This window comes from Scyliorhinus torazame, chromosome 8 (genome assembly GCF_047496885.1).
Source record: "Scyliorhinus torazame isolate Kashiwa2021f chromosome 8, sScyTor2.1, whole genome shotgun sequence".
In the NCBI taxonomy this organism is placed as follows: domain Eukaryota; kingdom Metazoa; phylum Chordata; class Chondrichthyes; order Carcharhiniformes; family Scyliorhinidae; genus Scyliorhinus; species Scyliorhinus torazame.
The window spans coordinates 7,410,277-8,529,018 of NC_092714.1; the positions used below are offsets into that span (position 1 = coordinate 7,410,277).

General features: G+C 48.9%; 1 protein-coding gene and 1 non-coding gene across 4 annotated transcripts; one reads left to right on the top strand and one right to left on the bottom strand.

Moving 5' to 3' along the window:
- The first annotated feature begins 88,821 nt into the window (after positions 1–88,821).
- On the top strand, positions 88,822–973,966 carry LOC140427636 (1,4-alpha-glucan-branching enzyme-like). Of its 3 annotated transcripts, XM_072513058.1 has the most exons (18): positions 88,822–88,940; positions 210,605–210,774; positions 314,745–314,860; positions 432,388–432,513; positions 490,300–490,435; positions 530,954–531,044; positions 543,932–544,141; positions 583,929–584,044; positions 598,278–598,405; positions 623,473–623,571; positions 677,602–677,712; positions 695,075–695,246; positions 774,546–774,730; positions 874,900–875,030; positions 930,823–930,940; positions 958,337–958,381; positions 968,098–968,142; positions 972,801–973,966. In XM_072513058.1, the coding sequence occupies exons 1-18, from the start codon at positions 88,843–88,845 to the stop codon at positions 972,855–972,857; spliced, it is 2,154 nt and encodes a 717-aa protein (XP_072369159.1). In that variant the 5' UTR covers positions 88,822–88,842; the 3' UTR covers positions 972,858–973,966. The 3 variants fall into 3 exon arrangements, with proteins under 3 accessions (XP_072369159.1, XP_072369160.1, XP_072369161.1); XM_072513059.1 differs by lacking the exon at positions 958,337–958,381; XM_072513060.1 differs by lacking the exons at positions 958,337–958,381; positions 968,098–968,142.
- Positions 973,967–1,001,248: 27,282 nt separating this feature from the next.
- trnat-ugu (transfer RNA threonine (anticodon UGU)) lies at positions 1,001,249–1,001,322 on the bottom strand. Its single transcript has one exon. It is a non-coding gene; the product is annotated as a tRNA-Thr (tRNA).
- Positions 1,001,323–1,118,742: the final 117,420 nt, after the last annotated feature.

Consider the following 1,118,742-nt stretch of genomic DNA (forward strand, 5'->3'; position numbering starts at 1 on the left):
ACAAGATTCCTTCCCAAAAGGGACATTGGTGAACCAGTTGGGTGTTCACAACAACCCCAGTCTCTTTACACATATCAGCCTTTCATTTCCAGCTTCAGATTCTCAAATTGCCCCAGTGGGATTTGAATTTGCGTCCTCTGGATTACCCAGCGAACCACAACCACCACTGTGCCGCCATATATCAATCCTCAGGTGTGACATTTTTCAGCTGGACGAATGGTTTGTTTACAAATCAAGTCGTCGTTCTGTCTCTGCATTGTCGGTGGTTTCTCTGGTCCCTGTGAAATCTATCAACAGGCCCGAAATCACCATTAACTGGGGGAAGAATGGGCTGGGAAAAGGACTGATTCAGTAGTTCCACCAGAGAGCTGGCACATACGTGATGGACCAAATGTTCTCCGTCCGTGCTGCATCTTTCTTTGACTGTGATTTCACCTCATTGTTCTCCCTTCCCAGCTCACTCTGTCTCAGCCATCGTTTTGGCAAGTTGAAGCTTGGTCGAGGAAGGGGAAAGTTCCCATCTCAAAGTCTGGGAGATAACACACCCAGAATGATTTTCCCACCCATGAATTTAAATGGATGGAGAACTTGAGTCTCGCCATTTCTGAAAGGCGATTTCTCCGCTCGGTTTTTCGTCAATATGCAGATTTCCTTTGCGCCAATCCTTATTCTCCCCAGTACAACAGCTGGATAATCCACCTTTAAGTGTCAGCAGGCTGAGATTCTTGTGGCGTGGGGTTTGAACCCACAATCTTCGGACACAAAGGCAAGACAATGCTCCCCACAGAGCAACAACTGCCACCGTTGTAATGGGACCCTCCTGGTAGCCCAGGTGTGCTGAGAGAGGCTCATTGTTACCTGCGCAACTGAGATCTGCTTCTAGTCAGGGAGGGAACCGGGGTTCTCTGGAGCTCTATGCTTTACTTTGAAGCTACACGAACCACATGGATTGGCAGCTAAGCCACAGAGTTAACCTAATGTCTCCAGGAACCTCTGTCAACTAAAATTGCCGCATCAAAGTGACTATGAATCAACTTAACTCTGCCCTTGTTGATTGAAACACTTTTCTTTATTTGTCTGATAAAACATTTAAATAATTAATTCCTTTCACCTATAAATTATTATTGAAGTGCCAAGTATATTAAATTGCTTAAATATTCAGCCAGTTGGTCTCCTCTGATGATCCAAGCACCCCCTGAACTCCAATATTCTTGGAATTGAAATTACACTGAAATTAACTTTGCGTTAACAGAGTGTAACCTCTCCCCCAGGGAGAATGATTCTTAACCTGAGAGTACCTAACAACTGAGGGATGAGAGAACAAGTCCTGGTTAGACTGTGATGTAGAATTGTGGTTGAGTTTAACATCAGGTTAACAGTGGATAAGAGAGGGATAACGGCCAGACTAAGGGAACCTAAGGCTGGTAAAATTAGAATTGTTGGTGGAAAGGAAGCAAGGGAAGGATAGAAAATCCATGCCAGGATCTTACCCTTAACGCCATGGGCTCTTAATTTATTTAACAGTCTCCTGCGCGGCACCTTGTCAAAGGCCTTCTGGAAATCTAAATACTCAAGTCCACTGGTTCTCCTTTGCCTAACTTCCTTGTTACTTCCTCAAAGAACTCTCACAGTTAATCTCGTCCACTCCTCCACCGTACCCAACACCTCTCCCATCACCCAGGGCACCTTCCCATGCAATTACAGAAGGTGTAACACCTCCTTTACCTCTTCCATGCTTAACATCCCAGGCCCAAAACATTCATTCCAGGGGCTGGTTTAGCTCACTGGGCTAAATTGCTGGCTTTTAAAGTAAACCAAGGCAGGCCAGCACACAGTTCAATTCCTGTACCAGCCTCCCCGAACAGGTGCTGGAATGTGGCGACTAGGGGCTTTTCACAATAACTTCATTGAAGCCTACTTGTGACATTTTTTTTTAAGCAGCGTTTCACTTGCACCTATTCCAATTTGTTCTATTGCATTTGCTGCTTCCAATGTGGTCTCCTCTATATCGGAGAGACCAAACGCAGACTGGGTGATTGCTTTGCTGAGCACCTTCGGTCTGTGCGCATTCAGGACCCTGACCTTCCCGTTGCTTGCCATTTTAACACAAGACCCTGCTCCCATGCCCACATGTCTGTCCTTGGCCTGCTGTAATGTTCCAGTGAAGCTCCACTCAAACTGGAGGAACAACATCTCCTCTTCCAGTTAGGCACACTACTGCCTTCCGGTCTCAACATCGAATTCAACAACTTCAGATGATTAGCTCTACCCCACCTCGACCCCTTTGTTTTCATCCCATTTCATTTTAACTGTTTTTTTCCATTTCTTTCTCTCTTGTCTTTCTTTAAATATATTCACACCCCCATCTTATCCACCTTTCGTTACCCTTTTTCCCCTTTGCTTCCCCCTTCCCTCTCCCCATATCTACATCTGCCACAGTTTACCCACTAATGTTAGTTTCCCTGCTGTTTGACCTTTCAGATCTTTTGTCCTCTCTGGGGACATCTGGAGTCCAAACGTTATCTCTTTTCTCTCCCTACAGATGCTGCCAGACCTGAGATTTCAACTTCCCCAATATTGACTGGGACTCACTTAGTGCGAGGGGTTTGGACGGAGAAGAGTTTGTAAGGAGCATCCAGGAGGGTTTCTTAAAACAATATGTAGATAGTCCAACTAGGGAAGGGGCTGTACTGGACCTGGTATTGGGGAATGAGCCCAGCTAGGTGGTAGAAGTTTCAGTAGGGGAGCATTTCTTAAACAGTGACCACAATTCAGTAAGTTTTAAAGTGCTGGTGGACAAGGATAAGATTGGTCCTGGGGTGAATGTGCTAAAGTGGGAGAAGGCTAATTATAACAATATTAGGGGGGAACAAGAGTTGGGACGTCTTGTTGAAGTTGTACAAGACATTGGTACGACCACACTTGGAATATTGTGTGCAGTTCTGGTCACCCTATTATAGAAAGGATATTATTAAACTGGAAAGAGTGCAGAAAAGATTTACTAGGATGTTGCCGGGACTTGATGGTTTGAGTTATAAGGAGAGGCTGGATAGACTGGGACTTTTTTCCCTGGAGCGTAGGAGGCTTAGGGGTGATCTTATAGAGGTCTATAAAATAATGAGGGGCGTAGATAAGGTAGATAGTCAACATCTTTTCCCAAAGGTAGGGGAGTCTAAAACTAGAGGGCATAGGTTTAAGGTGAGAGGGGAGAGATTCAGAAGGGCCCAGAGGGGCAATTTCTTCACTCAGAGGGTAGTGAGTGTCTGGAATGGGTTGCCAGAGGTAGTAGTAGAGGCGGGTACAATTGTGTCTTTTAAAAAACATTTAGATAGTTACATGGGTAAGATGGGTATAGAGGGTTATGGGCCAAGTGCGGGCAACTGGGACTAGCTTAATGGTAAAAACTGGGCGGCATGGACTGGTTGGGCCGAAGGGCCTGTTTCCATGCTGTAAACTTCTATGATTCTATGAACTGAAGAACATAGATTGGGGACGGATGTTTGAGGGTGAATCAACATCTGACATGTGGGAGGCTTTCAAATGTCAGTTGAAAGGAATTCAGGACCGGCATGTTCCTGTGAGGAAGAAGGATAAATATGGCAAATTTCGCGATCCTTGGATAACGAGAGATATTGTAGGCCTCGTCAAAGAGAAAAAGGAGGCATTTGTCAGGACTAGAAGGCTGGGAACAGATGGAGCCTGTGTGACATATAAGGAAAGTAGGAAGGAACTTAAGCAAGGAGTCAGGAGGGCTAAAAGGGGTCAGAAAAAGTCATTGGCAAATAGAGTTAAGGAAAATCCCAAGGCTTTTTACACGTACATAAAAAGCAAGAGGGTAGCCAGGGAAAGGGCTGGCCCACTGAAGGATAGGCAAGGGAATCTATGTGTGGAGCCAGAGGAAATGGGTGAGGTACTAAATGAATACTATGCATCAGTGTTCACCAAAGAGAAGGAATTGGTGGATGTTGGTGGATGAGATTGGTGGTGGTTGGTGAGTTGTTGTTGAAAACTCACCACTATCCTTAGAAGTCCCCCTATACCAAAAAGGGCCGACATTCTAAATGGTGAACAGGGATTCCCACTCCCCGACTCCGATGCAGGCTTCAGTGGGTGCTATTCAGGTCAAACTATGTTTTCAAGTTATCCCCCGGTATAATCCATACCTTCACCGAAGATTTCATCTACTTACCACTTAGTAGCATCGATCCTGGGTCCCACAATGCTAAGTAAGTAAAGTAAACTTTGGAATAACCACTGTTTCAGATTAAATTAAGTTATTTTATTATTATATTTTTTTCTTTTAAAAGCTGCAATTACTGTCTTTACAGAAAGGTACAAAGATCTTGCTTCTGGATCCTTCTGGTTGGTTGAAGGGACCTTCAGGCCCAACTTGACAATAAATCTTCTTTAAAGTCTGGTCTTCTTTAGATGTATTCGCTGGTTAGCTCGGTTGCTGTGTCCTTTCTTTCCCATGTACCGAGCTGTGAGAGCTGGCTCTGCTGGCTATCTCTGAGCTGACTATGAGCGGACCCTGCCTACTCTTTAAATTCTAGGCTTCCTTAGATGTATTAGCTATTTTAGCTCGGCTGCTTTGCCCTGTCCCTTACCCATGGCCGAGCTGACTGTAATCTGACTCTGAGCTGCTTGTTCCTTCTCTACTTCTCCCTGAGTTCTGGTTCTGCTGCTGTCCCCTTTCTTCGGGTTTATATATTTTTTGAACAGTTATCTAGTTTCTATGACTTTATTGTAAAATAACTCTTTTCACTTTGATTGTAAAAAGTATCTTCGATCTAAACATTCTAATCCAACGAAGTATTCATTTTGACATAACCTCATCTCATAGATCTGATTATATTGTGTCCTTTGTGATATTCAAAGTTCCTTTGTTATATTCAAAAATGCTTTGGTTTCAAGAGGTGTTACTTTTAATTCCTGTCATTTCTATAGTTTTATTTTCCAATTGTGTCCTCAGCTCATAATTTTGACTTTGATTTGGCTTTAAATTATGTTTCTCGTAGACTGATAGTCTCCAGTTTTCTTTAATTTACCTGGAATTAGCAAAATTCCACACCTAGAATGTCACCAAATTCAACTGAACCTCATCCTTTCCTTCACAGCTGCTTACTAAGATAGTTAATTTCAACAAAGGTGTGAACCATTGTTTTTACCTTCAAACAAAAATCCTGTTTGTCTTGTTTGCTAAGCCTGCTTGAGCAAGGCGATCTGCATTTTACAATCCTTCCCTGGCAGCTGCTGTTAACCCTTTGTGGGATCTTGCCCTGTATTCTCTCATGTTTCTCTCAGACCAGATATTGCTAGACTTCCATGTTTCAAATGACACATATTTCCATATTTTCAATAACACCCCGTCTTGACATTTGAAACATAACTATATAATTTGGTCAATTATCCCCCATCTAATTGTACTGACTAACATTTATCCCCAATCTTTCTGATTCGTATGTACATGTTTTGTGATTTTAAATTGTGCACCGAAATCGAAATCAATTTGTAAATGTATCCATATCATACACCAGTATCTTTTTTTGTTCTTTCCTCAAGTCCAATCACCGTGAACCATAGCCGCAGCCGCTCAGGAAGGTAACGCAATAGCTATATCCGTGTGTTCCACTACCTCCAAAGCATTTTACTACCTTGGGGTAGCAGCACCGTAGAAGCTTCCTCGTGTCCCTTAGAAACAGCACACAACTCAGTCCATCAGTAACCAAAAAGGTCTTTTGTCCATCACTGGCTGTTTTGTGTCCCATTTTTCCGTCATCCAAATTGCTTTCCGTTTCTCATTGGAAAGGTAAATTATGATATCATGCACCACCCACTGATTCCCTTACTTCATTAATTTAAATGGTTCAATTGATCCCGCTTCTATCCCTGACTTCTCCACATTAATGTCTAACATTGTCCTGAACCATGTATGTCTGCCAGCCCCAGGTGTACGAGAGAGAATATCTTTCTGACAAACTTCCTTCAAATCCCTTTTGCCTGTTATCATTTCCCTTACCACATTTGCAATACAATATGCCGACAGTATTCGCAAAACCACATCGAACTATCACTTTTTCCAAATAAATTCTCCCTATTGTTAAATACACAGTAAAATTTTATTAAGTCTTATCTTAACACATTACTCATCACCTAACGACACAAATAGACCGTGTGTTACAACTTTACATTTTTGCAACTATTATCACAATTCCAATACTACAAATAAAGTACAATATTGACACATCCCTTCGCGGCTTTGGGACCAATAGTCATTACATGCTAAATATGGCGTGTTAACAACATCAATATTATTTTTGATGTTCTATACAGTTAAATCAAGAAAACACACTAAACTACCACTATTCCCCCTCTATTAAAACATTCACACATCTTAGAAATGCTGATCAAGTTCTTGAATGGCACACATACCCCCATTATTATACATAATAGTCCCTACCAATTTACATGACATTCCTTAATAATGTTTACAGCTCGTCAATGCAATATTATTTGCTGCATTGGTAACAATTTTCCCACCATGGCATCAAGCTACAATAAATTCTTAAACTATTGTCATTTATCCTGTTGGGGTTCCTCGTCAGTCGCTGCTGTCTGCTGAGACCCTTAATAACTCCACCACTTAGTACATACCCCGTGGAGACCGCAGATCATCCATCAGCTGATGTCCAATTAGAGATGTCTGACCGGAGGTTTCATTGCTCAGTAATAAGTTGATATATTGATTTGTTTCTAACCCGTAAAGTTTTCCTTCTGTCATTTCATTCTCTCAAATATGTAGCCAATTGTATCATTAGCTTCCCCCCAATCCTGTCTAAAACATTCTTCTCTGGAGTGCAGTTCTCTTCCTTCTTGTGAACTGGCTTGTCTGTTATTTATTTTTTCCATCTGAAAAATCAAATGAGCAGGTCAAGGGTGGAGAGGGCCCTATTCTTCAATTTGTACTTTCTATCTTCGTTTGAACACTCCAGAAGTGCCCTCTCCAGGACTTCCGGATTTCTTTTGCTACCATTTCTTTCCCTTTTTTTTGAACTGGTTTATTCTCCTTATCATTGATGTACATCATACAATTAAAGCCTGTTAAGCCTCCTCCTTCTGTCATTGCACCCCTGAGTGAGATTCGAAGAATCTCAAACTCCTCCTCTTTTGCTCACTCAGTGATCCAATCTGGTCGAAACCTTACCCTGATACATTCCTGATATTGCTGCTGCATTTACTTTAATTACTTTATTTTGATTACGACTGGATTTTTATGAAGGTCAGTTCCAAACATGACATTTTAACTTCATCATCTGTCCAATCAATGCTGCTCACGGGTTTTAATTCACTGTCTTCCCACCAATCGGGCCATGTGTTTTAATTGTGATACAATTTAATTTGCTCCAGACACCATGCTTCTCTAATTCAACTGTATGTTTATCCAGATTCTGAACAACCTTGTCTTTACAATTTACAGCTTCACTGATTACTTTTCCTGCAGTCTTAGTTGGTAGCTTCTCCCAAACTTCCTCTGTGTTATCAATTGGTTTTAATATCTTAATTTTACTACCTGCATCTATTTTTATCAAATCTTTTCCTGCCATCAGATTCTCATTTCCTTATACTGCAAGTAATTCTCTTAATTTAACTGTTGGTACAATATCTTTATTCTCTAAAGCTCCATCTTCAATGTATTTAACATTCTAAACATCATTATTTTCTTTTTTGCGAGTGACATACTTGTGATTGTCGGGCACTAGGACCCTGCGGAGCTATGCATGTCAATCTCAACGCTCAGTTTCAAAGCCTGACTGCTGGCCAGTACAAACTCTTTATCTGTTTATTCTAAGACCAATTTAGTTCTGAACATACTGATTTACCACCTCATAATACTGATCACATTTCTGCTTGCCATTTATAACTTCTAATTAATGTGAAACTCGGTTTTGCAAAATACAACATTTTTAAAAATACACACACCAAAGGAAATTTACAACCCCTTATTAAATGGACACACACTTATTCATCCACTCAGATCTTGGATCTCTACTTTGTAGGGTTTCACAAACCCTTATTAAACACACACACATTTATCCACTGAGATCTTGGACCTCTATTCAGTAGAGTTCTAGTTAATCTTAACAAAAATCGAGACCCCTCCGTGCTGATAAGTCTCACTTATGCAGGAGTTTTTTGCCTCTGTTAATTTCTTCCTCTCTTGTTTCAATGCTTCAACTCTCCTGACCGTGTTTCAGAGCAAGAGGATTATTCTAATTGCCATTTTTCAGAATTCTAAGTTCTGTTCCTGGTTGTCCCTTTCAGTTGCACTCTGAAATTAAGGATAAGAACCCTTTCTGGGCCCTATCCAAGGCTAACTAAGGCACTACCTTCCTGTTTTAGTTAAGGGTCGATTGGTTAGTGGTCTCTAAAGGTTCTAGGTGTCCCTATTTCTCTAGGATAACCCTCAGAATCTGCCTTACTCTTAGAATGATTTATTTTTTGGCCTCCTTTTACCAGTAATAGATGCAAGATTTTTAGTGCTGTCACCAAGATGTCTTGCAGACTTTTTCTCAGGGTCAGCCTCTTCTAGTCTGCTGATTTTCCCAACCTGAGTTTTAGTCCCCTCGATCCACAGAATATCCTTCCAAAAGCCAATCACACATGACTTTCCAGACTAAATTCGGCAGGTAAAGTCTGACTCACACACAGACCAGAAACTTCTAATATTCGGCCTTTGTGCCGGTTAGAAACTTCTCATATTCCAACCGTTTCTTGGGAACTAGAAACTTCTAATATTCTAGCCCCCACTCTAGCCCCCATTCTGCTCACTAGAAACTTCTAATATTCTAGCCCCCACTCTAGCCCCCATTCTGCTCAGCTAGAAACTTCTAATATTCTAGCCTCGCTTTACCTAGAAACTTCTAATATTCTAGGTCTCCACGCTGGGTGCCATGGCGAAAGCAAAACAACCGGCTGGGCATAATTAACACAGTGTTAACACGTCGGGTGCCATGTAGAAAATAAAGCAACCCGCTAGGTGTAATTAACAGGGTTTTAATTTAAACGTTGGGCGCCATGTTTTTGAAAACTCACCACTATTCTTAGATGTCCCCCGATACCCAAAAGGGCCGACATTCTAAATGGTGAACAGGGATTCCCACTCCCCTACTCCGATGCAGGCTTCAGTGGGTGCTATTCAGGTCAAACTATGTTTTCAAGTTATCCCCCGGTATAATCCATACCTTCACCGAAGATTTTGTCTACTTACCACTTAGTAGCATCGATCCTGGGTCCCGCATTGCTAAATAAGTAAAGTAGACTTCGGAATCACCACTGTTTCAGATTAAATTAAGTTATTTTATTATTATATTTTTTTCTTTTAAAAGCTGCAATTCCTGTCTTTACAGAAAGGTACAAAGATCTTGCTTCTGGATCCTTCTGGTTGGTTGAAGGGACCTTCAGGCCCACCTTGACAATAAATCTTCTTTAAAGTCTGGTCTTGTTTAGATGTATTCACTGGTTAGCTCGGTTGCTGTGTCCTTTCTTTCCCATGTACCGAGCTGTGAGAGCTGGCTCTGCTGGCTATCTCTGAGCTGACTATGAGCGGACCCTGCCTACTCTTTAAATTCTAGTCTTCCTTAGATGTATTAGCTATTTTAGCTCGGCTGCTTTGCCCTGTCCCTTTCCCATGGCCGAGCTGACTGTAATCTTACTCTGAGCTGCTTGTTCCTTCTCTACTTCTCCCTGAGTTCTGGTTCTGCTGCTGTGCCCTTTCTTCGGGTTTATATATTTTTCTAACAGTTATCTAGTTTTTATGACTTTATTGTGAAGTAACTCTTTTCACTTTGATTGTAAAAAGTACCTTCGATCTAAACATTCTAATCCAACGAAGTATTCATTTTGACATAACCTCATCTCATAGATCTGATTATATTGTGTCCTTTGTGATATTCAAAGCTCCTTTGTGATATTCAAAAATGCTTTGGTTTCAAGAGGTGTTACTTTTAATTCCTGTCATTTCTATAGTTTTATTTTCCAATTGTGTCCTCAGCTCATAATTTTGACTTTGATTTTGGCTTTGAATTATGTTTCTTGTAGACTGATAGTCTCCAGTTTTCTTTAATTTACCTGGAATTAGCAAAATTTCACACCTAGAATGTCACCAAATTCAACTGAACCTCATCCTTTCCTTCCCAGCTGCTTACTAAGATAGTTAATTTCAACAAAGGTGTGAACCATTGTTTTTACCTTCAAACAAAAATCCTGTTTGTCTTGTTTGCTCAGCCTGCTTGACCAAGGCGATCTGCATTTTACAATCCTTCCCTGGCAGCTGCTGTTAACCCTTTGTGGGATCTTGCCCTGTATTCTCTCATGTTTCTCTCAGACCAGATATTGCCAGACTTCCATGTTTCAAATGACCCACCTTTCCATGTTTTCAATAGCAGTCTGGAGAAGGGTGTGTAGATAGCCTGCGTCACATTGAGATCCGGAAGACGAGGGCGGGATTCTCTGCAATCCGGCGGGGGGGGGGCCGTACCGGCACCGCGGAGCGGCATGAACCACTCTGGCGTCGGGCCGCCTGGAAGGTGCGGAATCCTCCGGACCTTCAGCGGCTAGCCCGGCGCCGGCGGGGTTGGCGCCATGCCAACTGCGTTGAAGGGCCTCCGCTGGCCGGCGCGAGTTGGCGCATGCGCGGGAGCGTCAGCGTGTTCTGCCGTGATCTCAGCGCATGCGCAGGGGGGTTCTTCTCCACGCCGGCCATGGCGGACCGTTATAGCAGCCAGCGCGGGGGGAAAGAGCGCCCCCATGGCACAGGCCCGCCCGCAGATGTGTGGGCCCCGATCGCGGGCCAGGCAACCGTGGGAGGCCCCGCGGGGCCAGATCCCCCCCGCGCACCCCATGGACTCCACAGGCGGGCCACAGAGCCAGGTCCCGCCGGTAAGGACCTTGTTTGACTTACGCCGGCGGGACTGGCCGAAAACGGGCGGCCACTCGGCCCATCGCGGAGCGAAGAATTGCCGGGAAGGTTTGATGGGAACTGTGGAGGGAGCTTTACTCTGTATCTAACCCCGTGCTGTATCTGTCCTGGGAGTGTTTGATGGGGACAGTGTAGAGGGAGCTTTACTCTGTATCTAACCCCGTGCTGTACCTGTCCTGGGAGTGTTTGATGGGGACAGTGTAGAGGGAGCTTTACTCTGTATCTAACCCCGTGCTGTACCTGTCCTGGGAGTGTTTGATGGGGACAGTGTAGAGGGAGCTTTACTCTGTATCTAACCCCGTGCTGTACCTGTCCTGGGAGTGTTTGATGGGGACAGTGTAGAGGGAGCTTTACTCTGTATCTAACCCCGTGCTGTACCTGTCCTGGGAGTGTTTGATGGGGAAAGTGTAGAAGGAGCTTTACTCTGTATCTAACCCCGTGCTGTACCTGTCCTGGGAGTGTTTGATGGGGACAGTGTAGAAGGAGCTTTACTCTGTATCTAACCCCGTGCTGTACCTGTCCTGGGAGTGTTTGATGGGGACAGTGTAGAGGGAGCTTTACTCTGTATCTAACCCCGTGCTGTACCTGTCCTGGGAGTGTTTGATGGGGACAGTGTAGAGGGAGCTTTACTCTGTTTCTAACCCCATGCTGTACCTGTCCTGGGAGTGTTTGATGGGGACAGTGTAGAGGGAGCTTTACTCTGTACCTAACCCCATGCTGTACCTGTGTGGGAGAGTTTGATGGGGACAGTGTAGAGGGAGCTTTACTCTGTATCTAACCCCGTGCTGTACCTGTCCTGGGAGTGTTTGATGGGGACAGTGTAGAGGGAGCTTTACTCTGTACCTAACCCCGTGCTGTACCTGTCCTGGGAGTGTTTGATGGGGACAGTGTAGAGGGAGCTTTACTCTGTATCTAACCCCGTGCTGTACCTGTCCTGGGAGTGTTTGATGGGGACAGTGTAGAGGGAGCTTTACTCTGTATCTAACCTCGTGCTGTACCTGTCCTGGGAGTGTTTGATGGGGACAGTGTCGAGGGAGCTTTACTCTGTATCTAACCCCGTGCTGTACCTGTCCTGGGAGTATTTGATGGGGACAGTGTACAGGGAGCTTTACTCTGTATCTAACCCCGTGCTGTACCTGTCCTGGGAGTGTTTGATGGGGACAGTGTAGAGGGGGCTTTACTCTGTATCTAACTCCTTGCTGTACCTGTCCTGGGAGTGTTTGATGGGGGCAGTGTAAAGGGAGCTTTACTCTGTATCTTACCCCATGCTGTACCTGCCCTGGGAGTGTTTGATGGGGACAGTGTAGAGGGAGCTTTACTCTGCATATAACCTTGTGCTTTACCTCTCCTGGGAGTGTTTGATGGGGACAGTATAGAGGGAGCTTTACTCTGTATCTAACCCCGTGCTGTACCTGTCCTGGGAGTGTTTGATGGGGACAGTATAGAGGGAGCTTTACTCTGTATCTAACCCCGTGCTGTACCTGTTGTCATGATATTCAGGTGAACATCACAGCACATACATACATAATGATTGACAGATCAACGGACCAATCAACACACAAAACACGGCAGCCAATCACGGACAAGAGCATACACAGTACAAAGCAGGGAACACAACACTTCCTGGGCACTCGAGCAGGAGAGGGCTCAGGGCACAGACCTCATTGCCAGCCACTGAGAGGTTCACCATGTGCTGAATACCAGAGTTTAATATGTTAATAGTTCATTGAAATAAAACTGCATTGTACCATTCGCAACCGTGTTGGTTCGTCTGTGTATCAGAGTACCCAACACCTCATCTGTCCTGGGGCTGTTTGATGGGGGCAGTGTAAATAGAGCTTTACTCTGTATCTAACCCCGTGCTGTACCTGTTCTGGGAGTGTTTGATGGGGACAGTGTCGAGGGAGCTTTACTCTGTATCTAACCCCGTGCTGTACCTGTCCTGGGAGTGTTTGATGGGAACTGTAGAGGGACCTTTATTCTGTATCTAACCCCGTGCTGTACCTGTCCTGGGAGTGTTTGATGGGAACTGTAGAGGGACCTTTATTCTGTATCTAACCCCGTGCTGTACCTGTCCTGGGGATGTTTGATGGGGGCAGTGTAAATAGAGCTTTACTCTGTATCTAACCCCGTGCTGTACCTGTCCTGGGAGTGTTTGATGGGAACTGTAGAGGGACCTTTATTCTGTATCTAACCCCGTGCTGTACCTGTCCTGGGGATGTTTGATGGGGGCAGTGTAAGGGGAGCTTTACTCTGTATTTAACCCCGTGCTGTACCTGTCCTGGGAGTGTTTGATGGGGACAGTGTAGAGGGAGCTTTACTCTGTATCTTACCCCGTGCTGTACCTGTCCTGGGAGTGTTTGACGGGGACAGTGTCGAGGGAGCTTTACTCTGTATCTAACCCCGTGCTGTACCTGTCCTGGGAGTGTTTGATGGGGACAGTGTAGAGGGAGCTTTACTCTGTATCTAACCCCGTGCTGTACCTGTCCTGGGAGTGTTTGATGGGGACAGTGTAGAGGGAGATTTACTCTGTATCTAACCCCGTGCTGTACCTGTCCTGGGAGTGTTTGATGGGGACAGTGTAGGGGGAGCTTTACTCTGTATCTAACCCCGTGCTCTACCTGTCCTGGGAGTGTTTGATGGGGACAGTGTGGAGGGGGCTTTACTCTGTACCTAACCCCGTGCCCTACCTGTCCTGGGAGTGTTTGATGGGATAATGGTATTAAGGGATGAATATTATACAGTTCACCTACGATCCTGTTGAAATGTAGAACAGGTTTTATGGGCTGTATGGATTGATCTACTCTTTTTCTTATGTTATTGACTAATCACCGGAATTAATCACCAACAACTTGTCGGTAAACCCTGATGGTCGAAAGCTTGGGAACGAAACGTCTCGCGCTACCTCATCCCAAGGGACACTGCACCCACAGGTATCACGGCTTGAAATTACTGATTTACTTTATCTTTATCTTTATCTCACACCTAAGGTACAGGTACAATGACAAGGTACACGAGTAGCTGGGTTACAGTCAGGGGGAAAAAAACAAACAGGCAGACCTTGCAGGGATCCCCCGTGACCATTCCCCTTCAAAACCAGTATACCGTTTTGGATGCTGTTGGGGGGGATGACCTACCGGGGGAAGGCCCTAGCGGCCAGGTCTCTGGCACTGAGTCTGGCTCTGGGGCTCAGAAGGGAAGGGGGGAGAATAGAAAAGCAATAATTGTAGGAGTTTCAATGGTTAGGGGAATAGATAGGAGATTCTGTGGTCGCGAGCGAGACTCCCGGAAGGTATGTTGCCTCCCGGGTGCCAGGGCCAGGGATGTCTCGGATCAAGGAACAACAGGAATGTGGAATATATGGCTAATGGAAAAGTTCTTGAAAGTGTGGATGAGCAGAGGGATCTAGGTGTCCATGTACATAGATCCCTGAAAGTTGCCACCCAGGTTGATAGGGTGGTGAAGAAGGCCTATGGAGTGTTGGCCTTTATTGGTAGAGGGATTGAGTTCCGGAGTCAGGAGGTCATGTTGCAGCTGTACAGAACTCTGGTACGGCCGCATTTGGAGTATTGCGTACAGTTCTGGTCACCGCATTATAGGAAGGACGTGGAGGCTTTGGAGCGGGTGCAGAGGAGATTTACCAGGATGTTGCCTGGTATGGAGGGAAAATCTTATGAGGAAAGGCTGATGGACTTGAGGTTGTTTTCGTTGGAGAGAAGAAGGTTAAGAGGAGACTTAATAGAGGCATACAAAATGATCAGGAGGTTGGATAGGGTGGACAGTGAGAGCCTTCTCCCGCGGATGGATATGGCTGGCACGAGGGGACATAACTTTAAACTGAGGGGTAATAGATATAGGACAGAGGTCAGAGGTAGGTTCTTTACGCAAAGAGTGGTGAGGCCGTGGGATGCCCTACCTGCTACAGTAGTGAACTCGCCAACATTGAGGGCATTTAAAAGTTTATTGGATAAACATATGGATGATAATGGTATAGTGTAGGTTAGATGGCTTTTGTTTCGGTGCAACATCGTGGGCCGAAGGGCCTGTACTGCGCTGTATTGTTCTATGTTCTATGTCTTCAGGATTCTTAAGGGGGAGGGGGAGCAGCCAGAAGTCGTGGTGCACATTGGTACCAACGACATAGGTAGGAAAAGGGGTGTGGAGGTAATAAACAAGTTTAGGGAGTTAGGCTGGAAGTTAAAAGCCAGGACAGACAGAGTTGTCATCTCTGGTTTGTTGACGGTGCCACGTGATAGCGAGGCTAGGAATAGGGAGAGAGTCCAGCTGAACACGTGGCTGCAGGAATGGTGTAGAAGGGAGGGCTTCAGGTATTTGGATAATTGGAGCGCATTCTGGGGAAGGTGGGACCTGTACAAGCAGGACGGGTTGCATCTGAACCAGAGGGGCACCAATATCCTGGGAGGGAGGTTTTCTAGTACTCTTCGGGAGGGTTTAAACTAATTTGGCAGGGGAATGGGAACCGGATTTGTAGTCCAGCAACTAAGGTAGCCGATATTCAGGACGCCAAAGTGTGTAATGAGGCAGTGGGGAAGGGAACACTGACAAAGGAGAGTACTTGCAGGCACGGAGATGGGTTGAAGTGTGTATACTTCAATGCAAGAAGCATCAGGAATAAGGTGGGTGAACTTAAGGCATGGATCGGTACTTGGGACTACGATGTGGTGGCCATCACGGAAACTTGGATAGAAGAGGGGCAGAAATGGTTGTTGGAGGTCCCTGGTTATAGATGTTTCAATAAGATTAGGGAGGGTGGTAAAAGAGGTGGGGGGGGGGGGGGGTGGCATTGTTAATTAGAGATAGTACAACAGCTGCAGAAAGGCAGATCGAGGAGTATCACCCTAATGAGGTAGTATGGGTTGAAGTCAGAAATAGGAAAGAAGCAGTCACCTTGTTAGGAGTTTTCTATAGGCCCCCCAATAGTAGCAGAGATGTGGAGGAACAGATTGGGAAACAGATTTTGGAAAGGTGCAGAAGTCACAGGGTAGTAGTCATGGGTGACTTTAACTTCCCAAATATTGAGTGGAAACTCTTTAGATCAAATAGTTTGGATGGGGTGGTGTTTGTTGAGTGTGTCCAGGAAGCTTTTCTAACACAGTATGTAGATTGTCCGACCAGATGAGGGGCAATATTGGATTTAGTACTTGGTAATGAACCAGGGCAAGTGATAGATTTGTTAGTGGGGGAGCATTTTGGAGATAGTGACCACAATTCTGTGACTTTCACTTTAGTAATGGAGAGGGATAGGTGCGTGCAACAGGGCAAGGTTTACAATTGGGGGAAGGGTAAATACGATGTTGTCAGACAAGAATTGAAGTGCATAAGTTGGGAACATAGGCTGTCAGGGAAGGACACAAGTGAAATGTGGAACTTGTTCAAGGAACAGGTACTACGTGTCCTTGATATGTATGTCCCTGTCAGGCAGGGAAGAGATGGTCGAGTGAGGGAACCATGGTTGACAAGAGAGGTTGAATGTCTTATTAAGAGGAAAAAGGAGACTTATGTAAGGCTGAGGAAGCAAGGTTCAGACAGGGCATTGGAGGGATACAAGATAGCCAGGAGGGAACTGAAGAAAGGGATTAGGAGAGCTAAGAGAGGGCATGAACAATCTTTGGCGGGTAGGATCAAGGAAAACCCCAAGGCCTTTTACACATATGTGAGAAATATGAGAATGACTAGAACGAGGGTAGCTCCGATCAAGGACTGTAGCGGGAGATTGTGTATTGAGTCTGAAGAAATAGGAGAGGTCTTGAACGAGTACTTTTCTTCTGTATTTACAAATGAGAGGGGCCATATTGTTGGAGAGGACAGTGTGAAACAGACTGGTAAGCTTGAGGAAATACTTGTTAGGAAGGAAGATGTGTTGGGCATTTTGAAAAACTTGAGGATAGACAAGTCCCCCGGGCCTGACGGGATATATCCAAGGATTCTATGTGAAGCAAGAGATGAAATTGCAGAGCCGTTGGCAATTATCTTTTCGCCCTCACTGTCAACAGGGGTGGTACCAGGGGATTGGAGAGTGGCGAATGTCGTGCCCCTGTTCAAAAAAGGGACTAGGGATAACCCTGGGAATTACAGGCCAGTTAGTCTTACTTCGGTGGTAGGCAAAGTAATGGAAAGGGTACTGAAGGATAGGATTTCTGAGCATCTGGAAAGACACTGCTTGATTAGGGATAGTCAGCACGGATTTGTGAGGGGTAGGTCTTGCCTTACAAATCTTATTGAATTCTTTGAGGAGGTGACCAAGCATGTGGATGAAGGTAAAGCAGTGGATGTAGTGTACATGGATTTTAGTAAGGCATTTGATAAAGTTCCCCATGGTAGGCTTATGCAGAAAGTAAGGAGGCATGGGATAGTGGGAAATTTGGCCAGTTGGATAACGAACTGGCTAACCGATAGAAGTCAGAGACTGGTGGTGGATGGCAAATATTCAGCCTGGATCCCAGTTACCAGTGGCGTACCGCAGGGATCAGTTCTGGGTCTTCTGCTGTTTGTGATTTTCATTAATGACGTGGATGAGGGAGTTGAAGGGTGGGTCAGTAAATCTGCCGACGATACGAAGATTGGTGGATAGTGAGGAGGGCTGTTGTTGGCTGCAAAGAGACATAGATAGGATGCAGAGCTGGGCTGAGAAGTGGCAGATGGAGTTTAACCCTGAAAAGTGTGAGGTTGTTCATTTTGGAAGGCCAAATATGAATGCGGAATACAGGGTTAACGGTAGAATTCTTGGCAATGTGGAGGAGCAGAGAGATCTTGGGGTCTATGTTCATACATCTTTGAAAGTTGCCACTCAAGTGGATAGAGCTGTGAAGAAGGCCTATGGTGTGCTAGTGTTCATTAACAGAGGGATTGAATTTAAGAGCCGTAAGGTGATGATGCAGCTGTACAAAACTTTGGTAAGGCCACATTTGGAGTACTGTGTACAGTTCTGGTCGCCTCATTTTAGGAAGGATGTGGAAGCTTTGGAAAAGGTGCAAAGAAGATTTACCAGGATGTTGCCTGGTATGGAGAGTAGGTCTTATGAGGAAAGGTTGAGGGTGCTAGGCCTTTTCTCATTAGAACGGAGAAGGATGAGGGGCGACTTGATAGAGGTTTATAAGATGATCAGGGGAATAGATAGAGTAGATAGTCAGAGACTTTTTCCCCGGGTGGAACAAACCATTACAAAGGGACATAAATTTAAGGTGAAAGGTGGAAGACGTAGGAGGGATATCAGAGGTAGGTTCTTTACCCAGAGAGTAGTGGGGGCATGGAATGCACTGCCTGTGGAAGTAGTTGAGTCAGAAACATTAGGGACCTTCAAGCAGCTATTGGATAGGTACATGGATTACGGTAAAATGATATTGTGTCGATTTTTTTGTTCTTAAGGGCAGCACGGTAGCATTGTGGATAGCACAATTGCTTCACAGCTCCAGGGTCCCAGGTTCGATTCCGGCTTTGGTCACTGTCTGTGCGGAGTCTGCACATCCTCCCCGTGTCTGCGTGGGTTTCCTCCTGGTGCTCCGGTTTCCTCCCACAGTCCAAAGATGTGCAGGTTTGGTGGATTGGCCATGATAAATTGCCCTTAGTGTCCAAAATTTCCCTTGGTGTTGGGTGGAGGTGTTGAGGTTGGGTAGGGTGCTCTTTCCAAGAGCTGGTGCAGACTCAAAGGGCCGAATGGCCTCCTTCTGCACTGTAAATTCAATGGTAATCTTTGATTAATCTAGGACAAAGGTTCGGCACAACATCGTGGGCCGAAGGGCCTGTTCTGTGCTGTATTTTCTATGTTCTATGTTCTATGTATTATTTGCTGAAGGAAGTATATCCAATTTGCATTTGAATGAATCCACGTGATCAGTTTCCATCATTTCCTGAGGGATCCTATTCTGTAGATGGCCCACTAGTTTTTTGAAATAATATCACCTTTCAGAGAAGCCCTTTAAGTAGCGCAAAGGCCTTTTCTCCCGACATTGATGTATTTAACTGGGCTTGGGAGCTGAGAGCCTGACAGTGTCCATTCAGACCGAGGTAGCTGCTGATATTGATACCATTGATCAACTTTATGGGCTCTCACTTTGGAGGTCACGGGAACAATTAGATTTTTCGGAGTCTCCAGTAAAAGAATAAAATGAGGAAAATGTCAGAGAGGATCTTGGCCCCAATCTGTCACTTACGTTGTCACCTTTACCTCAAGGTCTGTGAGTGAAGCTCGGTCAGTGGGTGGAGGGGGTGGGGGGGGAGGGGGGAATATCTTTGTAACTTTGAACTGTTGAAACTCACTGGGCTCGGAATTCCTTGGACCCCGCAACATCAGCCGGCCGGTGACCTTGACTGTTGACCCTGCCATAGGTCATGAGTGATTTGTTATGTTGTAGGTGTAATATAAGCGGCTTCCTTGTGGTGCACTTGACAAAGGAAGGTTCAGGCGTGGAGATAACTTCAACACGTTTATTAAACTATTTACACTTCTATTACTCGGGTTCGACACTACTGCTTATCCTACTATAGCTACCCAGACTGACTAACCAGTTGCTGCAATCCATGTGGTGGATGTAATATTGAATCAACCCTGTGTCTCTACTCACTGACTGTCTCCACTGGAAAGAGGCAGATCATGTGTGTGGTGTCCTTTATATATGAGTTGGTGTAATGCCCCCCTGTGGTGGTGTCACCTCCTTGTGTATACTGAATGTCTATTGGTCGTGTCCTATCTACTTGATCTATTGGTTGAGTGTGTGTGTGTGATGTCTCTTGTGCTCCCTCTAGTGTTTAGCTAGCCTACATATATTTACACTGATGCACATCACCACATCCCCCCTTTTTTATATGTTCATATTTTCTGTACACTTTAAGAAAATTGAACAAAGAACAGGTTGATAAGGTAAGGTATATACAAGTCATGGGAACAGTGATTAAACAATAAGTCCAAATCATTCGTGTGAGTCCAAAAACCATCAATCATTGTGGTCAAATGTCTCTCTTGGTTATGAACGGCATCAACGACCCTGTGCCACTGGAACCAAGAAGTGGTCAAATCACTTCGCTCTCTGATTTGGAGTCCCTTTCTTTTTTCGATGTTTGTGATCATGCTGTCGGATGGCATCTTGTAGCTGATAAGGTGTTGACGTTGAAGAGGTACCATCAGCAGTATCATTCGAGGTCATGGATGTGCCAGATGTTGAAGTCGGATGAGAGTGTGCACACTGCTTCTGGCCACGTGCTGTGCAGGAAGGGTGATCCCGCTGAGAACTGTTGAAGCTTGTCGAATTGGAAACAGAATTGCTGCTCGCATAAATACCTGGTGATGGTGTGAAACGAGAACCTTGCATCTGATAGGAATATGCCGTCTGGCCAGGCTGGGGTGCAGCAAATCCTGGGCTGTAACTAAGGCATCCAGTCTGTAATGCTGATTGCGCTGGCGGTAGTCCTCCTTCGGTCTTGATTCCATTAGTGGGCAATCCGTAGTGCTGGCCTGTTTGAGAATATGCTGCATAGACTGCTGGCTGCTGTATGCCTGAATACTGGGTTTGTCCAGCATGAGCTTTCATTGGCTGCACTGCTGGTGTGGAAATAATGTGTAGATATAGCTGTGGTGAATATTGGTGTATTCCTCTTGGACTGTAGCCGCTGCTTGTTATTACTGACCCAGTGTAATTGTTAAGTGATCCATCTCCTGTCATTGTGGCATCTGCTGTCACCCTGAGGGTGCCATCACTGAGGTTGCGGCACTCCCTGTCTGGAATAAAGTCCGGCTTACATGAATCAGAGTTGGCGTTTGGTTGCTCCCCATCTGGAGTCTGGTCTGTTTTAACTGAGTCAGTGTTGGTTTGTTGATGCTCCCCGTCCGGAGTCCTAGCAGGTTCACTGGAGTCAGCTGAGATTTCTTGAAGCTGCACGTCTGGAGTCGGAACATGCAATGCATTGACTTGTGGAGAGGTTCGAGCGAATGAGGGTGGAAGTATCATGGTGTCACCGGAGTCACCAGTGGTCTCACAGTGATCGTCAAGTGCCTCTGTACACACTAGCTGAGGTCTGTCACTTTGCACATCTTGCATGGGAAGTGGGATGCTGTCGTCACTCGTCTCACATACCGTGGGTAGAGCCTCAGTAGCTGCTTGTTGTTCACTTGGGTTGGGTAAATTGTCAGAGTCTTCATCTGGTGGCGCAAGCAATGTGGGTGGACTGTCATTGCCTTGCTGTTGTCCTTCATTTGGGCTTGGACTGTCATTGTCACTTTGTTCTTCACTGTAGCATGATAGACCGTCATGGTCGTCCTGCTGTGCACTGGAGCGTGGTAGACTGTCATAGTCTTCTTGCTGTTTACTTGAGCATGGCAGACTTGCATCATCTGCCGCTAGTTGGTCCGAGGAGGTTGCTAGACCCTCATGGTCTTGTTCCTGCAAGGATTGCGTGTCGGAGTCTTGTGTTGCTTCTATCGTGGAGGCTGTCCACTAGCTCGCTGCAGAGGGTTGTGACACTGAAGTCACGTCTTGTGTGTGCAACGACTGCACTCTGAAGTCTTGCGTTTCTTCTATCGTGGAGTTTGTCCATGAGCTCGCTGTGGAGGCTTGTGACACTGGAGTCACTTCTTGTTCGTGCAAGGACTGCGGCATGGAGTCTTGCATGTCTCCTTTCGTAGAGTCGGGAACCCTGAGCGGTGCGTGGACCACGCTCTGTGTGGCAGCAGGCCACTCTCTGTGGGCTTGTACCGCTCTCTGTCTCTTGGTGTCAGGCTGCAGCATCATCCTGCACTCACGAGTCGGGATGTCATATCTGCTGGGCTGAAGATCCTCAAATCCGAAGAACGAATCCGCGTCTGCGCCGGATTCAATCCGGGGGTCGTCAATGTGCACCACGTCTAGTTGCGGTTCGGATTTGGTACTGGGGTAGCCTCCCAAGGTGAAAGGTTCGTCCGAGTCGTAGTCTTCTAGGACCATCTCATCACTGTTTGCGCCGGAGCTGACATTGGGCTCGCGAGGTCCAGACAAAATGTAAAGGTCGGTATCGAAGTATTCAAGGTCCGAATCACCGGTTTAGGCCTAGGTAACTGCTTGTTGCAGGGTTCTTCTGAGGTTAATTTCATTTCCTGTTTCAATTTGAGGCATTGTGCTGTCATTCCAGGTGAAGGAAGGTTGTTTTACGGCTTTAAAAGATTTTTTCTTTGATTTGGGACGTTTCCCCTTTAAATGGGCGTGATCCGGGGCCTCTGACAGCATGACGCATTCGACATAGCATGGAGGAAGCGATTGTGCAGATCGCTGTTCCTTTACCGATGGCCATTTTTGTGATTGCGCATGCACGGCGTCTCGCGCATGTGCAAACGGACCTTCCCTTTCTGTGTGCTTCTCGCGCAACTGCGCAAGTGCAGTCCCTTTAGAAAGATGGCCGCCGATCAAAACTGTTCTCTGCTCCAGGATTTCGGCCTCGAGGTGAGTACTGGCGCTTCTCTTACCTTTCCTTGCTGGTTGGAGTGTGTTTTCCTCACCGTATTTGCCGAATTTGTCCAGAATTGCCTGGAAGTCGCTCCTGTTTTGCCCCTTGGAGAACTTGAATTTTTAAAAGATTTCTTCTGCTCTGGCACCGACGATGGTGAGGAGAAGCTCTGTTTTTTCAGGATCGGCCAGGTCTTCTAGTTCGGCTGCCAGCAGGAAGATTTCAAACTTTTGCCGGAATGCCCACCAGTTTTCGCGGAGATCGCCGTGGCACTGGAGCTGCTGCGGAACCCGGGTCTTGAACATCTTGCCTGGGTATCGTTGCTGGTTGTCACTGTACGCTGAGGTATGTCTATATGGATTGAAACAGTTCAGTCCTGGTACCATGATTTGTTATGTTGTAGGTGCTTCCTTGTGGTGCACTTGACAAAGGAAGGTTCAGATGTGGAGATAACTTCAACACGTTTATTAAACTATTTACACTTCTATTACTCGGGTTCAACACTACTGCTAATCCTACTATAGCTACCCAGACTGACTAACCAGTTGCTGCAATCCAGGTGGTGGGTGTAATATTGAATCAACCCTGTGTCTCTACTCACTGACTGTCTCCACTGGAAAGAAGCATATCATGTGTGTGGTGTCCTTTATATATGAGTTGGTGTAATGCCCCCTGTGGTGGTGTCACCTCCTTGTGTATCGTGAATGTCTATTGGCCGTGTCCGATCTACTTGATCTATTGGTTGAGTGTGTGTGTGTGATGTCTCTTGTGCTCCCTCTAGTGTCTAGCTAGCCTACATGTATTTGCATTGATGCACATCACCACAATGAGGTCAGTGGGAGGGGCTGCAGAGACCACTCTTTGCTGGGTCTGGAGGAGGATCTGCGGCACTCCGTAACCCAGTAAGGACCCTGCCAACTTGAGCTAGCTAGCTCTCGGGGGAGGGGAGGTCGGTGTGGGGGAGGGTAAGAGATTGCTTAGGTTGAGAAGGGGCAAAGTTAAACGGCGTGATTAGTTGACCCAGAAAGTGAAAGAGGCTGTTGTTTCTGTTCCTCGCAGGTTGAGGTTAAAGGTCTCACGTGCAGTGCTGTAGAATGTCTGGCCAATTGACCACCCCTCTCCCCACCCTGTAGGACTCTTGCCAGGAGGTCAGTGGAATATTTAACAATTTGATCCCAGAAAATTAGTCTGGGATTTGAGTCCAACAATGCAGAACAGGTCATTCCTGCTCCATCTCTCAGGTATAACATGGGCATTTGGGTAAGATGCAGGAATGTGGCCGCCATGGTGCAACTGAGAGTCCGCCTTCTTCAGCCCAGGACATAGAACAAACAAGCAATAACAAACCTTCCTTCCCTTTGGTATTTTGCCCTCCAGGCTCCAGCTCCCTCGTCACTTCCCCGTGCACATTACACCGTTCCATTCTGCTTCTCCTTCTTCGGCAGCCCCTCGGTATCCAGGATGATTTGCTTCCAGTCCAGTTTGCTGGGTTCTGAGCTGGCTGGTTTGACCGATGTCTGCGGACTCTGCCACGTGTGGGTCGGTGGTATTTGATACACTGGGTAGGTGGGTGCTTTGGAAGTTTGTGCATTACTGATGGAGTCTCTCAGTGTCTTCGATCCCTTCCCATGTTTCCTGGCACACAGACCAAGGACCTATTTGCAGATGCTTCCGATTGTTTTGTCATGTGGTAGGAATCTCGATGGGGATTTTGAGGATTGCCTATTCTTCCAAAATATGCGATGAGATTCAGTACTCTGTCAAACTTTACTCTTTATTTACAGCGAGCATTTATACACTTGGACCTCGACATGAGGTTGGAGTTTCCCCTCCATCCAGATTGTCCGTACTTCCCAGTCATGTGATCTGACATCAGAAGCATGTACCCTTCTGATGTTAACCCTATTTCACATTCCCCCATCTGTAGGTGTGAGTGATCTTCTCCTGGTTGGTTGTCAAGCTTGGAATCAGGCTTTTTCCCTTGTCACCAGAATCTGAGTTGTTTATCCAAGTGGCTTTCTGTCCCAGGATATTACGATGCTGTAGCTTCTCCTTATGATACCCCTGGTCTGTCCAACCCTGTATGATCTTGGTTGTGGCATCTTTCCAATGACGGCACCTTCTTTCTGTTGGTCTTGGATACACGCTCTCTCCCCGGGTTGCAGCCCTAGTAACTCATGGTCTCTCAACCTGTGGTTAGAAGTCTGAGCCTAGTTGTTTCTCTGTTCTTCCTCACTCTGTCTCACCTTCGTGTGATCGTTCTTGGTGATTTAGCATTCGAGATGGAAGCTGTGTTCTCAATATCCTACTCATTCGTAACTCTGATGGTGAGAACCATTTTGCCGTGGTGAACAAAGAACAAAGAACAAAGAAAAGTACAGCACAGGAACAGGCCTTTCGGCCCTCCAAGCCCGTGCCGACCATACTGCCCGACTAAACTACAATCTTCTACACTTCCTGGGTCCGTATCCCTCTATTCCCATCCTATTCATGTATTTGTCAAGATGACCCTTAAATGTCCCTATCGTCCCTGCTTCCACCACCTCCTCCGGTAGCGAGTTCCAGGCACCCACTACCCTCTGTGTAAAAAAACTTGCCTCGTACATCTACTCTAAACCTTGCCCCTCTCACCTTAAACCTATGCCCCCTAGTAATTGACCCCTCTACCCTGGGGAAAAGCCTCTGAGTATCCACTCTGTCTATGCCCCTCATAATTTTGTAGACCTCTATCAGGTCTCCCCTCAACCTCCTTCGTTCCAGTGAGAACAAACTGAGTTTATTCAACCGCTCCTCATAGCTAATGCCCTCCATACCAGGCAACATTCTGGTAAATCTCTTCTGCACCCTCTCTAAAGCCTCCACATCCTTCTGGTAGTGTGGCGACCAGAATTGGACACTATACTCCAAGTGTGGCCTAACTAAGGTTCTATACAGCTGTAACATGACTTGCCAATTCCTATACTCAATGCCCCGGCCAATGAAGGCAAGCATGCCGTATGCCTTCTTGACTACCTTCTCCACCTGTGTTGCCCCTTTCAATGACCTGTGGACCTGTACTCCTAGATCTCTTTGACTTTCAATACTCTTGAGGGTTCGACCATTCACTGTGTATTCCCTACCTGCATTAGACCTTCCACAATGCATTACCTCACATTTGTCCGGATTAAACTCCATCTGCCATCTCTCCGCCCAAGTCGCCAAACAATCTAAATCCTGCTGTATCCTCTGACAGTCCTCATCGCTATCCGCAATTCCACCAACCTTTGTGTCGTCTGCAAACTTACTAATCAGACCAGTTACATTTTCCTCCAAATCATTTATATATACTACAAACAGCAAAGGTCCCAGCACTGATCCCTGTGGAACACCACTGGTCACAGCCCTCCAATTAGAAAAGCATCCTTCCATTGCTACTCTCTGCCTTCTATGACCTAGCCAGTTCTGTATCCACCTTGCCAGCTCACCCCGATCCCGTGTGACTTCACCTTTTGTACTAGTCTACCATGAGGGACCTTGTCAAAGGCCTTACTGAAGTCCATATAGACAACATCCACTGCCCTACCTGCATCAATCATCTTAGTGACCTCCTCAAAAAACTCTATCAAGTTAGTGAGACACGATCTCCCCTTCACAAAACCATGCTGCCTCTCACTAATACGTCCATTTGCTTCCAAATGGGAGTAGATCCTGTCTCGAAGAATTCTCTCCAGTAATTTCCCTACCACTGAAGTAAGGCTCACCGGCCTGTAGTTTCCGGGATTATCCTTGCTACCCTTCTTAAACAGAGGAACAACATTGGCTCTTCTCCAGTCCTCCGGGACATCCCCTGAAGACAGTGAGGATCCAAAGATTTCTGTCAAGGCCTCAGCAATTTCCTCTCCAGCCTCCTTCAGTATTCTGGGGTAGATCCCATCAGGCCCTGGGGACTTATCTACCTTAATATTTTTTAAGACACCCAACACCTCGTCTTTTCGGATCTCAATGCGACCCAGGCTATCTACACACCCTTCTCCAGACTCAACATCTACCAATTTCTTCTCTCTGGTGAATACTGATGCAAAGTATTCATTTAGTACCTCGCCCAGTTCCTCTGGCTCCACACATAGATTCCCTTGCCTATCCTTCAGTGGGCCAACCCTTTCCCTGGCTACCCTCTTGCTTTTTATGTACGTGTAAAAAGCCTTGGGATTTTCCTTAACCCTATTTGCCAATGACTTTTCGTGACCCCTTCTAGCCCTCCTGACTCCTTGCTTAAGTTCCTTCCTACTTTCCTTATATTCCACGCAGGCTTCATCTGTTCCCAGCCTTTTAGCCCTGACAAATGCCTCCTTTTTCTTTTTGACGAGGCCTACAATATCACTCGTTATCCAAGGTTCCCGAAAATTGCCGTATTTATCTTTCTTCCTCACAGGAACATGCCGGTCCTGAATTCCTTTCAACTGACACTTGAAAGCCTCCCACATGTCAGATGTTGATTTGCCCTCAAACATCCGCCCCCAATCTATGTTCTTCAGTTCCTGCCTAATATTGTTATAATTAGCCTTCCCCCAATTTAGCACATTCATCCTAGGACCACTCTTACCCTTGTCCACCAGTACTTTAAAAGTTCGATAACTCAGGAGAGCGAGATTAAGATCTTCATTTTTCTTCAATAAATCTTTGACAGTTCATGCCCCTCTCTGAGCCTCTCCATTCAGTTGAGGATAGCGAGGTGAACTGGTTTCATGAGCAAAGCCATATTAATTTGCAAAATTATGGAAAAGCCCATTAGCAGATTGCAGCCCAGTGTCAGACACTGCGATGTCCTGAATATTTATGTTGTACAAATTTTCCTGAAGGATGGGATGACTGCTTCCTCTCTTGCTATACAATCTGTTCACTTCAAAGTAGTGAATAGTAATCAGTGACAATTAGGAAAATCTTCCCTTTAAATTAAAATAAATCCATTCCCAGGCATTCCCACGGCCTTGATGGGAAAAGTAAAATATATTAATGATTCTTTTTGGTCAGTTAGAAATCATTTCTTCTAATAATAATAATAACCTTTATTGTCACAAGTAGGCTTACATTAACACTGCAATGAAGGTACTGTGAAAATTTCTTAGTCGCCACACTCCGGCGCCTGTTCGGGTACATTCAGAATGTCCAAATTACCTAACAAGTCTTTTGGGACTTGTGGGAGGAAACCGGAGCACCCGGTGGAAACCCACGCAGACACGAGGAGAACATGCAGACTCCGCACAGACAGTGACCCAAGCCGGGAATCAAACCTGGGGCCCTAATACCTGGCCACTGTTAGATTTTAGGGTTTTGAGGTGTAAATGCTTCTAATTAAAATTTCTAAGTTTCAAATTCTACATTTCTAACACTCGGCTCCTCACATGTGCTTAACCGGACAAGGTATGAGTATGTGTGAATCAAGTAAAATTGTTTAAGAAATATCTTACATATACTTAACACAAAAGAGCGAAGACAACTTGGAGGTCCTTCACCCCTCAAGTTCTGCGGAGTCCTTGAGTGATGTCAGGTCACATGATGTCTTTCTCTTCTCTGTCTTAGAAGTGATGCTGAACTGCGCCCTGAAGAGTCATACCCCCGAAGTCATGGTAACACTGTGCTGTTACGGGCCAGGGTTTAGAGAACTCCAAAGTATACCATGGAGCGCACCTGACCCACGACTTTTAATAGATTGTGGTTATGGGGAGCACACGGCCTACTTTACAGGTGTGATGCAACAGAGAACTAAAGTACTTTTAAAGCAAAACTATGTTTATTTATGAGTCCAATTAACACTTTATAAACCCACAGTAAACATCTTAACAACTATCAACACCAATAATCCCCACAGATACAATATTCTATAAGTAACCCTTCATAGCTTTCCAACAACATCTGCACATCCTCCCCGTGTGTGCGTGGGTTTCCTCCGGGTGCTCCGGTTTCCTCCCACAGCCCAAAGATGTGCAGGTTAGGTGGATTGGCCATAATAAATTGCCCTTAGTGTCCAAAATTGCCCTTAGTGTTTGGTGGGGTTACTGGGTTACGGGGATAGGGTGGAGGTGTGGGCTTGGGTAGGGTGCTCTTTCCAAGAGCCGGTGCAGAGTCGATGGGCCGAATGGACATCTTTGGACTGTGGGAGGAAACCGGAGCACCCGGGGGAAACCCACGCACACACGGGGAGAACGTGCAGACTCCGCACAGACAGTGACCCAAGCCGGGAATCGAACCTGGGACCCTGGAGCTGTGAAGCAATTGTGCTAACCACTATGCTACCGTGCTGCCCTTCTGCTGGCTTTCACTGCAGCTCTCCACTCTTAAAATGAAACTAAAACACACAGACACACACCAGCCTTTTGCTCAAAGCGAAAGTAAAAGCAGAGTCACAGCCCAGCTCCACCCACACACTGACATCACTGCAGCTATTTGATAAACATCCATTTCTTAAAGGTACTCTCACATGACAGTGCCAACAAAGGTTACAATCTTGACAGGTCAGCAGAGCTCCCAACCGTGTTCGACCCTCTCCCACACCTCTGCCCTCACCCCCTCCCCTCCCTTCCAGAACCAGGATAGAGTCCCCTTCGTCCTCACTTTTCACCTCACCAGCCTCCGCATTTAAAGAATAATCCTCCGTCAGTTCCGCCAATTCCAGCATGATGACATCATCAAACACATCTTCTCCTCACTCCCCCTGTCAGCATTTCACAGTGACCATTCCCTCTGGGACACCCTGGTTCTCTCCTCCATCACCCCCAACACCTCACCCTCTTCCCACGGCACCTTCCCATGCAATTGCAGAAGGTGTACCACCTGCCCCGTTAGCTCCTCCTTACTCACCATCCCAGGCCCTAAACATTCTTCTCAAGTGAGGCAGCGCTTCACGTGCACCTCCTTCAAACTGGTCTATTGGATTTGCTTCTCCCAGTGCGGTCTACTCCACATTGGGGAGACTAAACGCAGACTGGGTGACCGCTTTGCAGAACACCTCCGGTCCGTCCGCGGGCAGGATCCAGACCTTCCTGTCGCTGCCATTTCAACTCCCCGTCTGGCTCTCACACCCACATGTCCGTCCTTGGCCTGCTGCAATGTTCCAGTGAAGCCCAGCGCAAACTGGAGGAACAACATCTCATCTTCCGATTGGGGGCGTGACAGCCTTCCGGTCTCAACATCGAATTCAACAACTTCAGACTGCGAGCTCTCTCCTCCACCTTCACCGCATTTTTATTTCTTTTTTAAAAATTCCAACTGAGGGGCAATTTAGCGTGATCAACCCACCTACCTACACATCTTCGGATTGTGGAGGTGAGACCCACACAGACATGGGGAAAGTATGCAAACTCCACCAGGTCAGAGACCCAGGACGGCACCGTACCCAGGTCCTCGGCGCAATGAGGCATTTTGTTTTTCATTTCTTCCATTGATCCGTTTTCCCCTCACCATCGCCCCCCCTCCCCCCCACCCCACTCCACTTGGGCCATCTGTTCCCTGTTTCTCGTTGCCCTTTGACACACTGGTCACCTTTGTTCTGCCATTAACACATTCTAATCTCTTTATGTGCCACTATCAGCTCCCTTCTTAGCCTTAATCACCACCATTTACATTCCCTTTGTCTTTCTGTCCACAACATCTTTGCCGATCTCTACCTATCCTGGCCCTCTATCCTGCCCCACCGCTCTACCCCCCCCCCCCCCCCCGCCCCCCCCCCCCCCCCCCACAACAGTATAAATCTGACCCTATTTCCAGTTCTCTCCAGCTTTGACAAAGAATCATCCAGACTCGAAACGTTAGCTCCCTCCTCTCTCGAAACGTTCGCTCCCTCCTCTCTCGAAACGTTCGCTCCCTCCTCTCTCCACAGACGCTGCCAGAGCTGCTGCGATTGTCCAGTGTTTCCTGTTTGTGTTACAATCTTCCAATATTCATCCCCACTTTTCATTGTTCCTCCTCTCTTATTTGGAAATAGTCTAAATTCACATCTTCCATTGAGTTGGGCTGCGAATCATCTTCTGTCACCCCATCTGTGCCCAGAGGAATCTGCCAAAATTTACTATTCACATTCAATTTGGTTGGTCCAGTTGTTGGCCTGTTGTCAGCATTTTGCACTCTGAAAACCTCTGGGTGGATTGTGTCGATTCCACGCTCCTTCTGAGCATCGGAACTGACCCTGCTTCTGTGCTGCTGTTTTCTGCTTTGGGCCTGTGGTCAGTGTATTCTTGTATCCAGGTCTGTTTCTCAGCTTGTATCTGCTACACCCACAACGTTCCAATGTCGAGGCGAGTTGTATTTTTTTTCTTCTATCTTTTCTTCAAGGGGCGGCACAGTGGCAGGGTGGTTAGCACTGCTGCCTCACAGCTTCAAGGACCCGGTTTCAATACCACCTTGGGTCACTGTCTGTGCGGAGTCTGCACGTTCTCCCCGTGTCTGCGTGGGTTTCCTCCGGGTGCCCCGGGTTCCTCCCACAGTCCAAAGATGTGCAGGTTAGGTGGGTTGGCCATGCTAAATTGCCCCTTGGTATCCAAAACAAAAGGTTAAGTGGTGTTTCGGGGTTAGGGTTGGCCTAGGTAGTGTGCTCTTTCCAAGGGCCGGTGCAGACTCGATGGGCCGAATGGCTTCCTTCTGCACTGTAAATTCTATGATTCTATGATCTCTGTTCTTGCCAGCCCTGCATCTTCTTTTTAAGGTTTGTTGGGCCTTTCACTCACGCCCACCATGTCTCATTGTGTGGTCGGGGTCTAGACGGGGGTTTTGGTGATTAGCTATTCTCCCAGAGTTTGCAGTTTCTCAAAACCATATCATTGTATTTACACATTTGAATCTCTACATAAGGGTGGAGATTCTCCTCATTCCTGATCTCTCTCACTTCTTAGTCTTGCGATCTGATATCATTATTACACCGGCATCGTGGTGTTAACCCTTTACACTTACAGTGGCTTTAAGGTTCGAGCGGTCCCGAGGGGCACGCTGTTAGTTCCTGGTGGCAGGCGGTTAAGAGGTTGGCAGTGAGGCAACTGGCTGAGAAAGGATTTCTTGACGGGATCTTTGAGGCCTTTGATGTTAATTTTCTTGGGCACTGCATCTGTTCCCTCCACTGTTTAGGAGCCAGGCTGAAGGAGATGGTAGATGGGATAAGGCAGTGATTGGTCCAGCAGCCGTCTGTACCTGTCACGATGCGGGTGATGTGCACATTTCGGCAATGTCTTGCTTGAATTATGCCAATGTTGTGCAAGTACCAGTGTTGGAGGGTAGGCATTGCCATGGGGTCTTGTACTTGTCTCATTGGCGAGCAGCACGTTGGTTACGACAAGGTCATGTTTTAGACATTTTGTCAGGAGGCTAACTCTGTTAGAAATTACTTTGCCAACACCTCCCTTGTCCCTCACACCCTGCATCCATCCCAATTCTGGAATTTAAACCAGGGAGAGGATCATTTTGTATCCTGTTGGAATGTTGGACAGAGCTTGCTCAAGGTTACTGTAGAATTCATGTTGGTCTCGCCTGTTGCCTCAGATGTAGACCATGTGAGCCAATGAGACTGGCATCCACTTGTCCTGCAACCTTCTGATTGGCCCCAGAGGCATCAGGAGCTCACCCACTATTCCTAACTGGACAGTGCAGCTTGCAAGCACCCAATTAGGAGGCTGGCTGTGGGGCAATCCCCTGGATGATCCTGAAATGTGACCTCAGGGTCAGCTTTTCACCCTTGACATCGGGGTCCTGAAGCCCTCAGCAAAATTCAGCCCGTAGTCCTACTGCAAATACCACAAATCTCCCAATGCATTCGCTGACAGAGTGGCGTCAGTACTAATCTGTTTACTATCACCATGGTAAATCCCGGTATTAATATGCATAATGGAACTGCCTGTGTAAACCTGTCACACTGTAATTGTGGCATTCAACCAGTGAGGGCACTATTGAACCTCCACTGTCTGGAGAGTGAGACAAGTTTGCATTTATAAGTGAGGGTAGAAGAATTTCTAAAAGAGAAAAGTGGCCAGGACTTGGATGTAGATTTCAATAAATTAACAGATATTCTCAGTAGAATGTAGAAAGGTATTTTGTTATTGAGGTGTAAATAGAAGCATTTCAATGTGAGGATTACTGATAACTCCATAAAATATTGCAGCAAAGGAAGTACTGACTGTTGAAGACAGTCCACTAAGATATTTAAAATAACAATGCTGCTATCACAGACTCACACATTGACTTTCTTCACTGTCGACACCTCGGGCTGTATTCTGTGATGCCCGGAGGAAGTATCCAGTTTTACGATGAAAAAGTCGGCGCTGTCCCCGCACCGATGTTCCACCCGGTGGGGGGGCTAGCAGCCGCGCCACATAAAACCCCCGGCGTTCCCGACATAAACGGCCGGAGAACTGCCAGGTCCGTGGCCGCACATGCTCACGGCGACGACCTGCAGCGGTTGTGCCGTACAACACGGCGCCGGCTGCGCGCGGACCCAATCTGCCAGATAGTGCCCCCCCCCCCCGGGCACGCCCTCGCCATCCCCGGACCACCCCCCACCAGTCCCACCAGCCCAAACCGAAGTCCCCCCGGCCAGCGGAGCGGCTCACCCACCCGACTGTGGTGGCGCTGGGCACGCGAGGTTGACAAAGACTCAGAGCACACACGCCCCACGCCGTCGGGAAGTCGGCCCAACAGGGGCGGAGCATCAGTGGAGGGCCTCAGCGATTACATCGTTTTGGAGGGGGTGCAGCATCCAAAGGGATGCTCCTCCCGATCGTCGATGCCGATTTCGGCGACGGGCAACGGAGAATCTCGCCCCTCAATTCTTGGGAAGTGTTGAAAGTACAAATCGAAAAGTGTGTTTCAAGGTGAGGGGCGGGAGGTTTAAGGGGGATTTCAGGAAAAGCGATACCCAGAGGGTGGTGAGGGTCTGGAACGCGCGGCCTGGGAGGGTGGGAGAGGCGGGCTGCCTCACATCCTTCAAAAAGTACCTGGATGAGTACTTGGCACGTCTTAACATTCACGGCTATAATCATCTCATCTTTATTATTGTCACAAGTAGGCTTACATTAACACGGCAATGAAGTTTCTGTGAAAAGCCCCCAGTCGCCACACTCTGGCGCCTGTTCGGGTACACTGAGGGCGAATTCACAATGTCCAATTCACCTAACAGCACGTCTTTCAGGACTTGTGGGAGGAAACCGGAGCACCCGGAGGAAACCCATGCACACACGGGGAGAACATGCAGACTCTGCACAGACAGTGACCCAAGCCGGGAATCGAACCTGGGACCCTGGCGCTGTGAAGCCACAGTGCTAACCGCTGTGCTACTCTGCTACAGGGCGAGTGGGGTTAGGTAGGCAGGTCAGGTGTTTATCATGCGTTGGTGCAGACTCGATGGGCCGAAGGATCTCTTCTGCACTGTATTATTCTGTGATTGTGTGAAGAAGAGAGGTTCTCAATCCTGTTGATAATGACAGACGGAAAGTATGAAAATCACAAATACAGGTCAGGGTCTGCAAGGGCAAATAACATTTCAGGCATAAGGTCCTCAATTTGAAACAGTGTTGTTGACTCTAAAAAGAGTGAGAACACACATGGAATGTGTGGCTGGAACATGGGGCGAGATTCTCCGACCCCCGCCGGGTCAGAGAATCGCCGGGGGCTGGCGTGAATCCCGCCCCCGCTGGTTGCCGAATTCTCCGGCACCAAATATTCGGCGGGGGCGGGAATCGTGCCACGCCGGTTGGCAGGCGCCCCCCCATGATTCTCCGGCCCAGATGGGCCGAAGTCCCGCAGCTAAAATGCCTGTCCCGCTGGCGTATATTAAACCACCTACCTTACCGGCGGGACAAGGCGGCGCGGGCGGGCTCCGGGGTCCTGGGGGGGGGGCGATCTGGCCCCGGGGGGTGCCCCCACGGTGGCCTGGCCCGCGATCGGGGCCCACCGATCCGCGGGCGGGCCTGTGCCGTGGGGGCACTCTTTTCCTTCCGCCTTCAGCACGGTCTCCACCATGGCGGAGGCAGAAGAGACCCCCTCCACTGCGCATGCGTGGGGATGCCGTGAGCGGCCGCTAACGCTCCCGCGCATGCGCCACCCGGAGATGTCATTTCCGCGCCAGCTGGCGGGGCACCAAATGCCTTTTCCGCCAGCTGGCGGGGCGGAAATTCGTCCGGCGCCGGCCTAGCCCCTCAATGTTGGGGCTCGGCCCCCAAAGATGCGGAGCATTCCGCACTTTTGGGGCGGCGCGATTCCCGACTGATTTGCGCCGTTTTGGGCGCCAGTCGGCGGACACCGCGCCGATACCGGAGAATTTCGCCCAAGGTCACCATAACTCTCCAGTGAATGAGGAAAATGAAGAGCTGTTGATGAGTATTGAGTGTGAGGGATGAGGGTTTAAATCCCACTCCAATGACCTGAGGACGAAATCCGGGACAACACTTCCATGGAAATGAGGCTTGGACGAGGCACGAAACTGAGAACATAACTGCCCTGTGAGGTGAAAGGTGGGTGCCGCTAGATTGAGGAGGAGCAGGGGAGCTCTTCCCGGTGTTTTGACCAAGATTTATTCCTTAATCAACACGATTAAAACAACTAGCTGGTGATGGTCAGGTTGGGTGTGTAAATTCTGCAGCACGGTAGCATAGGGGTTAGCACAGTTGCTTCACTGCTCCAGGGTCCTGTCATAATATCCACTCATGTATATAATGAGATGCAGACAGGCAGTGATTGACACACAGGATAACCAATGAACACACACGACACATAACAACCAATCACCAGACAGGACACCACCACTATAAAGCACACAGGGCATTAAGACTCTCTCTCTCTACAGGACACAGCTACTGAGATAGTGAGAGTGCACAAGCCAGTGAGCACTGTCACCATGAGGTAGAGAGTTAGTCTGGTCAAGCCAGTAGGAGGTTATCAGTTAGATAGAGTGTCAACTCACAGCAGACTATGTACAGCAATCAGGAAGTTCAATAAAACAGTGTTGGACCATCTCCTGTGTCAGAAGCCTGTTTCCAGTTTCACTGCATCCAGTTGCAGTAAACTATGAACCAACTTACTTAACACATCATGGTACCAGAGTGCTATTAGTCCTAATGAACCTACCTCGAGTGCATCTGCAACGCCCAGCAAGCAGCCATCCAGCGGCATGGATAGGATCCAGCCTCCTCCGCAACTCCGCATCTCCGGCAACCTCGGCGCCAACTGGAAAGTCTTCAAACAAAAGTTCCTCCTGTACATCGAGGCCTCCGACCTCGAGGCAGCATCGGATGCCAGAAAGATCGCGCTGTTCCTGTCGGCTGCGGGGGATCACGCCATCCACATCTATAACTCGCTCACGTTTGCCGATGGCGAAGACAAGACAAAGTTCAAGACAGTTCTGCTGAAATTCGACAGCCACTGCGATGTTGAGGTGAATGAGAGCTTTGAACTGTACATCTTCCAACAGAGGCTTCAGGGTAAGGATGAACCTTTTCAGTCCTTCTTGACCCATCTCCGCATCCTAGCGCAGTCATGTAATTATGACTTGATGACTGATTCCATGATCCGGGATTAGATTGTTTTCGGGGTCCACTCCGACTCCCTGCGGGAGCAGCTCCTCAAAATCAAACACTTGACCCTCTCCGTCGCCATCGAAACCTGCGTTGTCCATGAGCATGCCAGAAATCGCTACTCTCGCAGCAGGGCTTAAGTAGGTCGGTGTCAGTTTGGACACTTTGAACTGTGGGAGGAAACCGGAGCACCCGGAGGAAACCCACGCAGACACGGGGAGAACGTGCAGACTCCGCACAGACAGTGACCCAGCGGGGAATCAAACCTGGGACCCTGGCGCTGTGAAGCCACAGTGCTAACCACTTGTGCTACCATGCTGCCCGACATTTCCACAGTGAGTAAACTTCAAAAATGCTACATCATCTGTAAAGTATTTGACAATGTCTTGAGAATTATAGTCACCATAATCTCTGATGACCATGAGCTGCCCCTTTGAGAGAGAGCTTGTTGATGATTATTTAGCCTGACACTCACCACACATCAGGTGAGAAGCAAGGTTGAGAAGGCAGAGCCTCCATGGATCACCTCAGCTGGTCCAGGAATTGAATCTGCCCTGTGGGTGCTGCTCTACACCATGAACCAGCCGTCCAAGCTAACCAACCCCCCCCGGCCGTGGCCAGTCCACCTAACCTGCACATCTTTGGACTGTGGGAGGAAACCGGAGCACCCGGAGGAAACCCACGCACACAAGGGGAGAAAGTGCAGACTCCGCACAGTCACCCGAGGCCGAAATTGAACCGGGGACCCTGGAGCTGTGAAGCAGCAGTGGACACTGTGCTACCGTGCATGCTTGTTAGATGAGTTGGACATTCTGAATCCTCGCTCTGTGTACCCGAACAGGTGCCGGAATGTGGTGACTAAGGGATTTCCACAGTAACTTCATTGCAGTGTTAATGCAAGCCTACTTGTGACAATAATAAAGATTATTATTATTAACGACTGTGCTGCCGTGCCACCCTCTAACCACGGTACCTTCATGCCCCTCCTAATCACAGTGCCGCCGTGACATCTACACAGGCAACATGGAAGTACAAGATCACCTGAAAGAAAACTACTGAAGCTACTAAACTTTCACTTCTGGGATTTGGGCCGAGATTCAGGCCCATGTAAGGGTCCTTCCTGTTAGTCTCTTATTTCCCCTTTCTTTTATTTTGCTGTTATCATTTATCATCCATGGATGATTAATGGACATATGTCTTTAAGTCAAGCAGCTGAGAGATTGAGGAATTCAGAGGTTACAGGAGTGAACACTCTGCTGGACTCTGCTCGTTTGAACAGGAGCTTCAGGCTTTTTGGCAGCAGAGAGAGAGTTAACGGGATTGGGACTCGATTTGAGTGATTAGCTGGTGGCCAGCGAATTGGCCAAAAGGCTGTAATCTTCCTGGTAGTGAATAGATCCTATCCCAATGGAATGGTTCTCAGAGTTCCGAGGAGTTTCAGTTTGACCCCATGACACAGAAAGACAAGGACATGATTTTTTTCCCCCTATCCAGAAAGACTGTGAGTGTTGTATTCCTAAAGCTGCAGTGAACCTGGATGAATGATTCTCCAGGAAAACCATCACAGGGTGCTAGCAAAGACCAGGACTCTCTCTCCCTCTCCAGAAAGACTGGGGGTGTTGTATCCCTGAAACTACAGAGAGCTGAATGAATTTACAGCAAAACCTTGAACTGAAGGCAAAGTTTAACCAGGGGTAAGGTGCTGTAAATGCCTGTCAGAAACAAAGACTCTTTTTATCTTTATTTACATTTTTTCTTACCCCTTTTCTTCCCCTCTGTGTTTGTGTATCTTGTGGGCCTGTGTGAAGGGTGGGGGGTCAAGGTAAATAAGAGGGGATTATGAATCAGATAACAGTTAACGAGCTGTATTCGCTGCATATTTCATTCTAGTTCTTGTTATAAATAAATAGTAAGTGTGTTTAAACTTACAAACCTGGTGACTGTAATTATTGGGCAGCCAAGGGTCAAAAGTATTTTCATAAGAATTATTGATTAATTCCCGTATGTTGTGACTCCGGGGCACATGGGGCTGGAATTGACCGTGCATTAGCACAGAGTGGTGTAGCAGCAACCTGATGGAAGAAATGCCCCCCGGCTGTAGGATCCCTGCATGAAACTAGTTTAATTCAGGGAGATGGTGGTGTAGTGGCATTGTCACGGGACTAGTAACCCAGAGACTCAGAGTAATGTTCTGGGGACCCAGGTTCAAATCCCACCACTGCGGATGTGGAAATTTTAATTCAATAATAGTCTGGAATTAAAAGTTTAATGATAAGCATGAAACCATTGTCGATTGTCATAAACCATGTGGTTCACAAATGTCCTCTGGAAAGAAATCTGCCGGCCTTAACTGGTCTGGCCTCCATGTGACTCCAGACCCACAACAATGTGGTTGACTCTCTACTGCGCACTCAAGGACAATTAGGGACGGGTAATAAATGCTGGCCCCGCCTGCGACGTCCATGTCCCATGAGCAAAAAAATTAAATTCCTTTTAAGCATGGTCTCAATTCTAAATTTCCTCATTCAACTGTTCAATCCCTCCAGGTGGCCTCATCACTCCCTCAATAGGTTACCTCTTCCATCGGCTACAAATCTTCAAGAGTTCTGTACTTGTACAATTCTGGCCTGATCGAGAGGTCCCAGCTTCCTATCATTCCACCACTGCAGATGTATGTTCCGCTGCCTTGGAACAAAGCTAGAGAATTCCCTCCTTCATTCTCTTCGACTCGCTCTCTTCCTTTACAATTCTCCATGAAAACCAAATTTCACCAATCCTCTGGCCACTATTCCAGATATTTTTGTGGTGCCGTGGACCCTTTAAGGGGTGTGCGCTCACGGTGCGTGTGACTGGTTTGGAGATGATTGTGCGGGAGAGTGTGAACCCCCGCCAAGGCGGCCCCAGGGTGAGGCTCAGGTCAATTTGAACCCGGGAGCCAGAGCGTTAACACCTGGATAGAGGCTCTGTGCCTCAATAGATGTTATCCTCGCTGGTTGATAATAGAAACTTGGTCCTTTATTACTCCCTTCTACCTGGTGTTGCCCATAGCCACCACAATGTCATTATGTGTCTTGTTGTCGAGATTTGTTTGATGATGGATACCGGGCTCGAGCGGCTCTATGAAAATATAGGTGATGTCAGCAAAACCAGTCCATTAAGATGCTGATAACGATGGTAAGAATACCACTTTTGAACAGGAGGGGTATATATTCTGAGATGAAGGTTGAGAAGAGACAGCTTAACTATATCTAACCCCGTGCTGTACCTGTCCTGGGAGTGTTTGATGGGGACAGTGTAGAGGGAGCTTTACTCTGTATCTAACCCCGTGCTGTACCTGTCCTGGGAGAGTTTGATGGGGACAGTGTAGAGGGAGCTTTACTCTGTATCTAACCCCGTGCTGTACCTGTCCTGGGAGAGTTTGATGGGGACAGTGTAGAGGGAGCTTTACTCTGTATCTAACTCCGTGCAGTACCTGTCCTGGGAGTGTTTGATGGGGACAGTGTAGAGGGAGCTTTACTCTGTATCTAACCCCGTGCTGTACCTGTCCTGGGATTGTTTGATGGGGACAGTGTAGAGGGAGCTTTACTCTGTATCTAACCCCGTGCTGTACCTGTCCTGGGAGTGTTTGATGGGGACAGTGAAGAGGGAGCTTTACTCTGTATCTAACCCCATGCTGTACCTTTCCTGGGAGTGTTTGATGGGGACAGTGTAGAGGGAGCTTTACTCTGTATCTAACCCCGTGCTGTACCTGTCCTGGGAGTATTAGATGGGACAGTGTGGAGGGAGCTTTACTCTGTGACTAACCCGGTGCTGTACCTGTCCTGGGAATGTTTGATGGGGACAGTGTAGAGGGAGCTTTAATCTGTATCTAACTCCATGCTGTACCTGTCCTGGGAGTTTTGATGGAGACAGTGTAGAGAGAGCTTCACTCTGTATCTAACCCCGTGCTGTACCTGTCCTCGGAGTGTTTGATGGGGACAGTGTGGAGGGAGCTTTGCTCTGTATCTAACCCCGTGCTGTACCTGTCCTGGGAGTGTTTGATGGGGACAGTGTAGAGGGAGCTTTACTCTGTATCTAACCCCCTTGCTGTACCTGTCCTGGGAGTGTTTGATGGGGACAGTGTAGAGGGAACTTTGCTCTCTATCTAACCCCGTGCGGTACTTGTCCAGGGAGTGTTTTATGGGGACAGTGTAGAGAGAGCATTGCTCTGTATCTAACCCCGAGCTGTACCTGTCCTGGGAGTGTTTGATGGGGACAGTGTAGAGGGAGCTTTACTCTGTATCTAACCCCGTGCTGTACCTGTCCTGGGAGTGTTTGATGGGGACAGTGTCGAGGGAGCTTTACTCTGTATCTAACCCCGTGCTGTACATGTCCTGGGAGTGTTTGATGGGGACAGTGGAGAGGGAGCTTTACTCTGTGTCAAACCCCGTGCTGTACGTGTCCTGGGAGTGTTTGATGGGGACAGTGTAGAGGGAGCTTTACTCTGTATCTAACCCCGTGCTGTACCTGTCCTGGGAGTGTTTGATGGCGACAGTGTAGAGGGAGCTTTACTCTGTATCTAACCCCGTGCTGTACATGTCCTGGGAGTGTTTGATGGGGGCAGTGTAGAGGAAGCTTTACACTGTGTCAAACCCCGTGTTGTACCTGTCCTGGGAGTGTTTGATGGGGACAGTGTAGAGGGAGCTTTACTCTGTGTCAAACCCCGTGCTGTACCTGTCCTGGGAGTGTTTGATGGGGACAGTGTAGAGGGAGCTTTACTCTGTATCTAACCCCGTGCTGTACCTGTCCTGGGAGTGTTTGATGGGGACAGTGTCGAGGGAGCTTTACTCTGTATCTAACCCCGTGCTGTACCTGTCCTGGGAGTGTTTGATGGGGACAGTGTAGAGGGAGCTTTACTCTGTATCTAACCCCGTGCTGTACCTGTCCTGGGAGTGTTTGATGGGGACAGTGTCGAGGGAGCTTTACTCTGTATCTAACCCCGTGCTGTACATGTCCTGGGAGTGTTTGATGGGGACAGTGTAGAGGGAGCTTTACTCTGTGTCAAACCCCGTGCTGTACGTGTCCTGGGAGTGTTTGATGGGGACAGTGTAGAGGGAGCTTTACTCTGTATCTAACCCCGTGCTGTACCTGTCCTGGGAGTGTTTGATGGGGACAGTGTAGAGGGAGCTTTACTCTGTATCTAACCCCGTGCTGTACATGTCCTGGGAGTGTTTGATGGGGGCAGTGTAGAGGAAGCTTTACACTGTGTCAAACCCCGTGTTGTACCTGTCCTGGGAGTGTTTGATGGGGACAGTGTAGAGGGAGCTTTACTCTGTGTCAAACCCCGTGCTGTACCTGTCCTGGGAGTGTTTGATGGGGACAGTGTAGAGGGAGCTTTACTCTGTATCTAACCCCGTGCTGTACCTGTCCTGGGAGTGTTTGATGGGGACAGTGTAGAGGGAGCTTTACTCTGTATCTCACCCCGTGCTGTACCTGTCCTGGGAGTGTTTGATGGGGACAGTGTAGAGGGGGCTTTACTCTGTATCTAACCCCGTGCTGTACCTGTCCTGGGAGTGTTTGATGGGGACAGTGTAGAGGGAGCTGTACTCTGTGTCAAGCCCCGTGTTGTACCTGTTGTGAAAAAGTTTGGATCTTCAACAAATACAAATCTTTAGTTCAGGTGCAAAAATTCCTGTTATTGAGGTCACTTTCCCAATGTGAGAACGTCATTTATTTCAGAATGTCTGCAGTTTGATGATTTCTCTTCTTATCCGAAAGGCTCCGATCAACTTGGGTAATTTATTTCAACAAGAATTCTAATTCAAAATTTGAATAACACAAGATTTAATAAATACAAAAAGGATTTCAGCAAATCTGTAATGTGTTGGATTCTTTTGGGTACAGGATTGTAAAGGAGACATTTAATAAATAATTATCAAGATAGATTCAATCATAGGAACATTGACGCTGAAGGAAGCCATTAAAGCTCCTTGGGCAAGTTCCTCCTTTCAGTTAGAGCATGAAGTTCACTCCATCTGCCTCTGGCCAAAAATCTATCGATCTGAGTTTTGAAATTGTCAACTGACCGTCAGTCTCAACAGTCTTTCGAGAGTGAGATCCGGATTTCCACTCTCCTTTGTAACAGTGTGTTCCCAACGTCACCCGTGAATAACAGGTCACTTTAAGGTCGTAAGAAGTAGAAAATGCTGGAATTATTCAAAACATAAGAACTAGGAGCAGGAGTAGGCCATCTGACCCCTCGAGCCTGCTCCGCCATTCAATGAGACCATGGCTGATCTTTTGTGGACTCAGCTCCACTTTCCGGCCCGAACACCATAACCCTCAATCCCTTTATTCTTCAAAAAACTATCTATCTTTATCTTAAAAACATTTAATGAAGGAGCGTTTAACATTTAATTAAGATCGATAGCATCTGTGGCTCAAGTTGTCGTACAGAAGCACTAACTCTGTTAATTTCTCCATCAATTTTCAGCGTCTATTTTATATTGTATTGTTTTTAGTTTTAAAGTATTGCCCCCTTATTAACCTCTTTACAATAACGATTTGTGCGAATATAATTTCCTTTGTGATTGTCAAACCACGGTTGAGTGGGTAGAAGTCTTGTCTCTGAGTTGGGAGGTTATGGGTTCAAATATGTGGGAGGGGAAACCTCAGAGAAACTTAGAAAATTCTAACAGGGTTAGACAGGGTAAATCCAGAAAGAATGTTCCCGATGGTGGGGGAGTCCAGAATTACGGGTCATAGTTTGGGGATAAGGGGTTAACATTATCGGACTGAGGTGAGGAGAAATATTTTCACCCAGAGAGTGGTGAATCTGTGGAATTCACTACCACAGAAAGTAGTTGAGGCAAAAAAAGTTGTGTAATTTCAAGAAGGAATTAGATATCGCTCTTGGGGATAAAGTGATCAACGGTTGGGGGGGGGCCGGGGATGGCGGAATCAGGGTATTGAATTTGTTGCGCAGATGTGGCAGTCCCTTGTGACTGTACGGACCTCCTCTAAAGAGTATGGGAGATTGCGGGACTTGATGAAATGGAAAAACCGAGTGACCCCTGGGTGGCAGAGGTCCTCGTGGAGGGTTTGGAGGCGGTTAATTTGTGCGTTGGCACATGTGTCGCGGGATAGGGCATCGGACGGCTCGTTCAGCTTTCCGGGACGATACAAAATCTCATAGTTGAAGGTGGAGAGCTCGATCCTCCACCTTAAGATCTTGTCGTTTTTGATTTTGCTCCGCTGTGCATTATCGAACATGAAGGCTACCGACCGTTGGATGTTGAATGGTGGAGCAGGCTCGAAGGGCTGAATCGCCTCCTCCTGCTTCTATTTTCTCTGTATGTTTCTGTTTCCAATTAGGGATGAGAAATAAATGCTGGTCCAGTCAACAACACCCACACCCCTTGAATGAATCCAAAAAATTACAACTGAACTAAACTGACCGGAAAGTACGTTGTGAAGTCTTGAAGTTTTGAAAGGTGCTATACAAATGCAAGTCTTCCTTTCAGCCAGGTTGTCAGCCAGTCTTACGTTTCTCCACTGATTAAAATTCCACCCAAGCCGCACACCATCCTCAGTTGAAATATATCATCGTTCCTTCACTGTCACTGGATTAAAATCCTGGAACTCCCTTCCTAACAGCACTGTGGGTGTACCTTCACTTCATGGGCTGTAGTGGTTCAACAAGGCAGCTCACCACTATACTTTCAGTGCAATTAAGAACAGACAACAAATTCCGGCTTTGGCAATGACGCTCACGTTGCATGAAAGAACAAAAAATAATTTCCAAACTTTTGACCCAGCGACAGTGAAGGAACGGAGATATATTTCCAAGTCAGGGTGGTGTGTGGCTTGGAGGGGAACCTCCAGGTGGCGGGGTTCCCAGGTATCTGCTGCTCTTGTCCTTCTCGGTGGTAGGGGCTGTGGTTTTGGAAGGTGCTGCCTGAGGAGCTTTCATCAGTTCCTGCAGTGCATCTTGTAGATGGTGCACACGGCTGCCACTGTGTGTCGGTGGGGGAGGGAGTGGGTGTTGAAAGGGGTGGATGGGATGGCAAACAAACAGTCCTGCCCAAAGTGCAGTGCCCAGAATCGGCCACAATACTCCAACTGGAGTCGAACCAATGTTTTCTAAATATTTAGCATAACTTTGTTTAGATTATTAAGAGAGTTCCAAGGACTCACGACCCTCTGAGAAAAATAAATTCTCCTCATCTCTGCCTTAAATGAGTGGCCCAACATTTTTAAACAGGGACCCTTCCTTCTAGATTCTCGCACAAGAGAAAAATTCCTCTCCACACTCATGCTGTCAAGACACCTCAGTCTCTTATGTTTCAAAGTTCCACATCTTCATCTTCTAACCACATCTTTCCTTCACTCTCCAACTTGATCAATCTATCCCATCGAATATTTGATCAGTATTTGCCTTTTAGTAACCCAAGAACCAGCTCTATACTTCGCAGTATGCTTTAACCATGTCCAAATCCAACATTTTAGAACATCAACGACTTGTGTACACTGTCAGGGTCTTTATTGTTTATTCCTTTATCTTCCCCTTTCTTTTATTTTGCTATTCTTATTTTTGATCCACGGATGACTAATGGACCCGTGTCTTTAATTCAAGCAGCAGCATTCAGACGTTTCAGGAGAGAACATTCTGCTAATTTCAGCTGGTTTCAACAGGAGGCTGCAGACTTGTTGGCACCAGGGAGATGGGATGCGACTTGGTTTGATTGATTGGCTAGTGGCCAATGAATTGGGCCTAATTCATTGGCCACTAGCCAATAAATCAAACCATTGTATTTGCTGCATATTTTTTTGTAGTTCCAGTTATAAATAAACAGTAATTGTGTTTAAACTTACAAACCTGGTGACTGTAATTATTGGGCAGCCAAGGGCCAAAGACTTTGGTATTTTTCGAAGAATTATTTGTTAATTCACTTGTGTTGTGACCCCGGGATATGTGGGGCTGGAATTGACCGTGCTCTTGACCAGAGTACCACAACATTCATATAGATCCCTTAATGTGGTAAAATATCGCAAGTTGTTTCACAGGGAGATTGTCAAACAAAGTTTGACACTTAAGAAGATGTTAGGACCGCGAGGGTGTGGTAGTATGTATTGGGGGTCATGTGGGACTGGAATCCCTAATGTCATTGGCTGACAGATCCCGGGTCCTGGTTGGCCGTTGACCTCTAGCTCCGCCCTGAAGGCGGAGTATAAGAAGCCGGAGTCCTCCCCCGCAGGCCAGTCTACTATTGAGCTGTGGGGGAACAGACACGCTTAATAAAGCTTTCATCGACTTCACTCTATTCGTCTCACGGAGTCTTTGTGCGCTACAATTTATTAAGCGTGCCTAAAAAGGACTATGGAGCTCAGGATCATTCCGGAATGCCTGAGGATCAGCCCCCACGCAGTGAACGCGGCAGCAGCCTTCAATCACTGGCAGACTTGTTTCGAGGCCTACCTCAGAACGGCCACCGGCCGGGTCACAGAAGACCAAAAACTACAGGTCCTGCACTCGAGGGTGAGCACGGAGATCTTCTCCCTCATCGAAGACTCGGAGGATTTCCAGACGGCGTTCGCAGCACTGAAAAGTCTCTATGTCCGCCCAGTTAACCAAATCTACGCTCGCTACCAGCTCGCGACGAGACGGCAAGGTCCCGGAGAATCGATGGACGAATTCTACGCCGCGCTGCTGATTTTGGGACGAGCCTGCAGCTGCCCTTCAGTGAACGCAAATGAACACACGGACATGTTAATGCGCGATGCTTTGGTGGCAGGTATGAATTCCTCCCAAATCCGCCAAAGACTTCTAGAAAGAGAGTCGCTAGGACTCTCAGAGGCCCGGGCCCTAGCAGCCTCCCTAGACGTGGCCGCGCGTAATACCCGCGCCTACGGCCCCGACCGCGCGGCAGCTCATTGGGCTCCGTACGTGCCCGTCGCGACAAACCCCCCCCCCCCCCCGGACACCCCACAGGCTTGCGCGGTCCAAACGCTGAGTCGCACCGGGGGCGCCCGCTGTTATTTCTGCGGCCAGGTGAAACACCCCCGGCAGCGCTGCCCGGCCCGCGCAGCAATCTGCAAGAGCTGCGGGAAAAAGGGCCATTACGCGGTTGTGTGCCGGTCCCGCGAGGTCGCCGCCGTCCCGGGAGAACAGGGAGCCCTGCAAGCCGTTTACGCGCCCCAACCCCCCCAGCACGCCATGTACGACCCGCAGGCGCAGCCGCTCTGGGTCCCGACCACCGCGGTCCCGGGAGAACAGGGAGCCCTGCACGCCGCTTACGCTCCCCAACCCCCCTCCCCGTACCCCATGTATGACCCGCTGGCGCTACCGCTTTGGGTCCCGGCCACCACTCTCCACGGAGAAGCGGGAGTTCTGGGCGTCTCTAACGCCCCCCTAACCCCCACCCCACGCCCCACGTCTGACCCGCCGGCGCACCAACTTGGGTCCCGACCACCGCTGTCCCCGGTGAGGGAGCTCCGCGCGGTCCTAGCGCTCCCCAGCCCCCTCAGCGCCCCATGTGCGACCCGCAGACGCCGCCATTTTGGGTCCCGGCCACCACGAGGGGATGAAGGGCGCCACCATCTTGGACCGCCCCAGACCTGTACGACGCGTGGGGGCGGCCATTTTGTCCACCCCGTCGCCATCTTGGACGGCAACAACGGATCCTACTCCACTACTACAACCGCGTCTCGCTTAAATTACGCTCGATCAAGCTCGGCCCCGGACACTCCAGACGACGACGACAACGGTGCTAATAAACGGCCACGAGACGCCATGCCTAGTCGACTCCGGCAGCACGGAGAGCTTTATCCACCCCGACACGGTAAGACGCTGTTCCTTGACCACCTATCCCAGCGCACAAAAGATTTCCCTAGCTGCAGGATCCCACTCCGTACAGATCCAAGGATTCTGCATAGTTACCCTAACGGTGCAGGGGAGGGAGTTCAAAAACTACAAACTAAACGTCCTTCCCCAACTCTGTGCCCCCACCTTGCTGGGCTTAGATTTCCAATGTAACCTACAGAGCCTTACGTTCAAATTCGGCGGCCCAATACCCCCACTCACTATCTGCGGCCTCGCAACCCTCAAGGTGCAACCCCCGTCCTTGTTTGCGAACCTCACCCCGGATTGCAAACCCGTCGCCACTAGGAGCAGACGGTGCAGCGCCGGACCGGACCTTCATTCGGTCCGAAGTCCAGCGGCTACTAAAGGAGGGCATAATCCAGGCCAGCAATAGTCCCTGAAGAGCGCAGGTGGTAGTAGTGAAGACAGGGGAGAAACAAAGGATGGTCATAGACTATAGCCAGACCATCAACAGGTACACACAACTAGACGCGTACCCTCTCCCCCGCATATCCGACATGGTCAATCGGATTGCCCAATATAAAGTCTTCTCCACCGTGGACCTCAAGTCCGCCTACCATCAGCTCCCCATCCGCCCAAGTGACCGTAAGTACACAGCCTTCGAGGCAGACGGGCGATTATACCATTTCCTAAGGGTCCCTTTTGGCGTCACAAACGGGGTCTCGGTCTTCCAACGGGAGATGGACCGAATGGTTGATCAACATGGGTTGTGGGCCACGTTCCCGTATCTCGACAATGTAACCATCTGCGGCCACGACCAGCAGGACCACGACGCCAACCTCCAAAAATTCCTCCAGACCGCCAAAGCCTTGAACCTCACGTACAACGAGGACAAGTGCGTTTTTAGCACCAATCGGCTAGCCATTCTGGGCTACGTAGTGCGCAATGGGATAATAGGCCCCGACCCCGAACGTATGCGCGCCCTCATGGAATTTCCCCTCCCGCACTGCCCAAAAGCCCTGAAACGCTGCCTGGGGTTCTTTTCATACTACGCCCAGTGGGTCCCCCAGTACGCAGACAAGGCCCGCCCCCTAATACAGACCACGACCTTCCCTCTGTCGACAGAGGCTTGCCAGGCCTTCAGCCGTATCAAAGCGGATATCGCAAAGGCCACGATGCGCGCCATCGACGAGTCCCTCCCCTTCCAGGTCGAGAGCGACGCCTCCGACGTAGTTCTAGCGGCCACCCTTAACCAAGCGGGCAGACCCGTGGCCTTTTTCTCCCGGACCCTCCACGCCTCAGAAATCCGCCACTCCTCAGTGGAAAAGGAAGCCCAAGCCATAGTGGAAGCTGTGCGACATTGGAGGCATTACCTGGCCGGCAGGAGATTCACTCTCCTCACGGACCAACGGTCGGTAGCCTTCATGTTCGATAATGCACAGCGGAGCAAAATCAAAAACGACAAGATCTTAAGGTGGAGGATCGAGCTCTCCACCTTCAACTATGAGATCTTGTACCGGCCCGGAAAGCTGAACGAGCCGTCCGATGCCCTATCCCGCGACACATGTGCCAACGCACAAATTAACCGCCTCCAAACCCTCCACGAGGACCTCTGCCACCCGGGGGTCACTCGGTTTTTCCATTTCATCAAGTCCTGCAATCTCCCATACTCTTTAGAGGAGGTCCGTACAGTCACAAGGGACTGCCACATCTGCGCGGAATGCAAACCGCATTTTTTCAGGCCGGATGGAGCGCACCTGATTAAGGCTTCCCGCGCCTTTGAACGCCTCAGTCTCGATTTCAAAGGGCCCCTCCCCTCCACCGACCGCAACGCATATTTTCTTCATGTGGTGGACGAGTACTCCCGCTTCCCTTTTGCCATTCCCTGCCCTGACATGACCGCGGCCACAGTCATTAAAGCCCTGAACAGCATCTTCACACTGTTCGGTTACCCCGCATACGTCCACAGCGACAGGGGGTCCTCCTTCATGAGTGACGAGCTGCGCCAGTTCCTGCTCAGTAAGGGCATAGCCTCAAGCAGGACGACCAGCTACAACCCCCGGGGGAACGGGCAAGTAGAGAGGGAGAACGGCACGGTCTGGAAGGCCGTCCTACTGGCCCTACGGTCCAGGGATCTCCCAGTTTCACGGTGGCAGGAGGTCCTCCCGGACGCTCTCCACTCCATCCGGTCGTTATTATGTACGAGCACTAATCAAACGCCTCATGAGCGTCTCCTTGTCTTCCCTAGGAGGTCCTCCTCTGGAACGTCGCTGCCGACCTGGCTGGCGGCCCCAGGACCCATCTTGCTCCGAAAGCATGTGCGGGCACATAAGGCGGACCCGTTGGTCGAAAGGGTTCGCCTCCTCCACGCGAACCCGCAGTATGCTTACGTGGAGTACCCCGACGGCCGACAGGACACGGTCTCCCTGCGGGATCTGGCGCCCGCCGGCAACACACACACACCCCCGACACCATTCACCCCCTTCCTGCCACCGCCGCACCCCGCGACCACCCCCTTCCCAGGAGGATCGGTTCCCCTCCCCTCAGGCCCGACCAAGAATAAAGCCCAAGCTGAAACCGTAAGGCTCCCGGAGACGACAACACCGATACAAGCACCACCACCACCACCGGGACCGAGGCGATCGACACGGACGACCAGACCGCCCGACCGACTCGTGGCGTCGATCTAAATCAAAATATGGACTTTTCACAAGAACATTTTGCTTTTCTCTCTATACCCTCTGTAAATAGTTGAAACAGGACAAAATTGTACAATACTGTATTGCCATGTGAATGTTTTTTTTCCTCCCAGGACCAGCCCTGTAAACCTTTACCACCATACGAAGCATCACCCCGCCGGGTTCATTTTTGACAAGGGGTGAATGTGGTAGTATGTAGTGGGGGTCATGTGGGACTGGAAGCCCTAATGTCATTGGCTGACAGATCCCGGGTCCTGGTTGGCCGTTGACCTCTAGCTCCGCCCTGAAGGTGGAGTATAAGAAGCCGGAGTCCTCCCCCGCAGGCCAGTCTACTATTGAGCTGTGGGGGAACAGACACGCTTAATAAAGCCTCATCGACTTCACTCTATTCGTCTCACGGAGTCTTTGTGCACTACAGAGGGTAAGGTTAGGATCGTGAGGGTAAGGTTAGGACCGTGATGGTAAGGTTAGGACCGTGATGGTAAGGTTAGGACCGTGAGGGTAAGGTTAGGACCGCGAGGGTAAGGTTAGGACTGTGAGGGTAAGGTTAGGACCGTGAGGGTAAGGTTAGGACCGCGAGGGTAAGGTTAGGACCGCGAGGGTAAGGTTAGGACCGCGAGGGTAAGGTTAGGACAGTGAGGGTAAGGTTAGGACCGTGAGGGTAAGGTTAGGACAAGGAGGGTAAAGTTAGGACCGTGAGGGTAAGGTTAGGACCCGGAGGGTAAAGTTAGGAACCGGAGGGTAAGGTTAGGACCGTAAGGGTAAGCTGTGGGGGAACAGACACGCTTAATAAAGCCTCATCGACTTCACTCTATTCGTCTCACGGAGTCTTTGTGCGCTACAGAGGGTAAGGTTAGGATCGTGAGGGTAAGGTTAGGACCGTGATGGTAAGGTTAGGACCGTGATGGTAAGGTTAGGACCCGGAGGGTAAGGTTAGGACCGCGAGGGTAAGGTTAGGACCGCGAGGGTAAGGTTAGGACCGTGAGGGTAAGGTTAGGACCGCGAGGGTAAGGTTAGGACCGCGAGGGTAAGGTTAGGACCGCGAGGGTAAGGTTAGGACCGTGAGGGTAAGGTTAGGACCGCGAGGATAAGGTTAGGACCCGGAGGGTAAGGTTAGGACCGTGAGGGTAAGGTTAGGACCGCGAGGGTAAGGTTAGGACCGCGAGGGTAAGGTTAGGACCGTGAGGGTAAGGTTAGGACCGCGAGGGTAAGGTTAGGACCGCGAGGGTAAGGTTAGGACCGCGAGGATAAGGTTAGGACCCTGAGGGTAAGGTTAGGACCGCGAGGGTAAGGTTAGGACCGCGAGGGTAAGGTTAGGACCGCGAGGGTAAGGTTAGGACCCGGAGGGTAAGGTTAGGACCGCGAGGGTAAGGTTAGGACCGCGAGGGTAAGGTTAGGACCGTGAGGGTAAGGTTAGGACCGCGAGGGTAAGGTTAGGACCGCGAGGGTAAGGTTAGGACCGTGAGGGTAAGGTTAGGACCGCGAGGGTAAGGTTAGGACCGCGAGGGTAAGGTTAGGACAGTGAGGGTAAGGTTAGGACCGCGAGGGTAAGGTTAGGACCGTGAGGGTAAGGTTAGGACCGCGAGGGTAAGGTTAGGACCGCGAGGGTAAGGTTGTGACCGTGAGGGAAAGGTTAGGACCGCGAGGGTAAGGTTAGGACCGTGAGGGTAAGGTTAGGACCGCGAGGGGTTAGGACCGCGAGGGTAAGGTTAGGACCGCGAGGGTAAGGTTAGGACCGCGAGGGTAAGGTTAGGTCCGCGAGGGTAAGGTTAGGACCGCGAGGGTAAGGTTAGGACCGCGAGGGGTTAGGACCGTGAGGGTAAGGTTAGGACCGCGAGGGTAAGGTTAGGACCGCGAGGGTAAGGTTAGGACCGCGACGGTAAGGTTAGGACCGCGAGGGTAAGGTTAGGACCGTGAGGGTAAGGTTAGGACCGTGAGGGTAAGGTTAGGACCACGAGGGTAAGGTTAGGACCGCGAGGGGTTAGGACCGCGAGGGTAAGGTTAGGACCCGGAGGGTAAGGTTAGGACCGTGAGGGTAAGGTTAGGACCGTGAGGGTAAGGTTAGGACCGCGAGGGTAAGGTTAGGACCCGGAGGATAAGGTTAGGACTGTGAGGGTAAGGTTAGGACAGTGAGGGTAAGGTTAGGACCCGGAGGGTAAAGTTAGGACCCGGAGGGTAAGGTTAGGACTGTGAGGGTAAGGTTAGGACCGTGAGGGTAAGGTTCGGACCGCGAGGGTAAGGTTAGGACAGTGAGGGTAAGGTTAGGACAGTGAGGGTAAGGTTAGGACCCGGAGGGTAAGGTTAGGACAGTGAGGGTAAGGTTAGGACAGTGAGGGTAAGGTTAGGACCGCGAGGGTAAGGATAGGACCGCGAGGGTAAGGTTAGTACCGTGAGGATAAGGTTAGGACCGTGAGGGTAAGGTTAGGACCGCGAGGGTAAGGTTAGGACCGCGAGGGTAAGGTTAGGACCGCGAGGATAAGGTTAGGACCGTGAGGGTAAGGTTAGGACCGCGAGGGTAAGGTTAGGACCGTGAGGGTAAGGTTAGGACCGTAAGGGTAAGCTGTGGGGGAACAGACACGCTTAATAAAGCCTCATCGACTTCACTCTATTCGTCTCACGGAGTCTTTGTGCGCTACAGAGGGTAAGGTTAGGATCGTGAGGGTAAGGTTAGGATCGTGAGGGTAAGGTAAGGACCGCGAGGGTAAGGTTAGGACCGCGAGGGTAAGGTTAGGACCGCGAGGATAAGGTTAGGACTGTGAGGGTAAGGTTAGGACCGTGAGGGTAAGGTTAGGACCGCGAGGGTAAGGTTAGGACCCGGAGGGTAAGGTTAGGACCCGGAGGGTAAGGTTAGGACAGTGAGGGTAAGGTTAGGACCCGGAGGGTAAGGTTAGGACAGCGAGGGTAAGGTTAGGACCGCGAGGGTAAGGTTAGGACCGCGAGGGTAAGGTTAGGACCGTGAGGGTAAGGTTAGGACCGCGAGGATAAGGTTAGGACTGTGAGGATAAGGTTAGGACCGCGAGGGTAAGGTTAGGACCGCGAGGGGTTAGGACCGCGAGGGGTTAGGACCGCGAGGGTAAGGTTAGGACCGCGAGGGTAAGGTTAGGACCGTGAGGGTAAGGTTAGGACCGCGAGGGTAAGGTTAGGACCGCGAGGGTAAGGTTAGGACCGCGAGGGGTTAGGACCTCGAGGGTAAGGTTAGGACCGCGAGGGTAAGGTTAGGACCGTGATGGTAAGGTTAGGACCGCGAGGGTAAGGTTAGGACCGTGATGGTAAGGTTAGGACCATGAGGGTAAGGTTAGGACCGTGAGGGTAAGATTAGGACCGTGAGGGTAAGGTTAGGACCGTGAGGGTAAGGTTAGGACCGCAAGGGTAAGGTTAGGACCGCGAGGGGTTAGGTCCGCGAGGGTAAGGTTAGGACCGCGAGGGTAAGGTTGTGACCGTGAGGATAAGGTTAGGACCCGGAGGGCAAGGTTAGGACCGTGAGGATAAGGTTAGGACCGCGAGGGGTTAGGACCGCGAGGGTAAGGTTAGGACCGTGAGGGTAAGGTTAGGACCGTGAGGGTAAGGTTAGGACCGCGACGGTAAGGTTAGGACCCGGAGGGTAAAGTTAGGACCGCGAGGGTAAGGTTAGGACCGTGAGGGTAAGGTTAGGACCGCGAGGGGTTAGGACCGCGAGGGTAAGGTTAGGACCTTGAGGGTAAGGTTATAGAATCATAGAATTTACAGTGCAGAAGGAGGCTATTCGGCCCATCGAGTCTGCACCGGCTCTTGGAAAGAGCACCCTACCCAAGGCCAACACCGCCACCCTATCCCCATAACCCAGTAACCCCAACCAACACTAAGGGCAATTTTGGACACTAAGGGCAATTTAGCATGGCCAATCCACCTAACCTGCACATCTTTGGACTGTGGGAGGAAACCGGAGCACCCGGAGGAAACCCACGCAGACACGGGGAGGATGTGCAGACTCCGCACAGACAGTGACCCAAGCTGGAATCAAACCTGGGACCCTGGAGCTGTGAAGCAATTGTGCTATCCACAATGCTACCGTGCTGTCCCTTATGATCGTGAGGGTAAGGTTAGGACCATGAGGGTAAGGTTAGGACTGAGAGGGTAAGGTTAGGACCGCGAGGGTAAGGTTAGGACCGCGAGGGTAAGGTTAGGACCGTGAGGGTAAGGTTAGGACCATGAGGGTAAGGTTAGGACCGCGAGGGTAAGGTTAGGACCACGAGGGTAAGGTTTGGACCGTGAGGGTAAGGTTAGGACCATGAGGGTAAGGTTAGGACCCGGAGGGTATGGTTAGGACCCGGAGAGTAAGGTTAGGACCCGGAGGGTAAGGTTTTAAGGATTAGCTCAAGGGTGATAGAAAGTTGGAAATACAGATGGTTGGATTCTCCATTTCTGAAACTAAGTGCCAGCACGAACGGAGAATACGCCGGAGGTTCACCACAGGAAAGTTGGGTGAACCTCTCATCGATTCCAGTACATGTGAGGGGCTAGCACCGGCAGCGTGTGAAACTCCCGCAGGCCGCGCCAAAAACAGTCGGAGAATGGCTGGGTCCCGAGCTGCGCATGCGCAAGGCTGACCTGCAGTGGTCATCCCGTAAAATATGGCACCGGCCATGCTGGAGCCCTAACACGCCAACCGTGACCCCAACCCCCCCCACCAGTCCCCCCAGCAAGAACAGAACCCCCCCCCCCCCCAATCCCCCCCCCCACACCTCGGCCAGCGGCACTAATTCCGGCTGAGTGTGGCGGCGCTGGACACTGTCCACAGCCGTCTGTTTTTGAAAACTCACCACTATTCTTAGAAGTCCCCCTATACCAAAATGGGCCGACATTCTAAATGGTGATCAGGGATTCTCACTCCCTGACTCCGGTGCAGGCTTCAGTGGGTGCTATTCAGGTCAAACTATGTTTTCAAGTTATCCCCCGGTATAATCCATACCTTCACCGAAGATTTAATCTACTTACCACTTAGTAGCATCGATCCTGGGTCCCACATTGCTAAGTAAGTAAAGTAAACTTTGGAATAACCACTATTTCAGGTTAAATTAAGTTATTTTATGATTATATTTTTTCTTTTAAAAGCTGCAATTACTGTCTTTACAGAAAGGTACAAAGATCTTGCTTCTGAATCCTTCTGGTTGGTTGAAGGAACCTTCAGGCCCAACTTGACAATCAATCTTCTTTAAAGTCTGGTCTTCTTTAGATGTATTCGCTGGTTAGCTCGGTTGCTGTGTCCTATCTTTCCCATGGACCGAGCTGTGAGAGCTAGCTCTGCTGGCTGTCTCTGAGCTGACTCTGCCTACTCTTTAAATTCTAGTCTTCCTTTGATGTATTAGCTGTTTTGGCTCGGCTGCTTTGCCCTGTCCCTTTCCCATGGCCGAGCTGACTGTAATCTGACTCTGAGCTGCTTGTTCCTTCTCTGCTTCTCCCCTCCCTCTCCCTCTCTTTGAGTTCTGGTTCTGATTCTGTCTGCTGTTCTCTTTCTTCGGGTTTATATATGTTTCTAACAGTTATCTCGTTTTTATAACTTTATTGTAAAGTAACTCTTGATTTTCTTTGATTGTAAAAAGATCTGAACATTCTAATCCAACTAAGTAAGCATTTTGACATGACCTCAGCTCTCAGGTTTCTGATTACATTGTTTCCTTTGTGATGTTCAAAATGCTTTGACTTCAAGAGGTGTCCTGTCATTTCCATAGTTTTATTTTCCAATTGTGTCCTCAGCTCATAATTTTGACTTTGATTTTGGCTTTGAATTATGTTTCTTGTAGACTGATAGTCTCCAGTTTTCTTTAATTTACCTGGTATTAGCAAATTTTCACACCTAGAATTCTCACCAAATTCAACTGAACCTCATCCATTCTTTTCCAGATCCATACTAAGATAGTTACTTTCAATGAAGGTGTGAGCCATTGTTTTTGGCTTCATTCAAAATCCTGTTTGTCTTGTTTGCTAAGCCTGCTTGACCAAGGATATCTGCATTTCATAATCCTGCTCTTTGCAGCTGCTGTTAACCCTTTGTGGGATCTTTCCCTGTATCCTCTCATGTTTCTCTCTGACCAGATATTGCCAGACTTCCATATTTCAAATGACACATCTTTCCATATTTTCAATAACACGTCACGCTGAGCTCCCGACGACTGGGACCACACGTAGCCTGCGCCATCAGGAACTCGGCTCATTGGGGTTGGAGCAACAAACGGTGCATGGCATGTGCCATAATAATGCCAGTTTGGAGGGGGTGGAGCATGGCGGCCCCGATTCCGGAGTCGGAATCCGCTCTCCACCCGATCGCTGATCACGATTTCGGCGTCAGGCGATGAAGAATCTAGCCCGGATACTTTCATAGAAATTATCATAGAATTTACAGTGCAGAAGGAGGCCATTCGGCCCATCGAGTCTGCACCGGCTCTTGGAAAGAGCACCTGACCCAAGGTCAACACCTCCACCCTATCCCCATAACCCAGTAACCCCACCCAACACTAAGGGCAATTTTGGTCACTAAGGGCAATTTATCAAGGCCAATCCACCTAACCTGCACATCTTTGGGACTGTGGGAGGAATCCAGAGCACCCGGAGGAAACCCACGCACACACGGGGAGGATGTGGAGACTCCGCACCGACAGTGACCCAAGCCGGAATCAAACCTGGGACCCTGGAGCTGTGAAGCAATTGTGCTATCCACAATGCTACCGTGCTGCCCCTTTAGAGGGGGTATTCCAGATTATCAGCCCAGGCAGCTGACGGCACATCTACCAATAGTGGGCCAGTTAAAATCGAGGACGTTCAAATGGTCGCAGTTGAAGGAGAGCAGATAGTTTGGAGGATTGTAACTGGGGGAGGTTATACAGATGGGAGGAGGAGCACGAGGATTGTAAAATTTTGAACACGGGGATTGTAAAATTTTGAACACGGGGATTGTAAATTTTCCTGTGATGGAAGTGGGAGACAGAGTAAGTCAGTGATGACAGAACGGGGGGTGAACAGGACTTGGCGAGTTCGAATGCAGGCAGCTGAGTTGCGAATGATCTCAAATTTACAGAGGAATAAATGCCTTGGGGAGAGGTGAGTGACTGCTCCCTTGATATCTGTTTACATTTTAATAACTGGCTCTCCACGAGGTGCAGCACGGGCTCATGACAATAACTGGGCTGAACTCCAGAGCAATTTAAACAGGTCGTGCTGTGCAGGGGGCAGCATTTATTTTGCTCTTTCCAGATCAATATTTCCACTAAGAACAGCTTTGCCTCAGAGCTTCCCAGCAATTTAATGGAAACAGAACTTGCTTTTTCACGGTTAAGTTCCAGGTGAAATGTATTTTTACTTATTCAGTTAAAATGGTTGTCAAGGACCTGGATGACCTTTCACCTCTCAAATCAGTTTGATTGCAGGAGTGCTTATTGAGGACTCTTGCTGAGAGTGGACGCAGGTTTGGTACAACAGAATTCCAATGGGCCACCTCTGAATCTGATCAAGAGAGCACGTCAGAGGAATGCAGAGGGAGCTTTACTCGATTTAACCCCGTGCTGTTCCTTTTCCTGGGAGTGTTTGATGGGGGCAGTGTAGAGGGAGCTTTACTCTGTATCTAACCCCGTGCTGTACCTGTCCTGGGAGTGTTTGATGGGGACAGTGTAGAGGGAGCTTTACTCTGTATCTAACCCCGTGCTGTACCTGCCCTGGGAGTGTTTGATGGGGACAGTGCAGAGGGAGCTGTACTCTGTATCTAACCCCATGCTGTACCTGTCCTGGGAGTGTTTAATGGGGACAGTGTAGAGGGAGCTTTACTCTGTATCTAACCCCACGCTGCACCTGTCCTGGGAGTGTTTAATGGGGACAATGTAGAGGGAGCTTTACTCTGTATCTAACCCCGTGCTGTACCTGCCCTGGGAGTGTTTGATGGGGACAGTGTAGAGGGAGCTTTACTCTGTATCTAACCCCGTGCTGTACCTGTCCGGGGAGTGTTTAATGGGGACAGTGTAGAGGGAGCTTTACTCTGTATCTAACCCCGTGCTGTACCTGTCTTGGGAGTGTTTGATGGGGACAGTGTAGAGGGAGCTTTGCTCTGTATCTAACCCCGTGCTGTACCTGCCCTGGGAGTGTTTGATGCGGACAGTGCAGAGGGAGCTGTACTCTGTATCTAACCCCATGCTGTACCTGTCCTGGGAGTGTTTGATGGGGACAGTGTAGAGGGAGCTTTACTCTGTATCTAACCCCGTACTGTACCTGCCCTGGGAGTGTTTGATGGGGACAGTGTTGAGGCTTTACTCTAAATCTAACACTGTACTGATCCTGTCCTGAGACTGTGCTGCCTATGCTGGGTACCTGAATTGAGAGGGCATCCATTCTCCAGAACTACCATCCCTCACCTTGACAAGAACAACATTTACTGAAAAAGTAATTGAAGTTGATTTATGGGCCTGTCCTTTAGAATCGTAGTTGAGAATGTGGGTGAAATGTGTAGCTGAGCAGAGGGGCCTTGGTATCTCTACACACAAATCCTTAAAGTAGCAGGGCCAGTTGATGAAGTGGTTAAAAAGCATATGGGTTACTTGGGTTTATCCATAAAGGCACTATTGTAAAATTAAAGAGGTCATACTGGAATTTTATAACTGACAGGTCTGTTCTCAGATGGAATATTGTGGAGAATTCTGGATTCCACACTGTAGGAAAGATGTAAAGACCTTAGAGAACGGACAGAGGGAGGTTTACCAGGATGTGACCAGTGATGAGCGGCTTCAGGAAGGGACAGAGATTTTGGGATGTTCTCTGCACCAGAGAAGTTTTTAAGACAATGAATGGCTTTGATAGAACAGGCAGAGAAAATATATCAGGCAATTTAATGAAAAGGTTTCTCAGCGTGGTATCGATTGGGAACTGTCGGCAGCATCCCGACACTCAGCGTGGCCAGGCCCTCACCGTTGTAAAACATTAATTGTGCCACTTAACGAGACCCCACGGGCTTCATGCAGCAAATGATGGTCCCACCGACTGATTCGTTGGATCCGCGCCAGCCAGCCCCTTGCTAATATGGGGAACACGTGCACCACAGTGGTTAGCACTGATGCTTCACAGCGCCAGGGACACAGGTTCGATACCCGGCTTGGGTCACTGTCTGTGCGGAGTCAGCACGTTCATAGAATCATAGAATTTACAGTGCAGAAGGAGGCCATTCAGCCCATCAAGTCTGCACATTTCTGGACTGTGGGAGGAAACCGGTGCACCTGGAGGAAACCCACGAAAACACGGGGAGAACGCGCAGACTCCGCACAGACAGCGACCAGAGGCCAAAATTGAACCTGGGACCCTGGAACTGTGAGGCAGCAGTGTTAACCACTGTGCCACTCCATGTTCTCCCCGTGTCTGTGTGGGTTTCCTCCGGGCGCTCCGGTTTCCTCCCAGTAGTCCTGGAAAATGTGCTTTTTAGGTGAATTGGACATTCTGAATTCTCCCTCTGTGTACCCGAACAGGCGCCGGAGTGTGACGACTGGGGGATTTTCACAGTACCGTCATTGCAGTGTTAATGTAAGCGTACTCATGACACTAAAAAAGATATTATTAACAAGGGAGAGCAACACTCTAGCCGATCCTGCATTGCCAACCCCACACAGCTCACAGCCACGCCACCGAGGAGACCAGTCCCACGATTCGGAGTTGCCGACCTGGGCAGATTACTGGACGCGGTCGAGGCCAGGCAGGCTGCCTTGTTCACCCGACGGTTCGGAGGGTCAGCCATAGGGCAGCCAGTGCTACCTGGGAGGAAGTGGCAGCGGCCGTCAGCTTGGTGAGCGTGCCCAGGGGGAGCAGCACCATTGGGCCGCATGGGTGGGTTGGCATCACCCCTTGACCCCTTCCCATGCCCCGCCCCCCACGAGCATACGCCTGGCACTGCCCAGCATCATCTCCTGCCCAGCCGAACCATGCCCAGCAGTGCTGCCCATGCCATCCTCCCCATAACCCCCACTCCTACACCCATCTCCCTAAACTCCACAACCCCATCATACCCCCACGCCTACACCCATCCACCCATACTCCGCAACTCCATCATCCTCCCCATTCCCCCCCCCCCCCCCATACGGTCCATCCCCCTCACCAAGCCCTCATGCTGTGCTGAACCTCGAGTGCTGAGCTGTGAGGAGCAGTGAGGCGGATCAGAGTGATGCAGACTCCAGGCACTCACGAGCTGAGCTGTAAGAGAGCAACAAGGCGGAGCAGAGTGACCTAGACTCCAGACACTTGGACATGCAGTTGTGAGAGAGCAGCGAGGCGGAGCATGTGATGAGTGCAAGAATTTAAGACGTATTTCATTGTAGATATTTGGTGCAGTAAGAGTTAAAAGCCTGGGTTAGAGGGGTTTTGACTGCTATTGTCATGTTTTGAAAGAAATCCTAGTTTGAAAGGCAAGTCTACATTGGGAGGGGGAGTTCAATTAAAGTATCATAAAAGGTTTGGGCTAACGGAATTTTGTTTTGATTAAGGGGATTCCCTGTGGAGTTAATTAGATTTCAGCTTGGTAAAATGATGTCATTACTGGGTGGAGCTAAGGTGTTAGGCATTTTGTAGGAAATGCAGGTCAGTGTAGTTCTGGATGAAGCGGTGACCACAAGTCAGGTTTTGCTCTCTGCAATTGAGTTAAAAGAGATTGTCTGAGAACAATGAGGAGCTGGATCAAGCTGAGAAACAGCTTCTGAATTGATGCAGCCAGTGTTTCTGCATGGGTCTGACAGGGGTCACATCTTTTCTTTAACGCCGTGTCAAGAGATCTCTCTTTGTCAAAGAACATCTCCATAAAGCAAGTATTCCTCTGTGTCATTGATAGTTAACAGAGCTTAGGTGGGTTTTTCCTTGCTGTTTAAGCCAGAATGAAGATAGTAATAAGAGCATTAACTGTATTGCTAACCACTGCGCCACTGTGTCACCCGTGCATGATGTTAGATATAGGAAATACTATTCCATTAAACAGCATCAATACAGGCTCAATCCACTAAAGTTAGCACAGGCACAAAAGGATTGGCAGTACTCTTAAGAATAATATCATCAAAGTGAGTGGAGCGATTGGAGCTCATCTATTGTGATGGTTCCAAAAACCGGATGGAACACAATGTTGTGTGTGGATGACAGAAAAGTCAACGCAGTTACGAAGTCTGATTCGTATCCTTTTCCTCATTTGGAAAACTGTTGAAAAGGTCAGCCAAGCGAATTTTAATACCAAACTTAACTTTCCGAACGGATATTGGCAAGTACCTTTATCAGATGGGGCAAAGGATGTTTTGGCTTTTGTGACGCCAAATGGTCTGTATTAGTTTAAAGTCATGCCATTTGGAATGATGAATGTGCCAGAAACATTCCAAGCACTAACCAACAAGGTCATTTCTAGGCTAAAGAATTGTGCAGTGTACATTGACGATCTGGTGGTGGTAGGTCAAACGTGGAAGGAGTGTCTGGAACATTTAAAGGCATTGTTTGATCGACTACAGGAGGCCGGATTGATGGTAAACCTGGCTAAAAGTGAATTTGCGAAAGCACAAGTCACATTCTTAGGCCAATTAGGACATGGGCGGATGGCCCCACGGAATATGAAAACAAAAGCTATTCCGGAGTTTTCAATACCATCGATGAGGAGAGAATTTCTGACATCTCTGGCCATGAGTGGTTTTAACCAGAAACTCATGCCAAATTTCAGCAGTGTGGTTTCTCCATTGACTGAACTTCTGAAAAAGCACAGGAAATTTCAGTGGGTGTCGGAATGTCAGGGGGCATTCGATCATCTGAAAACTTTGTTAACCAACATACCAGTGTTGATGGCACCTAATGATGCCAAACAATTTAAGGTGTCAATTGATGCGAGTGATGTGGGTGTGGGTGCTGTACTGTTGCAGGAAGACAACGAAAGAGTCAAAAGGCCTGTTGGTTATCTTTCGGGAACTAAATATTCATCAAAAGAAATATTCAACCTTCGAGAAGGAGGCATTGAATTTGGTATTGGCGTTACAACATTTTGACATTTCTCAGAATCATAGAATCCCTACAGTGCACAAGGAGGCCATCTGGCCCATCGAGTCTGCACCAACCCTATGAAAGAGCACTCTACCCAGGCTCAATCCTCCTCAACCCGGTACCCCACCTAACCTTTACACACAAAGGGGCAATTTATCATGACCAATCGACCTAACCTGCACGTCTTTGAACTGTGGGAGAAAACCGGAGCACCCGGAGGAAACCCACGCAGACACGGGGAGAAGGTGCAAACTCCACACACACAGTCACCCAAGGCCGGAATTGAACCCAGGTCTATGGAGCTGTGAGGCAGCAGTGCTAGCCACTGTGCCACCGTGCCACCCCTAATTTATATTGCTAAAAATTCATTGGAAAGAATTGTATATACAGACAATAATCCATTAAAGTTTTTGTAAACGTTTAAGGATCAAAATGCAAGACTGTTCAAGATGGACTTTATTGTTACAGTCATTTAAATTAAACATTAGAGATGTAGCAGAAATAGAAGATGTGATTCCCGAAGCTTCATCCCGACTTTTAAGTGTGAGAAGACTGGAAGAGGAAGACTGAAATGAAATACTCATTGTTACGACAGTCTGCGCAGGTGGACGATCAATTCCAGCCCCACACTTCCCGGAGTCCCAACATCAGTGAATTAAACAATAGTTTCTGTATTTTCTTGAGATATTTATAACAAGAGTAAAAGATGAACACATTATGGAAATATTGGAATACTGGTCTACTAATGGTCTACTTTGGGCAGCACGGTAGCATTGTGGATAGCACAATTGCTTCACAGCTCCAGGGTCCCAGGTTCGATTCCGGCTTGGGTCACTGTCTGTGCGGAGTCTGCACATCCTCCCCGTGTGTGTGTGGGTTTCCTCCGGGTGCTCCGGTTTCCTCCCACAGTCCAAAGATGTGCAGGTTAGGTGGTTTGGCTATGATAAATTGCTCTTAGTGTTGGGTGGAGGCGTTGACCTTGGGTAGGGTGCTCGTTCCAAGAGCTGGTGCAGACTCGATGGGCTGAATGGCCTCCTTCTGCACCGTAAATTCTATGATAATCTATGATAATCTAACTATTCCCAAAACCCCGTCCCTCCCTCCACCCAGGACACATGACAGGCATACGGTGAAGGAGGTAGGAAAGGTTAAAAAATAACAGGGATTAAGAGGTTTGAGAGATTTGAGGATCCCCACTACTGAGGTTTTGTTTTTCCGAGCATGCCAAGGGTGGACCTCCTCGTTTGGTTTGCCTTTCCGAATGGTTGTCTTCGATTAGAACATGGAGGCGGTAGAATCCCCTTCAGAGAGTCACTTGGACCTTTACCAGTATAATCATCAGACCCACTGAGGTAATAGAATTCTTCAGCTGGAGATTTCACAAGATTTTTAAACACCCCCTTATTCCTGCAGGTGGCGCTGGACTATGTCCTTCCGCAGGTTGACCTGACTGCAGAGCAAAAGGTCTTTAACCAGAGGTCATCAGCTGAGAAAAGCCAGTTTCAGCTCCCCAGCCTTTTATTCAAAAGTGCAACATTACCCAGGTGGAGGGTACTTTAATTGCCAGCCTTAGCTGTTGAAAGATTATTTCACATCACCAGCCTCCCAAACAGAGATTTAGAATTCCACGGACCTGACAACTGCCTGCAGGCTTTTAAACACGAGGGACAGGGCAGCACGGTGGTGCAGTGGTCAGTACTGCCGTTTCATAGAATTTCATAGAATTCATACTGCAGAAGGAGGCCATTCGGCCCATCGAGCCTGCACCGGCCCTTGGAAAGAGCACCCTACCCAAGCCCACACCATCACTCTAACCCCGTAACCCAGTAACCCCACCCAACCTTTTTTGGACACTAAGGGCAAATCAGCACGGCCAATTCACCTAACCTGCACGTCTTTGGACTGTGGGAGGAAACCGGAGCACCCGGAGGAAACCCACACAGACACGGGAAGAACGTGCAGACTCCGCACAGACAGTGACCCAAGCCGGGAATCGAACCTGGGACTCTGGAGCTGTGAAGCAACTGTGCTAACCACTGTGCAACCGTGCTGCCCATCGGGTCGAGGACCCAGGTTCGATCCCAGACCTGGGTCACTGTCCGCGTCGAGTTGGCACATTCTCCCCGTGTCTGCGTGGGTCTCACCCCCACAACCCAAAGATGTGTAGGTTAGGTGGATTGGCCATGCTGAATTGCCCCTCAATTGGAAAAAATTATAATTAGGCACTCTAAATTCAAAAAGAACATTACTAATGCCGAAACCGAGCAGGGGATTGTACAGTGAGGCTAGTTTACACAGGTGTATGTGGGAGACACAGGGAGAATGTGCAAACTCCACACAGACAGTGACCCAGGGCTGGGATTCGAAACGGGTCCCCAGTGCCGTAGTCCCAGTGCTAACCACTGCGCCACGTGCTGCCCATTAGAAATGTTTTAACATTGAGCAAGTTAGCCTCTGTGTCATTGGTACTCAAAGTGGATTGAGAGCTGAGGTTATATTTTCTTGTTGTTGTAAGTTGGAAAAGCGATACTACCTAAGGATAATTTATTCACTGTATTGAGCAGCGGAGCAGAGCGAGCCAGACACCAGATTCTCATGGAGGGGTGTCTGGGATCTTATTCTGGTATTCCTGACCCCATTCCCGGGGTTTTTGATTGTCCGTAGAGCCTTTCAAGGATGCGGACTGGTTTGCACCTTGAACTCCTGATCTGGCCAGTGTCCTTGCAGGGAGAGGCATGTCTGAGTCCTCAGCAATTTGCATGGAGTCGGGCCAGCTTTTCAAAGAGCTGTGGTTCGCTGTCATGAACCGTAGTCTGCAAGGATGAGACTTGGCTGAGAGCAGAGAAATCCATTCGACTGTTGAAATAACTGAGCCGAAGGAAAACATTGCTTGATTAACAGCTCTGGTTCTCTGATCTCTTCTGTCAATTACACAATGCTTCCTAACATAACATAAAGAGGTTTCAGATGCTTGCAGTTTAAGCTACTGATACTTTAAAGGGTCTTGATTATGTAAAGGGCAGCACGGTAGCACAGTGGGCAGCACTGTTGTTTCACAGTTCCAGGGTGGGTGGTTGGAAATCAAGTGGCATGAATGGACATAGGAGGGATGTGGGGTTTTGAGGGGTGAGGGTTTGAGAGTCTATTCTTTCATTATAATTGAGACAAAGTCCAACAGCACTGAGACGAGACCACCCTCCACACCCAGCAGCCCCCGTGGCTGCCTCTGAACTCTTTCCCGGGTCCGTTGGCCCTACTCCAGCCCTGCAACGAAGATCCCATCTTTCCTGGCATTTTCTCCTGAGGTAGGCCGAGTCGGGAATTTTCTTGCTACCTGCCTTGAGGATGAAAACCCTCTTCTGTCTCTCTAAATCTTTCATAATTTAAAGACCGATAGCGTTCAGCCCTTGCTCTTTTCTCTCTTCAACTCTCAGCCTTTCCTTTAGCTGTGTGATTAGATCCTACAGGCAGCTTGAGATGGGAGACACACTGCTATCATGGAGTGACCAAGGCAAAGGTAATTTATTTTAGTCACAGGAGGGCTGAAGAGGTGATGGTCGACTTTCATTTGCCACAGAAGGACAAAAACATTTTTTCATCTGCTACAGATTTACAGGATTTTTGAAGGGAAAACTTAGCAATCCAATCAAGGTGAAGCAGGTGAGATGAATACAAGTCTCAGATGGGAAACGAGTAAGTTTAAGTGGTGCAAAGTCTGAAACATAGCAATAGAACCGGCACGGTAGCAGAGTGGTTAGCATTGTTGCTTCACAGCTCCAGGGTCCCGGGTTCGATTCCCGGCTTGGCTCATTGTCTGTGTGGAGTCTGCACGTTCTCCCCGTGTCTGCGTGGGTTTCCTCCGGGTGCTCCGGTTTCCTCCCACAAGTCCCGAAAGACGTGCTGTTAGGTAATTTGGACATTCTGAATTCTCCCTTTGTGTACCCGAACAGGCGCCGGAATGTGGCGACTAGGGGCTTTTCACAGTAACTTCATTGCAGTGTTAATGTAAGCCTACTTACAGGGTAGCACAAGTGGATAGCACTGTGGCTTCACAGCGCCAGGGTCCCAGGTTTGATTCCCCGCTGGGTCACTGTCTGTGCGGCGTCTGCACGTTCTCCCCGTGTCTGCGTGGGTTTCTTCCCACAGTCCAAACACGTGCAGGTTAGGTGGATTGGCCATGCTAATTGCCCTGAATGACAAAAAGGTTAGGAGGGGTTATTGGGTTACGAGGATGGGGTGGAAGTGAGAGCTTAAGTGGGTCGGTGCAGACTCGATGGGGTGAATGACCTCCTTCTGCACTGTATGTTCTATGTTTTATGTTCTACTTGTGACAACAAAGATTATTAAAAAAACACATAGATGTATACAGCAACAAAAGGTGGCATTCAGTCCATTCTGGCATTGGGCAAGGGCAATGTAAAATACCCCCATCGCTCTCATCCTATAGCCCTCTGTCTTCCTCTGCTTCACAAAACTCCCGGCCTTTGCCTTGTGGCCGGAATCCCGTGCATTTAACAATGCAATTTCTCCTCAGCTCTTTCTGTAAATTCTAAGTGACTGTTTTAACTTGTTGATTCTTCATCATTTCCTCCACAATTAAATTAAATTGCCTTTTCCTGTTCTCTGTGTGAAAACACTTCATAATTTTGTTGAACTCAATTAATTCTTCCAATCACCTTCTCCACTCCATTAGAAATGGTCCCTCTATTTGAAGTCAAGGCTCTTTGGGATTGTGTTCAGTGTGTCGCTATAATGTGGGTCAGCACCATGAGCGACAGAAATTCATGCTGTTTGAAATAGTAAAAGAGTGTAATACAGTCTATTGCAGATGAGAAGAATCCTATATGCATGTCCCAGATCACACACTCCCTTATCTTGTAAACTAAGATGGAATTGCAATTCCTTCACATCCTTCTCATCGTCTCCGACTCATCCAGATCAGGCAAGTGTGGAAGGAAAATTACATTTCTGGCCTGCCTTTTCAAGGCCTCAGCGTGTCTCATAGAATCATAGAATCATAGAAGTTTACAGCATGGAAACAGGCCCTTCGGCCCAACCAGTCCATGCTGCCCAGTTTTTACCATTAAGCTAGTCCCAGTTGCCCGCACTTGGCCCATAACCCTCTATACCCATCTTACCCATGTAACTATCTAAATGCTTTTTAAAAGACACAATTGTACCCGCCTCTACTACTACCTCTGGCAGCACATTCCAGACACTCACTACCCCCTGAGTGAAGAAATTGCCCCTCTGTGCCCTTCTGAATCTCTCCCCTCTCACCTTAAACCTATGCCCTCTAGTTTTAGACTCCCCTACCTTTGGGAAAAGATGTTGACTATCTACCTTATCTATGCCCCTCATTATTTTATAGACCTCTATAAGATCACCCCTAAGCCTCCTACGCTCCAGGGAAAAAAGTCCCAGTCTATCCAGCCTATCCTTATAACTCGAACCATCAAGTCCCGGTAACATCCTAGTAAATCTTTTCTGCACTCTTTCTAGTTTAATAATATCCTTCCTATAATAGGGTGACCAGAACTGCACACAGTATTCCAAGTGTGGCCGTACCAATGTCTTGTACAACTTCAACAAGACGTCCCAACTCCTGTATTCAGTGTTCTGACCAATGAAACCACGCATGCCGAATGCCTTCTTCACCACCCTGTCCACCTGCGACTCCACCTTCAAGGAGCTATGAACCTGTACTCCTAGATCTCTTTGTTCTATTCTCAGCCAATGAAGTTTGACATTTAGGCCCAGTTCCTCTGGTAGTGTAGTCTTCTCTCAGTACGGAATTACGAGTGTCATACTATTTAGGGGCACGGCGAGGACCCTCGGGCCCACGAGCCTGTTCCTCCATTCAACAAGGTCATTACTGACCTGTCTGTAACCTCAATTGCACATTCCATCCACCCCTGATAACCTTTCACCTCCTTGCTTCTCTCCCTTTGCCTTATAAATATTCGAAGACTGCGTCCAGCGCCTTTTGGGGAAGAAAGTTCCAAAGACTCACAACCCTTTGAGACAAAACAATTTCTCCACATTTTTGTCCGAAATTGGCAGGCCCTTATTTTTAAACAGTGGCCTCTATTCCTAGATACCCTCACAAGAGGAAACACCCTCTTCACATCCACTCTGTCGGAGCACCTCAGAATCATACATGTTTCAATCAAGTTACCTCTTATTCTTCTAAACTCCAGTCAATACGAGCCTACCCTGTCCAGCCTTCCCTCAGATAACAACCTGCCAATTGAGGGAATTAGTCCAGTAAACCTACTCTGAACTGCTTCCAATGAATTTACATCTTTCTTTCAATAAGGAGACCAATACTGTACATAGTATTCCATATGTGACCTCCGCAATGTCCTGTATATAACTGAACAACTGAGCGTAAAACACCTCCCAACTTTTGAATTCAACTCCCTTGCAATAAATAGCAACATTCTATCAGCTTTTCTAGTTTCCTGCTGTCCTGACGACTAACCTTTTGCGATTCATACACTAGGACGCCCAGGTTCCTCTGCCTCTCCGAGCACTGCAATCTTCTCTTTGTCCACAGCATTGTACTTCTTCAAAGAACTCCAATAAATTTGTTAATGTATAATAAATATAATTTTCCTTTCACAACCCCAGCTGACTCTGATTGCATTGAATTTTTATGAGTGCCCTGATCTTTAACAATTGCCGGAATTCTCTGTTCAGGAGACTAACTGCTTCTGCCAACAGGGAATGGGACTCGTCTCCGCTGGGGCTGGGAGTGGTGCCTAGGTCCACCACTGTCTCTTTAGCCAAGCAATAATATGCATGGCAGAGAACTCGCCGGATTCCGTTGGAATCCTGGTATTGGGCCACCAATTTAAGCAGGTGACCCGATTCCAAGCTCTGGCAGCGGCCACCCCACCCTTCGCTGACAAGGAGGGGCATCCTCCCCACCACCATGGGAATAACAGGTCCCCCCCCCCCCCCCACAGCACGCACAATGAGGATGATCTGACCCTTGCCACTGATCCCCCCACTGACCCCCCAGCCCCCCATCACACCCCCAAATCAGTCATCCCCATCATTTACCCCTAGCACAGACCTCTTCTCACTTCCTCTTTTTCATAGCAGAAAGTACTTAGCTGCTTTTGATGTGGTGAAGTGGTCAATCATAGCAAGAGTGTTTAGAAACATTTTGGTGGCATCACATCAGGGTAATGGAGATGCATTCAAAGACTGTCTGGGGATTTGAAGCCTTTCAAGTGTGCCTGTTTTTTGAGGAAGCACCTGATACTTGTAACAGCTGCTGATTTAAATACCTTTGTCTGAGGCAGCAGATGTTAGGAAAGGCCAAGTGTAAATGCAATGATTTTTCTGCCTGGACTGCCCCTCAGCTTTCACACAGGTGTGACTGATGGGGGTCTCTGTTGGGGGCCTCTAATGGGAGGGTCTGATGGGGGGTCTGATCACCGCATCTTGGGCAAGTTTGCACCAAAGCCCATCCAGTGGATTTCCCACTCTGGGGATCGAAGCATAACGGGAGGATGGAGACTTGGGCTTCCAGCCTGTTAATGACATTAAAATGTATTTAAGCGCTTGGTTTGCATCCTCCAGCCAATGCGGGATGGATGGTGCGCTGAGGCCAGCGGCGGGGATCGAAGCATCGCAACAGGTTTGGCGCCAAATCTGTTTTTCCCTCGGCGCCCCATTCTCCGCCCAATCGGAATTCCCGATCGGAGCAGCATTGAATGGAAAATCCATCCCATAGCTTCTAACATTTTCCCTTGACTGATGTCAAGCTAACTGCCGTGCTTTCTATCTCTCCCTAGTTGAATAAAGAACATAGAACATAGAACGATACAGCGCAGTACAGGCCCTTCGGCCCACGATGTTGCACCGAAACAAAAGCCATCTAACCTACACTATGCCATTATCATCCATATGCTTATCCAATAAACTTTTAAATGCCCTCAATGTTGGCGAGTTCACTACTGTTGCAGGTAGGGCATTCCACGGCCTCACCACTCTTTGCGTAAAGAACCTACCTCTGACCTCTGTCCTATATCTATTACCCCTCAGTTTAAGGCTATGTCCCCTCGTGCCAGCCATTTCCATCCGCGGGAGAAGGCTCTCACTGTCCACCCTATCTAACCCCCTGATCATTTTGTATGCCTCTATTAAGTCTCCTCTTAACCTTCTTCTCTCTAACGAAAACAACCTCAAGTCCATCAGCCTTTCCTCATAAGATTTTCCCTCCATACCAGGCAACATCCTAGTAAATCTTCTCAAGTTACATTTGCTATCTTCCAACCTAATGGGACCTTCCCTAAATCTAGGGAGTTTCACAAAACTATCCCACTAACCGCTTGTTTTAAGGCCCTAGGATGAAGCCCACCTGGTCCCAGGGATTTGTCAGCCCAGAGCTCCAACCATTTACTCAGTATCACTTACCTGGTGATTGTAATCTTGTGATCCATCTTTTCTTACATTTCCTGATTTATACGTATTTCTGTGATGTTATTTATGTCCTCTATAGTGAAGACCAATGCAAACTATCTGTTCAATTCATCTGCCATCTCCTTGTTTTCCATTATTAATTCCCCAGATCCACTTTCCATCGGCCCAACTCACTTTGTTAACTCTTTTCTTTCTGGAATAGCTGTAAAGACTCTTACTTTCTGTTTTTATATTTCTGGCTAGCTTTCTCTCATGCTCAAATTTTTCCTTTCTTAATAACTGATGCGACCATCAATTCACACGAGACGATTAGTAGAAGTGAACAGTGGTTTTAATCAGCTAGAACTGTGCCTGCCTGCGACTGCTCTGTACTGAGTGCCGACTACAGGCTGCAGGTTTATATACCACCCCCGAGGGGGCAGAGCCCACAGGGGCATCAACATAGTACAGTACAATACAGTGGTGAATTGCAGTAGCAATACGTTCACCACAATAATCTTTTTTTACATTTCGTCCGATCTTCAGCCTACATTTTTTCCTTAATTCCCTGGAGTGAGACTTTGATCCAAAAGTTCCCCACCAGGCCACTCATTACCCCGACTTGGAAATATATCACCGCTGCTTCACTGTCAAAATCCTGGATCACCCTCCCTAACAGCACTATGGGTGTACCTACACCCCATGGATTACTGTGGCTCAAAAAGGCAGCCCCATGCTGGGCGTAAGTGCAGCATTCGAGGCCTTTCAAAGGCCCTCTTTCTAAAGGTCCTGCACCATTCTCTTCAGACTACTGAACCCAGTACAGTATTGGGCGGCATGGTAGCACAGTGGTTAGCACGGTTGCTTCACGGCTCCAGGGTCCCAGGTTCGATACCCGGCTTGGGTCATTGCCTATGTGAAGTCTGCACGTTCTCCCCGTGTGTGCGTGGGTTTCCTCCGGGTGCTCCGGTTTCCTCCCGCAGTCCAAAGATGTGCAGGTTAGGTGGATTGGCCGTGCTAAATTGCCCTTAGTGTCCAAAAAAGGTTTGGTGGGGTTACTGGGATGGGACGGAGTGTGGGCTGAAGTAGGGAGTTCTTTCCAAGGGCCGAATGGCCTCCTTCTGCAGTGTAAATTCTATGATTCTATGACCCAAATGCTGCACCCAGTGGGATCTTATGAAGGTTTTGTAGGTCAGCACTATTTTTGAGAAATGAGAAGCTGAAGAGAATATGATTGAGAGAGGAGTTGCCAGCTGAATGAGTTGGCTGTGAAGTTGAAAATTGATCATCTGCAATTCTTGCTGTGTTCTAAGCCTCACCAATCTGCTCTGGGAAACCATCACCCGTTCACCTGTTCACTTTCGTTCCTTCTGCCTATTGCCCGCTCTCCATTTGTAGCTCTGTACAGTGCTCTGAGTCTCTTTATCAGTAATGAGTGCTCCAGAACTGGAAGCTGCTGCTGTCTGATGCACACACATTCCCATTCCAGTGAAGACACTGTGCGGAGTTCTCATTGTCCCGATATCTTATTGTGCTTCTGCTGCCTCGTGTGATTAACACAGCCTCCTCCATAAATAATCCAAAAGATCTCACCTTAAGATTCCGTGACATCTGTGGCCAGACTCAGCTCGAGCATTTCTCGAAATTCCAGTTCCATTCTGACCCTGCCTGCTACCTCTGGGGATTCACAGTAACCATGTGAAGGTCATGTTAGGCTAAACAATTCAATAAAACACGCAGCCTTCTGTCTCTTTGGAATTTCAACCAGTTCTTTTCATTTTACTCCCTTGCAGGGTTGGATCAACAGCATCAGAAATAAAATACTGGGGGAGCTGAAAATCTGAAAGTGCTGAAAAACACAACCACCTCTGTCGAGTGAAACAGTTGAATGGCCTTCCATCAGAACTGGGAACAGGTGGAAAACGTAACAGGTTTTAATCACGATATAAAGGCTGGGGGAGTGGGGGGGGGGGGGGGGGTGTTATGGGAAGAAGAGCAAAAGAGGTCTAAAGACAGCAGAGATTATCCAGGAAAGATTAAACTTTTACAGATGTGCGATAGAGAGCATCCTATCCAGCTGCATCACAGCCTGGTGTGGCAACTGCTCGGTCCAAGATCGCAAGAAACTGCAGAGTGTGGTGAACTCAGCCCAACGCATCACACAAGCTTGCCACCCCCACATTGATTCTGTATACACCTCCCGCTGCCTCAGGAAGGCAGACAGCATTATCAGAGACCCCTCCCACCCAGGCATTGCCTTCTTCCAGACCCTTCCATCAGGCAGAAGGTACAGAAGTCTGAAGACCCGCACATCCAGATGTAGGAACAGCTTCTTCCCCACAGCTACAAGACTCCTCAACGGCTCCCCCTCGGACTGATCTATTCCCTGTAAGAACACTATTCACAATACCCTATGCTGCTCATGTATTTGCTTTGTTCGGCTCCTTGTTCCGCACTGTAACCAATCACTGTTTGTTGATGTACCATTTCTAAAAAGTACTCTGTCGATTATTCTTTTGTCTACTATGTACGTACTGTGTACGTTCCCTCGGCTGCAGAAAAATACTTTTCACTGTACTTTGATACATGTGACACTAAATCAAATCAAATCAAATGTCAAAAGGATGGTAAAGAGACAAGAAAAGAGGTAGAGAATGTGACTAGAGGAGGTGCGAATCAATGACTTTTATTTCAAATTTGTGCCAAATTTCAGCAGGGCCGTACATCCACTCACCGAGCTGCTGAAGAACAAACTATTTAAATAGTTGCTGCTGTAAAGCAGCATTGAGACACTTAAAAGCTGTTTTAAGTTTTAACCGCTGCCACTCCAGTGTTAGCTATGCCAAACTATGAGAAACAATTCAAATTGGCTATTGATTATGGGGGCCGTATTGTTCCAGGAGGATTACCAGGGAATCGAAAACCAGTTGGTTATTTTTCCTGAAACCTAAACCGTCATCAGAAGAAATATTCCACCATTGGAAAAGGAACATTAGATTCAGGACTGGCTGCTGCAACACTTTGAAATTTGCATTACTAGCAATCTATGGGCGGCACGGTAGCACAGTGGTTAGCTCTGTTGCTTCACAGCGCCAGGGACCCGGGTTTGATTCCGACTTGGGTCACTGTCTGTGTGCAGTCTGCACATCTTCCCTGTGTCTGCGTGGTTTTCCTCCAGGTGCTCCGGTTTCCTCCCACAAGTCCTGAAAGACTTGCTGTTAGGTGAATTGGACATTCTGAATTTTCCCTCAGTGTACCCGAACAGGCGCCTGAGTGTGGCGGCTAGGGGATTTTCACAGTAACATCATTGCAGTGTTAATGTAAGCCTACTTGCGACACTAATAAAGATTATTTATCGAACAGAGACTGTCATGTATACAGGTCATAATCCATTAAGATCCTGGAGAAGCTCTGAGACTGCATTATTAGAATATTTCGTTGGAGTCTATTCGTGTAGCCATTTAATTCTTTTAAAGTTTCATGGTGCAGGATGAGATAACGCGACACAGATGGTCCAGCAATTGTTTCAAGGACTGTCGAGAATGTATTTAAGATTACTGGAGTTTATAGTTCTGTTAAAGCATGCTGAATCATTTTTGCAATAGTGGGAGGTTAAATAGATTCTTGTATAAAATGAAAACTCTTTTAAAATGTTGAAGTTTAATTTTTCTCTTAGAGGGGTGTGTCACGAAATGGTAGGATGGTATTAAAAGGAGTGGATTGTTTTTTTGCGCAAGTAAAGTCAAACTGCATGTATTTTGTAAACCATGTCTGGGTAGCAACTAAGAGAAAGGAAGGAACAGGAATGAATCGGGAACATGGTGTTCTCTGCACTTGATACATTTAAAAATATATATAGTTTATTAAATCTTTCAAACAAAATTTTTCCGTTTTTACAATCAACATAAAAATAATACAATAACTGGTAAATAACATTATTTAAAGAATATAGTGAACTAACAAAGTGACAAATAATAGTGCTCCCCCCCTTTCCCTCCACCCCCCCCCGCCCCCTGGACTGCTGCTGCTGACGATCTATTTTCCCTTAACGTTCCGCGAGATAGTCAAGGAACGGTTGCCACCGCCTGGAGAACCCCTGAGCCGATCCTCTCAGCGCAAATTTTATTCGTTCCAGCTTTATGAACCCTGCCATATCGTTTGTCCAGGCCTCCACGCCGGGGGGTTTCGCTTCCTTCCACATGAGTAAGATCCTTCACCGGGCTATCAGGGACGCAAAGGCCAGAATATCGGCCTCTTTCGCCTCCTGCACTCCCGGCTCTTCCGCTAACCCAAATATAGCTAACCCCCAGCCTGGCTTGACCCGGACCTTCACCACCTTTGAGATCACCTTTCCCACTCCCCTCCAGTACTCATCCAGTGCCGGACACGACCAGAACATGTGTGTGTGGTTCGCTGGGCTTCCCAAGCACCTCCCGCACCTGTCCTCCACTCCGAAGAACCTGCTCAGCCTCGCTCCCGTCATATGTGCTGTATGTAGAACCTTAAATTGAATCAGGCTAAGCCTGGCACACGAAGACGAAGAATTTACCCTACTGAGGGCATCAGCCCACAGACCCTCCTCAATCTCCCCCCCCAGCTCTTCTTCCCATTTTCCCTTCAGCTCCTCTACCAGCGCCACGCCCTCCTCTCTCATCTCCTGATATATTTCGGACACTTTGCCCTCCCCGACCCATACCCCCGAAATCACTCTATCCTGGATCCCCTGTGTCGGGAGCAGCGGAAATTCCCTCACCTGTTGCCTCGTAAACACCCTCACTTGCATATATCTGAAGATATTCCTCGGGGGCAACTCATACTTTTCCTCCAGCGCTCCCAGGCTCGCAAACGTCCCATCTATAAACAGGTCCCTCAGTTTCCTAATTCCTGCTCGTTGCCAACTCTGGAACCCTCCGTCCATCCTTCCTGGGACAAACCTATGGTTGTTCCTGATCGGGGACCACACCGAGGCACCCGTCACCCCCCTGTGTCACCTCCACTGCCCCCAGATCCTCAAGGTTGCCACCACCACTGGGTTTGTGGTATACCTTTTCGGGGAGAACGGCAGCGGCGCCGTCACCAGCGCCTTTAGGCTCGTTCCCTTACAGGATGCCATCTCCAGCCTCTTCCACGCCGCCCCCTCTCCCTCCCTCATCCACTTACAAACCATTGCCACATTGGTGGCCCAGTAGTAGTCGTTCAGGCTCAGCAGTGCCAGTCCCCCTCTATCCCTACTGCGCTGCAGGAACCCCCTCTTTACCCTCGGGGTCTTCCCTGCCCACACAAAATACATAATGCTCCTGTCTATTTTTTTGAAAAAGGGCTTTGTGATCAGAATGGGGAGACACTGAAACACGAAAAGAAACCTCGGGAGGACCATCATTTTTACCGCCTTCACTCTGCACGCCAGTGAGAGTGGCAACATATCCCACCTCTTGAAATCCTCCTCCATCTGCTCCACCAGCCGCGTCAGATTAAGTCTGTGTAGAGTTCCCCAGTTCCTGGCTACCTGGATCCCCAAATATCGGAAGCTCCTTTCCACTCTCCTTAACGGCAGGGCGTCTATCCCTCTTCCCTGGTCCCCGGGGTGTATTACAAAAAGCTCGCTCTTCCCCATATTTAGCCTGTATCCCGAGAAATCTCCAAACTCCCTCAGTATCTGCATAACCTCTGTCATCCCCTCTACAGGATCCGCCACATCTAGCAGTAGGTCATCTGCGTAGAGTGACACTCGATGCTCCTCTCCCCCTCTAACCACCCCCCTCCATTTCTTAGAGTCCCTAAACACTATGGCCAGTGGTTCAATTGCCAACGCGAACAGTCATGGGGACAGGGGACACCCCTGTCTTGTTCCCCTGTGTAGCCAAAAACACCCCGATCTTTGCCGGTTTGTGACTACACTTGCCACTGGGGCCCCATATAGGAGTCTCACCCAACTAACAAACCCCTCCCCGAACCCAATCCTCCTCAGCACCTCCCACAAATAGTCCCACTCCACCCTATCGAATTCCTTCTCCGCATCCATCGCCGCCAATATCTCTGCCTCCCCCTCCGCTGGGGGCGTCATCATCACCCCCAGCAGCCGTCGAATGTTGACATTCAGTTGTCTCCCCTTTACAAACCCTGTCTGGTCTTCACGCACCACCCCCGGGACGCAATCCTCTATCCTTGTCGCCAGCACTTTTCCCAGCAGTTTGGCGTCGACATTTAGGAGTGAGACAGGCCTGTATGACCCGCATTGCAGCGGATCTTTTCCCGCTTCAGAATTAATGATATCGTCACCTCCGACATTGTCGGGGGTAGTATCCCCCCTTCCCTGGCCTCATTAAAGGTTCTTGCCAGCAGCGGGGCCAACAGGTCTACATATTTCCTGTAGAATTCCACCGGAAACCGGTCTGGTCCCGGGGCCTTCCCTGCCTGCATGTTCCCCAGTCCATTAGTCACCTCGTCCACCTCGATTGGCGCCTCCAGACCTGCCACCTCCTGCTCCTCCACCCTCGTGAACCTTAGTTGGTCCAGAAAATGTAGCATTCCCTCTTTTCCCCCAGGGGGTTGGGACTTATATAGCCTCTCATAAAAGGTCTTAAACACCTCATTTACCTTCCCTGCTCTCTGCTCCATAGTTCCCGTTTCATCCCTAACTCCCCCAATCTCCCTCGCCGCTATCCTCTTACGAAGCTGGTGGGCCAGCAGCCGGCTCGCCTTTTCCCCATACTCGTATCTCATCCCCTGTGCCTTCCTCCACTGTGCCTCTGCCTTTCCTGTGGTCAGCAGGTCAAACTCCGTCTGAAGTCTTCGCCTCTCTCTATATAGTCCTTCGTCTGGGGCCTCCGCATATCTTTTATCCACCCTCAAAATCTCCCCCACTAATCTCTCCCTTTCTTTGCCCTCTTGTTTCTCCTTGTAAGCTCTAATGGAGATCAACTCTCCCCTAACCACCGCCTTCAGCGCTTCCCATACTACCCCCACCTGGACCTCACCATTGTCATTGACCTCCAGGTATCTCTCAATACATCCCCGCACCCTTCCACAGACCCCCTCATCCGCCAATAGTCCCACATCCAGTCGCCAGAGTGGGCGCTGCTCCCTCTCCTCTCCTAGTTCCAGATCCACCCAGTGCGGGGCATGGTCTGAAACGGCTATGGCCGAGTACTCCGTTCCTGCCACCTTCGAGATCAGTGCCCTACTCATAACAAAGAAATCTATTCGGGAGTATACCTTGTGGAGGTGGGAGAAAAAGGAGAACTCTTTGGCCAACGGCCTAGCAAATCTCCACGGATCCACTCCCCCCATTTGTTCCATAAATTCCCTAAGCACCTTGGCCGCTGCCGGCCTTCTTCCGGTCCTGGATCTAGACCGGTCTAGCCCTGGATCCAGCACAGTGTTGAAGTCCCCCCCCATTACCAAGCTTCCCACCTCCAGGTCCGGGATACGTCCCAGCATCTGCTTCATAAATCCCGCGTCATCCCAGTTCGGGGCATATACATTTACCAGCACGCCCGCCTCTCCCTGCAATCTACCACTCACCGTCACATATCTGCCCCCGTTATCCACCACTATATTCTTAGCCTCAAAAAACACCCGTTTCCCCACCAGTATCGCCACCCCACTGTTTTTTGCGTCCAACCCTGAGTGGAACACCTGTCCCACCCATCCTTTTGAAAATGAAAATGAAAATCGCTTATTGTCACAAGTAGGCTTCAAATGAAGTTACTGTGAAAAGCCCCTAGTCGCCACATTCCGGCGCCTGTTCGGGGAGGCTGTTACGGGTTACGGCTGTTTTCTTAACCTAACCTGATCCGCCACCTTCAGATGCGTCTCCTGGAGCATGACTACGTCCGCCTTCAGTCTTTTTAAGTGCGCGAGCACTCGGGCCCTCTTAATCGGCCCATTTAGGCCTCTCACATTCAGCCGGATTGGGGGGCCACTGCCCCCCCCCCCCCCCCCCTTCCCGCCGACTAGCCATCCCCTTTTCTGGGCCAGCCCCCCGTCCAGGTCCCACGCACCCACCTGTCCCCCAGGCGGCGCCTTCCCATCCCGACCACCTCTTCTCTTGCCAGCTCCCCCTTGCACTCAGCAGCCAGTTAGTCCCCCCTCCGCCCCTGCTAGATCCCCATCTAGCATGGTTACTCCCCCCATAATGCTTCCGAAAGTCAGCTAACTCTAGCTGACCCCGGCTTCCCCCGTTCTCTTTGACCTCCCTGCATGTGGGGCTCTCTTCCTTCCTGCGCCTATCTTCCCGACATCATCTCCATAGCGCAGGAAAACCCCGTGCTTTCCTATCGGCCCCGCCCCCTATGGCACAGCTCCCTCATTCCCCATCCCTCCTCTCTGTCCCTTTTTCCACCGGCGCCCACATTTCTTCGTGTCCCCCCATCTAGAGGAGAGAAATTCCCCTCCAACGTTACTGTATAATAAACCTCCCATTTCCCAATTTACACTTCTTTGCATCAACCTCACTTCTCCCCCCCAACATCAGTCCCTCAGTTTTAGTCCAGTTTGGCGCAACATCGAGGGCCGAAGGGCCTGTACTGCGCTGTCATGTTCTATGTTCTATGTTCTCTTCTTGAATGGAGGTCCATGCCTCATCTGCCGTTTCAAAGTAGTAGTGTTTGCCCTGATGCGTGACCCACAATCGCGCCGGCTGCAGCATCCCAAATTTTAATTTCTTCCTGTGAAGCACCGCCTTGGCCCGATTAAAGCTCGCCCTCCTTCTCGCCACCTCCGCACTCCAGTCCTGATACACTCGTATCACCGCATTCTCCCACCTGCTACCCCGTACCTTCTTGGCCCAGCTCAAGACAGCCTCTCTGTCCGTGAAGCGGTGAAATCTCACCACTATCGCCCTTGGTAGTTCTCCAGCCTTTGGTCTTCTCACAAGGACCCGGTGAGCCCCTTCCACCTCCAGGAGGCCCGTTGAGGCCTCAGCTCCCATTAGCGTATGGAGCATCGTGCTCACATAAGCCCCAACGTCAGCTCCCTCCATTCCTTCGGGGAGACAAAGAATCCGGAGGTTCTTCCTCCTCGAGCTGTTCTCCAGGACTTCGAGCCTTTCGATACACCTCTTATGTAGCACCTCATGCGTCTCCATTTTTACCACAGGGCCCTGTATCTCATCCTCGTTTTCGGCTGCCTTTGCCTTCACCCCACGGAGCTCTATCGCCTGGACCTTTTGTGTTTCCTTCAGTCCATCGATTGCCAATAACATCGGCGCCAGCACCTCCTTCTTTAGTTCCTCCACACATCGTCGGAGGAATTCCTGCTGGTCCGGGCCCCATGTCGTCTGGGCTCCATCCGCCGCCATCTTGCTTCTCCCTTCTCTTCTCTGCCGCTGCTCCAAAGGATCCTTCGCAATCTGGCCACTACCGCTAGTCCTTTCCATACACACCTGGGGGGACACCTTCCTTCGTCACCCCACACTGGGTTTGGTCTGAAAAAATTTCCGTTGGGGCTCCCGAAAAGAGCCCAAAAGTCCGTTAGAACGGGAGCTGCCGAAACGTGCGGCTTAGCAGTGCATCGCCACAACCGGAAGTCTGCACTTGATACATTTAGTAGTCAGAGTGATGTGAGCCAGGAAGCAGGTTAGTCACAGAAGAGGTGTTGAAGAATCAGCAGCAAGGGAGAGAGAGAAGGGCAGCCAACTTCGGGATACAGCTCAGCTGGAGATGAAGAGCTGAAGTCAACAACCAATTGGTGTAAAAAATTGTTTTCTTCGCTGAACTGATGACCGTTCCCAAGTCCTGGTCACTTGGGCCGTACGGTGTGGTAGTCACTGGCTGGTTTTGACCAATAGATTTATGGCTCTTGTTTGGGAAATGGAGGGGTCTCAGTAGAGTTTAGAATTACAGAGGAAATGGATGCTTCTGGGTTTTCAGTGTTTGACGGACTAAATGTTCACTGGCCCCACCTTCTCAACCTTGAACCTCGCCTGAGGTGTGGTGATCCTCGGGTTAAATCACCACCAGCCAGCTCTCCCCCTCAAAGGGGAATTGACAAGTCATGTTGCAGCTGTATCGAACCTTAGTTAGGCCACACTGGAACTCGCTGCCGGAGGAGGTGGTGGAAGCAGGGGCGATAGTGACATTTAAGGGGCATCTTGACAAATACACAAATAGGTTGCAAACAGAGGGATACGGACCCAGGAAGTGTAGAAGATTGTAGTTTAGTCGGGCAGCATGGTCGGCGCGGGCTTGGAGGGCCGAAGGGCCTGTTCCTGTGCTGTACTTTTCTTTGTTCTGTGTTGGGAAAGCAGCCTGTGGTCACCTGGGACTATGGTGACTTTATTTACTGCTCACGGTGAGTGTGCTGAAGTTTCAGATTGGTCTTCTGCTTCAGGAAATACTTTTATTGTTGTTTAATGAAAGACAAGTTTGAGTTCTCACTATTTACACAGACGTGTCTCTCTGAAATAAAAAACACATTTATTTTAATAGCATCTGACCGGTTCATGACACCTGCTCTTGTAGTGACTCTATGCAGGTTCACTGGGGTTCCTGGTTAATGGCATTCCCAGAATTTTGATGGCGGGCCTGTGATGATGGAAATGTCATTAAACAGCAAAGGAAGATGGTTAGATCCTGTCTTGTTAGAAAAACACAAAACCAGAAAAAATAAGAATAGTCCATTTGGCTGCTCAGGCATTCATAGAATTATAGAATTTACAGTGCAGAAGGAGGCCATTCGGCCCATCGAGTCTGCACCGGCCCTTGGAAAGAGCACCCCACTTAAGCCCACACCTCCACCCTATCCCCATAACCCAGTAACCCCACCTAACCTAAGGGCAGTTTAGCATGGCCAATCCACCTAACCTGCACATCTTTGGACTTGTGGGAGGAAACCGGAGCACCCGGAGGAAACCCACGCAGACACGGGGAGAACGTGCAGACTCCGCACAGACAGTGACGCAAGCCGGGGATCGAACCTGCGACTGTGGAGCTGTGAAACAACTGTGCTGACCACTGTGCTACCGTGCTGCCGATAAGACCGCGGCTGATTTGATTGCATACTAACCTTACTCTCCTGTCTGCCACCTCATATCCCTTGACTCACTTGTCAATCAAAAATCTGTCTAACCCAGCTTTGAATATTTTCAATGACCCATCCTTCACTGCTCGTTGAAGAAGAGAATACCACAGGCTAATGACCCTCATCTTTAAAACAGAGATGAGGAGGAATTTCTCCAGCCAGAGGGTGGTGAATCTGTGGAACTCTTTGCCTCAGAAGGCTGTGGAGGCCAAATCACTGAGTGTCTTTAAGACAGAGATAGATAGGTTTTTGATCAATAAGGGGATCAGGGTTTATGGGGAGAAGGCAGGAGAATGGGGATGAGAAAAATATCAGCCATGATTGAATGGCGGAGCAGACTCGATGGGCCGAGTGGCCTAATTCTGTCCCTATGTCTTATGGTCTTATGATGATCATCATTGCCTGGCATTGTGAACGTTGCTTGTGAACGTTGCTTGCCACTGATCACCTCAAGTTTGAATGTTGACCAGGTATTTCTGCATATGGGACTACAGCCATAATCTTGGCTGCCAGACATTGCTCTTCAGCTCGGACATTAGACAGCAAAAGAAAAAGTGGATCATGCATTTGTCTGGCGCCTTTCACAATCATAGGGTGTCTGAGAGCAATGTACAATTAATGAAGTACTCGGTGTCATCACTGTTATAATGTTATGATTGCAGAACTAATTTGCACAGAGCAAATATCACAAACACCAGTGTGCTAATGATCAGGTATCTGTTTCAGTGATGATAGTTCAGGAATAAATCTTGACCTGGAGACCGGGGAGAGGAATACAGGAGTAGGCCATTCAATTCCGTCAGTCTGTTCTACTATTCAGTGTAACCATGACTGCTGTGTATTCTAACTCCCGTCACCTGGCTCCATATCATCTTAACCCTTGGCTTGCTTCCTAATTTCTTTTCTGAATGTTCAGGCTCTGAGTTTAAAGCTGTTTTCTCTTGTCCGAGACTACCCCACCAGCAGAAATCATTCAGAACAAGCCTACTGACTCCTCAGCTACCTCGATACAGCTCGCACCCTGCTTCCTGTCAGGACTTCAGCCCACTCCCCCAGCTTCATTCCCTCCGTCGCATCTGTTCCAATGATGCCACCTTCCAAAGCCTCGCTTCAGACATGTCTTCCTTTTTCTTGAAGTTTTCCTCCTCACTGTGGCTGGCAGGGCCCTCAGTCATGCCCGATCCACCTCCCGCACTTCTGCCCTCACTCCTTCCTCTCCCTCCCAAATCCATGATAGGGTTCCTCCTGTCCCCACTTTTCACCTCACCAGTCTCCGCCTTCAAAGGATCATCCTCCACCATTTCCATCAAGTCCAGCACGACACACTCATCAAACACGTCATTCCCTCAATTCCCCTGTCAGCATTCCGCAGGGACCACTCCCTCCTTGACACCCTGGTCGACTCCTCCATCACCCCAACTCCTCATCACCTTCCCACTGCACCTTCCCATGCAAACACCGAAGGTGCCCCTTTACATCCTCCTCCTCACTGTCCAAGGTCCCAAACACAACTTTCAGGTTAAGCAGCATTTCACTTGCAATTTGGTTTATTGTATTCATAGAATTTACAGTGCAGAAGGAGGCCATTCGGCCCATTGAGTCTGCACCGGTCCTTACAAAGAACACCCTACTGAAACCCACATATCTACCCTATCCCTGTAACCCAGTAACCCTCAGTTAACATTTTTTTTTGGACACTAAGGGCAATTTAGCACGGCCAATCCACCTAACCCGCACATCTTTGGACTGTGGGAGGAAACCGGAGCGCCCGGAGGAAACCCACGCAGACACGGGAAGAATGTGCAGACTCCGCACAGACAGTGACCCAACCGGGAATCGAACCTGGGATCCTGGAGCTGTGAAGCAACTGTGCTAACCAGTATGCTACCGTGCTGCCCCACTATGTTATTCGCTGCTCCCAGTGTGGTATCCCCTACATTGGGGAGACAAAACGCAAACTGGATGACCACTTTGCCAAATACCTTTGCACAGTCTCAAATATGACCCCGATCTTCCTGTCACTTGTCTTTCCAACTCACCATATTTCTCTCCTGCCCACATGTCCGTCCTTGGCCTGCTGCAATGTTCCAGTGAAGCCCAGCGCAAATTGAAGAACGACACCACAGCTTCCACTTCGACACTGCACTTTGAGTTCAACAACTTCAAACCATGACTTCTCTCCTCCATGTTGACCCACTTTCCTAAATAAAATGTTTTTGCCCCAATGCCCTCCCCCCTTTCCCATAGGGCATCTGTCATTTATTCTTAAGTTTTGCTTTCAAGAATGCTGACCCTAGTTCTGGTATAATTGAGGCATACAAGATGATCAGAGGATTGGATAGGGTGGACAGTGGGAGCCTTTTTCCTCGGATGGTGATGTCTAGCACGAGGGGACATAGCTTTAAATTGAGGGGAGATATAGGGCAGATGTCAGAGGTAGGTTCTTTACTCAGAGAGTAGTAATGGCGTGGAATGCCCTGCCTGCAACAGTAGTGGACTCGCCAACACTAAGGGTATTCAAATGGTCATTGGATAGACATATGGACGATAAGGGAATAATGTAGATGGGCTTTAGAGTGGTTTCACAGGTCGGCGCAACGTCGAGGGCCGAAGGGCCTGTACTGCGCTGTTATGTTCTATGTTCTATTAACACATTCTGCTATATTGCCTTTATACTCCGTCATCACTGTGGTAGCATGGCCCCTTTAAGGGGGCAAGCTCCACAGACCATGTGACTGGCTCGGGGCCAATTGCTCGGGAGCACGTGCATCCAGCCAGTCGGGAGTTCGAGCTGGGCCATGGGAGCCTTACGTTGGCAATGGACTAAGGTCCATGTTGACTATGCTGGCCCCTTTATAGCTGAGCCCTTTTATGCTGAGCTGCTCATGGGCCGTCGTTTGAGAACCCGATTGCATCTTGTGTTTCCAGATTTGGTGGGGAGGGTGGAGGCACGTCAGGCCTCTCAGAAGAGTCAGGGTCAGGGTCAGGGCAGAGGGGCGGCAGGTTGTTCCGGGCTGGTGACCCGGTTTTGGCACGTAATTCCGCTTCAGGGAAACCCTTTTTGTGAGGGGGTGCTGGGAATCTGGAACTCACTGTCTGAAAGGGTGGTAGAGGCGGGAACCCTCACAATTTTTGAAAAGTATTGAGATGAGCACTTGAAATGCGAGAGCACACAAGGCTACAGCCCAAGTGCTGGACAATGGTATTAGAATGGATAGGTGGTTGATGGCCAGTGCAGACACGATGAGCAGACCTGCCTCTTGCTGTGCAGTAACAGTCTATGACTCGATGAACCTTCTCTATTCCAGGGAATATAAACCTAGTTTATTTAAACTCTGCTCAGCGTCTGATGAAAAGTAGGAGTGGCTGTTGATGCAAGGGCACTGCGCCTGTTTAAGAAGCAGTGAGGCTTTGCAGTGACAAAAATGCAGGGTTGCTATTCTGAACTTGTGGTGTGATCTAATGGAAACACATGTTAGCCGTGTGAATGTCTGAGTGGGAAGGTAATGCCCTTGATCTTTGATTCAAATTACAAATGAGTTACATAATTGTTTCCCCAGAGATTAAACCTTCTCTGATGGCACCTTCCCTCTCGATCCTTGCCGATACCCCTCTCTCAAGGTGTCATGAGTACAGCTTTCACTCAAACTGCCCCCTCAATAGGTTGACATAGGGTGGTGCCTCCTCAGAGTGCATGCTGTAATGTGAAAGCAGAGGTGTTAGGCATTTGCCCACATCCTCCCTCCTCTCCAGTCTGTGTCCCTCGCTCCTGTTTTACAATTCTTTCCATTCCAGCCCCACCCTCCCAAGTCCCTCTATACCTCCTCTCCTAGAAACCACTCCATTCCTGTTCCCCCCCTCCACTCCCTTTCTTTCCTTGCACCTCCCGCAAGTCTAGACCCTTATCTCCTCTACTGTTTCCCCTTTTAGCCCCTTCCCTTCCCACTGCCGCCTGACCCTCCCCACTTTGGTTGCTCCCCATCAACTTTAGCCCCTCCCCGTTTTGCTAACCCCTCTATGTCTCCCTCCAGCCCCTTCCATTCCACTCCCCTCCCCATCTCCTCTCCAAAATCCCCCCACCATCAGTCTCTCTCCTTGGCCCCACCCTTGTCACTCCAGATACTCTGTTTTTCCCTCCCCATCTACCTCTGGAGTTTGGCCATCTAGCCTCCCCTCGAGTCCCTCCTCCTCCTCCACACATCACGCCAGTCTAACCCCTCCCCTTTCAGCCATGCCCTCAGCCCCTCCCCATCCAACCGCTCAGGCCTCTCCCTCTCCAGCCCCCCTCCACCTCTAGCCTCCTCTCAGCCCCTCACCAACCCCTTAGCCCCTCCAACCCCAACACCTCAGTCCCTCCCCAAGCCCACCCTCCTCAGCTCCTCCCCCAGACCTGAAGCCCCTCCGCCAACAATTTAGCCTCTCCCTCCCCTTCGGCAGTCCCTGAGCCCCTCTCCCAGCCTTTTAGTGCCTCCCTGGCAGCCCCTCCCCAGCCACTTAGCCCCTTCCCAAGCCCACTTCATCAGACACTCCCCCGTCCCCTTTGCCCCTCCCCCAGCCCTTTAGCCCCTCCCACTCCCCTCCACCCTCTCCCCAGCACCTTAGCCACGCCCCGAAACTTTTAGCCCCTCCCACTCCAGCCCATTAGCTCTTCCCCCACACCCACCCCCTCCCCTGCCCTTCCCCCGCCCTAGCCCCCGCCCCCTTCCCCCAGCCCCTCCCCCTCACCCCTCCTCCTGTCCCCCCCTCGCACCTCCTCCTGCCCCTCCCCCTCACCCCTCCTCCTGCCCCTCCCCCTCGCCCCTCCTCCTGCCCCTCCCCCTCGCCCCTCCTCCTGTCCCTCCCCCTTGCCCCTCCTCCTGTCCCTCCCCCTTGCCCCTCCTCCTGTCCCTCCCCCTTGCCCCTCCTCCTGCCCCCCCTTGCCCCTCCTCCTGCCCCCCCGCCCTTTGGCCGCTCCCCCTTCCCCAGCCCCTCCCCCTCCCTCCCCAGCCCCTCCCCACTCTCCAGCCCCTCCCCTCCTCCCCAGCCCCTCCCCCTCCTCCCCAGCCCCTCCCCTGCCCCCTCCCCCCTCCCCCATCCACTCCCCTCACCCCTCCCCATCCACTCCCCCCGCCCCTCCCCATCCACTCCCCCCGCCCCTCCCCTCCCCCCGCCCCTCCCCCATCCACTCCCCCCTCCCCCGACCCATCCCCATCCACTCCCCCCGCCCCTCCCCTCCCCATCCACTCCCCCCCGCCCCATCCCCATCCACTCCCCCCCGCCCCATCCCCATCCACTCCCCCGCCCCTCCCCCATCCACTCCCCCCTCCCCATCCACTCCCCCCCACCCCATCCCCATCCACTTGCCCCGCCCCTCCCCCATCCACTCCCCCCTCCCCCCGCCCCTCCCCCATCCACTCCCCCCTCCCCCATCCACTCCCCCCTCCCCCATCCACTCCCCCCCACCCCCCCATCCTCTCCCCCCCGCCCCATCCCCATCCACTCCCCCCTCCCCCATCCACTCCCCCCTCCCCCATCCACTCCCCCCTCCCCCATCCACTCCCCCCTCCCCCATCCACTCCCCCCCGCCCCATCCCCATCCCCCTCCCCCTCCACTCCCCCCTCCCCATCCACTCCCCCCTCCCCCATCCACTCCCCCCCACCCCCCATCCACTCCCCCCCGCCCCATCCCCTCCCCCCCTCCCCCATCCACTCCCCCCCTCCCCCATCCACTCCCCCCCTCCCCATCCACTCCCCCCCTCCCCCATCCACTCCCCCCTCCCCCATCCACTCCCCCCCGCCCCATCCCCAACCACTCCCCCCGCCCCATCCACTCCCCCCGCCCCATCCCCAACCACTCCCCCCCGCCCCATCCCCATCCACTCCCCCCTCCCCCATCCACTCCCCCCGCCCCCTCCCCCATCCACTCCCCCCGCCCCCTCCCCCATCCACTCCCCCCGCCCCCTCCCCCATCCACTCCCCCCCGCCCCTCCCCCATCCACTCCCCCCCGCCCCTCCCCCATCCACTCCCCCCCTCCCCTCCCCCATCCACTCCCCCCCTCCCCTCCCCCATCCACTCCCCCCCTCCCCTCCCCCATCCACTCCCCCCCTCCCCTCCCCATCCACTCCCCCCCTCCCCTCCCCATCCACTCCCCCCTCCCCTCCCCCCCGCCCCATCCCCATCCACTCCCCCCTCCCCTCCCCCCGCCCCATCCCCATCCACTCCCCCCGCCCCTCCCCATCCACCATCCACTCCCCCCTCCCCTCCCCCATCCACCATCCACTCCCCCCTCCCCTCCCCCGCCCCTCCCCCATCCACTCCCCCCGCCCCTCCCCCACCCACTCCCCCCTCCCCCATCCACTCCCCCCTCCCCCATCCACTCCCCCCTCCCCTCCTCCGCCCCTCCCCATCCACTCCCCCCTCCCCCATCCACTCCCCCCGCCCCTCCCCCATCCACTCCCCCCGCCCCCTCCCCCATCCACTCCCCCCGCCCCCTCCCCCATCCACTCCCCCCCGCCCCTCCCCCATCCACTCCCCCCCGCCCCTCCCCTCCCCCATCCACTCCCCCCCTCCCCTCCCCCATCCACTCCCCCCCTCCCCTCCCCCATCCACTCCCCCCCTCCCCTCCCCCATCCACTCCCCCCCTCCCCTCCCCATCCACTCCCCCCCTCCCCTCCCCATCCACTCCCCCCTCCCCTCCCCCCGCCCCATCCCCATCCACTCCCCCCGCCCCTCCCCCATCCACCATCCACTCCCCCCTCCCCTCCCCCGCCCCTCCCCCATCCACCATCCACTCCCCCCTCCCCTCCCCCGCCCCTCCCCCATCCACTCCCCCCGCCCCTCCCCCACCCACTCCCCCCTCCCCCATCCACTCCCCCCTCCCCCATCCACTCCCCCCTCCCCCATCCACTCCCCCCTCCCCTCCCCCGCCCCTCCCCATCCACTCCCCCCGCCCCTCCCCCATCCACTCCCCCCTCCCCCATCCACTCCCCCCTCCCCCATCCACTCCCCCCTCCCCCATCCACTCCCCCCTCCCCCATCCACTCCCCCCTCCCCCATCCACTACCCCCGCCCCCCATCCACTCCCCCCCGCCCCATCCCCTCCCCCCTCCCCCATCCACTCCCCCCTCCCCCATCCACTCCCCCTCCCCCATCCACTCCCCACTCCCCCATCCACTCCCCCCCGCCCCCCATCCACTCCCCCCCTCCCCCATCCACTCCCCCCCTCCCCCATCCACTCCCCCCTCCCCCATCCACTACCCCCGCCCCCCATCCACTCCCCCCCGCCCCCCATCCACTCCCCCCCGCCCCATCCCCTCCCCCCTCCCCCATCCACTCCCCCCGCCCCCCATCCACTCCCCCCCTCCCCCATCCACTCCCCCCCTCCCCCATCCACTCCCCCCGCCCCTCCCCATCCACTCCCCCCCTCCCCCATCCACTCCCCCCCTCCCCCATCCACTCCCCCCGCCCCCCATCCACTCCCCCCCTCCCCCATCCACTCCCCCCGCCCCCCATCCACTCCCCCCCTCCCCCATCCACTCCCCCCGCCCCTCCCCATCCACTCCCCCCTCCCCCATCCACTCCCCCCGCCCCTCCCCCATCCACTCCCCCCTCCCCCATCCACTCCCCCCCTCCCCCATCCACTCCCCCCTCCCCCCATCCACTCCCCCCTCCCCCATCCACTCCCCCCGCCCCCTCCCCCCTCCCCCGCCCCCTCCCCTCCCCCCCGCCCCATCCCCATCCACTCCCCCCGCCCCCTCCCCTCCCCTCCCCCCGCCCCACCCCCATCCACTCCCCCCTCCCCTCCCCCATCCACTCCCCCCTCCCCTCCCCCATCCACTCCCCCCGCCCCTCCCCATCCACTCCCCCCTCCCCCATCCACTCCCCCCGCCCCTCCCCATCCACTCCCCCCTCCCCCATCCACTCCCCCCGCCCCTCCCCATCCACTCCCCCCTCCCCCTGCCCCTCCCCCACTCCCTGTGCCGGGTAAGATGGCGGCGGGCTGGATGTTGCCGGCGGAGGCCCAGCTGGAGCGGCTGCTGGAGCTGGACTCCTACCTGGAGCCTCACAGCGCGGACCTGCGGCGGAGGTAGGACCGGCTCCGGGCCCCGGGCGGCCGCAGCGCTTTCACCCGCTCGCTCCCGGCGGCGGGCAGTGAGCTCCTAACTCACCACACCAGCTCCTAACTCACCACACCAGCTCCTAACTCACCACACCAGCTCCTAACTCACCACACCAGCTCCTAACCAACTACACCAGCTCCTAACTCACCACACCAGCTCCTAACTCACCACACCAGCTCCTAACTCACCACACCAGCTCCTAACCAACTACACCAGCTCCTAACTCACCACACCAGCTCCTAACCAACTACACCAGCTCCTAACTCACCACACCAGCTCCTAACCAACTACACCAGCTCCTAACTCACCACACCAGCTCCTAACCAACTACACCAGCTCCTAACTCACCACACCAGCTCCTAACTCACCACACCAGCTCCTAACTCACCACACCAGCTCCTAACCAACTACACCAGCTCCTAACTCACCACACCAGCTCCTAACTCACCACACCAGCTCCTAACTCACCACACCAGCTCCTAACCAACTACACCAGCTCCTAACTCACCACACCAGCTCCTAACCAACTACACCAGCTCCTAACTCACCACACCAGCTCCTAACCAACTACACCAGCTCCTAACTCTCCTAACCAACTACACCAGCTCCTAACCAACTACACCAGCTCCTAACTCACCACACCAGCTCCTAACCAACTACACCAGCTCCTAACTCACCACACCAGCTCCTAACTAACTACACCAGTTCCTAACTCACCACACCAGCTCCTAACCAACTACACCAGCTCCTAACTCACCACACCAGCTCCTAACCAACTACACCAGCTCCTAACCAACTACACCAGCTCCTAACTCACCACACCAGCTCCTAACTCACCACACCAGCTCCTAACCAACTACACCAGCTCCTAACTCACCATACCAGCTCCTAACCAACTACACCAGCTCCTAACCAACTACACCAGCTCCTAACCAACTACACTAGCTCCTAACTCACCATACGAGCTCCTAACCAACTACACCAGCTCCTAACCAACTACACCAGCTCCTAACTCACCACACCAACTCCTAACTCACCACACCAGCTCCTAACCCACTACACCAGCTCCTAACCCACTACACCAGCTCCTAACTCACCACACCAGCTCCTAACCAACTACACCAGCTCCTAACCAACTACACCAGCTCCTAACTCACCACACCAGCTCCTAACCAACTACACCAGCTCCTAACTCACCACACCAGCTCCTAACCAACTACACCAACTCCTAACCAACTACACCAGCTCCTAACTCACCACACCAGCTCCTAACTCACCACACCAGCTCCTAACCAACTACACCAACTCCTAACCAACTACACCAGCTCCTAACTCACCACACCAGCTCCTAACCAACTACACCAGCTCCTACCTCACCACACCAGCTCCTACCTCACCACACCTCCTAACTCACCACACCAGCTCCTAACCAACTATACCAGCTCCTAACTAACCACACCAGCTCCTAACCAACTACACCAGCTCCTAACTCACCACACCAGCTCCTAACTCACCACACCAGCTCCTAACCAACTACACCAGCTCCTAACTAACTACACCGGCTCCTAACCAACTACACGAGCTCCTAACTCACCACACCTGCTCCTAACTCACCACACCAGCTCCTAACTCACCACACCGGCTCCTAACCAACTACACCGGCTCCTAACTCACCACACCAGCTCCTAACCAACTACACCAGCTCCTAACTCACCACACCAGCTCCTAACTCATCACACCAGACCCTACCTCACCACACCAGCGCCTACCTCACCACACCAGCGCCTAACCCACCACACCAGCTCCTAACTCACCACACCTGCTCCTAACTCACCACACCAGCTCCTAACCAACTACACCAGCTCCTAACTCACCACACCAGCTCCTAACTCACCACACCAGCTCCTAACCAACTACACCAGCTCCTAACCAACTACACCAGCTCCTAACTCACTATACCAGCTCCTAATCAACTACACCAGCTCCTAACTCACCACACCATCTCCTAACTCACCACACCAGCTCCTAACCAACTACACCAGCTCCTAACTCACCACACCAGCTCCTAACTCACCACACCAGCTCCTAACCAACTACACCAGCTGCACACTAACCAGGGATAATCCTAACTAACCACACTGATCTCTAACTAACCACACCGGCTCCTAACTAACTACGCCAGCAGTACACTAACCACGAACCAACCACACTAACTAGCTGCATCCCTAACCAGGAATGACCCCCAACAAAACAAACCATGCATCTGATTTAGTATACTAGTTGCACACTAACCAGGGACATCCCCTAACTCAATGCACTGCTAACTAAATAAACTAACTAGCTGTATCACTAACCAAACAAACCACTGACTAGCTGCACACTAACCACGGATAACCCTTAATTAAACAAACCATTAACTAGCTCCACCCTAACTAGGGTCAATCTTTAACTAAACAAACCATTAACTAGCTTCACCCTAACCAGGGGCGATCTCTAAACAAACCATTAAATAGCTGCACCATAACCAGGGGCAATCTAAATAAACTTAACTAAATAAGCTCTCTGCACCCTGACCAGGGATAACCCCAAACTAAATAAACTGCTAACTAGCTGTATCCCTAACCAGAAATATCCCCCAACTAAATAAACCATTAACTAGCTGCATTCCTAACCAGAAACAATCACAAACTCACTGACTAAACTCCGAAACAGTAAAAAGTCTTACAACACCAGGTTAAAGTCCAACAGGTTTGTTTCGATGTCACTAGCTTTCGGAGCGCTGCTACTTCCTCAGGTGAAGAAGGAGCAGCGCTCCGAAAGCTAGTGACATTGAAACAAGCCTGTTGGACTTTAACCTGGTGTTGTAAGACTTTTTACTGTGCTCACCCCAGTCCAACGCCGGCATCTCCACATCATAAACTCTGAAAGACATCCCCGACTAAATATTTAATTAGCTACATCCCTAACTAACCAAATTATATCTTTTGAAAGAGTTCTTTCCTCTCGATATAATTTCCATTTCCAGCACTTTAAGCTGTACACTTTATAAAGTGAAGCGAGCTTCAATTCTAGTTTAAACGTCTCCACACTCTGGGCTGAGACTTACACTTTGTGTACTATTGCCCCTGGGTGCTGCCTTTTCCCGTGTTGTCTTGACGGGCCAAGCTGCTCGTATTATGGGTTAAATTGCCAAATAAATGAGCAACTTTGTTCAGCTGCCGTTCTCTTTATGCCCACTCCTATTTCCTCGGAGAAACAGTTTTGGACTGCTTTGGACCGATGCTGCTTGGATGCAAGTCCACTGAAAATTCCTCCAAAGGGGAGCAGGACACCAAAAGTTTGATATAACATTTTCAGACAGAAGAAAATCATCTCCTGCTTCCATTGTAATCCCACCCAGCTCCTCCTGAAACACGTGCTACATCACATCTGAAACCGGTCAAGGGTGGGAATCTGATGTTAATTTTGCTTACAAAAGTTCTTTGAAAAACGGTAAATAATTCATTGATATCACAAGTCAGAGAAACAAACACGGAAAATAATGATTAATTGAAAAGAAAAACAGACATTTTGAGTTGGGTTTACCATTGTACACAGTCCGTGCAAATAATGGGCTGTTTGTTTCAACGTCAGCCCTTCTGCCAAGGTTGCTCTGAAACCTGTCGCTGCGATGAATGTGACAGGACGTGGAGCAGGGGAGCGTGTGATTGTTTGTTTCTACAATTTTCCCCCAGCTCTCCCCCTGCTGGGCAAGTCCTCCCCCTCTCGTTGTGTTCTCGTGTTTGATAGCCCCCCCCCCCCACTTCCACAAAAGAGACATTCAAATCTCTAAAGGTATAATAAATAATTGAGCTGCGACTCCGAGGGTAGCTCTGTAGCAATGTAGTGTCCTGGCCAATATTTACCCCTACCCTTCACCACTAAAACAGATGATTCCGGTAACTATCTCAGCATCACAATTGTGACCAACACAAAGGCGAATCGGCCAATTAGCTGCACTTGCACTGACTCTCTCTGGGAGCAATTTACCCAGTGTCGTCCCCTGCTTCCTACTCCTAGCCCTGCACTTCTTTTCCTTTCACCAAACCCAGTTTCCTCTTGAATACATTCTCAGACAGTACTAAAGTTTTTCCTCACTTTGGCGTTGCTTCTTTTGTTAATACCTTTGAAAATCAAATATTTTCATTCAACGCATTTTCATTTTATATACAAAGCACACAATGCCACCATCTTTACATAATTTTCCTAAAACAAGCCCCACCCCCATCAACCTTTAACCCCACTTGCTCCGTTTTGTAGCGAAAATACAATAACGCAAACAAAAGAAAAAGCTTGACCAACACAACATCACCCCCCACCCCCCTGTAACACCCCCCCCCCCACCCCCTCGTAACACACCCCACCCCCTCGTAACATCCCACCTCCCACCCGCTGGGGTTTAGCAGTCCTTAAAGATGGAGACAAACAGCTTCCACCTTGAGTGGGAACCCCCCCCCCCTCCAAAATAGGTAAACTTTATTTTCTCCAAATGTTGGAATTCTGCTAGGTCACTCCTGAGCTCACCACCCCTACCCAGATCCTCGCCACCCCTAACCAGATCCTCGCTACCCCTAACCAGATCCTCGCTACCCCTAACCAGAACCTCGCCACCCCTACCCAGATCCTCGCCACCCCTACCCAGATCCTCGCCACCCCTAACCAGCTCCTCGCCACCCCTAACCAGAACCTCGCCACCCCTAACCAGATCCTCGCTACCCCTAACCAGATCCTCGCTACCCCATACCAGATCCTTGCCACCCCTAACCAGGTCCTTGCCACCCCTAACCAGGTCCTCGCCACCCCTAACCAGGTCCTCGCCACCCCTAACCAGATCCTCGCCACCCCTACCCAGATCCTCGCTACCCCTAACCAGATCCTCGCTACCCCTAACCAGAACCTCACCACCCCTAACCAGATCCTCGCCACCCCTACCCAGATCCTCGCCATGCCTAACAAGATCCTCGCCACCCCTAATAAGACCCTCACCACCCCTAATAAGACCCTCGCCACCCCTAACCAGAACCTCGCCACCCCTAACCAGAACCTCGCCACCCCTAACCAGAACCTCGCCACCCCTAACCAGATCCTCGCCACCCCTAACCAGATCCTCGCCACCCATACCAGATCCTCGCCACCCCTAACCAGATCCTCGCCACCCCTAACCAGATCCTCGCCACCCCTAACCAGATCCTTGCCACCCTAACCAGGTTCTCACCACCCCTAACCAGGTTCTCACCACCCCTAACCCGATCCTCTCCACCCCTAACCAGATACTTCCGGGTTGTCAGTGAGACAAAGGCCAAGGCGTCAGCCTCTCTCCCCACCTGCACTCCCAGATCCTCCGAAACTCCAAATTGGATTGGATTGGATTGGATTTGTTTATTGTCACGTGTACCGAGGTACAATGAAAAGTATTTTTCTGCGAGCAGCTCAACAGATCATTAAGGACATGAGAAGACAAGGGAATAAAAGAAAATACATAATAGGGCAACACAACATATACAATGTAACTACATAAGCACTGGCATCGGATGAAGCATACAGGGTGTAGTGTTAATGAAATCAGTCCATAAGAGGGTCATTAAGGAGTCTGGTGACAGTGGGGAAGAAACTGTTTTTGAGTCTGTTCGTGCGTGTTTTCAGACTTCTGTATCTCCTGCCCGATGGAAGAAGTTGGAAGAGTGAGTAAGCCGGGTGGGAGGGATCTTTGATGATACTGCCCGCTTTCCCCAGGCAGCGGGAGGTGTAGATGGAGTCAATGGATGGGAGGCAGGTTCGTGTGATGGACTGGGCGGTGTTCACGACTCTCTGAAGTTTCTTGCGGTCCTGGGCCGAGCAGTTGCCATACCAGGCTGTGATGCAGCCTGATAGGATGCTTTCTATGGTGCATCTGTAAAAGTTGGTAAGAGTCAATGTGGACATGCCGAATTTCCTTAGTTTCCTGAGGAAGTATAGGCGCTGTTGTGCTTTCTTGGTGGTAGCGTCGACGTGGGTGGACCAGGACAGATTTTTGGAGATGTGCACCCCTAGGAATTTGAAACTGCTAACCATCTCCACCTCGGCCCCGTTGATGCTGACAGGGGTGTGTACAGTACTTTGCTTCCTGAAGTCAGTTACCAGCTCTTTAGTTTTGCTGGCATTGAGGGAGAGATTGTTGTCGCTACACCACTCCACTCGGTTCTCTATCTCCCTCCTGTATTCGGACTCGTCGTTATTCGAGATCCGGCCCACTATGGTCGTATCGTCAGCAAACTTGTAGATGGAGTTGGAATCAAGTTTTGCCACGCAGTCGTGTGTGTACAGGGAGTAGAGTAGGGGGCTAAGTATGCAGCCTTGCGGGGCGCCGGTGTTGAGGACTATTGTGGAGGAGGTGTTGTTGTTCATTCTTACTGATTGTGGTCTGTTGGTCAGAAAATCGAGGATCCAGTTGCAAAGTGGGGAGCCAAGTCCTAGGTTTTGGAGCTTTGATACGAGCTTGGCTGGGATTATGGTGTTGAAGGCGGAGCTGTAGTCAATGAATAGGGGTCTAATGTAGGAGTCCTTGTTTTCGAGATGCTCTAGGGATGAGTGTAGGGCCAGGAAAATGGTGTCTGATGTGGACCGGTTGCAGCGGTATGCGAATTGCAGTGGATCAAGGCGTTCTGGGAGTATGGAGGTGATGCGCTTCATGATCAACCTCTCGAAGCACTTCATTACGACTGACATCAGGGCCACTGGTCGGTAGTCATTGAGGCACGTTACCTGGTTCTTCTTTGGTACCGGTATGATGGTGGTCTTCTTGAAGCAGGTGGGGACCTCGGAGTGGAGTAGGGACAGGTTAAAGATGTCAGTGAATACCTCTGCCAGCTGGTCCGCGCAGGCTCTGAGTGCACGACCAGGGATCCCGTCAGGGCCCGTCGCCTTCCGAGGGTTCACTTTCAGGAAGACCAATCTGACTTCGGAAGCTGTGATGGTGGGTATGGGTGAATTATGGGCTGCTGGGGCACTTGCCAGCGGATTGTTGGTTACCTGCTCGAACCGAGCATAGAATGCATTGAGTTCATCGGGGAGGGGTGCGCTGCTGCCAGAGATACTGTTCGGCTTCGCTTTGTAGCCCGTTATGTTGTTTAGTCCTTGCCACAACCGCCGAGAGTCTGTCTGTGACTCTAGCTTGGTTTGATATTGTCACCCACGGTCTCGGAGCCACCTTTACCCCTAAAATCACTGACATAATTCCTGCAAAAGACTCTCAAAACTGCACCAATTTCGGGAAAGACCAAAACATGCGAGTGTGGTTTTCCGGCCCCTTGTACATCGCCCACATCTATCTAGGTTGGGTGCTCCGAGTTGGTGAAGATTCCTTCTACCCTGTAGGAATTCTATGATCCTCCACCTCTGGGGGAAAAAAAACAACTGAAACGCGACTGTGTCACGTGCACCCTATGTACCACCTTAAAGTGCATTACTTTCAATCTCTCTCACAAGGTCGAATCTATCCTCCACAGGGCCTCACTACAACCCCCTCCCTCTTTCAAATCCACCACCCAGCTCCCACTTCCTTGTTATCTCCTCCAATTAAGCCCTCTCCCTGTCCATTAACTGCCCATAAATATCGGAAACCTTGCCCTGCCCTATCTTGTCCTCTGACACAATCCTTTCGAGCAACGAAAGGGGCGGCAACCGTGGAAAAATAGCCAGCTCCTTCCTCTAAAAATCCCTGATCTGCAGGTACCAAAACCCATTCCGCTTTGGCAATTCAAACTTCTCTACCAGTTCCCCCAACTATGCAAATTTGCCGTCCATGAACAGATTCCTAAACTCCCCTTTCCCCTCCCGTTCCACACCCTCTCTGTTGAATCCAACCCTGCTGGGACAAATCTGTGATTACCACAGATTGATGTCTACAGTGACATTCCCTCGATCTTAAAATGTTGCCTGAACTGATTCCATACCCTTACTGAGGCAACCACCACCGGACCCATGGAGTATTTCGCCAGGGAGAACGGAAGAGGCACCACCACCAGCACCATCAAACTTATCCCCCAACATGAAACGTCCTCCATCCGCCCCCACACAGACCCTTCTTCCAGGACCCACTTTGAAACCTTCTTCACGTTCATCGCCCAGTAATAATTCAGCAAATCTGGCAATGCCAAACCCCCTGTCCGTCAGTCCCTTTCCAAGAATATCTTCCTAATCCGAGGTGCCTTACCTGCCCACATAAAGTCTGAAATCATCCTGTTTACCCTCCAGGAAAAAGATTTGGGCAGGAGGATCGAGAGATTCTGAAAGATAAACAAAATCTTGGGGAGAACCACTATCTTCACAGTCTGGACCCCCCCCCCCCCCAAGAGACAGCGGAAGAACGTTCCCCACCCTCCGTAAAATCCTCCTGCACTCCATCCACCGAATTAGCCAAATTCAATTTGTGCAAACGAGCCCAACTATGCGCCACCCGTATCCCCAGATACCAAAACTAACTGAAACGTTAACTTCTCCAATTCCCTCCTCTGTCTCTGGACGTTGACCAGGAACACCTCGCTCTTTCCCACATTGAGCATGTGCCCTGGAACCGAACCAAATTTCGTCAGGATCCCCATAACCCTATCTATACCAGAAACCAGGTCTGTACTACATGGCAGCAGATCAACTGCACACAGTGACACTCGATGCTCCACTCCCCCCCCCCCCTTTCTCTCCAGTCGCTGACGCCCTTAGCACCATTGCCAATGGCTCAATCGCCAATGCAAACCGCAACGGGGACAGTGGACATCCGTACCTCGTTCCCTGGTGCAAACAAAAATACGTTTGTCTGCGCACCAGCCGTGAGGCCCTGTACAACATCCTATTCCAGCCAACAAACTCTGGTCCAAAACCAAACTGCATCAGCACTTCAAAAAGATACTCCCACTCTACTGGTCAAACGCCTTCTCCCCGTCCATTGATATTATCACCTATTCCTGACCCATAGTGGGTGGCATCATTACATTCAACAACCTCCTAATGTTTGATGATAACTGTCGCACCTTCACTCACCCCCGGCACACAATCCTCCAGGCACTTTGCCAACACCTTGGCCTCTACGTTCAGAAGCGATATCAGTCGGTAAGGCGCATATTCCTCCGTATGCTTGTCTTTCGGATCCCTGTCTTTCTTCAAAATGATCGAAATCGAGGCTCGAGACTTGTGCCAGTGTGAGTGGGAGCTCCCCTTTATCCAATGCATCATTCAGCATTTCTACCAGCAAAGGTCCCAACTTTTTGAGGACATTACCAGTGCGGTAGATAAGGGGGAGCCAATGGATGTGGTATATCTGGATTTCCAGAAAGCCTTTGACAACGTGCCACACAAAAGGTTGTTGCATAAGATAAAGATGCATGGCATTAAGGGGAAAGTAGTAGCATGGATAGAGGATTGGTTAATTAATAGAAAGCAAAGAGTGGGGATTAATGGGTGTTTCTCTGATTGGCAATCTGTAGCTAGTGGTGTCTCTCAGGGATCAGTGTTGGGCCCACAATTGTTCACAATTTACATAGATGATTTGGAGTTGGGGACCAAGGGCAATGTGTCCAAATTTGCAGACGACACTAAGATGAGTGGTAAAGCAAAAAGTGAAAAAAAATGAAATGAAAATCGCTTATTGCCACAAGTACGCTTCAAATGAAGTTACTGTGAAAAGCCCCTAGTTGCCACATTCCGGCGCCTGTTCGGGGAGGATGTTACGGGAATCGAACCGTGCTGCTGGCCTGCCTTGGACTGCTTTCAAAGCCAGTGATTTAGCCCTGTGCTAAACAGCCCCTATAAGTGCAGAGGATACTGGAAGTCTGCAGAGGGATTTGGATAGGCTAAGTGAATGGGCTAGGGTCTGGCAGATGGAATACAATGTTGACAAATGTGAGGTTATCCATTTTGGTAGAACAGCAAAAGGGATTATTATTTAAATGATAAAATCTGAAAACATGCTGCTGCGCAGAGACACCTGGGTGTGTTAGTGCATGAGTCGCAAAATGTTGGTTAACAGGTGATTAAGAAGGCAAATGGAATTTTGTCCTTCATTGCTAGAGGGATGGACTAGGGAGGTTATGCTGCAATTGTATAAGGTGTTAGTGAGGCCACACCTGGAGTATTGTGTTCAGTTTTGGTCTCCTTAATTGAGAAAGGACGTACTGGCACTGGAGGGTGTGCAGAGGAGATTCACTAGGTTAATCCTGGAGCTGAAGGGGTTGGATTACGAGGAGAGGTTGAGTAGACTGGGACTGTACTCGTTGGAATTTAGAAGGATGAGGGGGGATCTTATAGAAACATATAGAATTATGAAGGGAATAGATAGGATAGATGCGCGCAGGTTGTTTCCACTGGTGGGTGAAAGCAGAACTAGGGGGCATAGTCTCAAAATAAGGGTGAGTAGATTTAAGACTGAGTTTTGGAGGAACTTCTTCACCCAAAGAGTTGTGAATCTATGGAATTCCTTGCCCAGTGAAGCAGTAGAGGCTCCTTCATTGTATGTTTTTAAGATAAAGATAGATAGTTTTTTTGAAGAATAAAGGGATTAAGGGTGATGGTGTTCGGGCCGGAAAGTGGAGCTGAGTCCACAAAAGATCAGCCATGATCTCATTAAATGGCGGAGCAGGCTCGAGGGGCCAGATGGCCTACTCCTGCTCCTAGTCCTTATGTTCTAGCAAACGTTTTGTAAAATTCCACTGGGAATCCGTCCGGGCCCGGGGCCTTTCCAGACTGCATCGACCTAATACACCTGATCTCCTCCAGCCCAAGTGGGGCCCCCAGCCCCCGCACTTTCCCCCTCCTCCACCACTGGGAAATCCAAGCCATCCAAAAGCTGCTCCATGCCCAAGCCCTCACTGTTTAGCCCCTGGTAAAAGGCCACAACGTCCCATTCACCTTCCTTTGCTCAGTGACCACCCTGCCCCTGGAGTCCTGTAACTGCCCGATCTCCCTCGCCGCTATCTGGCACCTCAATTGGTGTGCGAGCAACCTACTGGCCTTTTCCCCATGCTCAGAACACACCCTCTAATACGATGCAACTGCCCCACTGCCTTCCCCGTGACACAAGCTCAGACTCCACCTGGAGCTTCTTCCTCTCCTTCAACAATGCTTCTGAGTATGTTGCCGAGTGCTGCTTGCCCACTGCTAAACTGGCTTCAACCAGCCTCTGCTTTTCCATCCTTTCCACCTTATCCCTGTGCGCCTTAATCGATATTAGCTCCCCCCTAATTACCGCCTTCAACACTCCCCAAAACCCAGAGGGAGAGACTTCCCCATTTTCGTTTCCTACTTTGCAACAGTGATTTTACTTCAAAATATACTTTATTAGCTGCAGAGCATCATGCCAATGAAATTGCAGTTTCTTGAGTGTACATTATGTCAAGGGGACCTTGTCAAGATAGTCAAATGTGCAAAAAGAGTGGCATGTTGAATACCGTGTCAGTAAGTGTGAAGTGGCACATTTTTCTTTTACAAGTATAATCTGTAGGACTTCCAGTGGCGGCCATGGTGTGAGTGGTCGCACATTTAGTGGCTCCCGCTTCTGGTGGAATTTGTGGACCTTTTCCCCAGCTAACGGGTGATCTTCTGATTAAAAAGGGTGCAGGAGGGGTGGTAGGAGAGAGTGTCTCAATGGTGGATGGATTCATAGACCAGAAGTGGCAGAAAAAGAAAGGAACAGTTGGTGATAGTTGGAGTGGTGCCCGCGACACAGGAGAAGATGGCGGCGGGTCAGGGATCAGCCCTACCCTCTCAGAGGTCGACGGAGCAGCTGGTGGGCTTCCTGAACGAGACGTTCACCCAGCAGAGGAAGGAGATTTTGGAGGACCTGGCTAGGGTGGTGGACCCGATAAAGGCGATGAGGCTGGAGGCCCAGAGCCAGGCGATTCAGAAGGTGGAGGAGGCGGTGGGGGAGCACGAGGAGCAGCTCGCCTTGACGGCAGCGGAGGTGGGGCTGATGCGGGATCAACAGAGGCGGCTGTAGGTGAAAGTGGAAGACCTGGAGAATCGGTCTCGCAGGCAGAATATGAGGATCGCGGGACTGCCGGAGGCAGCGAGGGAGTGGAAGCCGGTGCGCATGTTGCTCGAATGCTCGAGAAGCTGCTGGGAGAGGGGGCATTTGCAAGGCGCCTGGAAGTGGACCGGGCGCACAGGGCGCTGATGAGGAAGCCGCAGGGGAACGAGCCGCTGAGGGCGATGGTGGTGCGCCTGCACCGACTCTTGGACAAGGAATGGATCCTGAGGTGGGCCAGGCAGACGAGGCGCTGTATCTGGGAGAGCAGCGAACTGTGTGTATACCAGGACCTGGGTACGGAATTGGCTTACAGAAGAGCGGGCTTCAATAAAGTGAAGGCGGCCCGCTTTAAGAAGGGGGTGAAGTTTGGCATGTTGTACCCGACACACCTGTGGGTGACCTATAATGGTCGGGAGCTGCATTTCGGGACGCCTGAGGAAGAGATGAATTATGTCAGGGATAATGAAGTGGCAGGAGAAGAAGGACGCTGAACTTTGGGGGAGATGTTCCCTTTCTGTTCCTTTGGGGTTTGTTTGGGTTATTATTGTATTGTGTTTGGGGCCATTGCTCTGGGTTTGTTCTTGGTGGGTTGCTCTTTTTTGTTTGTGATTGGTGGGTGTTAAGTTTGCACTGGGGGTATGTTTGAGTGGGGGGAGGGGTCAGTGGGGGGGTAGGATGCTAGGCACCATGGCGAGCTGGTCAGGCTAGTTCACGGAAGGGCAATGGGGGGTGAGTGGGAAGTTAGTGTGTTGATGGAGGTTGGGGTTGTTATTTTATGGAGGAGGGAGGGGGGACCTGCTGTCAGGGGAGGGGTTTCTAAAATGTGGTATGTGGAGGGTTGATGACAATGCACCGAGGGTGGGCCTGAGGCGCTGAGTGATATGGGCTGGAGCCTGGCCCAGGAGGGGTTATGGTTGATCAGCAAGGGGGGGTTGCTGATCACATGGAACGTGAGAGGGTTGAATGGGCCGGTCACGAGGGTCCGTGTATTGGCACATTTAAGAAGTCCAAAGGCGGATGTAGCTCTGTTACAGGAGACACATCTGAAGGTGGTGGATCAGCCAAGGTTTGGGGAAAGGGTGGGGTAGCGCAGGTATTCCATTCGGGATTGGATTCTAAAACGAGGGGGTTGGCAATTTTGATTAATAAACGGGTGGCGTTCGAAGTGGGGAGTATAGTGGCTGGCTCTGGGGGGTGTTGGGCGATGGTGAGTGGCAAATTGGAGAGGATAGGGCAGCATGGTAGCACAAGTGACTAGCACTGTGGCTTCACAGCGCCAGGGTCCCAGGTTCAATTCCCCGCTGGGTCACTGTCTGTGTGGAGTCTGCACATCCTCCCCGTGTGTGCGTGGGTTTCCTCCCGGTGCTCCGGTTTGCTCCCACAGTCCCAAGACGTGCAGGTTAGGTGGATTGGCCATGATAAATTGCCCTTAGTGTCCAAAAGGTTAGGAGGGGTTATTGGGTTGTGGGGATAGGGTGCAATTGAGAGCTTAAGTGGGTCGGGGCAGACTCGGTAGGCCGAATGGCCTCCTTTTGCACTGTATGTTCTATGTTCGATGATGCCGGTGGTGTTGGTGAATGTTTGTGCTCCGAACTGGGTTGACGTAGAGTTTATGAGGTGGGTGTTGGGGAAGATCCCCGATCTGGACTTGCATCGACTGAAATTGTGGGGGGGGGAAATTTTAATACGGCTTTAGACTCAAGGTTGGATGGGTCGATTTCGAGGTCTGGGCGGGTGTCGACGGTAGCGAAGGAGCTGAGGGGGTTTATGGAGCACATGGGGGGTTGCGGGGGTGGGGGGGGGGGGGGGATCCATGGAGGTTTGGGAGGCAGAGGGTGAAGGAATTTTTGTTTTTCTCGTGCTCAGGGTCTACTCCCGAATTGACTTATTCATCTTGGATAGGACGCTGTTGGCGGGGATGGTCGATGTGGAGTACTCGGCAATAGTGGTGTCAGATCATGCTCCGCATTGGGTGGCCTTGCGGGTGAATAAGAGGGAGGCCCAGCGCCTGCAATGGAGGCTAGATGTAGATTTTGTAGGAGGAGGAGGTGTGTGAGCGGGTGAGGGAGGCCATTCGGGGGTATGTGCGACACTGGCGGTTTCAGCGACCACGTTGTGGGAAGCATGGAAGGCAGTGGTGAGAGGGGAGTTTATCTCGATACGGGCACACAGGGAGAAGGCGGACCGGGCGGAGATGGAAAGACTAGTCGAGTAGATTCTGCAGATCATAGATTATCATAGAATTTACAGTGCAGAAGGAGGCCATTCGGCCCATCAAGTCTGCATCGGCTCTTGGAAAGAGCACCCTACTCAAGGTCAACACCACCACCCTATCCCCATAACCCAGTAACCCCACCCAACACTAAGGGCAATTTTGGACACAAAGGCAATTTAGCATGGCCAATCTACCTAACCTGCACATCTTTGGACTGTGGGAGGAAACTGGAGCACCCGGAGGAAACTCACGCAGACACGGGGAGAACGTGCAGACTCCGCACAGACAGTGACCCAAGCCGGAATCGAACCTGGGACCCTGGAGCTGTGAAGCAATTGTGCTATCCACAATGCCCCTGCATGGTAGAGAAGATACTCGGATGGAGAGAAGATACTCGGAAGCCCCGGAGGTGAGGCTGTTGAAGGAGCGGCAGAAGCTGCAGGTGGAGTTTGGGTTGTTATCCACCGGGAAATCTGAGGAGGGCGTATAGTTTATGAATATGGCGAGAAGGCGAGCAGGATGCTGGCACACCAGTTGAGGAACAGGAGCCAGCGAGGGATATCGGCAAGTGAAGGACGGGAGGACCGCGGCTTTGGACTCGGTGGAGGTGAATGGGGTGTTTAGGGATTTTTATAGGCTGTATGAGTCGCCACCCCCGGCCAAGGTGGACGTGATGAGGTGGTTTCTGGAGGGGTTGGAGTTCCCGAGGGTGGTAGAGGAACCGGTGGAGGTATTGGGTGCCCCCATGGGGCTGGTAGAAATGGTGAAGGGGCAGGAGGCGATGCAGTCGGGCAAAGCCCTGGGCCCGGACGGATACCCAGTGGAATTTTACAGAAAGTTCTTGCTGGTTCTGGGGCTGTTGTTGGTAAAGGCAGTTTAATGAGGCAAGGGAGCAGTGGGTGCTACCCCCCCCGAAGATTTCGCAGGCCTCAAAATGATTTTGAGCGGGATAAGCTTGTATAGGCCGATCTCACTGTTAAATGTGGATGCCAAGCTATTGCCCAAGATCTTAGCCTCGAGGATTGAGAACTGTGTGCCAGGGGTGATAGGGGAAGACCAGATGGGGTTCGTGAAGGGGAGGCATCTGGCGGCTAATATCAGGAGGCTACTAAATGTAACAATGATGCCCCCTGAGGAACGGGAGGTGGAGGTGATGGGTCGCTACGGACGTGGAGAAGGCCTTCCATCGGGTACAGTGGGACTATTTGTGGGAGGTCTTGGGGCGGTTTGGGTTTGGGCAGGGTTTTATAGATTGGGTCCAGCTGTTATACCAGGCACCAGTGGCGAGTGTACGAACAAACCAGGTGAGTTCGTATTTATTTGAAGCTGCACCGGGGGAAGAGGCAGGGATGTAAACTCCCCACTGCTTTTTGCCTTGGCTATAGAGCCATTGGCGATGGTGCTGAGAGCATCAAGGAACTGGCAGGGGACAGAATGGGGGTGAGGGGGTGGGGCACAGGGTCTCACTTTATGCGGATGATCTGTTACTGTCCATTTTGGACTTGTTGGGGGAGGATTAGAGAGATTATGGGATCCGAGAGGAATTCGACCGGTTCTCTGGGTACAAATTGAATTTGGGTAAAAGTGAGGTCTTTCCAATCCAGGCGAGAGGACAAGAGAGGAGATTGGGGGAGATGCTGTTCAAGGTGGTGGGGGCTGGAGAAGCTTTCGGTATTTGGGTATTCAGGTGGCGCGGGGGTGGGACCAGCTGCATAAGCTGAATCTGGCTCGGTTGGTGGAGCAGATGAGGGGGGACTTCAGGAGGTGGGATGAGCTCCCGTTGTCACTGGCGGGGATGGTTCAGACGGTGAAGATGACGGTCCTTCCGAGGTTCTTGTTTGTTTTTCAGAATCTCCCAATCTTCATTCCCAAGGCGTTTTTCAGGAAAGTGAATGCAGTGATTTCAGGGTTTGTGTGGGCGGGTAAAACCCCGCAGGTGAAGAAGGTGCTGCTGGGTGGGGCGAGGGAGGAGGGGAGATATAGTGATGGTCAGGAAATGGATAGAGTGGGGGGGCGGGGGGGGTTGGTGTGGGAGCGGATGGAGGCAGCCCTCTGTAAGGATACGGGTTTAGGGGCACTGCTAATGCCTCCACTGCCGTTCTCGTCGGCCAGGTACTCCACAAGCCCGGCAGTGGTGGTGGCTCTAAGGGTGTGGGGACAGTGGCAGCAGCACATGGGGCTGGAGGGGGCGTTGGTGTCGGCACCGATATGCGACAACCACAGGTTTGTTCCGGGGGGCCTGGTCGGGGGGTTTCAGGGGTGGCAGCTGGCGGGATTCGATGGTTTGGGCGTCTGCTCATAGGTGAGAGTTGGAAGAGTTTGGAAGAGTTGGAGGAAGCGTTTCTGCTGCCTGGTGGGAATGGGTTTCGCTACTTGCAGGTAAGGGACTTTGTACGAAGGCAGGTATCGACCTCCCCGCACCTGCCGCCCCAGGGGCTACAGGATAAGGTAGTGTTGAGAATGGGGGGCGGATGATATCGTAAAGAACTTAAAGATTGGGAGGGAGCCCATATAGGGGAGGTGAAGCGGAAGTGGGAGTAAGAGTTGGGTTTGGATTGGAGGCTGTGCTATGGAAGGATGCCCTGAGGCGAGTCAATGTGTCCTCGTCGTGTGCCAGGCTTAGCTTTATACAATTCAAGGTGGTCCACATGGCGCACATGACTGGTCCGGATGAGCAAGTTCTTTAAAGGGGTGGAGGACAGGTGTGCGGGAGGGCCTGTGAACCATGTCCACATGTTTTGGGTATGTCCGAAGCTTAGGGGATTTTGGCAGGGGTTGCTGTTGTCATGTTGGAGTTATTGACTGTAAGAATGGTTCCGAGCCCAGAGGTGGCGATTTTTGGTGTGTTGGTAGACCCGGGAGTCCAGGGGGCGAGATAGGCCGGTATCTTGGCCTTTGCCTCCCTGGTAGCCTGGAGACGGATTTTCTTGACATGGAGGAACTCGGAGCCCCCGAAGCCGGGGGGGGGGGTGGGGGGGGTGTAGTGACATGGCCGGGTTTCTCCGGCTCGAGAAGTTCGCCCTGGGGGGGATCAATGCGAGGGTTTGTCCGGAGGTTGCAGCCGTTTATCAACTTTTTTGGGGGAAAATGAAGCTGTCAGCAGTGCGGGGGGGTGGGGGGGGGGGGGCGGGCGGGATTAAAAGAGGAGCCCTGGGGAGTTGGGTAAGGTGGGGGAAGGTTGGTGGGGAATTGGGATTAAGAACGTGATTATATAAACCAAGTTGGCTGGGATTTGTTGTTGGCTTGGTGTTTGGTTGCTTATTTTGTTAAAATTTATAATACAAATGCCTTAATAAAATATTTTTCAAAAAATAAATATAATCTGGAAAAGCTGGGTGATGTGGAACAGCAGGAGGAGATTTGGATGTTTGTGATCACCAGACATTTAAAAGCAATGCCTCGGGTAGGAAAGGCCATTTAAACATGAAAGCCAGTAGAATACGTGGCAAGTGATCTGGATTACCAAGTTGAGAAAATGAAATTGATATACATGTGCTTGTCCAGGAGGTGGGTGAATGTCTCTGGGAGCAGCTCCAGTGGAACATGAAAGCCAGCAGAAAGTGGAAGATTACCGTTTTGCTTTACAGTGTCCTAACTCCTCGGTTGTGCCACAATAGGCTAATGTAATGTGTGAGAACCAGATTATACAGGGCCTCATCCCTGACACAACAAGCCTCTGCAATATACAGCACCCACCCTACACCTGCCGTAAAAGAAGCTGAACACGAATGAACACGCGCATATCTGCTGATGGAACATTTGATCTGAGCAGTGAGCTTGCTGGCTAGCGCACTTGAAAAGAATCTCACCGACAAGTTCTGGGACTGGTGGCTTAATACTCCAGTGCTGTGTGGGTGGGATTCTCTTTTTGCTTCACTAAAAGGGCAGTTTTTGGATCTCTAACCAGAGTTAATTTCGAATGGCAAAATGTTATATATGAATCCGTTGCTGTTTCCTCGAGATGGGAAGGTTGTAGGCTGACCTAGGATCTTTGTTTGGTTTGATGGGACAGACGCAAAGATGATGGGCAAAATTCTCTGGCTGTCGGGATTCTCTCCCATCGGCAGCGTACCCCAACCTGTGGGTTTCCCGGTGTCTTATGGTGGCTACGATGGGAAATTTATGGGGACAGCAAAACTAAAAATTGTAACATAAGATAGTTTGAGTCCAATCCAATGTGAGCAGCATGGTAGCAGAGTGGTTAGCACAATTGCTTCACAGCTCCAGGGTCCCAGGTTCGATTCCCCGCTGGGTCACTGTCTGTGCGGAATCTGCACGTTCTCCCCGTGTCTGACAAATACATGAATAGGATGGGAATAGAGGGATACGGACCCAGGAAGTGTAGAAGATTGTAGTTTAGTCGGGCAGCATGGTCGGCACGGGCTTGGACGGCCGAAGGGCCTGTGCCTGTGCTGTACATTTCTTTGTTCTTTGTTGTCTGCGTGGGTTTCCTCCGGGTGCTCCGGTTTCCTCCCACAGTCCAAAGATGTGCAGGTTAGGTGGATTGGCCATGATAAATTGCCCTTGGGTTAGGTGGGGCTACTGGTTTACGGGGATAGGCTGGAGGTGAGGGCTTAAATGGTGTGCTCTTTCCAAGAGCCGGTGCAGACCTGATGGGCCGAATGGCCTCCTTCTGCACTGTAAATTCTATGATCTATTCTATGAATTCAGAGTAACCTAGTTGTGTAGAGCATCGGTGGCATGTAAAATTCAGTACCACATGGAAAAGTTGAGGCAAATAACTGAGATACATTTGATGTGAAGCTGTAAACGGACAGGTTTAGCTCAGTCAGCAGACAGCTGGTTCGTGATGCAGAGCAAGGCCATCAGCACGGGTTCAATCCCCGTACTGGCTGAGGTTATTCATGAAGGACCCGCCTTCTCAACCGTGTTCTTCACTTAAGCTGTCCCCCTCAAAGGGGAAAGCAGACTATGGTCATCTGGGACTATGGTGAATTTACTTACTATTTATGTGTAAGGGAGAAAGGAGTAGAAAGATATGCTAATAGCGGCATGAGTTGGGCCGAATGGCCTGTCTGTGCTGTAAACTCTCTACAATTCTAAACACTGATAATGCTGTGGCAGTAGTTTGTTCCATACTGTAGGAGGGATGTTGAAGCAATGGAGAGGGTATTGCGTAGATTATGGCTAGTGCGAGGAAATAGAAATATGGGAAAATGTGAAAAATTGGAGTTGTTATATTAGGCCAGAGGCGATTGCAGAAGAATTTGGGACAGGTTTTTGATGCGATGACAGAGAGAGAATGCCGCTGATGTTCAGAAGGATTTTCATAAAAGGTTCAAGAAAGTGCAACATTTTTAGCAAATTAGAACTCATGGATCAAAGGGACCATATGAATATAAAAGTAACCAAGAAAGACAAAACAGAGTTGAGTTGACACTATGGAATTCAGTGCAGAGAAAAGTGTAGCGATAGATTGTTAGGAATAATGATGAGATATAATATATTCTGAATGATTTAATTTTAAAGGTGGTGCAGAAAGAGAGACACTTGGGGGTGTTTGTGTATAAATCTTCGAAGCTGGCAGGACAAGCAGTTGATGAACCATATGGGAGAGTGTGCTTTGTAAATAGAGTTGGAGACTACAAAAGCACAGAAGTTATGCTCAGCCCGTGTAAAACTAGTTCAGTCCCAGCTGGATTAAATCTTTTCAGTCATGGGCGCTACATTTTGGGAAGGAAGTGAAGGCTTTGGAGAGGTTATAAAAGAGGTTCACTAGATTGGTTACACGGGTAGACTCGAGAAGATGGGGTTCTCCGTCAAGCAGGTCAGGTTGAGAGAAGTTTTGAGAAAGTTGTCAGTCATTGCACAGTTAGTAGCGCACTCACCTCTGCATCGAAGGTTGTGGGCTGAATTTCCATCCCATGACTTGAGCACGAGAATCCAGGCTGACACTCCAGTACTGAGGGAATACTGCACAATCAGAGGTGCTGTGTTGGGTGAGTTATTACACTAGCGTCCTGTCAGCCTTCATAGGTGGACATCAAAGATTCTGTGGCACTATTTTGAAGACGAGCAGGGATAAATACCTGAAGGAGAAAAAATAACTGCGGGTTATAGGGTGGGATTAATCCACACAAAAGAGCCAGTGCAGGCTCAGTGAGCCAAATAACCCTCTGTGAGGTCCTGTCTGATCCTGGGACACGTTTAGCTCAGTTGGCTGGACAGCTGGTTCGTGATGCAGAGCGAGGTGAACAGCACGGGTTCAATCCCCGTACCGCCTGAGGTTATTCATGAAGGACCCACCTTCTCAACCTCGCCTCTCGCCTGAGGAGTGGTGATCCTCCGGTTAAATCACCACCAGTCAGCTCTCCCCCTCAAAGGGGAAAGCAGCCTATGGTCATCTGGGACTCTGGCGACTTTACTTTTTACTCTGATTCCAGACATGTAGAATTAAGACATTGGACAATGTAGATAAAAGCACTTTTGTTCCAGTGGTTGGGGGGTTTCAAAGGGGGGAATGTAAGAATAAAATTGTTCGAGACACAATTGAATCAGAGACGGTGTCAACATTTAAAAATATGTTGGATGGGTGATGGTAATAAATGGAAGTGTAGCAAATGGAAATTGATGGAACACCTGAGTTTAAAACAACCTCTCGGGTAGAGGCTAAACACGAGGGGCTTGTTTCTATGTTTTTAAAAAATCTTCTTGAATGGCTCGGGTTTCCTCCTAGTGCCAGGAGTAGGCAGGGGTTGGTGAATGAGTGTGTAGCAGAGCTGCTGGACATTTCTGTACTATACTGAAGCAAAGAGCTGCTGAATAGGAGCATATTTCTCCTGTTCACTGTTTCTAATTATAGACACTGATTCATCAGCACGATGAGATGCTGCTATCAGTAATTGCAACTTGTGGGCTGGAATTGTATTCCAAGTCTTTCACATAGTGACAGGTATTTGTTAGGTCTTTCCTGTGTTTACAGTCTTGTGAACCAGCTCTTCATCAGGAAACGTTGATGTTGCAATCCTGTTCTTGGTGTGAGAAAAGTTTCCTTTTTCAACACCATTTCCAAAATAGCGTTAAATAGTATAGTGCTTCCCATTTGCATGCAAAAAATGTTTGTGTTGAGATGAATATTTCAGAGCGCTCTAGACTCTTGAGCACTAAACTTTGGCAGGCACTTTGGTGCAGCAGTCAGAGTACAGTCTTTTGAAAGATGTTAAACCAAGGAGCGGGATAGAAAAGATCCCATGGCGCATTTCTAAGCAGAGCGGGGCGAGGGTCCCTCCGGAGTCCGGACTGATGTTCCCTTTAAAGTGCAGATGTGGGTGACTGAGCAACAATCTGGAATATGGTGCACATTGGAACAAACGACTCACACCAGCAAGCAAGGCTCAGGGCTGAGCATCGGATTGCAATAGCAAGAGGGAGAGTGCCTGGAGAGCGAACGGGGAAGCCCATTTGCAGCTTGAGGAGTAGCGAGTGTAGGAGAGAGGGAATCTGATTGGTAGATCAGGGATATTGAGAGAGAGGGAATTTGTGATTGGAGAATCAGTGAGTGTGAGAGAGGGAATCTGATTGGAGGATCAGTGAGTGTGAGAGCGGGAATCTGTGATTGGAGGATCAGTGAGAGAGAGAATCTGTGATTGGAGGATCAGTGAGTATGAGAGGGGGAATCTGTGATTGGAGGATCAGTGAGTGTGGGAGAGGGAATCTGTGATTGGAGGATCAGTGAGTGTGAGAGAGGGAATCTGTGATTGGGGGATCAGTGAGTGTGAGAGAGGGAATCTGTGATTGGAGGATCAGTGAGTGTGAGAGAGGGAATCTGTGATTGGAGGGTCAGTGAGTTTGAGATCACCTGATTGGGGGATCAGTGAGTGTGAGAGAATCTGATTGGGGGATCAGTGAGTGTGAGAGAGAGAGAATCTGATTGGGGGATCAGTGAGTGTGAGAGATTCTGTGATTGGAGGATCAGTGAGTGTGAGAGATTCTGTGATTGGAGGATCAGTGAGCGTGAGAGAGAACCTGTGATTGGAGGATCAGTGAGTGTGAGAGAATCTGTGATTGGAGGATCAGTGAGTATGAGAGAGGGAATCTGTGATTGGAGGATCAGTGAGTGTGGGAGAGGGAATCTGTGATTGGGGGATCAGTGAGTGTGAGAGAGGGAATCTGTGATTGGGGGATCAGTGAGTGTGAGAGAGGGAATCTGTGATTGGAGGGTCAGTGAGTGTGAGATCATCTGATTGGGGGATCAGTGAGTGTGAGAGAATCTGATTGGGGGATCAGTGAGTGTGAGAGAGAGAGAATCTGATTGGGGGATCAGTGAGTGTGAGAGATTCTGTGATTGGAGGATCAGTGAGTGAGAGATTCTGTGATTGGAGGATCAGTGAGTGTGAGAGATTCTGTGATTGGAGGATCAGTGAGTGTGAGAGAGAACCTGTGATTGGAGGATCAGTGAGTGTGAGAGAATCTGTGATTGGAGGATCAGTGAGTATGAGAGAGGGAATCTGTGATTGGAGGATCAGTGAGTGTGGGAGAGGGAATCTGTGATTGGGGGATCAGTGAGTGTGAGAGATTCTGTGATTGGAGGATCAGTGAGTGTGAGAGAGAGAGAACCTGTGATTGGAGGATCAGTGAGTGTTTGAGAGGGAATCTGATTGGAGGATCAGTGAGTGTGAGGGAATCTGTGATTGGAGGAATAGCAAGCCCGTGTACCAGGAGAGGAAGGTGTTTCTGGAAGTGAGCAGCGCACTGTCACTGTTAGAAGGACAGGAGGAAAGTTGTTGGAAAATGCATCAGAGCTTGAGAAGAGACTGAAATTCAGATGGTAAGCATGCTCCAGCTTCATCAGACACATATTTTGGGAAGGGGAAAGACTTGGAGAAAATTCCCTGGTAGCTGGTGGCCTGTGAGGTGAGGTTAGGGTCTACGTTGGATGAAAGTGCTGGGACCTACAAAGCATCAAGTCTCCAGTCCTGGATTCAAGCAAAATTCGAGAGTTTCTCTGGAGTGAAACTCTTTAGGGGAGGCAGAGGCGCTGTGATATTGTGACTGAACAAGTAATCCAGGAACCCATGGTAATGCTCTAGGGACCTGGGTTCAAATCCCGCGATGGCTGATGGTGAAATTTTATCAATAAAATCTGGAATTAAAACTTTGATGACCATGAAACCATTGCTGATTATTGTAAAGGCCCATCTGGTTCACTAATGTCCTTCAGCGAAGGAAATCTGCCATCCTTACCCGGTCTGGCCTACATGTGACTCCAGGCCCACAGCAATGTGGTTGACTGTTAAATGCCCTCTGAAATGGCCTAGCAAGCCACTCAATTCAAGGGCAGTTAGGGTGGGCAGTAAATGCTGGCCCAGCCAGCGATACCCACATTCCATGAGTGAATAAAAAAAGACATTCCCATTCCGCACTCAATATTCCAGGACTCAACCTGGAGCAGGAAGTTCATGGAAAATGAAGATTGTGGATCCATTGGGAATAGTCCATCATAACCAGCTAAGCACGTGTTAGATTAACAGTGAATTTGTGATGAAAATAACATAAATGCAAGTAACATGATCTGGCATCAAGGGGCCACATGGTAGCATAGTGGTTAGCACAGTTGCTTCACAGCTCCAAGGTCCCAGGTTTGATTCCCAGCTTGGGTCACTGTCTGTGCGGAGTCTGCATGTTCTCCCCGTGTCTGCGTGGGTTTCCTCCGGGTGTTCCGGTTTCCTCCCACAGTCCAAAGATGTGCGATTTATGTGGATTGGCTAGGGTAAATTATCCTTAGTGTCCAGGGGGGTTTGGGTGGGGGTTGCTGGGTTATGGGATAGGGTAGAGACGTGGGCTTGAGTGTAGGGTCGTCTTTGTAAGGGCCAGTGCAGACTCGATGGGCCAAATGGCCTCCTTCTGCACTGTGATTTCTATGAAGAACGGGATGCGAGTTGCCAAGTAACAAGATTAGAAGGTGTCCAGAGACATTGAGGGGCGAATGGCCATATCAGAAACATTGTTTACCAGAGCTTAGTGAGACTATACAAATCGTAACTTCTAAAGTCAAGGTATGTGAGCGAGGTAGACAGCAGAGGAGGGATATCAAAGAGATTGAACAGCATAACTGCTCGCACCCTCATTGGGGAAGCTGCCTCGATTTCCATTCAACAGTCAGCCAGGTCAGTTCCACCTGTGACGTGAGCCATGGAGGCCTGTTCCACCTAGTATTTAGAGCCACAGCAGATTGCAGATATTCTCCTCTAACAGACGCAGTTTCGTGCCTTCGCTGAACCGCGAAGAGATGTTTTCCCCGGCCTGGTCACCTAAGTGGGTATTGTGTGGGAGCGATTAACTCGACCTGACCTACAGAGTTCTGAAAGTGACTGTTGCGTGGGAAAAGGGGTGACTCAGTGAGTTCAGGGAATGTGGGTATATTTTGGGAAAAGAAGGTCACCAGATGAAACTGTGTTTAGTTATTCATATACTTATCATAGTATATTTTGTCATGTTTTTTATTTTACTTTGATAAATATTCTTGATTAATTGTTTACGCACTGGACTGGTTCCAGTTCAATAGTCTGATATCACCTCCCCACATATCCTTTGATCCCCTTTACCCCAAGTGATATGTCTAACTGCTTCTTCAAAATATACGGCGGGATTTTCCGCGCCAGAAGCTAAGCGCTGATGCCGGGACTGAATTTGTGGTGTTCCACGACAGCAAATTTGACGCCGTTCCTAGATCAGTCCACCGACCATTAAGGGGCTGCATCGGCGCCACGTGGAACGCGACCAATTGCCACCTGCCGCCGTGCACCCGGCCTGGGCGCAGGTGGGAGAGGTCGTGAGCGCCGTGGGCAGCACCGCTAGGACCAGCCAACAGGGTGGCCAAGGTGAGTAGGCAGCACTGTGCCCCTGGCACGAATCCTGACCCACAAACCCTTAACTACCCCCCCCCCCCCCTTTTCCGGGCAGCGACCGAACCCCCCACCTTGCGCCACCTCCTAGCACCCATACCCAGGTGCCCTGGCCACAAAGGCCACCAGCTACCGACCCCCTGCGCTGCATGCATCTGACTGTCTAACACTGTGCGTTTTCTGTTTCGCCACCTCCAGGAGAAGTCGGCACAACTTGCTGGGAGCGGGGGAAAACTGGAGAGGGACCGCTGGACCTGCGGCCCCTCACCCCAGCAGAGTAGTGGGCTCTGGACTTGATTGGTCGGCTCGGGGAGCGGGCAGTCGCAAGACTTGAGGTTGGCATCTGGCGACAGTACGAAGTCTTACAACACCAGGTTAAAGTCCAACAGGTTTGTTTCGATGTCACTAGCTTTCGGAGCGCTGCTAGAAAGGTGGTTGCCGGCACCCCCTCATGTTGTCCCTGGCTGTGTCTGCATCTCCATAATAGAGGAGGCCACCCTTTCCAGAAGCGCAAAACCCATCTGGACGGCATGTATGTGTTTCTGGAATATACCTCTTCATTCACCTGAGGAAGGAGCAGCGCTCCGAAAGCTAGTGACATCGAAACAAACCTGTTGGACTTTAACCTGGTGTTGTAAGACTTCTTACTGTGCTCACCCCAGTCCAACGCCGGCATCTCCACATCATGGCATCTGGCGAGGAAGTGTGTCGCCACCTCCACACCCCCACCCACTGCCCCTGCACCCCATCACCCCCACACACTGCCCACCCCCCACACACTGTCCTATCCAGTTTCCCACCACACAATCACATTGCCCCCCCCACATTGCCCCCTTCACCAGCTACCCCAACCCGTGGTCCAATCGTGTGTCATGTCTTGTGTGTTGCAGGATCACCAGCGTTTGAGGCGGGCCCCAATCACAATCCAAGGAGGACAGCAGCGAGGAGCCCTCGACTCTCAGCGAGGCACAGCCCGGAGCACCAGACCGGGGATGACACTAACTTCCCATCACAGCCGTCACCAACACCATCTGCATCCCAGAGACACTCACCTCAGTTGGGCAGTTTAGCGAAGAGGCTCCTGAGGCATATCTAGTGCGCACCATACACTTACTGCGGTACAGCAGGTAGAGGTAGGAACTCCCGAGAGGTCGGACCCTGGGGACTAGCTGCCGTCCAGATGGGTTTTGCGCTTCTGGAAAGGGTGGCCTCCTCTATTATGGAGATGCAGACACAGCCAGGGACAACATAAGGGGTTGCCGGCAACCACCCAGCAGCTGCAGGTGCAGTTTGAGGAGTAGAACCGCCTGCAGGAGCTGGCCATGCGTGCCACCCAGGCCAAAACTGCATGGGTGACATCCGCGGTGGAGGCCTTGGCATAGATCATAGAATTTACAGTGCAGAAGGAGGCCATTCGGCCCATCAAGTCTGCACTGGCTCTTGGAAAGAGCACCCTACCCAAGGTAAACACCTCCACCCTATCCCCATAACCCAGTAACCCCACCCAACACTAAGGGCAATTTTGGACGCTAAGGGCAATTTATCATGGCCAATCCACCTAACCTGCACATCTTTGGACTGTGGGAGGAAACTGGAGCACCCGGAGGAAACCCACGCACACATGGGGAGGATGTGCAGACTCCGCACAGACAGTGACCCAAGCCGGAATCGAACCTGGGACCCTGGAGCTGTGAAGCAATTGTGCTATCTACAATGCTACCGTGCTGCCGTGGCAGCGAAGGTTTCGTCCATGGGTCAAGATGTCCAAGGCCCTGTGGCACTCTATGCGGCCGGTGGCCAAGGCCCAGGACAGGGCTGCCCTCTCACAGGGAGCCATGTGCCAGAACCACCTGGACATTGCAGCGGCGCTCCTGAACGTGGCCCAGTCACAACGGGCGATGACTGAGGGTGTCGGTGGCATTGCTGAGGCGCTGGCACATACCAAGAATGAGGTGGCACATTCGCAGCGTGATGTGGCACGGTCCCAGAGGGAGGTGGTCCTCACTGTGGTCCATGGCTTCGAGCATCAAGCCCCTGGTAGGGGCGGGTGGGCCTCCAAGGCTGGCTGTGCCAGGTAGCGAGGGACCCTCGGGGGCTGGGGGTCCCAGACCATGTAGCCTGAGGACCAATGGACACCTCGAGGGAGGAGGAGGTGATGGGTTCTGTGCCGGTAACTCCCGCAGGGGAGTGCCAGAACAGCGCAGCTTCCCCCCCACCCCCTCCTGTCCTTGGTGCATATCGCGGGCAGAACAGGGCAGCACCATGCCACCGGGACCCCTAAACAGCAACCGAGCCCATACAGACCTGGTTGTCCCAGAAACCTGCTGCCAAAGGGGACCCAGGTCACGGCGGTAATCACAGCAGGCCACCCCCATTCCTGGGGATCCACCTAGGCGTAGCGTTGGGGCCCGTAAGTAGACACCAGTTAAGTTGACACGGGTGCAGGGCACAGCATAGTGATACGGGCCCGGGCACAAACCTGCATATAATTTTTCACATTAAACACCTGTGCACAATGCTACAACTTGCCTCGGTGCTCTGTCAGAAGGGTTTGAGGGATGGGCTGGCCGCAGGGGTGGGGGGGGCGGGCGGGGAGTAATAATAATCGCTTATTGTCACTCATCGCTCCGGTGTCTCACCCCCATCTCACTCTTCCCACCGTCCCCATCTCCGCCACCCCAGGGATTCAATGGGAGCCTGTGCTGGAATGGCCAGCTCGCATGCAGGGAAAGTGGACGGAGGAAAGTGCTACTGTGGGCAGGGGTCAGACGTTGTTGAACGATGCAGAGCACCAGAGCTCATCCCAGAGCGGGTCATCATCCTCCGTCCCATGGGCCAGACCCGCTGTTACTGCCGACTTTCACCCCCATCCATAGTGAGGCAGGTAGGATTCAGGGAGGTGGTTTCAAGGGGAGGGGGGGTGGTTGCAAGGGGAGGGGGGGTGGTTACGCAGGGAGGGTGTTCATGGGAGGGGTGAAGGACAGGTGGGGGTGGGATGCGATGTCCATACTGCTGGCCAGTCCCCCTAGTCGCTCTGCCCCACATCCTCCTCATCGGACGAGGACTGACATTCACCTCCCTCCTTCAGCACTTTATCCCTCCGCCACGTGATGTTGTGGAGATGACTTGGCAGGCCATCACGATGTGGGAGACTCTCTGAGCACTATACTAGAGGGCCCCTCCAGTGTGGTACTGGAACCTGTACTGCATCTTCAGGATGCCGAAGCACCGCTCGATCAAGCCCCTGGTCACTGCATGGGCATTGTTGTTGTAGTGGGTCTCTGTGTTGTAGTGGCCTCTGGATAGGTGTCTTCAGCCACGACCGCAGTGGTTAACCCCTGTCGGCAAGAAGCCAACCTCCCGGGGGGGGGGGGGGGGGGGGGGGAGAACGTGGGGGGCTCGTAGTTGTCAGGAACCGTTGATTGTGCCAGGCATATGTGCATGATGGATAGTTCATGGTCACACACCAGCTGCACATTCATCAAGTGGAACCCGTTTCAGTTTGTGAAGACTGGCCTGTCATGCGCCGGAGCTTGTAGGGCGACATGCATCTCGTCGAACACCCTCTGGCCCTGGGGCATCTTGGCGATAACGGTGAACCCCGCTGCCCGGGCATCCTGGTGGGCTCGGTTCGCAAATTTGATATATTGTGGCGACCGGGCATACAGAGCTCTGTGACGGCGCGGATGCACCTGTGCACCGGGACAGGTCCTCACTCGGCGCCTGGAAGGATCCCGTGGGGTAAAGGTTCAGGGTGACGTCATCTTAATGGCCACTGGGAGCGGGTGGGTCCACCCCCATTACCCCACTGTACTAGGGGCTCTGTGACTTGGTAGCTATATCGCACTGTCTCTCTGTTCAGTTGGAGTCTTCGTTGGCATGCCCGGTCAGGCATGCCCTCGAATGACAGGGGCTGCCGGTATAAATGAGGCCTCATGCAGCTCCCCTCATGCGGCGCCTCCTTTGCACCTCCTCCTCAGCACCTCCTCCTCCTCAGCCTGTTGTGCAGACGGCTTCCCATCCTCACCGGCTGCCTCTGGGACAGGCTCCGCTGCTGCAGCGCTCTCCTCAAGTAGCTCCAGCTCGTACATCCTCTGTATCCCCCAGGGCTGCGGCGATTAGGATAAAAGCCACCATTCCTGGTTGAAGTCCATCGTCTGCACGGGGTGAAACGTAGACATATTAGCATGGTGCATACCCCCGTGCCCAACCAGGACTATTGGGATAGACGGTGGCCACAGTCTGCACTGCAGCCCCTACCCCCGCATGTACCCCTCCCATCCCTACACCCACCGCCGGCTGTTCCCCCGACACTCTGCTCACCACACCTCTCGTCCTGTCGGTGCCCGACACCGCTGGGGTCTGTGGCCATGGCGCCTGTCCCTGCTGCCAGGGGTGCACTGCATGGCCCCGTCCAGCGCCCTCCTGCAGGGGCTACTGTGGGCGTTGCACTTGGGTGGACTGCGTGTTGTCCTGCCAGTGGGTGGCGGCTGGTTGGGGTGGGAGGGGGTTGGGCGCAGCCATATGGCCGGTGTAACTGCACAACCAGGGGAGTGCAGTCAGTGGGATGTGCAGTAAGATGGCTGCCGTGCAAGCCGTGGCAATGACGGGCCTTGACTTGACACCCCGGTCACGTGGGGTGTCACCCCGATGCCACGGCCCATCCCCTTCACCCCGGCAGCCCCTACATGACCTACGACCTTTCTCCCTGATCGATCACACTGCCTGTTTCCCGATTTTTACAAGCACAAGTGACACTGTCCGTCTGGAATTCCCTCCCGGCCATGGCGCAGCCTCGCGGAAGCCCCGGAGAATAGCGTGTCAGGGCCGCTACTGATATGCAAATGGCAAGTACTGTACGTGCGGAGTAGAAAGTATTGATGCCACTGTCGAGGTGCCGGAGCATTGAAAATTGGTGTGTGCCCGGCAGCCACCACGATTTTGGCTTCATGACCAATTCTCAGCCCAATCACCTTTCCCGATTTCGGCGTCAGCCCACTGAGAATCCCGCCCATAGTGTTTTGTCCTCCTTTACTTTGTGGTAGTGAATTCCACAAGCTTACCACTCTCTGCGTGAAGAAAGTTATCTTCATCTGCTACAATTCCAGGAAAAAAATAGGGATATAGTATATCGAAACAAACTTTATCACTAACACCATATTTAAATATCTTTAACATCACACCAGAAAATAACAATTACCCCAAAAACAATTCAACTCAGTATAGTGAATAACTGCTATCTTTATTCCCACTTAAACAACAAGAACAATCTCAGCTCTCAATCTGCTGTTAAACCGTTGGCACTCAGGAATACTTGCTTTACAGAGATGCTCTGGTGATCGAGAGATCTTTTGACACTGCTTTAAAGACAAGATCTGAGTCTTATCAGAACCATGCAGAAACTCTGGCTGTATTTCTTCAGAAGCTCTTTCTCCGTGTTTCAACTCCCCCTTGTTCTCAGACAAGTCTGCACTGCTTTAAAGACTGTTAATCCCTTTCAACTGAACTGCAGTGAGGACAAACAGCTTGGCTTCTGGTCACAGCTTCTTTCAGCTCACAACTGGACTGCTTTCTGCAAAATGCCTGATAGCCTTAGCTCCACCCAGCAACAACATCATCTTACCAAGCTGAAATCTAATTAACTCCACAGGGAATCCCCTTAATCAAAACAACATTCCATTTGCCGAAGCTTCTTACGATGTTTTAGTTGCACCCCTGGTACCCAAAAACATTGTTGTCTTTCAAACTAGGAATTCTTCAAAACATGACTGCGGAAGTCACACACACATTAACCCAGACTTTTGACCCTCACTGCACCAAATACCTATGATACACAACGTCTGAAATTCCTTCATTCGGATTCTTATTTTGTTTATTGTCACGTGTACCGAGGTACATTGAATAGTATTTTTCTGCGAACAGCTCAACAGATCATTAAGTACATGAAAAGAAAAGAAAAGAAAATACATAATAAGGCAACACAGGGTACACAATATAACTACATAAACACTGGCATCGGGTGAAACATACAGGGTGTCATGTTAATGAGGTCAGTCCATAAGAGGGTCATTTAGGAGTCTGGTAACAGCCTGACTCTGTTTGTGCGTGTTCTCAGATGTTTGTATCTCCTGCCCGATGGAAGCTGTTGGAAGAGTGAGTAAGCTGGGTGGGCGGGGTCTTTGATTATGCTATCCGTTTTCCCCAGGCAGCGGGAGGTGTATATTGAGTCAATGGATGGATTCATCATGGGCGGCTCGGTAGTATAACGGTTAGCACTGTGTCTTCATAATGCCAGGGAGCTGGGTTCGATTACCGGCTTGGGTCACTTCTGTGCGGAGTCTGCACGGTCTCCCCGTATCTACATGGGTTTCCTCTGGGTGCTCCTGTTTGCTTCCAAAGTCCAAAGATATGCAGGTTAGGTGGATTAGTCATGCTAAATTGTTCTGTAGTGTCCAAAACTGGTGTTGCTGGGTTACGGGGATAGACTCAATGGGCCGAATGGCCTCCGCCTGCACTGTAAATTCTATGATCACATCATCTCTGTCGTAAATGGTCTAACCAGTGGTATGTGACTGTGACCCCTGGTTCTTGACACCCCCCAGGATCAGGAACATGGTTATTACATCTATCCTGTCTAGTCCTGGTAGAATTTTATAGGTTTCTATGAGATCCCTCCTCATTCTTCAGAACTCCAGTGAATACAATCCTAACCGATTCAATCTCTCATCGGTACGTCAGGGGGGGGATGTAAACCTTCTCTGCACTCCCTCTATAGCATGAGCATCCTTCTTCAGATAAAGAGATCAAAACTGCACACAATATTCCAGGTGTAGGGGCATGGGAGGGGCGGGGGGCGAACGCGGTGTGCAACTGGGGGTGGAGTATGGGTTGTGCGGCTGGTGGAGGAATAGGGTGTGCGATTGGGGCTGGGTTGTTAGTTGTGCGGTTCGGGGTAGGTTATGAAGTGCGGCTGGGGGAGGAATGGGGCATGTGGTTGGGGGAGGAATGGGGCATGTGGTTGGGGGAGGAATGGGGCATGTGGTTGGGGCAACAGGGCATGCAGGGACGGGTGAAACGACATACGGGGGCAGATGGGGGGCAATGATGCGTGCGGCGGCAACGAGGGTGCGGGTGTTGAGGGGGACATAAGGGGGCAGCAGGGCAGGAACGGGCATGCGGGGGCAGAGGGGGAAATGGGGCATGTGGGCAGAGGGGGAAACGGGACATGCGAGGGCAGAGGGGTGTAACGGGGATGGATGCAAAGGGGGTGGAACGGAGCTGCGGGGGGGCTTCAGGGCATGCGGTGGCAGAGGGCATTGGGATTTGGTGGGGGGGGGCAATGGGGCTGCGGGGGCAGGGGGGGGGGGAGGGTTGTGGGATGTTATTTTCCGCAATGTTCTTTTGTTTGAAAAAGAGATCTCGCTAATCAGATTGTAACATTGCACAAACCGGTGCTAAGCGTCCTCATTAACAACACTAGCTATGGTTGGGAAAAGTGCGCTCTGAAGTACTTTGGGGCATCCGGAAGTTCTGAAAGGTACACTATATCCACATTGCAAGTTACTTTTTAAAATTCTGCACACAGTTGGAAAAGAGTTTTACTGAAGGGTAGAAAATGCACTTTAAACCTACGCCTCCACCCTGGCTAATGTAACTTAAACCCTGTTAGTACAGAATTCATGAGTTTAGAGTTCTGAAATCAATCCCAGTGCGCCTCCTGAAGAAGAATTTACATCTGTCAGAAATGTCACAAAACACTTAATCAAGAAATAATCATCTTGTGCACTTAAAATTATACAGATAAAAGCAACGGTTTTTCTTACACGAGTTCCCCAAATTGTAATCTTTGTCATTTCCCCAGTTTGATACTTTTCGTTTGATTTTTTTTTTGGTGCTCCTGGATGATAACTGTTGACCTACATAATGAGGGAAGTATCAGTGTTTGAATTGTATCACGAGATTGACCAGGCGCACTGGGACAGGTAGATAATTTCACAAGTTGAATTAAAATCAGATATTACAACCCCCGAGCCAGTGCGCGGTCAATTGCAGCACCACTTGACCCGGAGTCGCAACACAATTGACTTAACCAATAATGCTTATAAAAATACCCAAAGTCTTTGGCCCGCGGCTGCCCAGTAATTACAGTCACCAGGTTTGTAAATGTAAACACAATTACTTTTATTTATAACTGGAACTGTAACAAAATATGCAGCAAATACAACTGGTTAACTATTGTCTAATTCATAATCTCTTCCTCCACGCAAAATATATCTAAAACACATACAGGCACACACACGGGAGACGAACACAGAGGGAAGGAGAGGGGTGAAAATAATAAGGATGAAAGTCAAAAGATAAAAATCTTTGTTTCAGCTGATCGTTTCTAGCACCTTTCTGCTCTTCAAACTTTATCTTTGCTTTCAGTTCGAGGTTTTCACTATAGATTCAGTCAGGTCTCTAAGTTCAGAAATACATCAACTCACGGCTTTTCTGGAGAGAGAGAGAGCAGGTCCTTTACTCTGTGTCCAGGTCAGACTCTGCTTTCCTTAGCTCTCTGGATGTCATCACACTCAGGGATCCAATTGCTACCTGTTACCGGGCAGATTACGGCCTTTTGGCCAATTCATTGGCCATCAGCCAACCAATTGAACCGAGTCCCACCCCATCTCCTGGGTGCCGATAAGTTTGGTCTTTCTGTCCAAAGCTAGCAGCACCATATACTATGTTGCAACTTCTTGAATTCTTCCTTCACTCTGCTACTTGACTTAAAGCATCCATGGATCAAAAATGATGACAGCAAAAATGAAAAAGGGGAAATAAGGGATTCAACAGGAAAGACCCTGAGACAGAAAATTCTGCAACTATTTAGCTTATCTGGCAACGTGTGGAAAAAGAAACACAACCTTTCTATGAAGGTGACCAGAACTGAAAACATGATTGCTCTTTCCACAGGGGGCTTGAATTTAAGAGCCGCGGGGGTTATGCTGCAACTATACATGACCCTGGTGAGACCACATTTGGAGTATTGTGTGCAGTTCTGGTCACCTCATTATAGGAAGGATGTGGAAGCATTAGAAAGGGTGCAAAGGAGATTTACCAGGATGCTGCCTGGTTTGCAGGATAGCTCTTATGAGGAAAGGTTGAGGGAGCTAGGGCTTTTCTCTTTTCACCTGAGGAAGGAGCAGCGCTCCGAAAGCTAGTGACATCGAAACAAACCTGTTGGACTTTAACCTGGTGTTGTAAGACTTCGTACTTTTCTCTTCGGAGCGGAGGAGGATGAGAGGCGACTTAATAGAGGTTTATAAGATAATGAGGGGGATAGATAGAGTGGACGTTCAGAGACTATTTCCTCGGGTGGATGTAGCTGTTACAAGGGGGCATAACTATAAGATTCAGGGTGGGAGATATAGGAGGGATGTCTGAGGTAGGTTCTTTACTCAGAGTGGTTAGGGTGTGGAATGGACTGCTTGCTGTGATAGTGGAGTCGGACACTTTCGGAACTTTCAAGCGGTTATTGGATAGGCACATGGAGCACACCAGAATGACAGGGAGTGGGATAGCTTGATCTTGGTTTCGGACAATGCTCGGCACAACATCGAGGGCCGAAGGGCCTGTTCTGTGCTGTACTGTTCTATGTTCTAGATGCTGCCAGTCCTGCTGAGTATTTCCAGCAATTTCTGTTAGTTCAGATTCCAGCATCGTAGTATTTTTGTCTTATAAGTTAAATGCCTTAACCAAATTCTGGCACCTCCAACAATGCGCATTCTCTCTCTTGTGGTTCATTGATTGTGTAACTTATGGATTGGAGTTCAAACCCACAATCCATTTTTAAAAACAAAATTCCAATCAGGGGGCAATTGAGCGTGGCCAATCCACCTAGCCTGCACATCTTTAGGTTGGGTGGTAAACTCCACGCCGACACGGGGAGAATGCGGAAACTCCACACATACAGAGACCCGGGGCCGGGATCGAACCTGGATCCTCAACGCTCTATCCCACAATCCATGATCTCAGTAACACCTTCTTTGAGAAGGTGACTGAACAGGTAGACGAGGGTAGAGCAGTTGATGTGGTGTATATGGATTTCAGCAAAGCGTTTGATAAGGTTCCCCACGGTAGGCTATTGCAGAAAATACGGAGGCTGGGGATTGAGGGTGATTTAGAGATGTGGATCAGAAATTGGCTAGCTGAAAGAAGACAGAGGGTGGTGGTTGATGGGAAATGTTCAGAATGGAGTTCTGTCACAAGTGGAGTACCACAAGGATCTGTTCTGGGGCCGTTGCTGTTTGTCATTTTTATCAATGACCTAGAGGAAGGCGCAGAAGGGTGGGTGAGTAAATTTGCAGACGATACTAAAGTCGGTGGTGTTGTCGATAGTGTGGAAGGAAGTAGCAGGTTACAGAGGGATATAGATAAGCTGCAGTGCTGGGCTGAGAGGTGGCAAATGGAGTTTAATGTAGAGAAGTGTGAGGTGATTCACTTTGGAAGGAAAAACAGGAATGTGGAATATGTGGCTAATGGAAAAGTTCTTGAAAGTGTGGATGAGCAGAGGGATCTAGGTGTCCATGTACATAGATCCCTGAAAGTTGCCACCCAGGTTGATAGGGTGGTGAAGAAGGCCTATGGAGTGTTGGCCTTTATTGGTAGAGGGATTGAGTTCCGGAGTCAGGAGGTCATGTTGCAGCTGTACAGAACTCTGGTACGGCCGCATTTGGAGTATTGCGTACAGTTCTGGTCACCGCATTATAGGAAGGACGTGGAGGCTTTGGAGCGGGTGCAGAGGAGATTTACCAGGATGTTGCCTGGTATGGAGGGAAAATCTTATGAGGAAAGGCTGATGGACTTGAGGTTGTTTTCGTTAGAGAGAAGCAGGTTAAGAGGAGACTTAATAGAGGCATACAAAATGATCAGAGGGTTAGATAGGGTGGACAGTGAGAGCCTTCTCCCGCGGATGGAAATGGCTAGCACGAGGGGACATAGCCTTAAACTGAGGGGTAATAGATATAGGACAGAGGTCAGAGGTAGGTTCTTTACGCAAAGAGTAGTGAGGCCGTGGAATGCCCTACCTGCTACAGTAGTGAACTCGCCAACATTAAGGGCATTTAAAAGTTTATTGGATAAACATATGGATGATAATGGTATAGTGTAGGTTAGATGGCTTTTGTTTCGGTGCAACATCGTGGGCCGAAGGGCCTGTACTGCGCTGTATTGTTCTATGTTCTATGTTCTAAGTGCTTCCAAATGAGCCAAGATGATTTTAAGATGTGTTTAAGATGATTGTTCACATTATATATTAATGATTTGGACGCGGGAACTAAATGTAGTACCTCCAAATTTGCAAATAATACAAAGTTGGGTGGGAGGGTGAGCTGTGAGGAGGATGCAGAGATGCTTCAGCGGGATTTGGACAGGCTGAGTGAGTGGCCACATGCACGGCAGATGCAGTATAATGTGGATAAATGTGAGATTATGCACTTCAGCAGCAAAAATAGGAAGGCACATTATTATTTGAATGGGTGTAAATTGAGAGAAGTGGATACTCAGCGAGACCTTGGTGACCTTGTGCATCAGTCACTGAAAGTAAGCGTGCAGATACTGCAGGCAGTAAAGAAGGTAAATGGTATGTTGGCCTTCATAGCGAGAGGGTTTGAGTATTGGAATAGAGATGTTTTACTGCAATTGTAGAGGGCATTGGTGAAAAATGAAATGAAAATGAAAATCGCTTATTGTCACAAGTAGGCTTCAATGAAGTTACTGTGAAAAGCCCCTAGTCGCCACATTCTGGTGCCTGTTCGGGGAAGCTAGTACGGGAATTGAACTGTGCTGCTGACCTGCTGTAGTCTGCTTTCAAAGCCAGCGATTTAGCTGTGTGCCACACCTGGAGTACTCTGTGCAGTTTTGGTGTCCTTATCTGAGGAAGGATGTTCTTGCTCTGGAGGGAATTCAGCAAAGGTTTACCAGACTGATTCCTATTCCTGGGATGGAGGAACTGCCTTATGAGGAGAGATGTGAAGCTGTAGAATTCGCTACCACAAAAAGTATTGAGGCGAAAACGTGTGATTTCAAGATTTAGGATTGGATCAGAATGTTGTACTTATATTCCAGATAACTCCAAAGAGATTACTGATTATCGAAAACACATTCAGAAGGAGTTTGAAAAACTCAAGCAACCCAAGTCCAGCACCCTTTGGGTTTGGGCTACTGGGTGGCTAGGGTCCTTGGGAGCCTCTGTTGTGCAAGGTTTGGTCATGATTTTTGTAGTTATTTTTCTTATACATGTTGTTTCTGGCAACATCTGTAAGAGAATGTCAAGAAGCCCTGAAACAGTGCATATGCGTTCACCTGGACAAATACCTTTACAGGATATGAATGGTTTTTACTACTAGCTTAGAAATGCTTGTAACACTTTTAATAATTGTCCATTCCAATGTTGAAGGCTATTCCTAAACAAAGGGACTATCAAAGACAAGTGTGAATGTGTTTTGTTTAGCTTTTATTTCTTCATTGCCTTTTACTTTTCGCTTTACTCTTCGCTCTACTTTAATTAGTTCATTCTATTAGGTTTAGAATAATCAAAAGGGGTGAATGATAGACTGTTGATTCATTGATTTATTGGTCTCTTTAGGTAGTGATTGAGTGCATAGCTGGAGAAAGGAATTATTCAAAATGCCTTGACTGTGAAAAGATAGTCATTGTTTCAGATAATGAATCAACTATTGAACTTTATTTAGGGTCATGTCTGTGGAAATTCAGAAATTGTTTCAACAAATGTTTCATATAATGAATAGACCATTGTATTTCTGTGCATTTAGTAATGGGAAATGAAATGAAAATCGCTTATTGTCACAAGTACGCTTCAAATCAAGTTACTGTGAAAAGCCCCTAGTCGCCACATTCCGGCGCCTGTTCGGGGGGGCTGATACGGGAATCGAACCGTGCTGCTGGCCTGCCTTGATCTGCTTTCAAAGCCAGCGATTTAGCCCTGTGCTAAACAGCAAAAATGTATCAAATAATTAGTTACGGCAAGGTTGATGGCTAGCCGTGGCGTGAGAACCTCTTATTCTCGTCAGGCGGCGCTCGTAGACACTGAATTATTCCTGACTGGATACCAATCAATCTTACGTAATGGCCAATATTTAATTAATAAATTGTCCTCTAAGTAATAGACATCTATTTGAACAAACCAGGAGGTCTCAGCTGAGAATTAGTAACCAATGAGAGTAAACGAGGGACTAGACCATAGATTAGAATTTCCTTAAAAGTACGACCTTGTGGTCAAGGACTCGTTCCTGAGTTCCTGCCTTCTCGAATTCTTGAATTATTCCATTTGTTTATTAAAAGTGATTTCTTTATGCTTTTATGATTAATGATTTCCTTTGTCATGTATTTGACCAACTCCTGAATTGTTTAACATTTTGTTTCAAAGTTTTGATTTAGTTCATATGCAAGTGTATTAAAGTGAATAATTAGCAATAAAGGTGGATTTTGGACACCGCCAATCAACCGGACAATCGACTCTTATTAGAAGTCAGAATAAGTGATTCTACAGATAGATTCAGAAAAAATGTTCCGGATGTTGAGGGAATCGTTTGAGGATAAGTGGTAAACTTTTTAGGACTGAGGTGCGGAGAAATGTCTTCACCTGGAGAGTGTTGAATCTGTGGAATTCACTACCACAGAAAGTAATTGAGGTGAAAACGTGTGATTTCAAGAAGGAATTAGATATAGCTCTTGGGGCTAAAAGGATCAAGGGAAATGGGGGGTAAGGTGGGATCAGGGTCTTGAACTTGATGATCAGCCATGATAATGAATGGCGGAGCAGGCTTGAAGGGTTGAATGACCCCCTCCTACTTTCTGTTTATCAATGTATCTAAAGGTTTTGTAACGTTAGATGAAGAGAAACTATTTCCTCCTCCGGTCAAGGGGGTCTAACCTAAAAGTTAGAACCAGGCCCTTGAAGACTGACGCACTCCTTCACAAAAAGGGTATGAGAAATCTGGAACTTAAAGAGCTGTTGAGGCTGGGGTCAGTTGAAATTAAAAAATCTGAGCTTGATGGAGTTTTTGCTACGTCAGGTTATTAGCAGTTGTGGAGCCGAGGGTGGTAAGTGCAGTTAAGATACAGGCCAACCATGATCTAATTGAATGGCTGAACAAACCCATGGGGCTGAAATGTCGATTCTTACTTCTTTGTTCCTGACTCTCAAGATTGGAGTAAAATGTGCTGGTGACCTTGCCAAGTTTTTACATTGGGCGGTTGAATACCCAGCTGTACAGTTATAGACTTTGACCTGTCCGATATGAGTTTTGTGCAGTGACTGCCCTTTGAGTTGAGCAATGGATTGTTAAACTGCTTGTGCTTTTGGGCCTGTCACGGGCGATGGCAGTGATGGGCCCAATTCGAAGTGATTGATGAATTAAGAGCTTCCATAAATTGGAGCATCTCAGCCAAAAAAAAGGTTTCTCACAACATTGAATTGTCCTGGTTTAATTCCTGAAAGATGGCCTTAATGGTTTCTCGGCTTGAGTGACATTGAACAGGTTTTATATCGCCAATTACTGAATGATTAGAAAAAGGACAACTGGAATTTGATGTAGCTTAACAAATCCTTCCTGCCTGACTGGCGCAAAATGCCCACTTGGAGAGCCAGTGCAGACACAATGGGCCACATGATATTCTTCTGCGACGTAGTAAATCAACAATTTAAAAAATATAAACTTTTTTATTAAAGTTTTCATTTTATGCACAGGCTGGGGGCTGGCCCAAGAAGGAGGAGGGGGCCTCCCAACCAGACTGGTCACGTGGAATGTGCGAGGGTTGAATGAGCCAGTTAAACAGTCGCGGGTGTTCACGCACCTGAGGAGTCTGAAGGCGGACGTGGTGTTTCTGCAGGTGACGCACCTGAAGCTGGGGGATCAGACGAGGCTGAGGAAGGGATGGGTGGAGCAGGTGTTCCACTCGGGGCTGACTATGAAGATGAGGGGTGTGACGGTGTTGGTCAGGAAGAGGGTGGGGTTTGAGGTGGTGGCTAGGTATGAGGTGGTGGTCGAGCATAGGGTTTTGCGGTGTGCAGATGATCTGTTATATTATGGACCTGTTGGGCTGCATTGAGGGGATTGTGGGAGAATGTGGCCGGTTTTTGGGATATAAATTGAATATGGGAAAAAGTGAGGTATTCCCGGCCAATGCTAGGGGGCAAGAAAGGAGGTTGGGATAGAAGCAGGGAGGTTGTTTCCACTGGCGGATGAACTAGAACTAGGAGGCATAGGGGAGCAGATTTCAACTGAGTTGAGGAGGAACTTCTTCACCCAAAGGGTTGTGAATCGGTGGAATTCCTGCCCAGTGAAGCAGTTGGGGCGACCTCATTAAATGTTTTTAAGGCAAAGGAAGATAGATTTTTGAAATCTATGTAAAGGAATAAAAGATTACGGTGAGCGGGCGGGTAAGTGGAGCTGAGTCCACAAAAAGATCAGCTATGATCTGACTGAATGGCGGAGCAGGCTCGAGGGGCCAGATGCTGTTTAGGGTGCTGGTGACGAGCTTTAGACACTTCGGTACCCAGGTTGTACAGAGCTGGGCCTAGCCTCATAGATTGAACTTGGCCCGATTGATGGAGGGGATGGAGGCAGATTTTAGGATGTTTTGCCGTTGTTGCCGGCTGGGGCAGGTGCAAACAGTGAAAATGATGGTGCTGTCGAGGTTTCTGTTTGTGTTTCAGAACCTCCCTATCTTTGTCCCCAAGCCGTTTCTCAGGAAAGTTAATGGGTTGATCTTGGGCTTGTGTGGGCGTTGTTGAATTTGAGCAATTATTATTGGGCTACAGTCATTGCGATGGTGAGGAAATGGGCTGCGGAGGAGAGGTTGGTTTGGGGTTGGGTGGAGGTGACATCGTGTAGGGGGATGAGCTTTGAGGGCTTTCTTGTTGGCGGCTTTGCTGCTCTCATTGGCCAGGTATTCAGTTAGTCCAGTGGTGGTGTGGACTTTGAGGGTGTGGGGGCAGTGTAGGCAGCACTTGGGGTTCGAGGGCATGTCGTTATGGGTGCCGATTTGTGATAACCATAGGTTCGTGCCGGTGAGACTGGATGCGAGGCTCCGGGGGTGGTGGCAAGTGGGGATTGAGTACTTCAGGGATTTGTTTATAGAGGGCAAATTTGCGGGGCCGGAAGAGTTGGAGGATTGTTTGAGTTGCCCAAAGAGAAATGGTTTCGGTACCTGCAGGTTCGGGATTTTGTGAGGAAGGAGGTGCCACCTTTCCAGGGGTTGCAGCCTCCAGTGCTGCAAGATCAGCTTCTGTCGGACGGTGAAATAGGGGAAGGTGTCGGATGTTTACAAGGGACTGATGGAGTGGGAGGGCACCCTGATGGAGGTTGTTAAGTGGAAATGGGAGGAGGAGGTGGACAAGAGGTGGGGCCAGGACATGGGCTGAGGCTTTGCAGAGGGTGAATGCGTCCTTGTCATGTGTGAGGTTAAGCCTCATCCTGTTTAAAGTGGTGCATAGGGCCCACATGACGGTGGTGAGGATGAGCAGGTTTTTGGAGGGTGGAGGGTAGGTGCAGGCGGTGCACGGGGGGTCTCCGCGGATCACATCCACATGTTTTGGGCGTGTCCAAGATTGAGGCAGTTCTGGCAGGGGTTCTTGGATGTTATGTCTAATGTTCGGGTGAGGGAGTCCCCGAGGTGGCGATATTTGGTGTGTCGGAAGAACCGGGAGTGCAGGGAGGTGGGAGAGAGAGGCCCATTTATTGATCTTTGCCTCCCTGATAGCCCGGAGATGGATTTTGTTATGTCGGAGGGACGCCGAACCGCCAAAGGCAGAGCGGAGGGTAAGCGGCGCGGAGGAATTCCTGCGGTTAGAGAAGATCAATGTCCCTCTGCTGGGGTCGGTAGAAGAGTTCACTCGGAGGTGGAACCATTGATCGATTTCTTCAAGGAGGATCGAGGGGTCAGCGAGGGGTGGGCGGAGGGAGCTTCTGGAAGGGGGTTAAAAAGGGGCAGGTGGGTGGTGTTTGGTGTCACGGACTGCAGGGTTGGAGTGTTGGTTGGATTGATGCGATGGTCTTCTGATGTTCTTTGGTTGTTCTTTTGATATTTTGTATATTTAGATTTTGTTGAAAAGCCTTGAATAAATTTAAAAAAAAAACAGTTTTCATTTTATAAAACACAAAATAAACAAATCCGTACAGCCAAAATACCATTTACAAACTCTTACCCTTGAAACCAAACCAGACCCACTGACTGCAACCAATTGCTAAAGATAAAAGACAAAGTTAGTCATCTCTGATTGGCCCGAGCCCAGGACCCACCCAAGACAGCTACCAACCCCGCCCCAAAGACGAGACAAAAGAATAGCCCTTAGTCACAGGAAGATCCCTCCCCCTCTCCCCCCATACCCCTGAAAATAGCTTTCCAGAGAAACAACTCCCTCATCTCTCTTCCCCCACCCACCCCCCAACAATTAAGCGAGGCTCACTGAACCTTGTCCAAGCAGGTCCAACAATCCGCAGCCCCTCCCCAACCTCATTCCTGTTTACCCCACCCAGGGTGTATGCTCAAAGAACAAATGAAAAATGACTCTCCCTAGCTACAGAAGAGTAACCAAAGCACAATACTCTGGGGGCCATATATTCCCCATACCTGACCACTACCCCAGACAAGTGTAGCCCCCTCAATCACAAATGTGCAACATATACAATGTACAACAAATCTCAAACCAATCACTCCCAATCGACCCCATTAAAGTCCCAATCAAATCTATTCAATCAAGTCCCAAGCCCATGCTCCTTGACAAAAGCCTCCGTCGCCTCCGACGCATTCAAAAAATTAGCTTTCGAGCAAAAAGTCACTCTCAGTCTTGCTGAGTACACCAGTCAAAACCTGACTCCACTGCTGAATAGCGCTGACTTCGCCAACTCTGCTCCCACATCCTGGGAGATCCTGATGATGCCTCCTTCCCACCTCGAGTCCCGTTTCACTTTGACCCATTGCAGAACCCGCTCTTTCTCCTGGAAGCTGTGAAATCCAATAATCACTGGCCGAGGCTTCAGTCGGAATACTGGGTGGGCCCGATCCAACTCTGGAGGGGACAATCGATCCCGCTCCCCCTCCCACCCCTCGAAAAGCTTGGCCAACATCTCAGAAAACTACTCAGTCGGCTTTGGGCCCTCCACCCTCTCCGGCAATCCCATGATTCTGAGGTTCTGTCTCCTCGACCTGTTCTCCAAGTCATCCACCTTTGCCCTCAGAGTTTTGTTCCTCTCCGCCACCAGCAACATCTCAGCTTCCAATGAGGTGATTCGATCACTGTGCCGCGATAAGGCCACCTCCACACCCTCCGGCTCCTCTCCATGCTCCTTCGCCGCTGCCAGGGTTTTTCCCAGCTCCTCCCGAATTGGGCCAAGTGCCTCCCCAATTAACCGCTTGAGGGTTTCCATCATCACCCTGCCCTGCTCCTCAAAATGCTTCGCAGTATGTTTTTCACAGTCCTGCACCATCACCTCAGTCAGTGTTTCCACCGTGATATGATCAGCCACACCCCAGGCAGGTCCCCCGCCTTCCCTTCTGCTGAACTTCACAGGCTTTCTGGCTCCATTGAAGTATTGCCCTCCGGAATCATCTTGCCACCAAACCTCTTCATAGATTTTGACAAATTTTCACCGACAAATTCCTTATCCCATACGATGGGCCGGTTTTGATAACCAAAATCACTAGGAACTGGGTTAAAAAGTCCAAAAAACGAAGGCCATGGCAGGAGCTACCTTATGGGCGACCTCCTCCCCGTCGCCACCGGAAGACCCTGTAAATCAACAAGTTAACTCCGGTTTGGCAGTAGATTGACTCTTTTATTAAAGCACTGCTAGTAAGTCCAAACCTTGCTCTTCGGCATAGTCCAACTCTGATAGGTCAATGAATCTGATCTTGGGTGAAAAAGGTACGTGTTAGGAGATCTTTGTAAATCTGCAGTTTAAAGACTTTGATGGTCTGCGGTGCAGGCCAGTGAAGCTCACTTGAAAAATTGCAGGGTACTTTTAGGAGAGGGTTTAAGTTGCACAAGAAGGTTCTTACACATGAAAGACCACTTTTTCCTGGTGAGGGCCCACCTTTGTGTTGTCAAAATCCTGTTGCATGGCATGTCGTCCATCCTGTCTGGTTCGGGAGAGAGGGAGATGGGCGAGGTGTGTCCCTGAGCCCGGACCCTGACGAGAAGTGGGAGGCGGGTTTCCGATTTGAGTTTGAGAATTGGCTGCCATGCTTTGGTAATTTTGATCTGCAGGCTGGGTCCATCAGATTTGTATGGAGCATAACGGATGATGTCTTCCAAGGCTAGGGGTCGGTTTGGCCCACCGATCACTGGTCTTCATTGTCTTATTTTCGATGCTTGTAGTGAGGGGTTGGAGATGGCCGAGCCCATCGAGTCATTCCGCTGGCTGGGGCTAGGTTGTGGACCGCCTGGGTGTCAGGGAGACTGCATGGTGGGAATGATGGTGCCTCGTGCTTCGATCGTGGGAATCCTTGAGAGATCCTGAAGAGTGCTTGCTGATCCTGTCTAATCCTTCGCCTTCTCGTGTGACATGGAAGGTGTCTTTCTGCAAATTGCCCTGCGATTCTTCTGTAATCTTGGACGTTGCTCCCTGTTGATCATGTTGCTGATTATTTGTTGTTGTGTTTCCTTCTGCAGAGAGGTGTGGAGTGAGTGTGATGGGCTGTATCGCTGATTATCCTAATCTAGCAGACTCGTATTGAGTCAATTATGTGGAATGTGATTAGTGTACGGTTTTACTCATTTTGGTTATTGGGGGATGAGTGGGGCCGGGTGTGGTTGGATTGGGAGGGTTAGATCAGTCCTTTCTTAGATTGAAGTAGCCCCCCCAGTTCGAGCTAATCTGTTTCGGGTTTTTTTGGGGGGACATTAATTATTTATTTTGTTTCTTTCTAATTTATCAAATTTAAGAATCCATGTCTTTATCCTGTGACGGCCTGGGCAGATTTCTTTATCCTGGGTTTATTCTGACTCTCCCTTGAAGTTGAGTTTTTTTCCCTCTCTCCTTGGAGATCTCCCTCTCCATCACTGAGTTCAAAATGCAGGAGGGGCAATTGGCTCTATTCCCTTGTTGGCTTTTTTCTTCTCCTCCTCGTTGAGCAGGTTTTCTCTCTGGGAGACCCTGTTGGTTTGATCGTAATCTGAACGTGTCGGGGTTGGTCCTCTCTTTACATTTGTCAGGAATGATTTTGGTTCTGCCTAGGGCCTGGACTGGAGTTTTGTTGCATTGTGTGGCACGTATGTAACTCCCCCTAGGACTGGGGCTTTCGTGCATTTCTTTTGTTTTGTAAGGATGAATCCGCTCTTGGCTTCCACAAGGGTGAAAGGGGGTAAGGTATCCAAATAGAGGAGGCGGTGATGGGACGGTAGTGCCTTGGGCCTTTTCTGAAGTTGAGGGGGATGAAAGTTGGTGCGCACCCAACCATGGCGTGGGGGGGGGGGGGGGGGGGGTGCACCATTTTATCATGTTTTTATGACTTTATCCTGTCTATCCCTTGATCTCTGGTAGGGCGATATAAGTACCTATCAAGCTGTTTGTGATATCGTTCTCCTGTTATTACGATTCCAGACCAAATCCCAACAGTTGTTAGGATACTGGACATTAATCCCCATATTTTATTAAATTTGTAAGACTGTGAGGAAAGGATACTTCGCCCCAGGGGTGATTGCACAAGGAAATAGGGATATGGTATATTAAAACAAACTTTATCACTAACACAGTGCTAAAATCTTTAACGTCACATGAGAAAATAGCTTATAATTACCCCTTAAACGTTAATATTCAATACAGTTAATACAATATCCTTAATTGCTATCTTTATTCCCACTTTAACAATAAGAAAATGAACCATCTCAACTCTCAGTCCACCTTAAATACCAAAGGCAAGGAGGAATACTTGCTTGACAGATATTGAGAAAGAGATATTTTGACACTGCTTTACAGAAAAAATTCTGCCTGTATGTCTTCAAAAGCTGTTTCAACTGGCTTGTTTCAGCTCCCCCTTGTCCCAGCTCCCCCTTGTCCATAGACAAGTCTGCACTGCTTTAAATACTGTTAAATTCTTTTAACTAGCTTAACATGAGCAAAACCTGACTTGTGGTCCCAGCTTCATCCAGAGCAGAACTGAAAATGCTTTCTCGATAAGCCTGATGCCTCCGCTCCACCCAGCGATGACATCATCTCACCAAGCTGAAAACTAATTACCCCCCCTTCCCGGGAATCCCCTTTGTCAAAACCAAATTGCATTAGCCCAAACTTTTTTATGATGGTTAATTACACTTCTGGCTCTTAAAAGCTTTGTTATCTTTCAAACCAGGATTCTTTTAAAGCATTATTTCAGCAATCAGACACACTCTAACCCAGGGTTTTAACTCTTACTTCACCAAATACATAAAGTCCCACATTCATTCCACTGTTTCACACTGTAATGATGGATATTAAGCCATTTTTTTCCTTCTACTTATGGGGATATATTATTTTGTAACTTTGTTGCATAATTCTCCATAATGTAAAATCTCAATAAACATACTTTAAAAAAAAAGGTTTTTGTTACGTGGAATTTGCAGCAAGGAAACAACCCAGCTGGCCTAGTATGGGGTTGATACTCCACACAAAGGCCCTCCTACCGTACTTCACCTCACCCGATCAACATTTCCTTCTATTCCTGTCTCCATTATATGTTTATCTAGTTTTCCCTGGAATGCATCAATGTCAATTGCCTCAACACTCCATGTGGCAGTGATTTTCCCATTCGAACTGCTGTCTGGGTAGAGAGTTGTCTTCTGAATTTCCCTGTTGGATTTATTAGTGATTGCCGATATTTACGACCCTTAATTTTGCTCTCCTCAAGTGGGAAGCATCATCTACCTATTAAACCCTTTCATAATTTTGAAGACCTCTGTCAGGTCGCCCCCTCAGCCACCTCTTTTCTCTCAGTTCAGTCTTTCCTAACAGTTGAGAATGAATTATCACGTGTTAATGTGTATAATTATGAAAGTTTTAAACATTTGTGTTCCAAATTACATTTCCAGCCTTTCCAGCTATTAATGAATGACTTCTTCTTTAATTGTCTCTCAATTAAGGCTGTTCTGGTTGAATTGCAATTATACTGGTCTAGATTTATTAAAATGGCTTCCATCAATTTTAACAGCAAATGCTCAAGAACATAAAAAATGATGGTCGCGCTAAAGTTAGTTGTTTTTAATTATCAACACAGGAGAATAGAACTGTCTCCCTTGCCATTCAGTAGCATTACCATTGCTGAAACCGCCACTGTCAACATCGGCGGGGCTGGGGGAGGGGGGCATTGCCATTGACCAGTAAACAAACCGGAGCAACCTCATAACTACTGTGGCTTCAAGGGCAGATCAGGGATTGGAAATTCTGTGGCACGTATCCCCGCACCTGGCTCCCCAAAACTTGTTAACCATCCACAAAGGGCAAGTGGGGAGGGAGATGGAATACTCTCCACTTGCTGCGGTATCACTCTAACAACACTCCAGAACCTTGACACCATCTAGGACAAAGCAGCCCACATGATTCGCATCCCATCCACCGCCTTCAAAATCCACTTCCTCCACCCCTGACGCACAGTGACAGCAGTGTGTAACATCTACAAGATGCAATCCAGCATGAATAGCCAGGCAGTGGCAAGATCTGGGGACCTGGGTTCAAATCCCACCATGGCTGATGGTGAAATTTGAATTAATAACATAAAACCTGGAATTAAAAATCTAACGATGACCATTGTTGATTTCAAAAATCCCCATCTGGTTCACTGACTTTAGGGAAGGAAATCGGTCGTCCTTACCTGGTCTGGTTGACATGTGACGCCAGATTCACAGCAATGTGGTTCACTCTTTAAGAAATGTCCTTCGAAATGGAAGGGAGTTAGGGATGGCCAATAACCGCTAGCCCAGCCAGCAACACCCACAATCCATGAATGAACAAGAAAAGCTCATTAAGGCTCCCTTAATAGCACCTTCCAAATCTGCAACCTCTACCACCTAGAAGGACAAGAGCAGCAAATGTTATTCTGTGAAATGCATGGAAACATCACCGGGCAATTTTCCCTCCAAGACAACAACCTCCCTGACTGGGAGCAATATCAATGTTCCTTCACTGTCACTGGATCAAAATCCTGGAACTCCCTCTCCAACAATACTGTGGCCGCACCCACACAAGGTGAATTAACTGGTCCTGGTGTATGTTACTCTGACCCCTTGATTTTAAATCTAGACTCAAATGGTGAAAAGTTATTTTCCAGGACCTCTAAGCCTCTGATTTATTTTCCAATGTAAAAGTAGCTCTTGCCTGCTTCCTAATGGTAGCTTCCAGCAACAAGATTCGTTTGTTAGTAGCTACCTGATTTAAAGGATAACAAAGCAAATGATTAATCTGTTCCCCATATTGTAACTGTATTTCGCAGTCTTGTCAATACAAATTGTAAGATCGCAGTATCTGCAAAGATGGGAAAATTAAATGAGGATATGTTTTTTAATAAAAAGACAACTGCATCTAAACCCTTTTCTTTAATGCCTGTTCAGCTAAGCTTAAGGTGTATGATGGTATGTCTTTTATTTGTCTATATCAGCTTGAAGTATCAGTTGGGATCAGTGGAAGATTTTGCATTAGTATCTGTCATTTCACAGCTGTGGGCTTTGTCAGGAATGATTCCAATGTGTCTGGATATCAGACTCCTGGCCGGTTGCCAGCGGAATAATCCTTGGCCCTTGTGATGGAATTCAAATGCTCCGTCCTTTGGATAGTTAGTCAGAGAAATCACTTGGGCCAAAAGAACATGTTTGATTTCCCTCAAACTCTTTTTGATGATGATTTCCTCCACGTTTAGTGCAAATTTACAAAATCGTCTCCCAACTTAAAGGGACTGGATCCAAATGAGATGAATGATGAGAAAATCAGAAGGAATAGTACCAGGAGTGGGAGGTTTGGCCATTGCGTGATTACTCTGGTTGATATTCCAGTTTATACATAGAACATCCAAATTAGGAATAGGTCATTCAGGTGCTCGAGCCTGCCGCAACATTTTTTGAAACCTCTGCTCTGCGTTTCAAATTCCACATTCCTGTCTGCACCTGATAGGCAAAGGAATCAGTCAACCTGTGTCTTAAAAATCAGTCTCCTCCCTCTTCTGAGGCAGAGAGCTCCCCGCGTAACCCTTAAGAAAATGTGCTCCTCAGCTCTGTTCTAAAAGGGCGAGCCTTATATTTTTGAACCGTGCCCCCTAGATCTGGACTTGTCCACAAGAGGAACCACAATTTATATGTCCACCTTGTCAAAGCTGTTCACGTTCTTGCGTACTTCAATCAATTCGCCATTTGCACTTCTAACCTCCAATGGAATAATCCCAGTCTGTCCAACTTTTCCACGTAAGATCGGGGTCCACTGATCAGTGCCCCCCCCCCCCCCCCCCCGGGGCTGGCGCGAGGAAGAAGTCCCCCGCGCATGCACAGGTTGGCGCGGCACAACTGTGCATGCGCGGGTTATCGCGGCGCCCATTCGGCACTGCGTAAGGAGGCTGGAGCGGCGTGAACTGCTCCAGCGCTGTGCTAGCCCCCTGTGGGGACAGAATCGGTCGTACCCGGGCCCGGTTCGCGCCGTCGTGAAACGCGACGGTGTTCACGTCGACACGAACACTTGGCCTCCATATCGGAGAATTGCCCCCTATGACTCTTTACATTTCCCCATACTTGCCAGATCTTTGCCCACTCACAACCCATTTATATGTAAGTCATAGAACCCCTGCAGCGCAGAAGGAAGCCATTCGGCCCATCAAGTCTGCACCGACCCTCTGAAAGAGCGCCCCACCTAGGCCACTCCCCTGTCCCTGTAACCTCAGTTAACCTTCACATCCTAAGACACTAATTTATCATGGCCAATCCACCTAACCTGCACATCTTTGGACTGTGGGAGGAAACTGGAGCACCCGGAGGAAACTCTCACAGACATAGAGAAAAAGTGCAAACTCCACACTGTCATCCGAGGCTGGAATTGAACCCGGGTCCCTGGCTCTTGTGAGGCAGCTGGGCATCTTTCGACTGTGGGAGGAAGCTGGAGTACCCGGAGGAAACCCATGCAGACATGGGGAGGAGGTGCAAACTCCACACACACAGTCACCTGAGAGCAGAATTGAACCCGGACCCCTGCCGCTGCGAGGCAGCAGTGCTAACCACTGTGCCACCCCGTCTATGAGGATCTTGTATTTTTGAATAAGGTCACTCCTCAGTCTTCTAAACTCCAAGGTATACAGACCCAGATTATTTAGTCTCTCTTGATAGGACAACCCTTTCATCCCAGGAATTATCCTGGTGAATCTCCTTTGGACTGCCTTCAATGTTACTAAATCCTTTTTTAGGTAAGGGGACCAAAACTACACAGTGTTCCAGGTGAGGCCTCACCAACACCCTGTACAATTACAACTAACACTCTTTATTTTTAGACTCCAACCCCTTTGCAATAAAGGCCAAAATGCCGTTTACCTTCTGAACTACTTGTTGGATCTGCCTGTGATCTTTTTGTGATTCATGCATTGGAACACCTAGATCTCTCTGCACCTCACTCACCCGCAGTCTCTCTCCATTTAGCAGATCTGTCTTTTGATTCCTCCGACTGAAGTTCATGGCCTCACACTTCCTCACATTAAACTCCATTTTCCAGGTTTTCACCCAATCTATCTATATCCGCTGCAGAATCCCAATACTCTCATCACAACACGCCTTTCGACCTATTTTCTTATCTTCGGCAAATTTGGAAATCTTACATTCTGTTCCTCCATGTCATTAATGTAAATAGTGAACAATTGCCAGCCAAGAACTGATCCCTGTGGTACTCCACTCGTTACATCTTCTCACTCTGAAAAGGACCCATTTATTCTGACTCCGTATTCTATGTGACAGCTAGATTTGGATTTGTTTATTGTCACGTGTACTGAGGTAGAGTGAAAAGTATTGTTCTGCCTACAGTTCAGACAGATCGTTCCATACATGAAAAGAAAATACATAATAGGGCAAACATCAAATACACAATGTAAACACATAGACACAGGCATCAGGTGAAGCATACAGGAGTGCAGTATGAAAGGGAAAATGCTGGAAAGTCTCAGCAGGTCTGGCAGCATCTGTAGGGAGAGAAAAGAGCTAACCTTTCAAGTCCAGATGACCCTTTGTCAAAGGAGTGTAGTACTAAGTAGAGAAGATGTTTGAAGAGATCAGATCAGGCCATAAGAGGGTCATTTAGGAGTCTGGTAACAGCGGGGAAGAAGCTGTTTTTGAATCTGTTTGTGTGTGTTCTCAGACTTTTGTAGCTCCTGCCTAATGGAAGAAGTTCGAAGAGTGAATAAGCCGGGTGGGAGGGGTCTTTGATTATGCTGCCCGCTTTCCCAAGGCAGCAGGAGCTGTAGACAGAGTCATTGGATGGGAGGTGGGTTTGTGTGATGGACTAGGCTGTGTTCACTACTCTCTGTAGTTTCTTACGTCTTCGGCCAAGCAGTTGCTGAACCAGGCGGTGATGTAGGCAGATAGGATGCTTTCCTATCGGTAGGAGTCGATGAGGAAATGCTGAATTTCCTTAGTTTCCTGAGGAAGTATAGACTTTGTTGTGCTTTCTTGGTTGTATTGTTGACGTGGATGGACCAGGACAGACCTTTGGTGCAGTGCACCAATTTGAAGCTGTCAACCATCTCCACCTCGGCCCCGTTGATGCTGACAGGGGTGTGTACGATACTTTGCTTCCTGAAGTCAATGACCAGCTCTTTACTTTTGCTGACATTGAGGGACAGATTATTGTTATTACACCACTTCACTAGATTCTCTATCTCTTTCCTGTATTCTGACTCATTGTTGTTCAAGACCCGACCCACTACGGTCGTGTCGTCAGCAAACTTGTGGATAGAGTTGGAGCCAATTTTGCCACGCAGTCGTGTGCGTATAGGGACTATAGTTGGGGGCTACATACGCAGCCTTGCGAGGCCCCCGTATTGAGGACTATCGTGGAGGTGGTCTTGTTTATCCTGGTCAATGTGTCAGAAAGTTGAGGATACAGTTGCAGAGTGAGGAGACAAGTCCTAGGTTTTGGAGCTTTGATATGAGCTTGGCTGGGATTATGGTGTTGAAGGCGGAGCTGTAGTCAATAAATAGGAGTCTGATGTAGGAGTCCTTGTTGTCGAGATGCTCCAGTGATGAGTGTAGGGCCAGGGAGATGGTGTCTGCTGTGGACTGGTTGCGGCGGTATGCGACTTTCAGTGGATCAAGGCGTTCTGGGAGTATGGAGTGATGTGCCTCATGATCAACCTCGCGAAGCACTTCATTATGAACGATGTCAAGGCCACCAGATGGTAGTCATTGAGGCACGTTGCCTGGTTCTTCTTTGGCACCGATATGATGGTGGTCTTCTTGAAGCAGGTGGGGACCTCGGAACAGAGTCGGGAGAGGTTGAAAATGTCCGCAACACACCTGCCAGCTGGTCCAAGCAGGATTTGAGTGCATGACGATGGACCCTGTCAGGACCCTGTCGCCTTCCAAGGGTTCACTTTCAAGAAGGCCGGTCTGACTTCGGAAGCTGTGACAATAGGTTTGGGTGTGTTACGGGCTGCTGGGGCAGTTGACAGTGGTTTGTTGGTTTCCAGCTCAAACCGAGCATAGAATGCATTGAGTTCATCGGGGATGGGTGTGCTGCTGCCGAAGATTCTACTCCGCTTTGCTTTGTAGACCCTTATGTTTTATTAAGCCTTGCCACAACCGACGAGAGTCCATGACGTTAGTATGTGACTCTAGCTCAGTCTGATATTGTCTCTTGGCATCGCTGATGACTTTGCTGAGATCGTATCTGGATTTCTTGTATAGGTAAGGGTTGACGGACTTGAGCGCCTCATACCTGGCCTTCAGTAGGGAGTCAGTCACGCGATTAAGGGAATGTACGTTCTGCTTTCTTTGGCACGCAGTCTTCTACACATTTGCTGATAAACTCTGTGATGGTGGTGGCACACTCGTTTAGGTTGGTCGCTGAGTTCTTAAGAACAATCCATGCGAACACACTTCCTCTAATTCAATGGGCTTTTAATTTATGCACCAGCCTCTTACGTTGCACCTTGTCAAATGCCTTACGGAATCTAAATACACTACTTCTACAGGTTCCCCTCTCTCTACTCTCCCTGTTACATCCTCAAAGAATTCAAGCAAATTTGTAAAACATGATTTATCTTTCATAAAACCATGTTGACTAGGTTTGATTATATTCAGCTTTCCTAAATGATCAGCTATTTCTTTGATTATTGAGTCCAGCGCTTGTCAATAATAGGCTGTGTAGTGTTTTGGGATGTCCTGAGGTTGTGAAACTTGCTGTATAAATGCAAGTTGTTTTTTTCCCCAGATGAATGAAGGATGATGAATTGAATATCTTTCTCAGTGCTGGCAGGAAAGTCTGAATTTCCTTGTGCTGGTATCCCTTGTGCATTACCTTTTGATCTCTTAGATTGTGGCAAGTCCTGGGATTCTAAGGTACTGGGATCAGCATCAGCATCCTCTGTGAAGGATTCTGATCTCCGAATGCTCAGTGATCACGAGGCTCCATCCTGACTTGGGAATACAAAAAGATAAATTTAAGGAGGAAATGCCCAACTACCCAAGGGGGAAAAGACTAGAAGGATATGCTGTGAGTGTGTGACAAATTAGAATGGTAGTTGGTTCATCTGGAACAGAAACACTGGAAGAAACCAGTTGAGCTGTATGGCCTAGTTCTGTGCTGTATTGTTAGTACAAGAAAGCCTGACCTTGGGGGTTATTTTTTACATGTCTTTTCAATGCTGCCTCCTGCACCATTGGAGCATTTCCTCTCCAACCAACAGTTGTGAAAATCGGTAAGTTCTCATTCATCTTGAACTCTTCCAATTAGCTTGTCAGACTTGTTTATTAAATGAGGCCTGAGCTTTTTTTTTTGTTATCTCTGACTGGAACCATTCCAAGTCTTGACATGCTGAAGGACCAGACGCTGGCTTGTGCAGTTGTGGTTAAAAGCTTCAAATGGATTTTTTTTTTGAATTTGTGTCAGAAGCCTCAGGCAGAAACATAGTGACATCCCCAATAAGATGAGAGCGGGGACACCGACTGCCAAAGGTTAGGCTTCCTCAGTCACTTCTTCCTTACCAAATGCATCCATTGCTTCAAAAAAAATGAATGACGCATAATGATTTTTCCCCTCCTGTTTCATGCCAAACAGCTTTCTTTTTTGTCAAAACTCTTGTAGTCCAACTCTTGAATTCTACCCCAATATCTGAAGGGACTCTACTAAACACGTGATAGAAAACACTAACCATGGGGAAGGAACCTGATGGACCCGAGCCCCTCTCTCTCTCTCTCTCCCCTCCACCCCCGCCATTGAGAGTATACAGACATAAATCCCAAATTCACTTTTCATGAGCTTGAATCTGCATCACTCTGTCCAACTGTCTTGGTTTGATTCAAAGTCATGTTCTAGATGTTTGCTGTTATTTTACATGTATAAGGTTGCTTGTTTTGAATGCTGAAACAGGTTCTAGTCTTCATATTCAGCCACTGTTGTACTTCAAAAAAAAAAGGACCTAAATGTCTGCCTTATGTTTTGGTGTATCTTTTTAAAATTTATACATGGTGTGGTAGTCTGTGTAGAGGTATTACGGTACCTGGTAATGCTGGAACACCATTGGTAGATATTGTATGTTTCCTATTGGTCAAGCTGTATGGTAGCTCCGCCCTGCAAGGTGGAGTATAAGAGCCCGTGCCGCCCCAGCAGCCTTTATTCTGTACCTGAGCTGCTGGGGGAAACATCTAGCTTATTAAAGCCTTCAGTTGGACTCCAACCTCGCTTTAGTGGTCATTGATCGTGCATCACATGGGACGAGAGTATTGCTGCTGGCATTTATTGCTCATCCATAATTGAGAAGTTGGCAGTGTGCTGCTGCCTTGAGTGGCTTACTAGGCCACTTCAGAGGGCAATTAAGGGTCAACCACATTGCTGTGGGTCTGGAGTCACATATAGATGAGCCTGGATAAGCCAGGTCGATTTCCGTTCCCAAAGGGAGTTAGTGATGGTCTTTTTGTGCCAATCTGGTAGTTTCATGGTTACCATTACAGATATGAGCTTTTTATTCCATATTTATTTAATTAACTGAGTTTGTATTCCTCACCTGCTGGGATTTCTATGGATATCTAAGTTACTGGTCCAGTAATATAACCACTATGTTCCCATACCTTTGAGTACTACAGCATGTCCCCATACTCGTGGTCCTGCACAGTGTGTGTCTGGGAGCCAAACCTCCTCCAATTTCCTCTGAAGCTTTAATCGAGCCACAAGGGCCCCAGTTTCTGTGTGACACCAAGAGGAGGGAGGCATAGCTGAGGACTTGCTGGAGGAGAACAGCTCCAGTGTCTCGCATGTATCCTTGGCACCTATTAGCAGAATAGGATCGCCATCTCTGAGGTCCTGAATTTGTTTGCTAATTCCATCACCATACACTCATCGCAAAGCCAGCAACGTCTGCACTGGTTCGGACACGTTCAACAGATGGATGACCATTGGATTGCCAAAAATGTACGCACGGTAAACTGATCACTGGGTCACAACGTGCTGAGCACCCATATGTCTGCTGCAAGAGCTCCTGCAAATGAGATATGAAGATGGCAGATATTGACATTGCGAGATAGTCGCCGGTGACCCTTTTTCCTGCAGGTTGACTGTTTAGAAAGGCATTGGAAGAGGCGAGCCGAAACACAAAGCTCAGCTGGCTGAGAAGAAGCCCAGAGAAAACAGAGGGCAGCAAACACTGCACCTTCCCAGCCCACTGTCTACCGTTGCAACAAATGCAGCAGAAAATGCCATGCCAGAGTGGGGCTCCTGAGCCACACCAGATAATGTTTAACACACCGTTTGCCACCACGGAATGAAGCGGAAAGATGTCAAGAATTATCATGCCCAGTAAAGATGATGGAGGTCTTTAAAGTTATGAAAGTATTCAACAGGCTAGAAATAGAAAATATGTTTCTATTTATGGTGAGGGGGGGGGGGGGGTCAAAATTAGGAGGCCTAAATATCAGAAAGAGATCACTAAATCCAATAAATAATTTGGGAGCAATGTCCATATGCAGAAGTGGAAGTTCTGAAAAGGCGTGCCTTTTCATGGGCATTGTACCTGTATAACTTGGGGGTTGTAAAGCTGTTGTCAGATGAGACTAAGGGCCTAACTCTGTGTAAACAAATGAACTGAAAGTCTACCTGGGAAGGTTTGGGACTCTGTGACTAAGATTAATGACATATGTGCTGGAGGGACTACCTGTGCAATCGTGTGATTTATCTTTATTGCATCAGCTATTTAAAGTGTTGCTTAGGGTTTCTACTGAACACACTTGGCCTTTTAATTCATGTTTACTTTATGTTGATTTTAGTTTGCTTTTTGCAGTAACAGTTTTAACAAGTGGAATTTTGTGCATGGCGTTTTTCCTGCTGAAGCCGTTTGGGAAATTTGGTTCTTTCACTGGTCTCCACAGAGATCGTAACACTCTCTTATCTTTTTATTCATGGGCTAACACATCCTTGAGGATACAGCCATCTTCCATCCTGTGTGTCAGGACACTCTAGGCTAGTGCGTGGTTAATTCCAACCCCACTTGACCTAGAGTCGTAACACAAATTAAATTAGATGTTGTTTTAAAATATCTGAGGATCTTGGCTGAGTCCAATAAATTGGCATTGTCAGGTTTGTAACTGTAACCCGAGTAACTTTTTGTTATGTAAAGTATTATAATTAAATAAACAGAAAAACAACTGACTATATAATAATTATTCCTGAACCCTTTTGTGTTTGAACCACAGTGTAGCTTTAATCCGTATACGATGGACAAATGACCACATGTTGTTTTAGAACATAGAACATTACAGCGCAGTACAGGCCCTTCGGCCCTCGATGTTGCGTCGTCCTGTGAAACCACTCTAAAGCCCATCTACACTATTCCCTTATCGTCCATATGTCTATCCAATGACCATTTGAATGTCCTTAGTGTTGGCGAGTCCACTACTGTTGCAGGCAGGGCATTCCATGCCCTTACTACTCTCTGAGTAAAGAACCTACCTCTGACATCTGTCCTATATCTCCCCTCAATTTAAAGCTATGTCCCCTCGTGCTAGACATCACCATCCGAGGAAAAAGGCTCTCACTGTCCACCCTATCCAATCCTCTGATCATCTTGTATGCCTCAATTAAGTCACCTCTTAACCTTCTTCCCTCTAACGAAAACAGCCTCAAGTCCCTCAGCCTTTCCTCATAAGATCTTCCCTCCATACCAGGCCACATTCTGGTAAATCTCCTCTGCACCCTTTCCAATGCTTCCACATCCTTCCTATAATGCGGCGACCAGAATTGCACGCAATACTCCAAATGCGGCCGCACCAGAGTGTTGTATAGCTGCAACATGACCTCATGGCTCCGAAACTTAATCCCTCTACCAATAAAAGCTAACACACTGTATGCCTTCTTAACAACCCTCTCAACCTGGGTGGCAACTTTCAGGGATCTATGTACATGGACACCGAGATCTCTCTGCTCATCCACACTGCCAAGAATCTTACCATTAGCCCAGTACTCTGTCTTCCTGTTATTCCTTCCAAAATAAATCACCTCACACTTTTCTGCATTAAACTCCATTTGCCACCTCTCAGCCCAGCGCTGCAGCTTATCTTATGTCCCTCTGTAACTTGTAACATCCTTCCGCACTGTCCACAACTACACCGACTTTAGTGTCATCTGCAAATTTACTCACCCATCCTTCTACGCCCTCCTCCAGGTCATTTATAAAAATGACAAACAGCAGTGGCCCCAAAACAGATCCTTGTGGTACACCACTAGTAACTGGACTCCAGTCTGAACATTTCCCATTAACCACCACCCTTGGTCTTCTTCCAGCTTGCCAATTTCTGATCCAAACTGCTAAATCACCCTGAATTCCATGCCTCCGTATTTTCTGCAGTAGCCTACCTGGGGAACCTTATCAAATGCTTTACTGAAATCCATATACACCACATCAACTGCTTTACCCTCATCCACCTGTTTGGTCACCTTCTCAAAGAACTGTGTAAGGTTTGTGAGGCACGACCTACCCTTCACAAAACCGTGTTGACTATCTCTAATCAAATTATTCCTTTCCAGATGATTATACATCCTATCTTTTATAAACCGATCCAAGATTTTTCCCACAACAGAAGTAAGGCTCACGGGTCTATAGTTACCGGGGTTATCTCTACTCCCCTTCTTGAACAAGGGGACAACATTGGCTATCCTCCAGTCTTCTGGCACTATTCCTGTAGACAAAGATGACTTAAAGATCAAGGCCAAAGGCTCAGCAATCTCCTCCCTAGCTTCACAGAGAATCCTAGGATAAATCCCATCCGGCCCAGGTGACTTATCTATTTTCACACTTTCAGAATTGCTAACACCTCCTCCTTATGAACCTCAAGCCCTTCTAGTCCAGTAGCCTGAATCTCAGTATTCTCCTCGACAACATAGTCTTTTTCCTGTGTGAATACTGACGAAAAATATTCATTCAGCAGCTCTCCTATCTCCTCGGACTCCAAGCACAACTTCCCACTACTGTCCTTGACTGGCCCTAATCTTACCCTAGTCATTCTTTTATTCCTGACATATCTATAGAAAGCTTTAGGGTTATCCTTGGTCCTCCCTGCCAAAGACTTCTCATGTCCCCTCCTGACTCTTCTTAGCTCTCCCTTTAGGTCCTTCCTAGCTAACTTGTAACTCTCGAGCACCCTAACTGAACCTTCATGTCTCATCTTTACATACGTCTCCTTCCTCTTGACAAGTGTTTCGACTGCTTTAGTAAACCACGGTTCCCTCACTCGACCACTTCCTCCCTGCCTGACAGGTACATACTTATCAAGGGCACACAGTAGCTGTTCCTTGAACAAGCTCCACATTTCCATTGTGCCCATCCCCTGCAGTTTTCCTCTCCATCCGATGTATCCTAAGTCTTGCCTCATCGCATCATAATTGCCTTTCCCCCAGATATAACTCTTGCCCTGCGGTATATACCTATCCCTTTCCATCACTAAAGTAAACATAATCAAATTGTGGTCACTATCACCAAAGTGCTCACCTACCTCCAAATCTAACACCTGTCCTGGTTCATTACCCAGTACCAAACCCAATATGGCCTCGCCTCTCATTGGCCTATCTACATACTATGTCAGGAAACCCTCCTGCACACATTGGACAAAAACGGACCCATCTAATGTACTCGAACTATAGCGTTTCCAGTCAATATTTGGAAAGTTAAAGTCTCCCATAACAACTACCCTGTTGCTTTCGCTCCTCTACAGAATCATCTTTGCAATCCTCTCCTCTACACTCTTGAACTTTTCGGAGGCCTATAAAAAACCCCTAACATGGTGACCTCTCCTTTCCTGTTTCTAACCTCAGCCCATACTACCTCAGTAGACGAGTCCTCATCAAACGTCCTTCCTGCCACCGTAATACTGTCCTTGACTAACAATGCCACCCCTCCCCCTCTTTTACCACCTTCCCTGAGCTTACTGAAATCTCTAAATCCTGGCACCTGCAACAATCATTCCTGTCCCTGCTCTATCCATGTCTCTGAAATGGCCACAACATCGAAGTCCCAGGTACCAACCCATGCCGCAAGTTCACCAACCTTATTCCGGATGCTCCTGGCATTGAAGAAGACACACTTTAAACCACCTTCCTGCCTGCCGGTACACTCCTGCAACTTTGAAACCCTACTCATGACCTCACTACTCTCAATCTCCTGTTTTCTGGAGCTACAATTCAGGTTCCCAAGCCCCTGATGAAGTAGTTTAAACCCTCCCGAAGAGCATTAGCAAATTTCCCCCCCAGAATATTGGTACCCCTCTGGTCCAGGTGCAGACCATCCCGTTTGCAGAGGTCCCACCGACCCCAGAATGAGCCCCAATTATCCAGAAATCTGAAACCTTCCCTCCTGCACCATCCCTGTAGCCACGTGTTCAACTCCTCTCTCTCCCTATTCCTCGTCTCGCTATCACGTGGTACGGGTAACAACCCAGAGGTAATAACTCTTTGTCCTAGATCTAAGTTTCCACCCTAGCTCCCTGAATTCCTGCCTTACATCCCCATCCCTTTTCCTACCTATGTCGTTGGTACCTATGTGGACCACGACTTGGGGCTGCTCCCCCTCCCCCTTAAGGATCCCGAAAACACGATCCCGAGACATCACGCACCCTGTGTCACTTGACAAGAGCTCCTCCACAAACCACCTCCAAGTTAGGGTGAGCACACGGACGTATGCAGATTTCCCCTGCAACGGCCAATCAGCAGCTCCGCTCTACTGCCCTCTGCTGGATGCTTGTCTTCACTTGAACAGCTAGGGTCTCTTGTTCAGGTACGCCTCCAAGTTAGGGTGAGCACACGGACGTATGCAAATTGCCCCTGCAACGGCCAATCAGCAGCTCCGCTCTACTGCCCTCTGCTCTTTTGTATAATAATATAATTTATTTACTGTCACACAATTGTTACTGTTAATCAAACACGCACACATGCAGATTGAACTATAAGCTAATACACACGAGACCTTAACTTTGAAGTGACTGCCAAGTACCGGGCAGATGTGGCCTTTATCTGGAGTCCGCAGTCTGGCAGTGTTGAAAGTCTGTTGCTGGTCGTTTTTATCCTTGGCTCTGGTCCTTCCGTCGATGGCATGGATGGTCTTCCTCTTTGGCCGGCGAAGGGTCACGGTTATTGGTTGCTGTCGAGTGAGTGAGTGGTGGGTCGTGCCGCACCTTTTATCCCCAGAGGTTTTCGTGCCCTTTTAGGCGATTCCAGTTGAATGTCCAATCGATCGATCAGGGCTTCATCACCCTGATCGATTACGTCTTAATTAAGATCAGCCACCTGGATGGCGTGGCGTATCCCTACTGGCCATGTCCGTTGGCATCCGAGGCAAGTACCCCTTTCCAGATAAGGAAAACAGATGCCACCAAGTCTGCTACTCCATGTCAATTTACATTTAATCCCATTGTCCTGGGATGGCCTCTTGATGGCCTTTTTCCTGTGCAAATTGCAAAAGTCTGGGCTGCAGCTTTTGTTTATTTGCGAGCTGCAGCCTGTTTGTCCCTGAACTTGGCCACTATTCCCAGCATCCTTTGCCGGATGCCATTTCAGGTGGCCGCACCCCCACCCCGACTTTCTAACTACCTACATACACAGCCAAACAACAGAGGGGAAAGGGTAGTTGAGAGGTAAAGACATTATTAATAAAAATGAAAGGATAAAGGATCTTTGCACTGGCATGACTTCTAGTTAGTGTCTTTCTGCAGTACAGCTTTTGTTTTGGTGGTACATCCTTCTAGGCTTGAGATGGCATTCTCTGGCAAGGTTGTCTCCTTTCTCTATAGATTCAGGCTCATTTAGCAAAGATGTTTAAGGCACTCACTGTTTTTAAAGCAATAAAGCAGTTTGTTGCTTCAGCCGATAAGAGAGACAGACTGTACTTTTCACTTCCAAGGTCTAAAGACTTCTGCCAAGCCCTTGCTCAGAAAGCATCATGCAGGAACCAATCACTGACTGTTGTCAGGAAGAACACTGTCCTTGGCCAACCCATTGGTTGCCAGCCAACCAAACAGACCTCCTCCAAAGCTGGTTCCTAAGATTCACTTGGTGCCAACGAGTCTGTTTCTCCTCTCCAAAATACAGAACCTCGGAACAGAACATCCTGACAAGCATCCTTCTGCTTAAAGGCACATTCCGACTATGGGTCCATGGACCAAAAATAATAAAAGAAATGGGAACAAAGGAAATAAGGAAGGACTCTTGTGCACATACCCAAGTCAACGAAGGGGCCGGCTTTGCTTGATTAATGCTAGCATGCTTGGCATGTTTGCCCCAGAAAAGACTACTTCACTGGTGATTGTAACTTTCTATCTTGCTGCCAAGGGTGCTTTGTAGACCCCGGAGATGTAAGTTATTGAGCCTTTTTTCTTGGTCAGCTTAAGTTGTCCAGTCTTAGCTGCCAAATAGCAATGTGTTGAGGACACAGGCCTTGAAACCAAGAGAAAGGCAGAGTGCTCAAGGCTCCCATTCAAGGATAATGTCAAAAAGACATGAAAACCCCTCAACATCAATCACAACAATGAGAAAGTCTCCGAATGACTGATGTAAAATGATGGCATCAGCTGTAGGTTTTTACCACCACCAGGACATTTGGTTTCAAAAGTTCCAAAGCCCCACAAGGAAGCCACCTGCAGAAGTCGTCCCTCACCGCTGGCAATAGGTAACTGCCTCTAACGCTTGTAGAAGACCTTACCTTTCCAGAATTGGCTTGTTTAGCCATCAAAATAAGCAGTGATCTCATCTGACCTCAGCAGATCTCTGACACTGCATTCCCATCATCTTTTGCCAATAGCAGGATGCCATCCAAAGCTTTACTCTCTTCTAGCCTTGCAACCCTCCGAGAGGGAGAATGTGGGTACAGCGTTTCAATTTTGAAGGGAAAATTTACGTAGAGAAGCGATGTAGAAAAGCTTTGTTCTGAACTAGATATGAACTGGAATAGAGAATATTCCAAAAATACATTTGAACTAAGTTAAAACTCATCACTTCCAGAAAACAGGCTGTTAAGACATTGACTCTTGAATCTATTTTAAACAGTTAAGCTCCGTTTTTATGAGCTTTATGCTGTACCATTCATAAAATCATGGCTGATCTGTATTCTAACTCGATTGACCTGCCTTGGCTCCGTATCCTTTAATACCCTTGCTTACAAGAATCTAACATTTTCAGATTTAGCATTAATTGGTCTGGCATTTCTGTGGGAGAAATTTACACACCCATTATGTCAAGAAGTGTTTCAGAACCTCTTGTGAATTATAAGATAATGCCCCCTTATCCTGGGCTCTCCTACCAGCGAAAAACATTTTCTGTACCTATTCAAACAATCCCTTTAAAATCCTTAAAACGTCAATTAAATCTCCCCCCAATCTGTATTTGGGGGGGGGGGGGGGGGGATACAAGCCTACTTTATATATTTTCTCCGCATCATGTAACCCATAGAACCCTGGTAAATATTCGAATAAATCTGCCTAGTAATCTATCCAAAGTCAGCATACTCTAAACTTTGGCGTTCTAACACTGTACAGAGTGCTCCAAATCGGGTAAGCTTATCATTGTTTTTTATAGCTGTGTCAGAAATTGTCCCTTTACATTCTAGCCATAAGACCATAAGACATAGAAGCAGAATTAAGCCATTCGGCCCATCTAGTCTGCTCTGCCATTCAATTGTGGCTGATATTTTTCTCATCCCCATTCTCCTGCCTTCTCCCCATAGCCCCTGACCCCCTTATTGATCAGAAACCTATCTATCTCTGTTTTAAATAGAACATAGAACATAGAACAGCACAGAACAGGCCCTTCGGCCCTCGATGTTGTGCCGAGCATTGTCTGAAACCAAGATCAAGCTGTCCCACTCCCTGTCATTCTGGTGTGCTCCCATGTGCCTATCCAATCACTGCTTGAAAGTTCCTAAAGTGTCCGACTCCACTATCACAGCAAGCAGTCCATTCCACACCCTAACCACTCGCTGAGTGATTTGGCCACCACAGCCTTCTAATAATAATAATAATAATAATAATCGCTTATTGTCACAAGTAGGCTTCAATGAAGTTACTATGAAATGCCCCAAGTCGCCACATTCCAGCGCCTGTTCGGAGAGGCCGGTACGGGAATTGAACCCGTGCTGCTGGCCTTGTTATGCATTACAAGCCAGCTGTTTAGCCCACTGTGCTAAACCAGACCCCCATCTGCGGCAAAGAATTCCACAGATTCACCACCCTCTGGCTGAAGAAAGTCCTCCTCATCTCTCTTTAAAGGATTGTCCCTTCAGTCTGAGGCTGTGCCCTCGGGTTCTAGTTTTTCCTACAAGTGGAAACATCCTCTCCAAGTCCTCTCTGTCTATGACTCTCGGATCCTGTAAGTTTTAATAAGATCTCCCTATATCCTTCTAAACTCAAACGAGTACAGACCCAGAGTCCTCAACCGTTCCTCATACGACAAGCTCTTCATTCCAGGGATCATTCTTGTGAACCTCCTCTGGAACCTTTCCAAGGCCAGCACATCCTTCCTTAGATACAGGGCCCCAAATTGCTCACAATACTCCAAATGGGGTCTGACCAGAGCCTTATACAGCCTCAGAAGTACATCCCTGCTCTTGTATTCTATCCCTCTTGACATGAATGCTAAAATTGCGCTTGCCTTCCGAACTGCTGACTGAACCTGCACATTAACCTTAAGAGATTCCTGAACTAGGACCCTCAAGTCCCTTTGTGCTTCTGATTTCCACGAGTGATAAAAGATAACATTTCATTTTGATTGTTTTAGAGCCAACCATTACATTTTGGTGATCTGTGTACACCAACTCGTCAGTCTCTTCGGAATGTACCGTTCCCAGTTTTTCACCAATTCAAAAAAACACTCAAATCTTCCATTGAAAAGCAAATCACTGCAGATGTTAGAAATCTGGTCCAGAAACAGAAAATGCTGCAAATAATCACTTGACTGTTGACATTTGCAACATTCATTCTGAGATAGATGGATTTTTTTGTTTGGTCAGGATATTGAGGGATATGGATCAGAGACAAATAGGGTGATGAAAAATCCCAAGGCTTTTTACACGTACATAAAAAGCAAGAAGGTAGCAAGGGAAAGGGTTGGCCCACTGAAGGACAGGGGAGGGAATCTATGTGTGGAGCCAGAGGAAATGGGCAAGGTACTAAATTAATACTTTGCATCAGTATTCACCAAAGAGAAGGAATTGGTGGATGTCGAGCCTGGAGAAGGGTGTGTAGATAGCCTGGGTCACATTGAGATCCAAAATGATGAGATGTTTGGTATCTTGAAAAATATTAAGGTGGATAAGTCCCCAGGGCCCGATGGGATCTACCCCAGAATACTGAAGGAGGCAAGAGAGGAAATTGCTGAGGCCTTGACAGAAATCTTTGGATCCTCACTATCTTCAGGTGATGTCCCGGAGGACTGGAGAATAGCCAATGTTGTTCCTTTGTTTAAGAAGGGTAGCAGGGATAATCCAGGGAACTACAGGCCGGTGAGCCTTACGTCAGTGGTAGGGAAATTACTGCAGAGAATTCTTCGAGATAGGATCTACTCCCATTTGGAAGCAAGTGGATGTATTAGTGAGAGGCAGCACGGTTTTGTGAAGGGAAGGTTGTGTCTCACTAACTTGATAGAGTTTTTCGAGGAGGTCACAAATTTGATTGATGCAGGTATGGTAGTGGATGTTGTCTATATGCACTTCAGTAAAGCCTTTGACAAGGTCCCACATGGTAGACTAGTACAAAAGGTGAAGTCACACGGGATCAGAGGTGAGCTGGCAAGGTGGATACAGAACTGGCTAGGTCATAGAAGGCAGAAAGGAGCAATGGAAGGGTTCTCTTCTGATTGGAGGGCTGTGACTAGTGGTGTTCCGCAGGGCTCAGTGCTGGGACCTTTGCTGTTCGTAGTATATATAAATGATTTGGAAGAAAATGTAACTGGTCCGATTAGTATGTTTGCTTACGACTTAAAGGTTGGTGGAATTGCGGATAGCAATGAGGACTGTCAAAGGATACAGCAGGATTTAGATTGTTTGGAGACTTGTGCGGAGAGATGGCAGGTGGAGTTTAACCCGGACAAATGTGAGGTAATGCATTTTGGAAGGGAATATACAGTGACTGGTACAACCCTTAAGAGTATTGACAGTCAGAGAGATCGAGGTGTACAGGTTCACACTGAAAGGGGCAACACAGGTGAAGAAGGTAGTCAAGAAGGCATACGGCATGCTTGCTTTCATTGGCCGGGGCATTGAGTATAAAAATTGGCAAGTCATGTTGCAGCTGAGTAGAACCTTAGTTAGGCCACACTTGGAGTATAGTGTTCAATTCTGGTCGCCACACTACCAGAAGAATGTGGAGGCTTTAGAGAGAGTGCAGAAGAGATTTACCAGGATGTTGCCTGGCATGGAGGGCATTAGGTATGAGGAGAGGTTGAATAAACTTGGTTTGTTCTCACTGGAACGAAGGAGTTTGAGGGGCGACCTGATAGAGGTTTACAAAATTATGAGGGGCATAGACAGAATGGATAGTCAGAAAAATTTTCCCAGGGTAGAGAGGTCAATTACTCGGGGCATAGGTTTAAGGTGCGAGGGGCAAGGTTTAGAGGAGATGTACGAGGTAAGTTTTTTACACATAGGGTAGTGGGTGCCTGGAACTCGCTGCCGGAGGAGGTGGTGGAAGCAGGGACGATAGTGACATTTAAGGGGCATCTTGACAAATACATGAATAGGATGGGAATAGAGGGATACGGACCCCGGAGGTATAGACGATTTTAACTTAAACGGGCAGCGTGGTCCACACAGGCTCGGAGGGCCGAAGGACCCGTTATGTTGCTGTACTTTTCTTTGTTCTTTGAGACAGGCCAATTGTGTTGTGAGCAGATCAGCCATGATAGAAACATAAAAAGATTTACAGCACAGAAGGAGGGTATTCGGCCTTTTATGACTCTGTCGACCAAAGAGGAGTTATCCAGTCTGATTCCACCTTCACACGGGAGGGTTTAAACTAGTATGGCAGGGGGGTGGGCACGGGAGCAATAGGTCAGAAGGTGAGAGCATTGAGGGAGAACTAGGGAATAGGGACAGTGTGGCTCTGAGGCAGAGCAGACGGGGAGAAGTTGCTGAACACAGCGGGTCTGGTGGCCTGAAGTGCATATGTTTTAATGCAAGGAGCATTACGGGTAAGGCAGATGAACTTAGAGCTTGGATTACTACTTGGAACTATGATGTTGTTGCCATTACAGAGACCTGGTTGAGGGAAGGGCAGGATTGGCAGCTAAACGTTCCAGGATTTAGATGTTTCAGGCGGGATAGAGGGGGATGTAAAAGGGGAGGCGGAGTTGCGCTACTTGTTCGGGAGAATATCACAGCTATACTGCGAGAGGACACCTCAGAGGGCAGTGAGGCTATATGGGTAGAGATCAGGAATAAGAAGGGTGCAGTCACAATGTTGGGGGTATACTACAGGCCTCCCAACAGCCAGCGGGAGATAGAGGAGCAGATAGGTAGACAGATTTTGGAAAAGAGTAAAAACAACAGGGTTGTGGTGATGGGAGACTTCAACTTCCCCAATATTGACTGGGACTCACTTAGTGCCAGGGGCTTAGACGGGGCGGAGTTTGTAAGGAGCATCCAGGAGGGCTTCTTAAAACAATATGTAAACAGTCCAACTAGGGAAGGGGCGGTACTGGACCTGGTATTGGGGAATGAGCCCGGCCAGGTGGTAGATGTTTCAGGAGGGGAGCATTTCGGTAACAGTGACCAAAATTCAGTAAGTTTTAAAGTACTGGTGGACAAGGATAAGAGTGGTCCGAGGATGAATGTGCTAAATTGGGGGAAGGCTAATTATAACAATATTAGGCGGGAACTGAAGAACATAGATTGGGGGCGGATGTTTGAGGGCAAATCAACATCTGACATGTGGGAGGCTTTCAAGTGTCAGTTGAAAGGAATACAGGACCGGCATGTTCCTGTGAGGAAGAAAGATAAATACGGCAATTTTCGGGAACCTTGGATGACGAGTGATATTGTCGGCCTCGTCAAAAAGAAAAAGGAGGCATTTGTCAGGGCTAAAAGGCTGGGAACAGACGAAGCCTGTGTGGCATATAAGGAAAGTAGGAAGGAACTTAAGCAAGGAGTCAGGAGGGCTAGAAGGGGTCATGAAAAGTCATTGGCAAATAGGGTTAAGGAAAATCCCAAGGCTTTTTACACGTACATAAAAAGCAAGAGGGTAGCCAGGGAAAGGGTTGGCCCACTGAAGGATAGGCAAGGGAATCTATGTGTGGAGCCAGAGGAAATGGGCGAGGTACTAAATGAATACTTTGCATCAGTATTCACCAAAGAGAAGGAATTGGTAGATGTTGAGTCTGGAGAAGGGGGTGTAGATAGCCTGGGTCACATTGTGATCCAAAAAGACGAGGTGTTGGGTGTCTTAAAAAATATTAAGGTAGATAAGTCCCCAGGGCCTGATGGGATCTACCCCAGAATACTGAAGGAGGCTGGAGAGGAAATTGCTGAGGCCTTGACAGAAATCTTTGGATCCTCGCTGTCTTCAGGGGATGTCCCGGAGGACTGGAGAATAGCCAATGTTGTTCCTCTGTTTAAGAAGGGTAGCAAGGATAATCCCGGGAACTACAGGCCGGTGAGCCTTACTTCAGTGGTAGGGAAATTACTGGAGAGAATTCTTCGAGACAGGATCTACTCCCATTTGGAAGCAAATGGACGTATTAGTGAGAGGCAGCACGGTTTTGTGAAGGGCAGGTCGTGTCTCACTAACTTGATAGAGTTTTTCGAGGAGGTCACTAAGATGATTGATGCAGGTAGGGCAGTAGATGTTGTCTATATGGACTTCAGTAAGGCCTTTGACAAGGTCCCTCATGGTAGACTAGTACAAAAGGTGAAGTCACACGGGATCAGGGGTGAACTGGCAAGGTGGATACAGAACTGGCTAGGCCATAGAAGGCAGAGGGTAGCAATGGAGGGATGCTTTTCTAATTGGAGGGCTGTGACCAGTGGTGTTCCACAGGGATCAGTGTTGGGACCTTTGCTGTTTGTAGTATATATAAATGATTTGGAGGAAAATGTAACTGGTCTGATTAGTAAGTTTGCAGACGACACAAAGGTTGGTGGAATTGCGGATAGCGATGAGGACTGTCAGAGGAGACAGCAGGATTTAGATTGTCTGGAGACTTGGGCGGAGAGATGGCAGATGGAGTTTAATCCGGACAAATGTGAGGTAATGCATTTTGGAAGGGCTAATGCAGGTAGGGAATATACAGTGAATGGTAGAACCCTCAAGAGTATTGAAAGTCAAAGAGATCTAGGAGTACAGGTCCACAGGTCATTGAAAAGGGCAACACAGGTGGAGAAGGTAGTCAAGAAGGCATACGGCATGCTTGCCTTCATTGGCCGGGGCATTGAGTATAAGAATTGGCAAGTCATGTTGCAGCTGTATAGAACCTTAGTTAGGCCACACTTGGAGTATAGTGTTCAATTCTGGTCACTACCAGAAGGATGTGGAGGCTTTAGAGAGGGTGCAGAAGAGATTTACCAGAATGTTGCCTGGTATGGAGGGCATAAGCTATGAGGAGCGATTGAATAAACTCGGTTTGTTCTCACTGGAACGAAGGAGGTTGAGGGGCGACCTGATAGAGGTATACAAAATTATGAGGGGCATAGACAGAGTGGATAGTCAGAGGCTTTTCCCCAGGGTAGAGGGGTCAATTACTAGGGGGCATAGGTTTAAGGTGAGAGGGGCAAGGTTTAGAGTAGATGTACGAGGCAAGTTTTTTACGCAGAGGGTAGTGGGTGCCTGGAACTCACTACCGGAGGAGGTAGTGGAAGCAGGGACGATAGGGACGTTTAAGGGGCATCTTGACAAATATATGAATAGGATGGGAATAGAAGGATACGGACCCAGGAAGTGTAGAAGATTGTAGTTTAGTCGGGCAGTACGGTCGGCACGGGCTTGGAGGGCCGAAGGGCCTGTTCCTGTGCTGTACATTTCTTTGTTCTTTGTTCTTCAGCTCTTAGTCGGTAGTCCTGAAGATTACGGTCCCTCACTAACTGTATTTTAAACGTGATGAGGGATTCTGCCTCTACCACCAATTCAGGGAATGAATTCTACTCTCCTGGGTGAAAAGATTCTCAGTCAACTTCCTCTTCATCCTTCCACTTTAAACCTATTCCACTGGTTATTGACCTATTTCCCTCAGAGAGATCTCCCTTAACCACTCTCCTATCTACCTCCATTAAATCTACATTTAGCCCTCTCTGCCACAAGAAAAACAGCTTCAGCCTATCCAATCTTTCCTCAGAGCCAAAATTCCCCATTCCTGGCAGCATCTTTGTCAATCTCCCCTGGACCATGTCTACTGTGATCACATCCTTCCTGTAATGTCGGGGCCAGAGAAGTACGCCATATTCTAGCTGTCGTATGATCGTGTTTTATACAGCCCCAGCATAACTTCGCAGCTCTTATGCTCTAGACTTTTAATAAAGAAAGATATTCCGTATGCCTTCTTCATAACCTCATTTAGTTCCCCTCTCTTCGGGGATCCCTAGACGTGCACGTCAATGCCTCTCTGTTCCTCTACACTTTTCAGAATCTCACCATTTATTGTGTATTCCCTTGCCTCGTTTGTCTGCCCCAATGAAGTATTTCACCATTTTTCATTCCATTCCAAATTCCATTTGCCACCTTCCTGCCCACCTGACCAGTCTGTTGATATCTTCCTGCAATCTGCTGCTGCTTTTCCTCATTGTCAATCACACAGCCAATTTCTGTATCATCTACGAACTTCTTAATGAATGACCCCGCAATGATTTACATCTAAATCATTGCTATATGCCACGAACAGTAAAGGGCTCAGTATGGAGTCCCGGGGAACCCCACTGGAAACAGCCTTCAAGACACAAAAACACCCGTTGACTATAAGTCGCTGCTTCCTGCACTGAGACAATATTGGATCCGACATGACACTTGGATCTCATTAGCTTTTAACTTATTCACCCACCTCCCATGTGGGACTAGGTCAAAGGCTTGCTAAAATCCATATACGTCACATCAAACAAATCCTTTACCGCCCCTCCTCGTTAATTCCTGAAAATGAACCTCCCTTAATAAACCCATGCAAGCAGATCAACCCACCCCTCTCTAATTGATTGGTGGAACAGCTTTGAGGGGTTGAATCGTCGACAGCCATTCCTGTGTTACATTGGTTCTACCCTAAGTACTTTTACCTACCGTTTTAACGTTAAATATCTATTGTGGATACCTTAGATCTTGGATCCCTCGGCTGTCGCCTCAGTGACATGGATGACTCGGAGCGGCTGCAGTACATTCTAAAGGGGGAGGACTCTGGGTCTGTACCTCGTTTGTGAATGGAAGGATACGGACTCCGTAAGTGCAGGACGGTTTTAGTTTAGGCAGTTACCATGGTCGGCGCAGGCTTGGAGGGCCAAAGAACCTGTTCCTGTGCTGTATTCTTTTGTTCTTTGATCATGAACTTCAAGCTAATGCTTCAGAGCAAGTAACCGCGTTGGCAGCTGAGCAATGAGGAAATGAAAAACCAATTGAAAATGCTGGAAACACTCAGCAGGTCAGGTGGCCACTGTGGAAAGAGAGGCAGAAATAAAACTTGAAGTTGACCTTTCACCCAAACTATAAGAAGTTAGAAATAACAGTTCATAAACAAAGCCCGTGGCATGGAAAGAACAAAGGGAAAGTTGGGGTCATAATAATAATTGAATAATATTTATTATTGTCACAAGGAGGCTGACATTAACACTGCAATGAAGTTGCTGCGAAAACCCCCTAGTCGCCACATTCCGGCGCCTGTTCGGGTACACAGAGCGAGAATTCACCACGTCTTTCGGGACTTGTGGGAGGAAACAGGGGCACCCGGAGCAAACACACGCAGACTCAGGGAGATCGTGCTTGTTAGGTGAATTGGACACTCTGAATTCTCCCTCATTGCAGTGTTAATGTAAGCCTACTTGTGACACTAATAAAGATTATTATGAAGACGGAGCATGTGGACTCGACGTTCTCTACCTACAGATGCTGCCCGACCAACTGAGATTTTCCAGATTTCTCTGTAGTACGTTTTTTGACTCAATGTAAGGGACTGTGCGTTAATAACCAACTTAGGGAGTTCAGGTAGATCCATAAATAAAAAGAACTAATAGTTAAAATTAAAGTAAAACTTTAAAATTAAATAATAAAGCAATGAACATAAAATAATTAAAGTTAGTGCCTAAAAGACATACCTGTGTAGTTAAAAAGCATACTTTTAGTTATTAGTAGTAAAGTCATGACAGTCCCAGATGTCTACAGGCTGCTTTCCCTTTTGAGGGGGGGAGCTGCCTGGTGGTGATTTAACCTGAGCGTCACCACACCTCAGAAGAGGGACAAGGTTGAGAAGGCGGAGCCTTCATGAATAACCTCAGCCGGTACGGGGATTGAACCCACGCTGCTGGCCTCACTGCACCACAAACCAGCTGTCTAGTCAACTGAGTTAGACCGACCCCCAGTAGTACGAGCATTTAATAAGCACGGTAAACTGTAGCATATAGAATTATTCTAAGTTAATTTACTTACTTTCTTAATTAACTAAGTAACATAAGTTAGAAGGGCAGGACAGATGTTAGGTTGCAGATGTGGAACCTTGTGGATGCCAAGGCTATCCACGTACAAGAAGGGAGGAAGGCAGGAAACTGTGGAGAAGGTACTAGAATCGATCATTAAGTAATCGGGAAGAGTCAGCATGATTTTGTGAAAGTACATCATGTTTAACATAATGATTTATTAGAGTTCTTTGAAGGAGTAATGTGCTGCTGATAAAGGGGAGTCTGTAGATGAACTGTACTTGGATTTCCAAAAACATTTAATACAGTGCCGCTTCAAAGGTTACTGTGTAAACTAAAAGCTCATGGTGTAAGGGAAATCACATGGATGGAGGATTGGCTCGATGACAGAAAACCGAGTATGCATAAATCGGTCTTTTTCTGATTAGCAGGATATGACAAGTGGGGTTCACAGGGGTCTGTGTTGGGAGCTCAACTTTTTACAATTTATATCAATGCCTAAAAGCGAAGACGTGATAGCTGCATTTACAGGCGACACAAAGATAGGTTGTGTCGAGGGCATGAGGAATTTGCAGACGGATATAAATAGATTGATCGAGTGGGCAAATGTCTGGCAGATGAGGTGTAATGTGGAATTGTTCCACATTAGCGAAATGATAAAAATTGCTCGAATGGGGAGGGACGGCAGAATTCCGAGGTACAGAGGGGTTACGTGTTCTGCCGCATGCATCACAAAAGTTAGAATGCAGGATAGCATGCATTTCAGAAGGCCAAAGGAATGCTATCCTTTATTGTTAGAGGAATTGAACATATAACTAGGATGTAATGTGTCAGTTATACCGGGCATTGATGAAACTACATCTTGAATACTGGGTGCAGCTTTGGTCACCTTAATTTTAAATTTAAACAAAATTCATTTAAGTGATGTGGGCGTTGCTGGTTAGGCCAGCATTTATTGCCCGCTCCTAGTTGCCCTTCAGAAGGTTGTGGTGAGTTGCCTTCCTGAACCGTTGCAGTCCCTCCCTGAGGTGTAGGTACACCCACAGTGCTGATAGGAAGGGAGTTCTGGGATTTTGACCCAGCGACAATGAAGGAACGGTTATATATTTCCTAGTCAGGATGGTGAGTGACTTAGAGGGGAACCTTCAGGTGGTGGGATTCCCAGGTATCTGCTGCTTTTGTCCTACTAGATGATTGTGGTCATGGGCTTGGAAAGTGCTGCCTTCAAACATTGGCGAGTTACTGCTGTGCATCTTGTAGATGGTACACACGGCTGCCATTATTCGTGGTGGTGGGGGGTTGGAATGTTTGTGGAAGGGGGAGCAATGAAGCGGGTGCTTTATCGTGGATGGTGTCGAGCTTCTTGCATTGTTGGAGCTGCATTCATCCAGGCAAGTGGAGGGTATTCCATTATGCTCCTGACTTGTGCCTTGTAGATGATGGATTCCTAGCCTTTGACCTGCTCTGGTAGCCGCAGTATTAATGTGGCAAGCCCAGTTCAATTTCTGATCAATGGTAACGTCCAGGATGTTGATTATGGGGGATCAGCGATGGTAATGCCATTGAATGTCAAGGGGTGATGGTTAGATCCTCTCTTGCAGGAGATAGTCAGTGCCTGGCATGTGCTGGCACGAATGTTACTTGTCAGCCCAAACTTAGATATTGTCCAGGTCTTGCTGCATTTGGACACGGATGCTTCATTATCTGAGGAGTCACCAATGGTGCTGAACATTGTGTAGTCATCTGCAAACATCCCCACTTCTGACCTTATGATGGAAGGAAGGTCATTGATGAAGCAGCTGAAGATGGTTGGGCCTAGGACACTACCCTGAGGAACTCCTGCAGCGATGTCCTGGAGCTGAGATGATTGACCTCCAACTACTACAACCATCTTCCTTTGTGCCGGGTATGACTCCGACCAGCGGAGAGTTTTCCCCTGATTCCCATTGACTCCAGTTTAGCTCGGGCTCCTTGATGCCGCACTCGGTCAAATGCTGCCTTGATGTCAAGGGCTCTTATCTCACCTCTGGCATTCAGAAATTAAGAAAGTATGTAAATGTGCTGAAAGTAGTTCAGAGGTGGTTTACTAGGTTCAGAGGAGATTTACGAGGAAGTCCAGAGGAGGTTTAATCGATTGATACCGGGAATGAGCGGGTTGTGTTGTGAGGAAAGCTCAGACAGTCAGGGATGGCTTCCACTGGAGTTGAGAGTTAGGGGTGACTTGGTTGAAATATTGAAGATCCTGAAGGATGTTGCTCATGTAAGGGAGTCCAGAACAAAGCGGCACTGTTTTAAAATTAGTGCTCATCCTTTTAAGACAGGGTTGAGAAGACATTTCTTTCTGAGGTGTGTGCAACTTTGGTGTGGGTTTGAGGGGGGGGTGGGGGAGAGAGTGGTCATTAAATGTTTTTAAGGCAGAGGTAGACTCCTGTTAGGCAAAGGGATCAAAGGTTACCTCTGGGGAGATGGGAATGTGGAACTGAAACACAAGCAGTAGTAACTGGGGATAGATCAGAGCGGGGTGTAACAGAGTTGAGTTGACAAGTTTAAGCAGTGGAGCTGGCTTCATAAGAGTTTACTATTAATACAATTCAGTAAGTTCCAGTGTGAACATTGGTCACCTGTCTGTTGCTCAATTCTATCCTTGTGTCTTGACCTAGCAACATACAAAATATGTGAATGAGATCACCTCTTGTTCTTCTGCATGGTAGCACAGTGGGTAGCACTGTTGCTTCACAGCTCTAGGGTCCCGGGTTTGATTCCCGGCTTGGGTCACTCTCTGTGCGGACTCTGCACGTTCTCCCCGTGTCAGCGTGGGTTTCCTCCGGGTGCTCCGGTTTCCTCCCACAAGTCCCGAAAGACAGGGGGTGGGATTCTCCACCCCCACGCCGAAGTGCCCACGCCGTTGTGAACGCCGTCGAGGTTCACGGCGCGGAACGGCCCCGGTCCCGACTGATTCAGGCCCTGACAATGGGCCAGTATCGGGGTCCCGTCATCTACCCACGCCAAGCCTTGTCGCCCGCGTAAAAGTGGCGCCGCATAGATGACGCGGCCGGCGCCGCATAACGGACGTCATCCGCGCATGCGTGGTTGCCGTCCTCTCTAAGTCCCGCCCCGCAAGAAGATGGGGGACGGATCTTGCGGGGCCGCGGAAGGAAGGAGGTCCTCCTTCAGAGAGGACGGCCCGACGATCGGTGGGCACCGATCGCGGGCCACCCCACATCTGAGGTACGCCCCGGTGCAGGATCCCCCCTCGCCCCCCCCCCCGCAGGCCGCCCCCCCAGCGTTCACGCACCGCCCACGACTGCAGGGACCAGGTGTGGACGGCGCCGGGGGGATCCCGCCGTTTTGGCCTGGCCGCTCGGCCCATCCGGGCCTCAGAATAGCGGGGGTACCGGAGAATCGCCATTTTGGGTGTCTCTGGCGATTCTCCGGCCTGCGGCTCGCGAAACTCGACTGGGCCGTTCCCGCCTCTTGGGAGAATTGCGGGAGGGCGTCGGACCGGCGTCCCCGGAAATCTTGGCGGCCCAGGAGATTCTCCCAACCAGCGTGGGAGTGGAGAATCGCGCCCGTGGTGTCAGGTGAATTGGACATTCTGAATTCTCCCTCCGTGTACTCGAACAGGCGCCGGAATGAGGCGACTATGGGATTTTCACAGTAACTTCATTGCAGTGTTAATGTGAGCCTCCTGGTGACAATAATAAAGATTATTATAAACTCCAGAGAATAATAAGCTCAATTTACTTGGCGTCATCATAGGACAACCCCCTGTCTCAAACTAGTGAACCTTCGCTGTGCCGTCTCCAATGCCAGCACATCCTTTCTTAAATAACTACCCTCAGCATTCCAGATGTTGTCTCACCAAACCCCTGTAGAACTGCAGCATGGCTTTCTTATTCTTGGACTCCAATCTCCTCGCATTAAAGGCCACCACGTGGTTTGCCTTCTGTTACGACCATGGGAAGAATAGAAATGACCCCCCTATCCTACCACTCCAGGTCTCTCAGTAACCGGGTCTCTTTTCGTGAATTTGGAGAGAACTGAGGTAGATACTCCATGTCTGTGCTTAACCATTTATAATGAAACTGGTCTGGCAGGCTTTCCTAAGTTGGAAACAATAAAGGGATTGTTATTGGGGTGGACGGGAGGGTAGTGGGGGTGGGGGGTATAAACTACTCTTTCCACAGTATTCTTACTCTTGCTGTTCCTAATTTCCACCAAAACTAATTCTACTTCATGATTTTCAGAGGTAAGATCTTTTGTCACGAATGTCCTTCTGTCATCTTTTACTATCAGGGCTACCCCATTCTGTCTACCTTTCCAAAATATTGGGGGCGATTCTCCAAAATGGAGCCCAAGCGTTCGCGCCGTCGTGAAAGCCATCGCGTTTCACGACGGTGCGAAACGGGCACGGGGTCGACCGATTCTGTCCCCCACAGGAGGCCAGCACGGCGCTGGAGCGGTTCACGCCGCTCCAGCCTCCTTTCCCGGTGCCAAACGGGCGCCAACCCGCGCATGGGCGGGGTCTTCTTCAGCGTGCTGGCCCCGACTCAACATGGCGTCGGTGTTCCGGGGCCGGCCGCGCAGGAAAGTAGGCCCGGCGGGGGAGGGGGAGAGAGGCTGGCCCGCCGATCGGTGGGCCCCGAACGCGGGTCAGACCCCATCGGAGACCCCCCCCCCCCCCAAAGCAGGCCGCCCCCCCGACCCTTGGTGCAGAGTTCCCGCCGGCAGCGACCAGGGGTGAACACCGCCGGTGGGACTCTGTCGTATCCGGGCGGTCGCTCGGCCCATTCGGGCCGGAGAATCGGTGACCCCGCCGATTCCAGCGGCCCGCGGCTGCTGCTGCGTCAAACGTGCCGGCGCAAACGGCACCGATTCTCCGCACCGCGGAGAAGCGCACGCTGGCGTTGTGGCGCGGTTGCGGCGATTCTCCATCCCGGCATGGGACTCGGAGATTCGCCCCCATAATGTAGCCAACTTTGATAAAAATATAATGTCAAGGGAAGATTGTTCGATTCTCCCCTGTTGGAGATGGTCGTTGCCTGGCACTTCTGAGGCATGACTGTTACTTGCTACTTATCAGCCCAAGCCTGAATGTTGTCCAGGTCTTTCTGCATCTAGAGATGGACTGCTTCCGTATTTCAGCAGTTGTGAATGCTGCTGAACATTGTGCAATGGACAACAAACATTTCTACTTCTGAGGAAATTGAGGCAGGTCATGATGATTAGGCCCAGGACATTGCCCAGAAGAACTCCTGCTGGGACTGAGATAACTCATCTCCAAGATAGCCACAGCCATATTCCTATGTCTGACTCCACCCAGTGGAGAGTTTTCTCCTGATATATATTGCTCGGAGTCCTTGATACCACTCTTGGTGAAATACTGCCTTGGTGTCAAGGGTAGTCACTCTCAACTCTCCTCTTTTGTCCATGTTTAGGTAAAGGCTTTGGCGAGAGTACAGAAAAGGTTTACCAGGATGTTGCCTGGTATGGAGGGTATTAGCTATGAGGAGAGATTGAATAAACTGGGATTGTTCTCCCTCGAGAGACGGAGGCTGAGGGGCGACCTGATAGAAGTTTATAAAATTATTAGGGGTATAGATAGGGTGAACAGTTGGAGGCTTTTCCCCGGGACGGAAATGACAATTACAAGGGGGCACAAGTTCAAGGTGAGGTTTGGGGGGTGAAGTTCAGTGGAAATGTGCCGGGGAAGTTTTTTTACACAGAGGATTGTGGTGGCCTGGAATGTAGTGAAGTGATTGAAGCAGATACGTTCGCCACTTTTAAGACTTGTCTGGACAGGCACATGAATAGACGGGGTATAGAAGGATACAGGCAGTTGGTTTAGGTAGGACACGCGTTCGGCGCAGGCATGGAGGGCCGAAGGGCCTGTTCCTGTGCTGTATTGTCCTTTGTTCTTTAAGATCATGAGCTGAGTGACCTTTGCAGAACCCAAGCTGAGCATTAGTTATTGCTGTGTAAGCTCTGTCACCGACACCATCCATCACTTTGCTGATGATGGAGAGTAGACTGATGTGGCGGTAATTAGCCCTGTTAGATTTGCCTTGCTTTTTGTGCACAGGGCACACCTGGGCAATTTTCCACATTGCCGGGTAGATGCCAATGTTGTATCTGTACTGGAACAGCTTGCCTAGTGGTGTGGCAAGTCCTGGAGCACAAGCCTTCAGTACTATTACCTTCAGCCGTTTCTTGATATCACCTGGAGTAAATAAAAATAAGAATCGCTTATTGTCACAAGTAGGTTTCAAATGAAGTTACTGTGGAATACCCCTAGTCGCCACATTCCGGCACCTGTTCGGGGAGGCTGGTACGGGAATTGAACCCGCGCTACTACCTTGTTCTGCATTACAAGCCAGCTGTTTAGCCCACTGTGCTAAACCTACCCCGAATAGGCTGAAGACTGGCGTCTGAGGTACTGGGGACCTCCGAAAAAGGCTGAGATGAATCATCCACTCGGCACTTCTGGCTGAGGATGGTTGCAAATGCTTCAGCATTCTCTTTTGCACTGATGTGCTGGGCTCCTCCAGCGTTGGGGGGGGGCGGGGGGCTGTTTGCGGAGCCTCTTCCTAGTTAGTTGTTCAATTGTCCATCACCATTCTCAACTGGATGTGGTGGGACGACAGGTCTGAATTGTTAGCTGTGGGGTTGCATAACTCTATCACATGCAGGTAGTCCTGTGTCGTAGCTTCAGGTTGACACCTCATTTTTCGGTATGCCTGGTGCTGCTCCTGACATGCTCTCCTGCACTCTTCATTGATCAGTAATGCAGTTTGTGCTCTGTTTAGCCCGGTCACTGGATTGTCAGTCAAAGCCAATAACTGGTACTTCACAGCTGACCACTGTCACTGCTTTAACTGTATAATATGCCAATGTTCTTGGCTGTAATGCTCCTTTTCTTGCGATGCTCAGCACGCCCAGGTGCCCCGCAGCAATCCACGAGTGGAAGTGACCTGTTTTAGGTTATTGCAAATAAGCTAGGATCCACGAAATGGCTTACAACTGTGACTGTGGGTAGAAATGGAGGGTTTCCTCAATATTGACCTCGGGTGAATACATCTGGTGCGTGATACAAGTCCCGCTTGTACTGTTCATAGTTGCTTCAAATCTTCCTTATTATACACAGTGGGTGTTAACAGATACTGAACCTGACGCAACAGGCTTGCTGTAAATGCATTGTTATATAAAGCAACAGGTTATATTTTATTTCTCATTACTGGTTCCAGGGTTGCAGTAATGCACATTAATATATTGTGTTTACTTGAACCATGAAATGCATAGATATAAAGTTAATTTTTTTCAGATTTCGGTTGGAGAATTTATTGAGCTGTATGACATCAACAACCTTCATTGATATTTATTTTAAACATGGTCAAACATCCCAAGGTGCTTTGCAGTAGCATGATCAAACCGAGTTTGACAGTGTCTCTGACTGTCCCAGGAAGAGATACGTGGGCAGGAGGCCAAAAGCATGATCGGAGAGGCAGGTTTTAGGAGCATCATGGCAGCTGGTTTGTGATGCAGAACAAGGCCAGCAGCGAGGGTTCAATTCCCGTACCAGCTGAGAATTCTGAATTCTCCCTCTGTGTACTCGAACAGGCGCCAGAATGTGGCGACTGGGGGCTTTTCACAGTAACTTCATTGCAGCATTAATGTAAACCCACTTGTGACAATACAGATTATTTATTTATTTATTCATTTAACTGGAGAGGTTTAGGGAAGGAATTCCCGAGCTCCAGGCATAGGCAGCTGCAGTCGTGGATGGCAATGGTGGAGCATAGAAAATGGGAATGCTCAGAATTGGAGGGGCTCCGAGATCTCGGGGGCATTATAGGGCTGGAGAAGATAACTGCGTTGGGAAGGTACGAGGACACGGGGGTGCTTTGAAAATAAGAAAGAGAACTTAAAAATTGAAGCACTACTTAGCTAGGAGGCAGTGTACCACAAGGGGATACGGACCCCGGAAGTGGAGAAGATTTTAGTTTAGTCGGGCAGCATGGTTAGCGCAGGCTTGGAGGGCCGAAGGGCCTGTTCCTGTGCTGTACTTTTCTTTGTTCTTTGGGTGATTGGTGACTCAGACTTGATGTTGGAGCAATTTTGGATGAACTGATGATTGTGGACAGTAGCAGAGTGGTTTGGAATAGGTCAGAGGGTGGAGTTAATAGATGCATGCTTGAGGATATTGGAAGCACATGAGCTGAAGCAGAGGAGGAGTGTTTGGAGGTGGAAATAGGCAGTCTTGGTGATGCAGAGAATAAGTGGTCAGAAGCTTATCTCAATGAATTAGGATGCTGTAATTATAAATGGTCGTCAAAGAAATGAGAGGTTATTGGTCTGTTATTGGTGGCTGTGGTTTGATATGACGTATTGATAAGTGCAACAAACAAAGTTAAAACATTGGCACACATACAATAGATAGAGAAATTAAAATACTTGAGCTATGTCTGTTTCAGTCATGATGTAGATTTTACTTGTTTGAAAAGTGCAATCAATAGGTGCATTGCAAAAGAGAAGAACATCGGAGAGAGGCTGAGGGAATAAACTAGAAGATGACGCAGGAATACTTAGTTCTAGCTTTGGAATTGCATATTTTGTAGTGGTTGGCATTTTAATGATTTGAAATTACATCCCTGCAGAATGGTTTCTCAAGATAATGGTAATGGGTGAAGTGGCAATCTACATTACTTTTAAAGCAATAAATCCTGATGCTTGTATAATAACTGATCTAATATCCATCCAGTGCTTTTAGAAAAGCTGTCTTCAGTGAAATGCTGCATCATCTATTTCCATTTATGAAATGCTTGTGAAAAATGAGTCCATGGCACAGTTGTACCTGCAGCAAGATTCTGGACAACTAGCTGGAAAGAGCTGGTCATGTGTCGGGCACGGGCTGCAATTAACGTCTTCAAAAGGTCAGACAGGTTCCAGGCAGGTTAAAACCAGACCAGTTTATATCACTGCAGCAATTATAAAATCTGTTCATCTCAAAACCTGAGAGCTTGATATGTGTTTTTAAGGTTCGGAACTCTTATTCTTTCTGATCTGCTTTTCGCTGGAAGGCTCCTGGTCTTTTCCACTGCAGTAAGAGTCAGTTGTGGTTCAGTGGGTAACATTCTCCACTCCGAGTCTGAAGGTGGTAGGTTCAGGTCCCTGTTTTGAATGCACGAGCAATAATCTAGAATAACACTCCCTCCGTGTAACACTGGCGTGGGTGCTACACTGTTGGAGATATTGGCCAGGATTCTCCGACTCCCCGCCGGGTCAGAGAATCCTGGGGGGGGGGGGAAGGCGAATCCCGCCCCGATGCCGGCTGCCGTAATCTCCGGTGCCGTTTTTTGGGCAGCGGCGGGATTCCCGCCAGGCAGGTCGGGGGCCGTTGACGGCGCCCCCCTCCCCCGCCGATTCTCCGGGCCCCGATGGGCCGAGCGGCCGTCCATTTTTGCCCAGTCCCGCCGGCGTGAATTACTCACGTTGCGCACGGCAGGACCTGGCAGGTGAGTATGCGGGGGCGGTCCTTGGGGGGGGGGGGGGGGGGGCGCAGGGGATCCAACCCCGAGGGGGGCCCCCCACAGTGGCCTGGCCCGCGGTCGGGGCCCACCGATCTGCGGGCGGGCTTGTTCTGTGGCGGCACTTCTTCCTTCCGTGCCGGGCCCTTGTAGGGCTCCACCATATTGTCCGGGCATGCGCGGAAATACGCCGGCCGTTCCGCGCATGTGCGAACTCGCGCCGTCCCTTCAGTGCCGGCTGGAGCAGCAGGGACGACTCCGGCAGCAACTTAGCCCCCCTAGAAAGGTGCAAATTCCTCACATTGGGGGCCATTGTCGCCAGAGTCGTTGGCGCCGGTTTTCCTGCTGGCATGGGGACTTAGTCCCCAGAAGTGAGAATCCCAGCCATTGTCTTTCAGACAAAGTACTGTCAGCCCCTTGATGTGGGCCTAGGGTGACATGGTGGCACAGTGATTAGCACTGCTGCCTCAGTGCCAGAGACCCGATCCGGCCTTGGGTGACTGGAGTTTGCATGTTCTCCCCGAGTCTGCGTGGGTTTCCTCTGGGTGCTCCGGTCTCCTCCCACGGTCCAAAGATGTGCAGGTCTGGTGGATTGGCCATGATAAATTGCCCTCAAGTGTCCAGAGTGGTGCGGGTTAAGTGAGGTCACGGGGTTTCAAGGGTAAGGCAGGGTTAGGATGCTCTTTCAGAGGATCGGTGCAGACGCGATGGGCCAAAAGGTGGCATTGTAGAGATCCCATGATTCTATTCTGTGTGAAAGTAAGTGGCCAGGACGCAGAGGATAAGGCATCGGAAACTTAAGCTCAATGTCAAATAGGATTTAAGCTTGTGAAATTATGAACATGTTATATTTTGTGTCTATTTCTTTGAGCTAAGTGAAATGTTGCTTTGCCTTTGCCTGTGCAATGGTGAGAAAATGTCTTCAGTGGGGTCTGGAAATAATTTAATTACTTCAGAACATAAGACAGGAGCTGGCATAGGCCATTTGATCCATCGAGCCTGACCGTGGCTGATATATTACAACTCCACCCTTTTCACACTATCCACATATCTCTTAATTACCTTAGTGCAAAAATCTATCAACCTCTTTGCAATATACCAAACAACTGAGCATCCACAGCCCTTTGTGGTAGAGATTTCAAAGATTCACACAACCCTTTGAGTGAAGAAATTCCTTCTCATCTCAGTCCTAAATGTCAAGCCTCTTATTCTGAGACTGTGACTCTGTTCTGGGTTCACCAGATAGTAGAAACCTTTCCTCAGCACTATCCTGTTAAGGATATAAAGAATTTTATATGTTTTAATTAGGTGTCTTAATGCTATTAACATTTTTTAACTGGGCAAAAATCCACCCACCCCAGAAGAATACTTGACAATATAGACCTGGTGTTTGTAGGGCCTTATAAATGGACTATTTTTCCAAAGATTTTCGTAAATATTTTATTCTTGCATTGGCAAAATTGCCTATCGATTTCCTTAAAGCTCATCCTCTTCTCAATCATTTACACTTGGGGCCTATTGACTGTGCGGAATAAAGTCCTCTTGTCAATTAAGCCATGAAAATTAGTTGCAAATGGTTATTTTCCTTCTTCAATCATCTCTACCCCAAAAAGTTAATAAGTTGCTGTCTTATTGCATAAATAACGAAATGGATTATCAGGAGTAAATTTTCATATGGAATTTACAGCATGCAGGCCATTCAGCTCACTGGGTGACTGCTGGTTTTTCTGTTCAACAGGAGCCTCCTCTTGCCCAACTTCATATTTGGCCATATTGGATTTGGTGCTCGGCAATGAACCAGGCCAAATGTCAAATGTCTCGGTGGGAGAGCATTTGGGTGATGGTGACCACAACTCATGGGAGGGATAGGAACACACAGTATAGGAAGGTATTTAATTGGGGGAGGGGCAATTATACTGCTATTAGACAGGAGCTGAGGAGCATAAATTGGGAACAGATGTTCTCTGGGAAATGCACGAGAGTAATGTGGGGATTGTTTAAGGAGCACTTGCTGTGAGTGCTGGATAGTTTTGTCCCACTGAGGCGAGGCAGGAATGGTAAGGTGAAGGAACCTTGGATGACAAGAGAAGTGGAGCTGCTAGTCAAGAGGAAGAAGGAAGCTTACATAAGGATTAAGGAAAACCCCAAGGTGTTCTACACTTATGTGAGAAATAACAGAATGATCAGAGTGAGAGTAGGGTGATCAGGAATAGTGGAGGGAACTTGTGCCTAGAGTCTGAGGATGTAGTGGATGTATTGAAAGTCAAAGAGATCTAGGAGTACAGGTCCACAGGTCACTGAAAGGGGCAACACAGGTGGAGAAGGTAGTCAAGAAGGCATACGGCATGCTTGCCTTCATTGGCTGGGGCATTGAGTATAAGAATTGGCAAGTCATGTTGCAGCTGTATAGAACCTTAGTTAGGCCACACTTGGAGTATAGTGTTCAATTCTGGTCGCCACACTACCAGAAGGATGTGGAGGCTTTAGAGGGTGCAGAAGAGATTTACCAGAATGTTGCCTGGTATGGAGGGCATTAGCTATGAGGAGCGGTTGAATAAACTCGGTTTGTTCTCACTGGAACAAAGGAGGTTGAGGGGTGACCTGATAGAGGTCTACAAAATTATGAGGGGCATAGACAGAGTGGATAGTCAGAGGCTTTTCCCCGGGGTAGAGGGGTCAATTACTAGGGGGCATAGGTTTAAGGTGAGAGGGGCAAGGTTTAGAGTAGATGTACGAGGCAATTATTTTACGCAGAGGGTAGTGGGTGCCTGGAACTCGCTACCGGAGGAGGTGGTGGAAGCAGGGACGATAGTGACATTTAAGGGGCATCTTGACAAAAACATGAATAGGATGGGAATAGAGGGATACGGACCCAGGAAGTGTAGAAGATTGTAGTTTAGTTGGGCAGCATGGTCGGCACGGGCTTGGAGGGCCGAAGGGCCTGTTCCTGTGCTGTACATTTCTGTGTTCTTTGTAAATGAATATTTTGCTTCAGTATTCACGAGAGAGAGGGACCTTGTTGCTCATGAGAACAGCGTGAACCAGGTTAATAGGCTCAAACAGGTTGATATTAAGAAGGAGGATGTGCTAGAAATTTTGAAAAGCATCAGAATAGATAAGTCCCCTGGGCCAGACGGGATATACCCAAGGTTACTACGGGAAGCGAGGGAGGAGACTGCTGCGCCGTTGGCGATGATCTTTGTGTCCTCACTCTCCACTGGAGTAGTACCGGATGATTGGAGGGAGGTGAATGTTGTTCCCCTGTTCAAGAAAGGGAATAGGGAAATCCCTGGGAATTACAGACCAGTCAGTCTTACGTCTGTGGTGAGCAAAATACTGGAAAGGATTCGGAGAGACAGGATTTATGATTATTTAGAGAACCATAGTTTTATTAAAGATAGTCAGCATGGCTTTGTTAGGGGCAGGTCATGCCTCACAAGCCTCGTTGAATTCTTTGAGGATGTGATGAGACACATTGATGAAGGTCGGGCAGTGGATGTGATGTATATGGATTTCAGTAAGGCATTTGATAAGGTTCCCCATGGTAGGCTCATTCAGAAAGTTAGGGGGCATGGGATACAGGGAAATTTGGCTGTCTGGATACAGAATTGACTGGCCAAAAGAAGACAGCGAGTGGTAGTGGATGCAAAGTATTCCTCCTGGAGGTCGGTGATGGAATTTCTAGATGGGTTGGAGTACCTGAGGTTAGGGGAGGGGGACAGGGCTACATTATAAGGAGCGATAGTGGAGCAGGAGATAAAGGGTGCGATTGGGAGGATGCAGTTGGGGAAGGTGGCAGGGCCGGATGTGGAATATTATAAAAAATTCAAGGATAAGCTGGCACCCCTGATGGTGGTGATGTTTGAAGAGGCGATAGGGAAGGGGGTGTTGCCACAAACCTGGGGCAGGCATCGATCTCCCTGTTGCTAAAAAAAGATAAGGATCCGATGGAGTGTGGGTCGTAGAGGCTCATATCACTTCCGAATGTGGATGTAAAAGTGTTGGCGAAGGTACTGGCGGGTAGGCTGGAGGAGTGCCTCCCGAAGGTGATAGGTGAAGCTCAGACGGGGTTCGTGAGAGGGAGGCAGCTCTTTTCAAACATTAGAAGGGTATTGAACGTCGTTATGGCACCGGCAGAGGGGAAGGAAACAGAGGTGGTTGTGGCAATGGACGCTGAGAAACCGTTCGACTGGGTAGAATGGGGGTAGTTGATGGCAGTTCTGGAGTGGTTTGGAATTGGACCAAGATTTGTGAATTGGGTAAAGCTACTATATAAGGAGCCGAGGGCGAGTGTCCGCACAAACAACATCAGCTCAAGATACTTTTCTATCCACCGAGGGACGAGGCAGGGATGTCCTATGTCCCCCCTGCTGTTTGCACTCGCGATTGAGCCGTTGGCCATCGCATTGAGAGGTTCGGGGGTATGGAAAGGAATAGTGCGGGGGGGTGATAGAGCATAGGGTGTCCTTATATGCCGATGACTTGCTGTTATACGTGTTGGAACCGAGTGTGTCGATAGGGGGAATATTGGAGCTGCTTCGAGTGTTTGGGTCTTTCTCGGGTTATAAGCTGAATCTAGACACGAGTATTTTGTGGTATCTCAGCCATGTGTGGGGGCAGGGGTGGGGGGGGCTGCCATTCCGTAGGGCAGGGACTCACTTTAGGTACCTGGGGGTGCCGGTTGCCCGAGAGGGCGGGGGGCTCCGCAGGTACAACATTTCTAGTTTGGTGGGGAGAGTGAAAGCCGATCTGGCAAGGTGGGATGGTCTCCCTCTGTCACTGGCGGGTCGGGTACAGGCGGTTAAAATGAACGTGTTGCCACGATTTCTGTTTATTTTTCAATGCCTGCCGAATTTCCTGCCAAAGGCTTTTTTCAGAGAGATTGAGGGAAGGATTACATCGTTCATATGGGGAGGGAAGGTGGTCAGAGTTAGAAAGGTGCTACTACAGAGGGGAAGGCAGGCAGGGGTTTGCGTCTTCCGAACCTGATGTGTTACTACTGGGCGGCGAATGTGGAGAAGGTGCGGAGCTGGGTAAGAGGGGTTGATTCCCAGTGGGTCAGAATGGAGGAGAGTTTGTGCAGGGGGTCAGGATTGAAAGCACTGGCAACAGAGCCACTCCCGATAGCCCCGGGGAAGCACTCAGGGAGTCCGGTAATAATAGCTTCATTGAGAATTTGGAGGCAGTTTCGCCAACACTTCAGGTTGGGGGCAGGGTCAAGGGAAATGCCGATTCGGGGGAACCAGAGATTTGAGCCAGGGAGGTGGGATGGACATTTTTGGAAATGGGAGGAGAAGGGGATTAGGACACTAAAAGATTTGTTTCTTGGGGGTCGGTTTGCAGGATTGAAGGAGCTGTAAGCGAAGTATGGGTTGGAGCAGGGGGAAATATTTAGATACATGCAGGTTCGAGATTTTGCCAGAAATGAGATACAGAACTTCCCGGAGGTGCCGGCCTCCACATTGCTGGAGGAGGTTCTGACAACAGGGGGACTGGAGAAGGGGGTAGTGTCAGCGGTCTACGGAGTTATTTTGGAGGAGGAGAAGGCGCCGCTGGAAGGGATCAAAGCAAAGTGGGAGGAAGAGTTGGGAGAGGACATGGAGGAGGGGGTCTGGTGTGAGGTGCTCCGGAGAGTGAATGCCTCCATCCCGTATGCAAGGTTGGGGCTGATACAGCTGAAGGTGTCATACAGAGCACACCTCATGAGGGCGAGGGTGAGCCGATTCTTTGAAGGAGTAGAAGGTGTGTGTGAGCGTTCCGGGGGGGGGGGTGGGGCCTCCGCTAATCACGTTCATATGTTTTGGTCCTGTCCAAAGCTGGAGGATTACTGGAAGGAGGTTTTTAGGGTAATTTCTAAAGTGGTGCATGTGAAACTGGACCCGGGCCCCCGGGAGGCCATATTCGGGGTGTCGGACCAGCCAGGGTTGGAAACGGGTGCGGAGGCAGATGTCGTAGCCTTCGTCTCATTGATCGCCCGAAGGTGGATCCTGATGGGATGGAGATCAATCTCCCCACCCTGTGCCCTGGCGTGGCGGGGGGATCTGTTGGAATACTGGACTCTTGAGAAGGTTAAGTTTGAACTGAGGGGAAGGGTGGAAGGATTCTACAATTCATGGGCATTATTCATTATGCACTTTCAAGAACTGGATAACATCGAACATTAGTTTGGGGGGGGGGGGGGTGGTGGGTGTTAATGGCGACTATGGGTGATTCCTGATTCCTTTTTGTCAGTTGTTCATGTGAACATGCGGGCGAATGTTTTGGGTTTGGTGGGAGGATGGGATCGTTGTTATTGATATGGGGATTGACATATTTGTTACTCATTATTGTTTATTACTGATTATTTATTGTTGGTGGGTGTCAATTTGGGTGAAAATGCAAAAAAGGAGGAGAATAAAGAAATATTTTAAAGAAGGCGTAAGGTGTGTGGTCTTCCATTAACAGGGGGATTGAGTTTAAGAGCCGTGAGGTTTTGCTGCAGCTTTATAAAATCCTGGTTAGACCACACTTGGAATATTGTGTCCAGTTCTGGTCGCCTCATTATAGGAAGGATGTGGATGCTTTGGAGAGGGTGCAGAGGAGATTTACCAGGATGCTGCCTGGACTGGAGGGCATGTCTTATGAAGAGCGGTTGAGGGAGCTAGGGCTTTTCTCACTGGAGAGAAGAAGGAAGAAAGGTGACTTGATAGAGGTGTACAAGGTGATGAGAGACATGGATAGAGTGGATAGCCAGAGACTTTTCCCCAGGGCGGAAATGGCTGTCACGAGGGGACGTAATTTTAAGGTGACTGGAGGAAGGTATAGGGGAGATGTCAGAGGTCGGTTCTTTACACCGAGAGTGGTGGGAGCGTGGAATACACTGCCAGTGGAGGTGATGGAGTCAGTCATTCGGGACATTTAAGCGACTCTTGGACGGGCACATGGACAGCAGTAAATTGAAGGGGTGCAGGTTAGGTTGACCTTAGATGAGGCTAAGTGGTCGGCACAACATCGTGGGCTGAAGGGCCTGTACTGTGCTGTACTGTTCTATGTTCGTATTCTGTTAACAGATCCACGTGCAACAACGAAATGTAAATGGTACATTGTTTGTGACCTCTAATTCTGGTCTAGGAAACATTTTCTCCTCATCTACCCTGTTGAAACATCTTCATAATTTAATGGCCGCCATCACCCCTCCGCCTCTCCCAGAGGAAAAAGCACAGCTTCTGTTCAAACTTAAAAATGAAGAGAAATTGAGCGAATACAGAGGGGACTGAACTGGAGTGGAAACTTCTAATCTTCCACGTCAAATTCAACTTAAAGTAGTGGAATGTAAGGGAAGGTTATGGAAGGATGAGCAAATAGTTAAAAGGTAGATGGCAGCATGCTCTTGTTACCTTCTTTATTCCGTCTTCTCTTGCGCTTCCCCATCCCACCATCTTTAAATGTTCCCTGTCTTCAAGGCACCCGACCCCCTCCCGGTCCCCAAGCCCACCTCCTCGGGCTTCCCCCTCCCCTCATTTCCCCTGGTATGTATTCGCATTTGTAGCTGGCGGAGTCAGACACCTTATTTCCTGAACTGCTATTAAGCACTTATTGTTTGAAGAAGTAATCAGCTTTGATGTGTTCGAGGGGACAGTACAGCACCAACTGTAATTACTTGTGGCCAGCATGTAATTCTAACTTGTGCCTTGCAGAATTCCAGAGAGAGTTAATGCAATAATACCCAGTAAAATTGGCCCGATGTTTTCTTTTCTTCCCCACTGTTCCTTTCTGTTATACTCCCACTATGTGCATTTTACCATTGACATTTTATCAAATGCCAGTGAATGATTAATGGAACAACTCTGGCATCACTGGCTTTATGACATTGGCAAACTTGTTTGATTTAAATTGCCATCTTGTGATTCTCTGACCGGCAGTGGGTGTCTATCCTTACAGTTTTAGTATAAAAGTTCAGGACTGAGTTGTTGAACTTGTGTGCTGTTTTCCTTTTACTTCCGTTAGTCATGTCGAGAAGGGAAGGATCCTTCATCTGCGGGGCGATATTTTTTCTCGTGCACGTACACAATGTAATTTTAGTTTATATCTATCCCTGTAGTTGTACCTTTCAGCGAGGAGCTCTTGTGACATGTTATGCCTCAGCTGATACTGATATCTGCATCAAGCCTGTACGTCGGCTCCTGTTGCATGCGCTGCTCATTATTTGTAAGGTCACTTTTGTAACAGTGAAGTGACCTTTTGGAGTTTATTTTCTCTTGTGTAACTCTGCTGTGTGGACTGTAATGTCACAGGACACGTCTGTTGAATTTCGAATTGAGATTTTAAGTAGTGTTGCACGCTCTTATCAACTTATTTATTTTCTGGAAATCAAATCGGTAACCTGTCACCAAATATAGTTGAGGTAAACCTGGGGAAATGGCCCCTCAATATTCTCTCTCAACTCAAAACTTCACAGCATCGTAAGGTCTCCAAGTCACTGCTCAGGAGTGCTCTGTTAATCATTTCATTGGAGATTCTTTCGGATATACAAGAAAGGCAGTGCACATTTTGATTTGTGGTTTTTGGGGCGTGGGGAATGTATTGGTAAGGTTTTCAGGGCTGATTTGTGCCTGGGCCAAAATGGCTTCCAGGTCTTAAAGCAATTTGCTTTTTCATTGGTCCTTGGCTCATGAAATAAGGTGGTTGTTTTCAGGCATATGAATATATGGTTAAGAGTGAGGCGAGGAGAAATGTTTTTGCCCAGAGGATTGGCTGGAGTCTAGAACTAACTTCTGGAGGCAGGTCTCATTGAGGCAGTCAGTTGCTATCAGAAAAGAAAGAATGTGAAGGTTATGGGAATATGGCAGGGGACGCACACCAGGCAGAGTGCCCTTTCAGAGAGCCAGTACTCGCTGGGCTGAATGGCCTCCTGCGCTGTAAAGATTCTATGATATAAATGACCTGATTATTGGCTCAACACCACATTCCTGCCGACCCCCTATACCCTTTGACTCTTGAATTTATCTAACTCAGCCTTAAAAACACTCAGTGACCCAACCTCTACTGGGGAATAGAATTCCACAAATCCATGACCCACTGAGAGAAACAATCTCATCTAATTCCATCTTAAATCTTAAAAAACATTTGGAGTACCCAATTATATATTTTGTCCAATTAAGGGGCAATTTAGCGCGGCCAATCCACCTACCCTGCACATCTTTGGGTTGTGAGGGTGAAACCCACGCAGGCACAGGGAGAATGTGCAAACTCCACATGGACAGTGACCCAGAGCCGGGATCGAACCCAGGACCTCGGCGCCGTGAGGCAGCAGTGCTAACCATTGTGCCACGTGCCGCCCCTGGAAGAGTCCTTATTTTTAAACTGTGTTCCCTAGTTCTAGACTCCCCAATAGATGGAAACATTCTCTCAGCATCCATCCTGTGAGTCCCTCCAGGATCCTATATGTTTCAATGAGGTCTCCTCTCGTTCTCCTAAACCCCAGTGGATACAGGCCCAACCTTTCCATAGGGTAACTCCTTCATCCCAGGTGCCGGTTGAATGAATTGCTTCTAATGCAATTCCTCTTTTCAGAAATAAGGAGACCAAAACTGTACACAGCATTCTAGATCTGATCTCACCAATGCTCTATATCACTGTAGCAAAACATCCCTTTATATTCCATCCCCCTTGCAATAAACACCCAACATTCCAATACCCTTCTGCTGGCTTGCATAACTAACTAACTAACTTTGTTGTGATTCAAATAGCCACTTGGACTCTGGTAGAGATGTTGCCATGCAGAATGCAGCAAGGAACAGGGTTACAGTCTCTGGGAGCTCTCCGCACTGGTCTTGGCTTAATTTTTAAGGAAATTCCTCTAAGCTTCCACATTGTGTGCACTTTGGGCCTTCATAGCACCATCAGGACAGTTTTGTGATGATGCAGACTGTCTGTGGTTGACTGAGGTATCCAAATCCTGCTGAACCTACTTTATTGTACAGAAGGAAAAAATGCACTCATGTTTACACCACATCGTTCTCAGGACATCCCAATGTGCTTTACATAGAATTATATGGAGCTTATAGCACAGAACCAAAAATAACCATAGAATTAAAGAGTGGTTACAGAACAGAAGAAGGCCATTTGGCTTGTTGTGTTTCTGCTGGCCAGCCCTCTGCAGGGTAGTTGACCTAATGCCACACCCCTGCCTTTTCCCCACCGCCCTGTACACGATAGCACGTGGCAGCATAGAATCATAGAATTTGCAGTGCAGAAGGAGGCTATTCGGCTCATTGAGTCTACACCGGCCACTGAAAGATTGAGTCTGTTAGGATTCTATTCACTGGAGTTTAGAAGAATGAGGAGGGATTGCATAGGAACCTGTAAAATTCTACCAGGACTAGACAGAGTAGATGCAATAGCCATGTTCTTGATGTGGAGATGCCGGCGTTGGACTGGGGTGAGCACAGTAAGAAGTCTTACAGCTCCAGGTTAAAGTCCAACAGGTTTGTTTCAAATCACTAGCTTTCGGAGCACTACTCCTTCCTCGGGTGAATGAAGAGGTGTGTTCCAGAAACATATATATATAGACAGATTCAAAGATGCAAGACAATGCTTTGAATGCGAGCATTTGCAGGTAATTAAGTGTTTACAGATCCAGAGATAGGGGTAACCCCAGGTTAAAGAGGTGTGAATTGTCTCAAGCCAGGACAGTTGGTAGGATTTTGCAAGCCCAGGCCAGATGGTAGGGGATGAATGTAATGCGACATGAATCCCAGGTCCCGGTTGAGGCCGCACTCATATGTTATAGCCAAGTTCCGCACACATGAGTGCGGCCTCAACCGGGACCTGGGATTCATGTCGCATTACATTCATCCCCCACCATCTGGCCTGCGAAATCCTACCAACTGTCCTGGCTTGAGACAATTCACACCTCTTTAACCTGGGGTTACCCCTATCTCTGGATCTGTAAAGACTTAATTACCTGCAAATGCTCACATTCTAAACATTGTCTGGCATCTTTGACTTTGTCTATATGTATGTTTCTGGAACATAACTCTTCATTCACCTGAGGAAGGAGCAGGGCTCCGAAAGCTAGTGACATCGAAACAAACCTGTTGGACTTTAACCTGGTGTTGTGAGACTTCTTACCATGTTCTTGATATTGGGGGTGTCCAGAACTCTCAGTCTGAGGATACGGGTTAGACCATTTAGAACACATGATGTGAAGAATGTAGGAATTTCCGACATATTGTATTCTAGGTATTTGGTGCAGTAAGGATTAAAAGTCTGGGTTAATGTGTGTGTGACTTCCGCAGTCATGTTTTGAAGAATTCCTAGTTTGAAAGACAACAAAGTTTCTGGGTGCCAGGGGTGCAACTAAAACATCGTAAGAAGCTTCGGCGAATGGAATGTTGTTTTGATTAAGGGGATTCCCTGTGGAGTCAATTAGATTTCAGCTTGGTAAGATGATGTTGTTGCTGGGTGCAGCTCAGGCACCAGGCATTTTGCTGAAAGCAGTTCAGTTTTTTAAATTTAATAATCTTTATTGTCACAAATAGGCTTACATTTGCACTGTAGTGAAGTTACTGTGAAAAGCCCCTAGTCGCCACATTCCGGCACCTGTTCGGGTATACAGAGGGAGAATTCAGAATGTTCAATTCACCGAACAGCACGTCTTTTGGGACTTGTGGGGAGGAAACCGGAGCACCTGGAGGAAACCCACGCAGACCCGGGGAGAACGTGCAGACTCCGCACAGTGACCCAAGCCCGGAATCGAACTTGGGACCCTGGAGTTGTGAAGCAACAGTGCTAACCACTGTGCTACCGTGCTGGCCACCAGTCAGTTGTGAGCTGACTGAAGCTGTGACCAGAAGTCAAGCAATTTGTCCTCACTACAGTTCAGTTAAAAGGGATTAACAGTCTTTAAAGCAATGCAGACTTGTCTGAGAACAAGGTGGAGTTGAAACTAGCTGAGAAACAGCTTCTGAAAAAATACAGCCAGAGTTTCTGCATGGTTCTGACAGGACTCAGTTGTCTTTAAACCAGTGTTAGCACTATTGCTTCACACCGCCAGGGACCCGGGTTCGATTCCCGGCTTGTGTCACTGTCTGTGCGGAGTCTGCACGTTCTCCCCGAGATATTGCGAGCCTAGTCAAAAAGAAAAAGGAAGCGTTTGGCAAGGCTAGGAGACTGGAACACACAAAGCAAGTGTGGAATACAAGGAAAGTGGAAAGAAACTCAAGTAATGAGTCAGGAGGACTAAAAGGGGTTACGAAAAGTCACTGGCCAGCAGGATTAAGGAAAATCCCAAGTTTTTTTTCTTCATATATAAAGAACAAGAGGGTAGCCAGGGAGCGGGTTGGCCTACTCAAGGACGGGAGGGAATCTACGCTTGGAGCCCGAGGAAATGGGTGAGGTATTAAATGAGTACTTTGCGTCAGTATCCACCAAAGAGAAGGACTTGGTGGATGATGAGTCTGGGGAAGGGTGTGTAGATAGTTTGGGTCATGTTGAGATCAAAAAGGAAGAGGCCTTGGGGGTCTTGAAAAACATTAAGGTAGACAAGTCCCCAGGGCCTGATGGGATATACCCTAGAATACTGAGAGAGGCAAGAGAGGAAATTGCTGTGGCCTTGCGAGAAATCTTTGTATCCTCACTGGCTACAGGCGAGGTCCCAGAGGATTGGAGAATAGCCAATATTGTTCCTTTGCTTAAGAAGGGTAGCAAGGATAATCCAGGTAATTACAAACTTGTGAGCCTTACAATGGTAGGGAAGTTATTGCAGAGGATTCTTCAAGACAGGATTTACTCTCACTTGGAAATAAGTGGACATATTAGCACGAGGTAACATGGTTTTATGAAGGAGAGGTCGTGTCTCACTAACTTGATCGAATTTTTCGCGGAAGTGACGAAGATGATTGATGAGGGTAGGGCAGTGGATGTTGTCGACATGGACGTCAGTAAGGCCTTTGACAAGGTCCCTCATGGACCTGGTACAAAAGGTGAAGTGACCCCGGATCAGAGGTGAGCTGGCAGGATGGATACAGAACTGGCTAGGTCATAGAAGACAGAGGGTAGCGGTGGAAGGGTGCATTTCTGAATGGAGGGCTGTGACCAGTGGTGTTCCGCAGGGATCAGTGCTGGGACCTTTGCTGTTTACAATATATATGAATTATTTGGAGGAAAATGTAACTGGTTTGATTAGTAAGTTGCGGACGACACAAAGGTTGGTGGAATTGCGGATAGCGATGAGGACGTCAGAGGATACAGGAAGATATAGATTGATTGGAGACTTGGGCGGAGAGATGGCGGATGGAGTTTAATCTGGACAAATGTGAGGTAATGCATTTTGGAAGGTCCATTACAGGTGGGAAATATACAGTAAATGGCAGAACCCTTAAGAGTATTGATAGGCAGAGGGATCCTGGTGTACAGGTACACAGGTCACTGAAAGGGGCAACGTAGGTGGAGAAGGTAGTCAAGAAGGCATACGGCATGCTTGCCTTCATCGGCCGGGGTATTGAGTTTAAAAATTGGCAAGTCATATTGCAGCTTGTTCTCACTCTAATGACGGAGGTTGAGAAGCGACCTGTTTAGCACAGGGGTAAATCGCTGGCTTTGAAAACAGACCAAGGCAGGCCAGCAGTACGGTTCAATTCCTGTAACAGCCTCCCTGAACAGGCGCCGGAATGTGGCGACTAGGGGCTTTTCACAGTAACTTAATTTGAAGCCTACTTGTGACAATAAGCGATTTTCATTTCATTTCACCTGATAGAGGTTTACAAGATTATGAGGGGCATGGACAGAGTGGGTAGCCAGAAGCTTTTTCCCAGGGTAAAAGACTCAATTACTACGGGGCACAGGTTTAAGGTGCGAGGGGCAAGGTTTAAAGGAGATGTACGAGGCAAGGTTTTTCCACAGAGGGTGTCGTGAGCCTGGAACTCGCTGCTGGGGGAGGTTGTGGAAGCAGGGACGATAGTGACTTTTAAGGTGCGTCTTAACAAATACATGAATAGGATGGGAACAGAGGGATACAGTCCCTGGAAGGGTAGGGGGTTTTAGTTCAGACAGGCAGCATGGTCAGTGCAGGCTTGGAGGGCCGAAGGGCCTGTTCCTGTTTTGTAATTTTCTTTGTTCTTTGCCTGCCTGGGTTTCCTCCGGATGGTCCAGTTTCCTCCCACAAGTCCCGAAGGACGTGCTTGTTAGGTAATTTGGACATTCTGAATGTCCTTGTTAACCAAGAATTTGCCCAGCTTTGCCTCAAAAATGTTCAAAGACACTACTTCGACCACCTTTTGAGGAAGAGCGTTCCAAAGACCCAGAGAAATTTCTCTTCCTCTATGTCTTAAGGACCTCTTATTTCTCGACAGTGACCTCTAATTCTAGATTCTCTGACAAGAGGAAACATCATCTGCATACCTACCTTGTCAATACCCCTCAGGATCCTTAAGGTTTTGATCAAGTCGCCTTTTACTCTCCTAAACTGTAGTGAATGCAAACCTAACCTCCTCAACCTTTCACACAACCCATCCATGCCTGGTATTGGTCTAGTCGACCTTCTCTGAACTTCTTACAATGCATTTACATAATTCCTTAAATAAGGTGGGCAATACGGTACACCAGAGATTTTCAAAGTGCGGGTCGCGACCTGGCGGGTGAGTCGTGGGCAAATGTCGGGAAGGTCGTGGGGCGATAGGTTGCGGCATTCCTGTGGTGGTCCCGATCCCGGGAGAAGCACCCAATGGTTGCGACTGGCATTTAAATTGAGAATGGTGGCCGCTACCAGCTTTAACATGAGGACGAAATGAGGCTGTGCGCAGTCTTCTGGCCATAAGCAGCAACAGTGTGAAGGTCAGCACGCCTTGCACATACGCTTGATGTCAAGCACCCTATATGTCTGTGCATTTTGTGCGAAACCACGCAGGAGAGCTATTGGATTGGATTTGTTTATTGTCACGTGTACTGATGTACAGTGAAAAGTATTTTTCTGCGAGCAGCTCAAACAGATCATTAAGTACATGAAAATAAAATAAAATAAAAAGAAAATACATATTAGGGCAACACAAGGTACACAATGTAAATACATAGACACTGGCATCGGGTGAAGCATACAGTATTAGTATACAGTATTAATACAGTATTAATCAGGTCAGTCCATAAGAGGGTCGTTTAGGAGACTGGTAACAGCGGGGAAGAAGCTGTTTTTGAGTCTGTTTGTGCGTGTTCTCAGACTTTTGTATCCCCTGCCCGATGGAAGAAGTTGGAAGAGTGAGTAAGCCGGGTGGGAGGGGTCTTTGATTATGCTGCCCGCTTTCCCCAGGCAGCGGGAGGTGTATGGATGGGAGGCAGGTTCGTGTGATGAACTGGGCGGTGTTCACGACCCTCTGAAGTTTCTTGTGGTCCTGGGCCGAGCAGTTGCCATACCAGGCTGTGATGCAGCCCGATAGGATGCTTTCTATGGTGCATCTGTAAAAGTTGGTAAGAGTCAATCTGGACATGCCAAATTTCATGAGTTTCCTGAGGATGTATAGGTGCTGTTGTGCCTTCTCGGTGGTAGCATTGACGTAGGTGGACCAGGAAAGATTTTTGGTGATGTGCACCCCTAGAAATTTGAAGCTGTAGACCATCTTCACCTCGGCCCCATTGATGCAGACACGAGTGTGTACGATATTTTGTTTCCTTAAGTCAACGACCAGCTCTTTAGTTTTGCGGGCATTCAGGGATAGATTGTTGTCGTTGCACCAGTCCACCAAGCTCTCTGTTTCCCTTCTGTATTCTGACTCGTTGTTGTTCGAGATGTGACCCACTACGGTCGTGTTGTCAGCAAACTTGTAGATGGAGTTGGAACCACATTTTGCCACGCAGTCGTGTGTGTACAGGGAGTATAGTAGGTGGCTAAGTACCTTGCAGGGCCCCAGTATTGAGGACTACCGTGGAGGAGGTGTTGTTTGTCCATTTTCAATCTGCTAGCAAGCAAGGCAAGAGGGCTTTGAAGATGAATTGTTTTATTACGAGGAAGAGATGGCCAGAGACACAAATAGGCAATGTGCCTATTGGCCAGGATCTCTCATCTGAATCTGCTGGAGAGAGCTGCACAGGAGAGTCCCTGGCAGGACAGCAAAATGCGAGTGTTTGCTCTGTACAGAGCTTCAGGGCTTCTGGTGAACAGCCAGCAAAGAAGAAACTTAACTGGAGAACAAAGCAGGACAAAGATGATTTCTTGAAGTACGGTTTTGTTAATTGTGCCATTGTTAGTGAGGATGAACAGCCCATGTGTGTTACATGCAGGGAAATACTGGCAAATGAGAGCAGTTTCAGATTTTGAAAGAGAAGTGGTGGGTGAAATATTCCTTTCGAGGTTAAGACCCCTGAGTCAGTTATTAACTTATAGCTGAATCCAAATGAAAAGACTACGCTTCTGTGCCTCACCTGTGCCAAAACATTAAAATCACGCCAAAGGTCCATGAGGCTGTCTGCATTCTGGAGTAGCATCTCCCAGGAATGAAAATGAAATGAATGAAATGAAAAATTGCTTATTGTCACAAGTAGGCTTCAATGAAGTTACTGTGAAAAGCCCCTAGTCGCCACATTCAGTGCCTGTTCGGGGAGGCTGTTACGGGAATTGAACCGTGCTGCTGGCCTGCCTTGGTCTGCTTTCAAAGCCAGCGATTTAGCCCTGTGCTAAACAGCCACTGGAATATCCAGTGCTGAGTTAAACAAGCATTTTGTTGCTATTGTCCTTCACGATGACCTAGTGTGCAAGGTTGGATTTTCCGTGCTGACAAAGATGTTGACGGCACAAAGGAAATGGATGAACTCCAGACCTGATATGCGCATTACTCTCTCCTCGTGTGAACCTTTTTTTGAAATTAATTTGGAGTAGCCAATCCTTTTTTTCCAATTAAGGGCCAATGCACCTACCTTGCACATCTTTGGGTTGTGGGGGTGAAACCCACGCCGACACGGGGAGAATGTGCAAACTCCACACAGACGTGTCCCGGGGCCGGGATCAAACCCAGGTCCTCAGTGCCGTGAGGCAGCAGTGCTAACCACTGCGCCACCGTCCTGCCTCTCCTGTGAACCTGATTGGGAATGCGATTGAGAGAGCCAAGCAGGCTCGATGGTTTAGCTCATGGGGCTAGACAGCTGTTTGTGATGCAGAACAAGGCCAACAGCGAGGGTTCAATTCCCGTACCAGCTGAGAATTCTGAATTCTCCCTCTGTGTACCTGAACAGTCGCCGGAATGTGGCGACTAGGGGCTTTTCACAGTAAGTTCATTGCAGTGTTAATGTAAGCCTACTTGTGACAATAACGATTATTTACTTTACTTCCGCATTAAAGCTAAGTGAACGTGGCGTGGGTCGCGATGGTCAAAGTTGTCAAAACTGGGTCCTGGGAAAGGAATGTTTGAAAAACACACTGCTGTACACCGTGTTCCAGATGCGAGCTCACCAGTGCCCTGTACAACTGAAGCATAACCTTCCTACTTTTGTAATCAATTCCCCTCACAATAAACGGTAACATTTTATTAGCTTTCCTAATTACTTGCTGTACTTGCATACTAGCCTTTTGGACCTTCTTGCATTTATTCTCTTTATCTCTATTTATAAAGCTTAGGACATTGTACGTTTTATTAATGACTCTCTCAACCTGTCCTGCCGCCTTCAATGATTTGTGCATGTATAGAGTTGGATTATATCGGCACGTACGCTTCCTATGAGCCTGCTCACACCTCTCGCCATTTAACTCTCACCAGACACGCCTGCATTTATAGAGCATCATTCACAATGGCACGACTTCGCAAAGCTCTTTATTTTGATGTGTGCTCACTGTTGTAGTATTGGAAATATGGCAGCAAATCTGTAGACAACACCCTTCGACAAACCAAAATGTGGTAATGACTGGATAATCTGCTTTAGTGATGCTGGTTGAGGTATAGATGTTGGTTAGGACACTGGGGAAGAACGTTCCTGCTTTTTGAAATAGTGCTGTGGGACCTTTTACATCCACCTCAGAGCAGAGAGGACCTTGGCCTATTGCCTCATCCAAAAGACAGCATCATGGACAAGCCAGCGGCCTTGAGGACTGCATTGGAGGGTCAGTCTGGATTGTGGGCTCACGAGTGGCATTTGAACCCACAACCTCTGACTTGGTGAAGAGTATGCTGCACAGATTCATGGTTGACATACAATATGCTACCAGACCAGCAGTACTCCCTTGCCTGAAAGTGTAAGCTATAATTTTGTTTGGGATGCAAAATTCTCCTGGTGATGATGGGGGAGTGGTGTGATAGTGGGTCGGGGCTCCATCTGGGGTGGTAGTGGGTATACGGGTCTTTCTGGGGTGGTAGTGGGTAGGGGGGGTCTTTCTGGGACATTACCTGCTTTGTCCGACACCATCAGTGGCGCAATGAATTTGTCTTTTTTTCTTTGTCCCTCTGCCATGTCATCTGGCTGAGTTTGATGAATCATGGGAAAATCACAATGTGATCCAGGGCAGCGACACTACCAACAAAAAACAGCCTTCATTTATATAGCATTTTTAACACGGTAAAACAACCCAAGGTGCTTCACAAGATTGTGACCAAACAAAACACTCTGCGTTTCAATACCCCCCTGATACCGTGCATTGAATTTTCTGGCATTTCACTACTGGACAGTATGTAGTTATTTTGGTTTCCCAGTTTAATTAAAAAAAGTCATGCAGGTTTGTTTGATCCCTGATGTCTTACCTAAATTGCTAAGGGCCTCATTAATCTAAACAGCTGCAATTTCCTCAATTTCGGGAAGGAAATTCTGCAGTGTTCTGTTTGTAAATTCTGTTTGTCTGGTATCTTGTTAATTTAAGTGAATCTCTGTAGACATAAATGAAAGGATGTTTGCATCTGTCAGGCACATATTTGTTTTCCAGATCAGATGATGAAAAATCTGATAAACTGTTACAGTTTGTGTGACTATCCCTAATTGCATTTCCAGATGTGATCTGTTTTCAAAACCTCACTTCAAAAGAATTAAAAGGTTAAAAGCTATAATTTTAGCGTTGCGCTTCTGAATTCTGATAAATGGTGAAGCAAAGGACCCGGTTATCTGAGGCTAACCTTGTGTACCAACAAACTTCAAAGATGAGAACTTGCTACCTGAAAGTGGCATGGAAAAATTAAACATAAATTCATTTTTGGCAGGAAACGGTTTGGTTTTTCCAAGAGGAAAGGTTAGTATGTGATCATTCTTTTTCTGATGGCTGAGTTAGAATGTAGAACATACAGTGCAGAAGGAGGCCATTCGGCCCATCGAGTCTGCACCGACCCACATTAAGCCCTCACTTCCACCCTATCCCCGTAACCCAATAACCCCTCCTAACCTTTTAGGACACTCAGGGCAATTTATCATGGCCAATCCACCTAACCTGCACGTCTTTGGACTGTGGGAGGAAACCGGAGCACCCGGTGGAAACCCACGCACACACGGGGAGAACGTGCAGACTCCGCACAGACAGTGACCCAGCGGGGAATCGAACCTGGGACCCTGGCGCTGTGAACCCACAGTGCTATCCACTTGTGCTACCGTGCTGCTCAATTGACTTTGTTTTGTCTTTATTTTGTTTGGTATTAGCCAATCTTGTGTCAGCCATTGCTCAGCTGGTTCTACTCTCAGCTCTGAATTGGAAGGTGATGAGTACAAGCCCCAATCCAGAGGATTTGAGCACATAATTTAGGCTGACACTCCTACTCTCATTGAGGGAGTCCTGCACTGTTATGAGGCACCACCTTTCAAGACCTCTGAAGTGGATGTAAAAGACATTTCCCGTTCTCCTTGGTATCCTGGCCAATATTTATCTTCTCAACCAACATCACTCAGAACTTATTTCCTGGTCACGTGTCGGAGTTGCTTGGCGGCTGCCTGTGGAGAGGTCTTCGTATCTAGGATTCCATGGTTGCTATGATGACTTTGCCGTGGTATTAGTCGATACTGCCTCCGATGGGGTCTGGCCCGCGATCGGGGCCCACCGAACGGAGGGCCGGCCTCTTCTCTCTCTCTCCCCCCCCCCCCCACCCCCCCCCACCCCCCACCCCCCGGCCCCTGAACACCGATGCTATATTGAGTCGGGCCGGCGCGCTAAAGAAGTCCCCCGTGCATGCGCGGGTTGGCGCCGCGCCCATTTGGTGCCGCAAAAGGTGAACCGCTCCAGTGCCGTGCTGGGGGCCAGAATCGGTCGTACCCGGGCCTGGTTCGCGCCATCGTGAAACGTGACAGCGTTCACGACGGCGCAAACACTTGGGCCCCTTATTGGAGAATCGCCCCCAGGATGTTCCCTGTGTGCCTCATTGAATCCTGGAGGAGTCAACTTATTGATGAGTACTGGGAATCCTTCCATTTAACTTTCTAAATGAGTGTTCCAATGGGTGCTCACTCTTGGCTATATTCAACCAATTTGGACGGGCGATGGGATCCAAAGTAACCGTGCAGTGGGTGAGAAGATGGAGTCAAATGCAGAGGATAAACCAAGCAAGTCCAGTGGACAGAGCAGACAGGGGTATGATAAGGGGCAAGACTGATGAACTCAGTGTTGATCAGCACGTGGATTTATGACATTGCAATCACAGAAACTTGGTTGAAAGAAGGGTAGCAACTTAACGTCCCAGGGTATAGAGGTTTCAGGCGTGATAAGAGGGGCTGGAACAAGAGGAGGAGGGATTACAGTGTTGATTAGGGATAACATTGTGGCAGTGCTCAGGGATTATATTGCAGTCAGTTCCTCAAATGAAGCCAAATGGGTAGAACTTAGTAACAAAAAGGGGCGATCGCATTGCTGGGAGTGGACTATAGGCACCCAAACAGTCAGATAGAAGGGCAGATGTGTAGGCAAATAACTGAGAATTGTAATCAGGTAATAATAGGAGATTTCATCTCCCCAATAGTAACTGATTTGTCAAAGTGTGAAATGCTGAGAGGGGGTGGAATTCTTAAACTGCACCCAGGAGAGGTTTTTATGCCAATACATAGAAAGCCCTAACCTGGCCGGGGTTGAGGGGGGGGGGGGGGGGGGGGTGGTGTACAGTGCTGGGGAATGAAGCTGTGCAAGTAGATGAAGTTTTAGTGGGGGATCATTTTGGAAACTGTGACTATAACTCCATAGAATTTAAGGTAGTTCTGGAAAGGGACAAAAATAGACGAGAAATGGAGGTTCTTAATTGGGGCGGGCCAATTTTAATGAATAAGACCGCATCTGTCCAAAGTTATCTGGGAGCAGCTACTTGTAGGAAACTCGACATCAGAGCAATGGGATTCATTCAAAAAGGAAATAGGGAGAGTACAGGGCCAACATGTTCCCATGATGGTGAAGAGTGGGAAAAATAAGTCCAGGAGCCCTGGATGTCAAGGGATAATCCAGCATTGGATTAGAAAAAAAAAGGAAGGCTTATGGAAGATATCAAGGGTCCAAAACAATGGAAGCCCCAGAGGAAAATAGAAAATGCAGGGGGTTACTTCAGAAAGAAATTAGTGGAGTGAAGAGGGGTGCATGAAAAAGCACAGGTGGGTAAAAGAAAGGTAAATTTGAAATTTTATAAGTTATTAATCGTAGGAGGTTGATCAGGGACCTGTTAGGGACCAATGTGGCAATTTGTGTGTGGAACCTTAAGATATAGGTGAGGTTTTAAATTAGCACTTTGCATCTGTGTTCACTGTCGAGAAGGATGGAAGTAGATATAGAAATCACTTAACATTGAGAGGGAATTAACAGTTTTAAAAAATAAATTTAGAGCACCCAATTCATTTTTCCAATTAAGGGGCAATTTAGCGTGGCCAATCCACCTATCCTGCACATCTTTGGGTTGTGGGGGTGAAACCCACGCAGACATGGGGAGAATGTGCAAACTCCACACTGACAGTGACCCAGGGCCGGGATCGAACCTGGGACCTCAGCGCCGTGAGGCAACAATGCTAATCACTGCGCCACCGTGCTGCCCTTAATTAATGGTTTTAATGGACCTAAAAGAGGATAAATCCCCGGGGCCAGATGAAATGTATCCCAGGTTGCTGTGGGAGGAGATTGCAGCAACTCTGACAAAAATGTGAAATCTCCTCTGGCCACAGGAGAGGTGACAGAGGACTGGAAGACAGCTAATGTGCCATTATTCAAGAAGGGAGGGGGAATGAACCAGGAAATAAGTGACTCTTAACTTCAGTGGCAGGGAAACTACTGGAAAAAACTAAGGGATAAAATTAAGGCAGTGCAGGGCTGCCTTTTGGCACTGGAGCAGCACGCAGCTCTCCGACGCCGTGCTAGCCCCCTGAGCAGTGGTGAATTGCTGGGCCTGGAGGTACGTTGACGCCGGCATACACCACTCCGGTGTTTACACCGGTGTCAACACTTGGCCAGGCTTTCGGAGAATCACGGCCCATGTATTACAAATTTGATTGAATTTTTTGAGGAGGTGACTAGGTGTGTAGATGTGGGTAGTGCGGTTGATGTAGTCTGCATGGACTTTAGTAAGGCTGTGTCCAGTGGTGTTCTGCAGGGATCGGAATATCGGAATTATGAAGAGCAGGGAGGTTATGCTGGAGCTGTATAAAACACAGCTGGCCTCAGCTGGAGTACTGTGTGCAGTTCTGGTCACCACACTATAGAAAGGAAGTGATTGCCCTGGAGAGGGTGCAGAGGAGATTCACCAGGATGTTGCCTGGGCTGGTGCGTTTCAGCTATCAAGAGGGACTGGATAAGCTGGGGTTGTTTTCCCTGGCGCAAAGAAAGCTGAGGGTGAACCTGATTGATTTGTATAAAATTCTGAGGGACATAGACAGGGCGGATAGGAAAGAACCTTTCCCCTTGGTGGTCGGGGTCACTAACCAGGGGCCATAGATTTAAGGTAATGGTTTCGAGGAGATGTGAGGGAGGTTGGATCTGGTACTTACTTTCTGAAAGGGTGGTAGAGATGGGAACCCTCGCAACTTTTAAGAAATATTTAGATGAGCACTTGAAATGCCATTGCAGACAAGGCTACGGACCAAGTGTTGGAAAATGGGGTTAGATGTTTGATGGTCGGCGTGGATGCGATGGACCGAAAGGCAGTTTTCCTTGCTGTAAAACCTCTGATCCCACATAAGTACAGGAAAGTTCTCCCATGGTTGTGCACTGGTGAACTGTCTCTTTCTGATTAAACTGGGCATACCAACTCCGAATTTGGAGCAGCGGGGAGGCTGTTCAGCCCTTCGAGCCTGCTCTCCCATTCGATAAGATCATGGCTGATCTGATTGAGGCCTCAACTCGACTTTCATGTCTACCCCACCACCCTTTGACTCCCTCGTCAGTCAAGAATATATCCAATCAGCCTTAAAAGTATTTGATGATCCTGTCTCCACTGCTCGCTGAGGAAGAGACTTTCACAAAATTCTCATCTCTGTCCAAAATGGGAGACCCCTTGGGCGCAATTCTCCCATCGGGAGTCTAAGTGCCGACGCCGGAGTGAAAACCGGAGTGTTTCACTCCGGCATCGGAGCCCGCTCCCAGCCCCCTATTCTCCCGCCCCGGGGGGCTGGGAGCGGCGTCGCGTCATTTACGCACGCCGGGCCTTGGCGCCGCGTAAAAGCGGCGGTGCATAAATGACGCGGGGACGTCACCCGCGCATGCGCGGTTGCCGTCCTCCCCGAGGCCGCCCCGCAAGAAGATGAATGAAATGAAAATTGCTTATTGTCACAAGTAGGCTTCAAATGAAGTTACTGTGAAAAGCCCCTAGTCGCCACATTCCGGTGCCTATCCGGGGAGGCTGGTATGGGAATTGAACCGTGCTGCTGGCCTGCCTTGGTCTGCTTTCAAAGCCAGCGACTTAGCCCTGTGCTAAACAGACTGTCGGATGGATCTTGCGGGGCGGCGGAGGAAAGGAGGTCCTCCTTCAGAGAGGCCGGCCCGCTGATCGGTGGTCACCGATCGCAGGCCAGACCCCATTTGAGGCCCCCCCTGGTGCAGGAACCCCCCCCCCCCTCCACAGGCCGACCCCCCCCCAGCGTTCCCGCACAGTTCCCGCCGGCAGCGACCAGGTGTGGATGGCGCCGGCGGGAACCTGTTGTGTTGGGCAGGCCGCTCGGCCCATCCGGCGATTCTACGAGCGGCCAGCCGTGATTCTCGCCGCGCCGGTTTGGGGTGGCTGGGAGAATCGCGTGCGGGTGTCGGGGCGGCGTGGCGGGACATGCGCGGCTTCCCGCCGATTCTCCCACCGGCGTGGGGGGGGTGGGAATACCGCCACTTATTCTTACGGATGCAGCCCAAACTGCCCAACATTTCCTTGTAAGGCAACCCCTTCATCCCATCAGTCAGCTGAGTAAACCTTTCCTGCACCATTTCTAATGCTGTTATATCCTTTCTTAAATAAAAAGCCCCAAACTGTTTGCAGTACTCTAGATGTGGTCTGACACTCTGTATAACTGTGGCAAAGCTCCCCCTCCTATCCTCCACTCCTCTTGCAATAAACACTAACGTCCTATATGCCTTGCTAATCACTTGCTGTACCTGCAAACTAACTTCTTGTGATTCATGTATCAGACCACCCAGATCCCTCTGTACCACTTTGTTCTTCAATCTGTCTCATAGAACATAGAACAGTACAGCACAGTACAGGCCCTTCGGCCAACGATGTTGTGCCGAACATTTATCCAAATCTAAGATCAACCTAACCTACACCCCTTCAATTTACTGCTGTCCATGTGCCTGTCTAACAGTCGCTTAAATGTCCCGAATGACTCTGACTCCACCACCGCTGCTGGCAGTACATTCCACACACCCACCACTCTCTGTGTAAAGAACTTACCTCTGACATCTCCCCTATACCTTCCTCCAATCACCTGAAAACGTTGTCCCCTCGTGACAGCCATTTCCACCCTGGGGAAAAGTCTCTGGCTATCCACTCTATCAAGTCACCTCTCTGCCTTCTTCGCTCCAGTGAGAAAAGACCTAGCTCTCTCAACCTTTCTTCATAAGACATGCCCTCCAGTCCAGGCAGCACCCTGGTAAATCTTCTCTGCACCCTGTCCAAATCATCCACATCCTTCCTATAATGAGGGGACCAGAACTGGACACACTATTCGAGTGTGGTCTAACCAGGGTTTTATAAAGCTGCAGCAAAACCTCGCGGCTCTTAAACTCAATCCCCCTGTTAATGATAGCCCACACATCATACGCCTGCTTAACAACCCTCTCAACCTGGTCTCTTTGGGATTCCCAAGCCTCGTCTGCCATCCTGAGCACAACCTCTCCAGGTGTAATTAAATCAGGTGTATCTCGAGAATTCTTGTCTTTGTGGAATTCTCGTTCTGGAGACTCTTAAATCCACCCCACTTCCAGAAACCTTTTCTCTCACCCTGAAACCCCTCACTCCTTCTCCTCCTCCCTGATAAACACTTTCTCCCCCCCCCCCCCCCCCCCCCACCCCGCTCCTCCCAATCCCGATCATCATCTCTCCCCCTCCATTTTCAAGAAGCCTCTTTTGCTGCTTCCCTGACTTTTAAAGGCCTTTTTTCAAACAATGCTTTTGACAGATTCTTCGAGCTCTACAATTACTGGCTGCTATCTTCTTCTGTAAAGCCTTCATTCTCAGAAGAAAATGTTCACAATGCCGAGGAGTTGTATAAATCCAGTTGTTAAATGTGATTTCCATTTTCTGGCATAATGTATTGGTTCCAATTATTTAAATAGCACATTAACAGTACTGCTGTTTGTAAGTCTCCTCCATACATTATCACAACCCAATGCATTTATGTCACTCTTACAACCTTTTAAATTCCATGCCATCTTGCTCTAATGTGCTTTGTTCATGGGCTCCAAGGACAGTGTGCTACAGAGTCGACCTTAATTTGAATTTAAACAGCATTTAAAAAAAAAAAAAAAATCTGTCATTTAAGTAAGGACTCTTGATTGATCAGTAATGTACTCGTCCTTGAAACTGGTTCTTTTCAATCTGGTTGTACTCTAGCTTTTTCATTCATTCCTGAAGTACTGTAAAGGCTTTTTCCCAGTTACAAGCCACACCGCTGCCGCAATAATGTTGCTACAAAATATTTTAACTGTAATTGAGCTTAATGTGTCTTTCAAATTTGTACCTGTTAACATGTGAATTCGGAGCAGGAGGAGGCCCCACGGGCCCTCTTGCCTGTTCCACCATTCAATAAGATGCTGGCTGATCTCCTTGTAACTTCAACCCGCATTCCTACCGAGCCCCAATAATCTTCCACCCCACCCCCTTTGTTAGCCACTTCTGCCTTAAAAATATTCAGCCTCTTGTTATACGCCAGGGCTTAGAAACTCAAATGTATTATGAAGTTCACCTGGCTTATAACTTTTATGTTGAATTTGGCTAGAATGAGCAGACAAGCCTTCACTACAGGTGTGATTCATCAGACTTCTTAGGCGCTTTTATCAAAACAAAGTTTATTATAAGAATGTAGTTAACAATATATATGTTAACTACATTCTATATAAAACACTTAGCAAGAATTTATCAATTACAAACATAAAGAAAACATAACAGCTTCAGTAATCTATGTATATAACTCTGAATGAATCCCCTTAGTAGCTGTTCCAATTCAATAAGAAAATCCAATAAACCAAAACCCCTTTCACGGGCGTGGCCCAGCACACTGTAATCTCACTTGAATGGGACTGGCCCTTTCCCTGACATCCGTCCTCCCAACCAGCAGATTCAAAGCTCCTTCCGGAAAGCAACTCTATCTTTAAAGTTACCAAGGCAGCTTGCCACACCCCAGTGTGCCTTTGGTTCCCTGGAACAGCTTTTAAAATGAAAACAGGGAAACACTGCTTTTTCCTTCTGCAATCCAAAACAACAAACTGAAACTGAAACCCCAAATCCTGACAGCCACAGCCCAGCTCCACCCACACAAATGACATCACTGAAGCCGTGCTACGAGTCATGCGGTAAGACCAAACCTTTCTTAAAGGGAGACTCGCATGACACTCTGCTTCCACCGTCTTTTGAGGAAGAGCGTTCCAGAGTCTCACGACCGTCGTCAGGGAAAAACGTTCTCCTCATCTGTCTGAAGTGGGTGACCTGTTATTTTTAAACAGTTTTGATTTGATTTGATTTATTGCCACATGTACTGAAGTACAGCGAAAAGTATTTTTCTGCGGCCGAGGGAACGTACACAGTCCGTACATAGTAGACAAAAGAATAATCAACAGGGAACATTGACAAATGGTACATCGACAAACAGTGATTGGTTACAGTGCGGAACAAGGGCCCAAACAAAGCAAATACATGAGCAAGAGCAGCATAGGGCGTCGTGAATAGTGTCTTACAGGGAACAGATCAGTCCGAGGGGATGTCGTTGAGGAGTCTTGTAGCTGTGGGGAAGAAGCTGTTCCTACATCTGGATGTGCGGGTCTTCAGACTTCTGTACCTTCTGCCTGATGGAAGGGTCTGGAAGAAGGCAATGCCTGGGTGGGAGGGGTCTCTGATAATGCTGTCTGCCTTCCTGAGGCAGCGAGAGGTGTATACAGAATCAATGTGGGGGGGCAAGCTTGTGTGATGCGTTGGGCTGAGTTCACCACACTCTGCAGTTTCTTGCGATCTTGGACCGAGCAGTTGCCATACCAGGCTGTGATGCAGCCGATTAGGATGCTCTCTATGGCACATATGTAGACGTTTGTGAGAGTCGATGCCGAATTTCTTTAGCTTCCGGAGGAAGTAGAGACGTTGTTGGGCTTTCTTGTCTGTTGCATCAACGTGAGTGGACCAGGACAGACTGTTGGTGATGGTGACCCACAGGAATTTAAAGCTATCGACCATCTCCACTTCGGAGCCATTGATGCAGACGGGTGTATGTGTCGTGCTGCGCTTCCTCAAGTCGATGATCAGTTCCTTGATCTTTCCGACATTTAGAGAGAGGTTGTTTTTGGTACACCATGCAACCAAGTGATTTATCTTCCTCCTGTAGTCTGATTCGTTGTTGTTTGGGATACGGCCCACCACAGTCCTATCATCCGCAAACGTTTATATTAAGTTGGAGTTAATTGGCCTTTGATCATGTCCTCTACTTATCACTGATTGAAGAAAATTAACACCCTGCTTTTTCTGAGCCCATTAGAGGGCGCTTGTTTTCAAATGAGCCAACGATGGAGTTGATGCCTCTCTCTCTTAATATGCCTTCACATACCTTAGCTTCAATATTGGATTAGGCTGGAAACGTAAGCTCATCCAAAATTTTGCTTCATTTGTTGCAACTTGCACCATGTTCAGGCATCACCCCTGTGGTCGCTGACCTATACTGGTTCAGCAGTGTCTCGATGAAAACATTCTCATTATTGTTTTGAAATACCTCCCAGGCCCGACCCCTTCCTCTCTCTAACCTTCTCCGGCCGTACAACCTTCCAAGATCTCTTTGCACTTCAAATTGTGGCTTTGTGCCCCCCCCGGCCCCCCGTTTCCATCGCCCCACCAATGGTAGCCGTGCCTTCGACTGCCAAGGCCCTGAACTCTAGAATTCACTTCTGCTTTCTCTCCCTCTCTATAAAAACACCCATCTCTTCGACAACCTTTCGGTGACCATTCCGAACATCCCTCTTTTTTTGGCTCACTGCTAATTTCTGTTTTCAGTTTCCTCTCCTGTTAAGGCACCTTGGAAGATTTTACTAAGTTAAAGGCACCATATAAATGTGAGTTGTCAAAGCGGGTTTTCTGCTGGGAATCCGTGTAATTGTATTTCTGATTGACTCCTCATGTCTTTTTGCTTGTGGAGAGAATTGAATGAAAAATTTTGGTTTGTAGTATTTTGCTGTATTTCTTTACTTCAATGCTGTAGGGCATTGTGGATAGCACAATTGCTTCACAGCTCCAGGGTCCCAGGTTCGATTCCGGCTTGGGTCACTGTCTGTGCGGAGTCTGCACATCCTCCCCGTGTGTGCGTGGGTTTCCTCCGGGTGCTCCGGTTTCCTCCCACAGTCCAAAGATGTGCAGGTTAGGTGGATTGGCCATGATAAATTGCCCTTAGTGTCCAAAATTGCCCTTAGTGTTGGGTGGGGTTACTGGGTTATGGGGATAGGGTGTAGGTGTTGACCTTGGGTAGGGTGCTCTTTCCAAGAGCTGGTGCAGACTCGATGGGCCAAATGGCGGCCTCCTGCACTGTAAATTCTATGATAATATGGATTGGTACAGTCGACTTGTCATTCAAAGATGCTTAATTCCAAAGATTTTATTCCTTTTTGTGTACTAATCTTGTTATTTATGTTGTTTGATTCAAGTTACTGGACAATTTGGTAGCTTTCAAAGCGAAAGCACCGCTTTGAATTATCAGCAGTGAAACAGCAGCCAGGACTGGGTTTCCCCAGGTTAATTTCACAGATCAGAACAGAGCAGGGATATGGTTCAGCATTCTGTGTGCAGTGTTAGTCGATGCTCGTCATTGACTGGGTGTGGTTTGTGTTGAGGCTTTCAAGTGTCAGTTGATAGGAATACAGGACAGGCATGTTCCTGTGAGGAAGAAAGACAAATACGGCAATTTTCGGGAACCTTGGATGACGAATGATATTGTAGGCCTCGTCAAAAAGAAAAAGGAGGCATTTGTCAGGGCTAAAAGGCTGGGAACAGACGAAGCCTGTGTGGCATATAAGGAAAGTAGGAAGGAACTTAAGCAGGGAGTCAGGAGGGCTAGAAGGGGTCATGAAAAGTCATTGGCAAATAGGGTTAAGGAAAATCCCAAGGCTTTTTACACGTACATAAAAAGCAAGAGGGTAGCCAGGGAAAGGGTTGGCCCACTGAAGGATAGGCAAGGGAATCTATGTGTGGAGCCAGAGGAAATGGGCGAGGTACTAAATGAATACTTTGCATCAGTATTCACCAAAGAGAAGGAATTGGTAGATGTTGAGTCTGGAGAAGGGGGTGTAGATAGCCTGGGTCACATTGTGATCCAAAAAGACGAGGTGTTGGGTGTCTTAAAAAATATTAAGGTAGATAAGTCCCCAGGGCCGGATGGGATCTACCCCAGAATACTGAAGGAGGCTGGAGAGGAAATTGCTGAGGCCTTGACAGAAATCTTTGGATCCTCGCTGTCTTCAGGGGATGTCCCGGAGGACTGGAGAATAGCCAATGTTGTTCCTCTGTTTAAGAAGGGTGGCAGGGATAATCCCGGGAACTACAGGCCGGTGAGCCTTACTTCAGTGGTAGGGAAATTACTGGAGAGAATTCTTCGAGACAGGATCTACTCCCATTTGGAAGCAAATGGACGTATTAGTGAGAGGCAGCACGGTTTTGTGAAGGGGAGGTCGTGTCTCACTAATTTGATAGAGTTTTTCGAGGAGGTCACTAAGATGATTGATGCAGGTAGGGCAGTAGATGTTGTCTATATGGACTTCAGTAAGGCCTTTGACAAGGTCCCTCATGGTAGACTAGTACAAAAGGTGAAGTCACACGGGATCAGGGGTGAACTGGCAAGGTGGATACAGAACTGGCTAGGCCATAGAAGGCAGAGGGTAGCAATGGAGGGATGCTTTTCTAATTGGAGGGCTGTGACCAGTGGTGTTCCACAGGGATCAGTGCTGGGACCTTTGCTCTTTGTAGTATATATAAATGATTTGGAGGAAAATGTAACTGGTCTGATTAGTAAGTTTGCAGACGACACAAAGGTTGGTGGAATTGCGGATAGCAATGAGGACTGTCTGAGGATACAGCAGGATTTAGATTGTCTGGAGACTTGGGCGGAGAGATGGCAGATGGAGTTTAACCTGGACAAATGTGAGGTAATGCATTTTGGAAGGTCTAATGCAGGTAGGGAATATACAGTGAATGGTAGAACCCTCAAGAGTATTGAAAGTCAAAGAGATCTAGGAGTACAGGTCCACAGATCACTGAAAGGGGCTGCACAGGTGGAGAAGGTAGTCAAGAAGGCATACGGCATGCTTGCCTTCATTGGCCGGGGCATTGAGTATAAGAATTGGCAAGTCATGTTGCAGCTGTATAGAACCTTAGTTAGGCCACACTTGGAGTATAGTGTTCAATTCTGGTCGCCACACTACCAGAAGGATGTGGAGGCTTTAGAGAGGGTGCAGAAGAGATTTACCAGAATGTTGCCTGGTATGGAGGGCATAAGCTATGAGGAGCGATTGAATAAACTCGGTTTGTTCTCACTGGAACGAAGGAGGTTGAGGGGCGACCTGATAGAGGTATACAAAATTATGAGGGGCATAGACAGAGTGGATAGTCAGAGGCTTTTCCCCAGGGTAAAGGGGTCAATTACTAGGGGGCATAGGTTTAAGGTGAGAGGGGCAAAGTTTAGAGTAGATGTACGAGGCAAGTTTTTTACGCAGAGGGTAGTGGGTGCCTGGAACTCACTACCGGAGGAGGTAGTGGAGGCAGGGACGATAGGGACATTTAAGGGGCATCTTGACAAATATATGAATAGGATGGGAATAGAAGGATATGGACCCAGGAAGTGTAGAAGATTGTAGTTTAGTCGGGCAGTATGGTCGGCACGGGCTTGGAGGGCCGAAGGGCCTGTTCCTGTGCTGTACATTTCTTTGTTCTTTGTTGTTCTTTGTACTGTCGCTCTACCATGGAATTTTTGGATGTTGCTGCAAAGGACGGGGATATTTGGTCCATTGTGGCTGTGCTAGCTCCTTAAAAGAGCTTTTTTGTAAGGAATTTGTATTTATTTCGCACTTCTGTTTTTTAAAATTGAGAATACCCAATTATTTTATTTCCAATTAAGGGGCAATTTAACGTGGCCAATCCACCTACCCTGCACATTTTTGGGTTGTGGGGGTGAAACCCAAGCAGACACCGGGAAAAAGTGCAAACTCCACACAGACAGTGACCCGGAGCCGGGATCGAACCGGGGTCTTCAGTGCTGTAGGCAGCAGTGCTAACCACACGCTCTATTTAGTTCTTGTACCCCCGCTCTTTCCCCAAAGCCCTGAAACCTTTTCCCTTTCAAATGTAATTTGCTGACATACTTCAACATCTGTAATGTTAATCGTTTTAACTTGTCATGGTGTAGAATCGCAGAATGGCTCGTTGTGCCTGGATGACTTCCTATTATGTTGCTCACTCTGAGCCTGGGGTTTAACCACTGATTACTGTTACTGAACAAGACAAATTTAATTTGTATAAATCTGAAGAAAAAAATGAGTTATGAAATCGCAGCCAGACAGTTTGGGAGTGAAATGGTTAAGAATGTTTTTCACCCACAAAGGGCAATACCCACCAGCGACTGGGTCAAGCTCCGCAGTGCCTCTGCCATGCCCATCTGAGAGCAGGCCATGTCCCGCCGAACTTCATCAAGGTCGGCCAGGTATTGGTGACATCCCCCAGCGAGGCGGACATTCTGCTGACATCCTCAGCCATGGCCGTCACTGACTGCGTGGTGCCTTGGACACTTTCACTAATGGTGCCGAGGTCGTGCACCAAACGCTCCACTGCGGTTGCCATGCATTGCTGGTGCAACCGTCCTGCGACCGTAGCCTCCAGGACTCCTCCAAGCTGCTATGGGTCTGCTGGAGCGACGTTGACATCTTCCTCTGAATGCCCCAGCCGCTCCCTAATATCTCCAGCTCGGGGTAACCCTGCTCCTCAAGCTCAGCAAGAGGCTGGAACCCAGCTGGGTCCTGGGATCCAGCCGACCTCCGACTGCTGCCTCGCCTGGGGGTTCCTGCCTCCACCTGACGTACATCAGCAGCAGCGTGGCGCTCACCAGATTCTGCCCCCAAAGCCTGACCACCAACATTTCCCACCGAGGGGCGTGTATCTGCCCTGGTGGAGGGTGGGGATGACCGCTATTCCGGTGGCATCCTTGAAGCTCTCCTCTGAGGTAGTCTCCTGGGAGGCTGGAGAAGGGGCCGCCCAGGAAGGGACGGTGCCATTGGCTGGAGGACCTGTGGGAGAATAATAATAATCTGTATTGGTGTCACAAGTCAGCTTACATTAACACTGCAAGGACGTTACTGTAAAAAGCTCCTAGTCGCATGTTTGGGTACACTGAGGGAGAATTCAGAATGTCCAATTCACCTAACAAGCACATCTTTCAGGACCTGTGGGAGGAAACCGGAGCACCCGGAGAAAACCCACGCAGACATGGGGAGAACTTGCACTCGTGACCCAAGCTGGGAATCGAACCTGAGAAGCAACAGTTCTAACCACTGTGCTACCGTGGACATGTGGTCAGTGCGACGGATGGTGAGTCCGTAAGGCAGTCAGTATTCACGTTTAACAGGTCCTCCGGGTGGAGCCCGGTGGTTCCTCACCCCTGCGGTGGCTGCTAGCCTCCGCGTTGGTGACGGCTTGTCGTCGGCCACACCAGTCACCTCCAGGGCCCGCTCCTCGAAGATGGTGAGGATTCCTATGTCTGGCACACCACTGCCAGTCTGTTGTGGGAAAGCTTTTCCTGGGGAGACACAGAGAAGTCATCATTAGCCACATGCGTGTTTCACAGTGGTGGGAGGGGTGGGTAAGAAGCAGGGGTTGGGGGGGGGTTGAAAGTGGGGGGAATGGAGGAAGAGTTGTGGGGGTTGAAGTTGGAATGGGGTTAGATGTTCCCATGGGGGGTTGAGCGGGGGGGGGGGAGGGGGGGGTCGTTGGTGTCTACTCAATCGTGCCGCCTGGTTTAGGTCATTGACCTTCTTCCTGCACTGGAGGCCAGTCCTTCTGGTCACATTCCCGGCGCTCACAGCTGCCACCACCTCGTCCCAGGCAGCACTGGCTGCCTTTTGGCTAACCACCCGGGGGAACAGCCTCCCTAGGTCAGCGTCCCCGAATCTTGGGGCTGGTCTCCTCGGCGTCATTGTTGCGATGCGAGCTGACTGAGGTTGGCTGAGCAATGCTACTCAGGTGCTGCTCGACCTTGTTAGCGGGGAGCTGGCGAGCGCGGTCCCGGCGAATCAGCTGGCGAGCCTTCATTTGCGGCAAGAAGCCCATGAGGCCTCATTAACTGAACCAATTAACGTTGAATTGCGTTGACGGCCTTGTTGGACCGAGCGCTGGAAAGCTCGCGGCAATTCCCGCAAAATCTTTCCGGAGAATCGCGCCTTATATGTTTTCAAGGAGGAGTTATATATAGCTCTTGTAGAGAACGGGATCAAAAAATATGGGGGGAAAATGGGAACAGGTTCTTGAGTTAGATGATCACCATGATAATGAATGGCAGAGCAGGCTCGAAGGGCTGAATGGCCCTTTTTAAAAAATGTTTCTAAATGGTATTCTGGGTTTTAATTTTAGAACTCAAATAAATTATTCAGTGGATCCTGTGATTTTTGTTTCTCTGATATACTCTGAGACTGAACAATTTGTTCAGAACTTGTCATGTTTGACTCCGGTCTGAGCTTCTCACCATATATCCTCCCGTTTCACCCTCAATAACATTGCCCGACTGCACCCCTAGTTCAGCTCCTCTGCTGTTGAAACATTCCTTCATGTTTTAATTGTTGTCATGTGAGAGTACCTTTAAGAAATGGGTGTTTATCAAATAGCTGCAGTGATGTCAGAGTGTGGGTGGAGCTGGGCTGGCTTTCTTTCACTTTTGTTTTTGAGCAGGCAGCTACAGTGTGTTTTAGTTTCATTTTCAGAGCAGATTGCTGCAGGCAAAGCCAGCAGTTGTATAATGATCTCTCTCTACAAGCTACAGACTGTCTTCGGCTCATTTGAGGATTTCCAAGTAATACCTGTTTCTGTAGAGAATTTAAACCCGGGGCGGGATTCGCCCAGCCCTGGGCCGGGCTGGAGAATCCCTGCGACCGGGCCACGCTGCCCCGACGCCGGCACGCGATTCTCCGCAGAGCGAAGAATCAGCGCCATTGGCGCCGGCGTGGTTGGCGCGCCGCCGGTCACGGGCCGCTCTACGCGGCTGGCCGGCCGATTCTCCGGCCCGTATGGGCCGAGCAGCCGTGAAAAAAAAAAAAAAACGAGTCCCGCCGCGCTGTCCACACCTGCTCGCAGCCAGCGGGAACTCTGCGTGCAAGGGTCGGGTGGTGGCCTGTAGAGGGGGGGGAGGGGGCATCCGACCCCAAGGGGCCTCTGATGCGGCCTGGCCCGCGATCAGGGTCCACCGATCGGCGGGCCGGCCTCTCTGTTCCCCGGCCTCTTTTCCTACGCGCCGGCCCCTGTACTCCTGCGCCATGTTGCGTCGGGGCCGGCGCGTTGAAGGAGGCCACCGTGCATGCGCGGATCCCGCGGCGCACAGTTCGCGCCGGGATCGGCAGCTGGAGCGGCATGAACCGCTCCAGCGCCGTGCTGGCCCCCTGTAAACAGCGCTTACGATGGCGTGGACACTCTGCCGCGGGATGGGAGAATCCCGCCCCTGCTGTCTTTCTTTGAAAAAGGTTTAACATACGGATGTTGTTAGGAAAGTTATGAAGGGTTACTTATTGAATATTGTATCTGTGGGGATTATTGGTGTTGATAGTTGTTAAGATGTTTACTGTGGGTTTATAAAGTGTTAACTGGATTCATAAATAAACATGGTTTTGTTTTAAAAGTACCTCAGCTCTCTGTCGCACCACACCTGTAAAGTAGGCCCTTGTGCTCCCCATACCACAATCTATTCAAAGTTGTGGATCAGGTGAACTCCATGATACACTTTAGGGTTCTCTAAACCCTGGCCCATAACACTGTCACCTTATCTATTTCACCGTACCCATTTCTGGTCTCCAGAATCTACCCTCCCTAAACTTGAGGTCATCCGAACCTCTGCTGCCTGTGTCTTTACTGGTGCCAAGTCCTGTTCACCTCCTGCTCCATGTGCCCGCTGACACGCACTGACTCCTAGTCAAGCAACGCCTTGATTTTAAACAAAAGCAGAAAATACTTAACACTCGTCAGAATTTGTGGGAGAAACGCAGTATCTGAATCGGGTGTAGGTGCTGTTTTGGTTTTAGACTTTCTGATTTTACCTTGATTTTTAAATTCACCTCCCTGTCTTCAAATCAGTCCCGGCCTCTCCCCACTTTCCCTTTCATCTGTCTCAGTCTCACAACCCTCCAATGTGACAGTGCTCATCTGAATCTGGCCCCTGGAGCATCTCTAAATTGTATTGCTCTTCCATTGGTTGCCACAGCTTCAGCCTCCGAAGCCCGAAACTCTGGAATTCCCTCTTTCGATGTAAAGACATTACTGAAAGCCTCCTCTTTTGATTAAGCCGCTTGCTCAAACATTGCTGTGTGTGACTTGTATAACGCTGCTGCTTTGGCACGTTTTGCACATTAAAGCAGCGATATCTATTGTCTATGCTTATCTATTTTTATACCACATAATTCTTTAAAAATCTGGAATGTACAGTGAGGTGCTGAGAAAGGCTCCCAGGTTCTGTTAGATATCTGGGACTGGATTCTACGCTCCCCGACACCAAATTCGCGTTCGGCGGCGTGGCGAAGAATCCATTTTGACGGCAGAATCGGGAGCGGCGGCAGTTTTTGAATTCTCTGCCCCCTGAAAAGTGGCGTACTGTAGGAGTACGCCGCGCCGATTATCCGCCGCCCCAGGCCGTTACCTGAGGCCCGCCCCGCGATATTCCATCCCTGACTGGCCGAGTTCCCAATGCCGTGGGTTACGTGTGCTCACTCTGTCCGGAAAGCTTCCGTGGCGGCTGCAGACTCGGTCCTGGGCCACCACTGGCGGGGGGGGGGGCTTCAATCGGCGCTGGTGGCCCTGTTGGCAGGCTGTCTGGGGTGCGCGAACGGCCGAAGGGGGCACTATTTTAGCAGTCTGAGTCCGCCTTGGAGCACAACGCGGCCACTGCAGGCCGCCGCCGTGCGCATGCGCGGCCTCACAACCGGATGTGCTGAGGGCCGTTTCGGCAGCTGGAGCTGCGAGCTCTACGCTGCCTGCTTGCTATCCCCCAGCAAAATGGGGAAGACCACCGTTTTCGCCCCGGCGTGGGGACTTAGCCTCCAAAACGGAATCCAGTCCCTGGCATTTGCAATACTCAGCTGGAGATGACCCTGGGCTTTGACAACAAGGAGAATGGTCCACTGGTGTCTTCATTTATTTCCTCATTTTGTAGATAAGGGCCTCACTTGCAATGCTATTGCCCATCCCTAGTTGCCCTTGAAGGTGGTGGTGAGCCACTTTCTTCAACCAGTGACCAATTGGTGTAGGTGCACCCTCAGTGCTGTTGAATACGGGGTTTTCGGATTTTGACTGAGATGATGAAGCGTGGTGAGGCTTTTTAAAATCAGGAATACGTGACTCGGTGGGCGGGGGGGAACTTACAGGTGGTTGCGTCCCCAGCCATTCGCTGGCCTTGGTCTATTAAGTGGTCGGGTTGCAGGTTTGGCAGGCGCTGTCAAAGGTCTGGAATTGATTTGCTGCAGGGCATCCTCTAGATCAGTGATTGTCAAACTCAGGGGCGCGAACAGCGTGTGGGTCGCCGGCGGGTGCCGGGAGGGTCGCGGAGCCGTCCTTCGCGGCGCTCCCGATCGCACAAATCTGCGCACAGCAGCCGGCTTTTAATAATGCCAGCTGCAAGGGGCCTTCAAAATGGCCGCGAACATGTAAAAAAAAATGCGGCCACATTGCGCATGCACGCATGATCATCGGTGCTCATGCGCATAACCGGTGATCGGATACGCATGCGCAGTGCGGCCACTTTTCTTTTAATGGTCGCAGCTTTTTGTTTCACAAGTTCGGGGGGCGGTTTCTATTCGTTTTATTTATTGAATTTTTATTTTTTTCATTTATTTTATTTTTATTTTCTTTTACACTTTCGGGGGGGGGTTTATTTGATAAGATTTTACAGGAAAAAATGCACAACTTTAGACAGATGGAGACTCCATACTTTCCGACACCGAAAGGCTTCACCTTCATCCAGCAGGTTCCATTGGAGGAGCGTGTACGAGGGCCAAAGGGACCCAAAACCATTTCCTCCATTCTTGTCAGCAGCAAACAAGATCAGAGAAAATGGTGGGTCCCGACGTGGGTCGCGAAGATCGGCCGGCGTGGGTCGCGAAGGTCGGCCGGGTTGGGTACCGTAGGTTGGCCGGTTGGTAAAAATGGGTCCCCGGAAAAAAAGTTTGAAGAACACTGCTCTAGATGGTGCACACTGCTGCTGTGCTGCGCTGAAGGCGGAGGAAGTGAATGTTTAAGGCTGGAAGGTCGAGGCTTGGAGGTGATGGTGTTTCTGTGTACCTTGCCTGTTTAGGTTGTGAGCTCTGTGGTTCTGGGAGGTCGAGTTCACAGAATCACAGCATTGTTACTGCTCTGAAGGAGGCCATTTGGCGCATTATGCCTGCAATGGACAATTGTGTCATTGCTTGAGACATTTTGCTTGCTACAAAATGCTAGCTTTTCTACCTGCAATGTTGCACTTTTTGATACAACTATCTTAAAATAGATATCAGTGGCTATGCAGTTGCAAAGCCTGGATACCTTTTACACTTGTTTGCAATTGATATGGGAGCTAAAATGTTTCTACACCTTTTCAAAATGACCCACACTTTATATTGGCCAATTTGATCTTAAACTGAGAAAACGTTTACACAGTTTGATCGTATAAGAATAAAACTGCACTGGTAACACTAAATAGGTGAGAAATCCTTCACATTTTTAGTTTGAAAGGGCAATGTGGCATAAATAAAAACTTTCATTCCTTTGACGCCATTCGTGATCTGGGACAGATACCCCAAAGCACCACGTAGCAATGAAGTGCTGTTGAAGTGTAGTCAGTGTTATCATGAAATGAAACCAGTAGCTAATTTACATGCAGCAAGATCTCACAAAGACAGCACCTCGAAGACAACATTCCCTGAATGGTGCACTGGAGTGTCAGCTGAAATCTTGCGCTCAAACTCTCTGAACCCACGACCAAAGAGTTCCGAGTTCCACTCACTGAGCCACGTCTGACACTTGCAATTACAATTCCAAGAAAGGTTTAAGAAAATTGCTCTGACTTTGCGCAATAACCGGGCTTGGGACTTGACAATGGCAGCAGCTGACTATCGCAATGCAAGCAGGTTCATTTCATTTTCCCAAGTTAGCATTGCCATGAGCCACTATCCCACCGTTCAATCCTTATTTCTCCACCGCCACCATCAATCTTACTATGATTCTGAATAATGTTTTGCTAATGGAGAGCAAATTATGCCGGAGACTGGTTACAACCAATAGGACTCAATGTTCTCTGAGCCAAGGGTTGTTGTATGGAGTCCTGAGAGATGAGATTGAATCTGGAGCATTCCAAGCAATACTACCTGTCAAAAAATTACAGAAAGTGTATTGGAACGGAGGCTTTGCAGCGACATGGATCCTGAATTTAAGCATCATTGTCAGCTGTCACTTGAAGTTAATTGCCTCTTGGGCACTATGTTTTGTCAGTCAATCCTGTGTTGTACTCTCTCCACGAGGGACTAAATCGCTTTGCTGATCATGCTATTGGATACTTGGGAGGGGAGGGAATTCCCCGAGTCTGTGGAAAAACTGAAACTAAGATACTTTCCACCCATCATTTCTGACTGAGCTTCTTTCCTCTTCTTTCTCTTTGAGACACGTTCTTCTGGTGTTGCAGAATCCAGGCACCGATCGATTCCCCTTACTTCCCAACCCACTGCCCGCTATTGCTTTGCCATTCACCTTGTATGCATCTGCCGCTTGAATGCAGGTGATTTATTTAACCATAGAAATATCATCAACCCAAACCCGATATCATCAATTGTATACGTTTTAAAAAAAAAACTACACCTCCCGTTAATGATCTTTTGCAGTTTTACCTATTGCCATGGCCCGTGACTTTCTCCACAATCTTAATATGTTTATTTCTTTCGTCCCCAAAGGTATGATAAATTTGCAAGTTTGGCAAAAAGTATCGAAAAGAATGAAGGAGGTCTTGAGCAGTTTTCTCGTGGCTATGAGTCCTTTGGCATCAACCAACAGGATGATGGTGGAGTTTATTGCAAGGAGTGGGCTCCAGGAGCAAATTCTGTGTGTCTGGTTGGAGATTTCAGTAAGTATTCACTGTCCATGCAAACCTACTGTTACTTGATCACAACAGTATAACGTCTTACAAAAATAAAATACAGCAGATGCTAGAAGTCTGAGAAATAAGTAGAAAATACAAAGAACAAACAAAGAACAAAGAAATGTACAGCACAGGAACAGGCCCTTCGGCCCTTCAAGCCCGTGCCGACCATGCTGCCTGACTAAACTACAATCTTCTACACTTCCTGGGTCCGTATCCCTCTATTCCCATCCTATTCATGTAAATGCTGGAAATATTCTGTTGTCTTTCTTGTTTTGGAGATGCCGGTGTTGGACAGGGGTGAGCACAGTCAGAAGTCTTACAACACCAGGTTGAAGTCCAACAGGTTTGTTTCCAATCACTAGCTTTCAGAGCACAGCTCCTTCATCAGGTGAGTAAAGATGTGGGTTGTGTAGTGACCAGGGCTTTTCTCTTTGGAGCGGAGGAGGATGAGAGGCGACTTAATAGAGGTTTATAAGATAATGAGGGGGATAGATAGAGTGGATGTTCAGAGACAATTTCCTCGGGTGGATGTAGCTGTTACAAGGGGGCATAACTATAAGATTCAGGGTGGGAGATATAAGAGGGATGTCCAAGGTAGGTTCTTTACTCAGAGAGTGGTTAGGGTGTGGAATGGACTGCCTGCTGTGATAGTGGAGTCGGACACTTTAGGAACTTTCAAGCGGTTATTGGATAGGCACATGGAGCACACCAGAATGACAGGGAGTGGGATAGCTTGATCTTGGTTTCAGACAATGCTCGGCACAACATCGAGGGCCAAAGGGCCTGTTCTGTGCTGTAATGAAATGAAAAATGAAACGAAAATTGCTTATTGTCACGAGTAGGCTTCAATGAAGTTACTGTGAAAAGCCCCTAGTCGCCACATTCCGGCACCTGTTCGGGGAGGCTGGTACAGGAATTGAACCGTGCTGCTGGCCTGCCTTGGTCTGCTTTAAAAGCCAGCGATTTAGCCTAGTGTGCTAAACCCACCCCTGTTCCATGTATTTAATAATACACGATCAGACTATATTAAGCAAGTACAGGCAAATGAACACGAGATGGCCTCACCATCAGGACCTATATAAATGTTTTCCTGCTCTTTCTTAATGTGTCAGGATTGCAAAGAGAACAGAAGTGAGAAAGCTAGAGAGAAGTTATTAGTTAGCAGAGTTTCATATCAAGTTATTTAATAGTTAATATTCAACAGCTGTTTATTTGTTTTACTAGTTTAGTATTAAGTAAAAAGAACTCACAAGATTATTTTATATTACTCAATAAATTACTTAATCATTACTGGAAGATTACGGCTGTCATTTACCAATTCGGCTAGATTAAGAGAGTAATATTTATATTATCTATCGTAATATAGCAGGTTCCACAACCACATATGCCTACAATCACTCCCCCCACCATCTGGCCTGAGCTTCTGAAATCCTACCAACTGTCCTGGCTTGAGACAATTCACATCTCTTTAACCTGTGATTATCCCCCTCCCCAGTTGCTCCGTCTGGACCTGTAAAGACTTAATTACCTGCAAAGACTCGCATTCAAAGTATCGCCTTGCATCATTGTCTATATATGTGGTTGAGGAACCCATCTCTTTACTCACCTGATGAAGGAGCTACGTTCCGAATGCTCGTAATTCGAAACAAACCTGTTTGACTTTAACCTGGTCTTTCTTGTTGGTGGAATAACGTTTTTTTTTTTTAGATAAAGTGGTTTCTTAGAATCCATAGAATCCCGACAGTGCTGAAGGACGTTGAGTCTGCTCCGACTCTCTGAAAGAGCGCCCTACTTAGACCCACCGTCCCTCCCTATCCCCACCTAGCCGGCATATCTTTGGGCACTAAGGGGCAATTTATCATGGCCAATCCACCTAACCTGTTCATCTTTCGTCTGTGGGAGGAAACCCACACAGACACGGGGAGAATGTGCAGACTCCGCACAGTCACCCGAGGCCGGAATTGAACCCAGGTCCCTGGTGCTGTGAGGCAGCTGTGCTACCGTGCCACCCGTGAAGCTTTTATTCACAATAGTATATTTACCTTGTTGGTGGAAAATTACATTTGTTATCGTTGAATGATGTGATTGGACGTGGAGTAAAGGTGAGAAAAAGGAGTTGAAGTACGGTAAAGTCACCATAGTCCCAGATGACCAGAGGCCGCTGTCCCCTTTGAGTGAGAGAGCTGATTAGTGTTGATTTAACCTCAGGATCAGCACATGTCGGGCGCAGGGTAAGGTTGAGAAGGCGGAGTCTTCATGAATAACGTATCAGTCATGAGCTGATTGAATGTTGGAACTGGCTTGAGCGGTTATTTTTAAACTGTAATGACACATTGAATAGCAGCAGGCTATCAAAGATGGATTTGGGGTTAAAGGATGTTTAACGACAGCATCTCTGGTTGCAAAGGCTGTTCAAGGAAAAATGGCAAGCGTTTTGGGAATTTTAGCTTTTCTGACGAGATATCGAATGTCAAAGGCAAGGGATAATGATGAACCGATAGAAAAACGTGAAACCTCTGTTTGAATACTGTGTCGCAGTATTGGTCTATAAAAAGAATATTAATGCAAGACAGATTTGATAGGATGCTGCTTGGCATGCGGAGAGTCAAATATGAAGAAAGATGTGAAATTATTGACTCGTGACAACAGTGCAGTTAATGGGTCAATAGGATGATAAATCCTGAATGGGTGGGAAATGGTAGATAGAAGCCGACTGTTTTATGTTTTTGAGGAGTCTGGAAAGACTGGCCATAGGTAAAAGATCTATGTCTTTGTTAACTCTATACTTGACTGTTCCAATTAATTCCTGACTGACTTCCGAACCTCTGCTGCCTGCAGCATCCTCACTTGCACAAAGTCTCCTTCATCCATTGCCCCGTTGCTCGTTGACCTTCATTGGCTTCTGGTTAAGCACGTCTGATTTTAAAATGTTCATCCCCGCTCTCCAATACCTCCATAGTCTTTCCGCTCCTTACCTCTGTAATCTCCTGCAGCTGTCACACCCTGAGATACCTGCACTGCATCAATTCTTTTTGATTCAATTGAGGTATTCAGTAGGGCATTAGATAGTTACTTGAGTGGAATCGATGTGCAGGGGTACAGGGAAAACTCGTGGGAATGGCACGAGGCCATGATGCTTGTTTGGAGAGCAGGTCCGAGGGCAATGTGCCAAATATCCGCCTTCTGCACCGCAACATATCTGTGTTTCTCTGTTTCCTTCAATACTTTGCTGACGATTGAGCGATCTTGGTTTGAATCAGCCTTTTGCTGCCAAGTCCTAACCTCCAGAATTCCGTCCCTATGCTTCATGTCTCTGTCTATCCTTTAAGATGCTCGTTAAGCTTACCTCGAGCTTTTGGTCATCTGCCTTAATAATTCCTTGTGTGGCTTTGTGTATAGTTTTGCTTGATAATTGCTTCTGAAGGAAGTGTCTTTGGAATGTTAACTGCATTAAAGGCGCTCTGTATATGTGAGTTGTAAGAGATTTGGAAAAGAATGTGGGAGAAACCTCTTCACACACTGCCTTAAGGCTGTGGGCTAGCCGTTGAGGCAGAAACTATTGAACATTTAGATTAGATTGGATAGGTCGATGAAGGAAACGGATAAAGGGATTTGGGAACAGAGTGGGTGAACATGCTTTGGACTTTGCTAGCATGGAGGGTAAATGCTGATGGAGAACTGCTGGGATGAATGGCCTGAATCCTGGTAATTTCTATGTTGTTTGACTGATTTCTCTGAATGCAAACTGACAAACTTGATGGACAGGAAACGATCAGCTGGTCCACCTTGCCAGTGTCACACATTTGTGAACCTTCTGGATCAGTTCAAGAAATGTCTTCCCCAGTGTCCGGCCATTCTCTCTCTCTCACTCTCTCTCTCTCTCTCTCTCTCTCTGTCTGTCTATCATCATAGAATTTACAGTGCAGAAGGTGGCCATTCGACCCATCGAGTCTCCACCGGCTCTTGGAAAGAGCACCCTACCCAAGGTCAACACCTCCACCCTATCCCCATAATCCAGTAACCCCATCCAACACTAAGGGCAATTTTGGACACTATGGGCAATTTATCATGGCCAATCCACCTAACCTGCACGTCTTTGGACTGTGGGAGGAAACCGGAGCACCCGGAGGAAACCCACGCACACACGGGGAGGATGTGCAGACTCCGCACAGACAGTGACCCAAGCCGGAATCGAACCCGGGACCCTGGAGCTGTGAAGCAATTGTGCTAACCACTATGCTACCGTGCTGCCCCAATCCATCTCTCTCTCTCTCTCGATATACATATATATATATATATAGAGCGAGAGAGAGAGGCAAAAATAAACATTAAGCATCCAAGGCCAGTTATTCGGGAGAAATAGTTGAGAAATGTCTCTCTGATTTTGTGGGCAATCAGCATCCATCAACAGCAGACAAAAATGCATGACCTCTGTGAGATCCAGAAATTAAAAAAGATTATTTTGAATTTGTGGTTTGTTGGGGCAGAGATGATGGAACAGGATATGTATGGCAGAGTTTGGAGGGAAACCAAAGAGAAAATGCTGGAAAATCTCAGCAGGCCTGGCAGCATCTGTAGGGAGAGAAAAGAGCTAACATTTCGAGTCCAGACAACCCTTTGTCAAAGCTAAAAGACTTGGAAAGTGGGAAATATTTATACTGTGGCGTGAGAGAATGAAAGATGAGTCATAGCCACAGAAACCAAGGGAACAGAGTGCCAGTGTCAGTCCCCAGAGAGAACAAAAGGTGTGAATGGCCAAACAGCAGATAAACTAACATCAGAGGGTAAACTGTGACAGATGTAGATGGGGGAGGGGACGGGGGAGCAAAGGGGAGAAAAGGTAAAGAAAGGGGGGATAAGATAGGGGGGGAATATATACAAAGTAAGACGAGAAATAAATAAATGCTCTCCAGAGTTTCGAGGGAGTTGGATTTCATGTCAGTCAGAATTCAGGGTGCTGGTGAAGTGGGTATTGGGAGTGTTTGGGATAATGGAAGGGTAGATATGAGGCAGGTGAGTTCTGGACAGAGGGGTGATGTCCAGAGGAGGAAATAAGTGGGTTTGATACTTAATTGGGTATGAAGCTCCGCTCAAGTGAGGTTGCACACTGTCTGATTTAGCCTTACTAATTAACGTGTGGTGACTCGGGTGATGGTATGAAGTTTTGGTCAGAGCTTTCATTATTACTAAATTATTAATTCCATGTTTAACATGTGAAAGTGTTGTTGAGAATGCTGTGGTAACAAGTCATTTGGATTGTCTTTTGTCTCTCCATTCCATTTACTCATCAAAAATTAATTCTGGTAACGCCTTTGGAACAAAGTACAGGTTCCATAAATTTACGTTGAAGAAATATGTTGAGGAATAACAAGACCATCAAAGTTCAGAGTGTTATGATATGTAAAACTTTGTTTGTAATACTAGAATGGCTTGTGATAGGTTGGAGGTACTTTGTTTCTTGAGCTGATATCATTAATGTTGAGTGCGCAATTGGTTAACTGATACTCTCTTCCTATGAAATAATAAACATTCAGACTATTAAAGTGGTTACAGATTAATAAATAGCAGTAGGTGCATATGTGTGATCATTCCTCTGCACCCATAGTCCATAGACCTGAGCTGATGTGAAACGACTGCTGTACTATCTTGCACCAATTCCCATTTGCCCTTCACCCTGTACTCACTGACCTACATTAAAATTCCCATCCTCTGTTCACATACCTCCATGGCCTTGACCATTCCTATCTCTAACCTCCTCCAGCCCTAAACCGAGATCTCTTCTCACGTATCTCTTCTCTTGAGCATCCCGAATTTTAATTGCCGCGCCATTTGGCGGCTCTGCCATCAGCTACCATGGTCCTCGACTTTGTAACTCCCTCCGAAACCTTGTTACCTTTCTCCTTTAAGATGCAACTTAAAATCAGGTTGATTGATTAAGCTTTTGGCATCTTCCCTAACGCCACCTTCTTGGTGTCAATGTTCTGTGCCGTTAAGCTCCTGTGAAGTTCCTCTGGATGTTTACGCCATTAAAGGTGCTATAAACTGCAAGTTGTTGTTCAGGTAGGAATGTTGCATGTTCTGAGATGTAGCACCTGCTGCCTACAGGAAATTCAGACCCACTCTCATATGTTTGTTGAAATCATTCCAATTTACCAGAGCGAGCAGATTGGAGGTACCTGATCCACGCTGATGCCAGTGATGGTGTGGGCTGCTGATTCCCTGCTGCATGCATTTGTTTGATATTGCAAATCTGTGGGATTTTTAAAATTGTCTTGAATTATATTGACTTATATTAGTCGGTTGAAGAATTGGTTTATTAGATGTGGGGGAATATCCCATTCTAATGAGCACTTAATTACATTAGCCTGATCTCTTAACCCCCTACTGAAAAACACTTCCCACTATTAGTCCAATAAAATCAGTTGCAGTCAGATTTGTGCTCCCTCCTCCTCACCTCTCTTTCACACCCTAACCCTAGAGCAGTCTGTAACAGGGTTGCTGTTAGTCTCCTGATAGTCAGTGGATTTAAAGGTTATGGATAGTCTGATTTAATGGTTGCATTTCAGTATTCATACAAAGCCATAGGAGGCAGAAAGTCCTTGCTCACTCCATCAACATTTTTCGACCTATTGTTCAATTAGGGGTTTTCTTGTAAGACTTTCTTTTTCGACTTGTTTTCTGTTTACACTGGAGCAGTAATTTTTGCACTTACATCAACTTACATTTCCAAAGCTCCAGTAATGTTAAAAAAAATCCCATTTCAGCTGGTCTTAGATCTCCACAGGAAAGGAATTTAGGCTAAAAAGATGTAGGTGCAGAGATTGGTTTTCTGGATAGTTTTGTAGGTGAGTGACAAATAGCAGGGAGGTCAGGTTCCTGAAGTGAGGGTCGCGATTCTCCGCTCCCGCGCCGGTTGGGAGAACCGCCTGGGTCGCCAAATTTTCCCGCGACGCCGGTCCGACTCCCTCCCGCGATTCACGGAAGCGGCCAGATCGGCACAATCGCGTTTTGCACGGCGCGGTCCAGTGAATCGCCCGAGACAGCCAAAATGGCGATTCACCGGTACCCCCGCGATTCTCAGTGCCGGATGGGCCGAGCGGCCTGCCCAAAATGGCGGGTTCCCCCTGGCGCCGTCCACACCTGGTCGCTGCCGGCGGGAGCAGCGCGAGAACGCTGGGGGGGCGAGGGGGGATCCTGCACCGGGGCGGGGGGGGGGGCCTCAAATGGGGTCTGGCCCGCGATTGGTGCCCACCGATTGTCGGGCTGTCCTCCCTGAAGGAGGATCTCCTTTCTTCCGCAGCCTCGCAAGATCCGTCGGACATCTTCTTGCGGGGCGGACTCGGGGAGGATGACGCCAGTTATGCGGCGCCGGCTGCGTCATGTATGCAGCGCCGCCTTTACGCGGCGTCAAGTCCTGGCGCGCGTAAATGACCCGGCGCTGCTCCTACCCTATTTTCTGGCCCTGAATCGGTCGGGATAGGGGCCGTTTCGCACCGTCGTGAACCTCGACGGCGTTCACGACGGCGCGAACACTCTGTCTCCATTTCAGAGAATCGCGCCCCACGTTTCTAGATTGTGGAGCAGGGTAGCTGATGAATAAATGTTTGATGTGGTATAAAGCAGAATTGTAAGGGTGTATGCAAGGATATAGAACTGGAGAATGGTGCAGCGCTGTGCTGAAGTGGAGCTTGAAGATCAGGATTCTGAAATTGATGTGTTGAGTGACTAAGTGCCATTGAAGAGTGGGAGGAATATCCATATTGTCAAAAATGGAATACAAACCTTGCAGATACGCAAAAAATATTTGCAACGATTTCTAAATTTCAAGGCTATACTTAATTCAAAAAGTTGAACACCTGAGTGCAATTTTGCTCTTGAGTGCTGGAAGTTACCTAAGAGTGTTAGTTTCGGGAAGTAGGGGAACTAGAGATTTAAAAAAAGCAGGGGCTGCGAGTCAGAGCGGAGATTTAAAAAGAGTGGGAGCAGAATTTCAGAGCGGAGATTTATAAAGAGCGAGAGCTGAGAGTCAGAGCGGAGATTTATAAAGAGCGGGAGCTGAGAGTCAGCGGACATTTAAAAAGAGTGGGAGCAGAATTTCAGAGCGGAGATTGATAAAGAGTGGGAGCTGAGAGTCAGAGCGGAGAGTTATAAAGAGCGGGAGCTGAGAGTCAGAGCGGAGATTTATAAAGAGCGGGAGCTGAGAGTCAGAGCGGAGATTTATAAAGAGCGGGAGCTGAGAGTCAGCATGGGGATTTATAACGAGCGGGAGCTGAGAGTCTGAGCGGAGATTTATAAAGAGCGGGAGCTGAGAGTCAGAGCGGAGATTTATAAAGAGCGGGAGCTTAGAGTCAGAGCGGAGATTTATAAAGAGCGGGAGCTTAGAGTCAGAGCGGAGATTTATAAAGAGCGGGAGCTGAGAGTCAGAGCAGTGATTTATAAAGAGCGGGAGCTGAGAGTCAGAGTGGAGATTTATAAAGAGCGGGTGCTGAGAGTCAGAGCGGAGATTTATAAAGAGCGGGAGCTGAGAGTCAAAGCGGAGATTTATAGAGAGCGGGAGCTGAGAGTCAGAGCGGAGATTTATAAAGAGCGGGAACTGAGAGTCAGAGCGGAGATTTATAAAGAGCGGGAGCTGAGAGTCAGAGCGGAGATTTATAAAGAGCGGGAGCTGAGAGTCAGAGCGGGGATTTATAAAGAGCGAGAGCTGAGAGTCAGAGCGGAGATTTATAAAGAGTGGGAGCTGAGAGTCAGAGCGGAGATTTAAAAAGAGCGGGAGCTGAGAGTCAGCGGACATTTAAAAAGAGTGGGAGCAGAATTTCAGAGCGGAGATTGATAAAGAGTGGGAGCTGAGAGTCAGAGCGGAGAGTTATAAAGAGCGGGAGCTGAGAGTCAGAGCGGAGATTTATAAAGAGCGGGAGCTGAGAGTCAGAGCGGAGATTTATAAAGAGCGGGAGCTGAGAGTCAGCGTGGGGATTTATAACGAGCGGGAGCTGAGAGTCTGAGTGGAGATTTATAAAGAGTGGGAGCTGAGAGTCAGAGCGGAGATTTAAAAAGAGCGGGAGCTGAGAGTCAGAGCGGAGATTTATAAAGAGCGGGAGCTGAGAGTCAGAGCGTGGATTTATAAAGAGCGGGAGCTGAGAGTCAGAGCGGGGATTTATAAAGAGCGGGAGCCGAGAGTCAGAGCGGAGATTTATAAAGAGCAGGAGCTGAGAGTCAGAGCCGGGATTTATAAAGAGCGAGAGCTGAGAGTCAGAGCGGAGATTTATAAAGAGCGGGAGCTGAGAGTCAGAGCGGTGATTTAAAAAGAGCGGGAGCTGAGAGTCTGAGCGGGGATTTATAAAGAGCGGGAGCCGAGAGTCAGAGCGGAGATTTATAAAGAGCAGGAGCTGAGAGTCAGAGCCGGGATTTATAAAGAGCGAGAGCTGAGAGTCAGAGCGTAGATTTATAAAGAGCGGGAGCTGAGAGTCTGCGGGGATTTATAAAGAGCGGGAGCTGAGAGTCGGAGCGGGGAATTATAAAGAGCGGGAGCTGAGAGTCACAGCGGGGATTTATAAAGAGCGGGAGTTGAGTGTCGGTGCGGATTTATAAAGAGCGGGAGCTGAGATCGGAGCGGAGATTTATAAAGAGCGGGAGCTGAGAGTCAGAGCCGTGATTTATAAAGAGGGAGAGCTGAGAGTCAGAGCGGAGATTTATAAAGAGCGGGAGCTGAGAGTCAGAGCGGGGATTTATAAAGAGCGAGAGCTGAGAGTCAGAGCGGAGATTTATAAAGAGTGGGAGCTGAGAGTCAGAGCGGAGATTTAAAAAGAGCGGGAGCTGAGAGTCAGAGCGGAGATTTATAAAGAGCGGGAGCTGAGAGTCAGAGCGTGGATTTATAAAGAGCGGGAGCTGAGAGTCAGAGCGGGGATTTATAAAGAGCGGGAGCCGAGAGTCAGAGCGGAGATTTATAAAGAGCAGGAGCTGAGAGTCAGAGCCGGGATTTATAAAGAGCGGGAGCTGAGAGTCACAGCGGGGATTTATAAAGAGCGGGAGCTGAGTGTCGGTGCGGATTTATAAAGAGCGAGAGCTGAGAGTCAGAGCGGAGATTTATAAAGAGCGGGAGCTGAGAGTCAGCGGACATTTAAAAAGAGTGGGAGCAGAATTTCAGAGCGGAGATTGATAAAGAGTGGGAGCTGAGAGTCAGAGCGGAGAGTTATAAAGAGCGGGAGCTGAGAGTCAGAGCGGAGATTTATAAAGAGCGGGAGCTGAGAGTCAGAGCGGAGATTTATAAAGAGCGGGAGCTGAGAGTCAGCGTGGGGATTTATAACGAGCGGGAGCTGAGAGTCTGAGCGGAGATTTATGAAGAGCGGGAGCTGAGAGTCAGAGCGGAGATTTATAAAGAGCGGGAGCTTAGAGTCAGAGCGGAGATTTATAAAGAGCGGGAGCTGAGAGTCAGAGCAGTGATTTATAAAGAGCGGGAGCTGAGAGTCAGAGTGGAGATTTATAAAGAGCGGGTGCTGAGAGTCTGAGCGGAGATTTATAAAGAGCGGGAGCTGAGAGTCAAAGCGGAGATTTATAGAGAGCGGGAGCTGAGAGTCAGAGCGGAGATTTATAAAGAGCGGGAACTGAGAGTCAGAGCGGAGATTTATAAAGAGCGGGAGCTGAGAGTCAGAGCGGAGATTTATAAAGAGCGGGAGCTGAGAGTCAGAGCGGGGATTTATAAAGAGCGAGAGCTGAGAGTCAGAGCGGAGATTTATAAAGAGTGGGAGCTGAGAGTCAGAGCGGAGATTTAAAAAGAGCGGGAGCTGAGAGTCAGAGCGGAGATTTATAAAGAGCGGGAGCTGAGAGTCAGAGCGTGGATTTATAAAGAGCGGGAGCTGAGAGTCAGACCGGGGATTTATAAAGAGCGGGAGCCGAGAGTCAGAGCGGAGATTTATAAAGAGCAGGAGCTGAGAGTCAGAGCCGGGATTTATAAAGAGCGAGAGCTGAGAGTCAGAGCGGAGATTTATAAAGAGCGGGAGCTGAGAGTCAGAGCGGTGATTTAAAAAGAGCGGGAGCTGAGAGTCTGAGCGGGGATTTATAAAGAGCGGGAGCCGAGAGTCAGAGCGGAGATTTATAAAGAGCAGGAGCTGAGAGTCAGAGCCGGGATTTATAAAGAGCGAGAGCTGAGAGTCAGAGCGTAGATTTATAAAGAGCGGGAGCTGAGAGTCTGCGGGGATTTATAAAGAGCGGGAGCTGAGAGTCGGAGCGGGGAATTATAAAGAGCGGGAGCTGAGAGTCACAGCGGGGATTTATAAAGAGCGGGAGCTGAGTGTCGGTGCGGATTTATAAAGAGCGGGAGCTGAGATCGGAGCGGAGATTTATAAAGAGCGGGAGCTGAGAGTCAGAGCCGTGATTTATAAAGAGCGGGAGCTGAGAGTCAGAGCGGAGATTTATAAAGAGGGAGAGCTGAGAGTCAGAGCGGAGATGTAAAAAGAGCGGGAGCTGAGAGTCAGAGCGGAGATTTAAAAAGAGCGGGAGCTGAGAGTCAGAGCGGAGATTTATAAAGAGCGGGAGCTGAGAGTCAGAGCGGAGATTTATAAAGAGCGGGAGCTGAGAGTCAGAGAGGAGATTTAAAAAGAGCGGGAGCTGAGAGTCAGAGCGGAGATTTAAAAAGAGCGGGAGCTGAGAGTCAGAGGGGAGATTTATAAAGAGCGGGAGCTGAGAGTCAGAGCGGGGATTTATAAAGAGCGGGAGCTGAGAGTCAGAGCGGAGATTTATAAAGAGCGGGAGCTACGAGTCAGAGCGGAGATTTATAAAGAGCGGGAGCTGAGAGTCAGAGCGGAAATTTAAAAAGAACGGGAGCTGAGCGTCTGAGCGGAGATTTATAAAGAGCGGGAGCTGAGAGTCAGAGCGGGGATTTATAAAGAGCGGGAGCTGAGAGTCAGAGCGGAGATTTATAAAGAGCGGGAGCTGAGAGTCAGAGCGGAGATTTACAAAGACCGGGAGCTGGGAGTCAGAGCGGAGATTTATAAACAGCGGGAGCTGAGAGTCTGAGCGGAGATTTATAAAGAGCGGGAGCTGAGAGTCAGAGCGGAGATTTATAAAGAGCGGGAGCTGAGAGTCGGAGCGGAGATTTATAAAGAGCGGGAGCTGAGAGTCAGAGCAGTGATTTATAAAGAGCGGGAACTGAGAGTCAGAGCGGAGATTTATAAAGAGCGGGAGCTGAGAGTCAGAGCGGGGATTTATAAAGAGCGGGAACTGAGAGTCGGAGCGGAGATTTATAAAGAGCGGGAGCTGAGAGTCAGAGCGGAGATTTACAAAGACCGGGAGCTGGGAGTCAGAGCGGAGATTTATAAACAGCGGGAGCTGAGAGTCTGAGCGGAGATTTATAAAGAGCGGGAGCTGAGAGTCGGAGCGGAGATTTATAAAGAGCGGGAGCTGAGAGTTGGAGTGGTGATTTATAAAGAGCGGGAGCTGAGAGTCAGAGCGGGGATTTATAACAGCTGTGCATGTGCCACCAAGTGTGCCGGGCCCCTCTGGCCCTAGAGCCTCCAGAGAATGCCTGCTAGGGGCATCGACGGTCACGGGACGTGGTGAGCAGCTAGCTGCCTCCACCTCTGATGTGCATCCTGTGGATTTGCCAAGGCGAAGCGGTAGACAAGTAAGGCCAAACATGTCGAGGATCACTGAAGGTGGGGGGGGGGGGGGGTTCAGGAGTGGAGTGCGCGTTGGGGGGAGGTGAGGGTGGGGATGGTGCACTTCCAGTGTACACCACAACCACGACCTCCCCGCAACAGTGTGACGCCTCTGGCTCTTTGTTCCGCGATGCGGGCTGACCACCAAGCCCAAGCCCCATCACCCCAGACATGACCCCCTCCACCCGACATGCCCTGCCCATGCAAACCCGCCTGTGGACATGAGGCTGGGGCCCATCCCCTGGGTAATCAAAGGGTGGCCACTGTGCAGTGTTCAAGCACAGTGTCCGTGCGTTACGGTCTGATTGGGATGCTGGGAAATGAGCCCCACAATCCACTGGAGTTTAGAAGAGTCAGAGGTGACTTGATCAAAACCTCAAATTGACAGGGTGGATGTGAAGAGGATGTTTCCTCTTGTTGGAGATCCTCGAACTCGGGAACTAGAGAATCTAGAATTAAAAATAAGGGGTTGCTCATTTAATACGGTGAGGAAAAACGTTTTCTGAGGGTTGGTAGACTCTGAAACTTTCTTCCTCAAAAGGCAGTGGAAGCAGAGTGTTTGAATAGTTTTAAGGTAGAGCTAGATAGATTCTTGATCAACAAGGGAATGGATGGAAGGTTAGGAGCTGGGCAGGAATTGAGGTTGAGGTTACAATTTGATCATGATTGTATGAAATGGGCTCGAGGTGCCGAATGGCCTGCTCTTACTCCCAATTCGTATGTCCGTATGTATGTCTGTACTTATTATCTAGAGAGTGGTTAGATTACGGAACTAGCTACAATAAGCCATCGTTCATACGGACAGCGGAAGTGCATTCAAGAGGAAGCTGGGTAAACACATAGAAAAATACAGCACAGAACAGGCCCTTCGGCCCACGATGTTGTGCCGAACCTTTGTCCTAGATTAATCATAGATTATCATTGAATTTACAGTGCAGATGGAGGCCATTCGGCCCATTGGGTCTGCACCGGCTCTTGGAAAGAGCACCCTACCCAAAGTCAACACCTCCACCCAACACTAAGGGCAATTTATCCCGGCCAATCCACCTAACCTGCACATCCTTGGACTGTGGGAGGGAACCTGAGCACCCGGAGGAAACCCACGCAGACACGGGGAGGATGTGCAGACTCCGCACAGACAGTGACCCAAGCCGGAATCGAACCTGGGACCCTGGAGCTGTGAAGCAATTGTGCTATCTACAATGCTACCGTGCTGCCCTTAAGAACAAATTAATCTACACTATATCATTTTACCGTAATCCATGTACCTACCCAATAGCTGCTTGAAGGTCCCTAATGTTTCCGACTCAACTACTTCCACAGGCAGTGCATTCCATGCCCCCACTACTCTCTGGGTAAAGAACCTACCTCTGACATCCCTCCCTATATCTTCCTCCATTCACCTTAAATTTATGTCCCTTTGTAATGGTTTGTTCCACCCGGGGAAAAAGTCTCTGACTGTCTACTCTATCCATTCCCCTGATCATCTTATAAACCTCTATCAAGTCGCCCCCTCATCCTTCTCCGTTCTAATGAGAAAAGGCCTAGCACCCTCAACCTTTCCTCGTAAGACCTACTCTCCATTCCAGGCAACATCCTGGTAAATCTCCTTTGCACCTTTTCCAAAGCTTCCACATCCTTCCTAAAATGAGGCGACCAGAACTGTACACAGTACTCCAAATGTGGCCTTACCAAAGTTTTGTACAGCTGCATCATCACCTCACGGCTCTTAAATTCAATCCCTCTGTTAATGAACGCTAGCACACCATAGGCCTGCTTCACGGCTCTATCCACTTGAGTGGCAACTTTCAAAGATGTATGAACATAGACCCCAAGATCTCTCTGCTCCTCCACATTGCCAAGAACTCCACCGTTAACCCTGTATTCCACATTCATATTTGTCCTTCCAAAATGGACAACCTCACACTTCTCAGGGTTAAACTCCATCTGCCACTTCTCAGCCCAGCTCTGCATCCTATCTATGTCTCTTTGCAGCCGACAACAGCCCTCCTCACTATCCACAACTCCACCAATCTTCGTATCGTCTGCAAATTTACTGACCCACCCTTCAACTCCCTCATCCAAGTCATTAATGAAAATCACAAACAGCAGAGGACCCAGAACTGATCCCTGCGGTACGCCACTGGTAACTGGGATCCAGGCTGAATATTTGCCATCCACCACCACTCTCTGACTTCTATCGGTTAGTCAGTTTGTTATCCAACTGGCCAAATTTCCCACTATCCCATGCCTCCTTACTTTCTGCAGAAGCCTACCATGGGGAACCTTATCAAATGCCTTACTAAAATCCATGTACACTACATCCACTGCTTTACCTTAATCCACATGCTTGGTCACCTCCTCAAAAAATTCAATAAGACTTGTAAGACAAGACCTACCCCTCACAAATCCGTGCTGACTATCCCTAATCAAGCAGTATCTTTCCAGATGCTCAGAAATCCTATCCTTCAGTACCCTTTCCATGACTTTGCCTACCAGCGAAGTAAGACTAACTGACCTGTAATTCCCAGGGTTATCCCTAGTCCCTTTTTTGAACAGGGGCACGACATTCTCCACTCTCCAATCCCCTGGTACCACACCTGTTGACAGTGAGGACGAAAAGATCATTGCCAACGGCTCTGCAATTTCATCTCTTGCTTCCCATAGAATCCTTGGATATATCCCGTCAGGCCCGGGGGACTTGTCTATCCTCAAGTTTTTCAAAATGCCCAACACATCTTCCTAACAAGTATTTCCTCGAGCTTACCAGTCTGTTTCACACTATCCTCTCCAACAATATGGCCCCTCTCATTTGTAAATACAGAAGAAAAGCACTCGTTCAAGACCTCTCCTATCTCCTCAGACTCAACACACAATCTCCCGCTACTGTCCTTGTTCGGACCTACCCTCGCTCTCGTCATTCTCATATTTCTCACATATGTGTAAAAGGCCTTGGGGTTTTCCTTGATCCTACCCGCCAAAGATTGTTCATGCCCTCTCTTAGCTCTCCTAATCCCTTTCTTCAGTTCCCTCCTGGCTATCTTGTATCCCTCCAACGCCCTGTCTGAACCTTGTTTCCTCAGCCTTACATAGGTCTCCTTTTTACTCTTAACATGAGGGATAAAGAAATAGGAAGTTGAGCAGATAAGGCTAAGTTGAAGAGGGTGAAGATGCAGTGTGTAAATCTGGCATAGACTAGGTGGTCTTCTGCTGTAAATTCAATATAATTGAATGTAATGGGGAACAGCCAAGGATGCTTGATAATCTCTTGAAGGGGACAGAAACGGGGCATGTGAAGGCAACCATTGAGTGACGCCAAACATTGGAGGCAGGAAAAGTATGAGAAGGTTAGATTGAGGGAGCCAAGGTAGAATTAATGGAGGAATTAAGTTAAGAGATTTGGGGAAAGGAGATAGAGATGGTAGCGGATAACTATTGAAGCAGGGTTGAGCGCGGAGGAAGAATGGGAGGCTGTGTTAGCCACCAAGTAGTTTCAATCTCTGAACCAAAAAAGTTATAATTGGCAGTATCATCATGACACAGGACAAGTTGAGAAGGCTGTTTCAAAACTGAATCCCGGGCTTCGTAAGTATAGGCATAAACTAAAAATCTAGGAGGTTATGCTGAACCCCAGCTGCAGTATTGTGTCCAATTTTGGGCACCACACTTCAGGAAGAGTGTCCAAGTCTTGGAGAAGAAATTTCTTATAATCGTACTGGCATGAGGGACCTCAGTTAGCTGGCAAACCTGTGAAGAGCAGAGAGGGGTAGCGGAAGATTTGATAGAGGTGTTTAATATTATGAGTGGTTTTGATGCAGTAAAATCATGTTTCCAGTGTCAGGAGTCAGTAACCAGAGGATACAGATTTAAACTGATTAGCAAAACAGTGCCATGAATCCTGTTAATGCGGTGTTGCTGTGATGTGGAATGCTGAAAGTGCAGAGGAGGTAAATTCAGTTGTAACTTTCAAAAGGAGAATTCAACAAATACTTGAAGGAGAGGTTGTTCCCCTTGGTCTCTCCGTAACTGAAATCTTTCTCCCGGCATCATTCTGGTAAACTTCCTCTTTACCCTGCGCCACGGTAGCACAGTGGTTAGCACTATTGCTTCACAGCGCCAGGGACCCGGGTTCGATTCCCGGCTTGAGTCACTGTCTGTGCGGAGTCTGCACGTTCTCCCCGTGTCTGCGTGGGTTTCCTCCGGGTGCTCCGGTTTCCTCCCACACGTCCCGAAAGACGTGCTGTTAGGTGAATTGGACATTCTGAATTCTCCCTCTGTGTACCCGGACAGGAGCTTCAATATGCAGGTGGACTGGGTAAATAATGCTGCCAATGGACCCAAGGAAAGGGAATTTATTGAATGTTTACAGGAGGGCTTTTTGGAACAGCTTGTGATGGAGCCCACGAGGGAACAGGCCATTCTGGACTTAGTGTTATGTAATGAGCCAGACTTGATGAAAGATCTTAAAGTAAGGGAGCACTTAGGAGGCAGTGATCATAATATGGTCGAATTCAATCTCCAATTTGAAAGAAAGAAGGTAGAATCAGATGTAAAGGTGTTACAGTTAAATAAAGGTAACTACAGGGGCATGAGGGAGGGACTGACGAAAATCGACTGGGAGCAGAGCCTAGTGGGAAAGACAGTAGAACAGCAATGGCAGGAGTTTCTGGGAGTAATTGAGGACACAGTACAGAGGTTCATCCCAAAGAAAAGAAAGGTTATCAGAGGGGGGATTAGGCAGCCATGGCTGACAAAGGAAGTTAGGGAATGCATCAAAGCAAAAGAAAAAGCCTATAATGTGGCAAAGAGTAGTGGGAAATCAGAAGATTGGGAAGACTACAAAAACAAACAGAGGATAACAAAGAGAGAAATAAGGAAAGAGAGGATCAAATTTGAAGGTAGGCTAGCCAGTAACATTAGGAATGATAGCAAAAGTTTCTTTAAATACATTAAAAACAAACGGGAGGCAAAAGTAGACATTGGGCCGCTCCAAAATGACGCTGGTAATTTTGTGATGGGAGACAAGGAAATAGCTGAGGAACTGAATAAGTACTTTGCGTCAGTCTTCACAGTAGAAGACATGAGTAATATCCCAACAATTCCGGAAAGTCAGGGGGCAGAGTTGAATATGGTAGCCATCACAAAGGAGAAAGTGCTAGAAAAAGTAACAGGTCTAAAAATTGATAAATATCCGGGCCCAGATGAGCTACATCCTAGAGTTCTAAAGGAGATAGCTGAAGAAATAGTGGAGGCGTTAGTTATGATCTTTCAAAAGTCACTGGAGTCAGGGAAAGTCCCAGAGGATTGGAAAATCGCTGTTGTAACCCCCCTGTTCAAGAAGGGAACAAGGAAAAAGATGGAAAATTATAGGCCAATTAGCCTAACCTCGGTTGTTGGCAAGATTCTAGAATCCATTGTTCCGGATGAGATTTCTAAATTCTTGGAAGTGCAGGGTCGGATTAGGACAAGTCAGCATGGATTTAGTAAGGGGAGGTCGTGTCTGACAAACCTGTTAGAGTTCTTTGAAGAGACAACAAATAGGTTAGACCAAGGAGAGCCAATGGATGTTATCTATCTTGACTTCCAAAAGGTCTTTGATAAGGTGCCTCACGGGAGACTGCTGAGTAAAATAAGGGCCTTCGAGGCAAGGTACTAACATGGATTGACGATTGGCTGTCAGGCAGAAGGCAGAGAGTTGGGATAAAAGGTTCTTTTTCGGAATGGCAACCGGTGACGAGTGGTGTCCCGCAGGGTTCAGTGTTGGGGCCACAGCTGTTCTCTTTATATATTAACGATCTAGATGACGGGACTGGGGGCATTCTGGCTAAGTTTGCCGATGATACAAAGATAGGTGGAGGGGCAGGTAGTATGGAGGAGGTGGGGAGGCTGCAGAAAGATTTAGACAGTTTAGGAGAGTGGTCCAAGAAATGGCTGATGAAATTCAACGTGGGCAAGTGCGAGGTCTTGCACTTTGGAAAAAGAATAGAGGCATGGACTATTTTCTAAACGGTGACAAAATTCATAATGCTGAAGTGCAAGGGGACTTGGGAGTCCTAGTCCAGGATTCTCTAAAGGTAAACTTGCAGGTTGAGTCCGTAATTAAGAAAGCAAATGCAATGTTGTCATTCATCTCAAGAGGCTTGGAATATAAAAGCAGGGATGTACTTCTGAAGCTTTGTAAAGCATTAATTAGGCCCCATTTAGAATACTGTGAGCAATTCTGGGCCCCACACCTCAGGAAGGACATACTGGCACTGGAGCGGGTCTAGCGGAGATTCACACGGATGATCCCAGGAATGGTAGGCCTAACATACGATGAACGTCTGAGGATCCTGGGATTATATTCATTGGAGTTTAGGAGGTTGAAGGGAGATCTAATAGAAATTTACAAGATAATGAATGGCTTAGATAGGGTGGACGTAGGGAAGTTGTTTCCATTAGCAGGGGAGACTAGGACCCGGGGGCACAGCCTAAGAATAAAAGGGAGTCACTTTAGAACAGAGATGAGGAGAAATTTCTTCAGCCAGAGAGTGGTGGGTCTGTGGAATTCATTGCCACAGAGGGCGGTGGAGGCCGGGACGTTGAGTGTCTTTAAGACAGAAGTTGATAAATTCTTGATTTCTCGAGGAATTAAGGGCTATGGAGAGAGAGCGGGTAAATGGAGTTGAAATCAGCCATGATTGAATGGTGGAGTGGACTCGATGGGCTGAATGGCCTTACTTCGGCTCCTATGTCTTATGGTCTTATGGAAAAGATTTGGATTTGGATTTTTGTTTATTGTCACGTGTACCGAGGTACAGTGAAAAGTATTTTTCTGCGAGCAGCTCAACAGATCATTAAGTGCATGAGAAGAAAAGGAACGTGGTGACTAGATTTTCACAGTAACTTCATTGTAGCTTAATATGAGCTTACTTGTGACAATAATAAAGATTATTATCATTCTGGTAAACCTCCTCTTCACCCCAGTGCCGACCTTGTCAAGTTATCTTGCCACCTTCAAATGTTTCTGGATAGATGTAGATATGCACCTACTCTTCCTGTTCCTGCACTTGCTTTAAAATTTTACCATTTCGTTTATATTGCTTCTCATCACTCTTCCTGCCAAATTGAATCACTTTCCACTTCTATGTTGAATGTCATCTGCTACATATCTGCCATGCCACAAGTCTATTCCCTTGAAGTCTGTCACTATCCTCCTCACTGTTGATTACATTTCCAAAGTTTCTTGTCATTAAAAACTTTGGAATAATGTCCTCTGTCCAGGCCGCTAATATCTATCAAAAAGCACTGTGGTAGTCTCCAGAGACCCCACTGCTCAATTCCGTCCAGCCTGAAAAACAATTGCTTATCTCTACTCCCTGCTTTCTGTTCTTTAACCAATTTAGTGTCAATGCTGTCATTGCCCCTTTAATCCTCCAGGCTTCAACTTTGCTTGCATGCCTTGTGTAGGACAATGTCGACCGCATTTGTAAATCTGTACGCGTATAAACTGTACTACCCTCAGTCACCCTCTGTCATTTAACTGAAGAGCTTGATCAAATTAGTCAAACACAATTTTTCTTTAACAAAGAAACTTTAACATTTATGAATGCATGGCTTTGGGATGTCAATGAATAATGTCTCTAAGAGTTTCCCCGCCACTGATCTTAGGCTGATTGGCTTGTAGCTGGATTCAATCCCGTTTCCACGGCAGCAACAGTTGCAGTTCTCCAGTCCGCTGTCCCTGCTCTTGAATCTCAGGCTGATTTGGTAAATGGTGACCAGAGCTCTGCAATTTTTACCCTTACTTCCCTGACCAACCTCGAGTGCACCCCGTCTGCACAAGGTAGGATTCGGGAACGCTGGAACGTGAATACGCCCCTCTTTTTCCAGATCTTTGACATAACTGCACATCTTTGCCCAATACGCCTTAATTCTTTTGGTTCACAAAAAAAACCTATCAATCTGAGACTAGCAGAGACCAGCAAAACATCAGCAGTAAATTGGTATATTTGGCTAACTCCGTCATCTCATCAAACCCCATTCCCTTGGTCCCATGCCATTCCCTCCCACGTCATAACCATCTCCATGCCATGCCATCCTTCCCATGCCTCTATTTGGATGCTATCAGCTACATTTCCCATGGCCCCCTCCTTTCCGCACAGTCCCCATCCCGTACCGTTCTGTCGTTTTGGTGTCATTATTTTCCCACTACCCCAACCCCATCACATTTCTATGTTGACCCTGACCCACCTACCCCCAACGCCACCCAACCAGAAGCAGCAGTTCCTCAGTTTACTTTTCTGAAAACCATCTAATTAAAATTCACCAAGCTTGGTTGTGTCTGACTCGCAAGTGGAACACGATCTCCGCTTCACTCTTTAACGTGGGCTGTGGTGATGGTGTATCTCCCAGGTCAGACCCGCTTCAGTCCTGACTACTGACCACAGCTGATGCAGTCATTGAGGTGATTCGAGGTAAAATCTGGGCCGACTCCTCTCCCAGCCACCGTGTGTTTACATCACCCGAGGGAGGCAAGAGGAAGGGATGAATCCTGGTCTGCCTCAGTGATTTCTCCCTCAGCCTTTTAAAAAAAGAAAAACAACTGACCTGTCATCAGCAACCCTCCAAATGTCCCAAAGCACCTGGAATAAAGTTACACTTGGTACATTCAGTGCCTGAATGATACAGTCAAGTTGTAAAACGTCTAATTAATCAACCGTCATCCCACAGATGCAGGCAGGCACCACCTGCTAAATCAACCCACCAGCCAATCGGACAAGAATCGACAGACCAAAAGTGTATTATTATAGATTTAAAATTAACAATTGATCTAGCATCAGTTGGTGTTTGCAGAAGTGTTCCAAATGCCCTCTACCCTCTGTGTGTAGAGAAGTTGGGCCGGAGGGCCTGTTTTGATGCTGTAAACCTCTATGACTCTAAGTGTCTCCTACTTTCACTCCTGAATGGTCTGGCTCTAACTATTTAGACTGTGCCCTGAGTGTGAGTGTGGTAGACCGTATTATATGTATTACGGTACCTGTGTTGGAGGTACTACTGTATTAGAGATATGTGGGTAAATCCCTGTCTGCTGGCTCCGCCCAGTGGACGGTATAAAAAGGTGTTCATCCCCGGCTGCAGCGTTTTCTGTTACGAGCTGCTGGGGAACACATCTTGTCTAATAAAGCCTTTGATTATTCCCTAATCTCGTTTTCGCAATAATTGATCGTGCATCAATGAGATCCCCCAACTGGTGGAAAAAGCTTCCATCTGCTCCCCTAATATCTCAAACGTTGATCGAATCGCCCCTGAACCATCTAAATTCCGGGGAATATAATCCCAGTTTGTGCAGTCTCCTCTCACAATTTAACCCTGGGGTCCAGGTATCGTTTTGGTAAATCTACACTGCCCTCCTTTCAAGGCCGATATGTCCATCCAAAGGTATGAGAGCCAGAACTGCTCACAGTGCTCCAGGCATGTTTATGGCATGGTTTCTATCCCCTGTATCCTAGCCCTCTAGAAATAAAGCCAACATTTTATTTGATCTTCTACATTATTTTAGTGATTTTTATACCTGGGGCCCTGCCCCTCTCAAGTCTCTTGTGACCTTCACTGCGTCTGGCTTTTCACCGTTTATAAAATTTTCTGTTCTGTCCGTTTTAAATCCAAGACCTGTATTGAAATTCATTTGCCACAGCAGCCTCATTGAAATCCATTTGAAAAATTCAACTTTGAGAACTGCCAGCCTTTTAAATAAATCCGCTTTCTCTAATTAATTCCCACCCAATATCTCTCTCGCCTCCTTTTACTGCGATATCGGCCGTATACTCTTCAGTGTAATCAGATGAAAAGAACTTATCGAGCACCTGGACATGCTCTCTGCCTCCAAGAGACATTCATCTTGTGTGACACTGATTGGTCCTACCTTTAACTAACTTTCTTATTATTCACAGGTTTGTGAAAGACTTTTTGTTCAGATAAGTTACTCGCTATGTTGTTCTTAGTCTTTCTGTCTCTCCTATTATTTGCCTTTTTACTTTTCGGAGTGCTTTAACAGTATTTTTGAGCATGCTGCCAGCACTCTTTTGCTTCCCCCTCCCCTATCTTTCCTGCATATGTCCCTTCTTTCCTGAATTCCTCACAGCCAGGAATATTTAATGGCCATTCTTCCCTTGCTTCAGCAAGGTTTCTGTTCATGTCACTATATCATAATTCCAGCTGAAGACTTGACTCTGCTGCACTCAACAGCAGTTACCCTGAGCTCATGCACTCTAAACCCATTTTAGTTTGCCACATTCCCCCCCCCCCCCCCCACTTTCCATTTCAATCTTGTTTGTTTCTTCTAATCTCTGTGCAAATTGTATTTCCACACAATTGCTACATACGGATAGGTCCTTCCTCTGCCAAATTAATCTGCATTTAAAAAAAACTCTGATTCATTCCCTTCTGTTACCTCTATTTAGCAACCTTGGTAATTGGTGGGAAAAGATTTTTCCAATTTTACTTTATCAAAAACCTTTTGAACAATCTGCTCGGAACCACAGAGGAAACCAGCCCCAATGTCGCCTCCACTGCAGCCTGGCACCAACCGGGACAAGTCAGTTTTGTGACATCACCCTATGAACTGGGATCAGCATCTTACTGGATGGCCCCTCCTGGTATTTAGAACCTCAGCCTCTGCCTTTGTTGGTCCTATTGAAAGCAGCATCATCGTCAATAAAGTAGCTTTTCATTTGTACCAAATCCCTGACGCCTTGATTGAATCGTGCTGAATTTGCATGTTCAATCTGCTGATTCCTCTGATCTAAGCAGCAGTTGAAAACCCCCTTGTGATATTTTCTTTTAGCTAAGATTGCTGACCATGTCTAAAAAAAAAAACACCCAGGGAATTGGAGCACTTCATTAGTTGGTATTCATTATCTTTCACTTTGTTGCTTTTCATTCAATTTGGAAGTAAACCAGATACCTGAGGTATCTTTTTAATTTAATTTGTGCCTGTACAGTTGGGAGGACTGTTACTTTCTTGGATTGTATAAATTTAACACTTGACATGCTCCTTACTCTATCATTTTACCTGGTTCACAAATAGATTTTCTTCTTTAATGCCAGTTTCAAAAGGTGGTATGGAGTTGATACCCAGCTTGCTGTTTTTGATTGTCCTTGTAAATTATTGGTCAGGCCTCAGCGGGAGTAGAATTCCAGATTAAGCAAATGCTGCATAAAATTTTTCATCTTGTTTGGTAGTACAGAACTTGATTCTTTCTGACAAAAGACATCCTGTTGAAGCTTTTCGTATTGAACTCATCAGAACAGTCGCAAGGATACCAATGTCAGGGGAAACAGCAACTTTATACTTTATGAGAAGAGGGTGCTGATTGCTTCATAAACGTGCTGCCATGGAGAATGCACTGGTTTATGGCGACTGGCAGTTAACTGCCAGGCATTGTTTGAAATTTAAACCAGGCAATGGCTATCAGTTACTTTGCTGAAACAGTTGCAATGTGCGTACGTTGTGCGTACAATGTGTGCCTTCAAAGAACAGGACCCTGTGTATTAATACATGTTGCTTCCAGTACCGCAATGCACCACATGGGAGCCCGACTGACCATCTTAACATTTTTGCACACTGAGGATTATTTAGCAAATGTTGTCTAATCGTGGAATCGCATCTGATGTTGGATACTGTGTTTTGAAAGCATGCGCTGGTTGGTTACAGTCTGTACTTTGCCTTTTGCAAATAACAGAAGGGACGTGCCGGTTGATATGATCTGCCAGTCTTTTCGGCAGCCTGGCCTACATACCTAGCATCACGTTGGCAGTGAAATTCCTGTGCACGTTTCCCATTTATGTGATGGGCAGAATAGAATGTATTTTTGGCTTGATGGCAGCATTCTGTTGGTGGCAAATGTCACTTGTGTGTTGTTATTGCATAGTAGCAGCATGAAGAAGCTAACATCACCTGTTGCGAAATGTTTTGAGATATCTTGCGGGGTAAACGGAGCAGTTTTCAGGGCTGAAAGTGACAGCCTTAGGCCTGTTCATGGGTTTGGGTGACAGACAGTGCCAAAAGATCTGATCAGGGTAGCCAATATTCTGCAGGACCTCTTTGATGCCCCCGATTTCAGCATCAGATTTGCACGGCAGGAAATGGCATGGGCCCTATTCATGAGGATGCGGATAAGCATGTGGATCTGTAAGAATGCCAATGCGTGTCTTGACCAGCGAAGGTAGGCTTGCAGTAGACCGTGGTAGAGAACACCCTGACAGATTTCTGAACCAGCTCATCAAGGCATCTGACTGCTTCATTTCTGTCTTTTATTTCTATCTTTGTTTCCGTCTCTTGTGTCTCCCCACTCAGGTTCCTCCCCCCTGCCACTCTAGCTTGAATTCTCCCCAACAGCACCACAAAGTACCACTGCGAGGATATTGGTCCCGTTTCTGCTGGGGTGCAGCCCGTCCAGCTTGGAGAGGTCCCGCCTTCCTCAGAATCGGTCCCAGTGCCTCAGGAATCTACATCCCTCCCTCCTACACCATCTCCAGCGACGCACGTGGCACTGGCAGTACTCCTGAGATTCCTAGCCTTCAGATTCTGTTTTTTAATTTATTTCCCAGTTCACTATATTGGGCTCTCAGCCCCTTCTCCCTCTTCTTATCTCTGTCAGCGGTACCAATATGGACCACAACCTTTGGCTGTTTATCCCGTCCCTTCAGAATGCCCTGCAGCCGCTGTCTGATTGTCAGAATTGTCTGATTTCCACATGCAACGTGGAGCGTTGCAGAACCAGCAGACTAACCTGAACATACACACATCAGTAAATCTGACAAAGAGACGGGAATGGTTATCCTTAACAAGCATGATTATATTAACAAAATGCACACAATCCTTATGACGGGTCCAAATTCATATCCATTGGACTCAACATCACCAGCCAGCCTAGCTTGCAAGTAAACTAAAAATAAATGCTTGTGATGAGCTGCTGCATGATATATATGATAGATTTCGTCCTCATGGCTTGCTGCGTCCGCGTATGTATGGACTGCCCAAGATGCACAAAGATGATGTCCCCTTACGCCCATCTATGACTTGTTCTGCACAGCATAAATGCTGAAAACTTCTTTCACATTTGCTGAGGCCATACAAGACTTTCATATCGCTAGCAATGCTGTGTCAATCTGCTCATTTGACAATGCGAGCCTAGTCACTGGTGTTCCACTGAAGGAAACCGTATATATTTGAAGCATGATGATCTAAACTCTCCACCATTGTATGAATAAGTATTCATTAAGCTTACGAACTGGGCAGCTTGCACAGTTGAGTTTGGCTTTAATGAAAGAAACCATGGATGCCCAAAGAGATTGTGTTATGGGATCCGCTCTGGTCCCAGAGAGGTTGTGTTATGGGATCCGCTCTGGGCCCAGAGAGGTTGTGTTATGGGATCTGCTCTGGGCCCAGAGAGGTTGTGTTATGGGATCCGCTCTGGGCCCAGAGAGGTTGTGTTATGGTATCCGCTCTGGGCCCAGCTCTCTCAAACATCTTTGTTGGATTCCATGAGAAATGTGTCTTCAATGGAATGACATCTAATTTCCACCCCTTGCACATTTTTGATTAACTAGATTTAAATCTGCAGCAACATGTAATAATTTATTGTTTATAATAATTTCCTTGCATGTCTCAGTGGGCTCCATCCTGCACTCAAATTCACCTTTGAAATGGAGCGATCAAAATGAACTCCTTTTCCTTGATGTGCTAGTTGAGAAATCTGCCATGGGTGCTCTACCACGGTGCACTGCAAGCCTGGTCATGCATGCATTGGGATCCTTACATTTGCAGCCACTATGAGATTGACCTGTCAGCAAGCTTGTAAATAGGGCCCAAGCCATTTCCTGCCATGCAAGCTTGATTCTGAAATAGGTCAAGGCTTTCCCTGTGGAGTGAACCAATCAGAGTCAAGTTGCCTAGCTTAAATTTCAAGCAGTGATTGGCAGTTAACTGTCAGTCACCATCAACTGGTGCATTCTCCATGGCAATACTTCTATCAAAGACCACTTGTCAACCAATCATCACCCTCCTCTCATACATTATAAAGTTGTTGTTTCCACCGATATTGGCATCCCTGTGATTGTCCTGAATAGCGCAATACTAAAAACTTCAACAAAATGTATTTGTTTCACAACTTTTCACCTCTTTGGCTTTGGGTCTTCTTTGACTTGATTTTATAGCAGTGCTATCTGGTTCTCGCCCCTTCTGCCAAAGGTTACAGTTTCTCTCCATCTAGCTATCTCATGACATTGAGCCCATCTATCAGATCCCCCTCAACCTTCTCTCCAACCCCACCTCCTCTCATCTATCCACGCAACTGAAGCACCTCATCCGTGGAACCATTCTGATGTGTGGTGCCCAGAATTGAACACAATACTCCAGTTGAGATTGAATCAGCGTTTGATAAAAATTCATAAGAACTTCCTTTCTATTGTATGCTATGCCTCTATTTATAAAGCTCAGGATCCCAAATGCTTTTTAACTGGTTTCTCAGCCTGCCTTGCCTGTTTTAACGATTGGTGCATGAACACCGCTAGATCTGTCGGCTCCTGCGCGCCCTTTAGAATTGTATCCTTTAGTTTATTTGTCTTTGCTCTTCCTTCCTACGGCAATGTTTCACTTCACGTTCCTCTGTGGTAAATTTCATCTGCCACTTTTCCACCTATTCTAGTTGATATTCTCCTGACGTCAGTCACCAACCTCCGAATAATATGCACGTTTTGTGCCATTTGCAAATATATTGATGTTGTGCCCTCACACCCAAGTCCAAGTCATTAATGTACATCAAAACAGTGATCGTTGAATCAATCCCGGGAAAGACCACTCTGTAAGTGCCCAGCAAAGGTTTATACCAACAAAAAGGAAGGACGGTAAAAAGAGGGAAAATCGACCGTGGATATCTAAGGAAATAAGGGAGAGTATCAAATTGAAGGAAAAAACATACAAAGTAGCAAAGATCAGTGGGAGACTAGAGGACTGGGAAATCTTTAGGGGGCAACAGAAAGCTACTAAAAAAGCTATAAAGAAGAGTAAGATAGATTCTGAGAGTAAACTTGATCAGAATATAAAAACAGATAGTAAAAGTTTCTACAAATACATAAAACAAAAAAGAGTGACTAAGGTAAATATTGGTCCTTTAGAGGATGAGAAGGGAGATTTAATAATGGGAGATGAGGAAATGGCTGAGGAACTGAACAGGTTTTTTGGGTCGGTCTTCACAGTGGAAGACACAAATAACATGCCAGTGACTGATGGAAATGAGGCTATGACAGGTGAGGACCTTGAGAGGATTGATATCACCAAGGAGGTAGTGATGGGCAAGCTAATGGGGCTAAAGGTAGACAAGTCTCCTGGCCCTGATGGAATGCATCCCAGAGTGCTAAAAGAGATGGCTAGGGAAATTGCAAATGCACTAGTGATAATTTACCAAAATTCACTAGACTCTGGGGTGGTCCCGGCGGATTGGAAATTAGCAAACGTGACACCACTGTTTAAAAAAGGAGGTAGGCAGAAAGTGGGTAATTATAGGCCAGTGAGCTTAACTTCGGTAGTAGGGAAGATGCTGGAATCTATCATCAAGGAAGAAATAGCGAGGCATCTGGATGGAAATTGTCCCATTGGACAGACGCAGCATGGGTTCATAAAGGGCAGGTCGTGCCTAACTAATTTAGTAGAATTTTTTGAGGACATTAACAGTGCGGTAGATAACGGGGAGCCAATGGATGTGGTATATCTGGATTTCCAGAAAGCCTTTGACAAGGTGTCACACAAAAGGTTGTTGCATAAGATAAAGATGCATGGCATTAAGGGGAAAGTAGGAGCATGGATAGAGGATTGGTTAATTAATAGAAAGCAAAGAGTGGGGATTAATGGGTGTTTCTCTGGTTGGCAATCAGTAGCTAGTGGTGTCCCTCAGGGATCAGTGTTGGGCCCACAACTGTTCACAATTTACATAGATGATTTGGAGTTGGGGACCAAGGGCAATGTGTCCAAGTTTGCAGACGACATTAAGATAAGTGGTACAGCAAAACGTGCAGAGGATACTGGAAGTCTGCAGAGGGATTTGGACAGGCTAAGTGAATGGGCTAGGGTCTGGCAGATGGAATACAATGTTGACAAATGTGAGGTTATCCATTTTGGTAAGAATAACGGCAAAAGGGATTATTATTTAAATGATAAAAAAATTAAAACGTGCTGCTGTGCAGAGAGATCTGGGTGTGCTAGTGCATGAGTCGCAGAAAGTTGGTTTTTAGGTGCAGCAGGTGATTAAGAAGGCAAATGGAATTTTGTCCTTCATTGCTAGAGGGATGGAGTTTAAGACTAGGGAGGTTATGCTGCAATTATATAAGGTGTTAGTGAGGCCACACCTGGAGTATTGTGTTCAGTTTTGGTCTCCTTACTTGAGAAAGGACGTACAAAGAACAACAAAGAACAAAGAAATGTACAGCACAGGAACAGGCCCTTCGGCCCTCCAAGCCCGTGCCGACCATACTGCCCGACTAAACTACAATCTTCTACACTTCCTGGGTCCGTATCCTTCTATTCCCATCCTATTCATATATTTGTCAAGATGCCCCTTAAATGTCCCTATCGTCCCTGCTTCCACTACCTCCTCCGGTAGTGAGTTCCAGGCACCCACTACCCTCTGCGTAAAAAACTTGCCTCGTACATCTACTCTAAACCTTGCCCCTCTCACCTTAAACCTATGCCCCCTAGTAATTGACCCCTCTACCCTGGGGAAAAGCCTCTGACTATCCACTCTGTCTATGCCCCTCATAATTTTGTATACCTCTATCAGGCCGCCCCTCAACCTCCTTCGTTCCAGTGAGAACAAACCGAGTTTATTCAATCGCTCCTCATAGCTTATGCCCTCCATACCAGGCAACATTCTGGTAAATCTCTTCTGCACCCTCTCTAAAGCCTCCACATCCTTCTGGTAGTGTGGCGACCAGAATTGAACACTATACTCCAAGTGTGGCCTAACTAAGGTTCTATACAGCTGCAACATGACTTGCCAATTCTTATACTCAATGCCCCGGCCAATGAAGGCAAGCATGCCGTATGCCTTCTTGACTACCTTCTCCACCTGTGTTGCCCCTTTCAATGACTTGTGGACCTGTACTCCTAGATCTCTTTGACTTTCAATACTCTTGAGGGTTCTACCATTCACTGTATATTCCCTACCTGCATTAGACCTTCCAAAATGCATTACCTGACATTTGTCCGGATTAAACTCCATCTGCCATCTCTCTGCCCAAGTCTCCAGACAATCTAAATCCTGCTTTATCCACCGACAGTCCTCATTGCTATCCGCAATTCCACCAACCTTTGTGTCGTCTGCAAACTTACTAATCAGACCAGTTACATTTTCCTCCAAATCATTTATATATACTACAAAGAGCAAAGGTCCCAGCACTGATCCCTGTGGAACACCACTGGTCACAGCCCTCCAATTAGAAAAGCATCCCTCCATTGCTACTCTCTGCCTTCTATGGCCTAGCCAGTTCTGTATCCACCTTGCCAGCTCACCCCTGATCCCGTGTGACTTCACCTTTTGTACTAGTCTACCATGAGGGACCTTGTCAAAGGCCTTACTGAAGTCCATATAGACAACATCTACTGCCCTACCTGCATCAATCATCTTAGTGACCTCCTCAAAAAACTCTTATCAAGTTAGTGAGACACGACCTCCCCTTCACAAAACCGTGCTGCCTCTCACTAATACGTCCATTTGCTTCCAAATGGGAGTAGACCCTGTCTCGAAGAATTCTCTCCAGTAATTTCCCTACCACTGAAGTAAGGCTCACCGGCCTGTAGTTCCCGGAATTATCCTTGCTACCCTTCTTAAACAGAGGAACAACATTGGCTATTCTCCAGTCCTCTGGGACATCCCCTGAAGACAGTGAGGATCCAAAGATTTCTGTCAAGGCCTCAGCAATTTCCTCTCCAGCCTCCTTCAGTATTCTGGGGTAGATCCCATCAGGCCCTGGGGACTTACCTACCTTAATATTTTTTAAGACACCCAACACCTCGTCTTTTTGGATCACAATGTGACCCAGGCTATCTACACCCCCTTCTCCAGACTCAACATCTACCAATTCCTTCTCTTTGGTGAATACTGATGCAAAGTATTCATTTAGTACCTCGCCCATTTCCTCTGGCTCCACACATAGATTCCCTTGCCTATCCTTCAGTGGGCCAACCCTTTCCCTGGCTACCCTCTTGCTTTTTTTTTTAAATAAATATTTTATTGAAAATTTTTGGTCAACCAACACAGTACATTGTGCATCCTTTACACAACATTATAACAATACAGATAATAATGACCTTTTTTTTTTATATAAACAAAAAACAACAAATAAATAAATATTAAATAACAAAAATGAAAACTAGCCCTAATTGGCAACTGCCTTGTCACAGGCTATACCCCCCCCACCCACCCCCCCCCCCATCCCTTCCCCCCCCCCCCCCCAAAGTCCTGGGCTGCTGCTGCTGCCTTCTTTTTTCCCCCATCTATCTTTCCGCAAGATATTCGACGAACGGTTGCCACCGCCTGGTGAACCCTTGAGCCGACCCCCTTAGGACGAACTTAATCCGCTCTAGCTTTATGAACCCCGCCATATCATTTATCCAGGTCTCCACCCCCGGGGGCTTGGCTTCTTTCCACATTAGCAATATCCTGCGCTGGGCTACTAGGGACGCAAAGGCCAAAACATCGGCCTCTCTCGCCTCCTGCACTCCCGGCTCTTGTGCAACCCCAAATATAGCCAACCCCCAGCTTGGTTCGACCCGGACTCCTACTACTTTTGAAAGCGCCTTTGTCACCCCCACCCAAAACCCCTGTAGTGCCGGGCATGACCAAAACATATGGGTATGATTCGCTGGGCTTCTCGAGCACCTCGCACACCTATCCTCCACCCCAAAAAATTTACTGAGCCGTGTTCCAGTCATATGTGCCCTGTGTAATACCTTAAACTGAATCAGGCTTAGCCTGGCGCACGAGGACGACGAGTTTACCCTGTTTAGGGCATCTGCCCACAGCCCCTCCTCGATCTCCTCATCTAGCTCTTCTTCCCATTTCCCTTTTAGTTCGTCCACCATAGTCTCCCCTTCGTCCCTCATTTCCCTATATATATCCGACACCTTACCATCCCCCACCCATTTCTTTGAGATGACTCTGTCCTGCACCTCTTGTGTCGGGAGCTGCGGGAATTCCCTCACCTGTTGCCTCGCAAAAGCCCTCAATTGCATGTACCTGAATGCATTCCCTTGGGGCAACCCATATTTCTCGGTCAGCGCTCCCAGACTTGCGAACTTCCCGTCCACAAATAGATCTTTCAGTTGCGTTATTCCTGCTCTTTGCCACATTCCATATCCCCCATCCATTCCCCCCGGGGCAAACCTATGGTTGTTTCTTATCGGGGACCCCCCCAATGCTCCGGTCTTTCCCCTATGTCGTCTCCACTGTCCCCAAATCTTCAGTGTAGCTACCACCACCGGGCTCGTGGTGTAGTTCCTCGGTGAGAACGGCAATGGGGCTGTCACCATAGCCTGCAGGCTGGTCCCCCTACAGGACGCCCTCTCTAATCTCTTCCACGCCGCTCCCTCCTCCTCTCCCATCCACTTACTCACCATTGAAATATTAGCGGCCCAATAATACTCACTTAGGCTCGGTAATGCCAGCCCCCCCCTATCCCTACTACGCTGTAAGAATCCCTTCCTCACTCTCGGAGTCTTCCCGGCCCAAACAAAACCCATGATGCTCTTTTCTATCATTTTAAAAAAAGCCTTCGTGATCACCACCGGGAGGCACTGAAACACAAAGAGGAATCTCGGGAGGACCACCATCTTAACCGCCTGCACCCTCCCTGCCATTGACAGTGCTACCATATCCCATCTCTTGAAATCTTCCTCCATCTGTTCCACCAACCGCGTTAAATTTAGCCTGTGCAATGTGCCCCAATTCTTAGCTATCTGGATCCCCAGGTAACGAAAGTCTCTTGTTACCTTCCTCAACGGTAGGTCTTCTATTTCTCTACTCTGCTCCCCTGGATGCACCACAAACAGCTCACTCTTCCCCATGTTCAATTTATACCCTGAAAAATCCCCAAACTCCCCAAGTATCCGCATTATTTCTGGCATCCCCTCCGCCGGATCCGCCACATATAGTAGCAGATCATCCGCATATAAAGATACCCGGTGTTCTTCTCCTCCCCTAAGTATTCCCCTCCATCTCTTGGAACCTCTCAGCGCTATCGCCAGGGGCTCAATCGCCAGTGCAAACAGTAATGGGGACAGAGGACATCCCTGCCTTGTCCCTCTATGGAGCCGAAAATATGCCGATCCCCGTCCATTCGTGACCACACTCGCCACTGGGGCCCTATACAACAGCTGCACCCATCTAACATACCCCTCTCCAAAACCAAATCTCCTCAACACCTCCCACAGATAATCCCATTCCACTCTATCAAATGCTTTCTCGGCATCCATCGCCACTACTATCTCCGTTTCACCCTCTGGTGGGGCCATCATCATTACCCCTAACAGCCTCCGTATATTCGTGTTCAGCTGTCTCCCCTTCACAAACCCAGTTTGGTCCTCGTGAACCACCCCCGGGACACATTCCTCTATTCTCATTGCCATTACCTTGGCCAGGACCTTGGCATCCACATTTAGGAGGGAAATTGGTCTGTAGGACCCGCATTGTAGCGGATCCTTTTCCTTCTTTAAGAGAAGCGATATCGTTGCTTCAGACATAGTCGGGGGCAGTTGTCCCCTTTCCTTTGCCTCGTTAAAGGTCCTCGTCAGTACCGGGGCGAGCAAGTCCAAATACTTTCTGTAAAATTCAACTGGGAATCCGTCCGGTCCCGGGGCCTTTCCCGTCTGCATGTTCCTAATTCCTTTCACCACTTCTTCTACCGTGATCTGTGCTCCCAGTCCCACCCTTTCCTGCTCTTCCACCTTGGGAATTTCCAGCCGATCCAAAAAATCCATCATTCTCTCCCTCCCATCCGGGGGTTGAGCTTCATACAATTTTTTATAAAATGTCTTGAACACTTCATTCACTCTCTCTGCCCCCCGCTCCATCTCTCCTTCCTCATCCCTCACTCCCCCTATTTCCCTCGCTGCTCCCCTTTTCCTCAATTGGTGTGCCAGCAATCTGCTCGCCTTCTCCCCATATTCATACTGTACACCCTGCGCCTTCCTCCATTGTGCCTCTGCAGTGCCTGTAGTCAGCAAATCAAATTCCACATGCAGCCTTTGCCTTTCCCTGTACAGTCCCTCCTCCGGTGCTTCCGCATATTGTCTGTCCACCCTCAAAAGTTCTTGCAGCAACCGCTCCCGTTCCTTACTCTCCTGCTTCCCTTTATGTGCCCTTATTGATATCAGCTCCCCCCTAACCACCGCCTTCAACGCCTCCCAGACCACTCCCACCTGAACCTCCCCATTGTCATTGAGTTCCAAGTACTTTTCAATACATCCCCTCACCCTTAGGCACACCCCCTCATCCGCCATTAGTCCCATGTCCATTCTCCAGGGTGGGCGCCCTCCTGTTTCCTCCCCTATCTCCAAGTCTACCCAGTGTGGGGCATGATCCGAAATGGCTATAGCCGTATATTCCGTTCCCCTCACCTTCGGGATCAATGCCCTACCCAACACAAAAAAGTCTATGCGCGAATAGACTTTATGGACATAGGAGAAAAACGAGAACTCCTTACTCCTAGGTCTACTGAATCTCCACGGGTCCACACCTCCCATCTGCTCCATAAAATCCTTAAGCACCTTGGCTGCTGCCGGCCTCCTACCAGTCCTGGACTTCGACCTATCCAGCCTTGGTTCCAACACCGTGTTAAAGTCTCCCCCCATTATCAGCTTTCCCGTCTCTAGGTCCGGGATGCGTCCTAGCATTCGCCTCATAAAGTTGGCATCATCCCAGTTCGGGGCATACACGTTTACCAAAACCACCATCTCTCCCTGTAATTTGCCACTCACCATCACGTATCTGCCCCCGTTATCCACCACTATAGTCTTTGCCTCGAACATTACCCGCTTCCCCACTAATATAGCCACCCCCCTGTTTTTCGCATCCAGCCCCGAATGGAACACCTGCCCCACCCATCCTTTACGCAGCCTAACCTGGTCTATCAGTTTCAGGTGCGTTTCCTGTAACATAACCACATCTGCTTTAAGTTTCTTAAGGTGTGCGAGTACTCGTGCCCTCTTTATCGGCCCGTTGAGCCCTCTCACGTTCCACGTGATCAGCCGAGTTGGGGGGCTTCCCACCCCCCCCCCTTGCCGGTTAGCCATCATCTTTTTCCAGCTTCTCACCCAGTTCCCACGCAGCTGTATCTCCCCCAGGCGGTGCCCCCCCGCCCACATTCTCCCGTACCCACTCCCCCCTTTCCCCAGCAGCAGCAACCCAGTAATTCCCCCCTCCCACCCCCCCCGCTAGACCCCCCGCTAGCGTAATTACTCCCCCCATGTTGCTCCCAGAAGTCAGCAAACTCTGGCTGACCTCGGCTTCCCCCCGTGACCACGGCTCGCACCGTGCGACGCCCCCTCCTTCCTGCTTCTCTATTCCCGCCATAATTATCATAGCGCGGGAGCCAAGCCCGCGCCTCTCCCTCGGCCCCGCCTCCCATGGCCAACGCCCCATCTCCTCTCCCTCCCCACCTCCCCCCATCACCACCTGTGGGAGAAAGAAAAGTTACCATACCGCAGGATTAGAACATAAAACCCCTCCATTCGCCCCACCACTTTGTCCAAACGTTCTTTTTCATAATCCACTCATTCCAGTTTTTCTTCTACAATAAAAGTCCACGCTTCATCCGCCGTCTCAAAGTAGTGGTGCCTCCCTTGATATGTGACCCACAGTCTTGCCGGTTGCAGCATTCCAAATTTTATCTTCCTTTTGTGAAGTACCGCCTTGGCCCGATTAAAGCTCACCCTCCTTCTCGCCACCTCCGCACTCCAGTCTTGATAAACGCGGATCACCGCGTTCTCCCATTTACTGCACCGAGTTTTCTTCGCCCATCTAAGGACCATTTCTCTATCCTTAAAACGGAGGAATCTCACCACTATGGCTCTGGGAGTTTCTCCTGCTCTCGGTCCTCGCGCCATCACTCGGTATGCTCCCTCCACCTCCAACGGACCCGTCGGGGCCTCCGCTCCCATTAACGAATGCAGCATCGTGCTCACATATGCCCCGACGTCCGCCCCCTCCACACCTTCAGGAAGGCCAAGAATCCTCAGGTTGTTCCTCCTTGCGTTGTTTTCCAGTGCCTCCAACCTCTCCACACATCGTTTCTGGTGTGCCTCCTGTATCTCCGACTTCACCACCAGGCCCTGTATATCGTTCTCATTCTCAGCTGCTTTCGCCTTCACGACCCGAAGCTCCTGCTCCTGGGTCTTTTGTTCCTCCTTTAGCCCTTCGATCGCCTGGAGTATCGGGGCCAACAACTCTTTCTTCATTTCCTTTTTTATCTCCTCCACGCAGCATTTCAAGAACTCTTGTTGTTCAGGGCCCCATATGAAACTGCCACCTTCCGACGCCATCTTGGTTTTTGCTTGCCTTCCTTGCCGTTGTTCCAAAGGATCCGCTGCAATCCGGCCACTTTCCTCTCCTTTTTCCATCCGTGTCCAGGGGGAACACCCTCCTGGTTTACCGCACGGTGTTTTTAGCCGTTAAAATTGCCGTTGGGGCTCCTATCAAGAGCCCAAAAGTCCGTTTCACAGGGAGCTGCCGAAACGTGCGACTCAGCTGGTCATCGCCGCACCCGGAAGTCCCCCCCCCCCCCTCTCTTGCTTTTTATGTACGTGTAAAAAGCCTTGGGATTTTCCTTAACCCTATTTGCCAATGACTTTTCGTGACCCCTTCTAGCCCTCCTGACTCCTTGCTTAAGTTCCTTCCTACTTTCCTGATATGCCACGCAGGCGTCGTCTGTTCCCAGCCTTTTAGCCCTGACAAATGCCTCCTTTTTCTTTTTGACGAGGCCTACAATATCACTCGTCATCCAAGGTTCCCGAAAATTGCCGTATTTATCTTTCTTCCTCACAGGAACATGCCGGTCCTTTATTCCTTTCAACTGCCACTTGAAAGCCTCCCACCTGTCAGATGTTGATTTGCCCTCAAACATCTGCCCCCAATCTATGTTCTTCAGTTCCCGCCTAATATTGTTATAATTAGCCTTCCCCCAATTTAGCACATTCATCCTCGGACCACTCTTATCCTTGTCCACCAGTACTTTAAAACTTACTGAATTGTGGTCACTGTTACCGAAATGCTCCCCTACTGAAACATCTACCACCTGGCCGGGCTCATTCCCCAATACCAGGTCCAGTACCGCCCCTTCCCTAGTTGGACTGTCTACATATTGTTTCAAGAAGCCCTCCTGGATGCTCCTTACAAACTCCGCCCCATCTAAGCCCCTGGCACTAAGTGAGTCCCAGTTAATATTGGGGAAGTTGAAGTCTCCCATCACCACAACCCTGTTGTTTTTACTCTTTTCCAAAATCTGTCTACCTATCTGATCCTCTATCTCCCGCTGGCTGTTGGGAGGCCTGTAGTATACCCCCAACATTGTGACTGCACCCTTCTTATTCCTGATCTCTACCCATATAGCCTCACTGCCCTCTGAGGTGTCCTCTCGCAGTACAGCTGTGATATTCTCCCGAACAAGTAGCGCAACTCCGCCTCCCCTTTTACGTCCCCCTCTATCCCGCCTGAAACATCTAAATCCTGGAACGTTTAGCTGCCAATCCTGCCCTTCCCTCAACCAGGTCTCTGTAATGGCAACAACATCATAGTTCCAAGTACTAATCCAAGCTCTAAGTTCATCTGCCTTACCCGTAATGCTCCTTGCATTAAAACATATGCACTTCAGGCCACCAGACTCGCTGTGTTCAGCAACTTCTCCCTGCCTGCTCTGCCTCAGAGCCACACTGTCCCTATTCCCTAGTTCTCCCTCAATGCTCTCACCTTCTGACCTATTGCTCCCGTGCCCACCCCCCTGCCATACTAGTTTAAACACTCCCGTGTGACACTAGCAAACCTCGCGGCCAGGATATTTATGCCTCTCCGGTTTAGATGCAACCCGTCCTTCTTATACAGGTCACACCTGCCCCGGAAGAGCTCCCAGTGGTCCAGATAATGGAAACCCTCCCTCCTACACCAGCTGTTTAGCCACGTGTTTAGTTGCTCTATCTTCCTATTTCTAGCCTCACTGGCACGTGGCACAGGGAGTAATCCCGAGATTACAACCCTCGAGGTCCTGTCTTTTAACTTTCTGCCTAGCTCCCTGAACTCCTGCTGCAGGACCTCATGCCCCTTCCTGCCTATGTCGTTAGTACGAATATGTACAACGACCTCTGCCTGTTTGCCCTCCCCCTTCAGGATGCCCTCTACCCGTTCGGAGACATCCTGGACCCTGGCACCAGGGAGGCAACATACCATCCTGGAGTCTCTTTCACGTCCACAGAAGCGCCTATCTGTGCCCCTGACTATAGAGTCCCCTATTTCTATTACTCTTCTGCGCTTTGACCCTCCCTTCTGAACATCAGAGCCAGCCGTGGTGCCACTGCTCTGGCTGCTGCTGTTTTCCCCTGATAGGCTATCCCCCCCGACAGTATCCAAAGGGGTATATCTGTTCGAGAGGGGGACAACCACAGGGGATTCCTGCACTGACTGCCTGCCCTTTCTGGTGGTCACCCATTTCTCTGCCTGCACCTTGGGTGTGACCACATTTACATAACTGCGATCTATGACGCTTTCCGCCACCTGCATGCTCCTAAGTGCATCCAATTGCTGCTCCAACCGAACCATGCGGTCTGTGAGGAGCTCCAGTTGGGTGCACTTTCTGCAGATGAAGCCATCCGGGACGCTGGAAGCCTCCCGGACCTGCCACATCTCACAGTCAGAGCACAGCACCCCTCTAACTGACATTGCGTTAATTAATTAAAAATAAAATTTGTCTTTTTTAAAAAAATAATATTTTTTTAAAATTTCAAAGTTACTAGCACTAGATTTCTAATACAAATGCGATAGCTAACTATAGTACTCTCCGATCTCTGGCTTAGATATCCCTCTAAATTATAATTAAGTTATTATGTTTAATTAGTTACCAAATACTCAATTTTTTTTAAAATTTAGTGTAGAATCCCACCCAGCCACCCTGGCCACTGCTTTTCTGTGATGTCACGTCAGTTTCCCCCCGACACACACAATTTGAAAAAAGGTATAAAAGTAAAAATGAGTAAAAATGACTTACTTACCTTCTGAGTGGTAGTGTCTTAGATGTTCTCAGGTTCTCTCGCTGACAGAGACTGCTCCTCCACCTCCGAACCTTGACCTGCACAATGCTAATAATATAATATGGCACTTACCTCACACCAATGGGTCTTATTATTAGGTTAGAGGAGGAGGGCGGGTGGGAGACACTACACGTGTAGTGTCTCGGGTTTCCCCTCCACCAGAATGTATTGGTTGGGGGGGTGGGGGGGACTTCCCAGAGGTCCGCGGGTCGAACGTCCGGTTCCCGCCTTATATAAAAACAAATAAAACAGAAAAGAAGAACAGACACGGGACCAGGTAAGGGTTTTTAAATTCACTACTTACCTCCCAGAAGGCCCCTGCGCACCGCTGCCGCCGAAATCCGAAGGGCTGCTCCTGTAAAGGTAAGGCTTTTTAAAGTAAGTACTCACCTCCCAGAAGGCCCCTGCGCACCGCTGCCGCCGAAATCATGTCAGATGTTGATTTACCCTCAAACATCCGCCCCCAATCTAGGTTCTTCAGTTCCTGCTTAATATTGTTATAATTAGCCTTCCCCTAATTTAACACATTTACCCTAGGACCACTCTTATCCTTGTCCACCAGCACTTTAAAACTTAAAGAATTGTGGTCACTGTTCCCGAAATGCTCCCCTACTGAAACCTCTACCACCTGGCCGGGCTCATTCCCCAATACCAAGTCCAGTACAGCCCCTTCCCTAGTTGGACTGTCTACATATTGTTTTAAGAAGCCCTCCTGGATGCTCCTTACAAACTCTGCCCCGTCTAAGCCCCTGGCACTAAGTGAGTCCCAGTCAATATTGGGAAAGTTGAAGTCTCCAATCACAACAAGCCTGTTGTTTTTACTCTTTTCCAAAATCTGTCTACCTATCTGCTCCTCTATCTCCCGCTGGCTGTTGGGAGGCCTGTAGTAAACCCCCAACATTGTGACTGCACCCTTCTTATTCCTGATCTCTACCCATATAGCCTCACTGCCCTCTTAGGTGTCCTCCCGTAGTACAGCTGTGATATTCTCCCCAACCAGTAGCGCAATTCAGCCACCCCTTTTACATCCCCCTCTGTTCCACCTGAAACATCTAAATCCTGGAACGTTTTGCTGCCAATCCTGTCCTTCCCTCAACCAGGTCTCTGTAATGGCAACAACATCATAGTTCCAAGTACTAATCCAAGCTCTAAGTTCATCTGCCTTACCCGTAATACTTTTTGCATTAAAACATATGCACTGCAGGCCACCAGACCAGCTGTGTTCAGCAACTCCTCCCTGTCTGCTCTGCCTCAGTGCCTTACTGGCCCTATTCCCTAGTTCTCCCTCAATGCTTTCACCTTCTGACCTATTGCTCCGGTGCCCACCCCCCTGTCATAGTAGTTTAAACCCTCCCGTGTGATACTAGCAAACCTCGCGGCCAGGATATTTATGCCTCTCCATTTTAGATGCAACCCGTCCTTCTTATACAGGTCACACCTGCCCCAGAAGAGCTCCCAGTGCTCTAGATAACGGAAACCCATCTTCCTACACGTGTCTGAGAGTGTGGTGGAGGCAGAGTCACACAGTGAGTGGTTAGGATCTGGAATGTACTGTCTGTGAGTGTGGTGGAGGCAGATTCACACAGTGAGTGGTTAGGATCTGGAATGTACTGTCTGAGAGTGCGGTGGAGGCAGAGTCACACAGTGAGTGGTTAGGATCTGGAATGTACTGTCTGAGAGTGTGGTGGAGACAGATTCACACAGTGAGTGGTTAGGATCTGGAATGTACTGTCTGTGAGTGTGGTGGAGGCAGAGTCACACAGTGAGTGGTTAGGATCTGGAATGTACTGTCTGAGAGTGTGGTGGAGACAGATTCACACAGTGAGTGGTTAGGATCTGGAATATACTGTCTGTGAGTGTGGTGGAGGCAGATTCACACAGCGAGTGGTTAGGATGTAGACTGTACTGTCTGTGAGTGTGGTGGAGACAGATACATACAGTGAGTGGTTAGGATCTGGAATGTACTGTCTGTGAGTGTGGTGGAGACAGATTCACACAGTGAGTGGTTAGGATCTGAAATGTACTGTCTGTGAGTGTGGTGGAGGCAGATTCACTCAGCGTGTGGTTAGGATCTGGAATGTACTGTCTGAGAGTGTGGTGGAGACAGAGTCACACAGTGAGTGGTTAGGATCTGGAACGCACTGTCTGAGAGTGTGGTGGAGACAGAGTCACACAGCGAGTGGTTAGGATCTGGAATATACTGTCTGTGAGTGTGGTGGAGACAGATTCACACAGCGAGTCGTTAGGATCTGGAATGTACTGTCTGCGAGTGTGGTGGAGGCAGAGTCAATCGAGGCATTCAAGAGGGAATTGGATTATTATCTGAAGAGAAAGAATGTGCAGGGCGACAGGGAGATGGTGGGTGGTGCCCCTCAGCTGAATTAGTCATTCAGAGAGCCAGCACAGACATGATGTGCCAAAATTCCTCGTGTTGCAAATTCTATAGTTTCATGAAATAACACAAATCCAAACATTGCAGTGAATGAGCAATGTCAATTTTAATCTTCAGCGGGCAGCACGGTGCGGCAGTGGGTTTGCACTGCTGCCTCACGGCGCCGAGGTCCCAGGTTTGATCCCGGCTCTGGGTCACTGTCCGTGTGGAGTTTGCACATTCTCCCCGTGTTTGCGTGGGTTTCGCCCCCACAACCCAAAAAAATGTGCAGGATAGATGGATTGAACATGCTAAATTGCCCCTTAATTGGAAAAGCTTCAGCTAACAGTAAAGTTGTGCTTGCACTGAAACAGGAAATGCTGGAAATGTTCAACAGGTCTGGTAGCACCTGTGGAGCGAGAAACCGAGTTAACGGGTGGAATTCTCCCATCCGCTTGCTCCGTGTTCATGGTGGGCAGGAGCAGAGAATCTGGCGGTAAGGAAACAGTCAGAAACCCACTGGTGTAATAACAACTTCCATTTGAAAGTGTCAAAATAGATAAGTCCCCTGGGCCGGATGGGATTTATCCTAGGATTCTCTGGGAAGCTAGGGAGGAGATTGCTGAGCCTTTGGCTTTGATCTTTAAGTCATCTTTGTCTACAGGAATAGTGCCAGAAGACTGGAGGATAGCAAATGTTGTCCCCTTGTTCAAGAAGGGGAGTAGAGATAACCCCGGTAACTATAGACCAGTGAGCCTTACTTCTGTTGTGGGCAAAGTCTTGGAAAGGTTTAGAAGAGATAGGATGTATAATCATCTGGAAAGGAATAATTTGATTAGTGATAGTCAACACGGTTTTGTGAAGGGTAGGTCGTGCCTCACAAACCTTATTGAGTTCTTTGAGAAGGTGACCAAACAGGTTGATGAGGGTAAAACAGTTGATGTGGTGTATATGGATTTCAGTAAAGCGTTTGATAAGGTTCCGCATGGTAGGCTACTGCAGAAAATACGGAGGCATGGGATTCAGGGTGATTTAGCAGTTTGGATCAGAAATTGGCTAGCTGGAAGAAGACAAAGGGTGGTGGTTGATGGGAAATGGTCAGACTGGAGTCCAGTTACTAGTGGCGTACCACAAGGATCTGTTTTGGGGCCACTGCTGTTTGTCATTTTTATAAATGACCTGGAGGAGGGCGTAGAAAGTTGGGTGAGTAAATTTGCAGATGACACTAAAGTCGGTGGAGTTGTGGACAGTGCGGAAGGATGTTACAAGTTACAGAGAGAAATAGATAAGCTGCAGCGTTGGGCTGAGAGGTGGCAAATGGCAGAAAATGTGAGGTGATTCATTTTGGAAGGAATAACAGGAAGACAGAGTACTGGGCTAATGGTAAGATTCTTGGTAGTGTGGATGAGCAGAGAGATCTCGGTTTTCATGTACATAGATCCCTGAAAGTTGCCACCCAGGTTGAGAGGGTTGTTAAGAAGGCGTACGGTGTGTTAGCTTTTATTGATAGAGGGATTGAGTTTCAGAGCCATGAGGTCATTTTGCAGCTGTACAAAACTCTGGTGCGGTCGCATTTGGAGTATTGCGTGTAATTCTGGTCGTCGTATTGTAGGAAGGATGTGGAAGCATTGGAAAGGGTGCAGAGGAGATTTACCAGAATGTTGCCTGGTATGGAGGGAAGATCTTATGAGGAAAGGCTGAGGGACTTGAGGCTGTTTTCGTTAGAGAGAAGAAGGTTAAAAGGTAACTTAATTGAAGCATACAAGATGATCAGAGGATTAGAAAGGGTGGACAGTGAGAGCCTTTTTCCTCGGATGGTGATGTCTAGCACGAGGGGACATAGCTTTAAATTGAGGGGAGATCAATATAGGACAGATGTCAGAGGTAGTTTCTTTACTCAGAGAGTAGTAAGGGCGTGGAATGCCCTGCCTGCAACAGTAGTGGACTCGCCAACACTAAGGGCATTCAAATGGTCATTGGATAGGCATATGGACAATAAGAGGATAGTGTAGATGGACTTTAGAGTGGTTTCACAGGTCGGCGCAACATCGAGGGCTGAAGGGCCTGTACTGCGCTGTAATGTTCTATTTCTCCCGATGGTGGTTAATGGCGGGTTGGTTATCCCGCTGTCTGGTGGTGTGAACTGTTTGCATTGATCTAAATCTCATGGATACGCTGTGTCCAACTTCTTCTAGAAAACATGCAATGCTTTGTCCTCAACTACTTCCTGTGGTAACAAATGGCACAGGCCGACCACTCTCTGGGTGAAGAAATGTCTCCTCATCTCTGTCCTAAATGGTCTCACCCGTATCCTCAGACTGTGACCCCTGGTTCTGGACAAACCCACCATCGGGAACATCCTTCCTGCTCTGTCTAGTCCTTGTCAGAATTTTATAGGTTTCTATGACGTCCCCATTCATTCTTCTGAACTCCAGTCAATACAATCCTAACCGATCCAATCTCTCCTCACACATCAGGCCTGCCATCCCAGGAATCAGTCTGGTAAACCTTCACTGCACTCTCTCTAGAGCAACAATATCCTTCCTCAGATAAGGAGACCAAAACAGCTCACAATATTCCAGGTGTCGCCTGACCAAGGCCCTGTATAATTGCAGCAGGACGTCATGGATCCTGTACTTGAATCCTCGCACGAGAAAGGCCAAAGAACAGTGCAGCACAGGAACAGGCCCTTCGGCCCTCCAAGCCTGCGTTGATCATGATGCCCGTCTAAACTAAAAGCTTCTACACTTCCCGAGTCTGCATCCCTCTATTCCCATCCAATGTATTTGTCAAGATGTCTCTATCGTCCCTGCTTCCGCCATTTCCCCGGCAGCGAGTTCCAGGCACTCACCACCCCCTGTGTAAAAAAGACTTGCCTCGTACATCTCCTCTAAACTTTGCCCTTCGCACCTTAAACCTATGTCCCCTAGTAATTGACTTTTCCACCCTGGGGAAAAGCCTCTGACTAGCTGCTATGTCTTTGCCTCTCATAATTTTGTAAACGTCTATCAGGTCGCCCCTCAACCTCTGTCGTTCCGGTCGTTCCACTGAAAACAATCTGAGTTTATCCAACCTCTCCTCATAGCTAATGCCCTCCAGACCAGGCAACATTCTGGTAAATCTCTTCTGCACCCTCTCTAAAGCCTCCACATTCTTCTGGTAATGTGGCGACCAGAATTGTGCACAATATTCCAAGTGTGGCCTAACTAAGGTTCTGTACAGCTGCCAGCATGACTTGCCAATTTTAATACTCAGTGCCCCGACCGATGAAGGAAAGAATGTTGTATATCTTCCTGACTACCTTAACCACCTGCGTTGCTCCTTTCAGTGATCTGAGGACCTATATGCCCAGATCTCTCTGCCTGTCAATATTCCTAAGGGTTTTGCCATTTACTGTATACTTCCCACCTGTATTGCACCTTCCAAAATGCATTACCTCACATTTGTCCGGATTAAACTCCATCTGCCATTTCTTCGCCCAAGTCTGCAACCGATCTATATCCTGCTGTATCCTCTGACATTCCGAAACACTATCTGCCACTCCACCAACCTTTGTGTTGTCTGCAAACTTACTAATCAGACCAATTACATTTTTCCAAAATCATTTATATATACTACAAACAGCAAAGGTCCCAGCACTGATCCCCGAGGAAGGCCACTGGTCACAGCCCTCCATTCAGAAATGCACCCTTCCAGTGCTACCCTCTAAGACCTGTATCCATCTTGTCAGCTTTCCTCTGAACCCGTGTGATTTCATCTTTTGTACCAGTTTGCCATGAGGAACGTTGTCAAAGGCTTTGCTAAAGTCCATGTAAACAACATCCACCTCCCTTCCTTCATCAATTGTCTTTGTCATTTCCTCAAAAAACTCTATCAAGTTAATGAGACACGACCTCCCGTTCACAAAACCGTGCTGCCTCTTGCTAATAAGTCGATTTGTTCCCAAATGGGAGTAAATCCTGTCCCGAAGAACCTTCTCCAATAATTTCCATACTACTGATGTAAGGCTCACCAGCATGTATTTTCCTTTATTATCCTCGCCACCCTAATTAAACAAAGGAACAACATTGGCTATTCTCCAGTCCTCTCACCTGTAGCCAATTGCTGCAGTTCCCCCAGGCACCCCTGTAGATTGGAAAATGAGTGATTAAAGGGAAATGTTTGTGAAGCTGTCATGGTGGGAGGGGCTCACCTCGATAGATGACCGCACATACAGTCTCTTGATGGGTGGGTTGAGGTCCATATGGGACTCTGACACTTTACAGGCGATGGGGTGGGTAGAGGGAGGGTATGAACATCCACCACAAATACCATGGGTTCCCGTATTATCGGGAAGGCTGGAGAATAACAGGAGGAGGCTCTACCTTAGCATTGTGAAGCTCAAGGGACTTACCACCACTTTCTTGCAGGCATTTGGGGATAGGTAACACATACCGGCTCAGCCAAAGGGCGATGGGTCGATCCTCTCTTGTTGGAGATGGTCATGTGTGGCATTTGTGTGGTGTGTATGTTACTTGCCACTTGTCAGTCCAAGCTGGATGTTGTCCAGGTTTTGCTGCATTTGGACATGGACACTTTAGTATCTGAGGAGTCGCGAACATTGTGCAGTCATCTGCGAACATCCCCACTTCTGACCTTATGGTGGAAAGGTCATTGATGAAGCAGCTGAAGATGGTTGTGATGACGTAACTTAACCATAGAATGGTTACAGCACAACCTGTGCAAACGTGACCCTCAATACAAATTTACCTTCTTTCCAGTCAATCCACAGCCCTCTATCACTGCCCGCAAAACCTCTTATTACTTTGCCCTTTTTCCATAACCTCAGTTTACACCCTTTAAGTGCTTAGCAGCACATTCTAAGCTCTCTGCCTCAGTAGCCACTTGCAATAAAGCATTTCATATTTTAATAACCTTTTGTAAAACATTACTTCTGTTTTCCCCTTTCATTCTGCTGCTGATCATTCTGTCGTGCATTGAAAACCATCTTACTCCTCCTACCACCCTACACTGCAATCCGTCTCAAACCAGCTTTTGGGCACCTCTCTTGACCTTGTTTCAAAACTATGATTTTCTTTCAAAGATTGATTTCAATGAATTTCCACAGCACCCTTTACAGGGCGTTCGGCAAGGAAGGAAAGAAAGAATAATGTGACTTGCACCTTCCATGACAGGATCTCCTGAAGCACTTTCCACCAATTAAAGTGTAGTCACTGTTCTGAACTAGGAAACGCGACTTCCAATTTTTGTTTTAGTTGGTTGAGGGATAAATATTATCCAGGACACTGTGGGGATCTCTTCTGGGGAAGTGCCATCCTTTAATTAGATTTCCTTGCTCGACTGTCCAGATGCTGGAAACTGTGGTTGACCTATTAGATTCTTGGAAGCTTGCATCAAGTGGTTCCCTGCAGGATGATGCTTGCATGACAGTGCAATTGAATTCCTGCTGCTATTAGTCACTGAAAAGATTTGGGAAAGTTAAGGGGCAGCACGGTAGCACAGTGGTTAGCACAGTTGCTTCACAGCTCCAGGGTCCCAGGTTCGATTCCCGGCTTGGGTCACTGTCTGTGCAGAGTCTACACGTTCTCCCCGTGTCTGCGTGGGTTTCCTCCGCGTGCTCCGGTTTCCTCCCACAGTCCAAAGATGTGCAGGTTAGATGGATTGGCAATGCTAAATTGCCCTTAGTGTCCAAAAAAAGGTTAGGTGGGGTTACGGGGATAGGGTGGCGGTGTGGGGATAGGGTGGAGGTATGGGCTTAGGTAGGGTGTTCTTTCTAAGAGCTGGTGTACACTCGATGGGCCGAATGGCCTTCTTCTGCACTGTAAATTCTATGATTCTATGAAGTCCGTGTCCTGTCAGGAAGCAGCCTTGATGGTCAAGATAAGAGAGTCCGGATTGCAGGGTAAGAAGGCAGGGAGCAGGGAATGTGAAGATCCCATTGTTAAGCTGGGGTGAGATTGCGTTGATTTGTTCATGAACCACTCCTGGTGTTATTAAGATATGACACTCTGCATTGTGCCTCCCTTTCACAAAGAAGCAAAGTGTGCTGTGATGTAATTGTGTTATCCGGGTAAGCTGTGATTTACGCAGGATTTGAAGCAATTGCTTTATTTACTCAGCCAACAGTGCCTATTTCAACAGTCTCGACCAACGACAGCGGCCGAAACTACTGCACAGTCTGGCAATAAAAGCAGGATTATTTTACCAGCAAAATGTAGTGAATGGAAAATACTTTTGGAATACAAATTATGTATGTAAAATCAATCCCAGTTACTCACAGCAGTGCGATCTCCACACATGATTGGCCGAGCAATTGCCCAATCATCTCCATTCTGGGTAGGAATAGTGATGTCACTAAATGCAAGCCGTCAAAAATACCCAGTTGTGATGGCAAGATTGGAAGGATAATTTTAGGCTTGAATTGCCTCCAGTATGTCTGTGCATCTCGAAGTAGTCTGTCAGGTGTGGCAAAAGCGGACAACAGCCTGAATTTTAGGCCTGATACGCAATTGGGCACTTTAAATTAAGAATTGGACATTTTAAATCACAGCCGCAGTCATCCCTCAGGCATTTTCCGCCGTTAGCACATATGGAGTAAGGGTACGCGAGGACAGTACACCTGAAGGTGGACCCCTGGGGCTGGGTTCCTGGTGTCCTGCAAAGTTGTAATCGGCAGCTCCATTGAGCGTTACGACCCCCACCCCGAGACCTCGTTGGCTGAGGACCAGAGAAGCTTCTGGAAGGACACAAAGCAGGGTATAAGGAAGAGGAATCCAGAGACCTTCCACAGTGAAGACTCGGTGCAGAGTCAATAGAGAAGACTGCACAGCGGGCCAGAGGACAGAAGGAAATAGCGTGCGAGACCTACCTTTGGGGATGAGGGCCCTGAGACACCGAGACCCAGAGAATTGGACGCACAGCTCGAGTAGCGTTAAGAATCTTTTAAAATATATTTTATTCCAAACATCCTCAACAAAACATCACATAACACCATTAAAACGCAGCGCATGCAGTTTGTTCAATTTTCCCCCTTTTAATCTCCATCCCACACTAAACAAGTCCTCAAAACTGGACAGAAAACAGCCTCCACCTTACTATAAACCCATCTTCCGAACCCATGACGGCAAACCTAATTCTCTCCGATGTGAGGAACTCGTACAGCTCCCCCACCCATGCCGCAACCCCTGGTGGTGCTGCCGACCTCCAATTCAAAAGAATCCGTCACCGGGCAATCAGAGAGGCGAGGGCCATGACATTGGCCCTCTTCCCCTCCTGCACACCCGGCACCTCCGACACCCCAAGTAGCGCCACCATAGGGTCTGGCGCCAGCTTCACCCCCACAATCCCCGCCACACTCGAACACCGCCACCCAATTTTGTACACCCCATAATGTGGGAATGGTTCGCCGGCCCCCTCCAATACCTCTCGCTCACATCCGCCACTCCCGGGAAGAATCCACTCACTCGCCGTTGGCAACTCAAACCCCTCGCGCAACTCCTCCAAACCAGCAAGCATACCCTCCGCAAACAGGTCCCTAACCCGCACTATTCCGTCCTCCTGCCACTTTCTATGCTTCCCAACCATTCCCCTGGCATAAGTCTATGATTCCCACAGAGCAGGGCCAACACTGACGACATCTGCCCGTCGTTTAAAATGCCTCCTCAGCTGGTTCCAAATTCTAATTGATGACTCCACTGGGCTACTCGCATACTTCCCCGGGGGAAAAAGGCAATGGGGCCGCCATCAGGGCCCTCAGACCTGTCCCCTAGCACGGATTCCTTCACCGGCCGGACCCAATCTGACTCCCCCCAGCTTTGCATCTTTTCGGTATTTGCCGCCCAATAATAATGCAGCAAATTTGGAAACGCCAGCCCCCCTTCACGCCTCCGCCTTTGCAACATGGTCCTACTTACCCTCTGCATTCTGCCCGCCCAAACAAACTCCAATATCAACTTGTCTACACTCCGAAAAACGGTCTTTGGGAGAAACATTAGGAGGGACTGGAAGATAAACCAAAATCTTGGCAGCACATTCATTTTTACCACCTGTACCTTCCTGCCAGAGTCAGGTGCAGGGCATTCTACCTTTTAAAGTCCCTCCCAACCTCCGCTACCAAGCCAGTAATCTTCCACTTGTGCAGTGGAGGCAGGCAAAGCTATCGCCAGGGGCGAGAGTAGACACCCGTCTCGTCCCCCTGTGCAACCCAAAATATCCTGAATTCATCTCATTTGTGCCATGGGGGACATGTACAATTGCCGCACCCATGCTGTGAATACCCTCATTGAACATACTGAAAATGAAATGAAAATCAGCTGGTGGGGGGCCAATTCTGCTGCAAACTGCTTATAAAACTCCGCCGGGAAGCCGTCCATAAGAACATAAGAACTAGGAGCAGGAGTAGGCCATCTGGCCCCTCGAGCCTGCTCCGCCATTCAATGAGATCATGGCTGATCTTTTGTGGACTCAGCTCCACTTTCCAGCCCGAACACCATAACCCTTAATCCCTTTATTCTTCAAAAAACTATCTATCTTTACCTTAAAAACATTTAATGAAGGAGCCTCTACTGCTTCACTGGGCAAGGAATTCCATAGATTCACAACCCTTTGGGTGAAGAAGTTCCTCCTAAGCTCAGTCCTAAATCTACTTCCCCTTATTTTGAGGCTATGCCCCCTAGTTCTGCTTTCACCCTGGTGCCTTCCCTGACTGCATCATGCCAATGCATTCCATTACTTCCCGCAACCCTCGTGGCTCCTCCAGTCTGCCGCTACCCTTCACCAGCTTCGGGAACTCCAACCCGTTCAGGAACTGATGCATCCCTGCCTCCTCCCCACCAGGCTCGGTCCTGTACAGCCCTTGATGGAAGACCTCGAACACCTCATTAATTCTCTCCGGCTCCGGCACTACCCCTCTCCCTGCCGCCCTCACCTGCACGATTTTCCTCAACGCTGCCTGCCACCGCAACTGATGGGCCAACAGACAACCCGCCTTCTCCCCACACACGTGTTGCACCCGTCGAGCACGCCGTGGCTGCCCCACCGCCTTCCATGTCATCAACCGATCAAACTGCCCCTGCAAGCTTCTTTCTTTGAGCCAGTAACTCCCTAGTTGTGGCCTCAGACTACCTCTTGTCCACCTCCTCTATCTTTTCCAGCAGCCTTCGCCTCGCCTCCCTCTCCGGCCTATCTCTGTGGGCCATCAACAAAATGACTTCTCCCCAAACCACTGCCTTCAAAGCTTCCCAAAATATGGTCGCCAAAACCTCCCCGTTTTGATGAAGCTCCTTCTCATTCTTGATCGACCCTGTCACCTTACCGCAAAACTCTTGAACTGCCAACAGCACTGGATCCAACCTCCATCCCAGCCTCATCTCCCCTCCGACTTAAGCCTAACATCCAGGAAATGCAGCATTTGGTCTGAGATCATAATCCCCGCGTATTCCGCCTCCACCAGCCCCGACAAAACTGCCTTGCTCACCACAAAAACGTCAATTCAGGAACACGCCAGATGAACAAGCGAGAATAATAATATAATATTCACTTATTGTCACAGGTAGGCTTCATTGAAGTTTCTGTGAAAAGCCCCTAATCGCCACATTCCGGCGCCTGTTCGGGGAGGCCGGTACGGGAATTGAACCTGCGCTGCTGCCTTGTTCTGCGTTACAAGCCAGCTTGTTAGCCCACTTTGCTAAAGAAGGAGTCCTCCCTCTTTCCCCCCCCCCCCCCCCAGGGTGTCGAAACCTCCACGGATCCACGATCCCCATCTGCTCCATAAATCCCCTAACCCCTTCGCCATTCCCGACTTCCCCCATTGACTTAGAACTCGACCTGTCCACCCTCGGCTCCACTAAAATCCCAACCCATAATCAATTGGTGAGAGTCCAGCTGCGGAATCGCTCCTAACAGCTTCCTCACAAACTCAACATTGTCCCAACTGGGCACATTCACCAGCATGGCCGGTGCTTCTACTAATATCCAGCTAACTACCACAAACCTACCCCCTGCTTTCTGCACTTTTTCACCAACACAAACCCCGTTTCCTTACAAAACAAGATCGCGACCCTCCTCGACTTCGAGTCAAATCCCGAGTGGAACGTTTGCCCCACCCACCCCATCCTCACCCGGATCTGACCCGTCACCCACAAGTGTGTCTCCTGCAAGAAAATTACCTCTGCCTTCAAAACATTTAGGTGTACGCACACCCGTTACCGTTTGGCTGGCCCATTCAGCCTGCATCACAATTCTTACAGGAGGCTTCTGCCTCCCCGCTCCCCTAGGATCTGCCATCGTCACCCAACTTGGCCTCTACCCAGCCCCGCATCTCCACCCTAAACCGGGCCCTCCCAAGGTGGCTGCACCTCCGTCCATACCCAACTTTGTTCACCATTCCAACTATGTTGCACCCCTCCCTCCTCCCCCTATGCGGCTAACCACGGCAGCCCCCCCGTCCCCCTCACTCCTCTTCCGTTCACTAGCATTGCCTGGCAGCGTGGCGACTCCCACCTGGAGGCCCAAACAACGGGCTCTCCCTACTCACTGATAAATTTGGTTGAATTTTAATTTGTCCTTCGTTGTCCTGGGCAAAACGTTTAAATGAAGTGTCTGCAGTTTTACAGGCATCACAGGAAAGTGTCTGACACGAATAACTTGCTCAACCATATTCAACCCGTAGAAGCGGGAGATTTCATAGAATCATAGAATTTACAGTGCAGAAGGAGGCCATTCGGCCCATCGAGTCTGCACCGGCTCTTGGAAAGAGCACCCTACCCAAGCCCACACCTCCACCCTATCCCCATAACCTAGTAACCTCACCCAACACTAAGGGCAATTTTGGACTCTAAGGGCAATTTAGCATGGCCAATCCACCTAACCTGCACGTCTTTGGACTGTGGGAGGAAACCGGAGCACACGGAGGAAACCCACGCAGACACGGGGAGAACGTGCAGACTCCGCACAGACAGTGGCACAAGCTGGAATCAAACCTGGGACCCTGGAGCTGTGAAGCAATTGTGCTAACCACCGTGCTACCATGCTGCCCGGTAGCCCATTAAGTCCACATGCCCTTGGAAAGAACACCCTTCTTTAGCCCCACGCCTCCATCCTATCCCCCTTTATTCCTGGAACCCAGTAACCCCACCTAACCTTTTTTTGGACGCTGAGGGCAATTTGTCATGACCAATCCACCTAACCTGCACGTCTTTGGAATGTGGGAGGAAACCGGAGCACCCGGAGGAAACCCACGTAGACATTCAGGCCATCGGGTGGACCTCGTTCCATTAACTTGTTTAATTTAGTTAAATCCATGTAGGTTCTAATTCTGACTGTGATCATTCCTGCGATTGTGATCGTTCCTGAACATCATTTTGTTGGCGGGGTGTCTGGTGTTATAACTCCTTGGTTGTACCTTTGCAATTTGACCCTTGACTTTGTTAAAGAGTGGGTGAGGGAACTTCCCCGATGTAAAGAGGAAAACTGGCTTAGCATCTGCTCTGAGGATGCACTTCCCCTTCAGTCTTCTGAAGCCCGCAAATAATATTAGAACTTCATTCCTGAATGTCCTGCTGTAATGCTCATCAGCAACTTCAACTTTATAAATTAACTTCAATTTTATGTATGCCTTCCTGCTTGGTCAAGACGATTCTTGATTCCGGATAACAATCAGAGGTTCAATGATTTATTTATCTTTGTACTTCGAGTTTGCCATGTGTTTGCCTATGACTTTCAGTGTAGTCCCATCTAGATCCTGATGAAGACTGCAGTGTCTTGTGCTGACGCCATTATACTTGGTCGGTTAAGATAAATTCCTCCCATGCCTAATTTAAAATTTGTGAGGTGTCATCCACTGAAGTTAAATGCTGCTCTATTTACTTTCTATTTTACTTAATTCCCTTAGGAAAGTTATTTTCTTTGTGTGTAGTTCCTCAGCTTGTTGTTCTCAGCCACTAGTCGCCACATCCCGGTGCTTGTTCGGGTACGCTGAGGGAGAATTCAGAATGTCCAATTCACCTAACAAATAGTCTTTCGGGACTTGTGGGAGGAAACCCACGCAGACACGGGGAGAACGTGCAAACTCCGCACAGACAGTGACCCAAGCCGGGAATCGAACCTGGGACCCTGACGTTGTGAAGCATCGGTGCCAACCACTGTGCTACCATGCCGTCCATGTATTCTGTGCTGCCCACTCTGCTGTTTTCTGCTGTGTAGCTTTTTTCCTGCCGGTATAATTGAAGTGATTTGCGTGTAAAGCAAGGGCATATGAAGTGAGGTGCGTGCTGATTGTTCTCAACGTTGACTGTGAGATCCTGGCATCCCTCTGTGTCCAATCAAGCGCATCTATTCATTTCATTTTTACCACTGGAAGCTGATGACATTTCTATCAATATATGAATGATTAAACATTGTCCAGAACTTATGGAATGTTTGATCTGTATTGAATGTATTCAGTCTTACTCAAGGGTCATAGCATGTCCAATTTCAATCTTGCGGCCCACTGAGATGAAGGCGGGCTACTCACTATCCGAGGCTGTCCATCACTGCTGTATGCTCCAGTAACCACTTTATTAACCTACCACGATTTGTGCACATATGTCCTCGGGTCCTCCAGCCGCCTGCCCTCTAGAATTGTGCCCTGTATTTTATTTTGCCTCTCCTCAGTCTCCCTACCAGGAGGGATCAGTGAACACTTCTCTACCACAAATTTCATCCGTCATACGTCTGCCCATTTCACCAGCCCGTGAGCCCTCTTCAAGTCTATCGCTGTCCTCCTCATAGGAGGTCAACACTCTGGTGCAGACTAAGTGATCTTTTTTGAATTCCATTTTTGCACCGTGTGCTGAGATTAAGCACAGTAAATTCTACAACATTAATATTCCGGAATTGTTAATGTTCACACAGACCGTGTAAACAGTGAATATAAATTGTACAGTCAATCTCTTTTTAATATTTGTTTTACATGGAAGTAAACTTAATTTTATATTCCTGTTCCATTCCTATTCCTTGCCTGCTTGCTTCATTGCTTTTTTGAGTTGCTTGGATTGTGTGAGGTTTTGTCGCGATAGTTGTACTTTGCCACAATCTTGTGTGAAAAAGAAATTGGGTTAATTTAAAAAAAACTTTTAATACATAATATCCACTTTCCATTTCCTTCAGACAGTGCATGCATTAAAACTTGTACTGAGGGTATAATGTACAAAACCAACCGAACGTCAAGCATTACACATGTATTGTCACTACACAGTAGCACAGTGGTTAGCACTGTTGCTTCACAGCTTGTTGGAGGGAAGAAAAACCTCAAAGTCTGTTCTCGACCGCGTGGTTAAACTTTGTTTAATTCGAAAAAACTGCGCACACAGGAGAGGCAAATTCTGCTGCTAGCTTTAGCTCGCAAAAGTCAGCTGTGATCATAGTCAGAATTACACGCATACAAAGTTAAAGTTCCTTTAGATTTACAATTAGGCATTTGATGTCATCAATTCGGTCGGAAAAATACAAGGTGATCAGTGTGCATATTTTCGGGTCCCCGTAATGGGAAAACGATTAAAGAATACAATGTTTCCTTACAATCTCATGGGCTTGTGCTTAACATATTTAACTTCTAGAAGAGGTGCGAATGTGTTGGACAATGGATCCCTTAGACTTACTGGGGCCTCCTGTGTTTTCCTTTTCATATTCAAATGCTCTGTGAGATGATTAAATCATTTCCAATATGGGTGACTTTAACCCCTTGCTTGCTGGTTTTCCCTTGACCTGTGCTATTACAATACTTTGAGACATCTTTATTATAGCAATATATATATATATATAGCAATTTCTTCCGCTAACATAGCTCCAGGGATCCGGGTTCGATTTCCACTTGGGTCACAGTCTGTGCGAAGTCTGCACGTTCTCCCCGTGTCTGCTTGGGTTCCTCCAGGTACCCCGGTTTCCTCCCACAAGTCCCGAAAGATGTGCTTGTTAGGTGAATTGGACATTCTGAATTCTCCCTCTGTGAACCCGAACAGGCGCCAGAATGTGGCGACTAGGGGATTTTCACAGTAACTTAATTGCAGTGTTAATGTAAGCCTGCTTGTGACAATAAAGGTTATTATTATTATTACAGTGTAGGAGCTAGTTTATGATTGGTAGTTTGGCAGTTCTGTTGCTGGAAAGTAATCCAGAGGACCGAATGAGTAATCTCTTGAATTTGATTTCAAATCCCACCATAGACAGTTGTAACAATTTGATTTTAATTTCAGAGCTTCTGGAAATAATAAAAATCTGCTATCATTAAAAATGATCATCAAGCTGTTGAAATACTGTAAAAATCCAACTGGTTGACTGAAGCCATTAGCTACCCTGCTGTCCTTGTTTGATCTGACCAGTGTGTGACTCCAGTCCGCAAACTTTAGATCACTGTGTGTCAATAAGGGAAGCAGGGATTACAGGGAGAAGACAGGAAAATAGGGATGAGAAAAATATCACCTATAATAGAATGGCGGAGCAGACTCGATGTGCCGAGTGGCTCCATTCTGCTTCTATGTCTTATGGTCTAAAACGTGGTTGAATCTTTATTGCCTTATGAAGCCGCAAGCTATGGGGTGGGCAATGAATGCTGACCCGCCCACACCCTGAGAATGAATTACAAAAAATTAATCATGTGGAGGAATATTTAGGGCAGCACGGTGGCGGAGTGGTTAGCACTGCTGCCTCATGGCGCCGATGAGCCGGATTCGATCCCGGCCCCAGGTCACTGTCTGTGTGGAGTTTGCACGTTCTCCCCATGCCTGCGTGGGGACTCACCCCCACAAACCCAAAGGTTCAGAATAGCTAGATTGGCCAGGCTAAATTTTCCCTTAATTGGAAAAACAGAATGGGGTATTCTAAATTTATTTTTTGAAAATGTGGAGGAATATTTGAGAAAGAGCTGCCTGGAAGACTAGCAAAACCCATGTTCTTGCACTGATCGGTTTATTCGATGTTTTAGATGCCTACGTTTAACTAAGTCAGCCATGGCTTAGTGGGTAGCACTTGTAAAGTTAGAGAGTTCAAATCTCATTTCAGAAATTTGTGTGTGCAATCCAGAATAATACTCCCAGTGCAGTATTGAAGGAGTGCTGCACTATTGTCGTGGTCTACAATTCTGCTGGTGATGTCTGACGGCACCTCATGGATGTTCCGTTTTAAGCTGCTTTATCTTTGCTAATTCTATCCCAATTAGTATGGTGGTAGTGCTGCACAATACTGGACTTCACCTCCACAGGACCTGTGTGGTAGTCAATCCTGCCTATACTGTCATGGAGAAATGCATCTGAGACTGGTCGGTTGGTGAAGACAAAGTCAAGTAGGCTTTGCGCTTCTCTTGCCACATGTTGCCAGCCCAGCCTGGCAGATACGCCCGTCAGGACTCGACCAACTCGGTCAGTCGTTGTGCACCAGGCCCGTCTCGAAGTGTGTGGAAGTCTCCCACCCAGATTACATTCTACCCTTTGCCTCTTCTGAGTGGTGTTTGAAATGATATTGTACCGATTACCTGATGAGGTGGATGGTAATTAGGATATTTCCTTGCCCATGTTTGATCTGAGTCTTCAGGGGTCTGGTGCCATTTTCCGCACCTTTTAGCAGATCTGACCTGCTAGTGGGACAGGGAATACTCCAGGATTGTGATGGAAGAGTCTGGGACACTCAAAGCACATTACGATTTGGTGAGTATGACTATGTCAGGCTATTGCTTGACTTGTCTGTGGGACAGCTCTCCCAATATTGATAAAGTCCCCAGATGTTAGTTAAGAGGACGCTTCTGGAGGAAAATGCCGTCGACGTTTCTGATGTACTGCTCGATGCCAGCTGGTCGATCGATTTTTATTTATGGATCGCCTTGTAGCAGTTTGATGAAAATGAGTGGCCTGCTAGCCTATTTCAGAGCACAGTGGAGAGTTAACCACATGTCTGGGTCTGGAATCCCTTATAGGCCAGAATGGGTAAGAATGACCGATTTCCTTCCCGAAAGGACATTAGCGATGGCTTATTATGATAGTCCTGCTGGATAAACATGGTCACTATTATTGATACTGGCTTTTTATTCCTGATTTATTTATTTAACTTGATTTTCTGAGATGCTGTGGTGAGATATGAACTCCTTTCTCTGTATCTTTAGTTCAGGCCTCTGGATTATTAGTCCAGTAGCAAGATCTCTATACAGCCTTATTTATAAACAAATTCTTAACTAATGGTTAACTTTTATGGCTGCACCCGTTGCTCCCGGCACAAGAAGTTCAAGACAGGGTGATCTCGGGTGTATGGGTCGGGGAGGGCAAGGTGCCGGAAATACACCAGGAGTTGAAAGAAGAGGGGGAAGCGCTGGTAGAAGAGTTGAAGGGTAAATGGGAGGAGGAGCTGGGAGAGAAGATCGAGGAAGGTCTGTGGGCTGATGCCCTAGGTAGGGTTAATTCCTCCTCCTCGTGTGCCAGGCTCAGCCTGATACAATTTAAGGTGGTCCACAGAGCGCACTTGACGGGAGCGAGGTTGAGTAGGTTCTTTGGGGTAGAGGACAGATGTGGAAGGTGCTCAGGGAGCCCGGGGAACCATGTCCATATGTTTTGGTCATGCCCGGCACTGGAGGGGTTCTGGAGAGGAGTGGCGGGAGCAATATCTCAGGTAGTGAAAGTCCGGGTCAAGCCAAGCTGGGGGCTAGCAATATTTGGAGTAGTGGACGAACCGGGAGTGCAGGAGGCGAAAGAGGCCGGCATTCTGGCCTTTGTGTCCCTAGTAGCCCGGCGAAGGATCTTGCTAATGTGGAAGGAGGCGAAGCCCCCCAGCCTGGAGGCCTGGATAAATGATATGGCTGGGTTCATAAAGTTGGAGAGGATTAAGTTCGCCTTGAGAGGGTCTGCGCAGGAGTTCTACAGGCGGTGGCAACCGTTCCTAGACTATCTCGCTAGAGGAAGGTCGGTCAACAGCAGCAGCAACCTTGGTTGGGGGGGGGGGGGGGGGAGGGGATGTCCTGGAAGGGGGGAGAGGGGGGGGGGGGGACTGCCTGGGAGGGTGGATGAGCAAGAGATAACATGAAGGGTTGGGGAAACTGGCACGTACGGGTGAGGGCTGTCATGATATTCAAACACACACATCATGATAGACACACCAACAGACAAATCAGAACACACAACACCACAACCAATGACAGAAAGATATAAAAGCACAGACACTACCCCCGGTGGTCAGTATTAGCTGCAGAGGAGGACCAGGACAGATCTGTTACCAAACACACTCAGGGAGACAGCACGTGCAGAGTATCCAGAACGAACTGTATTATAAGAGTTAAAATAAAATAGAGTTGTACCACATACAACTGTGTTGGCTCATCTGTGCACCAGAGCACCCAACACCACATGGTACAGGAGTGGATCGATACCTGCCGGCATACCTTAGTGTACAGAGACAACCAGCAGTGCCCAGGCAAAATGATAGAGCTCCCGGTTCCGCAGCCGCTCCAGTGCTACGGCGATCTCCGCGAAAACTGGCGGCGATTCCGGCAATGGTTCGAATTGTTCCTGGTGGCAGCTGAACTCCAAGACCTGGATGATAGCGAAAAAATTGAATTTCTCCTCACCATCGCCGGTGCAAGGGCAAGAGAAATATTCACAAGGTTCAGGTTCTTCAGGAGGCAGCAAAGGTACGATTACCAGGCAGTCCTGGACAAATTCTCCAAGTACTGTGAAGAAAACGCAATCCAATCGGCAAGTAAAGGTAAGAAAAGCTGCAGTACTCACCTCGTGGCTGGGATCCCGGAGCCCGAATTCCCAGAGGCCGAAATCCCGGGCCTGAGAGAGGGCTGGGTCGAGGTTGGCGGCCATCTTGCTAAAGGTATCACGCTAGCACAGTTGCGCGAGCAGTGCGCAGAACCGGAAGTTTCGTTTGCGCATGCGCGAGATGCTGCGCATGCGCAGTCAAGAAAACGGCCATCGGTAAAGGAACAGCGATCTGAGCATGCGCAGTCGCTTCCTACGTGCTACATACCGAGCGTCAGGATGTCAGAGGCCCCAGACTGCACCAATTTAAAGGGGAAATGTCCCAAATCCAATTTAAAAGGGAAACGTCCCAAATCAAAAAAACAAAAATCTGTTAAAGCTGTAAAACAACCTTCCCTCACCTGGAATGACAGCACAGTGCCGCAAATTGACCCAGGAGATGAATTTGACCTCCGAAGAACCCTCCGACAAGCAGTTACCTACGCACAAGCCGATGATTCCGACCTCGAATACTTCGATGACGATCTTTACAGTGTTTCCGGACCTCGCGAGCCCAATGATAGCTCCGTGGTCCTATATGACTATGACTCGGACGAACCTTTCGTGTTGCACATTGGCGGCCCCCACATTGAATCCGACGCAGATGCGGATTCATTTTTTGGATTTGAGGATCTTCAATCCAGCAGATATGACGTTCCAACTTATCAGTACCGGATGATGCTGCAGCCTGACATTAACAGACAGGGAGCGGTGCAAGCACACGGAGGGCGCCCTGCTGCCACACAGAGCGTGGTCCACGTCCCGCTCAACGTTCCCGACTCTATGAAAGAAGACATGCAAGACTCCAGAGTGCAGTCCTCGCATGAACCAGAAGTGACTCCAGTGTCACAAGCTTCCACAGCAAGCTCGTGGACAGACTCCACAATTGCAGAAATGCAAGACTCCAGAGCGCAGTCCTTGCACGGACAAGAAGTGACTCCAGTGTCACAAGCCTCCACAGAGAGCTCGTGGACAGCCTCCACGATAGAAGCAACGCAAGACTCCAGAGCGCAGTCCTTGCACGAACAAGAAGTGACTCCAGTGTCACAAGCCTCCACAGAGAGCTCGTGGACAGCCTCCACGATAGAAGCAATGCAAGACTCCAATGTGCAGTCCTTGCAGGAACAAGACCATGAGGGTCTAGCAACCTCTCCTGACCAACCAGCGGCAGACGATGCAAGTCTGCCATGCTCACGTGAACAGCAAGAAGGCTATAACAGCCTACCATGCTCCACTACACAGCAGCATGACCATGACGGTCTCTCATGCTACAATGAAGGGCACAGCGCTGAAGACTGTTCAAGCCCAACTGAAGACAAGCCAAAGGAATCGCCTCGTCCAAGCCCGAAGAAAAAAGGTTTATGCGCTGACCTTCAGGATCATTATAGCCGAACAGAGATTAATAATGCTGCACGGCCACAGAAGGATGCTGAGGATTTGCTAATGAAATTAATTGAATGTTTAACTTGCAAGGAGCAGACTGAGAATTGCCAGTGTTTTAGTACGGATCGAAAAAATGGACAAGACATTGATCCTCAGGTAATGGAAATAACACAACCTGAATCATATCTACAGCAGGGACAAATGTCTCCCTTCAACACAACGCCGCAAATCCCAACTTCGGAGACCAGCAGTTAGTCAGTAATGACTCTTCAAACCTTGAGGGGAACATTAATTGCATTGAACCTATACACACTCCACTGATTATTGAGCAGAACATTGGAGCAAGAATCCTGAGGACACCGACATCGAGTAGCCAGATAACGAATTTAAAACCCACAGCAGTTTCAAGTGAACCAAGTGTGCTTTCCACTAATGGTGAAGATGCAGATAAGGTCGACCCGATTATCCATTGTACCACACTAACCCCAGTGATTAAGCAGTTATGTATGGGGAGTATAATGTGGGCAATTGAGAACAGTAAAAGAGAGACTGTGACCATGCCAGTCCCAGCAAAATCAGACCCAGAGACCATGAAGGCATGTACATTAGACAAAGATACATATGAGGTACCTGAGAAGAAAAGTGAAACGGAATGTTCTTTGGAAAATAGTACAATGTCGATAGAAACATTGGATCCTATATTCGAGACCATACATATGGGAGAATTTGGGGGTAATAAACAAGGTTCTGCAATGTCTGGGGGAAGATTTAAAATTCCAAAGAAGAAAAGCCCAAATGAAGGACAACGGCAAGACAATGACAGTCCACCGACATGGTGTGCACCACCAGATGAAAACTCTGACAATTTACCCAACCCTAGTGAACAGCAAGCTGCTAATGAGGATCTATCCACGGGATGTGAGACGAGTGATGACAGCATCCCACTTCCCATGCAAAAGGTGCAAGGTGACAGACCTCGCCTAGTGCGTACCGAGGCACTCGACGATCACGGTGGGACCACTGACGACTGCGGTGGCGGCGCACCGCTTCCACCCTCGATGGCTCGACCCTCTCCACTGGTTGGTGCATTCCTGCATGTTCCGACTCCAGAAGTGCAGCTTCAGGGAATCTCGGCTGCCTCCAGTGAACCTGTTGGGACTCCGGACGGGGGGCATCGACGGAAGGCAGACCGGACTCCAGATGGGGAGCAGCCAAGCGCCGACTCTGATTTGCGCACGCCAGACCTTGCTCCGGACGGGCGGTGTCGCGGCCTCGGTGATGGCACGCTCAGGGTGACGGCGGATGCCACGGCGACAGGGAATGGATCGCGTGGCAGTCCCACTGGGTCGGCAGTGGCAACCAGCACTGGCGGTCCAAGATGGACACACCAATTCGCGCCATCGCCAGACGTTGATGCGAGCAACAATTCTCTCTCCAAGGCGACATGCTTCGACGTTTCTCTGCGGAGTCGCCCTTCCGGCACAGCAGGTGGCCGGAACCAGCGTGCACAGTCTCGGCCAACTTCCACATCTGGCACAGTCATCGCCTTGCATGATATTAGTGATGGTGCTACTTCGATGGCAACGACCCATCGGCTACAAGATGCCGTCCACCACAAACATAAAAAGAAAAAGACTCCACCTTGTTCCTGGCATGCAGGGCGGATGGATTGGTGCGTAGGCGCAATCAGCGAGCTTTGCGCCGCCTTCCATGCTCGCAACTGAACCGTACGCACACGCCGGATCCTCCACTGGTTCCCAAGGATGACTTCGTGGAGATGCCACGGATCATGCCCCTTCCATCGCCACCAGAACCAAAGCACAGCCAAGGCACCACTAACAAAGATGTTGAATGTTATATTTGCACGAATGAAAAAACCAAGCACTGCACGAAGTGCAACAAATGGTAAAGTAGAGACTTCGGCAACAGCATCACCTCCAACAGTCCAAGGTGAACCAGTGTGACCCCAAATCTCCACAGCTGAACCGGCTTGAGGACCAGCCCATTCTTGAGGCGGTCACCCATTAGACTGGACTTATAACGCTATTCATACGTTCAAAAAAGTCAAACACTTCTGTATTATAACCTGTTGTTGTTTATTGTACCAGATATCGTCTGACCAGACCAATGTTCAAGTTTTTTTTTTCTCTCGCATCCAAGTTTTGTTATGGTACAACCTTGTTAGTGTGACGCACCCGACATCGCCCCATGTAAATAGTTACGTCATATACACACGCTGTACACAACACACACACACACTCTTAGGTGCACTCACGACACAATTATATTTATAACCACGTAGGCACATATCTTTGTAAAAAGGGGGGATGTCATGATATTCAAACACACACATCATGATAGACACACCAACAGACAAATCAGAACACACAACACCACAACCAATGACAGAAAGATATAAAAGCACAGACACGACCCCCGGTGGTCAGTGTTAGCTGCAGAGGAGGACCAGGACAGATCTGTTACCAAACACACTCAGGGAGACAGCACGTGCAGAGTATCCAGAACGAACTGTATTATAAGAGTTAAAATAAAATAGAGTTGTACCACATACAACTGTGTTGGCTCATCTGTGCACCAGAGCACCCAACACCACAAGGGCCAGTGTACAAGGCTGTGTAAATATATCATTTTGCCATGTATATATCTTGCTCTGCGCGATTTCTCGTTTTTTTTTTGTTACTAGGGGGGGGTTATTGTTTGTAAGGGAGAAAAATTGTGTTAAAAAACTTTAATAAATATATTTTAAAAAAAAATCTTTTATGGCTGCAACTTTAACTACAGTGTTGTGTTAAATATTTTGAACAGTATGTGTGAAGTGCAAAACCAAACGGGTACACTGCTAAACTTTCACAAGTTACTGATATAAGCTGTAGTTAGGATATTGTCTGGGTTTGCGGAAGGCTTTTTCATGAGGAGTGATGAGGGAAGCGGAGACATTCTTGATTTGCAGCGAGAGAATGTTGCAAACTGCTGGAGCTGTACAAAAATGTTGAGGTGATAAATCGGTTGAAACCTTTCCTCTTACTTGGTGAACGTTGACTGAGGGGAATGTATCTGAGATCAAACACATGGAGGGAGAGATTAGGGAACTTATTTTTATACAACATAGGCTTTAAGTCAGGCAGTTCCTGAGCAGAAACATTGGGGGTGGGTGGTAATACAAAAGTGTCTAAAAAGGCTTGCAGATAAATATTTTAATGGGAAAAGTTTAAAAGGACAGGGGAATAGGGCATAATAGTTAGCATCTTTGAACACCCAGTGCATGGGATAAAAGAAGAAAGAACAAAGAAAAGTACAGCACAGGAACAGGCCCTTCGGCCCTCCAAGCCCGTGCCGACCATGCTGCCCGTTCAAACTAAAATCTTCTACACTTCCGGGGTCCGTATCCCTCTATTCCCATCCTATTCATGTATTTGTCAATATGCCCCTTACAAATCACTATCGTCCTTGCTTCCATCACCTCCTCCGACAGCGAGTTCCAGGCATCCACTACGCTCTGTGCAAAAAAACTTGCCTCGTACATCTCCTCTAAACCTTGCCCCTTGCACCGTAAACATATGCCCCCTAGTAATTGACCCCTCTACCCTGGGAAAAGGTCTCGACTATCCACTCTGTCTATGCCCCTCATAATTTTGTAGACCTCTATCAGGTCATTCCTCAACCTCCCTCGTTCCAGTGAGAACAAACCGAGTTTATTCAACATCTCCTAGCTAATGCCCACCATACCAGGCAACATCCTGGTAAATCTGTTCTGCACCCTCTCTAAAGCCTCCACATCCTTCTGGTAGTGTGGCTCCTGAATTGAACACTATATTCCAAGTGTGACCTAACTAAGGTTCTCTCCAGCTGCAACATGACTGGCCAATTTTTATACTGAAGGCGGGTTTGCCTGCTAGAAATATCTATAGTGCTGCATTATTGGCCTGGTAGACTAATGAACAAAGACATTTGATCCAAATGTTCCCAAGTGCCAATACATTAATATTTAAAGTTTAGTTTCGGAGTACTATCTTCAACACTGGGGAATAAATTGAACGGGTTATTATTTTTCCCAGTCCAATACATGGAATTATTGCACCTTATGTTCTTTGGACATCCCTCAGAGTTGACTAAGCAAGGATTGCTTTTGAAATGCAATGTCACCCTAGACATGGAGGCCAGCATGGTAAATAAGGTGGTCTAGTTGATGTGTTCTCAGTCAGTTGCAAGGCTTTAAACCATAGACTTCTGACCCTAAAGTGAGAGTGTTACTAACTAAGCCAAACTGAAAAGGCTTTCAAACCTGTTTTCACCATTTTCTGAATTGTGCCTCTGTTCTGTGACATCAAATAAATACATTGATACTTGTGCTTCTTGTTTGATTTTCCTTTTGGAAATCACGAATGATTTGCAGATTTGTTCTTGAACTTTTGTGCTAATGTAATCTAACATTACAACAAATAAACTTCAAGGTGACTAATTAATTCAAGTCTTTTGTAATCCTCTCCAGTGGATGTGAATGCCTCAAGGATAATTCAAATTTGCGAGCAATTTATTCAATTATGTTGCAATTCTGTGGGACAGAACTTGTGATTCTTTTCAGTATGATCAGTATGTTTGTATGTAAAAAGGTGTGTGTTTTCCTCCTGCAGAGTGAATGTCCCAATTAAATCATTCCAGCAGCAAGCGTTTTGTGAGTTTAAAAATAAAGATCACACACCTAACTTGACTTTGAAACAGTGTTTCATTCACTTGTTTCTCTCTCAAACTCGTACAACGATTAGATACAGATGAAGATAATATACTGTCACACCTTATAATTAGCCCAGTCTCTTTCCCGGCAGGCCTGCATTTTCTTAGATGATGTTTAGGTTGAAGTGAAGGCTTGGTAAAGCAAAGGATTCTTTAAGCTGTGAGGTTTCTTGTAGTTGAATTTTCAGGAGGTTGGTTCTCAGGTGAACTTCAAATGGAAGAGCCTGGAAACTCTTCTTCCTTTGGGATCTTCCACTTTCAACACATTACTGATGATTGACTCGGCTGCATGGATGACTTTCAGCTAGTTTGATGGCTTTCAGTAGAATACTGTATCTACAAACAACTTCTTGATGGCTTTAAAACAGAGAACAAAATGATTCCCCTATCATGTGACTTCCACAAGTTCAAAGTCCAAGGGCGGTGTGCATGTTGATTCCAATCATCTGCTGTTATCATTTGACATCTTGCGATTCATTCATCATAATACGTAAACCAGCATAATACAATGCAATATGGGGCAGCACGGTGGCGCAGTGGTTAGCACTGCTGCCTCACGGCGCCGAGGTGCCAGGTTCAATCCCGGCTCTGCGTCATTGTCCGTGTGGAGTTTGCACCTTCTCCCCGTGTCTGCGTGGGTCTCACCCCACAACCCAAAGATGTGCAGGGTAGGTGGATTGGCCATGCTGAATTGCCCCTTAATTGGAAAAAATGAATTGGTTATCTCAATTTAAAAAAAATACAATGCAATATAATAAAACAAAAGCAAGATGCTGTGGATATCGGAATTTGATACAGAAACAGAAAATGTTGGAAAAACGCAGCAGGTCTGGTAGCATCAGTGGAGAGAGAAGTCCCCTCATCCCCGCCCCCTTCACTACAGTAAATTGGCCTTTAAAAGAAACAAGCAAACTTGCATTTCAATACTTCGGAAGTGTTACTGTTGAAGGAAATACAGCAACCAATTTGTACACCGGGATGTCTCACAAACAGTATTGTAACAATGAGCAGGCAATCTGTTTTAGTGCTGTTTAACGGACAAATATTGTCCTACACGCTCGTAAAATTCCACTACTTTCTTTTGAACAATGGCTGGGATATTTTATGTTCACTGAGAAGGGCAGATGAAGTCTCTTTAACGTCTCATTGTCAAGACAGTACCTCTGATAGTGCAGCACTCTTGCTGCTGTATTTGCCCTGACAACCTAAATGGGCACAAGTCTCTGGAGAGGAACCTGAACCCATGGCCTCCTGACTCAGAAGCAGGGGTGTTACTGATTGAACGAGAGCTGACACTGAGTGACAGGGCAGCATGTCTGAAGTTGCGATTGCGTTTGCTCCGCTTGTCGGAGCGTGCATTTGTGGTGCTCCACCAAATGGAGCCTGTTGCAGCATCTGCCCATCGCAGTGTGTTGTTGAGTGACCACTCCACAGCCCCTGTGCGGCTGAAGTCCTGTCTACACGTTGAGGGCACCTTTGATCATGTTGTATAGCACCACCACTGTGCTAGAATTTACAGTGCAGAAGGAGGCCATTCGGCCTATCGAGTCTGCCCCAGCCCTTGGAAAGAGCACCCCACTTAAGCCCACGCCTCCACCCTATCCCGGTAACCTTTTAGACACTAAGGGGCAATTTAGTCTGGTCAATCTACCTAACCTGCACATCTTTGGACTGTGGGAGGAAACCAGAGCACCCGGAGGAAACCCACGCAGACACGGGAGAAAGTGCAAACTCCACACAGATAGTCACCCGAGGCCTGAATTGGACCCGGGACCCTGGAGCTGTGAGGTAGCAGTGCCTCCGTGCTGGCCCACTAAATAGGAAAGATTCGGAAGAGATCTGGCAACTCAAAACTGGGCATCCATGAGGTACTGTGGACCATCAGCTGCAGCAATTGTGGTCGGCATGGTCAACACACTACCATTGCTGTCAGGCTAGGGTTTCAACGCTGGTTCAATGAGGAGTCTAGAAGAGCATGCTAGGAACAGAAGCAGCTGTAACTAAAAATGTGTTGCCAACTTGGTGGTACTAAATTTCAAGATTTAATTGGGCGCTCAACAGTGGAAGCATTCATACTCCACTCAACCCTGCTCCTGTCTTTTCTCATCAAAACCTATCAGCATAACCCTCTTTCCCATTCCCCCTCATTTGCTTGCCTAGCCATCCCTTAAATGCATCCAGCCTATTCACTGTACACACTCCCTATGGTGGTGAGTTCCACATTCTCACCACTCTTTGGGTGAACAAAATTCATCTGAACTGCCTATTGGATTTCTTGGTAATTATCTTATTTAGCTGGCCTTGAGTTATACTCATGCTCATCAGAGGAGACATTCCCTGAATTCACCCCATTAAACCCTTTCATAATTTGATTTGATTTGATTTGATTTATTGTCACCTGTATCGAAGTACAGTGAAAAGTGTTTTTCTGCGGCCGAGGGAACGGACACAGTACGTACATAGTAGACAAAAGAATAATCAACAGAGAACATTGACAAATGGTATATCGACAAACAGTGATTGGTTACAGTGCGGAACAAGGGGCCAAACAAAGCAAATACATGAGCAAGAGCAGCATAGGGCGTCGTGAATAGTGTTCTTACAGAGAAAAGATCAGTCCGAGGGGGAGTCATTGAGGAGTCTTGTAGCTGTGGGGAAGAAGCTGTTCCTATGTCTGGATGTGCGGGTCTCCAGACTTCTGTACCTTCTGCCTGATGGAATTTATTCCAAAGATCTCTATTAGATCACTCCTTAACCATTTATTTTCAAAAGAGAAGAGACGCAGACTGTTCATTTCTAAAGAGCATTTCAGAACATTGGCCATCACAGTGCAATGATGTTCAATTTTTCTACAAAAATCGTGTTGCACTTTGAGGTGCTTTTCTCTAATTGTGACACATGTAATCTTTATTGTCAGAGGGTTCTATTCAATTTCCAGCCCCTCTGTGTACCATGGCTGCAAAATCTTAGACAGCGACCCTTCCCCATTGTACCTCTGCAGTGGCTGCCCCAAGCTTTAGTGCATCTCTCAGCACGTAGTCCTGGACTTTGGATGTGCTAGTCTAAAACATTTGTTTTGAGGACGACACGTTTGCACTGGAGGACCAACAGGTTCCGGCAGACCAAAGAACGTCTTTCCCCAAGTTGAAGATCCAGCTGCTGCAGTTGGTGTTTGCCCCCGTGTGTTCCTGGGATCAGCCAGTAGAGCACAGAGACCTGTGTCATGGGGCTGCGCAGAGAGTCCTGTGTCATGGGGCTGCGCAGAATCCTGTGTCATGGGGCTGCGCAGAGAGTCCCGTGTCATGGAGCTGCGCAGAATCCTGTGTCATGGGGCTGCGCAGAGAGTCCTGCGTCATGGAGCTGCGCAGAGAGTCCTGCTTCATGGAGCTGCGCAGAGAGTCCTGCTGCATGGAGCTGCGCAGAGAGTCCTGCTTCATGGAGCTGCGCAGAGAGTCCTGCTTCATGGAGCTGCGCAGAGAGTCCTGCGTCATGGAGCTGCGCGCAGAGACCTGCGTCATGGAGCTGCGCAGACAGTCCTGCGTCATGGAGCTGCGCAGAGAGTCCTGCGTCATGGAGCTGCGCGCAGAGACCTGCGTCATGGAGCTGCACAGACAGTCCTGCGTCATGGAGCTGCGCAGACAGTCCTGCGTCATGGAGCTGCGCAGAGAGTCCTGTGTCATGGGGCTGCGCAGAGAGTCCTGTGTCATGGGGCTGCGCAGAGAGTCCTGCTTCATGGAGCTGCGCAGAGAGTCCTGCGTCATGGAACTGCGCGCAGTGACCTGCGTCATGGAGCTGCGCAGACAGTCCTGTGTCACGGAGCTGAGCAGAGAGTCCTGCTTCATGGAGCTGCGCAGAGAGTCCTGCGTCATGGGGCTGCGCAGAGAGTCCCGTGTCATGGAGCTGCGCAGAGAGTCCTGCGTCATGGAACTGCGCGCAGAGACCTGCATCATGGAGCTGCGCAGACAGTCCTGTGTCACGGAGCTGCGCAGAGAGTCCTGCTTCATGGAGCTGCGCGCAGAGACCTGCGTCATGGAGCTGCGCAGACAGTCCTGCGTCATGGAGCTGCGCAGAGAGTCCTGCGTCATAGAGCTGCGCAGAGAGTCCTGCATCACGGAGCTGCGCAGAGAGTCCTGCGTCATGGAGCTGCGCAGACAGTCCTGCATCATGGAGCTGCGCAGAGAGTCCTGCGTCATGGAGCTGCGCAGACAGTCCTGCGTCATGGAGCTGCGCAGAGAGTCCTGCGTCATGGAGCTGCGCGCAGAGACCTGCGTCATGGAGCTGCGCAGACAGTCCTGCGTCATGGAGCTGCGCAGACAGTCCTGCGTCATGGAGCTGCGCAGACAGTCCCGTGTCATGGAGCTGCGCAGACAGTCCTGCATCATGGAGCTGCGCAGAGAGTCCTGCGTCATGGAGCTGCGCAGACAGTCCTGCATCATGGAGCTGCGCAGAGAGTCCTGCGTCATGGAGCTGCGCGCAGAGACCTGCGTCATGGAGCTGCGCAGACAGTCCTGCGTCATGGAGCTGCGCAGAGAGTCCTGCATCACGGAGCTGCGCAGACAGTCCTACATCATGGAGCTGCGCAGAGAGTCCTGCGTCATGGAGCTGCGCAGAGAGTCCTGCATCATGGAGCTGCGCAGAGAGTCCTGCGTCATGGAGCTGCGCGCAGTGACCTGCGTCATGGAGCTGCGCAGACAGTCCTGCGTCATGGAGCTGCGCAGAGAGTCCTGTGTCATGGAGCTGCGCAGAGAGTCCTGCATCACGGAGCTGCGCAGACAGTCCTGCATCATGGAGCTGCGCAGAGAGTCCTGCGTCACGGAGCTGCGCAGAGAGTCCTGCGTCACGGAGCTGCGCAGAGAGTCCTGCGTCATGGAGCTGCGCAGAGAGTCCTGCATCATGGAGCTGCGCAGAGAGTCCTGCGTCATGGAGCTGCGCAGAGAGTCCTGCGTCATGAAGCTGCGCAGAGAGTCCTGCATCACGGAGCTGCGCAGTGAGTCCTGCATCACGGAGCTGCGCCGTGAGTCCTGCATCACGGAGCTGCGCAGTGAGTCCTGCGTCACGGAGCTGCGCAGTGAGTCCTGCATCACGGAGCTGCGCAGTGAGTCCTGCATCACGGAGCTGCGCTGTGAGTCCTGCATCACGGAGCTGCGCAGTGAGTCCTGCGTCGCGGAGCTGCGCAGTGAGTCCTGCATCACGGAGCTGCGCAGTGAGTCCTGCGTCACGGAGCTGCTCAGTGAGTCCTGCGTCACGGAGCTGCGCAGAGAGTCCTGCGTCACGGAGCTGCGTAGTGAGTCCTGCATCACGGAGCTGCGCAGTGAGTCCTGCGTCACGGAGCTGCGCAGAGAGTCCTGCGTCATGGAGCTGCGCAGAGTGTCCTGCATCACGGAGCTGTGCAGTGAGTCCTGCGTCACGGAGCTGCGCAGAGAGTCCTGCGTCACGGAGCTGCGCAGTGAGTCCTGTGTCAATGAGCTGCTCGGGATGAACCTCAACCGAAACCCTTGCATCTCTCTCCAGAACTTCTTCTGAATAGGAATATTCTAGAAGGAGGTGGACAATGGTCCCTTCTCTACCACAGCCACCTTGAGGGGGTAAGACCCCCGGCGTGTTGGGAGGGGCATTCTGATCACCAGCCAAGCTACGCCATTGTGCTTGTTTGAAAGCTCAGGTGAAGAGGCATTCTGCTAAATAATTTTCACAGTCTGCTCAGGGAGCATTTCGACAGGTACAACCGTTCCTTTTTCCATCAAGGCCTCAAGCACATTCCATGCATAACACTGCCTGATGGACTCACGGTCAAAGGTGTTTTCCTGCACAAATGTTTCCATGAGGGACAGGTGATACAGGACTGTCCAGTTACTTGGAGTGTACTGCAGCAACATGACCAGACTCATCCTTCGCAACACCAGGAGCGATAGAACTTTGGCATGTCGTTGTTTGCATACCCAGAGTCTACGCACAGCTTGACTTAGCCACATACAAATGTGGCCATCAGGATGAGGGTGATGTTGGGTATGTTTTTTTCGCCCCTTTTCATATAGAGGATTATACATCATGTTCATGCAGACATGGTCTGTTTTAGACCTGCCAGATTAAGCGGAAGATGGCTCTGTGTTTGCCACAATGCAGGAGTGACAAATGGGCCAGACCTGATCCACGTACAGCAACACAGTGTGCTTCACACCTGCTGACCAGGTTCTTAACGACAATGGTGAGGGAATGTCACTCCCATATGTCCAGTTGTTGATTCAGCATCGTTACTCACTCCTTTCAGTTTCTAACGCATGCCTGGGTCCCTCTGAACCATATCGCCAGCACTTTCTGTCATGAACAATAAACAAGGAAATAACGGATGCATGTAGAAATGGTACAGCAGTTATCATGGGGGATTTTAATCTACATGTCGATTGGTGTAACCAGGTCGGTCAAGGCAGCCTTGAGGAGGAGTTCATAGAATGTATCCGCGATAGTTTCCTGGAACAGTATGTAATGGAACCTACGAGGGAACAAGCGGTCCTAGATCTGGTCCTGTGTAATGAGACAGGATTGATTCATGATCTCATAGTTAGGGATCCTCTCGGAAGGAGCGATCACAATATGGTGGAATTTAAAATACAGATTAGGATGAGAAGGTGAAATCAAACACTAGTGTTTTGTGCTTAAACAAAGGAGATTACAATGGGATGAGAAAAGAACTAGCTAAGGTAGACTGGGAGCAAAGACTTTATGGTGAAACAGTTGAGGAACAGTGGAGAACCTTCCAAGCGATTTTTCACAGTACTCAGCAAAGGTTTACACCAACAAAAAGGAAGGACGGTAAAAAGAGGGAAAATCGACCGTGGATATCTAAAGAAATAAGGGAGAGTATCAAATTGAAGGAAAAAGCATACAAAGTGGCAAAGATTAGTGGGAGACTAGAGGACTGGGAAATCTTTAGGGGGCAACAGAAAGCTACTAAAAAAGCTATAAAGAAGAGTAAGATAGATTATGAGAGTAAACTTGATCAGAATATAAAAACAGATAGTAAAAGTTTCTACAAATATATAAAACAAAAAAGAGTGGCTAAGGTAAATATTGGTCCTTTAGAGGATGAGAAGGGAGATTTAATAATGGGAGATGAGGAAATGGCTGAAGATCTGAACAGGTTTTTTGGGTCGGTCTTCACAGTGGAAGACACAAATAACATGCCAGTGACTGATGGAAATGAGGCTATGACAGGTGAGGACCTTGAGAGGATTGTTATCACTAAGGCGGTAGTGATGGGCAAGCTAATGGGGCTAAAGGTAGACAAGTGTCCTGGCGCTGATGGAATGTATCCCAGAGTGCTAAAAGAGATGGCTAGGGAAATTGCAAATGCACTAGTGATAATTTACCAAAATTCACCAGACTCTGGGGTGGCCCCAGCGGATTGGGCAGCACGGTAGCATTGTGGATAGCACAATTGCTTCACAGCTCCAGGGTCCCAGGTTCGATTCCGGCTTGGGTCACTGTCTGTGCGGAGTCTGCACGTCCTCCCCGTGTGTGCGTGGGTTTCCCCGGGTGCTCCGGTTTCCTCCCACAGTCCAAAGATGTGCAGGTTAGGTGGATTGGCCGTGATAAATTGCCCTTAGTATCCAAAATTGCCCTTAGTGTTATGTGGGGTTGCTGGGTTGTGGGGATAGGGTGGAGGTGTTGACCTTGGGTAGGGTGCTCTTTCCAAGAGCCGGTGCAGACTCGATGGGCCGAATGGCCTTCTGCACTGTAAATTCTATGATTGGAAATTAGCAAACGTGACACCACTGTTTAAAAAAGGAGATAGGCAGAAAGCGGGTAATTATAGGCCAGTGAGCTTAACTTCGGCAGTAGGGAAGATGCTGGAATCTATCATCAAGGAAGAAATAGCGAGGCATCTGGATGGAAATTGTCCCATTGGACAGACGCAGCATGGGTTCATAAAGGGCAGGTCGTGCCTCACTAATTTAATAGAATTTTTTGAGGACATTACCAGTGCGGTAGATAACGGGGAGCCAATGGATGTATATCTGGATTTCCAGAAAGCCTTTGACAAGATGCCACACAAAAGGTTGCTGCATAAGATAAAGATGCATGGCATTAAGGGGAAAGTAGTAGCATGGATAGAGGTTTGGTTAATTAATAGAAAGCAAAGAGTGGGGATTAATGGGTGTTTCTCTGGTTGGCAATCAGTAGCTAGTGGTGTCCGTCAGGGATCAGTGTTGGGCCCACAATTGTTCACAATTTACATGGATGATTTGGAGTTGGGGACCAAGGGCAATGTGCCCAGGTTTGCAGATAACACTAAGATGAGTGGTAAAGCAAAAAATGCAGAGGATACTGGAAGTCTGCAGAGGGATTTGGATAGGCTAAGTGAATGGGCTAGGGTCTGGCAGATTGAATACAATGTTGACAAATGTGAGGTTATCCATTTTGGTAAGAATAACAGCAAAAGGGATTATTATTTAAATTATAAAATATTAAAACATGCTGCTGTGCAGAGAGACCTGGGTGTGCTAGTGCATGAGTCGCAAAAAGTTGGTTTACAGGTGCAACAGGTGATTAAGAAGGCAAATGGAATTTTGTCCTTCATTGCTAGAGGGATGGAGTTTAAGACTAGGGAGGTTATGCTGCAATTGTATAAGGTGTTAGTGAGGCCACACCTGGAGTATTGTGTTCAGTTTTGGTCTCCTTACTTGAGAAAGGACGTACTGGCACTGGAGGGTGTGCAGAGGAGATTCACTAGATTAATCCCAGAACTGAAGGGGTTGGATTACGAGGAGAGGTTGAGTAGACTGGGACTGTACTCGTTGGAATTTAGAAGGATGAGGGGGATCTTATAGAAACATATAAAATTATGAAGGGAATAGATAGGATAGATGCGGGCAGGTTGTTTCCACTGGCGGGTGAAAGCAGAACTCGGGGGCATAGCCTCAAAATAAGGGGAAGTAGATTTAGGACTGAGGTTAGGAGGATCTTCTTCACCCAAAGGGTTGTGAATCTATGGAATTTCTTGCCCAGTGAAGCAGTAGAGGCTCCTTCATTAAATGTTTTTAAGATAAAGATAGATGGTTTTTTGAAGAATAAAGGGATTAAGGGTTATGGTGTTCAGGCCGGAAAGTGGAGCTGAGTCCACAAAAGATCAGCCATGATCTCATTGAATGGTGGATCAGGCTCGAGGGGCCAGATGCTCCTAGTTCTTATGTTCTTATGATATGTATATTGACTGGGTTGTAAAGAGTTAACAAGTTAATGATAATGCTTCTGACCACTAGAGGGAACCACAGAACAGTCATATATATATCATACTTGGGGATTCTGGGATGGTGAGACATGATAGAGAGCAGTTGTGTACTTGAGAAAGTGTTCTAGTTAGAGACAGCATAGTTTAAGAGTGAAACCTTCTACTTTAGGAATGTGACCGAATCTTAGTAGTGTAATACATTTATAGTTTTGTTTGTTAACAACGCTTTGTGTTCTTTATTCAACACCACGCATCCGAGCCATCCAGTTAAAGCAGAATAGAGGACACAATACTTTCAAGTAGTCTGACCCGACAGTGAAGGGGCAAAGGTTTGGTCAGCCCAGTTCCCATAGAACGTGGCCTCGCTCTTGCCATTATTTACCATGACTCCCCTGGCCAATTCTTCTGGATCGCGTCGTTTTGCAAAGTGCGCATGCGTGGACTGGTCCCGCACATGCGCAGAATGTTTAACATACGAATCGCGTTTTAGATTGCGCATGCGCACTTGCAAAAAAATAAACTCACTCCAGGCGACGAGCGATTTGAGCATGTGCAATGGGAGTTTGCGCATGACGTCACGAACGTGATGACATCAGGATGCTGTGGCCACACCCACTTCTGAAAAAAATGTCTGCAATCGAAAAGAACCCTTTTAAAATCCACCAAACAACAGAATTTTACCTCCCAAGGCAGAAAATTGCCTGAATTCGAACAAATGGCTGAAGAGGACTTTTGCAGCCCCCACCATGGAACAAAATGTTTGCTGCAAACAAGAAGAAGAAAATGTTAACAAATCAGGCGGCACGGTGGCACAGTGGTTAGCACTGCTGCCTCACGGCGCCGAGGTCCCAGGTTCAATTCTCAGCTCTGGGTCACTGTCCGTGTGGAGTTTGCACATTCTCCCCATGTTTGGGTGGGTTTCGCCCCCACAACCCAAAGATGTGCAGGGAGGGTGGATTGGCCATGCTAAATTGCCCCTTAATTGGATAAAATGAATTGGGTACTCGAAATTTAAATTTAAAAAAGAAAATGTCAACAAATCTAAAAATAAAGAAGATAACTCCTACATTGAAGAGTGTTACGCAGATATGGCAGAAATATTTGGTTTAATTGATCATTCCGATATTAACGCGATTGAAAATCTAAATAGCGCACTCCTAAAGGAGACGAGTCCAATACATTGATGAAGTGGCAGATCATTGCGACATCGGATGACAGTAATCTGACAAATGAGCAACAAGAAGCAGACTATGAAAGTCTCTCTCATATATTTGCTGAGCCAGAAGAAGACTCTGAAAGTCTATCCTGTGTATTTGCCAGTAAGGACAACAGTGAAGAAACGGATAATGAGCAACAAAAAGGCTATGAAGGTCTACCCACTTTATTTGCGAAAAGTGACAAAGTGACCACCAGTAACATCCAAGCTGTGCAGGACAACGGCGAGACTGACAGATCTCAGCTGGACCATACAAAGGCTGACAATCGGAGTGCAATAATGAACAAATCAAGTGAGAGCACATCAACGGTGAACAGCCTACAAGAAGTTGACTCCAGAAGAGGAACACCAAGAGATCAAAGGTAAACCAGATCATTCAGATGTCACAAAGCTCAACGATACATCAGATCATCCACAGGAACCTGAGATTATAAAATGCAGCGAAATATCAGATAATACAAAGGACACTGATGGTATAATAGTTAAAAATGAATCAGACCAGCCAAAAGGAACGCATCTTGAGCATACAAAAAGTCGCTACAGAATAATAGGCTGTACACAACGGTTTGGCTGTGAAACCGAAGGATAACGGAACAGCACAGTCCAATGCAATGTCAAGAAAGTATTTGAACTCGCAGTCACATTTGACAGACCACACAGTATGGAAAGAAACCCAGATGGCAACTGAGGAAGGCACTGCAGGACAGGATGTGAAAAACAGCTGCAGGTCGAGGTAATATGGATAATACAAACTGGCAAACTGTGTAGACAATACAAAGTTCACGCATGATGGCACCAATGCCAGGAAGAACAGGACACTTTAGACAAAAAGGAAGTCATTCTAACAAATTTAACAAGTTGGTATTTGCTCAAAGACCAGAAACCAAACCGGGTTTTAAGGACAAGGACACACAAGGACACACAAAATCGACACCACAAGCACAGTAAAAAGACCAGGTCAGAGAACAAACGTGGTCCATGTGGTGCAGTGGATAGCACTGGGACTCCGGCGCTGAGGACCCGTGTTCGAATCCCGGCCCTGGGTCACTGTCTGTGTGGAGTTTGCACATTCTCCCCATGTCTGCGTGGGTTTCACCCCCACAACCCAAAGATGTGCAGGGTAGGTGGATTGGCCACGCTAAATTGCCCCTTAATTGGAAAAATAAATAAATAATTGGGTACTAGTTATGGGCCAAGGTTTAGAGAACCCCAAAGTGTATCATGGAGTTCACCAGACCCACAACTTTGAATAGATTGTGGTATGGGGAGCACACGGCCCACTCTACAGGTGTGGTACAGCAGAAATGGAAAGTATTTTTTAAAGCAAAACAATGTTTATTCTATGAATTCAAGTTCACCTTTTTAAAACATACAGTGAACATTTTAGCAACCATCAATTAAAATACAACCCCCAAAAACTACAACACTAAGTAATCCTTTAAGCTTTCCTTTTAACATCCATACGACTTAAAACACCTTTTACCAGAAGCACATCAGGTTAAAGTCATTACTGTTATTAGTTTTAAATCACCAGGATCGATTTACAGTCTTTAGATTACAGAGAGAGATTCATACACCTTCTGGCTGTGACTGCAGCTATCCAGCTCTGAAAATGAAACTAAAACACACCCTGCAGCAAACAGCCTAAAACGAAAGTAAAAAGCTGACAGCCCAGCTTCACCCACTCTGACATCACTGCAGTATTAAACACCCATTTCTTAAAGGTACTCTCACTACAGATACTTATATACACACCCATTTATAAACACCCATTTCTTAAAGGTACTCTCACTCTGAATTTCTGAAAGAAAAAGTGGTTCAACCAGTCGAACAACTGATCGATTTGAGCTGATGACTTGTTAGTTATGTACCACACCACCAGAGTGAAGACTGAGTATGGGCTCAATTTGTGGACTGTAAAAAGTTTTTTAAAAATTGTTAACTACTGTAGAATATCAGTACCCAATTACATGTAAAGAACATATAATGCTCTTACTATAGACATGTTTGTAGAAATCTCCAAACATCTTTGAAAAAACGGGGGATGTAATGATATGTATATTGACTGGGATGTACAGAGTTAACAAGTTAATGACAATGCTTCTTACCACTAGAGGGATCCAAGAGCGGTCATACATATATTATGTAACTTGGGAATTCTGGGAGAAGGTGGTGAGACATGATCGAGAGCAGTTGTGTACTTGAGAAAGTCTGCCAGTTAGAGACAGCATAGTTTAATAGAGAAACCTTCTACTTTAGGAATATGAACAAATAACCTCACGGCGCCGAGGTCCTAGGTTCAAATCCCGGTCCTGGATCACTGTCCATGTGGAGTTTGCACATTCTCCCTGTGTTTGGATTGGATTGGATTTGTTTATTGTCACGTGTACCGAGGTACAGTGAAAAGTATTTTTCTGCGAGCAGCTCAACAGATCATTAAGTACATGGGAAGAAAAGGGAATAAGAGAAAATACATAATAGGGCAACACAAGATATACAATGTAACTACATAAGCACTGGCATCGGATGAAGCATACAGGGTGTAGTGTTAACTTATAGTTTGCGTGGGTTTCGCCACCACAACCCAAAGATGTGCAGGGTAGGTGGATTGGCCACGCTAAATTGCCCCTTCATTGGAAAAATGAACTGGTACTCTAAATTTAAAAAAAAAAGGAATGTGAACAAATCTTAGTTAGTAGTGTAATAAATTTATAGTTTTGTTTGTTAACAACGCTTTGTGTTCTTTATTCAACACCACGCATCCGAGCCATCCAGGTAAAGCAGAATAGAGGACACAACACTTTCAGGTCGTCTGACCTGACAGTGAAGGGGCAAAGGTTTGGTCAGCCCAGTTCCTATAGAACGTGGCCTCGCTCTTGCCATGATTTACCTTCGCTCCCATGGCCAATTCGAACTGGTTGCAGGTGTTCATCAGCCTGCGCACTGACAGTGAATCCGAGCATCAGATGGCGACTCTGTCCATGTATCGGGTTGAGTGCCTCTACTGCCTGGGATCGTCATTCCTATGCCCGAATTGTTCCTTATGGACTCCATCCCTGATAGGTTAACCTCAAATTCACGGTGTCATCCTTGTATATCCTCTCCGCACCTGCTCCATTGACTATGTATATTTTCATAACTTGCCGATGAGAATTATTTGCCACAGTCCAAGTTCGATACAAGTTGAAAATAACAATTTTTCAATTCTATTTCCATAGAAACAAACCAAATTGCTTGGTTTGCTTTATTTTATGGCCTTGTTATCCTGTGCTGCTACTTTTAATGATTTGTGTGATTGTACATCCAGATCCCTTTGCTCCTCTGCCTCACTTAGATCCTTATTTTCTAAGTAATATCCAACTTCCTATTTTTCTTGCCAAAATAAAACACCTACAGATAATTACCCATTTATGTCAAAAGTCATTTGCTCATGAAATACTGCTTCTGCAAGTTTACTAAATTGTAATTTGAAGTCCTGCTCACTACATCCTATCGGGCTGCAACATGAGTGTTGTCTGCAAATTCAGAAATTGTCTCTTTAATTCTTAAGTTTAAATACGTTGCAACAGGGGCGGCACAGTAGCACAGTGGTTAGCACTGTTGCTTCACAGCGGCAGGGTCCCAGGTTCGATTCCCGGCTTGGGTCGCTGTCTGTCCGGAGGCTTCACATTCTCCTCGTGTCTGTGTGGCTTTCCTCCGGGTGCTCCGGTTTCCTCCCACAAGTTCTGAAAGACGTGCTGTTAGGTGATTTGGACATTCTGAATTTGATCTCTTGTGTACCCGAACAGGCGCCGGAATGTGGCGACTAGGGGCTTTTCACAGTAGCTTCATTGCAGTGTTAATGTGAGCCTACTTGTGACAATAAAGATTATTATTATAAGCTTTAAAAAACAGTGGTCCCGACAATGAGCCTTCTCCCTTTGATATTCACCAGCATTACCATCACACTTCTGAACCGATCTCAAATAGATCTAGCAACTGACCATACATGAGGTATTGTGACCCTTCAGTAGCAGCAGAATTGTATCCAACCACAATCTGTAACCTCATGTCAAGGGGAGATGGTTAGATTCCCTCCTGTCTGAGATGGTCATTGCCTGGCACTTGTGTTGCAAATGTTACTCACCACTTATCAGCCCAAGCTTGAAAATGGCCCAGTCTTGCTGTGAGGACTGCTTCAGTATTGGAGAAGTCATGAATGGTGCTGAACATTGATCCATAAACATGACCATTTCTCATCTTATGATCGAGGGAAGGCTATTGAACTGAAGATGCTGAGCCTCGGACATGACCCTGAGGTGCTCCTGCAGTGATGTTCCGGGACGAAGATGATTGCTGTCCCACAACCCCAACCATCTTCCTTGGTGCTGGGTATGATTCTAACCACTGGAGAGTTCCCACCAGAATTTTCAATGACTTTAGTTTTGCTAGGGCTCCTTGATGCCACACTCGACCAAGAGCAGTCACATTCGCCTCACTCCTCAAGTGAAGTATCATGCCCACTCTATTATTACCAACAAGCCAGGTATCAACATGCTGGAGGGTATACCTAGAAATGAGGTGTCAACCTGGTGAAGCTACAACACAGGACTACTTGCATATCAAGCAGCAGAAGCAGTATGTTATTGATAAAGCGAAGAGATCCCACAGACAACAGATCAGAACTAAGCTCTGCACTCTTGACACATTCATTGTGAATGGTGGTGGGCAATTAAACAACTCGTGGTTAGGAGAAGGCTCCACAAATATCGCCATCCTCAATGATGGGAGAGCAATGTGGTTGCCTCTTACATGCCCTCTGAAATGCCACTCAGTTGTATCAAACCAATAAAAGGGAACAAATATCGGGCCACCCGCATCGACCGCAGCAAAGCCAAGCAGCTCTGTCACCCTTGCAACGTCCTTACGAACACCTGGGGGTGTGTGCTAAAATTGGGAGAGCTGCACAGGGACAACTCCACCTCCTCCTGTGCCGGCCTAACCTGATGCAACTCAAGGTGGTGCATAGAATGCACCTTACTCAGACACGCATGAGTGGATTCTTCCCAGAGATGGAGAATAAGTGCGAGCGGTGTCAGGGGGCCCCGGCCAACTACACCCACATGTTCTGGTCCTGTCCCAGACTTGGAGTTCTGGACGGCCTTTGTTGAGGCCATGTCCAAGTTTGTGTGGGTCGAGATGGAGCCGTGCCCTCCTTTGACGGTCTTCGGGGTGTCAGAGTGTCCAGAGCTCTGGACAGGGATGGGAGTGATGCCCTGGCCCCACTGATCGCCAGGTGGAGACTTCTGCTAGGCTGGAAGTCGGCAGCGCCCCTTAGGGCCTCGGAGTGGCTCTCAGACCTGGCCGAGTTCCTGAAATTAGATAAGATAAATTTCTTGATCGGGTTATCCGAGGGGGAATTTCATGTCACTTAGAAGTTCACAAACCTATTTGAGGACCTGTTCACAACCAGCATCACCAGGACAGAAAGGAGCTCGTGGTCAGCAGAAGATTTGCAGAGAAGGAGGTAATTAGCCCCCCCCCCCCCACAAACACACACACACACACACACACACACACACATATGGAAAACCGGGAAAGCGGATTATCCTGACACAGTAGGGGAACAGGAGTCAACTACACTTTCCTGTATTATCCCCTAACCCCGATTCCCTCACTAAATACAAATGTCTATCTCAGCCTTGAACATACTTAACGACCCAGCCTCTATAGTTCTTTGCTGTGGGTGGTACATAGATACATAGACGTTAGGAGCAGGAGGAGGCCTTTTGGCCCTTCGAGCCTGCTCTGCCATTCATCACGATCATGGCTGATCATCCAACTCAATAGCCTAATCCTGCTTTCTCCCCATAGCCTTTGATCCCATTCTCCCCAAGTGCTATATCCAGCCGCCTCTTGAATATATTTAATGTTTCAGCATCAACTACTTCCTGTGGGAATGAATTCCACAGGCTCACCACTCTTTGGTGAAAATACATCTCCTCATCTCTGTCCGAGATGGTTTTCCCTGAATCCTCAGACTGTGACCCCTGGTTCTGGACACACCCATCATTGGGAACATCATTGGGAACAGCAGTGGGAAGCACGGTAGCATAGTGGCGCTCTGAGGCCGCAGTGCTAACCACTGTGCTACCATGCTGCCCTCTGAGAGAAGACATTCCTCCTCATCTCTGTCTTCAATGGGTGACGTCCTTACTCTGAGATTATGCCCTCTGGTCCTAGACTCTCCCACACGGGAAAACAACCTCTCAGAGACCACCCTGTCAAGCCCCCTGAGAACCCGATATGTCTCAATGAGGTCACTTCTCATTATTCTATATTCCAATGAGTACAAGCTCATCCTACTCAAATCGCTCCTCATAAGAAAATCCCTCCATACCCAGGATTTACCAAGTGAATTTTCTCAGGACTGCTTCCAATGTCAGTAACAATAATAATATTATATCTTCAGTATATCTTCCCTTCAGTAAGGGGACCAAAACTGTTCACCGTTTTCCAGGTGTGGTACAACTAGCTCTGACGAAGAGTCATCCAGACTGGAATAGTTAGCTCCATTCTTTGTCCACAGATACTGCCAGACAATTTTCCAGCGTTTTCAGTTTTGTTTTAGATTTCAGCATCTGTAGCATTTTGCCTTCATCTTAGTGTTTTAACGAGTACCTTGTACAGTATTAGCAAGACTTTCCTATTTTTGTAACCCCCATATCCCATCAATGAATAAAAAACAAGAGTGTTGGTTTTAAGTTCCTTGTTACTTTTCTCATTCACACCTTTCTCTTTCATTTAACACCCATCTCTTTCCTTAAACCCCAATGAGTCATCAAACAGACGTTCTTAGTGACCCTGAAGTTGCTTTGCCTGACTGCGTATTCAGTTCATCTTCCACACTAGTATATTTCCTATTGGACCAGGACCAGAAGGTGAAGATTCAGTCAGCAAACTTATCGCTCTTATTGTAGGTATTGGAAAGGTATTCTTGCATTTTCTAATATGTCGAGAGTGAGTGCTAACTCTGAATCTTCGCAAGCAATTTGAGTGGTGCAAATGTCATTTTAAATGCTGAATCTGAGAGTGTTGAATTTTGTGTATGATCTGATGCAGCAACACTCTGCAGAATTTGCCTCATCTGCAATTTGCACCTCTAGCAGAGAGATAAAGTTGAACATACTATCTTTAACTATTGCTATTCCCAGTTTTTTTCCCTCTCATTGCATTATTTTCGAGGTCCCACTACACTCCCCCTTCAAAAGAAAAACAACCTGACGTTTGTGGTGTTTGGGGAGAACCTTGTTGGATTTCTGAAGCAAACGTCCCGCTGTCAGCTTGAGAATGTGCCTGTGGCTGTCACATTTCCGTGTGTCAGTTTTTTCCCACAAAGTGTATTCAAAAGTGTGCAAGTCAGTATACACCTAATTTATGCAAATAAAACAGCCAATTGAGTAAAATGAAGGGCATTTGGGGATTACCATGGCTTGGACAGGCATTGCATCACATCCGTGAAATGGAGATGATCTTTTGTCATTGCACCTGTTTTTGGACCACAAACGGTAGATGCCACCCTTCCTCGTTTTCCCTATATTCCCTTAGGCCTGTCTAATGCAGCCCTAATCTTTCCTCGCCTATCCTGCTTCCCTGACTCAATAGACTAACTTTTATTTTTTGTTTCGAAAAACAGTGAACAGTCATCAGAGAGCCAATGAACTTTTAACAAAATCAGAAACAATTTATTAAATATGAAAAGATTGACCACAAACAATACTCCTTCACCCTACCTATATCTTCACAGATGCACACAGATTTTTAAGGAGAACACAAGTTACAGAATTGATCTTGTAATGTTCTTGGTAATTACACAGTCCATGTAAACTAACAGGTCAGCTGTGGCCAGACACACCACATTCTGAAACCAAGTGATTGATGTCACCCAATCCATCTTCTGTAGTTTGCTATCAAACCCCCCCCAGATGCTCGTCACGCTAATGGTCTCACTGGCTTCCACTCTCAGATATTACGATGCCTTCACCAAGGAGTTACTTCCAGGATTTCAGTCTCTCCTTTCAGTATTCCTCTATCTTGGATTGCCTCGTCCATTCAAGCTTCCACGCAATCTCTCAGGTACCCAGCCATGCCAACAGAACACTACTGCTTCACAGGATCTATTAACTTGCTACCACACTGTTGATTTACTTCGGATGCCTGGTTTCTCACTTTTAAATCTGATTCTTGATGCTGTCTCTTTAACTTGACCACTTTCTCTGCCTATAGCTTCACCCAATAGGATCATCTTCAACTTCTTGATCTTTGTTCCTGTAACTTCACTGTTTTCCTGAGACATACATACTTTTTTTGTTGCAACCTCCTGGTTTCTGGACCTCCTTCAGTTTTGGGAAATCTGCTCCCAACAGCTCCCTTGTCCTGTCCAACTTACCTGTCCAGCTTATTCTGGGTCAGGCTTAAAACTAAACTCCAAAGTTCTTTCGAACTTAGGGTGGCCCCTGGTTGCAAAGCAACAGCCTAATCGTTCTTTAAATCCTGTTTGGTCTCACATTGTAAACCTTTTAATTATAATGCAGGCATAGTTTTAAAGTGACCAAAACCCACAGACCTGCAGGCACCTTTGTCTAACATGAAGCTTACTAAAGTTTTAATCCTTAAAAAAAACACTTAATGCTATGCCTTATTTTAAATACTCACAATTATAGATTACCTAAAACTACTTTGTTTCCTAGCACTCACTGTTGTCCATTCTGTGCGACACTATAATTCCGACTCATTGATCCAGACATTCAGTAAATCATTGTAGAATGTTTCTGAATGCAGGTTTTGCTACAGCTAGACAAAGCTCTGGTTAGACCATGTCTGGAGCACTGTGTATAGTTCTGAATACTGCACCTTAGGATATGTTGGCCTTGGAAGACTTGCTGCACAGATTTAGAATGTAATCAGGGCTCCAGTGATGTAGCGTAGAAAAGTAAGGGATGATTTGATGGATATTTCTAGGATTTTGAAAGGAATTAGCCGGTTATATAGGATCTTTTATTTTGCTGTGGGAGAGTATAGGACAAAGGGGAATAACCTTGCAATCAGGAGAAAAGTTAGAAATCATTCTTCATACAAAGCGTGGTAGAATTGTTCTTGCATAAAAGGCAGTCGAAGCTCACTCAGTTAATAATTTTCAATCCATGATTGATAGATTTTTGTAAGGTGAGTGTATAATGGGATATGAAACCATGGCAGGTTGTTGGATTTCCAATGCAGATAAGCCACTTTCATGGTTTAATTTGAAGTACTATTCTTCCAAAATGCATTTGCAGAACAACAGCGGATTATGGCAGAGAAGGAGGCCATTCTGCCCCTTTAGTCTCCCCCAGCTCTTCTCAGTTCCACTTCCCTATATCTCTGCAGTTGAAGTGTGTATTCAGTTTCTGTTGAAAGCTCCAGTCGAAACGGGATAACAATGCACTTTCAGAGATTTCATTAGTGAACAACAAAGGATTTATTTGCAAGGATCTACAAGAGCAACAGCACATCTGCAGATAATTCTGGAATGCCTCTGCCGAAGGAAACTCCTCTCCCTGGGGCGATTCCCCACTCTGAGTCCCAGTTGGTCCCTCAGCCCAGGTGACCCTTACTCTGCTGACCCTTACTCTGCTGACCCTTACTCTGCTGACCCTTACTCTGCTGACCCTTACTCTGCTGACCCTTACTCTGCTGACCCTTACTCTGCTGACTTTCCATTGAAGGTAGTGTCACCACATCCCCCCCCCTTAATCTCCTTTATACAGTCTTCAGTAATTAATTTACTCGCTCCTAAATTCTAACCAAATATTATGTAGGGTAGTTGGACAATTATAAATGTAGGTAACCTCAAAAATGTCCATCCATTTCAAGTGTGCATCAATCACAACCAAAAAGATTGTGGCCAGGAATGGACTAAAATAATGGATATGGATTCGTACCCATGGCTGGCCAGGCAATTCTCGATGATGTGGAGATGCCGGCGTTGGACTGGGGTGAGAACAGTAAGAAGTCTTACAGCTCCAGGTTAAAGTCCAACAGGTTTGTTTCAAACACTAGCTTTCGGAGCGCTGCTCCTTCCTCAGGTGAATGAAGAGGTATGTTCCAGAAACATATATATAGACAAATTCAAAGATGCAAGACAATGCTTAGAATGCGAGCGTTTGCAGTTAATTAAGTGTTTACATATCCAGAGATAGGGGTAACCCCAGGTTAAAGAGGTGTGAATTGTCTCAAGCCAGGACAGTTGGTAGGATTTCGCAAGCCCAGGCCAGATGGTGGGGGATGAATGTAATGCGACATGAATCCCAGGTCCCGGTTGAGGCCGCAACTCATGTGTGCGGAACTTGGCTATAAGCTTCTGCTCGGCGATTCTGCGTTGTTGCGCGTCCTGAAGGCCGCCTTGGAGAACGCTTACCCGGAGATCAGAGGCTGAATGCCCTTGACTGCTGAAGTGTTCCCCGACTGGAAGGGAACATTCCTGCCTGGTGATTGTCGCGCGATGTCCGTTCATTCGTTGTCGCAGCGTCTGCATGGTCTCGCCAATGTACCACGCTTCGGGACATCCTTTCCTGCAGCGTATGAGGTAGACAACGTTGGCCGAGTCGCACGAGTATGTACCGCGTACCTGGTGGGTGGTGTTCTCTCTTGTAATGGTGGTATCCATGTCGATGATCTGGCACGTCTTGCAGAGATTGCCATGACAGGGTTGTGTGGTGTCGTGGTCACTGTTCTGAAGGCAGGGTAGTTTGCTGCAAACAATGGTTTGTTTGAGGTTGTGCGGTTGTTTGAAGGCAAGTAGTGGGGGTGTGGGGATGACCTTGGCAAGATGTTCATCTTCATCGATGACGTGTTGAAGGCTGTGAAGAAAATGTCGTAGTTTCTCCGCTCCGGGGAAGTACTGGACGACGAAGGGTACTCTGTCGGTTGTGTCCCATGTTTGCCTTCTGAGGAGGTGGGTGCGGTTTTTCGCTGTGGCGCGTTGGAACTGTCGATCGATTAGTCGAGCGCCATATCCCGTTCGTACGAGCATCTTTCAGTGTCAGACGCTCCTCCTCGTCTGAGTAGATCCTGTGTAGGGATTGTCCATAGGGGATGGCTTCTTTAATGTGTTTCGGGTGGAAGCTGGAGAAGTGGAGCATCGTGAGGTTATCCGTGGGCTTGCGGTAAAGCGAAGTGCTGAGGTGACCGTCCTTGATGGAGATGAGTGTGTCCAAGAATGCACCTGATTTTGGAGAGCAGATCCATGGTGAGTCTGATGGTGGGATGGAACTTATTGATGTCATCGTGTAGTCGTTTCAGTGATTCTTCGCCGTGGGTCCAAAGGAAAAAAATGTCATCGATGTATCAGGTGTATAACGCCGGTTGAAGGTCCTGTGCGGTGAGGAGGTCCTGTTCAAACTTGTGCATGACGATGTTGGCATATTGAGGTGCGAATTTGGTCCCCATGGCCGTGCGTCTGAATGAAGAACTTGTTGTCGAAGGTGAAGACGTTGTGATCCAGAATGAAGCGGATGAGTTGCAGAATTGCGTCTGGAGATTGGCAGTTGTCGGTGTTGAGTACTGAGGCTGTTGCAGCAATGCCGTCGTCATGGGGGATGCTGGTGTAGAGTGTTGAGACGTCCATTGTGACGAGGAATGTTCCTGGTTCAACTGGTCCATGGGTGCTGAGTTTCTGTAGGAAATCCGTCGTGTCGCAACAGAAGCTGGGTGTACCTTGTACGATGGGTTTCAAGATGCCCTCGATGTAGCCAGAGAGGCTCTCACACGGTCCCATTGCCTGAAACGATAGGACGGCCTGGTGTGTTGGCCTTGTGTATTTTCGGGAGGCAGTAGAGATCTCCAATGCGGGGAGTACGTGGGATGAGAGCACGTAGGGTGCTCTGAAGATCTGGATTCAAGGTCTTTATCAGTCTGTTGAGTTGGCGGATGTGTTGCTTGGTCTGATCTGCGGGTAACTGTCTGTAGTGTTCTTGGTTGTTGAGTTGTCGGTATACTTATTTGCAGTAGTCCGTTCTGTTCAGTATGACGGTGGCCCCTCCTTTGTCTGCTGGTTTGATGACGATGTTGCGGTTGGTCTTGAGAGCGCGGATGGCGTTGCGTTGTGCTTGGGTGACGTTCGGGGCTGTATTGTGAATGCGACTGATGAATCTGGCATTGACGCGACTCCTGACGGCCTGAGCATACATATTGAGTCTCGGGCAGCGGCCTTCCGGAGGGGTCCAATTCGACTCTTTCCTCTTCTGATGCCGCACCGCAGATCTCTCGGTCTGCTGTTCCGTTTCATTGGTAGTCTGCTTGGGTTCGCTGCCGGCCTCTTGGGGTCTGTGGAAGAATTCCCGGAGCCTCATTCGCCTGATGAATTCCTCCGTGTCTGCCGCAACACTGATGGGGTCCATTTTGGTGGTGGTGCAGAAATTGAGCCCTCTGCTGAGGACTTCGATTTCGTCTGGTTGGAGGGTGTAGTCTGACAAGTTGACAATAGATTTCCCTGTATTGTTTTCTACTGTGGTACCGGGGGTGGCTTGGTTGCTGCTGGTGGTGATGCCGAGTTTCTCAAGCTTCCTGTTCTTGGTGTGCATATAGGTGGCATAGTATCGTTGTCTCATCTGTTTGGCGGTGTTCCGCAGCTGGTCTGCTGCGTCCTGAGCGCAAGTTGAGAATATGGCCTCTATCTTGGTTTCCAGGTTGCGTCGTCTGCTGTAGAGCTGGCGGACGAGGTGGTTGAGGCAATTCTCAAGAGTGTAGTGGGGCTGTAGCAAGCAACTAATGTTATAGTGTTGACAGTGCTTGACTAGATTCTTTACCAGCATCAATGCCAGGCCCCCACACAACCCCTGACAAGCTTCTTCATCTTAGAGATGCCAGGACGATTTAGTTAGGAGCAGCTCTCTGCCTGGTGCAGGAATAGTTACTCTTGCTACCCAGTAGATGATGCCATCCTGGCAACCCAGTTCATCCTTGCTGATAAAGGATGGTTTAATTTTCTTGGAAATTGATTTTTTGTCCATCATATACGTTTTTTTGTGTCTCACTTTGGTCAGAAGTGAATCCGGATTGGCCAGTTCCTGATGTGACAATATGTCTAAAAACTGTAATGCCGTGATGATTTCTTGTGGTACTGGAGTGCATGTGTAAGGTCGGTGGCTGAGGGCCGAATGGCCTCCTCCTGCTTCTATTTTCTATCTTTCTGTATGGTATCGGTCTTACCCTGACCAATCTGGGAATTGCTTCTGAATCAACATAAATCTTAACTTGACTTTGCCTAATTCGCCATGAAAGACCTTTTCGTATTTTCTTATCAGTTGGACAGTCCCTCTTCCCGGACTAGATAAATCTCAGCCTAATTCAACTTGACGTCTTTAAGCCAATTATGGCCAAGAAGGCTTGGTCCTTCACACGCCACTATTTCACGGGTAGATTTCTGTCCATAGCTTACAGGTACCATATTGTGATGGCTGGTCAATGCTAATCCCCAGGATGTTGTTCGGGGATTCGGCAATGGTAATGCCAATGAATGTCCAGGTGAAATGGTTATATTCTGTTTTGTTGGAGGTGGTGATTATCTTGCACTTGTCTGGTACGAATGTTCCTTGCCTCTGGCAGCCTAAACCTGAATGTTGTCCAGGCTTTGCTGCATGTGGACACAGACTGCTTCAGTATTTGAGAAGTCATGAATGTTGCAGCAGCTTATAAGTATTTGTACTTGGTCTCTCTGGCTCATACTTTGCACAAGTCCTGATGAGTGCAAGCTGGGAAGCTTGGACAGCACATCTTTTTTGCAGCAATACTCATTTTGTAATTATTGAATCAGGCAGTCAGTAGTTTTGATTCATCTGAATTTGACCAGTTCACATTTCAGCTTATGAATCTGAGTTTCTGTGCATGCCAGGCTCCTAAAAATGTCTTTGGAACAGCTCTTGTAAGTGGGCCAGGGTTTAAAAACTCCAAAGTATATTATGGAGTTCACCTGACCCAAAACTTTTTGTTGAATTTGGCTAGGATGAGCACAAGAGCCCGCATTTCAGTTGATGTTCAACGGACTTCTTAGACGCTTTTAATCAAAAAAACAGGCTTCATTCAAAGAATTTAGTTAACATTTGTATAAACACACACAGCAAGAACTTTTATCAATTACAAATATAAAGACCCCACACAGCTACAGTAATCTATGTATAACCCTTCATGAATTCCCCTTTAACTGTTCCAATTCAATAACAAAATCCAAGTAAAACTAAAAATCCCTTTTCAAAGATGTGGCCCAACACACGACATTCTCACTGGTATAAGACTTGTTATTGATACTCTGTTCTCCTTTTCAAACAGCAGATTTGAATTCCTTCCCGAAAGCAATTATCTCTTTTAAGTTACCAAGCAGTCTGGAAACAGCTTTTAAAAGGTAGATGGAGAGACATTTCTTTCATCCTGTGCAGTTCAAACCAGTCCAAAAACTCGAAGCGAAAGTAAAACCCACACAATGACATCACTGAAGCCATGTGATAAGACAAAAATCTTTCTTGAAGGGATACTCACCTGACACTCCCAACACCTACTGCCGTTGTTAAATTTAGAGTATCCAATTTTTTTTTCCAATTAAGGGGCAGTTTAGCGTGGCCAATTCACCCTACCCTGCACATCTTTGGGTTGTGGGGGGTGAAACTAGCGCCAACACGGAGAGAATGTGCAAACTCCACATGGACAGTGACCCGGGGCCAGGATTGAACCCAGGTACTCGCTGCGTGAAACAGCAGTGCTAACTACTGCGCCGCCCTTCCCTATCTCCTATCAGACTGCACTCCTCCGACAAATGTTGGCTGCTTTCAATCTGATCGGCTGACAGTATCATGGGCACGAGCTGGTCTTGGCACTGCACCAAGTTGACCATCTTATGTGTGAGACCAGGCAAGCAGGCTATTTGATGTGGTGTACTGCTGTAAATTAGAGCTGGTGAGCTTCATTTCAAGGTGCTACCAGCGGCAGTGGCTACAAAAATAATTGAATACGTATTTAGTAAAGAATACAGAGAAAAGATGACCATAGGATTAGCCATCTCTGTTAAAGGCCCACTACAGGCCTGACAGGTGAATGGATGTCATTTCTCTCACACATCTCATCCAGCGCCACACTTTCACCAAAGATTCCTCGTGCTAAATTCAGCTTTTTTTGCCAATGTGTTGGCAGAGGGAGCTAGCTGACTTGGGAGAGATAGACGGAGTTTAACCAGCCTAGTTATATCCTCAATAGAGCCTTTCCCATTAGAGGAGGTTGTTCTGTCATTACCCAAACATGATGACTGCAAAGTTTGAAAATTAAAAATAACAAGCCTTGCTGTCGCAAGTACCTGAAAGATTATGTCGGACATGCCCTTGGAGGTACGGCTGCACTGTTTTCGACAAGACCAGTGCACTCGCTCAACACACGGCTTGTTTATATCGATTTTGATATAAGTGGCCTTTTTTTGTTCAATACTGATGAGTGTTTTATTTCCTTACAAATCCTTCTACAGTCTGGGAATATTTCCTGCCTACGCAATCACTTTTGGTACTGTAGCTACATAAATTACAGGACAGAACTGGTGGTGCTTTATTTGGGAGCCAGCTCAGTTTTAAACGCAGAGCACAGGCTGGGGTTGGCTGTGACGGTACACAGCATTGTTGTGTTGAGCTCTCCTTTCATAGATACTTTCTAAAGATGCCACACGGGTGCCATGCAGTGACCATCTCCAATAAGAGAGAATCTAACCATTTCCCATTGACTTCCAGCGGCATAGCCATCACTGAATCCCCCACTATCTGCCATCGAAATGAACCAGTAAATACTGGGCTACAGAAGCGGGTCAGAGGCTGGGAATTCTGCGGCGAGTAACCCAGCTCCTGACTCCTCGAAGCCTGTCCATCAACTGCAAGGCACAAGCCAGCTGCAGATGCCTTGGAACATCTCCACCTGCAAGCTCCCGTCCAAGCTATGCACCACCCTGATTTGGAACGATATTGCTGTTCCTTCACCGTCACTGGGTCAAACTTTCTCCAACTCCCTTCCGAACAGCACTGTGGGTGTACCGACATCACATGGACTGCGTAGTTCAAGAAGGGTGTCCTTCTTATGGGTAGTTAAGGATGGGCAATAGAAATGCTGGCCGAGCCAGCAATGCCCACATCCCATAAAAGAATAAAAGAAAAAGCTTGGTGTACCAAATATTGCAAAAATCTATCACATGCTATTAAAAATATGACAATGTACCTGGAATAATGTAGAATATATTGCACAAGCAGGCCATTCTGCCCACCCAGTCCACGGTGGCCTTTATAGAACATAGAACATACAGTGCAGAAGGAGGCCATTCGGCCCATCGAGTCTGCACCGACCCGCTTAAGCCCTCGCCTCCACCCTATCCCCATAACCCAATAACCCCTTCTAACCTTTTTGGTCACTAAGGGACAATTTATCATGGCCAATCCACCTAACCTGCACGTCTTTCGGGACTTGTGGGAGGAAACCGGAGCACCCGGAGGAAACCCACGCAGACACGGGGAGAACGTGCAGTCTCCGCACAGACAGTGACCCAGCGGGGAACCGAACCTGGGACCCTGGCGCTGTGACGCCACAGTGCTATCCACTTGTGCTACCATGCTGCCCTATGTGCTTGTCCCCCCATTTTCATCTAACCCAACAGCATAGCGTACGATATTTTGATTGTACAGGCAGACTAGGGTTGCACTGATGCTGAAATATGATTTATAAGAAAGAACAACATTGGAGGCTAATGATTAACTGACTTTGTTGTAATTCTGAACTGTGATGTAAGAGCTAGAACATAGAACATAGAACATTTCAGCGCAGTACAGGCCCTTCAGCCCTCGATGTTGCGCCGACCTGTGAAACCACTCTACGCTCTCTCTCGCTATCGCTCGATGAAATGATGAGGAGAATTTGAATTTTATTCCACTGTCAAGAACCATACATTACTCCTTTGATATTTTCACAGACCTGCCCCTCAGGCAGTTGTTTGGAAATCTATAACAAACTTGGATGTTGTTCTTTTTATCTTTCCTCCCACTCTGAGGAAGCGACTGACTTCAGACGCTTAATCCAGTTCTTGCTACCATCCACCCTCAAGTGTCCTAACCAATGTGATGAATCGTATTCTTTGTGACCATGTTGCATTTTCCTTTCTCATCTTCCTCGGCTCTCTGTCGCCTTTGACAGAATTGACCACACCATTCTCCTCCAACACGTGGAATTACAGAATGTTGCAACACAGGCTATCCAGACTGTCTTCTCTTTGTGGCTCTTTGAAAGAGCTACCTAATATGTTCCATTCCCCTGCTGTTTCCTTACAATCCTGTACATTTTTAACCCTTGTATTTATCCAGCCCTCTTCTGAATATTACGATTGAACCCGTTTCCACCACCCTTCAGGCGCTGCATTGCAGGTCAAAACAACTTGCTGCGTAAAGATCTATTTCCTTCTGTACCCTCTGGCTCTTTTACCTCACACCTCTGTGCCTTCTGGTTATCCAACCTTCTGCTGTTTGAAATTGATTCTCTTTATTGCCATTCTCAAAACCATTCAAGATTTTGAGCACCTCTATCAAATCATCCCTTGTCTTTTTGTGCTATAAGGGGAACAAGTCCAGCTCTCCACACAACTGAAGTCTCTTATCCCTGGTACCGTTCTATTAAATCTTCTCTCGGCCTTTTCCAAAGTTTAATTGTTTCAAAATGCAATGAATTTCACCCTCTGCTATCCAGTGACCTCATTTCTAACTGCTGGACCATCCTTAATAATAGTTTCTTGCTCACCAGAGCACCATCACCCTGGAGTTTCCCAAGGATCTAAACCCACCCTCGTTTTCTTCCTTGTCTCTGTGTTGTCTCTTGTTAACATCATCTGTAACCATCGTTAGCATGTATGGTGTTGTCTGTAAAATTCAGATACTTCGACCGGTGCATTATTCAAATGTTTTTCCCAGGTGCCCTCATTTGCGAGATGAACAAAGAACAAGTTTATAATTCATATCATATCATATAATTTACAGTGTAGAAGGAGGCCATTTGGCCCATCGAGTCTGCACCAGCCCTTGGAAAGAGCACCCCACCCAAGCCCACGCATCCCTATCCCCGTAACCCAGTAACCCCGCCAGACCTTTTTGGACACTAAGGGCAATTTATCGTGGCCAATCCACCTAACCTGCATATCTTTGGACTGTGGGAGGAAACCGGAGCGCCCAGAGGAAACCCACGCAGACACGGGGAGGACGTGCAGACTCCGCACTGACAGTGACCCAAGCCGGGAATCGAACCTGGGACCCTGGAGCTGTGAAGCAGCCGTGCTAACTACTATGCTACCGCACTGCCCAAGTTCAACCCAAGTTTACTTTCAAACACAATAAACAGTTATCCCTTAAATTATCCCAACTGTAGTTTCCCTTAACATTCTTCGTGCTACCCATGTTAAATAACGGTCGAGCTGCGGTTTCAATCCTCTGAGTTTCGCCCGACTCAGGGACTTCGGCTGCGAAGGTGGATCTCGTCCGCTGCTTCCTTCTGTCTTCTGTTCCGCTGTTGCGTCCTCTCTGCTAGCTTTCAGTTGAGTCTTCGCTGGGGCGAGCCTCTGGATACCTCTTTCTTATATCCCTCTTCTCGCCCTTCCAGAAGCTCCTCTGGCCCTCAACCAATGAGGCCTCGTGGGTGGGGGTCGCAACACCCATTGGAGTTGCCGATTGCAGCTCTGTGGGTCACCAGGAACCCAGTCCCAGGGGTCCATCTTCAAATGTGTTGTCTGCATGTAGCCGTATCCCGTATAGCACTGGCGGGAAATCTGGGTGCAGAAAATCTGGCTTCATCTGGGCAATCCACAACAATCGATCCATTTGAATGGGACTGATTACCTTCCGATGTCCTGTTTACAGGGCAGGCCCAGACTTGCCCCGGGTGTCTGTCCCTTCCCAGTGTATTCAAACCTGGCTGTTAGAAATCCCATCAGGCTTCTCTGTGGTTCTGACTGTGGTTTAATTTCAAATGTCCAATTCTGTATCGGGCCTAAAATTCAGGCTGTTGGCCATTTTACCGCAATGGTGATAACATGCAGCTATGTCTCCCTTACCTTCACATAAACCACTGGGGAGACCAAACCCATTGTGTACTGCACCCAGCACAACGTTCACTGGCCCCAGATTCCACCCACTTCTGTGCTAATGTTTCAGACTGTTTGTCAGGAAGGTGTTCAACCTGGAACTTTTGTCTCACGATTTGTTCGACCATAAAGAACCCCTATTTTCAAGTTAACAATAGTGCTCACTTCTGTCTGGCTTCATCTGGGCAATCCACAACAATCGATCCATTTGAATGGGACCGATTATCTGTCCCCAAAACTCTCCTCCACACTTTTTCTTCCTCCATTCTCAATTACCCAGTACTGCCCTGACTGGTGTCTCATCCTGTCCCCCTTTATTAAACTTCAATTCACTCAAAATGTTGCTGTTGGTACCTGACCCCACACTGGGGGCTGGATTTTCCATTTTGGAGACTAGGTCCCCGTGCCGGCGTGAAAACGGTAGTCTTTTACGCCAGGTACGCTGGCTCAAAACGGCCACCGATTCCCTGCTCTGGGCGGGGGGGGGGGGGGGCTAACAGCCAGACAGCGTAGAGCCGATACGGGCCAGAGCATTGCCGTGGCCACGCATGTGCACGGCGGCGGCCTGCAGCGGCTGCACCGTGCTTCATGGCGGACGCAGCCCGCAAACCTGGACCGCAAAAATAGTCGTCTCCCCCCCCCCCTCCTTTGGCCGTTCGCTCGCCCCGGACCGCCCACCCACAGTGCCCCTAGCCCCGACTGAAGCCCTCTCTGCCCGCGGATCGGAATTCTCCCGACTGTGGCGGCGCTGGACGAGTCCGTAGCCACCACGCTGAGTTCACGACGGCTGTGATCACACGTGTCCCACGCCGTTGGTGACGGAGCATCGCGGGGCGAGCCTCAGGCTGGATACGGCGTGCGGCGTACTAGCGAAAGCGGCACCGCCCCCGATTTTGGCGTCATCGAGGATTATCTGCCCCGTTGATGAATGCGATTTCGGTGTCGGGGATCGGAGAGTCCAGCCCCGTGTCTTTCTTGCTCATGTGCTTGCTGACCTACCTGGTTCTAGTCACACTGTGTCTTTCTCATTCTGTGTTTAAATCCTCCAGTGCTTTCCTGTCTCTAACCTCCTCCAGTCCTACAATTACTCTTCTGACCTCTTCTGTGTCCGTGTCCTTTTACTCCATCATTGGCTCCCTTATTCTGGGAATCAATGGGTCTCTTTCAAATTGGCAGGCAGTAACTAATGGGGTTCCACAGGGATCGGTGATAGAAATCCAGCTATTCACAATATATATTAATGATTTAGTAGCATAGTATCCTTACATTGCAGAAGAAGGACATTCGACCCATCGAGTCTGCACCGACCCTCTGAAAATGAAATGTAAATCGCTTATTGTCACATGTTGGCTTCAAATGAAGTTACTGTGAAAAGCCCCTAGTCGCCACATTCCGACACCTGTTCGGGGAGGCTGGTACAGGATGCCATGATTTTGTTTTGATTTGATTTATTATTGTCACATGTATTAGTATACAGTGAAAAGTGTTGTTTCTTGCATGCTGGACAAACAATGCACACCGTACACAGGGAAGGAAGGAGAGACTGCAGAATATAATGTTACAGTTATAGCAAGGTGTAGAGAAAAGATCAACTTCATACGAGGTAGGTCCATTCAAATGCTCTCTCTGCAACCTGATAACCACACTTAACCCACACATCCCTACACACTAAGGTGCAATTTAATATAGCCAATTCACCTAACCTGTAGATGAGGGAACAAAATGTAATGTCTCCAAATTTACAGATGGCACCAAGTTGGGTGGGCTGTGAGGAGGATGCGGAGATCCTTCAGTGTGAATTGGGCAAGTTGAGTGAGTGGGCGCATTAATGGCAGATGCAGTATAATTTGGATAAATGCGAGGTTATCCACTTCGGTAGCAAAAACGAGAAGGCAGATTATTATCTAAATGGCCATAGATTAGGAGGGGGGAATGTGCAACAAGACCTGGCTGTCCTCGTACACCAGTCACTGAAGGTAAGCATGCAGGTACAGCAGGTGGTAAAGAAGGCAAATGGTATGCTGGCCTTCTATGCGAGAGGATTTGAGTACAGGAGCAGGGATGTGTTGCTGCAATTATACAGGGCCTTGGTGAGGCCACACCTGGAGTATTGTGTGCAGTTTTGGTCTCATCTGAGGAAGAATATTCTTGCAGGAAGACTGAGTACTGGGCTAATGGTAAGATTCTTGGTAGTGTGGATGAGCAGAGAGATCTCGGTGTCCATGTACATAGATCCCTGAAAGTTGCCACCCAGGTTGAGAGGGTTGTTAAGAAGGCATACGGTGTGTTAGCTTTTATTGGTAGAGGGATTGAGTTTCGGAGCCATGAGGTCATGTTGCAGCTGTACAAAACTCTGGTGCGGCCGCATTTGGAGTATTGCGTGCAATTCTGGTCGCCGCATTATAGGAAGGATGTGGAAGCATTGGAAAGGGTGCAGAGGAGATTTACCAGAATGTTGCCTGGTATGGAGGGAAGATCTTGTGAGGAAAGGCTGAGGGACTTGAGGCTGTTTTCGTTAGAGAGAAGAAGGTTAAGAGGTGACTTAATTGAGGCATACAAGATGATCAGAGGATTAGATAGGGTGGACAGTGAGAGCCTTTTTCCTCGGATGGGGATGTCTAGCGCGAGGGGACATAGCTTTAAATTGAGGGGAGATAGATATAGGACCGATGTCAGAGGTAGGTTCTTTACTCAGAGTAGTAAGGGCGTGGAATGCCCTGTCTGCAACTGTAGTGGACTTGCCAACACTAAGGACATTCAAATGGTCATTGGATAGACATATGGAGGATAAAGGAATAGTGTAGATAGGCTTTAGAGTGGTTTCACAGGTCGGCACAGCATCGAGGGCCGAAGGGCCTGTACTGCGCTGTAATATTCTATGCTCGAGAGGAATCGCAGTGAGGATTTACCAGACTGATCCCTGGGATGACGGGTCTGATGTGTGAGGAGAGATTGAATTGGTGAGGTTGTATTCACTGGAGTTCAAATGAATGAGGGGGGATCTCATAGAAACCTATATATTTCTAACAGGACTGGACAGGGTAGATGCAGGAAGGATGTTCCCGATTGTGGGTGTGTCCAGAACCAGGGGTCACAGTCTGAGGATACGGGGTAGACCATTTAACAAGAGATGAGAAATTTCTTCACCCAGAAAGTTGTGATCCTGTGGAATTCCTTGCCACAGGAAGTAGTTGAGGCCAAATATTGTATGTTTTCAAGAAGCAGTTAGATATAGCACTTGGGGGGTGGGGGGGGGGGGGGGGGGGGGGGGTGCAGCACGGTGGCGCAGTGGTTAGCACTGCTGTATCACAGCGCCGAGGTCCCAGGTTCGATCCCGGCTCTGGGTACCTGTCCGTGTGGCGTTTGCACATTCTCCCTGTGTCTGCGTGGGTTTCGCATCCACAACCCAAATGATGTGCAGGGTAGGTGGATTGGCCACGCTAAATTGCCCCTTAATTGGAAAAAATGAATTGGGTACTCTAAATTGGGGTGAAGAGGATCAGAGGATCTGGGGGTAAAGAGGGATTGGGCTATTGAGTTGGATGATCAGCCATGATCATAATGAAATGAAATGAAAATGAAAATTGCTTATTGTCACAAATAGGCTTCAAATGAAGTTACTGTGAAAAGCCCCTAGTCGCCACATTCCAGCGCCTGTTCGGGGAGGCTGGTACGGGAATTGAACCGCGCTGCTGGCCTACCTTGGTCTGCTTTCAAAGCCAGCGATTTAGCCCTGTGCTAAACAGCCCCTCTGAATGTCCGAGCAGGCTCGAAGGGCCGAATGGTCTCCTGCTGCTCCTATTTTCTATGTTTCTCTTATTCTCTTCACAAACCCCTCTGATTGTTCAATTCCCTCTCCAAGATTCTTCCAAAAACTCACCACTTTGAATAAGCTTTAAGAGACTCATCTTGAGCTTGCTGTGCCATTTCTCTCTGAAGTAATGGAGAGGATTCTTCAAGATGGTGTGATTGATGTTGTGTCGATGGACTTTCAGAAATTGTTCGACAAAGTACCACATAATAAGCCTGTTGTTCAGAAAACCGAGGGGATTACAGAGACACTGGATATGTGGTTCTGAAATTGGCTGATGGACAAATGGCAGAAGGCAGTGGTGAATAGTTGTTTTTCAGTCTGGAGAGTGGTATTTCCCAGCGGTTGGTGTTACCGTCATTGCTCTTTTGGACATCCTAATGAGCAAGACTTGGGTCAAATTCTAAATTTGCAAAGTGGTGTAAAACTCAAAAATGAAGATGTGAGTACTGACTGCAGGATAATAATAATAATCGCTTATTGTCACGAGTAGGCTTCAATGAAGTTTCTGTGAAAAGCCCCTAGTCGCCACATTCCGGCACCTGTTCGGGGAGGCCGGTACGGGAATTGAACCCGCGCTGCTGGCCTTGTTCTGCATTAGACGCCAGCTGTTTAGCCCACTGTGCTAAACCAGTCCCTAGGGCACAGATCAGTGAAATTGACAGACATGTGAGGTTGTTCTGCTTAAAGCAGGGAGGTGAAGAGGGGTTTTGATTGAGGTGTCAAAAATTGGGAAGGGTCCTAATTGAGTAAATCGGGAGAAACGGTTTTAAGCAGCAGCAGGGTCAGTAAATACAGGATTCAGATTTCAGATGATAGGCAAACGAACCAGGGATGATGTAAGGAAAACATTTGTGCAGCAGGTTGTTGTGACCTGGAACACCGATCGAAAAAGATGTTGTTCAATCGTAACTTAATACTAAGATACTTTGAAGGAAAGCGATTTTATAGGCTTTGGAGAAAGAGCAGGAAAATGGGACTAGCTAGATAGCTCTTCCAAAGTTGCACAGGCATGGTAACGTCGCCATAATCCTGCTTTCCCTTTGAGTGGGGGGGAGCTGCCTGGTGGTGATTTAACCTGAGGGTCACTCACACCTCAGGCGAGGGGCAAGGTTGACAAGGCGGGGCCAAATGACTGATTCCCAAGCTCAGTGGTTTTAAGTACTTGGGACACGCGTGTGTTAAACGTGCTATAAAAATGCAACTATATTCGTTCCTTTGTTTCACTGCAACATTTCTGGATGGGTGAAAAGCCTAAGCTGCCTGGGTTCTCACATGTCCGAGTGATTGGCATCTGTAGAGCTAGCACCAGTAAGTCAGGAGCAAATAAGGGAGGTTATTAGAGTAAATCAGGAGCGGGTAAAAAATGTGCAGCAGAAAACAATCAAACAGAAGTGATAATCGTGCTGTAGAGCATGAACTCTCCTGCAGACAATCCTTTGGAAAACCTTATTATGTTCTCCAGTTTCCCATCAAACTGCCCACCATTTGTTCGACACCTTTAAGACATTTGAAAAAATACAGTTCCAGAGAATATAGGCTGCAGAGTGGTAAAGAACATTTAAAATCAGCTTTTTTTCCATGTCTGGCAATTATAATACTATATGTGGGAGTGCGCATAATATGGTGCTTCAGCTTTTAAGAAAGCCTCCAGAGGATTGGGAGGAGGAGGAACCTTAAGGACTTAAATCTTTCCTAGAAGATGGTGATGTGTTCGGCAGGTTGGTTCGATGTGGACTGCACTCGATGCAGGGAAGCTAGAAACAGACGTCTAACACTGGAGAAGATCCAACACTGTTTTATTCAACGATAGAACTGATAGACATATTCAGCTGTGGATCGACACTATACTAAACTGACTGGAGACCTTGTTGTAGCTTGACCAGACTTAGTAGCTACTGCATGGTGTTTGCACTTGCTAGCTCGTGGACTCTGACTACCTCAGTGGCTGTTTCCCGAGAGAGCGGGAAACCTAGTGCCCTCTGGCTTTATAGTGGTAGTGTCCTGTCTGGTGATTGGCTGTGCTGTGTTGTATGCTTACTGGTCATCCTATGTGTCAATCACTGCCTGTCTGCGTCTCATTATATACATGAGTGAATATTATGACAGATGGTTCTTTGGCCATTGTGTTTGTGTCGTCACTTTGTAAATACCCCATGGTCTTTCCTTACTCGAACCTCCTCCAGGCCTACAACTCTCCAAGATTTCGTTCTCCTCTGATTCAGCCTTTTTTCCTGCGCCCCATGTCCTTTGCTTCATTGGCAGTCGGGTCATCAAATGCATGGCTCTAAGTCCTGAAATACCCCTCTGCCCTGCTACCCCTCTCCCCTTTTAAGGTGCTCTTCACAACCTGTTTCCTTGATCAAACCTTTAGTAATTTGTCTAATATTGTCCATGTGGCTCAGATTTTGTTAACACTGTTTTACTGTGTTAAATATGCTAAATAAATACACATTGTTCTATAAATCTTGAATCTACATTTGAATCTGTAGATTTATAGGCTTAGATTAATTTCTACTGGGATATCAAGAGTCTTGTGTAAAGTAAGTTTGGGATTTAGTCTTTGGTGTCCGTAAGTTTAATTTAAAAAAAAAAATAATCTTTATTGTCGCAAGTATGCTTACAATAACACTGCAATGACGTTACTGTGAAAAGCCCCCAGCTGCCACATTCCGGCGCCTGTTCGGGTACACAGAGGGAGAATTCAGAATGTCCAATTCACTTAACAAGCACGTCTTTCGAGACTTGTGGGAGGAAACCAGAGCGCCCGGAGGAAACCCACGCAGACACGGGGAGAACATGCAGACTCCGCACACACTGTCCCAAGCCGGGAAACGAACCTGGAACCCTAGAGCTGTGAAGCAACAGTGCTACCCACTGTGCTGCTGTGGTGCCCATTACAGCATTGTTTGACCATGGGTGTGGGGAGATAGTTAGTGTAAGGGTCCTTCCTGTTTCCCTTATTTCCCCTTTTATTTTGTTGTTATCATTTTTGATCCATGGGTGATTAATGAACAAGGGCTTGTTTGTCATGTGTGTGTATGTGTGCAGAGGGTGGTGGGGAATTAGGGATTAGATAATACTTAACTAATTGTATTTGCTCCATTTTTCACTCCAGATCTCGTTATAAATGAAAGTAATTGTGTTTAAACTTACAAACCTGGTGACTGTAATTATTGGGCAGCCAAGGGACAAAGACTTTGTGTATTTTTCGAAGAATTATTGGTTAATTCAATTGTGTTGGGACTCCGGGTCAAGTTTGGCTGGAATTGACCGTGCACGAGCCCAGGGTGTTGTAACAGTTAGATTCTGACTTGTTGGAGATGATCATTGCCTGGCAATTTGTATGGCCCAAATGTAACCTGTCACCCATCAGGCCAAGCTCAAATGCTGCCTCCCTATTACTAGATCTGGGCATGAATTGTTTCAGTAACTGACGTGCCGAACATTGTGCAGTCATCAGTGAACATTCCCACTTCTGACCTTATGATAGAGTAAAGGTCATTGATGAAGCAGCTGAAGATGGTTGGGTCTGGAACACAACCCTGAGTAACTTCTGCAGGGATATCCTGGGATTGAAATGATTGATCTCTGACACCCACAACCATCCTTCTTTGTGTTAGGTATGACTTCAGCCAGCGGACAATTTTCTCTGTGATTTCCATGACTCTAGTTTTTCTCGGGCCACACCTGGTCAAATGCTGCCTCGACGCTGTCCTGGAACAGCTTGCTTCAGGGTACAGCCTGTTCTGGAGCACACATCTTCAGTACTATTGCCAGATTGTTGTCGGGGCCTTTTGAGAAGGGCATGTACCAACCTTACCTGGTCTAGCCTACGTGTGACTCCAGAGCACAGGGTGACATGGCCTTTGCAGTGTCCAGTGCCTTTAGCTGTTTCTTGATATTAAGTGAAGTGAAAGGCTTACATCTGTGATGTTGGGGGCCTTAGGAGGAGGCTGAGATAGATTTTGCATTCGGCACTAACTGGCTGAAGATTTTCACAAATGCTTCAGCCTTGTCTTTTGCACTAATGTGCAGGGCGCCCAGGTCATTGAGGATGGGGATATCTGTGGGGGCGAAGAGGTCGGCGGGGGGGGGGGGGGTGAAGAGGGTGGCAGCTAGCTGGAAATGAGCAGGAGGTTTGCTTGCCCATGTTTGACCTGAAGACCTGAGACTTCAAGGGGTCCAGAGTCGATATTGAGGATTCCCAGGGCAACTCCCTCCCGACTGTGTACCACTGTGCCGCCCGTCACCTCTGCTGGGTTACTCTTGCTGGTGGACAGGACGCGCCAGCGATGACGATGGAGGAGTCTGGGACTTTGTAAGGTATGAATCTGTGAGCATGACTATGTGAAGCTGTTACGTGACCAGTACGTGGGACAGCTCTCCCAAATTTGGCACAAGGTCCCAGATGTTAGTAAGAATGGCTTTGAGAAGCCTAACCCTGCTGACCCTGCAATGTTGTTTTGTTCCTTTCTGTCAACTTCTGTAGTGGTTTGAGATACAAGGGCAGCAGTGGTTAGCACTGTTACTTCACAGGGCCTGGGACCTGGGTTCGATTCTCGCTTCGGTAACCGTCTATGTGGAGTCTGCACGTTCTCCCCGTGTCTGTGTGGGTTTCCTCCCACAAGTCCCGAAAGACGTGCTGTTGGGTGGATTGGTCATTCTGAATTCTCCTTCTGTGTACCCGAACAGGTGCCGGAATGTGGCGACTAGGGGCTTTTCACAATAACTTAATTGCAGTGTTAATGTAAGCCTACTTGTGACAATAAAGATTATTATTATTATTATAAATAAGTTATTTGCTGGGCCATTTCACAGGGCATTTAAGAGCCAACCTGAGAGTCTGGAGTCATATGTGGGCCAGACCAGGTAAGGATGGCAGACTTCCTTCCCAAAGGACATTGGTGAACCGGATGCGTTTTTACAACACATTAGCTTTTTAAATCCAAGATTTTATTAATTTAGTTTAAATGCCACCAGCTGAATTTGAACCCCTGTCCCAGAGCATTAGCCTGTGTCTCTAGATTACTAATCTGGTGGCCTTGCCACTAAACCGCCGTCTTCCTCCTCACGAGGAGGATAAATATTTGACTTGGATGCAAGAGTGGGACCTACTGAACCACAGCTGGTGTCTAGAGTCTTCTAAAAGGACCCTGGCATTGCTGAATCTCTACTCTGTGACTAACCCCAGCCTTCTCTCCTGCACTTCCAGCTTGTTTGTATTTGCACTGTGGACTTTGGGCAATTCATTTTAGTCTTTTGATAACCATATCAAAATTTTGTACTTTTCCATTAGATGGCTGGGATACTTCTTCACATCATTACAAAAAGTTGCCGTTTGGCAAGTGGGAACTGCACATTCCGCCCAACGTGGATGGTTCTCCTCCAATCCCCCATGGATCCAAGCTTAAGGTGAGCATTTTACAATGAAGTTGTACTTGAAAAGAGCACACTGTTTGCAGCACCAATAAACAGCCTCGTTACTGTGGGTTTTGTCACACCGTTCATTTGCAAAACAGAATTGATTATTTTTCTGTGTAAAGCTAGTTTTTCCACCGATGTTTCCCTTGAAGGGTCGTGGGGGAGCGGGAGACACTGAGCTCAGTATTAAGACAGTTGTTCTCCAAGTCGCTGTTTTGAAGGGTCGTGGGGGAGCGGGAGACACTGAGCTCAGTATGAAGACAGTTGTTCTCCAAGTCGCTGTTTCATGCTTAGCTGTTTCTGCAAAATGATCAGCTGTTGGTCTATACCTGGTGATTCCACAGCCCAAAAGGTTTCTCATCTTGCACTTCCGGTTACTTTCAGGGAGTTGGGAATATTCCAGGTAAAGGACAGTTTGTGACATTGGCTAATTTTGGGGAAGGAAAGCATGTTGTAGCCCTCCAGAAAAAAATGAAACTGGGATCATTTGGAGCTTTCATTTCCGAGATGGATGGATTTTAGGCTTGCAAGAATAGGGTTATGGAAAACAGATAGGTAGATGGAGTTAAGGTAGATAAGGTACATTCATTGAATGGCAGAACAAGTGCGAAATGACCATCTGTTCCTACATTCCAATTCCCAACACTTCTGTTTCTCCCCATGCAGCATTAGCCAAATAAAATCCTGTTGCTGGCCTGGGGCCACCTTTAGCTGATAATGTGCTGGTTAACCTGTGTCTGAGCAAGTTACATAGAGCCATAAAGTTTTACAGCACATCATGCCTGCGCTGGCCATCACGCATCTATCAATTCTCATCCCATTTTTCAGTATGTGGTCCATAGCCTTTTATGCTCCGGCATTTCAAATGCTCATCTAGTATCTTCTCCTCAACTCTCAACAACCTCTCTCATCCAGGTCTTGTCTTGTCCATTCGTGCCGACAGGGATGGGCCAGCTGTCTCTCTGCCTCACTGCCAAGAAATGATGAGGGTTAGGAGTCAGGTGCAAGGGTCAATTATTATGCAGACATGTCATGCAATCTGGCAGCACGGTGGCGCAGTGGGTATCACTGCTGCCTCACGGCGCCGAGATCCCAGGTTTGATCCAGGCTCTGGGTCACTGTCCTTGTGGAGTTTGCACATTCTCCCGTGTTTGTGTGGGTTTTGCCCCCACAACCCAAAAAAATGTGCAGGGTAGGTGGATTGGCCACGCTAAATTGCCCCTTAATTGGAAAAAATTAATTGGGTACTCTAAATTAATTTTTTTAAAAAGAAATGTCATGCAATCAAGCCTCCAGACTTGACAAGCGCTGAAAAGGAGCTACTGTTGATTAAGTGGGCAGTACGGTGACACAGTGATTAGCACTGCTGCTTTACACCGCATCACTGCGCCAGAGACCCGGGTTTGAGCCTTGTGTGGGTGTTGGGACGGTCGCGGAGTGATCAGTCCCGATCGTGGGAGAAGCACTCGATGGTGGCTGCCGTCTTTTACATCGGGAATGCCGGTCGCTGCCACCTTTTAAATGAAAAGAAATGAGGTTGCCAAATTACAGAGTGGAGCTGTTTCCATTTTCCAACCGCTGGCAAGTGGACTGTAAAGATGGATCGTTTTCTTGCCAGTAAGTCAGGGCCAGAGACTCGGATACGCAGTGTACCAACTGGACAGTGTCTAACAGAAGAATCTGCTGGAGAGAACTGCTCAGGAGAGTCCAGGACAGGGCAGAGCAGTGCATGTGTTAGCTTTGTACAGAGCTTCTGGGCCTCTGGTTAACAGCCTACAAAGAAGAAACTTAGGAACATAGCAGTATAAAGATGCATAGTTCTTGATGCATAGTTTTGTCTATTGTGTCAGTATCAGTCAGGATGCAAAGTCCATGGGCTGGATTCTCCAAAAATGGGGCTATGTAAAAACGCAGGCGTTACACTCCAGAGTTTCCTGGAAAAAAACAGCCCGATTCACTTACCTTCAGGAGGCTAGCAGGGACCTGGAGTGCTTCACGCAACTTTGGTTGCAGATATGGCCCCCGCACTTCCGGTTCCGAGTCTGTGCATTCGCACGGCGGCGGCCGCGCCGAGCGCCATAGTGGACTCAGACCGTGGACCAACACAAACAAACTAGGCACCCCCGATCGGCCGCGCGCCCGAGGATCTGTCCGGCCCGGTCACTGCCCCGGCCGTCCATTAGTCCCCTCCAACGGTGCTCGTTCCCCTGCCCCCCCCACCAGGGCAGCCGTGGACTGAGTCCGCAGCCGCCACGCGAGACTCCTGACCGGCCACACCATATTAGTTCCACGTCATCGCGAACTCGGCCAGTCGGGAGCAGAGTATCGCTGGGCAGGCCTCTGGCAATGGCCCTCCAGCCACGCGATGTAATTCGTGGTACCGCGGTTATTCGGGGCCCGGAGAATTGCCGGAGCGGCGCCGGGCCCCGATTCCATCGGGAACTTCGATTCTCTGCCCCCGCGCCAAACGCGATTTCGGCGCAGGGCTGCGGAGAATTCAGCCCCATATGTGTTATATGCAGGGAAATACTGGCAAATGAGAGGGGAAGCGTCAGATTTTGAAACTGAAGTGGTGGCTGAAAAAATCCCTTTTTAGGTTGAGACCCCAGTCAGTTATTAACTTAGAGCTGACTCCAAATTAACAGTCAATGCTGCTGTAACTGACTTCATGGAATCATAGAATTGACAGTGCAGAAGGAGGCCATTCGGGCCATCGAGTCTGTACCGGCCCTTAGAAAGAGCACCCTGCTTAAGCTAACACCTCCACCCTATCCCTGTAACCCCACCCACCCTTTTGGACACTGAAGGGCAATTTAACGTCGCCAATCCACCTAACCTGCGCATCTTTGGACTGTGGGAGGAAACTAGGAAGTGAACGTGGCGTGGATCACGAAGGTCGGCCGGTTGGCAAAAATGGGTCCCGGGAGAAAAGGTTTGAAAAACACTGTCCTCATCAGACATCAGTACGGGGGTCTTGCCCAGGTGTAACCCGTCCAGATTGTAGTGAACAAAGAACAAAGAAAAGTACAGCAGAAAAACAGGCCCTTCGCCCCTCCAAGCCCGTGCCGACCATGCTGCCCGTCTAAACTAAAATCTTCTACACTTCTGGGGTCCGTATCCCTCTATACCCATCCTATTCATGTATTTGTCAAGATGCCCCTTATCGTCCCTGCTTCCACCACCTCCTCCGACAGCGAGTTCCAGGCACCCACTACCCTCTGTGTAAAAAAACGTGTCTCGTACATCTCCTCTAAACCTTGCCACTCGCATCTTAAACCTATGCCCCCTAGTAATTGACCCCTCTACCCTGGGGAAAAGTCTCTGACTATCCAAACTACTGGTCCCACCTCCCCCAATGGTTGCAATGTCTTAAAAGCCCAGAGAATATAAGGCCCAATTTGGCCCGTCACTTATCATAGGACAACTGTTTCATCTCAGGAACTAAACTGAAGAACTTTGATGAACCTACTCCAGTGCTAATATGTCCTTAAATATGGAGACCAAACTAGATGCAGTAATCCATCTGTGGCCTCAGCAAAGCCTTGTACAATTATAGAAAGACTTTATTGCTATTTTCTTTGTATTCTTTTTATGAGCTTGCCCAAGTCTCTGAACATCAATAGTCACATGTTTCATGTTGTAAAAAAAATATTCTGCTTTTCTATTTTTATTACCAGTGAATGACCAGGCTTCCCCACAACATACTCCATCTGAAATACTCCATCTGTTAGGTTGCCCAATCGCTTTGCAGCCTTTCTGTGCCGACCTCGTAGTTTCCATTTTGACCTGGATATGTATCGTCAGCAAACTAAGATACGTTACCCTCCGTCTCTTCGTCTAATTCATTAAATAGATTTACCGCCGATACTGAAATGAAAATGAAAATCGCTTATTGTCACAAGTAGGCTTCAAATGAAGTTACTGTGAAAAGCCCCTAGTCGCCACATTCCGGCGCCTGTTCGGGGAGGCTGGTACCGGAATTGAACCGTGCTGCTGGCCTGCCTTCAAAGCCAGCAATTTAGCCCTGTGCTAAACCAGCCCCTAAAGGTTTACTGGAGGCTGTGGCTTTCTTTAGTGCGGTGCCTTGTGGAAAGCTTTTGGGAATCTACATAGACAATCTACCGGGCTTCCCTCCTTCATCATTTCAGTGACACTTTTAAGAATTATCACTGAATTTGTCAGCCATCATCCTATTAGGGTCACCCAACACAGCTTCACAGTTTGTTTTAAAATGTAGCAAATACAATGTAGACAAAACCCGATGGTGACCTTGTCTGTTTAATTACTGTGCCATCACATTCAGCCCTGCGCTCTGACTCAGTGGTTTTGTCGCTCTGCCGATTTTGCCAGCTCACAGCTTTCCCCGCATTGAGCTTTTACATAGCAAAGCAAAGCAAACCAAATGGGAGAACATGTCTTTTTTGGCTTGTTTCGCAGAAATGAAATCATTCCCTGTGAACCACCGGCTTCAACTTTACCTCCCCCAGCTCCTCTTCCTTGGATTTACTGTTTTGAACATCAAATCAGGTGATTGTTATTAAATGCGATTAGGTAGAAACAGTTTGTAAAATAGTTGCTGGTAATGTTTTATATTTAAGAGTATTTTAAATTAAGAAGCAACTAAAATGCTAGTCATGTTTTGACATTCATATTCCTGCTCACTACTTCCCCCACATACCCAGGATCTCAATTTCTTATATGTGTGAATCTTAGTCGGCCACATTCTCAATACTGTGCATAGTGCTCCATATTATAGAAGATATAGACACTGGAGGAGGTGAAAGCAGAATTCACAGGACTGTTATCAGGATATACTGATTCAGCAAAGCTGAGATTATTTTCCTAGAGAAGAGAATGACATCAATAAGTTCCATCCCACCATCAGACTCACCGTGGACTACTCTCCAGAATCGGTTGCATTCTTGGACACACAGGGTAGTTGTTATGGGGGACTTTAACTTTCCAAATATTGACTGGAAATGCTATAGTTCGAGTACTTTAGATGGGTCTGTTTTTGTCCAATGTGTGCAGGAGGGTTTCCTGACACAGTATGTAGATAGGCCAATGAGAGGCGAGGCCATATTGGATTTGGTACTGGGTAATGAACCAGGACAGGTGTTAGATTTGGAGGTAGGTGAGCACTTTGGTGATAGTGACCACAATTCGATTACGTTTACTTTAGCGATGGAAAGGGATAGGTATATACCGCAGGGCAAGAATTATATCTGGGGAAAAGGCAATTATGATGCGATGAGGCAAGACTTAGGATGCATCGGATGGAGAGGAAAACTGCAGGGGATGGGCACAATGGAAATGTGGAGCTTGTTCAAGGAACAGCTACTGCGTGCCCTTGATAAGTATGTACCTGTCAGGCAGGGAGGAAGTGGTCGAGTGAGGGAACCGTGGTTTACTAAAGCAGTCGAAACACTTGTCAAGAGGAAGAAGGAGGCTTATGTAAAGATGAGACATGAAGGTTCAGTAAGGGTGCTCGAGAGTTACAAGTTAGCTAGGAAGGACCTAAAGAGAGAGCTAAGAAGAGCCAGGAGGGGACATGAGAAGTCTTTGGCAGGTAGGATCAAGGATAACCCTAAAGCTTTCTATAGATATGTCAGGAATAAACGAATGACTAGGATAAGAGTAGGGCCGGTCAAGGACAGTAGTGGGAAGTTGTGCGTGGAGTCCGAGGAGATAGGAGAGGTGCTAATATTTTTCGTCAGTATTCACACAGGAAAAAGACAATGTTGTCGAGGAGAATACGGAGATTCAGGCTACTAGACTAGAAGGGCTTGAGGTTCATAAGGAGGAGGTGTTAGCAATTCTGGAAAGTGTGAAAATAGATAAGTCCCCTGGGCCGGATGGGATTTATCCTAGGATTCTCTGGGAAGCTAGGGAGGAGATTGCTGAGCCTTTGGCTTTGATCTTTAAGTCATCTTTGTCTACAGGAATAGTGCCAGAAGACTGGAGGATAGCAAATGTTGTCCCCTTGTTCAAGAAGGGGAGTAGAGACAACCCCGGTAACTGTAGACCAGTGAGACTTACTTCTGTTGTGGGCAAAATCTTGGAAAGGTTTATAAGAGATAGGATGTATAATCATCTGGAAAGGAATAATTTGATTAGAGATAGTCAACACGGTTTTGTGAAGGGTAGGTCGTGCCTCACAAACCTTATTGAGTTCTTTGAGAAGGTGACCAAACAGGTGGATGAGGGTAAAGCAGTTGATGTGGTGTATATGGATTTCAGTAAAGTATTTGATAAGGTTCCCCACGGTAGGCTACTGCAGAAAATACAGAGGCATGGGATTCAGGGTGATTTAGCAGTTTGGATCAGAAATTGGCTAGCTGGAAGAAGACAAAGGGTGGTGGTTGATGGGAAATGTTCAGACTGGAGTCCAGTTACTAGTGGTGTACCACAAGGATCTGTTTTGGGGCCACTGCTGTTTGTCATTTTTATAAATGACCTGGAGGAGGGCTTAGCAGGATGGATGAGTAAATTTGCAGATGACACTAAAGTCGGTGGCGTTGTGGACAGTGCGGAAGGATGTTACAAGTTACAGAGGGACATAGATAAGCTGCAGCGCTGGGCTGAGAGGTGGCAAATGGAGTTTAATGCAGGAAAGTGTGAGGTGATTCATTTTGGAAGGAATAACAGGAAGACAGAGTACTGGGCTAATGGTAAGATTCTTGGCAGTGTGGATGAGCAGAGAGATCTCGGTGTCCATGTACATAGATCACTGAAAGTTGCCACCCAGGTTGATAGGGTTGTTAAGAAGGCGTACGGTGTGTTAGCTTTTATTGGCAGAGGGTTTGAGTTTCGGAGCCATGAGGTCTTGTTGCAGCTGTACAAAACTCTGGTGCGGCCGCATTTGGAGTATTGCGTGCAATTCTGGTCGCCACATTATAGAAAGGATGTGGAAGCATTGGAAAGGGTGCAGAGGAGATTTACCAGAATGTTGCCTGGTATGGAGGGACGATCTTATGAGGAAAGGCTGAGGGACTTGAGGCTGTTTTCGTTAGAGAGAAGAAGGTTAAGAGGTGACTTAATTGAGGCATACAAGATGATTAGAGGATTGGATAGGGTGGACAGTGGGAGCCTTTTTCCTCGGATGGTGATGTCTTGCACGAGGGGACATAGCTGTAAATTGAGGGGAGATAGATATAGGATAGATGCCAGAGGTAGGTTCTTTACTCAGAGAGTAGTAAGGGCGTGGAATGCCCTGCCTGCAACAGTAGTGGACTCGCCAACACTAAGGGTATTCAAATGGTCATTGGATAGCCATATGGACGATAAGGGAATAGTGTAGATGGGCTTTAGAGTGGTTTCACAGGTCGGGGCAACATCGAGGGCCAAAGGGCCTGTACTGCGCTGTAATGTTCTATGTTCTACACACACCTCCATCAAGAACGGTCACCTCAGCACTTCGCTTTCCGCAAACCCAGGGATAACCTCACGATGCTCCACTTCTGCAGCTTCCACCCTGAACACATTAAAGAAGCCATCCCCATGGACAAGCCCTCCGTATACACAGGATCTACTCAGACAAGGAGGAACGTAACAGACATCTACAGATGCTGAAAGACGCCCTCGTAAAAATGGGATATGGCGCTCGACTCATCGATCAACAGTTCCAATGCGCCACAGCAAAAAAACGCACCGACCTCCTCAGAAGACAAACACGGAACACAATCGACAGAGTACCCTTCGTCGTCCAGTACTTCCCCGGAGCGGAGAAACTACGACATCTTCTTGAGCCTTCAACACGTTATCGATGAAGACGAACATCTTGCCAAGGTCATCTTCTCCCCACTACTTGCCCTCAAACAACTGTGTAACCTCAAACAGATAATTGTCTACAACAAATCACCCAGCCTTCAGGAGAACAGCGACCACGACCCCACACAACTCTGCCACGGCAATCTCTGTAAGATGTGCCAGATCAACGACATGGGTACCACCATTACATGTGAGAACACCACCCACCAGGCACAGGTACACGGTACAGACTCATGCAACTTGGCCAACGTTGTCTACCTCATACCCTGCAGAAAAGGATGTACCAAAGCATGGTACATTGGCGAGACCATGCACACGCTGCGACAACAGATGAATGGGCATCGCGCGACAATCACCAGGCAGAAACGTTCCCTTCCAGTCGGGGAACACTTCAGCAGTCAAGGGCATTCAGCCTCCGGGTAAGCGTTCTCCAAGGCGGCCTTCGGGACCCACAGCAACGCAGAATCGCTGAGCAGAAACTGATAGCCATGTTCCGCACGCATGAGTACGGCCTCAACCGGGACCTTGGATTCATGTCTCACTACATTTAACCCCCCACCATCTGGCCTGGGCTTGCAAAATCCTACCAACTATCCTGGCTTGAGACAATTCACACCTCTTTAAGCTGTGATTATCCCTCTCTCCAGTTACTCCGTCTCGACCTGTAAAGACTTAATTACCTGCAAAGACTCGGATTCAAAGTATCATCTTGCATCATTAAATTTGCCTATATATGCTGTGTTTGTGTAACCTACCTCTTCACTCACCTGATGAAGGAGATGTGCTCCGAAAGCGAGTGATTCTAAATAAACCTGTTGGACTTTAACCCGGTGTTGTAAGACTTCTTACTGCAGAAAATAGAAGGCTGAGGGGAAACTAAAAGCATCGTAATTCAGAATACTTGACCTTTTAAAGAAATGAGCAAAATGTTAAAGGAGGAGGCCTGATTATAAAGGTTGGGGTAAAGACAGCAGAGAGAAAGGATCTTTGCTTGTAAAATCAAGATATGGAATCAAATTGGGAAGAGCTGAGAGGCAAGAAGGGGCAGAAAATAATTGTATGAGTCAGGTTGAGTATTAGTCAGGAAATTAGAGGCGTATATAGTGAACGAAATGCAGGAATGTTGGGGCCTTTATTATTCATACAGACTGGGCAAACAAAATTTAAGGAGTTCTCACCAAATTCTGGAGTCCATGGGATACATTTAAGGTAGCTTTTCTAGATCAATATTGTGAGGGATGTGGAAATTGCTGTATGCTATGTTTTGTTGTAGTAATGTTATTAAAAACCCTGGGTTCAAATACATATAGGCGGTATGTCTGCTAATGCTGTGATTAAGGGGTCTTAAAGGTGAGATAATCATTGATTTTAACCATTTACTTGTTTTTAGAAAGACAGTTCCCTGGAGTGTGGAGAATTAATGAGGGATGGTATTTAGTTCTAGCGAAGCAGGTCCTAGGACATCTTTGTGGGGTACAGATGATGTAATTAATGGGAGGAGCCAGGTCTGTCTGGTGTTTTTTAAGTTTTTCTAGAGGATTTGAGTCTGACAAGACAGAAGGATTTTCAGGTTATTCCTGAAAGGGTCTCTCTCCAAAGGTCTGTGCAGAGAACAGCAAGTATCCCTGAAAGCTAACTTTATTTATGAGTGGATTTTGAACTGTATTGGTTTGCTTGGTTGGTTGGAATATATTTGGTGGCAGGTGTAGATAGTGAGTTAAGGTTTTTCCTTTTATTCAAGTACTTTTAATAACTTTTAGTTGTGAAGCTAAAGTTTGATAATGTGGTTAATTCTGAGTTTAAATTAAAGTTGGTTTTAACATAAAAGATACCTATTGATCGTGTCATCACACTTGGGGCGAAGTATACTTTCCTCACAGTTTCACAAATTGCAAATTGTTTGGGGTTTCTTGTCCGGCATCCGAACAGTATGTCAAGGAATCAACTAATGAGCAGGTTATTTTCGATCTGCTTTTGTGAAATGAGGCGGAGCTAATAAATAACTTGTTGTAAAGGAGCCTCTGGGGAAGTGATAATGTGATAGAATTTTATAATGAGTTTGAGAGTGTTTTAGTTAAATGTCGCAACAGATCGTATACATAGCTCTGAGGGATGAGCTGGCTGAGATTAGTGAAAATAAATGTTGGATCCCCGAGAGCTGGAATTATTATAAAAGGGAATAAGGAAATGGAAAAGATATTAAATGAATAGTTTCTATCTACATTCATGGTAGAAGACACTCTGGAAGTAATGGAGGACTAGTGAAAGTGAAGGACTCAAGGACATTAGTAAAGAATTAGTACTGGAGAAATTAATAGGACTAAAAGTTGACAAAATCTTTGGATTTGATGCTGTACATCTGAGGTTTCAAGATAGCTGACTGCAGAGGTAATGGATGTGTTGGTCTTGATGTTCCAGAATTCTCTAGATTATGGAACACCCTGTGGATTGGAAAGTAGCAAATATGATCACACTATTCAAGAAGAAGGGAGAGAAACAGGAAAAATTAGCCTGATGTTGGTAGTTGTAAAAATGCTAAAATCTACTATGAAGGACATGATAGCAGGAAGCCTAGATGATCATATGATTGAAAAGAGTCTACAGGAATTTATGGAAGAGAAATTGTGTTTGGTAATCTTTGTTTTCTTGATGATATATCTAACAAAGTGGTGGGAGGCAGTGGATGTTGTGCATTTACTTTTTGAAAAACATTCGAGAAAGCAACACGAGAGGTTATTCTCTTAAAATTAGGACTCTTTGTATTGGGGGCAATATATTAACATGGTTTGAGGAAAGACTGAACAAAAATGGAGTGGGAATAAATGGGTCATTTTCAGGTCACCGGACTAATTTGTGGGCTATGACAAGAATTGGTCAATGATTTAGATGAGGGAATCTAGTGTAATGCCGCCTAGTTTGCTGGTAATGCAGATTTTGGAGGGAAAGTAAGGTTTGAGGAGGGAGCGAAGAGATTGAGCGTTGATTGTGACAGGTAAAGTGAGCCACTCTGAAAAGCGGAAATTGAGTATAATGTGGAGGAAAGTGAATTTGATTCGAAACATAGTGAAGCAGACTATTTTAAAAATGTTTAATTTATTATTTCATGGTATGGGGGCACCACTGGAAACGTCAGCATTTGTTGCTCATCCCTCAGTGCCCTTGAACTGAGTGACCTGCTGGGCCATTTCAGAGGGTAGTTAAGAGTCAGCACGTTGCTGTGGGCCTGGAGTCACATATCGGCCAGATCAGATAAGGATGGGAGATTTCCTTCCCTGAAGGACCCCAGTGAATCAGATGGGTTTTTACAGCAATTGATAGTTTCATGGTCACCATTACTGGGAGTAGCTCTCGATTCAAGATTTATTAATTGAATTTAATTTCCACCAGCTCTCATATTTGCATTTGAACCCATATTGCCAGCGCATTAGCTTGGGCCCCTAGCATCACCACTATGACACTGTCTTTTCTTTTAAAGATGTGGATGCCGGCATTGGACTGGGGTGAGCACAGCAAATGTTGTTACAACACCAGCTTACAGTCCAACAGGTTTGTTTCCGAAAGCTAGTGATTTGAAACAAACCTGTTGGACTTTAACCTGGTGTGGTAAGGCTTCTTACTGTTTTCTTTTCAAGGTTGAGCAATTGGAAGTGATGGTATTCGGAGGGATTTAAGTGTCCCATTACAAGTGTCCCAAAGGTAAAATGCAAATAATTAAGAAAGATAATCATGTCTTCGCTTTCACTAAAAAGGGATTAGAATATAAGAATGAAGAAACCTCGGTACAATTGGATTGGGCCTTGGTGACGCTACACCTGGAGTACCTGTGTCCAATTTTGATCACCTTACCCAAGAAAGGATATATGTGTCTCAGTGGGAGTGCAATAAAAGCTCAGTGAACAAAGTAGGATGAAGGAATTTTCCTGTGAGGACAGATTGTGCAGCCTTTTTAAGTTATTCTTTCACGCAGTGTGGGTGTTGCTGACTCAGCAGTTATTGTCCATCCCTGATTGAGAAGGTGGTAGTGAGCCCTCTCCTTCAGCTGCTACATCAATGACCATTGGCGTAAGTTTGTACGGTGTAGGTACATCCTCAGTGCTGTTAGGAAGTGAAGGAGCAGCAATATAGTTCCAAGTCTGGATGATACATGGCTTGGAGGGGAATTTGCAGGTGGTGATATTCCCATGCATCTGCTGCCCTTGTCCTTCTATGTGTAGATGCTAGTGGTTTGGAAGGAGTCTTTGGAAGGAGCAGTGCACCTTGTCGATGTGACACACTGCTGCATCAGTGGTTGAGGGAATGAATATTTGTCGATGCGGTATCAATTAAGTGGACTGCTTTCTCCTGGACTGAGTCGAGCTTCTTGAGTGTTGGTGGAACTGCACTCACTCAGGTAAGTGGAGAGTATACAAACACTCTCCTGACTTGTAGATTGTGGACAGGGTTTGGCGAATCAGGAGATTAGTTATTCCCTTAAGTATTCCCAGCCTCTAACTGCTCCTGTAGCTACAGTATTTATACGGCTGCTCCAGTTCAGTTTCTGGTCAATGGGAACTCTGCAAATGTTGATAATGGGGGGTTCAGCGATGATAATGCCATTGAACGACAAGCGGAGATGGTTTGATTTTGACTTGTTTGTGATCGTTGCCTGGAACTTGTGTCCATGACAGTTACTTGCCACTTGTCAGCCCAAGTCTGCATGTTGTTGAGCTCTTGTTGCATAGGGACACGGACTGCTTCAGCATCTGAGGTATTGTAATTAATGCTGAACATTGAGCCAATCATCAGTGAATATTTCCACTTCTGACCTTATGATGGAAGGAAGGTCATTGATGAAACTGCTGGAGATGGTTGGGCCTCAGACCCTACCCAGAGGAATTCCTGCAGTGATGTCCTGGAATTGAGATGATTGACCCCCAACAACCATCTTCCTTTGTGCCAGGTATCACTCCAACCAGCGGAGGGTTTGCCCCCGATTCCCATCGACTCCCGTTTCGCTAGGGCGCCTTGATATCAATCGGGATTAAATGCTGCCTTGATGTCAAGGTCAGTTGCTCTCACCTCACTTCTTGAGTTCAGCTCATTTGTCCATGTTTGGACCAAGGTTGTAATGAGGTTGGCAGCTGCCTGGCTCTGATGGAACCCAAACTGAGTGTCAAGTGTCAATGACTCCTTCCATCACTTTGCTGATGACCGAGAGCAGAAGATGGAGTGGTTACTGGCCGGGTTGGATTTGCTTCTTGTTTGTGTACAGGGCATACATACCTGGAAAACTTTCTATCTTGATGGGGAACAAAGAACGATACAGCACAGGAACAGGCCCTTCGGCCTTCCAAGCCTGCACCGATCATGTGTCCTATCTAAACCAACCGCCTGTATCCATCTATACGCTGTCTGTTCATCTGCCTATCCAGATAAGTCTTAAAGGTCGCTAATGTACCTGCCTCAACCACCTCACTTGGCAGTGCATTCCAGGCCACCACCACCCTCTCTGTAAAAAAAACTTGCCCCGCACATCTCCACTGAACGCAGAGAGATGTCTGTGTTGTAATTGTACTGGAACAGCTTGGCTAAAGGTTCGGCTGGTTCTGGAGCGCGAGACTCCAGTACTACTGCTGGAATGTTGTCAGGGTCTGCAGACTCTGCAGTATCCATTCTTCAGCCACTCCTTGATGTAATTTGAAGTGACTCCAATTGGCTGAAGACTGGCATCTGTGATGCTGGAGTCCTCAGGAGTAGGCCGACATGGTCATCCACTCGGCACTTCTGGCTGAAGATGGTTGCAAATGCTTGAGTCTTGTCTTTTGCAGTGATATGTTAATTAGGGATAAGAGGATAAAGAATATGGCCCATAAAAGACCAAATACGTAACCCATGTGTGGAGGAAGAGGAATATTTGCAAATACTTGTGTTCATAAAAGAGGGAACAATGCAGACATTGTAGTTGAGGAGGAGGGGTGTGAGATGCAATAAACACAATGAGAGAGGAATTATTAAGGAGATTGGCATTCTTGAAAATGAATAAATCACCAGGGCCAGATCAATGGACCCCAGGCTGTTCAAAGAAGTGAGGGAGGAAATTGTGGCGAACCTGACAATCATTTTCCAATCCTCTGGATACAGATGAGGTGCCATAAGAGTGCAGGTTGTCCAGTGTTGTATCTTTGTTTAACAAGGGAGTGAGGGATGGACCGAATAATTACAGGCCAGTAACCTTGGTAGTGGGTAAATTATTGGAATCAATTCTGAGGGGCAGGATAAACGTTCACTTAGAATGGCACGGATTAATCAAGGAGAGAAGTGTGGATTTGTTAAGGGAAGACTATGTCTGACTAATTTGATTGAATGTTTTGAGGCAGTAACAAGGAGAATTGATGAGGGGAGTGCAGTTGATGTGGTCTGTGTGGATTTTAGAAAGGCTTTTGACAAATGTTCCACATGACAGGCTGGCTTAATAAAAAAGCAATTTTCGGAGATGGGTCACCATTTTGGTTGCAATGGAGACAATATTGCAACCAAAATGGTGACCCATCTCCAAAAATGGTGTGACTATCTTTAGAATTGTGGAAAGTTTCAGTGATGTTGATGTTGAGAAGATGTTCCTGCTGGCAAGGGTATCCAAAACCAAGGCCATATATATAATATAGACACTGATAAATGCAATAGGGAATTCAGGAGAAATGATTTTACTTATCGTAGTTAGAATGTGAAACTTGCTGCTATAAGGACTAGGTGAGGTGAATAGCATTGATAGTTTTCAAGGAAATCTAGATACATACAGGCAGAGTGTCATGGGAATGTCACTTTAATAAATGTTTGTCTTCTCAAGTGGCTACAGTGATGTCATTGTGTGGGTGGAGTTGAGCTCTGTCTCTGCTTTTTACTTTCGTTTTGAGCTGGAAACTGTTTAGGCTCTGTGTTTTAGTTTTGTTTTCAGTTGGAGAGCCACATTCAGACAAAGCAGGTGTACATTGGTCTCTCTCTGTATGTTAAGCAAGGTGTTTAGATCACTTGATAATTTAAAAGTGATAACTGTTCTCTGTAGAGAATTCAAACCTACTGTCTTTGTTAAAAAGTGTTTTGGCTTATGGATGTTGTTAGGAAAGTTACTAAGGGTTACCTATAGAGTACTGTATCTTGGAGGATGGGGTTATTTGTGTTGGTAGTTGATAAGATGTTTACTGTGTGTTTATAAAATGTTAACTGGATTCATAGAATAAACATTGTTTTTGTTTTAAAATACTTTTAGATCTCTGTGGCATCACACCTGTAAAGTGGGCCTTTGTGATCCCCTTAACCAAAGTCTATTAAAAGTTGTGGGTCAGGTGAACTCCATGATACACTTTGGTGTTCTCTAAACCCTGGCCCATAATAAGAGTAAAAGGATCGATTAATGGGATTAGATGAAATAAGAAGGATGTAACTGGGACCATGTCAGTATTTGCAAACACAGTGAAAGCAGACCGTAGCACCTCAATCGAGGGCTTAACCACTGCTATGCATGTTGGGATGCTTCTGCTCCATCGCTCCCTCTTGTGGCTGCACCAGTGAACACACTGGCTAACAAGTGGACACTTGTCCTGTATCGTGGGTGTTGGCTGCTACTCTGAAATCCAGAGGGATGCTTCCCAGCTGCCTGTTGAAGAGAGCAAGAAGTCTTTTTTTATTGCTCGGAGTGACAGGCCTTGGTCTAACATGGGGGCAGGTCTTTTTGAAGCTCAGTTTGAGGGTTAGTTTCTCAATGGGTTGGATATTGCAAGAGCTGAACTAGATATATCAAAATTTGAGCATTCATAGGCAAAGGGTTGATTTTTAAATTGCTCATCATTATTTTCAGATCCTGTGGCCTCGCCCCTTACTATGTCTCTAAGCTCCATTTCACAGAGTCATGGAATTTACAGTGCAGAAGGAGGCCTTTGGGCCCATCGAGTCTGCACTGGCCCTTGGAAAGAGTACCCTACTTAAGCCCACCCCTCCACCCTATCCCCATAACTCAGTAACCCCACTTAACCTTTTTTGGGCACTAAGGGCAATTGATCATGGCCAATCCACCTAACACTCACATCTTTGGACTATGGGAGGAAACCGGAGCACCCGGCGGATACCCACGCAGACAGGAGGAGAACGTGCAGACTCCGCACAGACAGTGACCCAGCGGGGAATCAGACCTGGGACCATGGAGCTCTGAAGCAACTGTGCTGACCACTGTGTTACCATCCTTCCTCCTAAATTAGCAGGCATTCATCCTGAAAACTGGTGAGTGTTCAGTGTTAATTTGCATTTCAACTTGAGAGGCAGCTAGAAAGCAAGGTAACAGCTTTCGAGACGACGTAGAAGTCAAACTTTGTTATTATCAGCGTCTATGTGGAAACCATTCCATGTTCCAGATGACATTCCCGATAGGTCTTTGGAAACAGATCATGGAAGGTTCCCTGGGATTCCCATGGGCAGAGGAGAAGAAGCCATTGGACATGGGCAGCACGGTAGCACAGTGGTAGCACGATTGCTTCACACCTCCAGGGTCCCAGGTTCGATTCCCAGCTTGGGTCACTGTCTGTGCAGAGTCTGCACGTTCTCATCATGTGTGCGTGGGTTTCCTCCGGGTGCTCCGGTTTCCTCCCACAGTCCAAAGATGTGCAGGTTAGGTGGACTGGCCAAGCTAAAATTGCCCTTAGTGTCCAAAATTGCCCTTAGTGTTGGGTGGGGTTACTGGGTTATGGGGATAGGGTGGAGGTGTGGGCATGGGTAGGGTGCTCTTTCCAAGAGCCGGTGCAAACTTGATGGGCCGAATGGCCTCCTTCTGCACTGTAACTTCTATGAAATATCTATGGTCTGCTTTGTTTTGTGATGGGTCGGAATGTGATTGAAGGAGCGTGGCATTGTGGGGGAGGTTGGACTTCAGAGGGGAGACATAAGAGGAGGCGAGAATGGTCGATGGCTTCAAAGGTTGGGAAGGGACAGGTTGCATTGGATGTCGTTTGTGACTTTGTGCCTGAGCGGAGCAGAATCTAGAATTGGGAGAGGTGGGAACGGAAGCAGAAGGAGCTTATTCTAGAACTTCTGAAGAGGTAAGGAAAGTAGGGAATCTCCTGCTTGTTGGGTGAGAATGGCAGTCGTGAGAGTTGATAAGGATTTAAATTCACAGAGCAGCAGGTGGAGATTAGCTTTTAGATGAAACAGTCTCCCGGGGATGATTCAAGGAAATATTGCTGAATATGAACATTTTTTAATATGTATCACACCAAGATGCCGCCTTGGATGAATGGGCTGAAATCTTGAAACATTAATTTGTGAATATTTTTGTCAAAATATAGGTAGCATAACAACCAAATACTGCAAGGATTGTTTAATGTGTTGTGGTAGCATTTATACTTGGTACATTTTTCCTCCTGTCTCTCTCTCTCGATTGCTGATCTGTGCTCCAACATTGTTTCCTTAACAAGTGCTGCCTTGCAATACAATAAAAGAAAAATACTGTCGATGCTGGGAATCTGGAGGAAGAACAGAATGCTGGAAAATCTCCGGTCTGGCAACATTGGTGGAGAGGGAAACAGAATTAACGTGTTGGGTCAAATATTATTCTTCAGAACTGAAGAATAGACATAGTCGACTTGAAACATTAACACAGCATCTCTCTCCACATACTCCATCCTGCCAAACTTGCTGAGTACTTGCACCACTGTTTTTATTTTAGCCTCCATATACTATGCCCAGAAGCTATTCTCCTTGCAGTGGAACTGCCGGTTTGAAATGCTGTTGCAACCAAGCTCTGCCAGTGAATTGATAGCAGTTCCTGCGAGTGGACCAGGCCTTGTGTGATCCAAAATTGGTAATCTGCTGTTACAGCAGGAGCGAAAGGCAAACTGATCTTCTTTTCCGACACAACCTGTCTGTGAAGCAGAAGGCATTTAGAATTTTATTTTTTTTTAAAGTTTGTGAAGTGTTTTCTCAAACCCTCAGCTTGTGTGATCCAATTTACTGATAACTCGCAGCAAACCCGTGTGATGATTAACTCAGAAGGTTAGTTTATTTACATTCAAACTTGGGGAGGGGGACTGTTCCCAACATCTTACCCCACTACTGTACACACATAATAATGGGGAATAAATAGAAAATGGAAAGTTTTGCAACAATGTTAGTAACAGTGAAAGAACCACAGAAATGAACATTAGTTCACGTCATTTTTTCAGAATTCATTCATGGGACGTTGGCTTTGCTGGCTTCTCCAGCATTTATTGACCATCCCTAATTAAGAATTAAGAGTCAACCACATTGCTGTGGGTCTGGAGTCACATGTAGGCACACCAGGTAAGGACGGCAGATTTCCTTCCCTAAAGGATATGAGTGAACCAGATGGGTTTCTGCGACAATCGGCAATGGTTTCATCATTGCATTTCATTGCAGCACGCTATCACTGTGGATAGCACAATTGCTTCACAGCTCCAGGGTCCCAGGTTCGATTCCGGCTTGGGTCACTGTCTGTGCGGAGTCTGCACATCCTCCCCGTGTGTGCGTGGGTTTCCTCCGGGCGCTCCGGTTTCCTCCCACAGTCCAAAGATGCGCTGGTTAGGTGGATTGGCCATGATAAATTGCCCTTAGTGTCCAAAATTGCCCTTAGTGTCCAAAATTGCCCTTAGTGTTGGATGGGGTTACTGGGTTATGGGGATAGGGTGGAGGTGTTGACCTTGTGTAGGGTGCTCTTTCCAAGAGCCGGTGCAGACTCGATGGGCTGAATGGCCTCCTTCTGCACTGTAAATTCTATGATAACTCTATTTGAAAAAACAAGGCAAAGTATTTCTTAAATGGTGAAAGGTTGGGAAGTGCAGGCGTCCAAGGGGACCTGGGTGTCCTTGTTCGAGTCACCGAAAGCTAGCATGCAGGGGCAGCAAGCAATTTGGAAGGCAAATGGCATGTTGACCTTCATAGCAAGGGGATTTGAGTACAGGATTAAAGATGTCTTGCTGAAGTTATATAGGACCTTGGTGAGACCTCATCTGGGCCATTGTGTACCGTTTTGGTCCCGTTATCTAAGGAAAGATGTACTTGCCATAGAGGGAGTGTAATGGAGGTTCACTAGATTAATCCTTGGGATGGTAGGATTGTTTATGAGGAGAGATTGATGAGACTATGTCTGTATTCTTAAGAGTTTTGAATAATGCTCCTGTGAGGTGTTTTGAACAAGTTTCACTGTGAAATTCTCATAGAAATGCAATTTGTTGTTGTAATTGTTGTTTTCTAATGATTTACCATATATTAAGCCTTGCACTGTTTGACACCAGAACATTAAACAATTTGCAAGTGACCCTAACCAGTGTGCATTGGAAGGTTGAGTTCAAGGCATATCCCAGCTAAGACTGATACTTTTCTCACCAGACTTACACAGTAGAATTAATTCCGATGTCATGTGAAAGGACCTTTAAGAACTGGGTGTTAAAGAAATGCACCTTTAAGAAATGGAGCTGCTCATGTTACTGGAGTGATGTCAGATTGTGGGTGGAGCTGAGCTCTACTTCTGCTTTTTAGTTTCAGTTTGAGAAAGCTTGGATGTGTCTGTGAGCTGCTCTGCTGTTGATCTCTGCCATGAAGGACTATCTCTTAACCATTTGGTGAATTCAGAAGAATTGTAAATGTTTTCAGTCTTGACTGTAAACCCTAATTTGCTCCTGTTTGGAGGTTTGTTAAGTCTTTTGGATGGTAAAAAGGACAGCATGCAGGTTATTTAGTGTTGTATTCTTTGGGGGGGGGGTGTATTTGAATTATGGTTGCTAAGATATTCACTGTTTGTTTTAAAAAGGTTAACTTGAGTTCATAGAATAAACATTGTTTTGTTTTAAAAAACACTGGTCCATTTTCTGTTGTCCCACACCTGTAGAGTGGGCCTTGTGCTCCCCATCCACAATCTATGAAAAGTTGTGGGTCAGGTGAACTCCATGATACACTTTGGGATTCTCTAAACCCTGGCCCATAGCACCGAAGAAAGGTCATGTTGAACTTCAAACATGAATTCTGTTTCTCTCTCCCTCTCCGAGTTTCCCCAGCACTTTGTTTTTATGTCAGACCTCCAGCATCTGCGGTATTTTGCTTTTATGTTAATGCACAGTAGCATGCTTTCCAATCGGTTAGCACAGTCGGCTGGACGGCTGATTCGTGATGGGAAGAGACGCCAATAGTGCAGGTTCGATTCCCGTACCAGCTGAGGTTATTCATGAAGACGAATAACCTTCTCGACCTTAGGGGTAAGCCTTCTCAACCTTACCCCTTGCCCGCGCGGTCTGGTGACCCGCAGGTTAAATCACCACAAATCAGCTCTCCCCCTCAAAGGACAGAAAGCAGTCCTGTGGGACATTTTGTGGTGACATTTACGCTTTGCTTTCTGATGAGAGTTAGATCCACAATAATGTGGTTGACTCTTACGTGCTGAATTAAATAGTCCAGTAAACCACTCCGTTCAAGGGCAACCAAGCTGGTCTGACCAGTGACAGCCACACTCCATGAAAGAATTTAAAAAATCTGTGTAAAGTTGGCAATGTTCTGCAATCTCTTTGAATAAAGAATGGCCGCTGAAATGCGGTATCAGAAGGCAACAGAACCATAGCCCAGTTAGTGCCAGGGTGGGGGGGGGGGGGGGCGTCTTTTGGGTGGAAAGCCTGAGCTACTGTTTTGTGTATTGTCTCTCTACCCCTATTTTCCCATGAACATAATTGAGCTGCAAACAACAGTTGCATAAAATAATGCAACGCATCTGAACAACTAGGATCATAGAATCCCTAGAGTGCAGAAGGTGGTCATTCGGTCCATCGAGTCTGCACGGAATTGAACCCGGATTCCTCGCGCTGTGAGGGAAGATTTAGGGACTTGAGGCTGTTTTCGTTTGAGAGAAGAAGGTTGAGAGGTGACTTACTTGAGGCATACAAGATGATCAGAGGATTAATTAGGGTGGACAGTGAGAGTCTTTTTCCTCGGATGGTGATGTCCAGCACGAGGGGACATAGCTTTAAATTGAGGGGAGATAGATATAGGACAGATGTCAGAGGTAGGTTCTTTACTCAGAGAGTAGTAAGGGTGTGGAATGCCCTGCCTGCAACAGTAGTGGACTCGCCAACACTAAGGGCATTCAAATGGTCATTGGATAGACATATGGACAATAAGGGAATAGTGTAGATGGGCTTTAGAGTGGTTTCACAGGTCGGCGCAACATCGAGGGCCGAAGGGCCTGTACTGCGCTGTTCTATGTTCTATGACCACTGTACCACCATGCCGGCTTCACTGGCCTAGTCATCTACGCTTAATCTAATTGCACATGAGTATTGCTGACACAGGTACATTTGAATGTCGTGCATGTGGATGATGCATTTGGTCCATGATGTTATTCAACACGCTTGCGTTAAATGACTGAAAGCCCCAGCTCGCAGTTATTATCAACTCACCCACATCACTTCAGCAGCGTTGTGCCAATGACCCTGGTTTTGTGAACCTTCACCGAACCAATTAGCTTTACATTTTTAATCTACTAATTACTGTGCTATTCTGGAGAAATATGTGTTGGTATTGTTTTTTTTAATGTTTCAGATTTCACAAGCCGGCAACAGTTTGATGTTGTGAGTTCAATCCAATGGATGACGAACTGGCCCAACCATTCTGAACTGCTTCCAGTCTCATTAGATTCACACCCTGCTCATATTATCAATTTTGCTATTTGAACAAATGATTCTGTAGTTAAAATAAGGACTTCATTATCCCCAATCAAATGGTGTCTCAGAAATGTTTCAAATGGGCGGCACGGTGGCGCAGTGGTTAGCACTGCTGCCTCATGGCGCTGAGGGTCCGGGTTCGATCCCGGGTCACTGTCCGTGTGGAGTTTGCACGTTCTCCCCGTGACTACGTGGGTCTCACCCCCACATCTCAAATATGTGCAGGGTAGGTGGATTGGCCACGCTAAACTGCCCCTTAATTGGAAGAAAAAGAATTGGTCACTTTAAATTTTTTAAAAATTAAAAAATATAAATATTTAAAATGCAGTTAATGGTTCCCAGGCTAGAAGTTACGAGGATCGGTGCAGACTCGATGGGCCGAAGGGGCTCTTCTGTACTCTATGGCTCTGAGATTGGTTAAGCTGCGGCTGTTCTCTTGAGAGGAGAGAAGGGTGAGAGGAGATTTGATACACGTGTTCAAAATCATGAGGGGTCTGGTCAAAGAAGATGGGGAGAAATGTTCCCAAAGATGCAACAGCATCATGAGAAAGACTTTTATACGCAGCAGCAACAGGTTAGAATATGGAAGGTGCTGCCTGAGAGCATGGTGGAGGCAGATCCATTTGTAGCTTTCAAAAGGCAATTGGTTAATTATAAATTCAGGCTATGGGGGAAAAGGGGGGAGTTGGACTGGATGAGTTCTCGCAGAAAGCTGACTTATGTCGGCAGATCCCATGGCATTGAGATGAATAATTTGTTCATTAGGATACCATGTGAAATTGGCTAATGACTGATTTTATTTTATTTTTCATTTTCGTCCCTGGGATTTCAGTATATTAGAATGGTGAGGATGTGTGCAATTGTTTTTGTTTGGACTGGGATTAAAAATACCCAACAGTGTAATCCGAGATCTTTTGCATTGATACTTGAAGAGCAAGCATTTTAACTTTGTTGCATTGGAAGTGAAGGTAACCGGCAGTCACATGTCTGACCTTGATGGTAATTGCAGTAGAATACAGGAACATCAGGCATGAATGTACCAGCTTAGATTTTGGTTTGTTGGCGCTAATTTGCTAAATAAATCCAGTGATGGTGTCGAATTTGCTAAATTGAAAAGTTGTCCTGGAAAACCTTGAAAAGGAAGTGTCCAACTTCATTGAGCAGTTGGCAGATCCACAAGGTACAAGACGAGAACGAGAAGGGCTGATCGTGATTAAATTGCTTTTGGATTAGATAGAATCATGAGTGAGCACATAATAAGTTCACCATAAGCAGTTCCTTCAATAAAATTTCCATATTTATTAGAGCACCATTCTAAATCATTCCAACCATCCCAGGAATTCAGTGACTTGGCAAGCACTGCAGATGCTCCCAATATAGACATTTATGTGGGTAAGAGCAGAGTGCCAAATGTATGACCATAACCCCTCCCCACTCCCACGCTCACATCAAAACCCAGAATCTGTTTAAAATCAATGTGCTCCCAGACAATTAAAAAATAGCTCGTCACGCACTCTGTACACTTAAAACCAAACTGTAAAAAGCAGACCTCAGCTCTGCGTCACTGACACTTCAGACCACCGTGCACTTTAAAATTCAGGTGCTCAAATGTCAAATATTAAAATATTAAATATTCAGACCTTCCACGCATTTAGACCCCTAACACTAAAAATTCAGTGTGCTGCTCATTAAAATTCCAATTCCTGTACATGAAAAATCAGACTCCTGACGTGCTAAAAATACAGCTTCTGCTGCTGTAGAATTCATCCCCCCAACCCCTCCCCCCATAGTATTAAAATTGACAGTCTGGTGCTTTGTGTCTTCCCTCACAGCTCTCTGCTGCCACCATGGTTGTCTTGCTACTCTTGACTGCTACCTTTTGCAATTCATTCTGCCCTCTGCTCCCTCAATGGTAAAACAGTGGCGGTTCGAAGTTGGGCCCATTTATCATTTGCATTTGGAAGAATGAAACATATAAGATTCTGACTGGACTTGACAAGGTGGATGCAAAGAGGATGCTTCCTCTTGTGGGGGATATAAAACTAGGGGATATTAATAATAATATAATAATCGCTTATTGTTACAAGTCGGCTTCAGTGACGTTACTGTGAAAAGCCCCTATTGTTTCAAAATAAAAGACTGTTCATTTAAGATGCAAACGAGCAGGAATTTCTTCTGAGTGCTTTGGAGTTCTCTACTCCAGAGAATGTGGAGGCAGAGTTATTGGATAATATTTAAGGCTGAAATAGATTCTTGAACTTTCGGGAGCAGTCTGGGTTCTTAATGAATGGAGGAACAGGTTCAAGGTGTTGTATGGCCTACTCTTGTCCCCATTTCTTCTGCTTTTATTTAGGAGTCCATGTAGACAGGTCACTAACATTCCATTGAGAAGTGCAGAGAAATGACCAAAAGGCTAATGGACCAATATTATTTAAAAATTGAAAAATTGTTTTGAAAGCCTCGGAATGGAAGTTCACCAACCTTGCAGGCTAGTGGCCAGATCCACAGGCCAGAGGGCGAGAACATAAAGGGGAGAGATGCTTGTTGCAGGAGTATAAATGCTACTCCAGAATGCTGACAGCCTCGAGGGCTTTTGGTATGTTTTTAATGTGCTGTCACAGGAGGTGCAGAAGTTCGGTCTCAATGTTTGGAGTCAGCCGTAAATTAATAATTGACTCTGCGGTCGGTCTCAAACTCAAAATACTTTTTCATCCACTCCTTTTTCAAAATCTGAAACTTCTCTGGAAAGTAGAGACAAAAACAGTTGACTGATGCGACTGAATAAGGCCTGTCAGTCTATTGACAGTTCCCTGATGAACACACTTTTCTTCAATGTGCCGTATCAGTGTGGGAAACATGAAACTTGCCAAACGTTCAATGATTTTTTGCAAAGCATCTACTTCTTCACAGTGCCGAAAGCAATCATCATCCTTCCCTTGCAATTTGAAGCTCAGTTTGTTTAGAATTGAAAAGATGTCTGCAAGGTAAGACACAATTAGCATCCAGCTCTCATTTGCCACTACTTAGAACATAGAACATAACAGTGCAGTACAGACCCTTCGGCCCTCGATGTTGCGCCGACCTGTGAAACCACTCTAAATCCCATCTACACTATTCCCTTATCGTCCATATGTCTATCCAATGACCATTTGAATGCCCTTAGTGTTGGCGAGTCCACTACTGTTGCAGACAGGGCATTCCACGCCCTTACTACTCTCTGAGTAAAGAACCTACCTCTGGCATCTATCCTATATCTATCTCCCCTCAATTTAAAGCTATGCCCCCTCGTGCTAGACATCACCATCCGAGGAAAAAGGCCCTCACTGTCCACCCTATCCAATCCTCTGATCATCTTGTATGCCTCAATTAAGTCACCCCTTAACCTTCTTCTCTCTAACGAAAACAGCCTCAAGTCCCTCAGTCTTTCCTCATAAGATCTTCCCTCCATACCAGGCAACATTCTGATAAATCTCCTCTGCACCCTTTCCAATGCTTCCACATTCTTCCTATAATGCGGCGACCAGAATTGCATGCAATACTCCAAATGCGGCCGCACCAGAGTTTTGTACAGCTGCAACATGACCTCATGGCTCCGAAACTCAATCCCTCTACCAATAAAAGCTAGCCCACCGTACGCCTTCTTAACAACCCTCTCAATCTGGGTGGCAACTTTCAGGGATCTATGTACATGGACACTGAGATCTCTCTGCTCATCCACACTGCCAAGAATCTTACCATTAGCCCAGTACTCTGTCTTCCTGTTATTCCTTCCAAAATGAATCACCTCACACTTTTCTGCATTATACTCCATTTGCCACCTCTCAGCCCAGTGCTGCAGCTTATCTATGTCCCTCTGTAACTTGTAACATCCTTCCGCACTGTCCACAACTGCACCGACTTTAGTGTCATCTGCAAATTTACTCACCCATCCTTCTACGACCTCCTCCAGGTCATTTATAAAAATAACAAACAGCAGTGACCCCAAAACAGATCCTTGTGGTACACCACTAGTAACTGAACTCCAGGCTGAACATTTCCCATCAACCACCACCCTTTGTCTTCTTCCAGCTAGCCAATTTCTGATCCAAACTACTAAATCACCCTGAATCCCATGCCTCCGTATTTTCTGCAGTAGCCTACCGTGGGGAACCTTATCAAACGCTTTGCTGAAATCCATATACACCACATCAACTGCTTTACCATCATCCACCTGTTTGCATATAACACACATGGGCTTTGCATCCTGATTTAACAAAGCCATACCTCAAGAAATCATTTTTTTTAACCCATTGTTCCCGATTTCAGTTTCCTCTGAGGCTGTTCACCAGAGGCCCTGCAGCTCGGTATGGAGCTCACAGCCGCACAGCTTTGTCCTGCCGTGGACTCTCCTGAGCTGCTCTCTCCAGCAGATGTAGTTGTGAGATCCTAGCCTGATTGTGTCTCTGGCCGTCTCTTCCTTCCATCAAAATGATCTTCAGTTATTCACAGTAATGTTGCCTTGCTTGCTTGTAGCTGGAAAATGGAGGACTCCCTATGAGGGACTCTCTCAATGGAGGGCGATCGTGGCCGGCATTTTAAAAAGCTGACCGCGGTCATTGGGCGCTTCCTCCGCGATTGGGAATGATGCGATTGCTCCGCGACCCTCCTGACACCAACCTGCGACCTGCAGTTGGAAAAACCCTGCCTTAAGCTGTCTTTGGAAGGAGGGAAACACAGATTTATAAAGGTGCCATGGCTTCAGGGTTTAGCTAGTACTGTGAGAATGCATAAACCCGCGTCATGCCAAGAAAACATGAAAAACAAATGTCTGTATCGAATCATAAAAAATAGGAGCAGGTGGTCATTTGACCCCTCGAACTATGATCATGGCTGATCATCCAACTCTGACACATGTGTATTTCATCTCTTTGCACAGTGGTGTTTGGCTGGTCTGGAGGCTGCGTTGTGCAAGGGTTCATCCAGGGTAGGGGATTTGGGTGCAGTAATGTGATTGCTTCAGCGTGACACATGGAACTGACTCAATGATTTGTAATATAGAAAGAGAATAGACATATTATTACCGCACCTTTCACAATGAAGGACATTTTGAAGTGTTTTCACTGTTCTAATATAATCTATGAAATGCTCACAGCATGACCCCACTGACATCAATGCAATAAATTAACAGATAATATGTTTTAGTGATATAGATTGAAGGATAAGTAGCCAAGGAGCCAGTGTGGACCCCTCTGCTGTTACATCCACCCGAGAGGGCTGATGGGGCTGTTCAAAGTCCACCCCGATAGGTGGTATCTCTGCAAGTGCACCCCTCACTCAGCACTGCACTAAGTGCATGTTTATTTGAAAACACTATGGGTGATGTGCTGTGACATGTTTCGAAGTGCAGGATGTTTCTGTGACAATGTCAACAAAGATTTAGTGCTCCGGACTCTTGGACTTGAATCTGCGGCCTTCTGACTGAGGCGAGAGTACAACATCTGAGCCACGATATTATCGCTGTAAAGCGGTGATGAGCAACCTGTAGCTTGGGGGCCACGTGCGGCCCATCAGGATTCGGGGTGCGGCCCACGAGACTATTGCCCAGGCGCAAAGTTGCCGCATTCCGCTGGTTTCCATCAGTGCAGCTTTTTCTTGCCGGTATGACGGAAGTGATTCGCACGTAAAGCACGGGCAAGTGAAGTGAGGTGCGTGCCGATTGCTCACAACATTGACACTACAAAGAGCTGTGTGCTGCCTCTGCGTATTTATTTTGGTTTAGCCACGAGGTTGATGACAGTTCTATGAATATGTGAATGGATAAGCATTTTCTAAAACTTGTGTATTGAATGGATTCAATCTTATTCGATTGTCGTAGTGAACATGCCCAATTTCAATCTTGTGGCCCACTGAGATGAAGCGGAGACACTCACTTGCCCCGGTAGCCCATCTCTGACATAAAGAGTGTCAGGCAGCACTGATCAGCTATCATTTATTTCTATTTATCTGTGGTATGTGATTTCCTGGGTTATGAAACTATGGCCTAATAATTGCAGTTTGAATGACCCAATGCTGCATGTGCAGATTACAAATTCCTGTTTTCTTGAAACCTTGGAGCTCTACTGTGCACGTACAACAAACACAGCACAGTACTTGAGATCTATGTTTCTCCCACTTCAACATTTTAAAGGCCAAAGCCATTGTTTTTCACCTCATTGCAAAATCCATTCCCGTGGCACCAATTTCACTGTTCTCCCCTGACCACTGACTTAAATTGAACCAAACTGTTTGCAATCTTCATAGAATTTACAGTGCAGAAGGGGGCCATTCGGCCCATCGCGTCTGCACCGGCTCTTTGAAAGAGCACCCTACCCAAGCCCACACCTCCACCCTATCCCCATAGCCCAGTAACCCCACCCAACACTAAGGGCAATTTTGGACACTAAGGGCAATTTAGCATGGCCAATCCACCTAATCTTTGGACTGTGGGAGGAAACCCACGCACACACGGGAGGATGTGCAGACTCCGCACAGACAGTGATCCAAGCCGGAATCGAACCTGGGACCCTGGAGCTGTGAAGCAATTGTGCTAACCGCTATGCTTCCATGCTGCCCTGTTGGCGTCCTGTTGGAGTTAGAACTGAGCTTCCCACTCCATCTCTACACCTCCCTCAGCCACCTGTTTCTGAAACCCTCTTCCATGACTTTGTTACCTCCAGACACAACTATTTCAACGCTCTCTTGGCTGGCCTCCCATTTTTACCTCCATGAATTTAAACCTCTCTTAACTTGCAGCACCTACCGTCTTTCTGCTCTCTGACTTTCAGTGGTATCTGATTTTAAAATGATCATTCTTGTTTTCAATTCGTGGAGGGTGGCTCGCGGAGTGGCAAAGCACGAGTCCAAACTTGACCGTTGGCCAATCGATGCCCGGGGAGTCGAGGAGTAGGGTGGCATTCTTTGTCCTCCTTTTCTATATAGTTAAACTTCAATAAACAGATTTGTCAACTTTCACCTGCCTTGCAGTTATTGAACCCCGCAGCTGTTACATTTGGTGATGCGGTGAATCAGGGCTGCAGTTGCCAGCTCCTGGATTTGGGGATGGGAGTGGTGGGGAACGTCTGCTTTCGAAATATTCAAACAAAAAAGAATTTTGCTTCATAGAATTTCACAGAATTTCCAGTTCTGAAGGAGGCCATTCGGCCCATCGAGTCTGCACCGAATGGCCTCCTTCAGAGGAAACTGGAGCACCCGGAGGAAACCCACGCAGACACGGGGAGAACATGCAGACTCCGCACAGACAGTGACCCAAGCCGGGAATCGAACCTGGAGCTGTGAAGGAACTGTGCTATCCACAATGCTGCCGTGTTGCCTGTAGCTGATTCACTTGCCTGTCTGCTTGCCACTGCTTACAATGGACCTCAAACTTACAATCTCATTACAAATTTAACACCCCCAGAAACTCCAGATACCACCTTGTAACATCGGTAAAGGATAATTTTAACCCCAGACCGTTTATTATCATGCAACGTTTTAAGTTTAACACTGCTGGATGGGCAGCACGGTGGCGCAGTGGGTTAGCCCTGTTGCTTCACGGCGCAGAGGTCCCAGGTTCGATCCCGGCTCTGGGTCACTGTCCGTGTGGAGTTTGCACATCCTCCCTGTGTTTGCGTGGGTTTCGCCCCCACAACCCAAAAGATGTGCAGGGAAGGTGAATTGGCCACGCTAAATTGCCCCTTAATTGGAAAAAATGAATTGGGTACTCTAAATTTAAAAAAATGTTTAACACTGCTGTAAGGGACCCGGGGAGATGATTATGACGTACACAATAAGACTCAGAAAATTACGAATTTGGATCATCACTGAATGACATTCTGCGAGACAGATTATCGTGTGACATGAATAACATAAACATACAGAAAAAGCTGCTAGCAGTGAATAGAATTTCCTTAGAGAAAGCCATGAAATAGCTCAGGTGATAAGAGTGTGGAGAAGGGTGCTCTTGGGTTACAGTGCGTGCAGACAGGCAAGTGAATCAGCTACGGTGCCAAACTTCCAGAAGTCTAAAGGGCAGAGTTGAGTGCGCAGAAAGGATGGAGCAGAACCTCATTGAGCAAGGCAGTGGACAGAAGCAAAGAAAATTGGGTAAACAGCCCTAAAATTTTGATGAATGCTATAGTTGTGGGGAAGATCACTCCCAGGAAAGGTGCAAATTCCGGGATTCACCTGTTTTGGCTGCAATGGGGGAGGCCACATTGAATTAGGTGCCGAGCCAAGCAGATTGCCCTTGGCTTGAACAAAAACAAATTCTGAACTCCAGTGCTTAATCAAGAACATTATTCAGAAGAGGAATCTAAGATATATCAATTGAATAATGTCAAGATGAGTAAATCGGCTCCTATCATAATAGCATCCCTGGTAAACATTGGCTATTAAGCATGGAAATGGATACCAGTGCTTCTGCTACTATCGCAGGGGAGCAGGCATTTAAATATCTTCAAGGTGGAGTTCAACCCATAAAGTTAAGTAATATAACAGCTAAATTGGCTACATATATGGGGGAAACCCCAAAAGGTTTGGTAACTGCATCGTGCGAGTAACTTCTCAGCACCCATCTGCTCAACTACCGACCGTCGCGCAAAAGGCCAGGGGCCTAGTCTTATGGGACGAGCTTTGGTTGCGGCAAATAAAACTGAATTGGCTAGAGATCTTCAGTATAACTGATGGCAATTTGCAAGAAGTTTTTTTGAAAAATGCCCTCCGGTTTTTCAAAATGATTTGGACAGAATTCAGGACGTCAAGGTTAAAATGTACATAAATTTGGATGCTACCCCAAACTTTCATAGAGCCCATCCCGTGCCATACGCCTTACATCAAGAAGTCGAGGCGGAGCTTGGAAGAATTGGGAGTGGTGGAGGTAGTGCAGTTTTTTGAATGGGCTGCTCCTGTTGTACCTGTGCTAAAATCAGGCAGAACAGTCGTATTTGTGGGGACTACAAATTGATCATCAATCAAGCAGCCAAGTTGGGTGGGTTTCTGATTCCAAAGATTGAGGATATTTATGCGAAGCGAGTGGAGGGTCACATGTACACAAAGCTAGACGAGCCATCCATATCAACAATTGTAATTGGACAAAGTTTCAAGAAAATTTGTAACGATTAACACCCACAAGGGTTTGTTTCAATACACCCGGTTACCCTTCGGTGATCTTCATGCGCTATCTTTTAGTGCACAATGGAAAGTTAATTGCAAGATATTCGTAAAGTAGTGGTATACGTAGATGATGTTTTGGTCACCGGAGTTTCCCAATAACAGCATTTGATAAACTTTGAAGTGGTGCTCAAGAAATTCAAATAGGCAGGGGTGCGACTTAAAAGCTGAAGTGTACCTTTCAGGCCCATAAGATCACTTACCTTGGATTTAAACTCTGAAGAAAATGTAAAAGCTATCAAGTAAGAAATATCAATGTTGCTAATGGAGCAAGTCACAAAAAGAAGCCTTTGAGAAAGTCAGACTTGCTTTACAATCTTCAGACTTACCAGTCCATTCGACCCAGAGAGAGAGAGAATCCTAATGTTCAATGCCTCGCCCTTTGGCATCGGGATAGTGTTATCTCATAGAATGGAAGACAGCATAGAATGACCCACCACTTTTGCATCTTGAACTTTAACTGGTGCCGAGAGAAAATACTCCCAAATTGAGAAAGGGGGCCTCACCATCATTTAGGGGTTAAAAAATTCAACCAGTATCTGTACAGGAGTCAATTCGTGATCGTCACCGATCACAGGCCATCATTAGGGTTATTTCGCGAGGACAGGCCTCCTCTCCTATTGCATCAGCCAGAGTCCAGCAGTTGCTTTTACTTCTATCAGCTGAACAATTACGTGTTCCAACCCAGACCAGATGCACAAATCTCGAATGCAGATTCCCTGAATTGACTTCCACTGCCTCGATCCGTACCACCATCCACAAAACCACAAGAAATAATGTCAGCCCGGAATCGCTGCCGGTATCATTGAAGCAAATTCGGAGTTTGACTCAAAAGGCCTTGTGCTGGCCAAATTGAAGCAGACGGTCCTCCACAGCTGGCGCATTGACCGGTCGGACCAATTCAAGCCATTCCAGCTCTGCGAAGACAAACTGATCTATGAGGAAGGGGTGTTACTGCGGATTCTAGAGTAGTGGTTCCAGGCCCAACAAGAGGAAGGTTGCTCCAGGAGTTGCACAAAACTCACCCAAGTCAGACCAAAATGAAAATGCACGCAATAAGTTATATCTGGTGGCAGGATATCAAAAATCTAGTCAGGAGCTGTGATCGATGCCAATCGCAACAAACGCTGCCTCCTTTGACTCACTCACACCCATGGCCCGCCTTTGGCACGGTTACATGTGAATTCCACAGGCCGCTTTATGGACGCCATGTTCTTAATTATTGTGGATGCCCATTGCAAGTGGCCCGATATTCATGAAATGAGAACAACGTCCGCAACAATTGAAAATCTATAACAAATCTTCGCCAAGCGTGCCCTGAAGGAGTTTTGGTCCCCGATAACAGCACTGATTTTACAGGGTCAGAGTTTCAGCATTTTATGCAAAGTATTGAAATAAAATGTGTGCGCACGGCACCCTATCACCCAGCCTTGAATGGCTGAGCAGAAAGAGCTGTCCGGACATTCACATCAGCGATGAAAAAACAAGCCTCCAGACCAGACTTGACCTAGTCTTCCCTAATTTAGCGGGGAAGGTGGGTGCGAAACAAAGTACGTAAAAGAGATTTCACAATTCTGCTCAAGGTACTAGGTCCTTCGAGGTGAATGACTTGGTATTCATTGGGAACTTTAAGACTGGCCCAGCCTGGGGTCCCCTGGTGTCCTATCTGGTTGACCTCCCAAGAAAGAAAAATAAGGAAACATGTAGACCACATAAGGAAGAGAGGAACTAACACAATGCAAACAGAGTGACTGATCCAGCAGCATTCCTCCAATAGTGCCAAGTTCAGTGGGACCAGTTATTCCAGAGGAAAGGGCCCTGTGTTGTTCCGATGGGAACTGGAGCAGATGTCTGCACTCATACATCTCCTGAAACTACAAATCACCCGACTGCTGCTCAAGACATCACTACCTCACCTGAGGCAGAGCCTCACCAAGGGTTTGCTACCACCAAGAAAGCACAACAGCGCCTATACTTCCTCAGGAAACTAAGGAAATTCAGCATGTCCACATTAACCCTTACCAACTTTTACAGATGCACCATAGAAAACATCCTATCGGGCTGCATCACAGCCTGGTATGGCAACTGCTCGGCCCAGGACCGCAAGAAACTTCAGAGAGTCGTGAACACCGCCCAGTCCATCACACGAACCTGCCTCCCAGCCATTGACTCCATCTACACCTCCCGCTGCCTGGGGAAAGCGGGCAGCATAATCCAAGAACTCTCCCACCCGGCTTACTCACTCTTCCAACTTCTCCCATCGGGCAGGAGATACAAAAGTCTGAGAACACACACGAACAGACCCAAAATCAGCTTCTTCCCCACTGTTACCAGACTACCAAACGACCCTCCTATGGACTGACCTCATTAACACGACACCCCTGTATGCTTCACCTGATGCCGGTGTTTATGTAGTTACATTGTGTTTCTTCTGTTGCCCTATTATGTATTTTGTTTTATTTCCTTTTGTGTACATTGAGTACCTTGTGTTGCCCTATTATGTATTTTCTTTTCTTTTCTTTTCATGTACTTAATGATCTGTTGAGCTGCTCGCAGAAAAATACTTTTCACTGTACCTCGGTACACGTGACAATAAACAAAATCCAAATCCAGCCAGCTAAAGAGCTTAAGGTGTTCTCTGAGAATTTGGAATCTCCTGATAGACTGACATTTTGAGTGACTGTACTGTGTTAGCCCACCATTTTTTTAATGGACTGTTCTTGTAAATAGCTGTCGTTCATAAATAGGGTAGTCAAAGAATTGTAAGGGGGAGGGAGATGCGGCAGAAACCGTGGAGTGGTGGTCAAGTCGCAGAGCGACAGAGCGGGAGTTGGTGGTTGACTCTTGCAGCGGCAGAGCGAGAATCCAAACTCCAGAGCTGCGGTTGAGCGTTGGCCAGTTGACGCCCGGTGAGTCGAGGGGTAGGATGGCATCCTTTCTCTCCCTTGTTGTAGTTAAACTTCAATAAACAAGTTAGTTAACTTTCACCTGCCAAGTAGTGAGCCTCGCAGCTATTACAAAATGCCTTCATGGCCTCACCTTGCTCCTCCCCATCTCTCTAACTTTATTCAGCCGTACAACCTTCTGTGATATCTGCACTCGTGCAATTCTGGCATCTTCCTGTACCAGTCTCCCCGAACAGGCGCCGGAATGTGGCGACTAGGGGCTTTTCACAGTAACTTCATTGAAGCCTACTCGTGTCAATAAGCGATTTTCATTCATTTCTTGTAAATTTATGATGTTATTCACACGGTGAATGGTGGGCCCTGCCTTCAACTGCCTCTGCTTGACATTTTGGAACTTCCTCCCTAAACCTCCTTTGCTTACATGTTCTTTCATTCCTTCTTTTAGATATTCCTTTCAACCTGCCTCTTTGACCAAGTTGAAATACTTCCTGATTTGTCTTGGTGTCAACATTTCTTTGATAATCTGGTGCACTTGTAAAGCACGTTGGGATGTTTTACTACATTGAAGGGGCTATATGAATGCAGGTGTTTGAGACCTGTGCTCCTATGGCCTTGTGCATTGCCACATCCTCATCCACCATCACAGCAGCGTCTCCAGCTGCCCAGGACCTAAGTTCTCAAATTTCTCATTGAATCTGTCTACCTCTTTCCACTTTAGGACGATCCTCAAAACCAACTTAATTTACCTAATATCTGCTTGTGTGGTTTGGTGTGAAGGTTTTGATAATGCTCTTGTGAACTGCCTTAGAATGCTTTCCAATGTAAAGGCATTATGTAAATACAAGTTATTGTTGCTGTTGAGATAGCTGTGGTGCTTTAACTTGCACCTCTTGCATCCCTCCAAGACCGGCTGCCATGTCATAGCTATCTCGGCCCAACATTCTCTCCATCTCTCTCTTCTCATTTAAGACCCTGCCATGCTTTTTGTACGTGTCCTCAAGTCTCCTCCTTTGTCTCTGTGCCAATTGTTATCTGATTATATTCCTGTGCAAACTCTTGGGATGTTTTATAATGTTAAAGACTCTGTATAAAGAAAAGCCGTACAATTTCAGTAGTGGTCCTAAATCCGGTGAAACTTCGAGGTCTTACCGTACATCTGACTGGTGTAAGCAGAATATATATGGAACGTTCAGTAAGGATTGGATTGACACTACTCAAATTCATTCACTTGGTGAGAAGAGGAGGCGTCTATTCAGCCCCTTGAGCATGTCCTGCCATTCAGTTAGGTCATGGCTGATCTGACATGTGGAACCTACCGCTGACAACAGGGGAAGACCTCTACTCCCTCGTCCAGGACCTTGAACTAGATTGCAGAGACATTTGGGCCTCTTGTTTATTATATTTTATTCAGACCATGTCCCTCTCTCAATCTGTTTACATACAAGCAAGTTCGAGGTTAGAGCAGGTTAATATGGTAAAAGTCATTTTGGTAGTGCAATCTCTTATTACTTACCTGGAGTGTTCTCGTAGTTCCATCGTGATCTATGAAGCAATTGAAAGGTTCCTTGAAATTTACTGTTTGTCACTTGAATGATTTTATGACGGGAATTAGATTGAGAACAGTTTTTATTATTTCTCTAAATAGGAAGTGTATCTTTGAATAATTTAAATTTATTACTGGGTGACATTGCAAGTGTTTCATATCAATTCAGTCCATGAACTACAGCAAAGCTTTCCTGCCCTGCTCCCTCTGCCTCAGAAAGCCAGCATTGGAGCCTCACTCGATGGATGGATTCAATTCCGCTGAATCTGGCTCTGCCCTCTGTGCTGTTGATTAAAAATAAAAGCGAAAGTGCTGCCGATTGTTGAGTTGTGATGTTAAAAGTTATCAACTAAGGGAACAAATGCCTAACTTAAACTGCTTCTTTACTTCAGGAGTTCGAGGAAAACTAAATTTGTGTGCTGTGAATTACTTGATATCGGAGGGGTGCTGTGAGGGTACTGAAACGAGTGTGGCATCTAAAACCAGCTAGATGAGTTTGGCTTACCTTTCACAGATATAAGCCACTATTTTTACAATCTGCATCTATTTGACATCAGTAGTTGTCAGATTTCGATGGCATTCTATGCCATTTCAGAGAGCAGTTTGGAAGCAGCCGTGGTAAGTGTGTAGTCATGTGTAGTTTAAGGACAGCAGGGTTCCTTCTGATGATGCCAGGCCTGAAGCATTCAAATAATCAGGAAAGACTTGAGACTGAACAGGCTGGGTCTTTCAGGGGCCGGTGTAGGCCCGATGGGCCAAATGACCTCCTGCACTGTAAGGTCTATGAAAAGAGTCGTGGGAACAAGGTTGAAGGGGTCCAAAATTCTATGGAGATTGAAACCGAGTTAACGTTTGGAATCCAATATGATTTCCCTTCGGAACCCAGTCCATTGAATTTGATTTTGCAAGCGTTTTTCTGAACACTTGTCGCTTCACGAAGGTCATCCCTTTGAATGAAGACGATAAGGCAGAGGCATTTCTGATGTAATTTCTCCAGCACTCTTTTGTGTTGCTGAGACGCCGTCTCAGCAGTACAGGAGTGTGATGATGACAACCGCTCTGTACATTAGGTGTTTTGTGGAGGTCTTTGTTGCCTGCTTTGTCACTTGCTGCCATAGTTTGGAGAAAACTAAGCTGCATTGGGATAGTGCCTCCCCACACCTCCACTACTTGCCTTCAAACAACCGCCTAAACTCAGACCATTGTTCGCAGCAAACTATCCAGCCTTCAGGAGAACAGCAACTACGACACCACACAACCCTGCCACGGCAACCTCTGCAAGACATGATGGATCATCGAAATGGATGGTACCATCACATGTGAGAACATCACCCACCAGGTACATGGTACATACTCATGCGAGTTGGCCAACGTTGCCTTCTTCATACGCTGCAGGAAAGGATGTCCCGAGGCGTACGATGAATGGACATCACGCAACAATCGCCAGGCAGGAGTGTTCCCTTCCAGGGCGGGGGACACTTCAGCAGTCAAGGATATTCAGCCTCCGATCTTCGGGTAAACATTCTCCAAGGCGGTTTTCAAGATGCACGACAACGCAGAATCAGGTAGCCAGGTTCCGCACTCATGAGGACAGCCTGAACCAGGATCTGGGATTCATGTCGCATTACACGTAACTCCCACCATACTGCTCGGGTTTTCAGAATCTTGCTGACTGCCCTGGCTTGAGTAATTCATACCTCGATTGTCTGTGATTATCACTCACTCCACTCACACTCTCTGTTCCTGCAAAGACTCACAATCCAACTATTCTTCACATTCCAATCTGTAATTATCTTGCAATTGTGCCTCTATATGTAGACAGTGATTGTGAACCTGCCGCCACTTCACCTGATGAAGGAGCAGCGCTCCGAATGCTTGTGATTCAAATAAACCCGTTGGACTTTAACCTGGTGTTGTGAGCCTAATTTTTCCCTCAAGATGCAACGAGTATTTTGTGGTGTCTCGGCCGGGTGTGGGGGCAGGGGTGGGGGGGCTGCCATTCCGTAGGGCAGGGACTCACTTTAGGTACCTGGGGGTGCAGGTTGCCCAGGAGTGGGGGGCTCCGCAGGTACAACACCACTAGTTTGGTGGGGAGAGTGAAAGCTGATCTGGCAAGGTGGGATGGTCTCCCTCTGTCACTGGCGGGTCGGGTACAGGAAGTTAAAATAAACGTGTTGCCGCGATTTCTGTTTATTTTTCAATGCCTGCCGAATTTCCTGCCAAAGGCTTTTTTCAGAGAGATGGAGGGAAGGATTGCGTCGTTCATATGGAGCGGTTTGGGATTGGACCAAGATTTGTGAATTGGGTAAAGCTACTATATAAGGAAGGGAGGGAAGGTGGCCAGAGTTAGAAAGGTGCTACTACAGAGGGGAAGGCAGGCAAGGGGTTTGGGTCTTCCGAACCTGATGTATTACTACTGGGCGGCGAATGTGGAGAAGGTGCGGAGCTGGGTCAGAGGGGTTGATTCCCAGTGGGTCAGAATGGAGGAGAGTTTGTGCAGGGGGTTGGGATTGAAAGCACTAGCAACAGCGCCGCTCCCGATAGCCCCGGGGAAGCCCCGGGGAAGCACTCAGGGAGTCCGGTAATAATCGCTTCATTGAGAATTTGGAGGCAGTTTCGCCAACACTTCGGGTTGGGGGCAGGGTCAAGGGAAATGCCAATTCGGGGGAACCACAGATTTGAGCCACGGAGGTGGGATGGAAATGGGAGGAGAAGGGGGTGAAGACGCTAAAAGATTTGTTTCTTCGGGGTCGGTTTGCAGGATTGAAGGAGCTGTAAGCGAAGTATGGGCTGGAGCAGGGAGAAATGTTTCGACACATGCAGGTTCAAGATATTGCCAGAAAAGAGATACAGAGCTTCCCGGGGGAGCCGGCCTCCACATTGCTGGAGGAGGTGCTGACGACAGGGGGACTGGAGAAGGGGGTAGTGTCAGCGGGGCTATTTTGGAGGAGTAGAAGGCACCGCTGGAAGGGATCAAAGCAAAGTGGGAGGAAGAGCTGGGAGAGGTTATAGAGGTGGGGTTCTGGTGTGAGGTGCTCCGGAGAGTGAATGCCTCCACCTCGTGCGCGAGGTTGGGGCTGATACAGCTGAAGGTGGTTTACAGAGCACACCTCACGAGGGCGAGGATGAGCCGATACTTTGAAGGAGTAGAAGATATGTGTGAACGTTGCGGTGGGGCCCCCGCTAATCACATCTATATGTTTTGGTCCTTTCCAAAGCTGGAGGATTACTGGAAGGAGGTTTTTAGGGTAATTTCTAAAGTGGTGCGTGTGAAACTGGACCCGGGCCCCCGGGAGGCCATATTCGGGGTGTCGGACCAGCCAGGGTTGGAAACGGGTGCGAAGGCAGATGTTGTAGCCTTCGCCTCGTTGATCGCCCGAAGGCGGATCCTGATGGGTTGGAGAGCAGCCTCTCCACCCTGTGCCCTGGCGTGGCGGGGAGACCTGTTGGAATTCTTGACTCTTGAGAAGGTTAAGTTTGAACTGAGAGGAACGACGGAGGGGTTCTACAATTCATGGGCGCTATTCATTCTGCACTTTCAAGAACTGGATAACATCGAACATTAGTTGGGGGGTGGTGGAGGGAGGGTTGGGGGAGGGGGGCGGACGGTGTGTATTAATGGCGGCCATGGGTGATTCCTGATTCCTTTTTGTCAGTTGTTTGTGTGAACATGTGGGCGAATGTTTGGGGTTTGGTGGGAGGATGGGATCGTTGTTATCGATATGGGGATTGACATATTTGTTACTGATTATTGTTTATTACTGATTATTGTTTATAGTTGGTGGGTGTAAATTTGGGAGATAATGCGAAAAAGGAGAATAAAGAAATATTTTTAAAAAAAATGTATCGTTTTCCTCCCACAGTCCAAAGATGTGCAGGTTAGGTGGATTGGCCATGATAAATTGCCCTTCGTGTCCAAAATTGCCCTTGGTGTTGGGTGGAGGTGTTGAGTTTGGGTAGGGTGCTCTTTCCAAGAGCCGGTGCAGACTCAAAGGGCCGAATGGCCTCCTTCTGCACTGTAAATTCAATAATAATCTATGATTAATCTAGGACAAAGGTTCGGCCAACATCGTGGGCCGAAGGGCCTGTTCTGTGCTGTATTTTCTATGTTATAGGTACCAGATGGTGGCGATTGAGATACACCATGTGACTTGAGAGATTCGGCAGTTGGGAGTGAGTCGTACTAGATGACAGTCGCACTAGAAGTAGCTCCTGGAGAATTCACTGAGTTCAGTTATTAGTTACCATTTGTATTATACTTTGTTAGATATGTTTCCATGTGTTAATCTTGTTAATAAATTATCTTACTAGTCAATGAACTAGATTTTCTGTGTGCATCTGTACTACGGCCATTACACTCAGCTGCCGCTGTGAATTCACGGTTGAGGAAGTGTTGAAAATGTTCTTTCTGGATTGACAAATGACATTGTCATCCATACAAAGCAAGACATTGTACTGTGATTGAAGGGGATTTTGTCCTTTTGACCTTGATTTATATGTATGGTCTTGGTGCTTTCAAAAAAGCTTTGCATGTCTGGATGGTGAGCACATTGTTGGATTTCTTGAGCTTTCTGTTTCCAGCATGTATCCTTTATCTTCCGGATTTGTCTTTCGTATGTCGGCCTTGAGCTGTTGAAATGCTGTGACCCTCGGTTGTTCGGTCGGGGAATGAAGACCTTTAGTTTTTCGTTGTAGCAGGCCACATCTTGCAGCAATGTTTTCATCGATCCGGTCCTGGTGGTGATGATGCTCGAACACAGTGGGATGGTCACAAGGGTCTAGTGCAGCTGAAGCCACTTTATCCACTACTCTGGAGTTGTGTAAAGGTTTCCCAGATAAGTTATGAGATCATAAAACGTAGGAGCAGAAGGCGTAGGCCTTCAGCTGGGTACTTTCTTTTCCTTCAGTTTGTAATGATCTTCATGCAGACTCACAGAGACAGAAGATAACCGGCAGCAGAGAGAGGGAGAAAACAGCTCCTCTTCCTCAGGCTATGAGCCTATCGAGTCTGCTCCGCCATTCAATGAGACCATGACTGATCTGATTCAACCTCAATTTTACTTTCCTGCCTTATCCTATTACCCTTGATTTACTACTTACTGATTAAAAATCTATTTCAGCCTTGAACGTTCTTAACGACCCAGCCCCTACTGCTCCGTAAAATTCCCCGGCCAAGAATTCCACAGACTCACTCCGCTCTGAGAGAAGAAACTCCTCCTCATCTTTTTGTCGACCCCTTACTCTGAGATTCTGCCCTCTGGTCCTAGACTCTCCCACAAGAGGAAACATCCTCTCAGCACCTACCCTGTCAAGCCCGCTGAGAATCTTATAAGTCTCAATAAGGTTGCGCCTCATTCTTCTAAACACCAATGAGTACAGGCCCAGCCGACTCAAACACTCTTTGAATTGAGAGCTGTGTAACGACATCCTGAACTCGTGCGTGGCCAATTCCAGCCCCACTTGACCCAAAGTGGCAACATCGGGGAAATTAAATTTTATATTATTCCAGTGGCTTTGGTTGAGTTAAATTGATCAGTCACCAGGTTTCTAAAATTAAACACAAATAACCTTTTATTATTAACAGTAACTATAATTAAACTGATAGTAAAGTGTAACTGACTATCTCAAACCCCTTTCCCAATCCCCATCTTTCTAACTCCCCCCTTTACACACACACACCAACAAACAACACAGAAGGAAAAGGGTGGTTGAGAGTTAAAGAAAATATAATAAAGTAAAAGGAGAAGGATCTTTGATTCAGGTGGATGTTTTCCAGTTAGTTTCTTTCTCAAGGTTGGGCTTCAGCTGGGTACTTTCTTTGTAATGATCCTCACTGTAGACTCACAGAGACAGCAGGCAGCAGAGAGAGGGAGAAGTGTTTCAAGGTCTGAACACTTCTGCCAAACTCTCTCAGAACGCATCGCACAGCAATCAATCACTGACAGTTATCAGGTGGAACACTGTCCCTGGCCACCCCACAGGTTGCCAGTCAATCAATCAAACCCACTTCCCCAGAGCTGGTCTCAAATATTCACTTGGCACCGATGAGTTTGTTTCGCCTCTCCAAAATACAAAACCTAGGAACACACTGTCCTGGAAAGCACTCTTCTGCTGAAAGGCACATTTCAATTATGGGTCCATGGATCAAAACAACAAATGGGAACAAAGGAAAGAGACAGGAAGGACTCTTACAGCGGCACTTTTAATTCCTCTCTTTGCTCTAGGGCTAAGACATTGATAATAATAACAAACTTTTATTGTCACAAGTAGGCTTACATTAACACTGCAATGAAGTTACTGTGAAAAGCCCCCAGTCGCCACATTCCGCCGCCTATTCGGATACACGGAGGGAGAATTCAGAATGTTCAATTCATCTAACAAGCACTTTCGGGACTTCTGGGAGGAAACGGGAGCACCCGGAGGAAACCCACGCAGTCATGGGGAGAACGTGCAGACTCCGCACAGACAGTGACCCAAGCCGGGAATCGAACCTCGGGCTCTGGCGTTGTGAAGCAACAGTGCTACCCACTGTGTTACCGTGCTGCCCATGATCATCTTGCTCTTGGACGTTTGGGCCTTGTGATGTCTTGCTGTTAGGTGGACGTATATCACCTGTTGAATTAGTCAACGATCTCTCAAGCAGGCATCAGTCTCCTGCATGGATCGAGTGATACGACTTCACTTTGATCTTTGACCCAAGCAGAGGCATAATCTCAGAGGTGCCAATGCTTTGATCTCTGATGCCTCCTGTATGGTTTTGTTTTTGTCTTCTGGCAGAAGAGTGTGTTGGATATAATGAGACCGCGCTGAGCACACTTGTCAGCAGGAGGATGTCATTTACATTGGATTTTCCCACCCTGTTTTTCTCAATGCTTCCTCTCTGGACATCGGAGTCATGGCCAATCCTGGCAGTAAAGTCGCCAGAAGGATGATCTTTTAATGAAACGGCAGTTAGTTCTTCAAGGCCAGAATGGAGCTTTTGCTTAATATCTTCATCGGAGCTGGGAGTTGGGGCTCGAGCACTGATGATGGTGGTTTATTGGTTACAGCTCAGCTGTAGGTGAACTGCCTTTGAGTCTTCAAATTTTCCAACTGTGGAATTCTGGCATTTCATCCAAGATCCTATTCCGGATGGCAGAACCAACTCTGTGGATGCGAGGGTAGTTGTGAACCATTCCATTCCAGTACAAGGTGTATCCCTGGCTTATTCACTCAGCTGCCCTTCCTCAGGAAGGCGGGTCTCACTGAGGGCAGCCGTGTCTATTTGGAGTCTTGATAGCTCACGTGATATTATTGCAGCTCTTCTTTCTGCCACTTTTCACACTCGAGATTATCCGAGTGTAATCCAACATTCCAAGTTGCGAATATTAACGTTTTCTTTCTTTGACCACAAAGATGGCAATCCACGGAGTGTTGTTCCTCAGCCAGTAGAAAGTGGGACAACCTATTCTGGGGCTCCTTTTCCGGCCCCCTTCCCAGTTGGAGTGAACAGAGGATATCCTCAAGAGGACAGCTCGGTCTCCGATGCTGCTGCTGCCCAAAGACACTTCTGTCCCAACACAGAGTCCCACCATCTTCATGCGCCTGTTACCTTTGTGCAGAATCTTGACCAGGGAATCTCAATTCATCACCCTGTCCCCGTCACCCTGTCCCCGTCACCCTGTCCCCGTCACCCTGTCCCCGTCACCCTGTCCCCGTCACCCTGTCCCCGTCACCCTGTCCCCGTCACCCTGTCCCCTTCACCCTGTTCCCTTCACCCTGTCCCCGTCACCCTGTCCCCGTCACCCTGTCCCCGTGTCCCCGTCCCCGTCACCCCGTCCCCCTCACCATGTGCCTGTCACCCCCACCCCGTCACCCCGTCCCCGTCACCCCGTCCTCGTCACCCCGTCCTCGTCACCCCGTCCCTGTCCCCGTCCCCCCGTCCCCGTCACCCCGTCCCCGTCACCCTGTCCCCGTCACCCTGTCCCCGTCACCCTGTCCCCGTCACCCTGTCCCCGTCACCCTGTCCCCGTCACCCTGTCCCCTTCACCCTGTTCCCTTCACCCTGTCCCCGTCACCCTGTCCCCGTCACCCTGTCCCCGTGTCCCCGTCCCCGTCACCCCGTCCCCCTCACCATGTGCCTGTCACCCCCACCCCGTCACCCCGTCCTCGTCACCCCGTCCCCGTCACCCCGTCCTCGTCACCCCGTCCTCGTCACCCCGTCCCCGTCACCCCGTCCTCGTCACCCCGTCCCCGTCACCCCGTCCCCGTCACCCCGTCCTCGTCACCCCGTCCCCGTCACCCCGTCCCCGTCCCCCTCACCCCGTCCCCCTCACCCCGTCCCCCTCACCCCATCCCCCTCACCATGTGCCTGTCACCCCAACCCCGTCACCCCGTCCTCGTCACCCCGTCCTCGTCACCCTGTCCCCGTCACCCCGTCCTCGTCACCCCGTCCTCGTCACCCCGTCCTCGTCACCCCGTCCTCGTCACCCCGTCCCCGTCACCCCGTCCTCGTCACCCCGTCCCCGTCACCCCGTCCCCGTCACCCCGTTCCCGTCACCCCGTCCTCGTCACCCCGTCCTCGTCACCCCGTCCTCGTCACCCCGTCCCCGTCACCCCGTTCCCGTCACCCCGTCCTCGTCACCCTGTCCCCGTCACCCTGTCCCCGTCACCCTGTCCCCGTCACCCTGTCCCCGTCACCCCGTCCCCGTCACCCCGTCCCCGTGTCCCCGTCACCCCGTCCCCGTCACCCCGTCCCCGTCACCCCGTCCCCGTCACCCCGTCCCTGTCACCCCGTCCCTGTCACCCCGTCCCTGTCACCCCGTCACCCCGTCCCCGTCCCCGTCTCCCCGTCCCCCTCACCCCGTCCCCCTCACCATGTGCCTGTCACCCCCACCCCGTCACCCCGTCCCCGTCACCCCGTCCCTGTCACCCCGTCCCTGTCACCCCGTCCCTGTCACCCCGTCCCCGTCACCCCGTCCCCGTCACCCCGTCCCCGTCACCCTCACCCCGTCCCCCTCACCCCGTCCCCCTCACCCCGTCCCCCTCACCCCGTCCCCCTCACCATGTGCCTGTCACCCCCACCCCGTCACCCCGTCCCCGTCACCCCGTCCCTGTCACCCCGTCCCCGTCACCCCGTCCCTGTCCCCGTCCCCCCGTCACCCCGTCCCCGTCACCCCGTCCCCGTCACCCCGTCCCCGTCACCCCGTCCCCGTCACCCTGTCCCCGTCTCCCCGTCACCCTGTCCCCGTCAACAATTTTCTGTCACATTATTGTCCAGATGATCTTCCCGGTTTGGTAGTTGGATTTCTGTTATCGGTTGTGCCACAATGGCTGTGACCAACATGCGATTGCAGCCTTTCTCTGTCTTTGCAGCTCGGGAACCACTCAGCCTTCCTGCAGCGGTTTGCCATTGAGGACCTTTGGGTAGCACTTTGACCGGCACCTCCCCCTGACCTTGATCTTGCTGCTATGGTCATGTATAATTAACCGCGTACTTCCTCCATGTCTCAATCCATTGCTTCTGAAACCCTCATCTGTGCCCTTTGACATCTTTAGTCTGTTCATTTCACTGCTCTCCTGTTTGGATCCCCCCCCGCCCGCTGTTCGCTTCCTCCCACGGGCTGCCCACCACCTATCCTACGCCAAGTCTGACTCCCTCAGCACCCCTCCCTGTCTTACCTAAAAGCCATAACGTTTTGTTTTCATTACGTGTGATGGAGAACAAAACTTTCCTCTGCCGTTGCCAGAAATCTGCCCGGTTGTTGTCATTACTGTCAGTTCCGCTGGTGATTTATGGTGTATGATATTCTTTATGTTTGGCTCCTCGTGACATCTGAAATCTTACCGATGTATATTTTCTAACCTTTTATCTTGGCGTGCAGTCTGTTTCGGCTCCTTCAATTCATTTCGCATTTTTCACTCATGTGCCTCATGACACATGAAGCAAATGGACGTATTAGTGAGAGGCAGCACGGTTTTGTGAAGGGGAGGTCGTGTCTCACTAACTTGATCGAGTTTTTCGAGGAGGTCACTAAGATGATTGATGCAGGTAGGGCAGTAGATGTTGTCTATATGGACTTCAGTAAGGCCTTTGACAAGGTCCCTCATGGTAGACTAGTACAAAAGGTGAAGTCACACGGGATCAGGGGTGAACTGGCAAGGTGGATACAGAACTGGCTAGGCCATAGAAGGCAGAGGGTAGCAATGGAGGGATGCTTTTCTAATTGGAGGGCTGTGACCAGTGGTGTTCCACAGGGATCAGTGCTGGGACCTTTGCTCTTTGTAGTATATATAAATGATTTGGAGGAAAATGTAACTGGTCTGATTAGTAAGTTTGCAGACGACACAAAGGTTGGTGGAATTGCGGATAGCGATGAGGACTGTCTGAGGATACAGCAGGATTTAGATTGTCTGGAGACTTGGGCGGAGAGATGGCAGATGGAGTTTAACCTGGACAAATGTGAGGTAATGCATTTTGGAAGGGCTAATGCAGGTAGGGAATATACAGTGAATGGTAGAACCCTCAAGAGTATTGAAAGTCAAAGAGATCTAGGAGTACAGGTCCACAGATCACTGAAAGGGGCTACACAGGTGGAGAAGGTAGTCAAGAAGGCATACGGCATGCTTGCCTTCATTGGCCGGGGCATTGAGTATAAGAATTGGCAAGTCATGTTGCAGCTGTATAGAACCTTAGTTAGGCCACACTTGGAGTATAGTGTTCAATTCTGGTCGCCACACTACCAGAAGGATGTGGAGGCTTTAGAGAGGGTGCAGAAGAGATTTACCAGAATGTTGCCTGGTATGGAGGGCATAAGCTATGAGGAGCGATTGAATAAACTCGGTTTGTTCTCACTGGAACGAAGGAGGTTGAGGGGCGACCTGATAGAGGTATACAAAATTATGAGGGGCATAGACAGAGTGGATAGTCAGAGGCTTTTCCCCAGGGTAGAGGGGTCAATTACTAGGGGGCATAGGTTTAAGGTGAGAGGGGCAAAGTTTAGAGTAGATGTACGAGGCAAGTTTTTTACGCAGAGGGTAGTGGGTGCCTGGAACTCACTACCGGAGGAGGTAGTGGAGGCAGGGACGATAGGGACATTTAAGGGGCATCTTGACAAATATATGAATAGGATGGGAATAGAAGGATACGGACCCAGGAAGTGTAGAAGATTGTAGTTTAGTCGGGCAGTATGGTCGGCACGGGCTTGGAGGGCCGAAGGGCCTGTTCCTGTGCTGTACATTTCTTTGTTCTTTGTTCTTTTTGACAGAAGTGTGGCATGCAGGGGAGCCAGAGAGTGTTAATGACAGATTGGGCAGAGCAAAAGCCCAAGTTGTTTCTGGTGACAGAGCTTGTCAGTAATATTTTGTGACAGTTCATCTGCAGATTTTGATTTTGTGCCTTTTCCTATTCTTTTCAGCAGACTTCTGGTTTCCTAGCAAATAACGATTTGCGTTACAACATTTTTATGATTTGATGTATTCTCATTCTTTTTTTTTTTAAAGCAGTCGAACTGGCTCAGAAAAAAGATCAAAAGGTATGATGGCTTTGTGTGTGTTGTATTATTTACACTGACCTACATTCGTGTAATAGTTGTCAAGGCTGGGACTATATTCATGTTGGTGCTTTTAAATTTTCTTTCCTGTCAAATACTACTTTACTTCTCAACCTCTTAACTTTTCAACACCCAGGACTTGAATCCTGCTTGAATCTCTGCCACAGGTTGGCAGATCTTTTTGGACTCATTCCTGACCTTTTGAGTTACTGAGTTACCTCCCGCCTCCCATTGCCCCCGCGCCCGCACTTTGATTCTTGTTTGTTCAACATTTCAAATTTGTGTTCAATTCTGGTCGCCACACTACCAGAAGGATGTGGAGGCTTTAGAGAGGGTGCAGAAGAGATTTACCAGAATGTTGCCTGGTATGGAGGGCATTAGCGATGAGGAGCGGTTGAATAAACTCGGTTTGTTCTCACTGGAACGAAGGAGGATGAGGGGAGACCTGATAGAGGTGTACAAAATTATGAGGGGCATAGACAGAGTGGATAGTCAGAGGCTTTTCCCCAGGGTAGAGGGGTCAATTACTAGGGGGCATAGGTTTAAGGTGAGAGGGACAAGGTTTAGAGTAGATGTACGAGGCAAGTTTTTTACACAGAGGGCAGTGGGTGCCTGGAACTCGCTGCCGGAGGAGGTGGTGGAAGCAGGGACGATAGTGACATTTAAGGGGCATCTTGACAAATACATGACTAGGACCCAGGAAGTGTAGAGGATTGTAGTTTAGTCGGGCAGCATGGTCGGCACGGGCTTGGAGGGCCGAAGGGCCTGTTCCTGTGCTGTACATTTCTTTGTTCTTTGTTAATACGGTTTCCCATCTTCCCATTGGACGATTGGACATCAGACTGACCATTTCCCAACCCGATTCATTTTTGACTATTAGTCAACCAGCCTTATTTCCCATTTCCAGTAACTTCAGAATTCGAAGGAAATTGAAAAACAACACACATTTTGCTCATTGCCGTGTGATTTGTTTTCCAGGGTTGGTCACCAGTAGAGTCCTGAAGATGAAACTTCAATTTCTGACACCTCCACGATAATCTTGGGAGGGTCAGTTACCTACCCTAGCCGTGCATGCACCCCCCCACACCTCTCTCCCCCCATCCCCATCCCTCGCCCTCACCCGACCTGTTCATTATTTCTGGCAAAGTCACGATCCTTTAAAACCGCGATGAGGAGGAATTTCTTCAGCCAGAGGGTGGTGAATCTGTGGAACTCTTTGCCGCAGAAGGCTGTGGAGGCCAAATCACTGAGTGTCTTTAAGACAGAGATAGATGGTTTTTGATCGATAAGGGGATCAGGGGTTATGTGGAGAAGGCAGGAGAATGGAGATGAGGTAAATATCAGCCATGATTGAATGGCGGAGCAGACTCGATGGGCCGAGTGGCCTAATTCTGCTCCTATGTCTTATGGTCTTGTGTAAATCAAATTTCCAGGTATTAAGCTTGTACAGAGGATTGCTGAGACTACACTCGAGTTTGTTTTTTTATTCATTCCAGTGATGTGTGCTTCGCTAGCTCGGTCAACATTTATTGTCCATCACTTATTGCCCTTGAGATGGTTGTGGTGAGCTGCCTTCTTGAACTGTGCAGTCCATGTGGTGTAGGTATACCCACCGTGCTAATAGGGGGGGATGTTCCAAGACTTTAACCCTGCGACAGTGAAGGAATAGCGATATGTTTCAGGACGGTGAGTGACTTGGAGGGAAACCTCCAGGTGTGGTGTTCCAGGTATCTGCTGCCCTTGTCTTCCTAGATGGTAGTGGTCATGGGTTTTGAAGGTGCTGTCAAAGGAGCCTTGGTGAGTTGTTGAAGTGCACCGTATCGATGGTGTACACAGCTTTTACTGTGTGTCAGTGGTGAAGAGCGTGAATGTTTGTGGATGAATTGCCAATCACGCAGGCTGAGTTGTCCTGGGTGGTGTCAAGTTTCTGGAGTGTTATTGCAGCTGCACTCATACAGGAAAGAGGAGAGTATTCCGTCACACTCCTGACTTGTGACTTGTAGAATATGGACACTGTTTGCGGAGTTAGGAGTTGAGTTACTTGCTGCTAACTTCCTAGCCTTTGACCTGCCCCCATTATTTACATGGCTAGTTCAGTTTAGTTTCTAGTCAACGATGTTGATAGTAAGGGGGGTTACAGTGATAGTAATGCCATTGAATGTCAAGGGGCGATACTTAGTTTGTCTCTTTGTGGAGATGGTCATTGCCTGCCACTTATTTGGCCAGAATGTTACTTGTCACTTGTCAGCCCAAGCCTGGATGTTGTCCACATTTTGCTGCATTTGGACATGGACTGTTTCAGTATCTGAGGAGTCAGGAATAGTGTGCAGTCATCAGCAAACATCTCGACTTCTGACCTTATGATCCAAGGAAAGTTATTGGTGAAACGGCTGAAGATGATTGGGCCTAGGAAACTACTCTGAGGAACTCCTGCAGTGATGTCCCGGAACAGAGATGACTGAACTCCAACAGCCACAATCATCCTTTGTGTTAAGTATGTTTCCAACCAGCAGAGAGTTTCTCCACAATTCCCATTTACTCCCCTTTTGCTAGGGCTCTTTGATGCTGCACTTGGTCAAATGCTAGCTTGACGTCAAGGGCAGCCACTCTCAAGTTACCTCTGGAATTCAACTCTTTTGCCTATGTTTGAACCATGGCTGTAAGGAGGTCAGGTGCTGAGTGACCCTGCGGAACCCAAACATGAAATGAAAAATGAAAATGAAAAATGAAAATCGCTTATTATCACAAGTAGGCTTCAAATGAAGTTACTGTGAAAAGCCCCTAGTCGCCACATTCCGGCGCCTGTTCGGGGAGGCCGGTACGGGAATTGAACCGTGCTGCTGGCCTGCCATGGTCTGCTTTAAAAGCCAGCAATTTAGCCCTGTGCTAAACCAGGCCCAAGATCATAGAATCAGTTAGGTTGACTCTATTGAAAGCACCTTTGATGGCCCCTGCCATCACTTTGCTAATGACCAAGAATAGACTGATGGGGTTGTAATTAGTTGGATTGGATTTGTCCTGCTTTTTGTGCACAGGACATACCTGGGCAACTTATCACTTTGCTGGGTAGATGCAAGTTGTCTCGAGGCATGGCAAGTTCTGGAGCACAAGTCTTGAGTATTATTTCCTGAATATGAGGACCCATTGCCTTTTCAGTATCCAGTACCTTCATTCATTTCTTGATATCATGTGGAGTGAATCGAATTGACTGAAGACTGGCGTCTGTGATGCTGGGGACCTCCGGAGGAGACCGAGACGGATCATCCACTTAGCACTTCTGGCTGAAGATTATTGCGAATGCTTCAGCCTTGTCTTTTGCACAGATGTGCTGGGCTCCTCCATCATTGAAGATGGGGATATTTGTGCAACAACCTCCTCCAGTGAGTTGTTTAATCGTTCATTACCATTCATGGCTGCATGTGGCAGGACTACAGACCCTAGATCTGATCCATTGATTGGGAAATTGCTTAGCTCAGTCTATTACTCGCTGCTTATACTGTTTGGCATGCAAGTAGTCCTCTGTTGTAGCTTCACCAGGTTGAAACCTCATTTTTCGGAATGTCTGGTGTTGCTCCTGGCATGTTTTTCTGCACGCTTCGTTGAACCAGAATTGATCCCCTGACTTGTTGGAAATGGTAGAGTGGGGGATATGCCGGGCCCTGAGGTTACAGATTGTGGCTGAGTACAATTCTGCTGCTGCTGATGGTCCCCAGCGCCTGATGATTGCCCAGCCCCGAGTTGCTGGATCTGTTTGAAATCTATGTCTTGTGTATACGGAGGCTGTGTTTATATCGAGAGACAGGAGTAGATGAAATGGAAAAATTCAAGAGGTTTAATGGCTGTGTTGCAAATCATGAGGGATTTGGATAGCAAAATAAGGAGATTCTGCTTCCAGTGCAAGAGGCTCAGTAACCAGCGGATACAGATTTAAGGTAATTGGCAAGAGACTAGGAATGACATGAGGAAATGAAATTTTATGCAGCAAACTGTTATCACCTGGAATGCGATGCCTAATGGGGCAGTTGAAGCAGATTCAATAGGAACTTTCAAAAGCGAATTGGATAAATACTTCAAGGGGTAAATTTGCAGAGCTATGACAAAACGATAGGAGAGTGAGACTAATTGGGTCTCTCTTACAAAGAACCAGGACAGGCCCGATGGTCTCTGCTGTATCGATGTGCGATAATGCTGATAGCCATCAATAGGAAGCTGGTTGGCTGTAGAGGCTGCGAGTGCCTACTTTCTTACAGCTGTTTTATTTTCACACTGTTGGTGTTGTTGTCTGCGCGAGTGCACACACGCACACCCGCACATACAAACACCCGCACATACAAACACCCGCACATACAAACACACGCACATACAAACACACGCACATACAAACACACGCACATACAAACACACGCACATACAAACACACGCACATACAAATACACGCACATACAAACACACGCACATACAAACACACCTGCACATGCAAACACACGCGCACACACAAACACACACACAAACACGCACACACGCACACAAACACACGCACATACAAACACGCCTGCACATACAAACACACCCGCACATACAAACACACCCGCACATACAAACACACCCGCACATACAAACACACGCACATACAAACACACGCACATACAAATACACACACAAACACACACAAACACACAAACACACACGCACATACAAACACACACGCACATACAAACACACACGCACATACAAACACACACGCACATACAAACACACACGCACATACAAACACACACGCACATACAAACACACGCACATGCAAACACACACGCACATACAAACACACACGCACGCACAGTCACGCACATGCACAGTCATGCACATGCACACACCCCACCCTACCCCATCACCAAAATTTCAAATTTCATGAGAAGAGCAGGAAGCATGGGCAGGATTCTCCGATCGCCGACGCTCCGCCCCCGATGCGCCGACTTCCCGACAGCATCGATCGTGTGTCCTCTCACTTTTTGTAAACCCAGCATGGCGGCTGCGGACTGTGTTCAACGCTGCCACAGTCGGTGAGGAGAGGGGGGGGGAGCTGTTCTGCTGGCAGGGTGGGCTTTGGCGGGGTTAGTCCGGGGGTGACGAGGGGTTTTAAAGGGGGACAGTTTTTGGTAGGCCGGGTCGGCACCCGGCCACGCCTTGTTGTACGGCACGGTAGCTGCCATGCGCATGCGTAGCCACGGACCCTTGCCATTCTGCGTCCGTAGCGGCAGGTAAAGCCGGGTGCGCTATGTGGTGCGGCTGCTAGCCCCTCACCAGTCACAGAATCGGTGAGGGCTCGGTGCCGACTTTGGCATCATAAAACGCCCGCGAATTCTCCGTTTGAGCCGGCAATTAGTCGCTGAAACGGAGAACCCAGCCCCATGTCTTTTGACATAAAAATTGTGCCTTGCATGTTTTCCTGGTGTGTTGGCCTGTGCTGTGATTTCTTCACTCCTTACAGCTTCCCTGAATCACAATATTCACTGGGATTTGAGTAAAGGATAGTAGTGGGTAATTTGTGTGTTGTGTCCATTTAAACTATGAAAACAGAGCTGCACAATTATAGGTTGTGTCTTCAGGGAACGTTTTCAGCACCAGGGTAACGTGCAGCTACTTCCAGGCTCGTGACTGGCCATGAATCTACGTAATTACATGAAATTTGTTTCAAATCCACAAACTGCAGAACTTTGTTCAAAGGCTCCATGCAAAAATGCACCATGCGAGAAATGTGGAATTATCCACTTTGGTAGGAACAATAGAAAGCAGAATACTAAATGGTGAGCGACTGGGAAATGTTTGTGTTCGGGGGATCTCTGGAGGGTGTTGTACAAAAATCAGGAAGCTAACATGCATTTACAGCAATTAATTTGGAAAGAAAATGTTAGCCAGTGGTTAGCACTGTTGCTTCACAGCGCCAGGGCCCCAGGTTCGATTCCCGGCGTGGGCCACTATGTGCAGAAACTGCACGTTCTCCCTGTGTCTGCGTGGATTTTCTCCGGTTTTCCGAAAGAAGTGCTTGTTGGGTGAATTGGACATTCTGAATTCTCCCTCTGTGTACCCGAACAGGCGACGGAATGTGGCAACTAGGGGCTTTCCACAGTAACTTCATTACAGTGTTAATGTAAGCCTACTTGTGACACTGATAAAGATTATTATTATGTAAGCGCTATTGCTAAGGGATTAGAGAATAAGGGTGACTGTGGTTGTACTAGGCCTTGGTGAGACCCACAGTTGGAATGCCGTGCACAGTATACATAAGGAAGGATATACTTGCCTTAACAGGAATGAAACAGAGGTTCAATAAATGGATATAAAAACAGAAAATGCTGGATAACAGGTCAGGCAGCATCTGTGGAGAGAAACAGTTAACATTTTGGATCTAAAAGGAAAGGGTGGGACTCTCAAATCCAGACACCCTGGATGTCAGAGAGCACTGAGAGTAGGATAAGGCAAAATTGGAAAGCTTAGCTGATGCCTAGAGCTCAATAATGCAGAAAGGCCAGAGGAGTATTGAAAGCATGGATTAAATTTAAAAAGGCCATTAGAAATGTAAAGAGAGGGCATGAAAAAATATTGAAGTGTAAAATCAAGAAAAACCCAAATTTACTTTAAGAAGGTCTATAAGATTGCAACAGGATCTTGACCAATTGGGCAGTGGGCTGATGAATGGCAGATGGAGTTTAATTTGGATAAATGTAAGGTGATGCATTTTGGTAGATCAAATCAGGGCAGGACCTACTCAGTAAATGGTAGTGAGTTGGGGAGAGTTACAGAACAAAGAGATCTAGGAGTACAGGTTCATAGCTCCTTGAAGGTGGAGTTGCAGGTAGACAGGGCGGTGAAGAAGGCATTCAGCATGCTAGGTTTTATTGGTCAGAATATTGAATACAGGAGTTGGGACGTCTTGTTGAAGTTGTACAAGACATTGGTAAGGCCACACATGGAATACTGTGTTCAGTTCTGGTCACCCTATTATAGGAAGGATATTGTTAAACTAGAAAGAGTGCAGAAGAGATTTACGAAGACTACTGGAATTGATGGTCTGAGTTATAAGGAGAGGCTGGATAGGCTGGGACTTTTATCCCCGGAGCACAGGAGGCTTAGGGGTGATCTTATAGAGGTCTATAAAATAATGAGGAGCATCGATAAGGTAGATAGTCAACACCTTTTCCCAAAGGTAGAGGAGTCTAGAACTAGATAGAGGGCATAGGTTTAAGGTGAGAGGGGAGAGATACAAAGAGACCAGAGGGGAACTTTCTTCACACACAGGGTGGTCAACAACTGGAACGAGCTGCCAGAGGCGGTGGTAGTTGGCGGGTATGATTTTTTTCCTTTAAAAAGCAGTTAGACAGCTACATGGGCAGGGTGGGTATAGAGGGATATGGGCCAAATGCGGGCAAGTGGGACTAGCTGAGTGATAGAAACTGGGCGGCATGGCCAAGCTGGGCCGAAGGGCCTGTTTCCATGCTGTAAACATCTATGACTTTTCTAAATATATAAAGAGCAAGAGGAAAGGGCAGGGTCAATTAGAGACCACAAAGCATAATTTCTATGTGGAGGTGGGAGACATGGCTGTGGTTCTCTCTGAATACTTTACGTCTGTCTTCACGAAGGAGGGGGGACAATGCAGGCATTGTCGTTGGGGAGGAGAAATGTGAAATATTGCGAGGAAGAAAATATTGATAGATTTAACATCTTTGAAAGTGGATTAAATTGCCTGACCCAGACCTGCTCAGAGAAGCAGTGGAGGTAAAGTAGAGGTTCTTACCTTTATTTTCCAAGCTTGCCTGGCCACAGGCATGATACCGGAGCACTGGAGAATCGCTAACAGTTGTTTAAAAAAGGAGGAAGGGTCAATTACAGACTAGTCAACCCAACCTAGGGGATGGGCAAGTTAACGAGGTAAATTCTGAGAGTAAGTAATAATATTTCTTTTGAAAGGCATAGATCAATGAAGAGCAGTTAACGTTGATTTGTAAAGAGAAGATCGTGTCTAACTTATTTACTTTATTGAAGAAATAATAAGGAAGGCCGATATGGGTAGCACCCTTGATGTAATCTCCATGGATTTCGGCAAGGTGCTGACAAGGGCCGACACAGCACACTGAAGGTTAATTATTGTTGGGTATTTTTAATGATTGGGTTCGTATCCACTGGGGTATTGAAGGGCTCAGTGCCGAGTCCATTCCTTTTCATGGTATATATCAGTGATTTAGACTTGAAGATATATGCGGCACGCTAATTAAGCATAAAATGGGTTGATGGCTGTAGATTGCAATGGAATGGTCGGATTGAAGTATACTCAATGACTGATTTCCACCGCCCTCTGGGACAGAGGAATCCAAAGATTCACAGCTCTTTGAGTGAAGGAAACATTGTTCATATCTTTTCTAAATAACACCTTATTCTGAGACTTTGACACCGTGTTCTAGATTCCCAGCCTCGGGAAGTATTTTCACAGCATCTACACTTAGGAATTTTATATTTCGATGTTATGTCACCTCCCATCCTTCTAAACTCCAAGGAATATAAGCCAGTGAAATAGCCTTGTGAACTTCCATTTCATTTGCCTCTCGGGCAAGTGTGCCCTTCCTTTAAGTAAGGAGACCGTAATTGCATACAGTATTCAAAGTGTGGCCTCACCAAGATCATGTTTCATTGTAGTGAGACTAATTAGGGGGGCTGGTTTAGCACAGGGCTAAATAGCTGTCTTTTAAAGCAGGCCAGCAGCACGGTTCAATTCCCGTAACAGCCTCCCCGAACAGGCGCCGGAATGTGGCGACTAGGGGATTTTCACGGTAACTTCATTTGAAGCCTACTTGTGACAATAAGCGATTTTCATTTCATTCTTAACCCTTCCGGCTCTCTGTAACATAAGGTAACACATCATTTGTCTTCCTCATTAGTTGCTGTACTAACCAATTAACTTGTGATTTGAAAACATTACCTTTAAAAATTATTGCTGCAGGGCGACAGACCAAGGGTTAGGTTGTTCCTTGGTGATACGGACATAGTCAATTTCTGTCTCATAAATTTTGGCAGGTTCTATATTTCTTCACTCAATGTATTGCAAACATTTTGGATTCTCTATCATGTTCAGTTGCTGAGCATATTGAAATCAGAGATTGATTCTGGGGTACTTGGGTAATTGGGGACAGGGCGATAAGGTGTAACTGAGTTGAAGATCATCCACAATCTGATTGGATGGTGGAGTAGGTTCAATTGGCCCAGTGTCTCACTGCTATTTATTGTTTCTATGCTAAGTATTCTCAGTGAGAACACTTTCAATTTTATAATAGTATTGTGGATGTAGTAAATCTGAGACAAAATCAGCAAATGCTGGAAGGCACTTAGCAAGTCTGGCAGCATCAATGGAGTGATGGGTACTTGAGAAAGATCATGGATCTGAAGCGTTAACTACATCTCCATCTCTTCACAGATGCTGCCTAACAATTTCAGAAGCTGCAATCTATTTCCATGCCTCTATTGATGGTGCTGCAAATCAGATTCTGAGGACCTTGAAGTGTCTTTTGGCTCCCAGTCCAATTGAGACTAAGGCTGGTTTCTGAAGACTGGCATCTTCAATGCTATCACCTGTCCATGGGAATGTGTTCACGAGTGCACGGCCTGAAGGGTAGCGGAAGCAAAATCAACAGGAATTTCAAAAGGGAATTGGATAAATACTTAGGAAAACTCGGGGCCTTCATGAATAACCTCAGCTGGTACGGAAATTGAACCCACACTGCTGGCCTTGCGCTGCATCACAAACCAGCTGTCTAGCCCCATGAGCTAAACCAGTTATTCATGGAGGTTATTCATGACGGCCCCGCCTTCTCAACCTTGCCCCTCGCCTGAGGTGTGGTGGTCCTCGGGTTAAATCGCCACCACTCAACTCCCCCCCCCCCCCCCCCCTTCCCCCCTCTCAAAGGGGAAAGTGGCCTCAGGTCACTGGGACTAATCTGACTTTGCCTTTATTGTATGTGTCTAAGGATAGCAGAATTGTAACCTGTGTGTTGGTTCCTGGAATTTTAATCAAAAATGATCAGTATCTGGGCTCTGGGGGAAAGTATGACTGACCAAATAATCTCGTGACATGTGACTTTTTAAAAACCAATTTCTGGGATGTGGGCATCGCAGGAGAGGTCAGCATTTATTGCCCTTCAAAAGGTGGTGGTGAACTGCCGCCTTGAACCGCTGCAGTCCCCGAGGTGTAGGTACACCCACAGTGCTGTCAGGGAGGGAGTTCTACGATTTTGACCCAGCGACAGTGAAGGAACAGCAATGTTTTTGCAAGTCAGGATGGTGAATGACTTGGAGTGAACTTCCATGTGTCTGTTGCCTTTGTCCTTCCAGATGGTAGTAATTTCATTTTGGAAGCTGCTGCCGAAGGAGCTTTGGTGAGTTCCTGCAGCGGTGGAAGGAGTTAATATTTCTGCAAGTGTGCCAGTCTAGCGGGCTGCTTTGTCCTGGATGGTGTCGAGCTTCTTGAGTGTTGTTGGAGCTGCACATTCCATCATACTCCTGACTTGTGTCTTGTAGATGGAGGACAGATTTTGCGAGGTTAGGAGGTGAGTTGCTCGCTGCAGGGTTTCTACCTCTTGTAGTCACAGTATTTATATGGCGAGTCCAGTTCAATTTCTGGTCAATGGTAACCCCCTGGATGTTGATTGGATTGGATTGGATTTGTTTATTGTCACGTGTACCAATGTACAGTGAAAAGTATTTTTCTGCGAGCAGCTCAACAGATCATTAAGTACATGAAAATTAAATAAAAGAAAATACATAATAGGGCAACACAAGGTCCACAGTGTAAATACATAGACACCGGCATCGGGTGAAGCACACAGGGGTGTCGTGTTAATCAGGTCAGTCCATAAGAGGGTCATTTAAGAGTCTGGTAACAGCGGGGAAGAAGCTGTTTTTGAGTCTGTTCGTGCGTGTTCTCAGACTTCTGTATCTCCTGCCCGATGGAAGAAGTTGGAAGAGTGAGTAAGCCGGGTGGGAGAGGTCTTTGATTATGCTGCCCACTTTCCCCAGGCAGCGGGAGGTGTAGATGGAGTCAATGGATGGGAGGCAGGTTTGTGTGATGGACTGGGCGGTGTTCACGACTCTCTGTAGTTTCTTGCAGTCTTGGGCCGAGCAGTTGCTATACCAGGCTGTGATGCAGCCCGATAGGATGCTTTCTATGGTGCATCTGTAAAAGTTGGTAAGGGTTAATGTGGACATGCCGAATTTCCTTGGTTTCCTGAGGAAAAATAGGCGCTGTTGTACTTTCTTGGTGGTAGCGTCGACGTGGGTGGACCAGGACAGATTTTTGGAGATGTGTACTCCTAGGAATTTGAAACTGCTAACCATCTCCACCTCGGCCCCATTGATGCTGACAGGGGTGTGTACAGTATTTTGCTTCCTGAGGTCAATGACCAGCTCTTTAGTTTTGCTGGCATTGAAGGAAAGATTGTCGTCGCTGCACCACTCCACGAGGTTCTCTATCTCCCTCCTGTATTCTGACTCGTCGCTATTCGAGATCAGGGCCACTATGGTCGTATCGTCAGCAAACTTGCAGATGGAGTTGGAACCAGATTTTGCCACGCAGTCGTGTGTGTACAGGGAGTAGAGTAGGCGGCTAAGTACACAGCCTTACGGGGCCCCGGTATTGAGGACTATTGTGGAGGAGGTGTTGTTGTTTGTTCTTACTGATTATGGTCTGTGGGTTAGAAAGTCGAGGATCCAGTTGCAGAGTGAGGAGCCAAGTCCTGAGGTTTTGGAGCTTTGATATGAGCTTGGCTGGGTTTATGCTGTTGAAGGCGGAGCTGTAGTCAACAAATAGGAGTCTGATGTAGGAGTCCTTCTTGTCGAGATGCTCTAGGGATGAGTGTAGGGCCAGGGGGATGGCGTCTGCTGTGGACCGGTTGCGGCGGAATGTGAATTGCAGTGGACCAAGGCGTTCTGGGAGTATGGAGGAGATATGCTTCATGACCAACCTCTCGAAGCACTTCATTACGACTGAAGTCAGGGCCACTGGTCGGTAGTCATTGAGGCACGTTGCCTGGTTTTTCTTTGGCACTGGTATGATGGTGGTCTTCTTGAAGCAGGTGGGGACCTCGGAGTGGAGTAGGGACAGGTTAAAGATGTCCGCGAACACATCTGCCAGCTGGTCTTCGCAGGCTGTGAGTGCACGACCAGGGATCCCGTCCAGACCCGTCGCCTTCCGAGGGTTCACTTTCAGGAAGGCCAATCTGACTTCGGAAGCTGTGATGGTGGGTATGGGTGTGTTATGGGTTGCTGGGGCACTCGACAGTGGATCGTTGGTTTCCTGCTCGCACCGAGCATAGAATGCATTGAGTTCATCGGGGAGGGGTGCGCTGCTGCTGGAGATACTGTGTGGCTTCGCTTTGTAACCTGTCATTTTGTTTAGGCCTTGCCACAATCGCCGAGAGTCTGTAACGCTAATCTGTGACTCCAGCTTGGTTTGATATTCTCTCTTGGCATCTCGGTTGGCTTTGCGGAAGTCATACCTGGATTTCTTGTATAGGTCAGGGTTGCCTGACTTGAATGCCTCAGACCTGTCCTTCAGTAGGGAGTCAATCTCGCGATTGATCCATGGTTTCCGGTTGGGCAACGTATCTACTGTTTTCTTTGGCACGCAGTCGTCCACACATTTGCTGATGAAGTCTGACGGTGGTGGCATTCTCATTTAAGTTGGTCGCTGATAGTGGGGGCTTCAGCGAAGATAATGGCATTGAATATCAAGGGCCGATGGGTTAGATCTTGTCGGAGATGGTCATTGCCTGGCATTTGTGTCGTGCAAATCTCAATTACTACTTGTCAGCCCAAGCCTGGATATTGTCCAGGTCTTGCTGCATTTGGACAAGAACTGCTTCAGTATCTGAGGAATTGTAAATGGTGCTGAAGATTGTGCAGTCATCCGCAAACATCCCCACTTCTGACCTTACAATGCAAGTAAGGTGATTGATGAAGCAGCTGAAGGTGCTTGGGCCTCGGACACTTTGATGTGTTTTTTTATATCGTGTGTGGTGACTCCCTGATTATAATCCTTCATTTCCTGATGTGTTTTGCTTTACTTTCAAGAATAAATTAATTGTACTACCCATGGGTGAGCAAAGACCCACAAACTCCCCCCCCCCCCCCCCCCCCAACCCACCCCACCGTCACCCGAAATGCGGCAGCTCTTAGCTGGCACCTTGAAAATCATTGCATTATAGTTCAACCAGGTTGATCATGCCTGAACTAAACACACGGCTGGGTTGGAAGTGGAACACGATCTCAACTTCTGAATTGGTGGCAATAACAAAACCAGGCAATGCACCCAAATTCGGGGAGGTGGTGGCATAGTGGTCTTGTCACTGGATTAGTAAACCTGAGGCCCAGAGTAATGCTTTAAGGTTACTTGGTTCAAATCCCACCACTGCAGATGGTGAAATTTGAATTCCATAAAAATCTGGAATTGAAAATCTAATTTTTTAAATATTCATTCTTGGGGTGTGGGCGTCGTTGTTGCCCAACCCGAATTGCCCTTGAACTGAGTGGCTTTCTGGGCCATTTCAGAGGGGGGCACAGGTAAGAGTCAACTGCATCGCTGTGTGGGCCTGGAGTCACGTGTAGGTCAGACCGGGTAAGGTCGGCAGATTTCCTTCCCTGAAGGACATCAGTGAACCAGATGGGTTTTTACGACAATCGGCAATGGTTTCATGGCCAACATCAGACTTTTTTAATTGCAGATTTTTATTGAATTTATATTTCACCGTTTGCCGCGATGATGACCATGAAACCATTGTTGATTGTTTTAAAGACCCATCTGGTTCACTCATGTCCTTCAGGGAAGGAAATCTGCCATCCTTACCTGGTCTGGCCTACATGTGACTCCAGACTCACAGCAATGTGGTTGACCTTCAAGGGCAATTAGGGATGGGCAATAAATGCTGGCCCATCCTGCGCATCCACATTCTTTGAATTAATAAAAAATAAGTAAAACTCATCAATAAATGTAATTGTAACATTCAGTTATAACATGAAGGTACTCAGTGTCCTCAATTTTTGATATATGTGATGGAAGCCATCTGCAGTAAATAGGGGATGGTCCCAACTTAAAGATAGCCCTTAAACTGACTGATCTAAAATGTCAGAACAGACAAAAATTGCATTTTATAATAATAACAGTAATAACCTTTTATTGTCACAAGTATGAAGTTACTGTGAAATAATAATAATAACCCTCGTCGCCACATTCTGACGCCTGTTCACAGATTTTAATCCCAGTTATAATGTTGTAAGGTGCACCATTCCTGTGGTCAGCCTAGTCAGAGGTTTAACAGTCATTAGCTTGCATTCAGTTTATTGAGATCACATTATTGGAAATGGTGGAGAAAATAAAAGCTTTAAAAAAAAATTTAGAGTACCCAATTCATTTTTTTCCCCAATTATAGGGCAATGTAGCGTGGCCAATCCACCTACCCTGCACATCTTTGGGTTGTGGGGGGCGAAACCCGCACAAACACTGGGAGAATGTGCAAACTCCACACGGACAGTGGCCCAGAGCTGGGATCGAACCTGGGACCTTGGCGCCGTGGGGCAGCAGGGCTAACCCACTGTGCCACCGTGCTGCCCGAGAATACAAGCTTATAATTTTATCTCAGAATCCCAATGGCATTGACAACCCACTCCTGACAATTCTGTGATTTATGAAGTCACCTTGATTAAATTTCAGTCTTATCTATTACACTTTCAGATCTATCACTACCGTTTCCATGACTCCCAATCTGTAATCCACTGGGGTATGTTGCTAACTTTTGGTTGGCTCTTAAATCGTAATTTGCTCTGTTTGTTTAACCTTTGCTCTAGAGTCGCCAGGTATCTTTATGATACCGCCACGAGGTTCAAGTTCAAGTAATGATCAATAACTCAATACACCGATTAGTAAGATTCAAATCAAAACACATTTATTATACACAGTAAATCACTACTCATGCATAACTCTACTTTCTACTCTATTTCTACAACTAACAGGCCTATACTTAGCTTCGGACTAGCCCACCAGGTCAGGGGAACAAATGGCCTTTCGTTCAGGTCCTGAGTCTGCAGGATTCAAAAGCTGGTATGGACTGGTAGCTAGGAGCGCCTATCTCGTAGCGAGCGTTGACTTGAGACTTCCTTGCTTGATGAGGCAGCTTGGGCAGTTCACTCTCAAGGGTTGATTCGCTGCTGAGTGACCTTGCCAAGAAGGACGATTTGAACTTGGGGGCTTTACTTTATAGTCCCCAGGGGCTTCCCGCTCTTCGGGGCGGACCCCGTACCTGGTTCCAAGTGATTGGACTGCTTTCCGATCACTTGGATCGATTTCACCAATGCTGGAGCGGTTCCCTGATCGCTGGGCGGTCCCTAAGTGTCCGTTGGCCTTCCTTTGTCTTGGCTCCTGCTGGCGCCGAGGAGTCTGGCTTGGCTTTATTCACCTTAACTGTTGCCATTGTGCCTGGGAATCGCACATTACTATGCAGGTGGCTGCTGGTTTCGGTGCTGTCTGGTTGTTTTGCAGGTTCCAATATACATGATTTCTGTATTTGCTAGTCTTTGCCTGTGTTGGCTGAATTTCCCTTCAGCCTTTGCGGTTCTCCATTTTAAGTCAGGAAGTGGCCAACTCAGGTGGCTACAGGTAATGCTTTACTCCATGTCCAATTTGGAAAAATAGTGGAGGAGGGAGAAGGGTTTGATCGAGAAATAAGTTGCTCTTACTGTTTGGCCTGAGCTTCGCAAATGGCATCACTAGGCAGATTGAAAATCAACACCATTGTCTCCCTGATTTGAACACAGAACACACAGTGCAGAAGGAGGCCATTCGGCCCATCAAGTCTGCACCAACCCACTTAAGTCCTCACTTCCACCCTATCCCCGTAACCCAATAACCCCTCCTAACCTTTTTGGACACTCAGGGCAATTTAGCGTGGCCAATCCACCTAACCTGCACGTCTTTGGACTGTGGGAGGAAACCGGAGCACCCGGAGGAAACCCACGCACACACTGGGAGGATGTGCAGACTCCACACAGACAGTGACCCAAGCCGGGAATCGAACCTGGGACCCTGGCGCTGCGAAGCCACAGTGCTAACCACTTGTGCTACCGCGCTGCCCAATTTGCAGACCTTTTACTAATATCTTTCTCAGGAATGTCGTGGCTGAGAACTTTATTTTGGGTGAGAGGTTGTTTTGAGGCAGATGAGCAATACAGGAATAGGAGGCGGCTAATTCTCCCCTCCGACCTGTTTCCCCTATCCAATTAGACCATGGCTGGCCTGTGTCTTATCCCCATCTGTCTACCTTGGTTCCGTACTCCTGTATTACCTTTACTTAACAAAAATCTATCAATCTCGGTTTTTAAGACCTTGTCCCTCATCAACCCAACTCCCCCAGTTTTTTCTGGGAGTGGGTTCCAGATTTGTGACCATCTGTATTTTAGTGTAATGTGCGCCAACGCATTGTGTCTCAATTCCAGTTATATAAAGCTCTGGTCACAGAGCATCTGGAGTACGGCAGTCAGTACTGGGCACATCAATGACAAAGATAGAATAGCCTTTGAGTGAAGAGTTTTCTGACACCAGCCCAAACTTTATGCTCCCTTGTTTGGAGGAAATAATTCCTCTTTATCTAATGTATTGACTTATCTTAAACCCGTCAATGAGGTCACCCCTTATTCTGTTATACTGCAGGGAGTACATGCCTGATCAATGCAATCTGCGCTTTAACCCTGACAAGGCTTTCTTGAGGTGAAGTGCCCAGTACTGACTGCCGTACTCGACATGGGTTGTGACCAGAGCTTTATATAACTGCACGGTAGCACAGTGCTTAGCACTGTTGCTTCACAGTGCCAGCTTCCCAGGTTCGATTCCCGGCTTGGGTCACTGTCTGTGCGGAGTCTGCACGTTCTCCCCGTGTCTGCGTGGGTTTCCTCCGGGTGCTCCGGTTTCCTCCCACAAGTCCCGAAAGACGCGCTGTTCGGTGAATTGGACATTCTGAATTCGCCCTCTGTGTACCCGAACAGGCGCCGGAGTGTGGCGACTAGGGGATTTTCACAGTAACTTCATTGCAGAGTTAATGTAAGCCTACTTGTGACAATCAAGATTATTATTGTTATTATTATTAACTGGAGCTGAGACACAGTGCGTTGCCGCACATTACACTTAAAATACAGATGGACACCAATCACCAACTAGGTTTACACTTGTTCCATTTGTTTATTGTTCAGGAACCTGAATTTTTCTATCTATTCTGTTCCTTTATCCTTCCCGTAGAGGCTTACAACTTTTCATATTGTCCTTCAAATGACAACCGATCTTTTCGAAAAATGTGTTCCTTGCAAGGCTGGAGAACGTGTCAATATTTGAGAATTGCCCATTTCACAGTAAGCCTGTTTTGCAGAGTGAGTGTTTTATCACTGGATTCTGCTTTTCACTGTCAGATAACTGCTGACTACCAAAACAGGTGGGCTGTAATTGTGGATGGTGTTGTCACCGAGGTTTCAAGAGAGTGTTAGATGATGTCGCAGGAAGTGTGGAGGTGCCTTGAGATCATGTTTTAAGTGATTCAAACACCAAGGTTGAAGTGCTGGGCAGGGGAAACTTGAGGCATTGAATTTAGATGCGGCACAATATTTGTATTGCCGCTGTATGAATTGTATTGTCTGAATTTTATTTCCAACCTGCCTCATCGCCCACTCGACACTGCTAATAACGTGTGAAACAAGGATAAGGATGAGTAAAATGCCAAATAATGAAGGTGCTGGAAATAGGAGAATGTGCATGTTGAGGCCTGTCCTGACTTCACAGCAGACTTCCGAATTGAGGATGTGCTATCGTGTTCATGAATGAGCATCATTGTCTGCACTTGTTAAAAAGCAACCGCTATGAATTCTTAGCAATCATTTTTTTTTTGTTTGGAGTTGCTGAGCTCCATTAGGAAGGAGCTGGATTAGCATCAGGATGGTACAATTCAATACAGTTCAAGCAGGCTGGGAGACATTTTGGAGCTTTGCAGTGGGTGGAGTACAGACTCCGTAAACAACACGTTACTGCAGGGGAGTTCGATCAGCTTCCCTTTTTAAAAATATATTTCTTCATTCGCCTCCTTTTTCACAGTTTCTCCCAAATTTACACCCACCAACAATAAACAATAATCAGTAACAAATATGTCAATCCCCATATCAATAACAACGATCCCATCCTCCCACCAAACCCCAAATATTCGCCCACATGTTCACACGAACAACTGACAAAAAGGAATCAGGAATCACCCACAGTCGCCATTAACACCCACCGCCCCCCTCCCCCCAACCCTCCCACCTCCCCCCCAACTAATGTGCGATGTGATCCAGTTCTTGGAAGTGAATAATGAATAATGCCCATGAATTGTAGAACCCCTCCATCCTTCCCCTCAGTTCAAACTTAACCTTCTCAAGAGTCAAGAATTCCAACAGGTCCCCCCGCCACGCCAGGGCACAGGGTGGGGAGATTGATCTCCGCCCCAACAGGATCCGCCTTCGGGCGATCAACGAGACGAAGGCTACAACATCTGCCTCCGTACCCGTTTCCAACCCTGGCTGGTCCGACACCCCGAATATGGCCTCCCAGGGGCCCGGGTCCAGTTTCACATGCACCACTTTAGAGATTACCCTAAAAACCTCCTTCCAGTAATCCTCCAGCTTTGGACAGGACCAAAACATATGAACGTGATTAAGCCCCCCCCCCCCGGAACGTTTGCACACATCTTCTACTCCTTCAAAGAATCGGCTCATCCTCGCCCTCGTGAGGTGTGCTCTGTATATCACCTTCAGCTGTATCAGCCCCAACCTCGCGCACAAGGTGGAGGCATTCACTCTCCGGAGCACCTCACACCAGACCCCCTCCTCCATATCCTCTCCCAACTCTTCCTCCCACTTTGCCTTGATCCCTTCCAGCGGCGCCTTCTCCTCTTCCAAAATAGCTCCGTAGACCGCTGACACTGCCCCCTTCTCCAGTCCCCCTGTCGTCAGCACCTCCTCCAGCAATGTGGAGGCCGGCTCCCCCGGGAAGTTCTGTATCTCTTTTCTGGCAAAATCTCGAACCTTCATGTATCTAAACATTTCCCCCTGCTCCAGCCCATACTTCGCTTCCAGCTCCTTCAGTCCTGCAAACCGACCCCCAAGAAACAAATCTTTAAGTGCCCTTCTCCTCCCATTTCCGAAAATTTCCATCCCACCTCCCTGGCGGATCAGCTTCCCTTGACAGTCTTTCAGGGCTGGGCCCCTTCAGCTGTGCCTGGTTCTTTCAAATTCCTGAGATGTTCCTTACTGCTCACTCTTTTCAGAAAAAATGAAAGAATTTTTTTCACCTTCTTAGTCACTCGAATCTCAACTCTTGCTGAAAATGGGTGAGTGATGGGCGTTCTGCCTTCCTTTATAATATCTTCTGTTATTCCATAAATACAAATTTAATTCATAAATCTGGGATTAAAATCTCGTCTCATTAAACCGATCTGGTTCACTAATGTCCTTTTGGGAAAGATGGCCGCTGGCCTTATCTGGTCTGCCCCACATGCGCCTCCGGACCCACAGAGGTACAGATGACTCTTCATTGCTGGTGCATAACAAGTCTGTGATTCTGAGAATGTCCCAGGATACCTCTCAGTTATCATAAACCGCTGTTTCAAAAATACCGCACACCTCATTCCATTACAATGATCCTATACTCATTCAATATCGTACAACACCGCAGACCCTAGTTACATTCCCACAATACCACACTCCCTCATTACACTCCTGACATACACACTCCCACATTACCGCACTCCCTCGTTACACAGCAGCAATACTGCACACCTAGGTTAAACTCCCGCAATACAGCAGTCCCTTGTTACACTCCCGCAATACTGTACTCCTCGTTACACAGCAGCCGTACCCCACTCTCTTGCTACAGTTCAATACCTCCTCCCTCGTTGCATACCCGCAATACCGTATTTCTTCCTTTTGCTCCTGCAATATGTCACTTGCTCGTGACATTCCCGCAATACCGCATCCCTCATGACATTCCTGCAATACCGCGCTCCCTCATGACACTCCCGCAATACCGCGCTCCCTCGTGACATTCCCGCAATACCGCGCTCCCTCATGACATTCCCGCAATACCGCGCTCCCTCATGACATTCCTGCAATACCGCGCTCCCTCATGACATTCCTGCAATACCGCGCTCCCTCATGACATTCCTGCAATACCGCGCTCCCTCATGACATTCCTGCAATACCGCGCTCCCTCATGACATTCCTGCAATACCGCGCTCCCTCATGACATTCCTGCAATAACGCGCTCCCTCGTGACACTCCCGCAATGCCGCGCTCCCTTGTGACATTCCTGCAATAACGCGCTCCCTCGTGATACTCCCGCAATACCGCGCTCCCTCGTGACATTCCTGCAATAACACGCTCCCTCGTGACATTCCTGCAATACCACACTTGCTCGTGACACTCCCGCAATACCACGCTCCCTCGTGACACTCCCGCAATACCACGCTCCCTCGTGACACTCCCGCAATACCGCGCTCCCTCGTAACACTCCCGCGATACCGCGCTCCCTCGTGACACTCCCGCAATACCGTGCTCCCTCGTGACACTCCCGCAATACCGTGATCCCTCGTGTCACTCCCGCAATACTGCGATCCCTCGTGACACTCCCGCAATGCCGCGCTCCCTCGTGACACTCCCGCAATACCGCGCTCCCTCGTGACAGTCCCGCAGAACCGCACTCCCTCGTGACACTCCCGCAATACCGCACTCCCTCGTGACAGTCCCGCAATACCGCGCACCCTTGTGACACTCCTGCAATACCGCGATCCCTCGTGACACTCCCGCAATACCGCGCACCCTTGTGACACTCCTGCAATAACGCGCTCCCTCGTGACACTCCTGCAATACCGCGCTCCCTCGTGACACGCCCGCAGTACCGTGCTCCCTCGTGACATTCCCGCACTACCGCGCTCCCTCGTGACACTCCCGCAATACCGCGCTCTCTCGGGACAGTCCTGCAATACCGCGCTCCCTCGTGACACTCCTGCAATAACGCGCTCCCTTGTGACACTCCTGCAATACCGCGCTCCCTCGTGAAACTCCCACAATACCGCGCACGCTCCCTCGTGACACTCCCGCAATACTGCTCTCCTTTGTGACACTCCGTGACCAAACTCCCTCCTTCCAGTTTTACACTGCACTCTACTGTTATAGTCCGATACCGCACTGTAGCAATACCACACTCCCTCGTTACACTGCAGCAAAAGTGCTCTCCTTCATTACACTGCACACCCTTGTTTCATTCCTGCAAGACTGTAATCACTCATTGCACTTCTGCATTCCGTTGTTTTACTCTTGCAATACTTCACTCCCTTGTTACAGTCCTGCAATACCACATTCCTTCCTTGAACTGCAGTAATACCGCACAACGTAGCTGCACTCCCATAATGCCGCACGCTCGTTACACTCCCGCAATACTGCACTGTTGTTTCAGTCTCGCTATACTGTATTCCTTCGTGACACTCCTTTGTGACGCTCCCGCAATACCGCATCCCTTTGTGACGCTCCCGCAATACTGCATTCCTTTGTGACGCTCCCGCAATACCGCATCCCTTTGTGACGCTCCCGCAATACCGCATTCCTTTGTGACGCTCCCGCAATACCGCATCCCTTTGTGACGCTCCCGCAACACCGCATTCCGTTGTTAGACTCTTGCAATACTTCACTCCCTCATTGCACACAAGCAATGCCACACTCTCTTGTTACAGTCCTGCAATACCGCACTCTTTCCTTGCATTGCAGTAATACCGTACACCTTAGCTGCACTCCCATAATACTGTGCTCTCGTTACACTCCCGCAATACCGCATTCCTTTGTGACTCTCCCCAATACCGCATCCCCTCGTGACGTTCCAGCAATACCGCATTCATTCGTGACGCTCCCACAATACTGCATCCTTTTGTGACACTCTTGCAATACCGCATTCCTTTGTGACGCGCCCGCAACACCGCATCCCTTCGTGACACTCCCGCAATACCGCATTCCTTTGTGACATTGCCGCAGTACTGCATCCCTTCGTGACCCTCCTGCAATATCGCGTTCCTCGTGACACTCTCTCAGTAATGCAGCCCCTAGTGACAGTTCCGTAATACTGCACTTCCTCAATAAATGTGAGCATCAGCCTTAAATAATGTGATTCATGTGCAGCTTAACTGAACTAACATCATCCTGAATCTGGTGACGGCAGTGCCGACTAAGTTAAGCTGTTGGTACATTGTGTTCAGTACCAAACTTTGGGTGCAACCGTGCAAACTCCACTTGAACCAGGAAAATGTGTTTGCTTCCTATGCAGTTAATCGATGATTAATTGGTTTGTTTGGCAACAAATTTTCAATTGAACAGATTGCGAAGCAGTAAAAAGCTGTATGAGAATTGCGTGATGTATTTTTATTGTTCTTTCCCTTGTAAGGCTGTTCCACTCAGAGTGTGACGGTCAGCTAAGAAAGCACAGGAACCTATATTCTGTAACATCTTTGAGTCCCTCAGCACTTTGCAGCCAATGAAGTACTTTTTAAATGGTCTCCAGTGTTGAAATGCGGTAACTAATTTGCATTTAGCAAGCTTCCACAATGCGATGATGACGAGATCTTCTGTTTCAGTTATAGTGATTGAAACCGAATGGCCCCAGTCTTCAAGCAAAATAGTGCCATGGGAACGTTTGCATTCACTCGGCAGAGGGGGCTTTGGGTTAACCTCTCATCAGAAAGGCAACACATCCAACTTTGCAGCACTCTCTCACTGTAGGCTTCGGATTTTGTGGTCAACTCTCTGGACTGGGGCCTGAGTTCCTGACATTCTGACTGTCGAGTGTTACTCATCCAGCCCGGCTTGCACATGTAAAGCACTTTTCCTGTTTTAGTCTGATGATCATCTTTGCGTAATCAGTGCGCTTTAATTAGGTTTAATTGCCTTGAACTGTCTGCTCAAGATGAATAATGCTTTGACGTTCCAATTCCCTAGCTAACCTTAAAATTTAGTCATAAAATTAGCTTCTTCATTATTGCACTATTTTGGAATAATTGATTTCTATATCAAGGATCTTAGATAAATGATATTCGGTATGGCCTCACTTATTTTTGAATTTGATTCAACCTCTGCTTCTCAACTGAGACGTACATAGCGTAGAAACTCCACAGTTTTAATATATATGTATATATTTGCTTTGCTATGTCAGTTTGTTCTTTGTTGCTGCCTCTCAAAGTGTTGATGTTTAACCATGAGTGAGCAAAGAGAATATTGATGGTCTAGCAGTCTTTTCCTGCTTTCCTAACATTCTGCATCGTGACCACTAAGAAACAAATCGAGAAGATGCATTTTATTTTAGACCTGGCAATGTGTAAAGAGGCTGGGTTAATTCCTGACCTCGTAGTGAAGGAGATCATCGCATGATCAAATTTCCTACTCAGCTTCAGAGTGTGAAGCTTGAAGCTGAAACTAAACTAAAGTAAAGGCGCTTACAAGGGTATAAATACAGAGCTGACCAGATTGGGGAAAGAGGTTCAGCAAGTTCAAAGAGAGAGAAGCCGCGGGAGACGTTTGGAGAGTGTTTTCATGATTCTGAGCCGAGCTATATTTAACTCCGAAGGAGAAGGATGTATCATCTTGTGACTAACCAAGGAAGTCGAGGCTGCTATCAAATTGAAAGAAGAGTGTAAAATTCTGCAAAGGTTAGTGGTAGACTGTAAGATTGGGAATATTCTAGAAACCAGCAAAGGATGACAAAGGGTGACATATTGGAGCTGAGAGAAAACTAGCAAGAAATATACAAGTAGACAGTAAAAGGTATATAAAAAGAAGCAGAGTAGCTAAAGTGCGTGTTGGTCCTTTAGGGGGTGGGACTAGAGAATTAATTGTGCAAATTAAGGAAATGGCAGAGACTTTGAGTAACTTTTGGAAAGAGGGAGACGGTGGCATAATGACAATGGGCTAGTAATCCAGAGGTCCAGGTTAATGCTCTGAGGGCGTGTGTTCATGTTCCATCATGGCAGCGGGTGGAATTTAAGTTCAATTAATACATCTGGAATTAAATCTGTTGACCAAGAAACCATTGCTGATTGTTTTAACACCCATTTAGTTCACCAATGTCCTTTGGGGAAGAAAAACTGCCGTTCTTACTTGTCCCGGCCTACACGTGACTCCAGACCCACAGCAATGTGGTTGACTCTTAAAATGCCCTTTGAAATGGCCAAGAAAACGACTCAGTTGTATGGAACCACTTTCAAGTCTAAAAGGAATGGGACAGAACGGACCACCTGGCATCGTCCCAGTCCTGACAAACCTGCAAAGTCTCCCTTACGAACACCTGGGACCTTGTGCCAAAATTGGCGGAACTGTCTCAGAGTCAAGCAGCAGCCTGATGTAGTCATCCTCACCAAACCATACCTTACAGACAACGCCTCAAGCACCACCATTACCAGAGGCACAGTGGGTATACAGTTGGCAGGGAGTTCCCCTAGAAGTTTTCAACATTGACTCTGTCCCCCAAGGCATCATGTCAACATGGGCTAAAAACCACTTGCTTCCTAATAATAATAATAATCTTTATTAGTGTCACAAGTAGGGTTATATTAACACTGCAGTGAAGTTACTGTGAAAATCCCCTAGTCGCCACACTCCAGAGCCTGTTCGGGTACACTGAGGGAGAGTTCAGAATGTCCAATTCACCTAACAAGCACGTCTTTCGGGACTTGTGGGAGGAAACCGGAGTGCCTGGAGGAAACTCAGGCAGACACACGGACAACAGACCCAATCCCCATCTCAGTCGATGGATCAGTACTCCTTCACGTTGAACACTAGTTGGAAGCAGCAGGGTGGAAAGAGAACTAAATGTCCTCTCTTTGAGACTGAATTCAGCCCAGCACTACTGACTGAGCTGGGCTGAATTCTGAAGGACATAGCTGCTAGACTGGGTCTGCGGCAGGTGGTGAAAGAAAAACCTACTTGACCATTATGATCCCAGAGCAGAGCCCAACAGACATCATTTTACCAAGCCGAAACCTAATTAACTCCACAGGGAATCCCCTTAATCAAAACAAAATTGCATTAGCCCTAACTTTTACCATGGTTAATTGCACCTCAGGCTCTTAAAAGCTCTGTTGTCTTTCAAACTAGGATTCTTTTAAAAACATGACTGCAGCAGTCAAACACACTCTAACCCAGACTTTTAACCCTTACTTCACCAAATACTTATTACACAATATATCTAAATTCTTACATTTATCACCGACCTTGTCCTCTCCAATCAACCTGTCAGAGATGCAGCTATCCATTCAGGTATTGTTAAGAATGAACACTGCTCAGTCCTTGTGGAGACAAAGTCCCACCTTGCCATTGAGGATACCACCATGTTAAATGAGATAGACTTTGAACAGGTTTAGCAACTCAATAATTGGGTCTCCATGAGATGTTGTGGGCCATCGGCAGCAACAGTGTTGTACTCAACCACAATCCGTAACCTCGTGGTCCAGTGTATTCGGAGCTCTACCATTACCATCAAACTGGTGGGATCAGCCCTGGTTCAATGAAGATTGTACAAGAACATATCAGGAGCAGCACAAGTCATAACTAAAAATGAGGTCAACCCGGTGAAACTACATCACAGGAATACGTGTGTGCCAGGCATGGAAACAGCAAGCGATTGGCAGAGCTAAATGATCCCACAAACAACGGATTAATCTAATCAATCATGAATGGTGGAGGACAATTAATCAACCAACAAGAGGAGGCTGCACAAATTATCTCCACCCTCAACAATTGGAGAGCCCAGCACAACGGTGCAAAAGACGAGGCTGAATAAATTGCAACCAACTGTAGCCAGAAGTGCCAAGTGGATGATCCATTTTGGCTCCTCCCATCCCCAGCATCTCACATGCCAGTCTTCAGACAATTTTATTCTGTGATCTCAAGAAATGCTTGAAAGCACTGGATACTACAAAGGTTGTGGGTCTTGACAACATTCTAGCATGATTGAATTCCAGAACTAGCCGCATCCCTGTCCAAGATGTTACATTACACTCCAACACTGACATCAAACCGCCAATATGGAAAATTGCCCGGTCTATCCTTTCCACAAAAACAGGACAAATCTAACCTGGTCAATTACTGCCCCGCCGGCCTGCTCTTGATATCAATAAAGTGACGAACGGATCATCGACTGCGCTATCAAGCAGCAATGCTTAGCAATAGCCTGCTCATTGATGCTCAGTTTTCGTCCCGCCAAGGTCACTCAGCTCCTGACCTCATTACACGTGACAGAAGAGCTGAACTTCAGAGATGAGGTGGGAATACCTTCGCGACCCACGCCGGCCGACCTTCGCGACCCACGCCGGCCGACCTTCGCGACCCACGCCGGCCGACCTTCGCGACCCACGCCGGCCGACCTTCGCGACCCACGCCGGCCGACCTTCGCGACCGACCTTCGCGACCCACGCCGGCCGACCTTTGCGACACACGCCGGCCAACCTTCCCGACCCACCTTCGTGACCCGCGCCAGCTGACCTGTGCGATCCACCATTTTTTCTTACCTTGTTTGTTGCTGACAAAAATGGAGGAAATGGTTTGGCCTCAATGGTCCCTTTGTTCCTTCGGTCCCTTTGGCCCCCCGAACTTGGCGCAAACAAAAGGCTGCGACCATATTAAAAAAAAATGCAGCCCCACTGCGCAAGCATGCGCACCCATGATCCGGCACGCAGGCGGTGTGCGGCCAAATTTTTTTTTTCTGTTCCTGGCCATTTTGAAGGCCGCTCGCAGCCAGCATTTTTAACAGCCGGCTGCTGCGGCTGTTGCGCGCGGATTTGCGCGATCGGGAGCGCCGCGACGGACGGCTCCGTGACCCTCCCGACACCCGCCCTCGACCCACTTGCGGGTCGTGCCCCCGAGTTTGGCAATGCCTGTTCTAGGCCCAGCCATCTTCAGCTGCTTCATCAATAAGGTCAGAAGTGTGGATATTCGGCTGATCGTGCAATGTTCAGAACTGTTGCGACTTCTCAGAAAGAGCATTTTGGGTTCCTGTGCAGCAAGACCTAACCAATATTCAGGCTTGGGCAGTGAAGTGGCAGACAGACCACCCCTCCTTGACGATCAATGGCATTACCATCGCTGAATCCCCCACTGTCAACATCCTGGGATTCAGCAACAATGCTGACCCAATGATGCCCACATCCTGCAAATGGATAAATAAACAAATGTCTTTGCTAGCCTTCTTCACAGAATAAAACGTAGAAATATCGCCAGAATAGTAGAAAATCAGGGGACAAAAGGAAGGGAGTAACTTAAATCAAACATGATCACTAGAGAAAATGTATCTGAATAATAATAATCTTTATTATTGTCACAAGTCGGCTTACATTAACGCTGCAATTAAGTTATTGTGAAAATCCCCTAATTATTAGTCGCCACACTCTGGCGCCTGTTCGGGTACACGGAGGGAGAATTCAGAATGTCCATTTCACCGAACAGCAGGTCTTTCGGGACTTGTATTGGGGCTGAAGGATGACAAAGTCCACTGGGCCTTGCAGCCTGAATCCTCGGGACTGAACCATGTGGCTGCAGAGTGAATGCAATATTTCAAAATTTCCTGGATTCTGTAAAGGTCTCATCTGATTGAAAAGCTGCAAGTTTAACACCACTGGTCAAGAAAGTAAAGCGACAGAAAGCAGAAAACCCTTGGCCGGTTAGTGTAACATCTGTCGTTGAGACAATGCTGGAGTCCATTATTAAGGCAGCTGTGGTAGAACATTTGGAAAATCATATCACAACCAGGGCAGCGTCAATCTGGTTTTATGAAAGGAGAATCCTGTTTGACAAATTTATTAATGCTTTTGAGGGTAACAAGCCTTGTGGATAAATGGTTACCTGGCAGCTGGAGTATAATATGAGGTTGTCCACTTTGGCAAGAAGAGTAGAAAAGCAGATTATTATTTAAATAGAAAGAGATTGCGGAACTCTGAGGGACAGAGGATCTGGATGTCATTATCCATAAATCGCAGAAAGTCAGCATGCAGGTACAGCAAGTAGTGACAAACTCCAATGGGATTTTGATCTTTCTTGCAAGGGAGCTGGAGTATTAAAGTGGGGGAGTCCTGTGGCAACGGTGGTGTGACCACACCGGGAGTACTGTGTGCAGTTTTGGTTAATTAGAAGCAGTTCAGAGAAGGTTCATTCACTGATTCCTGGAATGAAGGGCTTTAAAGGTTGAACACATTGGGACTGTATATGCTGGAGTTCAGAAAGATTAGAGGTGATCTTATTGAAACATGTAAGATTCAGAGGGAACTTTACAGCGTGACTACTGAAAGGTACCTTCCCCTTGTGTGGAATCTAGACCTAGGAGGCGCAGTTTAACATTAAGGGGTCTCCCATTTAACTCTGAGATGAGGAGGAATTTCTTCTCTCAAATGATCTTTGGAATTCTCCTACCCAGAGTGACAGTGGAGGCTGGGTCACTTTTTAAGACTGAGTTAGCCAGATTTATGATCGACAGGGAGTCTAGGGTTATGGGGGGCAGGGAGGATAGTGGAATTCAGGCTACAATCAGAACAGCCATGATCTTATTGAATGGCGGAGCAGGCTCGATAGGCCAACTGTAATATGCATTTCGGGTCAAAGGACCAGTTTAAAATTGGAAGACCGTAAACTCCCACCATTTGTGGGGGGGGGTTCCGTTCTCACAAAGTCTCACGAATAGTGAAATAGCAGACAGTGAACTTGCGCGCGCACAGAGACTGGCCATGTGCAGTGCCTGCTTTCTACGTGGGAAGGACCTGGGAAAGGTGAGTTTAACATGCTAAATCATGGATGAACAAAGGTTTGGGAACCACGATTTGGTGTACATAAACATTCACAAGAGTAAATAGATTCATGCTACGGGGGGGGGTCACAAATGCTGAGGTTTGACTGGAATTAGTTTAAATCTCTATCTGGGACATCACATGGGTGCTACTTTGCCACAGGGATAGATTTCCAGGTTTTGGGATTATCTCTTTGGTTTCTCACAGAAAACGCCAGTTGGTGTTTGGAAGCCAGAGGGAAGACTGCCAGCAGTGGGTGGTTTTGAGCAGACCGATCCATGGCAGCGGGCTATCGGGAACCAAGGACGCTTTCTCATTTGGATTTGGGAAGCAAGAATGCAGTGAAACCCAAATCGTAGCTGGAGTGTCCGCAATCATCAAGTACTGAAGGCAAGTTGGAGCGTTTGGCTAACTGGATAATGGCGGAAGGTTCCCAAGAAATCTCATACCTTGGAGAATAGCAGGACACTGAGGAGAGTCAAAGTGAATCCCTGAGATCTGTGGCATACTTGGGTTTGGCCCCGGGGAAGTGAGGCGGCCTTCAAGTGTCGGGGAACTCGACACTTGTGATGATATTTTTGCGTTAAATAGGGGGTCGTGAATGACGGTAGTTGATTGTAATTAGTTTAAATCTTTGTGGGGACATCCCAGGTGTGCTACTTTGCCACAGGGATAGATTGCCTGGAGCTTACAAAGTAAGTGTTAACTCATAGAGTAAAATGTTTGATTGAAACATGAAATCTTGTGACATAATTCTTGTCAGGTAATAACTGGGAGTTCACACTTTTAAAAATGTTCCTGGTCTCCATAGAGATTCTAAACACTTATGATAACCAGTAACATGTTGGATGGCCAGTTACTGGGCCTCGCTCTTCGCTGACGCAGGTTTTTCTTTGTCCCTTTCTGTGGTTGCCTCTTAAATGCCTTCTGAAATGGCCCAGCAAGCCACTCTGTTCAAGGGCAACTAGGGATGGGCGATAAACGCTGGCCCAGACGGCGACGCCCACATTCCTTGGGCGAATAATTTAAAAAAATCTTGGTTGAGTGTGCACTGGAGTTATTTCATTCCACAATTTGGCACCTGCATGTGAAGACTTTCCTCAGATTAATGACTTTTGGCTTGGCACAGCATCCTCTCTCTGTCCATTTTATTGATCTGCTCATTATTACAAAAATAAATCTTTCAATCTATTCTTCCTCCTTAATATCTCTTCCCCTTTTGAATGAGAATAGATTGAGCTTCCTTAGCTTGTCTTCACAGCTCACTGATCTAAAACCTAGAACTGTCTCTGTTGTTAATCAAATTCTTCCCGCTGAATCTTTCTCTTTGGAAGGCTTCCTTTGGCTGATTTTGAAGACTGCCTGTGTTGAGAACTGCATAACATTGCACATTCATCTGGAAACTGAAGAATTGCTGTCTAGCGTTGCATTATTAGCATTCTTTTGTGAGCTGCCTCACTAAGTCGGGCGATCTGGAAACTTCTTTCAAGCACGGGATTCAAAGCTGGGTCAGCGTCAACAACTTGCATTTGTACAGCGCCTATAACATAGTAAAATGTCCCAAAACACTTCATAGCAGCGCTGTCAAAGTAAATGACACCAAACCTCATGAGAAGACACTGGGGCGCGTGGACACAAGCTTAGTCAAAGAGGTGGGCTTCAGAGGGCACCTGGAGAGTCCGAGCAGTTAAAGACATGACCGCCACTGGTGGAGTGACCAAAATCATGGTTGTGCAGGAGGCCAGAACCAGAGGAGTGCAGATATCTCTGGCTTGTAGAGCTGCTGGAGATTATAAAGGTGTGGAGGGATTTTAAAATGAGGATGAAAATCTTAAAGTCAAGGCTATGCCAGAACAGGAGCCATTGTCACTCAGCGATGCAGTGTCATTCACACTGTTCCGTCATCTTATTGGTTTTTCTTTTGCATCCTGCTGTGCCTAAAATGGCTGTGATATGTCAGTGAATTTTTAATTCTGACACGGAGTTCATGTCCATAGAGCTCTGAAAGTTGCCACCCAAGTGGATAGAGCCGTGAAGTATGCCTACAGTGTGTTAGCATTTATTAACAGGGGGATTGAGTTAAAGAGCCGTGAGGTTATGCTGCAACTGTACAAGACCTTAGTTAGACCACATTTGGAATATTGTGTGCAGTTCTGGTCACCTCATTATAGGAAGGATGTGGAAGCATTGGAAAGGGTGCAAAGTGGTGTGTTACGCAGGTTGGTTCGATGTGGACTGCACTCGATGCAGGGAAGTTAGAAACAGACGTCTAACCCAGGAGAAGATCCAACACTAGATGAATTGCTGTACATATTCAGCTGTGGGTCGACACTATACTGATCTGACTAGTGACCTTGTAGTAGCCTGACCAGACTTAGAAGCTACCACACGGTGTTTGTGCTTGCTAGCTCGTGGACTGTCTCAGTAGCTGGGTCCCGAGAGAGCGGGAAACCTAGTGCCCTCTGGCTTTATAGTGGTAGTGTCCTGCCTGGTGATTGGCTGTGCTGTGTTGTGTGCTTACTGGTCAACATGTGTGTCAGTCACTGCCTGTCTGCATCTCATTATATACATGAGTGGATATTATGACATCTCCCCCCTTTTTTTTTTGAGTTAAATAAATACTGAGGTGCGTGTGTGTGTATATATATATATATATATATATATTTCTGTAATATATATATATGCCTGACTATATACAAACGGTGATTGAACAAACATATATACATGGGAAGGTGTCGATAGTGCAGATACATGGCAAACTAAGCAATATTTACAAGAGTTAAGTCGATGGATTCAGTCACAAAAAGTTACAAAAGTGACGTCTACAGATTCAGTCTTCGTGGCGGGCGACAAATTCTTGTCGATCGCCGCAGAGGTGGATCAGAAGCCGCCTGCACGTGGAGAGGTGGGATCGCTGCCATTGCGGTGGTCGGGTGGGCCGGCAGGATCGCTGGCAGATCGGTGGCCTCGTGGCAGGGTATGTCCGGAGGAAGCATGATAACCGGCGGAGCACTGCGGTCAGGTGGTGGGTGTGGAACTCTTCGCAGTGCCCGTCTGTTGTGCCGTAGCAGGGAGCCATCAGCCATGCGAACAATGAAAGACCTCGGGACAACTTGTTTGACAACAACAGCTGGGGCTGACCAACCGGCCTCAGGCAACTGGACGCGAACATGATCGGCTGGAGCCAGCTCAGGTAAATCTTTGGCATGAGTATCATATGTGGCCTTCTGTTAGGCCTGGGACTGCTGCACTTTTTGTAATACCGTGAGGTGGTCAAGGTCTGGAACATGGATGGCTGGAACTGTGGGCCTCAAAGTGCGATTCATGAGCATCTGCGCTGGAGACAACCCAGTGGACAGTGGGGTTGCCCTGTATGCCAGCATCGCCAGGTTGAAGTCGGAGCCTGAGTCTGCAGCTGTGCACAGCAACCGCTTTACAATATGGACCCCTTTCTCGGCCTTCCCGTTTGACTGCGGATAGTGGGGACTGGAGGTAACATGACGGAAGTTGCAGGACTGTGCAAAATCAGACCATTCTTGGCTGTAAAAGCAAGGACCGTTGTTGCTCATTACCGTGAGCGGTATCCCGTGCCTGGCGAACGTTTCTTTGCAGGCTTTGATGACTGCCTTCGACGTGAGGTCGGACAGTTTCACCACTTCTGGGTAACTGGAGAAGTAGCCGACCAGGAGTGCGTAGTCATGCCCCTTGGCGTGAAAAAGGTCGACACCTACTTTGGACCACGGACAGGTCACGATCTCCTGCTGTTGCAGTGTTTCCTTGGGTTGAGCCGGTTGAAACTTCTGACAGGTGGGGCAGTTGAGGACCGTGTTGTCAATATCCTGGTTAATGCCCGGCCAGTAAACCACCTCCCGAGCTCTGCATCGTCATTTCTCGACTCCAAGGTGACCCTCATGGAGTTGACCCAGCACCATAGCCTGGATGCTTTGAGGAATAACGATCCTGTCGAGTTTCAGAAGGATTCGCTCCACAACCGTCAGCTCATCTTTAACATTAAAGAATTGGGGACATTGTCCCTTCTGCCAGCCATGGGTAAGGTGCTGCATCACACGCTGCAGTAAAGGATCCTTGGCCGTTTCCTCACAAATTTGGACCACCCGTTCGTCAGAGGCTGGGAGGTTGGTGGCACACAATTGCACTTACGCTTCTATGTGGCAGATGAAGTCACCTTATTCACACGGTGTGGTGATGGACCGGGATAGGGCATCTGCAATGATCAGCTCTTTGCCTGGCGTGTAGACAAGTTCGAATCATAGCGATGGAGTCGAAGAAGAATTCGCTGTAACCGAGGTGTCATGTAATTTAAATCCTTCTGGATTATGTGGACTAGACGCAATACCACAGTGTATTAGGGGGCTGTTTAGCACAGGGCTAAATCGCTGGCTTTGAAAGCAGACCAAGGCAGGCCAGCAGCATGGTTCAATTCCCGTAACAGCCTCCCCGATTAGGCGCCGGAATGTGGCGACTAGGGGCTTTTCACAGTAACTTCGTTTGAAGTCTACTTGTGACAATAAGCGATTTTCAGAGGCCTGTGGTCTGTTTCCACCGTGAATTTCGGCAGGCCGTAAACGTAGTCATGAAACTTGACAATTCCTGTCAGGAGGCCCAGACACTCCTTCTCAATCTGAGCGTACCGTTGCTCAGTGGGCGTCATGGCCCTGGAGGCATATGCCACTGCAGCACAGGACGAGGAGTCATCTCGCTGGAGGAGCACCGCCCCAATGCCGTCCTGGCTTGCATCAGTTGATATCTTGGTTTCCTTGGTTGGGTCGAAGAACGCTAGAACTGGGGCTGTGGTGAGCTTTGCCTTCAGCTCAGGCCATTCTGATTCATGTGTGGGCAGCCACTGGAATTCCGTTGATTTCTTGACGAGATGGCGGAGGGCCGTGGTCTGGGAATGAATATTGGGAATATCGTGCTATATTGGGAATGAATTTCCCGAGAAAGTTGACCATCCCGAGGAAGCGGAGGACCGCCTTCTTGTCCTCCAGGGTCTTCATGGCGTTGATCGCCAAGACCTTGTCGACGTCTGGCCGCACACCCTGTGTTGCCTAGAAACTTTATATCCGATTGACCAAATGAGCACTTGGCCCTGTTGAGCTGGAGACCATGTTCATGAATTCGCTGGAAGACCTGCTCGAGACGAGTGATGTGTTCCTGGGGCGTTGTGGACCAGATGAACACCTTGTCCATGTCTCCTCGTACCCCCTCGATGCCCTCCATCATCTACTCCATGATGCGATGAAACACTTCGGAGGCAGATATGATACCGAAAGGCATGCGGTTATAACAGTAGCGGCCGAACGGGGTGGTGAATGTGCACAGCTTGCGACTGGACGCGTCCAGCTGTATTTGCCAAAACCCCCGGGAGGCGTCCAGCTTAGTGAAGAATTTGGCATGAGCCATCTCACTGGTTAACCCTTCACGCTTCGGGATCGGGTAGTGCTCCCGCATGATGTTGCGGTTTAGATTGTTGGGATCAATGCAAATGGAACCCACTCGTCGTCGGGATCCACACTGAGGATCGAGAGGCGTTGTGCGGGTGTGGTGGAGGCCAGCTCATGTGCGGTTATGATGCCCACCCGATATGGAGACTTGAGGCAGTCAGCATCAGGGTCTGTTGGGCTGTCGGGATCAGAATCTGGCATGCCTTGTTGTATTGAGCGGATACTTCTGCACCGCAGCTGGGATCGCTGGCTGCTGAGCGGTGGAGCGGATCTGCAGAGGGCTGCGTACTGGCCAAGCTTGCCACACTGGAGACATCGGCGTCCTCTTGCTGGACATTGCCGCTTTAAGTGGGCGGAGCCACAATTCAGACACGTCATGATGCTGACGTCAGTGAGATCTGTGCGCCATCGCGCATGCGCAGTGCGGTCGGCCGACGTACGCCCCGCAGTCGGGTTTTCGGTCTCATCATCCACTCTGTCGTGGCGCGCATGCGCAGGGATCCGAGAAAAGCGCGCAAAATGGCCACTTCTCGATGCTCAGGCCCTGCATTTGCGCAATGGCCTGCACCCTTTCTACCTCGTGGGAGGCCAGCTTTGCAGTTTCTGTCACCCTGATGTGGGAGTAACGATTCTTGGCATGCTCATGGACAACACACGTCTCGATAGCGACAGGGAGGGTCAACTGTTTGACTTTCAGGAGCTGCTGCCGCAGGGAGTCGGAGTGGACCCCGAAAACGATCTGATTCCGGATCATGGAATCAGCCGTCGAGTCATAATTACATGACTGCGCTGGGATGCGGAGATGGGTCAAGAAGGACTGAAAAGGTTCATCCTTACCCTGAAGCCTCTGCTGGAAGATGTACAGTTCAAAGCTCTCATTCACCTCAATGTCGCTGTGGCTGTCGAACTTCAGCAGGACTGTTTTGAATTTAGTTTTGTCTTCGCCGTCGGCGAACGTAAGCGAATTGTAGATATGGATGGCGTGGTCCCCCGCAGTGGAGAGAAATAGCGCGATCTTCCTGGCGTCCGATGCTGCCTCGAGGTCGGAGGCCTCGATGTACAAGAGGAACCTTTTCTTGAAGATTTTCCAGTTGGCACCGAGGTTGCCGGAGATGCGGAGCTGCGGAGGAGGCTGGATGTTTTCCATTTCGCTGGATGGCTGCTTGCTGGTAGATGCTGATTCACGCGAGGTAGGTCCGTCAAGATCAATATCACTCTGGTACCATGATGTGTTAGACAGGTTGGTTCGATGTGGACTGCACTCGATGCAGGGAAGTTAGAAACAGACGTCTAACACAGGAGAAGATCCAACACTGTTTTATTCAACTAGATGAACTGCTGTACATATTCAGCTGTGGGTCGACACTACTGATCTGACTAGTGACCTTGTAGTAGCCTGACCAGACTTACTGGCTACCGCATGGTGTTTGTGCTTGCTAGCTCGTGGACTCTGACTGTCTCATTAGCTAGGTCCCGAGAGAGTGGGAAACCTAGTGCCCTCTGGCTTTATAGTGGTAGTGTCCTGCCTGGTGATTGGCTGTGCTGTGTTGTATGCTTACTGGTCATCCTATGTGTCAATCACTGCCTGTCTGCGTCTCATTATATACATGAGTGGATATTATGACACAGAGGAGATTTACCAGTATGCTGCCTGGATTGGAGGGTAGATCTTATGAGGAAAGGTTGAGGGAGCGAGGGCTTTTCTCATTGGAGCGAAGGAGGATGAGAGGTGACTTAATTGAGGTGTATAAGATGATGAGAGGGATAGATAGAGTGTACGTTCAGCGACTTTTTCATCGGGCGGATGTAGCTGTTACAAGGGAGCATAACTATAAGGTTCATGGTGGAAGATATAGGAGGGATGTCAGAGGTAGGTTCTTTACTCAGAGAGTGCTTGGGGCGTGGAACGCACTCCCAGCTATGGGAGTGGAGTCGGCCACTTTCGGAACTTTCAAGCGGTTATTGGATAGGCATCTGGAGTGCACTAGATTGGGAGTAGGTTGATTTGATCTTAGTTTAAGACTAGTTCGGCACAACATTGTGGGCCGAAGGGCCTGTATTGTGCTGTACAGTTCTATGTTCTATGATGAGGTGCCTTCGAAATACCTTCTCTCTCTCGTCGCCTCCTGCCCTCTTTCTCCCCCCCCCCCCCATTAAATGATGTTGTTTTGTGTGGTCATATCCCCCAGGCGATGTTTTTTCACTGGCCAAAACAGTGAGTCAGGATCCCAAATGTAAATGGTTGCTGCTCCATCCTTTGACAGAATATTAACTCACCCCCTGGATATAGACGCTTCTCACCTGCACCCCCTGGATAGAGATGCTTCTCACCTGCACCCCCTGGATATAGACGCTTCTCACCTGCACCCCCTGGATATAGACGCTTCTCACCTGCACCCCCTGGATATAGACGCTTCTCACCTGCACCCCCTGGATAGAGACGCTTCTCACCTGCACCCCCTGGATATAGATGCTTCTCACCTGCACCCCCTGGATATAGACGCTTCTCATCTGCACCCCCTGGATAGAGACGCTTCTCACCTGCACCCCCTGGATATAGACGCTTCTCACCTGCATCCCCTGGATATAGACGCTTCTCACCTGCACCCCCTGGATATAGACGCTTCTCACCTGCACCCCCTGGATATAGACGCTTCTCACCTGCACCCCCTGGATATAGACGCTTCTCACCTGCACCCCCTGGATATAGACGCTTCTCACCTGCACCCCCTGGATATAGACGCTTCTCACCTGCACCCCCTGGATATAGACGCTTCTCACCTGCACCCCCTGGATAGAGACGCTTCTCACCTGCACCCCCTGGATATAGACGCTTCTCACCTGCACCCCCTGGATATAGACGCTTCTCATCTGCACCCCCTGGATAGAGACGCTTCTCACCTGCACCCCCTGGATATAGACGCTTCTCACCTGCATCCCCTGGATATAGACGCTTCTCACCTGCACCCCTGGATATAGACGCTTCTCACCTGCACCCCCTGGATATAGACGCTTCTCACCTGCACCCCCTGGATATAGACGCTTCTCACCTGCACCCCCTGGATATAGACGCTTCTCACCTGCACCCCCTGGATATAGACGCTTCTCACCTGCACCCCCTGGATATAGACGCTTCTCACCTGCACCCCCTGGATATAGACGCTTCTCACCTGCACCCCCTGGATATAGACGCTTCTCACCTGCACCCCCTGGATAGAGACGCTTCTCACCTGCACCCCCTGGATAGAGACGCTTCTCACCTGCACCCCCTGGATAGAGACGCTTCTCACCTGCACCCCCTGGATATAGACGCTTCTCACCTGCACCCCCTGGATATAGACGCTTCTCACCTGCACCCCCTGGATATAGACGCTTCTCACCTGCACCCCCTGGATAGAGACGCTTCTCACCTGCACCCCCTGGATATAGACGCTTCTCACCTGCACCCCCTGGATAGAGACGCTTCTCACCTGCACCCCCTGGATAGAGACGCTTCTCACCTGCACCCCCTGGATATAGACGCTTCTCACCTGCACCCCCTGGATCGAGACGCTTCTCACCTGCACCCCCTGGATATAGACGCTTCTCACCTGCACCCCCTGGATAGAGACGCTTCTCACCTGCACCCCCTGGATATAGACGCTTCTCACCTGCACCCCCTGGATAGAGACGCTTCTCACCTGCACCCCCTGGATAGAGACGCTTCTCACCTGCACCCCCTGGATATAGACGCTTCTCACCTGCACCCCCTGGATCGAGACGCTTCTCACCTGCACCCCCTGGATAGAGACGCTTCAATTCAGAACGATTCCTGTGTGCCTGCTGGCTGGGTTCAACATTCTTTCCTTGCCATTCAGCTCTGTACTGAGTTTAAAATGACTGATTAGAATGGTAACCAGGGTTGAAAAATAAGCTCTAGTCAGTGAAAGCATGCAATGATTGAATCCATGCCTCACACCAGCTGAATGCTGCTGCACCTGTCATTTCCTCAATATGTCTGATTGGATGTGAAATGAGTTCATATATTTTTTTCTGAATTGCTCCATTGTCAAATCCCACCCCGCAAGCCGCCGAGAAATTATATTTTAATAACAATCTTTATTATTGTCACAAGTCGGTTTACATCAAAACTGCAATGAAGTTACTGTGAAAAGCCCCTAGTCGCCACACTACAGCGCCTGTTCGGGTACACAGAGGGAGAATTCAGAATGTCCAATTCACCTAACAAGCACGTCTTTCGGGACTGTGGGAGGAAACCGGAGCATCCGGAGTAAACCCACGCAGACCCGGGGAGAACGTGCAGACTCCGCACAGACAGTGAGTCAAGCCGGGAATCGAACCTGGGACCCTGGAACTGTGAAGCAACTGTGCTAACCACTGTGCCACCGTGCCACCATTCCTTTTGCACATCCAAAATTTTCATTGCGGAGCCGTTAGGAATTCCTTCCTAAACTTCTCGACTGCACTTTCCCCCTTTCCGATGCTGCAAAAAACCTGCCTCTATTTTTATCTCACCTTTTGGTCCCCCCAATTCTCTTTGTGGCTTGGTGTTACTTCTCGTTTGTAATTGTTCCTGTGAAGCTACTTTGGATATTTCACTGTGTTAAAGATAAATAGAAATGCAGGAATGTTTGTCCAGGTTGTTTGAGCACCCTCTCCCTGCGAGGTGTGGAAGTAGTTTGCAATAATCGTGATTCACTACCACGTGTCAAAGGTTTACACGTAGCACAGGTAGATTCTGAGTGTAACTGTGTAATAGCACCCTCATGTGGCCATTTTGTAAATGTATGTATACATTGTCAAAGCTGGATCAAATCAGTTTCAGTTGGTACAAACTTAAATGTGGTACAGCGTCTCTTTTCTGACATGTAAAGAGATCGCAGTCTGGTGACGGTAGGATTTTGGATTCTGTTGCCGGGCAAAGTGGGAGAAGGTTCCAGCAAGCTAGTTGAGGAATTGAGGGTTTTTTTTGCTGAGAAATAGGGCGACATCCAACAGCCACGCTGCGCCGGAAAAGCAGCTCACCGCAGCATGGCCATTAAAAGACGGGAGACCCCACTCCCGGGACCTACCCAGCTCGCAACACCTCGCGAGTGTTGTGTTATGTGATTTGGAATAACACAAGCTGCCACTTGATGCAGTTTTGAGTAAAAGATGCTCCAGACTTTGAAGTGAGTTCAATGTGTTTTATTGAACTATTAGCACAGTTCTCAATGAGTTTGACTCTCTGCTGATCTAAATGTCGTAACTCAGTCTAACTGAACCAGCCTTGCTCTAAGCCACGTGCTGGGGTGTGATGCTGAGGATACACCCTGTCTCACTCTGTAGATGTTGGTCTGTGGAAAGAGGCGGGGTGTGAGTGCCTCATCCCTTTTATAGTGAGATACCACCCCTGAGTGTCCTGACTGCTCATTGGTCGTGTCCCATTCTATGTGTTCGTTAGCTGCATGTTTACATATCATGACAGCGAGATACAACGCGATCTCGCGAGACGTTACGATGTGAATCCTACCCACAATGGGCGGAATCACTTTTTGGCAGATCTGCAGATTAGAGCGAGGCTTTGGGATTCAATCCCTTCGGCTTGGGCGAGCGCCGTTCAACACTGGCCCCCACAAACGGAGACCAGGCGGAACGACACACGTCTCCAAGTGGAGTGGCGGCCCCAGCTGCATGCCCTTTGGGCAGGGTTGTGCCCTTGCACTGCTGGCACCACCGGGCACCCTGGTAGTGCCAGCATGACACTATGGCAGTGCCACCTGGGTGCTAGCTTGGCACTGCCAAGGTGCCCAGGTGCGAAGCTGACATTTAGTTTTGCACGTGCGCGATCTGGCCAGGGGTGCCCGGCGTGGATGTTGGGCGTGGGGGCATTGGGGACCCTCCCATCGTGCATTCTGGCTTGGGGGTGGACGGGGATGCCGTCCAGATCTCCTGCTACAATGGGGAGCTCCGGCGAGAGGAGTTCCCCACTATTCAAAAATGGGGCAATGTGTAACCATTCCCCATTCAGGCCCCTTATTTAATGCGAGGCGCGTTAAATAGCCATGCGTTTCTCGCCACTGCGACCTCTGGGAAGCACGCGGCTAAACGGGCTCGCTCGGGGACTTTGTTCCATTTTGGCAGAATCGCGCCTATAGTTTTCTAAATCTAGTGTTGGTGAAAAGGCTGTGTGGTCACATGGGTAGACTGACCTTAGAAGATGGCTGCATCAACAGGCATTATTGGGCAACTGGGATATCTCTAAAGTAGAACAAGCTAATTGAGCGACTGTCATAGTGGGGGTTCCAATGTCAGGTGGTCGTGTAAGAGAATATGTTAATTATAAGGTACTGGAATGTAATCCACCCCAAACTTACCGAACATGGCAACAATCTTGTCAGGAGGCCAGATGCCTATCTGCAACTTGAATTAATTGTTGAGTCCAAGTCATATTTAACTATTAATGCACACATGGGTATATTTCAGTTTGATAAGCTGTCATTTGGTGTTTCTTCAGCCTCAGAACTTTTCAAGGAGTTACGAACTAAATTTTGCAAGAAATGCGGGGAGTTGCGCACTATTTGGGTGACTTATTTATTTCAGCTCCAGATTACAGACCCATGATAAGTTGAAAAAGGTACACTAGTGTTTGGAAAATCATGGAGTCTGGGCAAAGGCCGCTGAGTGTGAAATGTTGGCGAGACAAAGATGGGCTGCATCCTATCAAGAGTAATGTTCAAGCAATGTTCAAGGCTGAATGCAGAGATGGGCTTTGATTTGTCTGCTTATTAGTGCAACCTTATAGATGGTCGGGATGGCGTTGTAAAGCTGATTGGGGTGGATTGTAATCTAGACATCGCGAGGTAGAGCCCAACAGGGAAGATGTGTTTTTCTTTACCCATTTAGATGCCAGCCGTAGCAGGTGACGCTGGTAGAACAACTCGCAGGGACATTGTAGTGGCAAGGGTATGTGACCACATTGCAAACGGGTGGCCGACACAGATTTAGAATCAGGCTATCATTTTTGCATCAGAATGTGTTGTTCATTGATAAATGTTGCATTCCGTGGGGACCAGAGTTGCAATCCTTGAAAGCCACAGGTTGCATTTGCGATGTGTCTTCATAATCAATACATCAGGATGAGCTTGGCAAAGAGCCACAACCTATGAGCTCTAGGGCAATGTAACTTGGTGGAGAGGGGGGTGGGTACTGAGGTGTACCGGGGGAGCGGGGGGGGGGGGGGGGGGGGGGCTACAAGAGCTGGTCAGTGCTGTGGCTACAAGAGCTGGTCAGTGACTGGGAATTCAGACTCTTGAGTAACTCATCTCATGACTCCCCAAAGGCTGGTCATCACTTACCTGAATAGGTGCAGCTCCACCAACATTCAATAAACTTGTCACCATTCAAAGAACAAAGGACAATACAGCACAGGAACAGGCTCTTCGGCCCTCCAAGCCTGCGCCGATCACGTGTCCTATCTCGACCAACCGCCTGTATCCTTCTGTACATGTGCCTATCCAGATAAGTCTTAAAGGTCGCTAACGGTCTTAAAGGTCGCTATGGTAGTGGAGTCGGACACTTTAGAAACTTTCAAGCGGTTGTTGGATAGGCACATGGAGTGCACGAGAATGATTGGGAGTAGGTTGATTTGATCTTAGTTTCAGACTAGTTCGGCACAACATCCCGAGGGGCCTGTACTGTGCTGTACAGTTCTATGTTCTATGTTCAATGTTCTGTCTGCCTCAACCACCTCACTTGGCAGTGCATTCCAGGCCACCACCACCCTCTGTGTAAAAAACTTCCCCCGCACATCTCCACTGAACCTATCCCCCCTGACCCTGAATTTGTGCCCCTTGTAATTGTCATTTCTGCCCTGGGAAAAAACCTCCAACAGTTCACTATCCAACTATCTATACCACTAATAATTTTATAAACTTCTATCAGGTTGCCCTTCAGCCTCCGTCTCTCTGGGGAGAAAAATCCCAATTTATTCAATCTCTCCTCATAGCTAATACCCTCCATACCAGGCAACATCCTGTTAAACCTTTTCTGTACTCTCTCCTAAGCCTCCACGTCCTTCTGGTAACGCGGTGACCAGAATTGGACACAGTATTCCAAATGTGGCCGAACCAACGTTCTACATAACTGTAACATTTTTTGTAATAAAGCTGCCCACTTGATCAGCACCCCATCCATCCCCATCAGCATTCACTCCCTTCATCACCATAGGCATTCACTCCCTTCATCCCAGAGGCATTCACTCCCTTCATCACCATAGGCATTCACTCCCTTCATCACCATCAGCATTCACTCCCTTCATCACCATAGGCATTCACTCCCTTCATCACCATAGACATTCACTCCCTTCATCCCATAGGCATTCACTCCCTTCATCACCATAGGCATTCACTCCCTTCATCACCATAGGCATTCACTCCCTTCATCACCATAGGCATTCACTCCCTTCATCACCATAGGCATTCACTCCCTTCATCACCATAGGCATTCACTCCCTTCATCACCATAGGCATTCACTCCCTTCATCACCATAGGCATTCACTCCCTTCATCACCATAGGCATTCACTCCCTTCATCACCATAGGCATTCACTCCCTTCATCACCATAGGCATTCACTCCCTTCATCCCATAGGCATTCATTCCCTTCATCACCATAGGCATTCACTCCCTTCATCACCATAGGCATTCACTCCCTTCATCCCATAGGCATTCACTCCCTTCATCACCATAGGCATTCACTCCCTTCATCACCATAGGCATTCATTCCCTTCATCCCATAGGCATTCACTCCCTTCATCACCATAGGCATTCACTCCCTTCATCACCATAGGCATTCACTCCCTTCATCCCATAGGCATTCACTCCCTTCATCCCATAGGCATTCATTCCCTTCATCACCATAGGCATTCACTCCCTTCATCACCATAGGCATTCACTCCCTTCATCACCATAGGCATTCACTCCCTTCATCACCATAGGCATTCACTCCCTTCATCACCATAGGCATTCACTCCCTTCATCACCATAGGCATTCACTCCCTTCATCACCATAGGCATTCACTCCTTTCATCACCATAGGCATTCACTCCCTTCATCACCATAGGCATTCACTCCCTTCATCGCCATAGGCATTCACTCCCTTCATCACCATAGGCATTCACTCCCTTCATCCCATAGGCATTCACTCCCTTCATCCCAGAGGCATTCACTCCCTTCATCCCCATAGGCATTCGCTCCCTTCATCCCATAGGCATTCACTCCCTTCATCACCATAGGCATTCACTCCCTTCATCCCATAGGCATTCACTCCCTTCGTCACCATAGGCATTCACTCCCTTCATCACCATAGGCATTCACTCCCTTCATCACCAAAGGCATTCACTCCCTTCATCCCATAGGCATTCATTCCCTTCATCACCATAGGCATTCACTCCCTTCATCACCATAGGCATTCACTCCCTTCATCACCATAGGCATTCACTCCCTTCATCACCATAGGCATTCACTCCCTTCATCACCATAGGCATTCACTCCCTTCATCACCATAGGCATTCACTCCCTTCATCCCATAGGCATTCACTCCCTTCATCACCATAGGCATTCACTCCCTTCATCACCATAGGCATTCACTCCCTTCATCACCATGGGCATTCACTCCCTTCATCACCATAGGCATTCACTCCCTTCATCACCATGGGCATTCACTCCCTTCATCACCATAGGCATTCACTCCCTTCATCGCCATAGGCATTCACTCCCTTCATCACCGCACACATTAGGAGCAGTGAGCACCATCTACAAGATGCACTGCAGCAACTCACCCAAAGCTCCTTCAATAGTACATTCCATACCAATGATCTCTGCCACCATGAAGGACAAGGCTATGGGATGCATGGGAACACCCAACACCTGCGAGACCCCCTCCAAGCTCCACCCCATCTTGGCTCGGAACTACGTTGCTGGGTCAGGATGGGATTCCCCATCCAAATAGCACTGTGGGTGTACCTGCACCACATGACCTGCAGTGGTTTAAGAATGCGCTTACCACCACCTTCTCGAGGGCAATTGGGGATGGGCACTAAATGCTGGCCTAACCAGTGATAGAATTTTCAGTGCAGAAGGAGGCCACTCGGCCCATCGAGTCTGCACCAGCTCTTAGACAGAGCACCCTACCCAAGCTCATACCTCCACCCTATCCCCATAACCCAGTGATGCCCACAACCAGTGAAGGAAATAAATTTAAAATATGAAAATGACCAGCTAGACTGCAACAGAGGCTGCTGCTAGATTTTTCAGAATTTGTGTCAGTCATTCGAAGTGGGCTGAGGAGTTTCTGATGAACCAAACAACAACTCACAAAACTCTAGATATTTTGCGTAATTTATTTGCTGCTTATGGGTCCCCAGAGGAAATTGTGCCTGACAATGGACCTCCGTTTTGTTCATAAGTGTTTGTAAAATTCTGTTCCACCATATCATCCTGCTTCAAAAGCAGAACGCACAGTACAATTTGTTCAGCATGTCCTTGTTAAGAAAACACTCGGTAAAAATTGGAAGAAATATCAGATGGATTTGAATCACAAACGACTGAATTTGTTTGTTAGTTTACCGTAATTCAGCTCACACTACTGCGGGCAGATCATCAGCTGAGTTATTTCCTGGAGTACACACCTGAAAAGTGTTTTCATTGCTGAAGCCACATTTAGCACAGTCAGGAGAAGAGAAAGAATCCAGGAAGAAAAGGGCAGGGCGAGAGAAAGAAGTCTGAAATTGAACCAGTAAGTTACAGTGAAAGGACATTGAAGTGGTGACCATGCTGAATCTATATGGTCCTCACGTATATTTAGTCGAAATGTTTGGCAGTGGAAGGATTGGGTTTTGTATAAATCATGTTTCAGCTTCACAGAGATCCACAAAGAAGAAGGAAGTCTGGAAGAATCAAATGAGTCTGATTGATTGGATAGTTGGGATATGAGGAGAGTATCAATAATTACTGCAAAACAAGTTGTGCCTGAAACCAGCACAGATCTGAGTCAGAGTCATATGAGGTTGAAAATTCAATTGAAGATCAGGGTCAAAATGAGTCTTCGTTGGAGAGAACCTCTCCTCAGACTCTGGCCCAAATTGGTCCAGGTCCTTCCAGTTTTGGAAGTTTGGGCTAAGAAAGGAACTATCCTCTTAGGCAGTATGGGTCACGACCAACCTGACGGGTGTTGGGAGGGTCGCAGAGCGATCGATCGCGGTGTTCCCGCAGTGGTCACGATCGCGGAAGAAGCACCCAATGGCCACTACCAGCATATTTATTGTGAATGACAGCCCTGCCGCCTTTTAATTAAGAAGGAAATTAGGCTGTGTGCAATCATCCAGCCAGAAGGGGCAGCAATGAGCAGGTCACACGCCCTGCACGTGCACTTGACGTCAAGGAATCTGTATGTACGTGGTTTTGCTGCCAAATCACCGTGGAGAACTTCTTCCATTTTTTAGCTGCTGGCAAACAAGTCAAGTGAACAGTACAGATGAATCTATATCTTATAAGTCAAAGAAGGCCAGAGTCACAAATAGGCCGTGTATCTTCTAGCCAGGATTTCTCAACTGAATCTACTGGAGAGAGATGCTCAAGAGAGTCCAGGTAAGACAGAGCAGCGCTAGTATTACCTCAGTTCAGAGTTCCATGGCCTTTGGTTAACTGGATACAAAGAAGAAACTGATTAGTAAGTTTGCAGATGACACAAAGGTTGGTGGAATTGCAGATAGTGATGTGGACTGTCAGAGGATACGGCAGGATTTAGATCGTTTGGAGACTTGGGCGGAGAGATGGCAGATGGAGTTTAATCCGGACAAATGTGAGTTAATGCATTTTGGAAGGTCTGATGCAGGTAGGGAATATACAGTGAATGATAGAACTCTCAAGAGTGTTGACAGTCAGAGAGATCTAGGTGTACAGGGCCACAGGTCACTGAAAGGGGCAACACAGGCGGAGAAGGTAGTCAAGAAGGCATACGGCATGCTTGCCTTCATTGGTCGGGGCATTGAGTATGAAAATTGGCAAATCATGTTGCAGCTGTATAGAACCTTAGTTAGGCCACACTTGGAGTATCGTGTTCAATTCTGGTCGCCACACTACCAGAAGGATGTGGAGGCTTTAGAGAGGGTGCAGAAGAGATTTACCAGGATGCTGCCTGGTATGGAGGGCATTAGCTATGAGGAGAGGTTGAATAAACTCGGTTTGTTCTCACTGGAACGACGGAGGTTGAGGGGCTACCTGATAGAGGTCTACAAAATTATGAGGGGCATAGATAGGGTGGATAGTCAGAGACTTTTTCCCAGGTAGAGGGGTCAATTACTAGGGGGCAGAGGTTTAAGGTGCGAGGGGCAATGTTTAGAGTAGATGTGCGAGGCAAGTTTTTTTACACAGAGGGTAGTGGGTGCCTGGAACTCGCTGCCGGAGGAGGTGGTGGAAGCAGGGACGATAGTCACGTTTAAGGGGCATCTTGACAAATATATGAATAGGATGGGAATAGAGGGATACGGACCCCGGAAGTGTAGAAGATTTTAGTTTAAATGGGCAGCATGGTCGGCACGGGCTTGGTGGGTCGAAGGGCCTGTTCTGTTCCTGTGCTGTACTTTTCTTTGATCTTTGTTAACTCGGGAACAAAACAGTATGAAGAAGATTCCTTGAGGTTTGGTTTTGTCAGTTGTGCCAATGCAAATAAGGATGCAAACTCCATATGTGTTAAACGCAGGGAAATTATGGTGAATGAGAAGAGAAGTTTCAGATTTTGAAAGAGAAGTGGTGGGTGAAAATTTACTTTTGAGGTTGAGACCACAGACTCAGTTCTTAACTTATAGCTGACTCCAAATGAAAAGAGTACGCTGCTACACCTGACCTGTGATAGCGCATTAAAAGCACACCAAAAGTCCATGTGGTTGTCAGCATTCTTGAGTCGCATCTCCCAGGAGTATCCAGTGCTGAGTAAAATAAGCATTTTGTTGCTTTTGCCCTTCACAAGAACCTCCATGTGCAAGATTGGATTTTCCATTCTCACAAAGATGTTGACGGCACAAAGGAACTGGCTGAGGTCTGTGCCCAATGCAGAAACATGGAATTCCTTTAGTGCAGCACGAGGCCAATTGGCATATTGATTCTGCACTGACCCTCTGAAAGAGCACCTAACCTAGGCCCACTTAGAATCATAGAACCACTACAGTGCAGAAGGAGACTGTGGGGGAAACCGGAGCACCAGGAGAAACCCACACAGACACGGGGAGAAAGTGCAAACACAACACACAATAAGCCCAAGGCCGGAATAAAAGTTTAAAAAACACTGCTCTGAGGAATAAGAAACCAGTGATTTAATATTTAAATAAGTGAAAAACAAGAAATGTGTATAAGTTGTATAGAATTTGAACATCGTGCAATTTTTTGTTTGAGGGAGGAATGTATTAGCACCTTCTTGTCGCCATTTGTGTGTATGTATATCCAAACCAGATTAAACTAGTTTCATTTGGTACTTGACTTTACATGTGGCACATTGTCTCTTTTCTGTCCTGCAAAGATATCACACAGAAAGGACAATTTGTAGCATTGTTTGTTCTAGCTATTGCTCCTGAAGTGTCCATTGATACTATTATCAGCCAGGATTTGGCGGGGGGGGGGGGGGGGGGCAGGGTCAGGGGCAGGGGCAGCAAGTGCACTTTTGCAATAAATAGCAATGCAAAGAAAGTATTCTTGCAGAATTTATTTACAAATTACCGTGAGCTGCAATGAACAGAACTCATGATCTAACCGACAGAAAAACCTCCTAACAAAAGTGGCGATTTCAGCAGCGGAATGCAATGAATGAAGGAGAGTTACAGAGCACTAATTGTGTGTGTAAAATCAATCTCAGTCACTTACAGCAGTGAGGTCTGCAGGGGTAATTAATGTGGGAATTACCAATCATCACCATTGTAACCGGGGACCGTGGTGTCACCAAATCCAGCCAACTGTTCCTTCGCCCTTGTACAGGTGCTGTGGGCGAACTGTGCGTGCGGAGAATTACAGTGATTTGGCTCCCCCTCTTGGAAGCAGGCTATCTGCCACATTTGGAGCACTGCAGTTTTCTTCACACAGCACTGCTGTGGCGTAGAGCTTACTGTTCCTCATGTTTTTTTCTTCCTCCTCCTACGTTAATCTTCCATAATAAAAATAAATCAATACCAGTTTTCTGATCGTTGACTCTCTGTTTTCAGCAGGATGCCTTGAAATCGGAGCCCGGCTATGATTTGAGGCAGGAGCCCATTCAGCCCCTTGAGCCTATAATAATAATAATCTTTTATTATCACAAGTATGAAGTTACTGTGAAAAGCCCCTCGTCGCCACACTCGGGCGCCTGTTCGGGGAGGCTGGTACGGGAATTGAACCCGCGCTGCTGGCCTTGTTCTGCATCACAAACCAGCTGTCTAGCCCACTGAGCTAAACCAGCCCTTCCTGCCATTCATTTAGATTATGGCTGATCCGTATCTCAACTCCACCTAGCTGCCTTGGTTCCCTAATCATTAATATGCTGGCCTGTCACTGATTTAGTATAAGCAAATAACCTAAAGGTGTTGGAAATCAAAATGAAGCAAAAGAAAAGCCTGGAAATATTCAATCTGTTCTGGCAGCACCTGCCTGTCAGCTGCTAATCTCGGCCTCGAAATTTTAAATGGAATCACAGTTTCCGGGGGGGCGCAGGCAGAGAGATTTCCACTGCCCTTTGTGTGAAGAAGTGCATTTCCTGACATCACCCCTGGCTCTAATTTTAAGATTATTCTCCCGTTGCTCTGGACTCCCTCAGCATAGGAAATAGTTTATTCACTTGATCACATCCTTTAATCATCTTAAGCACCTTAATTAGATCACCTCTGTCATCTTCTGTACTTGAGGGAATACAGGCATTAGCTGTGTAACCTGTCAGCAAAATGTTATCCCCTGATATCGTTCTGGCAAATCTGCTCCCGTCTTCGAGGCCAGTGGATCCGCGCCGAAGTGCAGTGCCCAGGATTGAACTCTGTAATCCCGAAGGGAGTTTAGCCAGAGCCTTATACAACTGTAGCATAACTGCACCTCTTATGGATCCCAGCTCCCTGGAGATAAATATTTGAATGTCAAACACGTACACGTGAAAATCTCTCCTGGCCCAGTTTAACAGCCTTTCAGCAGTTATTTGAAGATGGCGGAAGAGGAATTTGACATGAACGGTGTTGGCGTTTAGACACTGACACTGCACAAGTGAACGATAGGCTCTGATAATGTCAATATTTGCATCTTTACTTGGTTAGTAACACCCATCACCCCTCAGGAAGGGGCAAATGGTAGGTGGTGTTCTGAACTGGCTTGCCCCTCATCAGCAAGCAACTCCAGTTTTCTATTTCCATCATCAGCTACTTCTTCCCATTTGCCTTCCCCACCCCCACACTCACCTTTAATATTTATGCTGCAATTGAGTGATATATTGAGTATATTGTGCTTCTCTATTTGCCAAAGTTAAGCACGTACTGTACTCCGGCAGGATTTTGTTCATGTTCAAACAAGAACTAGTGGCAATCTCATTCTGAGCTCCTGCCACATGTATTCCTGCTTTTGCTGTGAGTGTTAAATTTCTTCACTTAGCTTAGAGTTAAACAGCACAGAAAGAGGCCAGTCAACCCATTGTACCGACGTCAGCTCTTTGTAAGATCTGATTAGCCTCGCTCTCTTGTTCTTCTCCTCTCGTCCTGCAAATCTGTCCAATTCCCTTTTGAATGTCATTATTGAATCAGCTGGCAGTGTATTCCCAAGTAAGATAACTCGCTGTGTTTCGGGAATAAATTCTCAAATTCCCTCCCATTCCTTTTTCACTCACCTTAATCTTCCTCAACTGGTTACCAGTCCTTCTTTACTGGAAATAAGTTATTTTATTTACTCTTTTCATTGTTCTGTTCATGATTTCGAACACCTCTATCAGGTCGGTCTCCTCTTCGCATTCTCTTCTCTGAACAGAATAAACCTAGATTCTCCAGGCTATCCACACAATTGAAATCTTTCATCCCTGATACAAATCCAGTATCACCGTCGCTGCACCGTCTCCAAGGCCTTGACATCCATCCTGAATCATAGAAAAGTTACAGCACAGAAGGAGGCCATTCAGCCCATCTTGTCCATGCCAGCCCAAGACAGAGGGTGGTTGTAGAGGGTTGTTTTTCAAACTGGAGGCCTGTGACCAGTGGTGTTCCTCAGGGATCGGTGCTGGGTCCACTGTTATTTGTGATTTATATTAATGATTTGGATGAGAATTTAGGAGGCATGGTTAGTAAGTTTGCAGATGACACCAAGATTGGTGGCACAATGGATAGTGAAGAAGGATATCTAGGATTGCAACGGGATCTTGATCAATTAGGCCAGTGGGCCGACGAATGGCAGATGGAGTTTAATTTAGATAAATGCGAGGTGATGCATTTTGGCAGATCGAATCAGGCCAGGACCTACTCAGTTAATGGTATGGCGTTGCGGAGAGTTATCGAACAAAGAGATCTAGGAGTACAGGTTCATAGCTCCTTGAAGGTGGAGTCGCAGGTGGACAGGGTGGTGAAGAAGACATTCGGCATGCTTGGTTTCATTGGTCAGAACATTGAATACAGGAGTTGGGACGTCTTGTTGAAGTTGTACAAGACATTGGTACGGCCACACTTGGAATACTGTGTGCAGTTCTGGACACCCTATTATAGAAAGGATATTATTAAACTAGAAAGAGTGCAGAAAAGATTTACTAGGATGTTACCGGGACTTGATGGTTTGAGTTATAAGGAGAGGCTGGATAGACTGGGACTTTTTTCCCTGGAGCGTAGGAGGCTTAGGGGTGATCTTATAGAGGTCTATAAAATAATGAGGGGCATAGATAAGGTAGATAGTCAACATCTTTTCCCAAAGGTAGGGGAGTCTAAAACTAGAGGGCATAGGTTTAAGGTGAGAGGGGAGAGATTCAGAAGGGCCCAGAGGGGCAATTTCTTCACTCAGAGGGTAGTGAGTGTCTGGAATGTGCTGCCAGAGGTAGTAGTAGAGGCGGGTACAATTGTGTCTTTAAAAAGCATTTAGATAGTTACATGGGTAAGATGGGTATAGAGGGTTATGGGCCAAGTGCGGGCAACTGGGACTAGCTTAATGGTAAAAACTGGGCGGCATGGACTGGTTGGGCTGAAGGGCCTGTTTCCATGCTGTAAACTTCTGTGATTCTAAGTGTTAAGGAACGGGTTAAGAGACATTCCAATTAGATGTCTCAATTGACACTGATATGTGAAGAGGATGCAGGCAGCTCTTGTGGCACGTGATGTGGTGATAGAGCTTTGTACAGACTGTATTCAAGGAAAGTAAAGGTGTTTGTGAAAAGGAGCAGAACTCTTGACTCTTTACTCAACAGCAGCCAGAAGCTAACACAAGGACTCCCAGGTGCCCTGTCTAATCCCACCTTCCTGCACCCGGTCCTTGACCCTGTAGTTTAGAGCACTGAAGGGCAGATCCAGGTCCATTTTAAAAGAGTTTAGGGCCTCTGCCTCCACCACCAACTCAGGCAGCGAGTTCCAGGCTCCCACTACCCTCTGCGTAAAAAGTTCTTCCTCAACACCCCTCTACACCTTCTGCCACTTGAATCTGTGTCCCCTGGTTCTAGAATTCTCCATCTGGGGAAACAATTTGATCCTGTCCACCCAACTCTTCCCCTTGTAATTTTGTAGAACTCAATTCATTCACCCCTCAGCATTCTTTGTTCCAAGGAAAATAGCCCCAACCTATCCAATGTCTCCTCATAGCTGCACTTTTCTAGTCCTGGCAACATTCTTGTAAAGCTCCTCTGCACTCTCTCCAGAGCAATAACGTCCTTCCTGTAATGTGGTGACCAGAACTGCACACAATACTCCAGTTGTGGCCTCACCAGTATTTATACAATTCCAACATTATATCCTTACTTTTATATTCCAAACCTCTGCCAATGAAGGAGAGCATTCCATTTGCTTTCTTAACAACCTTGCCTACTTGAAGTGCTGCCTTTAGGGACCTGCGTACTTGTACCCGAAGATCTCTCACTTCATCTACTGTTTGACCTCCCTAAATGCATGACCTTGCTCTCTGTACTCAATTCCATCTGCCACTTTATCACCCACTCCATCAATCCATCTATATCATTTTGGAGATCATACCTACACTGTCCACCACTAGGCCAATCTTTGTGCCGTCTGAAAATTTCCCAATCGTGCTCCCCACGTTCATGTCCAAATCATTAAAATATAGCACAAACAGTAAGGGTCCCAACACAGAGCCATGTGGAACACCACTTGAAACAACTTTCCAATTACAAGGGCAGCCATCGACCCTTTGTTTCCTGTTACTAAGCCAACTTTGTATCCAATTTGCCACATTGCCCTGTATCCCATGAGCTTTCACTTCCTTGACCAATCTGCTATGCGGAACCTTGTCAAGAGCCTTGCTGAAATCCATGTACACCACATACACTGCGCTACGTTCATCAACGTTTCTGGTCGCTTCCTCAAAGAATTTAATCACATTTTTGAGGCAAGACCTTCCTTTAATATGTCCATGCTGACTCTCTCTGACTAGTCCATGCCTTTCTATGTGAGAGTTAATCCTATCTCTCAGAATTGATTCTATTCATTTGCCCACCACTGACGTAAGACTAACTGGCCTATAATTGTTTGGCATTTCGTTCAACCCCTTTTTTAAACAGTGGAACCACGTTTGCATTTCTCCAGTCCTCCGGTACTTCCCCTTTGTCTTGTGAGAATTGGAAAATCATCCTCAGAGCATCTGCTATCTCCTAACCACCTTCAGGAGCCTCAGAAACAATCCACCTGGCCCTGGCGACTTATCAACTTTCAAGGATTCCAATCCTTCGAGTACTTCCTCTCTCTTTATGATCATCCCATCCAATCTCTCAGTGTTCCTCCTGGACAATATCTGCATCATCCATTTCCTTTGTAAACACGGAGACAAAATATTCATTTAAAACCTTTCTCACAGCCTCTGCATCTACATACAAGTTCCCTTCTTCATCTCTGAATGGTCCCACTTTTTCCTTCACAAACCTTTTACCATTAATATATTGGTAACACATCTTTGGTTTTTCTTTAACTTTACTTGCTAATCTTTTTTCATGCCCGATCTTTGATTTCCTTATTTCCTTTTTGACTTTGTCCCTGCACTTCCTGTACTCGTCTAGGCTATCTGCAGTGCTTAGTACTTTATGTCTATCGTACGCTTACTTTTCTGTTTGATCTTCCCCTGTATTCTCCTAGACAACCGAGGGGGGGGGGGGTCTAGATTTGGCAGGATCACTCTCATTTTTGGAGGGGACATGTCTACTTTGTACATTTAAGATCTCTCCTTGTCGTGCTTCCCACTGGATTTCCACTGATTTATCCTCTAGCAATGTTGGCCAGTCCGCCCCGGCCAAGTCCCTTCTCATTTCTTCAAAATTTGCCTTCCTCCAGGTCAAAATCTTAACTCCTGCTTTATCTCTGTTCATTTCCATGGTAATACTGAATTTAACTGAATTCTGATCACGATTCCCAATATGGTTGCCAACTGTCGCTTCACCCACTCTCCTTTCTTCGTTCCCCAAGGCGGGGTCTACAATTGCATCTCCTCTCGTTGGGTTTGTCACTGATTGGTCGAAAGATTTTCCTGGACACACTGCACAAATTTTCTCCCTCAGTTCCCCCTATATTGTTTGAACCCATGTTGATATTGGGATAGTTAAAGTCTCCCAACTGCGATTGCCTTCGTGTTCTTACAGACAGATGTTTCATATATATTTACTCTTCTCTCTCCCTTTCACAATTTGGGGGTCTGGCGTATACATTTTACAAAATGTGAATGTTGCTGCCTAGGCCAGCATTTCTTGTGTGCTCCTAATTGTCTTCGAGAAGATGGTGTTCGGAATAGAGAGAGTTTTCTTTTTGAAAATATGTTTATTTGGGTTTTAACATTTGAACAGACCGAGGCACTGGGCGGAGAGGCTGACCTGCAGCCCAATAGGACCTGCCTGTGAGTAATCAGCAAGGCGAAGGCTAAAACGTCTACCCCCACTCCTGTCTGCAACACCAGCAAGTCCCACTCCCCAAATATGCCCCCCCAGGGGACTGGACTCCAAATCCAAGGGCAGGATCGGCGACATGGTGCTGAAAAATAACTCCAAAATGTCTCCAACGTCGGGCAGGACCAGAACATATGTACGTGGTTGGCCGGGCCCCTCCCATACCACTGGAAAGTGTCCTCTACCCCCTCAAACAACCAGCTCATCCTTGACCTCGTCAGGTGTGCCCTGTGCACCACCTTTAACTGTATTATCCCCAGCCTCGCACATGGCATTCACCCTCCGCAACACACAAGAACTCGGAGCAGGAGTAGGCCACCTGGCCCCTCGAGCCTGCTCCGTCATTCAATAAAATCATGGCTGATCTATTTGTGGACTCAGCTCCACTTACCCACCCGCTCACTGTAACCTTTTATTCCTTTACTGTTCAAAAATCTATCTACCTTTGCCTTAAAAATATTTAACAAGGTCGCCTCAACTGCGTCACTGGGCAGGGAATTCCACAGATTCACAACCCTTTGGGTGAAGAAGTTCCTCCTCAACTCAGTCTTAAATCCGTTCCCCCTTATTTTGAGGCTATGCCCCCGAGTTCCAGTTTCACCCGCCAGTGGAAACAGCCTCCCTGCTTCTATCCTATCTATTCCCTTCACAATTTAATACGTTTCTGTAAGATCCCCCCATATTCTTCCAAATTCCAATGAGTATAGTCCCAGTCTACTCAACCTCTCCTCATGAAATAATCCTCTCAACATCACCTCACACCATTACTCCTCCTCCTCCAATGCCACCCCCAAGCTCCTCCTCTCACTTGGCCTTAACCCCTCCAGTGATGTCATAACCTCCTCCAAAATCATCCCATAGATCACTGAGATGTGCCCCCCCCCTCCCCATCACCGAAAACACGCCCTCCAACAATGTGGAGGAAGGTGTCACCCCGGAAATGTCGAGACAATCCTTCTTGCAAAGTCCCCCCCCCCCCCGCCCCCTGGAATCCCAAACTTCTCTGTCGACTCCTCCAAATTCTTAAACCGCCCTTCCAAAACTAGCCCCTTCATGTCTATCACCCCAGCTCCTCCCATCCTCGAAACCTAGCAACCAGTCTTGCCGGCTGAAATACATGATTCTTTCAAACTGGAATCAGCTTTGACCCCTTCCCCTAACTTAAAATGCTGCCACAATTACCTCCATATCTTCAGCGTGGCTGCCACCACTGGACTACTCGATTATTTCCCTGGGGCAAATGCGAGCGGCGCCGTTGCCAGTGCTCCTGACAAGAGCCTACATCCATCCTCACCCACATCGCCTCCGGCCCCCTACCCCAGCTCGCACCTCCTCGCCGTTCGCTGCCCAGTCGTAATACATCAGCTTCGGAAGAGCCAAACCCCCGACTGTCACCCTCTCTGACGAAACGTCTTCCGAATCCTCGGCACCTTACCCGCTAACCACGGTACCACCGTGCCGCCCCTCAAGTCATATAAACTATTAAAAAAATAAAGCCCTATAAAACAGTGAATAGGACAGAAGAGAGTTCCAGGAAGTTAAAGGAACAGAGAACGGAAATCTAGAAAAATGTATCTGTTCAGTGACGTGACGAGCAGAGAGGTTCCCCGTGAATGAAGGGGTTGCAAGGGGCAGACTTTGAGAAGTCGGCTCGTAAGAAGGCATAGATAATAATCTTTATTGTCACAAGTAGGCTTACATTAACACTATAATGAAGTTACTGTGAAAATCCCCTAGTCGCCACATTCCGGCTGTTCGGGTACACGGAGGGAGAATTCAGAATGTCCAATTCACCTAACAGCACGTCTTTCGGGACTTGTGGGAGGAAACCGGAGCATCCGGAGGAAACCCACGCAGACACGGGGAGAACGTGCAGACTCCGCACAGACAGTGACCCAAGGCGGGAATCGAACCTGAGACCCTGGCACTGTGAAGCCAGAGTGCTAACCATTGTGCTACCGTGCTGCCCAATATATCCGGGATGATCAATAGGTCAGTGATATCCGAATACAGCCTGTGAAGCAGTGGGGTTCTGCAGGTGGGGCTGGGTACCTGAGAGATTGTGAGGACGCTTGACTTCATAAGAACATAAGAATGAGGAGCAGGAGTAGGCCACCTGGCCCTTCAAGCCTGCTCCGCTTTTCAATGAGATCATGGCTGACCTTTTAAGAATAATAACTGGATAAAAGCAAATTACTGCGGATGCTGGAATCTGAAATGAAAGAGAAAATGCTGGAAAATCGCAGCAGGTCTGGCAGCATCTGTAGGGAGAGAAAAGAGCTAACGTTTCGAGTCCGATGACTCACATTTGTCAAAGCTAACAGACAGAGAAAGTCTCTGTTAGTTCTCTGTCTGTAAAGTTATAGCTCGGGTGAAGCAGTAGTGTATTATAGTTAACCTTTTCTTAGTCAATCAGTGTTTCATTCTGTTGTTAATAGTTCATCAGCAACCCTGTGACTCTATTCATCCACTTTCTAAACAAGAAATAAAAGTTAGAGATCTATCAAGCCAGGCTCCATTCTGGGATCCGAATTGTGCAGTGGTAACAGAAGCACAATCGTAACATTGGTGAGATTGTTCTTGAACTGCTGCAGTCTGTGTGTTGGAGGAACACCCACAGTGCTGTTAGGGAGGGAGTTCCAGGATTTGACCCAGCAATATTGAAGCAATGACGGTCTAGTTCCAAGTCAGTACACTGTGTGACTTGGAGAGGAACTTGCAGGTGGTGATGTTCCCATGTGTCTGCTACCCTTGTGCTGCTAGGAGCTAGAGATTGTGGGTTTGCAAGGAGCAATCAAATGAACATTGTTGAGTTACTGCAGTGCACAGTGGTTAGTATTACTGCCTCTCAGTTACAGGGTCCCGGGTTCAATTCCGGCCTCTAGTGATTGACTGTGTGTGCAGTTTGCACTTTCTCCCTGTGTCTGCCTGAGTTTCCTCCGGGTGCTCGGGTTTCCTCCCAGACTCCAAAGAGGTGCAATTAGGTGGATTAGCTCAGCTAAATTGCCCCTTAGTATCCAAAAGGTTAGGTGGGATTACTGGAAGCGTGGGCTTAAGTAGGGTGCTCTTTCCAAGGCTGGTGCAGACTTGATGGGCTGAATGGCCTCCTTCTGCACTGTACATTCTGTGATTCTATTTTGGGCACACTGTTCCTACTGTGAGTCGGTGGTGGAGGGAGTGAATGTTGAAGGTGGTAAATGGGATCATAGAACTTAGTGGGATATAGATGATGTAATTAATGGGAGAAGCCAGGTCTGTCTGTGGTTTTGCAGTCTGTTACAGGATTTTAAGATGTGGAGATGCCGGCGTTGGACTGGAGTGAGCACAGTAAGAAGTCTTACAACACCAGGTTAAAGTCCAATAGGTCCATCGAAACAAACCTGTTGGACTTTAACCTGGTGTTGTAAGACTTCTTACAGGATTTTAAGTTTAACAGCAGTTTTGTCAAATGCTTTTAAGTTGAGCAGAAGTGTATTATATCTGCTCTTGAAAAGGATCTTTCTCCAAAGGTCTGCAGAGATGAGCAAATAACCTGTATTGTTAGCTTTATTTATAAGAGACATTGGAACTGTATTGGGTTGCTCAATTGGAATTAGTGGCAGGTGTAGATAATAAGTCAAAGATTTTCCGTTTATTTAAGAGCTGTTTAACTGTTGATTGTAAAGCTATTTCTTCGATAATGTGGCTAATTCTGTGTCCAAATTAAAGTTTAGTTTTAATGTAAAAGATACCTCTTTGTCAGAGTCATCACTCCTGGCATGAAGTATCCTTTCCTCACAGTTTTACAAATTAAAGAAATTTGCTTGGGGTTCTCATCCGGTATCCTCACAAAAACTGGGGCCTGGTCTGGTATCCTGTGGGGTCTGGTCCAGTATTCTATCAGTCAAATGCAATTCACAGTTGCAAACCTTGGGAAGAGAAGGTAATTCTAAAAGATACTTGTTTAAACAAGGAGAACAATGTTGGTGTGCAGCTAAACCACCAGCGAGAAGTGGGCTCCTGCAATTGTATTGGCTCAAACTGGCCCTGTCTCCGATACAGTGCAAACTGAAGACGAGGTAGTGTGGATCTCCATGGATGACTCTGCCATTCCTGTGTTCGCCAGAGCTACATCAGAATGAAACAGCATCCGTGTTACCAGATCGTGTTACTGTGACTTCTGGTCAATCCGCAGAAGCAGAAATTGCCAAAGAATTCCCGACTGCAAGAGAGACTGTCACACCTCCCAGGGTAGAGACATCCTCTGAAGACCCGGAAAGTACCTCTCAGGTCAGGAACAGCCAAATCCCTGAAGTGCGCAGGCAACCAGTGTGGAATAGACTCCCGCCAAATTGTCTTTCCTATTACTACCGTGTAATGATTTAATGCCTACCGCTTGTATATATGTTTTAATGATTATATTAAAATACTACAGTTGTTATGTTGGACCTTAGAAGTAAAGGGAGAGAGATGTTCTATATGTGGGTTGTTGTCGTGTTGCATTGTCACTTTAAGAGTTTATCACCTTTCCATCCGTGACGGCATCGGCTACTTCGAGGGCTCTACCTGTGTTTATACCAAGGCTTTGTACAGTTCGCAGCCTCTGTTGATTACTGCATTCCATCCCTCGTGCTTCATTCCTTTTGGTTCAATCCTGCGAGTAGAATGCACAACGTTCTGTCTTCATAATTTAAGCCTTGTAACCATTATATTCTCTATTCATTCTTCCGACCAAAATGTATCACTTCACATTATATCATTTCATTAGTCTGCTTATGCCCTCTTGAAGTCTACAACTCTGTCTCATTATTTGCTGCATTTCTAAGATTTGCCTCATCCGTATATTTTGAAGTTGATACCCTGTGTACCCATGCCCAGGTCATTAATATATACCAAAACGAGGAGTGGTACTGATATCACCCTGGTCACAGCACCCGATAGTTCACCTCAGAATGGAAAACGGCAGTGCGTCAATATTTTCTTCCCTCTGCCATGCTCCACTGTCCCATTAATCATGTGGACTTCAATTTTGCTAACAATTCTATTATGTGGTACTTTATCAAGTGCCTTTTGAAAGTCTGTGGGCAGAATGTCAACACAAATGGCAAAACAAAGCCTTCTATTCATTTCTTTCATGTAGAGCTTCATGTGATAAATTGAACAAAACGCCATACATATGCAGAATTAACAAAGGTAAATTTGCAGATAAGTTCTGTGTCTGTTAAATAAATGCATCAAAAAAAGAAGCAACCTGCTCTTCCTACTCCAAAAGGGCGGCACGATGGCACAGTGGTTAGCACTGTTGCTTCACAGCGCCAGGGACCCGGGTTCGATTCCCGGCTTGGGTCACTGTCTGTGCGCAGTCTGCATGTTCTCCCCGTGTCTGCGTGGGTTTCCTCCGGGTGCTCTGGTTTCCTCCCACAAGTCCCGAAAGACGTGCTTGTTAGGTGGATTTGACATTCTGAATTCTCCCTCTGTATACCCGAACAGGCGCCGGAATGTGGCGACTAGGGGATTTTCACAGAAATTTGATTTGATATGATTTATTGCCACATGTACCGAAGTACAGTGAAAAGTGTTTTTCTGCGGTCGAGGGAACGGACACAGTACGAACATCGTAGACAAAAGAATAATCAACGGAGAACATTGACAAATGGTACATCAACAAACAGTGATTGGTTACAGTGCGGAACAAGGGGTCAAACAAAGCAAATACATGAGCAAGAGCAGCATACGGCGTCGTGAATAGTGTTCTTACAGGGAACAGATCAGTCCGAGGGGGAGTTGGTGAGGAGTCTTGTAGCTGTGGGGAAGAAGCTGCTCCAATGCCTGGATGTGCGGGTCTTCAGACTTCTGTACCTTCTGCCTGATGGAAGGGTCTGGAAGAAGGCAATGCCTGGGTGGGAGGGGTCTCTGATAATGCTGTCTGCCTTCCTGAGGCAGCGGGAGGTGTATACAGAATCAATGTGGGGGTGGCAAGTTTGTGTGATACGTTGGGCTGAGTTCACCACACTCTGCAGCTTCTTGCGATCTTGGACGAGCAGTTGCCATACCAGGCTGTGATGCAGCTGGATAGGATTCTCTTTATGCTGCAACTGCAGAGGTTTGTGAGAGTCGATGCAGACATGCCAAATTTCTTTAGCTTCCGTGGAAGTAGAGACGTTGTTGGGCTTTCTTGACTATTGCATCAACATAAGTGGACCAGGACAGACTGTTGGTGATGGTGACCCCCAGGAACTTAAAGCTATCGACCATCTCCACTTCGGAGCCATTGATGCAGACGGGAGTGTGTGTCGTGCTGCGCTTCCTGACGTCAGTGACCAGTTCTTTGGTCTTTCCGACATTTAGAGAGAGGTTGTTTTCAGTACACCATGCAACCAAGTAATCTACCTCCCTTCTGTAGTCTGATTCGTTGTTGTTTGAGATACGACCCACCACAGTCGTATCATCCGCAAACGTATAGATTGAGTTGGGAGTTAAATCTTGTCACAAAGTCATGTATGTATAGGGAGTACAGTAGAGGACTGAGCACACATCCTTGCGGGGCCCCGGTGTTGAGGACTATTGTGGAGGAGATGCTGTTGCCTATCCTGACAGATTGTGGTCTGTTGGTGAGGAAGTCAAGGATCCAGCTTCACAGGGAGGGGTCAAGTCCAAGATTGCAGAGTTTGGTTATTAGTCTTGTTGGGATAATGGTGTTGAAGGCGGAGCTGTAGTCGATGAACAGCAGACTTACACAGGTGTCCTTGTTGTCGAGGTATTCGAGTGTTGATTGTAGAGCCAGGGAGATAGCATCTACTGTGGACTGGTTGCGTTGATAAGCAAACTGCAGTGGATCGAGACCGTCTGGGAGGCTGGCCGTGATCCATCTCATGACTAGCCGGTCGAAGCATTTAATGAAAACAGACGTTAGTGCCACCGGTCGGTAGTCGCTGAGGCAGGCTGCCTTGTTCTTCTTTGGTACTGGTATCATGGTGGTCTTCCTGAAGGAGGTGGGGACCTCAGAGCGGAGGAGTGAGGTGTTGAAGATATCTGCGAATACACTCGACAGCTGGTCTGCGCAGGCTCTGAGTGCTCGCCCACGGACTCTGTCGGGGCCCGTCGCTTTCTGCGGATTCACTTTCAAGAAGGCAGCTCTTACCTCTGAGGCTGTAATAGTGGGTATGGGTGTGTCCAGGGCTGTTGAGGTGGGTGGCACTGAAACATTGGCAACTGCTCAAAGCGGGCATAGAACTTGTTCAGATCATCGGGTAGGGATGCTCCAGCCCCAGATATTCCGCCTGGCCTTGCTTTATAGCCTGTGATCTTGTGTAGGCCCTGCCATAGTCAGCGTGGGTTAGTGCCGTTGGCCTGGGACTCCAGTTTGATGCGGTTTGCCCTTTTTGCATTGCTGATGGCTTTCTGTACATCGCACCTGGATTTCTTATATAGGTCAGGGACGTCAGACTAGACTTCATTGCAGTGATAATGTAAGCCTATTCGTGACACTGTCATTCACTCAATGAAGGAAACACATTTTTTGAACTTCTTAATAAATGAACAGGTATTTGAACTTTACCTGCATCGCAACAGAGCAAGGGTTGCTTTTAAAAATCCTGTTGGACTGTGAGAGTGAATTTGCATGCTCCTTAAATCAATATTTCAATTAACTTTGGATAATCATTAAAACCATTACCACATCAAATTAAATCTGTTCGGTAATTGTCATGGGAGTGTCCCTTTCAGAAAGGTTTTTTTCTTATAACATGGCTTCAGTGATGTCATTGTGTGGGTGGAGCTGGGCTGTGGCTCTGTGAGCTGTTTTTGGTTTTGCTTTCACATTTGACTGCTGTGGACTCAGGCAGAGAACAGAAGTGTTTTGGGCTGTCTCTTTCTAGTTTCATTTTAATGATCTGTTCCAGTAAAAATCACCTTGCTGGTGGCGTTTCAGGTATAGTTTGCTTTCCGGAAACCTGCTGGTGAGACGGGGTCAAAATCTCCGGGAAAGCCAGTCTTATTCAAGTGAGAATGCAGAGTGCTAGGCCACACCCTTGAAATGGTGCTTTTGGTTTATAGAATTTTGTTTTTGATTGGAACAGTTAAGGGGGAATTCATTAAGTGTTATACATAGATTACGATAGCTGTGGGGTGTCCTTATGTTTGTAATTGATAATTCTTGCTGTGTGTTTATATAAATATTAACTAAGCTCTTAGAATAAAGCTTGTATTGATTAAAGTGTCTGGGAAGGCTGTTGAATCACACCTGAAGGGAAGGCTCTTGTGGTCATTTTAGCCAAATTCAACAAAAAAGTTATAGGTCAGGTGAGCTCCAGAATATACTTTGGAGTTTCTAAACCCTGGCCCAGAACAGTAATAAAGAAATCAAATATTGCTGCAAAAAGTCATTTTGCCGAAGCTTTTCGTATTGCACTCATCAGGACAAACCAAAGTCACCTTTAGTCTATCTGAGATGAGGGTGCTAATTGGCTGCCAATTGAGCTCTGATTGGTGGAGGTTGCTTTTGTTTCCTCAACTCTGCAACTATAAAAGTTCACTGCTATCAGGAATTAAAATACAATTCTTTCAACACCAATGTACTGTTATCATATCTATCCACTTGTTAGGTGACAGGTATTAGAGACAGATTGTGCAGTTTTAGAGAGGCTCCCCTATTCACTGCCACTGAAATTTGATTCCTGCAGATTTCTTTGATTTGTTGCCTTAAACCTGTGCCATCAACATTCAAATAGCCGGGCTGGGGCGGAAAATCATTATTACTTCCCTCTTTATTTGGTGAATGTTATGTCTGTCGAGGCAAAGGAGGTCAGAGCTTGGGTGTGGAGCACTTTCCATCAGGAGCTGGGCTGGGACTGATCAAATGCATTTCACTTAGTTAGGTCGGATTATTATTCATTCTATTAGAGTCAAATTATTAGAGTCAGATAGTCATTCCCGGCTTGGAGAAGCAGCGGGTTGCGTGTTAACCATGCCAGCTACTGTAATGTAGAATTTACCATTGGGCCTTGTGCTCCAGTTCTATAATGTTTACACTCTACACGAACCCTCTTCCAACCACTTCATCGAATCCTATCAAAATATCATTCTGTTCTTTTCTCCCCCACCCCCCTGTTTAGCTCGTTCCTCCTGAAAGACATCCGGGTTACTCAATTCAATTCAACCTTTGTGTTGAATTCCACGTGCTAACTACTTTCTGGGTAGAAAGATTCCTTCTTGGATATTAGTGTCGATCTTATATTTATGACTCCCAGTTTTTGCACCCTTGTAACAAGCAGACCAGCAGGATTGGCATTGTACCAGGCCTGGCAGCATCTGTGGAGGGACACAGAGTTAACATTCGGAGTTCGTATGAATCTTCTCCAGAAATGTTAGATTTCTACCTTTCGGCAGTTCTGCAGATGGGTCACATGGACTTGAAACGTTAACTTTGTTCCTCCTCACAGATGCTGAGTTTATCCAGAATTTTCTGGTTTTATTTCAGATTTCCAGCATTCGTAGTATTTTGCTTTTATTGGCATTGTATCAGTCTGTCCAGATTTAAGTCCGAATTCCTGAAGTATTATCCATCCCTTGCCCTCCACTCTGTCTCCTGTTTCACCACAGTCCCCCCCCCCCCCCCCCCCACCCCCCACCTGCCCTTCCCTCTCTCTGGCTCCCGGGCAGGTGCATGCCTCCCTCTGGCTCCCGGGCAGGTGCATGCCTCCCTCTGGCTCCCGGGCAGGTGCATGCCTCCCTCTGGCTCCCGGGCAGGTGCATGCCTCTCTCTGGCTCCCGGGCAGGTGCATGCCTCTCTCTGGCTCCCGGGCAGGTGCATGCCTCCCTCTGGCTCCCAGGCAGGTGCATGCCTCCCTCTGGCTCCCGGGCAGGTGCATGCCTCTCTCTGGCTCCCGGGCAGGTGCATGCCTCTCTCTGGCTCCCGGGCAGGTGCATGCCTCTCTCTGGTTCAAAGCCCAGTGCTTGCCTCCCACTCTTTCTCTCTCTTGCTCTCTCTCTCTCTCTTGTCCTCTCTCTCATCCACTCTCTCTCTCGTCCTTTCTCTCTTTCTCGTCCTCCCTCTCTCTCTGTCGTCCTCTCTCTCTCTCGTCCTCTCTCTCTGTCATGCTCTCTCTCTGTCATGCTCTCTCTCGTGCTCGCTCTCTCTCTCGTGCACTCTCTCTCGTGCACTCTCTTGTTCGTCCATTTACAATTGGCATTTGAATCAGTCCAGGCGCGTGCTGTCCGGCCGCGTGCTGTCCGGGCGCGTGCTGTCCGGGCGCGTGCAGTCCGGGCGCGTGCTGTCCGGGCGCGTGCAGTCCGGGCGCGTGCAGTCCGGGCGCGTGCAGTCCGGGCGCGTGCAGTCCGGGCGCGTGCAGTCCGGGCGCGTGCAGTCCGGGCGCGTGCAGTCCGGGCGCGTGCAGTCCGGGCGCGTGCTGTCCGGGCGCGTGCAGTCCGGGCGCGTGCAGTCCGGGCGCGTGCAGTCCGGGCGCGTGCAGTCCGGGCGCGTGCAGTCCGGGCGCGTGCTGTCCGGGCGCGTGCTGTCCGGGCGCGTGCAGTCCGGGCGCGTGCAGTCCGGGCGCGTGCAGTCCGGGCGCGTGCAGTCCGGGCGCGTGCTGTCCGGGCGCGTGCAGTCCAGGCGCGTGCTGTCCGTGCGCGTGCAGTCCGTGCGCGTGCTGTCCGGGCGCGTGCAGTCCGGGCGCGTGCAGTCCGGGCGCGTGCAAGATTGAAAGCATTGAAAACTTGTGGGATTTTTTCAGCAATTAATTAAGATATTCAGCAGCTAATTTATGCAAGAAACCCCTGCAAACAACAAAGCGACAATTATCAGATACTCTGGGGTTTTTGATTGTCCGTTGAGGGATAATGGTTGTCCCAGAATATTGGGAGAATTCCTTGTGCCGGGAAGGGGATTGCACTGTGGTTTCAATGAGTCGCACACACCCAGCATTGTGACGGTGCAAGTTACTTAATTCGCAGTTGTAATAATTACAATCTTGATTTATAACTTCAATTCGGCATGTTAGCAGTTTACAGCTTACTCTGAAGTTTAATGACCTCTTGCTTAAGTTGAAATGCCCGTCACGGCAGCATTGCCCTCTGTTTTGTCTTTTACCTTGTGGCGGAGGGCAGGCATAGCCTCTGGCTTTCTCTTCAATAAAACCCTCCACTCCAGCATTACTTTTGTCTTTGTTTTTGGTCTGATTGATCTCTGTATTGTAACCGGTCTGTCTTCTCACATTCGGAACTACTTTTTTGCTTATGAACCCCGTACTACTTTTTTTTCCTGAGGGTATAGTGCACACTTGAAAATGAAAACCGCTTATTGTCACGAGTAGGCTTCAATGAAGTTACTGTGAAAAGCCCCTAGTCGCCACATTCCGGCGCCTGTTCAGGGAGGCTGGTACGGGAATTGAACCGTGCTGCTGGCCTGCCTCGGTCTGCTTTCAAAGCCAGCGATGTAGCCCTGTGTGCTAAACCTGTGACCTATGTCTCTTACTTTCCCCTGCTGGAATCTCTCATTTCTGTCAGTTGCAATCAAAGGCTGCAGTTCTTACTCTTCTTTTGGATCAGCTATGCTTCACATTAACCTTTGTCCTTGCCCCATCAAAGAGCTCCCTGAAGAAGCGCCCTTGATGTCTCATTTAATGAAGAACAATCACTAATTTGTAGATATTTTTTTTGCCAGTAATTGAGCTTAAGTGCAGTACTATTGATCTAAAATTTCTTCATTTTTTAAATTCATTCTTGAGATGTGGGTGTCACTGGAAAGGCCATTATTTATTGTGCAGTTAAATTGAGTGGCTTGCTGGGCCATTTCATAGCAGGGCAATTACGAGGCAACCACATGACTGTGCTTCTGGAATCCAAAAAGGCCAGACCAGGAAAGAAAGTAGATTTTCTTCCCTAAAGGTTCAGCAGTACTGACGTTGGCTTTTTAGTCCGGATTTCACGGAACCGCAGAATTGCTTTGCCCCATTGTGTCTGCACCGGCTTTCCAAATGAGCATTATGATTCGTGCCATCCCCTGCCTTCTCTCCCATAACCCTGTGCGTTGTTTCTATTGAAATAATCTAATGCCTCAATTGAACCTGCCTCCACCACACTTCCCAGCAGTACCGAACCACTTGCAGTGTGAAAAAGGTTTTCTTGTGTCGCATTTGCTTCTTTTGCAAATAATTTTAAATCTGTGTTGTTTTGTTCTGAATCTTTTTTTGCGTGCGGGAGTGATTTGTCCACTCTGATCAGCCTTCCCTTGATTTTGAACACCTCTATCAAATATCCTCTCAGCCTTCTCCTTTTCAAGGGGAACAGCTCCTACATCTCTAATCTGCCTAAATGGCTGACATTTCTCATTCCTGCAACCATTCTTGCAAACCTCTTTTGCGCCCTCTGCAATGCGTTCACATCCTTCCTATAGTGGGGTCCCCAGAACTGGACACAATATTCCTTGATTTCAATCAAGTTGCTTTTACTCTTCTAAACTCCACTGGATACAAGCTTAGCCTGCCCATCCTTTACTCTGAAGACAACCCTCCCATTTCAGGTATTCGTCTAATAAACCTTCTCTGAACTGCTTTCAATTAAATTCTTCCTTAAATAAGGAGACCAGTACTGTACAAAGTCCTACAGATGCGGTCTCATTAGTGTCCTGGACAACTGAAACATAATGGGCTGGATGCTCCGGTCTCCGACGCCAAAATCGCGTTCGGTGATCGGCCGGAGAATCCCCGTTGGTGCCGAAATTGGGGGCAGCGCCGCTTTTGCGATGCTCTCCCTCCAAAACAGCACGCCGTATGGACGGCCTCAGGACATCACCTGAAGCCCTCCCCCGATGCTCCGCCCCCAATGGGCCGAGTTCCCGACGGCGTGGGTCACTAATGCTATTTTTTGGGGGGAACTCGGACTAAGTCCAGCGCCGCCACAGTCGGGAAAGGGGAGGGGGGGGAGAGGGGGGCGATCTACGGGCAGGGGGGGATTTGGCGGGGGCTGTGACCACTGGTGGGGAGTGGTCTGGCAATTCTCCAGCCGTATCCGCAGCTAGAGCCAGGTATTCTACGCTGCGTGCCTGCTAGCCCCCCACCAGATGGGGAATCGGCGGCCGTTTTTTCGCTAATAAAACGCCACCATTCCCATGTTGGGGTCAACACTTAGTTTTGGAATCGGAGAATCCAGCCCAATGTCCCGACTTTAGGAATGAATTCCCCTCACAAATTACATCATTCTACCAGCTTTCCTATTTACTTCCTGTACCTTTGTGATTCCTGCACTAGGACACCCAGATTCCTCTGTATGGCAGACCTCTGTAACATCTCACCATTTAGATAATAACCTTTTTAATTTTTCCTGCCAAAACAGGCAATTTCACATTTGCCCAGATTATACTCCATTTGCCAAATGTCTTCCCACTGACTTAACCCTTTCGGACCTGTCCAGCTCAGTCTGTGGTACAGCGACCGAGCCACTGTTGGTGATGGGCATTGAATTCCCCCACCCAAAATACCCTTGCCACCTGCAGTGCTTCCGCCAGGTACTGTTCAACGTACTGACTCATCAGCTGACGGATGAGGGTTGGGAGGGTAATCAATTGGAGGTTTCTTTGCCCATGTTTGACCTGGTGCCATGAGACTTTCAGTTCCAGAGTCGATGTGGCGGACCCCCAGGGCAACTCCCCCCTGACTGTAGACAATGGGACAGGACATACCCAGGGATGGTGATAATGGTGTCTGGCATGATTCCGTGAGTATGGTCAGGCTGTCGCTTGACTTGTCTGTGAGGCAGCTCTCCCAGTTTTGACACAAGCCCCCCCCCCCCCCCCCCACCCCAAGAAGCTAGCGAGGAGGTCTTTGCAGGATCAACAGGGCTGGGTTTTGCTGTTGTCATTTCTGGTGCCTAGTTTGATGCTGGATGGTCTGTCCGGTTTCTTTCCCTTTTGTCACCTTGATGGCGTTTGGATACTTGCTAGGCCATTTTAGTGGGCTGCAAGACGAAACCACATTTCCGTGGATCTGGACTCACAGGTAGGTCAGACCTGGTGAGGACGGCAGATTCCCCTTCCCGAAATGACATCAGTGAACCAGATGAGTTTTTCCAACAATTGACAATGCTTTAATAATAGATTTTTGTTCCAGATTTTTATTGAATTTAAATTCCACCATCTGTAGTGATGGGATTCAAACCTGGCTTCCCAGAGGCTTACCCTGGGTGACTGGATTACTCGTCCAGTGGCAATACCACTGCCTACCCAGACAAATAAATCCCTTGTTTTAGTTCGAGCAGGAGTATTGTGGTGGAACTGTATTGTACGCTGCATTGTACGATTCCCATTTGATGTGGGTCTGAGTTTTACAGTCTGATTCCTTCAGGTCATTGGGAGATATTTGTGAAGCATTTTCGATATTAAAAAAACAATTGTCGAAGTGTGCAGGATTCTGGAGTTTCTTGGCATTCTCTGTTTCCAGACATTAGCAACTTTGCTGCAGTTCAGCGATGTCCAAATACAAATCCCTGATTCAGCGGCACTGCTTCATCCATCCATTCTGCTCTCCATCCAAACCTTCCCCTGCTTTCGTTCCGTAGTCTTCCCCTGTTTGTATCTGGACCCCCATCAGGATTCTTCACCATCCAGGCCTCCCCCTCTCAGCCACCGGCCAGCTCGGTCAGAATCAGAGACACGAAACGGCACAGAAAGAGGCCATTTAATAATAATAATCGCTTATTGTCACAAGTAGGCTTCAATGAAGTTACTGTGAAAAGCCCCTAGTCGCCACATTCCGGCGCCTGTTCGGGGAGGCCGGTAAGGGAATTGAACCCGCGCTGCAGGTCATGTTCTGCATTACAAGCCAGCTGTTTAGCCCACTGTGCTAAACCAGCCCCATTTATGCTACACCAGCCCCTAATTAATTAATTAATAATCGTTATTGTAACAAGTAGGCTTACATTAATATTGCAATCAAGTTCCTGTCAAAAACTCCTCGTCGCCACACTCCGGCGCCTGCTCGGGTACACTGAGGGAATATTCAATTCACCTAACAGCACGTCTTTCGGGACTTGTGGGAGGAAACCGGAGCGCCCGGATGAAACCCACGCACTGGGAGAACGTGCAGACTCTGCACAGACAGTTACCCTAGCCGGGAATCAAACCTAGGACCCTGGAGCTGTGAAGCAACAGTGCTAACCACTGTGCTAACATGCTGCCCCATTGTGTCTGTGTCTCAATCTGACCCCATACTGCTTTACTTTTTGAACATTAATAGTTGCTGTTTCTCCATTACTGTGCTGTGATTAGGTGTCTGATTGGTTGATCTGCCCAATGCAATGACAGCTGCTGCCTCGCTGTACCTTGTTGATGTTTCTCTGGTGCTCAGACCCATTCTTTTCACTTATGTTACGCAGTTATAGCAGATAACCAATAATCTGTAGCAAAGGGGATAAAACATTTAACAATCGGAAGACTCTCATCTTTCCACCTTACTATTTCACCAGCAAACACAAATGTTAAAGTTCACATGTTTACATTATACATTTTAATATCACATGACCAGTGGCCGAGCTTATTACTCAGTTTCATTCTACTGATCAAAAATGCATTGGGGGCAAAGGTATTGGATAAGTGTGTTGAATTTGGGCAGCATGGTAGCACACTGGTTAGACTGCTGACACACAGCGCCAGAGACCCGGATTCAATTCTAGACTCGAATGACTGTCTGTGTGGAGTTTGCATGTTCTCCCCGTGTCTGCGTGGGTTTCCTCCTTGTGCTCCGGTTTCCTCCCACAGTCCAACGATGTGCAGGTTAGGTGGATTGGCCGTGATAAATTTCCCATAGTGTCTAAACGTTAGCTGGGGTTACAGGGATAGGGTGGAGGAAGTGGGCCTAATTAGGGTGCTCTGACAAAGGTTCAGTGTAGAGGTTCAGATGGGCCAAATGGACTCCTCCTAATAATAATCACTTATTGTCACAAGTAGGCTTCAATGAAGTTATTGTGAAAAGCCCCTAGTCGCCACATTCCGGCGCCTGTTCGGGGAAGCCGATACGGGAATTGAACCCACGCTGCTGGTCTTGTGCATTACAAGCCAGCTGTTTAGCCCACTGTGCTAAACCAGCCCCATCTACACTGTAGGGATTCTATAATTCTATGAATCATGGTGCCATCAGGTTAGGATGTTGGCGCAATTAAAATCGGGGATGTTGATGGAGCAGAATTGGAGGTATGCGGAGGGTTTTGGGGCTGCAGTATGTTAGATCGATAGGGAGGACACAAGGTAATGGAGGGATTTGAAAATCAGGATGTGAATTTTAGAACCGAGATGTTTCTGGACATGGAGCCAATGTGGGTCAGTGAGCACAGGTAAGTGTTAAATTGAAAACCTACTTGAATAGATCTCACGGGAAGTATTGATTTATTCGGTCAAATAACTTGGGGCGCAAGCAAATAATAAATGTTTTATTTTATTCCGAAGGTGGTAATCGGCAGTAAAACTGGACAACAGCTATACCGTATTTCTCCCTGGGCACGATATGTGGTACGTGAACAGAATGCCTCTACTTACGTCTGGGTGCATTGGGACTCACCCCAACCATATATGGTGAGCAATTTATTTTTTCACAAACTTTATGCATATCTTCAGCTGAAAAATGTAACTTGCGAAGCAAACAAGCTAATTCCTCGTGGCTAGATATCACTGGCCAACTGAAAGGCCTTGAACTTGAATTTTGATTCTTGTTTTCCACCAAGGGAAAACTGTTGGATCTGACTTTGCAGTGTAAATAACAGGAAGGCTGTTATGTGCATTTAATTAGAACAGCAAACTTTGAGCGACTGCACATGGGCAGTTAAATACTGGCTGACGAGGCGGTACAGTGGTTAGCACTGCTGCCTCACAGCGCCAGGGACCCGGGTTCAATTCCGGCCTCGGGTCACTGTCTGTGCGGAGCCTGCACGTTCTCCCCGTGTCTGCGTGGGTTTCCTCCGGCTGCTCCGGTTTCCTCCCACAGCCCAAAGATGTGCAGGTTAGGTGGGGTTACTGGGATGGGGATGGGGAGTGGGCCTAGGTAGGATGCTTTCAGAGGTTTGGCGTAGACTCAATCGGCCGAATGGCTTCTTTTTGCATGAAAGGAATTCTACGATTCAATGAAATATGGAAATTCAGATGTTGCCGCGCTCCGACAGAAGCTGTGCTATCTCATTGAGAGGCTCACTATTCAAATACAGAGAATGGCAAGAAGTTGTTGCATTTGCTTCAAGGATGTGAATTAAATTTTTCACAAAGCCGAAGTACCTTTCAATGGCGTCACTGGTCTTAATTACTGCCAAACAACCCCTCTGGCATTGAAAATTAATTTCATTCAAAGTGTAAAATCTCATTCATAGAAACATAGAATATAGGAGCAGGAGCAGCCCATTCGGCCCATTGAACCTGCTCTGCCATTTATTATGGCAGTCAAGGGCATTCAGCCTCTGATCTCCGGGTAAGCGTTCTCCAAGGCGGCCTTCAGGACGCGCAACAACGCAGAATCGCCGAGCAGAAACTTATAGCCAGGTTCCGCACACATGAGTACGGCCTCAACCGGGACCTGGGATTCATGTCGCATTACATTCATCCCCCACCATCTGGCCTGGGCTTGCGAAATCCTACCAACTGTTCTGGCTTGAGACAATTCACACCTCTTTAACCTGGGGTTACCCCTACCCTGTAAACACTTAATTACCTGCAAATGCTCGCATTCTAAGCATTGTCTTGCATCTTTGACTTTGTCTATATATAGATGTTTCTGGAACATACCTCACCTGAGGAAGGAGCAGTGCTCCGAAAGTTAGTGTTTGAAGCAAACCTGTTGGACTTTAACCTGGTGTTGTCAGACTTCTAACTGTGCTCACCCCAGTCCAACACCGGCATCTCCACATCATTTATTATGATCATGGCTGATCATCCAACTCAATAGCCTGCTCCCCATATCCTCTGTTCCCCTCGCCCCCAGTGCTATATCAAGCTGCTTTTTGGATACTTAATTTTTAAAATTGATTTACAGGATGTGGGCGTCGCTGGCTCATTTATTGCTCATCCCTAGTTCCCCTTCAGAAGGTGGTGGTGAGCTGCATTCCTAAACTGCTGCGGTCCCTGAGGGACTCCCGCAGTGCTGTTAGTGAGGGAACGCCAGGAATGTGACCCAGTGACAGACCTTTGGGCTTCAGGAAGTGAGTTACTCGCCGCAGGATTCCTAGCCTTTGACCTCCTCTGTGTAGTTATAGGGGTAGTCCAGTTCAGTGTCTGGTCAATGCTAACCCCCAGAATGTTGATCGTGGGGGATTCAGCGATAGTAATCGTAATGCCATTGAATTTCATGGGGTGATGGTTAGATCCACTTTTGTTGGAGGTGGTCATATTGCCTGGCACTTGTGTAGGGCAAATGTTAGTTGCCACTTGCCCAGCCTGGATATTGTCCAATCCTGTTACATTTGAACATAAAGTGCTTCAGTATATCAGGCGTTGCGAATGGTGCATCATTAGAGCCATCTGCAAATATCCGCAGGTACGTCCCTGAGGACCCTGAGGAACTCCTACAGTGATGCCCTGGAGCTGAGATGATTGTCCTCCAACCACCACAACCAAGTTCCTTTGTGCCGGGTATGACTCCGACCAACAGAGAGTTTTCCCCCTGATTCCCATTGACTCCAGTTTAGCTCGGGCTCCTTGATGCCACACTCAGTCAAATCCTGCCTTGATGTCAAGGGCAGTCTCTCTCACCTCACCTCTGACATTTAGCTCTTTTGTCCAGGACTATTCCCAGAATATTCCCGTACCAGCCTCCCCGAACAGGCGCCGGAATGTGGCGACTAGGGGCTTTTCACAGTAACTTCATTTGAAGCTTACTTGTGACAATAAGCGATTTTCATTCATTTTCATTTCATTTTTCATATTGTCAAGGCCCACAGTCTTTGCAGTGTCCAGTGCCTTCAGCCGTTTCTTGTTACCACGTGGAGTGAATCATATTGGCTGAAGACTGACACCCGTGATGTTGGGGACCTCCGGAGGAGACCGAAATGGATCATCCACTTGGCACTTCTGGCTGAAGATTGTTGCAAATAACACAGCCTTGACCTTGCACAGATTTTCTCCACCATTTAGGATTTCGATTTCTGTGGCGCCTCCTCATCCAATGAGTTGTTTAATTTGAGTCTCTCGTTGCCAGTTGGCAGGTTTGACGAGGGTCTTGTTGTGACTTGTCTTTTCTCTGTCCTTTCTGTGGCTCTGTTCCAATTATGGCAATCAGTGAGTTTGCCCTTTTTTCTATGTTATCTATGTCCTCATGCTTAGAGTCGCCAGATATCAAATGATACCACCACAAGTTTCAACCGGCTATCGATCAAAGAGCCAAACACCAGTTAGTTAGTTCAAGGTCAAGGGTACTTTATTTACACACAATTAGTCATGCAACATAAACACTACTAGGTAACTACACCTATCGACTAAGACAACCTGTACTTAACTTCGGGCACCCGACTTAGGTCAGAGAAACAGTGGCCGCTGTTTGATTCTGGATCTATCGAGTCCGAAGGAGTAACTGCTGCTCAGCTGGGCTCATCCGTCTGGTAGCGAGCGTTGAACTTGGACTTGCTTCTGGTGTTGCTGCAATTGGCGATGGCCGTGACCGGGGTACCAGGTCCACGAGAGGACGAACATGTGGTGAACTCTTCTTCTTATACTTAGGGTTTTTCGCACTGTTTTCGGAGGTCCTTCAGTGTGGGCCCCACTAATTGGGTGATCCCTGATCACTCTGTTCGATTCCTTACCAATAAGTGGGTGGGGATCTGGATGGCTGGGCATGTCCCAAGCGGTCACTAACCCCGTTGTTTACCCGTCCCCTGAACAGGGAGTGGCGCCGAAATGTCTGGGACTGTACCGGTCGCTCGAGTACCAGTCCTTTGTTTTGGTGAAGGTGGACCATCAAATGCTAATCGGTCCCATTAAAATGCTAATTGGACGGAGTTTCGGTACCGTCTGGACTTCTTGCTGATAAATATGCATTTCAGGCTCTGAGCCTGCCTGAGTCTTGTCTTGTCCATTTTACCCGTTAGGCTTTGCGAGTTCCTCTGTACCTAGTTGGAAGTGGCCATCCCAGATGGCTACAGTCTGAGTTCTTTCTGCAGACACCGGCCTGTTGGGAGCTGACAGCACAGGCAGCTGCCTGGAATTCGCTTCACGTTCGACGTCAGACAGTAACTCCTGGAATTCAGTTTCAACAGATGTCATCACAATGCAGCTGGGGGAGGCCATTGGATGGGCTCCATATTGAGAGGTGGCTGTGTGCACTCCACCTCTGCTGCGGAGCCTTCAGCACTGGCCACCGACTATCGAGGGAGCAGCGGGCGACTCTTGACTTCCAGGCCAGGGCTGAGAAGGAGGGACAGGCAACCAACCAAAATGATCATAGGCCACCAGGCCAGATACCCAGCAGCCCGGCAGGAGCACACATGGTCGTCGAGGCTCGAGGCCAGCCACCCAAGCGAGAGCCGAGTGGTGCCGTGAGTAGCAGTCGGGAGGTGCGATGACAGCTAGGCAAGTGCTGACGGCGTGATTCTGAATCGGGGAGCAGCGGCCAGTGCAGAGGCCAGCCTGACAGCAGGTCTGAGAGTGAGCGGGCTGGGCTGGGTTCAACCGGACTGGGCAGCCAGATTCTGCGATTCTGTGCCTTGAATGTGGGAGCTGAGGGTCAGGAGGGCATTGATGTAATTGGGGGCGGGGCTTGACATAGCCATTGGCGTCAGGTGGCCATGTCATCAGGGGGCGGAGTGTATCAGCAAATGTGTAGAAGACTGTGGCAAAGAAAGTAGTACGAAGTTCCCCAACTGGAAACCATGGCTTAATCGGGAGATTGACTCCCTACTGAAGGACAGGTCTGAGGTGTTCAAGTCAGGCGATGCTGACCTATACAAGAAATCCAGGCACGACCTCCGCAAAGTCATCAGGGATGCTGAGAGACAATATCAGACCAAGTTGGAGTCACAGACTGGCGTTACAGACTCTCGTCGGTTGTGGCAAGGCTTAAACATAACGCGCTACAAAGCGAAGCCGAACAGAATCTCTGGCATCAACGCACCCCTCCCCGATGAACTCAATGCATTCCATGCTCGGGGTTCGAGCAGGAGACAATCAAACCGCTGTTGACTGCCCCAGTAGCCCCGGACACACCCATACCCACAGTCACAGTTTCCGAAGTCAGATTGGCCTTCTTGAAAGTGAACCCTCGGAAGGCAACGGGTCTGGTGGGGTCCCTGGCCATGCACTCAGAACCTGCACGGACCAGCTGGCAGATGTGTTCGCGGACATCCTCAACCTGTCACTACTCCACGCAGAGGTCCCCACCTGCTTCAAGAAGATCACCATCATACACCGGTGCCAAAGAAGAACAGGCAACGTGCCGAGTTGAACCCAAATCCCCAGAGCATTCGTCTGGGCCCCTGGATTACTAGTCCAGTGATATTACCACATAACCATTACACCTCTGCGTATCCAGAGTGTTTGGTGGTTTATCATACGTCAAACATGTGCATAGTGAGCATCACAATTCACTGAAATTCGAGCAACAACACTGCATAGCAGTTTCTACAATTCAGAATTGAAGGTACCCTTGACTGTCCTCTTTTTATTTATCCCGCGCTAATATATGTTCCGTTTGACTGCACCAAGAGGCATGGGAAGTTCGGAACAAAGGATTATTGACTTTTAAAATACCTGTCTTTGTAGACGTTGCTGGTACATTTTCCTTTTACATGTGGAATCTGACTGCTCTCATCTCTGGGGAGTACAAATCTACTCCTGTCAAGGTTAGCAAATGTTGGAATTCGGAAAATCTTTCAGTGTATACATTATTGGACTTCATGCAATCGACAATACGTCTTGGTTCAGCTTCACACAGCAGAGAAATGTTAAATAATTTAAGTAGATTCAGTTTCTTCCTTTTTAATACCGCAATGAAATTCTCATTATCAAAGTTCACTAGCTATCCTAGTCAATGGGTAACCATGACAATCAACTGTTCCTTCTTGATGCATCTAGATATTTAAACTACAAGCATTTAATTTGCTACTTTCAGCTGGCAATGAGCATTTTAAATTGGACCAATATAACTCATCGTTTAATGAGATTTGTCTGTCCCAGATAATCACAGATCAATATGTGTTCCTATTGACTAAAACCCTGAAGCTTGGACAATGGGACCGAAAGCAATATCGATTTCCCATACAGTGTAGGGATGACTGAGAGTACGGAGGTAGATTTAGGTGTGAAGCAATAAACCGTGTCTTAGTTTGTAGCTCATTCTCTTGGGTGTTTCGTTACAGGTGAGTGGCAGCTTTTTTTCTCTATCGTGCAGTTGACATTGCAGCAATAAACTGTCAGTTGTCTCTCCCTCTCCCCCTGGAGTGCCGGTGTGAATGCTGTCCTATCCTCGCAAGGTGCAGACTAGAACATCGACATGGCAGATGGCTGCTTTCAGCTCTGTTCTCTCGCTGCCAGTGTCAAATCCGTTTCTGTCAGCTCTGTTGCTTGAAAAAAAACTAAGATAATGCTGTCTTTTTCAGTCTGTTGAGTTTGAGACTTACTCAATGCCTCCAAATGCTTGCGTATTCCACTGGGATTTTGGCATATGGTCAGTCCAAATTTAAACCGCTCTGTACAAGTTACTCATCCTGTTGCCTCTTCACTGGAGAGTGGCGGGATGTGGGGTTGTACGGGAGAGGGGCAAGAAACAAATCAAAACTTTTTGCCGTTTTATTCGACAATCACTGAGGTGGGTGGGGCACAGCTGAAACTGCAGTGAGTTTATTAACGAACAGGAGTCAGTTTATAAATAGGATCAAGAGGCCAAATAATTGTCCATAAACCAACTCTCCAGTTTCCTCCTGCAGATGTTTGTCCTTGCTAAAGAGAGAACTAAATCTGGCCAACGTCAGCCATGAACCTCTGTTCCTTGAAGGACAACCTCCCTCATCACCAAAGCGAGTCCTTTAAAATATATATTCTCAATCATAATTCTAGACAGGGCCGATAGAGACAAACATTTGCATTGGTGGAAGGATGAAGATGAGCGGACAAGGGGACACACATGTTAATTAGGAGCGAGAACAGGCCATCCGGCTCCTCAAGCCTGCTCCGCCATTTCATGCTTGATCTGATGGTGGCCTCAAGTCTCCCCCAACACCATTTGACTCTCTTGTTAATCACGAACCTATCTACTCAGCCTTGAAAATATTCAATGACCTGCCTCCACTGCTCTCTGGGAAGAGAATGCCACAGTCCGATGACCCTCGGAGAAAAGGTTTCTCCTCCTTTCAGCCTTTACCAAAATCCCGTTATTTTTAAACTGTGTCTGCTAGTTTTGGTTTCGCCAATAAGTGAACACATTCTATCATCATCCACCCTGTGCAGTCCCCTTAGGTCTCATGTTTCAGTAAGATCACCTCTCCTTCCTCTAAACTCCAGTAGATACAGGCCCAGCCTGTCCAAACGTTCCATAGGATAATCCCCTCATTGCACATTAGGGGCTGGTTTAGCACAGTGGGCTAAACAGCTGGCTTGTAATGCAGAACAATGCCAGCAGCGCTGGTTCAATTCCTGTACCCGCCTCCCCGAACAGACACCGGAATGTGGTGACTAGGGGCTTTTCACAGTAACTTCATTGAAGCCTACTTGTGACAATAAGCGATTATTATTATTATGAATTAGTTGTGTGAACCTTCTCTGAAATGCTTCTGATTGAATTATGTCCTTTCTTAAGTAAGGAGACCATGACCGCACACATTCCTCCAGATGTGGTCCAACCAACACCCTGAACAACTGGAGTAAAACTTCCCTACTTTTATATTTTCCATTACCTTGCAATAAATTACAACATTCCATTTGTCTTAATCACAAGCTGTACCTGCCAACTAAAGTTTTGTGATTCATGTAGCCGGACACCCAAATCTCTCTGTACAGCAGAGTTCTGCAATTCTATTTTTTTTAATGAATTTACGGGGTGTTCGGTTAGGCCAGCATTTATTGCCCATCCCTAGTTGCCCATCAGAAGATGGTGATGAGCTGCCTTCTTGAACTGATAGTTTTAAAGTGATTGGTCGAAGGATGAGCGGGAAGATGAGGAAATTCTATTTCATCAGAGGGTTGTGGGCATCCGCAAACATCCACACTTATGAGCCTTATGATGGAAGGGAGGTCATTGATGGAGCAGCAGAAGATAGTTGGGGCCCAGGACACTACCCTGAGGAACTCCGGCAATGAAATGAAAATGAAATGAAAGAAATGAAAATCGCTTATTGTCACAAGTAGGCTTCAATGAAGTTACTGTGAAAAGCCCCTAGTCGCCACATTCCAGCCCCTGTTTGGGGAGGCTGGTATGGGAATTGAACCGTGCTGCTGGCTTGCCTTGGTCTGCTTTCAAAGCCAGCGATTTAGCCCTGTGCTAAACCAGCCCCAATGATTTCCTGGAGCTGAGATGACTGATCTCGAACCACCACAACCATCTTCCTTTGTGCCAGGTATGACTCCAACCAGCGGAGAGTTTTCCCCCCGATTCCCATTAACTCCAGCCTAGCTCGGGCTCCTTGATGCCATACTCGGTCAAATGCAACCTTGATGTCAAGGGCAATCACTCTCACTTCACCTCTGGCGGTCAGCTCTTTTGTCCATGTTTGAACCGAGGCTGTAATGAGGTCAGGAGCTGAGTGACCCTGGCGGAACCCAAACTGAGTGTCCGTGAGCAGGTTATTGCTGAGTAAGTGCCGCTTGATATCACTGTTGATGACTTCATACATCGCCTTGCTAATGATGGAGAGTAGACTGATAGGACGGTAATTGGCTGGGTTGGATTTGTCCTGTTTCTTGTGTACAGGACACACCAGGACAATTTTCCACTTATCCTTTCATAAGTAAGGAGACTATGACTGCACAAATTCCTCCAGATGTGGTCTAAACAACACCCGGAACAACACAGTGTTGGCGCTGCACTGGAACAGCTTGGCTCGGGGTGCGGCAAGTTCTGGAGCACAAGTCTTCAGTACTATTGCCAGGATATTGTCAGGGCCCATCGCCTTTGCAGTATCCAGTCCTTCAGCCGTTTCTTGATATCACCTGGAGTGAATCGTATTGGCTGAAGACTGACACCTGTGATGTTGGGGACCTCCGGAGGAGACCGAGATGGATCATCCACTCGGCACTTCTGGCTGAAGATTGTTGTGAATGCACAGATGTGCTGGGCTCCTCCATCATTGAGGATGGGGATATTTGTGGAGCCTCCTCCTCCAGTGAGTTGTTTAATTGTCCACCACCATTCACAGCTGGATGTGGCAGGACTGCAGAGTTTAGATCTGATGCATTGGTTGTGGACTTGCTTAGCTCTGCCTATTACTTGCTGCTTATGCTGTTTGGCACAAGTAGTCCTTTGTTGTAGCCTCACCAGGTTGACACCTCATTTTTCGGTCTGCCTGATGTTGCTCCTGGCACGCTCTCCTGCACTCTTCATTGAACCAGGGTTGATCCCCTGGCTGGGTGGTAATGGTCGAGTGGGGGGATATGCCGGGCCCTGAGGTTGCAGATTGTGGTTGAGTATAATTCTGCTGCTGCTGCTGGCCCACAGAGCCGCGTGGATGCCCAGCCTTGGGCTGCTCGGTCAAACACAACAGTAACTGCAAACTGATAAAAACATTGAGTATGAGACGCTCAGGCACCAATATACATTAAAGAACAAACATCAACATGTATTAAACAGAGTTCAAGTTAAGATTCTGAACAAAGGAGTTTGCTTCTTTCGGCGAATCAAAGTTGCAATTCTTCTCCCCAACAGTCACTCTGAGGTGAGCCGGGTAGATCATGCCAAGTCTTAATTCCTTTTTGGTATAGGATGGATTTCACCCGTTGGAAACAGCTGTTCTCTTTGCCAGGTTCGGCTCAAATCCTGGCCAAGTTGGATGGTGTGGCCCTCCCACCTTGCATCCCGATGCTCCCTCGCCCAGCGAAGGACCTCTCCTTTCTTTTTGAAGCTGTGAAACCAGATGATGTCCGCACGTTGTGGTTCTCCAGCCCGTGGCTCCGGCTGCAGGGAGTGATCAGCATGGTCTAACCCTTGCGACACACACGAACACACCCAACTTCCTTACCCACCATCTTGTGCAACATGTCTGCAAAGTAATCAGTCGGGTCGAGACCCTCTATCCCCTCCAGCAATCTCACTATGTGGAGGTTTTGTCGTCTTGCACGGTTTTCAAGATCACTTATCTTGGCCTTGAGAATTTTACTGCACTCCACCGCTGAGGTTAGGCCCGTTTCCAAAGGTGTGATCTGGTCGCTGTGACCAGTTTCAGTACCTTTCAGCGCGGCACCGCATGCCTCGATGGGTTTATTAATTTCTTCCAGCTTCGAATTGGTGTAGGCCAACGCCTCATCAACTGACCTTTGTAGATCTAATGCCAGACACTGGCGATGTTTTTCTAGCTCTCCCGCCATAATGCAGCCGAGATGGTCGGCCAACAGAGGTGTGGGTAGTATGGGAGAAGAAGAGCCTGCCCCCGCCCCAACTATCTTACCAATCATGGACTCCTGCGAAGTTTCAGAGCTTGAAGAGCATCCTGAATCCTTTTTTCCTTTCTGTATCCGGGGTATCTTTTGAGGTATGTACCCTCACATACAAAATAGTTTTTTCTTACCGCATTTAAACTGGCATTTGTGCTTAAAATAAGCGTTTTTCTTCTGGGGTGGGGGGAGCCTCCATGTGCGTGCCACCCCTCTACATGTGTCACCGGAGGTCCGGATAATTATCTTTAAAAATTGAGGGGACATAGGGGAAGGGGTTAGTGGGGTGGTGGTGACTGAGACTATCTAAACCACTCTTGTAGAAAGGCGTGTTGATTTAATGGGCAGACTGGCCTCATTCTGTGGTTCAAATCTATTAAGAATCTGGAGCCTCACTGTTTAGGCCTTAACCGGAGTATTGTTTCCATTTCTAAGTGCCACCTTCAGAGGTTGCCCATGAACTTGATCAGAATCACACCAGTTATGTGAAGAGAGTGGAGAAGCTATGGTTGTTCTTGGAGCAGGGAAGATTAAAAGAATAGATGATAGAGGTGCTCAAAATCATGGCCATTGTTGGTGGAAGAAATAAAGATAAATTGTTTGGAATGGTGGGAGAGTCTGTAAAACACATATTGCGGCACTTGGCAAAACTGCCAGACAATATAGTAAAATAATGTTTTGATGCTGCAAGTTGCATAAAATACATGTAGCATTGAAATAGAAAAAGTCTCTGCCAGCATTTATGCTTCACCCATCCTTCCTCATCTAAGACTAGTAGCATAATCCTCTTGTTCCTTTGTTAGTATCTGTTGCTCTGGCTTCCTTCGTAAATATATCTGTGCCTGCTACAGCCTGCCAGTTCCTCATTTTCACCATACTCTGGGTTCAGAATCCCCCCCCCCCCCCCCCCCCCCGAGCTTGCTCCGCCATTTGATGAAGTTGTGGCTGAACTGATGTGACCTCCACTTTCCTGTTTATCATCGAGTTTACAGTGCAGAAGGAGGCCATTCGGCCCATCGAGTCTGCACCAGCTCTTGGAAAGAGCACTCCACCTTAAGCCCACGCCTCCACCCTATCCCCGTACCCCGAAAACCCCACCTCCCCTTTTTGGACACTAAGGGCAATTTAGCGTGGCCAACCCACCTAACCCGCACATCTTTGGACCGTGGGAGGAAACCGGAGCACCCGGAGGAAACCCACGCAGACACGGGGAGAATGTGCAGACTCAGCACAGACAGTGACCCAAGCCGGGAATCGAACCCGGGATCCTGGAGCTGTGAAGCAACTGTGCTTATCCCCGATAACCTTTGACATCTTTGTCAGCCAAGAATCTATCCAACTCAGCCGAACAAATATTCGATGACCCAGTCGGCACTGCTCTTTGGGAGCTTCCCTCGTCATCTCTTTGTATCCGCTCCTCTGCTCTCCACGTACTGCCTCTTCCTTTATTCTCAATTGTTTCCTGTGCCTTTATTCATCGAATGGAGTCTCATTAATGTTTAATTGTGTCTGAATTTTAATGGGATGAATATTTCCTGGTCGCCGTGGATCGCTTTTAAATGCTTCCTATTGCAGTTCTACATCACTCTTTGCCAATTGTGCTGATAGTTTTATTTTCTATTCTCATCCCTCTAAACCAGCTTTCCTCCAGTCAATTACCCATGTCTTTGTCATGCTGATCTCTTCAATCATATCACTTTGTGTTTGGTATAATCTGGAATGCACTGTTTAAAAGGGCGGTCGAAACACACTCAGTAGTAACTTTCAAAAGGGGGTTGGATAAATACTTAAAGGCCGAAGGAATCTCCCAACTCTCTGGAAAGAATAGGGTAATAATTGGATAACCAAAGTGCCAACACAGGCATGAGGAGTCAGATGCATTTGTGAAAAAAGAGTTTGTGGCATGAATGTCTTGAGGGTGGAGGTTGGGGCTGAGGGAGGGGGAGAGTCTTTGCAGTGCACAAGTCATCAAGCACGTGGTTACTTGAGTGGAATTTTAATGAGACACAGCAAGCACCTTTTGTATGTGAATTACAAAAGAGACTTTCACTCGCACAGCTCCTCACACAACCTCAGGATGTCACAGAGTGCCTGGCAACTAATGAGTTGCTTTTTGAGATGTAGCACGGTAGCGCAGTGGTTGGCACTGTTGCTTCATAGCGCCAGGGTCCCAGGTTCGATTCCAGGCGTGGTTTTGTAGCCACCTAAAATGGCTGACTCCCGATTAATTTGGCCAAAACCCGATGTAAAATAGCTAACCGCAAAGGCTGATGGGAATAGCAGCCAATAGGGCACAAACGGACAGCTGCAGACAGAACAGCGTATTTGGCTCTGGGGAAGTCGGCCCAGATCGATACCTGCGACCATTAGCAGCACATCAACACAGACATCTGCAGTTTAATCGGCTATCCCCGGGAACAATTGCAACATATTAGCAATTGAATGCCGGGCCAGACCTCTCGGCGCCTGCAGTGGCCGAAACAAAGAAAGGTGAACGACCAGCCCCCGATCAAGGAATCGCCCCATTATTGGAGCATATCGAACCCAGTGATTGGAACAAGTCCAATCACTTGGGACCAGGGTCAAGGTCCGCCCCGAGAGGCGGGAAGCTCCTGGGACCTATGAAAGATAGGGGCAAAGTTCAGATCGACCCTTCTCTCCCTTCTTCTCCTGCTCGCAACCTTCGCAAGAACCATCGACCAGCAACCGTAAGTTTGACTCCAGCGATCGCTACCCGATAGAGACTCCTAGCCATCAACCTGTATCAGCCTTTGAATCCCGCAGGCCAGACCCAATTCGATAAGCCATTCGTTTCCCTGACCTGGTGGGCTATTCCCAAAAGTTAAGTATTGGCCAGTAGTGGTAGGTAGTGGTCTAGAAAGTAGGATTATTGTATAAGTATTTATTGCTGTACATAATAAATGACCGTTGATTTTAATCTTACTAAGCGGTGTGCTGTGTTATTAATCATAACTACAGCTTGAACCACGTGGCGGTATCAGAAAGATACCTGGCGACTCGTGAGCAAAGGTGACAGAAATTGAGCGAATAAAACTAAGGCTAATAAGAGCAAAAAATTGGCGACTCCACTGGGACCCGATATAGAAGAGGAAAACCACTCCGGGAGAACCCAAGAAATTTGAATTCGAATCCAATTGGAAACAAAAACCACAAGTGTTCAAGCGGTTCTGGTTAATAATTCACAATTCGGAAGTGTGTGTATGCATGCGTAACTAACAGGGCTATAAGGTAAAACTGATAAATTTAGTTGCGTCAAAACTGTCGGAAGTCGGTATTTTCGGAAATTAGCGCAAGCCGTACCCACATCTACGACACCACCTTAGCCCCCTGTTCCAAATTCGACCGAAGCAAGCAGATAAGAGATAAGAGAGATGGCCATGCAGGCAATGCAAAGCCTCATGAGTCCCGAAGAATTTGCGGTCGCAGCGATCAGCAGCATTAAAGTGGGACAGTGTCCCATTTGGGAGGTGGAAATTCGGAAATTTCTCCAGGGCAAAGGATGGCCCATGTGGAATGATTTCTGCAATAATGACGATTCAGGTCCCGGATGTAGAGGGCATACTTGGTGGGAGAACCTGAGTGAGATCCATAAAAAGAGCTTAGCAAAAGCGCGCAAGCCGATGGCAATTGTGTCCTGTCTGGCACAATTGCGAGGCACAGAGGAGGTCATCAGGACACGCCACAAAGAGGTAGAGGGCATACATCGGATGAGTAAAGTCGATGTATGCGAGGTGGAGAAAGAGAATCTGGAGTTAAGGCGGAAATTAGCGGCAAAGGACGAAGAGGTGGCTGACGCCAAACGGGGTCACCAGTCTTGTCTGGCGCATTTGAGTAGTTTCCAGTCGCAGTATGAGAAGGCTTATCAGGACACGCAGCGTGCAGTCCTGGTAAAGAAAGAGACAGAGAAGCAGGTGGAGACGCTACAGAAGCAATGTAGTGATCTCAAGGCAGCCTTGAGAGCGCTCCACGCTGCAACCATGGAACAAAGGCAGAGTACCATAGACCATGCAAAGTGCCGGAAGCAAATTGCAGACCTGCAATCACTGCTTTCTGTCCAAAAAGGATTCCAAGAAACCTTTGGGGAAAGTCTAGAACAGGAAGACAGCCCTGATTGGGAAGAATTGCAGGAGACAGCGCAGAGATATGTTCAGGGAACATGTGCGCAGGGAAAGCCCCAAAGGAGGAAAGCACCCCCACCCCCCACACAGCAGGTAGTTCAGGCTCCCATGAACCCTGTAACAACCCACCGCACCGCCACAGCAGACGAGGCGGAATTCCTATATTCCACCCCCCTCACAGTGACCCAAATATGGGACGCGTGTGCGAAAATCACACCGTTCCTCCCCGCTTCAGACCCACACCATTTCTTTGCCACCGTCAAACACCAGGCAACCTTGTACGGCCTGGGTGAGAAAGAACAGGTAAAGCTCACGGTCCTCAGCTTAGACCCATCGGTAGCAGCAGCCCTTCCCGACCCACAGAACGTAAGAGGAGGCACCCTTGCAGAAATGCATACCGCGATCCTGGATGCGATCGGGTACAACCGGGGTGACCCCGTGGATGGCCTAAATAAATGCAGACAGAAGAAGTCTGAACACCCCACAGCGTTCGCAGGACGCTTGTGGATTCACTTTGAAATCGTTTTCGGAAACGTAGACCGTGCCCATTTGTCCCCAGATAATATGGCCAAATGGACCCGCACCCTTATCTCCCATGCCACAGAAGCAGGACAAATTGCCTGTAGTAATTATGACCCCTCGGAGGAGGCTCATAATGAGAAGTAGGTGGTCAAAAGATTGTCCCGCGTTTGGGAACAGTCTGCTCACAGTAAACCTGCCGCTAAAACCTCCGAGGAAAAGCAAGCCGCCGCAGACGTGCAGGCAGTAAGAACCACTCTTCACAACCCCGCCTGGGTAAACGAGGGAAAGAGCAGCCCCCCAGCAAAACCGCAAGAATGTTACAACTGCGGACAGTTGGGACATTTTGCCAAAGAATGCAATGCCCCTAAAAAGCCACAGAGAGCCCAACAGACAGGCACTCTCAGTAAGAAAAAGGCAGAGCCCATACATAGCTTTAGCGCCCGGTCGGATCAGACAGACCTGACCGGAATGGACTGACGGTGTACAGGCTCCCCCAGTTGGGTCTGCGATACCCTTTGGGATAGGTCAGGACGACCCGTAGTCGCAGCGAAAATTCGGGGACAGCCGATCGAGCTTCTCTGGGACACAGGAGGGTCCCGCATCACCTTAAATTCCTCCACCCTTGGTCAGGACACGTGGCCCACTACAGCCACTATCACCCTCAGCGGCTTCACAGGCCACTCACAGCAGGGACACATCACAGCCCCTGTACCCATCCAAATCGGAACCATTAACACAAAACACGCCGTAGTCTTAGTCGACCTGCCCCAAACAGCAGAACACATTTTGGGAATCGACTTTATGAATTCCCACCACATATCTTTCGATCCAGTCAACCAGTGTGTCTGGAAGATGGCGAAATCCGCTAGATCTCCCGCAACGCTCAACATAGGGGACTATATGAAAATTAGCGCAGTCGGCGAGTTTTGGTTCAACCCCACCACACTCAGCACGGACCGACAGGTTAGGGCAGTCCTGCAAAAGAACAGGGCAGCATTCGCGACCCACAAGCACGACTGTGGACGGATGACTGGCTCCGTACAAGTAACAGGACCGGACCCTAGACCCCAAAAGCAGTACGGATTCCCCCTAGAAGCAGAGGGAGAAATCCTAAAGGTCATAGAAAGCTTATTAGAGCAGGGCGTCCTAAGATCGGTAGCCTCAACTAATAATGCCCCGATTTGGCCAGTAAGAAAGCCCGACGGATCATGGCGCTTGACCATTGATTATTGGGAACTCAATAAAGTCACCCCCGCAGCAGCCCCCACCGTAGCAACAAGTCCCGAGACCATGCTCAAACAGGGACTCCATGCCCGATATTTCACGGTTTTGGACGTCAGTAATGGATTCTGGTCCATTCCATTGGCAAAGGCGTGCCAGTATAAATTTGCCTTCACTTTCCGAGCTCAGCAGTACACGTGGACATGCCTGCCACAAGGCTTCCACAACTCCCCCTCCATTTTCCACCGACAGCTGGCAAATGGACTAGCGAAATGTTCTCGCCCCAAATGTCTGGTACAGTATGTAGATGATCATCTACTGCAGACAGACACAAAGGAAGAGCACATTGAGCTTCTGTCCGAACTCCTGGAATTACTACATTCCATTGGATGTCAAGTCAACCCCAAAAAGGCCCAGATATTGGAAGAAAAAGTGGTATATTTGGGTACAATTATCGCACACGGCAAACGCGAGATCGAGCACAAAAGAATTGACTCGATCACTAAATTGCCCCTCCCCCAAAACGTTTCAGCCCTCCGGTCGTTTTTAGGACTGGTTGGCTACTGCCGAAACCACATCGACGGTTTCGCCAGCAAGGCAGCACCCCTCTCAGACCTCCTAAAGAAAGGAAGCCCCTGGGAATGGCTTCCGTAGCATACGGATGCTGTGGAATCATTAAAACAGGCGCTCACAGCCGCCCCCGCACTACAAGTTCCAGACCCGCTTTCCCCTTACGCAATAGAGGTAGCGACCACAGACCGCACCCTTTCAGCCGTGCTCCTACAGGAATGGCACGACCAGCTAAGACCCGTGGCTTATGCCTCCCGAATTTTAGATGCTGTGGAGCAGGGATTCTCAGCCTGTGAGAGGCACCTGCTCGCAGTTTTCTGGGCAGTCCAGTACTTTTCCTACATTACCGGACTGAACCCCATCACCATTTTGACCGTGCACACCCCCACCCAACTTTTACTAGACGGACGACTTAAAGACGGTACCGTCAGCCAAATCCGCGCTGCTCGGTGGACCCTTCTCTTACAAGGACGGGACATCACAGTCAAACAGACCAAGATTCACACATACTTAGCGGACAATTTACAGTACCCCGGAACCCCCCATGAGTGTGAGATCATCTCGCCCCACCATAATACAGGCCCCTTTATAGCTAAAACACCCCCAAGAAAACTAGCCACTCCATCTCAGAGCCTCCCTCACCCGGACACGTGTGACCCCATTAGGATCCATGTGGATGGATCTTCCACAGTCCTGGATGGGCAACGCATAACAGGTTGTGGGATTTATGTGGAGGACGCGCAGGGACGCGCCCTCGAGGAAATCGCATTAAAATTACCCGGACACTTAGGCGCGCAGGCAACAGAGCTTGTGGCCATCGCCTACATTATAGAGCACCCAGATTCCTTCCCCAGCCCAGCAGACATATATTCAGACAGCCTATACGTCTGCAATAGCCTCACCGAATTTCTGCCCCTCTGGGAAACAAGAGGATTTGTTTCCGCGGATGGGAAACCCCTCCCCTCAGCCCCATTACTCCGCCATATTTTGCAAAAAGCCAAGGACAGGACTTTTGGCATTATAAAAGTCCGCAGCCACCATCGTTCCCCCCCCCCCCCATGAAATGTAAAAGCCAACGCACTGGCTAAGGCAGGATTCAGACATGGGTACTTTTGGAAACCCCCCGAAAGTGCGCCAGTGAGTACAGTTCAGGTCACGCAGACTAGGATCAAAGATCTAGTAGAGGCCCAGAAGCAGGATAGCGCTCTCACTGAAATCGTGAAAGGGAGGTTTCCAGCCTCATACGAGAGGTACAGAAATACGATAACCACACATGACGGTGTGGTGTTAAAGGACACCCTTTATGTAGTTCCTGAGCAGGATAGGAACCAATTAATCTATTTATTCCATGATGGTCATGGACACCAGGGAATTGATCCCACCACAACCCACCTCAAACAGCTTTGTTGGTGGCCAAGTCTCAAGGAAGATGTATCCCATTACATTGAGAATTGCCTCATCTGCGCTCAGAACAACCCAGATAGATATGCCAAAAAGGCACAACTCAGCCACACACCCGACCCGTTAACGCCCCCTTGTAGGAATGGCTATAAATATGTTCTGGTGGTCATAGACACTTTTACAAAGTGGGTGGAAGCATTTCCAGCCCACACCAACACCGCGAAAACCACCGCCAAAATCCTAACCCACCACATCTTTACAAGATGGGGACTCACCCGCAGTATTGAATCGGACCAAGGTTCTCACTTTACGGGACGGGTCATGCAGAACGTCCTCACGATATTTGGCATAACCCAAAAATTTCACATTGCGTACCACCCACAGTCGAGTGGTACAGTGGAGCGCATGAATCGGACCCTAAAAACTACCCTCAGAAAAATGGTCCAGCAGAACAACACCACTTGAGATTCTGTCCTCCCCTTTGCGCTGATGTTTTTGTGTAACACTGTTTCCACCTCCACAGGTTACACCCCACACACCCTTATGACCGGACGCCCCATGAAAGGGACAGAATACGTGTTAGGTCTAGACCTGACCAGCCCTGGAGTAACAGCACTCACCCACGAGAAAGCCGTGGAGCAATTAGTTGCTCATGTAAAAACGGCTCAGTTAGCAGCCGCTGTAAAACTGGGCACCAAAAAGAAACAGAGCAAGGCCTGTTTTGATAAGGCAGTGCATGCAACGGAGTATGATATAGGACAGCAAGTGATGTTGTCTGTATATAACCCCAGCACATTCCTGTCTCCAAAATACTCAGGTCCGTACTCCATTACGGATAAAGTAAGCCCATCAGTCTACAAAATGAAATACTCAAATGGTAAGACTGCCTGGTTTCATATTAACCAGTTAAAGGTTTATGGAGCACAGTCAAACCACGCCCACCACGTCATGCTTGACGCAGCAGACCACACCCCACCCACAGCCAACGTCACCAGACCAACCCCCATCATGTCCAGCCCAGACACGGACTCGCCCCCGACTCCACCCCCAAAATCAACACTCCGCCCCGGAACGCCCACAGACTGCAGCAGCAGAGACAGCGACTGTGACTCTGACGATAGCCACAGCACGCCTCCCTACTATCCCCATACAACCGGACCCACACCCAGCGACTCCGATTTCAACTCCAGTGATCCCTTCATTATCACTTTTCTAAACAAACCACACCACCGACCACCGAACCACACGGGCGACCCCGACTTTGTCCCCACACAACTCGACGAAACTCATTGGCACCGCGACAACTCCTGCAGACTCGTCCGAAACGACGAAAGCAACCCCAACTCACACCGTGCAGCCCTCTCAACATTAATTCACTCCAGAGTTTGACACCCGGGAGAAGGGGACGACCTCGAGTCGGACCCCCAATATGCCAACCCCTTTGCGACCCTGTTCGCAACAGAGAACTGAGGTGTCCACATGATGATTTAAAGGAGACACTTGGGAGAAGTGTTGTCCTTCCTGATGGAACCTGCGGGATGTTTTACGTTGTTCGTACGTTTGTTTTAGTGTTGTTCGTCCGACAGGAGAATTTTTTCCACCCGCTTGTTCAGCGGTACCAACTTGTCCACAGATACCTGGTCAACAGACCAGACGCTTGTTCAGCGGAACTAGCTTATCTGCAGATACCTGGTCAGCAGACCACACGCTCGTTCAGAGGAACTAGCTTTTCGTCAGACGCCCGTTCTGATTTGAGGGTAGAATCACAGCAGCAACCTCACCATGATGACTACATTTTTGCCCGTTCCTGTTGGTTGCTCAGGCAGTGGAGAAACGGCGTGAGACCCGCCCTGCCTGGGACCCCCCCCCCCCCCCCCCGTTGGAAAACACGCTCGGGTAGGGGGGATACGGCATTGGTAGCCGTCCTACCCGGGGACTCCATCCAAATCTTACCCGTCGCGGCCCATACGCACCTCATTTGACATTTTCACTTCAGAAGTTTAATTTTTTTTGGCGATCTTTAGGTTGCTGCCATATGCTATTTACATCCTAGAACATTGGGATGGTGAATCAGCACTGGTCCCTCACTGGGAAGTGTGCCGTGTCCGAAAATTTGTTTTGAAAAAAAAAAATGAGGGAGTCACACAGAGTGACCAATTATAAGGGTATAATTGGCCCCCAAAAACACACAGACAGACTAACATACCGGATATTATACGAAGGTAGTTACAGATACTATGCTTGTTTTACAGAACTCCAGAAGCTCCAGGACCGGAGAAAACAGAGAACACAAAGAAAGAAAAAGAAAGAGGACAGCCATGAGGACTTCTTTCATCGTGCTTAACATCTTTTTTACGAACATTTGGTTGCGCGGGAACGCGGACCCCATTACTCCAAACCTCCCTGCCGTTAATGTTTCACTGCCCCGCAGTACCGAGGGCCCAGTCACCAGCCACGCTGCATCTTCCTGGTGTGCCAGGTTCATAACCTGGTACTCCATGTCCTACGTAATTGAAGCACTGTTAGCATTGGCGATACTCTGCTGTGTAGTGCAGACTATGCGCCTCCGCAAATGGAGAAGGAGAGCGTACCGCGCTCGAACCCCGGTATATCGGATCCGATCCCCTATATTCGGGTATGACCAGACCCCCGACCCCCGCGACCTATAATACAATAATAAAGAACATGCACTTGCGTTTTTCTGTAAATAAAAAAATGTACAAAACCTCCATATACAAAAAAATGTATGATCCTGAGCTTGACTGCCAAGCCAGGAAAGAGTATATTGAATGTTATGATTGTTGTTGTATGTTTTAGGAAGATAGGATAATGCAATGTTTGATGAGTATAGTGTATTTAGGTAAAATTAGAGGTTCCAAGTTTTTATTTTGTAGATGCATGCCCCTGCCTGACATAGCGCCCTTAGAATTTTTTAGGTAAAAAATGTTTGTGCATAGCTAGGGTCAGAGTAGTGGCCATGTCCCACCTAAAATGGCTGATTCCCGATTAATATCGCCAAAACCCGATGTAAAATGGCTAACCTAAAAGGCTGATGGGAAAAGCAGCCAACAGGGCACAAACGGACAGCTGCAGACAGAATAGCGTATTCGGCTCTGGGGAAGTCGGCCCAGATCGATACCTGCGACCATTAGCAGCACATCAACCCAGACATCTGCAGTTTAATCGGCTATCCCCGGGAACAATTGCAACATAATAGCAATTGAATGCCGATCCAGATCTCTCGGCGCCAGCAGTGGCCGAGACAAAGAAAGGTGGACGACGGCTCCCCGATCAAGGAATCGCCCCATTATTGGAGCATATCGAACCCAGTGATTGGGAACAAGTCCAATCACTTGGGACCAGGGTCAAGGTCCGCCCCGAGAGGCGGGAAGCCCCTGGGACCTATAAAAGATAGGGGCCAAGTTCAGATCGACCCTTCTCTCCCTTCTTCTCCTGCTCGCAACCTTCGCAAGAACCATCGACCAGCAACTGTAAGTTTGACTCCAGCGATCGCTACCCGATAGAGACTCCTAGCCATCGACCTGTATCAGCCTTTGAATCCCGCAGGCCAGCCCCAATTCGATAAGCCATTCGTTTCCCTGACCTGGTGGGCCATTCCCAAAAGTTAAGTATTGGCCAGTAGTGGTAGGTAGTGATATAGAAAGTAGGATTATTGTATAAGTATTTATTGCTGTACATAATAAATGACCGTTGATTTTAATCTTACTAAGCGGTGTGCTATCTTATTAATCATAACTCGAGCTTGAACCACGTGGCGGTATCAGAAAGATACCTGGCGACTCGTGAGCAAAGGTGACAGAATTAGAGCTAATAAAACTAAGGCTAATAAGAGCAACAGTTTCACTGTCTGTGCGGAGTCTGCATGTTCTCCCCATGTCTGCGTGGTTTTCCTCCGGGTGCTCCGGTTTCCACCCACAAGTCCCGAATGACATGCTGTTAGGTGAATTGGACATTCTGAATTCTCCCTCAGTGTACCCGAACAGGCGGCGGAATGTGGCGACTAGGGGCTTTTCACAGTAATTTCATTGCAGTGTTAATGTAAGCCTACTTGTGACAATAAAGATTGTAATTATTATTATTAGTCACTGTTGTAAATGGGAAAACCAGCATCAAAAAACAGCAATGAAATAATGATCTCACCATCTACTTTAGGTGTTGGTTAAAGGATAGATGGGTTCGGCCACAGGAGAGAACTTCCTTGCTCTTTTTGAATAATGCAATGGATCCACCTGAGAAGGCAAATGGAGCCTCAGTTAAATGTTTTGTTTGAATGATGGCACAATGGGCAGTGAAGCAGTCTCTCGGCACGTCACTGCAGTATCAACCGGGCTATGCCCAAAGATGTGCAGGTTAGGTGGATTGGCGATGACAAATTTGCCCCTCAGAGTGGAGTTGCAGGAAGAGGGTGGTCTATCCAAGGATCGGTGCAGACTCAATGGGCCGAATGGCCTCCTGTACTGTAGGAATTCTATGAAGGAGATGTTAGGTGAGGTGTCTAACAACTTGGTCAAACGTCTAGATTTGAAGCAGCAACATTAGAAAGGGGATGGTGGTGGAAAGGTCTAGGACAGTGTCGTGTTGGGTGCTCTGCTACATAGACGAACCAACACGGTTGCGGATGGTACAACTCAGTTTTATTACTAACAATAATAACATCTGTAAACTGGTTACTGTGGTTCGTTCATTACCCTCTAACCTGTGGACCTAGCCCTAACTCTAGCTTGGAGAAGCACTTAGCGCATGTTGAATACCTTGAGTCGCTTGCTGTGAGCTCTGTGCCCTGAGCTGTCTCCTGCTGGAATGAGCGGGAAGTGTCGTGTTCCCCGTTTTATAGTACGTATGCCCTTGATTGTGATTGGCTGTGATGTTGCGTGTGTGTTGATTGGTCCGTTGATCTGTCCATCAGTGTGTATGTATGTTTGCACCATGATGTTTATCTGAATATCATGACATCCCCCCCTTTTTTTTTTACAATAATATGTGCCTATGTGGTAATAAATATTGGTGTGTACTGTGTGCAGCTGAATGTGTGTGTGCAATATCTACAACATGTACATGAGGCTAAACTATATACATAGGAAGGTGTCAGGTGCAACATAGCAATGAGGTTGTACCATAAACAAAACACGTGTAAACATTAAGCATCAAAACAAACTCCTGTAAAGACAAAAAGAGAAACATATTAACATTGTGGCATAATACGTCAGTGAGTTCAATGTCTAAACAGGCTCATAAGTCCAGCCTAGTAGGTGGGCGATGAATTCGGGTTGACCGCCTCAAGGGTGGGTCAGGATCCACCGGCTGAGGAATGGGCCTGGCCACAGGTGACAGAGGAATGGGCATGGTGGCAGGAAGCTCCACGAAGTCGACATCAGGAACAACAGGAAGGCGTGGCACCGATGTATGATCACGTAGCGAGCGCAGAAGCGATTGCGCCTGCGAATGGAGCCATCAGGCATGCGAACCAGAAACGAGCGGGGGAGCCACGCGTCGGAGAACTTCGGCAGTTGCCGACCAGCCACCCTCTGGTAGGTAGATGCGGACGTTGTTTCCAGGCGCCAGGGCAGGAAGATCAGTTGCCCGAGTGTCATGTGCCACCTTCTGATGAGCACGCTGCTGTCGCATCCTTTGCAGTACTGGAGCATAGTTGGGTGTAGGGGCCACAATGGATGGCACAGTGGTCCTGAGGGTGCAACCCATCACCAGCTGGGCTGGTGAGAGGCCAGTGGCTAGTGGGGCCGAGCGATAGGCCAGCAGGGCTGAACAGATATCGGATCCGGCACCAGGAGCCTTGCAGAGGAGCCGCTTGGCAATGTGAACGCCCTTTTCCGCCTTGCCATTGGACTGGGGATGCAGAGGGCTGGACGTCACGTGTGTGAAGCCATACGAAGCAGCAAAAGAAGACCATTCTTGGCTTGTAAAACAGGGCCCATTGTCCGACATGACGGTAATCGGAATGCCATGTCGAGCGAAGGTGTCTTTGCAGGCCCTTTTGACAGCAGACGATGTCAAATCGTGCAGGCGTATGACCTTTGGATAATTCGAAAAGTAATCTATGATGATGACATGGTCCCTGCCGAGCGCATGAAAAAGGTCCACACCTACCTTCGCCCAGGGGGACGTCACCAACTCACGGGGCTGAAGCGTCTCAGGGGGTTGCGTCGGCTGAAACCTTTGTCAGGCGGGGCAGTTGATCATAGATCATAGAATTTACAGTGCAGAAGGAGGCCATTCGGCCTATCGAGTCTGCACCAGCTCTTGGAAAGAGCACCCTACCCAAGGTTAACACCTCCACTCTATCCCCATCACCCAGTAACCCCACCCAACACTAAGGGCAATTTATCATGGCCAATCCACCTAACCTGCACATCTTTGGACTGTGGGAGGAAACCGGAGCACCCGGAGGAAACCCACGCTGACACGGGGAGGATGTGCAGACGCCGCACAGACAGTGACCCAAGTGGGAATCGAACCTGGGACCCTGGAGCTGTGAAGCAATTGTGCTATTCACAATGCTACCATGCTGCCCCTAGCATGTTGGCAATGTCATAGCTGATGCCCGGCCAGTATACAGTTTCTCGGGCCCTCCGTCTGCACTTCTCAACCCCCAGATGGCCTTCGTGTAGTTGGTCGAGGACCAGCTTGTGCATGCTGTGTGGAATCACAATCCGGTCCAGCTTTAGGAGGACACCATCAATGACGGCCAAGTCGTCACGGACATTGTAGAATTGTGGGCACTGTCCTTTGAGCCACCCTTCCGTCATGTGGCGCATCACACGTTGTAGAAGGGGGTCAGCCGCAGTCTCCCGGCGAATATGGGCCAGACTTGCATCATTAGCCGGCAGATTTGCTGATGTGAAGGCCACCTGCGCGTCGACCTGACAGACGAACCCCTCCGAGTCGGGCGGTGTGCTCACTGCTCTGGATAGGGCATCCGCAATGATGAGGTCCTTTCCTGGGGTGTAGACCAGTTGGAAGTTGTACCTCCGGAGCTTGAGTAGGATGCGCTGGAGTCATCTCGTTCAGGTCCTTATGTATGATGCTGACCAGGGGGCGATGGTCGCTTTCCACAGTGAACTGGGGGAGACCATACACGTAGTCATGGAACTTGTCTATGCCGGTAAACAAACCCAGGTACTGCTTCTCGATCTGTGCATAGCGCTGTTCTGTGGGGGTCATGGCCCGCGAGGCATAGGCGACCGGGGTCCATGATGCAGTGTCATCCTGTTGCAGGAGTACCGCCCCAATGCCGGACTGGCTGGCATCCGTCGAGATCTTCGTATCATGAGAGGTGTCGAAGAACGCCAATACCGGGGCTGTGGTGAGCTTAATTTTGAGCTCCTCCCATTCCTTCTGGTGTGCGGGCAGCCACTGGAACTCCGTGGTCTTCTTCACGAGGTGGCGAAGAGCCGTTGTGTGGGAGGCAAGGTTGGGAATGAACTTCCCCAGGAAGTTGACCATGCCTAGAAAGCCTGGCACTGCTTTCTTGTCTGCCGGCTGCGGCATGGCTGTAATAGTGCTCACCTTGTCTTCATCCTGACGCACTCCTGACCGGGATATGGGTCCCCCAGAAACTTTAGCTCAGTTTGGCCGAAAGAACACTTGGCTCGGTTGAGGCGCAGGCCGTGTTCTCGTATCCGAGCAACGACGCGCTGGAGATGACTGATTTGCTCCTGTGGTGTGGTGGACCAGATGATGACGTCATCAACATAGACGCGCACCCCTTCGATGCCCTCCATCTGTTCCATGATTCTGTGAAATACCTCGGATGCCGAGATGATGCCAAATGGTATTCTGTTATAGCAGAACCTGCCGAAAGGAGTGTTGAAGGTACACAGCTTCCTGCTGGACTGATCCAGTTGGATCTGCCAAAAACCCTTCGAGGCATCAAGCTTTGTGAAGATTTTAGCCCGGGCCATTTCGCTCGTGATCTCTTCCCGTTTGGGTATGGGGTAGTGTTCCCTCATGATGTTGTTGTTCAGGTCTTTCGGGTCGATGCAGATCCGGAGGTCACCAGAGGGCTTTTTTACGCACACCATGGAGCTGACCCATGGCGTGGGCTCCGTGACCCGGGATAGCACCCCTTGGTCCTGGAGATCCTGCAGCTGCTGCTTGAGGCGGTCTTTGAGTGGTGCTGGGACCCTGCGAGGTGCGTGAATGACCGGGGTGGCATCCGATTTGAGCTGTATTCTGTAGGTATAGGGCAGTGAGCCCATGCCCTTGAATGCCTCCTAGTTGTGGGCGAGGAGCGAGTGGAGCTGTGCCCTAAATTCCGCACCCGGGAAGTCTGATGTGCCTTCTGGAGACAGAGCGTATACCCGCTGAACGAGGTGGAGAACCTTGCATGCCTGTGTGCCTAGCAGGGAGTCCTTCGATGATCCAACAATCTCGAAGGACAGTGTGGCCGTGTATGTATTGTGTGTCACCTGGAGCTGGCAGGATCCCATGGCTGGGATAACGTTTCCGTTGTAGTCGACCATCTTACAACGGGATGGCCGAATTGGTGGTCTGACCGTCAAGGCGTAGAAGGCTGGCCATGCTATTAGGTTGGCGGAGGCACCAGTGTCCAAACAGAATGTTATTGGTGATCGGTTGACCGTTAGGGTGGCACACCATTCATCACCCGGATTGACACTGTTCACTGGCATCGGCTGGTGGGTCCTGCTTGGAGACATCCGGTTCCTGTCAATGACCGCAACACTGAAGGCTTCCCGGTCGTCTGTATCACCGGTTTGTACATCGTCCAGGTATGACTCAGACTACAGAGGCTGAATGATCCGCACGTCCCTGCGAGGCTGTCGGAATTGGGGAGCGTTGGCAGGTTGAGCTGCTCGACAGCAGGCCGCGTAGTGGCCCATCTTGAAACAGCGGAGGCATTGTCGGTTCTTTGCTAGACATTGCCGTTTTAAATGTGCGGATCCACAGTTGCCGCACGTCGTGACGTCATGGCGTTCGTGCCTGCGCATCACGTCCCTCTGCGTCGATGTCTCTTTTGGCACGTACAAGCGCGGGAGGCTGCGGAAAGCGCGTGGAATGGCCGCCCTTGTCCGGGCCGCGGGCCGGGAGGAACTCGATCGCCTGGACCCGCTCGGCCTCGTATGACCCCTGCCGTGCCGATTCGGCCGCCTGGAATTGGGAATAGCGGCTGGTCGCGTTTTCATGGAGGACGCAGGCTTCGATGGCGGTGGCTAGGGTGAGGCTTTTAATTTTGAGGAGCTGCTGGCGTAAGGTGCCCGAGGTAACCCCAAAAACAAGCTGGTCCCGAATCCTGGAATCGGAGGTGGCCTCGTAACCGCAGGACTGCGCGAGGATACGGAGGTGTGTCAGGAAAGATTGAAAAGGCTCATCCTTACCCTGCAGGCGCTGCTGGAAGATGTACCGCTCAAAACTCTCATTTACCTCAACGCTGAAGTGTTGCTCGAGTTTGAGAAGGACCGTCTTGTATTTCGTCTTGTCCTCACCTTCCGCGAACACCAGGGAGTTGTAGATGTGGATGGCGTGTTGCCCTGCCGTGGAGAGGAGGAGGGCGATTTTCCTGGTGTCCGAAGCATTCTCCCGTTCTGTGGCTTCGAGGAAGAACTGGAAGCGCTGTTTAAACAGCTTCCAGTTGACGCCGAGGTTTCCAGAAATTTGGAGCGGCTGCGGCGGGCTGATGGTGTCCATGGCGCAGGATGGCGGATTCCTTAAGGTGCGTAGGTAGATCTCACAGTTACTGGGTTCCAATCCTGGTACTATGTCGTGTTGGGTGCTCTGCTACATAGACGAACCAACACGATTGCGGATGGTACAACTCAGTTTTATTACTAACAATAATAACATCTGTAAACTGGTTACTGTGGTTCATTCATTACCCTCTAACCTGTGGACCTAGCCCTAACACTATCTTGGAGAAGCACTCAGCACATGTTGAATCTCTGAGTGGCTTGCTGTGAGCTCTGTGCCCTGAGCTGTCTCCTGCTGGAATGAGCGGGAAGTTCCCCATTTTATAGTGTGTATGCTCTTGCCTGTGATTGGCTGTGATGTTGCGTGTGTGTTGATTGGTCCGTTGATCTGTCCATCAGTGTGTAGGTATGTTTGCACCATGATGTTTATCTGAATATCGTGACAGGCGGCATCGCAAAGCCTGTCAGACTAGATTTAGTACTTAAAGCTCTGCAGTGGGACTTGAACAGAAAGAAACACCAGGCACCTGACTCTGAGGCGGAAACCCAAACTATGACTGCCATCTCCCAGTTTCCATTGTCCATGTCATCTCCAAAGAAATAGTATTCTTTTCTTTACCAAATCTAGAGTGCCCAATTCATTTTTTTCAATTAAGGGGCAATTTAGTGTGGCCAATCCACCTAACCTGCACATCTTTGGGTTGTGGGGGCGAAACCCACTCAAATACGGGGCGAATGTGAAAACTCCAGATAGAGAGTGACCCAGAGCCAGGATCGAACCTGGGACCTCGGTGCCTTGAGGCAGCAGTGCTAACCACTGCGCCCCCGTGCTGCCCTAAGAAATAGTATTCTGACGATGATGCTGCCGAGTTGGATAATGTCTGTGACTGATCCCCTCTCCGCACTGCTCATACTATATTACAAAGATACCTTTTTTGAGAACTTTAAAGGATAAAGACTCTGCCTTGACATCTCCCTTTGTCAGAGCAGACCAAACTTGGTGAATTACTGATCCACAGTAATATTTTGTCTTGCAATTTGCTTTATTGATTGCTCATTTGTGTTACGCTCCCAGTTGATAGAACAGGACGAGAAGACCCCAGGATGGAACCCTAACTTTTTTCCGTAAAATGTGAAGGGACAGCTAATTAGTTTTAGCAAACAGGAAAGAAACATTTATTAAACATGAAAATATTGGATTATGATACAATACTGTTTTTCTCCCCCCCCCCCCCGAACTTAAGAAATGCACAGGGATTTTAAGGTTATAATGGATTACAAAAGTATACCTTAAGCTACGAAGATCTTAGTAACACAATGTTCCTTTAAATACACAAAGTGGCTGTGGTCAGTACATTATTCACTCTGAACGTCAAGTTAATGCCTGTGGATTTCTCCTCCCAATCCCCCCAGTTGATTGTCAGATGAGAGTTTCCAAATTCCACTCCAAAAAACACACTTCAAAATCTTCCTTCATATCAGGCTTTCCATTAGCGGTTTGCATTCTGAAATCCAATCCAGGTTTTCCAAGTGACTCTTTTAACCAAAGCGTTCACTCAACTTTTAACAACAAACCTAGTATTCGGGTTTTCCACTTGCCCTTTAGGGGTTCTTTGTCTAGAATGTTGTACAAATTATTCACAATTACTTTAATTGTTGCTTCCCAGACTCTATTAAATTGGTGTGAAGATGCCGGCATTGGACTAGGGTGAGCACAGTAAGAAGTCTGACAACATCAGGTTAAAGTCTAAACAAACCTGTTGGACTTTAACCCGATGTTGTAAGACTTCTTACTATTAAATTGGCATCAAGCTTTTGATTCACCCCTGAAGTCCACTTTAAATCTTGTTATTACAACTGTCTCTTTCACTTACAACACTTCCCCCTTTGAATTCTCCTCTGAAGAATCTAATCTCTTAACTTTGTCTCTCATCTCTTAACTTCAGTCTTAAGACATTGGGCTAATTTTAATGGAAGAATTTCTACGTTCATTTGTCACGGGCTTTGCAGGGAGTTTTCTGCCGGCGGGTTCCCCACTGTTATCAAACGATACTTGTCCTGGCCACCCAGAGGCCTCCAATGCACAGGACACCCTTCCCCTCCCCGGGTGCCGTTCTGCCTGGTCCACGTTTGTGCGGCCTCGCTGGGGAGGCTGGTAGATCCCGGGAGGCCATTAGATCTGGGGCAAGCTTGTCTAGATAGGTTTAAAACCTACTTGGGCACATATCGTCTCATCGCGCCTTCTTTGGGTGGGATTCTGATTTGACACCTCGCAGGACCTGGGTCTATCCTGCAAGGCGTAAAGGTTTCCGAGAAGCCCGCAGGAGGCCTCGCCCGGGATCTACCGGCTGCATTGCGCTCTCGTTAAAGCACAACACGGACGTTATTTCTGACTTAATTCCATAGTTATCTGGACTCTATCTGGTTCTTTGGGAAGTCTGCCTCTTTGCAGCTCCCTTGTTCTGTCCAGTCTTTCTTCTGGAAGAGTTCAGAGATTTTCAGTCCTCAGTGTCATGTCTCCAACTGCAAACAAATTCAGCGAAAAACGAAAACTTTAAAAAACCTCAAAAGTTCCCAGTTGCTAAGCTACATCTGCAAGCATATTCACTCGTCAGGCCATAACCCTCTCTAAGCACAATAGAAACACAATTGGAATTGAAACCAATCCCCACATATACAATATCCTTTGTCCAGCATGAATCTAACTATAGGTTTTACACTTCCAGGCATAGAAACATTAAATTAAACCCACATAAAATTATATCTTATTTCTAACGTTTACCATACAAATATAAATCCCTTAAAACTACCTTTGTTACTGAGTCCTAGCCAGGAGAAGGAGATGCAGTGCTGAACCTGTTGCCTACTTTGCCCTGGACTTTCCAAGTATTCCTTTTATATTGCCTGTTTTGGGATTAAATCTCCTGGCCATCTGATTGCCAGGAGCAATGCTTTTGAGGATGAATTAACTCCACAAGACTCGGGAAAATTGCCACGCTTAAATTATCTTGCAAATCAGAATTTAAAATGTCTTGCCAGTTTTATTTGAACTTCCATTGTCTTTCAGACTTTCTCCCACTGTTACTTTGTGCCCATCCAAAATAATGTTTGAATAAACAGGCTCAGTTTCATCATGAGGGAAACTGGTTTAGCACAGGACAAAATAGCTGGCTTTTAAAGCAGGCCAGCAGCGCGGATTCAATTCCCGCACCAGCCTCCCCGAACAGGAGCCGGAATGTGGCAACTAGGAGCTTTTCACAGCAACTTCATTGAAGCCTACTCGTGACAATAAGCGATTTTCATTTTCATTTCATTTCACCTGCCCCTGTATATCTGCTGTGAGTGGAATATATCTAGCTTTGTTACAGAGGGTGCAAAAATTAAAAAATGAAGGACTAGCATGTATATGGTGCCTTTCACAACCACGGGACAACCCAAAGTACTTCACAACAAATAAAGTGGAGTCACTGAAATAATGTAGGCAACATGGCAGCCACCCTGCGTACAGCAAGCTCCCACACACAGAACATGTGTTCATGACCAGATGGCCTATTTTAGTATTGTTGATAAGAGTAGATATTGGCCATGGCACCAGGGAGCGTTCCTCTGCTCTCCATCTGGATGGCACGATAGCACAGTGGTTAGCACTGTTGCTTCACAGTGACAGGGTCCCAGGTTCTTATTCCTGGCTTGGGTCACTGTCTGTGCGGAGTCTGCACGTTCTCCCCGTGTCTGCGTGGGTTTCCTCCGGGTGCCCCGGTTTCCTCCCACGAGTCCCGAAAGACGTGCTGTTAGGTGAATTGGACATTCTGAATTCTCCCTCTGTGTACCCGAACTGGCGCCGGAATGTGGCGACTAGGGGCTTTTCACAGAAACTTAATTGCAGTGTTAATGTAAGCCTACTTGTGACAATAAAGATTATTATTATCTCAGAATGGTCCCATAGGTTGTTTTACATATATTCGAGGAGGTAGGTGGAGCCTTGGTCAACTGAAGGGCAGTGGATCCGACACGAGTACTGCACCAGGGTGTCACCACAGAAAAGGAATTAATACTGCTGGTGGCCAAAAGTTAGGACAGTTTCACAGAGCAGATTAAATGAGGTGAGATTAGGCATAAATGGATTATTTTCCGTTTGGCAAGTTGTTGTTACTTACAGCATTCGGCCCATCGTGTTCCCAAAAGGGCTACCCAGCTACTCCCATTCTCCAGCCCTATCCCCGTAGCCCTCTACATTAAGCCCTTTCAAACATGTATCCAGCTCTCTTTTGAAACCTCCTGTGAAATGAAATGAAATGAAATTGCTTATTGTCACGAGTAGGCTTCAATGAAGTTACTGTGAAAAGCCACTAGTCGCCACATTCCGGCGCCTGTTCGGGGAGGCTGGTACGGGAATCCGCCTCCACTACACTCCCAGGCTGTGCATTCCAAATCTCAACAACTCGGAGTAAAGACGTTTCCCCTCATCTCACTCCTAGTTCTCTTGCTGACCATCTTTAAATTGTGACCCCTAGTAACTGTCATACCAACTAGCGGAAACAGAATATCCTTCTTTACCCTGTCAAAATTGTTCAGAATTTTGAACACCTCAATAAGGTCACCTCTTAATTGTCTCTGCTCCAAGAAGAACAAACCCAATTTCTCCAATCTTTCCTTGTATTTAAAATTCCTCAATTCCTGCTATCATTAGGTAATTTGGACATTCTGAATTCTCCCTCCGTGCACCCGAACAGGCGCCGGAGTGTGGCGACTAGGGGATTTTCACAATAACTTCATTAATGTAAGCCTACTTGTGCCAGTAATAAAGATTATTATTACAGCAAATATTTATTTAAATTTAAATTGCCCAATTCTTTTTTTTCCCCCACCAATTAAGGGGCGATTTAGCGTGGCCAATCCAGCTACCCTGCACATCTTTGGGTTGTGGGGGTGAGACCCACGCAGACACAGGGAGAATGTGCAAACTCCACACGGACAGTGACCCGGGGTCACGATCGAAGCCTGGTCCTTGCTGACGTGAGGCAGCAGGGCTAACCAGGGTGTTCAGGCGGAGGGAGAGTCTTAAAACAGGGGCTGGTTTAGCACAGGGCTAAATCGCTGGCTTTGAAAGCAGACCAAGGCAGGCCAGCAGCACGGTTCAATTCCCGTAACAGCCTCCCCGAACAGGTGCCGGAATGTGGTGACTATGGGCTTTTCACAGTAACTTCACTTGAAGCCTACTTGTGACAATAAGCGATTTTCATTTCATTTTTTTTTTCAAAAAAGCTTTGGACGTGGACAGTTTGAAAGCATGGCCACCAGTGGTGAGTGGATAAAGTTACGAGGAGTTTAAAGATTTTTATTTGCTCCGTCGTGGAATGCTGGCTAGACCCGCATTTGTTGTCTCGTCCGTAATTGACCTCGAGAATGCGGCAGTGAGAGAGAGCCTAGACCCCGCTGCAATTCTTGTTGTGTAGGTAGACCCAACATGCTGATAGGGAAGGAGTTCCCGGATTTTGATCCAGTGATGATGAAGGATCGATGATAAAGTTCCAAGTCAGGGTTTGTGTGCAGGTGGTAGTGCTCCCGATGCCTGCTGTGCTTATTCCTCTGGGTGATAAAAGTTGGGTCTGAGAGATACTTCTGAAGGGGACAAGGCAGTTTTATTTTATTCATTTGCAGGATGTAGGCGAGGCCAGCATTTATTGCCCAGCTGTAGTGCCTTTAAAATGTATTCGAGCAGCTTGTGAGGTCATTTTCGAGGGCAGAGATCTCTGGGTCTTGAGTTACTTAGAGGCCAGACGGGCACATGTCCTTCCCTAAAGGACATCTGAAACAGATTTTTAGACAATCCAGTAGTTTTGTGGTCACCATTGCTGAGATTAGTTTTTATTCCAGATTTATTTAATTAACTGAATTTAAATTCCCCAGCTACCGCAGTATCTATGGGTCATTAAGTGGTCTACTAGTTCAATAACATAACTATTATTATCACTAGCTCAATGTTTTGTCCCCTGTGTGGTAGGTAACATGTGCTACTCAAACCTTGGTTCGTGATGAGGTCTTCTGAATCTCGATGAAGAAGACTCAAACTCGTCCAGTAGTAACAAAAGGTTTATTGAGTAACTATAACAACAGTTGCATGAGTTCTTTACTTTAACTTTGATACTAGTGATTCTAGCTTGGGTCACTGTCTGTGCGTAGTCTGCACATCCTCCCCGTGTCTGCGTGGGTTTCCTCCGGGTGCTCTGGTTTCCTCCTACAGTCCAAAGATGTGCAGGTTAGGTGGATTGGCCATGATAAATTGCCCTTAGTGTCCAAAATTGCCCTTAGTGTTGGGTGGGGTTACTGGGTTATGGGGATAGGGTGGAGGTGTTGACCTTGGGTGGGGTGCTCTTTCCAAGAGCTGGTGCAGACTCGATGGGCCGAATGGCCTCCTTCTGCCATGTAAATTCTATGATAATCTATGATAATCTAACTACCGTAACTATACGTATCTCCACTAGCCATCTGAACTAGTCTGCTATTGCCCTGGTCACAGTGCACCCAAGAGAGAGCGAGTGTCCCAATGTGGTTGCCTTTTATACCCCTGTTGGTCCGGCCCTCTAGTGATCATGTGGTGCTATTGATTACACAATAACCCCTTGTGTACATGCACATATAGCGATCACTAGTCACCACCACCTGCTTAAAAGCAGAGAGAGATGGACAACACATATGACTTTGTCAGTGATCCGCACATTTCATGAACAATTATAAAAGAAATAGGAAGGGGGGCAAGGCCACAGAAAGATTTGAAAAGGAGGAGGAGAATTTTAAAACTCAGGTCATGAAAGGTGTTCAAGAAATTCAGGTCTTCTTGAACAGCTTGGCTATCAATAGAACGTCTGGAAGCAACAGTCTTTCAATACATGATGTAGTGCTGTGTGGAAGGCATGAATTCATATGCCAACCCATGGAATTCAGATTTGTTAGAACTGAAGGTTACAGGAGAAACTTGATTCTTAGACTATTTTGAGTCTTCAGAGATAATTCTGTCAATCATCCAGGATCAAAGACTCTACAACACTGAGATCCTGTATGACATGCTGATGAGTCATTTATCACACAGCATCTGGGCCCCATTGCTGTGTTTTGACTTTCTATAGAATCAAGTCTCTTTATCTATCTCGTTTTCAAATCTGCAACCTGGCCCCTGTATCCATGGAGACCCTGACTTTGTTCTCCATTTTGGAAATTGGTTAGGAAGGGTGGCTATATTCGGAAAGCCTGATCAAATCAAGGCTGAAATATTCCCTATTAGATGCAGGATAAAACCTGTGCCTTTGTCACCCGTCCAGTGACAGCGTCTTAGATGTTTCTGGACAAGAAGCCATGGTGCAGGATTGATCTATCCTATTACATTTATTGAATGCATTATTTTGTTTACCATTATGTGGGGTTTGCCACACTGTAATAACCTGCCAGCAATTTTGCTCCCTTCCTATCAGAGAAAATCCTGCCTGTGTATTTGCCTCAAGCAGAGGTGCCTTTGAAGTCATTTCACATTTTATTTTAAATTCTATTTTCTTTGGCTGGACAAATCCAGAACAAGGAAGCATAACCCGATAAAACTAGCACAAGGCTGTTCAGAGGTGATGTCAGGAAGCACTTCACACAAGGGAGACTGAAAATCTGAAACTCTGGCCCCCCGCCCCCCTAGGTGCTACGGGCTTTGGGAGGTCAATTAAAAATGTCAAAGCTGAGATTTCTATGTTTATTTAACAGGCAATGGTATTAAAGGTTGGAGTACCAAGGGCTGTTTTCAGGGTCAGGAGCTGGTGAATTTGAATTACCTTGCAGTAATTGAACACACAATCCTCAAACGTTAAAGACCTGATGGCGCTATTTGCAATGAAATGAAATGAAAATCGCTTATTGTCACAAGTAGGCTTCAAATGAAGTTACTGTGAAAAGCCCCTAGTCGCCACATTCCGGCGCCTGTTCGGGGAGGCTGGTACGGGAATTGAACCGTGCTGCTGGCCGGCCTTGGTCTGCTTTAAAAGCCAGCGATTTAGCCAAGTGAGCTAAACCAACCCCAGAGAGGGAACGAGAAGTTCTGCTGGTGTCCTGACCAAAATACTTTCTTTGCTCAACGGAGTTGAGGACCCAAGGAAGGCAGACAAAACCAACATATAGATCAGCCAGAATCTAATCCCCAGCAATGGGAGGCGGGGGCTTAGCGGTAAACCAGAGACCCAGGGTAATGCTCTGGGGAGCCAGGTTCAAATCCTGCCACTGCAGATGGTGAAATTTGAATTCAATAAAAATCTGGAATTAAAAGTCTAATGATGACCAAGAAGCCATTGTCGATTGTCGTAAAAACCCATCTGGTTCACTAATGTCCTTTAGAGAAGAAAATCTGCCGACCTTACCCGGTCTGGCCTACATGTAACTCCAGATCCACAGCAATGTGGTTGACTCTTAACTTCCCCCACAAGGGCAATTAGGGATGGGCAGTAAATGCTGGCACAGCCTGCGACACCCAGGCCCCATGAATGAATGAAAAGGAATCTAAAGTTTCATTAAGCCTCTCTTTGTAAACAAATACATGGTTGGACTGAATGATTATCTCACTTTTACGACATCCTAATTGCACATTTTGCAGGCACACCACAGAATGTATTAAACAATCATATTAAACCAGGATTTAAAAAAAATACTGAAACAAATATATATTTATATTACTCACACCAAATTCTTATAGTCATCACATAAGTTGAAGCTCCTTTAACACGGCCCAAGAATGTATGTTAACTGAAATTCAGAAAAGCAAGCCCCATTGAATCATTGTGACATTTCTGTCATAACCTCTATCCTGGGCCGAAGGGCCTGTTCCTGTGCTGTACTTTTCTTTGTTCTTTGTTCTTACAAGGCTTACGGCGTTTGGAATCTCGTATTCCCAGAATCCTTGGGGGAATATGCGCGTCCCTGCTAAGGGGGCAGGGACGACTTGAACACTTTAGGGACTAGCCGGCACTCACTCGGTTGGGTATCGCAGAGTGCTATGCACCCAAAGCTCCTGAAATAAATCTGAATTATTTCACTCAACTCGGTGTGGAATCCCTTCTTGCAAGTACAAAAATTTCCATTTCCAACATCAATTGTTCTCGTGTCTTCTTTGAATAGGACTGCCAAATGATGCTGAATTCTAAGTGGCATTGTGGCGTTGATCAAGGTACAAACAAATCTGGGGTTTAGACTACTTCCCAACTGACTTCATTAAGGTTTATTGGGTAGATGATTGGCATCAATCTGTGCTCCAGACGTAGTGCCAGTGTGTCACTCAATCCCTCTTGAGTTAAACCTACTTGGTCCCCAAACTTCAGAGCAGGAAATATTTTAGGCCAAAATGGTTTCAAGGTTGTTATAATAGTACAACATCTAACAAAGCAACTTGCATTTAAATAGTGTCTTTCACATCTGAAGGACGTCCCAAGATAGTTTTGTCGAATCGTTGAATAGTATCATACAGGAGGCCATTTGGCCCACTGTACGGTGCCAGCTCTTTGACTGAGCCACCCAATTAGTCACACTCCACTGCTCTTCCCCATGGACCTACAGACCTTTCCATCATGTATTGATCCCTTTTAAAAGCTATTATTTAATCTCCTTCCATCACCCTTTCAGGCGGTGTATTTATAACAATTTGCTGCATTAAAACATTCTCTTTCGCAGCCAATGAATTATTTTTGGAAAGCAGTCACTGTTGTCTTACAGCCAATTTGCGCACAGCAAAGTCTCAAAATCAGCAATTAAATGAATGCAGCGGCTGAGAAATGAATGTTGGATGAATAACTTGTTTGAAGATTTGGCCTTTAGCAGAGAAAAGAGAGGTTAAGGATTTTATGGTGGCTTTTCTCGATTATAAAATCCTCTGCTGCCTTGCCAATGCGCTGCAGAGGAAAATTAAGGTGAATGCGTAGAAGGCTGAAATCAAAGAAATAAATGGTATGGGAGGTGATGCAAGGATGGGACAGGTTGCAGCAGTGTCAGGCAAGAAGGAACATAGTTTACAGTAAAGATGGAGGTGGGGAGTAAGCCTGGCAGTACAGATGGTGATGTTGTTCAGGTTAATGAAGGGCAGAGAATGAGAGGTCAGGAAGGAGAGCATTGTAGAATTGGCCCGAGAGATAACAAAAGCATAAATACCGTATTTTCTTCTGTATAGGTCAATGTGATGGATACGTTGAATTCTTTTTTGAATTTAGAGGACCCAATTCACTTTTTCCAATTAAGGGGCAATTTAGCGTGGCCAATCCACCTACTCTGCACATCATTTGGGTTGTGGGGGTGAAACCCATGCAAACACGGGGAGAATGTGCAAACTCCACATGGACAGTGACCCAGAGCCGGGATCGAACATGAGACCTCGGCGCCGTGAGATTTATATGTTGAATTGATTAGATTTCCAATTTTTATGAACTCCATTCATATATAAATTGAAGCAGATATAAATAAGACCAGACCATAAAAATGGGTTCAATTCAAATAAGACCATAAGACATAGGAGCAGAATTAGGCCACTCGGCCCATCGAGTCTGCTCCGCCATTCAATCATGGCTGATATTTTCTCATCCCCATTCTCCTGCCTTCTCCCCATAACCCCTGATCCCCTTATTAATCAAGAACCTATCTATCTCTGTCTTAAAGACACTCAGTGATTTGGCCTCCACAGCCTTCTGCGGTAAAGAGTTCGACAGATTCACCACCCTCTGGCTGAAGAAATTCCTCCTCATCTCTGTTTTAAAGGATCCACTCTAAGCTTCAATTTATCAATGAAAAAGAAAAAAACATTACATTTTTTAAAAGCAAATCCAAATCTGGTTAACTAACAATGAGAAACTTGTAAATTGTTCTGTAGCCGTCCAACTTTCCCAAATCTTCCAAACTTCAGCCTCAAAGCAGCGGTTGTCAGAAATGTCAAGTGTCTGTAGTAACTCTATCGTATAACCAGGAAGAATGCTTAACACAATGTTCTTGCTTGAATGTGCACTCCATTTCCTCACTTATTCAAGAAGGGAATGAGGGATACACTAGAAAAATACAGGCCAATGAGTCGAACCTCAATGGTAGGGAAACCACTGGAAAAAAACTCTGAGGGACAGAATTAATCTCCACTTGGAGAGACAAGGATTAATGAAGGACAATCAGCATGGTATTGTCATCGGGAGATCATGTCTTACAAATTTGATTGAATTTATTGAGGAGGTGATTTGGTGTGTAGATGAGGGGAGTGTGGTTGATGTGATGTACATGGACTTTCGTAAGGCTTTTGACAAGGTCCCACATGGGAGGCTGATGAAGAAGGTACGAGCCCATGGGATCCAGGGCAATTTGGCAAACTGTATCCAAAACTGGCTCAGTAGCAGGAGGCTGAGGGTGATGGGTGAAGGTTATTTTTGTGACTGGAAGCCTCTGTCCAGTGGTGTTCCGCAGGGATCAGCGCTGGGGCCTTGTTTGTAGAGTACATTAATGATCTGGATGAGAATAAAGGGGGCTGGATTCTCCAAAAATGGGGCGATGTCCCCACGCCAGCGTAAAACACTGGCGTTTCACTCTTGAATTTCCTTAAAAAGGTCAAGAGCGATTCTCTTACCTGCAGCCTGGAGTGCTTCTCGCAGCACTGGCTGCGGATACGGGTCCGCGCACTTCCGGTCGGGAGTCTGCGCACGCGTACGTTGGCGGCATGCAGCGGCCGTGTTGTGCATGATGACGGACCCGGACCGCGGACTGACATCGAGAATGTAGGTCCCTCCAAGATGGCCGCCCGTGGATCTGAGCTGCCAGATCGCTGTCCTGGCCGCCCATGAGGCCCCCTCCCCGGTGATCGATCCGCCCACCCCCCACCAGGGTGGCCGCGGACTGAGTCTGCAGCTGCCAACGGAAGTTCCCGATGGGCAATATGTGGTTAGAACCATGCTGTCGGGAACTCGGCCAATTTTGGCCGGAGAATCGCTGGGGAGGGCCTCTGTCAATGGCCCTCCAGCTGCGCCGCATAATCCACGTGCGAGCGATCCTCAGGTTGGCCATGCTAAAATTGCCCTTGGTGACCAACAAGGTTAGGTGGGGTTACTGGGTTACAGGGATAGGGTGGGTTTAATTGGGCTGCTCTTTCCAAGGGCCAGTGCAGACTCGATGGGGCGAATGGCCTCCTTCTGCACTTTAAATTCTATGATTCTATGATAATTCCAAAGTCAGTAACAATCTGTCTGGCCTTCAGATGGAGCTGAACTATATTTAACCCACGGCAAGCAGCTCGTTCTATCAACACACTCTTCCAAATTATGTTCGATGTTAGTCCACCTGCCTTTAGATCCATGGTTTGCTTTTATAGTTCATAGAATTTACAGAGCAGAACGAGACCATTCAGCCCATCGAGTGGTTTACGCTACGCAACATTCGCGTTGTGGTAGTTGCGAACATTTTTCTCACTGACGCCGTATTTACAGTGAATAGCCATGTTCCCACCATTTTCTTCAGCATATTTCACAATGTCCAACCTGTAGGATTGACGTGACATGACTGGAGACGTTTTGGCATGAGACATGGAGTTTGTTTGGAATTATTTAAAAGTGCTGGCATCTAAAATCCACTTCAATGGTAGATAAGTCGAAGCAGTGTAGAAGACGAGGCCTGGTCTTCTGGAGAAATAAGTGTCTTCTTATAAACCAAAGAATAGTGTGAGGATTTGAGTGTCGGTGTCACCTTCTCCTATTTTTCAAATTTATTTTGTGGATGTGGGGTGTGCTAGGTAGGCCGACATTTATTGCCCATCCCTAATTGCCCTTGAGAAGGTGGGGTCGGGCCACCATCTTGAATCGCTAGTCTGTTATTGCTGAAAAAAGCTGTCAAAACTTTTCTTCTTGCACTCATCAGAACGACTCACACGATAAACCAATAACAAAGGGAGCAAAAATTTATATGCATGAGAAGAAAGCGCTGAATGGTTGGCAAGTGGACTCTGGTTGAGGCATTGCCATGGAGACTGCACCAGGGAACAATTGACTGCCAAGCTTTTGTTCAAATTCAAATCGGTCAGATCGACTCTGATTGGGCAATGAACGAGTGAATGGCTGGCCCCCAAACATTTGTTTCGTTGGAAAAGATGCTATGTGTGGATTTGCTCCTTCGGTCTACAAAGGACAGGAACTGCATGTAAATATGTGGCTTCCAGCATTCTTAAGTGAACCACACTCCGAACCAGACTAATGATCTTAAATTGTTTTTTGGTATAATTCTTAGCACAATCACAATTGTATAGCAAGCGTTGTCCAATCGTGGAATCCGATCTAATGTTGGACATATAAGAAACCAACTTAAGATTTGCAATTGGGCTTCTGCATGTCAAAAGTCACATGTATTCACGCACAGGGCAGATATAGGAGATATATTCTGCCCTGTTCAGGCAGAAGGAGCATGTCCACGTATTGTACCTTTTCCAACCAAACGAAAGCTTGCGGGACAGCCGTTATTTGATTCATTCCCCATGGCAATACCTCGACCAATCGGAAACAACCTGTCTGGTTTGAATTTCAACAAAAGCTTTGCAGTTAACTTTAGTGCATTGTCCAGGGCAATCCCTCTACCAATCATCACTCCCCTCCCATGCAGTATAAATTGCTGTTCCCTTTACCATTGCTTTACCTTGCGAGCTGTCCCAATGAATGCAGGATGAGAAGCTTCAACAACATCTCTCTTGTTTTCAGAAATACTCAAGTCCTGAACTATCAAACAACTTACTGCCTGAGTTATGTAGGTGCCTGCACAGTGTTATTAGGAAGGGTTGAAATAAACACTTTGGTTGGGGTTAGGATTTTGATGGAGAAATGTATAGATTTTATGGAGGGAACCAAAACTATAGTTTCAGCCTTCCTGATATTGAGTTGGAGGAAATTGTGGCTCATTCATGACTTAATATCAGTCAGACAATCTAAAAACACTGAAGTGAGTTACTGAATCAAGGGGACAGGTGAAGATGTAAAGTTTAGTATTGTGAAAATGAATGAAATGAAAATCGCTTATTGTCACAAGTAGGCTTCAAATGAAGTTACTGTGAAAAGCCCCTAGTCGCCACATTCCAGCGCCTGTTCGGAGAGGCTGAATTGAACCGTGCTGCTGGCCTGCCTTGGTCTGCTTTCAAAGCCAGCGATTTAGCCCTGTGCTAAACAGCCCCTGTTGGCATATGTAGGGAGTTATCACCCATGACTGGCGATAATGCCAACAAAGAACGGTATGTGGATGCGGAGGGTGCACTTGGGTAAAAGATGAAGTACAGAGACGGTCGCCCCTGCGCCAAGGATTTATCCTTCTATCAACTCTGATTTTCACGTGAACATGAGTCAGTATAATTAGATCAGGAAGCACTGACTCATTTCAGTGCCAATATTGAAGTTCTACATTCAGTTTGTACTATTGTTACGAGACCCTGGGCTATTGCATTGTTAATTCCAGGCCCACTTGACAGGAGTTGCAACACAATAGAAATTAACGATTAATTCTTAGTAAACACGCAAAGCCTTTGGCTGCCCAATAATTACAGTCACCAGGTTTGTAAATTAAACCACAATGCATTTTTATTAATGCAGCAAATACAACTAGTTAACTATTATCTCATTCCTAATCCATCCATTCTTTAACATGCCCACACTCTACACACACGCAAGACAGACAAACACAGAGGGGAAAGTGCGGGTAAAGAAATTATCACTAAAAGTGAAAGGATATAAGCCCCTGTTTCAGATGGACATCTTCCAGTACATTTTTCTTTTTAGTCTATGCCTTTTTTTAAGATGAAGATAGATAGTTTTTTGAAGAATAAAGGGATTAAGGGTTATGGTGTTCGGGCCGAAAGTGGAGCTGAGTCCACAAAAGATCAGCCATGATCTCATTGAATGGTGGAGCAGGCTCGAGGGGCCAGAAGGCCTACTCCTGCTCCTAGTTCTTATGTTCTTCTCTGGATGTTCTTGCTTTCAGTCTAATGATTTTCACTGTAGATTCATCAGGTTAGAAAGATGTCTCTGCAGATTCAGAAAACAGCAGGCAGGAAGCATTTTTTGGGAAAAGTCAGAGCAAGAGAGCAACTCACAGCTTCTTCGCTCGGTGTCCAGGACCTTTTCCTGGGTCCTTTGAAAACCCCCACCTAGCTGAACTTGATCACTGCCTATCGCCGGGTAGAATACGGTCTTCAGTCAATCCATTGGCGACCAGCCAAACTATCAAACCAAATCCGTCTGGGCGCCAGAAAGTCTGAGTTCTTTTGTTCAAAATCTAAATCTCCAATAGTACAGTGTACTATTTTGCAGTGTTTGGTACCTGACTTCCTCTGCTTGACTTAAAGGTATATGTCCATCAAAATATCTATGGATCAAAATGATAATCTTTATTGTCACAAGTAGGCTTACATTAACACTGCAATCAAGTTACTGTGAAAAGCCCCGAGTCGCCACATTCCGGCACCTGTTCGGGTACACAGAGGGAGAATTCAGAATGTCCTATTCACCTAACAGCACGTCTTTTGGGAGTTGTGCGAGGAAACCGGAGCACCCGGAGGAAACCCACGCAGACACGGGGAGAACGTGCTGCCTCCGCATAGACCGTGACCCAAGCCAGGAATCGAACCTGGGACCCTGACGTAAAGCAACAGATAATGACAAAGTTAATGAAATGGGAAATAAAGGGATCGACAGGAAGGGCCCTTATAACTGTGTATGTTCTTATTGATTCCTGTGCTTGGATTTGTTATTACAAACTGTCTTTTGATGAATGCCTGCTCGGATGTGGGCATCACTGGCAATGCCAGCATTTATTGCCCATCCCTTGTTCTTTCTGAGAAGTTGTTTGTGAGCGACTTTCTTGAACCACCATAGTCAGTGTGATGTAGATACACCCACAGTGCTGTTGCGAAGGGTGTTGCCCGGTTTTGACCCAGCAACAGTGAAGGAACAATGATGTTGTTCTAAGTCAGGATGGCTTGGAGTGAAAGCTGGTAGTGATGGTCTTCCCTCCCACCTACTGCCCTTGACCCTCTTTGTAAACCTGTCATGGTATAATTACCCCATCCTGCGTTCGATGGCGGTGCGTCACTTACACTGGGAATTGCAGCTCAGTAAGTTTCCATTTGGTGTTTCTATGCATAATGATGGAAGAGGGTGCAACACTGGCACAATGGGGCCAAATGCCCACCTTCTGTACTGCAACAATTCTATCAAAGGAATACAGAAAACTTGACAGGGTTTACAAATGGAAAGGTTTTGACATATATGTTCTTGATATTCTGATATTGGGCACTTCTATGTCGATAGAACCCAACACAATTCAGATACAGACTCTGCACTTTTCTGCAAACAATAATAATTGCCAAGGCGGAGAAATAAATCTCTGAAGGAGAGTCACACGGACTCGAAATGTAAACTTTGTTTCTCTCTCCACAGATGCTGCCAGACCAGCTATGCTTTTCCAGCATTTCCTGTTCTTAATTCGGATGCCCAGCATCCACAAAAATTTCGGTTTCTATTTATTGAAATAAATAAGTTGCCGGCAGAATCCAGCTTGTGAAGAAGGCCTTTTGAAAATTGAAATGCTGCATTAAAAATTAAAGCTGAGGAATCTCTGTCCTTCCTTTGACAGAAACAAGTTGAACATTGCTTGTGTTGTACCCCCAGCTCTTTTTTTTGTTATATTAAAGATGGTCTCCTGAGGCCGCCAGCATAAACGGGACTTTCTTTGGAATGTATCCTGTGTGCCTGTACGCTTGTGCATAATGTGACTCCTATGGTTTAAGAGCACTGCAAAAATATTAATGGTTATTAAAAATCTAAAGTGTACTCAATTCTCTTTGAGCTACGATTGCAGATTCACTCGCTGGATTTAGTCACCGCCTCGATGACAATAGTCGTTCACTACCCACAGTTGTCTTCTGAAATTATGCTGCCTTTCTAAAGTAAGTCATGTTCACACTCTTACTTGGTGAGAGGGAAGACATGACTTACGTCTAAAAGGGAATTGAAACAACCACGTTGGTCTGTTTTATAACAGCGCCTTTTTTTGTCGTAAATGAATTAAATCTGCCAGGCTGCACTTAATATTTTTGGTATCACTGGCAGATGTACAGGGGAAAGAATAATAAAAGCAAAAGTAATGAGATTATTGGTAAAGTGGCAGATGATGTAAGGGTTGAACATAAATGGTGATGTTCGGCGTGCTGCCTGCTCACCGGCAATCCAGCCTTGATTTATTATTTGATGGGACGCGACGTGGGCATTACTGGCATTTGTTTTCTATCTCTGACTGTCCTTGGCTTTCTGAGCTATCATGGGGGGCAGTTCAGACTAAACCACGTTGCTGTGGGCCTGGAGTCACTTGTAGGCAAGGCCCGGTAAGGACGGCAGATTCCCTTCTCCAAAGAACATCAGTGAAGATGGTGGGTTTTTACAGCAATTGATCACTTTGTTGTCACCACCACCGAGACCAGCTCTTCAATTCCAGACTTCATAATTTAATTTAAATTCTATCTGTTGCAATGGTGGGATTTGAACCCCACAGCATTAGTCTGGCCTCCTGGATCACGAGACCAGTGACATTACCGCTGTGCTACCATCTCCCCATGAGAGAGTCAAAGTCGCCTGTGTTTGGCTCTGATGAGAAATAAGTTTGGCTTATCTCAACCCGAAACTGCTGTTAATTTGAAAGTAACAAAGCAAGACCGTGCATTTGTTAACCTCTAGGGGCTGGTTTAGCACACTGGGCTAAATCGCTGACTTTAAGGCAGGCCAGCAGCACGGTTCAATTCCTGCACCAGCCTCCCCGAACAGGCGCAGGAATGTGGCGACTAGGGGCTTTTCACAGTAACTTAATTTCAAGCCTACTTGTGACAATAAGAGATTTTCATTCATTCATTCATTCACGAGCTTTGGGTGCCTTTAGCTTAAAGCCAGTTTTTATTTGTAGTCACTGCAGTAATTTCGCAAACATGGAAACCGACTCGGACACAGCAAAATCCGATAAACAATGTGTCATGATCCCAGTTAATGTTAGAACTGGATGGGAAGATCCCAGTATTGAACCCTGGCTCAATAGTCTATAACTATTTTTTCATATAAAACTTGGAGGAACAGAGTTACAGGACCGCTAATTAGTTTTAACAACAAGAAAAAGAATGTATTGAAATGAAAAAATTAGATTCTAATACCCTCTTTACTACCCTCTTAGTTTAACAAATACATGCAAATTTAAAGATTAACACGGATTACAAAGTACATCTTAGGCTATAATCATCTCATAAACACAAGATGACGGTGGTCAAATATACATTATGCCTCTGTGACTTTCTGCTCTGAATTTCCCAGATGATTTTCACATGTCACATGAGAGTTTCTAGCTCCACCTCCAAAAACATGCTTCAAAATCTTCTCTCAAGCACTGCGGCCTCACAGAGCCAGGGACCCGGTTTCGATTCCAACCTTGGGTGATTGCCTGTGTGGAGTCTCAGGTTCTCCCCGTGTCTGCGTGGGTTTCCTCCGGGTGCTGTGGTTTCCTCCCACAGTCCAAACGTTCAGGTTTGGTGGATTGGCCGTGATAAATTGCCCCTTTGTGTCCAAAGGTTTGGGGGTGTTATGGGGATAGAGAGGGGGAGTGGGACTCGATAACGTACTCTTTAGTAAAATAAAAATAATGCTTTCCCTTGAACCCGCCAAATGCAACAAATAACCGAAGAATTGGTGCAAAACGAGTATAGACAGAACAACAGTTACTGCAAACATAAATACATGCAAAACATTACAGAATAGATTTGGAACAGTCAGTCGAGGAGCCAGAACCCATAGCTAAAATGCCGGATCAATTCAACAAAAGTACCACAGTGAGTGGGTAAAGAAGGATAACAATGCAGGTCACACACTCCAAAGAATTGAGATTCAGACTAACAGCTTGAAATGGATTAAATTGAGTTAAACGAGGGTAAACTCACTCGTGGAAAGCTTAGCAGAAGCAACTCAGCCAAGGTGGAGCCAATTAATTTAAGAGAGAGGTCCCATACTTTACAAAATGCATCGGATTTTAGATTGGGGAGCAGATGTCAAAAAATCCATGGGGATGCATTTCATAATCAGCCTGTGCCAGCTTTGGATGCAAGGATATTTGTCACTAATCCAGGAGCACAGGCTGTTTTTACGAACAGCAAAGGTCAGAATATTATATGTCCTTTTTTTATTAGAGCCTGTGATTCTCCCATCCGGAGACCCAGCATCAGAAATGCAGGACTGGACGCTAAAGCTCTGTCAATAATCCTCTCCAGCTCCCTAACCACAGCTGACCAGTAGGATTCCATCTTTTCACGGACCTACAGACATGGTATATAATCGCCTTTGACTTCCTGGCACTTTAGGTACATTGGGTATAAGGCAGGATCAAACCTAATATGAGTACGGTGTAGTATCGTGAACTGAGTCTCTTCATCCTTTTACAATCTGAAATTTTACCGGCATAAACCAATGTTACTCCATGATTTTCCGTCAATCTTGATAGCTAAGTGATTTCTCCACGCTTGCAGGGTACCCAACCTGGTGATGCAGGCCGCGGAGTTCAAAACATCAGAGAACTTGTGAATCAATTGTTTAGGCTCTACAGAAATCAGGATTCTTTCCACCGGGGAAATTGAGAAGTCAAGATGCGGGGAAATCTTATTAACGATAATGGGCGGGATCAACCCGAATGGGGACAAAGCCCCGCAGCGCGGGAGATTAGCCGGGTCTTTCTAACCCCGCTATCTAGTGCCCATCCGGGTAGATCAGGGGCCTCTGCGGAGAACTCCTTTTTCTGCATTGAGGAGCTCCGCTCGCCAGGAACGCCTCGGTGCAACGAAGGGTTGGGATGCTTTGTTTAAATGGGGTTCTTAGGATCCCCCATACCCGCACAAGGCACCCCCGGCCCGAACACTGCTGTGCAAAAAATGGCAGCTTGGCACCCTGGCAGTGCCCCTGCCAGATGGCAGTGCCAGGCTGGCACCCAGGTGGCACTGTAAGGGTACCAGGCTGACCGTGCAGGGTACCAGTCCCGTGGGAGACCCCCATGAGTGCCGCTCTGTCTGGTCTCCTTTTGTGGTGACCAGCACTGAACGGCGCTGGGCCAAGGTCTCCAAAGCGAGGGGGTTAGACCCCACGGCTCGGTTAGATCTCAGGAACGCATATTAGAGTGTGACTAGCTGTCTCACTCTAATATATAATTTGCCAGAAAGTGATCCCGCGAGGCATGGTGAATCGGGTGGATCCCAAGGGTGGAATGTCTCGGCATCCACCGGTCGCGTTGCGCCTTGCTTCTTTTCAGCGCAACACGACTGGTAAATCTCGCACCCAATATCTCGAAGCTGTAAATACTTAGATTGTCATGGGATGCCAAATTGCTAACATAGCTGCTGGAAGGATGACTAGAAGGTATTTCTGAACGTGTCCCAGCCGACAAATGCTTCGATCTCTCCAGGAATCAAATCCATGGTCGATAAGACCGGGTGGGAAGTCTGGACGGCCCGGGAGAGGAGAGAGAGCGGAGGTCATTCAGATCCGCCTTCTGGTTGGCGGACCAACGCTCTTAAGAGTATTAATAATAATAGGATTATCACATTTAGCAGAGCCCGCTTTAATGTCACCAGAGAACAACAAGACCTGTAGAGAGCAAATTAACTGCTTTGCCTCAATGCCAAGCCAGATGGAGGCTGGGTCCACCCTAACCCAGTCTCCAATGAATGTTAGGCAAGAAGCCAGCTGATGTAGCCTAATATTTGGGAGACCCAGTCCCTCCCCAGCTCCTGGTAACTGGAATTTAGCCAACTTCAGTCTAGGTTTACGTTTGTTCCAAATATATGTACTAATCATTCCATTAATTTCTTTAATGACTAGCCAACAACAGACTAGGCAGCATTTGTAAAAGATACAACAATCTGGCCAATATGTTCATTTTAATTAGGGTGATCCTGACCAGCCAAAGAATTGGGAGCGGTGACGACCAAATGAGATCCTATCTAATAGCTGCAATCAATTGGAGGAGGTTGGCCCCATATAACTGTCTAAAGTAAGGGGTAATGGAAACCCCAAGATATTGAAATCCCATGGGGGACCATCTAAAGGGGTCCCCCACTGGCATGGCCTCTGACTTAGTATTAATCTTGTAACCCAAAAATGCACTAAAACTGTCCACCACTCCCATAATAGGCGGGACTGAAACCACGGTTTGTCACGTACAGCAGTACGTCATCCACATAAAACGTAATCGTATGCTGCTTCGGCCGACATTCCAATATCGATATCACGGGATCTGACCAGATGGCCTTTGCCAGTGGCTCAATGGCCAACGTCAACAACAAGAGGGACAGAGGGCAACCTTGTCTAGTCCCTCTCTGAAGCCCAACGTTCGACCTTAACCTGCCACGGAACCTTGATATAGTAATTGAACCCACTTCATATAGTTCTCCGCGAGCCAATGCCTCTTGATGTATAAAGCAAAGAATTCCGCTCAACCCGTTCAAACGCTTTCTCTGCATCCAAGGAAATAACCATCTTGTCCAGTGTACGTTTTAAAAAAGCCTGCATCACATTAGAAGCTTTATAACATTATTACTCAAATTTTATCCCTCTAAACCCTGGCTGGTCCTCCCACACGATTGTGGGAGGATGTCTTCCAGCCTTTTTGCCAGAATCTTAGGTAACAGTTTGAAGTCGATATTCAGAATACATATTGGGATATAGTAGACACACTCCTCCACATCCTTGCCCGCCTTCAGAATCAAAGAATATTTGATTTGATTTGGTTTATTATTGTCACATGTATCAGTATACAGTGAAAAGTATTGTTTCTTGCATGCTGTACAAACAATGCACACCGTACATAGGGAAGGAAGGAGAGACTGCAGAATATAATGTTACAGTTATAGCAAGGTGTAGAGAAAAGATCAACATAATACGAGGTAGGTCCATTCAAAAGTCTGATGGCAGTCGGGAAGAAGCTGTTCTTGAGTCGGTTGGTACGTGACCTCAAACTTTGGTATCTTTTTCCTGACGGAAGAAGGTGGAAGAGAGTATGTCCGGGGTGTGTGGGGTCCTTAATTATGCTGGCTGCCTTTCTGAGGCAGCGGGAATTATAGATAGAGTCAGTGGATGGGAGGCTGGTTTGCGAGATGGACTGGGCTACATTCACAACCTTTTGTAGTTTCCTGTGGTTTTGGGCAGAGCAGGCTACATACCAAGCTGTGATACAACCAGAAAGAATGCTTTCTATGGTGCATCTGTAGAAGTTGGTGAGGGTCGTAGCTGACATGCCAAATTTCCTTAGTCTCCTGAGAAAGTAGAGTCGTTGGTGGGCTTTCTTAACTATAGTGTCGGCATGGGGGGCCCAGGACAGGTTGTTGGTGATCTGGACACCTAAAAACTTGAAGCTCTCGACCCTTTCTCCTTCGTTCCCATTGATGTAGACAGGGGCATGTTCTCCACTACGCTTCCTGAAGTCGATGACGATCTCCTTCGTTTTGTTGACATTGAGGGAGAGATTATTGTCGTTGCACCAGTTCACCAGATTCTCTATCTCATTCCTGTGCTCTGTCTCGTCATTGTTTGAAATCCGACCCACTACGGTGGTGTCATCAGCAAATTTGAAAATCGAGTTGGAGGGGAATTTGGCCACACAGTCAGAGGTGTACAAGGAGTATAGTAGGGGGCTGAGGATACAGCCTTGTGGGGCACAGGTGTTGAGGATGATCGTGGAGGAGGTGTTATTGCCTAAATATTAGCCTCACGTAAAGTCGGCGGTAACCTCCCCAACTCAAAGGAGTGACGAAACATGCCCAGCAGAGGGTCCAACAACAAATCCTTAAAATTCCTATAAATCTCACACCCAAAGCCACCTGTTCCTGGTGTCTTAGCTGGCTGAAGCTCTCTTTCAAAAAAAAAATGTATTTTATTATAAACATGTATCAAAACAGGTTACAGCGAATAAATACCCCTGGAAACATACTTCCCTACAATCAACTATACCGTCTGTACAGATTTTTTCCCTTTTTCACCCCCCCCTTCCCCGTGACGAACAGCCCCTCAAACAAGGTCATAAACATCCGTGGATGAAGCTCTCTAATGGCCTTTGCTACCTTTTCCACAGACAGAGGAGCACTAAGAGCCTTATGTTGGCTTTCCGAGGCTTCCGGGAGCTTCAAGGAAGAGCCAAAATGCTCCATACCCACCAGCTCGCCACCAGAAAGCCCAGACTTGTATAATCCCACATAGAATTCACTAAAGGCCCCATTTATCTCTCCTGTCCTCATTACTTTCTTCCCTCCCATAAGCCGTGCAGAGAGGATTAGAGGATTGCCCTTGAGTCAGTCTTTTCCTTTGTCATAGATTCAAACAGAATAGAAACGGCCCATTGCGCCTGCGCCAAAACAACCACATAACTATTCTAATCCCATTTCCCAGCACATGGCCCATTGTCTGCCTTGGCATCGTAAGTGCACATCTAAATACATCTTAAATGTTATGAGGGTCTCTGCCTTCACCACCCTTTCAGGCAGCGAGTTCCAGACTCCCACTGCCCATGGGTAAAAAAGTTTTTCCTCAAATCCCCTCTAAACCTCCTGCCCCTTACCTTAAATCTATGTCTCCTGGTCATTGATCCCTGGTCATTGATTAGGGGCTGGTTTAGTGCAGGGCTAAATCGCTGGCTTTTAAAGCAGACCAAGGCAGACCAGCAACGCGGGTTCAATTCCCGTACCAGCCTCCCCGAACAGGCGCCGGAATGTGGCGACTGGGGGCTTTTCACAGTACCTTCATTTGAAGCCTACTTGTGACAATAAGCGATTTTCATTTCATTTCATTTCCACCATGGGTTCTACCTGTTTACTCTATCTATATACCCCTCTTCATTTTCTACATCTCAATCATGTCCCCTCAGTGTCCTTTGCTCCAGAGGAAACAACCCCAGTCTATCCAATCTCTCTTCATAACAAACTCTCCAGCCCAGGCAACATGCTGGTAAATCTCCTCTGCACCCTGTCCAGTGCTATCACATCCCTCCTGTAATGTGGATTCCAAAACTGCACACATTACTCTAGCTGTGGCCTAACCAACGTTTTATGCAGTTCCGTAACCGCCCTGCTCTTGAACTCTATTCCTTGGCTAATAAAGGCAAATATACCATGTCATAATATACACCAGTATATCATGGTGCAGACACACACACATACACTGATGGACATGCAGTGGGACCAATCAGCATACACAACACCGCAGCCAATCACCAGTGAGAGCACTCGCACTATAAAGACGGGACAGGAGAGTTCCCGCTCATTCTAGCAGCAGCCAGCTCGGAGCACAGAGCTCACAGCCTGCAACACAGACATTCACCATGTGCCGAGTGCATCACCTGGTTAGGACTAGGCAAGGGTCAACAGTTAAAGCTGGTATTGCATTTACCCACAGTTCAAGTATGTTAATATAGTTAACCTTATAATAAAATAGAGTTGCACCACTTCCAGTGTTGGTGACCGGTTTGTGATCCAGAACACCCAACACATCATACCATATGCCTTTTATCCTCTGTATCCACCTGCTCTGCTACGTTAAGGGCCCGGTGTACATGCCTCCCCCCCCCCAGGGTCCTGTCGTTTATCATATATTCCCTTGTTTGTCCTGCCAAAGTGCATTACCTCACACTGATCCGGATTGAATTGCATTTTCCGCTGATCAGCCCTTTTGACCAAATTTCGGACAATTCCTGCCTCGCAAACCTGAAGCTTTACTCAGCCTGCGAGTTAATACGCGTCCAAAGCCACTCTTGCCGCACCTATTTCCTTCAACAGTTGCCCGTTGGGAGTCCTCTTATTATTCTCCTCTGCCATTATCCAGCAACCCTCAAGCTGCAGCTAACTCTCCAGCATTGTATGCCTTTTATTAGCAGCATACAAAATATTCAGCATAAGCCTTACACACCTCCCACAGAATGGAGGGGGGAGATATCTGCTGTTGAATTAACAAGAGAAAAAACTCAAACTCTTTTTAAAAATGTGGAGTAAATGCTGTATCTCCTCTCGGGAGGCAGCAAACCTCCACATTCCCGATCGGGGAGGAGGATTGGATTGGATTCTGTTTATTGTCTCGTGCACCAATGTACAGTGAAAAGCATTTTTCTGCGAGCAGCTCAACAGATCATTAAGTACATGGGAAAAAAAAGGAAATAAAAGAAAATACATAATAGGGCAACACAAGGTACACAATGTACACCGGCATCGGGTGAAGCATTCAGGGGTGTAGTGTTAATGAGGTCAGTCCATAAGAGGGCCGTTTAGGAGTCTGGTAACAGCGGGGAAGAAGCTGTTTTTGAGTCTGTTCGTGCGTGTTCTCAGACTTTTGTATCTCCTGCCCGAAGGAAGCCCTTGAGAAAACTTCCAAGAAAATAGGGGCATGGTCCGAGATCAGAATGCTACCTATGGAGCATGAGGACACCAGGTACAAGGTGGTCCCTCGCACGATATAATAATTAATGTAGTATGCCATTGATGCAGGGCTGAAAGAAAGTGAGGCTTCTAAACCTCTCGTTCCTTGAAGATGGAAACAAGGTGGTAAGGAAAGCTGATCAGATCCTTTCCTTTATTAGACAAAGTGTAGAACACAAGATTAGGGATGTAATACTGGAACTGTGTGGAACGCTGCTTCGGCCACAGCTGGAGTTCTGGTCATCCCTCACAGGAAGGATATAATTGCTGTGGAGAGAGTGCACATGAGATTACAAGAATGTTGCCAGGGCTTGGAAAATTGCAGCAAGGAGAAGAGATTTCGATCGGCTTGGGTTTTTCTCTAGCACAGAGGAGGATAAGCCGAGACCTAATTCTACTGCACATAATCATGAGGAGCTTAAATAAGGTAGACAGGAAAGACTTATTTTCGCTCGCTGAGGGGTCAGTTACCAGGGGCAATGGATTCAAGGTCATTGGACGAAGGATTAGAGGGGACTTGAGGAAAATCATTTTCACCCGGAGGATGGTGGGCGTCTGGATTTCACAGCCTGAGATGGTGGTTTAAACTCATTCAAAAGATACCTGGATCTGCATCTGAAACATAGAAAATAGGAGCAGGAGGAGGCCATTCGGCCCTTCGAGCCCGCTCCACCATTCATCATGATCATGGCTCATCATCTAACTCAATAGCCTAATCCCGCTTTCCCCCATATCCTTTGATCCGCTTCGCTCTAAGTACTGGACCTGCAAGGCCATGGACCAGGTGTTGGAAAATGCAAATAAAGGGAGCGTCTGGTTTATTTTTTGTCTCTTTTTGGCCAGTGCAGACACCGATCTGGATGGCCTCTTGCTGCATCGTAATGTTTCTCTGGTTTAATGCATCTGTTGTCATTGTGAGTTGGTCATTGAAGTTGCATTCCCAAATTGGAAGAATTCCATTTCACAGCATTAATTTCACCAAAATATTGAATTCTAAGTCTTCTGTATATGTGTAAGTGTTGAGATATTTTTCATATAAATATTTATTTTTTAATAAATTTAGAGTACCCAATTCATTTTTTCCAATTAAGGGGCAATTTAGCGTGGCCAATCCACCTACCCTGCACATCTTTGGGTTGTGGGGGCAAACACGGGGAGAATGTGCAAACTCCACACGGACAGTGACCCAGAGACGGGATTCGAACCCGGGACCTCGGCGCCGTGAGGCATCAGTGCTAACCACCATGCGGCCCTTTTTCATATAAATATAAATCTCATGTATTTGATGGTTCTACTTGAATGTTTTCTGCATTGCGGTTTTTGCTTCTTTTTTTTCTCCCTTGGATATGTTTGTTTCATTTCATTGCCGGGGCATGTGCTGATAACTTATTTCCAGGCCACTCCCAGTTCTGTAGTTTACCCAGTCAAGCTCCTGTTTTGTGACTTGATTCTTCTTTCCAGCCCATTCTTAGCTTTAATGTGACACTTCCACACACTGCAGCACTGAGCTGTGAGGGGAATCAGCAAACAGTACAGCACAGGTGGAGGCCATTCGACACACTGTTCCTGCACTTTGAAACAGCTACCCAATTAGTCCCACTTCTCCACTCATCCCCCCATAGCCCTGCAATTTTTTTTTCTTTTTAAGTATTTATGCAGTTTCCTGTTCAGTGTTGCTGTACCTACTTCCACCACGGTAGCACAATGGGCAGCACAGTGGTTAGCACTGTGGCTTCACAGCGCCAGGGTCCCAGGTTCGATTCCCCACTGGGTCACTGTCTGTGCGGAATTTGCACGTTCTCCCCGTGTCTGCGTGGGTTTCCTCCGGGTGCTCTGGTTTCCTCCCACAGTCCAAAGACATGCAGGTTAGGTGGATTGGCCATGATAAATTGCCCTTGGTGATCAAAAAGGTTAGGAGAGGTTATTGGGTTACAGGGATAGGGTGGAAGTGAGGGCTTAAGTGGGTCGGTGCAGACTAGATGGGCCGAATGGCCTCCTGCTCTGTATATATTCTATTCTATTCTATCCCTTCAGGCAGTGAGTGCATTCTAGATCACACCCTCTCGCTGCATAAGGAAAATTTTCCCTGTCGTTGAAGGTTCATTTTCCAATCACCTTAAATCCGTGCCCCCTGGTTTCTGACTGCTGTGCCACTGGAAACAATCATTTTTAATTCTGTTGAAATCATGATTTTGAACACGATCAAAGCTCCTCATAATTGCGCTGTTCTAAGGGGACCAATTGCAGATTCTCCACTCAATTCACGTTGCAGTTAAAGGGACGTGTGAAATATTGGATGCTATAAACAGGGTGAGGGAAGAAATATTAAGGCAGCGCTTCCCAGACGGATTTCTAATGTGACCCCATTTTATAATTAACATGACCCGAGACGCGAACAAAAACAAAACAGCAATAAAGCAGCATAGTAACATTAGGTGTGTAATTATTTCTGAAAAAAATACATGCTGTTGAAGCTTTTTGATTTGCACTCATCAAGGTAGATTTGCAAGAATACCAAATCTCAAAGGGAACAACAATTTAGGCTTTTTAGACTGCATGAGAAGTAGCTGCTGGTTAGTAAGTGGAATATGATTGGTAGAGGCATTGCCATGGAGAATGCACCAGGGAGCAGTTAACTGCCAAGCTTGTATTTTTCCTGAAGCTTTTGTTTAAATTCAAACCAGGAAGGTCAACTCTGATGAATAAAAGCATTGTCGTGGGAAATAATATAATTATTAAAGTTCCCGTATTTGCAGAAAGATTTGAGGGGAGTTGAAGAGAAAGTGCCTTCGCTGGTAGGTGATGGGGCCTGGGGCACACTACCTGAAAGGGTGGCAAAGGCAAAAAACCACATCCCAATTAAAAAATACATGCATATGCACTTGAATTGTCGTAACCTACTGGGCTAAAGACCAAGAACTAGAAGGTAGAATACGACTGCATAGGTAATTTTCAGCTGATAAAGACATGATGGTTTGAATGGTTTCCTTCTGTGTTGTAAATTTTCAAGTTTAAACTAAAGTCCCTTGTATCTGGTCTAATTCTAGTAAATCTCCTCTGCAAACTCTCATGGTCCTGAGATCCTTCCTAAAGTGTGGTGTCCAGAATTGAAATTAATACTTTGTTGATTCTTGCCTAGTGTCTTATGAAGATGTACTATAATATTTGTACCAAATTCCTCTTTAAATGAAGTCAAAGATCATGTATGATTTTTTTTAAAGCTGTTATCATCTCCATGGAGACGGATAACTTAAAAAAAATTAATTCTAACATCCTGTGAAAGGGTAGCATGACAAGATTTCATGTTTTAAGACTTTTACTGCAACAGACAAAAGGCACCCGTGGCAATTTATGCTTTAAATTGCAAAACAGAACTTTTACATTTGCTACAGTCAAAGAACCAACTTAAAAAACCTATTCCAGAGTGACCCAGTTCCCGTGGGTTTACTTTGTGCCTTTTCTTTCCCAGCCTTGTAGATTCTAACAGCAGAACCGTCTTTCACAGTGAGGGCTTTTTCTGGCAATTCGCTCTTTAGTGCAACCTAGGTGAATTGTCCATGTTCAGTTCAAATCACCACAAATTTGGCCTTTTCAATCTGAGCACAAGCCCTTACCTCTGTTCCTATGTGGTGAATCATCAATCTCCGATGGCTCCCTCTCTCCTGGATTCTTGCAGACTCACTGTTTTGGAGAATTTTCAGGGATATCTTACAAACCCTTTCCCTCTCAGAGCCCATCTCCATGGCAGTGTGAATCACATAGGTCTTGTATCCAGGTAGAAATGCTGATTAGCTATTATTGACCTCCACTCTTTCATCTTGGAAGTAAATAGACAGTTTAACTTATGACTGTTACATCCCAACATCCTCAATTCCTTCCTCAGACTTTGCAGAATAACAGTCCATCCATGTAATAAAAGGTGCTGCTAGCATACTCCTCTGCAACAAAAACCCTGGCCTCCCTTTAATCTTTAACAGTGTCGTCACCCAGGCCTGTTCTTCTGCAGACTTCAGAACAGGTCACGTGACCCCTTCATTTTTCTCCTGAATTTGAAACACAGTCTGAGAACATAATCTTATAAACCTCACAATTGGGGGAGATAGTGGCATAGCGATAATATCACTGGACTAATAATCCAGACACACAGACTAATGCTCTGTGGTCATGTGCTAACATCCCACCATGGCAGACTGGTGTATATAAATCCCCTCGGTGCCTCTGTTCCTGCACCTCCTTTAAAATTCTACCTCCTTTAAACTTGTATCATTTAATTTCTATACAATCGGAGAATTTACAATGCAGAAGGAGGTCATTCGGCCCATCGAGTCTGATCCGGCTCTTGGAAAGAGCAGCCCACCCAAGCCCACACCTCCACCCTATCCCCGTAACCCCGCCTAACCGTTTTTTTGAACACTAAGGGCAATTTAGCGTGGCCAATCCACCTAACTTGCACATCTTTGGACTGTGGGAGGAAACTGGAGCACCCGGAGGAAACCCACGCAGACATGGGGAGAACGTCCGCACAGACAGTGACCCAAGCCGGGAATCGAACTTGGGACCTTGGAGCTGTGAAGTAACTGTGCTAACCACTGTGCCGCCCCATCTCTTCCTCTCTTCATCCTTCCAAAATGTATCACTTCGGACTCCATGGCATGCAATGTTGTGTTTTCAGCATTGTGGACTGTGGAAGCAGGGCAGCTGGCTAAACTCCTCTCTGCTCAAATGATTAACAAGACTCGGCATCAGAGATGTAACTGAAAACTAAGCTGGTTTTGTTTGTTTGCAGCGCAAGCACCCCCGTCCTCGGAGACCGAACAGCATGAGAATCTACGAAGCACATGTCGGAATTGCATCACCCGAGGGAAAGGTTGCTTCTTACAAGAACTTCACACAAAATGTTCTGGTCAGAATTAAGAACCTTGGTGAGTTATTGCAGAGAAATGTCTGATTGTTGTGCCATAACCTTTTACTGGATTCGGATGTACAGATAATACTTAAAAGGGATGGAACCAAAGGGAAGCAAAGGAGGAGGTGGGCTACCCATGGGTGTTGAGCCCTGCAGATAATCTTAAGTCCTAGCAAGCTGTTTGTAGCGCACATGGTTAGAAGCACAGGCTTGAGTTTAACAAGTACAGAATTAAACATGTGTCCAGTGGGCAGCTGTCCTGCTGAGAAACGTCTGGTAAAGTCAGGTATCTTGACAAACTTTAGAAAGACATAGGTACGTAAAAATTGTGAAGAGCCATCCTGATGGTCACGCATATAACTATAATGAAACTTTTGACGAATCACAGCAAAGTTTCTTAGTTTATTTGCAATGGATCCAGAGAGGAAACCCCCTCGTACTGGAGAGCTCTTGGAACATATACATAGATACAGAGAAGATAGGAGCAGGAGGAGGCCTTTTGGCCCTTCGAGCCTGGTCCATCATTCATCACGATCATGGCTGACCATCCAACTCAATAGCCTAATCCTGCTTTCTCACCATAGTGTTTGATCCCATTCTCCCCAAGTGCTATATCCAGCTGCCTCTTGAATATATTCAATATTAAAAGGGCAGCACGGTAGCACAAGTGGATAACACTGTGGCTTCACAGCGCCAGGGTCCCAGGTTCGATTCCCCGCTGGGTCACTGTCTGTGCGGCGTCTGCACGTTCTCCCCGTGTCTACGTGGGTTTCCTCCGGGTGCTCCGGTTTCCTCCCACAGTCCAAAGACGTGCAGGTTAGGTGGATTGGCCATGATAAATTGCTTTTCGTAACCAAAAAGGTTAGGAGGGGCTATTGGGTTACAGGGATAGGGTGGAAGTGAGGGATTAAGTGGGTCGGTGCAGACTCGATGGGCCAAATGGCCTCCTTCTGCACTGTATGTTCTATGTACTATGTAATGTTTTAGCATCAACTAATGAATTCCACAGGCTCACCACTCTTTGGGTGAAGAAATGTCTCCTCATCTCTGTCTGAAATGGCTTATCCTGAATCCTCAGACTGTGACCCCTGGTTCTGGACACACCCATCATTGGTAACATCTTCCCTGCATCTACCCTGTCTAGCCCCGTTATAATTTTATAAGTCTCTATGAGATCCCCCCTCATTCTTCTGAACTCCAGCGAGAACAATCCCAACCTAGTCAATCTCTCCTCATATGGCAGTCCCGCCATCCCTGGAATCAATCTGGTAAACCTTCTCGAGAGCAAGAACATCCTGTGCGGAGTCTGCACGTTCTCCCCGTGTCTGCGTGGGTTTCCTCCGGGTGCTCCGGTTTCCTCCCACAGTCCAAAAATGTGCATGTTAGGTGGATTGGCCATGATAAATTGGCCTTAATGTCCAAAAAGGTTGGGTTGGGTTGGGTTGCTGGGTTACGGGTTGCAGGGATAGGGAGGGGGTGTGGACTTAAGTAGGGTGCTCTTTCCAAAGGCCGGTGCAGACTCGACGGGCCGAATACCCTCCTTCTGCACTATAAATTCTATGATCTATGATCCTTCCTCAGAGAAGGAGACCAAAACTGCACACAATACTCCAAGTGTGGCTTCACCAAGGCCCTGTATAATTGCAGCAACACATCCCTGCTTCTGTACTCGAAACCTCTCGCAATGAAGGCCAACATACCATTAGCCTTCTTTACCGCCTGCTGCACCTGTATGCTTACCTTCAGCGACTGGTGCACAAGGACACCCAGGTCCTGCTGCACACTCCCCTCTCCCAATTTACAACCATTCAGGTAGTAATCTGCCTTCCTGTTTTTGCTTCCAAAGTGAATAACCTCACACATCCAAATTATACTGCATCTGCCATTGATTTGCCCACTCGCCCAACCTGTTCAGATCACGCTGTAGAATCTCTGCATCCTCATCACAGTTCACCCTCCCACCCAACTTGGCGTTATCTGCAAACTTTCAGATGTTACATTTTGTTCCCTCATCCAAATCTTTCATATATATTGTGAATAGCTGGGGTCCCAGCACTGATCCCTATGGTACCCCACTCGTTCCTGCCTGACAATTTGAAAAGGGTCCAGTAATCCTTACTCTTTGTTTCCTCTCTGCCAACCAGTTTTCTATCCACCTCAATACATTTCCCCCAATCCTATGCACTTTAATTTTGCACAATAGTCTCTTACACGGGACTTTGTCAAACGCCTTCTGAAAGTCCAAATATACCACATCGACTGGTTCCCCCTTGTCAACTGTACTGGTTACATCTTCAAAAAATTCCAAGAGATTTGTCAAGCATGATTTTCCCTTCATAAATCCATGCTGACTCTGCCACTGCTTTCTGAATGTTCCGCTCTGAAGTCCTTGGCAATGGATTCAAGAATATTCCCCAGTAGTGATGTTAGGTTTTGACAAAGAGTCATCAGACTCGAAACGTTTGCTCTTTTCTCTCCCTACAGATGCTGCCAGACCTGCTGAGATTTTCCAGCATTTTCTCTTTTGTTTCAGATTCCAGCATCCGCAGTAATTTGCTTTTATCCTGTGATGTTCGGCTTACTGGACTAGAATTCCCTGCTTTCTCTCTACCTCCCTTCTTGAATATCGGAGTGACGTGAGCTACCCTCCAATCTGCAGGGACAGTTCCAGAGTCTATAGAATCCCGGAAGGTGACCACCAATGCATCCACTACTTCCAGAGCCACCTCCTTAAGCACTCTGGGATGCAGATTCTCAGGCCCTGGGGATTTATCCGCCTTCAATCCCATCAATTTTCCCTGCACCATTTCTCTACTAATGTTGATCTCCCTCAGTTCTTCCCTCTCAGTAAGCTATAAGTTCAAAATGACGTGTCCCAATGTATCTGCTTCACTAAAATTGTAGAGCTTTCCCTCAAAATTTTCAAGGATGGATATGCGATTGCAGAGGGACAATGAATGGGAAAGCAGCTGGAAATGTGAAGTGGTTAGGTTCGCACCTGCGGATAGAGCAGACGGGTTAATTCAGTTTTTGACCCTTCTACGGGTGTGGGGAAAATGCTCTTTATATTGTTCAGATCCGGTTTGGCATGAAGCTCCTTATATTCTGCTCCCGATGCTTCCTGAACCTTAAAAGGCACAGACCCCGATGGAACCAGTAGGATACATTAATTTCCCGCACAGTAATTCTATGCAACCTTTGAGCGAGGCCACCAAATTCTACAGTTCAAGTCGTGATCATGTTATCTTAAAATGCAAGTCAGTGCTTTACAAACGTGGAGCTTCGAACTCTTGGGTTAATTTGACAGTTTTAGTGCTCGCCCTGCCGCGCTTTTCACACTGGGAACATGTTGGGAATTTGAGTGCAGTGACCAGTGCTGTAATCAGTTCAAATCTCTCTCGATTGAGAGCAGGGACCATGAATTTCAGGAGAAGCTGGGATTGTTGTCTGAGCAGAGAAGGTTAAAGGCAGATTTAATAGAGGTGTTTGAAATTGTGAAAGAATTTTGGTGAAGCTGGGATGGAGAAACTTTTTCTACTGGATCGTAACCAGAGGACACAGATTTAAGGTAATAAGCAGGAACGCTTGGTTGGAAAAGGGGAGTTTTCATTCAATTAATTTCTACCATCTGGAATCAAATTCAACAGCTTTCAAAAAAGAATTGGATAAATACTTGAAGGGCATTGTTGGGAGTGGGACTAATTGGATATCACTTTCAGAGAACCAGACGTGGTATTCTGATGGCTTGTTTTTCTGGTGTGTGAATCACACATGTAGGCATCCACCACCACCTTAAATATTCACTCCCAACCCTCCCCTCCCGCTGCATCGTGACAGAGTGTGTCCCGTCTCGAAAAGTTACTGCAGAAACTTGCCAAGGCTCCTTCAGCATTTTTCGAATCCGCGACCTCCACCACCGAGAAGGACAAGGACAGCAAAGCCATGGGAACATCACTACCTGCAAGTTCCCCTCCAAGCCACACACCATTCAGATGTGGAACTATATTGCTGTTGTTTCATTGTCATTGGGTGAACCCTGGAAGTCCCACCCGAACCGCGTTGTGGGTGTACCTGCACCATCTGGACTGTAACAGTTTAAGAAGGTTTCTCACCATCACTTCAGGGCAATTAGGGATGAGCAATAAGTGCTGACCTTGGCAGTGACACTCGCGTCCGAAGATTACATTTTTAAAAAGCTTGATCCTATTGTAATAGTGAGAGAGGGTGCTGATGTATGTGCCGGAGGTTTGTGAGTGGTCTGTTTTTGCGGTAGAGGTGCAGCTTTGAAAACATATGGAATGGCAGAATGTCTAAGGTGGTATAAGGCACTCCGGAATGTCTCCCAGCCTGGAAAGGAAAGAAGTAGATAACTGGCTCAATTGGTGAAAAGGCTGAGGCTAGAAACTAATCTGTTACTGTTGTGTTCCTCTCTGCACTAAAACACTGCCATGGGGAAATTAACCTCAGTCGGTTTGAACATTCAGTTCTATTCTCCATGCTAGGCCACCTTCTGCTTGTTGTATTCTCCGGAACAATTGCCCAACTATGGTCAAAAAGCAGACTTAGTAGATGGTCAGTGGTGCCTGTCAGTTTAGTAAATGTCAGAGCTGGTGGAGTACAGGGTGCTCTTGTAGGTATGCAGTAACCTTGGCTGTATTGACCAGCTTCTAATTACCTATCTCCGAAACCTCATCAAGCCCCACAGCTCTCCGAGAGCCTGCCGGTCCTCAATCCTGGCCTGCTGTGCATCCCCGATGCTCATTCCTCCACTGTTGGCAGCTGTTAGGCCTTCCTGAACTTCTCCATCATTTTCTCTCCTTCTCCCTTTTAAGGTGCTCTTTAAAAACCGACCTCTTTAACCGGACTCTTGGTCATTGTTTCTTGAATGTTTATTTCTGGCTGAGTGTCAAAGTTTGTTTCTCAACACTTCTATGAAGTGCCGTTGGACATTTTAATATATTAAACGTTATAGATGAATTGTTGTTGTAGAGAGGCACCATGCTCCTATTTCCAAGATATGTCGTTGGACTTGAGGCCTTATTTTCAGTCATTCCAGCAGTAACTTGCCTTCTCCAGGTGGAAACATCTTTCTGAATTTTCATACGCAAAGAAATATTGAAGAGACGCCTTTGACGGGAACTAATTTCCTTTGGTATCAGCAGGATTTAGAGTTTTTCCTCTTTCTGGCAGCTTCACTTTTAGAGCATTTCCACTGGGAGTATAAACAACTCCATGAATTCCTGACTGCTGATTGTATGTGGTGCATTGAAAGGAATAAGTTAGATTGCTCATCTCATAACGCAGTGCATGTGTTTGAAAGCTCGGCAGAGCATAATCTGTGCCTCTGATATGATGTTCGGCTCGTGTTCACATTACCCTATCCTGAGATTGTATCAAGCCAGTGCAGAATTGTCCTCTGGGGAGAGGGAAGAAATTGCCTTCTCTGTAAAAAAAAAAAAAAAAAAAATTTTTGTCTGGTATGAAGTTAGTTATTCATTTTTATTTTTTGCAGAGTTTTCCCTCCTTCTCCCAATTAGTTGGGTGCCACTGTCTGACAGCGAGCTGTAGAGTCTTATTTTTATTGGTAAGGAGAATAGATGGTCAGGTTGGTTTTTTTGATCACAAAAAGAAAATACTGTGGATTCTGGAAATGTGAAGTAAAACCCGAATATGCTCGGGAGGTACAACTCATCAGGTAGCGTCTGTAGCGAGAGAAACCAGAGTTAATATTTGAGGTTGGTGACCTTTCATCTGACGAATGGTCACTAACTGGACATGTTAACCCTGTTCTTCTCTGCACACATGCTGCCTGACGTAGCTATTTTGTTAGCTGATTTAGCATTTTGTGTTTTCCAATCGGGAAGGCTGTCTCTCCCGGGAAATGGAATATGTTCCATTTTACAAGCCCGGGGCTGAATTTGTCATTTTCCCCCCAAGAGGTGGGGGGTGGGGGGGGGGGGGGGGGTGTCGTTATGCAAAATAGGGCGGGCATCCATCCCACCACTCCAGAGCTCACGCACATAGTACACGGTCACAATTGGCAGCATGCCAGCCATATTTATATCAACAATTCTGGATTTTTTAGGCTTGTTATCGAGCCGATTGACCCTGATAATATGCTGCCTGTTGCCATAATATGTTTGCATGACGGGAACGGGAATCCCACTTTTTGACTTGAATTGGTTAAAGGGTCGGGTAGGGGGAGGGGCTGTTCTTTGCCGATTACGGGGTGCCTCCCCTCCCCTCCCCCAGACTGAACACCTCCCTTCCTTGAACTCACTCCCTCTCTCCCACTGCCCCTCTCCCTAACTTCCCCGAACACTTCTGGCCCAAGACCCTGGTTTTACCTGATCCGGGGAGGGGACCCAGGGCCTTGGGCTCCACTCCTCATTTGTGGCCCTGGCACCTGCCGCTGATGCCTCCTTGGCACTGTTGGTACCGAGGGAACTGCCGGCCAAAAGGTTAGCCGGCAGCTTTATTGCTGTGGGGTGGGGTGCTCCTGGCTGACATGCTTTCTGGGAGGAAGGAGGGGCATGCCACCAACACCCCCCCCTCCCCCCCATACCTCTCCATTTATGCACCCTTAAGGTAGAGAATAAGTATTCATACATTGTCGCATCAAATGATCCCAGGCCCAGTACAGTATGGGTTCGATCCTGTCACAACTTATATTTAATGTCATAGAATAGAAGCCATTGAATCTCTACAGTGCAGAGTTCGGCCCATCGAGTTTTCACCGACCCTGCGAAATAGCACCACACCCAATCTTCCGTCCTATCACCGTAACACCACCAAACTACACTAAGGGGCACCCAGCTAGCCTGTACATCTTTGGACTGTGGGAGGGAACCGGAGCACCCAGAGGGATCCCCATACAGACACGGGGAGAAGGGGCAAACTCCATACAGACAGTCACCCAAGGCCGGGATTGAACCCGGGTCCCTGGAACTGTGAGGGAGGAGTGCTAACCACTGTGCCGCCCTTTAACATTCTCTACCTGTGGGAGGAAACTGGATCACCCGGAGGAAAACCACGCAGACGGGGTGCAAATAGGAATTCCCAAGGAGCTTCGCAGGAGCATTATTAAACCAAGTATGCCTCTGAACCACGTACGGTGAAATTAGGTCAGATTAAGCTTTGTCCAAGGGATATTTTTCAAGAAATTTCTCAAAAGAAGGAAAGCGAGGTGGTGAGGAAATTCCAGACTTCACTCCTGGGCAACTGAAGACCTGACTAGCAGTGGTCGAGCAATTATCATTGGGAATGCACAAGAGAGCAGAACTAGAGGAGCGCACCGAGGATTGTGGACGTGAAGGAGATCACAGACATGGGGAGGATCAAGGACAAGGAGCAACTTTGAAACCAGGATGAGAATTTTAAAATCAGGATGTTGCTTGACTGGGAGCTAACACAGGGCAGTGAGCACAGGAGGGATTGGGGAACAGGACTTGCTGCAAGTTAATGCAGAGGCAGCAGAGTTTTGGATGGCATCAGGTGTTCAGGGGGTTGAATGTGGGAGTCTAGAAGTATGGATGAGAGTTTCAGCCAGGATAAGGTGAGATGGGAAAAGTCGAGTGATGTTGTGTAGCGGAAATAGGCGATCTCCGTGATGGCAGGAGTGACAAACTGAAATAAAAACATGTACAGCACGGGATTAGATACAGAGTAAAGCTCTCTCTGCACTGCCCTATCAAACACTCCCAGGACAGGTACAGCACGGGGTTAGATACAGAGAAAAGCTCCCTCTACACTGTCCCCATCAAACATTCCCGGGACAGGTACAGCACGGGGTTAGATACAGAGTAAAGCTCCCTCTACACTGTCCCCATCAAACATTCCCAGGACAGGTACAGCACGGGGTTAGACACAGAGTAAAGCTCCCTCAACACTGTCCCCATCAAACACTCCCAGGACAGGTACAGCATGGGGTTAGATACAGAGTAAAGCTCCCTCTACACTGTCCCCATCAAACACTCCCAGGACAGGTACAGCACAGGGTTAGATACAGAGTAAAGCTCCCTCTACACTGTCCCCAGCCAACACTCCCAGGACAGGTACAGCACGGGGTTAGATACAGAGGAAAGCTCCCTCTACACTGTTCCCATCAAACACTCGCAGGTCAGGTACAGCACGGGGTTAGATACAGAGTAAAGCTCCCTCTACACTGTCCCCATGAAACACTCCCAGGACAGGTACAGCACGGGGTTAGATACAGAGTAAAGCTCACTCTACACTGTCCCCATCAAACACTCCCAGGACAGGTACAGCACGGGGTTAGATACAGAGTAAAGCTCACTCTACACTGTCCCCATCAAACACTCCCAGGACAGGTACAGCACGGGGTTAGATACAGAGTAAAGCTCCCTCTACACTGTCCCCATCAAACACTCCCAGGACAGGTACAGCACGGGGTTAGATACAGAGTAAAGCTCACTCTACACTGTCCCCATCAAACACTCCCAGGACAGGTACAGCACGGGCTCTGTATCCGCTCTGCGGAGAATCGCGTGCTGGAGTCGGGGCGGTGTGGCCCGTTCGCGGGGATTCTCCGGCCTGGCCCAGGGCTGGGAGAATCCCGCCCCTTTAATTTTCAGCTGATCAGAGAGAGGCAGCATGAATTTGTAGAGGATAGATTGTACCGACTGAATCTGATGGAATTTCTTTGAAGAAGTGACTAAAAGAGTGGAGAGGGGAATGTCTGTGGAAGTTATTTATATGGACTTCCATCAGGCATTTGATAAAGTTCCCTCCAAGATTCTGTTGGCTAAAATTTGAACCTCATGGAATTGAAGGGAAATAATGATCTTGGTTAGGTAATTGGCTGAGTGGCAAGAGACAGATTAGGGAAAATGGGCAGGTACTTGTGGAGGTATGGTACGTGATTAGTGATGGTCCATAAGCACCTGTATTGGAGCCTTAATTCGCTATATTTATTGCCGATTTAGATAATGATGTAAAAGGCAATATATCTGAACTCTCTACAATACCTAGATAGGCGGTATTTTAAGCAGTGTTGATGGAATTAAAAATAATATCTCTTAAGGAATTAAAAATAAGATCTCTTGATATATTCTTGCTGTGGAGAGAGTACAGTGAAGGTTTACCAGGCTGATTCCTGGGATGGTGTGACTGTCATATGAGGAGAGACTAAGTCTGTTAGGATTAATATTCATTTCAGTTCAGAAGAGTGAGAGGGGATCTCGTAAAAACTTCCAAAATTCTAACAGGATTAGACAGGGTAGATTCAGAAAGAATGTTCCTCATGGTGGGGGAAGTCCAGACCTGAGGATAAAGGGGTAAACCTTTTAGAACTGAGGTCAGGAGAGTTCCTCACCCAGAGAGTGGAGAATCTGTGCAATTCGCGACCACAGAAAGTAGTTGAGGCCGAGACATTGTGTACTTTCAAGAAGGAATTAGATATCGCTCTTGGGGCTTAAGGGATCAAGGGATTGGGGGGAAGGAGGTATCAGGGTATTGAACTGATGATCAGCCATGATCATAATTAAGGGTGGAGCAGGCTCGAAGGGCCGAATGGCCTCCTCCTGCTCCTATTTTCTGTGATAGGTTAGATAAATTGGTAAATCTGTGGCAGCTGGATTTCAGAGTACGAAAATATGATGTCATCAATGTTATCTGGAAGAGGTTCAGACAGTGATGAAAATGGCTACTGGAATTCTGGACTTTATATCTAGAGGGCAGGGATACAGGCTGGAGGGAAGGAAGGAGTGGGGCAGAAGTCAGGCTTGAGCTAACAAAAATAAGCAGCGGTTAGAGCATGCAGAGGGTACTGGGAGTGGTTCTGGACACCACTGGTTAGGAAGGATAACGGAATGCACCATAGATTTCCTGCAGCGAGAGCTGAACTCCCTTCCCAACAGCACAGAGAGTACCTAGATGGTCTGCGGTGGTTGAAGAAGATGTGTGACTCCCTGCCACGTTCTGAAAGTCAGTTGCAGATGGGAGATGAATGCTGACCTTGATGCTTCTGGCCCATGAACATTTTTTTTCAAACATTGACATCAGGAGCTTCCCTGCCCCTGACTCCATGACAGTCACTAATGTCATGTGAGAGTGCCTTTAAGAACTGGGTGTTTAAGAAATGAACCTTTAAGAAAACAGTGATGTCATAGGGTGGGTGGAGCTCAGCTCAGTTCAGCCATTTTGCAGTTTGATTTTGCAGTTTTAAAAAGTGCCTGGCTGTTTTGCTGTGAGCTGATTAAAAGGAGAAAGCCAGTTTGAGACAGCAGCTTGGGTGTGTCTGTGTGTTTCCAGAGAGTTTGCAGGAAGAAAGCAAGGTGCTGGAGCTGAAGTCACCCAAGCTAATATATCTCTGCCATTCTACAGAAAATATATATATCCTTTAACCTGATGTGATTCTGTTTAAAGGTGTTAAGTCTCTTGGAAGTTTGAAGGAACATTTTGAGGAATTATTTACTGTTGCAATATTTTCAGAGTTATCTTTGAAGTAAGGGGTGTTAAGAGATCCAATGTTTATTTACGATGTTAAGTTGAGTTCATGGAATAAACATTGTTTTGTGTTTAAAAACCCACGTGTCCATAATTGTAATCCCACACCTAGGGAAAAAGCCGCGTGCTCGGAAAAGCAACAAATACATTAAAGGGGAGGTTGGTTGAACTCCATGATACATTTTGGGGTTCTGAAAACACCTCGCCCATAACAATTGGGGGCATGAGGGGGATAAAAGTCTATCTATTGGATTAGCTTTTGTGAACTTAAAGACAGTGAAGGATTGTTGCTTTTCCGGTGTGGTATTTTAGTTTAAGTGGGGAGAGTGTTGTGAACAATGGCTCTTTCAGAGGCTCAGAAGTTTTTGGGGGTGGAGAATGTTACACGTAGTACTTTACGGACAGAAACGAAAAGCAGACTGTTAGATTTGGCAAGAATATTGCAGTTAACATTACCTGACAAAATGCAAAAAGGTGTGAGGTAATCATGGCGGTGGTTAAGCATTTAAAGTTGCCTGAGATAGAGTTTGACTCATTGGAAATGGCAAAAATTCAGTTGCAAATTAAACAAATGGAACATGAGAAAGAATTAAAGTGGCTGGAATACGAGAGTGAGAGAGGAAAAAGAGAGAGAGAAAAAAGAAAAGGAGAGAGAAGAAAGGAGAAAAGAAAGAATAGCCCTAGCAGAACAAAAAGAAAAAGAAAGGGAGATACAGATCAGGGAAAAAGAAAAAGAGAGGGAGTTTGAACTTCAGAAAATGGCCATGAAACATGACAATGAGTTAAAATTGGCAGACTTAAAGGGAAACGTACAGTTGGATGATAGTGATCAGGATAGTGCGAAAGAGCGTCATAGTCGAAGGCTTGGTGGGAATCTATTTAAATATGTCCAAGCATTGCCAAGGTTTGACAACAAGGAAGTGGAAGCCTTTTTCATTTCATTTGAGAAGGTAGCTAAACAAATGAAATGGCCCCAGGACATGTGGGTGTTACTGATTCAAACAAAACTGGTAGGTAGAGCTAGTGAAGTGTTTGCATCACTACCGGAGGAGGTATCTGAAACGTATGAGGAGGTGAAGAAATCCATCTTAAGTGCATCTGATCTAGTCCCTGGAGCTTACAGACAAAGGTTTAGAAATTTAAGGAAAGAATTTGGTCAAACATACATGGAGTTTGAAAGGCTCAAGTGGAGAGGGGCTTTGAAAATAGACCAAACTTATGAAGCTCTCAGAGAAATTATACTTTTGGAGGAGTTTAAAAATTCAATTCCTGATGTCGTGAGAACTCATGTGGAAGAACAGAGGGTTAAAACTGCGAGATTAGCAGCGGAAATGGCAGATGATTATGAATTAGTTCATAAATCAAACATTGGTTTCAGACATCAGTTTCAGCCGTGGAGGGATAGAAACTGGGGACATGAGAAATACCCAAGTGGTAAAGGTAAATGTGATCTGATGGGAGACAATAAAGAGAGTGTACCTCAGATTAAAAAAGAAATCCAGGAGGGTGGAAAAGAAATGAAAAGTTTCAAATGTTTTCACTGTAATCAAATAGGCCATGTAAAGTCACAGTGTTGGTGGTTGAAGAAAAGCACTGGGAAGGCTGATGTGGTAAAACAGGATAAGACAGTGGGGTTTGTTAGAGTGGTAAAGGAAAGCCCAAGGGAAGCGAAGGAGGTGCAAAGGATTGTACAGCCTGTTCAAGAAGTAATTGTTAAGAAGATGCCAGATGTCTTTAAAGAATTTACTTGTGTGGGTAAAGTTAACTCATGTGTATCAGGAGGAGCAGGTAAAGAAGTCACAATTTCAAGAGATACAGGGGCTAGTCAATCTTTAATGGTAAGAGATGAGGAGTTATGTAGTTTGGGAAGAATGTTGCCAGAAAAGGTGGTGATATGTGGAATTCAGGGTGAGAGGAGTAGCGTTCCATTATAAAAGGTAAGGTTGGAACGTCCAGTGAAGAGTGGTGAAGTGGTAGTAGGAGTAATAGATAAACTATCTTGTCCAGGAATACAGTTTATCATGGGTAATGATATAGCTGGATCGCAGGTGGGAGTGATGCCTACAGTCGCTGATAAGCCAGTGGAAAATCAGACAACTGAAGTGTTGAAGGATGAATATCTTGGGATTTTTCCGGATTGTATAGCAACAAGGTCGCAAAGTCACAGGTTAAGACAAGAGGAGAAATCAAAGAGTGAAGAGGAAGTGCAATTATCAGAAACGATTTTTGATCAGATGGTTGAAAAAGAACAAGGACAGGTGGAGGATGAGGCGGATATTTTTAGTTCAGGAAAATTGGCGGAGTTACAATCGAAAGATGTGGAAATAAAACGGATATATCAGAAAGCATACACAGGAGAGGAATCTGAGTGTATACCAGAGTGTTATTACCGTAAAAATGATGTCTTGATGAGAAAATGGAGACCTGTATATATGCAGGCAGATGAAAAGTGGGCAGACGTTCATCAAGTAGTATTGCCGGTAGGGTATAGAAAAGATGTGTTGCGAGTTGCACATGAGGTATCAGTGGGAGGTCATTTGGGAATAAGGAAAACTCAAGCTAAAATCCAGAAACATTTTTATTGGCCTGGACTATGTAAAGATGTAGTTAAATTTTGTCAATCATGTCACACATATGAAGTGATAGGGAAACCTCAAGCGGTGATAAAACCAGCGCCCTTAATACCCATTCCAGCATTTGAGGAACCTTTTACAAGGGTCCTAATCGATTGTGTAGCACCGCTTCCTAAAACAAAAAGTGGGAATCAATATCTTTTGACTGTAATGTGTCTACTAGGTTTCCAGAGGCCATTCCAGTACGTAATATTACAGCTAAAAGGATTGTGGAGGAGTTACTTCAATTCTTTACTAGATATGGACGACCCACAGAAATTCAATCGGATCAAGGAACGAATTTTACTTCAAAGTTATTCAAAGAAGTTATGGATAGCTTAGGAATAAAACAATTTAAATCAACTGTGTACCATCCAGAATCGCAGGGAGCGTTAGAAAGGTGGCATCAGACATTAAAGACAATGTTGAGAGCGTATTGTCAAGATTATCCAGAGGATTGGGAGAGAGGAATCCCATTCGTATTGTTTGCAATTAGGGATGCACCTAATGAGTCTACCAAATGTAGTCCTTTTGAACTAATTTTTGGTCATGAGGTCAGAGGACCACTTAAATTGATTAAGGAAAAATTGGTGTGTGAGAAATCGGAAATTACACTATTGGATTACGTGTCAAATTTTTGGGAACGATTAAATAGAGCAGGTGAATTGGCTAGACAACATTTGAAAGTTGCACAAAATGTGATGAAACGGGTAGCGGGACAAGAAATCCAAAGTTCGTAGTTTTGCCAGTGGGGATAAAGTTTTAGTGTTGTTACCAGTGGTAGGGGAGCCTTTAAAAAGCTAGATTTTGTGGACCGTATCAGATTGAAAGGAAATTAAGTGAGATGAATTATGTGGTAAAAACACCAAATAGAAGGAAGACTCACCGAGTGTGTCATGTGAATATGCTTCAAAGGTACTTTGAAAGGGAAGGAGAGAAAAAGGAGGTTTTAATGATTCTAACTCAAAATGACGAACCAAATCCAGATGACTGTGAATTTGACATACCTCAAATTAAATTGGAAAATGAGGATGTTCTCAAAAATTGGGATGAATTGTTAAGTTACCTTCTAGAGGAAAAACAAACTGACCTGAAAGAGTTATTGATATCACATGGGCAAGTTTGTAGAGATAAATTGGGAAGTACTAAAATGGCTATACATGATGTAGATATGGGAAATACTGTTCATATCAAACAACATCCATATAGACTTAATCCTTTAAAATTGGCACAGGTTAACAAAGAGATTGAGAGTATGCTTAAAAATGGCATAATTGAAGTGGGTTGCAGCCAATGGAGCTCACCCATAGTGATGGTACCTAAACCAGACGGTACCCAACGGTTGTGTGTGGACTATCGAAAGGTGAATGCAGTTACAAGAACGGACTCTTATCCTATCCCACGTTTGAAGGATTGCATTGAGAAAGTGGGACAATCTGCTTTTATTTTCAACTTCCAGACATGGAAAGAACATTTTAAACATCGTATGGAGTTCTTCGATCGACTTCAGGCGGCGGGTTTGGTGATGAACCGAGCCGAAAGTGAATTTGGAGAAGCCCGAATCACTTTCCTTGCGGAGTTTCCGATACCCTCAAGACGAAGGGAGGCAATGCGATCTCCTAGCCTGAATGAATTTGAGCGAACAGTTGTGCAAAGGCTTTGTGGCGTGATTACTCCACTGATGGACTTGCTAAAGAAACCTAAAAAAATTTCAACGGACAGCGGATTTTCAACGGCATTTGACTGCCTGAAAGCTGTGATCACCAATGCTCCTGTATTGGAGAATTGTAAGGGACTCTGTGGTCAGATTGAACTAAAGTATCTGATTCTAAAGAGAAATGCCGAGGAGTAGAGGAATGGATGGATCGTGCAGAGACTTTCTTGTTCAAAGAGACTGTCAATCGAGAAGGATTTTGGTTGGAGGAAGAAGAGCAAAGAAAAATGGACTATATTATTATGCCTGTTTGCACGTGTTTTTTTTTGTGAAACGTAAAAGTATTTTTACTGTGTGCATTTCTTAGTGGATGGTGCAAAAGTGAAAAATGAAACCATCTTGAAGTTGATGGTTTATTTTTTTTTCTTGGGGGGAGGTGTCATGCGAGAGTGCCTTTAAGAACTGGATGTTTAAGCAATGTACCTTTTAAAAAAAAAAACAGTGATGTCATAGAGTGGGTGGAGCTCAGCTTAGTTCAGCCATTTTGCAGTTTGATTTTGCAGTTTTGAAAAGTGCCTGGCTGGTTTTGCTGAGAGCAGTTTAAAAGTGTCTGGCTGTTTTGCTGTGATCTGATTAAAAGGAGAAAGCCAGTTTGAGACTGCAGCTTGGGTGTGTCTGTGTGTGTCCAGAGAGTTTGCAGGAAGAAAGCAAGGTGCTGGAGCTGAAGTCACCCAAGCTAATATATCTCTGCCATTCTACAGAAAATATATATATATCCTTTAACCTGATGTGATACTGTTTAAAGGTGTTAAGTCTCTTGGAAGTTTGAAGGAACATTTTAAGGAAGTATTTACTGTTGCAATATTTTCTGAGTTATCTTTAAAGTAAGGGGTGTTAAGAGATCCAATGTTTATTTATGATAAGTTGAGTTCATGGAATAAACATTGTTTTGTGTTTAAAAACCCACGTGTCCATAATTGTAATCCCACACCTAGGGAAAAAGCCGCGTATTCGGAAAAGCAACAAATACATTAAAGGGAGAGGTTGGTTGAACTCCATGATATATTTTGTGCAAACAATAGAACAACCCCCACTTCAGGCTTTTACAATGAGGTGGAATCTCTTTGGAAGGAGCTTTCGTCCAGCAGCTTGCACTGATGTTTTACATCCCATGTTTCTTTTTTTAAAATTTAGAGTAAGCGATTCTTTTGTTTTCCTAATTAAGGAGGCCAATCATCTCCCCTGCACATCTTTTTAGGTTGTGGGGGTGAGACCCACGCAGACACGGGGAGAATGTGCAATTTCCACACGGACAGTGATCTGCGGCCGGGATTGAACCTGGGTCTTCGGCGCCGTGAGGCAACAGTGCTAACCACTGTGCCGCCCTAACTTCCCATGTTTCTAACGCACCTTGTAAGGGTTGATTGAATAGTTTTAATGTGCTACAAATTAAAATTGTCATGTTTATCCTGGAAGTGAACACCTTCAAAACATGTTATTTGGCTTTTATTCGATTGGTTGATGGTCTACGTTTCATGTTGTACAAATCTTGTTATTTAATAGAGTGTTTCCAGCCCCTATACCCACAAACACCCACCTCCTCACCAGATTTCTCTATTTTCATATTCTGTGATTGTGTCTGTTGCGTGTTATAATTACACAAAACTATGCCAATTCATAGATAAACATGTCAAAAAGAAAAAGCTGGAATGGGTGTAATGATATAATCAAAAAGAAGCATAACTCATGCAAGTTTCATAAGTAAAATTCAAACTGGCTGAGTTTAGCGCTGTTTACATTCTTTAATTTCCGCTTGTTTGGAATTGTAGTGATATCCTTGCAGTTTAATTGTTGTGCATCTGGACAATTGCAGCTTTTTATTTGAAGTCAGCATATAAGCATATGGTTCAGCATAATGAAGATCCTCATTATTCAGAGAGATGCACTCCTCTTCATACCTTCCCAGAGATCATATCATGCTGATGGATTGCTTGGCAACTGCATAAAAGGTTTTTAAATGAATAGCTTTGTTGGCTTGAAATAAAAAATACAGTAGTTTGCAGAGCAATTACTGTGGTTCTAAAGTGGTAATAAAGTCTGTTTTGATAAAAACTAAATGAATTTTATTTATTTCAGATCCATAGAGCTGTTGGATCATGGAAAATTGTTGCTTTAATTGCGATTTGCGAACGTAGTTTTATGTTCTCTCATTATATAAATAGCGGATGCGCCCAGAATCTTCAAGGTGCCCTCTGATACTTCAACTATGCATTTATGTCTATCAATTCTGTTTGGGTCAACCTTGTGCTAGAATTGGTCCCAATGTTCCAAGAATCTGACTCATTCTCTAACACCATCTCTCCAGTCAAGCAATACCTCAATCTTGGCATTCCTGTGCTGAATTGTTTCTTCATGCTTTGATTTGTCTCTTGTCACCCCTCTTTTTGTCCCTCCCCCTCAGCTGATGTCTATCAACCCTAGTTCATTGAAGATTGCAGGACCAGGCGTACCTATAAATTCGCTGATAGCCTTGTGAATCTACGATGCAGGACTACTTGCATGTCATACAGTGGAAGTAGCACATGACAGACTGGGCTAAGCGATCCCACAACCAATGGATCAGACCTATGCCCTGCAGTTCTGCTGTATCCAGTCGTGAAAGGTGGTGGACAATTAAACCAACAGGGGGAGGAGGCTCCACAAATATTCGCATCCTCATTGATTGTGGGAGCTCGCTTTGATTGATTTGCTGGCGGTTAGTGGATTGGGCCAGAAGATTGTGCTCTGCCCGGTAGAAGGTGGTGGTTGGATCCTATTCCACTGCGATGTTTTTCAAAGTCCCAAGGTTTGAGTTTGGTTTCACTTTTGATTCTGGCAGAACGGTGAAAGCTGACTCTCTCTCCAGAAAGCCTTTGGATGCTGTATTCTTGAGTCTACGGAGGCGCGAAAACAATCCACAAACTGAAAGCAAAGTTTGATGTGAAGTATGGGCCTCTCCGGGAAAGTTCAGAGTACCGGATTTTTGAACTGCAGAGTACCTGACTGAATGAATCTACAAAGAAGATCATTACAGGCTGTAAACCAAGTACTCTATTCTGCAAGATTGCTGTGAAGCAAGTGTGCTAAAGACCATCATAGATTACATAGAACATACAGTGCAGAAGGAGGCCATTCGGCCCATCGAGTCTGCACCGACCCACATTAATCCCTCACTTCCACCCTATCCCCGCAACCCAATAACCCCTCCCAACCCTTATGGACACTACGGGCAATTTTTAGCATGGCCAATCCACCTAACCTGATCATCTGAAACAACAATTTTCTTCTTCCCTCCACTTATCTTTTTACCCCTTTCCAACCCTCTGTGTTTGTTTGTCGTGTATGTATGTGTACAGAGGGTGGGGGCAAGTTAAGTTAGGGATTAGGTATCAGCAAATAGTTAACCAGTTGTGTTTGAAATGAAAATGAAAATCGCTTATTGTCACAAGTAGGCTTCAAATGAAGTTACTGTGAAAAGCCCCTAGTCGCCACATTCCGGCGCCTGTTCGGGGAGGCTGGTATGGGAATTGAACCGTGCTGCTGGCCTGCCTCGGTCTGCTTTCAAAGCCAGCGATTTAGCCCTGTGCTAAACCAGCCCCAAGTTTGCTGCATCTACATTATAGTTCTTGTTATAAATAAACAGGAATTACGTTTTCATCTACAAACCTGGTTCACTCGATGCAAATGTTTCTTTGCACTGGGACAGTTGATGTGTTTGGCAGACACTACAATTTTGAACATGGCTGTCAATATTTTTATTGATGCCTGGCCAATATACTGATAGCCTTGCTCGTCTTTTGCAGTTCCCTATCTCTTGATGCCCTTCATGTTTCCTTGTTGGGATACGTGTTTGCAGGCAGGATGGTGTGACAATTCGGTCATCTTTCAGCAAAAAATCCATTGACAACGGTCAGGTCACCCTTGACACCTCTAAAACTGTTACAGCTGCCAGGTTGTGGTCCCAGCACCGACCCCTGAGGCACACCACTAGTCACCGGCTGCCATCCTGAAAAATACCCCTTTATCCCCACTCTCTGCCTTCTGCCAGTCAGCCAATCCTCTATCCATGCCAGGATCTTACCCTTAACACCATGGGCTCTTAACTTATTTAACAATCTCGTATGCGGCACCTTGTCAAAGGCCTTCTGGAAATCTAAATAAATCACATCCACTGATTCTCCTTTGTCTGACTTCCTTGTTACCTCCTCAAAGAACTCTTAACAGATTTGTCAAGACATGACCCCCCCCTTGACGAAGCTGTGCTTACTCAGTCCTACTTCATCATGCACTTCCAAGTACTCCGCAATCTCATCTTTAATAATGGACTCTAAAATATTGCCAATGACTGGAGCATGCCGGTGACTATCACATAACATAAAATATTGCCAATGACTGGAGTATGCCGGTGACTATCACATAACGACACCCCGGCTTAGACACCACCACACCCACCTGAAAACGAACACTTCTGCTGACCAGAATCGCCACTCACCAAGGCTTTCCTGAACCTGATCTGGTCCCTCACCCACAGGTGGGTCTCCCGTAGGAACACCACATTGGCCTCCAGCCCTTTGAAATGGGAAAACTCCCTTGCCCTCTTCACAGCCGCCACCCCAGCCCCACACGTTCCAGATGATCAACCTCCTTGGGGGTCTCTCTCTCCGCCCCCCTCCCCGGCCCATCTAAGATGGCTGCCAGGCCCACCCCCAGAGTGAGACAAAGGGCAGCGCGGTAGTACAGTGGTTAGCACTGTTGCTTCACAGCTCCAGGATTTCAGGTTCGATTCCCAGCTTGGGACACTGTCAGTGCGGAGTCCGCACGTTCTCCCTGTGTCTGCGTGGGTTTCCTCCGGGTGCTCCGGTTTCCTCTCACAAGTCCCGAAAGACGTGCTGTCATGTGAATTGAACATTCTGAATTCCCCCTCTGTGTCCACGAATTGGCGCAGAGTGTGGCGACTAGGGGCTTTTCACAGTAACTTAATTGCAGTGTTAATCTAAGCCTACTTGTGACAATAAAGATTATTATTATCGAAAAGCCCCTGGTCACTGTACTGTTAGTTCCCCCCAGGCCCCAGACTACGGAGACATGGCAGCAGGGTGAACAGGGATGGGAACTGAATGTACCAGGGTTTTCAGTATTTAGGAAGGACAGGCAGAAAAGAAAAGGTGGTGGCGTGGCACTGCTGGTTAAAGAGGAAATTAACACAGTCGTGAGAAAGGATATTAGTTCTGAAAATATGGAATGTTTGTGGATAGAGTTGAGAAATACCAAGGGACAAAAAACATTTGTGGGTGTCATATATAGACTCCCAAACTGCAGTGGTGAGGTTGGGAATGGCATTAAACAAGAAATTAGAGATGCATGTAACAAGGGAATATCGGTGATAATGGGTGATTTTAATCTTCACTTAGATTGGGCAAATCAAATTAGCCACAATACTGTAGAGGAGGAATTCCTGGAGTGTATACGGGATGGCTTTCTTGACCAATATGTGGAGGAACCAACTAGAGAGCAGGCCATCTTAGACTGTGTACTGTGTACTGAGAAAGGAATCATTGCCAATCTGGCTGTACGAGACCCCTTGCGGATGAGCAACCATAACATGATAGAATTTTTTATCAAGATGGAGAGTGAAGTAGTTGATTCGGAGACTAGGGGCTGAATCTTAATAAAGGGAACCATGAGGATCTGAGGTGTGAGTTGGCCTTGATAGATTGGGGAGAGTTACTTAAAGTGATGACAGTGGATAGACAATGGCAAACATTCAAGGAACGCAACCGTTCATTCCTGTTTGGCACAAAAGCAAAGTGGGTAAGAGGGCCAATCCATGGCTTACAAAGTAAATTAGAAATAGCATCCGATACAAGGAAGAAGCATACAGATTGCCCAAGAAAAATAATAGATCTGACAATTGGGAGCAGTTTAGAATTCAGCAAAGAAGGACAAAGGGATTGATTGAAGGACAAAGAGATTGGTAAAGAGAAATGTAGGCCCCCTACAGACAGAAACAGGGGAATGCATTATAAGGGACAAAGAAATGGCTGAGCAATTGAAGACATACTTTGGTTCTGTCTTCACAAATGAGGGCACAAATCAGATCCCAGAAATGTTGGAGAATGAAAGGTTAGTGAGAGGGAAGAACTGAGGGAGATCAACATTAGTAGAGAAATGGTGCTGGGAAAATTGATGAGTTTGAAGGCGGATAAATCCCCAGGGCCTCAGAATCTGAAGGAGGTGGCTCAGGAAATGGTGGATGCATTGGTAGTCATAGAACACAGAACATATAGTGCAGAAGGAGGTCATTCAGCCCATCGAGTCTGCACCGACCCGCTTTCGCCCTCACTTCCACCCTATCCCTGTAACCCAAGGGTGTGCAGCGAAGGATTACCAGGCCAATTCCAGGGATGGCGGGATTGTCATATGAGGAGAGATTGACTAGAACATAGAACATTACAGCGCAGTACAGGCCCTTCGGCCCTCGATGTTGCGCCAACCTATGAAACAACTCTAAAGCCCATCTACACTATTCCCTTATCCTCCATATGTCTATCCAATGACCATTTGAATGCCCTTAGTGTTGGCAAGTCCACTACTGTTGCAGGCAGGGCATTCCACGCCCTTACTACTCTCTGAGTAAAGAACCTACCTCTGACATCTGTCTTATATCTATCTCCCCTCAATTTAAAGCTATGTCCCCTCGTGCTAGACATCACCATCCGAGGAAAAAGGCTCTCACTGTCCACCCTATCCAATCCTCTGATCATCTTGTATGCCTCAATTAAGTCACCTCTTAACCTTCTTCTCTCTAACGAAAACAGCCTCAAGTCCCTCAGCCTTTCCTCATAAGATCTTCCCTCCATACCAGGCAACATTCTGGTAAATCTCCTCTGCACCCTTTCCAATGCTTCCACATCCTTCCTATAATGCGGCGACCAGAATTGCACGCAATATTCCAAATGTGGCCGCACCAGAGTGTTGTATAGCTGCAACATGACCTCATGGTTCCTAAACTCAATCCCTCTACCAATAAAAGCTAACCCACCGTACGCCTTCTTAACCCTCTCAACCTGGGTGGCAACTTTCAGGGATCTATGTACATGGACACCGAGATCTCTCTGCTCATCCACACTGCCAAGAATCTTGCCATTAGCCCAGTTCTCAGTCTTCCTGTTATTCCTTCCAAAATGAATCACCTCACACTTTTCTGCATTCAACTCCATTTGCCACCTCTCAGCCCAGCGCTGCAGCTTATCTATGTCCCTCTGTAACTTGTAACATCCTTCCACAACTGCACCGACTTTAGTGTCATCTGCAAATTTACTCACCCATCCTTCTACGCCTTCCTCCAGGTCATTTATAAAAATGACAAACAGCAGTGGCCCCAAAACAGATCCTCAAGCCCTTCTAGTCTAGTAGCCTGAATCTCCGTATTCTCGACAACATTGTCTTTTTCCTGTGTGAATACTGACGAAAAATATTCATTTAGCACCTCTCCTATCTCCTCGGACTCCAAGCACAACTTCCCACTACTGTCCTTGACTGGCCCTACTCTTACCCTAGTCACTCGTTTATTCCTGACATATCTATAGAAAGCTTTTGGGTTATCCTTGATCCTACCTGCCAAAGACTTCTCTTGTCCCCTCCTGGCTCTTCTTAGCTCTCTCTTTAGGTCCTTCCTAGCTAACGTGTAACTCTTGAGCGTCCTAACTGAACCTTCATGTCTCATCTTTACATAAGTCTCCTTCTTCCTCTTGACAAGTGTTTCGACTGCTTTAGTAAACCACGGTTCCCTCACTCGACCACTTCCTCCCAGCCTGACAGATACATACTTATCAAGGACATGCAGTAGCTGTTCCTTGAACAAGCTCCACATTTCCATTGTGCCCATCCCCTGCAGTTTTCCTCTCCATCCTAAGTCTTGCCTCATCGCATCATAATTGCCTTTTCCCCAGATATAACTCTTGTCCTGCGGTATATACCTATCCCTTTCCATCACTAAAGTAAACGTAATCGAATTGTGGTCACTATCACCAAAGTGCTCACCTACCTCCAAATCTAACACCTGTCCTGGTTCATTACCCAGTACCAAATCTAATATGACCTCGCCTCTCGTTGGCCTATCTACAAACTGTGTCAGGAAACCCTCCTGCACACATTGGACAAAAACGGACCCATCTAATTTACTCGAACTATAGCGTTTCCAGTCAATATTTCGAAAGTTAAAATCCCCCATTACAACTACCCTGTTGCTCTCGCTCCTATCCAGAATGATCTTTGCAATCCTCTCCTCTACATCTCTGGAACTTTTCGGAGGCCTATAGAAAACCCCGAACAGGGTGACCTCTCCTTTCCTGTTTCTAACCTCAGCCCATACTACCTCAGTAGACGAGTCCTCATCAAACGTCCTTTCTGCCACCGTAATACTGTCCTTGACGAACAATGCCACCCCTCCCCCTCTTTTACCACCTTCCCTGAGCTTACTGAAGTATCTAAATCCCGGCACCTGCAGCAACCATTCCTGTCCCTGCTCTATCCATGTCTCCGAAATGGCCACAACATCGAAGTCCCAGGTACCAACCCATGCCACAAGTTCACCCACCTTATTCCGGATGCTCCTGGCATTGAAGAAGACACACTTTAAACCACCTTCCTGCCTGCCGGTACACTCCTGCAACTTTGAAACCCTACTCATGACCTCACTACTCTCAACCTCCTGTATACTGGAGCTACAATTCAGGTTCCCAAGCCCCTGCTGAACTAGTTCAAACCCTCCCGAAGAGCATTAGCAAATTTCCCCCCCAGAATATTGGTACCCCTCTGGTCCAGGTGCAGACCATCCCGTTTGTAGAGGTCCCACCGACCCCAGAATGAGCCCCAACCTTAAGGGGCTAGGCCGGCGCTGGACGAATTTCCACCCCGCCAGCTGGCGGAAAAGGCCTTTGGTGCCCCGCCAGCTGGCGCGGAAATGACATCTCCGGGCGGCGCATGCGTGGGAGCGTCAGCGGCCCCTGACGACATTCCCGCGCATGCGCAGTGGAGGGAATCTCTTCTGCCTCCGCCATGGTGGAGACCGTGGCGGAGGCAGAAGGGAAAGTGTGCCCCCACGGCACAGGCCCACCCGCGGATCGGTGGGCCCCGATCGCAGGCCAAGCCACCGTGGGGGCACCCCCTGGGGCCAGATCGCCTCGCGCCCCCCTCCCGGACCCCGGAGCCCGCCCGCGCCGCCTTGTCCCGCCGGTAAGGTAGGTGGTTTAATCTACACCGGCGGGACAGGCATTTTAGCGGCGGGACTTCGGCCCATCCGGGTCGGAGAATCGCGCAGGGGGGCCCACCAACCGGCGCGGCGCGATTTCTGCCCCCACCGAATCTCCGGTGCCGGAGACTTCGGCAACCGGCGGGGGCGGGATTCACGCCAGCCCCCGGCGATTCTCCGACCCGGCGGGGGGCCGGAGAATCTCGCCCCAGATTTGTCAATAAAACACATTTATAACAAGTGCAGAGGTAAACATGTCAATATAGAACATTACAGCGCTGTACAGGCCCTTCGGCCCTCGATGTTATGTAATGGTGATAATACAATAATACAACAATGGTCTGCTAATCTAATTCCGTCCCTTCACCGTCCCTCTACCCACAGACGTACAGTAGGATGGATCAAAATAATGGGGATTAAAAGGGCGTGAGATGAATGTCCTTGTGCTGAGGTTGTAGTCTTTGTAATCGGCTATCTCCTTGGGACGCAGAGTGTCGAAACCACGAGTTGGTTTGTATCTTCTGGCTGTAACCTTCACACCAGATTCTCGGGCAGCGGGCTCCCCTCTATGGAGACACTTTAACTTGTGTTGACCTGAGTTTGCCATGGGAGATAGAGTGATCTAGTCACCTTAAAGAGAGAGGAAATGGAAAGTACCCCCCATCCCCCCACAAGCTTGTCTGCAAGCTTTAAATGCTCACCAGCTTCATAGAGAGTAAACACTGGCTGCTTGTTTACCTGGAGTGAACCCTCAGTGAGATATGCGAGAGAGAGTTCCACCCTTTCCGGGAAAGATATTTAACAGAGTTCTGCTCAGTTCCTGAGCTCAGATCAAACCAAAACCCACACAGACAGAGTCACACAAGAAGGAGCCTTCTGGACCAATCCGCACCAAGTATTTTCCAAGTCCTGGGATTTCAATGGAGTTGATTGGCTGCTAGCCAAGTCCATCAAAATGTGACATCACTAGACCATGCCAAAATGCACTGTACCGGGGGGGGGGGGGGGTTCTTGTTTTAAAAATAAAGTTTGGAATGCAGCAGAACAAGAAATAAAGGAATTGCACCTTAAAGCAAGGTTTAAACATGGGGACCCTTACATTGCGTCTTGTCTTCACTGGCACCACGGGAAGAGCTCAGGGGAGCCCGTTCTAAGAAGTAAAAAGAGCTGAAGTTTGCTCTGGGCCAAGTGTTTGTGACGTGCATTGTTCATTAATACTCTGAACAGGACGGAAGGGCACAAAGCCATAGAATGCTTGACTATTAGTTCCAAACAATGTAAATGGAAATCAACGTAATTTTGTAATTTAAAATGAAATCTAAATTACATTCAGACAGATTGTGTCAGTGTCAAACACAGATTATGTTTAAACACTACATGCGTGGATGTTACAACGGTCTGATGTTTAATGACATCAGACTACGAGGAAGTAAAGATGAGTCCGAGATTTGCATATTATAGCTCAACATGACTGGGAAAAGCATTGGATTTATAATAGGGATGAAGGGTACAGCTAGTCAGGACATTATTTGGCATCTTTGTTTTATTCACAGTGATGTGTTGGCAAGGAAAGGAATTCCATCCAATCTGAAGTGGCATTGAAAGAAATTGTGAAAGTCGTAAATTTCATTAAACACAGCGTACTCAATACCAGACTTTTCGAGGTTCTATATGGGGGCCCAGCACGCTCATTTATTGTTCCACACAGAGATACGTTGGCTGTCAAGGGATCGGGCGCTTGGCAGAGTTTACGAACTGAGGTATAAAATCCACACTTTCCTCTGAGAAATCAAGGAAACCTTCCTTGAGCTGGGCATAAAGGATTTGCTTTGGAAGTCAGGACTCAGTCCTGCGGAATTGTTTTTGGATGATCAAGGTGTTGCGGGAGTTTTACAACTATTCGACCCCAGTGTTCCTCACTCCCCATCCGACCAGGCGATACCTTAGATCCCCCCAGCATGACATAATTTACTCAAGCTGAAAACGAATGAACTCTCCTGGCTGCAAACACATTAACTCCACAGGGACTCCCCCAAGTCAAACGACCTGGCATTAGCCAAGGCAGCCTTTACTCAGTAATGTAGCTGTACTGCAACAGCTTGGCTAAGGGTGAGCGAGTGGTGGTGCACAGGGTGAGGTAAAAGTTGGTGCATGTGGCAAGAAGGAGCCTGAGCAAAATTGAAGTGGGTGGGATTTGTGGCTGTCAAGCTCTGCACTGGTTGGAGTCATACCTGGCGCAAAGGAAGATGGTTGTGATTTTTGGAGTCCAATCTTCTCAATCCCAGAACGTTGCTGTAAAAGTGCCTCAAAGGTAGTGTCCTAGGTATTTTCAGCAGCTTCTCTTCAACATAAGGCCATCAGCGGTGGTGACTATAGTGTTCAGTGCCATTCAGAGGCAGCGTCTGATATAGTGAAGCAGTTCGTGCGCCTGCATGGAGTAAATTGAAGTTTGGGCAAAGTGACCAGAACATTCCTGCCTGGCAAGCGCTGGGTCACAGCCATCTCCAAAAAGAGAAAATCTAATCACCTTCCCTTGACATTCAATGGCGTTATCATCACTGAATCCGAGACTGGGAATTCTGTGGTGATTTACTCCGGGGCACAAGTCAGACGTCTGATTCAATACTCTCCACTTGCGCGGACGTGACTGGATGAGTGCAGCTCCAGCAACACACAGGAAGCTCGACACAAAGCTGTCCACTTGATTCACACCCTATTCATCACCTTAAACACTCACTATCTTCACCACTGACGCACAGTAGTAGCCGTGTGCACCATCTACACGATACACTGCAGCAACTCTCCAAGGTTCCTACAGCAGCACCTTCGGAACCCACAACCTCTACCAGCTAGAAAGACAGGGGTAGCAGACACATGGGAACCCCATCACCTGCAAGTTCCCCTCCAAGCCCCACACTATAATGCCTTTCCTTCACTGTCGCCAGGTCAAAGTCGTGGAACTCTCTCCCTTAAAGCACTGTTGGACTGCAGTAGTTCAAGAAACAGCTAACCACCACCTCCCCAAGGGCAATTGGGGAAGGGCAATAAATGCTGGCCCGACCAGCGATTCCAAGAATGAATTTTTTAAAATGCGTTTTCTAATGATGAATGTTGAAAATGTGGATGTTAAATTGACCATCAAAGTAACTGCAGTGTTTCTGCGTGGGGATAACGCAAAGCCTTCATTATTATTAGGTCACTGTCAGTGTCCTTGGAGAAATCGTTCAATGTCGAAAGTGGCCGAGTTTAAAAGGAAGACAGTGCTTGAAAGCTCCAAGAGGCAGGAACTAAATTTGTAATCATTCAAAAGGTTGAAGATAAAGTAGACCATTAAACGTAAAATTAACTTTCTTCTATTGCTTTTTATTTAATCAATAAATCCACCCCCGGCAGCAGAATTACAGTTTTTGTGTGTTCTGCCCGTCAGCGTCATTCTTGTGGACTCAGGAGAATCGGAACGTGTCCCCCACAGGCCTGTTCAATTGGAAGGATTTGTTCAGCCCATGTGAATAGAGATTTGTCTTTTTGTAGTTCCTTCTGCTGGCAGCTCGTGCTGGCCGTGCAGGAGCTCCACGTGTTTGAAAAAGGAATGTAGAACAAGAAGGAATGCCGCACATTATCTCGTAATTCAGCCCAGCCGCCATGCTGGGGTTCAGTGGGTTTAAACCTCAGCTGTCGAGACTCGGACAGAAGAAATTCATTTCTTTTATGCTTGTTGAAATTAGCTCCCGTGCTTCTTGCTTATGTAACAGTAGCCGACTTCCACGGACTGGGAAGTGATTTTGAATGTGGCAAGTGCTACTTGAAAACAGAATGTTTTGTTGGCTGCCCTCTGTGGTTACTGTATTTTTTTTACAACGTGCTTAACTGTTATCAGACACCAAATCACCCAAGGAGATATTGGACAAGGTGATCATTAGCTAGATCCAGGAAATAGGTTTTAAGGAGAGACTTAAAGGAAAGGAGAGAAGTGGAGATGTTTGGGGAAAGGATGTTCGAAGCTTTGGGCCCAGGCGGCGAGAAGCACACAGCCAATGGCAGAGTGCTAAAAACCAGGGATGCTTCAAAAGGCCAGAATATTAAACAGCGCAAAGAAATTGGAATGGAATCCTTGTGGGCTGAGGGAATTTTCAGAGATATAATAATAATCTTTATTGTCACAAGCAGGCTTACATTAACACAGCAATGAAGTTACTGTGAAAAAGCCCCTAGTCGCCACATTCCGCCGCCTGTTCGGGTACACAGAAGGAGAATTCAGAATGTCCAATTCACTGAACAAGCTTTCGGGACCTGTGGGAGGAAACCGGAGCATCCGGAGGAAACCCACGGGGAGAACCTGCAGACTCCACACTGACAGTGATCCAAGCCGGGAATCGAACCCGGGACCCTGGCTCTGAAGAAATGGTGCTAACTACTGTGCTATCGTGCCATCCAGATGGAGAGCAGAGGGACACTCCCTGGTGCCATGGCCAATATCTACTCTTATCAACAATACTAAAATAGGCCATCTGGTCATGAACACATGTTCTGTGTGTGGGAGCTTGCTGTACACAGGGTGGCTGCCATGTTGCCTACATTATTTCAGTGACTCCACTTTACATGTCGAGGTGAGGCCATGGACAATTTGGAATAATGCCCCCGCCTTGCTGTGGGCAGATAGACATTGCAGATTCTGGTCTTGGAACCTGCGCATCTGGATTATACACTCACCTTTGAGTCAGAGGATTGTGGCTTCAAGCTCTGCTCCAGAGGGAGTGTCGTAGGGGGTGCTCTCTAGATGCCGGTCTGCCCCTACACGGACATTAGAAAAGATTCCGTGGCATGAGTTTGAAGAACAGTAGAGTTCTCCGTGGTGTCCTCACCAATATGTATCCTTCAACTAACGTTATCCAAAAGATTCCTACGACCGTTCTTACTTGTCTGTATAAATTGGCTGCTGCATTACCCGCATCGCGACAATGACCCACTTCGAAATGGACTGCATTTGGCTCGACAGCACTTTGTATGTCCTGAGGTCACAAAAGGCATACTGCATACGAATTTCTGTCTTGCACTTTGCCGACAGGTTAATATTTCAGGTATTGTCTCTTCAGAACTGCCAACCGAGGATTAAAAAGGATCCCTTTATAGAACTAAGCAGAAAGGTAAGGTTTTAGGGAGGGAAGAGATGAAAGTGAAGTCAGATAAAGCTGCCTCTTGTCATACAGAAGCAGTTAATGGGTTTAATAATGTGTAGATAGATTTTTTTTATTAAAAAGCTGTAAATTCCTGAAGCGCTGCAGGCTGATGTACAAAGCCTTGGAGACGGCAGGATTCACAGTAGGATGGACAACCGGAACATTGTTTCGATGGTACGGATTAAAGAAACGATCGTTGATTCAATATTTCCCCGAAACATGTCAAGTTGCTAAACGTTCATGCAGTCTCAGTGCGTTTCTTTTATACCTCACAGAAAGGTTGGACAGTCAAGAAAAGGTAATACGTCAACTCTGCCAACAACCTGGCAGTCAACTTGGAATACACACATTGTTTTCTAAAGCGTGTTAAATTGTTTGAATGAATGGGGCAAGAAAGATTCGGCAGTGTTCTCATGTGGTTGGTGAATCATAGGAACTAAAGCACAGCAGGGGCCACTTTGCTGTTTGCCTATCTAAGAATGAGCATTCCAACCAGAACGCTCCACGCTCTCTCAATTTCCTATCATTCCCTTGCATTCTTTTATCTTATTTTGCCTCAAACTCTTTATCAGTTTCATTTTTAGTTCTCTATTTTCTTAATTCTTTTATTGGACCCGACTGTTGTTAGCAAGGGCAGACTTTGATGCTCATCTGAAACTGGCCGTGAGAAGGTGATGGTGAGCTGCCTACGTGAGCTGCACACACATGTGCCCACAGTGCTGTTACAAAGGGAGTTTGATCCCGCAACAATGAAAGAACAGCAATGCAGTTCCGAATCTGAATGGTGTGTGGCTTGGAGGGGAACTTGCAGGTGATGATGTTCCCTTGCGTCTGCTGCCCTTGTCCTTCTCGGTGATAGAGGTCACAGGTTTGGAAAGAGCTGTTGATAAATTGCTGCAGTGCATCTTGTAAACGGTTTACACCGCTGCCACTTCCCGCTCGGTGCTGGCTGGAGCGGGTGTTGCTCAAGCAGATTGCCGTGTCTCGTATATTGTCGAGCGTCTTGAGTGTTGTCGGAGCCGCACTCCTCCAAGCAAGTGGAGAGTATTCCATTACACTCCTGATTTGTGCCCTGCAAGTGGTGGACAGGCTCCGGGGAGTCAGAAGGTGAGTTAATCCCAGCAGAATTGCCAATCCCTCCTCACTTCTTGTAGCCACAGTATTTATATGGCTATTCCAGTTCAGTTTCCCGTCACTGGTGACTCCCCCCAGGATGTGGACAGCGGGGGATTCAATGATAATGCCATTGAATGTCAAGGGGATATCGTCATGTTACCCTTTATTTGAGATGGTCATGACCTGGCACGAATGTTACTTGCCGCTTTTCAACCCAAGCCTGGATGTTACCCAGGTTTTGTTGCATATGGACACAGACTGCTTCAATATCTGATGAGTTGCGAATGGTATTGAACACTGCAGTCATCAGCAAACCTCCCCACTTCTGACCTTATGATGGAAGGGAGGTCATTGATGAAGGAGCTGAAGATGGTTGGGCCTAGGACACTACCCTGAGAAACTCCGACTGTGATGTCCTGGAGCTGAGATGATTGACCTCCAAAAATCAAAATTATCAACCTTGGTGCTAGGTATGACACGAACCATTGATTTCAGTTTTGCTGCGGCTCCTTGGTGACACACTCAGTCAAATGTTGCCTTGATGTCAAGGGCAGTCATTCACCACCTCTCAAGTTCAGCTCTTTAATCAATATTTGAATCAAGGTTGTAATAAGGTTCTATGTTCTATAGTAGTGAACTCGCCAACATTGAGGGCATTTAAAAGTTTATTGGATAAACATATGGATGATAATGGCATAGTGTAGGTTAGATGGCTTTTGTTTCGGTGCAACATCGTGGGCCGAAGGGCCTGTACTGCGCTGTATTGTTCTATGTTCTATGTAAGGTCAAGAGCCAAGTGGCCCTGGCTCAATCCAAACTCAGAGTCCGTGAGCAGGTTACTGCTGAGTAAGACTTGCTCGCACTGTTGATGACTCCTTCCGTCACTTTGTTGATGATGGAGAGTAGACTGATCGGGCGGTAAGTGGCTGGGTCGGATTTGTCCTGCTTTTTGTGGACAGAACACACCTGGGCAATTTCCACATTGCCGGATAGATGCCGGTGTTGTAGCTGTACTGGAACAGCTTGGCTAGGGGTGCGGAAAGTTCTGGGGTGCAAGTCTACAGTACTATTTCTGAGATGTTGTTAGTATCCATTGCCTTTCCAGAATCCAGAGCTTTCAGCTGTTTCCTGATACAACGTGGAGGCCGAGGGGGATCATGGAAACCAGAAACAGGAGTAGGCCATTCGGCCCTTCGAGACTGCTCCGCCATTCAATGTGATCATGGCTGGTCCTCGATCTCAATGTCATATTCCCGTTTTCTCCCCGTACCCCCAAGGCCATTAAAATCTAAAAATGATCTATCTTTCTTTAATACATTCAGCCATTTGGCCTTCACAGCCTTCTGTGGCAGTAAATTTCACAGGTTCACTACCTTTTTTGAGTGAATACATTTTGCCACATCTCCGTCCTAAAAGGTCTACCCCGTATTCTGAGACTGTCCCCTTTTTCTCGATTCCCCAACCAGGGAAATCATCCTCCCTGCATCTAGCCTGTCCCACCCTGTTAGAATTTGATACGTTTCAATCCAATCTCCTCTCCTAAACTCCAGTGAATACAGGCCCAGTCAAACCAATCTCTCCTCAAAGGACAGTCCCACCAACCCCGGTATCAGCATTGTGAACCTCCGCTGCTCTCCCTCAATGTTGATCGTATCCTTTCTTAGGTAGGGCGACCAAAACAGCTCACAATACCCCAGTTATGGTCTCACCAAGGACCCTGTATAACTGTAGTAAGACATCTCTACTTCTGAACTCAAGTCCTCTCACAATGAAAGCCAACATACCATTTGCCTTCCTAATTGCCTCTTCATGCAGTTCACACTGCTGGCTGAAGGTGGTTTTAGTCTCATGTGCTGTGTTTCCCCAATGATGAGGATGGGGATATTTCTGAAGTCGTTTCCCCCTGTTAGTTGTTTATTTGTCCACCATCATTCAGAATTGTGTGTGGCAGGGCTGCAGAGCTTGGTTTTGACCCGTTGATTGTGGTGTCACTTAGCTCTGTTTATCACACGCTGTTTCCACTGTTTGGCATGTTAATAGTCCAGTTTTGTAGCTTCACCGGTAGACACATCGGGTCGGACGCCAAAATTGTGTTCGGCAATCAGTTGGAGAATCCCCGTTTCCGACGAAATCGGGGGCGGCGCCGATTTTGCGATGCTGCGCCCCCTCCAAATCGACATACTCTAGGAGTACGCCGCACGCCATATCGACGGCCTCGGGGCGTTGCTTGAGGCCCCCCCCCCCCCCCCCCCGGTGATCCGCCCCCAACTGGCCGAGTTCCCGACGGCGTGGGTCTCTCATGGTCATACTCGTCGGGAACTCGGTGTGGCGGCTGCGGACTCAGTCCAGCGCCACCACAGTCGGGGGAGGGCCGATCCGCAGGCAGGGGTCTTTGTCAGGGGCTGGGGGCACTGTTGGGGGGTGTCCGGGGCTCGCGAGCCGGTCAAAGGGGGGGGCAATATTTTGCAGGCCACCGCCATGCGCATGTCCGCAGCCACAGACCCGGCAATTCTCCGGGCCTTATCGACAGCTAGAGCCGGTGCGCTACGCTGCTCAGCTGCTAGCCCCCAGCCAAACGGAGGATCGGTGGTCATTTTGCGCCGAATGTTGGGTCGTAAAATGCCACCATTCCCACACCGGTGTCTGGACATAGCCTCAAAATCGGAGAATCCAGCCCATCATTTTTAGGACATGTGGAGGGGTTAATTGAAACAGCCTGCATTTCTCCTCTCACTACCCGTCTGTAAGCAGAAAGGTGTTTTTGATTTTTTAATTTTCCCCTTTTTTACTGGGGATGGGCTTCCCCAAACCCTAAAATTTGGCGTGTCCCAATCTCCACGCAGCAAACTCAAGATAAAATAGAAGGGTTGGTTTATTTCACACAGATACCAAACCCCTTCTGCCCTCGTTCAATAAAAGAGGGATGAGGGAAAGAAAGGGGTGAAGCACAAGTCTAATGGAATGTCCCTTCAGAGGGAGGTTGACTGTTGCAGGATGATCTTCTTTCCAGAGGTGGGACTCCCACAATGGGGGCAGGCATGTCGGGTTGAAATAGGCTTGAAGGCACCAGTTCTAGCGTTCCAGTAATTCACAGTTCCGCTATTGTACCTCAACAGAGCTCCTTCTGCTGCTACCTGTTCAATGGGAAGAAGATGGACACTGCAGGCTGTTGTCTGGAGTTACCGTTTCCTTCAGAGTTCAAACACCGACTGGAGATCATTTCCAGCAGTGTATTAATTCAAATTCGGACATTTTAAGTCTCGGTCTTGTGATAGTATGGTTTCGGGTAACTAATGACGACTCCCAGTTGGAGCCCATTGTTTTTGGGAGCAGGTAATAGTTGGGCCATTACCACCACCTTGGGATATTGGAAGTCACAAATAGCTGGCTTTGTCCAAAGCGGGCTGAGACAGACACACTGGGTGGGGTTCTCTGCTGGCCGAGGCTGAAACCGGGGAACACAGTTGGGTGTAGAATTGGTTTTCACGCCAAAATCATGGTGGGCACTGGTTTCACACACTGGCGTCAATGCGTTCCACTCCGCACGTATAGTAAACACCCATGGCATTATCATTAGCGGGCCTGACCCGGTATTCTCTGGGGCCTCCATGATTTTCCGCTTCCACCGGGGCACATTCCCGAAGGCGAGGTTTACTTGTGCTTTTAAAAATTGTGCAACAGGCGCTGTGGCTGCTGACGGAGAGAGAGGGGGTACGGAAAGTACTGTGGTCGCTGGCCGGGGGGGGCTTCTGCCAGGGCCAGGGGGGAGTAGCGGGGGGTGGCCGGAAGGTGGGTTGTGGGATCGTGTTGAACGGACACAGAACACCATTGCCATGGCCTGCAATGCAGCCATGTAGCTGCGCATGCCACTGACTGCGAAGGTAGGGCCACAGGCCATATGGGTGTCTCCCGAGGCCAGCCCCCAAGGTGCCCTGTGGCCCCAGCCGACCCATTAGCGGGATGGGCTTGCTCCAGTGCCATCTTGTTTGCCGGGGTGGTTTGTGTGGGGAGTGAAGTGTGTATATGCGGCTGCAGCTTGTCAACCCCCTGAGTGCGAATTGCCGAATCCGGCACCGTTTCTCATTGGAATGGATTGCGTGCCACGTGCCGCCGGTGCCAGCCCCTCAACGGTCGCTGAATTGGTCCAGGTGCAGCGCCAATTTTGCTGTGGTGGAAATCCGTGAATCCTATCCCGGTATCAACATTTAGTCTCAGGAACGTAGAGTCCCACTGATTGTCTCCAGGGCTGGAATTCTGCCTTAGAAATGCAAAGGATTTGGCTGAAATGTGATTGTCTGCAATCACAGAGGGTGACTCCGTACTGATATTGAGGCTCTGCTGTGATTCACAGCTAGTCATTGAGCCTTGTCCATTTCAAATATTTTTACAGAATAGTTTGGTGACATAAATATGTATTTATTTTCTGTCCTGCGTCACCTGGGGTATAAGGTAGCCTGGTGCTGCTCTTCATTGAACCATATTGATGTCGCAGCTTGATGGTAATAGGGCCACACGGAAGTACAGTGGTTAGCACTGTTGCTTCACAGCGCCAGGGTCCCAGATTCGATTCCCGGCTTGAGTCACTGTCTGTGTGGAGTCTGCACGTTCTCCCCGTGTCTGCGTGGGTTTCCTCCGGGTGCTCCGGTTTCCTCCCACAAGTCTCGAAAGACGTGCTGTTAGGTGAATTGGACATTCTGAATTCTCCCTCTGTGTGCCCGAACAGGCGCCGGAGTGTGGCGACTGGGGGCTTTTCACAGTAATTTCATCGCGGTGTTAATGTCAGCCTACTTGTGACAATAAATGAAATGAAATGAAATGAAAATCGCTTATTGTCACGAGTAGGCTTCAATGAAGTTACTGTGAAACGCCCCTAGTCGCCACATTCCGGCGCCTGTTCGGGGAGGCTGGTACGGGAATTGAACTGTGCTACTGGCCTGCCTTGGTCTGCTTTAAAAGCCAGCGATTTAGCCCAGTGAGCTAAACAATAAAGATTAAGATTATTAGACTTTTAATTCCAGACTTTTTATCAAATTCAAATTTCACCATCTGCCCTGGTTGGATTCGAACCTGGTTCCCAGAGCATTATAATAATATAATAATCTTTATTGCACAGACAGTGAACCAAGCCAGGAATCAAACCTGGGACCCTGGCGCTGTGAAGCCATATCTGGAACTCTGGATTACTAGTCCAGTGACAATACCACTATGCCAATGCCTCCCCATTACCGCAAAGCTTTCAAAGTCCTAATTACCCAACTCAAGGGTAATTGAATTTAATTTAGCTGGGCGAAATCTCTGAATTGGTAGAACGGTACCAGAAATGAGAGAGGTATGTGGCACAGTGGGGTGTAGCACATGGTGGCACAGTGGTTAGCATTGCTGCTTCACAGCACCAGGGACTCGGGTTCGATTCCCGCTGACGGCCTGTGTGTAGTCTGCACGTTCTCCCCGTGTCTGCATGGGTTTCCTCCGGGTGCTCCGGTTCCCTCCCACAGTTCAAAGATGTGCAGGTTAGGGGGATTGGCCATCATCAATGCACAGGGATAGGTTGTGGGAGTGGACCTAGGTGGAGTGCTCTTTCTGGGGGGGTTGATGTAGACTCGATGGGTTGAATGGCCTCCTTCTGCACTGTACGGATTCTACTGATACGCTACGGATTCTAACTAGACTTTCTGGGACTGCTCTCCTTCCAACAGCGAAAGTTAAGAGGAATTTAATGGAGTTGTCCAAAATCATAAGACCATAAGACATAGGAGCAGAATTAGGCCACTCGGCCCATCGAGTCTGCTCCGCCATTCAATCATGGCTGATATGTTTCTCATCCCCATTCTCCTGCCTTCTCCCCATAACCCCTGATCCCCTTATTAATCAAGAACCTATTTATCTCTGTCTTAAAGACACTCAGTGGTTTGGCCTCCACAGCCTTCTGCGGTAAAGAATTCCACAGATTCACCACCCTCTGGCTGAAAAAATTTCTCCTCATCTCAGTTTTAAAGGATCGTCCCTTTAGTCTGAGATTCTGGTTCTAGTTTTTCCTACAAGTGGAAACGTCCTCTCCTCGTCCACTCTACCCAGGCCTCGCAGTATACTGTAAATTTCAATAAGATTCCCCCCCCTCATCCTTCTAAACAACAAGTACAGACCCAGAGTCCTCAACCGATCCTCATACGGCAAGTTCTTCATTCCAGGGATCATTCTTGTGAACCTCCTCTGGACCCTTTCCAAGGCCAGCACATCCTTCCTTCGATATGGGGCCCAAAACTGCTCACAATACTCCAAATGGGGTCTGACCAGAGCCTTATACAGCCTCAGAAGTACATCCCTGGTCTTGTATTCTAGCCCTCTTGACATGAATGCTAACATTGCATTTGCCTTCTAAAGTGCCGACTGAACCTGCACGTTAACCTTAAGAGAATCGTGAACAAGGACTCCCAAGTCCCTTTGTGCTTCTGATTTCCTAAGCATTTCCCCATTTAGAAAATAGTCTATACCTAAATTCCTCCTTCCAAAGTGCATAACCTCACACTTTTCCACATTGTATCCATTCTGCCACTTCATTGCCCACTCTCCGAGCCTGTCCAAGTCCTTCTGCAGCCCCCTTGCTTCCTCAATGCTACCTGTCCCTCTACAGATCTTTGTATCATGAGGGATATTGATGGAGTAGATGGGGAGAAACTGTTTTCTATGGCTGGAGAATTGGGAAACAGGTCACAGATTTTTTTTTTCAGATAACTGGCAAAAGAACCTAGGCTGAGATGAGATTTTTTTTTTTATTGCCGCAAGTTATAATGATCAGGAATGTGCTGCCTGAAGGCAAGTTAGATTCAGTGATAGCTTTGTATTGGATGAAGGGGATTTGTTTTCAGGACTTTGGACAGCGAACAGGGAGATTGAGAGTAATTAGATAAAATTTTCAAATGTCAGCAACGGCCCAGTGGGCTGAATGGCGACCTTCTGTGCTGTATAACTCTTTTATTTTACACCTTGTCTTCCCACTGATAATCCTCAGCCTTTCTTCCCTCATTGCTGTTTCAGCAATCAGTGGGAAAACGTCTCTTGCTGCTTATCCTTTTGAAACGTTTCATAATTTTGCAGATCACAATTCACTACCACATAACTGTCACTATTTCAGTGAGGAAAAACCTCCACAAAATGTTTTTGTATCTATAACCTGTCATTTCTGTTGTTATTCTTTGCTTGGCTGCAGTATAAAAACCTGCTCCGAACTGCCTGAAATGCTAATTTGCCGAAGCAAAGTCTTGTACAAATTCAACATCACATCCTTGCTTTTTAATGAGGTGGCATCATTTACAAAACCCAGGCTCCACTTTCCTGCCTTTATTGCTTTACTTTACATACAACCTAACTTTTTAAAATAGTTTATTTAAGATCTCTGTGCCTCCGCTGTTAACTTTTCCACGCATTGGGGGAAGAGGAGTGAGAGTGAAGATAGCCAAACTGGACGGCATTGGAAAACATTGATAAATTTCAAGTGACATTGATAGATTAGTGAAATGGGAAAGTTGTTGGTCAGGGAGTATTCAGTTCATTTTAGGATTGAAACCAATGATATCCGGAAAATTATAATGGAGCAATGTTTCATAGAATCCTATAGTGCAAAAGGAGACCATTCGGCCCATCAAGTCTGCACCAACCCTCGGAAGGAGCAGTCTACCTGGGCCCACTCCCCTGCCCTATTCCCGTAACCCCACGCATTGATCATGGTCAATCCACCTAATCTGCACATCTTTGGACTGACGGTTGACGGGCAGGTCGAACGCAGGATTTGGTCGGCTTGGCCAGAACTGGATCAACGAGGGGAATGCCTATCTACCTAGTCCAAAGACCACACAATCCCAACTAGATTCCTGGAACGAAGCAGTCATCTGTAGCTACCGTGGGTGATTGCAATTATTTGGTGAGATGAGGTTTGGCCATTCCACCCAATCCCCACATACATGCAGAACAAAAGATGACCCTGTACTCATCACTAGAACACACCCCCATTCTGCCAAATCAGAATTCCTCTGTTTTACTCAATTTAGTTGAATGAAGCTTATGGGGATTATTCCCTACTCTCTGTAACTTTTGTATTCCATTCTCTCTAAAGTGAAATGTTTGTTTAACTCACAGAGCTGAAATGAGATTAAAATGCAATTGCGGAATAATATTTGCATTGTTGCAAGGAGAATTACTGATCACAATGATTGCAGGAAATATCTTTTTGTAACACTTGGGGACCTATTAACCACAAGAACCAGGCTCGAGAGCTTTATGTTTTCTTTGAACCCCAGGAGGAAACTCTTTTCATTACAATAATTTGCATCCACCAAATATTGACATATTTCATGTTGCTTTGAATCGTAAAGTGAAATTGAATCTCTTGTTTCCGCATTTTCTCTCTGTTGAAAGGAGAGTAGGTTCTCCTTGCTAAAGGAATGCTTTCACCCTGCTCCAGTACTGAATGTTAAGTTTTAGTTTTACTTTTCTTCCCTTTCTGTGTCGTGTTGAAAAATCTCTGAGGAACTCTGGCAATCACTCAAAGGATAATTAAACATTTAATTAAGGCAACGCTGAAAGCTTTAACTGATTTATGGAAATGCCAATGGATGGAAATAGAAAATAATAATAATCTTTATTAGTGTCACAAGTAGGCTTACATTAACACTGCAATGAAGTTACTGTGAAAATCCCCTAGTCGCCACACTCCGGCGCCTGTTCAGGTACACGGAGGGAGAATTCAGAATGTCCAATCCACCTAACAGCACGTCTTTTTGGGGGGGACGTGTGGGAGGAAACCGGAGCACCCGTAGGAAACCGACGCAGACGCGGGGAGAACATGCAGACTCCGCACAGACAGTGACCCAAGCCGCGAATTGAACCAGGGACTGTGAAGCAACAGTGTTAACCACTGTGCTACCGTGCTGCCTTTTAGTGTGGGATTCTCCTCTTTTTGATGCAAGAATTTGGGGGTCAGGTTGTTTGAAATGTGATACAGCTCTTGGCTCTTTAATGTATCCATGAAGTGGGATTCTACAGGGGTCAATTGTGAAACTGGTGGTGTTGTGAAGATCAGCATCTCATGGCGAAACGAGGTTCTGGAGCATGTAATCCTATCAACATACACTCATTGTTAAGCTAATGATTTCTGCGTTCAATCAACCATGTTTGTCAGATGGAAGGCAGCTGTACACCCAAAGACTATCTGTATGGTGAACTGGACACTGGGACATGACATCCTGGGTGTCCATACCTCTCTTACAAGGACACCCACCTGTGAGATATGAAGATGCCGGACATTAGCTCTTGAGAACTGGGAGATGGTTGCTGAAGGCTGTGTCCTCTGGAGGTTGGCTGCTTAGAAAGACTTTGGGAGAGACGGGGCGAGATGAGGGAATAGAGAAACAGAGGCCAGCAGATAGTGCACCTTCTCAGCCGACTGTCTACCTTTGCAAGAAATGCGGCAGAGATTGCCATGCCAGAGTGGGGCTCCTGAGCCACATTAGGTGATTCCTTGTTGACCATCGTGGTGTAGACCATTGCCTTAGGAGGCGGATGGCTTCCATGACAGGTTGAGAAGATTCAGCTATTCAAAAAGTAAATTTTCAGGGCTATGGGGAAAGAGGAGAAGGAATGGGGATGAGTTAAATAGCTCTTTTAAGCAACCAGTGCATGCTGGATGGGCCCAAAAGCAGTCTCCTGTGCTATGTTCATAGAAACCTTAAAGTGCAGAAGGAGGCCATTCAGCCCATTGAGTTTGCACCGGCTCTTGCTCCGATAGTCCCAAACTGCCGCTCCTATCCCCGTAACCCCTCCTAACCGTTGGGCAATATTAGCATGGCCAATTCACTTAACCTGCACTTTTTGGGGCTGTGGGAGGAAACCGGAACATCCGGAGAAAACCCACGCAGACAAGGGGAGAAAGTGCAGACTCCACACAGACAGTGACCCGAGCCGGCATCAAACCTGGGATCCTGGCACTGTAAAGCAGCAGTGTTAACCACTGTGCCACCCATTATTATATGTTATATGATCGATCCTGTTAACTAAGGAGACGAGCAAAGTATTTGAATGGACAGCTCAGTAGGCTGAGAAGGGGTATCCAACAATAATTAATGATGTGTGGAAGAGTTTATCTTGGTGCTATATAAATGCAGGTTGTTGCAAAATAACCCCATCTTCACATACAGAGCATTGTATTGTTCTCCTTTTTCAGGTTATAACTGTATCCAGCTGATGGCTATAATGGAGCATGCTTACTACGCCAGCTTTGGTTATCAAGTTACCAGCTTCTTTGCTGCTTCAAGGTATGATCAGTCTGCCTCTCCTTTCTAAGAGCCTAATTCTTCCTGAAAGTTTGGGAAATTAGAAACAGCAAAAGTAGTGGATGAAGTTTCATGCTGAACAGACTTCCATCATAAAATCATGCAACACAGACTGAGGCTATTTTACCCACCAGCTCTTTGACGGAGCCAACCAATTAATCGTTCACTCCTGTTCTTTCCCTATAATTCTGCATTTTTTTCCACTTCAGACACTTATTAAATTCTGCGATGGAAGTCATGACCAGGTAAGACGGGTGAACTGGCTCCCCTCTATTCCCCTTCTTGTTTGGTCACAACAAAGGTTTAACTTACTTTTTCACGAGGACATACCTTTTCCAAACCCGAGTGCATTTGGCTATTTGAGTTGGGAGCAATGAGGAACCAATCAAACAAGGTTTTCCTGAGTCAAGGAAAGCAAATTTATTGACCACTAAATGCGAGGGGATAAAAAATAAAACTGCGACGTTGCATTCCCCTGAGGGTGGTTTGTTTGAAAGGTGACCTTGAAAGGTGACCTTACATTTTTTAAGTAGTTCGGCCTCATTTCAAATTGCAAAATTTCCAGTCAGTTGAAAGTTGAACAGTTGTTTCTTCAAACATTAAGGACCATAGCCTCGAGACATTGAATCTGTTTTCACCACCCTTCCTGGAAGTGAAATCCAGACCATAATCGCTGCATTAAAAAAAAATCCTGATGTCATCTGTTTCATTGGCTAATTGCCTCAATTTTGTGTCCTCTGATTCTTTATCCCATCACCACAACCCAAAACACTTTCACCCTATCGACTTTACCCTTCATGTTTTTTGACCACATCTTTCAAGTCTCCCCAAATCTTATCTGTGCCATCAAATCAACCGCCACTTCTCTGATGTCCCCACTTCACTGGAGTCTTTCATCCATGGTACCATTCTAGTAAATCTCCTCCGCGCGCTCTCCAAGGCTTCAACATCTTTCCTGAGGTGTGGCCCCCAGAATGGTCGCAGTGGTTCAGATAGGATCTAACCTGTATTTTGGGAACATTGAATAGAATTTCCTTATTTTTGGACTCTTTGCCTCGATTGATAAAACCAAGTATATCATGTATCCTTTTATCAGCTTTCTCAATTGGTCTTGCCATCTTCAAACATTTGGACTTATGCACCCTAATGTCCCCCTGAAGTCTGCCACCCTGCCGTTGCTGAGATTTGCATCCTCTGTAAAATTTGAAATTATACTTTGTGCTCGTATTGAAATACTTCCCCAACCCAAGTCTGTAAATTCATCACTACTCTCTACTTCTCTCCCTTCACCAATTTTGGATCCACAAAGCTGCTACCCCAATAAACCCCATAGTCTTCAGTTTTGTAAGGATGTCCATTATGTGGAACTTGATCAAATTCCTTCTGTATGTTCAAATACACAATGGCAATCACACTGCCTTCATTTACTCCCTACTCTGTTCTAATGGGCTTGAGACGCTAACCCAGGACCTGGGTGTGTGTGTGACCCTTTAAAACCTATAGCACTGTTTTCAAAAAGAGCTGGTAATTCCCTCACTATCCTGGGTAACATAATGGATTATCATTGAATTTACAGTGTAGAAAGAGGCCACTCGGCCCATCGGGTCTGCACCTGCCCATGGAAAGAGTACCCTGCGTAAGCCCACACCTCCACCCAATTCCTGCAACCCAGTCACCCCACCCAACCTTTTTGGACACTAAGGAGCAATTTATCATGGCCAATCCACCTAACCTGCACATCTTTGGACTGTGGGAGGAAACCGGAGCATCCGGAGGAAACCCACGCAGACACGGGGAGAACGTGCAGACTGCATGTGCAGACACCCGATTTGAACCCGGGTTCCTGGCGCTGCTGTGAGGCAGCAGTGCTAACCGCTGTGCCACCGTGCCGCACAGCCACTGCTTCAGATTATCACCATCAAAAGAAAAGTTTACGGGCAGCACGGTGGCGCAGTGGTTAGCATTACTGCCTCACGGCACCGAGGTCCCAGGTTCGATCCCAGCTCTGGGTCACTGTCCGTGTGGAGTTTGCACATTCTCCCCGTGTCTGCGTGGGTCTCACCCCCACAACCCAAAGATGTGCAGGGTAGGTGGATTGGCCACGCTAAATTGCCCCTTAATTGGAACAAAATGAATTTTGTTCTCTTAATTTATATTTTAAAAAGTAAAGTTTACAATTCTGGCATCTTGTTGCAGCTGGAGAGATCCCGCTGTGTTCCAAAAGGCAGAAAGAGCAGTAATTGCACTTCAAAGCAATTCATTGTCAGTGAAGGGTTTGAGGCAATTTTGAGAGGTGTGATAAGATGCTACATTCTTGCTGACACCCATAAGCATCCCCTGCCCCTCTGCAGGCTCGGATTACAGCAACGTGTAGTGATAGAGGTGTGAATTTTTCATTCTCTGTCCGCATGAACGGTGAGAAAAAGCCAATAGTCTATTTACATGTTTTCGTACTTCTCCAACTGGTTGCTGGAGAGAGCGTTTGAGTGGTTTGATACCAAGGTAAAGCTTTGCTCTGTGATGTTTCCCGGCCTGATACTTCTTGAAGAGGTTACATTCATTACAAGCATTGTTCACTTTTTCTCCAATAATCAGCTGGTACCTATACACTAAATATACTGAGGGCACAAGTGCTGGCACTCTTTAAATAGTTCAGGGCAAATAATAAAATATTTTCTTTATGTATAGACCCATGCTTGTCCAAGACATTGAAATACAGTGATTGCCAATATTCGGCAAATACAGCAGTCATCTTGTGCACAAGCAGCGATGAAATGTTTTTAATTTGTCCCTGGGGTGTAGGGGTTGCTGGCTGTGCCAGCATTTGTTGCCTATCCCTGGGGGCAGTTAAGAGTCGACCACACTGCTGTGGACCGGGAGTCACATGTAGGCCAGACCAGGTAAGGATGACAGATTTCCTTCCCTAAAGGACATTATTGAACCAGATGGATTTTTACAACAATCGGCAATGGTTTCATGGTCATCATTGGACTTTTAATTCCAGATTTTTATTGAGTTCAAATTCCACCATCTGCAGTGGCAGGATTTGAACCCAGGTCCCCAGAGCATTACCCTGGGCCTCTGGACTACTAGTGCAGTGACAATACCACTACGCCCTGCCTCCCCTATGCAAGACTTGTTCAACAGGAACATGGAAAAGCCATTCACTTTTCCTGTGCTGTATAGGAACATGATGTGGAGATGCCGGCACTGGGCTGGAATGAGCACAGTAAGAAGTCTTACAACACCAGGGTAAAGTCCAACAGCTTTATTTGGAATCACTAGCTTTTGGAGGGCAGCTCCTTCCTCAGGTGAGACTTCCCACTGAATAGGAACAGGAGGAAACCAGTCAGTTCCTCAAGCCTGGTCTGCCAGTAAGTTAGATAATTGTTGATCCACATCTTAATTACACCTAACTTGGCATGGTTCCACAATTCTGTTGATTGCAGTAAGTATTTTGATGAGTACACCTGAGGAACTCCGAGGATCAAAACATAAAATAGGAGCAGGAGGAGCCCAATCGGCCTTTCGAGCCTACTCCGCCATTTATTATGATCATGGCTGATCATCCAACTCAATAGCCGAATCCCGATTTCCCCCCATATCCTTTGGTCATCTTCGCCCTAAGTGCTGTTTCTTGAAACCATACAAAGCTTTGGTCTCAGCTACTTCCTGTGACAACCAATTCACAGGCTCACCACTCTCTAGGTGAATAAATTTCTCCTCATCTCTGTCCTAAAAGGACTGTGACCCCTGGTTCTGGACACACGCGCCCTCGGGAACATCCTTCCTGCATCGACCCTGTCTCGGCCTGTTAAGATTTTATAGGTTTCTGAGATCCCCCTTCATTCTTCTGAACTCCAGTGAATACAATCCTAACCGATTCAATCTCTCTCACACATCAGCCCAGCCATCAGTCTGGTAAACCTTCATTGAACTCCCTGTAGAGGAAGAACATCCTTCCTCAGATAAGGAGACCAAAACTTTGCACAATATTCCAGGTGTGGCCTCACCAAGGCCATATAAAATTACAGCAAGACATCCCTGTTCCTGTAGAACATAGAACAGAACAGAACAGGCCCTTCGGCCCTCGATGTTGTGCCGAGCTTTGTCCGAAACCAAGATCAAGCTATCCCACTCCCTGTCATTCTGGTGTGCTCCATGTGCCTATCCAATAACCGCTTGAAAGTTCCTAAAGTGTCCGACTCCACTATCACAGCAGGCAGTCCATTCCACACCCTAACCACGCTCTGAGTAAAGAACCTACCTCGGACATCCGAGGGCAGCACGGTAGCATTGTGGATAGCACAATTGCTTCACAGCTCCAGGGTCCCAGGTTCGATTCCCGGCTTGGGTCACTGTCTGTGCGGAGTCTGCACATCCTCCCCGTGTGTGCGTGGGTTTCCTCCAGGTGCTCCGGTTTCCTCCCACAGTCCAAAGATGTGCAGGTTAGGTGGATTGGCCATGCTAAATTGCCCGTAGTGTCCAAAATTGCCCTTGGTGTTGGGTGGGGTTACTGGGTTATGGGGATAGGGTGGAGGTGTTGACCTTGGGTAGGGTGCTCTTTCCAAGAGCCGGTGCAGACTCGATGGGCCGAATGGCCTCCTTCTGCACTGTAACTTCTATGATAATCTATGATAATCCCTCCTATATCTCCCACCCTGAATCTTAGTTATGCCCCCTTGTAACAGCTACATCCACCCGAGGAAATAGTCTCTGAACGTCCACTCTATCTATCCCCCTCATCATCTTATAAACTTCTATTAAGTCGCCTCTCATCCTCCTCCACTCCAAAGAAAAAAGCCCTAGCTCCCTCAACCTTTCCTCATAAGACCTACCCTCCAAACCAGGCAGCATCCTGGTAAATCTCCTTTGCACCCTTTCCAATGCTTCCACATCCCTCTGATAGTGCGGTGACCAGAACTGCACACACTATTCCAAGTGTGGTCTCACCATGGTCATGGACAGTTGCAGCACAACCCCACGGCTCTTAAACTCAAGCCCCCTGTTAATAAACGCTAACACACTATAGGCCTTCTTCACGGCTCCATCCATTTGAGTGGCAACCTTCAGAGACCTGTGGACATGAACTCCAAGATCTCTCTGTTCCTCCACATTCCTCAGAACCCTGCCGTTGACCCTGTAATCCGCATTCAATTTTTTTCTACCAAAATGAATCACCTCGCACTTATCGGGGTTAAACTCCACCTGCCATTTTTCAGCCCAGCTCTGCATCCTATCAATGTCTCTTTGCAGCCTACAACAGCCCTCCACCTCATCCACTACTCCACCAATCTTGGTGTCATCAGCAAATTTACTGACCCACCCTTCAGCCCCCTCCTCAAAGTCATTGATAAAAATCACAAATAGCAGAGGACCCAGCACTGATCCCTGTGGTACACCGCTGGTAACTGGTCTCCAGTCTGAAAATTTTCCATCCACCACCACCCTCTGTCTTCTATGTGATAGCCAGTTACATCCAATTGGCCAAATTTCCCTCTATCCCACACCTCCTTACTTTCTTCATGAGCCGACCATGGGGAACCTTTTCAAACGCCTTACTGAAATCCATGTATACGACATCAACTGCTCTACCTTCATCTACACACTTAGTTACCTCCTCAAAAATTCAATCAAATTTGTGAGGCAAGACTTACCCTTCACGAATCCGTGTTGACTATCCCGGATTAAGCTGCATCTTTCCAAATGTTCATAAATCCTATCCTTCAGGACCTTTTCCATTAACTTACCGACCACCGAAGTAAGACTAACTGGCCTATAATTACCAGGGTCATTCCTATTCCCTTTCTTGAATAGAGGAACAACATTCGCCACTCTCCAGTCCTCTGGCACTATCCCCGTGGACAGTGAGGACCCAAAGATCAAAGCCAAAGGCTCTGCAATCTCATCCCTTGCCTCCCAAAGAATCCTAGGATATATCCCATCCGGCCCAGGGGACTTGTCGACCCGAAGGTTTTTCAAAATTGCTAATACATCCTTCCTCAGAACATCTACCTCCTCCAGCCTACCTGCCTGTATCACATTCTCATCCTCAAAAACATGGCCTCGCTCCTTTGTGAACACTGAAGAAAAGTATTCATTCAATGCCTCTCCTATCTCTTCTGACTCCATGCACAAGTTCCTACTACTGTCCTTGACCGGACCTAACCCCACCCTGGTCATTCTTTTATTTCTCACATAAGAGTAAAACGCCTTGGGGTTTTCCTTGATCCGACCCGCCAAGGACTTCTCATGCCCCCTCCTAGCTCTCCTAAGCCCTATTTTCAGCTCATTCCTTGCTACCTTGTAACCCTCAAGCGACCCAACAGAACCTTGTTTTCTCATCCTTACATACGCTTCCTTTTTCCTCTTGACAAGACATTCAACCTCTTTTGTGAACCATGGTTCCCTCACACGGCCATTTCTTCCCTGCCTCACAGGGACATACTTGTCAAGGACACGCAGTATTTGTGCCTTGAACAAGCTCCACTTTTCATTTGTGCCTTTCCCTGACAGTTTCTGTTCCCATCTTATGCTCCCTAATTCTTGCCTAATCGCATCATAATTACCCCTCCCCCAATTATAAACCTTGCCCTGCCGTATGGCCCTATCCCTCTCCATTGCAATAGTGAAAGACACCGAATTGTGGTCACTATCTCCAAAGTGCTCTCCCACAAACAAATCTAACACTTGGCCCGGTTCATTATCCAGTACCAAATCCAATGTGGCCCCCCTCTTGTCGGCCTATCCACATATTGTGTTAGGAAACCCTCCTGCACACACTGTACAAAAACTGCCCCATCCGAACTGTTCGACCTATAGAGTTTCCAATCAATATTTGGAAAGTTAAAGTCACCCATGACAGCTACCCTGAGACCTCCTAACCTATCCATAATCTGGTTTGCAATTTCTTCCTCCACATCTCTCTTACTATTTGGGGGTCTATAGAAAACTCCTAACAACGTGACCGCTCCTTTCCTATTTCTAACTTCAGCCCATATTACCTCAGTAGGTAGATCCCCTTCGAGCTGCCTTTCTGCAGCTGTTAAACTATCCTTGATTAACAATGCTATTCCTCCACATCTTTTATCACCTTCCCTACTCTTACTGAAACATCTATACCCCGGAACTTCCAACAACCATTCCTGTCCCTGTTCTAACCATGTCTCCATAATGGCCACAACATCGTAGTCCCAAGGACCAATCCACGCTCCAAGTTCACCTACCTTATTCCGGATGCTCCTTGCATTGAAGTAGACACACTTCAACCCACCTTTCTGTCTGCCGGTACACTCCTGCGACCTTGATACCCTCCTCAGTACCTCACGATTCTCAACACTGGCTTCTGGACTACAGCTCGTTTTCCCATCCCCCTGACAAATTAGTTTAAATCCCCCCCGAAGAGCCGTAGCAAATTTCCCTCCCAGGATATTGGTGCCCCTCTGGTTCAGGTGCAAACCATCCAGTCTGTACAGGTCCCACCTTCCCCAGAATGTGCTCCAATTATCCACGTACCTGAAACCCTCCCTCCTACACCATCCCTGCAGCCATGTGTAACTGCACTCTCTCCCTGTTCCTCACCTCGCTAGCATGTGTCACCGGCAACAAACCAGAGATGACAACATGGTTTGTCCCGGCTCTCAGCTTCCACCCTAGCTCCCTAAATTCCTGTTTTAAATCCCCGTCCCATCTCTTGCCTATGTCGTTGGTACCGATGCGTACCACAACTTGTGACTGTTCCCCCTACCCCTTCAGGATTCTGAAAACACGGTCCGAGACGTCACGGACCCTGGCACCCAGGAGGCAACATACGATCCGTGAGTCTCTTTCGTTGCCACAGAACCGTCTATCTGTCCCTCTAACTATCGAGTCCCCAATAACTCTTGCTCTCCTGCTCTCCCTCCTTCCCTTCTGAGCCACAGGGATGGACTCAGTGCTGGAGATCCGTTCACCGTGGCTCACCCCTGGTAGGTCGTCCCCCTCAACAGTATCCAAAGCGGTATACTTGTTACTGAGGGGAACGACTACAGGGGATCCCTGTACTGACTGCTTCCTCCCAGCCCCTCTCACCGTCACCCATCTATCTACATTCTTCGGAGTAACTACATCCCTGAAGCTACTATCTATGACCACCTCTGCCTCCCGAATGATCCGAAGTTCATCCAGCTTCAGTTTCCTAACGCGGTTTCTGAGGAGCTGGAGATGGGTGCACTTCTCACAGGTGAAATCAGCAGGGACACTGACAGCGTCCCTCACCTCACACATTCTGCAGGAGGAACATTGCACTGCCTTCCCTGCCAACCCCCCTAGACAACTTGTGGATAAAAACAAGAAAAGAAAGAAAGAGCTTACCTGATATTCACTCACCCCCTTAGGTTAGAGGAGGTGGAAGGGTGGGGGACACTACAAGTGTAGTGTCTCGGGTTTAGCAACCGCCCAACTTAAATACAGGTAAAAATAAAACAGCTAAGCACCTACCTGATTCCCAAGCTGTACTCGGGCTCCCTCTCTCTCTCCCGCTCCCAGAAATGAAGGCCGCTGGAACCTGGGGTAAGTTTAAACAGCTACCTGATTCCCAAGCTGTACTCCGGCTCCCTCGCGCTCTCCCGCTCCCGAATCCTCTCGCAAGGAAGGCAAGAATACCATTTGCTTTCTTTCCCGCCTGCTGTACCTGCATGCTTACCTTCAGTGACTGGTGTACGAGGACACCCAGGTCTCGTTGCACATTCCCCTCTCCCAATTCGGGCCATTCAGATAATAGTCTGCTTTCTCATTTTTGCTACCAAAATGAATAACCTCGCATTTCTCCAAATTATACTGTATTTGCCATTCATTTGCCCACTCGCTCAACTTGGCCAAATCACATTGAAGGATCTCTGCATTCTCCTCACAGCTCACCCTCCCACACAACTTGATATCATTTGCAGATTTGGAGATGTTATATGTTGTTCCCTCATCTAAATCATGAATATATATTGTGAATAGCTGGGATCGTAGCACCGATCCCTGCGGTACCCCACTAGTCACTGCCTGCCAATTTGAAAAAAACCTGTTAATTCCTACTCTTTGTTTCCTGTCTGCCAACCAGTTTTCTATCCATCTCAATACACTTCCCCTAATCCCATGTGCTTTAATTTTACAACTAATCTCTTATGCGGGACTTTGTCAAAGATCTTCTGAAAGTCCAAATACACCACATCCACTGGCGCTCCTTCATCAACTCTACTAGTTACATCCTCAAAGAATTCCAGTAGATTTGTCAAGCATGATTTCCCCTTCATAAATCCATGCTGACTCTGTCCAATCCTGCCACTGTTTTCTAAGTGCTCTGCTATAAAATCTTTGATAACGGATTCTCGAATTTTCCCCACTACCAATGTCAGGCTGACTGGTCTATAATTCCCTGGTTTCCCTCTACTTCTTTTTTTAAGTAGTGAAGTTACAGTAGCTACCCTCCAATCTGCAGGGACTATTCCAGAGTCGATAGAATCCTGGAAGATCACCACCAATGCATCCACAATTTCTACGGCCACTTCCTTAAGTACTCTGGGATGGAGATTATCAGGCCCTGGGGATTTATCAGCCTTAATCCCATCGATGTCCCCAACACCATTTCTCTACGAATATTGATTTCCTTCAATTCCTCGCTCTTACTAAATCCTGCGTTCCCCAAAATTTATAGTATTTTATTTGTGACCTCCTTTGTGAAGACTGAACCAAATGATGTGTTTAGTTGCTCAGCTATTTCTTATAAATTCCTATTATAAATTCCCCTATTTCTGACTGTAAGGGACCTACATTTGTTTTCACCAATATTTTTCTCTTCACCCACCAATAGAAACCTTTACAGTCAGTTTCTATGTTCTCTGCAAGCTTACTCTCTATTTTTCCCTTCTTAATCAACTCCTTGGTCCTTTGCTAAATTCTAAACTGCTCCAAATCCTCTGACCTGCTGTTTTCCTTGGCCAATTTGAATGCTTCTTCATTGGATCTAATAATATCTCTAATTTCACTTGTAAGCCATGGATTGGCTATCTGTCCCATTTAACCCTTGTGCCAGACAGGAATAAACAATTGTTGCAGCACCCCATGCGCTTGTTGAATGTTTGCCATTGTCTTTCCACTTAAGTAGCATTCCCCAATCTATCATAGCCAACTTGCACCTCGTTTTATTGTAGTTTCCTTTGTTAAAATTCAGGACACTAGGCTCAGAATTAAGTACTTCGCACTCCACCTTGATGAAAAATTCTGTCATAGTATGGTCGCTCATCCCCAAGGGATCTCGCACAACTAGATTGTCAATGATTCCATTCCCATTACACAGTACCCAGTCCAGCATGGCCTGCTTTCTAGTTGGTTCCTCAACGTATTGGTCCAGAAAACTATTCTGTATACATCCAGGAATTCCTCCTCTATAGTATTGTGGCTAATTTGATTTGCTCAATCTGTCTGCAGATTAAAATCACCCATAATTGCAGCTGGTCCTTTATCACGTCTCTCTAATTTCCTTTTTAATGCCATTCCCAACAGCACCACTGCAGTTTGGGGGTCTATATTTGATGGGCACTACTATTTTCTGCCCATTGGTATTGCTCAGCCCTCCCATGCAGGTTCCACATTGTCGGAGCTTATATCCTTTCTCACTGCTGCGTTAATTCCCTCTTTACCCAGCAGCACAACCCACCGTCTTCTCCATTTTGTCTGTCCTTCCTAAATAAATCCTTAGAATAATCACTCGGATCCTTGAGAGGGGCTCGCATACACCGTCTTCTGACTCTTACATAAGTCCTGCCATCTGAAGCAAGGCTGAAGGAGAATCAACAGAAAGGAGATTATTGGGAGCTAAATTGGACAGGTGTTTAGGAGCTGGCACAGATATCACTGGCCGAATACCCACTGTTGTGGGCCAGGTTTAGAAACTCCAAAGTGTATTATGAAGTTCACCTGACCTTTCTGTTGAATTTGGCTGGGATGAGCACAAAAGACTTTGCTGCAGGTGTGATTCATCAGACTTCCCAGACACTTTAATCAGAACAAGGTTTAATCTAAGAATGTAGTTAATATATTTTATATGTAAACACAGCAAGAATTTTTATCAATTACAAACATAATGACACCACACAGCTACAGTAATCTATGTGTAACACTTAGCACGGTAGCACAGTGGTTAGCACTATTGTTTCACAGTTCCAGGGTCCCAGGTTTGATTCCCGGCATGGGTCTGTGTGGCGTCTGCACCTTCTCTCTGTGTCTGCGTGGGTTTCCTCCGGGTGCTCCGGTTTCCTCCCACAAGTCCCGAAAGACGTGCTGTTGGGTGAATTGGACATTCTGAATTCTCCCTACGTGTACCCGAACAGGTGCCGGAATGTGGTGACTAGGGGCTTTCCACAGTAACTTCATTGCAGTGTTAATGTAAGCCTACTTGTGACAATAAAGATTATTATTATTATTATTAATAATGAATCTCTCCTTAGCTGTTCCAATTCAATAACAAAATCCAATTAAATCAAAACCTTTTCAAGGGTGGGGCACAGCACACTGTATTCTCACTTGAATGGGACTGTTTTTTTTCCTGAAATTCTGATCAGGTTCCAAACAGCAGATTCACACTCCTTCTGGAAAACAACTATATCTTTAAAGTTAACAAGACAGTTAACCACACCAAATGTGCTTCTGACTGGAATAACAATGAAATCAGAGAGAAACAGGCAAAACACTTATTTTCTCTCTCTGTAGTCCACAGCAGTCAAACTGAAAATTAAACCCTCTCTCACCTCACAGCCACAGCCCAATGCACTACAAGTCACATGATAAGAGACTTAAAGGAACACTCACATGACACCGCCTTCATGCTGTAGGTGTTGTAGGATGTTGGTTATAGTTTGGTAGGTCTCATAGAATTTACAGTGCAGAGGAGACCATTCAGCCCATCGGGTCTGCACCACCGCTTAGAAAGAGCACCCTACCCAAGTCCACACCTCCATTCTATCCCCATAACCCCAGTAACCCCACCTACCTTTTTGGACACTAAGGGGCAATTTATCATGGCCAATCCACCTAACCTGCACATATTTGGACTGCCGGAGGAAACCGGAGTACCCGGAGGAAACCCACGCAGACACGGGGAGAAAGTGCAGACTCCGCACAGCCAGTGGCCCAAGCCGGGAATTGAACCTGGGACCCTGCAGCTGTGAAGCAACTGTTCTAACCATTGTACTACTGTGTTGGCCGAGGAAATCTCCGTCGTCATTGACTCTATATACGGTAAAGTGTACAAGCTTGGAGCTGTTTCTGGTACACACGGCTCGGTCCAACACTCGACTGACCCTGGGGCCGGCCATGTGCTCTCTTACATTACCTTGTGGGCTGTACAGTACTCAGTCCCACATTAACCCTGCATGCACCAGACCTTTACAGCACAGTGAGATTTCTTTGATTTAATGAGTTTTTTTGAGCTTGTAAGTCCAATGGAGATTGAATTATTTTTCTCTCTCTTTTGATGCCCGGCCAGTGATCACAGCGGTCCGGTTGGGATTTAGAAGCTCAACCTGTAGGCATTCAAAATGTTTTTATTCCGGAATATGGGATGCGTGTGGCAGGCGGTTTGTTTGTTGATGAGATAAGGTGGAAAATGTCACTGCTTCGCTGGCGAGGATAACGTGAGCACTTGTCTTTCTGTATGTTTCCAGTACCGCTGGTGTGTTTCTTTTTGAAAATACTGTATTGATTTGGGTCAACAAAAGAAAAGTGACAGGCTTGTTGTGAGCACATTTATGTAAAGATCCAGAGAGAGCAATAAAGATCACCCCTTTCAAAAGCAAATAGAAAGAAAATAAATAATGGTGCTCCTGTATGTGTTTTGTCTGCAGTCGCTTTGGGACTCCTGAGGAGCTGAAGGAGCTGGTTGACACGGCCCACTCGATGGGACTCTTTGTGCTCCTTGACGTTGTGCACAGCCACGCGTCGCAGAACACCGAGGATGGACTCAACGCGTTCGATGGGACTGATTCTTGCTTTTTCCACTCTGGAACCCGGGGCACACACCCGCAGTGGGACAGCCGACTTTTCAACTATTCAAAGTAAGTGATTTGAAAATGCCTTTTTAAGCCCATTAGTGTTTGCTTTTTTTTTTTGCTTTCTTCACTTTTCCCCCTCTTTGTACAATAAATATCCCAAGCTGACTGAGGTCTGTTAAGATTTTCTGGCAGACAGTATCCTGCTGTTGAAGCTGAACAAATTCTTTGTACGTCTCTCTAATTAATTCTCCAAGGGCTCTGAGAGATGGATGTTTTTGAAAGTTTTGCTGGAAGACAGTGAAATCAGAATCACTTTGTTTGAATTATAATTTTTCTGATTCCTTTTGTTCCCTCGACCTTGGTAATCCACAGATTTACATTGATCCTGAACAACTCTCGGCGAGGCTGGATTGCTGAGTTGGGTCACCGGGCTGAATCTGAGGGAGAGATTGACAGCACACGACTGCCTGCCCAGCACTCCAGCAGCTTTTGAAGGCTCGTGTCTCTCCTGTTATGTCGGATGCTATAGTGGGTTGTCTCTTGCTCCCTCTATCTGCTCCAGAGGCATCCTCTGCCCTCACGTCACCACTATCCGCCCCCCACCACTTCACAGAACCAGGGTCCCAGGTTTGATTCCCCGCTAGGCCACTGTCTGTGCGGAGTCTGCACATCCTCCCCGTGTATGCGTGGGTTTCCCCCGGGTGCTCCGGTTTCCTCCCACAGTCCAAAGACGTGCAGATTAGGTGGATTGGCCATGATAAATTGTCTTAGTGACCAAAAAGATTAGGAGAGGTTATTGGGCTACGGGGATAGGGTGGAAGTGAGGGCCTAAGTAGGTTGGTGCAGACTCGATGGGCCGAATGGCCTCCTTCTGCACTGTATGTTCTATGTTCACTCGCTCCCCCCTTTTCCCGCTGCCACCTGTCCTTGATAGATCAGTAGATTTTTGGACTCTAATGGGCGCGGGATGCGAAATGGCTGCGGGATTTGGCAGCAATATGGCATTCAAGGAGAAGATCAGCTGTCTTATTAAATGATGGAGCCATCCTGAGGAGGCCATAGGGGTCCAATCCTGCTCCAGTTTTTTATCAAGTGGGATCATTATTGATAAAAAGGTTTGCCTCATAGTTCCAAAATCCAGACTCAAATTCCACCCCTATAAACATAAATATTTGCACCAGAAAACAATTCAACTTCAAACTTTAATGATAATGTCATTGCGAATGACTAGTATCCCCCCTGCTAACCTGCTGATTGTGGACAACCTCAAGTGTGATGGTGGTCACCGCTACTGAGCGGGGTCAAGATTAGAAGGGAGCTGGCAGAGCCTTGTAGAGGCTGAGTGCCAACTCAGAAACCTCCCCTGGACTATGGCCCCACCACCAAACATCAAGCCATTATTTCCAGGACGGCCACTGACTTCATCTCGTATGGGGAAGGATCTTCCCTCCGTCACCTCTAACCTCTTGGTCCCCCAATTCCATACAGCCCACCTCTACCTCCTTCCCAAAAGGGTTGTCCTAGTCCACTCATCATTTCAGCCTGTTCCAGACACACTGAACATACTTCTTCCTGCCTTGACCGCATTTTCCCCCCCCTCGTCCAGTCTCTTCCCACCTAACTTGGTGATTCCTCTGCTGCCCTGCATCATTTTAACAATTTCCAGGTTCCTGGCCCTAAGCGTCTCCTCTTCACCATGAATCTCCCCTCACCTCCACCTCCCACCAGGATGGCTTGAGGCCTCTTCAATTCTTCCTTGAATGGAGGCCAGAAACATCGCCTGCTGCACCTGGCTGAACTTAGTCTCTCACTGAACCATTTCTCTTTTAACTTGTCTCACCTCCATCAAACAAAAATTGTGCCTGTCATTTTATTGGGCAATACAAAGCATTTATTGTTTCAGTTCTAATCAAACACCAGCCAGAACTCTCTTTCCAGTACATCGACGACTGAATCAGTGCTGCTTCCTGTTTTCATCCTGAAATGGAATCATTAATCAGTTTTGCTTTGAATTTCCACCCTTCTCTCACCTTCACATGGTCCACTCTCTGCACGTCCCTTCTCTTCCTTGACTTTTGTCTCCATTTCTGGGGGTAGACTGTCTACTAATATTCAGTACAAGCCCACAGACACCCACAGCTACCTCAACTGCACCTACAGCATTCTGAAGGGACCGTTTCCTCTGTGTCAGCCTGGTCCACTCCCTCAGCACCACAACATGTCATTCCCTTCCCATGGCACCTTCCAAGCAATCGGCCCATTACCGATGCACACTGGAGGGACAGCACCTCGTCTTCCGATTTGGCAGTTTATAACCTTCTGGATTCACCACTGAGTTCATGTCATTCATACCGACTCTGGGAAAATCTTTTATTGTATAGTGCTATCATTCCCTCTTCCTTTGTCTTTGGTTCTACAAAACGTTTGTCATTTCATCGTGCCCGTCTTCTAACCTATCCCTGACTTTCTCTTTTGTTCTAACTGTTCTCCCCCAGTTTTTCAAAAGCATATAAATAATAATCTTTATTAGTGTCACATTAACACTGCAATGAAGTTACTGTGAAAAGCTCCTAGTCGCCACACTCCGGCACCTGTTTGGGTGCACAGAGGGAGAATTCAGAATGTCCAATTCACCTAACAGCACGTCTTTCGAGAGAAAACTGGAGCACCCGGAGGAAACCCACGCAGACACGGGGAGAACGTGCAGACTCCGCACAGACAGTGACCCAAGCCGGAATCGAACCTGGGACCCTGGAGCTGTGAAGCCAGAGTGCCAACCACTGTGCTACCGTGCGGCCGCTTCATTCTTGTCACAATCCCAGTTGATATAACTGGAAGGGAAGATCCTAGAATGGAACCCTGGCTCAAAAATCTGTAACTTGTACTTTCCTTTATAAAACATGGAGGAACAGACTCACAGGACTGCCAATTAGTCTAAACAACAAGGGAAAAACATTTATTGATCAAAGTTAGATTATTGTGCAATACCTCTCTACACCCCCTGTGTTTAACAAATACACACTGATTTTAAGATTAACCTGCATTACAAAGTGCATCTTAAGCTAAAATGGTCTTGTTAACGCAAAGTTCTTTTAAGCACACAGGTTGACTGTGGGCAAATACACGCACCACTCTGAACCCAAGTTAGGGTCCATGGCTCTCTGCGCAGAACCCCTCCCCCAGATGATTCTCATGCTGTGAGCCACACTGTCTCACTGAACCCCGATTTCCACACGAGTGATTTTATTTTTTTTTAATAAATATTTTATTGAAAATTTTTGGTCAACCAACACAGTACATTGTGCATCCTTTACACAATATTATAACAGCACAAATAACGACCTATTTTATAAACAAAAAATGAATAAATAATAAATAACAAAAATGAAAACTAACCCTAATTGGCAACTGCCTTATCACAAGTAACACTCTCCAAAAATATAATTTAACAGTCCAATATATAATTATCTGTCGCAACGACCTATACATATTATACAGTATATATTAACAACCCTGAGAGTCCTTCTGGTTCCTCCTCCCCCCCCCTCTCCCCCCCCCCCCACCCCCTCTTTCCCCCCCCCCCCCCCCCCGATCCTGGGCTGCTGCTGCTGCCCTCTTTTTTCCATTCCATCTATCTTTCTGCGAGATATTCGACGAACGGTTGCCACCGCCTGGTGAACCCTTGAGCCGACCCCCTTAGAACGAACTTAATCCGCTCTAGCTTTATAAACCCTGCCATGTCATTTATCCAGGTCTCCACCCCCGGGGGCTTGGCTTCTTTCCACATTAACAATATCCTGCGCCGGGCTACTAGGGACGCAAAGGCCAAAACATCGGCCTCTCTCGCCTCCTGCACTCCCGGCTCTTGTGCAACCCCAAATATAGCCAACCCCCAGCTTGGTTCGACCCGGACCCCCACTACTTTTGAAAGCACCTTTGTCACCCCCATCCAAAACCCCTGTAGTGCCGGGCATGACCAAAACATATGGGTATGATTCGCTGGGCTTCTCGAGCACCTCGCACACCTATCCTCCACCCCAAAAAATTTACTGAGCCGTGCTCCAGTCATATGCGCCCTGTGTAATACCTTAAACTGAATCAGGCTTAGCCTGGCACACGAGGACGACGTGTTTACCCTACTTTGGGCATCTGCCCACACCCCTCCTCGATCTCCTCCCCCAGCTCTTCTTCCCATTTCCCTTTTAGTTCATCTACCATAGTCTCCCCCTCGTCTCTCATTTCCCTATATATATCTGACACCTTACCATCCCCCACCCATGTCTTTGAGATCACTCTGTCCTGCACCTCTTGTGTCGGGAGCTGCGGGAATTCCCTCACCTGTTGCCTCGCAAAAGCCCTCAGTTGCATATACCTGAATGCATTCCCTTGGGGCAACCCATATTTCTCGGTCAGCGCTCCCAGACTCGCGAACTTCCATCCACAAACAGATCTTTCAGTTGCGTTATTCCTGCTCTTTGCCACATTCCATATCCCCCATCCATTCCCCCCGGGGCAAACCTATGGTTGTTTCTTATCGGGGACCCCCCCAAGGCTCCAGTCTTTCCCCTATGCCGTCTCCACTGTCCCCAAATCTTCAGTGTAGCCACCACCACCGGGCTTGTGGTGTAGTTCCTCGGTGAGAACGGCAATGGGGCTGTCACCATAGCCTGTAGGCTAGTCCCCCTACAGGACGCCCTCTCTAATCTCTTCCACGCCGCTCCCTCCTCCTCTCCCATCCACTTACTGACCATTGAAATATTAGCCGCCCAATAATACTCACTTAGGCTGGGTAGTGCCAGCCCCCCCCTATCCCTGCTACGCTGTAAGAATCCCTTCCTCACTCTCGGGGTCTTCCCGGCCCACACAAAACCCATGATGCTCTTTTCAATCCTTTTAAAAAAAGCCTTCGTGATCACCACCGGGAGGCACTGAAACACAAAGAGGAATCTCGGGAGGACCACCATCTTAACCGCCTGCACCCTCCCTGCCAGTGACAGGGATACCATATCCCATCTCTTGAAATCCTCCTCCATTTGTTCCACCAACAGCGTTAAATTTAACCTATGCAATGTGCCCCAATTCTTGGCTATCTGGATCCCCAGGTAACGAAAGTCCCTTGTTACCTTTCTCAACGGTAGGTCCTCTATTTCTCTACTCTGCTCCCCTGGATGCACCACAAACAACTCACTTTTCCCCATGTTCAATTTATACCCTGAAAAATCCCCAAACTCCCCAAGTATCCGCATTATTTCTGGCATCCCCTCCGCCGGGTCTGCCACGTATAGTAGCAAATCGTCCGCATACAAAGATACCCGGTGTTCTTCTCCTCCTCTAAGTACTCCCCTCCACTTCTTGGAACCCCTCAACGCTATCGCCAGGGGCTCAATCGCCAGTGCAAACAATAATGGGGACAGAGGGCATCCCTGCCTTGTCCCTCTATGGAGCCGAAAATATGCAGATCCCCGTCCATTCGTGACCACGCTCGCCATCGGGGCCCTATACAACAACTGCACCCATCTAACATACCCATCTCCAAAACCAAATCTCCTCAACACCTCCCACAAATAATCCCACTCCACTCTATCAAATGCTTTCTCGGCATCCATCGCCACTACTATCTCCGTTCCCCCTCTGGTGGGGCCATCGATCTGTGCTCGCAGTCCCACCCTTTCCTGCTCTTCCACCTTGGGAAATTCCAGCCGATCCAAGAAGCCCATCATTCTCTCCCTCCCATCCGGGGGTTGAGCTTCATATAATTTTTTATAAAATGTCTGGAACACTCCATTCACTCTCTCCGCTCCCCGCTCCATCTCTCCTTCCTCATCCCTCACTCCCCCTATTTCCCTCTCTGCTCCCCTTTTCCTCAATTGGTGTGCCAGCAACCTGCTCGCCTTCTCCCCATATTCGTACTGTACACCCTGTGCCTTCCTCCATTGTGCCTCTGCAGTGCCCGTAGTCAGCAAGTCAAATTCTACATGTAGCCTTTGCCTTTCCCTGTACAGTCCCTCCTCCGGTGCTTCCGCATATTGTCTGTCCACCCTCAAAAGTTCTTGCAGCAACCGCTCCCGTTCCTTACTCTCCTGCTTCCCTTTATGTGCCCTTATTGATATCAGCTCCCCTCTAACCACCGCCTTCAGCGCCTCCCAGACCACTCCCACCTGGACCTCCCCATTATCATTGAGTTCCAAGTACTTTTCAATGCACCCCCTCACCCTTAGACACACCCCCTCATCTGCCATTAGTCCCATGTCCATTCTCCAGTGTGGGCGCCCTCCTGTTTCCTCCCCTATCTCCAAGTCCACCCAGTGTGGAGCGTGATCCGAAATGGCTATAGCCGTATACTCCGTTCCCCTCACCTTCGGGATCAACGCCCTTCCCAGCACAAAAAAGTCTATTCGCGGGTAGACTTTATGGACATAGGAGAAAAACGAGAACTCCTTACTCCTAGGTCTGCTAAATCTCCACGGGTCTACACCTCCCATCTGCTCCATAAAATCTTTAAGTACCTTGGCTGCTGCCGGCCTCCTTCCAGTCCTGGACTTCGACCTATCCAGCCCTGGTTCCAACACCGTATTAAAATCTCCCCCCATTATCAGCTTTCCCATCTCTAGGTCCGGAATGCGTCCTAGCATCCGCCTCATAAAATTGGCATCATCCCAGTTCGGGGCATATACGTTTACCAAAACCACCGTCTCCCCCTGTGGTTTGCCACTCACCATCACGTATCTGCCCCCGTTATCCGCCACTATAGTTTTTGCCTCGAACATTACCCGCTTCCCCACTAATATAGCCACCCCCCTGTTTTTTGCATCTAGCCCCGAATGGAACACCTGCCCCACCCATCCTTTGCGGAGCCTAACCTGGTCTATCAGTTTCAGGTGCGTTTCCTGTAACATAACCACACCTGCCTTAAGTTTCTTAAGGTGTGCGAGTACCCGTGCCCTCTTTATCGGCCCGTGCAGCCCTCTCACGTTCCACGTGATCAGCCGGGTTGGGGGGCTTCCTACCGCCCCCCCCCCCCCCCCCTTGTCGATTAGCCATCCCCTTTTTCCAGCTCCTCACCCGGTTCCCACGCAGCTGTATCTCCCCCAGGCGGTGCCCCCCCGCCCATCCCCTCCCCTACCAGCTCCCCCCTCTCCCCAGCAGCAGCAACCCAGTAATTCCCCCCTCCCACCCCCCCCCGCTAGATCCCCCGCTAGCGTAATTACTCCCCCCATGTTGCTCCCAGAAGTCCGCAAACTCTGGCCGACCTCGGCTTCCCCCCGTGACCTCGGCTTGCACCGTGCGACGCCCCCTCCTTCCTGCTTCTCTATTCCCGCCATGATTATCATAGCGCGGGAACCAAGCCCGCGCTTCTCCCTTGGCCCCGCCCCCAATGGCCAACGCCCCATCTCCTCCACCTCCCCTCCTCCCCCCATCACCACCCGTGGAAGAGAGAAAAGTTACCACATCGCAGGATTAGTACATAAAACTCCTCTTTCCCCCCTTTTTAACCCCCCTCTTCGCCCCCCACATTCGCCCCATCACTTTGTTCAAACGTTCTTTTTAATAACCCGCTCATTCCAGTTTTTCTTCCACAATAAAAGTCCACGCTTCATCCGCCGTCTCAAAGTAGTGGTGCCTCCCTCGATATGTGACCCACAGTCTTGCCGGTTGCAGCATTCCAAATTTTATCTTCTTTTTATGAAGCACCGCCTTGGCCCGATTAAAGCTCGCCCTCCTGCTCGCCACCTCCGCACTCCAGTCTTGATAAACGCGGATCACCACGTTCTCCCATTTACTGCTCCGAGTTTTCTTTGCCCGTCTAAGGACCATTTCTCTATCCTTAAAACGGAGGAATCTCACCACTATGGCTCTGGGAATTTCTCCTGCTCTCGGTCCTCGCGCCATCACTCGGTATGCTCCCTCCACCTCCAACGGACCCGCCGGGGCCTCCGCTCCCATTAACGAGTGCAGCATCGTGCTCACATATGCCCCAACGTCCGCTCCCTCCGCACCTTCAGGAAGACCAAGAATCCTCAGGTTGTTCCTCCTTGCGTTGTTCTCCAGTGCCTCCAACCTTTCCACACATCGTTTCTGATGTGCCTCATGCGTCTCCGTCTTCACCACCAGGCCCTGTATGTCGTCCTCATTCTCGGCTGCCTTTGCCTTCACGACCCGAAGCTCCCGCTCCTGGGTCTTTTGTTCCTCCTTTAGCCCTTTGATCGCCTGTAGTATCGGGGCCAACAGCTCTTTCTTCATTTCCTTTTTGAGCTCTTCCACACAGCATGTCAAGAACTCTTGTTGTTCAGGGCCCCATGTTAAACTGCCACCTTCCGACGCCATCTTGGTTTTTGCTTGCCTTCCTTGCCGCTGTTCTAAAGGATCCACTGCAATCCGGCCACTTTCTCCTCCTTTTTTCATCCGTATCCAGGGGGGATTCCCTTCTGGTTTACCGCACAGTGTTTTTAGCCGTCAAAATTGCCGTTGGGGCTCCTATCAAGAGCCCAAAAGTCCGTTTCACCGGGAGCTGCCGAAACGTGCGACTCAGCTGGTCATCGCCGCACCCGGAAGTGGCACGAGTGATTTTAAATTCCGATTTCAAAAGTTACACTTTCAAATCTTCTTCTAAATTATTCTTTCCCTTTATTGCTTCCATCAAGGTACACTTACAGGTTTTGTACCTCTCCCTTCAGGTTTCCTTTGCCTTAAAGGCTTTTACACACATTCTGAAGTCCGTCCACCGATTCCCACATTTATTTCAAATCATGTCTCCCAAACTGTAGAAATTTCTTGCAAACCCTACCACTACTGCAGAGCTCTTTCTGGCCACTCATGATCCAATGCCTTTCAAATCTCTATGACTTTATTAAACAGTAAGTAATCTGTTTACATCCGTTAGCTCCAGATGTCTTGGAAACTTATCTTCATTTTCTAGTTGCCTTAACTAACTGGTCTTTAGGTTTCTGGCATCTGTTTTCTTAACCATTACTCCATGGTATGGCTTTTCTTCTCACAAGGTTGAGAGCAATGTTCCCTCTTTAGCCTTCTAAAACCAACTACTTCCAGCAGAGCTGTGAAAGCTGCCTTCTCTCTGACTCCTGATCTCTAATTACAATAAAATTAGCCAAACTAAAACTTAAAAGCTTCTCTACCTTACAAGGCCCCAGTAGCTAAGCAGCCACTGCTGGCTTATTTATTATTTGTGGTGTTGCCGTCTCTAAACATAATAGAATCACAATTAGGATTGAAACCAACATACAAACACCTTTTGTCCAGGATGATTCTAACTATAGATTTTACCCTTCCAGGCACAGAAACATCAGCACTGCTGCTCACAGCTTCACCGACCCGGGTTCACTTCCAGCTTTGGGTGACTGTGTGGAGTTTGCACTTTCTCTCTCTGTCTGTGTGAGTTTCCTTCGGTTGCTCCGGTTTCCTCCCACAGTCCAAAGATGTGCAGGTTAGGTAGATTGGCCATGATAAATTGTCCCTTGGTGTCCAAAGGATTAAGTGGGGATACTGTGGGGGCAGGGGCTTAGGTGGGGTGCTCTTTCCAAGGGTTGGTACAGACTCACTAAGCTGAAACAAAAGAGAAAATGCTGGAAAATCTCAGCAGGTCTGGCAGCATCTGCAGGGAGAGAAAAGAGCTAACATTTCGAGTCCGATGACTCTTTGTCAAAGCTTAGTTGCTCACTAAGCCGAATTGCCTCTGCACTGTCGGGATTCTATGATTAGTAGAAGAGATGATGGGGTTGTAGGATGAAGGGTACAGAGTGGCAAGGTCAAGCACTGCAGGAACTCCTGAAATCATAGTTCAGAGCAATGAGCCTTTGCAATAAAATGGATGGTTGGAGAAATTTGAGAGTAAGTTCAAGAATGTTGATTGTTCATCATGTGGCAGTAACTTGTTTAGAAATTGAGAGGTGCTAAATTATGTTATAAGCTGCACGTAATGGTAAGTTATCTGTTGAACTTAGTGCCTGCTGAGTCAATCTTTGAATCGTCTGCTGGAGGATCTGCTCCTGATCACTCTTGAGAAGTATATGTGCGTATCTGAACTCGCACAAATTCCTGTTTAACCATCAACCTTATGTTCACAACCTACGTTGGCTACCAGTGCAGCAGCATCTCAGATTTAAAATGTTCAGCCTTGTGTTCACTCCCTCCATGATCTTGCTCCTGCCAACCTCTGAAATCTCCATCAGACGTACAAACCCTTTGTGATCTCTGCCTTCCTCCAATTCTCTCCTTTTGCCCATCCCCAAATTTCTTCATCCCTCCCATTGGTGACCATGTCTCCTGCTCCTGGTCCGTACGTTCTGGAATTCTCTACCTAAACCTCAACCTTTCCCCTAAGATGCTCCTAAAAGTAAGACCATAAGATATCGGAGCAGAATTAGGCCACTCGGCCCATCGATTCTGCTCTGCCATTCAATCATGGCTGATATTTTCTCATCCCCATTCTCCTGCCTTCTCCCCATAACCCCTGATCCCCTTGTTAATCAAGAACCTATCTATCTCTGTCTTAAAGACACTCAGTGATTTGGCCTCCACAGCCTTCTGCGGCAAACAGTTCCACAGATTCACAACCCTCTGGCTGAAGAAATTCCTCCTCATCTCTGTTTTAAAGGATCGTCCCTTTAGTCTGAGATTGTGTCCTCTGGTTCTAGTTTTTCCTGCGAGTGGAAACATTCTCTCCACGTCCATTCTATCCAGGCCTCGCAATATCCTGTAAGTTTCAATAAGATCCCCCCTCATCCTTCTAAACTCCAACGAGTACAGACCCAGAGTCCTCAACCGTTCCTCATTCGACAAGCTCTTCATTCCAGGAAGCGTACCTCTTTAACTGAGTTCTCGGTCAACTGGTCTTGTATTCCCTTATGTAGCTTGACATTGTTTTATTTGATGCTCCTGTGAAGCAATTTGGGACCTTTTCAATTACATTATATAAATGCGCGTTTGTATATTCTTCCCGTGTGTGCGTGGGTTTCCTCCGGGTGCACTGGTTTCCTCCCATATTCCAAAGATGTGCAGGTTAGGTGGTTTGGTCAAGCTAAATAATAATAATAATCTTCATTAGTATCACAAGTAGGCTTACATTAACACTGCAATGATGTTACTGTGAAAATCCCCGAATCACCACATTCCGGCGCCTGTTCGAGGACACTGAGGGAGAATTCAGAATGTCCAATTCACCGAACAAGCAAGTCTTCTGGGTCCTCCTTCGTGTCCAAAAGGTTAGGTGGCGTACTGGGGATAGGGTGGGGTCTTGGGCCAGGGTTAGGGTGCTCTCTCAGATGTTTGGTGCAAACCCGATGGGCCAAATGGCTTCCTTTTGCATTGTAGGGATTCTATGATAATTGGGGGAGAGCAGATTTGAGTGTGTGGGCTGGAGGAGGTTGCAGAGATAGAGAGGGCCGAGGCCTTGGAGGTACTTGAAAACGAGGATAAGAATCTTGAAGTTAAGTAGTTGCTTAACCAGTAGCCACTGTGGCTCAGTGAGCACTGGGTGATGGGTGAATGGGACATGGCCTGAGTTAGGACATGGCAGCAAAGTTTTGGATAACCTCCAAATTATGTGGGTAGCATGTGGAAAGCCGGACAGGAGTGTGCTGGAGTAAATAGATCTGGAGCAAATATGGATGTAGGTTTCAGCAGCTGATAAATTGAGGCAGAGACAAAGTGAGGTGATGTTAGGCAGAGGGAAATAACTGGCTGTGATGGCACAGATATGTGGTCAGAAGCTCACCTCGGAGTCAAATATGACACAAGATTGCACACAGGAGTGGTTGTGGAACCAAACCCTAATGTAAAGCATCATCTTCGGGAAATGGGGAGGGAATGGGAGTAATCTGAACAAAGAAACATTTGCTTATAATCGGTCGGTCAGATCAAGGTTGATGGTGTGAAGGTTATTGATTTTCCTGTTACTATTAATGAATCTGTTAATGTTTTGAGATTTCAAAATGTTTCTTCTGCTATGAAATCCTGCTTTTTTTTTTGCTTACTGGTGCCAAATGTTGTATAGGTATCGGAATTGGGAGCTAATTGGCCTCCTTCCTCCTCAAAAGTGACAGGTGCTGCTAAATTATGAAAAAGGAACCCTTTTAAAAGCCACCAGAGATTGGAAAAGTGCAGCCTTTGTGGCTACCTTCAGTTAATGAAACCCATATCTAGCTGAAAACACATGGCTACTGACTTTGTGAGCTGACACTACAGATTGATGTAGCTGCGGAGTGCCTCACCACACGCTGAGAGTGCAGAGTCCCTAGTCGGCCTCCAGCAAGAAGCAGCCTACACCATATCACACACACTCCCCCGATGGCCTCCTTCATGGAATGCTAATCCAGAGATCTGAGATTCAAATCTCCGGCCTCCCAGAGTGATCTGCTCACAGCTGAAAGGACAGCAGAAACGGGGCCAGCCTAACTGAGGACGCGGACGATTTACTAGAGTTGTCGGACCCAAATCACTGCCCACCCCTTGCTTCAAACCATCTGCCTTGATCACCCGGTTTGGGGCCTTTGAGTGGGGAGTTCAAACCCCACTCCAGAGATTTGAGCATCTAATCCAGGCTGCTGCCCCCGGTGCTGTGCCGATGGAGTGTTGCCCCATTGGAGGTGTTATTTTTCAGATGAGTTGTTAAGCCGAGACTCCTTCTCTCCCCACTGGGTGAATGTGAATGATCCCCATGATGTAAAGAAAAGTGAGTTCTTCCCCGTGTTCGGACCAGTATTTGATCTTTGAGCCAGCGTAACTGAAACGTATTTCTGGCTTTTGGATTGTTGTCCGTGTCAGCCCGCTGTGTTGCAAGCTGCTTTCAACTTTCCACCTTTCACACATTTCACCAGTCACCGAATTAAAAGAGACGTACTTCAGAAGCTGTGAAGCACGTTTGATGTTCTGAAGTTGTGCATGGCACCATTCAAACACAAGTTTGTTCTTTTGATTTTTGCCTTGCATTCTTTCATCTTTTGGCAGGGGGGTCAGAGAGCAGGAATAGCCCGTTTTTCAACTTCATATTGCGGGGATGTGGTTGGTGAAGTGAGCAGCCAGTGCAGCTTCTGCACACTGTGTGACTGAACTCGGCAGTGCCATCCAGTTGAGCTGCAAGGATCCAACAGCAAGAAGCAATTGCCCAGGAAATGCTTTATCTCTGCATTTTAACTCAAATGAATTGAAACAAATCAATATAACAAAGCGCATGTTTCCTAATTCTTTTCATTGCCACGACTACTTAGAAAATCTTATAAAAATTCAATGGGTTTTAAATGGAGTTACTGAAGATTACGCGATTGTTATTGATTAGAATTTTTCTTTAAACAGCAATCGACAACAATCCTGTGCTCTCTTTGTGGATTTGTCACAAACCCAATATATTCATGCAGATGTAAAAGCTGATTGAGAAAACTGGGCATTTGTTATTTCAAGGCTCCCTTTCCAACCTACAGCATGTGTGCATGTGCAGAGGATTACAGAACGAGGAGTACAAGATTATCCCTGACATTTTTACAATAGGCAGATAGCCTATTATGTTCAAGTCAAAAAAATAATTCTCCCCCATTATTCAGGCTCTTTAATTATATAAATTTACCAGAATGTGGAGGACAGAAGATGATTAAATGACAAGAAGTGACAATGCAACGAGACAAAAGGAGGCAATAATGAAAGAAATTAGAGAAATAAAAGATGTGCGAACCCAGGGGATATGTCAATAGTTAAAGTCGAGGAGGAGGGATGTGTGGGAAAATTGGAGAAGCAGAGAAGGCTGAGTGTGGTGAAAGAAACGTGGGAGGACCTTGAGGGCACATACCACCTAATGTTTGTACTGATAGGAGACCCCACCCCTCAATGTCAGACTTGCCTATTACACATTAAACATGTTTATCCAGCTGAAGACAGCTACATGTTTGACAATTTGTTTCAGTTAATATCACAGATACACATGCACCACACACACACACACACATGCACCGCACACACACATGCACCACACACACACATGCACCACACACACGCACCACGCACACGCACAGACACACATGCACCACACACACACACACATGCACCACACACACACCCCCACTAACAGACATAGACTCGCTTGTATCGTTCCTTGGGTAAGGAGACCAAACCTGTATTCAGTATTCTTGTTGCAGTTACACTATTGCCCCGTGTGGTTGTAGTAAAACTTCCCTGCATTTACACTCTATCGTGTTACGACACCCTGTGCTCCAGCATCTCTATGAAATTGAAATGCTTGGCAATTGCATCAATTAACTCCACCTTCCTAGCTTTGGGTGGTACATCTACTTTTAATTAACTTTCCAATGCGACTGGCAGGACTTTGTGAAATCACTTTAAGTAAACCGGAGTTAAGTCTTCTACCTGAAGTAAAGGCTGAGCAGCTGAGCAATCCTGTTATATTACCACAAACCTAGATTCGTCGTCTCATGTTCCAAATTCCTGGATGAGCCCCCAATTTATGTTACTAAGCCCTGGGTGAGTGTGCGGTCGAATACAGCCCCACACAACCCCGGATTCCCAACACAAGTCAGTTAACCAATAATTTGTCTAATATTTCTGAGACCTTTGGCCCTTGAGTGTTCCAATGACTTAGAGGCACCAGATTTGTAAGTGAAACACAACAACTGTTTATTCATGACAGAAATAAAGCTAAGACATGCAATAATTATAATAGAATAACGGCCAGATAATCTACTACTCCCCCCTTTTACCGTTCCACCCTCTACCCAAACATACACAAGACAGACACACAGAGGGGTAAAAATAATAAGAGGATTAAGATGAAATGGGAGATGAGTGACCTTGCTTCGGATATTGAAGTTGTTGCGGCAGCTGCCTGCCCTCCCAGGATGCAGAATGATTGTAACGACCGGTTGGATTGCTAACGAGGACCTTCTGGCAGGAGCATTCAGTCAGAACCCCCCAGGATGTTGGGTTTACTCTGGAGGAGTCACCTTCCTTTTATTACCCCAGATCTTCACTAAAAAGAACAGCCTCAGGCCTGTACCTGTTTCCTATTTGTTCCCAAATCCACCAGAATGACTGGCAGCCGTTACGAGATAAGAACGGAGTTTCTTCACACAGGAGTTTAAAAGGGTTTTTAAACAACTGACCCAGCCTTCAGCTGCTGGCTTCTCTGGATTTCCTTAAGATTTTCTTTGTCTCCCCTCAAACCCAGTTCTCAGCCTGGGTTTAACTCTTACTTGGTTTCCAGTCTCAGTAGAATGCCCTCCAGCTTTATTGAGGAGTAAACAAGAATCTGCATCCGGGTGTTTGCGAGAGATTCACCCTTTCCGGGAGAGAGGAACTCAAAGAGCCTCTTTCAGCTCTGAGTTCAAAACTAAACTAAACTGGGAACAGTCTCACAGAGGAAGGAACATTCCATAGAAAATCCTGACCAATCAGCACGATCTATTGATGAGGCCTGGCAATTCAAAATAGTCTTATTGGTCAACAGCCAAGTCTATCAAGATGGATCAGCAGTCATATCCCTTACATTTGCTGTTTTGTAAAACAACAGGGTTGTTGTGGGGGATTTTAACTTCCCCGATATTGACTGGGACTCACTTAGTGCGAGAGGCTTGGATGGGGCAGAATTTGTAAGAAGCATCCAGGAGGATTTCTTCAAATAATGTGTAAATAGTCCAACGAGGAAAGGGGCCTGGTATTGGGGAATAAGTCCGGACAGGTGATCAAAGTTTCAGTCGGGGATAAGTCCCCTGCTAAGTCGACGCTACCACCAAAAAGCACAACAGCGCCTATACCTCCTCAGTAAACTAAGGAAATTTGGCATGTCCACATTAACCCTTACCAACTTTTACAGATGCACCATAGAAAGCATCCTATCGGGCTGCATCACAGCCTGGTACGGCAACTGCTCGGCCCAAGACCGCAAGAAACTTCAGAGAGTCGTGAACACCGCCCAGTCCATCACACGAACCTGCCTCCCATCCATTGACTCCATCTACACCTCCCGCTGCCTGGGGAAAGCAGGCAGTATAATCAAAGATCCCTCCCACCCGGCTTACTCACTCTTCCAACTTCTTCCATCGGGCAAGAGATACAGAAGTCTGAGAACACGCACGAACAGACTCAAAAACAGCTTCTTCCCCGCTGTTACCAGACTCCTAAATGACCCTCTTATGGACTGACTTCATTAACACTACACCCTGTATGCTTCATCCGATGCCAGTGCTTATGTAGTTACATTGTATACCTTGTGTTGCCCTATTATATATTTTCTTTTCTTCTCTTTTCTTCCCATGTACTTAATGATCTGTTGAGCGGCTTGCAGAAAAATACTTTTCACTGTACCTCGGTACACGTGACAATAAACAAATCCAATCCAATCCAATCCAATCCCAGGGCCTGGTGGGATTGACCCCAGAATTCTGAGGGAGGCAAGGAAGGAAATTGCTGGGGCCCCTTGGCCTCCGCCTCTCTAGCGAGAACAATCCCAGTTTATTCAATCTCTCCTCATAGCTAATACCCTCCATACCAGGCAATATCCCGGGAAACCTTTTCTGTACTCTCTCCAAAGCCTCCATGTCCTGGCATAGTGTGGTGACCAGAATTGGACACAGTATGGGGCCTAACCAACGTTCTATATAACTGTAACATAATTTTAAAACTTTTATACTCGATACCCCATTCTGTGAAGGCAAGCATGCCATATGCTTTCTTTACCCCCATTTCCACCTGTGCTGCCACTTTTAAAGATCTGTGGGTGCACACCCAGATCTCTCTGTGTCTCTATGCTCCTGATGGCTCTGCCATTTATTTTATAGCCCCCACCTGAATTGGATGTACCAAAATGCATCGTAAAGTGGTAAGTACCAGGGCCTGATTGGATTTACCCCAGAATACTGAGGGAGGCAAGGGAGGAAATTGCTGGGACCTTGACAGAAATCTTTACATTCTCATTAGCTATGGGTGAGGTCCCAGAGGACTAGAGAATAGCCAATGTTGTTCCTTTGTTTAAGAAAGGAAGAAGGGATAGTCCATAGAACATACAGTGCAGAAGGAGGCCATTCGGCCCATCGAGTCTGCACGGACCCACTTAAGCCCTCACTTCCCCCCTATCCCCGTAACCCAATAACTCCTCCTAAACGTTTTGGTCACTAGGCAATTTATCATGGCCAATCCACCTAGCCTGCACGTCTTTGGACTGTGGGAGGAAACCGGAGCACCCGGAGGAAACCCACGCAGACATGGGGGGAACGTGCAGACTCCACACAGACAGTGACCCAGCGGGGAATCGAACCTGGGACCCTGGCGCTGTAAAGCCACAGTACTAGCCACTTGTGCTACCGTGCTGCCCAATCTGTTTATAATCCATAAAATTATAAACCGATGAGATTTACGCCAGAAGTTATTGGAGAAGATTCTAAGGCACAGGATTTACTCACATTTGGAAACAAATGGACTTATTTGTGATGGACAGCATGGCTTTGTGAAGGGGAGGTCGTGTCTACTAACTTGATGATGTTTTTTGAGGAAGTGACAAAGATGGTTGATGAAGGAAGGACAGTGACTGTTGTCAGTAAAGCCTTTGACAAGGTCCCTCATGGCAGACTGGTACAAAAGAGGAAGTCGAACAGGATCAGAGGTGAGCTGGCAAGATGGATACAGAACTGGCTAGGTCATAGAACGAAGTCTTACAACACCAGGTTAAAGTCCAACAGGTTTGTTTCGATGTCACTAGCTTTCGGAGCGCTGCTCCTTCCTCAGGTGAATGAAGAGGTCTGTTCCAGAAACACATATATAGACAAATTCAAAGATGCCAAACAATGCTTGGAATGCGAGCATTAGCAGGTGATTAAATCTTTACAGATCCAGAGATGGGGTAACCCCAGGTTAAAGAGGTGTGAATTGTACCAAGCCAGGACAGTTGGTAGGATTTCGCAGGCCAGATGGTGGGGGATGAATGTAATGCGACATGAATCCCAGGTCCCGGTTGAGGCCGCACTCATGTGTGCGGAACTTGGCTATCAGTTTCTGCTCGGCGATTCTGCGTTGTCGCGGGTCCTGAAGGCCGCTTTGGAGAACGCTTACCCGGAGATCAGAGGCTGAATGCCCTTGACTGCTGAAGTGTTCCCCGACTGGAAGGGAACATTCCTGCCTGGTGATTGTTGCGCGATGTCCGTTCATTCGTTGTCGCAGCGTCTGCATGGTCTCGCCAATGTACCACGCTTCGGGACATCCTTTCCTGCAGCGTATGAGGTAGACAACGTTGGCCGAGTCACACGAGTATGTACCGCGTACCTGGTGGGTGGTGTTCTCACGTGTAATAGTGGTATCCATGTCGATGATCTGGCACGTCTTGCAGAGATTACCATGACAGGGTTGTGTGGTGTCGTGGTCGCTGTTCTGAAGACTGGGTAGTTTGCTGCAAACAATGGTTCGTTTGAGGTTGCGCGGTTGTTTGAAGGCAAGTAGTGGGGGTGTGGGGATGACCTTGGCAAGATGTTCATCGTCATCAATGACGTGTTGAAGGCTGTGAAGAAGATGACGTAGTTTCTCCGCTCCGGGGAAGTACTGGACGACGAAGGGTATTCTGTCGGTTGTGTCCCATGTTTGTCTTCTGAGGAGGTCGGTCCGGTTTTTCGCTGTGGCACGTTGGAACTGTCGATCGATGAGTCGAGTGCCATATCCCGTTCGTACGAGGGCATCTTTCAACGTCTGTAGATGTCTGTTACGCTCCTCCTCGTCTGAGCAGATCCTGTGTATACGGAGCGCTTGTCCATAGGGGATGGCTTCTTTAATGTGTTTAGGGTGGAAGCTGGAGAAGTGGAGCATCATGAGGTTATCCGTGGGTTTGCGGTAAAGCGAAGTGCTGAGGTGACCATCCTTGATGGAGACGAGTGTGTCCAAGAATGCAACTGATTTTGGAGAGTAGTCCATGGTGAGTCTGATGGTAGGATGGAACTTATTAATGTCATCGTGTAGTCGTTTCAGTGATTCTTCGCCGTGGGTCCAAAGGAAAAAAATGTCATCGCTGTATCTGGTGTATTATGTCGGTTGAAGGTCCTGTGCGGTGAGTAGGTCCTGTTCAAACTTGTGCATGAAGATGTTGGCGTATTGGGGTGCGAATTTGGTCCCCATGGCTGTTCCGTGCGTCTGAATTAAGAACTTGTTGTCGAAGGTGAAGACGTTGTGATCCAGAATGAAGCGGATGAGTTGCAGAATTGCGTCTGGAGATTGGCAGTTGTCGGTGTTGAGTACTGAGGCTGTTGCAGCAATGCCGTCGTCATGGGGGATGCTGGTGTAGAGTGCCGAGACGTCCATTGTGACGAGGAATGTTCCTGGTTCAACTGGTCCATGGGTGCTGAGTTTCTGTAGGAAGTCCGTCGTGTTGCGACAGAAGCTGGGTGTACCTTGTACGATGGATTTCAAGATGCCCTCGATGTAGCCAGAGAGGTTCTCACACAGGGTCCCATTGCCTGAAACAATAGGGCGGCCTGGTGTGTTGGCCTTATGTATTTTCGGGAGGCAGTAGAGATCTCCAATGCGGGAAGTACGTGGGATGAGAGCACGTAGGGTGCTCTGAAGATCTGGATCCAAGGTCTCGGCCAACGTTGTCTACCTCATACGCTGCAGGAAAGGATGTCCCGAAGCGTGGTACATTGGCGAGACCATGCAGACGCTGCGACAACGAATGAACGGACATCGCGCAACAATCACCAGGCAGGAATGTTCCCTTCCAGTCGGGGAACACTTCAGCAGTCAAGGGCATTCAGCCTCTGATCTCCGGGTAAGCGTTCTCCAAGGCGGCCTTCAGGACCCGCGACAACGCAGAATCGCCGAGCAGAAACATATAGCCAAGTTCCGCACACATGAGTGCGGCCTCAACCGGGACCTGGGATTCATGTCGCATTACATTCATCCCCCACCATCTGGCCTGCGAAATCCTACCAACTGTCCTGGCTTGGTACAATTCACACCTCTTTAACCTGGGATTACCCCATCTCTGGATCTGTAAAGATTTAATCACCTGCTAATGCTCGCATTCCAAGCATTGTTTGGCATCTTTGAATTTGTCTATATATGTGTTTCTGGAACAGACCTCTTCATTCACCTGAGGAAGGAGCAGCGCTCCGAAAGCTAGTGACATCGAAACAAACCTGTTGGACTTTAACCTGGTGTTGTGAGACTTCGTACTGAACACAAAGATTGGTGGAGTTGCAGATAATGAAGAGGATGTTGCTTGGTCTGGAGGGTATTAGCTATGAGGAGAGGTTAGATAAACTCGGATTGTTTTCACTGGAACAACAGAGGTTGAGGGGCGACCTGATAGAAGTTTACAAAGTTATGAGTGGCATGGACAGAGTGGATAGACAGACGCTTTTTCCAGGATGGAAAAGTCAGTTACTAGGCGACATAGGTTTAAGGTGCGAGGGGAAAAGGTTTAGTGGAGATGTGCGATGCAACTGTTTTACACAGAGGGTGGTGAGTGCCTGGAACGTGGGCAACACCCTCAAATTAAAAGTGCAGTACATCTTAAAGGCATAGGCACATTAAATGATCCATGTACAAAAAGTATAAAAGCCAAAACAAAAGAAAATAAAGGGAATAAACAGGGATTCACAGGAGGGTCCTTACATATATCCCCCTTAGAACAAAGGACAACATTCCATTTGCCTTCCTAATTACGTGCTGTACCTGCATGCCATGTTTTGTGATTTATGTATAAGGACATCAAGATCCCGATGCAATTCATCATTCTGCAGTCTCTCTCCATTTAAATAATATTGCTGAAGAAAGACAAGCTGCCGAAGCTTTTTGTATTGCACTCATCAGGACAATCACAGGAATACCAATATCATGGGAAACAACAACTTCATCCTGTATGAGAAGAGGCTGTTGATTGGCTGACAAGTGGACCCTGATTGGGGGAGGCATTGCCATGGAGAATGCACCAGTTGATGGTGAATGACATTTAACTGCCTAGCATTGTTTGAAATTTAGCCCAAGGAGCTTTAATCTGAATGGTTAAGGCATTACCCAATGAAATGAACCAGCAAATGGCTCGATGACCACACAATACCCATTTGAAACACACCCACACCATAAACTCACATAAGTAGAAGCCTTTTGGCAATGTAAATAGTAATACCATTACATTTGTAATAAATCTCTCTGACGATATACTTTCAGCAAGCAAGGAGTTTGCTTTTGCACATGGTTTCAATTTTGATGCCAAATCAAACAGGAAGATGTATTTGCTAAGTTCCAACTCCTCCACTTCCACTCTCCAGCCACAAACCAGTGATTCCAACCTGAAAGTCACCCATTTAATAATAATAATCTTTATTGTCACAAGTAGGCTCACATTAACACTGCAATGAAGTTACTGTGAAAAGCCCCTAGTTGCCACATTCCGGTGCCTGTTCAGGTACACTGAGGGAGAATTCAGAATGTCCAAATTACCTAACAGCACGTCTTTCAGGACTTGTGGGAGGAAACCGGAGCGCCCGGATGAAACCCACACAGGCACTGGGAGAACGTGCAGACTCCGCACAGACAGTGACCCAAGCCGGGAATCAATCTGAGACCCTGGAGCTGTCAGGCAACAGTGCTACCCGCTGTGCTACCTGTTTCCTGGTAGTTAACCAATCCTCTATTCATGCTAATACATCAACACCATAAGCTCTTACTTTCTGTAGTAATCCTTTATGTGGCACCTTATCAAATGCCTGTTGGAAATCCAAACATACTGCATCTGCTGGTACCTCCTCCTCCATCCTCAAAAAAACAAATAGATATCTCAAATACGATTTCTCTCTCGCAAAACCATGTTGACTCTGCCTGGTTATATTCTAAGTCATTTTCAATGTCCTGCTACCACCTCCTTAGTAATGCATGCTGCCGTTTTCTCAATAGCAGATTCAGACAGGTGGAGGAAACATTACCAGCCATTACTGGAACGGCATTACGCAGGTTGTAGGCGTTAACTCATTGAACATGGTGATATCCTGAAACCTAATCCTCCTCCTCACACTCCACGTCTCCCTCATACCAAACACTCCTCTCATTCACAAGCTGCAGGTAGTGTAACCATGCTTACCCTCCCAACCTCCCTCACCTTCTCTGCAACCTTATCCTTGTGCCATTTCCCTTTGACACACCCAAAAGCTGAATCTTAACCCGGTGGTGAGGAACAGCAAAAAGTCGGTGATGATGAAGACACCGTGATGATTTCACATTCGCCACACCAGCACGGATACTGATGTATACTAATGCATAGATTAGAACCATGGTCTGATTGCGGTGAGATACTGAGCATAAAGTGAGCTCCAACAAGGACATGATACCTCCGGGAATTCTTCCACAGACCCCAAGAGGCCAACAGCGAACCCAAGCAGACTATCAATGAACCGGAACAGCAGACCGAGAGATCTGCGGTGCGGCAACCGAAGAGGAAAGAGTCGAATTGGACCCCTCCGGAAGGCCGCTGCCTTAGACTCGACATGTATGCTGAAGCCGTCAGGAGTCGCGTCAATGCCAGATTCATCAGTCGCATTCACAAGACAGCCCCGAACGTCACCCAAGCACAACGCAATGCCATCCACGCTCTCAAGACCAACCGCAGCATTGTCATCAAACCAGCAGACAAAGGAGGGGCCACTGTCGTACTGAACAGACCGGCTACTGCAAAGAAGTATACCGACAACTGAACAACCAAGAACACTACAGACAGTTACCCGCTGATCCGACCAAAGAACACATCCGGCAACTTAACAGACTGATCAAGACATTGGATCCAGATCTTCAGAGCACCCTACGTGCTCTCATCCCACGTACTCCCCGCATTGGAGATCTCGACTACCTCCCAAAAATACATAAGGCCAACACACCAGGCCGCCCCATCGTTTCAGGCAATGGGACCTTGTGTGAGAACCTCTCTGGCTACATCGAGGGCATCTTGAAACCCATCGTACAAGGTACGCCCAGCTTCTGTCGCGACAAGACGGACTTCCTACAGAAACTCAGCACCCATGGACCAGTTGAACCAGGAACATTCCTCGTCACAATGGACGTCTCGGCACTCTACACCAGCATCCCCCATGACGACGGCATTGCTGCAACAGCCTCAGTACTCAACACCGACAACTGCCAATCTCCAGACGCAATTCTGCAACTCATCCGCTTCATTCTGGATCACAACGTCTTCACCTTCGACAGCAAGTTCTTCATCCAGACGCACGGAACAGCCATGGGGACCAAATTCGCACCCCAATACGCCAACATCTTCATGCACAAGTTTGAACAGGACCTACTCACCGCACAGGACCTTCAACCGACGTTATACACCAGATACATCGATGACATTTTTTTCCTTTGAACCCACGGCGAAGAATCACTGAAGCGACTACACGATGACATTAATAAGTTCCATCCAACCATCAGACTCACCATGGACTACTCACCAAAATCAGTTGCATTCTTGGACACACTCGTCTCCATCAAGGATGGTCACCTCAGCACTTCGCTTTACCGCAAACCCACGGATAACCTCATGATGCTCCACTTCTCCAGCTTCCACCCTAAACACATTAAAGAAGCCATCCCCTATGGACAAGCGCTCCGTATACACAGGATCTGCTCAGACGAGGAGGAGCGTAACAGACATCTACAGACGTTGAAAGATGCCCTCGTACGAACGGGATATGGCACTCGACTCATCGATCGACAGTTCCAACGTGCCACAGCGAAAAACTGCACCGACCTCCTCAGAAGACAAACATGGGACACAACCGACAGAATACCCTTCGTCGTCCAGTACTTCCCCGGAGCGGAGAAACTACGTCATCTTCTTCACAGCCTTCAACACGTCATTGATGACGATGAACATCTTGCCAAGGTCATCCCCACACCCCCACTACTTGCCTTCAAACAACCGCGCAACCTCAAACGAACCATTGTTTGCAGCAAACTACCCAGTCTTCAGAACAGTGACCACGACACCACACAACCCTGCCATGGCAATCTCTGCAAGACGTGCCAGATCATTGACATGGATACCACTATTACACGTGAGAACACCACCCACCAGGTACGCGTACGTACTCGTGCGACTCGGCCAACGTTGTCTACCTCATACGCTGCAGGAAAGGATGTCCCGAAGCATGGTACATTGGCGAGACCATGCAGACGCTGCGACAACGAATGAACGGACATCGCGCAACAATCACCAGGCAGGAATGTTCCCTTCCAGTCGGAGAACACTTCAGCAGTCAAGGGCATTCAGCCTCTGATCTCCGGGTAAGCGTTCTCCAAGGCGGCCTTCAGGACGCGCAACAACGCAGAATCGCCGAGCAGAAACTTATAGCCAAGTTCCGCACACATGAGTGCGGCCTCAACCGGGACCTGGGATTCATGTCACATTACATTCATCCCCCACCATCTGGCCTGCGAAATCCTACCAACTGTCCTGGCTTGAGACAATTCACACCTCTTTAACCTGGGGTTACCCCATCTCTGGATCTGTAAAGATTTAATCACCTGCTAATGCTCGCATTCCTAGCATTGTTTGGCATCTTTGAATTTGTCTATATATATATTTCTGGAGCATACCTCTTCATTCACCTGAGGAAGGAGCAGCGCTCCGAAAGCTAGTGACATCGAAACAAACCTGTTGGACTTTAACCTGGTGTTGTAAGACTTCGTACTGTGCTCACCCCAGTCCAACGCCGGCATCTCCACATCAAGGACATGATAGTGCAGGTGCAAGCTCACCTGAGGGCGATGTTGTTCCCTGGTTCAGCTGCAAAGCTCTAACATGAGGATGGAGCAGCCTCCAGATGAATGTTGATGACTATGCAAACCAAAATGTTACGGGCATTGGAGAGCCTGCCAGAAACAATGCTGTTACTGTCGAGGACCATCGAAGAGACCGACACCAACTTGGCACAGAGCTTTGCTCAAAGCTGAGAGCCCAGCTTTTCCAGCATTGAAGTCATGGGCACCTTTGTTCACATACTTATGGATCCATCCAGGCTGCAGTGTTTGGTGGCCAATTTTGCAGCTTCTGTTGCAGCTCAAGTAGCAATCTTGAGTGCTGCTGTGTAAGTTCAGACAGCAGTAATGGAATGTCAGACTGCTGCCATCATGTCTGTGATTTATGGAGTCCCAAGGGGGTAGCAGAGAACAAATATCTGTGCTCCTACAGATTGCTGGGATTGCTGAGAAGGTGTGACAGCGGCTCCATTGAGCATGATCCTGCTGCCCAGTTTGAAGAAGATGGTATTTGTCCTCTCATCCTTGCCACTTTACCAGTATATTTGCTCTGAATGTCAGCCAGCCAGTCAACCAGACTGGTGCAGCTGAAGTCAGTAATTCTAAATGCAGAGCTGCTTGAGGTTAACCTCTAAAGCCATCTGTTGTGTCTTCTACTGAAGTTCACTGCTGAGGTTCAGGTAGGGGAATTGATTCCTGAATACCTTGGGTGGTTATGTCCTGCCGAGACATATTCTTCCCTCCTTTTCCTCACTCTTCTAGCAGCTTGTCCTGCTCAGGGTAGCCCCAGCTCATTCTTCACGTCACGCTGCATTGCATGTCTGAGTGCAACTTGTTTTTGCAGAAGCCTTGAAGTGAGCGGGAAATCATTCAGTATCTGGCCCTTCACCCCCTGCCAGCCTTTGCAAGTTGCAACACCTATAGAAAGCTCCAGCACTTGTAGAATAGTAGCAGCAGTCAGGATAAATCAGCCAGCAAGGTTAGGTGGATTGGCCATTATTAATTGCCATTAATGTCCAAAATTGCCCTTAGTGTTGGATTTGGCTATTGGGTTATGGGGATAGGGTGGAGGTGTTGACCTTGGGTAGGGTGCTCTTTCCAAGAGCCGGTGCAGACTCGATGGGCCAAATGGCCTCCTTCTGCACTGTAAATTCTATCTATCTATAACTAATCTGGAAATAGCTCATCCCTTTGAATAGTGTTAGTGAAGATAATAACCTATTGTCACAAGTATGAAGTTACTGTGAAACGCCCCGAGTCACCACATTCGGCGCCTGTTCGGGCAAGCTGGTACGGAAATTGAACCCGCGCTGCTGGCCTTGTTCTGCATCACAAACCAGCTATCTAGCCCACTGAGCTAGACCAGCCAGATCCTGCTTTCTGCTGAACCTGTGCTCAGCAGTGTCAAGTTAAGAGAGAACATTGGATGGAACGTAGATCTCCGGGATGGCACCACTGGCATCAAACAGCATTATGCAGTGAATCACGTCAGGGTCTGCCTGCTCAATACACCGGTGGGTGCACCCATGTGGCTTCACATGTGGGAACATATGAACAAACAAATTAGGAGCAGGAGTAGGCCACTCAGCCCCTCGAGCCTGATCTTCAATAAGATCACAGCTGATCTAATTTTAACCTTGGCTTCAAATTCCTGCCTCCCCCCGATGACCTTCCACCCCCTTGCTTATCGAGAATCAATCAACTTCAGCCTTAAAAATACTCAAAGACTGCCCCAACCGCGTTGAGGAAGAGAATTCCAAAGTCCCAGAACCCTCTGAGAGTAACAACAATTCTCATCTCTGTCTTCAATGGCCGGCCCCTTATTTTTATGCGGTGGCCCCAAGTCTAGATTCTCCCACAGGAAGAAGCATCTTTTCCACATCCACCCTGCCAAGTCCGTTCAGGAACTTATATTTCAGTCGAGTCATCTCTTGCCTTCCAAACTCAAGCAGATACAAGCTGAGCCTGTCCAACGTTTCCTCAAGAAATTCCAGGTATTAATCTAGTAAACCTTCTCTGAACTGCTTCCAATGTATTTACATCTTTCGTTAAATAAGGATTCCAACACTGTACAAAGATCTTCAGATGTGATCTCAGCATTGCCCTGTGTAACTGAAGCATAACTTCCCCACTCCCCTCACAAAAAACAGTAACATTTTATTAGATTTGCTAATTACTTGCTGAACGTGCGTATCAACCTTTTGTGATTCATGCATTGCGGCCCCCAGATCCCTCTGCATCTCAGAGCTCTGCAATCTCTCCTTATTTAGATATGTTTTTTAATTTGTCCTACCAAAATGGACAATGCACATTTTCCCACATTTTACTCCATTTGCCAGATCTTTATCCACTTATTTAACCTGTCAATGGTCTCTTTGTCGTCTCCTTATGTCCTCTTTGCAATTTTCTTTCCTATCTATTTTTGTGTCACTTTGAAGTTATGTAGCAAATGTAGCACCCTGGAAATATAGGTAGTAATGTGCCCAATTCACCTGGTATAGTTTCTTACATTTCTGTAATCATTTTCCTTTTAGATGCAACTCGCTAATATTTTAGGATGACCCAAATAGCCAGACAGAAAAGAGAGGGTCCATGCTTTTTCACACCAAACTGTTACTTTCAATCATTGCTTTTCCTTAGTCATAACTTGTTGACAACAACCTTTAATGCATTTTGTCATTGCTATATAGAATCATAGAATCCCTAGAGTTCAGAACGAGGCCATTCGGCCCATTATGTCTACACCGACCCTCCAAAAAAGCGGACCACTTCTCCCACCCTATCCCTGTAAGCCCATCTAACCTTTAGACACTGAGGCAAAATTTAGCATGGCCAATCCACCTAACATGCACATCTTTGGACTTTGGACTGTGGGAGGAAACCCACGCAGACACAGGGCAAACGTGCCACAGAGACAGTCACCCAAGGCCAGAATTGAACCCGGGTCCCTGGCGCTGTGAGGCAGCAGTGTAACCACTGCTACCCTAAGGTGATGGAGTGCTATGATCCTCTTCTTGCTTTGATTAATACTGGGAGGAAACCGCTGTGTTTCAAAAGCTGATGTGCATTATCAGCAGCATTGAGGCAAAAGAAATACTTCTTCAGAAGACAGTTTGAGTTGATATTATTGAACTAAACTAGAAAAAGTGCAGAAAAGATTTACTGGGATGCTTGATGGTTTGAGTTAGAAGGAGAGGCTGGATAGGTTGCAACTTTTTTCCCTGGAGCGTAGGAGGCTTAGGGGTGAACTTATAGAGGTCTATAAAATAATGAGGAGCATAGATAAGGTAGATAGTCAACATCTTTTCCCGAAGGTAGAGGAGTCTAGAACTAGAGGGCATAGGTTTAAGGTGAGAGGAGAGAAATACAAAAGGGTCCAGAGAGGCAATTCTTTCACACTGAGGGTGGTGAGTGTCTGGAACGAGCTGCCAGAGGCAGTAGTAGAGACGGGTACAATTTTGTCTTTTACAAAGCATTTAGACAGTTATATGGGAAAGCTGGGTATGGAGGGATATGGGACAAATGTGGGTAATTGAATCGAGCTTAGTGGTAAAAACTGGGCGGCATGGACAAGTTGGGCCGAAGGGCCTGATTTCATGCGGTAATCCTCTATGACTCTCAGTAAATAGAATGTTAAATAATTCTATATTTTCACACCAAGCGCCAACTGCTCACATCCACAAGCCCTTGAAATACTAGTGCTCCTGTCTGCTTGCTGGTTTTCCTGCAATCTGTGAGAGTAATGAAGCATTTGTTAAGGTCTGAAGATCCTGTACTCTGATGTTGAGTCTCAGAGCTGTAAAGTTCTGCTCGCTTCTGATTACTTGATTTTGACCCTCAACCCTCTGGCACCCCAGCAATATTTCATCACCCGAGTACACAAAATGGCAACCATGCTCACTTGGTTGCACGCTCACGTCCGGGCACGAGGGTTCGGCTTTCAAACCCCATTCCAAAGATTCTAAAACACAAACGTCAAGGCTGATGCTTCCGTTGCAGCGCTGAGGGAGGCAGTCTGTCAGGTGAGACTTTAAACTGAGCCCCCGATTTCTCCTGGTGTAGGACAGCAATTCCACTACACTGTTCAAAAAAGAGCAGGGACTTCCCCTCAGTGTTATGGCTACTATTTATCCTTGAAGCAGCATCACTATAAACATTTTTGTTTGTGGGGTTTGCTACGTGCAAATTGGCTGCAATATTTCCCACAGTACCACAGTGAATACACGTCAGAAAGTATTTCTTCGGCAGTGAAGTGCTTTGGGAGCATCCGAAAGATATGTTTGAAGTTGAAGTTCTTCTTTCATATGCATCTATATAAATCCACATCCCTTATCGGATAATTATTCAGTTCCTTTTTGTTTCAAGAATCAAATCAACACAGCGCAAATTGATTTTGGTGGCAATCACTTCCACCTAACGACTCCCTTGCCAGAAAATGTGTCTTCTGAGCATCAGTATAAACAATGAGAGCTTAACCAGTTTGGTGATATAATAACAAAGGTACAACATTGCTTGCATTTATATAGCAGTTTTACCACAGTCGCATGTCTCAAGGGACTTAATAGGAACTTTATCAAACAGAAGTTGACACCAAGTCACAATAAGCGATATTTGGGGAAGTGATGAATAGGTTGGGCAATGTGGCAGGTTTTAAGGAATGTCTGGCAGCAGGTGAGAGAGGCAGAGGTGATCAGGGAGGGAATCTGAGAACTCTGAGGGCGGCAACAACTGAAGGAATGAGCACCAATGGTGAAGTGATTAAAACCAAGGATGTGCAAGAAGCTTGCATTAATAAGAGTGCAGAGACCTTGAAGGACTTATCAGTCTGGAAAAGGTTACAGAGTTAGGGAGGGGCAACCTTATGGTGGGTTTTGAAAACAAGGATGAGACCTTCAAAACTGAGGTGTTACAATAACTTCATTCAGAGAATTCACAGTGCAGAAGGAGGCCATTTGGCCCATTGAGTCTGCACTGGCCCTTGTAAAGAGCACCCTACTTAAGCCCTCACCTCCACCCTATCTCCGTAACCCAGTAACCCCGCCTAACCTTTTTGGACACTAAGGGCAATTGAGCATGGCCAATCCACCCACCCTGCACATTTTTGGAAGGTGGGAGGAAACCGGAGCACCCGGAGGAAACCCGGTTTAGCACAGGGCTAAAGAGCTGGTTTTTAAAGCAGACCAAGGCAGGCCAGCAGCACGGTTCAATTCCCGTACCAGCCTCCCCGAACAGGTGCCGGAATGTGGTGACTAGGGGCTTTTAACAGTAACTTCATTTGAAGCCTACTTGTGACAATAAGCGATTTTCATTTTTCATTTCATTTCAGACACGGGGGGAACGTGCAGACTCCGCACAGACAGTGACCCAGGGAATCGAACCCCGGACCCTGGAGCTATAAGGCAACAGTGCTAACCACTGTGCTACCATGCCGCACTTGTTGAAGTCCTGACTCCTTAAGTCGGCACGGTAGCACAGTGGTTAGCACTGTGCTTCACAGCTCCAGGATCCCGGGTTCGATTCCCGGCTTGGGTCACTGTCTGTGTGGAGTCTGCACGTTCTCCCCGTGTCTGCGTGGGTTTCCTCCGGGTGCTCCGGTTTCCTCCCACAAGTCCCGAAAGACGTGCTGTTAGGTGTATTTGGACATTCTGAATTCTCCCTTTGTGTATCCGAACAGGCGCCGTAGTGTGGCGACGAGGGGACTTTCACAGTAACTTCATTGCAGTGTTAATGTAAGCCTACTTGTGACAATAAAGATTATTATTAGCATGATGCTGTGAATATTTCATTGCATTTTGCAGCCAACTGGAGATCATTATTGGCCTTCACTTGCTCTTCTCCAACTGAGTCCTGAAAATCCTTATTTGCTTTGTTGTTGAGATGTCTGTGCCCCTGGCAAAGTGACATTTATTATCCAGCTGAACGTGTCCTGGCGTTTTGAGTTAATCATGTTGATTGGGCAAGCATAGGTTCCCTTCGTCAGTAAAACAATTGGATTTTCTAACTGTTCAGCAGCTTTATTCGGCATTTTCCTATTGCTAGTCCACAGTTTACAAGATTTATTGAATTCAGTTTCACAACTTGTCGTGGTGAGATTTGAACTCTGACCTCTGGGTTACTAATCCAGTCCCATAGTCACTGGGCTGCAATAATCAAGGATATGGAATCCGATAGGATGGTGTAAATTGGAATGAATATACAATGAGACAGAGAAGAGCAGAGTATATTTGAACAGATTAACCTTGCCTTCTAGGGCCTTGCCTGCAGTATTTCTTCAACCTATTAACATTTAAAATATCAAGTATCAGTTTCTTAAGTTCAGAGCCAAGTATGGAACTGAGCCTTGTCGACCAGGAGAGTCTCAACTTTGAGGGGCTGGTTTAGCACAGGGCTAAATCGCTGGCTTTGAAAGCAGACCGAGGCAGGCCAGCAGCACGGTTCAATTCCCATACCAGCCTCCCCGAACAGGCGCCGGAATGTGGCGACTAGGGGCTTTTCACAGTAACTTCACTTGAAGCCTACTCGTGACAATAAGCCATTTTCAATTTGTTTCACTTCTAGCCTGTGCTGTTTGTTCATTACAGTTGAGGTGGCGACAAGAGGGCAATTGATCTCTGGGCTCCTGAGCGATAGAGGAGGTTTTATTAAAAATTCAGCCTCAGGACGTGTGCGTTGCTGAAATGACCGTACCTCACCAAGGCCCTTCGACAGCACCTTGCAAACATGTGACTTCCACCACCTAGACGGTCATGGGGAACAGATACATGGGAACACCGCGACTTGCAAGTTCCCTCTAAGCCACCCACTATCCTGACTTGTAACTACATCACCATTGCTTCATTGTCGCTGGGTTAAACTCCTGGAACTCCCTCCCCAACAGCACTGGGGGTGTACCGACACCACGTGGACGGCAGCGGTTCAAGGAGACGGCTCACTTCTCGAGGGCCGTTGAAGGTGGGCAATGAATACTGATATCCGCCAATATCCACATTCCGGGAATGAATGACACAAAAAGGATTTATTGCTTATCCCTACTTCCCCTTGAAAAAGTGGTGAGCCCTCTTGAACCACTGCAGTCTGTGTGATGAAGGTGCTCCACATTCCTGAATTGTGACCCAGTGATTAAAGGAGTGGCCAATATATGGACTAACTGGGGTGGTGTGTGCGTGTAGGCAAACTTCAAGGTGACTACTGTCCGCTCACTTGCTTCCCTTTCCCTTCAAGTTGATGGAGGGAGTGGTGGTGGAGGGAGTGGATGTTTAAGGTGGCGGATGGGATACTGTTCAAGCTGCGGTTTGGTGTTGAGCTTCTGCAGGGTTTTTGGAGCTGCCCTTTTCCAAGCATGGGGAGAGTGTTCCATTACATTCCTGACTTGTGGATAATGGAGAGTTTCTGGAACATCAGGAGGCGAGTCATTCACCACAGACTACTCAGCCTCTGACCTCTGAAGAGGGGTTTGCCTTTGCTGCTGTATTCTGCTGAGTTGGCAGGATGACGGTCTTGTTGACCTCATTGATCGCTGTCCAGTGGAAATTAGTCAGAGGCAACACTGAACCAGAGTTAACAATGGTTCCGGTCTTCGCTGTAACTTGTGAAGAGCATCTCTCCACTGCTCCATTTCAGATGGGCCCAGGTTTTGCTCGAGTCTTATGAACACTGACTGAGGTATTGAGCTTATGTTTCTCTTCACCGATCTGTCGTTCGGATGAGACGCTAATCTGTGGTCCTGTCTGCTTGCTCGGGTGGTTGTGGTTGGTCCCATGGACTATTACACTGCCCTCTTATCCTCCCACAATCTCTCCCACTGTAAACTCCCCAATGCCTATTCAAAGGCCATCCTCTTGACTTTGCCCTCTCACCTGGCCTTGCTGGCCCCATCATTTCAATTGTAGCTAAGGTCATCTCTATCGGTTCCTTTTACCACTCACCATCCACAGCCCCATTCCAGGTCCCAGCTGTAAACCTTTCTGTATCGACCCCCGGAAAAATATATTTCCCAATTCACTTGCAGTTGCACTTTCAAAATCCTAGCTCTCTAGCCTTTTGCCCCTCCATTCACCACGACTTATTCTGCAGCTACTAATTTACTTAACCGTGCCGTAACATCCACCCTGGATGTCCTCTGCCACACCCAGGCTATTCCCACTGGTACAATCTTCAACTCCGCTTCCTTATTTCCCAGGGACAGAGACATGAATGGATGTGGTAGACAACTAGTTTAGCATCCGCATTAGCCATCAACTGCCGGATCTGGCTCGATATTTGAGACACTCCTTAAAATGTACCTCTTTGTCCAGGCTTGTGGTCATCTCACTGAATCTCTCATTCTGTGGCTCCGTGTCATCCTTCCATCTTCTGAAGCATTACTTTAAATGTGCTGTATAAATATTTTTCAAGAACAGGGTCATTGTCCCCGGTGTCCTGACTAATATTTAGCTCTCAACTAACATCAGATTATCCAGTTGTTATCGTATTCCTGATGGTGGGACCTTAATATGAACAAAACTGCTTTGTGTTTCCCTACGCTACAACATTGATATCACTTCAAAAGTACTTATTTGGTTGTAAAGCTCTTTAGAACATCCTCTGAGGTTGTGACAGGTGCTATATAAATGCAAATTCTTTCCTTCAAGATGCCAGGGAAATGCAAGCTGGTCTTGAGTGGAACTGCTGACTTGTGCTTAATTGTATGCAGAGTTTTTTTTCAGTGAATCTATCGTACGTTAATTGGGTTGACATAATCGGAGCTCATTTGGTGTCTGAGGATTTCATCACCTAAAGGCTGGGACTAGCACAAAGTCAGATCTCATTCATGAATGGAAATACGGTGACTGACTCACCAGTCTATTTCGCAACAATTCAACTCGGAAACCTTTAATAATCCATCACAGAATAATTAGGTTCAAAGAGTGACAAAAATAAGAATAATTCAGATTGCATCAGATTGTTTTTGTTGGGAAATATTTAACTTTTAGACATTGAAGTGCAGTTTTGATTAATCAGCCTGACATAAAGGCTAGTAAATTAATGTTTTAACAGCAGGTGGTAAAAGCATGAGACATGCAATGTAGCGGGTTTAGGGGAGGCAGTGGCATAGTGATATTGTTATTGGACTAGTAATCCAGAGACCCAGAGTAATGCTCTGGGGGCCCAGTTGAAATCCTGCCACTGCAGATGGTGAAATTTGAATTCATTAAAAGTCTGTAATTAACAGTAGAATGATGATCGTCGTAAAAACCCTTCTGGGACACTAATGTCCTTCAGGGAAGGAAATCTGCCGACCTTACCCGGTCTGGCCTACATGTGACTCCAGACTCACAGCAATGTAATTGACTCTTAACTGCCCCCTCGAGGGGCGGCACGGTAGCACAGTGGTTAGCACTGTTGCTTCACAGTGCCAGGTCCCCGGTTCGATTCCCGGCGTGGGTCACTGTCTGTGTGGAGTCTGCATGTTTTCCCTGTGTCAGTGTGTGGGTTTCTTCCGGGTGCTCCAGTTTCCTCCCACAAGTCCCGAAAGATGTGCTGTTAGGTGAATTGGACATTATGAATTCTCCCTCTGTGTACCCGAACAGGCTCCGGAATGTGGCGTCTAGGGGATTTTCACAGTAACTTCATTGCAGTGTTAATGTAAGCCTACTTGTGACACTAAAGATTATTATTATAAACTACAGTCACCAAGTTTGTAATTTTAACACAAGTAACCTTTTATTACGTACAGTAGTAAAATTAAGCTGACAGAAAAATGTAGCTGACTATCGGATACTCCTTTCCCACCCCCCCCTTCCCTTTCGAACTGCACCCACTCTCTATATTTGAATATATATAATATATACACATTCACGCACACAACACAGGGAAAAGGGTGATTGGGAGGTGAAGAAAATATTAATAAAAATAAAACTATATTTGATGCAGTGGCATGGCTTCCAGTTAATGTTTTTCTGGAGTTCAAGCTTTTGTTTTGGTACCTCTTCCTTTGATGCATGCCATGAATTTCTCTGGCAAGGTTGTCTACTTTCTTTGTAGATTCAGGATTAGTTTAAGTTTACAACAAAGATGTGCCAGGCACTCGCTGATTTTAGAACAATACAGCAGTTCTTTACATCAGCAGAGAGAGAGAGTGTCTCTTTCACTTCCTAGGCCGAAACACTTCCGCCCAGTTGTCTCAAAAGGCACCACGCAGGAACCAAATACTGACTGTTGTCAGAAAGACCACTATCCCTGGCCAACCCACAGGCTGCCAGTTAGCCAGTTGAACCAAGTTCCTCCAAAGCTGGTTCCTAAGATTCACTCGGCGCCGACAAGTCTGTTTCTCCACTGCAAAATACAAAACCTAGAAACACGATGTCCTGCAAGCAGGCTGCTTCAGCTCGAGTCCTCTGCTTAAACGCACATTCCGAATATGTGTGCATCGACCAAAAATAGAAAAGAAAAGAAAATGGGAACAAAGGGAATAAACAGGAAGGACTCTTGCACTCACATTCCCCCTGCATCTCTTACGTCCTCCTATTCCTTGTATAACCAGCTAATGGGATTGGCTTTTCATTGTCTACTTCAGCCAAAGTGATCATAAACATGTTCACGTCAATCAAATCTCCCCTCAACTGCCTTTCTCCAAGGAGAATCTTCTCCAGCTTAACCTTGTATATAAATTCCCTTGGTCCAGGAGTCATTCTGGTAAATCCGCTCTGCACCTTCTCAAGGACCCTTGCATCCTTCCTGAAGTATGGTAGCCAGAACTGAATACGGTATTGTAGCAGTGGCCTATAAAACCAGAGTTTAATAAAAGTCCAGCATAACACCCTACTTTTGTGCTTCGGCTTCTATTTCTGAATGATTTGTTATATGATTTATTACCCACTCATTATGTCCGACCCCCTTCACAATCTATGCACATAACATCTCTCCCCCACCCCTTCCCCTCTCCCCCCAAAACTGGGTTCCTCCTGTGCCTGTATGCTCTTTAGAACTGTGCCATTAAGTCTATATTGTCTCTCCCTATCCTTTCTCCCAATATGCATCACCTCACACTTCTCTGTATTGAACTACACCTGCCTCTTGCCTGCCCATTCTGCGAGTCTATCTGTATCCAGTTGCAGTCGATTGGAATTGTCCTCACTATCCTAGGCCCGAGGTTTGGTTTTATCGACAAATTTTCCTCTGTATTCCAAAAAGCAATTCATTTACACCTATCAAAAAGCAACAGTGTTCCTAGCTCTGAACGATGGGGAACACCACTCCACCATCCCCATGTCTGCGTGGGTTTCCTCCGGGTGCTCTGGTTTCCTCCCACAGTCCAAAGACGTGCAGATTAGGTGGATGGGCCATGATAAATTGCCCTGTGTCCAAAAAGGTTAGGAAGGGTTATCGGGTTACAGGGATAGGGTGGAAGTGAGGGCTTAAGTGGGTAGGTGCAGACCCGATGGGCCGAATGGCCTCCTTCTGCACTGTTCTGTGTTCTATCCTCCAGTCTAAAAGACCACCAATATCCACAACTCGCTATTTCCCGTGCTTCAGCCAATGATTTGTTCAAGTTGACATTGACCTTCCTATTCCATGAATCTCAAATTTTGATAGCCAGCCTTTTATATCGTACTTTGTGAAATGCTTTCTCAAGGTTCATATAGATAACATCAACTGCGTTCATCAATGCTTTCTGTTGATTCATTAAAAAATTCAATTAAATCAGTCAAGTACAATCTGCCTTTTGCAAATCTCTGCTGGTTCGCCTTCATTAACTCAATGCTTCGTCAACTGCCTGTTCATTCTTTTCCCCCTGATTATTGTTTCCAACTCTTTACCCATCAATGATGTTAAGCTGATCTGCCACTTGTTACTAAGAAGGACCTTATGCCTTTTCTTGAATATGGCTGTCGCATTTGGCACCCTCCAATCCCCTGGCACATCCTCTGAGTGTGGCATCAAGGAGCTTTAGCAAAACTGGAGTCAATGGGAATCAGGGAAAACTCTCCGCTGGTTGGAGTCATACCTGGCACAAGGGAAGATGGTTGTGGTTGGAGGTCGACCATCTCAGCTCCAGGATATCACGGTGGAAGTTCCTCTGGGTAATGTCCTCTTCAGCTGCTTCATCAATGACCTCCCTTCCACCATGAGGTCAGAAGTGGGGATGTTTGCGGATGACTGCACAATGTTCAGCACCATTCGCGACTCCCCAGATAATGAAGCAGTCCATGTCCAAATGCAGCAAGACCTGGACAATATCCAGGCTCGGGGCTGACAAGTGGCAAGTTTCATTCACACCACACAAGTGCCAGGCAATGACCATCTCCTACAAGAGAGGATCTAACCACCGCCCCTTTGACATTCAATGACATTACCATCGCTGAATCCCCCACAATCAACATCCTGGGGGTTATCATTGACCAGAAACTGAATTGGACTAGCCACATTAATACTGTGGCTACCAGAGCAGGTTAAAGGCTAGGAATCCTGCGGCAAATAACCCACTTCCTGACTTACCAAAGCCTGTCCCCGATCCACAAGGAACAAGTCACAAGTGTAATGGAACTCTTGACTTGTCTGGATTAGTGCAACTCCAACAACATTCGAGATGCTCGACACAATCTAGGACAAAGCCCGCTTGATTGGCAACCCATTCACAAACATTCACTCCCTCCACCACCGAGGAACAGTGGCAGCCGTGTGTACCATCTACAAGATGCACTGCAGTAACTCACCAAGGCACCTTCCAAACCCAAGTCCACCAGCATCTGGAAGGACAAGAGCAGCAGATACCTGGGAACCCCACCACCTGGAGGTTCCCGTCCAAGTCACTCACGATCCTGACTATATGGAAATATATCGCCGTTCCTTCACTGTCGCTGGGGCAAAATCCTGGAACTCCCTCCCTAACAGCACTTCAAAGACTGCAGCTGTTCAAGAAGGCAGCTCACCACCATCTTCTGAAGGGCAACTAGGGATGGGCAACAAATGCTGGCCTAACCAGCGACGTCCACATCCCGTAATGTTCATGTGGGTGTCGCTGGCTGGGTCAGCATTTATTGCCCATCCCCAAGGTACTTAAGGGTCAACCACATTGCTGTGGGTCTGGAGTCACATGTAGGCCAGACCGGGTAAGGTCGGCAGATTTCCTTCCCTAAAGGGCATTAGTGAACCAGATGGGTTTTTACGACATTCGACAATGGCTTCTTGGTCATCATTGGACCAGAATTTTTATTGAGTTCAAGTTCCGCCATCTGTCCTGGTGGGATTCGAACCCAGGTCCCCAGAGCATTACCCTGGATTATTAGTCCAGTGTCAGTACCACTACGCTACTGCCTCCCCTGTTTTTTGTTCTGCTTTTTGTGGACAGGATACCTGGTCAATTTTCCACATTGTCACGTAGAATCTAGTGTTGCAGTTGTCCTTGAACAGTTTTGCTAAGTTCTGAAACATTAATCATCAGCACTGCTGCCATTGTCCGTGGCCCGCGGCCTTTGCTTTGTCCAGTGTCTTCATTGCCCGACTTTCCTTTTTACAAGCGAGTAGATATTCTCACAATCTGTTTTTATATTTCTTGCCAGTTTGCTCTAATTTCAGTTTTTTTTCTCCTTCTTTATGAATACTTGGTGATCCTTTGGAATCTAAAACTTTCCTATTCCCCTGGCTCACTACTCTTGGCAAATTATCAGCCTCTTCTAATTCAGTATAATCATTAACCTCAAGGATGGTTCATGTTTCCTCTGGAGCTTTTCTTTCACAGTGGAATATAAATTAGTTTGGGATGACGCAACATTTTTGCAAAAGTTTCCTAATGTTTATACTCCAATCCAATTATCTAGTCTCACTGTAATCACCTTGCCCCACATACCAGTGTTATTGGATTTGGTTCGGTCTAAGACCCTGGTTTATGAAATATTACGGAAGGGGTAGTTGTAGAGAAGATGTTGCCACTGGTGCCGAAACCAAAACTAGGGGTCAGAAATATAAGATTCCAAAGAGGAACGGGTGTTTTATCTCCCGTGTCCTGCCCAAGATCTATCGCTCAGTTGACCTGACAAAACAACAGATTATTTGATCATCATCATCCCATTTTATGGGAGCTGGCTGTTCACATATTGGCTGCCAGACTTCCTATTTTTTTATCAGGTCCCAGATCTGAGGCGTTCAAGAGGGCGACCCTGACCTGTACAAGAAATCCAGGTCCGACCTCCGCAAAACCATCATGGATGGCAAGAGACAATACTCGACTAAGCTAAAGTCTCAGACTAGCGTTACAGACTCTCGTCGGTTGTGGCGAGACTCAAACAACATAACGGGTGTCAGCTTGACCCTGTGTCTGTGTATTTACATTGTGTATTTATGGATGGCCAATGTTTTGTTTTCATGTTTGCGATGATCTGTCTGGACTGTACGCAGAACAATACTTTTCACTGTACCTCGGTACCCGTTGATGTGTTGGGTGCTCTGGATCCGTGGAACACATACAGGCCATCAACACTTAAAATAGTACAACAGTATTTTATTAAGTTAGAAACTGTTGAACATGCTTTCACTGTGGGTTAACACGATGTTAGATTAAACTAAAGACCTATGCCTGTCCTACCAGTCTATACACTCAGCACATGGTGAAGATCTGTGCTGTAAGCTGTAAGCTCTGTCCTTGTAGGAGGCTGCATCCCGAATGAGCGGGAACTCTGATGCCCCCTGTCTTTATAGTGAGTGTGCTCTAACGGGTGATTGGCTGCGGTGCTGTGTGTGTTGATTGGTCTTGCTGTGTGTCCATCAGTTTGTGTGTCTGCACCATGATATACTGGTGTATATTATGACACACGTGACAATAAATTCAATCAGTAACTACAGTTCAATGTACTTTATTGGCTATAAAGCACTTTGGAAGACCTGTGGTTCTGAAGGACGTTCTAGAAATGCAGCTCTGTCTTTCACTGTAGATCGGTGGTTGATGGATGTGAGTTTGGATATGGGCAGCTGGGTTTTGTATGAGCTCAGATTTACACAGGAAAGTGGCAGTCAGGCAGACGAACAGTAGTTGAGCCTTGAACCACATCACTGCTGGAATGCAACCCACTCTGTGAACAGAGCTCCGTTTCTATTGTGTTGTTTATGGACTGTGTTCTATTTTCAGCTGGGAAGTACTGAGATTCCTGCTGTCCAATCTCCGCTGGTGGGTGGAGGAGTATTATTTCGATGGCTTTCGATTTGATGGAGTGACATCCATGTTATATCACCACCACGGCATACGTAAGCTCAATCTATTTTCAAGTTTCAAATAATTTTTATCAAAACATGCTGCTCTTGTTAAATTTGATGACCTACTGTTCAATATTGTCAGGTTACAACGGCGGCTGTGAATCACTTGCCTCTACTGGACAACCTCCTTGCCGGGGGTGTAATCTTACTGATGTATTGTTAAACGGGAACCCTGCCTGCCCCTCAGTTGGTGATACAAGATCCCACAACTGTGAGTGGGACAGTTCCCCGCGGTGCCCTCGCCGGTGTTTACCCCTCAACCAACATCACAGAATCTTTATAGTGGACACGGAGGCCATTTGGCCCATTGAGTCTGCACCGGCTCTCAGAAAGAGCACCCGACCTAGTCCCACTCCCCTGCCCTATCCCCGTAACTTTGCACGCTCTTCATTTTCAGATAGCAATCCAATTCCTTTTTGAATGCCTCGATCGAACCTGCCTCCACCACCCTCTCGGGAATATCGTTCCACTCCAACCTCCCTCTGGGTGAAGAGGCTTTTCCTCACATCACTTTTACTCCTTTTGCCAACTATTCTGAATTAGTGTCATCACGAAGAGGGGTTTAATGTGTCTTTGAAGAATAGCCATATTCAACTTGACAGGTTAACTCCACAGATGCTACCTGACCTGCAGAGTATTTCCAATAGTTTCTGTTTTTATTTCCGATTTTCAGCTTCTGCAACATTTCACTTTGATATCACTAAAAATGGGTGATCTAATCATTATCGCCACACTGTTTGTGGGATATCGAGATGAGAAAATTGAACATAACATAAGATAAGGAGTTGGAATAGACCATTCGGCCCCTCCAATATGTTTCTCTATTCAATGCGATCATGGCTGATATTACAAAGAACAAAGAACAAAGAACAAAGAAAAGTACACAGGAACAGGCCCTTCGGCCTTCCAAGCCTGTGCCAACCATGCTGCCCGACTAAATTACAATCTACTACACTTCCTGGGTCTGTATCCCTCTATTCTCATCCTATTCATGTATTTGTCAAGATGCCCCTTAAATGTCACTATCGTCCCTGCTTCCACCACCTCCTCCGGCAGTGAGTTCCAGGCACCCACTACCCTCTGTGTAAAAAAACTTGCCTCGTACATCTCCTCTAAACCTTGCCCCTCGCACCTTAAACCTATGCCCCCTAGTAATTGACCCCTCTACCCTGGGGAAAAGCCTCTGACTATCCACTCTGTCTATGCCCCTCATAATTTTGTAGACCTCGATCAGGTCGCCTCTCAACCTCCGTCGTTCCAGTGAGAACAAACCGAGTTTATTCAACCGCTCCTCAGCTAATGCCCTCCATACCAGGCAACATCCTGGTAAATCTCTTCTGCACCCTCTCTAAAGCCTCCACATCCTTCTGGTGGTGTGGCGACCAGAATTGAACACTATACTCCAAGTGTGGCCTAACTAAGGTTCTATACAGCTGCAACATGACTTGCCAATTCTTATACTCAATGCCCTGGCCAATGAAGGCAAGCATGCCATATGCCTTTTTGACTACCTTCTCCACCTGTGTTGCCCCTTTCAGTGACCTGTGGACCTGTACACCTAGATCTCTCTGACTTTCATTACTCTTGAGGGTTCTACCATTCACTATATATTCCCTCCCTGCATTAGACCTTCCAAAATGCATTACCTCACATTTGTCTGGATTAAACTCCATCCGCCATCTCTCCGCCCAAATCTCCAAACAACCTAAATCCTGCTGTATCCCCTGACCGTCCTCATCGCTATCCGCAATTCCACCAACCTTTGTGTCGTCTGCAAACTTACTAATCAAACTTACTAATTTTGGCCTCAACTCCCAATTTTCCCATCCACTCTCCATATTCTTTAATTCCCAGAGACTGAGAAATCGTCTATCTCATCTCACCTTAAATTTATTCAATAGTGCAGCTTCCACAACCCTCTGTAGTCGAAATTCTGAAGTTTCAAACCTTCTGAGAAAATAAATTTCTCCTTATCGGAATTCTAATTGATCGACCCCTTAGCCTGAGATTGTGCCCCAGTTTTCTTGATTTACCACCCAATGGAAACAACCTCTGCTCCTAGCTTACCAAGATCATTCTTATTCTAAATTCCAGAGAATATGTGCCCCATTTACTTAGCCTCTGACAAACTCTACCATCCTAGGAAACAATCCAGTGAGCCTTTGCTGCATCACCTCCAATGCAATCGCCCCTCAAATACGGAGACCAAAACTGCGCACAGTATTTTAGGTGTGGCCTCGCTCAAACCCTAGAATTGTAGTAAGACTTCTTCATTCACGGACGCCAATTCAGTGGGGTCGTGGTATTGTCACTGGACTAGCAATCCAGAGACCCAGGGTAATGCTCTGGGAACCCTGGTTCGAATCCCACCATGGTTTGCACTGAGTGCAGAATTTGGTGCATTAGAGTGCGATAGTGAGAGTTTGGTGACCGAGGGAGTATAAGGCTTCATTTTTATCTAAAGTTTAGTCTTTCTTTTATTTAGTTAATTAACTTAAAAGTTGCTGTTTGGTTTAGAAGAAGGTAAATTTTCAATAAGCTTTAAACCGGCTTCTACTTGTAGGCACTTGCAGCTGGAGCTTGTTAATTAGTTAATTGGATTAGGCCAGGTTTTCAGAGGCTAGATTCACAGTATAAAAGTGACCCCCTACAGTGCAGACTTTGTTTGCACTGAGTGCTGAATTTGGTGCATCTGAGTGCGATAGTGAGAGTTTGGTGACCGAGGGAGTGCTGAATTTGGTGCATTTGAGTGCGATAGTGAGAGTTTGGTGACCGAGGGAGTTAGGTGAGGAGGGAGTAAGGCGCTCCTTTCATTTTGTTTCCAACATTTCCGCAAAGAGTGCGAAGAGAGCCAGGAGTTTACAGAAAGTGTAGCTGACTGGGAGCAGGGTCGGAGGGCGGAGATCTAGTTAGTCCACAGGGCAGCTATATTCTGTCAGGTAAGAGGGGATGGAGGCTAGGCCAGTTACATGCTCCTCCTGTAGGATGTGGGTGGTGAGGGATACCACCGGTGTCCCCACTGACTATACCTGCGGGAAGTGCACCCAACTTCAGCTCCTCAAAGACCGTGTTAGGGAACTGGAGCTGAAGCTGGATGAACTTCGGATCATCCGGGAGGAAGAGGGGGTGATTGAGAAGAGTTACAAGGAGGTAACCACACCCAAGGTACAGGACAAGAATAGCTGGGTTACAGTCAGGGGGAAAAAAACAAACAGGCAGAAAGTGCAGGGATCCCTCGTGGCCGTTCCCCTTCAAAACAAGTATACCGTTTTGGATGCTGTTGGGGGGGATGACCTACCGGGGGAAGGCCCTAGCGGCCAGGTCTCTGGCACTGAGTCTGGCTCTGGGGCTCAGAAGGGAAGGGGGGAGAATAGAAAAGGAATAGTTGTAGGAGATTCAATGGTTAGGGGAATAGATAGGAGATTCTGTGGTCGCGAGCGAGACTCCCGGAAGGTATGTTGCCTCCCGGGTGCCAGGGCCAGGGATGTCTCGGATCGTGTCTTCAGGATCCTTAAGGGGGAGGGGGAGCAGCCAGAAGTCGTGGTGCACATTGGTACCAACGACATAGGTAGGAAAAGGGGTGTGGAGGTAATAAACACGTTTAGGGAGTTAGGCTGGAAGTTAAAAGCCAGGACAGACAGAGTTGTGATCTCTGGTTTGTTGCTGGTGCCACATGATAGCGAGGCTAGGAATAGGGAGAGAGTGCAGTTGAACACGTGGCTGCAGGAATGGTGTAGGAGGGAGGGCTTCAGGTATTTGGATAATTGGAGCGCATTCTGGGGAAGGTGGGACCTGTACAAGCAGGACGGGTTGCATCTGAACCAGAGGGGCACCAATATCCTGGGAGGGAGGTTTTCTAGTACTCTTCGGGAGGGTTTAAACTAATTTGGCAGGGGAATGGGAACCGGATTTGTAGTCCAGCAACTAAGGTAGCCGATATTCAGGACGCCAAAGCGTGTAATGAGGCAGTGGGGAAGGGAACACTGACAAAAGAGAGTACTTGCAGGCACGGAGAGGGGTTGAAGTGTGTATACTTCAACGCAAGAAGCATCAGGAATAAGGTGGGTGAACTTAAGGCATGGATTGGTACTTGGGACTACGATGTGGTGGCCATCACGGAAACTTGGATAGAAGAGGGGCAGAAATGGTTGTTGGAGGTCCCTGGTTATAGATGTTTCAATAAGATTAGGGAGGGTGGTAAAAGAGGTGGGGGGGTGGCATTATTAATTAGAGATAGTATAACAGCTGCAGAAAGGCAGTTCGAGGAGTATCAGCCCACTGAGGTAGTATGGGTTGAAGTCAGAAATAGGAAAGGAGCAGTCACCTTGGTAGGAGTTTTCTATAGGCCCCCCAATAGTAGCAGAGATGTGGAGGAACAGATTGGGAAACAGATTTTGGAAAGGTGCAGAAGTCATAGGGTAGTAGTCATGGGCGACTTTAACTTCCCAAATATTGAGTGGAAACTCTTTAGATCAAATAGTTTGGATGGGGTGGTGTTTGTGCAGTGTGTCCAGGAAGCTTTTCTAATGCAGTATGTAGATTGTCCGACCAGAGGAGGGGCAATATTGGATTTAGTACTGGGTAACGAGCCAGGGCAAGTGATAGATTTGTTAGTGGGGAAGCATTTTGGAGATAGTGACCACAATTCTGTGACTTTCACTTTAGTAATGGAGAGGGATAGGTACGTGCAACAGGGCAAGGTTTACAATTGGGGGAAGGGTAAATACGATGTTGTCAGACAAGAATTGAAGTGCATAAGTTGGGAACGTAGGCTGGCAGGGAAGGACACAAGTGAAATGTGGAACTTGTTCAAGGAACAGGTGCTACGTGTCCTTGATATGTATGTCCCTGTCAGGCAGGTAAGAGATGGTCGAGTGAGGGAACCATGGTTGACAAGAGAGGTTGAATGTCTTGTTAAGAGGAAAAAGGTGACTTATGTAAGGCTGAGGAAACAAGGTTCAGACAGGGCATTGGAGGGATACAAGATAGCCAGGAGGGAACTGAAGAAAGGGATTAGGAGAGCTAAGAGAGGGCATGAACAATCTTTGGCGGGTAGGATCAAGGAAAACCCCAAGGCCTTTTACACATATGTGAGAAATATGAGAATGACTAGGAAGGAAGATGTGTTGGGCATTTTGAAAAACTTGAGGATAGACAAGTCCCCCGGGCCTGACGGGATATATCCAAGGATTCTATGGGAAGCAAGAGATGAAATTGCAGAGCCGTTGGCAATGATCTTTTCGTCCTCACTGTCAACAGGGGTGGTACCAGGGAATTGGAGAGTGGCGAATGTCGTGCCCCTGTTCAAAAAAGGGACTAGGGATAACCCTGGGAATTACAGGCCAGTTAGTCTTTCTTCGGTGGTAGGCAAAGTAATGGAAAGGGTACTGAAGGATAGGATTTCTGAGCATCTGGAAAGACACTGCTTGATTAGGGATAGTCAGCACGGATTTGTGAGGGGTAGGTCTTGCCTTACAAATCTTATTGAATTCTTTGAGGAGGTGACCAAGCATGTGGATGAAGGTAAAGCAGTGGATGTAGTGTACATGGATTTTAGTAAGGCATTTGATAAAGTTCCCCATGGTAGGCTTATGCAGAAAGTAATGAGGCATGGGATAGTGGGAAATTTGGCCAGTTGGATAACGAACTGGCTAACCGATAGAAGTCAGAGAGTGGTGGTGGATGGCAAATATTCAGCCTGGATCCCAGTTACCAGTGACGTACCGCAGGGATCAGTTCTGGGTCCTCTGCTGTTTGTGATTTTCATTAATGACTTGGATGAGGGAGTTGAAGGGTGGGTCAGTAAATTTGCAGACGATACGAAGATTGGTGGAGTTGTGGATAGTAAGGAGGGCTGTTGTCGGCTGCAAAGAGACATCGATAGGATGCAGAGCTGGGCTGAGAAGTGGCAGATGGAGTTTAACCCTGAAAAGTGTGAGGTTGTCCATTTTGGTCGGACAAATATGAATGCGGAATACAGGGTTAACGGTAGAGTTCTTGGCAATGTGGAGGAGCAGAGTGATCTTGGGGTCTATGTTCATACATCTTTGAAAGTTGCCACTCAAGTGGATAGAGCTGTGAAGAAGGCCTATGGTGTGCTCGCGTTCATTAACAGAGGGATTGAATTTAAGAGCCGTGAGGTGATGATGCAGCTGTACAAAACTTTGGTAAGGCCACATTTGGAGTACTGTGTACAGTTCTGGTCGCCTCATTTTAGGAAGGATGTGGAAGCTTTGGAAAAGGTGCAAAGAAGATTTACCAGGATGTTGCCTGGAATGGAGAGTAGGTCTTACGAGGAAAGGTTGAGGGTGCTAGGCCTTTTCTCATTAGAACGGAGAAGGATGAGGGGCGACTTGGTAGAGGTTTATAAGATGATCAGGGGAATAGATAGAGTAGACAGTCAGAGACTTTTTCCCCGGGTGGAACAAACCATTACAAGGGGACATGAATTTAAGGTGAAAGGTGGAAGATATAGGAGGGATATCAGAGGTAGGTTCTTTACCCAGAGAGTAGTGGGAGCATGGCATGCACTGCCTGTGGAAGTAGTTGAGTCGGAAACATTAGGGACCTTCAAGCAGCTATTGGATAGGTACATGGATTACGGTTAAATGATATAGTGTAGATTTATTTTTTCTCAAGGGCAGCACGGTAGCATTGTGGATAGCACAATTGCTTCACAGCTCCAGGGTCCCAGGTTCGATTCCGGCTTGGGCCACTGTCTGTGCGGAGTCTGCACGTCCTCCCCGTGTCTGCGTGGGTTTCCTCCGGGTGCTCCGGTTTCCTCCCACAATCCAAAGATGTGCGGGTTAGGTGAATTGGCCAATGATAAATTGCCCTTAATGTCCAAATTGCCCTTGGTGTTGGGTGAAGGTGTTGAGTTTGGGTAGGGTGCTCTTTCCAAGAGCCGGTGCAGACTCAAAGGGCCGAATGGCTTCCTTCTGCACTGTAAATTCAATGATAATCTATGATTAATCTAGGACAAAGGTTCGGTTAAAAGTCTCATGATGACCATGGAACCATTGCCAATTGTCGTGAAAACCCGTCTGGTTCACTAATATCTTTTCGGGAAGGAAATCTGCCATCCTTACCTGGTCTGGCCTACATGTGACTCCAAACCCACACAGAGATGCGGTTGTCTCTTAAAATGCCATTCAGTTCGAGGGCAACTGGGGACGGGCAACAAATGCCGGCTTTACCGCGACACGCACATCCCATGAAACAATAAAGAAAAAATAAACCCCCTGCAATAAAGGCCAATATGCCCTGTACCTTCTCAATTGCTTGCTGCATTGCATGTTAACTTTGTGTTGCTTGTATGTGGAGACCAAAGTCCCTCTGAATATCAACATTTAAAAGTTTCACACAATTTAAAAAATATTCTGCCTTTCTAATTTGTGTGTTCAGCTGTGAAGACAGACACAAACGGCTGGATTCTCTGTTTTTGGGACTATGTCGCCACGGCGTCATAAAAACTGTGGACTTTCACACCAGAAAAACTGGCAGGAAAGGGCCACATATTCCTAATCCTGCAGGGGTCTAGCAGGGACCCGACGTGAATCTAGCAGGTTTTGCTGCAGATACGGGCCCCCGCACTTCCATGTCAGAGGCCGCGGCGACCTCCTGCGGCTGCACCATGCTCCATGGTGGACTCAGACCGGAGAGCTGGACCTTAAACATAGTGCCCCTGAACGGCTGCGCGCCCGACCCGGGCCGCCCGGCCAAAATCTGCCCGGTCCTGTATAAGCCGCCACGCTAGTATCCTGACTGGCAGGACCATGTTCGATCCACACAGCTGGTCGGGGGCGGAGAATGGCAGTGCGGGCCTCCAGCAATGCCCGCATTCAGGGGATATGTGGCGAGAGCACGCTGCTTTTCGGGGCCTGGAGAAACGGGGAACCGGCTCCGGTTTTGCAAATCGGACTTTTGTACTGCAGGGTGTATTTCTTTGCACCTTCCCGGTATCTTGGTCAGAAAGTATTCACTGAAAAATCTCCAACTAGCGAGGGGATGCAGTCAGTCGAGATGTCTGCGCAAATTACTAGCTCCCCTCTCATATTAGGGAGTCAAATACCAACAGCCAAGTGCTGTGTTCACACCTGCACACAAAAGTTACAGAATGAAGTATCGATCAGGGAGTTCCTTTGACGCATTTGGCTCACCTTTCCATTGAAAACTATGAGTTTCACTCTCCCATCTTACTGCCATCATGGCGTTCCACTATCTCCTGAATGATGAGGCTCTTTTACCCTCAATCCGATATCTTTGTTCCCTTGTGTTAGTCTGTGTGAACAGATCTTTCTTGCCATAGTCCTGAATTTGCCTATTCCAAATCTGTAACTATTTTTTGCCTTGCCTTGCACTTGTGCTTTAACTTGAATCAGCACTTTGGAGTAAAACACCTAATCCATTCTGTTTCCCAAAGCAGCAACTATCTTTATAAATATTCCACTCGCTCTCATACTTTGGGGCTGAGGATGTGAAAGTTACTGTATAAATTCAAACTCTCTTTCCTTCACTTTTTGAGACCTGTTAGTATTTTGAATTTATCTATCCTATTCTCACTCATCAATCCTCTGACTCTGGGGATAAGCTGAGTGGCATGTTGAGGCTCTGAAGTGGTTAGTTAATGAACAGTTAACGCTAGTTAATGACCAGTTAATGATCTCCTCGCACTGTTACTGGGATTTTATTCAACCACATGAAACCTGGCAGACTTGTGGCTGGGAAAGCGGGTGTGCCAATCAAAGTCTCCAACCCCCGCGGGGTACTCTTTGATTACCGCCCCCCCCCCCCCCCCCCCCCCCCCCCCCCCCCCGAGTCTGGGCTCCATTGGAGCTTTAAAATCCATAGAATCATAGAATTCCGACAGTGCAGAGGGAGCCCATTTGGCCCATTGAATCTGCACCGACCCTCCAAAAGGTACCCTATCCTGCTTGGGCCCACACCCCTACACTATCCCCATTGCTCAACCCCGTTGAACCTCCCTTGGAAGCTAAGGAGCAATTTATCATGGCCAACCCACCTAACCTGCACATCTTTGGACTGTGGGAGGAAACCGGAGCACCCGGAGGAAACCCACGCAGACGCAGGGAGAACGTGCAAAGTCCACGGAACTGAACCCGGGTCCCTGGTGCTGTGAGGCAGCAGTGCCAATTGTGCCACCCCATGGTCATTGTTGCTGTCCCAGCAATGGCCACTGCTTACAACAGCACTATTGAGAGAAGGGAGTTGCCAGACTCACCTGGGAGCTCTTCGTGGTGAGACCTCCTCTCGAATGGGGTGGAAAGTCTGCCTCAGTCCAGCTGTTTAATGGCTCTGGGACAAGCCCCCACCATAAAGCTCAGCCTGATGCTGTCCGAATTCTAAATGTTCGAGCCAGGGGATACAACCTCTCACATATATTCTCGCATGTATAAAGGGCTGGTTTAGCCCAGTGGGCTAGACAGCTGGTTTGTGATGCAGAACAAGGCCAGCAACGCGGGTTCAATTAAAATGAAAATCGCTTATTGTCACAAGTAGGCTTAAAATGAAGTTACTGTGAAAAGCCCCTAGTCGCCACATTCAGGCGCCTGTTCGGGGAGGCTGTTACGGGAATTTGTTTTGTAATTCAGTTGTACCATGGCTGTTCTGTCTGGGGCTGTTTAGCACAGGGCTAAATCACTGGCTTTGAAAGCAGACCAAGGCAGGCCTCCTAATAGTTCTAGGGATGTAGAGGAAAGGATGGCGAAGATGATTCTGGATAAGAGCGAAAGTAACAGGGTAGTTATTATGGGAGACTTTAACTTTCCAAATATTGACTGGAAAAGATATAGTTCGAGTACAATAGATGGGTCGTTTTTTGTACAGTGTGTGCAGGAGGGTTTCCTGAAACAATATGTTGACAGGCCAACAAGAGGCGAGGCCACGTTGGATTTGGTTTTGGGTAATGAACCAGGCCAGGTGTTGGATTTGGAGGTAGGAGAGCACTTTGGGGACAGTGACCACAATTCGGTGACGTTTACGTTAATGATGGAAAGGGATAAGTATACACCGCAGGGCAAGAGTTATAGCTGGGGGTAGGGCAATTATGATGCCATTAGACGTGACTTGGGGGGGATAAGGTGGAGAAGTAGGCTGCAAGTGTTGGGCACACTGGAGAAGTGGGGCTTGTTCAAGGATCAGCTACTGCGTGTTCTTGATAAGTATGTACCGGTCAGACAGGGAGGAAGGCGTCGAGCGAGGGAACCGTGGTTTACCAAGGAAGTGGAATCTCTTGTTAAGAGGAAGAAGGAGGCCTATGTGAAGATGAGGTGTGAAGTTTCGGTTGGGGCGATGGATAGTTACAAGGTAGCGAGGAAGGATCTAAAGAGAGAGCTAAGACGAGCAAGGAGGGGACATAAGAAGTATTTGGCAGGAAGGATCAAGGAAAACCCAAAAGCTTTCTATAGGTATGTCAGGAATAAGCGAATGACGAGGGAAAGAGTAGGACCAGTCAAGGACAGGGATGGGAAATTGTGTGTGGAGTCTGAAGAGATAGGCGAGATACTAAATGAATATTTTTCGTCAGTATTCACTCAGGAAAAAGATAATGTTGTGGAGGAGAATGCTGAGCCCCAGGCTAATAGAATAGATGGCATTGAGGTACGTAGGGAAGAGGTGTTGGCAATTCTGGACAGGCTTAAAATAGATAAGTCCCCAGGACCTGATGGGATTTATCCTAGGATTCTCTGGGAGGCCAGGGAAGAGATTGCTGGACCTTTGGCTTTGATTTTTATGTCATCATTGGCTACAGGAATAGTGCCAGAGGACTGGAGGACAGCAAATGTGGTCCCTTTGTTCAAAAAGGGGAGCAGAGACAACCCCGGTAACTATAGACAGGTGAGCCTCACGTCTGTAGTGGGTAAAGTCTTGGAGGGGATTATAAGAGACAAGATTTATAATCATCTACATAGGAATAATATGATCAGGGATAGTCAGCATGGCTTTGTGAAGGGTAGGTCATGCCTCACAAACCTTATCGAGTTCTTTGAGAAGGTGACTGAACAGGTAGATGAGGGTAGAGCAGTTGATGTGGTGTATATGGATTTCAGCAAAGCGTTTGATAAGGTTCCCCACGGTAGGCTATTGCAGAAAATACGGAGGCTGGGGATTGAGGGTGATTTAGAGATGTGGATCAGAAATTGGCTAGCTGAAAGAAGACAGAGGGTGGTGGTTGATGGGAAATGTTCAGAATGGAGTACAGTCACAAGTGGAGTACCACAAGGATCTGTTCTGGGGTCGTTGCTGTTTGTCATTTTTATCAATGACCTAGAGGAAGGCGCAGAAGGGTGGGTGAGTAAATTTGCAGACGACACTAAAGTCGGTGGTGTTGTCGATAGTGTGGAAGGATGTAGCAGGTTACAGAGGTAAATAGATAAGCTGCAGAGCTGGGCTGAGAGGTGGCAAATGGAGTTTAATGTAGAGAAGTGTGAGGTGATGCACTTTGGAAGGAATAACAGGAATGCGGAATATTTGGCTAATGGTAAAGTTCTTGAAAGTGTGGATGAGCAGAGGGATCTAGGTGTCCATGTACATAGATCCCTGAAAGTTGCCACCCAGGTTGATAGGGTGGTGAAGAAGGCCTATGGAGTGTTGGCCTTTATTGGTAGAGGGATTGAGTTCCGGAGTCGGGAGGTCATGTTGCAGCTGTACAGAACTCTGGTACGGCCGCATTTGGAGTATTGCGTACAGTTCTGGTCACCGCATTATAGGAAGGACGTGGAGGCTTTGGAGCGGGTGCAGAGGAGATTTACCAGGATGTTGCCTGGTATGGAGGGAAAATCTTATGAGGAAAGGCTGATGGACTTGAGGTTGTTTTCGTTGGAGAGAAGAAGGTTAAGAGGAGACTTAATAGAGGCATACAAAATGATCAGGGGGTTGGATAGGGTGGACAGTGAGAGCCTTCTCCCGCGGATGGAAATGGCTGGCACGAGGGGACATAACTTTAAACTGAGGGGTAATAGATATAGGACAGAGGTCAGAGGTAGGTTCTTTACGCAAAGAGTAGTGAGGCCGTGGAATGCCCTACCTGCTACAGTAGTGAACTCGCCAACATTGAGGGCATTTAAAAGTTTATTGGATAAACATATGGATGATAATGGCATAGTGTAGGTTAGATGGCTTTTGTTTCGGTGCAACATCGTGGGCCGAAGGGCCTGTACTGCGCTGTATTGTTCTATGTTCTAGTGCAATTGACTCTGAGGGATGGGCAATAAATGCTGGCCCAGCTAGTTATGTCGACATCCAATGAACGAATAAAAAATCAGTGGTCTACTTTAACCTTTTGAAATCTATTATTTAATCTATTATTATTGAAACGCTTTTCCTGCATTATAGTTCAGAACTTGCTTTTGAAAACTATTCTCCATTTCCCACCATGGATTATTTTGCCAATTATCTTAGATCTGTGCCCCCTGATCATTGACCGTCCTGCCAGCAGAAGTAGGTTTTCCCAACCTACTGTATCAAATTGCCTCAGTATTGTCTTCTGTAACCTCTGGACGTAACTGAAGTATTTCATCCCTGGTATTAATCTGCTAAATCTCTGCTGTGTCCGTATCTATCTGATGCCGTGACATCTTTTTTGAAAGTATTGTGCCCAGATTTGGGTCACAGTGGTCTAACCAAAACCTTACCTCACAAAAACCATCTCAGTCGCACTCTTCAAAGCTCCAATTGCCCATCGTCCTGATCCTTTTGTGTGTGTGTGTGGCGGGGGGGGGGGGGGGGGGGGGACGCTCTTATTTCACTCCTGAACAGCCCAGTGTAGGAGCGTTTTCCAAGGTCTGAGTATTGAGCCAGCCTTAACGTGGGGTCCGTCCCTCATTGTTAGGCCGTAGCTTAATAAACAGAGCAGACACACAACCTGGTTAAGATGGCTTTATTAACCCAAGCATGGGCTCGTGTACATGAGAGATGGACCTGGATAATGCCAAAATCGATCTGCTGAAACTGATAAAAACACATCAATTATACAATTTCCAAAAATCAATAGCCCACCCCAGTTGGACTCCATCCAGTCCCTGACGTTGTCATGTTTAAACTATCCAAAAAAATTGCGATCAACCCATGATTGAGCCTCATCCTGTCACCTGTTGTTTACCAAATGCTTTATGTCAATTTTAAGTTGTTTTCCCCATCCTATCATCCTATTCACCCATTGTTCATTAGAGACAGGATATCAGAAGTGGGTTCCTCTTCACTTCATGGATCGTTCCAGAGGATATTGGGGGCCACGGATAAAACGTGTTTACCTCCACTATGTAATCTGCTCACCACACATCTCCTGTGTCTCAAAAACATGGGCAAGTTAGCTAGCCTAAATCCCATCATGCATTGTGGCCACTGGTTGTAGCCAGAGTTTACATGATTATCACTGCTATGCCCTAAAATACAGGTTTAATGGTTAATAATGCTTACTGAGGATACTTTCTGTGATTAATCTCAATCCTTAATAAACGAACTTATGTAAAACTACTCTAGTGGCATCCTAGCTATTCAGTTTTAAGAGGTCTGATCGCTGGACAGCCCTTTCACCCAGCTCTCATTTTCAGGTTACGCCTCTGTTCCGGTCTCGATGACCGAGGAAGTAACTCCTCTATCGACTCTGTCAAATGCTTTTATCGTTTTAAACCCTGACTCACCGCACTGAAAACAGCAGGCTCGAATATATACCGCGGTCCTGAGGGGGTGGGGGGGCTCAACTCCCCGACTCGCAGCAAGATGTTTGACAGCTGAACCCACTCGGCGGCTGGATTCCCAAATACAACGTGAGATTGTGCAGTACGCACATGAGAATGGAACCAGATTTTACTGAGCCCGATCATTTTGTACTCCTAAAACCCCACTTGGAACGATCTATTTTTGTTAGAATTTGCCTTTCGGACCCAGAGTATAAGCACTGATGTGGAAATGAAAACAGAACATGTTTGAAATGCTCGGCAAGGTCAGGCAGCACCTGTGGAGAGAGAAACATATCAACATTTCAGGTTGATGATCCTTCGTCAGATTTAGCCCGGCTTCTCTTCACAGATGCTGCCTGCCTTTGCAGTATTTTCTGTTTTTATTTCAGATTTGCAGCACCTGCGGATTTGGGTTTTGTGACGATGTGAGCCTGTTGCTGCCTGGCCTGTTTCTGTGCTTCAAGGCCGATATGGGACACTTCACCTTTTTTCTAAAATTACTGTTCCCCACCTTTTTTCTGTAGGTGCTGCATTTTCTGGAGATTACAGTGAATACTTTGGACTTCACGTTGACGAGGATTCCTTAGTCTATCTCATACTGTCAAACTATATGCTTCATACCTTCTACCCAGACTTCGTCACCATAGCAGAGGTAATTAATGAGTGATTACTGTTTTGGTATCTTTGTGATTTTGTTACTTGTTCGAGATTGAGGCATGTGGTGTTGATTTGAGACATTTCTTGTTTTAATGCCATGTTAGCTTTTTATTAGTAACTACTTCTGTGAACGTGCGATCTTCAAGAAGAAAAATGGGGAAGGAAACACATTTGTTTTTCCAGCAGCTACTCTTGGGTCAGACACAGAATCAGATAGATACAACTTAAAGCTCTCTCCGATGTTCCATCAAACACTCCCAGGACAGGTACAGCACGGGGTTAGATACAGAGTAAAGCTCCCTCTGCACTGTCCCCATCAAACACTCCCAGGACAGGTACAGCACGGGGTTAGATACAGAGTAAAGCTCCCTCTGCACTGTCCCCATCAAATACTCCCAGGACAAGTACAGCACGGGGTTAGATACAGAGTAAAGCTCCCTCTGCACTGTCCCCATCAAACACTCCCAGGACAGGTACAGCACGGGGTAAGATACAGAGTAAAGCTCCCTCTCCACTGTCCTCATCAAACACTCCCAGGACAGGTACAGCACGGGGTTAGATACAGAGTAAAGCTCCCTCTGCACTGTCCCCATCAAATACTCCCAGGACAGGTACAGCACGAGGTTAGATACAGAGTAAAGCTCCCTCTGCACTGTCCCCATCAAACACTCCCAGGACAGGTACAGCACGGGATAAGATACAGAGTAAAGCTCCCTCTCCACTGTCCTCATCAAACACTCCCAGGACAGGTACAGCACAAGGTTAGATACAGAGTAAAGCTCCCTCTACACTGTCCCCATCAAACATTCCCAGGACAGGTACAGCATGGGGTTAGATACAGAGTAAAGCTCCCTCTACACTGCCCCTATCAAACACTCCCAGGACAGGTACAGCACGGGGTTAGATACAGAGTAAAGCTCCCTCTACACTGTCCCCATCAAACACTCCCAGGACAGGAACAGCATGGGGTTAGATACAGGGTAAAGCTCCCTCCATACAGTCCCCATCAAACACTCCCAGGACAGGTACAGCACGGGATAAGATACAGAGTAAAGCTCCCTCTCCACTGTCCTCATCAAACACTCCCAGGACAGGTACAGCACAAGGTTAGATACAGAGTAAAGCTCCCTCTACACTGTCCCCATCAAACATTCCCAGGACAGGTACAGCATGGGGTTAGATACAGAGTAAAGCTGCCTCTACACTGCCCCTATCAAACACTCCCAGGACAGGAACAGCACGGGGTTAGATACAGGGTAAAGCTCCCTCCATACAGTCCCCATCAAACACTCCCAGGACATGTACAGCACGGGGCCAGATACAGAGTGAAGCTCCCTCTACACAGTCTCCATCAAACACTCCCAGGACAGGTACAGCATGGGGTGAGATACAGAGTAAAGCTCCCTCTACACTATCCCCATCAAACATTTCGAGGACAGTTACAGCACGGGGTTCGATACAGAGTAAAGCTCCTTCTACACTGTCCCCATCAAACACTCCCAGGACAGGTACAGCACAGGATTAGATACAGAGTAAAGCTCCTTCTACACTGTCCCCATCATACACTCCCAGGACAGGTACAGCACAGGGTTAGATACAGAGTAAAGCTCCCTCTACACTGTCCCCATCAAACACTCCCAGGACAGGTACAGCACGGGGTTAGATACAGAGTAAAGCTCCCTCTACACTGTCCCCATCAAACACTCCCAGGACAGGTACTGCACGGGGTTAGATACAGAGTAAAGCTCCCTCTACACTGTCCCCATCAAACACTCCCAGGACAGGTACAGCACGGTTAGATACAGAGTAAAGCTCCCTCTACACTGTCCCCATCAAACACTCCCAGGACAGGTACAGCACGGGGTTAGATACAGAGTAAAGCTCCCTCTACACTGTTCCCATCAAACACTCCCAGGACAGGTACAGCACGGGGTTAGATACAGAGTAAAGCTCCCTCTACACTGTTCCCATCAAACACTCCCAGGACAGGTACAGCACAGGTTGGGCACATGGTTAAATCGTCCTTTTCTGTACTCCATTCATGTATCTCAAAGTGCTCCCTGCTGCATCTGTTATTCATCTCCCACACCAGCGTCTCCGCGGTTTCTGAGAGCTTAATTGCCGCTTGAGTGGAAGACCTGAGTGAGGACGTGTCGACTTCCCTCACTCACGGGCAAGCGGCATACTACTTTCAGACTGGTCTGGATTTGAACCGATAACATTGAGGTGAAAGGCAATGCTGAGTCCAACCTGCCCTGTTGACCCTCATTTTTTAAATTCCAGACGTGGAAGCAAAATGTAGTTGTGATGTCCCTACTTTTATTGTATAGCTACTTCATTTCCATTTAGACACCCTACATGTTGTTCAGTGGTTTATTTATTCTCAGTGTGAATGAAGTACCTTTGCTTTCTCAGTGCATCTGGTAGCCGCGATATTTCTGTCTCCTGCTGCGAATCATGTGTGAATCTTGCCATGACAGCTCAGTTCTGTGCAAAGCTTCTCAACCCCCTCCTCCATTTCTCTGCCAATGAAGCAGTGAAACCGGCGTGGCGAAACTGGGGGAGCTGGAATTGTTCTCCTAGGAGCAGAAAGAATGGCAAAATTAGAAATTCTAAGTGAATCAGGAGAGACTGATCCATCCAGAGGACACCGATTTTAGAGAATTGGCCACTGAACTCGACGGAAGATGAGAATGTTTTTAATCCAGCGAGTGGTTGTGATTTGGAATGCCCGCTTGGAAGGGGTGGTGGAAGCCGATTTAATCGTCACTTTCAATGGGGACATTAGATAAATACCTGCAGGAGGAAATACTTTAGTTCTACGGGGGAAAGTGCAGAGGGACTTTGCCCAAGTACCAGCACAGGCATGGGGTGTCGAATGGCCTCCTTTAGTGTTCAGACATTCCGTGATGCTGTCCCCATTTCAAAGGTGGACGTTTTAAGTGCTGTAGACTCTGTCATGAAACTGCTGACTGCCAATCGGGTATCAGTGTCGACAAATGTACCAGTGCTCAGAATGAAGTCACGCCAACATTTTTATTTACCTAATTAATGCTTCAGTTTTGATTTTGAGTTGGATTCCACAGAGATAATGTTGTCTTGTCTGGTTATAAAATGCAATCGCTGTGGGACATTTGGGGAACCAAGTGTTCTGTGACAAAATTGAAAAGGTAATTAAGGAATATGTAGGTTCAACTGTACGGGTGAGGTGTCGAAGGCAGTTGTCTGGGAGGCTCTAAAGGCGGTGGTGAGGGGTGAGGTAATTTTGTTTAAGGCTAGGGTGGACAAAGAGGAGAGGTTGGAGCGTCAGAGGGTCAGAGATGAGATGTTGGAGTTAGAGAGGAGTTATGCAGAAGATGGGGACCCAGCGAAGCTGGAAAAGAGGAAGGAACTACAGGCGAGCTTCGACCGATTGTCTACCAGGAAGGCAGTGCGCCAATTGAGACGAGCAAGGGGTGCAGTTTATGAACATGGAGATAAGGCAGGTCAGCTCCGGAGGGAAGCAGCGGTGAGGGATAGGGCAGGGAAGTTGGTGGTGGCTCCGGATCTGTTTAACAAGGTTTTTGAGGAGTTTCATGAAAGGTTGTACAGGTCAGAGCCACCTGGGGGAGACCCTGCGATGCAGGAATTTCTGGATGGGTTGGAGTACCCGAGATTAGGGGAGGGGGACAGGGCTACATTAGAAAGAGCAATGGTTGAGCAGGAGATAAAGGATGCGATTGGGAGGATGCAGTCGGGGAAGGTGGCAGGGCCAGATGGGTTTCCGGTGGAATATTATAAAAAATTCAAGGATAAGCTGGCACCCCTGATGGTGGGGATGTTTGAGGAGGCGATAGGGAAGGGGGTGTTGCCACAAACCTTGGGGCAGGCATCGATCTCCCTGTTGCTAAAAAAGATAAGGTTCCGATGGAGTGTGGGTCGTATAGGCCCATATCACTTCTGAATGTGGACGCAAAAGTGTTGGCGAAGGTACTGGTGGGCAGGCTGGAGGAGTGCCTCCCGAAGGTGATAGGTGAGGATCAGACGGAGTTCGTGAGAGGGAGGCAGCTGTTTTCAAACATTAGAAGGGTATTGAACGTCGTTATGGCACCGGCAGAGGGGAAGGAAACAGAGGTGGTTGTGGCAATGGACGCTGAGAAACCGTTCGACTGGGTAGAATGGGGGTACTTGATGGCAGTTCTGGAGCGGTTTGGAATTGGACCAAGATTTGTGAATTGGGTAAAGCTACTATATAAGGAGCTGAGGGCGAGTGTCCGCACAAACATCAGCTCGAGATACTTTTCTCTCCACCGAGGGACGAGGCAGGGATGTCCTATGTCCCCCCTGCTGTTTGCACTCGCGATTGAGCCGTTGGCCATCGCAGTAAGAAGTTCGGGGGTATGGAAAGGAATAGTGCGGGGGGGGATAGAGCATAGGGTGTCCTTATATGCCGATGACTTGCTGTTGTACGTGTCGGATCCGAGTGTGTCGATAGGGGGAATATTGGAGCTGCTGCGAGTATTTGGGTCTTTCTCGGGGTACAAGCTGAATCTAGACATGAGTGAATATTTTGTGGTGTCTCGGCCGGAGGTGGGGGCAGGGGTGGGGGGGCTCCCATTCCGTAGGGCAGGGACTCACCTGGGGGTGCAGGTTGCCCAGGAGTGGGGGGCTCCGCAGGTACAACAATTCTAGTTTGGTGGGGAGAGTGAAAGCTGATCTGGCAAGGTGGGATGGTCTCCCTCTGTCACTGGCGTGTCGGGTACAGGCGGTTAAAATAAACGTGTTGCCGCGATTTCTGTTTATTTTTCAATGCCTGCCGATTTTCCTGCCAAAGGCTTTCTTCAGGGAGATTGAGGGAAGGATTACGTCGTTCATATGGGGAGGGAAGGTGGCCAGAGTGAGAAAGGTGCTACTACAGAGGGGAAGGCAGGCAGGGGGTTTGGGTCTTCCGAACCTGATGTATTACTACTAGGCGGTGAATGTGGAGAAGGTGTGGAGCTGGGTCAGAGGGGTTGATTCCCAGTGGGTCAGAATGGAGGAGAGTTTGTGCAGGGGGTCGGGATTGAAAGCACTAGCAACAGCGCCGCTCCCGATATCCCCGGGGAAGCACTCAGGGAGTCCGGTAATAATAGCTTCATTGAGAATTTGGAGTCGGTTTTGGCAACACTTCGGGTTGGGGGCAGGGTCAAGGGAAATGCCGATTCGGGGAAACCACAGATTTGAGTCAGGGAGGTAGGATGAAAATTTTCGGAAATGGGAGGAGAAGGGGATTAAGACGCAAAAACATTTGTTTCTATGGGGTCGGTTTGCAGGACTGAAGGAGCTGGAAGCGAAGTATGGGCTGGAGCGGAGGGAAGTGTTTAGGTACATGCAGGTTCGAGATTTTGCCAGGAAGGAGATACAGAGCTTCCCGGTGGAGCCGGCCTCCACATTGCTGGAGGAGGTGCTGACGACAGGGGGACTGGAGAAGGGGGTAGTGTCAGCGGTGTACGGAGCTATTTTGGAAGAGGACAAGGCGCCACTGGAAGGGATCAAAGCAAAGTGGGAGGAAGAGTTGGGAGAGGACATGGAGGAGGGGTTCTGATGTGAGGTGCTCTGGAGAGTGAATGCCTCCACCTTGTGCGCGAGGTTGGGGCTGATACAGCTGAAGGTGATATACAGAGCACACCTCACGAGGGCGAGGATGAGCCGATTCTTTGAAGGAGTGGAAGATGTGCGTGAGCTTTGCAGGGGGGCCCCGCGAATCACGTTCATATGTTTTGGTCCTGTCCAAAGCTAGAGGATGACTGGAAGGAGGTTTTTAGCGTAATTTCCAAGGTCGTGCACGTGAAACTGGACCCGGGCCCCCGGGAGGTCATATTCGGGGTGTCGGACCAGCCAGGGTTGGAAACGGGTGCGGAGGCAGATGTTGTAGCCTTCGCCTTGGTGATCGCCCGAAGGCGGATCCTGATGGGTTGGAGAGCAACCTCTCCACCCTGTGCCCTGGCCTGGCGGGGGGACCTGCTGGAATTCTTGACTCTTGAGAAGGTTAAGTTTGAACTGAGGGGAAGGATGGAGGGGTTCTACAATTCATGGGCGTTATTCATTATGCACGTTTGAGAACTGGATAACATCGTACATTAGTTGGGGGGGTGGGTGTGAGGGTTGGGGGGAGGGGGGCTGTGTGTATTGAGGGTGACTATGGGTGATTTCTGACACCTTTTTGTCATTTGTTTATGTAAACATGTGGCTAATGTTTGGGGTTTGGTGGGAGGATGGGATCGGTGTTATTGATATGGGGATTGGCATATTTGTTGCTGATTATTGTTGATTGGTGGGTGTAGATTTGGGAGAAAATGTGAAAAATGCAATCGCTTCTACATTTGGGTTGAATGATTTATCCAAATGTAATTTATCAATGCCCGCTCTCTGTGAACTCCTACATCCATCTTGTAATGCTGGAGGACACGTTCTGATTCTTTAGAGGCCGGCATTGCGTTCACCTACAATTCTCAGCAGATGGAAAAATTAAAACTTTGTGGATGCAGACAATCAGTTGCTGCACTCTATCTGATGTTGGACATGCATAAATCATAGATTAGCTCGATAGCTTCTCTGACATTGGGATGTCATTAAGTCTTGCTGTTTGACTGGCAAATTAAGGAAGTTGGAACTCATTTTTAGGCAGACAATGGCATTTAAGCTGTCCCGCTTCCTAAATGGATACCGAGAACAAATGTTTGAAGAGGAAATAAGATGAAAACACAGTAAAAAGGAGGGGATGTTAATTAAGAAAGTGTCAGAGAAATATTTAAAACTTTTCATTTGTGTAAAACTTCAGCCGATCCGTCAGCAATTCGGTTCTGAAGAGAAAACCGAATACGTGGAAGTTGTACTTCAGCGATACCCTCCTGCCGCAGTTATAGTCTCCTGCTGCGACAAAGCGTGATGGTCACGTCTTACCGCTGGTGAAACCCCTTCTCCTCCTCCCTCTTTTCCAGTGGTTGCTGGGCTGATTTGACAGAGGCCATTCAGCCCATCGCGCCACTGCCAGCTCTGTGAAAGAAAAATACAAATTGTCCCACTCCCCTGCTCTTTCCTATAGCCCTGAATATCTTTCCATTCCATGTCAATATCCAATTCCTTCTTGTAAGTCATGATTAATTCAGCTTCCTGGGCATTGTCTGGGAGTGCATTCCAGGTCCCAAGAATTGGTGTGTAAAACACACGATCCTCCTCATGTTGCCTCTTGCAACAAGCAATTTGGGCCCAGCAAAATCCCACGAATAACAGTGTAATAATGGCCAGACACGCTGTTTTTATGATATTGATTGAGGGTTAAATGTTATCCATGATAACAGTAATATTGGTATGAGATATTTGATGTTCTGAGCACATGTAAGGCCTTGGTTTAATGTCTCATTTGAAAGAACGCACTGCTAACAGTGTAGCACTCTCTCTCTGTGCTGCACTTGGCTTGTTGGCTGGTCCTGGTCATAATGCTTTGTTTCAGAGGCTTCACATCTCTTCCCTATCTTCCAAAAAATGTTGGTCAGGCATAATCAATAGTGAAATAAATGATGATAAAACTCATCCGTAGAGACAGAAACAGAGGGCGCGATTCTCCGGCCTCGTTGTGCTCTCGCTCAAGCGTAACGAGGCAGGTGAATAGCGGGAGAGGCCAAAACCTAAACCCCCTGCCCTGCGCCAAACAGTTCGCGATGCAACCGGCCCGTTCACGTAGGCAAAATCGGGATCTCATCCTAGTGTGGTGAGAAACCAATTATCACCACTCGAGCCCCATTTCCATAGAATCAGCGGGAGCCAACCGTCATCCAACGGCCTTCTGTCATTCAGTGGTCTCTCCAGCCAGCGCACACCCTGGCTCCGAATAGTACTCCTTTTGAAAAACGTGAACCTGGCGGAAGGGCTTCTGTGGGGAGCCGAGGAGGTGAGTAGCCATCTTTGCTCACAGTCAAAGAGACTGGGGGCTTGGGCTTGCGATGAGGGGGCGGGGCTGGGGGGGGGGGGAGAAGCTCGGCTGGGGTGGGGGACCTTCCGCAGGAGTGGGCCGCCTTGGCGGGCGGGGGGGGAGAGGGGGGTTGCAGGGGAGTTGCTGGGGCACCACCATGCAAACTCCTGGATCATGAGTAACTGTTCCGGGGGCAATCTGCCCGTCTGCCCACCGATCATGCATGTCCCCTACCGACTGCTGAGGACTCTGGCTGCACGGCTGAAGGCTATTGCTGGTAGGGAATTAGTAATCGTGGTGAAGTGAGCACTTCCCACATGCCAAGCGGAATCCGGTGGGTGGCGGGCCATGTAGCGTGTGAGAGTCCTCGCCTAGCATCCCAGTCACACTCTGATGCCTGGACGCTGTGCTTGAACTCTGCGGGAGGCAAAACTCCACATGCAACATCCAAACACGCAGGGGATAGGTCATAGCTCCGGGGACGTGTCCAGGGCCGCAGGGTTGGCGAGCATCAGGGGGCGGGGTGGTACCTGGAGAGATGGGCAAAGGGCCCGGGGGTCAGCCTGCACTGCGGAAGAATGTGACAGAGGCATCATAATGGGGCAAAAAGGAGTTTACTGTGCTGTACAATACCCCACTTCCGGTACCTCGGTGATCCTTCCTAGCTCGACCACTACGTCTAGGTGTTTCCTCAGGATGTATATCTGAGGTGGAGGCTGCAAGTTGTCTACCTCATCCCATGGCCTTCGATGCCCCTGGCGGGCGTCCACTGGGGGCTCTGGAGCCGGAGGGTCCCGGCTCACTTGCCGGTGGCGCGTGCACAGCCGTGCCGCTCTGCCCCGTGTGCTGGCTCCGAGACGCGGCCTCATCAGAAGGGTGGAACTCGAGGGAGCTGGTTACATTGTCGCCACTTCATGAGACGGGTCCGGGTTGGCATTCAATGCCGCCACCTCCCGATCGGGGCCCTGGGGTCCACCTTGGGACAGAGGGGCAGCTGGTTCAAGCCCCGGCTGCCCCTGCATCATGGCGGCTCCCCATAGTCCGCACCATGATGTCGACACCTTCAATGATGCTCCTCAATGACTGGGAGATGCTCTGCAGGACCTCGGCAATGCCCACCTGTGACTGGGACAACTCCCGCAGAACCCCATCAAGGTCAGCATGGTACTGGGTCACATCCCCCAGCAAGGCCGATATTCTGTCGAGACCCTCAGCCATGGCCGTCACCAACTGCGCAACACCTCGGACACCTTCACTAATTGTGCCGTGCACCAGGCTCTCCACTGCGGTCGTCACCCTTGCAGTGTTGGCCTCGGTGCCACTCTTTGCCGACACCATCTCCTGCGCCCATAGCCTCTGGGACTGCTCCAATTGGCCATGGACCTGCTGGAGTGTTGCTGACATCTCCCTCTGAACGTCCCGGCCACTCCCTAACATCTCCATCAACTCGGGATAACGCACTTCCACAGGTTCAACATCAGGCTGGGACCCAGGTAGGTCCCAGGATCCAGCAGACCTCCGACTGCTGCCTCGCCTGGGGGTTCCTGCCTCCACCTGATGTACATCAGCAGCAGCGTGGTGCTCACCATAATGTGCCCCAGAAGCCTGACCACTAACATTTCCCACCGAGGTGTGCGTATACGTGCTGGTGGATGGTGGTGATGACAGCAGTACCTCGACTACGGTGGCATCCTCGGAGCTATCCTCCGAAGTGTTTTCCTCGGAGTCAGGAGAGAGGGCCGCCCGGGGTGGGCAGGCTCCGTCGGCTGGAGGACCTGTGGGAGAATGGACATGTGGTCAGAGGGAGGGATGGGTCAGTCAGTAAGACAATCAATACTCGCGTTTGACAGGTCCCCCGAGTGGAGCCCGGTGGTTCCTCACCTCCGGCGTCCGTAAGGCTTCGCGTGGGTGACCAATCTAACCTCCCGTTCACCTCCAGGGTTTCACTCCTCGAAGAAGGTGAGGATTCTTATGTCGGGCATCCCACCGCCAGTCTGGACCCCCTCCCGACTGTTTTGGGAGAGGTTTTCCTGAGGAGACACAGAGAGGGCATCGTTAGCCACATGCGCGTGGTTCACAGTGGTGGGAGAGGGAGTATGAAGGCGGGGTTAGGGGAGGTTGCGGAATGAGGGAGAGAGATAGGGCTGGGTCGCATGGGGAGTTGAGCGTTGGGGGTGCGAGGGAGGGGTCTCACCCTCTGGCACCCTCGGGGGAACAGGACATCCCTCCTGGCCTCCACCGCGCCCAGCAGCCTCCCCAAATCTTGGGGCCTGTCTCCTGGGCGCCATGTTGCGAGCTGGCTGGGATTGGCTGAGCAAATGCAGTTTAAGTGCTGCTCGACCTTATTAGCGGGAGGCTGGTGAGCGCGGTCCCGGCGAATCAGCTGACGAGCCATTATTTGCGGAGGAAGCCCGTGAGGCTTCGCGAAGTGGACCAATTAACGTTGAAATGCGTTGCCGGTCTCGCTGCGCCGAGCGCCGGGAAGCTCGCGGTGATTACCGCTCGCTACCACACTTCGAAACCTTCCCGGAGATTTGCGCCCAGAGTTAACGTCTCTCTTGCTGAACTTTTATCAGACTTTTGTCAAAAGTTAGAGGTTGTCACGATCCCAGTTGATGTTATAACTGGATGGGAAGATCCCAGAATGAAAGCCTGGCTCAAAAGAGCATAACTTTTATTTTTTATAAAATATGGAGGAACAGAGTCACGGGATCGCAAATTACTTTCAACAACAAGACAAAATAACGTTTATTAAGCATGGAAAAATTGGATTATAATGCAATTCCCCTTTACTCCCCCCATATTTTAACAAATACACACAGATTTTAAGATTAACATGGATTACAAAATACATCTTCAGCTACAATGGTCTCATCAACACAAAAAGTCCCATTTAAGCAGACAAGATGACTCTGGTCAGACACACTCCTCTCTCAACCCAGGTGAATGTCTGTGGTTTTCTCCTTAGAATCCCCCCCCAATTGATTGTCACGGGACAGTTTTCAAACTGCACTGCCAAAACCACATTTAAAAAAATCTTCACTCACAATAATGTTTTCCCTTAGCGCTTTGCATTCTGAAATCCAGACCGGTTTAAACAAAAAATCCGCTCAACTTTCAACAGCTAATCCAGTCCAAGATTTTATACTCGCCCCTTTAGGATTTCTTTGTCTTGACTCCTGTGAAAACTGCTCACAATTGCTTTAACTTTCAATTTCCAGACTGTATTAAAATGACATCAAACATTTAATCTACCTCTGAAGTCTGCTGTCGAACTTTAAATCGAGTTACTGTGATTGTCTCTTTAACTCAGAACACTTTGTTTACTCTCCCTTGAATTTGTCTGAACAATACCTTGGTCTCTGTTCTCTTAACTTTAAACTTCTTGGGCACCTCTTAATTTCTCTAGTTTACCTTAACTAGCTGGACTTTAGATTTCTGGCATCTTTTTTCTTAAGCATTAATCCATAGGATGGCTTTTCTTCTCGCAAGCCTGAGAGAAATGTTCCCTCTTTAGCCTTCGAAAGCCAACTGCTTCGAGTGGAGCTGCGAGAGCTGACTTCTCCCTCACTACCTATCTTCATCTGCAATTAAATTAGCTGAACTAAAACTTAGAAGCTTCTCTTCCTCACAAGGCCCCTGGTTGCTGAGCAACGACTGCTTGCATATTTATTCTTCACGCCGTAGCACACTCTAAGCACAATTGAACTTAACCAACCCCCCAATTCACAAACATCTTTATCTAGCATTAATCAAACTATATGTTTTACCCTTCCAGGCACAGAAAAATTAAATTAAACCCACTTAAAATTATACCTAGTTTCTAATGTTTAATTAAAAATGTCCACTGTCTAACGTTTACCGATAAATCCCTTAAAACTTTTGTTTTCCTAACAAAATGTAGCAGGTTTTGAGCAAATAGCGGCAGAGCAAGAAGGGAATATAGAATAAAAAGAGGAGGTTGTAATAGAATGTAAGGTAGGAGTAATGAAGTGACAGGCGAGATGATGGTGAAAGAAAAAAGTGTTATAAAGGGACAAATAAATAAAGAGAAATTAGACCATGCGGTGTAGGTAGCAGCAGGCTACCATTGCTTTAATCTGCTGCCCAAAAGTTAAACGTGATAATAACGAGCCTGAGCTCATTTAATAAGATTTCTTTAGGGCATCAGTGTTCATTCTTTAAATGTAAATAATTACTTTTACCGACAAACTGAAAATAAAAATTAATATTTTGGAAGGAATACAGGAAACGCTGAAAATGAAAAGTCAAACCGGCTACAAACACAGCACCCAGCAGGGCGTTTCTGTACTTGGTTTGAAATAGGGAAAAGAGAATGAAGGACCACCCTGAAATGGGTGGAATGGGAGATTTCTATGTGGAGCTGCTTTGCACAAGAGCTTCCTGCTGATGCATCTAATATTCTAAATAGTCATTTGCTTGGAGTGAAAGGAGGGGAAATGAAAGCCAGTGCAAAGGCAGGAGAACGAATAAGAACAGAAAAGCAGTGGGGAGTTTTGATGTTGCTCATTTCCTTTGCCACTTTCCTGCAGCACACGTCTTGATCGTGTGCGGTGAAGATGAGACGAGCCCCAAGTCAGAGTGCAAGACTTTGAGAAAGTGTAAAATTGCAAGTTGAGTTTCTTGGGGGGGCGGGGGGGAGAAATTGTGATGATGCCTTTCATAGAACATAGAAAATACTGCACAGAACAGGCCCTTCGGCCCACGATGTTGTGCCGAACCTTTGTCCTAGATTAATCATAGATTACCATTGAATTTACAGTGCAGAAGGAGGCCATTCGGCCCTTTGAGTCTGCACCGGCTCTTGGAAAGAGCACCCTACCCAAACTCAACACCTCCACCCAACACCAAGGGCAATTTTGGACGCTAAGGGCAATTTATCACGCCCAATCCACCTAACCTGCACATCTTTGGACTGTGGGAGGAAACCGGAGCACCAGGAGGAAACCCACGCAGACACGGGGAGGATGTGCAGACTCTGCACAGACAGTGACCCAAGCTGGAATCGAACCTGGGACCCTGGAGCTGTGAAGCAATTGTGCTATCCACAATGCTACCGTGCTGCCCTTAAGAACAAATAAATCTACACTATATCATTTTACCGTAATCCATGTACCTAGCTGCTTGAAGGTCCCTAATGTTTCCGACTCAACTACTTTCACAGGCAGTGCATTCCATGCCCCCACTACTCTCTGGGTAAAGAACCTTTCCTCAGCTGCATGTTCTTCGAGAACTTAGTTTTGCTGCTGTGACTGACCATTTGGGCTACAGATCATATACAATTGAATGACTAGAATAGACTGCAGGCTGTGGATCTAATCCTTATCCTGTGTTTCTTTATGTAATGAAATCATTATGCTTTGTAAAGGTGCTTATGGTTCTTCCAGTTGGAATTAAGGAAACAGAAAGGACTTGCATATACGTTGCACCTTTAAAAGGCAAATATGGAAGGCAATAGTGTAATGTTCTTGTCGGATAGCCTGATTTATATTACAAGAACACTTGTAGCTAAAGCTATAAACGATTTATTAACATTAACTGTGGGTCAACTGTATACAAAACAACAGATGAATAACAGTATAAACATGCACAAGCAACCTCTCTCTTTCAGCTTCCTAGTCAGCCTGAGGTCACCTAACTCTAACATCCACATATATACTAATGAGACTCCTAGTGGTCAGTCGATGAATTACAACACAACCATGATATCACTACAAATAGGACACAGATGTGTCCCATAGACATGAAGAAGGTAAATGATCAAATTATCTGTTTTCTAAAAAGCAAACTACTGCAATACTGGAAACCTGAAATAAAAACAGGAAGTGCTGGAAAAAGCCGGCAGCGTCTGTGGAGAGAGAAACTCTTCTGACAAACCTGCCAAGTGTTTCCAACACTTTGTTTTCGTGTCAAGTAATCTGCTTTAATTGAATTACTTGTGGGGTGAATGTTCACCCACGGGACTCGAACTCCCGTACTGAGGTTCAAATAGTGTCTTGGGATTGTTTCGATCCACCTGAGGGTGACGATGGAATCTGGGTTTAACATCTCATCCAAGGAGCCTCATCCCTGCCATTGCGGCACTGCGTTAGTTCTAGCATTTGGATTGTCAGCTTGGAATATTTACTCAAGTCTCTGGAGTGGGACATGAACCCAGGACCTTGAGACCGAGAGGCAAGCGCATTACCCACTGAACCATAGCTAAAGGTATTATGGGCCAGGGTTTAGAGAACACTAAAGTGTATCATGGAGTTCACCTGACCCACAACTTTGAATAGACTTTGGTGATGGGCACAAGGGCCCACTTTACAGGTGTGATGCAACAGAGATCTAAAGTATTTTTAAACAAAAACAATGTTTATTCTATGAATCCAGTTAACATTTTATAAACACAGAGTAAACATCTTATCAACTATCAACACTGATACACCCCCCCCCCCCCCCAAGATACAGTACAGTAACTTTCCGAACAACATCCATAAGTCAAAGATGTTTTTTTACAGAAACAGGTATTACTTTGAAATCATCAAGTGATCTGGAGACATTATTTAGCATGCAGAGAGAGAGAGACCAAAATACACCTCCTTGGTTTGAATGCAGCTCCCCAACTGAAAACAAAATTAAAACTCAGAGCCAAAAACAGCTTCCGGCTCAAAACTAAAGTAAAAAGCAGAGCCAGAGCCCAGCTCCGCCCACACACACTGACATCACTGCAGCCACTTGAGAAGACAAACATTTCTTAAAGTGACATTCCCATGACAAAGGGAAGATGTCAGCTTTATCCATTTCAGATTCAATTTTAGTCACTGTCTTTGCATAATAAGATCATGCAAAATGTTTAAATTGTTGACTTGGCTTAATTGAGGCGCCCCCAGCTTAGTGTGATGGGTGAAGAGTGTCACAATCCCAGTTGATGTTATAACTGGACGGGAAGATGCTGGAATGGAACCCGGGCACAAAAGGCCATAACTCTTTCTTCTTTTAGAAAACGTGGAGGAACAGATCACAGAACTCCTAATTAACTTTTAACAGCAAGAAAAAACATTTATTATTCCACATGAGAAGTCTGAGAACAGTACAATGCTCCTTCACTCCCACTTACCTTCACAAATGTACCCAGATTTTAAGGATAACTCAGGTGCAAAATATATCTTGTGCTGTAATCATCGTAGAATCTCGACAGTGCAGAAGGAGGCCATGCTGCCCATCGAGTCACGGCACAGTAGCACAGTGGTTAGCACTGTTGCTTCACAGCGCCAGGGACCCGGCTTTGATTCCTGGCTTTGGTCACTGTCTGTGCGGAGTCTGCACGTTCTCCCTGTGTCTGCGTGGGTTTCCTCCGGGTGCTCCGGTTTCCTCCCACAAGTCCCGAAAGGCGTGCTTGTTAGGTAATTTAGATTTGGATTTGTTTATTGTCACGTGTACCGAGGTACAGTGAAAAGTATTTTCACTGTAGCAGCTCAACAGATCATTAAGTACATGGGAAGAAAAGAAAATATACAATGTAACACAATGTAACTACATAACACCGGCATCGGATGAAGCATACAGGGTGTAGTGTTAATGAGGTCAGTCCATAAGAGGGTCATTTAGGAGTCTGGTAACAGCGGAAAAGAAGCAGTTTTTGAGTCTGTTCGTGCGTGTTCTCAGACTTCTGTATCTCCTGCCCTGATGGAAGAAGCTGGAAGAGTGAGTCGGCCGGGTGGGAGGGGTCTTTGATTATACTGCCCGCTTTCCCCAGGCAGCGGGAGGTGTAGATGGAGTCAATGGATGGGAGGCAGGTTCGTGTGATGGACTGGGCTGTGTACACGATTCTCTGAAGTTTCTTGCGGTCCTGGGCCGAGCAGTTGCCATACCAGGCTGTGATGCAGCCCGATAGGATGCTTTCGATGGTGCATCTGTAAAAGTTGGTAAGGGTTAATGTGGACATGCCGAATATCCTCAGTTTCCTGAGGAAGTATAGGTGCTGTTGTGCTTTCTTGGTGGTAGCGTCGATGTGGGTGGACCAGGACAGATTTCTGGGGATGTTTACCTCTAGGAATTTGAGACATTCTGACAATAAAGATTATTATATAAGTCTGCATTGACCCTTTGAAAGAGCACTCTAGTCAGACCCACTTCTCCCCCCACCCCACCCTGCCCTATCCCTGGAACCTACTTACACACCCCTGGACACTATGCGGCAATTTTGTTTAATAATCTTTATTGTCACAGGTAGGCTTACATTAATACTGAAATGAAGCTACTGTGAAAAGCCCCTAGTCGCCATATTGCGGCGCCTGTTCGGGTACACAGAGGGAGAATTCAGAATGTCCAATTCACCAAACAGCACTTCTTTCGGGACTTGTGGGAGGAAACCGGAGCACCCGGAGGAAACCCACGCAGACACGGAGAGAACGTGCAGACTCCGCACAGACTGTGACCCAAGCCGGGAATTGAACCCGGGACCCTGGAGCTGTGAAGACCATAAGACATAGGAGCAGAATTAGGCCACTCGGCCCATCGAGTCTGCTCTGCCATGTAATCATGGCTGATATTTTCTCATCCCCTGATGAAGCCATAGTGCCAACCATTATGCTATCATGCTGCCCAATTTAGCACGGCCAATCACCTAACCAGCACACCTTGGACTGTGGGAGGAAACCGGAGCACCCGGAGGAAACCCACGCAGAAACGGGGAGAACGTGAGACTCCACACAGACAGTGACCCAAGGCTGGAATCGAATCCGCATCCCTGGCGCTGTGTCCACAGCAGCCTTTGGCGCTAATCGATGAGTAAGGGGTCGCCTATTTAAGACCGAGATGAGGGAAAATTTCCTCTTTGTTAATGTTCCCAATAAACACACAGCCCGGAGTGGGATTGGAGGCAGTCCAGCGAATATGCACTTGGCTGATCCTTGGTTTGGAGGGGTGTTATGAGGAGTGATTGATTAGGTTCGCACTGCTTCGATGAATGTGATGCGACCCGTAATGAGACATATCGGATTCTCTGGGGCTTTGACAGGGTAGATACTGAGACGTTATTTCCCCTTGTGGGAGAGTCCAGGACTAGAGGGCAGAATCTCAGAGTAAGGGGTCACCTATTTAAAACAGAAAGGGAGGGGGGGAAATTTCTTCTCTAAGCATAGTGAATCTGTGGAATTCATTACAGCTGCAGAGACTGGGTCGTTAGGTATGTTCAAAGCTGAGACAGACGCATTTTTACCTGTCCTATTGTAACTCTCTCTCAGCACCATAGAAACAGAGTTTGAACTGAAACCAAACACCCCCATACATGCAAACACCATTGTCTAACATGAATCTTAACTAGAGTTGTACTCTTTTCTACACAGAAACACCAAATTGAACCCATTTAAATCTATACCTTATTTCTAACATGCAGCAATACAAATAATAATAATCTTTATTGTCACAAGCAGGCTTACATTACTGAAACATGGTTAAAGGATGGTCACGACTGGGAGTTAAATATCCAAGGGTATCAAACTATTCGGAAGGACAGAGTAGATGGTAAGGGAGGTGGTGTAGCTCTGTTATTTAAGGATGATATCCGGGCAACAGTAAGGGATGACATCGGTGTTATGGAACATAAGGTTGAATCCATTTGGGTGGAAATCAGGAATACTAAGGCGTAAACGTCACTGATAGGAGTAGTCTATAGGCCACCAAATAGTAACATTATGGTGGGGCAGGCAAGAAACAAAGAAATAACTGATGCATGTAGAAATGGTACAGCAGCTATCATGGGGGATTTTAATCTACATGTCGATTGGTTTAACCAGGTCGGTCAAGACAGCCTTGAGGAGGAGTTTATAGAATGTATCCGCGATAGTTTCCTAGAACAGTATGTAATGGAACCTACGAGAGAACAAGCGGTACTAGATCTGGTCCTGTGTAATGAGACAGGATTGATCAATGATCTCATAGTTAGGGATCCTCCCGGAAGGAGCGATCACAATATGGTGGAATTTAAAATACAGATGGAGGGTGAGAAGGTAAAATCAAACACTAGTGTTTTGTGCTTAAACAAAGGAGATTACAATGGGATGAGAGAAGAACTAGCTAAGGTAGACTGGGAGCAAAGACTTTATGGTGAAACAGTTGAGGAACAGTGGAGAAATTTCCAAGCGATTTTTCACAGTGCTCAGCAAAGGTTTATACCAACAAAAAGGAAGGACGGTAGAAAGAGGGAAGATCGACCGTGGATATCGAAGGAAATAAGGGAGAGTATCAAATTGAAGGAAAAAGCATACAAGGTAGCAAAGATTAGTGGGAGACTAGAGGACTGGGAAATCTTTAGGGGGCAACAGAAAGCTACTAAAAAAGCTATAAAGAAGAGTAAGATAGATTATGAGAGTAAACTTGCTCAGAATATAAAAACAGATAGTAAAAGTTTCTACAAATATATAAAACAAAAAAGAGTGGCTAAGGTAAATATTGGTCCTTTAGAGGATGAGAAGGGAGATTTAATAATGGGAGATGAGGAAATGGCTGAGGAACTGAACAGGTTTTTTGGGTCGGTCTTCACAGTGGAAGACACAAATAACATGCCAGTGACTGATGGAAATGAGGCTATGACAGGTGAGGACCTTGAGAGGATTGTTATCACCAAGGAGATAATGATGGGCAAGCTAATGGGGCTAAAGGTAGATAAGTCTCCTGGCCCTGATGGAATGCGTCCTAGAATGCTAAAAGAGATGGCTAGGGAAATTGCAAATGCACTAGTGATAATTTACCAAACTTCACTGGTACTGGGGTGGTCCCGGCAGATTGGAAATTAGCAAACGTGACACCACTGTTTAAAAAAGGAGGTAGACAGAAAGCGGGTAATTATAGGCCAGTGAGCTTAACTTTGGTAGTAGGGAAGATGCTGGAATCTATCATCAAGGAAGAAATAGCGAGGCATCTGGATGGAAATTGTCCCATTGGGCAGACGCAGCATGGGTTCATAAAGGGCAGGTCGTGCCTAACTAATTTAGTGGAATTGTTTGAGGACATTACCAGTGCGGTAGATAACGGGGAGCCAATGGATGTGGTATATCTGAATTTCCAGAAAGCCTTTGACAAGGTGCCACACAAAAGGTTGCTGCATAAGATAAAGATGCATGGCATTAAGGGGAAAGTAGTAGCATGGATAGAGGATTGGTTAATTAATAGAAAGCAAAGAGTGGGGATTAATGGGTGTTTCTCTGGTTGGCAATCAGTAGCTAGTGGTGTCCCTCAGGGATCAGTGTTGGGCCCACAACTGTTCACAATTTACATAGATGCTTTGGATTTGGGGACCAAGGGCAATGTGTCCAAGTTTGCAGACGACACTAAGATAAGTGGTAAAGCAAAAAGTGCAGAGGATACTGGAAGTCTGCAGAGGGATTTGGATAGGCTAAGTGAATGGGCTAGGGTCTGGCAGATGGAATACAATGTTGACAAATGTGAGGTTATCCATTTTGGTAGGAATAACAGCAAAAGGGATTATTATTTAAATGATAAAATATGAAAACTGCTGCTGTGCAGAGAGACCTGGGTGTGCTAGTGCATGAGTCTCAAAAAGTTGTTTTACAGGTGCAACAGGTGATTAAGAAGGCAAATGGAATTTTGTCCTTCATTGCTAGAGGGATGGAGTTTAAGACTAGGGAGGTTCTGCTGCAATTGTATAAGGTGTTAGTGAGGCCACACCTGGAGTATTGTGTTCAGTTTTGATCTCCTTACTTGAGAAAGGACGAACTGGCACTGGAGGGTGTGCAGAGGAGATTCACTAGGTTAATCCCAGACCTGAAGGGGTTGGATTACGAGGAGAGGTTGAGTAGACTGGGACTGTACTCGTTGGAATTTAGAAGGATAATGGGGGATCTTATAGAAACATATAAGATTATGAAGGGAATAGATAGGATAGATGCAGGCAGGTTGTTTCCACTGGCGGGTGAAAGCAGAACTAGGGGGCATAGCCTCAAAATAAGGGGAAGTAGATTTAGGACTGAGTTTAGGAGGAACTTCTTCACCCAAAAGGTTGTGAATCTATGGAATTCCTTGCCCAGTGAAGCAGTAGAGGCTCCTTCATGAAATGTTTTTAAGATAAAGATAGATAATTTTTTGAAGAATAAAGAGATTAAGGGTTATGGTGTTCGGGCCGGAAAGTGGAGCTGAGTCCACAAAAGATCAGCCATGATCTCAATGAATGGCAGAGCAGGCTCGAGAGGCCAGATGGCCTACTCCTGCTCCTAGTTCTTATGTTCTTATTGACACTGCAATGAAGTTACTGTGAAAAGCCCCTAGTTGCCACATTCCGCCGCCTCTTCGATACACAGAGGGAGAATTCAGAATGTCCAAGTTACCTAACAGCACGTCTTTCGGGACTTGTGGGAGGAAACTGGAGCGCCCGGAGGAAACCCACGCAGACACGGGGAGAACGTGCAGACTCCGCACAGACAGTGACCCAAGCCGGGAATCGAAGCTGGGATCCTGGAGCTGTGAGGCAATAGTGCTACTCACTGTGCTACCATGCTGCCCTACTAAATGTAATGTGGAGATGCCGGCGTTGGACTGGGGTGGGCACAGTAAGAAGTCTTACAACACCAGGTTAAAGTCCGACAGGTTTGTTTCGAATCACTAGCTTTTGGAGCGCTGCTCCTTCCTCACCTGAGGAAGGAGCTGTGCTCCGAAAGTTAGTGATTCTAAACAAACCTGTTGGACTTTAACCTACTAAATATAGATCACGACAAGAGTAGGATTTTCTTACGGCCATTATACTTCAAATAACCAAGTACTTCATGGGTCGTGCACAATTTTTGGATATCCACAAAGTGCTGTGTACGTGTTATTTACCGTATTGTTTTATTTATTGTCTTGACAACATTTAGCCCTCCGTGAATACCTATTTCGTGCCATTATCACAGTACTGTTTGTTGGACCTTGCTGCGCATACGTTGGCATTTGATACATTATAATAGTGTCTTTAAGAAATACGTGTTTCTCTGCATTAGGGATGACCAATGCCTGCTGTCCTTGCCAGCGAAGCCGACACCCCTTGAATCAAGAGAGCAGTAAAACACTTTGGGATGTATTGGGGTCATGCAGGCTGTTGCATAAATGCAAATGCTTGCACTGTTTTAAACATAGTGATGCACATATATCAGGTTGCTGTGATTCAGAGCTGGAGAATCATAGAAGGTAGCACATAAAAGGAAGCCATTCAGCCCAAGCCTTGTGCTGGTCCTTGAAGAGCGCTGTGAACTAGTCCCACAATCAGCCCCTCTGCTCTTTCCTCATAGCCCTGAAAATGTATTTCTCTGCCACATGTCCATCAGTTGTGTACCTGGCAAAGTAAGCGTCCAGTACATCAGGGCATTCTACACACCAAATGGTGCAGGCTTGCTTCCTGATCCAGACTTGTGATTGAGGGCCTCTGAGCTCTTGGACTGGGCAGAGAACGATCCCACGGAATGTACCTGCTAAGAATTCAAGGAGAGGGTCGGATACCCGAGTGCGATTATTTTCATGGAGAGAATAGCGTCTGAAGCTGCCTAGGCTCACCTGTGATGATTTCCTAATTATCCAGGGAACTGGCCCAACAGCTCTGTCCAGCCTCTGCCCCACACCATGCTATTTGGAGCATTCTGACTAAAGGTATTGGGCGCAATTCTCCGGCCGCTTTGCGCTCGAGCGAGAGCACTGTGTGGACGGAGAATCTCAGGAGAGCCCTCTCCCAGCCTTCCCGGCAGCTTCCGCGCGCAGGATTCACCCATGCCCCGCGAGACATCGGATTCGGAACGCCGTCCAAAAGAGACGGGACCAAATGACGCCCGCGGAAGTCAGTCGTAAACCTACTTAAGACACCCCTACCCGTGATCTACTGGCCTCCCTCGATTGACCTGCCTCCCCAGGGAGGTTGCAGTCTGGCGTCGATCACGTGGAAGAACGTGGACCAGGTGGAACAGCCCCCGGGGGGAGGGGGGATCTCCCGGGCTGGTGGATGCCTCTAGGTGGTCAGGGTCAGTGCAGGGTGGCTCCCTGGCCCTCCCCCTGGAGAGTGGGTACCTTGGCACTGCCCAGCTTGCACTGGCAAGGTGCCCGGGTGGCACTGCCAAGCTGGCTGGAGCACTGTTTGGGTGCCATGGTGCCAATGCAAGGGTGCCCAGGTGCCAGGGTGGCACTGCCAAGGATCGGGGCCAAGGGGGGCCATACCTATGAAAGGAGGGTGGAGGGCGGTTGAAGGGCGGGGTGTGCAGCGCAGGTAATGGGGCCTCTGGAAGGTTGGGGAATTGATGGAGGTCCTGGAGGGAGGGGGTGCTGTAAGGAGTCCTGCAGAGGGGAAATACCCTGAAAAACCCGCCCATGATCCCTCTCCTCCTTTCACTGCAGGCGCTGTGTACTTGTGGGAGGGTTTCCTGGAATGTAAAAGGTCAGTGAGTGATCTTATTACGATTTTTAGAATTCTGAAAAGACATTAATGGGCTAAATAGAGAATTATTTTCTGTTGGGGAGTGTAGACCAAGGGGACATTGCCTTACAGTCAGAGCCAATACTTCACGCCAAGGGTGGTTGAATTATGTTACACTCTCCCAGAAGACGCTCGCTCAATTAATTTTAAATCCGAGATCAATCGATTTTTGTTTGCCAAGCATATAAAAGGGCAAGAAGCTAAAGCTATTGCATGTAGTTAAGATACAGATCAGCCAAGATCAGATCGGGTGGTGTCAAAACAGGTTGAAACTGCCTCCTCCTGCTCTTCTCTTTGTTTCTGGCTGTGGACCTGTGCTCCAGCAAGAAACCTATGCCTTGAGGAAGGAGGACACTGAGACACCTTCGTAAAAGCATACCATCCTTTTCAGACTGTCAGGCTATATTTACTCAATTATATCGAGAGCAGCATGAATATCCCTCCTAGCTCTGCTGCAATGTTAGGTTAGGTTTTGTTTAATGATCTGTAAACTGGCAATGCAAGCGGTTAATGTTCTGAATGAGCAAGGTTTTATTCCTCTGAAAGCCTCCGATTGTGAAATATGCAGCACTCTGCTCGATTATGTTGGTAATTTTGGCAATGCAGGTAAACCCCATTACCGTCAGCTGTACACCATCTCCTCCTAGACCCAATGAGAAGGTGTCCCGAAGGAGTGTAGTGCCCTTCTGTCGCCATCCCTCCATGTCACACTAGAATTCTTCTCTGACGCCGCACTTATTTAATTATGCTGTTCCGCAAGACGCAGCAGACTTGTCACGCTGAGAGTGAGAGTAGTTTTTCCTCTGATGCCAATTAAGTGGCATCAGCAGCCACTAATACTCAAGTGAATGATCTCAGTGGGTGATACTGCAAGAAAAATGAGGAAGTCTGAGGCTAGTGCAGGAGGAATAAGGGTCTAATTATCTGTGTTAAAACAAGAATTACTGTTAATCCAGTATTGTTGCTACAATGCAAAGCTTTGATCCCAGTTCTGAGACTGTGTAGACTGTGCAATACTGACCCCTGCTGCCTGCAGTCTCAAAACCTGAGAGCATGCTGATACACAGGAGAACCCCGAGGGTTCAGCGGATCTGTGCAGATACATGCCTTGTTACTCAACCCTACAAACCAGGAAAGCTCCAGTGTGGAGTGTGCCCTGTGCTGAACCCGTCAGTCACAGCCAGATCTTACAGCATATTCCAAAGAGGTTTACGAAAGGAAGTGACTTGCGTTTATGTGGCACTTTCACATCCTCAAGATATCTCAAAATGATTTACAGCAAATAAAGTACTTTTGAAGTTCGTCAGTATTGCAGATAAAGGTCTACAAACAGCAATATGATCATGAGCAGATAATTTGTTTTGTTATGGGGCGGGGGGGGGGTAAATATTCTCTGGGACACTAGGGAGAAGGACATGCCGAATTTCTTTAATTTCCTGAGGAAGTATAGGTGCTGTTGTGCTTTATTGGTCCATAGCATCGATGTGGGTGGACCAGGACAGATTGTTGGTGATGTGCACACCTAGAAATGCACCTGAGAGAATGATGCCAGGAATGAGGAATTTTAGATACAAGGAAAGATTGGAGAAATTGGGTTTGTTCTCCTTGGAGCAGAGAAGATTAAGAGGTGACCTTATTGAGGTGTCCAAAATTCTGAACACTTTTGACAGGGTAAAGAAGGATATTCTGTTTCCGCTAGTTGGTATGACAGTGACGAGGGGTCACAATTTAAAGAAGGTCAGCAAGAGAACGAGGAGTGAGGTGAGGGGAAACGTCTTTACTCAGAGAGTTGTTGGGATTTGGAATTCTCTGCCTGGGAGAGTGGTGGAGACGGATTCCATCGGAGGTTTCAAAAGAGAACTGGATACATATTTGAAAGTGATGAATTGAGAGGAGATAGGGCTGGGGAATGGGACTACCTGGGCAGCTCTTCCAAGAGTCGGAGCGGAAACGACGGGCTGAATGCTATTCCTGTGCTGTAACATTCTACCACTCTAACTGTACATAAGTCCCTCTATCTTCTTCAGAACAGTGTTGTGGGATTTTATCGTCCATCTGCAAGGGAGGATAGGGTCTCCCTCGGTTTATCATCGCATTGAAAAGATGACAATCCCTCAAAACTGGAGCATAGCCTTAATCATGTCCAGCTACAGTCTGGCAGATGTGTCCTTCAGGACCTGAAAAGACTTCCGAGCCACTCTTGGTGATGTCCATTGAAGTTCCCCACCCAGAGTATATTCTGCAACCTGACTACACTCAATGCCCTTCCAGATGGCACTCGATATCAAACACTGATCTATCAGCGGAAGGGTGCGAGATGACAGTTATCCGGTAGTTTCATGATCATCATTGCTGAGACGAGCTTTGTATTTCCAGATTTATTCATTGAATTTAAATTCCCCAGTTGCCATGGTGGGATTGAACTCGTGTCTCCAGGGCCACTGGAGTCGAATAGCATCACCACAATTTTATCATTGCCAATAGCTTGGCCAATATTCAACTCCCGACCACCAAAACAAATTAACTGTGATTTATTTACCTTACCAACGTGTTTGTGAGGTCCTGCTGTGCATAAATTGGCTGCTGCAATATGTTGTTTCTGTCAAAAAGTGGACTCTGGGGAAAGATATTAAATCACAATTGATAGCACCGTGTTAATTTGAAATGTGTTTTTCAGGATGTGTCGGGAATGCCTACGCTATGTCGTCCTGTGATTGAAGGAGGCGGAGGGTTTGATTACCGTTTGGCTATGGCTATTCCAGACAAATGGATTCAGGTGAGCTCCTAAATCATCCACAACTTAGTCTCCGGATTGAGGGATGAAAAGATCTATTGGGAGTTGCAAATGGTCAAAACTTGCTGCTCTCTCACTTGCTCGCTTTGCATTTAGCTTTCCCATTATTTTTAAGAGCTTATGGATTTTCATATTAATTAGCCATTAAACTCAGCATTGTAATTTCAATCTGTTAAATAAGAGTAACGTTTCTTTTGCACAGTGAATTGTAGCGATTTGGAATGTGATGCCTGAAAGGGTGATTCAGTAATAATAATAACTTTCAAAAGGGACGGACAATGAGACCAATCTCCTCTTCCTGAGAACGCTGTAACTGACTTAATGGGCACGATCCTCCGGCCTCGTTGCGCTCTCGCTCGAACGAATCGAGGCCGGTGAGTAGCGGGAGAGGCCGAAAATGAGAACCGCGCCAGGCACCAAACAGTTTGCGATGCAACCGGCCCAGTCTCGTAGGCGAAATCGGGACCTCGCCGTAGAGTGGCAAGAAACCAGTTATCACCATTTTTTTCATTAAGCCCAATTTCCATACAATTAACAAGAACGACCCCATATCCAATGGCCTCCTGTCATTCTGTGACCACCACAGCAAATGCTCACGCGAGCGCAGATTTGTATTCCTTAAACCTGAACCTGGCGGAATGGCTTCTGCGGGAAGCTGAGGAGGTGAGTAGCTATCTTTGCTCACACGCAAAGAGCCCAGGGGCGCTGGACTTGCCACTCCAACACTCGGCGTGGGGTGGGAGACCCTCGGCTGAGGGTGGGGTACCCTCCGCAGAGGTGGGCCACAATGGGAGGGTGGGGGAAGGCACCAGGGAGGCAGCTGCGCATGGCACCACCATGCCAATCCCTGAATTGTGTGTACCCGACCCGGGGGCAGCCCTCGCCCCTGACCGTCTGCCCCACCGACCACCCATAATCCCCATCGACTGCCAAGACCTCTGGTCGTGTGGCTGAAGGCTATTGCCGCTAGGAAATTGGCAATTGTGGTTAAGTGAGCACTTCACACAACCCAGGTGGATTCCCGTGGCTGGACGTTCCATGCAGCAAGTGGCAGTCGTTGCCTCGCAGCCCAATCAGACTGTGATGCCTGGACACTGTGCCTGACACTGCGGGAGGCAACACCACACACACACAGCAGCCAACATCGGATACCCAGGGGATGGGACACAGCTCCGGGGACATGTCCACGGGCGCAGAGTAGGTGAGTGCCATGGGGATGACGGGATGCCTGGAAAGGTGGGCCAAGGGTTCGGAGGTCGGCCTGCTTTGCAGAAGAAAGTGACAGAGGCATCATAATGTTTGTGCACAAGCAGCCCTGACTCCCCCTGCATCATCTGGCTCTGCCGGCTCCCCATGGTCTGCACCATCATGTCGACGTCATCAGGGTTGCTCGTCAGTGATTGGGCCATACTCTACTGCCACAGCTATTCCCATCTGAGAGTGGGACATGTCCCGCAGAACCTCACCAAGGTCAACCTGGTACTGGGTAACATCCCCCAGCGAGGCAAACATTCTCCGAGACTCTCAGCCATGGACGCCATCGACTGCGCGGTGCCTTGGACACCTTCACTCATGGTGCCGACGTCATGCACCAGGCTCTCCACTGCGGTCGCCACCCTAGCCGTGCTGGCTTCAGTGCCACGCATTGCCGGCGACATCTCCTGTGCCCGTAGCCTCTGGGACGCCTCCAATTGGCTATGGACCTGCTGACTGTTGCTGACATCTCCCTCTGAATGTGCAGGCCGCTCCCTATCGTCTCCATCAGCTCCGGGTAAGCCTGTACCAGAGGCTCAGCATCAGGCTGGGACCCAGGTGGTTCCTGGGATCCAGCAGACCTCCGACTGCTGTCTCGCCTAGGGGGGGTTCCTGCCGCCACCTGATTTACATCAGCAGCAGTGTGGTGCTCACCAGATTGTGCCCCAGAGGCCTGAGAAATATTTCCCACCGAGGTACCTGTATCTGTGCTGGTGGAGGGTTGGGATGACAGCTGTGACCCGTCGATTGTGTCCTCCTCGGAGCTCCCCTCCAAGGTGTTCTCCTGGGAGGCTGGAGAGGGGACCGCCCGGGCTGGGCCTACGCCGTCGGCTGGAGGACCTGCGGGAGAATGGACATGTGGTCAGTGGGAGGGATGAGTCAGTCAGTGAGGCAATAACAACTCATGTTTGACAGATCTTTTGGCTGGGGCTGGGTGGTTCCTCACCTCCACGGCATTCGCCAGCCTCCGCGTTGGTGACCGTTCTGTCCTCGGCCACACCTGTCACCTCCAGGGCCCGCTCCTCGGAGGAGGTGAAGGTTCTTATGTCCGACACCCCACCTCTAGTCTGGGCCCTCTGCTGGCGATTGTGGGAGTGCTTTTGTTGAGGAGAGACTGTGAGGGCTTGGTTAGCCCCAGGCGTGGTTCATAGTGGTGGGAGAGGGGATTGTGAAGGGAGGGTTGGGAGGTGGATGCTCACATGGTGGCGGGAAGGTCTTGGGGTGGGGCGAGGGGGGAGGGAGAGGGGAGGCGTTGGTGTCTACTCACTCGTGTGCTGCCCGGAGTAGGTCGTTGACCGTTTTCTTGCACTGGAGGCCAGTTCCCCTGGTCACACTCCCGGCGCTCATGGCCGCCACCACATCATTCCAGCCGGCATTGGCTGCCCGTGACTGACTTGATGAGTAACTCTGGTCGTCTGGAGAAAATGTTTTCATTTGCAGTGAGTTCAAAACTCGGAGCCGTTTAATGATAAATGTTCCTATTAAATCCACTGAAGAATTCAGGAGAAGCCTCTTTATCCAAAGAGTCTTTGCAATTTTGGTCGAGAATCGGCTTAGAAAGTGGAAATTACTACTATGTGCAGTTGTTATGATGAATAATATAGATAATCATGGCTAATCAGCTTCTGGAGAAAGGAATAAAAGGATATGTCTGTAAGATGAGATAAGAGGGTGTGGGAGTGGGGGAGGCTTGTGTAGAACATAACCCCAGCACAGTCTCGTTAGGCCGAGTGACCTGGTTTTGTGCTGTGTTTTTAAAAAATCTGCTTTGTACGTTTATAATGTCAACCTCCCGTGGCATTGCTCATTTGTAATAATTATCTTTATTGTCACAAGTAGGCTTACATTAACACTGCAATGAAGTTACTGTGAAAATCCCCTAGTCGCCACATTCCGGCGCCTGTTCGGGTACACAGAGGGAGAATTCAGAATGTCCAATTCACCTAACAAGCACGTCTTTCGGGACTTGTGAGAGGAAACCGGAGCACCCGGAGGAAACCCACACAGACATGGGGAGAACGTGCAGACTCCGCACAGACAGTGACCCAAGCCGGGAATCGAACCCTGGCGCAGTGAAGCTATAGTGCTAGCCACTGTGCTGCTGTAGGGGAGGGGTCAGGCTTTGGTTTTGTGTATAGCGCAAATAGAGGCATTCAGGATATTGTGGTGGGATGAGAAGGAGAGGAGGAAAATCGGGATCAGTAATGGGGATATAGAGTGACCGGATAAGTAATAACCAACATCTAAAAACATTATCTCCTCATTTATCTCATTGCTGCTTGAGGGATCTGGAGTGTCTATAAGTTTCTCTACATTCTGTTCCCAAACCCTCCCAAGAAGCAGTGTAAATAAAACAGTCACACACACTTCAGCAAAGTCATTTGCATGAGTAATGGACAAAAATCAACAACCATTAACAACTGGCCACAGTTCAAAACTGGAGCTATGCTGATCGTCTCAATATAATCCAGCTCTATAAGTTTCCAATCTATTATTTTTAGCTTTCTTTAGTCTCCTGACTAGACAAATTCCTCTGGAAATCTATTCTTGAGATGCATTTTTGTTCAGAGAAATCTTGTTTGCCAGGAAATAAATCCCCTGATGTGAAGAATTTAACAGGCTGGGCACTTTGATTGAAGGGAAAAGATTAAAAAACGACAGGGCAAAAGCTTATCTCATCTGAACAGTGACTCAGGGTGGCACAGTGGTTAGCACTGTTGCTTCACAGCGCCAGGGACCCAGCTTCAATTCTAGCCTTTGGTGACTGTCTTGGCGGAGTCTGCACATCCTCCCCGTGTGTGCGTGGGTTTCCTCCGGGTGCTCCGGTTTCCTCCCACAGTCCAAAGATGCGCAGGTTAGGTGGATTGGCCATGTTAAATTGCCCCCTCGTGTCCAAAAAGATTAGGTGGGGTAACTGGGTTATGGGGATGGGGTGAAGGTGTGGGCCTAGATGGAGTGCTCCTTCAGAGAGTCGGTGCCAACACGATGGGCTGAATGGCCTCCTCCTGCAATGGAAGGGATTCTATGATTCTACTCTCTTTGACTCCTCAAATTGGCCTGAAAGATGACCCAAACTTTTACAAAGAAATGTAGCTTTGAATTTTGAGCCTAAATCCTGTACTGATCTGAATGTACATTAAACACTGGCTTTTCGCATTTGAACTGTGCCCCCTCCCCCAGTTCACATTGATAAGGAAGCAGGAGTGTCACAATCCAGTGGGTTTGCAACACAATACTGATCCTAAACTTATTTGAGAAAAAGAATAATGTTGCACATCAGCTTACATTTAGTAGCGCCGGTAATGTGGTAAATTATCCCAAGGCACTTCACAGAATTAGTACCAAACAAAATTTGAAAGGTGACCAAAAGTTTTGTTGAAGAGGTAGGTTTCAAGGAGTGCATTAAAGGAGGAAAGATTCAGTGAAGGAATTTTGGAGTTTAGTGCTTGGGCAGCTGGAAGCACGGTTACCAATGGTAAAGTGATTAAAATCGGGGATGTGCGAGAGGCAGAATTGGAAGAATGCAGGTGCCTCAAAGGATTGTGGGACTGGGGAAGATTGCAGAGATAGGGTGGGCGAAAACAAGGGTGCAAATTTTTAAAATGAGGTTTTGAGCCGAAATGGGCCGCAGAGCAAAGGATGATGGACGGCACGGTAGCACAGTGGTTAGCACCGTTGCCTCACAGCGCCAGGGACCCAGGTTCGATTCCCGGCTTGGGTCACTGTCTGTGCGGAGTCTGCACATTCTCCCCGTGTGTGCGTGGGTTTCCTCCGGGGGCTCTGGTTTTCTCCCACAGACCAAAGATGTGCAGGTTAGGTGGATTGGCCATGATAAATTGCCCCATAGTGTCCAAAGGTTAGGTGGGGTTACTGGGTTACAGGGATAGGGTGGAGGTGGGTACTCTTTACAAGGGCCGGTGCAGACTCGTTGCACCGAATGGCCTCCTTCTGCACTGTATTGGTGCAAGTTGGGACACAGGCAGCAGTGTTTTGGATGACCTCCAATTTATAGAGACTGGAAGGTGGGAGGATGACCAAGAAAGCATTGAAGCAGTTAACTTTAGAGGTAATAAAGAAATGGGTGAGGATTTCAGCAACAGTTGAGCTGTGGCACAGACAGAATTTCCTCGCACCAAGGAGAGGTGAGTGCTACGACCATACACAAAGATCAGTTCAGATAAGAGTTGAGGTCAGTACACCAACATTAAACATCTGTTCTGTTACACCGTGATCTCTTCTTCACTAATGTCACACGGTCAGGAGGAAAAGCAAGGGCCCTCGCTGCTAATGTTGAAGTCAGCCTCGTTGTGAGATCTAATAATTTCCCCTCTATTGCTGTTGAGTGTACTTTATCGGGGATTCCGGCATGGGGCTGCTGTGATGTTATCAGGCTGTCCAGCAGCAAGGATTGTCAGAAATATACGATAAGCATTAAAACAAAATAATAATAATAACTGCTTATTGTCACAAGTAGGCTTCAATGAAGTTACTGTGAAAAGCCCCTAGTCGCCACATTCCGGCGCCTGTTCGGGGAGGCCGGTACGGGAATTGAACCCGCGCTGCTGGCCTTGTTCTGCATTACAAGCCAGCTGTTTAGCCCACTGGGCTAAACCAGCCCATAAAATCACTGTTAAAATTACTCTACGTACAGCAAATTAAAAATTGGGACTTACTCAGGGGGTGAATCTAGAAGCTGAAATATTCTGAAATGATTTTCCAAAGAAAATTATTTCACTGCATTAATGTAAAATTATTTTTCAGACCCGGTTCTAACTTTAGTGCTCGCATCAGTTTAAAACCCAGATACGCCTGGTCGAACGATCTGTAGCTTTTTCAGGTGGGAGGGGGGGGGATATTCTAACTAAACAATGATTTGATTCAGTTGTTAATCACCTTAAAACTGTCTGCCTTAGCTGCTGGCCCCTCTGTCACTGGAAGTGTTTCCCCTTGCCGGATTCATTCCGCATTGTTACCTCACTCACTCCCTCCCTCTCCACTCCTTTCTTCCTCTGCCACTCTTTCCCTCTTCCTTCTTTCACCCCCTCCCACCCTCTCCACTTTGCTCTACCTTCATCCCTCCATCTCACTCTCCCTGGCACCCTCTCCGTCCCTTGCTGCCCCCTTCCTCTGCACTCCTTAAGACCCACCTCTGACCAAACATTTGGTCACCCTATTATGTTCTCCTTTGCCTGATTATCCAGTGCTGTCTGATTATGTCTCTGTGAAGCCCCTGGGATATTCCGAGACATTTAAGGTGCTGCATAACTGCAATCTGTGCACACGTGCTGACAGATGAGTATTTCCGATCTGACTGTAAGTAGGTTGCTAGCTTCTTGTGCTGTTCTATTCAGCAATGTAGTAACTAAATAGGACGCTGTGTGTATCCACGGTAAGCAGTAGTTCGATTGTACTGAATTTCCCATCAATGTTTCCCCCTTTAAATTTCTTTTATATTAAACACAATTTCTTCCCTGGCTGGTTTACACAATTAGACGTTGTGGAAATGTTGGCAGAATGCATCGCACTTTAAGATTTTCCTGCTGTTTTCGGTCCTTGTCTTGTGATGCACGCTTGGCTGCGAGACACCGTTCCTGAGGTACACAGCTTGACAGTGAAAAGCAGTAGACTATTGAACTGTTGTAGGCATCATAGCAGCAGGCTTTAGCACAGCTGAAGGCCAGGGCAGCACGGTAGCATAGTGATTAGCACAGTTGCTTCACAGCTCCAGGGTCTCAGGTTCGATTCCCGGCTTGGGTCACTGTCTGTGTGGAGTCTGCACGTCCTCCCCGTGTGTGCGTGGGTTTCCTCCGGGTGCTCCAGTTTCCTCCCACAGTCCAAAGATATGCGGGTTAGGTGGATTGGCCATGCTAAATTGCCGTAAGTGTCCAAAAAGTGTAAGTGGGGGTTACTGGGTTACGGGGATAGAGTAGATATGTGGGCTTGAGTAGGGTGCTCTTTGTAAGGGCCGGTGCAGACTCGATGGGCCGAATGGCCTCCTTCTGCAGTGTAAATTCCATGATTTGGCTCATCGTGTCCAAGCTGGCGTTCCAAAGGAGCAATTCACCTTCCCCACATCCCTGCACATTCTGTAGAACCATAGCTTTGCTATGGTGCTGAAGGAGGCCATTCAGCCCATCAAGTCTGCACTGACCCTCTGCACCCTACCTCGACCCACTTCCCAGCCCCATCCCCTCAACTGAAACTGCATATCTTTGGACACTGAAGGACAATTTAGCATGACCGAATCCACCTAACCTGCACATCTTCGGACTGTGGGAGGAAACCGGAGCACCCGGAGGAAACCCACGCACACATGGGGAGAGCGTGCAGACTCCGCACAGACAGTGACCCAAGCCGGAATCGAACCTGGGACCCTGGTGCTGTGAGGCAGCAGTGCTAACCACTGTGTCACAGTGCCACGCCTCCTCTCCCTCCTTTTCAGTTATTTAGAAAATGTAGAAAGATTTACGGCACGGAAGGAGGCCAATCTGCCCATCATGTCTGTGCTGGCCGGAAAACCCAGCCAATCCCATTTTCCAGCACCCCGCAGATGGTGGTCTGTCCACTGTCTACAAGGCACAAGTCAGGAGTGTGATGGAATGCTCTCCACTTGCCTGGATGAGCGCAGCTCCAACAACACTCAAGAAGCTCAACACCATCCAGGACAAAGCAGCCCCGCTTGATTGCTCCTCCATCCACAAACATTCAAACCCTCCACCACCAACCACACAGTAGCGGCCGTGTGCACCATCTACAAGATGTACTGCAGTAACTCACCAAGGTTCCTTAGGCAGCACCTTCAAACCGGCAACCACTACCATCTAGTAGGACAAAAGCAGCAGATACCTGGGAACCCACCACCTGGAGGTTCCCCTCCCAGTTACTCATCACCGTGACTTGGAAATATATCGCTGTTCCTTCACTGTCGCTGGGGCAAAATCCTGGAACTCCCTCCCTAACAGCATAGTGGGTGGACCTACCCCAATGACTGCAGGGGTTCAGGAAGGCAGCTCACCACAGCCTTCCGAAGGACAACTAGGGATGGGCACTAAATGTTGACAGAGCCAACGACGGCCACATCCCATAAATTAATTTTTAAAGCTCTTAAATGAGTTGAGGGGTTTCTGCTTTTACCACCCTTTCAAGCAGTGAGTTCCAGACCCCGACCACCCCACCCTCAGGTGAAGAAATCTGCCTCAACTTCCCTCTAATGCTGGTACCAATCGCTATAAATCTCTGCCCCCGAGTCACTGACCTCACTGTTAAGGAAAATAGGTCCTTCCCATCCAATCTATTCAGACCATTTTCAATCTTGTACACCTCAATCAAACATTCCCTCGTCTCCCTCCGATCCAAGAAAAGCAGCCTCGGCCTATCTAACCTTTCCTCATTCAGTACCCATAGAGCAATAATTTTACAGGCGTATTTTACATTGTGAAGGGTTACGAAGAACTTCTGTTTCCCCTCACAGAAGGGTCAGTAACCGGAAAGGACAGCCGCCCTCCTGTTGTCTGCCTCTCCAATCTCCTTCCTTCTCTCCTCTCTCCTTCCTTCTCTCCGCTCTCCTTCCTTCCCTCCTCTCTCCTTCCTTCCCTCACCTCTGCTTCCTGCAGCAACTCAGCAGTGACCAAACCTGGAAACAGGCAGCAAACTGAGCAGTAGCAACAGGGAGAGAGAACAGCAGCAACAGAGATAGAGCAGCAACAGAGAGAGAGCAGCAACAACAGAGAGAGCAGCAGCAACAGAGAGACAGCAGCAGCAGAGAGAGAGGAGCAGCAGCAGAGAGAGCAGCAGCAACAGAGAGAGAGCAGCAACAGGGAGAGAGCAGCAACCCAACAGGGAGAGAGCAGCAACAGGGAGAGAGCAGCAACAGAGAGAGCAGCAACAGGGAGAGAGCAGCAGCAACAGAGAGAGAAAGAGGAGCAGCAACAGAGAGAGAGAGAGAACAGCAACACAGAGAGAGCAGCAACAGAGAGAACAGCAGCAACAGAGAGAGAGAGAGAACAGCAACACAGAGAGAGCAGCAACAGAGAGAGAGCAGCAGCAACAGAGAGAGAGAGAACAGCAACACAGAGAGAGCAGCAACAACAGAGAGAGAAAGAGCAGCAGTAACAGAGAGAGAGAGAGAGAACAGCAGCAACAGGGAGAGAGCAGCAACAACAGAGAGAGAGAGAGAACAGCAACACAGGGAGAGCAGCAACAGAGAGAACAGCAGCAACAGAGAGCAGCAACAGAGAGAGAGAGCAGCAGTAACAGAGAGAGAGAGGGAACAGCAACAGAGAGAGAGCAGCAACAGAGAGAGAGCAGCAACAACAGAGAGAGAAAGAGCAGCAGTAACAGAGAGAGAGAGAGAACAGCAACACAGAGAGAGCAGCAACAGAGAGAACAGCAGCAACAGAGAGAGCAGCAACAGAGAGAGAGAGCAGCAGTAACAGAGAGAGAGAGAGAGAACAGCAACAGAGAGAGAAAAACTATGACAGTTTTCAGGTATTTGGTAAAGAACTGGGGTTGGGTGGAGACAATTATTTACGCAGTGAGTTAAGATGATGTGGAATGTGCTGCCTGAAAGAAAGCAGATTCAACAGTGGGCGGAGGCAGGATGGGCCGAATAGCCTCATTTAGAACATAGAACGAAACAGCGCAGTACAGGCCCTTCGGCCCACGATGTTGCACCGAACCAAAAGCCATCTAACCTACACTATACCATTATCATCCATATGCTTATCCAATAAACTTTTAAATGCCCTCAATGTTGGCATAGAACATAAACTAATAGTGCACAAATTTTTCTATGATCAATGGTTAAGACCATGAGGTATGTTGATCGTGACCCAGTTGAAACTGTCTGTGCAGGATGGTTTCATTAGTTAGTCTAATAGGTTGTTAATTAAATTAAAAAAACTGCGCTCTGAATTCTAATGCATTAGACTAAGGTTAAATCTGATGGGTGAATTTAATCTTGAATCTTTAATTTTTGAAGAATGAAAGATGGGAAGCATGGACATTGGTGGATTCAATTTAGCTTTCAACAAAATTAGATAAGGTATTAAATGATCTATTTTTAGTTGCTGCATCTGGTATTAAAAGTGTCAGGCATACTTGAGAAGGTGGATGGGTAGATATTTGTGAATCACTCGTTTTATTTAACAGTAAGACTGAGCTTGAAAGCAAAAACCTTCAAGCACTTAACAGAACAAAGACATTGAATAAGCATCTTGAAGGGGAATGAAGGGGAAAGGCGCAACACAGAAGAAGGCAAGGCTTTTGATAACATGAAGGAAACTAATGAGTTGGTGTTGCTTTAGGCTAGGGACGGAAGGGAGAGGATATACCACTGAGCAAGAGGTGGGAAGGGGGTGTTGAGGGATCTAGTGGGTGGGGGAATTGAGGTTTATGGTGAGAAAGTTGGTTCCGAACATACAAAATAGGAGCAGGAGTTGACCCAGGGGCCTTTTGAGCCTGCTGTGCCTCTTAATAACAGGAAGAAGTCCTACAACACCAGGTTAAAGTCCAACAGGTATGTTTCAAATTGTTAGCTTTTGGAGCGCTGCTCTGGAAGGAGCAGCACTCCGAAAGCTAACGATTTGAAACAAACCTGTTGGGACTTTAACCTGATGTTGTAAGACTTCTTACTGTGCTCACCCCAGTCCAACGCCGGCATCTCCACATTATGCCTCTTAATAAGATCTTGACTAATCTTCTATCTTCCGATTACCTTCCTGCCCCACCACATATCCCCTGATTCCCTTAGAGTTCAGTAATCTCAGCCAGAATCATACAACTGTTAGGGCGCAAGAAGAGGCCATTGGTCCATCGTATCTGCACCGGCCTTCCAAATGAGCATCATGGCTTCGTACCAATCCCCTACATTTTCCCCGCACTCCTGCACATTGTTTCTGTTCAATGAATCATCTCATGCCCTCTTGAATGCCTCGATTGGACCAGCCGCCACCACACTCCCAGGCAGTGCAATCCAGATCCGAGACACTCGTGTGAGAATATTTTTTCTCACATCATATTTGCTCAACAGCTGAGTATCCACTGCTTACTAAGGTAAAGAATCCTAAAGATTTGCAACTCTGTGTGACGAAATTTCTCCTCATCTCAGTTCTAAATAACCAGCCCCTTATCCTGAGTCTATGTATCCTAGTTCCAGACTCTCCCGGGAGGGTGAATGGCCTCGACACCGTCAAACACTTTAAGAATATTGGGCGGGATTCTCCGCTCCCGCGCCAAAGTGCCCACGCCGTCGTGAACGCCGTCGAGATTCACAACGGCGCGAAACGGCCCCTATCCCGACCGATTCAGGGCCCGATAATGGGCTAGGAGCGGGGCCGCGTCATTTACACGCGCCAGGCCTTGTCGCCACGTAAAGGCGGCGTCGCATACATGACGTGGCCGGCGCCGCATAACTGGCATCACCCGCGCATGCGCGGGTTGCCGTCCTCTCCGAGTCCGCCCCGCAAGAAGATGTCAGACGGACTCTTGCGGGGCTGCGGAAGAAAGGAGGTCCTCCTTCAGAGAGGACGGTCCGACGATCAGTGGGCACCGATCGCGGGCCAGACCCCCCCCCCCCAGCGATCCCGCGCTGTTCCCACCGGCAGCGACCAGGTGTGGACAGCGCCGGGGGGAAGCCGCCGTTTAGGCCTGGCCGCTCGGCACATCCGGGCCTGAGCATAGCAGGGGTGTCGGAGAATCGCCATTTTTGGGTGTCTCGGGCGATTCTCCGGCCTGCGCAGCGGGGAACTCGACGGGGCTGTTCTCGCCGCTTGGGAGAATCGCGGGAGGGCGTCGGACCGGCGTCGCGGGAAAATTCGGCGACCCAGGCGATTCTCCCAACCGGCGCGGGAGCGGAGAATCCCGCCCCCTGTGTCTCAAAGGGATCGCGTCTCGTTTTTCTAAATGGCAGCGAGTATGGGCCCATTCTGCTCAATCTTTCCTCATTGGGATCAATCTGGCAAAACTTTTATTGCATTTCCTATAAGGCATGTGTATCCTTCCTTGGGTAAGGAACCAAATCTGTACACAGCTTCAGTTAGGGCGTCACTAAATCCTTGTTTGCAGCAAGACTTCCTTCCTCTTGTACCCTAACTCACTTTGCAATAAAGGCCAACGTACAATCTATTTTCCGAATTGCTTACTCTGGTCACATGGTAAATTTCCTGTATATCCAAATGCGTTTGAACACAAACCTTGAGTAATTTTTCACTGTTTAAAAAAAACAAAATCTGTACGGGGCTGGTTTAGCACAGGGCTAAATAGCTGGCTTCTAAAGCAGACCAAGGCAGGCCAGCAACGCGGGTTCAATTCCCGTTCAAGCCTCCCCGAACAGGCGCCGGAATGTGGCGACTAGGGGCTTTTGACAGTAACTTCATTTGAAGCCAACTTGTGACAATAAGCCATTTTCACTTTTTCACTTTGACTTTTATGTCCTTCCTACCAAAGTGACCTTACATTTCCTCACATTAAGGGGAGGTAGTGGTATTGTCACTGGACTAGTAACCCAGAGACCAGACGTAATGCTCTAGGGACCAGGTTCAAATCCCTCCTTGGAAGACGGTGAAATTTGAATCTAATAAAAACTGGAATTTAAAATGTCTAATGACCATTAAACCATTGTCAATTGTCTTAAAAACCCATCTGGTTCACTAGTGTCTTTTAGGGAAGGAAATCTGACTCCAGGTGTCCTCAAGGCCCAGCAAGCCACTCAGTTCAAGGGAATTAGGGATGGACAGGAAACGCTGTCCCAATGATGTCCGCAACCCATGAATGAATTAAAAGAAAACATTGGGCTGGATTCTCCGATTTCCAGTCCATGTCCTGAGGCTGGCGTGGGAACGGTGGTGTTTTACCACTGACAATTTAGCGCACAACCCCCACCGATCGTCTGTTTGGCTGGGGGCCAGCAGGAAGGCAGCGTAGAGCACCCGGCTCTGGCTGCCGACATGGCCCGGAGAATTTCCGAGTCCGTGGCCGCGCGTGCCCAAGGCGGCGGCCTGCAGCGGCCGCGCCGTGCAACATGGCGCCCGCCACCCGCGGACCCAGCCGGCCAAATAGTGCCCTCCCCCTTTGGCCGGCTCACGACCCCCGGACCACCCCCCAACAGTGTCCCCAGCCCCTGCCAAAGTGCCCCCCACCCGCGGATCAGCCGTCCCCGACTGTGACGGCGCTGGACTGAGTCCGCAGCCGCCACGCCGAGTTCCGGGCCGGTAATAGCATGAGAGACCCTCGCCATCGGGAACCCGGCCGCTCGGGGGCACAGCATATGGGAGGGCCTCAGGCAATGTCCTGAGGGTGTCGATAGGGCATGCGGCGCACTCCTGGAGCACTCCGTTTTGGAGGGGGCGGAGCATCGCGAAGGCGGCGCCGCCCCCATATCAGCACAAACTCTGTTTCTCCGGCCGACCGCTGAACTCGATTTCGCCGTTGGCAACCGGAGAATTCTGCCCATTATATTACATCTACCACTAGCCTGTCTATAATCCTTTTTCAGATGGTTTGTGCCCTTCTCACAGCTTCTTGCCCCACCCATCAGTAAATTTGGACACTTGGTCCCGTCACCTAAGTAATTGACAAAAGACATAGTTAGTCAAAGAATTGGTGCTTTTCAACCCCTCGATCCTGCTCTGCCATTCAATGCAATCATGATTGGTTAGCACTGTTGCTTCACAGCATCAGAGACCTGGGTTTCCGGCTTGGGTCACTGTCTGCACGTTCTCCCCGTGTGTGCGTGCGTTTCCTCCAGGTGCTCCGGTTTCCCCCCACAGTCCAAAGATGTGCAGGTTAGGTTAATTGGCCATGATAAATTGCTCCTTAGTGTCCAAAAGGGTTGGCTGTGGTTGCGAAAGACGTGCTTGTTAGGTGAATTGGACATTCTGAATTCCCCCTCTGTGTACCCGAACAGGCGCCAGGATGTGGCGACAAGGGGATTTTCACAGTAACTTCATTGCAGTGTTAATGTAAGCCTACTTGTGACACTAATAAAGATTATTATTATCTCACCTGCGTCATCTACACCTTCTTGCCTGCTCCCCGTAACCCTTCATCCCGCTACTAATTAAAAACCTTCCATCCTCCTCAATTTTATTCTGTGCTCCAGCACCCACTGCGCCCTGGGGTAGAGAATTCTACAAATTCACTGACCCTTTGAGTGAAGTAATTCCTCCTCATTTCTTCCACCCCTTAGCCTAAAACTGAGGCTTCTCATTCCAGAATGTCCAACAAGGAGAAACATCTGCTCTACATCTACTCTGTTAATCCCCTTTACCATCTTATATACCTCCAATCGATCTCCCCTCATTCTTCTAAACTCCAGCGAGTATAGGCCTGAACTGCCAAGTCTCTCTTCATAAGGCAAGTCTTTCATCCCTGGAATCTAATCGAGTGAACCTTCTCTGAACTTCTCTATTGCATTTATGCCCTTTCTCAAGTATGGGACATAAACTGCGCAGACTCCAGGTGTGATCTCATCAATGCCCTATACAGTTAATACAGCATTTCTCTACTTTTATTCTCTATTCCATTATCAGTAAATGAAACAATTCCGTTTGTCTTCCTTCTTACCTGCTGCACCTGCATGCTAACTTTCTGCGACTCATGGACGAGGACACCCAGGTCCCTCTGCACCAAAGCATTTTGAAGCTTCTCTTCATTTAGATTAGGTACCTTTTTATTCCCCCGACCAAAATGGATAACCTCACGCTTATCCAAGTTAATCCCAGACATTGTAAATGCCCGAGACCACGGCACTGATCCTATTAATACATTCCAGAGTTGAGGCAATTTTGGAAGCGCAGTACATCCACTATCTCTGCAGCTGCCCCTTTCACAATCCTCGAATGTAGACCATCAGGCTCAGGGGATTGGTTATTCTCTCCAGTATTTTCTTTGATAATAATTGCATTACTTTTATCATTTTGATCACACTCTTGCTCCCCGAATACTTCTCGTCTGATTTTTGTGTCTTCTACTGTGAAAATTACCCGTTTATTCTCACATAAGCCAAACTACCGTGGCTGCTGAAAATCTGCAATCAAATCAAAAAATTCTTGAAATCTGAAATTAAAACTTAAATGTTGGAAATGCTCAGCAAGTCAGACAACATCTGTGGAGAGAGAACCAGAGTTAACGTTTCAGGTTGGTAACATTTAATCAGGATTCAGTCCAGCTTAATCTTCTGATGAAAGTGCATCAGCCTGAAATGTTCAGTGTGTTTCTCTCCCCACAGATGCTGCCAGACCTGCTGTGTGATTTCAGCATTTCTCCATTTATTACTGCTGTTTTCTGTCCTTCAACTAATCCTCTGTCTACCCCAGTACATTACCCTCAACTCTAAGCATTTATCTTCTGTAACAAGTTTTTGTGTAGAATCATATTGAATACCTTTTGAAAAGTCAACTATGTTGAATCCACTGTCTATCCTGCTACTTACATCCTCAAATTAATTCCTAATAGATTTGCCAAACGTGATCTCCTTCCATAACAGCATGTTGATTCTGCCTCATTTTATTATGATTTTCTAAATGTCCTGTACTAATTCCTGAATGGTGGATTCCAACATTTGCCTGATGACTGATGTCGCTCCCAGTTTTCTGGCATCTAAAACTCTCCCAATTCTCAGGCTTATTACTCGTGGCAATGTTACAAGCCTCTTTTTTAAAAACATCTAATATTATCCTTGACATCTTTAGTTAGCCAAAGAATGATTAATTTTCCCGTGGAGTTTCTATTTCCCAATACAATGTATATTTGTTGAGAATTGTGAAAGGTTTATTTAAATGTTTTTCACTGTTTATTGACCATCGCACCTTTTAATCTAATTTTCCAATCCATCTTTGCCAACCCTCCACTCACTGGTTTTATTTAAGTTGAACACAATTTCTAAATTTGGGGTGGTTGGGATGGTTTCACTTCTGAGAAGGACTGTAATAAGGTCACAAACTTGTTTAAAATGTACAGCGGGATTCTCCGTCGGCGACAACGCACCGCGGTGCGCCCGCGGGTTTCCCGATGACGTGGGGTGGCCACAATGGAAAATCCCATTGGCCGGCTGCCGGAATGGAGGATCCCGCTGCTGGCGAGGGTGCGCCGTGCAGGAAAAGGGGGCTGGCGGACATGAGAATCCTGTCCATGGGCTTTCATCGGATGTCATAATCTCTTGCAAGGCCAGAATTGTCGGCCATCCCCAAATGTCCTTGGACTGAGTGGTTGGCTCGGCCACTTCAGGGGCAACTAGTCAACTACATTGCTGTGGGCCTGGAGTCACATGTAGGCCAGACCAGGTGAGGACTCCCCTAATGGACATTAATGAATCAGTTGGGTTTTTATAACAATCTTAGGGGCTGGTTTAGCACACTGGGCTAAATTGCTGGCTTTTAAAGCAGACCAAGGCAGGCCAGCAGCACGGTTCGATTCCCGTACCAGCCTCCCCGAACAGGCGCCGGAATGTGGCGACTAGGGGCTTTTCACAGTAACTTCATTTGAAGCCTACTCGTGACAATAAGTGATTTTCATTTTTTCATTTCGAGCATGGTTTCATGGTGACCATGACAGAGAGCAGTTTTTCGTTCCAGATTTTATTCATTGAATTCAATTCCAGCAGCTGACGTGGGATTTGAACTCACCTCCCCAGAACATTACCCCGGGCCTCTCGATTACGGCGACATTACCACTACCTCACCATCACTCCTCAAACTTGCAGAATGGAAAAAATAATTGGATAGATAAATGTGAGCAGGTACATTTTGGTCAGAAGATTAGGGAGGCCACTTATTGCTTGGAATGTGCGAGCCTCGGTGGGGTAGAGGTACAAAGGGATCTCAGACTGCAAATACACCAATCTCTAAACGTTATGCCACAGGTTACAAGGCCACAAAAAACAAACAAACACTAGGTTTTATTTTGAGAAGGTTTAAATTGAAAAGTAGGCATGTTTTGGCAGACGTGTACTGACCCTGAGTTAGACGACATTCGTGTACTGCGAGCTTGTCTCCTTATTGTAAAAAATGATATTGAGGCGCTGGAGAGGGTGCAGAAACGGTTTACAAGAATGATACCAGAAATGTGTGAGTATTCCGGTTAGGAAAGGATTGACAAGCTGAGACTCTTCTGTCTGAAAAAGAGAGTGACCTAAGAGAGATCTTTAAAATGGTTCAAGGTTTTGATGGAGTGGATACAGAGAGAATGTTTCCTATTGTTGGGAAGAGTGAAACTAGAGGCCGTCAATATAAGAGAGTCGCGAAGAAATCCAATCTGGAATTCCGATCGAACCTCTTCACCCAAAGAATGGTACGAATGCTTAACTCGGTGGGAGCAGTTGATGAAGCGAATTGGTTAGCGATCATCCCCAACCCGACTGACTCTGCTTCCTACTCTTTTGGGTCAAGGCCTTCCTGCAGCACCCGCCTGCGTCGCCCTTTATTACCCGGGCTATACCCCCCCTCCTTTTCTATTTCCTATTGAGTGATGTGGTGAGAAGGGTGTATGTTGGGAGAAAGTGAGTATGTTGTGCTCATCTATCAAAGACCATAATTGCCTTTTTGAGGTGAAGCCCACTTTCACCTTGGAGGGGGTAGAGGACAATACTCATGCGGGGACAGAATGTGAGGACTTGGAGCATTGCTGGATTAATTGTGGACTATTTAAATGCTCGTGGCATTGGCTGTTGTGCACCACAGTCATTTTCTCAGAATCTGGATTCTTTTAATATATCTCTTCATGAATATTAAAATCATGATCAACGTGGCATCCTATTCATTAGGGAAATATCACATTTTGTATGCACAGCACTATTCAGAGTTTAAAATAGGCAAGGAATTCACACAGTCGCAAGTTCAGAGCTATTATCACAGAGTCGTGAGCCTTGATGAAATTGTTCACTCTTTTTTTATAAACTAGGCAATGATCTATTTATATATAGCTCAAATTACTGGATTTCGGAAGCTTATGACAGAAGCCAGCTGCGGGAAAACATCGCCCGAGAAACTCCGTTGGATCCATCAAAGCCACTCGTTAGAGGGACCTGGCACAATCCAAACCATCCACAGATTCTACCTTGCCATGTAATCTCTCTCCATTGGCCATGCACGTTCTACCCAATTAGAGACAGTACCTCACCTATTTAACGCAAATGCTGTGTCATCTGTCCTATCAGGAAATCTATCCTAAAAGCAAAATGCTGCTGCATTATGCTGGGGACCTCTGAAACTGAAAATTCTGGAAACTCAGCAGATAAGGCAGCCAGAGTGCAGAGACAAACAGTATTTCAGGATGCTGACCCTCTGTCAGGACTCCTAACTACCCCTTAAATCTCATTTCACAGGCCCTGCAGGATCTGCAGTATCATTAACTCTACTCCACTCATTTAATGAGAGCAGATTCTGTGTGTTTATCAAGCAAAAGGTGGAATCTTCGTCTGTCCCAAGTGGGCGGCACGGAAGCACAGTGGTTAGCACTGTTGCTTCACAGCGCCAGGGTCGCAGGTTCGATTCCCAGCTTGGATCACCGTCTGTGCGGAGTCTGCATGTTCTCCCCTTGTTTGCGTGGTTTTTTTTTTCAATTGCGCTCTTGTATTTGAATTTCCTTCAGTGTGTTTCTCTTCTTGTGTTGAAACAAGATGTATTGTACTATCCCTTCATCTAACAGGGTCTTTCCTGTGATGTCCAAACTGCGGAACTCCTTGGCCGCGATTCTCTGGTCCGGCGCCGGGGCGCCGGCGCCAAAACGGTAATACTTTACTCCAGCGCCGGTTCCGAGACCCAATTCTCGGGTCCTGGGGGGACCAGCACTGGCTGGAGCGGCCCATGCCGCTCAAGCTGCCGGTCCCGGCGTCGACCCGACGCCGCGGGATCCGCGCATGCGCAGTTAGGCCAACGGCAACTGCCGCAAGCGCACGGGCCGTCATCCCCACGCCGGCCGTGACGCCAAATGGTGTGGGGATCTAGGAGCCGGCGCGGAAGAAAAGTGTTCCGCAGCCAGAGAGGCCGGCCTGCCGATCGGTGGGCCCCGATCGCGGGCCAGGCCACTACGGAGGCTCTTCCCGGGGTTGGACCCCCCCCCCCCCCATTACCCCCCGCAGGCCACCCCCAGACCCTTCAACCCCGAGGTCCTGCCGGCCCAGAGAATGTTAGAACGGCGCCAGCGGGACTCGGCACACCCGGGTCGGAGAATCACGGCACCGCCGGAGGATCGCCGCTACGGCCGTTTGCGGCGATTCTCCGTGCGGCCTGGTGCAATCCGCGCCCGCCAGTTTTTTCACGGGCGGGAGAATGGCGTCGGGGCGGCGTGGCGCGATTCGCGTGGCGTGTCTGAGAATCGCGCCCTTTATCTCATTAGCAAATGGCACACTTTTTACCTTGGCTCAAGTCTCCGAATAAGAGCAGCCTGATTCACCCCGTTTTCCCTGCTCAATGTGTCCGACTCTGCTGGCCATCGTCGTGTCCACTCTCCAGCTGTTTAGAGACTCTCCTCGGCCTGAGCGTGGCATTTTTCAGTGTGTATCCATTTCATGGATTTTTCAAATTCTTTCTCGGCATGTGGTGCTGCCGACGGGTTCAGCGTTTATTGCTAATTTCTCATTTCTCTTGGGTAGGTGGTGGGTAGGCTGCCTTTTTAAAAAAATAAATTTAGAGTACCCAATTTATTTGTTCCAATTAAGGGGCAATTTAGCGTGCCCAATGCACCTAACCTGCACACCTTTCGGTTGTGGGAGAAAACCGGAGCACCCGGAGGAAACCCACGCAGACACGGGGAGAAAGCGCAGACTCCGCACAGACAGTGAGCCACGCCGGGAATCGAACCTGGAGCTGTGAAGTGACAGTGCTAACCACTGCTACCTTGCCGCCCTTGTCCTTCTCAGTCGTAGAGGTCATTAGTTTGGACGGAGCTGTCCAAGGAGCCTTGGTGAGTTCCTGCAGTGTATCTTGCGGTCGGTACGCTGTGCGTCGGTGGTGGAGGGAGTGACTATTGAAGATGATGGATGGGCTGCTGATCAAGCAGACTGCTTGTCCTGGTTGGTGTTGGGCTTCTTGAATGTTGTTGGAGCTGCACTTTTCCAGGCAAGTGGATAATATTTTCTTGCACTCCTGGCTTGTGCCTTGTAGATAGTAGAGACTGGCTTTGGTTCATCAGGAGGTGAGTTATTCACTGCAGGATTCCCAGCCTCTAATCTGTTCTTGCAGCCACAGTATTTGTATGGCTGGTCCAGTTCAGTTCCTGGTCAATAGAAGCCCAAGAATTTTGATATTGGGGGATTTAGCGCTGGTCTTGCCGTTGACTGTCAAGGTGAGCTGGCACTCTTGTGGCACAAATGTTACTTGCCACTTATTAACCCAAGCCTGGATATTTTTGAGGTCCTGCTACATTTGGACATGGACTGCTTCAGTATCTGAGGAGACCGAATGGTGCTAAGCATTGTGTAGTCATCAGTGAACAACCCCATTTCTGACCTTATAATGGGGAAAATGTGATTCATGAAGCAACTGAAGATGGTTCATCCGAGGACACTACCCTGAGGAACTCCTGAGCATTGTCCTGGGACTGAGATAATTGAGCTCCAACAGCCCCAACCATCCTCATTTGTGCTAGGTGGAGAGTTTTCCCGCTAATTCCCATTGGCTCCAGTTTAGCTCGGGCCCCTTGATGCCACACTCCGTCAAATGCTGCCTTGAGGTCAAGGGCAATCACTCTCACATCACCTCTGACATTCAGCTCTTTTGTCCATGTTTGAACCAAGGCTGTAATGATGCCATGAGCTCAGTGACCCTGGCAGAATCCAAACTGAGCGTCCGTGAGCAGGTTTTTGCTGAGTAATTCCACTTGCCAGCACTGTCGATGCCAACTTCCATCACTTTACTGATGGGTGAGAGTAGACTGATGGGACGGTAATTGGCTGTTTTGGATTTGTTCTGCTTTTTGTCGACAGGACGTACCTGGGCAATTTTCCACATTGCTGGGTAGATGCCAGTGTTGTAGCTGTACTAGGGCTGGTTTAGCTCACTTGGCTAGACGGTGATTCATGATGCAGAGCGAGGCCAGCAGCGCGGGTTCAAGCCCCGTACTGGTGAGGTTATTCATGAAGGCCCCTCCTTCTCAATCTTACCCCTGGCCTGACATGTGGTGACCCTCAGGTTAAATCACCACCAGTCAGTTCTCGCACTCAAAGGGCAAAGCAGCCTATGGTCATCTGGTCACCTGAGGAAGGAGCAATGCTCCGAAAGCTAGTGATTTGAAAAAAACCTGTTGGACTTTAACCTGGTGTTGTAGGACTTCTTGCTGTACCTTTCAGTTGCACTGGAACAGCTTGGATAGGAATGCAGCTGGTTCTTGAACATGGGTCTGCAGTACTATTGCCGGAATATTGTCAGGGCCCATAGCCGTTGCAGTATCCAGTGCCTTCAGCCATTTCTTAATAAGGTAAATGAGTTGATGGCGCAAATCACCGTGAATGACTATGATTTAGTGGCCATTACTGAAACATGGTTAAAGGATGGGAGTTAAATATCCAAGGGTATCAAACTATACGAAAGGACAGAGTGGATGGTAAGGGAGGTGGTGTAGCTCTGTTATTTAAGGATGAAATCCGGGCAATAGTAAGGGATGACATTGGTGGATAAGGTTGAATCGATTTGGGTGGAAATCAGGAATAGTAAGGCAAAAAGGTCACTGATAGGAGTAGTCTATAGGCCACCAAATAGTAACATTATGGTGGGGCAGGCAATAAACAAAGAAATAACGGATGCATGTAGAAATGGTACAGCAGTTATCATGGGGGATTTTAATCTACATGTCGATTGGTTTAACCAGGTCGGTCAAGGCAGCCTTGAGGAGTAGTTCATAGAATGTATCCGCCATAGTTTCCTAGAACAGTATGTAATGGAACCTACGAGGGAACAAGCGGTCCTAGATCTGGTCCTGTGTAATGAGACAGGATTGATTAATGATCTCATAGTTTGGGATCCTCTCAGAAGGAGCGATCACAATATGGTGGAATTTAAAATACAGATGGACGGTGAGAAGGTAAAATCAACACCAGGGTTTTGTGCTGAAACAAAGGAGATTACAATGGGATGAGAGAAGAACTAGCTAAGGTAGACTGGGAGCAAAGACCTTATGGTGAAACAGTTGAGAAACTGCGGAGAACCATCCAAGCGATTTTTCACAGTGCTCAGCAAAGGTTTATACCAACAAAAAGGAAGGACGGTAGAAAGAGGGAAGATCGACCGTGGATATCTAAGGAAATAAGGGAGAGTATCAAATTGAAGGAAAAAGCATACAAAGTGGGAAAGATTAGTGGGAGACTAGAGGACTGGGAAATCTTTAGGGGGCAACAGAAAGCTACTAAGAAAGCTATAAGGAAGAGTAAGATAGATTATGAGAGTACACTTGCTCAGAATGTAAAAACAGATAGTAAAAGTTTCTACAAATACATAAAACAAAAAAAGAGTGGCTAAGGTAAATATTGGTTCTTTAGACGATGAGAAGGGAGATTTAATAATGGGAGATGAGGAAATGGCTGAGGAACTGAACAGGTTTTTTGGGTCGGTCTTCACAGTGGAAGACACAAATAACATGTCAGTGACTGATGGAAATGAGGCTATGACAGGTGAGGACCTTGAGAGGATTGTTATCACCAAGGAGGTAATGATGGGCAAGCTAATGGGGCCATAGAACATAGAAAATACAGCACAGAACAGGCCCTTCGGCCCACGATGTTGTGCCGAACCTTTGTCCTAGATTAATCATAGATTATCATTGAATTTACAGTGCAGAAGGAGGCCATTCGGCCCTTTGAGTCTGCACCGGCTCTTGGAAAGAGCACCCTACCCAAACTCAACACCTCCACCCAACACCAAGGGCAATTTGGACATTAAGGGCAATTTATCATTGGCCAATTCACCTAACCCACACATCTTTGGACTGTGGGAGGAAACCGGAGCACCCGGAGGAAACCCACGCAGACACGGGGAGGACAGGCAGACTCCGCACAGACAATGACCCAAGCCGGAATCGAACCTGGGACCATGGAGCTGTGAAGCAATTGTGCTATCCACAATGCTACCGTGCTGCACTTAAGAACAAATAAATCTACACTATATCATTTTCCCGTAATTCATGTACCTATCCAATAGCTGCTTGAAGGTCCCTAATGTTTCCGACTCAACTACTTCCACAGGCAGTGCATTCCATGCCCCCACTACTCTCTGGGTAAAGAACCTACCTCTGATATCCCTCCTATATCTTCCACCTTTCACCTTAAATTTATGTCCCCTTGTAATGGTGTGTTCCACCCGGGGAAAAAGTCTCTGACTGTCTACTCTATCTATTCCCCTGATCATCTTATAAACCTCTATCAAGTCGCCCCTCATCCTTCTCCGCTCTAATGAGAAAAGGCCTAGCACCCTCAACCTTTCCTCGTAAGACCTACTCTCCATTCCAGGCAACATCCTGGTAAATCTTCTTTGCACCTTTTCCAGAGCTTCCACATCCTTCCTAAAATGAGGCGACCAGAACTGTACACAGTACTCCAAATGTGGCCTTACCAAAGTTTTGTACAGCTGCATCATCACCTCACGGCTCTTAAATTCAATCCCTCTGTTAATGAACGCGAGCACACCATAGGCCTTCTTCACAGCTCTATCCACTTGAGTGGCAACTTTCAAAGATGTATGAACATAGACCCCAAGATCTCTCTGCTCCTCCACATTGCCAAGAACTCTACCGTTAACCCTATATTCCGCATTCATATTTGTCCTTCCAAAATGGACAACCTCACACTTTTCAGGGTTAAACTCCATCTGCCACTTCTCAGCCCAGCTCTGCATCCTATCTATGTCTCTTTGCAGCCGACAACAGCCCTCCTTACTATCCACAACTCCACCAATCTTCGTATCGCCTGCAAATTTACTGACCCACCCTTCAACTCCCTCATCCAAGTCATTAATGAAAATCACAAACAGCAGAGGACCCAGAACTGATCCCTGCGGTACGCCACTGGTAACTGGGATCCAGGCTGAATATTTGCCATCCACCACCACTCTCTGACTTCTATCGGTTAGCCAGTTCGTTATCCAACTGGCCAAATTTCCCACTATCCCATGCCTCCTTACTTTCTGCATAAGCCTACCTTGGGGAACTTTATCAAATGCCTTACTAAAATCCATGTACACTACATCCACTGCTTTACCTTCATCCACATGCTTGGTCACCTCCTCAAAGAATTCAATAAGATTTGTAAGGCAAGACCTACCCCTCACAAATCCGTGCTGACTATCCCTAATCAAGCAGTGTCTTTCCAGATGCTCAGAAATCCTATCCTTCAGTACCCTTTCCATTACTTTGCCTACCACCGAAGTAAGACTAACTGGCCTGTAATTCCCAGGGTTATCCCTAGTTCCTTTTTTGAACAGGGGCACGACATTCGCCACTCTCCAATCCCCTGGTACCACCCCTGTTGACAGTGAGGACGAAAAGATCATTGCCAACGGCTCTGCAATTTCATCTCTTGCTTCCCATAGAATCCTTGGATATATCCCGTCAGGCCCGGGGGACTTGTCTATCCTCAAGTTTTCAAAATGCCCAACACATCTTCCTTCCTGACAAGTATTTCCTCGAGCTTACCAATCTGTTTCACACTGTCCTCTCCAACAATATCGCCCCTCTCATTTGTAAATACAGAAGAAAAATACTCATTTAAGACCTCTCCTATCTCTTCAGACTCAATACACAATCTCCCGCTACTGTCCTTGATCGGACCTACCCTCGCTCTAGTCATTCTCATATTTCTCACATATGTGTAAAAGGCCTTGGGGTTTTCCTTGATCCTACCCGCCAAAGATTGTTCATGCCCTCTCTTAGCTCTCCTAATCCCTTTCTTCAGTTCCCTCCTGGCTATCTTGTATCCCTCCAATGCCCTGTCTGAACCTTGTTTCCTCAGCCTTACATAAGTCACCTTTTTCCTTTTAACAAGACATTCAACCTCTCTTGTCAACCATGGTTCCCTCACTCGACCATCTCTTCCCTGCCTGACAGGGACATACATATCAAGGACACGTAGCACCTGTTCCTTGAACAAGTTCCACATTTCACTTGTGTCCTTCCCTGCCAGCCTATGTTCCCAACTTATGCACTTCAATTCTTGTCTGACAACATCGTATTTACCCTTCCCCCAATTGTAAACCTTGCCCTGTTGCACGTACCTATCCCTCTCCATTACTAAAGTGAAAGTCACAGAATTGTGGTCACTATCTCCAAAATGCTCCCCCACTAACAAATCTATCACTTGCCCTGGTTCATTACCCAGTACTAAATCCAATATTGCCCCTCCTCTGGTCGGACAATCTACATACTGTTAGAAAAGCTTCCTGGACACACTGCACAAACACCACCCCATCCAAACTATTTGATCTAAAGAGTTTCCACTCAATATTTGGGAAGTTAAAGTCGCCCATGACTACTACCCTATGACTTCTGCACCTTTCCAAAATCTGTTTCCCAATCTGTTCCTCCACATCTCTGCTACTATTGGGGGGCCTATAGAAAACTCCTAACAAGGTGACTGCTCCTTTCCTATTTCTGACTTCAACCCATACTACCTCAATAGGGTGATACTCCTCGAACTGCCTTTCTGCAGCTGTTATACTATCTCTAATTAATAATGGCACCCCCCCACCTCTTTTACCACCCTCCCTAATCTTATTGAAACATCTATAACCAGGGACCTCCAACAACCATTTCTGCCCCTCTTCTATCCAAGTTTCCGTGATGGCCACCACATCGTAGTCCCAAGTACCGATCCATGCCTTAAGTTCACCCACCTTATTCCTGATGCTTCTTGCGTTGAAGTATACACACTTCAACCCATCTCCGTGCCTGCAAATACTCTCCTTTGTCAGTGTTCCCTTCCCCACTGCCTCATTACATGCTTTGGCGTCCTGAATATCGGCTACCTTAGTTGCTGGATTACAAATCCGGTTCCCATTCCCCTGCCAAATTAGTTTCAAACCTCCCTCCCAGGATATTGGTGCCCCTCTGGTTCAGATGCAACCCGTCCTGCTTGTACAGGTCCCACCTTCCCCAGAATGCGCTCCAATTATCCAAATACCTGAAGCCCTCCCTCCTACACCATTCCTGCAGCCACGTGTTCAACTGCACTCTCTCCCTATTCCTAGCCTCGCTATCACGTGGCACCGGCAACAAACCAGAGATGACAACTCTGTCTGTCCTGGCTTTCAACTTCCAGCCTAACTCCCTAAACTTGTTTATTACCTCCACACCCCTTTTCCTACCTATGTCGTTGGTACCAATGTGCACCACGACTTCTGGCTGCTCACCCTCCCCCTTAAGGATCCTGAAGACACGATCCGAGACATCCCTGGCCCTGGCACCCGGGAGGCAACATACCTTCCGGGAGTCTCGCTCGCGACCACAGAATCTCCTATCTATTCCCCTAACCATTGAATCTCCTACAACTATTGCTTTTCTATTCTCCCCCCTTCCCTTCTGAGCCCCAGAGCCAGACTCCGTGCCAGAGACCTGACCGCTAGGGCCTTCCCCCGGTAGGTCATCCCCCCCAACAGCATCCAAAACGGTATACTTGTTTTGAAGGGGAACGGCCACGAGGGATCCCTGCACTGTCTGCCTGTTTGTTTTTTTCCCCCTGACTGTAAACCAGCTATTCTTGTCCTGTACCTTGGGTGTGGTTACCTCCCTGTAACTCTTCTCAATCACCCCCTCTGCCTCCCGGATGATCCGAAGTTCATCCAGCTTCAGCTCCAGTTCCCTAACACGGTCTTTGAGGAGCTGAAGTTGGGTGCACTTCCCGCAGGAATAGTCAGTGGGGACACCGGTGGTATCCCTCACCACCCACATCCTACAGGAGGAGCATGTAACTGGCCTAGCCTCCATCCCCTCTTACCTTAAAGAATATAGCTGCTGTGTGGACTAACTAGATCTCCGCCCTTCGACTCTGCTCCCAGTCAGCTACACTTCCTGTAAACTCCTGGCTCTCTTCACACTCTTTGCGGAAATGTCGGAAAGAAATGAAAGGAGCACCTTACTCCCTCCTCACCTAACTCCCTCGGTCACCAAACTCTCACTATCGCACTCAAAAAGCACCAAATTCAGCACTCAGTGCAAAAAACTGACATTCGCCACTCTCCAATCCCCTGGTACCAGCCCTGTTGACAGTGAGGACGAAAAGATCATTGCCAACGGCTCTGCAATTTCATCTCTTGCTTCCCATAGAATCCTTGGATATATCGCGTCAGGCCCGGGGGACTTGTCTATCCTCAAGTTTTTCAAAATGCCCAACACATCTTCCTTCCTGACAAGTATTTCCTCGAGCTCACCAATCTGTTTCACACTGTCCTCTCCAACAATATCGCCCCTCTCATTTGTAAATACAGAAGAAAAGTACTCATTCAAGACCTCTCCTATCTCTTCAGACTCAATACACAATCTCCCGCTACTGTCCTTGATCGGACCTACCCTCGCTCTAGTCATTCTCATATTTCTCACATATGTGTAAACGTCCTTGGGGTTTTCCTTGATCCTACCCGCCAAAGATTGTTCATGCCCTCTCTTAGCTCTCCTAATCCCTTTCTTCAGTTCCCTCCTGGCTATCTTGTATCCCTCCAATGCCCTGTCTGAACCTTGTTTCCTCAGCCTTACATAAGTCACCTTTTTCCTCTTAACAAGACATTCAACCTCTCTTGTCAACCATGGTTCCCTCACTCGACCATCTCTTCCCTGCCTGACAGGGACATACATATCAAGGACACGTAGCACCTGTTCCTTGAACAAGTTCCACATTTCACTTGTGTCCTTCCCTGCCAGCCTATGTTCCCAACTTATGTACTTCAATTCTTGTTTGACAACATCGTATTTACCCTTCCCCCAATTGTAAACCTTGCCCTGTTGCACGTACCTATCCCTCTCCATTACTAAAGTGAAAGTCACAGAATTGTGGTCACTATCTCCAAAATGCTCCCCCACTAACAAATCTATCACTTGCCCTGGTTCATTACCCAGTACTAAATCCAATATTGCCCCTCCTCTGGTCGGACAATCTACATACTGTGTTAGAAAAGCTTCCTGGACACACTGCACAAACACCACCCCATCCAAACTATTTGATCTAAAGAGTTTCCACTCAATATTTGGGAAGTTAAAGTCGCCCATGACTACTACCCTATGACTTCTGCACCTTTCCAAAATCTGTTTCCCAATCTGTTCCTCCACATCTCTGTTACTATTGGGGGGCCTATAGAAAACTCCGAACAAGGTGATTGCTCCTTTCCTATTTCTGACTTCAACCCATACTACCTCAATAGGGTGATACTCCTCGAACTGCCTTTCTGCAGCTGTTATACTATCTCTAATTAATAATGCCACCCCCCCACCTCTTTTACCACCCTCCCTAATCTTATTGAAACATCTATAACCAGGGACCTCCAACAACCATGTCTGCCCCTCTTCTATCCAAGTTTCCGTGATGGCCACCACATCGTAGTCCCAAGTACCGATCCATGCCTTAAGTTCACCCACCTTATTCCTGATGCTTCTTGCGTTGAAGTATACACACTTCAACCCATCTCCGTGCCTGCAAATACTCTCCTTTGTCAGTGTTCCCTTCCCCACTGCCTCATTACATGCTTTGGCGTCCTGAATATCGGCTACCTTAGTTGCTGGACTACAAATCCGGTTCCCATTCCCCTGCCAAATTAGTTTAAACCCTCCCGAAGAGTACTAGAAAACCTCCCTCCCAGGATATTGGTGCCCCTCTGGTTCAGATGCAACCCGTCCTGCTTGTACAGGTCCCACCTTCCCCAGAATGCGCTCCAATTATCCAAATACCTGAAGCCCTCCCTCCTACACCATTCCTGCAGCCACGTGTTCAACTGCACTCTCTCCCTATTCCTAGCCTCGCTATCACGTGGCACCGGCAACAAACCAGAGATGACAACTCTGTCTTTCCTGGCTTTTAACTTCCAGCCTAACTCCCTAAACTTGTTTATTACCTCCACACCCCTTTTCCTACCTATGTCGTTGGTACCAATGTGCACCACGACTTCTGGCTGCTCACCTTCCCCCTTAAGGATCCTGAAGACACGATCCGAGACATCCCTGGCACCCGGGAGGCAACATACCTTCTGGGAGTCTCGCTCGCGACCACAGAATCTCCTATCTATTCCCCTAACCATTGAATCTCCTACAACTATTGCTTTTCTATTCTCCCCCCTTCCCTTCTGAGCCCCAGAGCCAGACTCCGTGCCAGAGACCTGACCGCTAGTGCCTTCCCCCGGTAGGTCATCCCCCCCAACAGCATCCAAAACGGTATACTTGTTTTGAAGGGGAACGGCCACGAGGGATCCCTGCACTTTCTGCCTGTTTGTTTTTTTCCCCCTGACTGTAACCCAGCTATTCTTGTCCTGTACCTTGGGTATGGTTACCTCCCTGTAACTCTTCTCAATCACCCCCTCTGCCTCCCGGATGATCCGAAGTTCATCCAGCTTCAGCTTCAGCTCCAGTTCCCTAACACGGTCTTTGAGGAGCTGAAGTTGGGTGCACTTCCCGCAGGTATAGTCAGTGGGGACACCGGTGGTATCCCTCACCACCCACATCCTACAGGAGGAGCATGTAACTGGCCTAGCCTCCATCCCCTCTTACCTTACAGAATATAGCTGGTGTGTGGACTAACTAGATCTCCGCCCTCCGACTCTGCTCCCAGTCAGCTACACTTCCAGTAAACTCCTGGCTCTCTTCTCACTCTTTGCGGAAATGTAGGAAACAAAATGAAAGGAGCACCTTACTCCCTCCTCACCTAATTCCCTCAGTCACCTAACTCTCAGTACAGCACTCAAATGCACCAAATTCAGTACTCAGTGCAAACAAAGTCTACACTGTAGGGGATCACTTTTATACTGTGAATCTAGCCTCTGAAAACTGGCCTAATCCAATTAACTAATTAACAAGCTCCAGCTGCAAGTACCTACAATAGAACCTTTGTTTAAAGCTGATTGAAAATTCACCTTATTCTAAACCAAACAGCAACTTTTAAGTTAATTAACTAAATAAAAGAAAGACTAAACTTTAGATAAAAATGAAGCCTTATGCTCCCTCGGTCACCAAACTCTCACTATCGCACTCAAAAAGCACCAAATTCAGCACTCAGTGCAAACAAAGGTAGACAAGTCTCCTGGCCCTGATGGAATGCATCCCAGAGTGCTAAAAGAGATGGCTAGGGAAATTGCAAATGCACTAGTGATAATTTACCAAAATTCACTCGACTCTGGGGTGGTTCCGGCGGATTGGAAATGAGCAAACGTGACACCACTGTTTAAAAAAGGAGGTAGGCAGAAAGCGGGTAATTATAGGCCAGTTATCTTAACTTCGGTTGTAGGGAAGATGCTGGAATCTATCATCAAGGAAGAAATAGCGAGGCATCTGGATGGCAATTGTCCCATTGGGCAGACGCAGCATGGGTTCATAAAGGGCAGGTCGTGCCTAACTAATTTATTGAGGACATTACCAGTGCGGTAGATAACGGGGAGCCAATGGATGTATATCTGGATTTCCAGAAAGCTTTTGACAGGGTGCCACACAAAAGGTTGCTGTATAAGATAAAAATGCATGGCATTTAGGGGAAAGTAGTAGCATGGATAGAGGATTGGTTAATTAATAGAAAGCAAGAGTGGGGATTAATGGGTGTTTCTCTGGTTGGCAATCAGTAGCTAGTGGTGTCCCTCAGGGATCAGTGTTGGGCCCACAACTGTTCACAATTTACATAGATGATTTGGAGTTGGGGACCAAGGGCAATGTGTCCAAGCTTGCAGACGACACTAAGATAAGTGGTAAAGCAAAAAGTGCAGAGGATACTGGAAGTCTGCAGAGGGAGTTGGATAGGCTAAGTGAATGGGCTAGGGTCTGGCAGATGGAATACAATGTTGACAAATGTGAGGTTATCCATTTTGGTAGGAATAACAGCAAAAGGGATTATTATTTAAATGATAAAATATTAAAACATGCTGCTGTGCAGAGAGACCTGGGTGTGCTAGTGCATGAGTCGCAAAACGTTGTTTTACAGGTGCAACAGGTGATTAAGAAGGCAAATGGAGTTTTGTCCTTCATTGCTAGAGGGATGGAGTTTAAGACTAGGGAGGTTATGCTGCAATTGTATAAGGTGTTAGTGAGGCCACACCTGGAGTATTGTGTTCAGTTTTGGTCTCCTTTACCTGAGAAAGGATGTACTGGTGCTGGAGGGTGTGCAGAGGAGATTCACTAGGTTAATCCCAGAGTTGAGGGGGTTGGATTACCAGGAGAGGTTCAGTACACTGGGACTGTATTCGTTGGAATTTAGAAGGATGCGGGGGGATCTTATAGAAACGTATAAAATTATGAAGGGAATAGATAGGATAGATGCGGGCAGGTTGTTTCCACTGGCGGGTGAAAGCAGAACTAAAGGGCATAGCCTCAAAATAAGGGGACGTAGATTTAGGACTGAGCTTAGGAGGAACCTATTCACCCAAAGGTTTGTGAATCTATGGAATTCCTTGCCCAGTGAAGCAGTAGAGGCTCCTTCATTAAATGTTTGTGAGATAAAGGTAGATAGTTTTTTTGAAGAATAAAGGGATTAAGGGTTATGGTGTTCAGGCCGGAAAGTGGAGCTGAGTCCACAAAAGATCAGCCTTGATCTCATTGAATGGCGGAGCAGGCTCGAGGGGCCAGATGGCCGACTCCTGCTCGTAGTTCTTATGTATCACGTGGAGTGACTCATTTTGGCTGAAGACTGACATCTGTGATGCTGGGGACCTCGGGAGGAGACCGAGATGGATCATCCACTCGGCACTTCTGGTTGAAGTTTGTAGCGAATGCTTCATCCTTGACTTTTGCACAGATGTGCTGGGCTCCTCCATCTTTGGGGATGGGGATATTTGTGGAGCCTCCTCCTCCAGTGAGTTGTTTAATTGTCCTCTACCACTATATGTGAGGGGCATCTGCACAAATATATGAATAGGGTGGGAATGAAAGGATACGGACTCCGTAAGTGCAGACAGTTTTAGTTTTGGCAGGTACCTTGGTCGGCGCAGGCTTGGAGGGCCGAAGGGCCTGTACCTGTGCTGTATTGTTCTTTGTATTCACGGCTGGATGTGTCAGGACTGCAGAGCTTAGATCTGATGCCTTTGTTGTAGAATTGCTAAGCTCTGTCTATTACTTGCTGCTTATGCTGTTTGGCACAAGTAGTCCTGTGTTGTAGCCTCATCAGGTTAACATCTCATTTTTCGGTATGCCTGGTGGTGTTCCTGGCAAGCTCTCCTGCGCTCTTCATTGAACCAGGGTTGATTCCTCTGGCTTGGTGGTAATGGTCGAGTGGACGATATGTTGGGCTCTGAGATTGTAGATTGTGGTTGAGTATAATTCTGTTGCTGCTGATGGGCCACAGCGCCGCATGTTTATTCAGTCTTGACTTCCCGGATTTAGCCCCAGTATCATGTTGGCAAATCTCCGCTGCAGCTGTGATAGCATCACGTCTTTGAAACTGTTGAGACAACATTGTGGCTGTGCTGCAAATGGGAATTGCAGTCTGCGTGTCCCAGGGCTGGCAAATGTATAAGTGGAAACCTGGTAATTACAGGCTAGTTATCCCAGCACGGGACTTCCGGTAGCGGCCATGACCTGCTAGGTCACGCGAATGGCAGCTCCCGCCGGGATCGGTGTTTCGGGCCGTTAAAAGGAGCGGCGGCGGCAGTTCACAGGAGGGAACGGCGTGGGTACAGCCGTGGAAGAGCCTCCCTCCCCGCTGGTGGATGGAGAGGATCAGGAGCGGAGCCGGCAGACGCGCGACCCCGGGGCAGAAGGTCGAGAAGGTCCGGGAGGACAAAATGGCGGCCGGAGAGGATCGGGAGGTTTGGGCCCAGTGGGCCAGAGAACAGCAGGAGCTCCTTAAAAACTGCTCCGTGGAGCTGAAAACGGAAATGCTGGCCTCCATGGAGAGAATTGTGGTGACCCAGAAGGTGCAGGAGACGGAGACCAAGGAGGTGAGGAGGAAGGTGGCGGAGAACGAGGACGAGATCCTGGGCCTGGCGGTGAAACTGGAGGCGCACGAGGCGCTCCATAAGAGATGGCAGGAGAGGCTGGGGGACCTCGAGTGCAGGTCTCGGAGCCACAATCTGCGGATTCTGGCCCTTCCTGAAGGAGCGGAGGGGGCGGACGCGAGCACGTACGTGGCCACAATGTTGGGGATGCTGATGGGCGCGGGGGCCTTCCCGTGGCCCTTGGAGCTGGATGGGGCGCACAGGGTTCTTGCCAGAAAGCCGAGGGTAAACGAGCCACCGAGGGTGATGGTGATACGGTTTCAGCGCTTGGCAGACCGGGAGCGAGTCCTGCGGTGGGCAAAGAAAGAGCGGAGCAGTAAGTGGGAGAATGACGAGATCCGAATTTCCCAGGACCTGGGAGCTGAGCTGGCGAGGAGGCGTGCAGGGTTTAACCGGGCGAAGGCGGCCCTCCACGGTAAAGGGATGAAGTTTGGGCTCCTGCACCCGGCGAGACTGTGGGTAACATACCAGGACAGGCACCACTATTTTGATACCCCAGACGAGGCGTGGTCGTTCATCAGGCAGGAGGAGCTGGACCTGAACTAAGGGACTGTTGTATGGGGGTGAAATGTGCGGGTGGGGAGGGATCGAGGGGAGGACGGTGGGTAAAGCACAAGTTTATGGGCATGTCTGCCCTAGCTTGGTTGGGGGTTTTGTTGTTTGTTTTGCTTGTTTTCCAGGTGTTTTGTTTTCCAGATGTTTGGTGCTGGGGGGTGGGAAACGCCCGGTCCCAGATGGCGCTTGCCCCTCTACCCTACGGGGGAGGGGGGGGGGGGGGGGAGGGGGGCCCGAAGGAGGCAACAATTTTTGGGTTGGTACATAGAGGCGGGAGTGGCCGGGGTCAGCATGGGTGAGCTGACTCACGGAAGCACAATGGGGGGGGGGGGGAAACCAGAGCTAAGCAGAAGCTTGGCAGGGGACGTGGGGGGAGGGGGGTTTGGGGAGGGGGGAAGGGGTGCTGCTTTGCTGACTGAAGGGGAGCCAGGTGAGGGGTATGGATGGAGAGTCGGGCGGGGGGGCCAACGGGAGGAGAGCTGGAGGAGGGAGGCGGGGGTACGCGGCTGGCCGAAAAAGGGAGATGGCTAGTCGGCGGGATGGGGGGGTGGTTACCCCCCCCCCCCCCCCCCCCCCCCCCCCGGACCAGGCTGATCACTTGGAACAGATGGGGCCTGAATGGGCCGGTCAAGCGGTCCTGCGTGTTCTCGCATTTAAAGGGGTTGAAGGCGGACGTGGCCATGTTGCAAGAGACGCACTTAAAGCTCGCGGACCAGGCGAGGCTGAGGAAAGGATGGGCGGGACAGGTGTTTCACTCAGAGTTGGACTCAAAGATCAGAGGAGTGGCTATTTTGGTCAGTAAACGAGTGGCATTTGAGGCGGGGAGCATCGTGGCGGATAAGGGGGGTACGTATATAATGGTGAGTGGCAAGCTGCAGGGGGCCCGGGTGGTGTTAGTGAATGTATATGCCCGAATGGGATGATGCAGACTTTATGAGGCGCGTGTTGGGTAGGATCCCGGACTTGGAGATAAGTCACCTGATAATGGGAGGGGACTTTAATACGGTCTTGGATCCGAGCTTGGATCGTTCCAAGTCCAGGTCGGGAAAGAGGCCGGCGGCAGCCAGGGCCTTGTGGGAGTTCATGGGCCAGATGGGTGGAGTGGACCCCTGGAGGTTAACGCGGCCAAGGTCGAAGGAGTTTTCCTTTTTCTCCCATGCCCATAGAGTCTATTCGCGAATAGACTTCTTTGTGTTAGGGTGGAGGGGGTAGAATACTTAGCCATTGCGGTCTCGGACCATGCCCCGCACTGGGTGGACCTGCGACTGGGGGCGGAACGGGGTCAGCGCCCTCTCTGGCGACTGGATGTGGGGCTGCTGGCGGACGAAGAGGTGTGCGGGCGGATAAGGAGGAGTATTGAGAATTATGTGGGATCGAATGACACAGGAGAGGTGACGGTGGCAGTGGTTTGGGGGGCTCTGAAGGCGGTCATTCGGGGAGAGGTAATCTCCATTAGGTCCCATAGAGAGAAGGAGAGGGAGAGACTGGTGGGAGAGATACTCAGGGTAGATAGGAGGTACGTTGAGGCCCCAGAGGGGGGGCTATTGAACGAGTGCCGGAAATTACAGGCGGAGTTTGACTTGCTGTCCACGGGGAAGGCGGGGGTGCAGCTGAGGAAAGCTAAGGGGGCAGTTTATGAGTATGGGGAGAAGGCGAGTAGGATGCTGGTGCACCAGCTGCGCAGGAAGGAGGCGGCCAGAGAGATTGGGGGAGTGCGGGATAGGGAAGGCAACATGGTGCTGAGCCCAGAGAGGGTCAATGAAGTCTTCAGGGAGTTCTACGTGAGGTTCTATGAGTCGGGGACCCCCCCTCCCCCCCCGGGAGGGGGATGGGATGAGGCGGTTCATGGACCGATTGAGGTTCCCAAGGGTGGAGGCAGAGCGGGTGGAGGGACTGGGGGCCCCGATTGAATTTGAGGAGGTAGTCAGGGGGCTGGCAGGCATGCAGACGGGCAAGGCCCCGGGCCTGGACGGCTTCCCCGTAGTATTTTATAAGAAGTTCTCGGAGCTGCTGAGCCCGCTCCTGATGAGAACCTTCAATGAGGCAAAGGAGAAAGGGACCCTCCCTCCGACAATGTCGCAGGCATTGATCTCGCTTATCCTGAAGAAGGAGAAGGATCTGCTTCAGTGTGGGTCCCACAGGCCGATATCGCTCCTGAACGTAGAGGCCAAGCTGTTGGCAAACATTCTGGCCACCAGAATAGAGGACTGTGTCCCGGGAGTGAGTGATTGGGGAGGACCAGACGGGGTTTGTTAAGGGCAGGCAGCTGAACGCGAATGTGAGGAGGCTCCTGAATATTATCATGATGCCCTCGGAGGTGGGAGGTGGTGGCTGCGATGGACGCAGAGAAGGCCTTTGACAGGGTGGAGTGGGAGTATCTGTGGGAGGCGCTAGGCAGGTTTGGATTTGGGGAGGGATTTATAGGGTGGGTCAAGCTGCTGTATAAGGCCCCTGTAGTGAGTGTGTCCACAAACCGGCTACTGTCGGAATATTTCAGGCTGCATCGGGGGATGAGACAGGGGGATGGGAGATGCCGTTGCTGTTTGCCCTGGTAATTGAGCTGTTGGCCATTGCGCTCAGGACTTCGGGGGATTGGAGGGGACTGGTGCGCGGAGGAGAGGAGCACCGGATCTCCCTCTACGCGGATGACCTGCTGTTGTATATTGTGGACCCATTAGAAGGGATGGGGGAGGTCATGCGGATCCTGTGGGACTTCGGAAAGTTCTCGGGGTATAAGTTGAATGTGGGGAAGAGTGAGCTGTTTGTGGTCCACGGGAGGGGCCAGGAGGAGAGACTGAGGGAGCTCCCACTCAGGATAGTAGAGAGGAGCTTTCGGTACTTGGGGATACAAGTGGCCAGGAACTGGGATGCCCTGCACAGTCTCAACTTAACCCGGCTAGTGGAGCAGATGGAGGGAGTTTAAAAGGTGGGATATGCTGCCACTTTCCTTGGCGGGACAGGTGCAGGCTGTGAAGATGACGGTTCTCCCCAGGTTCCTCTTCGTATTTCAGTGCCTCCCCATTTTCATCCCCAAGTCCTTCTTTAAGTGGGTGAATAGGATTGTGACGGGATTTGTGTGGGTGAATAAAACCCCACGAGTCAAAAGGGTATTCTTGGAGCGTAGCCGGGGGGGGTGAGGAGGGGGGAGGGGGGGGGGGGGAGAGGCGGACTGCCTCTGCTGAACTTCTGCGGTTATTACTGGGCGGCCAATGTGGCCATGATCAGGAAATGGATGATGTAGGAGGGGGCGGCGTGGGGGCGGTTGGAGGCGGCGTCATGCAGAGGCACCAGTCTAGGGGCACTTGTTACGGCTCCGCTGCCGTTCTCGCTGACGCGATACACCACTAGTCCGGTGGTGACGGCGGCACTGAGGATCTGGGGGCAGTGGAGGAGACACGGGATGAGGATATCTGGGTAGGGGAGGGGAAGGTGTCGGACATATATCAAGAGCAGCAGGAGGTGGCGGAAGCCTCAGCGGAGGAGTTGAAGGGCAAGTGGGAGGAGGAGCTGGATGAGGGCCTGTGGGACGATGCCCTGGGTAGGGTGAACTCCTCCTCATCATGTGCCAGGCTCAGTTTAATTCAGTTTAAGGTGGTGCATCGGGCGCATATAACGGCGGCAAGAATGAGTACGTTTTTTTGGGGTGGAGGACATGTGCCCGAGATGTGCAGGGAGTCCGGCGAACCATGCCCATATGTTTTGGGCATGCCCGGGGTTTAAAGAATTCTGGCAGGGGTTTGCGAGGGTGATGTCTAGGATTTCAGACACTCGGGTGAAGGCGAGTCCAACAGTAGCGATATTTGGGGTGTCGGAGGATCCGGGAGTGCAGGAAGCGAAAGAGGCCGAGGAAATGGCCTTTGCCTCCCTGGTAGCCCGGAGGCGGATCTTGCTAATGTGGAGGGACTCAAACCCCCCGGGTGTGGAGACCTGTGTTAGCGATATGGTGGGGTTCCTCAGCCTGGAGCGAATAAAGTTTGCCTTGAGAGGGTCCTTGATGGGGTTCTCCCGGCAGTGGCAACCTTTCCTTGACTTCCTAGGGGAGGAGTAAGTGTCAGCAACATCCTGGGGGGGGAGGGGCGCGGGGGGGGGGGGGCGGGTTCAGGTGGGGGTACTGTCGAAATAATGTGAGTCGGGCATGGAGACAAAACCCACCTTGTTCTGTTTAAAAAAAATAATAATTTCTGTTGTGTCAGTAGTTTCACTGTAAGCTTTGGGATATGTTGATTGTTATTTTTTATTACCTGTATTTCTATTTTTGTTATGTAAAAACGCTCATTGGAAAAACCTTTATAAAACATTTATTCAAAAAAAAGTTATCGCAGCACAGTGGGAGAAAAGTGTCTGAGCATTCCGGGGTGTTAATAATGAATGCTGAAAAGCACATACTCACAGGGAGCAATCAGCACATGTTTAGAAGTATTAGATCAATCCTTACAAAGTGACTGGGAGTCTTTGAAGTGTTAATGAAGCTGGTGTGCGAGGGTAAATGTGGTTTAGTTTGGTTTTTCAGAAGGTGTTGTCAAAGTTCCTCGTGTGAAACTATTAGGGATGGTTATGGATTGTGAAGAAGATGACAGATTCCCTCTGGACTACGATGAGAAATATAACATGCTCTACCTTGGAGACTGTAATTTGTGGGATCTATTGCAGGGTACCCTGCTATTTACAATATCAGTCAATGATCTGGAACAAGCTGTCCGCTGCACTGTATTCATAAATTAGTTGATCATAGGAAGATATGTAGGCCAGTAATAAACAGACAGGTGACCAGTTATCTTTGGTGAGATGTGGTCCAGTTAAGTGGATAATGTGTATTTATGTGTATTAATATCGGGCAATGGGAAAAGCTAGCACTCTTAAAGATCTCCATACCATAAAAAGGACATGAATTGGCAAAGGGGAAAAGAAGGTTTAATAAGAACATAAGAACTAGGAGCAGGAGTAGGCCATCTGTCCCCTCGAGCCTGCTCCACCATTCAATGAGATCATGGCTGATCTTTTGAGGACTCAGCTCCGCTTTCCGGCCCGAACACCATAACCCTTAATCACCTTTATTCTTCAAAAAACTATCTATCTTTATCTTAAAAACGCGCTCCGTATACACAGGATCTGCTCAGACGAGGAGGAGCGTAACAGACATCTACAGACGTTGAAAGATGCCCTCGTACGAATGGGATATGGCACTCGACTCATCGATCAACAGTTCCAACGCGCCACAGCGAAAAACCGGACCGACCTCCTCAGAAGACAAACATGGGACACAACCGACAGAATACCCTTCGTCGTCCAGTACTTCCCCGGAGCGGAGAAACTACGTCATCTTCTTCACAGCCTTCAACACGTCATTGATGACGATGAACATCTTGCCAAGGTCATCCCCACACCCCCACTACTTGCCTTCAAACAACCGCGCAACCTCAAACGAACCATTGTTTGCAGCAAAGTACCCAGTCTTCAGAACAGTGACCACGACACCACACAACCCTGTCATGGTAATCTCTGCAAGACGTGCCAGATCATCGACATGGATACCACTATTACACGTGAGAACACCACCCACCAGGTACGCGGTACATACTCGTGCGACTCGGCCAACGTTGTCTACCTCATACGCTGCAGGAAAGGATGTCCCGAAGCGTGGTACATTGGCGAGACCATGCAGACGCTGCGACAACGAATGAACGGACATCGCGCAACAATCACCAGGCAGGAATGTTCCCTTCCAGTCGGGGAACACTTCAGCAGTCAAGGGCATTCAGCCTCTGATCTCCGGGTAAGCGTTCTCCAAGGCGGCCTTCAGGACCCGCGACAACGCAGAATCGCCGAGCAGAAACTTATAGATAAGTTCCGCACACATGAGTGCGGCCTCAACCGGGACCTGGAATTCATGTCACATTACATTCATCCCCCACCATCTGGCTTGCGAAATCCTACCAACTGTCCTGGCTTGAGACAATTCACACCTCTTTAACATGGGGTTACCCCATCTCTGGATCTGTAAAGATTTAATCACCTGCTAATGCTCGCATTCCTAGCATTGTTTGGCATCTTTGAATTTGTCTATATATGTGTTTCTGGAACAGACCTCTTCATTCACCTGAGGAAGGAGCAGTGCTCCGAAAGCTAGTGACATCGAAACAAACCTGTTGGACTTTAACCTGGTGTTGTAAGACTTCGTACTATCTTAAAAACATTTAATGAAGGAGCCTCTGATGCTTCACTGGGCAAGGAATTCCATAGATTCACAACCCTTTGGGTGAAGAAGTTCCTCCTAAACTCAGCACACCAGAACGGTGTGCTTTTATAGCCTTTGGAAATTATTGAACAGGTTGGGGCTTTTTACTTCAGAACAATGAAGACTGAGAGGATACCGAAGAGAGATGTTTTAAGCCTTTGGGCAGAGTAGGTGTGGAGAGAATGTTTCCACTTGCAAGGAAATCCAGAGCTGGGATCAGTCACACAAGATAGTTGCAAATCAATTCAAGAGAGAAATGTGGAGAAATGTATTTGCTTGAGGGTGGTGAGAATGTGGAACTCACTCCCACAGCAAGTGGGTGAGGCAAAGAGCAATACAGCACAGGGACAGGCCCTTCGGCCCTCCAAGCCTGTACCGGTCATGATACTTTCCAACAAGGTGGGTCCATGGGAAAAACAGAAATGTGGAAAGGTTGAGGTGAACATAGAACATACAGTGCAGAAGGAGGCCATTCGGCCCATCGAGTCTGCACCGACTCACTTAAGCCCTCACTTCCACCCTAACCCAGTAACCCCACCTAACCTTTTTGGGCACTAAAGGCAATTTAGCATGGCCAATCCACCTAACCTGCACGTCTTTGGACTGTGGGAGGAAACCGGAGCACCCGGAGGAAACCCACGCTGACACGGGGAGAACCTGCAGACTCCGCACAGACAGTGACCCAGCGGGGAATAGAACCTGGGACCCTGGCGCAGTGAAGGCACAGTGCTATCCACTTGCTACCGTGCTGCCCAGGTAAATGGAATGTGACGCGAACCGTGGGGATTATAAACACCAGCTCAGATTGGTTGACCTGCTCTATTTATCTCATTTCTGTGCTCAATATCCCATTTACAGAAGCTCCATACCTCAAATTTGTCTGACCACTTTATTACTTTAAGAACCTGTACATCATCTGTCCCCTAAACCGTGTCATAAGAAAAACTAACTTCAGTTACTTGAGTCTTTCCCTGTTTCTTTGAATCCAACGCCTGGAATCAGCCTCATTGTTATCCTCTCAACTATTTGTCAAGTATCTGCATATCTAAAGGCCCTGTTTTGTCAACTCTCAAATGGCCAAGTTCCAGTGGAAGACAAAAAAACTCACTTCAAAGACACTCTAAAGCATTCCTTGAAGTGAAACAGCATTGATATTAATGACTTAATAATATTAGGGTGGCACAGTGGTTAGCACCGCTGCCTCACAGTGCCAGGGGCCAGAGTTCGATTCCGGCCTTGGGTGACTGTCTGTGTGGAGTTTGCACTTTCTCCCCGTGTCTGCATGGGTTTCCTCCGGGTGCTCCGGTTTCCTCCCACAGTCCAAAGATGTGCAGCTTAGGTGGATTGGCCACGCTAAATTTCCCTTAGTGTCCAGGGACGTGCAGGTTAGGTGGGGATCACAGGAAAGAGCAGGGCCTAGGTATTTTAAAGGGTCGGTATAGACTCGTTGGGCTGAATGGCCTCTTTCAGCATTGTAGGGATTCTACGATACAATGACTGGGAGGAGCTTCGAGTCATAGAGTTTTACATCGCAAAAGAGATCCTTTAGTCCATCAGGTCTCTGCCAGATATCAAACACCAATCTATTCTAATCCCATGTCTAGATGCCTCTTAAATGTTCTGAGGGTTCCACCTCTGCCACCCTTTCAGGCAGTGAGTTCTAGATTGCCACCACCCTCTGTGACAAGGACTTTCCTCAAATCCGCTCTAAATCTCCTGCTCCCTACATTAAATCTATATCACCTGGTTATTGACCCCACTACTGAGGGGAAAAGTACCTTCCTGTCCACTCTATCTACATCCCTCATAATTTTGTGAACCTTGATGACTTCCCCCCCCTCAACTTTCTCTGCTCTAATGAAAACAACCCCCCCCCCCCCCCCCCCCCCCCATGCAGCCTCTTTTGTAGCTGAAAACCTCCAGCCCAGGCAACATCCTGGTTAACCTCCTCTGCACCCTCTCCTGCCACAAAAACAACGTTCAACCATCACTTTCTTCCTCCAACCACAAAGCCAATTATGGATCCAATTTGCCAGATTGCCCTGCACCTCATGGGCCCTTAACTTCTTGATCAATCTCCCATGTGGGACCTTGTCAAAGACCTTACAGAAGTCCATGTAGACATCGATGGCACGGTGGCGCAGTGGTTAGCACTACTGTCTCACGGCGCCGAGGACCCAGGTTCGATCTCGGCTCTGGATCACTGTCCGTGTGGAGTTTGCACATTTTCCCCATGTCTGCGTGGGTCGCACCCGCACAACCCAAAGATGTGCAGGGTAGGTGGATTGGCCACGCTAAATTGCCCCTTCATTGGGTACTTTTAATTTAAAAAAAAAAGAAGTCCACGTGGACTACATCAACTGCACTGCCCTCATCTACACACTTTGTTACCTTCTCGAAAAATTCAATCAATGATCGCCACCTGACAACGCCATGCTGACTATCCTTGAGTAATCCTTGCCTCTCCCAGTGCAGATTTATTCTGTGCACAAGGTTTTTCCCCAATAATTTCTCCACCACCAATGTTAGGCTCAATGGTGTGTAATTAACTGATTTGTCCCTATTTCCTTTACTGATTAATTGTACCACATTAGCATTAGAGCCCCTGCAATCTACTCCCTTGCCTCACATAGCAGCCTGGGATATATCTCATCCGGGCCTGGGGGTTTATCCACTTTTAATCCCGCTAGAAAATACTTAACACTTCCTCTTTCTCTCTGCTAATCTGCTCAATTATACCACAGTCCCTCTCCCTGGTCTCTATACCTACATCGTCCATCTCCATGGTGAACACAAATGCAAAATACTCATTTAATACCTCACCTGAATCTTTCTGGTCCAAGCACAGGTTGTCACTCTGGTACTTAATGGGCCCTACACTTGCCCTGGTTACCCTCTTGCTCTTACTGTACTTGTAAAACACCTTTGGATTTTCCTTTATTTTCCGGTCAGCGGGCGGCATGGTGGCATCGTGGTTCGCACTGCTGCCTCACGGCGCCTAGGACCCGGGTTCGATCCCGGCCCCGGTCACTGATCGACTGGAGTTTGCACATTCTCCCCGTGTCTGCGTGGGTCTCACCCCCACAACCCAAAAATGTGTAGGGTAGGTGAATTGGCTACCTTAAATTGCCTGCATCCAAGTATCGTGGCAGCACTTTCTCAAGAGTTAGCCAGGTACTCATTATCGCTGGCCCCTGTGATTATGGGCGGCATGGTAACACAGTGGTTAGCACTGTTGTCTCACAGCGCCAGGGTCCCGGGTTCGATTCCCGGCTTGGGTCACTGTCTGTGTGGAGTCTGCACGTTCTCCCGGAGTCTCTGTGGATTTCCTCCGGGTGCTCCGGTTTCCTCCCACATGTCCTGAAAGACGTGCTGTTAGGTGAATTGGACATTCTGAATTCTCCCTCTGTGTACCCGAACAGGCGCCGGGAATGTGGCGACTAGGGGCTTTTCACAGTAACTTCATTGCAGTGTTAATGTAAGCCTACTTGTGACAATAAAGATTATTATTATTAACACATCATCGACGTACATGGCCATCCTAGGCAGCCCTTGAAGGATATTTTCCATTCTGTGCTGGAAAATGGCGTGCAGCGATGAGACTCTAGAAGGCCGGTGGGTGTATTCTGACAACCCCTTGTGGCTGTTGATGGTGATGAACTTCCTGGATGCAGCATCGAGCTTCAGCTGGAGGTACATGTGACTCATGTCCAGCGTGGTAAACATGTGGCCTCGAGATAGCTTTACATAGATCCTCGATAGGCAGCATGGGGTACAGCTCAAGGCTGGAGGCTCTGTTGACAGTCAATTTATCATCTCCGCAATGGAGATTGTCGGGTTTTAGTACTGGAACCACCCGTTCCGCAAACTGTGCCGGGTGTATGATACCGAGGTGCTCCAGATGCCCAAGTTCAGCCACTACTTTGGTGAGCAAGGCCTAGGGGACAAATTGTGCCCTGAAATATTTCGGCAGGGCCTCCAGGTCCACACAGATCTTTGCCCTTGCTCCTTTGATCTTGCCCAGGCCCTACTGAAACACCTCAGGATATTTCCCGATGGCTTCATATCGGCCCCCAATTGAAGATCTGCTGCCATCCAATTGGACTTTTTACAGCCAATCTCCGCCCAGAAGAGTGGGTCCTGGTCCTTGCACGGCTATTGGGGGACGCCGGACCATCTGTTGCCCATGGACGACTGGGGTCATAGTGGTTCCAACATAGAGGCTCCCCATGTACACGGCCAACCTGACCGTGGTGTCCCAGAGGCACAGGGACGTGATGCCGGCTCGGAGGCGCCTGAAGGTCTCTACCCCACAATGGGGACAGCGGCTGCCATGTCCACTTCCATTTCCAGGGGGTGACCATTGAACTGGGGTTTAATTTTGATAGGGGTGACTTTGGGGGTGGTGATGCAGTTTAGCTGCAGTAGTTTATCCTACTGCTGAATTTGCAGAGCCCGGGCCTGAGGTGGCTTTGGCTTCCAGCCTGGGCGATTTGTGTACTGGTAGCCTTGCCTTGGGCTTATTCTTCGGCCGCAGGAACAGCACTCTCGTGACTGCTCCCCAAAGCCCTCTGGGACGCTTCTCAAACGGTCCTGGCGTTTCACAGAGTCATCGGCCTTGTCCCTCTGAGCCATGGCTGAATAGTGACCAGGTGGTGGGCGGGGCTTGCACGTTCTGTCTACAGGGAGCGGTTTTCCGATAAGAGGGATGTCCGACACTGAACATGCTGCAGTCCATTGAACCTCGGAGTCCCTGGGACTCTTATTCGGCATTTCCCAGGGACAGCACCAGTTTGATAGCTCTTTTAAGATCCAGGGTGGGTTCTGCAAACAGTTTTCTCTGTGTCGTGACGTTGTTTATCCGACATAACAGCCGGTCCCGTAGTATATCCAGCAGGGCTGGTCTGTACTCACAGTGGCTCAGCCAGTTTCCTGAGCCTGGTCAGGAACTCCGTCACAGGCTCTCCGGGGAGTCTTCCAACTGGTGTTAAACCTGTAGAGCTGGAGAATAACTGATGGTCTTGGGTCGTAGTGGTCCCCCACAAAATCCACCAGCTCAGCAAAAACCTTTGAGTCCTGGACCGCTGGGGCAGTCAGACTCTGAATGATTCCAAATGCCTGGGCTCCAGAGGCATTCAAAGAATTACCTTCTGTTAGTCGTCACCTTCCATGGCATTCGCATGAAAGACACAGCACACTCGTTCAGCTCACTGGGGTCAATCCTCCACACCAACATCATACAGCTCGAGTTTCCCAGTAGCGTGTTCCCTTCGTACACTCCTTTCCGCAGGAATCATAGAATCCTTACAGAGCAGAAGGAGGCCATTTGGCCCATCGAGTCTGCACCAATCCTCCAAAAGAGCACCCTATCGAGGCCCATGCACCTACCCTATTCCCGAACCCCACATAACCTTTTGGACACAAAGCGGCAATTGATCATGGCCAATCCTCCTAACCTGCACATCTTTAGACTGTGGGAGGAAACCGGAGCACCCGGAGGAAACCCACGCACACACGGGGAGAACGTGCAAACTCATACACAGTCACTCGAGGCCGGAATTGAACCTGGGTCACTGGCGCAGGAGTTTTTCTTTAAGTAGGGCTGCTCAGAATCTTGTTCTTGCTCCTCATCGCCAGCGTGGTAATCCAGGAGACACGAAGATAAAGGTTAAACCAAATTCATTTTAACTCAGAAGTAAAGCCACACCTGCGCCGAACAACCCGAGTGTCCCAGCCTGGGGCTAACAGGCAGTCCCCGTCTGGGACAGTATTTAAAAGGCTCGATAATGGGTTCCAGCTGGATGGGCCTCGGCCTGTTACCATGGGAACTCATTCTCAACGAGCCCCACAGGGAGATTAATGAATGATTCTGCATGATCCTCCTGGGGGTTATCACAGGTGCTGAATCAGCAGTCTGTGGAGATTGTAACATTTAAAGTACTGACTCTTCCAATATTTATTACGTTGGTTCTTGACTAATAACAAGGGTGGGACCCTCTGGGAGTGTTTTGACAGTCACCAGAATTATTCCAAGGGTCAGAGAACAGCTCTCCTTGAGATAGTCAGTTTGAAGCAGTCTGCCAGCCATAAGTGTCACAGAGACAGGGGCGGGAAAAGATCCCATTCACTAAATTAAAAGAAGGAAGCCAAGAAATAGACTCCGAATTAAAGAAAAGGCTACAGTCAGCAGACTGACTCTGCAATGTGGGCCGCTGGGGCAAAGGTATCACTCTGGAACAGAGGTGTTTGGCTTGACATGGCCATAGATCTGAAAGTGTGCTTGTAAGCTGGTGTGTTCAGGGATCCAGGGCGATAAGCTCAGAAGGCAATACTGAAACCCTGTGAATTGGGGCATTATTAAACCTGTCCTAGTGGGAGTAACTTGTGAAGAGAATTCCAAGGTGGAGATTGGAAACCCTCGTGAGAGTGAGATTTGTTGACTTTCAGCGGGACGAACGTCGAGGTGATTTGTTGAGACGTCTGTGGGATCTGCTGTGGATGTTTCTGTCATTTAATCTTTTGTGTGGTGTGTCCAACTGCAGTCGGTCTCTGAAGCTTCTCTCCCTTCCCCCCCTCTGTTTTAACCATCCATGTCCGTCTCTCTCTGCGCTGTTTCTCACACTGAGGCTCCTCTCCTTTGCCCCCGCTGATTTAACCGTCCGTGTCCGTCTCTCTGCGCTGTTTCTCCAGGTGCTTGGGTTCCCAGGTATCTGTTGTCCTTCTCGATGATAGTGGTCGTGTGTTTGGAAGGTACTGCCTGAGGAACATTGGTAAGTTAGAAACATGGAGCTCTACAGTACAGAAAAGGCCCTTCAGCCAATTGAGTCTGCGCTGAACAATGACCTAACTATTCTAATCCCAATTTCCAGCACTTGGCCCATAGCCTTGTCTGCCCTGGCATTGCAAGTGTGCATCTAAATACTTCTTAAATGTTTTGAGGGTCTCTGCCTCCACCACCCTTTCAGGCAGCGAGCTCCAAACTCCCGCCACTCTCTGGGTAAAAAGGTTTTTCCAATAAACCTCCTGCCGCTTACCTTAAATCAGTACCCCCTGCTCATTGGTCAAAAGTTTCTTCCTGTCTACTCTATCAAGCCCCTCGTCAGTTTGTACATCTCAATCATGTCCTCCCTCAGTCTCCTCTGCTCCAAGGAAAACAATCAGTTATCCTTCATAACTAAAACTCTCCGGCCCAGGCAACATCCTGGTAAATCTCCTCTGCCCCCTTTCCAGTGCGATCACATCCCTCCTGTAATGTGGATTCCAAAACTGCGCAGTACTCCGTCCTGCAGGGCATCTTGTCAGATGGCACACATGGTTGTCACTGTGTGTCAGTGGTGAGTGAATGGTTTATCCTGAAGGGACATTAGTGAGCTAGTTGGGTCTTTTAGGACAGTTGACAATGGTCATCATTAGACTTTTAATTCCAGATTTTGTTTTGACATTGAGTTTAAATTCCACCATCTGCCCTGGTGGGATTCGAACCCCGTCTCCCAGAGCATTACCCTGGGCCTCTGGATTACTAGTCCAGTGACGATACCGCTTTGCCACCAACCTGCCTATAATTGTGAAACAAAAGTACAAGTGCTGAACATAGTGACAGCTCTGGCAGTGTTGATGGAAGAAGAAAGTAAGCTCATTTTTCAGGGCCGTGATAACTGCCTCTCTCAGATGCAAAGTAAGAAGTCTTACAACACCAGCTTTCGGAGCGCAGCTCCTCCCTCAGGTGAACCACCTGAAGGTGAAGGTGAAGGAGCAGTGCTCCGAAAGCTAGTGATTTGGAACAAAACTGTTGGACCTTAACCTGGTGTTGTAAGACTTCTTACTGGGCCCACCCCAGTCCAACGCCGGCATCTCCACATCATCTCTAAGATGCAGTCAGACCTATTCAGTGTTCCCAGTACTTCCCATTTTTATTTCGGATTTCCAGCGTCTGCAGTATTGTTCTTCAGTTCGGTTTTGAAAAGCAATATATATATATATATATTCAAATCCAAAGCATTCATAATCAGCTACCTGTAGTGTTCAACTAAGTGCTGGAAAGGAGCAGAAATAAGAGATAACCATGTATTTAAACACCTACACTCGTACTTTGGAACATTTCATTCTCGAGATGCGCACAAAGTGATGAGCAGCCTACTGAAGTTGATCTTACTCTAGCTGTGGCCCAGCGGGTGGCGTTGAGTCTAAGCAAAGTGGGTTCAACTCCCAACTCCATCACAAAATCCAGGCTGACACGTTAGTGCCAATGCTGAAGGAGCCTTTCAGACGCGATACCAAATCAAGTTGTCGGGGGGGGCCGAAAACAACCTTGGTTCTTATTTCAAAGCAGAGTCGGGGAGTTCTCCTGCCGGGCTAGTATTTATCCCTTGACCAGTGTCATCATAAAAGTACATTGCTATTCGCACATTGCTCTGCACAAATGGGCTGTAATCATAGAATCTACAGTGCAGGAGGCCATTTGGCCCATCAAGTCTGCACCAGCCCTTGTTTCCCTAATGTTTTCCCACATTAGAAAGTTAACAACACTTCAAAAAGTGCTCATTGGCTGCGAAGAACTTTGAAACATCCTGAGATCAATGCAGCAATGTTAAATTCTGTGTTTATTTTTCCTCTGACTCCACAGGTCCTGCCTCAGTTAATGTCGGGAGAGGATTAACCTCTCTTCTCTTTGTTTTTAAAGGATGTACAGATATTGACAGTGGGCGCAGTCAGTTTAAAAGTAAAATCGATGGATTTTGTATGGTGTGAAGTTGATGTGATGATCCTCAGGCTGGTCATCTGTACGCAGTGGAATAGCAGAGAAAACACATTTTCTGACTTGTATGTCGATTGTCAAATTGACAATGCAAGAATGGACAACTCTGGACAGAGTGGCACTTCAATTAGTATAGTGTCTGTTAAAGGAAATGTTATCTGCAAAGCACAATCGTATCGAGATACAACTTTGGTTCACAAGGATGCATGGCTTTTATGAACAGCACTTGCAAAGACACATTGATTGACCATCCCGAATAGCCCAGAGCGACTTTCTCTTTGCTATCAGAAGGATATCTTGGGACTGGATATCTTGGGAATGGTGATAGGCTCCTGCAGGACATGAATGGAAACCAACCTGAAATAGAAAGAGAATCATAGCAATTAGCAAAAGAACCAGAGGGTAGAGATAAGATTTCAGAGAACCAGAATCACAGAATTGTTGGAGCACCGAGGAGGCCATTCGGCCCATCACATCGGCACTGCCTTGCTGAATGAGGCAATTCACCTTGTATTCAGCTCATGCCATTCCTCGACCTTCTCCCCGTAAACCTGCACATTTTTGCTTTTCAGGTAACTGTCTAATTCTCCTTTGAATGCCTCGATTGAACCTGCCACCACGGCACTCTCAGGCAATGGCCGCGATTCACCGGAAAGATTTCTAAGTGTGGTAGCGAGCGGGAACAGCCGCGAGCTTCCCGGCGCTGGGCCCAGCGAGGCCGGCAGCGCAATTCAACGTTAACGAAACCCCATGGGGGTCTCGCTGCAAATGAAGGCTCGCCAGCCGATTGGCCAGGGCCGTGCTCGCCAGTCCCTCGCTAACAAGGTCGTACAGCGCTTAGACAACACTTGCACAGGCAACCCCACCCCACTCACAGCCACGGCGCCGAGAAGACCGGCCCCAGGATTCGGCGATGCGGACCTGGCGGGACTCCGAGATGCGGTGGAGGCCAGGAGGGATGTCCCGGAGAGTGAGCCACAGGGCAGCCAGTTCCGCCTGGCACAAGGTGTCGTGGCACCGAAGCCACCACTCCTCGGGTGGCGACCGACGACGTCGGCACCATGAGTGAAGGTGTCGCGCACTCGGTGACGGCCACGGCCGAGGATTTCGGCAGAATGTCCGCCTCGCTGGGGGATGTTACCCAGTACAAGGCTGACCTTAATGAGGTTCTGTGGGACATGTCCCGCTCTCAGATGGGCATGGCCGAGGCCAGAGCGGAGCTTGTCCCAGTCACAGTTGGGCATTGCCGAGGTGCTGCAGAGTGTGACCCAATCACTGAGGAGCATCGGCGAGTGTGTCAACACTTTGGTGCAGTCATCGGGGAGCCGCCAGGGCCGGCAGTGCCAGGTGATGCAAGGCCAGCGGGGCTCGAACGAGCTGCCCCTCCGTCCCGAGGTGTGCACCAAGCCGGAGGGAGGGGCACTGGGTGCCAACCCGGACCCGTCCCATGGAGTGGGGATGGTGGCCACCAGCACTCCAGAGTTCCTCCCCTCTGATGTTGCCGCGTCTCGAGGTCAGCATACGAGACAGGGCGGCACCGCTGTGCATGTGCTGTCGACACATGCACCAGGGCCCCCTGGCCCCAGAACCCCCAGAGGACGCCCGCCAGGGGCATAAAGGCCACGGAACGATGTGAGCAGCTGGCTGTCTCCATCTCAGATGGGCAGCACGGTGGCACAGAGGTTAGCACTGTTGCTTCGCAGCGCCAGGGACCCGGGTTCAATTCCTGGCTTCAGTCACTGTCCAAGTCCCCAAAGAAGTCCCCTGTTTGGTGAATTGGACATTCTGAATTCTCCCTCTGTGTACCCGAACAGGCGCCGGAATGTGGCGACTAGGGGCTTTTCACAGTAACTTCATTGCAGTGTTGATATAAGCCTACTTGTGACACTAATAAAGATTATTATTCTTAGATGTGCATTCTGGGGAGACACCTAGACATCGTGGTAGAGCTAGCAAGGTGTGAAGCATGTTGTAGATCACTGAGGTGCATTGGGGGAGGGTTGCAATGGGAGGAGGTTGGGGGCGAGAGTGGGGTGTCACCATTGGGAGTGGGGAACTGTATAACACCTGTGATACGTTAAAAACACTTGATGCCTCTGTCAGTTTCTTCCGCAAGGCAGGCCGACCTCCGAACCCTTGGCCCATCCCTCAAGGCATCTCCCCCTCCCCGTAGCACCCACTCACCCACCCTCCAGCTGTGGACATGTCCCCGGAGTTGTGTGCCCTGGGTGTTCGGATGTTGGCTGCTGCGTGTGTGGTGTTGCGTCCCGCAGTGTTCAAGCACAGTGTCCATACATCAAGGTGTGTTTGGGATCTAGGCAATGACTCCCACATTCTACGTGGCCTGCCCACCCACCAGAATCCACTTGCATTGTATGAAGTACTCACTTAACCATGATTGCCAAACCCCATTAGCAATAGCTTTGAGGCGCACGGCCAGAGGCCTCCGCAGTCACTGGGGTCTGCAGGTGGTCGGTGGGACAAACGGGCAGGAGCTACTGTTGCCCCCGGAATGGGTTAACACGATCCAGGGGTTGGCATGCTGGTACCGTGCACGGTTTCATCCAAGCAGTATTTTGAATATCTCTATAAAATCTCCTTTCCATTGCCACTTCTCCAAGGAAAACAGACCCAACTTCACGACTCCATTTCAGAACCCCATCCCCGGAACCTTTCTGCTGAATCTTTTCTGCACTCACTCCAATGTCTTCACATCCTCCCTAAAGTGCAGCACCTGGACCTGGACATAGTCCAGCTGAGGACGAACGATAGTGTCTTAAACAAGCTCTGCATAACCTCCATGCTCTTGTTTTCCATGATCCTATTAATAAAGCTGAGAATACTGTATGCTTTCTTAACATTTCTCTCAGCCCGCCCTGCTACCTTCAATAACACCCAGGGTCTTTGCACATTCTATGTGTCATTCTATGAGCGGGATAGCACCACTATTGACCGAGCTGTTGAGTTCCAAAGGTCATAGCTCTAGACTGGATCTGCGGCTGGTGATGAGGGAACCAATAAGAGAAGAAAACATACTTGACCTCATCCTCACCAACCTGCCTTCCGCAGATGCTTCTGTCCATGACAGTATCGGTAGGAGCGACCAAAGCACAGGATAAAAGCAAATTACTGCGGATGCTGGAATCTGGAACGAAAGAGAAAATGCTGGAAAATCTCAGCAGGTCTGGCAGCATCTGTTGGGAGAGAAAAGAGCTAACTTTTCGAGTCCGATGACTCTTTGTCAAAGCTGGGGAGACACCTAGACATCGCGGTAGTGATCTTCAACATGCTTTACCTTGCTAGCTCTACCATGATGTCTAGGTGTCTCCCCAGCTTTGACAAAGAGTCATCGGACTCGAAACGTCAGCTCTTTTCTCTCCCAACAGATGCTGCCAGACCTGCTGAGATTTTCCAGCATTTTCTCTTTCGCTACCAGAGCACAGTCCTTGTGGAGACAAAGTCCCGTCTTTACATTGAGGATACCGTCCATTGTGCTCGCACTACCACTGTGCTAAATGGGATAAACTTCGAACATCTCAAGACTGGGGCAACCATGAGGCGCTGGGGGCCATCAGCAGCAGCAGAAGTGTATTCACCCACAATCTGCAACCTCATGGCCTGGCATATCCCCCACTCTACCAATACCACCCAGCCAGGGGGTCAACCCTGGTTCAATGAAGGGTGCAGGAGAGCAAGCCAGGAGCAACACCAGGCAGACCGAAAAAAGGTGTCAACAACACAAGGATTACTTGCATGCCAAATAGCATAAACAACAAGTAACAGCCGGAGCTAAGCAATTCCATAATCAGTGGATCAGATCTAAGCTCTGCAGTCCTGCCGCTTCCAGCCGTGAACGATGGTGGACAATTAAACCAATCACTGGAGGAGGAGGCGCCACAAATATTCCCATCCTCAATGATGGAGCCCAGCACATTAATGCAAAAGACCAAGCTGAAGTATTCTCAATAGATCTGGAACCTTGAATTAAAAGTCTAATGATGACCATGAAACCATTGTTGGTTGTCGTAAAAACCCATCTGGTTCACTAATGCCCTTTAGCGAAGGAAATCTGTCATCCTCACCTGTTCTGTCCTACATGTGACTCCAGACCCACAGTAATGTGGTTGACTCTTAAATATCCTCAGGGATGGGCAACAAATGTTGGCCCAGCCCAGCGACACCCACATCCCATGAATGAATTTTAAAAACACTATCTTCAGCCAGAAGTGCCGAGTGGATGATCCACCTCTGCCTCCTCTGGCATCTCAGTCTTCAACCAGTTTGATTCATTCCATGCAATATCAAGAAATGGCTGAAGGCACTGGATACTGCAAAGGCTGTGGGCCCCAACAACAAGGGCATCACAGTAGCACAGTGGGTATCACTGTTGCTTCACAGCTCCAGGGTCCCAGGTTCTACCGTGCCACCCAACCTATGATTCTATAATTCAACCTTTGATTCGATAATGCTTGGAGAGACATAATGAATGGTTATCATTTGACATTCAGCATGGTAGCTTCAAATTGCTAGTGGAGTGTCTTTGTCAGAACTCTTCTGATAATTTCTCTTTTGAAATATTGATAGACCTGCTCTGTTTTTCTTTTGGCATGTTCACATTGAATGAGTGACTCCTTCCAGACAGCGCCTAGCAGCAGGCACAGGCTTGTCAGCACTGAGCCACAGCGCTTTCAGCTGTGAGCAAGACCTCCTAATTGTTGCTGTGACACCGGCCAGCTTCTCTCTTATGGAGCTGGAGACCTTTGTGTGCAGCTGGATTAAAAATCCCATGATTGGCTGAACCTAGATTCCATGTCTCTCAGAACAGAATTAGTGGTGCTATTATCTGATTTGTTAAACAAGTCAGCTATTGCCACAGGATTTTTATCTGTTACCTGTGACTTAATTGCTTTTCTATTGCATAATAACTGCAAAAGATTTGCGTATAAATTGAATCTGTTTTAATGTGAAAGGACTGGGGAGCCTGACTGCAGATAGATAATAAAATTTTTAACTAATTTTGATTGTCAGCTTCAGACTCTGATGCTCGAATGTGATTTATTTCTAACTAAGTGTTTGTGCCACGGGGACAATATGTAAACTGTAACTCCTCTTAATGGCTGCAGATATTGAAAGAGTTGAAGGATGAAGACTGGAACATGGGTAACATCGTCTTCACACTAACAAACCGGCGGTATGGGGAGAAGTGCATCGCCTATGCTGAGAGCCATGACCAGGTAACCCCTCGTCCAGACTTGTTGACCCCCAGGTTGGCTGCCACTGTGTGCTGTCACAACATAACCAGATGGCCTAGTTTCACTTGTGTCGTATCGCCTGACTTTTTAAAAGTTCATTCATGGGATGTGGGCATTGCAGGCTGTGCCAGCCTTTATTGCCCATCCCTAATTACCCTTGGGGCAGTTGAGAGTCAGCCACATTGCTGTGGGTCTGGAGTCACATGTAGGCCAGATCAGGTAAGGACAGATTTCCTTTCTTAAGTGACTTTGTGAACCAGATGGGTTTTTACGACAATCAATAATGGTTTCACGGTCATCATTAGACTTTAAATTCCAGATTTTTATTGAATTCAAATTCCACCATTTACAGTGGAGGGATTTGAACCTGGGTTTTGTTATGGGCCAGGGTTTAGAGAACACCAAAGTATATCATGGAGTTCACCTGACCCACAACTTTTAATAGATTTTGATTATGAGAAGCATAAGGGCCCACTTTCCAGGTGTGATGCAACAGAGATCTTAAATATTTTTAAACAAAAGAATATTCATTCTATGAATCCAGTTAACATTTTATAAACAGACAGTAAACATCTTATCAACTACCAACACAAATATCTCACCAAAGATACAGTACTCTATGGGTAACCCTTAATAACTTTCCGAACAACATCCATAAGCCAAACACCCTTTTTATACAAAACAGTACGTTTGAATTCCTTACAGAAAACAGGTATTACTTTTAAGTTATCAAGTGGTCTGGAGACATTCTTTAGCATGCAGAGAGACCAAAAATACACCTTCTTTGTTTGGATGCAGCTCCCAACTGAAAATGAAGCCAAAAAACTGAGCCACAAAGCAGCTTCCAGCTCAAAACGAAAGTAAAAGACAGAATCACAGCCCAGATCCACCCACACAATGACATCACTACAGCCATTTGATAAAACACGCTTTTCGTAAAGGGACCCTCACATGACATGTCCCAGAGCATTAATCTGGATCTCTGGTTAACTAGTCCAGTGACAATACCACTCCACCATTACCTCCCCCATCTCAGTTTCTCTGGTTCTGAAACCCTCATCCATGACTATTTCATTGCACTCCTGGCTTGTCTACCACATTGACAAACTTCAGGTCATCAAAAATTCAGTTTCCCTTGTCCTAATTCATACTGAGTCACATTCGCCCGTCGACTTATGTCCTTTCTCATCTACAGTGTCTCCCAATCTGGCAATAGCTTTGATTTTAAAATTCTGAAAAAACTGGGTGGGAGGGTGAGCTGTGAGGAGGATGCAGAGATCCTGCAGTGTGATTTGGACAAGTTGAGTGAGTGGGCAAATGAATGGCAGATGCAGTATAATTTAGATAAATGCGAGGTTATCCACTTTGATAGCAAAACCAGGAAGGCAGATTATTATCTGAATGGCCACAAATTAGGAGAAGGGAATGTGCAACGAGGCCTGGTTGTCCTTGTGCACCGGTTGCTGAAGGTAAGCATGCGGGTGCAGCAGGCGGTAAAGAAGGCAAATCGTGTGTTCACCTTCATAGCAAACAAAGAACAAAGAAATGTACAGCACAGGAACAGGCCCTTCGGCCCTCCAAGCCTGTGCCGACCATGCTACCCGACTAAACTACAATCTTCTACACTTCCTGGGTCTGTATCCCTCTATTCCCATCCTATTCATGTATTTGTCAAGATGCCCCTTAAATGTCACTATCGTCCCTGCTTCCACTACCTCCTCCGGTAGCGAGTTCCAGGCACCCACTACCCTCTGTGTAAAAATCTTGCATCGTACATCTACTCTAAACCTTGCCCCTCTCACCTTAAACCTATGCCCCCTAGTAATTGACCCCTCTACCCTGGGGAAAAGCCTCTGACTATCCACTGTCTATGCCCCTCATAATTTTGTAGACCTCTATCAGGTCGCCCCTCTACCTCCGTCGTTCCAGTGAGAACAAACCGAGTTTATTCAACCGCTCCTCATAGCTAATGCCCTCCATACCAGGCAACATTCTGGTAAATCTCTTCTGCACCGTCTCCAAAGCCTCCACATCCTTCTGGTAGTGTGGCGACCAGAATTGAACACTGTACTCCGAGTGTGGCCTAACTAAGGTTCTATACAGTTGCAACATGACTTGCCAATTCTTATACTCAATGCCCTGGCCAATGAAGGCAAGCAAGCCGTATGCCTTCTTGACTACCTTCTCCACCTGTGTTGCCCCTTTCAGTGACCTGTGGACCTGTACTCCTAGATCTCTCTGACTTTCAATACTCTTGAGGGTTCTACCATTCACTGTATATTCCCTACCTGCATTAGACCTTCCAAAATGCATTACCTCACATTTGTCCGGATTAAACTCCATCTGCCATCTCTCCGCCCAAGTCTCCAAACAATCTAAATCCTGCTGTATCGTCTGACGGTCCTCATCGCTATCCGCAATTCCACTAACCTTTGTGTTGTCTGCAAACATACTAATCATACCAGTTACATTTTCCTCCAAATCATTTATATATACTACAAACAGCAACGGTCCCAGCACTGATCCCTGCCGAACACCACTGGTCACAGCCCTCCAATTAGAAAAGCATCCTTCCATTGCTACTCTCTGCCTTCTATGACCTAGCCAGTTCTGTATCCACCTTGCCAGCTCACCCCTGATCCTGTGTGACTTCACCTTTTGTACTAGTCTACCATGAGGGATCTTGTCAAAGGCCTTACTGAAGTCCATATAGACAACATCCACTGCCCTACCTGCATCAATCATCTTTGTGACCTCCTCGAAAAACTCGATCAAGTTAGTGAGACACGACCTCCCCTTCACAAAACCATGCTGCCTCTCACTAATACGCCCATTTGCTTCCAATGAATTCCAGAATTCTCTCCAGTAATTTCCCTACCACTGAAGTAAGGCTCACCGGCCTGTAGTTCCCTGGATTATCCTTGCTACCCTTCTTGGGAACAACATTGGCTATTCTCCAGTCCTCCGGGACATCACCTGAAGACAGTGAGGATCCAAAGATTTCTGTCAAGGCCTCAGCAATTTCCTCTCCAGCCTCCTTCAGTATTCTGGGGTAGATCCCATCAGGCCCTGGGGACTTATCTACCTTAATATTTTTTAAGACGCCCAACACCTCGTCTTTTTGGATCTCAATGTGACCCAGGCTATCTACACACCCTTCTCCAGACTCAACATCTACCAATTCCTTCTCTTTGGTGAACACTGATGCAAAGTATTCATTTAGTACCTCGCCCATTTCCTCTGGCTCCACACATAGATTCCCTTGCCTATCCTTCAGTGGGCCAACCCTTTCCCTGGCTACCCTCTTGCTTTTTATGTACGTGTAAAAAGCCTTGGGATTTTCCTTAACCCTATTTGCCAATGACTTTTCGTGACCCCTTCTAGCCCTCCTGACTCCTTGCTTAAGTTCCTTCCTACTTTCCTTATATTCCACACAGGCTTCGTCTGTTCCCAGCCTTTTAGCCCTGACAAATGCCTCCTTTTTCTTTTTGACGAGGCCTACAATACCTCTCGTTATCCAAGGCTCCCGAAAATTGCCGTATTTATCCTTCTTCCTCACAGGAACATGCCGGTCCTGAATTCCTTTCAACTGACACTTGAAAGCCTCCCACATGTCAGATGTTGATTTGCCCTCAAACATCCGCCCCCAATCTAGGTTCTTCAGTTCCCGCCTAATATTGTTATAATTAGCCTTCCCCCAATTTAGCACATTCACCCTAGGACCACTCTTATCCTTGTCCACCAGCACTTTAAAACTTACTGAATTGTGGTCACTGTTCCCGAAATGCTCCCCTACTGAAACTTCTACCTCCTGGCCGGGCTCATTCCCCAATACCAGGTCCAGTACCGCCCCTTCCCGAGTTGGACTGCCTACATATTGTTTTAAGAAGCCCTTCCGGATGCTCCTTACAAACTCTGCCCCATCTAAGCCCCTGGCACTAAGTGAGTCCCAGTCAATATTGGGGAAGTTGAAGTCTCCCATCACCACAACCCTGTTGTTTTTACTCTTTTCCAAAATCTGTCGACCTATCTGCTCCTCTATCTCCCGCTGGCTGTTGGGAGGCCTGTAGTAAACACCCAACATTGTGACTGCACCCTTCTTATTCCTGATCTCTACCCATATAGCCTTACTGCCCTCTGAGGTGTCCTCCCGTAGTACAGCTGTGATATCCTCCCTAACCAGTAGCGCAACTCTGCCACCCCTTTTACATCCCTCTCTATCCCACCTGAAACATCTAAATCCTGGAACGTTTAGCTGCCAATCCTGCCCTTCCCTCAACCAGGTCTCTGTAATGGCAACAACATCATAGTTCCAAGTACTAATCCAAGCTCCAAGTTCATCTGCCTTACCCGTAATACTACTTGCATTAAAACATACGGACTTCAGGCCACCAGACCCGCTGTGTTCAGCAACTTCTCCCTGTCTGCTCTGCCTCAGAGCCACACTGTCCCTATTCCCTAGTTCTCCCTCAATGCTCTCACCTTCTGACCTATTGCTCCCGTGCCCACCCCCCTGCCATACTAGTTTAAACCCTCCCGTGTGACACTGGCAAACCTCGCGGCCAGGATATTTATACCTCTCCAGTTTAGATGCAACCTGTCCTTCTTATGCAGGTCACACCTGCCCCGGAAGAGCTCCCAATGGTCCAGATAACGGAAACCCTCCCTCCTACACCAGCTGTTTAGCCACGTGTTTAGCTGCTCTATCTTCCTATTTCTAGCATCACTGGCACGTGGCACAGGGAGCAATCCCGAGATTACAACCCTAGAGGTCCTGTCTTTTAACTTTCTGCCTAGCTCCCTGAACTCCTGCTGCAGGACCTCATGCCCCTTCCTGCCTATGTCGTTAGTACCAATATGTACAACGACCTCTGCCTGTTTGCCCTCCTAGCGATAGGGTAGCTGGCCAGTTTAGCTCAATTGGTTGGAAAGCTGGCTCATGATGCAGAGCGAGGGCAACAGCGTAGGTTCAATTCCCGTACCGCCTTCTCAACTTTGCTCCTTGCCTGAGGTGTGGTGACCCTCAGGTTAAACCACCACCAATCAGCTCTCCCCCTCAAAGGGAAAAGCAGCCTAAGGTCACCTGAGACTATGGTGTCTTTACTCTTTACTCGCTGACACAGTTTAGTTTCTGGTCGATGGTACAGCTGCAGATATTGATAAAGGATTTAACAATGGTAATGCCACTGAATGTCAAGGGGAGATGGTTGGATTCTGCCTTGTTGGTCATTGTCTGGTATTTGTATGGTGGTAATGTTACTTGCCACTTATCAGCCTAACTCTGAATATCTTCCAGTTCTTTCTCCATATGGACCCAAATGGCTTCCTTAAGGGTGACATGATGGCACAGTGGTTAGCACTGCTGCCCCGCAGCACCAGAGACCCTGGTTGGATTCCGACCTCGGTTGACTGTGTGGAGTCTGCACGTTCTCCCTGTGTCTGCGTAGGTTTCCACCGGGGGCTCTGGTTTCCTCCCACAGTCCAAAGATGTGCAGGTTAGGTGGATTGGCCATAATAAATTGCCCCTAGGTTGGATTGCGGGGATAGGGTGAGGATTAGACCCAGGTAGGATGCTCCTTCGGAGGGTCAGTGCAGACCCAAAGGGCCGAATAGCCTCCTTCTGCACTGATGAGGCCACACCTGGAATATTGTGTGCAGTTCTGGTCTCCTTATCTGACGACGGATGTTTTTGCTAAAGAGGGAGTGCAGCGAAGGTTCTCTGGAGTTCAGAAGAATGAGGGGGGGGGGGGATCTCATAACCTATAAAAATCTAACAGAACTAGACAGGGTAGATGCAAGAAGGATGTTCCTGATGGTGGGGGTGTCCAGACCAGGGGTCAGTCTGAGGATACGGGGTGGACCATTTAGGACAGAGATGAGAAATTTCTGCACCCAGAGAGTGGTGAATCTGTGGAATTCACTGCCACAGAAAGTAGTTGAGGCCAAAACGTTGTATGTTTTCATGAAGCAGTTAGATATAGCACTTGGGGTGAAGTGGATAAAAGGACATTGGGGTAAGGTGGGATTAGGCTATCGAGTGACACTGAATGGCAGAGCACGATCGAAGGGCCGAATGGCCTCCTCCTGCTCTTATTTTCTATGTTTCTATTTTCAAATCTTCCCCCCGACCTTACTCCCCCCTCTCTCTGTAAATCCCCCCCCCCCCCCCACACCCCCCCGTGCCACATCGCCCTATGCGGTTTCTGAGTTCTTCCCTTTCTGGCCTCCTGCGTGTCCCTGATTTTCATCGCTCCACCCTTCAGCTGCCTCGACCCGAAGCTCTGGAATCCCCTCCCAAAATCTCTCCCCTTCACCTCTCTCTCCTTCTTTAAGATGCTCCTTGCACCTTACCTCTTTGACTGCATGGCAACATATTCAACAGAGGAACAAATTAGATAACAACAGCCCTGCTTGTCCATGTCATGGAATTTGTGATTGCATTTGCACCGCTGTATGTTACTTCAATGTAGAAGTTAAATTATTTACTTGAACATCATGACTTGAGCAACCTTTCCACATTATATTTCCGTTACTGTCGGACAATTCACTGTAATGGCTGTGGCGTGTCTTGGAAGAACATAGCTGCCAAGCTTTATTTGAAGACTTGTCTAGACCTTCAATTTTCTTTTCCTTTTGTAAATTGGATTTCAGTATTCCAATTAATTCATTTACCCAGTAATGACTGCCTGAGAATGTCCTGACAACTGTACTTAAATTACAAGTCCTATCAGCTCCCTCAGTAGACAAACCTTATGAAAAGGACCGATAAAACCGCTGATTCACCAAGCTTATTAAAATTCTCGGCGCTGCTCTGAAGGAACATTTATAAAGCTTTAGTGTGCTGTTACTTTTGAAAGTATTATTTTGCTCATAAACAGTAGCAGTTCTGCAAAACCAAACATGATATTCTGAAACACTGCACAGACCACTTTCTGATATAAAAAAACAATAAGGTCGACAAACTCAGCAGGTCTGGCACCATTTGTTCACACGATCCTTCTACAGAACCAGCCTTAAGAACAAAGAATAAAGAAAAGTATAGCACAGGAACAGGCCCTTCGGCCCTCCAAGCCTGTGCCGATCATGATGCCGTAACTAAAAATGAAACCTTCTGCCCTGACTTGCACCGTATCCCTCTATTTCCCCCTATTCATGGACCCATCCAGATGCCTCTTAAATGTTACTAACGTGCCTGCTTCCACCACATCCTCTGGCAGCGCGTTCCAGGCACCTACTGCTGTCTGCGTGAAATACGTACCCCGCACATCTCCCTTAGACTTTCCCCCTCTCACCTTGTAATTGACACTTCCATCCTTGGAAAAAAACCTCTGACTATCCACCCTCTCTATGCCTCTCATAATTTTGTAGACCTCTATCAGGTCTCCCCTCAGCCTCCGTCTTTCCAGTGGAACAAATCTTAGCTTATTCAACCTCTCCTCATAGCAAACAGCCGAGAGACCAGGCAACATCCTGGTGAACATCCTTTGCACTCCCTTCACAACTTCCTCGTCCTTCTGATAATGTGGTGACCGTAACTACACGCAGTACTCCAAATGTGGCCTAACCAAGGTTTTATATAGCTGCAACATGATTTCCAAGTCCTGTACTCAATGTCCCAGCTGATGAAGGTAAGCATGTCATATGTCTTATAATTACCTTGGCCACCTGTGTTGCCACTTTTAGGGAATCTGTTGACCTGCACGCCCAGATCCCTCTGCATGTTAATGTTCCTAAGGAATCTGTCATTTACAATATAATTCATACCTAGATTTGATCCTCCAAAATTCATCACATCGCATTTGTCCCGATTAAACTCCATCTGCCATTTCTGTGTCCAAGTCTCCAATCTATCGAATAATAATAATAACCTTTTATTGTCACAAGTATGAAGTTACTGTGAAAAGCCCCTAATCGCCACATTCCGGCGCCTGTTCAGGTAAGCTGGTACGGGAATTGAACCCGCGCTGCTGGCCTTGTTCTGCATTACAAACCAGCTGTCTAGCCCACTGAGCTAAACCAGCTTTATCCTGGATATCTATATCCTGTTGTATCCTCGGCACCATTAGCAACTCTGCCAATCTTTGTTTCATCCGCAAACTTGGAGTTAATCGGACTCAGAACATTAATTCTGTTTTTCTCTTCAGCGTTGCTGCCAGACCTGCTGGGTTTGTCCGGCATGTTCGATTTTTATTTCAGATTTCCAGCATCTGCAGCACTTTGCTTTTCTTTCTGCTTTGTTTGGAGCACTTGGGCCACAGGGACTTAATGTTAGCTTTTGTTTGGTCATTGTTCCACTGGAGATGAGGAAGACTTGCTTTTATCCAGCACCTTTCTCAACCACAAGATGTCCAAAGCCCTTCACAGTCAAAGAAGTAGCAGAGTTTTCGGATGTTTTACTAAAGAACATAAGAACTAGGAGCAGGAGTAGGCCATCTGGCCCCTCGAGCCTGCTCCGCCATTCAATGAGATCATGGCTGATCTTTTGTGGACTCAGCTCCACTTTCCGGCCCGAACAGCATAACCCTTAATCCCTTTCTTCTTCAAAAAACTATCTATCTTTATCTTAAAAACATTTAATGAAGGAGCCTCAACTGCTTCACTGGGCAAGGAATTCCATAGATTCACAACCCTTTGGGTGAAGAAGTTCCTCCTAAACTCAGTCCTAAATCTACTTCCCCTTATTTTGAGGCTCTGCCCCCTAGTTCTGCTTTCACCCGCCAGTGGAAACAATCCTTCTAAATTCCAACGAGTACAGTCCCAGTCTACTCAACCTCTCCTCGTAATCCAACCCCTTCAGCTCTGGGATTAACCTAGTGAATCTCCTCTGCACACCCTCCAGTGCCAGTTCGTCCTTTCTCAAGTAAGGAGATCAAAACTGAACACAATACTCCAGGTGTGGCCTCACTAACACCTTATACAATTGCAGCAGAACCTCCCTAGTCTTAAACTCCATCCCTCTAGCAATGAAGGACAAAATTCCATTTGCCTTCTTAATCACCTGTTGCACCTGTAAAACAACTTTTTGAGACTCATGCACTAGCACACCCAGGTCTCTCTGCACAGCAGCAGTTTTCATATTTTATCATTTAAATAATAATCCCTTTTGCTGTTATTCCTACCAAAATGGATAACCTCACATTTGTCAACATTGTATTCCATCTGCCAGACCCTAGCCCATTCACTTAGCCTATCCAAATCCCTCTGCAGACTTCCAGTATCCTCTGCACTTTTTGCTTTACCACTTATCTTAGTGTCGTCTGCAAACTTGGACACATTGCCCTTGGTCCCCAAATCTAAAGCATCTATGTAAATTGTGAACAGTTGTGGGCCCAACACTGATCCCTGAGGGACACCACTAGCTACTGATTGCCAACCAGAGAAACACCCATTAATCCCCACTCTTTGCTTTCTATTAATTAACCAATCCTCTATCCATGCTACTACTTTCCCCTTAATGCCATGCATATTTATCTTATGCAGCAACCTTTTGTGTGGCACCTTGTCAAAGGCTTTCTGGAAATCCAGATATACATCCATTGGCTTCCCGTTATCTACTGCACTGGTAATGTCCTCAATAAATTAGTTAGGCACGACCTGCCCTTTATGAACCCATGCTGCGTCTGCCCAATGGGACAATTTCCATCTAGATGCCTCGCTATTTCTTCCTTGATGATGGATTCCAGCATCTTCCCTACTACCGAAGTTAAACTAACTGGCCTATAATTACCCGCTTTCTGCCTACCTCCTTTTTTAAACAGTGGTGTCACGTTTGCTAATTTCCAATCCGCCGGGACCACCCCAGAGGCGAGTGAATTTTGGTAAATTATCACTAGTGCATTTGCAATTTCCCTAGCCATCTCTTTTAGCACTCTGGAATGCATTCCATCAGGTCCAGGAGACTTGTCTACCTTTAGCCCCATTAGCTTGCCCATCACTACCTCCTTAGTGATAACAATCATCTCAAGGTCCTCACCTGTCATAGCCTCATTTCCATCAGTCACTGGCATGTTATTTGTGTCTTCCACTGTGAAGACCGACCCAAAAAACCTGTTCAGTTCCTCAGCCATTTCCTCATCTCCCATTATTAAATCTCCCTTCTCATCCTCTAAAGGACCAATATTTACCTTAGCCACTCTTTTGTTTTATATATTTGTAGAAACGTTTACTGTCTGTTTTTATATTCAGAGCAAGTTTACTCTCATAATCTATCTTACTCTTCTTTATAGCTTTTTTAGTAGCTTTCTGTTGCCCCTTAAAGATTTCCGAGTCCTCTAGTCTCCCACTAATCTTTGCTACTTTGTATGCTTTTTCCTTCAATTTGATACTCTCCCTTATTTCCTTAGAAATCCACGGTCGATTTTCCCTCTTTCTACCGTCCTTACTTTTTGTTGGTATAAACCTTTGCTGAGCACTGTGAAAAATTGCTTGGAAGGTTCTCCACTGTTCCTCAACTGTTTCACCATAAAGTCTTTGCTCCCAGTCTACCTTAGCTAGTTTGTCTCTCATCCCATTGTAATCTCCTTTGTTTAAGCACAAAACACGAGTGCTTGATTTTACCTTCTCACCCTCATCTGTATTTTAAATTCCACCATATTGTGATCACTCCTTCTGAGAGGATCCCTAACTATGAGATCCTGAATCAATCCTGTCTCATTACACAGGACCAGATCTAGGACCGCTTGTTCCCTCGTAGGTTCCATTACATTCTGTTCTAGGAAACTATCGCAGATACATTCTTTAAACTCCTGCTCAAGGCTGCCTTGACCGACCTGGTTAAACCAATCAACATGTAGATTAAAATCCCCCGTGATAACTGCTGTACCATTTCTACATGCATCAGTTATTTCTTTGTTTATTGCCTGCCCCACCATAATGTTACTATTTGGTGGCCTATAGACTACTCCTATCAGTGACTTTTTCGCCTTACTATTCCTGATTTCCACCCAAATGGATTCAACCTTATCCTCCATAGCACCGATGTCATCCCTTACTGTTGCCCGGATGTCATCCTTAAATAACAGAGCTACACCACCTCCCTTACCATCCACTCTGTCCTTCTGAATAGTTTGATACACTCGGATATTTAACTCCCAGTCGTGACCATCCTTTAACCATGTTTCAGTAATGGCCACTAAATCATAGTCATTCACGATGATTTGCGTCATCAACTCATTTACCTTATTCCGAATACTACGAGCATTCAAGTAAAGTATACTTATGTTGGCTTTTTTACCTCTGTTCTGAATCTTAACACCTCGATCAGTAACCTCTCCTAAGTTATATTTCCTCTTAACCTTTCTCCTAATTTTCCTTGTTGTTGAACCCATATCGTCATGTAACAACCTGCCGCGTCGCTTACCATTCATGTTTTCACTTCCAGTTTTATTCCTTTTAGTATTCCTGGTCCTATTCACTGAGCTCCCCTCAGTCACTGTACCTTGTATTGTCGCCCTTTTTGATTTTTGACTGTGGCTTCTCTGCCTTGCACTTTCCCCCTTACTGCCTTTTGTTTCTGTCCCTGTTTTACTACCTTCCAACTTCCTGCATCGGTTCCCATCCCCCTGCCATATTAGTTTAAACTCTCCCCAACAGCTCTAGCAAACACCCCCCCAGGACATTGGTTCCAGTCCTGCCCAGGTGCAGACCGTCCGGTTTGTACTGGTCCCACCTCCCCCAAAACCGGTTCCAATGCCCCAGGAATTTAAATCCCTCCCTCTTGCACCATCTCTCGAGCCACGCATTCATCCTATCTATCCTGGCATTCCTACTCTGACTAGCTCGTGGCACTGGTAGCAATCCTGAGATTACTACCTTTGAGGTCCTACCTTTTAGTTTAACTTCTAACTCCCTGAATTCAGCTTGTAGGACCTTGTCCCGTTTTTTACCTATATCGTTGGTGCCTATGTGCACCACGACAGCTGGCTGTTCACACCCCCCCACCCCGAATGCCCTGCAGCCGCTCCGAGACATCGTTTACCCTTGCACCAGGGAGGCAACATACCATCCTGGAGTCTCGATTGTGTCCGCAGAACCCCTGTCTATTAACCTTACAATTGAGTCCCCTATGACTACAGCCCTGCCATTCTTCTTCCTGCCCAGCTGCGCAGCAGAGTCAGCCATGGTGCCATGAACCTGGCTGCTGCTGCCTTCCCCTGGTGAGCCATCTCCCTCAACAGTATCCAAAGCGGTATATCTGTTTTGCAGGGAGATGACCGCAGAGGACACCTGCACTGCCTTCCTACTCTTGCTCTGTCTTTTGGTCACCCATTTTCTATCTTCCTCAGTACCTTTCACCTTGGTGTGACCAACTCGCTAAACGTGCTATCCACGGCGTCCTCAGCATTGCGGATGCTCCAAACCAAAGTGAGTCCATCCGCAGCTCCAGAGCCGTCAAGCAGTCTAACAGGAGCTGCAACTGGACACACCTCTTGCACGTGAAGGAGCCAGGGACAGTGGACGTGTCCCTGAGCTCCCACATCGCACACGAGGAGCATGACACGGGTCTGAGATCTCCTGCCATGTCTTAAACCTTCGGTTAACTTCAACAATTACAATTCCCCCCCCCAAAAAATAAATAAATAAATAAACAACAAAGAAAAAAAAATTACATATACCAATGAAAAGAAAACAGAAACACGACTTACCAGTCACTTACCAGGAATAAAAAGCATCACTTCCCCACCCAGCTTGGAATTCCCACCTAGATTCAAATTCCCAACCTCACTCTTGGTTCTGTCTCACTCTGGCTGTGTCTTTTCTGGCTCACTGGGAGAACTCAATGGGAGTGAGTTTACAAGTTGCTCTTTTTAAATTGTCCTGAATTGACTCCCCTCCCCCACCTGCTTTTAGATCAAGGTAGATTTAAGTGACTGACACTTAACTGCCAACCAATTATGTGAGTGGGTGGGGCAGCCCTTGTTAACCTACACTGCACAATTCTAGCTGAATTTAAATTAATTTAAACTCCTGAAATTCAAAAGGAGCTGCCTTACTGATTTGATTCAATTCCCACCTAGATTCAAATTCCCAAACTCACTCTTGGTTCTGTCTCACTCTGGCTGTGTCTTCTCTGGCTCACTGGGAGAACTCACTCGTATATAAATGCAGGTTGTTCTCCATCGTGTTAACTGACAACAGCTGAGGAGGTAATTCAAAAGCTACCATTGACGTTAGCACCCTGGGCTTTGCGCGGGGGGAAGAAAATAAGCTCAAGATTTTCACTACTGATCACGATCCATGATACTTGCTGGAAAGCATGGTGAGATCAGGATTTGGGTTACCTATGGTGAATCGCAGTCACATGAACAAGGTCATTAAGTGGTGTGTGCATTGTATTATGGGCCAGGTGTTTAGAGAACACCAAAGTATACAATGGAGTTCACCTGACCCACAACTTTTAATAGATTTTGGTTTTGATGGAACACAAGGGCCCATTTTGCAGGTGTGATGCAACAGTGATCTATCTAAAAAGGTATTTTTAAAACAAAACAATATTTATTCTACGAATCCAGTTAAGAGTTTATAAACACACAGTAAACATCTTATCAACTACCAACACACATAACCCCACAGATGCAATACTCTATAGGTAACCCTTAATACCTTTCCCAGCAACATCCAAAAGTTTTTTTTAAAATATTTTTATTGGGGTATTTGCAAGTTTTTATAATGATAACAATAGCAGCGATATAAACATGGTACAATAAACATTTCCACCCCCATCACAATCGTCACACACCCCAACCATAAAGCAACAGTCCGGCCCTCTCTCTCTCTCTCTCCCCCCCCCTTTGGAATTCTGCTTCTGCTGACATTTTAATTTTCCCCGAGAAAGTCGACGAACGGCCGCCACCTCCGGGGGAACCCAACCATTGACCCTCTTAAGGCAAACTTTATTTTCTCGAGACTGAGAAACCCAGCCATGTAACTAACCCAGGTCTCTGCACTCGGGGGCTTCCAGTCTCTCCACATTAACAAGATCCGTATCCGGGCTACCAGGGAGGAAAACGGCAAGACGTCGTCCTCTTTCGCCCCCTTAACTCCCGAATCTTCCGACACTCCAAAGATCGCCACCTCCGGACTTGGCACCACGCGTGTTTTGAGTACCGTGGACATTGCCTTTGCGAAACCCTGCCAAAAAACTTTAAGCTTTGGGCATGCCCAAAACATGTGGACATGATTTGCTGGGCTTCCTGCGCACCTCGCACACCTGACCTCTACCCCAAATAACTTGCTCATCCGGGCCACCGTCATGTGTGCCCGGTGGACTACCTTGAATTGTATCAGGCAAAGCCTGGCACATGATGAGGATGTATCAACCCTGCTTCGGGCATCTGCCCACAGACCCGCCTCTATCTCTCCCCCTAGCTTGTCTTTCCACTTGCCCTTAGGCTCCTCCACCAGAGTTTCCTCCGATTTCAAAAGTTCCTGGTAAATATCTGATACCTCCCTGAGTACTGTATTCCCTCTGGTGGCAGCAGCGGGCAGGCCGGAACCTGCCTTCTCAAGAAGTCTCGCACCTGCAAATACCTAAACCAATTCCCTGCTGGCAATTCAAATTTGTCCTCCAAGGCTTTCAAGCTGGGAAAGCTCCCATCTATAAATAGATCCCCCATCCTCCTAATTCCTGCCCTCTGCCATCTCCGGAACCCACCATCCAGCCTACCCGGTACCCGATGATTATTATAAATCGGGGCCCAAACCGATGCTCCCTCCACTCTCTTATATCTCCTCCACTGCCCCCAGATTCTCAGAGCCGCCACCACCACTGCACTTGTGGAGTTTCGGGCCGGCGAGAAAGGCAGAGGTGCCATTATCAGTGCTCCCAAACAGGTGTCTTTGCAAGACGCCGCCTCCATCCGCTCCCATGCCGACCCCTCCCCCACCACACACTTCCTAATCATGGCTATATTCGCCGCCCAATAGTAATTACAGAAGTTCGGCAGCGCCAACCCACCCTCCCCCCCCCCCCCCCCCCCCCCCCCCCCCGACTGCACTCCAGCAACACTTTCTTCACTCGCAGGGTTTTACTTGCCCACACAAAGCCCAAAATAACCTTATTCACCCACTTGAAAAAGGCTCTCGGGATGAAGATGGGGAGGCACTGAAAGACAAACGGGAATCTGGGGAGGATTGTCATTTTCACAGTCTGTACCCTCCCCGCCAGTGACAGTGGGAGGATATCCCATCTCTTAAAGTCCTCTTTCATTTGTTCTACGAGCCAGGATAGGTTTAACTTGTGCGGTGCCTCCCATTCCCGGGCCACCTGGATTCCCAGATATCGAAAGCTGTTCCCTACCATTCTAAACGCCAGCTCTCCCAGTCTCTCCTCCTGCCCTCTCGCCTGGATCGCGAACATCTCACTTTTCCCCATGTTCAATTTATACCCCGAAAAATTACCAAATTCCCCGAGGATCCACATAACTTGCCCCATCCCCTCCAGCGGGTCTGAAATTTAAAAGAGCAGGTCATCTTGTCCGCATTCATCGCTACTACCGCCTCCATCTCCCCTCCTTCTGAGGGCATCATAATAACATTTAAAAGCTTTCGAACATTGGCATTGAGTTGCCTGCCCTTTACAAATCCTGTCTGGTCTTCCCCTATCACCCCCGGGACACAATCCTCTATCCTTGTGGCCAGTATCTTAGCCAGCAGTTTGGCGTCCACATTCAGTCGAGAAATTAAGGGGAGATAGATATAGGACAGGTGTCAGAGGTAGGTTCTTTACTCAGAGAGTAGTAAGGGCGTGGAATGCCCTGCCTGCAACAGTAGTGGACTCGCCAACACTAAGGGCATTCAAATGGTCATTAGATAGACATATGGACGATAAGGGAATAGTGTAGATGGGCTTTAGAGTGGTTTCACAGGTCGGCGCAACATCGAGGGCCGAAGGGCCTGTACTGCGCTGTAATGTTCTATGTTCTAAATTGGCCTGTATGACCTGCATTGCTCCAGATCCTTCTCCCGTTTCAGGATCAATGAAATTAGGCCTGCGACATTGTTGGGGGGAGGACTCCCTTCTCTCTTGCTTCGTTAAATATCCTCACCAGCAGTGGGCTCAATATCTCTGAAAACTTCTTATAGAATTCCACCTGGTAGCCGTCCGGCCCGGGGCCTTGCCCGACTGCATGCCCTCCAGCCCCTCAATTATTTCCTCAATTTCAATTGGGGCTCCCAGCCCTTCCACCGGATCCTCATCCACCCTCGAGAACCTCAACTGACCCAAAAACTGACTCATTCTCTCCACCCCAGCCAGGGGTTCCGACTCATATAATTTGCTGTAAGCAACATCCATATGTGAAACCCTTTTTTTTGATAAAGACAGCAGGTTTAAATTCTCAACAGAAACAGGTATTACTTTGAAATCATCAACGAGCTGAAGACATTCTTTAGCTTGTAGAGAGAAAGAGCATTTTACATATCTGCTTGCTTTGAATACAGCTCTCCAACTCTGAAAATGAAACTAAACACACTGCAGATCCCAGCTTTAAACGAAAGTGGAAGACAGACAGCCCAGCTCCACCCACACACTGACATCACTGCAGCTGTTTGATAAACACCAATTTCATAAAGGTACATCCACCTGACAATTGTGCCTGCAGATCAGCAAGATCCACAAGCCTTTTGAAAGTAGGGCAAGAGAACCAAACTGCACATTTGACTTTGTACGACCTTGTGTGCCGGGCAAGGAAATGTTGCGGAAGCTGAATCCACAGTAGCTTTTCAAGAGGATTAATATTTCATCGGCTTAAGTGGGTCGGTGCAGACTCGATGGGCCAAATGGACTCCTTCTGCACTGTATGTTCTATGAATCACACGGCACAGGTGATTTGTCCCATCCTGCTGTAATGGCTCCTTGAAAAGATTTATCCAGTTAATCCCTTTCCCCTTCTCTTTTTCTATTGCTCTTCATGTGTGTTTCCTTCACACGTAATTATCCAATTCCATTTGGAAAGTTAGGAATAAATCTACTTCCATTGCTCTTAAAGGCAGCACATCCAAGATCGCACCTTTCTCTGTAAAAGGATTACGTCCCATCTTCCCACTGGTCCATTTGACAAGTGCCCTAAATCTGTAACCTCTAGTTACTGACCCCCCCCACCCTGACCCACCACTGGAAACCGTTTTTTATATTTACTATCAATAACTTTGAACACCTCTATTAAATTTACCCTCAGCCACCTCTGCTGTAAAGAGAACAGACCGAGCTTCGCTTTGATGCATTCAACATTGAAGTATAATCTTTATCATTTATTGAAGCGTATACAGCAACGTTTTCCATGTTACTTCTCTGCGAGCACATCAGGTACTTTGGCACTCGGTTCATTTAGATTTTGTTACACAGGCCCTTGTTGGGGACAAGACTTTAGCATTTTGGCTGATGGACGCGGAGATGTATACGAACATGAGCATTATGTCTCCCTTAACGGTGGTGGTGGACCGCGGCATACAGCTGCACAAAATGATCCGTCTCATCACGCATGCTCTGGGAGGAGAAGGATACCTGAATTTCATTGGTAAGTCCACAGACGATAAGATTGTAACATTGTGCCGTCTGCCTGAACCATCAAAAGTATAATATTCTTTGTTTTTGTTGCTCTGCTATCGGCTGGAGTTCAGAGGGAACTGCTTTCACCTCCGGGTCAAAACATTGTGGGTTCAAGTCCAACTCAAGGGTTTAAAAAACAAGACCGACAACCCCGGTATAGTACTGAGGGAATGCCGCACTGTCAGAGGGTCAGTACTGAGGGAGTGCTGCGCTGTTAGAGGGTCAGTACTGAGGGAGTGCCGCACTGTCACAGGGTCAGTACTGAGGGAGTGCCGCACTGTCACAGGGTCAGTACTGAGGGAGTGCTGCCCTGTCAGAGGGTCAGTACTGAGGAAGTGCTGCGCTGTTGGAGGGTCAGTACTGAGGGAGTGCTGCGCTGTCGGAGGGTCAGTACTGAGGAAGTGCTGCGCTGTTGGAGGGTCAGTACTGACGGAGTGCCGCACTGTCAGAGGGTCAGTACTGAGGGAGTGCCGCACTGTCAGAGGGTCAGTACTGAGGGAGTGCTGCGCTGTCAGAGGGTCAGTATTGAGGGAGCGCTGCACTGTCAGAGGGTCAGTACTGAGGGAGTGCTGCACAGTCAGAGGGCCAGTACCTAGGGAGTGCTACACTGTCAGAGGGTCAGTTCTAAAGGAGTCCTGCAATGTCAGAGTGTCAGTACTAAGGGGGTGCTGGACCTTCGGAGGGGCATTACTGAGGGGGTGCTGGACTTTGGAGTGGCAGTTCTGAGGGGGTGCTACACTGTTTAAGGGGCAGTACTGAGGCTCCGCTAATCTGTTGGAAGATCAGCAGTGATGGAAGTGCTATACTGTCAGATGGTCAGTACAGAGGGGGCCCTCCTTGTCGAGGCTCAAATTCTGTATGAGCGCTGCGCTTACCGAAGGACTGTACTGAGAGTTTCTCAAGGTTATTTTGACAATATATCAGTTACTCAAGGCTGTTAACTGCTGTGTTGGAACTGTCAGTTTATCAGAGTGGGATGTTGCGTGATGGGGTGACTTGCATTATTCAGACCTTGTGACTACATTAGCTGCAAATTGGGGTGGGACATTTTGTTGAGAAAGAGTTGCTGTGACTGAAAATTGTGAAAGAACAAATTAAACATGTTCCAGACTTCCTTTCTCCAATTGCTTAATTTAACGGTCAGATTCTGGTTGCTGTGAGACACACGCAAGTTCAAAGAAACGTGTTGGGCTTTGATTGAAGATCCTGAACTGATTAGCACATTAAGCAACAGCACAGTCTCGGGCTTGAAGTCATTTTGGAATTTTAATGGTAATCGCGGAGAAATGAATCAAGTATAATTAAACATATTGCAACAAATCACTGATGTGTACTTAAACCAGACAGTAAAGGAAGAAAGGGAGAGGTGGTATTTTAATCTGTTTTAAAGTGTTGATCGCAGCTCTCCAGTGTGTTTTGTACTTGAAGAAATTATGCTCGTGTCATTAAAAGATGCAGGAAGACAAATATTTCTCGATCGAATGCAGTTATAAGCCTTCCCAATCCCACCAGCCATCCACAAGGCACTTTACTGATGTTGGTTACTCTTGCCTTCTAAAACAAAGGAGAAGAGACTGTTTGAAAAGATAATAGACGACAGTAAAGCTTGGAGCCATGTTCAGAAGACAGTGTGCCAACAGATCTCCCGGGAGGAGGGAGGGTTAGAATTATGTTCAAGAACAATCTACAATGAAAGCTTTTGTTTATTTAGCACCATTAAATTTTGCCCTGGGCTTATTGTTTCTTCAAGTTTTCCCACTACCAATGTACTGACTGGCTTATAGTTGCAAGGTTCATCTCTTTGCCCCTATTCTTTCAATGGTGGTGTAACATTTTCTCTCCTCTGGCTTTCACCCGGAAATATGGTGAGGCATAGTGGTATTGTCACTAAACTAGTAATCCAGAGACCATGGGTAATGCTCTGAATGAAATGAAATGAAAATCGCTTATTGTCACAAATAGGCTTCAAAATGAAGTTACTGTGAAAAGCCCCGAGTCGCCACATTCCGGCGCCTGTTCGGGGAGGCTGTTACGGGAATCGAACCGTGCTGCTGGCCTGCCTTGGTCTGCTTTCAAAGCCAGCGATTTAGACCTGTGCTAAACAGCCCCTTGAGAAAGAGAAAAGCATTTCTCTTTCGTTTCAGATTCTGGGGCCCCAAGTACGAATCCCACCAAGGCAGATGGTGAAATTTGAATTCAATTTTTAAAAATCGGGAATTAGAAGTATCATGATGACCATGCAACCACTGCCAATTGTCGGAAAAAAACAATCTCGTTGATGGGGCGGCACGGTAACACAGTGCTTAGCACTGTTGCTTCATGGCACCAGGGACCCGGGTTCGATTCCAGACTTGTGCCACTGTCTGAGCGGAGTCTGCACGTTCTCCCCGTGTCTGCTTGGGTTCCTCCGGGAGCCCCGGTTTCCTCCCACAAGTCCCGAAAGACATGTTTGTTAGGTGAATTGGACATTCTGAATTCTCCCTCTGCACCCGAACAGGCGCCAGAATGTGGCGACTAGGGGATTTTCACAGTAACTTCATTGCAGTGTTAATGTAAGCCTACTTGTGACACTAATAAAGCGTATAGATTATTATCGAAAGAGAAAATGTTGGAAAATCTCAGCAAGTCTGGCAGCATCTGTAGGGAGAGAAAAGAGCGAACGTTTCGAGTCCGATGACTCTTTGTCAAAGCTTCGGACTCGGAACATTAGCTCTTTTCTCTCCCGACAGATGCTGCCAGACTTGCTGAGATTTTCCAGCATTTTCTCTTTCGTTTCAGATTCCGGCATCCGCAGTAATTTGCTTTTATCCAGTACAGATTATTATAATGTCCTTCAGGGAAGGAAATCTGCCGTCCTTACCCGGTCTGCCCTGCATGTGACTCCAGACCCAAGCAGCATTGCGGTTGATTCATAACCGCACCCCCTCTGAAATGGCCGAGCAAGCCACTCAGTTCAGGGGCAATTAGGGATGGGCAGCAGATGCTGGTCCAGCCCAGCGACGCCCACATCCCAAGAGCGAATAAAATAAAAAATCTGAGGAGGAGCTAAGAAATGGAGGCCTGAGGTTGTGGTTCTCTTCATTGACTTGAATGTGTTTCCTTTAACAGTGAAAGTTCGTTGGCAGAACTGTGCGGAATCAGAGATGTTTGTAGTAGATTTACACAAACCTGAATCATAAATGTGGGGAATATATTTCCTGCTGGGCCAGACCACAACACAGCCTGACTGTACACACGTTATTTACAGTTCACAGTGAGATTGAGAAACCGAAATTCATATTTCACGCAGTTCCTAGACAGTTTTGGGGAAAGGACTCTACTACATTGTTAATCTACTGTGATGGCAGTCTGTGTGAGGAAAGACTGGTGGAAATAGTTCAGCCGAAAGCATTTTCTTTGTCTTGAATTTTGCATGCAGCTGAAGTGTTGGGGAATGAAATATTTCAGTTGGCTGGCATCAGTGTCAAACACACGCAAGTCAGCCAAATTTCCTGTTCCTTGTCTGGAAAATGTGCCTTCAGTCCTGGGTTGGAACATCATTCAATCCGCATAATCGCTTGTCTAAATAGGATTCAAAAGACCAGTCTCGACTTGGCCATCTTTTCCAACCAGCATCCCTGGCTAATCTCCCTTTTCTCAAATATGTCACTGCTCCGTATGCTCTTCTCTGCAAACTCCGTTTGAATCCAGATTTCGCTGTGTATATGGATCCGAGACTGCCTTGGCCAGTGGCGACTGGTTACTGTTGAACAGGAGCGTTCCTGGATCACTCACATAATCACTGCGGCTTCAAGAGTAGGTCTGAGGTTATGTATTCCATGCATTGACTCACCCTCCTGACCAATGTTGCTGTGTGTGACTGGCTTATTGCACTATGTGGTTCTTTCAAGATTGCCACAGGTCATACATGTGTGCATCTTAAAGGTAGCATGGCTATGCATGGCCAGTTTTATCTCTGTGTGGCCATGCATCAGCGCAACTAAGAGGAAACATTGCTCCTGACTCCCCTCCGCCTTTTACCATGCAAGGCACAAGTCAGAAGTTGGATGGAAAATGCCTGGCTGAGTGTAGCTCCAACAACATTCAAGCTCAATACCAACCAAACTGCCTGCTTGATTGGCACCCCATCCCTTACGTTAAACATTCACCTCCTCTTACGCAGACTGGCAGCTACAAGATGCACTGCAACAACTCACCAAGGCCCCTTCAACAGCACCTTCCAAACCTGCGACCTCTACAATCTAGAAGAACAAGGCTATCAGGTACATGGGAACACCATCACCTGCAAGATCCCTCCCAGTCACCGTGTCCTGACTGGAAATATGCAGTATCACCAGTTTATTTTCTTATTAATTCATGGGATTCAGGGCAGCACGGTAGCACACGTGGTTATCACTGTGGCTTCACAGCGCCAGGGTCCCAGGTTCCAATTCCCCACTGGGTCACTGTCTGTGCGGAGTCTGCACGTTCCCCCCATGTCTGCGTGGGTTTCCTCCGGGTGCTCCGGTTTCCTCCCACAGTCCAAAGACATGCAGGTTAGGTGGAAAAAGTTAGGAGGGGTTATTGGGTTATGGGGATAGGGTGGAAGTGAGGGTTTAAGTGGGTCGGTGCAGACTCGATGGGCCGAATGGCCTCCTGCACTGTGTGTTCTATGTATCTATGATACGGGTGTCGATTACTGGGTCGGCATTTATTGCCCATCCCTAATTGCCCTTTAACTGAGAGGGCATTTAAGAATCAACCGCATTGCTATGGATCTGAAGCCCCATGTAAGCCAGATGGCAAGTTTCCTTCCCCTTAAGAACATTCGTCAACCAGATGGGTTTTTATAACAATCGACAATGGTTTCAAGGTCGCCATTAGACTCTTAATTGCCCAGATTTTTATTGAGTTCACATTTCAACATCGGCCATGGTGGGATTCGAACCCGTGTCCCCAGAGAAGCCCCTGGGCTTTCAGGGTTACTAGTCCAGTGACAATACAACCACACCACCACCTCCCCGTGTGGCTCGTCAGCACAATGACAATGATTTGTGGGAGCAAGTCTAAAGGAGGTTGAGAGAAAAAATGGTTCATAGAACATAGAACGATACAGCGCAGTACAGGCCCTTCGGCCCACGATGTTGCACCGAAACAAAAGCCATCTAACCTACACTATGCCATTATCATCCATATGCTTATCCAATAAACTTTTAAATGCCCTCAATGTTGGCGAGTTCACTACAGTTGCAGGTAGGGCATTCCACAGCCTTGTGTTATTGAGCACATCATGATCAATGTTGTAAAACTATAATGGGCACTCGATTCTATCAATACAACCGTTCATTATGAATCTATTGTGTTGGTCACTGGCTGGACAATAGTGTTCCCATGTTTGGTCTCCCCACATGGATGTTGTACTTGACGAGGTGGAAGTGTGGGACCTGAGTTGAGTCAGAATTTGACCGAGGAAAGAAGTGTTTAATCCTGATGCTGCGGCCATTATAATGTCGGCCAGGTTTCATGGAGCAACTCGTCTCTTCCTGCCTTGGGTCCATGGGTTTTGTGTTCCATAAGACCATAAGACTTAGGAGCAGAATTATGAATGAAATGAAAATCGCTTATTGTCACAAGTAGGCTTCAAATGAAGTTACTGTGAAAAGCCCCTAGTCGCCACATTTCCGGCGCCTGCTCGGAGAGGCTGTTACGGGAATTGAACCGTGCTGTCGGCCTGCCTTGGTCTGCTTTCAAAGCCAGTGATTTAGCCCTGTGCTAAACAGCCCCTTAGGCCACTTGGCCCATCAAGTCTGTTCTGCCATTCAATCATGGCTGATATTTTCTCATCCCCATTCTCCTGCCTTCTCCCCATAACCCCTGATCCCCTTATTAATCAAGAACCTATCTATCTCTGTCTTATAGGTACTCAGCCTCTACAGCCTTCTGCGGCAAAGAGTTCCACAGATTCGGGCAGCACGGTAGCACAAGTGGTTAGCACTTTGGCTTCACAGCACCAGGGTCCCAGGTTCAATTCCCCACAGGGTCACTGTCTGTGCGGAGTCTGCACGTTCTCCCCGTGTCTGGGTGGGTTTCCTCCGGGTGCTCCGGTTTCCTCCCACAGTCCAAAGACATGCAGGCTAGGTGGATTGGCCACGCTAAATTGACCTTAGTGTCCAAAGCGGTTGGGAGGGGTTATTGGGTTACGGGGATAGGGTGGAAGTGAGGGCTTAAGTGGGTCAGTGCAGACTCGATGGGCCAAATGGCCTCCTTCTGCACTGCATGTTCTATGTTTATTCACCATCCCCTGGCTGAAGAAATACCTCCTGTTTTAAAGGATCGTCCCTTTAGTCTGAGATGGTGTCCTCTGGTTCTAGTTTTTCCTGCATCGACTCTATCCAGGCCTCGCAGTATCTTGTAAGTTTCAATAAGATCCCCCCCCCCCCCCATCCTTCCAAACTCCAACGAGTACGGACCCAGAGTCCTAAACCGTTCCTCATATGCCAAGTTCTTCATTCTCGGGATCATTCTTATGAACCTCCTGAGGACCCTTTCCAAGGCCAGCACATTCGAGAGGGTCTCAGCTGTATGGGGGGGCAAGAGAAGCTGCAATTGTTCTTCTTCAAATGAAGCAGGTTAAGTGGAGATTTACTAGAGATTTGAAAGGGCAGCACGGTGGCGCAGTGGGTTAGCACTGCTGCCTCACAGCGCCTAGGACCCGGGTTCGATCCCGGCTCTGGGTCACTGTCCGTGTGGAGTTTGCACATTCTCCCCGTGTCTGCGCGGGTTTCACCCCCACAACCCAAAGATGTGCAGGGTAGGTGGATTGACCACGCTAAATTGCCCCTTAATTGGAAAATTAAAAAAAAAACATTAGAAATTTAAAATTGAGAGATTGCAATACAATTGATCGGGAGAAACTGTTTCCTCAAGTCAATAGATTTAAAATAATTGGCAAAATAGCTCGAGGATCAGAATCTCGAACGCACATACCATGTACACCAGGCGGCATGGTAGCACAGTGGTTAGCACTGTTTCTTCACAGCGCCAGGGTCCCAGGTTCGATTTCCGGCTTGGGTCATTGTCTGTGCGGAGTCTGCACGTTCTCCCCATGTCTGCGTGGGTTTCCTCCGGGCGCTCCGGTTTCCTCCCACAAGTCCCGAAAGACGTGCTGTTAGGTGAATTGGACATTCTGAATTCTCCCTCAGTGTACCCGAACAGGCGCCGGAATGTGGCGACCAGGGGCTTTTCACAGTACCTTCATTGCAGTTAATGTAAGCCTACTTGTGACAATAAAGATTATTATTATTATCTGGAAGGATGGTGGAAGCAAATTTCAGAGGAACTTTCAGGAAGCAACTTTACTTCAAGAGAACTAACTTGCAGAGTTCTGGGGTAAAAACGGGATGTGGATCTAAGTTGGACAACTCTTTCAAATAGCTACCAAAGTATGACAGGGCCTCCAGCTGTGCTATAAGATTCTGTGATTCTCTCTGTGCATTGGTATTTAATCATGCATATTATTATTATTATGTTAAATATCAGCAAAGTAAATGGTGTGTGGATTACATTATCGGGTGAGGCATGTCCATCGAGCCCTAAAACCACTACAAAGCATCAGGATGCCATTCAGCCCATCGAGTCTGCACCAACCATGAGAAACAGCACCTCACCCTGGCCCACTGCCCTGTCCTGCCCCCGTAATCTCAGTTAACCTGCACATCTTCAGACACCAAGGAAAAATTTAGCATGGCCCATCCACTTAACCTGCACACCTTTGAACTGTGGGAGGAGACTGGAGCACCAGGAGGGAACCCACGCAGGCGCGGGGTGAACGTGCAGACTCCACACAGTCACCTGAGGCCGGAATTGAATCTGGGTACCTGGAGCTGTGAGGCAACAGTGCTAACCACTGTGCCACCGTTCCACCCCTCCTTACCTTTGTCTCTTCCAGCTCCACAATCCTCCAAGATATCTGCTCTCCTCCAAATTTGACCTCTAGCCTATCTCTGATTTCCATCACCCCATCATTGGTAGCCATGCCCCAGGTTCCGAGATTCCCTCCCGAAAACTTTCACCTCCTTTAAGGTGTCCTTAAAATCTATCTTTTTCTCACCTGTCTTGTATTTCTTGATATGGCTTGTTGTCACATTTTATCTGGTTTCCAATCCTGTGAATCTTCCTGGGATATTTTAAGACATTAAAGATGCTATTTTAATGCAAGGTGTTATTTTTTTCCCAAATCCTATTCAGGAATTTTCTTGTCGGCCAGCTTCAAGTCCTGTTGAAGGGTCTGCACCTGGCTTGTTACCTCACTTCTCCTCTGAGATATTTCTACATGAGACAATCCTGTTTTTTTCTGGTTTTGTGTGGTCGTCCTATTCTCTTCTGATTCTGTTGGCAGGGAGAGCTTGCAACCTCAGTGAGTGGAAGTACCAGTATCTCCGTGTCAGCTAAGACAGTATCTCAAAACACTGTGGATGCCAATTTATAATCTCTTAATTCAGGAACCATTCTTTCCGAATGCTGTGCATGTCAGTCTCCTGTTTGAGAAAGATAAAAAGGAAACTCGGGGAGTCCAGACCAGTTGGACTAACACCTGTTACTAAAGTCTGGAATTCAGAATGAACATCTTGGAAAATGTCAACCTAACAGAGATCTAGCATGGATTTGCAAAGCGTGTGTCAGACTTGATGGATCTGGTGGAATATTGTGAAGCAGTGGAAAGTGATATGGCTGTGAAAATTATTTGTCTAGATTTCCAGAAGGAATTTGATAAATTTCCTCATAAGACCCTGTTAGCTCAGATAGAATTGAAGGCAAAATATTGACCTGGTTAGAAAATTGACTGAGTGGCAGGGGCAAAGAGTAGGGTTAATGGGCAAGTACTCGATCTCGCAGGATGTGACTAATGATATCCTACAGTGAGCGATGTTGGGACCTCAACTATTCATCGTATTTATTAAAGACTTGAGTGCTGGGGTACAAGGACACATCCAAATTTTCCAACGACACAAAATAGATGGCGCTATAAACAATGTGGATGGAAGCATAAAATTACACTGGAATATTAATGGGTTAAGTGGGAGAGGAGGTGACATAGTGTAAATGACACAGGACTAGTCATCCAGAGGCCTAGGTTAATTAATGAGGATACAAATCAGATACCAGAAATGTCAGAGAATGAAAGGTTTAGTGAGATGGAAGAACTGAGGGAGATCAATATTAGTAGAGAAATGGTGCTGGGAAAATTGACGGGATTGAAGGCGGATAAATCCCCAGGGCCTGAAATCGGATAATCTGCATCCCAGAGAGCTTAAGGAGGTGGCTCTGGAAATAGTGGATGCATTGGTGGTCACCTTCCTGGATTCTATAGACTCTGGAACTGTCCCTGCAGATTGGAGGGGAGTGCATGTCTCTGCGATATTCAAAAAGGGAGGTAGAGAGAAAGCAGGGAATTATAGACCAGTAAACATAACATCAGTAGTGGGGAAAATTCTTGAATCCATTATCAAGGACTTTATAGCGGAACATTTAGAAAGCAGTGGCAGGATCAGTCAGAGTCAGCAAGGATTTATGAAGTGAAAATCAAGCTTGACAAATCTGTTGGAATCCTTTGAAGACGTAACCAATACAGTTGGCAAGGGGGAGCCAGTCAATATGGTATATTTGGACTTTCAGAAGGCATTTGACAAAGTCCCGCAGAAGAGATTATTGTGCAAGATTAAAGCGCATGGGATTGGGGGAAGTGTATTGAGGTGGATAGAAAACTGGTTGGCAGAGAGGAAACAAAGAGTAGGGATTAATGGGTTCTTTTCAAATTGGCAGGCAGTAACTAGTGGGCTACCACAGGGATCGGAGCTGGGACCTCGGCTATTCACAATATATTTTAATGATTTGGATGAGGGAATAAAATGTAACATCTCAAAGTTTGCAGATGATACCAAGTTGGGTGGGAGGGTGAATTGTGACGAGGATGCACAAATCCTACAACATGACCTGGACAGGTTGGGCGAGTGGACAAACCAATGGCAGATGCAGTTTAATTTGGTTAAGTGTGAGATTATTCACTTTGGAAGCAAAAACAGGTAGGCAGATTACTACCAGAATGGTTGTAAATTGGGAGAGGGGAGTGTGCAGCGGGACCTGGGTGTCTTGTGCGCCAGTCGCTGAAGGTAGGCATGCAGGTGCAGCAGGCGGTAAAGAAGGCTAATGGTATGTTGGCCTTCATTGCGAGAGATTTCGAGTACAGGAGTAGGGATATGTTGCTGCAATGATACAGGGCCTTGGTGAGGCCACACCTGGAGTAGTGTGTGCAGTTTTGGTCTCCTTCTCTGAGGAAGGATGTTCTTGCTCTCGAGGGAGAGCAGCGAAGGTTTACCAGGCTGATCCCAGGGATGGCAGGACTGTCATATGAGGAGAGATTGACTCTTGGGATTGTTCTCGCTGGAGTTCAGAAGAATGAGGGGGGATCTCATAGAGACTTATAAAATTCTAACAGGACTAGACAGGGTAGATGCAGGGAAGATGTTACCAATGATGGGTGTGTCCAGAACCAGGGGTCACAGACTGAGGATTCAGGGTAAACCATTTCGGACAGAGATGAGGAGACATTTCTTCACCCAAAGATTGGTGAGCCTGTGGAATTCATTACCACAGAGGTAGTTAAGACTAAAACATTTAATATATTCAAGATGCAGCTAGATATAGCACTTGGGACAAATGGGATCAAAGGCAATGGGGAGAAAGCAGGATTAGGCTATTGAGTTGGATGATCAGCCATGACCGTGATAAATGGCGGAGCAGCTCGAAGGGCCAAAAGGCCTCCTCCTGCTCCAATCTTCTTTGTATCTATGAAACTATCAACGATTGTTGTAAAAACCCATCTGGTTCATTATTGTCCTTTAGGGAAGGCAATCTGCTGTTCAGAGCTGATCTGGCCTACATATGACTCGAGGACCTGCAGCAACGTGGGTGACTCTTAACTAAAATGGCCTAGCAAGTGTTACGATCCCAGTTGGTGTTACTACTGGATGGGAAGATTCCAGAATGGAACCCTGGCTCAAACGATCCTCACTTTTACTTTAAAAAACCCCACAAAAGAATAGACTCACAGGGCCGTTCATTTGTTTTTAACAAGAAAAAAACATTTATTGACATGAAACGTTTGACTATAACACAATACTCCTTCACTGCCAATTAATGTCTCACACATGCACAGATTTAAGGTTAACATGGATTACAAATAATGATGTCAGTAACACGGGCTGTTCAATCACACCGGCTGGCTGTGGCCTGACACACACCACTCTGACCAAATAGCTGATGGCACTCAATCAATTTTCCATGGATTTATCTCGCAATCTCCCAGATGATTGTCACATGAGTTTCCAAACACCACTCCTAAAATAGGAGTCCTTTAAAATTTTCTTTCAAATGATGCTATCCATATGCTGTTTGCATTAAGAAACCATTCCAGATTTTCCATCTCAACTGTCAAACAAGGTTTCTGCTCCACTTTTAACATGGAACGCAGCACCAGGTTTTACACCTCTCCCTTCAGGATTCTTTTGTCTCGACTGTTATGCAAACTCTTCTTAATTGCTTTAACAATTGATACCCAGACTGTATTAAGGCGGCACCAAACCTTTGATTTACCTCTGAAGTCTGCTTTCCCACTTTAAATCTGGTTACTGCAGCTGCCTGTTTAAACCAGAACACTTTATCTGCTTTTCCCTTGAATTCGCCTGAACAATACCTTTTTAAATTCCTTGGTCTCTGTTCCTTTAACTTCAGTCTTCTTAAAACATTCTATCTGTCTTTAGGGCTGGTTTAGCACAGGGCTAAATCGCTGGCTTTGAAAGCAGACCGAGGCAGGCCAGCAGCACAGTTCAATTCCCGTACCAGCCTCCCCGAACAGAGGCTGGAATGTGGTGACTAGGGGCTTTTCACAGTAACTTCATTTGAAGCCTACTTGTGATAATAAGCGACTTTCTTTCTTTCAATTCCCTGGTTCTCTGGACTTTATCTAGCTCTTGGGGAAGTCTGTCTTTTTGTAGTTCTCCTGTCCAACTTTTCATCTGGCAGGGCTGAGAGATGTTCACTCCGGCTTCCTATCTTCAACTGCTAATTAATTCAGCTAAAACTACACTCAAAAAACCTTCCTACCCTAACGGTTGCTAATGCAATGACTTTATGTCTTTGCAAGCTTGTTTACCTTTCACACTGTGACCCTCGCGAAGCACAATAGACGCACAGTTTGAACGGAACAAACTCCCAGATATAAAAACATCTTTGTCCAGCATGAGCCTAACTATCGGGGCTTCTCCCAAATGGGAGCGCGTTTAGTCACATGTTACCAATTAAACACTTGCCATTCAACGCGACTCGCGTTGTATAAGGTGCCTGAACGAGGAATGGGCGGCAGAGGCCTCGCATCGTCCTGTTTTTTTGTATAATGGGGAGCTCCCTTCGCCGGGATTCCCCAGTGCTGCAAGAGATCAGGACACCATTTGTAAATGGCGTCCCAATCTCCGAGGCCCCTGAATCGATCCCCGACTTCCCCCACCTCTCCCCGGCCCCCACCCGCATCCGCCCCCAACATCGGGCACCCCGGCCCGATTGCGCACACGCATAAAATTCCAGCTTGGCACCTTGGTGTCACCCTGGCAGTGCCCATGCCAGGGCATCACCCTGCCCACAGGACATGCAGCTCGGAGCCTCTGATCGCCTGAGAGACCGCATGAGCATCGTTCTGTATGGTCCCCCTTGTGGGGACCAGTGTTGAACAACGCTTGCCCGAGGTCTCTGAGGCGAAGGGGAATCTGCACATTAGAGTGAAACTAGCTGCATCGCTCTAATATGCAGATTTGCCAAAATGCAATCCTGCCCATCAGGTGGCATTTACATCGCAACATCTCGCGAGATCGTGTTGGATGTTGCAGGCATTGCGAGCCGGGAAGATCCCAGGAGCAGGTTATCCCAGCTTTCATCGGCCACGGGGAGCTGCTTTTCCGGCGCAGCGTGGCCATTGGATCGGTTAACTCTTCCTTCCACAGAAATGCTAAATAAAACTCACTAAAACTATACATTATTTCTGCTATTCAGCAATAAAAATATAATTCCCTTAAAACTACCTGTTTTCCTGACACAAGCCACTTAGTTCAAGGGAAATTCGGGATTTGCAACAAATGCTGGCCTTGCCGGTGACACTCCCATCCCATTAAAGACAAAACTGGCAAATGGATTTCAATGTTAATGTAAACCTACTTGTGACGATAATAAAGATTATTATAATTGTAAATGCAATCCATTTTGGACTTACAAAGGATTGAACAAGGAAAGCTAAAAACAGTTGAGGTCAGAGAGACTTGGAATTCTAGGTTGGATTTGTTTATTGTCACGTGTACCGCGGTACAGTGAAAAGCATTGTTCGGTGTACAGTCCAGACAGATCATTCCAATCATGAAAAAACATAGGACATACATAAATACACAACGTAAATCATAGACACAGGCATCGGGTGGTCTATTAAAATGTGATGAAAAGGTGCAGACATAATCAAAATCAGAAAATATACACAGCTGTTAATAGAGGTTTTCTATCTAGAGGGCTAGAATACAAGGGGGTAGAAGTCATGCTTCAGCTACACAAAGCCCAAGTTAGGCCACATCTTCAGAACTGGGAGCAGTTCTGCGCACTTCAGGGAGGATATTTGGCCTTGGGAGGGAATACAGTGTAAATTTACCAGAATTATACTGGTACTCCAAGAGTTGGAATGACACAAACTGGGTTGTAGTCCCTGGAATTTAGAAGGTTGAGCAGTGATTTCAAGGTTGCAAGATATTAAGGGGAATGAGTTGTGTAGACAGCGAGAGATTATTTCTTCTGATTATGGAGTCTAGCACTGGAGGTTTTTTTTATTTGTTCATGGGGCGTGGGTGTCGCAGGCTGGGCCAGCATTTATTGCCCATCCCTAATTGCCCTTGAGAAGGCAGTTAAGAGTCAACCACATTGCTGTGGGTCTGGAGTCACATGTAGGCCAGACCCGGTAAGAACAGCGGATTTCTTTCCTGAAAGGATATTAATGAACCAGATGGATTTTTAAGACAATCGACAATGGTTTCGCTGTTATCAAATTTCAGCACCTGCAGTGGCAGGATTTGAACTTGGTCCCCAGAGCTCTGGGTCTCTGATTAACTAGTCCAGTGGCAATACCACTAGCCCAGCGCCTCCCCTGTATTATTGAAACATTAGAGCCAGACCTTTCAGCAGTGAAATTAGGAGACACTTCTACGAAAAAAATGGTTGTAGATGTTTAAGACCCTCTTGTACAGGAGAACTTCGAATCCTAGAATCCCTACAGTGCAGAAGGAGGCTATTCGGCCCATCGAGTCTGCACCCACCCTTCGAAAAAGTACCCTACCTAGGCCCGAACCCCTGCCATATTCCTGCAACTCCAGGGGGAATTTAGCATGGCCAATGCACCTAATCTAACCCGCACATCTTTGGACTGTGGGAGGAAACCGGAGCACCCGGAGGAAACCCACGCAGACACGGGGAGAACGTGCAAATTCCAGACAGTCACCCAAGGGAGGAATTGAACCCTGGTCCCTGGCGCTGTGAGGCAGCAGTGCCAACCACTGTGCCACTGTGCTGCCCCATCCTTAATGCCAGCTCAGTTGCTGTATTTTTAAACATTGAGACATTTAGGTTACTGATGGTGCAAAGGTGGGTAGGTGGGTATCTGGAGGGAGATCACAGATCGGCCATGATCTCCTGAAATGGTGGAATAGGCTTGAGGGGCTAACTGGCATCCCGTTATTCCTATACTTCAATGAAAGGCCATTAATTATCCCCATTCACCTGAGGAAGGAGCAGCGCTCCGAAAGCTAGTGACATCGAAACAAACCTGTTGGACTTTAACCTGGTGTTATAAGACTTCTTACTGTGCTCACCCCAGTCCAACGCCGGCATCTCCACTTCAATGAAAGGCACAGTAGAAGGGAATACTTTCACTCCGACTAATGTGTTTTGATGAAATGTGCACAAGGCGTTCAGAATCTAAGTCCCCTTGAGGTCACATGTTTTTATGGATTTCCATCAGTTGCATGTTCAGCCGTGGTATGTACCTTTTAAATTACAACAATAAGTATGGTCCATTTGTTTAAAAGGGAACTAGAAGCAGCATTTCTACAGCGTGTTTATTGACCTTCGGTGTCCCAAAGTGCTTCACACAGCAGTGAAATAGTTTTTGAAGTGTTGTCACTGTTGCAATGTGGGAAATGCAGCAGCCATGTTGAGCAGAACAAGCTAGGGTCGGAATATGGACAGGAGTAGGCCAGCGAGGCCCATCTATCGGATCCCCATAACCGTTTACATTATTGTTAATCAGAAATCTATCACTTCTGCTTTAAACATGCACAATGACTGAGCTTCCACAGCCCTCTGGGGTAGAGAATTCCAAAGATTCACAACTTTGTGTAAAGACATTTTCCCTCATCTCAGTCCTAAGGGACATCCCGCTTATTTTGAAATTACGTGGTTCTAGACTCCCCAATGAAAGGAAACACCATAACTGCATCCTCCCTTCAAGTATATCGTAGGTTTCAATGAGATCACCTCTCATTCATCAAAACTCAAGAGAATGCAGACCCAGTTTGCCCCAATCTCTCTTCATAAGACAGTCCTTCCATCCCCAGAACAAGTCTGGTGAACCTGTGTTTCACTCCCTCTATGGCAATAATATCCTTTGATGTAAGGGGACCAAAACTGCACACAGTACACTTGGTGCGATCTAACCAAGCTCCTGCACAATTGAACTCCAGTACTCAAATCCTTTTGCAATAGAGGCTAACATTCCATCAGCATTCCTCGTCGCTTGCTGCACCTGCATTGCTACCTTACATAGCTCATACAGCATAGAAGGAGGCCATTCAGCCCATCGAGCCTGCACCGACCCATTTAAGCCCTCACTTCCACCCTATCCCCGTAACCCAATAACCCTTCCTAATCTTTTTGGACACTAAGTGCAATTTAGCATGGCCGATCCACCTAACCTGCACGTCTTTGGACTGTGGGAGGAAACCGGAGCACCCGGAGGAAACCCACGCAGACACGGGGAGAACGTGCAGACTCCGCACAGACAGTGACCCAGCGGGGAATCGAACCTGGGACCCTGGCGCTGTGAAGCCACAGTGGTAACCACTTGTGCTACCGTGCTGCCCAGTGCTACGTTCAATGACTTACGGAAAGAACAATTAGGTCCCTTTGTACATCTACACTTTCTAATTTCTTACCATTTAGGAAATACTCTACACATCTGTTCCTTTTATCAAAATGGATTACCTCACATTTTTCCATTTTATATTCTATCTGCCATGTTCATGCCCACTCACTAAGTCTGTCCAAATTCTCCTGTAGTCACTTTACATCTTCCTTCCAACACATTCCTATCAACCGCAAACTTGGAAATGTTACATTTGGCCCCCACATTAAAATAATTCATACATATTGTGAACAGCTGGGGCCAAGTACTGATCCTTGCAGTACCCCACAAGCCAGGGCCTGCCAACGCAAGAATGTCTTGTTCTTGTTTATTCCTACTCTCTGCTTTCTGCCTCTTGGCCAATCTTCAATCCATGACAGTGTGCTGCCTCTTCTCCCATGTACTTTTACTTTACTAAGTAATCTCCTCTGGGAGACTTTATCAAAAGCCTTCTGAAAGTCCAAATATACTATGTCCACCACTCCTTTATCAGCTTTGTTGGCAACATCCCCAGAATTCTCCAAGTTCGTCCAACATGCTTTACCATTCGTACGCATGCTGACTATGAGCAATCAGATCGTGATTGTTCAAGTGTTCATGTTGTGGGAGATGATTACTGTACAAGATAATCACAGGAGTTTGGATACAGAGCGTTGGGAGAGTTCTACCTTGGAGGGTGCTTCCGAAGTGAGACTCTGCCCAGTTAAGAAAAAATAGGTCATTTATACATTGAGAAGGGCGTAGACAGGAATTGTTTGAATTCCAACATAGTCTGTGTTTGATTTCAGAATTTCACGAGGCAGAGTGTCTACCATCCTCGACATGATCTATCCCCCCTATCTCCCTATCTTTTTCCTGGTATCTGTTGCTACCAGGCATGGCCTTTGGATTTTGTTCATCAAATCAGGTCTTTGAGGAGTACAAAGGTTACCAGATATTCAGGCTACTGTTATGGCCCTGAAGACATCCGAGCTTTACTGAGACTAGGCTTTGTAGCCACGTAAACATCCAACACCGAAGACATCCGATGGTGTATTTTACTCTATGAGTGTGGAATATTACTCAAAACCTTTCCTCATACAATCATATAGTCATCAAATCCCTCTTAAAAAAATCCCCCTTAAAAAATCCCCCTTTAGTAAATTACATAGATTCCCGTTTTGATGTAATCATTTAACCCCTTTAAAGATCCCTTAATAAGCCATACTCATTATTTCCCCAATAAATTGTTGCAATCATAGAATTTACAGTGCAGAAGGAGGCCATTCGGCCCATCGAGTCTGCACCGGCTCTTTGAAAGAGCACCCTACCCAAGCCCACACCTCCATCCTATCCCCATAACCCAGTAACCCCACCCAACACTAAGGGCAATTTTGGACACTAAGGGCAATTTATCATGGCCAATCCACCTAACCTGCGCATCTTTGGACTGTGGGAGGAAACCGGAGCACCCGGAGGAAACCCACGCACACACGGGGAGGATGTGCAGACTCCGCACAGACTGACCCAAACCGGGAATCGAACCTGGGACCCTGGAGCTGTGAAGCAATTGTGCTAACCACCATGCTACCCGTGCTACCCTACAATAAACCATATTCGTTATTTCTATCTTCGTTCATTTATCACATCCTTTGTAATATGGTCTAGCATTTTCCCTCGTACTGATTTAAAGCTAGGAAATCTGTTGTTACCTGTTTTCTCTCTCCTTTCCTTCTTAAATACAGTTTGCTACCGTCCAATCATCAGAAACCATTCCACAATCAATCGCTTTTTGCAAGATGATCACCAATGCATCCACTATCTCCGGGATGCATAATGTCAGGTCCCAGATACTTAGCAACTTTCAGTCCCATTCATTTCTCCAACACAACCTTCTTTCTTACACTCATTTCCTTCACCTCTGCACTCTCCCTAGTCCCTGGATCTCTACAGCTGGAGGATTCCCTGTATTCATAGAATTTACAGTGCAGAAGGAGGCCATTTGGCCCATCGAGTCTGCACCAGCTCTTGGAAAGAGCACCCCACCCAAGGTCAACACCTCCACCCCATCCCCACAACCCAGCAACCCCACCCAACACTAAGGGCAATTTATCATGGCCAATCCACCTAACCTGCACATCTTTGGACTGTGGGAGGAAACCGGAGCACCCGGAGGAAACCCACGCACACACGGGGAGGATGTGCAGACTCCGCACAGACAGTGACCCAAGCCGGAATCGAACCTGGGACCCTGGAGCTGTGAAGCAATTGTGCTATCCACAATGCTACCGTGCTGCCCTTTGTCCTCAGTGAAAACAGACACAAAGTCATCATTAAGCTTCTTTGCCATTTCTCTATTCCCCATTATAAGACCATAAGACAGAATTAGACCACTTGGCCCATCGAGTCTACTCTGCCATTCAATCATGGCTGATATTTTTCTCATTCCAATTCTCCTGCCTTCTCCCATTTTCCCGACTGTAATGGGCCCACATTTGTCTTCGCCAAACTTCCTTTCTACATACTTTTACAATCCATTTCATGTTTTTTTGCTAGATTGTATTAATATTCTTTTCTCCCTTTCTTTATCAGTTTCTTAGTCTTCCTTTGCTGTATTCTAAAATCTCTCCAACCTTTAGGTTTATGACTATTTCTGGCAATTTTAGAAACCTTTTTAACCTGATAAAATCCTTAACTTTCTTTATCAGCCACAATCAACTGGCCTTTTCTGGGTTTTGAAGTAATGTATAGATATTTATAATAGTTCTTTGTACCTTTTAATGTACTTTCCCAATGTACCTCAGCCAGTTTGTCCCTCACTCCGTCATTATTTTCTTTATTCAACTTTAATACCTTGGCTTCAGATTGAACTTCTTCACTTTCAAACATAATGTCAAATTCTATCATATTATGGTCACTCATTCCTAAAGATTTTTTTACGACTAGATTATTCATTAGCCCTTTGCTGTTACATAATACTAGATGTAGAATAGTCTGTCTTCTAGTTGACTCCTCAACAAACTGCTTGAGAAACCCATCCCTGACACACTCCAGAATCTCATCTTCCACGGTATTAGTGCTCATTTGGTTTAATCAGTCGAGATGCAGAATGAAGTCACCCATGATTACTGTATTGCCAGTGTTACATGATTCTCTCACTCTTGAATAAGACCATGCCCCACATTACCATTGCAATTAGGTGGCCTATAAATAACTCCCACCGGTATCTGCTGCCCTTTGCTGTTTCTTAGCCCCATCCAGATTCCACACATCGTTCTTCCAGTCTGAGGGCCTCCCTTACTGCCACACACATTCCATCCCTTATTATCAGCGCAACTCCAACTCCTTTCCTTTCCTGTCTGTCCTTCCTAAATGTCAAATATCCTTGAATATTCAGTTCCCAGCCTTGGTCAACAGGCAACCATGTTTCTGGTGTACCAGTTATGTCATACCCATTTACCTTTAGATCATGTACATTATGAATGCTGCACACATTGAGGTAGAGTGTCCTTAGCTTGGTCTTTTTGACATCATTGACATCGACCTCCCACAAATCAAATAATGACCAGATAATCTATTTGTAGTGATGTTGATTGAGGGATAAATATTAACTGGAAGACCAGGGGAAACTCCCTCTCTTCAGCAAACTAGTGCCATGCGAACGTATGTACCCACCTGAGAGTGCTTTATTTTAAGGTCTCCTATGAAAGACGAGGCAGTAATCCCTCAGTACTGCACAGAGTGTCAATCTGGACTCTGTGGTCCAAGCCTTGGAAGTTGAACTTGAACCAAATAAAGAAGAGATATCTTGGCCCTGGAAAATTGCAGTAGCGATCCAGCATAGACTCGATGGATTGAATGGCCTCCTCCTGTGCAGTAATTACTTTATTGCTATGTTCTTTCGCCCAGACTTCGTGACACACAATTGATTTCCCAAACTGGTTTCCTGTCAAATTGAGCCAAGTTCTGTCGATGAATCGCACCCGGTCATTTCATGACAGACATACATCTGCTTCACTGTGTTTATGAAATTATTGAATTCTACGTTGCCCCTGCGTCACTGGCCTCCTTTCAGCTCGTGCCGGTACAGGTTTGGAGGGCCGAAGGGCCTGTTCCTGTGCTTGTATTGTTCTTTGTTCTTTGTTCATTCAGATTCTTTCTCCAACAGTCACTTGCATTAATACAGCATCTTCAACGAGTGAAACACACCAAAGGTGTTTTCAAAGAGTATTTGACTTTGAGCCACGTAAGATGTTGTTGTATTAGTGGTTCATTTGGTATCACAGTGGTGAGATCTTGGTACTTGTATGTTTAAATGTGAACATTTATTGGTAACAGAAACAGAGAAAATAAAAGCAGGAGGAGGCCATTCGGCCCTTCGAGCCTGCTCCGCCGTTCATCATGGCAGATCATCCAACTCAATAGCCTAATCCTAACCCCCCCCACCCCATATTCTTTCATCCACTTCACCACAAGAGCTATATCTGATTCTTTCTGAAAACATACAGGGCGGGATTCTCCCTTCTGGGGACGAAGTCCCCACGCCCGCCGGAAAACGGGCGAGAATCACTCCCGACTGTTTCCTCGAAGGTCCGGGGTGATCCTCGAAGGTCCGGGGTGATTGTCCGTTTTGCAGGGGGCTAGCAGAGCCCCGGCGTGCGTCCGCAGCTCTGGCTGCCGGCGGGGCCCTGCTGTACAGACGGTGCTGGCGCGCGGTGACCCTCTTCGCGACATGGCGGAACCGCACAGCGGGCCCGCACGGAGGAAGATAGGTCCCTCCTAGATCGCCATGACCCGCCGATCGGTGGCCCTCGATCGCGGGCCTGGCCACCGCTGAGGGCCCCCACCAGGACCGCGGCCGCAGGTCCCAGCTCCCGCTCGGTCGTACCACATGTAAACCACGCCGACGGGAGTTCGGCCGGCCGACTGCGGAGAATCGCTGTGGTGGCCTGTTCCAACGGCCCATGACCGGCGCCGCGTCTCCTCATCTCTGTCCTAAATGGTCTACCCCCGTATCCTCAGTCTGTGACCCCTAGTTCTGGACACACCCACATCAGGAACATCCTACCTGCCTCTACCCTGTCCAGTCCTGTCAGAATTTTATAGGTTTCTATGAGATCCCCCCTCATTCTTCAGAACTCCAGCGAACACATTCCTAACCGATTCAATCTCTCCTCATACGTCAGTCCTGCCATCCCAGGAATCAGTCTGGTACGGGCGGCATGTGGCGCAGTGGTTAGCACTGGGACTGCGGCGCTGAGGACCCGGGTTTGAATCCCGACCCTGGGTCACTGTCCGTGTGGAGTTTGCACATTCTCCCCATGTCTGCGTGGGTTTCACCCCCACAACCCAAAGATGTGTAGATTAGGTGGATGGCCACGGTAAATTGCCCCTTAATTGAAAAAAATAATAATAATTGGGTACTCTAAATTTTTTTTTTGTTAAAAGGAATCAGCCTGGTAAACCTTCGCTGCTCTCCCTCGAGAGCAAGAACATCCTTCCTCAGAGAAGGAGACCAAAACTGCACACACTACTCCAGGTGTGGCCTCACCAAGGCCCAGTATCATTGCAACAAGGGAACCCTGGTGGAGGCCATGAGCTGAGTGGTTGCATGAAAGGTGGCTCTCATCTAACAACTTCGATTACAGGCTTTTAATCCCAACAAACGTGCACCAAAAGTACCAAAATCCCCCCCATTTTAAGCCCCGTTGACAGCACTGCCAAGCAGGATGGGAAAGAATCAACCGCCCAGCCTAAAAGCTAGTAGAGCGGAGGGAAGGGAAACCTCAGAGGAGGAAACCCCATGTGGAGACACAGAACCGGTGAGGGTCGACCCCACAGTGCTCCCAACACTGACCCAGGAGCTGATGGACAAACTGACGGGAATCATCACCTCCGAGTTCCAGAGACACGGGGAGGAGATGAGAAGAGACCTCCTGGCAGCTGCCCAGACAGCAGTGGAAGCAGCAACAGTCCCCATGAGGGAGGCAATGGACAATATGGAGCGGAGGCTGGAGGCCCAGGAGACGATGACAAGGGAAATTGAAAATGCTGGGGTCCGGATCGCAGCTCTCGAGGCCGGGGTAGTGAGCCTGGTCGGAACCCAGAACGGGCTGAAGGACAAAGTCGACAGCCAGGGGGACCGATCACAACGGCAAAATCTGAGAATCGTGGGGCTGCAGGAGGGACGGAGGGGAGAAACCCCACAGAATACGCAGCAGCGATGCTCGGGAAACTGGTCAGCAAGGAGGGCTTAGCCAAGCCTCTGGAGGTAGACCGCACCCACAGGTCGCTTCGGCAGTGGCTAAGTGCCGGGGAACCACAGCCGCAATAATCGTGAGAGGGACCGACTGCGGGTCAGGAAGGGCTGGGTGGGACAAGTGTTTCATTCATGTTTCTACACCAGGGCGAGGAAGTGTCCATACTAATGGCGGAATACTCCACGTTTACACCCGGGGGGGGGGGGGGGGGGGGGGGTGGGGGGGGGCGCGATACGTGAATGTCAGCGGGACCCTGGAAGGGGTCTGGTAGTCTTGGTAAATATATACACCTGAACTGGGACAATGCAGAATTCATCAAAAAAAACATGGCCAAAATTCCAGACCTAGACCCTAGACACTCACCAACCTAACATGGGGGCGGGGGGGGGGGGGACTTTCAACTGGGTACAGGACCCAACAATAGACAGATCCAACCCCAGGTCAGGGACCGTGTCAAGTATGGTACAAGAATTGAAGGCATTTATGGAGCAGATTGATGGAGACCCATAGAGGTTCAACCACCCGAGAGGGAAATAAATCTTCTTTTCCTCCCACGTGCTCAAGGCCTACTCACATAAAGACTTCTTTGTCGTAGGGAATAGGGTGCTTCCAGGGATAGCGATTGAGGAATGCTCCATGTTTGCAATCTCCAACCACGCGCCACACTACATGGACGTGAGGTTGGAGGCGGGACGGGCCTAACACCCCCAAGGAGGCTGGATGCAGCTCTCTCTCCTCCCTGAAACTGAATTCCGCACAAAGATATCCCAAGCCATCGACGGTTATGTAACCAGCAACCAGAGCGGGTGGGGTCTCACCCTCACTGAAGGCGGTGATCAGGGGCGCAATAAAAGCTAATAGGGCCCTTGGGGACAGGAAAGAGAGGGCAGCCAAGCAACAGCTGATCTACTCCATACCGGAGGTGGATCGGCGATACTGGCAGAGAGGAAAAAGCTGCAATGGAATTTCATCTGCTCTCCATGTTATGGGCCAGGGTTTAGAGAACCCCAAAGTGTATCATGGAGTTCGCCAGACCCACAACTTTTAATAGATTGTGCTATGAGCGCCCACACTCTACAGGTGTGGTACAGCAGAAATGGAAAAGTATTTTTTAAAGCAAAACAATGTTTATTCTATGAACTCAAGTTCACCTTTTAAAAACATACAGTGATCATCTTAGCAACCTTCAATTCAAATAGAACCCTCAAAGAATACAACACTAAGTAATCCTTAAACTGTCCTTTTAGCATCCATATGACTTAAAAAATAACTTTTAACAGAAACACATTAGGTTAAAGTCACTACTGAGAGCAGTTATTAGATTTAAATCACCAAAGGATCGATTTACATTCTTTAGATTACAGAGAGAGATTCATACACCTTCTGGCTGTGACTGCAGCTATCCAGCTCTGAAAACGAAACCAAAACAAACCCTGCAGCCTGCTCAAAAACAAAAGTAAAAAGCCGACAGACAGCCCAGCTCCACCTGCTCTATGACATCACTGCAGTAGTAAACACCCATTTCTTAAAGGTACTCTCACATGACACCAAAACGGGCAGCACGGTAGCATTGTGGTTAGCTCAATTGCTTCACAGCTCCAGGGTCCCAGGTTCGATTCCCGGCTTGGGTCACTGTCTGTGCGGAGTCTGCACGTTCTCCCCATGTCTGCGTGGGTTTCCTCCGGATGCTCCGGTTTCCTCCCACAGCCCAAAGAAGTGCAGGTTAGGTGGATTGGCCATGATAAATTATGCCCTTAGTGACATAAATTGCCCTTAGAGTTGGGTGGGGTTACTGAGTTATGGGGATAGGGTGGAGGTGTGGGCTTGGGAAGGGTGCTCTTTCCAAGAGCCGGTGCAGACTCGATGGGCCAAATGGCCTCCTTCTGCACTGTGAATTCTATGACTCTATGACAAAAGGAAGGCAATCCACCAGCTCTGTCAGCCACAGGGGAACACGGAGAGAAGGTCAGCCACATGCTGGCACACCAGCTGAGAAAACAGGCAGCCGCGCAGGTTAGGGACAGAAAGGGTAGGATGGTAGCAGACCCAAACAAGGTTAATGAGGCCTTTGCAAACTTCTACCGACGGCTACACACCGCCAAACCCCTGGAGGGGCACTCAGTGATGGAACAGTTCCGCGACAGATTGGAAATGCCGGTGGTGGGGGGAGGACAGGAAACAAGGGCTGGAAGCACCGTGAGAGCTGGGCGCAATCATGGCATTAATTCCATGCAATCAGGGAAAGCACCGGCACCAGATGGGTTCCCGGTTGACTTTTACTAAATGTCTGCAGCAGCGTTGGCCCCACGCGTGCGGGAGATGTTCGGCCCCTCGCTGTCAAAGGGGGCACGGCTGCCCAGCCTGGCCCCTCGCTGTCAAAGGGGGCACGGCCGCCCACCCTGGCCCCTCGCTGTCAAAGGGGGCACTGCCGCCCACCCTGGCGCCTCACCGTCAAAGGGGGCACGTCCGCCCACCCTGGCCCCTCACTGTCAAAGGGGGCACGGCCGCCCACCCTGGCCCCTCACTGTCAAAGGGGGCACGGCCGCCCACCCTGGCCCCTCACTGTGAAAGATGCACTGCCGCCCACCCTGGCCCCTCACCGTCAAAGGGAGAACTGCCGCCCACCCTGGCCCCTCACTGTCAAAGGGAGAACTGCCGCCCACCCTGGCCCCTCACTGTCAAAGGGGGCACGGCCGCCCCCCCTGGCCGTTAAAGGGGGCACTGCCGCCCACCCTGGCCCCTCACTGTCAAAGGGGGCACGGCCGCCCACCCTGGCCCCTCACTGTCAAAGGGGGCACGGCCGCCCACCCTGGCCCCTCGCCGTCAAAGGGGGCACTGCCGCCCACCCTGGCCCCTCACTGTCAAATGGGGCACGGCCGCCCCCCCTGGCCGTTAAAGGGGGCACTGCCGCCCACCCTGGCCCCTCACTGTCAAAGGGGGCACGGCCGCCCACCCTGGCCCCTCACTGTCAAAGGGGGCACGGCCGCCCACCCTGGCCCCTCGCCGTCAAAGGGGGCACTGCCGCCCACCCTGGCCCCTCGCCGTCAAAGGGGGCACTGCCGCCCACCCTGGCCCCTCACTGTCAAAGGGGGCACTGCCACCCACCCTGGCCCCTCGCCATCAAAGGGGGCACTGCCGCCCACCCTGGCCCCTCACTGTCAAAGGGGGCACTGCCACCCACCCTGGCCCCTCGCCATCAAAGGGGGCACTGCCGCCCACCCTGGCCCCTCGCCGTCAAACGTGCACTGGTGTCCACGCTGTCCCAGGCCTCCATCTCACTGATCCCCAAAAAGGACAAAGACCCGACAGAGTGTGGAGCATATAGAGTCAGAAATATATCCCACAAAGCTGAAATCCATCTGCCCACATCTTTTAGCCATGATGTGGAGATGCCGGCATTGGACTGGGGTGAGCACAGTAAGAAGTCTTACAACACCAGGTTAAAGTCCAACAGGTTTGTTTCAAACACTAGCTTTCGGAGCGCTGCTCCTTCCTCAGGTGAATGAAGAGGTAGGTTCCAGAAACATATATATAGACAGATTCAAAGATGCCAGACAATGCTTGGAATACGAGCATTAGCAGGTGATTAAATCTTTACAGATCCAGAGATGGGGTAACCCCAGGTTCAAGAGGTGTGAATTGTGTCAAGCCAGGACAGTTGGTAGGATTTCGCAGGACCTGGGATTCATGTCGCATTACATTCATCCCCCACCATCTGGCCTGCGAAATCCTACCAACTGTCCTGGCTTGGTACAATTCACACCTCTTTAACCTGGGGTTACCCCATCTCTGGATCTGTAAAGATTTAATCACCTGCTAATGGTCGCATTCCAAGCATTGTCTGGCATCTTTGAATTTGTCTATATATGTGTTTCTGGAACAGACCTCTTCATTCACCTGAGGAAGGAGCAGCGCTCCGAAAGCTAGTGACATCGAAACAAACCTGTTGGACTTTAACCTGGTGTTGTAAGACTTCTTACTGTTCCTTTTTAATGTAAGGGCTGTATTCAATTAGTGAAATCCAATGACATCAGGCTTACTGAGGATGGACAGAGCTGAATTAACATCATGTAAATAAAGCCAATCTCCCAGTGAGGCACTGCAGTTTGCTGTTTAGAAGAAAAATAACAGATGCTCAGATAGGCCGGACAGCAGAGCTCCGTCTACACTGCAGTTGAAAAGTCACAACCTGAAATATTAACCATGTTTGACTCCACAGATGCTGCCTTACATGCTGAGTGTTGCTACAGTTTTTATTTCAGCTTGCCAGCGCCCGCAGTCTTTTGCTTTCCTATTATTTTATCATTGGAGCTGTGTCTGATAATGAAACAGCGCTGTCAGGCAGCCAGTTTCCCCAGTGGGGCCATTGCAGCACACATTGTTTAGAAGATACAGCCTTGAATAAAACAAACGTCTATTTATTGATCTAATTTCCATGAAACTGTTTTTCTGAGGATTCTGTTGCATTCCATGATAAAATTCAAACTGTTTCCTTGAAATTCATTTCACAGTCTGAAATATATGGGGTCCTGGAGCATGACCAACCTTTTTGTATCCACTGACCCACAAGCCCATTGATTAGATAAGGGGTATACTGTCCCTATCCAGCACTTCCAGGATAGGTACTGCGTGGGGTTAGATATATAGTAAAGCTCCTTCTACACTGTCCCCATCAAACACTCCCAGGACAGGTGAAGCACGGGGTTAGATACAGAGTCAAGCTCCCTCTACACTGTCCCCATCAAACACTCCCAGGACAGGTACAGCACGGGGTTAGATACAGAGTAAAGCTTCCTCTACACTGTCCCCATCAAACACTCCCAGGACAGGTACAGCATGGGGTTAGATACAGAGGAAAGCTCCCTCTACACTGTCCCCATCAAACACTCCCAGGACAGACACAGCACAGGATTAGATACAGAGTAAAGCTCCCTCTACACTGTCCCCATCAAACACTCCCAGGACAGGTACAGCACGGGGTTAGATACAGAGTAAAGCTCCCTCTACACTGTCCCCATCAAACACTCCCAGGACAGGTGAAGCACGGGGTTAGATACAGAGTAAAGCTCCCTCTACACTGTCCCCATCAAACACTCCCAGGACAGGTACAGCACGGGGTTAGATACAGAGTAAAGCTTCCTCTACACTGTCCCCATCAAACACTCCCAGGACAGGTACAGCATGGGGTTAGATACAGAGTAAAGCTCCCTCTACGCTGTCCCCATCAAACACTCCCAGGACAGGTACAGCACGGGGTTAGATACAGAGGAAAGCTCCCTCTACACTCCCCATCAAACACTCCCAGGACAGACACAGCACAGGATTAGATACAGAGTAAAGCTCCCTCTACACTGTCCCCATCAAACACTCCCAGGACAGGTACAGCATGGGGTTAGATACAGAGTAAAGCTCCCTCTACACTGTCCCCATCAAACACTCCCAGGACAGATACAGCACAGGGTTAGATACAGAGTAAAGCTCCCTCTACACTGTCCCCATCAAACACTCCCAGGACAGGTACAGCATGGGTTAGATACAGAGTAAAGCTCCCTCTACACTGTCCCCATCAAACACTCCCAGGACAGATACAGCACAGGGTTAGATACAGAGTAAAGCTCCCTCTACACTGTCCCCATCAAACACTCCCAGGACAGGTACAGCACGGGGTTAGATACAGAGTAAAGCTCCCTCTACACTGTCCCCATCAAACACTCCCAGGACAGGTACAGCATGGGGTTAGATACATAGTAAAGCTCCCCCCACACTGTCCCCATCAAACACTCCCAGGACAGGTACAGCACGGGGTTAGATACAGAGTAAAGCTCCCTCTACACTGTCGCATCAAGCACCCGGTTTAAAGTTAAGGGGAGCAATTTTTTTATAGTGACAGCACAAAGGTCAGAGAAAAATCTGTGTCTGCGGATGTTAATTCAACCATTGAGCATACAGTGACAACAGTCCGCTACACCAGAGAGTAAATGTACTTAATGGAGCAATAATGAGTTTGTTTCCACTAAACTGTTGAGACCTGGATCCAGATAATCTCTCACTTAACGACATTTGGAATTGTCGCCAAGAGGTTTTGGCAGAACCTGAGCTTGAAGCAGCAAACGTTACCTGAATTGTATTTACGAGCATTTTGATTCATGTGCTGTGGTTTTGGGAAAAGGAAAAACTCGGGTCTCATAAAGCCTGTCGAGTCGAGTAAAATAGAGAAATATAGTGACATGTCTGAAACATTTACAGCAGTTAATTTAAGCTGTTCTGGGTGTACTGATGGAAAAATGACAACAAATTTAACAGGCTCAAAAAAAACCCACGTTATTTGTTCTCAGTATTAAACATGTAATGATCTTTAGAATATGGTTATTCAATACAATGCTACCTGTACAATTTTAGAACAGATTGTCTGGATTCTGACAGCAGTGGTGCAGAAGTGTTCTGCTAGATTGCCTCATAATTCAATTGCTGCAGAACAGCCTGAATATTAAGATACTGAGTGGGTGGAAAGGCTTATACAGAGCGGTTAAAATGCATTTGGGAAAAGACAGCAAAAAAGCCCCATGAAAATCTAGACCCTGCAGGGCTATTAATTTCTTGTGGAACCACACAGCTTTGAAGCAAGATTAAAAGCAGAAGGTAATGTTATTATCACTTTCCTTATTAACAGGTAATTGCAGCTCATACACATTTCGCGGTGAAGAAAACATTTCTGCTTTGCTGAGACTGAGTGGAGCTGGTTGAGATTTCAAACGTGCTCAGTGTCACGGTGTTTTAGACTTGGTCAACTAGCTACAGTTGAAGCCAATAGAAAGAAAAATCACACCTGTCTATAAGAGGCGCTCTTCGCTGACGTTTAGCTATATTGAAGCTTTACTCGCGAGATGAACAGAAAAATTCAGCCCGACCACTTGTTTGCTGAACTCATAAAGGTGCCATCTTTCAGACCTGACATTAAACAGAGGCCCTCTCTGCCCCCTCGGGTCCCATGCCACAAAGAGCAGGGGAGCTCTCCTGCTGTCCTGTCCCAACATATATCCCTCAGGCAACACAACTGAAAGAAATCACCTGGTCATCAATACATTGCTGCCTGTGGGATCTCACTGTGCTCAAAATCGGCAGCCGCATATCCGACATTGCAATATTGGCTACATTCAAAAGTAGCCAGGGGCTTTGGGATGTGCTGAGGTTCTGAAAGGTGGTATGTAGATACAGGTTGTTTTTAGTGTTAAGGACCTGTGTAGCTGAACTTGTTGCCGCTTTACACTTCTTCCCACCTCCACCCAATCAGGCTGTCCCTCACAACCCAATCAGGCTGTCCCTCACAACCCAATCAGGCTGTCCCTCACAACCCAATCAGGCTGTCCCTCACAACCCAATCAGGCTGTCCCTCACAACCCAATCAGGCTGTCCCTCACAACCCAATCAGACTGTCTCTCACAACCCAATCAGACTGTCCATCGCAACCCAATCAGACTGTCCATCACAACAGCCAGACTATTGCAGTTCATCTGTAACACGAGCATTGACTTTTTTTTCTTCATTTATGGTATGTGGGCGTCGCTGGTTAGGCAAGCATTTATTGCCCTCCCTGGTTGCCCCTCAGAAGGTGGTGGTAGATCTGCCTTCTTGAACCGCTGTCGATATAGGTACACCCACTGTGCTGTGAGAAAGGGAGTTCCAGGAATGTGCCCCAGCGACAGTGAAGGAACGGCCGATATATTTCCAAGTCAGGGCGGTGAGTGACTTGGAGGGGAACCTCCAGGTGGTGGGGTTCCCAGGTATCTGCTGCTCTTGTCCGTCTAGATGGTAGTGGTCATGGGTTTGGAAGGTGTTGTTTAAGGAAACTTGGTAAGTTCCTGCAGTGCATCTTGTCGATGGAGCACACGGCTACCACTGTTCGTCGGTGGTGGAGGGTTTGAATGTTTGTGGATGGAGGAGCAATCAAGCGGGGCTGCTTTGTCCTGGATGGTGTTGAGCTTCTTGAGTGTTGTTGGAGCTGCACTCGTCCAGGCAAGTGGAGAGTATTCCATCACACTCCTGACTTGTGATGGTGGACAGGCTTTGGGAGGTCAGGAGGTAAGTTACTTGCCGTAGGATTCCGAGCTTTTGACCTGCCCTGGTAGCCACAGTATTAATGTGGCTAGTCCAGTTCAGTTTCTGATCAATGATAACCCCCAGGGTGCTGATTGTGGGGGATTCAGCGATGGTAATGTCATTGAATGTCAAAGGGGCGGTGGTTAGATCCTCTCTTATAGGAGATGGTCATTGCCTGGCACTTGTGTGTCGCGAATGTAACTTGACACTTGTCAGCCCCGAGCCTGGATATTGTCCTGGTCTTGCTGCATTTAGACATGGACTGCTTTATTATCTGAGGAGTCACGAATGGTGCTGAACATTGTGCAGTCATCCACAAACATCCCCACTTCTGACCTCATGGTGGAAGGGAGGATATTGATGAAGTAGCTGAAGATGGGTGGGCCGAGGACACTACCCTGAGGAACTCCTGCAGCGATGTCCTGGAGATTGGTAGAATGAGGGGTATGCCAGGCCATGAGGTTACAGATTGTGGTTGCATACAATTCCGCTGCTGCTGATGGCCCCCAGCGCCTCATGAATGCCCAGTCTTGAGTTGCTAGATCTGTTCGATGTCTGTCCCATTTAGCACGGTGATAGTGCCACACAACATGATGAGGGTATCCTCAATGGGACTTTGTCTCCACAAGGACTGTGCGGCGGTCATTTCTACCGAAACTGTCATGGACAGATGCACCTGCAGCAGGCAGGTTGGTGAGGATGAGGTCAAGTATGTTTCCCCTCTTGTTGGTTCCCTCACCACCTGCTGCAGTCCCAGTCTAGCAGCTCTGTCCTTTAGGCCCCGGCCAGCTTGGTCTGTGGTGGTACTACCGAGCCACTTTTGGTAATGGACATTGAAATCCCCACCCAGAGTCTATTCTGTACCCTTGCCACCCTCAGTGCTTCCTCCAAGTGGTGTTCAACATGGAGGAGTACTGTTTCACAAGCTGATGGTGGCCAGTACGTGGTAATCAGCAGCAGGTTTCCTTGCCAATGTTCAACCTGAAGCCATGAGACTTCATGGGGCCCAGAGTCGATGTTCAGGACTCCCAGAGCAACTCCCTCCTGACTGTATGCCACTGTGCCGCTACCTCTGCTAGGTCTGCCTGCCGGTGAGATAGGACATACCCAGGAATGGTGGTAGTGGTGTCTGGGACATTGTCTTTAAGGTACGATTCTGTGAGTGTGACTATGTCAGGCTGTAGTTTGACGAGTCTGTGAGGCAGCTCTCCCAACTTTGGCACAACCCCCCAGATGTTAGTAAGGAGGACTTTGCAGAGCCGACAGGGCTGGGCTTGCCATTGTCGTTTCTGGTGCCAGGGTCGATGCCGGGTGGTCCATCCGGTTTCATTCCTTTCTTGTGCACAATTGTTCAGTTTCCTCATGTTATTAATGTAGAGCCCCTATATACCACCTTGTTATTTTTGGTTTTGCATTCACTCTTGTGCCACTTGTTATGAGCTAGGGTTTAGAAAACCCCAAACTGTATCATGGAGTTCACCTGACCCACAACTTTTAATAGATTGTGGTATGGGGAGCACACGGCCCACTCTGCAGGTGTGGTACAGCAGAAATGGAAAAGTATTTTTTGGAGCAAAACAATGTTTATTCTATGAACTCAAGTTAACCTTTTTAAAACATGCAGTGAACATCTTAGCAACCATCAATTCAAATACAACCCCCAAAGAATACAACACTAAGTAATCCTTAATAACTTCCCGAACAACATCCAGAAGACAAAAGAAACACCTCTTAACAGAAGCACATTAAGTTTACATTCACTACTGAGAACATTTATAATTCTGAATTCACCAAATGGTCAAGAGATAGTTTTTTCATGGCAGAGAGAACAGCAGTACACCTGCTTTGTTTGGCTTAAGCTCAAACACTGAAAACGAAACCAAAACACACCCTGCAGCAAACAGCCTAAAACGAAAGCAAAAAGCTGACAGACAGCCCAGCTCAGCCCACACTCTGACATCACTGATAAACCCCATTTCTTAAAGGTACATTTCTTAAACACCCATTTCTTAAAGGTACTCTCACATGACACCTCCCCCCAAGCAAAAAAAAAAAACCATCATCTTCAAGATGGTTTCATTTTTCACCTTTCACTGTCCTTTAAGAAATGCACAAAGTAAGTATACTTTTTTGTTTCAAAAAATTACACACGCAAACAGGTATAATAATATAGTCCATTTTTGTTTTGTTCGTCTTCCTCTAACTGGAATCCTTCTCGATTGACAGTCTCTTTGAACAAGAAGGTCCTTGCGCGATCCGTCCATTCCTCTACGCCTCAGATACTTTAGTTCAATCTGATAGCAGAGTCCCTTGCAATTCTCCAACACAGCTTTCAGGCAGTCAAATGCCTGTTGAAACTCCGCTGTCCATTGAAATTTTTGTCGTTTCTTCAGCAAGTCTATCAGTGGAGCAGCCACGCCCCAAAGATTTGTCACAAATGTTTGATCAAATCCACACATGCCAAGAAATCGCATTATTTCCCTTCGTCTTGAGGGTATCGGAAACTCCTCGATAACTGTTGGTTTCACATCCCGTGTGACCATTTGACCCTGTCCAATTGTATGGCCAAGGAAAGTGACTTGGGCTTTTCCAAATTCACCTTTGGCTAAGTTTATCACCAAACCCGCCTCCTGAAGTCGATCGAATAACTCCATCAGATGTTTTAAATGTTCTTTCCATGTCTGGCAGAAAATGACCAGATCGTCGATGTATACCGCACAATTGGGTAATCCTGAAATGACTATGTTAGTTAACCGTTGAAATGGTGCTGGGGTGTTTTCATGACAAATGGCATAACTTTGAATTGGTACATACCATGTGGAGTCACAAAAGCTGAAATCTCCTTCACCCTTTCGGATAAAGGTACTTGCCAGTAACCTTTAAGCAAATCCAATTTGGAAATAAAAGCTGATTGTCCCACTTTCTCAATGCAATCCTCCAAACGTGGGATAGGAGAAGAGTCCGTCATGTAACTGCATTAACCTTTCTATAGTCCACACACAACCGTTGGGTACCGTCCGGTTTAGGTACCATCACTATGGGTGAGCTCCATTGGCTGCAACCCACTTCAATTATGCCATTTTTAAGCATACTCTCAATCTCTTTGTTAACCTGTGCCAATCTGTATGGATTTTGTTTGATTGGAACAGCATTTCCCACATCTACATCATGTGTAGCCATTTTAGTATTTCTGTGGGTAGTCCATATCTAGTAAAGAATTTAAGTAATTCCTCCACAATCTTTTTAGCTGTAATATTATATACTGGAATGGCCTCTGGAAACCTAGTAGACACATCCATTATAGTCAAAAGATATTGATTCCCACTTTTTGTTTTAGGAAGTGGTCCTACGCAATCAATTAGGACCCTTGTAAAAGGTTCCTCAAATGCTGGTATTAAGGGCGCTGGTGTTATCACTGTTTGAGGTTTCCCTATCACATGACATGTGTGACATGATTGACAAACTTTAACTACATCTTTATGTAGTCCAGGCCAATAAAAATGTTTCTGGATTTTAGCTTGAGTTTTCCTTATTTCCAAATAACCTCCCACTGGTACCTCATGTGCAACTCGCAACACCTCCTTTCTATACCCTACCGGCAATACTACTTGATGAACATCTGTCCACTTTTCATCCGCCTGCATATGTAAAGGTCTCCATTTTCACATCAAGACATCACTTTTACAGTAATAACACTCTGGTATACACTCAGATTCCTCTTCCATGTATGCTTTCTGATACATCCGTTTTATTTCTACATCTTTTTGTTGTAACTCCACCAATTTTCCTGAACTACAAATATCCGCCTCATCCTCCACCTGTTTGTGTTCTTTTTCAACCATCTGATCAAAAATCGTTTCTGATAATTGCACTTCAACTTCATGTTCACTGTTTGATTTCTCCTCTAGCCTTAACCTGTGACTTTGCGACCTTGTTACTACACAATCCGGAAAAATCCCAGGATATTCATCCTTCAACACTTCAGTTGTCTGATTCTCCACTGGCTTATCAACCACAGAAGGCATCACTCCCACCTGCGATCTAGCTATATCATTACCCAAGATAAACTGTATTCCTGGACAAGATAGTTTCTCTATTACTCCTACTGCCACTTCACCACTCTTCACTGCACTTTCCAACCTTACCTTATATAATGGAACACTACTCCTTACTTCCGCTCCTATGTCTTATGGTCTTATCTTGATTTCTCGAGGAATTAAGGGCTATGGAGAGAGAGCGGGTAAATGGAGTTGAAATCAGCCATGATTGAATGGCGGAATGGACTCGATGGGCCGAATGGCCTTACTTCCCCTCCTATGTCTTATGGTCTTACTCCTCTCACCCTGAATTCCACATATTACCATCTTTTCTGGCAACATTCTTCCCAAGCCACGTAACTCCTCATCTCTTACCCTTAGAGATTGACGATCTCCCGTATCTCTTAAAATTGTGACTTCTTTACCTGCTCCTCCTGAGTAAACTTTACCCACACAAGTAAATTCCTTAAAGACATCTGGCAACTTCTTATCAATCACCTCCTGATCACAGATTATCATAGAATTTACAGTGCAGAAGGAGGCCATTTGGCCCATCGAGTCTGCACCGGCTCTTGGAAAGAGCACCCTACCCAAGGTCAACACCTCCACCCTATCCCCATAACCCAGTAACCCCACCCAACACTCAGGGCAATTTTGATCACTAAGGGCGATTTATCATGGCCAATCCACCTAACCTGCACATCTTTGGACTGTGGGAGGAAACCGGAGCACCCGGAGGAAACCCACGCACACACGGGGAGGATGTGCAGACTCCGCACAGACAGTGACCCAAGCCAGAATCGAACCTGGCACCCTGGAGCTGTGAAGCAATTGTGCTATCCACAAGGCTACCGTGCTGCCCTGATCAGGCTGTACAATCTTTTGCACCTCCTTCGCTTCACTTGGTCTTTCCTTTACCACTTCAACAAACTCCACTGTCTTATCCTGTTTTACCACATCAGCCTTCCCAGTGCTTTTCTTCAACCACCAACACTGTGACTTTACATGGCCTAGTTTATTACAGTGAAAACATTTGAAACTTTTCATGTCTCTTCCAGCCGCCTGGATTTCTTTTTTAATCTGAGGTACATTTTCCTTATTATCGCCCATAAGATCACCTTCACCTTTACCACTTGAGTATTTCTCATGTCCCCAGTTTCTATCCCTCAGAGGCTGAAACTGATGTCGGAAACCAAGATTTGATTTATCAACTAATTCATAATCATCCACCATTTCTGCTGCTAATCTCGCAGTTTTAACCCTCTGCTCTTCCACATGAGTTCTCACTACATCAGGAATTGTATTTTTAAACGCCTCCAAAAAGCATAATTTCTCTGAGAGCTTCATACATTAGGTCTATTTTCAAAGCCCTTATCCACCTATCAAAATTACTCTGTTTGAGCCTTTCAAACTCCATGTATGTTTGACCAAATTATTTCCTTAAATTTCTAAACCTTTGTCTGTAGGCTTCAGGCACCAGTTCATATGCACCTAAGATGGGTTTTTTCACCTCCTCATGCGTTCCAGATACCTCCTCCGGTAGTGATGCAAACACTTCACTAGCTCTACCTATCAGCTTTGTTTGAATCCGTAATACCCACATGTCCTGTGGCCATTTCATTTGTTTAGCTACCTTCTCAAATGAAATGAAAAAGGCTTCTACCTCCTTCTCATCAATCCTTGGCAATGCTTGGACATATTTAAATAGATTCCCACCAAGCCTTCGTCTTTGATGCGCTTTCTCACTATCCTCATTACTCTCATCCAACTGTACGTTTCCCTTTACGTCTGCCAATTTTAACTGACTGTCATGTTTCATGGCCATTTTCTGAAGTTCAAACTCTCACTCTATATCTTTTTTCCCTGATCTGTATCTCCCTCTCTCTTTCTTTTTGTTCTGCTAGGGCTATTCTTTCTTTTCCCCTTTCTTTGCTCTCCTTTTCTTTTTCCTATCTCTCTCTTTTTCCTCTCTATCTCTTTCTTTTTCTTTTGCCGTTCTCTCTCTTTCTTTTTCCTCTCTTTTGTATTCAAGCTGCTTTAATTCTTTCTCATGTTCCATTTGTTTAATGTGTAGCTGAACATTTGCCATTTCCAATGAGTTAAACTGTATCTCAGGCAACTTTAAATGCTTAGCCACCGCCATAATTACCTCATCTTTTCGCATTTTGTCAGGTAATGTCAACTGAAATGTTTTTGCCACATCTAACAATCTGCTTTTAGTCTCTGTCCGTAAGGTACTGCATGTGACCGTCTCCACCCCCAAAAACTTCAGATCCTCTGATAAAGCCATTGTCCGCAACACACGTCCCACTTAAACTAGAATACCACACCTGAGAAGCAACCTCAATATGCTCACCCCTCACTGTCTTTAAGTTCGTTAAGCCAATAGATAGACTTTTATCCCGGACGAGCCCCCAATTTGTTATGGGCCAAGCTTTAGAGAACCCCAAAGTGTATCATGGAGTTCACCTGACCCACAACTTTTAATAGATTGTGGTATGGGAGCACACAGCCCACTCGACGGGGCTGGTTTAGCTCACTGGGCTAAATCGCTGGCTTTTAAAGCAGACCAAGGCAGGCCAGCAGCACGGTTCAATTTCCGTACAAGCCTCCCCGAACAGGCACCGGAATGTGGCGACTAGGGCCTTTATACAGTAACTTAATTGAAGCCGACTCGTGACAATAAGCGATTTTCATTTCATTTCATTTTCACGGGTGTGATACAGCAGAAATCGAAAAGTATTTTTTAAAGCAAAGCAATGTTTATTCTATGACCTCAAGTTAACCTTTTTAAAACATACAGTGAACATCTTAGCAACCATCAATTCAAATACAACCCCCAAAGAATACAACATTAAGTAATCCTTAATAACTTCCCAAACAACATCCAGAAGACGAAACACCTTTTAACAGAAGCACATTAGGTTTACATTCACCAGTGAGAACATTTATAATTCTGAATTCACCAAATGATCAAGAGAATTTTTTTTTCATGGCAGAGAGAACAGCAGTACACCTGCTTGGTCTGGCTTCAGCTCCAACACTGAAAACAAAACTAAAACACCACCTTGCAGCAAACAGCCTAAAACAAAAGTAAAAAGCTGACAGACAGCCCAGCTCCGCCCACACTCTGACATCACTGATCAACACCCATTTCTTAAAGGCTCATTTCTTAAACACCCATTTCTTAAAGGTACTCTCACGTGACACACTGCAATTCAGCATTCCTGGTTGAGTTCACTATCTATGAAACTAGCTGCATTTGGCAAGCACATTTTAGAAGAGGATTGTGATTCAATTTTTTTGTTGATTGAACACGGGCCTAAAAACAAGTCACTAAGGAAACTTGCCTATTGAATAAAGCATTTTTAAAAAATAATGACGGGGAAGGTAATGAAACGTAAGATAAAGAAATCCTTGGGACGTGATGGTCCTCCGAGCATATTTAAAGGAATGGGTGCGGAAATTGCAAAAGTGAAGGTCGAAATTTTCCAAAGTTCTCTCGATTCATGAATTCCACCTGTGGATCAGAAATGTCACTCCATTATGTCAGCCGGGAGGGAGAGAAAAAGCAGCTAACTGCAGGCCTGTCAATTCATTGTCATTGTGAGGAAATAACTGGAATCCATCATTGGGGACAGTGCGACTGAGCGTTTGAGCACGTTTGAGCAGGTCAGTGAGAGTTATCATGGCTTTCTGTCTGCCGACTCTAGTTGAATCCCTTTGCAGAGGCCACTCGCAAAGGAAAGTGCATGTATGTTGTCTATATGGACCCATAGAAGTCAGTTAATGTGATTCTGCACAAGAGATGATTAGCAAAAATGAGAGTGCGTGGAATTGGAGCTCGCCTTGGACATGGGTCAGTGATGGTTTTGAGGGAGCAAACAGAATGTGTGACAGAGGGTTCCTTTCCTGATTGGTAGGCTGTGACCAGCGGACGCCCCTAGGGAATTGTACAGGTGCGTTCGCTCTTCATGTATATCAATGATTTCTGTGAAGGAAGAGAGAGTTGCTTATCCAAATGTGCAGACGCCGTGGATGGAAGCAGCACGTTAAGAGGAACATTGATGAGTGGCAGAAGCTGAACTCTAAATGTTTATGAAAACCTGATTCAGCTAGAATATTGTTTCACTTCCAGCTCTGCACACTGGGAAGGCAGTCGGGGCTTTGGAGAGGCTGCAGCAGAGATTTGCTGGAATGGTGCCATGGATGGGGGATTACAGTTACTGGGATGGGCTCGGGAATCTGGGATTGTTCACCCTTGAGCAGAGAAGGTTAAGTAGAGATTGGACAGAGATGTTCAAGATCATAATTACTTCTGATAAATGAAATAAGAAAAAGTATCCAGTGACAGGAGGATTAGTAACCGGGGCGAGATTCTCCGACCCCCCCCGCCGGGTCGGAGAATCGCCGGGGGCTGGCGAGAATCCCGCCCCCGCCGGTTGCCGAATTCTCCGGCACCGGAGATTCGGCGGGTGCGGGAATCGCGCCGTGCTGGTTGGCTGCCCCGCCCCCCTGCGATTCTCCGGCCCGGATGGGCCAAAGTCCTCCTGCTGGAATGCCTGTCCCGCCGACGCGGATTAAACCACCTCCCTTACCGGCGGGACAAGGCGGCGCGGGCGGGCTCCGGGGTCCTGGGGGGGCGCGGGGCAATCTGGCCCCGGGGGTGCCCCCACGGTGGCCTGGCCCGCGATCGGGGCCCACCGATCCGCGGGCGGGTCTGTGCCGTGGGGGCACTCTTTTCCTTCCGCCTTCGCCACGGTCTCCACCATGGCGGAGGCGGAAGAGACTCCCTCCACAGCGCATGCGCGGGGATGCCGTGAGCGGCTGCTAACGCTCCCGCGCATGCGCCGCCCGGCAATGTCATTTCCGCGCCAGCTGGCGGGGCACCAAAGGACTTTTCCGCCAGCTGGCGGGGTGGAAATTAATCCGGCGCGGGCCTAGTCCCTCAAGGTTGAGGAAGATTCCGCACCTTTGGGGCGGTGCGATGCCCGACTGATTTGCGCCGTTTTTGGTGCCGGTTGGCGGACACCGCGCGATACCGGAGAATTTCGCCCCAGAAGTTAAACATTTAAGATGATTGACAAAAGGACCAGGTGTGACGTGAAGAATTATTTTTGCGTAGCGAGCTGTGATCTGGAATGCACTGTCTGAATGGTCAGTGGAAGCAGATACAATAGTCGCTTTCAAAAGAGGACTGGAGAAATAGTTGAAGGGAAATTAAATACAGGGCTATGAGGCAAAGCTGACTTGGATGAAGCGGCACAGCAGCAATGCAGACCAATGCTCGGCCTGGAGTAAATGAAGCACACGGATTTTCTGAAGAAGCAAATTCCGGGCTGCGACAGTGCAAGAACTATCACATGAATTGTATCATCCTGAGCAGTCCATTCACGAGGGACCTGCAGAGGGATGAGCCTAAATGCCAATATTAGTTTCAACCCTAACCCTGCCACCCGAATTAACCTCCCCACCACGACCTCGGTTCAGGCCCTGTTGAGACCCTGTTCGTCCATTTTGTAAATGTTCTTGATGCCCCAAGAATCTGAAGACCACCATTCTGCTCCATTTCCCCGGTATTGCGTTTATCCTAGTATTCCTAAACTTAGTCGCTTGCGGCACGAGGAATACTCCCAAGATTGCTACCTTTAAGATCCTGCTCTTTAACATCCTCCCTAGGTCCTGAAACTCTGGCTGCACAACCTCCAGACTTTTCTTTCCTGTATCATTGGTCCTTCCATGTGTTTCTCCATCCCTGCTCTCCTTTCTTCCCAAATATCATAAGACATAGGAGCAGAATTAGGCCACTCGACCCATCGAGTCTGCTCCGCCATTCAATCATGGCTGATATTTTCTCATCCCCATTCTCCTGCCTTCTCCCCATAACCCCTGATCCCCTCCCTTATTAATCAAGAACCTATTTATCTCTGTCTTAAAGACACTCAGTGAATTGGCCTCCACAGCCTTCTGCGGCAAAGCGTTCCACAGATTCACCATCCTCTGGCTGAAGAAATTCCTCCTCATCTCTGTTTTAAAGAATCGTCCCTTCAGTCTGAGGCTGTGCCCTAGGGTTCTAGTCTCTCCTATTGGTGGAAACATCCTCTCCACGTCCACTCTATCTAGGTCTCGCAGTATTCTGCAAGTTTCATTAAGATCCCACCTTATCCTTCTAAACTCCATCAAGTACGGACCCAGAGTCCTCAACCGCTCCTCATATGAAAGCCCTTCATTCCCAGGATCATTCTTGTGAACCTTCACTGGATCCCCTCCAAACCAGCACCCCCTCCTCCCTTACTCACGGGGCCCAAAACCACTCACAGTACTCCAAATGGGGTCTGACCAGAGCCTTGTACAGCCTCAGAAGTACATTCTTGCTCTTATATTCTCGCCCTCTCAACATGAATGCTAACATTGTATTTGCCTTCCTAACTTTCAGCTGAACCTGCTTGTTAACCTTGAGAGAATGCTGAACTGGGACTCGCAAGTCCCTTTGTGCTTCAGATTTCCAAAGCCTTTTCTCATTTAGAAAATAGTCTATGTCTCTATTCGTCCTACCAAAGTGCATAACCTCACACTTTTCCACACTTTTCCCTTCTCCTCCTCGATTGCTGACACAGCACATAGCAGCAACAAGTCAACCGGATGTGACGGACTGCAGGAAGGGAAATTCAGGAAACATCCAGACCCAGCAAACCTGTCTGCTCGACACTTGTTTGTTCTGGAGAGTCGAGCCAAACACCTCCAGAGCCAGGCCCAAGGAGGCACCCAATGTGGGCATATGGCCAAGCCGGCAAGCTAGAACGCTCACCTCCATTGACTTGGACATTGGCCCTGTTTTAATGATGAATGCCAGACCCTGAAACCCACACCCGCAAGCCACCCACCCTCGCAACCCCCACGTGCCTCACAGCCCCCATACTTCCTCTATATCCTGGGGCTGGTTTCGCACAGTGGGTTAAACAGCTGGCTTGTAATGCAGAACAAGCCCAGCAGCGCGGGTTCAATTCCCATACTGGCCTCTCCAAACAGGCGCCAGAATGTGGCGACTAGGGGCTTTCCACAGTAATTTCATTGAAGCCGGCTTGTGACAATAAGCGGTTATTATTATTATTATTATTTCCTGACTCACCTAGTATCGACTGTGGGTTGACTTCAAAATATGTGTGGAATTCCCATTAGAAATAAATATATTTTGAACAACCTGATCTTATTAAACAGCAAAGAAACCCACCTCAACCCATTTGTTTTCATCCCATTTTATTTTAACTGTCTTTTATCATTTATTTCTCTCTTGTCTTTCTTTATATATATTTATTCCCCCTCCCTCCCTCTTATCCACCTTTCCTTACCCTTTCTCCTCTTTGCTTCCCCCTTCCCCTCCCCCCACATCGACATCTGTCACAGTTTACCCTCTGATAGTTTCTCTGCTGTTTGGCCTTTCACACCTTTTGTTCTCTCTGAGGACTGCCATTGGCACTCTTTCCCTTGGTTTCTATGGCTATTACCACCCCATATCCCTGGGTTTCTGTGGCTAGGACTCATCTTTCATTCTCACTCCACAGTATTAATGTTTCCCACTTTCTTTGTCTTTTAGCTTTGACAAAGGGTCACCTGGACTCGAAACGTCAGCTCTTTTCTCTCCCGACAGATGCTGTCAGACCTGCTGAGATTTTCCAACATTTTCTCTTTGGATTCCATATCCACTATTTTGCAAAAGAACAGGAAAGTTCTCCTTGGAATTCTCGGCCAATATTCCTACCGTGACCATCACTAAGAGCAGATACTGGGAAACTGAATCTGATTTATCTCAACTGATGGCCTGTGGTTAAAGACCTTTCTCTCTGCAGTCATTTCAACCTGAGGGAGGTTCCTGTCCAGCGCCACCTGCAGGATGACACGGTTGGTTAAAAACCGAGTGAAATCCTCAGGTGCAGAATTTTAATATTATGTGGGTCTGAGAGCCAGCCTGCCTTAGGTCATTCAAATGAAATTGACTCCCCAGAGGAATTCTACCGCCTGCATATTCTAATTGAAGGTAGCCATTAGAAGTTCTAAAACAACCGATGATTTCAACCCTTCCCGTCCTTGGAAGATCCCCAACTACAAAGACCAGAACCTCAGCATCAAGGATTAATCTCACGCCTTCTTTGATTTGATTTGATTTATTGTCACAAGTACCGAAGTACAGTGAAAAGTATTTTTCTGCGGCCGAGGGAACGTACACAGTACGTACATAGTAGACAAAAGAATAATCAACAGAGAACATTGACAAATGGTACACCGACAAACAGTGATTGGTTACAGTGCGGAACAAGGGCCCAAACAAAGCAAATACATGAGCAAGAGCAGCATAGGGCATCGTGAATAGTGTCCTTACAGGGAAGAGATCTGTCCGAGAGGGTGTCGTTGAGGAGTCTATAGCTGTGGGGAAGAAGCTGTTCCTGTGTCTGGATGTGCGGGTCTTCAGACTTCTGTACCTTCTGCCTGATGGAAGGGTCTGGAAGAAGGCAATGCCTGGGTGGGAGGGGTCTCTGATAATGCTGTCTGCCTTCCTGAGGCAGCGAGAGGTGTATACAGAATCAATGGGAGGATGGCAAGCTTGTGTGATGTGTTGGGCTGAGTTCACCACACTCTGCAGTTTCTTGCGATCTTTGACTGTCATGTGTGTATAGGGAGTACAGTAGAGGACTGAGCACACATCCTTGCGGGGCCCGGGTGTTGAGGACTATTGTGGAGGAGGTGCTGTTGCCTATCCTGACAGATAGCGGTCTGTTGGTGAGGAAGTCGAGGATCCAGCTGCACAGGGAGGGGTCAAGCCCAAGATTGCGGAGTTTGGTTATTAGTCTTGTCGGGATAATGGTGTTGATAATGGAGCTGTAGTCGATGAACAGCAGTCTTACATAGGTGTCCCAGTTGTCGAGGTGTTCGAGTCTTGATTGTAGAGCCAGGGAGATAGCATCTCCTGTGGACCGGTTGCGGTGATAGGCAAACTGTAGTGGATCGAGGCTGGCAGTGATCCGTCTCATGACTAGCTGCTGGAAGCATTTCATGATAACAGACGTCAGGGCCACCGGTTGGTGAGACAGGCTACCTTGTTCTTCTTTGGTACTGGTATTATGGTGGTCTTCTTGAAGGAGGTGGGAACCTCAGAGCGGATCCCAGTCATTTTGGACCTTTCCTACCCCCTCCATGTGTCTTCATTGCATGTGTCTGGGTGGAGGGTGGGACGGGATTTGGGGAATAATACGCCATTGTTCTATTATTTACATTTCGTGTTTATCACTTCTCTTATTACAGTGACGTTTTTTAATGTTTTACTTCCAAATTTGGAGCAGTAGCGAGTCAAAAATCTCAGGAAAACATACAAATTATTGACTAATTCACTTATGTTGGGACTCCGGGGCCTGTGGGACTGGAATTGACAGCACACTACCCCAGGGTGTCATAATATTTGAAGGCCAACTGTCAGCCAGGAAACTGCCTTTTACATCTTCTGACCATCAACTCTCATTTCCTGTCTTTCTTCATTCCCTTATGCTCTTCCTTATACTGTTCTTTCTGGGAAGCTGATTTAAGGGGAGATGGTGGCGTTGTGGTATTGTCGCTGGACTAGCAATCCAGAGGCCCAGGGCATTTCTCTGGGGACCCGGGTTCGAATCCCACCACAGCAGATGGTGAACTTTGAATTCATTAAAAATCTGGAATTAAAAGTCGAATGACCTTTGCAGGTCGTTGTAAAAACCCACCTGGTGCCCTTTAGGGAATGAAATCTGACGTCCCTACCTGGCCTGGCCTGGCCTACTTGTGGATCCAGATCCACAGCATTGTGCTTGACTCATAAATGCCCTCTGAAATAGCCCAACAATAGGCAGGACAATTAGGGATGGCCAGCGAAACCCACATCCCACAAATGGGGAAAAAAAGGTTCACCTTGTTTCAACAACCATGACATGAACTAAAGGTGTAGTGACAATCAGTAACCCAAATTCCTGACCTCCTTAATATTTGCCCCTTTTGGGTCTATAGACTTCCCCCGAAACTTGCCTGTGACTCCAGACCCACAGCAATGAACCTTGGTCCCCAGAGCATCACTCTGGGTCCCCAGAGCATCACTCTGGGTCTCTGGATTACTGGTCCTGTGACACCATTGCCTCCTTCACCATTTGTGTGAGGAAAAAACATTTCTAATGGCCTGCATCAAATAAGAAATGACTTGTATCTGTATCGTACCTCCGCCTGTCCTGAGGATGTTGAAAGCCAACTGACATTCAGGAGGGTTGTTTCACGGGTAATTCATGAACAGCAGGATTCCACAAATTGCAAAACTGCAAGTGAGATGTGTGGGTTGTGAGAGAAACGTTCCTTGGATGTTTCCCTAAGCAATAATACTGGGGCACCTTTATATCTAAATATTACAAATTGAAAGGAACAGAGAAGTTCATTCAATGGATATTATCTCTGATATCGCAGCATTGAATACAAATGAACAGGAAGGATCCGTTCAGCCCCTAGAGCCTGTCCTGCAATTCAGTGAGTTTTTGACCCTCCTTTCCTTCATCTTTGTGATACCCTGATCGAATATTAACCTCCGTCTTCAAAGCTCCATTTGATTGCTGGACCGATTGGACCCCAGAGTTTTAGATGTGTTTTTTTTTAAATTTGTTCATGGGTCATGAGTGTTGCAGGCTATGTAATGTCTGACGGTCTGGAGCCAGGTAAGGATGGCACATTTTCTGGCACATTTCCACGGAAGGACATTAGTGAACCAGTTGGGTTTGACAATGGTTTCATGGTCATCATTAGACTTTTAATTCCAGATTGTTATTGAATTCAAATTTCACCATCTGCAGCGACGGGATTCGTACCTGGGTCCCCAGCATTGCTATGGGTCTCTGGAGTACTAGTCCAGTGACAATACCAGTACTCAATTGCCTCCTCCACCATTTGTGTGAGGAAAAACTATTTCTAATTTCCCAATCCTGAATGGGAATGGGCTGGCTCTGATTTTAAGATTCCATATTGATTTTCCCATTAAATCTTTTGACCATTTTATCTCACTTGACCAGATCACTTGTCAGCACTGCCCTTGCGTATCCAGAGTAAGTGCAAGAAGGTTCTGGAACAGGTTTTGAATCCCCAACCTTCTGACTCATTGCAGGAGAGTGCTTCCTGAGTCCAGCTGTTCTCATTGTGTGACCAGTTGCACCCCTCTTTAGACACTATGCAAACCTCTAATTTTGGGTTAGTTTCTTAAAAAAGAAAGATGGAGCAAACAATGCAAAAAGATTAATTTTGATTTATTTCAAATAAATCAGCCGTGCGGGAGCCAATTAAGCCATCTGTTTCAATCTGGTGGTGACAAGTCTTCAGTGATTGCACATTAGCCATGGAACCATCCTATTTTTAGGTAATGTGTTACGTTTTATTGGGTCCAATAAGATAATGCGTTGAGTATGTATAATTGAATGCAATGTCCTACATATTCTGCAGTGTTTGGCTCGTTGCACTTTTACTGCTGCTGTGATATACAGTGGGATCTCTTTTAAATGTAGTTTCATTAACCTGCAGCTAATTCACTAGTGCATATTGAACATATTTCATTCTACTTTGTTGGTATGTGTTCAACAATTTTATATTTCTTGTACCTGTAATGATGCACACACTTGCTGGCTCTTAAATCACGAGCAATTAAATGTTGGCTCGATGAAAACCACAGTTCCGCAGAGCTCTGCTGCCCATATCCTAAATAATATCGAGCCGCATTCATCCATTATGTACACTGATGTACATTGGCTCCCAGTTTGGCAAAGCCCCAAATTCAAAATTCTCACCGTTGTTTTCAAATCCCTCTGTGACCTAATTCGGCAATTCCCTCCAGCCCTCTGAGATCTCTGTACTCCTCCAATTCTGGTGTCCTGCTGGTTCCTGATTTTCATTGCACCCTGATTGGTGGCTGTGCCTCCAGCTGCCACATCCTAACTTCTGGAATTCCTTCCCTTTAACCTCTCCACCTTTCCTCAGCAGCACTGTAGCACAGTGGGCAGCACAGTTGCTTCACAGCTCCAGGGTCCCAGGTTCGATTCCCGACTTGGGTCACTGTCTGTGCGGAGTCTGCACATCCTCCCCGTGTCTGCGTGGGTTTCCTCCGGGTGCTCCGGTTTCCTCCCACAGTCCAAAGATGTGCAGGTTAGGTGGATTGGCCATGCTAAAAGGTTAGGTGGGCTTACTGGGTAACGGGGATAGTTTGGAAGTGTGAGTTTAAATGGGGTGCTCTTTCCAAGGGCCAATGCAGACTCGATGGGCCGAATGGCCTCCTTCTGCACTGTAAATTCTATGATTCCTCCTCCTCTCTCTTGTCCTTTAAGACACTCCTGAAGAAAATCTACTTCTTTCACCAAACCTTTTGCCGCCTGCCCTCTCCTAATAAAGCTGCATGTTTCCCACGTTGCACAGAGATTACATTTCAGAAGCACTTCATCTGCTTTGGGAGGTGCTGCGGTAGTGAGCAGCACTAAAGAAACATAAGTCTTTGTGTCGTTTTCAGATTTTGTTTGATGATCACTCCTGTGGGGCGCCTTGCGAGGTTCTGGTCTGTTAAAAGTGCAATATAAATACAATTTGTGATGGATGCAGCTCCCTGGGTCTGTCTTCCCAAGGCCGTGGCAAGGTACCTTTAGAAGAACGTTTGAAACATGTTTTTATCTTGCTCTTGGCCTCCAAGAAACCCCCGATAGAACGCTCATGTACTGACATTGAAAGTAATTTCAACAAATAAATCCCTGATATTAAAACAAAATGTTTGAAATGCAAAATAGAGAATCGAAAATACTGCAAATGCTCCACAGGTCAGAGAGCATCTGTTGCAAGAAACAGAATTAATATTTTGGATCGATGAGCATCATGAAGGATCATTCTCGACCTGAAGCGTTAACCCTGTCTCTCTCCACATTGGCTGCCAACCTTGCTGAATATTTTCAGCCTTTTCTGTATTTTTTTAATTTCCGAAATCTGGCATCAGTCGTACATTGCTTTATGTTGTGCTGGAAGAGTGCACAGCACGTTGACAGCAGCTAAAAGTAAAGCTGCAGGTGCAGAATCCTTTAGCGCTGATGCAAGCTGTACACCCGGAACATTTAAGCCATCTTCACCTGTTGCCTGCATGATCAGTGTTCCTGCTTTGTGTCAGAATATTGGGATTCATTTTCCTGTCATTGTCTCCCTTCTCCCCATGCCTGCCTCCACCTTATTCTCACTCTCTTACTGTCTGTCTCATTGGGCTGGATTCTCTGCAGCCCGGCTCCAAAATCGTGTTGGGCGATCGGGCCGAGAATGGATTTCCATCATTTCCAAACAGGCGTCATCATGCCGCAAGCTGTTTCAACGCCATTGGCGGGTCATCGCCCCCCCCCCCCCCCCCCCCACGATGCTCCGCCCCCAATGGGCCGAGTTCCCGACGGCGCTGCCATGTGTGGTCCCAACCGTGCGGGAACCCAGCTTGCCGGTTGCGTGCTGCCGCTGGGATCCGTGCCGCTGGCGGGATGGGCGGCCTTCTGCAAGGGCTGGGGGGGACTGGTGAGGGGTGGCCATGGGGTGGGCTGTGGGGTCGCAGTTGGCGGGTTGGGATTGCATACAGCCGGCGCCATGTTGTTCGGCGCGACCGGTGCAGGTCGTCAGCCGAGCGCATGCGCGGCCCGGGACCCGCCGCAATCTGCGGGTGTTTCACGCGGCGCCGTTGCAAGCCTTACGCCGGCATCGGCACTTAGCCGCAGAAACGGAGAATTCCGCACATTGTCTCTTTCTCTCTCTCAATCTCTGTCTCATTGCGTCTCTGTCTTTTCCATTATTTGCACTGGCTGTGATGTTAGATATTTTAACATCACAATTCTGATGTGTTCGAATGCTGATGTGCCTTCAGTATAGATCTGGCACACTGCATTTGAAAAGAAAGACCTTCCATTTTACAATCAGGCCTTTCCCTAATTTGAGTGCTTTGACGTGTGAGCTACTTACACTTGCGGAGTTCTGGTTGGGATTCTGCAGGCAGGGATTTGGTCATTCCTGTTGTTCTAATTTTATATTTCAGATTGGATGTTTGTTGAAGCCTGACTGTACTTTGGCCATTTGGGACAGTCCGAACAGCAAAGAACCCTTTCCGGTTCACTCATTTCAAACACCTTTCAACAACCTCCATCCTGAAATACACACTGAGGTTACAATCAAACAAATTACTTCAATATCACAGATAGAAACAGCAGTGGTGACTGGTTATATCAGTGAGGCAGCATCTCCAGATGCTAATTCATTGAGTGAAAACCAGCCATGTTACCATGGTTTCTGTATTTCCATTAATCTGTACTGCACTTAATAGCTAGTTGGCACTCTACCTATTGCATATGCTGCCACCCCCGGTCCCCGGGGGGGAGGGGGGTGCAAGTCACCCCCTCACGCTGCCCAGGTGGTACGTGGCATCCCCCCTCCTGTTGCCCAGGGCGTACGTGCCCCCCTCCCGCTGCCCAGGAGGTACATGGCCTCCCCCCTTCCCGGTGCCCAGGGGGTAAGTGTCACCCCCTCCTGGTGCCCAGGGGGTGCCACCCCACTGCCCAGGGGGTACATGTTGCTCCCTCTCGGTGCCCATGGGTACTTGTCGCCCCCTCCCAGTGCCCCAGTACCCAGATTGTCTGCATTCTGCCTCTTCCTGTGGCAAGCGGTACGTGTTTCCCCTCCTGCTGCCCATGGGGCTGCACAGTGCCTGTCCCACTGATTTGATTTTCTATCCGTGCACTATTTCCCCATCACACTTATGCTCTGTCTTCTAATGCTCTTGATAATTCTTTTTGTAGATATTGTTTATACAGGATGAGGCATTTCTCTTTATTTTGGTGAATATTTGAGTGTTGGCACTGTTGAATGTGGGAGGTATTGAAGTGTGCATTGGTGTGTTATGCTGCTTCTGATAACACAGGCTGCTACTTGATGCAGTCTGAACTAAAGGATGCTCCAAACTCTGAAATGAGTTCAACGTGTTTATTGAACTATTAAAACAGTTCTCAAATGAGTTCGACTCTCTGCTAATCTAAGTGTAGTAACTCAGTCTAACTGTAGCAGCTTGCTCTAAGCCACGTGCTGGGGTGTGATGCTGCTGATCAACCCTGTCTAACTCTCTAGATGTCTGTCTGTGGAAAGAGGCAGGGTGTGAGTGCCTCATCCCTTTTATAGTGTTTATGTCATGCCCCCTTATGGTGATGCCACCTCTGAGTGTCCTGACATCCCATTGGTTGTGTCCTATTCTGAGTGTTCATTGGTTGCATGTTTGTATATCATGACATGCATGTTCAGATTCTGCATCAAGACACCCCCGCATTGCAGATTGGTTACAGAGCAAATCTCCCTCTGCTCTGGATGAACACTCAATCCCAGCCCAGACAAACAGATTTTGCAGTAACATGAATCCTTCAATTCTCCATGGGAATTGTCTTTCAGGCTATTTAATGTTACCAATGTAATGCTTAATTAATGCCAAATTCGAGGTACTACTTGTGCTGTGTACCTGTGGTTATTAGGGACTGGATAAGGAATTATGCACATTCATTACATGAAGAACACTGAGACGCAGCGGAGCTAGTCACCAGCATCAACTCCATTGATATGTGGCAACTAGAAGACATAATGTCACCTCCTGGGACCATGAAGTCCCCCTCAATAATGTCACAATTCGAAATGGAACTTTGACTATTGATTTTTAAAAAGGTGTTCCTCCCTTTGGGACCTCGTGCTTAAAAATTGAAGAAAATGTTGGTCTTGTATTGTGCTTCCTGCTATTTCAAGTTGGTATGTTGTGCGGAAAAGGGTGCTGGCACTGTGTCTGTAGATCTCACACAGCGTATAGCAGTGATCTTCAAAGTCGGGGGTGGGTTATGGGCATGTGTCGGGAGGGTCACGGAGCCATCCGTCGTGGCGCTCCCGATCGTGCAAATTCGCACGCAACAGCCACAGCAGCCGGTTTTTAACTATGCCGGCTGCGAGCGGCCTTTTTACCAGATTTTTTAAATGTTGCCGTTTTGCGCATGTCCACCGATGATCGGGCACGCACGCGCAGTGCTGCCGCATTATTTTTCTATGGTAAAAAGGCCGCTCGCAGCCGGCATAGTTAAAAGCCGGCTGCTGTTCGCTCTGCTCAGTTCGGAAGTGCTTGGTTCTTCTGAACGAAGCTAAGGCTGAATTTCCCACCAGCGACTAGCACCATCGGACTCACCTGCAGAGTCCAGTCCTCCACCACCTGGGCGTTCATCCTGCACGCAACAAAGTCACCGTCACCGAAGACAAACTCAATGCCCTGATTAAAACAGCTGGTGTGACCATTGAGCCTTTGTGGCCTAGTCTGTTTGCCAAGGCATTGGCTCATATTGACATCAATAGTCTGATTGGCACCGTTGGTGCTGGTCTTCGTGCCCCAGCTGCTGCAGCAGTTGTTTCCACCGCTGCCCCTGGTGCTGCTGAAGAGGAAAAGGAAGCGAAGAAACAGGAAGAATCTGAAGAGTCTGACGATGACATGGGCTTTGGTCTCTTTGATTGAACGTGCCGTGCAACAACATTGTTACAATTTACAATAAATAAATACAACTTGAATATAAAAGCCGGCTGCTGCAGCTGAAGACCACGAATTTGCGCAATCGGAAGATTTAAAACAAAATTCTATGTAATCTTCCTGCCTGAGGGAGGCAGAGAGCAGGTCACGGCCCCCGGACGTCACCATCACGTGCTTTGGGCGCGATTCGATTCCTCCATTTTGTCAGCAGCAAACAAGGTAAGGGGAAATGGTGGGTCGCGAAGGTCGGTCGGCGTGGGTCCCGAAGGTCGGCCGGCGTGGGCCCCGAAGGTCGGCCGGCGTGGGCCCCGAAGGTCGGCCGGCGTGGGCCCAAAAGGTCGGTCGGCGTGGGTTGCGAAGGTCGGCCGGCCTGGGTCCCGAAGGTCGGCCGGCGTGGGTCCAAAAGGTCGGTCAGCGTGGGTCGCGAAGGTCGGCCGGCGTGGGTCCCGAAGGTCGTCCGGTGTGGGTCCCGAAGGTCGGCCGGCGTGGGCCCCGAAGGTCGTCCGGCGTGGGTCCCGAAGGTCGGCCGGCCTGGGTCCCGAAGGTCGGCCGGCCTGGGTCCCGAAGGTCGGCCGGCGTGGGTCCAAAAGGTCGGTCGGCGAGGGCCCCGAAGGTCGGCCGGTGTGGGTCCCGAAGGTCGGCCGGCCTGGGTCCCGAAGGTCGGCCGGCGTGGGTCCAAAAGGTCGGTCGGCGTGGGCCCCGAAGGTCGGCCGGCGTGGGCCCCGAAGGTCGTCCGGCGTGGGTCCCGAAGGTCGGCCGGCGTGGGCCCCGAAGGTCGGCCGGCGTGGGTCCCGAAGGTCGGCCGGCGAGGGTCCCGAAGGTCGACCGGCGTGGGTCGCGAAGGTCGGCCGGCGAGGGTCCCGAAGGTCGGCCGGCGTGGGCCCCGAAGGTCGGCCGGCGTGGGTCCCGAAGGTCGGTCGGCGTGGGTCGTGAAGGTCGGCCAGCGAGGGTCCCGAAGGTCGGCCGGCGAGGGTCCCGAAGGTCGGCCGGCGTGGGTCCCGAAGGTCGGCCGGCGAGGGTCCCGAAGGTCGGCCAGCGAGGGTCCCGAAGGTCGGCCGGTGTGGGTCCCGAAGGTCGTCCGGCGTGTGCCCCGAAGGTCGGTCGACGTGGGTCGTGAAGGTCGGCCGGCGAGGGTCCCGAAGGTCGGCCGGCGAGGGTCCCACCTTACAACACCAGGTTAAAGTCCAACAGGTTTGTTTTGAATCACTAGCTTTTGGAGCGCTGCTCCTTCCTCAGCTGAGTCACACCTGAGGAAGGAGCAGCGCTCCGAAAGCTAGTGATTTGAAACAAACCTGTTGGACTTTAACCTGGTGTTGAACCTGGTTACAATGATACTTTGTGATTTTGAAAAACCTTTGGCTTAACCTTCTCTGCTCCCAAGTCTCCCCCTGTTGCTATTCTCGTCAGTCTTCTCTGTATCCACTTCATGGGTTTGATATCCTCCCTGATTCCCCAAATTGGACAAAATGCTCCAGATTTAGGTCTAATAATAATAATAACCTTTATTGTCACAAGTAGGATTATGTTAACACTGCAATGAAGTTACTGTGAAAATCCCCTAGTCGCCACATTCTGCCGCCTGTTCAGGTACATTGAGGGAGAATTCAGAATGTCCAATTCACCTAACAAGTACGTCTTTCGGGACTTGTGGGAGGAAACCGGAGCGCCCGGAGCGCCACGCAGACACGGGGAGAACGTGCAGACTCCGCAGTGACAGTGACCCAAGCCGGGAATCGAACCCGGGATCCTGGAGCTGTGAAGCAACTGTGCTAACCACTGTGCCACCGTGCCGCCTTTAGTGATTTATAGAAGTTTAGCTTCCTTCTGAAATCCAATATCATTCGATTTTTTTTTAAAAACGGTGCCAATCAATATTCCATCGCATGGCACATGGAGTCGAGACAAATTGGATGAAGGGACTAGCGGGCTTAGCAAAATTGGATGAAGGCGAATATCATGACCATTTTGAAGTCGCACATTTTGTCCTTGATTATAAATCCTTGTTGTAATTCTTATGTCCACTGGACATAAGAGAATTCCTCTGATCATGGGATCTTTTCCACCCACCTGTGATGGCAGAGCGGAAATGGATGCCACCACCAACCAGGCAGCACCCGCTTCGCGCCAGGAGTGTTGGCCTGAATTTTATGCTCGGGTCTCTCAAGTGGGGACTTTCAACTTAGCCTCTCACTTGTGTTTATGTTGCCCAGTAATTGCTTTTTTCCTTTTGCATTAAACTTGGAAACTTTAATCTTTTAATTTTCATCTTCACTGCCAACCTTCCCGGTGTAAAATCAACATTGAGCTGTAATGGCCAGTAATCAAAGTTGAATCAACAAACAGCGATTACTTGGTCTGATGGACTGTCCCTGATGAAGTGATAAGCTGCAGTGATTTAGAATTGTGATTGTAAACCCAGCGCTTAAGTGTTGCTTAAGTGTTGCAATGACAAGTTCATGTGTTGGGGAGGAGAGGGAAGCGGTGAAGGGGAGAACTTTAGTATTTATTTTGAGTGAGGCCAACTGGAAAATTTCTGATTGGACTAAAGCAGACATCAAATAATGGCTGGTCTGGGGCAGGAAAGTCATGCTTCTGCACATTCATAGAGTAATAGAATAGTACATTATAGAAAGAGGCCATTCTGCCCAGCGAGCCTGCACCAGCTCTTTCAAGAAACAATCCCGCTTCCCTGCTCTTTCACTGCCTCCTTTGAAATTATTTTCCCTTCAAACAATAATCAGCTGAGTGCTAAGGAGTGATTTTGTAAAAGTTTAGCATGACTTCCTTGTTTCGGCATTCATTCTTTGTCTATTTTTGTTATTTGTGTGGCTGGGGAAGCCAGTTCGATGTTCAAGTTCAGTAAGAGGCCTTACAACACCAGGTTAAAGTCCAACAGGTTTGTTTCGATGTCACTAGCTTTCGGAGCGCTGCTCCTTCCTCAGGTGAATGAAGAGGTGGGTTCCACAAACACATATATAGACAAAGTCAAAGATGCAAGACGATACTTTGAATGCAAGTCTTCGCAGGTAATTAAGTCTTTACAGGTTCAGACGGAACGACGGGAGAGAGGGATAATGACAGGTTAAAGAGGTGTGAATTGTCTCAAGCCAGTACAGTTGATAGGGCTTTGCAAGCCCAGGCCAGATGGTAGGGGGTGAATGTAACGTGACATGAATCCCAGGTCCCGGTTGAGACCGTATTTATGTGTGCGGAACTTGGCTATAAGTTTCTGCTCGGCGATTCTGCGTTGTCGCGCGTCCTGAAGGCTGCCTTGGAGAACGCTTACCCGGAGATCAGAGGCTGAATGCCCTTGACTGCTGAAGGGACAATCACCAGGCAGGAATGTTCCCTTCCAGTCGGGAACACTTCCCGTCCCCTCAGTGCCTTCAGTCAGCCCCACGATCCTCAACGTCTGCCTCCTTGAGCGGTTCTCCAATTCATCGATTTTCTCCTTCAACTTTTTCTGTCCCTCTAACATCACCAATATTTCTGTCTCCATTGAGGCAATCCGATCCTCATGGCCAGTTACCGTCTCCTCCACCTTCTGGATCACCACATCCTATGTCTCCAGCTGCTGTTTCACCCTCTCCAGGGCAGCTGGAATTGGCCCTGCCACTCTCAGTGACCGCCAGCCTTTGTTTCTTAAATTCAGCCGCAAGGAACCTGACCAACTGCTCCGTCACCACTTTGTGGTCAACTACACCACAGGTCCTTGTGCCATCTTTTCCCCTCCTACGCCACCCAGGTCCTCCAGCTCCAAAGAATGCCCCTTGCTCGACACACTCCTTGTCTGGTAACTTTTCGACATCACCCACTGGAGGAGAAAACCAAGTTCTTCAAAATTATCACTTTTCCATCTGCACCACCCCCGTAAAACGCACAGAGGACCAAAGGACCAGTCCTCAGACAGGAGCTCCCTCATGTGCAACCACTCACTCCATGGCCGCCACCAGAACTCCCTCCTCTCCTTTCCAGATGTGCAAACGTGGACTTAACACCAGCAATAAGCTGGTTTGCTAGAAGAGCAAGTACAAGGTGTCATGGCAACACCCACAGTCCAAGACTGGCATCTGATTAATTACGTCATTGTCCATGCCTACGATCGAAAGGATATCTGCACCACTGGAGCAGTGACAGAGGCTCCTTTAAGGAGTTACCCCCTTGGTCCCCCGTGAGGTCTACCACATTAGGTGATAAAACCCCACCCACGTGATCCCCAGCACAGAGGACAGGAGAATCACTTGAACCCAGAGATTCTGTTGCCCGGCCCGCTAAGTAGATGCAAATGGGTTAACCCTGCTGACGCACAGGTGCGGACCCTGATCCCGCCGCAGCGGGGGGGCTGGAGCATATTCCCGGACGCCCGCTCCTCTACCGCATCGGGGACCCCGCTACTGGTGGCGGAGAATCCAGGCAGCAGTGTTTTCTCTCCTTGCCCCAGGTGGCACTCACCAGTTTCTATCTGATTCACTCTTGCGTTGCCCTTGGCCTGGTGTTCTGGCCAACTGAAAGGCAATGTTTGATTCAAATCTCCATTTTTGAATCTGATTATTGAAGAGTTAGATAGCACAGTAGGACGCTTTAGATGACAGTGCATGGGGTAATATTCTTCTCCGCTCCAGGCAGATTTTATTTTTGGATAAAATTACAGAAGCTGTTCCCCTCTCACATTGTGGAAGATCAACTTCTCTTGAGCAAGAATTATAAAACCAACAGACAATACTGGTTGGGCACGCCCAGTGCATTGTTCTCCTCGGCATTAATTATATTCATAATGCTCTTTCTAACCCACTAAGTCCTGGAACTCCAAATATTTTTTGTGATGTTGACTGAGGGAATAAATATTGGCCCAGGATACTGCGATGGGCTCCTTAGATCTTCAAAACCATGCCATGGGGTCATTTACCATCCGCCTGAGGGTTCCTTCATCAGTCAAAGTGTTTGCATAATTTTAAAGGAATCCTTTTGATTCTTAATTGGCTTTACTAAGCTGCATTTCCCCTTTTAGCCTATCTGTCTGTCTTCCCACCACCTTCTCGCACTGATACGTATACACACACCCACACACACTTACATGTTGTTCTAAGTCGAGTACGATTTGTTAATTGTTCCAATGCACTGCCCTCACAAACCTCCCAGCCATATTTCATTATTGATCTGTTCACACTGCAATAAGGTCCGAAAATCAATAGCTTCATATATTCTGCAGAAGGATGCTGGGCTTTCTAAAGCTGCTGCTGATTTTTATCTTCCTCAGGTTGCTTGGCTGATATTTTTTAGTTGATATGAATTTCTTGCATCTACACTCGCCTTGGCTCCCATACTCTTTCCCCCTCTCTCTCTATCCTTTCCCTTGGCAAGTCAAGTTTTAAACCTTCCAAGCTTTCTGCTTAAGTCTGTTGTAGATTTAAACTATCTTTTTTTTAAAATCACTATTCACACATTAAAGCATTCTGAGAAGTATGATTTTATTGGTTCAATTATAAGAACATAATAAATAGGAACTGGAGTCAGCCATTCGTCCCCTCCCGTCCGAAAGGATTGGGGATGATCATCTACGTCAGTGTTCACTTTGATTCCCGAGGGTCCAAAAAATTATTGATTTCAATCTCAAATGTACTCTGGTAATGCGGCCCCTTTAAGGGGCAAACCTCTCGGTCCACATGACCGACTTGGGACCAACCACGCGGGGGCGTGCGAACCCCGACCAACAGAGTGAAAGCGCAGTGGCCTGGGGAGTGAGCCAGAGAGTCAAGACTTAACCATCATTGCTGTGTGCCCGTACATAGTTGCCTTTGCCGACCGTTAATAAACCCCATGTGTTGTCACTGGAAGTGTTCAGCGTATTGTCTCGGGTCAGCACGTACCCGACAGCTGCCCTCCACCAGCCTCTGGGTTTAGAACGCCAAAGAATCACAGTCCTGAGTGAAGCAATATCTCTTCAGTGCCAGGAAATGGAGCAGTCAATTCTTATTCTCATTCTATGACCCAGAGTTCTAGACTCTCCAGTCAGGTGAGACGCTGTTTTTTACCGAGCATTATAATAGCTGTTTTGACAGACAGCGGGGTTGGTAACTAGGAACAGAGCTTAAAGTAATTGGCAAAAGAACCAGGGGCGATGAGACACTTGATTATGTCCAGGTTGTGACCTGGGGGCACAGTCTGAAAGGATGGAAGAGGAAATTCAATAGTAACTTTCATCAAAGAATTGGATAAATACTTGAGGAAAAAGGAAAGAGCCAGGGAGTGGGTCCAATTGGAAAGCTCTTTCAAAGTGCAGGTAGAGACCCGGTTGCTCTGAATTATGACCATCTGTGATGTATCATTCTTAGATTTTGTTCTTCCGCCAGTCCCATGCAGGATAATGTCTCGGTTCATCTCCAGCTCTTCTCAAACTCTCCAGGTGGAGACTCACTCTTGCAGGTCCTCCTTAAATTGTTGAATCCCAAATTTCTTTATCCGTCAGTCTGGCCTCAATAAAAGTCGAGATGGATTTGCAAGTATAACAATAGTTATTTTATTCAGCTTGCAAGCTACCTAGTCCACAGTGATACAGATAACATGTTGCTCTCTGCAGCCCCGGGAACTAAGTGAATGTCCCAGACAAAGAGATCAGTACTGATACATTCAAATGGCATCAAGTTTCACATACTCGACACCCATAGGTCATCCTATATCCCTCCTGACTTGTTTGATCTATTCTGATTGGCTCACTTCCAATCCCTTTCTCCGGCCCCTATCAATTCAGCATCACTCTCATAGACACACCTCTTCCTGCTTTTTTCCATGCGGTCTAAAATCCTTTGTCTCTACTTGCCAGAATCAAAGTGGCTTATTTCTACATTACATTAACTAATATCTCTAAAGTAACTATTTTATATCACATTCGTCAAAATCACCATGTCTTCTTTGGCCCTTGTCTTCCTCCACCTGGTGATGTCCACTGTACTGCCACGCTGGGAGGCAAAATGCATGTCCTGCCAGTTTGAGTGCTTCTCCACAATGTCCTGTAGGTGCCTCTGACCTGTCTGTATCATTCCATAATCAATTCTCATTTTTGCAGATTATATTGATTGAGGGAATAGAGAAGCTGAATTTCTAAATGTCACAGTTTAGTAAAAGTAACTTTATTTTAGAGGCATTTAGCACTTCTTAATTACTTTCAAAGGGACTCAGAGGAAAATATGGCAGCCACTTTAAGACATGCCCGGGGAACAGGAATTTCACCCCTCTGCCTCTCCCCCTCACCTCCTGATTTATCTTTACTAGGTTCCCCACCCCAAAAAGGTGAGAGGTCTTTTTAACCAACTTGAAAAGACACTGGGGGGTAAGATCCAGTTATTAGTCCACATTAGGAGCAAGCGAGTGGGCAGCATGGTAGCACAGTGGTTAGCACAGTTGCTTCATACCTCCAGGGTCCCAGGTTCGATTTCCGGCTTGGATCACTGTCTGTGCGGAGTCTGCACATCCTCTCCGTGTGTGCGTGGGTTTCCTCCGGGTGCTCCGGTTTCCTCCTACAGTCCAAAGATGTACAGGGTAGGTGGATTGGCCATGATCAATTGGCCTTAGTGTCCAAAAAGGTTGGGCGGGGTTACGGGGATAGGGTGGAAGTGAGGGCTTAAATGGGTCGGTGCAGACTTAATGGGCCGAATGCCTCCTCCTGCACTGTAAATTCTATGATTCTATATCATGATCAGCAAATACCAGGATCTAGGAACAAAATTTAAACAAAATCTTAGTACTGGGAAAAACTAGCCCCCCCAGACCTCCTTCCACCTTTTCATAATCTTCATTTCCTAGCTTTTAAAACCCAAACGCGGTTGCTTTTTCTAGGTCCTAAAATAGCGATTCCTGTCTTTCCTAGCTCTGGTGGAAGTTAGGCCCTTGTGAATAGTATATAATTTATGCTGGGGTCCGGTTTAGCTCAGCTGGCTGGATAGCAGAGCGAGGCCAGCTGCGTGGGTCCAATTCCCGTACTGGCTGAGGTTCTTCATGAAGGCCCCTCCGTCTCAACCTTGCCGCTCGCCTGAGATGTGGCGTTCCTGAGGTTAATAGCAGCCTTTGGTCATCTGGGGCTATTTGACACGCTGTCAGATAGACAGATAGTTTTTTCCCCAGCTTGTTTCTGGGGCGTGGGCATTGTTGTCAAGGACACCATTTAATGCTCATCCCTGAAATTGGGGGAGTTAAGGGTCAATGATGTTGATATGTGACCTTGGAGTCTCGTACAGGCCAAGACTGGGCAATGATGACCGGTTTCCTGAAGGGAAATTTGTGAACTAGTTGGATTTTTACAACAAATCAAAAGCTTTCACTGATACTAACTCCTGAAAAGAAATTTGTTAAAATTTGTTCAACTGAATTCAATTTTTTAAATTTGTCCTTGGGGGATTTGGAGTCAGCTTCTGGGAATTACTAGTCCAGTCGCACAATGACAATATATCATTGTACCCTTGCTTGAGAACAATGTCGTGTGACAGATTGTGGATGCATTTTCTTCAGCCCAACATCTTGAATTCACTGTCTCAGGAGTGCAATTACTGAAGTGTGGAGTGCTTTCTTACATATGTCGCCTTCCCCGGGTTCCTCTTTTGCATGTGCTGCTAACTGGCTCAGCATTGCTAGAGTCAGTAGGATACTGCAGTCTCTCAACTGGCCAGTCGCAAGAATTAATCTCGCTTCCCCACCTAAGAAAAGTCAAAGTGCAGTCATTTAATTGTAATTTAGCTCTTTGAATAATAAGCATGTTTCTTGAAGTCCATCGTTTTCCCTCTTCTCTTTCATTCCCCGAAGGTAGTTTCAAACTTGATTCCTTCTGTTTGTGAATGCAATAGGAACAGTGCATGGAATGAAAAGGTTCCTCGTTATGTTACTGTCAGCAGAGTTCAGATGCTCAGATAGCCTAAAGTGTCCTCATCAGATGGTACCCAGGGCAGTGTGTGCACTCCTGATCTTTATGACAGAACATAAGATCAGAGGAAATAGCAGGAGGAGGCTATTAAACCCACCAAGCCAGTTCCGGCATACCTGGTCTAATTGTGGCCTTAGCTCCACTTAGCACCTCATAAACGTTAATAAGAATCATAGAATGCGTACAGTGCAGAAGGAAGTCATTCAGCCCACCGAGTCTGCACCGACCCTCTGAAAGAGAACCCTACCTAGGCCCACTCCCCCACCCTATCCCTGTAATCCCATCTAGGGACAATTTAGCACAGCCAATCCACCTAACGTGCACATCTTTGGACTGTGGGAGGAAACCAGTAAACACAGAGGAAACCCACGAAGGTACGGGGAGAACGTGCAGACTCCGCACGGACAGTCGCCCGAGGTTGGAATCGAACCCGAGTCCCTGGTGCTGTGAGACAGCAGTGCTAACCACTGTGCCACTGTGTCGCCTGAAATCAAAAGTTTAACTCAGCCTTGAAAGATTCGACAATCCAGTCTCCACAGCTCTTTCTGGAAGAGGATATCAAAGACTTACTGATCCTCCCCAACCTGTACTTAAATGGGAGATGCCTTATTTTTAAACTGTGAACTCTAGTTATAGATTTCTCACGATCGGAATCATTCTCCCAACATCTACCTGGTCAAGGTCTCCCCAGAATATTTTATGTTTCAAAAAGATCTCTCCTAAACTTCCAAGAGCAAAGGCTCAATCTGCACAACTGCAGAATTACATGGTCCAGAGGTCTAGATGTTCTCATACGAGTCACAATAAGTAAGTACGCAGGTACAGGGTCACTGTCTATGCTGTTATGGGTGAGGCGGTTTCAGAACCCCAAAATGTATCATGGAGTTCAACCAACCTCTCCCTTTAATGTATTTGTTGCTTTTCCGAGCACACGGCTTTTTCCCTAGGTGTGGGATTACAAATATGGACACGTGGGTTTTTAAACACAAAACAATGTTTATTCCATGAACTCAACTTAACATCTTAAATAAACATTGGATCTCTTAACACCCCTTACTTCAAAGATAACTCAGAAAATATTGCAACAGTAAATTATTCCTCAAAATGTTCCTTCAAGACTTCCGGGTGCGGCGATGACCAGCTGAGTCGCACGTTTCGGCAGCTCCCTGTGAAACGGACTTTTGGGCTCTTGATAGGAGCCCCAACGGCAATTTTAACGGCTGAAAACACCGTGCGGTAAACCAGAAGGGTGTTCCCCCTGGACACGGATGGAAAAAGGAGAGGAAAGTGGCCGGATTGCAGCGGATCCTTTGGAACAACGGCAAGGAAGGCAAGCAGAAACCAAGATGGCGTCGGAAAGTGGCAGTTTCATATGGGGCCCTGAACAACAAGAGTTTTTGAAACGCTGCGTGGAGGAGATAAAAAAGGAAATGAAGAAAGAGTTGTTGGCCCCGATATTACAGGCGATTGAAGGGCTGAAAGAGGAACAAAAGACCCAGGAGCAGGAGCTTCGGGTCGTGAAGGCGAAAGCAGCAGAGAATGAAAACGACATACAGGGCCTGGTGGTGAAGTCGGAGATACAGGAGGCACACCAGAAACGATCTGTGGAGAGGTTGGAGGCACTGGAAAATAACGCAAGGAGGAACAACTTGAGGATTCTTGGCCTTCCTGAAGGTGTGGAGGGGGCGGACGTCGGGGCATATGTGAGCACGATGCTGCACTCGTTAATGGGAGTGGAGGCCCCGACGGGTCCGTTGGAGGTGGAGGGAGCATACCGAGTTATGGTGCGAGGATCGAGAGCAGGAGAAGCTCCCAGAGCCATAGTGGTGAGATTTCTCCGTTTTAAGGATAGAGAAATGGTCCTTAGATGGGCGAAGAAAACTCGGTGTAGTAAATGGGAGAACGCGGTGATCCGCGTCTATCAAGATTGGAGTGCGGAGGTGGCGAGAAGGAGGGCGAGCTTTAATCGGGCCGAAGCGGTACTTCACAAAAAAAAGATAAAGTTTGGAATGCTGCAACCGGCAAGACTGTGGGTCACATATCAAGGGAGGCACCACTACTTTGAGACGGCGGATGAAGCGTGGACTTTTATTGTAGAAGAAAAATTGGAATGATTGGACTACGAAAATGAACGTTTGGACAAAGTGGTGGGACGAGTGGTGGGGGGGGGGGGGGGGGGGGGGGGAAGAGGGATTGTATGATTAATCCTGCGGTATGGTAACTTTTCTTTCTCCCACAGGTGGTGATGGGGGGATGGGGGGAGGTGGGGAGGGAGAGGAGATGGGGCGTTGGCCATGGGAGGCGGGACCGAGGGAGAGGCGCGGGCTTGGTTCCCGCGCTCTGATAATTATGGCGGGAATAGAGAAGCAGGAAGGAGGGGGCGCCGCACGGGGCGAGCCGTGATCACGGGGGGAAGCCGAGGTCAGCCAGAGTTTGCTGACTTCTGGGAGCAACATGGGGGGAGTAATTACGCTAGCGGGGGGTCTAGCGGGGGGGGGGGGGAGGGGGGAATTACTGGGTTGCTGGGGAAAGGGGGGAGTGGGTGCGGGAAAGGATGGGCGGGGGGGCACCGTCTGGGAGAAATACAGCCGCGTGGGAACTGGGCGAGAAGCTGGAAAAAGATGATGGCTAACCGGCAAGAGGGGGGGGTGGGAAGCCCCCCAACTCGGCTGATCACGTTGAACGTGAGGGGGCTTAACGGGCCGATAAAGAGGGCACGAGTACTCGCACACCTTAAGAAACTTAAAGCAGATGTGGTCATGTTACAGGAAACGCACCTGAAACTGATAGATCAGGTTAGGTTGCGCAAAGGATGGGTAGGGCAGGTGTTCCATTCGGGGCTGGATGCGAAAAACAGGGGGGTGGCTATATTAGTGGGGAAGCGGGTAATGTTCGAGGCAAAGACTATAGTGGCGGATAACGGGGGCAGATACGTGATGGTGAGTGGCAAATTACAGGGAGAGATGGTGGTGTTGGTAAACGTGTATGCCCCGAATTGGGACGATGCCAATTTTATGAGGCGAATGCTAGGACGCATCCCAGACCTAGAGACCGGAAAGCTGATAATGGGGGGAGACTTTAACACGGTGTTGGAACCAAGGCTGGATAGGTCGAAGTCCAGGACTGGTAGGAGGCCGGCAGCAGCCAAGGTGCTTAAGGATTTTATGGAGCAGATGGGAGGGGTGGACCCGTGGAGATTCAGTAGACCTAGGAGTAAGGAGTTCTCGTTTTTCTCCTATGTCCATAAAGTCTATTCACGCGTAGACTTTTTTGTGTTGGGTAGGGCATTGATCCCGAGGGTGAGGGGAACGGAATATACGGCTATAGCCATTTCGGATCATGCCCCACACTGGGTAGACTTGGAGATAGGGGAGGAAACAAGAGGGCGTCCACCCTGGAGAATGGATATGGGACTAATGGCGGATGAGGGGGTGTGCTTAAGGGTGAGGGGATGCATTGAAAAGTACTTGGAACTCAATGACAATGGGGAGGTTCAGGTGGGAGTGGTCTGGGAGGCGTTGAAGGCGGTGGTTAGGGGGGAGCTGATATCAATAAGGACACATAAAGGGAAGCAGGAGAGTAAGGAACGGGAGCGGTTGTTGCAAGAACTTTTGAGGGTGGACAGACAGTATGCGGAAGCACCGGAGGAGGGACTGTATAGGGAAAGGCAAAGGCTGCATGTGGAATTTGACTTGCTGACCACAGGCACTGCAGAGGCACAATGGAGGAAGGCGCAGGGTGTACAGTATGAATATGGAGAGAAGGCGAGCAGATTGCTGGCACACCAATTGAGGAAAAGGGGAGCAGCGAGGGAAATAGGGGGGGTGAGAGACGAAGATGGAGAGACGGAGCGGGGAGCGGAGAGAGTGAATGAAGTGTTTAAGACATTTTATAAAAAATTGTATGAAGCTCAACCCCCGGATGGGAGGGAGAGAATGATGGAGTTTTTGGATCGGCTGGAAATTCCCAAGGTGGAAGAGCAGGAAAGGATGGGATTGGGAGCACAGATCACGGTAGAAGAAGTGGTGAAAGGAATTAGGAACATGCAGACGGGAAAGGCCCCGGGACCGGACGGATTCCCAGTTGAATTTTACAGAAAATATTTGGACTTGCTCGCCCCGCTACTGACGAGGACCTTCAACGAGGCAAAGGAAAGGGGACAACTGCCCCCGACTATGTCAGAAGCAACGATATCGCTTATTTTAAAGAAGGAAAAGGATCCGCTACAATGCGGGTCCTACAGACCAATCTCCCTCCTCAATGTAGATGCCAAGGTCTTGGCCAAGGTAATGGCAATGAGAATAGAGGAATGTGTCCCGGGGGTGGTTCATGAGGACCAAACTGGGTTTGTGAAGGGGAGACAGCTGAACACGAACATACGGAGGTTGTTAGGGGTAATGATGATGGCCCCACCAGAGGGTGAAACGGAGATAGTAGTGGCGATGGATGCCGAGAAAGCATTTGATTGAGTGGAGTGGGATTATCTGTGGGAGGTGTTGAGGAGATTTGGGTTCGGAGAGGGGTATGTTAGGTGGGTGCAGCTGTTGTATAGGGCCCCAGTGGCGAGTGTGGTCACGAATGGACGGGGATCGGCATATTTTCGGCTCCATAGAGGGACAAGGCAGGGATGTCCTCTGTCCCCATTACTGTTTGCACTGGCGATTGAGCCCCTGGCGATAGCGCTGAGAGGTTCCAAGGGATGGAGGGGAATACTTAGGGGAGGAGAAGAACAGCGGGTATCTTTATATGCGGATGATCTGCTACTATATGTGGCGGATCCAGCGGAGGGGATGCCAGAAATAATGCGGATACTTGGGGAGTTTGGGGATTTTTCAGGGTATAAATTGAACATGGGAAAGAGTGAGCTGTTTGTGGTGCATCCAGGGGAGCAGAGTAGAGAAATAGAAGACCTACCGTTGAGGAAGGTAACAAGAGACTTTCGTTACCTGGGGATCCAGATAGCTAAGAATTGGGGCACATTGCACAGGCTAAATTTGACGCGGTTGGTGGAACAGATGGAGGAAGATTTCAAGAGATGGGATATGGTAGCATTGTCAATGGCAGGGAGGGTGCAGGCGGTTAAGATGGTGGTCCTCCCGAGATTCCTTTTTGTGTTTCAGTGTCTCCCGGTGGTGATCACGAAGGCTTTTTTCAAAAGGATAGAAAAGAGTATCATGGGTTTTGTTTGGGCCGGGAAGACTCCGAGAGTGAGGAAGGGATTCTTACAGCGTAGTAGGGATAGGGGGGGGCTGGCACTACCGAGCCTAAGTGAGTATTATTGGGCCGCTAATATTTCAATGGTGAGTAAGTGGATGGGAGAGGAGGAAGGAGCGGCGTGGAAGAGATTAGAGAGGGCGTCCTGTAGGGGGACCAGCCTGCAGGCTATGGTGACAGCCCCATTGCCGTTCTCACCAAGGAACTATACCACGAGTCCGGTGGTGGTAGCTACACTGAAGATTTGGGGACAGTGGAGACGACATAGGGGAAAGACCGGAGCACTGGGGGGGTCCCCGATAAGAAACAACCATAGGTTTGCCCCGGGGGGAATGGATGGGGGATATGGAATGTGGCAAAGAGCAGGTATAACGCAATTGAAAGATCTATTTGTGGATGGGAAGTTTGCGAGTCTGGGAGCGCTGACCGAGAAATATGGGTTGCCCCAAGGGAATGCATTCAGGTACATGCAATTGAGGGCTTTTGCGAGGCAGCAGGTGAGGGAATTCCCGCAGCTCCCGACACAAGAGGTGCAGGACAGAGTCATCTCAAAGAAATGGGTGGGGGACGGTAAGGTGTCGGATATATATAGGGAAATGAGAGACGAAGGGGAGACTATGATGGACGAACTAAAAGGGAAATGGGAAGAAGAGCTAGGGGAGGAGATTGAGGAGGGGATGTGGGCAGATGCCCTAAACAGGGTAAACTCGTCGTCCTCGTGCGCCAGGCTAAGCCTGATTCAGTTTAAGGTGTTACACAGGGCACATATGACTGGAACACGGCTCAGTAAATTTTTTGGGGTGGAGGATAGGTGTGCGAGGTGCTCGAGAAGCCCAGCGAATCATACCCATATGTTTTGGTCATGCCCGGCACTACAGGGGTTTTGGATGGGGGTGACAAAGGTGCTTTCGAAAGTAGTAGGAGTCCGGGTCGAACCAAGCTGGGGGTTGGCTATATTTGGGGTTGCACAAGAGCCGGGAGTGCAGGAGGCGAAAGAGGCCGATATTTTGGCCTTTGCGTCCCTAGTAGCCCGGCGCAGAATATTGCTAATGTGGAAAGAAGCCAAGCCCCCGGGGGTGGAGACCTGGATAAATGATATGGCGGGGTTCATAAAGTTAGAGCGGATTAAGTTCGTCCAAAGGGGGTCGGCTCAAGGGTTTACTAGGCGGTGGCAACCGTTCGTCGAATATCTTGCAGAAAGATAGATAGGGGAGAACAAAGAAGGCAGCAGCAGCGGCCCAGGACTTGGGGGGGGGGGGATGGGGGGGGGGGGGGGGGATGGGGGGGGGGGGGGGTGGGGTGTGTGGCCTGAGACAAGGCAGTTGCCAATTAGGGCTAGTTTTTATTTTTTGTTATTTAATATTTATTTATTTGTTGTTGTTTTTGTTTAAATTTAAAAAAGGTCATTATTATCTGCATTGTTACAATGTTGTGTAAAGGATGCACAATGTACTGTGTTGGTTGACCAAAAATTTTCAATAAAATATTATTTAAAAAAAAATGTTCCTTCAAACTTCCAAGAGACTTAACACCTTTAAACAGAATCACATCAGATTAAAGGCTTTACTATTATGAGTTTAAATCACACAAATGACCCAGAGATAGTCTTTCATGGCAGAGATCTAGCTCACTGCAAACACAGACACTCCCAAGCTCTTTTCAAACTGCAAAACTAAACTGCAAAATGGCTGACTTGACCTCAGCTCCACCCACTCTCTGACATCACTGTTTTCTTAAAGGTACATTGCTTAAACATCCATGTCTTAAAGGTACTCTCACATGACAATGTGGAGTCTGCACATTCTCCCCGTGTCTGCGTGAGTTTCCTCCGGGTGCTCTGGTTTCCTCCCACAAGTCCCGAAAGATGTGCTGTTAGGTGAATTGGACATTCTGAATTCTCCCTCTGTGTACCCGAACAGGCGCCGGATTGTGACGACTAGGGGATTTTCACAGTAACTTCATTGCAGTGTTAAAGTAAGCCTACTTGTGACACTAATAAAGATTATTTTATTATCAAGAAGGCTAATGAAATGCTATCCTTTATCACGAGTGGAATTTAACATGAAATTCAGGACAAAAGCAAAATACTGCGGATGCTGGGAATCTGAAATAAGAGCAGGGAGTGCTGGATAAACTTAGTAGATTTGGCAGCATCTGTGCAGAGAGAAACAAAGTGAGCTTTTCAAGCCCAATATGACCCTGAGGGTAGCATGGTGGTTAGCACAATTGCTTCACAGCTCCAGGGTCCCAGGTTCGATTCCCGGCTTGGGTCGCTGTCTGTGCGGAGTCTGCACGTTCTCCCCGTGTCTGCGTGGGTTTCCTCCGGGTGCTCCGGTTTCCTCCCACAGTCCAAAGATGTGCAGGTTAGGTGGATTGGCCTTGCTAAATTGCCCTTAGTGTCCAAAATTGCCCTTAGTGTTGGGTGGGGTTACTGGGCTATGGGGATAGGGTGGAGGTGTGGGCTTGGGTAGGGTGCTCTTTCAAAGGGCCGGTGCAGACTCGATGGGCCGAATGGCCTCCTTCTGCACTGTAAATTCTATGGATCTTTTACAGAACTGAGTCACGCGGACTGGAAACATCAGCTCTGTTGAAGTTTATAATATCCTGGATGGTCTTGACAAGGTGAACATGAAAAAGATGTTTCCTCATGTGAGGGAGGCCAGAACCCTCACTATTTAAAAATGAGAGATTGCCCATTTAAGACCGAGATGGGGAGAATCTTTTCTCTCTGGGTTGTGCTACTTTGGAATTCTGTGTCTCAGAAGGCGGTGGTGGGGGGGGGGGGGGACGGGGGGACGGGGGGGGGGGGGGGCGGGGGACATTGAATATTTTTAAGACAGAGGCAGATAGATTCTTGTCAGGCAAAGGGATAAAAGGTTATCGGGGGATGTGGAATTAGAAACACAAACAATGATCTTAGGTTTTATCTCTTACTTCAAGTTTTTCCTCTTTTTTTTGCAATCTTCTGGCCTATCACTAATCGTTGCAGCATTGCACATATTTTCTTTCCATTTGACACCATTTGACACACTTAATTAGCCACTGATGGTGCATCCTTCTCGCCGAGTCTTTCTTTTTCAATGGGATATATCTTTGTTGAGAGTTATGAAAATCAAGTATCTTCCACCGCTTCTGTACTGTCTTACCTATTTATCTACTTACCTGATCCACTTTAGCCATCTTTGTCTTCAGATCCTTGTAATTGCCTTTATTTAAGTTTAAGGTACTAGTTTGAGACCTCATTTTTTGACCCTTATACCGAACATGAAATTCTTACATGTTATAACCACTCTTACCTAGAGAATCCTTCACTCTGAGGTCATTAATTAGTCCTGTTTCATACCACATCTAAAATTGCCTGTTCCCATGTTGGTTCCAGAACATATTGTTCTAAGAAACTGTCCTAAATACATTCTCTATAAACTCATCTTCCAGGCTACTTTTGCCAATTTGATTTATTCGATCTTTGTGAAGGTTAAAATGTCCCATGATTATTGCAGTGCCTTTCTCTAAGCCTCCACTATTTATTATTTTATGCTCTGTACTACAGTGTAGCTGCTGTCTGAGGACCTATAAACCACTCCCACTAGTGACTTCTTTCCTTTGCTACTTCTTGTATCCACCCAATCTGACTCTACGCTTTGATCCTCCGAACCAAGATCATTTCTCACGACTGTGCATCCTTGGGAAGAGAGCTAAGCACCTCCTTTTCCTTTCTTTCTATCTTTGCGAAATGTCAAATATCCTTGAATATTCAGGTTCCAGCCATGGACACTTTGGAACCATGTCTCTGGAATCTCCCCCCGACCTGAATGGATCCCAGAACGATGGTGATGTGGCCAGCTTGCTCATGCTCCCTGGCGCCTCTGCTCTCGCCCATACAATATCGCACCTGTTGGACAATTGCAAGGGCTGATGCTCCTTCATTGCTACCTTCTGTTTTCCCCTTACCTGCCGCACTCATAGCCACACCTTCTTGTCCCTGACCACAGAGCAAATCTGAAGTACCGAACTTAAGAGATGGACTCCCCTCCTGAATGCATCACCATGTTCAAAGCTCAGGCTCCAGTTAACAACACAGAGCCAAAGTTCCTCAAGCTGCAGACAGTACAGATGTGGTTGCTGTGGATCACACTGGATGTCCGCCAACCCCTACATGCAATGGCTGCAACACATCGCTGCCCTGTCACCTTTATTGTGTTTAATTTAACTAAATAGGTTTCAAGTTTTGAAATATCAATCATCTGTTGTCTGTAGTTATACCAAGTAATGTAACTAGTTAAGTTACAAATTTAATGAAATAATTATCTCCCCAGTACTATCTGTATTTAGATGGATAGAATCTAAAAAACTCACCGGACAGTCACCAACTTGCTCAACTAATTAAAGCCTTGAACACACACCAGTTTCTGAAGACTTAAAAAAATGGGATAAAAAGCTGTGCCACTTTGCACTAAATTCCCAAATTAGCCCTTGTACCTCAGTGCACTCTGTGCAATAGCGAAATCTGCCCACCTTTTTTTTTTTAGAGAACTGAGGGCTTACACCCAAATTACAGCTGTTAAGTTAGCTTCCTGCTATCAAATTCATGAGTGTTAAGTTAGCACTCACACCTCAGTACACGTTGTGCCCCCATGCTCTCCCAAGATAAGCAAAGGAGAATATCTACCGCTGAAGAGTTGAGAGGAACAACTTAAGCTTGGCTTTAAAAAGACCCTTCAGAGATGTGTGAGGGATGGAAGAGAAAGACAGTCTTGCATTTCTGTAGTGTCTTTCCTGACCTCGGATGCACTTTACAGTCATTTACTTATGTTTTTCAGTGTGATCATTATTGTAATGTAGAAAAGGCCATAGCCAACTTGCACATGGCAAACTCACGCAAACAGCAATGCCGGCTTTAGGAGATGTACGAGGCAAGTTTTTTACACAAGAGGGTATTGGGTGCCTGAAACTCGCTGCCGGAGGAGGTGATGGAAGCAGGGACGATAGTGACGTTTAAGGGGCAGCTTGACAAATACATGAATAGGATGGGAATAGAGGGTTACAGGCCCCGGAAGTGTAGAAGATTTTAGTTTAGACGGGCAGCATGGTCGGCACAGGCTTGGAGGGCCGAAGGGCCTGTTCCTGTGCTGTACATTTCTTTAGTGAGGTTGCATTCAGGTATTAACCTTGGTAATCAAAAGCGTAACAGTGCCATGAAATTTATTACATCTAGCCGAGCGGGCAGGTTGTGTTTAATGTCACAGCCAAAGGATGGCATCTCCAACAGTGCAGTGCTCCCACAGCTCTGCACTGGAGCTCAGCCTGAACTTTGTGCTCACGACCTTCTGACTGAAGAGTGAGCATGTGCCCGACTGAGCCGGCAGCTGTCAAAGAGGAAATAAATCTGGTCATACTTTTCAGAAGTGCAGATGGAGAAAACGAGCTCCACCTCAGAATGTTAAGGACAGGTTTAGGGCCGATGGGAGGTATTTCTTTACACAGAGACTATTAATACCATGATCGAGGCAGAAAGTTGAGTCCATGACATGACTAGATGTTGCATTGGGAATTAGTGTTAAAGAAAAGGTATTAAGAAATATGGTGCCAAGGAAGACAAGTGAAATTAAGATGCAGATCAGGCATGATGTGATTGAATAGCAGAACAGGCTCGAGAGGAAAAATAACTTCCTTCCGTTTCTAAAGTCTTGTGGCTTCACAGACACTGACTTCAGTCAAACCTTGTTGTACTCTGAGGCCAATGTTAAACTGTATGTGGGGATTAGGAATCTCAATTCTCTGCCCGTGTTTTGGATATTGGAGGGGGAAGATGCAGTCCTTGTGGTCCATTTTGTGAACAAAATTGAAAAATATAAGCAAGCTGTTCTGTTCATAGAATCATAGGGCGGAATTTTCCCGCCTCACGCCGGGTGGGAGGATCGCCGGGACGCTGCGCGAGTCCCGCCACGCCACCCCGACACCCGCACGCGATTCTCTCCCCCCCCCCCCCCCCAAACCAGCGCTGCGAGAATCACGCCTGGCTGCTCGGAGAATTGCCGTTCGCAAAATACGCGACGCCGCTCCTAGCCCCCCGGGGGCGGGAGAATAGGGGGTTGGGAGCGGCCTCCGATGCCGGAACAGAACACTCTTGCTTTCACTCCGGCGACGGGACTTTGTCTCCATTTCGGAGAATCGCACCCATAGAATTTACAGTGCAGACGGAGGCCATTCGGTCCATCGAGTCTGCACCGGCCCTTGGAAAGAGCACCCTAGCCAAACCCACACCGCCACCCTATCCTCGTAACCCAGTAACCCCACCTCACCTTTTTGGACACTAAGGGCAATTTATCATTGGCCAATCCACCTAACCTGCACATCTTTGGACTGTGGGAGGAAACCGGAGCACCCGGAGGAAACCCACGCACACACGGGGAGGATGTGCAGACTCCGCACAGACAGTGACCCACGCCGGGAATCGAACCTGGGACCCTGGAGCTGTGAAGCAACTGTGCCAACCATTGTGCTCCTGTGCTGCTGTCAAATAAGTACTAGGAGCAGTGAACTAAATTTTTTAAAAATCTCTAGTGTTACATGAGGTTTGTGTAAATGGACAGATTTGGGAGATAAAGATGTGGCTGACGGAGTGGTGTGGGAAAGAAGTATGCAGAACATCGGCACCAATATTGGGCAGGAAGCAACGGCACCATTGGGACTGCTGGCTGCACCTGGGCTGGGACCAGGGTCTTGGCAGAAAGCGTAAATGTGATAATCGCAAGAACTTTAAACAAGTAAATAAAGTTGGGGAGGAGGGGAGGACTCTGGTGGGAAGGGTGGTGTAAATAATTCAAAAACAAATAAAAAGAAGGTGAATAGAGTAACAGTCATAAATTGTACAGAAGAGAGATTGGTTAATAAGGCATTCTGGTCTTTGTAACTTTATAAAGGGCACAAGTTTAAGGTAATTGGTAAAGGAATCAACATCAACATGATCAAAGCATAAGACATAGGAGCAGAATTAGGCCACTCGGCCCATCGAGTCTGCTCCGCCATTCAATCATGGCTGATATTTTTCTCATCCCCATTCTCCTGCCTTCTCCACATAACCCCAATCCCCTTATTAATCAAGAACCTATCTATCTCTGTCTTAAAGACACTCAGTGATTTGGCCTCCACAGCCTTCTGCGGCAAAGAGTTCCACAGATTCACCACCCTCTGGCTGAGGAAATTCCTCCTCATCTCTGTTTTAAAGTATCGTCCCTTTAGTCTGAGATGGTGTCCTCTGCTTCTAGTTTTTCCGACAAGTGGAAACATCCTCTCCATGTCCACTCTATTCAGGCCTCAAGAGCCTTAGAGCTCAGTGCTGATTTACCAGAATTATACCTCAACACCAAGGGTTGAATTACACGGAGAGATTGCATGGGGAGGCAGTAGCGTAGTGATATTGTCACTGGACTAGTGAACCAGAGACCCAGAGTAATGCTCTGGGGGCCCAGGATCAAATCCCGCCACTGCAGATCGTGAAATTTGAATTTAAAAAGAAGAATCTGGAATCAAAAGTCCATGACCATGAAACCAGTGTTGATTGTCGTGAAAACCCATCAGATGTCCTTTAGGGAAGGAAATCTGCCTTCCTTAACTGGCCTGGCCTACATGTGCCTCCAGACCCACAGCAGTGTGGTTGACTCTTAACTGCCCCCTCCAGGGCAATTAGGGATGGGCAATAAATGCTGGCACAGCCTGCAACACCCACACCCAATGAATTAAAAAAAAAACTCTGGTTGTTTCCCTGGAATTTAGAAGGTTAAGGAATGAGAAGGAGTGAGTTGATGCAAGATAACAGATAGACCTACTTTTGCTGGTTCGGATGCAGAATCTGGAAAATTAGAGCAGTGTGGTAGTACCAGGTATTGGGGTACCTAAGAGGCTGATGACCATTGGTTAGACTCAGGAGTCTGCCATTGGCTGTATTACGTAGCTCCGCCCTGAGAGGCGGAGTATAAGAGACGGTGCCGTCCCAGCAGCCTTCACTTTCTGTACCGAAGCTGCTGGGAAACAAGTTCTAGTAGATTAAAGCCTTCATAGAATCATAGAATTTACAGTGCAGAAGGAGACCATTCGGCCCATCGAGTCTGCACCGGCTCTTGGAAAGAGCACCCCACCCAAGGTCCACACTCCACCCTATCCCCGTAACCTAATAACCCCACCCAACACTAAGGGCAATTTTGGACACTAAGGGCAATTTATCATGGCCAATCCACCTAACCTGCACATCTTTGGACTGTGGGAGGAAACCGGAGCACCCAGAGGAGACCCACGCACACACAGGGAGAACGTGCAGACTCCGCACAGACAGTGACCCAGCGGGGAATCGAACCTGGGACCCTGGAGCTGTGAAGCAATTATGCTAACCACAATGCTACCGTGCTGCCCACTTCGTCTTGAGTGTAATTGATCGCGCATCAAGCAGTAAAGTTAGGAAATGCTTCTGCACACAAAGGGAGGTAGAAGTTTGTCACCCTTTTCTGCAAACACGACTCGAGCAATTATTAATTTTGAAGGAGCGGCATGTGGCGCAGTGGTTAGCACTGGGACTGCGGCGCCGAGGACCCGGGTTCGAATCCCGGCCCTGGGCCACTGTCCGTGTGGAGTTTGCACATTCTCCCCGTGTCTGCGTGGGTTTCACCCCCACAACCCAAAGATGTGCAGGTTAGGTGGATTGGCCACGCTAAATTGCCCCTTAATTGGAAAAGAAAAATACTTGGCTACTCTAAATTTAATTAAAAAAAGATTAATTTTGAAACTGAAGTTGATCGATTTTTAATGTGTTAAGGGACAGAGGTCAAGGCAGTTGGGTTAGCCACAGATCTGCCATTTTCTGATTGAAAGATCACAGTGGTTTCAGGGGTAGAATGAGCTCCTAAATTTTTCGATATTTTGTGTATCAGGTGAGATGCAAGGAATGAGTCTAGTAAATGCCAGGTACAGATGTTTTGCACCTATTAGTGAATAAGCAGGACCCGTGCAGAATACAAATCTCTGATACTGGAAATGGCATCACAGCAGAAACTGCTCCATGTACATCACAGCTCAGTGAGGGTTACAGGCTCCTTCTTCACTCTTCCATTAAACCTGCAGTCTCCTTCATTCCCCTCAGTCTCCTCGCTGCATTCCCGCATAAAGAAATAAAAAGCTTCAATTTCTGCAGGATTTTCAGACCTTCTGACTTTTCCAAGTGCCTTCACAAGAAATTAATCAATGACGTTAATTATAGATCAGTCGTGATCTCGTTGAATGGCGGAGCAAACTCGATGGGGCTAATGGCCTAATTCTCCTACGTCTTATTGTCTTATTTGAAGTGTGATCTCTGTTGTTACGTAGGCAATTGCAGCAGCCGATTTTACCCTCTGGGCCCGGCAAATAGAATGAGGAAAATTGTGCAGTTTGGTTTTTCATCCAATAAAAACAGAAAATGCTGAAAATATTCAGCAATTCTGGAAGTATCTGTGGCGCGAGAACAGCGTTCATGTTCCAGATCGATGACCTTTCATCAGAACTCGCCCCGTCGGAGAGAAGGGCAGAATTTCTCCAAGGTGGGCATTCCTGGAAGATGAGGTAAAACACAAGTAGTTTGCTGAAGAACTGAAATAAAGGAAATATAGTGATGTTGGCCGTGTGATTAAACAATGGGTAAGGAGCTCCCTGCTCCCCATTGGGTGGTGGTCATGAGATCTTTTACATTCAAAAAACTGATCTAAAAGATAGCACCTCTGACAGTGCAGCACTCCCTCAATACTGAGTTGGAAATGTCAGTGTGAATTTTCTGCTTCAGCTGCTGATGTTCAGCTTGCAATCTGTTTTATTCCACAGTAAGGTGAGTATTACATTTGATCAGAGTTACTGACTCAATATGGACAATGAATATTCAGATATATTTTTTATATTATTATATTATATAATTCTCGTCGCCGCATTATAGGAAGGATGTGAAAGCATTGGAAAGGGTGCAGAGGAGATTTACCAGAATGTTGCCTGGTATGGAGGGAAGATCTTATGAGGAAATGCTGAGGGACTTGAGGCTGTTTTCGTTAGAGAGAAGAGGGTTAAGAGGTGACTTAATTGAGGCATACAAGATGATCAGAGGATTGGATAGGGTGGACAGTGAGAGCCTTTTTCCTCGGACGGTGATGTCTAGCACGAGGGGACATAGCTTTAAATTGAGGGGAGATAGATATAAGACAGATGTCAGAGGTAGCTTCTTTACTCAGAGAGTAGTAAGGGCGTGGAATGCCCTGCCTGCAACAGTAGTGGACTCGCCAACACTAAGGGCATTCAAATGGTCATTAGATAGACATATGGACGATAAGGGAATAGTGTAGATGGGCTTTATAGTGGTTTCACAGGTCGGCGCAACATCGAGGGCGAAGGGCCTGTACTGCGCTGTAATGTTCTATGTTCATGGGATGTGAGCAATATTGGCAAGACCAGTATTTATTGACCATTTCTAATTGTCTTTGAGAAGGTGGTGGTGAGCTGCCTTCTTGAACCGCTGCAGTCCCTGTGTAGGTACACCCACTGTGCTGGTCGGGAGGGTGTTCCAGAATTTTTGCCCAGCGACAGTGAAGGAACGGCTGATATATTTCCAAGCCAGGATTGTAGTGTGAATTGGGGGAACTTATAAGTGGTGGTGTTCCCATGTGTCTGCTGCCCTCGTCCTTCTAGGAGGTCGAGGTCGTGGGTTTGCAATGTGCTGTTGTAGATGGCATGGTGAGTTCCTGCAGGGCATGTGGTAGATGGTACCCACTGCTACAACTGGACATCGATGGTGGAGGGAGTGAATGTTTAGGTGATGGGGTGCCGATAACAGGCTTCTCTGTCCTTAATGTGTTGAGCATCTTAAGTAGAATGAAACATAAAAATTGAGTATAATGAGGCAAAGTAAAAAGGAAGAATGATCCGCCTTATCTTATTGTGCTTTTCACAATCTCAAGACATCCCAAAGTGCTTTGAAACCAGCTGAATACTTCTGAAAAGTAATCACTGTTCTGGTGCAGGAAATGTGGACCTGTGCATACAGGCTCCTGTAAACAGCAATGAGATGATAGCCAGATTGTTTTTGTTTAACAGCAAGAGACACGATAAAGGAAATTGTTTCAATATAAACATTCATTTATTCGTTGTATCACACAGTTGGTGATGAGCTTGCAAAGCAAGAATTGTTCCATCTGAAACAAAGAAATGCAAGTCACTAATTTTCCATTCTCAGTCGTTGATGCTCCTGTTTGCAGCCACTTAGCTTTTGAGTTCAGCGTTCAGAAGGTAGCTTAAGAGCACTAGAATACAATATAAATAGCACACAATTACAAAACACTCTATCCTCTACCTTTGCTGTCAAGCTGCCTTTTAAAACCATGTTATTTGTTGAGTAAAGTGCTCCACCTGCCGGCGTAGGTATGGATGACACAGTATCACCCAGTCATTGGGCTGGGCTCGATTAGACAAACAAAATTCACCTCCGCTCCAGGTAATATCTCCTAAATTGTAACAGTGGATTCATGGATATCTCCTCTACTCCTCAGAACACCCTTTGTGTTCAGAACTTCACTCAGATTGGGACCAGATGTCCAGAACGCGTTGGTAAAACTGGCCAATACTGATTGATTGATTGATATTTATTGTCACATGTACCGAAGTTCAGTGAAAAGTATTTTTCTGCGGCCAAGGGATATACACAGTACGTACACAGTAGACAAAAGAATAATCAACAGAGAACATTGACAAATGGTACATCAACAAATAGTGATTGGTTACAGCGCGGAACAAGGCCAAACAAGAGCGGCAGAGGGCGACGTGAATAGTGTTCTTACAGGGAGCAGATCAGTCCGAGGGGGAGTCATTGAGGAGTTTAGTAGCTGTGGGGAAGAAGCTGTTCCTATGTCTGGATGTGCGGGTCTTCAGACTTCTGTATCTTCTGCCTGATGGAAGGGGCTGGAAGAGGGCAATGCCTGGGTGGGAGGGGTCTCTGACAATGCTGTCTGCCTTCCTGAGGCAGCGGGAGGTGTAGACAGAATCAATGGGAGGATGGCAAGCTTGTGTGATGTGTTGGGCTGAGTTCAGCACACTCTGCAGTTTCTGGGAGTCAAGTGTTCATTTACTAATTAACATCAACTGCTCACATTTGAGTATTAGTCCAGAATGACTTGTGGTGAAATGCATGATATAAATATAAATACGTTTCTCTTTTTTTCCCTCTCTTTGTATGGAATTCATTGAATTAAGGTGTTGCTCAAGGACCTTGAACACTGCACCCAAAATAATGCGAGAATGCTCATTTAAGTCTTCAACGTAGTGATTTTAGCAGGCAGTTCATTTTCAGGCTTATGTGACATTTCACTATGTGCTGTTTCAGTGCTAACATGAAGCCATTTAAAATACATGAGGTCACCTTGTCAATGAAATGAGTGGTGGAGGTTGATGTAGGAGCGGTTTCAAGACCTGTGTATTGAGTCAGCTTCCACGTGGGGTTATTCCCTGTGGCTCAGCTCAGTACAGAGAGAAACAAAAACACCACAACCTGGACAAGATGGCTATTTAATCAAGCTTGTTCCGTGTACACGGAGAACAGACTGGATATCGGCCAAGACCTGTTCTGCCGAACAAAGACCCGAACACAGTAATTGTACAACGTTCAAAAATTAATAGCCCACCCCAGTTGAAGTGATCCAATCCCTGAAGCTGCTACGTTTAAACTTATCCAATAGAATTGCAAGCAGTGTTTAAACTTCACCCAATAGAATCGCAAGCACCACATGATTGATCCTCATCCTGGCAGCTGCTTACAATCCCAGCAGCTTGCTGACTGTTTATGAGAAACAGAACAACAGAACCAGCACCCTGAATTGTTTCACAAAGACAAGATGTCAGAAGTAATGTCCTTTTGGTCAAGTTAACTTTCCTAAATCCCATTTGATTACTTATTACTGCTATGTCCTAAAAATACGTGTTTAATGGTTAATAATGATTACTCAGTCCTATAATTCATCTCAATCCTTAATAAAATAATTTGTGTAAAACTATTCTAGTGGCATGCTAACGATTCAGTTTTAAGAGCTATCATCGCTGAACCCCCCCCCCCCCCAGAAGGTTGGAGAATGTCATACAAACAAACTAAATGTTTGTCTATTAATATTCCCAACAAAATCTTTCTACCGGCTAATTGACATGTTAGGTTTCTTGCAGAACTAAAACACATTTTTGCAGTTCAGGTGTCAACACACTGCCTCACACGAGGGGTGTGACCCTGCCGCACACTGCAAGCTTGAACCATTCATAAATTCTCGCCTTTGCCTTGATTTCAATGAGACCTGTTTCAGTCTCAGCCCAGTAGCTGAAGGAAAGGACACCAGGAAATTGAGGGAAGCAATAATTGCATTCGTGTAGTTCCCTTCTCAATCTCAAGATACCTCAAAACACTTTACAGTCAGTGAAGTCCTTTTTGAAATATTGTCACGGTTGTAATGTGGGAAATGTGGCGATTCCTATGTCACAGCAAAATCTCACAATCAGCCGTGACATGTTTCAATTATGTGAATTGAGAGATAAGCATTCACCAAGGAGAACTCCCCTCCAATGGCTGTGGGATCTGAGAGCGAAGACCAGACCTTGGTTTGATATCCAATCCAAGAGGTGGTATCATTGACAGTGCAGAACTCCCTCAGTGCTGCACAGGAAATGTCCGTCTGGAGTTTATCCCGGAATCTCCAGACTCTGACTTGAACCCACAACCCTCAATCAGCCCGCGCGTGCCTTATTGGGCCTTGGGCACTGTGACATGAAGCAGAGAAGGATCCCCTGCCACAAGGTGTTGGCTGGGTGAGAGGACCGTTACCAGCTGCTTAGTAAGGACAGGATATTGTGTTCTTCTGCATCAGTTTCCGAAGCTTTCATCATTTACTTTCCTCGTTACAGGCAATGAATTTGGACACCCTGAGTGGCTGGACTTCCCCAGGATAGGTAACAATGAAAGTTACCATTACGCCAGACGGCAGTTTAATCTGCTGGATAATCATCTCCTCCGCTACTGTCAGCTGAACACTTTCGACACAGACATGAACAACGTGGAAGAGAAATACGGTTGGCTTGCGGCAGCTCCGGTAAGTGAACGCTCTCTCTTGACCTCCGGCACTCTGCCTCTGCCCCTCTTGTTCCCTCTCACTCATGCAGATGTTCGCTCTCGATCTTGCTTTCTCTTTCCCCCCACCCCAAAGAAGAGTTATCGAGACACGTTGCACATTAACTCTGTTTCACCCTTCACAGAAGCTGCCAGACCTGCCGAGTCCCTTTAGCATTTACTGTTTTTATTTCTCTTTCTTGCGCTCTTTATTTCCTCCCTCTCGCACACGCTCTCGTTTGTTCATGCTTGCTCTTGCTCCCCCACCCTCAATTTCACTTTTGTTCTCTTTTGCTCTATCTCACCCACCCCTTCACTCTCTCTCTTGCTGTCACTCACCTTCACTCTTCCTCTCGTTCTCTCCCTGAGGGAGGGAGATTTTCCTCCTTCATAAGGATGTCTGGGTGGTGAGGGAGACTGGGACAGGCACTGTTGAGGTGGAACAAGATAGTCCAGGATGCTGATTAATTAACAGCGTTTCAACGTTAGCTGAGGGTCAAACTGGATATACAGGGAATTTGGGCCAAGCAGGAGTGGGGTGGGAGTGAGGTGGAAGGTCGTTTTGGAGAGTGGAGATGGTAACTAGTTAGCCTGGCATTCAGTTGAAGGGAGTCGATGTCTTCCAGAGGAAGTTTAAGGAGTGGTTGTCAATCAAGACGTCAAAGATAATAATCTGCAGGTTGTGCGCTGCATAAAATAAAGAGAGAAAGATTAATAGCAATCAATCCCCTCCAAGGATTTTCCAAAAGATCCAGATGTGATGTGGGGGGAACCCCATTCTTCTTCCAGTAACAGAGCAGTGTGTGGAACAAGGGGAACTGCCTCAACGTTGCCAGTAGAAGTTTCTGGTTAATAATAATAAGAATCTTTATTATTGTCACAATTACATTAACACTGCAATGAAGTTACTGTGAAAAGCCCCTAGTCGCCACATTCCGGCGCCTGTTCGGGTACACAGAGGGAGAATTCAGAATGTCCAATTCACCTAACAAGCACGTCTTTCGGGACGTGTGGGAGGAAACCGGAGCGCCCGGAGGAAACCCACGCAGACATGGGGAGAACGTGCAGACTCCGCACAGACAGTGACCCAAGCTGGGAATCGAACCCGGGTCCCTGGCGCTGTGAAACAACTGTGTTAACCACTGTGCTACCGTGCTGCCCATGTGACTGTGGCGATGCCTTTTAATTACTTTAATTTTAAAGGGAGAAAACTTGGTCAAAATTCCCTTACATTCATTCATACAATACAAAAAAATGTACTTCACGTACATTTTAATCTGATATCTACCGCCATTCAGCCACCAAGGGCACAAAACACTCAATAATCAAGACCCATTCGCATGCCCTGATTTTCAAACCATTTTACCAACAAATGCACAAAAAGATTCAAACGTCCATGGATAAACATCCAGGTCACATCTAGATTCCCAATTAACTCCATCTGCTTAGGGACTGACATTTAGCACCACCCTTGGCGAGACTGATGGGTCATTCGTGTCCTGAAGCGAACCAGCGGCAGTATCCCTGTGGATCGGGTAAACCGAGCAATGGAGGAGGATTTAGACAAACGTGGCAGGGGATGGGGGAAAGTCTCGCTTTGAAAGTCTCGAGTGAGAGCAAGATTAATAAAGCTGCTGCAACAGAAGCAGAGGCTTAGCTGGAAGAAAGATTGAGAAAATGCTATTGGAGGAGAAATGGAATAGAGCACGCCGTGAGGTAGAGAGATAAAAGTTCTGCTGTGGACAGGGCCAAGGGTTGGAAGAAAATTAAATGCAAAAAGCAGAGAAAGGGGTCAGCATTCCAACTAGCTAGAGTTAATAATGTATGTGAGTACAGAAAGCATCAAATCAAAATAGAAGAATTAGAACCATTATTAAACATAGAATGAAATTGATATTGTATTTATGACGGAAATGTGGCTTAAGTTTGAGCAGCATTCAGGATTTAATACTCCTGTCTGTAAACCGTGCAAGTGAGAGAGGCAGAAAGAAATTGGGAGTGGGGCAGCATGGTGGCACAGTGGTTAGCATTGCTGCCTACGGCGCTGAGGACCCGGTTTCGAATCCCGGCCCTGGGTCTCTGTCCGTGTGGAGTTTGCACGTTCTCCCCGTGTCTGTGTGGGTTTCACCACTGTAGCGCACAAAGACTCCGAGAGACGAATAGAGTGAAGTCGATGAGGCTTTATTAAGCGTGTCTGTTCCCCCACAGCTCGGTAGTAGACTGGCCTGCGGGGGAGGACTCCGGCTTCTTATACTCCGCCTTCAGGGCGGAGCTAGAGGTCAACGGCCAACCAGGACCGGGATCTGTCAGCCAATGACATTAGAGCTTCCAGTCCCACATGACCCCTAATACATACTACCACATTCACCCCTTGTCAAAAATGAACCCGGCGGGGTGATGCTTCGCATGGTGGTAAGGGTTTACAGGGCTGGTCCTGGGAGGAAAACATTCATATGGCAATACAGTATGTACAATTTTGTCCTGTTTCAACTATTTACAGAAGGTATCGGGAGAAAAGCAAAATGTTCTTGTGAAAAGTCCATATATTGATTTAGATCGACGCCACGAGTCGGTCGGGCGGTCTGGTCGTCCGTGTCGATCGCCTCGGCCCCGGTGGTGGTGGTGGTGTTTGTTCCGGTGTTGTCGTCTCCGGGAGCCTTACGGTTTCAGCTTGGGCTTTATTCTTGGTTGGGCCTGGGGGGGGAGGGGGACCGATCCTCCTGGTAAGGGGGCGGTCGCAGGGTGCGGCGGTGGTCGGGACCCAAAGTGGTAGCGCCGGCGGGTCATACATGGGGCGCGGGGGGGGTGGGGGGTTGGGGAGCGTAAGCGGCGTGCAGGGCTCCCTGTTCTCCCGGGACCGCGGTGGTCGGGACCCAGAGTGGCTGCGCCTGCGGGTCGTACATGGGGCGCTGGGGGGGTTGGGGAGCGTAAGCGGCGTGCAGGGCTCCCTGTTCTCCCGGGACAGCGGCGACCTCGCGGGACCGGCACACAACCGCGAAATGGCCCTTTTTCCCGCAGCTCTTGCAGATTGCTGCGCGGGCCGGGCAGCGCTGCCGGGGATGTTTCGCCTGGCCGCAGAAATAGCAGCGGGCGCCCCCGGTGCGACTTGGCGTTTGGACCGCGCAAGCCTGTGGGGTGTCCGGGGGGGGGGGGGGGGGGGGGGGTTGTCGCGACGGGTACGTACGGAGCCCAATGGGCTGCCGCGCGGTCGGGGCCGTAGGCGCGGGTATTACGCGCGGCCACGTCTAGGGAGGCTGCTAGGGCCCGGGCCTCTGAGAGTCCTAGCGACTCTTTTTCTAGAAGTCTTTGGCGGATTTGGGAGGAGTTCATACCTGCCACAAAAGCATCGCGCATTAACATGTCCGTGTGTTCATTTGCGTTCACCGAAGGGCAGCTGCAGGCTCATCCCAAAATTAGTAGCGCGGCGTAGAATTCATCTATCGATTCTCCGGGACTTTGCCGTCTCGTTGCGAGTTGATAGCGAGCGTAGATCTGGTTTACTGGGCGGACATAGAGACTTTTCAGTGCTGCGAACGCCGTCTGGAAATCCTCTGCGTCTTCGATGAAAGAGAAAATCTCCGTGCTTAACCTCGAGTGCAGGACCTGTAGTTTTTGGTCTTCTGTGACCCGGCCGGTGGCCGTTCTGAGGTAGGCCTCGAAACAAGTCTGCCAATGCGTGAAAGCTGCTTCCGCGTTCACTACGTGGGGGCTGATCCTCAGGCATTCCGGGATGATCCTGAGCTCCATAGTCCTTTTTAGGCACGCTTAATAAATTGTCGCGCACAAAGACTCCGAGAGACGAATAGAGTGAAGTCGATGAGGCTTTATTAAGCGTGTCTGTTCCCCCGCAGCTCGGTAGTAGACTGGCCTGCGGGGGAGGACTCCGGCTTCTTATACTCCGCCTTCAGGGGGGAGCTAGAGGTCAACGGCCAACCAGGACCCGGGATCTGTCAGCCAATGACATTAGAGCTTCCAGTCCCACATGACCCCTAATACATACTACCACAACCCCCACAACCCAAAGATGTGCAGAGTAGGTGGATTGGCCACGCTAAATTGCCCCTTAATTGGAAAAAAATAATTGGGTACTCTAAATTTAAGGGGGAGAAAATAAATTGTGAGTGGCCTGCCAGTATAGTTGAAGGAATCTATCACAGCATTACAACATAAAAGTATGCTCATGAGTTGTATTTGTATAGATTCTATCAGGATGCAGGGCAAACATGAAGTACGATTCTCTGTGGGGATGGAGAAGACTGAGGAGGTTCAACTGCACACTGGCGTGCGTGACACGCACACCTTTTACAAGACAACCAAAGAGATCTAAGGATCCACAACACACGGACGAACACCAATAGGATCCAAATATGGCAAGACTCTCCGCAAAGACACGACTGTGTCAACACCCACTGGAAGGAAAACGTTGCAGAACTGCAGCTGTCCCTCGTCTAACATTCCTGACGTGTTCCAAGAAAATGGCATGCCCTTAAGAAACCATGTGATAAGGGTGAATTACGTTTCCTTTTTTAAAATAAATTTAGAGTACCCAATTCATTTTTTCCAATCAAGGGGCAATTTAGCGTGGCCAATCCACCTACTCTGCACATCTTTGGGTTGTGGGGGCGAAACCCACCCAAACAGGGGGAGAATGTGCAAACTCCACACGGACAGTGACCCTGAGCCGGGATCAAACCTGGGACCTCGGCGCTATGAGGCAGAAGTGCTAACCACTGCGCCACCATGCTGCCCCCGTGAATTACGTCCCTGACCTGTAATTTCTGCATTAAAAATCGATTGGCTGCCTTGAATCTAACTGGCCCAAAAATCCTGTTATGAAATCTTACAACTTATAACTCTTAAATTGCTAACTCTACTTGCCTTCCGCTCGCCGATGCTGCTGCTTAACGACCCCCTCTTCCACTTGTCACTTCCCTCTCCCAAACCCTCGCTGTGAGCAAGGAAGCGAGGGTGATGGAGAGAATTGGTGAGTACGATGGGCGGAGAGGGAAATGGCGGGTGGGGGGCTGGGCTGGGACACTGCAAAGCAGCAGTTTGTTTTAAAAAAGACTGAGCGTGTGCAGTAACCATGCTAGAATGAAAATGGAGGCGGCGATTTTTGAGGAACGCTCCTAATTTACAAACTCTGCTAAAACCGTGATCCCAGAATGCACTTTAAATGGCGAATACCTATACTTGGTCTGAACTCCACAGTGGAATTGCACCAGCTGGAGAACCTCCCACAACATACAATCAGGAGTGGGATGGACAATCATCCAGTGCTCGATGAAGTGATAACTGCTGTTCACCAGCTGAAAAGCAACAAAACGCCGGGTCCTGACGTTATCCCTTAATGCAAAGACACAGTGACTTGCTTGTGAAAATCTGGCAGAATGAAGACATTCCCGTGACCTTAGAGACACTATGATGATCACAATCTTCAAGGATAAAAGACATGTTGAGCTGTAAAGACTCTAGGAGCATTACATTGCTCTCAACTGTTGGTCAGAGCTAGGTTCCTTCTTAATTGCCTCTTGCCAACCGCCGAGGAGAGTTCCAGTGTGATTTCCAACCGGAACAACTGACATGATCTTCATGACACTCCAACTTTAAGAAAAGCTCAGCGCACATCCCGTTGTGTATGTTCATTTTTATCTAAAGTCTAGTCTTTATTTTATTCAGTTAATTAACTTAAAAGTTGCTGTTTGGGTTTAGAAGAGGGTGAGTTTTCAATCAGCTTTAAATACAGGTGCTACTTGCAGCTGGAGCTTGTTAATTACTTAATTGGATTAGGCCAGTTTTCAGAGGCAAAAGTCACAGTATAAAGGTGAGCCAGTTTACAGTGCAGACTTTGTTTGCACTGAGTGCTGAATTTGTGTGCATTTGAGTGCTATAGTGAGAGTTTGGTGACTGAGGGAGTGCTGAATTTGTGTACATTTGAGTGCTATAGTGAAAGTTTGGTGACTGAGGGAGTGCTGCATTTGGTTGCATTTGAGTGCTTTGGTGACTGAGGGAGTGCTGAATTTGTGTGCATTTGAGTGCTATAGTGAGAGTTTGATGACTGAGGGAGTGCTGAATTTGTGTGCATTTGAGTGCTATAGTGAGAGTTTGATGACTGAGGGAGTGCTGAATTTGGGTGCATTTGAGTGCTATAGTGAGAGTTTGGTGACTGGGGGAGTGCTGAATTTGGGTGCATTTGAGTGCTATAGTGAGAGTTTGGTGACTGGGGGAGTTAGGTGAGGAGGGAGCAATGAGCTCCTTTCATTTCATTTCCTCAAAGAGCGTGGAGGGAGCCGGGGGTTTACAGAGAGTGCAGCTGACTGGGAGCAGAGTCGGAGGGTGGAGTTCCAGTTGGTCCACAGGGCAGCTACATTCTGTAAAGTAAGAGTTTTTATTTTAGTTTTTTTTAATTTGGGTTTTTTATTTTCAATTTTTTTTATTTTTTATTTTTGTGTTTGTTTTTTTGGGGGCAGCAAGCTATCCTCCTTTCATTTCGCAGAAGCACCAATTTTCGAGGGTTCACTTGGGAGAGTAGCAACAGTATAAGGGCCTAACGGGTATTTAATCTTTCTTTGTTTTTCCCACTTTAAATCTCTTTATGAATTCAGATCAGAGGGGATGGAGGCTAGGGCAGTTGCATGCTCCTCCTGTAGGATGTGAGTGGTGAGAGATACCACCGGTGTCCCTGCTGACTATACCTGCGGGAAGTGCACCCAACTCCAGCTCCTCCGAGACCGAGTTAGGGAATGGGAGCTGGAGCTGGATGAACTTCGGATCATCCGGGAGGCAGAGGGGGTGATAGAGAAGAGTTACAGGGAGGTAACCACACCCAAGGTACAGGACAAGAGTAGCTGGGTTACAGTCAGGGGAAGGAAAACGAACGGGCTGACAGTGCAGGGTTCCCCCGTGGCCGTTCCCCTTCAAAACAAGTATACCATTTTGGATGCTGTTGGGGGGGATGACCTACCGGGGGGAAGGCCCTAGCGGCCAGGTCTCTGGCACTGAGCCTGGCTCTGTGGCTCAGAGGGAAGGAGGCAGAATAGAAAAACAGTAGTGATAGGAGACTCAATGGTTAGGGGAATGGATGTGGTCGCGAGCAAGACCTCCGGAAGATATGTTGCCTCCCGGGTGCCAGGGCCAGGGATGTCTCGGATCGAGTCTACAGGATTCTTAAGGGGGAGGGAGAGCAACCAGAAGTCGTGGTGCACATAGGCACCAACGACATAGCTAAGAAAAGGGATGAGGATCTAAAAAGTGATTTTAGGGAGATAGGTTGGAAGCTAAAGAGCAGGATAAGCAGAATAGTGATCTCAGGATTTCTACCGGTGCCACATGTAAGTGAGGCAAGGAACAGAGAGTGAGTGCAGCTGAACATGTGGCTACAGGGCTGGTGCAGGAGGGAAGGCTTCAGATATATGGATCATTGGGATATCTTCTGGGGAAGATGGGACCTGTACATGAAGGACGGATTGCATCGAAACTGGAGGGGCACCAATATCCTGAGTGGGAGGTTTGCTCGAGCTGTTCGGGAGGGTTTAAACTAGTTTGGCAGGGGGTTGGGAACCAGAGCTATGGATCAGAGGATAGTGTAGCTGTTGAAAAGGCAGAAATAGTATGCAGCAAGTCTGAGGAAGGATAGACAGTTGATAGGGCAAAGTTGCACTCAGTGGAATGCGTTAAAGTGTGTCTGTTTCAATGCAAGAAATGTCAGGAATAAGGGAGATGAACTTAGAGCATGGATCAGTACTTGGAACTACGATGTTGTGGCCATTACGGAAACATGGATTTCACAGGGGCAGGAATGGTTGTTAGATGTTCCGGGGTTAAGATGTTTTCAGAAGAATAGTGAGGGAGGCAAAAGAGGAGGGGGGGTGGCACTGTTAATAAGGGAGTGCACCACAGCTGCAGAAAAGGAGGTAGTTGAGGAGGGTTTGTCTACTGAGTCAGTATGGGTGGAAGTCAGAAACAAGAAAGGAGCAGTCACTTTATTGGGAGTTTTCTATAGACCTCCCAATAGCAACAGAGAGATAGAGGAACAGATTGGGCGGCAGATCTTGGAAAAGTGCAGAAGTAACAGAGTTGTTGTAATGGGTGACTTCAACTTCCCTGATATTGACTGGAACCTCCTTAGTGCAAATGGTTTGGATGGAGCAGATTTTGTCAGGTGTATACAGGAAGGATTCCTGACTCAATATGTAGATAGGCTGACTAGGGGAGAGGCCATATTGGACTTGGTGCTCGGCAACGAACCAGGTCAGGTGTCAGATGTCTCGGTGGGAGAGCATTTCGGTGACAGTGACCACAACTCCTTGACCTTTACCCTCGTCATGGAGAGGGATAGGAGCACACAGTATGGGAAGGTATTTAATTGGAGGAGGGGAAATTATACTGCTATTAGACAGGAGCTGAGGAGCATAAAGTGGGAACAATTGTTCTTGGGGAAATGCACAACAGTAATTTGGGGATTGTTTCAGGAGCACTTGCTGTGAGTGCTGAATAGCTTTGTCCCACTGAAACAAGGAAGGAATGGTAAGGTGAAGGAGCCTTGGATGACAAGAGAAGTGGAGCTTCTAGTCAAGAGGAAGAAGGAAGCTTACATAAGGTTGAGGAAGCAAGGATTTGACTCGGCTCTAGAGGGTTACAAGGTAGCCAGGAAGGAACTCAAAAATGAACTGAGGAGAACTAGAAGAGGGCATGAAAAAGCCCTGGCGAGAAGGATTAGGGAAAACCCCAAGGCGTTCTACACTTATGTGAGAAATAAGAGGATGATCAGAATGAGAGTAGGGCCGATCAAGGATAGTGGAGGGAACTTGTGCCTAGAGTCTGAAGAGATGGGGGAGGCCCTAAATGAATATTTTGCTTCAGTATTCACTAGAGAGAGGGACCTTGTTGCCCATGAGAACAGTGTGAGCCAGGTTCATAGACTCAAACAGGTTGATATTAAGAAGGAGGATGTGCTGGAAATTTTGAAAAGCATCAGGATTGATAAGTACCCCGGGCCTGACGGGATATACCCAAGATTACTACGGGAAGCGAGGGAGGAGATTGCTGCACCGTTGGCGATGATCTTTGCGTCCTCACTCTCCACTGGAGTAGTACCGGGTGATTGGAGGGAGGCGGATGTTGTCCCCCTGTTCAAGAAAGGGAATAAGGAAATCCCTGGGAATTACAGACCCATCAGTTTTACATCTGTGGTGAGCAAAATATTGGAAAGGATTCTGAGAGATAGGATTTATGATTATTTAGAAAAACATAGTTTGATTAAAGATAGTCAGCATGGCTTTGTGAGGGGCAGGTCTTGCCTCACAAGCCTCATTGAATTCTTTGAGGATGTGACGAGACACATTGATGAAGGTCAGGCAGTGGATGTAGTGTACATGGATTTCAGTAAGGCATTTGATAAGGTTCCCCATGGTAGGCTCATTCAGAAAGTTAGTGGGCATGGGATACAGGGACATTTGGCTGTCTGGATACAGAATTGGCTGGCCGAAAGAAGACAGCGAGTGGTAGTGGATGGAAAGTATTCCACCTGGAGGTCGGTGACCAGTGGTGTCCCGCAAGGATCTGGGGCGAAATTCTCCAGTATCTGCGCGATGTCCGCCGACCGGCGCCAAAAATGGCGTAAATCAGTCGGACATCGCGCCGCCCCAAAGGTGCGGAATCCTCCGCATCTTGGGGGGCCGAGCCCTAACCTTGAGGGGCTAGGCCCGCGCCGGACTGATTTCCGCCCCGCCAGCTGGCACGGAAATGACATCTCCGGGCGGCACATGCGCGGGAGCGTTAGCGGCCACTCACGGCAACCCCGCGCATGCGCAGTGGAGGGGGTCTCTTCCGCGTCGGCCATGGTGGAGACCATGGCGAAGGCGGAAGGAAAAGAGTGCCCCCACGGCACAGGCCCGCCCGCGGATCGGTGGGCCCCGATCGCGGGCCAGGCCACCGTGGGGGCACCCCCTGAGGCCATATCGCCCCGCGTCCCCCCCCCCCCGGAGCCCGCCCACGCTGCCTTGTCCCACCGGTAAGGTAGGTGGTTTAATTTACGCCGGCGGGACAGGCATTCTAGCAGCGGGACTTCGGCTCATCCGGGCCGGAGAATTGCGGGGGGGCCGGTCAACCGGCGCGGCGCGATTCCCGCCCCCGCCGAATCTCCGGTGCTGGAGAATTCGGCAACCGGCAGAGGCGGGATTCACGCCAGCCCCCGGCGATTCTCCGACCCGGCGGGGGGTCGGAGAATCTCGCCCCTGTTCTGGGACCTCTGCTCTTTGTGGTTTTTTTAAATGACTTGGACGAAGAAGTGGAAGGGTGGCTTAGTACGTTTGCCGATGCCACGAAGGTTGGTGGAGTTGTAGATGTCGAGTGCTGTTGCAGGTTACAACAGGACATTGACAGGATGCAGAGCTGGGCTGAGAAGTGGCAGATGGAGTTCAACCTTGATAAATTTGAAGTGATTCATTTTGGAAGGTCGAATTTGAATGCTGAATACAGGGTTAAAGGCAGGATTCTTGGAAGTGTGGAGGAACAGAGGGATCTTGGGGTCCACGTACATAGATCCCTCAAAGTTGCCACCTAGGTTGAGAGGGTTGTTAAGAAGGCGTATGGTGTGTTGGCTTTCATTACCGGGGGATTGAGTTTAAGAGCCGCGAGGTTTTGCTGCATCTTTATAAAATCCTGGTTAGACCATGCGGGACTTTGGTAAACACCTTCTGAAAATCCAAATATACCACATCGACCAGCACCCCCTTGTAAACTGTACTGGTTATATCTTCAAAGAATTCCAACAGGTTTGCCAAGCATGATTTTCCCTTCATAAATCTATGCTGACTCTGACTGATCCTGCCGCTGCTTTCTAAATGTTCCGCTATAAAGCCCTTGATAATGGATTCAAGAATTTTCCCCACTACCGATGTTAGGCTGACTGGTCTATAATTCCCTGCTTTCTCTCTACCTCCCTTTTTGAATATTGGAGTGACATGCACTCCCCTCCAATCTGCAGGGACAGTTCCAGAGTCTATAGAATCCCGGAAGATGACCACCAATGCATCCACTATTTCCAGAGCCACCTCCTTAAGCACTCTGGGATGCAGATTCTCAGGCCCTGGGGATTTATCCGCCTTCAAACTCATCAATTTTCCCAGTACTATTTCTCAACTAATGTTGATCTCCCTCAGTTCTTCCCTCTCACTAAACCTTTCATTCTCCAGCATTTCTGGGGTCTGATTTGTGTCCTCATTTGTGAAGACAGAACCAAAGTATGTATTCAATTGCTCAGCCATTTCTTTGTCCCTTATTATGCATTCCCCTGTTTCTGTCTGTAGGGGGCCTACATTTCTCTTTACCAATCTCTTTCTCTTCACATATCTATGGAAACTCTTAGTGTCAGTCTTTATGTTCCCTGCAAGCTTCCTTTTGTACTGTACTTTCCCCTTCTTAATCAATCCCTTTGTCTTCTTTGCTGAATTCTAAACTGCTCCCAATGCTCAGACCTATTATTTTTCTTGACCAATCTGTATGCGTCTTCCTTGTATCGGATACTATTTCTAATTTCCTTTGAAAGCCATGGATTGGCCCTATTGCCCATTTTGCTTTTGCTTCGTCAAATTTTGTTGACAAATATATGTTTGGATTTTTACAAGGTAAAAGTTGCTATATAAATGCAAGTTGTTATAAATTTTCGCAATTTTACTTGACTAAGAATCAGAATCCTGATCACTGACGCTCTAGTTGGTCACTGCAAGTTTAGCTCTTTGGCATTTATCTCAGAAAGCTATATTATTCCTTCCTTTCCTCATGGTTTCTGCTTGCTACCACGCAAACACTTCCTTGCTGTTAAAACTCTCTAAATGTAATGGGGAGGGAGGGGTGCAGATTTCAGCATGCTTCGAGTAAATCTGTATGAAGTAGCTCCAACGCTGACACACCTGTGTACGATGGAGAAACACTAAATTTCTGTAATCGATATTGATTTGGAAACTCCTCGACAAAGTGTAACCTGTAATAATTGTGATTAGAGGAAGCACAGGAGACATGCACACTTACAAGCATACACACACTCACATGTAGGTGCTATCAGGTACTTGCATTGGCACACAGTCCCGCACACATCCCTTGCACACATGCACTCACACACGCACTCTCTAACATATACTCTCTCTCTCGCCTGCACATTCTCTCACACATACCACACTGTCTTGCACATGCACACTGACAAACTCTATGCTAATATGCTCTCACCCTCTTAACACTCCCTTGCTCTCTCACACTCCCACACTGTCGCTGTCTCACACTCCCACACTGTCGCTCTCTCACACTCCCACACTGTCGCTCTCTCACACTCCCACACTGTCGCTGTCTCACACTCCCACACTGTCGCTCTCTCACACTCCCACACTGTCGCTCTCTCACACTCCCACACTGTCGCTCTCTCACACTCCCACACTGTCGCTCTCTCACACTCCCACACTGTCGCTCTCTCACACTCCCACACTGTCACTCTCTCACACTCCCACACTGTCGCTCTCTCACACTCCCACACTGTCGCTCTCTCACACTCCCACACTGTCGCTCTCTCACACTCCCACACTGTCGCTCCCTCACACTCCCACACTGTCGCTCTCTCACACTCCCACACTGTCGCTCTCTCACACTCCAACACTGTCGCTCTCTCACACTGTCACTCTCTCACACTCCCACACTGTCGCTCTCTCTCACTCCCACACTGTCGCTGTCTCACTCTCACACTCCCACACTGTCGCTCTCTCACACTCCCACACTGTCGCTCTCACACTCCCACACTGTCGCTGTCTCACACTCCCACACTGTCGCTGTCTCACACTCCCACACTGTCGCCGTCTCACATTCCCACACTGTCGCCGTCTCACACTCCCACACTGTCGCTCTCTCACACTCCCACACTGTGGCTCTCTCATACTCCCACACTGTCGCTGTCTCACACTCCCACACTGTCGCTCTCTCACACTCCCACACTGTCGGTCTCTCACACTACCACACTGTCGCTCTCTCACACTCCCAAACTGTCGCTCTATCACACTCTCACACAGTCGCTGTCTCACACTCCCACACTGTCGCTCTCTCACACTCCCACACTGTCGCTCTCTCACACTCCCACACTGTCGCTGTCTCACACTCCCACACTGTCGCTGTCTCACACTCCCACACTGTCGCCGTCCCACACTCCCACACTGTCGCCGTCCCACACTCCCACACTGTCGCCGTCTCACACTCCCACACTGTCGCTCTCTCACACTCCCACACTGTGGCTCTCTCACACTCCCACACTGTCGCTGTCTCACACTCCCACACTGTCGCTCTCTCACACTCCCACACTGTCGCTCTCTCACACTCCCACACTGTCGCTCTCTCACACTCCCACACTGTCGCTGTCTCACACTCCCACATTGTCGCAGTCTCACACTCCCACACTGTCGCTCTCTCACACTCCCACACTGTCGCTCCCTCACACTCCCACACTGTCGCTCTCTCACACTCCCACACTGTCGCTCTCTCACACTCCCACACTGTCGCTCTCTCACACTGCCACACTGTCGCTCTCTCACACTGCCACACTGTCGCTCTCTCACACTGCCACACTGTCGGTCTCTCACACTACCACACTGTCACTCTCTCACACTCCCAAACTGTCGCTCTCTCACACTCCCACACTGTCGCTCTCTCACACTCCCACACTGTCGCTCTCTCACACTCCCACACTGTCTCTCTCTCACACTCCCACACTGTCGCTCTCTCACACTCCCACACTGTCGCTCTCTCCCACTCCCACACTGTCGCTCTCTCACACTCCCACACTGTCGCTCTCTCCCACTCCCACACTGTCGCTCTCTCACACTCCCACACTGTCGCTCTCTCACACTCCCACACTGTCGCTCTCTCACACTCCCACACTGTCGCTCCCTCACACTCCCACACTGTCGCAGTCTCACACTCCCACACTGTCGCTCTCTCAAACTCCCACACGGTCGCTCTCTCACACTCCCACACTGTCGCTCCCTCACACTCCCACACTGTCGCTCTCTCACACTCCCACACTGTCGCTCTCTCACACTCCCACACTGTCGCTCTCTCACACTCCCACACTGTCGGTCTCTCACACTACCACACTGTCGCTCTCTCACACTCCCAAACTGTCGCTCTCTCACACTCCCACACTGTCGCTGTCTCACACTCCCACACTGTCGCTCTCTCACACTCCCACACTGTCGCTCTCTCACACTCCCACACTGTCTCTCTCTCACACTCCCACACTGTCGCTCTCTCACACTCCCACACTGTCGCTCTCTCACACTCCCACACTGTCGCTCTCTCCCACTCCCACACTGTCGCTCTCTCACACTCCCACACTGTCGCTCTCTCCCACTCCCACACTGTCGCTCTCTCACACTCCCACACTGTCGCTCTCTCACACTCCCACACTGTCGCAGTCTCAGATTCCCACACTGTCGCTCTCTCACACTCCCACACTGTCGCTGTCTCACACTCCCACACTGTCGCTGTCTCACACTCCCACACTGTCGCTCTCTCACACTCCGACACTGTCGGTCTCTCACACTACCACACTGTCGCTCTCTCACACTCCCAAACTGTCGCTCTATCACACTCCCACACTGTCGCTGTCTCACACTCCCACACTGTCGCTCCCTCACACTCCCACACTGTCGCTCTCTCACACTCCCACACTGTCACTCTCTCACACTCCCACACTGTCGCTCCCTCACATTCCCACACTGTCGCTCCCTCACATTCCCACACTGTCGCTCTCTCACACTCCCACACTGTCGCTGTCTCACAGTCCCACACTGTCGCTCTCTCACACTCCCACACTGTCGCTCTCTCACACTCCCACACTGTCGCTCCCTCACACTCCCACACTGTCGCTCTCTCCCACTCCCACACTGTCGCTGTCTCACACTCCCACACTGTCGCTCTCCCACACTGTCGCTCCCTCAGACTCCCACACTGTCGCTGTCTCACACTCCCACACTGTCGCTGTCTCACTCTCCCACACTGTCGCTCTCTCACACTCCCACACTGTCGCTGTCTCACACTCCCACACTGTCGCTCTCTCACACTCCCACACTGTCGCTCTCTCACACTCCCACACTGTCGCTCTCTCACACTCCCACACTGTCGCTGTCTCACACTCCCACACTGTCGCTCTCTCACACTCCCACACGGTCGCTGTCTCACACTCCCACACTGTCGCTGTCTCACACTCCCACACTGTCGCTCTCTCACAGTCCCACACTGTCGCTCTCTCACAATCCCACACTGTCGCTCTCTCACACTCCCACACTGTCGCTCCCTCAGACTCCCACACTTTCGCTCCCTCACACTCCCACACTGTCGCTGTCTCACTCTCCCACACTGTCGCTCTCTCACACTCCCACACTGTCGCTCTCTCACACTCCCCCACTGTCGCTGTCTCAGTCTCCCACACTGTCGCTCTCTCACAGTCCCACACTGTCGCTGTCTCACACTCCCACACTGTCGCTGACTCCCACTCCCACACTGTCGCTGACTCACAATCCCACACTGTCGCTCTCTCACACTCCCACAATGTCGCTCTCTCCCACTCCCACACTGTCGCTCTCTCCCACTCCCACACTGTCGCTCTCAGACTCCCACACTGTCGCTGTCTCACACTCCCACACTGTCGCTGTCTCACACTCCCACACTGTCGCTCACTCACACTCCCACACTGTCGCTCTCTCACACTCCCACACTGTCGCTGTCTCACACTCCCACACTGCCGCTCTCTCACACTCCCACACTGTCGCTCTCTCACACTCCCACACTGTCGCTCTCTCACACTCCCACAATGTCGCTCTCTCACACTCCCACACTGTCGCTCTCTCACACTCCCACACTGTCGCTCTCTCACACTCCCACACTGTCGCTCTCTCACACTCCCACACTGTCGCTCACTCACACTCCCACACTGTCGCTGTCTCACACTCCCACACTGCCGCTCTCTCACACTCCCACACTGTCGCTCTCTCACACTCCCACACTGTCGCTCTCTCACAATCCCACACTGTCGCTCTCTCACACTCCCACACTGTCGCTGTCTCACTCTCCCACACTGTCGCTCTCTCACACTCCCACACTGTCGCTCCCTCAGACTCCCACACTTTCGCTCCCTCACACTCCCACACTGTCGCTGTCTCACTCTCCCACACTGTCGCTCTCTCACACTCCCACACTGTCGCTCTCTCACACTCCCACACTGTCGCTGTCTCACTCTCCCACACTGTCGCTCTCTCACAGTCCCACACTGTCGCTCTCTCACACTCCCACACTGTCGCTGTCTCACACTCCCACACTGTCGCTCTCTCACACTCCCACACTGTCGCTCTCTCACACTCCCACACTGTCGCTCCCTCACACTCCCACACTGTCGCTCTCTCCCACTCCCACACTGTCGCTGTCTCACACTCCCACACGGTCGCTCTCTCGCACTCCCACACTGTCGCTCTCTCACACTCCCACACGGTCGCTGTCTCACACTCCCACACTGTCGCTGTCTCACACTCCCACACTGTCGCTCTCTCACAGTCCCACACTGTCGCTGTCTCACACTCCCACACTGTCGCTGACTCACACTCCCACACTGTCGCTCTCTCACAATCCCACACTGTCGCTCTCTCACACTCCCACACTGTCGCTCCCTCAGACTCCCACACTTTCGCTCCCTCACACTCCCACACTGTCGCTGTCTCACTCTCCCACACTGTCGCTCTCTCACACTCCCACACTGTCGCTCTCTCACACTCCCACACTGTCGCTGTCTCACTCTCCCACACTGTCGCTCTCTCACACTCCCACACTGTCGCTCCCTCAGACTCCCACACTTTCGCTCCCTCACACTCCCACACTGTCGCTGTCTCACTCTCCCACACTGTCGCTCTCTCACACTCCCACACTGTCGCTCTCTCACACTCCCACACTGTCGCTGTCTCACTCTCCCACACTGTCGCTCTCTCACAGTCCCACACTGTCGCTGTCTCACACTCCCACACTGTCGCTGACTCCCACTCCCACACTGTCGCTGACTCACAATCCCACACTGTCGCTCTCTCACACTCCCACAATGTCGCTCTCTCCCACTCCCACACTGTCGCTCTCTCCCACTCCCACACTGTCGCTCTCAGACTCCCACACTGTCGCTGTCTCACACTCCCACACTGTCGCTGTCTCACACTCCCACACTGTCGCTCACTCACACTCCCACACTGTCGCTCTCTCACACTCCCACACTGTCGCTGTCTCACACTCCCACACTGCCGCTCTCTCACACTCCCACACTGTCGCTCTCTCACACTCCCACACTGTCGCTCTCTCACACTCCCACAATGTCGCTCTCTCACACTCCCACACTGTCGCTCTCTCACACTCCCACACTGTCGCTCTCTCACACTCCCACACTGTCGCTCACTCACACTCCCACACTGTCGCTGTCTCACACTCCCACACTGCCGCTCTCTCACACTCCCACACTGTCGCTCCCTCAGAGTCCCACACTGTCGCTCTCTCACACTCCCACACTGTCGCTCTCTCACACTCCCACACTGTCGCTCCCTCAGACTCCCACACTGTCGCTCCCTCACACTCCCACACTGTCGCTGTCTCACTCTCCCACACTGTCGCTCTCTCACACTCCCACACTGTCGCTCTCTCACACACCCACACTGTCGCCCTCTCACACTCCCACACTGTCGCTGTCTCACACTCCCACACTGTCGCTCTCTCACAGTCCCACACTGTCGCTGTCTCACACTCCCACACTGTTGCTGACTCACACTCCCACACTGTCGCTGACTCACAATCCCACACTGTCGCTCTCTCACACTCCCACAATGTCGCTCTCTCACACTCCCACACTGTCGCTCTCTCCCACTCCCACACTGTCGCTCTCACACTCCCACACTGTCGCTGTCTCACACTCTCACACTGTCGCTGTCTCACACTCCCACACTGTCGCTCTCTCACACTCCCACACTGTCGCTCCCGCACACTCCCACACTGTCGCTGTCTCAAACTCCCACACTGCCGCTCTCTCACACTCCCACACTGTCGCTCTCTCACACTCCCACACTGTCGCTCTCTCACACTCCCACAATGTCGCTCTCTCACACTCCCACACTGTCGCTCTCTCACACTCCCACACTGTCGCTGTCTCACACTCCCACACTGTCGCTCTCTCACACTCCCACACTGTCGCTGTCTCACACTCCCACACTGCCGCTCTCTCACACTCCCACACTGTCGCTCTCTCACAGTCCCACACTGTCGACTCTCACACTCCCACAATGTCGCTCTCTCACACTCCCACACTGTCGCTCTCTCACACTCCCACACTGTCGCTCACTCACACTCCCACACTGTCGCTGTCTCTCACTCCCACACTGTCGCTCTCTCACACTCCCACACTGTCGCTCCCTCACACTCCCACACTTGCGCTCTCTCACACTCCCACACTGTCGCTCACTCACACACCCACACTGTCGCTCTCTCACACTCCCACACTGTCGCTCTCTCACACTCCCACACTGTCGCTATCTCACACTCCCACACTGTCGCTCTCTCACTCTCCCACACTGTCGCTCTCTCTCACTCCCACACTGTCGCTGTCTCACACTCCCACACTGCCGCTCTCTCACACTCGCACACTGTCGCTCTCTCACACTCCCACACTGTCGCTCTCTCACACTCCCACAATGTCGCTTTCTCACACTCCCACACTGTCGCTCACTCACACTCCCACACTGTCGCTCACTCACACTCCCACACTGTCGCTGTCTCACACTCCCACACTGCCGCTCTCTCACACTCCCACACTGTCGCTCTCTCACACTCCCACACTGCCGCTCTCTCACACTCCCACACTGTCGCTCTCTCACACTCCCACACTGTCGCTCTCTCACACTCCCACACTGTCGCTCTCTCACACTCCCACACTGTCGCTCCCTCAGACTCCCACAGTGTCGCTGTCTCACACTCCCACACTGTCGCTCTTTCACACTCCCACACTGTCGCAGTCACACTCCCACACTGTCGCTATCTCACACTCCCACACTGTCGCTCTCTCGTACTCCCACACTGTCGCTCTCTCACACTTTTAAACTGTCGCACTCTCACACTCCCACACTGTCGCTCTCTCACACTCCCACACTGTCGCTCTCTCACACTCCCACACTGTCGCTCTCTCACACTCCCACACAGTCGCTCTCTCACGCTCCCACACTGTCGCTGTCTCTCACTCGCACACTGTCGCTCTCTCACACTCGCACACTGTCGCTCTCTCACAGTCCCACACTGTCGCTGTCTCACACTCCCACACTGTCGCTGACTCCCACTCCCACACTGTCGCTGACTCACAATCCCACACTGTCGCTCTCTCACACTCCCACAATGTCGCTCTCTCCCACTCCCACACTGTCGCTCTCTCCCACTCCCACACTGTCGCTCTCAGACTCCCACACTGTCGCTGTCTCACACTCCCACACTGTCGCTGTCTCACACTCCCACACTGTCGCTCACTCACACTCCCACACTGTCGCTCTCTCACACTCCCACACTGTCGCTGTCTCACACTCCCACACTGCCGCTCTCTCACACTCCCACACTGTCGCTCTCTCACACTCCCACAATGTCGCTCTCTCACACTCCCACACTGTCGCTCTCTCACACTCCCACACTGTCGCTCTCTCACACTCCCACACTGTCGCTCTCTCACACTCCCACACTGTCGCTCACTCACACTCCCACACTGTCGCTGTCTCACACTCCCACACTGCCGCTCTCTCACACTCCCACACTGTCGCTCTCTCACAGTCCCACACTGTAGACTCTCACACTCCCACACTGTCGCTCTCTCACACTCCCACACTGTCGCTGTCTCACACTCCCACACTGTCGCTCTCTCACACTCCCACACTGTCGCTCTCTCACACTCCCACACGGTCGCTGTCTCACACTCCCACACTGTCGCTGTCTCACACTCCCACACTGTCGCTCTCTCACAGTCCCACACTGTCGCTGTCTCACACTCCCACACTGTCGCTGACTCACACTCCCACACTGTCGCTCTCTCACAATCCCACACTGTCGCTCTCTCACACTCCCACACTGTCGCTCCCTCAGACTCCCACACTTTCGCTCCCTCACACTCCCACACTGTCGCTGTCTCACTCTCCCACACTGTCGCTCTCTCACACTCCCACACTGTCGCTCTCTCACACTCCCACACTGTCGTTGTCTCACTCTCCCACACTGTCGCTCTCTCACAGTCCCACACTGTCGCTGTCTCACACTCCCACACTGTCGCTGACTCCCACTCCCACACTGTCGCTGACTCACAATCCCACACTGTCGCTCTCTCACACTCCCACAATGTCGCTCTCTCCCACTCCCACACTGTCGCTCTCTCCCACTCCCACACTGTCGCTCTCAGACTCCCACACTGTCGCTGTCTCACACTCCCACACTGTCGCTGTCTCACACTCCCACACTGTCGCTCACTCACACTCCCACACTGTCGCTCTCTCACACTCCCACACTGTCGCTGTCTCACACTCCCACACTGCCGCTCTATCACACTCCCACACTGTCGCTCTCTCACACTCCCACACTGTCGCTCTCTCACACTCCCACAATGTCGCTCTCTCACACTCCCACACTGTCGCTCTCTCACACTCCCACACTGTCGCTGTCTCACACTCCCACACTGTCGCTCACTCACACTCCCACACTGTCGCTGTCTCACACTCCCACACTGCCGCTCTCTCACACTCCCACACTGTCGCTCCCTCAGAGTCCCACACTGTCGCTCTCTCACACTCCCACACTGTCGCTCTCTCACACTCCCACACTGTCGCTCCCTCAGACTCCCACACTGTCGCTCCCTCACACTCCCACACTGTCGCTGTCTCACTCTCCCACACTGTCGCTCTCTCACACTCCCACACTGTCGCTCTCTCACACTCCCACATTGTCGCCCTCTCACACTCCCACACTGTCGCTGTCTCACACTCCCACACTGTCGCTCTCTCACAGTCCCACACTGTCGCTGTCTCACACTCCCACACTGTTGCTGACTCACACTCCCACACTGTCGCTGACTCACAATCCCACACTGTCGCTCTCTCACACTCCCACAATGTCGCTCTCTCACACTCCCACACTGTCGCTCTCTCCCACTCCCACACTGTCGCTCTCACACTCCCACACTGTCGCTGTCTCACACTCTCACACTGTCGCTGTCTCACACTCCCACACTGTCGCTCTCTCACACTCCCACACTGTCGCTCCCGCACACTCCCACACTGTCGCTGTCTCACACTCCCACACTGCCGCTCTCTCACACTCCCACACTGTCGCTCTCTCACTATCCCACACTGTCGCTCTCTCACACTCCCACAATGTCGCTCTCTCACACTCCCACACTGTCGCTCTCTCACACTCCCACACTGTCGCTGTCTCACACTCCCACACTGTCGCTCTCTCACACTCCCACACTGTCGCTGTCTCACACTCCCACAATGTCGCTCTCTCACACTCCCACACTGTCGCTCTCTCACACTCCCACACTGTCGCTCACTCACACTCCCACACTGTCGCTGTCTCTCACTCCCACACTGTCGCTCTCTCACACTCCCACACTGTCGCTCCCTCACAGTCCCACACTGGCGCTCTCTCACACTCCCACACTGTCGCTCACTCACACACCCACACTGTCGCTCTCTAACACTCCCACACTGTCGCTCTCTCACACTCCCACACTGTCGCTATCTCACACTCCCACACTGTCGCTCTCTCACTCTCCCACACTGTCGCTCTCTCTCACTCCCACACTGTCGCTGTCTCACACTCCCACACTGCCGCTCTCTCACACTCGCACACTGTCGCTCTCTCACACTCCCACACTGTCGCTCTCTCACACTCCCACAATGTCGCTCTCTCACACTCCCACACTGTCGCTCACTCACACTCCCACACTGTCGCTCACTCACACTCCCACACTGTCGCTGTCTCACACTCCCACACTGTCGCTGTCTCACACTCCCACACTGCCGCTCTCTCACACTCCCACACTGTCGCTCTCTCACACTCCCACACTGCCGCTCTCTCACACTCCCACACTGTCGCTCTCTCACACTCCCACACTGTCGCTCTCTCACACTCCCACACTGTCGCTCCCTCAGACTCCCACAGTGTCGCTGTCTCACACTCCCACACTGTCGCTCTTTCACACTCCCACACTGTCGCAGTCACACTCCCACACTGTCGCTATCTCACACTCCCACACTGTCGCTCTCTCGTACTCCCACACTGTCGCTCTCTCACACTTTTAAACTGTCGCACTCTCACACTCCCACACTGTCGCTCTCTCACACTCCCACACTGTCGCTCTCTCACACTCCCACACTGTCGCTCTCTCACACTCCCACACAGTCGCTCTCTCACGCTCCCACACTGTCGCTGTCTCTCACTCGCACACTGTCGCTCTCTCACACTCGCACACTGTCGCTCTCTCACAGTCCCACACTGTCGCTGTCTCACACTCCCACACTGTCGCTGACTCCCACTCCCACACTGTCGCTGACTCACAATCCCACACTGTCGCTCTCTCACACTCCCACAATGTCGCTCTCTCCCACTCCCACACTGTCGCTCTCTCCCACTCCCACACTGTCGCTCTCAGACTCCCACACTGTCGCTGTCTCACACTCCCACACTGTCGCTGTCTCACACTCCCACACTGTCGCTCACTCACACTCCCACACTGTCGCTCTCTCACACTCCCACACTGTCGCTGTCTCACACTCCCACACTGCCGCTCTCTCACACTCCCACACTGTCGCTCTCTCACACTCCCACAATGTCGCTCTCTCACACTCCCACACTGTCGCTCTCTCACACTCCCACACTGTCGCTCTCTCACACTCCCACACTGTCGCTCTCTCACACTCCCACACTGTCGCTCACTCACACTCCCACACTGTCGCTGTCTCACACTCCCACACTGCCGCTCTCTCACACTCCCACACTGTCGCTCTCTCACAGTCCCACACTGTCGACTCTCACACTCCCACACTGTCGCTCTCTCACACTCCCACACTGTCGCTCCCTCAGACTCCCACACTGTCGCTCCCTCACACTCCCACACTGTCGCTGTCTCACTCTCCCACACTGTCGCTCTCTCACACTCCCACACTGTCGCTCTCTCACACTCCCACACTGTCGCTCTCTCACACTCCCACACTGTCGCTGTCTCACACTCCCACACTGTCGCTCTCTCACAGTCCCACACTGTCGCTCTCTCACACTCCCACACTGTCGCTCTCTCACACTCCCACACTGTCGCTCTCTCACACTCCCACACTGTCGCTGTCTCACACTCCCACACTGTCGCTCTCTCACAGTCCCACACTGTCGCTGTCTCACACTCCCACACTGTCGCTGACTCACAATCCCACACTGTCGCTCTCTCACACTCCCACAATGTCGCTCTCTCACACTCCCACACTGTCGCTCTCTCCCACTCCCACACTGTCGCTCTCACACTCCCACACTGTCGCTGTCTCACACTCCCACACTGTCGCTGTCTCACACTCCCACACTGTCGCTCTCTCACACTCCCACACTGTCGCTCTCTCACACTCCCACACTGTCGCTGTCTCACACTCCCACACTGTCGCTCTCTCACAGTCCCACACTGTCGCTGTCTCACACTCCCACACTGTCGCTGACTCACACTCCCACACTGTCGCTCTCTCACAATCCCACACTGTCGCTCTCTCACACTCCCACACTGTCGCTCCCTCAGACTCCCTCACTGTCGCTCCCTCACACTCCCACACTGTCGCTGTCTCACTCTCCCACACTGTCGCTCTCTCACACTCCCACACTGTCGCTGTCTCACACTCCCACACTGTCGCTGTCTCACACTCCCACACTGTCGCTCTCTCACACTCCCACACTGTCGCTGTCTCACACTCCCACACTGTCGCTCTCTCACACTCCCACACTGTCGCTCTCTCACACTCCCACACTGTCGCTCTCTCACACTCCCACACTGTCGCTGTCTCACACTCCCACACTGTCGCTCTCTCACACTCCCACACTGTCGCTCTCTCACACTCCCACACTGTCGCTCCTTCACACTCCCACACTGTCGCTCTCTCCCACTCCCACACTGTCGCTGTCTCACACTCCCACACTGTCGCTCTCTCACACTCCCACACTGTCGCTCTCTCACACTCCCACACGGTCGCTGTCTCACACTCCCACACTGTCGCTGTCTCACACTCCCACACTGTCGCTCTCTCACAGTCCCACACTGTCGCTGTCTCACACTCCCACACTGTCGCTGACTCACACTCCCACACTGTCGCTCTCTCACAATCCCACACTGTCGCTCTCTCACACTCCCACACTGTCGCTCCCTCAGACTCCCACACTTTCGCTCCCTCACACTCCCACACTGTCGCTGTCTCACTCTCCCACACTGTCGCTCTCTCACTATCCCACACTGTCGCTCTCTCACACTCCCACAATGTCGCTCTCTCACACTCCCACACTGTCGCTGTCTCACACTCCCACACTGTCGCTGTCTCACACTCCCACACTGTCGCTCTCTCACACTCCCACACTGTCGCTGTCTCACACTCCCACACTGCCGCTCTCTCACACTCCCACACTGTCGCTCTCTCACAGTCCCACACTGTCGACTCTCACACTCCCACAATGTCGCTCTCTCACACTCCCACACTGTCGCTCTCTCACACTCCCACACTGTCGCTCACTCACACTCCCACACTGTCGCTGTCTCTCACTCCCACACTGTCGCTCTCTCACACTCCCACACTGTCGCTCCCTCACAGTCCCACACTGGCGCTCTCTCACACTCCCACACTGTCGCTCACTCACACACCCACACTGTCGCTCTCTAACACTCCCACACTGTCGCTCTCTCACACTCCCACACTGTCGCTATCTCACACTCCCACACTGTCGCTCTCTCACTCTCCCACACTGTCGCTCTCTCTCACTCCCACACTGTCGCTGTCTCACACTCCCACACTGCCGCTCTCTCACACTCGCACACTGTCGCTCTCTCACACTCCCACACTGTCGCTCTCTCACACTCCCACAATGTCGCTCTCTCACACTCCCACACTGTCGCTCACTCACACTCCCACACTGTCGCTCACTCACACTCCCACACTGTCGCTGTCTCACACTCCCACACTGCCGCTCTCTCACACTCCCACACTGTCGCTCTCTCACACTCCCACACTGCCGCTCTCTCACACTCCCACACTGTCGCTCTCTCACACTCCCACACTGTCGCTCTCTCACACTCCCACACTGTCGCTCCCTCAGACTCCCACAGTGTCGCTGTCTCACACTCCCACACTGTCGCTCTTTCACACTCCCACACTGTCGCAGTCACACTCCCACACTGTCGCTATCTCACACTCCCACACTGTCGCTCTCTCGTACTCCCACACTGTCGCTCTCTCACACTTTTAAACTGTCGCACTCTCACACTCCCACACTGTCGCTCTCTCACACTCCCACACTGTCGCTCTCTCACACTCCCACACTGTCGCTCTCTCACACTCCCACACAGTCGCTCTCTCACGCTCCCACACTGTCGCTGTCTCTCACTCGCACACTGTCGCTCTCTCACACTCGCACACTGTCGCTCTCTCACAGTCCCACACTGTCGCTGTCTCACACTCCCACACTGTCGCTGACTCCCACTCCCACACTGTCGCTGACTCACAATCCCACACTGTCGCTCTCTCACACTCCCACAATGTCGCTCTCTCCCACTCCCACACTGTCGCTCTCTCCCACTCCCACACTGTCGCTCTCAGACTCCCACACTGTCGCTGTCTCACACTCCCACACTGTCGCTGTCTCACACTCCCACACTGTCGCTCACTCACACTCCCACACTGTCGCTCTCTCACACTCCCACACTGTCGCTGTCTCACACTCCCACACTGCCGCTCTCTCACACTCCCACACTGTCGCTCTCTCACACTCCCACAATGTCGCTCTCTCACACTCCCACACTGTCGCTCTCTCACACTCCCACACTGTCGCTCTCTCACACTCCCACACTGTCGCTCTCTCACACTCCCACACTGTCGCTCACTCACACTCCCACACTGTCGCTGTCTCACACTCCCACACTGCCGCTCTCTCACACTCCCACACTGTCGCTCTCTCACAGTCCCACACTGTCGCCTCTCACACTCCCACACTGTCGCTCTCTCACACTCCCACACTGTCGCTCCCTCAGACTCCCACACTGTCGCTCCCTCACACTCCCACACTGTCGCTGTCTCACTCTCCCACACTGTCGCTCTCTCACACTCCCACACTGTCGCTCTCTCACACTCCCACACTGTCGCTCTCTCACACTCCCACACTGTCGCTGTCTCACACTCCCACACTGTCGCTCTCTCACAGTCCCACACTGTCGCTCTCTCACACTCCCACACTGTCGCTCTCTCACACTCCCACACTGTCGCTCTCTCCCACTCCCACACTGTCGCTCTCACACTCCCACACTGTCGCTGTCTCACACTCCCACACTGTCGCTGTCTCACACTCCCACACTGTCGCTCTCTCACACTCCCACACTGTCGCTCTCTCACACTCCCACACTGTCGCTGTCTCACACTCCCACACTGTCGCTCTCTCACAGTCCCACACTGTCGCTGTCTCACACTCCCACACTGTCGCTGACTCACACTCCCACACTGTCGCTCTCTCACAATCCCACACTGTCGCTCTCTCACACTCCCACACTGTCGCTCCCTCAGACTCCCTCACTGTCGCTCCCTCACACTCCCACACTGTCGCTGTCTCACTCTCCCACACTGTCGCTCTCTCACACTCCCACACTGTCGCTGTCTCACACTCCCACACTGTCGCTGTCTCACACTCCCACACTGTCGCTCTCTCACACTCCCACACTGTCGCTGTCTCACACTCCCTCACTGTCGCTCTCTCACACTCCCAAACTGTCGCTCTCTCACACTCCCACACTGTCGCTGTCTCACACTCCCACACTGTCGCTCTCTCACACTCCCACACTGTTGCTCTCTCACACTCCCACACTGTCGCTCCTTCACACTCCCACACTGTCGCTCTCTCCCACTCCCACACTGTCGCTGTCTCACACTCCCACACTGTCGCTCTCTCACACTCCCACACTGTCGCTCTCTCACACTCCCACACGGTCGCTGTCTCACACTCCCACACTGTCGCTGTCTCACACTCCCACACTGTCGCTCTCTCACAGTCCCACACTGTCGCTGTCTCACACTCCCACACTGTCGCTGACTCACACTCCCACACTGTCGCTCTCTCACAATCCCACACTGTCGCTCTCTCACACTCCCACACTGTCGCTCCCTCAGACTCCCACACTTTCGCTCCCTCACACTCCCACACTGTCGCTGTCTCACTCTCCCACACTGTCGCTCTCTCACACTCCCACACTGTCGCTCTCTCACACTCCCACACTGTCGCTGTCTCACTCTCCCACACTGTCGCTCTCTCACAGTCCCACACTGTCGCTCTCTCACACTCCCACACTGTCGCTGTCTCACACTCCCACACTGTCGCTCTCTCACACTCCCACACTGTCGCTCTCTCACACTCCCACACTGTCGCTCCCTCACACTCCCACACTGTCGCTCTCTCCCACTCCCACACTGTCGCTGTCTCACACTCCCACACTGTCGCTCTCTCACACTCCCACACTGTCGCTCTCTCACACTCCCACACGGTCGCTGTCTCACACTCCCACACTGTCGCTGTCTCACACTCCCACACTGTCGCTCTCTCACAGTCCCACACTGTCGCTGTCTCACACTCCCACACTGTCGCTGACTCACACTCCCACACTGTCGCTCTCTCACAATCCCACTCTGTCGCTCTCTCACACTCCCACACTGTCGCTCCCTCAGACTCCCACACTTTCGCTCCCTCACACTCCCACACTGTCGCTGTCTCACTCTCCCACACTGTCGCTCTCTCACACTCCCACACTGTCGCTCTCTCACACTCCCACACTGTCGCTGTCTCACTCTCCCACACTGTCGCTCTCTCACAGTCCCACACTGTCGCTCTCTCACACTCCCACACTGTCGCTGTCTCACACTCCCACACTGTCGCTCTCTCACACTCCCACACTGTCGCTCTCTCACACTCCCACACTGTCGCTCCCTCACACTCCCACACTGTCGCTCTCTCCCACTCCCACACTGTCGCTGTCTCACACTCCCACACTGTCGCTCTCTCACACTCCCACACTGTCGCTCCCTCAGACTCCCACACTTTCGCTCCCTCACACTCCCACACTGTCGCTGTCTCACTCTCCCACACTGTCGCTCTCTCACACTCCCACACTGTCGCTCTCTCACACTCCCACACTGTCGCTGTCTCAGTCTCCCACACTGTCGCTCTCTCACAGTCCCACACTGTCGCTGTCTCACACTCCCACACTGTCGCTGACTCCCACTCCCACACTGTCGCTGACTCACAATCCCACACTGTCGCTCTCTCACACTCCCACAATGTCGCTCTCTCCCACTCCCACACTGTCGCTCTCTCCCACTCCCACACTGTCGCTCTCAGACTCCCACACTGTCGCTGTCTCACACTCCCACACTGTCGCTGTCTCACACTCCCACACTGTCGCTCACTCACACTCCCACACTGTCGCTCTCTCACACTCCCACACTGTCGCTGTCTCACACTCCCACACTGCCGCTCTCTCACACTCCCACACTGTCGCTCTCTCACACTCCCACACTGTCGCTCTCTCACACTCCCACAATGTCGCTCTCTCACACTCCCACACTGTCGCTCTCTCACACTCCCACACTGTCGCTCTCTCACACTCCCACACTGTCGCTCACTCACACTCCCACACTGTCGCTGTCTCACACTCCCACACTGCCGCTCTCTCACACTCCCACACTGTCGCTCTCTCACACTCCCACACTGTCGCTCTCTCACACTCCCACACTGTCGCTCTCTCACAGTCCCACACTGTCGACTCTCACACTCCCACACTGTCGCTCTCTCACACTCCCACACTGTCGCTCCCTCAGACTCCCACACTGTCGCTCCCTCACACTCCCACACTGTCGCTGTCTCACTCTCCCACACTGTCGCTCTCTCACACTCCCACACTGTCGCTCCCTCAGACTCCCACACTTTCGCTCCCTCACACTCCCACACTGTCGCTGTCTCACTCTCCCACACTGTCGCTCTCTCACACTCCCACACTGTCGCTCTCTCACACTCCCACACTGTCGCTGTCTCACTCTCCCACACTGTCGCTCTCTTACAGTCCCACACTGTCGCTCTCTCACACTCCCACACTGTCGCTGTCTCACACTCCCACACTGTCGCTCTCTCACACTCCCACACTGTCGCTCTCTCACAGTCCCACACTGTCGACTCTCACACTCCCACAATGTCGCTCTCTCACACTCCCACACTGTCGCTCTCTCACACTCCCACACTGTCGCTCACTCACACTCCCACACTGTCGCTGTCTCTCACTCCCACACTGTCGCTCTCTCACACTCCCACACTGTCGCTCCCTCACAGTCCCACACTGGCGCTCTCTCACACTCCCACACTGTCGCTCACTCACACACCCACACTGTCGCTCTCTAACACTCCCACACTGTCGCTCTCTCACACTCCCACACTGTCGCTATCTCACACTCCCACACTGTCGCTCTCTCACTCTCCCACACTGTCGCTCTCTCTCACTCCCACACTGTCGCTGTCTCACACTCCCACACTGCCGCTCTCTCACACTCGCACACTGTCGCTCTCTCACACTCCCACACTGTCGCTCTCTCACACTCCCACAATGTCGCTCTCTCACACTCCCACACTGTCGCTCACTCACACTCCCACACTGTCGCTCACTCACACTCCCACACTGTCGCTGTCTCACACTCCCACACTGCCGCTCTCTCACACTCCCACACTGTCGCTCTCTCACACTCCCACACTGCCGCTCTCTCACACTCCCACACTGTCGCTCTCTCACACTCCCACACTGTCGCTCTCTCACACTCCCACACTGTCGCTCCCTCAGACTCCCACAGTGTCGCTGTCTCACACTCCCACACTGTCGCTCTTTCACACTCCCACACTGTCGCAGTCACACTCCCACACTGTCGCTATCTCACACTCCCACACTGTCGCTCTCTCGTACTCCCACACTGTCGCTCTCTCACACTTTTAAACTGTCGCACTCTCACACTCCCACACTGTCGCTCTCTCACACTCCCACACTGTCGCTCTCTCACACTCCCACACTGTCGCTCTCTCACACTCCCACACAGTCGCTCTCTCACGCTCCCACACTGTCGCTGTCTCTCACTCGCACACTGTCGCTCTCTCACACTCGCACACTGTCGCTCTCTCACAGTCCCACACTGTCGCTGTCTCACACTCCCACACTGTCGCTGACTCCCACTCCCACACTGTCGCTGACTCACAATCCCACACTGTCGCTCTCTCACACTCCCACAATGTCACTCTCTCCCACTCCCACACTGTCGCTCTCTCCCACTCCCACACTGTCGCTCTCAGACTCCCACACTGTCGCTGTCTCACACTCCCACACTGTCGCTGTCTCACACTCCCACACTGTCGCTCACTCACACTCCCACACTGTCGCTCTCTCACACTCCCACACTGTCGCTGTCTCACACTCCCACACTGCCGCTCTCTCACACTCCCACACTGTCGCTCTCTCACACTCCCACAATGTCGCTCTCTCACACTCCCACACTGTCGCTCTCTCACACTCCCACACTGTCGCTCTCTCACACTCCCACACTGTCGCTCTCTCACACTCCCACACTGTCGCTCACTCACACTCCCACACTGTCGCTGTCTCACACTCCCACACTGCCGCTCTCTCACACTCCCACACTGTCGCTCTCTCACAGTCCCACACTGTCGACTCTCACACTCCCACACTGTCGCTCTCTCACACTCCCACACTGTCGCTCCCTCAGACTCCCACACTGTCGCTCCCTCACACTCCCACACTGTCGCTGTCTCACTCTCCCACACTGTCGCTCTCTCACACTCCCACACTGTCGCTCTCTCACACTCCCACACTGTCGCTCTCACACTCCCACACTGTCGCTGTCTCACACTCCCACACTGTCGCTCTCTCACACTCCCACACTGTCGCTCTCTCACACTCCCACACTGTCGCTCTCTCACACTCCCACACTGTCGCTGTCTCACACTCCCACACTGTCGCTCTCTCACAGTCCCACACTGTCGCTGTCTCACACTCCCACACTGTCGCTGACTCACACTCCCACACTGTCGCTCTCTCACAATCCCACACTGTCGCTCTCTCACACTCCCACACTGTCGCTCCCTCAGACTCCCTCACTGTCGCTCCCTCACACTCCCACACTGTCGCTGTCTCACTCTCCCACACTGTCGCTCTCTCACACTCCCACACTGTCGCTGTCTCACACTCCCACACTGTCGCTGTCTCACACTCCCACACTGTCGCTCTCTCACACTCCCACACTGTCGCTGTCTCACACTCCCTCACTGTCGCTCTCTCACACTCCCAAACTGTCGCTCTCTCACACTCCCACACTGTCGCTGTCTCACACTCCCACACTGTCGCTCTCTCACACTCCCACACTGTCGCTCTCTCACACTCCCACACTGTCGCTCCTTCACACTCCCACACTGTCGCTCTCTCCCACTCCCACACTGTCGCTGTCTCACACTCCCACACTGTCGCTCTCTCACACTCCCACACTGTCGCTCTCTCACACTCCCACACGGTCGCTGTCTCACACTCCCACACTGTCGCTGTCTCACACTCCCACACTGTCGCTCTCTCACAGTCCCACACTGTCGCTGTCTCACACTCCCACACTGTCGCTGACTCACACTCCCACACTGTCGCTCTCTCACAATCCCACACTGTCGCTCTCTCACACTCCCACACTGTCGCTCCCTCAGACTCCCACACTTTCGCTCCCTCACACTCCCACACTGTCGCTGTCTCACTCTCCCACACTGTCGCTCTCTCACACTCCCACACTGTCGCTCTCTCACACTCCCACACTGTCGCTGTCTCACTCTCCCACACTGTCGCTCTCTCACAGTCCCACACTGTCGCTCTCTCACACTCCCACACTGTCGCTGTCTCACACTCCCACACTGTCGCTCTCTCACACTCCCACACTGTCGCTCTCTCACACTCCCACACTGTCGCTCCCTCACACTCCCACACTGTCGCTCTCTCCCACTCCCACACTGTCGCTGTCTCACACTCCCACACTGTCGCTCTCTCACACTCCCACACTGTCGCTCTCTCACACTCCCACACGGTCGCTGTCTCACACTCCCACACTGTCGCTGTCTCACACTCCCACACTGTCGCTCTCTCACAGTCCCACACTGTCGCTGTCTCACACTCCCACACTGTCGCTGACTCACACTCCCACACTGTCGCTCTCTCACAATCCCACTCTGTCGCTCTCTCACACTCCCACACTGTCGCTCCCTCAGACTCCCACACTTTCGCTCCCTCACACTCCCACACTGTCGCTGTCTCACTCTCCCACACTGTCGCTCTCTCACACTCCCACACTGTCGCTCTCTCACACTCCCACACTGTCGCTGTCTCACTCTCCCACACTGTCGCTCTCTCACAGTCCCACACTGTCGCTCTCTCACACTCCCACACTGTCGCTGTCTCACACTCCCACACTGTCGCTCTCTCACACTCCCACACTGTCGCTCTCTCACACTCCCACACTGTCGCTCCCTCACACTCCCACACTGTCGCTCTCTCCCACTCCCACACTGTCGCTGTCTCACACTCCCACACTGTCGCTCTCTCACACTCCCACACTGTCGCTCTCTCACACTCCCACACGGTCGCTGTCTCACACTCCCACACTGTCGCTGTCTCACACTCCCACACTGTCGCTCTCTCACAGTCCCACACTGTCGCTGTCTCACACTCCCACACTGTCGCTGACTCACACTCCCACACTGTCGCTCTCTCACAATCCCACACTGTCGCTCTCTCACACTCCCACACTGTCGCTCCCTCACACTCCCACACTTTCGCTCCCTCACACTCCCACACTGTCGCTGTCTCACTCTCCCACACTGTCGCTCTCTCACACTCCCACACTGTCGCTCTCTCACACTCCCACACTGTCGCTGTCTCAGTCTCCCACACTGTCGCTCTCTCACAGTCCCACACTGTCGCTGTCTCACACTCCCACACTGTCGCTGACTCCCACTCCCACACTGTCGCTGACTCACAATCCCACACTGTCGCTCTCTCACACTCCCACAATGTCGCTCTCTCCCACTCCCACACTGTCGCTCTCTCCCACTCCCACACTGTCGCTCTCAGACTCCCACACTGTCGCTGTCTCACACTCCCACACTGTCGCTCACTCACACTCCCACACTGTCGCTCTCTCACACTCCCACACTGTCGCTGTCTCACACTCCCACACTGCCGCTCTCTCACACTCCCACACTGTCGCTCTCTCACACTCCCACACTGTCGCTCTCTCACACTCCCACAATGTCGCTCTCTCACACTCCCACACTGTCGCTCTCTCACACTCCCACACTGTCGCTCTCTCACACTCCCACACTGTCGCTCTCTCACACTCCCACACTGTCGCTCACTCACACTCCCACACTGTCGCTGTCTCACACTCCCACACTGCCGCTCTCTCACACTCCCACACTGTCGCTCTCTCACACTCCCACACTGTCGCTCTCTCACACTCCCACACTGTCGCTCTCTCACAGTCCCACACTGTCGACTCTCACACTCCCACACTGTCGCTCTCTCACACTCCCACACTGTCGCTCCCTCAGACTCCCACACTGTCGCTCCCTCACACTCCCACACTGTCGCTGTCTCACTCTCCCACACTGTCGCTCTCTCACACTCCCACACTGTCGCTCCCTCAGACTCCCACACTTTCGCTCCCTCACACTCCCACACTGTCGCTGTCTCACTCTCCCACACTGTCGCTCTCTCACACTCCCACACTGTCGCTCTCTCACACTCCCACACTGTCGCTGTCTCACTCTCCCACACTGTCGCTCTCTTACAGTCCCACACTGTCGCTCTCTCACACTCCCACACTGTCGCTGTCTCACACTCCCACACTGTCGCTCTCTCACACTCCCACACTGTCGCTCTCTCACACTCCCACACTGTCGCTCCCTCAGACTCCCACACTGTCGCTCTCTCCCACTCCCACACTGTCGCTGTCTCACACTCCCACACGGTCGCTCTCTCACACTCCCACACTGTCGCTCTCTCACACTCCCACACTGTCGCTCCCTCAGACTCCCACACTTTCGCTCCCTCACACTCCCACACTGTCGCTGTCTCACTCTCCCACACTGTCGCTCTCTCACACTCCCACACTGTCGCTCTCTCACACTCCCACACTGTCGCTGTCTCACTCTCCCACACTGTCGCTCTCTCACAGTCCCACACTGTCGCTGTCTCACACTCCCACACTGTCGCTGACTCCCACTCCCACACTGTCGCTGACTCACAATCCCACACTGTCGCTCTCTCACACTCCCACAATGTCGCTCTCTCCCACTCCCACACTGTCGCTCTCTCCCACTCCCACACTGTCGCTCTCAGACTCCCACACTGTCGCTGTCTCACACTCCCACACTGTCGCTGTCTCACACTCCCACACTGTCGCTCACTCACACTCCCACACTGTCGCTCTCTCACACTCCCACACTGTCGCTGTCTCACACTCCCACACTGCCGCTCTCTCACACTCCCACACTGTCGCTCTCTCACACTCCCACACTGTCGCTCTCTCACACTCCCACAATGTCGCTCTCTCACACTCCCACACTGTCGCTCTCTCACACTCCCACACTGTCGCTCTCTCACACTCCCACACTGTCGCTCACTCACACTCCCACACTGTCGCTGTCTCACACTCCCACACTGCCGCTCTCTCACACTCCCACACTGTCGCTCCCTCAGAGTCCCACACTGTCGCTCTCTCACACTCCCACACTGTCACTCTCTCACACTCCCACACTGTCGCTCCCTCAGACTCCCACACTGTCGCTCCCTCACACTCCCACACTGTCGCTGTCTCACTCTCCCACACTGTAGCTCTCTCACACTCCCACACTGTCGCTCTCTCACACTCCCACACTGTCGCCCTCTCACACTCCCACACTGTCGCTGTCTCACACTCCCACACTGTCGCTCTCTCACAGTCCCACACTGTCGCTGTCTCACACTCCCACACTGTTGCTGACTCACACTCCCACACTGTCGCTGACTCACAATCCCACACTGTCGCTCTCTCACACTCCCACAATGTCGCTCTCTCACACTCCCACACTGTCGCTCTCTCCCACTCCCACACTGTCGCTCTCACACTCCCACACTGTCGCTGTCTCACACTCTCACACTGTCGCTGTCTCACACTCCCACACTGTCGCTCTCTCACACTCCCACACTGTCGCTCCCGCACACTCCCACACTGTCGCTGTCTCACACTCCCACACTGCCGCTCTCTCACACTCCCACACTGTCGCTCTCTCACACTCCCACACTGTCGCTCTCTCACACTCCCACAATGTCGCTCTCTCACACTCCCACACTGTCGCTCTCTCACACTCCCACACTGTAGTTGTCTCACACTCCCACACTGTCGCTCTCTCACACTCCCACACTGTCGCTGTCTCACACTCCCACACTGCCGCTCTCTCACACTCCCACACTGTCGCTGTCTCACACTCCCACACTGTCGCTCTCTCACACTCCCACACTGTCGCTGTCTCACACTCCCACACTGCCGCTCTCTCTCACTCCCACACTGTCGCTCTCTCACAGTCCCACACTGTCGACTCTCACACTCCCACACTGTCGCTCTATCACACTCCCACACTGTCGCTCACTCACACTCCCACACTGTCGCTGTCTCTCACTCCCACACTGTCGTTCTCTCACACTCCCACACTGTCGCTCCCTCACACTCCCACACTGGCGCTCTCTCACACTCCCACACTGTCGCTCACTCACACACCCACACTGTCGCTCTCTCACACTCCCACACTGTCGCTCTCTCACACTCCCACACTGTCGCTATCTCACACTCCCACACTGTCGCTCTCTCACTCTCCCACACTGTCGCTCTCTCTCACTCCCACACTGTCGCTGTCTCACACTCCCACACTGCCGCTCTCTCACACTCGCACAGTGTCGCTCTCTCACACTCCCACACTGTCGCTCTCTCACACTCCCACAATGTCGCTCTCTCACACTCCCACACTGTCGCTCACTCACAATCCCACACTGTCGCTCACTCACACTCCCACACTGTCGCTGTCTCACACTCCCACACTGCCGCTCTCTCACACTCCCACACTGTCGCTCTCTCACACTCCCACACTGCCGCTCTCTCACACTCCCACACTGTCGCTCTCACACACTCCCACACTGTCGCTCTCTCACACTACCACACTGTCGCTCTCTCACACTCCCACACTGTCGCTCCCTCAGACTCCCACAGTGTCGCTGTCTCACACTCCCACACTGTCGCTCTTTCACACTCCCACACTGTCGCAGTCACACTCCCACACTGTCACTATCTCACACTCCCACACTGTCGCTCTCTCGTACTCCCACACTGTCGCTCTCTCCCACTTTTAAACTGTCGCACTCTCACACTCCCACACTGTCGCTCTCTCACACTCCCACACTGTCGCTGTCTCACACTCCCACACTGTCGCTCTCTCACACTCCCACACTGCCGCTCTCTCACACTCCCACACAGTCGCTCTCTCACGCTCCCACACTGTCGCTCTCTCCCACTCCCACACTGTCGCTCTCTCACACTCCCACACTGCCGCTCTCTCACACTCCCACACTGTCGCTCTCTCACACTCCCACACTGTCGCTGTCTCACACTCCCACACTGCCGCTCTCTCTCACTCCCACACTGTCGCTCTCTCACAGTCCCACACTGTCGACTCTCACACTCCCACACTGTCGCTCTCTCACACTCCCACACTGTCGCTCACTCACACTCCCACACTGTCGCTGTCTCTCACTCCCACACTGTCGTTCTCTCACACTCCCACACTGTCGCTCCCTCACACTCCCACACTGGCGCTCTCTCACACTCCCACACTGTCGCTCACTCACACACCCACACTGTCGCTCTCTCACACTCCCACACTGTCGCTCTCTCACACTCCCACACTGTCGCTATCTCACACTCCCACACTGTCGCTCTCTCACTCTCCCACACTGTCGCTCTCTCTCACTCCCACACTGTCGCTGTCTCACACTCCCACACTGCCGCTCTCTCACACTCGCACAGTGTCGCTCTCTCACACTCCCACACTGTCGCTCTCTCACACTCCCACAATGTCGCTCTCTCACACTCCCACACTGTCGCTCACTCACAATCCCACACTGTCGCTCACTCACACTCCCACACTGTCGCTGTCTCACACTCCCACACTGCCGCTCTCTCACACTCCCACACTGTCGCTCTCTCACACTCCCACACTGCCGCTCTCTCACACTCCCACACTGTCGCTCTCTCACACTCCCACACTGTCGCTCTCTCACACTACCACACTGTCGCTCTCTCACACTCCCACACTGTCGCTCCCTCAGACTCCCACAGTGTCGCTGTCTCACACTCCCACACTGTCGCTCTTTCACACTCCCACACTGTCGCAGTCACACTCCCACACTGTCACTATCTCACACTCCCACACTGTCGCTCTCTCGTACTCCCACACTGTCGCTCTCTCCCACTTTTAAACTGTCGCACTCTCACACTCCCACACTGTCGCTCTCTCACACTCCCACACTGTCGCTGTCTCACACTCCCACACTGTCGCTCTCTCACACTCCCACACTGCCGCTCTCTCACACTCCCACACAGTCGCTCTCTCACGCTCCCACACTGTCGCTCTCTCCCACTCCCACACTGTCGCTCTCAGACTCCCACACTGTCGCTGTCTCACACTCCCACACTGTCGCTGTCTCACACTCCCACACTGTCGCTGACTCCCACTCCCACACTGTCGCTGACTCACAATCCCACACTGTCGCTCTCTCACACTCCCACAATGTCGCTCTCTCCCACTCCCACACTGTCGCTCTCTCCCACTCCCACACTGTCGCTCTCAGACTCCCACACTGTCGCTGTCTCACACTCCCACACTGTCGCTGTCTCACACTCCCACACTGTCGCTGTCTCACACTCCCACACTGCCGCTCTCTCACACTCCCACACTGTCGCTCTCTCACACTCCCACAATGTCGCTCTCTCACACTCCCACACTGTCGCTCTCTCACACTCCCACACTGTCGCTCTCTCACACTCCCCCACTGTCGCTGTCTCACACTCCCACACTGCCGCTCTCTCACACTCCCACACTGTCGCTCTCTCACAGTCCCACACTGTCGACTCTCACACTCCCACACTGTCGCCCTCTCACACTCCCACACTGTCGCTCCCTCAGACTCCCACACTGTCGCTCCCTCACACTCCCACACTGTCGCTGTCTCACTCTCCCACACTGTCGCTCTCTCACACTCCCACACTGTCGCTCTCTCACACTCCCACACTGTCGCTCTCTCACACTCCCACACTGTCGCTGTCTCACACTCCCACACTGTCGCTCTCTCACAGTCCCACACTGTCGCTCTCTCACACTCCCACACTGTCGCTCTCTCACACTCCCACACTGTCGCTCTCTCACACTCCCACACTGTCGCTGTCTCACACTCCCACACTGTAGCTCTCTCACAGTCCCACACTGTCGCTGTCTCACACTCCCACACTGTCGCTGACTCACAATCCCACACTGTCGCTCTCTCACACTCCCACAATGTCGCTCTCTCACACTCCCACACTGTCGCTCTCTCCCACTCCCACACTGTCGCTCTCACACTCCCACACTGTCGCTGTCTCACACTCCCACACTGTCGCTGTCTCACACTCCCACACTGTCGCTCTCTCACACTCCCACACTGTCGCTCTCTCACACTCCCACACTGTCGCTGTCTCACACTCCCACACTGCCGCTCTCTCACACTCCCACACTGTCGCTCTCTCACACTCCCACACTGTCGCTCTCTCACACTCCCACAATGTCGCTCTCTCACACTCCCACACTGTCGCTCTCTCACACTCCCACACTGTCGCTGTCTCACACTCCCACACTGTCGCTCTCTCACACTCCCACACTGTCGCTGTCTCACACTCCCACACTGCCGCTCTCTCACACTCCCACACTGTCGGTCTCTCACAGTCCCACACTGTCGACTCTCACACTCCCACAATGTCGCTCTCTCACACTCCCACACTGTCGCTGTCTCACACTCCCACACTGCCGCTCTCTCACACTCCCACACTGTCGCTCTCTCACACTCCCACACTGTCGCTCACTCACACTCCCACACTGTCGCTGTCTCTCACTCCCACACTGTCGCTCTCTCACACTCCCACACTGTCGCTCTCTCACACTCCCACACTGTCGCTCTCTCACACTCCCACACTGTCGCTCTCTCACTCTCCCACACTGTCGCTCTCTCTCACTCCCACACTGTCGCTGTCTCACACTCCCACACTGCCGCTCTCTCACACTCCCACACTGTCGCTCTCTCACACTCCCACACTGTCGCTCTCTCACACTCCCACAATGTCGCTCTCTCACACTCCCACACTGTCGCTCACTCACACTCCCACACTGTCGCTCACTCACACTCCCACACTGTCGCTGTCTCACACTCCCACACTGCCGCTCTCTCACACTCCCACACTGTCGCTCTCTCACACTCCCACACTGCCGCTCTCTCACACTCCCACACTGTCGCTCTCTCACACTCCCACACTGTCGCTCTCTCACACTCCCACACTGTCGCTCTCTCACACTCCCACACTGTCGCTCCCTCAGACTCCCACAGTGTCGCTGTCTCACACTGTCGCTCTCTCACACTCCCACACTGTCGCAGTCACACTCCCACACTGTCGCTATCTCACACTCCCACACTGTCGCTCTCTCGTACTCCCACACTGTCGCTCTCTCACACTTTTACACTGTCGCTCTCTCACAGTCCCACACTGTCACTCTCTCACACTCCCACACTGTCGCTCTCTCACACTCCCACACTGTCGCTCTCTCACACTCCCACACTGTCGCTCACTCACACTCCCACACTGTCGCTCACTCACACTCCCACACTGTCGCTGTCTCACACTCCCACACTGCCGCTCTCTCACACTCCCACACTGTCGCTCTCTCACACTCCCACACTGTCGCTCTCTCACACTCCCACACTGTCGCTCTCTCACACTCCCACACTGTCGCTCCCACAGACTCCCACAGTGTCGCTGTCTCACACTCCCACACTGTCGCTCTTTCACACTCCCACACTGTCGCAGTCACACTCCCACACTGTCGCTATCTCACACTCCCACACTGTCGCTCTCTCGTACTCCCACACTGTCGCTCTCTCACACTTTTAAACTGTCGCACTCTCACACTCCCACACTGTCGCTCTCTCACACTCCCACACTGTCGCTCTCTCACACTCCCACACTGTCGCTCTCTCACACTCCCACACAGTCGCTCTCTCACGCTCCCACACTGTCGCTGTCTCTCACTCGCACACTGTCGCTCTCTCACACTCGCACACTGTCGCTCTCTCACAGTCCCACACTGTCGCTGTCTCACACTCCCACACTGTCGCTCTCTCACACTCCCACACTGTCGCTGTCTCACACTCCCACACTGCCGCTCTCTCACACTCCCACACTGTCGGTCTCTCACAGTCCCACACTGTCGACTCTCACACTCCCACAATGTCGCTCTCTCACACTCCCACACTGTCGCTGTCTCACACTCCCACACTGCCGCTCTCTCACACTCCCACACTGTCGCTCTCTCACACTCCCACACTGTCGCTGTCTCTCACTCCCACACTGTCGCTGTCTCTCACTCCCACACTGTCGCTCTCTCACACTCCCACACTGTCGCTCTCTCACACTCCCACACTGTCGCTCTCTCACACTCCCACACTGTCGCTATCTCACACTCCCACACTGTCGCTCTCTCACTCTCCCACACTGTCGCTCTCTCTCACTCCCACACTGTCGCTGTCTCACACTCCCACACTGCCGCTCTCTCACACTCCCACACTGTCGCTCTCTCACACTCCCACACTGTCGCTCTCTCACACTCCCATAATGTCGCTCTCTCACACTCCCACACTGCCGCTCTCTCACACTCCCACACTGTCGCTCTCTCACACTCCCACACTGCCGCTCTCTCACACTCCCACACTGTCGCTCTCTCACACTCCCACACTGTCGCTCTCTCACACTACCACACTGTCGCTCTCTCACACTCCCACACTGTCGCTCCCTCAGACTCCCACAGTGTCGCTGTCTCACACTCCCACACTGTCGCTCTTTCACACTCCCACACTGTCGCAGTCACACTCCCACACTGTCACTATCTCACACTCCCACACTGTCGCTCTCTCGTACTCCCACACTGTCGCTCTCTCCCACTTTTAAACTGTCGCACTCTCACACTCCCACACTGTCGCTCTCTCACACTCCCACACTGTCGCTGTCTCACACTCCCACACTGTCGCTCTCTCACACTCCCACACTGCCGCTCTCTCACACTCCCACACAGTCGCTCTCTCACGCTCCCACACTGTCGCTCTCTCCCACTCCCACACTGTCGCTCTCAGACTCCCACACTGTCGCTGTCTCACACTCCCACACTGTCGCTGTCTCACACTCCCACACTGTCGCTGACTCCCACTCCCACACTGTCGCTGACTCACAATCCCACACTGTCGCTCTCTCACACTCCCACAATGTCGCTCTCTCCCACTCCCACACTGTCGCTCTCTCCCACTCCCACACTGTCGCTCTCAGACTCCCACACTGTCGCTGTCTCACACTCCCACACTGTCGCTGTCTCACACTCCCACACTGTCGCTGTCTCACACTCCCACACTGCCGCTCTCTCACACTCCCACACTGTCGCTCTCTCACACTCCCACAATGTCGCTCTCTCACACTCCCACACTGTCGCTCTCTCACACTCCCACACTGTCGCTCTCTCACACTCCCCCACTGTCGCTGTCTCACACTCCCACACTGCCGCTCTCTCACACTCCCACACTGTCGCTCTCTCACAGTCCCACACTGTCGACTCTCACACTCCCACACTGTCGCCCTCTCACACTCCCACACTGTCGCTCCCTCAGACTCCCACACTGTCGCTCCCTCACACTCCCACACTGTCGCTGTCTCACTCTCCCACACTGTCGCTCTCTCACACTCCCACACTGTCGCTCTCTCACACTCCCACACTGTCGCTCTCTCACACTCCCACACTGTCGCTGTCTCACACTCCCACACTGTCGCTCTCTCACAGTCCCACACTGTCGCTCTCTCACACTCCCACACTGTCGCTCTCTCACACTCCCACACTGTCGCTCTCTCACACTCCCACACTGTCGCTGTCTCACACTCCCACACTGTAGCTCTCTCACAGTCCCACACTGTCGCTGTCTCACACTCCCACACTGTCGCTGACTCACAATCCCACACTGTCGCTCTCTCACACTCCCACAATGTCGCTCTCTCACACTCCCACACTGTCGCTCTCTCCCACTCCCACACTGTCGCTCTCACACTCCCACACTGTCGCTGTCTCACACTCCCACACTGTCGCTGTCTCACACTCCCACACTGTCGCTCTCTCACACTCCCACACTGTCGCTCTCTCACACTCCCACACTGTCGCTGTCTCACACTCCCACACTGCCGCTCTCTCACACTCCCACACTGTCGCTCTCTCACACTCCCACACTGTCGCTCTCTCACACTCCCACAATGTCGCTCTCTCACACTCCCACACTGTCGCTCTCTCACACTCCCACACTGTCGCTGTCTCACACTCCCACACTGTCGCTCTCTCACACTCCCACACTGTCGCTGTCTCACACTCCCACACTGCCGCTCTCTCACACTCCCACACTGTCGGTCTCTCACAGTCCCACACTGTCGACTCTCACACTCCCACAATGTCGCTCTCTCACACTCCCACACTGTCGCTGTCTCACACTCCCACACTGCCGCTCTCTCACACTCCCACACTGTCGCTCTCTCACACTCCCACACTGTCGCTCACTCACACTCCCACACTGTCGCTGTCTCTCACTCCCACACTGTCGCTCTCTCACACTCCCACACTGTCGCTCTCTCACACTCCCACACTGTCGCTCTCTCACACTCCCACACTGTCGCTCTCTCACTCTCCCACACTGTCGCTCTCTCTCACTCCCACACTGTCGCTGTCTCACACTCCCACACTGCCGCTCTCTCACACTCCCACACTGTCGCTCTCTCACACTCCCACACTGTCGCTCTCTCACACTCCCACAATGTCGCTCTCTCACACTCCCACACTGTCGCTCACTCACACTCCCACACTGTCGCTCACTCACACTCCCACACTGTCGCTGTCTCACACTCCCACACTGCCGCTCTCTCACACTCCCACACTGTCGCTCTCTCACACTCCCACACTGCCGCTCTCTCACACTCCCACACTGTCGCTCTCTCACACTCCCACACTGTCGCTCTCTCACACTCCCACACTGTCGCTCTCTCACACTCCCACACTGTCGCTCCCTCAGACTCCCACAGTGTCGCTGTCTCACACTGTCGCTCTCTCACACTCCCACACTGTCGCAGTCACACTCCCACACTGTCGCTATCTCACACTCCCACACTGTCGCTCTCTCGTACTCCCACACTGTCGCTCTCTCACACTTTTACACTGTCGCTCTCTCACAGTCCCACACTGTCACTCTCTCACACTCCCACACTGTCGCTCTCTCACACTCCCACACTGTCGCTCTCTCACACTCCCACACTGTCGCTCACTCACACTCCCACACTGTCGCTCACTCACACTCCCACACTGTCGCTGTCTCACACTCCCACACTGCCGCTCTCTCACACTCCCACACTGTCGCTCTCTCACACTCCCACACTGTCGCTCTCTCACACTCCCACACTGTCGCTCTCTCACACTCCCACACTGTCGCTCCCACAGACTCCCACAGTGTCGCTGTCTCACACTCCCACACTGTCGCTCTTTCACACTCCCACACTGTCGCAGTCACACTCCCACACTGTCGCTATCTCACACTCCCACACTGTCGCTCTCTCGTACTCCCACACTGTCGCTCTCTCACACTTTTAAACTGTCGCACTCTCACACTCCCACACTGTCGCTCTCTCACACTCCCACACTGTCGCTCTCTCACACTCCCACACTGTCGCTCTCTCACACTCCCACACAGTCGCTCTCTCACGCTCCCACACTGTCGCTGTCTCTCACTCGCACACTGTCGCTCTCTCACACTCGCACACTGTCGCTCTCTCACAGTCCCACACTGTCGCTGTCTCACACTCCCACACTGTCGCTGACTCCCACTCCCACACTGTCGCTGACTCACAATCCCACACTGTCGCTCTCTCACACTCCCACAATGTCGCTCTCTCCCACTCCCACACTGTCGCTCTCTCCCACTCCCACACTGTCGCTCTCAGACTCCCACACTGTCGCTGTCTCACACTCCCACACTGTCGCTGTCTCACACTCCCACACTGTCGCACACTCACACTCCCACACTGTCGCTGTCTCACACTCCCACACTGCCGCTCTCTCACACTCCCACACTGTCGCTCTCTCACACTCCCACAATGTCGCTCTCTCACACTCCCACACTGTCGCTCTCTCACACTCCCACACTGTCGCTCTCTCCCACTCCCACACTGTCGCTCTCACACTCCCACACTGTCGCTGTCTCACACTCCCACACTGTCGCTGTCTCACACTGTCGCTCTCTCACACTCCCACACTGTCGCTCTCTCACACTCCCACACTGTCGCTGTCTCACACTCCCACACTGCCGCTCTCTCACACTCCCACACTGTCGCTCTCTCACACTCCCACACTGTCGCTCTCTCACACTCCCACAATGTCGCTCTCTCACACTCCCACACTGTCGCTGTCTCACACTCCCACACTGTCGCTGTCTCACACTCCCACACTGTCGCTCTCTCACACTCCCACACTGTCGCTGTCTCACACTCCCACACTGCCGCTCTCTCACACTCCCACACTGTCGGTCTCTCACAGTCCCACACTGTCGACTCTCACACTCCCACAATGTCGCTCTCTCACACTCCCACACTGTCGCTGTCTCACACTCCCACACTGCCGCTCTCTCACACTCCCACACTGTCGCTCTCTCACACTCCCACACTGTCGCTGTCTCTCACTCCCACACTGTCGCTGTCTCTCACTCCCACACTGTCGCTCTCTCACACTCCCACACTGTCGCTCTCTCACACTCCCACACTGTCGCTCTCTCACACTCCCACACTGTCGCTATCTCACACTCCCACACTGTCGCTCTCTCACTCTCCCACACTGTCGCTCTCTCTCACTCCCACACTGTCGCTGTCTCACACTCCCACACTGCCGCTCTCTCACACTCCCACACTGTCGCTCTCTCACACTCCCACACTGTCGCTCTCTCACACTCCCATAATGTCGCTCTCTCACACTCCCACACTGTCGCTCACTCACACTCCCACACTGTCGCTCACTCACACTCCCACACTGTCGCTGTCTCACACTCCCACACTGCCGCTCTCTCACACTCCCACACTGTCGCTCTCTCACACTCCCACACTGCCGCTCTCTCACACTCCCACACTGTCGCTCTCTCACACTCCCACACTGTCGCTCTCTCACACTCCCACACTGTCGCTCTCTCACACTCCCACACTGTCGCTCCCTCAGACTCCCACAGTGTCGCTGTCTCACACTGTCGCTCTCTCACACTCCCACACTGTCGCAGTCACACTCCCACACTGTCGCTATCTCACACTCCCACACTGTCGCTCTCTCGTACTCCCACACTGTCGCTCTCTCACACTTTTACACTGTCGCTCTCTCACACTCCCACACTGTCACTCTCTCACACTCCCACACTGTCGCTCTCTCACACTCCCACACTGTCGCTCTCTCACACTCCCACACTGTCGCTCACTCACACTCCCACACTGTCGCTCACTCACACTCCCACACTGTCGCTGTCTCACACTCCCACACTGCCGCTCTCTCACACTCCCACACTGTCGCTCTCTCACACTCCCACACTGTCGCTCTCTCACACTCCCACACTGTCGCTCTCTCACACTCCCACACTGTCGCTCCCTCAGACTCCCACAGTGTCGCTGTCTCACACTCCCACACTGTCGCTGTCTCACACTCCCACACTGTCGCTCTTTCACACTCCCACACTGTCGCAGTCACACTCCCACACTGTCGCTATCTCACACTCCCACACTGTCGCTCTCTCGTACTCCCACACTGTCGCTCTCTCACACTTTTAAACTGTCGCACTCTCACACTCCCACACTGTCGCTCTCTCACACTCCCACACTGTCGCTCTCTCACACTCCCACACTGTCGCTCTCTCACACTCCCACACAGTCGCTCTCTCACGCTCCCACACTGTCGCTGTCTCTCACTCGCACACTGTCGCTCTCTCACACTCGCACACTGTCGCTCTCTCACAGTCCCACACTGTCGCTGTCTCACACTCCCACACTGTCGCTGACTCCCACTCCCACACTGTCGCTGACTCACAATCCCACACTGTCGCTCTCTCACACTCCCACAATGTAGCTCTCTCCCACTCCCACACTGTCGCTCTCTCCCACTCCCACACTGTCGCTCTCAGACTCCCACACTGTCGCTGTCTCACACTCCCACACTGTCGCTGTCTCACACTCCCACACTGTCGCTCACTCACACTCCCACACTGTCGCTGTCTCACACTCCCACACTGCCGCTCTCTCACACTCCCACACTGTCGCTCTCTCACACTCCCACAATGTCGCTCTCTCACACTCCCACACTGTCGCTCTCTCACACTCCCACACTGTCGCTCTCTCACACTCCCACACTGTCGCTCTCTCACACTCCCACACTGTCGCTCACTCACACTCCCACACTGTCGCTGTCTCACACTCCCACACTGCCGCTCTCTCACACTCCCACACTGTCGCTCTCTCACAGTCCCACACTGTCGACTCTCACACTCCCACACTGTCGCTCTCTCACACTCCCACACTGTCGCTCTCTCACACTCCCACACTGTCGCTCCCTCAGACTCCCACACTGTCGCTCCCTCACACTCCCACACTGTCGCTGTCTCACTCTCCCACACTGTCGCTCTCTCACACTCCCACACTGTCTCGCTCTCACACTCCCACACTGTCGCTCTCTCACACTCCCACACTGTCGCTGTCTCACACTCCCACACTGTCGCTCTCTCACAGTCCCACACTGTCGCTCTCTCACACTCCCACACTGTCGCTCTCTCACACTCCCACACTGTCGCTCTCTCACACTCCCACACTGTCGCTGTCTCACACTCCCACACTGTCGCTCTCTCACAGTCCCACACTGTCGCTGTCTCACACTCCCACACTGTCGCTGACTCACAATCCCACACTGTCGCTCTCTCACACTCCCACAATGTCGCTCTCTCACACTCCCACACTGTCGCTCTCTCCCACTCCCACACTGTCGCTCTCACACTCCCACACTGTCGCTGTCTCACACTCCCACACTGTCGCTGTCTCACACTCCCACACTGTCGCTCTCTCACACTCCCACACTGTCGCTCTCTCACACTCCCACACTGTCGCTGTCTCACACTCCCACACTGCCGCTCTCTCACACTCCCACACTGTCGCTCTCTCACACTCCCACACTGTCGCTCTCTCACACTCCCACAATGTCGCTCTCTCACACTCCCACACTGTCGCTCTCTCACACTCCCACACTGTCGCTGTCTCACACTCCCACACTGTCGCTCTCTCACACTCCCACACTGTCGCTGTCTCACACTCCCACACTGCCGCTCTCTCACACTCCCACACTGTCGGTCTCTCACAGTCCCACACTGTCGACTCTCACACTCCCACAATGTCGCTCTCTCACACTCCCACACTGTCGCTGTCTCACACTCCCACACTGCCGCTCTCTCACAGTCCCACACTGTCGCTCTCTCACACTCCCACACTGTCGCTCACTCACACTCCCACACTGTCGCTGTCTCTCACTCCCACACTGTCGCTCTCTCACACTCCCACACTGTCGCTCTCTCACACTCCCACACTGTCGCTCTCTCACACTCCCACACTGTCGCTATCTCACACTCCCACACTGTCGCTCTCTCACTCTCCCACACTGTCGCTCTCTCTCACTCCCACACTGTCGCTGTCTCACACTCCCACACTGCCGCTCTCTCACACTCCCACACTGCCGCTCTCTCACACTCCCACACTGTCGCTCTCTCACACTCCCACAATGTCGCTCTCTCACACTCCCACACTGTCGCTCACTCACACTCCCACACTGTCGCTCACTCACACTCCCACACTGTCGCTGTCTCACACTCCCACACTGCCGCTCTCTCACACTCCCACACTGTCGCTCTCTCACACTCCCACACTGCCGCTCTCTCACTCTCCCACACTGTCGCTCTCTCACACTCCCACACTGTCGCTCTCTCACACTCCCACACTGTCGCTCTCTCACACTCCCACACTGTCGCTCCCTCAGACACCCACAGTGTCGCTGTCTCACACTGTCGCTCTCTCACACTCCCACACTGTCGCAGTCACACTCCCACACTGTCGCTATCTCACACTCCCACACTGTCGCTCTCTCGTACTCCCACACTGTCGCTCTCTCACACTTTTATACTGTCGCTCTCTCACACTCCCACACTGTCACTCTCTCACACTCCCACACTGTCGCTCTCTCACACTCCCACACTGTCGCTCTCTCACACTCCCACACAGTCGCTCTCTCACGCTCCCACACTGTCGCTGTCTCACACTCGCACACTGTCGCTCTCTCACACTCGCACACTGTCGCTCTCTCACACTCCCACACTGTCGCTCACTCCCACTCCCACAATGTCGCTCTCTCACTCCCACACTGTCGCTCTCTCACACTCCCACACTGTCGCTGTCTCACACTCGCACACTGTCGCTCACTCACACTCCCACACTGTCGCTCATTCACACTCTCACACTGTCGCTGTCTCACACTCCCACACTATCGCTCTCTCACACTCCCACACTGTCGCTCTCTCACACTCCCACACTGTCGCAGTCACACACTCCCACACTGTCGCTCTCTCACACTCCCACACTGTCGCTCTCTCACATTCCCACACTGTCGCTGTCTCACACTCCCACACTGTCGCTGTCTCACACTCCCACACTGTCGCTGTCTCACTCTCCCACACTGTCGCTCTCTCAAACTCCCACACTGTCGCTCTCTCACACTCCCACACTGTCGCTCTCTCACACTCCCACACTGTCGCTGTCTCACACTCCCACACTGTCGCTCTCTCACACTCCCACACTGTCGCTCTCTCACACTCCCACACTGTCGCTCTCTCACACTCCCACACTGTCGCTCACTCACACTCCCACACTGTCGCTGTCTCACACTCCCACACTGTCGCTCTCTCACACTCCCACACTGTCGCTATCTCACACTCCCACACTGTCGCTCTCACACTCCCACACTGTCACGCTCTCACACTCCCACACTGTCGCTGTCTCACAGTCCCACACTGTCGCTCTCTCACACTCCCACACTGTCGCTCTCTCACACTCCCACACTGTCGCTCCCTCACGCTCCCACACTGTCGCTCTCTCCCACTCCCACACTGTCGCTGTCTCACACTCCCACACTGTCGCTCTCTTACACTCCCACACTTTCGCTCCCTCACACTCCCACACTGTCGCTCACTCACACTCCCACACTGTCGCTCTCTCACACTCCCACACTGTCGCTCACTCACACTCCCACACTGTCGCTGTCTCACACTCCCACACTGTCGCTCTCTCACACTCCCACACTGTCGCTCCCTCACACTCCCACACTGTTGCTCTCTCACACTCCCACACTGTCGCTCTCTCACACTCCCACACTGTCGCTCACTCACACTCCCACACTGTCGCTCTCTCATACTCCCACACTGTCGCTCTCTCACACTCCCACACTGTCGCTATCTCACACTCCCACACTGTCGCTCTCTCACTCTCCCACACTGTCGCTCTCTCACACTCCCACACTGTCGCTCTCTCACACTCCCACAATGTCGCTCTCTCACACTCCCACACTGTCGCTCACTCACACTCCCACACTGTCGCTCACTCACACTCCCACACTGTCGCTGTCTCACACTCCCACACTGCCGCTCTCTCACACTCCCACACTGTCGCTCTCTCACACTCCCACACTGCCGCTCTCTCACACTCCCACACTGTCGCTCTCTCACACTCCCACACTGTCGCTCTCTCACACTCCCACACTGTCGCTCTCTCACACTCCCACACTGTCGCTCCCTCAGACTCCCACAGTGTCGCTGTCTCACACTGTCGCTCTCTCACACTCCCACACTGTCGCAGTCACACTCCCACACTGTCGCTATCTCACACTCCCACACTGTCGCTCTCTCGTACTCCCACACTGTCGCTCTCTCACACTTTTACACTGTCGCTCTCTCACACTCCCACACTGTCACTCTCTCACACTCCCACACTGTCGCTCTCTCACACTCCCACACTGTCGCTCACTCACACTCCCACACTGTCGCTGTCTCACACTCCCACACTGCCGCTCTCTCACACTCCCACACTGTCGCTCTCTCACACTCCCACACTGCCGCTCTCTCACTCTCCCACACTGTCGCTCTCTCACACTCCCACACTGTCGCTCTCTCACACTCCCACACTGTCGCTCTCTCACACTCCCACACTGTCGCTCCCTCAGACACCCACAGTGTCGCTGTCTCACACTGTCGCTCTCTCACACTCCCACACTGTCGCAGTCACACTCCCACACTGTCGCTATCTCACACTCCCACACTGTCGCTCTCTCGTACTCCCACACTGTCGCTCTCTCACACTTTTATACTGTCGCTCTCTCACACTCCCACACTGTCACTCTCTCACACTCCCACACTGTCGCTCTCTCACACTCCCACACTGTCGCTCTCTCACACTCCCACACAGTCGCTCTCTCACGCTCCCACACTGTCGCTGTCTCACACTCGCACACTGTCGCTCTCTCACACTCGCACACTGTCGCTCTCTCACACTCCCACACTGTCGCTCACTCCCACTCCCACAATGTCGCTCTCTCACTCCTACACTGTCGCTCTCTCACACTCCCACACTGTCGCTGTCTCACACTCGCACACTGTCGCTCACTCACACTCCCACACTGTCGCTCATTCACACTCTCACACTGTCGCTGTCTCACACTCCCACACTATCGCTCTCTCACACTCCCACACTGTCGCTCTCTCACACTCCCACACTGTCGCAGTCACACACTCCCACACTGTCGCTCTCTCACACTCCCACACTGTCGCTCTCTCACATTCCCACACTGTCGCTGTCTCACACTCCCACACTGTCGCTGTCTCACACTCCCACACTGTCGCTGTCTCACTCTCCCACACTGTCGCTCTCTCAAACTCCCACACTGTCGCTCTCTCACACTCCCACACTGTCGCTCTCTCACACTCCCACACTGTCGCTGTCTCACACTCCCACACTGTCGCTCTCTCACACTCCCACACTGTCGCTCTCTCACACTCCCACACTGTCGCTCTCTCACACTCCCACACTGTCGCTCACTCACACTCCCACACTGTCGCTGTCTCACACTCCCACACTGTCGCTCTCTCACACTCCCACACTGTCGCTATCTCACACTCCCACACTGTCGCTCTCACACTCCCACACTGTCACGCTCTCACACTCCCACACTGTCGCTGTCTCACAGTCCCACACTGTCGCTCTCTCACACTCCCACACTGTCGCTCTCTCACACTCCCACACTGTCGCTCCCTCACGCTCCCACACTGTCGCTCTCTCCCACTCCCACACTGTCGCTGTCTCACACTCCCACACTGTCGCTCTCTTACACTCCCACACTTTCGCTCCCTCACACTCCCACACTGTCGCTCACTCACACTCCCACACTGTCGCTCTCTCACACTCCCACACTGTCGCTCACTCACACTCCCACACTGTCGCTGTCTCACACTCCCACACTGTCGCTCTCTCACACTCCCACACTGTCGCTCCCTCACACTCCCACACTGTTGCTCTCTCACACTCCCACACTGTCGCTCTCTCACACTCCCACACTGTCGCTCACTCACACTCCCACACTGTCGCTCTCTCATACTCCCACACTGTCGCTCTCTCACACTCCCACACTGTCGCTATCTCACACTCCCACACTGTCGCTCTCTCACTCTCCCACACTGTCGCTCTCTCACACTCCCACACTGTCGCTCTCTCACACTCCCACAATGTCGCTCTCTCACACTCCCACACTATCGCTCACTCACACTCCCACACTGTCGCTCACTCACACTCCCACACTGTCGCTGTCTCACACTCCCACACTGCCGCTCTCTCACACTCCCACACTGTCGCTCTCTCACACTCCCACACTGCCGCTCTCTCACACTCCCACACTGTCGCTCTCTCACACTCCCACACTGTCGCTCTCTCACACTCCCACACTGTCGCTCTCTCACACTCCCACACTGTCGCTCCCTCAGACTCCCACAGTGTCGCTGTCTCACACTGTCGCTCTCTCACACTCCCACACTGTCGCAGTCACACTCCCACACTGTCGCTATCTCACACTCCCACACTGTCGCTCTCTCGTACTCCCACACTGTCGCTCTCTCACACTTTTACACTGTCGCTCTCTCACACTCCCACACTGTCACTCTCTCACACTCCCACACTGTCGCTCTCTCACACTCCCACACTGTCGCTCTCTCACACTCCCACACTGTCGCTCACTCACACTCCCACACTGTCGCTCACTCACACTCCCACACTGTCGCTGTCTCACACTCCCACACTGCCGCTCTCTCACACTCCCACACTGTCGCTCTCTCACACTCCCACACTGTCGCTCTCTCACACTCCCACACTGTCGCTCTCTCACACTCCCACACTGTCGCTCCCTCAGACTCCCACAGTGTCGCTGTCTCACACTCCCACACTGTCGCTCTTTCACACTCCCACACTGTCGCAGTCACACTCCCACACTGTCGCTATCTCACACTCCCACACTGTCGCTCTCTCGTACTCCCACACTGTCGCTCTCTCACACTTTTAAACTGTCGCACTCTCACACTCCCACACTGTCGCTCTCTCACACTCCCACACTGTCGCTCTCTCACACTCCCACACTGTCGCTCTCTCACACTCCCACACAGTCGCTCTCTCACGCTCCCACACTGTCGCTGTCTCTCACTCGCACACTGTCGCTCTCTCACACTCGCACACTGTCGCTCTCTCACAGTCCCACACTGTCGCTGTCTCACACTCCCACACTGTCGCTGACTCCCACTCCCACACTGTCGCTGACTCACAATCCCACACTGTCGCTCTCTCACACTCCCACAATGTCGCTCTCTCCCACTCCCACACTGTCGCTCTCTTCCACTCCCACACTGTCGCTCTCAGACTCCCACACTGTCGCTGTCTCACACTCCCACACTGTCGCTGTCTCACACTCCCACACTGTCGCTCACTCACACTCCCACACTGTCGCTGTCTCACACTCCCACACTGCCGCTCTCTCACACTCCCACACTGTCGCTCTCTCACACTCCCACACTGTCGCTCTATCGTACTCCCACACTGTCGCTGTCTCACACTCCCACACTGCCGCTCTCTCACACTCCCACACTGTCGCTCTCTCACAGTCCCACACTGTCGCTCTCTCACTCTCCCACAATGTCGCTGTCTCACACTCCCACACTGTCGCTGTCTCACACTCCCACACTGTCGCACACTCACACTCCCACACTGTCGCTGTCTCACACTCCCACACTGCCGCTCTCTCACACTCCCACACTGTCGCTCTCTCACACTCCCACAATGTCGCTCTCTCACACTCCCACACTGTCGCTCTCTCACACTCCCACACTGTCGCTCTCTCCCACTCCCACACTGTCGCTCTCACACTCCCACACTGTCGCTGTCTCACACTCCCACACTGTCGCTGTCTCACACTGTCGCTCTCTCACACTCCCACACTGTCGCTCTCTCACACTCCCACACTGTCGCTGTCTCACACTCCCACACTGCCGCTCTCTCACACTCCCACACTGTCGCTCTCTCACACTCCCACACTGTCGCTCTCTCACACTCCCACAATGTCGCTCTCTCACACTCCCACACTGTCGCTGTCTCACACTCCCACACTGTCGCTGTCTCACACTCCCACACTGTCGCTCTCTCACACTCCCACACTGTCGCTGTCTCACACTCCCACACTGCCGCTCTCTCACACTCCCACACTGTCGGTCTCTCACACTCCCACACTGTCGCTCTCTCACACTCCCACAATGTCGCTCTCTCACACTCCCACACTGTCGCTCACTCACACTCCCACACTGTCGCTCACTCACACTCCCACACTGTCGCTGTCTCACACTCCCACACTGCCGCTCTCTCACACTCCCACACTGTCGCTCTCTCACACTCCCACACTGCCGCTCTCTCACACTCCCACACTGTCGCTCTCTCACACTCCCACACTGTCGCTCTCTCACACTCCCACACTGTCGCTCTCTCACACTCCCACACTGTCGCTCCCTCAGACTCCCACAGTGTCGCTGTCTCACACTGTCGCTCTCTCACACTCCCACACTGTCGCAGTCACACTCCCACACTGTCGCTATCTCACACTCCCACACTGTCGCTCTCTCGTACTCCCACACTGTCGCTCTCTCACACTTTTACACTGTCGCTCTCTCACACTCCCACACTGTCACTCTCTCACACTCCCACACTGTCGCTCTCTCACACTCCCACACTGTCGCTCTCTCACACTCCCACACTGTCGCTCACTCACACTCCCACACTGTCGCTCACTCACACTCCCACACTGTCGCTGTCTCACACTCCCACACTGCCGCTCTCTCACACTCCCACACTGTCGCTCTCTCACACTCCCACACTGTCGCTCTCTCACACTCCCACACTGTCGCTCTCTCACACTCCCACACTGTCGCTCCCTCAGACTCCCACAGTGTCGCTGTCTCACACTCCCACACTGTCGCTCTTTCACACTCCCACACTGTCGCAGTCACACTCCCACACTGTCGCTATCTCACACTCCCACACTGTCGCTCTCTCGTACTCCCACACTGTCGCTCTCTCACACTTTTAAACTGTCGCACTCTCACACTCCCACACTGTCGCTCTCTCACACTCCCACACTGTCGCTCTCTCACACTCCCACACTGTCGCTCTCTCACACTCCCACACAGTCGCTCTCTCACGCTCCCACACTGTCGCTGTCTCTCACTCGCACACTGTCGCTCTCTCACACTCGCACACTGTCGCTCTCTCACAGTCCCACACTGTCGCTGTCTCACACTCCCACACTGTCGCTGACTCCCACTCCCACACTGTCGCTGACTCACAATCCCACACTGTCGCTCTCTCACACTCCCACAATGTCGCTCTCTCCCACTCCCACACTGTCGCTCTCTTCCACTCCCACACTGTCGCTCTCAGACTCCCACACTGTCGCTGTCTCACACTCCCACACTGTCGCTGTCTCACACTCCCACACTGTCGCTCACTCACACTCCCACACTGTCGCTGTCTCACACTCCCACACTGCCGCTCTCTCACACTCCCACACTGTCGCTCTCTCACACTCCCACACTGTCGCTCTATCGTACTCCCACACTGTCGCTGTCTCACACTCCCACACTGCCGCTCTCTCACACTCCCACACTGTCGCTCTCTCACAGTCCCACACTGTCGCTCTCTCACTCTCCCACAATGTCGCTGTCTCACACTCCCACACTGTCGCTGTCTCACACTCCCACACTGTCGCACACTCACACTCCCACACTGTCGCTGTCTCACACTCCCACACTGCCGCTCTCTCACACTCCCACACTGTCGCTCTCTCACACTCCCACAATGTCGCTCTCTCACACTCCCACACTGTCGCTCTCTCACACTCCCACACTGTCGCTCTCTCCCACTCCCACACTGTCGCTCTCACACTCCCACACTGTCGCTGTCTCACACTCCCACACTGTCGCTGTCTCACACTGTCGCTCTCTCACACTCCCACACTGTCGCTCTCTCACACTCCCACACTGTCGCTGTCTCACACTCCCACACTGCCGCTCTCTCACACTCCCACACTGTCGCTCTCTCACACTCCCACACTGTCGCTCTCTCACACTCCCACAATGTCGCTCTCTCACACTCCCACACTGTCGCTGTCTCACACTCCCACACTGTCGCTGTCTCACACTCCCACACTGTCGCTGTCTCACACTCCCACACTGTCGCTGTCTCACACTCCCACACTGTCGCTGTCTCACACTCCCACACTGTCGCTGTCTCACACTCCCACACTGTCGCTCTCTCACACTCCCACACTGTCGCTGTCTCACACTCCCACACTGCCGCTCTCTCACACTCCCACACTGTCGGTCTCTCACAGTCCCACACTGTCGACTCTCACACTCCCACAATGTCGCTCTCTCACACTCCCACACTGTCGCTGTCTCACACTCCCACACTGCCGCTCTCTCACACTCCCACACTGTCGCTCTCTCACACTCCCACACTGTCGCTGTCTCTCACTCCCACACTGTCGCTGTCTCTCACTCCCACACTGTCGCTCTCTCACACTCCCACACTGTCGCTCTCTCACACTCCCACACTGTCGCTCTCTCACACTCCCACACTGTCGCTATCTCACACTCCCACACTGTCGCTCTCTCACTCTCCCACACTGTCGCTCTCTCTCACTCCCACACTGTCGCTGTCTCACACTCCCACACTGCCGCTCTCTCACACTCCCACACTGTCGCTCTCTCACACTCCCACACTGTCGCTCTCTCACACTCCCATAATGTCGCTCTCTCACACTCCCACACTGTCGCTCACTCACACTCCCACACTGTCGCTCACTCACACTCCCACACTGTCGCTGTCTCACACTCCCACACTGCCGCTCTCTCACACTCCCACACTGTCGCTCTCTCACACTCCCACACTGCCGCTCTCTCACACTCCCACACTGTCGCTCTCTCACACTCCCACACTGTCGCTCTCTCACACTCCCACACTGTCGCTCTCTCACACTCCCACACTGTCGCTCCCTCAGACTCCCACAGTGTCGCTGTCTCACACTGTCGCTCTCTCACACTCCCACACTGTCGCAGTCACACTCCCACACTGTCGCTATCTCACACTCCCACACTGTCGCTCTCTCGTACTCCCACACTGTCGCTCTCTCACACTTTTACACTGTCGCTCTCTCACACTCCCACACTGTCACTCTCTCACACTCCCACACTGTCGCTCTCTCACACTCCCACACTGTCGCTCTCTCACACTCCCACACTGTCGCTCACTCACACTCCCACACTGTCGCTCACTCACACTCCCACACTGTCGCTGTCTCACACTCCCACACTGCCGCTCTCTCACACTCCCACACTGTCGCTCTCTCACACTCCCACACTGTCGCTCTCTCACACTCCCACACTGTCGCTCTCTCACACTCCCACACTGTCGCTCCCTCAGACTCCCACAGTGTCGCTGTCTCACACTCCCACACTGTCGCTGTCTCACACTCCCACACTGTCGCTCTTTCACACTCCCACACTGTCGCAGTCACACTCCCACACTGTCGCTATCTCACACTCCCACACTGTCGCTCTCTCGTACTCCCACACTGTCGCTCTCTCACACTTTTAAACTGTCGCACTCTCACACTCCCACACTGTCGCTCTCTCACACTCCCACACTGTCGCTCTCTCACACTCCCACACTGTCGCTCTCTCACACTCCCACACAGTCGCTCTCTCACGCTCCCACACTGTCGCTGTCTCTCACTCGCACACTGTCGCTCTCTCACACTCGCACACTGTCGCTCTCTCACAGTCCCACACTGTCGCTGTCTCACACTCCCACACTGTCGCTGACTCCCACTCCCACACTGTCGCTGACTCACAATCCCACACTGTCGCTCTCTCACACTCCCACAATGTCGCTCTCTCCCACTCCCACACTGTCGCTCTCTCCCACTCCCACACTGTCGCTCTCAGACTCCCACACTGTCGCTGTCTCACACTCCCACACTGTCGCTGTCTCACACTCCCACACTGTCGCTCACTCACACTCCCACACTGTCGCTGTCTGACACTCCCACACTGCCGCTCTCTCACACTCCCACACTGTCGCTCTCTCACACTCCCACAATGTCGCTCTCTCACACTCCCACACTGTCGCTCTCTCACACTCCCACACTGTCGCTCTCTCACACTCCCACACTGTCGCTCTCTCACACTCCCACACTGTCGCTCACTCACACTCCCACACTGTCGCTGTCTCACACTCCCACACTGCCGCTCTCTCACACTCCCACACTGTCGCTCTCTCACAGTCCCACACTGTCGACTCTCACACTCCCACACTGTCGCTCTCTCACACTCCCACACTGTCGCTCTCTCACACTCCCACACTGTCGCTCCCTCAGACTCCCACACTGTCGCTCCCTCACACTCCCACACTGTCGCTGTCTCACTCTCCCACACTGTCGCTCTCTCACACTCCCACACTGTCTCGCTCTCACACTCCCACACTGTCGCTCTCTCACACTCCCACACTGTCGCTGTCTCACACTCCCACACTGTCGCTCTCTCACAGTCCCACACTGTCGCTCTCTCACACTCCCACACTGTCGCTCTCTCACACTCCCACACTGTCGCTCTCTCACACTCCCACACTGTCGCTGTCTCACACTCCCACACTGTCGCTCTCTCACAGTCCCACACTGTCGCTGTCTCACACTCCCACACTGTCGCTGACTCACAATCCCACACTGTCGCTCTCTCACACTCCCACAATGTCGCTCTCTCACACTCCCACACTGTCGCTCTCTCCCACTCCCACACTGTCGCTCTCACACTCCCACACTGTCGCTGTCTCACACTCCCACACTGTCGCTGTCTCACACTCCCACACTGTCGCTCTCTCACACTCCCACACTGTCGCTCTCTCACACTCCCACACTGTCGCTGTCTCACACTCCCACACTGCCGCTCTCTCACACTCCCACACTGCCGCTCTCTCACACTCCCACACTGTCGCTCTCTCACACTCCCACACTGTCGCTCTCTCACACTCCCACAATGTCGCTCTCTCACACTCCCACACTGTCGCTCTCTCACACTCCCACACTGTCGCTGTCTCACACTCCCACACTGTCGCTCTCTCACACTCCCACACTGTCGCTGTCTCACACTCCCACACTGCCGCTCTCTCACACTCCCACACTGTCGGTCTCTCACAGTCCCACACTGTCGACTCTCACACTCCCACAATGTCGCTCTCTCACACTCCCACACTGTCGCTGTCTCACACTCCCACACTGCCGCTCTCTCACAGTCCCACACTGTCGCTCTCTCACACTCCCACACTGTCGCTCACTCACACTCCCACACTGTCGCTGTCTCTCACTCCCACACTGTCGCTCTCTCACACTCCCACACTGTCGCTCTCTCACACTCCCACACTGTCGCTCTCTCACACTCCCACACTGTCGCTATCTCACACTCCCACACTGTCGCTCTCTCACTCTCCCACACTGTCGCTCTCTCTCACTCCCACACTGTCGCTGTCTCACACTCCCACACTGCCGCTCTCTCACACTCCCACACTGCCGCTCTCTCACACTCCCACACTGTCGCTCTCTCACACTCCCACAATGTCGCTCTCTCACACTCCCACACTGTCGCTCACTCACACTCCCACACTGTCGCTCACTCACACTCCCACACTGTCGCTGTCTCACACTCCCACACTGCCGCTCTCTCACACTCCCACACTGTCGCTCTCTCACACTCCCACACTGCCGCTCTCTCACTCTCCCACACTGTCGCTCTCTCACACTCCCACACTGTCGCTCTCTCACACTCCCACACTGTCGCTCTCTCACACTCCCACACTGTCGCTCCCTCAGACACCCACAGTGTCGCTGTCTCACACTGTCGCTCTCTCACACTCCCACACTGTCGCAGTCACACTCCCACACTGTCGCTATCTCACACTCCCACACTGTCGCTCTCTCGTACTCCCACACTGTCGCTCTCTCACACTTTTATACTGTCGCTCTCTCACACTCCCACACTGTCACTCTCTCACACTCCCACACTGTCGCTCTCTCACACTCCCACACTGTCGCTCTCTCACACTCCCACACAGTCGCTCTCTCACGCTCCCACACTGTCGCTGTCTCACACTCGCACACTGTCGCTCTCTCACACTCGCACACTGTCGCTCTCTCACACTCCCACACTGTCGCTCACTCCCACTCCCACAATGTCGCTCTCTCACTCCCACACTGTCGCTCTCTCACACTCCCACACTGTCGCTGTCTCACACTCGCACACTGTCGCTCACTCACACTCCCACACTGTCGCTCATTCACACTCTCACACTGTCGCTGTCTCACACTCCCACACTATCGCTCTCTCACACTCCCACACTGTCGCTCTCTCACACTCCCACACTGTCGCAGTCACACACTCCCACACTGTCGCTCTCTCACACTCCCACACTGTCGCTCTCTCACATTCCCACACTGTCGCTGTCTCACACTCCCACACTGTCGCTGTCTCACACTCCCACACTGTCGCTGTCTCACTCTCCCACACTGTCGCTCTCTCAAACTCCCACACTGTCGCTCTCTCACACTCCCACACTGTCGCTCTCTCACACTCCCACACTGTCGCTGTCTCACACTCCCACACTGTCGCTCTCTCACACTCCCACACTGTCGCTCTCTCACACTCCCACACTGTCGCTCTCTCACACTCCCACACTGTCGCTCACTCACACTCCCACACTGTCGCTGTCTCACACTCCCACACTGTCGCTCTCTCACACTCCCACACTGTCGCTATCTCACACTCCCACACTGTCGCTCTCACACTCCCACACTGTCACGCTCTCACACTCCCACACTGTCGCTGTCTCACAGTCCCACACTGTCGCTCTCTCACACTCCCACACTGTCGCTCTCTCACACTCCCACACTGTCGCTCCCTCACGCTCCCACACTGTCGCTCTCTCCCACTCCCACACTGTCGCTGTCTCACACTCCCACACTGTCGCTCTCTTACACTCCCACACTTTCGCTCCCTCACACTCCCACACTGTCGCTCACTCACACTCCCACACTGTCGCTCTCTCACACTCCCACACTGTCGCTCACTCACACTCCCACACTGTCGCTGTCTCACACTCCCACACTGTCGCTCTCTCACACTCCCACACTGTCGCTCCCTCACACTCCCACACTGTTGCTCTCTCACACTCCCACACTGTCGCTCTCTCACACTCCCACACTGTCGCTCACTCACACTCCCACACTGTCGCTCTCTCATACTCCCACACTGTCGCTCTCTCACACTCCCACACTGTCGCTATCTCACACTCCCACACTGTCGCTCTCTCACTCTCCCACACTGTCGCTCTCTCACACTCCCACACTGTCGCTCTCTCACACTCCCACAATGTCGCTCTCTCACACTCCCACACTGTCGCTCACTCACACTCCCACACTGTCGCTCACTCACACTCCCACACTGTCGCTGTCTCACACTCCCACACTGCCGCTCTCTCACACTCCCACACTGTCGCTCTCTCACACTCCCACACTGCCGCTCTCTCACACTCCCACACTGTCGCTCTCTCACACTCCCACACTGTCGCTCTCTCACACTCCCACACTGTCGCTCTCTCACACTCCCACACTGTCGCTCCCTCAGACTCCCACAGTGTCGCTGTCTCACACTGTCGCTCTCTCACACTCCCACACTGTCGCAGTCACACTCCCACACTGTCGCTATCTCACACTCCCACACTGTCGCTCTCTCGTACTCCCACACTGTCGCTCTCTCACACTTTTACACTGTCGCTCTCTCACACTCCCACACTGTCACTCTCTCACACTCCCACACTGTCGCTCTCTCACACTCCCACACTGTCGCTCACTCACACTCCCACACTGTCGCTGTCTCACACTCCCACACTGCCGCTCTCTCACACTCCCACACTGTCGCTCTCTCACACTCCCACACTGCCGCTCTCTCACTCTCCCACACTGTCGCTCTCTCACACTCCCACACTGTCGCTCTCTCACACTCCCACACTGTCGCTCTCTCACACTCCCACACTGTCGCTCCCTCAGACACCCACAGTGTCGCTGTCTCACACTGTCGCTCTCTCACACTCCCACACTGTCGCAGTCACACTCCCACACTGTCGCTATCTCACACTCCCACACTGTCGCTCTCTCGTACTCCCACACTGTCGCTCTCTCACACTTTTATACTGTCGCTCTCTCACACTCCCACACTGTCACTCTCTCACACTCCCACACTGTCGCTCTCTCACACTCCCACACTGTCGCTCTCTCACACTCCCACACAGTCGCTCTCTCACGCTCCCACACTGTCGCTGTCTCACACTCGCACACTGTCGCTCTCTCACACTCGCACACTGTCGCTCTCTCACACTCCCACACTGTCGCTCACTCCCACTCCCACAATGTCGCTCTCTCACTCCTACACTGTCGCTCTCTCACACTCCCACACTGTCGCTGTCTCACACTCGCACACTGTCGCTCACTCACACTCCCACACTGTCGCTCATTCACACTCTCACACTGTCGCTGTCTCACACTCCCACACTATCGCTCTCTCACACTCCCACACTGTCGCTCTCTCACACTCCCACACTGTCGCAGTCACACACTCCCACACTGTCGCTCTCTCACACTCCCACACTGTCGCTCTCTCACATTCCCACACTGTCGCTGTCTCACACTCCCACACTGTCGCTGTCTCACACTCCCACACTGTCGCTGTCTCACTCTCCCACACTGTCGCTCTCTCAAACTCCCACACTGTCGCTCTCTCACACTCCCACACTGTCGCTCTCTCACACTCCCACACTGTCGCTGTCTCACACTCCCACACTGTCGCTCTCTCACACTCCCACACTGTCGCTCTCTCACACTCCCACACTGTCGCTCTCTCACACTCCCACACTGTCGCTCACTCACACTCCCACACTGTCGCTGTCTCACACTCCCACACTGTCGCTCTCTCACACTCCCACACTGTCGCTATCTCACACTCCCACACTGTCGCTCTCACACTCCCACACTGTCACGCTCTCACACTCCCACACTGTCGCTGTCTCACAGTCCCACACTGTCGCTCTCTCACACTCCCACACTGTCGCTCTCTCACACTCCCACACTGTCGCTCCCTCACGCTCCCACACTGTCGCTCTCTCCCACTCCCACACTGTCGCTGTCTCACACTCCCACACTGTCGCTCTCTTACACTCCCACACTTTCGCTCCCTCACACTCCCACACTGTCGCTCACTCACACTCCCACACTGTCGCTCTCTCACACTCCCACACTGTCGCTCACTCACACTCCCACACTGTCGCTGTCTCACACTCCCACACTGTCGCTCTCTCACACTCCCACACTGTCGCTCCCTCACACTCCCACACTGTTGCTCTCTCACACTCCCACACTGTCGCTCTCTCACACTCCCACACTGTCGCTCACTCACACTCCCACACTGTCGCTCTCTCATACTCCCACACTGTCGCTCTCTCACACTCCCACACTGTCGCTATCTCACACTCCCACACTGTCGCTCTCTCACTCTCCCACACTGTCGCTCTCTCACACTCCCACACTGTCGCTCTCTCACACTCCCACAATGTCGCTCTCTCACACTCCCACACTGTCGCTCACTCACACTCCCACACTGTCGCTCACTCACACTCCCACACTGTCGCTGTCTCACACTCCCACACTGCCGCTCTCTCACACTCCCACACTGTCGCTCTCTCACACTCCCACACTGCCGCTCTCTCACACTCCCACACTGTCGCTCTCTCACACTCCCACACTGTCGCTCTCTCACACTCCCACACTGTCGCTCTCTCACACTCCCACACTGTCGCTCCCTCAGACTCCCACAGTGTCGCTGTCTCACACTGTCGCTCTCTCACACTCCCACACTGTCGCAGTCACACTCCCACACTGTCGCTATCTCACACTCCCACACTGTCGCTCTCTCGTACTCCCACACTGTCGCTCTCTCACACTTTTACACTGTCGCTCTCTCACACTCCCACACTGTCACTCTCTCACACTCCCACACTGTCGCTCTCTCACACTCCCACACTGTCGCTCTCTCACACTCCCACACTGTCGCTCACTCACACTCCCACACTGTCGCTCACTCACACTCCCACACTGTCGCTGTCTCACACTCCCACACTGCCGCTCTCTCACACTCCCACACTGTCGCTCTCTCACACTCCCACACTGTCGCTCTCTCACACTCCCACACTGTCGCTCTCTCACACTCCCACACTGTCGCTCCCTCAGACTCCCACAGTGTCGCTGTCTCACACTCCCACACTGTCGCTCTTTCACACTCCCACACTGTCGCAGTCACACTCCCACACTGTCGCTATCTCACACTCCCACACTGTCGCTCTCTCGTACTCCCACACTGTCGCTCTCTCACACTTTTAAACTGTCGCACTCTCACACTCCCACACTGTCGCTCTCTCACACTCCCACACTGTCGCTCTCTCACACTCCCACACTGTCGCTCTCTCACACTCCCACACAGTCGCTCTCTCACGCTCCCACACTGTCGCTGTCTCTCACTCGCACACTGTCGCTCTCTCACACTCGCACACTGTCGCTCTCTCACAGTCCCACACTGTCGCTGTCTCACACTCCCACACTGTCGCTGACTCCCACTCCCACACTGTCGCTGACTCACAATCCCACACTGTCGCTCTCTCACACTCCCACAATGTCGCTCTCTCCCACTCCCACACTGTCGCTCTCTTCCACTCCCACACTGTCGCTCTCAGACTCCCACACTGTCGCTGTCTCACACTCCCACACTGTCGCTGTCTCACACTCCCACACTGTCGCTCACTCACACTCCCACACTGTCGCTGTCTCACACTCCCACACTGCCGCTCTCTCACACTCCCACACTGTCGCTCTCTCACACTCCCACAATGTCGCTCTCTCACACTCCCACACTGTCGCTCTCTCACACTCCCACACTGTCGCTCTCTCACACTCCCACACTGTCGCTCTCTCACACTCCCACACTGTCGCTCACTCACACTCCCACACTGTCGCTGTCTCACACTCCCACACTGCCGCTCTCTCACACTCCCACACTGTCGCTCTCTCACAGTCCCACACTGTCGACTCTCACACTCCCACACTGTCGCTCTCTCACACTCCCACACTGTCGCTCCCTCAGACTCCCACACTGTCGCTCCCTCACACTCCCACACTGTCGCTGTCTCACTCTCCCACACTGTCGCTCTCTCACACTCCCACACTGTCTCGCTCTCACACTCCCACACTGTCGCTCTCTCACACTCCCACACTGTCGCTGTCTCACACTCCCACACTGTCGCTCTCTCACAGTCCCACACTGTCGCTCTCTCACACTCCCACACTGTCGCTCTCTCACACTCCCACACTGTCGCTCTCTCACACTCCCACACTGTCGCTGTCTCACACTCCCACACTGTCGCTCTCTCACAGTCCCACACTGTCGCTGTCTCACACTCCCACACTGTCGCTGACTCACAATCCCACACTGTCGCTCTCTCACACTCCCACAATGTCGCTCTCTCACACTCCCACACTGTCGCTCTCTCCCACTCCCACACTGTCGCTCTCACACTCCCACACTGTCGCTGTCTCACACTCCCACACTGTCGCTGTCTCACACTCCCACACTGTCGCTCTCTCACACTCCCACACTGTCGCTCTCTCACACTCCCACACTGTCGCTGTCTCACACTCCCACACTGCCGCTCTCTCACACTCCCACACTGTCGCTCTCTCACACTCCCACACTGTCGCTCTCTCACACTCCCACAATGTCGCTCTCTCACACTCCCGCACTGTCGCTCTCTCACACTCCCACACTGTCGCTGTCTCACACTCCCACACTGTCGCTCTCTCACACTCCCACACTGTCGCTGTCTCACACTCCCACACTGCCGCTCTCTCACACTCCCACACTGTCGGTCTCTCACAGTCCCACACTGTCGACTCTCACACTCCCACAATGTCGCTCTCTCACACTCCCACACTGTCGCTGTCTCACACTCCCACACTGCCGCTCTCTCACAGTCCCACACTGTCGCTCTCTCACACTCCCACACTGTCGCTCACTCACACTCCCACACTGTCGCTGTCTCTCACTCCCACACTGTCGCTCTCTCACACTCCCACACTGTCGCTCTCTCACACTCCCACACTGTCGCTCTCTCACACTCCCACACTGTCGCTATCTCACACTCCCACACTGTCGCTCTCTCACTCTCCCACACTGTCGCTCTCTCTCACTCCCACACTGTCGCTGTCTCACACTCCCACACTGCCGCTCTCTCACACTCCCACACTGCCGCTCTCTCACACTCCCACACTGTCGCTCTCTCACACTCCCACAATGTCGCTCTCTCACACTCCCACACTGTCGCTCACTCACACTCCCACACTGTCGCTCACTCACACTCCCACACTGTCGCTGTCTCACACTCCCACACTGCCGCTCTCTCACACTCCCACACTGTCGCTCTCTCACACTCCCACACTGCCGCTCTCTCACTCTCCCACACTGTCGCTCTCTCACACTCCCACACTGTCGCTCTCTCACACTCCCACACTGTCGCTCTCTCACACTCCCACACTGTCGCTCCCTCAGACACCCACAGTGTCGCTGTCTCACACTGTCGCTCTCTCACACTCCCACACTGTCGCAGTCACACTCCCACACTGTCGCTATCTCACACTCCCACACTGTCGCTCTCTCGTACTCCCACACTGTCGCTCTCTCACACTTTTACACTGTCGCTCTCTCACACTCCCACACTGTCACTCTCTCACACTCCCACACTGTCGCTCTCTCACACTCCCACACTGTCGCTCTCTCACATTCGCACACTGTCGCTCTCTCACACTCCCACACTGTCGCTCACTCCCACTCCCACAATGTCGCTCTCTCACTCCCACACTGTCGCTCTCTCACACTCCCACACTGTCGCTGTCTCACACTCGCACACTGTCGCTCACTCACACTCCCACACTGTCGCTCATTCACACTCTCACACTGTCGCTGTCTCACACTCCCACACTATCGCTCTCTCACACTCCCACACTGTCGCTCTCTCACACTCCCACACTGTCGCAGTCACACACTCCCACACTGTCGCTCTCTCACACTCCCACACTGTCGCTCTCTCACATTCCCACACTGTCGCTGTCTCACACTCCCACACTGTCGCTGTCTCACACTCCCACACTGTCGCTGTCTCACTCTCCCACACTGTCGCTCTCTCAAACTCCCACACTGTCGCTCTCTCACACTCCCACACTGTCGCTCTCTCACACTCCCACACTGTCGCTGTCTCACACTCCCACACTGTCGCTCTCTCACACTCCCACACTGTCGCTCTCTCACACTCCCACACTGTCGCTCACTCACACTCCCACACTGTCGCTGTCTCACACTCCCACACTGTCGCTCTCTCACACTCCCACACTGTCACTATCTCACACTCCCACACTGTCGCTCTCACACTCCCACACTGTCACTCTCTCACACTCCCACACTGTCGCTGTCTCACAGTCCCACACTGTCGCTCTCTCACACTCCCACACTGTCGCTCTCTCACACTCCCACACTGTCGCTCCCTCACGCTCCCACACTGTCGCTCTCTCCCACTCCCACACTGTCGCTGTCTCACACTCCCACACTGTCGCTCTCTTACACTCCCACACTTTCGCTCCCTCACACTCCCACACTGTCGCTCACTCACACTCCCACACTGTCGCTCTCTCACACTCCCACACTGTCGCTCACTCACACTCCCACACTGTCGCTGTCTCACACTCCCACACTGTCGCTCTCTCACACTCCCACACTGTCGCTCACTCACACTCCCACACTGTCGCTCTCTCATACTCCCACACTGTCGCTCTCTCACACTCCCACACTGTCGCTACCTCACACTCCCACACTGTCGCTCTCTCACTCTCCCACACTGTCGCTCTCTCACACTCCCACACTGTCGCTGTCTCACACTCCCACACTGCCGCTCTCTCACACTCCCACACTGTCGCTCTCTCACACTCCCACACTTTCGCTCTCTCACACTCCCACACTTTCGCTCTCTCACACTCCCACACTGTCGCTCTCTCCCACTCCCACACTGTCGCTCACTCACACTCCCACACTGTCGCTGTCTCACACTCCCACACTGTCGCTCTCTCACACTCCCACACTGTCGCTGTCTCACACTCCCACACTGCCGCTCTCTCACACTCCCAAACTGTCGCTCTCTCACAGTCCCACACTGTCGCTCTCCCACACTCCCACAATTTCGCTCTCTCACACTCCCACACTGTCGCTCTCTCACACTCCCACACTGTCGCTCACTCACACTCCCACACTGTCGCTGTCTCTCACTCCCACACTGTCGCTCTCTCACACTCCCACACTGTCGCTCTCTCACACTCCCACACTGTCGCTCCCTCACACTCCCACACTGTCGCTCTCTCACACTCCCACACTGTCGCTCTCTCACACTCCCACACTGTCGCTCTCTCACACTCCCACACTGTCGCTCTCTCACACTCCCACACAGTCGCTCTCTCACGCTCCCACACTGTCGCTGTCTCTCACTCGCACACTGTCGCTCTCTCACACTCGCACACTGTCGCTCTCTCACAGTCCCACACTGTCGCTGTCTCACACTCCCACACTGTCGCTGACTCCCACTCCCACACTGTCGCTGACTCACAATCCCACACTGTCGCTCTCTCACACTCCCACAATGTCGCTCTCTCCCACTCCCACACTGTCGCTCTCTCCCACTCCCACACTGTCGCTCTCAGACTCCCACACTGTCGCTGTCTCACACTCCCACACTGTCGCTGTCTCACACTCCCACACTGTCGCTCACTCACACTCCCACACTGTCGCTGTCTCACACTCCCACACTGCCGCTCTCTCACACTCCCACACTGTCGCTCTCTCACACTCCCACAATGTCGCTCTCTCACACTCCCACACTGTCGCTCTCTCACACTCCCACACTGTCGCTCTCTCACACTCCCACACTGTCGCTCTCTCACACTCCCACACTGTCGCTCACTCACACTCCCACACTGTCGCTGTCTCACACTCCCACACTGCCGCTCTCTCACACTCCCACACTGTCGCTCTCTCACAGTCCCACACTGTCGACTCTCACACTCCCACACTGTCGCTCTCTCACACTCCCACACTGTCGCTCCCTCAGACTCCCACACTGTCGCTCCCTCACACTCCCACACTGTCGCTGTCTCACTCTCCCACACTGTCGCTCTCTCACACTCCCACACTGTCTCGCTCTCACACTCCCACACTGTCGCTCTCTCACACTCCCACACTGTCGCTGTCTCACACTCCCACACTGTCGCTCTCTCACAGTCCCACACTGTCGCTCTCTCACACTCCCACACTGTCGCTCTCTCACACTCCCACACTGTCGCTCTCTCACACTCCCACACTGTCGCTGTCTCACACTCCCACACTGTCGCTCTCTCACAGTCCCACACTGTCGCTGTCTCACACTCCCACACTGTCGCTGACTCACAATCCCACACTGTCGCTCTCTCACACTCCCACAATGTCGCTCTCTCACACTCCCACACTGTCGCTCTCTACCACTCCCACACTGTCGCTCTCACACTCCCACACTGTCGCTGTCTCACACTCCCACACTGTCGCTGTCTCACACTCCCACACTGTCGCTCTCTCACACTCCCACACTGTCGCTCTCTCACACTCCCACACTGTCGCTGTCTCACACTCCCACACTGCCGCTCTCTCACACTCCCACACTGTCGCTCTCTCACACTCCCACACTGTCGCTCTCTCACACTCCCACAATGTCGCTCTCTCACACTCCCACACTGTCGCTCTCTCACACTCCCACACTGTCGCTGTCTCACACTCCCACACTGTCGCTCTCTCACACTCCCACACTGTCGCTGTCTCACACTCCCACACTGCCGCTCTCTCACACTCCCACACTGTCGGTCTCTCACAGTCCCACACTGTCGACTCTCACACTCCCACACTGTCGCTGTCTCTCACTCCCACACTGTCGCTCTCTCACACTCCCACACTGTCGCTCTCTCACACTCCCACACTGTCGCTCTCTCACACTCCCACACTGTCGCTATCTCACACTCCCACACTGTCGCTCTCTCACTCTCCCACACTGTCGCTCTCTCTCACTCCCACACTGTCGCTGTCTCACACTCCCACACTGCCGCTCTCTCACACTCCCACACTGCCGCTCTCTCACACTCCCACACTGTCGCTCTCTCACACTCCCACAATGTCGCTCTCTCACACTCCCACACTGTCGCTCACTCACACTCCCACACTGTCGCTCACTCACACTCCCACACTGTCGCTGTCTCACACTCCCACACTGCCGCTCTCTCACACTCCCACACTGTCGCTCTCTCACACTCCCACACTGCCGCTCTCTCACTCTCCCACACTGTCGCTCTCTCACACTCCCACACTGTCGCTCTCTCACACTCCCACACTGTCGCTCTCTCACACTCCCACACTGTCGCTCCCTCAGACACCCACAGTGTCGCTGTCTCACACTGTCGCTCTCTCACACTCCCACACTGTCGCAGTCACACTCCCACACTGTCGCTATCTCACACTCCCACACTGTCGCTCTCTCGTACTCCCACACTGTCGCTCTCTCACACTTTTACACTGTCGCTCTCTCACACTCCCACACTGTCACTCTCTCACACTCCCACACTGTCGCTCTCTCACACTCCCACACTGTCGCTCTCTCACACTCCCACACTGTCGCTCTCTCACGCTCCCACACTGTCGCTGTCTCACACTCGCACACTGTCGCTCTCTCACACTCGCACACTGTCGCTCTCTCACACTCCCACACTGTCGCTCACTCCCACTCCCACAATGTCGCTCTCTCACTCCCACACTGTCGCTCTCTCACACTCCCACACTGTCGCTGTCTCACACTCGCACACTGTCGCTCACTCACACTCCCACACTGTCGCTCATTCACACTCTCACACTGTCGCTGTCTCACACTCCCACACTATCGCTCTCTCACACTCCCACACTGTCGCTCTCTCACACTCCCACACTGTCGCAGTCACACACTCCCACACTGTCGCTCTCTCACACTCCCACACTGTCGCTCTCTCACATTCCCACACTGTCGCTGTCTCACACTCCCACACTGTCGCTGTCTCACACTCCCACACTGTCGCTGTCTCACTCTCCCACACTGTCGCTCTCTCAAACTCCCACACTGTCGCTCTCTCACACTCCCACACTGTCGCTCTCTCACACTCCCACACTGTCGCTGTCTCACACTCCCACACTGTCGCTCTCTCACACTCCCACACTGTCGCTCTCTCACACTCCCACACTGTCGCTCACTCACACTCCCACACTGTCGCTGTCTCACACTCCCACACTGTCGCTCTCTCACACTCCCACACTGTCGCTATCTCACACTCCCACACTGTCGCTCTCACACTCCCACACTGTCACTCTCTCACACTCCCACACTGTCGCTGTCTCACAGTCCCACACTGTCGCTCTCTCACACTCCCACACTGTCGCTCTCTCACACTCCCACACTGTCGCTCCCTCACGCTCCCACACTGTCGCTCTCTCCCACTCCCACACTGTCGCTGTCTCACACTCCCACACTGTCGCTCTCTTACACTCCCACACTTTCGCTCCCTCACACTCCCACACTGTCGCTCACTCACACTCCCACACTGTCGCTCTCTCACACTCCCACACTGTCGCTCACTCACACTCCCACACTGTCGCTGTCTCACACTCCCACACTGTCGCTCTCTCACACTCCCACACTGTCGCTCCCTCACACTCCCACACTGTTGCTCTCTCACACTCCCACACTGTCGCTCTCTCACACTCCCACACTGTCGCTCACTCACACTCCCACACTGTCGCTCTCTCATACTCCCACACTGTCGCTCTCTCACACTCCCACACTGTCGCTATCTCACACTCCCACACTGTCGCTCTCTCACTCTCCCACACTGTCGCTCTCTCACACTCCCACACTGTCGCTGTCTCACACTCCCACACTGCCGCTCTCTCACACTCCCACACTGTCGCTCTCTCACACTCCCACACTTTCGCTCTCTCACACTCCCACACTTTCGCTCTCTCACACTCCCACACTGTCGCTCTCTCCCACTCCCACACTGTCGCTCACTCACACTCCCACACTGTCGCTGTCTCACACTCCCACACTGTCGCTCTCTCACACTCCCACACTGTCGCTGTCTCACACTCCCACACTGCCGCTCTCTCACACTCCCAAACTGTCGCTCTCTCACAGTCCCACACTGTCGCTCTCTCACACTCCCACAATTTCGCTCTCTCACACTCCCACACTGTCGCTCTCTCACACTCCCACACTGTCGCTCACTCACACTCCCACACTGTCGCTGTCTCTCACTCCCACACTGTCGCTCTCTCACACTCCCACACTGTCGCTCTCTCACACTCCCACACTGTCGCTCCCTCACACTCCCACACTGTCGCTCTCTCACACTCCCACACTGTCGCTCTCTCACACTCCCACACTGTCGCTCACTCACACTCCCACACTGTCGCTCTCTCACACTCCCACACTGTCGCTCTCTCACACTTCCACACTGTCGCTATCTCACACGCCCACACTGTCGCTCTCTCACTCTCACACACTGTCGCTCTCTCACACTCCCACACTGTCGCTCCCTCAGACTCCCACACTGCCGCTCTCTCACACTCCCACACTGTCGCTCTCTCACACTCCCACAATGTCGCTCTCTCACACTCCCACACTGTCGCTCACTCACACTCCCACACTGTCGCTCACTCCCACTCCCACACTGTCGCTGTCTCACACTCCCACACTGCCGCTCTCTCACACTCCCACACTGCCGCTCTCTCACACTCCCACACTGTCGCTCTCTCACACTCCCACACTGTCGCTCTCTCACACTCCCACACTGTCGCTCCCTCAGACTCCCACACTGTCGCTGTCTCACACTCCCACACTGTCGCTCTCTCACACTCCCACACTGTCGCAGTCACACTCCCACACTGTCGCTATCTCACACTCCCACACTGTCGCTCTCTCACACTCCCACACTGTCGCTCTATCGTACTCCCACACTGTCGCTGTCTCACACTCCCACACTGCCGCTCTCCCACACTCCCACACTGTCGCTCTCTCACAGTCCCACACTGTCGCTCTCTCACTCTCCCACAATGTCGCTCTCTCACACTCCCACACTGTCGCTCTCTCGCACTCCCACACTGTCGCTCACTCACACTCCCACACTGTCGCTGTCTCTCACTCCCACTCTGTCGCTCTCTCACACTCCCACACTGTCGCTCTCTCACACTCCCACACTGTCGCTCCCTCACACTCCCACACTGTCGCTCTCTCACACTCCCACACTGTCGCTCACTCACACTCCCACACTGTCGCTCTCTCACACTCGCACACTGTCGCTCTCTCACACTCCCACACTGTCGCTCACTCCCACTCCCACAATGTCGCTCTCTCACTCCCACACTGTCGCTCTCTCACACTCCCACACTGTCGCTGTCTCACACTCGCACACTGTCGCTCACTCACACTCCCACACTGTCGCTCATTCACACTCTCACACTGTCGCTGTCTCACACTCCCACACTATCGCTCTCTCACACTCCCACACTGTCGCTCTCTCACACTCCCACACTGTCGCAGTCACACACTCCCACACTGTCGCTCTCTCACACTCCCACACTGTCGCTCTCTCACATTCCCACACTGTCGCTGTCTCACACTCCCACACTGTCGCTGTCTCACACTCCCACACTGTCGCTGTCTCACTCTCCCACACTGTCGCTCTCTCAAACTCCCACACTGTCGCTCTCTCACACTCCCACACTGTCGCTCTCTCACACTCCCACACTGTCGCTGTCTCACACTCCCACACTGTCGCTCTCTCACACTCCCACACTGTCGCTCTCTCACACTCCCACACTGTCGCTCACTCACACTCCCACACTGTCGCTGTCTCACACTCCCACACTGTCGCTCTCTCACACTCCCACACTGTCGCTATCTCACACTCCCACACTGTCGCTCTCACACTCCCACACTGTCACTCTCTCACACTCCCACACTGTCGCTGTCTCACAGTCCCACACTGTCGCTCTCTCACACTCCCACACTGTCGCTCTCTCACACTCCCACACTGTCGCTCCCTCACGCTCCCACACTGTCGCTCTCTCCCACTCCCACACTGTCGCTGTCTCACACTCCCACACTGTCGCTCTCTTACACTCCCACACTTTCGCTCCCTCACACTCCCACACTGTCGCTCACTCACACTCCCACACTGTCGCTCTCTCACACTCCCACACTGTCGCTCACTCACACTCCCACACTGTCGCTGTCTCACACTCCCACACTGTCGCTCTCTCACACTCCCACACTGTCGCTCCCTCACACTCCCACACTGTTGCTCTCTCACACTCCCACACTGTCGCTCTCTCACACTCCCACACTGTCGCTCACTCACACTCCCACACTGTCGCTCTCTCACACTCCCACACTGTCGCTCTCTCACACTCCCACACTGTCGCTATCTCACACTCCCACACTGTCGCTCTCTCACTCTCCCACACTGTCGCTCTCTCACACACCCACACTGTCGCTGTCTCACACTCCCACACTGCCGCTCTCTCACACTCCCACACTGTCGCTCTCTCACACTCCCACACTTTCGCTCTCTCACACTCCCACACTTTCGCTCTCTCACACTCCCACACTGTCGCTCTCTCCCACTCCCACACTGTCGCTCACTCACACTCCCACACTGTCGCTGTCTCACACTCCCACACTGTCGCTCTCTCACACTCCCACACTGTCGCTCTCTCACACTCCCACACTGCCGCTCTCTCACACTCCCAAACTGTCGCTCTCTCACAGTCCCACACTGTCGCTCTCTCACACTCCCACAATTTCGCTCTCTCACACTCCCACACTGTCGCTCTCTCACACTCCCACACTGTCGCTCACTCACACTCCCACACTGTCGCTGTCTCTCACTCCCACACTGTCGCTCTCTCACACTCCCACACTGTCGCTCTCTCACACTCCCACACTGTCGCTCCCTCACACTCCCACACTGTCGCTCTCTCACACTCCCACACTGTCGCTCTCTCACACTCCCACACTGTCGCTCACTCACACTCCCACACTGTCGCTCTCTCACACTCCCACACTGTCGCTCTCTCACACTTCCACACTGTCGCTATCTCACACGCCCACACTGTCGCTCTCTCACTCTCCCACACTGTCGCTCTCTCACACTCCCACACTGTCGCTCCCTCAGACTCCCACACTGCCGCTCTCTCACACTCCCACACTGTCGCTCTCTCACACTCCCACACTGTCGCTCTCTCACACTCCCACACTGTCGCTCCCTCAGACTCCCACACTGTCGCTGTCTCACACTCCCACACTGTCGCTCTCTCACACTCCCACACTGTCGCAGTCACACTCCCACACTGTCGCTATCTCACACTCCCACACTGTCGCTCTCTCACACTCCCACACTGTCGCTCTATCGTACTCCCACACTGTCGCTGTCTCACACTCCCACACTGCCGCTCTCCCACACTCCCACACTGTCGCTCTCTCACAGTCCCACACTGTCGCTCTCTCACTCTCCCACAATGTCGCTCTCTCACACTCCCACACTGTCGCTCTCTCGCACTCCCACACTGTCGCTCACTCACACTCCCACACTGTCGCTGTCTCTCACTCCCACTCTGTCGCTCTCTCACACTCCCACACTGTCGCTCTCTCACACTCCCACACTGTCGCTCCCTCACACTCCCACACTGTCGCTCTCTCACACTCCCACACTGTCGCTCACTCACACTCCCACACTGTCGCTCTCTCACACTCCCACACTGTCGCTCACTCACACTCCCACACTGTCGCTCTCTCACACTCCCACACTGTCGCTCTCTCACACTCCCACACTGTCGCTATCTCACACTCCCACACTGTCGCTCTCTCACACTCCCACACTGTCACTGTCTCACACTCCCACACTGCCGCTCTCTCACACTCCCACACTGTCGCTCTCTCACACTCCCACTCTGTCGCTCTCTCACACTCCCACAATGTCGCTCTATCACACTCCCACACTGTCGCTCACTCACACTCCCATACTGTCGCTCACTCACACTCCCACACTGTCGCTGTCTCACACTCCCACACTGCCGCTCTCTCACACTCCCACACTGCCGCTCTCTCACACTCCCACACTGTCGCTCTCTCACACTCCCACACTGTCGCTCTCTCACACTCCCACACTGTCGCTCCCTCAGACTCCCACACTGTCGCTGTCTCACACTCCCACACTGTCGCTCTCTCACACTCCCACACTGTCGCTCCCTCAGACTCCCACAGTGTCGCTCACTCACACTCCCACACTGTCGCTGTCTCTCACTCCCACACTGTCGTTGTCTCACACTCCCACACTGTCGCTCTCTCACACTCCCACACTGTCGCTCTCTCACACTCCCACACCGTCGCTCACTCACACTCCCACACTGTCGCTGTCTCTCACTCCCACACTGTCGCTCTCTCACACTCCCACACTGTCGCTCTCTCACACTCCCACACTGTCGCTCCCTCACACTCCCACACTGTCGCTCTCTCACACTCCCACACTGTCGCTCTCTCACACTCCCACACTGTCGCTCACTCACACTCCCACACTGTCGCTCTCTCACACTCCCACACTGTCGCTCTCTCACACTTCCACACTGTCGCTATCTCACACGCCCACACTGTCGCTCTCTCACTCTCCCACACTGTCGCTCTCTCACACTCCCACACTGTCGCTCCCTCAGACTCCCACACTGCCGCTCTCTCACACTCCCACACTGTCGCTCTCTCACACTCCCACAATGTCGCTCTCTCACACTCCCACACTGTCGCTCACTCACACTCCCACACTGTCGCTCACTCCCACTCCCACACTGTCGCTGTCTCACACTCCCACACTGCCGCTCTCTCACACTCCCACACTGCCGCTCTCTCACACTCCCACACTGTCGCTCTCTCACACTCCCACACTGTCGCTCTCTCACACTCCCACACTGTCGCTCCCTCAGACTCCCACACTGTCGCTGTCTCACACTCCCACACTGTCGCTCTCTCACACTCCCACACTGTCGCAGTCACACTCCCACACTGTCGCTATCTCACACTCCCACACTGTCGCTCTCTCACACTCCCACACTGTCGCTCTATCGTACTCCCACACTGTCGCTGTCTCACACTCCCACACTGCCGCTCTCTCACACTCCCACACTGTCGCTCTCTCACAGTCCCACACTGTCGCTCTCTCACTCTCCCACAATGTCGCTCTCTCACACTCCCACACTGTCGCTCTCTCGCACTCCCACACTGTCGCTCACTCACACTCCCACACTGTCGCTGTCTCTCACTCCCACTCTGTCGCTCTCTCACACTCCCACACTGTCGCTCTCTCACACTCCCACACTGTCGCTCCCTCACACTCCCACACTGTCGCTCTCTCACACTCCCACACTGTTGCTCACTCCCACTCCCACACTGTCGCTCTCTCACACTCCCACACTGTCGCTCACTCACACTCCCACACTGTCGCTCTCTCACACTCCCACACTGTCGCTCTCTCACACTCCCACACTGTCGCTATCTCACACTCCCACACTGTCGCTCTCTCACACTCCCACACTGTCACTGTCTCACACTCCCACACTGCCGCTCTCTCACACTCCCACACTGTCGCTCTCTCACACTCCCACTCTGTCGCTCTCTCACACTCCCACAATGTCGCTCTCTCACACTCCCACACTGTCGCTCTCTCACACTCCCACACTGTCGCAGTCTCACACTCCCACACTGTCGCTATCTCACACTCCCACACTGTCGCTCTCTCACACTCCCACACTGTCGCTCTCTCGTACTCCCACACTGTCGCTGTCTCACACTCCCACACTGTCGCTCTCTCACACTCCCACACTGTCGCTGTCTCACACTCGCACACTGTCGCTCTCTCACACTCCCACACTGCCGCAGTCGCACACTCCCACACTGTCGCTCTCTCACACTCCCACACTGTTGGTCCCTCAGACTCCCGCACTGTCGCTCTCTCACACTCCCACACTGTCGCAGTCTCACACTCCCACACTGTCGCTCTCTCGTACTCCCACACTGTCGCTGTCTCACACTCCCACACTGTCGCTGTCTCACACTCCCACACTGTCGCTGTCTCACACTCCCACACTGTCGCTCTCTCACACTCCCACACTGTCGCTGTCTCACACTCCCACACTGTCGCTCTCTCACACTCCCACACTGTCGCCATCTCACACTCCCACACTGTCGCTCTCTCACACTCCCACACTGTCGCTCCCACACTGTCGCTCTCTCACACTCCCACACTGTCGCTCTCTCACACTCCCACACTGTCGCTCTTTCACACTCCCACACTGTCGCTGTCTCACACTCCCACCCTGTCGCTCTCTCACACTCCCACACTGTCGCTCTCTCACACCCCCAGACTGTCGCTCTCTCACACTCCCACACTGTCGCTCTCTCACACCCCCACACTGTCGCTCTCTCACACTCCCACACTGTCGCTCTCTCACACTCCCACACTGTCTCTCTCTCACACTCCCACACTGTCGCTCTCTCACACTCCCACACTGTCGCTCTCTCACACTCCCACACTGTCGCTCTCTCACACTCCCACACTGTCGCTGTCTCACAGTCCCACACTGTCGCTCTCTCACGCTCCCACACTGTCGCTCTCTCACACTCCCACACTGTCGCTCTCTCACACTCCCACACTGTCGCTCTCTCACACTCCCAGTGTCGCTCTCTCACACTCCCACACTGTCGCTCACTCACACTCCCACACTATCGCTCTCTCACACTCCCACACTGTCGCTCACTCACACTCCCACACTATCGCTGTCTCACACTCCCACACTGCCGCTCTCTCACACTCCCACACTGTCGCTCTCTCACACTCCCACACTGTCGCTCTCTCACACTCCCACACTGTCGCTCTCTCACGCTCCCAGACTGTCGCTCTCTCACACTCCCACACTGTCGCTGTCTCACACTCCCACACTGTCGCTCTCTCACACTCCCACACTGTCGCTCTCTCACACTCCCACACTGTCGCTCTCTTGCACTCCCACACTGTCGCTCTCTCACACTCGCACACTGTCGCTCCCTCACACTCCCACACTGTCGCTCTCTCAAACTCCCACACTGTCGCTCTCTCAAACTCCCACACTGTCGCTCACTCACACTCCCACACTGTCGCTCACACACACTCCCACACTGTCGCCCTCTCACACTCCCACACTGTCGCCCTCTCACACTCCCACACTGTCGCCCTCTCACACTCCGACACTGTCGCTCTCTCACACTCCGACACTGTCGCTCTCTCACACTCCCACACTGTCGCTCTCTCACACTCCCACACTGTCGCTCTCTCACACTCCCACACTGTCGCTCTCTCACACTCCCACACTGTCGCTCCCTCACACTCCCACACTGTCGCTCTCTCACACTCCCACACTGTCGCTGTCTCACACTCCCACACTGTCGCTGTCTCACTCTCCCACACTGTCGCTCTCTCACACTCCCAGACTGTCGCTGTCTCACAGTCCCACTCTGTCGCTGTCTCCCACTCCCACACTGTCGCTCTCTCACACTCCCACACTGTCGTTGGCTCACACTCCCACACTGTCGCTCTCTCCCACTCCCACACTGTCGCTCCCACACTGTCGCTCTCTCACACTCCCACACTGTCGCTCTCTCACACTCCCACACTGTCGCTCTTTCACACTCCCACACTGTCGCTGTCTCACACTCCCACCCTGTCGCTCTCTCACACTCCCACACTGTCGCTCTCTCACACCCCCAGACTGTCGCTCTCTCACACTCCCACACTGTCGCTCTCTCACACCCCCACACTGTCGCTCTCTCACACTCCCACACTGTCGCTCTCTCACACTCCCACACTGTCTCTCTCTCACACTCCCACACTGTCGCTCTCTCACACTCCCACACTGTCGCTCTCTCACACTCCCACACTGTCGCTCTCTCACACTCCCACACTGTCGCTGTCTCACAGTCCCACACTGTCGCTCTCTCACGCTCCCACACTGTCGCTCTCTCACACTCCCACACTGTCGCTCTCTCACACTCCCACACTGTCGCTCTCTCACACTCCCGGTGTCGCTCTCTCACACTCCCACACTGTCGCTCACTCACACTCCCACACTATCGCTCTCTCACACTCCCACACTGTCGCTCACTCACACTCCCACACTATCGCTGTCTCACACTCCCACACTGCCGCTCTCTCACACTCCCACACTGTCGCTCTCTCCCACTCCCACACTGTCGCTCTCTCACACTCCCACACTGTCGCTCTCTCACGCTCCCACACTGTCGCTCTCTCACACTCCCACACTGTCGCTCTCTCGCACTCCCACACTGTCGCTGTCTCAAACTCCCAGACTGTCGCTGTCACACACTCCCAGACTGTCGCTCTCTCACACTCCCAGACTGTCGCTGTCTCACACTCCCACACTGTCGCTCTCTCACACTCCCACACTGTCGCTCTCTCACACTCCCACACTGTCGCTGTCTCACACTCCCACACTGTCGCTCTCTCACACTCCCACACTGTCGCTCACTCACACTCCCACACTGTCGCCCTCTCACACTCCCACACTGTCGCCCTCTCACAGTCCCACACTGTCGCCCTCTCACACTCCGACACTGTCGCTCTCTCACACTCCGACACTGTCGCTCTCTCACGCTCCCACACTGTCGCTCTCTCACACTCCCACACTGTCGCTCTCTCACACTCCCACACTGTCGCTCCCTCACACTCCCACACTGTCGCTCTCTCACACTCCCACACTGTCGCTGTCTCACACTCCCACACTGTCGCTGTCTCACTCTCCCACACTGTCGCTCTCTCACACTCCCAGACTGTCGCTGTCTCACAGTCCCACTCTGTCGCTGTCTCCCACTCCCACACTGTCGCTCTCTCACACTCCCACACTGTCGTTGGCTCACACTCCCACACTGTCGCTCTCTCCCACTCCCACACTGTCGCTCACTCACACTCCCACACTGTCGCTCTCTCACACTCCCACACTGTCGTCGTCTCACTCTCCCACACTGTCGCTCTTTCAGACTCACACACTGTCGCTCTCTCACACTCCCACACTGTCGCTGTCTCACACTCCCACACTATCGCTGTCTCACACTCCCACACTGTCGCTCTTTCACACTCCCACACTGTCGCTCTCTCCCACTCCCACACTGTCGCTGTCTCCCACTCCCACACTATCGCTGTCTCACACTCCCACACTGTCGACGTCTCACTCTCCCACACTGTCGCTCTCTCTCACCCCCGCACTGTCGCTCTCTCACACTCCCACACTGTCGCAGTCTCACACTCCCACACTGTCGCAGTCTCACACTCCCACACTGTCGCTCTCTCACACTCCCACACTGTCGCTCTCTCACACTCCCACGCTGTCGCTCTCTCACACTCCCACACTGTCGCTCTCTCACACTCCCACACTGTCGCTCTCTCACACTCCCACACTGTCGCTCTCTCACACCCCCACACTGTCGCTCTCTTACACTCCCACACTGTCTCTCTCTCACACTCCCACACTGTCGCTCTCTCACACTCCCACACTGTCGTCGTCTCACACTCCCACACTGTCGCCGTCTCACACTCCCACACTGTCACTCTCTCACACTCCCACACTGTCGCTCTCTCACACTCCCACACTGTCGCTCTCTCACACTCCCACACTGTCGCTCTCTCACACTCCCACACTGTCGCTGTCTCACACTCCCACACTGTCGCTCTCTCACACTCCCACACTGTCGCCGTCTCACACTCCCACACTGTCGCTCTCTCACACTCCCACACTGTCGCTCTCTCACACTCCCACACTGTCGCTCTTTCACACTCCCACACTGTCGCTCTCTCACACTCCCACACTGTCGCTCTCTCACACTCCCACACTGTCGCTCACTCCCACTCCCACACAATCGCTGTCTCACACTCCCACACTGTCGCTCTCTCACACTCCCACACTGTCGCTGTCTCACACTCACTGTCGCTCTCTCACACTCCCACACTGTCGCTCTCACACTCCTACACTGTCGCCGTCTCACACTCCCACACTGTCGCCGTCTCACACTCCCACACTGTCGCCGTCTCACACTCCCACACTGCCGCTCTCTCACACTCCCACACTGTCGCTCCCTCACACTCCCACACTGTCGCTCACTCACACTCCCACACTGTCGCTCACTCACACTCCCACACTGTCGCTCTCTCACACTCCCACACTGTCGCTCTCTCACACTCCCACGCTGTCGCTGTCTCACACTCCCACACTGTCGCTCTCTCACACTCCCACACTGTCGCTCTCTCACACTCCGACACTGTCGCTCTCTCATACTCCCACACTGTCGCTGTCTCACACTCCCACACTGTCGCTCTCTCACACTCCCACACTGTCGCTCTCTCACACTCCCACACTGTCGCTCTCTCACACTCCCACACTGTCGCTCTCTCACACTCCCACACTGTCGCCGTCTCCCTCTCACGCTGTTGCTCTCTCACAGTCAAACACTTTCACTCTCTTGCGCTCTCAGTCTCGCACTCCCACACCCATGTTGTCTCGATCTCACGTAGCCTCTGACTCCCGCTCCCTCACACGCTGAAGTAATGAATTCAAGGGACAAACTAGAATTCCCGGCATTTTCTTTTGTCCGGCTTTGAAGTGCAATGAGTCTCACTAGATAGAGAATTGTGGAAACTGTTTTGTTTGCACCAGAATCCCATTAACGTGGAAACTGTTTTGTTTGCACTGTGTGCTGAATTTGATGCATTTGAGTGCGATAGTGAGAGTTTGGTGACCGAGGGAGTTAGGTGAGGAGGGAGTAAGGCGCTCCTTTCATTTTGTTTCCGACATTTCCGCAAAGAGTGCGAAGAGAGCCAGGAGTTTACAGAAAGTGTAGCTGACTGGGAGCAGGGTCGGAGGGCGGAGATCTAGTTAGTCCACAGGGCACATATATTCTGTCAGGTAAGAGGGGATGGAGGCTAGGCCAGTTAAATGCTCCTCCTGTAGGATGTGGGTGGTGAGGGATACCACCGGTGTCCCCACTGACTATACCTGCGGGAAGTGCACCCAACTTCAGCTCCTCAAAGACCGTGTTAGGGAACTGGAGCTGAAGCTGGATGAACTTCGGATCATCCGGGAGGAAGAGGGGGTGATTGAGAAGAGTTACAAGGAGGTAACCACACCCAAGGTACAGGACAAGAATAGCTGGGTTACAGTCAGGGGGAAAAAAACAAACAGGCAGAAAGTGCAGGGATCCCTCGTGGCCGTTCCCCTTCAAAACAAGTATACCGTTTTGGATGCTGTTGGGGGGGATGACCTACCGGGGGAAGGCCCTAGCGGCCAGGTCTCTGGCACTGAGTCTGGCTCTGGGGCTCAGAAGCGAAGGGGGGAGAATAGAAAAGCAATAGTTGTAGGAGATTCAATGGTTAGGGGAATAGAAAAGAGATTATGTGGTTGCGAGCGAGACTCCCAGAAGGTATGTTGCCTCCCGGGTGCCAGGGCCAGGGATGTCTCGGAGCGTGTCTTCAGGATCCTTAAGGGGGAGGGTGAGCAGCCAGAAGTCGTGGTGCACATTGGTACCAACGACATAGGTAGGAAAAGGGGTGTGGAGGTAATAAACAAGTTTAGGGAGTTAGGCTGGAAGTTAAAAGCCAGGAAAGACAGAGTTGTCATCTCTGGTTTGTTGCCGGTGCCACGTGATAGCGAGGCTAGGAATAGGGAGAGAGTGCAGTTGAACACGTGGCTGCAGGAATGGTGTAGGAGGGAGGGCTTCAGGTATTTGGATAATTGGAGCGCATTCTGGGGAAGGTGGGACCTGTACAAGCAGGACGGGTTGCATCTGAACCAGAGGGGCACCAATATCCTGGGAGGGAGGTTTTCTAGTACTCTTCGGGAGGGTTTAAACTAATTTGGCAGGGGAATGGGAACCGGATTTGTAGTCCAGCAACTAAGGTAGCCGATATTCAGGACGCCAAAGCATGTAATGAGGCAGTGGGGATGGGAACACTGACAAAGGAGAGTACTTGCAGGTACGGAGAGGGGTTGAAGTGTGTATACTTCAACGCAAGAAGCATCAGGAATAAGGTGGGTGAACTTAAGGCATGGATCGGTACTTGGGACTCAGATGTGGTGGCCATCACGGAAACTTGGATAGAAGAGGGGCAGAAATGGTTGTTGGAGGTCCCTGGTTATAGATGTTTCAATAAGATTAGGGAGGGTGGTAAAAGAGGTGGGGGGGTGGCATTATTAATTAGAGATAGTATAACAGCTGCAGAAAGGCAGTTCGAGGAGTATCAGCCTACTGAGGTAGTATGGGTTGAAGTCAGAAATAGGAAAGGAGCAGTCACCTTGTTAGGAGTTTTCTATCGGCCCCCCAATAGTAGCAGAGATGTGGAGGAACAGATTGGGAAACAGATTTTGGAAAGGTGCAGAAGTCATAGGGTAGTAGTCATGGGCGACTTTAACTTCCCAAATATTGAGTGGAAACTCTTTAGATCAAATAGTTTGGATGGGGTGGTGTTTGTGCAATGTGTCCAGGAAGCTTTTCTAACGCAGTAAGTAGATTGTCCGACCAGAGGAGGGGCAATATTGGATTTAGTACTGGGTAATGAGCCAGGGCAAGTGATAGATTTGTTAGTGGGGGAGCATTTTGGAGATAGTGACCACAATTCTGTGACTTTCACTTTAGTAATGGAGAGGGATATTTACGTGCAACAGGGCAAGGTTTACAATTGGGGGAAGGGTAAATACGATGTTGTCAGACAAGAATTGAAGTGCATAAGTTGGGAACATAGGCTGGCAGGGAAGGACACAAGTGAAATGTGGAACTTGTTCAAGGAACAGGTGCTACGTGCCCTTGATATGTATGTCCCTGTCAGGCAGGGAAGAGATGGTCGAGTGAGGGAACCATGGTTGACAAGAGAGGTTGAATGTCTTGTTAAGAGGAAAAAGGTGACTTATGTAAGGCTGAGGAAACAAGGTTCAGACAGGGCATTGGAGGGATACAAGATAGCCAGGAGGGAACTGAAGAAAGGGATTAGGAGAGCTAAGAGAGGGCATGAACAATCTTTGGCGGGTAGGATCAAGGAAAACCCCAAGGCCTTTTACACATATGTGAGAAATATGAGAATGACTAGAGCGAGGGTAGGTCCGATCAAGGACAGTAGCGGGAGATTGTGTATTGAGTCTGAAGAGATAGGAGAGGTCTTGAACGAGTACTTTTCTTCTGTATTTACAAATGAGAGGGGCAATATTGTTGGAGAGGACAGTGTGAAACAGATTGGTAAGCTCGAGGAAATACTTGTTAGGAAGGAAGATGTGTTGGGCATTTTGAAAAACTTGAGGATAGACAAGTCCCCCGGGCCTGACGGGATATACCCAAGGATTCTATGGGAAGCAAGAGATGAAATTGCAGAGCCGTTGGCAATGATCTTTTCGTCCTCACTGTCAACAGGGGTGGTACCAGGGGATTGGAGAGTGGCGAATGCCGTGCCCCTGTTCAAAAAAGGGACTAGGTATAACCCTGGGAATTACAGGCCAGTTAGCCTTACTTCGGTGGTAGGCAAAGTAATGGAAAGGGTACTGAAGGATAGGATTTCTGAGCATCTGGAAAGACACTGCTTGATTAGGGATAGTCAGCACGGATTTGTGAGGGGTAGGTCTTGCCTTACAAATCTTATTGAATTCTTTGAGGAGGTGACCAAGCATGTGGATGAAGGTAAAGCAGTGGATGTAGTGTACATGGATTTTAGTAAGGCATTTGATAAAGTTCCCCATGGTAGGCTTATGCAGAAAGTAAGGAGGCATGGGATAGTGGGAAATTTGGCCAGTTGGATAACGAACTGGCTAACCGATAGAAGTCAGAGAGTGGTGGTGGATGGCAAATATTCAGCCTGGATCCCAGTTACCAGTGGCGTACCGCAGGGATCAGTTCTGGGTCCTCTGCTGTTTGTGATTTTCATTAATGACTTGGATGAGGGAGTTGAAGGGTGGGTCAGTAAATTTGCAGACGATACGAAGATTGGTGGAGTTGTGGATAGTAAGGAGGGCTGTTGTCGGCTGCAAAGAGACATAGATAGGATGCAGAGCTGGGCTGAGCAGTGGCAGATGGAGTTTAACCCTGAAAAGTGTGTGGTTGTCCATTTTGGAAGGACAAATATGAATGCGGAATACAGGGTTAACGGTAGAGTTCTTGGCAATGTGGAGGAGCAGAGAGATCTTGGGGTCTATGTTCATACATCTTTGAAAGTTGCCACTCAAGTGGATAGAGCTGTGAAGAAGACCTATGGTGTGCTCGCGTTCATTAACAGAGGGATTGAATTTAAGAGCCGTGAGGTGATGATGCAGCTGTACAAAACTTTGGTAAGGCCACATTTGGAGTACTGTGTACAGTTCTGGTCGCCTCATTTTAGGAAGGATGTGGAAGCTTTGGAAAAGGTGCAAAGAAGATTTACCAGGATGTTGCCTGGAATGGAGAGTAGGTCTTACGAGGAAAGGTTGAGGGTGCTAGGCCTTTTCTCATTCGAACGGAGAAGGATGAGGGGCGACTTGATAGAGGTTTATAAGATGATCAGGGGAATAGATAGAATAGACAGTCAGAGACTTTTTCCCAGGGTGGAACAAACCATTACAAGGGGACATAAATTTAAGGTGAAAGGTGGAAGATATAGGAGGGATATCAGAGGTAGGTTCTTTACCCAGAGAGTAGTGGGGGCATGGAATGCACTGCCTGTGGAAGTAGTTGAGTCGGAAACATTAGGGACCTTCAAGCAGCTATTGGATAGGTACATGGATTACGGTAGAATTATATAGTATAGATTTATTGGTTCTCAAGGGCAGCACGGTAGCATTGTGGATAGCACAATTGCTTCACAGCTCCAGGGTCCCAGGTTCGATTCCTGCTTGGGTCACTGTCTGTGCGGAGTCTGCACGTCCTCCCCGTGTCTGCGTGGGTTTCCTCCGGGTGCTCCGGTTTCCTCCCACAATCCAAAGATGTGCGGGTTAGGTGAATTGGCCAATGATAAATTGCCCTTAATGTCCAAATTGCCCTTGGTGTTGGGTGGAGGTGTTGAGTTTGGGTAGGGCGCTCTTTCCAAGAGCTGGTGCAGACTCAAAGGGCCGAATGGCCTCCTTCTGCACTGTAAATTCAATGATAATCTATGATTAATCTAGGACAAAGGTTCGGCACAACATCGTGGGCCGAAGGGCCTGTTCTGTGCTGTATTTTCTATGTTCTAACGGCAATGAGGAGACCAACCAGATCGCCCACACTGTGGTGATTGAATCACTGGCCCTGTCCCGGGGATTGCTCCTAATTCTTCTTTGAGTTGTGCCCGAATCACTAAAAAGACTAAAAACTGATTGTTCAATACCACCCGTGAAGACGGGACCCTTCAACCATCCACATCCCCGCTGCATCACTCTAGGTGTGTGATTAAACCTGTAGATAGACAGAAAGACAGAGAGGGCAGAGCAAATATTTAGCCCAGAATAAATCTTGAGGCCAGCCCTAATGCTCAGTTATATCAGCTCAGGTATTTCCCTGCTCAATGCATTTCATTGACAGCAATTTTGACATTGAAGATTGCTCTGAAATTCACAATTTCATTCTGATATCTGTTCCCTCCGAGTACTAAAGGGGGATCCCAGTGAATACACTTTGTTTAGTTGTGGCTGAAAAATAAAGCTGAGGATTTAAATTATAACATTATTAATTATATGTCAGTAATTTACATAAGTAAATGTCCAGCATCTGTTCCCGTATTAACAGAATTGGGCTTTTTAATGATTGCTGAATTATGCCTAATAAAATGCACTCTCTCTGCGGTTTGGACTGGACTCTGATTTGGAATGATGAGGCAATTAGTAAGCATTCTACCTCGCACAAATAATGATGAATGGTGCCAACAAGTAGGATTGTGAGCAGTCACCTTGCTCCTGCCTCTGCAGAGTCAATAAAGCCTCTTGGGTTTGAATGTATTGATTTTGTAAAATAATTAGACTATAATAATCGGTGACTTGCAATGCGCTGCCAGATGATGTATTCAGGCTTTGGTTTGTACAATCTTTCAGTACACTTGCTTCTCCACAACTACCTAAACCCAGGACAGTCGCCATGGGCTCAAGCCGCACTCCAGGGAACGTCCGCATGGATAAATCTGAATTGACCATTTGCTGTTCTCCTGTTTCTCTCTCTTATCGGCCATGTCTCAGTGGGAACCAATTGTGCCTGTGAATCAGATTGTTGTGGATTGAAGCTCCATTCTCCAGCGACTTGCGTGCAGGCCTGACCGCCAGCACAGGACTGACAAATTGCCGCACTGTGAGAGGTTCCATCTTTTGGGTTAGACCAAAGTCTCATCTGCTCTCTCGGGTGAGGGAATCGATCCCACGACATGACTCCAGCAAAAGGCAGGGACGTTCTCCAAGGTCAATATCTATCCCATCAAAATTTCTAAATGGATGACCTGGCCAGTTTCTGCAAGCATGCTGTGTGAAAATTGGCTGTTGCGTTTTGTATACTGCCACAATTACCACAGTGTGCGGTGAAGATGTGCGAGGCAATTCTTGTACACAGAGGGTGGTACATGTATGGAATGCGTGCCTGGGGAGGTGGTGGGAGCAGGTACGATAGCGGCATTTAAGGGAAATCTAGAAATGTATATGAATAGGGTGGGAATGGAAGGATGCGGACTCCATAAGTGCAGATGGTTTTAGTTTAGGCAGGTACCTTGGTCGGCGCAGGCTTGGAGGGCCGAAGGGCTGTATTGTTCTTTGTGTTGGCTGTAAAGCACTTTGGATGTCCTCGAGTTGTGAAAGTTGTTATATGACGAAATGAAATTCTTTTTCCGATGGCCAAATCTCCATTTTACACCGTGAGAAGTAACATTCACGCCACACGACAAAGTGTCAGGCAATGGCCATCCCAACAGGTGAGGGTCTCCCTGTGGCCTCTTGGCATTCAATGGCTGAACACCCACGATCAACGTCCTGGGGGGTTACTATTGGCCCAAAATTGAACTGTGCCAGCCATATAAATACTGTGGCTGCAAGGGCAGGCCAGAGGCTGGGAACCCTGCAGCGAGTAACTCGCCTCCTGTCCAGGGAGATAGTGACGTACTGGGATTGTCACTGGGCTAGCAATCCAGAGGCCCGGGCAGGTGGAATTTAAAATTTCAATTAATAAAACCAGGAATTGAAAACTACTCTTCGGAATAATGACCAATTGTCATCGTTCTCATGAGTGTCCTTTTGGGTAAACATTTGCCATCCTTACCGGATCTGGCCTACATGTGACTCCAGGTCTAAAGTAACGTGGTTGACACTTAACTGTCCCTGTGAAATGGCCAAGAAAGCCCCCCCCCCCCGTTCGGGGGACAACAAGAGGGAACAAAACATTCTGGACTTGCCGGAAAAGTCTACGTACGATGAAAGAATGAAAAAACAAAGTCTGGCAACATCTCCAAGGCTCGGATCAGGACTGTGGTGGGATACTCTCTTAAAGCACCCTCTGTAAACGGACAGAGATTTATAGCACAGAAGGAAGATGTTCAGCCTGGTGTGCCCATGCTAGATCTTCAGGGAAAGGAATCAAAATCAATCCCATTGTTCGACTCTATTTCTGTGCTCCTAAACCCAAAAGAAACACGTGGTGAAGCGAGTGTGTTTCTGGGGCATTAGCCAGAGTCCTGGGAAATAGAGACTGAAGACCTGCCGACTGATCACGTTGTCAAGATGAATCATAGAATTTACAGTGCAGAAGGAGGCCATTCGGCCCATCGGGTCTGCACCGGCCCTTGGAAAGAGCACCTAACCCAAACCCACACCTCCACTCTCATCCCGTAACCCCCACCTAACCCTTTTGGACACAAAGGGGCCAATCCATCTAACCTGCACATCTTTCTTTGGACTGTGGGAGGAAACCGGAGCACCCGGAGGAAACCCACGCACACACGGGGAGAACTTGCAGACTCCGCACAGTCAGTGACCCAACCGGGAATCGAACCTGGGACCTTGGCGCTGTGAAACAACTGTGCTAACCACTGTGCTACCATGATGCCCCATCTTCTGCATGATGAAAGGGGGAGGGGACGCAAGCTCTTGGAGAGCACCAGAAGTGACTGAAGAGAGTGGAAGAAACAGCCATCAAACACAAAGTAATGTTGAGTCGGGATAAAAGCATGAGAGAGCCGTGCCGCATTGGAGGGACATTAGAAGAGGATGAAGTGGCCAAAGATTGAAGACAATGAAGAGTACCAGAAAATTGTGCTTAATCCCCACTTGTTTCACCCATAATCTGTGGCTCTGCGTTTAGCTATCTCAGTTTCATGCTCTGAAATTCTCTGTCTCTCATTGTTGCACAGACTCGCTCTCGCTCGCTCGGTCTCTCTCGCTCCCCCTCGCAGTTTTGGTCTTTAACACCCCCTTCTAAAATCCATTGGAGGGGGAGTATCAGGAGGGGTCACCAAAAGCTTGGTCAAATATCTTCTCCTTTGGTTCAGCGTCGATGTTTTCACCTCTTGCCTCTGTCTACCAACATGGGCCAGGGTTTATTTTAAGGAGACAATAGCAGTACAATGCCAGCAGAGTATGACGGGAAAGGCTGCGGTATTTTTAGTGACACTATGTGACAGTCCAGGATTTTGGATAAAAACAGGCGGGTGGAGAGAGTGGAAAGATGTTTGGGAAATAGTTTATCAAGGCAGTTTGGACGGAGGTAGGTTCCAAGTTGCAAATTAAAGGCCAAAGATAATGGGCGGGATTCTCCGACCCCCGCCGGGAGGGAGAATCGCCGGGGGTCGGCGTGAATCCCGCCCCTGCCGTCCTCCCAATTCTCCCGCCCCCCAAAAAACCGGCCCGGCATGAGTCGCACCGCCTGCCTCGGAGAATGGCGGGGTCCGGCGCGACTCAATGGGCCCCGGGGCTGACCGAATTCTCCGGCCCGTGATGGGCCGAAGTCCCGCCCGCCTGTAGCCGGTCCCGCCGGCGTAAATCAGAGTAGGTCCCTTACCGGCAGGACCTGGCAGCGCGGGCGGGTTCCTGGGGGGTCATGGGGGTATCTTGCCCCGGGAGGTGCTCCCACGGTGGCCTGGCCCGCGGTTGGTGGCCTGTGACGTGGGGGCACTCTATTTCTCAGCATCGGCCCTGTGGCGCTGTGGTCATCCGCGATGGCCGATGCGAAGACGAACCCTCCCGCGCATGTGCCGTCTTGCGCTGGCTGGCGGGGGCCCTTCGGCGCCGGTTGGCGTGGTGCCAGGCCCCTATCCCACCGGCCGGGGGGTCGCCAACCACTCCGGGGCGGGCCTAGCCCCTGAAGGTGCGGAGGACTCCGTACCTTTGGAGTGGCCCATCCCAGAGTGGTTCATGCCACTCCGTCCCGCCAGGGACGGGAGAATCCCGCCCAATGTATTTATGATGTGGAGCTGCTGGTGTTGGACTGGGGTGAGCACAGTAAGAAGTCTTACCAGGTTAAAGTCCAACAGGTTTGTTTCGATATCACTAACTTTCAGAGCGCTGCTCCTTCCTCAGGTGATGTAAATTCACCTGAGGAAGGAGCTGCGCTCCGAAAACTAGTGTTTGAAACAAACCTGTTGGACTTGAACCTGGTGTTGTAAGACTTCGTACTGTAATATACTTAAGCAGGGGACTGAGAGTGGGAAGCTGGTGGGTTAGAATTTGGGATGGAAGGCGTCGCGAGCAGATGGTGCACTTCAAGAATCAGTAAAAGGATGCTGGTTCCCAGAAGAGAGTTGAGATTTGGGACTATTTCCAGCTAAGCTGAGGCGGAAGACATGTGATTTAAAGAGAGGCTTTTAAAATTATGAAGGGCATTGATCGTTTTCTGTTTCGGAATTTACTGGGAATCATCGATTTCGGGGTCTCAAGAAGAGAGTGAGGAGAGGCTAGGGGACATTTCTTCACCTGCTATGTTGCCAGAGTATGGCTGAAAGGATGTACAAGTGACTTTCAAAAGGAAACCGGATAACTACTTCAAAGGGAAAAAATATTATCGGGCATGGGGAATGGGACTAATCAGATAGCTCTTTTTAAAAATAATAATTTTTATTAAAGTTTTCACAAAATATCAACAACAAAATGTAAAAGGAACCCAATAGAATTAAATACCAAACAAAACAACCCAGTGCCCCCCTCCCCCCTATACATAAATAATAAATTAACACCCCAAAACACACATCAAACATAGCAAATATATACATCCCCTCAGATCCCCCAATGCAGACAAACAAATATAAAATAGAGCCTCCCCCCCCCCCCCCCCCCGGGTTGTTGCTGCTGCTGACCCTTGTCTACCGTTCTGCCAGGAAGTCCAAGAACGTTTGCCACCACTTGAAAAACCCTTGCACCGATCCCCTTAAGGCAAATTTCACCCTCTCCAATTTAATGAACCCTGCCATATCGCTGATCCAGGATTCCACGCTTGGGGACCTCGCATCCTTCCACCGAAGAAGAATCCTTCGCCGGGCTACCAGGGACGCAAAGGCCAGAATTCCGGCCTCTTTCGCCTCTTGCACTCCCGGCTCCTCTGCAACCCCAAATATTGCGAGCCCCCAGCCCGGTTTGACCCTGGATCCTACCACCTTTGACACCGTCCTCGCTACGCCTTTCCAAAATTCCTCCAGCGCTGGGCATGCCCAGAACATATGGGTGTGATTTGCTGGGCTCCCTGAGCACCTAACACACCTGTCCTCACCCCCAAAAAAAGGCTCATCCTTGTCCCGGTCATGTGTGCCCTGTGCAGCACCTTAAACTGTATGAGGCGGAGCCTCGCGCACGAAGAGGCAGAGTTCACCCTCCCTAGGGCATCTGGCCACGTCCTCTCCTCGATCTCCTCCCCCCAACTCCTCCTCCCACTTACCTTTCAGCTCCTCCACCAAGGCCTCCTCCTCCTCCTGCATCACCTAGTATGTTGCCAAAATCTTCCCCTCTCCAACCCACACCCCCGAGAGCACCCTGTCCTGTACCGTGCGTGGCGGCAGCAGCGGGAATTCCACCACCTGCCGCCTGGCAAACGCCCTTACCTGTAGTAACCTAAAGGTGTTTCCCGGGGGGAGACCGTACTTCTCCTCCAGCTCATTCAGGCTTGCGAACTTCCTGTCTACAAACAGGTCACCCAACCTTCTTATCCCTGCCCTGTGCCACCCCGAAAACCCTCCATCTATTCACCCTGGGACAAACCCGTGGTTCCCTCGTATCGGGGTCCACACCGAGGCCCCCACTTCCCCCAAATTCTGCCTCCATTGTCCCCAAATTTTGAGGGTAGCCGCCACCACCGGGCTCATGGTCTCCCTCATTGGAGGGAGCGGCAGCGGCGCCGTTGCCAGCGCCTCCAGACTCGTACCCTCACAAGATGCCATCTCCAGCCTCTTCCATGCCGCCCCCTCCCCCTCCATCACCCACTTGAGCACCATCGCCGCATTGGCGGCCCAGTAGTACCCACAGAGGTTGGGCAGTGCCAGCCCCCCCCATCCCTACTCCGCTCTAGGAACACCCTTCTCACCCTCGGCGTCCCTCGCGGCCACACAAACCCCGTTATGCTCCTGTTGACCCGCCTAAAGAAGGCCTTCGGGATAAGAATGGGGAGGCACTGGAACAGGAACAAAAACCTTGGCTGACTGCACCCTACCCTTCAAAGACAGCGGCAACGCGCCCCACCTCTTAAACTCCTCCTCCATTTGCTCCACCAGCCTCGTGAAATTAAGCCTATGCAGGGCCCCCCAGCTCCTGGCCACCTGGACCCCCAAATACCTGAAGCTCCTCTCCGCCCTTTTTAGTGGGATCTCGCCAATCCCCCTCTCCTGGTCCCCTGGGTGAACCACGAACAACTCGCTCTTCCCCATGTTGAGCTTGTACCCCGAAAAGTCCCCGAATTCCCTGAGGATCCTCATTACCACCGGCATTCCCCCCACCGGGTCCGCCACATACAGCAGCAAGTCGTCCGCATAGAGCGACACCCTATGCTCCTCCCCACTCCACACCAACCCCCTCCAGTTCCTCGACTCCCTCAGTGCCATAGCCGGGGTTCAATTGCCAGTGTGAAGAGCAGGGGGGACAGGGGACACCCCTGCCTCGTCCCTCGATGCACCCGAAAGTACTCAGATTTCCTCTTGTTCGTGGCCACACTCGCCATCGGGACCTCGTACAACAGCCTAACCCACCTGACGAACTCCTCCCCAAACCCGAACCTCTTCAGCACATCCCACAAGTACCCCCACTCTACCCTATCGAAGGCCTTCTCAGCGTCCATCGCCGCCACTATCTCCGCCTCCCCCTCCCTCGCTGGCATCATAATAACGTTCAGGAGCCTCCACACATTGGCGCTCAACTGCCTCTCCTTCACGAACCCCGTCTGGTCTTCGTGGATCACCTGCAGCACACAATCCTCAATCCTCGAGGCTAAGACCTTCGCCAGCACCTTGGCATCTACATTTAACAACAAAATCGGCCTGTAAGACCACACTGCAGGGGATCCTTGTCCCGCTTCAGGATCAAGGAGATCTGTGCCCGGGACATCGTCGGGGGCAAAGCCCCCCCTCCCTTGCTTCATTGAAGGTCCTAACCAGCAACAGGCCCAACAGGTCCACATATGTTTTGTAAAATTCGACCAGGAAACCGTCCGGCCCCGGTGCCTTCCCCGCCTGCATGCTCCCTATCCCTGTGGCCAGCTCCTCCAGCCCAATTGGAGCCCCTAATCCCGCCACCAGTCCCTCCTCCACCTCCGGGAACCTCAGTTGGTCCAGAAAGCGGCCCATCCCTCCCTCAAGTGGGGGCTCGGACCGATACAGTTCCTCATAAAAGTCCCTGAAGACCCCATTGATGCCAACCCCACTCCGCACCACACTCCCTCCCCTATCCTTAACTCCCCCGATCTCCCTAGCTGCGTCCCGCTTCCGAAGCTGATGCGCCAGCATCCGGCTTGCCTTTTCCCCATATTCATAAACCGCCCCCGGGCCTTCCTCCACTGCGCCTCCGCCTTCCTGGTGGTCAACAGGTCGAATTCGGCCTGGAGGCTCCGCCTCTCCCTCAACAGTCCCTCCTCCGGCACCTCCGCATACCTCCTGTCTACCCTCACCATCTCCCCCACCAGCCTCTCCCTCTGTTCTCTCCTCTCCTTGTGGGCCTTAATGGAGATCAGCTTTCTCCTAACCACCGCCTTCAGCGCCTCCCAGACCATCCCCACTCGGACCTCCCCGTCATCGTTGGCCTCCAGGTATCTCTCTATGCTTCCTCGGACCCGCTCGCTCACCTCCTCGTCCGCCAACAGCCCCACCTCCAAGCACCACAACGGGCGCTGGTCCCTCTCCTTCCCCAGCTCTAGGTCTACCCAATGCTGGGCGTGATCCGAAATGGCTATCGCCAAGTACTCGGTATCCTCTACTCTCGCAATCAGCGCCCTGCTCATAACAAAAATGTCGATCCGGGAATAGGCCTTATGAACGTGCGAGAAGAATGAAAATTCCCTAGCCCCCGGCCTTGCAAATCCCCAAGGGTCCACCCCTCCCATCTGGTCCATAAACCCCCTCAGCACTCTAGCCGCCGCCGGCTTCCTACCCGTCCTAGACCTGGAGCGATCCAGTGCCGGATCCAACACCACGTTAAAGTGTCCCACCCCCCCATTATCAGGCCCCCCACTTCCAAGTCCGGGATCCTACCCAACATGCGGCGCATAAAACCCGCATCGTCCCAATTCGGGGCGTACACGTTGACCAGCACCACCCTCTCCCCTTGCAGCTTGCCACTTACCATTACGTACCTACCGCCATTGTCTGTCACAATGCTCGACGCCTCGAACGACACCCTCTTTCCCACCAAAATCGCCACCTCCCGATTTTGGGCATCCAGCCCCGAATGAAACACCTGACCTACCCACCCCTTCCTCAATCTTACTTGGTCTGCCACCTTCAGGTGTGTCTCCTGGAGCATGACCACATCCGCCTTCAGCCCCTTCAGGTGCGCGAACACCCGGGCCCGCTTAACCGGCCCGTTCAGTCCCCTTACGTTCCAGGTTATCAGCCAGATCGGGGGCTACCCGCCCCCCTTCCCGCCGACTAGCCATAACCCCTCCTCGGCCAGCCACACGCCCGCGCCCCACGACCGGCCTGTTCCCCATGGCGGCAGACCCCGTCCCCAACCCCCTCACTTCGCTCCAGCTCCCGCTTGACCATACCAGCAGCAACCCGGTTCTCCCCCCCCCCCCCCCCCCCCCCAAAGCTAGGACCCCTCCTAACTGCGTTGCTCCCCCCATTGGACTCCCGCAAGTCAGCTGACTCCTGCTGACCCTGGCCGCTCCCGCCTCTCCTTCGACTCCTCCCATTGTGGGACTTCCCCTCCCCCTCCATTACCCACCCGCAGGCTCTCCGCCTCCCCCTTCTATCCCAAGCGCGGGAAAAAGCCCGCGCTTTCCACTTGCCTGGCCCCGCCTTCTCTGGCGCAGACCCTTTTACAGGGCCAGTCCCCTCACCCCCGACTCGGGCCTCACCCTTCCCCGTGGGGCCCCATTCCCCCCCTACCGGCCACCCACCCCCTACTCCGTTTACTTGCTCCCCTCCAAGAGTCCACCCGACAGACCCAACCAAAACAGTGCCCAACCCCCCCTAACCCCCCACACCGAACCAAAACTAAACAAGAACAAAGAACCCCCCCCCTCAAAATTTAACACAACAACAACAACAATCCCCGACCATCCCCACACCCGACCCCCATCCCGACCCTCAGTTTGTGTCCGGCCTGAACAAAGGCCCACGCCTCCTCCGGGGACTCAAAATAATGGTGCCGGTCCTTGTAGGTGACCCACAGATGCGCCGGCTGCAGCATGCCAAACTTCACCCCCGGTTGTACCTGGCCGCCTTCTTCGCCACCTCCACGCTCCAGTCCTGATATATTCGAACCTCCGCGTTCTCCCACCTGCTGCTCCTCTCCTTCTTGGCCCACCTGAGTACGCACTCCCGATCAGCGAACCGATGAAACCACACCAGCACTGCCCGCGGCGGCTCGTTAGCCTTGGGCCTCCTCGCCAACACTCTATGGGCCCTTTCCAGCTCCAGGGGCCCCTGGAAGGACCCTGCTCCCATCAGCGAGTTTAACATGGTGATCACATAGGCCCCCACGTCCAACCCCTCCAGCCCCTCCGGGAGGCCCAGGATCCGCAGATTCTTCTGCCTCGACCGAGTCTCCATCTCCTCGAACCGTTCCTGCCATTTCTTGTGGAGCACCTCGTGCGCCTCCACCTTTACCGTTAGGCCCAAGATCTTGTCCTCGTTATCGGAGATCTTTTGTCGGACCTCGCGGGTCGCCATCCCCTGGACCGTCTGGGTCTCAAGCAGCTTATCAATAGAAGCCTTCATCAGCTCCAGCAGGTCCGCTTTGAGCTCCCTGAAGCAGCGCTGGATAACCTCCTGCTGCTCCTGCACCCACTGCATCCACGCTGCCTGGTCCCCGCCCGCCGCCATCTTGCTCTTCTTCCCTCGCACTTTCTTTGGCTTCACCACCATTTTTTTAGTCGCCCCGCTCCTGGTCCAAGCCATACACTGTCGGGGGAATGTTGCAGTCTTCTTCCCACACCGGGAAATGTCGAAAAACTACCGTTGGGGGCCCTGAAAAGAGCCCAAAAGTCCGTTCCAAGCGGGAGCTGTGGATCGTGCGGCTTAGCTCTGCATAACCGCAACCGGAAGTCCAATCATGTAGCTCTTCGTTAGCATGGCCAACGATGGGTTAAATGGTCTCCTGCACTACCTTTTATGTGAAATGTGATAACTGAAACTAATTAAAGATGAGCACAAGGCACCTTTGAAGGAAAACCAATGAATATTTAAAGCCGAGAAAGGGACAGGCATCAGCTGTGGCTCCGTGAGTAGCGCCCATTCTCACCTTCAAGTCAGCAAAATCTCTTTTGCATCAAAGAGTGTCATCAGATCATGAGGCAAAGCAATACAAAGACAAAAATATATTATGTCCACAGCCTAGCACATCAAAACATCCCAAGATGCTGAATGTGCAGTGAATTACACGTTATGCAGTGACAGCCTGACAAGATCCTGGAAAAGTGAAGCAATGATTAGGACCAGTTTTTGTGTTGGGTTGAGGCGACAACAGCAAAGAATGTTGGCCCCAGCATCTTGATGGCTCCCTGCTCCTCTTCGCACATCAACACGTAGGACAGGAAGATGGCATCCAACCCAACAAGCCTTGACCATCTCTTTGGGAGAGCTCTCCAGTTACTCCCAGTACCGTCCAGTAAAATATTTCCTGTCAAGTATTTATTCATTCCCATTTGAATCTGCTTCCTCCATACTTTCAGGCATTTCAAATCATTACAGCTTGCTGAAGCAATCGTACTTTTCTGTTGCCAATTACCTTAAATCTGTGTCTTCTGGTTGTCAACCCTTCTGTCGGTGAAATTAACATCTCCCTAACTACTCTGTCAATGCCCGTCATAATTTTGAACACCTCTATTAAATCTTCATGTAGTCTTCTTTGCTCTGAGGAAGCCAATCCCAGCTTTTCCAGTCTGTCTGCTGTGCCAGCAAATGTTTAATCTCCAGTATAATAGGCAGATGGAACTATATAGATTGCTATCTCTTGCAATGGTCTGAGCTTCCATCAGTGCAACACTCCCTCAGAATGGCACAGGAAGATGTAGAATTGTTGAAATTGCAGCGTAACCAATGTCAAGGCGGAGCTGTCTGCGTCTACCTGACATATGTGAAAGTGCCTGTGCAATTGCAAAATCACCGGTCAAGGGCATGGTGCACTTTCACTGTAATTTAATCTCTTACAAGTAAGGAGAGAGGTCCTGTATCACAGTGGATAAACGTCCCTGCTTCTGAGCCAGAACCCCAAAGTTCACCACTCACTCCAGGACTTGCTGGCCAAGGAAACCGTGTTCATAACGTGATTAAGCAGACTGAGTATCCATTTGTAAATCCTTTCAACGTGGTCCATAGCAGGCAGTAAGTGTGGGAGAGATTCCTGTTCAGCCAAATGATGGGAAGGAGTTCGAGCCTCTACTATCCATAGCTCTAAGCTGCCACATGCATGTAAAAACTGGACTGGCTAGGCAGTCAGTTGTGGATCAGCCATTGTGGATCAGATTAGTGCCAACAGCAGGGGTTTGACACATGGTCAGACTGGAGTAAATTCGGGACTGCTTTCTTGCCCTTTCTGGTGGAAACTGTGGTGTTGTTGCTGGACCTGTCTTCGGGCAGCGAACTCGAGGAGGAGAAGATATGTAGAGAGCAAGTGTGCTTATTGAATTAATAATGTATCTTTTGCTGTTCCTCCCCCTTTAGGCCTATGTGAATGAGAAGCACGAAGGAAACAAGGTCATCGCCTTTGAGCGTGCAAATCTTCTTTTCATCTTCAACTTCAACCATGAGAAGAGTTTCCCCGACTACAGAGTGGGAATAGATCGGCCTGGGAAGTATCCTTTACAGAACCTTTGGCCATATGTAGCTGTTTATGTACTGAGCCCCTGTGTTAGACACAATGAAGGCTAAGCAATGTTGTGGGGACACCATTTCCTGCGATGTACCTCCATGGTGTTCAACCTTTTGGGAAAGTTGACTACAGTTTGTGAGTGGACCATGTGTGATTTGATTGCTTTTGAGTTACATCAATTCTACTGTACAGAAACAGGCCATTCCATCCAACTGGTACATGTCAGTCTGTGTGCTCGACATGAGTCTCCTCTCACTACTTCATCTCATCTCACCCTATCAGCGTGATCTCCTATTGCTTAATCCATCGTGTATTTATCTTGCTTCCCTTAAGTGCATCTATGCTGTTTTCCAGGACCACTCCTTGTGTAGCAGGTTCCATGTTCTAAAGATCTTTCTCCTAAATTCTCGATTGGAGTCAATAGTAGCTATCATATATTTATGGCCTAAAGTTTTAGCCTCACCCCCACAGATGGAAACATTTAGTCGACATCTACTCTGTTGGCCTCCTTCATAATTTAAAGAATGCTATTAAGTTACCCTCAACGATTCCTTTTCCAGAGTAGAGAAACTCGCACTGTTCAAATTTTCCTGTGTTACAATCCCAGCTGATGTTAATACTGGACAAGTCAGATTCAAGAGTGAAGCCTGGCTTCATAGATTCTTATTTTGTTTAAGAAACCGTGGAGGAAAGCTACTGAATAAATTCACAGGAGTCTGTCGGTGAACCTCTAACACAAAGAATAAAACATTATCAAACAAGAAAGATGAACAACATTACATCAGACAAAAAAGTTGGAAAGATCGCAACACCAACACAAGAAAATGATTCAAATCACACTTCTTATTAACAGATGACCTGTGGTCAGACGCACCACACTCAAAAGTAAATGACAGATGTGACCAAAGCATGGATTTCTGAACAATCCCTTCAGATGTTTGTCACATTGTGAGCCAACCAGTCTCACGGAAACTTTGTCTTTCACACAACATTCTCCAATCTCCAAATTTGAAGATCTAGGGGGCGATTCTCCAAAATGGAGTCCAAGTGTTTGCGCCGTCGTGAACGCCATCGCGTTTCACGACGGCGCGAAACGGGCACGGGGATGACCGATTCTGGTCCCCACAGGGGGCCAACACGGCGCTGGAGTGGTTCACGCCACTCCAGCCTCCTTCCCCGGCTCCAAAAGGGCGCCGCGCCAACCCGCGCATGCGCGGGAGACATCTTCAGCGCGTCGGCCCCGACTCAACAACATGGCGTCGGTGTTCAGGGGCCGGCCGCGCAAGAAAGTAGGCCCGGGGGGGGGGGGGGGGGGGGGGGGAGGTCGGCCCGCCGATCGGTGGGCCCCGAACAAGGGCCAGAGCCCATTGGAGACCATCCCCGGTGAAGGATCGCTTTTCCCTGCCCCACAGGCCGCCCCCGAACCTTCGCGCAGAGTCCCCGCCGGCAGCAACCAGGGGTGAACGGCGGCGGCGGGACTCTGTCGTATCCACGCGGCCACTCGGCCCATCTGGGCACGAGAATCGCCGAGTCCAACACACCAGCGCAAATGGCGCCGATTCTCTGCACCTCGGAGAATCGCGCTCCGGCCTCGGGGCGCGGTTGCGCCGATTCTCCGGCCCGGCTCGGAGAATCGCCCCCCGGTCTTGGAATTCTTTCCAAACATTGCTCTCACTCTGACAGCTTCAACAAGGATTCACCTCCAGGTTTTCAATCTCACCTTCTGAAATTTCTTTCCTCTGGATCCTTGAGTACACACGAGCTTTAGCTTCCAAACATAATTTCACATTTTCAGCCATGTCAAGCAGAACACCCCGTTTCCAAAAGGCCCACAGTAAGGAGTCACCAACCTTCGTCTGCCGCCTCAGATTTTCAGGATTTCTCTTAAGCCCGCTTAACTTCAAACCTGCTCCCCACAACTCTTTAACTCGGTCCTTGTACTCTGCTCCTGTCATATATTTTGACTCAATGGATCTTTTTCTTATTGCTTTCTTTGTCCCTGCCTGTGACTTGCTTCTGCGGCCTCTCTCTGTCCCGCCCTCGTATTTGGGACCTACTTCTCGGTTTGGAAGCTTCCCTCTGTCCCCCTCCCCCTGTCCGGTTCCCTGGGACCGAAATGCCTCTTCTGTTCACGTCACCTGATCTGCTTTCGTGCTTTTCTTCGGCGCAGAGCTGGTTTCCAGCCTAAAGAATGTGAAATGAATGAACTGCTCGTGTGGCCACTTCCCGGCCAGCGCGTGTGCAGGAGCCCATGTTTTCTTACCTAAAGACGGTAAAAAGCTCCAATTGCACTCGTACAACCACTTCCCAGCCTTTGTATCCACAAAAGTATCGAGGCACTCTGTGAATTGGAGTCTACGACCTCCAAGATAGGTATTGGAGTTTTGTCACACCTCATAGTTTTAACACCTCTGTTTGCATAGCATTCTTGTTAAAGGTCGTCAGAATTGTGCTTAAACATGACGGGCAATGATTGGGCTGTTGCTCTCACTTTCGAAGAATCTCAGACGGCAGTACTATGATTATGTTACTTTGGTTTTGAACTAGTAACCCCGTGAATGTGAGTTAATTTTTCAGCACGGTATTGAGTTTGAGTTTGAGTTGTTTTCTAAACATATGATTTTACTGTACATGGCCATGAATCTGTTAGATTGTTATAAAAACCCAACTGATTCACTAATGCCCTTTAAGGTATGAAACCTGCTGTCCTTACCAAGTCTGGGCCAATATGTGATTCCAGCAGTTGTCGTGGGAAGAGCCTGTGGTGAAAAACAACAGTCGAACCCAGCCTTCAGTCCATCTTTTTATCTCGCTCGCGTCCTTTTGCCCAAACCCGGTCATCAAGATCCTTCAAAACTTCAGCAAAACTTCTCGAGGGTGCCTCACAGGGACATTATCAGACAAACATTGTCACTTAACCACATCAGGCCACAATGGGAAAGGTTTTAAGGAACATCTTAAATGAGGAAAGAGAGGTAGAGAAGCCGGTAACGGTTGAGGACTCTGGGTCTGTTCTCGTTGGGGTTTAGAAGGATGAGGGGGGGATCTTATTGAAACTTACAGGATACTGCGAGGCCTGGATAGAGTGGACGTGGAGAGGATGTTTCCACTTGTAGGAAACACTAGAACCAGAGGACACTATCTCAGATTAAAGGGACGATCCTTTAAAATAGACACAAGGAGGAATTTCTTCAGCCAGAGGGTGGTGAATCTGTGGAACTCTTTGCCGCAGAAGGCTGTGGAGGCCAATTCACTGAGTGTCTTTAAGACAGAGATAAATAGGTTCTTGATTAATAAGGGGATCAGGGGTTCTGGGGAGAAGACAGGAGAATGGGGATGAGAAAAATATCAGCCATGATTGAATGGCGGAGCAGACTCGATGGGCCGAGTGGCCTGATTCTGCTCCTGTGTCCTATGGGAGGTGTGAGGGGGTCATTCCAGAGCTTTGGCCCCAAACAGCTATGAGTGGGTGGAGCAGTGAAAATTGGGAATCCTCAAGTGGCCACAATTTAAAACTGGTGTTGCTTTCCGGTCCAGCAGTATAGGCCAGCGAGCACGGTACGACTTGGTGCAAGTTCAGAAATAGGCAGTCTCCCCAATGCAAGGTTTTGCGTCGATGCTAAATTTCAAACTGCTGGAATCCCTCTGCTCCACATTGTTCAGCGATATCCCTGCAGATTTCTCTCAACCATGAAGTGACTGATGATTATCCACTCATTATTATCTCCATTCACTTTCCATTGCCAAGCCAATTTTCTATCCAGCCAGCTAATTTACTATTGATTCTGAGCCTCACACCATAGCTGCAGATTTCCTCCTATATTAACGCTCAATGGCTGTTCTATAACTGATGTTCTTTGAAGGATATCCATCGGAATTTGTAAGAAGCAAACCTTTGTGTGACTTTTCTTCATTGCAAAGTCCACTAATGCCAGTCTCTAATGTATCGGTTATGGTAAATGTGTTTATGGACCCTGGTATGGTCAGTGACCCAAGCCGGGAATCAAACCCGGGTCCCTGGCGCTGTGAAGCAACAGTGCTAACTAACCACTCTGCTACAATGCCACGAAAAAGATCTCACACATATATTCGAGATTAAAATACCATGTTTTAATAATAGGAAACAAAATAGTAATATTGGCGAGGGATGGCAGCTAGTACAGAAACTATAATTGGCAAATGGTTCACTATCACTATCTGATAGTTTGCATTTTGGGGATATGTCGCCAGCCATTAAAAACTCAAATATTAGGGCAGCATGGTGGGGCAGTGGTTAGCCCTGTTGCCTCACGGCGCCGAGGTCCCAGGTTCGATTCCGGCCCTAGGTCTCTGTCCATGTGGAGTTTGCACATTCTCCCCGTGTTTGCGTGGGTTCCGTCCCCACAACCCAAAGATGTGCAGGGTAGGTGGATTGGCCACGCTAAATTGCCCTTTAATTGGAAAAAATGAATTGGGTACTATAAATTTATAAATTTATCAGTGGAAAATTTCCTCTACACCTCGAAAAGAAATCAGGGTACCTGATCAGATCAAAGTACACGCCATCCAGCAGTTAAATTTAAGAAGTGCATTATTACATCAAACGCTTGTTTAAACTGTTGTTAACCGGGCAACTTTAGACATGGAGATCGTTGGAGAAGCTGGGACTGTAAGACTGAGCAGGGATTTGATAGATGTTTTCAAAATCATAAAGATCCTGGACAGAGTAGATAGAGTAAAGCTGTTCCTCCTCGTGAAAGGGTCGAAAATTAGAGGGCACAGATTTCAGGTAATCTGCGAAAGAAACATTAGGGATATGAGAAAAAACATTTTCGTGCAGAAAACGGTTAAGGTCTGGAATGTACTGCCTGGGAGCATGATGGAGGTAGGTTCAATCAAGACATTCGCAAGGGTAATGAACTGTTATTTGAAAAGGAAGGGCTTCTGGGGAGAAGGCAGGGCGGTGGCAGTAAGAGTTGCTCATTCAGAGGGCTGGTGCAGATAGGATGGGCTGGATGTCCTCTGCACTGTAACAGTTCTGTAATTCATATCTGATGTAAATTGACTTTGTTCAAAAAGTTGAAAGTTGTGTTGATATTTATTCTGTGCTGAGTTTCAGCAACATGTAAAGACTGACATTTTGTGACTGCCAATGTCGCTCATGCTCTGGAGGACGAACCACTCCATCGTAGCTGATAATAGGGATTCCACCAGGTAATAACTTTTAGGGAAGGACTATCAGTATTCAGGAATGAATCCCTTTCCATTGAAACCCTCTGTCTGCTAAATGGTACAAGCACAATGGGCGAAATAATCTTCCTCTCTTCTGTAACATTCTGTTATCTCTATCTACCTGCTGTTTCATAATGGAGGTGTGGGGAAGTGTGCGCGAGCGGAAGAAATGGGCTGGTTGAATCAATTGCCATTCATGCAAGATGGAGCAGAACTATTAAGCATGAAAGTGGATCCCCAAAGACATCGTACAGCAGGTAGTGCTTCACGTGGTTCGGATTAATCCCCGTCCTGCCGTGTCCAGCATGTATCTCCAACCACTAATGAACAGATAAGGTCAATGGAATGAATCACTATGTGGTACCTTGAAGCTTAAGATGTCTTTAGACTCTCATACTTTTGTATGCTGCTTTGAAGTTTATTTATTTATGCATCCTTCTCTGTTAAGATTGCATTGTGTATAATATGGAATATCAGTGCATAAAAAGGTGCAGTGCAGTTTCTTTGAGTTAATTTTAGATGCAGCTCTTAGCCTTCAATTTATAATGCATCTTACCATGTATCAAAGCACATTGCATAATACACAGTGAAGTGTACTTTTTTAAGAGGCAAGTGCGAAAGGCACAAAAGACGGGATTAGGACTAATTGGATATCTCTTTCAAAGAATGGACCAAATAGGCTCCTTGTCTGCTGTATTATTCTGTAACATCCTGTAACATTCTGTAACATGTGAGAGAAGTGAAGGCTTAATCTGCTTTGGGGGATGTTCGTTGGAGGAAGAATGTTGGCCAGGTCACTGGGCGAAGACCTCATTCCTCTTCAAATAAACCCATTGGATCTTTCAGTGTTCGCTTCCCCAGTGAAATGGGAATCTCGGGTTTAGTTACAGACAGCGTCAATGCAGCACTCCTCAGTACTACACTGGCCTGTCAGCCTGGCTTTCTGAACACCATATTACAGAAAGTGCTTGCATTGATACAGTAGCCTTTCATGACTTTAGGATGTTCTAAAGCGCTTCACAGTCAATGAAGTGTGTTTTAAGTGCAGTCAGTGCTATAATTAAGGTCAAAAAGCCTTGGTGGTTGTGTGTTCAATTCTCTTGAGGATTTTTTTCTTCTGCTTCTATTTTAGCCCATCAATAGCAATTACTTTAATTGTGACAGAATCGCTCTATATTTTAGCTAAATCCTGTAACAACAGTAATTATAGTGAATGCTGCGTGGTTAAAATTGGTTTGGAAAGATGAATGTAATTTCATTTTCGCAGTATAGATCATAGAATAGATCATAGAATTTACAGTGCAGAAGGAAACCATTCGGCCCATCGGGTCTGCACCGGCTCTTGGAAAGAGCACCCTATTTAAGCCCTCACCTCCAGCCTATCCCCGTAAACCAGTAGCCCCACCTAACCTAAGGGCAATTTAGCACGGCCAGTCCACCTAACCTGCACATCTTTGGACTGTGGGAGGAAACAGGAGCACCCGGAGGAAACCCACGCAGACATGGGGAGAATGTGCAGACTCCGCACAGACAGTGACCCAAGCTGGGAATCGAACCTGGGACCCTGGAGCTGTGAAGCAACTGTGCTAACCACTGTGCTAGCGTGCTGCACACATTGGATTGGACTCAAACTATCCTGCGTTACAATTTTTAGTTTTGCTATCCCCATACTAAATTTCCCATCGTAGCCACCATAAGATACCGGGAAACCCACAGGTTGGGGTACGCTGCCGATGGGAGAGAATCCCGACAGCCAGAGAATTTTGCCCATCATCTTTGTGTCTGTCCCATCAAACCAAACAAAGATCCTAGGTCAGCCTACAACCTTCCCATCTCGAGGAAACCGCAACGGATTCATATATAACATTTTCCCATTCGAAATTAACTCTGGTTAAAGATCCAAAAACTAGCTCTGAATGGAGCAAAAAGAGAATCCCACCCACACAGCATTGAAGTATTAAGCCACCAGTAGCATATTGAAGAGGCATTTTAATTTCAAAAATTGATACAAGCTATTTAACTGGTACTAAAATTGACAAAATTGGTCCAGGTAAATTACTCAGGGCAGTGAGGAGGTCCACATCCCATGGGACAAAATTTAAAAGTGGGAAAGTAAGAAATAAGTCATTTGAACTTCTTCACCATAAGAATACAGATCACCGTAAGCAGATAAATGTAAACAGAAAATGCCAGGAATAAGGCCATGAGATATTTGGATTAGTTTCTGGAGAATAGAGGATTAGTGGACATGGTGAGAAGATGTTTCCCCGGGATCTGTACTGGGACACTGCAACTTTTCATTATATTCATTCATGACTTGGATAAAGGAGTAGATGAGCCCATATACTGAAATCAAGTTAGGTGGCGCAGTAAGAAAGGTAAACGGCAGCAGGAAATTGCAAAGCGACATCGACAAAGTGAGTGAGTGGATTTGTGTCAGATGGAGATCATTGTGGGAAAATGCTATGGCGTCCACTTTACACCAAAATGGCAAGAAGCTAGAATCTCCTGGTGATCACTGAGGTTCAACAACCTGACTACAGAAATCACAAAAAGCAAGTGGATAAGGACCAAAAGTAATTTAAAAGGTTAATGGAATATTCGCCCTTGTGTCAGGAGATGGGAGTTATGTTATACATGGAGCTGGTTAAACCTCACCTGCAGCATTGCACACCAGGAAGGCAATATTGACTTTGGGTGCAGCGCAGATTCACTCTGCATGAATTTCAAAGGGAAAATCTTGCTTCACCAAATTTATTGAATTTTTTGAGGAGGTACCAGTGATAATGCAATATATGTAATTTATCTAGATTTTCAAAAGGCCTTCCAAGAAAGTGCCACATATTAGATGAATAAAGTCAGAGAATGTGTAATCATGGGACAAGTGAGAGAATGGATAGCTAGTTGGCTTCAGGACAGAAAGCAGAGAGTGGGGATAAAGAGTAAGTATTCAGAGTGGCAGACAATGAGAAGTGGTATTCCACAACTGAGGGGATCGCTGCTGTTCACAATTTGTATGTACTTCTATAAATTTAGAGTACCCAGTAATTGTTTTTCAATTAAGTGGCAATTTTTCGTGGCCATTCCACCTACCCTGCAAATCCTTGGGTTGTGGGGTGAGTCCCACGTACATTTTATGGCGTCATGGTAGCGCAGTGGTTAGCACTGGTGCTTCACAGCGCCAGGGACCCGGATTCAATTCCCGGCTTGGGTCACTGTCTATGTGAAGTCTGCACGTCCTCTCCGTGTCTGCGTAGGTTTCCTCCGGATGCTCCGGTTTCCTCCCACAAGTCCCGAAAGATGTGCTTGTTAGGTGAATTGGACATTCTGAATTCTCCCTCAGTGTCCGAACAGGCACCGGAGTGTGGCAACCAGGGGATTTTCACAGTAACATCATTGCAGTGTTAATGTAAGCCTATTTGTGACACTAATAAAGGAAGAAGAGGGAGGTCACTTATTGCTTGGAAGGTTCAAGTCCAGATGTTTTGGCGAAACAAAGGAATCTCGGAGTACAAATACATCAATCACTACAAGTTGTGCCACAGGAGAGCAAGACCATTAAAAAATAAGAACTGTGCTTTATTTCTAGATGTGTAGATGCCGGCATTGGACTGGGGTGAGTACAATAAGAAGTCTATAACACCAGGTTAAAGTCCAACAGGTTTGTTTTGAATCACTAGCTTTCGGAGTACGGCTCCTTCCTCAGGTGAATGTCATTCAGCTGAGGAAGGAGCAGTGTTCCGAATGCTGGTGATTAGAAATAAACCTGTTGGACTTTAACCTGGTGTTGTAAGACTTCTTACTTTATTTCTAGAGAGGTTGAATTGAAAAGTAGACAGGTTATGCTGAAAGTGTATCGAATGTTGGTTAGAGTAAAGAAAACCTGGTCATCATATTATAAAAAAAGGACGGAGAGGAAAAGGAAAGGATGCAGATCTGATTTACAAGGATGATACCAGAAATGTGTGGGTATACAATCAGGAAAAGATCGACAGGCTGGATTCTTCCCTCTTTGAAAAAAGAAGGAGCAACCTCACAGAGAAGTACAAAATTAGGAATGATTTTGAGAAGAGCCAATACGTATAGAATGTTTTGTGATAGGGAAGGGCATAGCTGGAGGCCAGCAATATAAGATATTCACCAAGAATTCCAATAAGAGAATTCAGGATAAACCTCTTCATCCAGAGTGCTGAGGGTGCAGAATTCGCTGCCACGGGGAGTGGTTCCAGTGAATAGTATCAATACAATTGAAGATAAATTTGTCAAGCATTTGATGGAAAAGAGAATAGAGGCGTACAGTGGTAGATTCAGATGAGAAAAGATGGGAAGAGCTTGAGTGAAGCACAAACAATTGGTTGGATTAGATGATGCGGCCTGTTTTTGTGCCATCTATTCTATGTAATCGTATGTAAAGAATTATACCATGGCTGAAAGAGTTAAATTATGATAACAGATCGCTCAGACTAAACGTGTATTCCCATTAGTATAGAAATTTATAGGGGTCTAATTGAGGTGCTTAAGCTAATTAAAGAAATTAATAGACCAGAGATGGTGCTTCCTTCAACAGCACCTTCCAAATCTCTGATCTCTACCATCTAGAAGGACAATAGATACCTGGGAACCCCACCACCTAGAGGTTCCCCTCCAAGTCACTCACCATCCTGACTTGGAAATATATCACCGTTCCTTCACTGTCGCTGGGTCAAAATCCTGGGACTCCCTCCCTAACAGCACAGTGCGGTGTGTGTACCTACACCACATGGCCTGCAGCGATTCAAGAAGGCAGCTCACCACTACCTTCTCAAGGGCAACTACGGATGGGCAATAAAATAAATGCTGGCCTAGCCAGTGACGGCCACACCCTGTGAAAGAATTTTTTTTAAATAAAGAGAAACTATTTCTCTGCTGGGAGAGTCCAGAACAAGAGCGTAGCCTTAAAAGTAGAAATCGTAGAAAGTTTACAACAATGAAGCAGGCCGTTGATCTACCTTGTCCATGATGGTAGGTTCCACCCTATCGCTGTAACCCAATAACCCCTCCTAACCTTTTTGGTCACTAGGGCAATTTAGCATGGCCAATCCACCTAACCTGCACGTCTTTGGACTGTGGGAGGAAACCGGAGCACCCGGAGGAAACCCACGCAGACACGGTGAGAACGTGCAGACTCCGCACAGACAGTGAGCCAGCGGGGAATCGAACCGGGGACCCTGGCGCTCTGAAGCCACAGTGCTATCCACTTGTGCTACTGTGCTGCCCAAACCTGTTGGACTTTAGCCTGGTGTTGTAGAACTTCTTACTGTGCTCACCCCAATCCAATGCCGGCATCTCCACATCATCACTCAGCAAGATATTTCACTAGCCAGTTATTGACAGTTTATTGCTCCAGACATAGGTTCCTTGTGGATTGTTTATTTATCTTTCCCTTCATGCTTGAATGTATCTCCATTGCCCTGCTATGAAGCTAACCACAATGTTTCTAAAACTCAGCTCTTCACCCCATCAAAAGCAACTGTGGTTTCTGCTGTGAAAAAGAGGCAGATTTTGTTTCCTCTGCAAAGTTCTTCACCGTCGCCTTAGATTTGTGTCTAAGTTATTGGTATAAACTACAAGAAACGAAGAGTCAGATACTGAGCTCTGTGGAACCCCACTGGTAACAGCCATCCAGTGGCAAACCCCCCCTTGCAGTCTTTGTTTCCTGTCACTGAGCCAATTTGGGAGCCAATTTACCACCTCCTCTTGGATGGCAGACGTAGACCATTCCGGGGTGATGTTAAAAATTACTGCCTCACACACAAAACAGGGGAATTCTGGAATAGATTCCTTGGGGAGATGGTGGCTTAGTTGCAATGCCAGTGGACTGGCAATCCAAAGGTCCAGGCCAATGCTCTGGGGACTTGGGTTCAAATCCCACCCTGGCAGTTGGCTTGAATTCAATTTAAAAATAACAAATAGAATTGGAACAATTAGTTTCAGTAATGGTCACCATAGGGTGGCACAGTGGTTAGCATTGATTCCTCACCGCTCCATGGACCCCGGTTCGATTCCGGCCTTGGGTCACTGTCTGTGCGGAGTCTGCACGTTCTCCCCGTGTCTGCTTGGGTTTCCTCCGGGTGCTCCGGTTTCCTCCCACAGTCCAAAGATGTGCAGGTTAGTTGGATTGGCCATGATAAATTGCCCTTAGTGCCCCCCCCCAAAAAAAGGCTAGCTGGGATTAGTGGGTTACGGAGACAGGGTGGAGGGGTGGGTTTAAGTAGGGTGCTCTTTCCCAGGGCTGGTGCAGACTCGATGGGCCAAATGGCCTCCTATTGCACTGTAAATTCTGCGATTCTATGGAAACCACCATCAATTGATGTAAAGGCCCATCTGGTTCACGAATGTCCTTCAGGAGAGGAAATCTTCCATCCTTTCCTGGTCTGGCCGACATGTGACTCCAGACTCCCGATCTTAAGTGCTCTCTGCAATGGCCTCGCAAGCCACTCAGTGAAAGAGAACAAATGTGACGCATGCGACCGATGAAAGAATAAGCTGTTGAGACTTTTCAAAACTGAAATTGATATAACTTTGGTGAGATGGTTATGCGATTGAGGGATACGGGGAGACGGCTCGGTGGGATTGAGCAATATAGGGAATGGTGGGTAGTTGCCGTTGATCTTTCAAACCTATTTGGTCCACAAGTCCTTAATTGTTCCTCTTTTTGTTAAATATTTTGAAAACTGAACCATGAGGTGGGAGGAATGAGGGGCGTCGGGAAAGGTCGTGCTTTAGCATCTTCAGACCTGCCAAAATGCTGTTGAACTCACATCCTCCTATCGCAAGCTTATATAATTCCGATGAAATACTTTTGAAGTCATGTCAGAAACATGGAAGCCAAATGTGCACAGCAGGATCCCACCAACAAAAAGGGATGATAACCACGCAATGTGTTTTTAGTGATGTTGGTGAAGGAATGAATATTCACCCAGGACATCACGGGGAACTCCCCTGGGCTTTTTCCAAATACTCAGGATTCAAGTGCATGGAGTTGATGGGATAGACATTTGCCCATGAAGAGTGTATGAGTCTCACACGATGGCTTAACGATGCTGAGCTGGCTGCAAATGTGCCAGTGCAGATTTTTCTCCTGTTTCTTTACCGACTGAAACATGTTTCCCGGATTGGACCTGTGTTCAGACAGTGAACATTGCATTCACCTTTTAGTGAAATCCTCTCATTCAGCTGCATCTTAATCTTGCCCTATAAATATTGCAATTATTAGACTACGAGTGAATGGTTCTCACGAACTCAAGCAACTTAACACAGCTAGACCTTTAGTCAGGAACTTCAAAGCCCCGGTTGACTTTTATTCACTATCAAAGCTCATTGACTGTTCAGGAGCTCACATCCTCCTGCTCGCCTTGTTTAAACGTTACACAGGTTCGGTTACTGACTTTCCAGCTGCCCTCTTCAGTCTGTGTTTGTACCCAGATATTTCAGGGTTTGTATTGTTCAGAACAGCAACGAGCAAATTGGTTATAGGTTCACGTCATGTTTTAACAATTGGAAACTGTGAAATTGTACAAACTATTGTCATGACAATCTGTACCCCTCCCCCCTCCTCCACCCCCTCCCCCTCCTCCCACTCCTCCCACTCCTCCCCTCCCCCTCCTCCCACTCCTCCCCTCCCCCTCCTCCCACTCCTCCCCTCCCACTCCTCCCCTCCTCCCCTCCCACTCCTCCCCTCCTCCCACTCCTCCCACTCCTCCCCTCCTCCCCTCCTCCCCTCCCCCTCCTCCCCTCCCCCTCCTCCCCTCCCCCTCCTCCCCTCCCCTCCTCCCCTCCCCCTCCCACTCCTCCCCTCCACCTCCCACTCCTCCCCTCCCCCTCCCACTCCTCCCCTCCCCCTCCCACTCCTCCCCTCCCCCTCCCACTCCTCCCCTCCCACTCCTCCCCTCCCCCTCCTCCTCCCCTCCTCCCCCTCCCCTCCTCCTCCCCCTCCTCCCACTCCTCCCCTCCCCCTCCTCCCACTCCTCCCCTCCCCCTCCTCCCACTCCTCCCCTCCCCCTCCTCCCACTCCTCCCCTCCCACTCCTCCCCTCCCCCTCCTCCCACTCCTCCCCTCCCCCTCCTCCCACTCCTCCCCTCCCCCTCCTCCCACTCCTCCCCTCCCCCTCCTCCCACACCTCCCCCTCCTCCCACACCTCCCCCTCCTCCCACACCTCCCCCTCCTCCCACACCACCCCCCCCCTCCTCCCACACCTCCCCTCCACCTCCTCCCACTCCTCCCCTCCCCCTCCCACTCCTCCCCTCCCCCTCCCACTGCTCCCCTCCCCCTCCCACTGCTCCCCTCCCCCCTCCCACTCCTCCCCTCCCCCCTCCCACTCCTCCCCTCCCCCTCCCACTCCTCCCCTCCCCCCTCCCACTCCACCCCTCCCCCCACCCACTCCTCCCCTCCCCCTCCCACTCCTCCCCTCCCCCCTCCCACTCCTCCCCTCCCCCCTCCCACTCCTCCCCTCCCCCCCCTCCCCTCCCCCTCCCACTCCTCCCCTCCCCCTCCCCTCCCCCCTCCCACTCCTCCCCTCCCCCCTCCCACTCCTCCCCTCCCCCCTCCCACTCCTCCCCTCCCCCCCTCCCACTCCTCCCCTCCCCCCTCCCACTACTCCCCTCCCCCCTCCCACTCCTCCCCTCCCCCTCCCACTCCTCCCCTCCCCCCTCCCACTCCTCCCCTCCCCCTCCCACTCCTCCCCTCCCCCCTCCCACTCCTCCCCTCCCCCCTCCCACTCCTCCCCTCCCACTCCTCCCCTCCCACTCCTCCCCTCCCCCTCCTCCCCTCCCCCTCCTCCCCTCCCCCTCCTCCTACACCTCCCCTCCCCCCACACCTCACCTCCCACTCCTCCCTCCCCCAAATCCCCTCCCCTCTCCCTCCCACTCCTCCCCTCCCACTCCTCCCCTCCCCCTCCCACTCCTCCCCTCCCACTCCTCCCCTCCCCCTCCTCCCCTCCCCCCTCCCACTCCTCCCCTCCCCCCCCCACTCCTCCCCTCCCCCCAACTCCTCCCCTCCCCCGTCCCACTCCTCCCCTCCCCCTCCCACACCTCCCCTCCCCCTCCCACACCTCCCCTCCCCCCTCCCACACCTCCCCTCCCCCCTCCCACACCTCCCCTCCCCCTCCTTCCACACCGCCCCTCCCACTCCTCCCCTCCCCCTCCCACTCCTCCCCTCCCCTCCCACTCCTCCCCTCCCACTCCTCCCCTCCCCCTCCCACTCCTCCCCTCCCCCTCCCACTCCTCCCCTCCCCCTCCCCCTCCCACTCCTCCCCTCCCCTCCCCCCACCCACTCCTCCACTCCCCTCATCCCACCCACTCCTCCCCTCCCCCACCCACTCCTCCCCTCCCCCACCCACTCCTCCCCTCCCCCACCCACTCCTCCCCTCCCCTCCCCTCCCCCACTCCTCCCCTCCCCCACTCCTCCCCTCCCCCACTCCTCCCCTCTCCCCACTCCTCCCCTCCCCCCACTCCTCCCCTCCCCCCACTCCTCCCCTCCCCCCACTCCTCCCCTCCCCCCACTCCTCCCCCCTCCCACTCCTCCCCTCCCACTCCTCCCCTCCCCCTCCCACTCCTCCCTTCCCCCTCCCACTCCTCCCGTCCCCCCTCCCACTCCTCCCCTCCCCCTCCCACTCCTCCCCTCCCCCTCCCACTCCACCCCTCCCATTCCTCCCCTCCCCTCCCCCTCCCACTCCTCCCCTCCCATTCCTCCCCTCCCCTCCCCCTCCCACTCCTCCCCTCCCCCCTCCCACTCCTCCCCTCCCCCCTCCCACTCCTCCCCTCCTCCTCCCACTCCTCCCCTCCCCCTCCCACTCCTTCCCCTCCCCTTCCCCTCCCCACCTCCTCCTCCTCCCCTCCACCCCCTCACCTCCACCTCCTCCCCTCTCCCCAATTCACTTACCTTCCCTCCTTTTCTATTCCCCCTCTCTCTCCCTCCTCCCTTCCCGCCCTCTTCCCTTCGGCATCCCCTCCTCTTTTGCCCTCCTCTTTCTTCGTCCCTTTTCACCCTCCCCCTTGCCCACTCCTCCTTTTCCCCCTCCTCCCTTTCATCCTGCAAGTTTCCCTTTCCCTTCCCCTACCCTCCCCACTCCTCCTGTACCCCCTCCCCTGCCCCCTCCCCCACCCACTCCTTCCCCTACCCCCTCCTTTCCATACCCTCCCCTCTCCTTCCTGTTTCACTTCCTCCCACCCCCCTCCATTCCTCCGCCTCCTCCACCGAAGGTTACGCCGGTGGAATGATGCTCAGTATGGATCAGCTGTACCTCGACTCAGCCAGAAGGCTAGCTCCTCTGGCTAGCTCCCGCTTTGGTTATAGAATTTCTGTACTGTTAACAATACCTCTTCTCCCTGAAATGAAATTGAAATACAAAGCAAGGATTTGCTGAATAACAGTCTGACTTTAATGGAGCAGGTCCTTGTTGTGGTTTGGAGCCCTGTGACTGGTTGTAGTGGTGTTTCAGCCAAGACCGTAATGGATTTTGTCTCATTGTACACTTAGTAATGTCAGAGTGTGGGTTGACTCGCTCCAGCTGGTCACAAGGTCAGTCTCATTGCTGCTCGTCGTATTGGCAGACTGAGCACCTCTCAGACCCTCTTGCAGAAGGAGAACTTGTTTCTTAATGGAAACGCACAAATGTGGCACAACAAAAATGATTTAAAATTTTTTTGTAAAAATTGAATTTGAAGGCTTTTGCGGCAGAGAGAATGTAATGTTCCCCTCCCTGCGATTGGTTACAGCCACAGAGCTCATATTGATCACCTCCAGGTTGGACAATATAATAGTGCTTTGTCTCCCCCTGCTGTTCATGTAATTCCAGCCCGAGAGGGAGCAGCTTTTGACCCTGGACTGGGCTGAACGTTCAAATCTCTAATGAGGCTTTTGCAACAATTAATGTGAATGTATAGCAGACAAACCGGCCATTCGGCCCAACTGGTCTCTGCTGAAACACATGAACCTCATCCCACTTTATCAACCCTGTCACCATATCCTTTTATTGTTTTATCCCTTTCTCCCTCGTGTACTTAAAACCATCGACTTAAAACCATCTATTATATTTTCTTAAACCAATCCTTGTTCTCACCACTCTCTGGGTAAAGAACTTGCTCCAAAACACTAACATGCATTTACATAACCCCTTTAAATGTGGAAAATGAACAAAGCAAATTCCATTATTGTTGTACAAAAGCAAAATATGACTCATGCTGGAAATTTGAAAACAAAATAGAAAATGCTGGAAATTTTCAGCATGCTACAGTAATCGCAAAGTGTATTGAGTATTAATAGGGATTATCAATATCAGCAAGGTTTATTAGTATTGGTAGAGGTTTATTAGCAGTACTAAAGCTTATTAGCAGAAGCAAGGTTTCCTGTTAATAGCAGGGCTTCTGCAACCTCTAGACTGCATGTCCTGCGCTATGTGGGAACTCCAGCTTGCTTCCCATGTACTGGATAACCATTTGTGCAGCAAGTGTCATCAGCGGCAGCAGGTTGAGCTATAGCGTTTGGAACCTGAGCCGCAGTTGGCATCACTGTGGTGCATCTGTGAGGTTGAGAGATTTGTGGATAGCATGTTCATGGACATGGTCACCCCACAGTTTAAAAGTATGCAGGGAGAGAAGGGGGCGAGTGGCCAGTAGACAGTCAAATAAGAACGGGAGGAGTTCTCTGAATGCATCACACTCTCCAACCTATAGTCAGTTCTAAATACTCATGAGAATGATGGTTCATCGGGGAGTGCAACCAGAGCCATGTTCATGATGGCACGGTTGGGTTCAGCTATACGGGGGAGTGCAAGGAAGACTGGAAGAGAATTAGAGATAGGTACCTCTATAATTATGGGAATAGACAGGCACTTCTGCGGCTGCAGATGTGAAGCCCGTGTGGTGCGTTGCCTCCCTGGTGCCAGGGTTGAGGATGTCACTGACCAGCTGCAGAGCACCTTGAGAGGGGAGGGTGAACAGCCAGCAGTTCTGGCCCACATTGGTACAAACAACATGGGCAGAAAGCGGAGTGTTGTCTTGAAGTCAGAATTTAGGGAGCTGGATAGAAAATGAGTGCGCAGGACCACAAAAGTAAGAATCCCCGGATTTCTCCAAGTATCATGCGCAAGCGGATATACAAATTAGGAGGATAAAGCAGGTGAATGTGTGGCTGGAAAGCTGGTGCAGAAGGAAGGGATTTGGATTCCTGAGATGTTTTTCTTTGTAAAATACTTTTATTCTCCATTTTCACATTTTCTGCAAAATGTACACCCCACCAACAAGCCGTAAACGGTAACAAATACAAAGTCAACATCAATGATCCCATCCTCCCACCACCCAAACATTAACCCACCTGACAATATAAGCATCAAATCAAACAAACCCTCCCACGGTTGTTTTGTTATGCTCTTGTCGTAACATAAGCTGCTTCCTTGATGTGCACTCTGACAAAGGAAGGTTCAGACTTGGAGATAGGTTTAACACGTTTATTAAACTATTGACAATTCTCCAACTTGGATTCGACGCTACTGTTAATCCTGCTATAGCTACTCAGACTGACTAACCAGTCTGCTACAATCCACGTGGTGGGAGTGATGCTCAATCAACCCTGTGTCTGTACTCACTGAGTCTCCACTGGAAAGAGACTGAGCATGTGTGATGTGTCCTTTTATATGGGTTGGTGTAATGCCCCCCTGTGGTAATGTCACCTCTGTGTGTATCGTGAATACCCATTGGTCGTGTCCTATCTTACTGACCTATTGGTTGACTGTCTGTGTGTCATGTCACTGGTGCTCCCTCTAGTGTCTAGCAAGGTGTAGTGTATGTACATTAATCCTTTGTGTACTTACAGTGATGTATACCACCACAATGTGGGACAAACAAAGGAGAGAGAAAAAAAGAATCAGGAATCGCCTATGGTCACCGTTGACCTATAGAGTCCCCCCTCCCCTAACATTCAATCCCCGAAAGAGTACTGTAAATGACACCCACGCATTGCAAGCCCTCCCCCCCCCCCCCTCCCGACTCCTCCCCTCCACTTCCTCATACAAAACTCCTCCCCCAACCTCTGTTCCTTCCCCCCCCAACCTTCCACCCCGGCTAGACTTATTGGATCCTGTTCTGCCAGGCTCCGATGGTCGCAGCCCCTCCCCCACCTCACGCCCATTCACTGACTGGCTTAAACCGGCCAGCGTGGAGGCCCCCGCCAGTGTCTCTTTCCCCCTTGCCCGGTCGCAGGAAAACCAAGAAATCCCCTTTAGCACACAAACCCCGCGTACACACCCAAGCCCCAAAGAACCATCATTGCAAGTGAAAGTCCCATCTCTTCCCTTGTCCAAGTATATACAACCTTGGCTTATTTAGCCCATACACCAGCCGCAGTGAAAAAATACAGTTACATGAGGCTACATCGGTACATGACCACTTCTCAATTCAGCCACAGTCCTTCTGCCTTCGCAAACTCCTCCGCTGCTGCTGCCGTTCCAAAATAAAAGTCCTTGGATTTGTAAGTCACCCTCAACTTAGCTGGATATACTATGCCGCACTGCACCTTACTGAAGTACAGTGCCTTCTTCACCCGGGTGAAGGCAGCCCACCTCCTCGCCAGCTCCACCGTAAAGTCCTGGTATACACGTATACCAGCTCCAGCCCACTGCACCATCTGCTTTGCCCAGCTCAGGACCTTCTCCTTCGCACTGTACCTACGGAAGCACAGAGTCACTACCCTTGGCGGCTCACTCGCCTTTGGTACTGGCCTCCACGACCGATGAGCCCGACCCAGTTCATATCGGGAGGGATCACCCCCCTCCCCCAATAGCTTCGCCCACATCGCGGCAAAATGCTCAGTCGGCCTCGGGCCTTCCGTCCCTTCGGGCAGCCCCACAATCCTCAGATTCTGTCGCCTGGATCTGTTTTCCAGGTCGTCCATTTTGGCTCGCAGACCCTTGTTGATCTCTATCACCTTCCGCATCGCCTTCCCCATCGAGGTAATTTGATCATTGTGCTGCAATAATGCCTCTTCCACTTCCTTCAGCGCCTCACCTTGCTCCCGCACCTCCGCCACTGCGCTTGATACCGCCGCCCTCACCAGGGCAATCGCCTCCTCCACCAGCACGTTCAATACCGCCCCCACCTCCTTCCTCATCGCCTCCATGTGTTTTGTGAACTGCCTTTCGAGTTCCGCGGCCATCACTGTTGTCACTTCTTCAGCCGTGGGCAATGCGGCCTCCCCTGGTGCCCCAGCCTCCACTTTCCTTGCCGTCCCCGCGGTGACCTTTCCACTCCCCGGCGGACTTTCAGCTGCTTTTTTCACGGCCGTATTTTGCTTTGTTTCGACATTTCCCTTCACTGCGCCTTCTCCCTGCTTTTGCCGCCTCTGTTGCCCCTGGGACCGGGGGTTAAACCCCGAAAATACCGTTCCCGAACGGGAGCCCTCCAATGTGTGGCTGCCTCCCGCCCACCGTCACCGGAAGTCCCGGATCCCTGAGATGTTGAGAGCAACTCTGGGGTGATTGGCTCTGTACAGGCCGGGCTGACTGAACCTAAGCAGAGGTGGGACCGAGTCCCTCGTGTGGCAATTTGCTAGTGCTCTTTGGGGGAGTTCAAACTAACCTGGCAGGAATGTGGCAACCAGGAGGTAATATCAGAGACAAATACCAGAGCACCGGGAGAGATTAATCATCATCAAGCAGGGGTCAGAGTGAGAGAGCAAGTAGCAAAGTCGAAAACAGGGGTACATTTTTGTGAATGCACAGAGTGTATTTAATAAGACTGGTGAATTGATTGTCAGGTGGAAATATGACATTAGCACATAGATTATCATTGAATTTACAGTGCAGAAGGAGGCCATTCACCCATTGAGTCTGCACCGGCTCTTGGAAAGAGCACCCCACCCAAAGTCAACACCTCCACCCAACACTAAGGGCAATTTTGGACACTAAGAGCAATTTATCATGGCCAATCCACCTAACCTGCACATCTTTGGACTGTGGGAGGAAACCGGAGCATCCGGAGGAAACCCACGCGCACAAGGGGAGGATGTGCAGACTCCGCACAGACAGTGACCCAAGCCGGAATCGAACCTGGGACCCTGGAGCTGTGAAGCAATTGTGCTAACCACAATGCTACCGTGCTGCCCCATAGGAAAGGCATTAGCAAGGGTCTGTTTTTCTCAGGAGATTTGATTGAGGTATTCAAAACCATGGGCGGTCTGGACACATGGAAAATGTTCTCACTCGCGAAAGGATCAGAAACGAGACGGCACCTTATGAAGTAATTGGCGAAAGAAGCAGAAATGACATGGGGGAGGGGAGAAACATTTTCACTCAGCAAGTACTCATGTCTGGAATGCACTGCCTGAGAGCGTGACGGAGATAGGGCAGCATGGTAGCACAAGTGGCTAGCACTGTGGCTTCACAGCGCCAGGGTCCCAGGTTCGATTCCCGCTGGGTCACTGTCTGTGCGGAGTTTGCACGTTCTCCCCGTGTCTGCGTGGGTTTCCTCTGGGTGCTCCGGTTTCCTCCCACAGTCCAAAGGTTAGTTAGAGTTGGCCATGGTAACTTGCCCTTAGCGACCAAAAAGGCTAGATGGGGTTATATGGTTACAGGGACAGGGTGGAAGTGAGGGTTTAAGTGGGTCGGTGCAGACTCGATTGGCCGAATGGCCTCCTCCTGCACTGTATGTTCTATGGCTAATCATGGCATTCAAAAGGGAAATAGAACATCTGTCAGTGAGGTGTTGAATGGAGGCTCTCTCAGGTTTATGGTCATGATGTCATGGCCATGCAGCTGTTTACTGATCAATCAAAATAAGTTTTGAACTAAAAACGTTGAATTATCTAATTGTGATTTGGTAATATTGTAGCGTAAAAGTGTTCAAAAAAGGAATTGACTATTTGAAGAGGGGTGTAGAGTTCTCCTCATCTCTCTGACAACACTTCTGCCCCAAGACCAAAATCTGGTCCATTGGTCACCAATGCGATTGCTTCTTGTGAGATCTTGCTGTGAGCAGAAAGGAACACTGCATTTTCCCAAAAAGTAAGAAACATTCAATCTCCATTTTTACAAAAATTTAGAGTACCCACTTAATTTTTTCCAATTTAGCGTGGCCAATCCATCTTTGGGTTGTGGGGGTGAAGCCCACGCAAACACAGGGAGAATGTGCAAACTCCACACGGACAGTGACCCGGAGCCGGGATCGAACCCGGGACCTCGGCGCTGTGAGGTTGCAGTGCTAACCCACTGCACCACCGTGCTGCCCCTACCATTCAATCTCCATGAAACATATTTGAAAGTCTGATGAGATGTTGTAAAAGTTGAGTGGCCTATCTCGCTACTCCTGTTTCATATGTTCGTTTTTATGTTCGGAAGTTCTTCTAAAAAAAAATATATGTACTCAATAGCGGGGTTGTTGCAACAACACAATAAATGTACAATTTCTTGACAGGAAGTTGTGTGAACTTTGACAGCTGATGGCAAGGTGCAGGTTTCTCTCTTTGATCAAATTGGACCGATGAATAGCTTCAGGAAATCAGCTGTGCCAAAGCCAGGCTAAAAGCAGACTTGAATGAACAAAGGCAGATTTATTGCTGGACGCACCAGCAGTCAGACAGAGCGAGAAAAAAACAACCCTCGATATAACAACAGACTCGGGTTGGAGTGTGCTGGTGTCATTGTAGATGTCATAAATAATATACTAGAATCACAGTTCTCCGGTTCAATAAAAATTTGACTGCTTTGACCACTCTCCATGAAAGCATTATCACTAAACATACGCTGAATTTTAAATACGTTGTTTGTTGGTCCCACCGGTGCCTGTCTGAGCCTTGCCACAATGCAGCTGTCTACTGGGCTAGCCTGTCTTTCAGAAATACGCCAAATGTCTCCCTGGGGCATTATGAATTTCTTGTGCAATATGTAGCCTACATAAAATTTAATAATTTACCATTAGATCCCTGAAAACCTTGAATCCCGTGTTGAAATATGTTGACAGTGGGTTAGAGTATTTTCATTGGTATACGGTTTATTAAAATTCATTTTCGGGATGTGGACTTCGCTGGCTAGTCCAGCATTTTTTACCCATCCCAAATTGCCCTTGGGAAGGTGGTGGTGAGCTGCCTCCTTGAACCGCTGCAGTCCATATGGTGTAGGTACACCCACAGTGCTGTTATGGAGTGAGTTCCAGGATTTAGACCCATCTAAATCTAGACGCAGTGAAGGATCGCAATATATTTCCAAGGCAGGATGGTGAGGGGCTTGGAGGGGAACCTCCAGGTGGTGGGGTTCCCAGGTGTCTGCTGCCCTTGTCCTCCTAGATGGTAGTGGTCATGTATTTGGAAGGTGCTGCCTGAGGAGCCTTGTTGAGTTACTGCAGTGCATCTTGTAGATGGTACACACGGCTGCTACCGTGCGTCAGTAGTGGAGGGATTGAAAGTTTGTGGAAGGGTAGCAATGAGGTGGGCTGCTTTGCCATGGATGGTGTCGAGCTTCTTGTGTTGTTAGAGCTGCACTCATCCAGGCAAGTGGAGAGTATTCCATCACACTCGAGACTTGTGCCTTGTCGATGGTGGACAGGCTTCGGAGTCAGGTGGTGAGTCACTCGCTGCAGCAATCCCAGCCTCTGACCTGCTCTTGTAGACACAGTATTAATGTGGCTAGTTCAATTCAATTCCTGGACAATGGCAACCCCCAGGATGATTTGGGGGGATTCAGCAACGGAAATGCCATTGAATGTGAAGGGGCGATGGTTAGATGTAACTTGTGTGAATGTAACTTGCCACTTCTCAGCCTAAGCCTGGATATTGTCCAGGTCTTGCTGCATTTTGGACATAGAACTTAGAACATTACAGCGCAGTACAGGCCCTTCGGCCCTCGATGTTGCGCCGACCTGTGAAACCACTCTAAAGCCCATCTACACTATTCCCTTATTTTTCCATATGTCTATCCAATGACCATTTGAATGTCCATAGTGTTGCAGGCAGGGCATTCCACGCCCTTACTACTCTCTGAGTAAAGAACCTACCTCTGACATCTGTCCTATATCTATCTCCCCTCAATTTAAAGCTATGTCCCCTCGTGCTAGACATCACCATCCGAGGAAAAAGGCTCTCACTGTCCACCCTATCCAATCCTCTGATCATCTTGTATGCCTCAATTAAGTCACTTCTTAACCTAATTCTCTCTAACGAAAACAGCCTCAAGTCCCTCAGCCTTTCCTCATAAGATCTTCCCTCCATACCAGGCAACATTCTGGTAAATCTCCTCTGCACCCTTTCCAATGCTTCCACATCCTATAATGCGGCGACCAGAATTGCACGCAATACTCCAAATGCGGCCATGCCAGACTAGCTGCAACATGACCTCATGGCTCCTAAACTCAATCCCTCTACCAATAAAAGCTAACACACCGTACGCCTTCTTAACAACCCTCTCAACCTGGGTGGCAACTTTCAGGGATCTATGTACATGGACACCGAGATCTCTCTGCTCATCCACACTGCCAAGAATCTTACCATTAGCCCAGTACTCAGTCTTCCTGTTATTCCTTCCAAAATAAATCACCTCACACTTTTCTGCATTAAACTCCATTTGCCACCTCTCACCCCAGCACTGCAGCTTATCTATGTCCCTCTGTAACTTGTAACATCCTTCCGCACTGTCCACAACTCCACCGACTTTAGTGTCATCTGCAAATTTACTCACCCATCCTTCTACGCCCTCCTCCAGGTCATTTATAAAAATGACAAACAGCAGTGGCCCCAAAACAGATCCTTGTGGTACACCACTAGTAACTGGACTCGTCTGACCATTTCCCATCAACCACCACCCTTTGTCTTCTTCCAGCTAGCCAATTTCTGATCCAAACTGCTAAATCACCCTGAATCCCATGCCTCCGTATTTTCTGCAGTAGCCTACCATGGGGAACCTTATCAAACGCTTTACTGAAATTCATATACACCACATCAACTGCTTTACCCTCATCCACCTGTTTGGTCACCTTCTCAAAGAACTCAATAAGGTTTGTGAGGCACGACCTACCCTTCACAAAACCGTGTTGACTATCTCTAATCAAATTATTCCTTTCCAGATGATTATACATCCTATCTCTTATAAACCTTTCCAAGATTTTTCCCACAACAGAAGTAAGGCTCACTGGTCTATAGTTAACGAGGTTATCTCTACTCCCCTTCTTGAACAAGGGGACAACATTTGCTATCCTCCAGTCTTCTGGCACTATTCCTGTAGACAAAGATGACTTAAAGATCAAGGCCAAAGACTCAGCAATCTCCTCCCTAGCTTCCCAGAGAATCCTAGGATAAATCCCATCCGGCCCAGGGGACTTATCTATTTTCACACTTTCCAGAATTGTTAACACCACCTCCTTATGAACCTCAAGCCCTTCTAGTCTAGTAGCCTAAATCTCAGTATTCTCCTCGACAACATTGTCTTTTTCCTGTGTGAATACTGATGTAAAATATTCATTTAGCACCTCTCCTATCTCCTCGGACTCCACGCACAACTTCCCACTACTGTCCTTTACTGGCCCTACTCTTACCCGAGTCATTCTTTTATTCCTGACATATCTATAGAAAGTTTTAGGGTTATCCTTGATCCTACCTGCCAAAGACTTCTCATGTCCCCTCCTGGCTCTTCTTAGCTCTCTCTTTAGGTCCTTCCTAGCTAACTTGTAACGCTCGAGCGCCCTAACTGAACCTTCATGTCTCATCTTTACATAAGTCTCCTTCTTCCTCTTGACAAGTGTTTCGACTGCTTTAGTAAACCACGGTTCCCTCGCTCGACCACTTTCTCCCTGCCTGACGGACCCATCTAAAGTACTCGAACTATAGCGTATCCAGTCAATATTTGGAAAGTTAAAGTCCCCCATAACAACTACCCTGTTGCTTTCGCTCCTATCCAGAATCATCTTTGCAATCCTTTTCTCTACATCTCTGGAACTTTTCGGAGGCCTATAGAAAACCCCTAACAGGGTGACCTCTCCTTTCCTGTTTCTAACCTCAGCCCATACTACCTCAGTAGACGAGTCCTCATCAAACATCCTTTCTGCCACCGTAATACTGTCCTTGACTAACAATGCCACCCGTCCCCCTCTTTTACCATCTTCCCTGAGCTTGCTGAAATATCTAAACCCCGGCACCTGCAGCAACCATTCCTGTCCCTGCTCTATCCATGTCTCCGAAATGGCCACAACATCGAAGTCCCAGGTACCAACCCATGCCGCAAGTTCACCCACCGACTTGGACTGCTTCATTATCTGAGGAGTCACGAATGGTGCTGAACATTATGTCATCATCAGTGAAGCAGTTGCAGATAGTTTGGCCTAGGACACTACCCTGAGGAACTCCTGCAGTATGTCCTGGAACTGAGATGATTGACCTCCAACCACCACAACCATCTTCCTTTGTGCCGGGTATGACTCCAACCAGCAGAGAGTTTTCCCCCCCGATTCCCATTAACTCCAGTTTAGCTCGGGCTCCTTGATGCCGTATTCGGTCAAATGCTGCCTTGATGTCAAGGCCAGTCACTCTCACCTTACCGCTGGCTTCCAGCTCTTTAGTCCATTTTTGAACCAAGTCTGTAATGAGGGCAGGAGCTGAGTGACCGACGGAACATAAACCGCGCATCAGTGAGCTGGTTTTAGCTAAGAAAGTGCAGCTTGACAGCACTATTGATGATCCAGAATAGACTGATGGGGCAGTAATTGTCCAGGGTGAATTTGTCCTATTTCTTGTATACCATAACATACCTGGATAATTTTCCACATTGCCAGGTAGATGCCAGTGTTATTGCTATATTTGAACAGCTTGGCTAGGGGCGTGTCAAGTTCTGGAGCACAACTCTTCAGTACTATTGCCGGAATATTGTCAGGCCCACAGCCTTTGCAGCATCCAGTGCCTTCAGCCATTTCTTGATACCCTGTGGAGTGAATCGAAATGGATGAAGGCTGACACCTGTGATGCTGGAGGCCTCCAGAGGAGACCGAGAAGGATCATCCACTTGATCCTAACTAAAGAGAAAATGCTGGAAAATCTCAGCAGGTCTGGCAACATCTGTGGGGAGAGAAAAGAGCGAACGTTTCATGTCCGATGACTCTTTAGAGAAAGTGGGAAATATACTGTGGAGTGAGAATGAAAGATGAGTCATAGCCACAGAAACCCAGGGAAACCGGGTGCTAATGGCCACAGAAACCCAGGGAAACCGGGTGCTAATGGCCACAGAAACCCAGGGAAACCGGGTGCTAATGGTCACAGAAACCCAGGGAAACCGGGTGCTAATGTCCACAGAAACCAAGGGAAACTGGGTGCTAATGGCCACAGAAACCATGGGGAAAGCGAACGAATGGCAGTCCCCAGAGAGAACAAAAGATGTGAAAGGTCAAACACCAGGGAAACTAACATCAGAGGATGAACTGTAGATGTGGGGGGAGAGGAAGGGGGAAGCAAAGAGGAGAAAGGTGGATAGGATTGGCGGGGGGGAATTAAATATATATTAAGAAAGAAAGAAATGGTAAAAGACAGTTAAAATGAAATGGGATGAAAACAAATGGGTCGAGGTGGGGTAGAGCTGATCATCTGAATTCGATGTTCAGGCAGGAAGGCTGTAGCGTGTCTAACCGGAAGATGAGATGTTGTTCCTCCAGTTTGCGTTGAGCTTCACTGGAACATTGCAGCAGGCCAAGAACAGACATGTGGGCATGGGAGCAGGGTCTTTTGTTAAAATGGCAAGCAACAGGAAGTTAGGGTTAGACTGAAGATTGTTGCAAATGTTTCAGTCTTATCTTTTGCACTGTAGCGCTGGGCTCCTCCATCATTGAGGATGGGGATATTTGTGGAGCCTCCTCCTCCAGCGAGTTGTTCAATTGTCCACCATGTTATGAGTCCGGGTTTACTGAACCCCAAAGTGTTTCATGGAGTTCAACCGACCCACAACTTTTAATAGATTGTGGTGTGGGAAGCACACGGCGTACTCTCCAGGTGTGATACAGCAGAAATGGACAAGTGGTTTTTAAAACAAAACCATGTTTATTCTATGAACTCAAGTTAACCTTTTGAAAACAAACATTGAATATCTTAACACCCATTACTTCAAAGATGACCCCAAAAGACTACAACACTAAATAATCCTTCAAACTGTTCCTTTAAACATCCAAAAGACTTCAAACCTTCAAAAACAGACATTAGGTTGCATTCAATATATTTATAGTCTTTGGATTTGCAGACATCCACAGACCAGCTCTGTGTTTCTTCATGCAGCTCACAGCAAAACACACAGACACTCCCAGCTGCCTCCTCAAACTGAAACCAAAAGCAGAAGTGAGCTCAGCTCCCCCCACCCTCTGACATCACTTCAGTAATATGATCAGCTCCATTTCTTAAAGGTACATTGCTTAAACATCCATTTCTTAAAGGTACTCACACATGACAACCACCATTCATGGCTGGATTTGGCAGGACTGCAGAATTTAGATCTGATCTGTTGGTTGTGGAACTGCTTAGCTTTGTCGATTACTTCTGCTTATGCTGTTTGATACACAAGTAGTCCTGCTTGTGAGGGCCCTTCCTGTTTATTCCCTTCCTATTTTATTTTGCTTTGAGCGTTTTTGTCCATGGATCGTCAATGGACACATATCTTTAAGTCGATCAGAGAAAGTAAGGAACTCAAAGTGTCAAAATAGTGTGCTGTGTTGTAAAGTTCTGTATTTTGGTCAGAAGAACCCAGACTTCATGACACCCAAGAGATTGGAGGGTTTGCTTCGATTCATGGTCGATTGGCTAAGGACAGTATTCTGCCTGGCAACCAACAGCAATTGGTTCCTGTCAGGTGGAGTTTATCGAGAGAACCCAGGAGGATTTCCTGGACCCTCAAGGTGGAGGCAGCTCCCTCTGCTCTGCTGCCTACTGACTGAAGGCAGAAGCTTCCAAACCCTGAAGGAAGAAGTGTGCGCTCTCTCTCTCTTGAATGCTGACTGCATAATATTTAGGTGAGACGACGGTGAAAAAGAATACAAGCTGAAAGAAAATGAACTCAATGCATTCTATGCTAGGTTCGAGCAGGTAACCAACAATCCGCTGTCGAGTGCCCCAGCAGCCCATAACTCACCCATACCCACCATCGCAGCTTCTGAAGTCGGATTGGCCTTCCTGAAAGTGAACCCTCAGAAGGCGACGGGCCCCGGACGGGATCCCTGATCGTGCACTCAGCCTGCGCGGACCAGCTGGCAGAGGTGTTGGCGGAAATCTTTAACCTGTCCCTACCCCACTCCGAGGTCCCTACCTGCTTCATGAAGACCACCATCATACCGGTGCCAAAGAAGAACCAGGCAACGTGCCTCAATGACTACCGACCAGTGGCCCTGACTTCATTCGTAATGAAGCGAGAGGTTGGTCATGAAGCACATCACCTCCATACTCCCAGAACGCCTTGATCCACTGCAATTCGCATACCGTCGCAACCGGTCCACAGCAGATGCCATTTCCCTGGCCCTACACTCATCCCGAGAGCATCTCGACAACAAGGACTCCTACATTAGACTCCTATTTATTGACTGCAGCTCCGCCTTCAACACCATAATCCCAACCAAGCTCGTATCAAAGCTCCAAAACCTAGGACTTGGCTCCTCACTCTGCAACTGGATTCTCGACTTTCTGATCCACAGACCACAATCAGTAAGAATGAACAACAACACCTCCTCCACAATAGTCCTCAACACCGGCGCCCCGTAAGGCTATGTACTTAGCCGCCTACTCTACTCCCTGCACACACACGACTGTGTGGCAAAATCTGGTTCCAACTCCATCTACAAGTTTGCTGACGATACGACCATAGTGGGCCGGATCTCGAATAACGATGAGTCCGAATACAGGAGGGAGATTGAGAACCTAGTGGAGTGGTGCAGCGACAACAATCTCTCCCTCAATGCCAGCAAAACTAAAGAGCTGGTCATTGACTTCAGGAAGCAAAGTACTGTATACACCCCTGTCAGCATCAACGGGGCCAAGGTGGAGATCGTTAGCAGTTTCAAATTCCTAGGGGTGCACATCTCCAAAAATCTGTCCTGGTCCACCCACGTCGACGCTACCACCAAGAAAGCACAACAGCGCCTATACTTCCTCAGGAAACTTAGGAAATTTGGCATGTCCACATTAACCCTTACCAACTTTTACAGATGCACCATAGAAAGCATCCTATCTGTCTGCATCACAGCCTGGTATGGCAACAGCTCGGCCCAGGACCGCAAGAAACTTCAGAGAGTCGTGAACACAGCCCAGTCTATCACACGAACCTGCCTCCCATCCAGTGACTCCATCTAGACCTCCCGCTGCCTGGGGAAAGCGGGCAGCATAATCAAAGACTCCTCCCACCCGGCTTACTCACTCTTCCAACGTCTTCCATCGGGCAGGAGATACAGAAGTCTGAGAACACGCGCGAACAGACTCAAAAACAGCTTCTTCCCCACTGTTACCAGACTCCTAAACGACCCTCTTATGGACTGACTTCATTAACACTACACCCTGTATGCTTCATCCGATGCCAGTGCTTATGTAGTTACATTGTATATGTTGTGTTGCCCTATTATGTATTTTCTTTTATTCCCTTTTCTTCTCATGTACTTAATGATCTGTTGAGCTGCTCGCAGAAAAATACTTTTCACTGTACCTCGGTACACGTGACAATAAACAAATCCAATCCAATTGACCGGTAACCCTCATGTGGGAGCTTCCGAGAGGGATTCCCAGCGCATCAATGTGATGCTGGGGAACCCAGAAGTTATGGGCCATTATTTTCAAGTTTTTTGGCAACACAAACTTTGTGGGGAATGTGAGTGGTGAGGTGGATGTTAATACGTTTCAGTGTGATTTGGACAAGTTCACCAAGTGGGCAAATACATGGCAGATGCAGCATAATGTGGATACATGTGAAGTTATCCATTTCGGATCGAGAAACTGAATGGCAGAGTATTGTTTAAATGGTGATAGACTGGGAAGTACTGATGTACAGAGGCCTGGGTGTCCTTGTACACCAGTCACTGAAAACAATCATGCAGGTGCAGCAAGCAGTTCAGGAGGCAAATCAAATGTTTGCCTTCATTGAAAGAGAACTTGAGTATAGCAGCAACAATATCTTACTGCAGCTGTACTGCAGCCTTGGTGAGATCACACACTGGAATATTGTGTGTAATTTTTGCCTCCTTATCTAAGTAAGGATATACTTGCATCGAGGGAGTGTAGCGAAGGTTCACCAGACTGATTCTTGGGGTGGCAAGATTATCGTACGAGGAGAGATTGGGTCAACGGGGCCTATATTCACTGGAATTTAGAAGAATGAAAGGGGATCTAATTGATACTCCTAAAATGTTGACAATCCCTGGGTCTCTGCATTACTAGTCCAGTGACAATACTGATGCAATACCGTTCTGAAGTATCATCGTTATGTTACTGCACTGCCAGTACTGCCAGCAGCCTGACATGAGGACAAATCCCATGGTGGTAGCTGGAGAATTTCAATTCAGTTCATGAAATAAATCTGGACTTTCATTCAAAAACTAACTCATATCAACAATGATGATGGTAACTACCGGATTGTCATAAAAACCCACGTGATGTACGTAAGGGAAGGAAACCTACATTCCTTGCCCAGTCGGGCCGCTTAACCGCACTCTGAAATCGCCTCGCAATTCACACAGTTGGACTAAACTGCTACGGCAGACTGTAATCAAAGGGAAGCTTTCACCACATGAAATTCACAAGGGTGATTACAGGTAAGAAACCCCCACCCCCACGCCCAAAATAAATTAAAATAGATGGAAAACATGTCCTCCCCTTCCTTTAGAATATCCTCACCGCATTCAAATATTCTCCAACTCTTATCCATGTCTTTGCCATCCGCAGCAAAGACTTTCCAGTGTTCTCCTCACTGATCTCACCTCCTCGACACTCCCTAAACTGAACACTGCGAGTGCACCCACAGTCTGCTTTCTCACTCAATCTGACTGCACTGATTAGGCTATTCACTCACGTTACCAGAGGCAGGGCCGGCGAGGGGAGGCGGGGCCGGTGCGGGGAGGCGGGGCCGGCACGAGGCGGCAGCATTAACGCCTGAGGCGGGGCCGGTGGGGGGAGGCGGGGCCGGCGAGGGGAGGTGGGGCCGGCGTGGGGAGGCGGGGCCGGCGTGGGGAGGCGGGGCCCGTGTGGGGAGGCGGGGCCCGTGTGGGGAGGCGGGGCCGGTGCGGGGAGGCGGGGCCGGTGCGGGGAGGCAGGGGAGGCGGGGCCGGTGCGGGGAGGTGGGGCCGGCGCGGTGAGGCGGGGCCGGTGCGGGGAGGCGGGGCCAGCGAGGGGAGGCGGGGCCAGCATGGGGAGGCGGGGCCGGCGAGGGGAGGTGGGGCCGGCACGGTGAGGCGGGGCCAGTGCGGGGAGGCGGGGCCAGCGAGGGGAGGCGGGGCGGGGCCAGCACGGTGAGGCGGGGCCGGCGAGGGGAGGCGGGGCCGGCGCGGTGAGGCGGGGCCGGCGCGGTGAGGCGGGGCCGGCGCGGTGAGGCGGGGCCGGTGCGGGGAGTCGGGGCCGGCACGGTGAGGCGGGGGCGGTGCGAGGAGGCGGGGCCGGCACGGTGAGGCATATCTTTCAACCGACAGGTGCACTGATTTGATGAGTAAGTGGAGGCTGTCTGGGGAGGTGGTGGAAACTCTTCATCGATTCACTCAAATACAAATTAGATGGATTTCTTTCAAAATAGAATATCCCGGGATAAAGTTTATGAAACATTGGCTTCAGACATGAGAGCTTTCGATCTCCCAATCCTCGCCATCCGTGGAGGTTTTCCCTCACCTCCTTTCTGGGTCTGTGCTAGGGATTGATTGCAATCATAGAATCCCTACAGTGCAGAAGGAGGCCATTCGGCCCATCGAGTCTGCACCGGCCCTTGGAAAGAGCACCGTACTTAAGCCTACACCTCCACTCTATCCCCACCTAACCTTTTGGACACTAAGGACAATTTAGCTTGGTCAATCCACCTAACCGGCTCATCTTTGATGGGAGGGAACCGGAGCACCCGGAGGAAACCCACGCAGACGCGGGGAGAACGTGCAGACTCCACACAGACAGTGACCCAAGCCGGGAATCGAACCTGGGACCCTGGAGCTGTGAAGCAACTGTGCTAACCACTGTGCTACCGTGCTGCCCTCTTCAAAAAACTCCAGCAAGTTAGTTAAACACAATTTTCCCTCAATTAATCAGTGCTGGCTTCCCTTAATTAACTTCCAATTGTCCATGCAAACTCCACCCAGACAGTGGCCCCGAGGCCAGAATTGAACCCGGGTCCTTGGAGCCAAGAGGCAGCAATGCTGACCACCCTGCTGCCTGATTACTTTGTTTGGTCAACATCCCTATCATTATATCATGTGAATGCAGACTACTCGAAGATAAATAGGATGGACTTGCGTCTTTTAATACGAGCAACTCTTATGTTTATGAATATTAAGAATTGACCGTGTCACGCTCTCTGAAATGTAGACGAACCAGAGATTCGTGGGACAATGGGGACATTTTCTGATTCTGAATCTACCCCAGCAAGTGGGTTCGTAATAGTTTTACAGGTACATACGGAGCAACGGTACTCAATTCCAGGGGACTCCATCATTAGAAAAGAAATGCAGTCAGTGCTGTAAGCTGTCAGCAAATGTCACGTAATTGAGAGCCACGTAATGAAACCTCTAGGAATATGTCCAACCAGAATTGACAACCTTTATAGTTCAGCTTGTAATTGGGCGGGTGCGACAAAGATTATGGTTTCTTTATCAAAATTTAATTCACAACAGTCAGCCTTTCCCACTCTTTGGGTCTCAGATTCTCTCTTGCTTGCATTCCCAATTTTTCTCTATCCCTCTCTCTGGGTCTCAGTTTCTGTCTGCCCCTTGTGTACGTGCTCTAGTTCTTTGTTTCCTTGCGCAACGCTGATCATAATACCAATCGATCCCTCTGCTCTCTGCCTCTTTTCCTGCCTGTCTGTGTATCTCTCTCTCTGGCTCTGCCTGCCCTCGCTCACTCTGGGGCTCGCTCTGTCTGCCTCTGGGGCTCGCTCTGTCTTCCTCTGGGGCTCGCTCGGTCTGCCTCTGGGGCTCGCTCCGTCTGCCTCTGGGGCTCGCTCGATCTGCCTCTGGGACTCATTCTGTCTGCCTCTGGGACTCGCAATGTCTGCCACTGGGGCTCACTCTGTCTGCCTCTGGGGCTCGCTCTGTCTGCCTCTGGGGCTCGCTCTGTCTGCCTCTGGGGCTCGCTCTGTCTGCCTCTGAGGCTCGCTCTGTCTGCCTCTGGGGCTCGCTCTGTCTGCCTCTGGGGCTCGCTCTGTCTGCCACTGGAACTCGCTCTGTCTGCCTCTGGGGCTCGCTCTGTCTGCCTCTGGGGCTCGCTCTGTCTGCCTGCCTCTGGGGCTCGCCCTGCCTGCCTCTGGGGCTCGCCCTGCCTGCCTCTGGGGCTCGCTCTGTCTGCCTCTGGGGCTCGCTCTGTCTGCCTCTGGGGCTCGCTCTGTCTGCCTCTGGGGCTCGCTCTGTCTGCCACTGGAACTCGCTCTGTCTGCCTCTGGGGCTCGCTCTGTCTGCCTCTGGGGCTCGCTCTGTCTGCCTCTGGGGCTCGCCCTGCCTGCCTCTGGGGCTCGCCCTGCCTGCCTCTGGGTCTCACTCTGTCTGTCTCTGGGGCTCGCCCTGTCTGTCCCTGGAACTCGCTATGTCTGCCTCTGGGGCTCACTCTGTCTGCCTCTGGGGCTCACTCTGTCTGCCTCTGGGGCTCTCTCTGTCTGCCTCTGGGGCTCGCCCTGCCTGCCTCTGGGGCTCACCCTGTCTGCCTCTGGGGCTCACCCTGTCTGCCCCTGGGGCTCGCTCTGGCTGCCTCTGGGGCTCGTTCTGTCTGCCTCTGGAACTTGCTCTGTCTGCCTCTGGAACTCGCTATGTCTTCCTCTGGGGCTCGCTCTGTCTGCCTCTGGGGCTCGCTCTGTCTGCTTCTGGAACTCGCCTCTGTCTTCCTCTGGGACTCGCTCTGTCTTCCTCTGGGGCTCACTCTGTCTGTCCCTGGAACTCGCTCTGTCTGCCTCTGGGGCTCGCTCTGTCTGCCTCTGGAACTCGCTCTGTCTGCCTCTGGGGCTCGCTCTGTCTGCCTCTGGGGCTCGCTCTGTCTGCCTCTGGGGCTCGCTCTGTCTGCCTCTGGGGCTCGCTCTGTCTGCCTCTGGAACTCGCTCTGTCTGCCTCTGGGGCTCGCTCTGTCTGCCTCTGGGGCTCGCTCTGTCTGCCTCTGGAACTCGCTCTGTCTTCCTCTGGGGATCGCACTGTCTGCCTCTGGAACTCGCTCTGTCTTCCTCTGGGGCACACTGTGTCTGCCTCGAACTCGCTCTGTCTTCCTCTGGGGCTCGCTCTGTCTGCCTCTGGGGCTCACTCTGTCTGTCCCTGGAACTCGCTCTGTCTGCCTCTGGAACTCGCTCTGTCTGCCTCTGGGGCTCGCTCTGTCTGCCTCTGGAACTCGCTCTGTCTTCCTCTGGGGCTCGCACTGTCTGCCTCTGGAACTCGCTCTGTCTGCCTCTGGAACTCGCTCTGTCTTCCTCTGGGGCACACTGTGTCTGCCTCTGGAACTCGCTCTGTCTTCCTCTGGGGCTCGCTCTGTCTTCCTCTGGGGCTCGCTCTGTCTGCCTCTGGGGCTCGCTCTGTCTGCCTCTGGGGCTCGCTCTGTCTGCCTCTGAGGCTCGCTCTGTCTGCCTCTGGGGCTCGCTCTGTCTGCCTCTGGGGCTCGCTCTGTCTGCCACTGGAACTCGCTCTGTCTGCCTCTGGGGCTCGCTCTGTCTGCCTCTGGGGCTCGCTCTGTCTGCCTGCCTCTGGGGCTCGCCCTGCCTGCCTCTGGGGCTCGCCCTGCCTGCCTCTGGGGCTCGCTCTGTCTGCCTCTGGGACTCGCTCTGTCTGCCTCTGGGGCTCGCTCTGTCTGCCTCTGGGGCTCGCTCTGTCTGCCACTGGAACTCGCTCTGTCTGCCTCTGGGGCTCGCTCTGTCTGCCTCTGGGGCTCGCTCTGTCTGCCTCTGGGGCTCGCCCTGCCTGCCTCTGGGGCTCGCCCTGCCTGCCTCTGGGTCTCACTCTGTCTGTCTCTGGGGCTCGCCCTGTCTGTCCCTGGAACTCGCTATGTCTGCCTCTGGGGCTCACTCTGTCTGCCTCTGGGGCTCACTCTGTCTGCCTCTGGGGCTCTCTCTGTCTGCCTCTGGGGCTCGCCCTGCCTGCCTCTGGGGCTCACCCTGTCTGCCTCTGGGGCTCACCCTGTCTGCCCCTGGGGCTCGCTCTGGCTGCCTCTGGGGCTCGTTCTGTCTGCCTCTGGAACTTGCTCTGTCTGCCTCTGGAACTCGCTATGTCTTCCTCTGGGGCTCGCTCTGTCTGCCTCTGGGGCTCGCTCTGTCTGCTTCTGGAACTCGCCTCTGTCTTCCTCTGGGACTCGCTCTGTCTTCCTCTGGGGCTCACTCTGTCTGTCCCTGGAACTCGCTCTGTCTGCCTCTGGGGCTCGCTCTGTCTGCCTCTGGAACTCGCTCTGTCTGCCTCTGGGGCTCGCTCTGTCTGCCTCTGGGGCTCGCTCTGTCTGCCTCTGGGGCTCGCTCTGTCTGCCTCTGGGGCTCGCTCTGTCTGCCTCTGGAACTCGCTCTGTCTGCCTCTGGGGCTCGCTCTGTCTGCCTCTGGGGCTCGCTCTGTCTGCCTCTGGAACTCGCTCTGTCTTCCTCTGGGGATCGCACTGTCTGCCTCTGGAACTCGCTCTGTCTTCCTCTGGGGCACACTGTGTCTGCCTCGAACTCGCTCTGTCTTCCTCTGGGGCTCGCTCTGTCTGCCTCTGGGGCTCACTCTGTCTGTCCCTGGAACTCGCTCTGTCTGCCTCTGGAACTCGCTCTGTCTGCCTCTGGGGCTCGCTCTGTCTGCCTCTGGAACTCGCTCTGTCTTCCTCTGGGGCTCGCACTGTCTGCCTCTGGAACTCGCTCTGTCTGCCTCTGGAACTCGCTCTGTCTTCCTCTGGGGCACACTGTGTCTGCCTCTGGAACTCGCTCTGTCTTCCTCTGGGGCTCGCTGTGTCTGCCTCTGGGGCTCGCCCTGCCTGCCGCTGAGGCTAGCTCAGTCTGCCTCTGGGGCTCGCTCTGTCTGCCTCTGGGGCTCGCTCTGTCTGCCTCTGGGGCTCGCTCTGTCTGCCTCTGGGGCTCGCTCTGTCTGCCTCTGGGGCTCGCTCTGTCTGCCTCTGGGACTCGCTCTGTCTGCCTCTGGGGCTCGCTCTGTCTGCCTCTGGGGCTCGCTCTGTCTGCCTCTGGGACTCGCTCAGTCTGCCTCTGGGGCTCGCTCTGTCTGCCTCTGGGACTCGCTCTGTCTGCCTCTGGGGCTCGCTCTGTCTGCCTTTGGGGCTCGCTCTGTCTGCCTCTGGGGCTCACTCTGTCTGCCTCTGGGACTCGCTCGATCTGCCCCTGGAACTCGCTCTGTCTGCCTCTGCCTCACGCTGTCTGCCCCTGGAACTCGCTCTGTCTGCCTCTGCCTCACGCTGCCTGCCTCGCACTCTGCCACTCCCCCTCTGCCACTCTCTCTGTCTCTGTGCTTCTTCGTGCCTCTCGTTCTCCCTACCTCTCCCCACCTCTGTCTCTAGTGACTGTTTCTAACTCTGCATGCTTTCTTCTTTCGCTTTGTCTGTGTCTCTCTGCCTCTCCGTCTGTTTTTTCGCACCTGCTGTGCCGCCTTTGCTTTCCCCTCCCTCATTCTGAACACACTGTTTACAGCTGACTCTGCTTTTGTATTGAGGAGTCTTTCCAAAGCTGATTACCCGGTTCCAACAATCTTGAAGAAATGTAAATGCTTTGTTTTCTCTCACACTGACAATTCAGTGTTTCAGGCTGTGCCTTGTTTGTGTGGTATGGGAGGATAAGCTAGCAGAATAATCCAGTGCAAACAAGCTCACGCTCCCGTTCTCCCAAAATAGCACAGCTCTCAAAGACTTCAGTTTCTGCTGAGATTGTTTAAGTGCCAGCTAACATGAATTATAATTAATTTGAAATCTCAGCAACAACAGCTCAGTCTCTCCTAGCAGAGGGAAGCTATTGCTAATTTAACTGTTTCCACCTGTACACACTCACCAGCTGACTAGTCTTTCAATGTTCCCTGTGATGTGTTAGGCAGGTTGGTTCGATGTGGACTGCACTCGATGCAGGGAAGTTAGAAACAGACGTCTAACCCAGGAGAAGATCCAACACTGTTTTATTCAACTAGATGAACTGCTGTACATATTCAGCTGTGGGTCGACACTACTGATCTGACTAGTGACCTTGTAGTAGCCTGACCAGACTTACTGGCTACCGCATGGTGTTTGTGCTTGCTAGCTCGTGGACTCTGACTGTCTCAGTGGCTGTTTCCCGAGAGAGTGGGGAACCTAGTCCCCTCTGGCTTTATAGTGGTAGTGTCCTGCCTGGTGATTGGTTGTGCTGTGTTGTATGCTTACTGGTCATCCTATGTGTCAATCACTGCCTGTCTGCGTCTCATTATATACATGCGTGGATATTATGACAACATTAACCCAAAATTTTCAGAGAATTCTTGGTGTGGCCAATTTCAATGGGGCTGATTACCCATGTGCTTTCCGAGCATATTCATTCACACTGATACATCTACAGCAGGTGCAGCAACATCTCCTCCACTTCGAATGGATGCAGCACCGAAGGAAGCCATTCAGCCCATCATATCTCTGCAAGAGTGACTCAGCTAGTCCCACAGCCCCCTCCCCTCTCAATACCCACAGCCCTACAACTTAGCTGGTGAAGATTGGTAAGTGGCAATTAACCAAATGCCATTTGGAGCCCATGTACACAGCAACAATCCAGTTAACCTTCATCGACCATCTCTTTTACCGCATCCCAAAAATTCAATCAAGCTGGTTAAACAAGACTTCCCTTTAATGAATCTGTGCTGTCTTCCCTTCGTTGATCACTATTTGTCCAAGCAAATGTTATTTTTAACCAAGGATGATTGTTTTAAAACAACTTTCCTGAGGTTAAACGGCCCGGTCTGGGGTTACTGAGTTTATCCCTGTTAAACTGCCCGGTCTGGGGTTGCTGAGTTTATCCCTGCACTTGTTCTTTTGAACATGGGTAAGATTTTCACTTCATCAGTCTTCTGTCAGCATCCCTGCAAAGAACAATTGGAAGATTAAAGCCAGTGCCTCTGCAATTTCCACCCTCGCTTCCTTCCAAAGAAGCATGAATATTCTCAGGAGGATATGTTTCGAGGAATGTTGGGTGCTGTTCTCCCCCTCTCCTTGTGAATCTTATCCACAGTGAGTTGTTCACAATCGGGGGGGACCTCATAGCAACCTGATCGGGAGCTCAATCTCTCCCGCCGCCCGTGGAATCTAACTGAATTGTAGTTGGGTGTGGGCGAAGCTTGGCGAGCTTCATTCCCCGGCCCAAGCATGCAGCCTGCGAACACTACCAGAATTAAACAAAGAATCATAAAAATTTACAGTGCAGAAGGAGGCCATTCGGTCCATCGAGTCTGCACCGGCCCTTGGAAAGAGCACCCTACTTAAGCCCACACCTCCACCCCGTAACCCAGCAACCTCACCCAACATTTTTGGACACTTAAGGGCAATTTAGCATGGCCAATCCACCTAACCTGCACATCTTTGGACTGTGGGAGGAGACCGGAGCACCCGGAGGAAACCCACGCAGACACGGGGAGTACGTGCAGACTCCGCACAGACAGTGACCCAAGCCGGGAATCGAACCTGGGACCCTGGAGCTGTGAAGCAACAGTGCTAACCACTGTGCTACCACGCTGCTCGCTTGCAATTATATAGCACTATTCAGGATGACTGGAGGCGCTCTGCAGCCAATGATATACTTACAATGCGGGGAAATACAAACACCGATTTGCACGCAGCAAGGTTCCACAGACAACCAAATGGTAAATGGCCATTTTTTTGTAATTTTGTTTGAGAAATAAATATTAACCAGGATGCCAAAGAGAACATCCCCAACTCTGCAATAGTGCTGGTGGAACGTTTACACTCACAGGAGAGTACAGCCAGGGCCTCGATTGAACACCTCACCTGAAAGACCACATTTCTGACAGTGCAGCATTCCCTCAGTCCTGGCAGAGAGAGCCTGGAGAATATACTCAGGTCTACGGGTTGTGGAGTTGAGCTGGAACCCAGAGGTGAGATTGAACTATTTAAGCGTGTTTTGATGAATCTCCCAGGTTGTGTGGCCTGACGGACCCAGTTATATACCATGTGCAGCTGGTAAAGATGCTAATCTCGAGAGAAAGGAAATCAAACCGTATTCAGTTTGAAGTGTTGTGCTTGGCTCCCGCAGTGATTGTAAACATAGCTCCTTCAGAGACTGCTAATGGCACTGTCATCACCAACCCACTCTACTGCTGAATACCCTTTGGAGCCACAGCTGCAAATCAGCATTCACTGCAGTTCCATTTCTGGAGTTTTGGGCTGGATTCTCTGTTTTGGGGATTATGTCCCCACACCGTCGTAAAAACTGTAGCCTTTCACGCCAGAAAAACTGGCGTCAAAGGGCCACATATTCCAAGCCTGCAGGGGGCTAGCAGTGAACCAGCCGCTCTTGCTGTGGATACGGGCCCGCACACTTCCAGGTCAGAGGCTGCGCAGACGCACGGCGGCGGTCTCAAGCGGCCGGGCCATGCTCCATGGCGGACTGAGACCACGGAGCTGGACCTTAAACATCGTGCCCCGATCGGCCACGCATCCGACACGGACCGCCCGCCTTAAAATTGCCCGGTCCAAAGCTAAAAGACGGAGAAAGTGGGCAAAGAGTCATCAGACTCGAAACATTAGCTCTTTTCTCTCCCTACAGATGCTGCCAGATCTGCTGAGATTTTCCAGCATTTTCTCTTTCGTTTCAGATTCCAGCATCCGCAGTAATTTGCTTTTATCCACTGTCTGATCCTGCCACTGTTTTCTCAGTGTTCTGCTATAAAATGGTTGATCGTGGATTCTAGAATTTTCCCCGCTACCGACGTCAGGCTGACGGGTCTGTAATACCCTGTTTACTCTCCGCCTCCCATTTTAAACAGTGGGTTTACATTAGCTACCCTCCAATCTGTAGGAAGTGTTGCAGAGTCTATGGAGACTACGAGTGCGATCCAATGGCCACGCTGCACCTGAAAAGCAGCTGGCCACAGCGCAGCGTGGCCAATACAAGCCGAGTGACTCTGCATCCAGGATCTACCTGGCTCGCAACACCTCGCAAGATCCAACGTGATCTGCATATTAGAGCATGACAGCTAATCCCACTTCAATGTGTAGATTCCAGAGTTAGCCGAGGCATTGCGATTCATCTCCTTCACCTCGAAAATCTCGGGCAAGCGCCGTTCAGCACTCCTCCCCACTGGCACTCGTGGGGGTCTCCCATGGGATCGGAGGCCCCCAGCTGCACGCCCTATGGGCAGGATGTGCCCTGGCACTGCTGGTGCCACCTGGGCATTCTGGCAGTGCCACATGTGTGCCAGCCTGGCACTGCCAAGGTGTACAGGTGGCACTGTCAGCTGGCATGTGCACTGCCTGGTTGGCTGTGCCGGGGAACTTTCAATAGTGCGTTCGGGTTGGGTGTTGGCGGTCTCCGAGATCAGGATGCCATCCCTCGCCACACTGAGGAGTTCCTGCGAGCCGCCCTGGCCCCTCCCTTCAAGACCCCTTCCTTACATGGCTATGCCCCTATTCGGGCCCTATCCCTTGGCAGTGCCAACCTGGCACAGTGGTTAGCACTGCTGCCTTGCAGCACCAGGGACCCAGATTCAATTCTGACCTTGGGTGAATGGCTGTGTGGATTTTGCACATTCTCCCTGTGTCTGCATGGGTTTCCTCCTGATGCCCCAGTTTTGGCCCACAGTCCAAAGTTGTGCTGGTTAGGTGGATTGGCCACGCTAAATTGCCCTGTAGTGTCCAAATATTAGGTGGGATTATAGGGTTATGAGAATAGGGTGAAGGATCGGATCTTGGGAGGGTGCTCTTTTGGACGGCCTGTGCAGACTCGATGGGCAAATGGCCTCCTTCTGCACTGCAGGGATTCAATGTATCTACGTAAAGGATGGGATAACAGGACATTTAGAAAATATCAATGAGATTAGACAAAGTCAACATGGGGATTTACAAAGCAAAATCATGTTTGACAAACCTTTTGGAGAGTTTTCAGGACATAAATGGCAGAATAGATTAGGGAGCACCAGTAGATGTGGTGTATTTATAATAGATTAGGGAGCACCAGTAGATGTGGTGTATTTATATTTTCAGAAAGCTTTTGATGAAGTCCCACATAAGATGTCCGTGTGCAATATTAAAGCACATGGAATTAGGTGTAATATATTGGCATGGATTGAGAATTGGTTAGCAGACAGGGAATGGATCTAGGAATAAAAGGGTCTTTTTCAAAGTGGCAGGCAGTGACGAGTGTGATCCCACAGGGGGCAATGCTTGGGGCCCCAGCTATTCATCAATGATTTGGATGAGCGAACCAAATGTAATCTTACCAAGTTTGCTGACAACACTAGACTTGGTGGGAATGTGAATGGCGAGGAGAATGTTAAGAGACTTCAAGGTGATTTGGACAAGTTGAATGAGTGGGCAAATACATGGCAAATGCAGTATAATGTGGATAAATGTGAAGCTATCCACTTTGGATTGGATTGGATTGGATTTGTTTATTGTCACGTGTACCGAGGTACAGTGAAAAGTATTTATCTGCGAGCAGCTCAACAGATCATTAAGTACATGAGAAGAAAAGGGAATAAAAGAAAATACATAATAGGGCAACACATGGTACACAATGTAACTACATAAGCACCGGGAAACAAGATTAGAACGAGTATAAATTAAGTAAAAAGTGGATCTGTTGGGGAGAGCTCGCAGAGTCGCCTCGCACCGGCGCCATCTTCTGGACAAATAGAAAAATACAATCTGGAAAAATAAAAAGGCAGAGTATTAGGTAAATGGTGATAGATTGCAGAATGTTGATGCACAAATGGACCTAGTACACCAATCACTGAAAGCAAGCATTCAGGTACAGCAAGCAGTTATGAAGGCAAATGGTATGTTGGCCTACATTAAAAGAGGAATTGAGTACAGGAGCCAGGATATCTTACTGCAGCTGTACAGGGCCTTGGTGAGACCACACTGGGAGTATCGTGTGCATTTTTGGTCTGCTTATCTAAGAAAGGATATATTTGCCATAGAGGGAGTGCAGCGAATGTTCACCAGACTGATTCCTGGAATGGCAGGAATTTTGTGTGAGGAGAGATTGGGTCGCCTGTATTCACTGGAAGTTTAAAAAAGTGGAGGGGATCTGATTGAAACATGTAAAATTCTGGAAGAGCTGGACAGAATGGATGCAGGGGAATGATGTTTCTGTAAAAAAATTAATAATGCAAGGGAGATTTTAGTCGCTGAATGAGCGTTACTCCTGTACATCAGTAGGAATTGATTAAGGTGTTTGATCAGCGAACCTTGTTCCGTCATTGCTCTCAATGCGTGTTTCATGGTTTGAATGAAACGTTGTTAGTCCACTCATTGCAGGATGGTATGGTGCAGACCTGTTATGTTGAATACCATTCTCTTTCAAGAATTCTTGGGAGACAAATTGAGGTCCGTTATCGCTTACCAATTGCTCAGGGATTCCAAACGTACTAAGACCTCCTGGCCTCTCGATCGTCGTTTCTGATGAAGTTGGCTTCACTAGCCACTCCTGGCCGCTTTGAATGAGAATCTACCGTTACTAAGAATATATGTTCTTTAAAAGATCCTGCAAAGTCGACGTGCCCCTATTGCTAAGTCTCTTCCGGTCATTCCCAAGGATGTCGCGGTGCTAACGGTGGCATGTTTCATATGTTCACACATGAAGAACACATTTCAGCTTTCTCTTCAAACTCCATACCCAGTCCAGGCTACCAGAAATAACTTTAGAACCATAGAAAGGTTCCAGCACCGAAGGAGGCCATTCGGCCCATCCTGTTCATGCCAGCCCGAAGACACCTAGGTGCCCTTTCTAATCCCATCTTCCTGCACCCAGTCCACCGCCCTGTAGCTTAGAGCAATTATAGTGTAAATCCAGGTACTTTTAAACAGCATTTAGGGTCCCTGCCTCCACCACCAACTCGGGCAGCGAATTCCAGACTCCCGTCATATCCCCTGGTTCTAGAATTCTCCACCAAGGGAAACAACTTTATCCAGTCCACTCTATCTCTTCCCCATATAATTTTGTACACTTCAATCAAGTCACCCCTTAGCCTTTGTTCCGAAGAAAATAACCCCAACCGATCCAATCTTTCCTCATAGCTGCTGTACGTCTCTAGCCCAGCAACATTCTCGTGAACAATTCATACGCACAATTCCACAGTGGCCTTCATGCAATTTATTTAACACTCGTCTTTTCAGTGGTAGCAGAATGATCGCTCGGAGTCCCAAAGAAGACATCCTGGCTGTACAGACAACTCCAGTCTCCTGGTGGAGTACAGCTTCAGGTCAGGTTTTAGTTCTGAGGTCTCGCCTCATGGTACCATATCCATTACTTCAGAGAGTATTGGATCGCTCCAAATGAACTACTTCAGTTGTCCTGAAGTAACAGGTGTCCTGTCTAACTATTCAAAGTAGAAAATATTTCTGCTCGAGTATGGTGAACTACTTGCTGACAAACTACTTGGCAGTAGTAATCGTGAAAGCCCCCCGGCATTGTGATGGAGAATTGGTTGTTCATATGTTTTAGTGCCTGGCTTCTCCAGTTGCACTAAACTTCTGATGAGATTCAATGTTTTTTCCCCCATCATGTTAAGGAATGTGGGAACTCTTAATATCTTCTGTTATTTTGTTTGCCTGCGCAAAATTGTCAAGACACTCAGTATAGGAACCCCATTGCTCCGCCAAAGTGTTCAAAGGCGCCAAAAGCTCCTGTTATTTTCTTCCTAATGGATGTTCCCCCAAATGCACACTTTGAAATGTGCTTTCAGCAGCTACCTTGCTTTTAACATTAAAACAAGGCAACAACCTGAGCTTCAGCATCTTTTTTTTAAACACCTACTGCTCTATAAATTGCTCTGTGGAGGATCACTAGTCACGTTCACCTTGGCCCATTATGTCCGGAGTACATGCGAGAGCTTTTCTTCGAAGTCTTTTTCCCCAACTTTTGTTTATTTGTTTTCCCTCCCAGGTGGCTACCAAGTGCCGTTTGAAGTCCATGTCACCATTTTTTGTGTTGTGTAATGTGGGTAACTGACGCGAGGAAGCACCGAGGGTTAAAAGCTAACAGAGCTTTATTTACAAGGTGTGTTCACTACAGGCTGCTTCCTCACTCAGGCACTTTCCCGCTCTAGCGACGTGTGATGTCACTTCCGGTGACGCCACTTCCGGTGACGACGTGCATATATTAATACGCAATGCTGACTGCAGATAATACGATTCAATATAAATACATAACAGTCACAGCTCCAGGATCGGATTAGGTCATTTAAGACTAAGATGAAGAGAAACATCTTCACTCAGAGGGTGATGAACCTATGGAATTCTCGACCACAGAAGACTGGAGGCCAAGTCACGGAATATATTTAAGAAGAAAATAGATAGATTTCTCGACTGCAAAGGCATCAAGGGGTATGGAGAGAATGCAGGAGTATGGCATTGGGATAGAGAATCAGCCATGGTCATATTAAATGGCGGAGCAGGCGCGAAGGCCGAATTACCTGCTCCGGTCGGTAGGGTGAAGGATATGCTGGCCATTGAGGTTACAGATTATGGTCGATGGCCCACAGCGCCTCATGGATGCTCAGCTTGGATCTGTTCTGAATCTGCCTCATTTAGCACGGTGGCTGTGACTCGTGAACACGATGGGGGACATCCTCAGTGTGAAGACAGGACTTTGTGTCCACAAGGACTGTGTGGTCGTCACTCCTACACTTCATCAGGTAGATTGGTGAGGACGCAGTCGCGTAGGTTTTTTTGTCACATTAGCTCCCTCACCCCCTGCCACAGGTCCAGTCTGTCAGGTACGTCCTCCAGGACTCGTCCCCCTACTTGGTCAGTACTTGGGCTGTCAAGCCACTCTTGATGATGGTCATTTTGAAGTGCCCACCCAGAGAACGTTCTGTGCCCTCGCTACCCTCTGTGCTTCAAGTGGTGTTCAACATGGAGATGTACTGATTCATCAACGGGGGGAGAGCTGCAGGTGGTAAGCAGCAGAAAGTTCTGTTGTCCATGTTTGACTTGATGCCATGATACTTCATGGGGTCCGGAGGCAATGTTGAGGGATCTCAGGGCCACTCCCTCACAGGTGTTATGCTATTGGGGCGAGACATATGAAGCAAGAATCTGGAAAATATCCTGGGAAACATGATTCCTTGTCAGGCTGTTGCTTGATGATCGGTGGGGCTGCTTTCCAATTTTGGCACAGATTTACATATGTTACTAAGAAGGAGCGTGAAGGGTCAGATGGCCATGTTGTATTCCGTACCTTGGTCAATGCCGGGTGGCCCCGTCCAGCTTTGTTTTTCTTACAATTTTCTACAGCAATTTGCTCGGCCATTTCAGAGGCAGGTAAGAGTCGGTCACGTTGCTGTGGGTCTGGAGTCTGTGTAGGCCAGATCGGGTAAGGGCAGCAGTTTTACTTCCCCAAAGGACATTAATGAGCCAGAGGGGTTTTTACAACAATAGTTGGTTGATGGTCACCTTTACTGAGACTAACTTTTTATTCCAGAACATGTAATTAGCTGTCTTGGTGGGATTTGAACTCATTTGGCAGAATTTAATCCAGGCAACTGGGACCTCACCTGCTGGTTGGAGAGTCTTTGTTGCCTCCTTTGGGCAAGGCCCGTGGTATTAAGTGCCAGCCAGGCACTTGGGTGGCCAACGCTGGACTTTTCCCAGATTCAAGGACCCCCATGGCTGGAATTTCCACGGTAGCTACCAGAAATGCATCAATCATAGGTCGAGGGTCAGCGAGAGACACGGGCAATTCCTGAGTGAGGATGGGATAAGGGTCATTGAGAAGAGCTTGCTGGCTGGGGGTGTCGGAAAAAAGGAACAGGGAGTTACCGCTTAGCGGTTCCCACCTTCCGTTGGCTAGGTCCCTCAATCAGTGGCCAAGCGACAGAGTGTCTTGACCATAAGGAATGCACCCTGCACCGCCCCCGGAGTTTGCTTAACAGGCTCCCCTCATGGCGACTGCCTCACCCATTGCTGGTCGAATTCCAGCAGAGGTGGGATGTGGCCATAGAGTGGGCATTGATTGTGGTGGCAGTGCGTGAAAGCCATCCTTCAGTCTGCCAACCCTGGATTTAATCAGTGCAGAGGAGGGAAGATGGGAGATCCATTCCGGGTGGATGCTGGGACAGTGAGTAAATTTAAGGAGGAGTTATGCAGAATTTTAATCAGTAATGGGTTGAAGGGTTATGGAGAACGGGCAGGACGATGGAGTTGAGGCCAGGATGGGATCAGCCATGATCACATTTGAGGGTGTTAGGCTCGGGAAGCTAAATTGCCGACTCCCACTCCTAGGTCATGTGTTCTAGGGAGGAGATGCTCTGGCTGATTTCGTAATCCAGCTCTTGGTCTGGAACATTGTCCGTAACAGATGAGGAATATATCAGCCATGATAGAATGGCGGAGCAGACTCGATGGGCTGAATGGCCTAATTCTGCTCCTGTATGTTATGCTATGAACGAATATATCCTCCTCCCCACAAACCTCCAAACCCATCTCCGGGGAGGCACTAAATTGAGCCCAGTGTCCCGAGTTGAAGTCTCTGGCCTCTGGTTCATTAATCACATTGGTCATACAACCACACCCTTAAAAAAAATCCCTTTTATTATCTAATTTGTGATAAGTCCTAACTGAAATAATAGGAGATACAACCTTCTGCTGTCAGCTGCATCAGTCTGAAAATGGTCTTGGCCACTTTGTTTAATCTCTTTCTCCTTGCGTTGCTGCTCTGCACATTGCTGTATTAATGGTAATTTGATCCTGTGCAGCAGATGGCTCGATGAGGAAGTTGCTGAGCAATTTAACACTGGGAGATGCATTTTCTAGTCTATAGCATCTTGATCAGCACTGATTGCTGCCTCCAGAAAGCCGAGTATAAACATAGCTTCAGTAATGTGTTGTTGTACCTGGATTTAAACTGCCACAGTCAACACTTTTGCAAGCTGCTCTTTATTTTTATTTGAAAGACTCCCTGCTCATTCTTTCCCTCTTCATTCTCGGGATGTGGATGTCACTGGCTCAGCGAGCATCCACTTACTGGCCCGCGTCCAGCTGACCAGCTAGCTGAGCCCCTTCAGAGAGCAGGGATGAGTAAACTGGTTCTTGGGAGCTGGAGTCAAATACAGGCTCAGATCAGGTAAGGGTAGCAGGTTTGCATCCCTGACGGATATTAGTGAACTAGCTATCTAGATTTTCAAATTGGAATACATCCCTCTATTTCTGTCCACCTGAAAATGTCGGAAATCTAGACCAGCTGAAAGGGTGTGAATCCTTTGCCTGGACTGGGAAATCGGTGATCCCTCGAATGGAGATTGACAAAGGGTAAGAAATAAGACGATGGGTTGTTTGCTTAATCAACAGCTGGATAAGAAGTGGCAGTCATCCTGAGAAGACTTGAAGGAACAGAAAGCAGTGAAATTAGTTGATTAACTCAGCAAAATCGGAGCAGAGGTCACAGACTAGCAGATTCGCCGCCTCTGCAGTTTTTTCAGCTCCTCACCTAATGCTGCCAGACCATTGGAGCCCGACGACAGACAAGCTTTGGAGTTGGCGTCCCGGGTATAAAGTTTGTGGGTGGGCGCTGCGACATATAGCTTCAGTCTTTCCAAGACCACTGTTCACGGATGCATTCACATATGGCTAGATTAATAATAGTAATAATCTTTATTAGTCCCGCAAGTAGGCTTACATTAACACGGCAATGAGGTTACTGTGAAAGAACAAAGAAACGTACAGCACAGGAACAGACCCTTCAAGCCTGTGCCGACCATGCTGCCCGTCTAAACTAAAATCTTCTACACTTCCTGGGTCCGTATCCCACTATTCCCATCCTATTCATGTATTTGTCAAGATGCCCTTTAAATGTCACTATCGTCCCTGCTTCCACCACCTCCTCCGGTAGCGAGTTCCAGGCACCCACTACCCTCTGTGTAAAAAAACTTGCCTCGTACATCTCCTCTAAACCTTGCCCCTTGCACCTTAAACCTATGCCCCCTAGTAATTTACCCCTCTACCCTGTGAAAAAGCCTCTGACCATCCACTCTGTCTATGCCCCACATAATTTTGTAGACCTCTATCAGGTCGCCCCTCAACCTCCGTCATTCCAGTGAGAACAAACCGAGTTTATTCAACCACTCCTCATAGCTAATGCCCTCCATACCAGGCAACATCCTGGTGAATCTCTTCTGCACCCTCTCTAAAGCCTCCACATCCTTCTGGTAGTGTGGCGACCTGAATTGAACACTATACTCCAAGTGTGGCCTAACTAAGGTTCTATACAGCTGCAACATGACTTGCCAATTCTTATACTCAATGCCCCGAAAAGTCCCTAGACTCCACATTCCGGCGACTGTTCGGGTACACTGAGGGAGAATTCAGAATGTCCAATTCACCTAACAAGTTTTTCCGGACTTGTGGGAGCAAACCGGGGCGTCCGGAGGAGACCCCCGCAGACACGGGGAGAACGCGCAGACTCCACACAGACAGGGACCCAAGATAGAAATGACCCCGGGACCCTGGCGCTGCGAGGCAACAGTGCTAACCACTGTGCTCTATTCCTCAGACCGTTGAGGCAAAGCAATTATAGATGTATTGAATATATAGTACAGGCAATACTAAAGCATATAGTCATCCTACACGCGCACCTTATGGCTATCGCATTCAACGTGTTACAATTCCGATCTCAATATTTGTGTGGAATCCATGCTCGCAGTGCAATTCACCTTTCCTTTGCCCTACCTGTGGCAATCTGAATATTTTTACATTGCATAATCTTATCTAAAGTTATAAACACCTACATATAAGAAACTAATAATGTATATCCCAGTTTCATAGCTGATTTCTTCATTGTCTTATCAAGAATTGCATACGTTTTCTGTTCCATCATGTAGAGCTTCTCATTACAAGACTCTCTTTGTCTCTGTACCAGTCAGCACCAGCTCCTTCTTCTGAACTCTCATTAGAACAGGTAATGTTTCCCTACTCCCCCAATGTTTTCTTTTGTAGGACTAACTATTGTCCTTGCAGTGACAGACCATGCAACAGTGTTCACAAACTTGGGACTGGCATGCTTTCAATCAATTTGTCCCAATAAGGCGGCGATTGCTTAGCAGAAACCTGCTGGTAATGTGCGGATGAAGCTCCGTTTGAAAGTCCCGTAAGTCCCCAATAGAATTGCTGTACATCACGATTTAAAAATCATACCAGCCCACTCAATAAATAAGTTATTATTATTGATATTGAAATAATCTTGACGTCCACAGCAGAGTTATAGAAACAGGATGAATTGCTTCATCCTCCAAAGCCTGTTCCAATGTGAAATTAGATTGTGGCTATCTGTATTTTAACTCCATCTACCTGTCTTCATTCTGTAGCCCTGACCTCTAACAGGAATCCACCAATCTAGTTTTCTAGGATTAGTGTTTGGAACTTAAATAAGGGCAAGTTGAAGACGGAGTTGACTAAAGTGAACTGGGAAATTAGGTTAAGGGATCAATCGAGATGCAATGGCAGACATTGGAGAAGATACTTCCGAATACTCAGCAAGGGTAGATTGCAGTAAGAGAGAAATGCTATCGGGAAGGACATAGCATGTATGGCTAATTAAACAAGTTATAGAATAGTATCAAATTGAAAGAGAAAGTGTACTTTACCATGAAGATTAGAGGCAGGTTAGACGATTGGACAGAATATCAGAAATAGCAAAGGTGGGTGGCACAGTGATGGACATAGAAGTCCCCACCCAGAGTACATTCTGTACCCTTGCCATCCTCAGTGCTCCCTCCAAGTGGTGTTCAACATGGAGGAGTACTGATTCATCAGCTGAGAGTGGAAGGTATGTGGTAATCAGCAGAAGGTTTCCTTGTCCATGTTTGACCTGAAACGGGTGGCGCAGTGGGTTAGCCCTGTTGCCTCACGGCGCCGAGGTCCCAGGTTCGATCCCGGCTCTGGGTCACTGTCTGTGTGGAGTTTGCACGTTCTCCCCGTGTTTGCGTGGGTTTCGCCCCCACAACCCAAAGATGTGCCGCGTAGGTGGATTGGCTACGCTAAATTGCCCCTTAATTGGAAAAAATTAATTGGGTACTCTAAATTTAAAAGGCAACATTTTTGACCTGAAGCCACGAGACGTCACGGGGTCCGGAGTCGGTGTTGAGGACTCCCAGAGCAACTCCCTCCCGCTACTCGTGTGCCCCGCCACCTTTGCTGGGCATGGGATGGTGATAGTGGTGTCTGGGACATTGTCTGTAAGGTACGATTCTGTGAGTGTCTGTCAGGCTGCTGCTTGACTAGTCTGTGAGGCAGCTCTCCCAACTTTGGCACAAGCCCCGAGATGTTAGTGAGGAGGACTTTGCAGAGCCGACAGGGCTGGGTTTGCCATTGTCGTTTCCAGTGCCTGGGTCGATGCCGGGTGGTCCGTCTGGTTTCATTCCTTTTCATTGAATTAGTCGCGGTTTGGTACAACGGATTGGCTTGCTAGGGTATTTCAGAGGTCAACCATATTGCTGTGGACCTGGAGTCATATGTAGGCCAGAACAGGTGAGGACTGCAGATTTCTCCCCGTGTCTGCGTGGGATTCCTCCGGGTGCTGCGGTTTCCTCCCACAGTCCAAAGATGTGCAGGTTAGGTGGATTGGCCATGCTAAATTGCTCTTAGTGTCCACAAAATGTTAGGTGGAGTTTACTGGGTTACGGGGATAGGGTAAAGGCGTGGGCTAAAATAGGGTGCTCTTTGCAAGGTCCGGTGCAGACTCAATGGGCTGAATGGCCTCCTTCTGCACTGTAAATTCTATGATTCCTTTCCGAAAGGGCATTAGTGAACCCAATCAGTTTTGTGCGACAATGGTTTTGCGATCATCATTAGACTTTTAATTCCAGATGATTTTTTGGATTCAATTTCCACATCTACAGACGTCCCCAGATCATACTCTGGGTCTCTGGATCACTAGTCCAGTGCCAATGCCAATAATCCATCTCCTCCCCACTGAGGGATTGATAATGGAAAATAAGGAGGTGGTGGATAAATTGAGCAGATATGTTAACGTCTGTTTTCACTGTAGACGATACAAATAACACCCCGGAAATAATTGTGAATCAGGAGGTGAAAGGGAGGGAAGAGCTTGAAAAAATTACAGTCACCGAGGAAAGAGTATCGGGCAAATTATTAGAACAGAAAGATAACGGCTGGGATTCTCCCTTCCGGGGACTAAGTCCCCGCGCTGGCAGGAGAACCGGCGCCAACCACTCCGGCGTCAACAGCCCCTGAAGGTGCGGAATTCTCTGCATTTTCGGGGGCTAGGTGGACGGCGGAGGGTTGGCACCACTCCAGCCGGCGGCGATGGGATGGCGCGAGTTCGCGCATGTGCGGAACAGCCGCCGTGATTCCGCGCATGCGCAGACCGTCCGGCGTATTTTGGCGCATGTGCGGGCGTTTCTCTTCTCCGCGCTGGCCATGGCGGAGCCCTCCAGCCCCTAACCCAGGTCCTATGAGAATGGAAAATAATGAATGTGACTCCTCTATTCAAGAAATGAACGAGACAGAAAGCAGGAAGCAATTAGCTGTCATAAAGGAAATGCCGGAATCCTTCATTAAGGAGGTTATAGTGGGGCACTTAGAAAATCTCAATTCAATCAGCCAGTCTCAACGTCACTTTGTGAAGGAGGAATCATGCTTCACTGATTTGTTACAGTTCTTTGAGGAAGTAACGAGCAACGTGGATAAAGGTGAACCTGTGGGTGTGCTGTACTTGGATTTCCAGAAGGCATTTAATGAGATGCCATATTAAAGGTCACAACATAAAATAAGAGTTGATTGTGTGGGGGCTAAGGTATCAGCATGGATAGATTGGTTAGCTAGTAGCAGAAGGTAGGCACAAATGAGTAATTTGGGGTTTGCAAGATGTAACCAGTGATTTGCCACAGTGATCTGTGCTGGGGCCTCAACTTTTTACAATTTATATTAGGACTTGGATGATGGGATCCATGATTGCTGAATTTGCTGATATCAGTAAAACAGGAAGAAAATTAAGTTGTGAAGAGAGCGTAGGGAGTTCGCAAAGGGATTTAGATAGGTTAAGTGAGTAGGCAAAACATTTGACAGATAGAGTGTATAATGTGGGAGAATGTGAACTTATCCTATTTGGCAGGAAAGATAAAAAAGCAGCAAATTATTGTAAGAGAGAGCACTGGGGTGCAGGGAGATCCAGCTGTTGATACCAGTGTTGTAGCCGGACTGGAACAGCTTGGCGGGGGCTAATTCGAGAGCACAAGTCTTCACTATCATTGCCAGTAGCCAGTGCCTTCTTGATATTGTTAAATTGTTGGGCAGCAACAGTAGTTAGTGCTGCTGCCTCACGGTGCCGAGGTCCCAGGTTCAATCCCAGCTCTGGGTCACTGTCTGTGTGGAGTTTGCACATTCTCCCCGTGTTTGCGTGGGTTCCGCCCCCACAACCCAAAGATGTGCAGGGTAGGTGGATTGGTCACGCTAAATTGCCCCTTAATTGGAAAAATTTTTTTTAAAAAAGATATTGTCAATTGTCGTAAAAACCCATCTGGTTCACTAAGGCAGCACAGGATCAGGCCCTTCGGCCCTCCAAGCCTGCGCCGACCATGGTACCTGCCTAAACGAAAACCGTCTGCACTTATGGAGTCCGTGTCCTTCCATTCCCCCCCTTTTCATATATTTGTCTAGATGTCCCTTAAATGCCGCTATCGTACCTGGTCCCACCACCTTCCCAGGCAGCGCGTTCCATATATCTACCACAAATACATACCGCTACTGTCTTTTAGGGAAGGAAATCTGCCATCCTTATCTGGTCTGGCTGACATGTGATTCCACACACCACAACAATGGGGCAGGCTCTTTACTGACCTCTGAAATGTCTTAGAAAGCTATTCAGTTGCACAAAACCAGTAAGGAACAATCAAACCAGATGGACTGCATTCATTCAAAAAGGTGGCTGACCTCTTTTCAAGGGTTATTTGGGATGGGCAGCTGGCCTTCCATCCAATGCTAACTTAATTTAAAAATCGCGCACAGTAAATTGAATTAGGTTGTTTTAATTTGTGTTGCCGGAGACCTCAGGAGGTCATCGATCCGGAACTTCTTGCTGATGATAATTGCAAGTGCTTCAGCCTTTTCTTTTGTCCTGATGTGCTGGGCATGCCCATCACTGAGGATGGGGATATTTCTGGAGCCTTCTCGGGCAGCACGGTAGCACAGTGGTTAGCACTGTGGCTTCACAGCGCCAGGGTCCCGGGTTCGATTCCCCGCTGGGCCACTGTCTGTGCGGAGTCTGCACGTTCTCCCCATGTCTGTGTGGGCTTCCTGCGGGTGCTCCGGTTTCCTCCCATAGTCCAAAGACGTGCAGGTTAGGTGGATTGGCCATAATAAATTGCTCTTAGTGACCAAAAAAAAGATTAGGAGGGATTATTGGGCTACGGGGATAGGGTGGAAGTGAGGGCTTAAGTGGGTCGGTGCAGACTCGATGGGCCGAATGGCCTCCTTCTGCACTGTATGTTCTGTGTCCTCCTCCCGTTAGTTGATCAATTGTCCACCACCATGCAGAACCAGATGTGGCTGACTTTCAAAGCTTTGATCTGATGATTGTGAAAGGGCGGCACAGTGGTTAGCACTCCTCCCTCATGGCGCCAGGGTCCTGGTTTCAATACCAGCCTTGGGCCACTGTCTGTGCGGAGTCTGCACGTTCGCCCCATGTGTGCGTGGGTTTCCTCCGGGTGCTCCGGCTTCCTCCCACAGTCCAAGGATGTGCAGTTTAGGTGGATTAACATGTTAAATGGTCCCTTAGTTTCTAAAGATGTGCAGGTTAGGTGGGTTAACAGGGATAGGGCAGGGGAGTGATCCTAGGTAGATACTCTTTTCAGAGGGTTGGTGCAGACTCGATGGGCCGAATGGCTTTCTTCTGCATTGTAGCAATCCTATGACACTCTAAATCACTGAGTTCTATCTATTGCTTACTGCTTCCACAATTTGGCACACAAATAGTCCTGTGTTATAGCTTCACCAGATTGATACTTTACGCCTAGTACTGCTACGTCCATGCTTTGCTGAACTCCTCATTGAACCAGGGTTGATCCCCTGGTTTAACAATAATGGTAGAGTGGGGGATGTGCCGGGCCATGAGCTTACAGACATATAATCGGAAAGTGCTGGGAATACTCAACAGGTCTGGCAGCATCTGTGGAGAGAGAAACGGAGTTAATGTTTCCAGTTGAATATGATTCTTCCTCAGAAACCCGAGACTTGTGTTTCAGATTTCCAGCTCCCACAGTATTCTGTGTTTGTTTCAGTAATGCAATTACAGATCATGGTTCAGGACAATGCTGCTGCCAGTGATCACCCGCAGTGTTGGACTGCCGGATCTGTTTTGAATCGCTGACGTTTAGCACAGCGGTAGTGTCGCACAACATGAAGGGCGGTATCCTCAGAGTGAAGATGGGACTTTGTCTCCAGAAATGGCTGTGGTGGTGGTTACTGCGACCAATACTGTCATGGACAGATACACCTCTGGCAGGTAGATTGGTGAAGGCAATGCAAAGTAGTTGAAATATTCACAGAGGCAAGTCTATGCTAAATTGCTTAATGCAGAGATCAGTGTAACTATTTGGCGATCACTGAAGTCCTGGCTCCGCTCTACATGAAGGTCTGGACACTGAGTGTCAATAAGCTATTCAACTGCATTAGTGCTGTTTTCCCCCAATACTGTGAAACACCACAACTCAAACTAACCTTTCTACTCTTCTCACTCCAAATGTCCGATAGGTTCCCCTTCCTCATCCAATCCGAGGTCCTAAGGGGTTTCTACGCAGTAATTAACTGAATTATTGTTATTGATTTCGATACACAATAGGATTTGTTTGTGCGAGTGACTGGGAAGAGACGATTGAAGGGTGGATACCTGATCTTTAATTAAAGGGGTTTGATGGGGTGGGATGTGGAGAGGTTGTTTCCATTTGTTTCCACACCGCTGAACACCAGAGTCTTCGATAGTAACAACGTAATCAAACAAGGAGTTCAGAAGAAACATATTTATCCAGAGAGGTGGAAGAATGTGAAACTTGCGACAACACAACAGTTAAGGCGATTACCATCGATGTATTTTGGGTAGGAGGAAGCTCATTAGATGGTAAACATTGCCATAGACCAGTTGGATGGGCTGGCCTGTTTCTGCGATGTAGTATTCTGTGTTGATACACACAAAGATTTTTCATTGCAAGTCTGCATGCTTGGATAATTTAGAGAGCACTTATAATTTCAAACGTTGTTTTTTTTTCCTTAATCATTATGTCTAGATATAAAATAGTGCTGGACACTGATGCAAAAGAGTATGGTGGTCACGGTCGGTTAAACCACAACACAGACTTCTTCACAGATTCCCAATATCAAAACGATCGGCCCAACTCATTGCTGGTAAGTACCGCGACCAGTCTCGTCCAGAGGATTTCACTGGACACTTCCCCATGAAAGCTGGGGCACATGTAGATTCCTCTTCCCTTCCACAGCCATATAATAACCTGGTATAGGAAAACCAGGCTCAGTAATGGGATAAAAATTATTCTGGAAAATCATCCTGCTCTCTGAGGCAGGAGAAATGGAACCATCAAAACGTTACGACACAGAAAGAAACCATTCAGCCCATCAGGCCTGAGACAGCTGAAAGAATTGCTGGTCATTCTAATCCCACCTTCCAACACCTGCTCTGTAACCTTGCAGGTCAACCTTTATCGACTGTGTACTTCCAAACCTGGTGGTGTCTAGGGTAAGAGTTTTGTAATCACGCACAAGGGTGAATACTGCGGGTTATCAGCCTGAAACAAGAGCTGGCGACAGTGTGCTCAATGTGGCATCACAAAACGTGCTTCAAAGGTGTTAAATATATAGAGACGCCACTGTAGCAATTTGGCTGCGAGCTTTTCTACTTTGAAGAACAAATCCTAGGGCGCGGGACACTGTTGCTGGACTGATAACTCATGTGGTTTCAAGAAATGCAGACTTAAAAATAGAAAATAATCTCCTTTTTCTGACAATCACCACTCTGTTTGTCTTGATGTTTGACATTATCATTGTAAAACATGGTGTACCAACAATGTGAAAGAATGGCTACTGTTTATTCCAATAAATCTGTGCCTCTACATACTCAAAAGTAGGATATCAATAGAGGACTTTGAACAATCCAGGTGAAATCTTAGAGCTGACTACCATCAAACTACTGAAAATGGCTCTACACGGAGGGCTAGCTTCTAAGCAATATTTGGTAACTAGCTGTGAACCTATTCATTTCGGACCGTTGTCATGTTGTGTATGTCATCTATTGCAGGTGACAATGTTGCATCACATACATTTTGGCTGGAATGTGAATAGCTTATTGATAAATTAACCTTATACCGTTGTATATTCTCTCACTTTCCATGATAAAATATTAATATCTTCACAAACTCATGATATCCACAAAGAACATTACTTTTTCAGGTATGTCACTACTGCAGGATAATCTAGTTGCACATAGCAATTGCAGCCAATTCGCACACTGCAAGGACCCACACACCGCAATCTGACATTCATTAGATAATCTTTTAGTGATGTTGATTGAGGGATAGATATTGTCTAGGATCCCCTGCTCTTTTTCAAATAATGGTGTAATAAAATGGAATAAAGGATACAATTCTAAAAGGAATGCAGGAGCAGACAGAGCTGGGTGTATATGTGTGCATAAACCATTGAAGGTAGGAAAATGAAAATGAAATGAAAATCGCTTATTGTCACGAGTAGGCTTCAATGAAGTTACTGTGAAAAGCCCCTAGTCGCCACATTCCGGCGCCTGTTCGGGGAGGCTGGTACAGGAGGACAGGTGGAGGGAGCCGTTAATAAATCATACAGTATCCTGGGTTTTATTAATAGGGACATAGAGCACAAGAATAAGGAGGTTATGTTAAACCTGTATAAAACACTTGTTCAGCGTCAACTGGAGTATTGAATCCAGTTCTGGGCTTCACGCTTAAGGATATGAAGGTATTGGAGAGGTTGCAGAAAAGATTCACAAGAATAGTTCCAGCGATGAGGAACTTCAGTTACGTGGATAGATTGGAGATGTTAGCTTGACTTATGTCATTGGGAAAATGCCAGAGAACATTATAAAGGATGTAGTAGCAGAGCATTTAGAAATGCATAATATAATGAAACAGAATCAGGAAGGCTTCATGAAGGTGAAATTGTGCCCACCAAATTTATCTTTGAAGTGGTAATGAGCAGGATAGATGAATGGGAACCAGTAGATGTAAATATATTGGATTTCCAAAAAGCATTCGATAAGGTACCGCACAATAGGCTACTTAATAAGATAAGAGCCCATGGTGTTGATGGTTGCATATTCGCATGGATGGAGGATTGGCTAACTGACAGATGACACAGTTGGGTTAAGAGGAGTATTTTCAGATTGGCAACCTGTAACTGGTGGAGTGCCACAGGGATCAGTGCTGGGGCCACAATTATTTACAATATATATTCATGACTTGGATATTGCTAAGTTTGCAGATGACACACAACTAGGTGGGAAGGCAAGTGGTGAGAATGACACAAAGAGGCCACAGAGGGATATTGACAGGTTAGGTGAGTGTGCAAACACTTGGCAGATAGAATATAATGTAGGAGAATGTGAAATGATGCACTTTGGTAGGAATAATAAAGGAGCTAAATATTCTTTCAATGGAGACTGCAGTAAACTGCAGCACGGAGGGATCTGGGGCCCTCATGCACAAATCACAAGCTAACATGCAGGTTCAGCAGGTAAGGGAAGGCAATTGGAATGTTGGCCTTTATTTCAGAGGGAATGGAGTATAAAAATAGGGAAGTCTTACTAAAAGTATACAAGGCACTAGTTCGACCACACCTGGAATACTGTGAACAGTTTTGGTCCCCTTATCGAAGGAAAGATAGGTAAAGGTAAGGTCAAGTGGCCATAGTCCCAGGTGACCATCGGCTGCTTTCACCTTTGAGGGCGGAGATCTGACTGGTGGTGGTTTAACCTGAGGATCACCACACCTCAAGCGAGGGGCGAGGTTGAGAAGGCGGAGTCTTCATGAATAACATGAAGATTCCTATTGTGTGGTACCTATGGAAAGATATACTGGCATTGGAGGCAGTCCAGAGAAGGTTGACCCTGGGTTTGGGAAGATTTTCTTGGGAGAGGTTGAGTAGGTTAGGCCTGTACTCATTGGGAGTTTAGAAGAATGAGAAGTGACCTTATTGAGACATATCAGATTCTCAGGGGGTTTCATAGGGTAGATGCTGAGAGATTATTTTGCTTTTGCTTCAGTATTCACTAGAGAGAGGGACATTGTTGCTCGTGAAAACAACATGAGCCAGGTTAATAACTCAAACAGGTTGATATTAAGAAGGAGGATGTGCTGGAAATTTTGAAAAGCATCAGGATAGGCAAGTCCCCTGGGCCAGATGGGACATACCTAAGGTTACTACGGGAAGTGAGGGAGGAAATTGTTGCGCCAATGGCGATAATCTTTGTGTCCTCACTCTCCACTGGAGCAGTACTGGATGATTGGAGGGAGGTGAATGTTGTTCCCCTGTTCAAGAAAGGGAATAGGGAAATCCCTGGCAATTACAGACCAGCCAGTCTTACGTCTGTGGTGAGCAAAATACTGGAAAGGATCCTGAGAGATAGGATTTATGATTATTTAGAAAAACATAGTTTGATTAAAGATAGTCAGCATGGCTTTGTGAGGGGCAGGTCTTGCCTCACAAGCCTCATTGAATTCTTTGAGGATGTGACGAGACACATTGATGAAAGTAGGGCAGTTGATGTGGTGTACATGGATTTCAGTAAGGCATTTGATAAGGTTCCCCATGGTAGGCTCATTCAGAAAGTAAGGGGTCATGGGATACAGGGAAATTTGGCTGTCTGGATACAGAATTGGCTGGCTGAAAGAAGACAGCGAGTGGTAGTGGATGCAAAGTATTCCTCCTGGTGGTCGGTGACCAGTGGTGTCCCACAGGGATCTGTTCTGGGACCTCTGCTCTTTGTGGTTTTTATAAATGAGGAAGTGGAAGGGTTAGTTAGTAAGTTTGCCGATGCCACGAAGGTTGGTGGAGTTGTAGATGTCGAGTGCTGTTGCAGGTTACAACAGGACATTGACAGGATGCAGAGCTGGGCTGAGACGTGGCAGATGGAGTTCAACCTAGATAAACGTGAATTGATTAATTTTGGAAGGTCGAATTTGAATGCCGAATACAGAGTTAAAGGCAGGATTCTTGGAAGTGTGGAGGAACAGAGGGATCTTGGGGTCCATGTACATAGATCCCTCAAAGCTGCCACCCAGGTTGATAGGGTTGTTAAGAAGGCGTATGGTGTGTTGGCTTTCATTAACAGGGAGATTGAGTTTAAGAGCCGCGAGGTTTTGCTGCAGCTTTATAAAACCCTGGTTAGACCACACTTGGAATATTGTGTCCAGTTCTGGTCGCCTCATTATAGGAAGGATGTGGATGCTTTCGAGAGGGAACAGAGGAGATTTACCAGGATGCTGCCTGGACTGGAGGGCATGTCTTATGAAGAAAGGTTGAGGGATCTAGGACTTTTCTCACTGGAGCGAAGAAGGAAGAGAGGTGGCTTGATAGAGGTGTACAAGGTGATGAGAGGCATGGATAGAGTGGATAGCCAGAGACTTTTCCCCAGGGTGGAACTGGCTGTCACGAGGGGACGTAATTTTAAGGTGATTGGAGGAAGGTATAGGGGAGATGTCAGAGGTAAGTTCTTTACACAGAGAGTGGTGGGTGTGTGGAATGCACTGCCAGCAAAGGTGGTGGAGTCAGAGTCATTAGGGATATTTAAGCAACTCTTGGACAGGCCAATGGACAGCAGTAAATTGAAGGGATGTAGGTTAGGTTGATCTTAGATTTGAATAAATGGTCGGCACAACATCATGGGCCGAAGGGCCTGTACTGTGCTGTCCTGTTCTATGTTCCTCTTGTGGGAGAAGCCAGGACCAGAGGGCAAAATCACAGAGTCAGGGGGTCGCTCATTTAAGATCAAGATGAAGAGGAATCCCTTCTGTCAAAGGGTAGTGAATCCGTGGAATTCTTTACCGCAGAGAGCTGTAGAGGCTGCATCGTTAAGTATGTTCAAGGCTGAGATAGACAGATTTTTAATCAGTGAGGGAATCAAGGGTTATGGGGATAAGGCGGGAAAGTAGAGTTGAGGATTGTATCAGATCAGTCATGATCTCATTGAATGGCGGAGCAGACTGGACGGACCGAGTGGCCATACTTCTCCAATGTCTTATGGTGTTTTGGTTAAGCTGGTGCTGTTTTCCTTGGAGAAGAGAAGGCTGAGAGGAGATTTAATCGCGGCATTCAAAATCGTGAGGAGTGTGAACAGAACTAGAGAGGGAGAAAGTGTTTCCATTGGTAGAATAATTGAAAACCAGAGCGAACGGATTTAAGAAAATTGGCAAAAGAAGCAATGGTGACGTGAGGAAAAATGTTTGCACTCAGCGAGTGGTTAGGATCTGGAACGCACTGCCTGTGAGTGTGGTGGAGACAGATTCACACAGCGAGTGGTTAGGATCTGGAACGCACTGCCTGAGAGTGTGGTGGAGACAGATTCACACAGCGAGTGGTTAGGATCTGGAATGTACTGTCTGTGAGTGTGGTGGAGGCAGATTCACACAGCGAGTGGTTAGGATCTGGAATGTACTGTCTGTGAGTGTGGTGGAGACAGATTCACACAGCGAGTGGTTAGGATCTGGAATGTACTGTCTGTGAGTGTGGTGGAGGCAGATTCACTCAGCGAGTGGTTAGGATCTGGAATGTACTGTCTGTGAGTGTGGTGGAGGCAGATTCACTCAGCGAGTGGTTAGGATCTGGAATGTACTGTCTGTGAGTGTGGTGGAGACAGCCACGCAGCGAGTGGTTAGGATCTGGAATGTACTGTCTGTGAGTGTGGTGGAGGCAGATTCACAAAGCGAGTGGTTAGGATCTGGAACGCACTGCCTGAGAGTGTGGTGGAGACAGATTCTCACAGCGAGTGGTTAGGATCTGGAATGTACTGTCTGTGAGTGTGGTGGAGACAGATTCACAAAGTGAGTGGTTAGGATCTGGAATGTACTGTCTGTGAGTGTGGTGGAGACAGATTCACACAGTGAGTGGTTAGGATCTGGAACGCACTGTCTGAGAGTGTGGTGGAGACAGATTCACTCAGCGAGTGGTTAGGATGTGGAATGTACTGTCTGTGAGTATGGTGGAGACAGATTCACACAGCGAGTGGTTAGGATCTGGAATGTACTGTCTGTGAGTGTGGTGGAGACAGATTCACTCAGCGAGTGGTTAGGATTGGAACGCACTGTCTGAGAGTGTGGTGGAGACAGTCACGCAGCGAGTGGTTAGGATCTGGAATGTACTGTCTGTGAGTGTGGTGGAGACAGATTCACACAGTGAGTGGTTAGGATCTGGAACGTACTGTCTGTGATTGTGGTGGAGACAGATTCACTCAGCGAGTGGTTAGGATCTGGAATGTACTGTCTGTGAGTGTGGTGGAGATAGATTCACACAGCCAGTGGTTAGGATCTGGAATGTACTGTCTGAGAGTGAGGTGGAGACAAATTCACACAGCGAGTGGTTAGGATCTGGAATGCACTGTCTGAGAGTGTGGTGGAGACAGATTCACACAGTGAGTGGTTAGGATCTGGAACGCACTGTCTGTGAGTGTGGTGGAGACAGATTCACACAGTGATTGGTTAGGATCTGGAACGCACTGTCTGAGAGTGTGGTGGAGACAGATTCACACAGTGAGTGGTTAGGATCTGGAACGCACTGTCTGAGAGTGTGGTGGAGACAGATTCACTCAGCGAGTGGTTATGATGTGGAATGTACTGTCTGTGAGTATGGTGGAGACAGATTCACACAGCGAGTGGTTAGGATCTGGAATGTACTGTCTGTGAGTGTGGTGGAGACAGATTCACTCAGCGAGTGGTTAGGATTGGAACGCACTGTCTGAGAGTGTGGTGGAGACAGATTCACACAGCGAGTGGTTCGGATCTGGAAAGCACTGTCTGTGAGTGTGGTGGGGACAGAGTCACACAGCGAGTGGTTAGGATCTGGAACGCACTGTCTGAGAGTGTGGTGGAGACAGAATCACACAGCGAGTGGTTAGGATCTGGAATGTACTGTCTGTGAGTGTGGTGGAGACAGATTCACTCAGCGAGTGGTTAGGATCTGGAATGTACTGTCTGTGAGTGTGGTGGAGACAGATTCACTCAGCGAGTGGTTAGGATTGGAACGCACTGTCTGAGAGTGTGGTGGAGACAGATTCACACAGCGAGTGGTTCGGATCTGGAACGCACTGTCTGTGAGTGTGGTGGAGACAGAGTCACACAGCGAGTGGTTAGGATCTGGAACGCACTGTCTGAGAGTGTGGTGGAGACAGAATCACACAGCGAGTGGTTAGGATCTGGAATGTACTGTCTGTGAGTGTGGTGGAGACAGATTCACTCAGCGAGTGGTTAGGATCTGGAATGTACTGTCTGTGAGTGTGGTGGAGACAGATTCACTCAGCGAGTGGTTAGGATCTGGAATGTACTGTCTGTGAGTATGGTGGAGACAGTCACGCAGCGAGTGGTTAGGATCTGGAATGTACTGTCTGTGAGTGTGGTGGAGGCAGATTCACAAAGCGAGTGGTTAGGATCTGGAATGTAATGTCTGTGAGTTTGGTGGAGACAGATTCACACAGCGAGTGGTTAGGATCTGGAATGTACTGTCTGTGAGTGTGGTGGAGACAGATTCACACAGCAAGTGGTTAGGATCTGGAATGTACTGTCTGTGAGTGTGGTGGAGACAGAATCACACAGCGAGTGGTTAGGATCTGGAATGAAGCCTTCTCCCTCACCACTTGCCCATCATGACCAGCACAGTGGTCCTTTGGTGCGTATCACCAAATCACACCTTGGCCTAATCCTTTACTCTACTGGCATTTTGTTCTTTGAGTGTCTCACCTTGTTCCATCCCTTCCATTTCTCATTGAAAATTATTGTTCTGTATTTCTCTCCAAAATACAATTAACAATTCTCACTGTACATTTTCTTTGCTTTCTTCTCTCAGTCTCTGCCCTTAGCCACTTCTCATTCTTAACTCACCATGGATCTTTCCTCTGAGTTCAGTGCCCTCTGTTCCTCCTTCAATCTCTCCCTCCATATTATCTCTCCAATCCATATTCACAAGCACCCCCTTGACCATCTCATGTCCATGCCAGCACCATTATATCACTGACAGAAAAGGGCATCTCTGATCACTTCCATCACTCACCATCCCCATGCCTCAACCCAATCACTCATTGCCTGGAAGAAACTATCCTGCAATTCATCCACAACAGCACTTTCAAATTCCCAACCTTCTGTCTGCCCTCTCTTCGCCCAAACATTTCTGCAGCTGCCAATTTACATAGCTGCACACTCGCCTCTCCTTTCGGTGCCCTCGTCCCCAATAAAACTATTGTTCTCTCTCTCTCTCTCACTCTCTCTCTCACTCTCTCTCTCACTCTCTCTCATCTCTCTCTCTCTCTCATCTCTCTCTCTCGCTCTCCTTCTGTCTCTCTCTCTCATCTCTCTCTCTCCCTCTCACTCTCTCTCACTTTGACTCTCACTCTCTCCCTCACTCTCTCACTCTCTCTCACTCTCTCTCTCACCCTCTCTCACACTCTCATCCTCTCTCTCTCTCACTCACTCTCTCACTCTCTCTCACTTTCACTTTCACTGTCACTCTCACTCTCATTCTCTCTCTCTCGCTCTCTCTCTCTCTTACTCTCTCACTCTCTCTTTCTCTCTCTCTCTCACTCTCACTCTCATTCTCACTCTCTCACTTTCACTGTCACTCTCCCTCTCATTCTCTCTCACTCTCTCTCTCACTCTCTCTCTCACTCTCTCTCTCTCTCATTCTCACTCTCTCTCTCTCATTTTCTCTCTCTCTCTCTCTCATTCTCACTCACTTTCGCTGTCACTCACTCTCATTCTCTCTCACTCTCTATCTCACTCTATCTCTCTCTCTCTCTCTCTCTCATTCTCTCACTTTCTCTCTCTCACTCTCATTCTCACTCTCACTTTCGCTGTCACTCACTCTCATTCTCTCTCTCTCACTCTCTCTCTCCACTCACTCTCTCACTCTCTCTCTCTTTCTCTCTCTCACTCTCACTCTCACTGTCACTCTCACTCTCTCTCTCACTCTCTCCCTCTCTCACTCTCACTCTCTCACTCTCTCTTTCTCTCTCTCTCTCACTCTCACTCTCACATTCACTGTAACTCTCATTCTCTCTCTCTCTCTCTCTCTCTCTCTCTCCCTCTCTCCCTCTCACTCTCTCACTCTCTCACTCTCTCTTTCTCTCTCTCTCTCACTCTCACTCTTTCACATTCACTGTAACTCTCATTCTCTCTCTCTCTCTCACTCTCTCTCACTCTCTCTCTGTCTCTCACTCGCTCTCTCTCACTCTCTCTCTCACACTCTCTCCCTCTCTCTCTCTCACTCTCGCACTCTCTCACTCTCTGTCTCTCGCTCTCTCTCACTCTCACTCTTACTATCACTCTCTCACTTTCACTCTCTCTCTCTCTCTCTCTCTCACACTCACTCTCTCTTTCACTCACTCTCTCACTCACACTCTCTCATTCTCACTCTCTCACTCTCTCTCACTCTCAACTACTCTCTCACTCTTACTCCCCCACTCTCTCTCTCGCTCTCTCACTCTCTTTCACTCTCACTCACTCTCACTCCCCCACTCACTCCCACTCCCCCACTCACTCTCACTCCCCCACTCTCGCTCTCTCTCTCACTCTGGCCGATCCCGCTGGCACAGCCCTGATCGCCACTCCGTTGAGTTCAAGGGTTGCAGGCTTGAAAGGATATGGCAGACAACTAGTTTAGCCATGCACAGCCAGATCTGGCTGGACCACCTAAAGCACTATTGGTCCCTAAAAGCGCTCACTATTCCAGGATCACCCTGGCTGGAAAGGTATCACCCAGTATTTTTATTAAGTTTTTTCACATTTTATACATAAGAACAAAAACACACCCCACACCAAACAAGAAATAGTACAAAGATAAAAACAACCCCCCCATACCCCAACCCGCCCCCCCCCCCCTCATGACCATCCTCTCTTCCCCCCCCCCCCCCCACCACCCCTTCCCCAGCAGCAAACAGTGAGCAACTCTTTGAAGTACAGAATGAACGGGCGCCATCTTTTGTGGAACCCCTCGATTGCTCCTGTCAAGGTGAACGTAACTTTTTCAAGGTGTAGGAATTCCACAAAGTCCCCCAGCCACACTGAGGCACAGGGCGGAGAAGCTGACCTCCACCCCAACAGCCCCCACCTGCGAGCACCAGCAAGGTGAAGGCTAAAACATCCTGCCCCGTCTGGATCTCCAGCAGGCCCGACACCCCACAAATGGCCCCTAGGGGTTCTAAATCTAAAAAAAATCCATTCGCAAAATGGCCGACATGGTGCTGACGAAAGAGCCCCCAAACCCTCCCCAACTCAGGACAAGACCAAAGCATGTGACCATGGTTGGCCGGGCCCCTCCCACGCCGCTCACAGTGATCCTCCACTCTCGTAAACAACCGGCTCGTCCTCGACCTGGTTAGATGTGCCCGAGGCACCACCTTTAATTGTATTAACCCTAGTCTTGTACACCAAGTGGTGTGGCGTTCACCGTTAGCAAAACCTCACCCCCTCCTCCAGTGCCATTCCCAACCCTCCCTCCCACCTGGCCTTCACCCCCTCCAGCGATACCATACCCTCCTCCAGAATCCTCCACTAGATTCCCGCCACCGACAGCACTCTCTCTAACAGCGAGCAGGGCAGCACCGTGCCAAACATCGGAAAGACCTTCCTTGCAAAATCCCACACCTGTATGTAATGGACAGTGTCAGACTGTCGGACCCCAAACTTCTCCATCAACTCCTCCAAACGTGTGAACCGCGCCTCCAGAAACAAATCTTACCGCCCCTTATCCTCCCGATCCCGAACCCTGGCATCCAGTCTTTACCGACTGAACCTGGCCTGCCAGTGATCGAGACAGACTGTCCACCTCTGCGGATTTTCCTCGACCCTACCCACCAGGCTTGTGAAATTCAAGCTACGGAACCCAATCTCGAGCTACCTGCACCCCAGATGCCTAAAGTGGGAGTCGCCAAGCGAAACGGCAACCCACCCCCAATCCCAAGTTCACCCCCTTCCCCGGCGGGGAGACCAGAAACACACGCTCTTCTCCAAATTTCGTTTTTATCTTGAGAAAGCAGTCCCATAATATCCCCCACCGTGGGGCCAGGTCCGAGATATACAAAAGGTTGCCACCTGCACACAGGGTAAGCCTATGCTCCACGCGCCCCCCCTCACTATCCCCCTCCACTTATCCAACTGCCTCAACACGATTGCCAGCACGAACAGGAGGGGACATAGGACGCCCCTGCCTCGTTCCCCTGCACAACTGGGCCCCTTGTATAGCAACATGACCCACGACACAAACTTGGGCCCTATCCCAAACCGTTCCAACATTGCAAACGAGTAACTCCACTCCACCCTTTCAAAGGCCTTCTTCACATCCAGCACCATAATAATCTCCCTCCACTGCTTACCCCCCCCCCCCCCCCCTCCAATGGGGTTAATACCACATTCAACAGGAGCTGCACATTCAAGGTCAGCCGCTTAACCTTTACAAACCCTGTCTGGTCCTCACCAACACCTGCGGACGACACTCCGTCAACCTCTCTCTCTCTTCCCCCTCTCACTCTCTGCCCCCTCGCTCTCTGCCTCTCTCTCTCTCTCTGTCTTCCCTCCTCTCTCTCTTTCCCCCCCTCTCTCTCTCTCTCTCTCTGTCTTCCCTCCTCTCTCTCTTTCCCCCTCTCTCTGCCTCTTTCTCTCTGCCCCCTCTCTCTTTCTACCCCCTCTGTCTATGACCCCTCTCTCTTCTCTGCTCCCTCCCTCTCTCTTTGCCCCCTCTCTCTATCTGCCCCATTCTCTCTCGCTCTCTGCCCCTTCTCTCTCTCTCGGCCCCTCTCTCTCTCTGCCCCCTCTCTCTCTGTGCCGCTCTCTCTCTCTGCCCCCCCTCTCTCTCAATGCCCCCTCTCTCTCTGCCCCCCTCCCTCTGCATTATCTCTCTCTCCTTGCTCTGACTACTCTCTCTCGCTCTCTGCCCCCCTCTATCTCCCTCGCCATGCCTACTTGCCTCTCTGCCTGTCTTGTTTGTCCAGCCTTTGTGCTATCTTTACAGGGATCATTGTGGATAAGTTGTGTTCTGTTTCCAGAGGACTGTTAATCCAGCTGCGGCAGAGTTTTTTTACTAATTGAGAATAAACTATGGCATTTGGCTGTCCTCGCTGACCATGAGCAACGCAGATAGCTGCATAAATCGCACCGAGAGGATTCACACACTGAGTGCTGACGGTGTGTTGTCCTATTACGCTGATTGATGGAGCCCTGCTTTACTTACCGATCATGCAGTCCTGGGCTTTATGATCTCCTAAGATGCAAATGCTGAGTTCAAGGTGAGAGGGTGGGTCTTTAATGAGTTTCCCTTCACAGACATTAATCTTGTGAATATTAATGCCAGGGAGGGTCACCCTGCCTTCTCACTGACACTTGGTGCTGGCGTTGTCTCTCAGCCCTTCTCAGAGGCTGGCCAAGGTTCCGTTCTTGCTGCTTGCACTGATGGCTGAGATGAGCATGTAGCTTGTTGTAGTCGCCCTGTGATGTTGAAATCTGTATTGACTGGAATGTGCAGCTTAATTTAGCGTGATATCCTGCCCATTGATAGCACACCACAAAATGTATGATCCAGATACATAGGAGGAGACCATTCAGCCCCTCAAGCCTGTGTACCAACCATCCAGTTCGATCAAGCCTGACCTGTATCCTGGCACCTGTATCCTGGCACCTGTATCCTGGCACCTCCCCTGACCTGTATCCTGGAACCTGTATCCTGGCACCTCCCCTGACCTGTATCCTGTGGAGGAATGCAGAGTTCCACATTTCCATTCTCCTTTGTGCGAAGACTTGCTCCCTGGCACCTCCCCTGAAAGCCCTGGTTTCAGGATCAAGATTATACCCCCAATTTCTGCATCCCCCCCCACCGAAGCCAGAGAAAATAGAATCGTCCTACCCTATCAAATCTTTTCACCAGTTTAAATCATTTGATACTGCTGTGCCTCGATTGGTGGACAATGTCCAAGGAGCCTCGTGAAAAGGGCAGGTAGCGGTGAGTGAACAAGCTGTATTGTAGATCACCTGGATGGCCAGGTTGATCCTGTGTCACACCGGAGGGTAAGCTCACTGACCAAGTATCCTGGGCATCCTCCGCCACCTCCAGCAGTGTCATAGACCTGGGAATAGTTTACTAGGGAAGGTGGTGGCCTCGTGGTATTGTCTAGAGACCCAGGGTAATGCTCTGTGACCTGGGTCGAACCTGGGCCGATTCCCACCATTCAAATTCAATAAAATATCTGGGTTTAAAACTGCTGCTGATGATCATGGGACCATTGTCGATTGTCGTAACAACCCACCTGGTTCACTGATGTTGTTACCTGGCCTGGCCGGCATATTACTCCAGACTATTGTAGTTGACACTTAAGTGCTCTCTGAACAAGGGCAATTAGGGTTGGGCAATAAATGCCCAAGACAGTGACACACACATCCCACTAATGGATAAAAAAGTTGTTTACCTGATACTAGCATTGTCACAGGTGTTGGGTAAACCATACATGTGCAATCCACTCTTGTGTAGCAGAAATGCTAGCTGGTTCTTTTATTCACCTTCAATCATTAGGCAAATGACATCAAATACAATAATTATCTGCTCATGAGTCCATATCTTCAGAAAGAAAGGGAGAGTAGGGGATAATTTATGTTTGCAGATTTGGGTAAAGTCTCCAATCCCAATTCCTCAGCCTTAGTACCCCTTAACCTGCCCACTGATGCCAGGGTCACTGAACCCTGACCTCACTGCCGCCTTAATTGAAAAATGGGCAAAAGAGCAGAATTCAAGAGGCGAGGTGAGAGTGACTGCCCTTGTTGTCATTCGACTGAGGGGGTGGCATCAAGGAGCCTTAGCAAAACTGGAAGCAATGAAAATTCGGGGGGAACCCCCCCTTCCCCAGTGGTTGGAATCATACCTGGCACAAAGGAAGGTGGTTGTTGGAGGTCAATCCTCTCAGCTCCAGGGCCTGACTGCACAAGTTCCTCAGGGTAATGTCCTAGTTCCAACCATCTTCAACTGCTTTATCAACAATTTTGTTGAGTCGGTGCTACTTCTAGCACTGTCAAAGACCCCTTTCATCACTTTTGGATGAAAAGGAGACTGATGGGGCAATAATTGACTGGGTTGGATTTGTCCTGCGTTTTGTGGACAGCAGATACCTGGACAGGTTTCTGGTCAGAAGTGGCGCCTTTTTTTTATGATTCCTTTGAATGTGGGCAATGCTGGCTGGGCCAGTATTTGTTGTCCATTCTTAACTTCAGCTGGGCAGCTTCTTCAGAGGGAATGTAAGAGCCAAGCACATCTTTGCTGCGAGTCGGGAATCACATTTCGGGCAGAATTCAAATTTCACCATCTGCCTTGGTGGGATTTGAACCCAGGTCTCCAGAGCATTACTCTGGGTCTCTGGATCACCGTCCCAGTGACAATACCACTATACCATCACCACCCCTCGCTGATGATCATGCGATGTTCAACACCATTCCTGGCTCTTCAGATACTGAAGCAGTCCATGTCCATATGCAGCAGGATCTGAACAATCTCCAGGCTTGGGCTGATGAGTGACAAGTTACACTCACGCCACACAAGTGCCAGGCAATGACCATCTCCAACAAGAGACAATCCAAGCATTCACCCATCTCCTCTTGAAATTCAATGGTATTGCCAATGGCATTATCAACATCCTGGGGGCTACCGTTGACCAAAAAATGAGTGGGGCCAGCCATATAACTACACTGCCTACAAGAGCAGGTCAGAGTCGAGGAATTCTGTGGAGAATTCCTGATTCCCCAAAGCTTTTCCATCATCTACAAGGCATAAGTCAGGAGTACGATGGAATATTCTCCACTTTCCTGGATAAGTGCAGCTCCAACAACACTCAAGAAGCTCGACATCTTCAAGTCAAAGCAGGCCCCGCTTGATTAGTACCCCATCCACCACCTTCAATAATTACACACTGGCCCCCAAATGTTAAGCATAATCTGTGGAGATGCCGGAGATTGAACCCAGGACCTCATACATGTGAAGCAGCCACGTGTATCATCTGAAGGATACACTGCAACAACTTCCCAAGGTTCCTTCGATAGCACCTTCCAAACCTCTGACCACCACCACCTGCAAGTTCCCCTCCCAAATCACACACCATCCTGACTTGGAAATATATCGGCGCTCATTCACTGTCGCTGGGTCAAAACCCTGGCCCTCCCTCCCTAACAGCACTGTGGGTGTACCCACACCACAGGAACTGCAGCGGTTCAAGAAGGCAGCTCACCCCCACCACCAATGGCAATTAGGGATGGGCAATGAAAAATGCAGGCCTTGTCAGTGACGCCCACATCCCATGCAAGAATAAATATTGAATAATATCGAGAGAGTCGTTAGAAATGAGGGGCGGCACGGTGGTGCAGTGGTTAGCACTGCTGCCTCACGGCACCGAGGACCCGGGGTTCAATCCCGGCTCTGGGTCACTGTCTGTGTGGAGTTTGCACATTCTCCCCGTGTCTGCGTGGGTCTCATCCCCACAACCCAAAGATGTGCAGGTTAGGTGGATTGGTCACGCTAAATTGCCCTTTAATTGGAAAAAAATAATTGGGTACTCTCAAATTTATTTTAAAAAAGAAATGCATTTGGCATTTCGGCTTCATAAATACATTGAACATAAAAACAGGGAAGCCATGCTGAATCTTCATAAAGCTCTTGTTAGGTCCCAGCTAGAGGATTGTGTCCAATTCTGGTCACCACATTTTAGGAAGGATGTCAGGGTGCAGAGGAGATTTGCCAGAATTTTAGCTGCAAGGTTAGGTTGATGAAGCTGGTTTTGTTCTCCTTGAAGCAAAGGAGGTTGATGTGAAATATAATTGCAAGGTCTTTTTCTTTAAACGCCTGGAAACAATGGGGATGCACAGTGATTTGCAGCCTTCTCATTCCTTGATGAGGTTTGCCACACGGCCCCTGTTTTAACAAGCTTTTTAATAGATTTTTGTTTTGTTTCACATCAGGGGAAATAAAGGATTTGCTTAATAAGGGCATGTAATAGGAAGTCTAACTAGCACCCTCACCTAATAAACCTTTCCGGGACAGGATTAAATATAGCCCTACACCTTTATTACTCCAATCCTAATTCTCAGTTACGTTTTATGAATGTTGATGAGAGTACCTTGAACTTTAAGCTCCAAGTTTTTAGAGGACAAATGGTAATTATAAGTATGGATCAGCTACTGAGTGCATGCGGTTACAGATCCCCTGTAATTGTATGCGACCTTTGTGTGTTTCGGCATTCATAGTTTGGCGCAAGATCCATAAGGTTATAACACTAACCAGAAGGAAGCAATTGAAGTAATGGGGGAAGACAAAATATCATCTCCCTTTATCCTGTTCTAATGTCAATGCTTTTATATATCTATATATCCACATATATAATATATTAATTTGGACATTCTGAATTCTTCCTCCGTGTACCCGAACAGGCGCCGGAATGTGGTGACTAGGGGCTTTTCACAGTAACTTCATTACAGTGTTAATGTGAGCCTACTTGTGGGCAGCACGGTGGCGCAGTGGGTTAGCGCTGCTGCCTCACGGAGCCGAGGTCCCAGGTTCGATCCCGGCTCTGGGTCACTGTCCATGTGGAGTTTGCACATTCTCCCCGTGTTTGCATGGGTTTCGCCCCCACAACCCAAATATGTGAAGGGTAGGTGGATTGAACATGCTAAATTGTCCCTTAATTGGAAAAAATGAATTGGGTACTCTAAATTTATATTTAAAAATGTGAGCCTACTTGTGACAATAAAGATTATTCAAAAATTTGTAAAATATATTAGAAAACAATCTGGAAGTCTATGAGGAAAGTACAGGAGAAGGGACCAAAGAATCAGTTGGCCAAATTACTTTATTGACTGCTGCACCATTGTGATTTTTATTTTAAACATTCTCACCTGTCCTGAGTCTTATTGTCATGAATGGGCCGGTACAGACACAGTGGGCCGAATGGCCTGCTAGTACAATTCAAGGTCCTTTATCTCATTTACCACTGTGTGCAAATTGGCTGCTGAATTTACCTTAAAACAACAGCACTTGAATTCCCAGTGTGCTTGACCAGCTGTTAAGCGCTGGGCCTGTCGAGGCAGTGTGTAAATACAAATTCTAGCTTCTTTTCATTATAAATGATAGTGATTTATTTTCAAGCCACCTGAGCACAACACTTAGAAGTGCTTCGCATCAACTGCCACACGATCCTGTACATATTCAATGGCCGAACGGAAATCAGTCAAAGATAACTGGGAGAAGAACACATATCAGCCTGGCCCAGGCTGGGAGCACTCACGGCAGCGTCAGGAAGTTCTGGTTTTGAGCCCTGCTCCCAGGATTTATCTCTGCCGGAGGTGCAGCCAGGGATCGGATGCAGGAGTTTTCGGAGTCTGTCTGACCCTGAATGTGTGTTTAAAATTATCCATGTTGGAATAGGATAATGCTGGGTGGACATTGCATTCTCACCGTGGCTCGAATTTCCAGTTAAAACTCTTTGTTCTGTCGTCCGATTTGACTTCCCTCCAGGTTTGTGTCTGTTATCCCAATGAGAAAACCTGAGTTTCTGTGATATGGATGAAGCTGAAATTGCTAACGGTTCTGGCAGATTCTTTATAAATCTCATTGTCAAACTGCCCAACACTTTTGTATTACGGTGAGACAATTGCCACACAACAGTGTTCAACTGTGGTCCCACAGCCTGCATAAATCGCAGGTATTGTTCTGCACTTATTAACTAGCTACGGACATGCTACAGACCAGCTACAGATGTACCAGCTATAGAATGGAGGATTTCCTCCTTCCCCCAGTCTCTACCCAAATCCCAAGATTGGGAAAGATTTGGATTTATATGGCCTTTTACCTGTGTAAATTTTTCCAACTCTACAGCGCTCCAAGACCATGGTGGCACAGTGGTTAGCGCTGCTGCCTCACAACTCCAGGGACCCGGGTGACTGTCCGTGTGTGCGTGGGTTTCCTCCGGGTGCTCCGGTTTCCTCCCACAGTCCAAAGATATGCAGGTTAGGTGGATTGGCCATGATAAATTGCCCCTTGGTATCCAAAAGGTTGGGTGGGGGTTACGGGGAAGGGTGGAGGTGTGGGCTTGAGTAGAATGCACTTACCAGGGGCCGGTGCAGGCTGAATGGCCTCCTCCTGCACTATAAATTCTATGATCTCTGTTCTCCTTCAATTCTGGTCTCCTAAAAGTCCTCGATTTCCACCAGTCCCCCATTGCCAGCTGTACGTTCAGCAAGGCCAGAAACTGTGGAATTATTTTCCAAAACCTCACGCCACTCTATGGGCCCTGCTCTAAGCCTACCTGTACGTAGCTCAGTCAGATTTTTATTTGATAATATTCCGTATGACCTGTTATGACATTAAAGCTGCTATTTAAATGCAATTTGTTGTTGCACTGGAACAAATGTGAGGCCAGACGTCTCGTGTTGGCTTGGTACAGCATTTGGACCCAAAGGCGAGAATCCTGTCACCTGCACCAAGCTCCCACTCGAGGTGGGAGCAGCAGCTGCTGACTGAAATTTTCCCTCCCTTTTTATTTTTACTTTTTTTTTTTCTATTTTGTCTCTTGCCAACATGTAGAAGGAGAATTGTGCATTTACAACACAGGCAGTAAATCTGAAGCCAGTTTGATAAGAGGAATCATTTAAAAAGTGACGTTACAGACTGAAATCGTTTTTGTTTGTATATTCTGAACTTTTGGTGTCTTTAAGCTGTTGTCGTGCTCGAGACAACAAGCTGGTCAGCGTCTGTGGAGAGAGTTTGGTTACAGGCTCTTCATCTGTGCTGTGTGTGTATCTATTTCTTTGCTGAATATTCTGCTTTTCAAGTTAGACCTCTCGGGATTGAGGTTTTCCACCCTATAGGTATGATGTGTAATGCTGACATCTAGCCTTGACTTATTTCAGCTGCTGTGACTCCTTGTCAGCCCAACCTTTTATAATAATATTCTTTATTGCCACAAGTAGGCTTGCACGAACACTGCAATTAAGTTGCTGTGAAAATCCCCTAGTCGCCACACTCCGGCGCCTGTTCAGGTACACAGAGGGAGAATTCAGAATGTCCAATTCACCCAACAAGCACGTCTTTCGGGACTTGTGGGAGGAAACCGGAGCACCCGGAGGAAACCCACGCAGACACGGGGAGAACGTGCAGACTCCGCACAGACAGTCACCCGGTGGGGAATCGAACCTGGGACCCTGCCGCTGTGAAGCAACAGTGCTAACCACTGTGCTACCGTGCCGCCCCAAGCAATCACCGTCCTTTTTAGTTTGTTGCTGTCAGACTGTTTTCACAGAGTCCTCGAATCAAAGAATGGGTGTGGCACAGAGGAGGCTTTGCAGCCGGTTGTCATTTGTGAAGAGCAATCAGACTAATCCCACTCTCCTGTCCTTTCTCCATAGCCCTGCACATTGTATCTCTTCAGATAATTATCCAAGTCCCTTTCGAAACCCAGGACTGAATCTGCCTCCTTCACAATCTCAGGCACTGCCTTCTAGATCCTAACCACTCGCTGTGCAAAACATTTTCCTCATGTAGGCTTTGCTTCCTTTGCCAGTCACCTTAAATCGGCGTCTTTGATCTCGACCCTTTCTCTTTTTTATTTGTCCAGGCGCTTGTGTGTTCCTGGGACATCCAGCAAATTGCTGCCCTTCGCAAATGGCTCCTCTCTCCATTTACTCTGTCCAGACCCCTCAGGATTTTGAATACCTCTCTCAAATCTCTTTTAAGCGTCTCTAAGGAGAACAGACCCAGCTTCTTCAATCTATCTACATCATTGAAACTATTCCTGGAACCATTCTCGAAATACTTTCGGCACCCTTTCTAACAGCTTCACATCTTCCCGAAAGTGCAGTGCCCAGAATTAGCTGCAGTACTCCAGTTCAGACTGAACTTGTGTTTTGGAAAGATTCCTCATAACTTTGTTGCTTTTGTACCCCATGCCTCAAAGAAAATCCTAGATTCTGTATGTCTTCTTGACCCTTTTCTCAACCGGGCTCTGACACCTTCAACAATGTGTGTATAATAACCCCAGGTTCCACTGCTCCTTCACTAATACTACATTCACCTTCTCCCATTTTCCTTGGGAGTCCCCCATGCTGGGTGATAGTCCTTCGCCATCCTCTCTTATCATTTTTTTTTTTTCATTTGTTCCTGGGAATGTGGGTGCCTATGCCTAGACCAGCATTTATTGTCCATTCCTAGTTATCCCGAGGTGGTGGTGAGCTGTCCTCTTCAACCGCTGCATTCCTTCGGGTGTAGGTGCACGCACAGTGCTGTTAGGGAGGGAGTTCCAGGATTTTGACCCAGCGACAATGAAGGAACAAGCTATATTTTCAAGTGAGGGTGGTGAGTTACTTGGAGGGGAACCTCAAGATGGTGGTGTTCCCAGGTATCGGCTGCTCTTGTCCTTCTAGATGGTAGTGGTTGTGGGTTTGGAAGGTGTTGCCGAAGGAACCTTGTTGAGTTACTGCAGTGCATCTTGTAGATGGTACACACGGCTGCCACTGTTTGTCGGTGCGGAGGGTTTGAATGTTTGTGGAAGGGAGAGCAATCAAGCGGGGCTGCATTGTCCTGGATGGTGTCGAGCTTCTTGAGTGTTGTTGGAGCTGCGCTCATCCAGGCAAGTGGAGAGTATTCCATCACACTCCTGACTTGCACCCCTTGATGGTGGACAGGCTTTGGGGGTCAGGAGGTGAGTTACTCACCGCGGGATTCCTAGCCTCTGACATGTATTTATATGGCTAGTCCAGTTCAATTTCTGATCAATGGTAACCCCCAAGATGCTGATAATGGGGGATTCAGTGATGTTAATGTCATTGAACGTCAAGGGGTGATGGCTATGTTCTTTCTTGTTGGAGATGCCTGTTTGATGGCAAATGGTACATGCTATTTGTCAACCCAATCCAGGTCTTGCTGCATATGGCCATGGATTGCTTCAGTATTTGAGAAGTTGCGAATGGTGCTGAATGTCTCCATTTCCAACCTTAGATGGGAGGGAGGTCATTGATGAAGCAGCTGAAGATGGTTGGGCCGAGTACACTCCCCTGAGGAACTCCCACAATGATGTCCTGGAGCTGAGATGACCACCACAACCATCTTCCTTTGTGCCGGGTATGACTCCGACCAGCGGAGAGTTTCCCCGATTCCCATTGACATAGCCGCTGACGCCTGCTGGAGTTGCACTTCGAAGACCTCCTCAACCACGACACAGCCTTTGACGCAAATGCCCTCAACACCATCCCGCAGCATGCTACCCACCACCATCCCAGCACAACATCAGCTCACTGTGAGGTCGAAAATGCCGTCAGACAGCTGAAGAACAGCAAGGCCTCTGGCACAGGTGGAATCCCAGGAGAAGCAAAATACGGCGGAGAGGCAGTCTTGACAAGAATGCACAACCTCATCACCCTTGCCTGGAAGGAAGAGACCTTGCCGGGTGATCTCAGAGATGCCGTAATTGTGACCACCTTCAAGAAAGGAGACCGGTCCGATTGCGGAAATTATAGAGGGATTTCCCAACTCTGCGCTACAGAAAAGGTCATCCAGGAAAGGTGCAGGAAACATCAACCTCTCTCCATGGCCGCCTTCAATATTACAAAGGCCTTCGACTCTGTCAACCGGAAGGGATTGTGGAACATCCTCCTCAAATTCAGCTGTCCACAGAAATTCTTCACCATTTTCCGTCTGCTCCTCGATAACGTGCAAGCCGTGATCCTCATCAACGGAACCACCACAAACCCAGTATGTGTGCAAACTGGGGTCAAACAGGGCTGCATCATCGCATCAACAATCTTCTCCATCTTCCTCGCAGCAACACTTCACCCCATCGCCCTGAAGCTCCTCACTGGATTGGAATTAACCTACCAGACAAGCTGAAACTGTTCAACCACCGACGCTTCCAGGTCAGAACCAAGACCGTCCAAACCTCTGTCAGCGAGCTGCAGGACGCAGATGGCACCTGTGTGTGCGGCGCACTCAGAGGCCAAGCTACAAACCATCGCTGACACATTCACCGAGGCATTGATTGATTTGATTTATTGTCACGTACCGAAATACAGTGAAAAGTGTTTTTCTGCGGCCGAGGGAACGTACACAGTACGTACACAGGAGACACGAGAATAATCAACAGAGAACATTGACAAATGGTACATCGACAGACAGTGATTGGTTGCAGTGCGGAACAAGGGGTCAAACAAAGCAAATACATGAGCTAAGGCATTGTGAATAGTGTTCTTACAGGGAACAGATCAGTCCGAGGGGGAGTCGTTGAGGAGTCTAGTAGCTGTGGGGAAGAAGCTGTTCCTACATCTGGATGTGCGGGTCTTCAGACTTCTGTACCTTCTGCCTGATGGAAGGGTCTGGAAGAAGGCAATGCCTGGGTGGGAGGGGTCTCTGATAATGCTGTCTGCCTTCCTGAGGCAGCGGGAGGTGTATACAGAATCAATGTGGGGGTGGCAAGCTTGTGTGATGCGTTGGGCTGAGTTCACCACACTCTGCAGTTTCTTGCGATCTTGGACCGAGCAGTTGCCGTACCAGGCTGTGATGCAGCCGGATAGGATGCTCTCTATAGCACATCTGTAGAAGTTTGTGAGAGTCGATGCAGACATGTCAAATTTCTTTAGCTTCCGTAGGAAGTAGAGACGCTGTTGGGCTTTCTTGACTATTGCATCAACGTGAGTGGACCAGGACAGATTGTTGGTGATGGTGATCCCCTGGAACATAAAGCTATCGACCATCTCCTTTTTGGTGCCATTGATGCAGACAGGAGTGTGTGTCGTGCTACGCATCTGAGAGAATGGGCCTCAGACTAAACATCCAGAAAACAAAGGTTCCCTACCAGCCTGCCCCGTCACACAAAACTGCCCCCCAACCATCATGATCCACAGTGAGCCCCTGGACAATGTGGATCATTTCCCAAACCTCGGGAGCCTCCTCTCGGCGCGAGCAGACATTGACAACGACATCCAGCTGAGAGTCCAATGCACCAATGCAGTCGAGGACGCCTGAGAAATAGAGTGTTCAACATCCGAGACGTCAAACCCAGCACCAAGCTCATTGTCTACAGAGCAGCTGTGACCCCGCCCTCCTGTATGCATCAGAAACATGGACAATGGACAGCAGACACCTCAGATCCCTGGAGAGATATCACCAACATTGCCTCCACAAAATCCTGCAAATCCACTGGCAGGACAGGCATACCAACGTGTGTGTCCTCTCCCAGGCCAATATCGAGGCACTGGTCACGCTTGACCAGCTGTGATGGGGGGGTCCACATGTCCGACACAAGGGGCGTCATTCTCCGACCCCCCGCCGGGTCGGAGAATCACCGGGGGCTGGCGTGAATCCCGCCCTCGCCGGTTGCCGAAGTCTCCGGCACCGGATATTCGGCGGGGGCGGGAATCGCGGTGCGCCGGTTGGCGGGCCATCCCCCGGATGGGCCGAAGTCCCGCCGATAAATTGCCTGTCTTGTGGATTAAACCACCTTTTGAACGGCGGGACAAGTCGGCGTGGACGGGCTCGGGGGTCCTGGGGGGGGGCCGCCAACCGGTGATCTGGCCCCGGGGGGTACCCCCACGGTGGCCTGGCCCGCGATCGGGGCCCACCAATCCGCGGGCGGGCCTGTGCCGTGAGGGCACTCTTTCCCTTCCGCCTTCGCCACGGTCTCCACCATGGCGGAGGCGGAAGAGACTCCCTCCACTGCGCATGCGCCGCCCGGAGATGTCATTTCCGCGCCAGCTGGCGGGGCAACAAAGGCCTTTTCCGCCAGCTGGCAGGGCGGAAATTCCTCCGGCGTCGGCCTAGCCCCTCAATGTTGGGGCTCGGCCCCCAAAGATGCGGAGCATTCCGCACTTTGGGGCGGCGCGATGCCCGTCTGATTGGTGCCGTTTTGGGCGCCCGGCGGCGGACATCGCGCCGTTTCGGGAGAATTTCGCCCAAGATTCCCGAAACAAGTGCTCTATTCACAGCACTGCAAAGGCTCACGTTCACTGGGAGGGCAGAGGATTCAAGGACACTCTGTAAGCATCCCTAAATAAATGCAACACCCCCATCGGGAAATGGGAATCACTTGCCTTAGAACGCACAAACTGGAGAAGTATCTGCGAGTGCGCCAATCACCTCGAGCGTCGCAGGATGGACCATGCGGAGGCCAATCATAAACAGCGGAAGGAGAGGGCAGAATCAATCCTGAGTGTTCCACCCACCCACCTGATCAAACACCACCTGCCAAACCTGTGGCAGAGTGTGCGGCCCAGGGCCACTTCTTCCAATTACTCCAAACAGTGCTAATCCATTGCTTAATTTCCATTTCTGTACTTGCATCTTCTGCCACCACTGACCCCAAATACTGAAAACTACCCATTTTCTCCTAGTCTTCACCCTGAATCTTTACACCTTCACTATGATCCTCATCCCTAGGCTCAAATTGACAGCTCATAAATTGGATCTTTGATCGACTTATCTATTCATTTACTCTTTTGAGGTCTGTCACTTTTATTCAGAGGGCAGACGTGCCTGTTATCTGTCATTTTATCGAACGCCTTTTGGGAGTCTGTGTATATCATCGACCCTCTCTGTTCTCTCTCCATGTAACATGTAAGAGGGTTGTGGCAACCATCAACCTCCAGGTGCTAAACTCCAACAGGTTGGGTTGTCAGTCCTTCAGAGAAGTGGAGGGACATTGAATAGGCAGAATCATCTGAATCTGTGTCTTAAAATTCTCATCCTTATTTTCTTTTTTTTAATATAAATTTCAGAGTACCAAATTATTTTTTTTCCAATTAAGGGACAATTTAACGGGGCTAATCCACCTACCTTGCACATCTTTGGGTTGTGGGGGCGAAACCCACGCAAACACGCGGAGAACGTGCAAACTCCACACGGACAGTGACCCAGAGCCGGGATCGAACCTGGGAAATCGGCGCCATGAGGCAGCAGTGCTAACCACTGTGCCACCGTGCTGCCCCGCATCCTTGTTTTCTAATCCATCCGTGGCTTGCCCCTCCCAATATCTGCAATCTCCCCCCGACCCCACAACCCTGTGAGATATCTACGCTCTTTTAATACTGGCCTTTGAACACTCCGGATTTTAATCCCTCCACCATTGGTGACTGTGTCTAGATCTGAAGCTCAGGAATTCCTTCCCTCTCCAACCTCGCTTGTATTATACTTTGTCTCATGCTGCAGGGAAGCGCTCTGGGGTAATTTATTATGCTGAAGGCGCTTTTTCTCGTTGTTGTGCAGACCATTGTTAACTACGTTTGTTGTACAGACAATTATCAACTTTACTTCATAATCGATTTACGTTATTTTATGTGGAATATTTCCATTGCCACGGCTAGGAGCTGCCTCCTTTTGAATGCAGGTCTGATTTCACCAGAGAATGTAATGAGGTGTTGCACCATTGTACCATCATGTAATGTAACTGTTAGTTTCCCACCGTGATGGCAGAATTATCACTGTCGTTGACCTTGCCTGTTCCAGGGAAGCAGGGTTTGCTCCTGGGCTGTGGATAGCCCAGAGTGACCGACACGGTATCAGCCATGGTGCGGAATCTTTCAAAAATAATCTGTGTTGTTCTTCACAGTGCCAGACTAAAGTTCACAATCTCTGCAAATTCTATAATCCCTCCGATCAGAAAGACAGTAATTGTGCCTGGATCGATCATCAGAATTGTATTGTTCTATCGAGAGAGGAAGGATTAACAGCTGACACCTATACGGAGTATGATGGCAATTCAAGATCATCATTGAATTACTAATGAACATTTAGTCAGAGATGAGAAACAATGTATATTCATGGAGTATGACACACACACACACACATACGCAAGCTTGCACATGCCCAACATTGGCACAGTCACATTCTGCGCATTCTGTGGGAATGTTCCTAACCTGTTTAAAGGGTCTATTGACTGTCTTAACAAAACCCAAGAGAATTCATGTGAACGTATTTTCCTTGATGATTGGCAGGAGATTCCCTGCAGAATTCTACACGCATACACATCTACATTTACACATTCTACCTATATGCATGCAGGCACGTCACCCACACGCACCTCACCCACACGCACCTCACCCACACGCCTTTCTTCTCACACCTCACATATATGTAATTTTATCACACGCACACTCCTCACATACATTCCCCTCATAAACACCCCTCGCATACAGGCCTCGCATACAGGCCTCGCATACAGGCCTCACATACACATCGGCACTTGATTTTCTCCTTGCTTTCCTGCAGCAATAATTTTCTTCCCTCAGTAACTGTCTCACCTGACCGTTTATTACAATTAATTCCTCATTCGTTGTCTCACCATTAACAATTCTAGTAAGCATTATGTGATTTGATATTTAAACACTTTTCCAAGCCCTTTTCATTCCACGTTTTTATTCCTCTTTTCTCAGTCCTGCTGATTTAGGTTAAGTGTTGTCACTAGGATTCCAGAAAGGGACATAATAATAACCTGAAATTTTCAGCATCCGTCCAAGGTTAGTTTGTGTTTGGAGAGAAGATTTTGAGTTCCATAACACTGGGGCAGGTCTCTCACTAACACTGGAGTACAGTGCTGGTGGGGACGGGTATGTCACTGTATAACACGGGGGTACAGTACTGGTGGAGACGGGTCTATCACTGTATAACACTGGGGCACAGTACTGGTGGGGATGGGTCTGTCACTGTATTACACTGGGGTACAGTACTGGTGGGGACGGGTCTGTCACTGTATAACACTGGGGTACAGTACTGGTGGGGACGGGTCTGTCACTGTATAACACTGGGGTACAGTACTGGTGGGGACGGGTCTATCACTGTATAACACTGGGGCACAGTACTGGTGGGGATGGGTCTGTCACTGTATTACACTGGGGTACAGTACTGGTGGGGATGGGTCTGTCACTGTATAACACTGGGGTACAGTACTGGTGGGGACGGGTCTGTCACTGTATAACACTGGGATACAGTACTGGTGGGGATGGGTCTGTCACTGTATAACACCGGGGTACAGTACTGGTGGGGACGGGTCTGTCACTGTATAACACTGGGGTACAGTACTGGTGGGGACGGGTCTGTCACTGTATAACTGGGGTACAGTGCTGGTGGGGACGGGTCTGTCACTGTATAACACTGGGGTACAGTACTGGTGGGGATGGGTCTGTCACTGTACAACACTGGGGTACAGTACTGGTGGGGATGGGTCTGTCACTGTATAACACTGGGGTACAGGACTGGGGGGAGGTCTGTCACTGTATAACACTGGGGTACAGTACTGGGGGGAGGTCTGTCACCGTATAACACTGGGGTACAGTATTGCCATACCTTGTATCGAGTATCATGGAAGGAAAGTTACTCATGAAGTGAGATTTTGTAACTCAAGTTAAATAGGTCCTAGTGACAACACGGGTTTATTGCACGCTCTCACTTTATTCTGCATTCATTAACTGTTTCCACATCATTCTTTGCTTGTTTCCTGCTGTTTATGTTTCTTTCCCATTCCTTTATTTCTTCCCCCTTTCTCTTTTTCTTCCTCAGTTCCAAAGTGATGACTTTTCCCAGAGAAAAGCCCATGTTTTTGAGGTAAGAGTCAGTGACGCTGGGAGATTGTTGTCTGGGTTATTGGAGTGATTTATTGGAGGAGTGCTGAGTGGTTGAGACCAGGAAACTGCAGGGAGCTGGACAGATGTTTGAAAACCAGAATCATTAACAGCAGGAAAAGGTTACAGAACCATATAGAGCTGTCTTTTGATTAATTAATCCCACTTTCTCCAATACCCGTCAATCCCACCTACTCACCTCCTCCTCATATTCCTCAGTCTTGGCCACTCTCCTCATACCCCTCAATCCTATCATCTCCCCATATCCCTCCATTTCACCCATCCAGCTCCTCCCAATACCCCTTAATCCCACTTCTCCCCAAACAGCCCAATCCTACCTTCCCATATCCCTCAATCCCACCTTCTGTCCTTATCCCTCAATCCCACCTTCTCTCCAGATCCCTCAATCCCACCTTCTCTCCAGATCCCTCAATCCCACCTACCCATCTCCTCACTATATCCCTCAATTCTACCTACCCTCCTCCCCATATACCCCTCAATCCCACCTTCTCCCCATAACCCTCAGTCCCACCTTCTCCCCATGTCCCTCAATCCCACCTTCTCCCCATATCCCTCAATCCCACCTTCTCCCCATATCCCATCAGCCACTGGAGAGTTTTTTCTCTGATCCTTATTGTTTCTTTTCTTCAAGGACATGTCACACACTTACCCCTTACTCTTTTTTGTGAAGGAATCTTATTGAACATGAGGCCAGTGTTAGTCTGCAGCTATATTACAGATCCTTTGAGGCAGTTGAAATGGAGATGTTTGGAATATCGGCTGGATGAGATGGTGGGGACGGAGGCAAAGGAAGAGGATGGTCAGAATCCAGATGCCAGCCAGACAAGAGAATAAGCCAGAACAGGCACCTCTTCATCATCCCAGTGAAATCCCGCTTTCTTGACCGCTGCCTCCTGTCATAGAGCGAGGGAGTAATGTGTAGAGTCAATGTTTCCTCAACAGCAAGTGGCCGAGGCAGAGTCAGCATAATATATAACGTTACCAGCTCTGGTTAGATGTATTCCAGGAGGTTCCTTCACAGGACGCCTGCTTCTAATTGACTGGGCCATTGTCCTTCTCATACACCCAATCTCCACACTCCCTCTGCTACACCCAATCTCCACACTCCCTCTGACACACCCAATCTCCACACTCCCTTCTGACACACCCAATCTCCACACTCCCTCTGCTACACCCAATCTCCACACTCCCTCTGCTACACCCAATCGCCACACTCCCTTCTGACACACCAAATCTCCACACTCCCTCTGCTACACCCAATCTACACACTCCCTCTGACACACACAATCTCCACACTCCCTTCTGACACACCCAATCTCCACACTCCCTCTGCTACACCCAATCTCCACACTCCCTCTGACACACACAATCTCCACACTCCCTCTGACACACCCAATCTCCACACTCCCTCTGCTACACCCAATCTCCACACTCCCTCTGACACACACAATCTCCACACTCCCTCTGACACACCCAATCTCCACACTCCCTCTGCTACACCCAATCTCCACACTCCCTCTGCTACACCCAATCTCCACACACCCTTCTGACACACCCAATCTCCACACTCCCTTCTGACACACCCAATCTCCACACTCCCTCTGACACCCAATCTCCACACTCCCTTCTGACACACCCAATCTCCACACTCCCTCTGCTACACCCAATCTCCACACTCCCTCTGACACACCCAATCTCCACACTCCCTCTGCTACACCCAATCTCCACACTCCCTCTGACACACCCAATCTCCACACTCCCTTCTGACACACCCAATCTCCACACTCCCTTCGGACACACCCAATCTCCACACTCCCTCTGACACACCCACTCTCCACACTCCCTCTGACACACCCACTCTCCACACTCCCTCTGACACACCCAATCTCCACACTCCCTCTGACACACCCAATCTCCACACTCCCTTCTGACACACCCAATCTCCACACTCCCTCTGCTACACCCAATCTCCACACTCCCTCTGACACACACAATCTCCACACTCCCTCTGACACACCCAATCTCCACACTCCCTCTGCTACACCCAATCTCCACACTCCCTCTGACACACCCAATCTCCACACACCCTTCTGACACACCCAATCTCCACACTCCCTCTGCTACACCCAATCTCCACACACCCTCTGACACACACAATCGCCACACTCCTTCTGACACACCCAATCTCCACACTCCCTCCGATACCCAATCTCCACACTCCCTCTGACACACCCAATCTCCACACTCCCTCTAACACACCCAATGTCCACACTCTCTCTGACACACCCAATCTCCACACTCCCTCTGACACACCCAATCTCCACACTCCCTCTGACACTCCCAATATCCCTTCTGACACCCACTCTCTACACTCCCTCTGACACACCCAATCTCCACACTCCCTCTGACACACCCACTCTCCACACTCCCTCTGACACACCCACTCTCCACACTCCCTCTGACACACCCAATCTCCACATTCCCTCTGACACACCCAATCTCCACACTCCCTCTGACACACCCAAACTCCACACTCCCTCTGACACACCCAATCTGCACACTCCCTCTGACACTCCCAGTCTCCACACTCCCTCTGACACACCCAATCTCCACACTCCCTCAGACACACCCAATCTCCACATTCCCTCTGACACACCCAATCTCCACACTCCCTCTGACACATCCAATCTCTACACTCCCTCTGACACACCCAATCTCCACACTCCCTCTGACACACCCAATCTCCACACTCCCTCAGACACACCCAATCTCCACACTCCCTCTGACACACCCAATCTCCACACTCCCTCTGACACCCAATCTCCACACTCCCTCTGACACACCCACTCTCCACACTCCCTCTGACACACCCAATCTCCACATTCCTTCTGACACACCCAATCTCCACACTCCCTCTGACACACCCAATCTCCACACTCCCTCTGACACGTCCAATCTCCACACTCCCTCTGACACACCCAATCTCCACACTCCCTCTGACACACCCAATCTCCACTCTCCCTCTGACACACCCAATCTCCACTCTCCCTCTGACACACCCAATCTCCACGCTCCCTCTGACACACACAATCGCCACACTCCTTCTGACACACCCAATCTCCACACTCCCTCCGATACCCAATCTCCACACTCCCTCTGACACACCCAATCTCCACACTCCCTCTGACACACCCAATCTCCACACTCCCTCTGACACACCCACTCTCCACACTCCCTCTGACACACCCAATCTCCACACTCCCTCTGACACACCCAATCTCCACACTCCCTCTGACACTCCCAATATCCCTTCTGACACCCACTCTCTACACTCCCTCTGACACACCCAATCTCCACACTCCCTCTGACACACCCACTCTCCACACTCCCTCTGACACACCCAATCTCCACATTCCCTCTGACACACCCAATCTCCACACTCCCTCTGACACACCCAAACTCCACACTCCCTCTGACACACCCAATCTGCACACTCCCTCTGACACTCCCAGTCTCCACACTCCCTCTGACACACCCAATCTCCACACTCCCTCAGACACACCCAATCTCCACATTCCCTCTGACACACCCAATCTCCACACTCCCTCTGACACATCCAATCTCTACACTCCCTCTGACACACCCAATCTCCACACTCCCTCTGACACACCCAATCTCCACACTCCCTCAGACACACCCAATCTCCACACTCCCTCTGACACACCCAATCTCCACACTCCCTCTGACACCCAATCTCCACACTCCCTCTGACACACCCACTCTCCACACTCCCTCTGACACACCCAATCTCCACATTCCTTCTGACACACCCAATCTCCACACTCCCTCTGACACACCCAATCTCCACACTCCCTCTGACACGTCCAATCTCCACACTCCCTCTGACACACCCAATCTCCACACTCCCTCTGACACACCCAATCTCCACTCTCCCTCTGACACACCCAATCTCCACTCTCCCTCTGACACACCCAATCTCCACGCTCCCTCTGACACACCCAATCTCCACACTCCCTCTGACACACCCAATATCCACACTCCCTCTGACACACCCAATCTCCACACTCCCTCTGACATACCCATCTCCACACTCCCTCTGACACGCCCAATCTCCACACTCCCTCTGACACACCCAATCTCCACACTCCCTCTGACAACCCAATCTCCACACTCCCTCTGACACACCCAATCTCCACACTCCCTCTGACACACCCAATCTCCACGCTCCCTCTGACACACCCAATCTCCACGCTCCCTCTGACACACCCAATCTACACGCTCCCTCTGACACACCCAATCTCCACACTCCCTCTGACACACCCAATATCCACACTCCCTCTGACACACCCAATCTCCACACTCCCTCTGACACACCCAGTCTCCACACTCCCTCTGACACACCCAATCTCCACACTCCCTCTGACACACCCAATCTCCACATTCCCTCTGACACACCCAATCTCCACACTCCCTCTGATACACCCAATCTCTACACTCCCTCTGACACACCCAATCTCCACACTCCCTCTGACACACCCAATCTCCACACTCCCTCTGACACACCCAATCTCTACACTCCCTCTGACATACCCATCTCCACACTCCCTCTGACACACCCAATCTCCACACTCCCTCTGCTACACCCAATCTCCACACTCCGTCTGCTACACCCAATCTCCACACCTTCTTCTGACACACCCAATCTACACGCTCCGTCTGACACACCCAATCTCCACACTCCCTCTGACACACCCAATATCCACACTCCCTCTGACACACCCAATCTCCACACTCCCTCTGACACACCCAATCTCCACACTCCCTCTGACATACCCATCTCCACACACCCTCTGACATGCCCAATCTCCACACTCCCTCTGACACACCCAATCTCCACACTCCCTCTGACACACCCAATCTCCACACTCCCTCTGACACACCCAATCTCCACACTCCCTTCTGACACACCCAATCCCCACACTCCCTCTGCTACAACCAATCTCCACACTCCCTCTGACACACCCAATATCCACACTCCGTCTGACATACCCAATCTCCACACTCCCTCTGACACACCCAATCTCCACACTCCCTCTGACACGCCCAATCTCCACACTCCCTCTGACACACCCAATCTCCACACTCCCTCTGACACACCCAATCTCCACACTCCCTCTGACACACCCAATCTCCACACTCCCTCTGACACACCCAATCTCCACACTCCCTCTGACACACCCAATCTACACCCAATCTCCACACTTCGTCTGACATACCCAATCTCCACACTCCCTCTGACACACCCAATCTCCACACTCCCTCTGACACACCCAATCTCCACACTCCCTCTGACAGACCCAATCTCCACACTCCCTCTGACAACCCAATCTCCACACTTCCTCTGACACGCCCAATCTCCACACTCCCTCTGACACACCCAATCTCCACATTCCCTCTGACACACCCAATCTCCACATTCCCTCTGACACACCCAATCTCCACGCTCCCTCTGACACACCCAATCTCCACGCTCCCTCTGACACCCAATCTCCACACTCCCTCTGACACACCCAATATCCACACTCCCTCTGACGCACCCAATCTCCACACTCCCTCTGACACACCCAATCTCCACACTCCCTCTGACACACCCAATCTCCACACTCCCTCTGACACACCCAATCTCCACACTCCCTCTGCTACACCCAATCTCCACACTCCCTCTGACACACCCAATCTCCACACTCCCTCTGACACACCCAATCTCCACACTCCCTCTGCTACACCCAATCTCCACACTCCCTCTGACACACCCAATATCCACACTCCCTCTGACACACCCAATCTCCACACTCCCTCTGACACACCCAATCTCCACACTCCCTCTGACATACCCATCTCCACACTCCCTCTGACACGCCCAATCTCCACACTCCCTCTGACACACCCAATCTCCACACTCCCTCTGACACACCCAATCTCCACACTCCCTCTGACACACCCCCTCTGACACACCCAATCTCCACACTCCCTTCTGACACACCCAATCTCCACACTCCCTCTGCTACACCCAATCTCCACACTCCCTCTGACATACCCAATCTCCACACTCCGTCTGACATACCCAATCTCCACACTCCCTCTGACACACCCAATCTCCACACTCCCTCTGACACACCCAATCTCCACACTCCCTCTGACACACCCAATCTCCACACTCCGTCTGACATACCCAATCTCCACACTCCCTCTGACACACCCAATCTCCACACTCCCTCTGACACGCCCAATCTCCACACTCCCTCTGACACACCCAATCTCCACACTCCCTCTGACACACCCAATCTCCACACTCCCTCTGACACACCCAATCTCCACACTCCCTCTGACACACCCAATCTACACACTTCCTCTGACACACCCAATCTCCACACTTCGTCTGACATACCCAATCTCCACACTCCCTCTGACACACCCAATCTCCACACTCCCTCTGACACACCCAATCTCCACACTCCCTCTGACAACCCAATCTCCACACTTCCTCTGACACGCCCAATCTCCAGACTCCCTCTGACACACCCAATCTCCACATTCCCTCTGACACACCCAATCTCCACGCTCCCTCTGACACACCCAATCTCCACGCTCCCTCTGACACCCAATCTCCACACTCCCTCTGACATACCCAATCTCCACACTCCCTCTGACACACCCAATCTCCACACTCCCTCTGACACACCCAATCTCCACACTCCCTCTGCTACACCCAATCTCCACACTCCCTCTGACACACCCAATCTCCACACTCCCTCTGACACACCCAATCTCCACACTCCCTCTGACACACCCAATCTCCACACTCCCTCTGACACACCCAATCTCCACACTCCGTCTGACACACCCAATCTCCACACTCCCTCTGCTACACCCAATCTCCACACTCCCTCTGACACACCCAATCTCCACACTCCCTCTGACACACCCAATCTCCACACTCCCTCTGACACACCCAATCTCCACACTCCCTCTGACACACCCAATCTCCACACTCCGTCTGACACACCCAATCTCCACACTCCCTCTGCTACACCCAATCTCCACACTCCCTCTGACACACCCAATCTCCACACTCCCTCTGACACACCCAATCTCCACACTCCCTTTTGAGAACCAAGCAGAAAATGAAAGACTTGCTAACTGAACTGGCTAATTGGTAATCAGTCAAACAAGTTTTTAATTCCATCTGCACCACTTTTGTAACTAAGAAATTCAAATCAAACAGACACATTAAATTATTATTAATCGACTCTGGGCAGTGTCCTTGCGATTAATTTTTAATTTCTGGACAATCCTGAACATTTCAGCAGAGCTGGCAAGGTATGTTTGGAATGTTCTGGGAATGGAATGAAAGAACCGCAAAAGCTGCAAAATTGGAAAAAAACACTCCAGAAACTTCTGGCGATGTCCAACAGGTCCGTGAGGTGCGACGGCAGGTCACCTGCTCCCTGATGGGAACACATCAGAGCAGCTGTAAAGAATGACCTAAAATTTATCGTCACACTAGCTGAGCTACGTGTGGGACACTCTTTAGTTCATTTGGATCGGGATTTGAAGGGAAAGTGGACCTTTCCTCGGAGATTAAATGGGTGAGGTGGAGTTACAAAGCCGCAAAGCCTCCAGGAATCCGTGACGAATCTCCAGAAGGATTGCTGCAAGCAAGGCCTGTGAGAAAAATCACGGCATGCTTGCCTTCATTGGCCGGGGCATTGAGTATAAGAATTGGCAAGTCATGTTGCAGCTGTATAGAACCTTAGTTAGGCCACACTTGGAGTATAGTGTTCAATTCTGGTCGCCACACTACCAGAAGGATGTGGAGGCTTTAGAGAGGGTGCAGAAGAGATTTACCAGAATGTTGCCTGGTATGGAGGGCATTAGCTATGAGGAGCGGTTGAATAAACTCGGTTTGTTCTCACTGGAACGAAGGAAGTTGAGGGGCGACCTGATAAAGGTCTACAAAATTATGAGGGGCATAGACAGAGTGGATGGTCAGAGGCTTTTCCCCAGGGTAGAGGGGTCAATTACTAGGGGGCATAGGTTTAAGGTGAGAGGGGCAAGGTTTAGAGTAGATGTACGAGGCAATTATTTTATGCAGAGGGTAGTGGGTGCCTGGAACTCGCTGCCGGAGGAGGTGGTGGAAGCAGGGACGATAGTGACATTTAAGGGGCATCTTGACAAATACATGAATAGGATGGGAATAGAGGGATACGGACCCAGGAAGTGTAGGAGATTTTAGTTTAGTCGGGCAGCATGGTCGGCACAGGCATGGAGGGCCGAAGGGCCTGTTCCTGTGCTGTACATTTCGTTGTTCTTTGGAAGCAAACAGAATTGTGACTTCTGTTGTATTTCCTTTAACCACTTGCAACTGTTTTTCACCGATAAAGAGATGAGGGGGGTGGGGGGGGGGGGGGGGGGGGGGAGCTGTTTTGGCTGACAGTCAAGATGAATGTAGCGAGTGTTTTATTTTCAATTGACTTTGGCCCATACTCCCTTCACAATGAAAGGAATGTGAGGGTGGGGGCAGTTTGAGCTGTGAGGTCATGTGATAAATAGTCCAGGAATATCCCCAAGCAGAGTTAGCAGAGGAGTTTGTGAAAGCTGAGATTCGACACAGAGGGTGGGATTTAAGTAAATGGGAACCAGGTCCCGCAGCGAGCGCACGTAGCTGGGTGTTTCTCTGTGCTCGCAGCGCCAAGAAACATAACACCATAAACAGCATTCCGCTTAGATAGGGGCCCTCAGTGGGGATCGCGCTGTCGAGGTTGCACACAGCACCGTTCTGCGCACTGGGGAGCTCCGCTCGCTGGAACTCCTTATTATAGCGAGAGGACGGGACGCCAGTCGCCTTGTAGACCCCCAGGAGTTCCCTCCTGCCTGGTCCCCGTTTGTGGAGACCAGCCCTGAGAGTCACTCACCCGAGGTCCCCGAGGCGACGGGGATAAATCCCAACGCCTCAGGTACCTCGGGAAACTGCACATTAACGTGAGACTTAGCTGTCTCGCTCTAATATGCAGATTTGCCAAAAAGTCCCACGACCTCACGAGGCATTGCGAGCCGGGATAGATCCCTGGAGCCGGGTTGGTCCCGGCAGGGGGGTCTCCCGGGTCTATTGGCCACGCTGCTCCACGGGGAGCAGCTTAACGGGCTCAGCGTGGCAGTTCAATCTCACCCAGACTCGCAGATGTGGAGGGACTGCGCTTCACTCATCTCACACATAATGTTCCTCTGCCACCTAGTGGTACCTCTTGTATCAGACCCAGAGGCTGTGTTTAAGGATTCATTCAGTCAAATAGGGGAATAATACACTTAATTTTAGTACAAATAATTTTTTAAATTAATGTTCAAACTCAACCAGTTTATTTATTTTTGTATAATTTAAAATTTGGAATTCTACATCCTGTCCCTGATTCCCTACACTTCTCAACATCTGTCTCCTTTGCATGTTTCAGTTCTAAGTATTATTTTGACTTTATTTCCTGCTATGCCTTGCTGCTAACTTTATTTTAATAAATGATTGTTTTCCTCACCCCGGGTTTCCTGCGCATGCTTTCTTCACTCCCCTATTTCTTTATTTCTTGCTTTTTATTCCTTTCCCAGCTCCTGAATTATGGAACTTTGCACAGTTGTGAAAATTCCTTGAAGGTAAGGATGAATGAGGGTTGGTGTGGGAGTTGGGAAAAGGCGAATGACAGCTGAGCAGGTTGGTCAGCACCCGAGTCCTGCTCAAGCCCAGATTGGTCTGAACAGAGGAACAACAGGCTGTATCCCAGCTACGTTTACCTTCCATAGTTCCGTATCCCTCAATACACCTTACTCCCCCCAAAAAATATTGACCTCTGTCTTTAAGATTTCAATTGAGGGCGGCATGGTGGCGCAGTGGTTAGCACTGCTGCCTCACAGAGCCGGGTTCAATCCCGGCCCCGGGTCACTGTCCGTGTGGAGTTTGCACATTCTCCCCGTGTCTGCGTGGGTCTCACCCCCACAAGCCAAAGATGTGCAGGGTAGGTGGATTGGCCGCGCTAAATCGCCCCTTAACTGGAAAACTATTTTTTAAAAATCAAAATAAAGATTTCAGATTTTGGGAGATGATTGTTTAAGTGTGGTGCTGATGGTGCGTTCATTTATCTGAACCTGTTTCTGTACGTAGAGCTATGGTGTGTGTTATTGAGGGTTTGCGATATGACCATAGTTAGAATTCTAGTACGTTTTACCTTCATTAAATCATCTCCTTCAGAAACTGTCAACAAGTTACAAAGACGCAGTAACAGTGAAAATCGTAGCTGGTCCCTTGGGGGAGGTGTGGGCTTTGTCATTCTGCACACTTTCCTTTCATACTCCCAACTGAACCATTTATTTTTCATCTTGGATTCTACTACCTGTTCCAACTAGATGGGTGTTGATTGTATGTATTAATCATTGTGTCTAGTCGCAGCCTTAATTCAGCTTTCCATAGAATCTGGGCTGCAATTTTAAAGTGGTGCAGGAACGGGGCACGGTAAATCCTTGAAGATGGCAAGTCGGTGAATCTGCTTTTTAAAAAACGCAATGTGGAATTCTCTGCTTTATAAACCCAAGCAGGGAACTTGTCAAAAACCTTCTTAAAATCACTGGTTAGGCCTCATCTGGTATATCGTGTTCAATTCTGGACACCAGGTTTCAGGTAAGATGTGTAGGACTTGGAGAGCGATTTACTAGCGAGGTACCAGGAATGAGGGATCTTGTGCAGAGACTCGGGTTGCCCTCCTTCGAGCAAAAACCGTCCAAGTGTAATTCGACAGAGTTGACGGGTTGGAGTAGATGAGGAGAAATTGTTTCCACTGGCAGGAGGCTCAGTAACCAGAGAACACAGATTTTCGGTAATTAGCAAAGGAACTTGTGGCTAATAGCTGATCGCCATCTTAACTCCATCTCCCCACCTTGGCGCGTAGCTTTTAATAACATTACCTCCGTTTCAAAATTTGCGATTAACACCGCAGCCTCAACAGGTTTGGCAACAGAGGAATTCCACTAACCTTTGTGTGTCCAGACATTACCCCCAAACAGCTTGGTCTGATTTTAAAGTTATGCCTCTTGTTCTGGACTCTTCTCTGCAGCCCCCTCACAATCTCAACCAGAGGAAATAATTCCTCTCCATCAATCCCTTTATCCATCTTAAACACTTCAATTCAATCATCCCTCAATCTATACGTGAAGAAATACAAACCTATCTGTACAACCCATCCTTGCAATTAAACCCTTCTCGCCACAGTACCATTCTGCTGAACCTGCGTGGCACAGCCTCCGAGGCCAATGTATCCTTCCTCAGCTGCACATTAAATAACCAATGGTGGCTGCAATTGAACTTGGGGATGCTGATGATGCACAGCAGGATTGGGTTCAGCTTACATCTGGACCAGTGTCTGACTGTAAAAACTAATGACCATTAATGCCATGCACAGTCTATCAGTTAGAACACTCTGCTCTCTGTGCAGGATTATTGTCAGCCCAATTAAAATGCCTTTTAGAAGTGATTGTTGCTTTGTTAAGTTCTTTTCTTTGCTCACCCAAAGCTTTCCTATTGGGAAAATTCCTGCAGCAATTATTTTCAGTCGTTTACTAAAATGTTAAAGTAACTCAGCATGGTTGAAAACCATTAAACACAGATTGCTACCCCAGCTGGAGGTCGTCCCCGGTTTCCAAATAGCCTTGGGGTGAAAACAGTTTCCCCATTGATCAGAACTTTGTGAGAGATCACAGGCTCCATGCAGACTGTATACACTCTCTCGGCCTTCGTGCTTGGCTTACTTTAAGTAAAGTTTGGTTTACTTTTTTTTGTGTTGGCTATTTGGAAAATGATGCATGTTCATCCTTCAGTCCCCGCTCCCTATTTTCTCTCGCATTTATATCGCGCCTTTCAGCACCACAGCACTTTGCAGCCAATTAAATACTTTTGAAGTGCGATCGCTTTTGTAATGTGGGAAACGTGGCAGCCAGTTTCCTCCCAGCAAGCTCCCACAATCAGCAATGTGGCGTTGACCGGGTGATTCGTCTTTGTGATGTTGATTGAGGGATAAATATTGGTCAGGACACTGGGGAAACTGGACAGAATCCCGCTGGTGCCAATTTAATTTAATAAACCTGTATTTTTTCCACGGGATTCATGCCTTGTCCGTGGCAACTTGCCTCTGATTCGCTTGCTCCAGGAAAGCTAATCTTTACAATCAGTGGGGCGGACGGTCCTTTTAAACACCTCCCCAGTCCTTGTCCCAAGTCAAGTGCACAATTCCACCGGGACTGACGTAATCTTCTCTGGCACTGAACCTCCGATATTTGGAGGACGGAAGTTCTGGGCCAGAATACCTGTGACTGGAAGTGTCTCCTCCGCGACTCCACCATCTGTTCCCGAAGGAATAATGGGCCCTGCCTCAAAAACTGAAAGGAAGAGGACATCAAAGTGAGCGAAGAGGAGTTCTGACAGAGCCTGACCCACAGCCCCGCCAGCATCTGGGACAGCCAGCCATGCACACCCCCCTTTGTGAGCTCCTTCCCAATGAGCCTCACTCCCTCCCCTGTCACACAGCTCTTCACCATAGTTACCCCGCTCAACTCCACCTGACTGAAGGGCCTCGACCTTTGGGGGTTTCAGTGGGCCACATGACTCCCCCTAGGGTGAGGAATGAGGGCAGTTGAGTGCATTCCATGGACCTGCACTGTAATCTCACAGGGGATCGAGACACTGCCACCAATTTCACCATAACGCCTTGCATTTGTGTCACTTCTCTGTTATGGAGACATGAGTATTAGCCTTGCACTTCAATGCTTAGGGGCGAGGCTACCAATGGGTTAACAATTGGGTGCTAATCAGTGGCACACATGCATAGTAATGCTGACTAAATTTGCATAATCGATTCATCAACCAAGGGTCAGGGAGTTGATTAAACAATGGCTTCACCTTGTGGCAGGCGAGGCAGACCTGATTCAAGTAAAGACTGCAATTTGCAGTCCACGTCATCCTCAGTGGGCACCCTCTGTCCCCAGCTCTCGTGGGCTGCGAATTAAACGAGCCTTCCAGCTTGATCAGCCCCCCACGCCAGTGTCCGCACTGTTTTGCTTTTAAAACAGAATTGCCCAGTTGACTGTGGAAGTCCCAGTTTGAGTTGACTTTATCGGGCATCTTAATACCCGTTTCGTGACTTCCCCCTTCCGAACGCAACAATGAACACGATCGTATCAGGAATGCTATTAGATAAATATTCACACACCGTTACGCTGTTAATTAAACCGGCCTCAATGTTAAATCCAACAGCATAGTCCCCTGTTGCAGGAAACTAGCCTGAGCTCGCTCAAAACATTCACAGGCCTTCTGACTGAACTCTGACCCCAGTCAGACAGGGCAAGGTGAGAATATCAGCAGCCTCCCACTGGCACCAATACAACAGTGTTTCTGCATGGGTCCCGTTCATTTCAGTCCTCACTGAACAGCAATGAATTACTTCAACAAACGGAGTCACAGTTTTATTTATTTTTAAAATCTATTGTGCAGATTGCGCGATCTCCCAAGATAGACACAGGACCTTCTGAAATATTGATGAGCTGCCCAGTATTTTATGCAGCATTTTATGTTGGAACAGAGAGCTCCCGAAGCCCTTGGGTGCCCTTGAGGGTCACATATCCTGTAATAACTGAAGCGTCGCTATTTTTAGGACTGTTGGATTTTGATTGCATTTTATGGGGTATATTTCAGATTTGATGCTGAAGTTGATTAAAAGGTCACCTGTTTATTTTTGTTTTGCCTGCATATTTCAGATTTTTGTTTGAAAATATTGGCGATGACAGAGGAACAGGAGGAGTCGGTTCAGCCACTCTCAGCTATTCAGCCTTTGAATGAGATTACAGCTGATCTGTACGTCGCCCCTATTTCCCGACATTCCTTCATAATCCATGATCCCTGTCGAAAGCCTGTTCACCCAGCCTTGTAGAAACTCCCATTTCCTCCCAGCCTCCTGGAGGGAGAGAGTTTCCGATCTCCTTGACCTATTGTGTTTCCTGACTCCCCCACCAGGGAAAAGCTTTCTCTGCACCTACACCATCGAATACCCCACCTACTCGCCGAAATCCCCATTCAGCCACTTCAATTCCAAAATTTAGATACGCCACCCACCTCTAACCTTTCCTTTGGAGCTAGCGAGCAGGGCAAGGATCGATTGCCATATCAGCCACAGAACACGGGTTATGTCCCATTCCACCAGCAGCTGGGTTCAGCTGCCATTCTACGTGTGTTCCTCGAGATGCCGCTAATTGTAGTCTCTGTGTTGTTTCAGGTCTATATTCCGAGCAGGTCAGCCATCGTTCTTGCTGGTGTGGACAGTGAGAAATGAAGTTTGGCTGTGACGGGAGTCTGGTGCCAAAGAGGAAGACTTGGAAAACCTACTGCACACCCTAACCCTGCACTTCCTCCCCACACCCCCAGGCATCAATAACCCATAAAGAACTAACTTTTGTTAAATTTTTTCAATTGAAAAGTGAGAGTTGAATCATCTTTACCCCTGTAGGAAATGCAGTTGTACATAGACCTTTATGGCGCTCTCTCTCTATCGACGATACATTCTTAAAGCTGTCGGTTCATAAATGTTGCCTGCAAACCTATGTCTTGATGTCGAGACAGTGCTGTTTAGACCAGCTGCTGCATCACAGCTCAAATGGAACGAAACATCTACACAAATAATAAGCTCCTATATGTACTTGCTGGGGAGAGACATACACCTGTGAGTAGAAATACACCTGTGTTGTGGAGCGTTGCAAGTGGTTAATTTGTGCAATCTTTGTGTTAGTTTATAGTCCACATTTTTCATTGAGTCAAATCAACGAGTCGTTCCAACCCAGCTGCTGAACATGGCCGAATATCCGACAAACCCAACATTGGAGCTGGAGGTCTGGGCTGACTGTTTCGGTCCCCCTCTCCTGTCCGGGTTCTCCGCAACCCCCTCTCCCCCCCCCGCCCCCGACCCCGATCTCCTCTCTTCTGATTGATGATGCGAAGAGGTGTTATTGAGAACATTTCACCAGTCACCGCGGACAGAGACCCTACCGTACCAGACGTCAACCCGCCATCTGCCCCCATACCTAATGCATGGGTCAGTCTTTGCTGGTAGAGCCACATCATTGGGCTAGGAATTGTAGATAATGAGGTAGAGATCCCTTGATAGATGTGCTCCTCCATTTGTATGTACAAATAGGAATTAGTTGAATTAGGGAGTGTTGCACCTTAAGAAAGTGGAACACAAAATTCAAATTAATTATAACCTTATAATCTTCATAATTGTACAAGTTTGAAAAGGAGGGAATTAATAAAATATGAGCCTGTTGCAGTGAGATACAGCTCAGGTTCCTGCGTTTGAACATACTTCATCCCTCATTAACTGAAGCAAGTAGTGATCAACTGTACCTGTGTCGCTCTGAGATTAAACATACTTTATCTTGAAGTAAAGAGGTAAGCAATTGATTTCTTCGCAGTTGTTTTCCCCAAACATTTCTTTTGTTAAGGTCTTTGCCAAAAATTCAGTTGCAATTTTCAGCTGCGGCTCAGAAGGTTGTGTTGTGAGCCTGAAGGTCACGGGTTCAAACCACACCAGTGATCAGAGCTCCTCATCTAGTTTAGTCACTCAATGCTGGCGTCAAAGGTGATTCAATACTGAGGGAGTGCCGCACTGTCAGAGGATCAGTATTGAGAGAGTGCTGCACTGTCAGAGGGTCAGTAATGAGGGAGTGCCGCACTGTCAGAGGGTCAGTGCTGAGGGAGTGCCGCACTGTCAGAGGGTCAGTAATGAGGGAGTGCTGCACTGTCAGAGGGTCAGTACTGAGGGAGTGCCGCACTGTCAGAGGGTCAGTGCTGAGGGAGTGCTGCACTGTCAGAGGGTCAGTACTGAGGGAGCGCCGCACTGTCAGAGGGTCAGTACTGAGGGAGTGCCGCACTGTCAGAGGGTCAGTACTGAGGGAGTGTTGCACTGTCAGAGGTTCAGTACTGAGGGAGTGCCGCACTGTCAGAGGGTTAATAACGAGGGAGTGCTGCACTGTCAGAGGGTCAGTACTGAGGGAGTGCCGCACTGTCAGAGGGTCAGTACTGAGGGAGTGCTGCACTGTCAGAGGGTTAATAACGAGGGAGTGCTGCACTGTCAGAGGGTCAGTACTGAGGGATGCTGCACTGTCAGAGGGTCAGTACTGAGGGAGTGCTGCACTGTCAGAGGGTCAGTACTGAGGGAGTGCCGCACTGTCAGAGGGTCAGTACTGAGGGAGTGCTGCACTGTCAGAGGGTTAATAACGAGGGAGTGCTGCACTGTCAGAGGGTCAGTACTGAGGGAGTGCCGCACTGTCAGAGGGTCAGTACTGAGGGAGTGCTGCACTGTCAGAGGGTTAATAACGAGGGAGTGCTGCACTGTCAGAGGGTCAGTACTGAGGGAGTGCCGCACTGTCAGAGGGTCAGTACTGAGGGAGTGCTGCACTGTCAGAGGGTTAATAACGAGGGAGTGCTGCACTGTCAGAGGGTCAGTACTGAGGGAGTGCTGCACTGTCAGAGGGTCAGTACTGAGGGAGTGTTGCACTGTCAGAGGGTCAGTACTGAGGGAGTGCTGCATTGTCACAGGGTCAGCACTGAGGGAGTGCTGCACTGTCAGAGGGTTAATAACGAGGGAGTGCTGCACTGTCAGAGGGTCAGTACTGAGGGAGTGCTACACTGTCAGATGGTCAGTACTGAGGGAGTGCTGCATTGTCACAGGGTCAGTACTGAGGGAGTGCTGCACCGTCAGAGGGTCAGTACTGAGGGAGTGCCGCACTGTCAGAGGGTCAGTAACGAGGGAGTGACGCACTGTCAGAGGGTCAGTACTGAGGGAGTGCTGCATTGTCAGAGGGTCAGTACTGAGGGAGTGCTGCACTGTCAGAGGGTCAGTACTGAGGGAGTGCTGCATTGTCAGAGGGTCAGTACTGAGGGAGTGCTACACTGTCAGAGGGTCAGTACTGAGGGAGTGCTGCATTGTCACAGGGTCAGTACTGAGGGAGAGCTGCACTGTCAGAGGGTCAGTAGTGAGGGAGTGCTGCACTGTCAGAGAGTCAGTACCGAGGGAGAGCTGCACTGTCAGAGGATCAGTACTGAGGGAGAGCTGCACTGTCAGAGGGTCAGTACTGAGGGAGAGCTGCACTGTCAGAGGGTCAGTACTGAGGGAGTGCTGCACTGTCAGAGGGTCAGTACTGAGGGAGTGCTGCACTGTCAGAGGGTCAGTACTGAGGGAGTGCTGCACTGTCAGAGGGTCAGTACTGAGGGAGTGCTGCACTGTCAGAGGGTCAGTACTGAGGGAGTGCCGCACTGTCAGAGGGTCAGTACTGAGGGAGTGCTGCACTGTCAGAGGGTCAGTACTGAGGGAGTGCCGCACTGTCAGAGGGTCAGTACTGAGGGAGTGCTGCACTGTCAGAGGGTCAGTACTGAGGGAGCGCCGCACTGTCAGAGGGTCAGTACTGAGGGAGTGCTGCACTGTCAGAGGGTCAGTACTGAGGGAGCGCCGCACTGTCAGAGGGTCAGTACTGAGGGAGTGCTGCACTGTCAGAGGGTCAGTACTGAGGGAGCGCTGCACTGTCAGAGGGTCAGTACTGAGGGAGTGCTGCACTGTCAGAGGGTCAGTACTGAGGGAGTGCTGCACTGTCAGAGGGTCAGTACTGAGGGAGTGCTGCACTGTCAGAGGGTCAGTACTGAGGGAGTGCTGCACTGTCAGAGGGTCAGTACTGAGGGAGTGCTGCACTGTCAGAGGGTCAGTACTGAGGGAGTGCTGCACTGTCAGAGGGTCAGTACTGAGGGAGTGCTGCACTGTCAGAGGGTCAGTACTGAGGGAGTGCCGCACTGTCAGTGGGTCAGTACTGAGGGAGTGCTGCATTGTCACAGGGTCAGTACTGAGGGAGTGCTGCACTGTCAGAAGTGCCATCTTGTTCTCCTAGCATTCAGGGTTAACATTAATTCTTTAGCCATCAATCCCCAAAATATACTGACTCTCCATATTCCATTAGTATTAGAGGTCCTTTTGGAATTTTGGACTAAATAACAGCAGTGAATGCGCTGTAAGAAGTTTTAAATAGCTGTGAAACGCCATGAGTTGGCCTGAGGACATAGCACTGCATCACCCAATTAAAATTAACATGTTAACAGCTGCATTGCAATAACACACTGAAAAATAATGGATTACATCAAATTAAACCCAATCGCCTGTTTTGAAATTCCAGTGATGAAAGTGGCTCCTTTGGTGATTTGCAATGTGGGCTCAAAGAAACTGGAAGTGCTGGCAGAAACGCAGCGTGGTCTGCACCTGAGAAGGGATAGTGCTTGCTGTGCCTTCTGTTATCTGCAGCTTGACCACTGGCCATGAGCAGGTGATCATTCTGAAGTGCGACATTACATGTAATTTACAACACTGAAACCGACCTCTCAGATCCTTTTTCATCTACTCCTATCAACATAGCCTGGCATTGGTTTTCCCTCGTGTTGATCCAGCATCTCCTTAAATACATCTCTACTCTTCACCTCAACCATTCACTGTGGGAGTGACAACCACTTTCTCACCTCTCCTTAGGTAAAGAGGTTTCTGCTGAATTTCTGATTGGATTTATATTGGAGATATCAGTAAACATCTTTGCTGCGTCTAGTTAAGATTGCTGAGTGCATGTTGAGATAAACTGGCACATGAGAAAGGCGCTTTTGAAAAAACCTCAAGTGTAATAATAATTACTTATTGTCACAAGTAGGCTTCAATGAAGTTACTGTGAAAAGCCCCTAGTCGCCACATTCCGGCGCCTGTTCGGAGAGGCCGGTACGGGAATTGAACCCGCGCTGCTGGCATTGTTCTGCATTACAAGCCAGCTATTTAGCCCACTGTGCTAAACCAGCCCCTGCTTTAAGCCAGGTTCATCTGTTAATTCTGGACATTGAAGTTTGAAACAAGTAGAATCATATCTCGAGTTGCCAGTGTTTGATCTGTAGCTGATGGAGATCCAGTGAAAACTTTAATGACTTACCAGTGGAAGCAGATTGTTCCTCTTCTAAGGGGCGGCACGGAGGTCAGCATTGCTGCCTCACAGCGCCAGGATCCCAGGTTCAATTCCTGCCTTGGGTCACTGTCTGTGTGGAGTTTGCACATTCTCTCCGTGTGTGCGTGGGTTTCCTCCGGGTGCTCCGGTTTCCTCCCACAGCCCAAAGATTTGCAGGTTAGGTGGATTGGCCATGCTGAGTTGCACCTTATGCTCCAAAGATGGTTGAGGGGAGGTGGGGTTGGCACAGGTAGAGCAGATGACAAGTGGTGGCGGGGAGTACCATTGGGCACAGGGTGATGTTGCAGAAGGCACTCTTCACAACTAGGCCCTGCAAGAAGGCCCTTGTGTTCATCCCACCCCCTTCACCACATGGCTTGGGCACCTCCAAATACTATCAGAGGCCAGAAGAGCATTTCAGAGGCTATTAATGGTGTAGTCTCTGTTTTAATGCAGGAAACACAGTAGCCAATTTGTGCACCAGCAAATTGACGGCTAATATTAAGGTGAGAACTCATTATAAAGAGTAACTCTCCCCGGAGGTTAAGCATTGTTACATAATCCTAGCTCCCGAATGAACATAGCCTATGTGACCTTATTCAATGAACACTTAACACATTTCATCAAACTCCTTGCACTACCCTTGATAGAGTATATCCTGCTTATTGTTAGATTTGCACAGTCTCTGAAAATAGCAGATGAGAGTGTATAATTTGGAGGTGTTACATGGAGAATGGATTTTATCGAACTGTCTAACTCGGACTCCACATCGAAATCCTTTGATTTTTTTAAATTTTCCCAGTCACAGTGCATCGAGCTTCAGTACATCCTTGCAGTGGTACATTCTCTCATTGGTCGTTCAGAGCATCGGGGACAAAGCTAAAGTGAACACTGATACAGAATCCATGGTTAATGAAGCCCATTTATAACCTGGCACAGATCCTAATCTGCAATAAAAACGAAGAATGCTGGAAACACTCAGAAGGAGCGGAGAGAGAAAGTGGTCACAGGCTGGATTTAATGGAAACAACTGGTGTCTCACCCTCCATCTGGTGGACTGGTGGCTCCTTTGGGAAAGGCACTAGACAGGGCCAGCAGATGGTCTCCTGCCAGCCAAACAGAGGGTGACAGCTTCCTTAAACGGCAATGCCACCAGGTGAATAACGACAGGGGGGAACCTTTTGGGGAGGGGGGACTGGGTTCTCTTCCTGCTGGCCCCCCCTCTCCCTGGTAGTGAGTCCCTCGAACAGGCCCTGAATGCATTTGAAGAGGGGACGACTCACTGTGTTCTGGTTCCTATGTAACCAGCCGCAGCGAGATGAGACCAGTAGCCATTGACTGTCAACTTAAGTGCCTCAATTGGTGGCCAGGCAGAAATTCATAATTGGCGTGGGAGGCAGGAGGCCTACTTGCCAATTCCCTGTCTTATTAAATATGCACACACACATCACCCCCATCGTCTCAACGCCAGCACAGGGAAGGGCATTAAATTCTCTCCATTGTTTTAGGTTGATGACCTGGCAGGTTTAACAGTATTTAAGCAGAGAAAATGGATGTAACAAAGGGAAGGTGTGTGCTGTATGGGACAGTGAACTGGTAAAGGGGCTGATGGTGCCAGGCCAAGGGTGCGGGACTAGAGGAGGTAAAGAAAATGAGAGCTCGGCTGATGAAAATGGCGACAGGAGAATAGCAGAGGGGGTAGTTGTTGTACCCTCAATAACGACGCTAGAGAGTAAAACGGTAAAGAAGGCTTTAATAAGCTAAGAACTAGCCTGGTGCTGAGATGGGTGCTTACTGGGTGCCGCCCACAAGGCGGCCCCTTATATACAACTCCCAGGTGGGTGGAGCTGGAGGCGGAGTCCCCCAGGGTTCCAAGCCCGATCTCAAAGGGGACATCACCTTACATGATGACAAGGGTACAGTGTTACAGTAACCGTTCATCACACTAGAACGGAGAACATTACAGCGCAGTACAGGCCCTTCGGCCCTTGATGTTGCACCGACCTGTGAAACCACTCTCAAGCCCATCTACACTATTCCCTTATCGTCCATATGTCTATCCAATGACCATTTGAATGCCCTTAGTGTTGGCAAGTCCACGACTGTTGCAGGCAGGGCATTCCACGCCATTACTACTCTGAGTAAAGAACCTACCTCTGACATCTGTCCTATATCTATCTCCCCTCAATTTAAAGCTATGTCCCCTCGTGCTAGACATCACCATCCGAGGAAAAAGGCTCTCACTGTCCACCCTATCCAATCCTCTGATCATCTTGTATGCCTCAATTAAGTCACCTCTTAATCTTCTTCTCTCTAACGAAAACAGCCTCAAGTCCCTCAGCCTTTCCTCATAAGATCTTCCCTCCATGTCAGGCAACATTCTGATGAATCTCCTCTGCACCCTTTCCAATGCTTCCACATCCTTCCTATAATGCGGTGACCAGAATTGCACGCAATACTCCAAATGCGGCCGCACCAGAGTTTTGTACAGCTGCAACATGACCTCATGGCTCCGAAACTCAATCCCTCTACCAATAAAAGCTAACACACCGTACGCCTTCTTAACAACCCTCTCAACCTGGGTGGCAACTTTCAGGGACCTATGTACATGGACACCGAGATCTCTCTGCTCGTCCACACTGCCAAGAATCTTACCATTAGCCCAGTACTCTGTCTTCCTGTTATTACTTCCAAAATGAATCACCTCACACTTTTCTGCATTAAACTCCATTTGCCACCTCTCAACCCAGCGCTGCAGCTTATCTATATCCCTCTGTAACTTGTAACATTCTCTGCACTGTCCACAACTCCACCGACTTTAGTGTCATCTGCAAATTTACTCACCCATCCTTCTATGCCCTCCTCCAGGTCATTTATAAAAATGACAAACAGCAGTGGCCCCAAAACAGATCCTTGTGGTGCACCACTAGTAACTGGACTCCAGTCTGAACATTTCCCATCAACCACCACCCTTTGTCTTCCAGCTAGCCAATGTCTGATCCAAACTGTTAAATCACCCTGGGACACAAGCCTTTTCAACTTGCCCAGATTCGCTGATCTTCACTACTGAATAAGGTTTCCGGAATAAGGTGGGTGAACTTGCGGCATGGGTTGGTACCTGGGACTTTGATGTTGTGCCCATTTCGGAGACATGGATAGAGCAGGGACAGGAATGGTTGTTGCAGGTGCCGGGGTTTAGATATTTCAGTAAGCTCAGGGAAGGTGGTAAAAGAGGTGGAGGGCTGGCATTGTTAGTCAAGGACAGTATTACGGTGGCAGAAAGGACGTTTGATGAGGACTCATCTACTGAGGTAGTATGGGCTGAGGTTATAAACAGGAAAGGAGAGGTCACCCTGTTAGAGGTTTTCTATAGGCCTCCGAAAAGTTCCAGAGATGTAGAGGAAAGGATTGCAAAGATGATTCTGGATAGGAGCAAAAGCAACAGGGTAGTTGTTATGGGGGACTTTAACTTTCCAAATATTGACTGGAAACACTATAGTTCGAGTACTTTAGATGGGTCTGTTTTTGTCCAATGTGTGCAGGAGGGTTTCCTGACACAGTATGTAGATAGGCCAACGAGAGGCGAGGCCATATTGGATTTGGTACTGGGTAATGAACCAGGACAGGTGTTAGATTTGGAGGGAGGTGAGCACTTTGGTGATAGTGACCACAATTCGATTAAGTTTACTTTAGTGATGGAAAGGGATAGGTATATACCGCAGGGCAAGAGTTATATCTGGGGGAAAGGCAATTATGATGCGATGAGGCAAAGGGGAGGAAAACTGCAGGAGATGGGCACAATGGAAATGTGGAGCTTGTTCAAGGAACAGCTACTGCGTGTCCTTGATAAGTATGTACCTGTCATGCAGGGAGGAAATGGTCGAGCAAGGGAACCGTGGTTTACTAAAGCAGTTGAAACACTTGTCAAGAGGAAGAAGGAGGCTTATGTAAAGATGAGACATGAAGGTTCAGTTAGGGCGCTGGAGAGTTACAAGTTAGCTAGGAAGGACCTAAAGAGAGAGCTAAGAAGAGCCAGGAGGGGACATGAGAAGTCTTTGGCAGGTAGGATCAAGGATAACCCAAAAGCTTTCTATAGATATATCAGGAATAAACGAATGACTAGGGTAAGAGTAGGGCCAGTCAAGGACAGTAGTGGGAAGTTGTGCTTGGAGTCCGAGGAGATAGGAGAGGTGCTAAATGAATATTTTTCGTCAGTATTCACACAGGGAAAAGACAATGTTGTCGAGGAGAATACTGAGATTCAGGCTACTAGACTAGAAGGGCTTGAGGTTCATAAGGAGGAGGTGTTAGCAATTCTGGAAAGTGTGAAGATAGATAAATCCCCTGGGCCAGATGGGATTTATCCTAGGATTCTCTGGGAAGCTAGGGAGGAGATTGCTGAGCCTTTGGCCATCTTTGTCTACAGGAATAGTGCCAGAAGACTGGAGGATAGCAAATGTTGTCCCCTTGTTCAAGAAGGGGAGTAGAGACAACCCTGGTAACTATGGACCAGTGAGCCCTACTTCTGTTGTGGGCAAAATCTTGGAAAGGTTTATAAGAGATAGGATGTATAATCATCATCTGGAAAGGAATAATTTGATTAGAGATAGTCAACACGGTTTAGTGAAGGGTAGGTCATGCCTCACAAACCTTATTGAGTTCTTTGAGAAGGTGACCAAACAGGTGGATGAGGGTAAAGCAGTTGATGTGGTGTATATGGATTTCAGTAAAGCGTTTGATAAGGTTCCCCACCGTAGGCTACTGCAGAAAATACGGAGGCATGGGATTCAGGGTGATTTAGCAGTTTGGATCAGAAATTGGCTAGCTGGAAGAAGACAAAGGGTGGTGGTTGATGGGAAGTGTTCAGACTGGAGTCCAGTTACTAGTGGTATACCACAAGGATCTGTTTTGGGGCCACTGCTGTTTGTCATTTTTATAAATGACCTGGAGGAGGGCGTAGAAGGATGGGTGAGTAAATTTGCAGATGACACGAAAGTCGGTGGAGTTGTGGACAGTGTGGAAAGATGTTACAAGTTACAGAGGGATATAGATAAGCTGCAGCGCTGGGATGAGAGGTGGCAAATGGAGGTTAATGCAGAAAAGTGTGAGGTGATTCATTTTGGAAGGAAGACAGAGTACTGGGCTAATGGTAAGATTCTTGGCAGTGTGGATGAGCAAATCTCGTGTCCATGTACATAGATCCCTGAAAGTTGCCACCCCCGGTTAAGAGGGTTGTTAAGAAGACGTACAGTGTGTTAGCTTTTATTGGTAGAGGGATTGAGTTTCGGAGCCATGAGATCATGTTGCAGCTGTACAAAACTCTGGTGCGGCCGCATTTGGAGTATTGCGTGCAATTCTGGTCGCCGCATTATAGGAAGGATGTGGAAGCATTGGAAAGGGTGCAGAGAAGATTTACCAGAATGTTGCCTGGTATGGAGGGACGATCTTATGAGGAAAGGCTGAGGGACGTGAGGCTGTTTTCGTTCGAGAGAAGATTAAGAGGTGACTTAATTGAGGCATACAAGATGATCAGAGGATTGGATAGGGTGGACAGTGAGAGCCTTTTTCCTCGGATGGTGATGTCTAGCACGAGGGGACATAGCTTTAAATTGAGGGGAGATAGATATAGGACAGATGTCAGAGATAGGTTCTTTTTAAAAAATATATATTTTATTAAAGTTTTCAAACAGAATTTTTCCACTTTACAAATCAACATAAAAATAACACAATCGCTGATAAATAACATTATTTAAATAAAATAGTGAGCAAACAAAGTGGCAACAAAAAAAAAAAAGTTTTTTTTAGTGCTCCCCACCTCTCCCCCCCCCCCCCCCCCCCCCCCCCGGGGTGCTGACGATCTATTTTCCCTTAACGTTCCGCGAGATAGTCAAGGAACGGTTGCCACCGCCTGGAGAACCCCTGAGCCGACCCTCTCAGCGCAAATTTCATTCGTTCTAGTTTTATGAACCCTGCCATATCGTTTATCCAGGCCTTCACGCCGGGGGGGGGGGGGTTTCGCTTCCTTCCACATGAGTAAGATCCTTCGCCGGGCTATCAGGGACGCAAAGGCCAGAATATCGGCCTATTTCGCCTCCTGCACTCCCGGCTCTTCCGCTACCCCAAATCTAGCTAACCCCCAGCCTGGCTTGACCCGGACCTTCACCACCTTTGAGATCACCTTTCCCACTCCCCTCCAGTACTCATCCAGTGCTGGACACGACCAGAACATGTGTGTGTGGTTCGCTGGGCTTCCCAAGCACCTCCCGCACCTGTCCTCCACCCCGAAGAACCTGCTCAGCCTCGCTCCCGTCATGTGTGCTCTGCGTAGAACCTTGAATTGTATCAGGCTAAGCCTGGCACACGAGGACGAGGAATTTACCCTACTTAGGGCATCAGCCCACAGACCCTCCTCAATCTCCTCCCCCAGCTCATCTTCCCATTTTCCCTTCAGCTCCTCCACCAGCGCCTCCCCCTCGTCTCTCATCTCCTGATATATTTCAGACACTTTGCCCTCCCCGACCTATACCCCGGAAATCACTCTATCTTGGACCCCCTGTGTCGGGAGCAGCGGAAATTCCCTCACCTGTTGCCTCGTAAACACCCTCGCTTGCATATATCTGAAGATATTCCCCGGGGGCAACTCATACCTTTCCTCCAGCGCTCCCAGGCTCGCAAACGTCCCGTCAATAAACAAATCTCTCAATCTCCTAATTCCTGCCCGTTGCCAGCTCTGGAACCCTCTGTCCATCTTTCCTGGGACAAACCTATGGTTGTTCCTGATCGGGGACTACACCGAGGCACCCGTCACCCCCCTGTGTCGCCTCCACTGTCCCCAGATCCTTAAGGTTGCCACCACCACTGGGTTTGTGGTGTCCCTTTTCGGGGAGAGCAGCAGCGGCGCCATCACCAGCGCCTTTAGGCTCGTTCCCTTACAGGACGCCATCTCCCGTCTCTTCCACGCCGCCCCCTCTCCCTCCCTCATCCACTTACAAACCATCGCCACATTGGTGGCCCGGTAGTAGTCGTCCAGATTTGGCAACGCCAGTCCCCCTCTATCCCTACTGCGCTGCAGGAACCCCCTCTTAACCCTCGGGGTCTTCCCTGCCCACACGAAACTCATAACGCTCCAGTCTATTTTCTTGAAAAAGGCCTGAGTGATCAGAATGGGGAGACATTGAAACACAAAAAGAAACCTTGGGAGGGCCATCATCTTAACCGCCTGCACTCTGCCCACCAGTGAGAGTGGCAGCATATCCCACCTCTTGAAATCCTCCTCCATCTGCTCCACCAGCCGCATCAGATTGAGTTTGTGTAAAGTTCCCCAGCTCCTGGCTACCTGAATCCCCAAATATCGGAAGCTCCTTTCCACTCTCCTTAACGGCAGGGCGTCTATTCCTCTTCCCTGATCCCCAGGGTGTATTACGAAAAGCTCACTCTTCCCCATATTTAGCCTGTATCCCGAAAAATCTCCAAACTTCTTCAATATCTGAATAACCTCTGTCATCCCCTCTACATGATCCGCCACATACAGCAGTAGGTCATCTGCGTAGAGTGACACTCGATGTTCCTCTCCCCCTCTAACCACCCCCCTCCATTTCTCAGAGTCTCTCAACGCTATGGCCAGTGGTTCAATTGCCAACGCGAACAGTAATGGGGACAGGGGGCACCCCTGCCTTGTTCCCCTATGTAACCGAAAATACTCCGATCTTTGCCGGTTTGTGACTACACTTGCCACTGGGGCCCCATATAGGAGTCTCACACAACTGACAAACCCATCCCCGAACCCAAACCTCCTCAACACCTCCCATAGATACTCCCACTCTACCCTATCAAATGCCTTCTCTGCATCCATCGCCACCACTATCTCTGCCTCCCCCTCCGCTGGGGGCATCATTATCACCCCCAACAGCCGTCGCACGTGGACATTCAGTTGTCTCCCCTTTACAAACCCTGTCTGGTCTTCATGCACCACCCCAGGGACACAATCCTCGATCCTCGTCGCCAGCACTTTTGCCAGCAGCTTGGCATCTACATTTAGGAGTGAGATAGGCCTATATGACCCATATTGCAGCGGATCTTTATCCCGCTTCAGGATTAGTGATATTGTCGCCTCCGACATTGTCGGGGGTAGAGTCCCCCCTTCTCTGGCCTTGTTAAAGGTTCTCGCCAACAGCGGGGCCAACAAGTCCACATATTTCCTGTAAAATTCCACCGGGAACCCGTCTGGTCCCGGGGCCTTCCCTGCCTGCATGGTCCCCAGCCCTTTAGTCACCTCATCCACCTCAATTGGCGCCCCCAGACCTGCCACCTCCTGCTCCTCCACCTTCGGGCACCTTAGTTGGTCCAGAAACTGTTGCATTCCCTCTTTTCCCTCCGGGGGTTGGGACCTATATAGCCTCTCATAAAAGGTCTTAAACACCTCATTTACCTTCCCTGCTCTCCGCTCCATAGTTCCCCTTTCATCCCTAACTCCCCCAATTTCCCTCGCCGCTATCCTCTTACGAAGTTGGTGGGCCAGCAGTCGGCTCGCCTTTTCCCCATATTCGATCTCATCCCCTGTGCCTTCCTCCACTGTGCCTCTGCCTTTCCTGTGGTCAGCAGGTCAAACTCCGTCTGAAGTCTTCGCCTCTCTCTATATAGTCCTTTGTCCGGGGCCTCCGCATATCTTTTATCCACACTCAAAATCTCCCCCACTAATCTCGCCCTTTCTTTGCCCTCTTTTTTCTCCTTGTAAGCCCTAATGGAGATCAACTCTCCCCTAACCACCGCCTTCAGCGCTTCCCATACTACCCCCACCATCATCATTGGCCTCCAGGTACCTCTCAATACATCCCCGCACCCTTCCACAGACCCCCTCATCCACCAATAATCCCACATCCAGTCGGCAGAGTGGGCGCTGCTCCCTCTCCTCTCCTAATTCCAGATCCACCCAGTGCTGGGCATGGTCTGAAACGGCTATGGCCGAATACTCCGTTCCTGCCACCTTCGAGATCAGTGACCTACCCAAAACAAAGAAGTCTATTCGGGAGTATACCTTATGGACATGGGGGAAAAAGGAGAACTCTTTGGCCAACGGCCTAGCAAATCTCCACGGATCCACTCCCCCCATTTGCTCCATGAACCCCCTAAGCACCTTGGCCGCTGCCGGCCTTCTTCCGGTCCTGGATCTGGACCGATCTAGCCCTGGATCCAGCACAGTATTGAAATCCCCCCCCATTACCAGGCTTCCCACCTCCAGGTCCGGGATACGTCCCAGCATCCGCTTCATAAATCCCACGTCATCCCAGTTCGGGCATATACATTTACCAGCACGTCCGCCTCTCCCTGCAATCTACCACTCACCATCACGTATCTACCCCCGTTATCCACCACTATATTCTTAGCCTCGAACGACACCCGTTTCCCCACCAATATCGCCACCCCCCTATTTTTCGCGTCCAACCCTGAGTGGACCCACCTATCCTTTCCTTAACCTAACCTGATCCGCCACCTTCAAATGCGTCTCCTGAAGCATGACCACATCTGCCTTCAGTCTTTTTAAGTGCGCGAACACTCGGGCCCTCTTAATCGGCCCATTCAGGCCTCCCACATTCCACGTGATCAGCCGGATTGGGCCCCCCCCCCCCCCCCCCCCCCCCCCCCCACTGACTAGCCATCCCCTGTTCTAGACCAGCCCCCTGTCCGGGTCCCGCGCACCCACCCGTCCCCCAGGCGGCGCCCTCCCGTCCCGACCACCTCTTCTCTTGCCAGCTCCCCCTCGCTCTCAGCAGCAGTAACCCAGTTGATCCCCCCCCCCCCGCTAGATCCCCATCTAGCATGGTTACTCCCCCCATGATGCTTCCGAAAGTCAGCTAACTCTAACTGACCCCCGCTTCCCCCGCTCTCTCCTTGACCCCCCTGTGCGTGGAAATCTCTTCCTTCCTGCGCCTATCTTCCCGCCATCATCTCCCTCGCGCGGGAAAAACCCCGCGCTTTCCTATCGGCCCCGCCCCCTATGGCACAGCTATCCCATTCCCCATCCCCCCTCTCAGTCCCTTTTTCCCCACCGGCGCCCACATTTCTCAGTGTCCCCCCGTCAAGAGGAGAAAAAAATCCCCGTCTATCGTCCCGATACTGTGAACCTCCCATTCCCCAATTTACATTTCTGTACATCAACCTCGTCTCCCCCCCCAACATCAGTCCCTCAGTTCTGGTCCAGTTTCTCTTCTTGGATGAAGGTCCATGCCTCATCCGACGTTTCGAAGTAGTAGTGCTTGCCCTGGTGCGTGACCCACAATCGCGCCGGCTGCAGCATCCCAAATTTTATTTTCTTCCTGTGAAGCACCGCCTTGGCCCGATTAAAGCTCGCCCTCCTTCTCGCCACCTCCGCGCTCCAGTCCTGATACACTCGTATCACCGCATTCTCCCACCTGCTACCCCGTACCTTCTTGGCCCAGCTCAAAACAGCCTCTCTGTCCGTGAAGCGGTGAAATCTCACCACTATCGCCCTTGGTAGTTCTCCAGCCTTTGGTCTTCTCACAAGGACCCGGTGATCTCCTTCCACCTCCAGGGGGCCTGAGGGGGCCTAAGCTCCCATTAGCGTATGGAGCATCGTGCTCACATAAGCCCCAACGTCAGCTCCCTCCATTCCTTCGGGGAGACCCAGAATCCGGAGGTTCTTCCTCCTCGAGCTGTTCTCCAGGACTTCGAGCCTTTCGATACACCTCTTATGTCGTGCCTCATGCGTCTCCATTTTTACCGCTAGGCCCAGAATCTCATCCTCATTTTCGGCTGCCTTTGCCTTCACCCCACGGAGCTCTATCGCCTGGGCCTTTTGTGTTTCTTTTAGCCCATCGATTGCCAATAACATCGGCGCCAGCACCTCCTTCTTTAGTTCCTCCACACACCGTCGGAGAAATTCCTGCTGATCCGGCCCCCATGTCGCCTGGTCTCCATCCGCCGCCATCTTGCTTCTCCCTTCTCTGCCGCAATCTGGCCACTACCACCGGTCCTTTCCATACACACCCGGGGGGGCACCTTCCTTCGTCACCCCACACTGGGTTTGGTCAAAAAAAGTTTCCGTTGGGGCTCCCGAAAAGAGCCCAAAAGTCCGTTGGAACGGGAGCTGCCGAAACGTGCGGCTTAGCAGTGCATCGCCACAACCGGAAGGGCAGAGGTAGGTTCTTAGTACTCAGAGAGTAGTAAGGGCGTGGAATGCCCTGCCTGCAACAGTAGTGGACTCGCCAACACTAAGGGCATTCAAATGGTCATTGGATAGACATATGGACGATAAGGGAATAGTGTAGATGGGCTTTAGAGTGGTTTCACAGGTCGGCGCAACATCGCGGGTCGAAGGGCCTGTACTGCGCTGTAATGTTCTATGTTCTAAACCTGTTGGACTTTAACCTGGTGTTGTAAGGCTTCTTACTGTGCGGGGGCAATGGCAAACTCCAGGATTGAGCTCACCTCTCTGAAGTTGTGTGATATTTCAACATACCAGTACAGCGGGAAAACAGGGTTCAGAGGGATGGGAGTAAATTGGGAGGAAAATCTAAGCTTGTGCTCATCTATAGTGCCTTTCACAACTTCGAGATGCACCAAAAGACTTTACAACCAGCTCAAGAATGTTTTAGTGCAGTCACTGTTGTAATTTAGGAAATGAATCATCTAATTTTTGCACAGCAAGATCCCACAAGGGACACAGTGATAATGACAAAATAATGTTCCTGCTGATGTTGGGTGAGGGATCAATTTTGGTCCAGGTCACTTGGGAGAACATCCCTGGTCTTCAACATGCTGCCCTGAGATCTTTTACATCCACCTAATTGGCCAGATAGGACCTCAGTTTAAGATCTCATTCAGAAATCACTACCTGTGACAGTGCAGCACTGCCTCGTCACTCCACTTGCCTGGATGAGTGCAGCTCCAACAACACTCCAGAAGTTTGACACCATCCAGGAAAAAGCAGCCCCGCTTTGGGCAGCTCAGTGCAGGGGACCTGGGTTCAATTCTCGGGTGACTGTGCGGAGCCTGCACATTGTCCCCGCATATGCTTGGGTTTCCTCCAGGTGCTCCGATTTCTCCCCACATCCAAAGATGTGCAGGTTAGGTGGGTAGGTTATGCTAACCTACCTCCAGACGGGGTTATGGGGATAGGGTGGTGATTGGGCATAGGTGGGGTGCTCTTTCAGAGGAGTGGTGCAAGCTCAGTGGGCTGAATGCTCTGCTTCTGCACTGTAGGGATTCTATGATTCATTGGCAACCCAACCATAAATTTACGCATTCCCTCCTTCCACCATTGATGTTCAATGACAGTGATGCACGGCAGTACCTTGACGAGCCTCATTCAACAGGACCTTCCAAACACTCAGCCTGTACCACCTAGAAGGAGAAGGACAGCAGGTACATGGGAACACACCACCTGCAGGTTTCCCTCCAGCTCTCTCGTCACCTTGATGTGGGAATATATCGGCCGTTCCTTCACTGTCGCTGGGTCACCATCCCGGAGCTCCATCTCTAACAGCACCGTAGGTGCACCTACACCGCATGGACTGCAGCCGTTCAAGAAGGCGGCTCACCATCACCTTCTCCAGGGCAATTCGGGATGGGCAACAAATGCTGGTCTGCCCAGAGACTCCCACATCCCGTGAAAAAATTTATAAAAGGTCAGATTCTGGGCTCCATTCACTGGAATAACATTAAACCCACAGTCGGCTGACTGATGTGATAGTGCTGCCCCCCTGAATCACAGCTGACAATTAACAGGAGGCAGAGCTGACATATAAATCTGTACAGGAAGCAGAATTGAGTTAATATATCAGATGGTTTATTGTGAACACAAGATAATGTATTTGTGATCCGAATTAATTTGCTGCTGTTCCCTGTCTTGTGTCGAAAGAACAATTTGAAAATGTTTATCATTTGTTCAGGGGTCCCACCCACTGGGAATAAAGAATAACTGATTCACTTACCTGGTTGAGGGAAGGGCAGGATTGGCAGCTAAACGTTCCAGGATTTAGATGTTTCAGGCGGGATAGAGGGGGATGTAAAAGGGGAGGCGGAGTTGCGCTACTGGTTAGGGAGAATATCACAGCTGTACTGCGGGAGGACACCTCAGAGGGCAGTGAGGCTATATGGATAGAGATCAGGAATAAGAAGGGTGCAGTCACAATGTTGGGGATTTACTACAGGCCTCCCAACAGCCAGCGGGAGATAGAGGAGCAGATAGGTAGACAGATTTTGGAAAAGAGTAAAAACAACACGGTTGTGGTGATGGGAGACTTCAACTTCCCCAATATTGACTGGGACTCACTTAGTGCCAGGGGCTTAGACGGGGCAGAGTTTGTAAGGAGCATCCAGGAGGGCTTCTTAAAACAATATGTGGACTGTCCAACTAGGGAAGGGGCGGTACTGGACCTGGTATTGGGGAATGAGCCCGGCCAGGTGGTAGATGTTTCAGTAGGGGAGCATTTTGGGAACAGTGACCACAATTCAGTAAGTTTTAAAGTGCTGGTGGACAAGGATAAGAGTGGTCCTAGGATGAATGTGCTAAATTGGGGGAAGGCTAATTATAACAATATTAGGCGGGAACTGAAGAACATAGATTGGGGGCGGATGTTTGAGGGCAAATCAACATCTGACATGTGGGAGGCTTTCAAGTGTCAGTTGAAAGGAATTCAGGACCGGCATGTTCCTGTGGGGAAGAAGGATAAATACAGCAATTTTCAGGAACCTTGGATAACGAGAGATATTGTAGGCCTCGTCAAAAAGAAAAAGGAGGCATTTGTCAGGGCTAAAAGGCTGGGAACAGATGAAGCCTGTGTGGAATATATGGAAAGTAGGAAGGAACTTAAGCAAGGAGTCAGGAGGGCTAGAAGGGGTCACGAAAAGTCATTGGCAAATAGGGTTAAGGAAAATCCCAAGGCTTTTTACACGTACATAAAAAGCAAGAGGGTAGCCAGGGAAAGGGTTGGCCCACTGAAGGATAGGCAAGGGAATCTATGTGTGGAGCCAGAGGAAATGGGCGAGGTACTAAATGAATACTTTGCATCAGTATTCACCAAAGAGAAGAAATTGGTAGATGTTGAGTCTGGAGAAGGGTGTGTAGATAGCCTGGGTCACATTGAGATCCAAAAAGACGAGGTGTTGGGTGTCTTAAAAAATATTATGGTAGATTAGTACCCAGGGCCTAATGGGATCTACCCCAGAATACTGAAGGAGGCTGGAGGGGAAATTGCTGAGGCCTTGACAGAAATCTTTGGATCCTCACTGTCTTCAGGTGATGTCCTGGAGGACTGGAGAATAGCCAATGTTGTTCCTCTGTTTAAGAAGGGTAGCAATGATAATCCAGGGAACTACAGGCCGGTGAGCCTTACTTCAGTGGTAGGGAAATTACTGGAGAGAATTCTTCGAGACAGGATCTACTCCCATTTGAAAACAAATGGACGTATTAGTGAGAGGCAGCATGGTTTTGTGAAGGGGAGGTCGTGTCTCACTAACTTGATAGAGTTTTTCGAGGAGGTCACTAAGATGATTGATGCAGGTAGGGCAGTGGATGTTGTCTATATGGACTTCAGTAAGGCCTTTGACAAGGTCCCTCATGGTAGACTAGTACAAAAGGTGAAGTCACACGGGATCAGGGGTGAGCTGGCAAGGTGGATACATAACTGGCTAGGTCATAGAAGGCAGAGAGTAGCAATGGAAGGATGCTTTTCTAATTGGAGGGCTGTGACCAGTGGTGTTCCACAGGGATCAGTGCTGGGACCTTTGCTCTTTGTAGTATATAAAATGATTTGGAGGAAAATGTAACTGGTCTGAGTAGTAAGTTTGCAGACGACACAAAGGTTGGTGGAATTGTGGATAGCGATGAGGACTGTCAGAGGATACAGCAGGATTTAGATTGTTCGGAGACTTGGGCGGAGAGATGGCAGATGGAGTTTAATCCGGACAAATGTGAGGTAATGCATTTTGGAAGGTCTAATGCAGGTAGGGAATATACAGTGAATGGTAGAACCCTCAAGAGTATTGAAAGTCAAAGAGATCTAAGAGTACAGGTCCACAAGTCACTGAAAGGGGCAACACAGGTGGAGAAGGTAGTCAGGAAGGCATATGGCATGCTTGCCTTCATTGGCCGGGGCATTGAGTATAAGAATTGGCAAGTCATGTTGCAGCTGTATAGAACCTTAGTTAGGCCACACTTGGAGTATCGTGTTCAATTCTGGTCGCCACACTACCAGAAGGATGTGGAGGCTTTAGAGAGGGTGCAGAAGAGATTTACCAGAATGTTGCCTGGTATGGAGGGCATTAGCTATGAGGAGCGGTTGAAGAAAATTGGTTTGTTCTCACTAGAATGAAGGAGGTTGAGGGGCGACCTGATAGAGGTCTACAAAATTATGAGGGGCATAGACAGAGTGGATAGTCAGAGGCTTTTCCCCGGTGTAGAGGGGTCAATTACTAGGGGGCATAGGTTTAAGGTGAGAGGGGCAAGGTTTAGAGTCGATGTACGAGGCAAGTTTTTTACGCAGAGGGTAGTGGGTGCCTGGAACCCGCTACCGGAGGAGGTGGTGGAAGCAGGGACGATGGTGACATTTAAGGGGCATCTTGACAAATACATGAATAGGATGGGAATCGAGGGATACGGACCCAGGAAGTGTAGAAGATTGTAGTTTAGTCGGGCAGCATGGTCGGCACGGGCTTGGAGGGCCGAAGGGCCTGTTCCTGTGCTTTACATTTCTTTGTTCTTTGTACTCTGTCTTGTATTAATTGCTGCCATTTTACAAATTATGTGTTGCCGCAGCATCCGGAAGAGTTCCACTACAGGTCAGATCAATAAGATCATTCAAAAAGGAAATCAAGCACTGGCGAGCATTTGTACAGCAGCAAAGATGAAAAGCAGATACTTGTTAACTGAAAGTGAATCCTGCTTAGACTCCATTTAGAAGACAATAATAATAATAATCTTTATTGTCACAAGTAGGCTTACCTTAACACTGCAATGAAGTTTCTGTGAAAATCCCCTCGTCGCCACATTCCGGCGCCTGTTCGGGTACACGGAGGGAGAATTCAGAATGTCCAATTCACCCAACAAGCACGTCTTTCGGGGACTTGTGGGAGGAAACCGGAGCACCCGGAGGAAACCCACGCAGACACGGGGAGAACGTGCAGACTCCACACAGACAGTGACCCAAGCCGGGAATCGAACCCGGGTCCCTGGCGCTGTGAAGCAACGGTGCTAACCACTGAGCCACCGTGCCGCCTTGCAGCCCTGGTCCCCATGTTATCTTGTGGCACTGGACAAGGTGCAAAACAATCGACAAGAATCATGTCAAGAAACAAATGATTATCAAGAAAGAGTGGACAGACACAGGGCCCTTTTATCTGGAAAAGAGACTGAGGTGTGACCCAATGGTGTTCCTAAGATTATGAAGAGATTTGGTGGGTAGACGTCGAGGAGATATTTCCACTGAAAGGGATCATGTTTGATTGAATAATGTAGATGTATTTAAGAAGAAGCTGGATAATGACACGGGAATGATAAACACAGGGGAGATGGTGGCATTATTAGGATACTGGACCAAACCCGAACATCTGTTAGGAGACCGGACGACAATCTCAAACAATTTTTTTAAGTTTGTAAAGCTGAGAGGAAAGGATACTTCACCCGAGGAGTGATGACTCTGACCAATCGGTATCTATTATGTTAAACCTCACTTTAAACGCCGAATTAACTGCGTTAGCATCAGAGAAATAGTTTTACAATTATTAGTTAAACAGTTCTTGAATGAAAGGAATACGTTTAACAACTTATCTACACTGGCCACTAATTCCAATTAAGCAACCCAATGCAATTCAAATGCCACTTATAAATAAAGTTAACAAAACAGGGTACTTGCTTAGCTGTGTTGAGACTTTTGGAGAGCGAGCCTTTCAAGAGGAGATCCAAATTACTTCTGCTCAACCTAACAGCTTTTGGAAAAACTGCTGTTCAACTTAAAATCCTATAACAGACTTCAAAACTACAGACAGACCTGGCTTCTCCCATTAACTACATAATCAGTATCCCACTAAGTTCCATGACCTGCTTGGCCAGGACTAAATACAATCCCTCATAAATTATCTACACTCCAGGGAATCTCCATCAATGAAAACATGACTCCATTAGCCCTTTATCTTGAACCAGGTAAGTAGTTGGAATCAATCATGACCTCACCTTTTATGACTGTAATTACAGCTTTAGAAGACATACTGCCTGTATATATTTTAAACCAGGGTTTTAACATTTTTGCCACAAATATGAAATATAACGTATCAATTTCTACATTCGTCACAGCATAGTGGTAATGGACTAGTATCCAGGGGTCCCGGCTAATGCTCGGGAAACGGGTTCAAACCCTCCCCATGACAGCCGGTGAAATTTAAATTCAATGGATAAGCTTTGAATTAAGAGCAAGTATCAGTAATGATGACCATGAAGCTGTCATTCATTATTATGAATGCCTTCAGCAAAGGCACCGTTATCTGGCCTACACGTGACTCCAGGTCCACAACAATGTGGTTGACTCTTAACTGCCTCGGAACACGCCGAGAAATCCACTCAGTTCAAAGGCGATTAGGGATGAGCAACAAATCCGGGACTTGCCAGTGACGCCCACATCCCAAGAAAGAGCAAAGAAAAAAAATTCAGAGAAGAGAATAGAAGATAGGCTACCAAAAGAGGAAATGCTGGAAAATCTCAGCAGGTCTGGCAGCATCTGTGGGGAGAGAAAAGAGTTAATGTTTCGAGTCCCGATGACCCTTTGTCAAAGCTAAACAACATAGAAAGTGGGAGATATTTATACTGTGGGGTGAGGGAATGAAAGATGAGTCATAGCCACAGAAACCAAGGGAACAGAGTGCCAGTGTCAGTCCCCAGAGAGAACAAAAGGTGTGAAAGGCCAAACAGCAGAGAAACTAAAATCAGAGGGTAAACTGTGACAGATGTAGATGTGGGGGGAGGGGGTACACAGGTGGGAGAGAGGTAAAATGAGAAAAAGGGGGGGAAGGGGAAAGCAAAGGGGAAAAAATGTAATATAAGGGGGGGGGGAAATACATATGTAAAGAAAGACAAGAAAGAAATAAGAGGTAAAAGACAGTTAAAATGAAAAGGTATGAAAATAAATGGGTCGAGGTGGGGTAGAGCTAATCATCTGAAGTTGTTGAATTCGATGTTGAGACCAGAACGCTTGCCGAACCAGAAGATGAGGTGCTGTTGCTCCAGTTTGCGTTGAGCTTCACTGGAACATTGCAGCAGGCCAAGGACAGACATGTGGGCATGGGAGCAGGGTCTTGTGTTAAAATGGCAAGCAACAGGAAGGTCAGGGTCCTGAATGCGCACAGACCGAAGGTGCTCAGCAAAGCGATCACCCAGTCTGCGTTTGGTCTCTCCGATATAGAGGAGATATGGAATATAGGGGAGATTAGATCAAGTGGGGGGGGAGGGAAGACTATCAACACACAAGGCCATTGGTTGGACCAAATGAACTTCTCCTGTGCTGTAAGTATTGTTTAGTTCTGTGCAGACATTTGAAAAATTAGAGTTGTACAACGTTATAAATCTGGGAGAGAGCAAAGACAAGCTCACTGGGCGAATGAAGGCCCCTTAACCAGGAGCACATCGGGAGTTGCCATTGTTCTGGAGACACTGAACAGTCACAATTTCAGCAGCAGAGATATATCACAGAGGCATTGAATAAAATGTGTGTCTTGTTTATGTGTACTCTGAACACTTTTGTTTATTGATTATAAAATATTAGGTGAGGGCGAGAGGCTGGTTAACCAACTGGGGCAATTGGAGATGGAAGGTCATGTGACAAAACTCCAGGAATATATCCAATCAGAGATGAAAATGAAAAAAATGAAAATCGCTTATTGTCACAAGTAGGCTTCAAATTAAGTTACTGTGAAAAGCCCCTAGTCTCCACATTCCGGCACCTGTTCGGGGAGGCTGGTACGGCATATGGTTTGATATGAATTATTTCCTCACATGTGGGCAGCATGGCAACACAGTGGCTAGCACCATGGCTTCACAGCGCCAGGGTCCCAGGTTCTATTCCCCGCTGGGTCACTGTCTGTGCGAAGTCTGCTCCTTCTCCCTGTGTCTGCGTGGGTTTCCTCCGGGTGCTCCGGTTTCCTCCCACAGTCCAAAGACGTGCAGGTTAGGTGGATTGGCCACACTAAATTGCCCTTAGTGTCCAAAAAGGTTAGGGAGGGTTATTGGGTTACGGGGATAGGGTGGAAGTGAGGGCTTAAGTGGGTCGGTGCAGACTCGATGGGCCGAATGGCCTCCTTCTGCACTGTATGTTCTATGTAAATGTCTTTTATTCGAGACGATCAGATGATGAAATGAAAAATGAAATGAAAATCACTTATTGTCACAAGTAGGCTTTAAATGAAGTTACTGTGAAAAGCTGTGAGAGAGGTTTTCTGGGTTAAGGGAAAGAACAGGACAGTGGGAACAAACTGCCAATACAGGCATGATGAACATCCTTTGGTGTATGATTCCATGATTAAGGATTCAGGAGACTCTCCATCGGTCACGCTGCTCCACCAAGAGGTCTGGGCTGTAACTGCACTCCACGAGACACCTGGAGCTCACAAATGAGGTTTGCAAGTGAATACGAGACTGGGGAGAGCGGGGCAGCAAGGTGAGTTGAGGAATGGCAATATTACCAATAAATATGAGGTGATGAGATCGGGGAAAGCTGCTGAAATAATTCTCCTTTCCCCTTTTGCTTTTGGCTATCGCCTTAAACCTGTGTCCTTTGGTGACTGACTCTCTTCATTAATTCCCTAATTCTGAAGAAATATCTGAAATGTTAAAGGTAGACAATACTGTGGTCTGTTGATTCATTTTCTCCCCCTACCCCCCCACCCCTCTCAAGAAACAGGAATGACTTGCATTTCTATAGCGCCTTTCATACCTGGGGGCAGCCGAAAGCACTTCACAGCCAATGAATTAGTTCTGGCGTGCAGTCACCGCTGTAATGGAGGAAACATGTTAATTTGCGTGCAGCAAGCTGACAACCAATGTTTAGAATCAGGTTCTGTGTAACGAGGGAACTCTCAGCTCATGGTTTAAACATTGTTGCATCATCCTATCTTATCAGTAAACATAGTCTGCGTGATGTTATTCTGTGAACACTTAACACATTTCATCAAATTCCTTGCCTTACTCTGGGTAGAGCTTACCCTGTCCAAATGCAGCAAGACCCAGACACGATCCAGGCTTGGGCTGACAAGTGGCAAGTACATTGTTGCCACACAAGTTCCGGGCAATGTCCACCTCTGACAAGAGAGAATCTAACCACCGCCTCTTGACAATCAATGGCATTACCATCGCTGGATCCCTAACCATCAGCCACCTGGGGGTTACCATTGACCAGAAACTGAACTGGACCAGCCATAGAAATATTGAGGATACAAGGGCAGGTCAAACATTAAAGATCCTGCAGTGAGTAACTCACCTCCTGACTCCCAAAAGTCTGTCTACCATCGACAAAGCACAAGTCAGGAATACGATAGAATACTCTCCACTTGCCTGGGTGAGCGCAGCTCCAATGACACTCAAGAAGCTCAACACCATCCAGGACAAAGCAGCCGCTGGTCGGCACTTCAACACCTTAAACATTCAGTCCCTGCATTTGTGCACCGTCTACAAGATGCTCTGCAGGAATTCACCAATACTTATCAGATAGCACATTCCAATAGCACATTCCAAATGCACCATCTGAAAGGACGAGGATGTAAAATCCCTGGGGACACCGCCATACACCATCCTAACTTGGAATTAAATCCTGTTCTGTGATGACTGTCGGAATTTCAGATTTAATGCATTCTATGTATTTGGTGCGGTAAGGGTTAAAATCCTGGGTTAGTGTGTGTGAGTGCTGCGGTCATGTTTTTAAAAGTCTTGGTTTGAAAGGCAGCCAGGCGTTTTTTTTTAATAAACCGAGAGGACCCAATTCATTTTTTCCAATTAAGGGGCAATTTAGCGCAGCCAATCCACCTAACCTGCACATCTTTTGGGTTGTGGGGCCAAAACCCACACAAACACGGGGAGAATGTGCAAATTCCACATGGACAGTGACCCAGAGCCAGGACGAACCTGGGACCACGGCACCGTGAGGCAGCAGTGCTAACCACTGCACCACCATGCTGCCCCTCTGCAGTCAGGCGTTTTAGAGACATAGGTGCAATTAAAGGATCGTAAAAGTAAGATCATAATTAATTCCAGCCAGGGATATTGATTGCTGGATTTGGGCTAATGGAATTCTATTTATATTCAGAGGGTTCCCAGGGAAGTTAGGGACATGGGGCCAGATTCTCCGATTTTGAGGCTATGGCCACATGTCCGGAGTATCATAGAACATAGAAGATTCAGTGCAGAAGGAGGCCATTCAGCCCATCGCGTCTGCACCAACCCACTTAAGCCCTCACTTCCATCCTATCCCCGTAACTCAATAACCCCTCCTAACCCTTTTGGTCACTAAGGGCAATTTATCATGGCCAATCCACCTTTCCATGGTGTTTTACATGGGAAAAGTCAACGCCGGGTTCCCACATGGCTGGTACCACACGTCCCCTGCGCCATCGTGAACTCTGCCCATCGGGCGCGGAGCATCGGGGGAGGGTCTTCAGGTGACGTTCTGAAGCTGTCCCAATGGCGTGCGGCGATGACACCATTTCGGAGGGGGTGGAGCATGCGCAACGTGCGTAAGACAGGCCCCCGATTCCATCGAAAAAAGGGATTTTCCGCCCGATTGCCGATTACGAAATCGGCTTCGGGAAATGGAGAATCCCGCCCATTGTGTTCAGCTTAGTTAGATGATGTAGTTAATGGGAGGAGCCAGGGGTGAAGAGGTTCAATTTGGATCTGTCTGTGAACAGACTACCTTCTTCACTCAAAGCAGTTTAGTTTAAAAGAGTGTGCCTGTGAACAGAACAGCAATTTCTGAAAAGGCTGACAGACTAAACATTTGCAGATTAAACATTAGCAGGTTAAACATTAGCAGTTTAAACATTAGCTGACATAGGCAAGAATATGCACCTGGGTTCCTGGAGGATCTGTCAAAGTGGTTTATCCAAGAAATCTCCATGAAGCAAGTATTCCATCTGCTAACTGTATTTAAAAATGGATTTTGACCTGAGATGGTTTTTGTTTGAGTGGAGATAAAGATAGCAGTTAAGAGTTATTGTTTCATTGTATTGTTAAACATTGTTTAACTGGTAATTGTAATCTATTGTCTTTATAATATTAAAGTTAGTAATACTGTGTTAGTAATTAAATTTGTTTTAATCTACCATGTCCCTATTTGTGAGTGAAATCACTCCTGGAGCGAAGGGTCCTTTACTCACAGTCTTACAAATTAATAAATTACGGGAGTTTCTGTCCGGTACCCTAGCAACTGTTGGGGTCTGTTCCAGGGCCTTAATAGTTCCTTCACTGTTGCTAGGTCAAAATAATTAAACTCCCTTCCTAACACCGCAGGGACTGCGGTGGTTCAAGACGGCAGCTCACCACCACCTTCTCGAGGGCGCTTCGGGATAGGCAATAAATGCTGGCTGATCCAGTCACACCCACATCCCGTGAATGAATAAATTACAAAAGAAAACCCTGCTTATTGTTAGATTTCCACAGTCTCTGAAAATAGCAGAACAGAGGGCGAGATTTTCCACTCCCGCGCTGGTTGGGAGAATCGCCTGGGCCGCCAAAATTTCCCGGGGTGCCGGTCCGACGCCCTCCCGCGATTCTCCCAAGCGGCAGGAACAGCCCCGTCGAGTTCCGCGGGCCGCAGGCCAGAGAATCGCTGGAGACACACAAAATGGCGATTCTCCGGCACCCCCGCGATTCTCAGGCCCGGATGGGCCGAGCGGCCAGGCCAAAACAGCGGGTTCCCCCCGGCGCCGTCCACACCTGGTCGCTGCCGTCGGGAACAGCGCGGGAACGCTGGGGGGGGGGGGCAGCCTGCGGGGGGGGGGGGGGGATCCTGCACCGTGGGGTACCTCAAATGTGGCATGGCCCGCGATCGGTGCCCACCGATCGTCGGGCCGTCCTCTCTGAAGGAGGACCTCCTTCCTTCGCGGCCCCGCAAGATCCGTCCGCCATCTTCTTGCGGGGCAGACTCAGAGAGGACGGCAACCACGCATGCGCGGGTGACGCCAGTTATGCGGCGCCGGCCGCGTCATCTATGCGGCGCCGCCTTTACGCGGCGACAAGGCCTGGCGCGGGTCGATGACGCGGCCCCGATCCAAGCCCATTGTCGGGGCCTGAATCGGTCGGGATCGGGGCCGTTTCGCGCCGTCGTGAACCTCAACGGCCACTTCGGTGCGGGAGTGGAGAATCCCGCCCAGAGTGTTTAATCTGTAGGCGTTGTACGGAGGACGGATTTTATCGAACTGTCTAACTCGGGTTCCTCATCGACATCCTTTGATCTTTATTATTTTCCCAGCCACAGTGTATTGAGGTTCAGTACATTCCTGCGGTTCACCACTTTCATTAGTGGGTCCCAGCATAATAATAATCTTTTATTGTCACAAGGATGAAGTTACTGTGAAAACCCCTAGTCGCCACATTCCGGCTCCTGTTCAGGGAATTGAACCCGCGCTGCTGGCCCTGTTCTGCATTACAAACCAGCTGTCTAGCCCACTGAGCTAAACCAGCCCTTCAATCGGGGACAAAGCTAAAGTATGAAGGCACTGCTGAGATTTGAACTCAGGATCTCCTGTTTACAAGACAGGCGCTTTAACCATCTGAGCCACAGCACCAATCTGCTGGAGCGAAGCTAAAGTGAATATTGACACAGAATCCATGGTTAATGAAGCCCATTTATAGCCTGGTCTGCAATAAAAACAAAGAGAGAATGCTGGAAAATCTCAGCAGGCCTGGCAGCAGCTGTAGAGAGAGAAAAACAGAGTTACCGGACTGAGGTTTACAGGCCCCAGGTGGTGACAGTGAAGGCCGAGACCAGTGAATAGTGGGGAGACAGGTTGGGATGGCATCCCATAACTGTAGCACCAGTGGGGGACGTTTCCCAGCAGCGCACAGGAGACAGGATGTGAGCTGTGAGCTGGATTCTAGGTGGGCAGCTGATTTACATAATTCCGGGCCATCTGACCGGGGGGGGGGGTCATGTGACACTTTGGGCAGCATCACGACCTCTGGACCCGAAGCTCCGGGTTCAAGTCCAGCGCCAGGACTTGTTGGTCACAGACGGAGAGCGTTCAGAACGCGGTTCAATGGGCTGATGATCACCTCTGGAACCCCTTCGCCACTTCCTGCACGGTTTCCCAAAGGGCAAGAGTATGTGTGAAGACACTCAAAAGAAAGAAAGGTTTACGGAGCTGCCGCCAATTTGCCGGGGGTAAACTGGTCAGCCAGCCACATGGGGGGGGGGGGGGGCTGCATCCTGGAGATGGCACCTCTGTGGCAGTTCAGGGGGGGCCATCAGAGCTGACCCAAAACGGGGTCTGCAGACATGTAAGGTTGCTCCCGAGGCCCCTACAATCCTCCCAAATAAGAGTTTGCTCAGTATTGAGTAAATGCTCTTAGCAAATCTAATTTTCCATACAATTATAATAATCGCTTATTGTCACAAGTAATTGTTTTGTGGATCTGTATCCAGGGGGGCACAGTTACTGCAGTCAGGGGCCAAGCAATAAGCTATCAGTCCACCAGCTCCTTGAGCAATGAAGGAACATACTTGGGGAATAAACCCACAAGCAGAAGGCTGAAGCTTGCAGCCAGGACACAAAATAACTTCATCTCGCTGGCCAGATCTTTCCTGAACACTTGAAAGAAATGGTTCCCTCAATCAAAACAACATTGTCTTAACTGCGAACGGGGAAGTGGGATTTGACAGCTGGGGATAGCCCGAACCAGAGGGAGACACAAAGGCAGAGATGGTCATCATCCCAGACTCAGATGGTCCTGCCATCTTGGGGCACTGCAGCTGTGAAGGGCTGCAGCTGACATCAGCGAAGCGAGGTGAAGGAGGAGCCAGTGAGTGTTGAAGGTTGTACACCCTTTGAAAAGCACCCCCTGATCAGGAGCCAGGAAGACTTGGCGCTAAAGTTTCCAGCGTGCTTCTCAATGAGGCAGTCGGATCCTTTGAAGATTTTGAGTATCTCGTCATTGTTAACCCAGTGATGGGCGCAGTGACTCATCTCCCCATGTAAAGTACAAGAGCTGGAAGCAAAGCTTGGAAGAGAACTCCAACAGAGGGAAGAAAAGGTGATCTGCAGAGTCATAGTGAGAGAAGCCAAATGGAAGGCTAAGAATTTGCCTGGATCCAAAAGGTCTTTAATCAAGCAACTGTCACAGTACCCGCAACAGACACCAATTTATATTTGGAAAACGGTTGAGACCCAAAAATGTTTCAATTTTGTAAACTGCGAGGAACGGATACTTCGCTCCAGGAGTAATCCCACTGACAACCAGGAATCTTTTATATTAAAACAAACTTTATTATTAACACAGGATTAACTCCATTCACATCCAGGGAAAAATCAGATTTTCAATTAACAATTAAACAGTTCCTAAAACAAAATGAAGAAAGGTCATTGAGCTGACTTTCCCATCTACTTCGAAACTTTCATTGAAGCAAAATCCACACACACAGGTCAAATGCCACTTATTAATAAAGTTAACACTCAGCGTCTTACAAATTTATCCACAAAGTCCTTGGGAGAGAAACTTTCAGAAGTCAGTCTGAGAAACCAGAGCAGAACTCTCAAAATGAAACTAAAAATAACACACACAGGGCAGGGCTGAAAACGAAACTAAAAACAGACCCAGCCCCTCCCATGAGTGACATCACTGCCTCCCCTGGCTGTTTACCCCTTCATCACAGCTTTAGTAGACATATAATCTGGATACCCTAACCTAAGTTATTTTATAACATTCCTGCTACAGACACATGATACAATATATATACAAATTTCCAACATTCATCACACAATAACAAGGAATCTCGACCCTATTCCAGCATAGGGCGAGGTCCCACCAGCATCAGCAGGAGCAAACATTTTCAGCAAATATGATGCCAGAAATGGTTACTAGGACATGAAGCTTGATGTGGAATAATAATAATAATAATCTTTATTGTCACGAGTACACTTACATTAACACTGCAATGAAGTTATTGTGAAAAGCCCCTAGTCGCCACATTCCGGCACCTGTTCGGGTACACAGAGGGAGAATTCAGAATGTCCAATTCATCTAACAAGCATGTCTTTCGGGACTTGTGGGAGGAAACCGGAGCACCCGGAGGAAACCCACGCAGACACGGGGAGAACGTGCAAACTCCACACAGACAGTGACCCAAGTCGGGAATCAAACCTGGGACCCTGGAGCTGTGAAGCAACAGTGCTAACCACTCTGCTACCATGCTGCCAGTGTTGCCAACATTCCACATATCCTTCAGATGGTACAAATTCCTGGATGTACCTTTGTCATCACAGTGAGCCCGGATGTGTCCCAACAGAACGTATGAGATATGTAAAGTATATAAAGGAGCAGTCGGCATAGCTGATGACACCCATGTCTATGGTGTAGATGGAAACATGAAGCCATGGAGAGAACCAGGATGGTGTTACGGACAGTGTAGAGAGGCCAACTGAACTCCTTTATTGTGCTCACCATTTGCCCGTAAGCAGAGGGGTCCCAGTTTCTGAATGAGGCTGTGGGGGATTTAGCCAAACCCTCTGTTTGTGAGGTTAATTTTAAAGTGACTCGCAGCAAACTCAATTCAGGGTCAAAGCAGAAGTATTGTTTATTCATACATTCAAACCCAGGGGGCGGTCACCGCATCTACATGCGCACAGAAGCAGAGGGGGAATAGGGAAGTAAATGAGATTTTCAACTAAAAATAACTTTTGAAAATACACGAGGCAGTTAAACTTCAGGAATTTTCAGTTCGCTGAAAACAGAAGTTGCAGAATGATTAAAGTGGATGATAATGCAGCACGATGAGGCGCGCAGAGAGCTGGTCCACAGGCAATGGCAGGAATCTTCCAGGGGACCCTGCGTCGAGGATGTTTCGCCTTGAGGCAGGCTTTGTTGTCAGTCTGGAGTGCTGCTTTGGTGTTGGCAGGCTAGATGTTAACAGCAGACCACCCTGGGAGGTCAGGAATGTAACATTAAAACGTTCCAAAGCCCAGAGGAACTTCATCAAACTCCAAGACGCCATGAGCCAAGTCGGTCAGACAACAAGAGAGGAACAATGTCCCTCTGCAAGCAGCTGCTTCTACAAAAAGACTTGGAACGGCCCTGAGAGAAGGGCCGACTACACTCGAGTAGAAAAATCTGTGTAGATTACCAGCACGACTACAGAGGTTACGCCTGAGGCTTCAGAGTTACGATTTCACACTGAAAATACAATCCAGGAAAATAAATTGTGCTATCAGAAACTATTTCAGTTATTACCACAGGAGGAATGTGGATAAAAGATCTAGTTCTAAAGATCCATCATCTAACTTACATAACACCACAAATGCTTAGATCTAGTCTTGTGTACTGAGGTAAGATTGATTAGTAATGTCATAGCAAACGATCCGCTGGTAATAGTGATCATAATACCATTGAATTCCAGGTTAATTTTGAAATTGACATACTCCACTCACAAACAAAGCCAATTAGGAATGAGGAGAGGAATGAGGGGTATACTTCTGAGGCTGTATAAGGCTCTGGTCAGACCCCATTTGGAGTATTGTGAGCAGTTTTGGGCCCCGTATCTAAGGAAGGATGTGCTGGCCTTGGAAAGGGGCCAGAGGAGGTTCACAAGAATGATCCCTGGAATGAAGAACTTGTCATCTGAGGGACGTTTGAGGACTCTGAGGTCTGTACTCGGAGTTTAGAAGGATGAGGGGAGGGGATCTTATTGAAACTGCGAGGCCTGGATAGAGTGGACGTGGAGAGGATGTTTCCACTTGTAGGAAACACTAGAACCAGATGACACCATCTCAGACTAAAGGGACGATCCTTTAAAACAGAGATGAGGAGGAATTTCTTCAGCCAGAGGGTGGTGAATCTGTGGAACTCTTTGCCGCAGAAGGCTGTGGAGGCCAAATCACTGAGTGTCTTTAAGACAGGGTTAGATAGGTTCTTGATTAATAAAGGGATCAGGGGTTATGGGGAGAAGGCAGGAGAATGGGGATGAGAAAAATATCAGCCATGATTGAATGGTGGAGCAGACTCGATGGGCCGAGTAGCCTAATTCTGCTCCTATGTCTTATGGCTAAAATTCATTAGATTAAGGGGTCTGGGAGGTAAATGAACAGAGAGAAACTTTTACAAAATATTCAAAATGTTCAACAAAAATACGTTCTATTGAATAATAAAGTCTCAGCATGAAAGGCTCGGGACGTTAAGGATAGTACTCAGTTGAAGGAAGAGGCTGACTATGTCGCAAAAAGCAGGAACAAGTGTGAGGATTGGGAGTGTTTTAGAAAACAAAAAGGGGCAACCAGACTGTTGGTAAAAAGGGCAAAAATAGAATTAGAATAAATTAGCCAGTGATATAAAAACATACTCATCATGGGGAATGAGACAATGGATGGGGATAGATGGGGGTTATCACAGCACAAATGTTCCGCTATAAATAGATGGTAACCGAGGGGCTCAAAGGAGTAAGGATAATATCAACAGAGAAAAAGATTGGAGAAACCTAAGAGACTGATCTGCGTCAAGTCCCCAGGGCCTGATGGCCCACATCCTAGGGTTCTAAAGTTGACGGCTGCAGAGATTGTGGATGTGCTAGAATTTTCTAATATTTCTTGGATTCGGGAACGGTCCCATTAGATTGGAGAGAGAAAAACAGTGAGCTACAGATCAGTCAGCCCAACATCAGTTGTTGGGAAAATGCTGGAATATTATTAAGGAAGTCCTAACAATGCACTTAGAAAGCACAGGGTGATTAGGACAAGTCAACATGGTTTTATTAAAGAGCAATCCTGTTTGACAAATTTATTGGAGTCTATTGAGGATGTAACTAGTAGGGTAGATAAAGGAGAACCAGTAGATGTTATGCACCTGGATTTCAAAATGCATTCAATAAATGGCAGATGGCAGATTAATGGGCAAGATGTGGGCATGAAGTTGGAGGTAATATTTAGCACGGGCAGAGGATTGGTGAACAGATAGGAGGCAGAGAGTGGGAATAAATGGGTCTTTTTCTGGTTGGCAGATAGTGAATAGTGGAGTGCCGCAAAGATCAGCGCTGGGGCCTCAGCTATTTATAATCAAGATTAATGACATAGATGATGAAACAGAGAGCACAGTGTCTAAGTTAGCGAATGATACAAAGAGAGGTGGAAAGGTGAGCTGTGGGGAGGACACAGAGAGGCTACAAACAAATATGGACAGGTTAAGCACGTAGAAAGCAAGATGGCAGATGGAGCTTAAAGAAGGGAAGTTATTCACTTTGGACGAAAGAATAGAAGAGCTGAATATTTTTAAAAAGATGGGAAACTGGCAACTATGGATGTTGAAAGAGAAGTGGGTGTGTTTGTACAGGAATGCAATAAGTTAACATACAGGTACAGCAAACAATTAGGAAGGCACAAGGCACTTGTTCAGGGTTTTGATGAGGCTACATCTGGAATACTGTGCACAGTTTTAGTCTCCATATTTAGGGCAGTACGGTAGCATAGTGGTTATCACAGTTGCTTCACAACTCCAGGATCCCAGGTTCGATTCCCGGCTTGTGTCACTGTCTGTGCGGAGTCTGCACGTTCTCCCCGTATCTGCGTGGGTTTCCTCCGGGTGCTCTGATTTCCTCCCACAGTCCAAAGATGTGCAGGGGTAGGTGAATTGGCCATGCTAAATTGCTCTTAGTGTCCAAAAAGGTTAAGTGGGAGATACGGGGATAGGGTGTGAGGGGATTGGATTCTTAAAGTGCTCACCTTGGCGGCCCTGAGGGGGTCGTGAAGCTTCTTCCTGCTCTGCTCGCCGGGTCCTGGCATTGGGGCCCATGTCGCTCACGGCCTCTGCCGCCTGCGCCCAGGTCAGCGGGTCACAGTCTCCTTCTCACCCCGGGGGGCAGGATGTTCCGCCGCTCCTCCACAGCATCCGACAGTGTTTCCAGCTCTGCGTCGGCGAACCACGGTGCCGCTCGCCGAGGAGGCTGGAATGGGAGTGTGTGGGGGAGTGGATGTTTTATATGCGGCTGCGGCTGGTCAGACTCTCGAGTGCCTATCACAACCATGGCGACTCACAGCCATGTGGCGCTGGTGCTGGCCCATTAACAGAATCCTGAACTGCTCCGGAACCGGTGCCCCCATCGTGACCGGAGATTCAGTCCCGGCGTCAACACCTAGTCTCTGAAACAGAGAACCCCGCCTTCAGTGTTCTCCCAGAACTGAAAACGTGCAATACGGCTTCCCGTTGGGGGCGCTATTTGGTAAGCGAGTCAGGACCAGCTCTCTGCCCATGTGAATTCAGAGCAATTCCCATTCCCGCTGGCATCTGATTGGCTGGGGCCACAATTGACGCTGGAGAGCCTAAAAGAATGGAGCTATAATCTCTCCCCCTCCACTCACCACACACTCATCCTGGCTCCACGGAGATCTGCACCGAGATTTACCGAGTCAGACCTCGATCCAGAGGGGGAGAGCAGGGACACCCTCTTCCCCAGGGTGGGGCGGAGACTCAAACCCCCCATTGTCCACAGGGCCTGGGAGGAGGTGGCAGAGGCGGTGCGTGCTGCCAGCCTCACCAGGAGCACTGGACCCATTGCTGAAAAATTATTCTGAGCTCCTCATGGCAGCTCAGATGAGTCACCACCTCAATGCCCCCCAGCATCACTCCTGTCCCTCACTCCTCACATCACCCTCCAATCCCCTCGAGGCCAACCACATGCCACCTGCCTGCATCTCCCTCACCCTCTACCAAACCCCAGCACCTGTATTGACCTCTTTGGCCAGGTGCCTTGCACACATACGCCACCAGCTACAGATTGTCCTTCATGTGTCCCCTAGGACAAGACAGCCCATAATCACTGGGAGCGCCTGAAAACCGGTGGAGGCATCCCAAACATGCAAGTGCAGAGAGCAGATCGATGGAGCTAGTGAATGAGTCTGAAGACAGGGCAGTCTTGGAGAAAGAGTAACCAAGTGAGCTCCCGGTGCAAAGCTGGTGTCCCTAAAGCGAGTGAGTTCTTTCTGAGTGTTTAGTACCTTCCAACCCTGGTACCATATAATGTTCTTGTCAGATGGTCTTCTTTATTACAAGAACACTTGTAGTTAAAGCTATAAATGATTTATTAACATTAAGTGTGGGTAAAATATATTCAAGAGAACAGATGGAAAAGCAGTAATAAAACAAATTACAGAGAAAGTGGGAAATACATTCTTTCCCCTTGGTTTCTGTGGCCATTAGCACCCGGTTTACCTGGGTTTCTGTGGCTATGACTCATCTTTCATTCTCACTCCACGGTATAAATATTTTGCACTTTCTCTGTCTGTTAGCTTTGACAAAGAGTCATCGGACTCGAAAAGTTAGCTCTTTTCTCTCCCTACAGATGCTGCCAGACCTGCTGAGATTTTCCAGCATTTTCTCTCTGGAAAAGCAGTAAAATCATGCACAAGCAACCTCTCTCTTTTCCTCCAGCCAGTCAGAGAGGTCAGCTGACTTTAACATTTACTTATATACTAGTGAGACTCCTAGTGGTCAGTTGATGAATTGCAACACAACCATGATATCACCCCATGTGGATGATACAAAATGTGAATTGTACTAGAGCAGCAAGGTTATGCAGAACTATCGCCACCTCAGTTGGAGCATTGAGTTCAGTTCTGGGTGCTACATTTTAGGGAGGATGTGAAGACATTGGAGAGAGTGCAGAAAAGATTGAACGGGAATGGTTCCTGGGATGAGGGTCGTCAGTAACGAAGATAGATTGGAGAAGTTGGGACTGTTCTTGGAGAAGAGGAAGTTAAGAGGAGATTTGATGGACGTTTTCAAAATCATGAAGAGTTTGGACAGAGTAAAGAGGGAGAATTGTTTCCATTGGTGGAAAGATTAGAGAACATAGATTTAAGGGAATGGGCTAAAGAAGCATTGGCGACATGAGGTAAAATCTTTTTGTAAGCAGAGTGATTAGGATGTGGAATGAACTGACTGAGAATATTGCCGACACTATACGCTGGTTTAGAACAGGGCTAAATCGCTGGCTTTGAAAGCAGACCAAGGCAGGCCAGCAGCACGGTTCGATTCCCATACCAGCCTCCCCGAACAGGCGGCGGAATGTGGCGACTAGGGGCTTTTCACAGTAACTCCATTTGAAGCCTACTTGCGACAATAAATGATTTTCATTTTCATTTTCACTTTCGATGGAGGCATTCAAAACGAAATGGGATTGTTATTTGGAAAGGAAGGTTGTGTGGGGTTACAGGGCGAAGGTGGGGGAGTGGCTCCGGGGGCCAGAGAGTGAACCAGCACAGATCCAATGGAGTGAATGGCCTCCTCCTGTGCTGTGGTCATTCTGTGGTTCTGTGGGCTGTATTCTCTGCCGTCCACCGCGGGCAGCAGGATCTCCGATGCGGCGGACAATCTGGCGTTTGGGAAAACTCGGGATGGGCGCCCGATCGCGATGCCCCCGCAGGCGGCAGGATCAGGGTGTGCGCCCACGGGAGGGTGGTAATGGATCATTAAGACCCACTCAGTAGGCACGACACCGGAATCTCCAGGTCCGAGTGATCCTCCGGATCTCTGGGCCAAGAATCACGTGATCCCGGATCACAGCAGGTACCACCAAACGTGAGCCTGACGTGATCGGCCTCGTGGTGGACCAACGGGTAACTCCTCAAAGGGGTCTCCCCCAAAGTCCATCAGAAGGCCACCCGCCCCCGCCACCCGCAATGCACACCCTACCCACCCCTCCCCTGCCAGACCCCACCCCCCAGAGACCCTGGAAAATAGGAGAATCCCCCTTGGGACACCCAAAATAGGAAGACCCCCTGATGCCCCCTAACTAGAGGGCCCCCCCAACAGGGACACTCCCACAGGGCGCCCCTTCCTAGCAGGACCCCCCAGAGACCACGTCAATAGGGAGATGCCTCCACTCCTGCTGTACCGTCTGGGGAAGCACCTAGGTGTAGAGTTAGGGCTTATAAGGCCAGAAAGTTAGACACCAGTTACGTTGGCACGGGTGTAGGACACAGTTCTGGGGCTGAGGTAGGGGGGGGGGTGGAATGCGTTGTCTGTGCCCCTGGCCAATTTCCCAGCCCCCCCCCCAGTCAATGAGCCTGGAGGCGATATAAGCGCCCTGTGCGCCTTAGCCATGGCGCACACGCTGTGCGACCTCCCCTGCCTACCTGGGCCCCATGTCCTGCTCATCCACCCCTTCCCAGCATCCTCCTCATCGGACGAGGCCTGGTGTTCGTCCTCCTCCGCCAGCACATCGCCCCTCTGCTGCGTGATGTTGTGGAGGATGCAGCAAGCAGCCACGATGTGGGCGACCCTCTCAGCATCGTACTGGGGGGCCCACCAGAGTGGTCCAGGCACCTGAACCGCATCTTCACCGCTCGCTCGATCACACTCCTGGTCGCTGTCTGGGCGTAGTCGTAGCGATCTCCGCATCGGTTTGTGGATCCGGAGAGGTGTCATCAGCCACGACCGCAGCGGGTAACCCCTGTCACCCAGGAGCCAATCTCCCGGCACCTCGAAGAGGCCGGGAATCATCGAGTGTGCCAGGATGAAGGAGTCGTGCACACTGCCCGGGTATCGGGTGCCGACGTGTATGATGTGCCGCTGATAATCACAGACCAGCTGGATGATCATTGAGTGGTACCCCCTTCGGTTTGTGTTCTCCGCAGGTGGCCGTAGGGGGACATGCATCCTGTCTATCGCCCCCTGGACCCGGGGCATCCCATCGATGGTGGCGAAACTCGCTGCCCGGGCATCCTGGTGGGGTCGGTCCACATTGAAATGGATGTACTGTTCCGCCTGGGCATATAGGGCCTCCGTGACAGTGTGGATGCACCTGTGCACCAAGCTCTGTGAGATCCCGGACAGGTCCCCACTCGGCGCCTGGAAGGACCCCGTCGCGTAGAGGTTCAGGCCACCATCACCTTGACAGCCACCGGAAGTGGGTGTCCTCCCCCATACCCCTGCGGTGCCAGGTGTGCCATCATCGGCAGATATGGCGTCAAATCGGTGCCCACCATGATTTTGGTGCGGAACCTATTCTCCACCCAGTCACATTTCCCTTTTTGGCGTCTAACAATGGAGAATCAAGCCCGCCCCAGCTCTCCTTCTTTAGAAATACTTTTTCTGACTTCCCAGATATAATGCAGCCACCAGAGGGCAGTCACTGTCCTTCTCTCTCTGTCTCTCTCTGTCTCTCTGACATTGACCACATTTTTCCTGAAAGCTTCCATTTCAGGAAGATTGGTGCTTTACTGTCGAATTGTGTTTCTTTTAAACTGGGTCAAAGTCACTTGATTCTTACTGTTTTACCTTCTATCACCCTTGCAGAAGTCAGCCAGGGCTGAGTACATTGCCTTCTTAATTCTCTTACTTGAGGAAAGGGAAATAGTGTTTGAGAAATGTATCAGAGTTCGAGAGGCAGTGTAGTAGCCTCGAAATAACCCATCGAGCCAGCCCTTCACTTGCTCCACATGTGGCAGAGTCTGCAGATCGGACATTGGACTGGGCTGGTTTAGCACACTGGGCTAAATCGCTGGCTTTGAAAGCAGTCCAAGGCAGGCCAGCAGCACGGTTCGATTCCTTGAACAGGCGCCGGAATGTGGCGACTAGGGGCTTTTCACAGTAACTTCATTTGAAACCTACTTGTGACAATAAGTGTTTATGGCAAAAACAAACATTAATTTAAACACAGAATTAAACACTTTACCAGCAAAGAAATAGCTTATATTTATCAGTAATAATATCTTACTTGCTTTCTAACCCTGCCTCTCTATATATTTTCTAATTAAGCACATTCTTGTGGGCAGCACGGTGGCACAGTGGTTAGCACTGTTGCTTCACAGCGCCAGTCTCCCATGTTTGATTCCCTGCTGGGTCACTGTCTGTGCGGAGTCTGCATGTTCTCCCCGTGTCTGCGTGGGTTTCTTCCGGGTGCTCCGGTTTCCTCCCACAGGTCCCGAAAGACGTGCTGTTAGGTGAATTGGACATTCTGAATTCTCCCTCTGTGTACCCGAACAGGTGCCGGAATGTGGCGACTGGGGGATTTTCACAGTAACTTCATTGCAGTGTTAATGTAAGCCTACTTGTGACAATAGTAAAGATTATTATTATTGTATCTTTTTACAAAAGGTCACATTGCCCCTTCAAAAATCAACGATTCGCTCCCTTTACAATCACAGCAAAACTACTAAATACAAACTTTAATATCTGAACATTTCTCACGTATGTCACAGACTTACATGCCATCTCAGAACCCATCGACAAAAAACACTGGACAATCTCAGCAGGTCTGACAGCATCTGTGGAGAGAGAAGGGGAAAGGAACTAACATTTCGAGCCCGGAGCTATGACAAAGAGTCATCCAGACTCGAAACGTCAGCTCCCTTCTCTCTCTGCAGATGTCGTCAGACCTGCTGAGATTGTCCAGTGTTTTCTGTCTCTATTTCAGCTTCCCGCATCCGCAGTCATTTGCATTTATCAGAACCCATCGAACTGGAGCAAATCACCCTCAGTCACGAGGGACTGCCGAAGAATGAGAAACTTCTTTGAAGATTTAACAAGCAAGGTACATGGAACATACAGTGCAGAAGGAGGCCATTCGGCCAATCGAGTCTGCACCAGCCCACTTAAGCCCTCACTTCCACCCTAACCCCGTAACCCAATAACCCCATCTAACCTTTTTTGGTCACTAAGGGTAATTTATCATGGCCAATCCACCTAACCCGCACGTCTTTGGACTGTGGGAGGAAACCGGAGCACCCGGAGGAAACCCACACAGACACGGGGAGAACGTGCAGACTCCGCACAGACAGTGACCCAGCGGGGAATCGAACCTGGGACCCTGGCGCTGTGAAGCCACAGTGCTATCCACTTGTGCTACCATGCTGCCCCAAAGGAGATAAAGGAGAACTAGTTGATGTAGTGTATTTTTCGATATGGTGTCACATTAAAGGTTACGACACAAGATAGGAGTTCACAGTATTGGGGGTGATGCATCTGCGTGGAGAGTTGAATATCTAACTAACAAGAAGCAGAAAGTTGGGTCATTTTCACACTGGCAGATTCTGACTAGTAAAGTTCCACAGGGATCAATGCTGGGACCTCGACTTCTCACAATCCATATTAATGACTTGGGTGAAGGGACCAACTGTATTGTAGCCAAATATTCTGTTGGCACAAAGATAGTCAGGAAAGAAAGTTGTGAAGAGGCGACAAAGAGACTGTAAAGGGATTGAGGTAGGCTAAGTGAGTGGATAGAAGATTTGGCAGATGGAGCATGCATTAGGAAAATGTGAAGATGTCCCAATTTGGAAGGAAGAGTAGAGAAGCCAAACATTATTTGAATGGAGAATGACTGCAGCGAGCTGTGGTACAGAGGGACCCGGGTGTCCTTGTACTTGTTTTTACCCATTCCAGGGACGTGGGCATTGCTGGCTAGGCCAGCATTTGCTGCCCATTCCTAGTTGCCCTTGACCTCCTTGCTACCTCCTTGACCAGTGCAGTTGATGGTGCAGAGGGCCGGTTTAGCTCAGTTGGCTGGACAGCTGGTTCGTATTGCAGAGCGAGGCCAGCAGCGTGGGTTCAATTCCCGTACTGGCTGAGATTATTCATGAAGGCTCTGCCTTCTCAACCTCGCCCCTCACCTCAGGTGTGGTGACCCTCAGGTTAAACCAGCATCAGTCAGCTCTCCCCCTCAAAGAGGGGAGCAGCCCATGGTCATCTGGGACCATGGTGACTTTACTTGACCTGGGAGGGAGTTCCAGGATTTTCACCCAGCGACAGTGAAGGAACGGACCAAACCCTTCCAAACCCACGACCCAGAATGGCGAGGGAAGAGAGTACCTGGGAACATGACCACCTGGACGATACCCTTTCAAGTCACCACGCCGACTTGGAAATATATCACCGTTCCTTCACTGTTACTGAGTCAAAATCTTAGAACTTCCTCCCTAACAGCACAGTGGGTGTACCTACACCACAGGCACTGCAGCGGTTCAAGAAGGCAGCTCACCACCACCTTCTGAAGGGCAACTAGGGATGGGCAATAAATGCTCTAACCTGCGATGCCCATATCCCAAGAACTAATTGAAAAAAAGACCCAAGCACGACACCTTGGTATTGAGACAGTGGTCAACCTTCCCTGGGATTTTGTGTCTAACATTTGCTGAGAGTTAAGGAGCAGTGAGTTTGAAACCTTTCCTGATATTTCCAACCCTTTTTATCGATTATACAATTATTTTTTTCTTGTTTAATAAATGTTAATAAATGCTACCTCACATTGCCAGAGCCCCAGGTTCAATTCGGGCCCTGGATGACTGTCGGTGCGGAGTCTGCACGCTCTCTCTGTGTCTGCGTGGGTTTCCTCCGGGTGCTCCGGTTTCCTCCCACAGTCCAAAGTTGTGCAGGTTAGGTGGATTGGCCATGATAAATTGCCCTTGGTGTCCAAAGATGTGCAGATTAGGTGGGGTTCTGGGGATAGGGTGGGGGAGTGGGCCTAGGTACGGTGCTATTTCGGAGGGACATTGTAGACTCGATGGACTGAATGGCCGCCTTCTGCACTGTAGGGTTTCTCTGGATTTTATGCTGAGTTAAAGGTGCACTGGCAGACTCTTGTGAATGTGTTCAGTAACTGACCGCCACGATTTCTATAAAAAACAAATTTAGGATCTACCAAGTTGGGTTTCACTCTGGGATCTGACGTGTCTCAGATTAACTTCAGCTGGGATGGTCACAGTCGTGAGAATGTGGAATTCACTACTACAGACAGTAGCTGAGGTGAATCATCGGCATCCTTCCATCGGTATAAGGTGATGGACATACAACAATTGAATCTGTCGGGGACGGGGTAGATTCATGTGGTGCATGTTAGCTGATGGGTGAAGAGTCCAGTCCATAAGACCATAAGACATAGGAGCATAATTAGGCCACTCGGCCCATCGAGTCTGCTCCGCCATTCAATCATGGCTGATATTTTCCTCATCCCCATACTCCTGCCTTCTCCCCATAACCCCTGATCCCTTTATTAATCAAGAGCCTCGGTCTTAAAGACACTCAGTGATTTGGCCTATGCAGCCTTCTGCGGCAAAGAGTTCCACAGATTCACCACCCTCTAGCTGAAGAAATTCCTCCTCATCTCTGTTTTAAAGGATCCTCCCTTCAGTCTGAGATGGTGTCCTCTGGTTCTAGTTTTTCCTACAAGTGGAAACATCCTCTCCACATCCACTCTATCCAGGCCTCGCCGTATCCTGTAAGTTTCAATAAGATCCTCTCTCATCCTTCTAAAGGTCTCTGAGAAACAGATTCCACCACAATTCAATGTTGCACAGGAAGCTTCCAGGTATTATTGTGGGTTGTGATTGTAGGCATTGAGGCCTATTGCCGAGCTACTCTCGTCATGGTTGCGCACACCGGCCTACAGATGGTGACACCACTTCTTTCTGGTGTTGGCTGTACCTCCCAGCTGTGATAGCCGCTTTTCTGGGCCTTCATGTCGCACCTTGAGGCAGAGCATGAGTTTCTGGTCTTCTGAAATTCCAACAGGACGAGACAGGGTAGATGCAGGGTAGATGTTACCGATGATGGGTGTGTCCAGAACCAGGGGTCACAGTCTGAGGATTCAGGGTCAACCATTTCAGACAGAGATGAGGAGACATTTCTTCACCCAAAGAGTGGTGAAATGAAAATCGCTTATTGTCGCAAGTAGGCTTCAAATGAGGTTACTGTGAAAAGCCCCTAGTCGCCACATTCCGGTGCCTGTTCGGGGAGGCTGGTACGGGAGCGTGTGGAATTCATTACCACAGGAAGTAGTTGATGCTAAAACTTTGAATATATTCAAGAGGCGGCTGGATATAGCACTTGGGGAGAATGGGATCAAAGGCTATGGGGAGAAAGCAGGATTAGGCTATTGAGTTGGATGATCAGCCATGATGGTGATGAATGGCGGAGCGGGCTCGAAGGGCCAAAAGGCCTCCTCCTGCTCCTAACTTCTATGTATCTATGTATACCTCACCAGACCTGGTCCAGCTCATCATGCTGAAAATCATTTACAAAGAACGATGCAGCACAGGAACAGGCCCTTCGGCCCTCCAAGTCTATAACGGTCATGATACCAACCTTGGCCAAAATCCTCAGCACTTCCTTGTGTCGTATCCCTCTATCCCATCCTATCCATGTGTTTGACAAGATGCCTTTTCAATGCTGTTAATGTATCTGCTTCCGCAATCTCCCCTGGCAACGCGTTCCAGGCACTCTGTGTAAAAGACCTGCATTGCACATCTCCTCATAATTTCGTAGACCTCTATCATGTCACCCTTCAACCTCTGTCATTCCAATGAAAATAGTCTGAGTCTATTGAGCCTCTCCGCATAGCTAACATCCTCCAGACCAGGCAACATCCTGGTAAACCTCCTCTGCACCCTCTCCAAAGCCTCCACATCCTTTTGGTAGTGTGGTGATCAGAATTGTGTGCAATATTCCAAGTGCGGCCTTACCAAGGTTCTCGACACTGTAGCATGACTTGCCAGTTTTTATATTCGATGCCCCGTCCAATGAAGGCAAGCATTCCGCATGCTTTCTTGACTACCTTGTCCACTTGTGTTGCCACCTTCAAAGATCTGTGGACCTGCATGCCCAGATCTCTCTAACTTTCTATACTCCTAAGGGTTTTACGGTATATTTCCCTCTATGTTAGACCTACCAAAATGCATTCCCTCACATTTGTCTAGATTAAAACTCCATTTGCCATTTCTCTGCCCACGTCTCCAACCTATCCATGCCCTGCTGTATCCTCTGACAATCCTCAACACGATCTGCCACTCCAACAACTTTGGTGTCATCCGCGAACTTACTAATCAGATCAGCTATATTTTTCTCCAAATCGTTTATGTACACCACAAACAACAGAGGCCCCAGCACAGATCCCTGTGGAACACCACTAGTCATAAGCTTCCGTTCAGAAAAACACCCTTCTACTGGTACCCTTTGCCTTCTGTGACCGAGCCAGTTCTGTATCCATATTACCACCTCACCTCTGATCCCATGTAACTTCACCTTTTGTACCAGTCTGCCATGAATCACCTTGTCAAAGGCTTTATTCAAGTCCATGTAAACAACATCCACCGCCCTCCCCTCATCCATCATCTTTGTCACCTCCTCAAAAAACTCGATCAAGTTAATGAGGCACAACCACCCCTTCACAAAACAATGCTATCTATCGCTAATGAGTCCATTTATTTCCAAAAGGGTATAAATCCTGTTCCTGAGAATTCTCTCCAATAATTTACCTACTACCGATGTGAGGCTCACCGGCCTATAGTCACCATTAACACATACAGTCTCCTTCCTCCCAACTCTCCCAATGCGCCCCCCTAATGTTCGATGTAATCCAATTCTTGAAAGTGCAGAATGAATAATGCCCATGAATTGTAGAATCCCTCCAACCTTCCCCTCAGTTCAAATTTGACCTTCTCAAGAGTCAACAATTCCAACAGATCCCCCGCCACGCCAGGGCACAGGGTGGGGAGATTGATCTCCATCCCATCAGGATCCACCTTCGGGCGATCAATGAGGCGAAGGCTATGACATTTGCCTCCGCACCCGTTTCCAACCCTGGCTGGTCCGACACCCCGAATATGGCCTCCCGGGGACCCGGGTCCAGTTTCACACGCACCACCTTGGAAATTACCCTAAACACCTCCTTCCAGTAATCCTCCAGCTTTGGACAGGACCTAAACATATGAACGTGATTTGCGCCCTCCCCCCACCCCGCAACATTCACACACATCTTCTACCCTCGCAAAGTGCCGGCTCATCCTCGCCCTTGTGAGGTGCGCTCTGTACACCACCTTCAGGTGCATCAGGCCCAACCTCGCGCACGAGGTGGAGGCGTTCACCCTCCGGAGCACCTCACATCAGACATGCAATACCTCCTTCTTTTTGATGTCAACATGACCTAGACTGTCCACCCACCCTACCCAAGAATCATCTTCCACAAAGTCCTTTTCTTTGGTGAACACTGATGCAAAGTATTCATTTAGTACCTCGCCCATTTCCTCTGGCTCAACACATAGATTCTCCCCACTGTCCTTAAGTGGTCCAATCCTTTCCCTGGCCACCCTCTTGCTTTTTACATATCAATAAAACGCTTTGGGATTCACCTTAATCCTACTCGCCATGGACTTTTCATGACCCCTCCTAGTCCTCCTAATTTTCTGCTTAAGTGTCTTCCTACTTTCTTTATACCCCTCAAAGGTTTTTACTGTCCCCATCCTTCTAGATTGTACAAAAGTCTCCTTTTTCTTTTTGGCAAGGTTCACAATATCCCTCGTTATCCAAGGCTCCCTAAACTTCCCGAACTTATCCTTAGTTCTCTCAGGAACGTGACTTTCCTGAATCCTCATCAACTGTCGCTTGAAAGATTCCCACATGTCCGTTTTAAGGATGTGACTGTCTCCCATCTGCAAACATGTCTGAGCCAGTGGACCTGATGCGTGTCAACACATTTGGGAGCTTCACCTTTGAAGGACTGACGCACACATGATTTTGTCCTTCGATGAGGTGCCCAGAATGGACCACACACACACACAGTGAGGACGAAAGTTACTGGACTTCCTCTGAGTGCAGTGAGCTGTCCATGTTTCTCAGCCTCACAACAAGGTGCTGAGGACACAGAGCGTCTAAACCCACGTCTTAGCCCGAAGAGTCAGCTTGATGCTGTTCCAATGCATGTTCCATGAGTCAGCTAAAGGTGACGGCAGCGTTCCTCCTGGGTGTTTTGGGTTCTGTACCAAGAGACAGGTGACCTGTCACTGTGGACCTCAGATAGCAGGACCATTCCCAGGGCGTCTTTATTTAGAAAGCGGTCAGGCATGGGGGTGTGACACCCCAGTCTCATGACCACGGATTCCTTGACCCTTATATCCAGGGAGAGGTCACAGGTGAGGGAGAGGCAGTCAATGAGTCCATGTAGCTGAGTTTCAATGTGAGCAACTATTACAACATCACCAGTGCAGAGATTGTCTCTGATCGAGATGTCCTGTACTGTTGGCTTTCAACTTGAATAGATTACAGACCTTGCTGAATGGCCGAGTATGCAGATTAATCGATTAAAGTAAGTAGTATCGCTGTGTTAATGGGGTAACATGATAAACACACAGGGAGAAAGGAATAATATGATCCTGGGTCCATACTAGCACAGAGCAGTGGGGCTGAATGGTCTGCTTGTGCGCTTTGTGAATCTCGTGTCATTACCCAAAGCTGTCCTTTAATTCTGAACTGTGTTCGTCTTTCAAAGAACAACAAAGAACAAAGAAATGTACAGCACAGGAACAGGCCCTTCGGCCCTCCAAGCCCGTGCCGACCATGCTGCCTGTCTAAACTACAATCTTCTACACTTCCTGGGTCCATATCCCTCTATTCCCATCCTATTCATGTATTTGTCAAGATGCCCCTTAAATGTCCCTATCGTCCCTGCTTCCACCACCTCCTCCGGCAGCGAGTTCCAGGCACCCACTGCCCTCTGTCATTTAATATTCATTTTGAAATTCTCATCCTTTTTTCCTCTGTGCTTTCACCCCTTGTAATCTTCACCACTGGGTCCGGAAACCTTAGAAATATCTGCACACTTCCAATTCTGGCCTTTCGAGCATCCCCATTTTAATCGCTCCTCCATTTGGATTGGATTTGTTTATTGTCACGTGTACCGAGGTACAGTGAAAAGTATTTTTCTGCGAGCAGCTCAACAGAGCATTAAGTACATGGGAAGAAAAGGGAAGAAAAGAAAATACATAATAGGGCAACACAACATATACAATGTAACTACATAAGCACTGGCATCGGATGAAGCATACAGGGTGTAGTGTTAATGAGGTCAGTCCATAAGAGGGTCATTTAGGAGTCTGGTGACAGTGGGGAAGAAGCTGTTTTTGAGTCTGTTCGTGCGTGTTCTCAGACTTCTGTATCTCCTGCCCGATGGAAGAAGTTGGAAGAGTGAGTAAGCCGGGTGGGAGGGATCTTTGATTATGCTGCCCGCTTTCCCCAGGCAGCGGGAGGTGTAGATGGAGTCACTGGGTGGGAGGCCATTGACACTGCACCTTCAGCTGGCTAGGCCATAATATCCTCGCTCCCTCTTTGACCAAAGACCTAAAATCTCCTTAAGAGGTTCAGTTACAATTTCTGCTTTGACTCTCTTGTGAAGCACTTTGGGACAATTTACTGCATCAGGTTTGCTGGATCAGGCTTTAGCTGGGAGTGAAATTCCTGGAGAAATATTCTCAGTTCTCCCAGGAGGTGGCAGTAGATGCTAACTGCTGAGCTGTGGTTTGACAGTTCGGGATCTCAATCAGACGCTGTCCTGATAGTTACGCTCGATAAGAAAGCTCCTGTTCAGTGAGTACAGACGATTCACTTAAAGCTGTTCATTTGCAGCTCTGTTCCTAACCTCAGTATAATAACAATGGCTTCTATACAACCCACAGTTTTCTTTATCACTGGCACACTGGTGGAGCAGTGTTCAAATAAGCACCTAAACTTCTATGGGCAGCACGGTAGCACAGTGGTTAGAACTGCTGCTTCACAGCGCCAAGATCCCAGGTTCAATTCCCGGCTTGGGTCACTGTCTGTGCGGAGTCTGCACCATAACTTGGGTCACTGTCTGTGCGGAGTCTGCACCATAACTTGGGTCACTGTCTATGCGGAGTTCTCCCCATCTCTGCATGGGTTTCCACCGGGTGCTCCGGTTTCCTCCCACAAGTCCCGAAAGATCATCATAGAATTTACAGTGCAGAAGGAGGCCATTCGGCCCATCGAGCCTGCACCGGCTCTTGGAAAGAGAACCCTACCCAAGGTCAACACCGCCACCCTATCCCCATAACCCAGTAACCCCATCCAACACTAAGGGCAATTTTGGACACGAAGGGCAATTTATCATGGCCAATCCACCTAATCTGCACATCTTTGGACTGTGGGAGGAAACCGGAGCAACCGGAGGAAACCCACGCACACACGGGGAGGATGTGCAGACTCCGCACAGACAGTGACCCAAGCCGGAATCGAACCTGGGACCCTGGAGCTGTGAAGCAATTGTGCTATCTACAATGCTACCGTGCTGCCCGAGATGTGCTTGTTAGGTGAATTGGACATTCTGAATTCTCCCTCTGTGTACCCGAACAGGCGCCGGAATGTGGCGACTAGGGGCTTTTCACAGTAACTTCATTGCAGTGTTAATGCAAGCCTACTTGTGACACTAATAAAGATTATTATTATTCATACCCCACTGTGCTGAAAGTCTTTAATCTGTATATAGATTGGGTGAGTCAAATTAGTCACAAAATAACAGAGCAGGAGTTTCTGGAGTGCATACGGGATGGTTTTCTGGACCAGTATGTTGGGGAACCAACAAGGAAACAGGCCATTGCGGACTGGGTATTGTGCAATAAGAAAGGATTAGTTGACAATCTAGTTGAGAGAGAACACTTGGGGATGAGTGACCATAATATGGTAGAATTCTTTATCATGGTGGATAGTGAGGTAGTTGATTCTGAGACCAAGATCCTGGACCTCAATCAAGGTAACTATGATGACATGAGGCATGAGCTGGCTATGATGGACTGGGAAACATACTGAAAAGAAGGACAGCGGACAGGCAATGGCAGCATTCAAGCAACGAATAGGTTAATTCCAAAAGTTGTTTATTCCTGTTTGGCTCAAGAGTAGGAAAGGATCTGTGGTCAAATCATGGCTTACAGGGGAAATTAGAGATAGAATTAGATTCAAAGAAAAGGCATACAAATTAGCAAGAAAAAGCAAAAGACCTGAGGATTGGGGACAGTTTAAAATTCAGTAAGGTCAGACCAAGGGATTGATTAGAAGAGGAAAATACAATTTGAAAGTAAGCTAGCGGGGAACATAAAAACTGACTGTAAAGATTTCTAGATTTGATTTGATTGGATTTATTGTCACATGTACCGAAATACAGTGAAAAGCATTTTTCTGCGGTCGAGGGAACGTACACAGTACGTACATAGTAGACAAAAAGGATAATCAACAGAGTACATTGACAAATGGAACAAGAGCAGCATAGGGCATTGTGAATAGTGTTCTTACAGGGAACAGATCAGTCCGAGGGGGAGTCGTTGAGGAGTCTTGTAGCTGTGGGGAAGAAGCTGCTCCAATGCCTGGATGTGCGGGTCTTCAGACTTCTGTACCTTCTGCCTGATGGAAGGGTCTGGAAGAAGGCAATGCCTGGGTGGGAGGGGGTCTCTGATAAGGCTGTCTGCCTTCCTGAGGCAGCGGGGGGTGTAGACAGAATCAATGTGGGAGTGGCAAGCTTGTGTATTGTTATTGAAAACATGGAAAGGTGGGTCATTTGAAACATGGAAGTCTGGCAATATCTGGTCTGAGAGAAACATGAGAGAATACAGGGCAAGATCCCACAAAGGGTTAACAGCTGCTGCCAGAGCAGGATTGTAAAATGCAGATCGCCTTGGTCAAGCAGACTTAGCAAACAAGACAAACAGGATTTTGAATGAAGCCAAAAACAATGGCTCACACCTTCATTGAAAGTAACTATCTTAGTATGGATCTGGAAAAGAATGGATGAGGTTCAGTTGAATTTGGTGAGAATTCTAGGTGTGAAAATTTGCTAAACCAGGCAAATTAAAGAAAACTGGAGACTATCAGTCTACAAGAAACATAATTCAAAGCCAAAATCAAAGTCAAAATTATGAGCTGATGACACAATTGGAAAATAAAACTATAGAAATGACAGGAACTAAAAGTAACACCTCTTGAAGTCAAAGCATTTTGAACATCACAAAGGAAACAATGTCATCAGATCTATGAGATGAAGTCATGTCAAAATGAATACTTCGTTGGATTAGAAGGTTTAGATCAAAGATACTTTTTACAATCAAAGAAAATAAGAGTTACTTTACAATAACGTCATAAAAACTTAATTGTTAGAAAGAGAATATAAACCCGAAGAAAGGGGATAGCTGGAGAACCAGAACCAGAACCAGAACTCAGAGGGAGAGAGGGGAGAAGCAGCTCAGAGTCAGATTACAGTCAGCTCGGTCATGGGAAAGAGACAGGGCAGAGCAGCCGAGCTAAAATGGCTAATACATCTAAGGAAGACCAGATTTTAAAAAGAGGATTGATTGTCAAGCTGGGCCTGAAGGTCCCTTCAACCAACCAGAAGGATCCAGAAGCAAGATCATTTTCCTTTCTGTAAAGGCAGTGATTGCATCTTTTAAAAAGAGAAAATAATATATAATAATAAAATAACTTAAAAGTTTTAACCTGAAACAATCGTTATTAGGCTACTTTACTTACTTAGCAATGCGGGACCCAGGATCGATGCTACTAAGTGGTCGGTAGATGAAATGTTCGGTGAAGGTATGGATTATACCGGGGGCTAACCTGAAAATATAGTTTGACCTGAATAGCACCCACAGAAGCTTGCATCGGAGTTGGGGAGTGAGAATGCCTGATCACCATTTAGAATGTCGGCCCTTTTTGGTATAGGGGGAATTCTAAGAATAGTGATGAGTTTTCAAAAACACTGTACGTATATAAAGAGAAAAAGATTAATAAAACCTATTGCAGGTCCCTTACAGTCAGAAACGGGTGAATTCATAACCGGGGAACAAAGAAATGACTGAGGAACTAAATTCTTTCTTTGCTTCTGTCTTCACAAAGAAAGTCATGACTAATGTACCCTAAGTTCTGAGAAGCACAAATTTTAGTGAAGAGGGGAAGGAAATTAGTATTAGATCCACATTCCCAAATTTCTCTGTGATAGTGGGTACCACATTCTTAACACTCCCTGTGATAGTAAGTTCCACATTTGCACCAGTCCTTGTAATAGTGAGTTCCACATTCTCAGCACTCCTGGGGACAGCGAGTTGCACATTCTCACCACTCCCTGTGATAGTGTGTTCACATGCTCACTCCTTCCTGTGATAGTGAGTTCTACATTTTCACCACTCTCTGTGATGGCGAGTTCCACATTCTCACCAGTCCCTGTAATAGTGAATTCCACATTCTCACCACTCCCTGTAACAGTGAGTTCCACATCTTCACCACTCCCTGTGATAGTGAGTTCCACATCCTCACCACTCCGTGTTAAAGTGAGTTCCACATCCACACAACTCCCTGTGATAGTGAGTTCCACATCCTCATCACTCCCTGTGATAGTGAGTTCCACATCCTCATCACTCCCTGTGACAGTGAGTTCCACATCCTCACCACTCCCTGTGATAGTGAGTTCCACATCCCCACCACTCCCTGTAATAGTGAGTTCCACATTCTCACTATTCCCTGTTAAAGTGAGTTCCACATCCTCACAACTCCCTGTGATAGTGAATTACACATCCTCATCACTCCCTGTGATAGTGAGTTCCACATCCTCATCACTCCCTGTGATAGTGAGTTCCACATCCTCACCATTCCCTGTGATAGTGAGTTGCACATTCTAACCGCGCCCTGTGATAGTGAGTTCCACATCCTCATCACTCCCTGTGACAGTGAGTTCCACATCCTCATCACTCCCTGTGATAGTGAGTTCCACATCCCCACCACTCCCTGTAATAGTGAGATCCACATTCACACTATTCCATGAGATAGTGAGTTCCACATCCTCACCACTCCCTGTGATAGTGAGTTCCACATCCTCACCACTCCCTGTGATAGTGAGTTCCACATCCTCACCACTCCCTGTGATAGTGAGTTCCACATCCTCACCATTCCATGTAATAGTGAGTTCCACATTCTCACCACTCCCTGTGATAGTGAGTTCCACATTCTCACCACTCCCTGTAACAGTGAGTTCCACATCCTCACCACTCCCTGTGATAGTGAGTTCCACATCCTCACCACTCCCTGTGATAGTGAGTTCTACATCCTCACCACTCCCTGTGATAGTGAGTTCCACATTCTCACCACTCCCGCTGATAGTGAGTTCCACATCCTCACCACTCCCTGTGATAGTGAGTTCCACATCCTCACCACTCACTGTGATAGTGAGTTCCACATCCTCACCACACCCTGTGATAGTGAGTCCCACATTCCCACCACTCCCTGTAATAGTGAGTTCCACATTCCCACCACTCCCTGTGATAATGAGTCCCACATCTTCACCACTCCCTGTGATAGTGAGTTCCACATCCTCACCACTCCCTGTGATAGTGAGTTCCACTTCCCCACCACTCCTGATAATAGTGAGTTCCACATTCTCACTATTCTCTGTGATAGTGAGTTCCACATCCTCACCACTCCCTGTGATAATGAGTTCCACATCCTCACCGCTCCCTGTGATAGTGAGTTCCACATCCTCACCATTCCATGTAATAGTGAGTTCCACATTCTCACCACCCCCTGTGATAGTGAGTTCCACATTCTCACCACTCCGTGTAACAGTGAGTTCCACATCCTCATCACTCCCCGTGATAGTGAGTTCCACATCCTCACCACTCCCTGTGATAGTGAGTTCTACATCCTCACTACTCCCTGTGATAGTGAGTTCCACATTCACGCCACTCCCTCTGATAGTGAGTTCCACATTCTCGCCACTCCCTGTGATAGTGAGTTCCACATCCTCATCACTCCCTGTGATAGTGAGTTCCACATCCTCATCACTCCCTGTGACAGTGAGTTCCACATCCTCACCACTCCCTGTGATAGTGAGTTCCACATCCCCACCACTCCCTGTAATAGTGAGTTCCATATTCTAACTATTCCCTGTTAAAGTGTGTTCCACATCCTCACCACTCCCTGTGATAGTGAGTTCCACATCCTCACCACTCCCTGTGATAGTGAGTTCCACATCCTCACCATTCCATGTAATAGTGAGTTCCACATTCTCACCACTCCCTGTGATAGTGAGTTCCACATTCTCACCACTCCCTGTAACAGTGAGTTCCACATCCTCACCACTCCCTGTGATAGTGAGTTCCACATCCTCACCACTCCCTGTGATAGTGAGTTCTACATCCTCGCCACTCCCTGTGATAGTGAGTTCCACATTCTCGCCACTCCCGCTGATAGTGAGTTCCACATCCTCACCACTCCCTGTGATAGTGAGTTCCACATCCTCACCACTCACTGTGATAGTGAGTTCCACATCCTCACCACACCCTGTGATAGTGAGTTCCACATTCCCACCACTCCCTGTAATAGTGAGTTCCACATTCCCACCGCTCCATGTGATAATGAGTCCCACATCCTCACCACTCCCTGTGATAGTGAGTTCCACATCCTCACCACTCCCTGTGATAGTGAGTTCCACTTCCCCACCACTCCCTGTAATAGTGAGTTCCACATTCTCACTATTCCCTGTGATAGTGAGTTCCACATCCTCACCACTCCCTGTGATAGTGAGTTCCACATCCTCACCACTCCCTGTGATAGTGAGTTCCACATCCTCACCATTCCATGTAATAGTGAGTTCCACATTCTCACCACCCCCTGTGATAGTGAGTTCCACATTCTCACCACTCCGTGTAACAGTGAGTTCCACATCCTCACCACTCCCCGTGATAGTGAGTTCCACATCCTCACCACTCCCTGTGATAGTGAGTTCTACATCCTCACTACTCCCTGTGATAGTGAGTTCCACATTCACGCCACTCCCTCTGATAGTGAGTTCCACATTCTCGCCACTCCCTGTGATAGTGAGTTCCACATCCTCATCACTCCCTGTGATAGTGAGTTCCACATCCTCATCACTCCCTGTGACAGTGAGTTCCACATCCTCACCACTCCCTGTGATAGTGAGTTGCACATCCTCATCACTCCCTGTGATAGTGAGTTCCACATCCTCATCACTCCCTGTGACAGTGAGTTCCACATCCTCATCACTCCCTGTGATAGTGAGTTCCACATCCTCACCATTCCCGGTGATAGTGAGTTGCACATTCTCACCGCTCCATGTGATGGCGAGCTCCACATCCTCACCACATCGTGTGATAGCTAGTTGCACATCCTCACCACTGCCTGTGATAGTGAGTTCCACATCCTTCCCACTCCCTGTGATAGTGAGTTCCACATCCTCACCATTCCCTGTGATAGTGAGTTCCACATCCACACAACTCCCTGTGATAGTGAGTTCCACATCCTCATCACTCCCTGTGATAGTGAGTTCCACATCCTCACCACTCCCTGTGATAGTGAGTTCCACATCCTCATCACTCCCTGTGATAGTGAGTTCCACATCCTCACCACTCCCTGTGATAGTGAGTTTCACATCCTCACTACACCCTGTGATAGTGAGTTCCACATCCTCACCACTCCCTGTGATAGTGAGTTCCACATCGTCACTACACCCTGTGATAGTGAGTTCCACATTCTCACCACTCCCTGTGATAGTGAGTTCCACATCCTCACTACACCCTGCGATAGTGAGTTCCACATCCTCACCACTCCCTGTGATAGTGGCTGCACATTCTCACCGCTCCCTGATAGTGAGTTCCACATCCTCACCACTCCCTGTGATAGTGAGTTCCTCATCCTCACCATTCCCTGTGATAGTGAGTTGCACATTCTCACAGCTCCCTGTGATAGTGAGTTGCACATTCTCACCATTCCCTGTGATAGTGAGTTGCAGTCTCACCACACCCTGTGAGAGTGAGTTGCACATTCTCACCATTCCCTGTGATTGTGAGTTCCACATCCTCACCACTCCCTGTAATAGTGAGTTCCACATCCTCACCACTCGCTGTAACAGTGAGTTCCACATCCTCACCACTCCCTGTGATAGTGAGTTCCACATCCTCACCACTCCCTGTGATAGTGAGTTCCACATCCTCACCACTACCTGTGATAGTGAGTTCCACATCCTCACCATTCCATGTAATGGTGAGTTCCACATTCTCACCACTCCCTGTGATAGTGAGTTCCACATTCTCACCACTCCCTGTAACAGTGAGTTCCACATCCTCACCACTCCCTGTGATAGTGAGTTCCACATCCTCACAACTCCCTGTGATAGTGAGTTCTACATCCTCGCCACTCCCTGTGATAGTGAGTTCCACATTCTCGCCACTCCCGCTGATAGTGAGTTCCACATCCTCACCACTCCCTGTGATAGTGAGTTCCACATCCTCACCACTCACTGTGATAGTGAGTTCCACATCCCCACCACTCCCTGTAATAGTGAGTTCCACATTCTCACTATTCCCTGTTAAAGTGAGTTCCACATCCTCACAACTCCCTGTGATAGTGAATTACACATCCTCATCACTCCCTGTGATAGTGAGGTCCACATCCTCATCACTCCCTGTGATAGTGAGTTCCACATCCTCACCATTCCCTGTGATAGTGAGTTGCACATTCTAACCGCGCCCTGTGATAGTGAGTTCCACATCCTCATCACTCCCTGTGACAGTGAGTTCCACATCCTCATCACTCCCTGTGATAGTGAGTTCCACATCCCCACCACTCCCTGTAATAGTGAGATCCACATTCTCACTATTCCATGAGATAGTGAGTTCCACATCCTCACCACTCCCTGTGATAGTGAGTTCCACATCCTCACCACTCCCTGTGATAGTGAGTTCCACATCCTCACCACTCCCTGTGATAGTGAGTTCCACATCCTCACCATTCCATGTAATAGTGAGTTCCACATTCTCACCACTCCCTGTGATAGTGAGTTCCACATTCTCACCACTCCCTGTAACAGTGAGTTCCACATCCTCACCACTCCCTGTGATAGTGAGTTCCACATCCTCACCACTCCCTGTGATAGTGAGTTCTACATCCTCACCACTCCCTGTGATAGTGAGTTCCACATTCTCACCACTCCCGCTGATAGTGAGTTCCACATCCTCACCACTCCCTGTGATAGTGAGTTCCACATCCTCACCACTCACTGTGATAGTGAGTTCCACATCCTCACCACACCCTGTGATAGTGAGTCCCACATTCCCACCACTCCCTGTAATAGTGAGTTCCACATTCCCACCACTCCCTGTGATAATGAGTCCCACATCTTCACCACTCCCTGTGATAGTGAGTTCCACATCCTCACCACTCCCTGTGATAGTGAGTTCCACTTCCCCACCACTCCCGGTAATAGTGAGTTCCACATTCTCACTATTCTCTGTGATAGTGAGTTCCACATCCTCACCACTCCCTGTGATAATGAGTTCCACATCCTCACCGCTCCCTGTGATAGTGAGTTCCACATCCTCACCATTCCATGTAATAGTGAGTTCCACATTCTCACCACCCCCTGTGATAGTGAGTTCCACATTCTCACCACTCCGTGTAACAGTGAGTTCCACATCCTCATCACTCCCCGTGATAGTGAGTTCCACATCCTCACCACTCCCTGTGATAGTGAGTTCTACATCCTCACTACTCCCTGTGATAGTGAGTTCCACATTCACGCCACTCCCTCTGATAGTGAGTTCCACATTCTCGCCACTCCCTGTGATAGTGAGTTCCACATCCTCATCACTCCCTGTGATAGTGAGTTCCACATCCTCATCACTCCCTGTGACAGTGAGTTCCACATCCTCACCACTCCCTGTGATAGTGAGTTCCACATCCCCACCACTCCCTGTAATAGTGAGTTCCATATTCTCACTATTCCCTGTTAAAGTGTGTTCCACATCCTCACCACTCCCTGTGATAGTGAGTTCCACATCCTCACCACTCCCTGTGATAGTGAGTTCCACATCCTCACCATTCCATGTAATAGTGAGTTCCACATTCTCACCACTCCCTGTGATAGTGAGTTCCACATTCTCACCACTCCCTGTAACAGTGAGTTCCACATCCTCACCACTCCCTGTGATAGTGAGTTCCACATCCTCACCACTCCCTGTGATAGTGAGTTCTACATCCTCGCCACTCCCTGTGATAGTGAGTTCCACATTCTCGCCACTCCCGCTGATAGTGAGTTCCACATCCTCACCACTCCCCGTGATAGTGAGTTCCACATCCTCACCACTCACTGTGATAGTGAGTTCCACATCCTCACCACACCCTGTGATAGTGAGTTCCACATTCCCACCACTCCCTGTAATAGTGAGTTCCACATTCCCACCGCTCCATGTGATAATGAGTCCCACATCCTCACCACTCCCTGTGATAGTGAGTTCCACATCCTCACCACTCCCTGTGATAGTGAGTTCCACTTCCCCACCACTCCCTGTAATAGTGAGTTCCACATTCTCACTATTCCCTGTGATAGTGAGTTCCACATCCTCACCACTCCCTGTGATAGTGAGTTCCACATCCTCACCACTCCCTGTGATAGTGAGTTCCACATCCTCACCATTCCATGTAATAGTGAGTTCCACATTCTCACCACCCCCTGTGATAGTGAGTTCCACATTCTCACCACTCCGTGTAACAGTGAGTTCCACATCCTCACCACTCCCCGTGATAGTGAGTTCCACATCCTCACCACTCCCTGTGATAGTGAGTTCTACATCCTCACTACTCCCTGTGATAGTGAGTTCCACATTCACGCCACTCCCTCTGATAGTGAGTTCCACATTCTCGCCACTCCCTGTGATAGTGAGTTCCACATCCTCATCACTCCCTGTGATAGTGAGTTCCACATCCTCATCACTCCCTGTGACAGTGAGTTCCACATCCTCACCACTCCCTGTGATAGTGAGTTGCACATCCTCATCACTCCCTGTGATAGTGAGTTCCACATCCTCATCACTCCCTGTGACAGTGAGTTCCACATCCTCATCACTCCCTGTGATAGTGAGTTCCACATCCTCACCATTCCCGGTGATAGTGAGTTGCACATTCTCACCGCTCCATGTGATGGCGAGCTCCACATCCTCACCACATCGTGTGATAGCTAGTTGCACATCCTCACCACTGCCTGTGATAGTGAGTTCCACATCCTTACCACTCCCTGTGATAGTGAGTTCCACATCCTCACCATTCCCTGTGATAGTGAGTTCCACATCCACACAACTCCCTGTGATAGTGAGTTCCACATCCTCATCACTCCCTGTGATAGTGAGTTCCACATCCTCACCACTCCCTGTGATAGTGAGTTCCACATCCTCATCACTCCCTGTGATAGTGAGTTCCACATCCTCACCACTCCCTGTGATAGTGAGTTTCACATCCTCACTACACCCTGTGATAGTGAGTTCCACATCCTCACCACTCCCTGTGATAGTGAGTTCCACATCGTCACTACACCCTGTGATAGTGAGTTCCACATTCTCACCACTCCCTGTGATAGTGAGTTCCACATCCTCACTACACCCTGCGATAGTGAGTTCCACATCCTCACCACTCCCTGTGATAGTGGCTGCACATTCTCACCGCTCCCTGATAGTGAGTTCCACATCCTCACCACTCCCTGTGATAGTGAGTTCCTCATCCTCACCATTCCCTGTGATAGTGAGTTGCACATTCTCACAGCTCCCTGTGATAGTGAGTTGCACATTCTCACCATTCCCTGTGATAGTGAGTTGCAGTCTCACCACACCCTGTGAGAGTGAGTTGCACATTCTCACCATTCCCTGTGATTGTGAGTTCCACATCCTCACCACTCCCTGTAATAGTGAGTTCCACATCCTCACCACTCGCTGTAACAGTGAGTTCCACATCCTCACCACTCCCTGTGATAGTGAGTTCCACATCCTCACCACTCCCTGTGATAGTGAGTTCCACATCCTCACCACTACCTGTGATAGTGAGTTCCACATCCTCACCATTCCATGTAATGGTGAGTTCCACATTCTCACCACTCCCTGTGATAGTGAGTTCCACATTCTCACCACTCCCTGTAACAGTGAGTTCCACATCCTCACCACTCCCTGTGATAGTGAGTTCCACATCCTCACAACTCCCTGTGATAGTGAGTTCTACATCCTCGCCACTCCCTGTGATAGTGAGTTCCACATTCTCGCCACTCCCGCTGATAGTGAGTTCCACATCCTCACCACTCCCTGTGATAGTGAGTTCCACATCCTCACCACTCACTGTGATAGTGAGTTCCACATCCTCACCACACCCTGTGATAGTGAGTTCCACATTCCCACCACTCCCTGTAATAGTGAGTGCCACATTCCCACCACGCCCTGTGATAATGAGTCCCACATCCTCACCACTCCCTGTGATAGTGAGTTCCACATCCTCACCACTCCCTGTGATAGTGAGTTCCACTTCCCCACCACTCCCGGTAATAGTGAGTTCCACATTCTCACTATTCCCTGTGATAGTGAGTTCCACATCCTCACCACTCCCTGTGATAGTGAGTTCCACATCCTCGCCACTCCCTGTGATAGTGAGTTCCACATCCTCATCACTCCCTGTGATAGTGAGTTCCACATCCTCATCACTTCCTGTGACAGTGAGTTCCACGTCCTCACCACTCCCTGTGATAGTGAGTTCCACATCCCCACCACTCCCTGTAATAGTGAGTTCCACATTCTCACTATTCCCTGTGATTGTGAGTTCCACATCCTCACCACTCCCTGTGATAGTGAGTTCCACATCCTCACCACTCCCTATGATAGTGAGTTCCACATCCTCACCATTCCATGTAATAGTGAGTTCCACATTCTCACCACTCCCTGTGATAGTGAGTTCCACATTCTCACCACTCCCTGTAACAGTGAGTTCCACATCCTCACCACTCCCTGTGATAGTGAGTTCCACATCCTCACAACTCCCTGTGATAGTGAGTTCTACATCCTCGCCACTCCCTGTGATAGTGAGTTCCACATTCTCACCACTCCCGCTGATAGTGAGTTCCACAACCTCACCACTCCCTGTGATAGTGAGTTCCACATCCTCACCACTCACTGTGATAGTGAGTTCCACATCCTCACCACACCCTGTGATAGTGAGTTCCACATTCCCACCACTCCCTGTAATAGTGAGTTCCACATTCCCACCACTCCCTGTGATGAGTCCCACATCCTCACCACTCCCTGTGATAGTGAGTTCCACATCCTCACCACTCCCTGTGATAGTGAGTTACACTTCCCCACCACTCCCTGTAATAGTGAGTTCCACATTCTCACTATTCCCTGTGATAGTGAGTTCCACATCCTCACCACTCCCTGTGATAGTGAGTTCCACATCCTCACCACTCCCTGTGATAGTGAGTTCCACATCTTCACCATTCCATGTAATAGTGAGTTCCACATTCTCACCACCCCTGTGATAGTGAGTTCCACATTCTCACCACTCCGTGTAACAGTGAGTTCCACATCCTCACCACTCCCTGTGATAGTGAGTTCCACATCCTCACCACTCCCCGTGATAGTGAGTTCCACATCCTCACCACTCCCTGTGATAGTGAGTTCTACATCCTCACTACTCCCTGTGATAGTGAGTTCCACATTCACGCCACTCCCTCTGATAGTGAGTTCCACATTCTCGCCACTCCCTGTGATAGTGAGTTCCACATCCTCATCACTCCCTGTGATAGTGAGTTCCACATCCTCATCACTCCCTGTGACAGTGAGTTCCACATCCTCACCACTCCCTGTGATAGTGAGTTCCACATCCCCACCACTCCCTGTAATAGTGAGTTCCACATTCGCACTATTCCCTGTTAAAGTGAGTTCCACATCCTCACAACTCCCTGTGATAGTGAGTTCCACATCCTCATCACTCCCTGTGATAGTGAGTTCCACATCCTCATCACTCCCTGTGACAGTGAGTTCCACATCCTCATCACTCCCTGTGATAGTGAGTTCCACATCCTCACCATTCCCTGTGATAGTGAGTTCCACATCCTTACCACTCCCTGTGATAGTGAGTTCCACATCCTCACCATTCCCTGTGATAGTGAGTTCCACATCCACACAACTCCCTGTGATAGTGAGTTCCACATCCTCATCACTCCCTGTGATAGTGAGTTCCACATCCTCACCACTCCCTGTGATAGTGAGTTCCACATCCTCATCACTCCCTGTGATAGTGAGCTCCACATCCTCACCACTCCCTGTGATAGTGAGTTTCACATCCTCACTACACCCTGTGATAGTGAGTTCCACATCCTCACCACTCCCTGTGATAGTGAGTTCCACATCCTCACTACACCCTGCGATAGTGAGTTCCACATCCTCACCACTCCCTGTGATAGTGGCTGCACATTCTCACCGCTCCCTGTGATAGTGAGTTCCACATCCTCACCACTCCCTGTGATAGTGAGCTCCTCATCCTCACCATTCCCTGTGATAGTGAGTTGCACATTCTCACAGCTCCCTGTGATAGTGAGTTGCACATTCTCACCATTCCCTGTGATAGTGAGTTGCAGTCTCACCACACCCTGTGAGAGTGAGTTGCACATTCTCACCATTCCCTGTGATTGTGAGTTCCACATCCTCACCACTCCCTGTAATAGTGAGTTCCACATCCTCACCACTCGCTGTAATAGTAAGTTCCACATCCTCACCATTTCCTCTGATAGTGCGTTGCACATTCTCATCGCTTCCTGTGATAGTGAGTTCCACATCCTCACTACACCCTGTCATAGTAAGATCCACATCCTCACCACTCCTTGTGATAGTGAGTTCCACATCCTCACTACACCCTGTGATAGTGAGTTCCACATCCTCACCACTCCTTGTGATAGTGAGTTCCACATCCTCACTACACCCTGTGATAGTGAGTTGCACATCCTCACCACTCCATGTGGTAGTGAGTTCCACATCCTCACCACACCCTGTGATATTGAGTTCCACATCCTCACGACACCCTGTGAGAGCGAGTTGCACATTCTCACCACTCCCTGTGATTGTGAGTTCCACATCCTCACCACTCCCTGTAATAGTAAGTTCCACATCCTCACCATTCCCTCTGATAGTGAGTTGCACATTCTCACCGCTTCCTGTGATAGTGAGTTCCACATCCTCACCACTCTCTGTGATAGTGAGTTCCACATTCCCAGTGGTAGTGTTTTTGCAACAATGGGACCTTATTGGTTACACATTTTGGAGATTAGGAGTGAATCTCACCTCACAAATATCCGTGAAATCTCAAACTCTCACATCCCCATCAATTGTAGTTCTCAAAACTGACCCAAACAGATTTTGATTGGTTCAGAACTATTAGGGGGAAGGGAGTAAAGCTGGTGAAATCAAATCGAGATGCTGGTGGTCAGTCGTGATCTGATTCAACGGTGGAACAGGATGACGGGGATGAATGGGCCTCCTCCTGTCACTGTCCACCTTTGACATTCTGTCCCAATTTTCAACACTCCACAATTTGTGGCCCTGTCTTCCGCAGCCTGGGCCTCAGGCTCTGCAATTTCCTCCCGAGGCCTCGACAGCTCTCCCTCCTCATTTAAGATGTTCCGCCAAACCTGCCTCTTCTGATCATCTGCATTGATTCTGTTGAAGCACTTACCTAAAGGCTGTTATTGCAATCCCAGCTTTTCTTTTACTGCAGTTGAAGCAGTAATTATGTTCAGTCAATGTTTTATAAGCTCCTCTGTCTGCTTTGTGTCACATATTGATAATACAAGTCAATAATGATGGAATTTACGGCTCTCCCAATTTTAGTACAAATCCCTTCACACTTCACCGCCTAGAGAAAGCACAGAGCTGCAATCTGTTCTGTTCGATACATCAAAACCCTCCTGGCCATTGGAGGTGAGGTCCCTGTGTTTGTAAACCTCACCTCGCGGCCTCTCGAACATCGAGAAGACTCCCACCCTGATGTTCCAGGGAGTTGGTTAGGATGACTGCAGTCTTACCATTATATACCGAGGCCAACATTATCTACAGGTAATTAACGGTCGGTTTACCTGAAATTAACCTCAAATTATACAGCGTCGAACATATCATAGGGTCAAGAGTGTGAACGACAGAAGAAAAGAAAAAAATGTTGCCCATCAATTTGCCGACATTCACAACTGAGTTACACTATTTCACTGCATCTGTTACACTGTCAACCCAAACCCCTCGGTTAGATTCCAGTCTGTAACTCACTCCCGGGTATCTGTTATTCTATATATAAACCACCCTGAACCCCTCGATTAGATTCCAGTCTGTAACTCACTCCCGGGTATCTGTTACTCTATATATAAACCACCCCGAATCCCTCGATTAAATTTCAGCCTGTAACTCACTCCCGGGTATCTGTTATTCTTTATATAAACCACCCCGAAACCCTCAATTAGACTCCAGTCTGTAACTCACTCCTGGGTATCTGTTATTCTGTATATAAACCACCCCGAACCCCTCGATTAGATTCCAGTCTGTAACTCACTCCCGAGTATCTGTTATTCTAAATATAAACCATCCCGAACCCCTCGATTAGATTCCAGTCTGTAACTCACTCCCGGGTATCTGTTATTCTATATATAAACCACCCCAAACCCCTCTATTAGATTCCAGTCTGTCACTCACTCCCGGGTATCTGTTATTCTATATATAAACCACCCCGAACCCCTCGATTAGATTCCAGTCGGTAACTCACTCCCGGGTATCTGTTATTCTATATATAAACCATCCCGAATCCCTCGATTAGATTCCAGTCTGTAACTCACTCCCGGGTATCTGTTATTCTATATATAAACCACCCCAAACCCCTCTATTAGATTCCAGTCTGTCACTCACTCCCGGGTATCTGTTATTCTATATATAAACCACCCCGAACCCCTCGATTAGATTCCAGTCGGTAACTCACTCCCGGGTATCTGTTATTCTATATATAAACCACCCCGAACCCCTCGATTAGATTCCAGTCTGTAACTCACTCCCGGGTATCTGTTATTCTATATATAAACCACCCCGAACCCCTCGATTAGATTTCAGTCTGTAACTCACTCCCGGGTATCTATTATTCTTTATATAAACCACACCGAACCCCTCGATTAGATTCCAATCTGTAACTCACTCCCGGGTATCTGTTATTCTATATATAAACCATCCCGAACCCCTCGATTAGATTCCAGTCTGTAACTCACTCCCGGGTATCTGTTATTCTATATATAAACCACCCCAAACCCCTCTATTAGATTCCAGTTGGTAACTCACTCCCGGGTATCTGTTATTCTATATATAAACCATCCCGAATCCCTCGATTAGATTCCAGTCTGTAACTCACTCCCGGGTATCTGTTATTCTATATATAAACCACCCCAAACCCCTCAATTAGATTCCAGTCTGTAACTCACTCCCTGGTATCTGTTATTCTATATATAAACCCATCAAACCCTCGATTAGATTCCAGTCTGTAACTCACTCCCGGGTATCTGTTATTCTATATATAAACCACCCCGAACCCCTCGATTAGATTCCAGTCTGTAACTCACTCCCGGGTATCTGTTATTCTATATATAAACCACCCCGAACCCCTCGATTAGATTCCAGTCTGTAACTCACTCCCGGGTATCTGTTAATCTATATATAAACCCATCAAACCCTCGATTAGATTCCAGTCTGTAATTCACTCCCGGGTATCTGTTATTCTTTATATAATCCATCCCGAAACCCTCGATTAGATTCCAGTCTGTAACTCACTCCCGGGTATCTGGTATTCTTTATATAATCCATCCCAAAACCCTCGATTAGATTCCAGTCTGTAACTCACTCCAGGGTATCTGTTATTCTATATATAAACCCGTCAAACCCTCGATTAGATTCCAGTCTGTAACTCACTCCCGGGTATCTGTTATTCTTTATATAATCCATCCCAAAACCCTCGATTAGATTCCAGTCTGTAACTCACTCCCGGGGATCTGTTATTCTATATAAACCACCCCGAACCCCTCGATTAGATTCCAGTCTGTAACTCACTCCCGGGTATCTGTTATTCTTTATATAAACCACCCCGAACCCCTCGATTTGATTCCAGTCTGTAACTCACTCCCGGGTATCTGTTATTCTTCATACAATCCATCCCGAAACCCTCGATTAGATTCCAGTCTGTAACTCACTCCCGGGTATCTGTTATTCTTATATAAACCACCCCGAACCCCTCGATTAGATTCCAGTCTGTAACTCACTCCCGGGTATCTGTTATTCCATATATAAACCACCCCGAACCCCTCGATTAGATTCCAGTCTGTAACTCACTCCCGGGTATCTGTTATTCTATATATAAACCACACCGAACCCCTCGATTAGATTCCAGTCGGTAACTCACTCCCGGGTATCTGTTATTCTATATATAAACCCATCAAACCCTCGATTAGATTCCAGTCTGTAACTCACTCCCGGGTATCTGTTATTCTTTATATAATCCATCCCAAAACCCTCGATTAGATTCCAGTCTGTAACTCACTCCCGGGTATCTGTTATTCTTTATATAATCCATCCCGAAACCCTCGATTAGATTCCAGTCTGTAACTCACTCCCGGGTATCTGTTATTCTTTATATAAACCACCCCGAACCCCTCGATTAGATTCCAGTCTGTAACTCACTCCCGGGTATCTGTTATTCCATATATAAACCACCCCGAACCCCTCGATTAGATTCCAGTCTGTAACTCACTCCCGGGTATCTGTTATTCTATATATAAACCACACCGAACCCCTCGATTAGATTCCAGTCGGTAACTCACTCCCGGGTATCTGTTATTCTATATATAAACCCATCAAACCCTCGATTAGATTCCAGTCTGTAACTCACTCCCGGGTATCTGTTATTCTTTATATAATCCATCCCAAAACCCTCGATTAGATTCCAGTCTGTAACTCACTCCCGGGTATCTGTTATTCTATATATAAACCCGTCAAACCCTCGATTAGATTCCAGTCTGTAACTCACTCCCGGGTATCTGTTATTCTTTATATAATCCATCCCGAAATCCTCGATTAGATTCCAGTCTGTAACTCACCCCCGGGTATCTGTTATTCTATATATAAACCACCCCGAACCCCTCGATTAGATTCCAGTCTGTAACTCACTCCCGGGTATCTGTTATTCTATATATAAACCACCCTGAACCCCTCTATTAGATTCCAGTCTGTCACTCACTCCCGGGTATCTGTTATTCTATATATAAACCCGTCAAACCCTCGATTAGATTCCAGTCTGTAACTCACTCCCGGTAATGGTCCAGTAGCACAGTGGTTAGCATTGCTGCCTCACACTGCCAGAAACACGGCTTCCATTCCCGGCTTGGGTCACTGTCTGTGCGGAGTCTGCACGTTCTCCCCGTGTCTGCGTGGGTTTCCTCTGGGTGCTCCGGTTTCCACCCACAGTCCAAATGTGCAGGCTAGGTGGATTGGCCACGCGTTCCAGGGACAAGGGTGGGGCGTGGACCTCGGTAGGTCCTCTTTCAGAGGGTTGGGCAGACCTGATGGGCCGAATGGCCTACTGTAGGAATTCTATGGATCTATCCCGTGGTTCTCGCAAACCCATGCTGACATGGGGAGAATGTGCAAACACCACATGGTCACCCAAGGTCTGAATTGAACACGAATGTCTGGTGTTGTGAGGTAGCAGTGCTAACCAGTGTGCCACATGTTACCCGTGTTAGATATGTTTCTGCCTTGTTTACTTATTTTATCTTATTCATTTAGAATTACCTCATAATTAAATGTCGTGCTTTGCCGTTTCAGTAAGACATTTATTGAAACTTGTAAAGTTTAATGTAAAACAATTATTTACAAAAATAATTTAATAAATACAAAACTTTGAAATCAATTTACATTTAACTTAATGTTTAACTTTGTCAACTGAGCGGTTGAATAAACTTGGTTTGTTCTCACTGGAACGACGGAGGTTGAGGGGCGACCTGATAGAGGTCTACAAAATTATGAGGGGCATAGACAGAGTGGATAGTCAGAGACTTTTTCCCAGGGTAGAGGGGTCAATTACTGGGGGGCATAGGTTTAAGGTGCGAGGGGCAAGGTTTAGAGTAGATGTACGAGGTAAGTTTTTTACACAGAGGGTAGTGGGTGCCTGGAACTCGCTGCCGGAGGAGGTGGTGGAAGCAGGGATGATAGTGACATTTAAGGGGCATCTTGACAAATACATGAATAGGATGGGAATAGAGGGATACGACTCAGGAAGTGTAGAAGATTTTCGATGGACAGCATGGTTGGCACAGGCTTGGAGGGTCGAAGGGCCTGTTCCTGTGCTGTACATTTCTTTGTTCTTTGTTCTTTGAGTAATGCCATAAAACTGCCTCAACTTTTCCAAATTTCTTGTGATAAAATATATTTCCTCATTCAAATACAATGGTTCTATCTGTTGTAAAAGGGAGGGAGAGAGAGAAAAATGGGGATGGAGGAAAAGGGGAGGGGGAGGGAGGGAGGGAGGGTTTTGACAATTGTCAATGTTACAAGCTCAAAGTCCGAAGGCAGCAGCTGCTGAAAAGCAGTATCCTGGCTCACACGGGATGGGTGATTGATTTGCTTTCTTGCCAGACAGAGATCGTAGAATCATAGAATTGACAGTGCAGAAGGAGGCCATTTGGCCCATCGAGTCTGCACCGGCTCTTGGAAAGAGCACCCTACCCAGGGTCCACACCTCCACCCTATCCCCATAACAAAGTAACCCCACCCAACACTAAAGGCAATTTTGGACACTATGGGCAATTTAGCGTGGCCAATCCACCTAACCCGCACATCTTTGGACTGTGGGAGGAAACCGGAGCACCCGGAGGAAGCGCACGCACACACGGGGAGGATGTGCAGACTCCGCACAGTCAGTGACCCAAGCCGGGAATGGAACCTGGGACCCTGGAGCTGTGAAGCAATTGTGCCAACCACAATGCTACCGTGGAGATGTAGCCTGACTACAGATTCTGAATCTACACTGGATTCTGCAATACGTGTCGGAGAGATAGTTCACATTAGCTCACAGGAGGTTTGCATACATCAACTAAGGCATTAAACTTTGTTAAAGCATTTGAAGTAATCACTGAGGTTTTTGAGGATGAACATTGCACCACGGCGACTCGGAAAAAACTCAGCTTAAAATACATTGTAAAATCCAAATGTACTTTAGCTCTGAGTCAGCTGGGAGGAGAGGCACGCTGACATTCGTGAAGGAGTCTATGGCACCAGAGTCGAGGCCATGATCATCTGAAACCAACTCCACTGACTCGCCCATCTGCAGAGGATGTCATAGTCCCACTGCCAAAGCAAATCTTCTTCACCCAGCTCAAGGAAGGATCCCGAACAAGAGCAGGACAAAGGAAGCTATCAAAGATATCATGAGTGATTACTTCAAGAAATGGAATATAGACATCAATACCTGGGAGACCTTTGCTCAGAATAGACCTGTCATAGAATCATAGAATTTACAGTGCAAAAGGAGGCCATTCGGCCCATCGGGTCTGCACTAGCCATTAGAAAGAGCACCCCATTTAAACCCACACTCTCAACCTATCCCTGTAATCCAGTAATCACACCTAACCTTTTTGGACACTAAGAGTAATTTATCACGGCCAATCCACCTAACCCGCACACCTTTGGACTGTGGGAGGAAACCGGAGCACCCGGAGGAAACCCACGCACACACGGGGAGGAAACCCACGCACACACGGGGAGAACATGCAGACTCCGCACAGACAGTGACCCAAGCCGGGAATCGAACCTGGGACCCTGGCGCTGTGAAGCCATAGTGCTAACCACTGTGCTACCGCGCTGCCCGTACGACCTACTTGGAGGAACCTCCTGATTGAAGGGTCACAATTCTTTGAGAACATCCAACGGCAAGGGGAGGCCCGGAAAAGGAGCCTGAGAAAGGAATACCCTAGACTTAGGTCCAAGGACCAATGCCGCCTTTTGGAAACTCCTGCTAAATGTGTGATTGAAGACGCGGCTCTAGGATCGGGCTCATCAAACACGCAAGGGTCCACAGAACCTGTCGCCAGTAACACTTGAGTATTTTAGGTGGACAATCATACCCATTATGAAATGAAATGAAATGAAAATCGCTTATTGTCACAAGTAGGCTTCAAATGAAGTTACTGTGAAAAGCCCTTAGTCGCCACATTCCGGCACCTGTTCGGGGAGGCTGGTACGGGAATTGAACCGTGCTGCTGGCCTACCTTGGTCTGCTTTCAAAGCCAGCGATTTAGCCCTGTGCTATACCAGCCCCTAGCGAGTGATCTTTAGCACCGGGTTAATTCGCTGGCTTTGAAAGCAGACCAAGGTAGGCCAGCAGCACGGTTCAATTCCCGTACCAGCCTCCCCGAACAGGCGCCAGAATGTGGCGACTAGGGGCTTTTCACAGTAACTTCAGTTGAAGCCTACTTGTGACAATAAGTGATTTTCATTTCATTTATTTGCATTTCAATCATATTTATAAATGCTAAATGCTAATAGCATAAAAGGTTAACCCACCGAAACAATGTCTCCCGTGTTCTCCTGCCTCTGCGAGACAGAAAAATAAAAGTGCAAATAAAAAGGTATAAAAACTCACCTGAAATCCGGGTCAGTGGCCCAAGTTAGTGCTGTGGATGGATTGTTCATTCAGCTGCTCGTGTTTGGCACAGGGCTTCAAACTGTCAAAACACAGCAGCTGGGACTTGACAGCCGCACGTTTCCAACGCAGATTCCCCGACGCCCGGACCTCCGAGTCGACACACCGCACATGTCCAGCGCACCAACCGGGCAGCAGGTTAGGGGCCATAACCCTGCCTCCTGAATTGATCAGATAAATCAGCAGAAAATGGTAATAAACTCAGGTGTTTATGTACATCAGGTAGCATATTTCAAGTATTTTATAAAATCTGCAGCCTGTTTCAGCCAAACCTGAGACCTGTTGTGACAGTACATCAGTTATGGTACACAGACTGTGTTTAACTGTTTAGTGAGTGGTTGGCCCATGTTATAAATCTTTGGCTTTATGGTCACAAGGCAGCCAATTAAGGGGACAGTCTCGGGGAAACGTATTCTCACTTCACTTGTCAGCTGGGTTCAATTCATTGGTTCCCCTGGGCAGGGTAATCGGGCTTTGAAAGCAGTGTCCAACTGTTTAGCTCAAAGAACAAGGAACAAAGAAAATTACAGCACAGGAACAGGCCCTTCGGCCCTCCCAGCCTGCACCGATCCAGATCCTTTATCTAATCCTGTCGCCTATTTTCCAAGGATCTACTTCCCTCTGTTCCCCTCCCGTTCATATATCTGTCGAGATGCATCTTAAATGATGCTATTGTGCCCGCCTCTACCACCTCCGCTGGCAAAGCGTTCCAGGCACCCATCACCCTCTGTGTAAAAAGCTTTCCACGCACATATCCCTTAAACCTTCCCCCTCTCACCTTGAAATCGTGACCCCTTGTAATTGACACCCCCACTCTTGGAAAAAGCTTGTTGCTATCCACCCTGTCCATACCTCTCATAATTCTGTAGACCTCAATCAGGTCCCCCTCAACCTCCGTCTTTCCAATGAAAACAATCCTAATCTACTCAACCTTTCTTCATAGCTAGCACCCTCCATACCAGGCAACATCCTGGTGAACCTCCTCTGCACCCTCTCTAAAGCATCCACATCCTTCTGGTAATGTGGCGACCAGAACTGCACGCAGCATTCCAAATGTGGCCTAACCAAAGTCCTATACAACTGTAACATGACCTGCCGACTCTTGTACTCAATACCCCGTCCGATGAAGGCAAGCATGCTGTATGCCTTCTTGACCACTCTATCGACCTGCGTTCCCACCTTCAGGGTACAATGGACCTGAACTCCCAGATCTCTCTGTACATCAATTTTCCCCAGGACTCTTCCATTGACCGTACAGTCCGCTCTTGAATTCGATCTTCCAAAATGCATCACCTCGCATTTGCCTGGATTGAACTCCATCTGCCATTTCTCTGCCCAACTCTCCAATCTATATATATTTTGCTGTATTCTCTGACAGTCCTCCTCGCTATCTGCAACTCCACCAATCTTAGTATCATCTGCAAACTTGCTAATCAGACCACCTATACCTTCGTCCAGATCATTTATGTATATCACAAACAACAGTGGTCCGAGCACGGATCCCTGTGGAACACCACTAGTCACCTTTCTCCATTTTGAGACACTCCCTTCCACCACTACTCTCTGTCTCCTGTTGCCCAGCCAGTTCTTTATCCATCTAGCTAGTACACCCTGAACCCCATGCGACTTCACTTTGTCATCAACCTGCCATGGGAAACTTTATCAAACGTCTTACTGAAGTCCATGTATGTGACATCTACAGCCCTTCCCTCATCAATTAACATTGTCACTTCCTCAAAGAATTCTATTAGGTTTGTAAGACATGACCTTCCCTGCACAAAACCATGCTGCCTATCACTGATAAGTCTATTTTCTTCCAAATATGAATAGATCCTACCCCTCAGTATCTTCTCCAACAGTTTGCCTACCACTGACGTCAAGCTCACAGGTCTATAATTCCCTGGATTATCCCTGCTACCCTTCTTAAACAAAGGGACAATATTAGCAATTCTCTAGTCCTCCGGGACCTCACCCGTGCTCAAGGATGCTGCAAAGGTATCTGTTAAGGCCCCAGCTATTTTGTCCCTCGCTTCCCTCAGTAACCTGGGATAGATCGGTAGCCTTGTGGATAGCACAATTGCTTCACAGCTCCAGGGTCCCAGGTTCGATTCCGGCTTGGGTCACTGTCTGTGCGGAGTCTGCACATCCTCCCCGTGTGTGCGTGGGTTTCCTCCGGGTGCTCCGGTTTCCTCCCACAGTCCAAAGATGTGCAGGTTAGGTGGATTGGCCATGCTAAAATTGCCCTTAGTGTCCAAAATTGCCAGTAGTGTTGGGTGGGGTTACTGGGTTATGGGGATAGGGTAGAGGTGTGGACCTCGGATAGGGTGCTCTTTCCAAGAGCCGGTGCAGACTCGATGGGCTGAATGGCCTCCTTCTGCACTGTAAATTCTATGAAATCTATGAAATCTAGATCCCATCCGGACCTCGGGTCTTGTCCACCTTAATGCCTTTTAGAATACCCCAAACTTCCCCCTTCCTTATGCTGACTTGACCTCGAGTATTTAAACATCCATCCCTAACCTCAACATCCGCCATGTACCTCTCCTTGGTGAATACTGATGCAAAGTACTCATTAGGAATCTCACCCATTTCCTCTGACTCCACGCATAAATTCCCTCTTTTGTCTTTGAGTGGGCCAATCCTTTCTCTAGTTACCCTCTTGCTCCTTATATACGAATAAAAGGCTTTGGGATTTTCCTGAACCCTGTTAGCCAAAGATATTTCATGACCCCTTTTAGTCCTCTTTATTGCGCGTTTGAGATTTGTCCTCCTTTCCTGATATTCCTCCAAAGCTTCATCAGTTTTAAGTCGCCTAGATCTTATGTATGCTTCCTTTTTCATCTTAGCTAGTCTCACAATTCCACCCGTCATCTATGGTTCCCTAATCTTGCCATTTCTATCTCTCATTTTCACAGGGACATGTCTGTCCTGCACTCTAATCAACCTTTCCTTAAAAGACTCCCACATTTCAAATGTGGATTTACCCTTAAACAGCTGCTCCCAATACACATTCCCTCGCTCCTGCCGAATTTTGTTATACTTGGCCTTTCCCCAATTAAGCACTCTTCCTTTAGGACCACTCTCGTCTTTGTCCATGAGTATTCTAAAACTTACGGGGGTCACGATTTCAAGGTGAGAGGGGGAAAGTTTAAGGGAGATGTGCGTGGAAAGTTTTTTACGCAGAGGGTGGTGGGTGCCTGGAACGCTTTGCCAGCGGAGGTGGTAGAGGCGGGCACGATAGCATCATTTAAGATGCATCTAGACAGGTATATGAACGGGCGGGGAACAGAGGGAAGTAGATCCTTGGAAATAGGTGACAGGTTTAGATAAAGGATCTGGATCGGCGCAGGCTGGGAGGGCCGAAGGGCCTGTTCCTGTGCTGTAATTTTCTTTGTTCTTTGTTCTGATCGCTATTCCCAAAGTAATCACCGACTGAAACTTCAACCACCTGGCCGGGATCATTCCCCAATATCAGGTCCAGTATGGCCCCTTCCTGAGTTCGACTATTTACATACTGCTCTAAAAAACTCTCCTGGATGCTCCTTCCAAATTCTGCTCCATCTACGCCTCCAACACTACATGGGTCGCATTCAATATTGGGGAAGTTAAAATCTCCCATGACGACCACCCTGTTGCTCCTACATTTTTCTATAATCTGTCTACATATTTGTACCTCTACTTCAATCTCGCTTTTGGGAGGCCTGTAGTAAATTCCCAACAATGTTACTATACCATTGCCCTCAGTGTCCAAAATTGCCCTTAGTGTTGGGTGGGGTTACTGGATTATGGGGATGGGATGGAGGTGTTGGCCTTGGGTAGGGTGCTCTTTCCAAGAGCCGGTGCAGACTCGATGGGCCGAATGGCCTCCTTTTGCACAGTAAATTCTATGATAATGATCATCTCTATCCCTCCTGAAGCATCTATACCCTGGGATATTCAGTTGCCAATCTTGCCAATAGCTCAAAAAGTAATCTTGGAAAATGTAATCCCCTTTCAATAACAGCACTGGCGAGAGTGCAGACAATTGCCTTTTTCAGGGTGGGTCAGCATAATGACTCAGTGATTGCAATATCAATCAGGCTATGTCTGAGTTCCTGAAGGTGCTGACACTCACTGGGGAACAGTTCCTGAAGGTGCTGACTCTCACTGGGGGACAGTTCCTGAAGGTGCTGTCTCTCACTGGGATACAGTTCCTGAAGGTGCTGACTCTCACTGGGGGACAGTTCCTGAAGGTGCTGACTCTCACTGGGGAACAGTTCCTGAAGGTGCTGACTCTCACTGGGGGACAGTTCCTGAAGGTGCTGACTCTGACTGGGGGACAGTTCCTGAAGGTGCTGACTCTCACTGGGGGACAGTTCCTGAAGGTGCTGACTCTCACTGGGGTACAGTTTCTGAAGGTGCTGACTCTCACTGGGGGACAGTTCCTGAAGGTGCTGACTCTCACTGGGGTACAGTTCCTGAAGGTGCTGACTCTCACTGGGGGACAGTTCCTGAAGGTGCTGACTCTCACTGGGGGACAGTTCCTGAAGGTGCTGACTCTCACTGGGGTACAGTTCCTGAAGGTGCTGACTCTCACTGGGGGCAGTTCCTGAAGGTGCTGACTCTCACTGGAATACAGTTCCCAAAGGTGCTGACTCTCACTGGGGGACAGTTCCTGAAGGTGCTGACTCTCACTGGGACACAGTTCCTGAAGGTGCTGACACTCACTGGGAGGCGGTTGCTGAGGGTGCTGACTCTGACTGGGGGACAGTTCCTGAAGGTGCTGACTCTCACTGGGGGACAGTTCCTGAAGGTGCTGACTCTCACTGGGAGACAGTTGCTGAAGGTGCTGACTCTCACTGGGGGACAGTTTCTGAAGGTGCTGACTGTCACTGGGATACAGTTCTGAAGGTGCTGACTCTCACTGGGGGACAGTTCCTGAAGGTGCTGACTCTCACTGGGATACAGTTCTGAAGGTGCTGACTCTGACTGGAGAACAGTTCCTGGAGGTGCTGACTCTCACTGGGGGACAGTTTCTGAAGGTGCTGACTCTCACTGGGGGACAGTTCCTGAAGGTGCTGACTCTCACTGGGATACAGTTCCTGAAGGAGCTGACACTCACTGGGAGACAGTTCCTGAAGGTGCTGACTCTCACTGGGAGACAGTTTCTGAAGGTGCTGACTCTCACTGGGGGACAGTTCCTGAAGGTGCTGACTCACTGGGATACAGTTCCTGAAGGTGCTGACTCTCACTGGGATACAGTTCCTGAAGGTGCTGACTCTCACTGGGACACAGTTCCTGAAGGTGCTGACTCTCACTGGGATACAGTTCCTGAAGGTGCTGACTCTCACTGGGGGACAGTTCCTGAAGGTGCTGACTCTGACTGGGGGACAGTTCCTGAAGGTGCTGACTCTCACTGGGGGACAGTTCCTGAAGGTGCTGACTCTCACTGGGCGACCGTTCCTGAAGGTGCTGACTCTCACTGGGGGACAGTTCCTGGAGGTGCTGACTCTCACTGGGGAACAGTTCCTGGAAGCGCTGACTCTCATGTTAGCTACTGTTTGTGGGCCTAAAGATGATGCTCACCAGTCTTGCCTGCCCCTTGTCATTTGCATAAATTCCATAGAATCCCTACAGTGCAGAAGGATGCTATTCTGCCCATTGAGTCTGCACGACCCTCTGAGAGAGCACACTACCTAGGCCTATTCTCCTGCCCTATCCCCATATCTCCACGTAATCTGCTCATCACAGGACATGAAAGGGCAATTTTAGCTTGGCCAATCCACCTAACCTGCGCATCTTTGGATTATGGGAGGAAACCCAGGCAGACACGGGGAGAATGTGCAAATTCCACATGGACGGTCACCCAAGGCCGGAATTGAACCCGGGTCTCTGGTGCTGTGAGACAGCAGTGCTAACCACTGTGCTACTGGGCCATTACGTCCACCCATATGAATTCTCAATCTTCTAATCCAAGAATTTTACATTACGATGGCGGGAACGTTATTGATGATGCAGGTGAAGGTGGTCGGGCCTCGGACGCAACCCTGGAGAACTCCTGCAGTGATGGCCTGGGGCTCGGACGATTGACCTCCATCAACCACGACAATTTTCCTTTGTGTCAGGTATGATTCCAACCAGCAGAGTTTTCCCCGATTCCCATTGATCCCAGTTTTACGAGGGCTCCTTGATGCCCTGGTGAAACCCATACCATGCATCAGTGAGCAGGTGATTGCTAATCATGTCTTGCTTTATGACACCATTGTTCACCCTTCCATCAATTTACTGATGATTCAGACTAGACTGATGGGGCAGTAATTTTCCATGTTGGGTTTGTCCTGCTTCTTGTGTACAGGACATGCCTGGGCAATTATGAATATTGCTGGGTGGATGGCAGTAACAATAATAATCTTTTATTATTGTCACAAGTAGGCTTACATTACAATGAAGTTACTGTGAAAATCCCCTCGTCGCCACACGTTCTGAAGGAGAATTCAGAATGTCCAATTCACCTAACAGCGCGTCTTTCAGGACTCGTGGGAGGAAACCGGAGCACCCGGAGGAAACCCACGCAGACACGGAGAGAATGTGCAGACTCCGCGCACCCAAGCTGGGAATCGAACCTGGGACTCTGGCGCTGTGAAACCACAGTGTTAACCACTGTGTTACCGTGCTGTCCCCGCTCCTTAACACATTTGACATTTTAATGCTGCAGTTTTAGCATTGTTGCGGGATTTGTTTTAGAATTATCTCCATCCATTCACAACCAATAATTAGGATTACCTCATGAAATGAATGAAAATGAAATGAAAATCGCTTATTGTCACAAGTCGGCTTCAATGAAGTTCCTGTGAAAAGCCCCTAGTCGCCACATTCCGGCGCCTGTTCGGGGAGGCTGGTACGGGAATTGAACCGTGCTGCTGGCCTTCTTGGTCTGCTTTAAAAGCCAGCGATTTAGCCCAGTGTGCTAAACCATATGAGTGTAATAACCAATCATACTTTGGGCAGGCATTATAGAACCAGAGAAGCCCTACAGTGTAGAAGGAGGCCATTCGGCCCATCGTGTCTGCACCGACCCTCGAAAAGAGCGCCCTGCCTAGGCCCACTGCCCCACCCCATCCCTGCAAGCTCGTTACCTAACCTCCGCATCTTTGAACACTCGGGGGCAATTTAGCACGGTCAATCCACCTAACCTGCACATCTTTGGACTGCGGGAGGAAACCGGAGCGCCCGGAGGAAACCCACGCACACACGGGGAGAATGTGCAAACTCCACACAATTGAAGCCGGAATTGAACCCGGGTTGCTGGCGCTGCGAGGCAGCAGTGCTAACCATTGGGTCGCCGTGCCACCTGAATATACTTGACGTACGCTCAGTTATAATATTGGCAAGCACGTATTTGTCTCTATTTATCTACAAACTCCCTTGTTTTAGTGGGTGTACATGAGCTGCAGCTGTAAAATGATCAATTGAATTCCTGTGTGTGAGACAACAGCGACCCTATAATTCATGTAGCAATGGTGCTTGAATGGCAACTGGCGACAGACTGAGCTGGTTACGCCTCACTAGTTTTCTGTCTTTAAGAATTTCGCAGTTAGCGGCTTGTGTGATTCTGTCTTTAGAACCCTTTCAGTGTTTCAGTCGTGCAGCCGCAGTGTGGAGAGACCTTTTGAAGATGGTTCTGAGTGACTGAATACCTGTTTCAGCAGTTCCAGGATGACCAGATATGAAGTTTTGAAATTTCTAACAGGCGAAGACGAGAGTGAGGAATTCCTTTTCAATCTGAGCAGAACAAGTCTCAGTGTCAGTGAGAACCCTTGAAGCAAAGGTCTGCCAATCTGGATGCACTCTGCGCCAATAACGTCTTGGGAAGCATCTACTGATATGAATACGGGTGCTCGAACGTTAAAGTATTGTGGCACTGGTGAGGGGGTGAGTGCCTGTTTGAGTCTGTTGAAGACGGCTGCTCCTGCCAGCACCATTCAACATCCTGGTGGAGGACCTGACAGAGCGGTCCAGCAACCTCAGTATAACAAGGAATGATAATTTGAAAAGATAATTTATCAAACCGAGGGAGCGCTGTAAAGTGGGCTTGTCGACGGGAATGGCCATCTGTCACATAGCCATTGTCTTGTCTGGATCTGGCTTTACACCATTGACTGTGAGTGAATAACCCGTGTGAGGAACCTGGTTGACACTGAATCTGCATTTAGCAGGGTTAAGCTTCCTCTGTCTGGTCCTGATTCTGGTGAGGATGAGACGAAGATGTGTATCATGTTCTTGTACAGTATGATCCCAGACCAGGGTATCATCAGCAATGAATTTGCAGGGTGGCCTGCAACATGTTGCTCCATACAACACTGGGAAACCTCACTGCCACTGGAGATACCACAGGACATACAAAGAAAACAATATCTGCCCATCAGAGACATGAACTTTGAGCATGTCTGATATCACCTGTTCACTGTCTTCATAGGAAGATGAGATCTGAGCAGTGACTTGTTTCAGTGAACTGGGTCAATACATATCCTGAGCCTGCCGTCTTTATTTACTGCAGCCACCATTACAGAAACCCATTCTATGGCCTCATCTACAGGAGTTAGGATACCCAGTGTCGTCAACCAACGTAGCTCATTGACTGCTTTCTGCTTCATGGTTATTGGTGATCTTCTCGGCCAGTGAGCTTAACTTCGGTAGTAGGGAAGATGCTGGAATCTATCATCAAGGAAGAAATAGCGAGGCATCTGGATGGAAATTGTCCCATTGGGCAGACGCAGCATGGGTTCATAAAGGGCAGGTCGTGCCTAACTAATTTAGCGGAATTGTTTGAGGACATTAACAGTGCGGTAGATAACGGGGAGCCAATGGATGTGGTATATCTGGATTTCCAGAAAGCCTTTGACAAGGTGCCACACAAAAGGTTGTTGCATAAGATAAAGATGCATGGCATTAAGGGGAAAGTAGTAGCATGGATAGAGGATTGGTTAATTAATAGAAAGCAAAGAGTGGGGATTAATGGGTGTTTCTCTGGTTGGCAATCAGTAGCTAGTGGTGTCCCTCAGGGATCAGTGTTGGGCCCACAACTGTTCACAATTTACATAGATGATTTGGAGTTGGGGACCAAGGGCAATGTGTCCAAGTTTGCAGACGACACTAAGATAAGTGGTAAAGCAAAAAAGTGCAGATGATACTGGAAGTCTGCAGAGGGATTTGGATAGGCTAAGTGAATGGGCTAGGGTCTGGCAGATGGAATACAATGTTGACAAATGTGAGGTTATCCATTTTGGTAGGAATAACAGCAAAAGGGATTATTATTTAAATGATAAAATATTAAAACATGCTGCTGTGCAGAGAGACCTGGGTGTGCTAGTGCATGAGTCGCAAAAAGTTGGTTTTCAGGTGCAACAGGTGATTAAGAAGGCAAATGGAATTTTGTCCTTCATTGCTAGAGGAATGGAGTTTAAGACTAGGGAGGTTATGCTGCAATTGTATAAGGTGTTAGTGAGGCCACACCTGGAGTATTGTGTTCAGTTTTGGTCTCCTTACCTGAGAAAGGACGTACTGGCACTGGAGGGTGTGCAGAGGAGATTCACTAGGTTAATCCCAGAGCTGAAGGGGTTGGATTATGAGGAGAGGTTGAGTAGACTGGGACTGTACTCGTTGGAATTTAGAAGGATGAGGGGGGATCTTATAGAAACATATAAGATTATGAAGGGAATAGATAGGATAGATGCGGGCAGGTTGTTTCCAATGGCGGGTGAAAGCAGAACTAGGGGGCATAGCCTCAAAATAAGGGGAAGTAGATTTAGGACTGAGTTTAGGAGGAACTTCTTCACCCAAAGGGTTGTGGATCTATGGAATTCCTTGCCCAGTGAAGCAGTAGAGGCTCCTTCATTAAATGTTTTTAAGATAAAGATAGATAGGTTTTTGAAGAATAAAGGGATTAAGGGTTATGGTGTTCGGGCTGGAAAGTGGAGCTGAGTCCACAAAAGATCAGCCATGATCTCATTGAATGGTGGAGCAGGCTCGAGGGGCCAGATGGCCTACTCCTGCTCCTAGTTCTTATGTTCTTATGTTCTTATGTTCTCGAATCACAGACTGTTGGTGGCACCGAAACATCTAGTCTCATGTGGTATACAACTGGTAGCTAACCAATGAGATCACAGTTGAAGACGTTCTTGTATGCTGTTATGGGAGGCACGGTAGCACAGTGGTCAGCACAGTTGCTTCACAGCTCCAGGGTCCCAGGTTCGATTCCCAGCTTGGGTCACTGTCTGTGCGGAGTCTGCACGTTCTCCCTGTGTCTGCGTGGGTTTCCTCCGGGTGCTCCGGTTTCCTCCCACAGTCCAAAGATGTGCAGGTTAGGTGGTTTGGCCATGCTAAAATTGCCCTTAGGTGAGGTGGGGTTGCTGGGTTACGGGGATAGGGTGGAGATGTGGCTTTAAGTGGGGTACTCTTTCCAAGAGCCGGTGCAGACTCAATGGGCTGAATGGCCTCCTTCTGCACTGTAAATTCTATGTCTATGTCTGGGGATTGGTTTTATGGAGCATCTATTCCTGGACCAAGTTGAATGAGACTCAATGTAATGCTGTCCTGAAGACCCAGTAATGGCCTTACATTCTGGACAACTACATGGAACTTGAAACGGCCCTGTGTGCAGTGGAGAGTGGTCACACTTTCACTGCAGACGGCGTGTCCACCATGAGCCATGAGGTCCACCTGGGTGCTAGGGTCTGCTGCTGCACATGGGTCTAGTTCCGCCAACATTCAGTGTTAATCTTTACCTTCAGTCTTGTGTCAATTCGAATTAAGTTTAGGGTGGTGAAGATCTCACCCTTTTCTGGGACAGTGTCGACGCTCTCACAATCGAGGCTGTGTGGCTCCGCTGCTTTGGCTGAGTTCAGGCTCATTGACCTTACTGACCCTCCTGTCCCTATGGGACCGACGCGCTGTTATGTTGCTGCTGGCAGAGGAGGGCAGCTGTTGTTTCAATCTGCAGCATTTGGCGAAGTGATTCCACTTTCCACATTTGTTGGATCATTTACCATATGCAAAACAATCTGTTATGTTCTGAGGGTGCTGGCCATTGCAGTTGGAGCGGGGAGTGCCATGTACTACGAATACCTCTGTATCCCGCCTAAAACCTGTGTGTCTTTTTTCTGATTGCTCATTTAACATGAAGATACTAACGGCTGTTTCTAACGTTACATCTTTCTCTTGCAGAAATTACTTGCCAACTCAATGGTTATGCATTCCGCAAACTATTCAATCGCTATATTTTTTACTGGAAGACAGATATTCTTTTTTTAATAAATTTAGAGCACCCAATTAATTTTTTCCAATTAAGGGGCAATTTTAGCGTGGTCAATCCACCTACCCTGCACATCTTTTGGGTAGTGGGAGTGAAACCCACGCAAACACGGGGAGAATGTGCAAACTCCACACGGACAGTGACCCAGAGCCGGGATCGAACCTGGGACCTCAGTGCCGTGACGCAGCAGTGATAACCACTGCGCCAACTTGCTGCCCTAAGACAGATATTCTTGGACTTTTTTAGAATTATTTCAGGGTCCTCCTCCAACTGGAAGAGAAACGACTCAAATTTCTCGATGGCCATGAGTCCGGTAAGGCTGAGAAGGGTGTAAGCGGGTACCTTTTTCACTTGTCAGATAATTCAGCACTGCACTAAATATGCCACTCTTTCTCGAACTGCAATGTTTATCATCACAGATGAGTGGGTCGATGTGACAAAATCCTTGTGCCATCCCGCCAACTCCTGATACCATGTAAATGCGTTGGGTAACCGAAACACTGACGACAAGGACTATAATGAAGCACAGTTTATTCACGAACTTAGCAGCTTCTTCATGCTTTTACCCTGCCCGCGCTCCCGAGGAGACCTCCTCCACTCCCAACATGTGACCTCTTTTGCAACAACAGCATCACATCATCATGTGACCACCCCATCTACGGATTCAGTAGGAACTTTCAAAAGGGAATTGGTAAATACTTAGAATCATGGAATAGACTCATAAAAATCTTACAGTGCAGAAGGGAGGCCGTTCGGCCCATCGGGTCTGCACCGACTCTCTGAAAGAGCACCCTAGGTAGGCCCACTACCCCCTATCCTCATACCCTGCCTAACCTGGGTATTCCTGGACACCAAGGGGCAATTGATCACGGCCAATCCACCTAACCTGGGTATTCCTGGACACCAAGGGGCAATTGATCACGGCCAATCCACCTAACCTGGGAGGAAACCGGAGCACCCGGAGGAAACCCACGCAGACACGGGGAGAACGTGCAGACTCCGCACAGACAGTGACCCGAGGCCAGAATCAAACCCGGGTCCCTGGCGCAGTGAGGCAACAGTGCTAGCCACTGTGTTGCCATGCCACCCCACGTGTAGGGCTACTGGGGAATGAGTAGGTGAGTGGATCTAATTGGTAGGTCTTTCAAAGAGCCAGTTGAGAGTCCAGTTTCTTTGTTGCAAGATGCCGTGATTTTAAAGAGTTCCTAAGAGTTAAAAGCTTGAGGCTGGAGCCAAAGCCTGAGGGTGAAGTGCTCCAGGAAAACCACGTTGAATCTTTGAGTTGTACAGAGGTAGTAGACTGTGCAATACCTAAAGCAGCTGAACATTTACTTGCTAATTATAGTTGTTCGGCAGATTGTGATTAATTTATACCTATTGCACGTAATTCATTAAGCGCTAAACCAAGCAGATGAAGTAGAAGCAACAAGTTACCTCAGCATCTGTGTCTGGTTGCGGACGTCCCTTTCCCATCAGTGTGTAGCATGTTGTTACGGCAGTGGATACACACGGCGGGGAAACAGGTCCAAAAGGATTGTTCTGCACTTGGATCCACTGATGATTCAGAAGCTCATGTCCCGGTCCGAGACTGACAGTGCTGAGTAGCAGGCTGGACAGAATGCTGGGCTGATATCAAGGTGCTTGAAAGGAAGGAAAGAGCCTGCGTTGATATAGCCTCTTTCATATCCGCAGGGGGGGGTCACAAAGCATTTTGCAGCCAGACAAATACTTCTGAATCGTGGCCACTGTGCACAGCAAGCTCCCACAATAAATTCCTGCTGACTAGATCATCGGTTTTTGGAATTGTTGGCTCAGAGATAAATACTGGATAGGTCACGATGGGGAACTCACCTGCTTTTCTTCAAAGTAACGTCATGGCATCTTTAACACCCACAAGAGGGCAGTCGGCGCCTAGGTTTAACTTCTTATTCGAACGGAGCATCTCCGGCAGCACAGCACTCCCTCAGTCCCACATTGCTGTGTCAGGCTGGATTATCAATTTTGTGGATTGGGACTGGATCACATGATTTCTAGTCTGAGCAGAATGCTACTCACTGAGTTACTGTAACGCCCCCTCTATTACCCGGGTTTACTCTGTCCGGATTCCAGTCTGGATGTACAACATCACACAACAACCGTCTTGTTGGCATGGTGGCACAGTGGTTAGCACTGCTGCCCCACAACGCCGAGGACCCGGTTTCAATTCCGGCTTAGGGTGACTGTGCGGAGTCTGCACGTTCTTCCCGTGTGTGTGTGGGTTTCCTCCGGGGGCTCCGGTTTCCTCCCACAGTCCAAAGATGTGCAGGTTAGGTGGATTGGCCATGATCGAAGCTCGAGGTTACAGGAATAGGGAGGGGGGTTGGGCCAAATCAGAGTGCACGTTCGGAGAGCTAGTGCAGACTGGATGGGCCAAATGGCCTCCTTCTGCACTGTAGGGATTCTATGGCTTACAGGGATTCTTTTTTCAAAAATATTTTTATTCTCCTCATTTTTCACATTTTCTCCCAAATTTTCACCCAACAGTAAACAATAATCAGTAACGAATGTAATGTCAATCCCCATATCAATAACAACGATCCCATCCTCCCACCAAACCCCAGACATTCGCCCGCATGTTAACATAAACAAATGACAAAAAGGAATCAGGAATCACCCATAGTCACCATTAACACATACAGTCCCCCTCCCCCCAACCCTCCCAACCCCCCTAATGTTCGATGTTGTCCAATTCTCAAACGTGCATAATGAATAACGCCCATGAATTGTAGAACCCCTCCATCCTTCCTCTCAGTTCAAATTTGACCTTCTCAAGAGTCAAGAATTCCAACAGGTCCCCCCGCCACACCAGGCACAGGGTGGAGCGGCTGCTCTCCATCCCAACAGGATCCGCCATCGGGCGATCAACGAGGCGAAGGCTACAACATCTGCCTTCGCACCCGTTTCCAACCCTGGCTGGTCCGACACCCCGAATATGGCCTCCCGGGGGCCCGGGTCCAGTTTCACATGCACCACTTTAGAGATTACCCTAAAAACCTCCTTCCAGTAATCCTCCAGCTTTGGACAGGACCAAAACATATGAACGTGATTAACGGCCCCCCACTCCCGCAACGTTCACACATATCTTCTACTCCTTCAAAGAATCGGCTCACCCTCGCCCTCGTGAGGTGTGCTCTGTATGATACCTTCAGCTGTATCAGCCCCAACCTCGAGGTGAAGGCATTCACTCTCCGGAGCACCTCACACCAGAACCCCTCCTCCAAATCCTCTCCCAACTCTTCCTCCCACTTTGCTTTGATCCCTTCCAGCGGCGCCTTCTCCTCCTTCAAAATAACTCCGTAAACCGCTGACACTACCCCCTTCTCCAGTCCCCCTGTCATCAGAACCTCCTCCAGCAATGTGGAGGCTGGCTCCTCCGGGAAGTTCTGTATCTCCTTTCTGACAAAGTCTCGAACCTGCATGTATCTAAATATTTCCCCCTGCTACAGCCCATACTCTGCTCCCAGCTACTTCAATCCTGCAAACCGACCCCCAAGAAACAAATCTTTTAGTATCCTAATTCCTTGCTCCTCCCATCTCCGAAAATTTCTATCCCACTTCCCCGGCTCAAATCTCTGGTTCCCCCGAATCGGCATTTCCCTTGACCCTGCCCCCAACCTGAAGTGTTGGCGAAACTGCCTCCAAATACTCAATGTAGCTATTATTACCGGACTCCCTGAGTATCTCCCTGGGTCCGTTGGGAGCAGTGCTGTTGCTAGCGCCTTCAATCCCGACCCCCTACCCAAACTCTCCTCCATTCTGATCCACTGGGAATCAACCCCTCTGACCCAGCTCCGCACCTTCTCCACATCCGCCGCCCAGTAGTAATACATCAGGTTCGGAAGACCCAAACCCCCTGCCTGCCTTCCCCTCTGTAGTAGCACCTTTCTAACTCTGGCCACCTTCCCTCCCCATATGAACGACGTAATCCTTCCCTCAATCTCTCTGAAAAAAGCCTTTGGCAGGAAAATCGGCAGGCATTGAAAAATAAACAGAAATCGCGGCAACACGTTAATTTTAACCGCCTGTACCCGACCCGCCAGTGACAGAGGGAGACCATCCCACCTTGCCAGATCAGCTTTCACTCTCCCCACCAAACTAGTGGTGTTGTACCTGCAGGGCCACCCCCCCCCCCCTCCCCCCCACTCCCGGGAAACCTGCACCCCCCGGTATCTAAAGTGAGTCCCTGCCCTACGGAATGGCAGCCCCCCCCCCACCCCCCGCCCCCCCCCCCACCCCTGCCCCCACCCCCAGCCAAGACACCACGAAATACTCACTCTTGTCTAGATTTAATTTGTACCCCGAGAAGAACCCAAACACCCGAAGCAGCTCCAGTATTCCCCCTGTTGGCACAGTCGGTTCCAACACGTATAATAACAAGTCATCGATCGGCATTTAGGACACCCTGTGCTCTATCACCCCCCCCCCCCCCCCGCACTATCCCTTTCTATACCCCCGAACCTCTCAATGCGATGGCCAACGGCTCAATCGCGAGTGCAAACAGCAGGGGGGACATAGGACATCCCTGCCTCGTCCCACAGTGGAGAGGGAAGCATTCATTGAAGGTAACTTGTGAGCAAGGATCATTGTCTAAACGACTAAGCCAATTCCTGATGACATACTGGGATACAGCACCTTCGGCAACCCAAAGTTCTCCGGCATTACACATGACAGAAATCTTTGGATCCTCGCTGTCTTCAGGGGATGTCCCGGAGGACTGGAGAATAGCCAATGTTGTTCCTCTGTTTAAGAAGGGTGGCAGGGATAATCCCGGGAACTACAGGCCGGTGAGCCTTACTTCAGTGGTAGGGAAATTACTGGAGAGAATTCTTCGAGACAGGATCTACTCCCATTTGGAAGCAAATGGACGTATTAGTGAGAGGCAGCACGGTTTTGTGAAGGGGAGGTCGTGTCTCACTAACTTGATCGAGTTTTTCGAGGAGGTCACTAAGATGATTGATGCAGGTAGGGCAGTAGATGTTGTCTATATGGACTTCAGTAAGGCCTTTGACAAGGTCCCTCATGGTAGACTAGTACAAAAGGTGAAGTCACACGGGATCAGGGGTGAACTGGCAAGGTGGATACAGAACTGGCTAGGCCATAGAAGGCAGAGGGTAGCAATGGAGGGATGCTTTTCTAATTGGAGGGCTGTGACCAGTGGTGTTCCACAGGGATCAGTGCTGGGACCTTTGCTCTTTGTAGTATATATAAATGATTTGGAGGAAAATGTAACTGGTCTGATTAGTAAGTTTGCAGACGACACAAAGGTTGGTGGAATTGCGGATAGCGATGAGGACTGTCTGAGGATACAGCAGGATTTAGATTGTCTGGAGACTTGGGCGGAGAGATGGCAGATGGAGTTTAACCTGGACAAATGTGAGGTAATGCATTTTGGAAGGGCTAATGCAGGTAGGGAATATACAGTGAATGGTAGAACCCTCAGGAGTATTGAAAGTCAAAGAGATCTAGGAGTACAGGTCCACAGATCACTGAAAGGGGCTACACAGGTGGAGAAGGTAGTCAAGAAGGCATACGGCATGCTTGCCTTCATTGGCCGGGGCATTGAGTATAAGAATTGGCAAGTCATGTTGCAGCTGTATAGAACCTTAGTTAGGCCACACTTGGAGTATAGTGTTCAATTCTGGTCGCCACACTACCAGAAGGATGTGGAGGCTTTAGAGAGGGTGCAGAAGAGATTTACCAGAATGTTGCCTGGTATGGAGGGCATAAGCTATGAGGAGCGATTGAATAAACTCGGTTTGTTCTCACTGGAACGAAGGAGGTTGAGGGGCGACCTGATAGAGGTATACAAAATTATGAGGGGCATAGACAGAGTGGATAGTCAGAGGCTTTTCCCCAGGGTAGAGGGGTCAATTACTAGGGGGCATAGGTTTAAGGTGAGAGGGGCAAAGTTTAGAGTAGATGTACGAGGCAAGTTTTTTACGCAGAGGGTAGTGGGTGCCTGGAACTCACTACCGGAGGAGGTAGTGGAGGCAGGGACGATAGGGACATTTAAGGGGCATCTTGACAAATATATGAATAGGATGGGAATAGAAGGATACGGACCCAGGAAGTGTAGAAGATTGTAGTTTAGTCGGGCAGTATGGTCGGCACGGGCTTGGAGGGCCGAAGGGCCTGTTCCTGTGCTGTACATTTCTTTGTTCTTTGTTCTTTGTTCTTTGACAGTACCTCCGTCGTGCACAGTGCTTGATTTTCTGAAGCCGTCTCACACAAGAGAAATTGTTGTGAGGAAACAGCAAAGTTGGGTTTTGAGGCGTGGGAATGGGACTAAACGCCGTGTTTTTCAGAAAGGAAGTATTGCTAAGGAACTATATCACCAGTGAGAGGTGTAGACCTGCCATCGTCTTAGCACAGACAGGACTGGTCTCCCACACCGTCCAAATGGGTTTAATGCTCCTGCTTGGTTTGATCTGTGAACAATTTAAGATCTTGTCGGCCAGGACTTTGTGCTACGGTTCTCCCAGGCCGCGAATGGTGGTGGAAGTGCAAACTCCCGCCAGAGGCCCGACTAGTGCGCCGGCGAGAGGTCTTGGGGCGACTGACCCTGCCCCCAGCCGATGACGTAATTGGAATCCCACCATCCAACATTGGGAATCTCACAGCAGCGTGATGACACAACAGCACCATTTCCCACAATTTTATGAAAAGGGAAACCTGGCGGGCTCACCTTCGCGGGAGTTCGGAATTGAGAGTGCACCTCGTCACTGTTCTCCGCTGAGTCTCAGGCCCCCGAAAGAGTGAGGCGGAGCTGGCAAAATGCCTCAGAGTGAACCGGCGAAGGGTCTCAAGAGCAGGGTAAGAGGGGTACCTGCGAGGGAGGTAGCTGTGAGGGGGGTGCTGACAGAGGCATCGACATCAGAACGAGCCAATGCACTGGGCCAAAACCTTTAAGGCTGAGGAGCTGAAGGGGCAAGGGTTGCAGGGTCAGAGGAATGAAGAAAAGTTTCCAAGATGTTCGAAGTTAAAGGTATTTGAACAGTTCTTTGTTCAGGAAAGACAGGCAGAGCTGAGAGGAAGAGGCCAGAACGATATCTGAAATGATTTATGAGCATTGATACAGTTTGGGAAACACTGCTTTGAATAATTGTGGAAATCGGTGGGTGGACCTCTGAGTTTGTGCAACAGCCTTTCAGACTAAAGAAACCCTAAAAGGGGAGGTGTAACACCTGATAGCGAAACGTTGACGGGACAGATGAGAGAAAGCATTGTTTGAAAGAAGATTTGAGAATTGGGGCAGCTCAGTAGCACAAGTGGTTAGCACTGTGGCTTCACAGCTCCAGGGTCCCAGGTTCGATTCCGACTTGGGTCACTGTCTGTGCGGAATCTGCATGTTCTCCCCATGTGTGCGTGGGTTTCCTCCGGATGCTCCGGTTTCCTCCCACAGTTCAAAGATGTGCAGGTTTGGTGGACTGGCCACGCTAAACTGCCCCTTAGTGTCCAAAAAAGGTGAGGAGGGCTTATTGGGTTATGTTGTGAGGGTGTAAGTGAGGGCTTAAGTGGGTCGGTGCAGACTCGATGGGCCGAATGGCCTCCTTCTGCACTGCATGTTCTATGTATGAGAGTGTGCCTTTTGAAAGCGGAATTTAAAATCACTCGTGTGGAAGCCGGAGTTCAGTGAGACAAGACGGCTCAATGTGTAATAATTATCCGTGGGGATTGGGAGGAGGAATCTACAGAACTTCACTTGGGTTCAGAGTGGAGTGTGTGTCTTACCACAGCCAGCCTGTGTTTTATGTGGCTGAGAACATTGTAGCTTAAGATATACCTTATTGACCTGAAAAGCTGTGCATGTTTGTGAAGTTACGATAGGAATAGAGGAGTATTACATCATAATCAACTCCCCACGTTCAGTAAATGCTTTTTTTCTTGTTAATTTGTGTTCCCGAAACTCTGTTCCTCCGCATTTTCCAACAAAAGGTAAACGGAACAGTCTTTTGAGTCAGGGTTCCATTCTGCGATCTCCCCGTCCACTTATAACGCCAACTGGGATTGGAAGAGGTGGGTGTTGGGGTATGGGTGCTGGATGTGGGTGCTGTGCGTGGGTACCTGGGTGCTGGGTGGGCCTGCAGGGTGCGGGAGCTGGGACCTATCCGAATGTTGTGGGGTGATCCACCTGCTAAGCGGAATGTCGTTCCCAGTTTGTCACCGAACCTGTCACACAAGGAACAGGTTTAGTCTCTGCATTGTGCTGCATTTGCTGATTGGAGGCTGGGCAGTGGCAAATGAAACTGGCCTCAGTGTCAGTGGATTAAGCAGTGGGGATAAAGTAATCGACGTCTTCAGCCGGTTATGTGCAAACAGTGCAAACCAAATCCCAAAGGGAAGTTTAGCAAGCTATCACAGCTCTTTTTCTATTTGTATTTTACTGAGAGTAGATTATGTGTACTGAAGTCAGGAGACACAAATTCCCGTAATAGTTTTGGAGAACTCAAATATTAAATTAAAACATTTTAATAGCAATCCAGAGACCCGATTTAATTCGCTGGGGACCTGGTTTCAAATCCCACCACAGCAGGTGGTGGAATTTGAATTCAATAAAAAAATCGGAATTAAAAGTACAATGGTGGTCGTGATAACCATTGTCGATTGTCATAGCAACCCATCAGGTTCACTAATGTTCTTTTGTGAAAAAAACCTGTTGTCCTTACTTGATCTGGCCTACATGTGACTCTAGACCCACAGCAATGTGGTTAACTCTTAAATAACCCCTGGAATGTCCCAGGAAGCTACTCACTTCAAGAGAAAAGGCAATGAATTCTGGTCTAGCCACCAAAGCCCACAACCCTTGAATGAATAAGCAAAGAATTAATTAACAAAAGAAAAGAAAAATTCAACACACAAGATTACATTCACACCATTAAAGTTAGTCTTACAGAACATTTCCCCCAAAAGTTCCTGGGCTGGATTCTTCGATTCTGGGGCGATGTCCAGAAAAACCGGCACAAAACGGCCACCAATTCCCCGTTTTGCTGGGGGCTAGCAGGATGGCAGCGTAGAGCACCCGGCTCTAGTTGCCGATATGGCCTGGAGAATTGCTGGGGCCGTGGCTGTGCATGCGCACAGCGGCGGCCTGCAGGGGCAGCCCCATGCAACATGGTGGCAGCAGCTCACAGACCCGGTCTGCAAAATAGTCCCCCACTTCGGCCGGATCATGTGCCCCGGACCACGCCACCACAGTGCCCCCCAGCCCCGAATAATGACCTCCCCTGCCCGCAGATCAGCCCTCCCCCAATTGTAGTGGCGCTGGACTGAGTCCGCAGCCGCCACACCGAGTTCCCGGCGGTTGAGACCATGAAAGACCCACGCCGTCGGGAACTCGGCCAGTCGGGGGCAGAGTATCGGGAGCGGACCTCAGCCAACATCTCTCAGCACAGAACACACTCCCGGAGCCCTTACATGGCCACTCCTCAACACCACTCCCAATTCTGTTTAAACATGTTTTTCTCATTCATCAGCTCCCATTGTCCTGATCCTTCTTTACAATTTACTTTTCCCAGGATATAAATATCTTCATATTCTCCTTAATACCACCACCTTTGGCAAAATAAAATTTTATAACTTTGCTTGATTTATCTCTGACTTTTTCCCAGCTGTAAACCCCTTTTTCCTTCTGTTGGAAGATTTAACAATTGAACACAATAAAAGTACAGATCTCCTAATGCAAAGTTCAACCCATATCTTTCGTACCGTAGAACAGCTAACGTGGCCGAAATCACTTCAGCTGCCTGCCTTTCATTCCTGGACCCTTTGATGTTCTAAACCTGGCAACCCAATGAGCTTCGGTTTAATTCAATCAGTCACACACACAGTCAGATCCACACACACACAGACACACTCAAATGCACACAGACACACACAGACACACACACACTCAGATCCACACACAGACACACTCAAATGCACACAGACACACACAGACACACACACACTCAGATCCACACACAGACACACTCATAGGCACACAGACACATACACTCAGATCCACACACAGACACACTCAAATGCACACAGACACACACATACTCAGATCCACACACAGACACATTCAAATGCACACTCAAATGCACACAGACACACACACACACACTCACACACAGATCCACACACAGACAGACTCAGACCCCCCCCCCCCCACACGCACACACACATGTAGTCGCACTCATGATGCGACCATCAATTCACTCGAGACGGGAGTAGAAGTAAACTGTAGCTTTAATCAACTTAGAACAGTGCCTGCCTGCGACTGATCCAATACTGAGAAGCACCTACAGGTCAACTGCTCTTTATACCTCCCCTCAAGGGGAGGAGCCATGGGCAGAGCGCAAACAGGCCCCAACATGTTCCCCTATGGATAATGCCATACAATGGCCCATAGGAGGAGCCCACAGGGGCAACAGCATAGCACAGATACAAATACAAGGGCAACAGCACAGATACAAATACAATGGTGGATTATTGGCATAATACATTCACCACATTCACCCCCTGTTAAAAAAATGAAGCCCGGCGGGGGTGATGGGTTCATGAGTTCAGCCGGTCTGGAGTATGGATTGTGCGTTGTGATCGCCGAAGCTCTGGCGTTGTTGCTGGTCCGGGTGTCGAGCTCGCCCGTGCTGGCATTGGTAGTGAGGGCACCGGTGCGGGTACAGACGTGGACTCCGGGAGCGTCTCTTCTGGAGCTTCATTCCTGTGGATCGGTGAAGAGGGGATGGCGAGTGGGAGGGAGCACGGAGCCATATAGGGGCGGGGGCGCTGGTCATGGTAGTTTGGGCGGGATATGGTGGGGGGGCAGTGGTGGTGGTGGTGGTGGAACCGGCGGGAGCCAGGTCCCGGAGGGAGACCGTATCCTGTTGGCCATCGGGGGGTTCGATATAACCGTACTGGGGGTTGGAGTGTAGGGGCTGGACCCTCTCTACCAGAGGATCGGACTTATGGCTCCTGACGTGTTTTCTGAGTAGGACGGGCTCCGGTGTCTTCAGCCAGGACGGAAGCGAGGCCCCTGAGGTGGATCTCCGAGGGAAAACAAATAGGCGGTCATGAGGGGTCTCGTTTGTGGCTGCGCAAAGTAGGGACCTAATAGAGTGGAGCGCCTCGGGAAGGACCTCCTGCCAGTGAGAAACTGGGAGATTCCTGGACCGCAGGGTCAGTAGGACGGTCTTCCAGACCGTCGCGTTCTCCCTCTCCACCTGCCCGTTTCCCCTGGGGTTATAACTGGTAGTCCTGCTCGAGGCGATGCCCTTTCTGAGCAGGTACTGACGCAGTTCGTCGCTCATGAACGACGAGCCCCGGTCGCTGTGGACTTAATTGGGGAAACCAAACAGGGTGAAGGCACTATGTAGGGCTTTAATGACGGTGGACGTGGTCATGTCGGGGCAAGGGATTGCAAAGGGGAAACGGGAGAACTCATTAATAATACTGAGGAAATATGTATTGCGGTTATTGGAGGGGAGGGGCCCTTTGAAATCGATACTGAGGCGCTCAAAGGGCCGGGATGCCTTCACCAGGTGGGCCTTATCCGGTCGATAGAAGTGCGGTTTACACTCCGCACAGATCTGGCAGTCTCTGGTTATAGCTCTGACCTCCTCGGTGGAGTAGGGCAGGGTGCGGGCCTTGATAGCTTGGATAAGCCGGGTGACCCCCGGGTGGCAGAGGTCATCGTGGATAGCCCGTAATCAGTCATCTTGCGCGCATGTGCCGCGGGACAGGGCATCTGGGGGCTCGTTGAGCTTCCCAGGACGATGTACTATATCGTAATTATAGCTGGAAAGTTCGATCCTCCACCTCAAGATCTTATCATTCTTGATTTTGCCCCACTGCGTATTATCGAACATGAAGGCTACCGATCGTTGGTCGGTGATGAGGGTTAACCTCCTACCAGCGAGGTGGTACCTCCAGTGCCGTACGGCTTCCACGATGGCTTAGGCCTCTTTTTCGACTGAGGAGTGCTGAATTTCGGAGGTGGTGAGGGTGTGCGAAAAAAACACTACTGGTCTGCCTGCTTGGTTGAGGGTAGCAGCGAGAGCGATCTCTGATGCGTCGCTCTCCACCTGGAAGGGGACGGACTCGTCCACCGTGCGCATCGCGGCTTTGGCGATGTCCGCCTTGATGCAGCTGAAGGCCTGGTGGGCCTCAGTTGCCAGTGGGAAGGTGGTGGCCTTGATTAGTGGGCGGGCTTTGTCCGCATAGTTGGGGACCCACTGGGCATAATATGGAAAGAACCCGAGGCACCTTTTCAGGGCCTTGGGGCAGTGGGGGAGGGGGAGTTGCAGGAAGGGGCGCATACGGTCAGGGTCGGGCCCTAGAACCCCGTTTTCCACGACGTAGCTGAGGATGGCTAATCTGGTTGTGCGGAAAACGCATTTCTCCTTGTTGTACGTGAGGTTTAGGGTTTGGGCAGTTTGGTGGAATCTGTGGAGGTTGGCGTCGTGGTCCTGCTGATCATGGCCGCAGATGGTGACATTGTCCAAGTACGGAAATGTGGCCCGCAGCCCGTACCGGTCCACCATTCAGCCCATTGTTCTTTGGAACACTGAAACCCCGTTCGTGACGCCAAAGGGGACCCGGAGGAAATGGAAAAGGCGGCCGTCTGCCTCAAAAGCCGTGTAGTGGCGGTCCTCCTGTGATATGGTACGAATTAAGTAATGGCATGATGGGCAAACTGGTCAATGGGAAGACTGGTCAAAAGGTTTGAGACAATATAAGAAAGGCTGAAACTACTCATTGCAGCTCCCCAGGCCCAGGTAAAGAATGCTGCCCGAACCATTTTCAGAGCTGTATGGCCGTAGGTCAACTCTGTATAACTTGAAGTCTGAAAAGATCAGCGAAGGTCGAGCCATTCCAAGACACCGGACCTCGGCAACTCCTGGTAAAACTAACTCGTCATAATCCAGGGCCGTAGGAATTTAAAACAAGATAAATTCAGGAAGAAACAAGTCTATTCCGACCTTTCAATGTTCCCTCCGAGGACTAACTAATGGTATGAGTGATATGATGAAACATGGTCCGGTCTATGCTTCCGTTTGTATTTCCGATCAAATCCCTGACCTAACTGTTGTCACATAATCTTGATAATCATAATGTAATAAATATTGAGCTAATTCTCCGCGAAAGCACGGAACTTGTGAAAGACTCAGCAGTTTTGTTGACTGCTCTCTGACTTCAAGTTTCAGCCATTACTGCATGCAGTTGTTTTCGAAAACAAAGCTTGTTATTCTGTCTTAACGAGTGTGTTGGATCTTTCTACTACAGAAGCGGGAAAATATTGACTTTGACATTTTGGCGCAAGCGAGCAGTTACCAATATCCGCGGATTGGGAGCTGGTGGTATGCAGACTTCAGGTCCACCGTGGAGAACACCCGGTAGTGCGCGATCTGGTTTACCATGTCTGCAATCCGGGGAAGGGGGTAGGCATCGAGTTGCGTGTACCGGTTTATGGTTTGGCTGTAATCTACAACCATCCGGTTCTTTTCCCCGGTCTTGACGACCACCACCTGAGCTCTCCAGGGGCTATTGCTGCCTCGATGACTCCCTCCCGCAAGAGTCGCTGGACCTCGGACCTGATAAAAGTCCTGTCCTGTATGCTATACTGCCTGCTTCTGCTAGCGACTGGTTTGCAGTCGGCGGTGAGGTTTGCGAAGAGTGGGGGAGGGTCGACTTTTAGGGTCGCGAGGCTGCATATGGTGAGTGGGGGTAGGGGCCCCCCGAACTTCAGGGTTAGGCTCCTGAGGTTGCATTGGAAATCTACTCCCAAAGGAGAGGAGAGCAGAGGTCTGGGAGCACATATAATTTAAAATTGGCGTACCCGGCGCCCTGTATTGCTAGGGTTGCGGTAGTGCGCCCTCGGATTTGCACCGAGTGCGACCCAGAGGCGAGGGAGATGGTTTGCTGCGCCGGGAAAATTGGGAGCAAGCAGCGTCTTACCATGTCCGGGTGAATGAAGCTCTCTGTGCTCCCGGAGTCGAAAAGGCAAGGCGTCTCGTGCCCGTTAACCCGGACAGCCATCATGGAGCTCCGGAGGTGCTTGGGTCGCGACTGGTCCAGGGTGACCGCGCTGAGTTGTGGGTAGCCGGCGTGGCCGGAGGTGCTGGGGCGGTTCCGCGATGGCTGCCCTTGTTGATCGTACACTTCGAGTGGCGTAGCAGATGGCGGCCAAGATGGCGGCCTCCGTTGGTCGAGCGTGGCGGGCGGTGAGGAAGATGGCGTCCAAGATGGCGGCCTCCGTTGGTCGAGCGTGGCGGGCGGTGAGGAAGATGGCGTCCAAGATGGCGGCCTCCGTTGGTCGAGCGTGGCGGGCGGTGAGGAAGATGGCGTCCAAGATGGCGGCCCCCATGGATCGCACGTGGCCGGCCGCGTGGGGGGGGATGGCCAAGATGGCGGCCCCCGTGAGGGCTGGAAGATGGCTGTCCCCACGGATAGCACGAGGCTAATGACGCGTCTACAGGAGGTGGAGTCGGCAGACACGCTGCCACACTGCGGGGTCTGCTGCGGGCCTGTGAGTCTGAGGATCGGGCCTGTGAGTTAGAGTTCTTAGACATGGCCAGCAAACTTTGGTGAAATGTCCTTTTCTCCCGCAGTCGCTGCAGTTCACGTTCCGGCCGGGCAGCGCTGCCGGGGGTGTTGGGACCGGCCGCAGAAATAGCAGGGTAGCCCCCCGTGGTGGGCGGGCACCCACGCGGCACAGGCCTGAGGTAGTCTTTGGTCGGGGGTCCACGAGGGGGTCGCGTGGTCAGCCGGGAACGCGGTAAGGCTCTGGAACGCTACTTCCAGAGAGGAAGCTAACTTTACTGTCTGATCCAGGTCCAGGGCCCCCTTTTCGAGCAGGCGCTGTCTCACGTAGTTGGACCGGACTCCCGCCACGAAGACGTCTCGGACGACGAGTTCCATATGTTGAGTGGCCTGGTAGTAGCAGCTGCATGCGAGGGCTTTGAGGTCGCATAGGTAGTCTTCTAGCGATTCCCCGGTGCGCTGGCGGCGAGTGGTGAGGATGTGTCATGCGTAGACCTCGTTCACGGGCCGTACATAGAGGCGTTCGAGCATCGCAAGGGCGTCTGCGTAGGAGGAGGCCTCGTCAAGTTGAACAGAGATTCGATGGCTCACCCGTGTGTGGAGGAGGCTCAGCTTCTGTTTGTCGGTAACGGAAGGCGTGGAGGAGGCTGCGAGATAGGCTTTGAAGCAGCGGAGCCAGTGCAAAAAAATTCTTTCGTCTCCGCGGCCTGCGGATCGAATTCCAGTCGGTCAGGTTTGAGGGCCGATTCCATAGTTGCGTTTAAGTTGATTAAATTGATGCGACCATCAATTCACTCGAGACGGGAGTAGAAGTAAACTGTGGCTTTAATCAACTTAGAACAGTGCCTGCCTGCGACTGATCCAATACTGAGAACCGCCTACAGGTGACTGCTCTTTATACCTCCCTTCAAGGGGAGGAGCCATGGGCGCAGGCCATACAGGCCCCAACATGTCCCCCTATAGATAATGCCATACAATGGCCCATAGGAGGAGCCCACAGGGGCAACAGCATAGCACAGATACAAATACAATGGTGGATTATTGGCATAATGCATTCACCACAACTTGCACCCCCAGATCCACACACAGACCAGACTCACGCCCATACGCACACACACATACGCTCACTCACACAGACACACACTATCAAAAACACACACACACATCCACACAGACACAAACATATACACCATATTCCTGCTTCACAGAATACCACAGCAGACCCCAGCAATGTTAAAAGATATACCGTATCCTTCACAAGCCCAATCGCTCGACAGTGACTCCTGCTGGTCAGTAGGAGCGATTTTGGGCAGGATTCTCCGTCCAACAACGCTGGAATCGCGAATCGCTATTGGGCGGAGAACTGCGCGTCAGCCGAAAACTGAGGCCGGCGACATTCCGCCCAATGCTCGGAGCCTCGACAGCGGCGTGAATGCGTTCTACACCGCTCACGCCGTTGGTATATCAGCCTCCCGTACCAGCCTCCCTGAACAGGCGCAGGAATGTGGCGACTAGGGGCTTTTCACAGTAACTTCATTTGAAGCCTACTTGTGACAATAAGCGATTTTCATTTTCATTTCATGTCATTAACAGGCCTGACCTGGTATTCTCCCGGCCTCCCGGGATACTCCACCTCTGCCGGGTGGAGGTCCCGGTGGTATTTGAAATCGGGATACAGGCGCGGTGGGTGCTGAGGGAGAGAGAGGGGGTAAGGCACGCTGCCAAAGGTGCAGAGGTGGGCTGTCAGCCCTGCCACTGGCTGGGGGGGATCAGCAGGGGGCGTCTCGGGGAAGGGCTGTCTGGACCTGGTCTCCCCCTGTGACTGGGGCGTCCAGGCACGAACCGCCATTGCCGTGGCCGGCAAGGCAGCGATCTGGGTGCACACCCCACTGACCACCCACCGTGGCCCGTGCTTGCGAAGAGCGCCATCTGCTGACCCCCCCCCCCCCAATAACTGGGAGCCACACTGCTGATGGGACTTCATGTGGCCTAGCCAAGGAGGGTGCCCACAGCAGACCCTACAGAACAACACAGGACAGGGGCCAGAGAGCATAGCGCTGGCCACGGATTGTGCCAGCCACCGGTAATGGGTGTCGGAGTCAGAGACCTCCCCCAGCCCCCCGGTGCCAGGCACTGATGGGGCAGGGGTGCGATGTGGAGGGCAAATGCAGGCCCCCGCCACCATACAGCCCGCCGGACCGGAGTGGGCACGGAGGTAACCACCATGCTAACATGTCTGACCTTTACCCCCTGCAGAGAATGGAGTTTGGTATCCAACCATGCGTGGTTGTCACCTACCTGGCCGCCACTGCCCTGGCGGATGGAATGCGGCTGTACGAGCTGGAGCTGCTCGGTAGGGCCCGGCAGCAGCGAAGCCTGCCCCAGCGGAACAGGAGGCAGTCACTGAGGAAGGAGAGCTGGCTGCCCAGCAGGGCGAGGAGGAGGAGCTGGGCAGGAGGTGCCACGTGAGGCCGTGTGTGAGAAGGCAGCGCCCGTCATTCGAGGACCTGCCGGACCGGGTGAGTCAACGAAGGCTCCGGCTGAGCAGGAAGACCGTACGGCATATCTGCTGGATCATGGCACGCCTGGTACCGGGGGGGGGTATTGGGACACCCGTTCCTGGTGGCCGGAAAAGTGACGGGTACCCTGACTGTTTATGCCACGGGCTTCCTTCATCGACCGTGTGGGGGCCTGTCCGGGATCTCACATTGCTCGGGGCATCCACACCGTCACGGAGGTTTTGTATGCCCAGGAGACGCAACACATCAACCTGAATATGGACCAAGCACATCAGGTTGTCCAGGTTCGACGCCCTTGCCAGGGTGCCCCAGGCCCAGATCCAGGATGGGTCCCCAGTCGGTGCATCAGGGGTGGAGGCGGCCTGGGACAATCCCCGCCCTCTGACCTGGATCCCCCTGGGCGGCCGTCCTCTGGGGCAACCGGGCCCGAAAGACCCGGCATTCTTCTGGACGTCCCAGATGGCGTGGTGACACCCTGTTCTGCCCTCTGCCAATCAGGTGCGTTAGTGACAGGAGGGGCGGGTTCTGAGGCGCAGAGGCGTTCCGGCACCTCCCCTTCAGAACTTACCAACAGGGGTCCCATCACCTCCTCCTTCGTCATGGGCCCAGTGGCTCCCAGGCTACTCCTTGGGATGGGGCGTGGCCGGAGCATGCTCTGGGGGCACCCCATGCTGCGGCCAGTCCTGGAGGCCGTCTCTCGTCTCGAGCAGGGTTTCCCAGGCCTGCGGCCATGGTGCACAAAGACTGTGCTACGTCCCTCTGGGACTGGCTCAGGTCAGTCAGGGATTGTTCCAGGTCCCTCTGGGACTGGCTCAGGTCAGTCAGGGATTGTCCCAGGTCCCTCTGGGACTGGCTCAGGTCAGTCAGGGATTGTCCCAGGTCCCTCTGGGACTGGCTCAGGTCAGTCAGGGATTGTCCCAGGTCCCTCTGGGACTGGCTCAGGTCAGTCAGGGATTGTTCCAGGTCCCTCTGGGACTGGCTCAGGTCAGTCAGGGATTGTCCCAGGTCCCTCTGGGACTGGCTCAGGTCAGTCAGGGATTGTTCCAGGTCCCTCTGGGACTGGCTCAGGTCAGTCAGGGATTGTTCCAGGTCCCTCTGGGACTGGCTCAGGTCAGTCAGGGATTGTCCCAGGTCCCTCTGGGACTGGCTCAGGTCAGTCAGGGATTGTTCCAGGTCCCTCTGGGACTGGCTCAGGTCAGTCAGGGATTGTTCCAGGTCCCTCTGGGACTGGCTCAGGTCAGTCAGGGATTGTTCCAGGTCCCTCTGAGACTGGCTCAGGTCAGGCAGCGCCATGTCAATCCCCTCGGCGCCCCCAGCCATGGCTGTTTGTGATTGGGCCGCACTTTGGAGTCCCACAGCAGTGTCCATGTGGCTCTGGGACACAGCTGCCTGTGACAGGGCCCCCTGTCCTGGGCCTCGGCCACCACCCTGACAGAGTGTCCCAGGCCCTGGACATCCTGACACGTGGCCCATACCGTTGCATCCAAGGCCTCCACCGCGGACCCTACCCGTGCAGGGCACCTGCTCATGGCGAGTGGTATGGGTGTAGGCATGTTGACTGCCAGCGGATGGGGTTCGATCACCTCCAAGATGGGGTGGGGGCTTTTGGTGTATCGGACGGGGTTGGTGCCAGGGGCAAAGGTGATGGCCTGTCCCTGCAGGTGGTTGGACTGTTGCTGACACCCCCTCCTGTAGCCCCTGGCTCTGCAACTGCACCTCTGACATTGATGGGGCCGTCTTTTCCAGAAGCCCGAGACCCATCTGGACGGCAGTTCCTGGGATCTGTCCACCCTCTGACCGTCCCCCCCTCAGGGGTTCCTACCTCCACCTGATGCACCGCTGCATGTGAGCCCCAGGGACACCTTCACTAAGTTGCCCAACCGAGGTCTCTGGGATGGTGGTGGGTGTTGGTGACAGCAGTGATGTGAAATCAGTGTCGTCCTCAGAGTGGTCTCCGGGGAGGTCGCAGGGTTGCGGCTGGGGTCATGCGTCACCAGCAGGTCCCGCCACATTGTTCAATGAGTTATGGGGTTGTGGCTGGGGGTGAGGGACCCCAGATGGACCCGCCTTGTAACCAAATGATCCTGCCAGACATAAGACAAGACGCATAGTTAGATTGTGGGTGAGGGTGGTGGGGTGGCAGGATATTCATTGGGGGCTCACTTGGGTCTCCGATGCCGACCTCTGCCTCTGTGACTGCCCGCTCTCTGACCCCACTGACCAGGTCTATCGCCCTCTGCACTGCGACAGTGAGGGACTGCATGTCCGGCGGCCCCCTCCGGTCTTCTCCCGCTCCCTGCGGTTATGGCTGCCTTCTCCTGGGGGAACAGGCAGCACAGGGGGTCCTGCTGCCAGTGGCCTGTGTTGGCAAGGCATCCGGCCATGGCGGGTGGTATGGGTGTTGGCATGTGGTGCAGGGCGGGTGCGAGCGCCAGCGGGTGAGGTTCGATCGCCTCCAAGGTGGGGATTATGGGTGTATCGGACGGGGGTTGATGCCAGGGGCAATGGTAGTGGAGGTGGCACATCACAGTGGCGGAGGCATTGCTCACCCTCACCCATCGCTACCTACTGGTCCGCCTGGTGGGGACCTCCGGTGAGGGACGGGGACGGGGGGCTGAAGGGGGCTGACGGGTATGGGGTGTGTGGGACGGGGGCGATGCCAGGGGCACGGAGATGGTGACTCACCCTGGCCACCCTGAGGAGGTCGGGCAGCTTCTTCCTTCACTGCGGGTCAGACCTGGCAGTGGGGCCCATGTCGCTCACGGCCTCTGCCTCCTTCGCCCAGGGCTGGTTGGCGTCAGCGGGTGACAGCTCCCTTCCCACCCCGGGGAACAGGGTGTGTTGCCTCACCTCCCACCGGCATCCAGCAGTGAATCGAGCTCTGCTTCTGCGAACCTTGAAGCCACTCTTCAGGTTAGCATCTGGTTGTCTGGAATGAGGGTGTGTCGGGAGTGGAGTGCTGATATGTGGCTGCAGCTTGTCAGCCTCTCGAGTGCCGGCCCCCATCCCGGTGAATCACACGGCAGCGTTCGTTGGAATTGGACCAGTTCCACGTGGAGCTGGTGCTAGTCTGTTAGGATGTCCTGAAACGGAGAATTCGGCCCTTTGCATTTATATAACATTTACACAATCTCAGAGCAGAACAAAGAACAAAGAAAAGTACAGCACAGGAACAGGCCCTTCGGCCCTCCAAGCCTGTGCTGATCATGCTGCCCGACTAAACTACAATCTTCTACACTTCCTGGGTCCGTATCCCTCTATTCCCATCCTATTCATGTATTTGTCAAGATGCCCCTTAAATGTCCCTATCGGCCCTGCTTCCACTACCTCCTCCGGCAGCGAGTTCCAGGCACCCACTACCCTCTGTGTAAAAAACTTGCCTCGTACATCTACTCTAAACCTTGCCCCTCTCACCTTAAACCTATGCCCCCTAGTAATTTACCCCTCTACCCCGGGGAAAAGCCTCTGACTCCATTCTGTCTATGCCCCTCATAATCTTGTAGACCTCTATCAACCCTCAACCTCCGTCGTTCCAGTGAGAACAAACCGAGTTTATCCAACCACTCCTCATAGCTAATGCCCTCCATACCAGACAACATCTTGGTAAATCTCTTCTGCACCCTCTCTAAAGCCTCCACATCCTTCAGGTGGTGTGGTGACCAGAATTGAACACTATACTCCAAGTGTGGCCTAACTAAGGTTCTATACAGCTGCAACATGACTTGCCAATTCTTATACTCAATGCCCCGGCCAATGAAGGCAAGCATGCCGTATGCCTTCTTGACTACCTCCTCCACCTGTGTTGCCCCTTTCAGTGACCTGTGGACCTGTACACCTAGATCTCTCTGACTTTCAATACACTTGAGGGTTCTACCATTCACTGTATATTCCCTACCTGCATTAGACCTTCCAAAATGCATTACCTCACATTTGTCCGGATTAAACTCCATCTGCCATCTCCCTGCCCAAGTCTCCAAACGATCTAAATCCTGCTGTATCCTCTGACAGTCCTCATCGCTATCCGCAATTCCACCAACCTTTGTGTCGTCTGCAAACTTACTAATCAGACCAGTTACATTTTCCTCCAAATCATTTATATATACTACAAACAGCAAAGGCCCATCACTGATCCCTGCAGATCACCACTGGTCACAGCCCTCCAATTCGAAAAGCATCCTTTCATTGCTACTCTCTGCCTTCTATGACCTAGCCAGTTCTGTATCCACCTTGCCAGCTCTCCCCTGATCCCGTGTGACTTCAATTTTTGTACCAGTCTACCATGAGGGACCTTGTCAAAGGCCTTACTGAAGTCCATATAGACAATATCCACTGCCATAACCGCATCAGTCAACTTTGTGACCGCCTCGAAAAACTCTATCAAGTTAGTGAGACACGACCTCCCCTTCACAAAACTGTGCTGCCTCTCGCTAATACGTCCATTTGCTTCCAAATGGGAGTAGATCCTGTCTCGAGCATTTCTCTCCAGTAATTTCCCTACCACTGAAGTAAGGCTCACCGGCCTGTAGTTCCCGGGATTATCCTTGCTACCCTTCTTAAACAGAGGAACAACATTGGCTATTCTCCAGTCCTCCGGGACATCCCCTGAAGACAGCGAGGATCCAAATATTTCTGTCAAGGCCTCAGCAATTTCCTCTCCAGCCTCCTTCAGTATTCTGGGGTAGATCCCATCAGGCCCTGGGGACTTATCTACCTTAATATTTTTTAAGACGTCCAACACCTCGGGCGAAATTCTCCGACCCCCCGCCGGGCCGGATAATCGCTGGGGAGCGGTGTGAATCCCGCCCTGACGCTGGCTGCCGGATTCTCCGGCGCCGGCTTTTCGGCGGGGGCAGGTATCGCGTCGCGCCGGTCGGGGGCCGTTGGCAGTGCCCCCCCCCTTCCCACCCCGGGCGATTCTCCGCTCCGCGATGGGCCGAGTGGCCGCCCGTTTACGGCCAGTCCCGCCGGCGTAAATCAAACCGGCGGGACCTGGCTCTGCGGGCCGCCTGCGGAGTCCTCGGGGGGGGTAAGGGGGGATCTGGCCCCAGGGGGGTGGGGGGGGGGCACAGTGGCCTGGCCCGTGATCGGGGCCCACCGATCTGCGGGCGGGCCAGTGCCGTGGGGGCACTCTTTCCCTCCGCGCCGGCCTCTTAAACGGTCCGCCATGGCCAGCGGATTCCGCACCTTCTGGGTGTCCCGACGCCGGAGTGATTCATGCCACTCCTCGGAGCCGGTACGGTCCACCCACCGGGTACCGGAGAATCCCGGCCACAGACTTTCTGGATCTCAATGTGACCCAGGCTATCTACACCCCCTTCTCCAGACTCAACATCCATCAATTCCTTCTCTTTGGTGAATACTGATGCGGAGTATTCATTTAGTACCTCGCCCATTTCCTCTGGCTCCACACATAGATTCCCTTGCCTATCCTTCAGTGGGCCAACCCTTTCCCTGGCTACCCTCTTGCTTTTTATGTACGTGTAAAAAGCCTTGGGATTTTCCTTAACCCTATTTGCCAATGACTTTTCGTGACCCCTTCTAGCCCTCCTGACTCCTTGCTTAAGTTCCTTCCTACTTTCCTTATATTCCACGCAGGCTTCGTCTGTTCCCAGCCTTCTAGCTCTGACAAATGCCTCCTATTTCTTTTTGACGAGGCCTACAATATCACTCGTCATCCAAGGGTCACAAAATTTGCCATATTTATCCTTCTTCCGCACAGGAACATGCCGGTCCTGAATTATAAAAATGCCAATTATAAAAATGTATACCAATTGCCGACTGTAAGATTGATTCCCGCAATTGCTGAACCCGCGAGTTTCCCCGTCCCTGATTGCCAGGAACGCTTGAGGACTGAGGCAGTTAGTGAGGAGACAAGCTGCTCCTCAAATCACTGACAGGTCACAGTCCCTGCTGTTCATGTCTCAGAATTGTCCCTCAATCTCCTGCTCCCCTCGCAGAGAAGAGGCCTGATCTCCAGGTTCATTAATTCATCTGAAATATTCATAAGGGTTTACATAGCAGCATCTGATTTTGCAAGGAAAAATGAATATGTGCGTAAGTAAGAAATGTTGGAATGATGCAGCACGAGAGAGACCATTCAGCTCATCACCCCCATGCTGGCTCATTGAAAGAGCTTTCCAATTCGTCTCACAATTCCGCCCTGTTCCTGGGCAGCAAATCTCTTTGTGGATAATGTTGGCTGAGGGATATATATTGACCAGAACCCATAAGACCAGAAGACTTAGGCCACTCGGCCCATCGAGTCTGCTCCGCCATTCAATCATGGCTGATATTTTCTCATCCCCATTCTCCTGCCTTCTCCCCATAACCCCTGATCCCCTTATTAATCAAGAACCTATCCAGCTCTGTCTTAAAGACCCTCAGTGAATTGGCCACAGATTCACCACCCTCTGGCTGAAGAAATTCCTCCTCATCTCTGTTTTAAAGGATCGTTCCTTTAGCCTGAGATTGTGTTCTAGTTTTTCCTATCAATGGAAACATCCTCTCCACGTCCACTCTATCCAGGCCTCGCAGTATCCTGTACATAGAGCATAGAACATAGAACATACAGTGCAGAAGGAGGCCATTCGGCCCATCGGGTCTGCACCGACCCACTTAAGCCCTCACTTCCACCCTATCCCCGTAACCCAATAACCCCTCCTAATCTTTTTGGTTACTAAGGGCAATTTATCATGGCCAATCCACCTAACCTGCACGTGTTTGGACTGTGGGAGGAAACCGGAGCACCCGGAGGAAACCCACGCAGACACGGGGAGAACGTGCAGACTCCGCACAGCCAGTGGCCCAAGCCGGGAATTGAACCTGGGACCCTGCAGCTGTGAAGCCACAGTGCTAGCCACTTGTGCTACCGTGCGGCCCAAAGTTTCAATAAGATCCCGCGTCATCCTTCTAAACTCCAATGAGTACAGACCCAGAGTCCTCAACCGTTCTTCATACGACAAGTTATTCATTCCAGGGATCATTCTTGTGAACCTCCTCTGGACCCTTTCCAAGGCCAGCACATCCTTCCTTAGATACGGGGCCCAAAACTGCAAACAATACTCCAAATGGGGTCTGACCAGAGCCTTATACAGCCTCAGAAGTACATCAAAGAACAAAGAACAAAGAAATGTACAGCACAGGAACAGGCCCTTCGGCCCTCCAAGCCCGTGCCGATCATGCTGCCTGACTAAACTACAATCTTCTACACTTCCTGGGTCCGTATCCCTCTATTCCCAACCTATTCATGTATTTGTCAAGATGCCCCTTAAATGTCCCTATCGTCCCTGCTTCCACCACCTCCTCCGGTAGCGAGTTCCAGGCACCCACTACCCTCTGCGTAAAAAACTTGCCTCGTACATCTACTCTAAACCTTGCCCTCTCACCTTAAACCTATGCCCCCTAGTAATTGACCCCTCTACCCTGGGGAAAAGCCTCTGACTATCCACTCTGTCTATGCCCCTCATAATTTTGTAGACCTCTATCAGGTCTCCCCTCAACCTCCTTCGTTCCAGTGAGAACAAACCGAGTTTATTCAACCGCTCCTCATAGCTAATGCCCTCCATACCAGGCAACATTCTGGTAAATCTCTTCTGCACCCTCTCTAAAGCCTCCACATCCTTCTGGTAGTGTGGCGACCAGAATTGAACACTATACTCCAAGTGTGGCCTAACTAAGGTTCTATACAGCTGCAACATGACTTGCCAATTCTTATACTCAATGCCCCGGCCAATGAAGGCAAGCATGCCGTATGCTTTCTTGACTACCTTCTCCACCTGTGTTGCCCCTTTCAATGACCTGTGGACCTGTACTCCTAGATCTCTTTGACTTTCAATACTCTTGAGGGTTCTACCATTCACTGTATATTCCCTACGTGCATTAGACCTTCCAAAATGCATTACCTCACATTTGTCCGGATTAAACTCCATCTGCCATCTCTCCGCCCAAGTCTCCAAACAATCTAAATCCTGCTGTATCCTCCGACAGTCCTCATCGCTATCCGCAATTCCACCAACCTTTGTGTCGTCTGCAAACTTACTAATCAGACCAGTTACATTTTCCTCCAAATCATTTATATATACTACAAACAGCAAAGGTCCCAGCACTGATCCCTGTGGAACACCACTGGTCACAGCCCTCCAATTCGCCCTGGTCTTGTATTCTAGACATGTACACTCGACATTAATGCTAATATTGCATTTGCCTTCCTAACTGCCAACTGGACCTGCGTGCTAACCTAAAGAGAATCTTGAACAAGAACCCTGGAGAGAAGTCCTTCAAAATGGGATCTGTAACGCCCACCAGACAGGCCAGACCAGGACTTAGCTTCACCTGAAAGGTGGCATTGACAGAGATGGCAGCTTGGCACGATTCTCTGAGCTGGCTCTCGAAACCCCCAGCCCCCTCTCAGGGGCGAAGCCGAATAAATTTCAATCGTAAATGGAAGCGTTTGAAGAAAATTAAACACGTGCTTTATTTTAACATCCCCCCCCCCCATGCACATAAATTGTCATATTGGTCGGAGAGTAATCTTCAATTTCTGGAGAGAACAAGACAATCTGGAGAGTTGTTATTCCCACTTCACTGGGATTGGCCGATTACCCCCGTCCCCGCACCCCTCTGTAATGCCCCCCTCTGGTATTGGTGGGGGAAAGTGCACAAGTTGAATGAAAATGAAATGAAAATCGCTTATTGTCACAAGTAGGCTTCAATGAAGTTACTGTGAAAAGCCCCTAGTCGCCACATTCCGGCACCTGTTCGGGGAGGCTGGTATGGGAATCGAACCGTGCTGCCGGCCTGCCTTGGTCTGCTTTCAAAGCCAGCAATTTAGCCCTGTGCTAAACAGCCCCAAGTTAGTGTGGTTAATGTTGAATTGAGTGTGCGGAGCAGTGGGCTCAGATTCAGTGTGATGTGTGTTCAGTAAATTACAGATATTATTATTTCTAATTGTTATTTATGAGTTGTTTGTGGAGCTGAACTGACAGCTCACACCGGCAGATTGTGCCATCACTTGTCCCTACAGCCTTGCTTATTTGGAACTGCCCACGACACAAATTGACCCCTTTGTTAATTACTCTCACTGCTTTCCTCTGCTGGGATCATTGGGTAATTGATACTGAAAACGCCTTTGCCTCAACCCTGGCTCCCTTTGCCAGGGGCTGTCTTTCAGAGTGAGGATGTTGTGCACTTAGCCTCTCACCGCTGAGGTAACGGTAAACCCCCGAGGATCCCAAATCACCGTTCAGGGAATGGGGAGTGTGTCTGACAAAGCAAGAAGTTTGTGGAGAGATATATAATGTTTATAATGGCGGTGGTTGGCACGAAGGAGGCGTAATCAGGGGATAAGGTGGCACGGCAGTTAGCACTCTCTCTCTCTCACACACTCTCTCACACTCTCTCTCTCACACTCTCTCTCTCACACACATTCTCTCACACTCTCTCTCTCACACACTCTCTCACACTCTCTCTCTCACACACATTCTCTCACACTCTCCCGCACTCTCTCTCTCACACTCTCTCTCTCACACACTATCTCACACTCTCCCGCACTCTCTCTCACACACACTCTCTCACACTCTCTCTCTCACACACACTCTCTCACACTCTCTCTCTCACACACACTCTCTCACACACTATCTCACACTCTCCCGCACTCTCTCTCACACACACTCTCTCACACTCTCTCTCTCACACACACTCTCTCACACACTCTCTCTCACACACTCTCTCTCACACACTCTCTCTCACACACACTCTCTCACACTCTCTCTCACACTCTCTCACACTCTCTCTCTCACATACACTCTCTCACACTCTCTCTCTCACACACACTCTCTCACACTCTCTCTCTCACACTCTCTCTCACACACTCTCTCTCACACACACTCTCTCACACTCTCTCTCTCACACTCTCTCACACTCTCTCTCTCACACACACTCTCTCACACTCTCTCTCTCACACTCTCTCTCACACACATTCTCTCACACACTCTCTCACACTCTCTCTCTCACACATTCTCTCACACTCTCCCGCACTCTCTCTCTCACACACTCTCTCACACTCTCTCTCTCTCACACATTCTCTCACACTCTCCCGCACTCTCTCTCTCACACACTCTCTCTCACACTCTCTCACACACTCTCTCACTCTCTCTCACACACACTCCCACACTCTCTCTCTCACAATCTCTCTCCCCCACTCTCTCTTACACACTCTCTCACACTCTCTCTCTCTCACACTCTCTCCCCCACTCTCTCTTACACACTCTCACACACTCTCTCTCGCACATACTCTCTCACACTCTCTCTCTCGCACACACTCTCTCACCCTCTCTCTCACACTCTCTCACTCTCTCTCGCACACACTCTCGCACACACTCTCTCACACACTCTCTCACACACTCTCTCACACTCTCTCTCACACACTCTCTCACACTCTCTCTCACACACTCTCTCACACTCACTCTCACACACTCTCTCACACACTCTCACACACACTCTCTCACACACTCTCACACTCTCTCTCGCACACACTCTTGCACACACTCTCGCACACACTCTCACACACTCTCTCACACTCTCTCACACTCTCACACACTCTCACACACTCTCTCACACTCTCTCTTGCACACACTCTCTCACAATCTCTCTCACACTTTCTCCCCCACTCTCTCTTACACACTCTTACACACTCTCTCTCGCACATACTCTCTCACACTCTCTCTCTCGCACACACTCTCTCACACTCTCTCACACACTCTCTCACACACTCTATCACACACTCTCTCACACACTCTCACACACTCTCTCGCACACACTCTCTCTCGCACACACTCTCTCACAATCTCTCTCTCACACTCTCTCCCCCACTCTCTCTTACACACTCTCACACACTCTCTCTCGCACATACTCTCTCACACTCTCTCTCGCACACACTCTCTCACTCTCTCTCGCACACACTCTCTCACACTCTCTCACACTCTCTCACACAATCTCTCTCACACACTCTCTCACACACTCTCTCACACACTCTCTCACACTCTCACACACTCTCACACACTCTCACACACTCTCACACTCACTCTCACACACTCTCACACACACTCTCACACACTCTCACTTTCTCTCGCACACACTCTCGCACACACTCTCGCATACACTCTCTCACACTCTCACACACTCTCTCACACTCTCACACACTCTCGCACACTCTCTCTCACACTCTCTCTCACACACACTCCCACACTCTCTCTGGTACACACTCTCTCTCACACACTCTCTCACACTCTCTCTCTCACACACACTCTCTCACACACTCTCTCTCACACACTCTCTCTCTCTCACACACTCTCTCTCACACACTCTCTCTCACACACACTCTCTCACACTCTCTCTCACACTCTCTCACACTCTCTCTCTCACATACACTCTCTCACACTCTCTCTCTCACACACACTCTCTCACACTCTCTCTCTCACACTCTCTCTCACACACTCTCTCTCACACACACTCTCTCACACTCTCTCTCTCACACACACTCTCTCACACTCTCTCTCTCACACTCTCTCTCACACACATTCTCTCACACACTCTCTCACACTCTCTCTCTCACACATTCTCTCACACTCTCCCGCACTCTCTCTCTCACACACTCTCTCACACTCTCTCTCTCTCACACATTCTCTCACACTCTCCCGCACTCTCTCTCTCACACACTCTCTCTCACACTCTCTCACACACTCTCTCACTCTCTCTCACACACACTCCCACACTCTCTCTCTCACAATCTCTCTCACACACTCTCTCCCCCACTCTCTCTTACACACTCTCTCACACTCTCTCTCTCTCACACTCTCTCCCCCACTCTCTCTTACACACTCTCACACACTCTCTCTCGCACATACTCTCTCACACTCTCTCTCTCGCACACACTCTCTCACCCTCTCTCTCGCACTCTCTCACTCTCTCTCGCACACACTATCACATACACTCTCTCACACACTCTCTCACACACTCTCTCACACTCTCTCTCACACTCTCTCTCACACACTCTCTCACACTCTCTCTCACACACTCTCACACTCTCTCTCACACTCTCTCTCACACTCTCTCTCACACTCACTCTCACACACTCTCTTACACACTCTCTCACACACTCTCACACACACTCTCTCACACACTCTCACACTCTCTCTCGCACACACTCTCGCACACACTCTCGCACACACTCACACACTCTCTCACACTCTCTCACACTCTCACACACTCTCACACACTCTCTCACACTCTCTCACACTCTCTCTTGCACACACTCTCTCACAATCTCTCTCACACTTTCTCCCCCACTCTCTCTTACACACTCTTACACACTCTCTCTCGCACATACTCTCTCACACTCTCTCTCTCGCACACACTCTCTCACACTCTCTCACACACTCTCTCACACACTCTATCACACACTCTCTCACACACTCTCACACACTCTCTCGCACACACTCTCTCTCGCACACACTCTCTCACAATCTCTCTCTCACACTCTCTCCCCCACTCTCTTTTACACACTCTCACACACTCTCTCTCGCACATACTCTCTCACACTCTCTCTTGCACACACTCTCTCACTCTCTCTCGCACACACTCTCTCACACTCTCTCACACACTCTCTCTCACACACTCTCTCACACACTCTCTCACACACTCTCTCACACTCTCACACACTCTCACACACTCTCACACACTCTCACACTCACTCTCACACACTCTCACACACACTCTCACTTTCTCTCGCACACACTCTCGCACACACTCTCGCACACACTCTCTCACACTCTCACACGCTCTCTCACACTCTCACACACTCTCTCACACTCTCTCTCACACTCTCTCTCACACACACTCCCACACTCTCTCTGGTACACACTCTCTCTCACACACTCTCACACTCTCTCGCATACACTCTCTCACACTCTCTCACACACTCTCTCTCACACTCTCTCTCACACTCTCTCTCACACACTCTCTCACACACTCTCTCACACTCTCTCTCACACTCTCTCTCACACTCTCTCTCACACTCTCTCTCACACTCACTCTCACACACTCTCTCACACACTCTCACACACTCTCTCACACACTCTCTCACACACTCTCTCACACACTCTCACACTCTCTCTCGCACACACTCTCACACTCTCACACACTCTCACACACTCTGTCACACTCTCTCTCACACTCTCTCTCACACTCTCTCACACTCTCTCACACTCTCACACACTCTCACACACTCTCTCACACTCTCTCACACTCTCTCACACTCTCTCTTGCACACACTCTCTCACAATCTCTCTCACACTTTCTCCCCCACTCTCTCTTACACACTCTTACACACTCTCTCTCGCACATACTCTCTCACACTCTCTCTCTCGCACACACTCTCTCACACTCTCTCACACACTCTCTCACACACTCTATCACACACTCTCTCACAGACTCTCACACACTCTCTCGCACACACTCTCTCTCGCACACACTCTCTCACAATCTCTCTCTCACACTCTCTCCCCCACTCTCTTTTACACACTCTCACACACTCTCTCTCGCACATACTCTCTCACACTCTCTCTCGCACACACTCTCTCACTCTCTCTCGCACACACTCTCTCACACTCTCTCACACACTCTCTCTCACACACTCTCTCACACACTCTCTCACACACTCTCTCACACTCTCACACACTCTCACACACTCTCACACACTCTCACACTCACTCTCACACACTCTCACACACACTCTCACTTTCTCTCGCACACACTCTCGCACACACTCTCGCACACACTCTCTCACACTCTCACACACTCTCTCACACTCTCACACACTCTCTCACACTCTCTCTCACACTCTCTCTCACACACACTCCCACACTCTCTCTGGTACACACTCTCTCTCACACACTCTCACACTCTCTCGCATACACTCTCTCACACTCTCTCACACACTCTCTCTCACACTCTCTCTCACACTCTCTCTCACACACTCTCTCACACACTCTCTCACACTCTCTCTCACACTCTCTCTCACACTCTCTCTCACACTCTCTCTCACACTCTCTCTCACACTCACTCTCTCACACACTCTCACACACTCTCTCACACACTCTCTCACACACTCTCTCACACACTCTCACACTCTCTCTCGCACACACTCTCACACTCTCACACACTCTCACACACTCTGTCACACTCTCTCTCACACTCTCTCACACTCTCTCACACTCTCTCTTGCACACACTCTCTCACAATCTCTCTCACACTTTCTCCCCCACTCTCTCTTACACACTCTTACACACTCTCTCTCGCACATACTCTCTCACACTCTCTCTCTCGCACACACTCTCTCACACTCTCTCACACACTCTCTCACACACTCTCTCACACACTCTCACACACTCTCTCGCACACACTCTCTCTCGCACACACTCTCTCACACTCTCTCTCTCACACTCTCTCCCCCACTCTCTCTTACACACTCTCACACACTCTCTCTCGCACATACTCTCTCACACTCTCTCTCTCGCACACACTCTCTCACTCTCTCTCGCACACACTCTCTCACACTCTCTCACACTCTCTCACACACTCTCTCTCACACACTCTCTCACACACTCTAACACACTCTCACACACTCTCACACACACTCTCACACACTCTCACTTTCTCTCGCACACACTCTCGCACACACTCTCGTACACACTCTCTCACACTCTCACACACTCTCTCACACTCTCACACACTCTCTCACACTCTCTCTCACACTCTCTCTCACACACTCTCTCACACACTCTCACACACTCTCACACACTCTCTCACACTCTCTCTCACACTCTCTCTCACACACTCTCTCACACACTCTCTCACACTCTCACACACTCTCACACACTCTCACACTCACTCTCACACACTCTCACACACTCTCACACACTCTCACACTCTCTCTCGCACACACTCTCGCCCACACTCTCGCACACACACTCTCTCACACTCTCACACACTCTCTCACACTCTCACACACTCTCACATTCTCTCACACACTCCCACACTCTCTCTCGCACACACTCTCTCTCACACTCTCTCACACTCTCTCGCACACACTGTCTCACAATCCCTCTCTCACACTCTCTCCCCCACTCTCTCTTACACCCTCTTACACACTCTCTCTCGCACATACTTTCTCACACTCTCTCTCTCGCACACACTCACTCACACTCACTCTCACACTCTTTCACTCTCTCTCACACTCTCACATTCTCACACACTCTCTCTCTTTCTCTCTCTCACACACTCGCTCACACACTTTCTCACACTCTCTCACACTCTCTCTCACACACTTTCTCACACTCTCTCACACTCTCTCTCAAACTCTCTCTCACACTCTCTCTCACACTCTCTCACACACACTCTCTCTCTCACACTCTCTCGCACACACTCGCTCACACACTTTCTCACACTCTCTCACACTCTCTCTCACACACTTTCTCACACTCTCTCACACTCTCTCTCAAACTCTCTCTCAAACTCTCTCTCACACTCTCTCTCAAACTCTCTCTCAAACTCTCTCTCAAACTCTCTCTCACACTCTCTCTCACACACTCTCTCCCCCTCAAATATGCTCTCTCTTGCTGCAGTACATCAGGTGGAGGAACTAACTCCAGACGGGTTTCGGGCTTCTAGACAGTGTGGTTCCATCGCTAGTGGAGACGCAGTCACAGAGCCAGGGACTACCTGAGGAGGTGTCAGCGACCATCCAGCGCCTGCAGGTACAGGTGGAGGAGTCCAACCACCTACAGGGTCAGGGGGCGGTGCCGGCCATGCGTGCCCCCCAGACCAATACTGCATGGGTGGCATCCGCAGTGGAAGCCTTGGGAGCGAAGGTATCAGACATGGGTCAAGGTGCCCAAGGCTTGGGGCATTCTCATAGAATTTACAGTGCAGAAGGAGGCCATTCGGCCCATCGAGTTTGCACCGGTGCTCGGAAAGAGCACCCGACCGCAAGGTCAACACCTCCACCCTATCCCCATAACCCAGTAACCCCACCCAACACTAAGGGCAATTTTGGACACAAAGGGCAATTTATCATGGCCAATCCACCTAACCTGCACATCTTTGGACTGTGGGAGGAAACCGGAGCACCCGGAGGAAACCCACGCACACACGGGGAGGATGTGCAGACTCCGCACAGACAGTGACCCAAGCCGGGAATCGAACCTGGGACCCTGGAGCTGTGAAGCAATTGTGCTGTCCACAATGCTGCCGTGCTGCCCTATTATGTGTGGGTGGTGGCTGAGGCTCAGGACAGGGCGGCCCTGTCACAGGCAGCCATGTGCCAGGGCCACATGGACATTGCATCGGGGCTCCAGAGCGTGGCCCAGTCACAAAGGGCCATGGCTGCGGGCGTCGGCGGCATTGCCCAGGCTTGGCTGACCTGAGCCAGGTACAGAGGGAGGTGGCACAGTCACTGGGTGATGTAGCACCCACCCAGGGAGAGGTGGTGCAGCCGCTGTCTGACGTGGCACATGTCCAGAAGATGGTGGCACAGTCACTGGGTGATGCGGCGCAGTCCCAGAGGGGGGTGGTCCACTCCCTGTGCTCCATGGCCACGAGCGTGTGCATCCCGGTTGAGACCAGAGCGGGCCTCCAGGACTGGCAGCGGCAGGTGGCTGGGGAGCCTCAGGGGCTGGCTCCGCTCACACCACCAGTGCCACGGAGCAGCCGGGGGTCCATCAGGCAACCCGAGAGAGAAGGAGGTGCTGGGGCCCACGCCGGTGACTCCCCGCAGGGAAGGTGCTGGAACATCACAGTGCCTCCGAATTCCCCCCTTCTGTCCCTGGTGCATCTGACGGGCAGTGGGCAGAACAGGGTGGCAACACGCCGCCTGGGACACCCGAGCAACAGCCGGGCCCATCCGGACCCAGTCGCCCCAGAAGGCCCTATCCGAGGGGACCCAGGTGGCAGGGCAGGAATCCCAGCAGGCCACCTCCACTCCTGATGTACCGTCTGGGGATCCACGTAGCGTTACAGCCGTAAGGCCAGAAAGGTAGACACCGGTTAAGTTGGCACCGGTGCAGGGCACAGTTTAGCGTTCGGGGCCAGGGCACGAACCTGGACATAAATGTTCACCATTTCAGAATAAACACCTGCTCACAATGTTTCAACCTGCCTCGGTGCACTGCCAGACGGTGAGGACTGGGCGCAGAGGGGGCGCTGGGGATGGGGGGTGGGGGAGGTGCCCCATCTGCCATGGTGGGATTTGATGTTGTGTCCCCAGAACATTATCCTGGGTTCCTGGATTATGAATACAGTGACAATACCACTATCCCACTCCCACCAACCCTGACCCTACACATAGAACCTTTCACATTCCCACCTGCCACTATACCGCTGGTAAACATAAGAACATAAGAACTAGGAGCAGGAGTAGACCATCTGGCCCCTCGAGCCTGCTCCGCCATTCAATGAGATCATGGCTGATCTTTTGTGGACTCAGCTCCACTTTCCGGCCCGGACACCATAACCCTTAATCCCTTTATTCTTCAAAAAACTATCTATCTTTATCTTAAAAACATTTAATGAAGGAGCCTCGACTGCTTCACTGGGCAGGGAATTCCATAGATTCACAACCCTTTGGGTGAAGAACTTCCTCCTAAACTCGTCTAAATCTACTTCCCCTTATTTTGAGGCTATGCCCCCTAGTTCTGCTTTCACCCGCCAGTGGAAACAACCTGCCCACATCTATCCTATCTGTTCCCTTCATAATTTTATATGTTTCGCTAAGATCCCCCCTCATCCTTCTAAATTCCAACGAGTACAGTCCCAGTCTACTCAACCTCTCCTCATAATCCAACCCCTTCAGCTCTGGGATTAACCTAGTGAATCTCCTCTGCACACCCTCCAGTGCCAGTACGTCCTTTCTCAGGTAAGGAGACCAAAACTGAACACAATACTCCAGGTGTGGCCTCACTAACACCTTATTCAATTGCAGCGTAACCTCCCTAGTCTTAAACTCCATCCCTCTAGCAATGAAGGACAAAATTCCATTTGCCTTCTTAATCACCTGTTGCACCTGTAAACCAACTTTCTGCGACTCATGCACTAGCACACCCAGGTCTCTCTGCACAGCAGCATGTTTTAATATTTTATCATTTAAATAATAATCCCTTTTGCTGTTATTCCTACCAAAATGGATAACCTCACATTTGTCAACGTTGTATTCCATTTCCCGTTAAGTGTAAAATGGAAGCAAAATGCTGCAGATACTGGAAATCTGAAATCGAAACGAAGCTCAGCGTCTGTGAAGACATGAGCGAAGTTAATCTGAGTTAACATTAACGAAGAATCGTGTTGGACTTGAAACGTTAACTCCGTTTCCCCCTCCACAGGTGTTGCCAGACCTGCTGAGTTTATATCCCGCATTTTCTGCTTTTATTTCAGGTTCCAGCATCCGCAGTATTTTGCCTTTCCAGGCGCCTGGTTGGGAAGCAGCAGTATTTCTTGCTCGGGGTATGAAGTCAGCTGCCAACATTTGACGAGATATCAGATTAAAGGTCAGGCTAAAGCGGAGGGACCCTGACTCATTGTTCTGCCAGCCTCCAGCCATCAGAATTGCTCTTTGAAGGTCAACACTGAAACACCAGCCCGCGTTCCTCTTCCGATCATTCACTCGGAGGAGCGCCTGACTTGCGTTGATCCCTGGAGGTGGTTTCGCTTCTCAGATTTTGCCGATGCAAAGCTCCGATATTTGTATGAACCTTTAAAAACAGCTTGAGGGCAGAGATTCGGAGCTATTCACTCGGCACCCTGTCAGGATCCTAAGAATATCACAACATAAGAAACAGGAGTAGTTGTTGGATGTTTGGCCCCTTGAACTTGCTCTGTTATTCCATACGGTCAAGGACAATTTTCTACCTTCACTCCACTTCCCTGTGCTACCTCCTTCATCCCCTGAAGGTCCAAAAATCTATTGATCTCAGTGTTGAATACACTCAGCGACTGAGTATCCCACTCTGCGGGGTAGTGAGTTCCAAAGATCCACAACCCTCCACGTGAAGAGGTTTCTCCTCACCTCAGTCCTGAAGGATTTGGCCCTTATCCTGAGTCTGTGACCCCCTCCCGCGTTCTCGATCTCCCAGCCAGAGAGCAACACAATATCCTGTCTGATTTATAACTCAAAAAGAGTTGAAGGAAAGGACAGGTCTGCATGCGAACCTCTGGAGGTGGCAAGACAAGAAGAGAAATGTGTTCATCGTTAGAATCATAGTAAGCCTACAGCACACCAGGAGGCCATTTGGCCCATAGCACCTGTGCTGGCCCTCTTCAAGAACAATTTAGCAATTCCCACTCACCTATCCTTGGCCCCACAAACCTGCAATGTTTTCTCTTCGGGTGCGTACACAATTTCTTTCCGGAAGCCACGCTTCCAGGCATTCCAGACCCTCATCCCTCGCTGGCGGTAAAGGTGCCAAAGAAGGCAAATGGTATGTTGACCGACCAAAAGAGAAGATGCTGGAAAATCTCAGCAGGTCTGGCAGCATCTGTGGGGAGAGAAAAGAGTTAATGTTTCGAGTCCCGATGACCCTTTGTCAAAGCTAAACAACATAGAAAGTGGGAGATATTTATACTGTGGGGTGAGGGGACGAAAGATGAGTCATAGCCACAGAAACCAAGGGAACAGAGTGCCAGTGTCAGTCCCCAGAGAGAACAAAAGGTGTGAAAGGCCAAACAGCAGAGAAACTAAAATCAGAGGGTAAACTGTGACAGATGTAGGGGGGAAGGGAGAAGCAAAGAGGAGAAAAGGTAAGGAGAGGGGGGGATAAGATAAGGGGGGAAATATATATATTAAGAAAGGCAAGAAATAAATAAAAGGTAGACAGTTAAAATGAAATGGGATGAAAACAAATGGGTCGAGGTGGGGTAGAGCTAATCATCTGAAGTTGTTGAATTTGATGTTGAGACCGGAAGGCTGTGGCGTGCCTGACCGGAAGATGGGCAGCGGGATTCTCCCTTCTGGGGGACTAAGTTCCCACGCTGGCGGGAGAACCGGCGCCAACCACTCCGGCGTCAACAACCCCGAAGGTCCGGAATTTCGGGGGCTAGGTGGTCGGCGGAGGGGTTGCCGCCGCTCCAGCCGGTGCCAAAGGGACTGCGCGAGTTTGCGCATGTGTCGAAGGGCCGGCGTGATCTCGTGCATGCGCAGAACCGTCGACGTCTTTTGGCGCATGCGCGGGGGGTTCTCTTCTCCACGCCGGCCCCTGTAGGGTTCCGCCATGGCCGGCGCGGAGAAGAGGGCCCCCCCGCGGAAGAAGTACCCCCATGGCACAGGCCCGCCCGCAGGTCGGTGGGCCTCGATCGCGGGCCAGGCCACTGTGGGGGCGCCCCCCCCGCCCCCCGGGGTCGGATCCCCCCGCGCACCCCCAAGGACCGCCCCCGCTGACTTACCTGCCAGGTCCCGCCGTGTGGGACCATGTCTAACCCACGCCGGCAGGACTGGCCAGAAACAGACGGCCGCTCGGCCCATCGGGGCCGGAGAATTGCCGGGGGGGGGGGGGGGGGGCTGCCAACAGCCCCCGACCGACGTGGCGTGAATCCCGCCCCTGCCCGAAAAACAGTGCCGGAGAATACGGCAGCCGACGTCAGGGCGGGATTCACGCCGCCCCCCCCGGGGATTCTCCGACCCGGGCGGGGGGGGGGGTCGGAGAATCCCGCCCGAGATGCTGTTCCTCCAGTTTGGGTTGAGCTTCACTGGAACATTGCAGCAGGCCAAGGACAGACATGTGGGCATGGGAGCAGGGTCTTGTGTTAAAATGGCAGCAACGGGAAGGTCAGGGTCCTGAATGCGCACAGACCGAAGGTGCTCAGCAAAGCGATCACCCAGTCTGCGTTTGGTCTCCAAATTGGATTGGATTGGATTGGATTTGTTTATTGTCACGTGTACCGAGGTACAGTGAAAAGTATTTTTCTGCGAGCCGCTCAACAGATCATTAAGTACATGGGAAGAAAAGGGAATAAAAGAAAATACATAATAGGGCAACACAACATATACAATGTAACTACATAAGCACTGGCATCGGATGAAGCATACAGGGTGTAGTGTTAATGAAGTCAGTCCATAAGAGGGTCATTTAGGAGTCTGGTGACAGTGGGGAAGAAGCTGTTTTTGAGTCTTTCGTGCGTGTTCTCAGACTTCTGTATCTCCTGCCCGATGGAAGAAGTTGGAAGAGTGAGTAAGCCGGGTGGGAGGGATCTTTGATTATGCTGCCCGCTTTCCCCAGGCAGCGGGAGGTGTAGATGGAGTCAATGGATGGGAGGCAGGTTTGTGTGGTGGACTGGGCGGTGTTCACGACTCTCTGATGTTTCTTGCGGTCCTGGGCCGAGCTTTTGCCATACCAGGCTGTGATGCAGCCTGATAGGATGCTTTCTATGGTGCATCTGTAAAAGTTGGTAAGAGTCAATGTGGACATGCCGAATTTCCTTAGTTTCCTGAGGAAGTATAGAAGTATAGGCGCTGTTGTGCTTTCTTGGTGGTAGTGTCGACGTGGGTGGACCAGGACAGATTTTTGGAGATGTGCACCCCTAGGAATTTGAAACTGCTAACCATCTCCACCTCGGCCCCGTTGATGCTGACAGGGGTGTGCACAGTACTTTGCTTCCTGAAGTCAATGACCAGCTCTTTAGTTTTGCTGGCATTGAGGGACAGATTGTTGTCGCTGCACCACTCCACTAGGTTCTCTATCTCCCTCCTGTATTCGGACTCATCGTTATTCGAGATCCGGCCCACTATGGTCGTATCGTCAGCAAACTTGTAGATGGAGTTGGAACCAAGTTTTGCCACGCAGTCGTGTGTGTACAGGGAGTAGAGTAGGGGGCTAAGTACGCAGCCTTGCGGGGCGCCGGTGTTGAGGACTATTGTGGAGGAGGTGTTGTTGTTCATTCTTACTGATTGTGGTCTGTTGGTCAGAAAATCGAGGATCCAGTTGCAGAGTGGGGAGCCAAGTCCTAGGTTTTGGAGCTTTGATACGAGCTTGGCTGGGATTATGGTGTTGAAGGCAGAGCTGTAGTCAATAAATAGGAGTCTAATGTAGGAGTCCTTGTTTTCGAGATGCTCTAGGGATGAGTGTAGGGCCAGGGAAATGGTGTCTGATGTGGACCGGTTGCAGCGGTATGCGAATTGCAGTGGATCAAGGCGTTCTGGGAGTATGGAGGTGATGCGCTTCATGATCAACCTCTCGAAGCACTTCATTATGACTGAAGTCAGGGCCACTGGTCGGTAGTCATTGAGGCACGTTGCCTGGTTCTTTGATGGTGGTCTTCTTGAAGCAGGTGGGGACCTCGGAGTGGAGTAGGGACAGGTTAAAGATGTCAGTGAATACCTCTGCCAGCTGGTCTGCGCAGGCTCTGAGTGCGCGACCAGGGATCCCGTCTGGGCCCGTCGCCTTCCGAGGGTTCACTTTCAGGAAGGCCAATCTGACTTCGGAAGCTGTGATGGTGGGTATGGGTGAATTATGGGCTGCTGGGGCACTCGCCAGCGGATTGTTGGTTATCTGCTCGAACCGAGCATAGAATGCATTGAGTTCATCGGGGAGGGGTGCGCTGCTGCCAGAGATACTGTTTGGCTTCGCTTTGTAGCCCGTTATGTTGTTTAGTCCTTGCCACAACCGCCGAGAGTCTGTCTGTGACTCTAGCTTGGTTTGATATTCTCTCTTGGCATTCCGGATGGCTTTGCGGAGGTCGTACCTGGATTTCTTGTATAGGTCAGGGTCGTCTGACTTGAACGCCTCAGGTCTGTCCTGCAGTAGGGAGTCAATCTCGCGATTGAGCCAGGGTTTCCGGTTGGGGAACGCACGTACTGCTTTCTTTGGCACGCAGTCGTCCACACATTTGCTGATGAAGTCTGTGACGGTGGTGGCATACTTATTTAAGTTGGTCGCTGAGTTCTTAAATATGGACCAGTCCACTGTCTTTAAGCAGTCACATAAGAGCTCTTCTGTCTCCTCGGACCAGCACTGCACAATCTTCTTCGCTGGATTCTCCCGCTTGAGTTTCTGCTTGTATGCCGGGAGAAGGAGCACCGTCTTATGGTCTGATTTCCCAAAGTGCGGTCGGGGGATGGAACGGTAGGCGCCCTTGATTTTTGAGTAGCAGTGGTCAAGAGTGTTGTCGTGATATAGAGGAGACCACATTGGGAGCAGCGAATGCAGTTGACCAAATTGAAAGAGGTGCAAGTGAAACGCTGCTTAACCTGGAATGAGTGTTTTGGGCCTGGGATTAGACTAGTTAGGTGAGTGTTTTTGACTGGCGCAGGCTTGATGGGCAGAAGATGTGCTGTATGACATTCTGACTCTGAAATAATCTCGGGGTTTGACAGGGTTATTGAAGGGAAGCTGTTTCCAGTGTGTAGGAATGGGATTGGTAATCCCTGCCTCATGCTGGTCAATTGGAGGGTGAGGGTGTGTCCTGGGTAGAGAGATGGCAACAAGCCTGTCAGCATCTCAATGTGTGATCCCAATAAAGGTGAAGTTATTTACACCTACTCCTGCTTGAAGCTGTCACAGAGCGTGGCAGGAAATCAGTATCGAGAGGATCCAGGATTCGCCTGAAGAACCAGGAGTAAAATGTTCAGGTATTCTTCGGCAGCAAGTTGTTCTGATCAGTAAGGTGCCATCGGAAAGGGCAGTGGTCTATGATCAGTCGCTGACCTCAGGCAGGACAGACGTTGTCAGTGTCACAATTAAACTCAACTTGTTTGGGCTGTGAATGCTGAGTGTAACCAGTGACCCGACTCTGAATCAACTGGAATGTGACATCAGGTTGGGAAAGGGGTGGGTCCCTTCTCATTGGTTCAATAACTCCTGACACTTTGTCAGACCTCGGGAACGAAGGAGGCCTGCTCAACAGGGAGAACTGTGGAATCCCACTTGTTCGGATCCCAGTCGGTGATATAACTGGACGAAAAGGAACCTGGCTCAAAAGTCTGTAACTATTACTTTTTTTCAAATAAAATGTGGAGGAACAGAGCCATCGGACTGATAATTAATATAAACAGCAAGGAAAAATCATTGATTAAACATGAAAAATTGGAATAAGATAAATAATCCTTACTTCCCCCTTAGCTGCACAAATGTGCACAATCTCACACAGATTCACACACCTGCTCACACACACACGCATACACAAAGACACGCACACACACAGACCCACACACATACACACAGGCACACAGAATATAATACACACACGAACACACACACACACATTTGAATACACATGCACAGGCACATACGCACAAACCCATACACACGCGTGCACTCGTACACAGACACACCGGGCACACGTACACACACGTATACAGACACACACACACATATACAGACCCACACACACGTGTGCACTCGTACACAGACACACACACACACATATACAGACACACACACACTCATGCAAACACACACACTCGAACACATGCGCAGACACACACACACACAGACACACACCCACTCATACACACACTGTACACACACACAGCACATGCACACAGATACACATACACACTGAGGCACACACCTGCTCACACAAACACACTCACAAATACACACACATGCATGCATACATTTACACAAACACACTCACTGTCACACACACGGACGGACACACACACACGCATAGACACACACAAACACTCTGATGAATGTAAGAAACTGTCATTTTTCTTTTGCATTAGTGTTATTAAAACCTGGGTTAAGATGCATACCGACAGTATGACTGCTAAAGCGGTGATTAAGGTGTCATAGATGTGAGGTAATCATTGATTTGCCAGTGAAGTGTTTTGCTAATAGATCTTGAGAACCATTTACTTGTTCACAGATAGCTAGCTTATGGAATATTGTTTAAGTTTGAAGGAGCCTGGGGTGTAGATCATTTACGGGGGTAGTGTGTTTGCTCCTGGCTAAACAGGCGACGAGACATCTTATAAGAAGAGACAAAAGAATGCTTTATTCTTTGGTATGTAGATGATGTAGTTAACGGGAAGGGCCAAGTCTGTCTGAAGAGCCAGTCGGACATAGAACTCTAATCTGGTCAGAGGTGCTTCAGTTTGGTCCTGAAAAGTTCCCTCTCAAATGATTCTGCACAGAGAAAAGCAAGTAAAACCCAGATAATTAACTTTACTCATGAGTGGAACTTAATATATATTAGGTTGCTTAATTGGAATATAGTGGCAGGTTTAGGAAGTATGTTACGGTTTCTTCTTTTACTTAAGGGCTGTTGTAACTGTTACCTGTGAAGCTATTTCATTGTTGCTAATGTGATTCATCCTGTGTTTAAATTAAAGTTTGTTCCAAGGGCTCACAGGAATTTAATCACCAGTTGCAAATCCTCCATTACCAGATTTTGATACTTTTCACTCCACAGCTGATTTTGGGTTTGGTCCATTGGGATTGTGTACAATGGGGGTGAGTGGGAAGGGGTTGGGTACAATGGGATTGTGTACGATGGGAGCGAATGGGAAGGGGTTTGATCCATTGGGATTGTGTACGATGAGAGTGAATGGGAAGGGGTTTGATCCATTGGGATTGTATAATGGGAGTGAATGGGAAGGGGTTTGGTCCATTGGGATTGTATAATGGGAGTGAATGGGAAGGGGTTTGATCCATTGGGATTGTATAATGGGAGTGAATGGGAAGGGGTTTGATCCATTGGGATTGTGTACAATGGGAGTGAATGGGAAGGGGTTGGGTCCATTGGGATTGTATAATGGGAGTGAATGGGAAGGGGTTTAATCCATTGTGATTGTATAATGGGAGTGAATGGGAAGGGGTTTGATCCATTGGGATTGTGTACAATGGGAGTGAATGGGAAGGGGTTGGGTCCATTGGGATTGTATAATGGGAATGAATGGGAAGGGGTTTGATCCATTGGGATTGTATAATGGGAGTGAATGGGAAGGGGTTTGATCCATTGGGATTGTATAATGGGAGTGAATGGGAAGGGGTTTGATCCATTAGGATTGTGTACAATGGGAGTGAATGGGAAGGGGTTTGATCCATTGGGATTGTGTACAATGGGAGTGAATGGGAAGGGGTTTGATCCATTGGGATTGTATAATGGGAGTGAATGGGAAGGGGTTTGATCCATTGGGATTGTATAATGGGAGTGAATGGGAAGGGGTTTGATCCATTGGGATTGTGTATAATGGGAGTGAATGGGAAGGGATGTGGTCCAGGTTCTCCACATACACAATCACAAAAGATCCAAATGCTAATTTGTTGGTAAGCCGGGCAATTCACTGGCCCTGGGTAAGGTACAGTCACCGACATCGGCATTGGTAAAGGCATAGGCGTCAATACAGGCAGTAACACTGGTGTAGGTACTGGCACTGGCATCGATGCAATCACAAGGGGGTGAATGGATTCAATTTGTACTTCTGTTTTTGGTCTGATAACAGTTGGTTTAATTTTGTAACGGATTGTCTGTAAAGAGCTTTGCGGTGTTTTGGAGGTGCTAACGAAATCCTGCCTTCCCTTCAACCAAGATCATAGATTCATCGGCACTGAGCACAGTTTCTGAGTGAGCAGGTGTTAGAGGCACATCCATTGTGATGCAGCTTAATACATTGTCCCTTCATTCATCGCCATAATTATCTGTTCAGCAACACAGATCAAAAGTCGAAGGAGGAATTGAATTAAAACCCCAATCTTTTTTCGGCTGAATTAATTCATGCCTTCAGGTTGCGCTGAGCATCGAGAGTCAGCGTTCAATCGCTGATGGTGATTGGCTGAGTTTGAGTCTGTGCTACGCGAAGAGCTCGCTCCAGTAAAAATTTTAAATGTTCAAATACCCTTCCAACCCACACCAAACACACTTTGAATGTGTTAAGAACTGACGCGCTGCAGTCACAGCGGCTGGAGCGGTCTCAGTCCCGGGTTAGCTCTGAACAATTTCACACGCAAGCAGGGTTTTCAGCCCCAATCCTCCTGCTAACTTTGGAACTGAAACGATATCCAAACCCCATTCCCCGTCTTTTTGCTTGTTGTCATGTGAGGGTACCTTTAAGAAATGGGTGTTTATAAATGGGTGTATATATAAATATCTGGAGTGAGAGTACCTTTAAGAAATGGGTGTTTATTACTGCAGTGATGTCAGAGAGTGGGTGGAGCTGGGCTGTCTGTCAGCTTTTTACTTTCGCTTTAGGCTTTTTGCTGCAGGGTGGGTTTGGTTTCATTTTAGTTTTGGAGAAGCTGCAATCACAGCAGGATGTGTGAGAATCTCTGCAAGCTTATGAGTGTTCATTTGCTGATTTCAACGTGGTAACTGTTCTCAGTAGAGAAGTTAAACCTGAGGTGCTTCTGTTAAAGGTTTTGTTTTTAAGTCTTATGGATGTTAAAAGGCAAGTTTAAAGGATTACTTAGTGTTGTATTCTTTGGGGGTTGTATTTGAATTGAAGGTTGCTAAGATGTTCACTGTATGGTTTAAAAAGGTTAACTTGAGCTCATAGAATAAACATTGTTTTGCTTTAAAAAATACTTTTCCATTTCTGCTGTACCACACCTGTAGAGTGGGCCGTGTGCTCCCCAAACCACAATCTATTAAAGGTTGTGGGTCAGGTGAACTCCATGATACACTTTGGGGTTCACTAAATCCTGGCCCATATAATGAGACACGGGGAATTCAAACCGATAAAAATAAGAAAAAAGTTTTATTGACAACCAATATATATACATTTCCCGGTAACTCCTACTGGGTTCCTCCCTGGTTAGTACCTTACTGGCCGACTTTATGTACTCTAGGTAATTGAAATACTCACCCCTAGCGGGGGGAGCTCATACTCTGCAAGGAGCAAGGGGAAGACAAGTAGGTCCCATGTAGGATATTACACCCACCCAACCTGCGCACCTTTGGACATCTTTATAATAATTCTCCTTTATCGAACAGTATCAAATTCACCTCTGAATGATACTCCAGTCTCTGCCTCAATAATCGCTGAAAACACTAGAAGGAAGATAGGAGGAGGCCATTCAACCCCTTGAGGTGGCTATGACAATCACTTAAGACTTATGCTTCACTGCGCCAGGGTCCCAGGTTCGATTCCCGGCTTGGGTCACTGTCTGTGCGGAGTCTGCACGTTCTCCCCATGTCTACGTGGATTTCCTCCGGGTGCTCCGGTTTCTTCCCATAAGTCCCGAAAGACGTGCTGCTGGGTAATTTGGACATTCTGAATCCTCCCCGTGTACTGGAACAGGCGCCGGAATATGGCAACTAGGGGCTTTTCACAGTAACTTCATTGCAGTGTTAATGGAAGCCTACTTATGACACTAATAAAGATTATTATCATTATGTCTGACCTCCCTCTACCTGCCCGGTCCCATAATCCCTGCTATGCCTTGCCTCACAAAAACAATTTTGGAATTTCCAATTCAGCCCCCAGCTGGATTGGAGTTTAAGGGGAGGTTATGCGTTAGACCCCGATGTTCTGGACTTGAGCCTGCATCTCAGGAAATGGTCTCTCTGTAAGGACATCTTGCTAGTGGGTGATAAATGCTGGCCAGTGCCCACAATCAAAGATGAAATGTGTATTTAAAAAATCCTTTCGTTCAAGTGGATATATCATTAAAGATGTGAAATCTCTTCTTGCAACGAATGTAGGCTGCAGACATTGGTGATTGATGGTTTTAATTTGTACCTCACTTCCTCTACACTGGTCCCTCCTTGGACACGGGTTATCAGAAGGACACCTTTTCAGCAGCCAGTTAATGATGACATTGGAGCGTTCAATCAGTGTCTGACCTGCCTGCGTAGATTTAACCCTGAACATTCCGGCTCACTTTTCCATTAATCCACATCCAGCCAGGTGAGAATCCATGAGAATTGAAGGGACGGGAATCTTGCACAGTCTGCTGTTCCTTAGCCTCGTGTCTCAGGAACATCTCCAACTACAACAAGCGACCTTGGCATGCGGGAGTGCTTGATATCCAACAAGAACTTGCATTTGTGTGGTGCCTTGGATGTAGCATAATGTCCCCAGATGCTTCATTGGAGAATAAATCAGCCAGAATGCAGGTCAGGTGGGTGAAGCCTGGTAAAAGAGGTTCATATTTAAGGGGGAGGGAGATGCAAAGAGGTTTTCACAGTAACTTCATTTGAAGCCTACTTGTGACAACACGCATTTCATTTCATTTCATTTTCAAAACTTCAGAAACAGCAGTCATTTGTGCCCTGTAAGATTCCACAAACAGCAACACGGTAAGTGACCAGTTCTACTTTTTCACTTGAAAGAAAGAAAATTTGGGATCAACACATGTTGAATCCCCTTCTTTGACCCTCTGACAGTGCGGCACTCCCTCAGTACTGACCCTCTGACAGTGCGGCACTCCCTCAGTACTGACCCTCTGACAGTGTGGCACTCCCTCAGTACTGACTCTGACAGTGCAGCACTCCCTCAGTACTGACCCTCTGACAGTGCAGCACTCCCTCGGTACTGATCCTCTGACAGTGCAGCACTCCCTCGGTACTGATCCTCTGACAGTGCAGCACTCCCTCAGTACTGACCCTCTGACAGTGCAGAACTCCCTCAGTACTGACCCTCTGACAGTGCGGCACTCACTCAGTACCTGACAGTGCAGCACTCCCTCAGTACTGACCCTCTGAAAGTGCAGCTCTCCCTCAGTACTGACCCTCTGACAGTGCAGCACTCCCTCAGTACTGACCCTCTGACAGTGCGGCACTCACTCAGTACTGACCCTCTGACAGTGCAGCTCTCCCTCAGTACTGACCCTCTGACAGTGCAGCACTCCCTCAGTACTGATCCTCTGACAGTGCAGCTCTCCCTCAGTACTGACCCTCTGACAGTGCAGCACTCCCTCAGTACTGACCCTCTGACAGTGCAGCACTTCCTCAGTACTGACCCTCTGATAGTACAGCACTCCCTCAGTACTGACCCCCTGACAGTGCAGCACTCCCTCACTACTGACCCTCTGACAGTGCAGCACTCCCTCAGTACTGACCCTCTGACAGTGCCGCACTCCCTCAGTACTGACCCTTTGACAGTGCCGCACTCCCTCAGTACTGACCCTCTGACAGTGCCGCACTCCCTCAGTACTGACCCTCTGACAGTGCCGCACTCCCTCAGTACTGACCCTCTGACAGTGCAGCACTCCCTCAGTACTGATCCTCTGACAGTGCAACACTCCCTCAGTACCGACCCTCTGACAGTGCGGCACTCACTCAGTACTGACCCTCTGACAGTGCAGCACTCCCTCAGTACTGACCCTCTGAAAGTGCAGCTCTCCCTCAGTACTGACCCACTGACAGTGCAGCACTCCCTCAGTACTGACCCTCTGACAGTGCGGCACTCACTCAGTACTGACCCTCTGACAGTGCAGCTCTCCCTCAGTACTGACCCTCTGACAGTGCAGCACTCCCTCAGTACTGATCCTCTGACAGTGCAGCTCTCCCTCAGTACTGACCCTCTGACAGTGCGGCACTCCCTCAGTACTGACCCTCTGACAGTGCAGCACTCCCTCAGTACTGACCCTCTGACAGTGCAGCACTTCCTCAGTACTGACCCTCTGATAGTACAGCACTCCCTCAGTACTGACCCTCTGACAGTGCAGCACTCCCTCAGTACTGACCCTCTGACAGTGCAGCACTCCCTCAGTACTGACCCTCTGACAGTGCGCACTCCCTCAGTACTGACCCTCTGACAGTGCAGCTCTCCCTCAGTACTGATCCTCTGACAGTGCAGCGCTCCCTCAATACTGACCCTCTGACAGTGCAGCACTCCCTCAGTACTGACCCTCTGACAGTGCAGCACTCCCTCAGTACTGACCCTCTGAAAGTGCAGCTCTCCCTCAGTACTGACCCTCTGACAGTGCAGCACTCCCTCAGTACTGACCCTCTGACAGTGCGGCACTCACTCAGTACTGACCCTCTGACAGTGCGGCACTCACTCAGTACTGACCCTCTGACAGTGCAGCACTCCCTCCGTACTGATCCTCTGACAGTGCAACACTCCCTCAGTACCGACCCTCTGACAGTGCGGCACTCACTCAGTACTGACCCTCTGACAGTGCAGCACTCCCTAAGTACTGACCCTCTGACAGTGCGGCACTCCCTCAGTACTGACCCTCTGACAGTGCAGCACTCCCTCAGTAGTGACCCTCTGAAAGTGCAGCTCTCCCTCAGTACTGACCCTCTGACAGTGCAGCACTCCCTCAGTACTGACCCTCTGACAGTGCGGCACTCACTCAGTACTGACCCTCTGACAGTGCAGCTCTCCCTCAGTACTGACCCTCTGACAGTGCAGCACTCCCTCAGTACTGACCCTCTGACAGTGCGGCACTCACTCAGTACTGATCCTCTGACAGTGCAGCTCTCCCTCAGTACTGACCCTCTGACAGTGCGGTACTCCCTCAGTACTGACCCTCTGACAGTGCAGCACTTCCTCAGTACTGACCCTCTGATAGTACAGCACTCCCTCAGTACTGACCCTCTGACAGTGCAGCACTCCCTCAGTACTGACCCTCTGACAGTGCAGCACTCCCTCAGTACTGACCCTCTGACAGTGCGGCACTCCCTCAGTACTGACCGTGCAGCTCTCACTCAGTACTGACCCTCTGACAGTGCGGCACTCCCCCAGTACTGACCGTCTGACAGTGCAGCTCTCCCTCAGTACTGATCCTCTGACAGTGCAGCGCTCCCTCAGTACTGACCCTCTGACAGTGCAGCACTCCCTCAGTACTGACCCTCTGACAGTGCAGCACTCCCTCAGTACTGACCCTCTGACAGTGCGGCACTCCCTCAGTACTGACCCTCTGACAGTGCAGCACTCCCTCAGTACTGACCCTCTGACAGTGCAGCACTCCCTCAGTACTGACCCTCTGACAGTGCGGCACTCCCTCAGTACTGACCGTGCAGCTCTCACTCAGTACTGACCCTCTGACAGTGCAGCACTCCCTCAGTACTGACCCTCTGACAGTGCAGCACTCCCTCAGTACTGACCCTCTGACAGTGCAGAACTCCCTCAGTACTGACCCTCTGACAGTGCAGAACTCCCTCAGTACTGACCCTCTGACAGTGCAGCACTCCCTCAGTACTGACCCTCTGACAGTGCAGCACTCCCTCAGTACTGACCCTCTGACAGTGCGGCACTCTCTCAGTACTGATCCTCTGACAGTGCAGCACTCCCTCAGTACTGACCGTGCAGCTCTCACTCAGTACTGACCCTCTGACAGTGCAGCACTCCCTCAGTACTGACCCTCTGACAGTGCAGCACTCCCTCAGTACTGACCCTCTGACAGTGCAGCACTCCCTCAGTACTGACCCTCTGACAGTGCAGAACTCCCTCAGTACTGACCCTCTGACAGTGCAGCACTCCCTCAGTACTGACCCTCTGACAGTGCAGCACTCCCTCAGTACTGACCCTCTGACAGTGCGGCACTCTCTCAGTACTGATCCTCTGACAGTGCAGCACTCCCTCAGTACTGACCCTCTGACAGTGCAGCACTCCCTCAGTACTGACCCTCTGACAGTGCGGCACTCTCTCAGTACTGACCCTCTGACAGTGCAGCACTCCCTCAGTACTGACCCTCTGACAGTGCGGCACTCTCTCAGTACTGACCCTCTGACAGTGCAGCACTCCCTCAGTACTGACCCTCTGACAGTGCAGCACTCCCTCAGTACTGACCCTCTGACAGTGCGGCACTCTCTCAGTACTGATCCTCTGACAGTGCGGCACTCCCTCAGTACTGACCCTCTGACAGTGCGGCACTCCCTCAGTACTGACCCTCTGACAGTGCAGAACTCCCTCTCACTGCTGTTCCAGGAGTTTCTACCCGGCTGAGGAGGAGACCTGATTGAGGTGTACAAATTTTGAGAGGCATAAACAGGCTGATAGGAAGGTGGTTTTTCCCTTCGTGGAAGGGTTGATAACCAGGGGGCATAGGTTTAAGGTCAGGGGTAGGAGGCTCAGAAGAAATGTGAGGAAAAGCGTTTTGTCTCAGGGGGTGGTTGGAATTGGGAACTCACTGTCTGAAAGGGTGTGAGAGAACTTGGGCGAAATTCTCCCCCAACGGCGCGATGTCCGCCGACTGCCGCCAAAAACGGCGCCAATCAGACGGGCATCGCGCCGACGCAAAGGTACGGAATGCTCCGCATCTTTGGGGGCCGAGCCCCAACATTGAGGGGCTAGGCCGGCGCCGGAGGGATTTCCGCCCCGCCAGCTGGCGGAAATGGCGTTTGTTGCCCAGCCAGCTGGCGCGGAAATGCGGCGCATGCGCGGGAGCGTCAGCGGCCGCTGTCAGTTTCCCGGCGCATGCGCGGGAGCGTCAGCGGCCGCTGTCAGTTTCCCGCACATGCGCAGTGGGGAGAGTCTCTTCCGCCTCCGCCATGGTGGAGGCCGTGGCGGAGGCGGAAGGGAAAGAGTGCCCCCACGGCACAGGCCCGCCCGCGGATCGGTGGGCCCCGATCGCGGGCCAGGCCACCGTGGGGGCACCCCCCAGGGTCAGATCGCCCCGCGCCACCCCCAGGACCCCGGAGCCCGCCCACGCCGCCTGGTCCCGCCGGTAAATACCAGCTTTGATTTACGCCGGCGGGACAGGCAATTTCTGGGCGGGACTTCGGCCCATCCGGGCCGGAGAATCCAGCGTGGGGTCCCGGCAACCGGCGCGGCCCGATTCCCGCCCCCGCCCAATCTCCGGTACCGGAGACTTCGGCGGGGGCGGGGGCGGGATTCACGGCGGCCAACGGCCATTCTCCGTCCCGGCGGGGGGTCGGAGAATGACGCCCAGGAATCCTCACAACATTGAAGAAGTGTTTAGATGAGCGCTTGAAGCAGTATTAGACAGGGTAGATTCAGAAAGAATGTTCCGGATGTTGAGGGAGTCCAGAACTAGGGGCCATGCAAAGAACAAAGAACAATACAGCATAGGAATAGGCCCTTCGGCCCTCCCAGCCTGTACCGGACATGATACCCCCCTTGGCCAACATCCTCAGGACTTTCTTGTGCCGTGTCCCTCTATACAGACAGAGACACAGACAGAGAGAGAGAGACACAGACACAGAGGGAGACAGACACAGAGGAGACACAGACACACAGAAAGAGACACAGACACAGAGAGAGACACAGACACAGAGAGAGACACAGACACAGAGAGACAGGCACAGAGAGAGGCACAGACACACAGAGAGACACAGACACAGAGAGAGACACAGACACAGAGAGAGACGCAGACAGAGAGAGACAGGCACAGAGAGAGACACAGACACACAGAGAGACACAGACACAGAGAGAGACACAGACACAGAGAGAGACACAGACACACAGAGAGACACAGACACAGAGAGAGACACAGACACAGAGAGAGACACAGACAGAGAGAGAGACACAGACACAGAGTGACACAAACACAGAGAGAGAGACACAGACACAGAGAGAGTGACACAGACACAGAGAGAGTGACACAGACACACAGAGAGAGACACAGACACAGAGAGAGACACAGACACAGAGAGAGACACAGGCACAGAGAGAGAGACACAGACACACTGAGACACAGACACAGAGAGAGACACAGACACAGAGAGACACAGAGACACAGAGAGAGACACAGGCACAGAGAGAGAGACACAGACACAGAGAGACACAGACACACAGAGAGACACAGAGAGAGACACAGACAGAGAGAGAGAGACACAGAGAGAGACACAGAGAGAGACACAGACACAGAGAGAGAGACAGAGAGAGACACAGAAACAGAGAGAGAGACACAGACAGAGAGAGAGACACAGACACAGAGAGAGACAGAGAGAGACACAGACAGAGAGGGAGAGACACAGACAGAGAGAGGCACAGACAGAGAGAGAGAGACAGACAGACAGAGAGAGACACAGACACAGAGAGAGACAGACAGACAGAGAGAGACACAGACACAGAGAGAGACACAGACACAGAGAGACACAGACAGAGAGAGAGAGAGACAGACACAGAGAGAGAGACAGAGAGAGAGAGACACAGACACAGAGAGAGACACAGAGAGAGACACAGACACAGAGAGACAGACAGAGAGACACAGACACAGAGAGACAGACAGAGAGACACAGACACAGAGAGAGACACAGACACAGAGAGAGACACAGACACACAGACACACACAAATCGGATCGCCCAATACCGAGTCTTTTCCACGGTCGACCTCAAATCTGCCTACCACCAGCTCCCCATCCGACCAAAAGACCGCCCCTCTACTGCCTTCGAAGCAGCCGGCCGGCTCTTCCACTTCCTCAGGGTCCCCTTTGGTGTCACAAATGGGGTCTCTGTCTTTCAAAGGGCGATGGACCAAATAGTGGACCAGTACGGTTTGCGGGCTACATACCCGTACTTGGACAATGTCACCATCTGCGGCCATGATCAGCAGAGCCATGACGCTAACCTCAAAAAGTTCTTCCGGACCGCCCGAGCCCTTAACCTGAACTATAACGAGGGCAAATGCGTTTTCCACACCACCCGGCTGGCCATCCTCGGCTATGTCGTGGAAGACGGGGTCCTAGGTCCCGACCCCGACCGCATGCGCCCCCTTAAGGAACTCCCTCTCCCCCGCAGCCTCAAGGCCCTCAAACGGTGCTTGGGGCTTTTCTCCTGTTACGCCTAGTGGGTCCCCAAGTATGCGGACAAAGCCCGCCCACTCCTAAAGACCACCACTTTTCCCCTCTCGGCTGAGGCTCAATTGGCCTTCAACCGCATCAAGGCCGACATCATCAAGGCCGCCATGCACGCGGTGGACGAAACCATCCCTTTCCAGGTAGAGAGCGATGCATCGGACATCGCCCTGGCTGCTACCCTCAATCAAGGAGGTAGACCAGTAGCGTTCTTTTCCCGAACCCTCACCGCCTCCGAGGTTCGACACTCTGCAGTCGAGAAGGAGGCACAAGCCATTGTGGAGGCTGTGCGGTGCTGGAGACACTACCTCGCCGGTAGGAGGTTTACCCTCGTCACCGACCAACGGTCGGTCGCCAAAATGTTCGATAACACGCAACGGGGCAAAATAAAAAAACGATAAAATTTTGAGGTGGAGGATCGAACTCTCCACCTACTCGTACGATATCAAGTATCGTCCAGGGGAGCTCAACGAGCCCCCAGATGCCCTGTCCCGCGGCACATGCGCCAACGCGCAGGAGGACCGCCTGCAAGCCATCCACAATGACCTCTGCCACCCGGGGGTTACCCGGCTCGTCCATTTCATCAAGTCCCGCAACCTACCTTACTCAACCAAGGAGGTCAAGGCCATGGTCAGGGCCTGCCAGGTCTGTGCGGAGTGCAAACCGCACTTCTATCGGCCAGACAAGGTTCGGCTCGTGAAGGCCTCGGGCCCCTTTGAGCGACTGAGCGTGGACTTCAAGGGGCCCCTCACGTCCACCAACCGTTATGCCTATTTCCTCACCGTGATCAATGAGTTCTCCCGTTTCCCATTCGCCATTCCCTGCACCGACATGACCTCAGCCACGGTGATTAAGGCACTGCACAGCATCTTCACCCTGTTCGGTTTCCCTGCTTATATCCACAGCGACCGGGGTACATCGTTCATGAGCGATGAACTGCATCAGGATCTGCTCAGCAAAGGCATCGCCTCGAGCAGAACGACCAGTTATAACCCACGGGGAAACGGGCAGGTGGAGAGGGAGAACGCGACCGTGTGGAAGGCTGTCCTTCTGGCCCTGCGGTCGAGAAATCTCCCAACCACCCGCTGGCAGGAGGTCCTACCCGATGCCCTACACTCCATTAGGTCACTCCTCTGCACGGCCACAAATGAGACCCCCTCATGACCGATTGTTTCTCTTCCCCAGGAAGTCTACCTCCGGGGTCTCGCTTCCACCTTGGCTGACGGCTCCGGGACCTGTTCTTCTCCGGAGGCACGCGAGGAGCCATAAAACGGACCCCCTAGTTGAAAAGGTCCGACTGCTCCACGCCAACCCTAGTTATGCCTACGTGGAGTACTCCAACGGCAGGCAAGATACGGTTTCCCTCCGGGATCTGGCGCCCGCTGGATCCTCCACCACAGACGCCCCTTCCCGCGCCGCTCCCCTGCAGGACACGTCGCCCCCTACAACACATCTCCTTCCGGCCCTACCACCCGTTGGTGAGCTCCTACCGTGCGCCCCCCCTTTACACACCCCGCCGGCGCCGGCTCCGCTACCCCCGGCCCTGCCTAGTTCCTCTGCCCCGACCCGGACCGAAGCTCCAACCGCTGTGCTCCCGGATGTGCCCTCGACCGGGACGTCCGTGCCCGCCGCACCACCGCCCGAACTGAGGAGATCGAGGAGGACGATCCGGCCGCTGAGACGGATGGACCTATGATGGCACTTCACCCCCGCCGGACTCCTTTTTAAACAGGGGGTGAATGTGATGAACGGTTACTGCCTTCTTATCATGTAAGGTGATGTCCCCTTTAAGACCAGGCTTGGAACCCTGGGGACTCCGCCTCTGGCTCCGCCCATCTGGGAGCCATACATAAAGGCCTGCCTCATGGTCTGTGTAGCAGTCCGCTCGCGTCCAAATCTGTAGCATAGTTATTAGCCTAATAAAGCCTTCTTTACAGTTTAATCTCTGAGCATCATTATTGAGGGTACCACAGACAGAGAGAGAGAGACACAGACACACAGACAGACACAGGCTCACAGAGAGACACAGACACAGAGAGAGACACAGACACAGAGAGAGACACACAGACACACAGAGAGATACACAGACACAGAGAGAGAGAGACAGACACAGAGAGAGAGAGACAGACACAGAGAGAGACACACAGACAGAGAGAGAGACACAGACAGAGAGAGTTAGACAGAGAGAGAGAGAGACACAGAGAGAGAGAGACACAGGCACAGAGAGAGAGAGAGAGAGACAGACACAGAGAGAGACACAGACACAAAGGGAGACACAGGCACAGAGAGAGACACAGACACAGAGAGAGAGAGAGACACAGACACACAGAGAGAGACAGACAGAGAGAGTGAGACACAGACACACAGAGACACACAGACACAGAGAGACACACAGACACAGAGAGACACAGACACAGAGAGAGAGACAGACACAGAGAGAGACACAGACACAGAGAGAGACACAGACCCAGAGAGAGACACAGACACACAGAGAGACACAGACAGAGAGAGAGACACACAGAGAGACACAGACACAGAGAGAGACACAGACACACAGAGAGAGACACAGACACAGAGAGAGACACAGACAGAGAGAGAGAGAGACAGACACAGAGAGACACAGACACAGAGAGACAGAAAGCGAGAGAGACACACAGACACAGTGTAGCGCACAAAGATTCCGTGAGACGAATAGAGTGAAGTCGATGAGGCTTTATTAAGCGTGTCTGTTCCCCAGCAGCCCGATAGTAAACTGGCCTGCGGGGGAAGGCACCGGCTTCTTATTCTTCGCCTTCAGGGCGGAGCTAGAGGTCAACGGCCAACCAGGACCTGGGATCTGTCAGCCAATGACATTAGGGCTTCCAGTCCCACATGACCCCCAATACATACTACCACATTCACCCCTTGTCAAAATGAACCCGGCTGGGTGATGCTTCGTATGGTGGTAAGGGTTTACAGGGCTGGTCCTGGGAGGATAGAACAGTTACATGGTAGTACAGTATTGGACAGTATCGTCCTGTTACAACTATTTACAGAGGGTATAGGAAAAACAAAATGTTCATTGGACAGTCCATCTTTGTTTTACATCGACGCCACGAGTCGGTCGGGCGGTCTGGTCGTCCGTGTTGATCGCCTCGGCCCCGGCGGTGGTGGTGGTGCTTGTACCAGTGTTGTCGCCTCCGGGAGCCGCACGGTTTCAGCTGTCGGTGCAAAGGGGAGGGGGACTGATCCTCCTGGGAAGGGTGCGGTCGCGGGGTGCGGCGGTGGCAGGAAGGGGGGCGGTTGGGTTGATGGTGTCGGGGGGTGTGCGTGGTGCCAGCAGGCGCCAGATCCCGCAGGGAGACCGTGTCCTGTCGGCCGTCGGGGTACTCCACGTAGGCGTACTGTGGGTTTGCGTGGAGGAGGTGAACCCTTTCGACCAACGGGTCCGCCTTATGTGCCTGCACGTGCTTTCGGAGCAGGATGGGTCCTGGGGCCGCCAGCCAGGTCGGCAGCGACGTTCCAGAGGAGGACCTCCTAGGGAAGACAAGGAGACGCTCGTGAGGCGTTTGATTAGTGCTTGTACATAATAACGACCAGATGGAATGGAGAGCGTCCGGGAGGACCTCCTGCCACCGTGAAACTGGGAGATCCCTGGACCGTAGGGCCAGTAGGACGGCCTTCCAGACCGTGCCGTTCTCCCTTTCTACTTGCCCGTTCCCCCGGGGGTTGTAGCTGGTCGTCCTGCTTGAAGCTATGCCCTTGCTGAGCAGGAACTGGCGCAGCTCATGAAAGAGGACCCCCTGTCGCTGTGGACGTATGCAGTGTAACCGAACAGCGTGAAGATGCTGTTCAGGGCTTTAATGACTGTGGCTGCGGTCATGTCGGAGCAGGGAATGGCAAAAGGGAAGCGGGAGTATTCGTCCACTACATTAAGGAAATACGCGTTGCGGTCGGTGGAGGGGAGGGGCCTTTGAAATCGAGACTGAGGCGTTCAAAGGGGCGGGAAGCCTTAATCAGGTGCGCTCCATCTGGCCTGAAAAATTCCGGTTTGCATTCTGCGCAGATGTGGCAGTCCCTTGTGACTGTACGGACCTCCTCTAAAGAGTATGGGAGATTGCGGGACTTGATGAAGTGGTAAAACCGAGTGACCCCCGGGTGGCAGAGGTCCTCGTGGAGGGCTTGGAGGCGGTCAATTTGTGCGTTGGCACGTGCCGCGGGATAGGGCATCGGACGGCTCGTTCAGCTTTCCGGGCCGGTACAAGATCTCATAGTTGAAGGTGGAGAGCTCGATTCTCCACCTTAAGATCTTGTCACTTTTAATCTTGCCCCGCTGTGCATTATCGAACATGAAGGCTACCGACCGTTGGTCAGTGAGGAGAGTGAATCTCCTGCCGGCCAGGTAATGCCTCCAATGTCGCACAGCTTCCACTATGGCTTGGGCTTCCTTTTCCACTGAGGAGTGGCGGATTTCTGAGGCGTGGAGGGTTCGGGAGAAGAAGGCCACGGGTCTGCCCGCTTGGTTAAGGGTAGCCGGTAGAGCTACGTCGGAGGCGTCGCTCTCGACCTGGAAGTGGAGGGACTCATCGATGGCGCGCATCGTGGCCTTTGCGATGTCCGCTTTGATGCGGCTGAAGGCCTGGCAAGCCTCTGTCGACAGAGGGAAAGTCGTGGTCTGTATTAGGGGGCGGGCCTTGTCTGCGTACTGGGGGACCCACTGGGCGTAGTACGAAAAGAACCCCAGGCAGCGTTTCAGGGCTTTTGGGCAGTGCGGGAGGGGAAATTCCATGAGTGCGCGCATACGTTCGGGGTCGGGGCCTATGATCCCATTGCGCACTATGTAGCCCAGAATGGCTAGCCGATTGGTGCTAAAAACGCACTTGTCCTCGTTGTACGTGAGGTTCAAGGCTTTGGCGGTCTGGAGGAATTTTTGGAGGTTGGCGTCGTGGTCCTGCTGATGGTGGCCGCATTGTCGAGATACGGGAACGTGGCCCGTAACCCATGTTGATCAACCATTCGGTCCATCTCCCGTTGGAAGACCGAGACCCCGTTTGTGACGCCAAAAGGGACCCGTAGGAAATGGTATAATCGCCCGTCTGCCTCGAAGGCTGTGTACTTGCGGTCACTTGGGCGGATGGGGAGCTGATGGTAGGCGGACTTGAGGTCCACGGTGGAGAAGACTTTATACTGGGCAATCCGATTGACTATGTCGGATATGCGGGGGAGAGGGTACGCGTCTAGTTGTGTGTACCTGTTAATGGTCTGGCTATAGTCTATGACCATCCTTTGCTTCTCCCCGGTCTTCACTACTACCACCTGCGCTCTCCAGGGACTATTGCTGCCCTCCTTTAGTAGCCGCTGGACTTCGGAGCGAATGAAGGTCCGGTCCTGGGCGCTGTACCGTCTGCTCCTAGTGGCGACGGGTTTGCAATCCGGGGTGAGGTTCGCAAGCAAGGACGGGGGTTGCACCTTGAGGGTGGCGAGGCCGCAGATAGTGAATGGGGGTATGGGGCCGCCGAATTTAAACGTAAGGCTCTGTAGGTTACATTGGAAATCTAAGCCCAGCAAGGTGGGGGCGCAGAGTTGGGGAAGGACGTTAAGTTTGTAGTTTTTGAATTCCCTCCCCTGTACCGTTAGGGTAACTATGCAGAATCCCTGGATCTGTACGGAGTGGGATCCTGCAGCTAGGCAAATCTTTTGTGCGCTGGGGTAGGTAGTTAAGGAACAGCGTCGGGATGTATAAAACTTTCCGTGCTCCCGGAGTCGACTGGGCATGGCGTCTCGTGGCCGTTATTTAGGACCGTTGTCGTCGTCGTCTGGAGAGTCCGGGGCCGAGCCTGATCGAGCGTAGCCGAAGCGAGCCGTGGTTGTAGTAGTGGGGTGGGGTCCGTTGTTGCCGTCCAAGATGGCGTCGGGGGTGGACAAAATGGCCGTGTCTGCGGGTCGCACAACGGCGCCCCTCCTCCCCTCGTGGTGGTCGGGACCCAAAATGGCAGCGTCTGCGGGTCGCACATGGTGTGCTGGGGGGTCTGGGAGCGCTAGGACCGCGCGGAGTTCCTGCACTGCGAGCGCCAGGGCCGCGGGCGCTAGGACCGCGCGGAGTTCCTTCACTGCGAGCGCCAGGGCCGTGGGCGCTAGGACCGCGCGGAGCTCCCTCGCCGGGGACAGCGGTGGTCGGGGTCCAGGTAGGTTGCGCCGGCGGGTCAGGCGTGGGGCGCGGGACGGGGGTGAGGGTGGCGTTCGGGACGCGAAAAACCCCTTCCTCTCCGTGGAGAGTGTTGGCCGGCACCCAAATCGGGAGCGCCGGCGGCGGGTCGTACATCGACTGCGGGGAGGGGGGTTGGGGAGCGTAGGCGGCGTGCAGGGCTCCCAGTTCTCCCGGGGCCGCGGTGGTCGGGACCCAAAATGGCGGCGTCTGCGGGTCGCACATGGCGTGCTGGGGGGGTTGGGAGGCATAGACTGCCTGTAGGGCTCCCTGTGGCCCCGGGACGGCGGCGGCCTCGCGGGATCGGCACACCACCGCATAGTGGCCCTTTTTCCCGCAGCTTTTGCAGATGGCTGCGCGGGCCGGACAGCGTTGTCGGGGGTGCTTCGCCTGGCCGCAGAAATAACAGCGGGCGCCCCCGGTGCGACTCGGCGTTTGGACTGCGCAAGCCTGTGGGGTGTCCGGGGGGGAGGGGGTAGGGGGTTTGCCACGACGGGTACGTACGGGGCCCAATGGCCTGCCGCGCGGTCGGGGCCGTAGGCGCGGGTATTACGCGCGGCCACGTCTAGGGAGGCTGCTAGGGCCCGTGCCTCTGAGAGTCCAAGCGACTCTTTTTCTAGAAGCCTTTGGCGGATTTGGGAGGATTGCATACCTGCCACAAAAGCGTCGTGCATTAACATGTCCGTATGTTCGTTTGCATTCACCAACGGGCAGCTGCAGGCTCGTCCCAAGATCAGCAGCGCGGCGTAGAACTCGTCCATCGATTCTCCGGGAGCTTGCCGTCTTGTCGCGAGCTGGTAGCGAGCGTAGATTTGGTTAACTGGGCGGACATAGAGACTTTTCAGTGCTGTGAACGCCGTCTGGAAATCGTCGGTGTCTTCAATGAGGGTGAAAATCTCCGTGCTCACCCTCGAGTGCAGGACCTGCAGTTTTTGTTCGTCTGAGACTCGGCCGGTGGTCGTTCTGATGTAGGCCTCGAAGCAAGTCTGCCAGTGTTTGAAGGCTGCTGCCGCATTCACTGCGTGGGGGCTGATCCTCAGGCATTCTGGAATGATCCTGTGCCCAATAGTCCTTTTAAGGCACGCTTAATAAATTGTGGCGCACAAAGACTCCATGAGACGAATAGAGTGAAGTCGATGAGGCTTTATTAAGCGTGTCTGTTCCCCAGCAGCCCGATAGTAAACTGGCCTGCGGGGGAAGGCACCGGCTTCTTATACTTCGCCTTCAGGGCGGAGCTTGAGGTCAACGGCCAACCAGGACCCGGGATCTGTCAGCCAATGACATTAGGGCTTCCAGTCCCACATGACCCCCAATACATACTACCACACACAGATAGACACAGACAGAGAGAGAGAGACACAGACACAGAGAGACACAGACAGAGAGAGAGAGACACAGACACAGAGAGACACAGAGACCAGAGAGAGAGACACAGACACAGAGAGAGACACAGAGAGACACAGACACCAGAGAGAGAGACACAGACACAGAGAGAGACACACAGAGAGACACAGACACAGAGAGAGAGACACAGACACACAGAGAGACACAGACACAGAGAGAGAGACACAGGCAGAGAGAGACACAGACAGAGAGAGAGACACACAGACACACAGAGAGAGACACAGACACACAGAGAGACACAGACACAGAGAGTGAGACACAGACACACAGAGAGACACACAGAGAGACACAGACAGAGAGAGAGTGACACAGACAGAGAGAGAGAGACACAGACAGAGAGAGACACGGACACAGAGAGAGAGACACAGACACACAGAGAGACACAGACACAGAGAGAGAGACAGAGAGAGACACACAGACACAGAGAGAGACACAGACACAGAGAGAGAGACACAGACAGAGAGAGACACAGACACAGAGAGAGCGAGACACAGACACACACAGAGACACAGACACCGATAGAGAGACACAGGCACAGAGAGAGACACAGACACAGAGAGAGAGACACAGACACACAGAGAGACACAGTCACAGAGAGAGAGAGACACAGACAGAGAGAGACACAGACAGAGAGAGAGACACAAAGACACACAGAGAGACAAAGACACACAGAGAGACACAGACACAGAGAGAGACACACAGAGAGGGACACAGACAGAGAGAGAGACACACAGACAGAGAGAGAGAGACACAGACACACAGAGAGACACAGACACAGAGAGAGAGACAGAGAGAGAGACACAGAAACAGAGAGAGACACAGACAGAGAGAGAGAGACAGATAGAGAGACACAGACACAGAGAGAGACACAGACACAGAGAGAGAGACACAGACAGAGAGTGACACAGGCACAGAGAAAGAGACGCAGACACAGAGAGACACAGACAGAGAGAGAGAGACACAGACACAGAGAGAGACACAGACAGAGAGAGAGAGACACAGACAGAGAGAGACACAGACACAGAGAGAGACACAGACAGAGAGAGAGAGACACAGAGACAGAGAGCGTGACACAGACAGAGAGAGACACACACAGACACACACAGAGACACAGACACACAGAGAGACACAGACACAGAGAGTGAGACAAAGAGAGAGACACAGACACAGAGAGAGACACAGACACAGAGAGAGAGACAGAGAGAGAGAGACACAGACAGAGAGAGAGACACAGACACAGAGAGAGAGACAGACAGAGAGACACAGACAGAGAGAGAGACACAGACACACAGAGAGACACAGACAGAGAGAGAGAGACACAGACACAGAGAGAGACACAGACAGAGAGAGAGAGGCAGACACAGACACAGAGACAGACACAGACACAGAGAGAGACACAGACAGAGAGAGACACAGACACAGAGAGAGACACACAGACACACCAAGAGACACAGACACAGAGAGAGACACACAGACACACAGAGAGGCTCAGACACAGAGAGAGATACACAGACACAGAGAGAGAGACACAGACACAGAGAGGGACACAGACACAGAGAGACACAGGCAGAGAGAGAGAGAGACAGACACAGAGAGACAGACACACAGAGAGACACACAGGCACAGAGAGACACACAGACACAGAGAGAGAGACACAGACACAGAGACACACAGACACAGAGAGAGAGACAGACAGAGAGAGAGACACAGACACAGAGAGAGACACACAGACACAGAGAGACACAGACAGAGAGAGCGAGAGACAGACACAGAGAGACAGACAGAGAGAGAGAGACACAGACACAGAGAGACAAAGACACAGAGAGAGAGACACAGACACAGAAAGACACAGACACCAGAGAGAGAGACACAGACACCAGAGATAGAGACACAGACACAGAGAGAGACACACAGAGAGACACAGACACAGAGAGAGAGAGACAGACACAGAGAGACACAAACACCAGAGAGAGAGACACAGACACAGAGAGAGACACACAGAGAGATACCGACACAGAGAGAGAGACACAGACACAGAGAGAGAGACACAGACAGAGAGAGAGAGGCACAGACAGAGAGAGACACAGACACAGAGAGAGAGGCACAGACAGAGAGAGACACAGACAGAGAGAGAGAGAGACACAGATAAACAGAGAGACACAGACAGAGAGAGAGAGACACAGGCAGAGAGAGAGACACAGGCACAGAGAGAGAGACACAGACACACAGAGAGACACAGACACAGAGAGAGAGACACAGACAGAGAGAGACACAGACAGAGAGAGAGACACACAGACACACAGAGAGACACAGACACACAGAGAGACACAGACACAGTGAGACAGAGAGAGAGACACAGACACAGAGAGAGACACAGACACAGAGTGAGAGACAGAGAGAGAGACACAGACACAGAGAGAGACACAGACACAGAGAGAGACACAGACACAGTGAGACAGAGAGAGAGACACAGACACAGAGAGAGACACAGACACAGAGTGAGAGACAGAGAGAGAGAAACAGACACAGAGAGAGACACAGACACAGAGAGAGACACAGACAGAGATCGAGAGACACAGACCGAGAGAGACACAGACACAGAGAAAGAGAGAGAGAGACACAGACACAGAGAGAGACACAGACTCAGAGAGAGAGACACAGACACACCGAGAGACAAAGGCTCACAGAGAGACACAGACACAGAGAGACACAGACAGAGAGAGACACAGACACAGAGAGAGAGACACAGACACACAGAGAGACACAGACACAGAGAGAGAGACACACAGACACACAGAGAGACACAGACACACAGAGAGACACAGACACAGAGAGACACACAGGCACACAGAGAGACACAGACACAGAGAGAGAGAGACACTGACACACAGAGAGACACAGACACAGAGAGAGAGACACAGAGAGAGAGAGACACAGGCACAGAGAGAGAGAGACAGACACAGAGAGAGAGACACAGACTCAGAGAGAGAGAGACACAGACACACAGAGAGACACAGAGAGAGAGACACAGACAGAGAGAGACACAGACAGAGAGAGACACACACAGACACACAGAGAGACACAGACACACGGAGAGACACAGGCACAGAGAGTGAGACAGAGAGAGAGACACAGACACAGAGAGAGACACAGACACAGAGTGAGAGACAGAGAGAGAGACACTGACACAGAGAGAGACACAGACACAGAGAGAGACACAGACACACAGACACACAGAGAGACACAGACAGAGAGAGAGAGACACAGACAGAGAGAGACACAGACACAGAGAGAGAGAGAGAGAGACACAGACACAGAGAGAGACACAGACACAGAGAGAGAGACACAGACACACCGAGAGACACAGGCTCACAGAGAGAGAGACACAGACACACAGAGAGACACAGACACAGAGAGAGAGACACACAGACACACAGAGAGACACAGACACAGAGAGAGACACACAGACACACGGAGAGACACAGACACAGAGAGACACAGACACAGAGAGACACACAGGCACACAGAGAGACACAGACACAGAGAGAGAGACACAGACACAGAGAGAGAGACACAGACACACAGAGAGACACAGATACACAGAGAGACACAGACACAGAGAGAGAGACAGAGAGAGAGAGAGACACAGGCACAGAGAGAGACACAGACACAGAGAGAGAGACACAGGCACAGAGGGAGACACAGGCACAGAGAGAGACACAGACACAGAGAGGGAGAGACACAGACACAGAGAGAGACACAGACAGAGAGTGAGAGACACAAACACACAGAGAGACGCAGACAGAGAGAGAGAGACTCAGACACACAGAGAGACACACAGACACAGAGAGACACACAGACACAGAGAGAGTCACAGACAGAGAGTGAGAGAGGCAGACACAGAGAGAGACACAGGCACAGAGAGAGACACAGACACAGAGGGAGACACAGACACACAGTGAGCCACAGACAGAGAGAGAGAGAGACAGACAGAGAGAGAGAG

Coding starts and splice junctions, on each gene's coding strand:
- LOC140427636 (XM_072513058.1), top strand. CDS start 88,843: ATGGCGGCGGGCTGGATGTTGCCGGCGGAGGCCCAGCTGGAGCGGCTG. Junction 544,142..583,928: donor CGACTTTTCAACTATTCAAA/GTAAGTGATTTG, acceptor TTCTATTTTCAG/CTGGGAAGTACTGAGATTCC. Junction 623,572..677,601: donor TTCCAGACAAATGGATTCAG/GTGAGCTCCTAA, acceptor TAATGGCTGCAG/ATATTGAAAGAGTTGAAGGA.